The 1,153,433-nt window shown below is 44.8% G+C and overlaps 2 protein-coding genes across 3 annotated transcripts; both read right to left on the bottom strand.

Moving 5' to 3' along the window:
- Nucleotides 1-197,914: 197,914 nt before the first annotated feature.
- LOC134353207 (cation channel sperm-associated auxiliary subunit gamma-like) lies at nt 197,915-373,538 on the bottom strand. Its single transcript, XM_063061224.1, has 28 exons — nt 373,383-373,538; nt 367,337-367,390; nt 357,862-358,009; nt 357,421-357,494; nt 347,519-347,674; nt 340,996-341,167; nt 330,768-330,905; nt 327,882-327,947; nt 326,763-326,882; nt 324,422-324,472; nt 311,461-311,587; nt 293,690-293,804; nt 277,539-277,700; nt 275,376-275,494; nt 270,249-270,462; nt 261,336-261,398; nt 255,633-255,804; nt 246,915-247,039; nt 243,439-243,519; nt 236,696-236,752; nt 235,754-235,907; nt 233,703-233,766; nt 233,492-233,590; nt 232,074-232,178; nt 219,771-219,863; nt 210,345-210,444; nt 200,527-200,653; nt 197,915-197,943 (listed from the first exon to the last, which is right to left on the bottom strand). The coding sequence occupies exons 1-28, from the start codon at nt 373,536-373,538 to the stop codon at nt 197,915-197,917; spliced, it is 3,141 nt and encodes a 1,046-aa protein (XP_062917294.1).
- A 51,196-nt stretch (nt 373,539-424,734) lies between these two features.
- Nucleotides 424,735-1,081,203, bottom strand: LOC134352661 (sodium/calcium exchanger 3-like). 2 transcript variants are annotated; one of them, XM_063060006.1, is made up of 8 exons: nt 1,081,133-1,081,203; nt 970,062-971,894; nt 501,429-501,532; nt 498,483-498,500; nt 470,607-470,731; nt 456,212-456,311; nt 451,928-452,203; nt 424,735-426,066 (listed from the first exon to the last, which is right to left on the bottom strand). In XM_063060006.1, the coding sequence occupies exons 2-8, from the start codon at nt 971,834-971,836 to the stop codon at nt 425,690-425,692; spliced, it is 2,775 nt and encodes a 924-aa protein (XP_062916076.1). In that variant the 5' UTR covers nt 971,837-971,894; nt 1,081,133-1,081,203; the 3' UTR covers nt 424,735-425,689. The 2 variants fall into 2 exon arrangements, with proteins under 2 accessions (XP_062916076.1, XP_062916075.1); XM_063060005.1 differs by lacking the exon at nt 1,081,133-1,081,203 and adding an exon at nt 1,080,804-1,080,918.
- Between the last annotated feature and the right edge of the window lie 72,230 nt (nt 1,081,204-1,153,433).

Here is a 1,153,433-nt window from a genome sequence, read left to right as displayed (position 1 = left end):
CTGGCGGGAGCAAAGCATCAGGCACAAAATGCCGGAGGGACTCAGCCAGCCAGGAATCATCTATAGAAAAAGGTACAGTCGACATTTCGGGGGAAAACCCTTCAGCTGTGATGTGCCGAAGGGTTTCGGCCTGAAACGTGACTGTACTTCTTTCTATAGATGCCGCCTGGCCTGCTGAGTTTCTCCAGCATTTTGTGTGTGTTGCTCGCATTTCCAGCATCTGCAGATTTTCTCTTGTTTGCCGGAGCAAAGCATGTTGCGAATGGCAAGAGTGAAGCTGGAGGAGCTTGGGGCAAGAGGTTGAGATGGAATGTCAGGGGTGGTGTGGGTGTAGACACACCCAGCCCTGAGACTCCAGACAAGGTCATTTGATTCCAAACAATCGGTCTATTGATCATTACAGAATGTCTCTCTGGTGCTTCCCTCTCCCTTCCCCTTTTTCCAACCACGATTCCCCTCTCCCTGCCCCCTTCCCACTCTCAGTCCACAATAGAGACCCAGATCAGAATCAAGTTTATCATCACTCGCATATGTCATGAAATTATTTGTTTTGTGGCAACAGGACAGTGCAATACATAACACTGCTGCAGCACTGTGCAAAAGTCTTGGGCTCCCTAGCTATATATATATGTGCCTGAGACTCTTGCACCAAGTTCTATATATTCTGACTGGAGGTCCATGATTAATCGTGTTCTGTATTGGTACTGTTTGTGCAAATGACCTAGATGTCAATGTGGAAGGGCGAGTTCGTAAATTTGTAGATAATACCAAGAATGGTGGTGCTGTGGATAGTTTAGAAGATTGCCAAATGATACAGGGGGACATCGATCAGTTGCACATACGGGCAGAAGAATAGCAGATGGAGCTTAACCCAGCCCAATGTGAGACGCCGCCATTCAGGGATCAAACGTAGAGACAGTACACTGTTGATGGCAAAACCTTTAACCTTGTTAATGCACAGAGGGATCTTGGGGTTCAAGTTCACAACTCCCTGAAAGTGGCTGTACTGGTTGTTTGTGTGGTGAAGAAGATTTCCAACATGCTTGCTTCGTAGGTTGAGGCACTGAATTCAAAATTCTGGATATTACACTTAACGGCGACTGTATTAGGTACCGGAGAGCACCTAATAAAGTGGCCACTGAGTGCATTTTCATGGCCTTCCGCTGCTGTAGCTCATCCGCTTCAAAAATTCTAAGTGTTGTGCATTCAGAGATGCTCTTCTACACACCACTGTTGTAACACATGGTTACTCGAGGTACTGAGTCTTCATGTCAGCTTGAACTAATCTGGCCATTCTCATCTGACCTCCAAGGCATTTTCACCCACAGAACTATGGTTCACTGAATGGCTTTTTTCTTGTTTTGCGCTCTAGTCTCTGTAAACTCGGTCTACTGATGTGCGAAAAATCCCAAGAGATCAGTAGTTTCTGATACTCAAACCACCCCATCTGGCACCAGCACGGTCACATTTCGTCCCCATCCTGATGTTTAGTCTGAACAATGACTGAACCTCCTTATCATGTCTGTGTGCTTTTATGCATTGAGTTCCGGTCACGTGATTGGTTGATTAAATATTTACATTAAAGATGAGGTGTACAGGTGTATCTAATACATTGGACGCTAAATGTATCATGCAGCTTTCTATAACTCCAGGTGATCTGCATCTGGAATTTTGTATTTAATCCTGGTTGTCCCATTATAAGAAGGAAGTGGCTTGGGAGAGAGAGCAGAAATTGTTTACAAGGATGCTAACCGGATTAGAGAGCATGATATTACTAAATGGCAGAATGGAAATGAAGAGCCTAAGCTTGCAATTTTAGAGTAATGGTGTTACAGAAATCATGGCATATGGTGTGTTGGCCTTCATCAACCATAGGATTGAGTTCAAGGGCCGTGAGGTAATGTTACAGCTATATAAGACCTTGATCAGACCCCACTTGGAGTATTGTGCTCAGTTTTGGTCAGCTCACTACAGGAAGGATGTTGATACTATAGAGAGAATGCAGAGGAGATTTACAAGGATGTTGCCTGAATTGGAGAGCATTTCTTTTGAGAATACATTGAGTGAACTTGGCCTTTTCTCCTTGGAGTGACAGAGGATGAGAGGTGACCTGATAGAGGTGTATAAGATAATGAGAGGCATTGATCATGCCAATAGCCAGGGCTGAAATGACTAACATGAGTGGGCATAGTCTTGAAGGTGCTTGGAAGTAGGTACAGAGGGGATGTCAGGGGTAGGTTTTTCACACAGAGAGTGGTGGGTGTGTGGAATGCACTGCCTGTGACGGTGGTGGAGGCGGATACAATAGGGTCTTTTAAGAGACTCTTGGATAGGTATAAGGAGCTTAGGAAAATAGAGGGCTCTGCGGTAGGGTAATTCTAGACAGTTTCTAGAGTAGGTTACATGGACGGCACAACACTGTGGGCCGAAGGGCCTGTAATGTGCTGTAGATTCCTATGTTCTAACTCATCCATGCCAAACAAGGTGCTTTCCTGTGCAAATCGCATTTGTCTACCTGTCACCCTTCTGAATATTTCCTATCTTAACCATCATAATTGTAACCAATTCTAGCACTGTGTAGCAACCTTACCCCCTTAGGTCTCCTTTTAATTATTTTCCCATCACCTTAAAGTTCTGCTTCGATCTCGTTTTAGACTTCACCACCCTGTGCCCATCCACCTTATTTATGTCCTTCATGATTTTAAAGACCTCAAAAGGTCACCCCTCAGCCTCTGACACTCCAAGGAAAACAGTCCCTGCCTAACCAGACCCTTCATATAACTCAAGCCTACCAGTCCTGGTAACATCCTTGTGAATCTTCTAGACTTACCCTCAAAGTCCACTCCCCTTCTATTCCTCACTCTGACCTTTGACCTATTCTCACCTGACTAACTTCCCACTGGGTCCTCTCCTCTTTCCCTTTCTCCTATGGTCCATTCTCCTCTCCTATCAGATCCCTTCTTCTCTCACCCTTTACCTTTCCATCCAGCTTCACCTATCGCCTTCCAACTAGCCTCCTTCCTCTCCCCCCTGCCTGTTTTAACTCTGGCATCTTCCCCCTTCCTTTTTCAGTGCTGAAGAAGGATCCCATCCCGCAATGTCGACCATATTCATTTCCATGGATGCTGCCTGTCCTGCTGGGGTCCTCACCTTTCCAGCTTAATCCTATCCTTCCTAGTAGCTGGGTGACCAGAAATGCACACAATTCTCCAAGTGTGGTGTCACCAAGATCATGTGCAAGGTTATGACATCCCACCTCTTGTATCCCATCCCTCATCCAATGAAGGCAATCATGCCCAACAGCTTCTTCAACCCCCTGCTTTTTCTGGGTACTCCTTAACTTTATGTCTTTCTTTTTTACAGCGCTCCCCATGGCCTGATCATCCACTGTACTTACTTACTGTTTGTTACACCACTGGCGTTTCCAGCAGCAATGAAGGTCCTCCATCTCTGGCATTGCTCAGGGCTTCCTTCATCATGTCAATATCTTCTTCTCGGTTTTCACTACTGTCCCGGGTGGAGACTCAGGAATACCGTCACACTCAGATGTAGAAGGATTCTCCATTGTTTGTTTCCGTAACAATTTTGTTTTACCAGTCAGGGTTGTTAGCCCTGAGCTGAACCCCCAAACCTAGAACCACTCTTACTCTGTCTTCTACCCTTTGACCTTTTTGGCATGGGTGGCTCTACCAAGATCCAAAACATAAATCCCTGACTCCAGCCAACGTAGCTCTCTGGGTCATTGACGCATGCAAGCCTCCAAACCCAACAAGGTTGTGGTCCTCTTGGTGGGACCATTCACTGTGCTGAGCTCTGAACTAATCCACGTCCATGAGGAGACAGAGGAGGGGAAATGGTAGAGAAAGCAAAGGCTACCTCTGTACACTTTTGAGGTCAGTGATGAGAAAATCCTTTGGCAGCTCAATATTGGGGCAGAATAAGGCCTTTGGTGAACCATATTAGAAGAACGGGAAACCAGTGAGGAAGATGCGGGCAACCATGAAAGGAGCCAAATATCTGCCACCTATCACATGGAAAAAGCATCAAGCATTGGAGCCAGCTTAATAGTTTGACGCCAATGTGATTTCTAAAGGGTGGGGTGTATTTTCCTTAGGTTTATGGTTGAGAAATTAATCACTGTCTTGGCCGCGACACAAGGCAGTTGTTCACATAAGCCAAATGTCAGTATTCGTAAGGGGTTCAGTTTGAAGCGGTCTGAGCAGAGCTGTTAAGACTGTCTGTCAGATCATTGGCCCTGCGTAGATGCCCGAGCCATTACCTCATGGCAGACATATACAAGTAATTAAAAACAACGGTGGTCTGTGCATCACATCGGGTGCCCCACTGGAGTCTTCACTCACTGACAGCACCCCAGGAAAGTCGCTTCACGTCCCCACTGCAAGTATTACACTGGAAAATGAAAAATTGTGCCCCACCATCAGCTGAACTATGTCTTTTTCATACTTGTGTGCTAAACACTGAAGGCACAGCTTTACACGTCATCTTCTGCTCTTTCGCCCCTGCCAATGATAGGAGTGATGGGCCGTCAACTGTGATCACCCTCCTCCCTCCGCTACCTCACAGAAGAGGGCGAAACCTTCACTGGCCAATGTTGGCCTGGCCCCTTTGGACCTCTTGATGCCCTCGAACCCGTATTAGCTGTGATGCCATGTCACAACGTGCGCTGGCCATATTGGAACCCAAGTGCAGAGGAAAGACAGACCCTTGCTATAGAAACAGCGGTGAGAGTTTATTCATAATAATTCCAAAAGAACATCAGTGATCGGCCCAGCAACAGTGCGAGAAGTAACATTCTCAAAACTAGGACCCCTCAATTAGCGCCAGTCAGGCATCCACTTAAATAATACAAGTAACACAGAATCCCCAAGCCTATCAAAATAAACTTAACAAGTTTAAACAGAAAGCACCAGGAGACCACATTACAGACAATGAGTCACTCAAGAAAAACACGAGGAATTCTAAATGACTAACAACTGTTGTTGAACAACAATTAAACCATTAATGTGCTCTACAAACCACGGAGCCCAATACTCTCTAGCGCCTCACACAGGCCGGATGAACTCGTTACACACTGTAGCACGGCCATCTCATTGGCAGTATCTAGCAGTGGCCAACAGACAGGGATCATTAGAGAACCCCAACCTTGTGCAAACCGAGTTTGGAGCTTTAGTTCAGCGAAGGTTGCGGGGCAGTCGGTGCTGAAGGGTGTCCATAGAGCTGTCCTAGATCTCAGGGTGTCCCAAAGTCCATTCACTGTTGCAATGACATATATATGACAAGGCAAACAGCAACGACAGATAGATCACCTACTTGCTTACTGCTTATTGAGCCATTGGTATTTAGGGCAGCAGTGAATGTCCTCCATCTCTGGAGGTGTTCAACGCTTGCCTCCTCTCAGTCTTCACTACTTTCAGTCATGCAAGTCCATAAGACCACAAGATGGAGGAGCAGAATTAGGCCATTTGGCCCATCGAGTCTGATCCACCATTTCATCATGGCTGATCGTTTTTCTCTCTCAGCCCCAGTCTCCTCTCTTTTCCCCGTATCACTTCATGCCCTGACCAATCAAGAATCTATCAACCTCTGCCTTAAATATGTATATAGACTTGGCCTCCACAGCTGCCTGTGGCAACGAATCCCACACATTTACTACCCTCCGGTTAAAGATATTCCTCCTCATCTTCTCTGTTATGAGACCGTGTCCTCTGGTTTTAGACTCTCCCACCATAGGATATATCCTCTTGACATCCATTCCATCCAGGTCTTTCACGATTTAACAGGTTTCAATGAGGTCACTGCTCGTTCTTCTGAATTCCAGTGAATACAGGCCCACAACCATCAAACACTCTTCATAGGACAAGCCGTTCAAACCTGAAATCAATTTCGTGAACCTCCTTTGAATCCTCTCCAGTGTCAGCACGTCCTTTTTCAGATCCAACCCCTGCTCACAATGCTCCCTAGTGAGGCCTCACCAGCGCTTTATAAAGTCTCAACATTACATCTTTGCTTTTATATTCTAGTCCTCTTGAAATGAATGCTAGTATCCCATTTGCCTTCCTCACCACAGACTCCCGGCCTGAAAATTAACTCCTAGTGAATCCTGCACCAGCACTTCCAAGTCCATTTGCACCTCAGGTTTTTGTGTTTTCTCTCCATTTAGAAAATAGTCAACCCTTTCATTTCTTCTACCAATGTGCATTACCAGACGCTTCCCGATGCTGTATTCCACCTGCCACTTCTTTGCCCATTCTCCTAATCTGTCTATCCATCTGTAGCCTCTCTACTTCCTCAAAACTACCTGCCCCTCCAACTATCTTTGTATCATCTGCAAGCTTTGCACCAATGCCATCAATTCCATCATGTAACTCATTAATATATAACGTAAAAAGAATCAGCCCCAACACAGACCCCTGTGGAAAGCTACAAGCCACTAACTGCCAATGAGAAAAGGTTCCCTTTAATTCCCACTATTTGCCTCCTGGCAGTCTGTCACTGCTTTGCCCATGTTAGAACCTTTCCTGTTATACCATGGGCTCATAGCTTGTTAAGCAGCCTCATCTGTGGAACCTTGTCAAAGACCTTCTAAAAATCCAAGTACACATCAGCCGATTCTCCTTATCTAACCTGCTTGATATTTCTTCAAAGAATTCAAAGAGATTTTCCAGGCAGGATTTTCCCTTGAGGAAAACCATGATGACTATGGTCTATTTTATCATGTGCCTCCAGGTACCCTGAGGCCTAAATCCTCAATAATCGATTCCAATATCTTCCCAACCACTGAGGTCAGGCTAACTGGCCTATACCTTATCTCCTTCTGCTTCCCACCCTTCTGGAAGTGTGGAGTGACATTTGCAATTTTTCAGTCTTGCAGAACCATTCCAGAATCTAGTGATTCTTGAAAGATCATTCCTAATGCCTCCACAATCGCTTTAGCCACCTCCTTCAGAACCCTGGGGCGTACCCCATCTGGTCCAGGTGACCTATCTACCTTCAGAGCTTTCAGTTCCCCGAGAGTCTCCTCCTAGCGATGGTAACTGCACACGCTTCATGACCCCTGACACCCCTAGTGGTAACAAACTCAGGACGTGATAGTAGAAATTTACGATGAAAAATTATTTAGCGAATAATACAGGGAATAATCAAAATAAGAGCCCGCTTACTTAGGACTTGAGCACGCAAAATGATAGCTCACAGAGAACTCAAATCCAGCACTCAGCAATGAACACTGCTCAAGAATGCTTAAGTACAGTATAAGACTCAGGAAACCCATGTGGACCAAAATCAAAAACTAATCACTTAAGAATGAGAAGCATAAGGAAACTATTCACATAACAAGTGTCATAAAAAATCACTTTGACAGCTTAATGACGAGAGTAGTCATTAAACAACTTTAATAAACTCAAATGAATGACATTCAGGTGCGTCAAGACCTGACGCTACCGGCCGCTCCTTGCGAGCCGAAGGGATCATGACAAAAATAGTGTGATCTTGGAACCAGGGGCGAGGCTGCTGACCAAGAGGTGACTCATCATGTCTTCTGTATGTACAATCGTGAGAACAACGTGGTCAACTGTATGTAGTTACTGCATTTTGTGGATGTGCTCTTTTGATAATGCATGCTCTTGTATTTTATCTGTGTACATGTGTTGGTGTTTTAAGCTTCTGTCGTTTGGGAATAGCAGCTGGAGATCCAGTCGTTCATACGTTAAATGCCATGTCGTATGACGTGGGCGATCATGGTCTTTCCATGACCATGATTGTTCTTGGCAAATTTTTCCACAGAAGCGGTTTGCCATTGCCTTCTTCTGGGCAGTGCCTTTACAAGACGGGTGACCCCCCCCCCACCCCATCCAGCCATTATCAATACTCATCAGGGATTGTCTGCCTGGCGTCAAGTAGTTGACAGGACTTGTGTTCTGCACCAGCTGCTGATACAACCACCCACCACCTGCTCCCATGGCTTCTCATGACCCTGATCGAAGGGGCTAAGCAGATGTTATACCTTGCCCAAGGGCGAACTGCAGGCTAGTGGAGAAACAGGGCACCTTCCACCTCCTTTGCTATAGATATATCTCCATCCGGCTGCCCATAGAGAGGTATTATATTATAATCAAGCAGATTAGCACAATTTTATCAAAGGAAAATTGTGTTTGAACCTTATTGATGTTCTTTGTGGAGATAGACAGGAAATATGGTTGATGTAATCTATCTGGGTTTCTGGAAGGCATTCACTATAAAAAATGTTACAGCAATGGAGCTTATTACATTGGGTATTTTTTATCATCAATAGACAATGAACTAGCTAAGGACATACCTTGTTCTCATTGCTACCATCAGAAAGGAGGAACAGACAGTGAAGGCACGCAGTGAATTATTCAGGAACAGCTTCTTCCCCTCTGCCATCGGATTTCTGAATAGACATTGATCCCATGAACAATACCTCACTACTGTTTTATTTCTATCTTTGCACTACTTATTTCATTTAACTATTCGATACGTACTCCTACTGTAATTCAGTTTTTTTTCCTCTCCATTATCATGTATTGCTGCCACAAAATGAACAAATTTCTTGACATTTGCTAGTGATATTAATCCTGATTCTGATAATGACTCATCGTGACCTCCATGGACTCTGTCTACACTTCTCACTGCCTCAGTTGCCAACCTAATAAAAGAACCTACCCACTCTGGACATTATCTCTTCTTTCTTTTCTCCACGGGAAAGCGGTGCAAAAGCTTGAAAGTATATTGCCCTAGCTTTAAGGACAGCTTAGGTCCCACAGTCACACAACTATTGAATAGTTGTTAGCTTTCATAAGTCGAGGGATAGAGCTTAAGAGTCGTGAGGTAATGATGCAGCTCTATCAAACTCTGGTTAGGCCGCACTTGGAGTACTGTGTCCAGTTCTGGTCGCCTCACTATAGGAAGGATATGGAAGCACTGGAAAGGGTACAGAGGAGATTTACCAGGATGCTGCCTGGTTTAGAGAGTATGCATTATGATCAGAGATTAAGGGAGCTAGGGCTTTACCCTTTGGAGAGAAGGAGGGTGAGAGGAGACATGATAAAGGTATACAAGATATTAAGAGGAATAGATAGAGTGGATAGCCAGCGCCTCTTCCCCAGGGCACCACTGCTCAATACAAGAGGACATGGCTTTAAGGTAAGGGGTGGGAAGTTCAAGGGGGATATTAGAGGAAGGTTTTTCATTCAGAGAGTGGTTGGTGCGTGGAATGCACTGCCTGAGTCAGTGGTGGAGGCAGATACACTAGAGAAATTTAAGAGACTACTAGACAGGTATATGGAGGATTTTAATGTGGGGGGTTATATGGGAGGCAGGGTTTGAGGGTCGGCACAACATTGTGGGCCGAAGGGCCTGTACTGGGCTGTATTATTCTATGTTCTATGTAACTCTTGTACATTAAGGTGGCTCCTTAACCTCATAATCAACTTATCATTGACCTGCACCTTATTGTCTACCTGCAGTGCATTTCTCTTAACAGCCAATTCTGCATCCTGTTGTTGCTCTTCTTTTGCCCAACCTTGACGTATCGATGTGATGGAGAACACTCATTATACACAACACTTATACACACACATTACATAACGTTATACATAATATTATGTATAATATGGAAAGAGATTATGAGAGAAAACTGGCAGGGAACATAAAAACTGACTGTAAAAGCTTTTATAGATATGTGAAAAGAAAAAGACTGGTAAAGACAAATGTAGGTCCCCTACAGACAGAAACAGGTGAATTGATTATGAGGAGCAAGGACATGGCAGACCAATTGAATAATTACTTTGGTTCTGTCTTCACTAAGGAGGACATAAATAATCTTCCAGAAATAGTAGGGGACAGAGGGTCCAGTGAGATGGAGGAACTGAGGGAAATACATGTTAGTAGGGAAGAGGTGTTAGGTAAATTGAAGGGATTAAAGGCAGGTAAATCCCCGGCCCAGATGGTCTGCATCCCAGACTGCTTAAGGAAGTAGCCCAAGAAATAGTGGATGCATTAGTGATAATTTTTCAAAACTCTTTGGATTCTGGACTAGTTCCTGAGGATTGGAGGGTGGCTAATGTAACCCCACTTTTTAAAAAAGGAGGGAGAGAGAAACCGGGGAACTATAGACCGGTTAGCCTAACGTCGGTGGTGGGGAAAATGCTAGAGTCAGTTATCAAAGATGTGATAACAGCACATTTGGAAAGCGGTGAAATCATCGGACAAAGTCAGCATGGATTTGTGAAAGGAAAATCATGTCAAACGAATCTCATAGAGTTTTTTGAGGATATAACTAGTGGAGTGGATAGGGGAGAAGCAGTGAATGTGGTATATTTGGATTTTCAAAAGGCTTTTGCAAGGTCCCACACAGGAGATTAGTGTGCAAACTTAAAACACACGGTATTGGGGGTAAGGTATTGATGTGGATAGAGAATTGGTTAGCAGACAGGAAGCAAAGAGTGGGAATAAACAGGACCTTTTCCAAATGGCAGGCAGTAACTAGTGGGGTACCGCAAGGCTCAGTGCTGGTACCCCAGTTGTTTACAATATATATTAATGACTTAAATGAGGGAATTAAATGCAGCATCTCCAAGTTTGTGGATGACATGAAGCTGGGCGGCAGTGTTAGCTGTGAGGAGGATGCTAAGAGGATGCAGGGTGACTTGGATAGGTTAGGTGAGTGGGCAAATTCATGGCAGATGCAATTTAATGTAGATAAATGTGAGGTTATCCACTTTGGTGGCAAAAACAGGAAAACAGATTATTATCTGAATGGTGGCCAATTAGGAAAAGGGGAGATGCAACGAGACCTGGGTGTCATTATACACCAGTTGTTGAAAGTGGGCATGCAGGTATAGCAGGCGGTGAAAAAGGCGAATGGTATGCTGGCATTTATAACAAGAGGATTCGAGTACAGGAGCAGGGAGGTACTACTGCAGTTGTACAAGGCCTTGGTGAGACCACACCTGGAGTATTATGTGCAATTTTGGTCCCCTAATCTGAGGAAAGACATTTTTGCAATAGAGGGAGTACAAAGAAGGTTCACCAGATTGATTCCTGGGATGGCAGGACTCTCATATGATGAAAGACTGGATCGGCTAGGCTTATACTCATTGGAATTTCAAAGATTGAGGGGGGATCTTATTGAAACGTATAAAATCCTAAAGGGATTGGACAGGCTAGATGCAGGAAGATTGTTCCCGATGTTGGGGAAGTCCACAAGGAGGGGTCACAGTTTGAGGATAAAGAGGAAGCCTTTTAGGACCGAGATGAGGAAAAACTTCTTCACACAGAGAGTGGTGAACCTGTGGAATTCTCTGCCACAGGAAACAGTTGAGGCCAGTTCATTGGCTATATTTAAGAGGGAGTTAGATATGGCCCTTGTGGCTAAAGGGATCAGGGGGTATGGAGGGAAGGCTGGTACAGGGTTCTGAGTTGGATGATCAGCCATGATCATATTGAATGGCGGTGCAGGCTCGAAGGGCCTGCACGTGTTTTCTATGTTTCGATGTTTCTATAACACACACACGCACAAACATCACCTTGTCATTCTGCTGTCGTTGTGCTGAGTGTACACAGTTCAGTGTCTTCTCTGGTATGTTCTCCTAATGGGTCCTAAACCGAGCTGATACATTTGCGTTGGTTTTATGGTGGCTTTCCTGCCATACTTGGCAGACCATTCCACTAATGAGCATATATAATTTGTATACTGTATTTAAGGTAGATAATTTGATTTATTTATTGAGGTACAGCGTGAGAAAGGCCCATCTGGCCTTTCGAGCTGCACCGCCCAGCAATCCCCCAATTTAATTCTAGCCGACGGGACAATTTCCAATGACTACTCAACCTACTAACCCGTACCTCTTTGGACTGCGGGAGGAAACCGGAGCACCCAGAGGAACGGTCACGGGGAGAACGAATGAAGTCTTTCCAGGCCGTGGCGGGAACTGAACCTGGTTCGCTGGTATTGTAAAGCATTGTGGTAACCACTACACTACTGTGCCAGCATGATTGTAACTGCATTGTGGGGTGCATCATATTCTAATTGATACATCATCTTATGTTAACTTTGCTGGTAATTAAATATAGTATGACCTAGTGCCTAAAAAACAGAAGCAGATTGCCCTCAGTAAGAGAGAGAGAGAGATTGGGGCTGCCAGGAATTCACACTGGAAGAATAAGAGTGAAGCAAGTACCGTGTTTTCTGGTTGATAAGTTTTTGTAAATATTGGCAGCTTTCTTTTCACTATTTTCGCTAATTTTTGATGCACCTAATAAACACCCTTGTGCTAAAATGCTAAGTGACTCTACTCATTTTTTTTTCCTTTAGTCATAACCCACTTAACAATTAATGTTGTGAAATTATCTGGTTAGGTGGTATGCCAAAACAAAGACTGCAGTACCACATGAAGAGGTGTTTTGCAATGAACCAGAATTGATTAGAGAGCCTAAGGTAAAAGAACCCTTCTGGGAAATGATCATAATATGATTGAATTCACCCTGAAATTTGAGGAGAAGCTAAAGTCAGATGTATCAGTACTACCGTGAAGTAAAGGGAATTACAGAGGCATGAGTGAGGAGTTGGCCAGAATTGATTAGAAAAGAACACTGGCAAGGATGACAGAAGAGCAGCAATGGCTGGAATTTCTGGAAGCAATTCGGAAGGCACAGGATACATACATCCCAAAGAGGATGAAGTATTTGAAAGGCAAGATGACACAAATGTGGCTAACAAGAGAAGTCAAAGTCAACATAAAAGCCAAAAGAGGGCATATAATACAGCAAAAAATAGTGGGAAGTTAGAGGATTAGGAAGCTTTTAAAAACCAATAGAAGGCAACTAAAAAAGTAATTAAGGAGGTAAAGATGGAATACAAAAGTAAGCTAGTCAAAAATATTAAAGGGGATACCAAAAGTTTCTTTAGATACATAAAGTGTAAAAGAGAGGCAAGAGTGGATATCAGACTGCTGGAAAACGATGCTAGAGAGGTAGTAATGGGGACAATGAAATGGTGGACGAACTGAGTAAGTATTTTGCATCAGTCTTCACTGTGGAAGACATTAGCAGTGTGGTAGAAGTTCCAGGTGTCAGGGGTCATGAAGTGCGTGAAATTACCATAACTACAGAGAAGGTTCTTGGGAAACTGAAAGGTCTGAAGGTAGATAAGTCACCTGGACCAGATGGTGTACACACCAGAGTTCTGAAAGAGATGGCTGAAGAGCTCTAGGGCATTAGTAATGATCTTACAAGAATCACTAGATACTAGAAAGGTTCTGGAAGACTGGAAATTGCAAATGTCACTCTGCTCTTCAAGAAGGAAGACGGGCATAAGAAAAGAATCTATAGGCCAGCTGGTCTGACCTCAGTGGTTGGGAAGATGTTGGAATCAATTATTAAGGATGCGGTCTCAGGGTACTTGGAGGTACATGATAAAATAGGCCATAGTCAGCATGGTTTCCTGAAGGGAAAATCTTGCCTGACAAATCTGTTGGAATTCTTTGAAGAAATAATAAGCAGGATAGACAATGGAAAATCAGTTGATGTTGTGTACTTTGATTTTTAGAAGGCCTTGACAAAGTGCCACACATGAGGCTGTTTAACAAGCTACAACCCCATGGTATTACAGGGAAGATTCTAGAATGAATAAAGCAGTGGCTGATTGGCAGGAGGCAGTGAGTGGGAATAAAGGAAACTTTTTCTGACTGGCTGCCGGTGACTAGTGGTGTTCCACAGGATTCTGTGTTGGCCCCAATTCCTTTTACGTTATATGTCAACGAGTTGGATGGTGGAATTGCTGGCTTCGTTTCAAAGTTTGCAGACAATATGAAGATAGGTGGTGGGGCAGGTAGTTTTGAGGAAGTAGAGAGGCTACAGAAGGACTTAGACAGATTAGGAGAATGGGCAAAGAAGTGGCAGATGGAATACAGTGTAGGGAAGTGTATGGTCATGCACTTTGGTGGAAGAAATGAAGGTTGACTATTTTCTAAATGGAGAGAAAATACAAAAAATTGAGGTACTAAGGGACTTGGGAGTCCTTGTGCAGGATTCCCTAAAGGTTAATTTGCAGGTTGAATCTGTGATGAGGAAGGCAAAAGTAATGTTAGAATTTATTTCAAGAGGACTAGAATAAAAAAAGGCAAGGATGTAATGTTGAGACTTTATAAAACACTGGCGAGACCTCACTTGGAGTATTGTGAGCAGTTTTGGGCCCCATATCTTAGAAAGGATGTGATGATACTGAAGAGAGTTCAAAGGAGGTTCCCGAAAATGATTCCAGGATAGAACGGCCTATCATACGAAGAGTTTTTGATGCTTCTGGGCCTGTATTCACTGGAATTTAGAAGAACGAGGGGTGCCCTCTTTGAAACCTATCGAATGGTGAAAGGCCTTGACAGAGTTGATGTGGAGAGGATATTTCCTATGGCAGGAGAGTCTCGGAGCAGAGGACACAGAGAGGCATCCTTTTAGAATGGAAAAGAGGAGGAATTTCTTTAGCCTACACGTGATGAATCTGTGGAATTCTTTGCCACAGGCAGCTATGGAGGCCATGTCTATTTGTGTATTTAAGGCGGAGTTTGATAGATTCTTAATTCATCAGGGCATGAAGGAATACTGGGAGAAGGCAGGAAGTTGGGGCTGAGAGGAAAATTGATGCCATGATGGGCCAAATGGCCTAATTCTGTTCCTATATCTTATGGGTTTAAGAAGGTCTATGGCATGCTTGCATGTATTGGACATGGGTCGAATCAGCTGATCAGATGCCTTCAGGGTAAGTTAAGCTCCAAGTGGAATTGTAACTGGAAACAGATTTTATGTACCTTGGTCCTTGTATTCTAGTTGCATACTGAAAACATCTTATTTTGCATATAACAAATTTGATGCATTTTGAGTAATAAGTGATGCTGTTGGCCCAGTATTGTTCTGGGAGCTTATTCAGCACTACCCTGATGTGCTAGTTACTAGAAGATTTAATAGTGAAGAGCAGGGTAATCATATAATGTCATAGGGTGGCCCCATACCGTAAAACTCTGATAATAGTGAAAGAAGATTATAGTTGGGAGCTTAACACCCAAGGATACACATTGTATCGAAAAGGCAGGCAGGTAGGCAGAGAGAGTGGTAAAAAATACAATCAAATCCTTGGAAAGCGGTGACATAGGATTCTAAGAAGTAGTCTTATTGTGGGTAGAGTTAAGAAACTGCAAGGGCAAGAAGGCCCTGATGGGAGTTGTTTACAGGTCTGTGAGCAGTGGTCAGGATCTGGGCTACAAATTACAAGGAGGGATGGAAAAGGCATGTAAAAAGGCCAATGTTGTGACAATCATGGGTGATTTCAATATGCGAGCAGATTGGGAAAATTAGGTTGCTGCTGGATTCCAGGAGAGGGAATTTATAGCATGCCTACGCGATGGCTTTCGAGAGTAGCTTGTCGTTGGGCCCACTAGGTGAACGGCAGTTCTGGATTGGGTGTAATATAATGACCTAGGATTGAAAGGAGCCCTTAAGAGGCAGTGATCATAATATGGCAGAATTCACCCTGCAGTTTGAGAAGGAGAAGCTAAAACTGGATGTATCGGTATTACAGTGGAGTAAAGGGATATTTCAGAAGCACAAGAGAGGAGCTGGCCAAAGTTGATTGAAAGGGAACACCAGCAGGGAAGACAGCAGAAAGCAATGGCTGGTGTTTCTCGGGGAAACTTGGTAGGTGCTGAAAGATACAACCTAAAGACGAAGAGGCATTCTAAAGGGAGGATGAGGCAAATGTGGCTGACAGTGGAAGTCAAAGACAGCATAAAAGGATATGAAAAAGCATATAATATTTCAAAAAGTTAGAGGATTGGGAAGCGCTTAAAAACCAACAGAGGGCAATTAAGAAAGCAATAAGGAGGAAAAGATGAAATATAGGGAAAGGTAGCCAATAATGTAAGAGGTTGCAATAAGAATTTTCAATACATATGAAGAATAAAATAGAGATGAGAGTAGATATTGGACCACTGAAAAATGATGCTGGAGAGGTAGTGATGGGGGACAAAGAAATGGCAGACAAACTGAATAAGTATTTAGCATCAGTCTTCACTGTGGAAGACACCTGCGCTATCCCAGAAATATGAGTGTGTCAGGAGGCAGAAGTGAGTGTCATTGCCATAATTGAGGAGAAGGTGTTTGGGAAGCTGAAAAGTCTGGTTAGATAAGTCACCTGGACCAATGGACTACACCCCAATGTTCTGAAAGGGGAAGCTGAAGAGATTGTGGAGGCATTCGTAAAAGGAATGGCTCCGGAGGACTTGAAAATTGCAAATCTCACTCCACACTTTAAGAAGTGGTGGGATGGGTAGGAGCAGAAGAAAGGAAACTATAGGCCAGTTAGTCTGGCTTCACTGATTGGAAAGATGCTAGAGTCTATTATTAAGGATGAGGTTTAAGGGTACTTGCAGGCACATGATAAAACAGGCCAGAGTCAGCATCGTTTTATCAAGGAGCAATCTTGCGTAATAAATTTGCTTGAATTCTTTGAGGTACTGACAGACAGGACAGACAAAATAACATCAGTGGAAGATGTTTATTTGAATTCTCAGAAGGACTTTTACCCTGCGACCAGACATTGTCCTAGTGTCTGAGTCTACTAAGCAAGTGGTGCTGCTGGAGCTGACAGTCCCATGGGAAGATAGCTTGGAAGAGGCCTTTGAAAGGAAGCTCTCCAAGTACACAGGACTGGTCAGTAACTGTCAGCAGGCTGGATGGAGAGCGAGATGTCTCCCAGTGGAGGTTGGTTGTAGGGATTCGTAGCCCGTTCTTTAGTTAGAGCCTTCAGCATTTTGGGCATCGAGGGAGAGAGGAAGAGGAGAGCCATCCGCAGTACCACCGATGCGGCAGGGAGGGCCTCAAGATGGCTGTGGTTCAAAAGAGGGGAGCCATGGAGTCATAAGTAGCTAGCCATCTGGACACAAGCTGGGGTCTGTTCAGTCCCAGCTGGGTCACCTGGAGGAGTTTGTATGATGTTGAAAGACCCGAGACACCTGATGATTCCAGGAACATCACTGACGATCTGTCCAGAAGCATCACTAGATGTATGTACACAGTACAGGGTGCCACACAAGAGGCCACTTAACAAGAGCCCATGGTATTATGGGACAGGTACTAGCATGGATAGGAGATTGGCTGACTGATAGGAGGCAAAGAGTGGAATAAAAGCACCCTTTTCAGATATCTGCCGGTGACCAGTGGTGTGCTGCAGGGGTCGATGTTGGGACCACACCTTTTCCTGTTACGTGTCAATGATTTGGATGACTTTCACAAGTTTGTGGCTACGTTTGTGAACGATATAAAGATAGGCGGAGGGGTAGGTAGTGCTGAGGAAACAGGGTGTCTACAGAAGGACCTAGACAGATTGGGAAAATGGGCAAAGATGTGACAGACATAGGGAAAAGCACGGTCATTCAGTGCGGCAGAAGGAATAAAGATGTGGACTATTTTGTAGATGGGGAGAAAAATCAAAAATCTGAATTGCAAAAGGATTAGGGAATCCTCATGCAGGATTCGCTGAAAGTTAACTTGCAGGCTGAGTTGGTGGTAAGGAAGACAAATGCAATCTTAGCGTTCATTTTAAGAGAACTGGCATGCTAAAGCAAGAAAGTAATGCTGAGATTTTATGAGATTATGAGGTTTTATAATGGTCAGACTGCACTTTGAGCAACTCACACAAAACGCTGGAGGAACTCAGCAGGCCAGGCAGCATCTGTGGAAAAGAATGCAGTCGATGTTTTGGGCCGAGATTGTTCCTTCTCGGGCAACAGACATAAAATGCCCAGATGCTGCCTGGTCGGCTGAGTTCCTCCAGCATTTTGTGTGCGTTGCCTGGATTTCCAGCATCTGCAGATTTCCTCTCGTTTGAGACTGCACTTTGAGTATTGTTTACAGCTTTGGTACCCTTGTCCAATAAGACACGTGCTGGCTTTGGAGAGGGTCCAGAAGAGGTTCATGAGGATGATCCCGGGAATGAAAGGGTTAACATATGAGGAGCATTTGATGGTTTGGGACCTGTACTTGCCGGATTTAAGAGGAATGAGGTGGGGGCGGGTGGCGGGGGAAATCTCATTGAGACCTATTGAATATTGAAAAGCCTACGTAGCATGGACGTGGAAAGGATGCTTCCTATAATGGATGAGTCTAGTACCAGAGGGCACAGCCTCAGACTAGAGGGACATTCACTTAGAACGGAGATGAGGTGGAATTTTTTTAGCCAGAGGGTGGTGAATCTGTGGAATTTGTTGTCACAGGCTCTTTTAGAGGCCAAGTCATTTGAGTATATTGAAGGCAGAGGTTGATAGCTTCTTGATGAATCAGGGTGTCGATCGGTAGACTGGGGTTGAGAGGGATCATAAATTAGCCATGATGGAATGGTGGAACAGACTCGATGGGCTGAGTGGCCTAATATTATCATATGGTCTTATGAGTTGGTCATCAAGTTATAGTTGTAATATGCTGCTGGGACAACAGCTGCAGCCTTGTGCACACAGGAAGGACGTGATTAAGCTGGAGAGAGTGCAGAAAAGATTCACTAGGACTACAGGGCTTGAGTTACGAGGAGAACCTAGATAGGCTGGGATTGTTTTCCCTGGAGCCGAGGAGGCTGAATGAGACCTCAGGGGCATGGATCGGGTGGACGGTCACAGTTTTTCCCCTGGGTAAGGAAATTTAGAACTAAAGGGCACGGACTTTAAGGTTGAAAGTTTCAAACAGGACCTGAGAGGCAAATTTTTCAAACAGAGGGTGGTGGGTTTAATGGAGCGAGCTGTCATAAGAAGTGATGGAGGCAGGTACAATTACACTGTTTAAAAGGAAATTTGAACTCGTTCATGGATAACCATGACTTAGAGCAGGGGTTCCCGAACTGGAATGGCCGCTTGCTCAATGACATTGGACCATGGCATAAAAAAGGTTGGGAACCTTTGGTTTAGAGGGTTACGGGCCAAACACAGGCTGGTGGGTCCAGCTCTGGTAGGCAACTTGATCTGCTTGGACAAGTTAGGCTGAACAACCCATTTCTGGCACTACGCTAGACTGAAAGAAACACAAATGAATCGCTGGTTTACCTGGAAAGATTATTTGGGTCCCTGGATGGTGGGAAAGGAAGAAAGAAGAGGCTAGGTCTTGCATCTCTTGTGGGCGTGGGAAAGTGTTATAAGGAGGGGCTGACTAGTAGAAGTGGAAGAGCAGCCCAGATATTTGTTTAGAGGAGAACTCTTTCAAAATGCTGAAAAAAGAGGGTGGAGGAGAAGGTCTCATCTCATTAAAGGTGGCAGAAACTGCACACTGTTTTGGTCTTCATATTAATGGAAAGACACACTGTATTGTAAGATGGTTAAGGAGGATTCATGTGGTTGATTTGTGTGATTAAGGGGCTTTTTACAAAGAAAAGTTGAGCACATTGCAGCTACATACTGTATACTCACTGGAACTTAGAAGAATAAGATGTGATCTCACCGAAGTATATAGAATTCTGAGGAGGCTTTGCAAGGAGGATGCATAGACATTAGAATAGTCATTTCAGAGGGAGATGAAGAATTTCTTCCCTCAAAGGTTTCTGAACTTATTTAATGATTGATATGCAGCATAGAGTAGCCATTCTGGCCCTTCGATCTGCACCGTCCACCAATCCCCTGACTTAATCCTAGCCTAAACACGATGCCCAATTAACCTAACAACTTGTACGTCTTTGGACTGGTGGAGTAAACCAGAGCACCGGGAGGAAACCTACATGGCCACAGGGAGAACGTACAAACTCCTTACAGTCATTGGCGGGAATTGAACCCAGGTCGCTGGTACTGTAAAACGTTGCGCTACCGTGTGGAATGCTCTACTCCAAGGAGCAGAGGAACTTGATCGCGGAATATGTTCAGGGCCATGATTGAGAGATTATGGGTCCACAGGAAAGATAGAAGTTATGAAGAATGGACAGGAAGGTGGAGTTGAGTCCAAGATTAGACCAGCATGCAGATGCTAGAATCTGAAGCTGTAGACAATCAGCTGCAGGAAATAAATAGATCAAGCAGCACCTAGAGAGGGAAAAGAATTGCCAACGTTTCAGAGTGAGGACCTGCATCAGGACTAAGAATGGCGAGGGAAGATAACTGGTAAAACGATTAGTGAGTCCGATGACCCAAAACGTCGACTGTTTACTCTTTGCTATCGGTGCTGTCTGGCCTGCTGAGTTCCTCCAGCGTGCTGTGTGCGATGCTGAGGACCAGTGTTACGTTTTTCAATGCAGGGGCAGGGTTGACAAGTGCTCCATCTCACCAACTGTGTTTTATCTGCGGACACGACGCTGCAAATGCAGGACGGATGCATTTTCCAGGTGTTTTTATCCATACGTCTTGGCGTCAGAGGCTCCATTTCGGCACAGCGGTATGTGCGCTTACAGGATCTCTGTTTTTGGTAAGGGATGGCATAGATCTCTTTGCACATATTTGTCCATCCTTCAATATATTATTTTGATTGTTTCCTGGTTTCCTTGGCAGCGTAAGTCTAGGGAAGACAACCTCTGGCCCCACCAAACTCATGAGATTGAGGTGCTTTCCCATCCCAAACCTCTGTTTGTGTGGATGCTGTGTGATCTGCTACCCTGTTACAAATTAGTGCCACAAAATAACAAACAGTATACCATATATGATTAAAAGATTATCTCTATGATTCTTAATTTGACTAAAGGGTTAGTAAAGAACAAAAAAAAAGACATCACTTTATTCAAACAGTCTAATGTGCACAAGTTGGAGCTCACAATTTCTCCATAGTCACAGATCCTCCATCGATTTCACCCCTGGCTTCATCGCCTCACAGTACATACAGCATAACAGTAAAAATATGAACCAGGCCATTACAATTGTAACTTTTTTTTTAGTTAATGGGATGCAATCTTTGATTTTTTTTTAAAGTATTTGGTTATTTAATCCTTCTTAGAATTCAATCACAGAATAACCAGATCACTGTAAATCACCGCTCTACAGGAAGAGCTTGACATATGAGAATAGGCTGAGTGAACTTGGCCTTTTCTCCCTGGAGCGACGGCAGATGAGAGGTGACCTGATAGAGGTGTATAAGATGATGAGAGGCATTGATCGTGTAGAGGCTTTCTCCCAGGGCAGAAATTGCTAACATGAGGGGGCATAGTTATAAAGTGCTTGGGAGTAGGTACAATGGGGATGTCAGGGGTAATTTCTTTACGCAGAGGGTGGCGGGTGCGTGGAATGTACTGCCAGCGACAGTGGTAGAGGCAGATACAATAGGGTCTTTTAAGAGACTCTTAGATAGGTACATGGAGCTTAGAGAAATTTATGTGGTAGGGAAATTCTAGGCAGCTTCTAGAGTAGGTTACATGGTCGGCATAACGTTGTGGGCCTGTAATGTGCTGTGGATTTTGTATGTTCTATGAAATGCTGGAATCACGGAGCAGGTGAAGCAACATCTGTGAAAAGCAAAATGGAGTTAACATTTCAGATCGATGGCCCTCCATCAGAACTACTTCAGTCAATTTCTTTGGATTACTAACCCAGTAATTAACCATTTAACCAGTTACAGATAAAAGGTACACAAAAATGTGGATGTCACATGCATACAAATGCACATAGATGCACTGATACACAAATATACAGACACACACATACACACGGACATCCACACATGCACATACAGAGATGTACATAAATAAATATTATATTAACTCATATTATTGGATACACCTGCACACCTGCTCGGTGATGCAAATATCTAATCAGCCAATCACGTGGCAACAACTCAATGCCTAAAAGCATGCCGACACAGTCAAAAGGTTCAGTTGTTGTTCAGACCAAATGTCAGAGTGGGGAGCAAAAGTGGTCTCAGTGACTTTGATTGCTGGTGCCAGACAGGGTGGTTTGAGTATCTCAAAAACTGCTGACCTCCTGGGATTTTCATGCACAACAGTCTCCAGAGTTTACAGAAGGTGGTGCGAAAAACAAAAAAAAAATCCAGTGAGGGTCAGTTCTGTGGGTGAAAACATCTTGTTAATGAGAGAGGTCAGAGGAGAATAGCTAGGCTGGTTGAAGCTGACTGGAAAGTGACAGTCACCACACATTACAACAGTGGTGTGGAGAAAAGCATGTCTGAACACACAACACATCTAACCCTAAAGTAGATGGGCCATGGCAACAGAAGACTACAAACATACATGCTGTGGCCACTTTGCTAGGTATTGGAGATACCTAATAAAATGCACACTGCAAACACGAGGGAATCTGCAGATGCTGGAAATTCAAGCAACGCACACAAAATGCTAGTCCTGATGAAGTGTCTCAGCCCGAAATGTCGACCGCACTTCTTCCTATAGATGCTGCCTGGCCTGCTGCGTTCCACCAGCATTTTGTGTGAAAAATGCACAGAGTGTCATTTCCATTATGAATGTGTGTTAATCAACTGGGTGAATTGTTCTATGTTTCTTTATAGATAAGTTACATCTCTAATATCAGTGAATCTCTAAGAACAGCTCAAATATCATCTATAGGTTTGCTGATGATACAACCACAGTTGGCAGAATTTCAGATGGAGATGAGAGGGCGTACAGGAGCGAGATATACCAGCTTGAGTGGTGTTGTAGCAAAAATGTCAGTGAGACCAAAGAGCTGATTGTGGGCTTCAGAAAGGGTAAGGTGAGGGAACACACCAATCCTCATAGAGGGATCAGAAGCGGAAAGGGTGAGCAATTTCAAGTTTCTGGGTGCCAGGATCTCTGACCTGGTCCCAACATATCAATGCAGCTATAAAGAAGGCAAGATGACGGATATATTTCATTAGGTGTTTGAGGAGATTGAGGAAAACTTCCACAGATATTCCACTGAGAGCATTCTGACTGGTTGCATCACCGTCTGGTACGGGGGGTGGGGGGCTACTGCACAAGATTGAAGCAAACTGCAGAGAGTTCTAAACTTAGTCAGCTCCATCATGGGCATCCATTGTACCCAAGACATCTTCAAGGAGTGATGCCTCAGAAAGGTGGCGTCCATCATTAAGGACCCCCACCACCCAGGACGTGCCCTCTTCTCATTGTTTCCATCAGGGAGGAAGTACAAAAGCCTGAAGGCACACACTCAGCGATTCAGGAACAGCTTCTTCCCCTCTGCCATCCGATTTCTGAATGACATTGAACCCATGAACACTACCTTACTACTTTTTTATTTCTGTTTTTGCACTATTTATTTAATTTACATATAAAATAGATAGATATAGTCACATACAACAGGAATTCTGCAGACGCTGGAAATTCAAGCAACACACATCAAAGTTGCTGGTGAACGCAGCAGGCCAGGCAGTGTCTCTAGGAAGAGGTACAGGCGACGTTTCAGGCCGAGACCCTTCGTCAGGACTAACTGAAGGAAGAGCTAGTAAGAGATTTGAAAGTGGGAAGGGGAGGGGGAGATCCAAAATGATAGGAGAAGACAGGAGGGGGAGGGATGGAGCCAAGAGCTGGACAGGTGATTGGCAAAGGGGATATGAGAGGATCATGGGACAGGAGGCCTAGGGAGAAGGAAAAGGGGGGGGGGAACCCAGAGGATGGGCAAGGGGTATAGATATAGACACATACTTACTGTAATTCACAGGTTTTTTTTCTATATTATCATGTATTACATTGTACTGCTGCCACAAAGTTTATCACCATCTCACAATGTACGCCTGTGACATTAAACCTGATTCTGACGCTGAAGACAACAACCGAAGCAGATTCCTTATTTCGGGAGCTTTCAACAAAGAAGTGAGGCAGCAGGAACTGGTGCTGAAATGGTTAACAGAGTTGCTCTCGATGAGCCCTGGCCGGGGTTGGATGCAGCTCATGTGAGACAGACTAGCATTGGAGCCTGCAGACAGGCTGAGCGCGCACACAAGAAAACGTCTTGTGTACTGTGAGCTGTTTCCCCTTCTTGTTCAATAACAGCCTGGGGCCATTCAATTTAGGTAAGTTTAAAACTCCCTCTTGAGCACCCAGGGGAGAGAGATGCCAATGTTGGACTAATTCTCCTGACTCCTATTGCAGAGTTCAGCCTTTCGAGCAAGAGAAGATGTTACTGGAAGTGAGAGGGGGTGCAGCCTTTTTACAGAAAGGAGGGGAGACTGTGGGGAAATTACCAAAGCTGCAAAACAACATCAAATAACTGCAACAAACATCAAAAAAAGTCCCAGAAGAAAACTAAATGCTTAGCTTTAGAATTTGTACTTTTCAAACACTTGGCAAAGTTTTTAGTTCTACTTTGCTTTGTAAAAGTGCTTTAACTCTTTGAGTACCTCTTTTAGAATCAGAATCAGGTTTAATATCACCGGCATATGCCGTGAGATTTGTTAACTTTGTGGCAGCAGTGCACTGCAAAATATAATAATAGAAAAAATGTGAATTACAGTAAGTATAATATGTATATTAAATCATTAAAGTAGTGCAAAGAAAGAGGATAAATGTAGTGAGGTAGTGTTCACGGGTTCAATGTCCATTCAGATATCGGATGGCAGAAGAGGAAGAAGCTGTTCCTGAATCACTGAGTGTGTGTCTTCAGGCTTCTGTACCTCCTTCCTGACGGTGGCAATGAGAACAAGGCATGACCTGGGTGATGTGAGTCCTTAATGATGGATGCCGCATTGCTCCTTGAAGATGTGCTGGATACTACGGAGGCTAGTGCCCGTGATGGACAATGTTCCCGTTAATATGGGCGCATGCACACATCTTTTGCTACCAGCGCACCAAGGAATTTAACCTGCACTCGAAAGGCTGTCGCTCTCTACCTTGTTGCCGTCTTAAGCATACTTCGTGATCGTACACAATCACATTTCCTTTTCCAGTCTCTGATGCAGATGGTGTTGACGACGTGGAGTTTGCAATGATTTGCCTGCAGATTTTAGAACTGGCTTAATCATACTGTTTTTATTGAAGAAATTATTCAGTGCACACATGTTGTTGTCACTGGGAAAAAAATTGCACAGCATAAGATTTTTTGTGCACCCTGGTCACTGCAAATTAGCGGGGACATTGATGTTGGGGTTCACTAAGCTTACAACTCTCTGCAGCTTACTTCAATCCTGTAAAGTAGTTGCCACCCCCCGCCCCCGGATACCAGACTGTGATGCAGCCAGTTAGAATGCTCTCCACAGTACATCTGCAGAAATTTGCAAATTATTTTTTGAAGTAGCAAATCTCCTCAAACTCCAAATGAAATAAAGCCGCTGTCTTGCCTTCTTTATAGCAGCACTTTACTTCACAGATCTCCTTTACGTCGTCCACATCACCTTCCCAGTGTTGCCGCCACATAGCTGAACCCTTAATTCTATGTCCTTTTGCACAGTAGTGCGAAATGAAGTAGTGTGAAATGAATTAGTGCAACTTTTCTTCTTTTACTACCATACTGTGCACTATTCTAATGTGTTGTGCGTGCTTGTCACTTTAGAATACAAGACCATAAGATTTAGGAGCAGAAGTAGGCATTCGGCCCATCGAGTCTGCTCCGCTATTCAATCATGGGCTGATCCACTTCATCCAGTCATCCCTACTCCCCTGCTTTCACCCCATACCCTTTGATGCCCTGGCTAATCAAGAACCTATCTATCTCTGCCTTAAATATCTTGGCCTCCACAGCCCCTCGTGCCAACAAATTCCACAGATTTACCACCCTCAGACTAAAGTAATTTCTGCACATCTCAATTCTAAAAGGACATCCTTCAATCCTGAAGTCGCATCCTCTTGTCCTAGAATCCCCTACCATGGGAAATAACTTTGCCTTATCTAATCTGTTCAGGCCTTTTAACATTTGGATTGTTTCTATGAGATCCCCCCTCATTCCCCTGAACTCCAGGGAATACAGTCCAAGAGCTGCCAGATGTTCCTCATACGGTGACCCTTTCATTCCTGGAATCATTCTCGTGAATCTTCTCTGAACCCTCTCCAGCGTCATTATATCCTTTCTAAAGTAAGGAGCCCAAAATTGCACATGATACTCCAAGTGTGGTCTCACGAGTGCCTTATAGAGCCTCAACATCACATCCCTGCTTTTATACTCTATACCTCTAGAAATGAATGCCAACATTGCATTCGCCTTCTTCACAACCGACTCAACCTGCAGGTAAACCTTTAGGGTATCTTGCACAAGGACTCCCAAGTCCCTTTTCATATCTGCATTTTAAATTCTCTCCCCAGCTAAATAATAGTCTTTGTATCATCGGCAAATTTAGCCACAAATCCCTTAACACCATAGTCCAAATCATTGATGCACATCATAAAGAGTAACGGTCCCAACAGCGACCCCTATGGAACTCCACTGCTAACTGGCAGCCAGCCAGAATAGGATCCCTTTATTCCCACTCTCTGTTTTCTGCCGACCAGCCAGTGCTCCACCCATGCTAGTAACTCTCCTGTAATTCCACGGGCTCTTACCTTGCTAAGCAGCCTCATGTGCGGCATCTTGTCAAAAGCCTTCTGAAAATCCAAGTTCACCACGTCTACTGCATCTCCTTTGTCTACCCTGCTTGCAATTTCCTCAAAGAATTGCAGTAGGTTTGTCAGGCAGGATCTTCCTTTCAGGAAACCATGCTGGCTTTGGCCTATCTTGTCACTTTATTTCTTGTTGTACTTTTTATTAGATTCATTAAGGTTGTCATAGTTAGGGGTGTAGTGGGGACAAGTCCCCACTACGTATTAAATGCCCCCAATAGCGTGCATCTCAAATAGCCTCTGACAACTAAGTCCAGCTCCTGGCCTACACGTGTGGCTTAGCTACTAAGCCTGACAAGAATTGTTTCTACAGGAGAAGGGGCAAAGGCGGGTTACTGGAGCCTTAAAACGGGTCGCATCGGGCAGATGGGGCTCGTCAGCTCATCTAGAAGAAGGAAAACTCTGATCTCAGTCCTCCGCTGACTTGTAGCTATATCCACTCATGGGGAAGGCTTCGGGAGTAAACCCAGAGGGAAAAATCCGGAGCTGGATTCCCAACGTCCAATTCAATGCTGACTGGCAACTCCTGCGACACTGCTCGTATCAAACTGTATCAGTCTCTGCCGTTCCTTTGGATTCATCAGCTGTGTGGAAAGGGGGTATGGGGGGGGGGGAGGCGCTACTGCACAGGATCGAATGAAGCTACAGAAAGTCGTAAAATTAGCCAGTTCCATCTTGGGGACTAGCCTCCGTAGTACCCAAGACATCTTCAAGGCGCAGTACTTTCAAAGGTGGCATCCATCATTAAGGACCCCCATCACCCAGGACATGCCCTGTTCTCATTGTTACCATCAGGAAGGAGGTACAGGAACCTAAAGGCGCACACTCAACAATTTAGGAACAGTTTCTTCCCCTCTGCCATCCAATTTCTAAATGGACATTGAACCCATGAACACTACCTCACATTTTTATATTATTTCTGATTTTGCACGATTTTTAATTTAACAATTTAATATACATATATACTTACTGTAATTGGTTTACTTATTTATTTTTCTATATTATTGTGTATTGCATTGTGCTGCTGCCACTAACTTAACAAATTTCACAACATCTGCCAGCGATATTAAACCTAATTCTGATCACTGAAAGATCAACCAGAGTGCAGAAAACAACAAACTGTGGGAATGCAAATATAAATAAATAGCGATAAATAATGAGATAAAGAGTCCTTAAAGTGAGATCATTGGTTGTAAGAACATCTCAATAGGTGGACATGAGAGCATAGTTATCCCCTTTTGTTCAAGGGCCTGATGGTTGAGGGGTAGTAACTGTTCTTCAACATGGAGGTGCAAGTCCTGAGGCTCTTGTACCTTCTACCTGATGGCAGCAGCGAGAAAAGAGCATGGCCTGGATGATCGGGATCTCTGATAATGGAGTCATTCTAAGCATTTAAGTCTCTTTTTTTACCCACAAAATCTAAGTTGTGATGCAATGAACTGTGTAAGGTGCAATATGCTATACACGTAATATCAGTACTCCCTCTGATAAAGTAAATACCGTATCTTCTCTACAATATTCATTAGTAGTCCAACATCTTGTCTAGTAGTCAAAATAAAATTATTTGAAATGGCTTTTCAACCACTAGGACAGGCTGTTGTGAATCCACTGAAATTTTTATCTATTATAAGACAGTTGTAGAAAGACTTCAGATACAATGGTTGGTAGCAGACAGACAGACAGACAGATGCTGAAAATCCAAAGGAACACACATAAGATGCTGGAGGAACTCAGCAGGCCAGGCAGCTTCTACGGAAAAGAATAAACAGTTGACATTTTGAGCCGAGACCTTCTTCAAGATAGACAGATAGATAAGATAGGCAGACACAGTGACGCACAGACATACAGAGAGATAAATAAATAGACAGATGGATTGATAAAGTTGAGTTTATTAACATTTGCACAAATACCTGACTGCACAGGTGCAATGAAAACCTTCCTTGCAGCAGCATCACAAATTCATTGCATCACAAGTGAAAAAACATGGATCCAGAATCTCCGGAGGAAAAGGCCCTGAGTCCTTGGCTTTGCTCAGTGCTCGGTTTAGTGCTTGGTGTCGAAGGGCTGGTCGGAGGCTCGAAGTTTTCGGACGGACTCAGAGTCGGTTGTGGTCGGGTGCTTCCAATGCATGGACAGTTGTCGGCGCCTGGAGGTTTATGGCAGGGAGAGTTTCTCCTTCTGCCGCCTGCTTTCGGGGACTATCGGGAGTCGATCGGAACTTTGAGACTTTTTTATTTACCGTGCCCATGGTCTGCTCTTTATCAAATTATGGTATTGCTTTGCACTGCTGTAACCATATGTTCTAATTATGTAGTCTTGTCAGTGTTAGTCTTTGGTTTGTCCTGTTTTTTTTGTGATATCACCCTGGAGGAACATTGTATCATTTCTTAATGCATGCATGCATTTCTAAATGACAATAAACGAGGACTGAGTGTCCTCATAATCTAATCTAATCTAATAAACATAACTTATACACATGTTTTACAAGAAAACGATTACAATAAAAATATATTCCATGTTATGCAAGGTTTTGTAGTGCTACTAAAGAGGAGTGATTTGGGATTTGCCAGTTGGTTCGAGGTCCGAATGACTGAGGGGAAGTAGCTGTTGTTGAAGCTGGTGATGGGTGGCTTCGGGCTTCAGTACCTCCTGTCCAGTGGTAGCTGCAAGAAGATGGCATGGTTCAGGTGGTGGAGATCATTGATTGTGTAAAAGTCATAGGCGGCCTAGCTATACACAGTTCTGTATAAGTGCCCAAGATTTATGCACAGCACCCTCTCTGTCAATCTATCTCCTATTTATCTACATTTCTCTCTATCTATAGATACTTAGCAGCTTTAAATTCCTGAAGTGTTAACATATTGGATGACTTGTCCTGGGCCCAACACAAAGGAAAGTGTTCCAGGGCGTGCCCTCTTCTCATTGTTACTGCCAGGAAGGACATACAGAAGCCAGAAGGTACATACTCAATGATTCAGAAACAGCTTCTTCTCCCCTCTGCCATCTGATTCCTAAATGGACACTGAATCCGTGAACGCTACCTCACCACTTTTTTATTTCAGCTATTTTTTGCACTACTTATCTTAACTATTTAATGGACATATGCAGACTTAATGTAATTTATTTATTTATATAGAACCTAGATCTTAGCAATCTACAGCACATTACAGACCCTTTGGCCTACAATGTTGTGCCAACCATCTAACGATCTAGAAACTGCCTAGAATTACCCTACCGCATAGCCCTCTATTTTTGTAAGCCTCATGTGCCTAAGAGTCTCATAAAAGACCCTGTTGTATCCACCTCCACCACCGTTACTGGCAGTACATTCCACGCACCCACCACACTGTATGAAAAACTTGCTTCTGACATCCCCCTGGCACCCACTTCCAAACATCTTAAAGCTACGCCCCCTCATGTACACGTTTCAGCTCTGGGAAAAAGCCTCTGACTATCCACACAATTAACGCCTCTCATCATCTTATACACCTCTGTCAGGTCACCTCTCATCTTCCGTCACTCCTAGGAGAAAAGGCCGAGTTCACTCAGCCTATTTTCACAAGGCACCCTCTCCAATCCAGGAAACACCCTTGAAAATCTCCTCTGCTCTCTTTCTGTAGTATCTACATCCTTCCTGGAGTGAGGTGACCAGTATCATCTACTCTATTTCACTGTAACTGCTGCTGCAAAGTTAACAGATTTCACGACATAGGACAGTGATATTAAACCTGATTCCCATTCTGATACCAGATGTTACCTGCTTGAGGTACCACTTTCTGTAGATACTGCCAGTGGGTGGAGAAGGGTGTGCCTCTGCTGACAGTCCACTACTCTCTGCAGTTCCTAACTACCTTACCAGACCCTGATGCAACCAGTCAGGATACTTTCAACAGTACCTCTGCAGAAGACTGTTAGAGTGCTAAATGAGAAGCCAAAGCTCCTTAACCTCCTAAGAAAAAATAGACCCTGGAACACTTTCGTTATAAATGCAACTATGTGCTGAGTTCAGGACAAGTCACCCAATACGTTAGTACTCAGAAATTAAAAGCTGTTGACTCTATAGATAGATAGAAATGTAGATAAAATGCAGGAGGAGAAGATGGCGGCGCGACGCAGCTCGCAGCGGCCACTCCGGTGGTGATGTCTGTTATTTGTCAAGTAGGGTACCGTGCACCATCCTGATTTGATGGAGACGGACGTGAGAGCACGGAGGAACATCTGGTGAAACTTCTGAAATGCCTGCTTCGCTGCTGCTGCTACTGTGTGGTCCAGAATCTCCGGAGGGGAAGGCCCCGAGTCCTCGGCTTTGCCTGTCGCTCGGCGGCCGGGGCGGGGTCGAAGCGCTTGGCAGAGGGTGGTGCTCGGTGCTCAGTGTCGGAGGCTCGAAGTTTTCGGATGGACTCAGAGTCCGCTGCGGTCGGGTGCTTCCAATGGTGCTGCATCGGCGAGTTTGCGGCGCTTGGAGATTCACGGCAGGGAGAGTTCCTCCCTTCTGCCGTCTGCGTGAGATGATGCGGCTTTCCGGACTTTGAGACTTTTTTTTACTGTACCCATGGTCTGCTCTTTATCAAATAATGGTATTGCTTTGCACTGTTGTAACAATATGTTATAATTATGTGGTTTTGTCAGTTTTAGTCTTGGTTTGTCCTGTGTTTCTTGTGATATCATTCTGGAGGAACATTGTATCATTTTTTAATGCATGCATTTCTAAATGACAATAAACGAGGACTGAGTGTCCTCATAATCTAATAAATAGATAGATAGATATACTGACAAATACAGTACTGTACAAAAGTTGTAGGCACACACACAACTTAGGTAGATATATATACAGCTAGGATGCCTAAAGCTCTTGTATAGTTCTATAGTAATTTTATGTGGTTGTTGTGAGCGGAAATGTTGACTGGTGTACAGCATTATGATGCTGCAGAGATGGGACTCGTGTACCAGACTGTTGCACTTAACATAGCGATGAAAAACTGTGTGAATATTGCATTTGGGAAGCCACATAAGTATTTTAGCTGCAAGGGCAGGTCGGAGGCTGGGAAGTCTACAACTCCTGACATTCCAAAGCCCATCCACCATCCACAAGGAGTGAGTCTGGAGTGTGGTGAAGCACTCTCCAGTGGTCTGACCACACTACGTGGATTGGCCTAATCTCAAACAATAGATAGATTCTGATATACAACCTTGAGGTCCTTCCCCTTACAGGCAGCCACAAAACAAAGAAGCCCAACCCAGATCAGGTAAGGGCCACTGGATAATATACACAGAGAGTCCAGTAGATCGATAACCATAGACAGAATTTGATAGATAAACTGAGAGAGCAAGGTAGATGGTGAACATACAGAGGTAAATGGACCAAGATTAAATAATAGAGGTACATTCAATGGATAATGTGCGGGAATAGAGTCATTGTAGCCATTACAATATAGACAGACAGACAGGCAGGCAGCTGGGTGAACAGATGGAAACAGTTGAAGTGTGTCCATCACTCACCCATGCTCTCTAGGCTGACAGAGTAATGCAAAGGTTGGTTAGACTTGCCTGAAGCCAGCCTCTGGGTGTATCATCGCTGACTAGCAGAGGCAGATGAATACAGCAGCTGCATTATTCAGGCCAAGCTGAGAATGCAGCTCCACTTGTTCGGCTTCTTCTGTTAAGCAAAATCATCCTCACCAAGAGGGAAGCGAGGAATGATTTACCAACTGCAGCTGAGCAAAGACTATGTAAAATACATGGGCTCGGAGGAGCATCTGAAGGGATGAAAGGGAGGTAAAGAGGCAGCGAGGTTCCCAGAAAAAAGAAAATCAGGTATTGGTCAGGTATGGCCGCAGCAAGGTGAAGAAGATGCTAGAAGATCAGAATTAGGAGAATGCGCAGATCTTTGGGGAGTTGGGGGGGTGTGGTTTTATGTTTGTTTTTGATAAAAGACAAACTTTGCATGAGTAAAACTAACACATTTTATTCAGGACATTCCAGTCTGTCACGAGCGCATGTGACCAGCTCATGGCATCAGCTCCACCTGAGCGGATGCGACCAGCTCACCAAAGCCGCTTCTGGTTCCGGGTTAACCGCCTGCACTGCACCCTGGGAATTGAAGTTCTTTATTATGTACACACATAATAACACGGGGGGGAAGGTAGGAGGTTATTCCTGTTAAAGTGGGGATGACGGCTTCGAGATGGAGAGAGAAGAGAGCGCAGATGCCGGGACCTGGGGCGTAAAAGGACTCACTGGGACAGGCAGAATCTCTGGGTAGTTGGGGGGAATGGATAGTTGACATTTCGAACCTTGAATTCTCCAACTTCAGGTAAAATACTCCACCTCTGTCCCTTTCCACCTCCCTCCTGACACTGACTCAGCCCCCACCGCCTTCTCTCATTCCCTTCCTCCAGGTTGTCCACCTGCCCATCACCCCACACAGTCCTCATTCTCCCCTCCCCCTCACTGTCCCTCTCTGTCCCTCTCGCCTCCTTCACTGTCATGCTTCACCTTCCACCCCCCGCCCCCCCCCTCAGATTCCATTACCCTTTGCCACTTCCACATATCATCTCCTAGCTTCTGGTACTGTTCTCTCATCCGCCTATCAACCCCCCAATCCACCCCCCCCCCCAACACACACTCTCTCCTGGATCCGCCTATCGCCTGCCACCCCTTCCCCTCACCTGCTCGTGCCGGCTATCTTTCTCTCCAGGTGAAGAGTGCCTCTACCTGAAACGTCGACTATCCATTTCCAGCTGCCCGACCCGTGGATTTCTTCCAGCCTGTTGTGTGACAACCTGTTCAGGTACTCTGTGCATGGGGACTAATGGGATTACATGGTCTATATTAGCATGCTGTGAACCCTGAGGACAATCTAACCTGGAACATGAGATCCAGTTCCCAGCTTCCCTGCTGGTGAAGTAAAGATCCCGTCTTCCGAGCTAGCTCTCTGCTGGATTGCAGGTTATACACTAACGGATACAGATCCCATTTGGAAGAATGGAAAAGAATCCCATCCCTGGCATTATTGGCTCCACAAACATCCTATAGTGCATTAGAGTGCTCCTCAGGCAAAAGGTACAAAGCAACACACAGAAAGATGATGGAGGAACTCAGCATCTATGGAAACGAATAAAGAGGCCATCTTTCGCACTGACAGGACCGAAATGGAAGAAGGAAGATGCCAGAATAAAAAGGTGGGGTGGGGGGAAGGGAAAGGAAGACAAGCCAGAAGGTGATAGGTGAAGCCAGGTGGGTGGGAAAGGTAAAGGGCTGGAGAGGAAGGAATCTGATAGGAGAGGAGAGTGGACCATAGGAGAAAGGGGAGGAGGCGGGGACCCAGGGGGCAATGATAGGCAGGAGAGAAGAGTTAAAAGGCCAGAGTGGGGAATAGTGGAAGGGGGGGGGGGAAGGCAACAAATTTTACCAGAAGGACAAATCAATGTTTTTGCCATCAAGTTAGAGGCTACCCAACAGGATTTAAGGTGTTACTCCTCCGCCCTGGAGCTGGCTTCATCTTGACGCACAAGGAGGCCGTGGACTGACATGTTGGAATGGGAATTCCATTGTATTGCCCACTCTGGCCTCTTACCTCTTCTCACCTATCACCTCTCCCTGGTTCTCCAGAATTCCCTCCATGACTCTCTTGTCTGTTCGTTCCTCCCCACTAATCTCCCACCTGCCTTGTATCCCTGCAAGAGACAGGAATGCCCATTCACCTCCTCTCTTACCTCCATTCAGAAATGCTACATCTGCCCATTCACCTTCTCCATTAACTCCATTCAGGGCCCCAAGCTCTCCTTCCAGGTGAGGCAACCCCTCACCTGTGAAGCTGTTGTGGCCATCTATTGTATCCAGTGCTTTTGATGTGACCTCCTCTACATAGGTGACCCATAACGCGAATTTGGGGACCGCTTTGTCAAGCACCTATGCTGCATCCGCCAAAAACAATATGTCCTATTTTAATTTAAACTTTTATCCTCATTTGTGCTCTATGTGTTGCTCTTTTGCCACAATGAAGCTATTCTCAGGGTGCCAACACTTTTTTTTTAGATTAGATTATGAGGACACGCAGTCCTCTTTTATTGTCACTTAGTAATGCATGCATTAGGAAATGATAAAATGCTCCTCCAGTGTGATATCACACAAACACATGACAGACCAAGACTGAAAAACTGACAAAAACCACATAATTATAACATATAGTTACAACAGTGCAAACAATACCGTAATTTGATCGAGAACAGACCATGGGCATGGTAAAAAAAAGTTTCAAAGTCTCTCGAAAGTCCCATTATCTCACGCAGACGGTAGAAGGAAAAAAACTCTTCCTGCCATGAGCTTCCAGCGCCGCAAACTTGCCAATGCAGCATCCTGGAAACATCCGACCACAGTCCGACTCTGAGTCCGTCCGAAAACTTCGAGCCTCCGACCAGCCCTCCGACACCGAGCACCGAGCACCATCTCCGCCGAGCGCTTCGACCCCGGCCCCGGCCGCCGAGCAACAAGCAAAGCCGAGGATTCGGGTCCTTCCCCTCCGGAGATTCTCGATCGCACAGTAGCAGCTGCAGCGAAGCGGGCATTTCAGAAGTTTCGCCAGATGTTCCTCCGTGCTTCTCATGTCCGTCTCCATCAAATCAGAATTGTGCATGGCACCCTACTTGCAAATACGATATCATTCACCGGAGAGGCCGTGCGCGCTGCATCGTGTCACCATCTTCTCCTCCCACCTTATATTCTGTTTAGATCTTCTCCAACCTGATGGCATGAAAGTTGATTTCTCCTTTCGTAATTTTTCCCTCCCTCTTTCTTCTTCTTTTATTTCCCACTCTAGCCTCCTACCTCTTCTCCTCACCTCCTCCTGGTACCTCTCCTTCCCTTTCTCCTATGGTCCACTCTCCTCTCCTATCCGATTCCTTCTTCTCAAGACCTTTACCTTTCTCACCCCTCCTGGCTTCACCTATCTCTTTCTAACTAGTCCTCCTTCCCTTTCCCCCCAGTTTTGTATTCAGGCATCTTCTCCCTTCCTTTTTCAATCCTGAAGAAGGCCCGAAAAGTCAACTATTTATTCATTTCCATAAATGCTGCCTGACCTGCTGAGCTCTGCCAGCATTTTGCGTGCGTTCATTCATCAGGTAGTTTCATTCTCGAGTTTATGATCTTCTGCGAGGTTAAAGAGTTAAGCAAGCAAATTAAAGATGGCCGTCTCTGTGAAAAGGCCAAGCAAAGTCAAAGTCAAGTTTATTGTCCTATGCACAAGTGCAGTGAAATACTTACTGCAGAAGCATCAACAGTATATATGTTGTATTCATTAGAAAATCATAAATTATATACACTTAGAACAAAACAAATTGCATTTTAGTGCAAAGTGAGTAAAGTGGTCATAGAGTTGCTGAACGGTAGGGATAGGGTTTGTGCCTGTTGGTCCAAGCACTAAATGGTTAAAGAGACGCAGCCGTCCTTGAACGAGGCAGTTAATCAGAATAAGGATATTGGTTAATATTACTGGCATATGTTGTGAACTTTGTTGTTTGCGGCAGCAGTAGATGATAATGAAAACTGTAAATTACAGTAAGAATAATATATTTTTTAAAAGTTAAATATGTCGTGCAAAAATTTTTTTAAAAAGTAGTGAGGTAGTATTCATGGGTTCAATGTTCATTCAGAAATCGGATGGCAGAGGGGAAGAAGCTGTTCCTGAATCGCTGAGTGTGAGCCTTCAGGCTTCTGTACCTCCTTCCTGATGGTAACAATGAGAAGAGGGCACGTCCTGGGTGGTAGGGGTCCTTAATATGATGGATGCCGCCTTTTTGAGGCATCGCTCGTTGAAGCTGTCCGGGATACTGGTGAAACTAGTGCCCCTGATGGAGCAGACTGAGTTCACAACTTTCTGCAGCTTATATCGATCCTGTGTAGTGCCTCCTACCCCTCATACCAGACAGAGATGCAGCCAGCTAGAATGCTCTCCACCACACATCTGTAGAAATTTCCCAATGTTTCTGGTGACGCACCACACCTGAGGTTTCTCTACCTCCTACCCAGAGGTAGTTGTGAGAAGCTGGCATGACGTGGATGATGGGTTCTTTGAAGCTGGTTATTGCCTTCCTGAGGCAAATCCTCCTGTAGATATTGCTAATGGTGGGTAGGGATGTACCTGTGATGTATTGGTCCGAGTCCACTACCGTTTCCATACATTAAAAGGAGGCTTACTAAAATGTTTCCAGGATTGAAAGGCTTGTCATATGAGAAGCGTTTGATGGATCTGGGCATCTACTCACTGGAAAGGATGAAGGGTGACCTCATTGAAACCTGTCAAATGTTGAAAACCGTCAGCAGATTGGGCATGCAGAGGGTGTTTCACATGGTGGGGAAGTCTAAGACCAGAAGACACAGCCTCAGAACAGAGGAGGAATTTCTTTAGATGGATAGTGGTGAACCTGTGGAATTTATTGCCACAAGGCGGCTGTGAAAGCCAAGTCTTTATGTATATTTAAGGCGGAGGTTGATAGATTCTTTATTAGTCAGGGCATGGGAAGGTAGGAGATTGGGGCTGAGAGGGGAAGTGGATCAGCCATGATGAAATGGAGCCAAATGGCCTAATTCTGCTCCTATATCTTACGGTTTTATGGTCTTTCTTGCAACTTTTTGTGTTTCTGTAGATTTGAAGTGCTGTACTAGACCAACCTGCTGAGTAAAGGGACAATGAGCAATGAGCACTGTCTGTGCCAATTATTACAGAGCTGTGGTTACCTAGCTCAATTCTGACGGAAGTTTATCAACCTGATATATCGACTCTGCTTCTCCTTCCATGGATGCTGACTGACCTGCTGAGTAGTTCCAGTGCTCCTTGTTTTATTTCAGATTATCAGCACCCTCTCAGTTTTAACCTTTCCATGGGATAACATAGTCCTTTAAGATCTAGTACTTACTTAGTGCCAGTTAGGCCGCTGGCATTTAGGGAAGCAATGAAGATCCTCCACCTCTGGCGGTGTTCAAGGCTTCCTTCATCATGTCTGAAGCTTCCTTTCGCTTTTTATCACTGTCAGTCACACAGTCCTGGGTGGAAACTCAGGAATACCGTCACACTCAGATGTAGAAGGATTCTTCATTGCTGTTTCTGTAACAATTTTGATTTACCTGTCGGGGTGGTTAGCCCTGAGCTGAACCCCCACACCTAGTGAGTCGGTGGCCCACTCTTAGTCTGGCCTTTACCCTTTGACCTGTTTGTCATGGGTGACCCTCCCAAGAGCCAAAGCGTAAAGCATAGCTCTCCGGGCGGGTCATTGAGGCTTGCAAGCCTCCAAACCGTGACAAGGTTGTGGTCATCACGTACTTCCTTGGAAAGCCTTGAATCTAGATTTCACTATTTTACATATCAGTGCTGTTCTGATGTGCTTCCTGAGTGTGAGAGAGTGAGGGAGTTGAGGGTCCAGACAGGAGGACCCTCTGCCCACCCCCACCGCCCCTCGCCGCACGCACACCCCCCATCCTGACAATGAGTTTTCCAGTAATCGAAGTCTGAGGAAACCACCGGCAACAGGAAATTCCACACATTACAACGAGCAGATGTTTCATGTTCCAGCCGGCTGGGATGTGACAGGCAGGGCTGTGTCTCGGCCGTTTTACAATCCCTGCAGAGGGTTCTCTGCAAGACCTTCCGTCCCTTTGCCAGAATCGGTAAGGAAGGAAAAAAGCCAGTGCAGGCCCTCATGATGGAATCCTTCCACTCATCTGCCAGTGGTTCCCACAGTGGCTTGGTGTGTCTCCAGACAGGCCAGATTGACGCTATTCTGCCCATCATGTCTCTGTGGCTCTTTGAGACAGTGATCCTACACGCTTCCTCACACTCATGGTCATGCAACCTTTTCCTTTACTGGGACCTTTTCACAATTACTCTATCCCACCCCTGCCACACTAGATGCACAATATATCCCAAATCAGAATAAGTCCCTGCAGGAAAAAAAAAGGCTTCATCAACCCCTCAATCCCCCTTTGTCAGTGAAATCCCTCCCTTTCTATTGTGAATTCTCTTATTAATCCAATCACCAACGATCTAGGAACACCGGTCTCTGTTTATATAAGATATAGGAGCAGAATTAGGCCATTCAGCCCATTGAGTCTGTTCTGCCATTTCATCCCGGCTGATCCATTTTCCCCCTCAGCCCCAATCTCCTGCCGTCTCCCCGAATCCCGATGTTACGCCTTTAACCTATCACAATGTAAAAATCACATCAAGGCAGAGCTGTTGGACATTGGACCATGTCTGGGGATGCTGGAGAAGCCAATCTTTGATGGGGGGCATAGTTCTTAAAGAGCATTTCTATGAGGAAACGGAGGCGCAAGGGTTTAGGGAGAGAATTCCAAAATTCAGGAACTGAAGGGGGATTTAGGGAAAGCTGAAAGGCAAGAAATGGAGAGGAGTAGATATCTTCAAAAGCTAGAGAGACATTTACTTACTTACTGCCTGTTACAGCAGCAATGAAGGTCCTCCATCTTTGGTGGACCTCAGGTCAATAGCTTCCTCTCGGTTTTCACGACTGTCAGTCATGCAAGTCCTGGGTGGAGATTCAGGAATACCGTCGCACTCAGATGTAGAAGGATTCTTCATTGCTGTTTCCGTAACAAGTCTCGTTTTACCAGTCAGGGTTGTTAGCTCTGAGCTGAACCCCCGAAATTGGAGGACTGGTGGACCACTCTTAGTCTGGACTCCACCCTTTAACATGGGTCATGGTTTAGCATGTTTGGCATGGGTGACCCTACCAAGAGCCAAAGCATGAAGTCCTGACTCTGCCAACATCGCTCTCTGGGTCATTGAGGCACAAGTCTCCAGACCACAACAAGGTCGTGGTCCTCTTGGACGATAGAAACATTTAGGTAGAATGCAGAGCTTAGAACCTTAGTTGATGGGATGGATATGACTGATGTCATGCAGGATGTCAAAGAATTTAATGGCACTGCCCTTCAACAAGCGCTCTTCTCTCTCCACAAACACGAGAAAATCTGCAAGACGCTGGGAATCCGAGCAACACACACAAAATGCTGGAGGAACTCAGCAGGCCAGGCAGCATCTCCGGAAAAAAAGTACAGTCGATGTTTCGGGCTGAAACCCTTCGGCAGGGCAGGAGAAAAATGTAGAGAAACAGTGAGGTCTGGTCCATGGATCCCTCAAAGTTGCTGCACAAGTTCATTGGGCGATTACAAAGGTTGTGTGTTCGCCTTCATTAGTTGGGGAATGAGTTCAAGAGCCGTGAAATGATATTGTAGCACTATAAAACTCTGATATTGCACTGTCCTCCTGTGCAAGAATAATCATGAGATATGTGAGTGATGATAAGTCTGATCTGGTATGGGTCTCTATTGAGGACTGAGAGTAAGAAGGGGCCAGGGAGAGGGGAATCATGGTTGGGAAAAGGGGAAGGGAGAGGGAGGGTGTGGAAAGTCTATCCACATTCTTATATATCCACTCCAGAGAATACCTTCCAATAACTTTCCCACAATTGATGTCAGACTCACTGGCCTATAATTTCCTGGTTTGTGTTTAGAGCCTTTTTTAAACAGCAGAAGAACATTGTCTATCCTCCAATCCTTTAGTGCTCCACCTGTTGCCAAGGATGTTTTAACTTTCTCTGCAAGGTCCCCAGCAATTTCTGCACTTGCCTCCCATAGGGTCCGAGGGAACACCTTCTCAAGCGTCTCACTAAAGTTCATGCAGACGACATTTGCTGTCCTAACCTGAAAAGGTTACCTCCTTAAACAATGCATTCAAAAGCTCTTTCCCTCTTCGTAGAGGGAGAAAATGTTTAAGGTGGTGGATGATGTGTTGATCAAGGAGTCACCTTTGTCCTGAATGCATTGAGTTTCTTAAGTATTGTTACGCTACACTCATCCAGGCCAGAGGAATGTATTCCAGAATAATTCTGACTTTTTCCTTGTGAGGGTGAAAAGACTTTGGGATGTTAAGAGGTGATTCACTCACCTCATTTTACATTCTTGATCCAGTTGAGATTCTTAATCTTAAGAATAGCATTTTAATGGCAGGATACCTAACAGTGTGGAGGGACAGAGAATCTTGGGCTTCACGTCCATAGATCCCTCCAAGCTGCAATGAAGATGATAGAGTTGGTAAGAAGGCATATTCCATTGGCCTTCGTTAGTCAGACGATTGAGTTTAAGAGCCATGAGGTAATATTGTAGCTCTATAAAACCCTGGTTTAACCACACTTGTGTTATTTCCAGTTGCCTCATTATAGGAAGGATGCAAAATGTTTAGAGAGGGTGTGGAGAGATTTACCAGGGTGGTGACTGGATTAGAAAGCAAGGACAGGCTGAGCGAGCTTGGACTTTTCTCTTCAGAGAGAAGGAGGATGAGAAGAGACTTGGTAGAAGCGTTCAAGATGATAAGAGGCATAGATAGAGTAGGCAGCCAGAGATGTTTCCCTGGAGCGAAAATGGCAAATCAAGGGAACATTATTTTAAGATATTGGAAGGAAAGTATGCAAGGAGGTCAGCAGCAGGTTATTTTACACAGAGTGGTAGGTGCATGAAATGACATTCAAGAGTCTCTTAAATATGCACATAGATGGTAGAAAAATGGAGAGCTATGTGGGAGGGAAGCATTAGATTCATCTTGCAGTAGTTTAAAGGGTCAGCACAACATTATGGGCTGAAGGGCCTGTACTCTGTTGTTCTGTGTTCTAAGTTCTGGTCAATGGTTGCCTATGCACAGCTGACGATGAGAGACAAGGCAATATAAATGCCATTGAGTTGAAAAGGTAGATGATTTGAGTTCCTCTTGGTGGAGCTGATCACTATCTTACTATTTGTCGTGCAAGATACGCTCCACTGATCGGAGCATGTCAGAATGCGGTCCAACTCTTGGTGTACAAATACACGGACTGTTTCATTTGCTGAGTAGCTGACAGAAGATAAAACTGGTGCAATCATCAGCAAACATCCCCACTTCTGACCTTATGATGGAAGGGAGGTCACCGATGAAGTAACTGGTGATAGTTGAGTGCAGGACACTGCACTGGGGAACTTGTGCAGTGATGTCCTGGGACTGGAATGATTGACCTCCAACAACCACAACCCTCTTCATTCATGATAAGTCAGAAGGAATCACTGGAGAAAGATGGTGCCAGAGAACAGTTTACCAGGTGTGGCCTCCTCTAGGCTTCTTCCGCTACTTTCACGTCCTCTTTTTTTTCTTTCAGATGTGGTTCTGCTACCGTTGGAGACTGTGATCTTAGTCATAGTCATAGTCATAGTCATACTTTATTGATCCCGGGGGAAATTGGTTTTCGTTACAGTTGCACCATAAATAATGAATTAGTAATAAAACCATAAATAGTTAAATAGTAATATGTAAATTATGCCAGGAAATAAGTCCAGGACCAGCCTATTGGCTCAGGGTGTCTGACCCTCCAAGGGAGGAGTTGTAAAGTTTGATGGTCACAGGCAGGAATGACTTCCTATGATGCTCTGTGTTGCATCTCGGTGGAATGAGTCTCTGGCTGAATGTACTCCTGTGCCCAACCAGTACATTATGTAGTGGATGGGAGACATTGTCCAAGATGGCATGCAACTTGGACAGCATCCTCTTTTCAGACACCACCGTCAGAGAGTCCAGTTCCATCCCCACAACATCACTGGCCTTACGAATGAGTTTGTTGATTCTGTTGGTGTCTGCTACCTTCAGCCTGCTGCCCCAGCACACAACAGCAAACATGATCACACTGGCCACCACAGACTTGTAGGACATCCTCAGCATCGTCTGATAGATGATAAAGGACCTCAGTCTCCTCAGGAAATAGAGACAGCTCTGACCCTTCTTGTAGACAGCCTCAGTGTTCTTTGACCAGTCCAGTTTATTGTCAGTTTGTATCCCCAGGTATTTGTAATCCTCCACCATGTCCACACTGACCCCCTGGATGGAAACAGAATCTACATTCTGGTGGGGTGTTTTTGGGACGATTGAGCGACCTGGCCTTGGGCAGTGGACACCCGAGGAACCAACGTTCACAGCGGCAGATAACCAGGGATAGGGGCCAGCGGAGATCACCCAGCCATCCGGCTGGTTGGGACCCTGCAGAGACTAGCGGCCGGCGCAACAGCCAACCAATCAGAACCACGAGTCGGACCAATATAAACGAGAGCACGCCACAGAAAAACCACTCAGTTGCACACTGATGACGTCACCTCGACTGGTAACAAAATGTTTGTGAATGAATCTCCAGGCTCGGCAAACAGCCCTATAAACAAATAGATACCTCTGCTAATGGGAAAATATTTTCATTATTTCTTCTCTCTATGCTCCTTATATTGGTCTCTGAATGATTGTTCCATCAAAAGTCAAAGAGGCAAAGCTGAGTTTATTATCATCTGCACAAGTACCTGTATGGAATTCAGAAGGATGAGGGGGGGATCTCATTGAAATCTTTCGAATATTGAAAGGCCTAGGCAGAGTAGATGTGGAAAGGATGTTTCCCATGGTGGGAGAGTCTAGGACAAGACGGCACAGCCTCAGGATAGAGGGGCGCCCTTTCAAAACAGAGATGCGGAGAAATTTCTTTAGCCAAATGGGGGTGAATTTGTGGATTTTGTTGCCACAAGCAGCTGCGGAGGCCAGGTCGTTGGGTATATTTAAGGCAGAGGTTAATAGTATCTTGATTAGACATGGCATCAAAGGTTACAGGGAGAAGGCCAAAAACTGGGGTTGAGGAGGAGAAAGAAAAAAGGATCAGCCATGATTGAATGGTGGAGCAGAATCGATGGGCAGGTGGCCCAAATCTGCTCCTATGTCTTGTGGTCTTATGGTCTAATAAAAAACTTACTTGCATCACCATCATAGGCACACAGCATCAGAGAACCAAACAATAGCTTCCATTGGTCCGGGTCAACCACGGATGCTGTGTCCTAGCTCTCGAAGTCAATATACAAGCCAGGGCAGTACAATATGGAGGGCAAGCTGATGAATCCAAAGGAACCAATACAGTTTGGTAGCATCACAGGAGTTGTCAGTCAGCACTCAGCTCAACGTAGGACTGCCTGACGGACTCTTGCTCTGAATTTTTCTTCAGTGTCTACTCCCGAAGCATTCCTCATGAGCAAGGCGGAGAAAATTTGAGATCAGAGATTTCCTTCTCCTAGATGAGCTGCCAACCATGTCTGACGAACCCCATCTGCCTGAAGCAACTGGATTTAAGGCACCAGTAACCCCTTCTCCTGCCAGTCGAAATGGTTCCACTTGGCGTAGTAGCTAAGCCAGGCGTGAAGGCCAGGAGCTGGACTTGGTTGTCAGAGGTGCACGCCATTGGGACCATTTAACAGGTATTGAGAGCTTGTCTCCAATACCGCACCTCCCCAGCCAACCCTGAGACACAACATTCACCAGGAAAACATAAATTATTCAAAATTCTACAAGAAGGAACACAATTAGAACGAAATAGGGAAGTCCGTTTTAGTGCATAGTGGTCATAGTGTTGCTATACTGAAGTACTGGTTAGAGCTGTGCAGGTTGATTCAAGAACCAAATGATTGCAAAAGAAAATAGCTATTCTTCAACCTGGTGGTGTGGGGCTCCAGGCTTCACCCAGGGCAGTAAATAAAACAGCATCACAAAAATCAGACAATTGTGGACTTAAATCCCTACAATATTTATAATTCATTTAGGATCAGATAATTGTAAATAAATCAGCCGCGTTCTGCAACACAGAAATGTCCTTAAAGCATCGGCCGAGCTCTGAAACCTTCTCTCCAGCAATAAAGCGAAATCTCTTGAGCACATTTTTCTTCCAGTAGCTCCTTGAACTCAACAAGTTCTTCCAGGCAAACACAATGAACATCTTGGGAGTTCAGGTGCTTGACCTCAGATTCTGTTTACCAAGAGATCCTCAGGAAGGGAAAGTTACAAAAGCAAGAAATTAAAGTATAACTGTGCAGTAAGTTTCACGCAGCGAATGTTCCAACGCATTGCAAAGCAGTGATGCCAGACCAATTTGACTCCAAGCCACTTAAGGTAACATGGCAAAGGCTTTTTAGACTATGAGGACATGCAGTCCTCTTTTATTGTCATTTAGTAATGCATGCATTAAAAAATGATACAATATTCCTCCGGTGTGATATCACAGAAACACAGGACAGACCAAGACTGAAAAACTAACAAAAACCACATAATTATAACATATAGTTACAACAGTGCAACAATACCATAACTTGATGAAGAACAGGCCATGGTCACAGTAAAAAAGTTCAAAGTCTCTCGAATGTCCCACATCTCACGCAGACGGGAGAAGGAAGAAAACTCTCCCTGCCATGCCCGACCACAGTCCGACTCCGAGTCATCCGAAAACTTCGAGCTCTGATCAGCTCTCCGATATTGAGTACCGAGCGCCATCTCTGTCCAAACAATTCAACCTCAGCCTCGGTCGGCAGCAGCACGCAAAGCCGGGGATTTTGGGGCCTTCCCTCCGGAAGATTCTCGATCGCCCAGTAACAGCGGCAGCGAACCGGCGTTTCAGAAATTTCTCCAGATGTTCCTCTGTGCTTTCACATCTGTCTCCATCAAATCAGAATTGTCCACGGCCCCTATTTAACAGAAACAATATCATTTTCACCGGAGAGCTGCGTGCGCGCGTCGCGCTGCCATCTTCTCCTCCCGCCGCTTGATCAGATAGTTAGATTTCAGGGAGCAATAAGAGGTGTAAGGCGCTCTTTCCCTCTACTAGCCTGCAGGTCACCCTTGGGCAAAGTGTAGCACCTCCTTAGCTCCCCCCCCCCCCCCGATCAGGGTCATGAGAAGCCATAGAAGCAGGAGATGGATGGTCGCACGAGCAGTCGGTGCGTGTCACAATTCCTGGTTATGCGACCACTGACGCCAGGCAGACAATCTCTGAAGAGTATTGATAATGGCTGGGGTCACCCATCTTGTAAAGACACTGCCCAGAAGAAGGCAATGGCAAACCACTTCTGTCGAAAAATTTGCCAAGAACAATCGCGGTCGTGGACACGACCATGATCACCCACGTAAGTACGACGCGGTACACGACGACGATGATGAAGAGGACGCAAGATGTTGAACATCGATTTCTCCAATTTCAGGTGACTTCTCTCACCTCCCCCTTCTCTTCATTTACATTCCCTATTTTGGCTCCCCTCTTACCCCTTCTCTTCTCCTCACCTGCCTGTCATCCACCCCCACCCCCGGTGCCTTGTCTCCTCCCCTTTTTCCCCACTGTCCACTCTCCTCTCCTATCAGGTTCCTCCTTCTTCCCTCTTTACCTTTCAACCTATCATCTTCCAGCCTCTCCCTTGGTCACCTCTGCCTCCCCCCCACACCTGGCTTCACTTAACACCTTCCAACCTTTCCTCCTTCCCCTCCCCCCACCTTCTTTTCCTGACCTCCTCTCCCTCCTTTTCCAATCCTGATGAAGGATCTCAGCTGAAATGCCAACTGCTTCTTCATTTCCATGAAAGCTGCCTGACCTGCTGAGTTCCTCCAGCATTTTGTGTGTGTTACTCAGGTGACTTAGGTGGTAAAGAAGGTATAGACATGCTTGCCTCTATTAGTTAAGGCTTTGAGTTCAAGAGTCAGGAAGCTACGTTGTAGCTTTATAAAACTCTGTATAGGCACTATCTAGAGCAGGAGTTCCCAGCCTGGGTTCCATAGACCCCTTGGTTAACGATAAGAGTCCATGACATAAAAAAGGTTCAGACCCTCTGATCTAGCTTCGGAGCTGATCCACACAAACCGTGAGTGAGGTTTGATCAAACTAAGCGCCAGACTGATTTGGAAAGGTCGGGGAAGGGCCAGAATATGACGGCGGGGTCCAGTCCCAGAGCGTATCGATGCAACAGGGCCCAAGCCTTTGAGAGAGGAATGACCTGATGTTTAGATGATTTAAGCACCAGGCTAGATGGATTGAAAAGACAGGGTGTCGGGACCAGAGGCAAGAGTCAGGCTGGTTCTGCTCGCTGTTCCGCGACATGTGCTCTGCTCTTCACTGCACTGAGGCTGAGGCTATGGACCTGCTCTGGGCTTCGTGTCTATGGACTCACTTTTGTCTGAAAGCTGCTTGCTTGTTTTAACTGTTTGCACGATTTGTGTATTTTATCCTCCATGGGTATCTGCTGGATTTTTAAAATGGGTTCTTGTGGGTTTCTTCTTTTGTGGCTGCCTGTTAGGAGATAAACCTCAAGGTTGTATAATGTATACATACTTTGATAATAAATGTACTTTGTACTTTGAACTTTGAACTTTGAGTTATAACAGGAGAGAGGTGGGTTTTAGAAGACCTCAAGTGTATGGAGAATAGGATATGGCAATACTGGAGCAGCATGTGGATAAGGGCTATAGCTAGGGCGAGGATTATCTTGCCCACGCTGATGTCCTGGGTTTTAATAAATGCCAAGGACACAGACTCCGATGTCCTGAGACACAATGTGCAGGCAAGAGGGAGATAAGAGAACGTGAGTCTTTCACATTGAGAAAATTAATCCCAAGCAAATAAAGAGATCAACTTCAGGAGAAAAAAGGAGGGACTGGAGAAATGGGCAAATACATGGCAGGTACAGTTTAAGAATTGCCAAAAGGCACAATTTGATATGACGAATGTGAAGAGGCAATGTAACTACAATGGCACAACGTTGACAATGTCTTTCACCTGTATAGCACCTACGGTGGTTGTCCACCGTGTCCGACAATGATAGGAAACCTGCGTGGGAGAGTTTTTAAGAGAAAAAAAGCCATTGCACTGGGGCGATTAAAGTCCCACGACCTCAGAAGTCCAGGTCCAGTGGTATGAACAAGCGTCACTAACTGGGGTCTTCCTTTGTTGCAGTGGACGACCATTACGTCTTCTGTGCCATGTCATGCCCTTCACTCTTCATGGAGTGTTACAGTACCAAATTTCCCAGCCGTCGGATCTCACTGTAGATCTCCTCTGCCCAGTCTGCCGGAGCTGACTTCACATGCTAGGACAGGCATGTCCCTTGCTCATGGGGGTGAAGGCTGATTTATACTTCTGCATCAAATCGACGCCGTAGGTACGGCGTAGCCGCGAACCCTACGCGGATCCCTATGCTGTAGCATGACGCTCACTTCTCCCAAAATGTAACTACGCGTCGCGACAACGCAGACCGTAACAACTGTGATTGGTCCGCTTGGTAGCATCACATTTCCTCCTACGCTGCGATAGCTTCCCATTGGCCGACTGAAAGGCAGGGAAGGAACTCTGGCTGCAGTGCTTTCCATAAAGCTTTACAGACCTCCGAAATTATGGAGGACATATTTCGCTTTTACGAAAAAAGATACTCGCTTTAACCTTGTTTACCCCGAGAAAGACTACCATGACCATGAAGCCTTGCACGGGCAGGTGTGTGCGCATGCGCGATGTGCCCGAATTGTAGAGCGACACAGACACACCAACGCACAAGTATAAATGCTCACAGCGCACGTAGGCCATTTGCGTAGGTTACGGCGTACATTTGACTCAGAAGTATAAATCAGCCTTAAGAGGCCGCCAGCTACCCTCACCTGTTTTAGCCCACCTGTCAAAGTGATATCAAAGTGCACGCAAACAGCTACTTTGAGCCACAGGTGACAGCTGACTGTCCAGTGTGGAACAAAGGTGAGGGAGCTGCCCCAGATTGGACACAGCAAGCCCCTTCACCAGAGATGCTACCCCTCCCTAGACACTGCACAACACCTACAATGCAATATAAAAGACTTCACAGAGGCAATGTAAGTTTAAAGCAATTCTGGCTGATCCATATAACATTTGGTCAAAAAAAACTTGGTCAAAGAGGTAGGTTTTTTAAGCAGCATAAAGTAGGAAAGAGACTTCTATTTCCCTAGGAGACTGCAAACTTTTGGCATGACATCTAAAACTTTGACAGACTTCTATAGATGTGTCGAGACTGGCTGCATCATGGACTGGAATGGAAACACCAATGCCTTTGAACAGAAAATCGTACAAAAGGTAGTGGATTCAGCCCAGTGCATCATGGGTAAAGGCCTTCCAACCATTGAGCACATCTACATGAAACACTTCGATAGGAAAGCAGTATCCATCATCAAAGATCCTCACCATTCAGGCCAAGCTGGCTTCTCGCTGCTGCCATCAGGAAGAAGGTACAAGAGCCTCAGGACTCGCACCACCAGGTTCAGGAACAGTTACTACCCCTCAGCCATCAGGTTCTTGAACAAAAGGGATAACTTCACTCAACACACATAAAAGTTGCTGGTGAACGCAGCAGGCCAGGCAGCATCTCTAGGAAGAGGTGCAGTCGACGTTTCAGGCCGAGACCCTTCGTCAGGACTAACTGAAAGAAGTTAGTCCTGACGAAGGGTCTCGGCCTCAAACGTCGACTGCACCTCTTCCTAGAGATGCTGCCTGGCCTGCTGCGTTCACCAGCAACTTTTATGTGTGTTGCTTGAATTTCCAGCATCTGCAGAATTCCTGTTGTTTGCAGATAACTTCACTCACTTGTCCATCCATTGAGATGCTCCCACAACCAATGATCTCACTTTAAGGGCTCTGTCTTGTTATTTCCTGCTCTCATTATTTATTGCTATTTATTTATATTTACATTTGCACAGTCTGTTGTCTGCTGCACTCCAGTTGACCTTTCATTGACCCTGTTGTCAGAATCAGAATCCAACTCAGAATCAGGTTTAATATCATCGGTATATGTAGTGAAATTTGTTAACTTTACGGCAGCAATACAATGCAATACATGATAAATCAGTGTAGAAAAGAACTGATTAACAGTTAGTATATTTATATGTCTATTAAATAGTTAAGTTAAAAAATGTAAAATAAAATAGAAATTTAAAAAAAGTAATGAGGTAGCGTTCCTGGGTTCAGTAACGATTTAGAAATCGAATGGCAGAAGCTGTTCCTGAATCGCTGAGTGTGTGCCTTCAGGTTTCTGTACCTCTTACCTGATGGTAACAATGAGAAGAGGACGTGTCCTGGGTGGTGGGGGTCCTTAATAATGGACACCACCTTCCAAGGCACTGCTCCATAAAGATGAGGTCAAATATCATGGCATAAATAAAGGCATCCGTTAGTCTTGCGAGACCATGGATCTGCACCTGGAAAGCCTTCACTCTCCAGGGCGCAGGCCTGGGCAAGGTTGTATGGAAGACCAGCAGTTGCCCATGCTGCAAGTCTCCCCTCTCCACGACACCAGTGTTGTCCAAGGGAAGGGCATTAGGACCCATACAGCTTGGCACCAGTGTCGTCGCAGAGCAATGTGTGATTAAGTGCCTCGCTCAAGGACACAACACGTTGCCTCGGCTGGGGCTCGAACTCACGACCTTTAGATCACTAGTCCAATGCCTTAACCACTTGGCCACGTGCCCACATATGATGGCAGAATCTAGTATTAATGGTAAGACTCTTGGCAGTGTGGAGGATCAGAGGGATCTTGGGGTCTGAGTCCATAGGACACTCAAAGCTGCTGCGCAAGTTGACTCTGTGGTTAAGGCATATGGTGCATTGGCCTTCATTAATCATGAAATTGAATTTAGGAGCCAAGAGGTAATGTTGCAGCTATATAGGACCCTGGTCAGACCCCACTTGGAGTACTGTGCTCAGTTCTGGTCGCCTCACTACAGGAAGGATGTGGAAGCCATAGAAAGGGTGCAGAGGAGATTTACAAGGATGTTGCCTGGATTGGGGAGCATGCCTTATGAAAACAGGTTGAGTGAACTCGGCCTTTACTCCTTGGAGCGACAGAGGGTGAGAGGTGACCTGATAGAGGTGTATAAGATGATGAGAGCCATTGATCATGTGGATAGTCAGAGGCTTTTTCCCAGGGCTGAAATGGTTGCCACGAGAGGACACAGGTTTAAGGTGCTGCAGAGTAGGTACAGAGGAGATGTCAGAGGTAAGTTTTTTACGCAGAGAGTGGTGAATGCGTGGAATGGGCTGCTGGCAACGGTGGTGGAGACGGATATGATAGGGTCTTTTAAGAGACTTTTGGATAGGTCCATGGAGCTTAGAAAAAAAATAGGGCTATGGGTAAGCCTAGTAATTTCTAAGGTAGGAACATGTTCGGCACAACTTTGTGGGCGAAAGAGCCTGTATTGTGCTGTAGGTTTTCTACGTTTCTATGTTTCTATGTCCTGGATACTATGGAGGCCAGTACCCATGATGAAGCTGACCGAGTTTGCAAGTTTCTGCAACTTACTTTGACCCTGTGCAGTAGCCCCACATCCTTATGCATCCAGACGGTGATGCATCCAGACGGTGATGAAGGAAAAGGCCAGAACTAAAGAGGGTTTGAGAGCTGAAGGAGATTACAGAGAAAGAGGAGGGTTTATCAGGAACAGGGTGTGAGATGGGGACGGAATAAGATTTAATGTTATTTGGTTGCCATTGCTTCTGTTAGCAACTTTGGAATGTTTAGGTTGCATAATTGGTGCTGTAGGAATGAAAATTGTTGCCCAATATATTGACACAATTACGAAGAGGGCACGACAGCAGCTATATTTCATTAGGAGTTTGAGTAGATTTGGTATGTCACAAAGGACTTTGGAAAATTTCTACAGATGTGCCATGGAGAGCATTCGAACTGGCTGCATCACCGCCTGGTTCTGGGGGGTTGAGGGAGGCTACTGCACAGGATCGAAGTAAGCTGCAGAGAGTTGTAAACTCAGTCAGCTCCATCGCGGGCACTAGCCTCCCTAGTATCCAGGAGCGATAGCTCAAAAAGGCAGCATCCAACATTAAAGACCCCCACAATCCAGGACGTGCCCTCTTCTTATTTCTACCATCAGGGAGGAGGTACAGGAGCCTGAAGACACACACTCAAAGTTTGAAGAACAGCTTCTTGGCACTCTTCTATCAGAGTTTTGAATGGACATTGAACCCGTGAACATTTTTGCTAATTTTGTGCTCCTTTTGCAGTGCTTCTTTAATTTTTTATCTCCAGTATATTGCTTATTATAATTGATAGCATATTTTGTGTTACACTGTACTGTTGCCATAAAACAACAAATTTCAAACATACTTTATGTCGGTGATGATAAACCTGAGTCGATTCTGATTCTGCAATGCCATTTGGTTTGTATGTTTTATTTTCACATTCCTCACATGGCGATGCGCCTCATTATAGTTCCGGGCATTCAACTGCATCTGCTGTGCATTTGCCCATTCACAGGGTCGTCAAAGGTCCCCCCCGAAGGGGTGGAGGGTGGTCCATTCCACCGACTGATCAGGAAGCCGGGTGGGCGAAGCCATGGGGTGGGCAACAGTCAGAGTCAGAGTCATAGTCATACTTTATTGATCCCGGGGGAAATTGGTTAAAAAAAGAAATTCCGGTCAGCTCGAACGGTCTGGAAGCCCTCTATGGAAACGCTTCGACTGGGTATGCCCTCGTGCAGCCACATCTCAGTAAAGCACATAACACTGCTCTCCCGAAATGTTCTCTGACTCCTGACAAGCGCCATCAGTTCGCCGATTTTATTCCCCAGCGATCTCACATTTCCCATGATGACAGAGGGGAGACACGGCTTATAACACGGTTATATAGCGAGAGGATTCGAGTACAGGAGCAGGGAGGTACTACTGCAGTTGTACAAGGCCTTGGTGAGACCACACCTGGAATATTGTGTGCAGTTTTGGTCCCCTAATCTGAGGAAAGACATCCTTGCCATAGAGGGAGTACAAAGAAGGTTCACCAGATTGATTCCTGGGATGGCAGGACTTTCATATGAAGAAAGACTGGATGAACTGGGCTTGTACTCGTTGGAATTTAGAAGATTGAGGGGGGATCTGATTGAAACGTATAAAATCCTAAAGGGATTGGACAGGCTAGATGCAGGAAGATTGTTCCCGATGTTGGGGAAGTCCAGAACGAGGGGCCACAGTTTGAGGATAGAGGGGAAGCCTTTTAGGACCGAGATGAGGAAAAACTTCTTCACACAGAGAGTGGTGAATCTGTGGAATTCTCTGCCACAGGAAACAGTTGAGGCCAGTTCATTGGCTATATTTAAGAGGGAGTTAGATATGGCCCTTGTGGCTACGGGGGTCGGGGGTATGGAGGGAAGGCTGGTGCAGGGTTCTGAGTTGGATGATCAGCCATGATCATAATAAATGGCGGTGCAGGCTCGAAGGGCCGAATGGCCTACTCCTGCACCTATTTTCTATGTTTCTATGTTTCTATGTAACTTCTCTTCTCCATAAGCCTCTGTTGTCTCGACCTGGTCCTCTTCCCTCGCCTTTTTGATCCCACTCTGCGCCCTCTGTGTGTTTCCCTCCAGATTTCAGCCGGGATGTCCGCTGCTCTGTTCGATAAACCAGCGGGCATGAGTGCAATCAGCTGGTCCCTGGAATACACAATGTGGCCATCCTGCTGCCACGCTAACGAGACGTGTCTGAATGTAACTAATTCCAGCGCTAAAAAAAACAAGTAAAACTCTCTCCATCAGCATGTTAGAGAGGGTGCAGCTTCAGCGTGTTAACGTGAGAAAAAAAAATACAGCAAATAACTAAGTGAAAAAGTTTAAAAGTAAGAAATTACGGAGCAACTGTAACAAGCTGCATGCACGACTGACACATGCACACTGAAGGGGGAAACAGATGGGGAAAAGGAGGGCTGATATGCACGGGAGGACGGATGGAGTGTGTAGGCCAGGAGAGGAATGGGTGCATTGGGGGGGAAGGGGAGAGAGTGTGTATGTGAGACAATGTGAGGGCCAGTGGGGGGGTGAGGGGAACGAGGAGGAGACTGTGTGTGGGGACAGGCATGCAAAGGAGAATTTTAGATTATGAGAACACTCAGTCCTCTTTTATTGTCATTTAGAAATGCATACATGCATTAAGAAATGATACAATGTTCCTCCAGAGTGATATCACAGAAAACAGGACAAACCAAAGACTGACACTGACAGAACCACATAATTATAACATATAGTTACAACAGTGCAAAGCAATACCATAATTTGATAAAGAACAAACTATGGGCACGGTAAATAAAGTCTCAAAGTCCCGAGTCGATCGACTCCTGAGTCCCCGATAGCAGGCGGCAAAAGGGAGAAACTCCCTGCCATAAACCTCCAGGCACCGATAACTTGCCAATACCTTGGAAGCAGCCGACCACAGCCGACACTGAGACCATCCGTCCGAAAACTTCGAGCTTCCGACCAGCCTCTCCGATACAGCCTCCCAAGCGCCATCCTCTGCCGAGCGCCTTCGACCTCTCCCTGGCCGCTGAAACAAGCAAAGCCGAGGATTTCGGGGCCTTCAGCTCCGGAGATTCCAGTTTCCACACAGTAGCAGCGGCAGCAAAGCAGGCATTTCAGAAGTTTTCCAGATGTTCCACTGTGCTATCATGTCTGTCTCCATCAAATCAGAATTGTGCACGGTCCCCTACTTAACAGATAACAGATATTCATCACCGAAGTGGCCGCGCGGGGACAGGTGCGCTAAGGAGAATTGTGCGTGGGAAGCGGGATTCAGTAGAGAAATGAGGAAGAGAGGGTATGTGTGGGCAAGCAGTTTGAAGCGATTTGGCATGTCAACAAAATCACTCAGAAACATCTATAGTTGTACTGTGGAGAGCATTCTGACAGTCTGCATCACTGTCTGGTATGGAGGGGCTACTGCACAGGACCGAAAGAAGCTGCAGAAGGTTGTAAATCTAGTCAGCTCCATCTTGGGTACTAGCCTATAAAGTACCCAGGATATCTTTAGGGAGCAGTGTCTCAGAAAGGCAGCGTCCATTATTAAGGACCTCCAGCACCCAGGGCATGCCCTTTTCTCACTGTTACCATCAGGTAGGAGATACAGAAGCCTGAAGACACACACTCAGCGATTCAGGAACAGCTTCTTCCCCATTGCCATCCGATTCTTAAACGGACTTTGAAGCTTTGGATGCTACCTCACTTTTTTAATATACAGCATTTCTCTTCTTGCACATTTTTTAAAATCTATTCAATATACGTAATTGATATACTTGTTTATTTATTATTATGTTTTATTTTTTTTTCTCTCTCTCTCTCTGCTAGATTATGTATTGCATTGAACTGCTGCTGCTAAGTTAACAAATTTCACGTCACACGCCAGTGATAATAAATCTGATTCTGATTCCGATAAGACTATGAGACCATAAGATATAGGAGCAGAAGTAGGCCATTTGGCCCATCGAGTCTGCTCCTCCATTCAATCATGAGCTGATCCAATTCTCCCAGTCATCCCCACTCCCCTGCCTTCTCCCCGTACCCTTTGATGCCCTGGCTAATCAAGAACCTATCTTTCTCTTCCTTAAGTGCACCCAATGACTTGGCCTCCATAGCCGCTCGTGGCAACAAATTCCACAGATTTACCACCCTCTGACTAAAGTCATTTCTCCACATCTCTGTTCGAGATGGACATACTTCAATCCTGAGGTTGTGCCCTCTTGTACTAGACTCCTCTAATCTGTTCAGGCCTTTTAACATTCAGAATGTTTCTCTGAGATCCCCCCTCATTTTCCTGAACTCCAGGGAATACAGCCCAAGAGCTGCCAGACGTTCCTCATACGGGAACCCTTCTATTCCTGGAATCATTCTTGTGAATCTCCTCAGAAGCCTCTCCAGTATCCTTTCTAAAATAAGGAGTCCAAAACTGCACACAATACTCCAAGTGATGGTGTAGGTGGGGGAAGATGGGTGGGACGAGGAGAGAAATAAGGATGAGAAAGTGACAGGTCAACTGATCAAAGTCCTGTACACCCTTATTCCATAATTCTGTATTATCATGCACTCAATTCATATTCCATAAGGGTTGAAAGCAATTTTTTAACATTTGGTTTGACTGGAATTGTCACACAGGCTCAGTTGATGGTGGGAAATATTCGAAGGGAAAGAATTGGGCTGGTTATTTACTTTGCTATACATAGCTCTGTATATTGTTATTTCAGTTTCTTTGTATAGAGTGAAAAAAAACAGTAAATCAATGTAATAAAGGTATTAGGAAATAAACAAATATTTAATCAGATTTTTTAAAGTTGGCTGTTACTACACTGGACAGCTAATATTTTGCTTCCTGTACACTTTTGGGTGACTCTTATGGATTTTGGGCTGCTGATCATGAAAATATTCATGAAATTTCCCTATCACACACCATTTTTTAAAAAACACCTATATTTGTTAATTCAAGTCAATTAAAATGTCGCACTTAATGTAAGCTGAAAAGTTTTCAATCTTGTCCTGGGCATGCTTAGGTAGGGCAGATACTGCACGGTAGGGCAGGTTTTAGAAATGCTATACTTTTCCGTGAGGGATTTTGATACTTGAGACAGATGTTTCCCAGGAAAATTGATGCCAAGATTAAGGTAGGCATTTTTTTTTGTTGGTCCACATATCAAACAGGTCATCAATGACAGGCAACTCAAAGAATTTCTAGTGGGACTTGAGAAAATTGCATGGAAGGTATTCAAGGTTGTTGTTGAAAAGTTCTTGGCAACTACAGAGCACCAAACTATGTGCAGCTGGTTGACGACATGCTTCAAGCGGACAAAACCATGACGTGCAACGTGTCACTAAAGATTCATTTTCTGCATTTTGACTTCTTCCCTGCAAATCTTGGCATTGTCAGTGACGAGCATGGTAAAAGGTTTCACCAGGACATTGCGGTCATGGAGAAACGGTATCAGGGCAACTGGAATCCATCAATGCTGGCTGATTATTGTTGGACATTGAGTACAAATGAAAATCATCAAAAAAACATTTTTAGATCAGTTGAACTATTGCAAAGCATCAGCACAGTTATGCATTTTAACGCATGATATTCAATAAAAGTTAATTCCTTGTTTCTCCAATTTCCTACGTGATACAAGTAGTCTGAAATTATATTTGTGGTCATCTTCAAATGGTCTATCATAAACAAAAAAAAAATTCTGAGGAAGAAACACTTTTGAAAAAAAATTAGCAGTCCAGCTTACATTATACTGGAAATGTAACTCATTGTTTTATTTCCCCTATAAAAGCTGTATTGACAAGGAATTAAAACCTAATTGGTTTTGTATCATGGAATCACATAATCATGGGAATTTACACAGAAGGAAGATATTCAGCCTGAAACAAGAGAAAATCTGCAGATGCTGGAAATCAAAGCAACACACACTAAAAGCTAGAGAAACTCAGAAAGCCAGGCAGCATCTATGGAATAGAGTACAGTCAAGATTTCAGGATAAGACCTTTCAGCAGGACTGGAAAAGAAGATGAGGAGTAAGAGTAAGAAAGTGGGGAAGGGGAGGAAGAACCACAGGGTCATAGGTGAAACTGGGAGGCGGAGGGATGAAGTAAAGAGCTGTTTCCCCCTCCAACCTGAGTGTGGCCTCATCACGTCAGTGGATGAGGCCATGAACTAACATGTCGGAATGGGAATGGCAAGTGGAATTAAAATAAGTGGCTGCTGGAGATCCCACTTTTTTCTGACGGTAATTTAGCAATATTCCTGACTGCTGGTCAAGAAAGAGCTACCTCTAGCATGGTCTCTGTGGCTTTGCAGCCCTGCTGGTTACAGCTCTTCAATTCTGCACGCAAATACTAGGGAGGGTCTCTGCCTTTCTTACACATTCTGGCAGTGTGTGTTCCAGACCCTATGAAAGATTTTTGCTCTAACTACTCAACCAATTATATAGTTCCAAGTTCAAAGTTCAAAGTACATTTATAATCAAGCTATGTACACATTATACAACCTTGGGATTCGTCTCCTTACAGGCAGTCACAAAATAAGAAATCAAAACAAAATCATAAAAAAATCAACTAACCCCCATTGCGCAGAGAGAGAAAAAAAAACAAATTGTGCAAACAATCAATGCAAGAAAAGAACATTTAACAGTAAGTAATCAATACTCTCTCATTTTTACCTGGTCTGCTAAATGGAAATACCACCTTCTTATTAATCTATACTGTTCATAATTTTATACACTTTAATTAAATTTCACAACATATGCTGATGATATTAAGCTTGATTCTGATTCTCGTTCTGTTCTGCTACTCTCAAGGATTTGTGGAATTGTATTCCAAGGTCTCTGAACCCAACATTCATCTACATAAAATTTCATTTGGCAATGTTTGTCCAACTGATCAGAGCCAAAATTAGTTCTACGTTCTTAAGCCTTCCTTCTCACAATCAGCCACATAGCCAGTATTAGCATCATGTCCAAATTTGTTTATCACATCCCCTACCTTCAGGTCTAAAGTAAGAAGGGGACCAATCATGGAGCCAATGGAATCGCCTTAGCAACAGCTCACCGATCACAAATCGCCTGTCAGCCATGTCCCTTTGCTTCCTGCCACTGAGCCAATTCTAGAACCAGTTTGTCACTCTCTTGAATTCCTTTATGTTTTTGACCACCGTACCATGTGTGACAATATGCAAAGCCTTCCTAAAATTCTCTTGCAGTTCATCAAACCTACTGTGTTCATTCATTCAAGGATTAATCAGTCATAATCTTTCCTTAACAAATCCATATTGAACATCACTGATTAATCTCTGCTTTCATAAATTAAATTTCATACAAGTCCTTTCGAAAGGATTTCATTATTTCACCAGACCGACTCCAAATAATAACTTGCTGGTATTCCTTCTTCCCTTTAAAAAACAATATAAAGTTCACATTCCTTTAGTCCTCTGGCATGAGTTCTGTGCTCAGAAACAATTGGCAAATTGGAGTCAAAGATTCCTCAATTTCCTCCTTTGCTTCTTTGGGATACATTTCATCTGGTCTTGTTAAGTTATCCACTTTTGATGATGCTAAAACCCTTAAATCCTCCTTTCCCTGTGGTTATCCGAATCTAGTAATTTGCAAAGAACAATCACGGTCATAATCACCTACGTCAGACGACACGACACATAATGATGGTGATTCAATCGAATATTCCATTTTCAGTCATCTTAACCACTGCTCTTCATTTGGGAAACAGAGGCAAAGTATTTATTAGAACCTTAACTTACACAGACTACCGTCTGGTTCTCTAAAAGCCGCAGTCATTTTGTAGTTATACCGTTTGCACACCTATAGCGCATTTGAATTATCTGTGATTTTGCTTGTCAGCGTTTTTTTCAGACCTTTCGTAATTTCCTAATTTTCTTCTAATTTAACTCCCGCTCCTTCTCTATTCTCCCAGATCTTCTGGTGCCTGTTATGCAAACTTCTCCTGAATGTTGAAATTGAGCCCACATTCACCACTAGCCCAGGCTACACATTTTCACCACCCTCTGACAGAAAAAGTTACTCTTTATGTTCCTCTTGAATATTTCACCTTTCACCCTTAACCCATGCCCTCCGGATCTAAACTTGCCAACCTCAGTGAAAAAAACAAAACCTGCTTGCCTTTAGCCTATCTATATCATTCGTTCGTTATGTGCCGCGTCGTATGATGTGGGCAGTCATGGTCTTTCCATGACCATGATTGTTCTTGGCAAATGTATCTACAGAAGTGGTTTGCCATTGTCTTCTTCTGGGCAGTGTCTTTACAAGATGGGTGACCTAGCCATTATCAATACTCTTCAGAGTTTGTCTGTCTGGTGTCAATGGTCACATAACCAGGACTCGTGATCTGCACCGGCTGCTCGTACGACCATCCACCACCTGCTCCCATGGCTTCATGAGACCCTGCTCGGGGTGGCTGAGCGGGTTCTACACCCCACCCAAGGGTGACCTGCAGGCTAACAGAGGGAATGAGCGCCTTAGAGGCTTATCTCAACTCCATCACCCTATCTATGGCCCTCATGTAAACAGCGTTCACAAGAAAAACATCAATTAATAATAAATAATGTGCAAATTTTACAAGGAAGCACAGTTTTACAAGGAAACATAGTTAGTACAAGGAAACAAAATCTATTTTAGTGCAAGGTGGTTGAAGTGCTGCTCAAAAAAGCTGAATGGTTAAAGGGAACAACCTGCCTTCCCTTTAACGTTCGAGTGGCCCCATCTATTTGCATTGTCAGACCTCTTCCTTCAATGGACTATCCTTTCACAGATGGACTGCATTGACACCAGCCGTTGCTCAAACTCCAAAACCTGGTGGGGGAGCTTCTCCAGCTGACTACACCACCCAGCTCTGTGGCTGTCCGACTGTCCCTGCAGTTCCCACATGGGCTCATGTCGTGCATTCCACAGGTCAGAGGTAGCCCTGCCACTATTCATTAGACCGGCTCATTGAACAGAAACCAGAACAGTACTTCTTCCCCTCTCCGCATGAAGTTCCCGGTCACCAAAGTCAGGAGTATTGCATTCTGTAAAGGCTGAGGGACCGAATGCTGCTTTCTGTGACAGCGAGTGAAACCTTTCTGTTGTTATACTGGCTGCAGTTTCAAAGACCTGTGTGTGTTCCTCCTGCCGGTAATTATTTGGTAACCATTTCTAACTAGCCCAGCCTAGCTATATAGAAACATAGTCAACCTACAGCACAATACAGGCCCTTTGGCCCACAATGCTGTGCCAAACATGTACTTACTTTAGAAATTACCTAGGGTTACACATAACCCTCTATTATTCTAAGCTCCATGTACCTACCCAGGAGTCTCTTAAAAGACCCAATCATATCTGCCTCCACCACCGTCGTCAGCAGCCCATTCCACGCACTCACCACTCTCTGTGTAAAAAAACTTACTCCTGACATCTCCTCTGTACCTACTTCCAGGGACCTTAAGACTGTGTCCTCTCGTGTTAGCCATTTCAGCCCTGAGAAAAAGCCTCTGACTATCCACACGATCAATGTCTCTCATCATCTTGTACACCTCTGTCAGGTCACCTCTCATCCTCCGACACTCACCCTATTCTCAGAGGGCATGCTTCTCAATCCAGGCAACATCCTTGTAAATCTCCTCTGCACCTTGTCTATAGTTTCCACATCCTTCCTGTAGTGAGGTGACCAAAACTGAGCACAGTACTCCAAGTGGGGTCTGACCAGGGTCCTATATAGCTGCAACGTTACCTCTCGGTTCTTGAACTCAATCCCATGGTTGTTGAAGGCCAATGCACCGTATGCCTTCTTAACCATAGAGTCAACCTGCGCAACAGCTTTGAGTGTCCTATGGACTCAGACCCCAAGGTCCTTCTGATCCTCCACACTATCAAGAGTCTTACCATTAATATTATATTCTGCCATCATATTTGACTTACCAAAATGAACCACCTCACACTTGTCTGGTTTGAACTCCATCTGCCACTTCTCAGCCCAGTTTTGCATCCTATCAATGTCCCACTGTAACCTCTGACAGCCCTCCAGACTATCTACAACACCCCCAACATTTGTGTCACCAGCAAATTTACTAACCCATCCCTCCACTTCCTCATCCAGGTCATTTATAAAAATCACAAAGCGAAGGGGTCCCAGAACAGATCCTTGAGGCACACCACTGGTCACCGACATCCATGCAGAATATGATCTGTCTACAACCACTCTTTGCCTTCTGTGAACAAGCCAATTCTGGATCCACAAAGCAATGCCCCTTGGATCTCATGCCTCCTTACTTTCTCAATAAGCCTTGCATGGGGTATCTTATCAAATGCCTTGATGAAATCCATATACACTACATCTACTGCTCTACCTTCATCAATGTGTTTAGTCACATCCTCAAAAAATTCAATCAGGCTCGTAAGGCATGACCTTTGACAAAGCCATGCTAACTATTCCTAATCATATTATGCCTCTCCAAATGTTCATAAATCCTGCCTCTCAGGATCTTTTCCATCAACCTACCAACCACTGAAGTAAGACTCACTGGTCTATAATTTCCTGGGCTATCTCTACTCCTTTTCTTGAATAAGGGAACAACATCTGCAATCCCCGAATCCTCTGGAACCTCTCCCATCCCCATTGATGATGTAAAGATCATTGCCAGAGGCCCAGCAATCTTATCTCCCATAAGCAGGGAGCTTTTTTAGCCCTAATGAGCAGCATAGAACTGCTCAAGTCAATGCTAACCTCAATACAACTGCAAAACATAATTATATTCAGAAAGTGATCAAAGTTGAAATATGAAGAGTGTTTGATGGCTCTAGGCCTATACTAACTGGAATTCAGAAGAATAAAGGGTGACCTCATTGAAGCCTATTGAATATGGAAAGGCCTCGACTGAGTGGATGTGGAGAGGATGCTTCCTATGGTGGGAGAGTATTAGACCAGAGGACACAGCCTCAGAATAGAGAGGAATCCTTTTAGAATGGAGATGAGGAGGAATTTCTTTAGCCAGAGAGTGGTGAATCTATGGAATTCGTTGCCACAGGCAACTGTGGAGGTCAAGTCACTGGGTATATTTAAAGCAGAGGTTAATAGATTCTTGATTAGTCAGGGCATGAAGGGATACAGGGAGAAGGCAGAAGATTAGGGCTGAGAAGGAAAATGGACCCGGCATGATGAAATGGCGGAGGAGACTTGATGAGCCAAATGGCCTAATTCTGCTCCTATATTTTATGGTCCTATGGTCTAACTGTTTCAGGTCAACAACACCCCAGTAGAACTGATAAAGATGAAACCTGTTTCTATGCTATGCATCTCCTTTTTTCTCTTAACCAGGGCCTCAATATATCTTGAAAACCAAGGTCCCCTACACTTGTTACGTTTATCTTTCATTCTTACAGGCACATACTAGCATTGTACTCTCAAAATTTCACTTTTGAAGGCCTCCTGCTTACCTGGTACACCTTTGTCAGAAAACAGCCCGTCCCAATCCACACTTGCCAAATCATTTCTGATACCATCAAATTTGGTCTTTCTTGAATTTAGAATCTCAACTCGCAGACCAGACCTATCTTTTTTGCATACTTACTTTAAAACTAATGGCATTGTGGTCGCTAGATGCAAAGCGTTCCCTTACACAAACTTCTGTCACGTGCCCTGTCTCATTCCCTATTAGCAGATCCAGTATCGCACACCCTCGGCCAGCCAAGAACAATAAAGGTAGCCCTAAAGAACTTCTGCCCAATGAGATAGGTAGACCAAATGTATTTATGTATTTAAATCTTACATCCATCCTACAACGTGAGGGAGTAAAAAATCTTTGTGTTATGACTCCGTCGCCATGTACAGACTTTGAATTTATAAGTCTGATGGCTTGTAGAAAGAAGCTGTCTGTCACCTGTTTTAATGCTGCTGTAGCGTTTGCCAGATGGAAGCAGCTGAAACAGTTTATGGTTGGGGTGACCGGAGTCTCCAATGGTCTTTCAGGCCTCCTTTATGCACCTGCTGCCGTAAATGCCCTAAATGGAGGGAGATTTGCATCTACTGGTGTTCTGGGCTGTCCGTACCAGCCTCTGCAATTGATGCAGTTCCCATCCCAGACGTTGATACAGGCAGTCAGGATGCTCTCAATGGTGCCCCTGTGGAAGGTCTTGAGGATTTGGGGGCTCATGCTGAACTTCTTCAGTAATCTGAAGCGGAAGGGACACTGTTTTGCCCTTTTTTTTTTGCCAAACAGCCGGTGTGTACAGTTCAGGTGAGATCATCGGTGATGTGTATATCAGCAGCAATGTACGCATGCTAAAAGAATCAAGGTACTGTAAAATAAGCAGCCTCAAACACCTTTGCCAGTGTTTCTCACAAGTTTCCCAATTGCAGTGGAGAAGGAGAGATACTAATACCGTAATGAACATTGACTTCTCTAACTTCCATTAATGCCCCACCTCCCCTTCGTACCCCATCAGTTATTTATTTATTTATTTATTTATCTATCTCTCTCTCTCTCTCTCTCTCTCCTTTTTCTCCCTCTGTCCCTCTCACTATACTCCTTGCCCATCCTCCCTCCCCCTTTCCCTGGACCTCCTGTCCCATGGTCCTTTCATATCCCCTTTTGCCAATCAACTGTCCAGCCCTTGGTTCCATCCCTCCCCCTCCTGTCTTCTCCTATCATTTTGGATCTCCCCCTCCCCCTCCCACTTTCAAACCTCTTACTACCTCTTCTTTCAGTTAGTCCTGACGAAGGGTCTCAGCCCGAAACGTCGACTGTACCTTTTCCTAGAGATGCTGCCTGGCCTGCTGCGTTCACCAGCAATTTTTACGTGTGACATTTTAAAGTCATGTTTTATGACTTCGGTTTGATGGTTCTCCCAGTCTCCAAATCACCTGGCCTTTTCACAACCAGCAGAACCCCAGAGAAGTCAATTTGCCCAGCAGGCGGTTATGTCATTTTTGAGGGCTCCTTTTCACTCAGACCAGCCCCGAGAGGTTTGGATTCTGTGCAGTGTGCATTACACAAAAGATCTCTGGGGGGCAGGACCGGCGAGGTGCAGTGGAGTGGCCGGGGAAGGGGGCAGGGAAGGTGAGGTGCGGTCAAGGGGAAGTGCCATGGAGACATGGTTAAGTGTTTCGAGATGGCCTGTGTTTTCAGTAAGGATCTCTTGTGAAGTGAGTTAATTATGAACAGACTGGTAACACTCACCAATTGGGATCATTAGAATGTTTCAGTCACACGTGACTGAACTCAAATACAGCACTAGTGGCAGAAGTACAACCTTGCCAATTCATCTCATTGATTCTGACAGAGCCAACTCTAATTTTGGGCAATTTCTCTCTAATAAGAACCAGAAAGTTGAGTGGTCACTTGTCAAAGTGCCTTTCTCAGCTCTATTTGGTTTAAGAGCAATTGATGTAAATGGTATCATTAGCAGGTTATTAACATTGCAATCCAAAAATCTCTAACAGGCTTTGTGCTGTGCCTGGTATTTGCTTTCAGTTCCAATTCCCTCCTCCTGAAGGTGCTTGATTCCTCGAGTCGCAGAGGATTACAACAGACCTTTCAGCCAATCTAGTCCATGGTCCCAACATATCGATGCAGCTAGAAAGACGGTAAGACAGTGGCTGTACTTCATTAGGGGTTTGAGGAGATTTGGTTCGTCACCTAAGACACTCAAAAATAATTACAGATGTACTGTGGAGAGCATTCTAAACTGGCTGCATCACCGTCTGGTATGGGGGTGTGGGGGCGGGGGGTGTGGCTACGCCACAGGATCGAAGGAAGCTGCAGAGAGTTGTAAAATTAGTCAGCTCCATCATGGGCACTAGCCTCCGTAGTATCCAGGACAGCTTCAAGGAGCGCTGCCTCAGAAAGGCGGCGACCAACACAACATTAAGGACCCCCACCACCCAGGACATGCCCTCTTCTCATTGCTACCATCAGAAAGGAGGTACAAAAGCCTGAAGGCACACACTCAGAGATTCAGGATCAGCTTCTTCCCCTCTGCCATCCGATCGTTGAATGTTCTGGGTGGTGGGGATCCTGAATGAATGCCTGAACACCTTCTTAAGATGTCTTGCTCTTTGAAGACCTCTTGGATACTACAGAGGCAGGTACCCATGGTGGAGCTGACTAATTTTATATTTCTGCAACCTCCTTCAATCCTGTGCAGTAGCAACAACCACCCCCCATACCAGATGGTAATCCAGCCAGTTAGAATGCTCCCCACTTAACATTTGTAGAAGTTTTTGAGTGTTTTCATTGACAAACCAAATCTCCTCAAACTGGAATGAAATATAGCCGCTGTTTTGCCTTCTTTATAGCTATATCGATATGTTGGGTCCAGGTTTGGTCCTCAGAGATTTTGACACCCAGGAACTTGAAATTGCTCACTCTCACCTCTTCCGATCCCTCTATGAGGTTTGTGTTCCCTCGTGTTATGAGAAAAATAGTCACTGCGCATTGTTAGATATTGAAGAAAGATCCGTCTTGTGACTTGGATTGCGGGTCATGTGTCCCAGGAAATAACTCACCCAGAAAGGGGGATTAACGTTCTTAGTTCTCACCATGTAGACCTGAGCTAGGATGCAAACTGGGATGACGCTATATCCTGGCTGTAAGGTCTCTCACATGAAATGGATTTGGACTGTCGCAGTAGAGCTCCCACTGGAAGCACAAGCACAAGGCAACTCACAGAATAGCGGAAATTGGCCCTGTTTTATTGTCCGTCTCGCAGAGTTCGGGCAGCTGGAAAGAGGTCTCACAGCGCAGTACTGCGGCAGGTGTAGAGATAACTTGTTGGACAGGGGATGAAACTCCGAAGCCTAAAAATCTTGAGGCAACGTCCGTTTGACGTGGACACAGGTCATGTGACCCAACTAGCACATGCCAGCTTCTCTCGTCAAAATCGATCTGCACAACTCTTCCCTTCCCCTTCTCCTTTTTATATTGTCAAAACTCCCCAATGTATCTAAACTGTTCTCAGCTATCTCCCAGGGAAGTGAGTTCCCCATTCTTGAGATCACTGTTTCAAGTAAAGAAAGTTCTTATATTTCCTTAGCAGTGTGAGGAGATTCGACATTTCACAAATCTCCACAGATGTACCATGGAGAGCATCCTAACTGGCTGCATCACGGTCTGGTACGGGGAGAGGATGGGTGCTACACAAGATCGAAGTAAGCTGCAGAGAGTTGTAAAATAAGTCAGTTCCATCATGGGCACTACTTTTATACTTTATACTTTATTGTCGCCAAACAATTGATACTAGAACGTACAATCAGCACAGCGATATTTGATTCTGCGCTTCCCACTCCCTGGATAACAAATATTAAATATTTTAAAAATATTAAAATAGTAAAAATTAGTAAATATTAAAAATTTAAATTATAAATCATAAATAGAAAATAGAAAAATGGGAAGTAAGGTAGTGCAAAAAACCGAGAGGCAGATCCGGATATTTGGAGGGTACGGCCCAGATCCGGGTCAGGATCCGTTCAGCAGTCTTATCACAGTCGGAAAGAAGCTGTTCCCAAATCTGGCCGTACGAGTCTTCAAGCTCCTGAGCCTTCTCCCGGAGGGAAGAGGGACGAAAAGTGTGTTGGCTGGGTGGGTCACCAGCCTCTGTAATATCCATGACATCTTTAAGGAGCCATAACTCAAAAAGGAGGCATCCATTATTAAGGACCACCCCCCCCCCCACCCACCAATCACCCAGGTCATGTCTTTTCTCATTGTTACCATCAAGAAGGAGGTACAGGAGCCTGAAGGCACACACTCTCAACGATTCAGAGCAGCTTCTTCCCCTCTGCCAGCTGATTTCTGAATGGACATTGATCCCATGAACACTACCTCACTACTTTTTTATTTCTATTTTACACTACTTATTTAATTTAACTATTAATGCTGTGTACATACATCTATTGATGCTTCTCGACACATCTTCAGTGACGTTCCTGGAATCTTCAGGTCTTTTAACATCATACAACCTCCTCCAGGTGACCCACCCGGCTGGGTCACATATATATATAGTTACCGTAATTCACATTTTTTTCTCTATAATTATGTATTGCATTGTACCGCTGCCGCAAAGACAGCAGATTTCCTGACGTATTTTGACGATATTACACTTAATTCTGAAATCCCGAGTGTTGATGACTATCTCTTATTTATCTCCCTATCATGGAGTCAGAGAGTCACAGATTCATAGAAACAGGCCCTTCTACCCATTACAACCATGCTGACCATTTTGACCATTTACACTTGTGCAGATGAGGCTCGCCTGGGTACGTGTCTTGGTCTGGAGGGACAAGATGGGCTGAAGGGACTGTTTCTGTGCCATATAGCTTCCGTGCTATGACGCTAGTACTCTAATCTTACTTGTCTAGTTTAGGTCTGCTTGCTTCAAGAATGGGCAGGATGGGAAACAGTTTCTTCCCTCAAGCCATTAGGCTTCTGATCTCACTGCCGCGTCACATTCGAAGTGTTCTGTGCCTTACGATATTTCCTTTATTCACTTTACTTTATTTATATATTCGTAATTCATCTGTAGATTTTATCCTTACTTTCCTAAGTTATTGTGTATTATATGTGTGTTACGTGTACCACTGTGCTTCACATCTTGGTCCAGAGAAACACTGTCTTGTTTGACAGTATTCGTGTATATAGCTAAACGAGTATAAACTTGACATGACTTGACTTGACTTCTATACCTTGCTTATTTAAATGCCTGCTTAAACAACTCTTAAACGTAGTTTATTTACTGCATTTGCTTCCACTGCCTCTTCCATCAACGAGTTCCATCTTTCAGCAACTCTCTGTGTAAAGAAAATACCTACCCTTGCATCCCTTTTAAAGCTCTTCCCTTTCAGGTTAAACAAACATCCACTTGCATTTTATCCCTGCTGTGGTAAAATGATTGTATCTAACCTATTCTCAGCCTCATTCACTTCAGGGAAACAGCCTTTCCAATCTCTACCATAAATGAAGTCCTTGAATGCAGACACCATATCCAAATGAATCTCCTTTGAACCCTCTCCAATGCAACCATGTGCTTCCTATGGTGTACCAAGAAGAACTACACAAAATATTCTGGCCAATATTTTGAAAATTGGCAATATTAAGCTCCAAATTTATGTTCTAGGGACTTCCTCCTGTTTATAGTGGTAAGCTCTTTTTTGTATCCCTTGATTGTGTTGGCGAGTGGCCAGGTGGTTAAGGCGTCAGCCTAGTGATCTGAAGGTTGATAGTTCAAGCCCCAGCCGAGGGAACGTGTTGTGTCCTTGAGCAAGGCACTTAACCACACATTGCTCTGTGACGGCACCGGTGCCAAGCTGTATGGGTCCTAGTGCCCTTCCCTTGGACAACATCGGTGGCATGGAGAGGGGAGACTTGCAGCATGGGCAACTGCCGGTCTTCCATACAACCTTGCCCAGGCCTCAGTCAACATCGAAATCAACCAAAGAGAGAAGATTAAGTGGCTGGAAGTGAGTGTGATGGGGAGTAATTCCCTCAAAGTTCAAAGTAAATTTATTATCAAAGTCACCATATACAAAAGAGATTCCTCACTCCCAGATTCATTTATTTATTTGTTCATTTGTTTGTTGAGGTTCAGCACAGAATAGGCCTTTCCATCCCTCTGAGTGACACGCCTAACGATCCCGCAGTTTAACGTTCACCTAGTCACGGGACAATTTACAATGACCAATTAACCTACCCACCAGTACGTCTTTGGACTCTGGGAGGAAAGTGGATCACCCGGAGGAAACCCACACAGTCACGGGGAGAACGTACAAACTCTTGACTTGCAACAGCAGGAACTGAACCGGGGTCTGACCACTACGCTACCGTGCCGTACAGCAGAAGTAGCGAATGTGAGTGGGGATTCCTTCCCGGGCCGTTTCTCTGGAGGGTCTATCCACTCAGTCCCATTTCCTTTCTTCACGTTATTTAAACAGATTCTCCACCAACATTCCTCATGGACTCTGCTTCCACTTTTGGGCACCTTGACCCCCAGGAAACCTCTGCTTAAAGAAAACCATCTGGACTCGCTCTTTGATTTCTGCTTTACTGAATGGTTTACCCATGAACAAAGAAAAAGCAATCCAGTACAGTTGTGTACAAATGGCAAGAAAGAGCTTATATCAAACTTACAAAGGTAAAGAAGGTTGTATACGCAACTTTGTCTCGGTAACCTGGACGATGGTTTAGACCAGACGGGATGTGGGTCCCCTGCTTTTGTCTTGGGAACCTGGACGATGGTTTAGACCAGATGGGATTTGGGTCCCCTGCTTTTGTCTTGGGAACCCAGACGATCGTTTAGACCAGATGGGACTTGGGTCTCCTGCCTTTGAAAGTTATTAAGGATTCGACATGGAACGAGTTTGGGAAGTTTTAGCCCCGATCCCTGCGGAGTTCACCTCGTGACACCAAACTGCCTATAATTTAGCAGTAATTGCCTAATCTCACTTAGAGGCCGCAATAACAGCTATAGAGTGGGAAGTGGAAACATTACCTAGGTTTGCCGTTTGTGGGACTGCACACTCGAACATCTGACAAAGCAGAGACCTTTCCGTCCAATTTACATTATAGTGTGGACCCCACAGCAACAAACATAACTTGACTGCCTTTTATTTTGGATTCAGTGGATGCGGAGGGGATGTTTCTCATAGTGGGGATGTCTAGGACCAAAAGGCACAAACTCAGGATAGAAGGAAGTCCCTTTAGAACAGGGATCAGGAGGAATTTCTTTAGCCAGAGAGTGCTGAATTGTTGGAATTCATTGCCACAGAGGACTGTGGAGGTCAAATCATTTGGTATATTTAACGCAGAGGTTGAGTAAGGGCATCAAAGATTACGAGGCGAAAGCAGAGGAATGGAGTTAAGAGGGATAATAAATCAGCCATCGTGGAATAACAGAGCAGACTTGATGGGCCAAATGGCTTAATCCTTCTCCTGTGTTTTTACGGTCCTACAGTCATAAAACCACTGCGAAAGGTTAAGTGCTGTTTCACAGAGGCCTGACCCGCTGACGTCAAACCCTCCCGCTGTTCTCATACTGAGTGGTGTGGTCTGTTTCTCGGGCATCGATCAAACACAGGCTGTCGCCCTTGTGCCTGAAAGCTGGCGAGCAGGTTCCAGGGACGGTCTCAAAGTGACCCAGGACCGGTGAAGTGCGGCCGGGTGAAGTCCAAAAAGAAAGGCAGACATCAAGAGAAAGGGCTTGTGTTTAGGAGGTACGGAACCTCACAGCAATCTGCCGTAAGGCGTGGCCCCTGTAGAAAATTGACGCAGGTTTACTCTCAACGACCTCTTACAGACGATAGTGAGAAAATTGCTTTTGAGACAGTGCCTGAGGGGTCAATACTGGCATGGGGGCAATAGTGCAGCCAATAGCATTTCACTTTATAGCACCAGATTCCACTGATTAGAGTTCGATTCCCCACTATGCCTGCAAGGAGTTTGTACACACACAAGAAAGTCTGCAGAGGCTGGAATTCCAAAGCAACACACACAAAATTCTGGAGGAACTCAGCAGGCCAGGCAGCGCCTATGGAAATGAGTAAACAGTCGATGTTTCGGGCCAAAACCGTTCTTCAGGACTCAAGAACTTTGTATGTTTTCGCCATGACTGCGTGGGTTTCCACCCGCGTTCCAAAGAGATACGGTTAGGGTTAGTGAGTTATGGGCGTACTATGTTGGCGACTGATGACAGGCAACCTTTTGCAGGCAGCCCAGCGGCCAATTTGATGCAAACGTGCACTTCTCTATATGCTTCGATATACAAATAAAGCTAATCTGTAAAGTGGGGTGTTCAACACCTTCCTGGAGAGGGGGAAGGTAGAGCCTCTGTCTAGTGCCCCAGCTGAGAGGTGGTACCACTGGCAGTGTAGCACTCTCTCGGCCCGGTCTTGGTCATCACATCCGGGAGAGGAGTCAAGAGACTGGGGTGCTAAACCCAAACACGAGGAAATCCGCATTTCAAGCAACACACACACACGTTTCAATAAAACAAGAGTTCAGCGTCATGGCGAACGCGGAACGCGCTGAGGTGTGGGCTTTTAATAAAAGAAGAGTTCAGTCCTGACGAAGGGTCTCGGCCCGAAACTTTCGACTGTACCTCTTCCTATAGATGCTGCCTGGCCTGCTGTGTTCACCAGCAATTTTTGTGTGTGTTGGGGCGCTAAACCCCTCGCTTGGGAGGAGAGCCACAAACCCAAGAAGATCTGTAGATGCTGGAAATCCATAGATGCTGCTTGGCCTGCTGAGTTCCTCCAGCATTTTGCGTGCGTGTTGCTCTGGGAGGAGAGAATGGAATTGGTTGAAACAGTTAACACAGACAGTTCCTATCGACGTCAGAAGCTTTGATTGTAACCCAAGGGGAAAGGTTTGTTTAAGCCGGAAGAGGGCTCCCCAATACCACTGCTGCTAAGAGGGCAACAATAGATGTCAGGGCCCAAAGGAACACGGTTGACCAAATGTCCAGATGTGAGTGGAACAGGCAGGAATACGCTCCCAGTGCCAGAGCCAGATGAAAGCCCTGGAACACGAATCCAGAGTTCCCAAAGAGTGGCAGCATGTGGTTGACGGGGTGTATGACAAGCCTGCCTTCATAAGTCACGGCACAGAATATCGGGGTGGGAAGAGGATGTTACAACTCTACAGAGCTCTGATCTGGCCAAACTCAAAGTACGCAAGGGCAGTTCTGGTCACCACAGAACTGATGAGATTGTGCTGAAGAGGGGGCAGGGGAGAATTTGTCAGAATGTTGCCAGGATTGGAGCTCCAAACCTCATGAGGGCAAACAGGATTAGTATAGACCAGTGCAATGGTCGGCAGAGATGTGTGGGCCAAATGGCTCATTTCTGTGGGGCCGAACAACTCTATGACGCCACAAAATCTACAAGTCTTTCCAAGATACCGAGGTCTTCAGAGTGCCAGTGGACGCTGCCCAATGAGGAGTCACGGACCGAAGCCCTCTCATCGGGCAAGTACTCCAATAGACATTCACGCCTGTGCCTGGCCATGAATGGACTTCGTGGCCAGGCAGACAATTTCAGAACAGTATTGGTAATGGCTGGAGCCACCCATCTCGTAAAGACACCGCCCAGAAGGTGACAATGGCAAGCCACTTCGGGAGAAAAATTTGCCAAGAATAATCATATCCATGAGACCGTGATTGTCTACGTCACTGGACACGACACATGATGATGATGATGATAACGATGATCCTGGGGAAAAGACTGAGACTGTTCACCTTATCCATGCCTTCAAGATTTTATAATCCTCTGAAGGTCACCCCTCAGTCTCCTTTACTCCAGGAAAAACAGTCCTAGCCTATCAAGTCTCTCTTGCTACTTTGAACTCAACGGCTGTGAAGACGGATGAAGGCTGCAACAAATCCATCAGCTCCAATCGCTGTGGTTTCCGTGCCATTGGAATCAGTTGGTTGGTTTGTGAAGTATCGTGTGCTTCTTGGAGTGCAACATCAAGTACACGTTAAACAAATACACGCACAGGCGTCTTCGCTCTGTGGGCCACTTCTTCAGAATGAAGACCATCATCCTCAACCTCGAGGGATAGCCACGACGATGAAGACGATGACGACAACGTCGAGTCTCCCTTACACCTCAAGCCCTCCAGTCCCAGTAATGTTATCGTGAGGCTTTTCTGCACATTTTGCAGCTTATGGTTGGAAACCAGAACTGAACACAAGAATCTAATTGCCAACTGACCAAGGTCTGATACATTGGCAAGGTGACATCTCAACTCCTGTACTCAATGCCCTGACTGAACAAGACAAGCGTACCAAATACCTCCTTCACCCTTCTGTCTTCTTGTGCCCCCTTTTCAGAGAACCACGCACGTGCATCGAACCCTTGGCCTTTCATCTACGTGTCCTATCATAAACTGTGTCACCCAGTTAACTTAGCAAAGTGCAACACCTCACACTTGCCTGGGTTAAATTCCATCTGATATTCCTTGTGGCCCACTTCCCCAGCTGATGTAGCTCTCCATGTAGGGATCCAGCTCCACCAAAGTTTGGAAATGTTCTTGAGAAGAAGATAGGGCTTCAAGCCGGACGAGGAGGCAGCATGGGAGCATGGTGGTTAGCACAGCGCTTTACAGTACAGGCAACCCCGGTTCAATTCCTGTTGCTGCCTGTTAGGAGTTTGTACGTTCTCCCCCCGATCGCATGGGTTTCCTCCCACCGTTGCCAAAGACGTCCAAATTTGTGGGTAATTTCGTCATTGTAAACTGTCCCGTGACTAGGCTAGGATTAAGTCGGAAGATTGCTCGAAAGGCAGGAAAGACCTATTCCTCACTGTATCTCAATAAGTAAAAATAAGGCGGGAGCTCAGAAATACACCTGAAACGTGAGAGTAACACACAAGAAATGGTGGAGGAATTCAGCGGGCCGGGTAGCATCTACAGAGAGGAACGTTTCGAGCCGAAATCCTTCATTAGTACTGGAAAGAAGTTGGAATAAGAAGGTGGGGGCAGGAAGAAGGTGTACAAACTGGCAGGTGATAGGTGAAACCAGGGTGTGGGGGCAAAGCGGGAAGAGTAACAGGCAGAATCAGGGTCAGGATTATTATCTCTCACATTCACTGAGAAATTTGTGCATTTGTGGCAGCAGTACAAGGCAAGAAATTACCGTAAGTTACAATAAAAGTGAATAAATAAATGCAATTAGAAAATAGTGCAAAAGCGGTCAGAAGTGAGGCAGTTACAGAATGTGCTGCATGAGGAGCTGAGCCAGGCGACCTCAATATTTAAGAGGCAGTTAGACAGTCACAGAAGATCACGGTGCGTATGCAGGAAAACAGGGTTCAGGTGGCAAGTACAAAATAGGCCAAAGGTCCTCTTTCTGTGCTCCACAACTCCAATACTTGAGAATGAATGAATGAGTTTGACTTTATTTCTTACATCCTTCATATATATGAGGAGTAAAGATTGTTACGTTACATCTCCGTCTAAATGTGCAATTTATAGTAATTTATAATAAATAGTCTGTATAACAGGACAGTCAATATAACATAGAAATACAATTGTATCAGCGTGAATTAATCAGTCTGATGGTCTGGTGGAAGAAGCTGTCCCGGAGCCTGTTGGTCCTGGCTTTTATGCTGCGGTACCGTTTCCCAGATGGTAGCAGCTGGAACAGTTTGTGGTTGGGGTGACTCGGGTCCCCAGTGATCCTTCGGGCCCTTTTTACACACCCGTCTTTGTAAATGTCCTGAATAGTGGGAAGTTCACATCTACAGATGCGCTGGGCTGTCCGCACCACTCTCTGCAGAGTCCTGAGATCGAGGGAAGTACAGTTCCCATACCAGGCAGTGATGCAACCAGTCAGGATGCTCTCAATTGTGCCCCTGTAGAAAGTTCTTAGGATTTGGGGGTCCCATACCGAATTTCTTCAACCGTCTGAGATGAAAGAGGTGCTGTTCTTAACTATAAACCTGAGGATTAACCTGTTTCCACCCAATGAGTTTAAGCCATCCGATTAAACCTTGAAGAAAAGTCACAGCATTGACCAACATACAGACTATCTGATCATTGCTAAATTGCTTGAGGTTACTTGCCGTGCACAAAGTGACACAGGGGGACACAGTAGCCAAGGTGTGATGGGAGGGAGACAGGAGCCATTTCGTAACCATATGTGCTGTCTGTGCTGTGTGCTATTTGCAGTGTGTTGTGTGTTGTTGGCAATGCGTCTTGTACCTTGGCCCCATAGGGTCGCTCTTTCCTTTGGCTGTGTTCATGTATGGTTGTATGATAATTAAACTTGAGTTGAACTTGAACCTCGGGCTGAATGATGCCGTTAGCTATGACAAAGATTAGTTTTTTTTTGGCAAACTCCGGATTAAATTTTAGTTAAATGCAGGGATATAATGGAGCTGGTGCACAAATGCTCAGTCCCTGCTCCAATTGGAACTTACTCCGTGATGCAAATGTGACTCTGCGTGTGTCTGAACTCAACCTACTGCTCCCCAAACCCAGGGTGAGGGAAGGAGTCTCCAATGTGCTGTTGCTGACACCCTGTGGCACAACTCAGTCATTACACCAAGAAAGAAAAGCATCTCAAATCCTCCCATTGGTGATAAAAGCTCTCTGGAGTGTGATAGGAATCAGTTGTCAAATCTCCGTTCATTTTGAAACAGATTGGACAAATAAAACTTTGACAGACTTCTGTAGATGCACAGTGGAGAGTATCCTGACTGGTATGGAAACACTGGTGCCTATGAATGGAAAAGCCAACAAAAAATAGCAGAGACAGCCTAGTCCATCACAGGAAATGCCCTCCCCACCACTGAGCACGTCTACAAAGAGCACAGTCACAGGAAAACAGCATCCACCACCGGGGACTCCCACCATCCAGGCCATAATCCCATCAGGCAGAAAGTGCAGGAACCCGAGGTCCACACGACCAGGATCAGGAACAGTTATCACCCTTCACCATCAGCATCCTGAACCAGCATGGAATATTTCACTCATTCCAACACTGAAATGATTATTTAATCCATGGACTCACTTTCAAGGACTCTATGACTCAGGTTCTCAGTATGATTTTTTGGTTATTTAGTCAATTTTTTTTTGTATTGGCACGGTTTGTCTTTTGCACCTTGGTTGTCTGTCAAATGCCCATCTTTGTGTGTAGTCTTTCGTTGGTTTTATTCCCTCAGGCCATTCATCAGGAAGCGCACAAAAGCGAGAACGAAAAGGTTGTGGGGGAGGAACATAACGTGGCAGATGATAGGTAAGTCCAGGAGAGAGAGTAGATGTGGTCACCATCGTAATGAAACAAAGATGTCTCTATTTCCTGAGAAGATTGAAGTCCTTTAACATCTGCCGGACGATGCTGAGGATGTTCTACGAGTCCGAGGTGGCCAGTGCGATCATATTTGCTGTTTTGTGCTGGGGCAGCAGGCTGAGGGTAGCAGACACCAACAGAATCAACAAACTCATTCGTAAGGCCAATGATGTTGTGGGGATGGAACTGGACTCTCTCACGGTGGTGTCTGAAAAGAGGATGCTGTCCAAGTTGCATGCCATCTTGGACAATGTCTCCCATCCACTACATAATGTACTGGGTGGGCACAGGAGTACATTCAGCCAGAGACTCATTCCACCGAGATGCAACACAGAGCGTCATAGGAAGTCATTCCTGCCTGTGGCCATCAAACTTTACAACTCCTCCCTTGGAGGGTCAGACACCCTGAGCCAATAGGCTGGTCCTGGACTTATTTCCTGGCATAATTTACATATTACTATTTAACTATTTATGGTGATATTACTATTTATTATTTATGGTGCAACTGTAACGAAAACCAGTTTCCCCCGGGATCAATAAAGTATGACTATGACTATGACTATGTCCACTGACAATGTTCTTACAACAAGCTCCCTTGAGCAAAAATACCAGACAATGCTTGATGGGGGAATCAACATTGGCTGAGACAATTAGGGATTACGAGATAGATCCAGAGACCAGGTTCAGGGAAGCAAGTCAGGTTGCTTGGGTTTAAGGAGGAGCTGCAGCCAAACAAACCTCGGTGGAGATGGGTGCAGGTGGTGAAAGTTTTCCTTCTGATGATGAGGTGAAGGGAGGGCAGGATACACAGCAATCTAGTCAGCTCAAGTTTATTGTCATTTAACTATAGAAACATAGAAACATAGAAAATAGGTGCAGGAGTAGGCCATTCGGCCCTTCGAGCCTGCACCGCCATTTATTATGATCATGGCTGATCATCCAACTCAGAACCCCGCCCCAGCCTTCCCTCCATACCCCCTGATCCCCGTAGCCACAAGGGCCATATCTAACTCCCTCTTAAATATAGCCAATGAACTGGCCTCAACTGTTTCCTGTGGCAGAGAATTCCACAGATTCACCACTCTCTGTGTGGAGAAATTTTTCCTAATCTCGGTCCTAAAAGGCTTCCCCTTTATCCTCAAACTGTGACCCCTTGTTCTGGACGTCCCCAACATCCGGAACAATCTTCCTGCATCTAGCCTGTCCAATCCCTTTAGGATTTTATACGTTTCAATCAGATCCCCCCTCAATCTTCTAAATTCCAACGAGTACAAGCCCAGTTCATCCAGTCTTTCTTCATATGAAAGTCCTGCCATCCCAGGAATCAATCTGGTGAACCTTCTTTGTACTCCCTCTATGGCAAGGATGTCTTTCCTCAGATTAGGGGACCAAAACTGCACACAATACTCCAGGTGTGGTCTCACCAAGGCCTTGTACAACTGCAGTAGCACCTCCCTGCTCCTGTACTCGAATCCTCTCACTATAAATGCCAGCATACCATTCGCCTTTTTCACCGCCTGCTGTACCTGCATGCCCACTTTCAATGACTGGTGTATAATGACACCCAGGTCTCGTTGCACCTCCCCTTTTCCTAATCGGCCACCATTCAGATAACTATATACATGAATATAACATATATAACCATATATTATATATATAGAAACACAATAGTGTTTCTTTGAACCAGGGTGTAAAGCACAGTAGTACACATAACACAATAACTTATTAAGGTAAAGATAAAAACTACAGATGAATTTTGCATAAATAAACTAAAGTGCATAAATTAAATATCATAAGGTATGGAACTGATTAACCAGTGACTCTTTGAATGCGATTCAGCAGGGAGTTCAGAAGCCGAATGGCCTGAGGGAAGAAACTGTTTCCCACCCTGACCGTTCTTGTCTTTATGCATTGGAGTATCCTGCCTGATGGTAGAAAGTCAAAGAGGATGCTGGATGGATGGGTGGGATCCTTGATAACACTAAGGGCCCTGTGTATGCAGTGCTCCTGATAAATATCCCTGGTGGATGGTCCCTATGATCCTCTCAGCTGTTCTCACAGCCCTTTGTTGGGACTTCTGATCCAGAAGTGCTCCCACACCAGATGGAGATACAACTTTTCAGGACGCTCTCAATGATGCTCCGATAAAATGCAGTTAAGATGGGGTTGTGGAGAGGTGGGGAAGGCCTCGTTTGTCTCAATCTCCCGTGCTTTCTTGTTCGGGGGGGGGTGGGGTGCAGGGTTGAGGCTGTCTGTGATGTGAACTCCCAGGAACTCGGTGCCATGTATTCACAGAGGGGGGATGGTTCATCCACACCTTTCCTGAAGCAATGAAAGGCAGAGGACCAAAGGGAGGACAAACGTGCTTGCAATTTAACTCGAAATAGTACCCAGAGGTAATCATCCGGGCCGGCTGTTAACAAGCCGCAAAGTTCTTGGAACTGCTTCAAGCTGCCGAGAAGAAATTGTTTTGTTTTGATTCATCTGGGACACACAAGGAGAATGTCCTAAGGTTCTTCTTTGGTTCTCCGTGTAAACTTTCGAGTAAAACTTTGATTGAAGTCAGAATGCTTGATGAGACTACAGCGAGAAAATATTTCTTTCTGCGTTAGACGGTGTTTTGGGCTTGTAACTAAATTTTAAACACCTTCTCTGTCCAGCTGATGCATACAGCGGGCTACTCCTCCCCTTTGGGGCTGGGTATATCTGTGATTTATAACAGTTGTCAAAAGATCTATTGAGCTGTTTGTGATCTGTCCACATGTTAAAGCTGCTTATTTTTCATTCATTTGCTTATCTTTCACAAAAACATTTAGCTTTTAATTTCCTATCCTACTTTGTTCGCCCAGATCAAGAGATAAATATAGACGAGGAGGCCATTTGAGCCATTAATCAAAAAGAAATCAATTTAAAAGGAAAATTGAGGAGAATTCAAGATAAATTACAGATTGTCCCATCAAACTGTTCCTTAAATGATTCCAGGATTTTTGCAGGCATTGCTCTCCAGGGATCCCCATTCCAAGTACTGGGCACTCTCAGCATGAAAGGAATTTGTTAATAGCAGTCGGACCAAGGTCGAGGCATATTCAAAATGGAGTTGGGGGCGTGCGAAGTGGAGAAAAGTCAGAGTGTGGGCTAGCAGCAGATTCAGGGCCCGTCCATGTAAACCGGGAGCGAGGGTGGATTGATCTAAGCCCTGAGCCAATTAGAAAAGGTCGGGTGCAGGCCGAAACGTGGCGCTGCTAGTGGGCGGGTTGCCACATCGATGCGATGTGGTCGGGCCCAGTGTCCGGACGATTTAAACAGCGGGCCAGATGGATTGGAAAGGCAGGGTAGCGGGACCGGAGGTGAGTTTTGGGCTGGTTCTGCTTGCCGCTGTGCTGCGTTTGCTCCGCTCTGTGCTGAACTGACGCTGAGGCTGTGGCCTGCTCCAGTTGCTCCAGGCTTCGTATCCGGGGGCTCCGTGACGTCCGCCGCGCTCTGCTCTGAACTGAGGCACAGGCTGTGGCCTGCTCCAGCTGCTCCAGGCTTCATATCCGGGGGCTCCGTGACCTTTGCTGCGCTCTGCGCTAAACTGACGCTGAAACTGTGGCCTGCTCCGGCATTCTTGTCTCAGAACCCACTTTCATACTAAATGCTATTTGTTTACTTCACCTGCTTGCACGATTTTTGCTTTTTTTCTCTCTGTCCCTGTGCGTTGGGTGTTTGCCAGGTTTTTTTTTAAACGGGTTCTTTTGGGTTTCTTGTTTTGTGGCTGCCTGGAGACAAATCCCAAGGTTGTATAATGTATACACGCTTAGATAATAAAAGTTCTTTGAAGTTTGAAATTGACCTTGTAATTGTGTGCACCTGTGAACTTTATGTCTACAAGTCCAACGTACGTGTGTATGATTAGGATTAGTTCCCTTTGGGTACTATATGTGAGTTTGTGTATATGGGGCATACTTGTATATGGGGGAATTCTTGTATATGTTTGTTTTTGTAATTATGTGTATATTTAATATATGCACTTCTTTGCATTGACGTGTGTTAGTGGGTTTATGAGCACGTGCTTGTGTGTTGTGGAGTCACAGAGTTGTATGATGTAGACTCAGGCCCTTCAGCCCACCATGCCCATGCTAGCTCTTCCTCCATCTACATACTCCTATGTGACTAAGGTAAGTCCGTGTCCTTTTCTGCCTTGCCTTTTTAAATGCCTGCCGATGTGTTACTTGTGAGGGCTAGGGTGGAGATACATCTCAACCAAAAGAGGTGTAAGGCACTCCTTCACTCCGCTAGCCCGCAAGGTGTATCACCTGCGTAGCCCTCAGCAATCAGGGTCACGTGAAATCATGGGAACAGGAGGTAGATGGTTGTTTGAATCGAACTGAATTGACTTTATTACTTACATCCTTCACACACATGGGGAGTAAAAATCTTTACATTATGTCTCCGTCTGAATGTGCAATGTGCAATTTAATTATGTAATTTATAATAAATAGTGTGTACAACGGGACAGTCAATATAACATAGAAGTACGATTGTCTCAGCGCAAATTGAGCAGCTGGTTAGGCGACCACAGATGCCAGGTAGACAAACTCTGAGCCATGTTGTAAATTATCTTGTAAAGACACTGCCCAGAAGAAGGCAATTGAAAACGATTTCTGTAGAAAACTTTGCCAAGAACGATCATGGTCATGCCCCCTCCCCACCGCATCAAATGATACAGCACTTAATGTCACGGTCTTGACCATTGATTCCTCAGATTCTCAGAATTCCCTTTCCCCCCTGTTCTCTCGGGCTCCTTGATTGTGGCACACGGGATTCTCATCTAAACCTGCTGCAGCATAAATACCCCGGCTTTGCATCCACTCATCACCAGATCGTTGTTTCAGCCAGTGTGGTAATTCACGTTTCTGGCCGCTTAGGATTGTGTATTCTAAGTTTTGTTCCAGTACTGAGGTTTGCCTGTGTAACTCTGTCTTTCCGTGTCAAGATAAGTATTGCCTGCCGCCGGCCTTTCCGTTCATCCTCCTGTTCGCCGTTCAGCTCCAGCCACGCTCACGCCCTGGTCTGCATCCCAACTCTATCTCCGTGCCACTGTCCTGCGTTCGGGTTCACCCGTTCTGTGCAACACATAATGAACGAAGGATGTGTTTCTTAAGCATTAGAATTAATTCTTCTCCTCCTCTGGCCAGCATTTAGCATCCGGAACCATCCTTCCCGGTGAGGCAACACTTCTTCTGCAAGTCAGTCTGGATCAGCAACTGTATCCAGTGCTCCTGGTGCGGTATCCTCTGCATCAGTGGGACCCGGCGTGGTTTGGGGGACCTCTTTGCCAAGCATCTTCGCTCCGTCCACAGCCAACAGGGTTTTCCGATGGCAAATAATTTTAATGCCTCTCCCCACTCGCATTCCTGCCCATGCCCTCCTCTCCTGTCACGGTGGGTCTATTCTCAGGGGGTGGAGCAAGGACAGTCCCAGCGTCTATAATAGCGATGGCAATAACAGAATACCTTGAAAAGGACAATAGAACTGAGCAGAAAGGAAAGGAAAACATGAATGGAAAACCCAGTCCAATAATCTACTGGCATTCTTGAAGGACATGACCAGTAGAATAGATTGAGGGGATTTAGTAAACTTGAGGAGTACTTTGAGGAGGGAGGGGATGTAAAGAAGCTTTGAGGAGATATGGGCAAGTGGTGCTTTAGGAGATACAGAAGGCTTTTGAGTGAACAGACAAGAAGCTTACTTATGGGTTAGCAAGCAAGGATCAGACGGGACTCCAGAGAGTTACAAGGAAGGAGCGGGAAAGTGAACTTAGGAGAGCTAGATGGAGGTGTGACAAGGTCTTTGTGAGTAGGATTAAGAAAAACAACAAGGCATTTTACCCATAAGATCATAAGACCATAAGACATAGGAGTAGAAGTAGGCCATTCAGCCCATCGAATCTGCTCCACCATTCAATCATGGGCTGATCCAATTCTTCTAGTCATCCCCACTCAAAGTTCAAGGTAAATTTATTATCAAAGTGCATATATGTCACCATATACAACCTTGAGATTCGTTGCAGGCATAAATCCAAGAAACACGATAGAATCAATGAAAGATCGCTCCCAACAGGAAGGACAAACGACCAGTGTGAAAACGTCAACAAACTGTGCAAATAGGAAAGAGAAAATAATAATAATAATAATTTAATAAGCTATTAACATCCAGAACCTGAGATGAAGAGTCCTTGAAAGTGAGTCCATAGGTTGTGGGAACATTTCAATGAGGGGGCGAGTGAAGTTGAGTGAAGTTATCCCCTTTGGTTTAAGAGCCTGATGTTTGAGGGGTAATAACTGTTCCTGAGCCTGGTGGTGTGAGTCCTGAGGCTCCTGTACTTTCTTCCTGCGAAAAGAGAGCGTGGCCTGGGTGGTGGGGGTCCCCGATTGATGCTACTTTCCTGCGACAGTGCCCCATGTCGATGTGCTCAGTGGTGGGGGCGGCTTTAATAGACTGGGCCCTCTCCACTACTTTTTGAAGAATCTCCTGTTCAAGGGAATTGGTGTTTCCATACCAGGCCATTATGCCACCAGTCAATATACTCTCCACCACACATCTATAGAAGTTAGTCTAAGTTTTAGATGTCATGTTGATTGCTCACAAACTTCTAAGGATGTAGAGGCGGTGCTGTGCTTTCTTTGTAATTGTGCTTACATTTATGGCCGAGGACCGATCCCCTGAAATAATAGGACTGAGGAACTTAAAGTTGCAGGCCCTTGGTGGGGGAGTGGATATCTGTCTTCCCAAAGGAGGTGTAAGGCGATCCTTCCCTCCACTAGCCTGCAGGTCACCCTTGAGCAAGGTATGGTACTTGCAACCCCGCCACCCCGCCAATCTGTGTTATGGAAAGCCATGGGAGCAGGTGGTGGATGTTCATATGAGCAGCTGGTGCAGATACATGTCCTGCTTATCTGACTATTGACACCAAGTAGACAATCTTTGAAGAGTATTGATAATGTTTGGGGTCATCCATCTTGTAAAGACACTGCCCAGAAGACTGGTGACTAGCGGGGTTATATCCCGCTTTTTGTGATTTTTATAAATGACTTGGATGAGGAAGTAGAAGGGTGGATTAGCAAGTTTACAGATTGCATAAAGGTTGCTGGGGCTGTGAATAGTGTGGAGGATTGCTGTAGGTGGCAATGGGACATTGACGGGATGCGGAACAGGGCTGAGAAGTGGCAACTGGAGTTCAACTTCGGAAAGTGTGAAGTGATTCATTTTAGAAGGTCAAATATGAAGGCAGAAGGCAGGAGGAGTGTGGGGGAACAGAGGAATCTTAGGGTCCACGTCTATAGATCTCTCAAAGTTGCTACACAAGTTGATAGGATGGTTAATATAGTGTGTTGGCCTTCATTAGTCAGGAGATTGAGATCAAGAGCCGTGAAGTAATGTTGTAGCTCTATAAAATACTGGTTAGAGAACATTTGGAATATTGTGTACAGTTCTAGTCACCTCGAGAAAGGAGGGACGTGAAAGCCAGAGAAAGCGCAGGGAAGATTTACCAGGATGCTGTCTGGACCAGAGGGCATATTTTTATGAGGGTAGGTTGAGTGAGCTCGGGCTCTTCTCTTTGGAGTGAAGGAGAATGAGAGGTGACTTGATAGAAGAGTACAAGATAATAAGAGGCATAAGATCAAGTGGATAGTCAGAGACTTTTTCCCAGGGCAGAAGTGGCTAATATCAGAGGGTGTAATTTTATGATAATCGGAGGAAAGTATAGGGGGAATGTCAGAGGTAAGTTTTTGTTTTAAACGCAGAGAGTGGTGGGTGCGTGGAAAACCCTGCCAAGGATGGTGATTAAGGCAGATTCATTAGGGGCATTTAAGAAACTCTTAAATGGAGACATGACATAAATAGGGCTTTCTCCCAGGGCTGAAATGGTTGCCACAAGAGGACACAGGTTTAAGGTGCTGGGGAGTAGGTACAGAGGTGATGTCAGGGGTAAGTTTTTACTCAGAAAGGGCTGAGTGTGTGGAATGGGCTGCTGGCAACGGTGGTGGAGGCGGATACAATAGGGTATTTTAAGAGACTTTTAGATAGGTACATGGAGCTTAGAAAAGTAGAGGGCTATGGGGAAGTCTAGTAATTTCTAAGGTAGGGACATGTTCGGCTCAACTTTATGGGCCGAAGGGCCTGTATTGTGCTGTAGGTTTTCTATGTTTCTATATTTCCATGAATGATAAAAAAAAATGGAAGTCTACAGTACTGTGCAGAAGTCTTAGGCGCATATATAGCGAGGGTGCCTAAGACTTTTGCACAGTACTGTAGTAATTTTATGTATCGCACTGTACTGCTGCCACAAAAAAAAACACATTTCATGACATATGTGAGTGATGATAAACCTGATTCTGATACGGGTCTCTGTTGTGGACTGAGAGTGAGGAAGGGGGGAGGGAGAGGGGAACCGTGGTTAGGAAAATGGGAAGGGAGAGGGAAGCATTAGGCAAACCTTCTGGAATGATCAATAAACCAATGGTTTGGAATCAAATGGCCTTGCCTGGTGCTCTGGGCTGGATGTGTCTGCACCCTTGCCACTCCCCGCCCCCGGCACTCCTTCTCTGCCACCTGTCCCACACCCCTCCCACAGCGCTCCACCCTCACCATTCCCAACATCCTTTGCTTCCTCCAGATTTACAAACTTGCTCCCCGCTCTATGTTGACAAATACAGTACTGTGCAAAAGCCTTGGGCACTGTAGGCACTATATATATTTCCAAGACTTTTGCACAGTACTCTATGTAGGCAGGAAGGGTTAGATTGATCTTAGAGTTGGTTAAAAGGTTGGCACAACATCATGGGCCGGAAGGCCTGTATTGTCTGTATTGTGCTGTATTGTTTCACCGCATGTTCTGTGTTAGCAAGGCAGGTGCAATGTAATGTTGAAAACGTGAAGTTATCCACTTTGTTGTGGAAAATAGAAAAGCAGGGAGTTTTAAATGGTAGAAGATTATGTTTTCTTAATCTTCAAGTGCTTCAACTCAAACGGTTCAATTTAATATCAGAGAATGTATACAATAAACAACCTGAAAGTCTTACTCTTCACAGACATCCTCGAAACAAGGCACTTCAAAGAATGAATGATAGTAACATTGAATCCCAAACCCCCCTCCCCCTCCCATGCACAATTAGCAGCAAAAAGGCGTCGAACTTCCCCCTACCCTCCACTTGCGCCAACAGAAACACCAACCCCCACACCCCACCACCATGCAAGCAATAGCAGAAGCCCCCTGATTGAGAGCCCATCAAAAGCTACAGTCCACAACCCAGTACTTTGGCATCTCAGACAGGCTCGCCTTCTTCAAAGGGAGCTGGGTCTCCCTGTCCTGAAAATGAGAAAAGCAAACTGTCGTGCGGACGCTCAAAGTGATTAAGAAGGCAAATGGATGTCGACATGTTTTACAGTTTCAAAACTGTGCACAATTCTGATTTGATGGAGACGGACGTGAGAGCACAGCGGAACATCTGGAAAACTTCTGGAATGCCCGCTTCGCTGCCGCTGCTACTGTGTGGTAACCGGAATCTCCGGAGCTGAAGGCCCCGAAATCCTCGGCTTTGCGGGTTTCAGCGGCCGGGGTGAGGTCGAAGGCGCTTGGCAGAGGATGGCGCTCGGGAGGCTGTATCGGAGGGGCTGGTCGGAAGCTCGAAGTTTTCGGACGGATGGACTCAGTATCGGCTGTGGTCGGCTGCTTCCAAGGCATCGGCAAGTTGACGGTGCCTGGAGGTTTATGGCAGGGAGTTTCTCCCTTTTGCCGCCTGCTATCGGGGACTCGGGAGTCAATGGACTCGGGACTTTGAGAATTTTTTTACTGTGCCCATGGTCGGTTCTTCATCAAATTATGGTATTGCTTTGCACTGCTGTAACTATATGTTATAATTATGTGGTTCTGTCAGTGTTAGTCTTTGGTTTGTCCTGTTTTCTGTGATATCAGATTGATTCCTGGGATGGCAGGACTTTCATATGATGAAAGACTGGATCGACTAGGCTTAAACTCATTGGAATTTAGAAGATTGAGGGGGGATCTTATTGAAACATATAAACTCCTAAAGGGATTGGACAGGCTAGATGCAGGAAGATTGTTCCCGATGTTGGGGAAGTCCAGAATGAGGAGTCACAGTTTGAGGATAAAGGGGAAGCCTTTTAGGACCGAGATTAGGAAAAACTTCTTCACACAGAGAGTGGTGAATCTGTGGAATTCTCTGCCACAGGAAACAATTGAGGCCAGTTCATTGGCTACATTTAAGAGGGAGTTAGATATGGCCCTTGTGGCTAAAGGGATCGGGGGTATGGAGGGAAGGCTGGTACAGGGTTCTGAGTTGGATGATCAGCCATGATCATACTGATTGCCGTGCAGGCTCGAAGGGTCGAATGGCCTACTCCTGCACCTATTTTCTATGTTTCTATGTTTCTATCACTCCGGAGAAACACTGTATCATTTCTGAATGCATGTATGCATTTCTAAATGACAATAAAAGAGAACTGAGTGTTCTCATAATCTAAAAAAACTAGAGTATAAATGTACTATTGCACTTCAGTAGGGTCTCGGCGAGAGCACACCGGGAGAATTGAACGCCTTATCGAGATAAAGGTGTATACTTGCCATGATCCTTTAAGGTTATTATAGCCGGGGGTGGTAATGGGGACAAGCTCCCGCTACCTACTAAATGCTCCCAATGGTGTGCCTGTCAAACAGCCTCTGATAACCAAGTCCGGCTCCCGGTTTTCACGTGTGGCTCAGCTACTAAGCCCGGCGGAACCGTTCCTGCTGACAGGGGAAGGGGCAAAGGTGGGTTACAAGCACCTGAAAACCAGTTGCTTTGGGCAGGTGGGGCCCATCAGCCATGGTTGCCAGATCATCGAGGAGAAGGAAAACTCTGATAGCTCAAACCCCCGACACCTTGCGGTATACCCACTCATGGGGAAGGCTTCGGGAGTAAACCCCAAGGGTAAAATCTGGAGCTGGAGTCCCTGAGCCAGTCCTGCATTGAGTCCAATGCTGACTGGCAACTCCTGCGAGGCTGCTGGTATCAAACTGTATCGGTCTCCGCCCTTCCTTTCAGCTCATCAGATGCCTGGAGATGCTTGCTACATGGGAAACAGCTCGCTCTCCATATTGTCCTGCCCTGGCTTGTGTATCACGTAGACATCCAGGACACAACATCCATTGAGAAGTAATACATGGAAACAGCATGAGCCCACGCTGGTCATCAACCACTCACTTACACTAACCTGACCTCAATCCAGTTCATCCGCAAAACAGTTTATTCTTTTTTTTCTCAGGTCTTTCTTTTCTCTTCAAGGTGACTGGGGGCCTGTCGGAGCCCCTGACCTACCGCTACAGCTCAAACTACGGTTCTCCGCGGGCGGCGTGCTCTCAGACTCGCCATGCGGCCTGGTGTTTCGATATCTCCAAGTGCAGCCTTCAGGGTGCAGCCCCCCCGTAGACGACCCCGGTTCCTCGCCGAGGTGGCCGACTGAGGCATTGTGGGGGACTGAAACATCGAGACTGCAGGCAGTGTCTACTGCTGTCAGAGGACCCCTGTACTCGAGGGATCCTCTCTCTCTCTCTCTCTCTCTCTCTCTCTCTCTCTCTCTCTCTCTCTCTCTCTCTCTCTCTCTCTCTCTCTTTACCTTTTTGAATGGGGGTGGGAGCCTGTCACTCCTCAAGTCGAGGGACCCACTCTCATTGTTACAGGAGCGGTCTCTTTCTCCCTCGCTAACGAGAGGGAGCCTGTCTGACGTACCGAAGTGTTGGGGCTTTTTTTTTTGACAGACTGTAATCAATATCTCTTTGGGGGCTTTTGCTATTGCTTGTATGGTGGGGGGATGGGGGGTTTGTCGGTGCTTTTGCTGGTGGGGGGGAAGGAGGGGAAGGGGGGTTGAAGCTTCTGCTGCTACTTGTGCGGGGGAGGTGGGGGTGCTAACATTATTCTGTCATTCTTTCTTTGGGGCTTTTGTCTGCTTTGTGGGTGTTTGTGAAGAGTAAGAATTTCAGGTTGTATACTGTATGCACTCTCTGATATTAAGTTGAACCTTATGAAGCTATTTGTGTGCTCCCCGCTTTTCCATCAACCCTCCCACAATCCACCATTCACCTTCGTACTCAGAGCAATTAACCAATCAGCTCTTGAGACTTTGGGAGGTGCGGGGGGGGGTGGACACCAGAGCGCTTGGAGAAAATCCACTCAGTCATGGGGGGAACGTGCGAATACCACACAGACAGCACTGGAGGTGGGATGGAGCCCGGCTCTCTGGCACCGTGAGGCAGTGGCCCTACCGACAATACCACTCTGGCACCCATATGTACTCTGGAGTTTGGATGAGTGAGAGGAGATCTCACTGGAGTTTATAAACGGCGCAGCACATCACACAAACCAATCTTCCGTCCGTGGACTCACTTTACACCGCACGCTGTCGGAGCAGTGCTGCCAGGATAATCAAGGACACGACCCACCCAGCCGACACACTTTTCGTCCCTCTTCCCTCCGGAAGAAGTCTCAGGAGCTTGAAGACTCGTACGGCCAGATTTGGGAACAGCTTCTTTCCAACTGTGATAAGACTGGCGAACGGATTCTGACCCGGATCTGGGCCGTACCCTCCAAATATCCGGACCTGCCTCTCGGTTTTTTTGCACTACCTTACTTTCCATTTTTTGTATTTTCTATTTATGATTTATAATTTAAATTTTTAATATTTACTCATTTTTACTATTTTTAATATTTAATATTTGTAATCCAGGGAGTGGGAAGCGCAGAATCAAATATCGCTGTGATGATTGTACGTTCTAGTACCAATTGTTTGGCAACAATAAAGTATAAGGTATAAAGTTCTCATAGAACTGAACAGGCCCTGTATGGGGAAGGTGTTAAATATGGCTGTGGGGTTCTCAGTCTCAGAATAAGAGGTCAGCTGTTTCTTCATTCAGAGGATGGTGGACTTCGGGAATTCTCATCTCAGAGGGCTGTTCAATGCTTGAGCTTATTTTAAAAAAAGATCAACAGATCTTTGGAGTCATGAATATGTGGATCATGCTGAGTTCAAAGATCAGGCATGATCTCACATGGTTAACAAGCTCAGTGGACCAAGTACCGACTCCTGCTCTTGTTTCTCACGCCCTGGCGCTCCCTCAAGTTTATTAGACCTTCTTGGCGTTACACAGGCTGATGCGGACTGGGCGGCACGGTGGCACAGTGGTCAGCGCATTCGCTTTACCGCGTCTGCGATCGCAGGCCGGGGGTCCGACTCCCGCCACTGCCCGTGAGGAGTTTGTACGCCCTCCCTGTCACCGTGTGGGCTTTCCACTCAGCTCGCCAGCTTCCTCCCTCCCGCACCCCAAAGACTTACGGTTAGGGCCAGCGAGCTGTGGGCGCGCTACATTGGCGCCAGGGGCGTGGCAACACTTGCAGGCCGCCCCCTGCACAGTGTTGGCCACTGACACAAATCATTGCGTTTTACGGTGCGTTTTGATGTCTTCCTGTGCATCTGACAAATAAATTAATCTGTAGGTGCTGGCGTGACCTCAGGAGGAGGCAGATGAGATCATATACGTGACGCATATGGCACAGACGATTATAACAGCCCCTCGTTCTCTCCGCAGGATCTGACTAACGGTGTGGGTTCCTTGCTTCAGATTTGTCCGTCATGCTGCGAGACCCTGCTGTTGTCAAGAGCGAAAGGTTGCTTGAGCTCTCCCCCCCCCGTTAATTGCCTACTTTCCTTCCTGACTGGGAAGAGTCAGGCTAGTTGCCCTTGCTCTGCCCTATTCCTTGCTCTGAGTACACAAGGAGCGCTGTTTTGGACTCTCACTGTAACCGAGCCATCCCAGCGAGCTGGAGCTGTCTCCTCGCGTTAAATGGCGATTGAAGATTTAAGCTTTTTTTTCCAGACACAAAGCTACAGGTTGAAACAGCTACAATTCCACTACTGACGGCTGCCCACAGCGTCTTCTGGACGTTCAGTTCTGCCTTTGTGAGTGCTGATTATTTATTTATAGGAAAGCCCTTTGATGGTAAGAAGTGATGGAATCCAACATGCTTTTGCTTCTGCGGAGAACTGGCAGATTCTTAGTCTGTGGTTTTCCTCTAAGGAGCCAGTGAAGGGATGCACAGATTGTAGCAACGTTAAGATCATCTTCTGATCCAGCAAGATCTGAAATGCACCGGATAGCCATCAGCGTGCACGCTCAGTGGCCTAGTTTCGTCAAATTAAGCCGTAGAGTATTACTACACTCCTCTTAGAACAAAAGACTGGTGGGTACCTGGGACGTGCTGTCAGATGTGGTGGTGGGGGTACAGCTGACACAGGTATTTAGCAGGTAGACACCTTGGCTGGCCGGTGGTGTGGTGGTATCAGCACCGGACTTCGAGCCGAGTGGTCTGGGGCTCGAACCAGGCCGGCTCCTTGCACGCTTTCCATCCGTGCTCGGCCTCGTAACAGAAACAGTCAAATGTACAGAGGCCCGCTGCGTCACAAGTGTTGCACGCTTGGACACAAAAAGGACTTCCAGGCGTGCAGAAGTTTAAAATAACGTCTTTATTCTCCTTTCTGGAAATACAGGAACACAAGCGCATCGGATTACCGTGCGTGCTGCCAGACCATCTCTGTCTACTCCATCATGTGCGCACTCCCGTGCCCCCAGGACCCCTCAGCTGCCCCAAGTGCCTGTATAAGCTTTGCCCCTTGTAACCATCAATTAACCTCCTAAAATATTACCGTTGCTAGTGCAACTGACCATTAATCAAATTGTGAGTGAACAAAATAACAAAGCAAAGCAATAAAAATAATATGAACGTAATATAAGAAAATTAGGGGGGTATCCAGTGTCCATTAATATACTCCACATTACTATGGGTCCCACACAAGGCGCAAAAAGGAACAACAACAAGGTAGGTGCATGTAAACTACAAAATAATCTGCAGATGCTGGGGTCAAAGCAACACTCACAACACGCTAGAGGAACGCAACAGGTCGGGCAGCATCTGTGGAAACGATCAGTCAACGTTTCGGGCCGCAGCCCTTCGTCAGGACACATGAATGCACAGAGAATGAAGGAATTGGTTTAGTTAAGGGTTTGATTACCAAGATAATCAGTCCAGCACAGACATCCTGGGGTGAAAGGTAAGCCCCTGTGCTATACTCTGTTCGTACTCAGAACTTCACTTGGCGGGGTCTCCCGAAAGCCACCCATTTCAATTCTACTTCCCAGTCCCGTTCGGACGTGTCAGTCCATGGCCTCCTCTACTGCGGCGATGAGGCCACACTCAGGTTGGAGGAGCAACGTTCAGAGAAGCTCTTCGGCACTCCACTGTTCTAGCGTGTGGTTACTTGAGCTACTGTCAGCTTGAACCAGTCTGGCCATTCTCCTCCGACCTCTCTCGTTAACAAGGTGTTTTCACTCACAGAACCACCGCTCACTGGAGTTCAAGTCACGAAAAGAACAGCACAGAAACAGGCCCTTCAGCCCATCTAGTCCATGCCAAAACCAGTTAAACTGCCTACTGTCATCAACCTGCACCGGGACCATAGCCCTCCATATCCCTACCATCCATGTCCCTATCCAAATAAAATAAAAATGAAATCGAGCTCGCATGCACCACTTGTGCCGACAACTTGTCCCACACTCTCACGACTCTCTAGGTGAAGAATTCCCCTCACAAACAAGAGAAAATCTGCAGAGGCTGGAAATCCGAGCAACACACACTAACTGCTGGAGGAACTCAGCAGGCCAGGCAGCATTTATGGAAAGAAGTACAGTCGGCGTTTCGGGCTGAAACCCTCCAGCAGGACAGGGTCTCGGCCCGAAACGTCGACTGTACTCTTTTCCATAGATGCTTCCTGGCCTGCTGAGTTCCTCCAGCATCTTGTGTGTGTTGTTCAGATCTCCCCTCATGTTATCCTTAAACTTTTCTCCTTCCACCCTTAACCCGTGACCTCTGACTGGACTCAACATCAGTGAAAAAGTCTACTTGCACTTACCCTACCTAGTGTATTTTTTTGTTTTTGTAGCATTTTCTGCAAACTCTAGAGACAGTTGTGTGTGAAAATCCCAGGAGATCAGGAGTTTCTGAGATACTCAAACCCCCCTGTCTGGCACCAACAATCACTCCATGGTCAAAATCACTTGGATCACATTTCTTCCCCATTCTAATATTTGGTCTGAACAACAACTGAACCTCTTGACCATGTCTGCATGCTTTTATGCATTGAGTTGCTGGGCTGGTTAGATATTTTCATTAATAAGCAGGTGTACAGCTGTATCTAATGAAATGTAGTTGTCTTCAAATATTCTGGAACGTCGTCGTGGCTATCCCTTGAGGTCGAGGATGATGGTCTTCATTCCATTGATCTATTTATAGGCTCTCAAGTGGCTTATGTGTCCAAACTTGACCCACAGAGTGAAGGCGCCTGTGCGTGTATTTGTTTAACGTGTACTTGATGTTGCACTCCAAGAAGCACACGATACTTCACAAACCAACCAACTGATTCCAATGGCATGGAAACCACGACGATTGGAGCTGATGGATTTGTTGCAGCCTTCATCCGCCTTCACAGCCGTTGAGTTCGAAGTAACTTTGTCCGCCTGTTCCGCCGTTGAGGTCTTGGTTGGATGGTAGTACATAGATCTGGAACGTTGTACATAGAGGACTATAGCACAAGTACAGGCCCTTTAGTATGCGATGTTGCACCAAAGTAACTAAGTTGTACATAATGAATGATCCAACCTGGGCCCACAAATCTTCCTCACTGGTGAAGAAGGTGCAGCAGCCACTACTCTTTCTGAGGAGACTGAGGTGTGCAAGGCCCCACAGCACCATTCTAACAACTTTCTACAGGAGCACCATTGAGAGTGTCCTGTCTGGCTGCATCATTGTGTGGTACAGAGACTTCAAGGCTTCCGACCACGAAACCCCACAGAGCATAGAGAAAACCAGCGAGAGGCCCACCGGGGTCTCCTTCCTTACTATTTGAGACATTTACCAGGAGCATTGTAGACGAAGGGCCCAAAGCATTGTTGAGGATCCCTACCACCCATCCCACAACCTCTCTGACCCGCTAACGTCAGGAAGGAGATGCAGGAGCATCAGGACTAGGACTGCCAGACTGGGTAATGTCTTCTTCCCTCAGGCTGTAAGGCTAATGAATACACTGCCACCGCCGAGGTCTCGTCACTAAGAAAACGAGCCGTTTACTGTTGACCTGTGCTGCCTGCATTTAGCCATGGTGGAATGTCAGACCAGACCTGATGGGCCGAATGGCTTGAATGTGGTGCCGGTAAAAGTGGTAGAAGAGATCCTGCAGTAACTTTAAAATGAAATTAAAGCACTGCATGAATAATTCCTAGGACTAGGGTAAAGGACAAGTGCACAGGACTAATTTAAATTGCTCTTTCAAAGAAACGGATCAGATTTGGAGAGCCAATCGGTCTCCTGGTGCCCGGTGTTCTAATGACTCTATCTCTACGTTACTTCAACTCCTCCCATATTGTGCTCTCTGGCTTCTTTTGTCCAACATTGCCTGGGGCTGAATCCTTAAATTTCCCTCTCTCAGTGACTCTTCCCTTCTTGTTCAGAAGCTCCTTTGAATGCACCAGGTAACGAAGGCTGCCTCTGGAGCTCAGTGCAACACATGCAAAATGCTGGAGGAAGTCGTCGGGTAAGGTAGCGCCTGTGGAGAGGAATAAACGGTCGTTAAAGGAACTCTGTCCTCACCGCCCCGCTAACCTCCGCATCCAACACATTATCCTTTGTAACTTCCGCCATCTTCAAGGGTTCCCACCTCGAAACGTCTCCCCCACTACCAACTCCCCACTTTCGATAGGGACCTGACATGGACTGGGGGAATCGCTTCATCAAGCACTTTCACTTCATCTGTCATAACAGGCAGGATTTCATGTTGGCCACCCGTTTTAATTCCACTTCCCATTCCCATTCTGAAATGTTGGTCCACGGCCTCCTTTACTGCTGCACCAACAACACTCTCTTACCCTCTTCTCTTCTCCCCACCCGCCTTTCACCACTTCTGCCTCTGATGTCTCTCCTTCCCTTTCTCGCATTGCCCTCTCTCCTCTCCCATCAAATCCCTTCTTCTTCAGCCCGCTACCTTTCCCACCTATCCCCTCCCAGCATTTTTTTTACTTCAGCCCCCTCCTTCTTCCCACATTCCCCCTCATGCAGTCCCACCCATCACCTGCAAGTTCGTACACCTTTCCCTCTCCCCACCCCTTCTTCCTCAGGCTTTTTACTTACCCCTTCCTTTCCAGTCCTCATGAAGGGTCTCAGCCAGAAACGTCGACCGTCGATTCCTCTCCATAGATGCTGCCTGACCTGCTGAGTTCCTCCATTTTGTGTGTGCTACTGTGGATTTTTGGCATCTGCAGAACCTCTTGTGTCTATACTCTGAAGCTCAGTGTCTGATTACATCTCTGAAGTGCTTTGGAATCATTTACTACCCTGTGACTGCTACACAAAAGCACGTTGTTGCTTGTTCTGAAATGCCTGCTTCGCTGACGCTGCTACTGTGTGATCCGAAACCTCCAGAGGGGAAGGCCCCGAATCCTCGGCTTTGCCTGTTGTTTGGCGGCCGGGGCTGGGGTCGAAGCGCACGGCAGAGCTGGTGCCCGGTGCTCGGTGTCGGAGAGCTGGTCAGAGGCTCGAAGTTTTCAGTCGGTCCCAGAGTCGGCTGTGGTCGGGTGCTTCCAGGATGCTGCATCGGCAAGTTTGCAGCGCTGGAAGCTCATGGCAGGGAGAGTTTCTCCCTTCTACCGTCTGCGTGAGATGTTGGGGCTATGGGGACTTTGAGACTTTTTTTTACCGTGCCCATGGTCTGCTCTTATCAAATTACGATGTTGCTTTGCACTGTTGTAACTATATGTTATAGTTATGTGGTTTTTGTTAGTTTTAGTCTTGGTCTGTCTTGTGCTTCTGTGATATCATACCAGAGGAACATTGTATCATTTCTTAATGCATGTACTTCTAAATGACAATAAACGAGGACTGAGTGTCCTCAAAATCTAATCTAATTGTAATCATATTTGCAATAGCAGGTAATGATTATTAAGGACAATACAGTAACCAAGCCAGTAGACATATTGTTTCCAAGCTCCAGTAACAGGAGCTCAGTCTTGACCTCTGATACTGTCTGTGTGGAGAATGCACATTCGTTCTGTGACCAGGAATGATTCAGGAAATGAAAGGGTTAACTTCTGAGGAGTGTTTGATGGCTCTCTGTCTGTACTTCTCCAAGTTTAGAAGAATGAGTGGGTTGTGGAGGGAAGAAATCTCATTGAAACATATCGAATATTTAAAGGCCCAGATAGAGTGCATGTGGAGAGGATGCTTCCTATGGTGTGGGACGGCCTCAGAGTCGAGGTACATCCAGAGATGAGGAAGAGTTTCTTTAGCCAGAGTGGCGGTGAATCTGTGGAATTCATAGCCACAGACAGCCGTGGAGGCCAGGTCGTTGAGTATATTTAAAGCAAAGGTTGATAGGTGTCAAAGGGAGAAAGCTGGAGAATGGGGTTGAGAGGGATAATAAATTAGCCATGATGGAATGTCAGAGCAGACCCGATGGGCCGAATGGCCTGCTTCTGCTCCCACATCTTACAGACTACATGAAATTCTCTTGACTGTTCTGGTTTCCTCATACGTTTGAAAGATGGTGAGCTGGAAAGTTAATTGGCCATTGCCATTTGCCCTTCCTGTTCAGGGATGTTCCAAAGAGTGTGATCAGGGCACCACCATTCCAATAACCCGCACAGCAGCCCCTCTCCCCTGCTGAAGGCGGGCAGCTGGACTGAGAGGGATCACTTCAGGTTGCGCTGTGAAAAATAGTCAAACACAAGAGGTTCTGCCGAGCCTGGAGATCTTCAGTGACACACATCAAATGCTGGAGGAGCTCGGCAGGTAATATCTATGACTTCTGGTTCTGTACCCCTCCACCTCCCGCATTTCTCTCCAGTCCTGATGAGGGGTCTTGGCCTGAAATGTCTACTGTTTATTCCCAGCCCACGCCCCAGGCCAAGACCCTTCATCAGGACTGGAAACACAGGGGCAAGACCTGCTGCGTTCCTCCAATGTTTTGTTTGAGTTGTATACATTCAGTGGCCACTTTATTAGGTACAGTACCTCCTGTACCCAATAAAGTAATTACTGAGTGTATGCTTCTGGTCTTCTGCTGCTGTAGCCCATCCACTTCAAGGTCCAACATGTTGTGCATTCAGAGATGATCTGCACATCACCGTTGTAATGTGTGGTTGTCACCTTCCTGTCAAGTTTGAACCAGCCTGGCCTTTCTCCTCTGACCTCTCTCATTTTCACCCACATAACTGCCATCACTGGATTTTTTTTTTTTGTTTTTCACACCATTCTCTCTAAATTCTAGAGACTATTGTGAATGAAAATCCCAGGAGATCAGCAGTTTCTGAGATACTCAAACCACCCTGTTTGGAACAAATAATCATTCCACATTCAAAGGTCACATTTCTTCACCATTCTGAAATTTGATCTGAACAACAACAGGACCTCTTGACCATTCCTGCATGCTTTTATGCACTGAGTTGCTGCCATATGATTGGTTGATTAGGTATTTACATTAACAAGCAAGTGTCCCTAATAAAGTGGCAACTGAGTGTATAGTCAAGGTAGTCAAATGGTGATTGGTTATCATCAGCTTCACTTTAACCTTTGACCTGATCAGCGATCAAATTCTCCTTCCAAGAAGTCACTGAAGGGTGGGATAACTCTCCATTCAAGAGGGGAATCTGTCACGGCTTGTAGCAAACTTTGCTGCTTCAGTTCTTAACTTACACAAGTAACGCCCCTGTTCTACGCTCTTCCGCAACTCTGTAACTTTGGAGAAGCGTGTCTGTACAGCGTAGATGGGGACCATTTGGCTCACCGTTGAATCATACAAAAACACAGAAGTACGAAATTCTGGGGATGCAGCCGCACCCATCTCCAACCCACCACTCCTAGGTTGGGTAACCGAACTTAAGCCTTCTATATGGAATCATTATTTTTGGGAGGCAACTCCTGTTTTAAAAGCAGAAGACACTTCAGGAATTCACAGGTTTCCAAAGCATCTGTCAGAATGCCAGAGGATGATGAGTCTGAAGAATTCATTGCCACAGACGGCTCTGGAGCCGAAGCCATTGGGAATATTTAAAGCAGAGATTGTTAGGCTCTTGATAAGCCAGGGCAACAAAAGGTTGAGGGGATGAGTCAAGTGAATGGAGTTGGGAGGGATAATGAATCAGCCATGATCAAATGGGACAGACTCAATGGGCGAAATGCCTAATTCTGCTCCTATATCTTATGGTCTAAAATTACGTGTGGTCACTGTGTGTAATCATACAAATGTCTGAGGTACCTTGCAGGTCAAACGCAGAAAAGATCAAGGCCCTGCAAGATTAATTGGGTCTTCTGGTACAGTTTATACTCGGCCTATACCTCTACACACATTAAAAAGTCTACCCCACCAAATCATTGCTCCTAGAACCATCAGACTCATGGCATTTGCAAGAAAACAGGGGAAGAAGTTGGCAACTCAACCCCTCAAACCTGGCCTGCCATTCATTAGATCAAGGGCGATCTGCCCCAAGGCTCAACTCCTCTTCTGGTTCCCCGTAGCTCTAAATTCCCTAATCTTTCTGGTTTACAGTCTTCTGCATTGAATACTTCTAATGATCTGGCGTCCACAACACTCTGGAGTAGAGCACGTGTCTTTTTGTGATTCATGCATAAGAACACATATCCCCTGATCTTCACTGATTTGCAGTTTCCATTTGGACAATAACTTCTCTACTGATTCTCCACTTACAATAGGGTGTTTAGGGAGGAAAGGGGCTTGTTTTGATGTTGTTGTTTTGTTGTAAGATCGTAAGATCATAAGTCATAGGGGCATAATTGGGCCATTCAGCCCATCGAATCTGCTCTGCCATTTCATCATGGTTGATTTATTATCCCTCTCAACCTAATTCTCCTGCCTTCTGCCCTTAACATTTGACATCCTGATTAATCAAGAAACTGTCAATCTCCGCCTTAAATATCCCCAATGACTCGGCCTGCACAGCTGTCTGTGGTGAAGAATTCCACAAATCCACCACTTTCTGGCTAAAGAAAATTTTCCTCACCTCTGTTCTAAATTGACGACCTTCTACTCTGAGCCTGTGCCCTCTGGTCCTAGATTCCCCCATTCTAGGAAGCATCCTCTCTATGTCCACTTTAGCAAAGCCTGTGTTCTGTTGTTCTGTAAAGCACGCGGACATACTATGTTCTCAGCTGAATGCGTGACAACACTTCCCAAGTGTGCTGGTTGTTAAATCTAAGTAACTCCAGTATGTTTCAATGTACATGTGACAAACTAACCTCAATTTGAACCTGACCTTCATACCTGAGTTCTATCATTCACTATCAATTCGTGATGAAGCTCCCCTGTAGATTCCTTGGCCATTAACTACACTAAACGTGTCAGATAGGTAATATTATTGGATTGGCCAAATGAGGTACAATAGGACAATGACGGAGGAGCTAAAGATTCATTCCCTCTCCCTTTCCTACCCGTCCCCCCTCCACTCCCCCTCTCCCCATCCCCCTCCCCCTCCCCTATCTCCCTCTTCCCTCACCGTTCTCCTTCCCCCACCCCTGTCACCCTCCCCATTCCCCTTCCCCCACCCCTCTCCACCGCCCTCTCCCATTCCCCCATCCCTTCCCCCTCCTCCCACTCCTCTCCACTTCCCCCTCCTCTCTCCTCCACCTCCTCTCTCCCATTCCCCTCCCTCCCCCACCCCTCCACCTCCCCTCTCCCATCCCCCTCTCTCCCCCACCCTTCCCTACCTCCCTCTCACCCTCCCTCCCCACCTCTCCCCTCCCCCACTCCTCCTTTCCCCTCCTCCCTCCTACACTCCCCCTCTCTCTCCCCTCCCCCTTCCACCCCTCTCCCCTCCCTCTTCCCCTTCTCCTCTCCCCTCTCATTCCTTCTCTCCTACTGTCTCTTTCTCCCTCACACTCTTTTTCTCTCCCCACTCTCCCACTCTCCCTTTCTCTATCTTTCCATCCCTCTCTCTCTCCACCTCTCTCACTCATAGTCAGTGAGACCCAGTTGGTCCTCAAGTCGGGGACTTGGCCAAGCGATGCAGCAGACTATAACGTCGAAACATCGAGTGGTTGGTCTCCCCTCTCACTGTTGCAGGAGCGATATCTCTCTCTCCCTTGTGAGTGCATGCACGTTCTCCTCGTGACCATCTGGGTTTCCTCCGGGTGCTCCGGTTTCCTCCCACAGTCCAAAGACGTACTGGTTGGTAGGTTAACTGGTCTTTGTAAATTGTCCTGTGATTAGGTTAGGACTAAATTGAGGGATTGCTGGGCGGTATGGCTCGAAGGCCTGGAAGGGCCTATTCTGTGCTGCAGGGAGAGAGCCTGTGGCATGTCGAACTGTTGGGATGGACAATAGTGCTTGGTGGACTCTCGATCGTGGTCTCTAAGGGGGGGGGGTTGCTATTGCTTCCATGGTGGGTGATGGGGGTTGATGATTTTGCTGCAGCTTGTGCAAGCAAGAGGTGGGTAGGGGGCTTTGCGGTTTGAACATTTTCCATCATTCATTCTTCGTGGTCTTTCTTCTGTTTCGTGGATGTCTGCGAAGAGGAAGAATTTCGGGTTGTATATTACATATATTCTCTGATATTGAACCACTTGAACACAGAGACCAGTCCAGACAGGAATAATTTAATCACATTCTTAGCTAGTGAACTCATCTATGATGAGCCTAGTTATTTGCGTTCAACTCCAAAAGCTGATTTAGTTTTATTAATGGGGACAATTTATTGGCAAGACAAAGTTTTAGACATTTCTGAGGATACAATCTGACAGGAGCATTATTCCAACAGAAAACTTAGTTCCTTGTCTAGCCTTCGGATGATCGGATTACACCGATCAAACGACTTCTTGACCCAAGCAGAAAAAAAGAATCACATTCCAAACAATGTACGTTGGATAACAGTTTACAAATTGCAAAGCTACTAAGTTGGCTTCAGGAGTAGGAAGGAGGATGAACACCACTTGTCTGCATTGGGCGATCGATGGGGGAGAGTGTTGGAAACTTTAAATTCCAAGGTGCTAACATACCAGTGTTGGGCCCAGCCCATAGACACAATCACAAGGAAGACACACTAATGTCTTTACTTCCTTAGAAGGGAAAGAAGCTTCAGCAAGTCACAAACTACTCCATAAATTTCTACAGCTGTACTGTTAAACATATCCCCTGTTTGCATCATTGTCTGGCACAGCAAATCAAACGCACAGGAATGATAGATGCTTGTTATTTCCTTCCAGTCAAGATGACGCCTGACAATACTCCTTCGGTCCACATCTCCTGGATAGATCATGAAACCATATATTTCACTTCTTTTATGTCTCTTACCTTTGTTTTCGTCTTGGGTGTGATTTCAGAACCGTTGGAGCCTGTGATTTGCTGCCTGGAGATCATTTGGGTGTTTCAGCACTCTACGGTCTCCAAGAGGATTCCAGAAGGCAGAACTTCATGGTGGGCAGGCTGTGGGATGGAGCACGAGCTGATGTTCGACTCCACTTTGCCGATTAAAGATTCCACCGTGCGCCAATTAAAGTGACGAGGGAGATTGAAGCATCGAGGCAAGTGTGGAGGGTGAGCACCGGCTGCCTGCCTCTTTATCACTCTGCTACAGAGAGGGATGAGCCTGCCACTGTGCCCAGAAAGAGTTGCCCAAGTTTTCTGCGTTTTGGGTGTGGACTTGGACTATAGACTTTTTTCTTCAGCCTTATAGTTTTTTTTACATTCTGTGTTTTTCGCCCAATCTTTCTGAATTTTTGTGTGTGGGGGAGGTTTTGGGCGGCGGTCGATGTCCCTGCTCCATTTTGTACAGGTTTTTTTTGTGCGGGGAGAGGGATTTGGGGATTGATGTGCCTGTTCCGTTTTGTTTGTTTTTTGTGTGAGAGGAGGGATTTGGGGGTTGATGTGCCCGCTCCATTTTTGTTCGGTTGCTTTGTGCGGGGAGGTGGGGTTCGAGGGTTAATGATCACGCTGCCCTTCTGTCCTTTTTTGGTTTCATGGCTATCCAGAGAAGAAGAATTTCAGAGTTGTGTACTTTGATAATAAATAAATGAACCTTACGTAGGAAGCTGCAGAGAGTAGGGAAGCCAGCCCAATACATCACGGGCACATCCATCCCCACCACCGAAGATATCTCCTTGCAATGCTGGCTCAAGAAGGCAGCATCGACAAAGATCCCCACCATCTGCCCCATGCCACCTTCCACTGGGCAGGAGATACAGCATTGTGTGTGTGTGTGTGTGTGTGTGTGTGTGTGTGTGCGCAACTCTGGATTTCCGGTATCTGCAGAATCCCTCGTGTTAAAGATTTCAGGTATTGCTGGAAATATTCCAAGCAGACAGACATAAAATATCTTTTTAATTTCTCTGCCATTTTCTTACACCTCAATATAACCTCAATCTATAAATGACCCACTTTCACATTTGCTAACTTTTCCACTGTACCTATTTATTTATATATCGAGGTATCTACAGAAGTTTATACAGTCCATTTTTATATCCTACTTTTTCTTTCAGTATCGGTTTCTACTGGATTCTGAGAGCCTGTATTCTGAAAGTTGTCCAGTCCTTGTTCAATAACTCTTTTTGGCAACATTATGTCCCTTTCCCTTTGATCTGATACTAACTGTAATTTCTCTTGATAGCTACGGTTGGATCATTTTTCACGCTGAGTTCTTGCATTAATTCTTTACACTTTACCCATTGCTACTTCATTAAAACTACATTAAAACTGTCTTTTTATGTCATTTCCCAAACTGTCATAGCAAACTCTGGCCTCATTCTTTTGTTTAGACTTAAAACCTTGACTTCCTATGAAATTACGGACATCACACTTCCCTAAAAACCCCAGCAACCAGATTTTTCATTAACCCATTCTCATTACACAAGCTTTACAATACCAGCAACCCAGATTCAATTCTCACCACTGCCTGTGAGGAGTCTATATGCTCTCCCCCATGACTGCGTGGGTATCCTCCCACAATCCAAAGGCGTACCGATTGGTAGGTTAGATTAGATTATGAGAACACTCAGTCCTCTTTTTATTGTCATTTAGAAATGCATACATGCATTAAGAAATGATACAATGTTTCTCCGGAGTAATATCACAGAAAACAGGACAAACCAAAGACTAACACTGACAAAACCACATAATTATTACAAATAGTTACAGCAGTGCAAAGCAATACCATAATTTGATGAAGAACAAACCATAGGCACAGTAAATAAAGTCTCAAAGTCCCCGAGTCGATCGACTCCCGAGTCCCCGATAGCAGGCGGCAAAAGGGAGAAACTCCCTGCCATAAACCTCCAGACACCGTCAACTTGCCGATGCCTTGGAAGCAGCCGACCACAGCCAACACTGAGTCCGTCCATCTGAAAACTTCGAGCCTCCGACCAGCCCCTCCAATACAGCCTCCCGAGCGCCATCCTCCGCCGAGTGCCTTCGACCTCGGCCCGGCCGCTAAAACACGCAAAGCCGAGGATGTCCGGAGATTCCGGTTACCACACAGTAGTAGCTGCAGCGAAACGGGCATTTCAGAAGTCTTCCATTTGTTCCTCCGTGCTCTCACGTCTGTCTCCATCAAATCAGAATTGTGCAGGGTCCCCTACTTGACAGATTACAGACATCACCACCGAAGTGGCCGCGTGTGCTGCCATCGCGCCGCCATCTTCTCCTCCTCCTTAATTGGTCATTGCAAATTTCCTGTGATTAGACGAGGATTAAATTGAGGATTGCTGGTGCATTCTAGGACTATGGACAAGGGTCTTAGATCCAATCTGATATCTTCCCTTCCAGACTATAAGGAAGTCAGCTCTCTCTGAACAGATCCTGTATGCACAGTGACTAAACAAGAGATCTAAAGGTTTTCCGTGCACCGATGCCGTGCTTTAAGAGCAGGCCTGGAGGGAGTGTTCACCCAGAGCTTCCCTTTATCCCTCGATTTATACATTCAGTGGCCAATTTGTGAGTTACCTCCTGTATCTCATAAAGTGGCCACGGAGAGTATGTTCGTGGTCTTCTGCTGCTGCAGCCCATCCATTTCAAAGTTTAACGAGTCGTGCGTTCAGAGAGGCTTTTCTGTACACCAAAGTCATGGTTATTGGAGCTACTGTCACCTTTTTGTCAGCTTGAACCAGTCTGGCCATTCTCCTCTGCCCCCTCTCTGTTTTTCCCACAGAACTGCCACTCACTAATGTTTTTTTGTTTATTCTGCCATTCTCTGTAGACCCTAGAGACCACTGTGCACAAAATCCTAGGAGATCAGTAGTTTCTGAAATACTCAAACCACCCCATCTGGCACCAACAATCATTCAATAGTTCCATTTAATATGAGATGAATATATACAATATACAACCTGAAATTCTTGCTCTTAGCAGACAACCACAAAACAGAAGAGTACACCAAGAGTGAATAACAGTAAAAACGTTGGAACCCCAAAGCCTCCTTCTCCCACCTCCCACGCGTAAGCAGCAGCAAAGCATCAACTCTTCCCCTCCCTCTCCCCCACTTTTTCAGCAAAAAGTGTCAGCATCCGGCACCCACCAAGCAAGCAATAGCAAAGCCCCCGGAGAGTGACCATCATCTGAGGTCCAACAAGGATTAATTGTTCACCCAACAACTTAACATATCTCAGGCTCTCTCTCTCTAATAAAGGGGCAGAGAGGTGTCACACAACGAGAAGGGAGACCAACAAAAACAAAATGGCTGGCTGATTATGATGTTAAAGTCTGCGTCTCATTTATTTTCAAGTCCTTCAACTCGATAACTGTCAGAAAACTCGCCCCCACTAGAGAGACAAATGCAGAGAGGGAATGCCATGAATCCCATTCGTGTGGCTGGTATCTGAGGGGAAAATGAAAAGCTGCATCCATCGATAAGGAAACTTTCTTTCTAACTTCACAATAAGAGTAAACTCTGCACTGACACCCCTCTCCTAAATACGGGTGTCCCACTCACCTTCAAGACTGGTAGCATGCAGTTCTGGGTCAAAACTTGCAACATGCATCGGGACTTGGGAGTCCTCGTACAGGATACCCTTAAGGTTAACCTCCAGGTTGAGTCGGTGATGAAGAAGATGAATGCAATGTTGGCATTCACTTCTAGAGGAATAGAATATAGGAGCAGGGATGTGATGTTGAGGCTCTATAAGGCACTGGTGAGACCTCACTTGGAGTACTGTGGGCAGTTTTGGTCTCCTTATTTAAGAAAGGATGTGCTGACGTTGGAGAGGGTACAGAGAAGATTCACTAGAATGATTCTGGGAATGAGAGGGTTAACATATGAGGAACGTTTGTCCGCTCTTGGACTGTATTCCTTGGAGTTTAGAAGAATGAGGGGAGACCTCATAGAAACATTTCGAATGTTGAAAGGCATGGACAGAGTGGATGTGGCAAAGTTGTTTCCCATGATGGGGGAGTCTAATACAAGAGGGCATGACTTAAGGATTGAAGGGCGCCCATTCAGAACAGAAATGCCAGATGGTGGTGAATCTATGGAATTTGTTGCCACGGGCAGCAGTGGAGGCCAAGTCATTGGGTGTATTTAAGGCAGAGATTGATAGGTATCTGAGTAGCCAGGACATCAAAGGTTATGGTGAGAAGGCAGGGGAGCGGGACTAAATGGGAGAACGGATCAGCTCATGATAAAATGGCGGAGCAGACTCAATGGGCTGAATGGCCAACTTCTGCTCCTTTGTCTTATGGTCTTATGGTCTAAAGCTTTTGATACTGCCAGGGGCAACGGTGTCCCTGAGATCTTATGTATTCACAAGCAGCGCGGCAGTGTATTAAGGTGAATGAATCTGATGTTTAAACGTCAGTTTAGGCAGCGGGCCAGATTGAAAAGATCGGGGTGTCGGGGCCGGAGGTGAGGGTCAGGCCAGTTGAGCTCACTGCTCCTCGTCGTTTACTCAGCTCTGCGCTGAACTATGGGTCTGCGGACGGACTCTTTATAGACTTCAGCTCAGAGCACTATTTGCTTGGTGTATTGCTTACATGCTTTCTTCTTCTTTCTCTGCACACTGGGTCTCCGGCAGTCCGCTTTACTTTAGGGGCTCTTTGCTTTGTGGCTGCCCGTAAGGAGGCAAATCTTAAGGATGTATAATATATACATACGTTGAACTTTGAAACGCAGTTAGATACCAAACCGATTAAGGAGATATTGGGGCAAAAAAAAAACAGACTCGTTGGGCCGGAGGGACCTCCCACTGTGCTGTATTTCGAAATAAAAAATTAAAATTAAAAAAATATATAAATTACTCAGACCGGTTCCAAATCACTGTACAGACATGAATCTCCACCCTCTGTCACTACTTGCGTATAAAGCCTCTTTTATATGGTAACTAAAACACCTGTTGTTGCATTCTGCTTGTTTACTCTGGGGAGATCTGGGCTGATCCAACTAAGCCTCTTAATGCCTGCAATTGCCAAGAGGTGGTTAAACCACTTAAACTGCTTTGGTGGCAGCATATAAGCAATCAGAACTGACTGATTTTCTTTCTCTCAGCAACAGCAGGAACTATGAGGAAGAAACAGCAGGACTGAAAGGATGGGTAGGCTCCAGAGGAGCTTCACGAGGATGCTCCCAGGAATGAAAGGGTTAAGGTACAAGGGGCGTTTGATGGCTCTGTCCCTGTACTGGCTGGAGTTTAGAAGAATGAGAGGAGATCTCATTGAATACTGAAAGCCTAGATAGAATGAATGTGGAGAGGATGTTTCCTATAGTGGGGGATTCTAGGGCCAGGGAGCACCGTCCCAGAATAGAAAGTTGTCTATTTAGAAGAGAGATGAGGAATTTTTCAGCAAGAGGGTGTTGAATTTGTGGAATTCATTGCCACAGGTGGCTGTGGGACAAAGTCATTGGGTGTATTTAAAGCGGAGATTGATAGCTTCTTGGTTAGTCAGGGTGGCAAAGGTTACGGGAAGAAGGCAGAAGAATGGGGTTGAAAGGGATGATAAATCAGCCCCCGATGGAGTAGCAGCAGACTCGATGGGCTGAATGGTCTGTCTGCTCCTATGTTTTACGGTCTTTCTGTATCGGAAAGCCACATCCGCCTGTAAGATTTCTGACTCCCTTTTACTGAAGAGTCTCCCATGAAACATTGGCTATCTAAAAATTAAAGATTGGTTTTATTTCTCACATGTATATCAAAACATTGAAACGTAGAGTTTTGTCAGTGGGATCACCAATGAGCTGGGGGCAGCCTGCAAGTGTTGCCTTGCTTCCAGCACCACCAACATAGCATGCCCACAACTCACTAACCCGTACGTCATTGTGACGTGGGAGGAAAGGGGGGCACCTGGAGAGAAGCCCCAATCACAGGGAAAACGTACAAACTCCTTACAGACAGAGGCGACAGTAAACCCCGATCACTGATCAGTGGTGCTGTAATGTTGTTGCACTGACTAATGGTTCCCTAAGGTTGTCATAGCTGGAGGAGGTAGTAGAGACAAGCACCCACTAACTATTAAACGCTCCCAAAGGCGTGACCTCAGATAGCCTCTGACGGCCAACTCTAGCTCCCGGCCTTCACGAGCGGCTTAGCTACTAAGCCCGGCGGAACCGTTTCTACTGATAGGAGAAGGGGCAAAGGCGGGTTAACACCCATCACTTCGGGCAGATAGGGCTCGTCAGCTGTGGTTGGCAGCTCACGTATGGGGAGAGAAACCCTGATCTCAAACCTCAGCTCACGGGGAAGGCTTCGGGAGTAAACCCAGAGGGAAAAATTCGGAGCTGGAGTCTCTAAGGGCAGCCCTACACTGAGTTCAATGCCGACTGGCAACCTCTGCAACGCTGCTGGTGTCAAACTGACATTCCTCTGCTGTTCCTTCGGGTTCATTGGCAGCTTGAAAAAGCGGGGTGGGAGGGTTAGGGCTTGTTGTAAGGGCAACAGCTCACTCTCCATATCGCACCATCCTGGTTTGCATATCATGTGGACAACTAGGACACAATATCCATGGTCAACCCCAACCAATGGAGAGGCTTAACCACACCCTTACCACGCCACCTATTGATTTTTCTCTACAGATGCTGCCTGACCCACTGATTTCATTTTACTTCTCATTTTTTCTGTTAAGACTTCTATTACAGGCAGTTGACGTTCAGAGAAAAGTAGAACAGAGGGTATGTTATAGATAACAAGAGATGTAACAGGTTAGTCATGCTGCTCTGGAATGCCCTAAATAACATCTGAAAGGAATACTTCTAAGACGTATAGTAAGTAAGGTAAGATATAAACAGGGGAAGGGTAGACAGAATGCATCACAGACTAGAATATTGTGTACTCTATGTTGTCTGGTCGTACCCAGAGCGTAACACAGAAGGAGGCCATTCCTCCCATTAGATGCATGCCAGCCCTTGAAGAAGCAATCCCTCACTCTCTATTTCTCTGTATCAGTTATAAAGTATATCTTACAAGAAAGACTACAGTCAATAGGCTGCTGCATCATGGTATGTGCCTCAGTGACCCGGAGAGCTACGTTGGCTGGAGTCAGTGTTTTATACTTTGGGTCTTGGTAGGGTCACCCATGCCAAACAGGTCAAAGGCCAGGCTAAGAGTGGTCCACCGATCCTCCAGGTTCAGGGCTAACAACCCTGACTGGTAAAGCAAAGTTGTTACGGAAACAGCAATGAAGAATCCTTCTACATCTGAAGAGAAATGGAGGACCTTCATTGCTACCGTAAACATCAGTGGCCTAACAGGCAGTGAGTCAGTAATTATGTTACAGATAGAAATACAATACAGCAAAAGCCTATATCATTGGAAGCAATATACATTTATAGACACAAGAGATTCCGTAGATGCTGGAAATCCAGAATAACAAACAGTAAATGCTGGAGGAACACAGCAGGTAGGGCAGCATCGATGGAGAGGAATAAACAGTTGACATTTCGAGCCAAGACCCTTCATCGGGAAGTCCTGATTGGCTTTCTGTATCTTCGGGAATTGACTTTGATGTTCTATTACTTGTTTTTAAAGCTCTTCATGGTCGAGGACCAGAGTACATCGCAGAATTACTGTTGTTTTATGACCCTGCTCCAGCATTCAATCTTCTGTCAGTTTCTAAAATTTAAGCAATCTCCCTGAAAAGATAGTTGGCAGGTCAGTTTTCTTTAGGAACTATGCTCCTAAACAGCGGAATTCAGTATTTAAAACCATAAGGGATGCCGACTCAGTTGACACTTTTAAACACCAGCTCAAAACCTATTTATTTAAACTTGCTTTTAACATCTTTTAATCTTTTATTGTCATGGTTATCTTTAATTTTATTTTTTATTTTTATCTTCATGTTTGCACTTTATCTCATTGTGAAGCATATCGAACTAAGTCGCCTTTATGAAAAGTGCTCTATAAATAAGAAATTATTATTTTTTTCTCAGCTCAAACTGGTAAAACCTGACATCTGGGCATAACCAAGCACACTCATTTCTCAATTACTAGGAACCTTTGGACTATTCTAGTAGTGTTTAGTATTGTGGCTTTCAGAAATTTTACATAAATATTGCTGTGTCGGCCAAACTGTTTAATGCTATTGTGGAGTCTTTCAATTTCCTCGTTTAATTCAGCATATTTCCCGTAGTTTTTGCTTATTGATTTCTCGCCGTCATACAGATTTGGAATGGATATATCTAATAAGCAAGTAAGTTGTTTTTGCTTGTTTATCCTGTATTATTATACCCAAATGGTTATGGTGGATTGTCCTGTCAGTATTAATAGATCAGTTGTAACATAATTTGTGGAACTCTGACTCTAAAACTGGATCAGGCTTGTATTTATAGGAAGGTATGGTGACTTTTATTAATTTATATTTTAAAGCAAGATTTTGGTGAATGATGTTGGCCACTTGATTGTGCCGGTGTAAGTAATCAGATTGAGTTAAACTGCTATGGGATCCTGTAATGTGCACGATTGTTTCCCGTTTCTCTTGGCATTTTCTACATTTATCTTCTTGGATTTGTTGATCTTTTATTATGTATTTTTGATCTTTTTTTGTGTTGTATTATTGTTTTTCTTATTATTTTGTGTGTGTGTGTGTGTATGTGTGTGTGTTTCATTTATAGATACTCAAGTGGTAGAAATTTCGGGAAATTGTCCATTTCTTCCGTTTTCTTCTGGTCTATCTCAGTTTCATCAGGAGATCCGGAATTTCACTCTCCTAGAACAGCATGGTCATGTAGCGCCAGTAATCACAGATCAGGGTTCAATTCGCACTGCTGTCTTGAAGGAGTTTTTACGTTCTCCCTGTGACTGTGTGGGCTTCCTTCAGATGCTCTGGATTCCTCCCACATTCCAAACACGTGTTAGGGACAGTGAGTTGTGGGTACGCTGTGTTGGCATTGGAAGCATGACAACACCTGCGGGCTGTCCCGAGGACATCCTCGGAATGTGTTGATCATTAACGCATCCAGATGCATTTCACTGTGTTTTAATGTTTCAATGTATCCGTGACAAATAAACCTAATCTTTATCTTATCTTGCATCTGTATCTTAATGAAAGGAAGATGTACTTTCCTTGCAGGCAGATTGGAGAACGTTGAAAGTGGTGACACAGGTAGATTGGGTCATAAAGAAAAATCTTGGCACATTGGCCTTCATAAATCAAAGTACTGATAACAGGCGATGGGAGGTTATGTTGAAATTGTATAAGATGTTGGTGAGGCCTAATTTGGAGTATTGTGTGCAGTTTAGGTCACTTACCTACAGGAAAGATGTAAACACGTTTGAAAGAGTATAGAGAAAATTTACAAGGATGTTGCTGAGAATCAAGGACCTGAGTTATAAGGAAATATTGAATAGGTTAGGACTTTATTCGTTGGAACATAGGAGATTGAGAGGAGATTTGATACAGGTATACAAAATTGAGGGGTATAGATAGGGTAAATGCAAGCAGGCTTTTTCCACTGAGGTTGGGTGGGACTATAACCAGAAGTCATGGGTTAAGGGTGAAAGGTGAAAAATTTAAGGGGAACATGAGGGGAGACCTCTTCACTCAGAGGGCTGTGAGTGTGTGGAATGAGCTGCCAGCACAGGTGGTGCTTGCAAGCTCAATTTCAATGTTTAAGGTAAGTTTGGATAGGTACATAAATGTCAGGGGTATCATGGGCTATGGTCCCAGTGCAGAGTGATGGAAGTAGGCAGTTTAAATGGTTCAGAATTATTATTTCTGAATTATTTTCTAAATCTTTGAACTGTTATTAAAGTATGGATCTGAGCCATTATTATTATAATATCATATAGAAACATAGAAACATAGAAAATAGGTGCAGGAGTAGGCCATTCGGCCCTTCGAGCCTGCACCGCCATTTATTATGATCATGGCTGATCATCCAACTCAGAACCCAGCCTTCCCTCCATACCCCCTGACCCCTGTAGCCACAAGGGCCATATCTAACTTCCTTTTAAACATAGCTAATGAACTGGCCTCAACAGTTTGCTGTGGCAGAGAATTCCACAGATTCACCACTCTCTGTGTGAAGAAGTTTTTCCTAACCTCGGTCCTAAAAGGCTTCCCCTCTATCCTCAAACTGTGACCCCTCGTTCTAGACCTCCCCAACATCGGGAACAATCTTCCTGCATCTAGCCTGTCCAATCCCTTTAGGATCTTATACGTTTCAATCAGATCCCCCCTCAATCTTCTAAATTCCAACGAGTACAAGCCCAGTTCATCCAGTCTTTCTTCATATGAAAGACCTGCCATCCCAGGAATCAATCTGGTGAACCTTCTTTGTACTCCCTCTATGGCAAAGATGTCTTTCCTCAGATTAGGGGACCAAAACTGCACACAATACTCCAGGTGTGGTCTCACCAAGGCCTTGTACAACTGCAGTAGTACCTCCCTGCTCCTGTACTCGAATCCTCTCGCTATAAATGCCAGCATACCGTTCGCCTTTTTCACCGCCTGCTGTACCTGCATGCCCACTTTCAATGACTGGTGTATAATGACACCCAGGTCTCGTTGCACCTCCCCTTTTCCTAATCGGCCACCATTCAGATAATAATCTGTTTTCCTATTTTTGCCACCAAAGTGGATAACTTCACATTTATCCACATTAAATTGCATCTGCCATGAGTTTGCCCACTCACCCAACCTATCCAAGTCACCCTGCATCCTCTTAGCATCCTCCTCACTGCTAACACTGCCACCCAGCTTCGTGTCATCCGCAAACTTGGAGATGCTGCATTTAATTCCCTCATCCAAGTCATTAATATATATTGTAAACAACTGGGGTCCCAGCACTGAGCCTTGCGGTACCCCACTAGTCACCGCCTGCCATTCTGAAAAGGTCCCGTTTATTCCCACTCTTTGCTTCCTGTCTGCTAACCAATTCTCCACCCACACCAATACCTTACCCCCAATACCGTGTGCTTTAAGTTTGCACACTAATCTCCTATGTGGGACCTTGTCAAAAGCCTTTTGAAAATCCAAATATACCACATCCACTGGTTCTCCCCTATCCACTCTACTAGTTACATCCTCAAAAAATTCTATGAGATTCGTCAGACATGATTTTCCTTTCACAAATCCATGCTGACTTTGTCCGATCATTTCACCGCTTTCCAAATGTGCTGTTATCACATCCTTGATAACTGACTCCAGCAGTTTCCCCACCACCGACGTTAGGCTAACCGGCCTATAATTCCCCGGTTTCTCTCTCCCTCCTTTTTTAAAAAGTGGGGTTACATTAGCCCCATATGGAAGTGAATGCTGGACCATTTCCCCAGCAATGGAAAAGAGACTAGAAGCAGCTGAATTTTGGTTCTACAGGAGAATGTTAAAAATATCATGGACCACACACTCATCAGATGAAGAAGTTTTCAGAAGAGCCCAAGCAGTTCGATCACTCATACCAACAATAAGAGAAAGACAACTCAGATTTCTAGGACACATGATGTGGAAAGATGAACTAGAAAAACTCATACTCTCTGGAAAGATTGAGGGGAGTAAACCTAGAGGAAGATCTCTGCATATGTACATCAAAAGCATAGCCAGGTGGCTACACATCGAGAAAATGGAAGTCATCCAAAAAACGAAGGACAGATCTATATGGAAAACTATGGTCACCAGTATCCGCATCGGATATGGTACCTAGACAGACAGACATCATATGGTAAGGTATTTTTCTTTTTTCTTCTCTTTTTTTTTTACCAACCAGCTCATTTTGTTAGTGGGGGTAGATTTCTTTTAATAAAATACAATTATTTTATTTTATTTTATTTCATAATTCAGTCTTTTTTTCTACATGACTGATTTGGAATATGGGATACTGTGATCATATTACTGTGATTTAAATGTAATGTAATTTGTATTATTTACTTGTATCCTTATGAATTTTGTATTTGTATTCATGTAATCTATATAATATCAATGAAAATATTGAAAAAGAAAGAACGAAGAGATGGTTCAGCACAGAATGGATGGACTCAAGGGCCTTTTTGTGTGCTGTACTTTTTTATAACACCATGGTTGATTATATCGATTCCAGAAATGGGAATATTATTTCATGAAGAGAGGTTAAACAAAGTAAGCCTATATCCTTGAGAATTCAGAAGAATGAGAGGTGACCTTATTGAAACTGAGAAATTTGAAGAAGCTTGAACAGGGCCAATGCCAAAAGAATATTTCCTGTCAAGTGGAAATTTAGAAATAGGGGTACAGACTCAGATTAAGGGATTGCCCATCTAAGAGTGAGATGAAGAACTTCCTGCCCAAGGGACTGTGGATGCTGAATCATTGACTTTAATAAGGTGGATAAGTCTTCATCCAGAAGGAAGTCATTTATTTATGTCTATGAAATATTGAAAATTTAGCTCTATGATTGCATCCAGTAAAAGAAAAACCTGAGGTCAGGAACCCCCCTCCCCCACACAAAATATCGCTGAACAATGATTTTTTTCAGAATGATCTAAAATTGCACCAGATTCCACTCAAACTTGCCACAGTGTTGACGCATCATCATTTGTTAAAGAAAGTCAAAGTTAGCATTAATTTTGAGAGGAACAGAATATAAAAACAAGGATGTAATGTTGAGGCTTTATTAAGTACTGTTGAGGCCTCACTTGGAGTATCGTGAACAGTTTTAAGCCCCCTGTCGAAGAAAGGATGTGCTGACTTTGGAGGGGGTTCAAAGGAGGTTCACAAAAATAATCCTGGGATTGAGAGTCTTATCATACGAGGAGCATTTGATAGCTCTGGGCCTGTATTTATGAGGAGGGATCACATTGAAACCTATCACATGTTGAAAGGCCTAGAGAGAGTGGATGTGGAGAGGAGTGTTTCCTACGGTGGCGATGTTTAAGACCAAAGGCACAGCCCCAGAACAGAAGGTCATTCATTTAGAATGAAGATTATAAGGAATTTGTTTAGCCAGCAGGTGGTGAATCTGTGAAATTCATTGACACAGATGGCTGTGGAAGCCAGGTCATTGAGTGTATTTAAGGCAGAGGTTTATAGATTCTTACTGGGAGAAGGCAGGAGAATGGGGTTGAGATGGAAATGGATCAGCCATGGTGAAATGGTGTAGCAGACTCAATGGGCCGAATGGCCTAATTCTGCTTCAATGTCTTATGCTCTATTATAATGCAGTAAATTACATTAGTGATGTAATGTCTTTCAAAGTGTTTTGAGAAGCAACATAAAATTAAAGGGACAAAATCAACTTGAAAGGTCACACATTTAAATCTACTTAGCTGCTGGGGGTTTAATTCCTGTTGAAAAGTATTTTATACTTTGAGCTTGTATACTGTAGAGAATTGGATATCAAATGATCCTGAATTCCAACAGGATTGCAAAACAAATAGACACTGAGTGTGAATCATACAGTCGGTAAGTTACAAAATATAAATAAATTTTAAAAAAACATGGCGTTAGTTTAAAATCCTCATTGACCATAATTTCCTGACTTCTCCAGTTTAAAAAGAAATCAGATAACAGTAATATCAATAAACACATTGGCTGGACAAATTATTAATTTAGTCTCGGATCTGATATTTAGAGCCTTCTAAATCCCTGTACAACTTTTGGGCTGTTTGGTTGTAGATTTGAACTCAAAGAGATCTCAACACCCTTTGTCTGGCTAACTTCATTTCCCTGAGGTCCACACCATCCAGATTAGGTTCCTTTCCAAATGAGATCTTTTGGCCTGGTTGAACACTTTGGATCTTGTCACAGGTGTCTCAAATTTGGTTGAACAAGGCTCAAGCATGTTTTCAATCTATTGATGGTCTAGTGATCTGCAGGCATGGACCCGGTGGTAGGCAGAAGTTTATTTTAGAAACTGATTAAGTGAAACATCTGCTAAGTTTTGCATACCTTTACAGTATTTGCTTCTTGACAACCTCCTGACCTACAGTATTCCACATGGTTGTTTGACCTGTGATGGACTGGGTTGTATCAACCACTTTTTGAAGACTTTTCTACTCCTAGGAATTGGTCTTTCCATATCAGGCCATGACACAACTAGTTAGGACGCTGTCCACTGTATACCTATAGAAAATTTGCCAAAGTTTTAGGTGACTAAAACTAAAAATTAAGAGCTGATTGTGGACTTCAGGAAGGGTAAGTCGAGGGAACACAAACCAAAGGGATCAGAAGTGGAGAGAGTGAGAAATTTCAAATTCCTTGGAGTTAATATTCCTGAGGACCTAACCTGGTCCCAACATATCGATGCAGCTATAAAGAAGACAAGACAGCGGCTATATTTCATTAGGGGTTTGAGGAGATTTGGTTTGTCACCTAAAATGCTCACAAATTTCTACCGATGTACCATGGAGAGCATTCTGACTAGCTGCATCACCGTCTGGTATAGGGTGGGGAGGAAGGGCTACTGCACAGGATCAAAGAGAGCTGACGGGAGTCGTAAATTTAGTCAGCTCCATCACAGAAATTTCCCTCTGTAATATCCAACACATGGTCACGGAGCAATGCCTCAAAAAGGCGGCATCCATCATATTAAGGACCCCCTCCACCCAGGGTATGCCCTCTTCTCACTGTTACCATCAGGAAGGAGGTACAGGAGCCTGAAGACACACACTCAGTGATTCAGGAACAGCTTCTTCCCCTCTGCCATCCGATTTCTGAATGGACATTGAACCCATGAACGCTACCTCACTATTTGTTTTACTTCTGTTTTTGCACTGCTTATTTAATTTAAATATTTGATATACATATACTTACTGTAATTCCGTTTTTATGTTTTGCATTGTACTGCTGCCATAAAGTTAACAAATTGCACGATATATACTGATGATATGCAACCTGATTCTGACTCTGAATGCCATATCTACAAAAACTTCTAAGAAAGTTGGGGCAGCTGTGGTTGCTGTCTATTGTATTTCATGAATGTCTGTAAGCCCTCAGAGAATAGGTTTTCAGGTTGACAGTGCTTCTTGCCAATTGTGTACGGCTGAACTTCTTCGAGCGATTGGCTTGGCACAATACTAAACAGTTGGTGGCAATATCAACTATAGGAAGAGGCGCAGTCGACGTTTCAGGCCGAGACCCTTCGTCAGGACTAACTGAAGGAAGAGTGAGTAAGGGATTTGAAAGCTGGAGGGGGAGGGGGAGATCCAAAATGATAGGAGAAGACAGGAGGGGGAGGGATGGAGCCAAGAGCTGGACAGGTGATAGGCAAAAGGGGATACGAGAGGATGATGGGACAGGAGGTCCGGGGAGAAAGACAAAGGGGGGGGTGACCCAGAGGATGGGCAAGAGGTATATTCAGAGGGACAGAGGGAGAAAAAGGAGAGTGAGAGAAAGAATGTGTGCATAAAAATGAGTAACAGCTGGGGTACGAGGGGGAGGTGGGGCCTTAGCGGAAGTTAGAGAAGTCGATGTTCATGCCATCAGGTTGGAGGCTACCCAGACGGAATATAAGGTGTTGTTCCTCCAACCTGAGTGTGGCTTCATCTTTACAGTAGAAGAGGCCGTGGATAGACATGTCAGAATGGGAATGGGATGTGGAATTAAAATGTGTGGCCACTGGGAGATCCTGCTTTCTCTGGCGGACAGAGCGTAGATGTTCAGCAAAGCAGTCTCCCAGTCTGCGTCGGGTCTCACCAATATATAAAAGGCCACATCAGGAGCACCGGACGCAGTATATCACCCCAGTCGACTCACAGGTGAAGTGATGCCTCACCTGGAAGGACTGTTTGGGGCCCTGAATGGTGGTAAGGGAGGAAGTGTAAGGGCATGTGTAGCACTTGTTCCGCTTACATGGATAAGTGCCAGGAGGGAGATCAGTGGGGAGGGATGGGGGGGACGAATGGACAAGGGAGTTGTGTAGGGAGCGATCCCTGCGGAATGCAGAGAGAGGGGGGGAGGGGAAGATATGCTTAGTGGTGGGATCCCGTTGGAGGTGGCGGAAGTTACGGAGAATAATATGTTGGACCCGGAGGCTGGTGGGGTGGTAGGTGAGGACCAGGGGAACCCTATTCCTAGTCTCAGCCTGAAACGTCGACTGCGCCTCTTCCTATAGATGCTGCTTGGCCTGCTGCGTTCACCAGCAACTTTGATGTATGTTGCTTGAATTTCCAGCATCTGCAGAATTCCTGTTGGTGGCAATATCAATTTGCGTGTCAGTACATTGGTGGTTTAGTCTGTTTCCTGGCTACCCCTACTGTTTGTAACGTAGACTCAGTTGCCACTTTATTAGATACACCTGTACACTTGCTCATTAATACCAATATCTAATCAGACAATCACATGGCAGCAACTCAATGCATTAAACCAGTGGTCCCCAACCACCGGGCCGCGGACCGGTACTGGGCCGCAGAGCATGTGCTACCGGGCCGTGAGGAAACGATATGAGTCAGCTGCACCTTTCCTCATTCCCTGTCACGCACTGTTGAACTTGAACATAGGGTTGCCAACTGTCCCGTATTTGCCGGGACATCCCGTATATGGGCTAATTTGGTTTGTCCCATACCGGACCGCCCTTGTCCCGTATTTCCCCCACTAAGGTAGAGCGTTCCTATGAAACCTTTCGTGCCGAAATGGCGTAAAGCGAAGAAGCAATTACCATTAATTTATATGGGAAAAAATTTTGAACGTTCCCAGACCCAAAAAATAACCTACCAGATCATACCAAATAACACATGAAACCTAAAATAACACTAATGTGTAGTAAAAGCAGGAATGATATGATAAATACACAGCCCATATAAAGTAAAAATAATGTATGTACAGTGAACTCAGGAAGATAAAGCCAAAACCGATTTGTGGGGGGGAGAATCGACACGTACACGCATGTGCACATCACACGCGTACGTCACTCACGCAGGCACACACAGGTGTCCGCGCAAGGCTTCATGGTCATGGTAGTCTCCTGGGGCAAAGTGTCCCGGGATTTGACTGCTACTTTTGTCCCTTATTTGGGAGTGAGAAAGTTGGCAACCCTAACTGTAAAAGACATGTTGAGGTGAGTTTAACCCTACTTGAACACCACCCCCCCACCCCCGGTCGGCTGGTCCGCAAGAATATTGTCAATATTAAACCGGTCTGCGGTGCAATAAAGGTAGGGGACCCCTGCATTAAAGCATGTAGACTTAGTCAAGAGGTCTAGTTGGTGTTCAGACCAAACATCAGAATGGGGAAGAAATGTGATCTAAGTGATTTGACCGTGGACTGATTGTTGTTGCCAGGCGGGGTGGTTTGAGTATCTCAGAAACTGCTGATCTCCTGGGATTTTCACCCACAACATTCTCTGGAGTTTACAGGAAATGGTGCAAAAATTTGAAAAAAAAATACATTCAGTGAGTGGCAGTTCTGTGGGTGAAAATGCCTTGATAGTGAGAGAGGTCAGAAGAGAATGGCCAGACTGGTTCAACATGACAGGAAAGAAACAATAAGACCATAAGCTATAGGTGCAGAATTAGGCCATCTGGCCCATTGAGTCATCTCTGCCATTTCATCATGGCTGATCCATTTTCCCTCTCAGCCCCAGTCTCCTGCTTTCTCCCCGTATCCCTACCAACCTCTGCTTTATATATACCCAGCGACTTGGCCTCCACAGGGGCCTGTGCCAACGAATTCCACAGATTCACCACTCTCTGGCTAAAGAAATTCCTCCTCATCTCCGTTCTAAAAGGATGCCCCTCTATTCTGAGGGCATGTCCTCTGGATTTAGACTCCCCTACCATAGGAAGTGTCCTCACCACAGCGAGGCCTAGTCTCCCATTAGAACAGAGGTGTGCAGAACAGCATGATTGAATGAACAACACCTCGAACCTCGAAGTGGATGGGCTACAGCAGAGCAGAGAACGAAAACACACTCAGTGGCCACTTTATTAGGTACAGGAGGTTCCCAACAAAGTGTCTACTGAGTGTAGATGGTACATAATCCCAGTTCTTCAACATCTGAATGAGCTGCCAGTTTCAAGGTTCTCCTTTCTGTTATGATTTCAAATTGCCCTACAAATGTCCTTTTTTTCCCACTTAGCTTGGGCATGGATCTGCAGGCTGTCAAAATGTGACCTTTCCTTCAGCATTTTGAAATACTCAGCTGTCCTAAACTGATGAGATTGTGTTGAGGGATGACCACTGTTGTGACAGAAACTGATCGAACTAGTCTCATCAGTAACGTCTCAGTCTCGGTACATAACCTTGGACTCTGCCTCAGCTCTTTGTCTGTGGACTATCTCTGCACCAATTAATCGCAGTGAATGAAATCCTCTCGCTTGCTTGATGCAAATCCCATTTGTCGCAGCAATTTTTTACCTGCACGCTCAGCAGCTTTGAGCGAATTTGTCCATCTGCGGCACAGGAACCTGTCACGTCGGGCACCATCTGAACAAAATACTGACATCACATTGCAAAAATAACTTATTTAATGAAACATGTAGCCACAAACCATCCCATCACTTTTAGGCCCCCTACTCCCAACCTTGTAGGCTCCAATATTCTGCTTCAAATAAAGGTAATCTTTCAATTTCTAACCTTAAGATCTTTCACTTTGCCTGCTATCACGTTTGTTCTCACTGAACAGACCTTTGTTTTTATATTCACAAATCAGAGTTTCCATTTCATATCAGATGAATGTGTACAATATACAACCCGAGATTCTTACTCTCCTCAGATGTCCACACATCGGAAGAAAAACCCCAAAGAATGAATGACAGAAAAAATGTTAGAACCCCAAAGACCCCTTCACCGCCCCCACGCAAAAGCATCAGCTCTGCTACCTCCCCCCCCTTACCTGCCTCAGCCTCGCCCCCACCACCCAGCTTTCAAACAATAGCAAAGCTCCCAAAGAGACCATGATCTACAGTCCATCAAAAGCAGCACTGTCCATCCCAATAGTTTGACACCCACAGGCTCTCCCTCTCACTAACAAGGGAGAAAGAGGTATCACTCCTTTCACAGCAAGAGGGGAGACTAAGAGCTGGCTGTTTCGATGTTACAGTCTTCAGCATTACATATCATATTATATTGCTTTTGGCTTTCAGGTGACGTGCATCTCAAATAGCTTCTGACAGCCAGTGTGCAAAAAAAAAGCACCCTATCATCCTGCTGTCCAATCTAAATGTCCACAGGGTTACAATGAAAACTGCAAGATCCTTGCATCAATGTTCTCCAGAAGCAAAAAGCTTGAGTGAAAGACAGGTTTCAGAAGTGAGCCAGGTTAGGAACATGCGATGCCAGCTGCGTGTTGAAATTGGCCACACAGGAGTCAAGTTACGGGTGTGAGTGTGAGGGATTTCCCACATAAGGTGACAATGGTTAAAAAGTCATGGAGGCATGGAACACTACAGCACAAAAACAGGGCTTTTCTGATCATCTGATCCATGCTGACTTGTTTTTCTGCCTAGTCCCATCGACCTGCTTATGAACTACAGCCCTCCGTATCCTTCAAGGACTTTAATACATCCAAGTTTGTGAGGTGTAGCACTTTGGGAGGACAAACCGGGGTTGGACTTGCACAGTGAATAGCAGGGCACTGAGCTGTGTGGTAGAACATCATAAACACAAAATAATCTGCAGATGCTGGGGTCAAAGCAACACTCACAACACGCTGGAGGAACTCAGCAGGTCGGGCAGCATCCGTGGAAAAGATCAGTCGGCGTTTCGGCCCGAGTCTTGTGTGGTAGGACAGATAGTTCATCCAAACTTCTCTTAATTTTTGCAGTCGAACCCACATGCACCACTTGTGCCAGCAGCTCATTCCACACTCTCACCACCCTCTGAGTGAAGAACTTTTCCCTCATGTTCCCCTTAATTATTTCACCTTTCACCTTAAACCTATTATCTGTAGTTCTGCTCTCACCTACCTCAGGGGAAAAGCCTGCATGTACATCCCCTATCTATGCTCCTCATAATTTTTATACCTCCATAAGATCTCCCATCATTCTCCCATGCTCCAGCAAATAAAATCTGAGCCTTTCCCTTCAACCTTTTCCTATAACTCAGGTCCTTCAGCCTGGGCAAAATTCTCATGGACTTTCTGTGCACTTTTTCAAGTTTATTGGCATCTTTCCTGTAGGTAGGTAGACAGACCTGCACACAATACTCCAAATTCAGCCTCGCCAACGCCTTATGAGAGAAGATTGAAAGTGTGAACTTCAACAAAATGTCCTAATTCCCATCCTCAGTGCTCTGACTTACGAAGGCAAATCTGCCAGAAGCTCTCTTTGCAAGACTATCTGCCCGTGAGGCCACATTTTCAGATCACTCTGTTCTTCCACGCTTGTCAGTGCCCCACCAGTCACTGTGTAAGTTCTACCCTGGTTGACCCTCTCAAAGTGCAACACCTCACACCTCACACTCGTCTGTATTTAAAAAAAACAGGCTATTTTTCAGCCCGTTTTTCCAACTGGTCCAAAGCACGCTGCAAGCTTTGATAGCCAAAAGGGAATGATAGCAATTACTTTTGGAGTTTCAAGGACTCACCAGGTCTTGTAGAAAACAAAAACCTTCTACATTATTTACTGATCGCAGAACTCGGATAACAACTGAGTTCAAAATCTACGCTCCCATGATGACTGTAGAGGACACCTCACCACTCTCCCCAGTGATTGCAAGACAGCGTAGAGCATAGTAAAAAAATGTTTCAGTGGATGTCGTGTCTTAACAGCCCCCGAAGCAGCTACACAAATGACAAAAAAAAACAGTTAAACCCTGCTCTTCAGCCAGTCGGCAACCATTTGTACAATCCACAAATATTTAGAACTCCTGATGTTGTGGTGTTCACCGAGCTTGGCAATTAGCATGCAGATGTTTCATTACCAGTCGAGGTGACACCCTCAGAGCGGAGTTGCCTCGCTCTGAGAGTGCTCGTGCTTATTTAACCCCCAGTTCTGATTGGCTACCCCGTCGGTTGATCTTTGAATTCTATTGGCTTGCATTTTTTTTTGGCCCTTAGGTGTTTGCAAATTGAAACTTATCAAATGATGGAAGGCCTTGATAGAGTGGATATGGAGAGGATGTTTCCTATGGTGGGGGGAGTCTAAGACTTCAGAATAGAGGGGCGTCCTTCTAGAACGGAGATGAGGAGGAATTTCTTTAGTTTAGAGTGGAATTCATTGCCACAGATGGCTGTGGAGACCAAGTCATACTTAAGGCTGGGCTTGATAGATTCTTGGTTTGTCCTGTATTTTCTTGTGATATCATTCTGGAGGAACGTTGGATCATTTTTTAATGCATGCATTTCTAAATGACAATAAATGAGGACTGAGTGTCCTCATAATCTAATCTAATCTAGTCAGGGCATGAAGGGTTACAGAGAGAAGCCAGGAGATTGGGAATGAGAGGGGAAATGGATCAGTCTTGATGAAATGGCAGAGCAGACCCGAAGGGCCAAATGGCCTCATTCTACTCCTATATCTTATGATTTTATGATGTGAGTACAACTACCAGACAACTGGTTGGTTGGATTATTGTTACGGTCAATGTACTGAGATACAGTGAGAAGCTTGTCTTGCATACTGTTCATGCAGATCAGATCATTACACAGTGCATTGAGGTAGAACAAGGTAAAACAATAACAGAGTGCAGAATAAAGTGTACAGCCACAGAGAAAGTGCAGGTAAACAGTAACCTACAAGGTTATTGTACAGTGGACTGTGAGGTCAAGAATCTATCTTATCACATCAGGGAGCCGTTCGATCACCTTACAACAGCGGGGTGGAAGCTATCCTTCAACCTGGAGGCATGTGCTTTCAGGCCTTTTTTTAATCTTCTATCTGGTGGAAGAGGGGAGAAGAGAGAATGCTCAGGGTGGGTAGGGTCTTTGATTATGCTGGCTGCTTTACTGAGGCAGTGTAGACAGAGTTCGTAGAGCGGAGGCTGGTTTCTTTGACGTGCTGGGCTGTGCCCACAACCATCTGCGGTTTCTTGCGACCTCCTGCGGAGCAGATGCCATGCTAAAGCCATTATGCATCCAGATAGAATGCTTTCTGCCGTGCGTGGTTAAAACTTGGTAACGGTTGATGGGGGCGCGGGGCTGAGCACGCCAGATCTCTTTCAGCGGCCTGAGGAAGTAGAGGCACCGATGGGCTGTCTTGGCCGTGTGATAACAATATTGTTCTTGTTGAGGAGAACCCCACACGAGTCCCAGGTCACAAAGCACTGTCAACATGAGGGGAATCTCACAGTTTAGTGAGGGCTGCACAACACTGTGAGAGCATTGCAGTGTGAAAATAGTGAAATGGTTAAACTAGTGTTCATTAACTTCCCTTAGACCTCTACACCTTTACAATCTGCTCATCCATTGTCTGTATAGACATATTCCTGATTCAAAATTATACCTCTTTGTGAGTTCTGGATATTTATCAGACAAAAAGATACCGATTGCCTAGTTAGCAAAGGCTTAGAGTATTGTGCAAAAGTCTTAGGCCCATATATACGTAGCTAGGGTGCCTAAGACTTTTGCACAGTACTGTATTTGCCAATGTGGAGCAGAGAGTGAGTTTGTAAATTTGGTGGGAGCAAAGGATTTTGGGAATGGTGAGGATGGAGTGCCACGGGAGGGGTGTGGGACAGGTGGCAGAGGAGTTCCAGCTGTGGGGGTTGGTGCAGGAGCAGACCCACCCAGCCCTGAGACACCAGACAAGATCATCTGATTTCAAATAGTTGGTTTTTTGATCATTACAGAATGTCTCTCCGGTGCTTCCTGCTCCCTCCCCCTTTTCCCAATTATGATTCCCCTCTCCCACTCTCAGTCCACAGTAGAGACCCAGATCAGAATCAGGTTCGTCATCACTCATATCTGTCATGAAATGTGTTTTTTTTTTAGCTGTAGTAGTACAGTGCAATACATAACCTGGATCACCTGGACAATACAAACGCCTATGTCAGGATGCAGTTCGTTGACTATAGCTCAGTGTTTAACACCACCATCATTCCAACAACCTAGGCCTCTGTACCTCTCTCTGCAACTGGATCCTCGGCTTCCTTTCTGGAAGACCACAATCTGAGTGGGTTAGAAATAATATCTCAACCTCACTGACAATTTACACTGGTGCGCCTCAGGGATGTGTGCTTATCCCACTGCTCTACTCTCTACACCCATGACTGTGTGACCTGCAGAAATCTCTAGAACTTGCTAAAGTCTCTGTTCACGTGTCCACTATAAGAAAAACACTGAAAAAGAACGGTGTTCATCGGAGGAAACCACTGCTCTCCAAAAAAAAACATTTCTGCGTGTCTCAAGTTTGCAAAAGGCCACCTAGATGTTCTACAATGCTTCTGGGATAGTGTTTTGTGGGCAGATGAGACAAAAGTGGAACTTCTCGGCAGATTTGCACATTGCTATGTTTGCAAACCAACACCAAAACCTCATCCCAACTGTGAAGCATGGTGGAAGGAGCATCATGGTTCAGGGCTGCTTTGTTGCCTCAGGGCCTGGACAGCTTGCCAATCGTTGAGGGAACAATGAATTCGAAATTGTATCAAAACATTTTACAGGAGAACGTCAGGGTAGCAGTCCATCACCTGAAGCTTAATCGAAGTTGGATAATGCAACAAGACAATGATCCGAAAGAAAAGATTTAAATGGTTTAAAAAGAAGAAATTTTGTGTTTTGGAATGGCCGAGTCAAAGTCCTGATCTTAATCCTGTAGAAATGTTGTGGAAGGACCTAAAGGAAGCATTTCATGCAAGCAAGCCCACCAACGTCCCAGAGTTGAAGCAGCTTTGTAAGGAGGAATGGCCTAAAGTTCCTCCAAACCGATGATCAGCAGTTACCAGAAAAGATTGGTTGAAGTTATTGTTGTAAAAGGGGGTACTTTTTCCAACAAATACATGTAATATTGGATCATTTTTCTCTATAAATAAATGAACAAGTATAATTTTTTCATTTTAATTAATTGGGTTCTCTTTATGTAGTTTTAGGACTTACATGAAAGTCTGATCACATTTTAGGTCATATTTAGAAATATATAGATAAATAGGCATCCGTTAGTCTCATGAGACCATGGATTTGCACCTTGGAAGGTTTCCAGGGCGCAGGCCTGGGCAAGGTTGTATGGAAGACCAGCAGTTGCCCATGCTGCAAGTCTCCCCTCTCCACGCCACCGATGTTGTCCAAGGGAAGGGCACTAGGACCCATACAGCTTGGCACCAGTGTCGTCGCAGAGCAATGTGTGGTTAAGTGCCTTGCTCAAGGACACAACACGCTGCCTCAGCTGAGGCTCGAACTAGCGACCTTCAGATCACTAGGCCGATCCTTAACCACTTGGCCACTCTATTTAGAAGCAGAGAAGGTTAAACAGGGTTCACAAACTTTCTAGCACCAGTGTATATGTGCCCAAGACTTTTGCACACCTCTGCACATTGCTGCCTTTATATTGACCACTTCATCGAGTTCCCCAGCCATTGGGAAGGAGGTACAGGAGCCTTATGTCCTGCACCACAAGGTTGAGGAACTGCTGTTGCCCTTCAACCTTTATCTCTCTTCTAAAGGGAAGTCCTTCTATTCTGAGGCTGTGCCCTCTGGTCCTAGACTCCCCCTCCCCATTGGAAATATCCTCTCCACGTCCACTCAATCTAGACCTTTCAATATTCGTGAGAGTTCATTGAGATCTCCCCTCACTCTTCTAAACACTGGCAAGTACAGGCCTAGAGCCATCAAACACTCCTGTTCATTCACGGGATCGTTCTCTTGAGCCTCCTCTGGGCCCTCTCCAAAGCCAGCACATCCTTTCTCCGATAAGCACCCTTAAACTGCTCAAGTGAAAAACTTTTTGTTCGTGTGTTGTCCAGACAGTTCATTCCGTAGAGAGAGCGCAAATGGGAAAAACAGAATGCAGAATATAATGTTAGAGTTGCAGAGAGGTTGCAGTGCAGGTAGACAGGTATAGTGCGAGGGTCGTGATGAGACAGACCGAGGGATGAAGGCTGAGGGTAGCAGACACCAACAGAATCAAAAAACTCATTTGTAAGGCCAGTGATGTTGTGGGGATGGAACTGGACTCTCTCACGGTGGTGTCTGAAAAGAGGATGCTGTCCAAGTTGCATGCCATCTTGGACAATGTCTCCCATCCACTACATAATGGACTGGGTGGGCACAGGAGTACATTCAGCCAGAGATTCAATCCACCGAGATGCAACACAGAGCGTCATAGGAAGTCATTCCTGCCTGTGGCCATCAAACTTTACAGCTCCTCCCTTGGAGGGTCAGACACCCTGAGCCAGTAGGCTGGTCCTGGACTTATTTCCTGGCATAATTTACATATTACTATTTAATTATTTACGGTTTTATATTGATATATTTATACTCTATTCTTGGTTGGGGCAACTGTAACGAAAATCAATTTCCCTCGGGATCAATGAAGTATGACTATGACTATGAAAATTCATTTTTATCACATAAAAAGTCTTATAACAGTGAGATAAAAGCTGTCCTTGATCCTGGCAGTACGTGCTTACAATATTTTGTAGTATCTTCTGGACTGAAGGAGGAGAAGCAGGAATGCCTGGGTTCGGAGGGGTCTTTGGTGACTCTAGCTGCACTCCCAAGGTAGCTGCAGAAAGGGTAGAGAGAGTCAACAGAAGAGAAGACGCTTGTGTGATGAACTGGGCTGTGCTCACTACTCTTTGCAATTTCTTGCGGTTTGAGAAAAGCTGTTGCTGTACCAAGCTGTGAGGATTTCAATACAATGGTTCCTATAGTATATCTGTAGAAATGGGTGAGAATCGTTGTGGATATACCAAACTATTGAGGAATGTCATCTTCTTTGGATAATTTTGTTTTTTGAATATTTTGTTATTGGTGTTTGAAACTTGAGTCATAGAACCCTACAGCACAGAAGCAAGCCCTTCAGTCCATCTAGTTCATGCTAAATTAGTCCCAATGACCTGCCCTCTATACCCCTCCCATTCAGGTACCTATCCAAATTCCTCTTAAATGTTGAAATCAAACCCATGTCCACTACTTACGCCGGCAGCTCGTTCCACACTCTCTCCACCCTCAGAGTGAAGAAGTTCCCGCTCATGGTCCCTTTAAATATTTCACCTTTCACCCTTGACACTTGACCTCAGTGGAAAATTGACCCTATCTATATCCCTCATAACTCTGTATACCGCTGTCATATCTCCCCTCAATCATCTACGCTCTAGGGAATAAAGTCAAAGATTTAAAGTATATTTATTACCAAAGTATGTATTTAGTATACAACCCTGAGATTCATTTTCTTCACAGACAGCCATGAAACAAAGAACACCATGGAACCAACCCATCCAAAGGAAAACATCAAACATCAAACTCCCTTCCCCACACGTACCAAAAAAAAATCGAACAAACAGCAAAAAAAGAGCAAAAACACAGAGTATAAGACACAAAATCAAAAGGCGTATTTCAGTTAAGTTCAGCTCAAGGTTCATTATCTGTAGGCCGCCCCGATTCAAAAATTACCCAAATGTAGTAACGAAAGTGTGACCCGAACTAGAACTGGAAACTAGAATAGATCATAAACCTGAAATAGAGCCTAAATCTACGAACCGCGTTGATTACGCCTTGCTCTGGCACCATCCGCTGATAGTGTCGAGGGAGAGAGAGACCATTCAAACACTCTCTTGGGAGCAGCGGGTGAGAGAGAGGGTGAGAGACCGCCAAACGAACACATCTTCTCCGGCAGCAGCTAACGAGCGGCTGGGAGACAGTGCTGAACAGACACTCACCCTCTGCATTCACCTCAGTGATTTCAATCTTCCCTTGAGCTTTAGTTGGAGAGAAATGAAGACCTCACCTATTGAAACTTTCCCCAGATCTCCTCAGGCCCCAAGTTAACTACTGTGCTTTACTAGTTAAATCGATTTTAATACTTTTGTATTTTTATTTACCTCAGTTTTCATGGTTGTAAAGATCTCTGCAGGTTGGAAACATGAAAGGAAAGGTTAAGTGTATTGCCAGCTGTGTCAGAAAGCTGAACTTAAACACTATTTATACCTTCTGTCATTTCAGGGATGGGATCTCTGCACAACAATGCCTAAGACCTCATTGTTATCTAGACCTTGAGGCATAAGGGTGTGGGAAGCCAATGAGAAGGACAACCAGCCCCATCCCACCCCTTGCCCTTAGCAAGTAAGGACAGACATGGATAGCCAAGGCAGAAATGAGTAATTCAAGGTGGCATAATTTTAAGGAGATTGGAGGAAATTATAGGGAGAAGCAGGATTTTGTTTCTCACTCTCCAGTCTACCATTAATGTCGTGCTTTAACAATCTGGCTTTATTAAGCACCTTTAACAAAGTAAAATATCTCAAACTGCTTTGGAGAAGACATTTGAAACAGAGCCAAATGAGGTACTGCAACAATAGGATTGGGCAAAGCAACAGGTGCCCCAAAGGAGAAGAAGGGAGGAGAGATTTAGGGAGGGAATTCCTGACCCTCAGTAGCTGAAGGTTTGGCAGCCAATAATTGAGTGGTGAAAATCCAGGACAGGCAACAGCAGAGAACTGTAACGACTCAGGATCTGCAAGAACTGTTGGACTGGTAGTGAGGGATGAAGACCGCGGACAGATCTGAGAAAGTTTACATGATAAACTTTCTGGACCATTAAGAGAAAGAGGCAGTTATCAAGTGGATAGCCAGGGCAGAAATAGTTAATTCAAGGTGCATAAGCTTAAGGAAATTGGAGGAGAGTACAGGGAGGATGTTGGAGTGTTTTCTTCCACAGAGAGTGATGGGTGCATGAAATTCCCTTCTGGGGTGGTGGTAGAGGCAGATACAGAACTGTGCAGAAGTCTTACACACATACATATATAACTTGGGCGCCTAAGACTTTTACACAGTACTGAGTAACTATATGTATTGCATTGAACTGCTGGCACCAAAAAAAAACAAATTTCATGACATATTGTGAGTGATGATAAACCTGATTCTGATCTGGGACTCTATTGTGGACTGAGAGTGGGAAGGGGGCAGGGAGAGGGGAAACGGTTGGGAAAAGGGGAACCATGGTTGGGAAAAGGAGCAGGAAGAGGGGAATCACAGCTGGGAAAGGGAGAAGGGAGAGAAGAGGGAGTGGGAAGCACCAGAGAGACATTCTGTATTGATCAATAAACCAATTCTTTGGAATCAAATGACCTTGCCTGGTGTCTCAGAGCTGGGTGTGTCTGCACCCACGTCACCCCCCAGCCCCGGCACTCCTTCTCTGCCATCTGTCCCACACCCCTCCCGCAGCGCTCCACCCTCACCATCCAAAACATCCTTAGCTCCCACCAGATTTACAAACTCGGAAAATGGAGGAATATGTAGGAGGGAAGGATTAGATTGATTTTAGGTTGGTTTCAACCTTCTGGGCCAAATGTTCCATGTTCTATGTTGTATGTAAATTGGTTAAATTGAATTGAAGTGACTTTATTACTTACATCCTTCATATCCATGAGGAGTAAAATCCTCTCCGTCTAAATGTGCAATGTGCAGTTTATAGTAATTTATAATAAATAGTATGTACAACAGGACAGTCAATATAACAGAAATACAATTGCGTCAGCATCAATTAATCAGTCTGACGGCCTGGTGGAAGAAGCTGTCCCGGAGCCTGCTGGTCCTGGCTTTTATGCTGCGGTATCATTTCCCAGCACGTGGCCAAGAGGTTAAGGCGTCAGTCTAGTGATCTGAAGGTCACTAGTTCGAGCCTCAGCTGAGGCAGCGTGTTGTGTCCTTGAGCAAGGCACTTAACCACACATTGCTCTGCAACGACACCGGTGCCAAGCTGTATGGGTCCTAGTGCCCTTCCCTTGGACAACATCGGTGGTGTGGAGAGGGTAGACTTGCAGCATGGGCAACTGCTGGTCTTCCATACAACCTTGCCCAGGCCTGCGCCCTGGAAACCATCCAAGGCGCAAATCCATGGTCTCACGAGACTAACGGATGCCTATAATGTAATAAATCATTTCCCGGATTGTAGCAACTGGAACAGTTTGTGGTTGGGGTGATTCAGGTCCCCAAAGATCCTCCGGGCCCTTTTTACACACCTGTCTCTGTAAATGTCCTGCCTATGCAGTAGGAAGTTCACACCTACAGATGCGCTGGGCTGTCCGCACCACCCTCTGCAGAGTTGTTTCATTTATTTTCTCATACTACTCTCACTGACTGCTGATTACCAGGCAAGGTTCGAGCTCGATATTTATCCGTAAAATGTGCAATGGTGCAGCAGATGCCTTTTGTGCTTTGTTTTCAACTTCAATTGGTTCAAGTGTTGGAAGGGAATTTCAATAAGGAGCCCGTGTGCAGTGCTACAAAAGTGAGGTTCGATTTCCCAGCTTAGCTTCAGCATTCCTCCTTGTGTTGCCATAAGACTACAGGTGCTATATATATATATATATATATAAAAACAGTCTTCAAGCCCGAAACTGAAGTCGTTGGAGGTGTATTTTACTGCTCGTTATCATTCATTATTGAACACCTAATTATGGAGGGAAAATGTTCCTGTTAAGGGCCAGGAACGTTAAAGAGAAATTTTATATAAATGAGGTCAGAACCCAGATGATTGCAGTTAACGAGTAGAATGAGTCATCACAATGGGATGATCACAGATTCATTTCAGGAGTTAGCCCGGGGCGTCCTTCAAACCATCGCGTGCTCTGACAATCAAAACACCATTTGTGCTAAGTAACTAGTCTAATATGAAGGAATACCTAGAGGGGAGAGCCTATAACTGTCATGTAAAAACTCAGGCAAGACTGTAACCTGACAACACATGATTACGGCCTAATTAGGAGTCTTATTAGGAGACTGCCATGGAAGTTGACAGGGGTCATACGATCAATGGTATGGGATTCATCCTGTCACTGATAACGCAAGACAGTCTGGCTGCTACCAACAGACAGTACTCCAAGATAAGCCTTATTTGCATCACCGCTGCTTAGATGCAAAATGCCTAGATAGGTTGAAGGTTCAGAACATTTTGTTTGTTCATTATTTTCCCGTGTCGTCTTTCCATGACCATGACTGTTCTTGGCATATTTTTCAGCGGAAGTGGTTTGCCATTGCCTTCTTCTGGGCAGTGTCTTTACAAGACAGGTGACACCCCCCCCCCCCCCAGCCATTATCAGTACCCTTCAGAGATTGTCTGCCTGGCGTCAGCGGTCGCAGAACCAGGACTTGTGATCTGCACCGGCTGCTCGTACGACCATCCACCACCTGCTCCCATGGCTTCACGTGACCCTGATCGGGGGTGGGGGGGTGCTAGGCAGGTGCTACACCTTGCCCAAGGGTGACCTGTAGGCTAGTAGAGGGAGGGAGCGCCTTTAGATGGGAAGATAGTTTGAGAGAGCTAAGGCTTTTCCTTTTATCATGGAGGAGGATGAAAGGTGACTTCATAGAGATGCACAAGATGATAAGAGACATAGACTGAGTGGACAGCCAGAGACTCTTTCCCCGAGGCAGAAATGGATCATGCAAGGGTTTACATTGGTGAAACCGGGCATAGATTGGGAGACTGCTTTGTTGGGCACCTCCACTGCCTGTGGCCAACCATTTTAATTCCAATCCTCATTCCCATTCTGACATGTCAGTCCACGGCCTCCTCTACTGCCACAATGAAGCCACTCTCAGGATGGAGAAACGACACCTTATATCCTGTCTGAGTAGCCTCCACGCTGATAGCACAAACATCAATTTCTCCAACTTCAGGTAGTTTTTCCCAAACCCCTCCCCTCCCTATTTCTTCAATTCTTCTTTCCATGCCCCTTCTTACCTCCTCTCTTCTCCTCACTGGCCTACCACCTCCTCTGGTGCCCCTCCACATTCCCTTTCTCCCACGATCCACTTCCTCTCTCCTAGTCACTCTCAGATTTCTTCCTCCTGAGCCCTTTATCTTTTCCACCCATTGCTTCCTAGCTTCTTACATCATCCCCCTTCCCTACCTACCTGGTTTTCCCCCTCTGTCCCTCTGACTATACCCCTTGCCCATCCTCTGGGTTTTTCCCCCCCTCCCTCTTTTCCTTCTCCCTGGGCCTCCTGTCCCATGATCCTCTCATACCCCTTTTGCCAATCACCTGTCCAGCTCTTGACTCCATCCCTCCCCCTCCTGTCTTCTCCTGTCATTTTGGATCTCCCTCTCCCCCTCCCACTTTCAAATCTCTTACTAGCTCTTCCTTCAGTTAGTCCTGACGAAGGGTCTCGGCCCGAATCGTCGACTGTACCTCTTCCTAGAGATGCTGCCTGGCCTTCTGTGTTCACCAGCAACTTCAATGTGTGTTGCTTGAATTTCCAGCATCTGCAGAGTTCCTCGTGTTTGGCTTCACCTATCACCTTCTGCCTTGTACTCCTTCCCCTCCTCCCACCTTCTTACACCGGGTTCTTCCCCCTTCCTCTTTCCGGTCCTGATGAAGGGTTTCGGACCTCCAGCATTTTGTGTGCGTTGCTCTGGAATTCCAACACCTACAGAAAGCTTTGTGTTTATAATACCAGGGAGCATAATTTTAAAGTGATTGGAGGGAAGTATCGGGTAAGCTTTTTTTTACATGGAACACCCTGCCAGGGGTGGTGATAAAGGCAGATACGTTAGGGACACCTAAATAACTCTTAGCTAGGCACATGGATAATGGAAAAATTGAGGGCTCTGTAGGACAGAAAGGTTGGATTGATCGTAGACTAAGTTAAAAGGTTGGCACAACATCGTGGGCTGAAGGGCCTGTACTGTTCTGTAATTTTCTACGTTCTATTTAAAAAACACAGATACATCTCCTCTCCACTGGCAATCAACACTTGCGTACCTCAAAGTTTTGCGTGTTTAGCCCACTGCTTTACTCCCTCCACACCCGGGTCTTTGTGGCAACGCAGAGCTCAGGCACCATCTTCGAATTGACCAGTCTGTTGGCAGAATTTCGGATGGTGACGAGGAGGCATACAGGGGTGAGCTAGATCAGCTAGTGGAGTGGTGTCGCAGTACCAACCTTGCGCTCAACATCAGGAAGACCAAGGAATTGATTGTGGACTTCAGGAAGGGCAAGTCGAGGGAACGCACACCAGTCACCAAGGGATCAGCAGTGGTAAAAGTGAGCAGTTTCCAGTTTCGGGTGTCAGCTTCTCTGAAGAACTAATCTGGGCCCAACATATCGATGCAGTTACAAAGAAGGCACGACGGCGGCTATATTTCATTGATCTGAGGATGGTTTTGCATTTTCTGCGAATGCCTGCAAGGAGGTTAATCTCATGGTGGTATACGACAACACACGTACATCCTGCTGGGTGCGGACTTATCACTGATTCCATTGTGTTTTTGTATTTTTATGAATACCCGCAAGATTTACTGAGTATACCCACAAGAAAATGAATCGCGGGGTTGTATATGCTAACATATATGTACATTGATAATAAAATTTACTTTGAACTAAATTAAAACTACTGGTTATCCAGGTAGATCAATGAACAGTTTTTTACCACATCCTTCACAGCCTGTCGGGGCAGCGGGGGAGAAGAAAAAAGAATAACTATATTTGAAAGGAGAAAAGGGCCAGAATGGTTTAGAAATAATTCAAGAGCCCAGGCTCCTGGCAGCTGAAAACAGTTAAAAAAGTTATCGATATAGACCCTCAGAAGTGTGACAAATATGATCAGACATCTTCAGCAAACAAGCAGTGAGCTTCAAGGATTAAGGTCAGCTAGCAGATGACATCCCTCCAGTGGAGTTTGTCTATCTCAGACGTTCATGGCTCTGGGCTTGTACTCGCCAGAGTTCAGAAGAATGAGGGCCGATCTCACTGAACCTATCGAACATCGAAAGGTCTGGATCAGGAGTTCCCAACCCCGGGGTCCACGGACCCCTTGTTTAATGGCATAAAAGAGATTGGGAACTCCTGACGTGGATAAGAGTGGATGTGGGGAGGATGAGTCTATGAGGAAACAGCCATTCAGAACAGAGATGAGAGGAATCTCAGAGGGACGTAAATCTGTGGAATTCATTGCCACAGATGGTTGTGCAGGCCAAGTTACTGGGTATTCGTAATGTAAAGGTTGTTCGATTCTTGATTAGTCAAGGTCATCATTTCCTGTCAGTCACCTTATGTACAGCCTAACATCACTTTCAAACAATAAATGTATATAGGCTATGTATTTTAATTTGTGTTTTTTTATTATTATTATTATTGTTTTCTTTATCTTTCGTCCTCCAAGAGGACCACAACCTTGTTGGGAGATTTGCGTGCCTCAGTGACCTGCAGATCTAAATTGGTTGTGCTTTGACTCTTTGTAGGGTCACCCATGCCAAACAGGTCAAAGACTCCAAGCCAGACCAAGCACCGGTCCCTCCAGGTACAACCCTGTTTGGTCAAAACAAAACTGTTACACAAATAGCAATGAGGAATCCTTCTACATCGGAGTGCGACCGCATTCCCGAGTCTCCAGCCAGGACTTGCATGACTGACAGCGGTGAAAACCAAGGGGAGGTTACTGGCATGATGGAGGAAGCCCTGTACACTGCCAAGATCAAGACCAGACGGCCAGGGACAGACAGAGGTGGAGGACCTTTATTGCTACCCTAAATGCCAGCAGCGTAACAGGCAGTAACAAAGATTATGCAGAGAAGGCAGAAGAATGGAGTTGAGAGGGGTCATAAATCAGCCATGGAGCAGACTCGATGGGCAGAATGGCCCGCGTGCCTCCTCTCCTCACTGCGCCCACCATCCCTGAGCTGCAACAATCATGGTCTACATTGAGCTGAGCAGATCAGGGAACGCTGAGCAGGCTCACTCGCCGAGTCCGTGAGGCTGGCCCGCCCTCCCAGCGCTGCTTCCAGTCCAGTCCATCGCGGGCAAGGACCACCCCCACTTCATTGAGCACATTGACGTGGGGTGCTGTCGCAGGAAAGCAGCACCCATCAGCAAGGACCAAAACTATCCAGCCCATGTTCTCACCTCGCTTCTGCCATCAGGAAGGTGAGACTGCAGGCCCACACCACCAGGTTAAGGAACAGTTATTACCCCTCAAGATCAGGCTCCTGAAAAAGCTCACCCCATCACTGGATTGTTCCCACAACCTATTTAAAGGCATCTGTTAGTCTTGCGAGACCATGGATCTGCGCCTGGAAAGTCTTCACTCTCCAGGGCGCAGACCTGGGCAAGGTTGTATGGAAGACTGGCAGTTGCCCATGCTGCAAGTCTCCCCTCTCCACGACACCGATGTTGTCCAAGGGAAGGGCATTAGGACCCATACAGCTTGGCACCAGTGTCGTCGCAGAGCACTGTGTGATTAAGTGCCTTGCTCAAGGACACAACACGTTGCCTCGGCTGGGGCTCGATCTCACGATCTTCAGGTCGCTAGTCCAATGCCTTAACCACTTGGCCATGTGCCCACTACCTATGGACTCACTTTCTAGGAATCTTCACCTTTTCTTGAGGCCTACTGCTTATTATTATTTCTTTACGTATTTGCACAGTTTGTTGTCTTTGGCACGCTGGTTGTTTATCCATTCTGTAGGGTGTGGTCTTTCATTGATTCCACTGTGTTTCTTGTATTTACAGTGAACGTACAAGAAAATGAATCAGAGGGTTGTATATGGTGACATACAGAGCGCGTGTAGCCTCTCCGGTGAAATTATATCATATTTGTAAGTAGGATGCCGTGCACAATTCTGATTTGATGGAGACAGATGTGAGAAGCACAGAGGAACATCTGGAGAAACTTCTGAAGTGCCCGGTTCGCTGCCGCTGCTACTGTGCAATCGAGAATCTCCGGAGGGAAGGCCCCAAAATCCCCGACTTTGCCTGCTGCTGGCGACCGAAGCGTTCAGCAGAGATGGTGCTCGGTACTCAATGTCGGAGGGCTGGTCGGAGACTCGAAGTTTTCGGACGACTCAGAGTCGGACTGTGGTTGGACATGGCAGGGAGAGTTTTCTTCCTTCTGGCTGCGTGAGATGTGGGACTTTATGGCCTGTTCTTCATCAAGTTATGGTATTGTTGCACTGTTGTAACTATATGTTATAATTATGTGGTTTTGTTAGTATTTTTCAGTCTTGGTTTGTCCTGTGTTTTGTGATATCACACCAGAGGAATATTGTATCATTTCTTAATGCATGCATTACTAAATGACAATAAAAGAGGACTGTGTGTCTTCATAATCTAATCTAAGTGCACTATGTATTTGCCCTGGTAATACTAAAATAGCTGCCCATGCCTTTAAGAAAAAATGCTGACATCATTTTACACGAGTGGAGTAGAAAGAATAATTGCCATGTCCTAATGACAACAATGTTTGAATGCTTTTCCCAGTTTCGGTGAGGAGAGGTGAATAATATCTGATAATATCCATATAAATTAATTTACCCTTGCTTGTAAATCTAGAATATCGGTAATTTGACGTTTTACATATGGACGCTTTAGATTTTCGCGAGTAAGGTATTGGTGCTGGATAGCGTGGTTGTGCAAAGTTCCTTGTTGGTTTAGTAGGTTCACGTTTTTAGTAATTCAACTACAAGGCAATATATTATAAAAGTTTATTTGTCTTTCTTTATTGTGTCATGACCGAATGTGAATGTAACAGAGTAATGTGAACATGTTAATCTCTGTTCACGTAGCGTGAGCAAGGAGAACTCATTTCAAGGTCTAGCCTCTCTCCCTCTTTCTCTGGCTATCTATCCCATAGGACGATGATGGTTCCTTTCAGTCAGTTGGTGGGGTTTAGGATACCCCACCTCACAGAAAGGAACAGCGTGTGCGTAAGTGGATTTTAGGTGAGTAGGGGGTTGCACAGGTCCGGACCCACCCTCTCGACATCCCCTCCCGGATCCAGCGGCATGGTGGGGTCCAAGACGGCTGGGGGAAGTTCTGTTGCAGTGAATGGCCAGACCGAGCTTCGATGCAAGGGGTGCCCTTTCCGCACGTGTTTGCTAGATGGCCGTTGACCCTACGAGAGGGTTCATCCGCCCTTTGACAGGTCTTGTTTTTCATCCTGCAGGGTGTCCAGCCACCATCCTCGCCAGGCAAGCCTGGTGGGGGAGCCGGTTTAGTCGCCCACCACCCGACCATGCGACAGGTAGTACTGGGTCACGTGGTACCAGTAGCGCTCAGACGAGTGACCTGACTATAGGTCTAGCCTATATGTGTTTGGAAGTTAAGCATGTATGTGCCAAATGTGAGTATATCTCTTAGCGAAGATGAGATGTATTTATTCATATTTTTGATGTTGTGTATAAGGTTGTATTGTTGTTTATATTGTTTTTTTTAGATTTGCCACTACCATATTGGTTTTGTATTTTTTGTTTTGTTTACTTTCATACTGCATTCATAACATGTACACTGAAATTAAACTGAGATTGTAACAGCAGGACAACAGGAATTCTGCAGATGCTGGAAATTCAAGCAACACACATAAAAGTTGCTGGTGAACGCAGCAGGCCAGGCAGCATCTCTAGGAAGAGGTGCAGTCGACGTTTCAGGCCGAGACCCTTCATCAGGACTAACTGAAGGTTGTTAGTCCTGACGAAGGGTCTCGGCCTGAAACGTCGACTGTACCTCTTCCTAGAGATGCTGCCTGGCCTGCTGCGTTCACCAGCAACTTTTATGTGTGTTGCTTGTAACAGCAGGAACTGTTTTTTTTTATTTATGTTGTCATTTTTATTTTGATGCCCTCTTTCTGCATTAAAACATCTAAAACAGATAACGGAATTAAAGACCCGAGAAAGTACCTGTTGTCCCGCTTGCGTATTTTCCCCCAGGCTACAAAATTTATATTAAACCTGGTTCTGAATCTGATACTAGAGTATTTTTGGATCTGGTGATATGGATGTTCTTCAAAAGTCAGGAACGAGGCATAAAACCTGGTGGTTGTGGCTGTTTTATTAAGTATTTCAAGAAGAAAGTGCAAAGAAAGAAAGAAAAAAATGCAACAAGTAACATTTTGGAGGAACTCAGCAGGCCAGGCAGCATCCATGGAAATGAATAAACAGTCGACGTTTCAGGACGAGACCCTTCATCAGTACTGAGAAAGAAAAAAAAACAAAGTTGTAATCGCCTCATACTAAAAACTGGCTCAGACAAGAGAGATAAAGGGCATTCCACTGATTAGAGACAAGCTATGAAACAGTCAGGTTCAGTGGCATGGCACCATATAAGGCATCCGTTAGTCTTGCGAGACCATGGATCTGCAAAGTCTTCACTCTCCAGGGCGCAGGCCTGGGCAAGGTTGTATGGAAGACCAGCAGTTGCCCATGCTGCAAGTCTCCCCTCTCCACGACGCCAATGTACAGCTTGGCACCAGTGTCGTCACAGAGTGATTAAGTACCTTGCTCAAGGACACAACATGTTCCCTTGGCTGGGGATCGAACTCACGACCTTCAGGTAGCTAGTCCAATGCCTTAACTACTTGGCCACGTGCTCGCACATGACACAGGCTGTAAAAAAACACAGAATTAGCAGTGCTACAATCACTGAACAGTTACACACATACAGGTGATTATATAAACATTCTTCTCAAGCATAGGAAAATTATACTACAAGAAAAATAAGAATGATATAATCCCACAGATCCCTGTAGAGGGACTACGACGCAAAGAACATGAAGCTGGAGAGAGGAAATCTTTTCCTTAATCAGCAGGGTCTCTTGCACAACTAGTAAAGTGCAATCACTAATGTATTGTAGGAAACGCTATCTGAGTTCAGCAAGTACCCAGAACTGACAAAGAATTAATAACTCACGACCTACTTTGGTAAAGATTGTTGGGGAATAGATGTGGTTTGGAAGCCAACAACCACAAATTCCTTTTATTCAAAGCCTTTAATGCAGTAAACAGGAGGACTTCAACAACATGTAGAACCACATGTGGAGATGTTACACCGATGACCAAAGCTTAGCTTGGGGTCGGGTTTAAGCGGCACCCTAATAAAGCAGAGGAGGGAGTTGGGGAGGTGGAGATGCTAAGGGATGGGATAAAAAGGTTTAGAGCTCTGGCAGCTGAAAACACAACCACCAATAAGGGTTGTAAATGTTGACTGTGTACGCACTCCCATAGATGCTGCCTGGCCTGTTGATTTCCTCCAAGGTTTTGTTTGTGGCATTTTTTATTTCTTTCTTTGTTCTTTCTTCTTGAAGTACTTAATAAAACAGCCACAACAACCAAGAAACACACATCAAAGTTGCTGGTGAACACAGCAGGCCAGGCAGCATCTCTAGGAAGAGGTACAGTCGACGTTTCAGGCCGAGACCCTTCGTCAGGACTAACGGAAGGAAGAGCTAGTAAGAGATTTGAAAGTGGGAGGGGGAGGGGGAGATCCCAAATGATAGGAGAAGACAGGAGGGGGAGGGATGGAGCCAAGAGCTGGACAGGTGATAGGCAAAAGGGATATGAGAGGATCATGGGACAGGAGGCCCAGGGAGAAGGAAAAGGGAGAGGGGGGAAAAACCCAGAGGATGGGCAAGGGGTATAGTCAGAGGGACAGAGGGAGGAAAAGGAGAGAGAGAGAAAGAATGTGTCCCACCAGCAACTTTGATATGCGTTGCTTGAATTTCCAGCATCTGCAGAATTCCCCGTGTTTACGTTTTTAAAACCACCATGATCCCTAAGCATCTCCACCTCCCCGACTTTCTCCTCTGCTTTGGGAGGAGGAGAAGATGGTGGCGCGACGTAGCGCACAGCGGCCACTCCGGTGGTGACGTCTGTTATCTGTCAAGTAGGGTGCCGTGCACAATCCTGATTTGATGGAGACGGACATGAGAGCACAGAGGAACATCTGGAGAAACTTCTGAAATTTCCGCTTCGCTGCTGCTGCTACTGTGTGATCCAGAATCTCTGGAGGGGAAGGCCCCGAGTCCTCGGCTTTGCTCGTTGCTCGGCGGCCGGGGTGGGGTCGAAGTGCTCGGCAGAGATGGTGCTCAGTGCTCGGTGTCTGAGGGTTGGTCGGAGGATCGAAGTTTTCAGACGGATTCAGTGTTGGCTGCGGGCGGGTGCTTCCAATGCATCGGCAGTTGTTGGCACCTGGAGGTTTATGGCAGGGAGAGTTTCTCCCTTGTGCCGTCCCGGGACTATTGGGAGTCGATTGGAACTTTGAGACTTTTCTTTTTACTGTGCCCATGGTCTGCTCATTATCAAATTATGGTATTGTTTTGCACTGCTGTAACTATATGTTTTAATTATGTGGTCTTGTCAGTGTTAGTCTTTGGTTTGTCCTGTTTTTTTTCTGTGATATCACTCTGGAGGAACATTGTATCATTTCTTAATGCATGCATTTCTAAATGACAATAAACGAGGACTGAGTGTCCTCATAATCTAAAGTTTATTGGCGGTAAAAACCATCGATAAGAAGGGTAGCTCAGCGACCTGGGCTCATTCCCGCTACTCTCTGTAAGGGGTTTGTACATTTCTCCCTGTGACTATGCAGGCTTCCTCCCACCCCACAGTCCAAAGACATAGGTTAATTGGTCACATGAGTGTAATCAGACAGTGTGGTCTCGATGGGACAGAAAGAGTCTGAAACTGTGCTACTGTGACGTTTTGTAACTTCAAAACTTCAAAACATTAAATTAATCCCAAGAAAACACGGGAAATCCAGGAATACAAGTCTGGCTTCATCTTTACTTTAAGCGAGGCACGCACGTATCACCTGGTGACGTATTTTCACATATAACCTGTAATGAATTATTTAAATGAACAAGAAAGCTTAATTAAACTATATAATAGTTTGACTGTACTCTCTTCCATAGATGCTGCCTGGCCTGCTGAGTTCCTCCAGCATTTTGTGTGTGTTGCTCGGATTTCCAGCGTCTGCAGATCATCCCTTGTTTGAGATGTAATCAGTCAGAATATTACAGTAAACGAAAACATGAAAAAGCAACTACAGGTTCGGGAAACCCAAAGTTGAGATATGGATGGGGCCAGGGTGGGAGCCTGCTTGCCGCTGAGGTTGGAGCTCGTGATTTAAAGCCACTGGTCCCAGAACACGAACTCAAAATCAGTGTGTGAGGTGGCGCTGCACTGCCAGGGCTGCCGTCTCTTGGGCGAGATTGTCCTCCAATGATCCATGTCCCCTTTGAGGAAGATCAGGGGAGATTTCTGTATTCACCCCACCAATCCTCTTAGCTCACCAGCCTATTCAACCATCATCCATTTCCTTGCCATTTCCATCCATTGACCTGGTCCAAAAGCATCTCAGCTTTAACTTTCCCATTTTTGGTTTCTCTACCATAGGTGTCCCTAGCTGCCCCCAACCCCTGTACTCCCCATCAGCTTATAACCAGCCAAAGTGACTGGGGTAGTGTTTGCATATTTAATAATTCAGTAATACTTGAGTAAACAAATATATATATATAGTTTAATTAAATAAAATACACAAAACCAATATGGTAGTGGCAATTCTAAAAAAAAATACAAACAACAATGGAACCCCACCAACCCACCAGGGGTCCCCAACCTTTTTTGCACCGCGGACCAGTTTAATATTGACAATATTCTTGCGGACCGGCCGACGGGGGGCGGGGGGGTTCAAGTTCAACAGTGCATGACAGGGAATGAGGAAAGGTGCAGCTGACTCATATCGTTTCATATCGCCAAATCATATCGTTTCCTCGTGGCCCGGTAGCACATGCTTTGCGGCCCGGTGGTTGGGGACCACTGTTATACACAACATCGAACTATGGAAAAACCATGGGGGTCATTGAAAGAAAAGACATCAATCTCCCCCACCCCTCGCGTGAAATGGAAAAAGGAACAAAAGCTCGCAAACACCAAACCCCCCCCATCCCTCCCTCCCACAAAACCTAACAGATTGTCCACACGGATAACGGCAGCTCGAACATCAAAACCTCAAATCCCCCAACCCCTCCCTTGCAAGTAAAAACCACGACAATAACATCATGAACCTGACCCACTCCCCCACAAAAAAACAGCAACAATAGCATCAAACCCCAACCTCCTCTGACGCACACAAAAAGCTAACAGATCACCCACGCAGAAAAATCACTCCTTAGCTGCTCAGCTTCTCCTGTTCAACATGTAGCATTTACCTAGTCCTGTTTTGTGTGGGCACGTGGCCAAGTGGTTAAGGCATTCGACTAGCGACCTGAAGGTCACGAGTTCGAGCCCCAACCAAGGCAATGTGTTGTGTCCTTGAGCAAGGCACTTAACCACACATTGCTCTGCGATGACACTGGTGCCAAGCTGTATTGGCCCTTGCCCTTCCCTTGGACACATCGGTGTCGTGGAGAAGGGAGACTTGCAGCATGGGCAACTGTCGGTCTTCCATACAACCTTGCCCAGGCCTGCACCCTGGAGAGTGAAGACTTTCCATTCACAGATCCATGGTCTCGCAAGACTAACGGATGCCTTATTTTTTTTATACCTAGTCCTGTTAGCAAGATGGAGGTAGTTTTGCGCATGCTTCCAAACCCAATACACAACTACTGCTAGGCCACATTTGGAGTGCTAGGTGTAGTTCTCCCCACCATATCACAGGAAGGATATGGAGGTTTTAGAGGAACTGTGGGAAGGGTCATCAGGATGTTGGAGGACCTCAGCTGGGCCAGGCAGCATCTATTTTGTCCGCAGCCATCTATCCCAGGGGATCATGGGTTTGCGCCTCTGGTGGACTGTGTCCTTTCCAGGGCACAAGCCTGGTCGGGAAGAATTGAAGAACGGGTTGTCACTGACGTAGTCCAGGGGAAGGGCAAGCGCCAGTACAGCTTGACACCAGTGTCATCGCAGAGGTTGCCAGAGTGAAGTTGTAAGCAACATCAAAATGCCTTAGGGACCCCGGCTCCGGATTTCTTCCTTGGGATTTACGCCTGAAACCTTCCCATGGGTGGGTATGGCTGCAAGGCAGCAGAGATTTAAAATCAACCTTCTTCCGGGCAGTGTCTTTACAAGATGGGTGACCCCCGCCCGCCATTATCAATACTCAATGAGTTTAAGTACAGAGAGGAAATTAAGAACCTGGTGGCATGGTGTGAAGACAATAACCTATCTCTCAACATCAGCGAGACGAAGGAATTGGTTGTTGACTTCAGAAGGAGTAGCGGACCGCACGACCCAATTTACATCGGTAGTGCGCAAGTGGAACAGGTCAAAAGCTTCAAGATCCTCGGGGTCAATATCACAAATGACCTGACTTGGTCCAACCAACCAGAGTCCACTGCCAAGAAGGCCCACCAGTGCCTTTACTTCCTGAGAAAACTAAAGAAATTTGGCCTGTCCCCTAAAACCCTCTCTTATTTTTATAGATGCACTGTAGAAAGCATTCTTCTCAGGTGCATCACAGCCTGGTATGGAAGTTGTCCTGTCCAAGACCGGAAGAAGCTGCAGAAGATCGTGAACACGGCGCAGCACATCACACAAACCAATCTTCCGTCCGTGGACTCACTTTACACCGCACGCTGTCGGAGCAGTGCTGCCAGGATAATCAAGGACATGACCCACCCAGCCAACAGACTTTTCGTCCCTTTTCCCTCCAGGAGAAGGCTCAGGAGCTTGAAGACTCGTACGGCCAGATTTGGGAACAGCTTCTTTCCAACTGTGATAAGACTGCTGAACGGATCCTGACCCGGATCTGGGCCGTACCCTCCAAATATCCGGACTTGCCTCTCAGTTTTTTTGCACTCCCTTACTTCCCATTTTTCTATTTTCTATTTATGATTTATAATTTAAATTTTTAATATGTACTAATTTTAACTATTTTTAATATTTATAGTATTTAATATTTGTAATCCAGGGAGTGGGAAGTGCAGAATCAAATATCGCTGTGATGATTGTACGTTCTAGTACCAATTGTTTGGTGACAATAAAGTATAAAGTATACTCTTCAGAATTGTCTGCCTGGCATCAGTGGTCACATAACCAGGACTTGTGATATACACCTGCTGGTCATATGACCATCCACCACCTGCCCTCATGGCTTCACGTGACCCTGATCAGGGGCTAAGCAGGTGCTACACCTTGCTCGAGGGTGACCTGCAGGCTAGCGGAGGGAAAGAGCATCTTACACCTCCTTTGGTAGAGACGTATCTCCACCCCGCCAACCGCAAATCACTAATCAATAACTAGAAATGTTAAAATAATATGTGAGGAAAAAACTTGAGCAAAAAGAAGCATTTGATGGAAGCCAGCAGGTCAGTCAGTATCTGTGGAGGGAAATAGATAATCAATATTCAGTTGAGACCCTTCATCTGAACTTGTCAGCTCATCAGCTTTTTCCTCCAGCAGAATATTTAGCTCCAGATTCCAGCATCTGCAGTCCATAAGACCATAAGACCATAAGACAAAGGAGCAGAAGTAGGCCATTCGGCCCATCGAGTCTGCTCTGCCATTTTATCATGAGCTGATCCATTTATCCTATTTAGTCCCACTCCCCCGCCTTCTCACCATAACCTTTGATGCCCTGGCTACTCAGATACCTATCAATCTCTGCCTTAAATACACCCAATGACTTGGCCTCCACTGCTGCCCGTGGCAACAAATTCCATAGATTCACCACCCTCTCACTAAAAAAATTTCTTCGCATTTCTGTTCTGAAAGGGCGCCCTTCAATCCTGAAGTCATGCCCTCTCGTACTAGACTCCCCCATCATGGGAAACAACTTTGCCACATCCACTCTGTCCATGCCTTTTAACATTCAAAATGTTTCTATGAGGTCTCCCCTCATTCTTCTGAACTCCAAGGAATACAGTGCAATAGCGGACAAACGTTCCTCATATGTTAACCCTCTCATTCCCGGAATCATTCTAGTGAATCTTCTCTGTACCCTCTCCAACGTCAGCACATCCTTTCTTAAATAAGGAGACCAAAACTGCCCACAGTACTCCAAGTGAGGTCTCACCAGTGCCTTATAGAGCCTCAACATCACATCCCTGCTCCTATACTCTATTCCTCTAGAAGTGAATGCCAACATTGCAGTTGCCTTCTTCACTACTGACTCAACCTGGAGGTTAACTTTAAGGGAATCCTGTACGAGGACTCCCAAGTCCCGTTGCATCTCAGAACTTTGAATTCTTTCCCCATTTAAATAATAGTCTGCCCGTTTATTTTTTCTGCCAAAGTGCATAACCATACACTTTCCAACATTGTACTTCATTTGCCACTTCTCTGCCCATTCTTCCAATCTATCCAAGTCTCTCTGCAGACTCTCCGTTTCCTCAGCACTACCGGCCCCTCCACCTATCTTGGTATCGTCAGCAAACTTAGCCACAAAGCCATCTATTTCATAATCCAAATCGTTGATGTACAATGTAAAAAGAAGCGGCCCCAACACTGATCCACTGGTAACCGGCAGCCAACCAGAATAGGATCCCTTTATTCCCACTCTCTGTTTCCTGCCAATCAGCCAAAGCTCTATCCACGTATGTAACTTTCCCGTAATTCCATGGGCTCTTATCTTGTTAAGTAGCCTCATGTGTGGCACCTTGTCAAAGGCCTTCTGAAAATCCAAATATACAAGATCCACTGCATCTCCCTTGTCTAGCCTACTGGTAATTTCCTCAAAAAATTGTAATAGGTTTGTCAGGCAGGATTTTCCTTTAAGGAATCCATGCTGAGTTCTGCCTATTTTGTCATATGCCTCCAGGTACTCTGTAACCTCATCCTTGACAATCGACTCCAACAACTTCCCAACCACCGACGTCAAACTAACAGGTCTATAATTTCCTTTTTGCTTCCTTGCCCCTTTCTTAAATAGCGGAGTGACATTTGCAATCTTCCAGTCTTCCGGAACCATGCCAGAATCTATCGACTTTTGAAAGATCATCGCTAATGCCTCCGCAATCTCCACAGCTACTTCCTTCAGAACACGAGGGTGCATTCCATCTGGTCCAGGAGATTTATCGACCTTTAGCCTATTCAGCTTCCTGAGTACTTTCTCTGTCGTAATTGTGACTGTGCACACTTCTCTTCCCTGCCACCCTTGAGTGTCCGGTATCCTGCTGTCTTCCTCAGTGAAGACTGATGCAAAATACTTGTTCAGTTCCTCTGTCATCTCCTCATCTCCCATTACAATTTCTGCAGTATCATTTTCTATCGGTCCTATATCTACTCTCACCTGTCTTTTACTCTTTATATACTTGAAAAAGCTTTTAGTATCCTCTTTGATATTATTTGCTAGTTTCCTTTCATAGTTAATTTTTTCTCTCTTAATGACCTTCTTGGTTTCCTTTTGTACGGTTTTAAAAACTTCCCAATCCTCTGTCTTCCCACTAATTTTTGCTTCCTTGTATGCCCTCTCCTTTGCTTTAAGTTTGGCTTTGACTTCTCTTGTCAACCACGGTTGCATCCTTTTTCCACTCGAAAATTTCTTCTTTTTTGGAATATACCTGTCTCTCACCTTCCTCACTTCTCGCATAAACTCCAGCCTCTGCTGCTCTGCTGTCTTTCCCGCCAGTGTGCCTTTCCAGTCAACTTTGGCCAGTTCCTCTCTCATGCCACTGTAATTTCCTTTACTCCACTGAAACACCGACACATCAGATTTCGGCTTCTCTTTTTCTAATTTCACAGTGAACTCAATCATTTGCACTCAGTGAACTCAGTCGTTTGCTTTGGTAAAAGAAGCTTAACGCTTCTTAATCATTGGATTCCTCAAAGTTTGAAGTTCATTTTTATTATGAAAGTGTGTATAAGTTATCCAACTTTGAGATTCTTATGGCTGCTGTAGGGTTACCGAGACAGATTCTCTGGGGAAAAGCTGGGCAGTTTCTTTGTACTTTCTGTGTGGGGTCCGACGATGGAGCAGAAAGTCAATTCATCATCCTAGTCTCTCAGCAGCTCTACCTCTCCACATGGTATGTACCTATACGGCAAATATCTAATGGCACTTGTTCCTTTCAAAATCGGTGATTCTGTTTTGAATGATAATGGGTGAAAGGGGGTCACAAGTGGGTACTTAACAAAAATTCACCAAGTCAGGGATCCCGATATAAGTTTATTTGTTTATTTGTCTGGTTATTTATTTAGAGATACTGCATGGAACAGGCCATTCTGGCCCTTTGAGCTGTTTTTTTTAGGCATGTCATACCAGACATTCAGCCGTTCTTTGGCACGTGGTGTCAGGATTAACTGGGTCACGTTATGAACGTTCCTGACTCAACCATGTATTTTTTACGAGGCCGAGTGGCTAGCTCGAGACTCGACCCGGCACGGAAGGCAAACGTGCTCGGGGGTGGCCCGACCTGGATTCGAACTCGGGAACCTTCGCTCTGGAGGCTGGCACTGATCTCGCTGCGCCACCAGTCAGCCCCTTTGAGCTGTGAGACCCAGCAGTTAACCTGAGTTAACCCGAGCCTGACCACGGGACAATTTACAGTGACCAATTAACCTGGAGTAGGGGAGGTTATTGGCGACCCTGGGGGAAACCCGTGCATTCCACGGGGAAGACGTACAAACTCCTTATGGGGGACGCCAGGATTGAACTCTGAACTCTGACACCCCGCGCTGTAAGGCCTCGCACCAGCCGCTATGCTACCAAGGCACCCACTATACACACACACAACCTCGCTTCACACAGATTACTGACACACAAAATCGCTTCAAATCTAGAGGGAAATTTCAGCCTTATCTCAATTGTGGCAGAGAGTGATCAATGCCGTCTGTCCAGCCCCCAAACAGAGCTCTCTCCTGGGAGGAACCTGTCACTCCCTGGGCTGCCAGTAGATTGGCAAATAACCTCAGAAATTCTGGGAACTCATTACTGAAGCTCACGTTAGCTAACCATTTCTCACGGTGTCCATCAAGAACATTAGAAATAGTAGACAATAAGAAAACTCTTGCAGGACAAGCGAGAAAGTAATTTTTAAAGGAAGAGTCAAATTTGTGATTATTGCAATATGAAAAAGGTAGAAGAGTTCACATTCCAATAGATTGGAAACTTAAGAAGTCCAACATTGTTAATGTACGGTGTATAATACCATGCAAAAGTCTTAGGCACATGTATATATAGCTAGCATGCCTTAGACTTTTACACAGTACCGCAGTAATTTTATGTATTCAACTGTACTGCAGCCACAAAAAAAAGCAAATTTCAAGAAATATGCGAGTGATGATAAACCTGATTCTGATCTGGGTCTCTATTGTGGACTGAGAGTGGGAAGGGGGCAGGGAGAGGGGAATCATGGTTGGGAGAAAGGGAAGGGAGGGGGGAGCACCTGAGAGACATTCTGTAATGATCAATAAACCAATTGTTTGGAATCATATGACTCTTGCCTGGTGTATCGGGGCCAGGTGTGTCTGCACCTGCGCCAACCCCCGCCCCCGGCACTCCTTCTCTGCCACCCGTCCCACACCCCTCCCACATCACTCCACCCTCACCATTCCCAATATCCTTTGCTCCTGCCAGATTTACCAACACGTTCTCCACTCCACTTTGACAAATACAGTACTGTGCAAAAGTCTTGGGCTCCCCAGCATACATATACTGAATGTGCCCAAGAATTTTGCACAGTACTGCAAATGAAACTATAGTTAAAAAGATCTTAAAACGAAGATAGAAAATAAGATCACTGCAGTGTGTGTAAGATACATACTATGCTGATATTTATGCATTCACCACTATACAGTGACACTAGACTGTGTTGTGTAACAACAATTGATCACGATGAGGTGAGCCATGGTGGTAAGACACATCACTCTGGTGAGACTTTGGTCTATGGTGTGTGACATGCCATAGAGTCATAGAGAAGTACAGCACAGTAACACAGCCCTTCAGCCCATCTAGTCCATGCTGAAACTATTTAACCTGCCTCCTCCCATTGACCTGCACCGAGACCATAGCTCTCCATACCCCTCCCATCCATGTACCTATCCAAACTTCTCTTAAATGTTGAAATCAAGCTCGCTTCACCACTTGTGCTGGCAGCTCGTTCTGCACTGTACTCTCACCACATTCTGAGTGAAGAAGTTTCTCCTCTTGTTCCCCTTAAACTACTCACCTTTCACCCTTAACCCATGACCTCTGGTTGTAGTCCTGCCCAACCTCAGTGTAAAAACCCTATCTATACCCCTCATAATTTTATATACCTCTATCAAATCTCCTCAGTCTTCTACATTCTAAGGAATACAGTCCTAACCTATTCAATCTTTCCAATCTTTCCTGATAAGACCCAGCAACATCCTTGTAAGTTTTCTCTGTACTCTTTGAAACTTACTTACATCTTTCCTGTAGATATGTGACCAAAACTGCACACAATACTCCAAATTGTGAGCATGTGGCCAAGTGGTTAAGGCATTGGACTAGCGACCTGAAGGTCGTGAGTTTGAGCCCCAACCGAGGCAATGTGTTGTGTCCTTGAGCAAGGTACTTAATCACACATTGCTCTGCGACGACACTGGTGCCAAGCTGTATGGGTCCTAATGCCCTTCCCTTGGACAACATCGGTGTCGTGGAGAGGGGAGACTTGCAGCATGGGCAACTGCTGGTCTTCCATACAACCTTGCCCAGGCCTGCGCCCTGGAGAGTGAAGACTTTCCAGGCACAGATCCATGGTCTCGCAAGACTAATGGACGCCTTTATTTATTGACTCCAAATTAGGCCTCACCAACGTCTTATAAAACTTCAATATAACATCCTATCTTCTGTACTCAATGCATTGATTGATGAAGGCCAACGTGCCAAAAACTCTCTTTACGACCCTATCTACTTGTGACACCACTTTCAACATATTTTGTCACCTTGAGGAATACCACTGTGGAGAAAACTATCACCATGCAGATGTATTCAGAGTTCAAAATTCAATAAAATTTTGAAGTATGTATACGTATACATTATACAACCTTGAGATTCACCTCCTAATAGGTAGCCCCAAAACAAAGAAACCCAAAATAACCCATTAAAAAAGACTATTAAAACCCCAATGTACAGAGAAAAGAAAAAAAAATGCAAACAATAACCACAAGTGAATAGCGTTCTGAACTGAAGCCCACAAAGGGAACCTGAGACACACTTTAGTCAGAGGGTGGTAAATCTGTGGAATTTGTTGCCATGAGTGGCTGTGGAGGCCAAGTCACTGGGTGCATTAAGGCAGAGCTAGATAGGTTTTTGATTAGCCAGGGCATCAAAGGGTCTGGGGTGAAAGCAGGGGAGTGAGGATGACTGGAAGAATTGGATCAGCCCATGATTGAGTGGCGGAGCAGACGCGATGGGCTGAATGGCCTACTTCTGCTCCCATATCTTATGGTCTTATGGTCTACATAGTTCAGCAGAGAGGTGAGTAAACGACACGGAACGGTGAACTGAATCAGCCTATTCTTCACCTCAGGCTCCGACACCTTGACCTTTTCAATCTGGTCTGGCACCTGAATCATCGTCCAAACATCGGGTTCAGTTGCCTCGATACACTCTGGCGCCTGGACCCTGCCACCTCGATGCAGCCTCTCCCTGACCTTTCCGGTTTAAGGTGGCGCTGGTGAATCTCAGCGACTTCTGGCTGGAGGCTAATAAAACAAAAACAACTGGATATGTTGTTAATCATTCTTTTTCTGGTAAAAAATCATTGCAAGTAATAGTCTGTAACTTCCCTTTGGACTTGGAGGCAATTCGATGTGGCAGAACCGAGGCGAGGTGAGGCAGTGGGCCTGGTACCGAGAGCAAGGAAGACCCAAGATCTGATCGATTTAAGCACCGGGTACAATGGTAAAGTGTTACGTCCCAGTGATGTGTATCATTGGCAAGATTTGATACTTTGGGGAATTGGGTTGAAATGACATGTTGTGTCACTTTGATAGCGAGATGTTGTCTGGAAAAAAGAAAGAAAATTAAATCTACTATCCAGGTTGGGAGAGATTGTAGAGTTCCAGGAGAGAGAGAGTTAACCAGATGTCCCACTGCATTAGGGTTAGGTTTGTGCTCATGGATAGGAAAGGTCTGGAAGGATATTGTGATGGAAGTTCTAGGCGAGGATAGCAAATACCCAAATGCTGGGGTATCCGAGACTAGAATCAAGACGCAATTTCGAGACTGAGACAAGAATAGGGTTCTTGACTAGATCCTAAATTAGAACCCCGTGAAACTAGACTGGAATCCAAATGAGACAGAAATCTTGAACGCAATCGCAGACTGAACTAAAGTTGAGCTGATGTCTGAGCCCCAAACGTGAATTCTGGTGCCCCTTAAATGTCCAAATCCTGGCGCCAAAATATGGCTGCCAATCAGCGGAGTGAGCCTGAATCTTTAAAGAGACCATGCCGACTATCCATACTCTGGTGAATCGGAGCGTCTAAACCCCGGAAAAGGTGCGGTCAGGTGCGTACCATAACAGATATAGACTAAATACAGGCTAAAAACAACACACATAAAACGCTGGAGGAACTCAGCAGGCCAGGCAGCATCTGTGGAAAAGAGTAAACAGTCGACGGTTCAGGGGTCCTGCTGAAGGGTCTCGGCCCAAAACATCGACTGTACCCTTTTCCAGAGATGATGCCTGGCCTGCTGAGTTCCTCCAGCAATTTGTGTGTGTGTTTCTTGGATTTCCAGCTTCTGCAGATTTTCTCTTGTTTGTGTTTTAGATCAGAAAGGCACCTTGGTCACTATGGACAAGTTGGCTGCAGGAACTGCTTCCCTGACTCTACCCAAGAATCATAAAAGACCAGCGTAGAGGCACAGCAAGTAATCAGGCAACAAACACTAGAAAATCTGCAGATGCTGGAAATCAGAAGTAATACACACAAAATGCTGGAGGAACTCAGCAGGCCAGGCAGTATCTAGGGAAAAGAGTAAACAGTCAAGATCCTTCATCAGGACTGATGAAGAGTCTCAGCCCAAAACATCAACTGTTTACTCATTTCCATGGAAGCTGCCTGGCCTGCTGAGTTCCTCCAGCATTTTGTGTGTGTTGCAAGGAATCAAGCAAGCTAACCCTACCTCTCTCCAGCAAGCTGACTCCTCACCGCCTGTGATTTACACAACAACATTGGTATCACTCCAAAATTTGGATATGGCACTGGAGCTGTGCTTACACTTAGTCGTGTGTGTGAAGAGAGTATTAAGGGCTAACCTTGCAGCTTGAGGTGCATCTGTATTGATAGTCAGTGAGGAGGAGAAGCTGTTACTAATTTTCTCGGATTGAGGTCTTCCAATGACAAAGTCGAGTTCCAGCTGTAGAAAGGCCCAGATATTGAAGCTTCCTGATTATGTTGAATGCCAAGCTGTAGTCAATGAAAAACAGCCTGACATTTGAGGTCCTGTTGCCCAGATGGTCCAGGGCAAAGTCAAGAGCCAGAGAATTTACATCTGCTGTGGACCTGTTGTGGTGGTAGGCAAACTGAAGTGGATGCAAATCATCCCTGAAGCAGGATAACTTCTCACCATTATTCCACCTCTCAAAGCTGTTGATTGCAGTTGATGTAAGTGCTACAGACAGTTCCAGCATTCAGGTGGGTTACCATGTTTTTCCTGGTCATTGGTACAATGGACACCATTTTGAAGCAGGTAAGAACCTCAGACCACAGAACTGAGAAGTTGAGTATCTCCCTAAATATCCCAGCCAATTAATATGCACAGATTTTTATTACAACAATTGTAGATGACCTTTTTTTGCTCCCTCAAAAAGTTGAGACATCAGAACTTTCTTCCTTAAAGAGTGATGGAAGCAGAGTTTTTGAATATTTTGAAAGCAGAGATAAATAGAAAGTTGATAAGCAAGGATGTGAAAGGTTTTGCTGAATAGACAGGAAAATGGGGCTGTGATTAAAATCAGGCCAGCAATGATCCTAGAAAATGGAGGAAGGTGTTTGAGGGACCAAGCAGTCTCTTCTAGACCCTGCTTCATAAGTTTGCATGAAAATATGTTACTATAAGAAGACTTGGTATTGGTGAAGTGCATCTCTGTGGGAGGATGTGTCTTTGGTGAGATGTTTCTTTATAGGAGGATATGTCATTGGTGAGCTGTGTCCCTCTGGGAGGATATGTCATTGATGAGGTGTGTCTTTCAATGGGAGGATGTGTTATTGGTAAGGAGTTTCTCTGTAGAAGGGTACGTCATTGTGAGATGTCTCTCTCGATGGGAGGATGTTATTGGTGAGATGTGTCTCGATGGGTGGGTGTGTTACTTAGGGGACTTTGGGAAGATATGTCTCCATGATTTCATTTGTCACCATGTCACTGTGGTGACACGTAAGGCTTCTCAGAGATGTGTTTCCATGGTGAGCTGTGTCAGCAATGGGAGACGTGTTACAATGGGGCGGCTGTCAATATCAGAAGGTGTTAAGTGCTTGCGATGATGTCAGCAGTGAAGGGTATCTGAAGGCTGACTCACCCATTACGTAGGAGCCAGTTGTTTCCCTGATAAAGAGCACCAGGAGCCCTCGCCTGGAGGAGGCTGATGACAATCATTCTCTGCAGAGAGAGTTTGGCATCATGGAAATTCACTGCCGGTAACAACTAAGTGAAAAATCATTTCTCTAACATATTAATAATAATTATTAAATCAATAATGTAAAGAACAAATTCACAAATGGTTATTAATGCTGAACCAATATCGATTCACACAACCTCTCTTCATGTTGCTTTTACACAAGAGATTTTGCAGACGCGGAGACCCAAAGTCTCAATGGTTCATTCCCCTCCATAGATGCTGCCTGATTTGCTGAGTTCCTCCAGCATTCTGTGTGTCTTAATTCTACTTTTATCTCTTTTTGACCAACAAAATGGAAGGAGATGAACAATTAAGGTTCTGCCAATGATCTCCCTGATTTCAGACAGACCAATAACACCTATCTATGAAAGTCTCTGATCCCAGGCGAAGTTGCTCAGATGCTTATTTGATGGACATTAGTGTCCATTTGATGGGTCGGCTGGTAGTGTAGTGGCATCAGTGCCGGACTTTGAGGCGAATGGTCCCGAGTTCAAATCCAGCCAGCGCCTTACGCACTTTCCACTTGTGCTGGGTTGAACGTCAAGCGTCTGTTCATAGGCAACAGACAAATACTCAAGGAACGGCTAGGTTTCTGCCCGATGCGCCAAAGTGCGAGAAGAGGAGCAACATAACTCTCAGTGTGAGACTAGCTTAAAGGAAACAAGTATGGAAAGTACTCACTCTGAACTTAGGGAGGATTGGATTTTCAGGGAAGTTGTGTTGGACAACAGAGAAAGAAACACCTGTTGCTTTTAACACAGCACCAGCACTAATTTTCCAACTGCTCAGTACAAAGGGGCCAGACCTTGTAGGTGTGCCCAGAACAGTATCGTTCCACCATATTTATGATTTTGACCTCGTGTCTATTCAAACAGGTGGTGGGGTGGAGATAGGTCTCTACCGAACGAGATGTAAGGCGCTACCCTTCCCTCCGCTAGCCTGCAGGTCACCCCCGGGCAAAGTGTTGCACCTGGTTAGCCCCCCCCCCCCCCCCCGGCCGATCAGGATCACGTGAAGTCATGGGAGCAGGTGGTGGATGGTCGTATGAGCAGCCCGTGCACATCACAAGTCATGGTTATGTGACCACTGATGCCAGGCAGACAGTCTCTGAAGAGTACTGATAATGGCTGTGGTCATCCATCTTGTAAAGACACTGCCCAGAAAAAGGTAATGGCAAACTACTTCTGTGGAAAAATTTGCCAAGAACAATCATGGTCATAAGACCATGATTACCCATGTCATATGACACGGCACATGATGATGATGTCATACGACACGGCACATGATGATGATGATTTATGATGGCGTCCATTCACTGCATTACTGAAAACTGTGCCATCGTGTGCAAAAGCAGGAGGGATGATGATGAGAAATTGAAGAAAGATTTCCATTTCCATAATGTCTTTCAGGACATCCCAAAGCATCCTGAAATGGACACTTATGAGGAGTTGTACTGCTGTGGAATGAAGAATGGAAAATGTCAGAAGCACTCAGTATGTTAGGCAACATCTGTGGAGAGAATTAATGTCTAAGGATGGAGATCAGAAAGACAGAAAACCAGTAGCACAGGAAGTGGGGAAAGCAAACCAGGATACAATTTGCCCTCAACAATATGTTGGTGACCATTTAAGGTCTTCATCAAATTATGGTATTGCTTTGCACTGCTGTAACTATATGTTATAATTGTATGATTCTATCAGTGTTAGTCTTTGGTTTGTCCTGTTTTCTATGATATCACTCCGGAGAAACATTGTATCATTTCTTAATGCATGTATGCATTTCTAAATGACAATAAAAGAGGACTGAGTGTTCTCATAATCTAAGCAGACAAAGTCTCTACTCCTTAAGCATAAGTACTTTTTTTCCCCCCAGTGCAAAAGTGAGCCACGTGCAATGCGACTGGGTTCAGCCATGGCCTGGAAGTTGAACTACACAACCAAAGCAGACCAGGTGCATGCATCAGCCAGGGACTGGGGGCACAAAGCGTCACCAGTCCCGGTTGAAGCTTTGCTCCTTTGGGTAGCTGAGGAGGTAGGAGGGATGTTGGGAATGACGTGAAAGCTAAGTGTGCTGCCAGCGAGTGAAGAGTTATTGCTTGGCAGGACAGAGCGGGTGAAAATCTCTCTGGAGAGAACGTTTAGAATCAGAATCTAAATCGGTTCATTATCACTGACACGTGAAATTTGTTGTTTTTATGGCAGCAGTACAGCACAAGACATAAAATGACTACAAATTGCAATTAAAATAAAATAAAATAGTGTAGAAAATGAATAGTGAGACGGTGCTCATGAGTTCATGGACCATTGAGAAACCTGATGGCAGAGGGGAAGAAACTGTTCCTAACTCCTTGACTGTGGGTCTCCTGGCTCCTGTACCTCTTCCCTGGTGGTAGCAATGAAAATCAGAATCAGTTTTAATATCACCAGCGTAGAACATAGAACATAGAAATCTACAGCACATTACAGGCCCTTCGGCCCACCAAGTTGTACCGACCATGTAACCTACTCTAGAATCTGCCTACCACATAGCCCTTTATTCTCCTAAGCTCCATGTACCTATCGAAGAGTCTCTTAAAATACCTTACTAAATCCGCTTATACCACTGTTGCTGGCAGTGCATTCCACGCACCCACCACTCTCTGTTTGAAAAACCTACCTCTGACATCCCCTCTGTACCTACTTCCAAGCAGGGTGTCAGGGAGGAGGTAGCACCTCTAGTGGGAGAACATGTCGCGTCCTTTTCAGGGCGGTTAGTCCAGCTTTGGTCCCCACCTGGCACTCAGCTCTCACCTTTGGCTCTCCGTAGCTGTTTGCACGCGACAGCGGCCACACCCCGGGCAACGGCTTCGACAAGCCGGCTAAACCAGGTGAGGGCAGCCGACGGGTCTCAAACCCTCGGTGAGATAGGGAGTTGTCTATCCCAGCATGTGAAGACAGACTCCGGCGGATTGAGCGGACGAGACCAATGGAAGGTCCAACGGTCAAGAAGGCGGTCTCTGCGAGCGTTCTGGAACGTGTAGAGCAGGACAAGACACAGAAGACGTCCTGGTCATCCACTGCGCCTAGTCCCATCTCCAGCCATCTAGACTCTGTCTTGCCACTGGATCCAGATGGGAATTGGGAAGAGAGAGTGAGGCTGACGCTGCGCAACTCTCCCTCACTTAAATCCAAATCACGTGCTAGTCTCGACACCATCATTATGGTGTCGAGGTCCTCATCGACGTCAACGATGGACGAATACTTCCAAGCACCTTAAAATTATGCCCCCTCATGTTAGCCATTTCAGCCCCGGGAAAAAGCCGTTGGCTATCCACACAATCATTGTGAAATATGTCATAAAATTGTTTTGTCTTTGCAGCAGCAGTATAATGCAATACAGAATAATAGAAAAAATGTGAATTACAGTAAATATATATACACAGTTAAATTAGATAAGTAGTGTAAAATTAGAAATAAAAAATTAGTGAGGAAGTGTTCATGGGTTTACTGTCCATTCAGAAATCGGATGGCAGAGGGGAAGAAGCGGTGCAGGAGGAGAAGATGGCCACATACCTGCGCGTGCGCAGCCCTCCGGTGAAAAATGATGTCGTATCTGTTAAATAGGGGCCGTGGACAATTCTGATTTGATGGAGAATGGACGTGAAAGCACAAAGGAACATCTGGAGAAATTTCTGAAACGCCCATCCGCTGCTGTCATTACTGTGCGGTCAGGAATCTTTCGGAGGGTAGGCCTCAAAATCCCCGGCCTTGCCTGCCTTTGGCGACCAAGAAGCAGGTCGAATCGTTCGGACAGAGATGGCACTCAGTACTCGGTGTCGGAGGGCTGATCAGAGCTCGAAGTTTTCGGATGACTCAGAGTCGGACTGTGGTCGGCATGGCAGGGAGAGTTTTTCTTCCTTCTCCCGTCTGCGTGAGATGTGGGACATTTGAGAGACTTTGAACTTTACTGTGCTCATGGACTTCTTCATCAAGTTATGGTATTGTTGCACTGTTGTAACCATATGTTATAATTATGTGGTTTTGTCAGTTTTTTCAGTCTTGGTCTGTCCTGTGTTTTGTGATATCACACTGGAGGAAATATTGTATCATTTCTTAATGCATGCATTACTAAATGACAATAAAAGAGGACTACGTGTCTTCATAATCTAAAATCTAAAGAAGCTGTTCCTGAATCATTGAGTGTGTCTTCAGGCTTCTGTACCTCGCCCCTGTTGGTAGCAATGAGAACCAGACATGACCTGGGTGGTGGGGGTCCTTAAAGATGGATGCTGCCCTTTGGAGTCATCGCTCCTTGAAGATGTCCTGGACACTACGGAGGCCAGTGCCCATGATGGAACTGACTAAATTTACAACAATTTGCAGCTTATTTTGATCCTGTGCAGTAGCCCCCACCCCCATACCAGATAATGATGCAGCCAGTTAGAACGCACTCCATGGTACATCTGTAGAAACTTGCGAGTGCCTTTGGTGACAAACCAAATCTCCTCAAACTCCAGATGAAATATAGACGCTGTCTTGCCTTTTTTGTAGCATCGATATGATGGGTTTGGGATAGAACCTCAGAGATAATGACACCCAGGAACTCGAAGTTGCTCACTCTTTCCCCTTCTGATCCCTCTGTGAGGACAGGTGTGTGAGGATGTGTCTAGGATGGTGAAGGTCCCAAATGGTGAATAGGGGTTGTACTGTTATTAATGCCACTCTGGGGAGCCTGAAAGGAGACACAGGGGCACCTGAAAATCTTACTGAGGCATCAGGAGACAAAGCACACAGTACTGGATATGAAAATACACTAAGGTGGCACAGCATGCAATGAGGGAAGGATCTTCAACAAAGATTCAGAAACAGGTTTTTGCAGACCCAGGCGATATCTTCCAGCTTGTCCACAAAACAGTTTTTTTCCCTTCTCTTTTCATGTCTATTTTTTCTTTTCAAGATGGCTGGGGTCCTGTCAAAGTCCATGACCTACAGCTGCAGCTCAACCTACAGATCTCCATGGTGTGTTCCCGCACCACCCCTCCGCGCCTGGCACTCCTTCTCTGCCAGCTGTCCCACACCCCTCCTGCGGCGCTCCACCCTCACAATTCCCAGCATCCTTTACTCCCACCAGATTTACAAACTCGCTCTCCACTCCTCACTGACAAATACAGAACTGTGCAAAAGTCATAGGCACCCTAGCGGTATGTATGTGCAGTTCTATATATTTAAGAAACTCTTAGATAGGCACAAGGATATCAGGAAAAAGGAGAACCCTTTGGGAGGGAAGGATTATATTGATCTTAGAGAAGGTTAAAAGGTCAAGGTTGAATGGCCTGTATTTGCTGTAATGCTCTGTGTAAATTAAAGGCACCCGCTAGTCTTGCGAGACCTTGGATCTGTGCCTGGAAAACCTTCATTCTTGAGCCTGGGCAAGGTTGTATGGAAGACCAGCAGTTGCCCATGCTGCAAGTCTCCCCTCTCCATGACACCAATATTGTCCAAGGGAAGGGTATTAGGACCCATACAGCTTGGCACGAGTGTTGTCGCAGAGCAATGTGTGATTAAGTGCCTTGCTCAAGGACACAACATGTTGCCTCGGCTGGGGCTCGAACTCACGACCTTCAGGTAGCTAGTCCAGTGCCTTAACCACTTGGCCACGTGCCCACACACACACTGTGTAGACAGGTTGAGGCATTTCCTTTGATGAAGTTTAATTTTCCAAGCAGTTTATGTACTCATCTTCATTAATTAGTTCAGCACAACAAAATAGGCCAAAGGGCCTATCCTTTGCCGTACTGTCTATCTTCTGTGTTCTAACTGCAAGGGAATTGTCGATAGACTAATTCTGATTTTTCTGCCTTTTTAATTTGCCTTTTATTTTGATTTGAGTTTTCAGAATTTCACTTACTGGGGACACGGCCAGATGGCTCGGCTGCCCCTGCTGAATACCTGGAACTCCTTCAGCTGAAGCAGCAGACACACGTAACTTCCATGTCAAGATACATAACTCACTCTCGTTACAAATGAATATAGCAATTAATCAAAACAACAAGAAGGATTAGAGTATGTGAATCCATCGCATTCTTTCGTAACCATTAGTAGCAAAATGTAAGGCAATTAGCTAATCGCAGACAGTCTATCTGAGCACTGAAGGCTGTGTTGCCTCCCCTACCATCACTCCATTCGAGGAGCCTAACCCTGATCCAGCTGTTAATGACTGGGATAGTAAGTACTCCAATTTTCCTACGTCAAAGCATTACCTCAGACCAATCTGTCACACACAGAGCAATTCAAATCAAGCAGCCGAGGGGGAAATGCGCAGTGAGTTCGTCAGCCTGAATCACACCGGGGGTAACGGATCCCAGCAGCAGAAGACTCAGAAAGAGCCGGCCCTGATATCCTTGTTCTTGGCTCCGGCACAGTGCCAATTATCCGTCCGAAGTGAGTTGCGAGATTTGCAACTTGCCCAAGCTGTTAGCATTTCCAATTGTGCAGATTGCAGTTCATTCACCTCAACTCCGATATTCTACATGCGCTTGCCTCTGCGAGGACTGGGCCTCAAGCCGGGGTGTTGCCTGGCAGACATCGGGGCCGATGCACTCTATTGGGGTCAACTGATGATTTCGAAGGGCTGGGGGTTTACTGCATGGTATACATGTATATTCTGCGTTGTCATACTTTTACTGATGTTCTGAATGTGCTTGTTGTCTTGCATGTCCAAGAACTGGACTTCCAGCCACGGTGTCGCGGGGGGGGAGCGTCAGGGCCAGTGCGCTCCACTGGGGGAGGCGGTGTGTCTGGAGTCACTGCTGCACGCCCCCCCCCCCCCCAGTGGTTGACAGTGCATTAATAGCATGAGTTTTGGGACTCTTCTATTCCGTGATTGTGGTACCATTTATGCTTGACATCTTGTGTGAGGCTGTTGGTACCGTGTTACTATGACTCCACAGTAACGCTATCTCGTTTGGCAGTATTCATGAGTACTCATGTATGGTTGAATAACAATTAAGCTTGAATTGACTGGCAAGCAACCAAAATGTTTTTTGCAAGTAAAAATAAGACTGAGAACATGAGTTGTAGTGTCCTTGAAAGTAAGTTCGTAGGTTGTGGAATCTGTGCAGAGTTGAGGTGAGCGAAGTTCACCGCACCAGATCAGGAGCCTGATGGTTGAAGGTCGATATCCCTTCACCGATAGTTGTTTTTGAGGCCTCCATCAGTCAGACCATGGATGTTGTGTCCCAACTGTCTAGATACTCAAGCCAGGACAGTACAATATGGAGAGCAAGCTGTTGCCCATGTAGCAAGCTCCCCTTCTCCATGCATCTGATGAACCCAAAGGAACGGCAGCGACTGATACAGTTTGGCATCAGCAGCGTCGCAGGAGTTGCCAGTCAGCGTTGAGCTCGACGTAGGACTGCCTTAGGGACTCCAGCTCCAGATTTTTCCCTTGGGGTTTACTCCCGAAGCCTTCCCCATGAGTGGGTCGAGCTGCAAGGCAGCAGAGGTTTGCGATCAGAGTTTTCCTCTTCCTCGATGAGCTGCCAACCGTGACTGATGAGCCCCACCTGCCCAAAGCGACTGGTTTTAAAGCACCAGTAACTCGCCTTTGCCCCTTTTCCTGTCAGTAGAAATGATTCTGCTGGGCTTAGTAGCTAAGCCACACGTGAAGGCCAGGAGCTGGACTTGGTTGTCAGAGGCTATTTGAGCCGTACGCCATCGGGAGCATTTAATAGGTAGCGGGGACTTATCCCTATTAACACCCCTGGCTATAACAACCTTAAGGAACCTTCAGTGATAACTGAAATAGAGTCTTTGAAATGCAGCCGCTAGTGTAACGCACCAAATATGGTGGCCCATCTTGCACAGCTGATCAGTGTGGATTGCCGAGGATTTCATAGTGTTAGAACGCATGGTAGACCCTTCAACTTTGGGGTACAACCTAAGAAATCAGTTGGAGCCTTGGTTTGAATTCTCAGAAACAGTTTAGGTGAAAATGCAAAGTAAAATTTGCTGTCACGTTGGAGCACAACCAGTGAAACCCTTTAAACCATTATTCAGCCAGAATAGGAGCTGCTGCTTATATTAGACACGCTTGGGAGAGTCCACGCATGTGAAGGAAATATTCAGAAAGGATCAGCAGGCATATTTATCATGATTAGAACTGCCACTGTGTCTGGAACAATAATTTGCATTTATTTAGAAAAATATCCTTTGGAGAACATTTAAAGATGCCGCACTGGAATGTAATCAGATTACATTTCACGAAAGATCTTAGAGCTGATGACAAAAGGCTGTTCCGAGAGATAAGTCTAAAGCAGTGGCTGTGTGGCCGTTAATAGGCTTGGCAAGGAAGCTGGGCATCAACAGGAGGTCAGAATTGGAGGTGAGATCTCAGAGGGCAGGGGTTGAGGAGATCTTAAACAGAGCCAAATCCGCGTGGCCCTGCAGGGTGTAACCAAGAGCTACACTCCCAGCACTAAATTTCCCTTTCTCTAATAATTATGCTTGGTGGCAGGATTTTTTTTGGAGACAGTGGAAGTTGTGAAGAATGCTGTGATCGTTGGATGGGAAGGCTCATGGGGTGGTTGGTAAGAATAAGAGGAACTGTATCACTTTTAAAGCAGCAGGCAGATGAGGTAAGCGTGGACATTTGGGAAATGGAGAAGATGCAGGTGAGGGCACCCTCAATTGTGGAAGAAGGAAAACACATTCTTTGAAGAAGGAACACATCTTTGATGTCCTGGAACGGAACGCCTCATCCCGGGAATAGATGCTCTGGAGACGAAGGAATTGGGGAAAGGGAATAACGTATCTACAGGAGAAAGTGTGGGAAAAAATATAGTCAAGATAACCATGGGAATCAGTAGGTTTATAAAAGATGTCAGTAGACACTCTGACTCCAGAGATGAAGACAGAGATTGCCAGAAAGGGGAGAGAGGTGTTAGAAATGGACCAAGTGAATTTAAGGACAGGGTAGACGTTTGAGCAAAGGTGATTTCATTGATGAGTTCAGCATGGGTGCATGAAGCAGCACCATTGCAGTCATCAATATAGAGAAGAAAGAGTTGGCAAACATAACCAAGGAAGGCTTGGAACATGGACTGTTCTACTACGTAGACATAGTTAGGGCCCATTCGTGTGACCATGGTTACCATTTGGAGGTAATTCAGATACCTATTCCAAATCGCTGTGCATAATATATCCATCCTGATAAATGCGGGCTGTATCTATGCCACACAAGTGGTTTTACAGATACTGGAAATCCAGAGTATCACACAGAAAATGCTCTTGGAACTCAGCAGGTCAGGCAGCATCTATAGAGAAGAATAAACAGTTGACGTTTCAGATCGAGATCTATCATCAGGACTCCAATAAGCAGCTGACGTTTTGGGCTGAGACCCTTCATTAAGATATCCTGATCTCAGCCTGAAACATCAACTGTTTATTCCTCTCCACAGATGCTGCGCGACCTACGGAGTTCCTCCAGCATTTTGTGTGTGTTACTCCTCGCCCACCGCAACAAGTTGGCCAGGTACTAAGATTGTAGATGCTGAGAAAGGAGGGAGGCCCCACCTATGGAAGTCCTTTCCAAAGTTGGGCTCCAGGGAAGCGCAAGAGGCTTGATGCAGATCTTCTGGGAGTATCCAGGATGATGAAAGACGGATGTGTTATGACTGCTGGGCAATGACTCCAGCGGAATGACAGCAAGTCTCACATCTGAACACATGGAAAAATCTCACGAAGGAGCTATCCAGCAACTGACGGGTTGATCCCAGCCAGATGTTCTTTGGTAAGCCAGTCACTGGATGATCATTTTGCACACACTAGACTGCACTTAATCTGAATAAGACTGACAGTCACATTCATGACCTTTTCTGCTGCCAAACTATTGCCAGAAGATAGCCAAGTGCATGACGAATATCTATCTGTTTGAAATATTTCAAACCAATGTCAAATATCTGAGAGATCCTCATTGGAGCAAGTTGACTTACATGATAATTGATGAATCCCGGGAGATACAGCAGGACCAAGTAAGTATTCGTAACATTAGCAGACCAAGATAATCGAAGGGCCAGATGCACCATTGTGCCTGACGTCAAACTGCCAGTCTTTTCCTTTGTAAATTGCCAAGAATTGTATCTGAAAATGGTAAATATTATTTAAATGCTGGACCTTTCTAGTTCATGTCTTGTACCGAGTTCTTAAAGCAAGGTAGCATCGTGGTTAACGTGATGCGATTACAACACCGGAGACCCAGGTTCGATTCCCGCCACTGCCTGTCAGGAGTTTGCTAATTCTTCCTCTGGGTACGCCGCTCTCCCCCCACGTTCCAAAGATGTACAGGCTGGGGGGGTTAATTGGTCACATGGGTGTAATTGAGTGGTACGGGATCGTTGGGTTGGAAGAGCCTGTTACTGAGCTGAACCCCTAAATAAAATTTTAAAAAAATAAAATTTTATTATCTACTCAAGTGCCTCGTTTACGCAACCACGTGAAGGTACTAAAAGTGATGAACTCTCCCATAAATTGACCAGGGGATTCAGAAGGAACTTTTACCCAGGGACTGCTGATAAAAATAGTAAGGCAGGCAACCAAAGCATAGTTTGGATGCAATTCAGTTGAAGCTAAGTACAGGCTTTAGAGTTAAAGAAATGGAGGAGAGGCTAACATAGTTCAAATGCTAGTGGTGATAAGAGCTTTGCAGAGAGCATAAACCACCATGGGATGTTTAGATCAAATGGTTTGTTTCATTTCTGCGTATTCTTTGTAACATTATGCAGTCGAGATTGATTTGGAACCAAATGTTATCCCAAAAATCAATAGGGCACCTTTAACCTTTGATCGTGTCAGTTCTTTATAGTGCTCTCGGATTCAGAGCAACACACACAAAACGCTGGAAAGAACTCAACAGGTCAGTCAGCGGCAGCGGAGGGAAATAAAAAGTTTCGGGCTGAGATTTTTCCACAGGAGGACGAGGGAAGAAGCTAGAATAGAAAGGTGGGCGAGGGAGCTGACTACGAGCTTACAGGTGATGGGTGAGACCAGGTGAGGGGGAAGGTGGTGGGGGGGGAATGACTACGAACTTGCAGGTGATGGGTGAGACCAGGTGAGGGGGAAGGTGGTGGGGGGGGGAATGACTACGAGCTTGCAGGTGATGGGTGAGACCAGGTGAGGGGGAAGGTGGTGGTGGGGGGGGGAATGACTACGAGCTTGCAGGTGATGGGTGAGACCAGGTGAGGGGGAAGGTGGTGGGGGGGGGGAATGACTACGAGCTTGCAGGTGAAGGGTGAGACCAGGTGAGGGGGAAGGTGGTGGGGGGGGGAATGACTACGAGCTTGCAGGTGATGGGTGAGACCAGGTGAGGGGGAAGGTGGTGGGGGGGGGGGAATGACTACGAGCTTGCAGGTGATGGGTGAGACCAGGTGAGGGGGAAGGTGGTGGGGGGGGGAATGTCTACGAGCTTGCAGGTGATGGGTGAGACCAGGTGAGGGGGAAGGTGGTGGGGGGGGGAATGTCTACGAGCTTGCAGGTGATGGGTGAGACCAGGTGAGGGGGAAGGTGGTGGTGGGGGGGGGGGAATGACTACGAGCTTGCAGGTGATGGGTGAGACCAGGTGAGGGGGAAGGTGGTGGGGGGGGAATGTCTACGAGCTTGCAGGTGATGGGTGAGACCAGGTGAGGGGGAAGGTGGTGGGGGGGGGAATGACTACGAGCTTGCAGGTGATGGGTGAGACCAGGTGAGGGAGAAGGTTGGGGGGGGGGGTTGAAGTAAGGAGTTGGGCGGTGATAGGCGGAAGAGGTAAACAGCTGAAGAAGTCATCTGATAGGAGAGGAAAGTGGACTTTGGGAGAAAGGGAAGGACAGAGGGAGAGGGCAGATTTATTTATTGTCTGCAGATGGAGTTATGATTTGGACTGGAAGGGCAAGGCCTCTGATGACGGCCATCCCTTGAAGCCCACGGGAAGGTGGTCAGGTAGTACCACCAGTGACCACTAGCCGGACGACGTCCACAGACCAAGATGCTTTATATTTGCATTAGTACAATGGGACATGATAATAACGAGTTAACAGATCGGTGACAAGACTGTGAAAAGTTTGCAGGTTCATCTCATACATTTGGACACATAGACACAGATTTAGATGTTATTGACTGCATGGAGTACCAAAGTTAGATTGAGCAGAAACTTGTAAATAGGAGGACAGGGGCTACTCGGTCCCCTGGGAAGCATTATTCTCATGGGGTAACAGCAGATTGAAGAGTGTGTCAACTAGTGTCCTGCAAAATGTCAGAACATCTGAGTTAATCAGTCATTGTATCAAAATCTGTCAGAGGCATTGAGTCAGTTCTACCCCTGCGATTGGATAATGAAGTTTGATTGACAGCTGGTAGACTCCAGCTATTGGTTCAATGAAAACTGTTTTCTCCGTTCTGGAGAGTCAGAATCAGGTTTACTCTACTGACATTTGTTGTAAAATGTGTTAACTTGTGTGGAAGGAGTACAGAGCAAGATGCAAAAATTTACTGTAAGTAGCCATAATAATTAACAAATGAGACAAAAGTGGAATAGTGAGGTGCTGTTCATGGACCATTCAGAAATTATATGGCAGGCAGGAAGTCTCTGTTCCTAAAGCATTGAGTGCGTGTCTTCAAACTCCTGTACCTCCTTCCTGATGGTAGCAATGAGAAGATTTTAAAAAGAGAGATATACTGTACGCCACAGAGTGTACGTTTGTGGTCTTCTGCTGCTGTAGCTGTTCCACTTCAAGGTTTGACGTGTTGTGTATTCAGAGATGCTCTTCTGCACACAGCTTTTGTAACGGGTGGTTATTTGAGTTACTGTTGCCTTCCTGTCAGCTTGAACCAGTCTGGCCATTGTCCACTGACCTCTCTCATTAACAAGGCGTTTTCACCCACAGAACCGCCCTCACTGGATGTAATTTGCTTTTTGTCCCAGTCTCTAAACTATTGAGACTGTTGTGCATGCAAGTCTCAGGAGATCGGCAGTTTCTGCGATACTCAAACCACCCCATCTGGCACCAACAATCATTCTACAGTCAAAGCCACTCTGGTGTCTGGCCTGAACAACAACTAAACCTTGTGAACATGTCTGCATGCTTTTATGTATCTATGTGTGAGTGTGAATGGGAGAGAGTGTGCGAGGGAGAGTGAGATAGGAAGAGAGAAAGAGTGAGAGAGAGAAAAAGAGCACAATTAGGAAATTAGGAGAATTTGTAAAGTCTATCTCCGTGACCTCTGAACTGTTGGTGAATAAATTTCTAAACCTGAGCCAGAGTTCCAGGGTTTTGACTCCGTACTGACGAAGAAATGACAATATACTGCCAAATCAGGATGTAGAACGGAAAGGATATCAGCCACCATGGAGACACAAAAGGCAGCGCTTGTTAGAATCTTGAAAAGATAACCTGCTGGAAGAACTCAGGGATTCCAGCAGCATCTGAAGGGAGGAAAGGAATTGTAAATGTTTCCAATCAAAACCCTATATCAGGGTTTTCACCCAAAACATCAACAATTTCCTCTCTCTGCACAGATACTGGTGTCTGAAAAGAGGATGCTGTCTAAATTGCATGCCATCTTGGACAATGTCTCCCATCCACTACATAATGTACTGGTTGGGCACAGGAGTACATTCAGCCAGAGACTCATTCCACCGAGATGCAGCACAGAGCGTCATAGGAAGTCATTCCTGCCTGTGGCCATCAAACTTTACAGCTTCTCCCTTGGAGGGTCAGACACCCTGAGTCAATAGGCTGGTCCGGGACTTGTTTCCCGGCATAATTTACATATTACTATTTAACTATTTATGGTTCTATTACTATTTATTATTTATGGTGCAACTGTAACAAAAACCAATTTCCCCGGGATCAATAACGTATGACTATGACTATAGACCATAAGACCATAAGACAAAGGAGCAGAAGTCGGCCATTCGGCCCATTGAGTCTGCTCCGCCATTTTATCATGAGCTGAATATACTGCTCGACCTGCTGAGTTCTTCCAGCGGATTGTTTGCTGATCAGTTCCAATTCACATACGGATGGAGGAATCATTGTTACCTCAATTGTTCTTGAGAAAGTGGTTCACCATCCTGAAATATAAAAAAATAAAAAATCGCAGATGCTGGTAATCTGGAATAAAAAAACTGAAAATGCTGGAAACAGCAGGTCAGGCAGTATCTGTGGAAGACTACTCAAGGGTCCCATACTGAAACATTTTTTTTCCTACTGATTGATTCCCTTCATTATCAGTAATTATTCATTCATTTTTTAAAATGTCACAATCCTCTTGATGGAGGTACAACTTCTGGAACTGAGACATAATGTCAATGAAGAAATAACTAGGTACAAGCCCGTGTACACTTCATTCAAGTTCTGGTGCTGAATTTATTCCTTATAAGATGTACAATAGATTTATTAACATACAGTGCGTGGGCAGGATAAATTATCATTAATAAAAACCTGCAAAGATGGCCGCCAAGCACCAGAAGCTCCCACTTCAGGCAGAGTAGCAGAACACTGACAGGTTAAGTGGACTCCAGCAAGCCATCAGAAGGAGTGGCCGAAGATGGAGAAAGAGAAAGCCAGCAAAGCCAGAAAACCAGCTACATGATGAACATAGATTAGATTAGATTAGATTATGAGGACACTCAGTCCTCGTTTATTGTCATTTAGAAATGCATGCATTAAAAAATGGTACAATGTTTCTCCGGTATGATATCACAGAAACACAGGACAAACCAAGACTAAAACTGACAAAAACCACATAATTATAGCGTATAGTTACAACAGTGCAAAACAATACCATAATTTGATAAAGAGCAGACCATGGGCACGGTAAAAAAAAGAGTCTCAAAGTCCCAATGGCCCCAACATCTCACGCAGACGGTAGAAGGGAGAAACTCCCCCTGCCATGAGCCTCCAGCACCGCAAACTTGCCAATGCAGCATCCCGGAAGCACTCGACCACAGTCCGACTCTGAGCCCGTCTGAAAAACTTCGAGCCTCCGACCAGCCCTCCGACACCGAGCACCATCTCTGCCGAGCGCTTCGACCCCGGCCCCGGCCGCCAAGCAACAGGCAAAGCCGAGGACTCGGGGCCTTCCCCTCCGGAGATTTCGGACCACACAGTAGCGGTGGCAGCGAAGCAGGCATTTCAGAAGTTTCACCAGATGTTCCTCTGTGCTCTCATGTCTGCCTCCATCAAATCAGAATTGTGCACGGCACCCTACTTGAAAATTAACATAGAGTTTAGGATGTAGAAGTTTTGCTGGCAAAACCTACTCTTTCCTAGGCATTACAGGGGGCATCAAAGAGAAGATCCATTAGGGCCATCACAGAGGCTGCTGAGCCAGCCTCCAGATGGTTATGGATCAAAAGATGAGACCCATGGACCAGTGTTGCTGGGACCCAAGCCAGGGCCTCATCAACCTTGGTTGGGTTGCCTGGGCAAGAATGTCTGATGTTGGAAGATCCGAAGCACCTGATAGTCCCAGGTTACGTCACTGATGATGTGTCCCAGCACTTCCTAGGATGTATCTCAGCGTCAAGTCCAAAGTGCTTACAGAATTGAAGCCATTGTAACACAGTTGATACCGGTGAAATGCTGCTGACATCTTGTGGCTATGTTGGGTATGACATGTAAAACCCAGTTACAGGTGCAATGTGTTTCAGGAATCAGAATCGGGTTTAATATCATTGGCATATGTTGTGAAATCTGTTAACTTTACAGTAGGAAAACAATGAAATACGTGATAAATAAATACAGAGAAAAAAACTTGAAGATTTAATTTGGCTTTTTTGACACTGATCAACAGAAAAGACTCTTTGTGTCAAAGTGAAAGCAAATTTCTACATATTGGTCTAAATTAATTACAAATATAAAACACAAAATAATTGATTGCATAAGTATTCACCCCCTTCAAGTCAGTACTTAGTAGATGCACCTTTGGCAGCAATTACAGCCTCGAGCCTGTGTGGATAGGTCTCTATCAGCTTTGCACATCTGGACACTGCAATTTTTCCCCATTCTTCTTTACAAAACAGCTCAAGCTCTGTCAGATTGCATGAGACGTCAGGGGTAAGTTTTTTACACAGAGAGTGGTGAGTACATAGAATGGGCTGCCGGCGACGGTGGTGGAGGCAGATACAATAGTGTTTTTCCAGAGACTTAGGGATGGGTACATGGAGCTTAGAAAAATAGAGGGCTATGGCTAACCCTAGGTAATTTCTAAGGTAAGGACATGTTCGGCACAGCTTTGTGGGCCGAAGGGCCTGTATTGTGCTCTAGGTTTTCTATGCTTCTATAGAATCATGAGTGAACAGCCCTTTATTCGATTCAAATAAAATCAATTCACTTTTCAAGTCCAGCCACAAATTCTCAATTGGATTGAGGTCTGGACTCTGACTTGGTCACCTCAGGACATTAACTTTGTTGTTTTGAAGCCCCTGTGTAGTTTTGGCTTCATGCTTGGGGTCTTGTTGAAAACAAATCTTCTCCCAAGTCGCAGTTCTCTTGCAGACTGCATCAGGTTTTCCTCCAGGATTTTCCTGTTTTTGCCACATTCATTTTACCCTCTACCTTCGCAGGCGTTCCAGGGCCTAATGCAGTGAAGCATCCCCAGAGCATGATGCAGCCACCACCATGCTTCACGGTAGGGATGGTGTGTTTTTGATGATGTGCGGTGCTTGACTTACGCCAAACATAGAGTTTAGTCTGATGGCCCAAAAGCTCAATTTTGCTTTCATCAAACTTTAGAACATTCTTCCAGCTGACTTCAGAGTCTCCCACATTCCTTCTAACAAACTCTAACCAAGATTTCACGTGATTTTTTTTTCCAACCATGGCTTTCTCTTTGCCACTCTCCCGTAGAGCTGTGACCTGGGCAACAGTTGTTGGACACGCAGTCTCTCCCACCTCAGCCACTGAGGCTTGTAAGTCCTCCAGAGTTGTCATAGGTCTCTTGGTGGCCTCTCTCACTAGACCCCTTCTCGCACGGTCACTCAGTTTTTGAGGTTGGCCCGCTCTAGGCAGATTTACAGCTGTGATATATTCTTTCCATTTCTTGATGACTGACTTAACTGTACTCCAAGGGATATTCAGTGGCTTGGAAATTTTCTTGTACGTATCCATCTCCTGACTCATGCCTTTCAATAACTTTTTCATGGAGTTGCTTGGAGTGCTCTTTTGTCTTCATGGTGTAGTTTTTGCCAGGATACTGACTCACCAGCAGCTGAACTTTCCAGATACAGGTGTATTTTCACTCCAACAAAACACTCCTCATTCATTAACACTTTCATTCCTGGGAACACTCCTTGCTGACGATCAACATGGGCGCACCTCAGGGGTGTGTGCTTAGCCCACTGCTCTACTCTCTCTATACTCATGACTGTGTGGTGAGGCATAGCTCAAATACCATCTATAAATTTGCTGATGATACAATCATTGTTGGTAGAATCTCAGATAGTGACGAGAGGGCGTACAGGAGCGAGATATGCCAACTATTGGAGTGGTGCCCCAGCAACAACCTGGCACTCAACGTCAGTAAGACGAAAGAGCTGATTGTGGACTTCAGGAAGGGTAAGATGAAGGAACACACACCAATCCTCATAAGGGATCAGAAGTGGAGAGAGTGAGCAGATTCACATTCCTGGGTGTCAAGATCTCTGAGGATCTAACCTGGTCCCAGCATATTGATGACGTTATAAAGGCAAGACAGTGACTATACTTCATTAGGAGTTTGAAGAGATTTGGTATGTGAACAAATACACTCAAAAACTTCTACAGATGTACTGTGGAGAGCATTCTGACAGGCTGCATCACTGTCTGGTATGGGCAGGGGGGCTACTGCACAGGACCAAACGAGGCTGCAGAGATTATAAATTTAGTCAGTTCCACCTTGGAGACTAGCCTACAAAATACCCAGGACATCTTTAGGGAGTGATGTTTCAGAAAGGCAATATCCAGTATTAAGGACCTCCAGCACCCTTTTCTCACTGTTACCATCAAGGAGGAGGTACAGAAGCCTGAAGGCACACACTCAGCGATTCAGGAACAGCTTCTTCCCCTCTGCCATCCAATTCCTAAATGGACATTGAAGCTTTGGACATTACTTCACTTTTTTTAATATATATTATTTCTGTTTTTGCACGGTTCTTAATCTATTCAATATACGTATACTGTCATTGATTTACTTATTTATTTATTATCATTACTTTATTTTTTTCTTCTTTTATATTTTAGTCATAGTCACAGTTATAGTCATACTTTATTGATCCCGGGGGAAATTGGTTTTCGTTACAGTTGCAGCATAAATAATAAATAGTAATAGAACAATAAATAGTTAAATAGTAATATGTAAATTATTCCAGGAAATTATGAAATAAGTCCAGGACCAGCCTATTGTCTCAGGTGTCTGACCCTCCAAGGGAGGAGTTGTAAAGTTTGATGGCCACAGGCAGGAATGACTTTCTATGATGCTCTGTGTTGCATCTCAGAGGAATGAGTCTCTGGCTGAATGTACTCCCGTGCCCACCCAGTACATTATGTAGTGGATGGGAGACATTGTCCAAGATGGCATGCAACTTGGACAGCATCCTCTTTTCAGACACCACCGTCAGAGAGTCCAGTTCCATTCCCACAACATCACTGGCCTTATGAATGAGTTTGTTGATTCTGTTGGTGTCTGCTACCCTCAGCCTGCTGCCCCAGCACACAACAGCAAACATGATAGTACTGGCCACCACAGACCCGTAGAACATCCTCAGCATCGTCCGGCAGATGTTAAAGGACCTCAGTCTCCTCAGGAAGTAGAGACGGCTCTGACCCTTCTTGTAGACAGCCTCAGTGTTCTTTGACCAGTCCAGTTTATTGTCAATTCATATCCCTAGGTATTTGTAATCCTCCACCATGTCCACACTGACCCCCTGGATGGAAACAGGGGTCACCGGTACCTTAGCTCTCCTCAGGTCCACCACCAGCTCCTTATGTATTGCATTGAACAGCTGTTGCTAAGTTAACAAATTTCATGACACATGCCGGTGATAATAGACCTGATTCTGATTCTGAATCTGACCATTCTCATGAACCTCCTTTGGACCCCTCCAACGCTGGAACCGTCTTTCTTAGATAGGCAGCTCAAAACTGCTCGTAATACTCCAGCTGTGGTCTGACTAACGCCTTATAAAGTCTACATTACATCTTTGGTCTTATATTCTAGTCCTCTTGAAATGAATGCTAACATTGCATTTGCTTTCCTTACTACCGACTCAACCTGCAAGCTAACCTTTAGGGAATCCTGTACAAGGGCTCTCAAGTCCTTTTTCACCTCCAATTACAGAATTCACACCTCGTTTAGTAAAGATGAGACACCTTTATTCCTTCTACAGAAATGAATGACCGCACTTCCCTATATTGTATTCCATCTGTGGCTTCTTTGCTCACTCTCCCAAACTGCCCAAGTCCTTCTGCAGACTCCCTACTTCCTCAACACTATCTGTCCCCCACCTAGCTTTTTATCACCCTCAAAACTGGCCAAAATACACCAATTCCGTCATCCGTGTCATAAACATGTAACGTGAAAAGTAGAGGACCCAAAAACGACCTCTTCAGAACTTCACTAGTCATCGGCAGCCAACCAGAAAAGGCCTCTATTATTTTGGCTCTTTGCCTTCTGCCAGTCAGCCAATCATCTGTTCTTGCTAGTATCTTCCCTGTAATACCATGGGCTCTTACCTTCTTCACCAGCCTCATGTGTGGCTCCTCGTCAAAGGCCGTCTGAAAATCCACATAAACAGCACCCACTGACCCTCCTTTGTCTCCCCTACCTGTTACTTCCTCCAGAAATTCCAACAGATTTGTTAGGAAAGATCTCCCCTTAATGAAACCGTGCTGACCTCAGCCTCGGTTATTATGCACTTCCAAATACAACAAAACACCATCCTTACTAATGGACTCTAACATCTTACCAAACATTAAAATCAGGCTAACTGGTACATAATTTTCTTTCTTCTGCCTCTTTCCTTCTTAAAGAGTGGAGTGACATTTGCAATTTTCCCTTCTTCTAAAACCATTCCTGACTCTAGTGGTTCTTGAAAGGTCATGACGAATGCCTTCATAATCTTTTCAGCTACCTCTTTCAGAACTTGGAGTGCAGCCTACCTGATCTGTTTGACCTCTCCGCCTTCAGACCTTACAGCTTACCAAGCACCTTGCCCTTCGGCCCACAAAGCTGTGCCGAACATGCCCTTACCCTAAAACTACCAAGGCTTACCCATAGCCCTCTATTTTTCTAAGATCCATGTACCTATCCAGGAGTCTCTTAAAAGACCCTATCGTTTCCGCCTCCACCACTGCTGCTGGCAGTCCATTCCACGCACACACCACTCTCTGTGTAAAAAAACTTACCCCTTAAATCTCTTCTGTACCTACTTCCAAGCACCTTAAAACTGTGCCCTCTCGTGCTAGCCATTTCAGCCCTGGGAAAAAGCCTCTGACTAGCCACACGGTCAATGCCTCTCATCATCTTGTACACCTCTATCAGGTCTCCCCTCATCCTCCGTCGCTCCAAGGAGAAAAGGCCAAGTTCACTCAACCTGTTCTCATAAGGCATGTTCTCCAATAGTGAGCATGCCTGAAGAAATAGTGACTCTACTCACCTCTGCCCTTGACACTCAAATTTATGGAATGCTGCCTGTGTCTATTAAAGATTAAAGTCTGTCCCGAGCCTTGTGGCCCATCAGACCGGTGACTGGAGCTTATGCCAGTTTCTGTGGCGTGAAGCGACTGAGAGTACAAGACTGCCCGCCCCCCCGGATAGGACGCCACTCTATCGCGAGGTGAACCCCCAGCATTTTTACCGGTACCCATTCTCAGCTGGGTAGACTGCAGCATTGTGTGGTTAAGTGCCTTGCTCAAGGACACACACGCTGCCTCGGCCGAGGCTCGAACCCACGACCTTCAGATCGCTAGTCCAATGCCCTAACCACTTGGCCACGCGTTTACGTATATTTGGAGAAACTGTTTATAACACAATTTCAATTGGGAATTAGAACTGGGTTACCTACCTGGGGTACACAGACCCCTCGTTTAATGGTATTAGTCTGTGGCATATAAAGAGATCAGGAGTCCCTGCAAGAGATACTATGGAAATTGAAAAGCAGATAAAAAAGCAACACACACAAAACACATAAAAGTTGTTGGTGAACACAGCAGGCCAGGCAGCATCTCTAGGAAGAGGTACCGTCAACGTTTTGGGCCGAGACCCTTCGTCAGGACTAACTGAAAGATGAGCTAGTAAGAGATTTGAAACTGGGAGGGGGAGGTCCAAAATGATAGGAGAAGACAGGAGGGGGAGGGATGGAGCCAAGAGCTGGACAGGTGATTTGCAAAAGGGATATGAGAGGATCATGGGACAGGAGGTCCAGGGAGAAAGAACGGGAGAGGGGGGGAAAAGCCCAGAGGATGGGCAAGGGGTGTAGTGAGAGGGACAGAGGGAGAAAAAGGAGAGAGAGGAAAAGAATGTGTGTATATAAATAAATAACGGATAAGGTACGAGGGGGAGGTGGAGCATTAGCGGAAGTTAGAGAAGTCGATGTTCGTGCCATCAGGTTGGAGGCTATCCAGACGGAATATAAGGTGTTGTTCCTCCAACCTGAGTGTGGCTTCATCTTTACAGTAGAGGAGGCCGTGGATAGACATTTCAGAATGGGAATGGGATGTGGAATTAAAATGTGTGGCCACTGGGAGATCCTGCTTTCTCTGGTGGACAGAGCGTAGGTGTTCAGCGAAATGATCCCCCGGTCTGCATCAGGTCACGCCAGTGTATAGAAGGCCGCATCGGGAGCACCAGACGCAGTATATCACCCCAGCCGACTCACAGGTGAAGACTGTCTGGGGCCCTGAATGGTAGTGAGGGAGGAAGTGTAAGGGCATGTGTAGCACTTGTTCCACTTACAAGGATAAGTGCCAGGAGGGAGATCAGTGGGGAGGGATGGGGGGGACGAATGGACAAGGGAGTCGCGTAGGGAGCGATTCCTGCGGAAATCAGAGGCGGGGAGGGAAAGATGTGCTCAGTGGTGGGATCCCGTTGGAGGTGGCGGAAGTTACGGGGAATAATATGTTGGACCCGGAGGCTGGTGGGGTGGTAGGTGAGGACAAGGGGAACCTTATTCCTAGTGGGGTGGCGCGAGGATGGAGTGAGAGCAGATGCGCGTGAAATGGGGAGATGCATTTGAGAGCAGAGTTGACGCTGGAGGAAGGGAGGCCCCTTTCTTTAAAAAAGGAGGACATCTACTTCATCCTGGAATGAAAAGCCTCATCCTGAGAGCACATGCGGCGGAGACGGAGGAATTGCGAGAAGGGGATGGCATTTTTGCAAGAGACAGGGTGAGAAGAGGAATAATCCAGATAGCTGTGAGAGTCAGTAGGCTTATAGTCGACATCAGTAGATAAAAACACACACACAAAATGCTGGAGGAACTCAACAGGTCAGGCAGCATCTATGGAAATGGATAAAGAGTCGACATATCAAGCTGAGACTATTCTTCACAGCTGGAAGTGGGAAGGCAGCAGAATTAAAGGGTGGGAGAGAGGGGAAAGAGGCTAGCTAGAAGTTGATAGGTGAAGCCAGGTGGGTGGGAGAGGCACAGGGCTGGAGAGGAAGGAATCTGATAGGAGAGCAGTGTGGACTATAAGAGAAAGGGAATGAGGAGATGACCCAGGGAGAAGAGATAGGCAGGTGAGAAGAGGCAAAGGGCCAACGTGGAGAATGAAAGAAGAGGGAAGGGAGAGGGAATTTTTTTTTTAAACCAGAATCATCATTAAGGACCACCATCATCCAGCACATGCCTTGTTCTCATTGCGACCATCAGGAAGAAGGTACAGGAGCATGAAGGCACACACTCAGTGATTCAGGGACTATTGGGGTACTGCAAGGCTCAATGCTGGGACCCCAGTTGTTTACAATATATATTAATGACTTGGATGAGGGAATTAAATGCAGCATCTCCAAGTTTGCAGATGACACGAAGCTGGGCGGCAGTGTTAGCTGTGAGGAGGATGCTAAGAGGATGCAGGGTGACTTGGATAGGTTAGGTGAGTGGGCAAATTCATGGCAGATGCAATTTAATGTGGATAAATGTGAGGTTATCCACTTTGGTGGCAAAAACAGGAAAACAAATTATTATCTGAATGGTGGCCGATTAGGAAAAGGGGAGGTGCAACGAGACCTGGGTGTCATTATACACCAGTCATTGAAAGTGGGCATGCAGGTACAGCAGGCGGTGAAAAAGGCGAATGGTATGCTGGCATTTATAGCGAGAGGATTTGAGTACAGGAGCAGTGAGGTACTACTGCAGTTGTACAAGGCCTTGGTGAGACCACACCTGGAGTATTGTGTGCAGTTTTGGTCCCCTAATCTGAGGAAAGACATTCTTGCCATAGAGGGAGTACAAAGAAGGTTCACCAGATTGATTCCTGGGATGGCAGGACTTTCATATGATGAAAGACTGGATCGACTAGGCTTATACTTGCTGGAATTTAGAAGATTGAGGGGGATCTCATTGAAACGTATAAAATCCTAAAGGGATTGGACAGGCCAGATGCAGGAAGATTGTTCCCAATGTTGGGAAAGTCCAGAACGAGGGGTCACAGTTTAAGGATAAAGGGGAAACCTTTTAGGACCGAGATGAGGAAAAACTTCTTCACACAGAGAGTGGTGAATCTATGGAATTCTCTGCCACAGGAAACAGTTGAGGCCAGTTCATTGGCTATATTTAAGAGGGAGTTAGATATGGCCCTTGTGGCTAAAGGGATCGGGGGTATGGAGGGAAGGCTGGTACAGGGTTCTGAGTTGGATGATCAGCCATGATCATACTGGATGGCGGTGCAGGCTCGAAGGGCCGAATGGCCTACTCCTGCACCTATTTTCTATGTCTCTATTATCAGCTTCTTCCCCTCTGCCATCCGATTTCTAAATGGACATTGAACCAATGAACACTACCTCACTACTTTTTTTAAATGTTTGTACTATTATTTAATTTCACTATCCATACTGTATAATTACTGTAATTCAAAACTTTATTTCTCTATTATTATGTATTGCATTGTACTGCTGCAAAGATAGCAAATTTCACGACATGTGCCAGTGATAGTAAACCTGATTCTGAGATAGAACGGCTGTCTTGCGGCAGAAAGCCTGTTCCCATACCACCTCCTGCAATAGTCAGATATACTTTCGAGTAGGCTGGCAGTTGCATTGTGAGAATCCAGCCAAAATTGACAAATGATATTGATACCTTTGCATCAATACTCTATTAAACAATATAGTATACAGTATTTAGTTCCGTTAGCTTGCAGCAACAAAATAAACTTAAAAGTACCTTTACTTCAGAAAATCAGGTTGAAAAGGTGGCTTTGTTATTGCGAGTCTGAAACTCTCTAGCCCCTGGACACCTTTTTTCCATTCAAATATATTGCTTTTTATGGCACGATTTTCTATAATGCGAAGAGGCTTTTAGGAATGCAGAGCTACCTGAAAATTGAATTCCACACCAGATATAAATTCTTCATTTACAGTAAATATTTAATGTGCGCCCATTTCTGTTCGTAAATGGAGCTAATCCATCAACCTGCACTTTATTCTTTAACAGTACTCTATGACGGTTGCCACAATGGTGCAAATTGTCGAGCTTCTGCCTCACGGCTTCAGCAGCAAGGGTTCGATCCCAGCCTCCGGTGCTGTCTGTGTGGAGTTTGCACGTTCTCCACGTGACTGCATGAAACACCTCTGGGTGTTCTTGTTCCCTCCCAAATCCCAAGGATATGATTGGTTGCAACACACACAAAATGCTGGAGGAACTCAGCAGGCCAGGCAGCATCGATGGAGAAGAGTACTGTCGGTGTTTCAGGCCGAGACTCTTCAGCAGGACTGGAGACAGAAAAAGCTGAGGAATAGAATTAAAAGGTGGGTGGGGGAGGGAGAGAGAAGCACGAGGTGATAGGTGAAACGGGGAGGAGGAGGGAGGAAGTAAAGAGCTGGGAAGTTGATTGGTGACAGAGATACAGGGCTGGAGAATGGGGAGTCTGATAGGTCGGGATAGAAGGCCATGAAAGAAAGAAAAGGATGGGATGGAGCACCCGGGGAAGGCGATGGGCAGGCAGGGGGATAAGGTGAGAGAAGGAAAAGGGGATGAAGACTGTTGAAGGAGAGGGCGGGGTGTGGAGAATTACTGGAAGTTCAAGAAATCAATGTTCATGCCATCAGGTTGAGGCTGCCCAGACAGAATATAAGGTGTTGTTCCTCCAACCTGAGTGTGGCCTCTTTGCGACAGTAGAGGACCCCATGGATTGACATATCGGAATGGGAATGGGAATTAAAGTGGGTGGCCACTGGGAGATCCTGCTTTTTCTGGCGGACGGAGCATAGATGCTCGGCGAAGCGGTCTCCCAATCTACGTCGGATCTCACTGATATACAGGAGGCCACACCGGGAGCAGCGGATACAGTAGACGACCCCCAAAAGACTCACAGGTGGTGTCGCCTCACCTGGAAGGACTGTTTAGGGCCCTGAATGGTCGTGAGGGAGGAGGTGTAGGGGCAAGTATGGCACTTGTTCTGCTTGCAAAGATAAGTTCCGGGAGGGAGATCAGTGGGGAGGGACAAATGGACAAGGGAGTCGCGTAGGGAGGGATTCCTGTGGAAAGCAGAAAGTGGGCAAGAGGGAAAGGTGTGCTTCGTGCTGGGATCCCGTTGGAGATGGCGTAAGTTTTGGAGAATTATGTGCTGCATGCAGAGGCTGGCGGGGCAGTAGGTGAGGACAAGAGGAAACGGGGTGAGAGCAGACATGTGTGAAACGGAAGAGATGCGGTTGAGGGCAGCGTTGATGGTGGAGGAAGGGAAGCCCCTTTCTTTGAAAAAGAAGGAAATCTCCTTCGTTCTAGAATGAGAAACCTCATCCTGAGAGCAGATGTGGTGGAACTTCTGGTAATGTGTCCCCCCCAACCCCCTGCCGTGCCACCTTTCTCCATTCCCCATTCCCTTTCTCTCTCTCTCTCACCTTATCTCCCTGCCTGCCCATTTCTGGTGCTCCTCCCCCTTTCCTTTCTTCCATGGCCTTCTATCCCATCCTATCGTACTCCCCCTTCTCCAGCCCTGTATCTTCCACCAATCAACTTCCCAGCTATTTACTTCATCCCTCCCCCTTCCCAGTTTCACCTGTCACCTTGTCTTTCACTCTCCCCTCCCCCTCCCACCTTTTAAATCTGCCCCTCATCTTTTTTTCTCCAGTCCTGCCGAAGGGTCTTGGCCTGAAACGTCGACTGTACTTTTTTCCATGGATGCTGTCTGGCCTGCTGAGATCCTCCAGCATTTTGTGTGTGTTGCACAGATTCCCAGCATCTGCAGATTCTTTCTTTATGATATGATTGGTTGATTCACTTGGCCACGGTAAAGCCCACCTAGTGTGCTAGTGAGCAGCAGGATCTGAGAAAGCCGCTGGAAATGTAACTAACTGTTTTGCTCATTCTTCGGGCTGAACGCTCTCAGCTCCAGAAAACTTCTCTGTAGTTAGCTGCAGATATGTTCTAAACCCCTGACCTCTCACCTTAGACCTATGCCCTCTTGTCTTAGTCACTCCCACCATGAGAGAAAAAAATACTATTTACCCTGTCTAGCCCTTCATAAACTATGTATTCCTTTTCACCCTTCCAGGCTCTCCTTGTAACTGAAACACTCCATCCTATCTGTCCCTGCTCTAGGTCACCATGGTACTGCAGAAGCTAGCGTAACGATTTTGACCCCATTCAATATCGCTACTGTCTGTAAAGACATTTTTCCCATGACAACATGGGTTTCCTCTGGGTGCTCTGGTTTCCTCCCACGTTCCAAAAGTGTATGGGTTAGAAGGTTAATTGGTCACATGGATTGAATAGGACAGTGCAGGTTTGTTGGGCCAGAAGGGCCTGATACCAGGCTGAATCTCCAAATGAAAAATAACACAAATCCCAGGCAACATCTTGGTGAATCTCTTCTGCACTGTAACAGGAGCTCCCAAACTTTTTTATACTATTAAGCAACAAGTTGGTGGACCCCAGGTTGGAAACTCCTGCGCTGTAACATCCTTCCAGAAGTTGACCAAAAATGTACAAAATACTCCAGGTGTGGCTTACCCAATGTTTTACAAAGTTATAGCACAACATCCCAGCGCTCACAAACCATGTCATGGCCAGTGAAGGTGAGGATCTTCACTAATTATTCACCAGCACTACCACTCCCTGAGATCTGTGGACTTTCATCCAAAGTCCCTCTGATCATCAACACTCTCCAAAACCCTACCATTCGCTGTGTATGCCTTACTTTTGCTGCACTCTCAAAGTGTATCACCCGATTCTTCTTATGCTTGTCGGAATTAACTACCATTTTGCAAATGATCCATATCCTGCTGTATTCTAAGACAACCCCCCACCTCTCTCTACTCCACCAATATTTGTTGTATCTCAACTGAGGTGTAAAGGGACTTGGAAGTCCTTGTTCAGGATTCCCGTAAGGTTAATTCGCAAGTTGAGACTGTGATGAGGAAGGCAAATGTGCGATGTTAGCGTTCATTTCAAGAGGACTAGAATATAAAAGCAAGGATGTAATGTTGAGCCTTTATGAAGCACTGGCGAGGCCTAACTTGGAGTATTGTGAGCAGTTTTGGGCCCCTTACCTTAGAAAGGATGTATTGAAACGGGAGAGGTTTCAAAGGAGCTTCACAAAAATGATTCCAGGATTGAATGGCCTGTCATATGAACAGTGTTTGATGGCTCTGGGCCTGTATTCACTAGAATTCAGAAGGATGATGGGTAACCTAATTGAAACCTATCGAATGTTGAAAAGTCTTGATAGAGTGGATGTGGAGAGGATGTTTTCTATGGTGGAAGACTGTAAGACCAGAGAACAGAGGGGCATCCTTTTAGAACGGAGATGAGGAGAAATTTCTTTAGCCAGAGCGTGGTGAATCTGTAGAAATCTTTGCCACAGGCAACCGTGGAGGACAAGTCTTTATTTATATTTAAGTCAGAGGTTGATAGATTGGTCAGGTTATGAAGGGAAATGGGGAGAAGGCAGGAGATTGGGGCCGAGAGGAAAACTGGATCAGCCATGATGAAATGGTAGAGCAGACTCAGTGAACCAAATGGCTTAATTCTGCTCCTATATCTCAGGGTCTAGTGGTCTGAACTTCTAGTTGTCAAGTCAAGTTTATTGTTATTTAACTATATACATGTATACACCGTATATAACCATATAATGTATATAGAAACGAGAGAACCAGGGTGTAAAGCACAGTAGTACACATAACACACAATAACTCATGAAGGTAAGGAGAAAATCTACAGAAGAATCACACATAAATAACAAATTAAAGTGCATAAATTAAATATTGTGAGATACGGAACAGATTAACTGGTGACACTTTGAATGCGACGCGACAGGGAGTTCAGAAGCCTAATGGCCTGAGGGAAGAAACTGTTTCCCATCCTGACTGTTCATTGTCTTCATGCATTGAATTCCTCCCGTGAAGGTTTCGGCCCGAAACGTTAACTGTACTCTTTTCCCAGATGCTGCCTGGCCTGCTGAGTTCCTCCAGCATTTCGTGTGAGAGACTGCACCCAGCAGGATGGACAAACAACCAATATGCAAATACAAAGAAAAAAATAAATAAATAAGCAATAAATATTGAGAACATGAGATGAGGAGTCCTTGGAAGTGAGGCCATTGGATAAGGGAACAGTTCAGTGAAACAAACTCATTTTCACTGTATTGGTGCATGACAAATTGTGCTATACAATGACAATAAAGGTATTGCATTTAATTTAATTTCATTTCATTTCAGGTGAAGTTATCCCCTTTTGTTCAAGAGCCTGAATGGTTCTGGGGTATTAACTGTTCCTGAACCTGGTGGTGTGGGTCCTGACGCTCCTGTACCGTCTTCCTGAAGGCAGCAGCAAGAAGGGAGCACGGCCTGGGTGGTGGGACCCTTGGTAATGGATGCTGATTTCCTGCGACAGTGCTCCATGTAGACGTGCTCACTGGTGGGGAGGGCTTTACCCATGATGGACCGGGCCATATCCACTACTTTTTGTAGGATTTTCTGTTCAAGGACATTGGTATTTCCACTCCAGGCTAATGGAACGCAATGAACCACCTCTTGCTCTACCACAGATTTGACTCTGATCATGTCTGAGCTTTTACACAATCTTTCTTTCTTCCCTTTACTGTCTTGTATATTTTATTATAATTTATGTGGAAAGTGTGAAAAACCTAAAGTTCCTTGGAGTTATGTTGGCAAAACGGCTGACATGGATCACCAACACCTCGCCGCTTGTAAAAAAAAGGCACAACAAAGACTCTTCTTCCTCAGAAAGCTGAACCAGGCCAAACTCCCACAAAAGCTGTTGCTTAACTTCTACAGAAGCACAATTGAAGCCATCCCGACCAGCAGCGCCACGGTGTGGTATGCCAGCTGCACAGCCGCTGAGCGACAAGACCTGCATCGCGTGGTGAAGGCGGCCCAGCGGATTGTCAGGATGGAGCTCCCAGGACTGGACACCATCTACTCCAGCAGACTCAGGAGGAAAGCAATCAGCATAACCAGAGACACCACACACCCCGGCCACTCCCTGTTTGACCCGCTGCCCTCCAGCAAAAGGTTCAGGACACTAAAAGCCAGAACAAATAGACTGAGGAACAACTTCTGTCCCAGAGCTGTGGCCTCCATCACACCACTCCCACAGAACAATGACTGGAACTGTGAGCACACACATGCACACACAATGACTTAAATACTTGTACTAACGGCACTTTGTGCATTACTGTGATATTCTGGTGATGCTGCGACTTATTTTCTGCTACTTATCTATTTAATACTGTTTTTCCACTACTGGCTTGTTTTTATCTACCGCTTTATTTAATTGCCTGAGAGGAACCCAAACAGAGTTTCATTTTACCTATGTATAATGACAATAAAGATCATTCGATTCAATTCAATTCTGTATGCCTGTGGTGCTGCTGCAAGCAAGATTTTTATTGTTCAAATACCTCACTGTACTTGTCTGCATGTCAATAAACTTTATTTGACTGGGACTCCATATATCAAATGAATGGGCCACATTACATTGACCAGAAATCAAAGAGCCCAGCTCAGACAGAACATCAGTGCTCTCCACTGCGTTCAGTAGTGGGTGCAACAGTGGATCAGAGCATCAATTGCATAACTACCTGACCTCTAGGTTGAAACATACAGGTACAGAGATTAGGAGGTCTCCATGGAAGACAGTGGCGCAGTTAGGAGATCTGCTGCTTCGTATTTACAGCAACCCCAGTTCAATCCTGGTCAATGCGAAGTTTACATGTTCTCCCCATTACCTTTTAGGCTTCCTCTCAATTCCCAAAGTCATGCGGGTTGTTAGATTAATTGGCCAATGTAAATTGCCCAGCGTGTAGGTGAATGGTGGGATTTAGGAAAATATCAAAATGGAAGTAATGGAAACAAGTTGTCGATGGTCAATGCAGATTGTCAGTCCGAATGACTTATAGGTGTGCTCTACGTACAATTCTGTCCCCCTCTATGAGAGCCACCATTTGGTGAACAGCATAATCTGATTCTCTGTGCTAAAATGGAGACAAGAGAGGCTGCAGATACTGGAGCAACACACGTAAAAGTTGCTGGTGAATGCAGCAGGCCAGGCAGCATCTCCAGGAAAAGGTACAGTCGACGTTTCGGGCCAAGACCCTTTGTCAGGACTAACTGAAAGAAGAGCTAGTAAGAGATTTGAAAGTGGGAGGGGGAGATCCAAAATGATAGGAGAAGACAGGAAGGGGAGGGATGGAGCCAAGAGCTGGACAGGTGATTGGCAAAAGGGATATGAGAGGATCTCTTACTAGCTCTCCTTTGAGTTAGTCCTGACGAAGGGTCTCGGCCCAAAGCGTCGACTGTACCTCTTCCTAGAGATGCTGCCTGGCCTGCTGCGTTCACCAGCAACTTTTATGTGTGTTGCTTGAAATTCCAGTATCTGCAGATTTCTTCGTGTCTGCAGATACTGGAATCTGGAGCAAAAATCGAGTGCTGGAAGAACTCAGCGGGGCAGGTGGTATCTGTGGAGGGAAAAATAGAAAGGCCAGGGGGTCCATTTTGCCCCACATACTGCATACTGCCTGACTGGCTGAGTTGCTCCATGGAAGGTGGTTGTTGGAGGGTCTCAACCAAACCTGCCGAGTTCCTCCAGCACCCTGTGTATGTTATTCTGGATTTCCAGGGGCTTTTTTTTTTGTTTTTGCTAATATTGTGGATGTTTTACAACAGTTCGACAAACAACTCAGGGAAAAAAATCCTGTCTGATGCTGGACCCCATTCTCTGTTCCCAATGATGGGAAGTTAAAATTCAGCCTAGAATCTCTGTTCTCTATCTGTTCCAAACCCGTGTGTGTGTGATAATATTTGCACATCTTTAAAAATGTTTTTCTGGTCGCCTTTCATGCTGATGTCTGCCTCCAGCAAAAAAAAACTGAAGGAGTTCTTTCAAGGAACAAGAGTTTTTCTTTTAAAAAATAATTTCTTTCCACGCATCTCTGGAGCCTGCAGTTTGCTCAAGGAAAATATTTCTGTGAAAAACAGTTAACAAAGATCCTTGCAATGAAGAAAATACTGAATAACTAATGCATGAGTATGAATATGTATAAATGCTTGGTGTTTTCTAGACACACTTTAACTTAAAAAAGGGAACAGGGAGAGGCATGGAAAATGTTCAAGAACAGAAGTGTTGAGAGGAAGTCATCACCCTGACGCCCTCAACGTCACAAAAACAAAGGAGCTGGTTGTGGACGGCAGGAGGAATGGAAACAGGTTAACCCCTATAGATATTATAGGATCTGGAGTTGAGAGAGTGAACAGTTTTAAGTTCCTCAGCATAAACATCACCGAGGATCTCACTTGGTCGGTATATACCGGCTCCGTGGTGAAAAAAGCACAACAGCACCTCTTTCACCTCAAGTGGTTGAAGAAGATTGGAATAGTCCCCCCCCCCCCACAAATTTTAAGAACTTTCTACAGGGGCACAATTGAGAGCATCCTGACTGGCTGCATCACTGCCTGGTATGGGAACTGTACTTCCCTCAATTGCAGGACTCTGCAGAGAGTGGTGCGGACAGCCCAGCGCATCTGTAGATGTGAACTTCCCACTATTCAGGACATTTACAAAGACAGGTGTGTAAAAAGGGCCCGAAGGATCATTGGGGACCCGAGTCACCCCAACCACAAACTGTTCCGTCTGGGAAATGATACCGCAGCATAAAAGCCAGGACCAACAGGCTCCGGGACAGCTTCTTCCACCAGGCCATCAGACTGATTAATTCAGGCTGACGCAACTGTATTTCTATGTTATATTGACTTCCTGTTGTACATAATATTTATTACAAATTATTATAATTGCACATTCTACATTTGAACAGAGATGTAACGTAAAGATTTTTACTCATGTATATGAAGAATGTAAGTAATAAAGTCAATTCAATTCAATTCAACTGGATAAGGCTTCAGCATAAATGAGTATATTAACAGAGATTGCTCTTACGTTATGATGACTGGCAGAGGGACAGAAAGCTCAGAGAGCAAGACAATCTGCTGTCGGGAGTGAGGGCGAAGGGCAGTAAGACTCTCAATGGGAGAACATGGAAAGGGGTTGTTGATGGGTCTCGGCCTCTCTGTCGATGCTGCCTGACCTGCTGAGCTCCGCCAGTGTTTTGTGTGCAGTACTCTGGATTTCCAGCTTCTGCAGAATCTCTTGTGTTCAGAAAGGGGTTTGTTCCTACCTTCCCTACCAGTAGGAGGAACAACGTGTGATGTCAGTGCTTGACGTCTGTACATGTCCACTGCCAGAGCCATAAATGAGCCCCAGGCTTAGGCAAGGACCTGCTAGCAGAGCTATAACCATGACAATGAACATAACTATTCATGCTACTTGGATCCTTCCCAGCTTGAACTGCAGCTGGTTGCAACTCCTCCTGGTTTGGCCCTCACCTGCAAGTAAGGAAGATCACTGAGACCTATTCAAATGGAACTCCAGGTTCTGAGAAGCTAGATATGTTCCTCACAGAGGGGAAGAGGTTAAGAGGGACATGATTGAGGTATGCAAAGTTATGAGCAGTGGAGCTAAGGTACACTGCAGGAATCATTTCTGCTTATCGATTTTTATGTGCCATGCCGTATGATGTCATCATCATGTGCCGTGACATATGACATCATCATCATGTGCCTTGTCATATGACATCATCATTATGTGCCGTGTCGTATGACGTGGGCGATCATGGTCTTTCTATGACCATGATTGTTCTTGGCAACTTTTTCTACAGAAGTGGTTTGCCATTGCCTTCTACTGGCCAGTGATTTTACAAGGCAGGTGATCCCCCACCAATATCTATAATCTTATCCTTGCAAGAGGAACAAGTGCCACACTTTCCCCTACACCTCCTCCCTCACTACCATTCAGGGCCCCAAACAGTCCTTCCAGGTGAGGCGACACCTCACCTGCGAGTTTGATGGGATAATACTGCTTTGGTGCTTCCAGTGGGGCCTCTTGCATATCAGTGAGACCTGATGTAGACTGGGAGACCGCTTCAATAGACAATAGACAATAGGTGCAGGAGTAGGCCATTCGGCCCTTTGAGCCAGCACCGCCATTCACTGTGATCATGGCTGATCATCCACCATCAGTATCCAGTTCCTGCCTTATCCCCATAACCTTTGATTCCGCTATCTTTAAGAGCTCTATCCATCTCTTTCTTGAAAGCATCCAGAGACTTGGCCTCCACAGCCTTCTGGGGCAGAGCATTCCATCTATCCACCACTTTCTGGGTGAAAAAGTTTTTCCTCAACCCCATTCTAAATGACCTACTCCTAATTCTTAAACTGTGGCCCCTGGTTCTGGACTCACTCATCAGCAGGAACATGCTTCCTGCCTGCAGCGTGTCCAATCCCTTAATAATCTTATATGTTTCAATAAGATCCCCTCTCAGCCTTCTAAATTCCAGAGTATACAAGCCCAGTCCCTCCAATCTTTCGACATATGACAGTCCCGCTATCCCGGGAATTAACCTTGTGAACCTACGCTGCACTCCCTCAATAGCAAGAATGTCCTTCCTCAAATTTGGAGACCAAAACTGCACACAGTACTCCAGGTGTGGTCTCACCAGGGCCCTGTACAGCTGCAGAAGGACCTCTTTGCTCTTATACTCAATTCCCCTTGTTATGAAGGCCAGCATGCCATTAGCTTCATCAAGCACCTTTGTTCCATCCAACACAGGATCTCCCAGTGACCACTCATTTCATTTGTACTTCCCATTCCCATTCCAAAATGTCAAGCCGTGGCCTTTTCTACTGCCAGGATGAGACCACACTCAGGTTGGAGGAGCAACACCTTATATTCCATTTGGGTAGCCTCTAACCTGATGGCATGAACATCGATTTTTCAAACCTCTGGTAATGGATTCTTCTCCTCTCCTTCACGATTCCTCATTCATGTTTCCCTCTCTCACCTTATCTCCTTAACTGCCTATCACCTTCCTCTTGTGCGCCTCCCCTTTCCCTTTCTTCCATGGTCTTCTGTCCTCTCCTGTAAGATTCCCCCTTCTCCAGCCCTTTATCTCTTTCACCAATTAACTTCCCAGCTTCCCAGCTCTTTACTTCACCCCTCCCCTCCCCCAGTTTCACCGATCACCTGCCACCTTGTACTTCCTCCATCCTTTCCCCCCCCCCACCTTCTTACTGACTCCTTCCCTTCCTTTCCAGTCCTGATGAAGGGTCTCGGCCTGAAACGTCGACTGGTTACTCCTTTCCATAGACTTCTGAAATGCCAGGCCTGTTGAGTTCCTCCAGCATTTTGTGTGTGTTGCTTTAGATTTCCAGCATCTGCAGATTTTCTCCTGTCAGAGATTGTCTGCCTGGTGTCAGTGGTCACATAAGCCAGGATTCGTGATATGCACCAGCTCTCATACGACCATCCACCACCAGCTCTCGTGGCTTCGCATGGGGGAGGGGGTGGCTAAGGAGATGCTACACCTTGCCCAACGGTGACCTGCAGGCAAGCGGAGGGAAAGAGTGACTTACCCCTCCTTTTGAAGGGACATATCTCCACCATGCCACCGGTTCCTCTCATCAGAGGCAGATATAATTAGGGTAAGGGGAAAGAGATTAGAGGGGACCTGAGGGGGATCTTCTTCACCCAGAGGGAGTCAAGGACTTGGAAGGTGCAGTCTGAGAGAGTGGTTGAAGCTCGGTAATTGACAGCATTAAGAAACACCTAGAACCTCTTAGGCAAGGAGAGCTATGGACCAAGTATTGAATGGTGGGATTAATGAAGGAGAGGTGCCCACTGACAGAATGGACTGGGTGGGCCAAATGGCCGGTTGCCCAGCTGTGTGATTTTAATCAACCACTTTTCATTCTCACTTGCCAGGTCACAATGGTTTTGCAAGGACTGTGTAGGCATGTTCCAAGAATTGCGTCCTTTACTAAAGTCAAGAGACAGGCAACTCCTCAACAGGCAGCACAGAACCAGATGCAATGAAACAGGTTTCCTGGAAGTCCCCTTATTACCTCACTCAGAGTTTAACTCAAGCAGACCAAGGTTGCATCTCCACTAATAGAAATTCAACAGCTTGGGGAAGGAGGAGAAGATGGCGGCGCGACGCAGCGCACACAGCCTCTCCGGTGAATGATATTGTATTTGTAAGTAGGATGCCGTGCACAATTCTGATTTGATGGAGACAGATGTCAGCAGCATGGAGGAACATCTGGAGAAACTTCTGAAATGGCCCGTTTGCTGCCGCTGCTACGGTGCGATAGAGATTCTCCAAAGGGGAAGGCCCCAGATCCTTGGCTTTGCCTGTTGCTGGCGGCCAGGGCTGTGGTCGAAGTGCTCGGCAGAGATGGTGCTCGGTGCTCGGTGTCAGAGGGCTGGTCAGAGGCTCGAAATTTTCGGACGGACTCAGAGTCGGACTGTGGTTGGGTGCTTCCAGGATGCTGCATCGGCAAGTTTATGGCGCTGGAAGCTCATGGCAGGAAGAGTTTTCTTCCTTCTACCGTCTGCGTGAGATGATGGGACTTTCGAGAAAGTTTGAGACTTTTTTTTTACCTTGCTCATGGTCTGTTCTTTATCAAATTACGGTATTGCTTGCACTGTTGTAACTATATGTTATAATTGTGTGGTTTTTGTCAGTTTTTTAGTCTTGGTCTGTCTTGTGTTTCTGTGATATCACACCGGAGGAACATTGTATCATTTCCTAATGCATGCATTACTAAATGACAATAAAAGAGGACTGCGTGTCCTCATAATCTAATCTAACCTAATATATGCTTTCTTCCAGCTGGAAAATGAAGATGTACATAAAAGTGGTACAAACCACTGGACCAGCGCAAGTATGAAATTGAAAGGTTGTGTAAGATGCACTAACTACCAAAGACTAAACACAAGAAAGTCTGCAGATGCTGAAACTCCACAGCAACACACACACAAAATGCTGGAGGAACCCAGCAGGTCAGGCAGCATCTATGGAAATGAATAGATAGCTGACGGTTCTGGCTGAGACCCCAAAGACTACCTTCCACCTTGGTGGGAGATCATAAAGGAAATATTCTCAGAAGGAATGCTGCTGCAAGCAGTGGACTTAACTTGAAATGTCAAAACTTGCGGTGGTAGCCCATGGATGCAAGAGGTCAGCTTGTGGCTTTCCGCTGAGCAGCCATGGAAGCATCGGAATAGATTACATTAATCACAGTCACAGAGTTGGACAGCACGGAACAGACCCGTCAGCCATCACATTCATGTCAACTTTTTGACCATTTACAATCCCATTTACCTGTATTAGGTCCCTATTACCTGCAGAAGTGGCTGTCTAAACGGATTTGATTCCACCACCTCCTCTGGCAACTCATTCTCTGAGTAAAAATAAACCTTTCCCTTCAAATTCCCCCTTAGACTCCTTACTCTCACCTTAAATGCATGCATTCTTGTTTTTGATATCCTCCTATTGGAAACCCTCAAGAGAAAAAGTGGCATCAACTTAAAGCGATAGGCATCTGGTTCACCACTGAGGATTGTTAGGTCTACCTGTACACCTGCTCGTTAATGCAAATATCTAATCAGCCAATGATGTGGCAGCAACTCGGTGCATAAAAGCATGCAGTCATGGTCAAGAGGTTCGGTTGATGTTTAGACCAAACATCAGAATAAAGAAGAAATGTGATCTAAGTCTTGGCCCGAAACGTTAACTGTTTAGTCTTTTCCATTGTTGCTGCCTGGCCTGCTGTGTGGGCACGTGGTCAAGTGGTTAAGGCATTGGACTAGCCACCTGAAGGTTGTGAGTTCGCGCCCCAGCTGAGGGAACGTGTTGTGTCCTTGAGCAAGGCACTTAATCACACATTGCTCTGCGACGACACAGGTGCCAAGCTGTATGGGTCCTAATGCCCTCATCGGTGGCGTGGAGAAGGGAGACTTGCTGCATGGGCAACTGCTGGTCTTCCGTACAACCTTGCCCAGATCCATGGTCTCGCAAGACTAACGGATGCCTTTACTTATGCCTGGCCTGCTGTGTTCCTCCAGCATTTTGTGTGTGCTGCTGCAATCTATTGACCTTGGCTGTGAAATAATTGTTGGTGCCAGACGGGGTAGTTTGAGTATCTTATAAGCTGAGTTCTCTGGGGATTTTCACGTGCAACAGTCGATAGAGTTTAGAGAATGGTGTGAAAAACAAAAAAAAACATCCAGTAAGCACCAGTCCTGTGGGTGAAAATGCCTTGCTAATGAGAGAGGTCGGAGGAGAATGGCCGGACTGGTTCAAGCTGACAGGAAGGTGACAGTAACTCAAGCAACCGCACATTACACCAGTGGTGTGCAGAAGAGCATCTCCGAACGCACAACACGTCGAACCTTGAAGCGGATGGGCTGCGGCAGCAGAAGACCACAAAGACGGTGTCTCAGAAAGGCAGCGTCCATTATTAGGGACCTCCAGCACCCAGAGCATGCCCTTTTCTCACTGTTACCATCAGGGAGGAGGTACAGAAGCCTGAAGGCACACACTCAGCGATTCAGGAACAGCTTCTTCCCCTCTACCATCTGATTCCTAAATGGACATTGAAACTTTGGACACTACCTCACTTTTTTAAAAAATATATAGTATTTTTGATTTTTGCACAACTTTTAATCTATTCAATATACGTATACTATATAAAGTATACTGAATAAGATTTACTTATTTATTTATTTTTCTTCTATATTATGTATTTCATTGAACTGCTGCTGCTAAGTTAACAAATTTCACGTCACATGCTGGGGATAATAAAGCTGATTCTGATTCTGACATGCAAACAGTGGCCACTCTATTAGGTACAGGAGATAGCTAACAAAGTGGGCACTGACCGTGTGTATGGTTTCACTGACGAACTTTTCAGCAACAGCTCCAGGAAAGACAAGCCCATTAACACGCCATCAATCAGCTTCACTCTTTGCTGCATATCAGCCACTTTCATTGCCGTCGCAGTGATATCAAATAGCGGCTATATATCGATTGTCTTCACTCTGGCACATTCAGCAGCATCCGTCTGCCAAGGCATCACAATACAATTTCACTGCATTTCATGATGAATTTGCTGCCTCAAATCAATTGCAAAACACATAACAAAACATGTACTTACCTAATTTATTTTCTAGGCTAAAAGGCTGATGCGGATTATGAGGTTAATGTTTTTGCTGTTCGAGTAAATTAACATTTAAATTACGATATATTGTGATAAATACATACCGCAGGACAGCTTCAGTTGTCAGATATTGATTAAAAATAAACATTACAATGAGAAATACTTTAAAAATGAGCAAAACACCAAAGTCGGAGTTGTCTTAACATAGATTTCTGATGGGACAGTGCTCCAGGGAAGCGAAGTACTAGAAAGTCAGGGAGGTGGGCTGCTGAATTTTATTCTCCATGCTCAGGCTTCAATTGTGACATTGAGGGAGAGATTGTCTTCTTGACATATAAGACCAAGGTACAGGAGCAGAAGTAGGCCATTCAGCCCATCGAGTCTGCCCTGCCATTCAATCATGGGCTGAACCAATTCTTCCAGACATCCCCACTCCCCTGCCTTCTCCCCATACCCTTTGATGCCCTGGCTAATCAAGAACCTGTCTATCTCTGCCTTAAATACACCCAATGACTTTGCCTCCATAGCTGCTTGTGGCAACAAATTCCACAGATTTGCCACCCTCTGACTAAAGTAATTTCTCCGCATCTCTGTTCTAAATGAACATCCTTCAATCCTGAAGTCATGCCCTCTTGTCCTAGGCTCCCCTACCATCGGAAATAACTGCCATATCTAATCTGTTCAGGCCTTTTAACATCCAGAATGTTTCTATGAGATTCCCCCCCCCCCCCCATTCTCCTGAATTCCAGGAAATACAGCCCAAGAGCTGCCAGATGTTCCTCATACAGTAGCCCTTTCATTCCTGGAACCATTCTCGTGAAACTTCTCTGAACCCTCTCCAGTGTCAGTCTGGATAAAATTTGCCCTTGATCAGAAATGCCAAATGCACAAGCATAGTTTTAGCTCTGTGGCCAAGTCATTGTGCATGTTTAAAGCAGAAGCTGATAGGTTCTTAATTAGTAAGGACGTCAAAGATTACAGGGAGAAGGCGGGAGAACGGGGTTGAGGGGGAATAATAAATCAGCCATTATGGAATTGTAGAGCAGACTCGATGGGCCTCCTATGCCTTATGGTCTTATGGTTTTATGAAAATTGCAGGCAATAACGATAATGTGTATTGAGTATGAATGACAGAGAATGCACTCCTGCTCGATGCCCACTCAGGTTTCTTACAGGTGAAGTGTAACATTTGTCAAAGAAGATTCCAAACAAGCATATTTCATGCAAGTGGTTAATGATACTTTCTTTCCTTTTGAAAGACAACCTCATTAGTTTGTACACCGTGCCTCTTGGTGTAGTGGCTAACGGCAACAGGGACATGCATAACTCACAAGTTTATATTTATATCATTCTTTCCATAATTTAACGGAAAATAACCATTATAGTTTGTTGTTCTGTAGTGAAGTTAAATTGAATGTCACAATACTGTTGTTGTTGTTCGTCCATCGTTGTCGTCGATGAAGACCTCGACACCATTATGATGGTGTCAAGACCAGCGCTTGATTTGGATTTAAGTGAGGGAGAGTTGCGCAGCGTCAGCCTCACTCTCTCTTCCCAATTCCCATCTGGATCCAGCGGCAAGACAAGAGTCGAGACGGCTGGAGATGGGACTAGGCGCAGTGGATGACCAGGACATCTTCTGTGTCTTGTCCTGCTCTACACGTTCCACGACGCTTGCAGAGACCGCCTTCTTGACCGCCTTCCGTTGGTCTCGCCCGCTCAATCCTCCGGAGTCTGTCTTCACATGCTGGGATAGACAACTCCCTATAATGTCACAATACAAAGCTGGCTACAGTTTTCATAGCAACATATGCCAGAACGGTATCATCTCAGCCCTATTAAACAGCCAGTGCGTCCATCCACTATTAACCCTGCTTATTCCACAGTAAGGTACTACTTGATGGGTGGTACATACAGTCCTGTTCAAAAGTCTTAGGCACATATGTATATATATATCGCTAGGCTGCCTAAGACACAGCACTGTATCTGCCAAGGTGGAGCAGAGAGTGAGTTTGTAAATCTGGTAGGAACAAAGGGTGTTGGGAATGGTGAGGGTGGAGCGCTGCGGGAATGGTTGTGGGACAGGTTATAGAGAAGGAGTGCCAGGAGCTGGGGGTGGGGGGAGGTGGTGTGGGTGCAGACACACCCAGCCCTGAGACACTAGGCAAGGTCATTTGATTCCAAACAATTGGTTTATTGATCATTACAGAATGTCTCTCTGGTGCTTCCCTCTCCCTTCCCCTTTTCCCAACCATGATTCCCCTCTCCCTGCCCCCTTCCCACTCTCAGTCCACAATAGACACCCAGATCAGAATCAGGTTTATCATCACTCACATGGGTCATGAAATTTGTTTTTTTTGGGGGCAGCAGTACAGTGTAATACATAAAATTACTACAGTACTGTGCAAAAGTCTTAGACTTTATGCCTAAGTCTTTTGCACAGTACTGTAGATTTGTCCCCCAGGGAAAGTGAATAAACAGAAAGACCATGCTAGTTCAGAGAGGGAATTCTCAGCAGGATCGCCTTAAAATATGACTAGAAAATCACTGTGTAAGAAACAAAACTTTACAAGTAGTTGTTTGGATAATTAGAAGCTATCAGTCCTTTTGCTTTCATTCTAGTTTTTTAAAGAATCTCAGTCTAGACTTAATTTACCTTTTTGGTACCGATGCCAGAAAGTTGATTATTGATGCTATATTTAAGATATTGCCCAAAGTATTAATGTTGTCTGCTGCAGATACAAGATAATCTATGCTCCTATCTCCTGCCATGAGGTAGATTTAGCTTTAAAGCTAAATAATTGATTGGAAAACCTCAACAAATGTTCGCAATTTTCTTTTATTTTCAGAGAAGCCGGACTCAAGATAGCCATATAATTTAGATTTTAAATTGCTTTATATTTTCAGTGTTCTGTAACTAGCATTGCTCAGAGTGGGAACTCTTTCTCACAAATGTATTCCCCTTAACCTGGAAGATGATCAGAAATCAGGAGGAGTAGAAATTTAGCCACCAGGGTTACCGAATCATACCTTCGCTGGTCTGGAGAAAGAGTGGGTGATTGTTCTAGCCTCTAGTGGTGCAGTTCATTTTGTATGAAGCTCACTTCCTGTATGTAAGCAGTTTATTATATCATTTCCTAAGCAGGTTAGTTTTTTATTCAGATTTAAAGCACACAGTTGAAAGACATACATCTCCATCCATTCTTTATTTGCCCTTGAACAGAGTTTAAAGTATTTGGTAGTATTGGTAAACATTGAATAGAGTCACAGAAAAGTACATCACAGAAAGGGGCCCTTTGGCCCAACCAATCCATGCCGAAACCACTTAAACTGCCAACTCCCATCAACCTACACCAGGACCATAGCCCTCCATACCATGACCATCCATGTACCTAGCCAGACTTCTCTTCGATGTTGAAATAGAGCTCTCATGCACCACTTGTGCTGGCAGCTCATCCCACACTCTTACAACCCTCTGAGTGAAGAAGTTTCCCCTCATGTTCCCCTTAAACTTTTCACCTTTCACCCTTAACCCATGACCTCTGGTTGTAGTCCCACCCAACTTCGGTGGAAACAAGCCTGTTTGCATTTACCCTATCTATACCCCTCATAATTTTGTATACCACTATCAAGTCTATCTTTTGAAGGAAGTATTATGTTTATCTTTGCACTATGAGTTTATTCTTGTTACCACGGCATAGTAATGATGTGTTATGCATGTGTATTACCTTGGTTAGCCGGCTGGTGGTGTAGTGGCATCAGCGCCGGACTTCGGAGCGAAGGCTCCCGAGTTCGAATCCAGCCCGCTCTCTTGCACGCTTTCCATCCGTGCTGGGTTGAACGTCGAGCTGGCAACTCGGCCTCGTAAAAATAAGAAAGCCTGCTAAAAAAAACGCCATCTTGACGGCATCCTGATGTCTCCACTCAGAGTTAAGGGCTTTCTTCTATTACCGTGGTTAACACCGGTAGTGAGAATAATTAACAGTATTTGTATATTCAGGTTCACAATGATTCTGTATCGAATTTAATACATATTTTATTTAACTCTCTGAAGTTTCACAGAAAAGAGATCTCATTAAAAACCCGAAAGGAAGTTTCCATCTTGGGTGATTTTTGATAAGTTGTTTAGCTCGCAGCATAGCTGTGTTCACACACACAGTGAGGGCAGGAGAGTGATTTTTTTTGATGATTCCTGGCAGAAAGTATAGAAAGAAAGCCACTGAAAATTTATGTTAGCAGTAAGGCCTTTACATTCAAATTACTGCTGGTATTCAGTGGCTAAACTGAATACATTTGACCCTACGTTTGAGTGGTCTCTCCCTCCCTCGATGCTGTCGGAGGACAGTACCGGAGACCTGGGTTCTGGGCAAAGGTTAATTGACGGGGTTTGTGGATTGGACTCTGGGTTCATGTTATGATGTTTTTCTGGTTTCTGGTCACTCCTTTTTTTGTTGCTATTTTGGGAGATTGTGGTCAGGGCAGCCTGCAGATAATGAATAACACAGGGCTAGTTTACATTTTACATTTTTAAATCTTTTTTTATTAATTATTACTGAAGATCAACAAAAAATACATTAAGGTAATCAAGTCAACATGTTAATATGTACAATGAGAAATTAAATTATCAAATAACTGATTAACAAAGCTAAACAATATATCAATAATAAGAAGAAAAAATAAAATGTTAAAACTATTTTTTTTGGAAAAAAGAAAGAAGGGAAAAAGAACCCCTACTAACTAAAACAAAAAAAAACCCCTACTAACAAAAAAAAACGAAAAAAAAACCCACTGGGAGCACAACCCCGGAGCTATACGCCATACAAGCTTCCATAAAAGAAAAACATCAATCTGCCAACTCAAATCCATTTAAACAAGAATCAGAAGGGAAGGGCTAATTTGAACTAGAGCTGAGCTGAACTGAATATGCCTGGACTCTTTCAATTTAGTGTTTTATATTCTGTGGATTTTCATTTCTTTGCCATTTGTGTAAATTTTGCTTTTTTGCGTGTGGTAGTGGGGGGGGGCTGATGTTTATTTCTTTGAACGGGTTCCATGATGTTTCTTTGTTTCGTGGCTGTCTGTGGAGAAGACGAATCTCAGGGTTGCATACTGCACACATACTTTGATAATAAATGTATTTTGAATCTTTGTGTTAAGAGTGTTGGAGAATAACGTGTGGATCAGGGAAAGTTGTGAGATTTGTAGCATAAGTCGGTACCTTAGGAGAGGAACAAAAAGCTGCATTGAAAATATTAAATTCACACAAGTAGCATGGATCTATCTCTTTAATCAGGAAAGAAGAAAACTTTCTGAGTAAAGATCCAATACAAAAACACAAAGGAAGAATATCTTGGGGAAACAATTTACAGAACTTTATTATTAAGGGTTGACCAAAGAAAAATCATTAAGAGGCAGAATTATAATTACATTCTACAAAACATTTGCTGTAGTAACGAATTTGAAGGAGTACAAGGGAATAATGTACTTGCAGGAAAAGTCATGAATACTAGAAAGATTCCTGTTTTGCTCACTTTTGGTTTACGTTGACAAACTCCTGCTTTAATTAAAATGTAGAGGGCGCCAGCTCACTTTAGCATCACAAAGTTTGACTGCTTGACCTCCTTGGATTGCTTGCCAATAATTCAGCTGAGGGGCAGATGAAAAAAATAGTTTCAACTTCATGCTGAAATAAAATAAGAACTCTTTATCTCAACTGGGGTTGACTGGTTGAGTGCCAGCACCTGGCAACTTGACACAGTTAAAAACAAAGTGCAAGATGAGCTCCAGGAAAGTCAATCTTTGAAACTGCCATGTTAACCACATCAAAACACAGATCAAATTATTTATGATGGAAAGTATATTTCACTCTCTTTATGAACTGCCCTTGAACAGATTGTGTTTGGTCTAGCCAATACCTGCCTGCACATTCTCCATGCACAGTGAGATCTATTGCACTGCACAACTCCACTCTATGGCCTCTTCATAAAGGGGGGGGGAGGCATAACTGGCAATCTGCCCTCAGGCGGCAGAACCCAAGATCCTAACCCTAACACTATTCCGACTCAGAGACACTTAAACCAGGTTAAATGGGCTTAAATTCAAACACTGAAAAATATAGTTAAAAATAAAAATATCTTAATTAAAATACATTAAACTTTAATTTTAAACATAAATAAAAAGAGAGAAATAAAGCCAAATAATCGAGCTAACCTGAGCTGATCTGAACTATGTTATTACTCAGGCCCTGGAGTTTTGGCTGCTTCTTTGCATTCTTTCCAGCTGAATGATGCCCTTTAACACAGAACCAAAACTGTGCATAATACAGCAGGTGGAGCCTCACTAGTGTACCACTGTAACATAACTTCACAACTTGTATACTCAGTACCCTGTCTGATGAAGGCTAAGTGCCTTCCTCATCACCTTGTCTGTGATGCCACTTTCAGGAAACTACGTACTTGTAACTTCTAGTTCTTCAACAGCACTCCCCAGGGCCCTCCCATCCTACCCTGTTCTGATTCCCTAAACTGCAACTCCTCTTGTATGAACTGAATGTCATTACCATTCCTTGGACCACATCTAGTTGATTGTCCTGTAATTTTTGATAGCCTTCCGTATTGTATATGATGCCACCTAACCTACTGTCATCGGTAAACTTACTAAAACTTCACATTTGTATATATAATATTATAGTCATTTATACCTGAGAGGAATAAAGCTAGCAGTAGTATCACAACAGTGTATTTCCTGCAATATTAAAATTTCTGAGTCATGTAGAAAGCACTGTAAGGAGACAACTTGGGTTCAGTTATTATGGAACGAAAATAGGCTCAAATGATAGGGGACAATATGTTACAAACTGATTTCAATTTGGGTACTAAATTAAGCAAAACAGCAATTAAATTATCTTAAGTCTAGACTGAACTCAAAATCTGAAAATAGAATGAGAGCATTAAAAATAGTAACCAGTAGAATATGTACTTACTAAAATAATGAGACTTTTGGAACACTGACTGTGGGTAGCCTTCTTAAAGGTTTACTTGCTATTATTGTTGTTGAGGTTGAGACTGCTGATAAAGATCTTCACTAATGAGCTTTAGAACTTCAGTGGGGATACCACCCGATCCTGAAGCCTTTTCACTTTTTCACTGAGATACGGTTTTTTGGAGATCTTATCAGTAAGGAGCATCAGCAAGGTGAATAGGCTTTTGTCGATAGACTCAAAGCCTAAGAGTTGTGGGTGAGGGCGGCTTCATGTTGCTTCTTCCAATGGGCATTGAGTACATCTTTTTTCCTGAATGATTTCAACCATGTACATGGCTTTCAGTGAGGTGGGACATTAAGACCTTGCACTGTAAATGGTGTTAACAGTTTTGAAAAAACCCATGTGCGTTATGGTTGCAAATTGCTGTTTCTTGTATCTCTCAACCTACCATCTGCTCTTTAATAGATCCTCTGCTGAATTTCTGGTTTCAAGTACCTGTAGAACATGTTTTTTTCTTTTATGGAATGGTCAAGTTTCTAATGCAAGAACGTTTTACATTTACACTTTGCAATATATTCCAATAAAAATGTACTTGTGTAATAACTTTTGAAATGAATAAGTTGGCTGCAAGCATTCCCTCTGATCTATTACCACTGAAACAGAACTACAGATATCCAGAGCTCAAAAGGGAATCATTTTGACTACATTTACATCGGCTCTGAAAGACCTCCTATTAACCCCTCACCTCCTCCTTCTATACAGTCCTGGATTGCTTTTTTCTCAGCATCATATGAGAAGTCAGGAGAAAGGAAGACTGCTGAAGGGATGTCTGGGGATCCATGTAGACAACAATATAGAAATAGCAAGACAATATACAAAAGTTATGACTACAAGAATCTTGGCTTTTTGAACAGAAACAATCAAAACAAAAGCAAACAAAATATCCTAAACTACACAACCCAATCTCACAATGAGCAATGTCCTTCACAAATTCACAAATAAAACCATCAGATATAGGAGCAGACTCTACCATTTCATCATGACTGATCCAGTTTTTCTTTCAGCCCTAACCTCTTGCCTACTCCCTGTAGCCCCTCATGCTCTGACCAATCAAGAATCTATCAACCTCTGCCTTAAATATACATAAAGGATTGGCCTCCACAGCTGCCTGTGGCAAAAATTTCCACAGATTCTCCACTCTCTGGCTAAAGAAATTCCTCCTCATCATCGTTCTAGAAGAATGCCCCTCTATTCTGAGTCTGTGTCCTCTGGTCTTAGACTACCATAGGAAGCATCCTCTCCACATCCACTACGTCAAGGCCTTTCAACATTCAATAGGTTTCAATTAGATACCCCTCGTTCTTCTGAATTCTAGTGAATTCAGGTCCAGAGCCATCAATCACTATTCATATCACAAGCCATTCAATCCTGGAATCATTTTCGTAAACCTCCTTTGAACCCTCTCCAGTTTCAATACATCCTTTCTAAGGTAAGAGACCCAAATCTGCTCACAATGCTCCAAGTGAGGCCTCACCAGTGCTTTATAAAGTCTCAACATTACATCCTTGCTTTTATATTCTAGTCCTCTTGAAATTAATAGTAATATTGCATTTGCTTTCCTCACCACAGACTCAACCTGCAAATTAACCTCAAAGGTATCCTTCACAAGGACTCCCAAGTCCTTTTGCACCTCAGTTTTTTGCATTTTCTCTCCACTTAGAAAATAGTCAACCCTTTGATTTCTTCTACCAAAGTGCATGACCATACACTTCCCATATGCAATTTCTATGCCCATTCTCTTAATGTCTAAGTCCTTCTGTAGTCTCTCTACTTCCTCAAAACTACCTACCCCTTCACCCATCTTCATATCATCTGCAAGCTTTGTAACAAAGCCATCAATTCCATCATCTAAATCACTGACATACAAGGTAAAAAGAATCAGTCCCAACCAGACCCCTGTGGAACACCCCTAGTCACTGGCAGCCAGCCAGAAAAGGCTGCCTTTATTCACACTCTTTGCCTCCTGCCAGTCAGCCACAGCTTTAACCGTGATAGAATCTTTCCTGTAATACCCTGGGCTCGTAGCTTGTTAAGCAGCCTCATGTGTGGTACCTTGTCAAAGGCCTTCTGAAAATCTAAGTACACAACACCAACCAATTCTCCATTGTCTATTCTGCTTGTTAATTCTTCAAAGAGTTCCAACAGACTTGTCAGGCAAGATTGTCCCTTGAGGAAACCATGCTGACTACAGCCTATTTTATCATGTGCCTCCAAGTACCCTGAGACCTCATCCTTAATAATCAACTCCAACATCTTCCCAACCACTGAGGTCAGACTAACTGGAAGAAATTTCCCTTTCTTCTGACTCTCCCCTTTCTTGAAGACTGGAGTGAGATTTACAATTTTCCAGTCTTCCAGACCATTCCAGAATCTAGTGACTCCAGAAAGATCGTTACATATGAGGATTTGTTGTAGATAAGAAACATAAGCTGCAATTCAAATTTCACCTATTAATATGTAAATTACTTACCTGTGCGATCAGGCAAGATCATTGATTCATCCAATGATAACGTTTTAATTTTATTTTTAAACCAACTGTGGTAGCAACGATAGATAATGAAAGAAAGTAGGACTGACCACAATATGGACAATGTAATCTAATGAAAGAAAAAGGGAGAAAGACATATCATAAAGCCACATCCAATCATTTCAGAGTATTCTAAAAGAAATAACAAAAGGTGTTAGAGAATCTGATTTTGCCTATGATTCCTGAAACTTGAATGCCTTTTAGAGATAAAATCTGGATGACTAGAAATTCTATACATTTCAGAATTGGAAGGGTCAAATCCTGGTAAAAGTGACAGAAATTGCCATCATTTTGATTTTTAGATCAGCTTATATTGTTTTTGATTTCTATCTAAACTTCTTTGACTCTTCTCCAAAGAAAGCTTACTTAAAAGAAAGCAGGTCCTTCGGCCTAGTGTGATCACATTGACCACAAAAGATCCATTTATTATATTTACTGAGGCAGCCTCCACTGCTTCATTGGGCAGAGAATTCCACAGATTCACCACTTTCTGGGAAAAGCAGATCCTCCTCATCCCTGTCCTAAATCTACTCCCCCAGATCTTGAGGATATGTCCTATTTTACTCCCCCAATTCCCATCAATCCACCTAGATTCTACCTCTTACTTATGCAGTACAAAGAATTTCCATTGACCTTTCAACCCACATATCTTTGGAACATGGAAGGAAAGTGGAACACCAAATAGTTTCCAGTTTAAGACCACACTACCGAAGATGTCTAACAGCTTACTGGTAAATTGAAAGGCAAGAGATTTGACTAAAAACATTACTTATAACATCTTTTCTGAGGCAAATTGTGGTGATATCGTTGTAGACAGTGAGGAGGCAGGTGGAGTCGAGGCTGGTCGGGGGATGAGCCAAGCTGGGCCTTTGCAAGGTGCAATTCGTTCGAGCCGGGGTCACAGACCTAGTTGGTATCATTGCCAGAGATGGAGTGAATGATTTGGAGAGGAGTCGATGCGGAAGAGTTTCGATGCCCATGCGCCTAACTTGGGTGCGGGGTTGGATTCCTCCAAGAGCTGAGATGATCTGGTGAGATCAAGAATGGTTTCGGGCTGTGCACCACAAGCATATTGGGACGCCAGGAGCCAGGTCCTAGAGCTTGGCCTACCTGGTGCCTGGACAATTTAAATGTCGGCCCAGGTAGACAAGAAGATCAAGTGTCTGGAACAGAGGCAAGGGTCTGTTGGTTGTTGTTGGGAGCTGAATGTCCAAGGTTACACGTTATATCGGAGGGATAGGAAAGTAAGCAGAGAGGGTGATGTGACTCTATTGGTAAAGAATGGCATCAAATCAGTAGAAAGATGTGACATGTGACAAAGGATTAGCAAATGTTGAATCCTTGTGAGTTGAGTTAAGAAACTGCAAGGGTAAAAGGGCATTGATGGGTAACAGTGGCCGGGAGGTGGACCACAGATTACAACAGGAGTTAGAAAAAAACGAGTCAAAAAGACAAGACATGGTAGACATGGGAGATTTTAACATGCAGCTCGATTGGGAAAATCAGGTTGGTAATGGAACTCAAGAGAATGAGTTTCTTGAATGCCTAAGAGATAGCTTTCTAGAGCAGTTTGTTGTTGAGCTTACTTGGGGAATCAGCTATACTGGATTGGGAGATATGGATTGGGATGCGATTAGGGTAAAAGAACCCTCAGTGATCACAATATGATTGAGTTCAGCTTGAAATTTGATGGAGAGAAAGTAAAGTCTGATGTAGCAGCATTTCAACGGAGTAAGGAAAATTACAGTGGTATGAGAGAGGAGTTGTCCAAAGTAAATTGGAAGGAGCTGCTGGCAGGGATGTCTGCAGAGCAGCAATGGCGTGCGTTTCTGGGAAAAGTGAGGAAGGTGCAGGAGACATGTATTCCAAAAATGAAGAAATATTCAAATGGTAAAATAGTACAACCATGGCTGACAAGGGAAGCAAAAGCCATTATAAAAGAAAAGAAAAGGGCATACAACAAAGTAAAAATCAGCGGGAAGATAGAGGATTGGGAAATTTTTAAAAACCTACAGAAAGCAACTAAAGAATCATTAAAAAAGAGAAGATGAAATATGAAAGCAAGCTAGCAAATTATATCAAAGTGGATAGTAAAAGTTTTTTCAAGTGTGTTAAAAATAAAAGAGAACTAAGAGTGGATATAGGACCACTAGAAAATGAGGCAGGAGAAATAATAATAGGGGACAAGGAGATGGCTGATGAACTAAATGAATATTTTGCATCAGTCTTCACTGTGGAAGACACTAGCAGCATGACTGATGTTGCAGTGTGTGAAGGAAGAGAACTGGGTGCAGTTACTATTACAAGAGAGAAGGTGCTCAAAAAGCTGAAAGACCAAAGGTACACAAGTCACCCAGACCAGTTGGACTGCACCCTCGGGTTCTGAAAGAGGTAGCATTAGAAATAGTGGTGGCATTAGAAATGATCTTTCAAAAATCATTGGTGCAAGAGGACTGGAAAATTGCAAATGTCACTCCACTCTTTAAGAAAGGAGGAAGGCAGCAGAAAGGAAATTATAGACCAGTTGGCCGGACCTCAGTGGTTGGGAAGATATTAGAGTCAATTGTTAAGGATGAGGTGATGGAGTACTTGGTGACACAGGACGAGATAGTATAAAGTCAGCATGGTTTCCTTCAGGGAAAATTTTGCCTGATGAACCTGTTGGAATTCTTTGAGGAGATTAAAGGGGATGCAGTGGATGTGTATATTTGGACTTTCAGAAGTCCTTTTACAACGTTCCACACATGAGGCTGCTTACCAAGTTAAGAGCCCATGGTATTACAGGAAAGTTACTAACATGGTTAGAGCATTGGCTGATTGGTAGGAGACAGAGAGTGGGAATAAAAGGGTTCTTTTCTGGTTGGCTGCCAGTGACTAGTGTTCTACAGGGGTTGGTATTGGGACCACTTCTTTTTATGCTGTATGTACATGATTTAGATGATGGAATAGATGGCTCTGCTGCCAAGTTTTCAGATGATACAAAGATTGGTGGAGGGGTAGGTAGTGTTGAGGAAACAGGTAGGATGCATAAGGACTTAGACAGATTGGAAGAATGGGCAAAGGAAGTGGCAAATGAAATACAATGTTGGAAAATTCATGGTCATGCACTTTGCTAGTAGAAATAAATGTGTGGACTATTTTCTAAACAGGGAGAAAATCCAAAAATCTGAGATGCAAAGGGATTTAGGAGTCCTTGTGCAGAACACCCTAAAGGTTAACTTGCAGGTCGAGCCAGTGGTGACGAAGGCAAATGCCATGTTAGCATTCATTTCAAGAGGTCTAGTATACAAGAGCAGGGATGTGATGCTGAGCCTTTATAAGGCACTGGTGAAAACTCACCTCGAGTATTCTGAACAGTTTTGGGCCCTTCATCTAAGAAAAGATGTGCTGGCATTGGAGAGGCTCCAGAGGAGGTTCACAAGGATGATTCCAGGAATGAAAGGGTTGTCATATGAGGAATGTTTGATGGCTCTGGGTCTGTACTCGCTGGAATTCAGAAGGATGAGGGGGGTCTCATTGAAACCTTTTGATTGTTGAAAGGCCTAGACAGAGTAGATGTGGAAAGGATGTTTCACATGCTGGGAGAGTCTAGGAGAAGAGGGCGCAGCCTCAGGATAGAGGGACACCCTTTCAAAACAGAGAAGTGGTGAAATTTCTTTAGCCAAAGGGTGGTAAATTTGTAGAATTTGTTGCCACATACAGCTGTGGAGGCCAGGTTGTTGGGTGTATTTAAGGCAGAGATTGATAGGTTCTTGACTGGACATGGCATCAAAGGTTATGGGGAGAAGGCCGGGAACTGGGGTTGAGGAGGAGAAAAAAAAGGTCAGCCATGATTAAATGGTGGAGGAGACTTGATGGGCCAGATTGCCTAATTCTGCTCCTATGTCTTATGGTCCTATCGTGCTGATTCCACTTACTCTCACACGAATTTTGGGCTGATTTCACTCGCTGTCGCTGCAGTGCTGAGGCTGTGAACCGAACTGGCTGCAGTGCGTTTTTGCCCCGCTAGTTTGATGAATTGAGCCCAAGGCTTGGGCCTACTCAGGCTGCCTCGGGGGCAGATCTGGGGACTCAGTCTAGTTTAGAATGCTGTTGGCTTGCTTCCATTCTTTGCATGATTTGTGTTTTTATTTTCTCTCTCTCTTTCTCTACACAGTGGCTTTTTGTCTTTTTTTATTGGGTTATTTGGGTTTCTTGCTTTGTGGCTGCCTGTAAGCAGACAAATTTCAAGGTTGTATAATTTATACATTCTTTGATAATAAATATGTTTTGAATCATAAATCTTGAAAACATTGGGTCACAGGGAAAAGGTTCAAACTTCACACAGACAGCACCAAAAGTCAGGATAGAACCCAAATTATTGGAGTTGTGAGGAAACAGCTTCAGCAACTCTATCAACCACTGTACCATACCATCATCTCTAATCTAACCTTGTAGCTAAGTTGACTTAGACTTGGGGAGCTGCATTGTCAAGTTTATGTCAGTGTAGAACAACATTAATCCTTGAAAAATGTCAGCTTGTACCTCTCTCTGCTCTCTGAAAACAACTCACCACAAACCCCCATTGTCTGTTACTTAGCCAGCTCCATAATCATGCTATCAGTGTTCTGATTATGCCTCGTGTTTAAACAGGTAAGAACCCCATGTCAACACATGTGGGACCTGTAGAACTTTTAATAACTGGCAAGTGACATTTAGGTCATACTTATCGAGTAATACAAGAACCCCCAAGAAAAAGCAACACAATGGCATAGTTAGTGAAGTCCCAGACGCCTGGATTCAATCCTGACTTTTCAGTCTGTCTATGTGGAGATTAGATTGCATTGTCTCCCTGTGACCTTATGGGTCTCCAGCAGGAGCTCTGCTTTCTTGCCACATCCCAAACGTGCACAGGTAGCTATGTTAATTGACCGTTAATAAATTTCTCATATGGGCAGATTCTTAGGGGTAGTTGATAGAAATATTGGGAAAATAAGAGAGGATTAGGGTAAAGAGGGATGGTAGATGGTCAGGTAGATGGAAAGACCTGGTTCAATGCTGTATTGATTTTCAACATAACCTCATCCAAGGTCTCTCAAACCTGAGTAACAGTATGAGTTTCATTTAGAGTATGCTATTCACAACCATAACACATCCAAAGAATTTTTACAGCTATTGCTACAGTACGTATCATCCACAAAACATTTACCTCAGTAATTTGCAAGCAGTTAGATCTTGCAAACAATAATAATTTAATAGCAGAATCAGATTTATCCACGATGACTGAAAAATGGATATTGGCCAGGACACCAAATAGAACTTCCCTACTTACTTTCAAAATAAGACAATTGACTTTTTTACCTCCATCTGGGAAAGAATATATAGTATTCTTATTTTAAAATTTCATTCAGAGACCACTCCTCAAACATTGTACCATACTCTTAATCCTACACTAGTTGGTTTGCCTTAATTTTGTGCTCAAGTATCTCAAGTAAGGGGAAAGCCATGATTTTTCATTCAGAAGTGAGAGTGCTACCATTACCAAAAGATGAGGTATAGTAAGACCATAGTGTCACGCATGGGGAAGAGCCTGCATACCCTCTTGAACCCCTAAAGGCTATCTACTCACAAGACACTTCAAGGAAATGATCTCATTCACCTGGATGTTGCATCAACAAGAATACTTGACTGCAATGCTATGGAGACACAAGTCACTACCTATACTGGAATCTGAAGCAGAGAAACAAACTGCTGGTGGGACTGGAGGCCAGGTAGCATCTGTGTAGGGAAATGGACAGTTGACATTTTGGTCAAGGACTGTTCTTCTGCACTCCAATGCTATACTGAGCATAGACGAGGAACTTTGCAAATGCTGGAAATTCAAGCAACACACACAAAATGCTGGTGGAACGCAGCAGGCCAGAGAGCATCTATAGGAAGAAGTACAGTCGATGTTTCAGGCCGAGACACTTTGTCAGGACTAACTGAAAGGATAGTAAGAGATCTGAAAGTGGGAGGGGGAGGGGGGGATCCGAAATGATAGGAGAAGACAGCAGGGGGAGGGATGAAACTAAGAGCTGGAAAGTTGATTGGCAAAAGGGGTACAAGGCTGGAGAAGGGAGAGGATCATGGGACGGGAGGCCTAGGGAGAAAGAAGGGGGGCGGGAGCACCAGAGGAAGATAGAGAGCAGACAAGGAGTTATTGTGAAAGGGATAGACAGAGAAAAAAGAGAGAAAAAAAAGGGAAAAATAGTAAATAAATAAGGGATGGGGTAAGAAGGGGAGGAGGGGCATTAACGGAAGTTAGAGAAGTCAATGTTCATGCTATCAGGTTGGAGGCTACCCAGACAGAATATAAGGTGTTGTTCCTCCAACCTGAGTGTGGCTTCATCTTGACGGTAGAGGAGGCCGTGGATAGACATATCAGAATGGGAATGGGACATAGAATTAAAATGTATGGCCACTGGGAGATCCTGCTTTCTCTAGTGGACAGAGCGTAGGTGTTCAACGAAACAGTTTCCCAGTCTGCGTCGGGTCTCACCAATATATAGAGGGCCACACCAGACACAGTATATCACACCAGCAGGCTCACAGGTGAAGTGTCGCCTCTCACAATAACTCCTTGCCTGCTCTCCATCTTCCTCTGGTGCTCCCCTCCCCCTTTCTTTCTCTCTAGGCCTCCTGTCCCATAATCCTCTCCCTTGAAGGGATTAAAGGCAGATAAATCGCCAGGGCCAGATGGTCTGCATCCCAGAGTGCTTAAGAAAGTAGCCCAAGAAATAGTGGATGTATTAGTGATAAATTTTCAAAACTCTTTAGATTCTGGACTAGTTCCTGAGGATTGGAGGGTGGCTAATGTAACCCCACTTTTTAAAAAAGGAGGGAGAGAGAAACCAAGGATTATAGACCGGTTAACCTAACATCGGTGGTGGGGAAACTGCTAGAGTCAGTTATCAAAGATGTGATAACAGCACATTTGGAAAGTGGTGAAATCATCGGACAAAGTCAGCATGGATTTGTGAAAGGAAAATCATGTCTGACGAATCTCATAGAATTTTTTGAGGATGTAACTCGTAGAGTGGATAGGGGAGAACCAGTGGGTGTGGTATATTTGGATTTTCAAAAGGCTTTTGACAAGGTCCCACACAGGAGATTAGTGTGCAAACTTAAAGCACACGGTATTGGGGGTGAGGTATTGATGTGGATAGAGAATTGGTTGGCAGACAGGAAGCAAAGAGTGGGAATAAACGGGACCTTTTCAGAATGGCAGGCAGTGACTAATGGGGTACCGCAAGGCTCAGTGCTGGGACCCCAGTTGTTTACAATATATATTAATGACTTGGATGAGGGAATTAAATGCAGCATCTCCAAGTTTGCGGATGACACAAAGCTGGGCGGCAGTGTTAGCTGTGAGGAGGATGCTAAGAGGATGCAGGGTGACATGGATAGGTTAGGTGAGTGGGCAAATTCACGGCAGATGCAATTTAATGTGGATAAATGTGAGGTTATCCACTTCGGTGGCAAAAATAGGAAAACAGATTATTATCTGAATGGTGGCCGATTAGGAAAAGGGGAGATGCAACGAGACCTGGGTGTCATTATACATTGAAAGTGGGCATGCAGGTACAACAGGCGGTGAAAAAGGCGAATGGTATGCTGGCATTTATAGCAAGAGGATTCGAGTACAGGAGCAGGGAGGTACTACTGCAGTTGTACAAGGCCTTGGTGAGACCACACCTGGAGTATTGTGTGCAGTTTTGGTCCCCTAATCTGAGGAAAGACATTCTTGCCATAGAGGGAGTACAAAGAAGGTTCACCAGATTGATTCCTGGGATGGCAGGACTTTCATATGATGAAAGACTGGATGAACTAGGCTTATACTCGTTGGAATTTAGAAGATTGAGGGGGGATCTGATTGAAACGTATAAAATCCTAAAGGGATTAGACAGGCTAGATGCAGGAAGATTGTTCCCGATGTTGGGGAAGTCCAGAACGAGGGGTCACAGTTTGAGGATAAAGGGGAAGCCTTTTAGGACCGAGATTAGGAAAAACTTCTTCACACAGAGAGTGGTGAATCTGTGGCATTCTCTGCCACAGGAAACAGTTGAGGCCAGTTCATTGGCTATATTTAAGAAGGAGTTAGATATGGCCCTTGTGGCTAAAGGGATCAGGGCGTATGGAGGGAAGGCTGGTGCAGGGTTCTGAGTTGGATGATCAGCCATGATCATACTGAATGGCGGTGTAGGCTCGAAGGGCCGAATGGCCTACTCCTGCACCTATTTTCTATGTTTCTATGTTTCTCCAGCCTTGTATCCCTTTTGCCAATCAACTTTCCAGCTCTTAGCTCTGTCCCTCCCCCTGCTGTCTTCTCCTATCATTTCAGATCTCCCCATCCCCCTCTCAGTTTCAAATCTCTTACCATCCCTTCTTTCAGTTAGTCCTGACGAAGCGTCTTGGCCTGAAACATCGACTATACTTCTTCCTATAGATGCTGCCTGGTCTGCTATGTTCCACTGAGCACAGAAGTTTGTTTGATCATGTTTTGTCACCAGAGCCAAGTCGCCAGTTTCTACCAGCACCTGAAATTTATAAGCTCTTTGAACGTACGAAGAACTACCCCAAAGTTACTTCAACACTATTCCCTTTTCATGAAATTGCTTCCACTGAGAAGCACTAGAGCGTTTGTGCTGAGGCCCTGCACATCAAACAGGGGCAACTAGCATGATAAGAGGTGACTATTTCCCAGCTGCAAGTGAGGAAAGAAATTGCCAGCTGGATGAATCACGGTTTCTGCATTGGAGTTGTCAAAGTCGTAAATTGTTAATGATACTGAGATTTCTAAACTTACCAAAAAATTAATAAGCCATAAAACAAAGCTAAGCATCAAAGTCATTCAAAATCAATAAAACATGCTGATAAAAATCAAATAAAAACAGTTCACCATGTTTAAACACTTCCAAATACTAAATATCTTTAAACAATAAAAAATCTAAATTAATAAGCTACTGCATATTTTATGAATCTTGCAAAATATTTCAGCATTTTGAAACTAATAATATCTAAATATTTTTTATTTAGCTAACCTTTACCTAAGACCCTTGTACATATTTCTTTTCACTTAAATCAAAGGGAGCAGCTCCCTTCAACTTCCCCGATGGGCACAGATGGGTGAAAGATAAAAGTGGGATGTACCGAGCTGAATTCTTTCCTCCCAAGTGGATTCTAAGAAGAATCTAGACTGATGATATCTTACTACCCTGCAGCAATATACATGCAACAAATTCTGGATTTACAACTTCATACATACAGTATATACGTGTGGAAGTTTCAAAGTTGTTACTTGCACAGGGAATGATGGTAAATGCTCATGATTTAAATATTGTAATTATTAAAATCCTTAATTTTACCACTATTTCCAGTGTATTTTCTAAAAAAAACATTCTGCGACAGAAGGGCTTAATAAAATACAAACATGGAACAATGCAGTTATAATAGTGTGCAATTATTAAAGATGCCAGTGGGTATTGCATGCATATCTGTGATTCACCTCTCAAAAATAACACAAGAAAGGGATCTGTGAAGAGAGTTGTTAAAATTTTAGGTCTGATGAAAAGTCATCAACTAAAACTTAGCATTTCTCTCTCCACATATGGTGTCTGCCAGGTGAACATTTATAGCATTTACTGATTTATTAATAAATTGTACAATTTATGTGGTGAAAATGAACTGGAATTGGAGCCAGCTCAAACAAATAAACAACCGTTACCATCTCTGCTACTTACTAGCATAAATAAAAGTGCGCGGTGAGGGTTGAGTGGTAAACCATGTACGTGAATTATAAACTCCAGCTTGTAGTCACAATATGTACTTGTATCGATCCCCCTGCAAGAAAATTAAAACTAGTTTTAACTGTGACAGTTTATGGGTGGATGCAGTTTGACAGGTGGACACTGGAGAGCTGTTAGTGACTGAAAGAGTAATTTATGTCTGTGAATGCTCTCAATGTTGTACTGCACAAACAGCAGAAAATGTTTGCGTCAGTATCCAACTAGTCATATCATTCTATTGATGAAAGGTAATGCAACTATGGACACTGAACATAATAAGAAAGGCTTGTAACAGGCTGTCAAGGATGAGGTTACAGAGTACCTGGAGGCATATGACAAGATAGGCAGAACTCAGCATGGATTCCTTAAAGGAACATCCTGCCTGACAAACCTATTACAATTTTTTGAGGAAATTACCAGTAGGCTAGACAAGGGAGATGCAGTGGATGTTGTATATTTGGATTTTCAGAAGGCCTTTGACAAGGTGCCACACATGAGGCTACTTAACAAGATAAGAGCCCATGGAATTACGGGAAAGTTACATACGTGGATAGAGTGTTGGCTGTTTGGCAGGAAACAGAGAGTGGGAATAAAGGGATCCTATTCTGGTTGGCTGCCGGTTACCAGTGGTGTTCCACAGGGGTCTGTGTTGGGGCCGCTTCTTTTTACATTGTACATCAACGATTTGGATTATGGAATAGATGGCTCTGTGGCTAAGTTTGCTGACGATACGAAGATAGGTGGAGGGGCCGGTAGTGCTGAGGAAATGGAGAGTCTGCAGAGAGACTTGGATAGATTGGAAGAATGGGCAGAGAAGTGGCAAATGAAGTACAATGTTGGAAAATGTATGGTTATGCACTTTGGCAGAAAAAATACACGGGCAGAATATTATTTAAATGGGGAAAGAATTCAAAGTTCTGAGATGCAACGGGACTTGGAAGTCCTCGTACAGGATTCCCTTAAAGTTAACCTCCAGGTTGAATCGGTAGTGAAGAAGGCGAATGCAATGTTGGCATTCATTTCTAGAGGAATAGAGTATAGGAGCAGGGATGTGATGTTGAGGCTCTATAAGGCGCTGGTGAGACCTCACTTGGAGTATTGTGGGCAGTTTTGGTCTCCTTATTTAAGAAAGGATGTGCTGACGTTGGAGAGGGTACAGAGAAGATTCACTAGAAGATTCCGGGAATGAGAGGGTTAACATATGAGGAACGTTTGTCCGCTCTTGGACTGTATTCCTTGGAGTTTAGAAGAATGAGGGGAGACCTCATAGAAACATTTTGAATGTTGAAAGGCATGGACAGAGTGGATGTGGCAAAGTTGCTTCCCATGATAGGGGAGTCTAGTACGAGAGGGCATGACTTAAGGATTGAAGGGTGCCCATTCAGAACAGAAATGTGAAGAAATTTTTTTAGTCAGAGGGTGGTGAATCTATGGAATTTGTTGCCACGGGCAGCAGTGGAGGCCAAGTCATTGGGTGTATTTAAGGCAGAGATTGATAGGTATCTGAGTAGCCAGGGCATCAAAGGTTATGGTGAGAAGGCAGGGGAGTGGGACTAAATGGGAGAATGGATCAGCTCATGATAAAATGGCCGACTTCTGCTCCTTTGTCTTGTGGTTTTGTGGTTTTGTGGAAACATTCAAAGTTTTAGGGAGCACCCATTGTGGAAAAGAAATGATAAAAATGTGTGATTTTGTTGGAGTAATTTTTGGGTTTAGGTCATTTCATTTAGCAAATGGCTTTGGCTACCAGTCTTCTGTTCCTTGAAAATGTATTGTGGATTTGATTTGGAACAATGCGTTCCTAGAAGCTGTGAATCTCAGTCCACAGACCTGATGGCATCTGTGGGATGGATGCAAATCAGAAGGTGTGAAGTTTATATGTAGCTTCAAAAGAAAGCATCATCAATACTTTGTAAATATGGATTGTCTTGTGTGTTTAGCAAATAAATATCGAGCCCCACATTGGGCCAGCAGACCTTTCCACCGAAAGTGTCTCCGTATGATGCCTGCTGTACCTTGTTTTGTCGAATAAGGAAGCTGCTTTGTATCTACCAGTGACTCTCTCTGGTGAGCTCATTCACACAACAACAAAATTTTATTTCAATATTAGAAAAGAGAGGAAAAACTACCCATATGCATAAGAAGTGGAAAATAAGTGGTAAACACAGGGATTTGCCAATGGCATGAGACAATCTAAAAAATACTAGAAGAAGCATTTAAAAGTGTAAGATTTATGAGAAACAGGCAATGCGTGAGTAGTTGAAGTGAAGAAGGCAGGGAAAACTGGAAGTACAAAGTACATGACAAAGAACAGCCTCTTAAGACATCAGGACTTGAGAAATTACTCAGATCATTGCCACCATTAACTTTGTATATTCATATGTAAAAATACAATTATAGAAATTGTACACACCCTAACAAGTCACCCTTCAACTGAATTTGAAACAAAGAATTTGCTTTTGTTTTACCTACCATCACCTGATTTTAAAGTTGCCCTATGTGATTGCAGACAAACCCACAAAATAACAGTTTGTATTTGGATTTCCATCCTGTCTAGCCCCAACGGCTCAAGTGGAGTATTTGATAATATAGTGGAGTTCCATTAATTAGCCCATCGGTTAATCGGGGCAGCAGCTTATTAAAGAACAAAAACTAACTGAGAAAATAGCCAGGATTCATTTTGCTCATTTAGCACACTATGCCACTTAACTGGAGCAGGAGACTGTTGCCGAACAGTTTCTAACTAGCAACAGGGTGGTTTTTAGACTCTACTCCATGCTTAGAGCAAACAGTTTTTAAATAGTGTCAGTTGCATCTGCTTGTGTTAAAAAACACAATGATTTCCATCATTGATAATTGATGAAAAGTAAGCAGTACGACAATTCAGAACTGCCTTGCTCACTGTGGTTTCAAACATTCAGGGTTGGAAATGCCAGATAAGGCCAGGAGTGAAAATAAAATGATTTCACTATTTCTACAAGTTAGGAACTATGAAGGATTTGAAGGTATTGACAATAATCTTAAATGTTGCAATGAAAATGAAGATTTGGAGAATGTAATCATCGATAGTATTGTATGAAGGCAGTCGATTATCAACACGAGATGCAGCTGGATCCTGGACTTCCTGTCAGACCCGCCAGCAGGTGGTAAGAGTGGGCTCCCTCACATCAGCCCCTCTGACCCTCAACACAGGAGCCCTTCAGGGCTGTGTACGAAGCACCCTCCTTTACTCTCTGAATACCCTTGACAGTGTCACCACCCACTGCTCCAATCTGCTAATTAAATTTGCTGACAATACTACATTGATTGGCCTTATCTCAAATAATAATGAGGCAGCCAACAGGGTAAAAGTCATCACCCTGACATAGTGGGGTCAAGGAAACAACCTCTCGTACAATGTCGCAAAAACAAAGGAGCTGGTTGTGGACTACAAGAGGAATGGAGACAGCTTTAAATTCCTCAGCATACACATCACTAAGGATCTCATGTGGTCTGTACGTACTGGCTGTGTGGTAAAAAAACACAACAGTGCCTCCTTGACCTCGGACGGTTGAAGAAGTTTGGCATGAGTCCACAAATCCTAAGGACTTTCTACAGGGGCACGATTGAGAGCATCCTGACTGGCTGCATCACTGCCTGGTATGGGAACTGTACTTCCTTCAATCGCAAGACTCTGCAGAGAGTGGTGCGGACAGCCCAGCGCATCTGTAGAAGTAAACTTCCCACTCACTATTCAGGACATTTACAAAGACAGGTGTGTAAAAAGAGCCTGACGGATCATTGGGGAGCTGAGTCACCCTGAGCTACCATCTAGGAAACGGTACCACAGCGTAAAAGCCAGGACCAACAGGCTCCAAGACAGCTTCTTCCACCAGGCCATCAGACTGATTAACTCACACTCACACTATTGTATTTCTATGCTATGTTGACTGTCCTGTTGTACACTTAATTTGTTACAAATGACTAAAAATTGTACATTACACATTCAGATGGAGACGTAACATAAAGATTTTTACTCCTCGTGTATGTGAAGGACCTAAGTAATAAAGTCAACTCAATTCAAACCTGTGCTGATTTTGTTAATCTAAAGAACACTTCAGGATAAGACCATAAGACCATAAGAAATAGGAGCAGAAGTAGGCTATTCGGCCCATTGAGTCTGCTCCGCCATCAATCATGGGCTGATCCAATTCTTCAAGTCATCCCCACTCCCCTGCCTTCTCCCCATACCCTTTGATGCCCTGGCTGATCAAGAACCTATCTATCTTTGCCTTAAATACACTTAATGACATGGCCTCCAGAGCCCCTCATGCCAACAAATTCCACAGATTTACCACCCTCTGACTAAAGTGATTTCTCTGCATCTCAGTTCTAAAAGTACATCCTTCAATCCTGAAGTCATGCCCTCTTGTCCTAGAATCCCCTACCATGGGAAATAACTTTGCTATATCTAATCTGTTCAGGCTTTTTAACATTCGGAATGTTTCTAAAAGATTCCCCCTCATTCTCCTGAACTCCAGAGAATACAGCCCAACAGCTGCCAGATGTTCCTTATACAGTAACCCTTTCATTCCTGGAATCATTCTCGTGAATCTTCTCTGAACCCTCTCCAATGTCAGTATATCCTTTCTAAAATAAGGATCCCAAAACTGCACACAATACTCGAAGTGTGGTCTCATGAGTGCCTTATAGAGCCTCAACATCACATCCCTGCTCTTGTATTCAACACCTCTAGAAATGAATGCCAACATTGCATTCGCCTTCTTCATAACCGTATACAGTGAGCTCCTCTGTCAATAATGATTAGGAACTAATACACTGTTTTATAGTACTGTAGTAGCATTGATAGTGTCCTAATTTGTTGTGCATTTTGTTTAAATACACAATTAAGGGTGCCACAGTGCAACGCTATTACAGCTGGGGCTTTGGAGTTTGGAGTTCAATCCCGACTTCCTCTGTAAGGAGCTTGTATGTCCTCCCCATGCAACACATGGGTTTCCTCCCACAGTCCAAAGACATACTGGTTAGTTGGTTAGCTGGTTGCTGTAAATTGTCCTGTGATTAGGTTCGGGTTAAATCGGCGGGTTGGTGGCGGCACGGCTCAAAGGGCCAGAAGAACCTATTCCATGCTGTATCTCAAAATGAATGAATGAACAAACAAATAAACAAATAGACACTCAGTTGAACAATAGTTTGTCATCTTTATATCACCTTAGCTCTTTCCATGAAACTTTGACTAATTAGAACAGCCACTTAATTGGGTCAAAATGTACTGGTCCCGATGTGTCCCAATTAACAGGAATTCACTATAGCTCAGTGAATGTATCCTTGACTAAATGTAACCTATTTTTCCTGTTTCCTGCTCTATCCCATTCCACGCTACTGACATTAATAATAGGATTGCTTTCTACCCTGCCGGCTTCACATCTAACAAATTACTCACTGCATTACCTAATTAGGGATCACGATTAGCAGTACCCAGTGTTAATCAGAACTATATATGTAAACTTCTGATCTCCAAAGCCATTAATATTATTGCCCAAACCCATCACAGGTGTAAGTGAATCAATCTCTCTCTTGTACTTTGGCCATCCATTTCTGTTTTACTGGAAGTTACACTCAGTCATCCTCTGCTTTGACGTCAAAGGCAGTTGCTCCCATATTACTTCCAGAATCAGTTCCTGTGTTCATGTTTGGAACAAGTTTCTGAAGAGGTCAGAATCCAGGCTGCACCAGTTGAGAGATTAGAGTGTCATCGAAGGATTTGCCACTCTCTACCCAACTAGGAAACTTCCATCTCTTTGAGTAAAATATATAACATACAGAACATAGAACAGTACTGTACAGTACAAGCCCTTAGGCGTGCGATATGCTGACCTTTTAACCAACTCCAACATGATTCTAATGCTTCTGCCCCACGTAGCCTTCCACTTTCTTTACAACCATGTTTTTATCTGCGAATCTCTCAAAAGTCCCTAATGAGTCTGTCTCTACCATCTCCCCTGACAGTGCATTCCATGTACCCACCACTCTGTAAAAAAAATCTACTGTACCTTTGACATCCTCCCTTAACTTTCCTCCAATCACCTCAAAATGATGACCTCATGTATTAGCCACTTCCTCCCTGGTAAAGAGGAACAGGCAATCCAATCTACTTATGTGTCTTATCAACTTGTACATCTCTATCAACTCACATCTCATCCCCTTTGCTCCAAAGAAAAAAGCCCTGCCTTGTACAACATTTTCTGTAATCCAGGAGGCATACTGGTAAATCTCCTCTGCATCCTCTCTAAAGCTTCCACATTTTTCCAATAACGAGGTGACTAGAATTGAACGCAGTACCCCAGGTGTAGTCTAACCAAAGTTCTACTGAGCCGTATAATTAGCTCTCGGCTCTTGAACACAATCCCCTGTCTAATGAAGGCCAACATAACAAATGCCTTCTTAACAACCCTATCAATATGCATGGTAACTTTGAGGGGCATGGATCTCCAAGATCATTTTGTTCCTCTACACAGCTAAGAATTTTCCCATTAACTCTGCTCTTTCTTCAAGTTTGACATTCCAAAGTTAATCACTTCAGACTTTTCCAGATTGAACTCCATCTGCCACTTCTCAGCCCATTTCTGCACCCTATCAATGTCCTGTTGCAGCCTTCTATACTATCCATAACACCACCAACCTTCGTGTCATCCGTAACCCATCCTTCCACTTCTCCATCCAAGTCATTTATAAAGATCACAAAGAGCAGGGGTCCAGAACAGACCTCTGTGGAACACCTCTGGCTACCAATCTCCAGAGGATGCTCTATCTACTACCACCCTCTGCCTTCCGTGGGGAAGACAATTCTGAATCCACGCACCCAAGTTTCCTTGGATCCCATGCTTGCTGACATTCTGAATGAGCCGACCATGGGGAACCCCTAAAAACACCTTACTAAAATCCGTTCACATTCACTGTTCTACTTTCATCAATTTGTCCCGTCATTTCTTTGAAGAATTTAATCAGACTTATGTCCCTCACACAGCCATACTGACTATCCCTAATCAGACTATGCTTCTCCAAGTGCTCGTAAATCCTGTCTCTAAGAATCCTCTCCAATAATTTTTCCATCACTGATATCAGACTCAGTGGTCTATAATTCCCAAGATTATTCCTATTATCTTTCTTCAACAGAGGAATAACATTTGCCACCCTCCAAACTTCTGGTACAATTCCTGTGGCCAATGAGGATGCAAAGATCATCGCCAAAAGAGGAGCAATTCCTTGCCTTGCTTCCCTTAGTAACATGGGGTACATCCCGTCCAGTTCTGGGAACTTATCTATTCTAATGCTTTTCATAAATTCCAATGTATTTTCTTTCTTAATGTTGATATGTTGCAGCCTGTTCTACACTGTTCTTATATTTGTCAATGTCCCTCTTACTGGTGAATACTGAAGCAAAGTATTCATTCAGAACCTCCCTTTCCACCTCCTCCTCCAGGCACATGTTCTTTATTTTATCCCTGATCAGTCTGACTCTCACTGTAGTCACCCTCCAGTTCTTTATGTACATATAGAACAACTTGGGGTTTTCCATAATCCTACCCACTAAGGCCTTCCAGCTCTCCTAAGTCCCTTCTTAAGTTCTTTTCTGGCTACCTTGTAACTCTCCAGAGCCCTGTCTGATCTTTGCTTCTAAAACCTTCAGAGTGCTTCTTTCTTCCTGCTGACTAGGTGTTCCATATTTCTGGGCAACCATGGTTCCTTCACCCTACCATTCTTTCTCTGCCTCAATGGGACAAATCTATCCAGAACCCTATGCAAGTGCTCCCTGAATAAATCCGTTCCCTATTTACACTCCCAAGTTCCTGCCTAATAGCATCATAATTCACCCTCTCCCTTGAATACTTTTGCATGCTATCTGCTCCTATCCTAGTCCAAGGCCTGTCGAAGGTCAGGGAAATGTGGTCACTGTATCCGAAATGCTCACCCACTAAGAAATCTGGCACCTGACCAGGTTCATTGCCTAGTACTAGATCCAGTATGGCCTCTCCTCTCGTTGGCCTGTCCACATACGCATTGCGACAGGAATCTTTCCTGGGCACACCTCTCAAATTCTACCCCATCTAAACATTATGCACTGAGGAGATGCCAGTCAATATTAGGGAAGTTGAAGTCAACCATGACAACACCCTATTATTTTTGCATCTTTCCAAAATTTGCCTTCTGATCTGTTCCTCAGTGTCTCTGCTGCTATTGGGGTTCTATAAAATACTCTCATTAGAATGATTGCTCCATTCCTATTTCTGACTTTCACCACCCGGACTGACTTAGTACATGATTCTTCAACATAGTCCTTCCTTTCTGCAGCCATGATACTATCTCTGATTAGCAATGTCACTCCCCCACCTCTTTTACCTCCCTTCCTGTCCCTTTCGAAATATCTAAAACCCAGAACATCCAGTAGCCATTTCTGCCCTTGTAACAGCCAAGCCTCTGTAATCGGCCAGCCTCTAATGCAGGAGAGTGATGAATTTGCAATGGTTTCCTCCCACAGTCTAAAGAAGTACCAGTTGGTGGGTTAGTTGGTCATTGTAAATTGTTCTGTGATTAGGCTAGGACTAAATTGGGGGATTGCTGGGCAGCGTGGCTTAGCAGGCTGGAAGGACCAGTTCTGCACTGCATCTCAATAAATAAATGAAAGGTTTAAAAGGTTAGAGGCCAAATGCTGGCAAATGGGAACTGGTTAGATTGGACATCATGTACAGCATTGACCAACTTGACCACACATTATGTATGACTTTGTAAGATTCCAACTGAGTTGCTTTTGCAGCATTGTGCATATGGTGGAGATTTTATCCCCTCCAGCAGAACTGTTCCCTCATGACCTCTTGTTCAATCAAAACTAGAAATCATTGAAGATCAACTGAAATAGCAGAGTTTGGAAAATTGGTATGGCTGAGAGTTTTTCCTGCAGTTTCAACTGGACCATCATAGCCCAGTGCTCAGGATTGGTGTCAAAATGGGGTTGTATCAATAATACCATCACCAGCCATCTAATGCATGCATGCATGTAGAATTTGCATTACTTAATTTGACAAGAATCACACAATATTGACCAGAACAACATGTGCAAGCCTCTGATCACTCAAACATAGGAACAGCTCTGAGACACTCACTGCAAAATCTGTGACATCATTTTAATATCATTAATTATGAGACAACATCAGCAGCATAAAGGTGAATTGTATATGGAATGAGCTGTAAATTTCCCACCAGAAATGGTCACCACTACAACATAACCTGGGAAGATCATCTTTATCTGAAAATTATCTTTGTTCTGCAAACTTTCTGGAGCAATATGCTATTTTTATTTCATAGAAAATAATATTCTCTTACCTATTAGATACTTCAATAAGAAAAAAATATTCTGGCCCTTTAAGTCCTTCTGCCGGTATATCACTGCAAGGCGAGTTCTTTTGGCAAACCCACCTAAAGCAAAAATATTCCAAAAAAGTTCAGTAACGTTCAGTTTACATCCTACTACACTTATTATTGTTTCGTCACCTTTCTTTAAAATTCATTTTCCTTTAAATTTCTACTACCTTCTATTGACTAGTTAACCTACTGATAATTGTGATGTTTCCTGTATTAGGTGAGGCTTATCAGTCTAAGTTACAAACAGTTGAGAATATTTTTACTGAAGTATCATCAGAAATGGAATGGATCAATTATTCAATGGTTCCATTTAATATCAGAGAATGTATACAGTATACAACCTGAAATTCTTACTCTTCACAAACGAAACAGAAGAAAGCCCCAAACAATGAATGACAGAAAAACATTAGAATCCCATAGTCCCCTCCCCCTCCCCCTCCCCTCCCCCACTGTTCCAGCAGGAAGCATCAGTGCCCGCCAACTACCAAGCAAGCAGTCACAAAGCCCTCAAAGAGGGAGCATGATCTGTCATCCAACAAAAACTATTGTTCACCCAACAATTTGACATGCCACAAGCTAGCTAGCTCTCTCTCTCTCTCTCTCTCTCTCTCTCTCTCTCTCTCTCTCTCTCTCACTCACTCACTCACTAACAAGGTTAGGAAAATGCAGATGCAGCTGGCTTAATCTCTCCTCAAAGAACAACTATCAACATCCCATAAATAAATCTAATGGATGATCATTGGACTCTCTTTAGAAGGATTCAAAGGTTCATTTATTATCAAAGTATACAACTCTGGGATTCTTCTTCTCCAGATAGCCACTTGAAAAGAAAAAGAACAGCAACACGATCACCAACCCCCAAAATCTCCTCAGCCACAAGAAATGCAACCAAGAACATCAGCCTCCGAATACACCTCTCCATGAACAAAGAAACTGACAAAAAATAATTGCAACAAGATCATCAACCCCCAGACTCCATACCTCGCAGGAACAAAAGAGAAAGAATGGGTGAAAAACAGAGAATAAGAAAAAATTATAAAACTGAAAGAAGTCCATTTACCATAGTCCAAATCCATATCCATATCCATAGTCATATTCAAAACACAGAAAACCTCAGTAACATTCTTCAGGCAGAGTGACAGGCCACACAGGCTTTCATCTCCAGCAGTAGAGCAACCCATCAGCGATCAGAAGGCAGACAGCCGATGTTCAAGTTCCACATTCCCCCAATGTTTCAATCTTCCTTGTCACTTTAATCAGCAAAGTAGAGTTGAATATTGGCTTGCACTACCCGCAGTCTCCTCGCCTCGAGGCCCGCACTTGTTGCCTCTCAGAATCCTCTGAGACCACTAAACATTGGATCCCACAAATGATCTCCAAACTGCAGATCACAGGCTCCAGCAGTTCCGGAAACATATTCAAGACAAAAGACATAAGAAAGTGAAATAAATAGTTTTGTGGTCTAGCTAGAAAATGTCGACCGTGGGACATTGTACGCAGGCACCATCTTGACCAGAACTTAACTTTCCTTCAGAATAAAGATCAGACATGTACATAATATTCTAGGTATGGTTTCACCGGAGTCCTCTGTAAGTGCACTAAATATTTGCACTCAAATTGTCTTGCAATAAAGCTGCTTTCCTTATTGCTTGCAATACATGCTTTACCTTCCTGTAATCATGTGCAAGGACATAAAAATGTTGAAACCCTACAGCACAGTACAGGCTCTTCAACCCAGAAAGCTGTGCCGAACATGCCTTTACCTTAGAAATTACTTAGGGTTACCCATAGCCCTCTATTTTTTTCTAAGTTCACTCAGCTGTTTCTGAAAATTAACAACTTTTCAACAACCGGGCTGCAAGATGAAGACAGGAGGGTGTGGAACTGAGGGGGTGTATCTGGGACGCCAGGAAGCACCGTTGAGCCCTCTGGAGACGTCGTGGGCTTATCAACGAAACGTCAAAGAAGGAGGGTGCCCACCTGATGATCGCAATGACGTACCTACCCTCCCTCCTGGTCACCACTTCAAGCCCACTGCCAACATCGAGAGTGCCAACTTACCATAGGGATTGAAACATCAAGTCCGAGTAGATCTACTAATCCCTACCAAGTTCAAGTTCAAAGTAAATTTATTATCAAATTATGTATACCATCCTCCAAAAGGACCACAACCTTGTCGTGGTTTGGATGCTTGTGTGTTTCAATGACCCGGAGAGCTATGCTGGCTGGAGTCAGGACTTTATGCTTTGGCTCTTGGGAGGGTCACCCATGCCAAACAGGTCAAGGGGTAAAGGACAGATTAAGAGTGGGCCACTGGTCCTCCAGGTTCAGGGGTCAGCTCAGGGCTAACAACCCTGACTGGTGAAACAAAGAATCCTTCTATGAAGAATTCTCTATGTCTGAATGCAATGGTATTCTGGAGTCTCTTGGGTCCTGCATGACTAATAACAGTGAAAACTGAGAAGAAGCTACTGACATGATGAAGGAAGCCACCAGAGATGGAGCACCTTCTTTGGTGCCCTAAATGCCAGTAGCATAACGGGCAGTAAGTTAGAATGTATACCATATACAACATTGATATTCATTTTCTTGCTGGCACCTAGAGGAAAACAAAGAAATCCAATAGATTCCATGGGTGCAATGTTCCGACAAGAACTGTCCTTTGTTATTCAAATAACAAGCCATGGGTAACAAAGGACATTAAGGACATCCTGAACGCTAAAAAGAGGGCATTCAGAGATGCAAATAGGGAGGAGCTGAGGGCATACAGAGGGACCTGAAAGCTAGGATGAGGGAGGCTAAAGACAGATACAGGAGGAAGCTTGAGTGGAAACTCCAGCAGAACAACATGAGAGAGGTTTGGAGGGGGATGAGGACCATCACTGGGTTCCAGCAAAAGGAGCTGAAGGCAGTGTGGACAGGGCCAACGAACTTAACCTGTTCGTTAACAGATTTGATATTGCGGCCCCTGCCCATCCCCCATGAGTCATCTGTTGTCGGCCCCCAACCAACATGTATTCCACTCTCCCCTCCTACCCCTCCTCACAGTCCACCACCCTGCTCTCATGACTATACCCCTTCCCCACACGAAACCACCACAGTGGGCTTCACAGCTGAACAGGTGAGACGACAGTTGAAACGTCTCAACCCAAGCAAGGCTGCAGGACTGGATGGTGTCAGTACCAGGGTGCTCAAAGCCTGTGCCCCTCAGCTATGTGGAGTACTTCGCCATGTATTCAACCTGAGCCTGAGGCTCCGGAGGGTTCCTGTGCTGTGGAAGACGTCCTGCCTCGTCCCTGTGCTGAAGACACCGCGCCCCAGCGGCCTCAATGACTACAGACCAGTGGCATTAACCTCCCACATCATGAAGACCCTGGAGAGACTTGTTCTGGAGCTGCTCCGGCCTGTGGTCAGGCCACACTTAGATCCCCTCCAGTTCGCCTACCAGATCCGACTAGGAGTTGAGGATGCCATCGTCTACCTGCTGAACCGTGTCTACGCCCACCTGGACAAGCCAGCGAGCACTGTGAGGGTCATGTTTTTGACTTCTCCAGTGCGTTCAACACCATCCGCCCTGCTCTGCTGGGGGAGAAGCTGACAGCGATGCAGGTGGATGCTTCCCTGGTGTCATGGATTCTTGATTACCTGACTGGCAGACCACAGTACGTGTGCTTGCAACACCGTGTGTCCGACAGAGTGATCAGCAGCACTGGGGCTCCACAGGGGACTGTCTTGTCTCCCTTTCTCTTCACCATTTACACCTCGGACTTCAACTACTGCACAGAGTCTTGTCATCTTCAGAAGTTTTCTGATGACTCTGCCATAGTTGGATGCATCAGCAAGGGAGATGAGGCTGAGTACAGGGCTACGGTAGGAAACTTTGTCACATGGTGTGAGCAGAATTATCTGCAGCTTAATGTGAAAAAGACTAAGGAGCTAGTGGTAGACCTGAGGAGAGTTAAGGTACCGGTGACCCCTGTTTCCATCCGGGGGGTCAGTGTGGACATGGTGGAGGATTACAAATACCTGGGGATACCAATTAACAATAAACTGGACTGGTCAAAGAACACAGAGGCTTTCTACAAGAAGGGTCAGAGCCATCTCTAATTCCTGAAGAGACTGAGGTCCTTTAACATCTGCCGGACGATGCTGAGGATGTTCTATGAGTCTGTGGTGGCCAGTGCTATCATGTTTGCTGTTGTGTGCTGGGGCAGCAGGCTGAGGGTAGCAGACACCAACAGAATCATCAAACTCATTTGTAAGGCCAGTGATGTTGTGGGGATGGAACTGGACTCTCTGATGGTGGTGTCTGAAAAGAGGATGCTGTCCAAGTTGCATGCCATCTTGGACAATGTCTCCCATCCACTACATAACGTACTGGTTGGGCACAGGAGTACATTCAGCCAGAGACTCATTCCACCGAGATGCAACACAGAGTGTCATAGGAAGTCATTCCTGCCTGTGGCCATCAAACTTTACAACTCCTCCCTTGGAGGGTCAGACACCCTGAGCCAATAGGCTGGTCCTGGACTTATTTCCTGGCATAATTTACATATTACTATTTAACTATTTATGGTTTTATTACTACTTATTATTTATGGTGCAACTGTAACGAAAACCAATTTCCCCCGGGATCGATAAATTATGACTATGACTATGATTATGACTATGAAAACCGTACATAACAACAGCAGAGTCCCTGAAAGTGAGCCTACAAGTTGTGTAGTAAGTTCATCACTGAAATTAGTGAAACTATCTATGCCAGTCCAGAAGCCCAAATCCTTGACGGCAATAACTGTTCCTGAACCTGATGGTGTTGCGCCTCAGACACCTGCACCTCCCACCTGATGGCAGTCGCAGGAAGAGTGGGAGATAGTTCAAATGCAGGCAAATGAGACAGGCTAGTGTGTGGGCTGTACGCCAGTTTGCCTGCTGCTCTCAGGCCTCCACACATTAATCTGGCTTGAAGTCCACTCCATTGCTTGCTCTTCTGGTGATGGCTGGCCTTCGTCCACTTCAAGGTGCCCTATCTACATTCCTGAGAGTCAAGTTTGCCGAATCCTTCAGGAGATCACTAGTTTGCTTAGTCGGTTCAAAAGTACATTTCTTAAAGGGAAATTACAGGCTGTGGATTGTAGTGATCTTTCTTTTTAAATCTTTTTATTAAGTAAGTATACAAAAAGGTAAGCCATATAGACACTAATACATTGTTAAAATATAATAAAATTACAGAAGATATTAATACAAAAAAAACTACAAACAATGTAATTTAAACATAATATACCAAGGTAACATAATAGTATACTAATTTTATATATATATATATCAATAGAGAAAAAGAAAAAAAAAAACCCCAAAAAACCCCACCATGCAACTAACTAAAAGCAACGCAAAGCAATGGGCTAACTTGAAACCAAACAGAGTTAAACTTAAAATCACGTCCTCAATCCCGACCTCCATTAAAAACAGTGAAAAAAAACAAGAAGGGTATATATTACATTAAATGAAAATATTGAATAAAAGATCTCCAAGTCTGTTCAAATTTAAAAGAGGAGTCATAAAGATTGCTTCTAATTTTCTCCAAGTTCAAGCATAATATCGTCTGAGAAAACCAAAAAAAGGTAGTTGTAGCATTAAGCTCTTTCCAATGTTGTAAGATACATCTTTTCGCCATTAAAGTAAGAAATGCAATCATTCTACGGGCTGAAGGGGAGAGATTACTGGAAATTTTAGGTAGTCCAAAGATAGCAGTAATAGGGTGAGGAGAGATATCTATATTCAATACCTTGGAGATAATATTAAAAATGTCTCTCCAAAAAGTTTCCAAAGTAGGGCAAGACCAAAACATATGAGTTAAAGAGGCTATCTGCCCCGGATATCTATCACAAAAAGGATTAATATGAGAATAAAAGCGCGCTAACTTATATTTGGACATATGTGCTCTATGAACAACTTTAAATTGAATTAGGGAATGTTTAGCACAGATAGAGGAAGTATTGACTAATTGTAAAATCTGCCCCCAGTCATCCACAGAAATGGTAAACCCCACTTCCTGTTCCCAATCTACCCTAATCTTATCAAATGGAGCTTTCCTAAGTTTCATAATAATATTATAAATCATAGCCGATGCACCTTTCTGACATGGATTAAGGTTGATTATAGTATCTAAAATGTATATAGGAGGGAGCATTGGAAAGGAAGAAAGTATAGTACTTAGAAAATTTCTAACTTGTAAATATCTAAAAAAATGTATTCTTGATAAGTTATATTTATTAGATAATTGTTCAAAAGACATAAGGGAACCATCTAAAAATAAATCCAAAAACCGTGAAATACCCTTAGTCTTCCAAATTTGAAAAGCACGATCCGTAAAAGAGGGAGGAAAAAATATGTTACCTAATATAGGAATCGCTAACCCAAATTGATTAAGATCAAAAAATTTTCTGAATTGAAACCAAATACGCAAGGTATATTTAACTATCGGGTTAGACACCTGTTTAAGGCGTTTCCAATCAAAAGGAAGAGAGGAACCTAAGATGGAGCCAAGTGTAAAACCCTGAACAGATTGTAATTCCAATACTACCCATTTAGGAATGGATTGTATATCCTGGTCCAGTAACCAGAATTTCATATGTCGAATATTAATTGCCCAATAATAAAATCTAAAGTTAGGTAATGCTAAGTCTCCATCTCTCTTAGCTTTCTGCAAATGTATTTTACCCAGTCTCGGGTTTTTGTTCTGCCAAATAAATGAAGAAATTTTAGAGTCAACTTTGTCAAAAAAAGATTTTGGAACAAAGATTGGTAACGCCTGAAATATATATAAAAATTTTGGCAAAAAAAACATCTTAACTGCGTTAATACGACCAATCAAAGTTAAATACAAAGGAAACCATTTAGATGAAAGTTGAATAATATGGTCTATTAATGGTAAAAAGTTAGTCTTAAATAAATCTTTGTATTTACAAGTAATTTTAATCCCAAGATATGAAAATTCTGGGTCGACGGACATTTGGCGCTTTTTGCATCCTCAGGAAAAAGATTTTTCTTTTTTCACATGTTCATCATTCCTATTCAAGAATTGATTATTTCTTTATTGATTCTCGTCTTATTCCCTCAGTGATTACGTGTGATTATGATTCTATAACCATTTCGGATCATGCTCCACTTAAGCTTTCTATTAAAATTCTGGCCAATATACAAAATAATAGACAATGGCATTTTAATTCGCTGTTGCTTCAGGACTCGGACTTTGTTAACTTTATGAATGAACATATTGATCTTTTTTTTTACAATTAACCATACAGAGGATATTTCTGTTAACACTCTTTGGGATACTTTTAAAGCTTATATTCGTGGTCAGATTATTTCGTATTCTGTTGCTTTGAGGAAGAAGCAGAAGCAGGAGGAGTTGGTAATTGTGGACAAGATTAAGGAAATTGATAAGAAATATGTTATAGCTCCTTCTGAGGAGTTATATAAACAAAGAACTGAACTTCAAATGGAACACAGTTTATTACTCTTGTCCTCGATTGTAAACCAATTAAAGAAAACAAGAAGTGAATTTTATGTACACAGTGACAAAATTGGTAAACTGTTGGCTAATCGATTGTAGTGATCATAGTTCAGAAAAATGCTTAATCCCTTGGGACTGAGGATTAGGGTTAGCTTTAGACTTCCTTCCATACTAGGTCTATGGATTCTAATGAAGCCAATGTGAGAAGTGTAGACTCTTCCAAGGGTAGGACGTAAGCAAATGGACTGGTAGATTAGCTTGTGAATTGCACCTTTTGCAGATCCTCTGTGTGTACCCGATGCATGACCTAGAGGTTCTCAATACCAATTGGATTGCTCCTATTGTGCCCATGCAAAGAGATTGAACAAACTTAGGTTGTTTTCTCTGGAGCAGCAGAGGCTGAGGGGGAATCTGATAGAGGTTTATAAGATTATGAGGGGCACAGAACATAGAAGAGCGTAGCACAGGAACAGGCCATTCGGCCCACAATGTTGTGCTCAGCCAGCTAAACAGCAAATTAAAAGCCACTGGACACTATTCCTGCCAAAGGGTCTCGGACCGAAACATTGACTGTACTTTTTTCCATTGATGCTGCCAGGCCTGCTGAGTTCCTCCAGCATTTTGTGTGTGTGTTGCTTGGATTTCCAGCATCTGCAGATTTTCTCTTGTTTGTGAACACTATTCCCCCTACCTACATTATGCCCATATCCATTCATCTTCCTAACAACCATGCAATTATCTTTTAAAAGCTACTAATATATTTCCCTCCACCAGCATACCAGGCAGTGCATTCCAGACATCCATGACTCTCTGAGTGAAAAACGTACCCCTCACATCCCCTTTGTACTGACCTCCTCTCACCTTCAGTGCAGGCCCTCTGATATTAGATATTTCAAAGACATACTGTAAATAGACAGCCAGTATCTTTTTCTCACCTGGTTGGAATGTCCAATACCTAGAGATATCGAGAGGGAAGGTGGTACCTTCAGTGAGAGGTGGAAAGTTCAAAGGCAATGCAAGATTTTTTTTACACACACAGAGTGGTGGATACCTGAGATGCCTTACCTGGGGAGGTGTGAAGGCAAATAATATACAACAAAGGCATTCAAAGGCACATCAATGTGTGGGAAAGGAGAGGATATGGATTCCTTATAGACAGGATTAATTTAGTTGGCCATTTGATTAACTATGTAATTAATTCAGCATACATTGTAGGCCAAAGGGCGTGTTCCTGCGCTGCACTGTTCAGTGTTCTACGTTCTCTACTCTGAGCAGTCATGGACCAGGGATTTCTAGAAGCCAGTAGCGATGTAGCATTTCTTTGAGCTTGATCCACGGGCACATTTTCTCCCACCCACCTGGTAACCTCTTCCCATGGCGAAGGCCAGAATATCATCTCTCTTGGAAGCCTCGTGCCAGGTATGAGAATGATATGGCCCATCCAGTGTAGTTGGCTGAGCGTAACTAGGGCCTGTCTATGCTGTCAACTGTCTGCTGGAGGAAGCCCTAGTTTCAGGAGTGTAAAGGAGGGCAGAGATCGCTGCTACCTGGTAATTATATGTCTGAGGCCTTGATCTTCAAATACCCTTTTCTTACATAAGTATAGGCACGCTGACTCACATTAATTAGACTCTGTTTTTTTCAAATTAACATAAATCCTGTCCTTTAGATTTTACTTCAGTAATTTCCTTACTACTGACATAAGGCTCATGGCCTATAGTTATCTTGTTTATCCCTGCCACCCTTCTTAAACTGCAGTATTATGTATCCTCCACAAAACTACTTCTTCTTCTTTCAAGTATGACTCTACTACTAAGCTGTGTGCGATTAGAACTGTGATTTACATTTTGAGGATGTGTTTTGACTGAGCAACCTAGCCTTTGCAGCCTTTGAGGGAATTTGATGAGGCTTGGAGCAGAATGATGCGGCTATGATCATTGCTTCTCTCCATTTGGACTATCAAGCAAGGTTGAAGCGGACAAGGACAAGAGCATAAGACATGTGGGTTATGGGGAAAAGACAAGAAATTGGGGCTAAGAGGGAAAATGGAACAGCCATGATGAAATGGTAGAACAGGCTCGTTGGGCCAAATGACCTAATTCTGCTCCTATATCCTATGGTCTTATGGTCATACTGGAATATGCTGTCCCTAATCTCTTGCTAACACCCTCTTAAAAGAATTCCACTTCTCAGATTCAGTTAATCTTCAAGTATCTGCTCCAAATCTTCTTTTGTCAAGTCCTCCCTTGCATTAAAATTCCTGTTTGCCCTATTTTGGGACCTTAACTTGAGGACCAAACTTATCCTTTCTTATAACTAGCTTGAAACGTACAGAATCATAGTAATTGTTTCCATGGTGTTCCACCATCTAAGAGGAAGTTAAGTTACCCCTCTCTGGTAAGGCGAAATAGATATTGTCTCAAAATCTTGAACTGAATTAACAAACTGTGCTCCATCTAAGCCCTTTGCATTAGGGAAATGGAAATCAATATTTGGAAAGTTAAAGCTCCCAACTACAGTAAGCTAATTGCTTTTATACCTTTTTGGAATTTGCTTGCATATTTATTCCTCTAGTGGCAGCACAGTTGCACAGCAGTTCGTGTAACACTTTACAGCACCTTTACAGTAAAAATAGACGTTCAATTTCCACTGCTCTCTGTACAGAGTTGGCACATTCTCCCCATGACTGTGTCTGCTTTCTCTGGGTGCTCCAGTTTCCTCCCACATTCCAAAGGCATAGCGTTAGTAAGTTGTTCGTATGCTACGTTGGTGCTGGAAGCATGCCTACACTTGCTGTGTTAGTTATTGACATAATTCACTGTAATTTTCATTGTGCATGTGACAAAGGAAGCTATTCTTTTCCTTCTGAGGACTGAGAAACCTATTGTGTAAACCTAGCAAAGTGATTACTCCACTCTCACTCCTAAATTCAACTCACTAGATGACAATACCTCTAAGTACTGCTCTCCCTAATCAGCAGTGTGACAACCCCTTCATTTTTGCATCTCCCTCTGTGACACCTGAAAATTCAATATCCCAGAAGATTAACCTGTTAGTCTAGCCTTTCATTCAACAATAACCTGTGCCGACAACAACCTGGCCCTTAACACCCAGATAACCAAGGAGATCATTGTGGACTTCAGGCATGCTAGGAGTTACACTCACCTCCCCATCTACATCAACGGAACTGTAGTGGAGCGTGTATCATGCTTCAAATTCCTTGGTGTCCACATTTCCGAGGATCTCACCTGGTCCCTGAACTCCTCCATCCTGATCATAAAGGCGCAGCTACACCTTTATTTCCTGTGGAGCATCAAGAAAGCTCACCTCTGTCCCAGGATACTGACGGACTTTTACCGCTGTACCAGTGAGAGCACACTCACCAACTGCATCTCAGTGTGGTATGACAATTGTCCCGTATCAGACCACAAAGCACTCCAGCATGTGGCGAAAACTGCTCAGCAGATTATCGGCACCTAATTGCCCACCATTGAGAACATCTACCATAAACGCTGCCTGGGCAGGGCAAAAAGCATTATCAAGGATGCATCTCACCCTAACCATGGACTTTTTACTCTCCTCCCATCTGGTAGGTGCTACAGGAGCCTCCGCTCCCGCACCAGCAGGCACAGGAAGAGCTTCTTCCCTGAGGCTGTGACACTGCTGAACCTCTCATCATAGCGTTAAGAAATATTGCACCCATATTGTACTGTCTCAGTACTTTTATATTCATGTGCTGTAGCACTTAATTTTTATTCACAGTTGTTTTGTAAATAACACTATTCTTTGCATTTCTGGTCAGATGCTAACAGCATTTCATTAGCTTTGTATCTGTACTCGACACAATGACACTTTGCATTAATGCATGGACTAGGCCTCAAGCTGCAGTGTCGCCTGTTTCCAGCTGGCAGGGTGAGGTGTCAGAGTCAGCGCACTCCACCAGGGACGGTGTGGCGTGGCATCCAAGATGGAGTCAGTGCCGCCCCTAGTGTTCACTCAGCAGACAAGCTCTGTTGTGGTCATCTGCTTATTTTGGTGGCGTTGGATGGCTTGAGTTTGCACTCTTTGAGTGGCTGTATCCTTCTATCTTATACATGCTGTGTGTGCTTTGTGCTGTGTTTGGCACCTTGACTTCAGAGTAACAGTGTCTCATTTGGCTGTATTCATGGATATTCATGTATGGTTGAATGACAATGGAAGTCGAATTGAATTGAAGTAAAGGAAAGAATGGATATGGTCAATAATTTGTGAGAATGAAAGAATGCAGCATTCTTTGAAATACTGCACATGAATTCATACAGAGCAAATTCTAAAGAAATTCTTCTGATCTTTGCTTCCTGATGAAGGGTCTCGGCCTGAAATGCCAACTCTTTACACTTTTCCATACATGCTGCCTGACCTGCTGAGTTCACCCAGCATTTTGATTGTGTTGCTTGGATTTCCAGCATCTGCAGATTCTCTCTTGTTTGTGAATGGATCATTGTTCTTTTTAAAATAACTTTGATTAAAATAAAATTGAAGGAGTGACAATGCAATCCAAAACCAACATGAATTTATAGAGAACAAATTCTAACGAAATTGTTCTATTTTTGCTTCCTGCTTCAATGGCTTAAATTTACTCAGTACTGATTGCCATCAATCTCTAGTTTGGTCCATTTCAACTGTCAATTCTAACTAATACAATAAATAAAACTGTAAAATATTGGAGAATATTTTATATTAGTTGACTTTGCAACACCTCCACTCACCTAATTCCAAAGGTATCACTTTGCAAAATAGGGATACCTTGATTTGTATATTGTTCATCGTTTGGGTTGCTTGCTATAGTTTTCCATATTGCTGTATAGCTATTCCTACCAGAGACAAAATAACAAATTGATCTTTCACTTTTGTCATACAATATAATGTTATCAATACTATTTTATATCATGGTAGTGTGGAGTATTTTGCTTAGCTGTATAAAATTAATGGAGTTTACATGTTGTACACATTATAATATAGACTAGTACAGCCTCGGAACAGGGCCTTCGGTCCACACTGTTGTGCCAAAGTAATTAAATTAGTAACCAAATGCTCAACTAGAACACTCCCTCCTGCCAACATAATGTCCATATCCGTCCACTTGTAGGCATCCATCATATTCGCCTCCAGCATCCACCCCGTCACCACAACCAGTCACCCACCACTCTCCATGTTAAAAATAAAACCTGCTCTGTACATATTCTTCGGACCTACTCTCTTCGCTTCAAATGGATACCCTCCATTTATCAGACATGGACGTGTCCAGAAGTATCTGTTGCCTGCCTAATTCTCTCATAATTTCCAGGTTGAGTCGGTAGTGAAGAAGGCGAATGCAATGTCGGCATTTATTTCTAGAGGAATAGAGTATAGGAGCAGGGATGTGATGTTGAGGCTCTATAAGGCGCTGGTGAGACCTCACTTGGAGTATTGTGGGCAGTTTTGGTCTCCTTATTTAAGAAAGGATGTGCTGACGTTGGAGAGGGTACAGAGAAGATTCACTAGAATGATTCCGGGAATGAGAGGGTTAACATATGAGGAACGTTTGTCCGCTCTTGGACTATATTCCTTGGAGTTTAGAAGAATGAGGGGGGACCTCATAGAAACATTTCGAATGTTGAAAGGCATGGACAGAGTGGATGTGGCAAAGTTGTTTCCCATGACAGGGGAGCCTAGTACGAGAGGACGTGACTTAAGGATTGAAGGGCGCCCATTCAGAACAGAAATACGAAGAAATTTTCTTAGTCAGAGGGTGGTGAATCTATGGAATTTGTTGCCACGGGCAGCAGTGGAGGCCAAGTCATTGGGCGTATTTAAGGCAGAGATTAATAGGTATCTGAGTAGCCAGGGCATCAAAGGTTATGGTGAGAAGGCGGGGGAATGGAACTAAATGGCAGAATGGATCAGCTCATGATAAAATGGCGAAGCAGACTCGATGGGCCGAATGGCCGACTTCTGCTCCTTTGTCTTGTCTTATAATTTGCCCTGCCCCATTTTAATACTCCCCTGCAAAAGTACATACTTTTCTATATCTATAGCTATCTAAAATTTTAAGGAGGTGTAACATAAGATTTACAATTTTTACCTCATGGAAATGATATATGGTAGATATTGGAAATTTTCGTATATACAGAATGTGTAAGAGTACCTGTAATTCACTGAGTTGTATAATAGAATCTCTTGTGGACTGAATTTCCTGATATTACTTCTTCTATACGGTCCCCCTCCAATGACTTTAAAGGTATAACTAGGAAATTAAAATATACAGGATTTTCATGTAAACAAAGGAAAAACGATCAGAAGGGCTTTTTTGCGCTTAATATAAAGGATATTATATCCCAATTTAATTTTTCACCTACCTGCCCAAAAATCGATTAGATTTCCCTATCACCAAATCTTGAATTAAAAAGAAGGGATAAAATGCTGCAAAGATATGCAAATCTGGTTTTAACATATATGTACAATATATATATGAGATAAAAACTTATTTTGTTTCATGAAACATAATATACATATGGAAGAGCTACGTTATTATATGTAATAAACAAAATTATTTCTATTTAAATACCTTAATCAGTGCAAGCTGTAAATAAAATCATTCATTATTTTTCGCTTTCTTTTAAAGATTCTGGTTTCTTAGTCAAAAATATTTTTCTTCCAAACTTTGCCTCTTTGTTTTTTTTCTCATAAGTTTGTCACTGATTTGCATTGGCACAGAGATAAGAAAGAAAGGCTTGACACACACAATCTTCTTGTATTATCATTAGGCTTCCTTTGGTAGTGCCCACAGTAAGATATAGGATATTTTGTTTCAATGCAGGTGAAAAACAGGGAAACCACAGGATGTCCACCTGCAGTAAAACTATTTGAAAGTTTTTTAAAAGATCAAACTTGGTTCAGTAGTCTTACAATTTTATATATTGGTTATGGCTGCTTATGATACTTCCGACTTTATAAAGTAAGAGAACAAGATTGTATAAGCAACACACACAAAATTCTGGAGGAACTCAGCAGGCCAGGCAGTATCGATGGAAAGAAGTACAGTTGATGTTTCAGGCTGAAACCCTTCAGCAGGGCTAGAGATAAAAAAGCTGAGGAGATACTTGTAAAAACACCATCCCCTTCTCTCAATTCCTCCGTCTCTGCTGCATCAGCTCTCAGGATGAGGCTTTTCATTCCAGAACGAAGGAGATGTTCTCCTATAGGGATAGGGGAAGGGAGGGGGAGGGAATCAACGGAAGTTGGAAGTTGGAAGTCGAGCACCTCCACTCCATCCGCCAAAACAGACAGGATCTCCCAGTAGCCACCCACTTCAACTCTGCTTCCCACTCCCATTCAGATATGTCCATACATGGCCTCCTTTACTGCCATGATGAGGCTAAACTCAGGTTGGAGGAGCAACACCTCATATACCGTCTAGATAGTCTCCAGCCCCTTGGTATGAACATAGAATTCTTCAACTTCCGTTAATTCCCTCCTCCTCCCTTCCCCTATCCCTATGTCACTCTGCCCCCTCCCCCAGCTGCCTATCACCCCTCTCATGGTTCCGCCTCCTTCTACTACCCATTGTGTTTTCCCCTATTCTTTCTTCACCTTTCCTGCCTATCACCTCCCTGCCTCCCTTCCCCCACCCCTTTATCTTTCCCCTTACTGGTTTTTCACCTGGAACCTACCAGCCTTCTCCTTCCTACCCTCCCCCCACCTTCTTTATAGGGCCTTTGCCCCCTCCCTCTACAGTCCTGACGAAGAGTTCCGGCCCGAAACATTGACTCATTGTTTCCACGGATGCTGCCCAACCTGCTGAGTTCCTCCAGCGTGTTGTGAGGAAAAACACTGAACAATTGCATATCCATGGGTAATTTTCTAAAATACAAACATAAGAAAATTATGCTTGAGAGTTGATTTGATAGAGGATACAAAACTATGAGTGGCATGGATAGGGTAAAAGCAAGAAGGTTTTTTCCATTGAGACTGGGTGGCACTACAACCAGAGGTCATGGGTTAAGGGTGGAAGGTAAAAAGCTCGAGGAGAACATGAGGGGAAGCTTCTTCATTCAGAGGATCATGAGAGTGTGAAATGAGCTGCCAGTGCAAGTGGTGGATGCGAGCTCGATTTCAACATTAAGCGAAGTTTGGATAGGTACAAGGATGTTAGAGGTATGGAGGGCTACGGTCTAGGTGCAGGTCAATGGGAACAGGCAGTTTCTACACGGTTTCTACATGGACTAGAATGAGCAAAGGGCCTGTCTCTGTGTTGTACTTCTCTGGACTCTATGATTCAAAGTTAAACTGCAAAGAAAATAACAATTATACAGTTTAATGGGATCAGAATAGATGAAGTGGGCCAGAAGGGCCATTTTCTGTGCTATAATTCTACCATTACATTTTGGAAGGAGTATGACACACTTACGTTGTTCGTAATAAAAGCACGGAATTTCATCATGCTCAAGACAGTCAAAGTGCACTTTAGATTTATTCACAATGTATTTGAGAGTGTAGGCAACGTCAAAAACAAGTCTGTTTCCAGGCGGGCATCCCACATAGACCGTCAACTGTATGCTACCCTGAGAAGCAGAAATAAATATTCCTTTTATGCTTTTCTGTGTACTTAGCCTGCAAACATGGGGAATAATCTCCAGTTACATACAAAACTGCATACAAAAACTGCATACTGTGCAAAAGTCCTAGGCACATGCATATAGCTAGGGTGTCTAAGACTTTTGCACAGTACTGAATTTGTCAACATGGGGCTGAGAGCAAGTTTGGAAATCTGGCAGGAGCAAAAGATGTTGGGAATGGCGAGGGTGGAGTGTTGCAGGAGGAGTGTGCAACCGGTGGCAGAGAAGTTGCGCCGGGGCAGAGGATGGTGAGGGTACAGACACACCCAGCCCTGAGACACCAGGCAAGGTCATTTGATTCCAAACAATTGGTTTACTGATCATTACGGAATGTCTCTCTGGTGCTTCCCACTCCCTCCCCTCTCCCTTCCCTTTTTCCCAACCGTGATTCCCCTCTCCCTGCCCCCTTCCCACTCTCGGTCCACAATAGAGACCCGTATCAGAATCAGGTTTATCATCACTCACATATGTTATGAAATGTGTTTTTTTTTTCATGACAGCAGTACAGTGTAATATGTAAAATTACTGGAGTACTATGCCAAACTCTCAAACTCCCTAGGTATTTCCTGTATATGTATACATACTTCCTAGGTATTTACTATATATATATATATATATATATAGAGAGAGAGAGAGAGAGAGAGAGAGAGAGATACATGACATTCTAATTTCAAGTTTCTTGTAAGAAACTGCATTAAATCTCTTGTACAAATAAAAAGTTTTTTTTAAATCACCTCCATCGTAACTTCACTCCCAAATTCTGAAAAGCAGGCAAAGTCGGAATTTACTACCTGAGAAAGAAAAGGAGGTTAGCACTAAGTCAAAGTTCTTCCGACACGTCAAGAGTAAGGTTAATACGTGAACCCCTCCCCCCCACCCCCACACCCCCACACCCCAGGGCTTCCTCCTATAGACAAGGTTTCTAATACAAGCACTATCATTGTTCTGCAATGCACATTGTAAAGTGAAGAATTCAACAGTCTTCTTCATGCATTTACTGTCTTTCCACTACAGCTAATTCAGCTAGGTTCATCTTGACACAGTTTTTGAAATATTTCTAGCTAGTAGGTATGTTATTTTATATTCTTAATTCAAGATTTTCCTTTCTATTATTGTATCTTAACACCTTCTTTCCCCATTCTGTCATTTCCATCTTTGACAGTTTATTACCCTTCACCATCTCTTCAGTTATCTCTTTCAGCGCCCTGGGATGTAGTCCATCTAGTTTAGGTGTCTTATCAATCTTCAGAACTTTCAGCTTCCAAATCACCTTCTCTTTAGTAATAGCAAATACACTCACTTCTCCTCCTGACACTCAAATTTCTGAAATACTGCTGCTATCTTTCACAGTTGGAAAATACTTACTTGGTTAATCTGCCATTTCTTTGTCCCCCATTACTATCTCTCCGAAGTCATTTTCCAGCAGACCAATATCTACTCTCACCTCTCTTTTACTCCTTATATATCTGAAAAACACGCTTGACATCCTCTTTTATATTATTGGCTAGCTTACCTTCAAATTTCCTCTCCTTATGTCTTTTTAGTTGCCTGTTGTTGGTTTTTAAAAGTTTCCCAATCCTCTATCTTCCTAATAATTTTTTGCTATATTATTTGCCCTCTCTTTTGCTTATATGGCGTCTTTGACTTCTCTCGTCAGCCATGGTTACCTCAGTTTCCCTTGAGAATACTGCTTCATCTTTGGGATATATCTGTCCTGTGCCTTCCAAATTTCCCCCCAGAAACTCCATCCGTTGCTGTTTTGTCATCATCCCTGATAGTGTACTATTCCAATCAACTTTAGCCAGCTCCTCTTTCATGCCTCTATAATTTCTTTTACTCCACTGTAATAGTGAATCTAACTTTATCTTCTTCCTCTCAAACTTCAGGGTGAATTCTATTATATTATGATCACAGACATCTAAAAGTTCCTTTACCTTAAGCTTCCTAAACAAATCTGGTTCATTACACAACACCCAATTCAGAATTACCTTTCTCTTAGTGGGCTCAACCACAAACTTCTCTAATCAGCCACTTCGCAGGCACTCTACAAATTCCCTCTCCTGGGTTCCAGCAACAACCTGATTTTCCCAATCTATCTGCATATTGAAATCCCCATGACTATCATAATATTGCCCTTTTTACATGCCTTTTCTATGTCCCATTGAAACATCCTGGATATTGTTCGGAGGCCTGTATATAACTCCCATCAGGGTCTTTTTTCCTTTGCAGTTACTTAATTCTACCCATAAGAATTCTACATCCTCTTCATGTCACCTCTATCTAATGATTTGATTTCATTTTTTACCAATACAGCTACCCCACACCCTCTGCCTACTTGCCTGTCCTTTCAATACAATGTGTAACCAAGAATGTTAAACTCCCAACTATGATCTTCTTTTAGCCATGACTCAGTGATGCCCACAACATGATATCTGCTAATCTCTAATTACGCTACAAGGTCAACTACCTTATTCCGTATACTGTACTATATACTTCCGTATACTATACCGTATACTTCCGTAAAATATAACACTTTCAGTCATGGATTCATCACCCTTTGCAGTTTTGTCCTATTTACACTTCAATTCATCCCACTAACTGCAATTTTGCCCTATCATCTGCCTGCTCTTCCTCACAGTCTCACGACATAATGCATCGACTAGTATACCAACAGCGCCATCTTCAACCCTATCACTCCAGTTACCATCCCTCTGCCAACTTAGTTTAAACCTTCCCTAATAGTTCTAGCAAACCTGCCATAAAGGATATTGGTCCCCCTCCTATATTGGTTCAGGTGTAATCCGTCCTTTTAGTACATGTCATACCTTCCCTAGATGAGATCCCAATGATCCAGAAATCTGAAACAATGTTGTAATTTTTTTAATTTATTCATTTATAGGATGTGGGCATTGCCAGCTAACCCAGCATTTATTGCCCATCCCTAGTTGCCCTTGAGAAGGTGGTGATAAGCTGCCTTCTTGAACTGCTGCAGTCCCTGAGATGTGGGTACACCCACAGTGCTGTTAGGGAGAGATTTCCATGATTTTGACCCAGTGACAATGAAGAAATGGCGTTATGTTTCCAAGTCAGGATGGCGAGTGACTTGGAGGAGGATTTCCAAGTGGTGCTGTTCCCATGTATCTACTGTTCTCGTCCTTCTAGATGGTAGTGGTCGTGGATCTGGAAGGTGCTGTCTTAGGAACTTTGTTGTGTCGTTGCAGTGCATCTTGTAGATAGTACACACTGCTGCAACTGTTGGTCAATGGTGGAGGGATCGGATACTTGTGGAAGGAGTGCCAGTCTAGTGGGCTGCCTTGTACTGGATGGTGTCGAGCTTCTTGAGTGTTGATGGGGCTGCGCTCATCCAGGCAAGTGGCCAGTATCCCATTAAACTCCTGACCTGAGCCTTGTAGATGGTGGACAGGCTTTGGGGAGTCAGGAGGTGAGGTACACACTGCAGAATTCTTAGAATTTGACCTGCTCTGGTAGCCATTGTGTTTATATGACTAGACCCGTTCAGTTTGCAACCAATGATAAGCCCCCAAGATGTTGAGAGTCGGGGATTCAATGATGGTGATGCCACTGAATGTCAGGGGACGATGGTGAGAGCCTCTATTGTTGGAGATGGTCATTGCCTGGCACTTGCGTGGTTCAAATGTTACTTGCCACGTCAGCCCGAGCCTGGATATTGTCCAGGTCCAGGTTTATCAATATAATAAATACATAAGTAAACTGCAAGCTTACTTGGAAATTTCTCAAATAGAATATACAATTAGACCTTAACAGGAGGGAAAACAAGCCTGTTCAATTATTTCAAAGTAACTGCTGAGTGGTTTATGACTGAAGACAACTCCTTTCTTATTGACAAGATGGATCTGATATTGCAAGGCCTTCTGCTTTTTATCGTGTGGATGCCCTGACAATTTCAGTAATTTCCCCAGCCGTCCAACTCTGAAGCCTCGATATTTAACCAGACATGGGAGAAGTAGAGAGTTTGATCAAAGCCCATCCCACTATTGATCCAGCCAATGTTTCCAGCTATGAAGCAAAGCTTTAGAACTTTAAACAGCAAATAATATTAGCTTTATTTGTCACATGTACATAGAAAGATACAGTGAAATGCATATTTTGTGTCAAGACTATCACAGTTCAAGGATGTGCTGGGGGCACCCCTCAGGTGTCAACCATGCTTCTGGCACCAACATAGCATGCCCACAACTTACTAGCCTTAATCCATATGACTTCAGAACGTGGGAGGAAACTGGAGCACCCAGGGGAAACCCATGCAATCATGAGAGAACCTAAAAGCTACCTGTTTCACAGTTTCAGTGATCCAGATCTAATTATGGTCTTTGGTGCCATTTATGTGGGTATCAGCACACCCTTCCTATGATGGTATGGGCCTCTGGGCACTCTGCTTTCCTTCCATTTTCCAAAGACATATCAGTTGTTAGATTAATTGACTGCTGTATATAGTTCCCACCAAAGTATCACATGAGTGTCTGAGGGGAATGAGATTGTAATGGGAAAATGTGAGAGGATGGTTGCAGAGAAATATGTTGCAGAACGAGATCACCCTGGAAGCCAGCATGGATTTTATTGGCCAAATCACCTTCTGTGCTGCCATTAAAAATGAAAGATCGCCTATGGTTAATGCACTAATTTTCGAAAAGCATTCGATAAGGTTTTGCATGACTTTTTCAGTTATTCATTTTCTGGGATTGGGTTTCATGTGCAAGGCCAATAATTATGGATCATCCCTCACTGTCTCTAAGAAGGCAATGTTAAATCATCTTTGAGTATTGCTACAATCTTTAGCTCCATAGCACAGTTCCATGGCCTTCCAAATGTTCACAAAGCAGGAATACTCCTATGTCTAATTACTGGAATAACCCCCCTTACAACTTAGAGAGATAAATGTGGCAGCATCTTCCATATCTAGCAGTAGAATATGAACACTCATTAAGTAATGCAACTCCCCCTGGTGCCCCTCTGTTTTCCCTTTCTCCCATGGTCCACTCTCCTCTTCTAAGAGATTCCTTCTTCTCCAGCCCTTTACCTTTACCACCCACCTGACTTCACCTATCGCCTTTTAGATTGTCCTCCTTCTCCTCCCCCAATCTCTTTATTCCGGATTCTTTCCCCTTCCTTCATAGACCTGATGAAGGGTCTCAGCCCCAGACGTCAACTGTTTATTCATTTTCATAGCTGCTGCCTGATCTGCTGAGATCCTCCAGCATTTTGTGTGTGTTACTCAAGAAAGCAATTTTCCTTCTTAACCACCTATGCTGCCATTTCCATTGACCCATAGACTTGTACATCAAATTCCCTCTTCTCCTCAACATTCATTCCGGCCCTACCATGCATTGTGCATGTCCCAGCTTAGTTCTCCCAAATTATATCACCTCACACTTACCAGCATTAAATTCCATCTGTCATTGTTCTGCCTATTTTCCAAACTTTTCAAACTCAAGAAGATAAACTTCAATCATCTGTTAGCAAGGTTATAAAATCTGCATAGTCTTGTCACCACACACCTCCTTGAACCCAGGTCTTTGTGAACTATGTATTGGAGGATTTAGTTCTTTTTCCAATAAACTATGCTCATCCATTAATTTTAAACTTCCTTGCCTCACAACCTCTCAACTTTAACACACCCTCACAACTGGTGGTTACTTTGAACTCTTAAGAGCCCCACTAACCAATATGGAACTGCGTAATCTGTTCCCTTTAGAAATATTTTGCCTTGTCTAGTTCCTTTCCTTTGTAAAGAGGCTTTATGAAATACACTGTGACCACTTGATTGAGTGCATACGTTAATGCAAACATCTTTTTTTTAAATCTTAAAGAAATCTATTCTTTTTTATTAAAGCTTTTTTTTTTATGGAAAAAGAAAGTAAAAAAGAACCCCTATTAACTAAAACAGAAAAACCCTAATAACAAAAAAAAAGGGGAAAAAAAAACATTTTGAGCACAAACCTGGAGCTATACGCTATACAAGCTTCTATAAAAAAAAGACATCAAACCGCCAACCAAATCCATATACCCAAGCATCAGTAAAGGACCATCTTTATTAACTCAAATCAAATGATAATAACGGGCAAAAGAACCCCACCTTTTCTCGAAGTCAAATCTAGGATCAAAAGTTCAGTCAGTGTGATAGATGCAAAACTGAGATAGCTACATTGAGACATATGTTTTGGTCATGTTCTGTATTAAACAAATTTGGAAATCTATTTTTTCTACAATTTCTAAAGCTTTAAAAATCAATTTACAACCTAATAAATTGACAGTTTTGTTTGGTATAATTCCTCAACATATTCACGGTATTTCTATATCAGACCAATACATAATTGCATTTGTCACATTATTGGCAAGAAGGGCTATTTTATTAAAATGGAAACATGCCTCTGCTCCCACTTTGATACAATGGTTCTCTCAGGTGATGTTATGTCTTAGTTAAAGCAAACATCTAATCAGCCAATCACATGGCAGCAACTCAATGCATAAAAGCATGCAGATATGGTCAAGAGGTTTAGTAGTTCAGAGAATAAAAGTCACTTCAGTCACATTCCTTCCACATCAGAATGGGTCCTGATGAAGGGTCCTGGTCTGAAACATCGATTGTTTACTTTGCTGCCTGGCCTGCTGCATTCCTTCAGTGTTTTGTTTAGATTGCTGAGAATGAGGAAGAAATGTAATTGCTGAGAATGAGGAAGAAATGACTTTATTCTCTTCAATTGAAGCTCTTGACCATGCCAAGATGGGGAAGAATAGGGAAGGAATGTGTTCCAAGTGACTTTGACCATGTTGGTGCCAGACGGGGTGGATTGAACTTCTTGAAAACTGCTGATCTGCTAGGATTTGCTAGGTTTTTCACACATAACTGCCTCTAGAGCTTACAGAGGATTGTGCAATAATTAAAAGGAATGAAAGCACGCAGATATGGCTAGGAGTTCAGTTGTTGTTCAGACCAAACATCAGAATGGCGATGCAATGCGAACTAAGTAACTCACAGTGGAATGATTGTTGGTGCCAGATGGGGAGGTTCAGGTACACTGATCTCCTGGGATTTTCTAGACTTTACAGAGAATGATGCGCAAAACAAAAAACATCCAGTAAGCGGCAGTTCTGTGGGTGAAAATGCTTTGTTAATGAGAGAGGTCCTAGGAGAATGGTCAGACTGGCTCAAGGTGACAGTAACTCAAATTTCCACACATTACAATGGTGGTGTGCAAAAGAGCATCTAGAATGCACAGCACATAGAGTCCTGAAGTGGATGGGCTACAGCAGTGAAGACTGGGAACATACACTCAGTGGCAACTTTACTGGATACAGAAGGTACCTAATAAAGTGGCTACTGAGAGTATATATCTGTCACCAAGCTTCATGTCACTGCTTCTATTGCCTCAGGTTTTTTTCAACCATAACCTTGTTTGGCTTGCACCATTATCCCTTTAGTTCAGGTTAACCTTACCTTTATTAAAACTGAAACCAAGACCAGATCTTCACCTGACAAACTTTGTCCTTGATAAAAATTTTGGTCCTTCAGTGAGACCTGAGTGGGAAAAAGCATATAAATAGTACAGAAAACAAATGTCAATATTTCCTCAAAAAATTGAGGAACTTTCTGCTGTCTCTTAATTAGGTACATTGAACTCGGAGTGCAATTCTGACATTTATTTATTTATTGAGATACAGCGTGGAATAGTCCCTTCTGGCCCTTTGAGCCGCACCGCCCAGTATTTCCCCAATTTAACCATAGCCTAATCACGGGACAATTCACAACGACCAATTAATCTACCAACTGGTACATCTTTGGGTTGTAGGAGGAAACCGGAGTAACCCATGTGGTCATGGGGAGAACGTACAAACTCCGCTCCATCCGCCACAACAGATAGGATCTCCCGGTTGCCACCCACTTCAATTCTGCTTCCCATTCCCATTCGGATATGTCCATACATGGCCTCCTCTACTGCCATGATGAGGCTAAACTCAGGTTGGAGGAGCAACACCTCATATACCGTCTAGGTGGTCTCCAGCCCCTTGGCATAAACATTGAATTCTCCAACTTCCCGTGATTTCTTCCCCCATCCCTATGTCACTCTGCCCCCTCCCCCAGCTGCCTATCACCTCCCTCATGGTTCCGCCTCCTTCTACTACCCATTGTGCTTTCCCCTATTCCTTCTTCACCTTTCCTGCCTATCACCTCCCTGCTTCCTCTCCCCCACCCCTTTATCTTTCCCCTTACTGGTTTTTCACCTGGAACCTACCAGCCTTCTCCTTCCCACCCTCCCCTCACCTTCTTTATAGGGCCTCTGCCCCTTCCCCCTGCAGTCCTGACGAAGGGTTCCAGCCTGAAACGTTGACTGATCGTTTCCACGGATGCTGCCCAACCTGCTGAATTCCTCCAGCGTGTTGAGTGTTGCTTTGACCCCAGCATCTGCAGAGTATTTTGTGTGTACAAACTCCTCACAGTCTGTCTGCACTGCCCTGTAAGGTGTTGTATTAATCACTACGGTACAGTGCTGACCCAATCTGTGAGGAACCTGTACGTCCGCCCCATAGCATGCATAAGGTTTCTCCGGGCGTTTCGGTTTCCTCCCGCAGTCTAAAGATGTACCAGTTAGTAGGTTAATTAGCCATTGTAAATTGTCCTGTGATTAGGCTAGTATTAATCGGGTGTTGCTCAGTGGCGCAGCTTTAAAGGCTGATTTAGACTTGCGTGTACCAGCTTATGCTGGAGCCTACGCAAGGGGGCTACGCCATTGTGAGCATTTATACTTGTGCGTTGGTGTGTCTGCCTCGCTCTGCAATTCGCGCACGTCATGCATGCGCACACACCTGCCCGTGCAAGGCTTCACGGTCATGGTAGTCTTTCTCGGGGTAAACAAGTTTAAAGCAAGCGTCTTTTTTCGTAAAAGCGAAATGTGTCCTCCATAATTTCAGCGGTCTGTAAAGCTTTATGGAAAGCACTGCAGCTGGAGTTCCTTCCCTGCCCTTCAGTCAACCAAAGGGAAGCTATTGCAGCGTAGGAGGAAATGCGATGCTACCAAGCGGCCGAATAAAAGGGGCTTCCCTTGCTCCACTATCAACTCTGCTCTTAAACGCATCTCCTCCATTTCACGTACATCTGCTCTCACTCCATCCTCCCACCACCCCACTAGGAATAGGGTTCCCCTGGTCCTCACCTACCACCCCACCAGCCTCCGGGTCCAACATATTATTCTCCGTAACTTCCGCCACCTCCAACGGGATCCCACCACTAAGCACATCTTTCCCTCCCCCCTCTCTCTGCATTCCGCAGGGATCGCTCCCTACACAACTCCCTTGTCCATTCGTCCCCTCCATCCCTCCCCACTGATCTCCCTCCTGGCACTTATCCGTGTAAGCGGAACAAGTGCTACACATGCCCTTACACTTCCTCCCTTACCACCATTCAGGGCCCCAAACAGTCCTTCCAGGTGAGGCATCACTTCACCTGTGAGTCGACTGGGGTGATATACTGCGTCCGGTGCTCCCGATGTGGCCTTTTATATATTGGTGAGACCCGACGCAGACTGGGAGACCGCTTTGCTGAACATCTACGCTCTGTCCGCCAGAGAAAGCAGGATCTCCCAGTGGCCACACATTTTAATTCCACATCCCATTCCCATTCTGACATGTCTATCCACAGCCTCCTCTACTGTAAAGATGAAGCCACACTCAGGATGGAGGAACAACACCTTATATTCCGTCTGGGTAGCCTCCAACCTGATGGCATGAACATTGACTTCTCTAACTTCCGCTAGGCCCCACCTCCCCCTCGTACCCCAGCTGTTACTCATTTTTATGCACACATTCTTTCTCTCACTCTCTTTTTTCTCCCTCTGTCCCTCTGAATATACCTCTTGCCCATCCTCTGGGTCACCCCCCCCCCCCGTCTTTCTCCCTAGGCCTCCTGTCCCATGATCCTCTCGTATCCCCTTTTGCCTATCACCTGTCCAGCTCTCGGCTCTATCCCTCCCCCTCCTGTCTTCTCCTATCATTTTGCATCTCCCCCTCCCCCTCCAGCTTTCAAATCCCTTACTCACTCTTCCTTCAGTTAGTCCTGACGAAGGGTCTCAGCCTGAAACGTCGACTGCGCCTCTTCCTATAGATGCTGCTTGGCCTGCTGCGTTCACCAGCAACTTTGATGTATGTTGCTTGAATTTCCAGCATCTGCAGAATTCCTGTTGTTTGCCGAATCACAGTTGTTGCGGTCTGCGTCGCAATGACGCACAGTTACATTTTGGGAGAGGTGCGTGTCAGGCTACGGCGTAGGGATCCGCGTAGGCACTGCGTAGGGTTCACAGCTACGCCGTACTTACGGCGTCGATTTGACGCACGAGTATAAATCAGCTCTAAGGGCTGGAAGGGCCTATTCCACACTGTATCTTAAACAAATATATGATTTGAGTCAAACTGCAAACTGAACAAACATTATACTGATGAATTTCAGTATAAGCTTTCGGATTCTTCACCACTTTCCCACTGGTTTATGATTTGGAGACAAACAGCAAGGAAATAGATTACTTAATTGAAATTTACAGTAAGACTGCAGATGCAAAGTAAGTTTTCTTTTCTTTAGAAGTTAGACACAGTTTGCAGCACACTATACCATAACAAAAGCATTCATTCCAAATAAATTCACAGATTTGATCACTGGTGGGAGTTGGCACAGTCACTTCATGCTGCTGCATCACTGCCTACAACACCACCAGTTGAACCATTGAGTTCACAATGATGCAAACTACTGGTGTCCATGTAAAACTACTTGTCTCCTTTTCCTGTCTTCAAATTTTAATATAAGTACAAAAGATATGCTGCATTACTAATGCATTTTTTGTGACTTTAAAAATGACATTATCAGAATATGGTATAATCCACAGTTTTCCTTATGTTCTTTGTCTGCCTCTACACTCTGGTAAGTACCTTGTATATTAGATTCCCACTGCTCATTAGCTCTTCTCTCTTTAGCTCAGCCAGAACATATTTTGGAGAGGAAACCTGGGCAAACAACCATGCCTGATTGATTTCGTACTTTTCACTCGCCTGTCCTACAAAAAAAGAACACAGATTGTCCATATGGTCCAACTCGTTGGAACAAACATCTGTTATTTATACTAAAGAAAGGCTATGATCTATTAAATTTTATTTTATTTACTTATTGATACAGCATGAAATAGGGCCTACCTGCCCTTCGAGCCACAATGTCCCAGTTACTCCGATTTAACCCCAACCTAATCATGGGACAATTAACCCTACCCGGTACATGGCTGGACAATGGGTGGAAACCAGAGCACCCAGGGAAAACCCACACAGCCACAGGAAGAATGTAGAGAGTCCTTTCTGCGGAAGTGTGCTCTGAACTCCAATGCACGAGCTGCAACTGCTAAGCTAGCGTGGTGCCCACCACTGATCTACACTGAACTTTAAGTTTTAATTTGAAGGTCAGTGCAAGATCTATCAAAGGGCCAAGATATTATGGTATTAACAGTGTACAAGCATAACATCTCAAGTTCAAAAACAGCAGAAAACAGAAATTCTTGATCAGAAACTGATGACCTAATGCTGGCTAATCCTGAATGCATTCAGAACTGCAGGTTGTGGATTTAGACCATAGATATCATAGATATAGATACATGGATACCTTCCATGTTACGTCTTCAATATTGTTGTATCTGGTTGTAAGGTCACATGTACCAATTTTCTGATGATGGTGATGCTGTATAAATAGATTTGTTATTATGCTTCATCTTTTACAATTTGTACCCCTTGACAGAAAAGTTGATTGTGAAATTTGCGTATTGTATCACATTTGCTTTGTGACATCACTTTCCAATACCAGGACAGGTATTGGAATTACCACTGTCACTGTTGTTACCACTGTCACAATCACAAAGGAATGCTGTTGGTATCTTTGATCAGAGTTACTTTTCTATGTAGAGTACATTATTAACCCGCTATTTAACTTTGTTATCCCTTGCTTATAAACTGAGTGGCTTCTTTATTAGGCATCTCCTGCATCTAATAAGCTCATCACTGTCTGTATGTTCATGGCTTTCTGCTGCGGTAACCCATCCAATTCAAGGTTCAACATATTGTGCATTCAGAGATGCTCTTCTGAACACTACTGTTATAACACATGATTATTTGAGTTACTGTCTGCTTGAATCAGCCTGGTCATTCTCCTCTGACTTCTCTCATTACAATGTGTTTTTGCCCACAGAACTGCATCTAACTGGATGACTTCCCCTCCCCTCACACACCATTCGCTGTAGACTCCAGAGACTTTTGTACATGAAAATCCTAGGAGATCAGCAAACCACCCCATCTGGCACCAACAATCATTCCACGGTCAAACACACTTAGATGACATTTTTTCCCCATTCTGATGTTTGGTCTGAACAACAACTGAACTTCCTGAACATGTCTGCATGCTTTTATGCATTCCGTTGATGCCACATGATTGGCTGATTAGATATTTGCAATACCATCAGTTGTACAAGTGTACCTAATAAAGTGGCCACTGAGTGTAGGTAACGATGACTAGCCGACTTTATTAAAGGAAATCAGATAGATATATGGGGAAATTTTAACACTATGAGTTTAAATGCAAATAGAAAATATAGGAAAAGGTACCAAAAATACAATCATATCACAAAACCCATTCCAAATTATTCATTGTTTTTCATATGTGTAATCTTCTGCCTGAAAGCAGACATCAGGAGAGACACAGGCTGCCTATTAACAAATAGCAATGGCTTCACTGGATCAATACTTCAATACAATTTAAATTGAATGGGTTTCCCAGCCTTGTTCATAATCAAAAGCATAGAAAATTCAGCTTGATTATCATGGCTAAAATATCATCAAATACAGCGAGTCAGCTGAGTACTCACTTCTGCTTTCTAATCAGTTGTGTTTTTCTGTTACAACCTTACTTATTAAATATCTTCTGGTTTTGTTCAAGTTGGATGTCACCATGGCGACTTTGGTTTGGCAAAATTAGGTGCACAGGAAGCAGCAATTGTCAAATTAAACCACGATGAGGCCACACTCAGGTTGGAAGAGCAACATCTTATGTTCAGTCTGGGTAGCCTCCAACCTGATGGCATTAACATCGATTTCTCGAACTTCCGGTAATTGTACACACCCCCCCTTCACCATTCCCCATTCCTGTTTCCTTCGCTCACCTTATCCCCTTACGTACCCATCATCTCCCTGTGGTGCCACTCCCCATCCCCCTTCTTCCATGGCCTTCTGTCCTCTCCTATCAGATTCCCCTTCTCTCCCCCACCCCCCACACAAACCTCCCCACACACACGAAGAAAAACAAATTGTGCGAACTGCAGGAATATCAAACTCCAAACTGCGCCTGCCCCCCAGCCCCATACAAAGAAAACTTACAAATTGCGCCAAATTAAATTGCTGAAACAGCAACAAGAAATCATGGGAAAAAACACAGAAATGGACATAAAACCGAAAAGCGTCCAGTTCGCTCCATAAATCACAGAACCGGTAACGTCCTCCCGCAGCCTTGAGGGAGAGAGAGGCCACTCAAATGCAGAGGTAGAGCAGCATGGGAGCTAGGCCATCAAACACAGACATCTTATCCAGCAGCAGCGAGAAATCAGTCACAACCGCAAGTGAAAGGCAGTAGGTCGGCGCAGAACACTTGCATTTGCCTCCTCAACGCTTCAATCAGTGATTAATCAGCGAAATGGAGTTGAACATGGGCTCACTAAGCCTCACCTCGAGGCCACCCACGCTCATCTCCTGGAATTGTCTCGGAGACCGCAGGGCACTGGATCACTCAATCAATCTCCAAACTGTAAACTGCAGGCTCTAACAGTCCAGAAACGCATTTAAAATAAAAAGAAGTTGCACAAGAAGGGAAATAAACTGTTTTGTGGACTATCGGGAAGACAGTCACCTGAGGAATCGTTATTGGCTGGCGCCATCACGACCAGTGTTGTGTTTAAGTTTGTTGGTGGCCAAATCAAAGATGGTGGCAAACTGGCATAGAGCAGGCAGATTGAAAGTCTGGTTCAGTGGTGCCACTACAACAACCTCTCACTCAATGTCAGCAAATCCAAAGAGCTGATTATCAACTAAAGGAGGAGGAAGCCAGAGGCCCATGCGCTAGTCCTCATTAGGGGAACGGAAGAGAACAGGTTCAGTAGTTTAATTTCTATGGTGTCAACATAGCAGAGGAACTGTCCTGGGACCAGCACTTAAGTATCATCACACTGAAGGTATGACAGCTCTGCTACTTCCTTAGAAATCTGCATTGATACAGCATGTCACCAAAAATGTTGACAAACTTCTATTAACTCACAGTGGAGGGTATCCTAACTGGTTGCATCACGGCCTGTATGGAAAGAGCAATGCCCAGGAACAAAGAAGGCTACAGAAAGTGGTGTATACAAGTGAGTCCAAAATAGGCGAAGCCCTCCCCTTCATTGAGTACATTTACATGAAGCACAAAAAAGAAGCATCTACCATCAAATACCTCCACTATTGAGATCATGCCCTCTTCTCACTACCACCACCAGGCAGGAGGTACAGAAGCCTTGGGTCCCACACCACTAGGTTCATTACTCTATAAGTAATGGGCTCCTGAACCACTGTGGTCTCCCTCTCGCTGTGGAAGGAGGGAAGGAGGGGAGGAGCAAGAGAGAGGGAGAGGGGAAGGGGAGAGGGATGGGGAGAGAGGGAAGTGAGGGGAGAGGGGAGGGGGGAGGGGAGGGAGAGAGAGAGAGAGAGATGAAAGTGTTGGGTTATGGACTGTAGTTTTTTTATGGACCTAGATCATGGCCTCTGGAAGTTATGCTATTGCTTGCTTAGTGGGTGGTGGGGAGGTGGGGGCTGTTTCCTCCTACTGGAACAAGTGGGGGAGAAGGGGAGGGGGGAAGGTTGATGCTTTGCTGCTGCTGCTTGTGTCTGGAAGGGGTACTAACATTCTTCTGAAATACATTCTTCTGGTTTTTCTTTGGGTTTTGTGGATGTCTGTGGAGAGTAAGAATTTCAGGTTGTATACTGTATACAACCCGACTGTGTGGAAAACATCATTTGTTGTCCCAGTACCCAAGAAGGGCCAACCAAAAGTCTTGAATGACTACCATTAAGCAGTCCTGACCTCACACATGATAAAGACCCTACAGAGGCTGGTCCTGGCTCACCTCAGACCCCAGGTCAGATCAGCCTCAGTCCCCTGCAGTTTGCCCACCAGGAGCACATTCGACTCAACGATGCTGTCATCTACCTGCTGAACAGAGCCTACTCCCGTGTGGATAAGCAGGGCAGCACTGTGAGGATCTTTTACTTGACTTCTCAAGTGCCTTCAATCCCATACAGCCCTCATTGCTGGGAGAAAAGCTCCATTCAGTGCAGGGTGGCATTTCCATTGTATCCTGGATAATGGACTATCTGACTGGTAGGCCACAGTTTGTGCAGCTTCAGAGTTGTGTGTCAGTAATGGCTATAAGCAGCACTGGTGCCCCACGGGGGACTGCACTGGCTCCCTTCCTGTTTACCCTGTATACCTTGGACTTTAGAGTCATGTCATCTGCAGAAATTCTCTGATGACTCAGCAATAGTTGGGTGTATAAAGGGAGGACGGGAGGATGAATACAGGGCCCTGGAGGAGGACTTTGTCAAATGGTGCAAGCTGAATCATCTGCAGCTCAGCATCAGAAAGACAAAGGAGATGGTGATGGACTTTAGGAAGACTAAGCCTGCATTGTTTCCTGTTACTATTGATGGTGAAGACATGGATGTGGTGAGGACCTACAAGTACCTGGGGGTGCACCTGGATGACAGACTTGAGTGAAGCATCAACACAGAGGCTGTGTACTAGAAAGGCCAGAATTGTCTCCACTTCCTGAGGAGACTGAGGTCCTTTGGAATATGCAGGCCTCTCCTTCACATGTTCTACCTGTCTGTTGTCAAAAGTACAATCTTTTATGTGGTGGTGTGCTGGGGCAGTAGCATCAACACAGGTGATGCCAACAGGCTCAATAAACTGATTGGAAAGTCTGGCTCTGTTATAGGAGTCAAAGTGGACACACTGGAGGCTGTGGTAGCACAAAGGACTCTATAGAAAATCCTGGCAATTCTGGACAATGTTTCTCACTCTCTGCATGCCGCTTTGGCTGAACAGAGGAGCAATTTTAGTAATAGACTATACAACTGCACTGCTCCAAAGAGCGCTATATGAGGTCATTCTTACCCTCAGCCATTAGGCTCCATAATGAGTTAACCTATAGCCGGGGAAGTGATGATCCCCTCCTGATAGACTGCTTGAGGTAACTTATTTTTTATTGTTTCTTACTTCTCTCATAACATTTGTATGTCTGTGCACTTGTAATGCTACTGCGACACTGTAATTTATCAATAAAATATCTATCTATATATATTCGCTGATATTAAATGAAGCCATTGAACTATTGAAATGTTGGTGCAGTTTGCATTTAAGAACTCTTCCACCCTTTAAGCTGACAGAACATATTTGGAAATGTAAAGTGATAACAATAATTTTCAAATGAAGGCTAATTTTTAAAATAATAGTAAATCTATGAAACACAAAGGCTGTTGTAAAGATCACTGAAGTCTTGGCATTATCACTGAAACCTTCAGATTTATAATCATAACTCACCTCTCTGTAATCATATTCATGCTTTGAGCCTGTGAAACTAATGAGACTTCTATCTCTCAACAGCAAAATAAAATGTTTAAACTAAAATGACCCTGCCCGAAAGGGGGCCACGCTTGCACAGCTGTCAGCATGGCACTATTACAGCTCAGGGCTTTGGAGTTTAGAGTTCGATTCTGGCATCCCCCGTAAGCAAGTTTGTACATTCCTTCTCCCCCGCCGCCCCCGCCCCCAACCCCGCGTGTGGCTTTCCTCCAGGTGCCTCGCTTTCCTTCCACAGTCAATAACATACGCAGTTAGTAGACTAGCAACACACATCAAAGTTGCTGGTGAACGCAGCAGGCCAAGCAGCATCTGTAGGAAGAGGTGCAGTCGACGTTTCAGGCCGAGACCCTTCGTCAGGACTAACTGAAGGAAGAGTGAGTAAGGGATTTGAAAGTTGGAGGGGGAGGGGGAGATCCAAAATGATAGGAGAAGACAGGAGGGGGAGGGATAGAGCCAAGAGCTGGACAGGTGATAGATAAAAGGGGATACGAGAGGATGATGGGACAGGAGGTCTGGGAAGAAAGACAAGGGGGGGGGGACCCAGAGGATAGGCAAGAGGTATATACAGAGGGACAGAGGGAGAAAAAAGAGAGTGAGAGAAAGAATGTGTGCATAAAAATAAGTAACAGATGGGGTACGAGGGGGAGGTGGGGCCTTAGCGGAAGTTAGAGAAGTCGATGTTCATGCCATCAGGTTGGAGGCTACCCAGACGGAATATAAGGTGTTGTTCCTCCAACCTGAGTGTGGCTTCATCTTTACAGTAGAGGAGGCCGTGGATAGACATGTCAGAATGGGAATGGGATGTGGAATTAAAATGTGTGGCCACTGGGAGATCCTGCTTTCTCTGGCGGACAGAGCATAGATGTTCAGCAAAGCGGTCTCCCAGTCTGCGTCGGGTCTCGCCAATATATAAAAGGCCACATCGGGAGCACCGGACGCAGTATATCACCCCAGTCGACTCACAGGTGAAGTGTTGCCTCACCTGGAAGGACTGTTTGGGGCCCTGAATGGTGGTAAAGGAGGAAGTGTAAGGGCATGTGTAGCACTTGTTCCGCTTACACGGATAAGTGCCAGGAGGGAGATCAGTGGGGAGGAATGGGGGGGACGAATGGACAAGGATGTTGTGTAGGGAGCGATCCCTGCGGAATGCGGGGGGGGGGAGGGAAAGATGTGCTTAGTGGTGGGGTCCCGTTGGAGGTGGCGGAAGTTACGGAGAATAATATGTTGGACCCGGAGGCTGGTGGGGTGGTAGGTGAGGACCAGGGGAACCCTATTCCTAGTGGGGTGGCGGGAGGATGGAGTGAGAGCAGATGTACGTGAAATGGGGGAGATGCGTTTAAGAGCAGAGTTGAGAGTGGAGGAAGGGAAGCCCCTTTCTTTAAAAGAGGAAGACATCTCCCTCGTCCTAGAATGAAAAGCCTCATCCTGAGAGCAGATGCGGTGGAGACAAAGGAAAAACGCCATCCCCTTCTCGCAATTCCTTTGTCTCCGCCGCATCTGCTCTCAGGATGAGGCTTTTCATTCTGGGACGAGGGAGATGTCTTCCTCTTTTAAAGAAAGGGGCTTCCCTTCCTCCACTATCAACTCTGCTCTGAAACGCATCTCCCCCATTTCACGTACATCTGCTGTCACTCCATCCTCCCACCACCCCACTAGGAATAGGGTTCCCCTGGTCCTCACCTACCACCCCACCAGCCTCCGGGTCCAACATATTATTCTCCGTAACTTCCGCCACCTCCAACGGGATCCCACCACTAAGCACATCTTTCCCTCCCCCCCTCTCTCTGCATTCCACAGGGATCGCTCCCTACACAACTCCTTTGTCCATTCGTCCCCCCCATCCCTCCCCACTGATCTCCCTCCTGGCACTTATCCGTGTAAGCGGAACAAGTGCTACACATGCCCTTACACTTCCTCCCTTACCACTATTCAGGGCCCCAAACAGTCCTTCCAGGTGAGGCAACACTTCACCTGTGAGTCGACTGGGGCGATATACTGCGTCCGGTGCTCTCGATGTGGCCTTTTATATATTGGCGAGACCTGACGCAGACTGGGAGACCGCTTTGCTGAACATCTACGCTCTGTCCGCCAGAGAAAGCAGGATCTCCCAGTGGCCACACATTTTAATTCCACATCCCATTCCCATTCTGACATGTCTATCCACGGCCTCCTCTACTGTAAAGATGAAGCCACACTCAGGTTGGAGGAACAACACCTTATATTCCGTCTGGGTAGCCTCCAACCTGATGGCATGAACATCGACTTCTCTAACTTCCGCTAAGGCCCCACCTCCCCCTCATACCCCATCTGTTACTTATTTTTATGCACACATTCTTTCTCTCACTCTCTTTTTTCTCCCTCTGTCCCTCTGTATATACCTCTTGCCCATCCTCTGGGTTCCCCCCCCCTTATCTTTCTTCACGGACCTCCTGTCCCATGATCCTCTCGTATCCCCTTTTGCCTATCACCTGTCCAGCTCTTGGCTCTATCCCTCCCCCTCCTGTCTTCTCCTATCATTTTGGATCTCCCCCTCCCCCTCCAACTTTCAAATCCCTTACTCACTCTTCCTTCAGTTAGTCCTGACGAAGGGTCTCGGCCTGAAACGTCGACTGCACCTCTTCCTACAGATGCTGCCTGGCCTACTGCGTTCACCAGCAACTTTGATGTGTGTTGCTTGAATTTCCAGCATCTGCAGAATTTCTGTTGCTTGCAGTTAGTAGACTGATTGGCCATTATACATTGTCCCGTGATTAGGGTAGGATTCAATCAGTGAGTTGCTGGGTGATGTGGCTCGTAAGGTTAGAAGGGCCTATTCTGCGCTGCATCTTCAAATAAAAAAAAACATCCTTAATGTTACATAACTTTTTTTTCTTCTTGGAACCCATTATTTTGACTCCATACGTTGAAGTAATTCTGGCATTGAGAAAGGAAAAACTGATTTGACTCACCAGTATTCACAGTGAGGTAGATGTCGAAATTATACATGCTGTTTTTGTCCATGTAAATGACAGAGGGCAATATTTCAAACATCAGCTTTTTAAATGTCTTTCGATAATCATATGCTTCCACGTAGAAACCACCTTTGGTCAGTTTGTTATTGGCCAGATATACGTGGTAATTCTTGGAAAGATAAAAGTATCATTAAATTAAGAATTAAATTTTCATTAAGATAAGACATTCTATATGGGAGAGTGGGAAGATGACATGAGGGATAAAAACAATAGCAGCCATCTGACATAATATGAAGACTTTATTATGTTATAAAGTTATACCATCCTACATATTAAGATGACTCTGAAGGTCATGGGAGTAGCATCATGCTAATTGTAACCAAAGATAAATTGCAAGTTTGAAAATCAAGTTAGCCCAAGTTGTTTTACAGAAGACTTATATTACATGTTGCTGCAATTCCATTTTCACTGGGCATCTTTCCAGCAACATAACATTTTATAACGGATCCTCAAGGATTAACCAAAATTATTCTGTCAAAGCAATCCTGTTTTCCGGCAGGCAAATAGTCACTTTTGTAGTTCTTAATCCACTCAAAGGTCTACAAACAAAATAAGCAATAGTTTCTTCATATTCTATTATACTGCTTAATCCTCTTAAAAACTTTGCATAATCTTCATAAACTTCATGGTATTAAAGAACCTATGCAACCTCTCCTTGCAGTCCAACTTTTTTCTGACCTGATATAATGGTGCAGACACAAGGACCTGCAGATGCTGGAAATTCAAGCAACACACACAAAAAATGCTGATGAACGCAGCAGGCCAGGCAGCATCTATAGGAAGAGGTACAGTCGCCGTTTCGGTTTGGCACCCTTCGTCCATCCCATGATCCTCTCCCTTCTCCAGTCTGGTATCCCTTTTGCCAATCAACTTTCCAGCTCTTAGATCCACCCCTCCCCTCCTGTCTTCTCCTATCATTTCGGATCTCCCCCTCCCCCTCCCACTTTCAAATCTCCTACTATCTCTTCTTTCAGTTAGTCCTGATGAAGGGTCCCGGCCCAAAACGTCGACTGTACCTCTTCCTAGAGATGCTGCCTGGCCTGCTGCGTTCACCAGCATTTTTGGTGTGTGTTGCTTGATATAATGGCAATTGGGTTGAGTTATTCTCTGATCTTTGCAAACCATTTGCAAACGTTTCATCACCAAGTGGATTGCCAAGACCGGAGAACAACTCAATTCAACCATCAACAACCCGAGCTACACGTTTTCCAAGTTATTTCCAATAATGGTAATTCCTCAATATGTCCCAAACAAGGCAAAAATAAGAAGAGATACAAAAAAATGTAACAGTAAGCCTAATATTTATTGTTGGAGAAACTGCGTAATCGATTTAGGAAATAAAAGCCGTACATTTTGAAAATGTTGACCAAATTGAGAAAAGTCAACACTATGAGAAAAACCCATATTTATTAGAGTTTATTTTTGTTGTTCCTTTACTGCCTTGTGGCACATCCAGAAGCATTTTTTTTTGCCATTTCCTTAGCATTTGTCTGTTTTTTTTTACAAGGCAGAGTTGCTAGCTTGATGCTCAACTCAGCATGGATGTAAAGCGCGCAAGGCCAAGGATGTAAGGCCAGTTGGATTTGAACTCAGGACTACTGGGCTCAAAGGCCCAGTGCTGATGCCACTACACCATCAGCTGGCTCTATTAGAGAATATTGATAGAATTTTAATCAGTGTAGGAATCAGTAAGGCAGTAAATATATATACCAGAAGATCCTCAACAGGTTAGCTCAAAGAAGGTTAAGTCACAAGAAAAGAGCACATGGTGTTGGGTTAATTTACTGGTATGGATGGTGGAATTGACAGGAAGTAAGATTAGCAAGAAGCAGTATCTCTTTCAGGGTGCCAAAAGGATCAGTCCTGGGACCACAAGTATTTAGCAATTAATGGAGTAACACAACACAAAATGCTAGAGGAACCCAGCAGAACCTCCAGCGGTTTGTGCATGTTACTCCGAATTTCCAGCATCTACAGAGTCATTTTTTAAAATTTTATTGTCATACAGCACAGATTAGATCTTTCCAGCCCTTTGGGCTGTGCCACCTAGCAAACCTCTGATTTTAATCCTAGTCTAATCACAGGACCATTTAGAAAGACCAATTAACCTACCAACTGGCACTCCTTTGGACTGGGGGAAACCCACGCAGTCACGGAGAGAATGTACAAACTCCTTACAGATAGCAGCAGGATTTATGTTTATCACGTACAAATTAATGACTTGATGGAACAAAGTTAACATATCCTAGCCAAGTTTGTTGCTAAGTTGTGAGGAGAATACAAAATAGTTTAGAGAGGCTGTTATAGCTTACATGAGTGGGAAAATTGTTGGCAGAAGTGAGTATAATGTGGGAAAATGCAAAGTTGTTTTGGAAGGAAGACCAAGGGAATATTATTCAAATATACAAAGGAGATTTTGGGAGTCTTTGTACATAAAGCCAGTACAGAAGTGCGTCAGGTAATAGGAAAGGCTATCATTGGCTATTTTTCAAGGGGGTTTAAGTATAAAAGTAGGGAAGTTGTACTGTAACTGTGCAGAGCACTAAATAACCCATGTTGAGAGCACTATGAATAGTTTCAGTCCCCTGATTTAAGGAAAGGTATTGTAAACTTCCCTAATATTGATTGGCACCTGATTAGTTCCAAGGGTTTGGACAGGGCAGAGTTTGCTAAGTGTGTCCAGGATGGATTCCTGTCACAGTATGTTGACAGGCCGACTAGGGGGAATGCCATACTAGATCTAGTATTAGGTAACGAACCGGGTCAGGTCACAGATCTCTCAGTGAGTGAGCATCTGGGGGACAGTAACCACCACTCCCTGGCCTTCAACATTATCATGGAAAAGGACAGAATCAGAGAGGACAGGAAAATTTTCAGTTGGGGAAGGGCAAATTATGAGGCTATAAGGCTAGAACTTGCGGGTGTGAATTGGGATGATGCTTTTGCTGGGAAATGTACTATGGACATGTGGTCGATGTTTAGAGATCTCTTGCAGGATGTTAGGGATAAATTTGTCTCGGTGAGGAAGATAAAGAATGGTAGGGTGAAGGAACCATGGGTGACAAGTGAGGTGGAAAATCTAGTCAGGTGGAAGAAGGCAGCATACATGAGGTTTAGGAAGCTTAAGAAGGGGCTGAGAAGAGCAAGAAGGGGGCATGAGAAGGCCTTGGTGGGTAGGGTAAAGGAAAACCCCAAGGCATTCTTCAATTATGTGAAGAACAAAAGGATGACAGGAGTGAAGGTAGGACTGATTAGAGATAAAGGTGGGAAGATGTGCCTGGAGGCTGTGGAAGTGAGCGAGGTCCTCAATGAATACTTCTCTTCGGTATTCACCAATGAGAGGAAACTTGATGACGGTGAGGACAATATGAGTGAGGTTGATGTTCTGGAGTATGTTGATATTAGGCAGAGGAGGTGTTGGAGTTATTAAAATACATTAGGACGGATAAGTTCCCGGGGCCTGACAGAATATTCCCCAGGCTGCTCCACGAGGCGAGGGAAGAGATTGTTGAGCATCTGGCTAGGATCTTTATAAAAATAGGATAAAATAATCCAAACAAACATGCAGAGGCTGGAAATCTGAAATAATTTTTTAAAAAACTATTGGCTATCCTCAGTGGGTTAAGTAGCCTATGTAGAAAGAGGAGCAGTTTATATTCCAGATCAAATACACTTCATCCAGCACAGCAAAGTTCCCATTCCTGAAAATATGGAATGCAGCAGAACTTGGAGAAATATTCCACTGTCTTAAACCATCATTTTTGTTTTTTTTTATTTCAATGGTATGATGAAGCTTATAAGAATGACAGGCAAACTGACTGAAACATTTAGGATTCTGAGGAGAGTAGACAAAGTAAGTGTTCATTAGAGTCATACTGTCATAGAAAAGTACAGCACAGGAAGAGGCTGTTCAGCCCATCTACTCCATGCTGAGCCATTTAAGCAGCCTACTCCATCGAAGAGAGTCGTAGAAAAGTACAACATAGAAACAGACCCTTCATTGTTGAACCCAGGGTCAGAGGGGGGCATGGTTTCAGAATAAGGAAACACGATTTCTTGTCTTATAAGGTTGTAAGTCTTTGGAGTTCTTTGCCACAGACAGCTGTGAAAGCAGAGTCCTTGTGTATATGTAAAGTTGAGGTAGATGGTCTTTAGCAGATTCTGGGGGTTTATGGTCATCTCCTATTCCTACAAGTTTTTTGGTCGATTGAAGGTTCAAAATTAAATACAATATTCAAGGCGAAGCCCAGCCAAAATATACAACTGTGACTTAACTACCATCTTTTGTCTTTTACATACAGCTCCTACTCTATGATCCTCAGTTATGTTTTGCATATAACTGATTGTTTAGTGATTTCTGTACTTGATCTCAGAAAAGAGCTACGTCAGGTTCTGCTCATCAGAAATCACCATAATAAAGAATTAACTGGTGCTAGTTTAGCCTATCTAGAAATTTTCGAAATTCTGTGTTGCCCGCTCATCCACATGAATGAAGTAACCAACACTACCTTAGCTGTTGTTGATTACCACCTTGGGGGTACCCACGTATGTGTAACACTAGTTGAGATTACTCTAGATCTCCTGAACAAGGATCATCATAGCTTTAAGAAGCAATGGTAGAAAATTTAGCAATGAAAGTTGCCAGTTCAAATAGCTTTGAAACAATCTGGGAGCATGCGGCCTACAGACTTTTTGGATCCTTAATGGGAGGTCTTGGAGATGGGTTCTGGGTTCGGTCTTGATGTTCTTGTTGCCATTTGTTGCGATTTGTTCATTTACTTTTGTGCGAGGGAGGGGACTGGGGGTTTGGGGTTTGATGTTCTTGTTACCGTTTGCCCAATTTTGCTTTGCGTGGGGTGGGGGTTTCCTGTGTTTTGTGGCTATCTAGAGAAGACGAATCTCAGAGTTGTATACTGCATGCATACTTCGATAATAAATGAACCTCTGAACCTTTCGGTGGAGGAAATGGAAAGGAAAATAGGTATAATCTACTTCAGAGCAATAAGGAGATCGTCCTCCGTGAAAAAGCAATTGAAAGATCAAAATTATCTGGAGCCATGTGTCAGTACCAGTAATAGTGCTCCTAAGAATTTAGTGGTTTAACTGATATGTCAAGGTCAGTGCCTTCAAATGCCAGAAACATCATTTGCACCACCAGGCTCACACATTAATTAAATCAGTACACACCTATGATTCATCTGTAAACAAGCTCATTTCATATCCAAAAGCGAGAGCAAACTCTCATACAGTTATAACTCATAATAGCTTGAACTATTTGGGGTTTTAACTTCTCAGTCGATGTTGTTTTGAACATTGTTATTAAGGCTGTCAAGTAATCAAAATTTGCATATAATCCTTCATCTAAAATAACTAATTACAAGTTAATCTCTATTTTAATTGTACAGAAATAGAATTCATATACTTTTGAAAGACTCAATGGAACATACTTGGCAATAACAACCTTTAATGGTATAATTAAAATTCTCAACATGTTCAAACCTCTCTGTAAAATATAACTTTGTAACAGAAGGAACAACTGTATTCCTCAGAAAAACAAAAATGTTCCACGACTTTATACTGGTTCCATAATTATTTGTTACTTCAGAAATATTTTTCGACTAGCTACATTGTACATCACACCTGAGTTTGCCATGAATTTTTCCACCATCTCCATGTTGGATCATGAACCGGATCAACATAAGGCTGAAAGAGAAATAAATAAGCCATCAGTTCTCTATCAGGAAAATCACAACCTGTGTCAAGTCTTTGAAGGTAAAACACACAAAATGCTGGAGGAACTCAGCAGGTCGGGCAGCATCTGTGGAAGTGAATAAACAGGCGATGTTTTGGGCCGAGACCCTTCACCAGGGCGGGAAAAAAGAATGAGAAGTCAGAGCAGAAGGTGGGGGAAGAGGAGGAAGAAGTACAAGGTGGTAGGTGATAGGTGAAACCGAGAGAACAAAAGGGGGTGAAGTAAAGAGCTGGGAATTTGATTGGTGAAAGAGATAAAGGGCTGGAGTAGGGGGAATCTGATAGGAGAGGATAGAAAGCCATGGAAGAATGGGAAGGGGGAGGAGCACAAGAGGGAGATGATGGGCAGTTAAGGAGATAAGGTGAGAGAGTGAAGCAGGAATGGCAAGTGGTGAAAGTGGGGGGGGGGGCAAACAATTAGAAGAAGTTCAAGAAATCGATGTTTATTTCATGCCGTCTAGTTGTAGGATGCCCAGGTGGAATACAATGCTCCTCCAACCTGAATGTGGCTTCATTGTGGCGGTAGGGGAGGTCATGGACTGGCATGTCGGAATGTGAATGGGAAATGGAATTGAAATGGGTGGCTACCAGGAGATCCTACTTCTTCTGGCAGATGGAACACCTAGGTGCTTGGCCCAAAACATTGACTGTTTATGCATGTCCGTAGATTCTGCCCAACCTGCTGAGTTCCTCTAGCATTTTGTGTGTTTTGCCTTGGATTTTCAGCATCTGCAGATTTTATCATGTGTGTGATTTAAATCTTTGAAACTGTTTTTTAACATGAAACAGTTCGGCCTTCTATTTCCATGGGATTTCTGTCAGCTCCTTTAGCAGGTGATAAGTGAATTTCCTATGCAGAAAGTTTGGATGCATTTGTCAATTTCCACATGGCCTTGCTATATTATTTTATATTTTCTCATGAGGTAGGAAGTCCGTTTGGGTGTCAGAGCAATTCCATCAGTCCCACGGCCATAACCATTTTCCCTGCACCAATTTACTCTAACAAGCCCAATTGCACTTCTCCCTCCCTCCCTACACCACCCCAAATTCATCTATCACCCACATACATTATGGGCAATTTACAATTATTCTACTATCCTTTGAGGATGTGAAAGGAAAACAGTAAGCAAAGGAAAAACCCACTTAGACACAGTGAAACTTCAAAGAGATATCACCAGAAGTCAGAGTCAAAGCTCGGCCAGTGGAGTTGTTAGGCAGCTGTTCTATCTGAAGCACCATTATGCAGCTGGTAGATAAATGACAAACTGTTTCTCTATCCTTAGAAGATCTGGCAAAGACCTAGACTTCCACAACAGAAAATTACAAAAAAGATTATGACGCTATCATTTGAGCCCCTTCAATTGTTTGCAAGTTTTTTTCTCTCTTTTGCGCATCAAGTGTTGGTCTTTTATTTTCTTTTTCTTTAATTCTTTCGGGTTTCTTGCTTTGTGGCTACTTGTGATCCAGCATATCTCAAGGTTGCACTATTTATACATTCTTTGATAATAAATGTACTTGAAACTTCCCATGGGCCTACCAGAACAATGGACAGAGTGAACATTTACTACCCACCACTCCACCCCTCCATGCCCTCACTTTCTACATGTGGAAGATCTACTCTGTTTGCTGGTTCATTGGGCAGACCTGCGCCAATTATCAGAATCAGAATCAGGTTTAATATCACCAGCCTATGTCATGAAATTTGTTAGCTTTGTGGCAGCAGTACAATGCCATACATGATAACTGACAGAGCTGAAAAAACTGTGAATTACAGTAAATATATATATATATAATAGTTAAATTAAATATGTGGTGCAAAAGAAAGCTCCAATTAACAATATTCTAAACTATAATTCTCAACCCTTCATCCGGCAAATTCTACCATGTATTAGTATTGAAGGCTATTGATAAATTTATGATAGATGGAGACTGAAAGAACTTGGATCAGTAGATGAAAAACTATCACCTCCAACCCTCCGGACTAAAAGATGCAAACTGGGATAACTATGAGTGTGGATATGATAGACCTGTGCTGTAATTCATGTTTCCAATTAACCAATTTGTGAAAATGTGGGGTCAGTCTCTACTCGGACCTCGACCCCATTTCTATTCAAGCTGCATTGTGGCAAGAAGACAAGACACAATTGCCAGCAGCCACATCCCATATTTACACAAATGATCGGACTCTGTAATTCACTTTATAATGTGTTTCTGGTTTCTGGCTGCACCTTTTCTTTTGTTGCTATTTTGTGCAATTTTAATCGAGGCGGCCTGCAGATAAGGAACGACACAGAAACCGAATATGCCTGGACACCTTCGATGACATTTTTATGCTGGTACCTCTCTTGTTCCTAAGGATATTTTCAACATCTCTGCTCGGGCCTCAGCAATTTCTGCACTTGCCTCCCGTAGGGTCCAAGGGAACACCTTGTCAGGCCTTGAGGATTTATCCACCTTAATTTTCCTCAATCTGCACAGGGTTTATGAAATTGATGCTGCTTTGCTTCACTTCTATAGACTCTGTATCTGTCTCTGTATCCGAGTAATACAGATGCAAGGAATTCATTTACGACCCCCCCATCTATTTTAGCTCCACACATGGATGACCATTCTGGTCTTCCAGAGGACCAATTTTGTCCCTTGCAATCCTTTTGCCCTTAGGATTCTCCATTATCCTGTCTGCTAGAACAACTTCATGTTTTCTTTTAAACTTCCTTGATTTCTTTCTTAAGTGTCCTCTTGCATTTCTTATACTCTATAAACACCTCATTTGTTCCTACCTGCCTATGCATACAATAAACCACCTTTTTTCTCTTAACCAGGGTCTCAATATCTCTTGGAAGACCAAGGTTCCCTAAACCTGTTATCTTTACCTTTTATTCTGACAGACGCATAGCAGCTTTGTACTCTCAAAATTTCATTTTTGAAGGCGTCCAAGTACACCATTGCCAGAAAACAGCCCTTCCCAATCCACACTTGCCTGATCATTTCTGATACCATTAAAATTGGCCTTTCTCTAAGTTAGAATGTCAACCCATAGATTAGACCTATCTTTTCACATATTTACTTTGAAACCATTTTATTTCCCACCCCCCCCATTGCATTCAATTCCCCAATCTTACGAAAGCACACCCACTTGCCCTTTAGATACTTCCAATGAGATGTCTCCATAATCCAGTTCCAGAGGTTCATCATATTCAGGGAGAAGATATTCCTGTTGACTTTAGTTTTATATTATTGCCCCACTTTCTTCTACGTTCACTCATTCAAGACTATGTCATGAATATAAGCATCTCATGATACCCTTTAAGATTTTATATGCCTCATGAGAATCATTACAGACCCAATTTCCTTAGCCGTTTGTGGAATGGAATCCTCTTATCTCAGAAGTGAACCCAGTGAATTTCTTTTGGATATCCTCTGATGGTAATAAAACCTTTCTGAAAGAATCAAACAAAGATTGTGCTTCCAAGACTCACAAGTATCCTGTACAATTGTAACAATACTTCCCTATTTCTAGTCTAATGTCCTTGGAGAAAAGGTGAATATTTAATTTCCATTCGAGCTACTTGTTCAATTTATCTGTTTATCATTTATGATTTGATTCATACACACTAAAACACCTCTATGTCTCTGTGCTCCACTCATTTTCAGTCTCTCTCCATGCAGATAATAGTTTCCTATTCCCAAATACACTCAATTTGACATTTTTTCACCTATTCAATCACCTGTCTACATCCTGTTGCAGTCAAAATATCCCCGTTGCATCATTCCCTCCCATTATTTTTTTGTTATCAGCTAGCTTGAGTACCTTATACACTGCCTTTTCCTCAAGGTCAATAATATAAGCAGTAAGTGATTGAGTCCCAAGGCTGATCCTTGAGTCATTCCATTAGTTACATCCTTTCAGTCAGAAAAAGACTCATTTATTCCAATGGAACACACATAAAATGCTGGAGGAACTCAGCAGATCACACAGCATCTATGGAAGTGAATAAACAGTCGATATTTTGGGCCCCTCGCCCTTCATCACCCTTTTCACCCTTCATCAGGACTGGAAAAGTCAGAGTAAGAAGGTGAGGGGAGGGGAAGAAGAAGTGCAAGGTGGTAGGTGATAGGTGAAACCGGGAGAGTTGAGCAGCTGAAGTTTAGAGCTGGGAAGTTGATTTGTGAAAAAGCTAAAGGGCTGGAGGAAGGGGAAATCTGATAGGAGAGGCCAGAGATCATGGAAGAAAGGGAAGGAGGAGGAGCACCAGTGGGAGGTGATGGGCAGGTTAGGAGATAGGAGAGGGAGGGAAAGAGGAATGCAGAATGGTGAAAAGGGGGGACAATTACCGGAAGTTCAAGAAATCGCTATTCATGCCATCAGGTTGGAGGCTACCCAGATGGAATATAAGGTGTTGCACCTCCAACCTGAGTGTGGCCTCATCGAGGCAGTAGAGGAGGCCATCGACTGACATTTCAGAATGCAGATGGAAAGTGGAATTGAAATGGGTGGATACCAGGAGATACTGTTTTATCTGCCAAATAGAACATAGATACTCAGTGAGGCGGTCTCCCAATCTACATCGGGTCTCACCGATATACAGGAGGCCACTGCAGGAGCATCAGGTACACTGGATGAATACATTTATTCCAACTCTGTCTTCTATGTGATAAAATCTATGCTATTTCCCTGAATCCTTCTCATCTCTAATAAGGAAGATGATAAGTGGAACCAGATAAACGAGGGATCATGGGGATTTTTTTGAGGTCGAGATTTTTTTGGGGGGGGAGGGGAAACAAACTGGTTAACTGGAGGATCGGGTAGGAAAGGGAAGTGGTCTGAGAGAAGTTGTCTATTGCATTCAGTGCTCACAAATGTAGCTTCCTATACATCAATGAGACCACGTGTAGACCAGGTGACTGCTTTCCCAAGCACCTGCTCACCAACCACATTGGCTATCTTTTGTTCTTCATTGCAGACAAATACAACTCCCTCTCCCATTCTCTCACCAACCTGCCTTTCTTCAGCCTTCTCCAGTGCAAGGGTGAGACCAACTGCAAACTAGAAGAATGGTACTTTGTATTCCGCTGGGGACATCTACAACTGTATGTCAATAAGAGTAAATTTTCTATTTTCAATAAGCCCTCACTTCTTGTCGCTTTCCTTCTGATCCACCCAAGACTTCCCACCACCGCCTTTTTTCCCAACCTCTTTCCCTCCCCAATAACTCTTTTACCTGGTTTCTTTCCCATACACCATCTGTTTCCATTGGCCTAACGCTCACACAGTTAACCCAATGGGTTTCTCATCCCCTTTCCCATCTTCCCTCTAACATTATTACTTCTGATGCAGGATTGGGATTGGAAATGTTGATGATCTTTCTGCCTGCTCAGATGCTTGCTGACCTGCTGAGTTCCTCCAATAATTTCATTTTTGCTCCCAATTTCCGCATCTAAAGTTGCTAATGCCACCATTCAGGATAAACCAATTTCAATAAGTGATACCCAATCCTTCAATCTTTATTCAAACATCAAATGAACTTTGTGATATATGGCCTCCAAGAGCTAAATTATAAAGAGATACTCCATAATCTCGAGCTGCATTGCATGGAATTTTGAAAGTTTAAAGGGAATTTGGTGCTTTCAAGATGTCAGGCGAATTTGAAAGTACAGGTAGAGAAGAATGCTGGATTTGGGGAGGAGGGAAGTCAATTTTCTAAGAAACTAAACTCAGAAATGTTATTAGTGCCTATATTTAATTGTGCATTAAATAGTTTTTAAGTTGATTACATCATATCAGCAGTCAGGTATAAGCAAAAAGATATCCAGGAAATTAGCCTTGGCACTTCCATGTGCAATTCACCTTTGTTCAACTGACTGCTTTCCAACACCGTTCTTTAACCTAATGACATTAGGACATGGACCTCACAATTTCACCTATCCCTTTCGCTTTCACATTTTCCACATAAAATGGAGATTTCAGGGTAACCTTTGAATTTTGTAGAGAAATAGGAATAAAAAAAAATCTGGTATGGGCGGGGGGGGGGGTGGACTACTGACCAGGATTGAAATAAGTAGCAAAGCTTGTGAAATTAGTCAGCTCTATCACAGGCACCAGCCTCCCTAATATCCAAGGGCAATGTTATGATAGTCATGGGAAATTTTAACATGCAGGTCAATTGGGAAAGTAAATGGAAATGCATCTCAAGACAGTGAGTTTGCTGAATGCCTGCAAGGTGACTTTTAAGAGCGGTTTGTCATTAAATTTACTAGGGGATTCACTCTATTGGGTTGGGTGTTATTTAATGAACCAAAGGTGATTAGGGAACTTAAGGTAAAAGAACCCTTAGGAGGCAGTGATCAACATATGATTGAGTTCAAATTGAAATTTGATAGGAAGAAAGTAAAGTCTGCCCTAGCAGTATTTCAGTGGAGTAAAGGAAATTACAGTGGTACGAGAGAGGAGTTGGCCAAAGTAAATTGGAAGGAGACGCTAGAAGGGATGACAGCAGAGCAGCAATAGTGTGAGTTTCTGGGAAAAATGAGGAAAGTGCAGGACATACGTATTCCAAAAATAAAGAAATATTCAAATAGTAAAATAGTACAACCATGGCCGACAAGGGAAGTCAAAGCTATTGTAAAAGCAAAAGAAAGGGCATACAACAAAGCAAAAATTAGTGGCAAGACAGAGGATTGGGAAGCTTTTAAAACCCTACAGAGAGCAACCAAAAGAGTCATTAGGAGGGAAAAGATGAAATTTGAATGCAAGCTAGTAAACAATATCAAAGTGGATAGTAAAAGCATTTTCAAGTATATAAAAAAATAAAAGCGATAAGAGTGGATATAGGACCGCTAGAAAATGAGACTGGAGAAATAATAATGGGGGACTAGGAGATGGCAGATGAGCTAAATGAATATCTTGCATTAGTTTTCACTGTGGAAGATATCAGCAGTGTACGAGATGGTTGAAGGATGTGAGGGAAGAGAAGTGAGTGTAGTTACTAGTACAAGGGATTTTTTTCAGCTCAAAAAGCTGAAAGACCCAAGGGTACAAAAGTCAGCCGGACCCGATGAACTGTACCCTAGGGTTATGAAAGAGGTGGTGGTAGAGATTGTGTAGGCATTAGTAATGATCTTTTAAAAATCATTGGACTCTGGCATGGTGCCAGAGGACTGGAAAATTACAAATGTCACTCCGCTTTTAAGAAAGGAGAAAGGCAGCAGAAAGGAAATTATAGACCAGTTAGCCTGACCTCAGTGGTTAGAAGATGTTCGAGTCAATAGTTAAGGTTGAGATTATGGTGTACTTAGTGACATAGGACTAGTGGTATTCCACAGGGGTCATTGTTGGGATCACTTCTTTTTATGTTGTATATCAATCATTTAGATGATGGAATTAATGGTTTTGTTGGCAAGTTTGGAGATGATACAAAGACTGGTGGAGGGGCAGTTAGTGTTGAGGAAACAGCTAGGCTGCAGAAGGACAGACGGATTAGGACAATGGGCAAAAGAGTGGCAAATGAAATACAATGTTGGAAATACATGGTCATGCACTTGGTAGTAGAAATAAATGTACAAACTATTCTCTAAATGGGGGGGGGGAAGTCCAAAAATCTGAGATGCAAAGGGACTTGGAAGTCCTTGTGCAGAACACCCTAAAGGTTAACTTATAGGTAGAGTCAGTGGTGAGGAAGGTAAATGCAATATTAGCATTCATTTCAAGAGTTCTAGAATACAAAAGCAGGGATTTGATGCTGAGGAGGCCTCAGCTTAAGTATTGTGAACAGTTTTGGTCTCCTCATCTAAGAAAAGATGTGCTGGCTTTGGAAAAGGTTCAGAGGAGGCTTTCAAGGATGATTCTGGAATGAAAGGGTTATCATATGAGGAACATTTGATAGCTCTGGGTCTGTACTCGCTGGAATTTAGAAGGATGAGGGGGAATCTCATTGAAACATTTCAAATGTTGAAAGGGCTAGACAGAGTAGATGTGGAAAGGATGTTTCCCATGATGGTGGAGTCTAGGACAAGAGGGCACAGCCTCAGGATAGAGGGGCGTCCATTTAAAACAGAGGTATGGAGAAATTTCTTTAGCAAGAGGGTGGTGAATTTGTGGAATTTATTACCATAGACAGCTGTGGAGGTCAGGTCATTTAAGACGGAGCTTGATAGGTTCTTGATTGGACACGGCATCAAACGTCATGGCCACACTGGGAGCACCAGGTACAGTAGATGGCTCCAACAGACTCACAGGTAAAGTGTCACCCACCTGGAAGGACAGTATTCTCTTCAAATTCACAAGATCACAAGACAAAGGAACAGAAGTAGGCCATTCGAGTCTGCTCCGCTACTCCACCATGAGCTAAACTATTCTCCCATCTCCTTCCAGTTTCCAGCTTTTTCCCCATATCCCTCGATACCCTGACTAATTAGATACCTATCAATCTCCTCCTTAAACCAGCTCCTAATGTTTAATACGAGACACATGTCGTGGAAAAACTCATGCAAACCAATTCTTTACTTTCCCATGCACTTTTCCGTTGATTTGGGAACTTCCTTAAGCTCTAAAATAATTTTAACAGTATATAATTATTCATTGGTACTGCAATAACTCCTGTCTGGTTAATTCCACCAATCAATCATATTGAAATCCATGTTTTGGTCAACCGAGTGACCTTATAATCAATAATTTAAAATAAAAAGAAAGCATTTACGTAACAGATTTTCAAACATTGAAACATCTCAAATCATTTTACAACCACTTAAGTACATTTGAAATATACTCATTTTACATGTGTTTAGCATAATACATTTCCTTACACTATAATAAGTTGAATGCAGGGATAACAGCCCATAGAGAAGACCTTGATAGACAGTCAGAGAGAGATCATTGTGCAGACCAGTGCTGGAAAAGATCCATGGTGGTCTGGCTGTGTATATCTGAATTCGGTTGAAAAATTGGCTTGATTCCCTGGGTTGAAATTTGATTATTCCAAAGGGGCAATTGTCTAAAAATGTGAGATGGCTATTCGTGCTGTAACAGAAGAAGGATTCATTTAGATTTTCACATAATATTTGATGTCATAGTTAAAATATAACTGTAAATGGCAAGCTTCTTACAAACTGTGAGAATAACTGTGAGGGTTCAGCACTGACTACCTTCTGAGCACTGATGGGATCTCTCCGCTGCCGGGAAAGGAGACTATGTGGCACATCGCTGTACCTCTGCGTTTGAGTAGTCTCTCTCTCGATGATGTCGGAAGATGTTACCGAGGCTCTGCGTCTATGGATTTGGACTATGGACTTTTTCAGTCTTATGGTTTTTATATTCTGTGTTTTCACTTGTTCTTTTCTCGTTTTTTTTGTGCTGGGGAGGGGAATTTGGGAGTTGATGTGCTTGTTGCGTTTTGTGCAGGGGGGAGGAGGGCTTGTGGGTTTGATGATCGTATTGCCATTCTTTTTTATGCAGGGGGTGGGTTTGCTGTTTCTCATGGCTTTCTTTGTTTCATGGCTATCTGGAGAAAATGAATCTCAGAGTTGTATACAGCAGGCCATAATATGCTGGAGATATTGTAATGAGGGACAGAAATATGGCAGGGGAACTAAATGTGTATTTTGCATCAGTCTTCACAGTAGAAGACATCTGCAGGATACCGGACACTTAAGAGTGTCAGGGAAGTGAAGTACGTGCAGTGAAAATTATAACTGAGAAGCTGCTCAGGAAGCTTATTGGTCTGAGGGTGGATAAATCTCCCGGACCTGATGGAGTGCACCCTTGGGTTATGAAAGTTGCAGCTGGAGAGATTGTGGAGGCGTTAACAAGGATCTTTCAAGAATCGATCAATTCTGGCATTGTACCGGATGATTGGAAAATTGCAAATGTTACTCTGCTATTTAAGAATGGTGGGAGGCAGCAAAAATGAAACTATAGACCTATTAGCCTGACATAAGTTGTTGGAATCGATTGTTAGGGATGAGATTACAGAGTACCTGGAGGCACATGACAATATAGGCCAAAGCCAAAATGGTTTCCTAAAACATTGTATTTCATTTGCTACTTCTTTGCCCATTCCCCTAAACTATCTAAGTCTCTCTGCAGGCTCTCTGTTTCCTGAATACTACCTGCTCCTCCACGTATCTTTGTACCTTTGGCAACTTGAGCCACAATCCATTAATCCCATAGTCGAAATCATTGACATACATCGTATAAAGCAATAGTCCCTACACTGACCCCTGTGGAACTCCACTGGTAACTGGCAGCTAGCCAGAATAGGATCCCTTTATTCCCACTCCAAGTACACCATGTCTACTGTATCTCCTTTGTCTACCCTGCTTGTAATTTCCTCAAAAATCTGCAGTAGGTTAGTCAGACAGGATTTTCCTTTTAGGCTGAGAAGTGGCAGATGGAGTTCAACCCAGCGAAGTGTGAGGTGGTACACTTTGGAAGGACAGACTCCAAGGCAGAGTACAAAGTAAATGGCAGGACACTTGGAAGTGTGGAAGAGCAGAGGGATCTGGGGATACATGTCCACAGATCCCTGAAAGTTGCCTCACAGGTAGATAGAGTAGTTAAGAAAACTCATGGAGTGTTAGGTTTCATAAGTCGAGGGATAAAATTTAAGAGTCGCAGGGTAATGATGCAGCTCTATAAAACTCAGGTTAGGCCACACTTGGAGTACTCTGTCCAGTTCTGGCCTTCTCACTATAGGAAGGATGTGGAAGCATTGGAAAGGGTACAGAGGAGATTTACCAGGATGCTGCCTGGTTTAAAGAGTATGCATTATGATCAGAGATTAAGGGTACTAGGGATTTACTCTCTGGAGAGAAGGAGGATGAGAGGAGACATGATAGAGGTATACAAGATATTAAGAAGTATAGATAGAGTGGACAGCCAGCGCCTCTTCCCCAGGGCACCACTGCTCAATACAAGAGGACATGGCTTTAAGGTAAGGGGTGGGAAGTTCAAGAGGGATATTAGAGGAAGGTTTTTTACTCAGAGAGTGGTTGGTGCGTGGAATGCACTGCCTGAATCAGTGGTGGAAGCAGATACACTAGTGAAATTTAAGAGACTACTAGACAGATATATGGAGGAATTTAAGGTGGGGGGTTATATGTGAGGCAGGGTTTAAGGGTCAGCACAACATTGTGGGCTGAAGGGCCTGTACTGTGCTGTACTGTTCTATATTCTATATTCTATATTATTTTAGAAAGGATATACTGCCATTGGAGAGGGTTTAGAGAAGATTCACAAGAATGATTCCAGGAATGAAAGGGTTACCGTATGAGAAAATGCAAACACGAGGAAATCTGCAGATGCTGGAATTTCAAGCAACACACATAAAAATTGCTGGTGAATGCAGCAGGCCAGGCAGCATCTATAGGAAGAGGTACAGTCAACGTTTCGGGCCAAAACGAAGGGTCTCGGCCCGAAATGTCGACTGTTCCTCTTCCTATAGATGCTGCCTGGCCTGCTGCGTTCACCAGCAATTTTTATGTGTGTTACCATATGAGGAACATCTGGCAGCTCTTGGGCTGTATTCCCTGGAGTTCAGGAGAATGGGGGGGGATCTCATAGAAACATTCCAAATGTTAAAAGGCCTGAATAGATTAGATATGGCAAAGTTATTTCCCATGGTAGGGGAGTCTAAGACAAGAGGGCTCAACTTCAGGATTGAAGGACGTCCATTTAGAACTGAGATGCGGAAAAATTACTTTAGTCAGAGGGTGGTAAATCTGTGGAATTTGTTGCCACGAGCAGCTGTGGAGGCCAAGTCATTGGGTACATTTAAGGCAGAGATAGATACATTCTTGATTAGCCAGGGCATCAAAAGGTATGGGGTGAAAGCAGGGGAGTGGGGATGACTGGAAGAATTGGATCAGCCCATGATTGAATGGCGGAGCAGACTCAATGGGCCAAATGGCCTACTTCTGCTCCTAATGGTCTTATGGTCTTGGAATCCCTTTGGGGGCCTTGCTATTGCTTGCATAGTTGATGGTGGGTGGGGGGGGCGGAGACTGATGCTTCTGCTAAGGCAAGTGGGGGGAGGAGGAGGGTTGCTGTTTCTGCTGCTGCTTGTATGTGGGAGGGTGAAGAAAGGCTTTGGGGTTCTAAGATTTTTCTGTCAGTCATTCTTTGGAGTTTTTCTTCTGTTTCGTGGATGTCTGCGAAGAGTAAGAATTTCAGGTGGTATTCTTATATTCTCTGATATTAATTTGAACTATTGAACCTTCACAAATCTTAATACTGTCACAAAACCTCCTTGGTATTATACATTTCCTTGCAAGTATGGTGACACCTTTTCATATTACCTGTGCTGCTGTGTTGGTGGCTTTTTTTTGTAGTCCAACAAATCAGCCTTTCAATTATGTTGTTTCATTCAGTTTTTTTTCAACTCTTCCAAGTTTCAAGAAGATTTTAAATACACGGAGACTTTTAAATATGAAATTGTATTCTTTTTCTGCAATAAATGTCAATAACATGAGATGAAGAGTCTTTGACATTGAGTCCATAGGTTGTGAGTTCAGTTCAGTGATGGGCCAAATGAAGTTGAGTGAAGTTATCCCTTCTGATTCAAGAGCCTGATGGTTGAGGGGTAATAACTGTTCATGTACCTGGAGGTGTGAATCCTAAGGCTTCTGTACCTTCTCCCTGATGGCAGCAGCAAGAAGAGAGTATGACCTGGGTGGAGGGTCCCTGATGATGGATGCTGATTTCTTGTGATAATGCTTCATGTAGATGAGCTCAATGGTGGGGAAGGCTTTACCTGTGATGGAGTGGGCTTTATCCACATTTTTGGAGGATTTTCCATTCAAGGGCATTGGTGTTTCCATACCAGGTTATGATGGAGGCAGTCAATATACTCTCCACCACACCAAACCGTAGAATTTTGTCAAAGTTTTAGATGCCATGCTGAATCTTCACAAACTCCTAAGCAAGTAGAGATATTGCCATGCTTTCTTCATAATTGCACTTGCAGGCTGGGCCCAGGACAGGTCCTCTGAAATTATAACATTGAGGAATTTAAAGTTGGGTGACCCTCTCCAACTCTGATCCCCCAATGAGGACAAGTTCATGGACACCCAGTTTCCTCCTCCAGCTCTTAATCAGCTCTTTGGTCTTGCTGACATCGAGTAAGAGGTTGTTCGTTGTAGCATCACTCAGCCAGATTTTCAGTCTCCCTCCTATATGCTAATTCATCACCACCTTTGATTCAGCCAACGATAGTGGGGTCATTAGCAAACTTAAATACGACATTGGAGCTGTGCTGCCACACAGTCAGAGGTGTAAAGCGAGGGGAGCAGGGACTAAGCACACAGCCTTGTGGTACACCAGTGCTGACATTGTTGCCAACCTGAATAGACTGGGATCTGCAAGTAAGGAAATCAAGGATCCAATTGCACAAGAAGGTACTGAGGCCAAGGGCTTGAAGCTTATTGATTAGATTTGAGCAGATGATAGTACTGAATGCCCAGCTGTAGTCAATAAAGAAAATCCTGCTATATGCACCATCGGTCCAGATATTCCAGGTTGAGTGAACAGCCCAAGATATATCATCTGCTGCGGACCTGTTGTTCTGGTAGACACGTTGGAGTTGATCCAAGTCACTACTCAAGCAGGAGTTGATATGTTTCATCACCAACCTCTTAAAACACATCATCACCGTATCTGGCCTGGATGTTTTCTAAGGGTTTAAGTTAGGTTTAAGATGCAAATTCTCCATCTTACTTTCATTCACATTCTTGGACTTAATGGAAACACAAAGTAAGAAGATACATGTTGCACCATATTTGCCTTGGTAACACAAGACTCAGAGGAATATATTTTCGTATATCATATGCTACAGGGCCAAAATGGCAAGCCTTTCAATACAGGATGGAATAAAAAGCTAACCTTTATGTTATTATCAATAATATAACAAGTCTATGATTAAATTGAACTTGACTTACTCGTTGATATCATTGTAGGAAGGCAAAGGGAAGGGCTCCGCATATGATAATATTTCATCGACTGGGATAGCTCTTTTGAAAATTATTGTGGTACCATTTTCAAGAGTTGCATATACAATCTAAAATCCAAAAGGAAAATTTCTTGACAGCTGGTCTAAATTCAACATAGTCAAATCATATAAACACCCTCCGTACAAACAAACATTGTGAGTTACAATTTCTGTCTGTCACTGAATTTCACATCCATTCTGCAGAACTCCTGCAGATTTTTCTCCTTGAATCTGGATCATCTATTGTTTGACACACCTGCAGTTCTCATGTCCTTTCGACGATTCTGCTCCCAATCCTCCACTGGAACTGCTCTGCCTCCATTGCAAAGTTCTCAGTAAGACATTCTACAACCCATTTTTCTGCCCACTTTATTATCAATGAAACATCTGTGTAGCAATAACAGAGGGGAAAATAAAGGGCCAAGACAGATTAAACCTATAAAACAGCAAAATGGGACAAGTACTTTCCCACCGAGAAGTTTATATATACATAAAACATAGAACATAGAAATCTACAGCACATCACAGGCTCTTTGGCCCACAATATTGTGCCAACCATGTAACCTACTCTAGAAACTGCCTAGAATTTCCCTAGCACATAGCCTTCTATTCTACTAAGTTAATACATCTTGACCACATGGGAAAATATAAGAAAAACTCTGACCTGTATCATTTTCTAGTCAAAATACTATGACATCAAACTACAGTGTAAAACAGAAAGCATTGAATTGTTGGCACTGGACAATAAATTTTTAAAAATTGAAGATGCCAGAGATCTGAATTAAAAGCCCAGCAACACACATAGACAGAAGGCTGGAAGAACTCATCAGGTCAGGCGGCATTTATGGAAAAGGGTAAATGGTTGATGTTTTGGGCTGAGACCCTTCATCAGGACCTGATCCTAGCAACTGAGGAAAGAAAAATAATGTTTCAGGTGCAGGGCTTTTCTTTTTATCAGAAGTGGGAAAGAGAGAAGGGGCAAGGGTGGGTAGAATAAAGGGAATATATCCAGAATGGCAAGATTAAAAGCGTTAACAGGTACCAGACAAAGCAGCAGTTAGAAACACATCATGTGTCTTTGATAGTGTCGTGTAACCGTGGGACACACCTTGCAGGCCAGATTTTTACTACTAAATGAAAAATAAGCCAAACTGATTAAAGGCAGAAAGGTCTCACACGAAGAAAAAGAGTTGCTTACAGTTGCAGAATTTGATATTGAGTCCTGAGATCAGAGACGTGTTTAGACAAAGAAGAGGGTTTATCTCAAGCTTACATTGCGCCTCATTGTAACCGTGTAGGAGACCACAGACAATAAGCTCCGAATAAGGGTGCTACAGTGAATTAAAGTGGCAGGAAACTGGAAGTTCCGAATAGATGTTCCAGAATAAACATGGTTTCTCTACATAGAGAGCACCCAATCTGTGTTTGGTTTCTTCAAAATAGGGGTGACTACATTGTGAATACCAAAACCTGTGCATGAGATTGAGGAAGTGCCAGAGAATCACCACTTCATCTGGAAGTTCAGATCCCTGGATAGTGGGGAGGGAAGAGCTGAAAGGATAGGTGGTGCATCTCCACAGCTCCATAAGAAAGTACTGTAACATAAAGCCATAAGACAAAGGAGAAAAATTAGGCCATTTGACCCATCGTCAGCTCCGTCATTCCATCATGGCTGATTTATTATCCCTCTCAACCCCATTCTCTTGACTTCTTCCCATTTATTTTGACACCCTGATTGATCAAGAACCTATCAGCCGCTGTTTTAAATATGCCTAAATGGCTTAGCCTTCATAGCCATCCGTGGCAATAAATTTCCACAGATTCACTACCCTCTGGCTAAAGAAATTGCTCCTCATCTCTGTTCTAAAGGGATGTCCTTGTATTTTGAAGCTGCGCCCTCTGGCCTGAGACTCCCCCACTACAGGAGACATTCTCGCCATGTTCACTCTACCTGGGCCTGTCAATATGCAAAAGGTTTCAATGACATCCCTCCCTATTCTTCTAACCTCCAGCGAATACAGGCCTAGAGTCATCATGGGGAGATAGGAAGAGGTTCAATTGTTACCAGGTTAATAAAAATCCATAAATAATGTAAAAAAACCATCACACTTGCCTCTTTTAAACTCTTTTGTCTGTCATAGAAGACAGTTAATGTTGTCTCATTTTTGTAGTGTACATTTATGCCTCTTATATTCTGCATTGTCACAAAAGTATTCCAATTTTTTGAAGGGCGGATGCAAGTTAGCACTGAATAGCCATCTCTCCCACACCACAGCTAAACAAAAAATACATCTTCAAGATAGCTGAATTGTCAATATACATGGTTCCACAAAAACATTTAACTGTAAAATTTATCACTCTTAGGTCCTACACTGTTACACGTCATAATTATTCATTTTCTCCTTTCTAGGTTGTTTGTTGAGAAGGGTTTTCATGCAGAAAGGAAGCATATTCTGGAAATTGATCAACCACTTTAAAAAGCAATATATAATTGATTCACAGTAGGCTTTAGGTTTATTGAAAAACTTGCAACCACGATCCTGTGGCACTGAAAGTGCTGAAATACACTCTGTAGCCACTTTATTAGGTACACCCGCTCATTAATGCAAATATCTATTCAGCCAATCACGTGGCAGCAACTCAATGCATTAAAGCATACAGGCAGGGTCACGAGGTTCAGTTGCTGTTCCGACCAAACATCACAATGAGGAAGGATTGTCACCTAAGTGACTTTGACCATGGACTGATTGTTGATGCCAGACGGGGTATCTCAGAAACTACTGATCTCCTGGGATTTTCACATACAACAGCCATTAGACTTTACAGAGAATGGTGCAAAAAAAAAAGAACAAAAGACATTCAGTGTGCTGCAGTTCTATGGGCAAAAGCACACTGATAATGAGAGAGGTCAGAGGAGAATGGCCAGACTGGTTCAAGCTGACAGAAAGAGCATCCTTAAATGCACAACATGTCAACTCTTGAAGTGGATTGGCTATGGCAGCAGAAGACCACACCAGGTTCTACTCCTATACATTGCAAAGTGGATTTTCCTCTTGCAACCATTTGGTCAGGAGCGTACAGCAGGAGATTTCAGTGGTGCCTCAGACCCAAGGCATTCTTTATTACTGAGTGCGCCTTGTGTAAGCAAATGTCTTTTTATTTCACATATTCCACCAGTATGGAGCAGGCCAAGTCTGGGGCCAGGGCATCACAGAGCAGGGCTTCCCTAGATGGAGCTAGGTCCAGGAGAGGTCCAATGGGGAGTTGTTGGATAAAGAGCATTTTGGCCAAAGTAGTTTGGTCAGGAATTGAGTTCCAATCGTGGGCCTTTTATTTAGGGTAACGTTTCACTTTTGACTGAAACTTGGGTAACCAAACATACACTCTAAGATTTATTTTGCGTTTTTTATTCACACATCCTAGAACTGAAACCTTCATAGTGAAAGCAGAAGAAATGGCGATGAGGACTGCCTGCCTTTTGATCACTGCTGCCAGGAAAGGAGACTGTGTGGTGGCTCACCAGGCCCGGCAGGTAGGCCTCTGAGTTCGAGTGGCGTCTGTCTCTCTCTCTCTCTCTCTTTTGACGATGCTGGAGGATGTTACTGAGGTTCTGCGATTATGGATTAGACTATGGATGTTTTCCAGGCTTATAGTTTTATATGCTGTGTTTTCGCCATTTGTTTCTCATTGTCTTTTTGTGCGGGGGAGGGGGATGGGGGGGTTCTTTGCATTTTGTGCAAGGGGAGCGGGAGTTTGGGGGGGTCAATGTTTTTGTTGTGTTTTGTGCAGGGGGAGTAGGGTTTGAGACTTTGATGATCATGTTGTCACTTTTTGGTGTGTGGCAGGGTGAATTTACTGCTTCTCTTTGAATGACATCTATGGTTTTCTCTATTTCATGGCTATCTGGAGAAGATGAATCTCAGAGTTGTATACTGCATGCATTCTTCGATAATAAATGAAGCTTTGAACCTTTTGAACCTTTGAAAATGAGACCATCAATTAATTTTATATTGGCAGTTGGCAAACGAGACTGATGAACATAGAGAAGGGATTTGAATATGGCGAGACAGAAAGAACATTGTAAAATGAACCCAGGCAGGAAGACAAAGGAGCAAAAATGCTGCCGTGCAAGAGGATAGGATATTTTTTATACTTTGAGCTACACAAAGGACTTAATCAGGCAGATAAATGTTGATAGCTACAGGTATTTCTGCTGAGCTCTGTTCAGAAGTTACAATTGTTGCTGCAGCATTTGGCAGATATCAATCTATATTTTTCTGTGAAGTGAAGCATTGGTGCTTGCTGAACCCTCCAAAGATCTGATCTTTGAAGGCACTGTAATACATTGTAATGGTGCTGAAACAGTTGTGTGCAAAAGTCTCCTGAACTTCACTGTCTTCAGTCAGGTTCCCTGTCTAATGCTGCTCTGTGACAGATTCATCACAAGCTACTCTCCTAATGAAAGCAAGGTTTTACAGCTGCAGGCTTCTAGCTTTCTAGCTATGACTTTGGCAGTCGTCACTCAAAAAGAACAAAGCACAACATATATAGCACCCATCATTAAGATATAAGAGCAAAAGTAGACCATCTGGCCTATCAAGTCTGGTTCACCATTAAATCATAGCTGACTTTTTTTTTCTCCTGCCTTCTTCCTAGAACCTTTAGTCACCTTACCAATCAAAAACCTGTTAATTTCTGCTTTAAATACACCCAATGACTTTGCCTACATAGCCCTGTTGACAATAAATTCCACAAATTCACCACCTTCTGGCAGAAGAAATTCTCCCTTATCTCAGTTTTAAAGAGATGTCCCTTTATTCTGAGGGTCTGCCCTCTGGTCATAGGCTCTCCTACTTCTAAGACCATAAGACATAGGAGCAGAATTAGGGTTTTCAGCCCATCGAGTCTGCTCTGTTATCGCACCATGGCTGATCCCAGATCCCACTCAACCCCCTACACCTGCTTTCTCACCATGTCGTTTGATGCCCTGACCGATCAGGAAACGATCAACTTCCACCTTAAATATACCTACGGACTTGGCCTCCACCACAGTCTGTGGCAAAGCATTCCACAGATTTACTACTCTCTGACAAAACATCTTCCTCGTTACCTCTGTTCTAAAGGGCCATCTATCAATTTTGAGGCTGTGCCCTCTAGTTCTGGATACCCCCACCATAGGAAATATCCTCTCCACATCCACCCTATCTAGTTCTTTCAACATTCGGTAGGTTTCAATGAGATCCACCCGCATTCTTCTAAATTCCAGTGAGTACAGGCCCAAAGCTGCTAAACACTCCTCATATGTTAAGCCCTTTATTCCTGGAATCATCCTCGAGAACCTCCTCTGGATTCTCTCCAATAACAGCACATCCTTTCTGAGATATAGGGCCCAAAACTGTTGACAATACTCTAAGTGCGGCCTGACTAGTGTCTTATAAAGGCTCAGCATTATCACCTTGCTTTTATATTTTGTTCCGCTTGAAATAAATGCCAACATTGCATTTTCCTTCTTCACCACAGACCCAACCTGTAAATTAACCTTGTGGGAGTCTTGCACGAGGACTCCCGAGTCCCTCTGCATATCTGATGTTTGAACATTGTCCTCATTTAGATAATAGTCCGCACTATTGTTTCCTTTACCAAAATGCATAATCATACATTTCCCAACACTGTATTCCATCTGCCACATTTTTGCCCATTCTACCAATTAGTCTAAGTCCTGCTGCAATCGCACTGCTTCCTCAACACTACCTACCCCTCCACCTATCTTCATATCATCCACAAACTTTGCCACAAAGCCATCAATTCCATTATCCAAATCATTGACAAACAATGTGAAAAGCAACGGTTCCAAAACTGACCCCTGAGGAACACCACTAGTCACTGACAGCCAACCAGAAAAGGTCCCTTTTATTCCCACTCGCTGCCTCCTGTCTGAGAGCCATTCCTCTATCCATGCCAGCATCTTTCCTGCAACACTATAGGCTCTTATCTTGTTAAGCAACCTCATGTGTGGCTCCTTATCAAACGCCTTCTGGAAATCCAAGTTAATGACATCCACTGCCTTTCTTTTGTCCACCCTGCTTGTTACTTCCTCAAAGAACTCTTAATAGATATGTCAGGCAAAATTTCCTTTACAGAAACCATGCTAACTTTTACTTATTATGTCATTAGTCTCCAAGTAGTTCAAAACCTCATCCATAATAATAGACTACAACACTTTCCCAACCACTGAGGTTAGGCTAACCGGCCTATAATTTCCTTTCTTTTGCCTTCCTCCCTTCTTAAAGACATTATGGACATCCTCTCCACACTACTTTAGGCAGGCCTTTTAGTATCCATTAGGTTTCTGTGAAACCCCATCTCATCCTTCTAAACCCCATCAAGTACAGGCCCGGAAACATCAGATGCTCCTCAAGCATTAAGCCTTTCATTCCTGGGATAATTCCTGTAAACCTCCCCTGGAACCTCTCAGCACATCCTTCCTCAGATATGGAGTCCAAAATTGCTCACAATATTCTAAATGCCGCAGCTCCACCGCGGCAGTGGAGGCCAAGTCATTGGGTGTATTTAAGGCAGAGATTGGTAAGTATCTGAGTAGCCAGGGCATCAAAGGTTATGGTGAGAAGGCCGGGGAGTGGGACTAAATGGGAGAATGGATCAGCTCATGATAAAATGGTGGAGCAGACTTGATGGGCTGAATGGCCGACTTCTGCTCCTTTGTCTTATGGTCTTATGGTCTAGTCTATAAAGCTGATGGAGCTTTATATTCTAGTCTTCTCAAAATGAATGCTAACATCACATTTACCTTTTTTTTACTAATTTAACATTAAGGGAATCCCGAACTAGGACTTCCAAGTGCCTTTGCACCTTTGATTTCTGAATTTTCTTGCTGTTTAGAAAGTTGTCTACATTTTATTCCTCCTATCAAAGTGCATAACTCCACACTTCCCTACACTGTATTCCAACTTCCTTTTCTTTGCCTGGAATGATCCAAAACCAGGAATCTGAGAAAGATAATGACCTTGGTTAGAGACAAAACAGTCCATGCACATACATGACATTTGTGGTTGCAGAACATCGTCAATTTTAGTAAAGACAAAGAACTTAGCTTGATTGCTGATGGATCTGAAACAGAATGATTTTGGGTGAAATGTTAGTAAAAGTTAGGCTCTCTTTGAGTAAATAAGAACTGTTGTTTTTAGACTAGGAAAGTTAAAAGCCATACTAGGATGAATTTTGGTGTTAAATCATTGTTGATCCTCTTGGAGGTATATTCCAGTGCAAACAAAAATTCCACTGGAAAGTCAGGTGTCAGTACAATACCGGGGCTAAACCTGTTTTCAAATACACAGAACTGTGTTTATTTAAAAATGAAGATGCGGGAAATCTGAACCAGAACTGAAAAGTGTTGGTAACGCTTAGATTAGGAACATCTGTGGAACAAGAAAAGTTAAAAGTTTCAGGTACAAAACTTGGTGAAGCAATTTCCAAACACCTGCTTCTCTTTACACAACATCCAGCTACATCAGCACCCCCTCTGCTTTTAATGTTCGAATTCAGAAAGGAGAATTTACTGGAAACCCATCAGAGTCATCATGCTGTTAAACGCACATTCAGCCCAGCTGGGACACAGTAGTGTTTACGTAAGGACAATGAATTTGAACATAATAAAGCCGACTCAAAATTAGCTTTGTATGCTAACTGGGGACATAATCTGCCCAGTCTATATACTGCCAGAAGCAGTTTGATGCAGACACTGAAATCACTATATACCCTTACTTCAGAAGTGTGCTTGTCTATCTCAGACTCCTTATTCAAAATATTAAAAGGCAGGTAGCATCTCAAAAAATGAGCAGTACAAAGTCCAATTTTCTGCATCAAAGGTTGTTGAATAAAAGAAAACGATATGTTTGTAGTTATTAAGGTGTGTGTGGCAAGTGGTACATGGAAATTCAAGAGTTGCTTTTTAGTGGAGCTGGTCTTCAAATGGCTGAATCCAGATTACTTCAACTCCTCCTTAATTTGTTTCGGCAATTGTGTTATATTAATGAAGTAGGCAGTAAAACACCAGTACAAAACAAGAATTTCCACAGATGCTAGAAAGCCAGAGTAACACACACTAAAGTGCTAGAGGAACTCACCAGGTCAGGCACCATCGATGACGAAGACACATCACAATCAACAGCACAATGACAATGTCTCCCCACATGGTGATGAAACATTTGGAAGTAAATCGCCAAGATCGGAGAACAGCTCAACCTAATCATCAGCCATCTGAGGTAGACATCTTCTGAATTATTCCAGGAACCAAGAGTCTGTTTTTGACCAAGACCCTTCACCAGGACAGAAAAGGAAGGGGGAAGAAAACACCAGCTCAGTGATATTCTACAGCACTCCTCATCGATAGCTCAGGCAACAGAAGTGTTATCATTAGATGCTGATTGTTCACTCAGTCATATCATTTATGAGGTCACTGGTTGCAGAAATAGAGCCACAAGTCACACCAGAAGAGGCAACTAGTCCAACAGCCAAATTTTCATGAACATTTGGTTGCAATAAAACCAGCACAAAATGATTAATCCAGAACAATATTGCCAGCATAACATGCACATAACTATACAATTGCTGCAATTGTTACAAACCAAAGGCCTGTTAAGGGGAAGGAATCAATTTTGTTTGATGAATATCGTCTGCTTCTGTTGAGGTCGGATCCACAAAAGGCATCTTGTCCAGATGGCGTACCTAACTGACTACTCAAGATCTGTGTGGACCAAACGGCTGAATTATTTCAGGACCCATTCAACCTCTCATTTCTGTGGTCTGAGGTTCCTATCTGCTTGAAAAATGTGCTGTTGCACCATCACCTAAGATGAGTGTGGTTACATGCCTCGATAACTACTATCCAGTCACACTTACTTCAAATGTAATGAAATGTTTCGAGAGGTTAGTTATGGCATGAATCAACTTCTGCCCCAGCGGATGATCTGGATACACTTCAATTTGCCTACAGACATAAAAGGTCAACAGCAGATGAAATTCCTCTGGCTCCTGGACCATCTGGACAACAGGAACTTGTATGTCAGGTTTTTGTTCATCAATTTCAGCTCAGCACTCAACACCATCATCCCATCCAAACTAACCATCAGTCGTCAACTCCTGGGCCTCTGCACTGCTCTCTGCAACTGTATACTTAGCTTTCTCATCAGTAGACTTTAGTGGGGATTGAATTCTGGCATAGACACTTGTGCATCATAAGGCTGCATGCTTAGTCCCCAGCTCTACCCCCTTTACACATATGATTGCATGGTTAAACCATGTACAAATTCATCAAAGATACAAATGGGTGAGCAGTTTCAAGTTCCTCAGTATACACATCACCGGTGATCTCACCTGGACTGTACACACCAGCTGTGTGGCAAAAAAAGCACAACAGAGTCTCTTCTACCTCAGGCCAGTGAAGAAGTTCAGCATGGACCCCTGAAACCTCAAGACCCTCTACAGCGGCACCATTGAGAGCATCCTGACTGGCTGTATCACAGCCTGGTATGGGAACTGAACCAACCTTGATCGCTGGGCACTGCAGAGAGTGGTACAGACAGCCCAGCGCATCTGTGAACGTGAACTTCCCTCCATTGAGGACACTTACAGCAGCAGGTGCAGAAAGAAGACCTGGAAAATCATCGGGGACACCAGTCACCTCAACCATAAACTGTTTCAGCTGCTTCCGTCTGGCAAACGCTCCCACAGCATTAAAGCTAGGATCAATAGGCTGCAGGGCAGCTTCTTACTACACACCATGAAACTTTTTCAGATGTATGTACATTGCAACAGAGTCAAAACGCAAAGATTTTTACTCCCTCATGTTGTAGGATGGATGTAAGATTTAAATAAATTCTAAATTCAAATCACAGGTGGCATTGAGTCAGTTTACCGGACCAAGAGAGTGGCTGAATGTGCTGCAACAACAACCTCTCGCCCAACATCACTAAAACTAAAGAGCTGATTGTTGACTCTGGAAGGGGAAGGAGAGTGAGCATCCACCAGTCTACAGTGGCAGATCAGTGGTGGAGAGAATCAGCAGCTTTAAATTCCTGGCCGTTAACCTGTTCAGAGTTGCATAGATGCAATCACAAGGCAGCATCTTTTCAAAGGAGATTGACGAGGTTCAGCTTGTTATTTAATACTCCAACAAACTTCTATAGACATATTATTGGAAGTGTCCTGACTGGTAGCATCGTGGTCTGATATGGCAATTCAAATTGCCAGAATGGACGAAGCTGCAAGGAGTCACGGATTCTGCCCAGTACATCATGGGCACGTCTCTCCCACAATTCGTAGTATCTACAGGAGGTGATGACTCAAAAAGGCAACATCCATCATCAAAGATACTCACCATCCGGACCATGCCATTTGCTTGCAGCTACACACTGTGTTAATTGCAAGTATGGAGGAAGAACTACACAACTTAATTGATATAGTTGTTGAAGAAAGTGAAAAAATGGGTCTATCTATCAATTGCAAAAATACAGAATGTATGGTAATATCCAAAGAAGGAGAATCCTATCTGCAGGCTGAGAGTAAACGGGGAAGACATAAAACAAGTACAGAACTTTTGCTACTTAGAAAGCTGCGTGACATCAGATGGCAGGTGCGACATGGACATCAAAAGAAGAATAGGGATGGCAAAAGACACCTTTACAAGAATGAAGAGTATACTGACCAATACTAAACTAGGCATGACAACCCACCTCACAGTACTGAAATGTTACATTTATCCAGTTATGTTATATGGCTCAGAATGTTGGACAATATCTAGTAACATGAGGAAATGAATTGAAGCAGCAAAGATGTGGTTTTTGAGGAGGATGCAAAGAATATCAATGGATATCTAACAAGGATGTCATGAACAGAGCAAGCACAAAAGGAGAAATAATGTACAAGATCATGCAAAGGCAACGTAACTTCGCTGGACATGTGATTAGGAAAGAGGAGTTAGAAAGCACAGTAATTATGGGAAAGATTGAAGGGAAGAAAGCAAAAGGAAGGCAAGGACAAATGATGATGGAGACAGCAGCCAGAGAACTGGAAATGAATACCAGTGAATTGATCCACTTGACCCGGAACAGGAGTGTGTGGGCCATGGCAGTCAAACTCAAACTGGGCACGGCACCTGATGATGATGATGATGATGATGACCATCAGACAGGAGGCACAGAAGCCTGATGTCCTGGTTCAATAACACCAAGTTCAAGAACAGCTATATCCACCTCAACTACTCAGTTCTTGAACCAACAGCACAATCTTAATCACTGGATTTTAACAACCCTTTAACCACTTTGACCACTGTACAGTACAATGGACTTTGTCTATTTTTGTTCTAATTGTAAATGAGAATCCACGGATGCTGGAATTCCAAACAACACACACACACACACACACAAAATGCCGGAGGAACTCAGCAGGTCAGGCAGCATCTATGGTAAAAGAGTAAACAATCGATGTCTCGAGCTGAGACCCTTCTTCAGGACTGGAGAAAAAAAAGATGAGAAGTCAGAGTAAGAAGGTGGAGGGAAGGGGAGGAAGAAATACAACATACTAGGTGGTAGTGAAAATGGGAGAGAGGGAGGGGTGAAGTAGAGAGCTGGGAAGTCGATTGGTGTAAGAGATAAAGCGCTGGAGAAGGGGCAATCTGATAGGAGAGGACAGAGGGCTACGGAAGAAAGGGAAGGGGGAGGAGCACCACAGGGAGGTGATGGGCAGGTAAGGAGATAAGGTGAGAGACGGAAATGGGAATGGGGAATGGTGAAGGAGAGTTGGGGGGGGGGTACATTACTGGAAGTTCAAGAAATTGATGTTCTTGCCATCAGGTTGGTGGCTACCCAAATGGAATATAAGGTGTTATTCCTCCAACCTGAGCATGGCCTCATCGCAGCAGTAGAGAAGGCCATAGAATGACGTGTTGGAATGGGAATGGAAAGTAAAATTAAAGTTAAAATGGGAGGCCACTGGGAGATCCTACTTTTCTGGCAGATGGCGTGTAGGTGCTCAGTGAAGCAGTCTCCCAATATACGTCGGATCTCACTGATATACAGAAGGCCACACCGGGAGCACAGGATACAATAGAAGATCCCAGGGGACCTTGTGCATTTAACAATAAACCTGACTTCATCTTCAAGGATTACACAAGGCAAAATCTTCACTTTACACTACAGAAAAAAAACTCATGTGTTGCTGCCTGCTTCTCTCTGCCAACAGAGGTTACATCCTCAGTTTCAAGCTACGTAGAAATTTGGTGATCCCACTGACATTTTGGCATTATACAAGCAGCAAGATATTGCTCCCATCAAAGTGATTTATTGTCATATAGAGGCAGAAGAAAGGAAATTATAGGCCAGCTAATCTGACCTCAGTGATTAGGAAGATGTTGGAGTCGATTGTTAAGGATGTGGTTTTGGGGTAGTTGGAGGCAAATGATAAAATAGGCCATAAACAGCATGGTTTCCTCAAGGAAACATCTTGCCTTGAAATAACAAACAGGACTGACAAAGGAGAATCAGTTGATGTTGCGTACTTGGATTTTCAGAACACCTTTGACAAGCTGCCATACATGAGGCCGCTAAACAAGCTACGAGCCTGTGGTATTACAGGAATGATTCTAGCATGGATAAAACAGTGGCTGACTGGCAGGAGGCAAAGAGTGGGAATAAAGGGAGCTTTTTCTAGCTGGCTGTCAGTGACTAATGGTTTTCCACAGAATTCTATGTTGGGACTGATTCTGTTTATGTTATATGTCAACTATTTGGATGATAGAATTGAAGACTTTGTTGCCAAGTTTGCAGACAATAGAAAAACTTGTGGAGGGACATGAAGTTTTGAGGAAACAGAGGAGACTCAGACAGATTAGGAGAATGGGCAAAGAAGTGGCAGATGGAATACAGCATCGGGAAGCGTACGGTCATGCAATTTGGTCGAAGAAATGAAAGGGTTGTCTATAAAATACAAAAATCTGAGGTGCAAAGGGATTTAGGAGTCCTTGTGCAGGATTCCCTAAAGGTTATTTTGCAGGTTGAGTCGTAGCGGGGATGGCAAATGTGATGTTAGCATTCATTTCAAAAGGACTAAAATATAAAAGCAAGGATGTAATGTTGAGAATTTATAAAGCACTTGTAAGGCCTCATTTGGAGTATTGTGCGTAGTTTTGGGCCCCTTATCTTAGAAAGGATGTGATGAAACTGGAGAGGGTTCAAAGGAGGTTCACGAAAATGATTCCAGAGTTGAATGACTTGTCATATGAAGAGCATTTAATGGCTGAGGGTCTGCATTCACTGAAATTCAGAAGAATGAGGAGTGACTTAATTGAAACCTATCAAATGATCAATGGCCTTAATAGAGTGGACGTGGAGAGAACATTTCCTATTGTGGGAGAGTCTAAGACCAGAAGACACAGCAAATGACAGAGGGTGTCATTTTAGGATGGAGATGAGGAGGAATTTCTTTAGCCAGAGAGTAGTGAATCTGTGGAATCCATTGACACAGGCGGCTGTGGAGGTCAAGTCATTGGGTATATTTAAAGGCAGAGGTTGATAGATTCTTGATCAGTCAGAGCATGAAGGGATATAGGGAGAAGGCAGGAGTTTGGGTCTGAGAGGAAAATCATGAAGTGGCGAAGCAGACTCGATGGGCCAAATGGCCTAATTTTGCTCCCATGTCTCATGGTGTTATGGTCATATCCTCACATGCAATTAAAATTTACTTGCAGCAGCATGGCAGACACAGATTACAAAAGCAGTATTTATAAGAAAAATATAAATTATACACAATTTTAGCAAGAACACAGTAAGAACTGAAAATGACCACTTTAGTGCTGTGATCAGAATAGTCGTTGTGTTGGTAAACTTCAGTGATTAGGGTTTAGCCATTTGGCAGCATTAGTTCTTGATAGTTCCAATCTACAGCAAATAAAGTTGACCAAGAAAGAAATCTTGACAACATTAGGCAGTATGTGCCTTCATCTGAGTTTGCTCAGATTTGGTATGTCGTCAAAGACACACAAATTTCTACAGCTGTACCATGGAGATTACGCTAACTGGCTAGAGTGGAGGGTGGCTGCTACAGCACAGGATCAAAGTAAGCTGCAGAGAGTTGTAAACTTAGTCAGCTCCATCAGGGGCACTAGCCTCCGTAGTATCCAGGAGCAATGAATCAAAAAGGCAGGATCCATCATTAAGGACCCCCATCATCCAGGTCATGCCTTCTTCTCATTGCTACCATCAGGAAGGGGATACAGGAGTCCGAAGCCAAACACTCAACGATGGAGGAACGGATTCTTCCCCTTTGCCACCCATTTTTTGAATGGACATTGAACCCATGAACACTTTGTTATTTCCATTTTTTACCTCTAATATTAGCCGGCCAGTTGTGCAGTGGCATCTGTGCCGGACTTCGAGGTGAGTGGTCCTGGGTTCGAATGGGCCCAGTTCCCTGCACGCTTTCCACTGTGCTGGGCTGAGCACTGAGCTAGCAACTCGGCCTCATAAAAAAAAAACAGACAAACGCTAAAGAAATGGCAAGGTTGCCTCCCGATGTGCCACAATGGGCAGAACAATAAATTTCACGACATATGCCAGTGATATTGAACCTGGTTCTGATTGTAATTTGATCCATAGCCATCTTTGATTTATTTAATGGGAGTTGAAAAGAAAATGATAAAGTGTAACCGAGTGTTAAGTTTTTTGATCCATTCCTTGCTGCTGGAAGTTGTTTGGTATGTAGCAATACCAGTACCTGTGTAAGTGTACATAAGCCAGTGGTGGGTACTGACTAATTGATTGCACTTTACCATGTTCAGAGCAGGGCAATTCTTTTCACTTTCTATTAGTGAAGGGAAAGCTGCATCTTCATGTGTCATTCAAACCCACTTAAGCAAAACCCACAGGCTTCTGCATGAATGAAAGCTTTCTCTGAGTCCTCGGTAAAGTACTATGCAAAATAAAATATCTTTCAATTTCAACAAGAATGAATCCTCTGAGTCCTCGATAAAGCCAACTGCAAAATAAAAACTGCAGGAAAATGCAGTAAAGTCTAAAGTACAAGCGAGACAAACAGCTTCTGTTGTTGTGTGAATGAAATCACCAGAGAAAATTCCTGGTAGATACAAAACAGCTTCTTTACTCAACAAAACGGTACAGCGGGCATCATACAGAGACACTTTCAGTGGAAAGGTCTGCTGGCCCGACATAAGGCTCAATATTTTATGTGTTAAACACAAAGGACAATACTATATTTACAAAGTATAGACAATGCTTTCTTTTGAAACTACATACAAACTTCACACCTCCTGATTCGCATCCATATCACAGATGCAAGCATTGTCTCCACTGGGATTCACAGGTTTGAGGAACCCATCGTTCAGACTTGTACAAATAAAATCTACAACACATATTCAAAGGTAGAAGACTGGTAGCCAAAGCCATTTGCTAAATCCAAAAATCACTAACAGCTTTGTTAAGAGCTAGTGCCTTGGAACAATTACCTTTCATTACCTTTTTTCTGAACTAAAGAAAAATTCTGGTTCTGTAAAAGACACTTCTATCTCATAGTACAGATGCTTCTAACCTGTTTAATTTCAATAACTATGTGACCTCAATTAAGAACTAAGTGTAAACACAAGAAAGTCTGCAGATACTGAAAAATCCAAAGCAACACACAGAAAATGCTGGAGATCTCAGCAGGCCAGGCAGCATCTATGGGAAAAAAATAACAAATTGACGTTTCAGGCCTAGACCTTTCTTCAGGACTGAGAAAGATGAGGGAAGATGCAAGAATTAAAAAGATGGGGGGTGGGGAAGGTGATGGATGAAGCCAGGTGGGTGGGAAAGGTCAAGGGCTGGAGGAGAATGAATCTAATAGGAGAGAAGAGTTGTCCATAGGAAAAAGGAAGGAGGACGGGACCCGGGGGAAGTAATTGGCAGGTGAGAAGAAGTAAAAGGTCGGGGGAGTAGGGAACTAAGTGATTGTCTTGGATGCCATAGGCACCCAAGTATCCCAATACTTGAAACTGACCTCCTTTTGGGCTAATCACCTACTTGATTAAATGTAAGCACCTTGTAAATTGATTTTCAGTAAAGCTGTAGAAGAAGTGTGGTTTTAAACTTTCTGGTTCCATCCTCCGTGCTTTCTTCCACCTCTTTCACTTGGAAGTAATTTTTCTATCTGTGTCTTCTTCAGCTTTTTCAAACTTGCTCTATTCTCAGAAGAAGTTGCATCAGGCTTCCTATTTCTGAGTCCAGGTAATTTCAACAAGAATCCAATGATAGTCAGTCTTCTCTCTTAAATTAAAATCTACACTAAAACTCAGTAAAATTAAAACCACACAATCATTGATCCATAGAGTCATAAAGCACAGAAGTAGGCTCTTAAGGCCCATCTCATCAATACCAGTTTACACACGATAATCCTATTTGCCTTATCTCCCTATGCCTTTCCTATTCAAGGACCTGTCCACATGCCTTTTAAACATTGCTTCTACCACCTTATTGTAGCTAACACTTGTTAACACTTGCTATTGTAGATAGCACTTGTTGTAGATAACCACTGTGCTCTGAAAAGGGTACCTCGTAATCCCCTTTAAATTTCTCCCCTCTCTTCTTAACCCTATGCCCTCTAGATCTATACTTTGCTGCCCTGGGTAAAAGATTCTGACTCTCTATCTTATCTCTTCCCCTTATGTAATCCTCTATAAGGTTATCCCTCATCCCTCTATATTCTAGTGAGAATAAAATCAAACATTTAAATCTCTCCTTATAATTATAGCCTCCATTCAAGGCAACACTGTGTAAATTTCTTCTGCTTTTATCTCTATTGCTACCATATCCTCACTGTAGTTGTGAAACCAGAATTATATATGATTTTGCTTTGAAGTTGAGTAGTAACATGAGGGACTTAACCTCAATCCTTTATTTAGTATTACTGGCAAAGTTTTTATCAAAGGTTCAAAGGTTCACTTATTAACAAAGTATGTATGCAGTATACAGCTCCGAGATTCATCTTCTCCAGATAGCCACAAAACAAAGAAAACAATGGAGGTCATTCAAAGAAACTGAGGTCTTACTTCAAAGGTAGGCAAGTTGTTAGAGAAGATCCTGAGAGGCAGGATTTATGAGCATTTGGAGAGATATAATCTGATTAGGCATAGTCAGCATGGCTTTGTCAAGGGAAGATCATGCCTTATGAACCTGATTGAGTTCTTGAAGGATGTAACAAAACACATTAATGAAGTTAGAGCAGTGGATGTAGTGTATATGGATTTTAGTAGGGCATTTGATAAGGTTCCCCTGTGAGGCTCATTCAGAAAGTAATGAGGCATGGGATTCAAGGAGATCTTCCTTTGTGGACCCAGAATTGGCTTGCTCACAGGAGGAAAATGGTGGTTGTGGATGGTTCGTATTCTGCTTGGAGGACAGTGACCAATGATGTTCTGCAGGAATCTGTTCTGGGATCTCTCCTCTTTGTGATTTTTATAAATGACCTGGATGAGGAAATAGAAGGATGTGCTTGTAAGTTTCTTGATGATACAAAAGTTGGGAGTGTTGTGGATAGTCTGGAGGTTACAGTGGGACATCGATACAATGCAGAACTAGGCTGAGAAGTGACAGATGGAATTCAACTCAGGTAAGTGTGAAGTGGTTCATTTCGGTAGGTCAAATTTGAAGACAGAATATAATATTAATAGTAAGACGTTTGGCAGTGTGGAAGATCAGTAAGATCTTGGGGTCTATGTCCATAGGACACTCAAAGCTGCTGGGCAGATTGACAGTGTTGTTAATAGGAGTATGGTATGTTGACTTTCATCAACCATGGGATTGAGTTCAAGAGCCGTGAGGTAACGTTACAGCTATATAAGACCTTATTTAGACCCCACTTGGAGTATTGTGTTCAGTTCTGGTCATCTCACTACAGGAAAGTTGTGGATACTATAGAAACTCTCAAACTCATTATTTGCGAAATTGCAACTGGACAAAGAAAAAAAACAAATCGTTTTTGCTTTTTATCTATTCATCCTAATGAGGAGGAAATGCGAAAAGCTACAACTGAGAGAATAATTTGAGGAACCAAAAGAAATTGGTGCACAGCATGATAATATAAACTACATGTGATCATTCACAGGAATCAACTTCACGTGCTAAATAATCTGCTCATTCTGCAATTTCATAATTTTATGTGTTGTGTGAAATTGAACTAAACAACACATGCATCACCTACCTCTTCGTTATCAGTCATAAAGATAAAATCGCCATTCCAAGAATGGATAAAAAATTTGATGAAGGTATGAGGTGGAACCTTTGGTACAGCAAGCCATGTGGTGCCAAGATTGTAACTAAAAAAAAAAGCAAAGTTTTTATAATTGAGTAATTTATTCTGTTACATTTCAAAATACTCTTTGCAGGTTCTGGCTCAACAATCATTTTAAATACAAAATAAGTCATAAGAAATAGGGCAGTGAGCTATCATGTTGCATTTGTCAAAAGCAAGGCAAAACCTATATTCATCTTTAAATAAAGCTGAGGATTTAAGGCATTGGTCAGACAACACTTGGAATACTGTCAATGAGAGAAAATCTGCAGATGCTGGAAATCCAAGTAATGCACACAAAATGCTAGAGGAACACAGTAGGCTAGGCAGCATGGATGGAAAACAGTACAGTTGGCGTTTCTGGCCAAGATCCTTCAACAGCACTAGAGAAAAAATGATGGGAAGTTAGAGATAGGAGGTGGGGCTAGGGAGGGAGAGAAACACAAGGTGATAGGTGAAACTGGGAGAGGGGTGGGGATGAAGTCAAGAGCTGGGAAGTCGAGAGGTAAAAGAGAAACAGGGCTGGAGAAGGGGGAATTTAATAGGAGGGCACAGAAGGCCATGGAAGAAAGAAAAGGGGGAAGAGCACCAGAGGGAGGCAATGGACAGGCAAGTAGATAAGGTGAGAGAGGGAAAAGGGGTTGGCCATTACTGGAAGTTCGAGAGATCGATGTTCGTGCCATCAGGTTGGAGGCAACCCAGATAGAATACAAGGTGCTGTTCCTCCAACCTGAGTGTTGCCTCATCGTGACAGTAAAGGATGCCATGGATTGACATGTCAGAATGGGAATGGAAAGTGGAATTAAAATGGGTGGCCATTACGAGATCCTGCTTTTTCTGGCAGACAGAGCATAGGTGCTCAGCAAAGCAGTCTCCCAATCTATGTCGGGTCTCAGAGATATACAGGAAGCCACACTGGGTAGCAGCGGAATCAATAGATGACCCCAACAGACTCACAGATAAAATTGCACCTCACCTGGACGGACTGTCTGGGGCTCTGAATGATAGTGAGGCAGGAAGTGGAGGGGCAGTTGAAACACTTGTTCTGCTTACAAGGATAAGTGCCAGGAGGGAGATCATGGAGAGGGACGAATGGACAAGGGAGTCATGTAGGGAGCAATCCCTGCGGAAAGCAGATAGTGGGGGGGGGGCGTGGGGAGGGAAAGAGGTGCTTGGTGGTGGGATCCCATTAGAAATGGCGGACCATCCCCTTTTACTTCTCTCACCTTATCTACTTGCCTGTCCATTGCCTCCCTCTGGTGCTCCTCCCTCTTTTCTTTCTTCCATGGCCTTCTGTCCTCTCCTATTAGATTCCCCCTTCTCCAACCCTGTATCTCTTTCACCAATCAACTCCCAGCTCTTTACTTCATCCCGCTGCTCTTCCTGGTTTCACCTATCACCTTGTGTTTCTCCTTCCCCACCCCTACCTTCCAACTCTGGCTCATTTTTTTTTCTCCAGTCCTGTTGAAGAGTCTTGGCCCGAAACATCGACTGTACTCTTTTCCAGAGACTTGATACTGTACTCAGCCTGGCCTGCTGAGTTCCCCCAGCATTTTGTGTGTTGCTTGGAGTATCACGAGCAGTTTTGGGTCCCTTATCTGAGAAAGGATGTACTGGCGTTCGAGAGGGTTCAGAGGAGGTTCATGAGAATGAGCTCAGGAATGAAAAGGGTAACATATGAGGAGTATTTGATAGCTCTGGACCGGTACTTGCTGAAGTTTGGAAGGACAGGAGAGGAACTCATTGAAACCTATTTAACATTGAAAAGCCTAGATACAGTAGATGCGGAGAGGATGCTTCCTATAATGGGGAAGTCTAGGACCAGAGGGCCTCAGAATAGAAGGATGTTACTTTCAAATAGAGATGCTGAGAAGGAATTTCTTTAGCCAGAAGGTAGTCAGACTGTGGAATTCATTGTCACAGGCAGATATGGAGGACAAGTCAATGGATATATTTAAAGCGGAGGTTGATAGGTTCTTGTTTCGTAAAGACTACAAGGATTATGGGAAGAAGGCAGGAGATTAGGGTTGAAAAGGATAATAAATTAGCCATGTTGGAATGGCAGGGAATACTCAATGGGTCGAATGGCCTAATTCTGCTCTTATGTCTTATGAATGTTTCTTAGTTCATGTTAAATTGGATATACAATAAAACTGATATCACACAATTTGAAAGTCTTTATGGTTCACATTATGATTCACTATATGGTTTAGCAGCCGGTATCTGTCATACTTCTTTCTCATTCAGCAGTCTTGCTCTCACACTCCTCTCCCTCTCACCAAGGTCCAAGTCCCTAAGCTTCAATTCTTAGCAGCACTCTGGGTGGCGTGGTGGGGATACAGCTCTACTAAAGAAGGTGCAAGGCGCTCCTTCCCTCTCCTAGCCTACAGGTCACCCTTGGGCAAGGTGTAATACCTGCTTAGTGCAACACACCCCCCCCCCACCCCCAATAAGGGTCAGGTGAAGCCACGGGAGCAAATGGTGGATGGTCGTATGAGCAGCTGGTGTATATCACATGTCCTGGTTATACTATCACTAATGCCAGGTAGACAATCTCTGAAGTTTATTGATAACGGCTGAGGTCACCCATCATGTAGAGACACTGCCCAGAAGAAGGCAATGGCAAACCACTTCTGTAGAAAAAGTTGCCATGAACTACGGACCATGATCGTCCATGACATACGACACAGCACGAAATGAGGATGATGACGACCCTGGTTCACATGTTCCATTCCCATTTATTACTTTTCAACTCATCAGTGCTCTGATTCCTGCACCCCCTTTAAACTTGGACGATAGTGGGGTGTGGCTCATTTTCTGCCTGGAATCCATACAGGGGGTGGAGATAGAGGCTGACACTTTAGGGATATTTAACAGACTCTCACTTGGGCAATGGATGAAAGAAGAATGGAGAAGAATGAGCTATGTAAGTGGGAAGGGTTAGATTGATCAAGGCATAGGTTGAAAGATTGGCACATCATGAGCCAAAAGACCTGTACTGTGCTGTGCTGTTCCATGTTTATCTGGTACACTGTAAGATATATTATAACACTGTGTAACATCAGTGATATTATCTCTATTCATGTCCTGACAAACTACTTATCAAGCAACACACACAAAATGCTGGAGGAACTCAGCAGGCCAGGCAGCATCTATGGAAAGGAGTACACTCGACATTTCAAGCCAAGACCTTTCCTCAGGAAAAGCTATTTGATAAGTTATTTATCAAGTCTTTTTAAATTTTATAAATAGTTTGCAAGAAACAACATCAGATAGTCTGGGAAATATGCTGGTATTAACAAGGAATTATCTAAATTTTAGATTGCATCATAGAGAGATTTAATACTCTCATTATCCAACTGATGTTTGATCATTTTCAGAGTGTCACAGTGGATAACTAGATTCCTAACAGTAGACAGCAAGATTTTATTCAGTGGTGGTCTACTACACTTGAATCATTACAATAACAGCTAGTTGAGTGGGGTCACAGCAACAACCTTGCATTCAGCATCAGTGAGACCAAAGAACTGATCGTGGGCTTCAGAAAGGGTAAGACAGGGGAACACACACCAGTCCTTATCAAGGGATCAGAAGTGGAAAGGCTGAGCCATTTCAAGTATCTGGGTGTCAACATCTCCCAGGACCTATTCTGGGCCCAACATATCAATGCAGTTGCAAAGAAGGCACAACTGCAGATATATTTCATTAGGAATTTGAGGAGATTTGGTAAGCCACCAAAGACAAATGCAAATTTCTACAAATGTACAAATGTACGAGCATTCTAACTGGCTGCATCACCATCTGGTATGGAGGCACTGCACAGGATCAAAATAAGCTGCAGGAAGTTGTAAACTCAGTCAGCTCCATCATGGGCTCTAGCCTCCCTTTTTAAAATATATTTTTTTATACTAGCCTCCCTAGCATCCAAGATATCTTCAAGAAGTGATGCCTCAAAAAGGCAGCATCCATCAGTAAGGATCTCCATCACCCACGCATAGGTACATACACACGCACACACAGAAAATTTTGTAAACCAGAATATTATGGGGCTGAAATGGTGATGGCTGTTCCTAAACTATTCTGCAGCATGTGCATCAAAACATGAGGAGGTATGCTGCACGATGCACAATCTTGCCATCATTTTGACCGAGCCCTTACCAGCAGCTAGGTAGGTGGCTGTGAAGTAAGAGCGTTGGGTGTAGGCGTAAAGGACACATGGACAAGGAAATTGGTAGCTATGATAACCAGGCCAATTCATAAAACTGGGTTAACAGAAGTAATAGATCAAATCAAAAATAGTAAACCAATTGGTTGAATTTTTTTCAAACTTGCCAAGTCTCATGAAGACAGCAGAAGATTGGAAAACAGCCAAAGTGACTCCTTCGTTTAAGAGGGAATCGACAAGAAGGGGAACTACAGGCCATTTAGATTGACATCTATTATTCACAATGTGCTAGTGTCACTAACCAAAGAGGACATGATTAATTCTTTAGCAAAACTGAATATAATCATATAAGCATGGTTTTATGGAGGCTAAATAATGTTTTACAAGTTTGTTCCAATTCTTGAGGATGTTACATACAGAGTTGACAGAGAGCAGCCTATAGATATGTGAGGCCCTGCGTTGGTTGGGGGCGATCATGGATGTTGTGTCCCAGCTGTCTGCATGTCTACATTCAGTTGATACACGTTCCAGGGCAGTACGACATGCAGAGCAACCTATGCCCATGCAGCAGACTCCCCCTTTCCATGCAGCTCATGAATCTAAAGGAAAGGCAAAGACCAGTACAGTTTGGCACCAGCAGCGTTGCAGGAGTTGCCAGTCCGCTTTGAACTCAAGGCAGAACTGCTTTGGGATTCCAGCTCGCGATTTTTCCTCGCTGTTTACTCTCGAAGCATTACCCATGAGTGGGTATAGCCGCGTGGCAGCAGAGCTTTGAGACCAGAGTTTTCCTTCTCCTAGATGAGCTGCCAACCACAGCTAATAAGACCCATCTGTCCAGACCAGTAACCCACCTTTGCCCCTTCTCCTGTCAGTAGAAATGATTCTGACAAGCTTCGTAGCTAAGCCACATTTGAAGGCTGAATTTGGTTGTCATACCCCATAGGGAGCATTTAATAGTTAGTAGGAGCTTATCCCGACTAACGCCCCACCCCAATCTCCTCCATACAGCTACGACAACCACAACGAACCGACCTCTAGATACATATAATGTATTTAGACTTCCACAAGGCATTTGACAAGGTGGTACAGAAGAGGCTAGTGCCTAAACAGAGGGCTTTACAACAGGTAGTCAGAACTGCACCAGAGGGAGACGATGGGTAGGCAATGAGGTAAGGTGAGAGAGGGAAAAGAGGAATAGGGAATGGTGGGAAGTGGGAGGAAGCATCAAGAAATCGATGTTCATGCCATCAGGTTAGAGGCTACCCAGACAGAATAGAAGGTGTTGTTCCTCCAACCTGAGTGTGGCCTCATCGCAGCATTAGAGGAGGCCGTGGACTGACATATTGGAATGGGAATGGGAAGTGGAATTAAAATGTGTGGCTACTGGGAGATCCTGCTTTTTCTGGCGCTTGGCGAAGTGGTCTCCCAATCTACATCGGGTATCACCAATATACAGGAAGCCACAACGGGAGCACAAGACATAGTGTATTAACCCAACAGACTCACAGGCGAAGTGTCGTTTATAGAGTCTTAAATAAGGGTCTCAGCCTGGAACGTCAATTAATTACTCTTTTCCTTAGATACTGCCTGACCCGCTGAGTTCCTCCAGCATTGTGTGTGTGTTCTTTGGGATTTCCACTAGCTGCAGACTTTCTCATGTTTGTAACCCTGGGATTCGTTCTTGGCCTTCAGCCATTTATTTTTTTGTTTTCATGACCTGAAGGAGGAAGAAAATATCAGGTTTCCAAGTCTACCAGCGACACAAAAATAAGTAGAAAGGCATTTATTTGCAATGTGATTCTGCAATGGGTTACAGCTAGCTTGAGTGATTAGCAAAGGCTTGGCAAATGGAGTCAAATGTGAGAAAGTGGGAGGTCATACACTTTGGTAAGTGAAATTATAAAGCAGATTATTGGCCAGAAAGGATAGAGTACAGGCAGGTCTAACAAATAGTTAAGAAGGCAAACAGCACATTGGTCTTCATTGCAAAGGGATTGGAGATTAAAAATAATGAGGATTGATTATAGTTCCAGAGGATGTTGCTGAAGCTAAACTTGAAATACTGTGCACAGTTTTGGTACCTTTATCTGGTAAAGGATATAATAGCATTGAAGGCAGTCAAAGAACAACAACTAGGATAATTCTTGGGATGATAGGACTGTCCTTTCAACAGAGGCTAGACAGATAGAGCCTCTATTTCTTGGAATTCATAAGGACTTACCCAAACTTGTAAGATTCTAAGGAAACTTGACCTGGTAGATAGAGAGATTTTTAATGTTCTTGCTGATGTGAGACAGCCACAAACAAGTAGTCACAGCTTCACAATAAGGGAATTGTCATTCAAGATGATTATTTGAAAATCTGGAAAGCTACCTGTTAGTTATGTTGGGAAAAATAAAAACAAATCCTATCCATCCAACTGTTACTCCATCTGTCTACCACTGTCAACAAAATGATGGAATGTCAAAAATCTTAACAAGCTGCACTTATAATAAGCTGTTCACCAATGCTCAGTTTGTGTTTTATAGGAACTATTCAAATCCAAATGTTATTTCAGTAATAGTGAGAAAGAACTGAATTCTACAGCTGAGGTGAGAGTGAATGCCCAATGATAATACTGCAAATTCCAAACTATATTAATGAAGATTTATTTTTTTCTCCTTTGATTTCAGTAATGTGCAGGTAAGATCCCAGGTATTGCAATTTCCTGGGATTGCTGGTACCTTATTTATTCTGGCATTTGTCAACTGCTTTTAGCTGCCTAAAACATCTGATCTTAAATGCACAGATGGATTTTGTGCAGAGGAAAGCTCTCCACTCTGTCAGTGTGTAGGTGATTGTGGTACATGAGAAGAAATTCGTCAGGATGAATGCCATGCTTCCTGGAAGCAAACACGACTCCTTTATCTATAGGGAGTTTGCTCTGTCTGACATTTGCAGTAGCCCGCACAGATTGGAAGGGTAAACTGTGGGAGCCATGAACTACTTTCTACTTTCCTTTCTCTCACGTCAATATTTCCTCCAAGCACAGCAGAAGAACATAAATAGAATGAAAGATGTACAAGGAACCAACTTGGTAGTGTGAACTGTCACTGGTCTTTGCAAGATGAGATTTTGTTGCCTTATTTTCAGGTCACCCGCAGTGCACATCATGCAGATATGGAGACATTATGTGCTGCATGCTGCATAGTCAAGCAAAGCATGTACTGTGGGTACTGCCAGATCAGGAGAAATAAAGAAACCTAGCACCTGAGGTGCAATAAGGAAAGCCTGAGCAAGTGAACAAAGGCCCTGCTCACACAGTCTCATCCTCCAGATGAGCAGAAGCATATACTAGCCATACAGTATATAAGGTAGCTCATTATAGAATGGCAACTTTCCATTAGCTTGCAAAATAAAATTCTTAACCGCAAGCCGTGTACCTTTCCGCAGTAGAAGCTCTAACAATAATATAGAAAATTAATAATCAGCTGGGAAAATTAAGATCACCTCAATTTTTTCTGTGTAGGTTCACATGTAAATGGAAGGATCACTGCATTAATTAATTTGATGCAACACACACAAGATGCTGGAAGAACTCAGCAGGCCAGGCAGCATCTATGGAAAAGAGTAAACAGCCAACGTTCCAGGCCAAGACCTTTCATTAGGACTGGAAAGAAAAAGGAGAAGTCAGTGTAGGAAGCTGGGAGGAGGGGAGGGAGAAATTCAAAGTGGTAGACAATAGACAATAGGTGCAGGAGTAGGCCATTCAGCCCTTCGAGCCAGCACCACCATTCACTGTGATCATGGCTGCTCATCCACAATCAGTACCCTTTTCCTGCCTTCTCCCCATATCCCTTCACTCCGCTATCTTTAAGAGCTCTATCTAATTCTTTCTTGAAAGAATCCAGAGAATTGGCCTCCACTGCCTTCTGAGGCAGAGCATTCCACAGAACCACAACCCTCTGTGTGAAAAAGATTTTCCTCAACTCCGTTCTAAATTGTTTACCCCTTATTCTTAAACTGTGGCCTCTGGTTCTGGACTCCCCCAACATCGGGAACATGTTTCCTGCCTCTAGTGTGTCCAATCCCTTAATAATCTTATATGTTTCAATCAGATCCCCTCTCATCCTTCTAAATTCCAGTGTATACAAGCCCATTCGCTCCAATCTTTCAACATATGACAGTCCCGCCATCCCGGGAATTAACCCAGTGAACCTATGCTGCACTCCCTCAATAGCTAGAATGTCCTTCCTCAAATTTGGAGACCAAAACTGTACACAATACTCCAGATGTGGTCTCACCAGGGCCCTGTACAACTGCAGAAGGACCTCTTTGCTCCTATACTCAACTCCCCTTGTTATTAAGGCCAATATGCCATTAGCTTTCTTCACTGCCTGCTGTAACTGCATGGTTATTTTCAGTGACTGATGAACAAGGACACCTAGATCTCGTTGTACTTCCCCTTTTCCTAACTTGACACCATTCAGATAGTAATCTGCCTTCCTGTTCTTGCCACCAAAGTAGATAACCTCACATTTATCCACATTAAACTGCATCTGCCATGCATCTGCCCACTCACCCAACCTGTCCAAGTCATTCTGCATTCTCATAACATCCTTCTCACATTTCACACTGCTTTGTGTCATCTGCAAATTTGCTAATGTTACTTTTAATCCCTTCATCTAAATTATTAATGTATATTGTAAATAGCTGCGGTCCCAGCACCGAGCCTTGCGGTACCCCACTAGTCACTGCCTGCCATTCTGAAAAGGACCCATTAATCCCTACTCTTTGTTTCCTATCTGCCAACCAATGTTCTATCGATGTCAGTACCCTACCCCCAATACCGTTTGCTCTAATTTTGCCCACTAACCTCCTATGTGGGACCTTATCAAAGGCTTTCTGTAAGTCCAGGTACACTACATCCACTGGCTTTCCCATGTCCATTTTCATAGCCACATTCTCAAAAAATTCCAGAAGATTAGTCAAGCATCATTTCCCCTTCGTAAATCCATGCTGACTCAGACCTATCCTGCTACTGCTATCCAAATACAGGTATGCCGCCATTTCATCTTTTATAATTGATTCCAGCATCTTCCTACCATCATCATGGTAGGCGATAAGTGAAACTGGGAGAGGGTGAGGGGGTGAAGTAAAGAGTTGGGAAGTTGATTGGTGAAAGAGATAAAGGGCTGGAGAAGGGGGAATCTGATAGGAGAGGACAGAAGACCATGGAAGAAAGGGAAGGAGGAGGAGCACCAGGGGGGAGGTGATGGGCAGGAAAGGAGATAAGGTGAGAGAGACTAACAGGAATGGGAAATGGTGAAGGGGGAGGCAATTACTGGAAGTTTGCAAAATCAATGTTCATGCCATCAGATTGGAGGCTACGCAGACAGAATATAAAGTGCTGCTCTTCCAAACTGAGTGTGGCCTCATCACTGCAGTAGAGGAGGCAATGGACTGACAATTTCTTGTGTTTGTAATTAATTTAATGGTTTGCTTCATTATCTCTGTTTACCGAATGAGTGGTAATTCACATAAAGAATGCAGAACTCCACACTGAAAACACTTTCTCTAGGAATCTGCACTCTGCAAGTATAAACATGTTGTTCGGTTCACCTTGATATATCTTGTGAGATCTTGAAATTTCCTCCAGATTTGGTTCAGAGTCCACTGTATAGCTACCTTATACTAGACCCTTCTCATGTTGGACTTAATGGTTCTCCTGGGCCCCTAACACACAAAATTTGTCCTACCATGTACCCTATTGCCTCCAAGAGGACAAAAACCTTGTCATGGTTTGAAGGCTTGTGTGCCTCAATGACATGGAGATCTACGTTGGCTGGAGTCAGGGTTTTATGCTTTGGCTCTTGGTAGGGTCGCCCATGCCAAACAGGTCAAAGGGTAGAGGCCAGACCAAGAGTGGTCCACCGATCCTGCAGGTTTGGGGGTTCAGCTCAGGGCTAGCAACCATGACTGGTAAAACAAAATTGTTACAGAAACAGCAATAAAGAATCCTTCTACATCTGAGTGCGACAGTATTCCTGAGTCTCCACCAAGGCTTGCATGACTGACAGTAGTGAAAACCGAGCTACTGACATGACGAAGGAAGCCCTGTAAACCGCCACAGATGGAGGACCTTCATTACTACAAAAATGCCCGTGGCATAATGGGCAGTAGTTGTTGTTCCTTTTCACCTCTGGTGGCATATCGAGCAGCATTTTTTCCCATTTCCTTAGCATTTGTCTGTTTTTACAAGGCCAAGTTGCTAGCTCGACGCTCAACCCAGCACGGATGGAAAGTATGCAAGGAGCCGGCCGGATTCAAACCCGAGACTACTCGCCTCGAAGTCTGATGCTGATGACACACCACCGGCCAACTAATGGGCAGTAGGCTAGGTATCTTACTGAGTAAAACTTCACATCATTTTGAGTGATTAAGGGAGTTACCTCCTTCTTCCAAGCAACCTTTCCCCTTCACAGAAGCCAAAGTACTGCTGTTTCGTGGTTGTCACATTCACATTGTTGAAGAATACTACACGGTAAAGAACTGAGAGATGCAGAAATTGGGTGAGGTCTCAGTCACATCCCACTCGAGCATAAGCCATCAATTTAGTATTCCATTGGCAGGGAACTAAATGGTGTCTACACAGCCACATATTTTACCCATGAACAGTGAATGCAATCAATGTCCAGGTAACCATATTCATCCAGTGTCACTAAGTGTAAATATTAGAACTTCTTTTCTTTCAACAATGCTGGAGTTCTCTTATGAGATGGTTTACAGCAGTTCGAAGAGATAACTCACCACTACTCTGCCAAATGCATTTAGAGACTTTGTCAGCAATGCTTCCTTGCACTAAGTTAGTTTTCAAAATCCTCATTCATCAACAGCTCCATTTCTTGCCTCCCCTCCCGCTCAGTATAGCAGTGACTTTCTGACCAAATATAAAATCAAGATGTAGCATAAAATAATATTCCCAACCAAACGTATGTCACATTCCATAGAAATATCAATTATTTATGCTGGATGTTGCTGTAATTCCTGCCTATTTATATCATACTTACTGATACACCAATCCCTAGCATAACTGAAGGAAGGCTAATCACTTTTGATGGAACAGATTACTGTTATGTACATACGTCTACTGATGCTTCTGGACACATCTTCAGTGATGTTCCTGGAATCATCGGGTATTTCAGGTCTTTCAACAGCATACAACCTTCTCCAGGTGACCCAGCCGGGGCTGATCAGACCCCAGCTTGAGTACAGATGGCTAGCTACTTACGACTCCATGGCTCCCCTCTTTTGAGCTACATCCATCTTGGTGCCCTCTCTGCCGCATCGGTGGTACTGCGGATGGCTCTCCTCTTCCTCTCTCCCTCGATGCCCAAACTGCTGAAGGCTCTAACTAAGGAACGGGCTGCGAATCCCCTACAACCAACCTCCACTGGGAGACACCTCACTCTCCATCCAGCCTGCCGACAGTTGCTGACCAGTCCTGCGTACAAATACCCTTTGGGGGGGAAAAGGTCACAAATAGCTCTGAACGTTAAGGACCTGGCTTCAGGCATTCAAAGGTTCAAAGGTTCATTTGTTATCAAAGTATACAACTCTGAAATTCGTTTTTCTCCAGATAGACACAAAACCAAAAAAGAAAAGAACAGCAGAAAAACCATCAACCCTCTCCTACTGTCTGTCTGTCTGTCCAGGTACCATATCCGATGCAGACTTTGGTGACCATGGCTTTCCATATAGATCCTTTGTTTTTTGGATGACTTCCATTTCCTCAAGGTGTAGCCACCTGGCTATGCTTTTGATGTACATAAGCCGAGGTCTTCCTCTAGGTTTGCTCCCCTCGAACTTTCCAGAGAGTATGAGTTTTTCTAGTTCATCTTTCTGCATGATGAGTCCCTAGGAATCTGAGTTGTCTTTATCTTACTGTTGGTATGAGTGATCGAACTGCTTGGGCTCTTCTGAGAACTTATTCATTTGATGTGTGTGTGGTCTATGATATTTTTAACACTCTCCTGTAGAACCATAATTCAGCTACTTCTAGTCTCTTTTCCATTGCTGGAGAAATGGTCCAGCATTCATTTCCATAAGTCAGGATAGAATAAATGTAGCACTGCAGTATTCTGTTTTTAGTGTGCGTGCTCATCTGTCTATCTGTTAATATGGTCTTTATTTTTTGGAAAGCTTCTTTCGCCATTGCTATTCTGTATTTGATATCTGTGTCGCACCTGCCATTACTTGTTATTAGGCTGCCAAGATATTTGAATTTGTTGACTTGTTTAATGTTTGTATTTCCGATCTTGATCACACATTATGGGATGTTTAAGTAAATCAGTGTTCGTCACACTTCCAAAGAAAGAGGGAGCAACAGAATGTGAGTTACATCGTACAATAAGCCTGATGAGCTACATGGCAAAAATTATTCTCAGAGTAATCATGATGAGAGCAAGACGATGTATAAAACCAGAAATCAGTAAAGAACAATGTGGCTTTGTGGAAAACACTGGAACCAGAAATGCAATTTTCATGCTACGGATGATCTGTGAACAAGCCATCCAGGTACAAAAAGACGTCTACCTATGTTTCATTGACTATGCAAAACCTTCTCCTACAGAAAAAAAAACAAACAAAAAGGCAACAGGGACATCAACCCCCAAATCCCCCTCCCCCTACACAAAAATGAAAAAGATCGGATGAAAAATACAGAGCATAAACAACACAAACCTTAATCGGTGAAATGGAGTCTCGATGGTTCAATCTCCTTCATTGCTTTAATGAACAAACAATGGAAGGTTTAGTTGTGAAATGGAGTTATCAGCATAATGACAGCAGTTTGGACTTGCTAGTAACAAGCACTGGTGTAATGGGTACCCAAATGCTGCTATCCTGAAAAAAGACAGGAGTGATAACCAAATCACCCAGTCCTGATGAAGGGTCTCTGCCTGAAACTTCAACTCTCTTTTCTATCGGTGCTGCCTGGCCTGCTGAGTTCTTCCAGCATTGTACGTGTGTTGCTTTGGATTTCCAGCATCAACAGATTCTCTTGTTTTTGTGAAATAAAGTTAAGTTTGTTGTAAAAAAAAACAAAATGATGGGAAGTAGAAGTGGCAAGTACCCAACATTTTCACACCTAAATAAAAGAAGATTCTGCAAGAAGTGAAAGGAAGATGTGATGAGAATTTGAAACAAGAATATTACTAGTTTCAGACTTCTCACTGGGTCCAATACTAAAGAGCACAATCTTCAGAGTTTTCTAGCCACAAAACAAACACGTACTTAGCAATAATGCTCTATTTTTCAAAGAAGTTGGGGAATGTGAAATGTATAAAAACATTGTAGTATGCATCTCATTTTCATGACACACACTCCTCCTGACAAGATATTTTGAGTTAAATTTGATACCTCTTGTAAATTTTCCCATTCCTTTCTCCTAACATCTTTGTATTTGTTCCTTTCACAAAGACACAGGTAAGTGTTTTTTATTTTTATATACTTTCATGTTTTTATATTGTCCTTTATATTTCTGCGACTGAACCTCTTTTGGCAATTAAAACCCTTGCCACTCAAGAACACAACTGGACATGAAACACATTACATTTCATTTTGATGGCTTACGTCTGGTCTTTTTTCATCTTAACCATTAACATTTTGGCTCAACCATGACCAATCTTGGACTCTTGTGGTTAGTAAGGTTTTTATTTTGTTTAGGGAGATACAGTACGATACAAGCCCTTCCCAGCCCAATAAACCACACTGCCCAACAACTCACCCAGTTTAACCCTTGCCTAATCACAGGACAATTTACAATGATCAAATAGTCTATTAACTGGTATGCCATTGAACTGTGGGAGGAAACCAGAGAACTCGGAAGAAATCCACACGCTCTCGGTATAAACATACAAACTTCTTATAGAGGATGCCGGAACTGAACTCTGAACTTCAACGTTATGAGTTCAAAAACGTTACTAATTCGGAATCATATTTACTGTTTTCGTTCTGCTTGCTGGAATATAACTGACATACTATAATCACTATTAGACAAATTTTACATACCTTTAATATATTAAACAAATATGACTCATTTTCACTGACAGCCTGAGATCTGGGCTTTGGAGTGGTGGGAGGGGGCAGGGAGTGATTCTTAAACCAGTAGATCAGAAAGCTAGATCCAACCAACAGAAACACATTAAACTCCACCATTTTTGGTGGTGTGAAAGCAACTACATTAAGAGCAAGCAGGTATTCAACTGCAATATATTCTAGTTTTATTAAGCAATAATGGTGCACTAAACCCAATGGCTGGGCTCTCGTTGTACACTGTCCATTCTTGCATATTCTCCCCAGGGAGAACAGCCTCCCCACCAGATGCTGCAGGATCCTTCCACCATAAATGATGGTCTCCACCACTGAAAAAGCCTGCCCCCACACTCCAGGTCACTGGCCATACATGTAGTTGTTTCGTTTGTTAAATGAATGATTTCCAACAGGTATTTGCTAACTTTTGTCAGTATTGCTGAGATACAGAGGGTGATTTTTCAGTATCCATTTATGGATGGAAAGTGGATCTGTTTCTTGGCTCTTGCTGGCCCCATAAATGATGGCATGAAACTCTAAGAATAGTCATTTGACCATTGGCTCAGTATTTTATCAGTATTGAGAGCTCTGTTTCAGAATCAGAATCAAGTTTATAATCACCGGCATGTGACGTGAAACTTGTTAACTTAGCCCCAGTTCAATGCAATACATAATATAGAAGAAGAAAATAAATAAATAGGGGAAAAAATAAAAAATGAAAAATAATAAAAATAAAAAATAAATAAAGTAAATCAACTACAGTACATATATTGATTAAAAATTGTGTGAAAAAAACAGAATATGTATTGAAAAAGTGAGGTAGTGTTCACAAGTTCCACGTCCATTTAGGAATCAGATGGCAGGGGGGAAGAAGCTGTTCCTGAACCACTGAGTGTGCGCCTTCAAGCTTCTGTACCTCCTACCTGATGGTAACAGTGAGAAAAGGGCATGCCCTGAGTGCTGGAGGTCCTTAATAATGGATGCTGCCTTTCTGAGACACTGCTCCTTGAAGGTGTCCTGGGTACTTTGTAGGCTGGTGCCCAAGATGGAGCCGACTAAATTTACAACCCTCTGCAGCTTCTTTCAGTCCTGTGCAGTAGCCCCCCCATACCAGACAGTGATGCAACCTGTCAGAATGGTCTCCACAGTACATCTATACAAGTTTTTGAGTGTATTTGTTGACATACCAAATCTTTTCAATCTCCTAATAAAGTATAGTCACTGCCTTGCCTTCTTTATAAGTGCATCGATATTTTGGGACCGGGTTAGATCCTCAGAGATCTTGACACCCAGGAACTTGAAACTGCTCAATCTTTAATTATTTGCCCTTTAATTACTGCATGTTAGTATTAAGAAGCAGTAAATCTGGCCGATTTTCAGTTCTTCCAAACAGCAAGCTTCGAAAAGTGAAATAATTGGTACTGGTAGCTTACCCTCTAGCTATGAAAATGAACCAATATTCTACGAGGAAGACAAAATAATAAACACATCCACTGATTTCCTAATATATGCCACATTTAAATATGGGGGCACACTAGCATGGTGGTTAGCACAACGCTTTACAGTACAGGCAATCCAAGTTCAATTCCCAGCACTTCTGCAGGGAGACTGTACATCCCTGTGACTTCCTGGTGCTCCGGTTTCCTCCCACAATCCAAAGACGTACCCGCTGGTAGGTGAATTGGTTGTTGCAAATTGAACTGTGATTAAGCTAGGATTAAATCCAGAATTGCTGAGCAGCGTGGCTCGAAGGACCAATTCCACGCTCTATCTAAATAATGTCAATAAAACCCATAGCTTCCCCTCGAGCAGATACAAATTATTACTGCTTAGGTCATAAAAACGGGTAGTTGACACAAAGTGACTTCCCGTAATCAAAAAATGTATGTGTTTTTCCTCATTGAACTTGGGATTGTTGGTGAAGTAGTAGAGAGTTAGCTTGTATCTCTTTCTGATACAAGCCAACTCTCTACTACTTCACCAACAATCCAAACATTCAAACTGATGCCCAAAGGATGAGAAGATATAAGTGCAACATCTCTGCAGTAATAGCCACAGCCATTCGCTCCACATGTGCTAATTCAATGCTGAGTTCCTCTCGAAGTTTGCTTTCCATAGTCATAGTCATAGTCATACTTTATTGATCCCGGGGGAAATTGGTTTTTGTTACAGTTGCACCATAAATAATAAATAGTAAAGAACCATAAATAGTTAAATAGTAATATGTACATTATGCCAGTAAATTATGAAATAAGTCCAGGACCAGCCTCTCAGCTCAGGGTGTCTGACCCTCCAAGGGAGGAGTTGTAAAGTTTGATGGCCACAGGCAGGAATGACTTCCTATTACGCTCTGTGCTGCATCTTGGAGGAATGAGTCTCTGGCTGAATGTACTCCTCTGCCCACCCAGTACATTACGTAGTGGATGGGAGACATTGACCAAGATGGCATGCAACTTAGACAGCATCCTCTTTTCAGACACCACGTTCAGAGAGTCCAGTTCCATCCCCACAACATCACTGGCCTTACCAATGAGTTTGTTGATTCTGTTAGTCATTGTTCCACACAAGCTAGTTTTTCTTTAAACAGTCAAAAAGTTTAACAAGTTAAAATAAGCATCTAAATTAAAACAAATGCAATTTATTTAATTTTATTATTTTAATTTCTTCCTCAGTCCTTTCTTGCCCTGATGAAGAGTTTCAGCCCAAAACATCAACCGTTTATTCCTTTCTATAGACACTGCTTGACCTACTGAGTTGTGCCAGTATTTTGTGTGTGTTGCTCTGAATTGATGGGAAAAGAAGCAACGGCAACATTTATATCCTTTAAGAGAAGCATAATCATTCCAAGCCAAGTCACTGGGTATATTTAAAGTGGAAGTTGATAGGTTTGTGATTAATCACAAAGGTTTCAGGGAGAAGGCAGGAGAATTGGGTTGTGAGGGATAATAAATCAGCCATAATGGATTTGTAGAGAAAACTCAATGATCTAAATGGCCTAATCCTGCTCATATGTGTTATACAGGTCTTACTCTATGTCTTAAGAGGCATCCTTTTAGCATGGAGATGAGGAGGAATTATTTTTTAAGCCAGGGAGTGGTGAATCTGTGAAATTCTTTGCCACATGCAGTTGTGAAGCCAAGTCTTTATGTATATTTAAGGCAGAGGTTGATAGATTTTTGATTGGTCAGGACATGAAGGGATATGGGGAGAAGGCAGGAGATTGGGGACAGACAGGAAAATCGATCAGCCATGATGAAATGACAGAGCAAACTCAATGGGCCAAAAGGCCTAATTCTGCTCCTATATCTTATGGTGGTCCAATGCAGAAACATGAAAAATACACAGGAATTACAAATATATTTCAACATCATTTATTGATGTGGATGATGGTACTTCAGTGATTGAATTCAAAGCAACATAAAATAGGATACATACTGTATATTACCTGCTAAATAAAAAGTTTCCCCACAGGTAGGCCATTGAATTCACATGACTAAGTGTAATACCCACTGGCTTTAATGGAGTATTGGAGTACTCTTCAGTGCCTACAAGTAAAACGAAATCTTGCTTCTCTATAGAAAGGGAGATGGGATTGGGGTGAGAAGAGATAAGAGATGAGAGATGAGCTAAGCATTAGTTCAAGATTATTCGATAATTAATGAACTTTAGAATCAGCCATCTAAATCGCAACCTTTGCTCACAACAGCATAATTATATGCAAAGTGAAATCTATAACAATAAGACTTTGCACATATCCTGGGATCTTACTCAATGAGAAGTCAATCAAGGATGAACATATAGATCTCAGGATCCTTCATTTTCTCTTTGGAGAATTATGAGTGCTAACTTGCAAAAGCCAGTTGTCCAATTTTCACTTTTCTCAAGAAAGACGGTATAGATGCTTGGCCTCAAATTTTGCTTCTATTACCTAATACCATCAGAAAATGAGCTATGAAATTATATCCAGATGCATTGCTAAGAAATACCAGAATAAGCAAATGAAACTGCCTGCAGGGCAAATACAGTTATATCAACTAGGAAGTTTTCCTCAAAAGCTCCTTTAGCAGAATTTTCAAATTATTGGCCCAACCAGGCAAACAATGCCTGATACCCAACACTGTTTCTGCTTCAGATGGAAACTACAAGCCAGTGAGCCTTACATCTGTAGCAAAAAAGTTGTTGAAGATTCTGAGGAGCAGGGTTTATATTTAACCTCGCAGACAGGTTTAATAGAGCTGTTCAGGAGGGTTTAAGCTAATTTGGCAGGGGGATAGGAACTGGAGTGATAGGGCTTTAGAGATGATAGAAAGGATAGGCAGGAGATGAGGCATAATCACAGCCAGTAGGATGAGTTACAGGGCAATAGAGGTGTGCTGCACTGAAAACAGAAAACAACAAATACTGAACTGAAAATGTTATATTTGAGCACGCAGCAAAAGAAATAAAATGGACGATCTTGAAATTCAGCTACAGATTGGCAAGTATGACGTTGTGGCCATCTCTGAAACTTGGCTAAAGGATGGCTGCCATTGGGAGCTGATCGTCCAAGGTATATATGGTATATCGGAAAGATAGTTTAGTAGGCAGAAGGGGCGGTGCGGCCCTGTGAATAAGAAATAATATTAAATCATTAGAAAGGGATGACATCGGAAGGTGTAGAGTCTCTATGGGTTGAGTTAAGAAATGGCAAGGATAAAAGGACCTGAATAGCAGTTGTATACAGGCCTCCAAACAGCAGCCGGGATGTGGATTACAAATTACAGCAGGAGGGAGAAAAGGCACGTCGGAAGGGCAATGTCATGATAATCATTGGGGATTTTAACATGAAAGTGGATTGGGAAAACCAGGCCAGTATTGGACCTCAAGAGAGAGAATTTGTAGAATGTCTGAGGGATGGATTTTTAGAACAACTTGTTGTTGAGCCCACTAGGGGATCAGCTGTGCTGGATTGGGTGTTGTGCAATGATCCAGAAGTGATAAGAGAGCTTAAGGTTAGGGAACCCTTAGGGAACAGTGATCACAATATGATTGAGTTAACTTTGAAATTTGAGAAGGAGAAACTAAATTCCGATGTGTCAGTATTTTAACGGAATAAAGGAAATTACAACGCCATGAGAAGGGAACTGGCCAAGGTTGACTGTAAAGAGACACCAGCAGGAAGGACAGCAGAGCAGCAATGGCTGGAGTTTCTGCGAAAAATGAAGGACGTGCAAGACAGATATACTCTAAATAAGAAGAAATTTTCAAATGGAAGAAGGTCGCTACCGTGGCTGACAAGTGAAGTTAGAGCCAAAGTGAAAGCAAAAGAGAGGGCATACAAGGAAGCCAAAGCTCGTGGCAAGATAGGGGATTGGGAAGCTTTTAAAAGCTTGCAGAAGAAGGTCATTAGGAAGGAAAAGATGAATTATGAAAGGAAGGTGGCAATAATATCAAAGAAGATACTAAAAGCTTTTTTAAGTATATAAAGAGTAAAAGGGAGTTGAGGGTAGATATAGGACCAATAGAAAATGATGCTGGAGATATTGTAATGAGAGACGCAGAGGTGGCAGAGGAACTGAATGCATATTTTGCAATGGTAGTCACAGTGGAAGACACTTGCAGTATACCGGACATTTAAGAGTGTCAGGGAAGTGAAGTATGTGCAGTGAAAATTACAACTGAGAAGGTGCTCAGGAAGCTTAATAGTCTGAGGGTGGATAGATCTCCTGGACCTGATGGAATGCACCCTTGGGTTCTGAAGGAAGTAGCTGGAGAGATTGCAAAGGCTTTAATAATGATCTTTTAAGAATCGATAGATTCTGGCATTGTATCGGATGACTGGAAAATTGCAAATGTTACTCTGCTATTTAAGAAGGGTGGGAGGCAGCAGAAGGGAAACTATAGACCTGTTAGCCTGACATCAGTGGTTGGGAAGTTGTTGGAATCGATTGTTAGGGATATGATTATGGAGTATCTGGAAGCACATGACAAGATAGGCTAAAGCCAGCATCGTTTCCTGAAAGGAAAATCCTCCCTGACTAACCTACTGCAGTTTTTTGAGGAAATTACAAGCAGGGTAGATAAAAGAGATGCAGTGGATGTGGTGTACTTGGATTTTCAGAAGGCCATTGACAAGGTGCCGCACATTAGGCTGCTTAGCAAGATAAGATCCCATGGAATTACAGGGGAGTTACTAGCATGGGTGGAGCATTGGCTGATCGGTAGAAAACAGAGAGTGGGAATAAAGGGATCCTATTCTGGCTGGCTGCCGGTTACCAGTGGAGTTCCACAGGAGTCGGTGTTGGGACCACTGCTTTTTACAATGTATGTCAATGATTTGGACCAGCAGATTAATGGATTTGTGGCTAAATTTGCTGATGATACAAAGATAGGTGGAGTAATAGTGTTAGAGACTTAGATAGTTTAGGGGAATGGGTAAATAAGTAGCAAATGAAATACAATGTTGGAAAGTGTCTGGTCATGCACTTTTGTGGAAGAAATAAATGGGCGGACTATTATTTAGATGGGGAGAGAATTCAAAATGCAGAGGTGCAAAGGAACTTGGGAATCCTTGTGCAGGATACCCTAAAGGTTAAACTTCAGTTTGAGTCGGTGATGAAGAAGGCAAATGCAATGTTGGCATTCATTTCTAGAGGTATAGAATACAAGAGCAGGGATGTGATATTGAGGCTCTATAAGGCACACGTGAGACCATACCTAGAGTATTGTGTACAGTTTTGTGCTCCTTATTTTAGAAAGGATATACTGACATTGGAGAGGGTTTAGAGAAGATTCACAAGAATGATTCCAGGAGTGAAAGGGTTACCATGTGAGGAACATCTGGCAGCTCCTGGGCTGTATTCAGGAGAACGAGGGGGGATCTTATAGAAACATTCTGAATGTTAAGAGGCCTGAACAGATTAGATATGGCAAAGTTCTTTCTCATGGTAGGGGAGACCAGGACTAGAGGGCACGACTTCAAGATTGAAGGACATCCATTTAGAACAGAGATGCCCAGAAATTACAAACGTTTGTACTTTAGTCAGAGGGTTGTAAATCTGTGGAATTTGTTGCCACCAGCAGCTATGGAGGTCAAGTCATTGGGTGCATTTAAGGCAGAGATAGATAGATTCTTGATTAGCCAGGGCATCAAAGTTATGGGGAGAAAGCAAGGAAGTGGGGATAACTGGAAGAATTGGATCAGCACATGATTGAATGGCGGAGCAGACTCGATGGGCCAAATTGCCTACTTCTGCTTCTATATCTTATGGTCTTATGATCACTTGGAAAGGCGTGGATTGATTAGGAGTCAGCACAGTTTGTACAAGGAAGAGATCATGTCTCACATATCTGAGTGGTGTTTGAAAAAATGACTCGAAAAATTGATGAGGGCAGCTGTGGTTTATATCAAAGTTTAAAGTAAATTTATTGTCAAAATACACGTATGTCATCGTATAGCACCCTGAAATTCATTTTCTTGTGGGCATGATTCGTAAATCCATAGCATAGTAAATGTAAAAAGAAGGAAATAATAATAATAAATAAAAAAGCAATAAATACCCAGAACATGAGATAGAGAGTCATTGAAAGTGTAGGTACAGTTCAGTGATGGGGCAAGTGAAGTCGAGTGAAATTATTCCCCTTTGGTTCAAGAGCCTGATGGTTGAGGGGCAATAACTATTCCTGAACCTGGTGGTGTGGGTTTTGAGGCTCCTGTACTTCCTTCCTGATGGCAGCAGCAAGATGAGAGCATGTCTTGGGTGGTGGGGGGACCCTGAGGATGGATGCTGCTTTCCTGTGACAGCGCTCTGTGTAGATGAGCTCAGTGGTGGGGAGAGCCTTACCCATGATTGATTGAGCTGTATCCACAATTTTTTGTCCCACATAGTAAGTTGGTCCAGAAAGTTAAGACACAAAGAATCTGAGGCATGTTGCCAGAGAATCAGATTCACAATTGGCTGGGCAATAGGAGGCAGAGGGGAGTGGTGGACTGGTGCTTTACAGACTGGAAATCTAGAACAAGTGGTGTACCACAAGGATCTGTGCTCCGATCTTCTATAGAAGGCTTGGTTGAGAATGTTGGTGGACTGATTAGTAAGTTTGTAGGAAACAGGAAAACTAGAGCCAAATATAGTAAAGAAAATTGTTTAAGGATATAGTGGGACATGGATCAGCTGAAAAGTTAGTTAGGCTGGTTGCAGGCTATGACATTGAGTACAAGATATATGTCATGTTGTAATTGTACAAAACTTTGGTTGGTCCACATTTGCAGTACTGTGTTTAATTTTGGTTGCATACTACAGGAAACGTGGTAGCAATAGTAAGAGTGCAAAAGTGGTTCTCCCAGATGTTGCCTGTAATTGAGGGCTCTAGTTACCAGGGGCACTTGGATAGGCTGGGTTTACTCCCAGTGAAACATAGAAGGCTGAGAGGTGACCTTATAGAGGTTTATAAAATTAGGAAGGGCACAAATAGAATAGTTAGTCAGATTTTTTTTGGCTCAGAGAAGATGAACCTAGACTTGGAAGCACAAGTTTAAGGAGAAAAGAGAGAAAATTTAAAAGAGATCTGAAGGGTATGTTTTTCACACAGAGAGTGGCAACTATCCGGAACAAGCTGCCAGAGGAGGTCGTGGAAGCAGATATGATTATATATGTTAAAAGGACTGCTACTTAGATTGGAAAAATAGGACTAATAAAGGACTAGATAGGACTAATACAGGCAAATAGAATCAGTGTGGATATACAACTTGTTCAACACAGATAAGGTGGGACAACAGGACCAATTCCTGTGCTGTAGAATTCTGTGATTTTCACGTATCTGGAACTTTTTTAACATTTTTAAATGTGTTGGTATAGCAGGAGATAGCAGTTCAATAATCTAAATCACTGGGAGCAAATGAAACCACAAGATACAGGAGCATAATTAGGCCATTTGGCCCAATGAGTCTGCTCCACCATTTCATCATGGCTGATTCAATTTTTCTCTCAGTCTTAATCTCCTATCTTCCTCCCATATCCCTTTATGCCCTGACCAATCAAGAATCTATCAACTTTTGCCTTACATCTATGTGAAAACTTGGCCTCCACAGCTGCCTATGGCAAAGAATTCCACAGATTTACCACTCTCTGGCTAAAGAAATCCTCATCTCTATTCTAATAGGATGCCCCTCTATTCTGAGGTTGTGTCCTCTGGTTGTTTCCACCATAGGAAGCATCCTCTCCACATCCACTCTATCAAGGCTTTACACCATTTGATAGGTTTCAATTGATAGGTCACCCCTCATTCTTCTAGTGTATACCCTTTTATTTCTTCTACCAAAGTGCATAACCATAGACTTCCCAACATATTCTGATGTCTTTCCCCTTCCTGAAGAAGGATCTTAGCCCAAATTTCAACTGCTTAGACCATAAAAACATATTAATCATGAAAGCACGGCTATTCCATGACTTGTACTTCAAATAAATCAATTCATTTCTACTTCACTTCAAATACGGTAGAAAGGATAGCCAACTCCTACATAATGGATCAAGTCTAATTTAATGATTGATAATTCCCAGTTTTTAATAATAAATTTGGAGTTTACCTATCATCTCTTGCAAAAGCTAAATGTTATGGAGACATCAAGCCCACAGATAAGGGTGGTGCTGTAATAGTCTGGCATACTGATCTCTACCTTGCTGAGGCCGAGCAACAACTCTCCAACACCTTTTCTTACTTACCCCTCAAACACAACCCCACTAAGGAGCACCAGGCCATTGCCTCCCATACCATCACTGACCTTATTAGCTCTGGGGATCACCTATCCACTGCCATCAACCTCATAGTTTCCACAACCTCCAATTCTACCTCCTTCCCAAGATTCACAAATCTGCTTGTCCAGGTAGACCCATTGTTTCAGCTTGTTTTTGCCTCACTAAACTCATATCTGCATACCTCGATTCTGTTTGATCACCCTCTTTCAGCCTTTTCCTACCTATATCCGTTGTCACTTCACACGCTCTGGATCTTTTCAATGATTTCAGGTTCCCTGACCCCATCATCTTATATTCAACATGGATGTCCAGTCTCTATACACCTCCATCCCCCACCAGAAAGGCCTCAAAGTTCTCCATTTCTTTCTGGACACCAGACCCAATCAGTTCCCCTCCACCACCACTCTCCTCCATCTAGTGAAACTTGTCCTCACCCTTAATTAATTTCTCCTTTGGCTCCAACAAAAGGTGTAGCCATGGGCACTCCCATGGGTCCCAGCTATGCCTGCATTTTTGCTGGCTATGTGGAACAGTCTATGTTCCAAGCCCACACAGGTGACCGCCCCCACTTTTCCTAAGCTATATCGATGACTACATCGGTGCTGGTTCCTGCACCCAATCGGAGCTCGTCGACTTCATCCACGTCGCTTCCAACTTCCACCCTCCCCTCAAATTTACCTGCTCCCCTTTTGACAGCTCCCTCCCCTTTCTTGATCTCTTGATCTCTCTGTCTCTATCTCAGGACTCAGCTTATCTACTGCTGTCTATTATAAAGCCATGGATGCTCACAGCTACCTGGACTAGACCTCAACCCCCCCTGTTACTTGTAAAAACACCATTCCCTTCTTTTAATTCCTCCATCTTCACCGGATCTGCTCTCAGGATGAGGCTTTTCATTCCAGAACAAAGGAGATGCCTCCTTCTTTAATGAAAGGGGCTTCCGTTCCTCTACCATCAACGCTGCCCTTAACCGCATCTCTTCTATTTCACGCACATCTGTTCTCACCTCATCCTCTCGCCACCCTACAAGGGATAGGGTTCCTCTTATCTTCCAGCACATAATTCTCCCCAAATTTTGCTATCTCTAACGGGATCCCACCATCAAGCACATCTTTCTCTCCCCCCCCCGCCCCAAACTTTCTGTTTTCTGCAGGGATCGCTCCCTACGTGACTCCATTGTCCATTCATCCCTCACCACTGACCTCCCTCCTGGCACTTATCTTTGCAAGCGGAGCAAGTGCTACACTTGCCTCTACACCTCCTCCCTCACTACCATTCAGAGATCTAAACAGTCCTTCTAGGTGAGGCAACACTTCTCCTGTGAGTCTGTTGGAGTCATTTACTGTGTTCAGTGCTCCCGGTGTGGCCTCCTGTATATCGGTGAAACCCAACATACATTGGGAGACTGCTTCACGGAGCACCTATGCTCCGTCCACCAGAAAAAGCAGGATCTCCCAGTGGCCATCCATTTTAATTCTGCTTCTCATTCCCATTCCAATGTGTCTATCCATGGGCTCCTCTACTGTCATGATGAAGCCATATTCAGGTTGGAGGAACAACACCTTATACTCCATCTGAGTAGCCTCCAACTGAATGGCATGAGCATCGATTTCTCGAACTTCCAGTAATGGCACCCCCCCCCCGCCCTCCACCATTCCCCATTCCCTTTCCTTCTCTCACCTTACCTCCTTGTCTGCCCATTGCCTCCCTCTGGCGCTCCGCGCTTTTTTTTCTTCCATGGCCTTTAGTCCTCTCCTATTAGGTTCCTCCTTCTCCAGACCTGTATCTCTTTCACCAATCAACTTCCCAGCTCTTTACTTCAGCCCTTCCCCCCCCCCACCCCGGTTTCACCTATCTCTCTCCCCTCCCCCACCTTTCAACTCTATGCCTCATCTTTTTTTTCTCTCCACCCTTGCTGAGAGGTCTCGGCCCGAAACGTCGAATGTACTTTTTCCCATAGATGCTGCCTGATCTGCTGAGTTCCTCCAGCACTTTGTGTGTGCTGCTCAGATTCAGGATCAGTCTGTTTGATTATCTTTACCGAGTGGGGAAAAGTTGAAAAATTTTCAATACAGAGGTAAAGCAGGGAAGAAATCAGGAGTCTGTGACAGAGTGCAAGGCACGAAAGGTAAGTAATACTGGCATGACAGTCCAGTGACAAAAAGTGACAAAAGATATGGAAGCACTGCAACAGAATAATTACTCAAAGCTACTGGACAGATGTTTAGTGAGCTGTGGAAATTGGAAATCCGAATGCTGGATATACTGATTATCTAAAACTAATTAACTCAGTTGAGTCTAAAAGCGTATAATTTACCTAGTCAAATAGTTACAGAGTTAAAAAGTTATTTGCATCCAACTTGTCCACGCAAATTAATTTGCCTAGCTGAGCTAATCCTATATGCCTGTACACTAGGAATTCTGCAGATGCTGGAAATTCAAGCAACACACATCAAAGTTGCTGGTGAACGCAGCAGGCCAGGCAGCATCTCCAGGAAGAAGTACAGTCGACGTTTCAGGCCAAGACCCTTCGTCAGGACTAACTGAAAGAAGAGCTAGTAAGAGATTTGAAAGTGGGAGGGGGAGAGGGAGATCTGAAATGATGGGAGAAGACAGGAGGGGGAGGGATGGAGCCAAGAGCTGGACAGGTGATTGGCAAAAGGGATATGAGAGGATCATGGGACAGGAGGCCTAAGGAGAAAGAAAAGGGGGAGGGGGAAAGCCCAGAGAATGGGGAAGGGGTATAGTGAGAGGGACAGAGGGAGAGAAAGGAGAGAGAGAGAAAGAATGACTCCTCGTACCCCATCTGTTATTTATTTATATACACACATTTTTTTTCTCTCTCTCTCTCCTTTTTCTCCCTCTGTCCCTCTCACTATACCCCTTGCCCATCCTCTGGGTTTTCCCCCCTCCCCCTTTTCCTTCACCCTGGACCTCCTGTCCCATGATCCTCTCATATCCCTTTTGCCAATCACCTGTCCAGCTCTTGGCTCCATCCCTCCCCCTCCTGTCTTCTCCTATCATTTTGGATCTCCCCCTCCCCCTCCCACTTTCAAATCCCTTACTCACTCTTCCTTCAGTTAGTCCTGATGAAGGGTCTCGGCCTGAAACGTCGACTGTACCTCTTCCTAGAGATGCCGCCTGGCCTGCTGCGTTCACCGGCAACTTTTATGGGTGTTGCCTATATGCCTGTGTTTGGGCCATGTCCCTCTGAACTTTTCCTATCAATGTACATATTTAAATGGCTTTTAAACATAGTAATTGCATCCACCTTATAACACTTCTTCTGACAGCTTGTTCCATACAGCCACCACCCTCAATGTGAAAACTTGTTCCTCAGGTCTCCTTTAAATATTTTCCCTCTCACCTTAAACCCAGGCTCTCTAGGTTTAGACTTCACTATGCTGAGAGAAAAAAGTGACTTTTTTTAAAAATCTATTCCCCTCATGATTTTTACAAGCCCCTCAGCCTCCTACACCCCAGCAAAGAAAGTACTACCCTATTCAGTCTCTCCTTGTAGCTCAAGCCCTCCAGTCCCCATAACAACCATGTGAATCCTTTCTACACAAAATAATCTGTAGATGCTGGGATCAAAGCAACACTCACAACATGCTGGAGGAACTCAGCAGGTCGGGCAGCATCTGTGGAAACGATGTCGACATTTCCGGCCGGAACCCTTCATCAGGACTGAAAGGGGGGGGGGAGGCCCTATAAAGAAGGTGGGGGGAGGGTGGGAAGGAGAAGGCTGGTAGGTGCCAGGTGAAAAACCAGTAAGGGGAAAGATAAAGGGGTGGGGGAGAGGAAGCAGGGTGGTGATAGGCAGGAAAGGTGAAGAAGGAATAGGGGAAAACACAATGGGTAGTAGAAGGAGGCGGAACCATGAGGGAGGTGATAGGCAGCTGGGGGAGGGGGCAGAGTGAAATAGGGATAGGGGGAGGGAGGGGGAGGGAATTACTGGAAGTTGGAGAATTCTATGTTCATACCAAGGGGCTGGAGACTACCTAGACGGTATATGAGCTGTTGCTCCTCCAACCTGAGTTTAGCCTCATCATGGCAGTAGAGGAGGCTATGTATGGACATATCTGAATGGGAATGGGAAACAGAATTGAAGTGGGTGGCTACCGGGAGATCCTGTCTGTTGTGGCGGACCGAGCGGAGGTGCTCGACGAAGCGGTCCCCCAATCTGCGTCGGGTTTCACCAATGTAGAGCAGATCGCACCGGGAGTACCGAATGCATTAGATGACCCCAACAGACTCACAAGTGAAGTGTTGCCTCACCTGGAAGGACTGTTGAAGCACTTACTTATCCCTGTAAGCATAAGTGCTACACCTGTCCCTACACCTCCTCCCTTGCCACCATTCAGGGCCCTAAATGGTGAAAAGTGCATACAAAATGCACCAATATCTTTTATACTATGTCCCAGCTCTTGTGTTCAATGCCCTGACTGACAAAGGCAAGTGTGAGGTGCTAGTCCTCAAGATTTTATTGCTTCAGAAACAACATCCACAGTATTTCTATTTAGTACAAAGGTTCACCCTCACTAATCAAGATCAGAATGGTAATGAGACAAAATTATGGTCACAGGTGAATAGAAGTTCAGATTAAGCATGTAAATTGATGCTTCAAAATCAACTCTGAAGTAAAAGAGATAATTATTAAAAGCTGTGGATGAGGTATATAAAAGTGAAAGATGTACAGTTAAGATAGTACTTCATATAGAAAAGGTGCATTCTTGAACAGTAGGGAGGAAGAGGCTCACGTTGTATTGCTTATAGTTAGAGTCATGGGAAATCGGATGGTAACTGGTGGAGATGGATGAGTGAACAGGAATATCTAAAAAAGAACAGTACTTTCACAATACTGAAAGTAGAAGAGGCCCAAGAAGGGAAGGTGATGGCATAATATTAGAGTTGAGTTTCCATTAAATGCCAGTATTAGGAAGATAACAAGATCAATTAGCAATCAGTAAGCAAGTTGGATCAATTTGCATATTACCTTTTATTGTAAGGGAACAGGACTATAAAACCAAGGTATCTTTGTTGCAGTTCTATGTGTCTTCAGTGAGTTCACACCTGGAATTTTATATCAAATTTAGGGCTCTCTACATAACTACATGTACGTATTAGGAGTGAATCAAAAGTTCGTAGTTTGATTCATGAAATGGGAGGTCATGTTCAGCAGGGAAATGGTGAATTTTGCTGTTTACACTCAGAGGTCATTTAGTTAGGTACACCTGCTTGTTAATGCAAATATCCAATCAACAACTCACGTGGCAACAACTCTATTCATAAAAGCATGCAGGCATGGTCAAGAGGTTCAGACAAAACTAGAATGGGGAAGAAATGTGACCTAAGTGGTTTTGATCGTGCAATGATTGTGGGTGTCAAGGAGGTTGGTTTGAGGCTTGAGTATCTCAGAAATTGCTGATCTCCTGGGATTTTCATGCACAACAGTCTCCAGAGTTTATAGAGAATGATGCAAAAAACACCTAGTGAGCAGCAGTTCTGTGAGCAAAATTTCCTTTTTTATGAGGGACATCAGAGGAGAATGGTTGATTCAAGTTGACAGGAAGGTGACGGTAACTCACATAACCACATATTGCAATAGTGGTGTGCAAAAGAGCATCTCTGAACGCACAACACGTCGAACTTTGAAGAGAGTGGGCTACAGCAACAGAAGACCACAAACATACACTCAGTGACCACGATATTAGGTACAGGGGGTATCTAATAAAGTGGCCACTAAATGCAGAAGGATGAGAGCGAAACACAATGGCAAAAGGGAAGTTGTAGGTAGCTAAACAGGAAAGATTACTAAGAAGTTGTGTTTCACTACAGTAAAGTATCTAGGATTATAGGTCACAAGCTCTGAATAAAGAGATGACCATTTAGGACTGAAAGTGAAAGAAAACCTCTACTTAGAGGATTCTGAATCTTCCAAATTTGGTTTCACAGACAATTATGCTATTCAGCCATTGAGTTTTTACAGGATCAATATTAACACTACTTAACATTAATCTCATACAAAATTTCACAGAGCAGATCTTTCCCTGATTCTTACACATTAAAAATACGATTATTACAACAAATATTCTCAAAATTTCCATCCTTAAGCTTCATGTAGTATAAAGCAGAGAATTTCCTCTACCACTAACTTTGGCCACCGATGTATCTTGTCTTGTGTCTGCATCAGCTACACATTTCATGTGAATCATTTGATTTTTGGCTGACAATGATACCTCATGATTTATACACTACGGTACTTTTATGACCGCACATGTAAAGGGATCAGTAAAGGACGCAGCCTCAGAATTTGAACCTAAAATATGGTACAATTGTCTTGCGTATGAGGAAGGAGGTAGCGGACATTAACTTGGGAACTTGAATTTCAACATAGATACAATGAATTTAGAACCTGTACCAAATTAAAGTTTTAAAATGTTAAGATGAATATTGTTATTTCAATATACTTAGTGAGTAAATTTGTAAAAGGCATCAGAGATGATTAACTGATAATGAATTTATCTAGTTGGTCAGAAGCAAATATTGTAAAATTACAAAAACTTACATACCTTTAACTTTATGTCAATTAAGTAAAACTTTTGCACTTTATAGGAACATATAAATAAATACCTATGTAAATTTATAACAGTATACATTACAAGTCTATACCTTTGGGAATATACAGAGGAAGTTCATAATGCATCATGAAATTTGCTGTTTCTGGAGGACACAAGTGAGAAAGAAATATTTATTTTACAAAAGACAAAAATGAAACATCAGTCACATTTATTTAACATCTATTGACCTCTAATGAAAAAGGATCAGATTTTTTTTCCATTTTTGGGCACCATAAATGCCCATATTTATGAAAATCAGGAAAGTTAAAAGAAGACGTTAGGTTGCTCTAGGGGACAAGGCGAAGGAGAATCTCAAGGGCTTCTACAAATATATTAACAGCAAAAGGATAGCAAGGAACAAAATTAGTCCTCTTCAACATCAGCACAATCATCCATACATAGAACAAAAAATATAAGGGAGATATTAGGGGACATCTTGGAAGATGGACAGAGTGTCTATACAGTTAAGGCAAAACAGTAGTGGGGTCATGAACCGTATTACAGAGGAGGGGGTACTTGGTGTCTTGAGGCTAATTAGGGTGGATAAATCCCCAAGGCCTGACAATTTTTCTTATTAAGTATAAAATATCTTGGGGTTATCCTTGACCCTGCTCACCCTTGATCACCATGGACATTTCATCCTTCCCCAGTACTGGTATCAATGTCTTATGAAGTCAAACACTTCTCCCTCATCCAACTTTTAGCCACACATTTGTCTCTTTCATCTGTTGACTCTGTGCTAACATGTTTGTGGCTTGTGTAATAATCTAGAGGTGATTACCTTTTTGCTTTGACCTTTTAATTTGGTCCCTAGCTGCTCATATTCCCCCAGCAGAAATTCTTACTTTTCACTACCTATATCTCTGGTCCACAGGGACAATGACAACTGGATGTTTTCCCTCCCACTCCAAGTTCCTCTGTAGACCAAATGAGATCCTGAAGCCTGCCACCATGCAAGTAACACAGCCATCAAGACTCTCAACCTTGTTGATGGAGAAGTGTATCCAATTATAACAACATTTCTCTTTACTTTCTCCTCCCCACCCTCGGTTCAATGGAACCCTGAACCATGGTGCTATGGATAGGTTACTCTCATCCAGACAAGGAGGTAGAAACTCATTCCTGTTAGGCAGGTTCACAGGCCGAGGCTCCTTCAACACTATCTTCTGAACCCCTCTACCTACCTCTCTCTCAGTCACACATTCTTGTCCCCGAGTACCGACTGAGTTTATGCAGTTATTCTAAGGGGTGTGACTGCCTTCTGAAACATAGCATCAGGTTATTCTTCCCCTCCCTAATGTGCCGTAGCGTATGAAGCTTGACGACTTTGTGTGGAGTTCCTCAAGCAACCTACACCTGCAACCAATACCTGTTACCAAGACATGCAGCCTCAACACATTGCCTGCCCCTGCTCTTTGTCGCTATTTATTGTTTTTAATGTTTAATGCTATTTAATGTTTCTTAACTTACAAATAGAGGAACACAAAGCTATTGATTTTAAACAGTTCAGGGAAGGGAAGTTGAAGTTCATTACCAGATCTTACATTGCCAATTTATTTAGTCCCTTCATATTTATGTATGTATATATATGTATGTCAGTCTCTCCCTCTCCCTCTCGGCAGAGAAATTTGAAATAAGGCAAAGCTGCAGACATCGAAACAGTGAGCTGGTGGTCTACCCTCTCTCTGTTGAAGGAATGATTCCTCTCTCCCTCATTAGTGAGAGAGTGTGAGAAAGAGAGAGTGTGAGAGCGAGAGAGAGTGAGAGAGTGTGTGTGTGTGTGTGTGTGTGTGTGTGTGTGTGTGTGTGTGTGTGAGAGAGAGAGGTATATCTTGTGGCATGTAGTTTTTTTGATGGCCACTAGATCATGGTCTCTTTGAGGCCTTGCATGGCACTTGGTGAGGGGGGCTGATGCTTCCTGCTGGAACAAGTGGGGGGGGTGGTTGATGCTTTGCTGCTGCTTGTGCATGGGAGGTGGTTGGGGGGGGCTTTAGGTGTAACATTTTTTCTGTCAGAGTAAGAATTTCAGGTTGTATACTGCATACATTCTCTGAGATTATATAGAATAATTGAACCATTGAACAATAGAGTGACCGATGGAAGAGGTAGAGACACAGTGATGAAGTAAAACATACAAATTAAATCTATCGTTTTTCAGGTGATACCTTTGATGGCCAGTATTCAGATGATATATAGGATGGGGTGAGGATAGATCCTTGCCAGGCTCCAGAGATTATGATACAGGAATAGAAAGGAAAGCCATTCTAAAATTAAAATGTTTTCTTACAGCCAATGGGCTTGACAAGAGCAGTCCCCCTCATGTGAGTAAAATATTATAATTTCATTGTCATACAATTTTCAAAAAATCAAAATCTTTGTTATAACATACATACCAAAATAATAATATATCAGGAAATATGAAGCAGGTTGATAGTCTGTTACTATGCCCTCAACCAAAAGGACAGCAGCATTCTTATATCGATCGAAAGCAGCCCAGAGCACAAGGCAATCGCCTGGAAGAAAATCACAATCAACTTGTTGGTGTTTACTAAGTTTGCAAGACAGTTTTATTGGTACAACAACGAGCCCATGATAAAGGACATCTATTTACAAACTGCTCTTTGTATGGTATAGGGAAACAAGATTTTCATATCAAAAATCGAGAGTTTTCCCTTCTCAACAAGGGAATATTTAAAAAGCAAGTTCAGGCCAACACTGGGAGGAGTACAATCAAACAACCGTGACAATTATCCAAGTTCACTCTCGTCAGTCTTTTGCTTATGGAGGGAATTTGACAGGGATAAATATCCCTCTTAAAATTTCTAGTACTATTACTCTAACAGCAAAAGAGACATATTGGTACTTCCCATCTCTCAGGGAGTGTTACCTAATGGACCGACCAAGATAGGGTATTTATACAAAATGGAAGGGTGGTAGTGAAAGTGGCAGGGAGAGCAGTTGGTAGGAGATAGTATTTGAAGTTGAAATTTATCATGTTTACAAGTCATGGCTAGACGTCTGGGATCAAAGGACAGATGGAGAGAACGGAAACTAAGACAGAAGATCGGCCATGAACAAATTGACTTCCTACAGATTAGGAGAGTTCTGTCCTTAATGCAAGGAAGTGTGCCAAACTGTGCTTAAAAGGCATAGGTCAGCTGCTGGCTGATTTGAAAAATCCAGAGCTCAGAGATTCAGAGCAACTTTTGGCAAAACTGTCCAGACTGAATGCATGCCTGGATCTTAGTCACTACAGCTGCCAGTTCCATTGCCCTGTGAGGAGCTGGAGAAGGTGCAATGTCTCCTTTATGCAGATACAGATAGGCTTTCTAGGTAAAACACTTCATTTCCCCCCCCCCACCAAACTTTCTTTGAGTCAAAACAATTAATGAGTTCTCGAGGCTCTCTAAATCCGTTAGACATGGTTGTCAAAATGATACTACCAACAAGACATAGCATGAAATGTAATAGCTTGCAATAAAAAATAATCTAGTTTCCTTTCAATATCTTACGTCGCAGTACACTGCACACTGTGTTGCCCTGAGAATTCAACAATGATTTAAAATACACTTCTCCATCTGAAAGAAAAAGCACAAGTTAAATAGGTTAGTAATTCACAATCACAAAATTAATGAAGCATCCCCAAAAGATGCAACTTTATTGACGTGGCTATAAATAAACAATATAAAACAGAATAGTCACATGCTAAGTCACAGTCATAGTTCAGACCCCGACATCTTCACTACTTTCCTGATAGCCTCGCAACTGAAAATTCATTTCATCCTAAAGTCTGCTGTTTATACTCTATCCCATTTGGCTATCAAGTAGAAGTGTAATTAGTTTGTTTCTCCAGTCGGTGCCACATTTTAAACAAAAATGTTAAAATCTCTCATGGCATCCATGTAATTCCCCATCTTTCAATTTTGTTCTGATTTGGAACTTCTTCTCCATTTATCATATTAGTTATACCCATGCCTTTAACCACTTAGGGCTCCAAAATCTGGAATTCCCTTTCTAAATCTTTTCACACCAACTCTTTCCAGAAGCTAAATCCACATCTTAAGCCATCAAGTACTTCCTTCTTTGACCAAGTCTCATTTTCAATAGTTCAACACTTCCATTTAATTTCAGAGAATGCATATGATATACAACCTGAAATTGTTCTTTGCAGACACCCACAAAAACAGAAGAGTACCCCAAAAATGAGTGACAGTAAAAATGTTAAATCCCCAAAGCTAAATAATCATTTAAGTAAGTAATCCATCAGAATCAGGTTTAATATCACCAGCATATGTTGTGAAGTTTGTTGTCTTGGCAGCAACAGTACAATGCAATACGTAATATTAGAGAAAAATCAGTGACTTACACACACACACACACATATACACATATACACATATACTAACTAATTAAATTAAATAAGTAATGCAAAAATAAAGATTTTAAAAAGTAGTGAAGTAGAGTTCATGAGTTCAACGCCTAATATATAAAAGAAAGTTTGAGGCAGCACATAGTGTAGTGGTTTACAGTACCAGCAAGCCAGGTTCATTTCCTGCCACTGTTTCTAAGGAGTTTGTACGTTCTCCCCATGACTGTGTGGATTCCTCTGGGTGCTCCAGGTTCAACCCACAGTCCAAAGACTTACTAGTTGGTAGGTCAATTGGCCATTGTAAATTGACCCATGATTAGGTTAGGATTAAATCAGATGATGCTGAATGGCATAGCTCAAAAGGCCAGAAGGCCTATTACGTGCAGTATCACAATAAATATAACACACATAAAATGCTGGAGAAACGCAGTAGGCCAGGCAACAACTATGGAAAAGAGTAAACAGTCAACATCTTGGGCCGAGACCCTTGTTTGTATTAATAAATACATTTCCTTGACATTTATATTGTCATATTCAAGAAAACCACTTGAAATTGGCTTTAAGAGTAGATACATTACTTAGCTCTTTCCATTGATAAGCGACTTGAATTAAGTGAGGAATTCACAGTAACTGTGATTGTTCTCTAGCCGGAAAATGGGGAGTTGATAAAGGTACTCAAGATCACAAGTGATTTTGACAAATTAATGAAACCACAAGAGTCATAAAGCAATGGTTACATTTTGCAAAACATTACTTGACAGTAGCTATAGATAATAACAGTAACTTTCAGGAGTGGATTACATATACATTTAAAAGGAAAATTACAATAAAGGCAAAGAACAAAAAAATTGGACAAAATAACAGTTCAATTTGGCTCCAGTCTCTACATATCACAGTGGAGTGTGTCTGTCAGGACAATTAAGACGGGTGGGTTTTTTTGCCATTCCCAATTTTGGTAATTTTGCTGAAATAACATTGCTATTCTGACGTTGTCATTTTTCTTGAACAGCAAACTATTTTAAAGTGCAGAAAAGAGAGAGTAACATTGGCATTAAATCAAAAAGACTTGATCAAGTAGGAAATGTGGTTTCTCAGCCAGGCTTGCTGCTAACAATATTAAGAAAATATATGGTATGTGTAACATAACTGTGAGATTCCAATCCCTGTCATTAATGCTGTCCACTCCATTCAAACTCTAACAGTTGCTTTCAGCCTCCAAAATTATTTCAAAAGGGAGTAATGTTAAAGCCATAGTACCTCATCCCACAAACAAACATTCAAGTTACTTCATTGCCTTCCCGTTACCTATCAAAAGCTTTGCGATAAGGTATGCTTTTATAAAGTATGAAAAAGTTCAAAGTAAATTTATTATCAAACTTCATACATATCACCATATACAACCCTAAGATTTGTTTTCTTGTGACATACACAGGAAATCCAAGAAACACTTGGAAGAAATTAATACTTGCCAAATTTTCTAAATTAAAGCTTTAGAAAAGGTGCAAAGGGAATTTTACCAGCATGCTGCCTGGAAAAGAGGGCATATTTTATGAGGACAGGTTGAGCGAGTTATGGCTTTTCTCTCTGGAGTAAAGGAGGATAAGGGGTGACATGATAGAGATGCACAAGATAATGACAGGCATAGACTGAATGGATAGCCAGGGACTTTTTCCCAGGGTGATAATGGCTAATACGAGGGAACATAATTTTAAGGTGATTGGAGCAAAGTATAGGGGGGGTATGTCAGAGGTAATTTCTTTACACAGAGAGTGATGACTGTGTGGAACACCCTGCAGTGGGTAGTGGTAGAGGCAGTTACACGAGAAACTCTTAGATAGGCACATGGATATTAGAAAAATGGAGGGCTACGTAGGAAGGAAGGGTTAGATTCATCTCGGAGTAGGCTAAAAGGTCAGCATAACATTGTAGGCTTAAGGATCTGTACTGTGGTATGGACTTTCAAAGACTATCTATATTTTTAACAGGCAAGTATTAATTATTGCATTTTGTACATTATTAAATTTCAAACCTTTGATAGTGCCAAGGTAGGTCATCGCTTTCTGTTTGCCTCCTCCAATAGCAAACAGCTTTTCTTCACCTTTCTGAATAACTAACACTGGAATTAGTTTCTCCACACAAACATTAGACAACACACGTTTCCATCTATCTGCAAAATAGAAAATAAGATAGAGTTTACGAAAGACATTACAAACCTTCAGAGTTAAACACCAAATAGTTTCTTTGTGTGATTTTGTGGCTGAACGCTCAAATACCATAGGACAGTCCTATGCAAAGCAAGAAGGTCCATGTTTTCTTATAAAATTGTTGAATTACTAAAATAATGTAACTAAATCAAATGAGCAATCTCAAAAGTAGAAAATGCTCTTTTACTATGAGAAAAGGGACTATGGTTAAATACTGAAGCATAATTGATCACCAGCAGGAAAGAAATGCAAAACAGAATATTGCAGAAAGAAACAGGAAACAATCTGTAAATGCAAACACTAGGAATTCTGCAGATGCTGGAAATTCAAGCAACACACGTCAAAGTTGCTGGTGAACGCAGCAAGTCAGGCAGCATCTCTAGGAAGAGGTGTAGTTGACATTTCGGGCCGAGACCCTTTGTCAGGACTAAATGAAGGAAGAGTGAGTAAGAGATTTGAAAGTGGGAGGGAGAGGGGGAGATCCGAAATGATAGAAGACAGGAGGGGGAGGGATGGAGCCAAGAGCTGGACAGGTGATTGGCAAAAGGGATACGAGAGGATCATGGGACAGGAGGCCCAGGGAGAAGGAAAGGGAGGGGGAAACCCAGAGGATGGGCAAGGGGTATAGTCAGAGGAATAGAGGGAGAAAAAGGAGAGTGAGAGAAAGAATGTGTGTATATAAATAATGGATGGGGTACGAGGGGGAGGTGGGGCATTAGTAGAAGTTAGAGAAGTCAATGTTCATGCCATCAGGTTGGAGGCTACCCAGACAGAATATAAGGTGTTGTTCCTCCAACCTGAGTGTGGCTTCATCTTTACAGTAGAGGAGGCCGTGGATAGACATGTCAGAATGGGAATGGGATGTGGAACTAAAATGTGTGGCCACTGGGAGATCCTGCTTTCTCTGGCGGACAGAGCGTAGGTGTTCAGCAAAATGATCTCCCAGTCTACGTCGGGTCTCGTAATCTGTAAAGTTACTTAAAAAATTTATTGACTTATTTTTTTAACGATTTTTTTCAAAAAAAAATTATTGCTCAATCCCACGACTTATGTTTGGCTTTCATTCGGCAGTAACATTTTAATAAAAGAGCTTCTTAGTAATTTAACTATGTACCTTGGTAGTTCATATATGTAAGCTATTCAGTAATAATATAACATTTCAATTATTAATTCCAGAAGATAAAACAAAGTTCATGCAGCCCGTTAACTCAACTTTAAGACTTAGTCAATAACTTCCCAACAACCATCTCAGTGTTATCTCAATAGAGTTATACATGTATATGGCATAGCAACAAGCTCTTTGGCCTAAATTATTCATGCCACCAAGGTGTCTACCTGAGCATATGCCTGCATTTGACTCATATCACTCCAAATCTTATCTATCTATGTAACTGTCTAAATGCCTTTTAAACATTGTAATCTATTGACCTTCTTTAGCATCTCATTCCATTTACCCAACACCATCTGTATGGAAAATCTCCCCTCACCTTAAGAGGGAGTTAGATATGGCCCTTGTGGCTACAGGGATCAGGGGGTATGGAGGGAAGGCTGGGGCGGGGTTCTGAGTTGGATGATCAGCCATGATCATAATAAATGGCGGTGCAGGCTCAAAGGGCCGAATGGCCTACTCCTGCACCTATTTTCTATGTTTCTATGTTTATGTTTCTATAAGCCCTCCAATTTTGGACTTCCCTGTACAATGGGGGGGAGGGGGAACTGATCTTAGCTATGGCCCTCATCTTTTTATATGGCTCTGTCAGCCCATCAGCCTCCTACACTTCAGGGAATAAAAGCCCTAGCCTATCCAGTCTCCCCTTATAATTAAAGCCCTCCAGTCCCAGTGACATGCTCGTGAATGTTTTTACACCTTTTCCAACTTATAACATTTTTCCTTTAAGTAGGTGATCAAAACTGAATACAATTGATTGTGTCGTTGATTGGAGTACTGCGCAACCACACGAGGCAGCAAGTTTTCCGACGGGAGTCGTTGATTGGAGTACTACGCAGACGCAACAGGAGTGTTCCCATGCAGGTCCGACAAAGAGCTTTTACAAACCCAGTCTCTATAAAAGAGAGGTACCGCCTGGCTGAGCGGTCGTTGTTGGAGTAGTCTCGAGTCAGAGTAGTAAGGTTTTGGCTCAACAGGGCTTCAGCGAGAACAGGCGGCAGCAGGGTACATAGGTAAGTTCATTACTTATTTAACTCTACAGAGAATAGGGGGCACGTTTACAAAGCCAGTGGTCTCCTCTAGGTGTCAGATGTGGGATTTCCAGGAGATTCCCAGCTTCCCCACGGCCACATCTGTGCCAGGTGCATCGAGATGCAGCTTCTTAGAGACAGTGTTAGGGAACTGGAGCTGCAGCTGAATGACCTTCAGCTTGTTAGGGTAAGTGAGGCTGCGATAGACAGGAGCTACAGGGAGGTATCATATGAGTGACTGTCAGGAGAGGAAAGAGAGAACATCAGATAGTGGACAGTACCCCTGTGGCCATCCCCCTCAACAATAAGTACTCCTGTTTAAGTACTGTTGGGGTGGACGACCTACCTGGGGGTAGCAACAGCGGCCGTACCTCTGGCACTGAGTCTGGCCCTGTGGCTCAGAAGGATGGGGAACTGAAGAGGATGGCAGCAGTAAGAGGGAACTCTATAGTCAGGGGAATAGATAGGTGATTCTGTGGACATGAAAAGGAAACATGGATGGCAGTTTACCTCCCAGGTTCCAGGGTCCGAGATGTTTCTGGACGCGTCCACAATATCCTGAAAGGGGAGGGTAAGCAGCCAGAAGTTGTCATACAAATTGGTACCAATGAAATAAGAAGAAAAAGGAAAGAGGTTCTAAAAAAAAACAATTCAGGCAGTTAGGAAGGAAGCTGAGAAGAAGGATCTCAAGGGTAGTAATCTCGGGATCATTGCCTGTGCCATGCGACAGTGAGGATAGGAATAGAATGAGATAAATGTGTGGCTGAATAATTGAAGCAGGGGACAAGGATTCAGATTTCTGGATAATTGGGACCTCTTCTGGGGCAGGTGAGGCCTGTACAAAAGAAACGGGTTGCACTTGAATATGAGGGGGACCAATATCCTTGTGGGCAGGTTTACTACAGCTGTTAGGAGTGGTTTAAATTAATATGGCAGGGAGATGGGAACCAGGATGACAGAGCTGAGGATGAGCCAGCAGGTTTACAAGTAGATGATGGATGTAACATGAATGTAAAGAAGGACAAGCCAATGACTGGGTACAAATACAGATGGAGCAAAGAGATAAATTGTACCACAGAGGCAAAATTCAAAAGGGCGAAGAATGCAGGACAGAATGTGTTGTATTTAAATGCATGTAGCATTCGGAATAAGGTGGACCAACTCGTGGTGCAATTAGAGATTGGTCCGTATGATGTTGTGGGCATCACTGTGTCGTGGCTGAAAAAGGCCGCAGTTGGGAGCTTAACGTCAAAGGGTACACTTTGTATCGATAGGACAGGCAGGAAGGCATAGGTGGTGGTGTAGCTCTGCTGGTAAGAGATGCAATTACATCTTTAGAAAGAGGTGACAACGTCAGAAAATATTCAGTCTTTGTGGGTGGAGTTAAGAAACTGCAAAGGTAAAAAAAAAAGCATGATGGGAATCATATATAGGCCTCCAAATAGTAGCCAAAATGTGGGGTTGAGATTGCAAAGGGAGCTGGAAAGAGCATGTAATAAGGGTAATGTCACAATTGTAAGGGGGGACTTCAATATGAAAGGGGATCGGGAAAAATTGGGTTGGTGTCCGATCGCAAGAGAGGGGATTTGTTGAATGCCTACAAGATGGCGTTTCAGAACACTTTGTGCTTGAGTTTACTCGGGGAAAGGCTACCTTAGATTGGGTGTTGTATATTAACCCTGATCTTATTAGGGAGCTTAACGTAAAGGAACCCTAAGGAGGCAGTGATCATACTTCATACCTTCTACTTCATTGTCGCCAAACAATTGGTACTAGAACGTACAATCATCACAGTATAATAATCATAATACAGTATACTTGAATTCATACTGCAATTTGAGAGGGAGAAACATAACTTACATGTATCAGTATTGCAATGAAATAAAGGAAATTAGAGGCATGAGAGAGGAGCTTGCCCAGGTGGATTGAAAGAGGATTCTGGTGGGGAGGATGATAGAGCACAGATGGCTGAAGTTTCTGGGAATAGTTCACAAGGCACAGGATAGATCTGTCCCACAAAAGAAGTAGTTCTCAAATGGCAGGGGTAAGCAACTGTGGCTGACAAAGGAAGTTAAGGACTGCATACAGTAAAAGCCAAAGAAAGGGCATGTAAAGCAGCAAAAGTGAGTGGGAATTTGGATGAGTGGGAAGCTTTTAAAATCCAACAAAAGGCAACTAAAACAGCTATAAGAAGGGAAAAGATGAAAAATGAAGGCAGACTAGCCAATAATATAAAGCAGGATATCAAATGTTTTTTCAATTATATAAAGAGTAAAAGTGAGGTGGGAGTTGATATTGGACCACTGGAAAATGTTGGTGAGGTAGTAATGGAGGATGAAGAAATTGCAAATGGACTTAATGGGTACTTTGCATCTGTTTCACTGTAGAAGACACTAACAGTGTGCCAGAGGTCCGTGAGTGTCGCTGCTATTACAAAGGAAAAAAGTGCTAGGCAAACTCAAACGTCTTCGGGTGGATAATTCACCTGGGCCAGGTGGACTACATCCCAGAGTCCCTGAGAGAGGTTGCAGAAGAGATAATGAATGCATTGGTCATGAACTTTCAAAATCACTTATTCTAGCATGGTCCCGGAGGACTGGAAGATTTCCAAGTGACACTCCACTCTTTAAGAAGGGAGGAAGGCAAAAGAAAGGAAATTATAGGCCAGGTAGCCTAACCTCAGTGGTTGGGAAAGTGTTAGAGTCTATTATTAAGGATGAAGTTTTGAGATACTTGGAGCCCAATGATAAAATAAGTCAAAGTCAGCATGGTTTCTGTAAAGGGAAATCTTGTTTGACAAATCAGAGTTCTTCGAGGAAGTAACAAGCAGGGTGGACAAAGGAGAGGCAGTGGATGTCACTTACTTGGATTTTCAGAAAGCATTTGATAAGGTGCCACACACGAGGCTGCTTAACAAGATAAAATCCTATGGCGTTACAGGAAAGATACTGGCATGGATATCAGAATGGCTGACAGGCAGGAGGCAGCAAGTGGGAATAACAGGAGCTTTTTCTGGTTGGCTGCCAGTGGCTAGTGGTGTTCCTCAGGAGTCAATGCTACTTTTCACATAGTTTGTCAATGATTTAGATAATGGAATTGATGGCTCTGTGGCAAAGTTTGCAGAATATACAAAGATAGGTGGAGGGGTAGGTAGTGCTGAGGAAACAATGCGATTGTAGCAGGACTTAGGCAAATTGGTCGAGTGGGCAAAAAAGTTGCAGATGGAATACAGTGTTCGGAAATGTATGATAATGTATTTTGGTAAAAGAAACTTAGAATGAACTATTATCTAAAGGTTCAAATGTCAGAGACGCAGAGGGACTTAGGAGTCCTCCCAGAAAGTTAATTTAAAGGCTGAGTCTGTGGTAAAGATGATAAATGCAACATTTGCATTTATTTCAAGGGGAATAGAATATAAAAGCAAGGAGACAATACTGAGCCTTTATAAGACACTAGTCAGGCTGCACTTGGAAGTATTGTCAACAGTTTTGGGCCCCATATCTCTGAAAATTCAGCTATGTATTTGTACCCTTGGTTCTATAACATACTCCAGGATCCTGATGAGTTAAGTTCCATCTACAATCCCTTGGCCTACTTTCCCAGCTGATCTAATCCCTGTTGCAATCTTATGTAACCTTCTTCACTGCCCACTACACCATTAATTTTGATGTCATCACAAATTTTCTAACCATGCCAATTACAATCTTATTCAAACCATTTCATCTCAAAGACAAACATCAGTAGTTGTAGCATCCTTTGAGTCTTGCCTCCAAACCAAATGTGTGTTGAATTGTCCAACTAACCCTAGATCAGCCTACCCTTCCGGACATTTGTGAAAGACCTTGCTAAAGTCCATGTAGAAAACAAATACTGCTCTGCCCTCATCAATCCACTTGGTCATCTCTTCAAATAAACTCAATCAAATTTGTGAGATACAATTTTCCACACAATGTATAGGAAATGAAAAGTTGTATAAAAGGTTTTATTTTAAAAGTAAAACAGACTCCACCCATTACCAAAGAAAAGTATCACAGGAGTACTATCCCTTAGAATACTTTTGTGAAGTGATGCTAAGACGTGAGGAAGTTAAATCTGCAAGACATCCTTTTATTTAATTTCATTTGAAATGTGTGCTATAGTTACAAGATCTAAGCTTATCCACAGAGAAGTTAAGGCCTTATTCATGCACTTTTGCCTCAGAATATAGCTGATCTAAAATTTTACGTAATTTTTAACCATTGTGCTTTTCCAGAAATTAGATTTCAATTTCAAATGGAAGAAGTCCATGTAAAATAATCAGACCTCCAGCTTAGCTAACATCCTATCGTTGTTGAAACAGTTAACAACAATTCCAGATAGATTGTTCTTTAAGTATTTAAAGGTTGCATGGATGAACTACAACAATTGTTCATCCCAGTTTGGCAAAAGAATAAATCAAGGAAGGTAGTGCACCCGTGGCTGACGAGAGAAATTAGGGATAGTATCAATTCCAAAGAAGTAGCATACAAATTAGCCAGAGAAAGTGGCTCACCTGAGGACTGGGAGAAATTCAGAGTTCAGCAGAGGAGGACAAAGGGCTTAATTAGGAAGGGGAAAAAAGATTATGAGAGAAAACTGGCGGGGAACATAAAAACGGACTGTAAAAGCTTTTATAGATATGTAAAAAGGAAAAGACTGGTAAAGACAAATGTAGGTCCCCTGCAGACAGAAACAGGTGAATTGATTATGGGGAGCAAGGACATGGCAGACCAATTGAATAATTACTTTGGTTCTGTCTTCATTAAGGAGGACATAAATAATCTTCCAGAAATAGTAAGGGACAGAGGGTCCAGTGAGATGGAGGAACTGAGTGAAATACATGTTAGTAGGGAAGTGGTGTTAAGTAAATTGAAGGGATTGAAGGCAGATAAATCCCCAGGGCCAGATGGTCTGCATCCCAGAGTGCTTAAGGAAGTAGCCCAAGAAATAGTGGATGCATTAGTGTTAATTTTTCAAAACTCGTTAGATTCTGGACTAGTTCCTGAGGATTGGAGGGTGGCTAATGTAACCCCACTTTTTAAAAAAGGTGGGAGAGAGAAACCGGGGAATTATAGACCGGTTAGCCTAACGTCGGTGGTGGGGAAACTGCTGGAGTCAGTTATCAAGGATGTGATAACAGCACATTTGGAAAGCGGTGAAATGATCGGACAAAGTCAGCATGGATTTGTGAAAGGAAAATCATGTCTGACGAATCTCATAGAATTTTTTGAGGATGTAACTAGTAGAGTGGATAGGGGAGAACCAGTGGATGTGGTATATTTGGATTTTCAAAAGGCTTTTGACAAGGTCCCACACAGGAGATTAGTGTGGAAACTTAAAGCACACGGTATTGGGGGTAAGGTATTGGTGTGGGTGGAGAATTGGTTAGCAGACAGGAAGCAAAGAGTGGGAATAAACGGGACCTTTTCAGAATGGCAGGCGGTGACTAGTGGGGTACCGCAAGGCTCAGTGCTGGGACCCCAGTTGTTTACAATATATATTAATGACTTGGATGAGGGAATTAAATGCAGCATCTCCAAGTTTGCGGATGACACGAAGCTGGGTGGCAGTGTTAGCAGTGAGGAGGATGCTAAGAGGATGCAGGGTGACTTGGATAGGTTGGGTGAGTGGGCAAACTCATGGCAGATGCAATTTAATGTGGATAAATGTGAAGTTATCCACTTTGGTGGCAAAAATAGGAAAACAGATTATTATCTGAATGGTGGCCGATTAGGAAAAGGGGAGGTGCAACGAGACCTGGGTGTCATTATACACCAGTCATTGAAAGTGGGCATGCAGGTACAGCAGGCGGTGAAAAAGGCGAATGGTATGCTGGCATTTATAGCGAGAGGATTCGAGTACAGGAGCAGGGAGGTACTACTGCAGTTGTACAAGGCCTTGGTGAGACCACACCTGGAGTATTGTGTGCAGTTTTCGTCCCCTAATCTGAGGAAAGACATCTTTGCCATAGAGGGAGTACAAAGAAGCTAACACCAGATTGATTCCTGGGATGGCAGGACTTTCATATGAAGAAAGACTGGATGAACTGGGCTTGTACTCGTTGGAATTTAGAAGATTGAGGGGGGATCTGATTGAAACGTATAAGATCCTAAAGGGATTGGACAGGCTAGATGCAGGAAAATTGTTCCCGATGTTGGGGAAGTCCAGAACGAGGGGTCACAGTTTGAGGATAGAGGGGAACCCTTTTAGGACCGAGATGAGGAAAAACTTCTTCACACAGAGAGTGGTGAATCTGTGGAATTCTCTGCCACAGGAAACTGTTGAGGCCAGTTCATTGGCTATGTTTAAGAGGGAGTTAGATATGGCCCTTGTGGCTACAGGGGTCAGGGGGTATGGAGGGAAGGCTGGGGCAGGGTTCTGAGTTGGATGATCAGCCATGATCATAATAAATGGCGGTGCAGGCTCGAAGGGCCGAATGGCCTACTCCTGCACCTATTTTCTATGTTTCTATGTTTCTAAGTATGAAGATTGCTCCATTTTTAGTTTCCTAAGTGCTATGAATGGTTATTTGCTTCAAGAATGCATGTTAGATATAGAATTAACAGATCAGTCATTGATACAGTCACAGAGATTTTGATAGGCATTATGAGTGCAATCAACAATATGTTCAGTCCCATCCATAGTATCGTAGATAAAGTATGAACATAAGGTATAGAAGCATTGAGAAGGAAAGCATTGTATGCACAATTCTCCAAGCAGTAAGGCTAATCCATCCCTCCACACGCCTCAACCAGTACTGCTTTAGCATTTCCTATCAGAGTCATCTCTTATACAGACACTCCTGTGCCTGGCTGACTTTATGGACATATAATCAGTCTAAATATATAAGCCACCTTACATATTTATATTAATTGTGTTTTTTTTATCATTGCGTACTTTATCTTACTGTGTTTTTTTTGGCTGCTTCATATCCAGAGTAACAATTACTTCAATCTCCCTTATACTTATGTACTGGAAATTACATTAAATAACCTTGAATTTCCTAACATCACAATGTCAAAGTATTTTAAAGGGCCAACATTCTTTATTAGGCCACATCTGGAGTATTGCATACAGTTCTGTTCACCCCACTGTAGGAAGGATGTTGAGGCTTTGGAGAGGGTGCAGAAGAGGTTCACCAGAATGCTGCCTGGTTTAGAGGGCAGGTGCTATCACAAGAGGCTGGACAAACTTGGGTTGTTTTCTCTGGAGCGGTGGAGCCTGAGGGGAGCTCTGATAGAGCTTTATAGGATTATGAGAGACATAGATAGAGCAGACAGGAAGTATCTGTTTTCCAGGGATGAAATGTCTAATACCAGAGGGCATGCGTTGAAGGTGAGAGGGGGTAGGTTCAAAGGGGATGAGAGGGGTAACTTTTTTACTCAGAGAGTGGTGGATGCCTGGAATGCACTCCCTTGTATGGTGGCAGAGGCAAATGTGTTTGAGGCTTTTAAGAGACATTTGGATAGGCACATGACTGTAAGGAAGATGGAGGGATATGGACATGGTGTTGGTGGATTAGTGTTTTGGCGTTTTTGACTTGCTTTTTAGCTGGTTCAGCACAACACTATGGGCCGAATGGCCTGCTCCTGTGCTGTATTCTATGTTCTATGTTCTTCCTGATTTACCTCTAGAAAAAATGTATGAACCAGGTATGAATTAAGAGGATGTGAAAAATGAAGAGTGAATTCCAACTTGTCATTTTACTTAAACTATTTGAAATACCAGTGATATTATTTTCTATGTGAATGCATACACATCTATTATGTTAGGGTATCTGTTTCCATAATAGATTTGTTTTCCTACTATTAATATTAAAGCAAAAACAGATAATACCTGATCCTTTATCATTAGCACGAAGCAAGGTGAAATTTCCTTTAAAGTAATACATTAGTTGATTCTGACGAATAAATAACATACTTTCAGTAGCAATCACATCAAATATAGAGGCAGAGAACTGGCCCCGTGGACAGCTAAGGGAGGCAATCCAGCAGCTGTCTATATTTAGCTGAAAATAGAACAAAATGGAAAGTAGTAATAAGTATTTTAAACTGAATAAACCATATATTAATAGCTTTTATTTTATTTTTGAAAGTGAGAAAAAGGAATGGAATTTCCAAGTCAGTTCAGTAATGAAATTGTGAATGAGGTACTGCCCATGCTTCCGCTGAGGGTTTGCAAGATACCGTTAAGGATGTTTTCATAAGTTGTAGTGCAACTAAAGGTGAACCATCATTGGAGGGAATAAATGATGGGTGTCATACCAATTTTATCTCAGGCATACTGAACGCCATCAAATGTTGCCAGATAAATGAAAAGCATTCCACCACACAGCCAGGTTGTGCTTTGGTAGAAAGGCAATGACAAATCAGATAGAGGACACCCTGCCTCTAACTTGCTCTTGGAACTGTTGGATCCAGCTGTTTAATTCTAGGATTAGACTGTTTAATTGTTATTCTCTTTGCACTTTAACAATGAATTAATTATCTGCCTGTATTTTATGCAAAGCAGTTTAATATGTCTCTAGTGGCAACACAAAGTATAATTCTGGAAGCTTCTTTATTCTGCATTAAGTGAAAATGTGTTTTCTCATTTGGTTAATTTTTACTGTAGTGATCAGTAAGTATTTTCTAATTAGTTTATTACCTACAGACTGGAATGGAATTTTTCTTATCTATGAGTATAAGATAGCGGTGCTACCTTTACCTTCAGGTAGTAAACCCCTGTCACTATTCTGTTGCTATTCTACCAACTTTTAATAAACAGAGCATGAAGCAACAAGTTGTATGCCTCATTCCTGACTTCTAGAAGGACCTCATATTAAAACACCAAACTCCAACACAACAACACAACCATATTGTTTACATGGTAATAATGAAACCCATCAATGTCAAGCATAAGTGAACAGACTCGTGTTTTGCAAGAGAGAGCAGACTAATAGTTCAATTTAATGTCACAGAATGCTCTATAGTGGGTACTTTTGTACGTTTGCCATATGCAGCTTTTTTGCAAAACCTCAGCTAGCTATAGAGTAAAACTTTTAGCCTGGAAGCTGTTGGTGTCCAAAGTTTTTGCTGCATCCAGTTTTCTTAGCCATTTCTTGATACTGCCAAGATTGAATCAAATTTGCTCACAGCTGTGATGGTAGAGAACGTAAAACAATGTAGCACCTTTGGCACACTATTGTGCTGAACATGGTGCTAATCTAACTAATCCCATCTGTCTGCACATAGGCCATATACTTCCTATATGGGCCTATACTGGTATCTGTCCCCCACTTTTCCTTTGCTACATCAACGGCTGCATTGGCGCTGCTTCCTGCACGCATGCTGAGCTCGTTGACTTCATTAACTTTGCCTCCAACTTTCACCCTGCCCTCAAGTTTACCTGGCCCATTTCCGACACCTCCCTCCCCTATCTAGATCTTTCTGTTTCTGTCTCTGTCTCTGGAGACAGCGTATCTACAGATGTCTACTATAAGCCTACGGACTCTCACAGCTACCTGGACTATTCTTCTTCTCACCACGTCTCTTGCAAAAATGCCATCCCCTTCTCGCAATTCCTCCGTCTCTGCCGCATCTGCTCTCAGGATGAGGCTTTTCATTCCAGGACGAAGATGTCCTCCTTTTATAAAGAAAGGGGCTTCCCTTTCCCCACCATCAACTCTGCTCTCAAATGCATCGCTCCCATTTCACGCACATCTGCTCTCACCCCATCCTCCCGCCACCCCACTAGGAATAGGGTTACCCTTGTCCTCACCTACCACCCCACCAGCCTCCGGGTCCAACATATAATTCTCCGTAACTTCCGCCACCTCCAATGGGATCCCACCACTAAGCACATCTTTCCCTCCCCGCCCCTCTGCTTTCCGCAGGGATCGCTCCCTACGTGACTCCCTTGTCCATTCGTCCCTTCCCCCATCCCTTCCCACCGATCTCCCTCCGGGCACTTATCCTTGTAAGCGGAACAAGTGCGACACATGCCCTTACACTTCCTCCCTCAGCACCATTCAGGGCCCCAGACAGTCCTTCCAGGTGAGGCGACACTTCACCTGTGAGTCGGCTGGGGTGATGTACTGCGTCCGGTGTTCCCAATGCGGCCTTCAATATATTGGCGAGACCCGACGCAGGCTGGGAGGCCATTTCGCTGAACACGTATGCTCTGTCCGCCAGAGAAAGCAGGATCTCCCAGTGGCCACACATTTTAATTCCATGTCCCATTCCCATTCTGATACGTCTATCCACGGCCTCCTCTACTGTCAAGATGAAGCCACACTCAGGTTGGAGGAATAACACCTTATATTCCGTCTGGGTAGCCTCCAACCTGATGGTATGAACACTGACTTCTTTAACTTCCGTTAATGCCCCACCTCCCCTTCATACCCCATCCGTTATTTATTTATTTATTATTATTTTATTTTTTTTCTCTCTCCGTCCCTCTCACTATACTCCTTGCCCATCCTCTGGGCTTCCCCCCTCCCCCTTTCTTTCTCCTTGGGCCTCCCGTTCCATGATCCTCTCATATCCCTTTTGCCAATTAACTTTCCAGCTCTTAGCTCCATCCCTCCCCCTCCTGTCTTCTTCTATCATTTTGGATTTCCCCCTCCCCCTCCCACTTTCAAATCTCTTACTATCCCTTCTTTCAGTTAGTCCTGACGAAGGGTCTCGGCCCGAAACATCGACTGTCCCTCTTCCTATAGATGCTGTCTGGCCTGCTGCGTTCACCCGCAATTTTTATGTGTGTTGCATATACTTCCATTGCTTGTCTGCTCATGTGTCTGTCTAAATGACTCTCAAATGTTGCTATCCTCTAACTTCCCATGAATTTTTGCTCTATCATATGCCCTCTTTGACTTCTTTTGTTAGCCACAGTTGTGTCATCTTTCCTTTAGAATACTGCTTCCTCTTAGGGATGTATATAACCTGTGCCTTCCAAGTTGCTTCTAGAAATTCCAGCCATTGCTGCTCTACCATCATCCCTCCCAGTGTTCTTTTCCAATCAATTCTGGCCAATTCCTCTCTCATGCCTCTGTAATACTGATACATCTGACTTGTCAAATCTCAGTTTTCTCCTTCCCAAATTTCAGGGTGAATTTGATGATATTATGATCACTTTCCCATAAGGGCTCTTTTATCATAAGCTCTCTAATCAATTCTGGTTCATTACACAACACCCAATCCAGAATATCTCATACTCTAGTGGGCTCAACCACGAGCTGCTCTAAAAAGCCATTTTGTAGGCGCTCTAGAAAATCCCCCTCCTGTAATTCAGCACCAACTACCTACATATTGAAGTCCCCCATGACTTTTGTAACGTTGCCCTTTCGGCATGCCGTCCAAGAAGGTTAAGATGTTTAAGTTAATAGGAGTGAGTATCACTAATAGCCTGTCCTGGTTGAACTATGTAGATGCCATGGCCAGGAAAGCACATCTGCACCTTCACTCCCTCAGGGGGTGAAAGAAATTTGGCATATTTCCTTTTATAGATGCACCATAGAAAGCAGCCTATTCGGACACATCATGCAACTGCACTGCCCGAGATGTCAAGATTCTGCGGAGTTTCGTACACAGCTCAGCCCATCACTCCTCCATGGTGTCCGTTTATGATTGCATGCAGCCATGGTAAAGAAGACCTACACCCATTCAATTTCTCCTTTCCATTAGGCAGAGGATACAAAAGCCTGAAAGCAGGCTCAAGAACCGCTTCTATCCCACTGTTATAAAACTATTCAACAGTCCCCTAGTGCAATAAGGTGAAGTCTTGACCTCACAATCCACTTCATTGTGGCTTTGCACCTTATTTTCTGCCTGCACTGCATTTGCTCTGTAATTATTAACTGCGGCACCTTAATTCTGCATTCTGTTCTTGGCTTTCCTTGTACTAAATGCACCGATGTAACGAAATGATCTGCATGGACAACATGTAAAATAATGTTTTTCACTGTACCTCAGTACATGTGACAATAATAAACCAATTTACCATTTTCTACCTTTGTCCTTGACAGTGTATTCTAGACACCTGGCACTATGTCCATGCATATCCTTTAAACTTTCCCACTCTCACCTTAATGCTGTCAAATATGTAACATCTCCATCCTGGTAAATAGACTTGATCTACCGATCAATATCTCATAATCTTAAAACTTCAAACAGGTATCCCCTCATCCTCCAGTTCTCCACAAGAAACAATCTAAGTGCTTCCATTTTTTAATATAGTTAACAGTCTCCAATCCCATCAACATCCCAGCGAATCCCTTCTGCACCCTTTCCAAAACCTCCTCATCCTTCCCATCGTGTGGTGACCAGAACTGCATATTGTACTCCAGAAGTGGCTGAACCAAAGTTTTATACAGCTGTAACATGACTTAAAGTTTTGTAGGGTTCTCAGTAATATTAACTGTAATGTTAACTGTTAATTGATAATAATAAAATGGCTTCTCTGTAGTGTTATAATGAAACGGCTTCTCTGTAAAGTTAATTGATGAGGTAACGTTCTTTGTAGCTGAAATGTTTGGATTATAATTATAGATAACAGGGAACTAACCAATGGAAGTCATGTTATTCTATCTGTATGTGTAAGAACATGAGTGAGTGCACAGGACTTCGGCGAGGAGAGGCAAAGAGGAAGGACATGCGGGAAGCGCTCTGGTAGACCACTGTGGTTGGTCCCAGTCCGAGGGTCGAGGAGTTCGGAGAAGATCGAATGGTGGAGAGAAGACTCTGTTCCTTGAGCTCCAACGATTGTGCACAAACTGATTAACTCTGATAAGTGTGGCGCCTTTTTCTTTCATATTTGTTTCCCCTACTAACCACATAGTCACAGTAAGATTTATAAAGTGTAATCATTTAATCGTACATTGTGTACTGTCTGATGTGTACGTTGTGGGGTTTGTACCGGGTGCATTACACAGCATCTATGCAAACGTAGGACACAGTTTGGCGGGCAGACGGAGGTTTCCCCCTAGATGAACGTTGAGTGTTACATTTTTTTTTATTCAATGCCCCAACCAATGAAGACATACATGCCTTATACCTTTCTTTACCATCCTATCTCCTGCTGCCACTTTCCGGGAGCTATGGACTTATCTTTCAGTATTCTTCTACCAATATATTAATGCTCCTATGGGTCCTGCCATTTAGTGTAGATGCTACTGATGCATTTGATCTTTCAAAATGCAACAACCCACATTTATCTGTATTAACCTCCATTTGCTATTTATTCATCGAAATTTCCAACTGATCTATATCCTACCATTAATTTCCTCACTATCTACAATTCTACCAATTTTTGAGCCATCTGCTAACTTGCTGCGCAGAATACCTACATTTTCATCCAAGCCATCAATAAACATCACAAACAACAAAAGTTCCACAGATGATGCTTGAAGAAGACTACTGATCACAGAACTCTGTCAGAAAAAAAAACATTCCCCCACCACTACCATCTGTCTTTCATGGGCAACCCAATTTTGTTATCAACTTGCCAATTCATCACGGAGGAATTTCTTTAGCCAGAGAGTGGTGAATCTGTGGAATGTGTTGCCACAGCTAGCCGTGGAGGCCAAGTCTTTACGTATATTTAAGGCAGATGTTGATAGGTTCTTGATAGGTCAGGGCACAAAGGAATACAGGGAGAAGGCAGAGGGAAAATGGATCAACCATGATGAAATTGGCCAAAAGGCATAATTCTGCTCCTATAGTATAGCTTACGGTATTATAGTCAAATAGCTTCCCTACCAACGAGATTGAGAAGCCCAAAAGGAGGGTTATCCATTCTTGTAATCTACTTTTTTAAGTAGTTGTCCAGCATCCATAATCTAGCCTTTTAAGGGAAAACGGATCTTTTCTCATTTTGCCCTCCAGTTGGGGTTTATATGGAGCAGAAATCAGCAGTTAGCTTAAGGGAATTAGGAGTGCAATGGTGTTGGGTGGATTCAGTGAGGAGAATCAAGAAAAGCATTGCAGGAGTTGATCTTGGGAAATCAAACAAGGGTGGTGGGAGAGGATGTATTACAGGGTAATTCAGTTATCCGCAAACATCCCAGTCTAGCACTATGCTAGTAAGGCCATGTAGCCTCACTATTAAAATTGGCAGTTAACCCCAAGACTGTGGTCCTAGTTCCTCTACAGTGCTCCACAAGAATGGGCAATGACATCTTGTTACTAGACACAGCATCAATAGTGATAAATTTCAGGTAAAAATCTCTATTATGTCATCTTTTACAACTTCAGTAGAACGTCTTTCATCCTAAAATGGTTTAGGATATCTTGTAGTAGGGAAAAGTGATACAGAGTATATACCTTTTCTAATATTGTTTAAATACATGCATCTGAAGATTTCATGTGAAATTAAAAATTACCTCCAAAATAGAAAAACTGTCAAATTCATTGGTTGATAAAAGAACAATCTTGCGATTAGGAACTTCTCCAAGTATCAGAACTGGGTTATTATCAGTCAAGTAGAAGAGGGGTTGTGACTTATGTGGAATAGGAATTAGATTATCAATTTCTAAAACCTAAAACAGAACAAAATTGAAAGATTGCTGAATGCATTCAGATTTTGTACAAAGTTCAATATCAAAATACTAGAAAGCATAATGCATCAGTATAAATGCCTTAAGGTTATTTTGCATCTGGATTTTTGGGCTGCAGGCAGAATATTTAGGATACATATTGTGTCCTCATTACAAGAAATCAGAATGCTCTTGTGAACATTGTAGTCATCAGCGCACTTAAGAAGCACTTGAGATCAAAGGCTTTGGGACTTCTGAAATAGCATTATACACTTTCTTTCACAACTCATGGTGCATGAGAAAAGATATCAAGGGTCATACAGAAGCAAAATACAGTATTAAAAGTGCTGGAAATCTGAAAAAAAGAGAAAAGGTCATAAAACTGAGCAGTTTAAGCAGCATCTGCAGAAGGAGAAACAGTCAATGTTTCAGGTCTGCAGCCCTTCAACAGAACCAGGAAACAGAAAGGTACACATTATTTTTTTCAGTAGGAGAGAACGTGAGAGCTTGTGTAAAGCAGAAGGAACGTCTGTGATAGGATGAGTTGAAATGGCTAAATGGGGGCACTTAGCAATACATTCAGCTGCTGTGTCTGTCTATTATGTTATTAAAGGCAATCATCTTCCCAGCAGGTCAGATTTGTATAAATGGGATAAGGAAAACTGAGCCAACATGATATAAAAACACTAGATGAAAAATTAAGATTTGTAGAAAGATAAATATTTGATGTCTCAGGCAAGGGGCCCTTTATCAGACTTGAGAAAGACAGAAACATTACTCAAGGTAGCAACAAGGGTGGAGAACGATGTGTAAAATAAAGACAAGTTCACTGGTAGACAGCAGTCACGTGTAGGTAGCTCAGTTTAAGATTCTGAGTTCATTTCATGTGTTACTATGTAGTTCTGGCCTACTGGAATATGCTCAGCAAGCCAAATTATGCTTAGAGCATAAAAGAAGCTAGAAGTTGGTACTTGTGTAGTCAGGAGGAAAGAGTGTGTTATATACACATTGAGTGCACCTTATCCGAAAATCCGAAATCCGAATTATTTTTGGGCTTTGACATGATGCCACAAATAGATAATTCCATAAGGCACTGGAAAGTTACCCAGGTGAAGCACAGGTCCCTATGCATCACAGACAGTTTTGAGAAGTGATCTGACATTCCCTGTTGGCACCAGTCTGTTTTCAGTAGTCATCAGAACCAGACCTTTGTGCATTACTCACGGTGATTACCACGCGTTTTGCGTTTATTCTGTGCTCTGTGTTGGGAAGATGTTGTTGAAAATGTCTAAAAGGCCTGCAGTTACCCCTATGGGTAATCGCTTAAAGTAAAGTTAAAGAAGCAGCTTTTATGTTTCTCTATAACACAGGAAGTCAAGTTGCTGGAAAATCTTGACAGCAGTGTAAGTGTGAAGCATCTAACAGAGGAGTATGGTGCTGGAATGACCACCATCTATGACCTGAAGAAGCAGAAGGACAAACTGTTAAAATTCTACGCTGAAAGTAATAAACAAAAGTTAATGACAAATACAAAAGAAACTGCAACAAACAAAAATGAAGATCTTGATTATGTTTTGAAAGATGGATTTTTCAGGATCAGAGTAAACGTATGATGCTTAACGGTACGCTGATCATGAAACAAGCAAAGATCTATCGCTGGCACTGTAAATTGTGCTAACCACTATGCTACTGTGCTGCCCCAATGTGTGGTATGGTAGAAAGCAAAGATGATCATCTTAGGCTACACCAAAATATTGATCAGCTGGAAAGATATGTGGCAAAGGCAGATAGAATTTAATACTGATAATTGCAAAGTGATGCCTTTTAGAAGATCAAATAATACATATGGTATATAGGAAATAGGAGAGATTTACAGAGTGTAGCTGAACAGAGAGGCCTTGGGGTTTACAAATCCACAGATCTCCATAAGTTGGTGGAAGGGGGAGATAGATTGGCGAAGAAGGCATATACAATTCTTGCCTTCATTAGCCATGGCACAGAACATAAAAGCGGGGGAAGTTTTGTCACAACTTTACAGAACATTGGTTAGGCTATAACTATGTGCAGTTCTGGTCTCCGCACTATAGAAATGATGCTGTACCATGGACAGAGTATAGCTGAGATTCACCCAGATAGTACCTGGACTGGAGCATTTCAGTTAAAAGGAGAAATTAAATAGACTGGGTTTATTTACCCTGGAGCTGAAGAGACCAAGGGAGGGGGAGGGAGTGGGCATGCTGCTAAAGGTATACAAAATTATACGGTGTCCAGATGGTGAGAATGTCAATGCAAGAAGGCATAGCTGTAGGTTGAGAAGTAGGAGTGTAGCAGAAACCTGAAGAGGAATTCCTTCATTGACAGTGAGGTTGGAATCTAGAAAGCACTGATTAACTAGCTGGTGGAGGCAGGTACTCTCAAAACATTTAAGCAGCAGCCAAACACTTGAATTGACAATGCACAGACAGCTACAAACCGAATGTGGGTAAATGAGACAAGTACGATGGTCATCATGGACATGATGGATTAAAGGTCCAGCTTCTGTTCTGTATGACTCTACGAATTTTGCAATGAAGAATACATCTCAGCGCAACAGTATTCCAGAGTCTCCTCCTGGGACTTGCATGTAAAACTGAGGGGAAGCTACTGACACGATGAAGGAAGCCCTGAAAGCCGTCAGAGATGGAGGACCTTCATTGCTGTCCTAAGCACCAGCAGCATAACAGGCAACAATAACTCATTATTATTATCATCAGAATGCTCTTCAGATTCACAGTCGCTGCCTTTTGACAATTCTATTGAGCATTGCATATATAATACTTAAGATACCTTGGTTGGAAGAAACTTGATAAATATCCATGCTAATAGCAGAGGGCAACTAGATTCAGCAAAATTAATTGAAATTATTCAAGCAAATAAACCTAATATAATAAAGAACCAAAAACTGCTAACCTCATGTCCAATGTCAAACTGTCTGATAGCCTTGTCAACATCTACTTGGAAATTCACTTTCAGATTTAAGTAACCATCAACATTTAAAAGGATCCTGGAGGAAACAATGTTGAGCAAAAAAACAAAAAGCCGATTTACAATTAAACAACAAAACATCTTAATCTATATTTAGGTATCAACTAAACAGAAAAATACATCTTATCAAAATCACTCATAATACTTTGAAAGCAAATCCTTAAATTTCTAGCAAAGAAATATGTTAATACCACAATATTTCTGTTTTCAATAATATAATTGTTAGCATTTTGCACAGAAAGCTAGACTTTGTGTCAGTAGGAAAATAATCAACCAATTAACACTAGGGGCACCAGGAGTAGGTGATATGCAAGAAGCTACAGACAGTCATGGACTCCGCTCAATAAGTAAATTCTTCACTGCTCCTGAGAAACTCTGTCTCATTCTGCCCTGCAGAGCTGATGTACGGTTAGAATGACAATAAAGTTTTTTGAATCTTGAATCTTGAATCTAATGCCAGGAGGTACTGCCTCAAAACTGTCATGGACTGTCCAATATATCATGGGCAAATCGGTTCCTAACATCAGTAGTATCTACAGGAGGCATGCCTCAAGGCAACATCTATCATTTAATGTCCCCAGATCCCCACCATCTAGGCCATGTCACCTTCTTACGTGTACCATCAGTAGGAGGTACAGAAGCCTGAAATCCCAAGCCACTAGGTTCAATAACAGCTACTTCCCTTACATTGTTCAGTTCTTGAACTACAGTTTAGCAAGACTATGACTACTTCAATCAATTTGCACTAAAATGGCAGTGGACTCCATGCATTTACTACTCTGAGAAAAAAAAAACTTACCTTTGACGTCACTCCTGCACTTTACTTTAATCACCTTAAAATTATGCCCTGAAACATTACGCATTTCCGTCATGGGAAAAAGGCACAGCCTGTTCACTCTACCTATGCCTCTTATCATCTGATACACCCCTATCAAGTCACCTCTCACCTTCCATCACTCTAAAAAGGAAAGTCCTATCTCACTCAACCTTTCTTCATAGGACATGCTCTTTAATCCCAGGCAGCATCTTGGTAAATCTCCTCGGTACCCTCTCTAAAATTTCCACATCCTGAGGTGACCAGAACTGAACACAATACTCCAAGTGTGGTCTAACCAGAGTTTGATCAAGCTGCAACATTATGTTGTGGCTCTTGAATTTAATCCCCCAACTTCTGGAGAAATGGAAAAGCGTGGAATTATTGTTCTTCAATATAGATTGTCCATACTCTTGTGCATGAGCAGGTTTCATGTGAGCAGGCATGATTTAATTTTATCACACCTACACAAAGGGAAACACTGTGCCCATTGGAGAAATAGTGCACACCTAAGAAAATTTTATGGAAAAGGAAATGGTTGCACCTTATTTCACAAGACATCACTTAAATAGTGGAGAGTGTAGGAAAGAGACCCTAATGAAGAAGCTATCGACAGGCACCAATAGTAGAACATACTTGGACTAAATTACCACTGATAATTCATCTGCTGAATGATAACTATCCTTTATTCCTCAATGTTTTCATTGTGCCAAAGCTAACTTTTTCTTATTTGCAACCCACCACCTAACCCCAAATAGACCATTTTAAAGGATAGTTAAGATCGGTCCACTTTAGTTGGTATAGAATCATATATTAGGTAAGGTTGACCAACTGGAAGATTTGTTTTTATACCACAATCATCTAGTATCATAATCACCATGAATAATTTTTATTCTATCTATAATTGCATTATACAGTCTAATATCTGGAAGTATTATTCTCCAGAAAAGAGATTGAAGCTCATCTCTGGATCAATTCTCCAGGTCTCAATATTAGTCCAGTGTTCAACCATAACATTATAACTAGCGCACAATGGTTTATTAAGCAAACACTGTCAGATTATTCCTCACATTGTACTATCACCATTATCCTATTTGCACTTTCTCACCTCTCCCTTTCTTCGATCAATATTTTCATTTCCTCCAGCACACCAGGTCTTCAATATACATCCTCAGGTTTCATGGTCAATAGGTTTAATTTGCTCATGCTGCTTCATTTCACAAACCGGATTGACACAGATTTCAAATATTCACAGATTTGTCATACTCCCTACAGGACATGATAAAACTAGTGGAAAGTCCTCAACTTGGAACATTGTCTGCTTCTGTTTGCACAAATGCTGCTTGACCTACAGAATAATTCTGGCATGTTAAATTTTTCTTTAGATTTTTAGCATCTACAATATTTTGCTTTTGGATAGCTCATTAATTAGTCTGTTAATGAATCTGGGGTTAGGTATGTTTAAAATATGAAAAGTATTCTTCTCATGAAAACATACGTAAAAAAAATTTACCCTATTGAATCAGACAACTACTATCAAATAAAAACTTGTGTATGCAGGTTTTTAAATCAAGAGATTGAAAATGATCTCAGTTAGTGGTGCAAAATAACCTCACATTGAATTTACAAAAAGCATCCAACTGTTGTTAATGGAACAGGAATTGTCTATTTTTATAATGCAGGTTAAAATTCTTGTCTAGCACCTTTTGCACAAAAAAATCTGGACCACAGGAATTGCTCCCCCAAACCCATCATCTTCCTCCAAGCAGTGTAGACACTCCTCAGGTTGCATAAGTGTTTATAGAACTATCTGGGACCCAAAGTTTCTGGAAGTTGTAAACACTCCTGCCCAATGTTCCCTCTAATTTGTAATGACCAGTGTCCACAAAAATCTTGTGCTGTGCCTTTTTTTGCCAAGTGAAAACAACGTGTGTATTAAATAATTTCTTCAACAATAGCGGTATAAATAAGCCAGTTCCAAAATCTACAGACAAATCATGACAAACTCTACATTGTCAACACTGTCCGCATTAGAAAATGGAAAAGGAAATGTGATTGTGTACAGTTGGGACATATACTTAACATGCCAACAGAGTAGAGGGTGACAACTTTTTATGCACAGTTTAAATTCCTTTGTGCACTAGTAGCAAAAGATGTGTGCACACACACACACACACACACACACACACACACACACACACCCATCCACCCTTAAAAGGAACATTGCTCTTGACAAATATTATTATTAGCAGACATCACAAAAAGTTGTATTGACAGGTTAATTAGCTACACATCAGCACAAACTTAGTTAATTTTAAATTTTAGTTAGAATTAGTTAATTCGAATCTGTACATTTAAAACATACTGGACTATAGGAGTTGCTCGACCACAAAAGTAGGGGTTCCCAACTTGGGGTCCATAGACCCCCTTGCTTAATGGTATTGGTCCAAGACATTAAAATAAGGTTGAAAGTCCCTGGATTAGAGTGTTTGAACCTGCACTAACAAAGACTCATATTAGCACCATTGTCTTTAAAACTATACCATAATACATCTAAAGTTTTAATGTTATTTTACTAAATCCCTCTGTTCTAATGATGTGAAAAACTACTTAAATGGGGAACTGATGAATGCAATAAGTATAGCACGTTATCATTTCACAACATAATTCTACTGAGGTTAATTTTTATATTGTCATGCTTACTTCTTGTCTGGAATACGAAAACTAATTTTATTGCTTGTGATAGTAACTTCAGATACCACGGATCCATTCCTATAAGGTAAAGGAACATACCACGCCACTCCACAAATTTCCTCCAAACATTCAGAATCTGCAACACAAAATAAAAGGTGGTCCTGGAACCTTATGAATGAAAATACCTAATCACATTAATTCCATCACAAAATTAAGGAATGAAAACTTATTATCGTCACTCTTACAGAGAGGGGTGGCACAGTAGCATAGTGGTTAACACAACGGTTTACAGTACAGTCTTTGGTGGTAAAAACAGGAAAACAGATTATTATCTGAATGGTGGCCAATTAGGAAAAGGGGAGGTGCAACGAGACCTGGGTGTCATTATACACCAGTCATTGAAAGTGGGCATGCAGGTATAGCAGGCGGTGAAAAAGGCGAATGGTATGCTGGCATTCATAGCATGAGGATTCGAGTACAGGAGCAGGGAGGTACTTCTGCAGTTGTACAAGGCCTTGGTGAGACCACACCTGGAGTATTGAGTGCAGTTTTGGTCCCCTAATCTGAGGAAAGACATCCTTGCCATAGAGGGAATACAAAGAAGGTTCACCAGATTGATTCCTGGGATGGCAGGACTTTCATATGATGAAAGACTGGATCGATTAGGCTTATACTCATTGGAATTTAGAAGATTGAGGGGGGATCTTATTGAAACGTATGAAATCCTAAAGGGTTTGGACAGGCGAGATGCAGGAAGATCGTTCCCGAGGTTGGGGAAGTCCAGAACGAGGGGTCACAGGCTAAGGATAAAGGGGAAGCCTTTTAGGACCGAGATGAGAAAAAAACTTCTTCACACAGAGAGTGGAGAATCTGTGGAATTCTCTGCCACAGGAAACAGTTGAGGCCAGTTCATTGGCTATATTTAAGAGGGAGTTAGATATGGCCCTTGTGGCTAAAGTGATCAGGGGGTACGGAGAGAAGGCAGGTACAGGGTTCTGAGTTGGATGATCAGCCATGATCATACTGAATGGCAGTGCAGGCACGAAGGGCCGAATGGCCTACTCCTGTACCTATTTTCTATGTTTCTATGTTTCTACAGGCGACCAGGGTTCAATTCCCACCACTGCCTGTAAGGGGTTTGTACATTCTCCCCGTAATCACATGGGGTTTCCTCCCACAGTCCAAAGATGTACCAGTAGGTAAGTTAATTGGTCATTGTAAATTGTCCCATGATTAGGCCAGGGTTAACTCGGGGGACTGCGACTGCATGGCACGCAAGTCCAGAAGTGCCTATTCCGCACTGTATCTCAATAAATATTTTCTTTTAAAAACCAAAGCAAATTTACTGGTTATGACTAGTAGGTTATGCTATACTAACTTAAAAAAATGTCATGAGGTAGCTTGGATAGGAAATATTAGCTGGCATGTTGGGCCGAAGAGCCTGTTTCCATGCTATATAGCTCCATGACTCCATGAGTGCAGTATTATCCCTTGTTTCCCTCAAATCGTTCCAAAGTACCTATCCAAGCCCATCATGATCTCCCAAGTAAATGGTGCTGAAAACAAATGTAATAAGTTCTTGGCTATTTTAATGTTTCTTTTCACCTTATTAATTAGAATACTAATTCTAAATCACATAAAAACTAATTCTAAAATCTCTAGCATCAAGTTCTAAGAATTCCCAAGTTACAGTCTCTAACAGGCACGAGCAATCTGTGCTACCTTTTGAGTGAAATGTTAAACCACACGCTTTTTTGGTGTACATAAAGGATACCATTATTGTAAATTAATCTGTGTCCTGGCCAACATTTATCCTTAACCAGCATCACTAAAACAGATTATTTGGTCTTTTCGTATTGTTACTTGACTGTTCCCCATTTGTGCAAATTTCCTGCATTATAGCAGTGATCACACCTCAAAGAACTGGAAAAAACTGAGAGTTATAGTCTGTCCTTTTTGTGAAAGATAGTAAGTGACTTTTTAATTCTTATTATACTCGCTTAGAGTCCAGCTTATGTAGAATTAACTTTCTTTTAAAAATAAACCATATAAAACCAATGTTCTAAAAAGAGATAAACCAGGTGTTATGTTTGTTCTTAATAATGTTACGTACCCCGTAACTGGGTTGCCAAACCAGCAGAAATGGACCACTCGTTGGAGTCTGGATTACTAGAAACTAATAAAGTTTTATTAAAGAAATAAGTAACACAGTACTCTAATCGTAAGGATATAAATGCAACAGGTTAGCAATGATAATACACACATGTACACAGAACTAGGGTAATAGGGATCAACCAAGCTCTATCGCAGTCTAGGGGTAAAATGATCAGTCTTAAGTGACGCAGAGTTCAGTTCAGCTTAGCACAGTTCGCAGTAATCACTGTTGTGCTGTTGGGGTGGGGGGAATGCAATTTGGTTCAGTCAGACCTTTGATGTCTTCACAGTTGGTTTCGGGCAGACCCCCTTTGCTGTCTTCTATTCCGCTGTGGTCACCGACTGTGACCCCTCTGTTCCGGATACGATCGTTCTTCCGTGGTGAACCCGGCACCCAGGCAAGGGCGGACACACACACCAGGTTCCCACTGATCGTACCTTTACACCCTGTGAGCCTATGGTCAGTTCCCGCGAATCAGACCTCCAAACTCCCACCAACTTGTGGGGGCACACCGCTCTTCCAGGGTCTCGTTATCTCGTGGCGTGTCGTGTGCCTTAGCGAACCTGTTCTTTTTATCCCCCTGCTGGGGTATCACCTGTCCATCAAACTTCAAACAGTTCAGGTTCAAAGTAACTGGTCTGTCAATATTCTGAATTGTGTTTCTTTTCCGTTAATCCCTCTCTCCTCTCTTATTAGCATTTTGAATGTTTCTCCATTGTCTCTCTTGTTTCTCCAATTAGCATCAATCGTCCGATAGCTTGGTTTGATGTCACAATAAGTATAAACTCGGCATGGGTTTACTTTAGAATATTTTATTACTGAACTGCTGCTCAACCCCGTGCATGCACAACCATGTCACCATGGTGGTTTCTGGTTCCAGGTGAACCCCTTGAACTGAAGTTCTTTATTATGCACACATAATTACAAACCAGGTAACTACAGGGTATGTATATGTTTTTGTCTGTAACGTTAGGTCTTGATTTCAAGCATGCTTTACCCAGGGAGAATAATGTTTCAGACTGATGGCGTTTAGGCCAAGCTGACCTACAAATTTAAACTCACGCCACTATCAAATAGCTCCACACCGCCTTTGCCAACTTTGAAGCTGACTACAGCTCCCGCTTTGGACCGTTGGACTAAAGTTAAAAATAAAACAGCCTAATAAGTGCTAAACTTGATTTTTATCTTTTCAGTATGGGGAAACAGCACTAGAAAAGACTTAGCAGTCATACCACAGGCCTGTTGACTTCCTTCAAGCCATTTATTGCCCTCTGCAGATTAGAATTAATGCATGGCTCTCTCCCATGCTGTATTTTTAAATAGGAGAGTTACATCAACAATCATGCAGTCATCTGGTACAATCTTTGATCGAAATATGGGTGAAAAAACTATGCTTTGGTCCTCTGATATTTTTCCCTTTTTATTTGGTGGTCGAATTTTCTTTTAATATTGTTGCATTGCCTTCATCTCCAGTTGCACATTTTATTTGTACAGTATACTCACCATCATTAGCTATTGCTGCTGCAGTTAGGGACATCTCCAGCAACTCTGGCAGATTGTAAATTGAATTGACGGGGGGTTGAAATTTTATATTGACAATAGGACACATCCCCTGAAGGTACGCAGATCGAGCAGCTATTTCATTTTCTTTCTAAAAAGAAAAATTGTTGCAAAACAGGGAATTACAGTATGTGAATAAAAACAAACAGTTTAAGAGTAATATTATGAGCAAACAGACAAAGGTACGTAATAATGGAAATATTGATTAACCTACCACGGAGTTAATCAGAAATCAAGTACAGATTTTCAACATAGTCAGAAATTATTCTGTAGTAAAATAAAATGATCAAATGATAAATAAAAGTTTAAAAATCGATCATTTTGTGACCAAAAGAAGATGAATTCACAAATATTTTGGCTACGTTATTCATTTACAAAGCTTTTTAGGTATTTGATTATTGCTTCACCTCTCCACATTTCCATGGCAGCCATTTTGGCTCATTAAGTCAACCAGTTCACAGAGCAATCATATTCACCCAGTAAATTTCATAGCAAATTATTTCCCCACATTCCATCAACGCCCACTAAATAGTCCATCACTTCCAGATGAGCTCAAAGCCTTTTATCCATGCTTTGATAGGCAGAATTATGACACACCCATATGAGACCCACATCTCTAGATGACCGTACAACACTGCGCAACAATTTTTACCCCCAAGTGTTGTTTCTTCAGTACTTTTTTTCTTTATTATAGACCACTTGAAGCTGAACACAAATATAATTTCAGACTACTTGTATCACATAGGAATTTAGAGAAACAAGAAATTAACTTTTATTGAATATAATGCCTTTAATTGCATAACAGTGCTGACGCTTTGAAATAGTTCAACTAAGCTAAAAATATTTTGTTGATGATTTTCATTTGTACTCAGTGTCTGAGGCTTCTCACTTAAGTGTCCAACAATAATCAGTCAGCACTGATGGATTCCAGTTGCCCTGATACTGTTTCTCCATGACCACAATGTCCTAGTGAAACCTTTCACCGAGCTCGTCACTGACAGTGCCAAGATTTGCAAGGAAGAAGTCTAAATGGGAATGCAGAAAATGAATCTTTAGTGACATGTTGCACTTCATGGCTTTGTATGCTTATATCATGTTGTCAACCAGTTGCATATAGTTTGGTGCTCTGTAGTTGCCAAGAAAATTTTCAGCAACATACTTGAATGCCTTCCATGCGATTTCCTCTGATCCCACGAGAAGTTCTTCGAATTGCCTGTCATTAATGACCAGTTTGATTTGCGGACCCACAAAAGTGCCTTCCTTAATCTTAACATCAGTTATCCTGACTTGAATTATGAATTGAAATAACAAATATAAGCAATTTCAAAAATAAGAACATAAGAAATAGGAGCAAGAGTAGGCCATCCGGCCCAACTAGCCTGCCCGCCATTCAATAAGATCATGGATGATCTGTCTGTAAACTCAGCTCCATCTACCTGCCTTTTCCCCATAACCCTTAATTCCCTTACTATGTAAAATCCTATCTAACTGCTTCCCTGGACAGAGAATTCCACAGATTCACCACTCTCTGGGAAAAAAACAGTTTCTCTTCATTTCCATCCTAAATCTTGAGGCAATGTCGCTAAGTTCTAGTCTCACCTACCAATGGAAACAACTTTCCTACTTCTATCATATCTATCCGTTTCAAAATTTTGTATGTTTCTATAAGATCCCATCAAAATGGTGCATGATAGGGAAATTTCACAGTGATTTTCATGATCAGCAGCCCAATGTCTATAAGATACACCCAAAAGTATTCGGGAAGCAAAATTTTTCTTGTCCAGCGTAATCTGAGACTGACATCTGAGGGTCCTTCAAGAAGGAACATCTTCAAAAGGCGTCTAGTCCAGACAACATAACTGGCCAAGCACTAAAGACCTGCACAGACCAACTGGCTGGAGTATTCAACTTCTCCCTGCTGCAAAGGGATATCATTTGCACCAATGCACAAAGAGCAAAGTGACCTGCCTCAGTGACTGCCATCTGGTTACATTTGCATCAAACATAATGAAGTGCTTCTTGAGGTTAGTTATGGCATGAATTAACTCCTGTCTTTGTGATTACCTGGATCTGCTTCAATTTGCCTTCTGCCAGAACAGCTGTGATTCTACTCTGGACTATCTGAATAACAAAAACTCTTATGTCAGGCTTCTGCACATCAACTACAACTCAGCATTCAGCATAATCATCTCATCCAAACTCATCATGGCTGAAAGACTGGGGCCCCTGCACTTTCCTCTGCAACTGGGTACTTGATTTCCTCTTTGACAGACCTCATTCAGTGAGAGTTGGTAACATCACCTCCTCACCTACCAACAACATAACTGAGTGCTTAGTCCACAGGTTCTACTCTCTACACACAAACAATACTGTGTGTCTAACCACAGCTCAAATGTCATACATAAAATCACTGCCAACACCATTGTTGTTGTACGAGTCACAGGTGGTGACGAGTCAGCCTATCGGTGAGAGACAGGATACCTGGTTGAGTGGTGCTGCAACAATGATTATTTGCTCAATGTCAGTAAAACTGAAGAGGTGACTGTTAACTTCAGAAAGAGGAATGACATATGCCAGTCAATATTTGGGGATCAACAGGGGAAAGAGTCAGCAGCTTAAATTCCTGGGCATTAACATATCAGATGGCCTGTCCAGAGCATCACACATAGATGCAACTATAAGGAATCTGCACCAGCATGTTTAATTTCTTACAAGATTGGAGAGGTTCAATTTGTCACTGAACACTACCAAACCTCTAAAGATCTACTATTGAAAATACTCTGATCCATTATGTTAATTCATGTTTGTATTTAATATTTCAGTTATATAATCATAGTCATAGTCATACTTTATTGATCTCAGGGGGAAATTGGTTTTCGTTACAGTTGCACCTTAAATAATAAATAGTAATAGAACCATAAGTAGTTAAATAGTAATATGTAAATTATTCCAGTAAATTATGAAGTTCTGGACCAGCCTATTGGCACAGGGTGTCCGACCCTGCAAGGGAGGAGTTGTAAAGTTTGATGGCCACAGGCAGGAATGACTTCCTATGACGCTCTGTGCTGCATCTTGGGAGGAATGAGTCTCTGGCTGAATGTACTCCTGTGCCCAACCAGTACATTATATAGTGGCTGGGAGACATTGTCCAAGATGGCATGCAACTTGGACAGCATCCTCTTTTCAGACACCACCGTCAGAGAGTCCAGTTCCATCCCCACAACACCACTGGTCTTACGAATGAGTTTGTTGATTCTGTTGGTGTCTGCTACCCTCAGCCTGCTGCCCCAGCACACAACAGCAAACATGATCGCACTGGCCACCACAGACTCGTAGAACATCCTCAGCATCGTCCGGCAGATGTTAAAGGACCTCAGTCTCCTCAGGAAATAGAGACGGCTCTGACCCTTTTTGTAGACAGCCTCAGTGTTCTTTGACCAGTCCAGTTTATTGTCAATACGTATCCCCAGGTATTTGTAATCCTCCACCATGTCCACACTGACCCCCTGGATGGAAACTGGGGTCACCGGTACCTTAGCTCTCCTCAGGTCTACCACCAGCTCCTTAGTCTTTTTCACATTAAGCTGCAATATTTGAGTAATATTGCAAATATATTGTTTAATTAAGCATTCTTTGCTGTCATGAGAGTTTATATGTAAAACTACGTAAATAGCATATATCATGTTGACACCACATAATATGTGCACACCTCAAAAAAGTAAGAATGAAACAAACATTCTGTGTTTTTCTTTCAATTAGCTTTGGTTTTACAAAATGCAACAGTGGTGATAAGCACATTTTAAAACAAATTGCTTTTTGTGCAATTTTGATCGGGGCACTTCGGCATAGACAGGTTCTGTGGCTTGCAGTCCACAAATGACACAGAGATAAATTCATCTGAACTCAACTAAACTGAACATTCCTGGACTGTTTCAAGACTATGGTTTGATGTTTAACATTCTCAGTGTTGTATACTACATATATACCTTGATAATAAATGTACTTTGAATCTTTGAATGTCTGCTTTTGACAAAAAATCTGATAATGTGGAGAGTGAAGCAGGACTGAGCAGCCTTAGGATTTACAATGTGAAAACTAACAAGAGACAAAAAATATGGTTTACACCAGAAATGAACAGCCAATTAGTTAAAATGGAATAGGACACTGGTTCAGCTGTTTCAGTCATTTCACAAAATGATTAACAATGAGATTTCAAAGATACTGAACTGAAGCCTGCAGATATCCAACTAAGAACTTATACTGGAGGAAAGATACCTTCTGTGGGAATGATATTTTTAATAGTGAAATACAACAACCAACAAGTCACAATGGGCTTGTATGTGGTAAAAACAGAAAGGCTAGCATTGTGGGGACATGAGTAGCTGAGACAATAACAGCCTGATTGGATCAACTGAAAGCGAAATAAGAAAGGTAATGGCTGATGCCAAATCAGTGTTCGAGGATGGCACTGGAAAACTCAAGGGTATCAAAGGTAAAATAGTGTTAACTGACAATGCCACACCCAAGTTTTGAAAAGTCCATTCAGTTCCTTATACCATCCATCAAGAGTAGCCAGTAAGCAAGATCACTTGGAAGCTGAAGGAATTCTTTTCAAGGTTGAATGGAGCCCATGGGCAACCCCAATAGTACCAGTAGCCAAGAACAGGTCTTGTCAATATCTGTGGTGATTTCAAGGTCACCATTAAACCAGTACTGAAAGTAGGTCAATACCCTTTGCTCATATAGAGGATATTTTTGCAGACCTTTCTGGAGAAAACACTTTGCAAAGTGAACTTCTGCCGAGTCCTACATACAGATGGAGATGGAAGAAGATTTCAAAGTGTTTCTCACTATAAACACACACAAAGGGCTTTATCACTATAATAGGCTTATTTTTGGGGTAGCATCCACAGCTGCACACTGGCAGAAAGCTATGGACCAAGTGCTGTAAAGGTGCCCAGGCACTGGGTGTTCATCCAGATGTTATCTGGATCACATCATTGTTACCAGTAAGGAGAACAAGGAACATCTCCAAAATCTCAAGACAGTGTTGAAAAGATGAGAAGATTATAGGCTCAGAGCATGACACAACAAGTGTGAATTCTTTAAACTAAGCATCACTTACTGTGGTCAGACCATTGACACATAAGGATTACACAACTGTGCTGTGATAAGTGGTGGATGCCCCAGGACCAAAAGACATGTCACAGTTGCATTCCTTTGGATTTGTCAATTACCTGCCAAACCTGGCTACTGTGCTTCAATCCTTGAGCTTAATACTAAAGATCGGGAAGGAATGTCAATAAACAAAGCAGTACGAGGTAGCTGTACTCATTATGATCCACGTCATCCAATGAAGCTTGCCTGTGACACTTCACCTTGTGGTATGTGCAGTCATGTCACATGTTATGAGCGACAGAAGTGAACACTGCATAGGCTTTGCATCAAATACCCTTACCCATTGCAGAGAAGAATCAAGTACAGATTGACTGAGAGGCCTTGAGTCTGGGGTGCAAAACATTTTATTCAGGACCTTTAGGGAGAGCGTTTACCCTTATTGCTGATAACCAACCACTGGTGTCCATTTTCAATCCAGAAAAGGGTGTTTTACAACAGCAGCTGCACAAATGCATGGATGGGCTGTTTCTTGGAGGACACAATTACATGACTGAATTCAAGAGGAAAAAGTAACTATGGAAATGCTAATAGATTATTACATTTATCCTTGGAAAAGGAAATACCCAAAAACTTTACAAAAGAGGTCACTCCTCTTGAAGAATTCTCCCCAATGCAAATCAAAAGTCTCCCAATTACGGCAGAGATGATCCAAAGGGAAAACAGAAAGACCGCACACTATCTCAGGTTTAAATGATAACTCAAAATAGCTGAAATATGTAGCAGAATTTCTAGTCCCCCCCTCATTTTTACCATCACCAAGCTGAACTTGCCCTTGACAGGGGTTGCAAGTTGTAGAAGCTGAGAGCTAAAGTATTGAGGAGCTGGAGAAAATCTAGGCATGGTCAAAATGTAAGGGTTGGCTCAAAGCTTCGTCTGGTGGCCTGAGATACATCAGCAGATCGAGCAGCTGGCTCAGGATGCTAAAACATCCAGAAGATGCCATCCCTGTGAATGTCCTGCATTTCCCTGGCAGAAGATTCATGGGGACTTTGCTGGACTGTTCATGAGCACAAATTTCTTGGTAGTAGTGGATGCAGCCACAAAGTGGCCAGAAGGGCTCCCAATGGCCTTGCACACTGCTGATATGTTGAGAAGCCTCTTCTCAAGGACTGGTGCTCCAGAACACTTAGTCAGTAACAATGGACCACAGTTTGTTGCAGAATAGTTCCAGTCATTCTTGGAAATGAATGGAATAAGACATATTACACGTGCACCACACCACCCAGCCACAATTGGCTTGGCTAGAAGGTTCATCCAGAGTCTAAAGAACGCACTACAAGCAATGTCAGCAGAACACACCACACTGACACTGAAACTGGATTTTGCCAATTTCCTCCTTGTAGATGGCAATGCAGCACACTCCACAACCAACAACTCACCAGTTATGCTGCTTCTGGGTTGTCCCTTGCGCTCAAGCTTGGATCTGCTCAGACCCAATCTCAGAAGGAGTATGCTGGATATGTAGCTAAGACAAACTTAAGGATTCTCAAATAAGGAGGTCAGATTCTCACCAATGCAAATCAACCAGTCGAGGCAAGAGACTACAGAGGTGATCAAAAATGGGTATTTGGAAAGATTAAGGACAGAACCAGACTGCTCTCCTACACATTGGAGATTGCATCCGATATCACTTGGAGACGACACATCAATTAGTTGAAGACAGCAGTCAATTGTTAGAGAAGAAGGAAGTCCTGAGCTGTCAGAACCACTTCTTGCAGTCCTACCGTCAACTCCTACAGCCACCACGACGAGGCCTCAGAACCTGAGATTGTTTCACAGCCGCAAGTCTCACCTGCCATTATATATAAATGACTAGAGAGCAATACATTGCACATTTGAGTTCAGGTGCATTCTATATTGAATTGGAGGTTATAGATAAGTAGGAAGGGTGTTGTGCATTTAATATTTTAGTAATATTTGAGTAATATTGTAAATATATTGTTTGATTAAGCATTCTTTGTTTACCCAATTCATTACGGGTTATACGTAAAAGTACATGAATGGCATTCATCATTATGTCACCACCTCATATGTGCGCACCTTGCTTAAATAAAAATGAAGAGCACCTACATTATCCTCAGTCTCCCATGTTTTTCTTTCGAATGATTTTTGGAGTTACAAAGAATAGCAATTCAAATGTACAAAAACACAAGAAGCTACAGATAGTGGGCTCTGCCGAATACATTACAGGCACGTCCCTCCCCACCATCAGTAGTATCTCCAGGAAGCACTGCCTGAAGAAGGCAGCCTCTATCATCAACAATCCCCATCTTTTCACAGCTATCAGCAGTCTGGAGTTACAGAAACCTGAAGTCCCATACCACCAGGCTCAAGAACAACTACTTTCCTTCAACCATTTGGTTCTTGAGCCCGCTGTAATCATTACAGTTGTAATCTGCAATCAGCTGTAACAATTGATCTTGTAGATATAGTGTATAATTTATATTTTAGTTATACTTTCCTTGTGAATGCTGTTTATATGATGCTATGTGCCTGCAATGCTGCTGCAAGTAAGTTTTTCTTTGCACTTGTGCCTACACCTTGCTTACAACAAAATTAACTTTGACTTTGACGTGTGAAGAAAATTGGATCACCTGGGGAGATCCCAGCAGTGTCAGAGAAAATAGGCAAGCTCCATATGGCCTGTACCGGAGTTTAGGTTTGAACCCATTCGCCGAACTTGAGCGAAAACAGCACTACAAACTCCGCCACTGTTCTTCCCTAAGAAAAATCATTAAGAATTTTGCTCTAACTACCTCAAACAATACCTGTACTTAATTAAATACTTGCAAGTATTTAATGTGCTTCTCCTCATTATTTCAACCAAAACATTTCTACTTCTTCCCAGGATAATTCTTATTAATCGTTCAGCAGTAAAAGTCATCAAGCCTCATCATCATTGTTGACTTTATAAGGGACTAGGGATTTATTCATCTAAAAAAAATACCTCACTAGCAAATGGAAGTTCCAGTGCAGTCAGTTTGACCTACATGTGGTTACACTCAAAAAATGACTACGGCTGCTATAACAATCAATCTTAAATTATTATTTTTATAAATATCAGGAAGCAAGTTTTGATATCCACATCAGTTTTCACTCTATATAGTTCTCTTCCAGACAGAAGTTTGTAAGCCTTTCCTGACTGAGGCATTTGAGCAGAAAAAAAATCAGAATTAACATTGCAATAACAAGCACCCACACTCAAAATAGGACAACTTATATTTTTATATGCTACATGAATCAATTTCAATTAAAGAAACATCTTTGAATATTGGATTCAAAATACTGCAAAATTTGTTTTGGGTCCTGTATTTCCGAAATTAGTTCTGTATTTCTCAGATGTGTTTGTATTGTCTTTGAATGTGGACTTGGAGCACATCTTCAGCAGTACTTAATAGAGATCAGACCAAAGCTGGGTAATTTACTTTGATACTTCATCTTCAACATGTGCTTACTTTAGGGCTCCCAAAACCCTTCACCCAGGTCCAATGTCCTGATTTCCAATTCCAGCCAATGATATCTAAAAACCTTATCATTTCTCTTTGTACACAAGTTCTCCACTGTGGCCTGTGCCTCAATCACCAGCATTTCAAGACCTCTCCTTGAGAACCTTGATGCACTCTTCTTGCTGCTCTCTCTTCTAAGGCAATCCCAATGCCTGGCTTCCATGAAGAATTCTTTTAAGGCAGACATCCTCTTCTGACTGTCATGCTTTAACTTGGCACTGAGTGCAATAATTTGCAAGGGCTTCCATTGGAACACCATAGGTCGTGACTCAACAAACCTTTTTCAAATGGACTCCGCACTAATCCTGCTGTATATTTGGTTACAGCATTTATGACCTTTTTTAAAAAGTTTGGAGTTGGTGTTATAGACAACAATGCTTTAATGCGCCAAAAATAATAAAATCCAATATCTAGGCATAGCTCATGCAAAATAACGATACCCATTTTTTAAACTTGCACCACTTTCACAACACTGTATTACACATGTTCCTATTCCAGAAGAAATTGAACTCTTACACTTGAGCTTAATTTCTCTTTGGCCTCGTCCTCCCCATTTCTATAAAATTCTTCATCTATAGTCCCTTAGCTGCTGATTTCAGACCAACAACTAACTGTTTTTAATTCCAGCTCCTCTTCAAAACCCACTTCAAAAGTCTTAATATCCCTGTTATTATTAATAAATATAAATGCAGAAAGTTGTAAGTGCTGTATGATTTTAATAAATAGCACAGTACCTGATTTTGACAGGATAATGTTATCTTTATGAAATAAGGGAAAGCATAGTAGTGCTGAAAGTAAAAAAAAAGATTTAGTTAAATTGTGCAAATTACTTAACACTAAAAATTGATCTTGCAATCAACAAAATAATTTAAGTAACAAATACATATCTACGTGAACTTCCAAGTGCCAAAAGTAATCAATAGTCTTTTCCTAATAAGCCTTTATAATTTGGGAATTTTGCATAAATTTTAAAAAGCTGATTGGGCTCTGAACACAAGATTAAAAAATTAGGTAACATTGTTACAAAGGACTTTTACTCTTTGTATATGGTGGCCCAAAGCAAACAGCAAATATTCTCATATCCATAATATTCAGCAAGAAATAAAAAGAAACATCAACAAGATTGTATATCAGAACTATTTTCCCCAAAGTCAAAGTTCTTCTGAAAGTACAAATGCTTTTACCTCGTTTTTTTTTAGGCACAGACAAATTAAGCTCTGTGAGTCACTGAGAGGTCTTTAGATTTCTATTCATGTCAGTTCTTCATTTCTATTGAGCTTCATGATGTGGAATTGTTATCTGATTTGGCACTTTCTGCATTCCTCAGTACACCCAGCTGAGTAAAAGGCAGATTATACACATGAAAATGTGAAAATCTGCAGATGCTGGAAATCCAAAGCAACACACACAAAATGCTGGAGGAACTCAGCGGGGCAGGCAGCATCTATGGAAAAGAGTAAACAGTCGACATTTCGGGCCGAGACCCTTCATCAGGACTGGAAAGGAAGGTGGAAGAAGTCAGACTAATAAGGTGGAGGTGTGGAAGAAAATGTACAAAGTGGCAGATGATAAGTGAAACTAGGAGGAGGGAGGGGGTGAAATGAAGAGCTGGGAAGTTGACTGGTGAAAGAGATAAAGGCCAACATATGTATATACATGATAACTGCAGTCTTACAGAGCTTTGATTTCAACTCTCGGATCCCTCTGAACACCAATACTCTTAATTATTTTACATTTAAAAATATTCCCCATCATTTCTTTTAAACAATGTGGATGACCTTACAATATTCCCCTCAAGCAACCCTATAAGTTCACCACAACCCATGTTTGTATGATTAGCACATTATCCTTGATCTACTTATCAAATTCATTGATGTTGAGGGACGTCCATTCAGAATAGAGATGAGGAACAATTTATTTAGCTAGAGGGTGGTGGGTGCAGCCGTGGAATTCACTGCCACAGATAGCAGTGGAGGCTAAGTCATTGAGTATCTTTAAAGCAGAAGATGATAGGTTTTGATTAGTCAGGGTGCCAAAGGTTACAAGGATAAGACAGGACAATGGGGTTGAGAGGGATAATAACTCAGCCATGATGGAATGGCAGAGAAGACAGAGAAAATTTACAAGGATGCTGCCAGGTCAGGAGGACCTGAGTTACAAGGAAAGATTCAATAGGTTAGGGCTTTATCCCTTGGACTGTAGGAGATTGAGAGGAGATTTGATAGAGGTATACAAAATTATGAGGGGTACAGATAAGGTAAATGCAAGCAGGCTTTTTCCGCTAAGGTTGGGTGAGACTACAATTAGTGGTCATGAATTAAGGGTGAAAGGTGAAAAGTTTAAGGGGAACATGAGGGAAAACTTCTTCAGTCAGAGTCATTAAAGTGCGAAATGAACTGCCACCACAAGTGGTGTATACGAGCTCAATTTCAACGTTTAAGAGAAGTTTGGCAGGGGTATGGAAGGCTATGATCCCGGTGCAGGTCGATGGAGGTACGTAGTTTAAATGTTTTGGCATGGACTACATGGGTCAAAGGGCCTGATTCCGTGCTGTGCTTTTCTATGACTCAATGGGCTGAATGCCCTAATTCTTCTCCTATGTCTTATGCTTTTATTTAGATTGTGAATAGCTGGAGCCCCAAAACCAATACCTAAGGCACCCCACTGGATGCAAGCTCCCAACACAAGAACCACCAGATTATTCCTACTCTGGTCTTTCTGTTCATTGACCAATTATCAATCTACATTGTATGCTACAGTACGGAGAGCTTTAATTGAGTTTAGTAATGTCTTCTGGGACATTTTATTGAAGGTCCTTTGAAGGAACAGAGACATATCAACTGGAGTGCCATTAACTATTTTGCTAGTTACAACCTCAAAAATCTTAACAGCTTTGTCAAACATAACTTATATCTCATAAATATATTTGGTACTGTCAAATTCCATTATCATTTTATACATGCCCCTTACTATTTCCTTAATAATAGATTCCAGCAGTTTCTCTACTATGTACATCAGGCTAACTGATCATTCACTTCCTGTTTTCTCTCTTCCCCCCTCTTATATAGTGGGGTTATACTTGTTGGTTCCAATAAATGGACACTAACAAAGAATCTCTAGAATCAGAAAACAGAAAATGCTGGAAATATTCAGCAGGACACGCAACATCTATGAAAAGAGAGAAACAGTTAACATTTCAGTCCAAGACTCTTATCAGAACCATGTGCATCTTTATTTCAGCTTTCTAGCATCTGCAAATTTTTTATTGGCCATTTCTTCTGAAAGGTTATGACTTTGTAATATCAACTTGGTTCACTTCTTGCTTCGCGGATACAGACTGATGCATTGGCTACTTCTAGCATTTTTCTTTTGACTTAAGGCTCAGAGACATCTCTAGCCCATATTTATACTTATACTTATACCTTATACTTTATTGTCGCCAAACAATTGGTACTAGAACGTACAATCATCACAGCGATATTTGATTCTGCGCTTCACACTCCCTGGATTACAAATATTAAAAATAGTTAAAATTAGTAAATATTAAAAAATTAAATTATAAATCATAAATAGAAAATAGAAAAATGGGAAGTAAGGTAGTGCAAAAACACCAAGAGGCAAGTCCGGTTATTTGGAGGGTACGGCACTGATCCAGGTCAGGATCCATTCAGCAATCTTATCACAGTTGGAAAGAAGCTGTTCCCAAATCTGGCTTTAACAAGTCCTTTTGTTTCACGTCTCACTCACACCCCTCATTAATATGTTAACCTGAAGCTCTGTAAACACTGGAATCCCTCGGCTAATCTCAACTTCGCCGCATCAGAAATATTCCTAATGTCCTATCCATCCCTCTGCACCACCTTTGCAGAATAAAATTAACTTTTTTTCCCGAATTTCCCACCTCTAATGAAAGCTTTTTGACCCGAAATTTTAACTGTTTCTCTTTCTACAGTGTAATAATCCTTGACATGTATTTTAATGCAATATTGTTAACATACTCTCCTGCTTCTCCCCAACATGAAAGATGGCACATAATTTATAGAAACATACAACACAAAACACGGCCTTCAGCCCATCGCATCCATGTTGACTCACACTAAAGCCTCCTGTGCTCTGCCTATTCAAAAGCCTGTCTAAATGATTCTTAACCCTAGTGCAACACAGACAGAATTCTGGAGGAACTCAGCAGGCCAGGCAGCATCTACGGAAAACAGTAAACAGTCAAAATTCCAGGCTGAGATCGTTCATCAGGACTGACCCTAGTGATTGTATTTGATTCCACCACGTCCTTTGATATCAAGTGCACTCTATGTAAAAATATTGCCTCTCAATTCCTCTTTAAAACTTCTTTCATCTTGAACATATGTTTCTTTTTATACACCACGATGGGAAAAAAATATTCTATTACTCTATGCCTCTCATCATTTAATATAGACATAAATCTGATGTCATCAGAAGTGGAGAGAGTGAGCCATTTCAAGTTTCTGGGTGTTAACATCACTGAGACCCCAACCGGGACCTAACATATCGATACAACTATGAAGAAGGCAAGACAGTGGCTATATTTCATTAGGAGTTTGAGGAGATGTGGTTTGTCAGCAAAAACAGTTGAAAACGTCTACAGATGTACCATGGAGAGCATTCTGACTGGCTGCATCACCGTCTGGTATTGGTGGGGGGCGGGGGGGGGTACCGCACAGGATCAAAATAAGCTGCAGAAGGAGGTACAGGAGCCTGAAGGCACACACTCAGCGACTCAGGAACAGCTTCTTCCCCTCTGCCATCCAATTTCTAAATGGACATTAAACCCAAGAACACTAATTCACTACTTCTTTAAAAATGTATGTCTTTGCACTACTTATTTAGTTGAACTATTTAATATACATACATACTTACTGTACTTCAGTTTTTTCTCTATATCATGCATTGTACTGCTGCCGCAAAGTTAACAAATTTCACAATGTTATTAAACCTGAAACTGATTATGAATGATAGAAGATCATTATAACAGTAAGGTCTGTTAACAGGACCAAGTAGCATCAACCAGAAATATTAACTGTTTCTCTTCCTACAGATGCTCATTGACTTGCCAAATATTTTCAGCGTTTTTTTTTAGTTACAGGCTTCCAACTCCTACAGTTCTTTGTTTTTTAAAAAATTAATCTAAACACTGGTTAGATCTGGGAGTAATGTAAAAAAAAGCATGGGAGTCACTGGCAGATATTCACAGAATCAAAACATATAGAACACTGAAGATTCTCCAATGACGAGTTCATGGGAACAGAATCTTGATTTATGAGAACATCCACTGGAGGAAATGTAGTCTGAGAAGAAGAGCATCTAAGAAAGATTTTATCCCGAAAGGATTCAAGAGAACAAATGATAAAAGAACAGGTCTGTTGTAAATGAAATATTAGTTACTTGCAGTCTTTTTTTGGAGCTACCTCACAGTGCATTCTGCCCAACAATAATAGGGACTGTAAGTATAACTAAAACTATAAAATTCTGCATAAGCCAGGATATTCCTAACACTGAAGGCAAACCAGTTAACATTAGATGAGGCAATTTGGATAGAATCATTTATCTTTTATCTTGCAGGATGAACACAGAGTCCTTGTTATGATTAAATCCACTTATTTTACTATGTACACTTTTCTTTGTTTAAACAAAGACATTTTATTCTTAAACTGAAATTATTCCAATTAAACAAGTTGTCTTATATGAGAAAAAAAGTTAATTTTCTTCATTTTGTGCAAAAAAAAAACTAGGTGAGATAGTTATCAACTTTTCCAGTACTCTTGCTGAAATCTGCAGTGCAATTATCTAGTCATTGAAAACATAACCCACCACAATATATGCTTCCAGCTAACCATAGCTATTCTGTGTTAATATTGGGTAAACTGTCTCTGAAATAAAATCATTGAGGAAAAAAAGAAACATTTTTAAGCAACACATATAAATTGCTGGAGGAATTCACAGGCCAGGCGGCATCAATGGAAAAGACCCTTCAGCAGGTTTGGAGAAAAAAAGATGAGGAGTAGATTTAAAAGGTGGGGGGAGGATGACGACCCTCATCTTTTCTTTTCCAGTCCTCCTGAAGGGTCTTGGCCCAAAATGTCGACTGGCCTGCTGAGTTCCTCCAGCATTTTACATGTGTTTGTTGGATTTCTTGGATTTCCAGCATCTGATTTTCTCTTGTTTGTGATGAGAATTATTTTTTAAATGACTTTGATTGGTTCATTAATTAAGTACTCCAAAAGGACCACAACCTTGTCATGGGCTTTGGAGGCTTGCGTGCCTCAATGACCTGAAGAGCTATGTTGGCTAGAGTCGGGGCCTTGTGCTTTGACTCTTGATAGGGTCACCCATGCCAAAAAAGTCAATGGTTAGAGGTCAGACTGAGTGGTCGGCCAGTCTTTCAGGTCTGGGCGTCCAGCTCAGGACTAACAATCCTGACTGCTCAAAAAACAATTATGGAAACAGCAATGAAGAATTCTTCTCCATCTGTGTGTGACAGAATGGACAGACGGAGATGGAGGACCTTCATTACTGTGCTAAATGTTAGCGATGTAATAGGCAATAAGAATTAATTAAGTACAATAATAAATTATTTCCATGTATTGTTCGCAAAGAAGCTGTTAAATGCTCACAAAAGCATATCATTGAAATAGTAGCTTAAAAACTAAAAGAAATGAAGTTTATCAACTGGAGCCATACATCAAATTCAAAAATTCATGCACAAGTTAACTCAGTTCTCTGAATTAACATAAATATACTTACTACATCATCAGAGTCAATACCCTGGTCAGTTAAATTCTGAAATATAAGATCAAGGTTGGCAGCTGGGTGTTGTTGTAGGATAGCTTCCGAGAATTCCTTACGATTACTAAACTTGCTCAAGTCTGTGTGCCATTCACAGTAGTAAGCCAAGCACATGGGCCAAAAAAGAAGACCATAGAGTTTAAACATTATAGCAAGGGTGAGGTAGGCTGGCAACCCTGGAGATGGACAGAGATTAAGATTATAAAATTGACAGTCATTTTGCCGACTTCTCAATACTGCGCAAATCCATTGGCATGTCCCGTAAATAATATTTTCATAGACATCAAACATATTTGAACAGTGAAAATCTGATTGTGAATCTATATTGATTCTTAAATTATTTAAAATATCTAGAGCAATATTTTAATATTGATCTGACTGCTTGCCCTTGTGCCACCAAAATCAGTTGTCATTGGAAGAGCCATCTTGTGGAGGAGAAACCCATCTTCATGGTACGAATTCTATCATCAGTAATGAGCTTTACAATCTTTTAGGTCATTTTAACACGGATAATACCACAGCCATTGACGTATGTGCCCCAATTCCTGAAATCTCAAGTGAATTTAAGTAGAACTTCTGCTCTGACTTTGAAGATCCTCCTAAGTACCTTCAAAGCTACAGTAAGAAGGAACATAGCCTCCTGCCTAGGCAGAAATTAAGAATTAGAACAAAAAGCAACTCTAATGGGGGTCTTTATTTTGTTACAATGTTTAGCATAGTTTAGCATATTATACTTGCTTTAGCTTCACATTCAAAGTTCAAAGTATATTTATTATCAAAGTAGGTCTACATTATACCACCTTGAAATTTGTCTCCTTACAAGCCAGTGCAGGTTCCCCTCAGCAATAGGTATACCCTTTGGACACCACTGAGGGGGACGACTTATCTGGGCAAGACAGCAGCAGCCACACCAATAGCACTGTGGTCAGCTTCTGAGCCTCAGAAGGGTACAGTGAAGTCAGGGCAGAGCAATAGTCATAGGGGACTCGATAGTTAGGGGAACAGATAGGAGATACCAGAATAGTGGGTTGCCTCCCGGGTGCTAAGGTCCAGGATGTCTCTGGGCGGTTGCAGAATATTCTTGAAGGGGAGGGTGAGCAGCCAGAGGTCGTGGTACATGTTGGTCCCAATGGCTTAAGCAGGAGAGGGGTAGAGTTCCTGTGCAGTAAGTTTAGGGAGTTAGGAAAGAGGCTGAAGGGCAGGACCTCCAAGGTGGTCATCTCCAGATTACTCCCAGTGCCACAAGCTGGGGAAGGTTAGAACAGGAAGATAATGCAGATGAATGAGTGGCTGAGGAGATGGTGCAGGTCGCAGGATTTCAAGTTCTTGGATCATTGGAACCTTTTCTGGGGAAGGAGTGATCTGTACAAGTGGGATGGGTGTACCTGAACTGGAGGGGAACCAATATTCTGGGAGGAAGGTTTGCTAATGCTATTGGGGAGGGTTTAAAATTGTGGGGACGACTTACAGTGGACTGAAACACTTAAGCATATAGACATTAAGAAAGAGGATGTGCTGGAGCATTTGAAAAGCATTAAGTTAGATAAGTAACGAGCACCGGACAAAATATATCCCAGGCTACTCTAGGAAGTGAGGGAGGAGATTGCTGATACTCTGGTGATGATCTTTGCATCATCAATATGGACGGGAGAAATACCAGAAGATTGGAAGGTAGCAAATGTTGTTCCCTTGTTCAAGAAAGGGAGTAGAGATAGCCCAGGAAATTATAAACCATTGAGTCTTACTTCAGGGGTGGGCAAGTTGTTGAAGAAGATTCCAAGGGACAGGATTTATGAGCATTTGGAGAGACATAACCTGATTAGAGATAGTCAGCGTGTCTTTGTCAAGGGCAGATCATGCCTTATGATCCTAATTGAGTTCTTTGAGGAGATAACAAAACACATTGCACATTTAGACAAAGATGTGATATAAAGATTTTTACTCATGTATATGAAGGATATGAGTAATAAAGTCAATTCAATTCAATTTATTGATGAAGGTAAAGCAGTGGATGTAGTGTATATGGATTTCAGTAAGGCATTTGATAAGGCTTATTCAGAAAGTAAGGAAGCATGGGGTCCAGAATTAGCTTTCCCACAGAAAGCAAAGGGTGGTTGTAGATGGTTCATATTCTGCATGGAGGACAGTGACTAGTGGTGTTCTGCAGGAATCTGCTCTGGGACCCCCTCCTCTTTGTAATTTTTATAAATGACCTGGATAAGGAAGTAGAAGGGTGGGTTAGTAAGTTTGCTGATGACACATAAGTTGAGGGTGTTGTGGATAGTCTGGTGGGTTGTCAGTGGGACATCGATAGGTTGCCGAACTGAGCTGAGAAGTGGCAGATGGAATTCAACCCAGATAAGTGGAGCGACGGAGGATAAGACAGAGCTGTATAAGATGATGAGAGGCATTGATCATTTGGATAGCCAGAGGCTTTTTTCCCCAGGGCTGAAATGGCTAACACGAGGGGGCATATTTTAAGGAACTTGGAAATAGGTACACAGGGGATATCAGAGGCAAGCTTTTCCACAAAGAGAGTGGTGGGTTTGTGGAATGCACAGCCAGCGATGGTGGTAGAGGCAGATACAATAGGGTCTTTTAAGAGACTCTTAGATAGGGACATGGAGCTTAGAAAACTAGAGGGCTATGCAGTCGGGTAATGTCGACGTTTTGGGTCGAGACCCTTCGTCAGGACTGACAAAGGGTCTCAGCCCGAAACTTCGACTGTACTTCTTCCTATCGATGCTGCCTGGCCTGCTGTGTTCCACCAGCATTTTGTATGTGTTGCTTGAATTTCCAGCATCCGCCAGATTTTCTCATTTTTGCAGTAGGATAATTCTAAGCAGTTTCTAGAGTAGGTTACGTGGTCAGCACAACATTGTGGGCCGAAGGGACTGTAATGTGCTGTAGATTTCTATGATTGTATAAAAACAAGAAACCCAAAAGAACCCATTTTTAAAAAATATGCATAGAGAGGAAAATGAAACACATGGAAACAATAAAAGCTAGCAACAGCATTCAGAGCAGAAGTGAGTCCATAGACACAAAGGCCAGAGCAGGCCCACAGCCTCAGCTCCAATTCATCGCACGGCATTGGAAAATGTCACGGAGCCCGCAGGCATAAAGCCCAGAGTAGGGGAGCAGGCCCACAGCCTCACCTTAGTGCAGCAAAGAGCGGAGTAAATGTTGCAGAGCCTGATCCTCACCTGTGGGCCCTGCACCCTGGCTTTTCAATCCAACCTGCCGGGTGTTTAAATCCTCCAAACATTGGGTCATTCCTCCCTCTAAGAGCTACAACCCTCCCCCCCCACCCCAAACTGCCCGCAGCGACAAACACTAGGCCTGGATCCCACCGCCACATTCCGGCCCGTATCCGACCTTTCCAAATCGGCCCGGCATTTAGATCGACCAGACCTCACTCTTGGATTGGGTGGACAGGCTCCGAAACTCCTCTGCTCTGACCTTTCTCCACCTCGCATGCCCCGACTCCAACCGCTCCTCCTTGAACCTGCTTCAACTTCGCTCCAAATCCATCTTGCACCCGCACGCCTCAACCTTCGAGCCAGCCTCTTCATTGTTTGTGGTGATCGTTAACCACGTATGTTTTTTTTCAAAATAGAAAAGGTGCCATTAATAAAACCCATTGATGATAAGCACAAGGTGCTATGGCAAAATCCTATTCCAAGCAAGGTAGAAATGAAGAATTAGGAAAAAATATACAACTCTAATGGGGTCTTTCTTTTGTTAAAATACTTAGCATATTATACTTGCTTCCTCATAACATCCCATTTCATCAGAGATAAGCACAATGTCTTGTGGCAAAATCCCATTCTAAGCAAGGACACCAACATCGCCCATGCACGCCATGTCATTCCACACATCCATCCATCAGCAAATGCTGCCCTAGTTCCCTCCAGCAGGTTGCTTTCTGCTCCAGATTCCAGCATTTGCTGTCTCTGGGCCTCTCATGCCATGTCATTCTACACCATCCATCACCAAATGTTCCTCGAGTTCCTTCCAGCAGATTTTTCGCTGCTCCAGATTCCACATCTGGTGTCTCTGGTGCCTTCCATCCCATGACTGACCAGGGTATTTCTCACCCAGTTGGAAATATTACCCAGATCTTTCACAGGGGGCTTGGTCGGGCAACATGAATTCACCACTGGACTGAAGTGTTAACCTGAATTTCATGGTTACACTCAAGGACGACTTAAACTCAATACTTGCTTTTTGAAGACTGTGATTGAAGTATTGAATAGCATACACGGTATTAGTCTGGCACTTTCTCAGTAACAGTAATGCTCCACTATACTTTACACTATACGTTATTTTTCTTTCTGCACGACCTCGGTGTACTATGTTTTGAATGATCTGTCTGTATGGACGCAAAGACCCGCTTTTCACTGTGTCTCGGTGCCCGAAATGACAACAACCCAATTACCAGAGCAGTAAAGGTTAGGAGTTAAAGGGGATGGTGGGAGCGATTAGATTTTATTTAAACTGTGAGGAAGAGCAAATAGATAATAGAACAACGCGGGAAGCCCTAGTTCCTCCGAACTACTTTACCTATGCTGTTTAAACTTACAAAGGATCATACAGAAAATCACAATCACTCCGTGTTTGACTGAGATTGATTGAGGATTAAAGAGCGGCCTCTTTAAAAAGTCCGCGTATGATGCCAACCGCCGACTTACACAACCCTCCAGCCGGGTCTAATGACGGCGGGAAACGCAATGCGCATGTGCAGTTTTAAAGGGCAACCGCCCCCCCCTCGAGGCCCCCCCTCCGACGTTCGTTTTCCGGCAACTGCATTGTACGCATGCGTCTTAAACGGCATGCGTCCGGCACATGCGTAGCGCCGGACCGAGAGCAAACCACGACGGTGCTAGTGCGCTTGCGTGCAGGGAGGCGTCCGGGGTGATGCTGGAAATCCAAGCAACACACATCAAAGTTGCTGGTGAACGCTGCAGGCCAGGCAGCATCTCTACTTGCCTGGCCTGCTGCGTTCACCAGCAACTTTGATGTGAGTTCTTGGTTCTTGATCCTCCAAAATATTCCGTTTGGAATTTAAACTGGAGGTGGCGGAGGGTGGGCTTCAGGAGGAGATTTTAACACGGAGTTAAAAACAAACACGTTGGAGATAACGGATTACAGTGGGAAAATAACTGTAAATGATCAGTTATCCAACGTATTCGCAGTCAACATTTCACATAGGTGCTTGTTATTATCTGCAGCGATGCTGGAGCCCGATTATGTAGGTTAAAATGATGAGCTTTCGCGGAAATTAGGTACAAACTTGCATTCTACTTTTAAATTTAAAAAATTACTTTTCATTTTCGTTCTATATAATTATTAGATTCACTTTGTATGATAAGTGTTAAACTGATCGCAAGAAAAACACAGGAGCCAGGGATACTTGACTATTCTTCAGTGAGTCGCTCACATATGACGTGTGCCATTCACAGGCTTCTCCCATATAACCCTTAAGAATCATATAAACAAAGAAAGAATGCTTAATCAAACAATATATTTACAATACCACTGAAATATTAAATGCACTACGCTCCTCCCTGCTTAGCTATAAAATCCAACTCAATAAAGAATGCATCTCAACTGAAACATGTAACATATTGCTCTCTAGCCACATACATATACTGTACACACACACACACACACACACGCAACATACAGAGTACACTATGTAGACATCCACAGCATAGTGAATTTAAAATTGTCCCATTCAGGCATAAAGATTTAATCACAGTGAAAGATTTCTTACTCTTGTGGGATTGCATCTTTAACGTTTTCCTGACAAGGGGGTGGTCACTCTGCTTGACCAGTGAGACTTGTGGCTGTGAAACAATCTCAGGTTCTGGGGCCTCCTCCATGGTGGCTGTAGAAGTTGACTCCGGGACTGCAGGAAGTGGTTCTGACAGTTCTGGACCCCTTTCTTCTCTAACGAATGACTCTGCTCTCCTCAACTGATTGACATATCATCTCCAGATGACATCAGACATAATCTTCACTGTTTAGGAAGGTAGTACAGATCTGTCGATAACCTTTCCAAGTACCCACTTTTGATCACCTCTGCCAGGATTGCTTGTCCAGGAGCAGAACATGGAACCTCCTTGTTTGAGGAGCCCTCAAATTGTCTCAGCTGTTTGTCCTGCATACTCCTTCTGATTGGATTTGAGGAGATCCAAGTGTGAGCACAAGGGACGACACAGGAACAGCATGGGTGGTGATTTGTTGGTTGTGGAGTGCGCTGCATTGCGATATGCAAGGAGGAAATAGACAAGCTTCTGATTTAGCATCAGTGTGGTGTGTTCTGCTGACATTGCTCGAAGTGCGTTCTTTGGACTCTGGACAAAACCTTTCCACAAAGCCAATTGTACCTGGGTGGTAAGGCGCAGATGTAACACGTCTTATTCCTTTCATTTTCAACTGAAACTGTTCCACAACAAACTGTGCTCCTTTGTCACTGACTAAGTGTTCTGGAACACCAGTCCTTGAGAAGAGGCTTCTCAACACATCAACAGTGTGCGGGGTCGTAGTGGAGGCTGTTGGGAACCCTTCTGGCCACTTTGTAGCTGCATCCGCTTCTACCAAGAAATTTGTGCCCATGAATGGTCCAGTAAAGTCCACATGAATCTTCTGCCAGGGCAACACAGGACATTCGCAGGGATGGAGAGGTGCTGGTGTGGCATCTTCTGGGCGTTTTAGCATCCCAAACTGTGCATGGCAAGCTGCTCGATCCACTGATAAATCCCAGGGCAGCGGACAAAGCTTCGAGCCAGTGCTTTCGTTTTGACCACGCCTAGATGACCGGCATGTAGTTCCTCCAACTCTTCAGCTCTCAGCTGGGATGGTACAACAACTCCCAACCCCTACATAAGGCAACCCCACCAAGGGTAAGATTATCCCAGCACCGGTAAAAATGAGGGAATTAGAATTTCTACTGCACATTCCAGCCATTATAGGTTGTCATGTAGACCTGAGACAGTGTGGGGTCTTTTCTGGTTTCCTTTGGATCATCTCTGCTATAATAGTGAAACTTTTGATTTGCATTGGGTAGAATACGTCAAGAGGAGAGGCCTCTTCTGTAAACTTTTCAGGTGTTTCCTTTTCCAGCGGTAAATGGGACAACCCATCAGAATTTTTATGAACAGTTGTCCTCTGGAACTTGATCTCGTAGTTGTGTCCTCCACCCTGTTAGTGAAGCACCATTCTTCTTCTTCTTCATGTGCCTTGCGTGTTACACGCTTGGGCGATCATGGCTTTCCACATCGAATGATCCCATGCAGCGTCAATGATATCTCACACACTTAGATCTGTTAGTTCTTTCACAGTGTCCATATATTTTCTTCTTCGCCTTCCTCTTCCACGTTTCCCAGGCATACGGCCTTGTAATGTATGGCATTCTATTTCTCCCTTTCTGATGACATAGCCCAGGTATTTAAGTTTCTTCTCATTTAGTGTTCTCATTAAAGATCTTTTTTATATGGGCACGTTGGAGTACTGTCTCATTAGTTACCCTATCTCTATATGATATTTTCAGCATTCTTCTAAGAAACCACATTTCTGTTGCTTCTAAGTTTCTTTGAAGTTCTGGTGTTACAGTCCATGTTTTGGAAGCATACAGCAAGATTGACCAGATGTAACATTTTAGTAGCCTAAGCCTTGTTGTTGTAGACATGTATCCGTTGGTAAAAATGGGTTTCATTTTTTGGAAGTTGGTTTTGGCAATGGCAATTCTTCTTTTTATTTCTACTTTATTTCTAGCATCTTGTGATATAAAGCTACCAAGGTAATTAAAGCTGGTCTTTTGTTCAATCTCTTGGTTACTGATGTACAATTGGCAGTTGGGAGTATCCTGCTGTTTTTATATTACCATACATTTGGTTTATGGATCTATGGATCCGTACTATGGATTGAAAATGGACACTAGTAGTTGGTGATCAGTAATGAGGGTAGACTCTCTCCCTTACAATTACTGGTTGAAAAGTGCCACCTTCTCTGCCATCTGCCCCACACCCTTCCCACAGAGCTCCACTTTCACCATTCCCTACATCCTTTGCTCCTGCCAGATTTACAAACTCGCTCTCTGCTCCACGTTGACAAACGCAGTACTGTGCAAATGCTTTAGGTACCCTAGCTATATTTATGTGCCTAAGACTTTTACACAATATCTACCATACCTAGGCCTCTCATACTCTATCAGGTCGAGATCCTTTATCGGGATTGAAGGGGAGAGGGGCAGAAGCCAGAGTAAGAAGTTGGGAGGAGGGGAAGGAGTGCAATCTGGTAAATGATAAAGTAAAGTAAATAGTTGAGACTATTTGAGGCGAAAGGTAGGGAGGTAGGTGGGTGGGGGTGATAAAGTAAGAAGCTGGGAGGGGATAGGTGGATGAAGAAGGGAACAAACAGGAGAGGATAGAGCACGTAGAAAGGAAAGGAGGAGGGAAATCAGAGGGATGTGATGCACCAGTAAGGACAAGAAAGGGGTGAGAAGTAACCAGAATGGGGCATGGAAAGAGACGAGGGGTAGGAATAACCAAAAGTTAAAGAAATCAATGTTCATGCCATCAAGTTGGAGGCCGTCCAGAAGAATATGAAGTGTTTCTCCTCCAACTTGAGTTTGACCTCATCATAGCAGTAGGGGAAGCCATGGAGAGACTTGTCAGAATGGAAATGGGAAGACAAATTGAAATGGCTAGCCACAGGGAAATCTTGCTTTTTGCAGCAGAGAGTGAAGGTTCTCAACAAAGTGCTCCCCTCATGCTGCATTGTTTCTACCTGATGTGGACAAAGCCTCACTGGTAGCACCAGAAAGAATAGATGACATCTTTAGGGAGCAGTGTCTCAGAAAGGCAGCGTCCATTATTAAGGACCTCCAGCACCCTGGCCATGCCCTTTTCTCACTGTTACCGTCAGGGAAGAGGTACAGAAGCCTGAAGGCACACACTCAGCGATTCAGGAACAACTTCTTCCTCTCTGCCATCCGATTCCTAAATGGACTTTGAATCTTTGGACACTACCTCACTTTTTTTTAATATACAGTATTTCTGTTTTTGCACATTTGTAAAAATATACGTAATTGATATACTTGTTTATTTATTATTATTATGTTTTATTTTATTTCTTTTCTCTTTGATAGATTGCGTATTCCATTGAACGGCTGCTGCTAAGTTAACAAATTTCACGTCACACACCAGTGATAATAAACCTGATTCTGATCCTAACACCAACAGATATGCAGGTGAAGTTGCGGCAAGGCAAAGGTTAACACAATGTCCAGGCAGGAATGGATTGAAGATAGAGTGCAGACAGCCCAGGCAAGAAAAATCTTTTAAAATCATAGACACGAGGAATTCTGCAGATGCTGGAAATTCAAGCAACGCACATCAAAGTTGCTGGTGAACGCAGCAGGCCAGGGAGCATCTCTGGTACAGTCGACGGTTCAGGCCGAGACCCTTCGTCAGGACTAACTGAAGGAAGAGTGAGTAAGAGATTTGAAAGTGGGAGGGAGAGGGGGAGATCCGAAATGATAGAAGACAGGAGGGAGAGGGATGGAGCCAAGAGCTGGACAGTTGATTGGCAAAAGGGATATGAGAGGATCATGGGACAGGAAGCCCAGGGAGAAAGAAAAGGGGGAGGAGGGGAAAAAAACCCAGAGGATGGGAAAGGGGTATAGTGAGAGGGACAGAGGGAGAAAAAGGAGAGAGAGAGAAAGAATGTGTGTGTGTGTGTATAAATAAATAATGGATGGGGTCTCTACTGTAAAGATGAAGCCACACTCAGGTTGGAGGAACAACACCTTATATTCCGTCTGGGCAGCCTCCAATCTGATGGCATGAATATTGACTTCTCTAACTTGCGCTAATGCCCCACCTCCCCCTTGTACCCCATCCATTATTTATTTATATATACACATTCTTTCTCTCTCTCTCCTTTTTCTCCCTCTGTCCCTCTGACTCTGACTATACCCCTTGCCCATCCTCTGGGTTTTTCCCCCCTCCCCCTTTTTCTTCTCCCTGGGCCTCCTGTCCCATGATCCTCTCAGCTCTTGGCTCCATCCCTCCCCCTCCCGGCTTCTCCTATCATTTCGGATCTCCCCCTCCCCCTCCCACTTTCAAATCTCTTACTAGCTCTTCCTTCAGTTAGTTCTGACGAAGGGTCTCAGCCCGAAACACCGACTGTACCTCTTCCTTTAAAATCATAGCTTTCTTTTGCAACGCAGGTTACTAGAGCCCTTAGAGACAAGATAAGAATGTATCAGAGACAAGATAAGAATATAAAGAAAGGATACAAAACACACACACACACACCAACTAAGAGGACAATTACTTTACTAACTTCAAAGTATCATTGATTGTTAGCTTATAGTTTCTATTGACTTTTTACACCTGGATTGTGAATGGTGATTGATGTTGCAAGTAAGGAATTTAGATATACACAGTTACCAAATGGTCAGTATCGGTAACTGCTAGTCGATTCTGTATAAAAATGACACTTTTCTATTCAGATGTCAGAGCATTGTGGTGACAGGGGCCATGCTGGACTCCTTGTGCACAAGTAAAATGAGGAATGAGTGCATGTGTTGAGCGTCCCGTTAATAGGCCACGACAGCCTCACCTGGAAGGACTACTCAGGTCTCTAAAAACTCGCACACATTCCTCAGTCATACTTCTGAAGTCAAAGCAGAGAATGGTGGCGATGAAGGACTTTGTCCCCTCTCCCACCTTCTTATTCCAGCCTTGTTCCCCTTCCTTTGCAGCCCTGATGAAGGATTTTGGCCCGAAACATCGACTGTTAATTCCCCTTCATAGATGCTGCCTGACTTGCTGAGTTCCTCTGAACTTTGTGTGTATTGCTCAAGATTTCCAGCAACTGCAGAATCTCTTGTGCTTATGACTTAAAACTTGTGCTACAATCAATATCTTACACTTATCAATATTACATATATATACTGTTTTACATTGGCATTTTATGCAATTTCACTGTCTGATAGCCTCCAACCTAATGGCATGAATATCAATTTGTCCTTCTGGAGAAAAAAAATTCCCACCCCCTTCCCTCTTCTTCTATTCTCCACTCTGGCTTCTTACCTCTTCTCACCTGCCTATCACCCCCTGGTGCCCCCTCCTCCTTCCCTTTCTCCTATGGTCCACTCTCCTCTCCTATCAGATTCTTTCTTCTCCAGCTCTTGATCTTTCCTATCACCTTCCAGTTATCCTCCTACCATTTTTATTCTGTTGTCTCCCCCTTCCTTTCCAGTCCTAGTGAAGGGTCTCAGCCTGAAATGTCGACTGTTTATTCACTTCCACAGATACTGCCTGGCCTGCTGAATTCCTCCAGCATTTTGTGTGTGTTGTGGTGAAATTCTAGTATCGCAGACTTCCTCATATTTTTTAGGTTCTGCTTTTCACCTAATGTCAATCAATTAATTAATTATTAATTAACATTAAGTTGTAATTAATTTATTGGTGTATTGGTTTATTGAGGAATAGGCCCGTCTGGCCCTTCGAGCAATGCCAGCCTACAATTGTTACATACCTCATGGAGATCTTGTGACTGTCTTATGAGGATGATGTAATGGTCTCTTGGAGGTCACCTGATGTAATTTTCCCGCCAACGTGAGGTCACATGATGACCTGTTCTCACCAGGTATATAAGTGTAGACCCCTGGTGACGCAGTTAGTTTTCTAGTTAGAATGTTAGCCAGATACTCAGCTCCGCTGCGTATTTGCTTTATGACGCAGTTTCGATTTAAAACGGACTTTACGTTCTATTGTAAGGTACAACAGTGTTGGGCCGGCAGTTTAATCAATTGCTGCCAGGTTTGTTGATGTATCTTTTCAGTAGTATTGGAGAGTGAAGACAGGAACCTGAAGGAGTCGTTCGACGGTTGAAAGGATCGACCATTATTGAATTCGTTCAAGAAAGAGTGATCTGCATGAGATAGCCTCCGCTAAAAGTGGTAGAAAAGGCTGTGCGGGATCTAATATCCAGAGGGAAAGGTCAGTGCCTTTAAACCGTTTCATGTCCGTCGTCGTGAATCCTGCAGACAAGGCAGGATCCTGCTGGGATTGGCATGACATTGTGTCTTCAAGGAATTCTTTACTTCAGGAAAGTCTCCTCATTGACTGTATAAATCTCTCGGACTTTCGAATTTGCCATTCTAAGAACTGTGTTTGAATTTAGCGCTTTAAGAACTAGTATTGGGTGGCGGTTTGTTAAATGGCCGCATAGCAGATTACTTCTGGTTAAGATTTTTGTTTGTTTATTTTTTTTATATTGAATAGAGTATAATAAATGTTTGATTGTTTTTATAAAACCTGACTCAATTCTGTTCTATATTCATTGTTGCCGGTCACGTGACCCAATGAACAACTAACCTACCAATTGGTACGTCTTTGGACTGTGGGAGGAAATCAGAGCACACAGAGGAAACCCACGCGGTCACAGGGAGAACGTACAAACTCCTCATAGGCAGATGTGGGAATTGAACCCGGGTTGCCTGTACTGTGAAGCGCTGTGCTAACCACTACGCTAACATGCCACCCCAATTAATCATTAGTCATTAATCGTCGGTGACCTTCGTAACTGATAGTAAGTGTGGGAAGAGCAGTAACAGCGCCTGTTGATAATATTACACCTTTGGAGTTAAACACTCTGCTCTGACACCACTTACTGGGTAAGATTATGATAATTGGATCTGTATTCATTATAACAGCAGAAACACTCTATAAATTTTACCGATTAGCATCACGTTCAGTTCTTAATTTAATCATTTATGCTAAATATTGATTTTGGCAATAGAAGATTTTCCCCTTCTAAATTTGTTACATTTTACTATATTGGAGCAGAATTAGGCCCTTTGGCCCATCGAGTCATAGCTGATCCATGTTCCCCCTCAGCCCCAATCTCCTACCTTCTCCCTGTGTCCCTTCACGCCCTGACTAATGAAAAATCTGTCAATCTCTGCCTTAAATACACCCCATGACCTGGGCTTCAAGTTCTGTGGCAACAAGTTCCACAGATTCGCTACTCTCTGGCTAAAGAAATTCCTCCTCACCTCCGTTCTAAATGGACGTCTCTCCATTCTGAGGCTATGTCCTCCGGTCTTAAACTCACCCACCATAGGAAACATCCCCTCCACATTCACTCCTTCGAGGGCTTTCAACATCTGATAGTTTTCAATAAGATTCCCCCTCCCATTTTTCTGAATTCTTGCTTGCATCTCTGAACTTTCCCAGTAACCATCTTAATTTAGTAGATTGTGCTCACAGACATTAAATAGCTTTCACAATGTACACACTTTGAGCACTTTTCCCTGCTCTAAGAAACTTTAGAATATTAGAAAGTTTTTGCCAAGAACAGGCTATTCGGCCCAACAAAGCTTGCCAACCTACTATTCACATCATGTCTTGAAATAACTATCGAGCTTAAATTTGAATGTCCTTAAGGTACTACTCTCAAGTACACAACTAGGTAGTTTGTTCCATGTGTCCGCAACTCGCTGTGTAAAGAAATACTTCCTGGTGCTAATCTGAAATCTCCCCTTAACCAGTCTCCACCTATGGCCCTGTGTCCTTGTTAATGGATTAGTTTTGAAGCAGCAGCTGGCATTCACCTTACTTATGCCCTTAACGATTTTAAACACCTCGATCATGTCCCCTCTCATTCCACGTCTACTTAGGCTAAAAAGATTTAGTTCTTTCAATCTTTCGTCATAGTTCATACCCTGCAGACCTGGAATGAGTCCAGTGAGTACGGGCCCAGAGCCATCAATCGCTCCGCATGTGAAAGGCTTTACAATCCCACAATCATTTTCATGAACTGTCTTTGAACCCTCCCCAATGTCAGCACATCCTTTCTAAGATAAGGGGCCCAAAACTGCTCACAGTCCTCCAAAAGGCCTCACCAGTTCATTTAATGAAGTAAATCAGGTGCTTCGCAATAGAATGGAACAAAGTGGAATGCTGTTATCAGATAACAAACGAGAAGTCCAAGGGGCCAGTAATGGGCTAAGGGTACAGGAGTTATGTTAGGAATTTCAAGGCTATCATTTAAAAATAAACAAGAAATAGCTACATGTAGGCAAGTTTGTGCTTTTAACAAGCTCACAGCAAATTATAATGGATCACGAGGCTAAGTTAATAGGCCATCAGAAGAAACACTTTATTTTTAACAGTGTGCAACACACTTATTCATCCCTAAATTTTTCAAAAAAATGATCAATCCTCTTTGCATGTTAAGGCTCATTTGGCATAATATTAAAACACAGTGATGAAACAATACTGACAATTTCAAACATCAACAGGCTTACATTATAATCAGGTTTAATATCACTGGCATATGCGGTGAAATTTGTAAACATAGTGGCAACAGTACAATGAATGCATGGTAATATAGAAAAAATAAATGAGTAAACCAAAGCAACAAGTATATATTTAAACAGTTAAATTAAAAACAGCACCAAAACAGAAATAATTTTAAAAAGTGAGGTAGTGTTCATGGGTTCAATATCCATTTAGAAATCGGATGACAGAGGGGAAGCAGCTGTTCCTGAATCGTTGAGTGTGTGCCTTCAGGCTCCTGTACCTCCTCCCTGATGGTAACAATGAGAAGAGGGTGATTGAGATCCTTGATGATGGATGCCACCATTATAAGTTAAGAGAATTAAGAAACAGCACGTTAAAACACGTTCACAATAAAACTTCATTCAAAGTTTATATGTGTTTTTTTCAATGTGTTGCCATGCTCTTGTCACTTTTAGGACAATCGATGCAGAACGAATCTCAGATTTGTTACTTCACATATGGCGTTCTTTAACAGATAAGATGGGAGAAGACATCAACAACTAAGAGTACAATAGAATTCAATTTCTCAATGGGACAAGACACTTCATGGGACAAGACATGAAAAGTTTGGAAAGTGCAGCTGAATTGAAGTTACTCTGTGTAAAATGCATAAGGATATTTATGTCGAATTCTACTGAGTCCTGTTTTAATTATATTAATGTCTAAAATCCATAAGGATATGCGTAATGCATAAAGAGACCAATCTCTCACCTTAAAGGCTCTTTATCTTGTTATTTCATACTCTCACTATTTATTGCAATTCATACCGTTTATTGTTAAGTGATCCTGTTTATAGTTACTGTTCTATAGTTTGTTTAAGTATGCCAGCAGGAAAATTAATCTTAGGGTTGTATGTGGTGACATGAACGTACTCTGATAATAAATTTTACTTTGAACTTTGGGTAATTATGCTGAATTCCACAGACTACTGTTAAAATTATATCAAAACTGGAGAGGCCTCACTTGGAGTACTGAGAGCAGTTTTGGGCCCCTTGTCTTAGAAAGGATGTGCTGAAACTGCAGAGAATTCAAAGGACGTTCACAAAAATGATTCTGGGATTGAATGGCTTGTCATATGAGGAGTGTTTGATGGTTTTGAGCTAGATTTCAGAAGAATGAGGGGGTGACCTAATTGAAACCTATCAAATGGTGTAAAGCCTTGGTAGATGTGGAGAGGATGTTTCCTATAACCATATAACAATTACAGCACGGAAACAGGCCATCTCAGCCCTTCTAGTCCATGCCGAATGCTTACTCTCACCTAGTCCCACCAACCTGCACTCAGCCCATAACCCCCCATTCCTTTCCTGTCCATGTAGCTGTCCAATTTTACTTTAAATGACAATATCAAACCTGCCTCTACCGCTTCTGCTGGAAGCTCGTTCCACACAGCCACCACTCTCTGAGTAAAGAAGTTCCCCCTCGTGTTACCCCTAAACTTTTGCCCCCTAACTCTCAACTCATGTCCTCTTATTTGAATCTCCCATACTCTCAATGGAAAAACCCTATCCATGTCAACTCTATCTATCCCCCTCATAATTTTAAATACCTCTGTCAAGTCCTCCCTCAACCTTCTACGTTCTAAAGAATAAAGACCCAACTTGTTCAATCTTTCTCTGCAACTTTGGTGCTGAAACCCAGGTAACATTCTAGCAATTCTTCTCTGTACTCTCTCTATTTTGTTGACATCTTTCCTATAATTTGGTGACCAGAACTGTACACAATACTCCAAATTTGGCCTTCCCAATGCCTTGTACAATTTTAACATCACACCCCAACTCCTATACTCAATGCTCTGATTTATAAAGGCCAGCATACCAAAAGCTTTCTTCACCACCCTATCCACATGAGATTCCACCTTCAGGGAACTTTGCACCATTATTCCTAGATCCCTCTGTTCTACTGCATTCTTCAATGCCCTACCATGTACGTCCTATTTTGATTAGCCCTACCAGAATGTCGCACCTCACACTTATCAGCATTAAACTATGGTGGGAGAGTCTGGGACCAGAGGACATAGCCTCAAAATAGAAGGGTGTCCTTTTAAAATGGAGATAAGGAGGAATTTCTTTAGCCAGAGAGTGGTGAATCTGTGGAATTTGTAGCCACAGGCAGCTGTGGATGCCAAGTCTATATGTATATTTAAGGCAGAGATTGATAGATTCTTGATTGGTCGGGGCATGAAGAGAAGGCAGGAGATTGGGGCTGAGAAGGAAAATGGATCAGCCATGATGAAATGGCGAACCAGACACGATGGGCCAGATGGCCTAATTCTGCTCCTATGTCTAATGGCCTTATGGTCTTATTAATGTGTGTGAAAATAGCAAATTAGCTTCTTTGTGAAATAATTAAGAAGACTTATTAGGCACATTAATTACATTGTGTTGAACAGGTACAAACGTTTTTAAGCCAAAGATTTTTGAAGCATTGCATTCGGTTAGTTGCCCTGGGGAAAATGACTTGAAATATGATTTTAACCGCAAACAACAGGAATTCTGCAGATGCTGGAAATTCAAGCAACACACATCAAAGTTGCTGGTGAACGCAGCAGGCCAGGCAGCATCTCTAGGAAGAGGTACAGTTAACGTTTCAGGCCGAGACCCTACGTCAGGACTAACTGAAGGAAATCCCTTACTCACTCTTCCTTCAGTTGGTCCTGACAAAGGGTCTCGGCCTGAAACGTCGACTGTACCTCTTCCTAGAGATGCTGCCTGGCCTGCTGCGTTCACCAGCAACTTTGATGTGCGTTGCTTGAAATATGATTTATGTTCAATACAGAGGAACCTTGAGTTTAGATAGCCAGAGAATTCTATTGCAGTCCATTATAGTACAATAAATTTTTGTTCAGAAATTTCCTGCCAGTCGTGAATGATCTGGTCTTTGAATTAAATGTATAGTTACCTACAGTAGATCATACTGCCTGCTGACTATCATCTTAAGTCTCAAGTACACCAGGAGAGAAAGTGCAGAAAAAACCCTGCCTACAAAAACACCTGAGGGGGGGGGGGATAAAACCATACTTGGTTGTGTCTAAGCTAGCATCCAAAAACTACTAAAAATTAATCAAGCTGGTAAAAGTTTTAATACCAAACAAGAGAAAATCTGCAGACGCTGGAAATCCGAGCGACACACGGAAAATGCTGGAGGAACTCGGCAGGCCAGGCAGCACCTATGGAGAAGAGCTCTGATCGATTCCGGTGCTACCAAAAAGAGGGAAAAGTGATAGCCAGAATCCCCGTGATAGAGCCCTTATCCAGACCTGTAAGTATTAAAACGGGAGAACACACAGTAGAAGAGTCAATTGTGGAAGCTCAAAACTCTCTCGTCAATTTGTTAGGTCGACAAGTCTTGTGCAAGTTAAAAGCGCGCATCCATTTCACCCCTGATGCGTTTTACCTCAAACTGCCGGAACCGAGGGTGCCTCAGTTTCAAGCACTATTACCGCAAGCCGAGACCCGAAACGAATCGCCAGCCAGATATAGTTGGCGGCTAGCGGGGAATTCCCGGATGGGGACATTACAAACCTTGATCGAAAACAAAACCCAATCAGGGGACTTTTTGATGGGATCAGTTTGCAACTTGTGAATTGATACCAAAGTTAAATTGCCCCGCAGCCTGTCGGCTTTATGATAGTGACGATGAACTCTTGACGGGGTTTGTCAAAACATGCACTTCATAGGAAGAATTTTTTTTAGCTGTTGAAGTGCAACTAAACCCTTCTCAGATTTTTTCATTGACTGTTCCGCACCTCGTGTGTCTTTGGGCATAACCCCCGCCAATCTAGAGTTGGGCCCGATGGTAAATCCATTAAGGGAGGGGACCCAGGACTCCTTTCCAGTGGGCTTAACTTATTTCACACCGGATACTGGAGTAAATCCTTTCAGGATCACTTGAGTTTTTAAACATGATTGCCCACCCCCTCCTCTCCAGTCTGACCCATCCCCACAGGCATTGCATAAGAATCGTGTGGGTTTCATTGCCTCTGTGGCACCCCAGCAAGTCACATTTAAGAAAAACATGAGACTTCCCTCCATTCGCCAATAGCGTTCATATCCGTGGAGGGGAGGAGAAGATGGCAGCGCGACACAGCACGCGCGGCCACTCTGAAATGATATTGTATTTGTTAACTAGGGGGCCGTGCACAATCCTGATTTGATGGAGACAGCCGTGAGAAGCTCAGAGGAATATCTGGAGAAACTTCTGAAATGCCCGCTTCGCTACCGCTGCTACTGTGCGATCGAGAATCTCTGGAGGGGAAGGCCCCAGATCCTCAGCTTTGCCTATTGCCTGTTGCCCGGGCCGGGGTCGAGGTGCTCGGCAGAGATGGTGCTCGGTGCTCAGTGTCGGAGGGCTGGTCGGAGGCTCGGAGTTTTCGGATGGACTCAAGGGTCGGCTGTGGTCAGATGCTTCCAGAATGCTGCATTGGCAAGTTTGCGGCACTGGAAGCTCATGGCAGGGAGAGTTTCTCCCTTCTACCGTCTGCATGAGATGATGGGACTTTTGAGAGACTTTGAGACTTTTTTTTACCGTGCCATGGTCTGTTCTTCATCAAATTACGGTATTGCTTGCACTGTTGTAACTATATGTTATAATTATGTAATTTTTGCCAGTTTTTCAGTCGGTTTGTCTTGTGTTTCTGTGATATCATTCTGGAGAAATATTGTATCATTTCTCAATGCATGCATTACTAAATGACAATAAAAGAGGACTGCGTGTCCTCATAATCTAATCTAATCAAAGCCAAATTTGATTTTTTTTAAAAGAGCAGCCGTCCTTAATCCGGCCACCCTTGTTCCCATTCATGGTGACACTGCACGACATGGTTGTGAGTTAACTATGCACCACCCCTCGTCCTGGTTTGAGTTCTACCCTTTTAGATAACCCAGATCTGATTCTTTTCTACGTGTTCAGGTTCATCGCGTAAATCTGATGATTTTGAGATTTTGGCTGGTGACTCCTCACGAGGGATCCGAAAGTGGGTTCCCTCCCTTCAGGAACATCAGCGCAGACAGCCGAACTATTTACACCCACCGGAGCCTGCATCTTAGCTGAGGGCAAAACTGTGAACATCTATACCGATTCACGATATGCTTGTGGGGTAGTACATGATTTGGGTACCCTGTGGCAGCATGGAGGAGTTATGACCTCTTCAGCAGGCCCAATTAATAACAAAGTTACTGCAGGTCACTCCTTTGCCTCAGCGGGTTGCAGTGATTTAGTGTGAAGCCCATACTGGTAACTCAGACCCAATTGCACACGGTAACGCGGCCGCTGATGCAGCGGCCAAAACAGCAGCCTCCTCCCCTGGAGTCATGATGGTTTCTGTGAACTTACAGCAAAGTGTATCTGAAATTACTACCCTTGAATCTTTGTTAGCAGCACACAGGTGGCTACTGCAACAGAGCGGCAAATTTGGAAAAATAAAAATTGCACCCGTGATAGTGGATTGTGGCCACCCCATGACGGACATCCCTTCTGTCCTTGTAGTCTCCTACACGCCCTTGTTAGATTGGCGCATGTGGGGAAAGGAGGGGTAACTCATCAAATATGACAACAATGGTTTGTGCCAGGGCTGACAGAGGCAGCAAAACAGCTGGTCAAAACTTGTGAGATTTGCCAAAGACAGAACCGGCAGAAGTCTCCTGCTACATTCGACCATTTGCCCACCCCAGAAGCAACTTTTATGAACCTGCAGCAACACACGCGAAATGCTGGAGGGACCCAAGCAGGCCAGGCAGCATCTACGGAAAAGAGTAAACAGTCGACGTTTCGGGCCGAGTCCTGATGAAGGGTCTTGGCCCAAGACTGTTTACTCTTTTCCAGAGATGCTGCCTGGCCTGCTGAGCTCCTCCAGAATTTTGTGTGTGTTGCTTTAGATTTCCAGCGTCTACAGATTTTCTTTTGTTTATTAATCTGCAGATAATCTTTGCACATATGCCAGCAAGTGGGGGTTATAAATACCTGCTGGTGGTTGTGGACGTTTTCCAAATGGGTAGGGACATTTACAGCGCGAAAAGATGATACCAGGACAGTGGTTAAAATACTGGTGTGGGTATTTATTCCTGATTTGGAATTCCTTGTGAATTTAATAGCGATTTCACAATGAGACTAACTAAAGCATTGGGCATGGCACCAACCCTAACAACCACAATCTTCAGGCTCAGTAGAAAGAATGAATGGAGTATTAAAAGACGCCTAGGCCAAAGAATGCCAAGACACAGGACTGACATAGTCTGAGGCACTGCGATTGCTCTGTATAGCTTGAGAAATCATGTTAACAGAACCACCAAATGGACTCTTTTTGAAAAATTGATGCCCGCAGGTTCGAGACTCCTACCCCCCACCCCCCAAAAGTGCTCAGACTGCGCTGATATAAACTGAGGAGAAAACCTTGGAGATAGTAAGAGGCCAAGACAAGGCTATTAGAACAAATCAAGAAAGAGTGACAGTGGCCCTGCCCAAACCTTGGGAAGAAAATCCTGATGGAAGAAGATGGAAGAACCTCCAACCTGAGGCATAAACATTGACTTCTCTAACTTCCGCTAATGCCCCAACTCCCCCCTCGTACCCCATCCGTTATTTATTTTTATACACACATTCTTTCTCTCTCTCTCCTTTTTCTCTCTCTGTCCCTCTGACTATACCCCTTGCCCATCCTCTGGGTTCCCCCCGCCTTGTCTTTCTCCCTGGGCCTCCTGTCCCATGATCCTCTCATATCCCTTTTGCCAATCACCTGTCCAGCTCTTGGCTCCATCCCTCCCTCTCCTGTCTTCTCCTATCATTTTGGATCTCCCCCTCCCTGTCCAGCTTTCAAATCTCTTACTAACTCTTCCTTCAGTTAGTCCTGATGAAGGGTCTCGGCCCGAAACGTTGACTGTACCTCTTCCTAGAGATGCTGCCTGGCCTGCTGCGTTCGCCAGCAACTTTGATGTGTGTTGGTTGAAGAAAATACATATCCTTTTAAATCAGGTTTTTACGTATATATCATACAGCTGGAAAATTATTCTCTCTCTCCTAAGCGGAAGAGACCCTATCAGATGCTACTAACCATCCGTTCGGCGGTCAAGGTACGAGGCAAGGCCCACTGGGTACACAGAACCAAGTGTGAACTATATCTGCCCTCTCTTCTGAAGTCCAACGGTGCACCAGAAGCGAAGAAAACTGAAGGAAAAGATAAAGTGGCTAACGATAAATGGACTTATTTGCCTTTATACTCTAGCGTCTAGACTTACCTGGGCTTATAATAGTTGTTTAGGCTTAGCATATGAGTGTGCTACTTGAAACAGTATTTCAAGCTGCTGGGTGTGTATGGGGATTGCTACTCAGACAGGCCTGGGTGTACCTTTACTGCCAGCACCCTTCAATGAAAAGGAACAGGAAATGCTTCCAGAATATAGCCAAAGCCTTAGCAGGTGGAGTGGAAGAATGGATGACGCAGCCAGCAGGCACAATATGAGCTAATAAGTCTAAGTGGGTGTCAATTTCTGGGAGTAATTGCTTCCAGGGATGGTACGTGCCTAACTATAATTTAACAAACCCTAATGTGCTGAATTGCATGCAGCTCCTCAAACAACTGAAAAGTTTGAATTTGTATTTATTTAAATCTTGCTCTCATCCCACAACGTGAGGGAGTAAAAAATCTCTGTGTTATGACTCCGTCGTAATGTACAGACTTGTGAATTTATAAGTCCAATGGCTTGTAGAAAGAAGCTGCCCCGTAGCCTGTTGGTCCTGGTTTTAATGCTGTGGTAGTGTTTGTCAGACGGAAGCAGCTGAAACAGTTTATGGTTGGGGTGACTGGTGTCCCCGATGATTTTCCAGGCCTTCTTTACGCACCTGCTGTTGTAAGTGTCCTCAACGGAGTGAAGTTCACGTCCACAGATACGCTGGGCTGTCTGTACCACTCTCTGCAGTGCCCAGCGATCAAGGTGGGTGCAGTTCCCGTACCAGGCAGTGATACAGCCAGTCAGGATGCTCTCAATGGTGCCCCTGTGGTAGGCCTTGAGAATTTGGGGGCTCACGCCGAACTTATTCAGTCGCCTGAGGTGGAAGAGACGCTGTTGTGCTTGGTGTCAGGTGGATAAGACAAGTCAATTTTCAGGAATAAGTGCAGAGAGGATACTAGTAGATGGTGAGGTGACCATAGCACGTCTGAAAGATCTCCACGGCTATTAAAAGGCACATGTTGTATATGTGGGGATCGAGCTTACCCCTGGCCTCCTTTTAACTGGACCTGGATTTGTGCTGCCTATAGTGCGTACTCTCGCCAACTAACCCTGCTTACCCTCTCGATAAAGGTAAAAGGGCGATTACGAACACAGAAACGTTCTGGATGACGGCCTTCCCTTATCATGGGATAGAGAAAGCTGCACGGGAACTGACTTACATGGCCTCAGCCCTTGAGAAATTAGCTAATGACACCGCCTCAGCTCTAGAAGATACGCAAAAGCAGATTGAAGACTTAACCGCTGAAGTAGTAGCCACCCAAACTGTGGCCTTGCAAAATAGAATGGCCTTAGATATCATGCTAGCTAAGAAAGGAGGGGTAGGTGCCATTACAGGCAGGAATGTTGTATCTATATTCCTGACGAATTTGAAAACATAACCCACCTGGCCGATCATACCCCAAAAAAAGTGAAGAACAGATAAGTAAGAGTGGGGAAAAACTCCACAACTATAGCCCTTCTGGTGGATGGTGACCCTTCAGCAACATCTTTAGTGGTTGGTGGGGAACGCTAGCACATTATTGAATTATCATCGCTACAGTAATAGTCTGTGTTTTGGCCACTTGGCTCAGACGTGTAAGTCTACCCCGTTTAACGAATCGCCCGGTTTCTATGTTCCCTCGGGTTAACGCTGATACTTGTGACCCGGAGTATAATGAAGAGGAATATTTAAAATTGAGACCCCTACCACCCGATTATGAAGCCCCACTTGCGAACTCTGAATTTCATGGTTGATCCTGCGATCAGAAAGGAGGGGATTGTGGAGGAAAGTATTTTGAGTTAAAGAGTTTGATAGATAAAGGGTTAATATTGTTTTTACTTTTTGAGTATGAAAACCAGTTTGCGACTTAGTTTGTCATTGATACGACCTTGGCTTTTAGCAGAGACAATTCTCAGAATAAATACTTGCAGTTGCTTATCTTGTAAGAATTAGCCTCAAGGATATGGGACAAACTTTCTTTATTAAGAGAATTATTTTTAACTTTGGCTGTTGCTATGGATATAGCTTATCACAGGAGAACTGCATGTGAACCTGGGTTTTTTCTGTAATTCATAAGGGAATTAGGTAGTTCACAAGGGAATTGAACAAGCTTTGTTTTTGCAATCGGTTTTACATGTATAAAAGGAGCTGTGCTCTCTGTATTGTTTGGAGTTTGAGACCCACTGTTAGCAGTCCCACTCCCCACAGTATCATGAATAACACTCTCTTCAAAGTCTGAAATGACCCAGTGGTGTATTTGAGTAATTTCTCAAAAACTTTACGACCCTTATCTACCTGTGATGCAACTTTCAACAAATTATGGACCTTCAGTTCCCAGGTCCCTTTGTTCCACCACAATCCTCAGTGCCCTACCATTCATTGTGTCGTTGTCGTGGCTATCCCTCGAGGTCGATGATGATGGTCTTCGTTCTGAAGAACTGCCCCACAGAGTGAAGACGTCTGTGAGTGTATTTGTTTAACGTGTACTTGATGTTGCACTCCAAGAAGCACACGATACTTCACAAATCAACCAACTGATTCCAATGGTATGGAAACCACGACGATTGGAGCTACACACATAAAAGTTGCTGGTGAACGCAGCAGGCCAGGCAGCATCTCCAGGAAGAGGTGCAGTCGACGCTTCAGGCCGAGACCCTTCGTCAGGACGATTGGAGCTGATGGATTTGTTGCAGCCTTCATCCGCCTTCACAGCCGTTGAGTTCGAAGTAACTTCACCCGCCTGTTCCACCGTTGAGGTCTTGGTTGGATTGTTCTTTGTCAGGGACCTCACCTTCAACCTTACCGCCATGGGTGACCCTACCAGGAGCATAGCTCCAGACGGCATCGCTCTCGGGATCTCAGGGCCACACAAACTTCTCCACCGCGACAAGGTGACAATCGAAAGAGAAGATTCATTGTGTAAGACGGGGTGGCCAACCTTTTACATTCCATGAGTCAATTTTTTTCACGCACGATGCACCATACAACTCTTGTACCCCCACAATACTTGTAAAAATATGATAATATAGAACTCATGCGTGAAAAAATTGCATCTGAACTCGTACATGAAAAAATCGGCACATGGAATGTAAAAGGTTGGCCTCCCCTGGGGTAAGACCTACCCTAGCTGGTCCTACTGAAGTGCAAAACGTCACAATTGTCTGTATTAAATTCCACCTGCCATTTTCAGCCCATTTTTCCAGCTGATGTAAGCCATGATAGCCTCCCTCACTGTCCACTACACCCTCAATCTTGGTGTCATCCGCAAATTTGCTGATCCAGTTAACCACGTTATCATCCAGATCATTGATATAGATGACAAACAAGAAAGGTCCCAGCACCAGCCCCTGCTGCACACCACTAATCACAGGCCTCCAGTCACTACAACTCTCTGGCTACTCCAACAAAGCCAATGTCTAATCCAATTTGCCACCTCATTCTGAATGACGAGCAACTGAACTTTCTTAGCAACGCACACAAAATGCTGGAGGAACTCAGCAGGCCAGGCAGCATCTAAGAAAAAGAGAAAACAGTCGATGATTCGGGATGAGACCCTTCATGAGGACCATGAAGGGAACTGATGAAGAGTCTTGGCCCGAAACATTGACAGTTTGCTATTTTCCATAGATGCTGCATGGCCTGCTGAGTTCTTCCAGCATTTTGTGTGTATTGCTTGGATTTCCAGCACCTGCAGATTTCCTCGTTTTTGACTGAACCTTCTTGACCAGCCTCATATATGGGACGACATTGTCAAATGCCTTACTGCAGTCCATGTAGACAACATCCACTGCCTTGCCTTCATCCACTTTCCTGGTAACTTCCTTGAAAAATTCTCTAACATTGGTTAGACATGACGTACCAAGCACAAAGCCATGTTGACTATCCATAATCAGTCTATGTCTATCCAAATACTTACATAATCTGGTCTCTTAGAATACCTTCCAGTAACTTGTCCACAACTGATGTCAGACTCACTGGCTGGCCTATAATTTCATGCTCTCTGTTTAGAGCCTTTTTTAAACAGCAGAATGACATTGCCTATCCCTCAATCCTCTGTTGCTAAGGATCTCCCCTGTTGCTAAGGATGACTTAAATATCTCTGCTAGGACCCCAGCAATTCGTGCACCTGCCTCCCGCTGGGTATGAGGGAACACTTCGTCAGGCTCTGGGGGATTTATCCACCCTGATAATGCCTCAGGACAGCAAACACCTCCTCCTCTGTAATCTGTACAGGGTCCATGAAGTTGATGCCACTTTTCCTCACCTCTACAGACTCTGTGTCCACCTCCTGAGTGAATACAGATACAAAGAATTCATCTAAGATCCCCCCCATCTGCTTTACTCCACACATGGATTACCATTCTGGTCTCCCAGAGGACCAATTTTGTCCCATGCAATCTTTTTGCTCCTAACATATTTGTAGAATCCCTGAGGATTCTCCTTCACCTTGTCTGCTAGAGCAACTTCGTGCTTTCTTTTAGCCTTCCTGCTTTCTTTCTTAAGTGTTCTCTTTCATTTCTTATACTCCGTAAGAACCTCATTTGTTCCTACCTGCTATGTACCTCCTTTTTTCTTTTAACCAAGGCCTCAATATCTCTTGAAAATCAACGTTCCTCCACTTACCTTTATCTTTTATTCTGACAGGCATATACAAGCTTTGTACTTTCAAAATTTCTCTTTTGAAGGCCTCAAACTTACCTAGTACACCTTTGCCAGAAAACAGCCTGTCCCAATCCACACTTGCCAGATCATTTCTGATACCGTCAAAATTGGCCTCTCCCCATCTTACAATCTCATACTCATGGACCAGACTTATCCTTTAGCATATGACCCAGATCTGGGCCATACCCTCCAAATATCCGGACCTGCCTCTCGGTTTTTTTTGCACTACCTTACTTTCCCTTTTCTATTTTCTATTTATGATTTATAATTTAAATTTTTAATATTTATTATCGATTTGTACTCCAGGGAGCATGAAGAACAGAATCAAATATCACTGTGATGATTGTACACTCTAGTATCAATTGTTTGGCGACAATTAAGTAAAGTATAAAGTACTTACTTTGAAACTAATATGCACTGTGTTCACTGGATGCAACGTGTCCCCTACACAAACTTCTGTCACCTGCCCTGTCTCATTCCTTATCGGCAGATCCTGTATTGCACTCTCTCTCATTGGGATTTCTACGTATTGATGAAGGAAACTTTCCTGAACACACTTGACAAACTCCATCCCATCGACTCCTTTTACCGTATGGAATTCCCAGACAAAATGTGGAAAGTTAAAATCACCTATTACAACAACCCTATGTTTCTTGTGACAGTCTGCAATCTCTTTACAAATTTGTTCCTCTAAATCCCTAGGACTTTGGGGTCATCTGTAATATAGTCCCATTAACATGATCATACCTTTCTTATTTCTCATTTCCACCCATAGTGCCTGACTAGTCGAGTTCTCCAGTCTGTCCTGATGGAGCACTGCCAAGACATTTTCCCAGACTAGTATTGCCACCCCTCTTCCTTTAATCTCTCTAGCTCTGTCACGTCTAAGCCAACGTAACCCCTGGAATATTGAGCTGACAGTCCTGCCCCTCCTGCAAGCAAATCTCAATAATGGCTACAATGTCATAATTCCAGGTGTTGATTCACGCCCTGAGCTCATCCGCCTTCCCTACGATACTTCTTGCATACATGTTAGCAGGGAGGTGGTGTTAGGTAAATTGAAGGGATTAAAGGTAGATAAATCCCCAGGGCCAGATGGTCTGCATCCCAGAGTGCTTAAGGAAGTAGCCCAAGAAATAGTGGATGCATTAGTGATAATTTTTCAAAACTCTTTAGATTCTGGATTAGTTCCTGAGGATTGGAGGGTGGCTAATGTAACCCCACTTTTTAAAAAAGGAGGGAGAGAGAAACCGGGGAATTATAGGCCGGTTAGCCTAACGTCGGTGGTGGGGAAACTGCTGGAGTCAGTTATCAAGGATGTGATAACAGCACATTTGGAAAGCGGTGAAATCATCGGACAAAGTCAGCATGGATTTGTGAAAGGAAAATCATGTCTGACGAATCTCATGGAATTTTTTGAGGATGTAACTAGTAGAGTGGATAGGGGAGAACCAGTGGATGTGGTATATTTGGATTTTCAAAAGGCTTTTGACAAGGTCCCACACAGGAGATTAGTGTGCAAACTTAAAGCACACGGTATTGGGGGTAAGGTATTGATATGGATAGAGAATTGGTTAGCAGACAGGAAGCAAAAAGTGGGAATAAACAGGACCTTTTCAGAATGGCAGGCAGTGACTAGTGGGGTACCGCAAGACTCAGTGCTGGGACCCCAGTTGTTTACAATATATATTAATGATTTAGACGAGGGAATTAAATGCAGCATCTCCAAGTTTGCGGATGACACGAAGCTGGGTGGCAGTGTTAGCTGTGAGGAGGATGCTAAGAGGATGCAGGGTGACTTGGATAGTTTAGGTGAGTGGGAAAATTCATGGCAGATGCAATTTAATGTGGATAAATGTGAGGTAATCCACTTTGGTGGCAAGAACAGGAGAACAGATTATTATCTGAATGGTGGCCGATGAGGAAAAGGGGAGGTGCAACGAGACCTGGGTGTCATTATACACCAGTTGTTGAAAGTGGGCATGCAGGTACAGCAGGTGGTGAAAAAGGCGAATGGTATGCTGGCATTCATAGCAAGAGGATTCAAATACAGGAGCAGGGAGGTACTACTGCAGTTGTACAAGGCCTTGGTGAGACCACACCTGGAGTATTGTGTGCAGTTTTGGTCCCCTAATCTGAGGAAAGACATCCTTGCCATAGAGGGAGTACAAAGAAGGTTCACCAGATTGATTCCTGGGATGGCAGGACTTTCATATGAAGAAAGACTGGATGAACTGGGCTTGTACTGTTACTCTCTGGGACTTAGAAGATTGAGGGGGGATCTTATTGAAACGTATAAAATGCTAAAGGGATTGGACAGACTAGATGCAGGAAAATTGTTCCTGATATTGGGGAAGTCCAGAACAAGGGGTCACAGTTTAAGGATAAAGGGGAAGCCTTTTAGGACCGAGATGAGGAAAAACTTCTTCACACAGAGAGTGCTGAATCTGTGGAATTCTCTGTCACAGGAAACAGTTGAGGCCAGTTCATTGGCTATATTTAAGAGGGAGTTATATATGGCCCTTGTGGCTAAAAGGATTAGGGGGTATGGAGGGAAGGCAGGTACAAGGTTCTGAGTTGGATGATCAGCCATGATCGTACTGAATGGTGGTGCAGGCTCGAAGGGCCGAATGGCCTACTCCTGCACCTATTTTCTATGCTTCTATGTTTCTATGAAGGATACGCAGCTTGAGACACTCGTCAGAGGGTCGATCAACCTGACTTTGTCTGAGGTCTTACCAACGTCTGTCTCCACACCTCTCCACTAGTGTCCTGATCCAGGGTCTTAGCCCGAAACGTCGACAGTTTATGCCCTTCCATTGATGCTGATCTGTTCAGCCGCGGCTCATCCTGAAGTCCAGCAGAAATAAGCCTATTTATAACGAAGTATTGTTCATAGACCATTCAGACATCTGATGGCAAAGGGGAAGAAACTGCTCCTAAAAAATTGAGTGAGGGTCTTCATGCTCTTGTACCTAAGAGGGCATATCCTGGGTGGTGAGGGTCTATTACCATCCACTATTACCTTTCTTCATGAAATTCACCCGCTACAGATATCAGACCAGTAAGCCTTCTTTCAAATACTTCCAACGTACTTGCATCACTAAGTAAGGAGTCCAGTTTTGTGTTCAGCAAATCCCTGTAGGAATCGAAGCATAACAGCTTGATGTCTGTACACATTTCCACAAGCAATAAACAATACCATTCTGTTAGGTTTCCTAATTAGCTGCTACCATTTGGTGTATCCTGCAGTGGAACATACAGATCTTTCTGCATCTGCAGTCTCACTCTATTTAGTTCATTTGCTACCTATTTATTTTGCCTGCTGAAGTCAACAATTGCATTCTCCCACATTTGTGTCCTATTTGAAGACAGGCCAGCAGCTGTACTTCATTACGAACTTGAGGAAATTTGGTATGTCGCCAACGACGCGAGCGCATTCCTACAGATACACAGTGGAGAGCATCCTGACTGGTTGTGTCACCATCCGGTGTGGAGTCTCCAATGCACAGCATTGAAAGAGCATGCGGAGGGGTTGTAGACTCAGCCAGCTGCACCATGGCACCAGAAGGCGGCATCTATTATTATGCCCTTTTAGGTACAGGACCCTGAAGACCCTCACTCAATTTCCTTCGGAACAGTTTCTTCCTCTTTGTGTATGGAGTCAGAGGTGGTAGCAGATGTACTTAATGAATACTTTGCTTCAGTATTCACCAGTGAAAAGGACCTTGGCAATTATGGGGATGACTTACAGCGGACTGAAATGCTTGAGCATATGGACATTAAGAAAGAGGATGTGCTGGAGCTTTCCTCAAGTCAGATTACTATGGGAAGCAAGGGTGGAGATTGCTGAGCCTCTGGTGATGATCTTTGCATCATCAATAGGGATGGAAGAAGTACCAGAGGATTGGAGGGTTGCAAATGTTGTTCCCATTGTTCAAGGGAGGGAGTAGAGGTAGCCTAGGAAATTATAGACCAGTGAGTCTTACTTCAGAGGTGGGCAAGTTGTTGGAGGAGACTCTGAGAGGCAAGATTTATGAGCATTTGTTGAGACATAATCTGATTGGGGATTGTCAGCATGGCTTTGTCAAGGGCAGGTCATGCCTTAAGAGCCTAACTGAATTCTTTCAGGAGATAACAAAACACGTCGATGAAGGTAGAGCTGTGAATGTAGTGTCTATGGATTTCACTAAGGCATCTGATAAGGTTCCCCATGCAGTGCTCCTTCAGAAAGTAATGAGGCATGGGATCCAAGGAGACCTTGTTTTGTGGATCCAGAGTTGGCTTGCCCACAGAAGGCAAAGAATGGTTGTAGATGGTTCGTATTCTGCATGGAGGACAGTGACTAGTGGTGTTCTTGCAGGAATCTGTTCTGGGACCCCTCCTCTTTGTAATTTTTATAAATGACCTGGATGAAGAAGTAGAAGAGTGGGTTAATTAAGGTAGCTGATGACACAAAATTTGGGAGTGTTGTGGATAGTCTGGAAGGTTGTCAGAGGTTAGCGTAGGACATCAATAGGATGCAGAACTGGGCTGAGAAGTGGCAGATGGAGTTCAACCCAGGTAAGTGTGAAGCGGTTCATTTGGGTAGGTCAAATTTGAAGACAGAATATAATATTAATGGTAAGACTCTTGACAGTGTGGAGAATCAGAGAGAACTTGGTCTGTGTTCATAGGACACTCAAAGCTGCTGCGCAGGTTGACACTGTTGTTAAGAAGGTGTATGGTGTGATGGCCTTCATCAACCAGGGGATTGAGTTCAAGAGCCGTGAGGTAATGTTACAGCTATATAAGACCTTAGTTAGACCCCACTTGGAGTACTGAGTTCATTTCTGGTCACCTCACTACAGGAAGGATGTGGATATTATAGAGAGAGTGCGGAGGAGAATTACAAGGATGCTGCCTAGATTGAAGTGTGTACCTTAGGGGAATAGGTTGAGTGAACTTGGCCTTTTCTCCTTGGAGCGACAGAGAATGACAGGTGACTTGATGGAGGTGTATAAGATGATGAGAGACATTGATCGTGTGGATAGCTAGAGGCTTTTTTTTCCGGGGCTGAAAATGTTAACACGAGGGAGCATAGGTTTAAGGTGCTTGGAAGCAGGTACAGAGGGGTTGTCAGAGGTAAGGTTTTTACACAGAGAGTGTTGGGCGCGTGGAATGCACTGCCAGAGACAATGGTAGAGGCAGATACAATAGGGTCTTTTAAGAGGCTCTTAGATAGGTACATGGAGCTTAGAAAAATAGAGGGCTATGTGGTAGGGAAATTCTAGCCAGTGTCTATAGTAGGTTACATGGTTGACACAACATTGTGGGCCAAAGGGCCTGTAATGTGCCGTAGATTTCTATGTTCTATGTTCTACGTGGATGGTAGGGGTATGGAGGGCTGTGGTTCCAGTGCAGGTGAATGGGGATAGGCAATTTATATAGTTCAGCATGGACTAGATGGGCCAAAGGGCCCGTTTCTGTGCTGTACTTTTCTATGACTGTATGGCTCCAAGTCCATTCCTAATATCCCCTGAACTGAAGAGTCAAGTCATTCGATGGGTTTGGACTGAGCAAGGTTGTCATTTTCTTCCAACCCAGATTTTTTTTTACAGAAATGTGGTTTCAGGGCTCCAAGATCTATTATTTAAATGCTTGAATTTGAATCCTACAGTTGCCGACGAGGGGGTGGAATTTGATATACTTCTGGATTAGTGACCCAGAAAAACAGCTGTTAGTCGAGCAATATAACCCTTTTGACATTATTTTCCACTGATGCGAATTAAATTAATTCCTGTGCACAATTTCCTCAGTAAACCCGCTGTTAATAAAATCCACTCCATGTAATGACTTGTAATTCGCAATGGTGAATTATTTGGCGGAGATAATCCAATAGAAACCTAATGAAAATTCGTGGATTCACCTGTCTGAATGGCTGGTTTGCAAGTATTGCAAACGTCACTCAACTTTCTTTGCTGAGAAAATAAGAGAATCATAAAAAAAAGACTGTTTTGGTGAACACACTGGTTATCGTAGAGGGCACCTTCACGTCAGCCGTTCCTGTCTGGTTATATTCTTACAATATACGAGCACTACAGCGGACTGTCAGGTCAGCAGAAAAGATCATCACTGCAGGACTTTTATGTGTCTAACATAAAGCACCAAGAAAAATCATTACGGGCACTACTCACCCTGCAAGCTGCCTTTTCCAAAAGCTCCCCTCTGAAAAGTGTCATGGGGCGAATAAAACAAAAAAAAATCATACCATTTTAAAAGTTTCTTCCTCCAGGCAGTTAATCTGGTCGACCATTCTCATTAGCCTCTCTGCGCCCCATGCTATTCTTCTATCTGTTCCTCAGTCACTGCACTGTGAACATTTTAAACCACTTTTTATAATGTTGTTTACAGTGTAAACATCATACTGTGCAGAAGTTTCAGACACACACATATATAGTTAAGGTGCCTAAGAATTTTGCACAATACTACTTTTGTCAAATATATTTGTGTGGGCACGTGGCCAAGTGGTTAAGGCATTGGACTAGTGATCTGAAGGTCGTGAGTTCGAGCCCCAGCTGAGGGAACGTGTTGTGTCCTTGAGCAAGGCACTAAATCACACATTGCTCTGCGACGACACTGGTGCCAAGCTGTATGGGTCCTAATGCCCTTCCCTTGGACAACATTGGTGTCGTCGAGAGGGGAGACTTGCTGCATGGGCAACTGCTGGTCTTCCATACAACCTTGCCCAGGCCTGCGACCTGGAGAGTGAAGACTTTCCAAGCGCAGATCCATGGTCTCGCAAGACTAACGGATGCCTTACTATTTTTGTCAATGAGTAGCGGAGTGTGAGTTTGTAAATCTGGCAGGATCAAAGGATGTTGGGAGTGGTGAGGTTGCAGCACTGCAGGAGGGGTGTGGGCCAGGTGGCAGAGAGGGAGTGCCAGGGGTGGGGAAGTGGAGTGGGTGCAGACACACCCAGCCCTGAGACACCAGGCAAGGCCATTTGATTCCAAACAATTTGTTTGTTGACCATTACAGAATGTCTCTCTGGTGCTTCCCTCTCCCTGCCCCCTTTCCACTCTCAGTCCACAATAGAGACCCGTATCAGAATCATTACTCACATATTTCATGAAATTTGGTTTTCTTTTGCGGCAGCAGAATAGTGTAATACATAAAATTACTACACTACCATGCAGAAGTGTGAGACACCCTAGCTATATATATGTACCTAAGACATTTGCACAGTACCGTACATGCTGGTATTTATGTATTCATGGACATTTTATTCCATGTCTGTATTTCTAACTTTATTTTTATATAATCTTTTATTCCGTATAATTCTTGAATGTTATTGTTTTCATTGCATATTCCGCCAACACTTCACAGCAATTTCCTGATACATTTAAATGTTTATTTATAGATTGAGTAAAGTTGACCCCTTTATCCCTCATGAAAGATCATTGATATAAAAAGCTATAACTCTTCAAACTAACTGAAACCAGCTTCTCTGTTTACGTTCTTAAGTCCTTTGACCCATCTCTGTTTGATTTATTCATTTAATATCCGAACTTTCCTACTATTAAAACTAATAAAATGTAAATTCTTTTAAGCACCCCTTTCCAGCTTTAATTAAAGTTCACTTTTTAAAGTATGCTAATGTGTATTTAACTAGATCCCTGTGGTTTAGATGACCTCCTTTGGAGATTGGAGTAAAGTGTGAAAGTTGGATTTAAAGGCCGGCCTTCATTGCCTCTGTGTTATGTATCTGTTTATTTATCGAGATACAGTGTGGAATAGGCCCCTCTGACCCTTCGAGACACGCCGCCCAACAATCCCCCTGATTTAACCCTAGCCTAATCACGGGACAATTTACAATGACCAATTAACCTACCAACCAGTACGTCTTTGGACTGAGGGAGGAAACCGGAACACCCAGAAGAAACACACGTAGTCACGAGGAGAGAACGTACCAAAGTCCTTACAGGCAGTGGCGGGAATTGAACTCAGGTCACCCGTGCTGTAAAGCGTCGTGCTAACCAATATGCTACCGTGCCACTTTAAAATTTCTTAAAGTGTGCTTACTTGCAATATGGTTAGTGCCTCTGGGTTGAAAAAAAAGTTTCTTATTCATCTACTTCTGCCTTTCAAATTGGGAATTAGACAGTTTGTTAAAAGATTGGACAGGAGCAGGTTCTTTCATTCATTCAGACTGTTTGGGTATTTAGTGGATTATTTGAGGCATCTTCAACTCTCTACTTTGTTTTTGTCTCCATCAGTAACTGACACTGCTTCAATTGCCAAATGGAGTAAAGAAAACATTCTGCAGTAAATGTTTACACAATCTTGTGGAAGGCCCAAAGGCAACTGTTAGATCTTGCCTCCAGTCAGTGAAAATAGTTCCTATATTTATTCTTCTGGTTTCTCCTATAATCTTAAACTCAATCGTATCACCGCTTGGCTTTCAAAATTGCAGGGACTGGAAATATCGCCTGTGAGACTGCTCATTGTACTCAACCCTCGGTTCAGCTACTCGTATGTTGAGTTTCTGCTGCTTTCCTGAACCAGGACATCAAAATTGCAAAGGAGGTCTGTCCGCAGGATGTATAATCCTCGCATAATTTTTATTCCCTTGCAGTCTCAACATAAATTCAATTGGTAAGAGAGAGAGGGAGCCTGTTGGGTGAGCAGTGGTTTTCTGTAGACTGTAGATCATGGTCTCTCTTTGGGGGCTTTGCTGATGCTTGCATGATGGATGATTCTGCTGGAATAAGTGTGGGGAGGGTTAATGCTTTTGCGGCTGTTTATGCGTGGGAGGGGGAGAGGAGGCTTTAGGGTTCTTGCATTTTTCTGTAACTCTGTCTTTGAGGTTTTGCTACTGTTTTGTGGATGCCTGCAGAGAGCAAGAATTTCAGGCTGTATGTTGAATATATGCTCTACTCTCTTTACATCTATGATGGTGTGGGTAAGCAGAGCACCGGCACCATGTAGGAGTTTGCTGATGACACCGCTGTCGTGGGCCGAATCAAAGGTGGGGATGCATCAGCCTGCGATTCAGAGACTGAGAATTTGACTGAGAGGTCAAATAATAACAACAACCTCTCACTCAATGTCAACAAGACCAAAGAACTGATCGGAGACTTCAGGAGAGGGAAACCATAGGTCCATGAGCCAACAATCATCAGAAGATCAGAGGTGGAGAAGGTCAGTAACTTTAAATTGCTGGGTGTCACTCTCTCAGCGGACCTGTCCTGGACCCATCATATAAATATAATTGTGAAGAAAGCATGACAGTGTCCCTGCTTCCTCAGGAGTCTGTGGAGATACAGCATGTCATCGACTTCTATAGATGTGTGGTGCAAAGTGTGCTGACTGGAATGGGAACACCAAAGCCTTTGAGCGGAAAATCCTACAAAAGGTAGTGGATTTGGCCCAGTACCTCGTGGGTAAAACCCTCCCAACCACGGAGCACATCTACATGAAACGTTGCCGTAGAAAATCGGCATCCATCAGCAAAGATCCTCACCACCCAGGCCGTGCTCTTTTCTCGCTGCTGCCATCAGGTAGAAGGTACAGGAGCCTCAGGACTTGCACCACTGGGCTCAAGAACAGTTACTACCCCTCAACCATCAGGCTCTTGAACAAAAGGGGGTAACTGCACTCATTCTATTTCTGGTGCATGTGCAGTTTTGGTCCCATAATCTGAGGTAAGCCAAAGAGGGAGTACAAAGAAGGTTCACCAGATTGATTCCTGGGATGGCAGAACTTTCATATGAAGAAAGACTGGATTGCCTAGGCTGATACTCACTGGAATTTAGAAGATTGAGGGGGGATCTTATTGAAACGTATAAAATGCTAAAGGGATTGGACAGGCTAGATGCAAGAAGATTGTTCCCGATGTTGGGGAAGTCCAGAACGAGCGGTCACAGTTTAAGGATAAAGGGAAAGGCTTTTAGGACCGAGATGAGGAAAAACTTCTTCACACAGAGAGTGGTGAATCTGTGGAATTCTCTGCCACAGGAAACAGTTGAGGCCAGTTCATTAACAACAGGAACTCTGCAGATGCTGGAAATTCAAGCAACACACATAAAAGTTGCTGGTGAACGTAGCAGGCCAGGCAGCATCTCTAGGAAGAGGTGCAGTCGACGTTTCAGGCCAAGACCCTTCGTCAGGACTAACCCTCTCTAGGAAGAGGTGCAGTCGACGTTTCAGGCCGAGACCCTTCGTCAAGACTAACGAGACCCTTAGTTAGTCCTGACGAAGGGTCTCGGCCTGAAACGTCGACTGCACCTCTTCCTAGAGATGCTGCCTGGCCTGCTGCGTTCACCAGCAACTTTTATGTGTGAGGCCAGTTCATTGGCTATATTTAAGGGGGAGTTAGATATGGCCCTTGTGGCTAAAAGGATCAGGGGGTATGGAGAGAAGGCAGGTACAGGGTTCGGAGTTGGATGATCAGCCATGATCGTACTGAATAGCGATGCAGGCTCAAAGGGCCAAATGGCCTACTCCTGCACCTATTTTCTATGTTTCTATGTTCTCACAACCAATGGTCTCACTTTAAGGACTCTTTATCTTGTTATTTCATGCTCTCGCTATCTATTGCTATTTGTTTATATTTGCACAGATTGTTGTCCAGTGATCCTGTTTACAGTTACTGTTCTATAGATTTACTAAGTCTACCTGCAGAAAAAAAATCTCCGGGTTGTATGTGGTGACATGTATGTACTCTGATAATGAATTTTACTTTAAGCCTTGAACTTTGAACCATTGAGCCTTTAATAATCTGCATAGATACTGTGTCTTTGCTACCATTTTCACATTCCACGAGTTGGAATGTGTTCTTTTCTATTTTTAGTTCTAAATTGAATCATCCTGCATTTATCAGCAATGATATGCATTCGCACACTTTTACTCTTTAAATTAATCTCGGAGAAGCTCTTAGCAATTTGATGTTTCTATCTACAGATTTTGAATCATTTATAACGGTTACACAGGCTATGTGGCCACAGAGGTCGATAGGTTTGTTAAAAAAGGTATGTTTGTTCTTATTAGTAAAGGCATTGAGCTTAGCAGTCAGGAAGTTGTGTCACAGCTTTCTAAAAAAAACTCTAATTAGGCTGCATCTGGAGTATTACATGCAGTTCTGGTCGCCACACTATAGGAAGGATGTTGAGGCTTTGGAGAGGGTGCAGAAGATATTTACCAGGATGCTGCCTGGTTTAGGGGGCTTGTTCTATCATGAGACGTTGGACAAACTTTGGTTGTTTTCTCTGGAATGGCGGAGACTGAGAGGAGATCTGATAGAGGTTTATGAGATTATGAGAGGTGTGGGCACGTGGCCAGGTGGTTAAGGCATTGGAATAGCTACCTGAAGGTCGTGAGTTCGAGCCCCAGCCGAGGGAACGTGTTGTGTCTATGGGCAAGGCACTTAATCACACATTGCTCTGCGACGACTCCGGTGCCAAGCTGTATGGGTCCTAATGACCTTCCCTTGGACAACATCAGTGTCGTGGAGAGGAGAGACTTGCAGCATGGGCAACTGCTGGTCTTCCATACAACCTTGCCCAGGCCTGCGCCCTGGAGAGTGAAGACTTTCCAGGCGCAGATCCATGGTCTCACAAGACTAACGGATGCCTTAAACTTAGAGTAGACAGGGAGTATCTTTTTCCCAGGGTTGCGATGTCTATTACTGGAGGGCATGCATTGAAGGTGAGAGGAGGGTATTTCAAAGGAGATGTGAGGGACGAGTTTTTTTTTTACACAGCGAGCGGTGGGTGCCTGGAATGCACTGCCTGGGGTGGCGATAGAGGCAAATAAATTAGAGACTTTAAAGAGCCATTTAGACAGGCACATCACTGTGAGGGTAATGGAAAGATGTGGACGTTGCGTGGGCACAAGGTGTTAGCTTAGTTGGCCATTTGATTTCTAATTTAATTGGTTCGGCACAACTTTGCATTCCTGTGCTGTCCTATCTTACGTTCTATGTTCTAATTATATATTACAAAAATTAAAGGATCAAATACTGACTGCTGTTATAAAAATACCCAACAACAGACCTTCCTTTTTTTATGCGGCTGTGTCAGTTTTGGCTCCACTTTGCTACTCTCCTTATTCTTTATTTTATGAACAATGTGCACCCCCTTTGCTGAGAAAAATGCAATAGATATTATTAAAATTTATTTCCTAATTATAAAATAATAGTTCAAGCTCTCTCTCATAATTTACTGTAACTTTCCCAAAAATCGTGTTTGGAACTTTTCCCTGCCTTCATTTGCATATTTACACATTGTGCCTTTACTAGGAAGAATCTTGTCAGTATAATTTCTGAGTAGTGGTGGTCCTCCACTCATATTTGGTCTTGCTTTTCACCATCACTCTAATTAACTGTCCTCTCTGCTTGCTCTCTAAAGGCCAGTCAGCAATCCATTCCACAGTTTGTACTGATTCTATATTCTCTCACCTCTAGATATTTTTTCCCTCCCCTTCCTATCTTCTATTCCCACTCTGGCCTCTTACCTCTTCTCTACCTGCCTATCACCTCCCCCCGGTGCTCGTCCTCTTTCCCTTTCTCCTATAGTCCGCTCTCCTGTCCTATCAAATTCCTTCCTCTGCAGCCCTTTATCTTTCCAATCCACCTGACTTTATCAACTTCTAGCTATCCTCCTTCCCCTTCCCCCCGCCTTTTTATTCTGGCATCTTCTCTCTTCCTTCTCAGTCCTGAAGAAGGGTCTCGGCCTGAAATGTCGACCGTTCACTCTTTTCCATAGATGCAGCCTGACCTGCTGAGATGTTTCGGCATTTAATGTGTGTGTTCCTTTGGATTTCCAGCATCCGCAGACTTTCTTGTGTCTAGATAAATTTTATTCCACTTCCTATATTGGCCACTCTTGGTTGCGAAGAACACAATGGGATTGACCAAGCACAAATTTTCTCATTTGGAATCCAAGTTAAGTGTTTATCGTTATTATTTTGGTTTGTTGGGCTTGGATTCTACAGCAGTAATGATTATCGAATTGTTGTTATAAACCCACTGATTCTCGCAACTACCTGGACTACACCTCTTCCCATCCTGCTACTTGTAAAAATGCCATCCCCTTCTCTCAATTCCACCATCTCTGCCGCATCTGCGCTCAGGATGAGAACTAATGAGATGTCCTCCTTCTTCAAAGAAAGAGGCTTTCCTTTCTCTATTGTCAACCCTGCCCTCACCCACAGCTCTTCCATTTTGCACATGTTTGCCCTCACCCCATCCACCTGCCACCCTACCAGGGATAGGGTTCCTCTTGTCCTCACCTACCACCTCACCAGCCTCTGCATCCAGCTCATAATTCTCCGTAACTTCTCCATCTCCAATGGGGTCCCACCACCAAGCACACCTTTCCTTCTCCCCACTTTCCACAGGCATCGCTCCCCACACAACTCCCTTATCCATTCGTCCCTCCCCATTGATCTCCCTCCTAGTACTTACCCTTGCAAGTGGAACAAATGCCACACCTGCCCCTACACCTCCTCCCTCACTACCATTCAGGGCCCTAAACAGTCCTTCCAGGTGAGGCAACACTTCACCTGTGAGTCTGTTGAGATCTTCTACTGTATCCAGTGCTCTCAGTGTGTCCTCCAGTATATTATTATGATTATGATTATGATTGAGGACACGCAGTCCCCTTTTATTGTCATTAAGTAATGCATGCATTAAGAAATGATACAATGTTTTTCCAGAATGATATCACGAAAACACATGACAACCCGACTTAAAAACCAACAAGAACCACATAATTATAACATATAGTTACAACAGTGCAAAGCAATACAGTAATTTGATAAGAACAGACCATGGCACAGTAAAAGTCTCAAAGTCTCTCGAAAATCCCATCATCTCGGTGAACCTCCAGCGCTGCAAACTTGCCGATGCAGCATCCCGGAAGCATCTGACCACAGTCCGACTCCGAGTCCGTCCGAAAACTCCGAGCCTCCAACTACCTCTTCGACACCAAGCACCGAGCACCATCTCTGCCGAGCGCTTCGACCCCAGCCCCGGCAACAGGCGATACGCAAAGCCGAGGATTTGGGGCCTTTCCCATCCGGAGATTCTCGATCGCACAGTAGCAGCGGCAGCGAGCAGGCATTTCAGAAGTTACTCCAGATGTTCCTCCGTGCTTCTCATGGCTGTCTCCGTCAAATCCGGATTGTGCACAGCACCCCTAGTTACACATAATCGACATTCATTCGGAACGGCCGCGCGCGCTGCGTCGCGTCGCCATCTTCTCCTCCCTCCTCACGGTATATCAGTGAGACACGACGTAGATTGGTAGACCACTTCACTAAGCACTTACCCTCCGTTCACCGGACAAAGCAGGATCTCCTGGTGGCTGCCCACTTCAATTCTACTTCCCATTTCCATCCCAACAAGTCAGTCCATGGCCTTCTCGACTGCCACGATGAAGCCACACTCAGGTTGGAAGATAAGCCCCTTATATTCCATCTGGGTAGCCTCCAACCTGATGGCATGAACATAGGTTTCGCAAACCTCTGGTAATTCTGAGCCCCCCCAACCTCCCCCCCAAACTTCTCCATTCTCCATTCCCATTTCCTCTCGCACCTTATCTACTTACCTGTCCATTATCTCCTTCTGGTGCTCCTTCCCCTTCCCTTTCTTCCATGGCCTTCTGTTCTCTCCTATCAGATGACCCCTTTTCCAGCACTTTATCTCTTTCACCAAACAACTTCCCAGCTCTTTACTTCATCCCTTCTCCCTCTCCTACTGTCACCCATCACCCACCACCTTGTACCTCTTCCTCCCCTCCCCCATCTTCTTACTCTGACTTCTCTTTTTTACCCCACACATGATGAGGGGTCTCAGGCCAAAACGTCGACTGTTTGTTCTCCTTCATAAGGGCTGTTTGGCCTGCTGAGTTCCTCCAGAATTTTGTGTGCATTAATCAAGTTATTGTTTTATACTTTTATACTTTATACTTCATTGTCGCCAAACAATTGGTAGTAGAACGTACAATCATCACAACGATATTTTATTCTGCGCTTCTCACTCCCTGGATTACAAATATTAAATATTAAAAATAGTAAAAATTAGTACATATTAAAAATTTAAATTATAAATCATAAATAGAAAATAGATAAACGGAAAGTAAGGTAGTGCAAAAAAACCGAGAGGCAGGTCCGGATATTTGGAGGGTACGGCCCAGATCCGGGTCAGGATCCGTTCAGCAGTCTTATCACAGTTGGAAAGAAGCTGTTCCCAAATCTGGCTGTACGAGTCTTCAAGCTCCTGAGCCTTCTCCCGGAGGGAAGAGGGATGAAAAGTGTGTTGGCTGGGTGGGATTCAACGTAATCAAAATGTGAACCTGATAGCAATGAGGATTTCCATTTATACTTACAAATATGTAAGGAGAACCATTGGAACTTATGTAAGCTTATTTTAAAATACCCTGAAATTCTGTTTTATGAGTTCTGAGATTTTTAAGTGGTGTGCTACACCATAATTATTTCACTCCTTGAAACTACTGTGTTGGCGTGCTCTAATTCGCCAGCATGAATATTTAAACATATTAGTGACTTGGTTCTTACAATTTTATTATAATTCAGCTGATAACTTAGATATTGGTATCTTACAGCCTTTATATGATCTCATTATAAAGTTAATTAAAAATTGTGCTTTTCTGGTTCTAGGAATGATCGTAATTTTTCGTGATTTCCAAAAGGCCTTGGAGTAAGGTGCTTGTGGAATCAAGGGTACAAGTAACAGAATGAACAACTGGCTGCCCCCAGGGCAAGGTTCTTTAAGTCGGGCTGTGCGCTCAGCTGCATTACTGACGTCAGAGTTGATGGGTGCCAGAGATCTTTTGAACCTCTGCCCAGGAGGAGCAGGTATCAGAACAGGGGAAATTGCCGCTCCGGAAATTGCCAAGTTTTTCTGACGACTTCTTAGGAAAACACGATTGTTTTCACTCTGATTACAAATTCTGAGCCGAATCTCTGATTCCATTATTTAAAAACATAGAACAGGGAACATTACAGCACTGTCCATGACCTTTTAACCCACTCTAAGATCACTCTAACCCTTCCCTCCTACATAGTCCTCAATTTCTCTGTCATCCATACTGTACGCTAACTAAGAGTTTCTTAAATGCCCGTAATGTATCTGCCTCTACCACCACCCATGGCAGGGCGTTCCGCGCACCCACTGCTCTTTTTGTAAAAATCCTACCTCTTACAATCCCCAAATTATCTTACAATTATGCCCCCTCCTACTGGCCATTTCCGGCCTGCGAGAAAAGTCTCTGACTGTGCATTCTATCTCAGACATCCCACCCTGCAAAAACTCATTTCAGGGAGGTAGCAACCCCACCCCCTGCAACCCCATATCCCCCCCCACCCCCGGTCGACCTCGAAGGGTGTATGTGTTACTTTGTTTAGTGATTCTGTCTAATCTGTAAACCAAGTTGGGTATATGCAGAAAATGTGACATTAAAATATGTACATATTATATTATATTATCATGTTTATTCTATTACAACTTTAAGTAAGTCTACAGGGAATTTGGCCTCATCATGTAGGACATCAATAGAGTAGCTCCTTAGCAGCTAGCCAGCTAGTTTAAATAACGTTAGCTACGCTAATGAACGAATGACACCTGTTAAACTCACCTCAACATGTCTTTTACAGTCTTAACCCACCATGGGCAATAGAAAAGTCACTGTTGCAAACAGTGCAGCGAGCAACACTGTCATTATTTTTGAGGTCGACTGTAAAGCCTGCCCACAGAGAAAACTGTTAGGTCTATTTAGCAGGGATCCCCAATCATTTTTGCACCACGGACCGGTTTAATATCAGCAATGTTCTTGTGGACCGGCGTAGGGGGTGGGGGGGTCGTGTTAATCACGACCAGAATATAGGTGATAAGTCAACTATAAGTCACTTATAAGTGGCTAATACACTCAATTTCGTTTCTAAAAGTGTTTATCTAACGAACTTAATATTAAACACACAGCGCATATTTTCCTCACGTGAATATAGTGATAAGTCAATTATAAGTCACTTATAAGTCAATAACAGCATAACATTTTAAGTAACGTTTGGATATTAAACACACAGCGCATATTTTCCTCGTATGAACATATAAAATCATTGCAACACACCAGTATCGCTAAATCGGTGGGAGCCCTGGGCTTGTTTCCCTGCAACAAGACAGTCCCATCGAGGGGTGATGGGAGACAGCGATACTCGAAGGGGATTCCTTATGTCCAGTCTATTCCGCAATTTAGTTTTCGTTGCATTCATTGCAGAAATCCCCAATTTGCAGAGATATGTTGGAAATGGAAGCAACGTTTTCAGTGCTTCCGTGGCTGTCTCAGGATATTTCGCCTTGACTTTGATCCAGAATGCCGGCAGAGATGTTATGTCAAACATACTTTTCAGCCCACCGTCATTTGCAAGCTCGAGGATTTGATCTTCTTCCCGCGCTGACATGGATGACGTGTGGGTAATGACCTCACGTGCGTTCAAGTTCAACAGTGCGTGACAGGGAATGAGGAAAGGTGCAGCTGACTCATATCGTTTCATATCACCAAATCATATTGTTTCCTCATGGCCCAGTGGTTGGGGACCACTCTTAGCACGAAGAGAGACCAATCAGGATGCTCGCTCTCTCTCTCCCTCCCAAAAAAAATCGATTTCCAGGATATTTTATATAATTTCCAGGCGTCAGGGAGCCACTATCAATATGCGGGAGACTCCCGGAACTTCCAGGAGAGGTGGGATGTCTGCTATCTATGCCTTTTATCATCTTGCACACTTCTGTCAAGCCATCTCTCATCCTCCTTCATGCCAAAGAGAAAAGCCCTCGCTTGCTCAATCTATCCTCAAAAGGAATGCTCTCTAGTCCAGGAAGCATCATGGTAAATCACCTCCGCATCCTCTCTAAAGCTTTCACATCCTTCTGACAATGAGGCGGCCGGAATGGAACAAGTGTGGTCTAACCGATGTTTTATAGAGCTGCAAAATCACCTGGTGGCTATGGAACGCAATCCCCTGACTAATGAAGGCCAACACAGCCACTAATGTTCAAGTCACTTCTGTCTCTCCTCTTAAAGAGCATATACTGTATCTTGTCAGCTAAATGCCAGTACTTTAGCACCATAGCCTTTTATAAGAAATTGCTCCACATGTACAACTGCAGCTGTGCCATCTCTTACCTGGATTATTTTACTCTCTTTGTCCATTCTTTGAAACCTCTACATCTATCCTAGTCTTCTTCTTCTAACTTACCTCCTTGCAGAACGTTTTATTTTGCTGTACTGTGCAAATGTCTTAGGCAGCCTGAATTTTTTAAACGTTTTCAGGTGGAATGACCTTGACAGAACCCTGATCTCAACATCATCGAAGCTGTCTAGGTTTACCTGGAGAGACAGAAGCAAGCGAGACAGCTGAAATCTGCAGAAGACTTTGGCGTGATCTCCAAGATGATTAGAACAACCTAACAGGGGCCGGCTGATGGCGCAACGACATCGGCACCGGACCTGAGAGCGAAGGTTCCCGGGTTCGAACCTAGTCGAGTCCGCTCCCAAGCACGCTTTCTTTCTGTGCCGGGTTGAGGGCCGAGATCGCAACTCGACCTCGTAAAACAAAGGGAAAGTACTGGCGCTCCACACAGTCTCTCTCTCTCACTCTGCACCTTGGGGGAAAATAGCCATGAAAAATCCATCAATACGGACACGCAGCCGCGGACGCACAGACTCGCACGCACGCAGGCACACGCCAAAAAAAAGAACAACCTAACAGCCAATTCTCCTATAAAACTGAATATGCCTAAGTGAATTGATGCAGTTTTGAAGGCCAAGGGGTGGTCGTCCCTTGATAGGATTGATATGATTTTGTTTTTCTTTACTGATTACTGCTCTTTATAGTATTTTTTAAACATTTAGAAACTTTTCATTTCATTATTTTTGAAAGCATATTAGTTTTACAAATGTTTTTACATCTGCTTAAGACTTTTACACTGTAAAATTCTTTCATATGTTCTATGAAAATTTAGATTCTGAACATTTTTTTAAATTCCCTTCTATCCTTAACATAAAAGGAAGTTAGAAACATAGAAAACCTACAGCACAATACAGGCTGTGCCGAACATATACTTACTTTAGAAATTACCTAGGGTTACCCTTAGCCCTCTATTTTTCTAAGCTCCATGTACCTATCCAGAAGTCTCTTAAAATACCCAATCGTATCCACCCCCACCACCGATGCCAGCAGCCCATTCCACACACTCACCACTCTCTGCGTAAAAAAACTTACCCCTGACATCTCCTCTGTACCTACTTCCAAGCACCTTAAAATTGTGCCCTCTCGTGTTAGCCATTTCAGCCCTGGGAAAAAGCCTCTGACTATACACACGATCGATGCTTCTCATCATCTTATACACCTGAAAATAGTTATCTCACTCCATCTTTCCTGTGTCCTAGTTTGTATCTTTCTATTTTTGTCCTCAGTGGTTTCCTTGTCTTTCTTCATCTACGGTTTATTATTGGTGTATTTTGTGCTCTTTGAGTAGAGCATATATTTCCTAGACTCAGCTGAATATACATTCAGTGGCCACGCATTAGCCTTGCAAGTTAATGCAAGTATCTAATCTGCCAATCATATGGCAGCAAATCAATACATAAAAGCATGCAGACATGGTCAAGAGGTTCAGTTGTTGTTCAGACCAAACATCAGAACGGGGAGGAAATGTGATCTAAGTGACTTTGACCGTGGAATGATTGTTGGTGCCAGACAGGGTGGTTTGAGTATCTCAGAAACTGCTAATCTCCTGAGATTTGCTCTCATGCCAGTCTGTAGTTTTTCGAGAATGCTGTGAAAAACAAAAAAAAAATCCTGTGAGCGGCAGTTCTGTGGGCAAAAACGCCTTGTCAATGAGAGGAGAGAGGTCAGAGGACCATGGCCAAACTGGTTCCAGTTGACAGGAAGGCAACAGTAACTGAAATAAACACATATTACAACAGTGGTGTGCAGAAGAGCACAACACGTCGAACATTGAAATGGATGGGCTACAGCAGGAGAAGACATGAATGTACTACTCCTAGACTCTGCTGAATATTATTGGCAAGCTTGGTATATCAGTTTACTAGGTTAGATTATGAGGACATGCAGACCTCTTTTATTGTCATTTAGTAATGCATGCATTAAGAAATGATACAATGTTTTTCCAGAATGATATCACAGAAACACATGATAAACCGACTTAAAAACTAACAAAAAACACATAATTATAACATATAGTTACAACAGTGCAAAGCAATACTGTAATTTGATAAGAACAGACCATGGGCACGGTAAAAGTCTCAAAGTCTCTCGAAAGTCCCATCATCTCACGCAGACGGTTAACCTCCAGCGCCGCAAACTTGCCGATGCAGCATCCTGGAAGCATCCGACCACAGTCCGACTCCGAGTCCGTCCGGAAACTCCGAGCCTCCGACCAGCTCTCCGACACCGAGCACCGAGCACCATCTCTGCCGAGCGCTTCGTCCCCGGCCCCGGCAACAGGCAATAGGCAAAGCCAAGGATTTGGGGCCTTCCCCTCCAGAGATTCTTGATCGCACAGTAGCAGCGGCAGCGAAGCGGGCATTTCAGAAATTCCTCCAGGTGTTCCTCCGTGCTTCTTCACGGCTGTCTCCATCAAATCCGGATTGTGCACAGCCCCCTAGTTAACACATACGATATTCATTTGGAACGGCCACGCGCACTGCGTCGCGTCGCCATCTTCTCCTCCCTCCCGCTGGAGTAACAATTCTTGCTTTCCAGAAATCTCAGACATTAATGAAATAACATTTATAACTGAGCCCTGTTTATTCCCTTTAACCTTGTTCCAGTGTTTTGTGATTAACTCTAGTCACCTTCAGTCTACATTGGCAGTTAGTAACCTTTATTTATTTATTGAGATACAGTGTGGATAGACCCTTCCAGCCCTTCGAGGCACACCTCCCAGCCACCCTGACTTAACCATAGCCTAAACATGAGACAATTTGTAATGACGAATTAACCTACCAACCGATACGTCTTTGGACTGTGGGAGGAAACCAGAGCACCTAGAGGAAACCCACATGGTCACAGGGAGAACGTAGAACTCCTTCCAGTCAGTGGCAGGATTTGAACCCAGGTCACTGGTACTGCAAAGCATTGTGCTAACCTCTACGCCACCATGTAGCTCCAATCTTCATACAGTCCAACAGCTCTAGATTTGTTTCTAAATAGCATTCCGCATTTCCCCTCTGAGCCACATTCAAGAAGAGGAGATCCCAACTCATGGAATGATTTTTTTTTCTCCTCCTGTACTCAGTTGTATCTGGCTGTGTACATGATTCTGTCTGCCATGTCTAGACACAGTAATAAATGTGAATTTCTTCTCGGTCCATGTCAGAAGCATGCGTCCTGGGTTCCAAGTGTTCCAAGTCTTGTGGAGTGAATGTAAGAAGATCACCTCTGTAAGAGCCTAATTGGTTGACTGCAGTACAGTGATTATCCAGAAGACCTAGCAGTGACCACAAGTTATGTAGTAATGAGCTCAGGGGAGTACAAGTTGGAGAAAAAAACTTAATTTGTTCACTCTCAGTCGCACCTATTAGCACCACTAAGCAAGTTGAAAGTTGACTTCCTCTCCGCGCCTTGCTTGGCACGTCACACGGCAACCTTGTCCTTTCTTTAGGCTTTGTTCTTTTTTTTAATGAGGTTGAGTCGATAGCTCAACGCTAAACCCAGCACGGATGGAAAGCGTGCAAGGGAGCCGGCCGGATTCGAACCCGGGACCGCTCGCCTCGAAGTCCGGTGTGGACGCCACTTTAACGCCAGCCGGCAGCAACTTGAAAACAGGTCAGGAAATGTGAAAACTTTGTGACCACAGCGACGAACGAAGAGCAAAACAGGTGTCCTGCCCTAACCAGCCCCGTTCCCTTGGGAGGAGCTGAGTGAAAGTCAGTGCATGATAAGTCAAGAGCATGTTTTAAACGTGCTGCTGAATTCAGTAATTTACAAAGTGATTGAAACTCCACAGAGTTTGCACTCTGGTAGTTGGCCACTTGGTTCAAATTGCATTGTCTGGATTTTGTAAGCAAAACCATCCAAGCATGTAAATAGATTGAACATTTTTATACATTGAGAATGTGACAGAGGTTCAAAGGTTATTTTTAGTACAGATCCAAGCACATATTTCATAACTGCATATTCTATATGCAATTATGTATCAGAAATGCAAAATTTGCTCCGGAACTTCTGGGCGCCCTGCAACACATAATAACCAATTAAATGTTTTTGTTTAAAGTGAATCAGTAAGTTTTGGAACTGCAACACACTACTAGAAGCGGAAATCCGATAAAGAATAGTTGCTTTATCTTGCGATGTTGACCGAGGAATAAATAAATAAATTACCAGAAGAAGCTGCAGAAGATCGTGAACACAGCCCAGCACATCACACAAACCAATCTTCCGTCCTTGGACTCACTTTACACCACACGCTGTCGGAGCAGTGCTGCCAGGATAATCAAGGACACTACTCACCCAGCCAACACACTTTTCGTCCCTCTTCCCTCCAGGAGAAGGCTCAGGAGCTTGAAGACTCGTACGGCCAGATTTGGGAACAGCTTCTTTCCAACTGTGATAAGACTGCTGAACGGATTCTGACCCGGATCTGGGCCGTACCCTCCAAATATCCTGTCTCTCAGTTTTTTTTTTGCACTACCTTACTTTCCCTTTTCTATATTCTATTTATGATTTATAATTTAAATTTTTAATATTTACTATCGATTTGTACTCCAGGGAGCGCGAAGCGCAGAATCAAATATCGCTGTGATGATTGTACACTCTAGTATCAATTGTTTGGCGACAATAAAGTATAAAGTATAAAGTATTATATTGGAGAGGGCACAAAGCCATAACTGGCATTGTGTCAAAACAACACTATGGGATCAGTTATGACCACTTGAAAAGACAGGTGGAAGCTTGACCAAACATCTCCACAAGTGACAATGTGGCACTCCCTCGGTACTTCACTGCTCCGTCAGCCTCGATGCTTTATGGAAGTTTGTTAGCGAGTAAAACAGGCAGTTTTAGACCTGGCTTAAATGAATGTCTTTTATTGCACATCTTAAAAAAATCGGTGGGTAAAATGAAATGCAAAAGTGAATTGATTTGAGCAGGTAGAGCTGGGAAATTGAGTTGGGGTAACGTCAGGGAAGGCTGTGAGGTTGTCTTTTTTTTTTCTCCTGATTGTAGGAATTAAACCAGGAGGATACAGCTTGAAGAGCAATCATTTACTTATTTGTTCAGTGCAGAACAGGCCCCTCCTGCCCTTCGAGCTGCACCGCCCAGCAACCTTCGATTTAACCCTAGCCTAATCACAGGACAATTTACAATGACCAATTAACCTACCAACCAGTGTGTCTTTGGACTGTCGGAGGAATCTGGAGCGCCCACAGGAAACCCATGCAGTCACAGTGAGAACGTAGAAACTTCTTACAGATGGCGCCGGGGTTGAACTCCAAACTCCAGTGCCCCAAGCTGTGCCAGTCTCGTGCTAACTACTGTACCATGGAGCTCTTATTCAAGGATCATTGCACCATCTCATACTTTGGGAAGAGTAAGGTGCTCATATTTACAAGAGCCTTCCCTAAAGTATTCTTTATTTGTTTCCTTTTAATTTATTGAGATACACTGTGGAATAAGCCCTTCCAGCTCTTCAAGCCACACCACCCGGCAATTCCTAATTTAACCCCAGCCTAAGTACAGGACAATTTACAACGACCAATTAACCTACTAACCGGTATATCTTTGGACTGTGGGAAGAAACCAGAGCAGCCAGAGGAAACCCACACAGCCAAGGGGAGAACGTACAAACTCCTTACAGGAATTGAACCCGGGTCGTTGATACCATAAAGCGTTGTGCTAACCACTATGCTGTCGTGCCACCCTGATTATAGTCTTTTAAAATGTTTTCATCTTCTGACCTACCAATTTAGAATTTTATCCATTGCAATTAGTTAGCTTGTGCTGTACCCTACAATTCATTTGTAGATTTAATTCTTACTTTCCTAAGTTATTGTGTGTTCTAAGTGTGTTCTGTGCATTACACCCTGGTCTGGAGAAACGTTGTCTCGTTTGGCAGTAGACACGTATATAGTTAAATGACAATAAAACCTGAGCTTGATTTGATTGACTATCACCAAATTTGCTTAGTTTTAACTGAGTCACGATCGTACGGATGCGAGACGTGGACGCTCACCAAGACGATGCGATGGTTGCGATACACGAATGCTCCGGATGGCTCTTGACGTGAGTTGGCAACAGCACATGACGAACGTCGAGCTCTATAACGACCTACCGATGCTCACCACTAAAATCGAGGCGAGAAGACTGCAACTAGCAGGGCACTGTCTACGCCACCCCGAGCTACCTGCCCGCCTAGTCATCATATGGGAGCCCAAGCACGGGAGGATGAACCCTGGGCGCCCTCCCAAGACTATGGTCAACACGCTCCTAGAAGACAGTGGCGCGGCGAATGTAGATGAACTGAACACACTGATGAGGGAGAGGGAGAAGTGGAGAGTCCGTCATCGTGCCTGACGCCGGCCCCCTAGGCCTGAGTCGACATAGTAGTGGTAGTAGCATGATTGTTTGGATCTGCGATTGATCCACTTATCCACTTATAAGTCATTTATCATTTATAAGTACTAATTGTTAGAGCAATTTTCGGGGTTAGCACATGTAGCAAATAACTTTAACTGACTTCAGCCACTAGACTTCAGAATCAAATATGAATTGTAGATTAAATTCAGTAAAGCAGCTCTGGACAGTGGGTTCCTTGGATCCACGAACCAAGTTAATTGGAAGAACAGACAATGCCAATTTAAAGTCATTACTTGTGTGTATTTGGGTGTCTGTAATACAGGTGTGATGGTGGGAAGATCCAAGCATTTGAAACTGTTACATGTCATTCGAAGGAAGCATTGTAAATATGGGATTGTCCTTTGAACATTAGCCTAAATTGTCCTTTGGTCTTTCGCAGATAAAATATCCTGTGGTGTTGGTCCAGGCAGTTCTTCTTCCACTGAAAGGAATCTCAATAAGATGCCTGCTTGTCGAATAAAGAGGCTGCTTTATAGCTACCAGTACTTCTCTCCAGTGACTTTGTTCATGCAACAACACTAATGCTTTGGAAAAATATTTTCAGACTGAAGCAATCTAAACTGGACAAAAGGAGAAAGCGAGACAATTTTGTGAATTAGTTGTGAGTGTAGCAACTTTAATAAATGAATCTTGCCACAGGATAAGTTACCATGAATTTGGATTCTACACTAATTTAGAAAAAGTTGGGCAAGTGTGTATGCCACTTTTACAAACACACGGTATCAGGATGCAACTTGTACACCAAGTTTTACAGCAAGACAAACATACACCTAGTCTACTGTACACATTAATAAATACTGTATACACCCTCATAGTGAGGTGCAGATATTCTCCCTTAATTTATGACCAGTCTCATGAGTTACCTTCCTGCTGTTCAAATTAAATGAACAGGCATTGGAACAGCTTATACAGTGAGATGAATTATTACAACGATACAAGTAAAGACACTTAAATATTGCAGACCAAAGTTGGTAGCCGCTTGCCTTACACAATACTAAAACTTTATCTTCAACGGCAGACTCTTTCTCAACATTCGGAATGTAGCAAGCTCAGTTCGGAGACGTAAAAGAAAAAGTTTAAATCCATTTAGAATTTAAAAAAAAATGATTTCAGGTGCTTTCTTGATGTTTTTGGCTGCTGGCTACAGCCATTGTTAGAACCTTTTGGTAAGGCAAAAAAAAACACACACACAAACCCAACAGATAGATTTTTGCCTTTTTTTATTCTTTGCCAGTAAAGGTCTGGTTTATGATCAGGGCTGAGGAAATGCCTTCCCTGGGTTTGGAATATGGCAGGCTGCCTCTGGATCTCTTCAGCAGCTCTGACAGGAGCTCCTTCTTCACAGGTGAGGGAAAGCCTCTCAGTTTAGAAACCCTTAATGTGGCAGTAGGTCTCCAGGGCTGAAAACACAACATACAGCAGCCAAAGGCTCACAAATATAGCGACGGTGAGGATCTTTCCGCGACGCGTACCTCCAAGTTCGCCACCTATGTGTGGCCGTCTTCTGTACAGGAGAACACTGATCGTGACGAAGGCAAAGATAGTAAATAGCGTGACCGAGAAAGCCAGCGAGCCAGGCTGCACGCGAAACTCCATTCCCTTAGAAGCCCAGTAGATGGCAGCAACAGACCAGGCCACTCCAATGCCCAGGAACACATTAACAGCGTTGCTTCCCGTTACGTTCCCAATGGAGGCATCTGCATACTGGTCTTGCAGTGCTGCGACCTTGCTGGCAAAAGTATCTAGAAAAATACCAAAGAGATATCCTTGTTATATTTCCATTGACATAAAAGACCGTAATGCTGTATATAATATTATGCAAAAGTCTTAAGTAAGTATATATACTGCATAGCTAGGGCATCTAAGGCTTTTGCGCGGTATTCTATTGGCTAAAGTGGAGTATATTAAACGGTGAATGAAACAAGATTGGGAGAGAGAACTTAATATGGCCTTTGTTAATGAAGATTGGTTGCGAGTTTTGAAAATGATTAATTCTTCTTCGACATGTGCCAATCACTGTTTAATTCAATTTAAAATTGTTCACCGTTATTATTTAATAAAGGAGAGATTATCTAAAATATTTCCTAACATAGACAACTATTGTGATAGGTGTTAAACTGAAGTAGCCATTTTGTCACATATGTTCTGGTCACGCTCTTCATTAAAATCTTTTTGGAAATCTTTATTATCTACAATTTCTAAAGCTCTGAAAGTTAATTTACAGCCTAATACATTGACTGTCTTATTTGGAATAGTTCCACATAATATTCAGGGTATTTCATCTTCAGACCAACATGTAATTGCATTTGTCACACTGTTGGCAAGAAGGGATATTTTATTGAAATGGAAAGATACCTCTGTCCCTACATTATTTCAATGGTTTTCTCAAGTAATGTCATCTCTTAGCTTGGAAAAAAATTAGAAGTAGAACTTTTGATCCTCGATTCGATTTTGAGAGAAGATGGGGCTCTTTTGCAAAATATTATCATTCAATTTGAATTAATTTATATGGTTTCCTTCCAATCTTATTTTATATAAATGTGAATTGGCGGTTGATGATTTTTCTTCTTTATATATATAGATGATTGTAAGTCATATTGCTCCGGGAGTTGGTTCCTAATGGGTTTTTTTTTCTCCTTTTTCTTCTTTTTTCCTTCTCTTTCTCTTGCAGTTACCGGGTTTTTTCTCTCTTTTAGTAGTTGGGGTTCTCTTTTTCCTTCTTTTCGATATAAAAAATATTATTTTTCATTATCATATTATTCTTAAGTTTTTTTTTTCTTCAGCTTTATTAACTGTATATATATATATTAATTTGCAGTAATCTTGTACCATTTTAAAGTTGTAGAAGATTATGTATCAATAAAAAGATTTTTAAAATGAAAGATGTAGAGTGGAGAGCAAGTTTGTAAGTCTGGCGGGAGTAAAGGATGTTGGGAATAGTGAGGGTGGAGTGCAGTGGGAAGGGTGCGGGACAGGCGTTAGAGAAGGAGTATCAGGTGGGGGGGGGGAAACGGCGCGGGTGCAGACACACCTAGCCCTGAGACACCAGGCAAGGTCATTTGATTCCAAACAATTGGTTTATTGATCGTTACAGAATGTCTCTCTGGTGCTCCCCTCTTCCTTCCCCTTTTCCCAACCAGGATTCCCCTCTCCCTGCCCCCTTCCCACTCTCAGTCCACAATAAAGACCCATATCTGAATCAGGTTTATCATCACTCACATATGTCATGAAATTTGGTTTTTTTGCAGCAGTACAGTGCAATTCATAGAATTACTACAGTACTGTACAAAAGTCTTAGTTGTATTTATATATAGGGTACCTAAGACTTTTGCACTGTACTGTAGTAATTATATATACAATATGTATGTATGTGTGTATATATATATATATATATATATATATATATATATATACATACATACACCTACCACTTTTGCAGAGTACTGTATAACTGGTAGAACCATGTTCACTGTCTCTATGACTGTCTGCTTTTGCCCACTTTCAGTGCGACTTCAGATGGGTCAAAAATAGTGACATAGAAATTTGTTCACACAACTCCAAATTAAAATGTCATATACTTGAATATTTGTTTAAGCAGGGGTAGAGCAAGTATTTGCCCTTTTAGGTGTCTGCACCCACCAACTGGGTCGTGAGTTCGAGCCCCAGCCGAGGGAACGTGTTGTGTCCTTGAGCAAGGCACTTAATCACACATTGCTCTGCGACGACACGGGTGCTAAGCTGTATGGGTCCTAATGCCCTTCCCTTGGACAACATCGGTGTCGTGGAGAGGGGAGACTTGCAGCATGGGCAACTGCCGGTCTTCCATACAACCTTGCCCAGGCCTGCGCCCTGGAGATTGAAGACTTTCCAGGCACAGATCCATGGTCTCACAAGACTAACAGATGCCTTAAACCCACCACAGAATTTCACTCCTGCCTCTCAGTAGATATCAGAATCAGGTTTATTATCACTGACATATATTGTGAAATTTGTTGTTTGCGGCAGCAGTACAGTGCAATGCATAAAAAGTAAATAAAATTAAGTGGTGTATAAATACAGCAGCAATAATAAGGTTTATTTTCCAGAAGGCGGAGGGGAAGAATCTGTTCCTAAAATGATGAGTGTGTGCCTTCAGGCTCCTTTGCCTCCTCCCTGGTGGTAGTTGTCGAAAGAGGGCATGTCCTGGGTGATGGGGATCCTTAAAGATAAACGCCATCCTTTGAGGTATCACCTTTTGAAGATGTCCTAAATAGCGGGGAGGCTAGCGCTCATGATGGAGCTGGTTGAGATTACAACCTTCTGCAGCTTTTTCCAATCCTGTGCAGTGGCCCCTCCATACCAGACGGCGATGTTACCAGTACATCTGTAGACATTTGCTGGAGTCTTTGATGACATACCAAATCTCCCCAAGCTCCTAATGAAGTAAAGCCACTGGATTGCCTTCTTTGTAATTGCATCAATATGTTGGACCCAGGATAGATCTTCAGAGATGTTGGCACCCTGGAACTTGAAACTGCTCACCCTTTCCACTGCTGATCCTTCAATGAGGACTGGGGTGCCTCCCCTCAACTTCCCCTTCCTGAAGTCCACGAACAATTCCTTGGTCTTGCTGACATTGAGTGCAATGTTGTTGTGACAACTCTATTAAACTAGCTGACCTGTCTTATTCCTGCACACTTCCTCGTCACTGTCTGAGATTCTGCCGACAACAGTTGTGTTATCAGTGAATTTACAGATGGTGTTTGCTTTATGCCTGGTCGCATTCATGGGTATGGAGAGATTTCCCTCAGCACATTTATACCTTTCTAAAACACCCCTAAATGCTGTAAAGAGTACTAACATACAGAAGTCGTTTGAAGTGAGATTTTCAACTTTGCTGGAATAAAAATCACAATTCTTACTTAGTAACTCAATATCCAAGTATTATAGATACAACTTCTCCTGTCAAACAGTTTGAACAGTGGCCAATCAGAGATCAGAAGCGAGAGAGAGGTGACTCACAGAGGGTGGTGATTGTGCATTAAAAAGCAGCACCTTGTGGGAGTTTCAGAATTTGAAAAGCGGCCAATCAAAGATTGGAAGCGAGAGAAGAGGTGCTTCACCCAGATTGGCAAGTGAACATTAAAAAGTAGCGCTTCGCAGAAGCTTTGGCGTTTGAACAGCAGATGATCAGAGATCAGGATTCATTAGCAAATTAAAATAAGGCAGCGGCAAGCGGAAGCAGTCTTCATTGGAGCGGCCATCGTGGGAGTGGTCAATGTTAGAGTGGGATGAGAAGTAGAGTGACAATAACCTATCCCTCAACATCAGCAAGATGAAGGAATTGGTTGTTGACTTCAGAAGGATTACCGGACCGCACGACCCCATTTACATCGATGGTTTGCAAGTGGAACAGGTCAAAAGTTTTAAGTTCCTTGGGGTCAATATCACAAATGACCTGACTTGGTCCAGCCAGACAGAGTCCACTGCCAAGAAGGCCCACCAACGCCTTTACTTCCTAAGAAAGCTAAAGAAATTTGGCTTGTCCCCTAAAACCCTGACTAATTGTTATAGATGCACCGTAGAAAGCAATCTTCTAGGGTGCATCACAACCTGGTACGGAAGTTGTCCTATCCAAGACCGGAAGAAGCTGCAGAAGATCGTGAACACGGCGCAGCACATCACACAAACCAATCTTCCGTCCGTGGACTCACTTTACACCGCACGCTGTCGGAGCAGTGCTGCCAGGATAATCAAGGACACGACCCACCCAGCCAATAGACTTTTCAGCCCTCTTCCCTCCGGGAGAAGGCTCAGGAGCTTGAAGACTCGTACGGCCAGATTTGGGAACAGCTTCTTTCCAACTGTGATAAGACTGCTGAACGGATCCTGACCCGGATCTGGGCCGTAATCTCCAAATATCCGAACCTGCCTCTCGGTTTTTTTTGCACTAACTTACTTTCCATTTTCTATTTTCTATTTATGATTTATAATTTAAATTTTTAATATTTACTATCGATTTGTACTCCAGGGAGTGGGAAGCGCAGAATCAAATATCACTGTGATGATTGTACGTTCTAGTATCAATTGTTTGGCTGCAATAAACTATAAAGTACGATTTGGGGCTTTAGCTCTTCGGAGCTTCAGCAAGGAGAAGCTTATATGAGTGAAGGTGAAAAGGTGTCGCCAGATTTTTTTTTCCAGTTTATTTATTATTTCCTTCTTTATAATTGCACAGTTAGAGCAATAGGCCGGATAGTTGAATGCACCTCTTGTGAGATGTGGGAGGGCAGTGTACCTGATGACTTCACCTGCAAGAAGTGTATCCAGCTGCAGTTCGTAGCATTCTGAGTTAAGGAGTTGGAGCTGGAATTGGTTGAGCTCCAGACTATTTGGGAGGCTGAGGGGGTAATTGACAGGATATATAGAGAGGTAGTTACACTCAAGTTGCCGGGCATAGAAAATTGAGTGACGGGGTAAAGGAGCCAGTGCAGAGTACCCCTGTAGTCATCCCCTCCACAGCAGGTATATCATTTCAGATACTAATGGGGGAGATGGCTTAGCAAAGGAAAGTCCCAGTGATCAAGTCTCTGGCACTGAGTCTGGCTCTGTGGCTCAGAAGGGAAGGGGTCGGTGGGTGGGGGATAACAGGTGAGCTGTGATGAGGGGAACAGACAGGAGGTCCTGTAGACAAGAATGAGATTCCCAGACAGTATGCTGCCTCCTGGGTGCCAGGGTGCAGGACATCTCAAATCGAGCCCTCAGCATTTTTAAGTGGGAGGATGAGGCAGCCAGGGGTCATGATCCGTGTCGGTACCAATGACATAAGCAGGGACAGTGATGAGGATCTGCAAAGTGAGTTTGGAGAGTTAGGGGCTAAGTTAAAGGGCAGGACCTTCAGGGTTGTGATCTCAGGATTGCTACCCATGCCACGTGTGAGTGAGGCCAGAAATAAGAAGATAATACAGTTTAATACATTACTCAAGAGTTGGTGTAGAAGGGAGGGCTTCAGATTTTTGGATCATTGGGCTCTCTTCCAGGGAAAGTGGGACCTGTGGTGAAGAGACAGTTGGCACCTAAACTGGAGGGGGTCTAATATTCTAGCATAAGGTTTGTTAGTACTGCATGGGGCGGTGGTTGCTTTAACCAGAATTGCAGGGGAATGGGAACCAGCATGCCAGATCAGTTAGTGGAGAGGCTGTGGAGACAGATATTGTTAAGGCCTCAGGCAAAGTCAGGAATCAAAAGGTTGAGCATGGTGCGACTAGTGTCCTGAGCTGTGTATGTTTCAACCCAAGAAATATTTTAGGAAAGGCAGATGAGCCAGGGCACGAACAACACACATAATTATGATCTTGAAGCTATTAGTGAGACATGGTTGCAGGAGGAGCAGGACTGGCAGCTCAGTATTCTGGGTTTCTGTTGTTTTAGACGTGATCGAGCAGGAGGGATTAAAGGGGGAGGGGTGGCATTACTGGTTAGGGAAAATGTGCCTGCGGTGCTCTGTCAGGACAGACTGAAGAACTAAGGATGGATGGAAGTAAGGAACTAGAAAGGTATGTCCACATTAATGGGATTATATTATAGAGCAGCCTACAGTCCACAGGATTTAGAGGAACAAATTTGTTGAGAGATCGCGGACTGTGGCAAGAAACATAAGTTTGTGATGGGAGGTGATTTTAGCTTTCCAGCTATCGACTGGGACTCCCATTCCGTAGAAGGACTAGATGGAAGAGAGTTTGCCAAATGTGTTCAGGAAAGTTTCTTTAATCAGTACATAGAAACCCCAGTGAGAGAGTGTGCAATACTAGATCTCCTATTAGTCATAGTCATACTTTATTGATCCCGGGGGGGGAATTGGTTTTCGTTACAGTTGCACCATAAATAATAAATAGTAATAAAACCATAAATAGTTAAATAGTAATATGTAATTTATGCCAGTAAATTATGAAATAAGTCCAGGACCAGCCTATTGGCTCAGGGTGTCTGACCCTCCAAGGGAGGAGTTGTAAAGTTTAATGGCCGCAGGCAGGAATGACTTCCTATGACGCTCTGTGCTGCACCTCGGTGGATTAGGGAATGAGACAGGCCAGGTGACAGAAGTTTGTGTAAGGAAACACTTTGCCTCTAGTGATCACAATGCTGTTAGCTTCAAGGTAAAACTGAGGGGAGATTTGAAGGGATTATACGTAATTATGAGGGATATAGATAGGGTAAATGCAAGCAGACTTTTTCCGCTGAGGTTGGGTGGGACTACAACCAGAGGTCATGGGTTAAAGGTAAAAGATGAAATGGTTAAGGGGAACATGAGAGGAAACGTCTTCACTCAGAGGGTGGTGAGAGTGTGATGCGAGCTCAATTTCAATGTTTAAGAGAAGTCTGGATAGGTACATGGATGGGAGGGATATGGAGTGCTATGGTCTGGGTTCAAGTGGATGAAACTAGCAGTTCAAATGGTTCAGAACGCAATAGATGGGCTGAAGGCCCTGCTTCTTTTCAGTAGTTTTCCGTGACTCTATGAAAACCAACATTTAAGCTGCACCCACATGCCTCACAGAAACTTGTAACCTCTCCAATCTTAAATACACAACATTTCACCTGACTAGAATAGATGATAAGGTCATCCTCATCTTGGGACCTTTCCAGATTGTTGCTACTGTTTGTTATCTCTGCTACGTCAGAGTTTGCTGCCTACTGATCTTCCGAAGTCACCCAAAGTTCATATTCCGAGGAGAGAAAACGACATTTACTTTCCTTAGATCAGGCAGCAACTTGTTGGGGAATGAACAGTCGACGCTGCAGGACAAGACCCTTCATCAGGACTGAAATGTCGACTACTTATTCTCCTCCGTAGCTGCTGCCTGGCCTGCTGAGTTCCTCCAGCATTTTGAGTGCGTTACCCTGGATTTACAGCATCTGTGGAATTTCCCTTTTGCCTACGGGAGCAGCCAAAGTGAACATAAGCATCTGCCTGCTTTCAAAGTTTGGAATATATCTATTATCAAAGTATGTATACTTTATACAACCTTGAGATTTGTCTCCTTACAGGCAGCAAACAAAGAAACCCAATCGAGTCCATTAAAACAGAACAGGACCATTGACTACCCAAGGTGCAGAGAGGGGGGAAAGAAAACAAATCATGCCAACAATAAAAGTGAGCCAATGGTATTCAGAATTGAAGCTCGTGATGACGGTGAGTCACAGACGCGAAGCAAGTCATCACTGCAGCCGGTCCAGGAGCCCATTAGCTGCAGGCCACAGCCTCAGTCAGCGCAGGGACGAGTAAATCTCGTGGAGCGGCGAGCTGAACCGGCCAGTCCCTCGCCTCCGGCCGCAGCACCCTGACCTTCCCGATCTGTCCCGGCGCCTAAATCGTCCACACCTTGGGTATTTCTGCGCTCTCGGACACGGGCCTTGCTGTCTCGATATGCCCTCAGGCCTGAGAGTTGCCACCTTGATTTGGCCCATACCCGACCTTTCCCCTTAGGCTTGGCCAGCACTTAAATCGATCAAACGTAAATCAATTATCAGCTTCCCCAAAGTACAGGGATTCTGAGATTGCATTTCTATCTGAATATGATTATATGATATATATGTACAGTATGTGAAATACATCTTATGGCAATGTTTGTTTGATGATGAAATTCAATAAAAAATAAATTACAAAAAAAAGAAAGGCTTTGCTGTAGCCTTCAAAGGTTTTCCTGGCTCTCCTGAACACACAGAGATGCTGCCTGGCCTGCTGCGTTCACCAGCAACTTCTATGTGTGTTGGTTGTATAACTTGTCTGCTGGGGGCACTGTTCTCCACCAACTTGTCCGTGGACCTCTTATCCCGAAGCATTCTGCCCTCTTCCCAACGTGCTGGCATCTATCCCTTTGGTGCCAACAATTCCCAGCAGCTCAAAGTGTGTTCCTTTGATTGTGGTATGTTCTTTTTAAGAAATGGCTTCAGATATTAAACCTATCAACCTCTGCTTTAAGTGTACCCAATGACTTGGCAACCACAGCCATCTGTGGCACTAAATTCTACAGATTCACCAACTTCCGGATAAACAAATTCCTCCTCATCTCTGTTCTAAAGGGACATCCTCATATTTTGAGCTATGCCCTTTCCCACTCACTATAGGATACGATCTCTGCACATTCACTCTCTCTAGGCCTTTCAATACTTGATATTGAAATGCTGGTCTGCTGATGGAGGTAGAGGTCCTGAATGTTCTCACAGGCAAAGACAAGCAGGCTGAAACTCACCAGATACTATCTCTGTACCATTATATATTGTGTAATATAGTTTTAAAAAAGTTTTAAAAAATGCGTTTTGGGGTATTATAAGGAGTAACTTTAATTTTGGATGGTAGAGTAGAGATATGTCTCTATCAGAGGAGGTGTAAGGTACTCCTTCCCTCCGCTAGCCTGCAGGTCACCCTTGGGCAAGGTGTAGCACCTGCTTAGCCCCCCGATCAGGGTCACGTGAAGCCATGGGGGCAGGTGGTGGATGGTCGTACGAGCAGCCGGTGCAGATCACAAGTCCTGGTTATGCGACCACTGACGCCAGGCAGACAATCTCTGAAGAGTATTGATAATGGCTGGGGCTACCTGTCTTGTAAGGACACTGCCCAGAGGAAGGCAGTGGCAGACCACTTCTGTAGAAAAATTTGCCAAGAACACCCACCATGACCGCCCACGTGATTCGACATGGCACATAATGGTAATTATGAACATCCCATTGTAGGGAAAATCTGTCAATCCATCACCAAAAAAAATGCTGAATTAACATTTACTTTGCAGAGTACAAAGTAAATGGCAGGATACTTGGTAGTGTGGAGGAGCAGAGGGATCTCGGGGTACATGTCCACAGATCCCTGAAAGTTGCCTCACAGGTAGATAGGGTAGTTAAGAAAGCTTATGGGGTGTTAGCTTTCATAAGTTGAGGGATAGAGTTTAAGAGTCGCGATGTAGTGATGCAGCTCTATAAAACTCTGGTTAGGCCACACTTGGAGTACAGTGTCCGGTTCTGGTCACCTCACTATAGGAAGGATGTGGAAGCACTGGAAAGGGTACAGAGGAGATTTACCAGGATGCTGCCTGGTTTAGAGAGTATGCATTATGATCAGAGATTAAGGGAGCTAGGGCATTACTCTTTGGAGAGAAGGAGGGATGAGAGGAGACATGATAGAGGTGTACAAGATAATAAGAGGAATAGATAGAGTGGATAGCCAGCGCCTCTTCCCCAGGGCACCACTGCTCAATACAAGAGGACATGGCTTTAAGGTAAGGGGTGGGAAGTTCAAGGAGGATATTAGAGGAAGGATTTTTACTCAGAGAGTGGTTGGTGCGTGGAATGCACTGCCTGAGTCAGTGGTGGAGGCAGATACACTAGTGAATTTTAAGAGACTGCTAGACAGGTATATGGAGGAATTTAAGGTGGGGGGGTTATATAGGAGGCAGGGTCTGAGGGTCGGCACAACATTGTGGGCCGAAGGGCCTGTACTGTGCTGTACTATTCTACGTTCTATGTTCTAACAGAGTTTATACTTTGGCTGTCCCTGAAGTTGTGTCCTTTCGTTAACATTCCAGACACATACATACACTCAGTGGCCATTTTATCAGGTGCACCTGTACACCTGCTCATTAATGCAAAAATTGAGTCAGCCAATCATATGGCAGCAACTCAATACATTAAAGCAATCGCCTCTGATCTGGGCCGACATTTACGTGCCAGGCGGCACCTAATTAATTAGCTTGTTTACTTCGGCTTTTTTCTTAAAGATGTGCTGGGTGCGTCCCGGCTACCACTGCACTCCTGCATGCTTGCTCCCGCATGCAGGAGGCTGCGGACCACTGCATTAAAACATGCAGACATGATGAAAATGTTCAGTTGTTGTTCAGACCAAACATCAGAATGGGGAACAAATATATCAGAATCAGCATCAGATTCAGGTTTATTATCACTGGCGTGTGTCGTGAAATTTGTTAACCTAACTGCAGCTGTTCAATGCAATACATAATATAGAAGAAAAATAAATAGATAAATATATTATAATATATGTATATTGAATAGATTAAAAATTGTGCAAAAACAGAAATAATATATATTAAAAAGTGAGGTGGTGTTCATGGGTTCAATGCCCGTTTAGGAATCACACGGCAGAGGGGAAGAAGCTGTTCCTGAATCGCTGAGTGTGTGCCTTCAGGCTTCTGTACCTCCTACCTGATGGTAACAGTGAGAAAAGGGCATGTCCTGGGTGATGGGGGTCCTTAACAATGGACGCTGCCTTTCTGAGACACCGCTCCTTGAAGATGTCCTGGGTACCATCTGAGTGGCTTTGACCAGGGAGTAACACACATCAAAGTTGCTGGTGAACGCAGCAGGCCAGGCAGCATCTCTAGGAAGAGGTACAGTCGACGTTTCAGGCCGAGACCCTTCTTCAGGACTCTGACCAGGGAGTAATTGTTTGTGTTAGACAGGGTGGTTTGAGTATCTCAGAAACTGCTGATCACCTGGGATTTTCACCCACAATAGTCTCTAGAGTTTACAGGGAATGGTGTGCAAAACAAACAAAAAAAAAACCATCCAGTAGGCAGCAGTTCTGTGGGTTAAAATGCCTCGTTAATGAGAGAGGTCAGAGGAGAACGGCCAGACTTTTTTGAGCTGACAGGAGAGCGACAGTAACTCGAATATATGCTACATCAGTGGTGTGCAGAAGAGCGTCTCTGAATGCACAACATGTCGAATGTTGAAGTGGACGGCTACACCAGCAGAAGACCATGAACATGCTCTCGGGGGCCACTTTATTACGTAAATCCTGAACCATTCCTTAGCATTACCTCAGGAGTACAATCAAGCGGAAGAGAGCAATTGATTACAAATTTAATTTGTTCAGTACAACATTGTGGATCTTTCTGGTGATGTACTGTTCTATGCTCCTGTCACAACCAGGGGTTGTTTTTAAAAGAAAAAGAAAAGATTCTTTTTAATTCTACATGGGTTTCATTTTCTTAGTGTCCCCTTGTGGGTTTGCAGTGTTCCTGGGACCGTTTAACTTTTATGTCGAATCGTTTGTCTTTGGACCAGCTCTGGATTTTCACTTTGTGTTGCAGCTGTCTCATTTGGGATCGTGCGGATTGTTAAACTCTTTGTATTTATCACTTTTATTCAATTTGGGATATTTTAATTAGCACGGGTTTTTCAATGTCCTGTATTGTAGTTGCTGTCTTTGGGGATTATTGCTTCGTCTGGACGCCAGGGCTGTCTGATTGGTCCTGAATTCCCACGTGCTCCATGGGGCCTGCCAACCCGTCAATGAGGCTCCTTGTCTGGCAAAACTCAAACTGAGCTCCTCTCTGTATTGTGAGTGATATCTGTTCTTCAAGATTCTGTAGAGTTTGCATGGGGTAATTTTGTATTAAGTCTTCTGTTTTGTTTGAATAGCTGAAGTCTCTGTGATTCCTGCACTCAAGTTTGCTAGTGATGCTGAGAGTTCCATTTTCTATAAGCCAGTGAGTTCCAATGTCAACGTACCACTGTGAAAGTTTTCTTCCAAAACTGTATTCAACAGAGTTAGCACATTTCTGCTTTATTCGTTGTAATTGTGAAGTATGCTTTTATAATTAAAACGATTGCTGTAAAGCAGGAGTTCCTAACCTGGGATCCATGGACCCCTCGGTTAATGGTAAGGCTCCATAACACAAAAAGACTCTATGAGATTTTAAAAACGCAAACACGAGGAAATCTGCAGATGCTGGAATTTCAATCAACACACATAAAGGTTGCTGGGGGAATGCAGCAGGCCAGGCGGCATCTCTAGGAAGAGGTACAGTCGACGTTTCGGGCCAAGGTCTCGGCCTGAAACTTCGACTGTACCTCTTCCTAGAGATGCTGCCTGGCCTGCTGCGTTCCCCCAGCAACTTTTATGTGTGTTTCCATGAGATTTTGATGGCTCTGGGCCTGTATTCACTAGAGTTCAGAAGAGTGAGGGCTGACCTCATTGAAACCTATCGAATGGTGGAAGGTCTTGATGGAGAGGATGTTTCCTATGGTGGCAGAGTCTAAGACCAGAGGACACAGCCTCAAAATAGAGGGGCGTCCTTTTAGAATGGGGATGAGGAGGAATTTCTTTAGCCAGAGAGTGGTGAATCTGTGGAATTCTTTACCACGGTCAGCTGGGGAGGCCAAGTCTTTATGTATATTTAAGGCAGAGGTTGATAGATTCGTGATTGGTCAGGGCATGAGGGGATATGGGGAGAAGGCAGGAGACTGGGGCTGAGAGGAAAATTTTATAAAAAAGGTTGGGACTCCTTGCCGTAAAGGAACACTCCAAATCTGACCAGTGTGCTGAGATTATCTTGCACTCAAGCTTGTTGTGAATCAGGATATTGTTTTCAGCTTCATGGATTATTTCTAAAATGAATGCCTAACTGAGTAGAAATGGAGAATGCCGGGAAAATCCCCACAAGAAGTAGTGGATTCAGCCCTGTATAATCCAACCACTGAGCACATCTACATGAAACGCTGACATAGGAAAGCAGTATCCATCATCAGAGATCCCCACCCCTCAGGCCAGCCTCACTTCTCGCTGCTGCCATCAGGTAGAAGGTACAAGGGCCTCAGGACTCGCACCACCAGGTTCAAAAGCAGTTACTACCCCTCAACCACCAGACTCTTGAACAATTCACTTGCGCCATCATTGAAAATGTTCCTACATCCAATGATCTCACTTTAAGGACTTTTTATCTCATTATCTCATGTTCTCCTTATTTATTACTATTTATTTATATTTGCATTTGCACAGTTTGCTGTCTTCTGCACTCTGGTTGATCTTTCATTGATCCTGTTATAGTTACTATTCTACTGTATAGATTTGCAAGAAATTGGATTGCAGGTTGTATATGGTGACATATATATACTTTGATAATAATTTACTTTGAACTTTAGTTCTATTCTTCCAACTTCTACCCACAGACCTGCAAATTCTTGCCTTTCAAATACTTACCCAGGCCCTTTTTAAACAGTGTAATTGAATCTGACACTAATCTGACCCCCGATACTCCAATCTACTCCTGGACCTAATGTCTAAATAAAGTTAACATGATTATCTTTGTCCAGTCCCTTCTCTGGCCAACTGAAATGTGCCTTTCTAACTTGTGCTATGTGGCACCCTCTGGTACCACTTTTTACTCAAACAACACACCTCTTGGAATTACAGTATTATGTAAAAATCTTAGGCACATATATATATCTGAGACTTTTGCATAGTACTGTATTTGTCAACATGGAGTTGAGAGCAAGTTTGTAAATCTGGCGGGAGCAAAAGATGTTGGGAATGGTGAGGGTAGAGTGCCGCAGGAGGGGTGTGGGACAGGTGGTGGGGAAGGAGTGCCAGATGCGGGGGGAAGTGGTGTGGGTGCAGACACACCCAGCCCTGAGACACCAGACAAGGTCATTTGATTTCAAACAATTGGTGTATTGATCATTACAGAATGTCTCTCTGGTGCCTCCTGCCCCCTTCCCCTTTTCCCAACCATGATTCTCCTCTCCCTGCCCCCTTCCCACTCTCAGTCCACCATGGAGACCCATATCAGAATCAGGTTTATCTCTCTCATATATGTCACGAAACTTGGTTTTCTTTTGTGTCAGCAGTACAGTGCAATACATAAAATCACTACAGTACTGTGCAAAAGTCTTAGGCACCCTAGCTATATGTATGTGCCTAAAAATTTACTGTACATAGTACCGTATGTTTCTCAAAATTACTTTTTTTCCCCATGAGGATTTTTATGTGATGCTAAATCCTGACGTAAAGGATTATATTCCTAATCCAAGAGATAGATTTGTTTAGGCAAGGTGTAAAATGATGGGATTTGTATCGTGCAACACACACACACACAAAATGCTGGAGGAGATCAACAGTTCAGTACTTATGCCGAGTTACTAATGGATTAGGAACACAAATGGGTCTCTTGGCTCCTTGAGCTTGCAATGCCAATCCGTCAGATCATAAGGCAATAATTCCATAAGATAAAGGAGCCCAGCTGGTCCATCAAGTCTGCATTTCATCATAGCTGACCCATTCTCCCTCTCTGCCCCAATCTCATGCCTTCTCACCATATTCCTCCATGCCCTGACTAATCAAGAATCTATCAGCCCTCTCTGCCACCTGTCCCACACCCCTCCCACCCTGCTCCACCTCACCATTCCCAACATCATCTACTCCCGCCAGATTTACAAACTCACTCTCTGCTCCACGTTGACAAATAAAGCGTTAAATATATATCCAACAACTTGGCCTCCACAACCACACCTGGCAACAGATTCACCATTTTCTGGCTAAAGAAATTCCTCCTCATCTCCATTCTGGATGAAGAGCCCTCTATTCTGAGTTTGTGTTCTCTGGTCTTTGAATTCCCCACCATAGGAAACATCCTCTCCAAATCCACTCTATCGAGTGGATCTATCATGGACCTATCTGTCTGTAAACTCAATCCCATATTCCTCTTTAATGGTCTTCTACTCCCTTGTTTATCAAGAATCTGCTTATCTCTGCTTCCTTGAAAAAAAATCAAAGAGCAACACACACAAAATGCTGGAGGAACTCAGCAGGTCAGTCAGCACCTGCAAAAATGAATAAACAGTCGATGTTTCAGGCCGAGACCCTTCTTCGGGACTGGGAAGGAATGGGGAAAGGTGCCAGAGTAAGGTGGGGGGGGGGATGGAGGACAAGTTAGGAGGTGATAGGTGAAGCCAGGTGGGTGAGGGATGGGGGAATGAAGTAAGAAGTTGGGAAGTCATGATCAGAAGAGGCAAAGGGCCAGAGAAGAAGGAATCTTATAGGAGAGGAGAAAGGATCTTGGGAGAAAGGGATGGTGGAGGGGCACCAAGGGAAGGTGATAAGAAAAGGTAAGCACCAGAGTGGAGAAATTAGGAAGAGGGAAGGAGAAAGGAGAAAAGATTACTGGAATTTGGAGAAATCGGTGTTCATGCCATCAATTTGGAGGCTCCCCAGATGGAATAAGAGGTGTTGCTCCTCCAACCTGAGAATGTCCTCATCATGGAAGAGGAGGCCATGGAATGACATGTTGGAATAGTGCAACCTTACATGACTTAGTCGTATGCCTAAGAATTTTACTGCAAGCTGTTAGCGTGGTGACCTTTGTGTTGTCAAACCATCATGAAATCAGCCACTTAACCACCATCTGCCGACAGCTTTGTCCCGAAGCAAGATGGGACTCCCTGACAGTGATGGGAATGACAGCAATCTGCTCATAATCTGTAAAGACAACATTTTCTCCTGTTTGCTGCTACCTCCTGCAACCCAACATCAAAGCTCTTTGTTAGCTGGGTGCTTTGTACAGTCTAACACTACTAATAGACTGTTCAAATATGCATTACTTTTTGCTAATGTTGCATTGTTTACCTTGTGATGAATCAGCTATTTTGCGAATGTGTGGGCTATTTATTATCTTCCTACAAATTTACGCTTCTTTAATGTTTCACATGGAGCCGTTTATTAACTGATTTATGTTTGTGTTTTATTAATTTCTGTGCTGCTGATACCCAAAAGCCACAGAGTTCTGCAGCCAAGAATCAGGCCTATCAGCCCACCATGCTGAACTGTTAACTCTGCCTAGTCCCACTGGCCATACCTAGACCATAACTCTCCATACCCAGACCATAACTCTCCATACCCCTCCCATCCATGTACTTATCTCAATTTCTCTTAAATGTTGCAATCAGACCGGCATCCACCACATTCGCTGGCAGCTCGCTCCACAATCACACCCCACTCTGAGTGAAGAAGTTCCTCTTCTTGGTTCCCTTAACCATTTCACCTTTCACCCTTAACCTATGACCTCTAGTTCTTGTCTCACCCAACCTCAGTGGAAAATTGACTGCTGGCATTTAGCCTGTTTATACCCCTCTTAACTTTGGATACCTCTGTAGTGTCCTGGTTCATATTTATTTTACTGTCATTTTGTTCTGTATTTCATTTTGTTCTGTTCTCTGCGAGCTGCTTGTTTGGGTTACTGCTGAAGAGAAGAGATAGGAGAATTGTGTGCCATCCAATTAGGATGGCCGGATTGAGGGGCGGTTTCTCTGATGAGGGACACCAAGGTTAGGCTTGGGGTCTTTTGTTAAGGAAAGAAAACAGAAGACACCGGAGAGAAGAGGTCGTAAGATTTGACCCGGAGCGGGGACATGATTCAACTGAACCAGAATGTTTCACTATCAAATCTCCCCTCATACCCCAAAATACCAGGAAATAACATCCTAACCTTTTCCTATAATTCAGGTACTTAAGTTCCACCAACATCCTTGTGAATTGTCTCTGTACTCTTTTAATTTTATTGATATCTTTCCTGTACGTAGGTTAACCAGAGCCTGGCCTCAAATTTGACCAAATGTGGCCTCATCGATATCTTACACAACTTCAACATGACACCCCAACTCTTGTACACAATACTTAAGGTGGTGATGAGCTGCCTTCTTGAACTGCTACAGCCCCTGAGGTGTAGGTACACCCACAGTGCTGTTAGGGAGGGAATTCCATGATTTTGACCCAGCGACAATGAAAGAACAAACAGCGATATGTTTCCAAGTCAGGCTGGTGAGTGACTTGGAGTGGGATCTCAGGTGTCTGCTGTTCTCGTCCTTCTAGATGGTAGTGGTCGTGGGTCAGGAAGGTGCTGCCTTAGGAACTTTGGTGTGTTATTGCAGTGCACCTTGTAGATAGTACACACTGCTACAACTGTTGGTCGATGGTAGAGGGATTGGATGCTTGTGGAAGGGGTACCAATCAAGTGGGCTGCCTTGTACTGGATGGTGTCGAGCTCCTTGAGTGTTGATGGAGCTGTGCTCATCCAGGCGAGTGGCGAGTATTCCAGTACACTCCTGACTTGAACCTTGTAGATGGTGGACAGGCTTTGGGGAGCCAGGAGATGAGTTACACGCTGCAGGATTCCTAGCCTTTGACCTGCTCTGGTAGCTATGGTGTTTATATGGTTAGACCAGTTCAGTTTCCAGTCAATGGCAACCCCCAGGATGTTGATAGTAGAGGATTCACTGATGGTGATGCCACTGAGTGTCAAGGGAATATAAGATGTTGCCCCTCCACCATAAGGGTGGCCCTCATCTTGGCACAAGAGGAGGCCATGAACCACCATTTTTTTTCTTTAATCCATCTTAAACATTTCTATTACTCATGGTGGTTTTGCTTTATTCCAGATGGCTACCAACTACTCAGCTCTATCACTGCCACAGGATACTAAGCAGTGGAGCAGAAATCACAGGATCCAAAATCACTTGTTCCTGCAATGTCAGGAAAAAAATGAATGGGGGGTGGGGTGGGAATCCCATTCTGACTTAATTTTCTTTCTATTCCATGAGAAGTTTCATGGCCTGAGTTCCCAGTCTCTGGTTAACCCGAACTCTAGGAAAATGGTAATTTATTTAGAATTTAGACCACAATATCACAAGACATAGGAGCAGAATTAGGGCATTCAGCCCATCGAGTCTGCTCCGCCGTTCCATCCCGGATCCCACTCAACCCCATACACATTGCCTTCTCGCCATATCCTTTGATGATCTGACCAATCAGGAAATGATCAACTTCCTTCCTAAATATACCCATGAACTTGACCTCCACTGCAGTCTTTGGCAAGAGCATTCCACAGATTCACTACCCTCTGGCTAAAAAAAACCCTCCTTACCTCTGTTCTAAAGGGTCCACCCCTCCATTTCTCACACAAACTTAAATAAGAAAGCTTACAAGCTCACCTTTCTGCTTCTGTATAAATGGAAATTTGATATGTCCTTTATGTTACTTGTCCAATCATTAAGTGAATTTAAGATCCTAACCTTCATTCCCATACCTGAAAACCCAATCCAATGAAGTTTTTCTGGACGTCATTTCCAAATGGAATTTTCAGGACATTTATCCAATAACTGCTATGGTATGAAACCCAAATTTCGTAGTGATATGAACAAAAAAACTGCTGGAAGATCTCAGCAGGTCAAGCAGCATCTGTGCAGGCAAAGTATAGTCAAAGTATTAGGTCAAGATCCTACTTTAGGACATGGATTGCTGCATTTGGAACACTGCAAACTTCTAATCTGCATGCCTCCAAGAAATGTTACATGCATGATACATTATCCCAGTGCTCCATGTGTTTACATGACAGCACAAGTCAAGCGTTCCACGTTAAAGGATAAATATCGATTGGATACAAGAGGGACAGAGCTAAGAAAATGCCAAATGGCTGCTTCTTTGAGCTCATCTAGGGGAACAGTTTAAATTCCTCTCTTTGATGTCTCCTTTTCCCTTTTCAAGGTGGATAGGATTCTATCGAAGTCGCTGATCTGCAAAAGCACCCAAACTGTGGTTTTTCACAGGGGATGAGCTCCCACTTTTGGATCTCCCCCACCAGCCTTTTGCTGTCATTCTCCAGATTGTGCGGGGGAAGGAGGAGAGGGGGCTTTGGGATTCTAATGTTTTTCTGTCACTCATTCTTTCAGGGTTGTCTTCTGTTTTTTTTTGTGGATGTCTGTGAAGAGTAAGAATTTCAGGTTGTATACTGTATACATTCTCTGATAATAAAATGGAACCATTTGAATATACAGTACAACCTTGAAATGCCTTCCTGTCTCGTGTTGGATAAATTTTTGCATAGTCAGGGAATTAAGGGTTATGGGGAAAAGGCAGGTAGGTGGAGATGAGTCCACGGAGAGATCAGCCATGATATTATTGGACGGCGGAGCAGGCTGGACGGGCCAGATGGCCGACTCCTGCTCCTATTTTTTAGGTTCTTATGTGTTAGAGCTCTCTTACTGAATCCATCTAGTCAAAGAAATAAGAATGGGTCCAAGATGATACATTGATTTTAAAGTGCCAACAGGTGTTGGAAGAAGGTATAGAATTGTTAGTTTCTTGTAGTTTACTTTCTTATGCTTGCTTGTATATGACATAGGCAATTGTGATCTTTGGCATCACCCTGACCATCATTATTATATGCTGTGTCCTATGACTTAGGTGATCATGGTCTTTGACCAAGATTGTTCCTGTCAGAATGTTCTACAGAAGGGAGTTACCATTCCCTTCTTCTGGGTGGTGACTTTTCAAGGCGGGCGACCCCAGCCATTATCAATAATCTTCAACGATTGTCTGCCTGATGTTCGTGGTTGCATAACCAGGACTTTTGATATGTACTGGCTGCTCATATGGCCATCCACCACCTGTTTCCATGGTTTCACATGACCCCGATTGAGGGGCGCGAAGCAGGTGCTACACCTTGCCCAAGGGTGACCTGCAGACTAGCGGAGGGAAGGAGCGCCTTACACCTCCTTTGGTAGAGACGTATCTCCACTCTGCCATCCTGGAAGCCTAAGTGTGTGTGTGTGTGTGTGTGTATATACATATATATATACATACACCTAAGACTTTTGCACATCACTGTGGTAATTTTATGTATTGCACTGTACTGCTGCCACAAAAAAAGCAAATTTCATGACATATGTGAGTGATGATAAACCTGATTCTGATACGGATCTCTGTTGTGGACTGAGAGTGGGAAGTGGGCAGGGAGAAGGAAATCATGGTCGGGAAAAGGGGAAGGGAGCGGGATACACCAGAGAGACTTTCTTTAATAATCAAAACACCAATTGTTTGGAATCAAGTGACCCTTGCCTGGTGTCTCAGGACTGGGTGTGATTGCAGTCGCCCTGGCTGTCCTCTGAAACCTGTCCCACACCCCTCCTGTGGCGCTCCACCCCTGCCATTCCCAATATCCTTTACTCCTGCCAGATTTACAAACTCGCTCTCTGCTCCACGTTGACAAATACAGTCCTATGCAAAACTTTTAGGCACCCCAGCTCTAAATATGCCAAAGAATTTTGTCTAGTGCTGAGTGTGTATTTGTTCAAAGAATTTTCCAATAGTTGTGGTACAATTGCTTCTCCAGATGCTTCTTAGTTTCCAGTAGCAGGTGTCACACTTCTAGAATCTGGTTATTTTATGGATTAACTGTCATCACTAGATTCTGCTGCAATCTCTAGTATGAGACAACTGTAACTTCTTTTTAGTCTGATCTTTTCATTATTCTCTTGATGCCTTGTCTTCTTGTTCTTCTTTGCTATTGATAAGTTAATAAAATGGGTACAAGCAAGAAGTTTCATGCCTCAGTCTTGACCTCTGAAGAACAAAAGCATTGAGATCCGTCAAGGGTGTAAAAATGTTTGTAATGAAACACTGTTGCCTGCCTCAGGAGAAACTGTGGTGCATCAGCCCACAACCTTGCCGTTTCTTTAACATTTATTTCTTCTTTTTTTAACGAGGCCGAGTTGCTAGCTCGACACTCAGACCAGCATGGATGGAAAGCATGCAAGGAGCCGCCCGGATTCGAACTCAGGACCACTCGCTTCCAAGTCTGGTGCGGATGCCACTACACCACTGACCAGCTGTTTAGAGAAGATGGAACAAACCCATGGTCTGGAACTCGATGAGAGGTGTCAGAGATGCACTACGTCAAAAGTTGTCTCCGCTGCAGGTTCACCGCTGAAAATATGCTGTAGTATCTAAGGTCATGGGTGTTACTAAATGGACAAATGTCCTAACATAGGGTCTTGACCCAATACTTTGACTATGCTTGACCAGCTCAGTTCTTCCAGCAGTTTATTTTTTGGTCATAGCAATATAAAAAGCAATAATAATGCAATAATGTAAGGGAGGAGAAGATGACAGCGTGCATGCATGTGCGCAGCTCTCTGGTGAAAAATGATGTCAGTATCTGTTAAATAGGGGCCGTGGAAAATTCTGATTTGATGGAGAATGGACGTGAAAGCACAGAGGAACATCTGGAGAAATTTCTGAAACGCCCGTTCGCTGCTGTCGTCACTGTGTGGTCAGGAATCTTTCGGAGGGAAGGCCTCAAAATCCCCGGCCTTGCCTGCTTTTGGCAACCGAGAAGGAGGTCGAATCGCTCGGACAGAGATGGCGCTCAGTACTCGGTGTCGGAGAGCTGATCAGGGCTCGAAGTTTTCGGATGACTCTGAGTCGGATTGTGGTCGGGCATGGCAGGGAGAGTTTTTCTTCCTTCTCCCGTCTGCGTGAGATGTGGGACATTTGAGAAACTTTGAACTTTACTGTGCTCACGGACTGTTCTTCATCAAGTTATGGTATTGTTGCACTGTTGTAACGATATGTTATAATTATGTAGTTTTGTCAGTTTTTTCAGTCTTGGTTTGTCCTGTGTTTTGTGATATCACACCGGAGGAAATAATGTATCATTTCTTAATGCATGCATTACTAAATGACAATAAAAGAGGACTACGTGTCTTCAGAATCATAATCATAATCATGCTCTCTTTTCGCTGCTGCCACCTGGAAGAAGGCACAGGAGCATCAGGACTCACACCACCAGGTTCAGGCACAGCTATTACCCTTCAACCATCAGGCTCTTGAAGCAGAGGGGATAAATTCACTTGCCCCATCACTGAACTGTATCCACAACCTATGGTCTCACCTTCAATAACTCTTCACCTCTTGATATTTAGTTCTTATTTATTCATAATAATTATTACGTCTTTCTTTTGTATTTGCACAGTTTGTTATCTTCTGCACCCTGCTTGTCCACTCTGCTGAGTGTGGTCTTCCGCCGATTCTATCATGGTTACTGAATTTACTGTGTATGCCCACAAGAAAATGAATCTCAGGGTTGTATATGGTGACATATATGTACTCCGATAATAACTTTACTTTGAACTTTGCAAAACCTGGGTTTCATACCTCAACTGCTATTGAATAACTCTCCTAAAATCTGTTTGGAGCAGAAATGATGGAATCCATTACCAAGGCTAAATCCAAGAGTGACAGTACCCCAGTCAAAGCTGGGGTGACAATGGATGATCACCTGGTCGTGATTCCGTTTTGGGGCTATGGTTTAGACTGTGGCCTGTCTTGTGGTAAGATTCAGGAATAGGCTTTTCATTCTAAAACGAAGGAGGTGTCATCCTTTTTCAAAGAAATGGCACCATCAATGCTGCCCTCAACCGCGTCGCTCCCATTTCACACACGCCTGTTTTTATTCCATCCTCCCACCAAGCTACCAGGGATAGGGTTCCACTTGGCCTCACCAACCACCCCATCAGCCTCCGTGTCCAGCGCATTATTCTCCGAAACTCCCAGCACCGCCAACTGGATCCCATCACCAAAATCATCTTTCTCCCTCCCCCCCCCCCACACTTCCTGCTTTCCACAGGGATCGCTCTCTATGCGACTCCCTTGTCCATTCATCCCTCCCCACTGATCTCCCTCCTGGCACTTACCCTTGCAAGCAGAACAAGGGCCACACCAGCCCCTACACCTCCTCCCTCACTACCATTCAGGGCCCTAAAAAGTCCTTCCAGGTGAGGCGACACTTCACCCGTGAGTCTGTTGGGGTCACCTACTGTGTTCGGTGCTCTCTTGTCTATCGGTGAGATCCAACGTAGATCAGGAGACCAGTTCCCCGAGCATCTACGTTCCGTCTGCCAGAACAAGCAGGATCTCCCAGTGGCCACCCATTTTAATTCCACTTTCCCTTCCATTCCGATATTTCCATCCATGGCCTCCTCCACTGCCGGGATAAGGCCACACTTAGGTTGGAGGAACAACACCTTATATTCCGTTTGGGTAGCCTCCAACCTGATGGCATGAACATCGATTTCTCAAACTTCCAGTAATGCCTCCACCACCCCCTCCCCCTTCACCATTTCCCATCCCCTTGTCCCTCTCTCATGTTATCTCCTTGCCCGGCCATCGCCTCCCTCCGGTGCTCCTCCACCCACCCTCTTTTTTTTTCTCTTTCTTCCATGGCCTTCTGTCTCTTTCACCAATTAACGTCCCAGCTCTTTGTTTCATTCATCCCCCTCCCAGTTTCATCTGTCACCTGGCCTTTCCCTCTCCCTTCACCCCACCTTTCAAACCGACTCCTCAGCACTTTTTCTCCTGTCCTGCAGAAGGGCTTCGGCCCGAAACATCAACTGTACTTTTTTTTTACCATAGACAGTGCCTGGCCTGCTGAGTTCCTCCAGCATTTGGTGAGTGTTGCTGAGATCTCCAGCATCTGCAGATTTTCTCTCGTATATAATATGATTTATTTATTTATTGAGATACAGTGCTGAACAGGCCCTTCCGGCCCTTCGAGCCACACCACCCAGCAATCCCCCATTTAACTGTAGCCTAATCATAATTCCGAATTATAGGAAAGATGTCAATAAAATTGAGAGAGTACAGAGGAGGTTTACTGAAATGTTGCCTGGGTTTCATCTCCTAAATTACAGAGAAAGGTTGAACAAGTTAGGTCTTTATTCTTTGGAGCGTAGAAGGTTGAGGGGGGACTTGATAGAGGTGTTTCAAATTATGAGGGGGATTGATAGAGTTGACGTGGATAGGCTTTTCCCATTGAGAGTGGGGAAGATTCAAACAAGAGGACATGAGTTGAGAGTTAAAGGACAAAAGTTTAGGGGTAACATGAGGGGGAACTTCTTTACTCAGAGAGTGGTAGCTGTGTGGAACGAGCTTCCAGCAGAAGTGGTTGAGGCAGGTTCGATGTTGTCGTTTAAAGTTAAATTGGACAGCTATATGGACAGGAAAGGAATGGAGGGTTATGGGCTGAGTGCAGGTCAGTGGGACTAGGTGAGAGTAAGAGTTCAGAACGGACTAGAAGGGCCGAGATGGCCTGTTTCTGTGCTGTAATTGTTATATGGTTATGTGGTTATAATTATGGGACAATCTACAATAACCAATTAACCTACCAACTGGTAGCTCTTTGGACTTTGGGAGGAAACTGGAGCGCTGGGAGGAAATCCATGTGGTCACGGGGAGAACGTACAGACAGCGCTAAGATTAATAGGTGGGGGTGTGCCTCAATGGGATGAGAGTAGGTGTGGGATTTACTAAGTATGCCCACAACAAAATGTACATCAGAGTTGTATATGGCGATATATATGCACAGTACAGGGTTCATGTCCCACCATTGCCTGTAAGGAGCTTGTCCATTCCTGACCTGCTGAGTTCCTCCAGCATTTTGTGTGTGTGTTGATTTGGATTTCCAGCACCAACAGAATCTCTCGTGTTCCTGATCAGTGATTGCTGGCACCATAACAGTGTTAACGCTAACCGCTGCACTATCGAGCTGTCCTGAGTAAATACAGGCATCATTTGGGCTCCGAAATATAGTCTCAATTAATACTTGTGAAGCCCATTTAAAGAGCTGGTGTCCCACGTTGTTTGAATTGATTTGCCATCATTAATCAACATGCTAATGTCTTTGAGCCTCTTTTAACGTTTAAAATTTTATCAGGGCTGCTTAAACACTTTGGCAATTAAATTCAATTTCACCAGAGATGCTTATCAAGTAACACCACTTTCAGCACATCACACGTACAAGATGCAAACACGAGGGAATCTGCAGATGCTGGAATTTCAAGCAACATACGAACTTCGTTGGCCCTGACGAAGGGTCTCGGCCCGAAATGTCGACTGTACCTCTTCCTATAGATGCTGCCTGGCCTGCTGCGTTCACCAACAATTCTTGTGTGCGTTACACATACAAAATGCTGGAGGAGCTCAGCAGGTCAGGCAGCGTCAATGGAAAGGAATAAACAGTCAATGCTTTGGGCCGTGGCCCGTTTTCGTGATCGGAAAAGAAGGGAGAAGAAACGAGAATAAGAAGGTGAGGAGGGGGAGGGAAGTGTTCAAGCCGGCAGGAGTTAGGTGAAGCTAGGTGAGAAGGAAGTTTGGTGGATGGGGGAGGGGGGAATGAAGTAAGAAGCTGGGAGGCGATAGGTGGAACAGGTAAAGGGCTGAAGAAGAAGGGAGCTGATAGGAGTGGAGAGAAAGGGAAGGAGGAGGGGCACCAGAGGAGATGGTGGTAAAGCGAGGAGAAGAGAAGAGGTAAAAGTGGAGCCGGAGTGGGGAATGGAAGAGGGAATGGGGAGTGGTGAAAATTATTGAAAGCTAGAGAAATCAATGTTCATGAATGAGGGGTGACCTAACTGAAACCTATCGAATATTGGAAGGCCTTGATAGAGTGGATGTGGAGGGGATGTTTCCTATGGTGACTGAGTAAGACCAGAGGAGACAGCCTCAGAACTGAGGGGCGTCTTTTTAGGATGGAGATGAGGAGGAATTCCTTTAGCTAGAAAGTGTTGTTTCTTTGCCACAGGAGGCTGTGGAAGACAAGTCTTTACTTATATTTAAGGCAGAGGTTGATAGATTCTTGATTGGTCAGGCATGAAGGGATATGGGGAGAAGGCAGGAGACTGGGGCTGAAGAAAATTGAATCAGCCCCGATGAAACGGCAGAACAGACTCAATGGACCAAAGAAACTAATTCTACTCCTATATCATATAGTCTTATAGAGTTGGAGGCTACCCAGACAGAATATGAGGTGTTGCTCCTCCAGCCTGAGAATGGCCTGTTGTACAATTCTTTAATGTTGAGTAATTGAGTACCAGGGAAATCACATGTTGCCAATATAACAAAACTTATTTTGCACTTTCTAACTTCTGTTTCAGACAGTTATTTCAGAGTTCATTTTCAGCAACATTTACCAGTTGTTACCTGGCCTTTGCTATTCTATAACTTACCTGGTATAGAGGTGCCAAGTGCCACAAAAATCACAGCGGTAACAGAATCCTTCAGCCCCACTGTGCAGCCGAAATGTGAAGCGAGGTCATTGATGAAAGCTGTAAGTAAGCCGATCGCGCACATACAGGTGACAAAGCAGGCCCAACCATTCCAATACTCCGTGGGGGGGACAAAGGCAAAGAGAACCTTCCAGAAGACGGTCAAAAAATGCATGACGTAGTCAAAACAAGATGGCAGCTTCTCCTCCCGGGCATCATCATCCTCTTCGCCATCACCTGCCAAACGGAAATAGACAATGGTTTGAACAGTGCCAAGACTGAAAGCACAGAACACTCGACAGACCAGATCAAACCCACGCTTCTCACTTTACAAGAGAACACCAAGGTTACCTCAGGGAAAATTCTAAACGAAAACAGGAACAATATAGCCTCTGACTATCCACACGATCAATGCCTCTCATCATCAAGTAATATTATTATTATTACTTCCTCTCTTTGTATTTGAGAAGTTTGTGGTCTTCTGCTCACTGGTTGAATGCCATAGGTGTATGGTCTTTCATTGATTCTGTTCTGGTTATTATCTTATAGATTTATTGAGTATGCCCACAAGAAAATGAATCCCAGGGTTGTACAGGGTAACATATATGTACTTGATAATAAAATTTACTTTAAACTTTAAACTATGGGGTGTTAGCTTTCATAAGTCGAGGGATAGAGTTTAAGAGTCGCGATGTAATGATGGAGCTCTATAAAACTCTGGTTAGGCCACACTTGGAGTATTGTGTCCAGTTCTGGTCACCTCACTATAGGAAGGATGTGGAAGCATTGGAAAGGGTACAGAGGAGATTTACCAGGATGCTGCCTGGTTTAGAAAGTATGCATTATGATCAGAGATTAAGGGAGCTAGGGCTTTACTCTTTGGAGAGAAGGAGGATGAGAGGAGACCTGATAGAGGTGTACAAGATAATAAGAGGAATAGATAGAGTGGATAGCCAGCGCCTCTTCCCCAGGGCACCACTGCTCAATACAAGAGGACATGGCTTTAAGGTAAGGGGTGGGAAGTTCAAGGGGGATATTAGAGGAAGGTTTTTTACTCAGAGAGTGGTTGGTGCATGGAATGCACTGCCTGAGTCAATGGTGGAGGCAGATACACTAGTGAAGTTTAAGAGACCACTAGACAGGTATATGGAGGAATCTAAGGTGGGGGCTTATATGGGAGGCAGAGTTTGAGGGTCGGCACAACATTGTGGTCCGAAGGGCCTGTACCATGCTGTACTATTCTATGTTCAATATGATGGTCATTCCAGCCAATTTCAGCTTCTTCTCAGCTGATTCCCTGATGGTATTCTATCCACCCTAAACATGTAGTTCCTCCACTATTAGAGCACTATAGTTTCACTCCAGACTTTGGGTGCCGTCTATATGGAGTTTTCACTATCAAACCATGTGTTTCCTCCTGATCCCCTAATTACCTCCTGAAGTCTGAGGAAGTGCAGGCCAATTAGTTACTTGTAAACGCAAGAGATTCTGCAGGTGCCAGAGCAACACGCACAAAATGCTGGAGGAACTCAGCAGGTCAGGCAGCATCCATGGAAGTGACTAAAGAGTCAACGTTTTGGGCTGAGACCTTTCTTCGGGACTGGAAAGGAAGGGGGAAGACAACAGAATAAAAAGCTGAGGGGAGGGAAAGAGGATAGCTAGAAGATGATAGATGAAGCCAGGTGGGTGGGAAAGGCACAGGGCTGGAGAGGAAGGAATCTGATAGGAGGGAAGAGTAGACCATAGGAGAAAGAGAAGGAGGAGAGGATCCAGGGGGAGGTGATGGGCAGGTGAGAAGAGGTAAGGGGCCAGAGTTGGGAATAAAAAAAGAAGGGACGGAAAAAGAAATTGATATTTCTGCCATCTAGATAGCGAGATGATTACTGAAATGGTCTCATTTGTAGATTAGTGGTAGTACCTGAGGGAGAGGAGATGAGTTAATGGGAAAGTGAAAGAGACACTTGAAGCCCCTATATGTTAGGCTTACGCAGGCAGGCAGCTCCCAGCTAACAGGAAACACTTGCCTCTTGTTTCCAACTCATCACCTGCAACCTATTTAAACCCATGATCCTTGTTCATTCATTGAACCAGCCAGCCTAAGCCAGTTTGTCCTTGCCTCCAATTACCTCGTTAAGTGTCTGTTCGTTCTTATTTTGTGACCCCCCCTCACGACTTGTTATTTTGCAGTTTATTAGTAAAATATCATTTACCGCCTAATCTTCTCCACTGGTCTGCCTTTGGGTCAAGCCTTCCCTTTATTTCCTGATGCTATATCCAGAAAGATGTGAGGATGCTGACAGTCAAAGCTGCGAAAACTGATTCACAATGTCATAATCATAATCGTATTTATTCTCAAAACAGTAAGTTACATTTATATTGCTCAGTCATACCCATTAAAGAACAAATTGGTTGTATGAAACTCTGCTATCAGTGATTACGAGGGTGACTATGAGTAATTATTAGAGTGCAGATACTGAACCTCTTTCTATCTTTGTAACATTCTGATTGGAACAGAACTTCAAAAAAAGATTTCAACAGCTTGCTCATAGAACTTAGAACATGGCACAGTACTTCTGCCCACAAGGTTGTACTGATGTTTTAACAATCAATCTAACCCTTCTCTCTTTCAAAGCCTTCCATTTTACTATCATCCATGTGCCTATCTAAGAGTTTCTGAAATGCTTTTAATGTAACTGCCTCTACCACCCCGGCAGGGAGTTCCACATACCCACCACTCTGGGCTTTAAAAAAACACATCTGTCCTATGCTTTCCTCCAGTCACTTTATAGTTATTCCCCCTCGTATTAGTCACTTCCCCCCAGGAGAAACATCTCTGGCTACCCACTCGGTCTATGCCTCTTATCATCTTATACACCTCTACCAATTAAATTGATTCAATCCGATTCAAGTTTAATTGTCATTCAACCAGACATGAGAACCCATGAATTCAGCTAAACGAGATGGCATTACTCTGGGGTTAAGGTACAAAGCACAATACCAACAGTCACACACGGCACAAAGCACCAAGATAGCAAGCACATAAAGATCAGTAAGATACAGCCACGCAAAAAAAATAGTCCAGACCCAGGTCGTGAATGCCCCAGAATTTTGCAGCCAATCACAATACAGTTTGTCTTCTGTTGACCGAACACTGGGGGGGGGGGGGGGGCAGCAGTAACTACAGCCTGGATATCACCCCACACAAGTCACCTCTCATCTTTCTTTGCTCCAAAGAGAAAAGCCTTCACTCACTCAACCTATCCTTGTAAGTTCTACTCTCTAGTCCAGGCAGAATCCTGGTAAATCTCTGCACGCTCTTTAAAGCTTCTACATCCTTCCTATAATGAAGCAACCAGAACTGAGGACACAATATTCCAAGTGTAGCTGAACTAAGGTTTTATATCATGATCTATGAGAGGGGTTTAGAAGGTGATGATAATGTTGCCATTCTTTTTTTTTTGTGTGTGGGGGAGTGGTGGCTTTGTTGTTTCTCTCTGAACTGACCTCTGTGGTTTTTCTTTGTTTCATGGCTATCTGAAGAAGACAAATTTCAGAGTTGTATACTGCATACATAAATACCTTGATAAAAAATGAACCTTTGAATCTTAGAACTTTTTTTTAACTTCTCTGCCCTTTCTTGAACTCAATGCCCCAGCTAATGAATGCCAACACAACATATGCCTTCCACGCTTAGCTCAACAAATCAATAAACCAATCAGTGAAATGACAGAGACTGAACAGCTCTCCTTTATTGTCTTGGTAATGTAGCTCAGATTTCCCATTACTTCTGCTGATACTTATGACAGTGCAGCCTGTGAGAAATGGTGAGGAATCTTGGCGTCTCTATTAGACGAGTGAATGGATGCTGTTGTCAGTAAAAAGGCCCAGCACTGCTAAGTTACAAATCCAGATACAAGGAAACAGTATGAAATGAGTATTCTTCAAGAAGCAGCAATCACTCGCTGAAAGCTGAAAGCAGCCACAGCGATCAGAATTGATTTTTCTGTTCAGGGAACAGAGTTGATTCTCTCTGAAACCTGAACATTAAGTCTTGCTTCTGATGAGAAATGTCATTGTCACACTGTGCAGGCAAAGCTGAGCACGGGAGAGCTTCTGCATTACCAACGCATGAAAAGAAAATGGATTGGAGGAGGACGGAGAGCTGTAGTTCAGGTGCAGGTCAATAGGACTGCACAGAATAACAGTCGGGCACAGACTGGAAAAGACACCGAAGTATTGTCTTACCTGCACTCACGGTAATGGCCTCCATAAACTGCTCCCGCCATGAATGAGTGCCAATCACCAGAGCCAGGTTCGTCTTCTTTATCAGCTTATCCACCGTACTCTGACAAACAGATTAAAAAAAAACACATTTATAGAAGTGCTTTCTGCTGATATCAGATTGCAGGAATTATTTTAAAAGTGAACAGGGATGAAAAATGAAATTATTTTTTGACTGTGTTTCTCGTGTGAAGTTCAAAGTAAATTTATTACAGAACAGAATCATTTATTACACCAACAGAATCAACAAACTCATTTCGTAAGGCCAGTGATGTTGTGAGGATGGAACTGGACTCTCTCACGGTGGTGTCTGAAAAGAGGATGCTGTCCAAGTTGCATGCCATCTTGGACAATGTCTCCCACCCACTACATAATGTACTGGGTGGGCACAGGAGTACATTCAGTCAGAGACTCATTCCTCCGAGATGCAGCACAGAGCATCATAGGAAGTCATTCCTGCCTGTGGCCATCAAACTTTACAACTCCTCCCTTGGAGGGTCAGACACCCTGACAATAGGCTGGTCCTGGACTTATTTCCTGGCATAATTATCATATTACTATTTAACTATTCATGGTTTTATTACTATTTAATTATTTATGGTGCAACTGTAACGAAAACCAATTTCCCCCGGGATCAATAAAGTATGACTATGACTATTACCAAAGTTACATATACACCACCATATAAAGACAGCCGTTAGTCTTGCGAGACCATGGATCTGCGCCTGGAAAGTCTTCACTCTCCAGGGCGCAGGCCTGGGCAAGGTTGTATGGAAGACCAGCAGTTGCCCATGCTGCAAGTCTCCCCTCTCCACGACACCAATGTTGTCCAAGGGAAGGGCATTAGGACCTATACAGCTTGGCACCAGTGTCGTCGCAGAGCACTGTGTGACTAAGTGCCTTGCTCAAGGACACAACACGCTGCCTCGGCTGGGGCTCGAACTCACGACCTTCAGGTCGCTAGTCGAATGCCTTAACCACTTGGCCACGTGCCCACCATATACAACCTCGAGATTTGCTCTCTTGTGGGCATCCTCAGCAAATTGTTTCTATCACTGCAGAATGCAGTGCCAGGCATACCTATAATGAGGACCCAACCTGGCAAAGAGGAAAGGCAGGACCGAGGAGTATTGTTCAACTTAGGCTTCCAGGATGGCAGAGTGGAGATACCAAAGGAAGTGTGAGGTGCTCCTTCCCTTCGCTAGCCTTCAGGTCACCCTTGGGCAAGGTGTAACATCTGCTTCGCGCGCACCCCCCAATCAGGATCATGTGAAACCATGGAAACAGGTGGTGGATGGTCATATGAGCAGCCAGTACATATCACAAGTCCTGGTTATGCAACCATGAACATCAGGCAGACAATCTTTGAAGATTATTGATTATGGCTGGGGTCACCCGCCTTGAAAAGACACCACGCAGAAGAAGGCAATGGTAACTCACTTCTGTAGAACATTCTGACAAGAACAAAGACCATGATCACCTAAGTCATAGGACACAGCTTAATGATGACGATCAGGATGGCTTCAGCACCAAACTCAAATAAACCTTAGAAATTATGCTGCAGTACGTCTACAACATTGAGTTCTGACACACTCAAAGATCGAGCTCTAAATCACTATCATCTCATTCATTGAAGTGCATGAGAAGATGGGCTTTACACTCAACAGGCAAAGCCCCCAACCAAACTTGCCCAGCTGTACCACATTGTCTCCGAACAATAAAGAGAGCCAGAAAACTACCGACTACTTCCATATTTTGAGAGGCAGCTTTCAGTGAAGACGGACATCAATGCTAAAATTCACCAACATCTTCATACCATCTACAAAATGCAGCGTAGTTAAGTGCCTGGACGAATCTGACCTCACGTCCCAGTTCTAAAGATAAAGATTAGCATTATTTGTCATATGTAGATAGAAACATCGAAACCTATGTTGATGCAGGATCCATCATCATGGACCCCCGCCACCCAGGTCATGCTCTTTTCTCGCTGCTGCCATCAGGAAGAAGGTACAGGCGCTTCAAGACTCACACTACCAGTTTCGGGAACAGTTACTACCCCTCGACCAACAGACTCTTGAACAAAAGGGCATAACCACTCATCTTCACTTCAGGATTCAAGATTCAAAAAAACTTTATTGTCATGCTAACCGTACATCAGCTCTGCAGGGCAGAATGAGACAGCATTTCCCAGGAGCAGTGCAATCATAACATAACAAACGCAACACTGAATAATAAACATAACAATAAATAGTAAAACACAACAGCCACATGTCAGTTAAAATCAAGTTATAAGTGTCCAGTGCGAGTTAAAAGTGTCCAAAGCAGAGTCAGGTAGAGCAGCTATTTAGCAGTCTGACTGCCTGTGGGAGGAAGCTGTTCAGTAGCCCTTGTGGTTTTAGATTTGATGCTCCTGTAATGTTTGCCCCATCAGTTAAATATTCCCACAACTTTTGGACTCAGTTTTCAAGGACTCTTCCTCTCATGTTCTCGATATTTTTTGCTTATTTATTCATTATTATTACTTCTTTCTTTTTGTACTTCCACAGTTTGTTGTCTCTTGCACAGTGGTTGAACACTTAAGTTGGATGGTCTTTCATTGATTCTGTTATGGTTATTATTATATTGTGGAGTTATTGAGTATTCTGCAAGAAAATGAACCTCTGGGCTGTACATGGTGAGATGTACTATGTACTATGTACTTAGATAATAATTTTACTTTGAATTTTAGAATGTGTCATTTTTTGTCAAATCAAGTCAGCAAGGATTGTTCCGGGGACAACTTGCAAGTTTTGCCACATTTCCACCGTCAACGTGGCATGCCCATAATTTATTCTAACCCTAACCATACAGTACTGTGGTAATTTTATGTATTGCGCTGTACTGCTGCCGCAGAATAAAAAGCAAATTTCATGACAAATGTGAGTGATGATAAACCTGATTCTGATCTGGGTCTCTATTGTGGACTGAGAGTGAGAAGGGGGGCAGGGAGAGGGGAATCATGGCTGGGAAAAGGGGAAGGGAGCAGGGAGGGAGCGGGAAGCACCAGAGAGACATTCTGTAATGATCAATAAACTAATTGTTCAAATCAAATAACCTTGCCTGGTGTCTCAGGGCTGGGCATGTCTGTACCTGTGCCACTCCCACTCCTGGTACTCCTTCTTTGCCACCTGACCCACAGCACTCCACCCTCACCATTCTCAGCATCCTTTGCTGCCACCCGCTCCACATTAGCAAATATAGTACCATGCAAAAGTCTTAGATACCCTAGTGGACCTCAGACCCTTGCACAGTACTGTATGTCTTCGGAATGTGGGAAGAATTCCGAGCACCTATAGGAAACCATCCGGTCATGGGGAGAACATACAAACTCCTTACTGACAGCAGCAGGAATCGAACCCCTGTCAGTGACATCTGGCACTGTCAAGGATTGCACTAACTGCTACACCATTGTACTGCCCCCGCCACCTGTGGGCATCAAGAAAGATGAGGGCAGCAGGCACATGGAAGCCACCCTAACCTGCTGGTTCTCCATGGAATTACCACCCACTCCATCGACTCCTTTACTTCCTTCACCACTAACATGTAGTGGGTGTTGTGTACACCATCAAGAACAGCATTGAAGCAGCCTGCCTACAACAGCATTTCACAAACCCATGACCACTACTTCCTCAGGGGAGGAGAGTCACTTGTACATCCCCCTAAATTGACTTGGAAAATCATCTCATTGTTATCATAATGGAATTCATCATCATCATCATCAGGTGCCATGTCATATGATGTCATCAATATGTGCCATGTCATATGACATCGGTGACCATAATGGATCCTGGCAAATTTTTCTACAGAAGTGATTTGCCATTGCTTTCTTCTGGGCAGTGTCTTTACCAGATGGGTGATTCCTCCCCACCCCCCCCCCCCCCACCCCCACAGCCATTATCAATACTATTCAGAGATTGTCTGTCTGGCGTCAGCGGTCACATAACCAGGACTTGTGATATGCACCGGCTGCTCGTACGACCATCCATCACCTGCAGCCATGGCTTCATGTGACCCTGATCAGGGCGGGGGGTGGGGGGCTAAGCTGGTACTACTCCTCGCCCAAGGGTGACCTGCAGGCTAGCGGAGGGATGGAGCACCTTACACCTTCTTTGGTAGAGACGTATCCCAACCCTGCCACCCAATTCTTTACCAGCATTAATATTTTATGTTCTTCATCCTCAGTCGACTCTTAGTTGACCGCAGATTTCTGTGGCACTCATGGACTCAAGGCCTCAAGCCGCGGTGTTGCCTGTTTACAGCTGCCGGGAGAGAGGTTGTAGGAGCCAGTGAGCTCCACCAGGGGCAGTGTGGTGTGGCATCCAGCTGCAGTCAGTGCTGCCCCCCAGTGTTCGCTTGGCAGAAGACAAGCCATACTGTGGTAAACTGCGGAATTCTGGTGCATTCATAGACTCAAGGTCTGGACTATTTTTTTTGCATGGCTGTACTTTGCTGATATCTTACATGTACTTGCTATCTTACATGTGCTTTGTGCTGTGCATGACTGTTGGTACTGTGTTTTGTACCTTGACCGCAGAGTGAAGCTGACACGTTTGACTGAATTCATGATTATTCATGTATGTTTGAATGACAATTAAACTTGAATTGAATTGAATGAATTATCCACTACTAAAAGACTGTAATGTCTCTACAACTCCCTTATTTCACAATTATAATTTCCCCTATCACATTAGCTAATTTTATGCACATCTGTTTGGGGTTTTACATCTGTTTTATAATTTTCAGATTTAGTTTTATGTTGCTTTGTCGCTCTGTTGGTGATTTATCATGGATTTCTACATATTTGGATCAATTGGCTGTAACTGATCTGATTGTAACTTCAGCTACCCCAGTACCCCTTCACCCCATGTGCATTAAAAATCTATCTACCTCAGCTCTAAAGTAGTGTGATGCTATTACAGCTTGGAGCATTTTGGAGTTCAGAGTTCAGAGTTCAATTCCATAAGGAAGTTGTATGTTCTCCCCGCGACCACGAGAGTTTTATCTGGGTGCTCCGGTTTATTTATTTATTTGTTTTTACTTAGCGATACAGCGCAGAATAAGCAGCTCCGGTTCTTTGAGCCACATTGCCCAGCAGTCCCCCGAATTAAACGTCGCCTAACCACTGGACAATTTACAATGACCAATTAATCTACCGACAGGTACATCTTTAGACTGTGGGGGGAACTGCTGAAAGCCCAAGCATTCCACAGGGAGGCCGTCAAGAGATTCCATACATAGGACTCTGGGATTAAAATCCGAAAACCAATGCTCTGAGCTGAAGTAACACCATATTAACTACCGGGCTGTGGTGCCCACAGTCGAAGGACATACTGGTTAGCAGCTGAATAGGTCATTGTAAATTGTCCTGTGATTAGACTAGTGTTAAATAGGTGGGTTGCTGGTGGGTGTGGTTCATTGGGCCAGAAGGTCCTGTACCAAGCTGTATTTCTAAATAAATATATAACTAAAATCCTGTTGCCAAAGTTCAAAGTAAAATTTATTATCAAAGTACATACATGTCACCACACACAGCCCTGAGATTCATTTTCCTGCGGCCATACTCAGCAAATCTGCAGTATAGTAACTATAATACGACCAATGAAAGATCAACCAGAGTGCAGAAGGCAACAAATTGTGCAAATGCAAATATAAATAAATAGCAATAAGTAACAAGGTCAGGAGGTAATGAGATATAGAGTCCTTAAAGTGAAATCATTGGTTTGTGGGAATGGATGGGCAAGTGAGTGTAGTTATCCCCTTTTGTTCAAGAGCCTGATGATTGAGGTGTAGTAACTGCCCTTGAATCTGTGGTGCGAATCCTGAGGCTCTTGTATCTTCTACCTGATAGCAGCAGCGAGAAAAGAGCATGGTCTAGGTGGCAGATGCCTAAGTTCCAAAGACGCATGGCTCTCTGAGAAAAATAACTTTACCCCCTCTCTGCTCTCGGTCCGAAATGGGTGACCATTTGAAACAGTAATCTCGAATTCCAGATTCTTTGCATCCACAGTAGTGTCGTGAAGACCCCATGGAATTTTAAATATTACAATGAAACTGTCTCTCATTCATTCTTTGCCAAAGTCTAAAATTTTCCCAGTTAGCAGGATTAGTGCTTTTTGGCAATATCATAATGTTCTTCCGTTAATACTACCCTGATCTCCTTTCATTAGCCACGTCTCATGTGCCATTTATAATCCTCGAGGGATGATATACTCTCATACTTCCCTGCATGAAGAGAGTTCTAAAAAAAATTCCGTAGAAACAAATCGTTCCAGTAAAACCTTATTTACTCTATTAAGCTGGCTCCCCAAGGAAAGAGTAGACGCTGTCGACATTGATTAATTCAACTGGAAATTAGATTCCTCTCAGAAAATAATATTTTGGGTAAGTGATTGGAATCATGACATGTCAAGTGGAACAACATAGTGGGATGGGGTGTGAGAAATTAAACGTAACTCACAAAGGTCAGCACCGCTGAGAGACACACCCACAATACAAAAAAAAACTGTTAATAAAAAGCAACACACGTCAAAGTTGCTGGTGAACGCAGCAGGCCAGGTAGCATCTCTAGGAAGAGGTACAGTCGACGTTTCGGGCTGAGACCCTTCATCAGGACTAACTGAAAGAAGAGCTAGTAAGAGATTTGAAAGTGGGACAGGGAGGGGGAGATCCGAAAAGATAGGAGAGGACGGGAGGGGGAGGGATGGATCCAAGAGCTGGACAGTTCCTCCCCCTCCTGTCTTCACCTATCATTTCGGATCTCCCCCTCCCCCTCCCACTTTCAAATCTCTTACTAGCTCTTCTTTCAGTTAGTCCTGATGAAGGGTCTTGGCCCGAAACGTCCACTGTACCTCTTCCTGGAGATGCTGCCTGGCCTGCTGCATTCACCAGCAACTTTTATGTGTGTTGCTTGGCTTCTACCTACTCATTGGAGAGAGTCCAGAGGACGTTCACGAGAATGATTCTGGGAATGAAAAGGTTAACGCATGAGGAGCATTTGATGGCTCTGAACCGGTACTCTTTGGAGTTTAGAAGAATGGGGGGGGGGATCTCATTGAAAACTCTTAAACATTGAAAGGCCTAGATAAAGTGGATGTGAAGAGGATGTTTCCTGTAGCAGGGGGATCTAAGGACCAGAGGGCACAGCCTCAGAAGAGTGCAGGGGTTCCCAACCTTCTTCATAACATGGACTCCTCCCATTAACCAAAGGGTCTGTGGACCCCTGGGATAGAGATGCTTATCAAGTAACACCACTTTCAGCACATCACACGTACAAAATGCAAACACGAGGAAATCTGCAGATGCTGCAGCGACACATGAACTTCGTTAGTCCTGACGAAGGGTCTCGGCCCGAAACGTCGACTGTACTTCTTCCTAGAGATGCTGCCTGGCCTGCTGCGTTCACCAGCAACTTTGACGTGTGTTGTTTGAATTTCCAGCATCTACAGAATTCCTCGTGTTTATGTTAATAAAAAGTGAGGTTTTGTTCATGGGTTCAATATCCATTCAGAAATCAGAAGGCAGAGGAGAAGAAGCTGATCCTGAACTGTTGGGTGTGTGCCTTCAGGCTTCTGTACCTCCTCCTTGATGGTGGGAATGAGGAGAGGGCACGACCTGGGTGATGGGGGTCCTGAATGATGGACGCCGCCTTTCTGAGGGTGGTAACGATATTAGGATGGATAAAGCCTGACCTGATTTGCCACTTGCGGTCCCCCACAAGCTGGGCAGGCGGTGGAGAGCAAAATGCTGCATGCAAGAGATATGTGGTAGAGTACTGTATTGAAAAGGCCTTAGTGTGGTATTGATGAGAGAACGCCTCCCGTACGGTTTCAGGGCTGTGGGTGGAACTTCATTTCCTGTCAAAGTCAGGAGGCTTGATACAGTACTCTATCACCATCACTGAATCCCCTACTATCAACATCCTGGGGATTACCATTAACAGGAAACTGAATTGGTCTAGCCATATAAACCCTGTGGCTGCCAGAGCCAGTCAAAGGCTAGGAATCCTGTGGCGTGTAACTCACCTCCTGACTCCCCAAAGCCTGTCCACCATCTACAAGGCTCAGGCCAGGAGTGTAATGGGATACTGGCCACTTGCCTGGATGAGCGCAGCTCCATCAACACTCAAGGAGCTCGACACCATCCAGTACAAGGCAGCCTTCTTGATTGGTTCCCCTTCCACAAGCATCCAATCCCTCCACCATCGACCAACAGTTACAGGAGTGTAAACTATCTACAAGATGCACTGCAACAACACACCAAGGTTCCTAAGGCAGCACCTTCCAGATCCACGACCACCACCATCTAGAAGGACGAGAACAGTAGATACCTGGGAATACCACCATTTGGAAATCCCCCTCCAAGTCACACACCATCCTGACTTGGAAACATATCGCCATTCCTTCATTGTCGCTGGGTCAAAATCATGGAATCCCCTCCCTAACAGCACTGTGGGTGTACCTACACCTCAGGGACTGCAGTGGTTCAAGAAAGCAGCTCGTCACCACCTTCTCAAGGGCAACTAGGGATGGGCAATAAATGCTGGCTTAGCTGGTGATGCCCGCATCCTGTAAATGAATTTTAAAAATTGATAGATTTTTATGAAATCCAGAGATACCTGTAAAATTGCTTCAAATAATTTTAAGTTACCAAAGAGTTAAAATTTAATATTAAGCAATCAAGTGATTGAAATGTAGTAAAATGTTAAAGTTTTTTTCTCCTCCCCTGATCTGTGGTGTTATTAACTCCCATTTAAATGAGCAGGGCTATCACTAGGCCTGGCTGGCGTGGGTTTGGAAAAGTGAATTCCTCAGCATGTCACCAGGGAATCCCACAGCATGCCTGGACACAGCAAGGCAGCGGACTGACAGATATACTGGCACCTAGGACGGCGTGCGCTGGGTTTTTAACCTACCAAGGGATGACCTCCAGAACCTTCAGAAGGTTCCTTTCAGAACTGCTGCCTTTAGACAACACCAAATTCAGAACAGCAGTCCACTTCCAACCCTTTGTCACTGGATGTAAGTGTAATCTTTGTTTCAAGATCACTCCTGACCATGCCATTCTACCCTGATAACTGCCTTAAAGCAGTCTTCCAGTTTTGGCTTTTTCTATATACTTGAAGTTCACTCTGCTGTGTTGTAATTTCAGCAGTTTTTGTCTCAATATCTATAATGCAACCCCCACACCTATTTAACCTCTGCATCCGTATTAAACGGCCTTATGCAGCTGGATCCTAGACTTCCCATCGGATCGCCGACAGATGGTAAGGGTGGGCTCCCTCACCTTTGCCCCTCTGACACTCAACACACAGGTGCCCCCAGGGTTGTGTTCTCCTCTACTCCCTTGACACCCATGACTGTGCTGCCATGCACAGCTCCAATCTGCTGATCAAATTCACAGACGACATGACGTTCACCAGCTTTATTTCTAGTGGTAATGAGACAGAGGAGGGGTTGAAACTCTGACACAGTAGTGCCAGGATAACAACCTCTCTTTCAATGTCCAAAAAGCAAAAGAGTTGATTGTGGACTACAGGAGGAACGGAGACAGATCAACATCAATGGGACTGCAATTGACAGGGTGAGTAGTTTCAACTTCCTGGGTATACATATTACCAAAGATCTCAGCTGGACTGTACACATAGTCTGTGGCAAAAAAAAAGCAAAACAGCGTCTCTTCTTCCTCAGGCGATTGAAGAAGTTTGTCATGAGCCCCCAAATCCTCAAGGCCTCCTACAGGGGCACCATTGAGAGCATACTGACTGGTCGTATCACCGCCTAGTACAGGAGCTGCACCAACCTCGATCGCTGGGCACTGTAGAGAGTGGTACGGACAGCCCAGAGCATCTGTGAATGTGAACTCCCCTCCTTTCAGGACATCTATAGCAGCAAGTGCAGAAAGAAGACCTGCCAGTCACCCCAACCATAAACTGTTTCAGCTGCTTCCATCTGGCACACAGTACCGCAGCATTAATGCCCGGGCCAGCAGGCTATGGGACAGCTTCTTTCTACAAGCCATTAGACTTTTAATTTCACTAGTCTGTACATTGCGACAGAGTCATAACGTGAAGATTTTTACTCCCTCACATTGTGGGATGGATGTAAGATTTAAATAAATTCAAATTCAAATAGAAGCTGCTGCACATTGGAAGGTCAAATCTGAAGCAGAATTACAAGGTTAATGGCAGGACACTTAGCAGTGCAGAGAAACAGTAGGATCTTGGGGTCTACATCCAAGGTGCACCAAATTTGATGAACAAATTGTTAGGGTTGTTAATAAGGTGTATGGTGTGCTGTGGGATTGAATTCAAGAGCCACGAGGTAATGTTGCAGTTCTAAAAAAGCCCGGGTTAGACCAAACCAGGAGTAATGTGCTCGGTTCTGACTACCTCATAATAGGAAGGATGTGGAGGCTCTCGAGAGTTTGCAGAGGAGATTTATCAGCATGTTGCCTGGATTGGAGAACATGTCTTATGAGGATAGGCGGAGCAAGAATATGCAATTATTTTAAGGAAGAATGGTGAAAAGATTACTTAAATTATTTAGCCACTCCAAGTTTGTTTTCTTAAAAGGAGGATATGTTTGTAACTGCCTGAGGTTGGCAAAGAACTTCCTTATTTGAACTGAGAAGAGTGGGAGATGTTTGTAACAATTCAGACTTGAAAATTAATTTCAGATTTTGGGATCAACAGAGTCCAACAGGCCATAAGACACAGGAGCAGATTTAGGCCCTTCGGCCCATCTAGTCTGCTCTGCCATTCCATCATGGGCCTCTCAACCCCATTCTCCTGCCTCCTTCCCGTAACCTTTGGCAATCAGGAACCTATCAACCTCCAGTTTAAATGATTTGGCCTCCACTGCTGTCTGTGGCAATGAATTCCACAGGTAATCCACAATCTAGATAAGGAAATTCCTCCTCATCTTTGTCCTTTTGTTCTGAGGCTGAGTCCTTTGCTTCTAGACTTCCATCACTACAAGAACCATCCACTCCACATCCACAGTCTAGGCCTATCAGTATTCAATCATTTTCAGTGAGATCACCCCTTTCATTCTTTTAATCTCCAGCAAGCTTAGAGCCTTCAAGTGCTCCTCATACTTTAACCCTTTCACTCCTGCGATCTGCTTGTTAACCTCTGCAATGCCAGCTCATCCATGCTTCTGTGAGGGACCCAAAATGCACTGGCCTGGACTTTGTCCTCTGAGTAGAAACGAGTGCTAAAACGGCAGTGTACAGGGCATCATTGCCATATCCACCCAGGACAAGAGAGAGGTTTTTAGCAAGGTCACACACGCCAACCACGCGGAGTTATGGGGGCTGTGAATCAAGTGTGAATGTGCAAGTTCTTTCCGTGATAGTCTTCAGTTGGGAGAAGTGGGATCGTTTCGGTAACGTGGGATGAGAAGTACTTGTATGAATATGGGAGTGAGGATCGTGTTTCTACGATACTCATGGTAAGGGTGGATTCCTAGGAGGAGGAAATGGGTATCTTCCCCACCTCCTCCAGTGCCCTCCTCAGAAAAGCCCTGGTGAGAGACAGGTCCGGTAGTTCATTAAGTGGAGAGATGAGGAGGAGTTTCTTTAGCCAGAGGGAGGTGAAATAAGGAGGCACGGTAGCGTGGTGCACGACGCTTTACAGTGCAGATGATCCGGGTTCAAATCCCGCTGCTGCCTGTAAGGAGTTTCTACGTTCTCCCCGTGACCACGTGGGTGAGCTCAGGGTGCTCCAGTTTCCTCCCGCAGTCCAAAGGCCTACCAGTTGAGAGGTTAACGGTTCATTGTAAATTGTCCTGTGATTCGACTCAGATTAAATCCGGGGCTTGCTGGCCGGTAAAGCTTACGGGGAGAAGGCAAGAGACTGGGGTTGAGAAGGATGATAAATAAGCCTTGGTGAATTGGCGGAACCGATTTGATGGGCTGAATGGCCTAATTCTGCTCCTATATCTTCTGGTATTATGGAATATATCATTTTCTATGTCGAATTCCCCTGCTGGCTAAGCTCTAGTGGACTTGTGTGCTCTTTTCCCTTCCTCTACCACATACGTGGAAGCATCTAGAAGGCGACAATCGAAACGTATGTTCAACCTCCACACGGTAGTTTTAACTCTGCATCATAATTGGTCCTCTGGTTATTTTGTTCAAAAGGGTGGTTAGTTAAAATGGAAGATCTACGAGGAAACATTGAACTCATTTGGAATGTTTCCCCAATGAAATGTGACATGCCTTAAATTACCAGGCAAAGCTATTCCAGCGAGCTGTTCAAAAGAACTTAAAAGGTAATGAGGTGTATCTTTCACGAGAAAGCATTGAGGGCTCTATTGGAAAATGAAAATGGGAATGGTGGTAAAACCTCTTTAAAAAATGTAAGCAGGCTGTGTGGTCTTAATGAAAATTACCCAATCTTAAATCAATAAAAATCAAAAATCTGCTATAATAGGCCAGGCTGCACATTGGCAAAACATGACACAAAGAACTTAATTGGATCGTAACTCTACATTAATTGCCCCATTATTTCATCCTATCAGGGATATTCCTTCTGTTCACCCAAACCTCCCCCATCTTCTCTGCTGCCTAGACGAACTCTTCTTTATTTATTTAGAGATGTAGCTCAGAACAGGCTCTTCCAGCCCAACGAGCCGCCTCGCCCCGCAACCTATGCATTCAGCACAGGTTGATTTACAATGACCGACTTAACCTACCAACCGGTACGTCTTCAGACTGTGGGAGGAAACCAGAGTACCCGGAGGAAACTCACGCGGTCACGGGGAGAACGTACAAACTCCTCACAGACAACACCGGAATTGACCTCTGAAGTCCAGAACGCCCTGAGTTGTAATAGTGTCATGCTGACCGCTACGCTACCATGGCAACCCCCTGTTCAGCGAGCGTCCAGCCACTTCTACCAGCCCCTCATTCGCTGCTGCCGGAGAAGGTGTCTGCGTTTGGCGGTCCCTCGCTGCCGCCAAGGGAAGGTCCTTGCATTCAAGCGACCTCTCTGTTTCCCTCGATGCTGTCAGCGGATGGGGCCAGAGCAAAGTTTAATCGACACGGATTGTAGATTTGGACTCTAATTCAGTTTTTCTGATGCGTTCTAGTTCTGGTCGCACTTTTTTTGTAACGATTTTTTGGGCCATCTTTGAATTGGGGCGGCCTGCAGGTAATGATCACTGGGCTGAACTGAACCGAAATATGCCTTTTGGGTTTTATATTCTGTGTTTTCACTCGATTTAGTTTTGTTGCCTTTTGTGCTTTTTTTGTGGGCAAGGGAGGGGAGTTCGATGTTTGACAAGATTCTTTTAACAGGTTGGTTCCACAGTTCTTCTTTTGCTTCCTGACTGTCTGTGGAAAGATGAATCTCAGGGTTGTAAACTGCATACGTACTTTGAAAATAAATGTACTTTGAACTTTGATTCTCTCTTTCTCTGAAGACTGTGGACCCAAAGAGTTAACTGCTCCCTTTCTACTGCTTGACCTGCTGAGCTTTAATTGCATTTTCTGTTTTCATCTTATTGCTAACCTTGTCATCCTGGCCATTGAATATGAGTGATAAACGAGGGAAAATCTGCGGATGCTGGAAATCCAAAGTACACACACAAAATGCCAGAGGAACTCAGCAAGCCAGGCAACATACATGGAAAAGAGTAAACAGTCGACGTTTTAGGCCGAGACTCTTCGTCAGGACTGGAAAAGAAAGGTTAGCAGTCAGAGTAAGAAGGTGGGGGGAGGGGAGGAAGAAGAACGAGGTGGTAGCTGATGGGTGAAACCGGGAGGGGGGAGGGATGAAGTAAAGAGCTGGGAGGTTGATCGGTGAAAATGATAAAGGGCTGGAGAAGGGGGAATCTGATGGGAGAGGACAGAAGGCCATGGAAGAAAGGGAAAAGGGGAGGAGCACCAGAGGGAGGTGATGGGCAGATAAGGGGATAAGGTGAGAGAAGGAAATGGAAATGGGGAATGGTGAAGGAGTGGGGGGCAATTACCAGAAGTTCGATAAATCGATGTCACGCCACCAGGTTGGAGGCTACCCAGAGGGAATATAAGGTGTTGCTTCTCCAACCTGAGTGTGGCCTCATCGCAGCAAAGTAGGAGGCCATAAACGGACATGTCAGAATGGGAATGGGAATGGGTGGCCACCAGGAGATCCCGCTTTTTCTGGAGATAGTTGGACATTGGGAGGGGGGGCCAAGGACATGCACTAAAGAGTCTTTTTCCAGCACTAATCGGTACTGTAATGATTAAACAAGGTGCCAGTCTGAAAGCCAGAGACTTCACTGAGAGGCTTGGAATTAAGACTCAGAGATAATGCATTGCATTTTTTTGAGAATACCTTGAATTCATAAGACTCCTCAATAATGACTTCCAACTTGGAATGCTCCCCCAGGATAGGCTTCCCCATCTCCGCAATGCGCCGGGCTTCCTCTTCCTCCGCTGTCAGCTTTTTATTATCTTCATCTGCAATTCAGGGAATAAATAGTCAGACATTTTGCTTAAAACCCATACTTTGCACAAAGGATTCTTTCACTGTAAATCTATTTATGTGAGAAAACACCAACACTTATTACAGATAAGGCATCCACAAATGACTCCCCCGAGGCCACCAGGTTAAAACAATTCAGTGCAGGGAACAAAACGATAGCAGAGTCTCTTTACCGTGAATTACACTGTATGCTCATTTATCAAGCCAAGAAACTGGACGGGAAGGGATTTCTTCATGCTTTCCTTCACCAAAGTGCCAGAAGATGGTTAATATTTTCCCAGCCATTTGTGCACACTGATAAACTGCAACACTGTGCTTCAAAACGAAAATGTTTTAGCAACACGGTTTCTGAGATTTGACTTTTAATTTTTAAAAACTAATAGGAGCACACCATGTGGTAATTAGATTAGATTAGATTATGAGGACACGCAGTCCTCTTTTGTTGTCATTTAGTAATGCATGCATTAAGAAATGATACAATGTTTTTCTGGAATGATATCACAGAAAACACATGACAAACCAAGACTGAAAAACTGACAAAAACCACATAATTATAACATATAGTTACAACAGTGCAAAGCAATACCGTAATTTGATAAGAACAGACCATGGCTCGGTAAAAGTCTCAGAGTCTCTCGAAAGTCCCATCATCTCACGCAGATGGTGAACCTCCAGCGCCACAAACTTGCCGATGCAGCATCCTGGAAGCATCCGACCACAGTCCGACTCCGAGTCCGTCCGGAAACTCGGAGCCTCCGACCAGCCCTCCGACACCAAGCACTGAGCACCATGTCTGCCGAGCACTTCGACCCCGGCCCCGGAAACAGGCGATAGGCAAAGCCGAGGATTTGGGGCCTTCCCCTCCGGAGATTCTCGATCGCACAGTAGCAGCGGCAGCGTAGCGAGCATTTCAGAAGTTTCTCCAGATGTTCCTCCGTGCTTCTCACGGCTGTCTCCATCAAATCCGGATTGTGCACAGCATCCTACTTCACAGATACGATATCATTTGGAACAGCCGCGCGCGCTGCATCGCGCCGCCATCTTCTCCATGCTCCAAATGTAACCACAGTTGAAATTGTTAGGTAAGGTATAGTGCAAAGTCGTAGGTACATGCATATATATTAGGGAGCCTACGACATTTGCACAGTACTGTAGTAATTTTATGTATTGTCCTGTACTGCTGTCAGAATAAAAAACAAATTTCATGACAAATGTGAGTGATGATAAACCTGATTCTGAGATGGGTCTCTATTGTAGACCGAGAGTGGGAAAGGGGCTGGGTGAGGGGAATCATGGTTGGGAAAAGGGGAAGGGAGAGAGGAGGGAGCAGGAAGCACCAGAGACATTCTGTAATGATCAATAAACGAATTGTTTGGAATCAAATGACTTTGCCTTGTGTCTCAGGGCTGGGTGTGTTTGCATCTGCACCAGCCCCTGCTCCTGGCACTCCTTCTCTGCCACGTGTCCCACACATCTCCACGTGTTCTCCATGTTGCCATTCCCAACATCCGTTGCTCCCACCAGATTGCAAGTAATTGGTTTATTTCTGTCTTTTCTTTGTTCATTTCCTTGCCACCAGGATTCTTTTTGCTCTCTGCTGTCTTTCCTTTCCTCGTGTTCTCGTTGTTCTTGTAATGCCACACAATGGGTTTGGCTCAGTCCAGTCCGGGTAAAGCCCTCCACACCATTGAGCACATCGACATGAAACACCGTCGCAGGAAAGCAGCATCCATAATCGGGGACCCCCACCCACCCTTCTCACTATTGTCATCAGGAAGGAGGTACGGAGGCCTCAAGACCCACACCACCGGGTTCAGGACCCTCAACTATCAGGCTCCTGAACCAGAGGGGATAACTTCACTTGCCCCGTCACAGAACTGTTCCCACAACCTATGGACTCACTTTCAAGCACTCTTCAATTCATGTTCTTGATATTTATTTATTATTATTATTTCTTTATTTGTGTACTTGCACCGTGTTGTCTCCTGCACTTTGGTTGAACGCCCTAGTTGGGTGGTCTTTCGTTGACTGCATTTTGTTTATTATTCAATAGATTTATTATGTCCACGGTTCAATTTAAGAGGCTGGTCTGACGTGACGATGTAACTACGTGAAGTTCAGTTACCACGCTCTGGTGCTAGTTTTGGAGTACAATAAATGAGTTGTTGCGGTTTTTCTTAAACATAAACCGCCTCATGTCGTTTTATTTGAGAAAACCTACATTGGTGACCCCAGTGCTCTGGGACGATTCCAGAGTTATGGAACATGTTGGCCAACATAGTCACTACAAAACTGGAGTTTGGGGAGCAAAATACCATTGCTTGGTGTGTACAAGCCCAATCCCGACTACGAGGAGAGGGCTGGAGCCAAGTAGTTGTGTCAAAACCCAGCCAAGCTTCAGTGAGCAGTTAACGGCGAGGAAGGAATACTTGAGGGCACCTTTCACAAGCCCATCCATCACTTATCCAGATGGTTGAGAATAAAGTGTTGCTGCCATTTTGACTAGGTCACGTGACCTGGTTTTAGAGGACAAGACAAAGCTTGACATGTTTCATTTTCTGATATTAATACTGAAGCTCGACTAGATACCACTCAAAGCAAAATCAGCCGTGGTTAATCGTGCAATTTATTGCAAATTGTCACACTAATACACAGACACTTGACTAATAGAAACATAGAAACATAGAAAATAGGTGCAGGAGTAGGCCATTCGGCCCTTCGAGCCTGCACCGCAATTTATTATGATCATGGCTGATCATCCAACTCAGAACCCCGCCCCAGCCTTCCCTCCATACCCCCGATCCCTGTAGCCACAAGGGCCATATCTAACTCCCTCTTAAATATAGCCAATGAACTGGTCTCAACTGTTTCCTGTGGCAGAGAATTCCACAGATTCACCACTCTCTGTGTGAAGAAGTTTTTCCTAATCTCGGTCCTAAAAGGCTTCCCCTTTATCCTCAAACTGTGACCCCTTGTTCTGGACTTCCCCAACATCGGGAACAATCTTCCTGCATCTAGCCTGTCCAATCTCTTTAGGATTTTATACGTTTCAATCAGATCCCCCCTCAATCTTCTAAATTCCAACGAGTACAAGCCCAGTTCATCCAGTCTTTCTTCATATGAAAGTCCTGCCATCCCAGGAATCAATCTGGTGAACCTTCTTTGTACTCCCTCTATGGCAAGGATGTCTTTCCTCAGATTAGGGGACCAAAACTGCACACAATACTCCAGGTGTGGTCTCACCAAGGCCTTGTACAACTGCAGTAGTACCTCCCTGCTCCTGTACTCGAATCCTCTCGCTATAAATGCCAGCATACCATTCGCCTTTTTCACCGCCTGCTGTACCTGCATGCCCACTTTCAATGACTGGTGTATAATGACACCCAGATCTCGTTGCACCTCCCCTTTTCCTAATCGGCCACCATTCAGATAATAATCTGTTTTCCTATTTTTGCCACCAAAGTGGATAACCTCACATTTATCCACATTAAATTGCATCTGCCATGAATTTGCCCACTCACCCAACCTATCCAAGTCACCCTGCATCCTCTTAGCATCCTCCTCACAGCTAACACTGCCGCCCAGCTTCGTGTCATCCGCAAACTTGGAGATGCTGCATTTAATTCCCTCATCCAAGTCATTAATATATATTGTAAACAACTGGGGTCCCAGCACTGAGCCTTGCGGTACCCCACTAGTCATCGCCTGCCATTCTGAAAAGGTCAAATGATTGCCAGAGCATACTTCCATAAAGTTAATTAGTGTATAACTCCATGTGAAATTAATTTCTGTTGAATTATCTCACTTAAACTTCATAGACAAATACATTAGGTCACTTGATCCTCCAGGCGGGCTTCATACTTAATAAGATTATGAGTGCTCTGACTGCATCCTCATAGTCTAACTTTTCACGTCTTTGCATTTTATGCACTCAGTGGCCATTTTATTAGGTACAACTGTACTCCTGCTCGTTAATCTAATCAGTCAATCAAGTGGCAGCAACTCAATGCATAAAAGCATGCAGACATGGTTAAGAGATTCAGTTGTTGTTCAGTCCAGACATCAGAATGGGGAAGAAATGGGGAAGAAAGTGGGAGGGAGGAGAAGATGGTGGCGCGACGCATCGCGCGCGGCCTCTCCGGTGAAATGATATCGTATTTGTTAAACAGGGACCGTGCACAATCCTGATTTGATGGAGACGGACGTGAGAAGCACGGAGGAACATCTGGAGAAACTTCTGAAATGCCCGGTTCGCTGCCGCTGCTACTGTGCGATCGAGAATCTCCAGAGGGGAAGGCCCCAAATCCTCAGTTTGCCTGCAGCTGGCGGCTGGGGCCGGGGTCGAAGCCCTCGACAGAGCTGGTGCTCAGTGCTCGGTGTTGGAAGACTGGTCAGAGGCTCGAAGCTTTCGGACGGACTGAGTGTCGGACTGTGGTCGGGTGCTTCCAGGATGCTGCATCGGCAAGTTTGCGGTGCTGGAAGCTCATGGCAGGGAGAGTTTTCTTCCTTCTACCATCTGCATGAGATGATGGGACTCTCGAGAGACTTTGAGACTTTTTTTTTACCGTGCCCATGGTCTGTTCTTTATCAAATTACAGTATTGCTTTGCACTGCTGTAACTATATGTTATAATTATGTGGTTTTTGTCAGTTTTTCAGTCTTGGTTTGTCTTGTGTTTCTGTGATATCACACTGGAGGAACATTGTATCATTTCTTAATGCATGCATTACTAAATGACAATAAAAAAGGACTGTGTGTCCTCATAATCTAATCTAATTTAAGTGTGATTTAAGTAACTTTTACTGTGGAATGATTGTTGGTGCCAGATGAGGTGGCTTGAGTATTGCAGAAACTTTCAGTCTCATGGAAGTTTTTAATTTTAATTTATTTTTTATTTATTGGGTGATTGAGATGCAGATGAGATGATCAGGCCCTTCTGGCCCTTCAGGCTGTGTCACCCAACAAACCCCTGATTTAATCCTAGCCTAATCATGGGATTGTTTACAATGACCAACTAACCTACCAACTGGCTGGATTGTGGGAGGAAACTGGAGCACCCAGAGGAAACCCAAGTGGTCACGGGGAGAACGTACGATCTCCTTACAGGCAGCGACGGGGATCACACCTCACCATGCGATGTAGAGTTCACAGGGAATGGTGTGAGAAGCGAAAAAAAACACAAAATCAGCGAGCAGCAGTCCTGCGGGCAAAAACATCTTGTTGCAGAGAGAGGTCAGAGGGGCATGGACCAGACTGCTTCAAGCTGACGGTAAAGTGACATTAACTCAAGTAACCAGGCATTGCAAAAGCGGTGTGCAGAAGAGCATCTTTGAATGCACAACACATCGAACCTTAAAGTGGACAGGTACAGCAGCAGAAGACCACGAGAATGCACTCACTGGCCACTTTTTCAGCTACAGGAGGTACCTAGTGAAAGGGTCACTGAGTATAGATCTAACTACTACTGCTTTTAAGATATTCAAAGACACGGCTTTCACTGATCTTTTAGCACGCTCGTTCTTAAAGGTCACAAACCTTTGAAAGGTGACAAAATTGACTCATTTTCCTTATTTATTGAACAGTGATCCCTGGTTCTAGATTCTTCCAGGAAAAAAGAAAGAATCTTTCCCCCAACCTACAGTCTCTTGAATCCCCTCAGGATCTCCTGTGTTTCAGTCAGGTTTCCGCTAGTTCACATGTCAACACTCACAACACGCTGGAGGAACTCAGCAGGTCGGGCAGCATCCGTGGAAACGATGAGTCGACGTTTCAGGCCGGAACCCTTCGTCAGGACTGAAGAGGGAGGGGGCAGAGGCCCTATAAAGAAAGTGGGGGGAGGGTGGGAAGGAGAAGGCTGGTAGGTTCCAGAAAAACCGGTAAGGGGAAAGATAAAGGGGTGGGGAAGGGGAAGCAGGGAGGTGATAGGCAGGAAAGGTGAAGAAGGAATAGGGGAAAACACAATGGGTAGTAGAAGGAGGCAGAACCATGAGGGAGGTAGTAGGCAGCTGGGGGAGGGGGCAGAGTGACAAAGGGATAGGGGAAGGGAGGGGGAGGGAATTACCAGAAGCTGGAGAGTTCTATGTTCATACCAAGGGGCTGGAGCACAGGCCTGCACTCCTGCAATGATTCTAAGACTCTGTAGCAGAGATGCTGACTTCCACCAAGACAGAGCTTCACAGATACCAGCCATGGAGATACAACAAGATAAAGCGTTAACAACATTTATTGAAACCTATTGAATATTTAGGTTCATGAGAATGAACCCTGAAATGACAGGGTTAATGCATGAGCAGCATTTTTTTGGCTCTGGTCCTGTATTTGCTGGAGTTTAGAAGAATAAGAGGGGATCTCATTGAAACCTATCAATTATTGAAAGACCCAGATTGGATGTGGAGAGGATGTTTCCTACAGTGAGGGAGTCTAGGATCAGAGGGCATAGCCTCAAAATAGGAACATGTCCCTTTAGAACAGAGATGAGGAGGAACATCGTTAGGCGGAGCATTGTGAATCTGTGGAATTCACTGCCGCAGACGGCTGTGGAACCCAAGCTAATGGGTATGTTTCAAGTGGTGATTGATAGGTTCTTGATTAGCAAGAGCGTCAAAACCTCCTGTAAAAGGCAGGAGAATGGGGTTGAGAGGGATAATAAATCAGCTATGGTGTAAGGGCGGAGGAGACTTGATGGACCAAATAGTCTAACTCTGCTCCTCTGTCTTACAGTCTCACGCCATGCTCTCTTTTCACCACTGCCATCAGAAAGGAGTTACAGGAGCCTTAGGTCCCACACCTGTTGCAAGGACGTGGCGGTGGTACGAACCCCAGTGCTGAACACAGGTGCGGAGGCCGAGTCAGGAGGCGTTATGGTCGTAGCGAGTGTGGAATTGGTGTCCAGAGAGTCGTTAGCCGAAGACTTGGTTTTAGTGGAGAATTCAGGAACAATGCTAGCCTTAGAACTGATAGTCCTAAGAACCATGGAACGAGGCTACTCATACAAGAGTCGACCAATGAACTGGCAGCTCCTTGTTGTGGTCACAGGGTCTTTATCCTGCAGTTCCTGATGGGAAGCCGGTGTGTGTAGTTAGTGGAACCTGGGAATGATTGGAATTTAAGTGAGGTGATTGAGGTCCAATTCCTGAGGTAAATGGCATGGTGGGGGATTGCCAGAGGGGACCATGACAACACCACCGGGTTCAGCAACAGTTATTACCCTTCAACCATCAGGCTCCTGAACCAGCGTGGATAACTTCACTCACCTCAACACTGAACTGATTCCACAACCTATGGATTCACTTTCAAAGACTCTATAACTCATGTGCTTAGTATTATTTATTTATTATTATTGGTTTTTTTTTGTATTTGTACGATTTTCCTTCTTTTTCACTTTGGTTGTTTGTTGGTGTGTGCGTAGTTTCTCATTGACTCTATTTGTATTGCATTTTTTCCACTGCAAATGCCTGCAGCAAAATGAATCTCATGGCAGTTTATGGTGACAACATGGCTGATAAATTTACTTTGAACTTTGAGTTTACTTTGCAAAAAAAGAATCTAAAGTCTCACCCTAGAGGCCATATCTAGAGAACAGCTCATAAAAACTCTGGGGCATCATCTCCAGTCACCACACAATGTCCTTGCCATTTTGACCCGCCTTCACATCGATCAGTAGGTAGGCATGAGCACGGTATTGTTGGCAGAACTGCCGAGGAGTTGTGGGCCCTCACACATGTGAATATCACCATGGGAACCATTCCTGCCCTTGCTGAGCAAGTTCTGCTGGGCTCTGAAATATTGAGGTGAAGTTCAAAGGCACAGAACAGCACTAGCGGGTGCCTCATGTTGTACCCGAACTGAATTCCAGTACAGGTTTATGAACAAGAATTGGAGGCAGTGAACACAGTCACCTATTTAAAAAGGAATAAAATGATTGGGTGGTGGGACGGAGGTACTTTCCTCCACCAGCCTGCAGGTCACCCTTGGGCAAGGTGTATCACTTGCTTAGCCCCCTGAACAGGGTCACGCAAACCCATGGGAGCAGGTGGTGGATGGTCATATGAGCAGCTGGTGCAGATCACAAATCCTGATTATCCGACACTGACACCAGGCAGACAATCTCTGAAGAGTATTGATAATGGCTGGGGTCACCCATCTTGTAAAAGCACTGCCCAGTAGAAGGCAGTGACAAACCACTTCTGCAGGAAAATTTGCCAAAAACAATCATTGTTATGGAAAGACCATGATTGCCTACGTCACTTGACATGGCGTACAATGAATGAATGAAAGAATATTGTGATTTGTTTACTAAAAAGAAAGCATAAATCTATTGTAAATTTTAATATGGGCAGCAAAGACACTATGACATTATGTTACATTGCAATAGAGCCATTCATACTTCTTTCAGGACTTCTATTTTATGTTTAAGGGAGTTATTGTGGCATGAATCAAGATGGTAAGCTGACACAGACAGTGTGCAGACATTATGAAGTCATTCAGGCTGAGCACAGCCCTTGAAAGCCTAAATCTCCTTTGTTCAGCCTTTCTGGTCAAGCTTGGGAACCAAGATCGCCACGTATACAAGATAAAGATGCAAATGAAGGATTCTAGGGTGACACTTATTCTGGGACCCTGGAAGCCAGAGAACATAACCAGCTCCCACAACAGGAACTTGGTCACCACTAATCAAAGTCACATTGACCGAGAGTGCAAGGGAAGCAGCACTCTGTCCTAGTGTTTAGGTGGAGGTTGCGGCAGGGCAAGGGTTAAGACAATGTCCAGGCAAGGATAGTTTACTGATGGTGTGCAGTCAGCCCAGGCAAGCGAAGCCTTTGAGGAGCCCAGCTTCCCTTAGCACAACCCAGGGAGCGGAGCCATTTGACATACCAAGGCAAGGCGAGAGAGCAAGTTGTAAATCTGGGGGTGGAAGGAGCAAAGGATGTTGGGAATGTTGGGAATGGCGAGGGAAGAGCGCATTGGGAGGGGTGTGGGACAGGTGCAGAGAAGGAGAGCAAGGGGCAGGAGGTGCAGACACACCCAGCCCTGAGACATCAGGCAAGATTTGATTCCAAACAATTGGTTTATTGATCACTATGGAATGTCTCCCTGGTGCTCCCCACTCCCTCACCTCTCCCTTCCCCTTTTCCCAACAATGATTCCTCTTTCAGTCCAAAATAGAGACCTATATCAGAATCAGCCTTATCATCACTCACATATGTCATGAAATTTGATGTTTTTTAACAGCAGCAATACAGTGCAATGCATAAAATTACTACAGTACTTTGCAAAAGTCTGAGGCACCCTAGCTGACGTTTGCTATATGTAATTATTCAGTGGGTTGTCTAGTAGTTGCGGTTACCTTTGTATTTTTTCTAGAAACTTCTTACTTTCAGTGGTGGGTGTTTCATTACTTGAATAGAGGCTGTCTTGTTGGTTAAGTGTTATCTATAGAAATTCTATATATATGTGCGTTTGACTTTTGAATAGCGCTGTACTTCTGGCAATGATCCACAGTGCGTTTCAGTTCTGGAATGGCACAATTGTTTTCAGAGAGTAAATTTACTAAAATTATTCTCAGAGTAGGTTAGATGCGTTGTGTGGCTAAACTCACGAAGCTGGCTTTGTTCTCCTTGGCTCTGAGGTTGTGAGAAGGTCTGAGAGAAGTATTTAAAATCATGAGAACAGACAGTTGATAGAAACCGCTTCCATTGGCTGAAGGGCCAAAATCAGGTGCAACAGAACGAAAGTGTTTGAAAATGTACTGGAAATATCCCCCCTTCCAAATGAGCAAGGCGTGAACTGTATTTTTGTAGAACTAATTTTAATCTACCTGAAAATCAAAAGCAACAAAACAAACGAGCTATTGGTTTTATACCCTGTGAGATGAGGAAAGGCATTATTATTCAGCAAATGGCTTCCTTTAGCCTGTAATCATTCTGATACGCTGTAATAGAATAATCAAATTGTACAGCATAGAAACAAGCCCGCCTGGTTCAAATCATTCATGCCAACCGTGACTATCTATGCTATTCTCTTTTCGTCTATATTAGGCCGATATCCCTTCGTGGCTTTCATATCTACATCCTTGTCCAAATGTCTTGTAAGTGTTATAACTGTATCTGCTTCTATACTTGTCTGGAAGGCTGTTTCAGATAACACCAGCCACAGTATGAAAAGCCTAACCCTCATATCTCCAATATTCAGCAGAGGGCAGTCAGTAAATCTCGTGAGCCAGACCTTCCTGGTACTCACTGGAGCAGATAGTGAAAATTAATGAAGGTTTCCTACTGACAATCTTGTTATATTTAAGACCTTTCACAACACGCTGAGTTAATGGGATCTCCTTCCCTGTGAAAAACTCATGGGGGTTAGCAAGATGTGCAGTTTGCATATTAGACCATTAGACCATAGGATATAGGAGCAGATTAAGGCAATTCGGCCCATCGAGTTTGCTTCGCCATATCATCATGGCTGATCTATTTTTCCTCTCAGCCCCAGTCTCCTGCCTTCTTCCTGTATCCATTCATGCCCTGACCAATCAAGAATCTATCAACCTTTGCCTTCAATATACCCAATGACTTGGCCTCCACACAATCACCTGTGGCAAAGAACTCCATAGATTCACCACTCTCTGGCTAAAGAAATTCCTCCTCATCTCCATTCTAAAAGGACGCCTGTCTATTCTAAGGCTGTGACCTCTGGTCTTAGACTCCCACACTACAGGAAATATCCTCTCCATATTCACTCAATCGTGGATAGGTTTCGATTAGATCACCACTCATTCTTCTGAATTCCAGTGAGTACAGGCCCAGAGACATGAACCACTCTTCATATGACAATCCTGGAATCATATTTGGGAACCCGCTTTGAACTGTCTCCAATGTCAGAACATCCTTTTGTAAGATAAGGGGCCCAAAACTGCTCACAATATTCCAAGTGAGGCCTCACCAGTGCTTTATAAAGTCTCCACTTTGCATCTTTACTTATATATTCTAGACCTCTTGAAATGAATGCTAACATTACATTTGCCTTCCTTGCAACAGACTCAATCTGCTTATAAACCTTTAGGGAATCCTGCACGGGTGCTCCCAAATCCCTTTGCACCTCAGATTTTTGAATTTTCTCTCCATTTAGAAAATAGTCAACCCTTTCATTTCTTCTACCAAAGTGCATGACCATACACTTCCCGACACCACATTCCATCCGCCGCTTCTTTGCCCATTCTCCTAATCTGTCTAAGTCCTTCTGTGGCCTCTCTATTTCCTCAAAACTATCTGCCCCTCCACCTATCTTTGTATTGTCTGCAAACTTTGCGTCAAAGCCATCAATTCCCCATTATATTGACATATGATGTAAAATTTGCCATCAATTGACATATAATGTAAAAAGAAGCAGCCCCAACACTGACCCCTTGTCACCAACTAGTTACTGACAGCCAACAGAAAAAGCTCCCTTTATTCCCACTCTTTGCCTCCTGCCACTCAGCCAATACTTTACCATGTTAGTATCTTAGATTAGATTAGATTAGATTATGAGGACACGCAGTCCTCTTTTATTGTCATTTAGTAATGCATGTATTAAGAAATGATACAATGTTTTTCCAGAATGATATCACAGAAACACGTGACAAACCGACTTAAAAACTAACAAAAACCACATAATTATAACATATACTTACAACAGTGCAAGGCAATACCGTGATTTGATAAGAACAGACCATGGCATGGTAAAAGTCTCAAAGTCTCTCGAAAACTTGCCAATGTAGCATACTGGAAGCATCCGAACACAATCCAACTCCGAGTCTGTCCGAAAATTCCGACACCGAGCACCATCTCTGCCGAGCGCTTTGGCCCCGGCCCCAGCAACAGGCAATAGGCAAAGCCAAGGATTTGGGGCCTTCCCCTCTGGAGATTCTGGATCGCACTGTAGCAGCGGCAGCGAAGCGGGCATTTCAGAAGTTACTCCAGGTGTTCCTCCGTGCTTCTCACGGCTGTCTCCATCAAATCCGGATTGTGCACGGCCCCTAGTTACACATACGATATCATTCGGAACGGCCGCGTGTGCTGCGTCGCGCCGCCATCTTCTCCTCCCTCCCTCCTTTCCAGTAATACCATGGGCTCTTAACTTATTAAGCAGCCTCATATGTTCTGGAATGCTCAACACTTAAATGCCAGTGATGTGTTTCCAGTGGCTGAACATTGGTGTGTTCCATTAAAGGGTATCTGCAGTATGAGCAAAGTTGCAGGAAATGGCACACAACCCAAGAACCCCTATCCTGTGAGAGGCTGGCTGATTGAGTAGTGTCACAACAACCACATTGCACTCAATGTCAGTAAGCCCAAGGATTTTGGACTTCAGGAAGGAAAAGTTGATGGACCAAACATCAGTCATCACCAGGGGGTCAGCAGCTTCAAGTTCCTGGTTGTCGCCATCTCTAATGATCTATACTGGGCCCAACATTTTGATTTGTCCATTCATTACGTGACATGTCATATGACGTGAATTATCACGGTCTTTCCATGACCCTGACTGTTCTTGGCAAAGTTTTCAACAGAAATTGTTTGCCATTGCCTTCTTCTGGGCAGTGTCTCTACGAGACAGTTGAATCCGGCCATTATCAATACTCTAGAGACTGTCTTGCCTGGCGTCAGCGGTCACACAACCAGGACTTGTGATATGCACCAACTACGCATATGGCCATCCACCACCGCTCCCATGGTCTCACTTGACCTTGACCGGGGGATAGGGTGACTAAGCACCTTGCCCAAGGGTGGCCTGCACACTAGCAGAAGGAAGGAATGCCTTACAGTGCCCTTGGTTGAGACATATCTCCACGCCAGCATCCAACTGATACAATTGCTAAAAGACATTGCGGCACCCATATTTCATTAGGAATTTGAGGAGGTTTGCTAAGTCACCAAAGACTCTACAAATGTACCATGGAGGGTATTCTGACTGATTGCATCAGCATCTGGTATGTAGAGACCACTGCACAGGATCAGCAAAAGGTGCAGAGAGTTGTAAACTTAGCCAGCTCCATCATGGACACTAGCCTCCACACCATCAAGGATGTGTTCAAAAGGTGACACCTCAAGAAGGTTTATGGAGGTATATTCTATGTTCTATGTTCTATATCCATCATAAAGGACTCCCACCACCCAGGACATGCCCTCTTTTCGTTATTACCATCAGGAAGGAGGTACAGGAGCTTGAAGGCAAACACTCATGCCATCAGATTTCTGAATGGACCACATTAACCAAGGAACACTACCTCACTTTTGCTCTTGTCTTGAACGAATTTCTTTTTTGTATTTATTATTGTGAAGTATAGTAATTTTTAATGTATTGCACCGTACTGCTGCCGCATATCTACAAATGTCAAGGAATCCAGTGTGTCATTGATAATAAACCTGACTAGGTTTTACATCTGTCAATGTGTGTCAATGTGTGTGATAGATGTAAAACCGAGACAGCTACATTGACACACATGTTTTGGTCATGTTCTGTATTGAAACATTTTTGGAAATCTATTTTTTCTACAACTTCTAAAGTTTTAAAAATTAATTTACAACCTAATAAGTTGACAGTTTTGTTTGGTATAATCCCTCAATATATTCATGGTATTTCTCTATCAGACCAACATGTAATTATATTCGTTACATTATCGGCCAGAAGGGCTATTTTGTTGAAATGGAAAGATGCCTCTGCTCTCACTTTGATACAGTGGTTCTCTCAGGTGATGTTATGTCTTAGTTTGGAGAAAACCAGAAGTTGAACTTCTGATCCTCAATTTAATTCAAGAAAAGTGGGGTTCATTTGCCCGCTACTATCATCTGATTTGAGTTAATTAATATGGTTTCCTTCTGATTTTTGTTTAAATGGATTTGAGTTGGCGGATTGATGTTTCCCTTTTATGGAAGCTTGTATGGCGTATAGCTCCAGGGTTGTGCTCCCAGTGGGTTTTTTTTCCAATTTTTTTTTAGTTAGTAGGGTTTTTTTCTCTTAGTTAGTAGGGGTTCTTTTTTTTCTTTCTTTTTTTCTTTCAAAAAAATATTCTTAACACTTTATTTTTCTTATTATTATTGATATATTGCTTAGCTTTGTTAATCAGTTATTTGCTAATTTAATTCTTCATTATGCATTGACATATTGACTTGATTACCTTAATGTATTTTTAGTTGCTCTTTAATAATAATTTTAAAAAAAATTTTTAAACGATAATAAACCTGATTCTGTTGACTTCCAACCAGATGCAGATAGCAGTGCAGAAGGTGCGGTTACTGCTGTTTTGTTGTCTGTTGTTAACTCTTTTGTCACTGTTATCAATCAGCTCTTTTTGTCACAGCTCAGAGGGATGGTGTGCGCTATGGACCCTCATGCCAAATACCTCATTAATTCCAACTGGCTTAATTCCCTTCCAGCCTGGTTCCGATCTGTCTCCATTACAGAGTCCAATATAACTGCCCATACGGAACCCAATGGTAGCAATTTTGTACAGCAAGAGAAAAACTTACTTTCTTCAGAGTCCTATCTTACACAGTTTAACACACAAAAAAGTCAAATTAATCCAGTCAAAGATGAGGCATTAGAACAGTCATAGCCTGTTAAGTCGTGTTGATTTGAAGGTCGCTAGTTCGAGCCTCAGCTGTGGCAGTGTGTTTGTGTCCTTGAGCAAGGCACTTAATCACACATTGCTCTAGTCTGTGCGAGGAGTGGTGCCCCACACAGACTCCCAATCTGCGCCTTGTAAGGCATGAAAATGCCTGACGCAGGCCTCTCATGGTCTGAGTCGATGTTCCCTCCCTCCCCCCCCATTAAATCGCACCTTCAGCAACTCTTCTTGAAGTAGGCCTGATTATCTGGGATGCTGAAATGGCATTTGCGATAGGATTTCTGATGAACAGTACTGATCTTCACCATGCCATAATCCGTGCAAGAAAGCACACCAGCGCCTCTGCTCCCTCAGCAGGCCAAAACAACTCAGCTGGTCCCCATCAATCCTCACCAATTTTTCTAGACGCTCTAGAGGAAGCATCCAGGTGCATAACGGCTCGGTACGGTAACTGCTCTGGCCAAGAAACTGTGGAGAGTTGTCAAAACAAGTCAGCACCTCACCGAAACCAGCCTCCCCTCTGTGGATTCTCTCTACAGTCCTCATTCCCTCAGTAAAGCAGCCAGCAGACACAAAGACCTCACCCACCCTTCACATTCTCTCTTCTCCCCACTCCCAAAGGGCAGAAAATACAAAAGCCTGAAAGCACATAACACCATGCCCAAGGACAGTTTCTACCCCACTTTTACGAGACTATTGAGTGATCCTCTTCATCAGAATCAGGTTTATTATCACTGACATGTAATTTGTTGTCTTGTGGCAGCAGTACAGGGCATGGGGTATATGGGGTGTCCAGGGAAGGGGTAGCAGCTCTGGTGAAGGGGCTTGTAGTCTCCACTCTGGGGCAGCTCACTCACCTTCGGTCCCCGCCGGACACTCAGCCCTCACCTGCGGCTGTTTGCACGTGAGGGCAGCCACGCCTTGGTACACCGCTTCGACGGGCAGGCTAAACCAGGTGGGGGTGGCTGGCGAGTGAGATTGGGACCCGCCTGACCCAGCAGGCGAGGTCAGCTCCGGCGGACTGGGCAGATGAGGCCGTGGAGAGCCAAGGACATGACGAAGCACAGAAGACGTCATGGTCATCCACTGCGCCCAAGGAAGACCCCAGCTTGTGACGCTTGCTCATACCACTGGACTTCTGAGTTCGAGAGAACCCCTGCCCCCGTACAATGGCTTTTCCACCTTGTAAATCTCCCTCGCACAGGTGAACCGTCAGACACGATGGACAACCTGCACCACTGCGCAATACGTCAAATACTTTATAAATTATAATAAGAAATGTGAAATATATATATATTTTTAAAATCTAATTAAATAAATAATGCAAGAGAATATTGAGTTCATGGTTTCATTGTCCTTTCAGAAATCTGATGGCAGAGGAGAAGAGGCTGTTCCTAAAATGTTGAGTGTGTGTCTAGGCTTCTGTACCTCCTCTCTGATGGTAGTAATGAGAAGAGGGCACATCCTGGGTGATGGGGGTGAGGTCCTTAATGATAGATGCTGCCAGTTTGAAGATGTCCAGAAAAATAGGGAGTTGACGGAGTTTACAGGTTTTTTCAGTGCAGTGGCCCCTCAATACTAGACGGTGATGCAACCAGTTAGAATGATCTCCACATCTGTACATCTGTAGAAATTTGCTCAAATCTTTGATGACATATCAGATCTCCTCAGAATCCTCATGAAACATAGCCGCTGGCCTGCCCTCTTTCGTAATTGCATCAATATATTGGGCCCAGGATACGTCTTCAGAGATGTTGATAAGTCTTGTATGATTAGATGGGCTCTTCACCTCACAACCTACCTTATTGTGGTTTTGTACCTATTGTCTGCCTGAACTTTCTCTGTGGCTTTAACACCATATTCTGCCTTCTGCTAAAGCTTTTCAGGTGGCGGGGTGGAGATAAATCTCTAACAAAGGAGGCGTAAGGCACTCCTTCCCCCCGCTCGCCTGCAGGTCACCCTCGGGCAAGGTGTACCACCTGCTTAGCCCCCTAACCCCCAAATCATGGTCACGTGGAGCCATGGGAGCAGGAGGTAGATGGTCATACAAGCAGCCGGTGCACATCGCAGGTCCTGGTTACGCGACCACTGACGCCAGGCGGACAGTCTCTGAAGGGTATTGATAATGGCTGGGGGGGGGGGGTCACCTGTCTTGTAAAGACACTGCCCAGAAGAAGACAATGGCAAAGCACTTCTGTAGAAAAGTTTGCCAAGAACAATCATGGTCATGAGACCATGATGGGCCACATCAATACAACACGACACAAAATGTATGGGTAGTACCAATACCACCGTAGTTCGGTACATCTGATAATATTAAGCTGATTACCAATTTTACATACTTCTTTGGCAGTCCCTCCCAACATCTCCCCCTCTCCACATCATTCAGGTGTAAAGGAGAAAACAACTATTTATTCTTAATTTCCCTGTTTTCCCACCCTTGCTCCAATATATTTACTTCCAAAAAGGAATATTAAATATTGACGATAATAAACAGTTCCAAAATTTTTCATGTCATTATGACCAAGCGTCATGCAGTGCTTAATATACAATATGCTTGTTCGGTCTGCTAAGGACCGAGTAGTTCAGTGTCACTTTCAGAATTTTCCTACAGGCATGATGTGAAGCTGACCAACCATGAATAACAAGGAAGCTCTGCTCGTGGGCAGTCTTGCTAAGTGATAAATAGCAGTCTCTTGGAGTTGGTTCATAAGCACAGTATTTAACATCGATAGTTAACGCTGCTAAATGTGAGCTTAAAGTCCACAGTCAATTGAGTGCAGGCTGTAACAAGGTGAGTATAAAAATGTTACACGTTTTTAGCCTTCGCGTTTTCCCAAAAGAATAGAATGATTAACGAGGTGCTGTGAGTTAGCTTGGCCTATTACTGTCACATGTACGGAGGTACAGTGAGAAAGGTGTTTTGCATGCTGTCCATTACAACGGTTCATTGAGGTAGAACGAAGGAAAAGGGAATGCAAACAAGGTGTTACAGACAGAGAAAGTGGAGTGTGGGTAGGCAGTAAGGTAAGACACAGTGAGCTAGATAGTGAGGTCAAGTTTCCCTTTTACTGAGATTGTGAGGTCAAGAGTCCATTCTACTGAGATTGTGAGGTGAAGGGTCCATTTTACAGAGATTGCGAGGTGAAGGGTCCATTTTACTGAAATTGTGAGGTCAAGAGTCCATTCTACTGAGATTGTGAGGTGAAGGGTCCATTTTACAGAGATTGTGAGGTGAAGGGTTCATTTTACTGAAATTGTGAGGTCGAGTCAATCTTACTGTGATAGTGAGGTAAAGAGTTAATCTTACTGAGATTATAAACTCAAAAGGCAATCTTACTGAGATTATGAGCTCAAAAGTCAATCTTACTGAGATTGTGAGGTCAAGAGTCAATCTTACTGATGTACTTATTGAAGCTGTCCTTCAGCCTAGTAGTACATACAGTACTGTGCAAAAGTCTTTGGGCACATATATATAGCAAGGATGTCTAAGAGCTTTGCACAGTACTGTGTTTGTCAATGTGGAGCGGAGAGCAAGTTTGTAAATCAAGTGGGGAGCAAAGGATGTTAGGAATGGCGATGGTGGAGAGCCATGAGAGGATGTGGGGCAGGTGGCAGAGAAGGAACACAAGGAGCTGGGGCTGGGGTGGTGTCGCAGGCAGGTGAGACACCAGGCGGGGTGATTTGGTTCCAAAGAATTTGTTCATTGATCATTGTAGAATGTCTCTCTGGTGCTTCCCACTCCTTCCCCTCGCCCTGTCCCCTTCCCACTCTCAGTCCACAATGAGACCCATATCAGAATCAGGTCTATCATCACTCACAAGGTCATGAAATTTGTTTTTTCTTTTGTGGCAGCTGTACAGTGCCTACATTAAATTATTACAGTACAGTTAAAAGTCTTAGGGATCCTAGCTATATATATATGCCTAAGACTTGACAAACCATGCCTTCCCGCATGGATCCACCTGTTGGTGTGTCCTCTTTCCTCCACCTCCAGGAAGCTGCATCTCCACGCAAACTCATACTTGAGACGACCGCCTTTACTCATGACACAGGAAATCACAGGAAAGGATTGAAGGGTGGTGAATCTATGGAATTTGTTGTTGCCACAGGCAGCAGTGGAGGCCAAGTCATTGGGTGTATTTAAGGCAGAGATTGATAGGTATCTGAGTAGCCAGGGCATCAGAGGTTATGGTGAGAAGGTGGGGGAGTGGGACTAAATGGGAGAATGGATCAGCTCATGATAAAATGGCGGAGCAGACTCGATGGGTCGAATGGCTGACTTCTGCTACTTTGTCTTATGGTCTTACGGTCTTATGGGCTTTCGCACAGTACTGTAAATATAGGCTTTTGTATCTCCCGCCCAATGTGAGAAGGGGCTGAAGAAAGAATGTTAAGGGTGAATGGGCTCTTTGATTATGTTGCCTGCTTTACTGAGGCAATGAGACTGGCTTTGAAACATTAATTAGTCAGAATTTACTCATTATTTTTAAAATTTCAGAGCATTTTCAGGGATTCCTATGTCACGGCTTATGCCGCCAGGGGCACAGGTTAAACCCAGTTGAGCTTTATGCTGCGTGGAGTTGCTACAAGTGGAACTGACGTGCTCAGGCTGGTGCTCTGCACCGTTTTTGAAGGTAAAACTGGAGAGAGTTGGGACACTGTTAGATTTAAATGCTCTGAAGGGACCGGGTAAATTGGTAATGCACAGGAGGCACAGGATGGGGTTGGTATGCACTGCAAGTTTGCACCATCTAGATTCTGAATGTGGGGTTGAGAGGAGTAACCGATGGCTTTGAAGATTATGAACCCAATAATCATTAAACCAAAGACCAGTTCTTCACACCTCCAAAAGGGCCACAACCTTGTCGTAGGGTTTGGAGGCTTGCATGCCTCAGTGACCTGGAGTGCAGTATTGGCTGGAGTCAGGGGCTTTATGCTTCGCCTCTTGGTAGGGTCACTCGTGCCAAACAGGTCAAAGGGTAGAAGAGATCAAACTTAGAGTGGTCCACCAGTCCTCCAGGTTCAGGGGTTTTGCTCATTGACTGATAAAACAAAATTGAAGAACCCTTCTACATCTGAGCGTGACAGTATTCCTGAGTCTCCACCCGGGACTTGCGTGACTGACAGTAGTGAAAACCGAGAGGTAGCTACTGACACGATGAAGGAAGCCCTGAACACCGTCAGAGATGGAGGTGCCCTACATGCCAGCAGCGTAACAGGCAGTAGCTATTTTTTAAAGTTGATTTTGCAGAGATTGGTATGAACTTACGTTAATTAGTCCTTTTGCATTAATAGATGGTGTAGAAATAAATGCATAATGCCTTTTAGAGGTAAAGATGAAAGACAAATGGGTGGCCTTAGCAAAGGGAATAGTTTCTCAATCAAATTCAATCCTGGCTGAACATTAAGTGCCAATGGCCTCTCTGATATAGATTAGGCTCGCAGCCCAGTAAACATCAAAGACTTAAATTAATCAAGATAATTGCCAGCAATGTACGGACACAGCATGATAACTAATGAAGTCGAGTGAACTGTGCTGGGGTGGAGGAAGAGTAAGGGTTAGAATGAAAGGAAGATGTGTCCATCACAGTTTTGAATCACTTTTCAGCATTATCAGAATCAGGTTTAATACTACCATCATATGTTGAAATTTGTTAACTTAGCAGCAGCAGTACAAAGCAATATTTGATAATATAGCGAAAAAATCCTGTGGATTGGAGTAAGGATATATATAAAAAAGTTAAATTAAATAAATTGTGCAAAAACAGAAATTAAAAAGTAGTGAGGTAGTGTTCGTGGGTTCAATGTCTATTTAGAAATTGGATGGCAAAGAAACATAGAAACATAGAAAATAGGTGCAGGAGTAGGCCATTCGGCCCTTCGAGCCTGCACCGCCATTCAGTATGATCATGGCTGATCATCCAACTCAGAACCCTGTACCAGCCTTCCCTCCATACCCCCTGATCCCTTTAGCCACAAGGGCCATATCTAACTCCCTCTTAAATATAGCCAATGATCTGGCCTCAACTGTTTCCTGTGGCAGAGAATTCCACAGATTCACCACTCTCTGTGTGAAGAAGTTTTTCCTAATCTTGGTCCTAAAAGGCTTTCCCTTTATCCTCAAACTGTGACCCCTCGTTCTGGACTTCCCCAACATCGGGAACAATCTTCCTGCATCTAGCCTGTCCAAGCCCTTTAGGATTTTATATGTTTCAATCAGATCCCCCCTCAATCTTCTAAATTCCAACGAGTATAAGCCTAGTTCATCCAGTCTTTCATCATATGAAAGTCCTGCCATCCCAGGAATCAATCTGGTGAACCTTCTTTGTACTCCCTCTAAGAAACTGCTTCTGAATCGTTGAGTGTGTGCCTTCAGGCTTCTGTACCTCCTTCCTGATGGTAACACTGAGAAGATGGCATGTCCTGGCGTCACGTGACCAGCAACAATGAATATATAATTGAGTCAGGTTTTAAAAACAAATGTTTATTAAACTCTGCTCAACAACAGTGAAAAGTATTCAAATGGCTAACTGAACCAGAAGTTAACGGCTATACGGTAAATCTGGAACAGTTCTTAAAGTGGTAAATTTGAACACAGTCTTAAAGTGGTAAATTTGAACACGGTCTTAAAATGGTAAATTCGAAAGTCCAAGTCACGGAGTCCACAGGCAGGTTGCCCAGAGAAGCCCCACAACCTCAGCCTCAGTTCATCACACAGCTGAGGAAAATCTCGCGGAGCGCTGTGGTAAACCATATATATATATGTTGTAACTGGGTTCCCTGTCTGGACACGCCCTTCTGCTGACTGCTCCTGTGGCTCCTCCCACAGATCCCTGAATAAAGGCGATTGTGCCACAGCTCCTCCCTCAGTCCAGGGCAGATACTCAGCATGGTCGAGGTCACTTTTACTGCTAATAAAAGCCTTTCAATATTTTGGAGTAATTGATAGTGCATCAAGCTGGCAGGCACGAAGCCTGGAGCAGCCAGAGCAGGCCCCGAGCCTCAGCCTCAGTGCAGCTAAGAGCTGAGCAGACGTTACAGAGCGGTGAGCAGAACCAGCCCGATCCTCGCCTCCAGTCCTGACACCTGCCTTTCCAATCCATCCGGCCCGGCGTTTAAATCGTCCAAATATCAGGTCGTCCTGCGCTCCAGTGTGATGTCTGGCAATCAAACTCTTCCCCTATCATCTATGCAGCCGTGTAGCTGGGGCCACTAACTTAACACTACACAACCTCATTCAAACATGGCGAGTGCATTCGGCACTGTGGTTTGAAACCGTAAGGAGCAGGATTGTGAGCAGAGGGACTTATCTCTGGGCGGGTGATGGGGAGGTAAAGGCCAATGGCTGTCTGGAACATAAAGCAAAGATGAAGGCAGCCAAAGCGAATGTTCCCACTGAGAGAGAGAGAGAGAGTACTGAGAGAAATGGATGTGTGGGCACAAGTTATTAAGCTTTGAAATTAATTCTGTTCAAGGCTATAGAACAGTGCGACTTATTGCGTGACAACAGGCAAGATGTTGCAAATATAAGTTGAGCTTTCAGCTGGAGATAGGGATGTAGAGGCCGGTCGATTCATTGCTATCCATTGGGTCTCCCCCAACCAATTACTTCCACTGGTGTTTTGGGGGAATGCAATCGGTGCCAACCCATTGCACCCGTGCAGTCAGGCGAGGACATATTCTCAAACTAGAGCCCCCTACCCAACCCCACTTCAAGTGATGTATTTGCACTGTTATATTACATAGTTGTTATAGCCGCGGGGGGGGGGTAATGGGGACAAGCCCCCACTACCTATTAAATGCTCTCAATGGCGTGCACATCAATTAGCCTCTGACAACCAAGACCAGCTCCTGGCCTTCACATGTGGCTCAGCTATTAAGCCAGGGCGACCTGGCTCTACTGACAGGAGAAGGGGCAAAGGAGGGTTACTGATGCCTTAAAGCCAGTTGCTTCGGGCAGATGGGGCTCATCGGCCGTGGTTGGAGAAGGTAAACTCCGATCTCAAACCTCCGCTGCCCTGCGGCTATACCCGCTCACGGGGAAGGCTTTGGGAGTAAACCCCGAGGGAAAAATCCAGAACTGGAGTCCCTAAGGCAGTCCCACATTGAGTTCAACGCTGACTGGCCACTCCTGCGATGCTGCTGGTACCAAACTGTATCGGTCTCTGCCGTTCCTTTGGATTCATCAGATGCGTGGAGAGGGGGAGCTTGCTACATGGGCAACGCCTCGCTCTCCACATCGTACTTCCCAGGCTTGCGTATCGAGTCAGCTAGGACAGAGTATCCACGGTCAACTCTGACCGACAGAGGCCTGAACTCAACTCAACTCAGTACATAGAACACAACAGCACAGTACAGGCCTTTGGGCCCACGATGTTGACCTTATATAACCTACTCTAGGATCAATCTAACTGTTCCCGCCTACATATCCTCCATTTTTTAACATCCGCTGGGTATAGTTACAGCAGAGGTTGATAGGTTTTTGATTAGTTTGGGCATCAAAGGTTTTGGGAAGAACGGGGTTGAGAGAGATAATAAATCAGCTGTGATGAAATGGTGGAGCAGCCCCAGTGGCCCCAGTGGCCCCAGTGGCCCCAGTGGCCTAATTCTGTTCCTAGATCTTTTAGTCTTACGGTCATGTGCCTGTCTGAGGATTTCTTAACTAATGTAATTGCCTCTACCACCACCAGGGCGGGACATTCCACACACCCTCCACTTGCTGTGTAGAAAACTTGACTTATGGGTAGTTTTACCTTAAAAAACTTAACTTATATTTGCAGCTGTGCCCCCCCCCCCGCCCCATCAAGACAGAAACCTGTGCCAGGGTTATCCTCTTATCTGAAGTCTGCAGAGCCATAGTGATAAGCCCAGTCCAAGCCTGAAGAGTAAAGTTCAAAGTAAATTTTATTACCTAAGTACATATGTGTCACCCTATACAACCCTAAGATTCACTTTCTGGTGGACGTACTCATCAAAGCTACAGGGTAGCCCTTTCTTAGATTTTCCATTCATTGCGATGCAGAATCAACATCCAGGTAACCCAGGACATCTGCGAACCATTAAGGCTGAGCTTGATGTCACTCTGTCCCGTGGCTTCACGGAATAGTTCTGTGCCTTATTCTGATTGTCGAAAGTTGCTCCCATTAGGATTGGTTAGCTTAGAAACCGCAGCTGCCTTTCCGATTAGTTCGCCGCCTGCTATCCAGTTTCAAACATGCTGGGTATATAGAGAGCATGTGTGGGAGGTTCTCCCTCTCTCTCTCTCTTCTCTTGTTTAGAAACATAGAAACATAGAAAATAGGTGCAGGAGTAGGCCATTCGGCCCTTCAAGCCTGCACCGCCATTTATTATGATCATGGCTGATCATCCAACTCAGAACCCTGCACCAGCCTTCCCTCCATACCCCCTGATCCCCGTAGCCACAAGGGCCATATCTAACTCCCTCTTAAATATAGCCAATGAACTGGTCTCAACTGTTTCCTGTGGCAGAGAATTCCACAGATTTACCACTCTCTGTGTGAAGAAGTTTTTCCTAATCTCAGTCCTAAAAGGCTTCCCCCTTATCCTCAAACTATGACCCCTCATTCTGGACTTCCCCAACATCGGGAACAATCTTCCTGCATCTAGCCTGTCCAATCCCTTTAGGATTTTATACGTTTCAATCAGATCCCCCCTCAATCTTCTAAATTCCAATGAGTACAAGCCTAGTTCATCCAGTCTTTCTTCATATGAAAGTCCTGCCATCCCAGGAATCAATCTGGTTTAAGGCAAGTGGGGCACGTGACCACTGGGAAGGTATGCTTTGCATGTACTTTTAACTAGTCATACTTTATTGATCCTGGGGGAAATTGGTTTTCATACTTTTTTGATCCCGGGGGAAATTGGTGTTTGTTACAGTTGCACCATAAATAATAAATAGTAATAAAACCATAAATAGTTAAGTAGTAATATGTAAATTATGCCAGGAAATAAGTCCAGGACCAGCCTATTGGCTCAGGGTGTCTGATCCTCCAAGGGAGGAGTTGTAAAGTTTGATGGCCACAGGCAGGAATGACTTCCTATGACACTCTGTGTTGCATCTCGGTGGAATGAGTCTCTGGCTGAATGTACTCCTGTGCCCAACATTATGTAGTGGATGGGAGACATTGTCCAAGATGGCATGCAACTTGGACAGCATCCTCTTTTCAAACACCACTGTCAGAGAGTCCAGTTCCATCCCCACAACATCACTGGCCTTACGAATGAGTTTGTTGATTCTGTTGGTGTCTGCTACCCTCAGCCTGCTGCCCCAGCACACAACAGCAAACATGATAGCACTGGCCACCACAGACTCGTAGAATATCCTCAGCATCGTCTGGCAGATGTTAAAGGACCTCAGTCTCCTCAGAAAATAGAGACGGCTCTGACCCTTCTTGTAGACAGCCTCAGTGTTCTTTGACCAATCCAGTTTATTGTCAATTCGTATCCCCAGGTATTTGTAATCCTCCACCATGTCCACACTGACCCTCTGGATAGAAACAGGGGTCACCGGTACCTTAGCTCTCCTCAGGTCTACCACCAGGTCCTTAGTTTTTTTCACATTAAGCTGCAGATAATTCTGCTCACACCATGTGACAAAGTTTCCTACCATAGCCCTGTACTTAGCCTCATCTCCCTTGCTGATGCATCCAACTATGGCAGAGTCATCAGAAAACTTCTGAAGATGACAAGACTCTGTGCAATAGTTGAAGTCCAAAGTGTAAATGGTGAAGAGAAAGGGAGACAAGACAGTCCCTGTGGAGCCCCAGTGCTGCTGATCACTCTGTCGGACACACAGTGTTGCAAGCACACGTACTGTGGTCTGCTAAGTATGTTTGCTGAATGTTAGGTGAATATTCCAACTTTGTAGTTCCTGTAATATGGGAAATGGGGATGTTTGGTCGAATTTTTACTGTGTATAAATAAATGATGAATGTACCCATTCACAGAGAGTGCTTTCTGTCTCGCTTGTGACACCCGTGAACCTGATTCAACGTCACACACTCTCCTCCCTATTTTAAATTTTTTTTAAATTGGAACACAGAGCGGAATAGACCCTTCCGACCCTCTGAGCTGCATCTTCCAGCAACCCTCAATTTAACCCTAGCCTAATCACAAGAGGTTCCTAAGGTTGTCATATCCGAGTGTGCTAGTAGGGATAAACTCCCACTACCTATAAAGTGCTCCAAATGGCGTGTGACCCTAACAGCCTCTGACAATTAAGTCTAACTTGGCCTCTCTGGTGAAATGATATTGTATTTGTTAAATAGGGCCTGTGCACAATCCTGATTTGATGGAGACGGACGTGAGAAGCACGGAGGAACATCTGGAGAAACTTCTGAAATGCCCGCTTCTACTGTGCGATCGAGAATCCCTGGAGGGAAGGCCCCAAATCCTTGGCTTTGCCTGTTGCTGGGGGTCCGGGCTGGGGTCGAAGCACTGGGCAGAGATGGTGCTCGGTGCTCGGTGTCGGAGGCTCGAAGTTTTCGGACAGACTGAGAGTCGGACTGTGGTCGGGTGCTTCCAGGATGCTGCATCGGCAAGTTTGCGGCGCTGGAAGCTCATGGCAGGGGGAGATTTTCTTCCTTCTACCGTCTGCGTGAGATGTGGGGACTTTCGAGAGACCTTGAGACTTTTTTTACCGTGCCCATGACCTGTTCTTCATCAAGTTACAGTATTGCTTGCACTGTTGTAACAATATGTTATAATTATGTGGTTTTTGTCAGTTTTTCAGTCTTGGTCTGTCTTGTGTTTCTGTGATATCACACCGGAGGAATATTGTATCATTTCTTAATGCATGCGTTACTAAATGACAATAAAAGAGGACTGCGTGTCCTCATAATCTAGTCTAATCTAATCTAATTTTTGGCCTTCACGTGTGGCTTAGCTACTAGGCCCGGCGGAACTGTTTCTACTGCCAAGAGAAGGGGCAAAGGCGGACTTCTGGTGCCTCAAAACCAGCTGCTTTGGGCAGGTAGGGCTCGTCAGCCTTGGATGGCAGCCCTCCTAGGAGAAGGAAAACTCTTGATTTTAAACCTTCGCTGCCTTGCAGCCATACCCACCCACGGGAAAGGCTTCGGGAGTAAACCCCGAGGAAGAAATCCGGAGCCGGGGTCCCTAAGGCAGTTTGGTGTTGTTTACAACTTCACTCTGGCAACCTCTGCGACGACACCCGGTGCCAAGCTGTATCGGCGCTTGCCCTTCCCTTGGGCTACATCAGTGACGTGGAGAGGGGTAACCCGCTGCACAGACAACAGCCGGTTCTTCAAATCTTCCCGCCCAGGCTTGTGCCCTGGAGAGGACACAGTCCACCAGAGGCGTAAACCGATGATCCCCTGGGATCAACAGCTGCTTACTACTAAATCACAGGATGATTTACAATGACCAATTAACCTACTAACCCATATATCTTTGGACCATGGGAGGAAACTGGAGCACCTGGAGGAAACTCATGCAGTCAAGGGGAGAACATGAAAACTCCTTACAGGCAGTGTCGGGGATTGAATCCGCGTCGCTGGGACTGTAAAGCGTTATGCTAACCACTACACCACCATGCTGCTCCTACTATCATTAGGCCTTGACCTATTGTATGTTGCCCTGGGATACCTCATCAACTCAGTGACTGTTCCTTGACCTGGCACATTGACGCACATTTTCTAGCCCCCTTTCGTATGCCTGCAAGCACAGTAAGTAGGCCACTGCAAAAGAAATCAATCCCTCTTAATCATCTTACTTAAAGCCTAAAAGCAAACGTATGTATCTACGAGGACAGATGCATGGTTGACCTTCAGCAGATGACTAGCTGTGTGATGTGATCAAGTTAAAATAAAAAAGAGTTAAAATAGTAGTGCCGGGAACTGAATGTCATGCTGGAAAAACATTAACGTAAGTTTACCAGGGTTTAGATTAACCAGTTAGAAGTCGGCTGCCCAGACTTCGATGCATCATTGTACTGATTCAGCAAGGCATTTGCCCAGGAACTTATGGACTCTGTTGAGTGGGTGCTGAGCTGAAAGCGGCAAGATTAGACCACCAGGAAATGGGTCTCGTAATACACCCCCTTCGCCCCCCGATGAATAGAACCAAGTTAGAAACTGAGAGCTTACCTTCAGCCAGTAAGAGAGCTGCAAAGAGAAAGAAAAAAGATTAAATATACTGAAATAGCAACTGAAGATACTGTTACACCACGCAATGAAGCAAACTTATGACTTCTAGCATATAACAGTTGCATCACTAATAAGAAATATTTATATATTTTTAAAGAATACTCGGTGCAAATATAGAAAATGCACTTTTATACCTAAATTGCAGTTTAAATAACAACAAGTTCAATGATGTGTCCCTGATCTTGGTACACGACGACCGAGGGCACCACTTTAATTGGGACTCCACAGAGGTTACGGCACAGGCAAACACAAAGCAGGCACGAGGATTTGTAGAAGCGTGGTTCTCTCCTGATTGCTCCATAAATAAACATGTCGAAATAGATGCCATCTACGAGTTAGGGAAATGCGAGCCAGTGCTACTCAAAGATCAACTGAAGGGGTACCCAACCAGGACCGAATCGGGGGGAGGTGGGGTGCTATATAAATAAGAGCCCTCCCAGCGAGAAACACCAACATCTGTGCACTGAGGATGTCACCGCGACTGGTGATGAAACGGCTGCAAGCTAATTGCCAAGCTCGGCGAACACCACTACTTCAAATGATATAAGACCCTCTTCAGCCTGTCTTTGCTGACCTGAAAAAAGTCACCGATTTAAAGGTCATGGTTGGGGATGAGGGAAAAGGTTATGGTTCACTTGATGGTTATCAAAAGTAGCATTCAGTACCAGAGGTCTTGCCTTGCTCTCTGGGAGAATCGGCCGGGATCATGTTCTGTCAATGCATGGTTTGTTACCTCAGACCTCGTCCAAGTGGTTAAAACAAGATCGCAATGAAATAGGGGCAGGTGTAGGTCACTCAGCCCCACGAGACTGCTCAAGGTGTGATAGTGGCTGAACTGCCCCAGATCACAGTGAATGGCAGTGCAGGCTTGAAGGGCTGAATGGCCTACTCCTTCACCTATTGTCTATTGTCTATTGTCTATCCTCAGTAAGGTCTACATGCGGATCAGCCCCAGCGGATCACGATCGATTTCACGAGATATCAATAAAGGCATTGCTCCATTTGATGGAGGGAATGTGGATAGATGTGCACTGAATATAGCAAAACTAAAGGAGTAAACAGATAAAAATAAAAGCAGCTGTGAGCACTTTTGGGCCCCTTATCTAAGAAAGCATGTGCTGGCATTGGGGAAGGTCCAGAGGAGAATCGCGAGAACGGTCCCGGGAATGACATGGTTAACATATGACGGCTCTGGTCCTGTGTCCGCTGGAGTTTCGAAGAATGGATGGGGATCTCATTGAAAGCTATTTAATATCGAAAGACCTGGATAGAGCGGATGTGGAGAAGATGTATCCTATGGCGAGGGAGGTCTAGAATCAGAGGACACAGTCTCAGAATAGGACGTCCCTTTAGAACAGAGATGAGGAGGAATTCCTTTAGCCAGGGGGCTGTGAATCCCTTGAATTCATTGCCACAGATGGCGATGGAGACCAAGTATATTGGGTATATTTAAAGCGGAGGTTGACAGGTTCTTAATTGTAAGGGTGTCAAAGGTTACGAGGAGAAAGCAAGAGAATAGTGTTGAGGGGGATAATGAATCAGTCGTGATGGAATGGTGGAATAGACTTGATGGGCTGAATGGCCTGATTCTGCTCCTATGTCTTATAATGTTGTTAAACCCTTGAAGATAATGAGGGCTGTGGCAATACTTTATGTTCTATTGAGGAAAATCTTCTTACTTCAAATATTGACATTCAAAATGGCAGAGTGGTACTCTAGATGCGGCAAGACAGATCACAAAACACTCCAACGGGTGATTAGGATGGCTCAACACATCACTGGGACTCACCTACCGGACCTGGAGACAATCTACAACTCTCGATGCCTACAGTGCGCTCGTAACATCATTAAAGACCCATCCCAGCCCGACACTGTCTGTTCATTCTCCTGCCATCTGGTAGCAGATACAGAAACATTTTAGCCAAGACTGTACAACTAATAAACATCTTCTCCGGGGCTCGCTTACAGCCAAATAATGCTACACCCTGGCTTGTCAATGGCTTTTGAGTTTTATGCACTATCAAAGTCACTTGTTGCATGTAAATATAGGATTTTTAAAAAACTAAGTCATAAGGCCATAAGATATAGGAGCAGAATTAAGCCATTTGGTCCACCGACTCTGCTCCGCCATTTCATCATGGCTGATCCATTTTCCCTCTCAGTCCCAATCTTCTGCCTTCTTCCTGTATCCTTTCATGCCCTGACTAATCAAGAATCTATCGGCCTCTGCCTTAAATTTACTCAATGACTTGGCCAAACATACCTAATGACCTGGCCAATATACCCAATGACTTGACTAATGTACCTAATAACTTGACCAATATACCTAATGACCTGGCCAATATATCCAATGAAATTGATCAATATACTCAATGACTTGATCAATATACCCAATGACTTGGCCAATATACCCAATGACCTGGCCAATATACCCAATGACCTGGCCAATATACTCAATGACTTGACAATATTCCCAATAACTTGACCAATTATACCCAATGCTTGGCCGTACTACATACATTGTAAATACCTATTTTGCATGGACTGGAATAGCACCGCAACCTTGTTGTCTTGAACAATGCCAGTGAAGTTCTATTCTATTCTTTTCTAATAGTCAATGATGACATGGAGGGTTAGATTGTAATGTAAGGCAGGAGTATCATGGAGAATCAGAGCTGGAATTTACACTGCAGATGAAATATTAAACTGAAAGTTTTCAATTGGATGATGAAGACAGACAGAACATGGAAAATGATTGTGAAGTCGGAGCATGGAGTGGATTGTTAGAAGTAAGTGACTTCCAACAAAGGTGAAGTGCTATAATAAGTTTTATAACAGAGCCCTTTGTATACACAATATGGATCAAAATCTCTGAGATGTACAAACCTGAAATCCCACGTTTCATCCATCTGGGCTTCTCCAGGACAACAAAAAAGTTTTCCTGCTTTTCGTACTCCTCGTCGTCCACAACCTTCACCTGGATGGTCTTCCTGCAGGGGGACAAAATAAACCAGCCTCTGAGTACAAGAAACAAATTGCTGTGTGCAGCAACTTGATAACAGCTACTCGCCAAATGCCAACACGGCCCAAACCTCTGTACGCCGTAGTCGAGAGGTGCACATCACCAAAGGCAGGTACGGATTTAATGACACAAAGAACACCAGCTGAAGGACCTGAGGGTATGCTTGTATCTTCTGCTGCCATAGCGCATCAACTTCAAGGTTCAATATGTTGTGCACTCAGAGATGTTCTTCTGCACACTACTGTTGTAAAATTGAGTGGTTATTTCAGTTATTGCCACCTTCCTGCCAATTTGAATCAGTCTGGACATTTTCCTCTGATCTTTCTCATTAACAGAGTGTTTTCATCCACAGAGCTACTGCTCACTAAATGTTTTTTTGTTTTTTTGCACCATTCTCCATAAGCTCCAGAGCAAGGGTTCCCAATCCTTCTTTATGCTATGGGCCAATGGATCCATGGACCCCAGACTGAAGATCCCTGCTCTACAGACTGTTGTGCTTGAAAATCCCAGGAGTTCTGCAGTTTCTGAGATGCTCAAATCACCCCATCTGGCACCAACAATTACTGCACTGTCAAAGCCACATTTCTTCCCCTTTCTGATGTTTGGTCTGAACAACAACTGAACCTCTTGACCATGTCTACATGCTTTTATGCTTTGAGTTGTTGCCACATGATTGGCTGATTAGATATTTGCAATAACGAATAGGCGTACAGATGTTCTTAACAAAGTGGCCACTGAGTGTTGATTTGTGGAACATTTGTAGCAGTTACTGACCACACTGGATTACAAGAGTACCTTGGTTCTTATGAACGATAGATTAACTCATGATGGCTAAGGGAAACTGATTAATAGCCTGCTTTTTTTTTTTGATTTTCATTATTGTTCCCCATCAGATCGGTTCGGAGAGAGTGAAATCTGTTGTTCTCTCCATTTTCCTCCCTGTTTTCCTTCCCTGTGGAACCTGCTCAGAGTGCTAAACACTGACAGTCCATCACAGGCTCATCCTTCCTCCCACCCGGTCCATCTTCACTGTGTATTGCATCAGAGAGACTAACAGTATCAATGGGGATGCCTGCCATCCCGGCCATTTCCTTTGCCCGCTTTTTCCTTCTGAGAATAATCTGAATCTGAAGCATTATTGAGTACATTTGCAAGAAGTCCTGCCACAAGAAAGCAGTATCCACCATCAAGGAGCCACATCATCCAGTCCGCACTCTCTCCTCACTACCACCTTAGGTCCCATGCTACCAGGTTCAGGAACAGCTATTGCCCTACGACCATCCAGACTCCTGAACCAGCACAGATAACTTCACTCACCTCATTACTAAAGTGACTCAATAACCCACAGACTCACCTTCAAACACTCTACAACTCATGTTCTTATTACTGTTTACTTTTTAAATTATTTGCACAATTTGTCATCTTTTGCATGTTGGTTTGTTTCTCAGTATTTGTCATTTAGAAACATAGAAACATAGAAAACCCACAGCATAATACAGGCCTTTTGGCCCACAATGCTCTGCCGGACATGTACTTACTTTAGAAATTACCTAGGGTTACCCATAGCCCTCTGTTTTTCTAAGCTCCATGTACCTATCCAGGAGTCTCTTAAAAAAACCCTATAGTATCCGCCTCCACCACCCGTCGCTGGCAGCCCATTCCACGCACTCACCACTCTCTGTGTAAAAAAACTTACCCCTGACATCTCCTCTGTAGCTACTACCAAGCACCTTTAAACTGTGCCCTCTCTTGTTAGCCATTTCAGCCCTGGGAAAAAGTCTCTGACTGTCCACATGATCAATGCCTCAAGTGCCTTATTTATAATTTTTCATAAACTCTATTGTGATTTTTTTTTTGCCTGTAAATGTGTGAAAGAAAATAAATCTAAGGTCATGTATGGTGACGTAGACAGTACTTAGATAATTATAATGTATAAATTAAAATGCTTGAGTAAACCTCTGGGTCCTCACATATTACTTCTGTATCTTCACAAAGTAGTTACTTTAACCTTACAGCTAATTTGGAGAGTGTCAGTGCCAGAGATTTTTATGCGACCTAAAAACGTTTATACTGGGATAACTTCACTTGCCCCATCACTGAACTGTTCCCACAACTTATAGACTCACTTTCTTATCCCATGTTCTGGATATTTATTGCTTGCTTGCTTGCTTGTTTGTTTGTTTGTTTGTTTATTTATTTAGCACTTGCACAGTTTGTTGTCTTTTGCATATTAGCTGAATGCCCAAGTTGGTGTGGTCATTATTCTATTATGCTTGTGCGTAGGAATGAATTTATTCATTCATTGAGATACAAGCTGAATAAGCCCTTTGAACTTCCTGCCCAGCAATCCCCTAATTCAACCCTAGCCTAATCACAGGACGATTTACAATGATCAGCCAACCTACCAACCACTACGTCTTTGGACTGTGGGAGGAAACTGGAGCACCCGGAGGAAACCCACGTGGTCTTGGGGAGAACGTACAAACTCCTTACAAGCAGCAGCAGGAATTAAACACGGGTTGCTGGTACTGTAAAGCACTGTGCTAACCACTACGCAAGCATGCCAACCAATTTACTAAGTAATGCCCACATGAAAATGAATCTCAGGGTTGTATATGGTGACATACATGTACTTTGATCAATTTACTGGAACTGCGTAATATACCATCCAACGAAAGTGACCCAGGAAAATCCTCTAATCGGGAGCTTAACCTACCTACAAATCCTAAAGTACAAATAATGGGCTTGGATTTTTTTTTGGTGTTTCACATGATTTTTCTTGGGAACATTCTGAGTAAAACTAATGAAAACAAAGATGTAAAATCTATAAGGTTACTGGATCTTGGTTCATGCCTGGGGAAATTCAGTAGCTAAGGAAAGAAGTGATGTTGAATTTGTATTCAGTAGTATTCTATACAGCTCTGAGGATCTAAGGACTGAAATGACATTCAGGCAAAGAAAATATAGCGTAAGATTTACTGGAACAAAGTCAGAAATGAGAGGGAAAGTGAAAGAAATATTACCAATGTTTCTGCTTTCTGAGGAGGTTGAAAAGGGCTGGACTTTGCACGTCAATGCTCTCATCATTCTATATCCTGACAAGGTGCATCACCACAATTATTTCATTCCCCTTCACAATTGCATACTGGAAATGACACTAACCAATCCTGAATCTTGAAAAGTTAAAGAAGGACATCAAAATGATATGTTTTAGGAAGATATGATGATAGGTTACTGCGTAGGTAACACACGGATAAACATACTTGTGGGAGGTTATTGTCAGAACATGTTACTTTATTCTGATTGGCTAAGTACAGGTATGGCAAAATAACTAATACTGGATAAATTATTGCATCAAAAAAATACGGTAGATTCCAGTTTATTGGGGTACATTGTCTAAAATAATTTTGGCCCAATTATGTGGCTGTCCCAATTGGATGAAGTTTCATTAAGTAGTTAAAAAGGTATAAAAAGACAAATTGCCATGGAATGGACTCGAGAATTGCACCCCCCCCCCAATCTTCATTTTCATTTGTAACATTCAAGATGATTGTCAATGCCTTCAAATTCATTGTAGTTCTTCACTTGGTGAAGTAGTGAAGTAATTTTATTTTCACTCCTGGCTGTTTCTGGCATCTCCAAGCTTGAGTGCTTAAAACCGCAGTGAGCAAAAATTGTCTGACTGCTCATTTCTCACCAACCCTCAGCGACAAAAATCACTGCTTTCTGAACACAGGCGCAGCAAATGACACTACTTAAAAACTGTTCACTTTAAGCACAGTGTAGTGTATAACGGTCACACAAGTTCATGTGACTGACACTTGTTAGAAGCTGTCTGGCAAATCTTCTGTCCCAATTAAGTGGCATTGTGTCTGAAATAAACGAAGGGAATCACAGCTATTTTCTCAATTAGTGCTTGTTCTTTAAGAGTTGTCTCAAATAAGCAGCTGCCCAAATTAACCAATGGACCAATTAAGAGGAATCCGCTGTATATTAAGAAAAGATGGAAAAGATGACAAAGATGCTAAAATATTATTTTGTGCTAAGTTTTATGGTGAGTATCTTCTGTATTATTGACTGTGTGAAAAGGGAACTTGGTATCTCCAGTGGGAAGCCTGAGCAAGAGCCTACAAAAAGTGCCTGGCCCGGATGGTATCCCTGGCCTTGTCCTTAGATACTAAACAGATCATTTTTTCGCGGTACTGCAGACATTTTAATTCTTTCTTTACCTCAATCTTAGGTTCCCACCTACTTTAGGAAGATCACTATCATCCCAGTAACTAAGAAAATCAAGATAACGCCTCTTAATGACTACTGCCAATGCCTCTGACATCCAGGTTGTAAGAGGCACACATCAAGTCCAGCCACCCAGGCAAACTGAACTCTGGGGCATCTAGACCAGGGGTTTCCAACCTGTTTTACGCCCTGGTCCAATACCATTAAGCAACGAGTCCGTGGACCCCAGATTGGGCACCCTGGTCTAGACAGTAAAGACACCTACTTTATTGAATTGAATTAAATTGACTTTATTTCTTGCATGCATCATATACATGAGGAGTAAGACTATTTTCGTTATGTCTCCGTCTAAATGTGCAATTTATAGTAATTTGTAATAAATACTGTGTACAACAGGACAGTCAATCTTGCATAGAAATACAGTTGTATCAGTGTGAATTAATCAGTCTGATGGCCTGGTGGAAGAAGCTGTCCCAGAGCCTATTGGTCCTGGCTTTAATGTTGCAGAACTGTTTCTCAGATGCTAGGAGCTGGAACAGTTTGTGGTTGTGGTGACTCGGGTCCCCAATGACCCTTCAGGCCCTCTTTATGCACCTCTCTCTGTAAATGTCCTGAATAGTGATGTGCTGGGCTGTGACTGAGGGGATTACAGTTCCCATACCAGGCAGTGATGTAGCCAGGCAGGCCCTGTAGAAAGTCCTTAGGATCTGGGGACTCATGCCAACTGTCTGAGGTGAAAGAGGTGCTGCTGTGCCTTTTTCACCACACAGCCAGTGTGTACAGACCATGTGAGATCCTCGGTGATGTTTATGCCAAGGAACTTAAAACTGTTCACCCTCTCAACCCCAGATCCATTGACGTTTGTTTTTGCGACATTGAGGGAGAGGTTGTTCGCTTGACGCCACTGTGTTAAGGTGATGACTTCCTCTCTGTAGGCTGCCTCATTATTATTTGAGATTAGGCCAATCAATGCAGTATCGTCTGCAAATTTAATTAGCAGACTGGAGCTGTGGGTGGCGACACAGCCACGGGTATACAGAGAGTAAAGGAGGGGGCTTAGGACACAGCCCTGAGGGGCACCTGTGTGGAGGGTCAGAGGGGCAGAGGTGAGGGAGCCCACTCTTACCACCTGCTGGTGATCTGACAGGAAGTCCAGGATCCAGCTGCACAAGGCAGGGTGAAGGCCGAGGTCTCTAAGCTTCTTGTCGAGCCTGGAGGGAATTATGGTGTTGAATGCTGAACTGTAGTCTTTTTATTGACTACATCTCCACCTTCAATACTATAATTCCAAGCAAACTCATTTACAAATTCCTGGACATGGGAGTCATCATCTCTCTTTGCGAATGGATTCTTGACTTCTTGATTAACAGTCCGCAGTCAGTAAGGATTGGCAACAACACCTCCACCATGATTACCCACAACACCGTTGCTCCACAAGGCTACGTCCTCAACCCCTACTCAACTGTCTATGTCCTCACAAATATATGGCCAAGTTCTCTTCCAGCTCTAGCTGCAGGTTTATGGATAATGCCACTATCGTGGGGAAAATCTCAAATGATAGCGAGTTGGAGGACAGGAAGGAGATAGGTGGGGGGTGCCCAGTGACATGGTGCTACAACAATAACATCTTTCCATCAACGTCAGCAAAACCAAATATCTGGTCATTGACTTCAGGAAAGGGGGCGGTGCACATGCTCCTGTCCTCATCAACAGTGCTGAGGTCAAGAGGTTAAAACAGGTGTTCCAAACCTGGGTTCCATGGTAAGGATCCATAGCACTAAAAAAAGTTGAGATTCCCTAAGTTAAAAGCTTCAAGTTCCTAGGAGTGAATAATATTTATTTATTTATTTATTGAGATACAACCATTCTGGCCCTTCGAGCCCGCCGCCCAGTAATGCTCCGATTTTATCTGATCTATTGACGGGACAATTATTGGACTGTGGGAGGAAGCCAGAGGAAAATCACGCAGTCACAGAGAGAACAGGCAAACTCCTTACGGGCAGCGGTGGGAATTGAACTCTTGTCGCCTGTACTGTAAAGAGTTGTGCTAACCACTACACTACTGTGCCATCCTAGAATATCAATAGCCTGTCCTAGTCCAAACATGAAGGTGCCACAGTTAAGCAAGCTCACCAGTGCCTCTATTTCCTCAAGAGGCTTAAGAAATCTGACATGTTCGCGTCGACTTTTACTAATTTTTGTCAACGCACCATCGAAAGCATTCTAGCTGGATACATCAAGGCTTGGTGTGGCAATTGCTTTGCCCATGACCACACAAGAAGCTTCAGTGAGCTGTAGACATGGAAACCAGTCTCACCTTCATGGGCTCCGTCTGCACATCTCATCTCCTTAGTAAAGCAGCCAGCATGAACAAAGACACCTCCCACCTCAGCCACTCTGTCTTCTCCTCAGCCCCGTCAGACAGAAGATTCAAAAGTCTGAAACACATCAGGCTCAAGTACAGTTTCTCTGCTGCTTTTATGACTATTGAACGGTTCCCTAGTGCGATAAGATAAACTCTTTACCTTACAATCTACTTTGTTACGACCTTATTCGAGTACTGCAGCATGGCTGCCCTGGGTTTATTGCGTTCACCTTCCAGAAGTGGCTGCGTGACCTTGGCTTCACTGGCAGAGAGATCAAGTCAACCAGCAGGGCTGTAGCTGAGGCAGCAGAGAAAGGATCAGCATGGGTGTGGACCAAGTATGTCCAGAGGGGCAGATAGTCAGACAGTGCATACCTATCTTGCAAACCCTTCAGTAGTTGCATAGACACCTGAAGAGCAGACTATCTGTTGGATGGAAGTGACCAACAACTCTGATAGAGGCAGATGCCAAGTTTTTAAGCTCACCAGTGGGAGGTGGTGCTTTAGCACTGCTGGCCCACCACCTCGAGGGAGTCTTGATCATAAGCGGGCCGAAACTCCTGAAGACAGGTGGCAGATCAACTGATGGTCCCACTGGTGATAGCACAGGACAGTTAACATCTTAGTCCACGTGTATTTTCAATTTTGTTACGACCTTATTCGGTACTACAGCGTAGAAACAGGCAGTTCAACCCATCCAGTCTATGCCAACCCAATCTTCTGTCCAGTCCTACCTACCTACACCTGACCTATATCTTTCCAAACCCCTATCATCCATATACTGGACCTTTCCAAACTTACCCTAAATGTTGTAATTGAGCCTACATCCACCACCTGTGCTGGTAGCCTGTTCCATGCTCACAGCATCTCCTGAGTGAAAATATTTCCCCTTCTACCTGCACTTCACCTTCTTTGTAACTGCCATACTTTATTCTGTATTCTGTTATTGTTTTTACCCTGTACTACCTCAATGCACTTTTGCAATGGATTGGCCTGCATGTGTCACAATGTGCACTGGCAATGCCGGAACCCAAGACAGACTCCCACGTAGAGACGGTGACCAAAGTTTATTCATAGTAATTCCAACAGAAGATCAGAGGCTCAACCGAGCGATGCCATGAGATGTAACATTCTCAAAACTAGAACCCCGTGATTAGCGCTAATCAGGCGTCCACTTAAATAATACAAGAAACAGGGAACCCCCAAATCTATCAAAATAAACTTAACAAGTTTAAACAGGAGACTGCGTTATAAAGAGTGAGTCATTTGAGAAAAAAAACACAAGGAACTCTAGATGATTAACGACCTCATTAAAACAACAATTAACTAATTCAAGTACTCCAGAAACCTTTAAGCACAATGCTCACCGGTTCCTGCACAGGACTGAGACCTCATTACAGCATGAATGGTGTGCAAGTCAAATTTTTTTCACTGAACCTCAGTACATGACAATATTAAATCAATTTATCAGTCTGAGGTAGCTCCAATAGACAGACAGCAAATTGATAAATTGAGACAAAGAGACCTGTTGGTTCTGGTCACAACTGACTGTCAATTCATCCTTTTCCCACAGAAGTCACCCAGTTGAAGCTCAATACATTACCTTAGTGACGTGGGCTGGTTCACGGTGGAGTCTGCAAACTGGAATTGTCATGATTTCCTTGCACTGCCGTTAAAAACTGCACCGAAATTACTGATAACTCTGTAGCCTGTTTGAAGTCAAGACCAAGGTGACCCAAAACCCTGAAGCCAAGTAATGACATTGCAAGATCTTCCCTCACAAAACAAAAGCTGCCATTTGATCTTCTCCTCATTTCAATCAAGTTTATAATGTTTCACAGTGGGAATATCTTAATTTCTTTTAATTTCAGACAACACATTCTCCAGTGAGAATAGGAATTAGACTGCACTGACTTTATTATTTGGCACAGTACTGCAGTCACACAATGTAATCAGAGTAGGGGAGGCTGTTAATTAGGAATACACACACACACACACACACACACACACACACACACACACAACACACACACACAACACACACACACACACACACACACACACACACACCCCACCATGCTAATCTCATCGAAGGCAACAGTACCTGATAACTTTTCAGTCCTTAAACCACCCACAAGGATATTAATATATTGTGGTACGTGGGAGTTCTTTCAAAAATGAACTCGAAGGAAAGTGCAATCAGAGGGAGCAGAGCATTTTATGACAGATTAAAACCCGCAGAATGCTGGTGGAACTCAGCAGGTCAGGCAGCATCCGTGGAGATGACAGTTCAGGCCTAGGACCTTCTTCAGAACTGGAAAGGAAGGGGGAAGATGCCAGAATAAAAAGGTGGTGGGAGGGGAAGGAGGCTAGCTGGAAGGCAATGGGTGAAGCCAGGTGTGCGGGAAAGGTCAAGGGCTGGAGAGGAAGGAATCTGATAGGAGAGGAGAGCAGATCTTAGCAGAAAGGGAAGGAGTAGGGCTACGAGGGTTGGGGGGGGAATAGGCAGATGAGAAGAGGTAAAGGATCAGTATGGGGAATAGAAGAAAAGGGGAGAGGGAGAGAATTTTTTTCTTTAGCAGAAGGAGAAATCAATGTTCATGCCATCAGGTTGAAGTAGTGGCCTCAACCATCAGGCTCATGAACCAGAGGGGATAACTTCACTCAACTTCATCTGTCCCATTACCGAACTGCTCCCATAACCTACGGACTAACTTTCAAGGACAATTCATGTTATGTTCTTGGTATTTATTCAGATGAAATGAAATGGCAACACCAGGTGTTTGCTTTCATTCAAGTTTTCAGCATCTAGGCTGTCAGAGGTTGGGATTAAGCAAGAAAGAGTTGCAAAGGGGATTTACGAGGATGTTACCAGAACTTGTGAAACTTAGTTACAGAGAGAAGTTCAGTAAATTAGGACTTCTTTCATTCACGTAGATGAGTGAGGGGTGACTTTATAGAGGTATATAAAATGATGAGAGACAGAGATAGAATCAATACACACAGTCTTTTTCCCGGGGTTGGGGAATCAAGATATAGAGGGATAGAGATTTAAGTTGAGATAGAAGAGATTTAATAGGGATCTGAGGGGTAATTCTTTCACCCATTGGGTTGTCAACGTATAGAATGATCTGCCAGGGATATTAGCAATGTTTAGAAAGAACTTGAGCAGGTACCATGGATAGAAAAGGATTAGAGGGATATGGGCCAAATATAAGCAAATAGGACAAGCTTAGATGGGAATCCTGGTTGGCACCAATCGGTTGGCTGAAGAGTGGTTTCCATGCCAAACATCTCAATGACTAGGCTTCGCTGGACCAGTTTAGATGGGATTTTGGTTGGCGTGGGGGAGTTAGTGAAGACCAGTTGGCATGGACCGGCTGTCTGAAGGGTGGTTTCCATGCCAAACGTCTCAATGACTACACTTCACTGGTAAGGTCAATGTTTAATGCCCACCCCTATCTGCTGTTGAGAAGATGGTGGTGGGTCACCCTTTTAATCTGTTGCAGCCCCTCTGGTGAGGGTGGTACTATGGTGTAGTTGAGTAGGGAGCCCCTGAAGTTAGACCAGAAAATAAAAATGAAATGAAAATGCAGATGATGGTGTTCCCAAACTCCTCAAGTTCTTCTCTTCAGATAGTAGAATTCACGGGTTGCGAAATGCCATCAGTCACCTTGGTAAGGACCGGCAAGATGGTAGACTGTGCACATCGCATCCACTGTGGTCCATTATAGGCTTGCTACTTTGGCGCTGGATACTTGCGGGTTGGCCCCAGCAGGTCCTTGGGCGTGTTGGTTGTTAACACAAATGGGTGCATTTCACTGAATGTTTATGAATGTGAAGCATCCCACTTTCTCTCATCACCCCCACCCTTCCCGACAACCGTCAACGCAGAGTCCATAAGCTTGGAAATCAATGGTGGGTTCAAAGGAGAAGGGAGGTCACCCCAGTAAATTGGGAGCTATATATATATATATTTGTACTGCTGCCACAAAAAAAATCATGACACATGTGAGTGATGATAAACCTGATTCTGATCTGGGTCTCTATTGTGGACTGAGAGTGGGAAGGGGGCAGGGAGAGGGGAATCATAGTTAGGGAAAAGGGGAAGGGAGAGGGGAATTGTAGTAGGGCAAAGGGGGAAGGGAGAGGGGAAGGAGCAGGAAGCACCAGAGAGACTTTCTGTACTGATCAATAAACCAGTTGTTTGAAATCAAATGATCTTGCCTGGTGTCTCACCCATGACACAACACCCCCTCCCACTGTCCCTGGCATCCTTCTCTGCCACCTGTCCCACACCCCTCACATAGTGCTCCACCCTCACCATCCCCAACATCGTTTGCTCCCGCCAAATTTACAAACTTGCTCTTCACTCCACGTTGACAAATACAGTACTGTGCAAAAGTGTTACGCACCATACATGTACCCAAGACCCTTGCACAGTACTGTATGGTCAGATGGACAGAGAATGCGCTTGTGCAATTATTGTCCACAGGAGGACTGTAAGAATTTGTGACCGCAGGAATTTTTCTCTCTTTCTCTCTTTTTTCTCTGTAGTGTGTTTCATCAAAATTCATGAGCAATCTCCAAAGTGTTGACAGTTCGATGGCACCTTTAAGAGCACATAACACCACTTTAACAAAAGTTAATTTGCTAAGCCCGACACCTACACGCACTGGAGAATTTGTATTTTGACATCATTTTCTCCATACCTCCTAAAATTAGTATCATGTTGATGTTTTAACTAGTCGTACCTGCAGAATGTCACTCTTATCTCAATGTAACCAGTGATTTAAGTATTGCTTTGGTAAAGCCTAGCTCCTGGTTTACATTGACTTCAGGATTAAACATGGCACAATAGTAATTTGAGATGTAAAACACACCAGCCGCCCCAGGAACAATGCTGCCACGTATTTCTGCTGGCAGAGGGAAAGCGTTGTGGTGACTGAAACGATGAGGTAAAGATGACCCACAAACTGACAGAGGCAAAGAGAAATCGTTCCACCTGTAAACACAAGCGATTCTCCAGGTGCTGGAAATCCAGAGCAATACACGTAAGAAGCTGGAGGAACTCAGCAGATCAGGCAGGATCTACGGAGGGCAGGGATTCCCAATCATTTTTATGCCATGGACCAAAATCTTTAAGCAAGGGCTCCGTGGATCCCAAGTTGGGAACCCCCGATGGAGCAAAAAAAAAGTCAACATTTTCGGCGAAGATCCTTGTATATTCCTCTCCATAGATACTGTCTGACCTGCTGAGATTCTCCAGTATTTTCTGCATGTTGATCTTCCTTCCATTCAGCTTTCTTACCGTTACCCATTCAAATTCTTCTCAAAACTGCCCAGCGGATTATCGGCACCCGATTGCCCACCATTGAGAACATCTCCCATAAACGCTGCCCGGGCAGGGCGAAAAGCATTATCAGGGATGCAGCTCACCCTGACCATGGACTTTTTACTCTCCTTCCATCCGGTAGGCGCTACAGGAGCCTCCGCTCCCGCACCAGCAGGCACAGGAAGAGCTTCTTCCCTGAGGCTGTGACCCTGCTGAACCTCACATCACAGCGCTAAGCAGTATTGCCCCCATATTGTACTGTCTCAGTACTTTTGTATTTGTGTGCTGTAGCACTTTTTTTATTCGCAGTTATTTTGTAAATAACACTATTCTTTGCATTTCTGGTCGGATGCTAAATGCATTTCATTGGCTTTGTATCTGTACTCAGCACAATGACAATAAAGTTGAATCTAATCTAATCTAATCTAATCTAAAACTATCCTTTCAAACACAACTGCCTTGCATTCTATCTGGCTGTATAGCCAGCTGAAATGGTGGGGGGGGGGTGTAGGGAGCTACTGCACAGGATCAAAGTCATCTGCAGAGAGTTGTAAACTTAGTCAGCTCCATCATGGGCACTAGCCTCCGTAACATATAGGACATCTTCAAGGAGCGGTGCCTCAAAAAGGCGGCGTCCATCATTAGGGTTCCCCATCACCCAGGACATGTCCCTTCACACTGTTACTGTCAGGAAGGAGGTACAGGAGCCCGAAGGCACACACTCAGTGATTCAGGAACAGCTTCTTCCCCTCTGCCATCCAGTTTCTGAATGGACATTGAACCCATGAGCACAACCGCACTAATTTTTAAAATTTCTATTTTTACCTGATTCTGATTCTGAAGTGGTTTTCCCCTTTATTGGATATATTTTTTAGAGAGAGACAGCAGAGTAAAGGGCCTTCCAACCCAATGAGCCCAGACCACCCAATTACACCGTTGCCACCAATTAACCTATCAATTCACATGTCTTAGGAATGTGGAAGGAAACGCCAACTCCAAATCAGGCACCACCAGAAGTTTTATAGTGGGACATCCTTGCTTTCCCCCTCTTTCTGCCCTTTAAGATGCTATGGGACTGCCGTCTGCTCACTAATCAACAGCAGTAGCTCAAAAGCCAGTAGCTCTTGCGTTACTCACACTCTGCCTACTTGTCTGCAGTGTTCAGCCCTTCTTCAGGGGATCAAGGACGGCTTGCCTCTGCTTGGGGTTTTGTAGGTTCTGAGTGGCTGATGAGGGAGGGGCAGACTCTGCCGCAGGCGCGACAGGAGATGGTGGATGGGTGGATAGGACGTCCGCTCCTTTTGCCACTTTTGCCCTGCGTGTGCTGACGCAAGGTCCTACGGTTCCCAGTCCCACCTTGAGTGGTCAGGGGTGAGACGTTCACAGGAGTCAGTGGAAATGTTGCATTTCCTTCGAAAGACATTGAGGACTTCCCGCTATGACTTGTAAATTCAACATTAGTTCAAAGAAACTTGTGGGAATCTGAAAATATGGCTGTAGTTTGAATTTACTTTAAGCAAAGTGTGGGTGTATTACATGGTAGCGTGATGACGTATGCAATTAACATATTTTTACATATAACCTGTCATGCATTATCTAAATGAATAAGGATGAGTAATGAAACAATAAGAATGTGGGAGGAAACCAGAACACCTGGTTTCCTAGTGGTTAGCTCAACGCTTTACAGTTATCTCAAGGTCGCTAGTTCGAGCCTCAGCTGTGGCAGCGAGTTTGTACCCTTGAGCAAGGCACTTAATCACACATTGCTCTAGTCTGTCCGAGGAGTGGTGCCCCACACAGACTTCCAATCTGCACCTTGTAAGGCATGAAAATGGCTGACGCAGGCCTCTCATGGTCTGAGTCGACGTTCCCCCCGCTTTACAGTACCAGCGACCCGGGTTCAATTCCCACCACTGCCTGTAAGGAGTTTGTACGTTTTCTTTGTAACTGCATCATGGAGTGTCACAGTAGCATCGTGGTTAGCACAAAACGCTTTAAAGTACAGGTGACCCAGGTTCAATTCCCGTAAGGAGTTCTTCCCATGACCGCATGGGTTTCCTCCGGGTGCTCCGGTTTCTACCCACAGGCCGAAGACGTACTGGTTTGTTGGTTAATTGGTCATTGTAAATTTTCCAGTGATGAGGCTAGCACTAAATTGGGGGATTGCTGGGTGTGTGGCTAAAAGGGCCAGAAGGGCCTACTCCATTAATAAACAAATAAATAAATAAATATTTTACTCAAACATTATTGAAATATCAAATACACAACATATCCCTAAATTGTTTCCCTCTGCCTTCCGGATAACTTATTCCCATGACATAGCTTCGAAGAGAGTGTCTTTTCAGGGCATGCTAATGCGTAGCCAGTCCAACACAGCCAACTGGTAGTGCAGCAGTTAACGTAACGTTTTGCAGCACCAGCGATCCGAAGATCAGGGTTCAATTCCCGATGCTGCCTTTAAGAAGTTTGTATGTTCTCCCTGTGACTGTGTGGGTTTCCTCCAGGTGCTCCGGTTTCCCCCCACATTCCAAAGGCATACGGGTCAGGGTTAGGGCGTTGTGGGCATGCTGTGTCAGCACTGGAAACTTGCAAGCTGCCCAAGAACCTCCTCGGACTGCACTGCCCATTGTCGCACGTGATGCGTTTCACTGCATGTTTCAATGTACATGAGAAAGCTGAAGCTAATCTTTAAAATGGCGTTGGAGAGGTCTCCTGCTGCTGGCTTCTCCAGAGAAATTGGAGGATTTTGCAACAGTGATGTTGGTAAAATTTTCCAGTGCCTTATGCATCTTCGTAGGTAATCTACCAAGTTACTGTACAGTCTCTCAGAAGCACATAAGAAGGCAGGCCCCACAACTTCCAAGTAGACCATGGGTTTTGTTACAGATACTGATCTTCAAATACCCATTCCTTCAGTCAACCACAGGATGACTGGTATACTAACAGTGGCAGCAAGTTTTACTACTGATAGACTGTTTGACACAGAGCAGAATTAGGCCATTCGGCCCATTGAGTTTGCTCCACCATTTCATTATGGCTGATTTATTGTCCCTCTCACTTGAGTCATACTGTCAGGAAACACGGCCATATCCTGTTGCGCAGTCCAAAACTCCTCAAAACATCTTGCCCCTGCCTCCACCTGCATTTACTTCCAGGTCACGGAAAACCTCCCACATCCTCCTTCTCATTACAGTAACGTAGTTGGAAATAATTGTATGCATTTCTCTTTCTGCTAATACCATAAGACAGGAGCAGAATTAGGCCATTCATCCATTGAGTCCACTCCGCCATTCTATCGTGGCTGATTTATCTTTCATCTCAACCTCATTCTCCTGCCTTCTCCCCATAACCTTTGACAACCTTATTAATCAAGAATCTACCAGCCTCTGCTTTAAATATACCCAATGACTTGGCCAGAGCTATCCGTGGCAATGAATTCCACAGATTAAACAGCCTCTGGTTAAAGATATTCCTCCTCATCTCTGTTCTAAAGGGACATCCTTCTATTCTGAGGCTGTGTCCTCTAGTTCTAGACCCACCCTCTATAGGAATCATTCTCTCCATACCCATCCTGTCTAGGCCTTTCAATGTTTGATGGGTTTCTATGAGATTCCCCTCATTCTTCTAGACTCCAATGAGTACAGACCTAGGGCCATCAAGCACTCCTCATATGTTAACCCTGTTATTCCCGGGATCATGAATGCTAACAATGCATTTGCTTTCCTTACCACCAACTCAACTTCACCCATTCTCCTGACCTGACCAAGTCTTTCAGCGGACTCCCTGCTTCCTCAGCGCCACCTGGAGAGAATTGCAGGCACGTTACATTGGCGCTGAAAGCATGGCCCAGTTGTGGGCTGCCCCCACACAATCCTCAATGTGTTGGTCATTTTTGCAAATGGCACATTTCACAAAACGTCTCGATGTAAAGCTAAACTTTCATCTTTATCTTCGCTTCTGGGATTGTTGTTCCTTTCTTTGTGGTGCATCCGTCAGCAGTTTTTGGTTTTGCCGTTTCTGTAGAATTTGACTGCTTTTTTTCATGAGGCCAAATTGTCAGATTGATGCTCGACCCAGCATGGATGGAAAGTGTGCATGGAGCTGGCTGGACTTGAACCTGGGACCATTTGTCTTGAAGTCTGGGGCTGATTCCACTACACCACCGGGCGGCAAATCACTTCTGGGATGGAGTAAGGATAAAGGTGAAGACAAAGTTATCTGGTCTCTAGGAAGTGAGACTGGTTAGACCAATCTTCCCAAAGATTTAGCAGAATGAAGAGAAGCAATTGAAACATAAAATACAAATGGATTACGGCAGGATTTACAACAAGAGGAACTTCCCCCTGGCTGAGGAGACCAGCCATTAGAACTGAAGAGAAATTCCTTCACTCATTGAGTGGTGAATCTGTCAGTCTGTACCACAGAGGGCAGCAAATGCTCAGTCATTGGCTTTACTTCAGACAGCAATTTCTTGATGCAAATGGAATTCTGGAGATAAACAGAGAACGTGCAGAGATGCAGTTGGTGTAGGTAATAAAGCAAGATCTTATTGAAGGGATGGGTCACTCTGAAAGGCCCCAGAAACCCACTGCCTATTCACTTTGGAGTATGTACAACTCCGATCTCCCTGATTTGAAGAAGAACAGTTTTAAGTAAAACAGGTCGTGGTTTGAAGAATTGTACAGAAAGGTCTTTTATTTTTGATCAGATAATTTTCAGAAGATGATGTGCTGCTCTGCTAAAAAAAGACAATAAATTGTTAGAAGCACCGGCAGGTCAGGAAGCAGCAGTGGGGAGAGAAACAGGATCATAATTTCAACAGGAGATTGTTAATCTAAAATGTTATTTTTCTCTCTCTCTCTTCTCTCTCACTCACTCTCTCTCCCACTCTGTCTCTCTCTTCTTCTTTTCTCTTCTCCTTTTCACTTCTCTTTCTCTCTCTCCCACTCTATCTATCTCTCTATCCCTCCCTGTTTTTCCCTTTCTCCGTCTCTTTCACTCTTTCTCTCTCTCTTCCTTTTTCTCTCTGTCTCACTTTTTCACTCTCCCTCTTTCTCTCTCTCACAGTCTCCCTCTGTCTGTCTTTGCCTCTGTCTCTCTCTCCCTGCCTGATTGCATGTCTCTCTCCCTCTCTGTCTCTCTGCATCTATCTATCTTTATATCCATATCCCTCTCTCTAAATCTGTCTGTTTTCTCTGTCTCTCTCGTTCTTGCTCTCTCTGTATTGATCTATCTTAGAATCTCTCTCTCTCTCTATCTACCTCTCTCTCTCCCCCTCTCTGTCCCTCCACAAATGCTGCCTGACTTGCTGTTTTGTTTTCCGGAGATTTCTGTTTTTATTTAAGATTACCAGAAAATGCAGATTTTTGTGTTGGGTATTATTCTGCAGTTATGTAATTATCTATAACAGATATTAAATAAAATGGGAAGTAGTCTTTGGGAAATAAAACCTAGTCACAATTTAGGTCCAACTGATACACGAAGACTAAGTTACTTATATGGATTGCCATATCATCGCCATACATAATGAACGTTTGTAAGTGCACAGCGTGCGTCCAATCCCCAATTTTTTCTCCCGTCCTTAAATAATAGTTTTGCATTTATTAAAGCACAGTCATTTCTCACAGTGCCTTTTCTTTTTACTGCCCACGCACAGAGATGATGGATGAATTCACAGGAGGCTGTTGCAACGGGGGCAGGACTGGCGATCCAATATTTCATAAGCTAGCACCATAAACGTTGAGGTTGTAAATTTAGTACACAGCCTCACAGAACTGGATTTCTAAGCAAGCCTGAATTTTTCTGCTACAACACAGAGATGTTAATTCTGGAGAATCTCCTCCAGAGTTCTCTTAGTCGGTTCTCTGCAAAGTCAGCAGATGAGCTGCAGAGAGAGAGAGAACTCCCTTCTATCAAAATAACAATACAGAGATTCACTCTTATCTTAACAATCAATTTATTCCCTCTGTTTTACTGTGCACAGCTAGAGACGCAGGCTGAAAAATTTCCTTGGGGTTCCATCAGCTCCACTACATATCCGATATAATGAATCTGTCCATGTACAGAATTGTGCAGAAGTCTTAGGCACATAGTTAGGGTGCTTAAGACTTTTGCACAGTACTGTATTTGTCAACGTGGAGCGGAGAGCGAGTTTGTAAACCAGGCGAGAGCAAAGGATGTTGGGCATGGTGAGGATGGAACACCGTGAGAGGGGCATGGGTCAGATGGCAGAGAAGGAATGCCAGGGATGGGTGCAGACACGCCCAGCCCTGAGACACCAGGCAGGGGCATTTGATTCCAAACAATCGATTTAGATAGATATTTTATTGATCCCAAAGGGAATTACAGCATCACAGTAGCATTAAAAGGGCACAGGTATGCAAATATTAGAAGAAAAGTAAGAAAAAGTAAAAATAAGTTACCTTAAAAATAAGATGCACAACGTTTCCAAGTCAAGGATTACAAGATCACAGTCTCCGGCTATAGGTCAAGTCTTTATTGAGTCTGTTGGCCGAGGGTAAGAATGACTTTGTTTAGCGCTCTTTGAAGCAGCACAGTTGTCTTAGTCTATCACTGAAAGTGCTCCTCTGTTCAGCCAAAGTGGCATGCAGAGGGTGAGAAACATTGTCCGGAATTGCCAGGTTTTTTTTCCAGAAGGTCCTTTGTTCTACCACAGCCTCCAGTATGTCCAGTTTGACTCTTATAACAGAGCCAGGCTTTCCAATCAGTTTATTGAGCCTGTTGGCATCACCCGTATTGGTGTCATTGCCCCAGCACACCACCACATAAAAGATTCTACTGGTGACAACAGACTGGTAGAACATGTGAAGGAGAGGCCTGCATATGTCAAAGGACCTCAGTCTCCTCAGGAAGTAGAGACGACTCTGGCCTTTCTTGTACTCAAACTCTGTGTTGGTGCTCCACCCTAGTCTGTCATCCAGGTGCACCCCAGGTACCTGCAGGTCCTGACCACCTCCACGTCGTCACCATCAATAGAAGCAGAGCAGTGCAGGCTTAGTCTTTCTAAAGTCCATCACCATCTCCTTTCTCTTACTGGTTTTGATCTGCAGATGATTCAGCTTGCACACAGTCCTCCACCAGGGTCCTGTATTCATCCTCCTATCCTCCCTTTATACACCCAACTATTGCTGAGTCGTCAGAAAATTTCTACAGATGACATTTCTCAGTGTTGTATCTAAAGTCCGAGATATACAGGGTAAACAGGAAGGGAGCAAAAATAGACCCCTGTGGGGTCCCAGTGCTGCTTCTAGCCATGTCTGGCACACAGCTCTGAGGCCGCACAAACTGTGGTCTGCCAGTCAGGTAGTCCGTTATCCAGGATACAATGGACGTGCCATCCTGCATGGAACGGAGATTTCCCCCCACCCCCAGAATCATTACAGAATGTCTCTCTGGTGCTTCCCTCTCCCAACCATGACTCCCCTCTCCCTACCCCCCTTCCACTCTCAGTCCACAGTAGAGACCCATATCAGAATCAGGTTTATCATCACTCACACATTCATAACTTATTTGTGTAGCAGCAGTACAGTGCAATATATAAAATTATTACAGTACTGTGCAAAATTCTTAGGCACCATAGCAATATATATGTGCCTAAGACTTTTTGCACGGTACTATACAAAGTAGAAATTCACTCTTGTGAATGTGTTCCCTCTGTTCTACTGTGCACAGCTGGAGATGCAGGCTCCATCAACTCCACTGCATATCCACTGTACTGAACTTGTCCAGGGACATAAATATTCTACCTCTTTAAGAAGGGACTTGCTATCTGCAGAATACTGTTTGGTGGCAAAGCTTGTTCCCTTTACATAATACACATTTGTTTCTGCTCTCCTGCTTAGAAGGCTGCCTGCTTCAATACGTCTGGGCACGTGGCCAAGTGGTTAAGGCACTGGACTAGTGACCTGAAGGTCGTGAGTTCGAGCCCCAGCCGAGGCAACGTGTTGTGTCCTTGAGCAAGGCACTTAACCACATATTGCTCTGCGACGACACCGGTGCCAAGCTGTATGGGTCCTAATGCCCTTCCCTTGGACAACATTGGCATCGTGGAGAGGGGAGACTTGCAGCATGGGCAGCTGCTGGTCTTCCATACAACCTTGCCCAGGCCTGCGCAGATCCATAGTCTCGCAAGACTGACGGATGCTTTAATACAGCCAGGCCAGACTGCAAGCTCCAAGGTTTAGCAGTCAGCCAGGTCTGCTGAGAAGGAGAAGCTATCGTTATGATCAGAGGGTGTTTGAAAAAGACCGCTGAGGTTTGCAGGCTCAGCCAGATCCATCAGAGGCACAAGCCCCCCGTACCACCGAGGACATTTTCAGCATCCGTGGGCGAAAATGCCTTGTCAATGAGAGAGAGGTCAGAGGAGAATGGCCAGACTGTTTCAAACCTGACAGGAAGGCGACAGTAACTCAAGTAACCACGTGTTAACAACAGTGGTGTGCAGAAGAGCATCTCTGAACGCACGACACATCGAATCTTGAAGTGGACGAGCTACAGCAACAGAAGGTCGCGAACGTACGATTAGTGGCCACTCTGTGATGTACAGGAAGTAATAAAGTGGCCAGAGAGGGTATGTCAGTCATAATAAACCAGAGTACGAAACATCTTTCATATCTGCCAAGAGATGCTGTCAGGAATATGGCTGCTCTGTTTCCATAACTGTGCAGTATACTGCATGGGAGATGAGGTATTAATGTCAAATCACAAACAAGAGACAATCTGCAGAAGCTGGAAATCCAAAGCAGTACACACAAAATGCTGGAGGAACTCAGCAGGCCAGGCAGCTTCTATGGAAATGAATAGATTGTCAATTTTTGGGGGGCTTTGTCCCTTCTTCAAGACTGGCAAGGAAGTGGGGGTAATGCCAGAATAAAAAAGTTGGGTGGGTGGGTGGGTGGGGGAAAGAGGCTGGCTGGAAGGTGATAGGTGAAGCAACACATGCAAACTGCTGGAGGAACTCAGCAGGCCAGGCAGCGTCTATGGGAATGAGTTAACAGTCAACGTTTCAGGCCGAGACCCTTCACCAGGACTGGAGAAACAAACACGAATCAGGGTAGAGGAAGAAGTACAAAGTGGCAAGTGATAGGTGAAACCAGGAGAGGGGGAAGCAGTGAAGTAAGGATCTGGGAAGTTGATTGGTGAAAGTGATAAAGGGCTGGAGAAGGGGGAATCTGAAGGGGAGAGGACAAAAGACCATGGAAGAAAGGGTAGGGAGAGGAGCACCAGCGGGAGGTGATGGAGAGGTAAGGAGATAAGGTGAGAGAGGGAAATGGGAATGGGGAGACCCCTCCCCACCTCCTTTATCATTCCCCATTCCTATTTCCCTCATCACCTGCATGGAACATCGATTGTTTACTCTTTTCCAGAGTTGCTGACTGACCTACTGAGTTCCTCCAGCATTTGGTGTTTGTTGCTTGGACTTCCAGCATCTGCAGACTTTGCCTTGTAGGTGATCGGTGAGGCCAGGTGGCTGGGAGAGGCCAAGGACTGGAGAAGATCACAGGTCTGTAGCACCCAGGGACAGAGGTGCAGGTTGGGGAGCTGCTGCCTCACTCCTCACATCCTGACCTCCACTGCTGTCTACGTGGAGTTTACATGTCCTTTCTGTAAGAGGGTGGGTTTCACCTGGGTGCTCCAGTTGCCCCGGTGTGGGGGTGATCAGCCGAATCTAGCAGGAGTTGACGGAGATGAAGGGAGAACAGGTTACGGAGAAAATTCACACACAAGATGCCGAAGGAACCTCAGCCAGCCAGGCAGCGTCGCAGAAGGAAACAGACAGTCGACATGTTGGATCAAGATCTCCATCCAGAGTGAAGGATCACTGGGAGACAGTGGGAATGGAAAGGAGGAATAAAATGATTGTCGACCCAGGAGACCCAGACAACTAAGGCAGACAGAGTGAAGAATCTCAGTAACAGCAGACTGTGCCTAGCCGCACTCATGTAGAGGAGGTAACAGTGGGAGAACCAAACACAGTAAGAACTTCACTACCATCCTCCAACTAGCTCTCAAATTCACTCAGCCCATCTCCAACACCTCTGCCTTTTTTCTCAAACTCTGACTCCATCTCAGGAAACAGATTATCCAACCGTATCTATGACAGACCCACTCACGCCCTCGTCGACCTCAATTACCACCCTCTACTGTCACTTGCAGGGATGTCATAACTTCACCACAGTTCTGAAATCTCTTCAGTTGACATGATGAGATAAATTGAATTGACTTTATTTCTTACATCCTTCACATACACGAGGAGAAAAAAAATCCTTACATTACGCCTCCATCTGAATGTGCAATGTGCACATTATAGTAATTTGTAATAAATAGTATGCACAGTAAGATATACACCAGGACAGTCAATAAAGCTTAGAAATACAATTGTATCAACATGAATTAAGCAGTCTGATGGCCTGGTGGAAGAAGCTGTCGTGAAGCCTGTTGGTCCTGGCTTTTATCTACGGTAGTTTCCCAGATGGCAGCAGCTGGAACAGTTTGTGGTTGGGGTGCTTGGGTCCCAACTGATCATCCTTCAGGCCTTTTTTACGCACCTGTTGTTGTAAATGTCCTGAATAGTTGGAAGATTGCATCCACAGATCTCCCACTGCAGGAGACCTGAGATGTCCTCTCTGTTTCAGAATACAGTTCTTCCTCCCCTCTGCTACTGATGGAGCCCTCCACCAGGCTCTGGGACAGCTTCTTCCACCAGGCCATCAGACTGATTAATTCATCACGCTGACACAATTGTATTTCTAAGCCATATTGACTGCATTTCCTCCAGACAGATCAGGGTGGAGTTCTTCCTGGTCCTAATTTGCCACCCCGCCAGCCTACAAAGTTTAAGGTTTAAAGTACACTTATTATCAAAGTGTATGATTCATCCATTACAGGCAGACACAAAACAAGAAACCCAAAAGAACACAACTTAAAAAAAAAACAACACCCAATGCGCACAGAGAGAGGAAAACAAGTCATGAACCTGTTGGTGTGGGACCTAAAGCTCCTGTACCACTTTCCTGATGGCAACAGAGAGAAGAGAACATGGCCCAGATTATGAGGGTTCTTGATAATGGATGCTGCTTTCTTGTGGCAGTGCTCCTTGGAGATCTCCTCAGTGGTAGAGAGGGCTTTTCCTGTGATACTCTGAGCTGTATCCACTACTTATATACAATACAGATCAGATAGATAAAGCAAGGGTTTCCAACCTGTGTTTTATGCCATGGAATGATACCATTAAGGAAGGGGTCTGTGGACCACAAAACCCTGGACTAAACAGTTTATTTGCATTATATAGTTCGACATGCTTCCTGGTATCCAGGGAAAATGCCGTAATGTTGAGATCTTGGAGAAGTGAAAGCATGGTGTTTAGCAGTCAGTGAGATTAATTCATGGAGCGTATTTAATGATGAGAATTTTAAGGAGCCCTCGGAAATTTGATTGCAAGCCAAAACTCATACTTGAGAACGGCCACCAGAATTTTGTGCTTTATACAAATATTTGTCAGCAAGAAAGTGCAAGGTGATATGCTGACCAGCTCAGCCCCTACTTTTGAATTATACAGTACAGTGCAAAAATCTTAGGCACATATACAAATGTTTGCATATAACTAGGACACCTAAGACTTTTGCACAGTACTGTAGTAATTTTACATATTGCACTGTACTGCTGCCACAGAAAAAACAGATTTCATAACGTACGTGAGTGATGATGAACCTCATTCTGATACGGGTCTCCATCGTGGACTGAGAGTGGGAAGGGGTCAATCATGGTTGGGAAAAGGGGAAGGGAGAGGGGAATCATGGTTGGGGAAAAGGGGAAGGGAGAGGGGAATCATGGTTGGGAAAAGGGGAAGGGAGAGGGGAATCATGGTTGGGAAAAGGGGAAGGGAGAGGGGAATCATGGTTGGGGAAAAGGGGAAGGGAGAGGGGAATCATGGTTGGGAAAAGGGGAAGGGAGAGGGGAATCATGGTTGGGGAAAAGGGGAAGGGAGAGGGGAATCATGGTTGGGAAAAGGGGAAGGGAGAGGGGAATCATGGTTGGGAAAAGGGGAAGGGAGAGGGGAATCATGGTTGGGAAAAGGGGAAGGGAGAGGGGAATCATGGTTGGGAAAAGGGGAAGGGAGAGGGGAATCATGGTTGGGGAAAAGGGGAAGGGAGAGGGGAATCATGGTTGGGAAAAGGGGAAGGGAGAGGGGAATCATGGTTGGGAAAAGGGGAAGGGAGAGGGGAATCATGGTTGGGGAAAAGGGGAAGGGAGAGGGGAATCATGGTTGGGAAAAGGGGAAGGGAGAGGGGAATCATGGTTGGGAAAAGGGGAAGGGAGAGGGGAATCATGGTTGGGAAAAGGGGAAGGGAGAGGGGAGGGAGTGGGAAGCACCAGAGAGATATTCTGTAAAGATCAATAAATCAATTGTTTGAAATCAAATGACTGTGGTGTCTCACGGCTGGGTGTGTCTGCACCCATGTCACCGCCACGCCCACCCCTTGGCACTCCTTCTCTGCCACCTGTCCCACACCCCTCCCATGGCACTCCACCCTTGCCATTCCCAACATCCTTTGCTCCTGCCAGATTTACAGACTCGCTCTCCGCCCCACAAATACAGTACTGTGCACCATAGCTATATGTAAGTGCCTGAGACTTCTGCACAGTACTCTGGTTGTAGCAAATTACAGGTTATCAGCATCAAGGAAAGTTATGCCTGTAAACGAACAAACGAATAAAATGTCAAATGCTGTTTTTCTCCTCACATCATGGCATTTTGAACTCATTATATTCAGTAGTTGTGCATTTTTAAATTGAACTTCTGGTGCCAATTTTTTTCTCTAAGCCCTTCTGACAGACAGAAAAAAAAGCAGGAACGTTATTAGTTTTAATATTCATATCACAGAGATCAAAATTTAAAACTGTCGCTTTCTAATTTACATCACATCTGTTGTCCTTTTAATTGGAATCAGGAGATTGATTTGACATCGCAGTGCTGCTGACCAGTGTTATTCACAGTCGGATTAGGAGAACAAACAATTATCACAAGAAGCAGTACTGATTTGACAGTCACATTAATAAATATTATCACAGCTCCTCCACTCCACAGCCCACTTTCTAGACGGGAACTAATGTCAGGGTCCGTCATTAACTGCCAACGCTAATTCCAACTGTGTCTGTGCAGAACTGATTGAACGAGCCAGTAGAGGACTCCAGATACCTGGAAACCATTTTATAGTTTATAAAATCTTACAGTGCAAGAATACATTCAAATCATCTAGTCTATGTTATACCATAAGACACAGGGGCAGAATTAGGCTATTCGGCCCATCAAGTCCAACCTACTTAACAACAACACCTTATTTTGCTGTAAATGTTAATTAGGCAATTAGCTAATTTCTAACAAAGGAATCTTCTAAAGTCAGTGTATCAAAAGCTTTACGTTCCTCAGGGGGTCAATATCACAAATGACCTGACTTGGTCCAACCAAGCAGAGTTCACTGCCAAGAGGGCCCACCAGTGCCTTTACTTCCTGAGAAAACTGAAGAAATTTGGCCTGTCCCCTAAAACCCTCGCTAATTTTTATAGATGCACCATAGAAAGCATTCTCCTAGGGTGCATCACAACCTGGTATGGAAGTTGTCCTGTCCAAGACCGAGAAAAGCTACAGAAGATCATGAACATGGTGTAGCACATCACACAAACCAATCTTCCGTCCGTGGACTCACTTTACACCGCACGCTGTCGGAGCAGTGCTGCCAGGATAATCAAGGACACGACCCACCCAGCCAACACACTTTTCATCCCTCTTCCCTCCGGGAGAAGGCTCAGGAGCTTGAAGACTCGTACGGCCAGATTTGGGAACAGCTTCTTTCCAACTGTGATAAGACTGCTGAACAGATCCTGACCCGGATCTGGGCCGTACCCTCCAAATATCCGGACCTGCCTCTCGGTTTTTTTGCACTACCTTTTTTCTATTTTCTATTTATGATTTCTAATTTAAATTTTTAACATCTACTCATTTTTACTATTTTTAATATTTTTAATATTTAATATTTGTAATCAAGGGAGTGGGAAGCGCAGAATCAAATATCGCTGTGATGATTGTACGTTCTAGTATCAATTGTTTGGCGACAATAAAGTATAAAGTATAAAGTATCAGCCGAGAGAATTCGTCATTCTTACACTTGCACAAACTTCTATAGATGTGTGGTGGAGAGTACATTGACTGGCGGTATCACGGCCTGGTGTGGAATCACCAATGTTTATCTGGTATGGATACCAGAGCAACCAGAGGAGACCCCGCACATACGGGGAGAATGTATAAACTCGTGAATGTATAAGGCGTTCATCTAGTGATTTGAAGGTCGCTAGTTCGAGCATTGGCTGAGGCAGCGTGTTGTGTCCTTGAGCAAGGCACTTAACCACACATTGCTCTGCGACGACACCGGTGCCAAGCTGTATGGGTCCTAGTGCCCTTCACTTGGACAACATTGGTGTCGTGGAGAGGGGAGATTTGCAGCATGGGCAACTGCCGGTCTTCCATACAACCTTGCCCAGACCTGTGCCCTGGAAACCTTCCAAGGCGCAAATCCATGGTCTCATGAGACTAACGAATGCCTAGAATAATCCAATTACCAACTTATCTGCTGCTTTGGCAGTTCTCCCCCCACCTCAACCCTGCCCCGCCTCCTGCTCTTAATTTTCCTCAGTTTTACCATCCTTTCTATACCTACTCCCAACACGGAACATTAAATATTAACAACAATACACAAGTCTAAAATTGTTCATGTCATCGTGAGACGTGCATCATGCAGCACTTAATATGGTTGGGTTGAGATGTTCTCCGATTCATTCGCAAATGTTCCGTCACCCCATGAGGAGACACATCGTCAGCGCCCTGTTAATTTGTGGCGCATCCTCCAAATGCTCGGCCTTATTCGGAGGACACACCACAAACTAACAGCACACTTGCAAATGAATGGGAGAACAATTTAACCCAAATGTCAACCACCCGAGCTACACGTTTTCCAAATTATTTCCAGCACTTAATATGTTTTCTTCAGAATGCCTGCCCTGCTGAGGACCAAGCAAGACTTTCCTACAGGCATGAGAACATAAGGCCAGAAGATATAGGAACCAAATTAGGCTCCTTAGCCTGTCAGGTCTGATATGCCATTTCATCATGGCTGATCCATTTCCCTCTGAGGCCCAATCCCATGCCTTCCTCCCCCTGTATCCCTTCATGCCCTAACTAATCAAGAATCTATCAACTACTGCCTAAAATATACTCAATGACGTGGCCTCCACCGCAGTCTGTGGCAACAAATTCCACAGGTTCACCATTCTCTGGCCGAAGAAATTTCTCATCTCTGTTCTAAATGGACATTCCTTTATTTCCGAGGCTGTTCTCTGGTTTTAGACTCCCCCCCACCACAGGGACTATCCTCTCCAAATCTACTCTGGCAAGGCCTTTCAACAGTCGGTAAGTTTGTGAAGCTGGGAGAAACTGACCGACTGTGGACAACAAGAAAGCTCTGCTTGTGGGCAACCTTGCTAAATAATAAATAGTAGGCTCTCAGAGTTGGTTCATAGACACGATATTTAACATCGACAGCTCACTACACTAAATGCAAGCGTAATGTCCACAGTCAATTGAGTACAGTCTGTAAAGAGGGTAATATAAAAATCTTTATCAGATCTTAGCCTTACCCTTTCCTTAAATTAACTGAACTATTAATGGGATGTTGTAGGGTAACTTGGCTTATTTTTGTCAGATGTGAGACTGCCCCCGGCTACCGTAAACTTTGCAGCGATTTCCCCACTAATGTGATGAACTGAACACCGAGGCTTTGGGCCTACTCCAGGGCTTTGGATCTAAGGACTCAATTTGGTTCGGAATGCTGTTGTTGTTCCCCTGTATTGTTTGCATGATTTGTTTTTTTTCTCTCTGTGCGCATTGGGGGTTGGTCTTTTTTTAATTGGGTTCTTTTGGATTCCTTGCTTGATGTAAACAAATCTTCAGGTTGTATAATTTTGATAATAAATACAGTTTAGATCTGAATCTTTCATTGAAGGCACAGAAGCACTGTGAAAGGCTTGTTTTGCTTGAAGTCCATGCAGATAATTTCACAGCAATATTGCAATGAGGCAGGTCAAAGGGAAACACAAGCAAGCCTGCATATGGAGAGAAGGTGCCAATGTGGTCCTATTGGTACAGGAACCACAAACTGTCACTCAACATCTAGGAGACAAAAGAAATGATCCTTGACTCCAGGAAGACAAGAGGTGCCGAGCAAGACTAGCTATCTGTAAATGGTGAGGCAGTGGAAAGAGTCTCCAGTTTCAGGTGTTTTGTGGATGAACATCACCCAGGGGTTCTCTTGGTCTGTCAACACAACCTCGATGTTAGGGAAGGCACAACAGCGGCTATACTACCTGAGGTGTTTAAAGTGGGCTAAACTGCCCCCAAAGTTGGCCAACTTTTATCGATGCGTGACAGAGAGCACACTGATATACAGAATGACAGCGTGGGATTCCAGCTACAGCAGGACAGAACCTAAAGCACTCAATAGATCAGGATGGCTCAGCATATCACCGGGACTCAGCTACCGGACCCGGAGACAACCTACAACTCTTGTTGCCTACGGCACATTCGAAACATCATTAAAGACCCATCCCATCCTGGACACTGTCTGCTCAATCTCCTGCCATCTGGTAGGAGATACAGAAACATCTTAGCCAAGGCATTGAAGAATGCAGTAGAACAGAGGGATCTAGGAATAATGGTGCATAGTTCTCTGAGGGTGGAATCTCATGTGGATTGGGTGGTGAAGAAAGCTTTTGGTATGCTGGCCTTTATAAATCAGAGCATTGAGTATAGGAGTTGGGATGTAATGTTGAAATTGTACAAGACATTGGTGAGGCCAAATTTGGAGTACTGTGTACAGTTCTGGTCACCGAATTATAGGAAATATGTCAACAAAATAGAGAGAGTACAGAGAAGATTTACTAGAATGTTAGCAACATACATCAAAGTTGCTGGTGAACGCAGCAGGCCAGGCAGCATCTATAGGAAGAGGCGCAGTCGACGTTTCAGGCCGAGACCCTCCGTCCTGACGAAGGGTCTCGGCCTGAAACGTCGACTGCGCCTCTTCCTATAGATGCTGCCTGGCCTGCTGCGTTCACCAGCAACTTTGATGTATGTTGCTTGAATTTCCAGCATCTGCAGAATTCCTGTTGTTTACTAGAATGTTACCTCGGTTTCTTCACCTAAGTTACAGAGAAAGGTTGAACAAGTTGGGTCTTTATTCTTTGGAACGTAGAAGGTTGAGGGGGGACTTGATAGAGGTATTTAAAATTATGAGGGGGATTGATAGAGTTGACATGGATAGGCTTTTTCCATTGAGGGTGGTGGAGATTCAAACAAGAGGACATGAGTTGAGAGTTAAAGGGCAAAAGTTTAGGGGTAACATGAGGGGGAACTTCTTTACTCAGAGCGTGGTAGCTGTGATGTTGTCGTTTAAAGTTAAATTGGATAGTTATATGGACAGGAAAGGAATGGAGGGTTATGGGCTGAGTACAGGTCGGTGGGACTAGGTGAGAGTAAGAGTTCGGCATGGACTAGAAGGGCCAAGATGGACTGTTTCCATGCTGTAATTGTTATATGGTTATATATGGTTATAAGACAGTAAGACTAGAAAACAGCTTCTACCCGAGGGCTGTTGTGCAGCTGAATAATGTCACACCCTGGCTTGCAAATGGCCTTTGAGTGTTATGGACTATCAAAGTCACTTACTGCATGTAAATATGGGATTTATTTTAATCAAGCAGTACCGCATTCATTGTAAATATCTGTTTTGCACGGACAGGAGGAGCGCTGCAATCTCTTTCAGCAATGACAATAATGTTCTGTGCTATTCTTTTGTAACAGCATGCCGAATACAGATACAGATAAAGGACAGAGCAAACATGTGCAAAGCCACAGCAATAAAGAGCATGAGATCAAGGGTTCATCTCATTGTACAGGGAGACTGTTCAATAGTCTTTCAACAGCACAATAAAAGCTTCTTGAGCCTGGTGGTACGTGCTTATAGCCTTTTCTATCTTCTGCTTGATGGGAGGGGATGAAAGACAGAATGCCTGGGGCTGGTTTGGGCACCTGATTGTGTTGCCTGCTTTACTGAGGCAGCAAGACGACCTTTGAAACATTCATTAGTCAGAACTTATTCATTATTTTTGAACATTTCAGAGCATTTGCAGGGACTCCAGGCATTTCTCATGCGTTACTGTTGCAATGAGCGGAGACTGGAGGAAGCGGACTTGGACTGGGACTCGGAGCCTTGACTTGGACTGGGACCCGGAGCCTTGACTTGGACTGGGACTTGGAGCCTTGACTTGGACTGGGACCCGGAGCCTTGACTTGGACTGGGACCCAGATCCTTGACTTGGACTGGGACCCGGATCCTTGACTTGGACTGGGACCCGGAGCCTTGACTTGGACTGGGACCCGGATCCTTGACTTGGACTGGGACCCGGAGCCTTGACTTGGACTGGGACCCGGATCCTTGACTTGGACTGGGACCCAGAGCCTTGACTTGGACTGGGACCCGGATCCTTGACTTGGACTGGGACCCGGATCCTTGACTTGGACTGGGACCCGGAGCCTTGACTTGGACTGGGACCCGGATCCTTGACTTGGACTGAGACTAGGAGCCTTCAAAACAAAACAACGACAGACCGCTGGCATCCGGGCTCGGAGCAGCAGCAAAATGGCAGGCAACACTCAGATAGACACGAGACGACAAAAACAAACAACAACAGACAATACAAATCTTGACGCGGAGAAGCTCATGAAGACGGTCCCTTATCCTTGGCAGCTCAGAACATTCATCGCCACCCTGGTTAATGTGACGGACCAGCCCCATGTAGCTGTAAGCCGGGGGTTTTATTCTGCCGGTTCGGCAAGATGAAGATCGGGTGCCCTAATCAAGGAGCCGGGGGAACACGGGAAAAAGGAAATTAACTGAAATGAGTAGTTAACGGACCGGACCATGACAGTTACGGCCTATATCATGGCTTATGCCACCAGGGGCACAGGTTAAACCCAGTTGAGCTTTATGCTGCGTGGAGTTGCTACAAGTGGAACTGACGTGCTCAGGCCGGATCTGCACCGTGTTTGAAGGTAAAACTGAAGAGAATTGGGACCTGTTGGATTTAGATGCTCTGAAGGGACCAGGTAAATTGATAATGCACAGGAGGCACAGGATGGGGTTGGTATGTAAGTTTGTACCATCGAGATTCTGAATATGGAGTTGAGAGGAGTAACAGATGGCTTTGAAGTTTATGAAACCAATAAGAACTAAACCAAAGACTATCTTTCATGGCGACACACACAAAACACTGGAGGAGCTCAGCAGGCCAGGCAGCATCTATGGAAATGTCATTTCGGCCACGACCCTTCATCAGCCCTGCTGAGTTCCTTCAGTATTTTGTGTGTGTTGCTTTGGATTTCCAGCATCTGCAGATTTTCTCATGTATGTGATACTATTTTTCAAAGTTGATTTTGCGGAGATAGGTATGAACTAATTTTAATTTCACCCATCCATCCTTTTGCATTAACTCATGCCAAAGAAATAAATGCATAGTCCCCTTTCGAGGTAGAGATGAAAGACAAATGAGTGGCCTTAGCAAGGGGAATGTTTCTTAATCAAATTCAATTCTGTCTGAACATTAGACCGCCAATGGGCTCCCTGAAATGGATTAGGCTCGCAGCCCAGTAAACATCAAAGATTTAAATCAAATCTTTGACTTAATTTAATCAAGATAATTCAATGGTTCAATGGTTCAATTTAATATTAGAGAATGGATGCAGTACACAACCTGAAATTCTTATTCTTCACAAACATCCACAAAACAGAGAGAAAAATCCCCCACAGAATGAATGACAGAAAAATGTTAGAAACCCTAAGCCCCCCTCCCTGTCCCACGAACACACAACCGTAAAAGCATCAATCCTCCCCCCACTTTCTTCAGCAAAAGCATCAGCCCCCCCCCACACAACCCACCGAGCAATAGGAAACCATTGTCTCCTTGCACTGCACTTTCTCTGTAACGGTGACACTTTATTCTGCGTTCTGTTATTGCTTTCCCTTGTGCTACTTCGATGCACGGTTGTAATGTAATGATCTGTATGGATAGCATGCAAAACAAAGTTTTTTCCCCACTCTACTGTACCTCACTTAGTGTGACAATAATAAATGCATTTACTAGTTTTATTGTTGTGGTGTAAGTGGTAGAGATGCTTTTAAAATAATTTAGAGGTCTTCTTGGATATTAATTCAGCACCAATAAAGTTCAAGAGTCGTCATCATCACTATGTGCCATGTTGTATGACATCATCATTATGTGCCATGATGTACGACATGGGCAATCATGGTTTATGACCGTGATTGTTCTTGGCTAACCCTTCTACAGAAGTGGTTTTTTAAGGCCATAAGACCATAAGATATAGGAGCAGAAGTAGACCATTCAGCCCATCGAGTCTGCTCCACCATTCAATCATGAGCTGATCTAATTCTTCCAGTCATCCCCACTCCCCTGCTTTCACCCTATACCCTTTGATGACAAATTAGTTTAGACCCTCCCTAACAGCTCTATTAAATGTGCCCGCTAGGATATTGGGCCACCTTGGGTTCAGGTGTAACACGTCCTTTTTGTACAGGTTGTACCTCCTCCAGAAGAGGCCCCAATGATCCAGGAACCTGAAGCCCTGCCCCTACACCAGCCTCTCAGCCACACATTAATATGCCTGATCATGCTATTCTTGCTAGCACATGGCATAGGCAGTAATCCTCAGATTACTAATCTGGAGGTCCTGCCTTTCAGCTTCCTACCTACCTCCCTGAATTCTCTCTTCAGGACCATTGCCACTGCCTTCTTCTGGGCAATATCTTTTCAAGAGGGGTGACCCAGCCATTATCAATACTCTTCAGAGATTGTCTGTCTGGCGTCAGCAGTCACATCACCAGGACTTGTGACATGCACCAGCTGCTCGTACGACCATCCACCACCTGCTCCCACATCTTCACATGACCCTGATTTGGGGGGGAGGTGGGGGCTAAACAGATGTGACACCTTGGGTGACCTGCAGGCTATCGAAGGGACAATTTACAATGACCAATTATCTTACCATCCAGTATATTTTTGGACTGTGGGAGGAAACCAGAGCACCTGGAGGAAACCCATGCAGTCATGAAGAGAACGTACAAACTCCTTACAGGCAGCGGTGGGAATTGAACCCCGGTCACCTGTGCTGTAAAGTGTTGAGCTAACCACTATGCTACCTTGCCACCCCATTGAAGTTGTGTAGCTGATTCTGTGGGGAAGTTCCTGCAAAATATTATCAGGGACACTGAGGCAGCAACTGAACAAATTTAAAAAGGGTTTATGAACAGTAGGTCATGTGTGAAGTATTGGTAACCTGAGCAAGATTGCAAATGTGATGTAGAGAGTGTTTTTGTGTTGCTGTCAATACAGACTTCCACAGACTGTAAACAGTCTTCAATAAAAGATGGACTTTGAGCCAACTTTACAACAATGCTTGAGAAATGGGAGACAAGTATTTTGGAAATCTATAATTCTCTTCTCCAGGAGATTGAAAATACTGGGACACCAATCAGATTATCAAGATTAAAATCAACAAATTGTTCATAGAGTCATAGAAAATTACAGAATAGAAACAGGCCCTTCAGCCCATCTAGTCTGTGCCAAAACTATTTAAACTGCCTACTCCCATTGACCGGTACCGGGACCAGAGCCCTCCATACCCCTACCTATCCGAACTTCCCTTAAACGTTGAAATGGAGCTCCAGTACACCACTTGCACCACCAGCTCATTCCACATTCTCACAACCCTCTGGGTGAAGAAGTTTCCCCTCATGTTCCCCTTAAACCTTTCACCTTTCACCCTTAATCTATGACCACTGGTTGTAGTCCCACCTAACCCCAGTGGAAAAAACCTGCTTGCATTTACCTTTTCTAGACCACTCATAATCTTGTATACACCTCGATCAAATCTTCCCTCAATCTTCTATTTTCCAGGGAATGAAGTCCCACCTGTTCAATCTTTCCTTATAACTCAGGTTCTCCAGTCCTAGCAACATCCTTGTAAGTTTTCTCCGTACTCTTTCAACCTTATATCTTTCCTGTAGTTAGGTGAACAAACCTGCACACAATACTCCAAATTGGACCTCACCAACGACTTATACAATTTCAACATAAAATCTCATCTCCTGTATTCAATACGTTGACTTATGAAGGCCAATGAGCCAAAAACTTTCTTTACAACCCTATCTACCTGTGACGTCACTTTCAATGAATTATGGACCTGTATTCCCAGATCCTTTTGTTTTACCACACAACTCAGTGCCCTGCCACTCACTGCGTAAGACCTATTCTGGTTTGGTCCTACCAAAGTGCCAAACCTCGTTCGGTGGTGATACCATGATTATACGGTCCTAGATTCCTAGATTATAGGAGGAGACATGGAGATGAGGAGCATTTGGGTTTGGTTTTCCAGGATGTTGGATGACCTGAAATACTTCTTGCGATACTTATCTTCCTCAACAATGCAATTTTGCTGACATAATAGGAAGTTACAGAGACAGCTTAAACAAGCTACAAAAAGAATTGAAGCAACACACACAAGATGCTGGAGGGACTCAGTCGGCCAGACATCATCTATAGAAAAGAGTAAACAGTCGACGTTTCGGGCTGAGACACTTCATCAGGACTGGAAAAAAAAAGGTGAGAATTTAGAACAAGAAGGAAGAAGTACAAGGTGGCAGGTGATACGTGAAACTGGGAGAGGGGGAGTGGTGAAGTACAGAACTAGGAAGTTGATTGGAGAAAGAGCTCGGAAGTTGACTGGAGAAGGGGGAATCTGATAGGAGAGGGTAGAAGATCATGGAAGAAAGGGAAGGGGTACGAACACCAAAGGGAGGTGGTGGGCAGTTAAGGAGATGAGGTGAGAGAGGAAAACAGGAATGGGAATGGTGAAGAGGGGGGAAGATGCAATTACCAGAAGTTTGAGAGATCAGTGTTCATCTTTGAGAAATCTCATCTTTGTGCTACAAAAATAATTGCGGTTTGCGCTAACCACCAACACACCCGAGGATGCACTGGGGGACATTCCGCAAGTGTGGCCACACATCCCAGCGCCAGAACTGCATGCTCACGATGTTCAATGCAACAGAACACACAACACCAAACAAGACAGCCCGCAACGACAACAGCAACAACAAAAGCAAAACAAACCCCTTTCCCGCCCTCCAACCCCATCATACACACAGGCTTCCAAACTCAGGACAAGCCACCTCCAGTTCTTGGCCCTGGTCTCTCAAACCCAGAGACATACTCTCTAATTCACAGTCATAACTTAAAATAATAAATAAATTGTGCGAAAAGTTAACCTATTAATAGATAATACAAAAGTAATCGGTTGATTTGAGATACCAGATATGCATGTCACATACATTTATTTGAAACAAATTCAAGTTCTGTTCACGGTCATTCAACTGTACACATGTATACGACCAAACGAAACGATGTTCCTCCAGACCAAGGTGTACAACACAGTACATATAACTCACACAAAACACATAAAGTAATATTACCACAACTATGACACAAGTTAAAAAGTAAACAGTATAACACGACTGGTGCTATACACATGATGAGACATAAATGGTGGCAGGGAGTTCAGTAGTCTTACGGCCTGTGGTACAAAACCGTTCCCCATCCTGACAGTTCTTGTCCTAATGCTGGTAGGAGGTCAAAGGTTCAAAGGTTCATTTCATTTTCAAAGTATGTATGTCGAATACAGCTCTGAGATTTACCTTCTCCAGATAGCCATAAAACTCAGAAAATCATAGAAGTAGTTGAAAGAAGGAGATCAATCCCTCCCCTTGCCCTCTAGTTGTAATCCACCACCCCCCAACCAAATGAAAAGAAAAAGAAACAAAATTTCGCAAATCCCCAACCCGACCTCAACCCTTCCCTCGCACAAAAGCTAACAGATCACACACATGGAGAAACAGCAACAACAGCATCAACCCCCAAACTCCCAGCCTGCCAATCGGCAACCAGAAAGAGTGAGCAAGAACACAAAAGAAAACCTACAACTGATAGAGGCCAATAAAAACTACAGCTAGTTTGAACTACAGTCCAATCCATAAATCTCAGAATTTTGATAACATAACATATCCAAGAGCATCAGGGCCCAGCAGCCCTCCAAGGGCAGCGACTCGAGCCAGTGGCCTCTCCGAGGGTAGCGACTCGAACTGTCAAGGGATTGTTGGACGGATGGGAACGATCATTGAGAATGGTCAGAGCCCTGGATACGCAGCGCTCCTGATAAATATCTCTGATGGGTAGAAGAGGAACCCTGATGATCCTCTCAGCTGAAACTGCATTTATAACATTTACTGTGCACCATTAGTTGCCCCTGGGGAAGTGTTGGAGAGCCATTTCCTTGAATGGTTGCAGCCTTCTGGAGAAGGAGAAAGATGGTCTGTCTGTATGTCTTGCATCAGATGGAATGCATTAGAGAGACAGGGGTGTCTGTTGGTCAGGGTCACCAATAAACGTTACATCCCAGCTGCATAGATACACACAAATGGGCAGTACAATATGGAAAGCAAGCCATTTCCCTTGTAGTAAGCATCTACACACACCTGACAAACCCAAGGGAACATCAGACCGATACAGTTTGGCACCAGCAGCGCGTAGGAGTTGCCAGTCAGCATTGAACTCAATGCAGGATTACCTTAGAGACTCCAGCTCTGGATTTTTCCCTCAGGGTTTACACCTGAAGACTTCCCCATAAGTTGTATGGCCGCAAGGCAGCAGGGGTTTGAGATTAGAGTTTCTTTCTCCTAGATGAGCTGCCAACCACGGCTGATGAGCCCCATCTGCCTGAAGCAACTGATTTCAAGGCACCAGTAACCCATCTTTGCCCCTCCTCCTGTCGGTAGAAACGGTTCCTCTGGGTTTAGTAGCTAAATCACACAGGAATTCCAGGAGCTGGACTTGGTTGTCAGAGGCTATTTGAGGCGCACACCATCGGGAGCATTTAATAGGTAGTGAGAGCTCGTCCCCATTACCACCCCCAGCTATAACAGCCTTAAAGACCCAACAACCTTAAGGAACCAGATGGAATGCATGAAATGCAATAAAAGCTCACACTAATGTACAATAGTTATTCGTGTCCAATTAAGTTGAGTCGAATGTCCTCCTCATTTACCAATCACCCTGTTATTTTGGAAGCTGAGTATTGTTGGTTAAAAAATAACCTTAGTACACTAATTCATTCATCAGCCTGTGAAATATTCTGTACGATGTATGCCTTTTAACATTCCAAAGATTCAAAGAAAGTACATTTATTGTCAAAGTATGTACACAGTATACAACTCTGAAATTCGTCTTCTCCATATAGCCACGAAACAAAGAAAAGCAAGAGCCCTGTTCAAAGAATAACATCAACCCCCAACGCGCCAAAAAAGAACAAATCATGTACGAGGGGTGATTGATAAGTTCATGGCCTAAGGTAGAAGGAGTCAATTTTAGAAAACCTAGCACATTTATTTTTCAACATAGTCCCCTCCTACATGTACACACTTAGTCCAGTGGTCGTGGAGCATACAGATCCCTTCTTTGTAGAAGTGGTCCACAGCAGGGGTGATTTATAAATTCATGGCCTAAGGTAGAAGGAGTCAATTTTAGTCATAGTCATAGTCATAATCATAGTCATAGTCATACTTTATTGATCCCGGGGGAAATTGGTTTTCGTTACAGTTGCACCATAAATAATTAAATAGTAATAAAACCATAAATGGTTAAATAGTAATGTGTAAATTATGCCGGGAAATAAGTCCAGGACCAGCCTATTGGCTCAGGGTGTCTGACCCTCCAAGGGAGAAGTTGTGAAGTTTGATGGCCACAGGCAGGAATGACCTCCCAGGTTTTTTAGAAAACCTAGCACATTTATTTTTCCACATGGTCCCCTCCTACATGTACACACTTAGTCCAGTGGAGCATACGGATCCCTTCTTTGTAGAAGTGGTCCACAGCAGGGGTGATTGATAAATTCATGGCCTAAGGTAGAAGGCGATGAGATATTAACTTCAAGCTTTCTGAGTTATCACTCAAAGAGTTGAACTGCACGTGCATGTAATGAGAGCACCTTGGACCTCCAGGTGGTCCACAGCAAGGGTGATTGATGTTCATAGCCTAAGGTAGGAGATGAGTTATACAGCTCTTGTTACTTGCATGTGCAGTTCAACTCTTTGAGTGAAAATGCAGAAAGTTTGAAGTTAATAACTCATCTCCTTCTACCTTATGCCACGAACTTATCAATCACCCCTCGTAAATGGTAAAAAAAAATTAGGGGAAACAGTGCAGGAAAGTTCAGTTTCATTTCAGTTCAGTTCAATCTAGCACTGTGTTGTTCATTAACCACAGGTCACAGAGCCAGTCCGCCCGGGTCAAACACACACAAAATAGCAACAAAAAAAAATCATAATTTCACAGCATAAATTTATAATGAGGTCAAAATCACAATAAAGCTCTCCTCATTAAGCTGAAACTAAAAACAACAAGGCGACAGTAATCTACTACAGCCAAAGGAAGCTCCATAAGATATCCAAATGAATCTGCTAAATGTTAGCAATGCTTACTGCCCGTTATGCCACTGACATTTAGGGCGGCAATGAAGAACTTCCATCTTGGTCAGTCCTTGGCCATCTTCTCTATTGCGCCCCAGGTTGTGGTTCAAGGTCCTCATTTCTGCCTCTACAATACGGCACCAAGTTGTTTGCGGTCTCCCGTGTTTCCTCCGCCCTTCTCAGCACATGTGTAATCCTTCTCCAGCAGTTCCTCATGATGATTGTGGCCATGTCCTCTTGATGACACAGAAGGAGTAGGGCATGGTAGGAGATCTTTCTTGGCCAGAAAATATGGAGGATCTTCCAAAGGCTCATGGTGTGTAATGACAACATAGTCATAGTCATAAACAACAGGAATTCTGCAGATGCTGGAAATTCAAGCAACACACATAAAAGTTGCTGGTGAATGCAGCAGGCCAGGCAGCATCTATAGGAAGAGGTGCAGCCGACGTTTCAGGCCAAGACCCTTCGTCAGGACTAACTGAAGGAAGAGTGAGTAAGAGATTTGAAAGTGGGAGGGGGAGGGGGAGATCCGAAATGATAGGAGAAGACAGGAGAGGGAGGGATGGAGCCAAGAGCTGGACAGGTGATTGGCAAAAGGGATATGAGAGGATCGTGGGACAGGAGGCCCAGGGAGAAAGAAAAGGGGGAGGGGGGGAACCAGAGGATGGGCAAGGGGTATAGTCAGAGGGATAGAGGGAGAAAAAGGAGAGAGAGAGAAAGAATGTGTGTATAAAAATAAATAACAGATGGGGTACGAGGGGAGATGGGGCATTAGCAGAAGTTAGAGAAATCAATGTTCATGCCATCAGGTTGGAGGCTACCCAGACGGAATATAAGGTGTTATTCCTCCAACCTGAGTGTGGCTTCATCCTGACGGTAGAGGAGGCCGTGGATAGACATGTCAGAATGGGAATGGGACGTGGAATTACAATATGTGGCCACTATGGATCGCTGCTCTCAGAGGGATGGTGGTGGGTTCAAGAAGACCTCAAACAGATAAATCCCCAAAATCTTTGTGAAGAAGGTTGCCATAGGAACAGCACATCAGTTCTTTATCACAAGCAATGCCGAAAAAAAAATCAGTTACCGCACACTAAGGATCACTTAATTACCAGGCAACAGAAAGCAACCCTTCAAGCAAACTGAGCCCGGCATTTAATCCCAAGGTCCGCAGCAACCTGTTGTCTAAAGTGTAATTGATTCTGAGCCTATCCGTGTACAAGTGTGTGTGTGTGTATATGCACACGTGTCTGTCCACGTGCAGTGCGTGTGTGCATGTGGTGTACTCATCAACTACAAGACAGATTTTAATTTTTTGAAAAGTTTTGAAAAGAATAAATATCCTTTCCACTTTTCTCTCAAATACACTCAGTGGCCACTTATTAAGGACACCTGTATATCTGCTCATTAATGCAAATAGCTAATCAGTCAATCACGAGGCAGCAACTCAATGCATAAAAGCATGCAGACATGGTCAAGAGGCTCAGGTGTTGTTCGGAGCAAACATCAGAATGGGGATGAAATGTGATTTATGTGACTCTGACCGTAGAATGATTGTTGGTGCTAGATGGGGTGGTTTGAGTATCTCAGAAACTGCTGATATCCTGGGATTTTCACGCACAGCAGTCTCCAGAGTCTACAGAGAATGGTGCAGAAAACGAAAACACATCCAGTGAGCAGCTGTTCTGTGGGCAAAAATGCCAGACGTCAGAGGAGAATGGCCAGACTGACAGGAAGGTGGCAGCAACTCAAATAACTACGCATTACAACAGTGGTGTGCAGAAGAGCATCCCTGAACACACAACACGTTGAACCTTGAAGTTGATGGACTACAGCAGCAGAAGCTCACAAACACAGAGAAATACGTTTAGGGGCCACTTTATCAGGTACCTACTGAGTGTACTTTTGCACTGCAACTCACTCTGTCTCTGGGCATGTTCCATCTGTTTTCCTCCTCACTGAAGGTAAGTCATTAGCAGGCAGGAGGAGGGGCGGAGTTGCTGTTCTTACCAAAGACAAGCCTATAAATACACATTGTGGACAGCAAGGTTATGTTTAAACATCTACACGTGAAGAGATGCATTTACTTCTAAACACAATATGGAGCGTGGCTTTATCAGCGCTGTAGTGCTCCAGTATGACTTCCTGTGTGCTTTATTCCTTGTTAGTAAAGTCATGGAAACAACAGGAATTCTGCAGATGCTGGAAATTCAAGCAACACACATCAAAGTTGCTGGTGAACACAGGATCTCCCAGTGGCCGAACACCTACGCTCTGTCCGCCAGAGAAAGCAGGATCTCCCAGTGGCCACACATTTTAATTCCACATCCCATTCCCATTCTGACATGCCTAACCACGGCCTCCTCCACTGTAAAGATGAAGCCACACTCAGGTTGGAGGAACAACACCTTATATTCTGTCTGGCTAGCCTCCAACCTGATGGCATGAACATCGACTTCTCTAACTTCCGCTAATGCCCCACCTCCCCCTCGTACCCCATCCGTTATTTATTTTTATACACACATTCTTTCTCTCACTCTCCTTTTTCTCCCTCTGTCCCTCTGACTATACCCCTTGCCCATCCTTGGGGTTCCCCCCCCCCGCCCTTGTCTTTCTCCCTGGGCCTCCTGTCCCATGATCCTCTCATATCCCTTTTGCCAATCACCTATCCAGCTCTTGGCTCCATCCCTCCCCCTCCCGTCTTCTCCTATCATTTTGGATCTCCCCCTCCCCCTCCCACTTCCAAATCTCTTACTAACTCTTCCTTCAGTTAGTCCTGACGAAGGGTCTCGGCCCGAAACGTCGACTGTACCTCTTCCTAGAGATGCTGCCTGGCCTGCTGCGTTCACCAGCAACTTTGATGTGCGTTGCTAGTAAAGTCATGGATCAAGTTTTCTAATGCTCTCCTCACATTGATCTGTATTGGTCTTGGTCTGTAATTTATTGTTTTAATTTTTGAGATACAACATAGAATAGGCCCTTCTGGCCCCTTGAGCTGTGCTGGCCGGCAATACCCCGATTTAATCTGAGCCTGATCAATGGGAGGCAATTTGCAATGTCTAATTACCACACCAGTCGGTACGTCTTTGGACTGTGGGAGGAAACCGGAGCACCCAGAGGAAACCCACATGGTCACAAAGAGAATGTAGAAACCCTTTACAGGCAGCAGCAGGAATTGAACCCAGGTCGCCTGTACTGCAAAGCGTTGTGCTGACCACTACGCGACCGTGACACTCCAACAAAATCTTTTGCACTGCATCAACATATTACTATATATATATATATATATATATAGGGATACAGTGCAAAGATTTTGTTTTATATACCATCCAGACGGAATATGCACTGTACATCAGGGTGGTACAAAGAAATGAGAGTGCAGAATGTAATGTTTCAGATACAGAAAAGTGCCATGCAGGTAAACAAATAAAGTGTTTTATTTGTTATTTTTTATTTTTTATTTTTATTTTTGATTTTTTTATTTTATGTTTTATTTTCCAATCCACCTACAATGAGGTGGATTGGAAGGGCAAGCGTTCAAGAGGTTCATATTTTCTCTTAGGAGAGTCTGATAAGAGCAGGATCGAAGCTGTCCTTGATTTTGGTACTTTATGCCTCAGGCTTCTGCCTGATAGGAGAGGGGAGAAGGGAGCTTGAACAGGGTGGAAGACCATAAGGGCATAACCATAAGATATTGGAGCAGAATTAGGCCATTTGGCCCATTGAGTCTGCTCTGCCAATTCATCATGGCTGGTCTATTTCCCCCTCTGCCTCAATCTACTGTCTTCTACTCATATCCAGGGGGTGCAGTGCTAGCCGGAGCGCGCCTGGCACCTCTTTAAGAAAAAAGCCGAAATAAACAAGCTAATTAATTAGGTGCCGCACAGGGTGATCTGAGTATCTCAGAAACTGCTGATCTCCTGGGAGTCTTATACACAGCAGACTCTGGAGTTTACAAAGAATGGTGCCAAAAACAAAAAAAAATCCAGCCAGTGGATTTAACAAGATGTTTTCGCTCACAGAACAGCCACTCGCTGGATGTTATTTTGTTTTTGGCACCATTCTTTGTAAACTCTAGAGTCTGTTCTGCATTTACAAGTTCTGCATCCCTTGCAAAACTTGATCGCAAGTCTGGAATATTACGCGAAAAGATTAGTAGCAGCATTACCAATCTTGGCATGGTCACTTCACACTTCTTCCCAATGTAAAAAAATATAACTGCTTGCCATTATTTTTTGCTTCTTGTTCCTTAGTTTTATATCTACACTGCTCTTTAATCTCGTGGGATTTAATCTTGCTCACAGATTTATTATCTGGCATTTCATTAATTTTTGACAGTCCATGCCATACGCACAGGAACAATTTCATTGCTCTCCTGAGCTCTGTTCAGTTATCTGTGTGGTCTAGTTATACAAGATACAATTTGCCATTTATAATACAGTGGCAAAGTCTTCAGCACATACTTATATAGTGAGGATGTCTAAGACTTTTGCTCAGTACTGTAGAAATTTCATGGATTGCACCGTACTGGGTGCCAAAAAAATCAAATTTCATGACATATGTGAGTGATGATCAACCTGATATGGGTCTCTATTGTGGACTGAGAGCGGGAAGGGGGCAGGGAGAGGGGAATCATGGTTGGGAAAAGGGGAAGGGAGAGGGAAGGGAGAGGGGAGGGAGTGGGAAGCACCAGAGAGACATTCTGTAATGATCAATAAAACCAATTAGATTAGATTAGATTATGAGGACAAGCAGTCCTCTTTTATTGTCATTTAGTAACACATGCATTAAGAAATGATACAATGTTTTTCCAGAATGATACCACAGAAACACATGACAAACCGACTTAAAAACTAACAAAAACCACATAATTATAACATATAGTTACAACAGTGCAAAGCAATACCGTAGTTTGCTAAGAACAGACCATGGCACGGTAAAAGTCTCAGAGTCTCTCGAAAGTGCCATCATCTCACGCAGACGGTGAACCTCCAGCGCCGCCAACTTGCCGATGCAGCACACTGGAAGCATCCGACCACAGTCCGACTCCGAGTCCGTCCGGAAACTCCGAGCCTCCGACTAGCTCTCCGACACCGAGCACCAAACGCTTCGACCCCAGCTCTGGCAACAGGCAACAGGCAAAGCCAAGGATTTGGGGCCTTCCCCTCCGGAGATTCTCGATCGCACAGTAGCAGCGGCAGTGAAGCAGGCATCTCAGAAGTTACTCCAGGTGTTCCTCCGTGCTTCTCACGGCTGTCTCCATCAAATCTGGATTGTGCACGGCATCCTAGTTAACACATATCGATATTCATTCGGAACGGCTGCGCACGCTGCGTTGCGCCGCCATCTTCTCCTCCCTCCCTCCAATTGTTTGGAATCAAATGATCTTGCCCGGTGTCTCAGGGCTGGGTGTGTCTGAACTTGCCTCCCGTCACCAATCCCTGGCACTCAATTTTTGTTACCTGTCCCACACCCCTCCTGTAGCACACCAACCTCACCATTCCCAATAATCTTTGCTCCTGCCAGATTGCCTGTCGCTCCACGGTGACAAATGCGCCACTGTGCAAAAGTCTCAGGCTAAGACTTTTGCACAATACTGTATCTCCAAAGGAGATATTAATTCAGAAGCTTCAGTACATTGGGCAATGCAGCGAGGCAACTATTACTGTGACTGCCTCACAACTCCAGCTAGATCCTGACCTCGACTGCTGTCCCTGTGGCACACCCAAAATGCTGGAGGAACTCAGCAGGCTAGGCAGCATCTATGGAGAAGAACAAGCAGTTTCGGGCCAAGACCTTTTATCAGGTCCTGATTAGATTAGATTAGATTATGAGGACACACAGTCCTCGCTTATTGTCATTTAGCAATGCAAGCATTAAGAAATGGTACAATGTTCCTCCAGTATGATATCACAGAAACACAAGACAGACCAAGACTAAAAAACTGACAAAAACCACATGATTATAACATATAGTTACAACAGTGCAAAGCAATACCGTAATTTGATAAAGAGCAGACCACGGTAAAGAGCACGGTAAAAAAAAAGACTCAAAGTCTTGAAAGTCCTATTATCTCACACAGACGGTAGAAGGAAAAAAACTCTCTCTGCCATGAACCTTCGGCGCCGCAAACTTGCCGATGCAGCACCCTGGAAGCACCCGACCATAGCTGACTCTTGAGTCCGTCCAAAAACTTCGAGCCTCCGACCAGCCCTCCGACATCGAGCACCGAGCACCATCTCTGCTGGGCGCTTCGACCCCGGCCACCAAACAACAGGCAATAGGCAAAGCCAAGGATTCAGGGCCTTCCCTCCGGAGATTCTCGATCACACAGTAGCAGCGGCAGCGAAGCTGGCATTTCAGAAGTTTCTCCGGATGTTGCTCCATGCTTCTCACGTCTGTCTCCATCAAATCAGGATTGTGCACGGCATCCTACTTGACAAATACAGCTATCATTCACCGGAGAGGCCGCGCGCACTGCGCCGAGATGCCATCTTCTCCTCCCCGCTGATGAAGGGTCTCGGCCCAAAACGTCAACTGTTTACTGCTTCCCATCGATGCTGCCTGGCCTGCGGAGTTCCTCCAGCATTTTGTGCATGTTGCACTGGATTCCCAACAGCAGCAGATTTTCTCGTACTTTTGCCGTCCGTGTGGAGTTTATGTGAGTTCCCCCAAGATGCTCTGACTTCCTCCCACATCCCAAAAGATAGCAATGGGTCAGTAGGTTAATTGGCCACTGTAAATTGCCTCTAATCTGTAAGGGAGTTATGGAATTGGGGAACTGAGGCAAACGTAGTTGGAATAAGATAGGATGTGTTATGGTCGCTGTGAACTTAGTGGGCCGAGGGCCTTTCTCCAGTCTGACTACCATCAGCAAGTGGAATACCTTTATCTGCACTCCACTCACTAACCCTTCATAGATATCTGCCTTTCAACCCAACAATGGACTCTCAGTTTCATTTTCCATCGACTGTAACACTCAGTTTTATCTCCTCAGAAGTCTGGGCCTGTGGAATGTGGGAATGTTGATATATGAGGTGTAGAGATGTCTCCAGGACTATCACCTTGCCAAGAGCAGGCGGTCATGAAGGAAAAGCTATTTCTGTGATGAGAAACAAATGCAAGGATGGAAAGGGCCAAGTGCTGGGGTATCCAAGACTAGATATGAGCCATAGACAGGAGCAGGGCTCTTGACTCAATGCTAGACGAGAACCTGGCGAGACTAGACAAGAATCCAAACGATATAGAAATCCTAAACACAATCGCAGACCGAACCAAAGGTGAGCTGACAATTGAGCCCTGAACGCGAGTTCAGGTGCTCTTTAAATATCCCAATCCTGGTGCCAAAACATGGCCGCCAAGTTGCAGAGCAGGCCAGAATATTTAAAAGGACCACACCAGCTATCCGTACTCCGGACAATCGGAGCATCTAAACCCAGGAGCCTGGAGCAATCAGTGCCATGAACTCTCAGCTGCTGGTGTTGACTATTGGGTTACTGTTGGCAAAGAACAAGATCAGATTAGAAGGTAGTTTGGTTGGTGGTCACTGTAGACATCATTGTATTAAAATTGATAGCGTGTTTTGTTATTTATAACGTTTAGTGTGGTAAAGGTCTATATTTTTCCCAATCACCATCAATTCTTGGATTGCAAGACTGAGAGGTACGTTTTACACTAAAAGACGGTTGCCAATGACGAATTCAAAGTACATTTATAATCAAAGTATGTATAAACTATACAACCTTGTGATTCATCTCATTACGGGCAGCACCAAACAAAAAAAGCAAAAGAAGAGAATTCAAATAAAGATGTGCAGAGAGAGAGAAACCTCAGCGCTGTGGAGAGCAGAGTAACGCGCGCGGAAGAGCAGTCAGAATCAGCCTGACACGCGCCTCCGGTCCTGAAACCCGACCTTTTCAGTCCATCTGGCCCAGTGTTTAAATTGGCCAAACACCAGGTCGTCCCCCGCACTAGGACTTGGGCACCACTGCAGTGATCTGCTCTGGGCCTGGGTCCTCTGCTCCAGCCTGGACCCTCTGCTTCAGCCCAAACACGCCCTCCCCAAATTGGCCCAGAGCTCAGATGGATCCAACCTGGCACCCAGTTCAGACGGACGGACCCCGCGCTCGCTCCAACTCCGTCTCTGCCTTAACTCCGTGTCAAACATGCCTCGGCCACTTCTCCACAAACATGCCTTGACCTCACTCCGATTCAGTCTCACAACCATACACCTCGACCCTCGGATCAGCCTCGCCTTCCTCACCCTTTTGCACTGTTTATCGCCATTTTCCACAGAAAAAGCGTTAGTAACAGAGTATTCAGTTGTATTTCTTGCTTTGAAAACCGCCAGTATGCTGTCGCCCATCTTCAGTCCCGCCACCATAATCCAAAAGGTAATTTTAGTGTTGTCATTAGTATGACTAATAAAATTGTGAGTTTATAACCGTGTGTCAGCAGATGCACTCCCCACCCTCCCCTTCCACCCCACGTAAAGGCATCTGTTAGCCTTGCGAGACCATGGATCTGCGCCTGGAAAGTCTTCACTCTCCAGGGCGCAGGCCTGGGCAAGGTTGTATGGAAGACCAGCAGTTGCCCATGCTGCAAGTCCCCCCTCTCCACAACACCAATATTGTCCAAGGGAAGGGCATTAGGACCCATACAGCTTGGCACCAGTGTCGTCGCAGAGCAGTGTGTGATTAAGTGCCTTGCTCAAAGACACAACACGCTGCCTCGGCTGGGGCTCGAACTCACGACCTTCAAGTCGCTAGTCGAATGCCTTAACCACTTGGCCACATGCCCACAGCAGCATCAAAGTCTGTGGTCGTTTGATTCTGAAAGGGTCTGGCTATCATTTTGCCTGATGAATCAGCCCAAACTTCAAACACTCTCCACTCCGACGTGGCAGCAGCTGTTCGCAACAATCTGACGACAAGAGTCTTTTTTTAAAAAAAATTGATCACAGGAAGTGGATATTATTGACAATTCCTGCAGCTATGGCCCATCCTGAGTCGAGGAGGCATTTAAGGGTAAAGCCGATTGGCAGATCTAAAGTAAGGAAGACCGAGTAATGTGGGCAGATTCCCTTCCTTGATCAATGTTAGTTAATGAGACGGGTTTCCACAACAACCCAGTGTGCTTGTGCTTGCCATGAATGGAAATAGATTCTTCAAGTGACTGCAGGCTGATAATCTTCAGTTAGTTGAACATACGTTCCTCAGGGTATGCAGGTCTATAACTGCCAATGCATATTGAATGCAGTATCACCCCCTCGAGAGGAGGTGGGGAACATTAAGGCATAGAATACTGGCCAAAAACATTCGCTGATGTTTATAAAGATGGAATATTTATCTCTGTTGTTGACAGTGTGGAATTACAAGACAACCATCTGTGATTTAAGGAATGGGAGTTCTTAAACATTAGAATTTGTGCCTTTTCCAAAATATCTGACATATTTCTTGTTACATACACCTGTTTGGGTGCATTCTCCAGTTACCTTATAAGGTAACCATAGCCTTCAGACAGGAGCAGATGTCATCAGGTGGTTCCCAACCTTCACCGAGTGTTTCGACCCTTAACCACGACACTCTCCAGTTGGTGGGCCGGCAGTGGTAGCCAAATCACTGCCCGTCTGCTCCTGGCTTCCAGCTCCCCTCCTCTCGCCTACTCCAAATCCAACAAGAGGCTCATTCTGCCTCTTCCCCCATCCTATGAGCTGCTTGTTTTTTGCACCTTTCGTCCAGGCCCAGATCTGACAACAACCACCGTGCTGATTTGGTTGGGAAACCTCTGCAGCCGATCTCCACAGGGAACAACCATGCCTGCCATCCCTTGTCTTTACACTCCTGCACTAAGGGCTGGTACTTCAAGGCCTTTCTCTCGTGGGCCTCTTCCCATCCCTCCTCCCACGGCACAGTCAGCTGAACCAGAATTATTTTCTTGTCTTCAGTTGACCACAGTACAATATCCGGGCATAGGGCTGTGTGCACCACATCCAGGAACTGCAATCTCCTTCCCACATCGACCCTCATCTCCCAGGACCTTGCCGTTAGCAGCAGATTGGCCTTTGGTTGTTTGGTTATGAAGGACCTAGCTCCCTCTTTGATGAAGGTGATGGCCTTCCTCAAATCTGTGCCAGCCGTCCTCTTCTTGCATCTTTCCCGCTCTATATATATTCATGGTAGCATGGTATGTACTGGTTGGCACAACACTTTACAGTCTTGGAGACCTGGGTTCAATTCCCACTGCTGCCTGTGAGGAGTTTGTACAATCTCTTCCCATAGCCACGTGGGTTTCCTCCGGGTGCTCCAGTTTCCTCCCACAGTCCAAAGACTTGCAGACTGGTAGGTTAATTGGTCATTGTAAATTGTCCTGTGATTAGGCTAGGATTAGATCGGGGGATTGCTGAGCGTATTCTACGCTGTATCACAGAAAAAAATAATAATGTAAAAATAAGGTTTTGCAGGTATTGCTCAGTGTCTAACCTCCACTGAAGGTCAAAAGTCTGTCTAGTTGACCAACAAGTACAATACTACACTTTAAAATATACTTAGTGACCACATTATTAGGTACACCTGTACACCTCCTAATTATTGAGAAGGCTGGGAACTGGGGTCGAGGAGGAGAAAAAAAGAAGGATCATGATTGAATGGTGGAGCAGACTCGATGGGCTAGATGGCCTAAATCTGCTCCTATATCTTATGGTCTTATGGTTTATTGCAACTATCTAATCAGCCAATCATGTGGCAGCAACTCAATGCATGAAAGCATGCAGACATGGTCGTGTGTTTTAGTAGTTCTTCAAACCAAATATCAGAATGGGGAAGAAAAGTGATCAAAGTGACGTTGACTATGGAATGATTGTTGGTGCCAGAGGGGATGGTTTGAAACTGCTGATCTCCTGAGGTTTCCATGCACAACAATCTCTACAGTTTACAGAGAATGGTGCAAATAAACAAAAGAAAACATTCAGTGAGCAACAATTCTGTGGGTGAAAATGCCTTGTTAATGAAAGAGATCACAGGAGAATAGTAGGAAGGTGGCAGCAGTTTAAGTAACCACATTCTTGCAGAAGAGCATCTCAGAACACAACATGTTGAATCTTCAAGTGGATGGGCTACAGCAGCAGAAGACCAGGAACATACATTCAGTGGCCACTGGATAAGCTACGAGGTGCTTAATAACATTGGGTGTCGGGGTGGAGATACGTCTCCACTAAAGTGCTCCTTCCCTCCACTAGCCTGCAGGTCACCCTTGGGCAAGGTGTATCACCTGCTTAGCCACCCCCCCCCCCACCCCTGATCTGGGTCACATGAAGCAATGGGAGCAGGTGGTGGATGGTCGTATGAACAGTTGGTGCATATCACAACTCTTGGTTACACAACTACTGACACCTGTCAGTCAATCTCTGAAGAGTATTGATAATGGCTAGGGTCACCCGTCTTGTAAAGACACTACCCTGAAGAAGGTAATGGGAAACCAATTCGGTAGAAAACTTCGCTAAGAACAATCGTGGTCATAGAAAGACCAGGATCGCCCATGTCATCAACATGTTACACAATGAACGAACTGACTGAGAATATATTACAATATTCATGTAAGCAGATGAACTATTATAACATCTCCTCTCTTCAATATCATCAGAATTGCCACTAAGCTGCATCAAAATTCCCTTACACAAGAAAATCTGCAGATGCTAGAATCCCAAAGCAACACATACAAAATGCTGGAAGAACTCAGCAAGCCAGCCAGTATCTGTGGAAAAGAGTAAACAGCCAATGTTTCAGGCTGAGACCCTTCTTCAGGACCACTAGAAAATGAGGCCAGAAAAATAATAACGGGGGACAAGGAGATGGCAGATGAACCGAGTGAGTCTTCATTGTGGAAGACACCGTCGGTGTAGGAGATGTTGAAGGGTGCAAGGGAAGAGAAGTAAGTACAGTTACTATTGCAAGGGAGAAGGTGCTCAAAAAGCTGAAAGACTTATGTCACCCCGGGCCAGATGAACTGCACCCTATGGTTCTGAAAGAGGTAGCGGTAGAGATTGTTGGGGCATTAGTAACAATTTTTCAAAAATCATTGGACTCTGACATGGTGCCAGAGGACTGGAAAATTGCAAATGTCACTCCACTCTTTAAGAAAGGAGGAAGGCAGCAGAAATGAAATTATAGACCAGTTACACCTTCTCAGTGGTTGGGAAGATGTTGGAGCCAATTGTTAAGGATGAGCTTATGAAGTACTTGGTGACACAGGACAAGATAGGACAAAGTCAGCATGGTTTCCTCAAGGGAAAATCTTGTCTGATGAACCTGTTGGAATTCTTTGAGGAGATTACACGTAGGATAGATAAAGGGGATGCAGTGGATATTGTACATTTGGACTTTCAGAAGGCCTTTGACAAGGTGCCAAACATGAGGCTGCTTACCAAGTTAAAAGTCCATGGTATTACAGGAAAGTTACTGCCATGGTTAGAGAATTAGCTGATTGGTAGTAGGCAGCGAGTGGTAATAGAAGGATCCTTTTCAATTTGGCTGCCGATGACTAGTGGTGCTCCACAGCGGTCGATGTTGGGACCGCATCTTTTTATGCTGTATATCAATGGTTTAGATGTATATTAATGCTCTGCTGCCAAGTTTACAGATGATATGAAGATTGGTGCAAGGGCAGGTGGTGTTGAGGAAACAGACAGGCTGCAGAAGGACTTAGACAGATTAGGAGAATTGGCATGAAAGTGGTAAATGAAACACAATGTCAGAAAGGGTATGGTCATGCACTTTGTAGAAGAAATAAATGTGCAGACGATTTTAAAAATGGGGATAAAATCCAAAAATCTGAGATGCAATAGGACTTAGGGAGTCCTTGTCAACAGACAGGATCTCCCGGTAGCCACCCACTTCAACTCTGCTTCCCATTCCCATTCGGATATGTCCATACATGGCCTCCTCTACTGCCATGATGAGGCTAAACTCAGGTTGGAGGAGCGACACTTCATATAGATAGACAGATAGATATACTTCATTGATCCTGAGGGAAATTAGGTTTCGTTACAGCTGCACCAACCAAGAAACTGTTTAGGTAGTCTCCAGCCCCTTGGTATGAACATAGAATTCTCCAACTTACGGTAATTCCCTCCCCCTCCCTTCCTCTATCTCTAGTTCACTCTGCCCCCTCCCCCAGCTGCCTACCACCTCCTTCATGGTTCCGCCTCCTTCTACTACCCATTGTGTTTTCCCCTATTCCTCCTTCACCTTTCCTGCCTATCACCTCCCTGCCTCCCTTCCCCCACCCCTTTATCTTTCCCCTTACTGGTTTTTCACCTGGAACCTACCAGCCTTCTCCTTCCCACCCTCCCCCCCACCTTCTTTATAGGACCTCTGCCCCCTCCCTCTACAGTCCTGACGAAGGGTTCCGGCCCGAAACGTCGACCCATTGTTTCCACGGATGCTGCCCGACCTGCTGAGTTCCTCCAGCGTGTTCTGAGTGTTGCTTTGACCCCAGCATCTGCAGAGCATTTTGTGTTTACCCTAAAGGTTAACTTGCAGGTTGAGTCAGTGGTGAGGAAGGCAAATGCAATGTTAGCATCCATTTGAAGAGGTCTAGAATACAAGAGCAAGGATGTGATGCTGAGGCTTTATAAGGCACTGGTGAGGCCTCACCTTGAGTATTGTGAACAGTTTTGGGCTCCTCACCTAAGAAAAGATGAGCTAGCATTGAAGAGTGTTCAGAGGAGGTTCACAAAGATGATTCCGGGAATGAAAGGGTTATCATAGGAAGATCGTTTGATAGCTCTGGGTCTGTACTCACTGGAATTTAGAAGGATGGGGAGTATCTCATTGAAATGTTGATCGACCAAGATAAGGTAGACATGAAAAGGACGTCTCCCATGGTGGGGACGTCTGGGACAAGAGGGCACAGCCTCAGGATAAAGGGGTGTCCATTTAAAACAGAGATGTGGAGATATTTATTACCACAGGCAGCTGCGGAGGCTGGGTTACTGGGGGTATTTAAGACAGAGCTTGATAGGTTCTGATTGATCATGGCATCAAAATGTTACAAGGAAAAGGCCGGGAGTGAGGCTGAGGAGGGGAAAAAAGGACCAGCCAGACTCGATGGGCCAAATGGCTTAATTTCATCTCCTATGTCTTATGGTCTTATGGTTTTAAAGGTTGGGGCCCAGGGAGAAGTAATAGGCAGATGAGAAGAAGTGCAAAGTCTGTGTGGGGAATAGAGGAAGGGGGAGGAATATTTCCCTCCGGGAGAAGGCTCAGGAGCTTGAAGACTCGTACAGCCAGATCTGGGAACAGCTTCTTTCCAACTGTGATAAGACTGCTGAACAGATCCTGACCCGGATCTGGGTCGTACCCTCCAAATATCTGGACCTGCCTCTCAGTTTTTTTGAACTACCTTACTTTCCATTTTTCTATTTTCTATTTATGATTTATAATTTAAATTTTTAATATTTACTATCGATTTGTAATCAAAGGAGGGAGAAGCGCAGAATCAAATATCGCTGTGATGATTGTACGTTCTAGTATCAATTGTTTGGTGACAATAAAGTATAAAGTGTAAATCAATGTTCATGCCATCAGGTTGGAGGCTACCCAGACAGAATATAAGGTGTTGCTCCTCCACCCTGAGGGTGGCCTCATCTTGGCACAAGAGGATGCCATGGATTGACATGTCGGAATGGGAATGGGAATGGGAATTACAATGTTTGGCCACAGCGAAGTCCCACACGTGGCAGATGGAGCGGAGGTGCTTGATCAAGCGGGCCCCCAATTTACGAGGGGTCTCACCAACGTAGCGGAGGCCGCACAACGGACAACCCCAGCAGATTTCCTTTCAATTTATCAGCGATCACCTGCTCGATGTAATAAAGCAACTGATGGAGCCCTGCCAGGCTCAACTTGGGTGACAAACTTGCTGTAGCCTCCTCAAGACGGGTCACGAGGCAATTCTTTTCACTTCGTTTACATCTTCCTTTTATTTCCAATGTGGTCTGTTGCCATCAGACCCTGTTACCTACGTCCTGGCGGTGTGATTTCAGGCCGACCAGGCGCTTCGCTGTCTCTGAGGGTGCTCCACGAGGCTGTGGCTGAAGCTTGTGGCCTGGAGGCCAGGAATCCAGGGGACAGGACACAGCGCCCATGATTGACTCCATCTCTCACCGACCTCGCTGATTAAAAGCCCCCAGGGAAGATTGGCATCATCAAGATGGGTGCAGAAGGCAAGCGAGCGCCCAGCCCCGTCTACCGGACCCTCGCTCGCTGTTGCCAAAGAAGCTGCCTGCATATCTCCCGGTAGCCACCCACTTCAACTCTACTTCCCATTCCCATTCAGATATAGAAACATAGAAACATAGAAAATAGCTGCAGGAGTAGGCCATTCGGCCCTTCGAGCCTGCACCGTCATTCAGTATGATCATGGCTGATCATCCAACTCAGAACCCTGCACCAGCCTTCCCTCCATACCCCCGATCCCTTTAGCCACAAGGGCCATATCTAACTCCCTCTTAAATATAGCAAATGAACTGGCCTCAACTGTTTCCTGTGGCAGAGAATTCCACAGACTTACCACTCTCTGTGTGAAGAAGTTTTTCCTAATCTATCTCGGTCCTAAAAGGCTTCCCTTTTATCCTCAAACTGTGACCCCTCGTTCTGGACTTCCCCAACATCGGGAACAATCTTCCTGCATCCAGCCTGTCCAATCCCTTTAGGATTTTATAGGTTTCAATCAGATCCCCCTTCAATCTTCTAAATTCCAACGAGTATAAGCCTAGTTCATCCAGTCTTTCATCATATGAAAGTCCTGCCGTCCCAGGAATCAATCTGGTGAACCTTCTTTGTACTCCCTCTATGGCAAAGATGTCTTTCCTCAGATTAGGGGACCAAAACTGTTCATACATGGCCTCCTCTACTGCCATGATGAGGCTAAACTCAGGTTGGAGGAGCAACACCTCATATACCGTCTAAGTAGTCTCCAGCCCCTTGGTATGAACATAGAATTCTCCAACTTCCGGTAATTCCCTCCCCATCCCTTCCCCTATCCCTATGTCACTGTACCCCCTCCCCCAGCTGCCTATCACCTCCCTCATGGTTCCGCCTCCTTCTCCTACTACCCATTGTTTTCCTGCCTATGACATCGATGCTTCCCCTCCCCCACCCTTTTGTCTTTCAAATTACTGGTCTTTCAACTGTTCCTACAAGCATTCTTCAAATCCTTCCACGTCCTTCATCCTTCAGTCCTGGCGAAGGGTCCTGGCCCGAAACATCGACTCATCGTTTCCACTGATGCTGCCCGACCTGCTGAGTTCCTCCAGCGTGCTGTAAGTGTTGCTTTGATCCCAGCATCTGCAGATTATTTTGTGTTTAGCTGTCTGAATATGGCGTTCTTGCTCGCTGCTCCTGAAGGAAGGTCTTTGTGTTTGAGTGATCTCTCTCTCTGTCTGTCTGTCCCTCAGTGCTGTCGGTGGATGGTGCTGGAGCAAGGTTTAATCAACGCCGATTGCCGATTTGGACTCTAACTCAGGTTTATTTTGCGTTCCAGTTCTGGTCGCTCTTAGTACTAGTTTTGGGCAATTTTTTTATTGGGGCTGTCTGCAGATAATGAACGCTGAGCTGAACTAAACTGAAATATGCCTTTTGATTTTGTGTTTTATATTCTGCGTTTTCCCTCCTTTTTTGTTATTGCCGTTTGCGTGATATTTTTTTTTCATATGTGGGGAGGGTGGTTTGACGTTTGATGTTCTTCTTTGAATGGGTTGGTTCCGTGATTCCTATTTGTCTCACGAAACAAAGCAAACCGGGGAACCCATTCGAAGAAAAACATCAAACCTCCCCCCTACACACAAAAAAAAACTCACGCAAATGGCAACAAAAAAAAGTGAAAAGCACAGAATATAAGATACAAAATCAAAAGAGTTATAGTAATTTGTTATTTATTTATTTGTTTATTACCATTTATATATATTTGTATTGCACAGTTTGTTGTCTTTTGCACACTGGTCGATCTTTCATTGATACTGTTACAGTTACCATTCTATAGATTTGTTGAGTATGCCCACAAGAAAATGAATCTCAGGGTTATATATGGTGACGTATATATAGGCATCCATTAGTCTCGTGAGACCATGGATTTGTGCCTTGGCAGGTTTCCAGGGCACAGGCCTGGGCAAGGTTGTATGGAAGACCGGCAGTTGCCCATGCTGCAAGTCTCCCCTCTCCACGTCACCGATGTTGTCCAAGGGAAGGGCACTAGGGCCAATACAACTTGGCACCGGTGTCGTCGCAGAGCAATGTGTGGTTAAGTGCCTTGCTCAAGGACACAACACGTTGCCTCAGCTGAGGCTCGAACTAGCAACCTTCAGATCACTAGACCGACGCCTTAACCACTTGGCCACGCGCCAACACATATATGTACCTTGATTAAAAATATATTTTAACTTTGAACAAATATTCAATCAGAAGCATGAGGCGACCTGCAGCTGACACACTCAGTGTTTCACCAAGTTGACAAGCGTATTCCCGACACAATTGGGTGAGCCCAGGACACAGCCAGTGAGAAGCCCTTTGAATGTATTCATTATGCTGTTTATTAATCAATAGACAAATTAAAGTCACATATGAAGATACCAGTTAGGAGCAGGAGTAGGCAACCTGCCTGGCCATTTACTGGGATCTGATTGCATCATCAGACAATAAGATCTAATCAGGGCACCATGGTAACATAATGGTTAGTATGACACTATTACAGCTCGGGGCATTGGAGTTTGGAGTTCAATTCTGACGTTGTCAGTAAGGAGTTTGTACGTCCTCCTGTGGAATGTGTATGTGTTTTCTCCGGGTGCTCCAGTTCCCTCCCACTAGGTTAATTGGTCATGGCAAATTGCGCCGTGATTACGCTAGGGTTAAATTGGGTTTGCTAGTCGGTGCAGCTCGAATGGCCAGAAGGGCCTATTCCATGCTGTACGCAACAAATAAATAAAACACAGGAGCAGAATTAGGCCATTCAGCCCATTGAGTCTGCTCCCCCTTCCATCATGACTGATTTATTATCCCTCTCAGCTCCATTCTCCTGCCTTCTCCCTGTGACCGGCAACATCCTTACAAATCAAGAATGTACCAGCCTCTACTTTAAATAGACTTGAATTGGCCTGCACAGCTGTTTGTGGCAACAAATTACACAGATTTACCATCCTCTGGCTAAAGGAATTCCTTCTCATTTCTGTTCTAAAGGGAAATCCTTCTATTCTGTGGACCCACCCTCTGGTCCTAGACTCACCCATGTGATGTAATTGTTTTAATTACATCAACCTGTGGACCTAACCTGGTCCCAACCTATCAATGCAGTTATAAAGAAGGCAAGACAGCAGCTATACTTTATTAGGAGTTTGAAGGGATTTGGCATGTCAACAAATACGCCCAAAAACTTCTATAAGTGTACCGTAGAGAGCATTCTGCCAGGCTGCATCATTGTCTGGTATCGGGGGGGGGGGGCTACAGCACAGGACCAAAAGAAGCTGCAGAGAGTTGTAAATTTACTTGGCTCCATCTTGGGCACTGGCCTACAAAGCACCCAGAACATCTTCAAGGAGCGGTGTCTCAGAAAGGCAGCGTCCATTATTAAGGACCTCGAGCACCCTTTTCTCGCTGTTACTATCAGGTAGGAGGTACAGAAGCCTGAAGGCACACACTCAGCGATTCAGGAACAGCTTCTTCCCCTCTGCCATCCGGTTCCTAAATGGACATTGAACCCTTGGACACTACCTCACTTTTTTAATATATATTATTTCTGTTTTTTGCACTATTTTAATCTATTCAATAAATGTATATTGTAATCGATTTATTTATTTATTATTATTATTTTATTTTGTTTTTTTTTCTATATTATGCATTGCATTGAACTGCTGCTGCTAAGTTAACAAATTTCACAACACACGCCAGTGATAATAAACCTGATTCGAACAATTATGTAGCCTATTAACTTGTAAGAAATTTCCCTTATAGAAATCTATAAAAGTGATAGATTTTTCAGAAGTGACATCTTTATTCTTTTTTCTTTGAAATAATTCCCCTCTCAGCATTGCTTCTCAGCTCTTTGTTTAGTTTGCTCAGTATTTGTATGTTTGTTTGTATGCTAAACTAAACTGAAATCTTGGAATGAAGACTGCTCATCATCTTTGTCTGCAGGAAGAGCTCCAAGGACCAGAAAGTAAACAGGGAGCCAACAGCAGGCAAAGAGATTTAGCAAAAAGCAAGGTTATTGTGATTGGGTTCTATAGAACTAGAGGCAAAATGACACCCACAGCCGAGGAGATTTTGTTTCAGTCACATAATCTGTTTTGTTTTTACCAATGCAAAATGCTCCATTCACTCACGTATCTCAGTTGGAATGACATCTGAGGAACAGGAAATGACAAAAAGTAAAAATACTAACACCCACTTTTAAACTCCTCCAGTCAATATTTTGGTGTTAACAGCAAAAGTCTCCGAAAGAGAGAGAAAGTGCAGAAAAAGCAATCTGCTAGAGGAGCTCAGTAGGTCAGACAGCATCTGTGGCAGAAAACTAGTCAGCCAATGTTTCTCTTGCTCTCCAATCTCCAGATGAAGAGCCTCGACCCAAAACATCCACCGTCCATTTCTCTCCACGGATGTTGCATTCAAAGGTCGAAGTACATTTATTATATAACAGAGGAGGGAGGAGAAGATGGTGGCGCGACGCAGCACACGCGGCCGTTCCGAATGATATCGTATGTATTATCTAGGGGCCGTGCACAATCCTGATTTGATAGAGACAGCCGTGAGAAGCACGGAGGAACATCTGGAGAAACTTCTGAAATGCCCGCTTCGCTGCCGCTGCTACTGTGCAATCGAGAATCTCCAGAGGGGAAGGCCCCAAATCCTCGGCTTTGCGTATCGCCTATTGCCAGGGCCGGGGTCGAAGTGCTCGGCAGAGATGGTGCTCGGTGTTGAAGAGCTGGTCGGAGGCTCGGAGTTTTCGGACGGACTCGGAGTCGGACTGTGGTTGGATGCTTCCAGGATGCTGCATCGGCAAGTTTGCGGCGCTGGAGGTTCACCATCTGCATGAGATGATGGGACTTTCAAGAGACTTTGAGACTTTTTACCATGCCCATGGTCTGTTTTATATCAAATTATGGTATTGCTTTGCACTGTTGTAACTATATGTTATAATTATGTGGTTTTTGTCAGTTTTTCAGTCGGTTTGTCATGTGTTTCTGTGATATCATTCTGGAGAAACATTGTATCATTTCTTAATGCATGCATTACTAAATGACAATAGAAGAGGACTGAGTGTCCTCATAATCTAATCTAAATCTAAATCTAAAGTATGTATACTATATACAACCTTGAAACTTGTCTCCTTACAGGCAGCCACAAAACAAAGAAACTCAACAGAACCCATTAAAAAAGACCATCTATCTCCCAATGTGCAGAAAAAAAAACAAGTCATTCACAATAAAAATGAGCAAGTTACATTCAGAACTGAAGTTCACCAAAGGAAGTCCACACCAGTGAAGCCAGTCACAGACGGATCCAGGAGCCCATAGTTGCAGGCCACAGCCTCAGTTCAGCACAGAGCTGAGTAAACCCCGCGAGCAGTGAGCTGAACACCAGCCCGACCCTTGCCCCTGGCCCCGGCTCCTTAACAGCAGCTGAGTTCCTCTGGGAGATTGCTTTCTTGCTCAGGATTCCAACATCTGTAGCCACCTAAGCCTCTAGAGAGAAGATGATTTTAATCTGAACGGCACCTCCATTGCTGAATATACAGACCAACTGTTCCTGACTACAGAGCGGACATAAGCTGGCAAGTTACTCTGGGTTTCAAATAACTTTGTTGCTGAATCACAAAGATTCAGTAAACTAAGGTTTCCAACAGACATTCACTATGGAAAGGGATTGGTAATGGGTCAAGAATGCAATTCAGCAAAACAAGAATAAGGGAACAGAGTCCATGAAAAGATTATGGATCTGACTATCAGTTTGATGATGTAATTATGCTAAGTAATTGTAATACCGGCTAAGATAAGTTCCTAAAAAAAATTTAGAGTTCTAAAATACTAGTTAATAAAATTCTAAATTAATATTTAGCAAACTGATATAAACACAGGAGATTCTGCTGATAGAAATCCAGAGCAACACACACAATTCTCCTCTCTTCCTTTCTGGACCTAATGAAAAGTCTCATCCTGAAACTATTTATTCCCCTCCATAGATGTCCTTATGAGTTGCACCAACATTTTCAAAGTAAATAGTATTATTAAAGTACGTGTATGTCACCATATGCAGTCCTAAAATTCATTTTCCTGTGGGCGTACTCAGCAAATCCATAGAGTAGTAACTATAACAGGATCACTGAAAGATCAACCAGAGTGCAGAAGACAACAAACTGTGCAAATGCCAATAGAAATAAATAGCAATAAATAACAAGAACATGAGATAATGAGATATAGAATCATTAAAGTGAGATCATCGGTTGTGGGAACATCTCAATGGACAGGCAAGAGAGTTTTGTTCAAGAGCCTGATGGTTGAGGGGTATTAACTGTTCTTGAACCTGGTGGTGTGAGTCCTGAGGCTCTTGCACCTTCTACCTGATGGGAGCAACAAGAAAAGAGCACGGCCTGGGTGGTGAGGATCTCTGATGATGGATGCTGCTTTCCTGCAATGGTATTTCATGTAGATATACTGAATGCCGTGTGTTGTTAATATTTTAAGGTCAATCAGACTTCATTTATAGCGAGAGGATTCGAGTACAGGAGCAGGGAGGTACTACTGCAGTTGTACAAGGCCTTGGTGAGACCACACCTGGAGTATTGTGTGCAGTTTTGGACCCCTAATCTGAGGAAAGACATCCTTGCCATAGAGGGAGTACAAAGAAGGTTCACCAGATTGATTCCTGGGATGGCAGGACTTTCATATGAAGGAAGACTGGATGAACTAGGCTTATACTCGTTGGAATTTAGAAGATTGAGGGGGGATCTGATTGAAACGTATAAAATCCTAAAGGGATTGGACAGGCTAGATGCAGGGGAATTGTTCCCAATGTTGGGGAAGTCCAGAACAAGGGGTCACAGTTTGAGGATAAAGGGGAAGCCTTTTAGGACTGAGATTAGGAAAAACTTCTTCACACAGAGAGTGGTGAATCTATGGAATTCTCTGCCACAGGAAACAGTTGAGGCCAGTTCATTGGCTATATTTAAGAGGGAGTTAGATATGGCCCTTGTGGCTACGGGGATCAGGGGGTATGGAGGGAAGGCTGGTGCAGGGTTCTGAGTTGGATGATCAGCCATGATCATACTGAATGGCGGTGCAGGCTCGAAGGGCCGAATGGCCTACTCCTGCACGTATTTTCTATGTTTCTATGTTTCTATATTACATAATTCTCTGAATGAAGTGAAATGGGAAGATGTCAAACAGAAATATCAGGCTTCTTGGCAGGCTGAGGAGAACAGAGTTAAACAAAACATTGCTAGATCAGTTTTAACACACAGAATACATCTCTGAATTTGCAAGATTATGTTTAAAAACAGTAATAAATTAAAGAGGAGGATAAGTAGGTATGTGGGGGAGGAGGTGTTGAGAGAATGAGATAGTTGGAGGCTCCAACACACACCTTTTGGGCCAAATTATGTTTAATTGCATTAGGTCTTAGGCCATGTATATAGCTAGAGTGCCTGAGATTTTTGCACAGTAATGTAGTAATTTTATGTATTGCACTGTCCTGCTGCCACAAAAATATTTCATGACATATGTGAGTGATGATAAACCTGATTCTGATATGGGTCTCTATTGTGGACTGAGAGTGGGAAGGGGGCAGGGAGAGGGGAATCACGGCTGGGAAAAGGGGAAGGGAGAGGGGAGGGAGCAGGAAGCACCAGAGACACATTCTGTAATGATCACTAAACCAATTTGCTTGGAATCAAATGACCTTTTACGGTGTCTCAGGACAGGGTGTGTCTGCACCCCTTGACTCTGTCACTCCCTCTCTGCCACCTGTCCCACACCCCTCCCACGGTACTCCACCTCGCCATTCCCAACATCCTTTACCCCCACAAGATTTACAAACTCAGTCTCTGTTCCGTTTTAACAAATAGGGTACTGTGCAAAAGTCTTAGGCACCCTAGCTATATATATGTGCCTAAGATTTCTGCCAGCACTGTACATAATATTATTGTTTAACTGCAGCTCTCCAATAATAACACTGATCTGTGCCAATATTGTTTCTTGCAAAAACGCCATCCCCTTCTCGCAATTCCTCCGTCTCCGCCGCATCTGCTCTCAGGATGAGGCTTTTCATTCTAGGACGAGGGAGATGTCTTCATTTTTTAAAGGGGCTTCCCTTCCTCCACTATCAACTCTGCTCTTAAACGCATCTCCCCCATTTCACGTACATCTGCTCTCACTCCATCCTCCCACCACCCCACTAGGAATAGGGTTCCCCTGGTCCTCACCTACCACCCCACCAGCCTCCGGGTCCAACATATTATTCTCCGTAACTTCCGCCACCTCCAACGGGATCCCACCACTAAGCACATCTTCCCCTCCCCCCCTCTCTCTGCATTCCGCAGGGATCGCTCCCTACACAACTCCCTTGTCCATTCGTCCCCCCCATCCCTCCCTACTGATCTCCCTCCTGGCACTTATCCGTGTAAGCGGAACAAGTGCTACACATGCCCTTACACTTCCTCCCTTACCACCATTCAGGGCCCCAAACAGTCCTTCCAGGTGAGGCATCACTTCACCTGTGAGTCGACTGGGGTGATATACTGCGTCCGGTGCTCCTGATGTGGCCTTTTATATATTGGTGAGACCCGACGCAGACTGGGAGATCGCTTTGCTGAACATCTACGCTCTGTCCGCCAGAGAAAGCAGGATCTCCCAGTGGCCACACATTTTAATTCCACATCCCATTCCCATTCTGACATGTCTATCCACGGCCTCCTCTACTGTAAAGATGAAGCCACACTCAGGTTGGAGGAACAACACCTTATATTCCGTATGGGTAGCCTCCAACCTGATGGCATGAACATTGACTTCTCTAACTTCCGCTAGGCCCCACCTCCCCCTCGTACCCCATCTGTTACTCTTTTTTATGCACACATTCTTTCTCTCACTCTCCTTTTTCTCCCTCTGTCCCTCTGAATATACCTCTTGCCCATCCTCTGGGTCACCCCCCCCGCCCGTCTTTCTTCCCGGACCTCCTGTCCCATGATCCTCTCGTATCCCCTTCTGCCTATCACCTGTCCAGCTCTCGGCTCCATCCCTCCCCCTCCTGTCTTCTTCTATCATTTTGCATCTCCCCCTCCCCCTCCAGCTTTCAAATCCCTTACTCACTCTTCCTTCAGTTAGTCCTGACGAAGGGTCTCGGCCTGAAACGTCGACTGCGCCTCTTCCTGTAGATGCTGCCTGGCCTGCTGCGTTCACCAGCAACTTTGATGTGTGTTGCTTGAATTTCCAGCATCTGCAGAATTCCTGTTGTTTGTGCCAATATTGTGTCTGGCTAACTGTATGGCTTAGGGGTATTGAATTGGAAGGTTGGCTCAATGGTACCAGACTTGCCTGAGAAGGCTTTAGGTTGTGCATCGACCAAGCTTTTAGCATAATATCGAGGTTGAAAATTTAGTTGTGTTCTATGGCTGAAGATAATGTTTTCCATCTGAAGTGTGGAACCATGCACAGACAAATATAAAATATCCCAATTTTTCAAACTGAGATATAAAATAACACAAAGTGCCTTATGCAAGGACAAGCGTAATGCCCTGGCCAGTGTTTGTTCCTCTGTCTATTCCACAGGTCAATCCTTCAGTGTGCAATCTGATGGCCTTCAATTTCCTGAAACATAAGTCTCTACACTTCAAATACTAATTGAAGCAGAGATATCTCGATCTCTTAGGAGACTTCGTTATTTAATAATGTCAGTGTGTAATTAACAGTAGAAGTTATGAAATCATTCTAATTTTTCTTCGATGCACGACAAAGTGATGGAATATGCTATTGACAAGTAACCAGTACCAACAGTTATTTGACCATTGAGGCCAAGTTTGCTTTGGACCAAAGGACTAAATTCTACCCAATGGGTTCTAAAGGAAACCCAGATATAACCTGAATTTAATTGGCATTAGGGGAAAACAATCAAATGGTTGGCATTCTATCTCACAGTAAGAAAAACGGTGTTTTTTCACCACCAAAAAAAAAAAATTTGCATAGTAGGGGAATTAAGGGTTATAGGGAAAAGGCAGGTAGGTGAAGTTGAGTCCATGGCCAGATCAGCCATGATCTTATTGAATGGCGGAGCAGGCTTGACGTGTTCTCATATTTCTTATGTTCTTATGTTCTTTGGGTGAGGCCACCCTCAGGGTGGAGGAGCAACACCTTATATTCCGTCTGGGTAGCCTCCATCCTAATGGCATGAATATCACTTTCTCCTGCTGGTAAAAAAAATCCTCCCTTTCTCTGACTTTTTAGCTCTTCTACTTATCACTTTCCCCTGGCTTCCCTCCTCCTTACTTTTCACCTAGGGTCCACTCTCCTCTCCTATCAAATTCCTTCTTCTCCAGCCCTTGACCATTCCCATCCACCTGGCTTTATCTATCTCCTTCCAGCCAGCCTCCTTCCCCTCACCCCATCTTTTTACTTGGGCATCTGACCCCAACCCCACTTTCCTTCTCAGTCCTGAAGAAGGGTCTCGGCCTAAAACGTTGACTGTTTATTCATTTCCATGGATGCTGCCTAGCCTGCTGAGTTCCTCCAGCATTTTGTGTGCGTTACTTTGGATTTCCAGCATCTGCAGACTTTCTCATGTTTGTGATACTTTAAGGTCAAAATTCCCAGCCCTCGAAGACCAGTGCAGGTGTTCTTCAGGGCAGCATCTTAGGTACAACCACTTATACTGTAAGGTCAGAACTTGCCAATAATTACACAATGCTCAATTCTGAATCCCAAATTTACACCATGAGTATAACAAGCGATGACCATCCCAACATAAGAAAACCAGGCCATTAATCCTTGGCAATAACTTTGAGAACTGAACACCAACAATGGTTATTAATATTGACTAGAGACTGACTGAAACACCCACAATAACACCATAGACATTGGATAACTTATGGTAGGTGACTTGCCTGTTGAAACCCCAATTTTTGCTACTGGGAGGAGCTAATGATGGCACCAAGGGACAGTTTAATTTTTTCTCATTAATGCCTTTTTTTTCCTTTTCAAGGTGGCTGGGGTCTTGTCGGATTCCGTGATCTACAACTGCACTTAAACTGCGGTTCTTCACAGCAGTGGTTCTTGCCCTTGGAGTTGGCATGTTTGATATCTCCAGGAGTGGCCAGGAAGTGGCCTTCGGGGAGCAGCCCTGTGGGTGACCCGATTCCTGGCCGGTGCCCCCAACTGAAGCGTCGCGGGAGATTGAATCACCGAGGGAGCAGCAAACGCTGCAGATTGCGGCATCGAAACAGCGAGCTGTTGACCTCACCTCTCACCATGGCAGGAATGATACTTCTCCCTCGTGAGTGAGTGAGAGAAAGAGAGAGTGAGAGAGAGAGGGAGAGAGGGAGAGGGACTGTGCGATGTCAAAGTCTCAGGAAGTTTCTTTTGATGGACTCTAGGTCATGGTCTCTGGGGACTTTGCTATTGCTTGCATGGTGGTTTATGGGGGTTCGATGCCTTTGCTGAAGCAAGTGGGGAGAGGAGGAGTTCGCTGCTTGTGAGTGAGAGAGGGAGGGGCTTTGGGGCTCTAACGTCTTCTGTTATTCATTCTTTGGGGTTCTTCTTCTGTATCATGGATGTCTGTGAAGAGCAGGAATTTCAGGTTGTATACTATATACATCCTCTGATATTAAATCAAACTATTGAACCATTAAATCATTGTACTGGTTGTAAAGTGCACATGTGGATTGTGAAGGAATGCTCTCCCTTGTCTGGATGAGTACAGCCCTACCAAACTCAACAGAATCCAGGACAGCGAGGTCTTCTTCAATAGCATTGCAACATGAATGTTTCTCATGTTGTGATATAGAAGGCCATTCAGCCCATCTCATCTGTACCATCTCAGTCCATACATCCTATTAATACGCAAAGACAAGAGGCTGCGGATGCTGGAAATCTGGAGCAACACACAAAAAGCTTGGAGGAACTCAGCGGGTCAGGTGGCTTCTCTGGAGGGAAATGGACAGTTGGCATTTCAAGTCAAGAGTTTTCATCAAGAGCGGAAACAAATAGGGGTCATAGCCAGTATAAAAGGGCAGAGGGACACAGTGGAGCAAGAGCTAGGAGGTGATAGGTGGATCCAGGTGAGAGAGGATGTTTAGGCGAGTGAGGGGGAAGAGTGGGAAATAATGCCAGAAGCTGGGAGATGGTACTGTAGGTGGAATTGAGAAAGGGCTGACTCTGATAGGGGAGAATAGTGGACCACAACTAAACATATATAAACACACTTTTAGTTCACTTTTCTTTTACATGTTACACAATGGAATAATGAATGTCCCTCTAACCCCCATGTGTCACAGTGTGCGCTGGCAATGACTGCACCCTGCTGCGGAGGAACAACGGACTCCCATTTGGAGACAGAAACAAGAGTTTACTCACAGGAATTGCAACATATCATCAGTGGCTTGACCAAGTGACATCGCAAGAATAATCATTCTCAAAACACAAGGACCCCAAGGTAAGTGCTAAACGGGAGTCCACTTTAAATAATCACCGTAGGAGGAAATCCCGTACCAGTCAAAATAAACCCAAAAAGATTAAACAGAAAACACAAGGGCCTAATGACTCTGGATAAGGCAAATGCAGGCCCATAGGGTTCGTGATGCAGTGAGCTTGAATGTAGCAGGAAATATGCAAGCATTCCAGACCCTGGTGCCAGCCACAAACCTACCCACTTTCCTGACCACAAGCACGACTCTAACCAAACACCCACCCACAGTCTGATCCGCACCATGAGTGTGCTCTAGACACTGGTTCGCATTCCGAACTAACAAGATGCTGGACGTTCAAGAACAATCGGGTGGTGTTTTTCTAATTGTTTGATTGTTTGCTCACGTTTCTCACTCCCTGATTACTCCTCTTATATTTAAGCAATGGAATTGGTTTATTGGGAACTTTATATTGCATCTATTGAGAAAAAAGTGGGAGGTAGTATATCTTTGCAGCCTTGGGAAATTTACAGCTTTGAGATATATATTATTTGATTACATCTTACACAAAGCTTCTAATTAAATCGATAGTACAATAAACATTTGAGTCAATCTACTGCGAAAGCCACCTCACACTAATCCCTTTAACATTATAAAGCTCACTCTCTCATCTTGTTCCATTGTAAATATTTATCCAGTTTCGACCTTATTGCAAGCTTGGATTGTTCACTGCGACAGAGTGTTCCACACTCCAACTACATCAAGAAAATTCCCTTCACACCTCTTTACCAGAGTGACGGATTTTACTTTGCAGATCCTTCACTGCTGACTTCTCAAGCAAATAAGTAATGTTTTCCTATTTCCTCTGTTGTTCAGAGTTCAAAGTAAATTGGTGATCAACGTAGGTGCATGTCATCATATACCACCTTGAGATTCAATTTCTTGCAGGCATTCACAGTAGAACTAAGAAATACAATAGAGTCAATGAAAGACTGCTTACAACACTGACAATCAATGTTCAAAAGGCAAACTGCAAGTACAAAAAAAACAAAATAATAAATAAATAACAGATAGATAATTAGATAAATAGGTAAATAAATAGATATAGAAATAGCTAGGTAGATACAGATAGACAAATAGAAAAATAGATAGTATAGATAGATTAATCGATAGGCAGATGCAAATAGATAGACAGATAGATAAATAGATAGATAGATATAGATAGATAATAGATAGATCAATAGATGGATAGATAGATAGATTGATAGATAGATAGATAGATAGATAAATAGATAGATAGATATAGATAGATAATAGATAGATCAATAGATGGATAGATAGATTGATAGATAGATAGATAGATAAATAGATAGATCGATAGGTATATAGATAAAGAGATAGATTAATAAGTAAATGGTACTGAGTTGTTCAGTGCTCAAGTCCGATGGTTGTGGAATCAGTTCAGCGTTGAGGTGAATCAAGTTATCCACACTGGTTCAGCAGCCTTGTGGTTCAAGGATAATAACTGCTCCTGAACCTGGTGGTGTGGGATCTAAGGCTCCTGTACCTCCTTCCTGATGGCAGCAGCAAGAAGAGAGCATGGCCTGGGTGGTATGGGTCCCTGATGATGGATGCTACTTTCCTATGGTAGCATTCCTTGCCGATGTGCTCAATGTTGAGGAGGGCTTTCCCTGTGAATCATTTATTATTTTAGAAACCTCCTCTTCACCAATAGAAACCAGTAAGGGGTGACCCCGAATTGTGGAAGACCCAATTTACAGAAATCCAATGTTACACCAATTCTCCCAGACTCTGCTCTTTGGAATTTCTTCACCAGCAAACAATACAGAGGTTACTCATAGGAGAAGCCAGTGCTTCAGGAATTCTGCTTCAGGAAAGGTGAAACATTAGGAACTCCAAGCCACTCCTCATTAGCACACACTCTATTTGTTTACCTGCCAGGAGTGTTCTCAGTCATTAATGAGCCAGTCTGTCGGGGCAAACGTTTGACAGGTCACTAAGGATACTGGAAGAACTCAGCAGGTCAAGCAGCATTTTTGGAGGGAGATGGACAACTGATAGTTTAGACCTGGCAGAAAGCATCCTATCTGGACACATCATGGCTTTGTATAACAACTGTTCTGCCCAAGACTGCAAGAAACCTCAGAGTTCTGGAAACAGCCCAGCACATCCCTTGGTGGACTCTGTCTACGCTTCCCGCTGCCAACATAACCAAAGACTTCACCCAACCTGGGCATTCTCTATTTTCCCTCCTCCCATTGGGCAGAGGATACAAAAGTCTAAAAGTACATGCACCATGCTATTGGACGACTTCTGTCCCACTGTTTTAAGAGTGATGAACAGTCCCTCTGTACAGTAAGATGGACTCTTAACTCATGCCTCATAATCGACTTTGTCATGGCCTTGCACCTTATTGTCTGCCTCACACTTTCTCCGTAGGACTCTATTCTGCTTTCTATTATTGTTTTTCCTTGCACTGATGTAATAGCCTGTATGGATGCCACACAAAGCAGAGTTTGCCTTTGTTCCAGGGAAGCCACAGCCTCTCCTTATACTGAAAGTGCTCAATGCAGCCAATATCCGAGGGAATCTTCTTTGCACTCTGCATCTGAGGGATATAGGTTGGGTATATGCAAGCAGGCTTTTTCCACTGAGGTTGCGTGGGACTACAACCAAAGGTCAAAGGTTAAGGGTAAAAGGTGAAAAGTTTCTGGTTAAGGTTAAAGGTTAAGGGTGAAAGGTGAAAAGTTTCAGGGGAACATGAGGGGAAACCTCTTCACTCAGAGGGTCCTGAGAGCTGCTAGCACAAGAGGTGCATGCAAGCACAGTTTCAACACTTAAGAGAAGTTTGGATGGGTACATGGATCATAGAGGTATGGAGGGCTAGGGTCCCGGTACAGGTCAATGGGAGTAGGCAGTTCAAATGGTTCAGCTAGTATGCTGTCCTCCAGGCTGATTGGTTCCGCGTCAAGGACATCCTCAACCCGGGCTTCCTCACCCTCCCTCATCGCCAGCATCTGAGTTGTTAATCATAGACATTCAGGATCTTAGCAAGCACTGATCCCTGCAAGACACTACTGGAACAGACATCCAACCAGAAAAGCAGATCTTCACTTCCATCCTCTGCTTCCTATCAGCAAGCCAATTTTGTGATGCCAGTGGTAGATGATCTGCACACAGAGCATATTGCACACAGTACTGTTCACCATTTACCTGTGACTGCACTGGACAACAATAATTTTGCTTCTTGAATACTTTGGGGTGTACCTCATGGTTTTGGGCTGCTGATCATGAAAATCACCATGAATTTTCCCTTTCATGCACCACTTTTTAAAAAAATTTGTTATTTCAATTCATAATTCAAATCAGAATAACTGATGCCAAGATTAAGGAACGCATTTTTGTTGGTCCACAAATCAAGCAGATCACCAACGACAGGCAGCTTCTAGTAGAACCAGAGAAAATCACATGGAAAGCATTCAAGGATTCTGTTGAAAATTTTCTTGGCAACTACAGAGCACTAAACTACGTGCAAATGGTTGACAACATGCTTCAAGCACAGAAAACCATGAAGTGCAACATGTCACGAAAGATTCATTTTCTGCATTCCCATTTAAACTTCTCCCCTGCAAATCTTCGCATTGTCAGTGATGAGCACGGTGAAAGGTTTCTCCAGGACATTGCAGTCATGGAGAAACGGAATCAGGGCAACTAGAATCCATCAATGCTGGCTGATTATTATTGGGCACTTAAACATGAAGCCTCAGACACTGAGTACAAATGAAAATCATCAACAAAACATTTTTAGCTTAGTTGAACAAATGCAAAGCTTCAGCACCAGTATGCAATTAAATGCATCATATTCAATAAAGGTTAATTTCTTGTTTCTCCAAATTCTTACATGATACAAGTAGTCTGAAATTATATTTCAGTTCAGCTTCAAGTGGTCTATCATAATCAACAAAAAAATTCTGAGGAAGCAGCGCTTTTGAAAAAAAAAGTCCAGCTTTATTATTTCAGCCTGCTGTTTGTTTGGCGCAGGATATAAAAAAAAACCTTAACACTACCTCAGACCATACTTTTCCTTCTCAACTTCTACTAACGTTGTTAAGTCCATTTTATTTTAGTTTATTCTTGTGTAAGGTATGATTAATTTATGTTAATTTAACTTCTGTTTGTAAGTTCTGTCCTAATGCTTTACAAAGCTAACCATCATGGTGTTTATGCCCTGGGCATGTCTGCCTGTCATAATAAGGTTATACTTGAACCTGAAACTTGTGTGGCAGGATAGAACATAGAACATAGAAAAGTACAGCACAGTACAGGCCCTTCGGCCCATATTGTTGTGCCGACCCTCAAACCCTGCTTCCCATATAACCCCCTACCTTAAATTCCTCCATATACCTGTCTAGTAGTCTCTTAAACTTCACTAGTGTATTTGCCTCCACCACTGACTCAGGCAGTGCATTCCACGCATCAACCACTCTCTGAGTAAAAAACCTTCCTCTAATATCCCCCTTGAACTTCCCACCCCTTACCTTAAAGCCATGTCCTCTTGTATTGAGCAGTGGTGCCCTGGGGAAGAGGTGCTGGCTATCCACTCTATCTATTCCTCTTATTATCTTGTATACCTCTATCATGTCTCCTCTCATCCTCCTTTTCTCCAAAGAGTAAAGCCCTAGCTCCCTTAATCTCTGATCATAATGCATACTCTCTAAACCAGGCAGCATCCTGGCAAATCTCCTCTGCACCCTTTCCAATGCTTCCACATCCTTCCTATAGTGAGGTGACCAGAACTGGACACAGTACTCCAAGTGTGGCCTAACCAGAGTTTTATAGAGCTGCATCATTACCCTGCGACTCTTAAACTCTATCCCTCGACTTATGAAAGCTAACACTCCATAAGCTTTCTTGGATGGAGACACATCTCTAGCAAAGGAGGTGTAAGGTGCTCCTTCCCTCCACTAGCCTGCAGGTCACCCTTGGGCAAGGTGTAGCACCTGCTTAGCCCCCCGATCAGGGTGACGTGAAGCCGTGGGAGCAGGTGGTGGATGGTCGTACGAGCAGCCAGTGCAGATCACAAGTCCTGGTTATGCCACCACTGATACCAGGCAGACAATCTCTGCAAAGTACTGATAACAGCTGGAGATCACCCATCTTGTAAAGACTCTGCCCAGAAGAAGGCAATGGCAAAGCACTTCCGTAGAAATATTTGCCAAGAACTATCTTGGTCGTGAGACCATGATCGCCTCCGTCACATGTTACAGCAGATAATGAATGAACAAAACATGAAAGCGAGGCAAAGGAAAGGCACCAGGAGAATTTACGTTAGTAATTGTATTTAAGAGAGAGATAATTGTGAGCTTAAGATATCAGCTTTATTTGCCACGCGTACCTTGAAATACACAGTGAAATGTGTCATTTGTGTCAAAACAAATGAGCGAGGATTTTGCTTGGTAGTCTGCAAGTGTCGCCATGCCAAAAAAGCATGTCCACAAACACCAGTCATAAGAAGAAGATAGAAACTTCTTTCAGACAGCAGCTGGTTATTCAGAATCAGAATCAAGTTTAAAACCACCGGCATATATTCTGAAATTTCTTGAATTTACAGTAGCAGTACAGTGCAATACCTGATAGACAGAGAAGAAAGGAAAACTGCAAATTACAGTAAATGTAGATTGGACACGTGGCCAAGTTGTTAAGGCATTGGATTAGCGATCTGAAGGTCGTGAGTTCGAGCCCCAGCCGAGGCAGCGTGTTGTGTCCTTGAGCAAGGCACTTAATCACCCATTGCTCTGCGACGACACTGTTGCCAAGCTGTATGGGTCCTAATGCCCTTCCCTTGGACAACATTGGTGTCGTGGAGAGGGGAGACTTGCAGCATGGGCAACTGCTGGTCTTCCATACAACCTTGCCCAGGCCTGCACCCTGGAGAGTGAAGATTTTCCAGGCGCAGATCCATGGTCTCATAAGACTAACGGATGCCTTAATTAAATAGATTGGACTCATAAGCCACTTGAGAGCCCATAAGTAGATCAACAGAACGAAGACCATCATCTTCAACCTCGAGGGATAGCCACGACGATATAAGGATTCAATGACCATTTCAGAAATCTGATGACAGCGTTCCTGAACCGCTGAGTGTGTGTCTTCACACTTCAGTACCTCCTTCCTGATGGTAGCAATGAGAACAAGGCATGTCCCGGGTGGTGGGGGTCCGTACTGGATGGACGACGCCTTTTTGAGGCAGCGCCTCTTGACGATCTCCCGGATACCCACGATGGAGCTGACTAATTTTACAACTTCCTGCGGCTTTCTTCAAGCCTGTACGGTGAAGTGTGTCATCTGTGTCAAAGCAAGCGAGCAAGGATTTTACTGGGTGGCCTGCATCGTTGGATAGTGGGAGGAAACTCGAGCAACCAGAGGAAGCCCATGTGGTCATGAGGATAACGTACAAGCCTCCTTACAGGCAGCGATGGGAATAGAACGCTGATGCCAGCGTTGTAGTGTTACACCAAAGGCTGATTTATACTTCTGCGTCAAATGGGCGCCGTAATCTACGCAAGTGGCCTACGTGCGTTATGAGCATTTATACTTGTGCGTTGGTGTGTCTGCGTCGCTCTGCAATTCGTGCACGTCACGCATGCGCACACACCTGCCCGTGCAAGGCTTCACGGTCATGGTAGTCTTTCTCGGGGTAAACAAGTTTAAAGCGAGCATCTTTTTTCGTACAAGCGAAATGTTTCCTCCATAATTTCGGAGGTCTGTGAAGCTTTATGGAAAGCATTGCAGCCAGAGTTCCTTCTCTGCCCTTCAGGCCCAATGGGAAGCTATTGCAGCGTAGGAGGAAATGCGATGCTACCAAGCGGACCAATCACAGTTGTTGCGGTCTGCGTTGCCGCGACGCGTAATTACATTTTGGGAGAGGTGCGCGTCAGGCTACGGCGTAGGCTCTGCGTAGGGTTCGCGGCTACGCCGTACCTACGGCGTCGATTTGACCCAGGAGCATAAATCAGCCTTAACCCCCACTCCGCTGTAGTGATTTAATTTATAAATTTATTTCGAAATCTTGATTTTTTTGGTGTGGGTTTATGCATTGTGGTCAGGTGCTTGGTGCACCGACAGTGAAGTAGTGAGTGTAGATCGAGGGTGGGGCTGTTCGTGAATGGAAAATTGTGGTTAAGCACAAGGTGAAGGGCAAACAGTTAGTGGCACCTGCAGCACAAGAAGCTAGCATTCCACTGACTACATCACACGGAAGTGCTAAAAACACTCAGTGCTCTCTTTGTTAGGTACAGGAGTGGAACCCAGTGTGATCTTCTGCTGCTGTAGCCCATCTACTTCAAGGTTCAATGTTTTGTACATTCAGAGATGTTCTTCTACACACCACTGTTGTAATGCGTGGTTATTTGAGTTACTGTCACCTTCCTGTCAGCTTGAACCAGTCTGGCCATTCTCCTCTGACGTCTGACCTCTCTCCTTAGCAAGGCGTTTTCACCCACAAAACTGCTACTCACTGGCTGCTTTTTGTTTCTTGCACCGTTCTCTGTAAACTTTAGAATAGAGGTTCCCACCCTTTTTTATGTCATGGACCCCTACCCATTAACTGTGGACCCCAGGTTGGGAACCCCTGCCTAGAGAGAGATGTGTATGAAAATCCCAGGAGATCAGCAGCTTCTGAGATTCTCTGTCTTGGCACCAACAATCATTACACAGTCAAAGTCACTTAGATTATACATTTCTTCCCCATTCTGATGTATGGCCTGAACAACAATTGAACCTCTTGACCATGGCTGCATGCTTTAGTACATTGAGTTGCTGCCACCGATTGGCTGACTAGATATTTGCATTAACGAGCAGGTGTACAGGCGCATCTTATAAAGTGGCCACCCAGTGTATACTTTATATGTGTCCGGCTGGGTGTTTTTCCTTCTGTGCACCTCACTAGGGAGCTCCTGCCAGCAGGAGAACCACTGATATGTGTTTGCACAAGGATTTCCAACACATGCCTCCAGAAGGGAAGGTTCTCCTTTGCTGTGTGTAATTAGAGAATTACTACAGCAGTGTTTTGGAAATGAATTATTTACTGGTACATAAAAGGTTCTCTGCCAGTAATTACAATGGGGAAACACTCGCTAAACATTTGCTGGCAATATTCAAAGTTAACGTTTTGGAAGCCTCACCTGCAGTAAAGGATCAAGGTTAAGATTAGCTTTATTTGCCATACTTACATTGAAACATCCAAACATCCAGTGAAATGCATTGCTTGCGTCAATGACCAACACAGTCCAAGGAGCAGCCATGCTTCTAGCAGCAATATTCCATGCCCACAACTTACTAACCCTAACCCGTCCATCTTTGGAAAGTGGGATGGAACAGGAGCAGCCAGAGGAAATCTACATGGTAATGGGGAGAAAGTACAAACTCCTTATAGACAGTGGCAGAATTGATCACGGGTCGCTGGCACTTCAAAGCGTAATGCTAACCACTACCGTGCCACCTACAGAGTCAGCCTCGGCAAAGTAGGCTTGGCACTTGGAGTTGAAGTTTGTTGGTTCAATATCGTGACAACAGCCCAAGATCTCAGCTGTCATTTCAGTCCATTATTGAGACAGCGAGGAAGTCAGAGGGGTCTTCTTTCAGCTGTGGATTTAATCGAGAGCCTGATCTGCTTGTCCAGGTGGCGGGGTGGAGATAAAGGAGGTGTGAGACGCTCCTTCTCTCCGCTAGCCTGCAAGTCACCCTTGGGCAAGGTGTAGCACCTGGCTAGTCCCCACCCCACCGATCAGGGTCACACAGACCCATAGGAGCAGGTGGTGGATGGTCGTATGAGCAGCTGGAGCATATCACAAGTCCTGGTTATGCGACCACTGGCACCAGGCAGACAATCTCTGAAGAGTATTGATAATGGCTGGGGTCACCCATCTTGTAAAGACACTGCCCAGAAGAAGGCAATGGCAAACCACTTCTGTAAAAAAAATTTGCCAAGAACCGTTATGGTCATGAGACCATGATCGCCCACGTCATACAACATGGCACGTAATGACTGATGAACGAGCTGCTTGTCAGGGGAACACATAAATCCCATGGCGTTAGTCTGAAGAACAGCAGGTTTTCTCCTTGATATCCTGGTCCATGCGTTTTCACCTGGTAAAATTCCAAAACTCTCTTATCGGATCATTCAGAACTCCTGATGGCTGGGCATCTGGCTCACAAGATGACATTTCAAGTTTATAGTCATAGGCCAGCATACATCAATAACGAGAAAATTGGCTTCTTACAGCAGCAGCACAATGCATTACAAGCACAATGAACAGAAGTTAATATACACTTAAATTGCCATACATTATGCATAACTTACACAACAAAATTAGCATAATGAGACTAGTGGAAGTTGATAGAGTGAAAAATACATATTCCAGAGTATTATTAGTGTTTTAGCTCAAGAATCCGATGGCAGTGGGGTAGAAGCTACCTCCAAACCTTGGGATGTGGATCTTCTGACATCTGTACCTCTTGCTCAATGGCAGCATCAAGAAGAGGGCATGTCCAGAATGGGGGTGGGGGGCCCTGATCATGGATGTTGCATCCTTGAGTTATTGTTACTTATGGATGTCCTTGATAGTGTGGGAAGCAGTACTTGTTTTGGAATTTGCTGAGTCCACCACTCTCAAACCTCTTGCATTCTCTGGGAGGAGAAGATGGCGGCGCGACGCAGCTCGCAGCGGCCACTCCGGAGGTGGTGTCTGTTATTTGTCAAGTAGGGTGCCGTGCACAATCCTGGCTTGATGGAGACGGACGTTGTGGTCGGGTGCTTCCAATGGTGCTGCATCGGCAAGTTGGCAGCGCTTGGAGATTCCTGATGGGGAGAGTTTCTCCCTTCTACCGTCTGCGTGAAATAATGAGTCTATAGGGATTTTGAGATTTTTTTTAACCGTGCCCATGGTCTGCTCTTTATCAAATTATGGTATTGCTTTGCACTGTTGTAACTATATGTTATAATTGTGTGGTTTTGTCATTTTTAGTCTTGGTTTGTCCTGTGTTTTCTTGTGATAACATTCTGGAGGAACGTTGTATCATTTTTTTAACGCATTCGTTTCTAAATGACAATAAACGAGGACTGAGTGTCCTCATAATCTAATCTAATCCAATTCTTGATCATTGGAGTTTCCATACTAGGCCATGATGCAAGTAGTCAGAATACTTCCCACACTACACCTGTAGAAGTTTGTCAGAGTCTACAATGCTGAATCTTTGTAAACTGCTCAGAAAGTAGCAATGCTGGCATGTCTTTCATCGTGGTGTATCTCTGTGTTGGGCCCAGGATAAATCTGAGATGTTAACACCCAGCTACTTCAATCTGCTCACCCTTTCCACCACAAACCCTTCAATGAGGACGGGTATGCTTTCACAACAGGGGAAAATCTGCAGATGCTGGAAATCCAAAGCAACATGCATGCAAAACGCTGGAGGATCTCAGCAGGCCAGGCAGCATCTATGGAAAAGAGTGAACATTTGACATTTCAGGATTCCTGATGAAGTGCCTCAGCCCAAAACGTTGACTGTTTACTCTTCAGGTATGTTTTCACCCGACCTCTCCTTCTTGAAGTCCGCAGTTAGTTCGTTGATCTTGCTGACTTTGAGCAGAAGTTTGTGTTACGACACCACTTGTCCAGCTGACCTATCTCACTCCTGCAACCTGCTTTATCACCATGTTTGCTCCTTTTAAATGTGGTGAATCTGTGGAATTTGTTGCCACAGTCAGCTATGGCAAGTTATTGAGTATATTTAAAGCAGAGGTTGATAGATTCCTGATCTGTCAAGGCATGAAGGGATACAGGCAGACTGGGGCTGAGAGGGAAATGGACCATTCTTGATGAAATGGCGGAGCAGACTCGATGGGAAAATTGCCTAATTCTGCTCCTATATCTCACAGGAGTGTGTGGACCATGACAGTCAAAGCTCAAACTGGGCACTGCACCTGATGATGATGATGATGATCTTATGGTCTTATCTTAATTCCCACACTCCATATAAACTCACTGGGACCCCATTCCCATGTTCCTGATCTGATGATTCTTTTAACTTCACCGGTGAGTTTTGTTTTTATTTTGTTTCTTATGCTCTCTTTAACTGAAAATGCAAAAGAAGAAACAATACTAATAAATAAATACGCAGTAAATAGTGAGGACATGAGATGAAGAGTCCTTGAAAGTGAGTCCATAGGTTGGGGGACCATTTCAATGATGAGGCAGGTGAAGTGACTTGAGTTCCTCTCCATGCTTTGTGGTGCATTGCGCGGAAACTTTGCTGTTTCTTTATCATTTGTCTGCTTTTTACAAGGCCGAGTTGCTCGCTCAATGCCCAACCCAGCACGAATGCAAAGCGTGCAAGGAGCCGTCCGGATTCGAATCCGGAACCACTTCCAGATGCCACTACAACACTGGCCGGCAAGCCGGGTGAAGTTGACTCGGAAGTGTGAATGAGTATCAATATTATCCAATTGTCCAGAAAGTACTTTCTACAGGGGCACAATTGAGAGCATCCTGACTGGCTGCATCACTGCCTGGTATGGGAACTGTACGTCCCTCAATCGCAGGACTCTGCAGAGAGAGGTGCGGACAGCCCAGCGCATCTGTAGATGTGAACTTCCCACTATTCAGGATATTTACAAAGACAGGTGTGTATGAAGGGCCCGAAGGATCGTTGGAGACTCAAGTCTCCCAAACCACAAACTGTTCGAGCTGCTACCATCCAGGGAACGGTACCGCAGCATAAAAGCCAGGACCAACAGGCTCTGGGACAGCTCCTTCCACCGGGCCTTAATTCATGCTAACGCAACTGTATTTCTATGTTATATTGACTATCCTGTTGTACATAAATATTGCACATTTCACATTTTGACAGAGATGTAACGTAAAGATTTTTACTCCTCATGTATGTGAAGGATGTAAGAAATAAAGTCAATTCAATTCAATTCAATACTGTTTCTATGAGGTAATGTTGCAGTTCTATAAAACCCTGGTTAGATCATCTTTGGAATATTGTGTTCCATTCTGGTAGCATAATTATAGGAAGGATGTGAAAGCTTTAGAAAGGGTACACAGCAGGTTGACCAGGATGTTGTCTGGATTAGCGAGCATATCGTATGAGGATAGGTTGAGCGAACTAAGGCTTTTCTTTTTGGAATGAAGGAGGAAGAGAGGTGACTTGACAGAGGTGTACATGATTCAGTGGATAGCCAGAGACATTCCCCAGGGCATAAAGGGCTAACTATGGGTAGGAAAGCTTAATTTTAAAGTGATTGGAGAGATGAATTGAGGGATGTCAGAATTAAGCTTATTTTTAAAAATAGAGAGGTGGGTGCATGGATCCACTGCCAGAGGTGATGGTAGAGGCAGAATCATTTAAGAAACACTTTGCCAAGCATATGATGATAGAAAAATGGAGGGTCATGGAGGAGGGAATGGAGGAGGGAATGGAGGAGGGAATGGTTAGATTGATCTTAGAAGGTCAGCACAACATTGTGGGCTGAAGGGCCTGTAATGGGCTCTAATGTTCTATATTCTCTGCTGTACATAAAGTCTGCCAATCCAACAACACCAATGTCCCAAAGATGTCAGATTACTAGTATTTCACTGTATCTGATCATTTTTGAGCTGGTTTTGGGAGTTTGTCATATAGAAACTGGGTGGCGGGGTGAAGATGCATTTGTACCCAAGGAGGTGTAAGGTGCTCCTTCCCTCCGCTAGCCTGCAGGTCACCCTTGGGCAAGGTGTAGCACCTGCTTAGCCCCCCCCCCCACCCCCGATCAGGGTCACGTGAAGCCGTGGGAGCAGGTGGTGGATGGTCGTACGAGCAGCCGGTGCAGATCACAAGTCCTGGTTATGCGACCACTGACGCCAGGAAGACAATCCCTGAAGAGCATTGATAATGGCTGGGGCTCACCTTTCTTGTAAGGACACTGCCCAGAAGAAGGCAATGGCAAAAAACTCCTGTAGAAAAATTTGCCAAGAACAATCACAGTCATGGGACCATAACGGCTCACGTCATATGACGTGGCACATAATGATGATGTCATATGATGTGGCACATAATGATGATGATGATGCTTTATACAAACTGAATGCAGTTTTTCCAACATTATACCCATAAATTCACTTTAACAGAACTTCCTTGGTTCATTTTAAAAAAGGTCTGAGACTTCCCAAATCCTTGACAACAGCTGACAATTTTTTCATAACTGCAATTCCGTGTTGTAATCACAAAGAGGTGCTTTAGAAGTTTGTATTCTATAATGTCTGTAAATAAACAGAACCAGTTCTATAGCGGCCAGCGATTACCTCCCTTCTGCTTCAGCTCAATAACAAAGGAGTAGTGTCAGGGAGGTATGTAGGAACATGGTCACACTGGTGGAAGCTCGCAGCGTGCAGAGTGAAAGAGCATTGTAGTGTGATTGCAGTAACCACAGAAAACTGTCCTAAATTACTTTACAACACATGGAGGAGATTGCAGTTGCAATGTTATAAATTCAATGGTCAAATTGCACAGTGTAAGCTCACACAAGCCAAGAAAGAAAGAGGGATTCTGTTGGGATGAGATTCATTTGAATGGGGCCAGAACTAAAGTCCTCATGAATCAAGTAGTTTTAATTTAATTACCCTCCTACATGGGATTAACATTGATTTTGCCTCCCTCCTCTATTCCCCACTCTGACCTTCTCACCCACCTATTACTTCCCCCTGGGTCCCTTCCTCCTTCCCTTTCTCCTGTGGTCCACTCTCCTCACCAATCAGATTCCTTCTTCTCCAGATCTTTATCCTTCCTACCAACCTGACTTCACCTATCACCTTGCAGCTAGCCTCCTTCACCCCTCCCCCCCCCACCTTTTTATTCTGGCATCTTTCCCCCCTTCCTGCTCAGTTCTGAAGAAGGGCCTCGGCCCGAAATGTCGACCCCTTATTCCTTTCCACAGATGCTGTTTGACCTGCTGAGGTCCTCCAGCATTCTGTGTGCACGACTTTAATTGTGGATAGCGCTTTCAACAGAATGGTGGTGGTGCAGGGCTGGGAGTGGGGATGGTGAGGAAATTGTGCAAAGTTATGGAAAACAGAACAATGAAATAGTGCAGGGTAGCACTGTGAGTAATGGAACACACTGTCGAGAGCCTTGCCAATAGTAATGAAGTGGAAACTGCTGGTGACGAGAAGGGAAGACATATTGGAAGCACTGGTAATGGTCATAATGAAGAAGTGGAATGGAGTCTGACAGGGAAACAGGGAGTTGGGGGGTAGAATGGAATGGAGACTGATAGGCAATTGGAAAAAAATGGAATAGAGTCTGAGAGGGAAATGGGGAAAAATGGAATGGAGTCTGAGAGGGAAATGGGGAAAAATGGAATGGAGTCTGAGAGATAAATGGGGGAAATGAAATAGAGTCTGAGAGGCAAATGGGGGGAAATGGAATGGAGTCTGAGAGGCAAATGAGAAAAATAATGGAATGGAGTCTGAGAGATAAATGGGGGGAAATGGAATGGAGTCTGAGAGGGAAATGAGAAAAATGAAAATGGAGTCTTTGCTGGTTGTAGAAAGCAGGATGTGAAGAAGTGTAGTCAAAGTAACCGGGAGTCTGAAGGCTTCCAGACATCGCTGGTCAGTAATTTATTCCCAGAAATGGGAAAAGGGAAGTCAAGAAGGGGAAGAATCAGAAATCAATCATATGAAAGTGGGAGGATGTTGAAACATTTGAGCTTTGTAAGAAAAACAGCCAACATCATCATAGGTTGAGTATGATTAAGTACTGGTAATAACAAATATTTCTTCCACTATATTAAGTCAGGAGTGAAACATTTACTTTTTCAGGCGCTATACCAGGGGTTGCAAATCTGGAGACCCTTCAGTTAATGGTAGAGATCCATAGCATAAAAAAGGTTGTGAATTCTTGTCCTAGACCCTTTCTAAGAACTGGAACTGGAACTGGAACTTTTTGACCTGGAGGGAATTCCTAGCATTTACTGATTTTATGTTAGCTTAATAGCAAGCACAATTTTACTCTGACTTTCTAAGAGTAGGTTATTCAGTGAGAATTCATCCAGCCGAAGAAGGGTATTGGTGAAGCAGAAGTGATGGCTCAGGGAGGATGTGAAGGGCTCTGACTGGGTACTTCGCATTTCAGAAGTAACTGCCGAAAGGGAATGAAGAATAGGATTGAGGAATGGTAACTCTGTTCATAAAGAGATTTCTAGTTCAGCCATCAGAAATGAATTTGACCAAGAAGAGCAAAATGTAGGAATCAGTTTGGATGAAGATGAGGAAGAGCAGGAAGGTCGTTATTAAGATTAGAGCAGCCTGTAAACCATTTACAGTAGATACACTGTAAGACAGAACATAATTTAATAAATAATGGGAATTTATGTATAAGTGTACTGCAACATTTTCACTAGAATAGACAAATCAAAATGGCAAACTTAAGGTTGAGGATTCAGGACAATTATAGGAACAACATTTTCAATCCAGTGAGGGTGCAGATCACACCAGATCTAGTAATGTATAATGACACAGAGTTAATTATTTTTCCTCATCATAAAGGGGAAGAGTGATCATAACATTAAAAAAAACTTCATAATTAATTGCAGGCTGAGAACCTGTAACTGAAGCAGGTGTCTTAAATAAACATAGGAAGGCAGAGCTAGCAAAAATGGAGAAAGAAAATAAACAGGGTCCAGTAAAAGTGAAAGATTAGCTTTATTGGTCACATATACAGCATTGTGCAAAAGCCTTAGGTATATATATATGTAGCTAGGGTGCCTAAGACCGTTGCACAGTACTGTATTTATAAACACGGAGTGGAGAGAAAGTCTATAAATCTAGCAGAAGAAAAGGATATTGGAAATGAGAAGGGTGGAGCACTTTGTAAAGGGTGTGGGACAGGTGGCAGAGAAAGCATGCCAGAGGCAGGGAGGGTGTTAAAAGCACAGACGTACCCAGCACTGAGACACCAGGCAAGATCATTTGTTTCCAAACGATTGGTTTATTGATCGTTACAGAATGTCTCTCTGGTGCTTCCCGCTCCCTCCATTCTCCCTTCCTCTTTTCCCAGCCATGATTCCCTTTTCCCTTCCCATCTTCCCAACCGTGATTCCCTTCTCCCTGATCCCTCCCCCACTCCCAGTCCACAATAGAGACCCGTATCAGAATCAGGTTCATCATTATCCACATATGTCATGAATTTTTTTTGCAGCATCAGTACAGTGCAATTCATAAAATTACTACAGTACTGTGCAAAAAGTCATCAGCACCCTGGTTATATATATGTGCCTTCTACTTTTAGACAGTACTGTATCTGTGCATGCACAGTAGCATTATTAATGGCTCCGTCTGTCTAAGTAGACAATGGATGCGTCCCTCTGGGCGCAGACCTGGGCGATGAATATGGAGATCCTGGGCTGCCCAGACATCAAGATCCCCCTCTCGGCCTCACGGATGTGGTCCAAAGGAATGCAAAGCAGTACATTTGGCATCAGCTTGGCTGCAGGAGCTGCCGGGAGGTGACGTGTTACATCATCCAACTGCCTTAGGGGCTCCACTCCGGATTTGTGTAGGGTTTACTCCTTAGCCTTCTCTTCTCCCGAAGATACCCACAAGGCAGTGGGATCCGTAACCCTGGATAGGGGCCCATACCGGGTACTGTCAGCCGGAGCCAGCTGATCACGGGACTCGTGTAAGGCAGGGTCGTCACGCCCTGTAGTAGTGACATATGGAGCCCTACCCACTACCTGGACAGTAGCATATGTTTAAAGAAATAGTTCGTACTCAACAAGGGTATATTCGACTATGGTATATTTTACAAAAATGTCAATTAACCTGTTGCTAACTAAAGACTTTGAGGATAGTGTTAAATTGAAAGAAACTTCATTTAATGTTGCAAAGATCAGTGGCAGGCAGGAAGATAAGGAAAATTTTATAAACTGGCAAAGGTATTCTTAAAGAAAAAAGTGAAATGGATTGAAGCAGGAAACAGTATAGAACGAGAAGTAAAATATTTAAAACAATTTGGGAGCAGAGGTTCCCAACCTGGGGTCTATCCCTTGCTTAGTGATATTGGTCCATGGTATGATAAAGGTTGGGAACCCTGGTCTAGAGGACCATATTGAGTAATTAGTAATGGGAAAGAATTAATTTGTACAAGTACATCCAACAACAATGGAAGATCTAGTGACCAAAGAGAAGGAGGATATAAACAAATAATCATCATTAGAGAAAAGAACCTGTGATATTAATAGATCCTGGTGATCTACGTCTTGTGACTGACAAGGTGGATGAACCGGTTGTGATCATCCATATTCCCTAGGTTATGGAAGTGTCCCAGTGGCTGGTAACTGCAAGTGCCTTTTCTGACAACAGGCTGCAGGGAGAAAACATTGTTTCTTTTTGTGTAGATGCTGGACCTCATTAAGATCTGCTGAAGGGCCTTGACCCCCTAAATTATCGACTGAGTATTCCTTCCACAGGTGCTGCCTGACCTGCCGAGTTCCTCCAACATTTTGTGTCTGTTGCTCTGGACTTCCGGCATCTGCAGGATGTCTTAGGTTTACAAAATTCTGCAGATGCTTGAAATCAGAAATAAAATCAGAAACTGCTGGAACTATTAAGACAGGCAACACCTAAACCATTTAATATGTTGAGTTAAATTAGAAAAACTTAAGCGATCCCCCTCTGGAAAGTGATCAACCTAGAACATTAACTCTGTTCTAGTCTCTCCATAGATGCTACCTGAGCTGGTGAACATCTCCTGCATTTTCTGTCTCTATTTGAGATTTCCAGCATCTGCATTTATTTTTTGTGTTTGTTTTGGTTATTATTTTAGATTACTCAAGTTCAAGATCAATGCCATCTGACTGGGCATACACACAACCAAATGAAACAACATTCCTCTGGACACAGCACATAAACCAAAATATTCCACTGTGAATATTTCAGTAAAATATAATTCGAAATGCATGCACTAAAGCACAGCACAGGTGAACAGTAAACAGCTCACTCTCCTAGTAACAAGACCTCGGTGGTGGCAGGGTATTCATTAGTCTCACAGCCTGAGGGAAAAAGCTGTTACCCATTCTGGCCGTGCTAATCCTGATGGCTCTGTACTCCTTCCTGATGGCAGTGGGTCTAAGAGATTGTGGGATGGGTGGTAAAGATCCTCAACAATGCTTTGGGCCCTTCGTCTGCAATGCTCTTGGTAAATGTCACAAATAGGGGCAAGGGAGACCCCGGTGATCCTCTCAGCCATTGTCACTGTCCTCTGTAGGGTCTTGCGGTCTGATGCCTTGTACCTTTAGTAACACATAATGATGCAGTCAGGCAGGACACACTCGATGGTGCTCCAGCAGAAAGAGTTAGAACGGGGGTGGGGAGCCTTGCACACCTCAGTCTCCTCAGAAAGTGTAGACGCTGCTGTGCCTTCATGAGTGGTGAGGAGATGTTGTGGGTCCAGGTTAGATTGTCCATTATGTGCACAGCAACGAACTTCTCTTCACCCTCTCTACAGCCGAGCCTCCGGGAGAAGGCTCAGGAGCTTGAAGACTCGTACGGCCAGATTTGGGAACAGCTTCTTTCCAACTGTGATAAGACTGCTGAACGGATCCTGACCCGGATCTGGGCCGTACCCTCCAAATATCCGGACCTGCATCTCAGTTTTTTTGCACTACCTTACTTTCTATTTTTATATTTTCTATTTATGATTTATAATTTAAATTTTTAATGTTTACTATTGATTTGTAATCCAGGGAGCGGGAAGCGCAGAATCAAATGTCGCTGTGATGATTGTACGTTCTAGTATCAATTGTTCGGCGACAATAAAGTATAAAGTATAAAGTGTTAGCTGGGTTCCATAGTCCCTCAGCACCTGATCGCGTATGTTGATCGCCCCTTGCAGCTCTGTGTGGGTTTATCCAGGCTAGAGTCCTTCTCAGCTCGGCTGTGGCCAGACAGGGTGCCTGTTCCTCCGGAAGAGCGGGGTCTTCCCTCGATGCCACGTCATTCAATCGATCAAATCGTGCATAGAACGCATCCAGCCTGTCAGGAAGGGAGACATTGCTGCGTTGACCTGCAGAGTTGATTTGTAATCAGTTATGGTTTCTATATGTTACCACATGCGGCTTGTGTCCCTGGTGACACAAAAGTGTCTGCTGATTCGCTGTGAGTGCTCTCGCTCTGCCGTCCTGAAGGCACGGCTTTTGCTGACCTTAACAGTCCTCCTGTCCCCCGATCTGAAGGCAGTGTCCCGATCCCTAAGCAGTGCACGAGCCTCTCCAGTCAGCCATGGTTTCTGGTTTACCCTGGCAGTGTAGTGCTTAATCACAGTAACGTCCTCAACGCACTTTCCGACGTAGCCGGTCACCGATCCCACATGATCACCAACGTTGACGTGGTGATCGCATCAGTCCGCACTTTCGGAGCAGTCCTGCAGCACTGAGGGGGCAACTTCCGGCCAGGTCCTGATCTCCCTGCGAACTGGTTTGACTTGTTTGACCAGTGATCTGCATGCAGGGATTAGCAAAATGGATATGCAGTCTGCGTGTCTGAGGTGAGGGCAAGGGATGTGGGCTGCATGTCTGATATCTTCTGTCCTCTGGTCGCAAAGCTGACATGCTGGTAGAAATTTGGCAGGACTGTTTTTAAGCTGGCATGATTTGAAGTCACTAGCAACAATGAAGACAGCATTGGGGTGAGTGGTGTCAAGGTTGCAGAGTGCACCGTAGAGCTCCTGCAGAGCTTCCCCAGCACTAGCTCGGTGGGGAGGGGTGTAAACGCTAATAATCGCAAAGGTAGTGAACTCCTGCGGCACACATAAGGGCCTCTCTGCGATGAGCAGTGGGCCATTACCACTTAGTTCTTATCCAAGTAGATACACGGACCTCCTCCACGGGTCTTGCTTAAGGTATGAAGACACGCAGTCCCCCTTTATTGTCATTTAGTAATGCATGCATTAAGAAATGATAAAAATGTTTTTCCAGAATGATATCATGAAAACACATAACAAACCGACTTAAAAACTAACAAAAACCACATAATTATAGCATGTAGTTACAACAGTGCAAAGCAATACCGTAATTTGATAGGAACAGACCATGGGCACAGTAAAAGTCTCAAAGTCTCTCGAAAGTCCCATCATCTCACGCAGACGGTGAACCTCCAGCACCGCCAACTTGCTGGTGCAGCATCCCGGAAGCATCCGACCACAGTCCGACTCCGAGTCCGTCCGAAAAACTCCGAGCCTCCGATCACCTCCTGACACCGATGCACCGAGCATCATCTCTGCCGAACGTTTCAACCCCAGCCCCAGCATCAGGTGATACGCAAAGCTAAGAATTTGGAGCCTTCGTCTCCGGAGATTCTCGATCGCACGGTAGCAAAGGCAGCGAAGCGGGCATTTCAGAAGTTACTCCAGATGTTCATCTGTGCTTCTCACGGCTGTCTTCATCCAATCCGGATTGTGCATGGCACCCCTGGTTACACATATTGATATCATACAGAACGGCCGCGCGCGCTGCGTCGCGCCGCCATCTTCTCCTCCCTCCAACTTTTGACATTTGTTGTGACATTTCTATCCGCCCAAAAGGGGAGTAAGCCTTCCAGCGGGATTGGCACATGGAGCAATGCCTTGAAGCCACGTTTCTGTCAGGACGAGCGTGCGACAGTCCCTCATCTCCCACTTATCATTCCAGCTTATTTTCCAGTGATTGGGCATTGGCAAATAGAATCAGCAGGAGCGCGGCCCTGCAAGGATCCGCTTTATGTCTCGCTTCAATACTAATGCGTGTAACGCGCTCCTGCATTCGAGCGTACCGTGTCTGACAGGCCGCTTCCCTGAGTAGCTGCAGTTGACCGCGACATGGGGCGAGAGCCCGCTCCCCGTATTAGTCTGTCACATCGCAGCACCTTCGTTATTCCATGCGCTAGTGAGGTAGACCTCCATTCTGTAGTGTCCTTAACGTTCAGCGGTGTTTGTCGGTCACAGAAAAGGTGAACAGGACAAGAAATTTCACCGTTGGTTGGAGCCGGAGCTGCCGCAGTGTCCAGGCGCGCCGCAATCTTGTCGACCTCTGACCTTCAATCGGATGTCTTCACACCTGTCCGTAGATAGTATACGCATTCCTTGACATGAGCTGAATACAGAAGAATTCACAATTCACTGGGTTTTCAGGTTTACACATTCATGAACTGAGACTGAGACAAGCCCACTGGCTGTATGAGAGTTAAGGATTCTTTCCAGTCTGTTTTACATGGTGAAGTCAATCATTGCAAATAAAATATTGGTTACAATATTTGGATTGCAATATACCAACAGCTGTAATTTATAACGTAGGTACTTTCTCCTCCTTCGGCTATAATTTAGAATGAAGGAAAATTACCTCCGCAGTCTATAATTTAGAACTGGGTATTCTTCACTCCTACAGTTATTTACTCCTGCGGGGTCTGCAATTGCATGATGATAGCAATCTAATGCTCTGAAATATAAAGTTATGTGTTTGTCTTAATTCAAAGAATGTGCACATTACACACGGCCAAATGTAAAAAGGGGGGAAGAAATGAGACTGGCAAGAACAATGTTAGGTTATTCATGGAAGGGAAAAAATTCTGCAGCCGACTTCAATGGATGAATCTGAACTACAAAGTGCTTGGAGTTCCTCGGAGATCTCCTTGCTAAGTTAGGGGGACTCCTCACCTTGGGCGGGGTAGTCACACTGGTCATACAACCACTGCCTTACGGGATCAGTCGCCCACGTTCAATCCTGACCTAGGGTGCTGTCCCTGTGGGTTGTGCACACCTTCCCTGTGACCATACCGGTTTCCTCCCTCATACCAAACTTGTTCAGTTTAGAACATAGAACATAGAATGGACAGGCCCTTCGGCCCATGATATTGTGCCGACCTGCTAGTCTACTCCAAGACTAATCTAACCCTTCTTTCCCACAGAGCTCGCCATTTTTCTTTCATCCATGTGCCTAAGAGTCTATTCCGTGGATTGTCACCTTGTCGCGGTGGAGAGGCTTGTGTGGTCCTGAGATCCCGAGAGTGATGCCGTCTGGAGCTATGCTCCTGGTAGGGTCACCCATGGCGGTAAGGTCGAGGGTGAGGTCCCTGACAAAGAACAATCCAACCAAGACCTCAGCGGTGGAACAGGCGGACGAAGTTACTTCGAACTCAATGGCTGTGAAGGCGGATGAAGGCTGCAACAAATCCATCAGCTCCAATCGCCATGGTTTCCGTGCCATTGGAATCAGTTGGTTGGTTTGTGAAGTATCGTGTGCTTCTTGGAGTGCAACATCAAGTACACTTTAAGCAAACGCACGCACAGGTGTCTTCACTCTATGGGCCAGTTCTTCAGAACGAAGACCGTCATCCTCGACCTCGAGGGATAGCCACGATTACGATGTTCCTAACATACCTGCCTCTACCAGCATCTCTGGCAAAACAAACTATTATCTATTTATTTAATTATTGAGATGAAGCGTGGTATAGACCCTTCTGGCCTTTCGAGCTGTGCTGCCCAGCAATCTCCCGATTTAACCCGAGCCTAATCATGGGACGATTTACAATGGACCAACCGATATGACTTTGGACTGTGGGAGGAAACCAGAGCACCCGGAGGAAACCACATGGTCACGGGGAAAATGTACAAACTCCTTAGAAGCAGCGGAGGGAATTGAACCCTGGTCGCTGGTACTGTGAAGAGCCGCACTAATCACTGTGCTACTGGGCTGCCCTCTGTAGAAAAAGCTGACCTCTAACGCTCCCCCCTACAGTCTCCTTAAAATTACCATATGTTCCCCTTGTGTTAGCCATTTCTGCCCTGGAAAAATGTCTCTGGCTGAGGGGAGGAGAAAATGGCCGTGCGACGCAGCGTGCGCGGCTGCTCCAAATTGATATCGTATTTGTTAAGTAGGGGCCATGCACAATCCTGATTTGATGGAGACGGACGTGAGAAGCACAGAGGAACATCTGGAGAAACTTCTGAAATGCCCGGTTCGCTGCCGCTGCTACTGTGCGATCGAGAATCTCCGGAGGGGAAGGCCCTCAATCCTCGGCCTTGCCTATTGCCAGTTGCCGGGGCCGGGGTCGAAGCGCTCGGCAGAGATGGTGCTCGGTGCTCGTTGTCAGAGGGTTGGTCGGAGGCTCGGAGTTTTCGGACGGACTCAAGAGTCGGCTGTGGTCGGGTGCTTCCAGGATGCTGCATCGGCAAGTTTGCGGCGCTGGGAGCTCATGGCAGAGAGAGTTTTCTTCTTTCAACCGTCTGCGTGAGATGATGGGACTTTCGAGAGACTTTGAGACTTTTTTTTACCGTGCCCATGGTCTGTTCTTCTATCAAATTACGGTACTGCTTGCACTGTTGTAACTATATGTTATAATTTTTGCCCGTTTTTTTTTAGTCTTGGTTTGTGTTGTGTTTCTGTGATATCATTCTGGACGAACAAATTGTATCATTTCTTAATGCATGCATTACTAAATGACAATAAAAGAGGACTGCGCGTCCCCATAATCTAATCTAATCTATTCTAATTTTATCATTTTGTGCAACTCTAGCAAGTCGCCTCTAAACCTTTTTCACTCCAAAGAGAAAAACCCCAGCTGGCTCAGCTTATCTCACCCAGGCAGCAGCTTGGTAAATCTCCTCCGCATCCCCTCTAAAGTTTCCTATAATGAGGGGCCCAGAACTGAACATGCTACATACAGCATGTTTGGTCTATGTTCAATGGGGGCAATCATCCACTGTAAATTACCCTTAGTGTGTAGGTGGGAGGTAGAATCTGGACAGAGTTGGATGAGAATGAGTGCGGAGAATAAAAATTGGGATTAACGCGGGATGAGTGTAAAGTGTGTGGTTGATGGGCTGAAGGGCTGAAGGGAATGTCTCCATGTTGTATCACTCAACGGCTCCATGGCTCTCATCATCATCAATTAGGTGCTGTGTCCTTCCATCACCGCGATTGTTCTCGGCAAACTTCTCTACAGAAGTGATTTGCCATCGCCTTCTTCTGGGCAGTGTCTTTACAAGATGGGTGACCCCAGCCATTATCGATACCCTTCAGAGGTTGTCCGCCTGGTGTTAGTGGTTGTATAACCAGGACTTGTGATCTGCACCGGCTGCTCGGTACTATCACCCACCACCTGCCCCCATGGCTTCACGTGACCCTGATTGGTGGGGGAGACTAAGCAGGTGCTACACCTTGCCCAAGGGTGACCTGCAGGCCAGCGGAGGGGAGAAGTGCCTTACGCCTCTTTTGGTTGAGATGTATCGCCACCTCACCACCCAGCTATGACTCTGTGATGGCTGAATGAGGATGACAAGAACACTAGCCCACTTTGCCCCTTATTCCTGCCTCACCTTTCACTGCATTCATCGTCACTGTGCCCCAGGCCTCATCTCCTCTTCTGTGTCAGTTCCTCATTTACCCCGATCTTTCAATAATGTGTCTAGCCCCACTTTCAGTGATCCAGCCTCCACAACCCACCCGGGTACAGCATTCCCGAGGTTCACCAATCCCTTGAAGAGGAAATTCCTACACACCTCCCTTCAAATGTATATGGAGGGATTTAAGGTGGGGGGTTGTATGGGAGGCAGGGTTTGAGGGTCGGCACAACATCGTGGGCGATAGGGCCTGTACTGTGCTGTACTATTCTATGTTCTATGTTCTAAATGAATACCTCCTTAGCTTGTAAGTGTCCCATCCTTTGACCAACGAGATGCTGACAAACTCAGCAGTTCAGGCGGCACCTGGGGAGTGAAACGGGTCTTCGATGTCTCAGATTGAAACCCTTCATCTCGACTGTTATCTCACCCCCTACAAACACGTGGCTCTCCGCTCATTCTGCACCAATCCCAAACTTAGTCCAGATGAAGTGTTTCAGCCCAGAACAGTGACAGTCCATTTCCCCTCACAGATGCTGCCTGACCCGCTTCTGTAGAGGAAGAAGTGAATTGCAGTTGGAGATAGCACAGTCTGAGGCCTACAGGAAGTTATGGTCCGAGTAGGAGATGGCAAGGTCTACAGTTTTGTTGCTGCTTCAGATCCCAGTGTCTTGCACTCAACGTCAATAAGGCCAAAGAACAAATTATTTTTTTTATTCATTTACGGGATTTGGGCATCGCCAGCTAATCCAGCATTTATTGCCCATCCCTAGTTGCCCTTGAGAAGATGGTGATGAGCTGCCTTCTTGAACCACTTCAGTCCCTGAGGTGTAGGTACACCCACAGAGCTGTTAGGGAGGGAATTCCATGATTTTGACACAGTGACATGCTTCCAAGTCAGGACGGTGAGTGACTTAGAGGGGGATCTCCAAGTGGTGGTGTTCCCAGGTATCTCCTTTTCTCATCCTTCTAGATGGTAGTGGTCGTGGGTCTGGAAGGTGCTGCCTTAGGAACTTTGGTGTGTTGTTGCAGTGCATCTTGTAGATAGTACACACTGCTACAACTGTTGGTCGATGGTGGAGGGATTGGATGCTTGTGGAAGGGGTACCAATCGAGTGGGCTGCCTTGCACTGGATGGTGTTGAGCTTCTCGAGTCTTGATGGGGCTGCACTCATCCGGGTGAGTGGTGAGTATTCCATTACACTCCTGACCTGAGGCTTGTAGATGGTGGACAGGCTTTGTGGAGTCAGGAGGTGAGTTACACGCTGCAGGATTCCTAGCCTTTGACCTGCTCTGGTAGCCACGTTGTTTATATGGTTAGACCAGTTCAGTTTCCTGTCAATGGTAACCCCCAGGATGTTGATAATAGGGGATTCAGTGATGGTGAAGCCACTGAGTGTTAAGGGACAATGGTTAGAGCCTCTGTTGTTGGAGATGGTCATTGCCTGGCACTTGCATGGCTCGGATGTTACTTGCCACTTGTCAGCCAAGCCTGGATGTTGTCCAGGTCCTGCTGCATTTGCGTATGAACTGCTTCAGCATCTGAGGAGTGCTTCACTACTGTGGACTTCAGAAAGGGTAAGACGAGGGATCATACACCAATCCTCGACGAGGGATCAGAAGTGCAGAGAGTGAAAGGTAAGACGAGGGAACACACACCAATCCTCGTCGAGAGATCAGAAGTGGAGAGAGTGAACAACTTCAGGTACCTGGGTGTCAACATCTCTGAGGATCTAACCTGGACCCAATATAATCGATGCAGCTACAAAGAAGACACGACAGCAGCTATATTTCATTAAGAGTTTGAGGAGATTTGGTTTGTCACCAAAGACCCAAAGACACTCACAGATTTCTATGGACAGTTCTGGTGGGCTACATCACTGGGGGGTGGGGGTAAGAGCTAATGCACATTATCGAAATAAGCTGCAGAGAGTCATAAACTCAGTCAGCTCCATCATGGACACTAGTCTCTGTAGTATCCAGGACATCTTCAAGGAGTGATACCTCAGGAATGTGACGTCCATCATTAAGGACCCCCATCATCCAGGTCATGCCTTCTACCATCGGGAAGGAGGTACAGGAACCTCCACACACTCAGCAATTCAGAAACAGCTTCTTGCCCTCTACCGTTCCATTTCTGAATGGACATTGAACCCATGAACCCTACCTTTTTTATTTCTATTTTTGCATTGTTTATTTAATATAACTATATACTTACTATAATTCACGTTTTTATCTGTTATTATGTATTGCAATGTACCACTGCTGCAAAGACAACAAATTTCACAACATATGCCGGTGTTACTAAACCTGATTCTGATTCCACAGTCTCTTGTGCATCCTTCATTTCAGACTCTCCCACTGGCGGAAACATCTCAACATCTACTCTGTCAAGTCCTCTCAGGATGACCATCCCTGATATTCCTAAACTCCGAGTACAGAACCAGGATTGACAACAGCTTGCTTCATATAACATTCCTCACAGACTACGGTTTGCCAGAGTATTCAAAGTTGGAGAGTGCGGGCAATTGTGGGAGTCAATTTGCACAAAGTAGGATCCAATGCTCTGAAGGTGTTAATTTGAGAATTTTTATTTGTTGCAAAAGGCGAAAGAGACTGCTGTTCTTCTGCAGCGATAAGCGTGCAATTGCGTACATTCCCTCACCAGGGCTGGGTTATCATCTCATTGGACAAAAAACAAATCTAGAAACGCAACATTAACAGGCATAGCGTTAGTTACCCAGATCCTCAAAAAGTACTGGAATCAAAGATAGATGAAACTGGCCAAGTTGACAACACGTGTTCACTGACCTGTGTCCATTTGACCCCACTGGTTTACCATATTTGACATACGTAGCATAAGGTGAAGGGATACAGCCAGGGTTGAGTACAGTTCTGGTCGTCTCACTGTAGGAAGGATGTTGAGGCCTTGGAGAGGGTGCAGAAGAGACTTACCAGGATGCTGCCTTGTTTAGAGGGCATGTACTACCACGAGAGGCTGGACAAACTGGTTGTTTTCTTTGGAGCGGCGGAGACTGAGAGGAGATCTGATCAAGGTTTACAAGATTATGACAGACATAGATAGAGTGGACAGAGAGTATCTGTTTCTCAGAGTAGAAATGTCAAATACCAGAGGGCATGCTCTGAAGGTGAGAGAGAGTAGGTTCAAGGGGAATGTGAGGGGCAAGTTATTTACTCGGAGAGTGGTGGATGCCTGGAATGCTCTGCCTGGTGTAATGGTAGAGGCAAATACATTAGAGGCTTTTAAGAAATGTTTCAAGAGCTACGTAAATGTGAGAAAGGTTGACGGATATGACATTGTGTAGGTCAGAGGGTTTCATTTTTGCGTGTTTTTGATTTACTTTGATTTACTTTTTGGCGCAACGCTGTGGGCTGAAGGGCTTGTTCCTGTCCTGTACTCTTCTATGTTCTGTGTTCTATATACTGCAAGTGACAGGTGAATGTGTCTTAAACCACTATTGAGAATTAATCTTCGTTCAGTCATTGTCATTATGTGCTGTGCGTATGACATGGGTGATCATAATCTTTGATCATGATTGTTCTTGGCAAAGTTATGGGGGGAAAGCAGAAGAACGGGGTTGAGAGGAAAAATAAAATCAACCGTGATTGAATGGCGAAGCAGACTCAATGGGCCGAATGGCCTAATTTTGCTCTTATGGTCTAACAGATGGGATGTTACACCAACTGAGTATGCATTCTAGGGTAATGGAAAAGGTAAATTATGAGGAGCATAGATAGTATAAAACTCAAAGATGTAAGTTCAAGGTAAGGGGTGGAAGATTTGGAGGAGATATAAGCTGGAGTTGTTTCATCTGAAGGGTAGTTAGAATGTAGGATGCATTGTCTAAAGGGGTGGTGGAGGCAGACACTCTCACAGCTTTTGACAAGAGAGCATTTGAATCACCAAGGATGAAGAAGGCTACAGGCCAAGTTTGGATAAGTGATGAGTGATTAGCATGGTGGCCTAAAGGACTTGCTTCTGGACTTTTGACTCTATGACCACAGTGGTACATATTCAAAAACATTATTGGGGTTGGATTCAGTAATTAAACAACAACTTACCAGGAAAAATCTGGGAACCAAATTGTGCACAATTATCTAATAGAACAGGTGCTCCCTTGTTTAATGATAAGGCTCATTGGCATGAAAAAGGTTGGGAATGGCTTTTATAGAACATGAAACATGAAACAGTGGAAGAAAAGGACTTCAGCCTACTCTGTTGTGCCAGACTAAATAAATTAGTAATCAAATGGCCACCTATACAAATCCCTTCGCTGTATACAATGTCCATATCCTTCCATTTTCCTCACATTCAATGGTTCAATGATTCTATTTAATATCAAAGAGTGTATACAGTATACAACCTGAAATTCTTACTCTTCACAAACATCCACGAAACAGAAGAAAAACAAAGGTTCAAAGTTTCAAAGGACCCTTTGAAACTTTGAAATACTTACTCTTCACAGACATCCACAAAAACAGAAGAGAACCCCAAAGCATTACTGACTAGGAAAACATTAGAACCCAAATCTCCCCTCTCCCCCTCCCAAGCACAAGCAGCAGCAAAACATCAACCCTCCCCCACCTCCCCATCCCCCCTCTTGATTCAGCTGGAAGCATCAGCGCCCACCACCCACCAAGCAAGCAAAAGCAAAGACCCCAAAGAGGGATCATGATCTGCAGTCCAACAATTCAATGCCACGGTCTCTCTCTCTCTCTCTCTCTTCCCCCCCCCAACCCCATCTAAACATCTCCTAAAAATCCCCAATGTATAGGCCTCTTTTTTTCCCACTGCTTTTCATGGGAGCTTGTTATGTACAATTGGGCTTTTTTACTCTGGACTACAGCACAGTTTGCATGTTGAACCTATTTTGAGATTCCGCCAAGGCTCGGCAGCTTTTGAATCAAGCATTCCTAGTTGGTGCCGGCCTCTGATCACAGTGTCATCAATTAACATAGAAACCAACAATCACACACCCATTGAAAAACAATTTTAAACTTGGTCAGGTTTTTTCACACATCAGCTAAATAAAAACTGGGAAAGGAGCCACAACAGTTTATGTTTCAATCTCATTTCCATTCACCCTCAGGTTATTAAAGCTGTGGTACAATAACTCATTGTGAGTCATAAGGATTCCTGCAGATAATCTTTCTCAACGTCCCATCTGCTTTCAATCTTGTCACTTTACTTACAGTTGTCTCTCTTCTATCATTCCTTTCTCACGTCACCTATCCAACGGTGTGACGCTTTTCCTCCACAGAATATGGAACAGTTCAACACAGGAACAAACCACTCAGCCCACAGTTTCATGATGCCAATCTAAACTAATTCAAAGTTCGAAGTTCAAAGGGGATTTATTATCAAAGTGAGCACACATTATTGCCGGCCGGTGGTGTAGTGGCATCAGCACCGGACTTCGGGGTGAGAGGTCCCGGGTTCAAATCTGGGCTGCTCCTTGCATGTTTTCCATCCGTGCTGGGTTGAGCGATGAGCTAGCAACTCAACCTCGTAAAGAACAGACAAACACTAAAGAAATGGCAAGATTGTCCCCCCCACCGATGTTCCACAAGGTGCAGAGAGGAACCTCGCACACACATATACATTATACACCTTTGAAATTTGACTCATTACAGTCCTTCCCCTCCAAGAAACCCCAAAACAAAGAAACGTCAAACACCCGATGTGCAAGCAATAAAATCAAGTGAATAATGTTCAGAACTGAGGGCCACAAAAGAGCATTCACGGGCATGAAACTACAGCCTCAGGTCAGCGCAGAGCCGAGTAAACATCGCGGAGCAGCGAGTTGAACCGGCCCGTCCCTCGACTCGAAGCCCCATCTCCCTGGCCGTTTCAGTCGAGCCCAGCGCTTAAATCATTATCCATACATGGGTTTCTGTCACTTCGATACTCTCTGGGGCCTGGACTCCGCCACCTCGGTTCCTGACCTTTCCACCTTTCCGCACAAGGTCCATGTCCCTCTACTCCCTGCCTGTTCATCTGCCTGTCAATGTTCAATGACTCTTAATCATTGTTTTCGTATCCGCTTCCACCATCCCTCTGGCAATGTGATCCAGGCATCTATCACACTCTGCGTAATATACTCAGGGATTCAGACTCGAATTCATTCAATTACCATGTGCACTGATTATCCGAGTTCTTTATCCCACCGCTGTCCTGTAAGGAGTTTGTACATTCGCCTTGCGATCATGACAGTTCGGAGCGTCACCACACATTCTGGCATCAACATAGCCCGCCCAAGGTGCTCAACTTGCCTTGCACGTCTTCTTTAAATTTTCCTTATAAGCTTTAAATTTGCCTTGTAAGTTTCCCTTCCTCCTGCTTGATATTTCCATCCAAGGAGAAAGACTCTCACTGCATTCGGTATTGAGGGAGGGTGCAGAGCACACCATGACACCAGCATGCAGGATATCCGACTGAACTTTATTGATAACCCTGCTTGTACCTGTATTGTATTGATAACTCTGTATGTGAACTCCTTCCATGTGAAAGTGGCTAACGGAATGGCATAGGATTAACCCATTAACTAGCAGAACATCTCCCCTTCTCAAAAGAAAAGAAAAACTCGATATGTATTTCCTGTCTATGGAACTGCACTGAAATTATAATCACTGAAATTGAGCAATTGACTTCACTTTACCCATAGCAGGTAACTTATTCTCCTTACATAAACATAAAAAAGAATTGCCAATATTATAACCGTCTTTCTCTTTATTTTTAATGATCTCCACTCTCTTTGTATTCCTCCATTTTTCAAGATATTCAACTGTATTGATAACTCTGCTTGTATATTGCATGAACGCCTCCCATGTGGGAGTGGCTAACTGAATGACATGGGATTAACTCATTAACTACCACAATAACTCTGACTTCCATTTTTGTTTATTTGTTATGCAGGGAGGCGTGGTTTGGGAGTCCATGTCCATGCTGCCATTCTTTGCTTTCCCGGTGTCATGGCTATCTGGAGAAGAAGAATTTCAGAGTTGTATACTTTGATAATAAATGAACCCTTGGACCATCCACTCTAATATAACGTGTTTCTCAACAACGCACACAAAATGCTGGAGGAACTCAGCAGGTCAGGAGCATCTGTGGAACTGAACAAACAGTTGACAGTTTGGGCTGAGACCCTTCCGTGGGACTGGAAAGGAGGAGACTTGACTCCAGAATAAGAAGGGGGAAGAGGACAATCTAGAAGGTGACAGGTGTAGCCAGATGGAGGGGGGAGGGGATGAAGTAAGAAGCTGGGAGGTGATGGGTGGAAAAGGTAAAGGACTCCAGAAGAAGGAATGTAATAGGAGAGAGAGAGAGTTTCCCAGCAAGCTTTCTCGCTTGACCTCAGAATGTCCACTCAATATGGCAATAGTTTAAAGATCATAATCAAATTGATTCTTCTCCAGTGACATCAAAAACAGATCCTAAGTGTTGTTCAAGAACCACTGGATCTTCAGTCCCAACCAAGAGTATTCAACAGATGTGTAATCATTAACACAGCCCCGTCGACACAGTTTTGAGCCCGACCTCAGTGGCTGCAGGTTTAGCATTTGCATGTCCTCCCGGTGCCTACATGGTTTCCCTCAAGCACTCCAGCTTCCTCCCAAATACACTCAAAGGCCACTTTATTAGATACCTCCTGTACCTAACAAAGTGGCCACTGAGTGTATGCTTGTGTCTTCTGCCCACCTACTTCAAGGTTCAATGTGATGTGCGCTCAGCGATGATTTTCTGCACGTCACTGTGGGCACTGCATGGCAGGACAGGTTTTAGAAAGTCCGTACACTTCCGTGAAGGATTTCAATATTTGGGACAGATGTTTCCCAGAAAAACTGATGCCGAGATTAAAGAAGGCACTTTGCTGGTCCACAAATCAAACAGGTAGTCAACGACAGGTAAATCAAAGAACTTCTAGTGGGACCGGAGAAAATCGCTTAGAAGGCATTCAAAGATGTTGTTGGAAACTTTCTCGGCAACTACAGAACACCAAGCTACATGCAGCTGGTTGACAACATGCTTCAAGCATGCAAAACCATGAAGTGCAACACGTTATTAAAGATTCATTTTCTGAATTGCCATTTAGACTTCTTCACTGCAAACCCTGGCACTGTCAGTGTCGAGCACGGTGAAAGGTTTCACCAGGACATTGCGGTTATGGAGAAACGGTATCAGGGCAACTGGAATCTATCTGATTATCTGAATCTATCTGATTAAACTGGAATCTGGCTGATTATTGTTGGACACTTAAGGGAGAAGCCTCAGACACTGAGTACAAATGAGAATCATCAACAAAACATTTTTAGATCAGTTGAACTATTGCAAAGCATCAGCACTGTTATGCAATTAAACCTATTATATTCAATAAAAGCTAATTTCTTGTTTCTCCAAATTTCTACGTGATGTGATTAAGCTGAAATTATATTTTGTTCAGCTTCAAGTGGTCTGTCATATACAAAAACAATCTAATGAAGCAACACTTTTGAAAAATATTGTTGTCCAGTGTAATAAGCAAATTGTAATTCTATCGTAGAAGTGACAACATAGGAATTGCCTACTCAGTCCAAGCCCAACACTCGATCAGCAGTCCCAGTGCAGGGTGGCCCTCCGAACTCTGATGTTGCCCCCTGTTGTTCAATCACCTGTCCAAACAGTTGGCAGGTCCACCTGCGGGAGGAAACTTGGACTGAACTATCACAGGAAAGGCCCACAGGACAACCATCCAGATTCCAGAGCTAGGAGCTAATCCATTCATCCTCCACTGCGACAGTGTTGCAGACTGCTGCTTCTCCTGTCACTGGAAACATCAATACCACCATGTCTACTAACAGCGGGAACAATAACTGGCTAGGAAGAAGGAGAGCAAATTAAGATAGATCCCAAAATATTGAATTATAGAATAGAATAATTGGTGTCAAATTATAGTTATTATGAAAACATAATATGACAACCCATCAAATAATCTGCAGATATTGCTATTCTCATCTGCTTGATTACAGCTACTGTTATTGACTAGAGTTCATATTTTAAACAGTACTGTGCCAAGGTCTTGGACACATATATAGATTGATCTATCTATCTATCTATCTATCTATATATATATATTTCGGGTAGATGGAGCTCGTCAGCCTGGGAAGGCAGTCCATCCAAGAGAGGGAAAACTCTGATTTCAAACCTCCACTGCCTTGCAGCCATACCCACTCATGGGAAAGGCTTCGGGAGTAAACCCTGAGGACAAATCCAGAGCTGGAGTCCCTAAGGCAGTCCGACGTTGCCTTCAACCTCGTTCTGGCAACTCCTGCGGCGACACTGGTGCCAAGCTGTATCGGCCCTTGCCCTTCCCTTGGACAACATCAGTGTCGTGGAGAGGGGAGACTTGCAGCATGGGCAACTGTCGGTCTTCCATACAACCTTGGCCAGGCCTGCGCCCTGGAGAGTGAAGACTTTCCAGGCGCAGATCCATGGTCTCGCGAGACTAACGGATGCTACCACCACTATATCCACTATATATATATATATATATATTTATATATATGATGTTGAAAGACCCGAAACACCCGATGATTCCAGGAACATCACTGAAGATGTGTCCAGAAGCATCAATAGATGTATGTACACAGCTATATATATAGATAGGTAGATAGATAGATAGATAGATATAGAGAGAGATAAATATAGATATACATATACATATATAGATATAGATATATATATGTGCAACATGCTGGAAGGTTTTACTGCTATTGTAAAGGCCTCTCTGTAATGTTTCATTGCTAATGAAATAGTTTCTCTGTAGCAGCAATGTTTGGGTAATGACTGGAGATAACGGGATTTGGAATGCGGGGACTATCCAATGAGAGGAATATTGTTCTTTCCTGTGAGCCTGGAAGGGAGATTTTCGCAGTCTTTTGTCGGCGAGAGCAGAAGACGGAAAACGCGTGTGGAGGGAGTTGGTAGACCACTGGACGGAGTGGACTGGCAGCGAGGATCCGAAGGTCGACGACACTCGGAGGAGACCGATGGTGGGTGTACGGCCGTATCAGTGAGCTCCAACGAGCACTTTTGACTTTTCCCTTAAAATGGACCCTTTTTCTTTTTATTTTCTTTACTAACCCTATATTCAGATTAAGATTTATAAAGTTTGAACATTTAATTGCTTGTGGTGTACTGTCTGATATTTTGCGACGCGGATTTGTAACCGGACAACCCATTATTACAGCATCCGCACAAATGAGATTTCTCAGTTTGGTGGGGCCAGAAGTTGTCTTCCCATAAATGAACATGTGCTGGCCAAACCTGAGGGTTACGTATGGATATAGATATATGGATATAAATATAAATATTAGATATATAGATAGATAGATAGAGAGAGAGCCAGTGAGTGGTGGCACTGTGGAATGTGTCACCTCAGTGGCTATGGAGGCCAACTCATTGTGTGAATTTAAGGCAGAGTTTGATATGTTCTTGATTATTCAGGGCATGGAACGTTATGAGAAGAAGGCAGGAGATTGGGGTTGAGAGAGGAAATGGATCAGTCATGACCAAATGGCGGAACAGACTCGATGGGCCGAGTGGCTTCATTCTACTCCAAAGTTTTATGGTCTTATGGACTCTTGCACGGTACTGCATTTGTCAACGTGGAGCGGGGAGCGAGTTTGTAAATCTGTCAGGAGCAAAGGATGTTGGGAATGGAGAGGGTGGAGTGCCAGGTGAGGGGTGTGGGACAGGTGGCAGAGAGGGAGAGCCGGAGTGGGGGGGGGGCCGGGGTAGTGATGACAGAGGTGCAGATGTAGCCAGCCCTGAGACACCAGGCAATGTCATTTGATTCCAAACAATTGGTTTATTGATCATTACAGAATGTCTCTCCGGTGCTTCCCGCTCGGTTTTCCTTTTCCCAACCATGATTCCCCTCTCATATATATATGTGGGCACGTGGCCAGGCGGTTAAGACATTGGACTAGTGACCTGAAGGTCGTGAGTTCGAACCCCAGCCGAGGCAACGTGTTGTGTCCTTGAGCAAGGCACTTAATCACACGTTGCTCTGCGACGACGCTGGTGCCAAGCTGTATGGGTCCTAATGCCCTTCCCTTAGACAACATCGGTGTCGTGGAGAGGGGAGACTTGCAGCATGGGCAACTGCCGGTCTTCCATACAGCCTTGCCCAGGTCTGCACCCTGGAGAGTGAAGACTTTCCAGGCGTAGATCCATGGTCTCGCAAGAATAACGGATGCCTTAAATATGTGCCTAAAACTTTTCCACAGTGCTGTCATCCTATTATTGGTAAAATTGTAAAATTTTGACCAGACCCAGAGAGATTCCCTTTTTGGTTGTCTTCTGTAGAAGCAGATCAAAATACCTGGTGTTGATACCCAACTGTACCTTGATGCCAACAGCTGTGATGGTTGGAAGGAGGCACAAAGAGAGCAAAAGAAACTGATCATTGCTTCAGGGAAAGGAACAAGAAAGAGGGTCACACTCATCTAAGTTCCGCTCCTACGTACGTACAAGCAAGAGATTTAATATGAGAGTCACTAGCGAACTCAAGTGCAGGAATCACAGAGACTTTGGCATGTCAAGCAAAACTAGAGATTTATTCCAGAAATTAACTGGAAAAAAAACTGACAAGAGCTCAGGCAAACTGCACAGAATCTTGACGACTGAAATCACTCACGATACACAGAAGGACTCTGCCTGAATTTCACCCGACAAGGAACCACAACAACCCAACATAGAGCGATTGGCATGCCCCCCACTGAAAATACACTCTGGAGCATGTAGGAATCCCGGGCATCGAAAATGACGTGCTAATTAAATTATCGCAAATTGAATAGAGGTGATAAATACATAGAGAGTTTAACAATCCCCATGATCACAAATGAGACACCTGCAGCACAAAGGGAAGCTAGTCCAAAGACAATTAGACATAAAAGATAAACGATCCAAGGAGAACAATGCACGAAGTGACACTGAGAAAAAACAGCCAACATACTGAAAAAAAATCTCTTTTAAAAACGACCCCTGGTTGTGACCCGTAACATCTTCAAACATTAAACTACTGCATCTTAGTAGTATAAGAATACCACAAAGTGGTAGGGCACTGAGGAGGATGGTAGAGTAGAAGAACCCAGGAATACACATCCATAATTCTTTCAAAGTGGTGTCACAGGTACAGTAGATAGGTTCATAAAGAGAGCTTTTGTCACACTGGGCTTCATGAATCAAAGTATTCAGTACAGGAGTTGGGATGCTATGTTGGCATTGTATAAGACATTGGTGAAGCCTAATTTGGAGTATTGTGTGCAATTCTGGTCACCTACCGACAGGAAAGATGTCAATAAGGGTGCACAGACAATTTACAAGGATGTTGCTGGGATTTGAGGACCTGAATTACAGGGAAAGGTTGAATAGGTTAGGATGTTAGTCACTGGAGTACAGGAGAATGAGGGGAGGTACGCAAAATTATGAGGGGTACAGATACGGTAAATGCAAGCAGGCTTTGTCCACTGAGGTTGGGTGAGACTAGGACTAGAGGTCACGGGTGAAGGGTGGAAGGCGAAATGCACAAGGGAAGGAGAAGATGGCAGCGCGCCTGCGCGTGCACAGCCCTCCAGTGAAAAATGATGTTGTATCTGTTAAATAGGGACCGTGGACAATTCTGATTTGATGGAGAAAGGACGTGAAAGCACAGAGGAACATCTGGAGAAATTTCTGAAACATTCATTCACTGCTGTCGTTACTGCGCGGTCGGGAATCTTTCGGAGGGTAGGCCTCAAAATCCCCGGCCTTGCATGCTTTTGGCGACCGAGAAGGAGGTTGAATTGTTCAGATGGAGATAGCGTTCAGTACTCGGTGTCGGAGAGCTGATCAGAGCTCAAAGTTTTCGGATGACTCAGAGTCGGATTGTGGTCGGCATGGCAGGGAGAGTTTTTCTTCCTTCTCCCGTCTGTGTGAGATGTGGGACATTTGAGAAACTTTGAACTTTACTGTGCTCATGGACTTCTTCATCAAGTTATGGTATTGTTACACTGTTTGTAACTATATGTTATAATTATGTGGTTTTGTCAGTTTTTTCAGTCTTGGTTTGTCCTGTGTTTTGTGATATCACACTGGAGGAAATAATGTATCATTTCTTAATGCATGAATTACTAAATGACAATAAAAGGGGAATACATGTCTTCATAATCATTAAAACAAGAGCAGGGACTTCTTCGCTCAGAGTGTGGAACGAGCTGGGGGAGTGGATCTCCCCCTCCCCCCCCCCACTTTCAAATCCCTTACTCACTCTTCCTTCAGTTAGTCCTGATGAAGGGTCTCGGCCCGAAACGTCGACTCCACCTCTTCCTAGAGATGCTGCCTGGCCTGCTGCGTTCACCAGCAACTTTGATGTGTGTTGCTTGAATTTCCAGCATCTGCAGAATTCCTGTTGTCAGCATTGATTAGCATTGATTAGAGTTCTATGATTCAATGCCACTGCAATTTTAGAACACTGAGTGGCCGCAGTATACAGTATACTTTAATACTTCAAAATTCAAAGTAAAGGCGGGAGGAGAAGATGGCGGCACGACGCAGCGCGCAGTGGCCACTCCGGTGAATGATATCTGTTATCTGTCAAGTAGAGTGCCGTGCACAATCCTGATTTGATGGAGACAGACGTGAGAGCACGGAGGAACATCTGGAGAAACTTCTGAAATGCCTGTTTCGCTGCCGCTGCTACGGTGTGATCTATAATCTCCGGAGGGGAAGGCTCCGAGTCCTCGGCTTTGCCTGTTGCTCGGCGGCTGGGGCGGGATCGAAGTGCTCGGCAGAGATGGTGCTCGGTGCTCGGTGTCGGAGGGCTGGTCGGAGGCTCGAAGTTTTCGGACGGACTCAGAGTCGGCTGTGGTCGGGTGCTTCCAGGATGCTGCATCGGCAAGTTTGCAGCGCTGGAGGTTCATGGTAGGGAGTTTCTCCTGTCTACCGTCTGCGTGAGATGATGAGGCTATCGGAACTTTGAGACTTTTTTTTTACCGTGCTCTTTATCAAATTACGGTATTGCTTTGCACTGTCATAACTATATGTTATAATTATGTGTTTTTGTCAGTTTAGTCTTGATTTGTCTTGTGTTTCTGTGATATCTTTCTGGAGGAACATTGTATCATTTTTTAATGCATGCATTTCTAAATGACAATAAATGAGGACTGAGTGTCCTCATAATCTAATCTAAAAAAATTTAGTATCAAAATATGTATATGTTACCATATACTACCCTGAGATACATGTACAGAAATAAAAGAAATACAATAGAATCTATGAAAAACTATGCATATAGACTACCAAATGACCAATGTACAAATGAAGAGAAACTGTAAATAAAAAATAATACTGAAAACATGTGTTGTTAGGAGTCCTTAAAAAAGTGAGTCTATAGGCCACAAAGTCAGTTCTGAGTAGTTGTGAATGAAATTATCCACGGGGGTTCACATGTCTGATGGTTGTAGAGGAATAACTGTTCCTGAATCTGGTGGTGTGGGACCTAAAGCTTCTGCATCTCCTGCCTGATGGTAGTCGTGAGAAGACAGCATGGCTTGGTCAATGATGGGTGCTGCTTTCTGCCTTCGGAAAGCGGCATTTGCATTCCAATCATAAAGCCGCCACATTTCCTGATGTCCTTGCACATTAGAAGGAGGCCATTCAGTTTACACTCAGTTGCCACTTTATTAGGGACACCTGTGCACCTGCTCGTTAATGCAAATACCCAATCAGCCAATCATGTGGCAACAACTCAATGCATAAAAGAACACAGACGTGGTCAAGAGGTTCGCTGGTTGTTCAGACCAAACATCAGAATGGGGAAGAAATGTGATTGTTGGTGCTAGACACATTGGTTTGAAGATCTCAGAAACTTGACGTCCTGGGATTTTCACCCACGACAGTATCTGGAGCTTACAGAGAATGGTGCAAAATACATAAAATATCCCGTGAGCGGGGTGAAAATGTCTCATTGATGAGAGAGATCAGAGGAGAAAGACCAGACTGGTTCAAGCTGACAAAAACATGACAGAGCTTACAGCAGTGGTAGGCAGAAGAGCATCTCTGAATGAGCAACACATCAAATGTTGAAGTGGATGGGTTATAGCAGCAGAAGATCATGAACATACACTTGGTGGCCACTTTATGAAGTAGAGGACGTACCTAGTGAAGAACCATTGAGTGTAGTTTCCATGGGTTTGAACTCTTCCCACCAGTCTACTGCTTGTCAAGAGTCCTGCTGAAGTCTACATGGACCCACATCAACCCTGCTTGTTACTTCTTTACAAATTCCTGAGAGTTAATCCATCACAGTTGTCCTTCAATAAATCCACCCTGGCTGCGTTAATCTGTGCCATCCAAAACAATGATTAATACCATCCTTTGCAATCTCTTTCCAATACTTTACACTGCAGTGGGATTAGGTTGACTGACCTGCAATTACTCAAACTAGAGCTTTTTCTATTCATTATCACTCCTCTAAAACACTGCCAGGGAAGATTGTAAAATGATAAACAGAATCTTGTCTATTCCTTCTTTGCTTCTCTTAACAGCCCAGGACATATATCATATTGTACAGGCCTGGCAGTTTCATCTCCTTAACACCTCTCCTGTTTTCCTGTTTTTTGTCCTGTTTTCTGTGATATCACTCCGGAGAAACATTGTATCATTTCTTAATGCATGTATGCATTTCTAAATGACAATAAAAGAGGACTGAGTGTTCTCATAATCTAATCTAATCTCTCATCCTCAGCCACATTCCATTGAGCATATCTACACAAAACGTTGTCACAGGAAAGCAGCATCCATCATCATGGACCCCCCCCCCACCCCCCACCACCTAGGACATGCTGCTGCCAACAGAAAGAAGAGACAGGAGTATCAGGACTCACACCACCAGGTTCAGGAGCAGTTATTATCCCTCAACCATCAGGCTCTTGAACCAAGAGGGATAACTTCACTCAACTTCACTTGCCCCATCATTGAAATGTTCCCACAACCTCAGGAACCTTATTTATTTATCATATTATTTCTTTCTTTCTGTATTTGCACAATTTGTTGTCTTTTGACACTGGTTAAACGCCCAAGTTTGTGCGGTCTTTCTTTGACTCTGTTGTAGTTCTTATTCTATTATGGATTTATTAAGTATGCCCAGAAGAAAATGAATCTGAAAGTGACATATGTGAACTTTGTTAATAAATTAACCTTGAACTTTGAACATTTCTTATTTGTGGAGTACATGGCCAAACTTCTTTACAAGGCAAACTGTTCATTAAAAGCAATGTCTGCCTGTTCTGCTCCCACAGGTTTAGATCATAAGACGTAGGGGGACAAGTTGGCCATTTGACTATCAATCGTGCTCTGCCATTCCATCATGGCTGATTTACTATCCCTCTCAACCCCATTCCCCTGATATCTCTCCGTAACCTTTGACTCCCTTACTAATCACCCTCCACTTTAAATACACCTAATGACTTGGCCTTCACAGCATATGGAGCTGACAGTTTAATCTTATAGTCAGCATAATATGTCCTTACCCATTCAACACTTAAAGCAGAGTTTTCTGTAATTCCACAGATTCATCACCCTCTGAGTGAAAGATATTCCTCCTCAACTCTGTTTTAATTAATATCCTTGGTACCTATTATGCGCCTTGGCTTCTATTTCAAATCAAGTTATTTCCAAATGGCGACCAGACCAACTGAATGTGCTCCCTGACTTTTTTTTTTCCCTTTTGTCTATGTGACTGTGGGATTTTCCTGATTTGGCTCTCCAGTCATTGATTCACAAACAAAGCAGCAGTGCAGCACAGGTTCCCAATGCTAAGAGGTACTACCCTCTCAGAACATTGAATCCACCAAACAAGAATTTGTTTCTGCCTTCATAAATCCAAGAATTGAGTACAGGAGATGAGATGTTTTGCTGAAGTTGGTGAGGCCTAATCTGGCGTATTGTGTCCAAATTTGGTCACCTACAGCAAGGGTTGAAAGAGTACAGGGAAAATTTACAAGGATGTTGCCGGGTCTGGAGGACCTGAGTTATAAGGAAAACTTGAATAGCTTGGGACTTTATTCCTTGGAAGGTAGAGGAAATTCGATAATAAGGGGTATTTACCCAATTTCCCTCGGGATCAATAAAGTATAGATATCTATCTATCTATAGGTAGGGTAAATGCAAGTAGTCTTTTTCCACTGAGGCTGGGTGGGACTACAACCAGAGGTCACGGGTTAAGGATGAAATGCAAAAAGTTTAAGGGGAACTTGAGGGGAAACTTCTTCACTTCGAGGAACGTGAGAGTGGAGAATGAGCTGTCAGTGTAGGTGGTGAATGCGAGCCCGATTTCAACGTTTAAGTGGAGTGTAGATAGGTATGTGGATGGTAGGGGTATGGAGAGTCATGGGCCCTGGTGCAGATTGATATTAGTAAGCAGTTTAAATGGTTTCAGCATGGACTAGATGGGCCAAAGGGCCTACTTCTGTGCTGTACTTCTCTATGACTCGATTCTGCAAAGTTTAATGACCAACATGTCTGTGAAAGTTGAGGCATCTGAAACATTTGCCACAGCTACAACTGAGGAGCCCAGAGTATTTCAGATCCAGTAAAGGACAAAGCCCTTTGTCAAGCACTGACCCGCTCCAAAATGTGCTCAAAGCTAATACAGTACATATATTTCATATTTCCTGACTATACAGAAGGAGGCTATTCCTTCCATCAAGTTAATGCTAGCACACAGAGGGATCCTCTTCCACCATTAGTTTTCTCTACAACCTATTCTCTGCACATTCCCGTTAACCTCCTCCAGATTTTACCACTCCCTTAGCCACATATAAGTAATTCAGATTAATGGAGGATCAGAGGGATCTTGGGGTCCGAGTCCATAGGACACTCAAAGCTGCTGCGCAGGTTGATGCTGTGGCTAAGAAGGCATACGGTGCATTGGCCTTCATCAACCGTGAGATTGAGTTTAAGAGCTGAGAGGTAGAGTTACAGCTATTTCGGACCCTGGTCAGACCCCACTTGGAGTACTGTGCTCGATTCTGGTCACCTCACTACGGGAAGGATGTGGAAATTATAGAATGGGTGCAGAAGAGATTTACAGAGATGTTGCCTGAATTGGAGAGCATGCCTTATGAGAATAGGTTGAGTGAACTTAGCCTTTTCTCCTTGGAGCGACGGAGGACGAGAGGTGACCTGATAGAGGTGTATAAGATGATGAGAGGCATCGATCGTGTGAATAGTCAGAGGCTTTTCCCCAGGGCTGAAATGGCTAACACTAGAGGGCATAGTTTTAAGGTGCTTGGAAGTAAGTACAGAGGAGATGTCAGGGGTAAATTTTTTACGCAGAGAGTGGTGAGTGCGTGGAATGGGCTGGCGGTGACGGTGGTGGAGGCAGATACTATAGGATCTTTTAAGAGGCTCCTGGATAGGTACATGGAGCTTAGAAAAACAGAGGGCTATGGTTAACCCTAGGTAATTTCAAAGGTACGTACATGGCCAGCACAGCATCATGGGCCGAAGGGCCTGTATTGTGCTGTAGGCTTTCTTTGTTTCTATGTTTCTAAGTAAGGTTCCTGCATAGTAAAATGGTTCAAATTGTTCAATTTAATATGAGTGAATGTATACAGTATACACCCTGAAACTCATATTCTTCACAGAGACTATAGTAATTACTGCAGTAATTTTATATATTGCACTGTACAGCTGCAGCAAAAAAAACTAATTTCATGACATGTGTGAGGGATGATAAACCTGATTTTGATATGGGTTTCTGTCGTGGACTGAGAGTGGGAAGGGGGCAGGGAGAGAGGAATTATGGTTGGGAAAATGGAAAGGGAGGGGGGGACACCAGAGAGACATTCTGTAATGATCAACAAACTGATTGTTTGGAATCAACTGACCTTGCACGATGTCTCTTATGTATGCACCCACACCACCTCAGCTCACACCTGATACTCCTCCTCTGTCACCTGTCCCCTCCTGAGGCACTCCACCCTCGCCACTCCCTGCATACTTAGCTCCCAGCAGATTTACAAACTCATTCTCCACTCCACTCTGACTAATACAGCACTGCGCAAAAGTCTTGGGCACCTTAGCTATATAGATTAGATTAGATTCAACTTTATTGTCATTGTGCCGAGTACAGATACAAAGCCAATGAAATGCAGTTAGCATCTGACCAGAAATGCAAAGAATAGTGTAATTTACAAAATAACTGCGAATAAAAAAAGTGCTACAGCACACAGATATGTAAGTACTGAGACAGTACATGTGTGCCGAAGACTTTTTCACAGTACTGTATAGAAACATAGAAAATAGGTGCAGGAGTAGGCCATTCGGCCCTTCGAGCCTGCACCGCCATTCATTATGATCATGGCAGATCATCCAACTCAGAACCCAGCCTTCCCTCCATACCCCCTGACCCCTGTAGCCACAAGGGCCATATCTAACTCCCTCTTAAACATAGCCAATGAACTGGCCTCAACAGTTTGCTGTGGCAGAGAATTCCACAGATTCACCACTCTCTGTGTGAAGAAGTTTTTCCTAATCTCGGTCCTAAAAGGCTTCCCCTCTATCTTCAAACTGTGACCCCTCGTTCTGGACCTCCCCAACATCGGGAACAATCTTCCCGCATCTAGCCTGTCCAATCCCTTTAGGATCTTATACGTTTCAATCAGATCCCCCCTCAATCTTCTAAATTCCAACGAGTACAAGCCCAGTTCATCCAGTCTTTCTTCATATGAAAGACCTGCCATCCCAGGAATCAATCTGGTGAACCTTCTTTGTACTCCCTCTATGGCAAAGATGTCTTTCCTCAGATTAGGGGACCAAAACTGCACACAATACTCCAGGTGTGGTCTCACCAAGGCCTTGTACAACTGCAGTAGTACCTCCCTGCTCCTGTACTCAAATCCTCTCGCTATAAATGCCAGCATACCGTTCGCCTTTTTCACCGCCTGCTGTACCTGCATGCCCACTTTCAATGACTGGTGTATAATGACACCCAGGTCTCGTTGCACCTCCCCTTTTCCTAATCGGCCACCATTCAGATAATAATCTGTTTTCCTATTTTTGCCACCAAAGTGGATAACTTCACATTTATCCACATTAAATTGCATCTGCCATGAGTTTGCCCACTCACCCAACCTATCCAAATCACCCTGCACCCTCTTAGCATCCTCCTCACTGCTAACACTGCCACCCAGCTTCGTGTCATCCGCAAACTTAGAGATGCTGCATTTAATTCCCTCATCCAAGTCATTAATATATATTGTAAACAACTGGGGTCCCAGCACTGAGCCTTGCGGTACCCCACTAGTCACCGCCTGCCATTCTGAAAAGGTCCCGTTTATTCCCACTCTTTGCTTCCTGTCTGCTAACCAATTCTCCACCCACACCAATACCTTACCCCCAATACCGTGTGCTTTAAGTTTGCACACTAATCTCCTGTGTGGGACCTTGTCAAAAGCCTTTTGAAAATCCAAATATACCACATCCACTGGTTCTCCCCTATCCACTCTAATAGTTACATCCTCAAAAAATTCTATGAGATTCGTCAGACATGATTTTCCTTTCACAAATCCATGCTGACTTTGTCCGATCATTTCACCGCTTTCCAAATGTGCTGTTATCACATCCTTGATAACTGACTCCAGCAGTTTCCCCACCACCGACGTTAGGCTAACCGGCCTATAATTCCCCGGTTTCTCTCTCCCTCCTTTTTTAAAAAGTGGGGTTACATTAGCCACCCTCCAATCCTCAGGAACTAGTCCAGAATCTAACGAGTTTTGAAAAATTATCACTAATGCATCCACTATTTCTTGGGCTACTTCCTTAAGCACTCTGGGATGCAGACCATCTGGCCCTGGGGATTTATCTACCTTCAATCCCTTCAATTTACCTAACACCACATCCCTACTAACATGTATTTCACTCAGTTCCTCCATCTCACTGGACCCTCTGTCCCTTACCATTTCTGGAAGATTATTTATGTCCTCCTTAGTGAAGACAGAACCAAAGTAATTATTCAATTGGTCTGCCATGTCCTTGCTCCCCATAATCAATTCACCTGTTTCTGTCTGCAGGGGACCTACATTTGTCTTTATCAGTCTTTTCTTTTTTACATATCTATAAAAGCTTTTACAGTCCGTATATACCTAATGCATAGCTAATTAACCTGCCAACCGGCTCATCTTTAGGATGTGGGAGGAAACCAGGGCACCCAGTGGAAACCCACATAGTGACAGCGAGAACATGTAAACTCCACACAGTTAGCAACGGAGGTTGGGAATAAACCTGATCGATGGAATCGTGAAGGAACAATTGTCCTAGCTGCACAACAGTGCTAATACTCTGGCACTTTGTCCACACCCCATGTCATTCCAGTTTATTTCAAAGAAAATTCCCTGACAACAACTGAAAGAAAAACAAACCTAATTCCATATTGGTGAGTTCTTTTATTTCGGACATAACAACACAGGGAAAGGCCATTCAGCCCATCAGATATACACTGACCATCAGCCATCCTGTTACATTAACCTTACAGGAATCCAGTTTTATTTTTTCCACATTCCCATTTATTTCCTTCAGATTCTACCACTCAGCTACACTGGAGCTAATGCACGCACGGTTGATTCCAGTTAATTGGCTCACATCAGGGCCAATACATTTTGGCACAATTAAAAGGCAGCCCCAATTAGTTGAAGTTTCATAGAAATAGTTAAAAAGGTATTTTTAAAAAAACAAACTAGGTTTAACAGAGTAACGAATTATGCATTTCAATTAAATAAAGAGCAAGCAAATTAGAACACAATCAATACTACTACAGTACTATAAAACTGTGTATTACTTCCTAATTGTTATTGACATAAGAATTCATCCAGTGTACCCTGTCGTGTTCTTTTAACTGACTGTAAATGAACAAATTGGCACCCCGGTGGAGATCTGATTGACGTCCCCACCTCGCTCCTCCCGGGCTTTACTACGACTACCAGATAAAAAACTGGACAGTCACAAATAGACTCGGAAGTCAACATGCCAGAACAGTGCAAACACTTTACCAGCAAACCCCAGCTTGCCCCTTGTGGTGCCCCAACCCCGGATGTCCTCTGTTTGGTTCAAACATGCCCTCTCACCAAGATCTGAGGTGGCTTTGCCACGGTCCATCAATGCAGCTGCGAGCTGGAGGAGCGTTTGACAAAACCGATTGGAAGTGTGAAGAGAAAACCGCGGCCATACAAAACAACAATGAACACAATCAGTGCAGACGATTATAGTAAATAATGGACTGCCTTCATACAATGCTATCAACAATTACATCCTCCAAGTCTTTATTTTCATTGTAACATTCAAGATGATTGCCGATACCTTCAAATTCATGTCCTAAAGGAGTGAAATTGCTTCCTTTTCAGTCTCAGCCATTTCTGGCATGCCCAAGCCTGAACGTTTGAAACCACAGTGAACAAAACAGTTCTGAAATGCCTTACTATTTATTCCTTACCATGTCAGTGACAGAAATCACTGCTTCTTGAACACAAGCGCACACAAGTGATGCTATTTAAAAACTGTTTGCTCCAGGCACCTGTAGCGTTTAATGGCTACACAAGCGCACATGTCTGATGCTGGTTGGAAACTGTTTGCCAACAGTCTTCTTATCCAATTAAGCAGCCAAATAAATTAGCGGAATCCCGGCAATTTTCTCGATTAGTTTTTGTTCTTTAAGTGTTGTCCCAAATAAGCAGCTGCCCCAACTGTCCAAAATGCACTGTTTTTGGAATGTTAAAGTAAGCATGTGGGAGAAACCTACACATTAACACAGTTTTATTTTGTATGATTGTGTTCTTTCTCGTAAAAATTGTCCAAAATTTATGTTTTTCTTGTGAATGTTGCTGCAAGTTTTTCACTGCACCTGTTCGCGGATGTACTCATGCAACTGTCATTAAACTTCAATTTTCAAAGAAAGTTCGAAGTAAATTAATTGTCAAAGTACTCATATGTCACCTTATACTACTCTGAGATTCATTTTCCCACAGGCACTCACAGCAGATACAAAGAAATACAATAGAATCAATGAAAAACTACACACAAATAAAGGCAGACAAACAGACAACCTGCAAAAGACAAACTGCAAATACAAAAAACAGAAATAAAAAAATAAATATATAATATTAAGAACACTAAGTGTAGGGTCCTTGATAAGGTGAGTCCATAGGTTCAGTGTTTAGGAGAAAACATGCATAAATTGAGGTTTGCACAGACACATACAGTAGCTGCACAAAATTTATGTGCCTTATGTGGCTTGGAATTACAAAGAGCAGAAAATTTCCCATTTACTAATGCATGCTTCATTTTAATTTCCCCAAAATAGCTTGCCCTCATTTCTATAACTCTGCTACTCCTTCAATAATATTACCTGTTTATTAAAGGACTATAATTCTAAAATGCTGATTACTATGGTATGAAATGTGACCATGGCTTTAGATTGTGATGCCCCTACATTAAGAGCATGGCTCTAGGTAGATTTTGGCCGATCGTATTCAAATATCAAATTCCGCAGGTCTTCGGAGTTATTAGCAAATGAATATTTCAGTGATTGCAGATATTTTTTCATTCATGGTCACATAATGCAGCTCTTCATGCTTGATTCAATCAGCTGGTAAATTGTGTTTGTACAGATGAGCCACCTCCATCAACATGCCTTATTTAGTGAGGGAACTGGGAATGGAGTCAGGGGATCAAAGGCTTCCTGAAAAGGTCCCGCTTAACTATGACGAGAGGCCTAGGCAAGGATGGTAACTAGAATTGAGACACAATTTCCAGACTGAGGCAAGAACGGGCTAGACAAGGACCTGATGAGACCGGACGAGAATCGGCCATGATGAAATAGCAGAGCAGTCTTGATGGGCCAAATGGCCTAATTCTACTGCTATATCTTATGGCCTTGTGATTCTCTGCCAGCAGAGTAGTTGACCTGGTAGATAGATAGATAGATAGATAGACTTTATTGATCCCGAGTGAAATTGGGTTTCGTTACAGCCGCACCAACCAAGAATGAAGCATAAATATAGCAATATAATACAGAGATACTGCCTCACCGTTACAGCGATCCAGGTTCAATCCTCAGCTTCAGAGTGGAGCTCGCAGGTTCTCAAAGTTCAAAGTATATTTGTTACCAAGGTTTTACACCACATGCATCTTCTTGCAGGCAGCCACAGAACAAAGAAACGCAACAGAGTTCATGAAAAACCCACACCAGAAATGGTTCAATGGCTCAGAACTTCCAATTAACATCAGAGAATGAGTACAGTCATGCAACTTGAAACTCCTACTCTTTGCGGACATCCACAAAACAGAAGAAAATCCTCAAAAAATGAATGACAGAGAAACACCCAAAGCCCCCCTCCCCCTTCCGCACTCAAGCAGCGTTAAAGCATCAACCTGCACCCTCCCCTTCCCTCACTTACTCCAACAGAAAACATCAGCCTCCCACTTTGCAAACGATTGCAAAGCCCACAAAGAGTCTATGATCTAAGAGTCCATTAAAAATCACTGTTCATCCCAACCGTTTGACATCCCACAGGCTCTATCTCTCCTCACTGGTGAGGGAGAGAGAGGTATCACTCCTGCCAAGGTGAGGGGAGAGGCCAACAGCTTGCTGTTCCGATGTTACCATCTGCATGGTTTGCTCTAGAAATCCCCCAACTCACCATTGAGAGAGAGAGAGTGTGTCAAAAGACAGTCAAATATTCCCCTCTCCCTGCCCCCTTCCCACTCTCAGTCCACAACAGAGACCCAGATCAGAACCAGGTTTACCATCACTCACATATGTCATGAAATTTGTTTTTTTTTGTGGCAGCAGTACAGAGCGATACATAAAATTACGACAGTACTGTGCAAAAGTCTTAGCCACCCTAGCTATATATATGTGAGCCTAAGATCTTTGTGCAGTACTGTATGTATATGTCACCATACACTACATAAAGATACATTTTCTTTCAGGGGAAAAAAGGAAGAATAAATCATCCAAACAATAAAAAATAATACCCCGAACATGAACATGAACCGCAGAGTGAGCCCACTGCCGCGGAGACAGGTTCAGCGCCAAGGTGGGTGCAGTTGACCGCGGGCCACAGCCGCGGAGACAATTCAGCGCCGGGGCAGAACAAAGCCTCAGGAAGTAGTGAGCTGGACAGTGGTGATCCTGAGGGTTTCCCGCAGGTGCTCCGCTTTCCTCCTGCACCCCAAACATGCGCTGGGTCCAAGTCAAAGTAAATTTATTATCAAGGTGTGTATATGGTACTGTGCAAAAGTCTTAGGCACCCTTGTGTGTGTGTGTGTGTGTGTGTGTGTGTGTGCCCAAGACTTTTGCACAGTACTGTATTTGTCAACGTGGAGCAGAGAGAGAGTTTGTAAATCCAGCGGGAGCAAAGGATATTAGGAATGGTGAGGGTGGAGCGCCCCGGGGTGGGTGTGGGACAGGGGGCAGGAAAGGAGTGCCAGGGATAGAGGTGAGACACCAGGGGCCCCCGTGACACTAGGAAGGTAATTTGATTTCAAACAATTGGTTTATTAATCATTACAGAATGTCTCTCTGGGGCTTCCCACTCACTCCATTCCCCCTTCTCCTTTTCCCAACCACGATTCCCCTCTCCCTGCCCGCTTCCCACTCTCAGTCCACAGCAGAGACCCAGATCAGAATCAGGTTTATCATCACTCATATGTGTCATGAAATTTGTTTTTTTTTGGTGACAGCAGTACAAGCAATACATAAAATTACTACGGTACTGTGCAAAAGTCTTAGACACCCTAGCTATATATAAGTGTGCTGAAGATCTTTGCACAGTACTGTATGCATATGTCACCGTAGACTACCTAAAGATACAGTTTCTTGCAGGTATTCTCAATCGAACAAAGAAATACAAGAGAGTCAATGGAAAACTGCACACAAAGACTGACAAGCAACCAAAGTGCAAAAGATGAACTATGCAAATATAAATCACTAGGTATAAAGATAACTCATAAATAAATATGTAAATAGGTAAATAATTAAATAAATACATAAATAAATCAACAAACTGAGAACTTGAGTTGCAGAGTTCTTGGAAGTGAGCACATGCATTGTGGAATCAGTTCAGTTTTGAGGTGAGTGAAGTTATCGAGGCTGGTTCAGAAGCCTGATGGTTGAAGAAAATAACTGTTCCTGAACCCGATGGTGTGGGACCTGAGACGCCTATGCTTTCATCCTGATGGTAGCTGCGAGAAGAGAGCATGTTTGGGTGGAGGGGGTCCGTGATGATGGATTCTGCTTTACTGAGGCAGCACTCCGTGTAGCTGTGCTCAATGGCGGGGAGGGATTTGCCTGTGATGGACTGGGCTGTGTCCACTAGTAGGTTAACTGGCCGCTGGTAAATGTCCCTAGTGTATCTGGGTGGTGGAACCTGGGATAACTGATGGGAATATGAGCAGAATAAAATGGGATTAGCGTGTGATGTGTTGATAGCCTCAAGACTCAGTGGGGCTGAAGGGCCTGTTTCTGTCCTGTAGGACCCAATAATGCGGGAACCCAGTAATAAACAGTAGAGCATAGGTCTAGATGAGAAAGCTGTGCTGAAATTAAATTCTTTTTCCAAAATTTCCCATCAATATAACCGCTTTCTTTCTGCAATTAAGGTTGTTATAGCCAGGGATGCTATTGGAGACAAGCTCCCACTACCTATTAAATGCTCCCAATGCTGTGCATCTCAAATAGCCTCTGACAACCAAGTCCAGCTCCTGGCCTTCACGTGTGGCTTAGCTACTAAGCCCGGTGGAACTGTCCCTACAGGCAGGAGAAGGGGCAAAGTTGGGTTACTGGCGCCTTAAAACCAGTCGCTTTGGACAGATAGGGCTCGTCAGCCATGGTTGGCATCTCATCCAGGAGAAGGACAACTCTGATCTCAAACTTCCACTGCCTTGTGGCTATAACCACTCATGAGGTAGGCTTTGGGAGTAAACCTGTGAGGGAAAAGTCCAGAGCTGGAGTCCCTAAGTCAGTCCTACGTTAACTTCTGTGCTGACTGGCAATTCCTGCAATACTGTCTGTCTAGGTACCATGTCCGATGTGGATTTTGGTGACCATGGTTTTCCATATAGATCTATCCTTCGTTTTTCGGTTGACTTCCATTTCCTTGAAGTGTAGCCACCTGGCTATGCTCTTGATGTACATAAGCCGAGGTCTTCCTCCAGGTTTACTCCCCTCAATCTTTCCAGAGAGTATGAGTTTTTCTAGTTCATCTTTCCGCATGATGTGTCCTAGGAATCTGAGTTGTCTTTCTCTTATTGTTGGTATGAGTGATCGAACTGCTTGGGCTCGTCTGAGAACTTCTTCATTTGATGAGTGTGTGGTCCTGCAAAACTGCTGGTGCCAAACCGTATCGGCCTCTGCCGTTCCTTTAGGTTCATTAGATGCGTGGAGAGGAGGAGCTTGCTACATGGGTGACAGCCTGCTCTCCATATTGCACTGCCCTGGCTGGCATATCTAGACAGTTAGGACACAACATCCACGGTCGACCATGGCAAACGGTGTCCTCATACCCTGTGTACAAAGAGTAAATGGACTTGCACAGGATTTTGACAAACCAGACTCACCAAATTTTATCAACAGTTTAATATCAGAACAAGTCCAGGTCATTGTAAACACAGCAGTCTATTACTGCTCTCATCTATTGTTTAATCAGGTCTTTAATGTAATCGACAAGGCCGAGAAGTAATATTAAGTAGCTGGAAGAACTCATTTATTTTCCTGCTCCAAATTTCACCATCTACTGTCTCTTGCATCTCCAACACTGAACAACAATTTTTTTTTTAAATGTTGCTTCCTCGGAATGTTTTGTTTGTTTATGATAGACCACTTGAGCTGAACACAAATATACCTTCAACCTACTTGCATCACATAGGAATTTGGAGAAACAAGAAATTAGCTTTTATTACATCAAAATTGCTGGTGAACGCAGCAAGCCAGGCAGCATCTCTGGGAAGAGGTACAGTCGACAGGCCGAGACCCTTCGTCAGGACGATAAACAGTAGAGCATAGGTCTAGATGAGAAAGCTGCTTGAATTTCCAGCATCTGCAGAATTCCTGTTGTTTAACTTTTATTACAATGTGTTTAATTGCATAATGATGCTGACGCTTAGTTCAACCAAGCTAAACATTTTTTGTTGATAATTTTCATTTGAACTCAGTGTCTGAGGCTTCTCGCTTAAGTGTCTAATAATAATCAGCCAGCACTAATGGAATCCAGTTGCCCTGATACCGTTTCTCCATGACCACAATATCCTGGTGAAACCTTTCACCATGCTCATCACTGACAGTGCCAAGATTTGTTGGGAAGAGGTCTAAATGAGAATGCAGAAAATGAATCTTTAGTGTTTCAGCTTACATTGTGAGCAACATTTTAATTGACTTGAATTATGAATTGAAATCACAAATTGAGGTGCTATTTTAAAAATTCTGCATGATAAGGAAATTTCATGGTGATTTTCATGCTCAGCAGCCCCAAGTCCATAAGATGCACCAAAAGTATTCAGGAAGCAAAACCTTTGTTGTCCAGTGTAATATTAAGTTGCTGAATTCAAGGCACTTCTGTACATTGGTCAATGGGAATGCTGGACAAAGTCACTTCGCTGATAACAGACAGAGTCTGATAATGTTTACCTGACCTTGGGTCATAAAGTTGAAATACATGAGGTCATCCAACTGCAACTTAGAAGCAGAAGGACATTCTTGTAAGCTGCAACTCTTAATTCATCCAAAAACAGGACCTATGGCTCTGATCAAAATCGCCAGCCTACTTACTGACAACTGGAGTCAAGTCAAGTTTATGGCCACGTGCACAAGTACGGTGAGGTACAAGAGTTCTGTTTGGTAACTTCAAAACATTAAACCGATTCAAAGGAAGGCAGGGGAGTCCGAAATGTGGGACTAACTTCGAGTTTATTTTAAGCCAGGTGTGTACGTATCACATGGTAGTGTGGTTTTATATATTTATTTATTGAGGTGATAGGCCTTTCAGACCATTGGAGCCGTGTGACCCAGAAATCCCCCGATTTAATCCAAGCTTAATCATGTGACTATTTACAATGACCAATTAACCTACTAACCGGTTCATCTTTGGACGGTGGGAGGAAACTGGAGAACCCAGGGGAAACCCATGATATCACTGAGATAAAGTACAAACTCCTTACAGGCAGTGGCGAGAATTGAACCCGGGTTACCGGTACTGTAAATGGTTGTGTTAACCACTACGCTACTGTGCTGCCCTATGTGATGACGTATGCAATTCAAGTATTTATACATATAACACGTAGTTAATTATTTAAACAAAGATTAATGCTTAATCTATATATATATATATATATATATATATATAGGCCGGCTGGTGGCATGGTGGCATCAGCGCCGGACTTCGGAGCAAAGGCTCCTGAGTTCGAATCCAGCCGGCTCCCTTGCACACTTTCCATTCGTGCTGGGTTGAGCGTTGAGCTGGCAACTCGGCCCAGTAAAAATAAGAAAGCCTGCTAAAAAAACACCATCACGACAGCATCCCAATGACTCCACTCGGAGTTAAGGGCTTTCTTCTTCTTCTTCTTCTTCTTCTATATATACACACACACTGTATATACATATATGTATATATACTGTATATGCGTGACTATTCAAATATTATTGAAATATTAAATACACAACAAAAAGTTCAATGAAAAAACTTGTTTACAACAGTATCACCAGCATGAAGGTACAGCCAGCACACAGATTATACACTATACATAAGTTAGAATCAATTATACCATTATATATCATCATCATTATGTGCTGTGTCATATCACGTGGGTGATCATGGTCTGCATGACCATGATTATTGTTGGCAAATACTTCTGCAGAAGTGGTCTGCCAATGCCTTCTTCTAGGCAGTGCCTTTACAAGTTGGGTGACCCCAGCCATTATCAATGCTCTTCGGAGATTGTCTACCTGACATCAGTGGTTGCTTAACCAGGACTTGTGATCTGCACTGGCTGCTCGTATGACCATCCGCCACCTGCTCCCATGGCTTCTCATGACCCTGGTCAGGGGGCTAAGCAGGTGCTACACCTTGCCCAAGGGTGACCCGCAGGCTAGCGGAGGGAAGGTTCACCTTACACCTCATTGGGTAGAGAAGTATCTCCATCCCACCACCCAGTACAAGTCAGTAAAGGGAGAACAAAGGAGACTTTTAATAACAAGATTTCACTGTAAAACAAAAAACACAATCAGAGACAAGTCCATGGTAGTGCAAGCGGTGGTCTGTAGTGCTCTGTTGCTTAGGGTTAAGGTTATACAAGTTGGTTCAAGGATCTGATGCCTGTAGCAATGAACATCCTGAACCAAGTGTTGTGGAACTTCCAGCTTTCTGATGGTAGCAATGAGAAAAGTTTGAATAGGTGCTTGGATGTCAGCACAGAGTCAATGGTTTGAAGGGTACATTTCTTGGAGCGAAGAAGATTGAGGGGAGATTTGATAGAGGTATATAAAATTATGAAGGGTATAGATAGGGTAAATGCAAGCAGGCTTTTTCCACTGAGGTCTGGTGGGACTACAACTAGAGATCATGGGATAAAGGTGAAAGGTGAAAAGTTTAAGGGGAAAGTTCTTCACTCATGAGAGTGTGGAATGATCCGCCAGTGCAAGTGGTGCACGTGAGTTGGATTTCAACATTGAAGAGAAATTTGGATAGGTACACGAAGGTAGGGGTATGGAGGGCTATGGTCCCAGTGCAAGTCCGAGGGAGAAGGCAGTTTAAATGGCTCAGTGTGGACTGGATAGGCCAAAGGACCTGTTTCTATGCTGTACTTTTCTATGACTCTACCGATAAGGCATTTACTTTTCCCGTTCACACAGAGTTATTCCCTACGGCTAACAAGACAAGAACTGTGCCTTGGCTGCGTTCTAAGACAGTTTCAAAGATGATTCAGAAAATGTTTCAGAGACTCTTCTGTTTGCACCTTGACTGACCCATTTCTTGCACAACATCAGTATCTGTACCTCTAAAGCACTGAACTGAATATAAAACACTTTGCAACTTCTGCATGTCCTAAAAAAAGTTGCAGAAACACAGGCTCTTTTCAAATACAATGACTTCCTCTGTATCCAGAGCTTTGCTCCATCAACAGGAGGGACATGTGATTAAGGAATTGTAGGTCAGCAAGCAGTATTTCCTGAAGAGATCCCAACAGAGGTAAAAGGACAATTGGAATGTTCTTGACCTAAAGGAAGAAACTCTCTATCTAAACTTTGAGCGCAGTTGCCCCAATGCACTCTGGTGCCCAAATGTCACATGGCACTTAAATCAATTGAGCCTTGGGTCTTCCTTGCATTTGGCAACATGCCCGCCACCTCTGCCACATCAAATTGTCTTCAAGTCCAGACTACTACTTGAGATGATCATTCTGTGGCTGCCTGTTAGGAGATGAATCTCAAGGTTGTATAATGATAATAAATGTACTTTGAACTTTGGAAAGGCAGTGAAGGGGCATGAGCGAGATGGGATGTCGGGTGTTAATGATCTTCAACATGAGAAATTCTGCAGATGCTGGAAATCCAGAGCAACACGCGCAAAACTCTGGAGGAACTCAGCAGGTCAGGCAGCATCGATGAAAGTGAGCAAACAGTCGACGTTTCGGGCAGAGACTCTTCAGGGCTGGAAAAGCAAGGTGGAAATTGCCAGAATAAAAATGTGTGGGGGAGGGGAAGGAGGATAGTTAGAAGGTGCTAGGTGAAGGTCTTTGTGCTGCTGGTAAAAAAAATTACACTCCACCTCCCCTCATCCTCTATTCCTCAGTTTGACTTCTTACCTCTTCTCACTTGTCTACACCTCCCTCTAGGTCCCCGCCTCCTTCTCTTTCTCCTATGGTCCACTCTCCTCTCCTATCAGACCCTTCCTCTCCAGCCTTTCCCATCCACTTGTCTTCACCTAATACCTTCGATCTATCCCCTTTCCTCTCCCTCCACCTTTTTATTCTGATGTCTTCCTCCTTTCTTTTCACCTGGCCTGAAGTGCTGACTTTTCATTCATTTCCATAAATGCTGCCTGACCTGCTGAGTTCCTCCAGCATTTTCCGTGTGTTCATAAACTTATCGCCAATTCAGAAGGTTCAAGGCTTACTCTGGGCAATTGGCCCGTCCCCAACTGTTTGGTTGTTAGAAGAATTTAAGATGAGATTCCATCTGCTTCACTGCAGAGGACTCTTAAGCACAAGAGACTCTTCAGATGCTGGACGTCCTACGAAATGCTGGAGGAACTCAGCAGGTATGGCAGCATCAATGGAAGTGATTAAACAGTCGAGGTTTCGGGCTGAGGCCTTTCATCAGGACTTGAGTCTGTCTGTGTTACTGTGAAGAATTTCCTTCCCTAACACTATATGCCTATCATTTCAGACACTTTAGGAGCTAATAAATGTAATTAATATCAATAGGCCTAGGTATATCAAGCAATAAGGGTCTGTTTTCTGTGCTGATAACGCTGACCCTATCACTAAAAAGATAATATGGTGTGCATATTAGATCCACCTGTCGGCCAGAAAAGAACTACAATCAGTGAACAGGAATGGAGGCAGCCATTTTGTGAGACTGCCCTTGCAGCCACCATTTTGTGAACTGTTTCAGAACTGATTCTTGCCCTGGGATAACATAATCAGAGCAATTGAATGTGGTCACAAGGAGTTTCTGCTAATGTTCTGTTAAATCTGAGACCATTCTCAGATAAGAATCTGTTTTTCTTGGGTAAAATGGCAGGTTTGCAGAAGTAATCTCAACATCTGGGCCCAGCATCTGAGTAACCCAGTTTGACTGGTTTGAACAGAACAAAAGTATTCCACTAAGGTATGGAGTTGAAGGCACAGGGCATAAAACCATACTGCTTGTAGCCCTGGGCTATATCCAATGAGAACTATACTGATCAGTCAGATTACCTTGAGCCAACAAAATTGAAACATCATAGATTGATCTGATTATGGAAGAAATAAGAATGAGGGATCTTCAGAGACCAATTATCACAGATGTGGAGGTCCCCATGTCAGATACGTGGAGAATACATTGGGACCATGAGGAACACCTGGCCAGTGTAGACTGTTTTTCCCTGGCATGACCTATTCTATTCTTTGACTGTTTATGGAAGGTCAGGGAAAGTTTTTAGATAAGACAATAAAAGCACTTGTCAGTAAATACAAATTCTCTTGGCACCTAAATGATCATTATTACTAAAAAGTGTAATCCTTGTAACACATCCTTCGCCAAGGACCTTACCCAACAGTACTGACTTGTACTGAACTCACTGACCCTAATGTCAGGCATGGAGACCAGGATGGGATTAGCTCTCATGAGTCATAGTGTGGGAGTCCTGCCCCGGAAATCCACTGACAGACCAAGGGTTAGCTGAGGGCAGAATATTGCCTCCTGCCACAGCCGTCAAGGATTTCTAGTTTTTAAATGTCTATGATACACAAAGCTGAAATGATTAAAAAAGGGTTTTAAAAGTAAAAAAATATATAGTTAATTAAGAACATGGGAACAGAAATAATTAAGGCCATAAATTTAATTTATTTCATATTTAATAAGTACTGTTTGCTTTTGCCTCCCATTTGAGACGTTTGGAATCCCTCGTGAAATAATAAATTCTTTGATCCCTTGTTGAGTCTAACTCGAGTGTCTGAGAGGAACTGCAAATTCTAATCAGGAAAGATGGGCCCCATTATCTCACGACTGTTTCAAAGTAAATTTGTTATCAAAGTACATATAGGCATCCGTTCATCTCGCGAGACCATGGATTTGAGCCTTGGAAGGTTTCCAGGGCGCAGGCCTGGGCGAGATTCTATGGAAGACCAGCAGTTGCCCATGCTGCAAGACTCCCCCTCTCCACACCACCGATGTTTTCCAAGGGACAAAGTACATATATGTCACACTTAAAACCCTGAGATTCATTTTCTTGCGGGCATACACAATAGATCCAAGAACCATAATAGAATCAGTGAAAGGCTGCACACGGCAGCCAATATGCAGAAGACAACGAACTGTGAAAACGCAAAATAGAAAAAAGTAATAAATAAATAAGCAATGAATATTGAGAACATGAGATGAAGAGTCCTTGAAAGTGAGCCCTTAGGTTGCGGGAACATCTCAACGATGGGGCAAGGGAAGTTGATTGAAGCTAACCCCTCTGGTTCAAGAGCCTGCTAGTTAAGGGATAATAACTGTTCCTGAACCTGGTGGTGTGAGTCCTGACACTCCTGTACCTTCTTCCTGATGGCATCAGCAAGAAGAGAGTATGACCTAGGTGGTGGGGGTCCCTGATGATTTGTGCTTCTCTCCTGCAACAGATTTTCGTGTAGATGTTCTCAAGGGTGGGGAGGATTTACATGTGATGGACTGGGCCACATCCACTATTGTTTGTCCGATTTTCCATTCAGGGGCATTGGTGTTTCCTACAAGGATATGATGCAGCCAGTCAATATAAACTCTCCGCTACACGTCTGTAAAAGTATGTCCAAATTTTAGATGTCATGCCAAATCTTCACAAACTCCTAAGGAAACAGAGGTGCTTCCGTGCTTCCTTCATAATTGCACTTATGTGCTGAACCCAGGACAGGACAACGGAAATGAAAACCCTGAGAAATTTGAAGTTGTTGACCCTCTCCACCGCTGATTCTCCGATGAGGACTGGTTCATGCACCTCTGGTTTCCTGCTTCTGAAGTCAACAATCAGCTTCCTTGGTCTTGCTGACATTGAGTAAGAGGCTGTTGCTGGGGCACTGCTCGGCCAGATTTTCAATCTCCCTCCTCTACGCTGAATCATCACCACTTTTGATTTGGCCTAAAGCAATGGTGTCAGCAAACTTGAATATGGCAGTGGAGCTGTGTTTAGCCGCACAGTCGTAAGCGTAAAGCTGTTTGTACCCAAATTGGCTGCCAAATTCCCTATTTTACCAGGGTAGTAAATTCTGGATTGCTACCTGTGCCACGCGTCAGTGGGGGAAGAAAGAAAATGATTTGGCAGATAAATGTGTGGCTGAGAAGCTGGTGCAGGGGGCAGGGCTTCAGGTTCTTGGATCATTGGGATCTCTTCTGGGGGAGGTATGACCTGTTCAAAAGTGACAGGTTGCACCTGAACCCGAGTGGGACCAATATTCTCATGGGCTGGTTTGTTAGAGCTGTTGGGGAGGGTTTAACCTAATTTGGTGGGGGTATGGGAACCACAGTGAAGGTATTCAGGATAGGACAGATGGTTAAAAAGGAAAGATAGCATGCAGTCAGACTGTCAGGAAGGGCAGGCAGATGATAGGACAAAATTTCAGCCAGCAGGCTGAGTATCAGTGTATTACAGATGCACAGTCAAAAAGGGTAGCAAATTGAGTACTCAAAGTGCTATATCTCAATGCACGGGGTATAAGAAATAAGATGGATGATCTTCTTGCACTGTTCCAGATTGTCAGGTATGATGTTGTGGCCATCACTGAACCATGGCTGAAGGAAGGTTATAGTTGGGAGCTGAATGTCCAAGGTAACACGTTGTATCAGAGGGATATGAAGGTAGGCAAAGGGGGTTGCGTGGCTCTGCTGGTAAAGAATGGCATCAGATCAGTGGAAAGATGTGACATTGGATGAGAAGATGTTGACTCCTTGTGGGTTGAGTTAAGAAACTGCAAGGGTAAAAGGACCTTGATGGCAGTTATATACAGGCCTCCAAACAGCAGCAGGGATGTGGAGCACAGATTACAACAGGAAATAGCAAAGGTGCGTCAAAAGGGCAATGTTATGATAGTCATGGGAAATTTTAACATGCAGGTCAACTGGGAAAATCAGGTTGGAAATGGATCTCAAGAGAGTGAGTTTGTTGAATGCCAACAAGATGACTTTTTAGAGCAGTTTGTCATTGGGCCTGCTAGGGGATCAGCTACACTGCACTGGGTGTTATGTAATGAACCAGAAGTGATTAGGGAGCTTAATGTAAAAGAACCCTTAGGAGAGAGTGATCACAATTTGGTTGAGTTCAACTTGAAATTTGATAGGGAGAGAGCAGTATTTCAGTGGATTAAAAGAAATTACAGTGGTACGAGAGAGGATTTGGCCAAAGTAAACTAGAAGGGGATGCTGGCAGGGATGACAGCAATGACATGAGTTTCTGGGGAAAATAAGGAAGATACAGGATTCACATATTCCAAAAATGAAGAAATACTCAAACAGAGAAATAGTATGACTTAGCTGACAAGGGAGGTCAAAGCTAATGTAAAAGCAAAAGAGAGGGCATACAACAAAGCAAAAATTATTGGGAAGTTAGAGGATTGGAAAGCTTTTTAAAAACTGCAGAGAAATAATAAAATAATCATTAGGACGTAAAGATGAAATATGAGAGCAAGCTAGCAAATGATGTCAAAGTAGATAGTAAAAGCTTTTTTGGGAATGTAAAGAAATAAAAGAGAGATGAGAGTGGATATAGGACCACTAGAAAATGAAGCTGGAGAAATAATAATGGGGGACTAGGAGATGAAATAAATGAGAATTTCACATCAGTCTTTACTCTGGAAGTCTGGTAGGTGTTGAAGGGTGTGAGGGAAGAGAAGTAAGTGCAGTTACTATCACAACGGAGAAGGTGCTCAAAGAGCTTAAAGAAGTAAGGGTAACTAAATCACCCAGACCAGATGAACTGCACCCTAAGTTTCTGAAAGAGGTAGTGGTAGAGATTGTGGAGGCATTAGTAATGATCTTTCAAAAATCATTGGACTCTGGCATGGTGCCAGAGGACTGGAAAATTACGAATGTCACTCCATTCTTTAAGAAAGGTGGAAGGCAGCAGAAAGTAAATTATAGACCAGTTATAGCCTGACCTCAGTTGTTGGGAAGATGTTGGAGTCAATTGTTAAGGATGAGGTTATGTTGTACTTGGTGACATAGGACAAGATAGGACCAAGTCAGCATGGTTTTCTTAAGGGAAAATCATGCTTGACAAACCTGTTCAAATTCTTTGAAGAGATTACAATTATGATAAATAAAGGGGATGCAGTGAATGTTGTATATTTGGACTTTCAGAAGGCCTTTGACAAGGTGCCACACATGAGGCTGCTTATAAAGTTAAGAGCCCATGGTAATACAGGAAAGTTACTGGCATGGTTAGAGCATTGGCTGATTGGTAGTAGGCAGCGAATGGGAATAAAAAGATCCTTTTCTGGTTGGCTGCCAGAAACTAGTGGTGTTCCGCTAGGGTCAATGTTGGGACTGTTTCTTTTTATACTGTATATCAATGATTTAGATGATGGAATAGATGGCTTTGTTACCAAGTCTGTAAATGATACGAAGATTGGTGGAGGGGCAGATAGTGCTGAGGAAACAGGTAGGTTGCAGAAGGACTTAGACAGATTAGGGAAACAGGCAAGGATGGGGCAAATGAAATACAATGTTGGAAAATGCACGGTCATACACTTTGGTAGCTGAAATAAATTTGTAGACGATTTTCCAAAATGGGACAAAATCCAAAAATCTGAGATGCAAAGGGACTTGGGAGTTCTTGTGCAGAGCAACCTAAAGGTTAACTTGTAGGTTGAGTGTCATTGGTGGGGAAGGCAAATGCAATGTTAGCACTCATTTCAAGAGGACTGGAATATAAGTGCAGCGATGTGATGCTCAGGCTTTATAAGGCACTGGTGAGGCCTCGCCTTGAGTATTGTGAACAGTTTTAGACTCCTCATCTAAGAAAAGATATGCTGGTTTTGGAGAGGATTCAGTGGAGGTTCACAAGGATGATTCTGGGAATAAGAGGGTTACCATACAAGGAACGTTTGATGGCTCTGGGTCTCTACTCCCTGGTATTTAGAAAGATAAGATGGAATTTCATTGAAATATGTCAAATGTTGAAAAGCCTAGGCAGAGTAGATGTGGAAAGGATGTTTCCAATGGTGGGGGAGTCTAGGACAAGAGGGCACAGCCTCAAGACGGAAGGGCGTCCATTTAGAACAGAGATATAGAGACATTTCTTTAGTCCGAGGGTGGTGAGTTTGTGGAAATTGATACCACAAGCAGCTTGGAGGTCAAGTTGTTGGGTGTATTTAAGGCTGAGATTGATAGGTTCTTGATTGGACATGACATCAAAGATTACGGGGAGAAGGCCAGGGAGTAGGGCAGAGGAGTGTAAAAAAAGGATCAGCCATGATTGAATGACAGAGAAGACTCGATAGGCCAAATGCTCTAATTTCTGCTCCTAGGTCTTATGGTCTTATGGTCTAAAATTGTGAAGCTCTTCCCAATGTCATAAGGGAGGGACAGATCATGCACAGAGATGAGCTCTTTCTCAGAGTTTGATTTCAGAAGATAGATGGAAAATCCGTTAGGAGGTAGAGAAAGAAAACAGCCCTGGGAAGCTTCATCTCTCAATGCCAGCAGGATCATTTCACAGAGAAAGCAAAAAGGTAAAACACCTTGAGGGATAAATAGCTCCCAAGGAAGCCATCAATTTTTACAGCACTAAATCTCCCCATAGCTTAATGTTTGACTTGCATTGTTGGATTGGAGCAAACTCTCCAGTTCAAGGTGGAGGAAAAGGAAGGAAGCTGGTCAAATCACCTTATACAACAAGGGCAAATTGTTTGTTCTATTGAAACTCTCAGCTGGTAAAAGTGCCTCACAAAAAGTGCTCACTAGTGTCTCACAAATCCGGAAGTCCATAGCCTCATGCTGCTGCAGCCGTGCGGCTATAAAGCAGTCCGTACTGATGCAGCACTTGACAAGGCACCAGATCTAAATGTCACAGCCACTGGAGCCTCAGCCTTGTCACGCACCTCCTGCCCCCTACCTTCATACTTACACTAAAAGCAATACAGGACGACACAAAATCAATGAAAACTCCTTTAAGTGGCTGGAATTAAAAATCAATGCAAAATGGTTCAAACAGGTTCAAAGCACACCAAAAAAAATAAAAACAGCCTTTCTTGCTAGGCACTGCACATATCAACCAGGTGTGGTTTTACTAGGAATGGGCAGCAGAGCGTTGACCCAAATCACTTTGAGGTTAGCTTATCCAACACCGTGCCATTTTGTCTTCTCCACCTGCAGTGTGCTGTGGCAGCTCCATGAACGGAGAATGGTAAGCAAAGGGTTGACAATGTAAGGAAAGGCCAACTGACCCATGGGAACACACGCCACCTCCAGTTCCCTCCATACCTCAGCCTGGACGTATAGTCAATGGCCACTTGAGTAGGTACACCTGCTCATTAATGCAAATATCTAATAGGCCAATCATGTGGTGGCATCTCAATGCATAGTCAGGAGAAGATGGCAGCGCGATGACAGCGCGCGCGGCCTCTCCGGTAATGAATATCTGTTATCTGTCAAGTAGGGGACCGTGCACAATCCTGATTTGATGGAGACAGACGTGAGTGCATAGGAAAACTTCTGAAACGTCTGCTACCGCTGCTACTGTGTGGTAACCGGAATCTCTGGAGCTGAAGGCCTCTAAATCCTCGGCTTTGCGTGTTTCAGCGGCCGGAGAGAGGTCGAGGGCGCTCAGCAGAGGATGGCACTCGGGAGGCTGCTCGGAAGCTCGGAGTTTCCGGACGGATGGACTCAGGATCGGCTGTGGTCGGCTGCTTCCAAGGCATTGGCAAGTTGACGGTGCCTGGAGGTTTATGGCAGGGAGTTTCTCCCTTTTGCCGCCGCTATCGGGGACTCGGGAGTTGATCGACTCGGGACTTTGAGACTATTTTTTTTACCGTGCCTATGGACTGTCCTTCATCAAATTATGGTATTGCTTTGCACTGCTGTAACTATATGGTATAAATATGTGGTTTTGTCAGTGTTAGTCTTTGGTCTGTCCTGTTTTCTGTGATATCACTCTGGAGGAACATTGTATCATTTCTTAATGCATATATGCATTTCTAAATGACAATAAAAGAGGACTGAGTGTTCTCATAAACTAATCCCCTCTCACTGGGAGAGGAGAAAGTGGGGGATGAAGTAAAGATCTGGGAAGTTGATTGGTGAATGAGATAAGGGGCTGGAGGAGGAGAATCTGATCTGAGAGGGTAGAGGATCATAGAAGAAAGGGAAGGAGAAGGAGCATCAGAGGGAGGTAATGGGGATAGAAGAGAGAGAAAAACAGGAATGGGGAATGGTGAAGGGGGGCAATTACCAGCAGTTCAGGAGATTGATGTTCATGCCACCAGTTTAGGGGCTTCCCTGATGGAATAAAAACCCTCTCGCGGTTTCACCTATCACCCGCCACCTTGTCCTTCTTCCTCCCCTCCTTATAGGAGCAGAATTAGGCCATCTGGCTCATCAATTCTGCTCCGCCATTTCGTCATGGCTGATCCAATTGTCCCTCTCAGCCCCAGTCTCCTGCCTTCTCCCCGTATCCCTTTATGCCCTGACCAATCAAGAATCTATCAACCTCTGCCTTAAATATACCCAATGACTTCACATCCACAGCCCCCTGTGGCAAGAAATTCCACAGATTCACCACTCTCTAGCTAAAGAAATTCCTCTTCATCTCTGTTCTAAAAGGATGCCCCTTTGTTCTGAGGTTGTGCCCTCTGGTCTTAGACTCCCCCCACCATAGGAAACATTTTGTCGACATCCACTCTATCGAGGTTTTTCACTATTTGATAGGTTCCAATGATGTCTTCCCTCATTCTTTGCATCACCTCGGAATGCAGTGCTGTTGGTGTGTTGCTCTTTGGATCCTTTTACCAATTCCGAAGATCAGCATGCCAAATTTTCAGGCAATATTTACAGATTATGGCCAATATGTCTCCCTTGATTAATATTGCAAAACAAAAAAAAAAGCAGTCATTAATTTAACTGCCAACTATGAGATCCTATTACAATTTCACTGGCCTTTGCTTAAAAAAAACATTTCAAAGTTAATTTTCTGGATGAAATGTAATTCAAAGTGCTGCACCGTGACATAAATGATTTGTTTATTTCTACAAAAGTAATTATTACTGCAAATAGAACCAGAGGAGCCATTGATTTCAGCACCATGGACAGAGCGCACGCAGTCATACATACAAATTATGCAGACAACAAAATTGTTGCAGCAGTTTCCAAACTCTCTCAATACATTCTGGAACAATTCCTCACAAGCTCTCCTTCCCCACATGATCACTATTTGTCACCCCATAAATTTATCTTTGCAGTCCGCTGATAGCGTAGTGGTTAGCACAACTATTACATTTCAGAACGCCAGAGTTCAGAGTTCAATCCTGGCGTCCTCTGTAAGGAGTCTGTACGTCCTCCCCATGGAAGGCAAGAGCTTTCTTCAGGTGCTCTGGTTTACTCCCACTGTCCAAAGCTGTACTGGGTAGGTTAATTAGTCATCGTAAATTGTCCCGCGATTTGGTTAGGGTTAATCAGGTTTGTCGGGGATTGTAGGGTATGGACGTGGCTCGAAGGGCCAGAAGGTCCTACTCTACACGCTATCTCTAAATAAATAAATAGATAGATAGATATAGAGAAATAGATGGATAGATGGATAGACAAATAGATAGATAGATAGAAAGAGAGCAGGTATCTCATGGATGATTATTAATGTATTAATAGTCTAAAGCAGAAATTCCCCTAGAGATTTTTCATTCCATGGACCCTTACCATGAACCAAGGGGTCTGTGGACCCCAGGCTGGGAACACCTGATCTAAAGAGTGTAAACCACAGCAGTGATTTGGAGATTAACTTTTCATTGCTGGAGACGCCTGCCATCATGGTTAGTTCTCAACTGCAAATTAGGCGCAAATTATGTTGACATGTTTCAGTTCATAATTCTCTGGGATACGGGATGAGCAACTAGAGACATGGCAAATGGTTGAGGGGATTTGGGATCTTTGGATACTGTTGGGGGAAAAGCACTCTATAACCCTTTGCAAATATTATGTTTGGGTCTAGTATAGACCAGAGTATAGAGGATGGTTACTATTGTTTCCCCCACCACACCCCCGGTAAGCCTCAGGATTGCTCAACTCGCAATCGTCTAGGGAAACAGCCCTTGGTCCCGCCAAACTGGGTAATTAAGTTTGTGTGGATGCTGTGTGATGTACCCCACCCCGCCAAATAACAGACAAAAAACCATATACGATTAAATGAATTACAGTTTATAGGTATTCCGGGAACTATATAATTAATAGAGACAAAATATAAAGGGAAAATAAAAGGTGCCACACTTATCAAGTTCAATCTCTTCACGCACAACAGTTGGAGCTCTAGTAACGATCCTCTCTTCACCATTTGATCCCCTCTGACCACCTCGACCTGCCGCCTGGGACCAACCACGGTGGTCGACCAGACGTTCCACACGAGTCTGTCTCCGTCTTCTCTCCTCGCAGAAGACCCTGGACCTCGGGGTCCAACCCCATTAGCCAGCTCACAGCACCTTGTCCATTCTCTTTCTGTCCATCGCGCCTTCTCCCCAAAAACCTGCGCATCACAATAACTTACAGACACACTAGGAAGAATAACATCTATCCCAGTTGGTTCATTTGCTCTCTTATCAATAATATAACCCAAACAACACCCAAACAAGCTGCTAGCGAGAGAACTTTCTCAGCAGTTAACATAACAAAGAAGCCATTTTAATTATAACATAACAAAGAAGCCATTTTAATTAGCCTACGCAGCAACATAAAAGAAGAAACCCCTTACACTATGAATGAGTTATTTCTCCATTATCATTGCATTGTGACTGTCAGAACCATGGAGGAGGGATAGATGGCCCACAGTTTGTTTCACCATGCAATTATTGTGTTCTTAAACTGACTACAATGTAAATTTCACAATGAAAGATACAGGATGTAACTGAACGGTTCATGGAGCTGAAAATTCCTGAAAGACAGTCTCGGTCAGAAACGTTGACTGTTTACTCTTTCCCATAGATGCTGCCTAACTTGCTGAGTTCCTCCAGCATTTTGTGTGTGTTGAAGGGGGTTAGTGTATTTTTTTAATATTTCATTTAGAGATACATCCTCCTGGTCCTGTGAGACACACCGCCAAGTGGCAGCAGGCAACCCCGATTTAACTCTAACCTAATCACAGGAATGAGTCCTGAAATTTTGCCTGTTCAGTCATTTCCATAGACGCTGCCTAAGCTGCTGAGTTCCTCAAGCATTTTGGGTGCGTTGTGCAGAACAATTTACAATTTACAGTTTAAATGATATCTTGCCCATCTACACTAATTCCATATGCCTGTATAAGATCCATATTCTTCTATGCCTCACCTTTTTAATGATACATCTAAATGACTCTTAAATGTTGCATTTGTATCTGATTCTGCCACCACCTCCAGTAGTATATTCCAGTTATCAACCACTGCTTGTGTTAAAAAATCTTTACCTTCAAATGCCCTCTAAAACTCATTGTCACCACTACATAGACATCGACTAAAACGTTTTACTGAACTATTTCATCAAAATGTTGGTCTGATGTTTCAATTTGCTTAATCCTCAATTAGACCAACTAGGAATATTATTAATCAACCACACAGGTTTCAGATATCCAGGTTTCTCTCCCCACAGATGCTGCCTGACATGCTGAGTCTTTTTCAGCATTTTTTTTTTGTTTCAGATTTCCAGTACATGAAATTTTTAAACATTTTTTGTTTTCTCTTCCTTAACTGACGATTCAGCTTTTATCTGGGCGTCACAGCTGCGTAGCAGTTCGCGCAGCACGATTAAAGCTCGGGGCGTCAGAGTTCGGTCTTCAATTTCAACATCATCTGTAAGGAGTCTGTATTTCCTCCCTGTGGAATGCGTGGGTTTTCTCCGAGTGCTCTGGTTTCCTCCCACAGTCCAAAGGCGTACCCGTAATCAGGTTAATTGGTCATTGTAAATTGTTCATTCAGGGGTTGCTGGGCAGCACAGCTCGAAGGGCCAGAAGGGCCTATTCTGCACTGTAGCTCAATAAATAAACCACTCTCCACAGTAACATCAGTAAAGGGTGAACAGCTGGACAGTGGAGTAATTGAGGCTGAAAGCGTGAGAGCCGGACAATCATTGCCCTCAGCTGAAACTGCACCATTTTAGATTAGATTATGAGGACTCGTAGTCCTCTTTTATTGTCATTTAGTAATGCATGCATTAAGAAATGATATAATATTCCTCCGGTGTGATATCACAGAAACACAGGACAGACCAAGACTGAGAAACTAACAAAAACCACATAATTATAACATATAGTTAAAACAGTGCAACAATACCGTAACTTGATGAAGAACAGGCCATGAGCACAGTAAAAAAAGTTCAAACTCTCGAAAGTCCCACATCTCACGCAGACGGGAGAAGGAAGAAAACTCTCCCTGCCACGCCCGACCACAGTCCGACTCTGAGTCGTCTGAAAACTTCGAGCCTCCGATCAGCCCTCCGACACCAAGTACCGAGCACCATCTCTGCCAAATTCTTTGACCCCAGCCTCGGTCGCCAGCAGCAGGCAAAGCCGGGGATTTTGGGGCCTTCCCTCCGGAGATTCTCGATCGCACAGTAGCAGCGACAGCGAACCGGGCCTTTCAGAAATTTCTCCAGATGTTCCTCTGCTTCTCACGTCTGCCTCCATCAAATCAGAATTGTGCACGGCCCCTATTTGACAGATACGATATCATTTCACCGGAGAGCTGCGCGCGCTGCGTCGCACTGCCATCTTCTCTTCCCGTATGCTTTTTCTGCCTCTGTACACTAATGAAGCTGAATTGAAAAACAGACAATGCTAGAAACTCCCAGCAGCTCAAGGAGCACCCTTGGAGAAAAAAAGACAGACTTAATGTTTGATATGACAAATCCTTCATCTGATGGAGTGAGGTCAAGTTTACAGAAAGGTGAACTGTCTTGCATCCTGAAATGTTTCTCTCTCCTCAGATGCCGCCTGAACTGCTGCTCCAGCACTTCTTGTTTTCATTTCAGATTTCCAGCATCTGCAGGTTTTGCTTTTTGCACTTTTGTTGATAGGATTCCCGTACAGAGTGCTGTACAAAAGTCTGAAGCACATACTGTATACGTAGCTACGGTACTTGGCTGTACCACTGCCTGGTATGAGAACTGTACTTACCTCAATCACAGGACTCTGCAGAGAGTGGTGCGGACAGCCCAGCGCATCTGTAGATGTGTAAATGTCCACTATTCAGGACATTTACTGTGACATGTGCGTAAGAGGGCCTGAAGGACCATTAAGGACCCGAGCCACCCCAACCACAAACTGTACCAGCTGCTGCCATCCGGTAAACAGTACTGAAGCATTAAAGTCAGGACCAACAGGCTTCCACCAGCCCATCAGACTGAATAATTTACGCTGACACTAATGTATTTCTAAGCTATATTGACTATCCTGTTGTACATACTATTTATTATAAATTACTATAATTTGCACATTGCACATTCAGATGGAGATGTAACATAAAGATTTTTACTTCTCATATATGTGAAGGATGTAAGAAATAGATTCAATTCAATTCAATTTAAGACATTTGCACAGTACTGCAGTAATTTTACGTATTGCACTGTACTACTCCCAGAAAAAAACCAAATTCCATGACATACGTGAATGATGATAAACCTGATTCTGACATGGGTAGATCTTCACTAATGTGTTGTGAAGGGATAATGGCTTTGGTACGCTCTGGGACCTAGACCCCAACCCCTCGATCTGGCCTGTACCCAAACCTTTCTGATGCAGCCCGGTACTTAAATCGATCAAGCCTCGGGTCTTTCTCACTCTTGGTGATGGGCCCCACCGCCTTGCCTGACTTCCGTTCTGCACCATCAAATTGCCTCCAATTCCAAAGGGAAGTTATAGACTATTGCTTGCAATGATTGTTTGCCAGAAAAAAAAAATTTTCCTTGTTTCATTGGCCACCAGGCAGAAGTAAGTGAGATTCCACCAGTGGGATCTTAAATTGAATGGGCAATAAATGCCAGCTTAGCCAGTAACACTGAGATCCAGAAATTGATAAGATACATTACTATCAGTCAGAGCGTTCAAGAAGAAAATTGAAAGTTCAAATTTTAATTATTTCTAAGCAATAATGTCAGCATTTTGAGCTGATTTTGATAACGGATTCTCTCTGAATGAAGCAAGCTTGCCCTATGTTTTACAGAGAGCGTAAGTTATCTGACAGGTAATATGGGGAGCATTAGCGGAATGTCAGATGTCACTTCTACATAAAGAGCTGAGATAACTGATTAACAGAACATAACAACAGACACAAAATGCTGGAGGAACTCAGCAGGCCCGGCAGCATCTTCGGCAGTCCCCGAAGGGTTTTGGCCCGAAACGTTGACTGTGCTTTTTCCCATAGATGCTGCCTGGCCTGCTGAGTTCCTCCAGCATTTTGTGTGTGTTGCACAGATTTCCAGCATCTGCAGATTTTCTCTTGTTTGTAAAAGATCCATAATGTGATTTTGGGTGGCAGGGTGGAGGTACGTCTCTACCAAAGGAGGTGTAAGGCGCTCCTTCCCTCCGCAAGCCTGCAGGTCACCCTTGGGCAAGGTGTAGCACCTGCTTAGCCCCCCGATCAGGGTCACGTGAAGCCATGGGAGCAGGTGGTGGATGGTCGTACGAGCAGCCGGTGCAGATCACAAGATCACAAGTTCTGGTTATGCGACCACTGACACCAGGCAGACAATCTCTGAAGAGTATTGATAATAGCAGGGGTCACCCGTCTTGTAAAGACGCTGCCCAGAAGAAGGCAATGGCAAACGACTTCTGTAGAAAAACTTGCCAAGGGCAATCATGGTCATGGAAAGATATGCCACATAACGATGATGATGAATATGGTTTTGTACGGAACCAGAGGTTATACAGGAACATTCAACAATTTCAAATGTTCCTTGTTTTAAAAGAAAATGCAAAAATCTTCATGGATGCTGGAGGAACTGAGGTCGGGCAGCATCTATAGAGAGGAGCAACAGTTGTGTTTCGGTCCAAGACCCTTCATCAGAACTAATGTCAGCGTTTCTGAGATGTCGATGTTTTGGGATGGACAGTAGTTCTTTGTTGGACTCGAGGTCACGGTCTCTTTGGGGACTTCGCTTTTGTTTGCATGGTGGGTGGTGGGGGTTTGGCATTTTTGCTGGGGCAACTGGGAGGAGGGAGAGGGCAGAGAGTTGATGCTTTTGCTGCTGTATGTGCGTGGAAGGGGGAGGGAGGCATAGGGGTTCCAACATTTCTGTCATTCGTTCCTTGTGTTTTTTTTGTGATTCATGGATGTCTGTGAAGAGTAAGAATTTCAGGTTGGATACTGCCTACATTCTCTGATATTAAATTGAACCTTTTGAACCATTCGATTTTGAACATTCAACATCATGTCAGCATAATGGACGGTCTTGGCCCAAAATGTCGACTCTTTCTTCCTTTCCATAGGTTCTGCCTGACTTGCTGAGCTCCTCCAGCATTTTATATGTGTTGCTCTGGATTTCCAGCAACTGCAGAATCTCTTGTGTTTAAAATGACTTCCATAATACTTTAGGCTCTTCTACTGCCAAGTGCTACACTGCAAAACTGATTTATTACATGTTTGTGGTCCCCTATTCCACATATTCTGCAGTTCAGATTGCCAGAAACTCAGCCCTCTCGCATTGACTTGTTCCATCCCCTGTGCCCCGCATTTCCACAATGAGCTCCTGCGCTGCCTGACTTGGTCTCAGCAGATCTCCCCGTGCCAGTGAAATCGCTTTAACCCTTTCACTGTTGCAGGAAAGCAACTGGAGGGTTCCTGTCACAGTGACACCTTTAAGCGCAACTCTATGTATAAAAACATAAATTCAGCAGGTGATGGAAATCCAGCGCACCACGCACAAAACGCTGGTGGAACTCAGCGTTCGTCAAAAAGAATAAATAGTCGATGTTTCGGACCAACACCGTTCATCAGGAAGAAGGAAGAAGCTAAAACATGAAGATAGGAGAGGAGAAAGAGCACAAGCTAGAAGGTGCTCGGTGAAGTCAGGTGATGGGGAAGCCAGGTGGGTGGGGAAGAGGGGGGATGAAGTAAGAAGCTGGGAGGTGACAGGTGGAAAAGGTTGTTGGCTGAAGAAGGAGGAATCTGATGGGAGATAAGAGAGGACCATGAGAAAAAGAAGACAAGAAAGGGCGCAAGAAAGAGGTGAGGGGAAGAGAATGTGGGATGCAAAACAAAAGGACGGTTGTGGGGGAGAAATTATTGGAAGTTAAGAGAAATTGATGTTCTTGCCGTCATATTGGCGGTTACACAGATGGAAAAACAGGGAGCATGACAAACACAAGGAAATCTGCAGATGCCATAAATCCAGAGCAACACACACGCAAAATGCTGGAGGAACTCAGCAGGCCAGGCAGCATCTATGAAAAAGAATAAACAGTCGATATTTTGGACCAAAACCCATCATCAGGACTGGCCAGCCCTTTATCTCTTTCACCAATCAACTTTCCAGCTCTTTACTGCACCCACTCCCCCTCCCCTGGTTTCACCTATCGACTACCACCTTGTACTTCTTCCTCCCATCCCTCCTACCTTCTTACTGTGATTTCTCCCCTTCCTCTCCTGCCCTGAGGAAGGGTCTCGGCTGGAAACGTCGACTGGTTACTCTTTTCCACAGCTGCTGCCTGGCCTACTGAGTTCTTCCAGCATATGAGGTGCTGCTCCTTCAACTTGAAAGTGGCCTCACCGTGGCAGTAGAGGAAGCCATGGACCGACATGAATAAGATTCTGTAATGGACCTGTTCAGCATTGATTCCACCAGCAAAGGAGGCTGCAGAATGATGTGAGTGAAGTGTATGAGAGTCACAGATTGGGTAGGCAGTCAAAATTTCTTTACGATGCTGGAGGTATCGAAAGCAAGAGGTTTAAGGCAAGAGGTAGGAGATACTAAAGAGAATCAAAGGTGGAATCTTTTTTGACGCAGAGTGCTTACTATCTGGACATTACTGCCAGTGGAAGTGGTGGAATGAGAAACAATTGCTTTTTTTAAAAGAGGCTTTTAGATAAATCATTAAATAGATAAAAGCAAAGAAGGATATGGTCCTAATGTGGCCAGTTGGGATTATCTTAGATGGACTAAAAGGTCAACATGAGTACGGTGGACAATGGATCTAATTCAGCGCTGTACTCCTCTGTGACTCTCAGACTGTGACACTTGTTCCTGAAAATACATGCTGGGAGTGAAGTGAGGTTCCAGTGGATTTTTAAAGAGTACTGTTGGCCAGGAAGAGCTACAGTTTACAGATCCGTGAATTCAGATAAATCAAGGACATTGGAAGCAGACAGACCAGTTGTCTTTGTTCTTGCCATGAGGAAGGAGATGGAGGCTGCCAGAAGTTTTCTGATGACTCTGCCATAGTTGGATGCATCAGCAAGGGAGATGAGGCTGAGTACAGGGCTAAGGTAGGAAACTTTGTCACATGGTGTGAGCAGAATTATCTGCAGCTTAATGTGAAAAAGACTAAGGAGCTGGTGGTAGACCTGAGGAGAGCTAAGGTACCGGTGACCCCTGTTTCCATCCAGGGGGTCGGTGTGGACATGGTGGAGGATTACAAATACCTGGGAATACAACAATAAACTGGACTGGTCAAAGAACACTGAGGCTGTCTACAAGAAGGGTCAGAGCCGTCTCTATTTCCTGAGGAGACAGAGGTCCTTTAACATCTGTCAGATGATGCTGAGGATGTTCTGAGTCTGTGGTGGCCAGTGCGATCATGTTTGCTGTTGTGTGCTGGGGCAGCAGGCTGAGGGTAGCAGACACCAACAGAATCAACAAACTCATTCGTAACACCAGTGATGTTGTGGGGATGGAACTGGACTCTCTGACGGTGGTGTCTGAAAAGAGGATGCTGTCTAAGTTGCATGCCATCTTGGACAATGTCTCCCATCCACTACATAATGTACTGGGTGGGCACAGGAGTACATTCAGCCAGAGACTCATTCCACCGAGATGCAACACAGAGCGTCATAGGAAGTCATTCCTGCCTGTGGCCATCAAACTTTACAACTCCTCCCTTGGAGGGTCAGACACCCTGAGACAATAGGCTGGTCCTGGACTTATTTCCTGGCATAATTTACATATTATTATTTAGTTATTTATAGTTTTATATTGCTATATCTATACTCTATTCTTGGTTGGTGCAACTGTAACGAAACTCTTGGGATCAATAAAGTATGATTATGACTATGACTATTACGTAGAGAACCTGTGTTCTCCGGAGAGCTTATTGCTTGGTTTTATCAGTGCCTTAAAGTGGACACAATGATGCCTCAGGTAATCAGCTGGCCTAAGGATCATTTCTAAGCAAGAAGTTATATGTGAGGTGTTCCTTGGTTGGATATAACATGCAGGTTGGTGACTGTTGAGGTGGTCATTATTTTCCCTACATGATTCAAGCTGGTTGCTGATTGAGAACAAGGAGCCATAAATTACTGATTGTCACCTGCTGGGAAGAGTGCAATAAACGAGTGCTGTCCCCGAGCAGAGCCATTGAAAAGGTGGTAAAGGTCAGACACATGACTACAGCCACTGGAAAGCAATGTTTGAATTGGTAAGAAATGAGCATAAAAGCAGATGCCTTTGCATAGAAGATAGCAATAACTCTCTGGAGACCAACCATCGTGGATCTGAGGAGCCCCAGGGACATGGGAGATGCGAAAGAGGATGATGAGGAACACGTGGCTAGCAGCAAAGATTTCTTTTAAGTAGTACTGCTTTTCCTATTTGTTCATGGAAGGTCAAGAAAACATAACAGGTTTACACACAGGTACTTGGTTGTCTAAGTTCGTGTTCTTCCGTTGAGACAATTATAGATTCTCTCTGTGCCTCTCTGATCATTATAACAAGGGGTGATTCTTGTAACAGTACTTTTAGATTACCAGGCAACTGACATACACTGAGGCCTCCCATAAATTGAAATATAATGGGTAGGACTTTATCAGAAATCCATTAACTTAGTCACGGTACAGTAGGTTCAAGGACATTCAGTGAGGAACTTCAAATGTACGCAAGGTCTTGACGTCAGCCCTTTGTAAAGGACAGCAGGCCAGAGATGGGTGCAGTCTCCAAATGGGTGGAAGGGCTTGGCTTTCCAGCTTAATTTTCTAGTGTAGATTGGAATGGTTGCTGGCATGGATCAGATAGGCTGAAGGGCCTAATTCCATGTTGTATGACTCTATGACTGTTGGTGATAGGAGGGCTGATGATGGGAAGGGTCAGAGCAATGGCTATTAAGGAGCAGGAACACGGGAAAATCTGCAGACGCTGGAAATCCGAGCAACACACACAAAATGCTGGAGGAACTCAGCTGGACAGGCAGCATCTGTGGAAACGAATGAACAGTCGACGTTTCGGGCCGAGACCCCTCATCGGGGCCATTAAGGATATCAGGTTTAGGGTCAGCTGCCGGAGAGAGTGAAGCAGAGGAATGAGGGGGCCAGTGAGAGGATGGCGTGGGAGATGGAATAAGGGGTGACCTCATTGAAGCCTGTCGAATGCTGGAAGGCCTCGATAAAGTGGACGTGGAGAGAATGTTTCCTATGATGGGGGACACAGCCTCGGAACAGAGGGGCATCTGTTTAGAATGGAGATTCCTTTAGCCAGAGAGCGGTGAACCTGTGGAATTCGTTGCCACAGGCGGCTGTGGAGGCCAAGTCATTGGGTGTATTGAAGACAGAAGTTGGTCGATTCTTGATTACTCAGGGCATGACGGGATATAGGGAGGAGATGGGAGATTGGGGCTGAAAGGGAAAGCGCATCAGCCTTGATGTGTGGTGAAACAGACTCGATGGGCCCAATAGCCTAATTCTGCTCCTATATCTTATGGCCTTATAAGAGATAGATACACAGGTGGGGAAGAACGAGAGAGAAAATGTCTGACAATATGGCAAGTTTAATACTTCAAGTTATACGATCCAAACCTAAACAACCTTCTCCACAGAACAAATCATCAGATATAAAACCATACCCATATCTCTCAGACTTAAACAGCTTCTAAGTGAATCATTCTTGTTTTTTTTTAGGTGACTGACAGTAATGAACATGGAACCAAGAATGTCAACACTTGGCATTTGAATAGGATCACAGCTGCTAATAACGCTCTGTTTTACTGGAATCACATGTTTAGTTAACAGTTAACTCTTTAAGAGGTTGCCTGACGTTCATCACCACTCCTCCATTCACCTAGAGCTGAATAGTCATGTTATTGTATCACCCTCCGTGCAACTTTGCCATTCCTTTCGCATTTTTTGTCTGTTTTTCACAAGGCCGAGTTGCTAGCTTGACGCTCAACCCAGCAACAATGGAAAGCGTGCAAGGATTCGAACCCAGGACCACTCAGCTTGAAGTCTGGTGCTGATGCCACTGCACCATCAGCTGGCTTACCCCAGGGCTGAGAGCAGAACTTTTAAATCTTCTTTGCTGATAGCGCAAAACAAGCCTTTAAAAGTTTAATGTTATTTTCAAATGTAAAGAGCAGCATTACAGTTGAAACAGATGCGATCAGCATTATAACTTGCAAATGTCTGCGGCTGTGAGCTGGTTCTGGAATGAGATGTGGAGATTCGGCCTAGAGGTTAAGAAAACCCTCATGAGTGAATGCTCATGAATCACATAAATGGATCAAAGTGGATTGTGTAAGGATGTAATCCTCATAATTTAGACTATTTATACATGCACATCACATGCATATGCATAAGGATAGACAAGTGTGTAGGGTAATATAATTGGTGGAAATTTACATAATTCATAACCACCGACATAGAGTTGAGGATCACTTTAAAAAGTGGGTCTGACGTGACAACATAATTACTGGAAGTTTTGTTACTGCGATTTGTGTTCCGTCTTTGGAGTACAATAAATGAGTTGCTCCGGTTTTTCTTAAGCATATTATTTGCGAAAACCTGAAACTATGTCACTGTACAAAAACAGACGTCCACTTTTTAGACCTTCTGCCTTGGGTTTGACCCTGCATTTTCTGACCTTTTAAACGTCATGCTGTGCAGCACAATCGCTTTACGGTGCCAGCGACCACTACTCACAGTTTAGTTCCCACCGCTGTCTGTAAGAAGCCATTCTAAGCAAATGTCCGAATTTTTTTTTAGGTTATGAGGACACATAGACCTCTTTTATTGTCATTTAGTAATGCATGCATTAAGAAATGATACCATGTTTCTCCGGTGTGATATCACAGCAACACAAGACAAACCAAGACTGAAAAACTAACAAAAACCATATAATTATAACATATAGTTACAACAGTGCAACAATACCATAACTTGATGAAGAACAGGCCATGGGCACAGTAAAAGAGTTCAAAGTCTCTCAAATGTCCCACATCTCACGCAGACGGGAGAAGGAAGAAAACTCTCCCTGCCATGCCCAACCACAGTCCGACTCTGAGTCGTCCGAAAACTTCGAGCTCTGATCAGCTCTCCGACACCGAGTACCGAGCACCATCTCTGCCGAACGCTTCGACCTCAGCCTCGGTCGCCAGAAATATATTCTTGAGAAAGAGTCTAGTGCATGCATGCTGACTTTTCCCGTGATTATAAATATCCCTGTGCACTTATGTGTATACACACACACACCAACACACACACACACACACACACACACACACACACACACACACACACACACACACACACACACACACACACCAACACACACACACACACCAACACACACACACCAACACACACACACACACACACCAACACACACACACACACACCAACACACACACACACACACACCAACACACACACACACACACACACCAACACACACACACACACACACACACACACACACACACACACACACACACACACACACACACACACACACACACACACACACACACACACAGATGTGCACATATCTACAGCCCCAGTTCCTCTCCAATCCACACATATTAAAATGTACCTTATCTCGGAATTTATAACAATGAACATTTAGAGCAAAGTAAAGAAGCCATAGGGAAAATACATTTTCTTTGCATAAAAAGCTAGAGTGAATTTATGCATGCAGAATGTACGTTGGATTAAGAGTTGCCTGGGGAGCACCTGCTGCAATCTGGCAGTCTTGGCGCCTCACAGGACTTCTCTCCCTACCCCACTGCCAAGAGGCTGCTTATGACTGATCCCAGACTGAACACATCTCCCTTTGTGCATAGGAAACTTTCAAGTATTTAAGCAACACACACAAAATGCTGGTGGAACGCAGCAGGCCAGGCAGCATCTATAGGAAGAAGTACAGTCAACGTTTCGGGGCCGAGACCCTTCGTCAGGACCGTACTGACTATACTGACTGTACTTCTTCCTATAGATGCTGCCTGGCCTGCTGCGTTCCACCAGCATTTGTGTGCGTGTTGCTTGAATTTGCAGCCTCTGCAGATTTCCTCGTGTTTGCGTATTCAAATATTTAGGTTGAGTTCTGACCCGGGGTAAAATATGACTTGTGTCTCATTAAGCAGGTTCTACGGTAGCACAGTTGTTAGCTCCCCGCTGTACAGCACGGGTGCCCCAGGTTCAATTCCTGCCATTGCCTGTAAGGAGTTTGTACGTTTTCTCCCCGTGACTGCGTGGGTTTCCTCTGGGTGCTCCGGTTTCCTCCCACAGTCCAAAGACGTACCGGTTCGTAGGTCAATTGGTCATTGTAAATCATGTATAAGATGATGAGAGGCATTGATCGTGTGAATAGTCAGAGGACTTTTCCCAGGGCTGAACTGGCTAACATGAGAGGGCACATTTTTAAGGTGCTTGGAAGTAGGTACAGAGGTGATGTCAGGGGTAAGTTTTTTTACGCAGAGAGTGGTGAGTGTGTGGAATGGGCTGCTGGCAACGGTGGTGGAGGCGGATACGATAGGGTCTTTTTAGAGACTCCTGGATAGGTACATGGAGCTTAGAAAATAGGGGGCTATGGGTAACCCTAAGCGATTTCTAAAGTAAGTACATGTTCGGCACAGCATTGTGGGCTGAAGGGCCTGTATTGTGCTGTAGGTTTTCTATGTTTCTATGTCCGGTGATCAGAATGAGAATGCAAGCCACTTTCTGAGACACCGCACCTTGAAGATGCCCTGGATGCTAAGGAGGTGAGTTTCCAAGATGGAGCTGACTAGTTTCACATTTCTGTAGCTTCTCTTCTTTCGATCCTGTGCAGTAGCGCCCGCCTCTCAAAACCAGATGGTGATGCAGCCAGTTGGAATACTCTCCACAGTACATCTGTACAAGCTTTCGAGTGCTTTAGCTGACAAACCAAATCTCCTCAAGCTCCTAATGAAATATAGCTGCTGTCTTGCCCTTCTTTATAGCTGCATCGATATGTTGGGACCAGGTTAGATCCTCAGAGATCTTGTCCACAGACCATAAGACGTAGGAGTAGAATTAAGCCATTCAGCCCATCAAGTCCACTCCACTATTCCATTCTGGCTGGTCCTAGATCCCACTCAACCCCATACACCTGCCCTTGATGCCCCGACCAATCGGGAATCTATCAACTTCCGCTTTGAATATACCCACAGGCTTGGCCTCCACCATGGTCTGTGGCAGAGCATTCCACAGATTCACCACTCTTTGGCTAAAAAAGCTCCTCCTTACTTCTGTTCTATAAGTTTACCCCTGAATTTTGAGGCTGTGCCTTCTAGTTCTGGATACCCCCACCAGAGGAACCATCCTCTCATCCACCTTATCTGATCCTTTCAACATTCGGTAGGTTTCAATAAGATCCCCATGCATTCTTCAAAATTCCAGTGAGCACAGGCCCAAAGCTGCCAAACGCTCCTCATATGTTAACCCCTTCATTCCCGGAATCATCCTCATGAACCTCCCCTGGACTCTCTCCAATAACAACATTTCCTTTCTGAGATATGGGGGCCAAAACTGTTGACAATACTCCAAGTGTGGCCTGACTAGTGTCTTACAAAGCCTCAGCATTATCTCCTTGTTTTTATATTCTATTCCCCTTGAAATAAATGCGACCATTGCATTTGCCTTCTTTACCACAGACTCAACCTGTGAATTAACCTTCTGGGAGTCTTGCACAAAGACTCCTTAGTCCCTTTGCACCCCTAATGTTTGAATTTTCTCCTCATTTAGATAATTATTTGCACTATTATTCCTTTTACCAATGCATTATCATACATTTCACAACCCGGTATTCCATCTGAGGCAAAGTACTTATTAAGTTCCTCTGCTATTTGTTTCTCCCCCATTGCTACCTCACCAGTATCATTTTCCAGTGGTCCAAAATCAGCTCTCACCTCCCTTTTATTCTTTATATAACTGAAAAAACTTTTTGTATCCTGCTTTATATTATTGGCTAGTTTGCCCTCATATTTCATCTTTTCCCTTCTAATAGCTTTTTTAGTTGCCTTTTGTTGGGTTTTTAAAGCTTTCCCAATGATTCAACTTCCCACTCACTTTTTCTACCTTACATGATCTTTTTTTGGCTCTTATGCAGTCATTAACTTCCCTTGTCAGCCACGGTTGCCTAGCCCTGCTGTTTGAGAACTTCTTGTTCCGTGGGACATATTTATCATGTGTTTTGTGAACTATTCCTCAAAAGTCAGCTATCCCGGCTCTGCTGTCATCCCTGTCAATATCCCCCTCCAATCCACCTGGGCAAGCTCCTCTCTCATGCCTATAATCCCTTTATTCCATTGCGATACTGATACATGTGACTAATGCTTCTCTCTCTCAAATTGCAGTATGAATTCAATCATATTATGATCACTGCCCTCCAAAGGGTTCCTTTACCTTAAGCTCCCTAATAAAATCTGGGTTATTACACAACACCCAATCTAAGATAGCCTTTTCCCTAGTAGGCTCAAGCACAAGTGGCTCTAAAAAGCCTACTAGAGGAAAAGCTAGGAATCTGGGAACTTGAAATTGCTGATTCTCACCACTTCTGCTCCCCCTATGAGTATTAGTTTGTTTTCTATTGCCCTACCCTTTCTGAAGTCCACAATCTTACTGATATTGAGTACAAAACTGTTGCTGTGACACCACTCAACTAGCTGGTATATCTTTCTCACGTATGCTCTCTCATCTCCATCTGAAATTCTGCCAACAATTGTTGTATCATCAGCAATTTTATAGATGGCACTTGAGCTATGCCTAGCCACACAGTCATGGGTATAGATAGAGAGAGCAGTGGCCTAAGTATACATCCCTGAGGTGTGCCAATGTTGATTGATATTATTACCAATCCATCAATTGTGATCTTCCAGTTAAAAAGTCAAGGATCCAATTGCAGAAGGAGGTACAGAGGCCCAGGTTATGTAGCTTATTGATCAGGACTGTAGGAATTATGGTATTAAACACTGAGCTATAATCAACGAACAGCATCCTGACGTAGGTGTTTGTATTGTCCAGGGGATCTAAGGCCACGTGAAGAGCCATTGAGATTGCCATAAACCTATTGTGGTGATAGGTAAGTTGCAGTGAGTTTGAGTCCTTGCTGAGGTAGGAGGTGATCTGGCCATGGCCAACCTCTCAAAGCATTTTATCACCGTAGATGTGAGTGCTACCGGACAATAGTCATCAAGGCAGTTCACACTACTCTTCTTGGGCACTGATATAACTGTTGCCCTTTTGAAGCAGGTGGGAACTTCCGACCATGGCAATGAGAGATTGAAAATGTCCTGGATTACACCGGCCAGCTGGTTGGTGCAAGTTTACCAGGTACTCCATTGGGGCCTGCCGTCTCGCAAAGGTTCACCCTCCTGAAAGACACGGTCACCGGGTACAGCAGGGATCTTCACAGCTGCAGTTATATTCTCCCTTTCTAAGTGGGCATAAAAGGCATTCAGCTCATTGGTAGTGACGCATCGCTGCCATTCATGCTATTGGGTTGCGTTTTTGCAGGAAGTAATGTACTCCAAAACCCTGGATTAGGCTCGGATTAAAATCAAGGGGTTGCTGGGCAGCACGACTTGAAGGGCCAGAAGTGCCTACGCTGTGCTGTGTCTCAATAAATAAATAAATGTTATTATCAGAGCACATATATGTCACCATACACAACCCTGAGATTAATTTTCCTGTGGGGGTACTCAGCAAATCTATAGAATAGCAACTATAACAGGATCAATGAAAGATCAACCAGAGTGCAGAAGACAACAAACTGTGCAAATAAAAATATAAATAAATAGCAATAAGTAACAAGAATATGAGATGAAGAGTCCTTGAGAGTGAGATCATTGTTTGAGGAAACATCTCAATGGATGGGCAAGTGAATGCAGTTATCCCCTTTTATTCAAGAGCCTGATGGTTGAGTAACTGTTCTTGAACCTGGTGGTGTGAATTCCGAGGCTCTTACCATGAGTACCTGATGGCAGCAGTGAGAAAAGAGCACGGTCTGGGTGTTGGGGATCTCGGATGGTGAGATGCTGCTTTCCTACAACAGCGTTTCATGCAGACGTGCTCAATGGTTGGGAGAGCTTTGCCCGTGATGAAGAGAGACGAATCCGTTCGCTTCTTCAGGAATTTCTGTTCAAAGGCACTGGTGTTTCCATACACTCTCCACTGCACATCTATACACTATAAATCTGGGAGACATCCTAAAATGGGAGGTAGTCAGTTCTCCAACCCAATATAAAGCTCATCAAATTTTGGCTTCCAATGTTCACTGTGAAGTTTGGGCAGACTAGTTTCGCAGAAATTGTTACAGCCTGGGAATAATTTAAATCTTAGTGTTGTTACTTGAAGAATGAATCTGCTGTGGTGGGTGACAGTTTGGTAATAGCATGTCTCCTGTCATTTTAGATCTTGTGGCTAGTTCACACCTCAGAAGCAGGAGTGGTTCCTTACAATTGTTGAGTCTGGAGTACTCCACCAACTGGGAAATTTAACCTGAAATTAGTTCAGTTTTGTAATGTGGTGTTGCGACACAACTACTGGGAAATGTTGGCTGTGTATTTACTTTCTTTATTTATAAGGCCAGATGCTTCTTTGAAAACATTAATTTCTCACAGCCTGGTTTAAAGATGAGTGAAAACGGAGTGTTCAGCATTACTGGAAAACAATTTTTTTTTCAATGTGTTGCTTCCTCAGAAGTGTTTTTCTGATTATGATAGACCACTTAAAGCTGAACACACAAATATAATTTCAGACTACTTGTATCACATAGGAATTTGGAGAAACAAGAAATTAACTGTTATTAAATATAATGTGTTTAATTGGATAACCGTGCTAATACTTTGCAATAGTTCAACTAAACTAAAAATGCTTTGTTGATGTTTTTCATTTGTACTTGGCACCTGAGGCTTCTCCCTTAAGTGTCCAAAATAATCAACCAGTATTGATGGATTCCAATTGCCCTGATACCGTTTCTCTCTGACCGCAATGTCCTGGTGAAACCTTTCACCGTGCTCGTCACTGACAATACCAAGATTTGCAGGGAAGAAGTTTAAATGGGAATGCAGAAAATGAATCCCTAGTGACATGTTGCACTTCATGGTTTTGTATGCTTGAAGCATGTTGTCAACCAGCTGCACATAGTTTGGTGCTCTGTAGTTGCCAAGAAAAATTTCAACAACATCCTTGAATGTCTTCCATGCGATTTTCTCCAGTCCCGCTAGAGGTTCTTCCAAATTGCCTCTCATAGATGACCTGCTTGATTTGGGGACTAACAAAAACATTTTCCTTAATCTTGGCATCAGTTATTATGGGAAATATCTGTCTCAACTATTGAAATCACTCACTGAAATTTATAGCCTTTCTAAAACCTGTCCTGCCGTGCAGTATCCACCCAGCCTAAGCATGCCCAGGACAAGATAGAAAACTTTTCAGCTTACATTGTTGGCAACATTTTACTTGGCTTGAATTTTGAATCGAACTTACAAATATAGCTGATTTTAAAATATAGCGCACAATCGGGAAAATTCGTGGTTATTTTCATGGTCAGCAGCCTAGAATCCATTAGATAAATCCAAAAGTATTCAGGAAGCAAAATCTTTGTCGGCCAGTGAAATATAAATATCTTCTCTCTTCACGTCAGACAGCAAGTGAATAGTCCGTCAGTCCCTGACACTGGAGACAGAACAAATGTGTTGCCCAGCAAAGTTACAAATTGCTTTGTGACCTTGCATTTTAACAGGCTGGCATTTGCTGTTGGATGTACAAAAAAAACGAGCTGATGAATTTCTAAGCAGCATGTTGGAAAGATTTACTGTGCTGAAGGAACAGTACAAATTGTTACACGGTCATAACCAGGCAAAGAATCAGGAAGGGTCACATTGGTGTCTGTATAATTTACATTCCTTATTGTCTTAAATCTGACATTCAGTACCTTTGGCTAATTGCCTTGACTTAGCCAGATGGTGAGGAACTATCATCAATGTCCCATTCTCCAACACAGAGACACGCTATCATCCTGCACTGGTCACTTTACATCCTTTAGTTCTGCTGTTTAGTTATTAGCTGCATGTTTTATTATAACAGAACATTGAAACCTACAGCATATTACAGGCCCTTCGGCCCACAATATTGTGTCAACCATGTAACCTACTCTACAAACTGCTTAGAAATACCCTACCACATAGCCCTCTATTTTTCTAAGCTCCACGCACCTAAGAGGCTCTTGAAACACCCTATTGTATCCACACCAACCACTCTCTGTGTGAAAAACTTACCCCTGACGTCCCCTCTGTACCTATTTCCAAGCACCTTAAAACTATGCACCCTCGCGTAGGCATTTCAGCCCTGGGAAAAAGCCCCTGACTATCTACACAATCAATCCTTCTCATCATCTTATACACCTCTATCAGGTCACCTCTCATCCTCCGTTGCTCCAGGGGGAAAAGGCCAAGTACACTCAACCTATTCTCATAAGGTATGCTCTCCAATCCAGGCAACATCTTCGTAAATCTCCTCGGCACTCTCTCTATAGTATCCACATCCCTCCTGTAGTGAGGTGACCAGAACTGAACACAGTACTCCAAGTGGGGTCTAACCAAGGTCTTATATAACTGTAACATTACCTCAAGGCTCTTGAACTCTATCCCACGGTTGGTAAATGGCAACATATCATACACCTTCTTAACAACACTGGAATAGTGCCAATACCTTCAGGTTGTCATAGCCCGGGATTGTAGTGGGGATAGAAACATAGAAACATAGAAAATAGGTGCAGGAGTAGGCCATTCGGCCCTTTGAGCCTGCACCGCCATTCAGTACGATCATGGCTGATCATCCAACTCAGAACCCTGTATCTGCCTTCTCTCCATACCCCCTGATCCCTTTAGCCACAAGGGCCATATCTAACCCCTCTTAAATATAGCCAATGAACTGGCCTCAACTGTTTCCTCTGGCAGAGAATTCCACAGATTCACCACTCTCTATGTGAAGAAGTTTTTCCTCATATCGGTCCTAAAAGGCTTCACCTTTATCCTCAAACTGTGACCCCTCGTTCTGGACTTCCCCAACATCGGGAACAATCTTCCTGCATCTAGATGTTGGCGAAGTCCAGAACGAGCTCACAGTTTAAGGGTAAAGGAGAAGCCTTTTAGGACTGAGATGAGGAAAAACGTCTTCACACAGAGAGTGGTGAATCTGTGGATAAGCTCCCACTACCAATCAAATGTTCCCAATGGCATGTGCGTCAGATAGCCTCTGTCAACCAAGTCCAGCTCCTGGCCTTCACGTGTGGCTTAGCTACTAATCCCGGTGGAACAGTTTCTACTGACGGAGAAGGGGTAAAGTCGGGTTACTGGAGCCTTAAAACCAGTCGCTTCGGGCAGATGCGGCTCGTCAGTCGTGGTTGGCAGCGCACATAGGAGGAAAACTCTGATCTCAAACCTCAGGTGCCTTGCAGCTACACCCACACAAGGGGAAGGCTTCTTGAGTAGACCCAGAGGGAGAAATCTGGAGCTGAAGTCCTGAAGGCAGTCCTACGTTGAGTTCAACACTGACTGGCAACTCCTGCGATGTTGCTGGTGCCAAACTGTATTGGTCTCTGTCGCTCCTTTGGATTCATCAGATGCATGGAGAGGGGGACTCTGCTGCCTGGGCAACAGCTTGCTCTCCATATCGTACTGCCCTGGCCTGTGTATCTAGACAGCTGGGACGCAACATCCATTGTCAACCTCGACCAACAGAGGGCCTCAGCCAGTAACATTATTCTGAATTCCATCGATGTGCACCTCACACCTCATGCCAGCCTGGCAATCTTCAGGCCATGGCACGCAGGGACTGGGCTAATTTTATTTTGTGACATTGTACTCACTGGGTGTGACACCATACGCACCGGGTGTGATACCGCACGCACTGGGTGTGACTATATGTGTCACCCGGTGCGGATATGGCCCAAGTGCGGAGTGAGAGACACTGAAGCAGGTCGATAGTCCACAGACTTTAATACCAACGGTGTTAAAGGGAAAGAAATCAATAAACACTCGGCCAAACAGGGCCGTTAACTAAAACTCTCAAATGGAAAATGAAGTCTACACTGCGGCTGAAAAGAACAACTAAGAATTAAGTGAATATCGCTGGTCTTCAGAGTCAGTTGACTCAACAGTCCAATTTCTCAGGCAAGGTGGAGTAGAGGCAGCGAAGTGTTGCTGTGTCCTGGGTTCAAGTCTCAACAAACACTACAATGGAACTAATAGAGTTAAATACTATCACAATGAAATCATCATCAGCTGACACGTGCATATTCACGAGTGCCCTGCAGGCCTGGGCAAGGCTGTATGGAAGACCGGCAGTTGCCCATGCTGCAAGTTTCTCCTCACCACGACACCAATGTTGTCCAAGGGAAGGGCATTAGGACTCATACGTCGCAGAGCAATGTGTGGTGTTCAAGGGCACAACACGCCGCCTCAGCCAAGGCCCGAACTAGCGACCTTCAGATCACTAGACGAACGCCTTAACCACTTGGCCATGCATCAACTGTGTGTTAAATGCACTACTGTGCTTTAGACCCTGGATTGAAGAAATCCATGGTCTCACGAGACTAATGGATGCCTATAAATAAAACTTAGGAAGGTTAGGATGAACTCTGAAGATGGATTACATATAGATAAGCAAACTAAAGTGCAATGAGATTTACAGGAAGATGTTTCCTGCTTGGCATTGCTGCCTGCTGCACCTCCAACCGTGCCCTTAGGTCATCAGTCGGGGACCACTACTAATTGATGTTTCGCTCCCTTAGCCCTGATACATCTCCTGGTGGCACAACAGTTGTATGGATCTTTCCCTGGCACCTCATTTGATGGTATGTAGTTAAATGACAATAAACTTGACTTCACTTGTTTCCTATTCTTAACATGCTGTGTTTGCCTCCCCGGCAAGAATGACAAGACCCCAGAAGAACTCACTCCTTGTGAAGATTTTTGTGGCATCCTGAAGCCTTCCTTTCCCAGTTCTGAATGCAAGGTCATAAGGGTGGAACAAACACAATGTCTTGGAAGATCTAAACGATTAACAGCTTGAAACCTAACACTACAGCATCTCATTCCACAGCTGCCGCCTGGCCTGCCAAGTATTTCCAGGTATTTCCCAATTTTATTTTCAATTCTCACCACCTATAATTTTTGCTTACTATTTCATAAAGACTGGATTCAGTTCAAAATCATGAGGTGTTCAGATATTTCACTCAACATGACTCACATATTATTGGCCTTTGTGTGCCCATCTGTATTCAAAATTCAACAAGAACAGATGGTGGGCTTTGTTTTGAAATTTAGAATTAGTTATGAATATATTGCCCCTACCTACCTCTGTAACGTTCCTACCCTATCACCCTCGAAGATATTGGTACACATCCTAACCTAGTCTGGATCATCCAAGATTTCACCATCATTATATTCCTACTAATTGCCTAGGACATACGTCTTGGAATTCCCTCATTAAGACTATTTACCATAAGTTCCTTCAAACTATCTTCCTGACTGAATTTTTATTTAATAGACAATAGACAATAGGTGCAGGAGTAGGCTATTCGGCCCTTCGAGCCAGCACCACCATTCACTGTGATCACGGCTGATCATCCACAATCAGTATCCAGTTCCTGCCTTATCCCCATAACGTTTGATTCCGCTATCTTTAAGAGCTCTATCCATCTCTTTCTTGAAAGCATCCAGAGACTTGGCCTCCACAGCCCTCTGGGGCAGAGCATTCCATATATCCACCACTCTCTGGGTGAAAAAGTTTTTCCTCAACTCCGTTCTAAATGGCCTACCCCTTATTCTTAAACTGTGGCCTCTGGTTTTGGACTCACTCATCAGCAGGAACATGCTTCCTGCCTCCAGCGTGTCCAATCCCTTAATAATCTTATATGTTTCAATAAGATCCCCTCTCAGACTTCTAAATTCCAGAGTATACAAGCCCAGTCGCTCCAATCTTTCGACATATGACAGTCCCACCATCCCGGGAATTAACCTTGTGAACCTACGCTGCACTCCCTCAGTAGCGAGAATGTTCTTCCTCAAATTTGGAGACCAAAACTGCACACAGTACTCCAGGTGTGGTCTCACCAGGGCCCTGTACAGCTGCAGAAGGACCTCTTTGCTCTTATACTCAATTCCCCTTGTTATGAAGGCCAGCATGCCATTAGCTTTCTTCACTGCCTGCTGTACCTGCATGCTTACTTTCAGTGACTGATGTACAAGAACGCCTAGATCTCGTTGTAAGATTTATAAGATAGAGGAGCAGAATTAAGCCATTTGGCCTATCCGAGTCTGTTTTACCATTTCATCGTGGCTGATTCATTATTCCTCATACTTATATTGACTCACTTTCAAGGACTCCATCTCATGTTCTCAATATTTATTGTTTATTTATTTATTAATATTATTTATTTCCTTTTGAATTTGCACAGTTAATTGGGGTTTTTTTTGCACACTAGTTGAATGCCCAAGTCGGTACAGTCTGACATTACGGTTATTATTCTACTATCGATTTATTGAGTATGTCGTCAAGAAAATGAATCTCAGGGTTGTATATGGTGACATAGGTATACTTGATTAATGACTTTTACTTTTGAACTTTAAATTGCTTAGGATGTATGCCATGGAATTCCCTCACCGAGCCTATTTACCAGAAGCTCCTTAGAACTATCTCTCCGAGTTTTTGCTTAATATTTCAATGTGAAGCTCCATGTCAGTGTTCTAAAATTTCACTTTCGCGCTCATTTACTTCTGTAAAATGCCTCAAGATATTTTATGACATTATACACAAATGCAATTTATTAACGGGGGTCACACTGAACTCCTACTAAAATAGTCATAGTCATACTTTATTGATCCCGGGGGAAATTGTTTTTTGTTACAGTTGCACCATAGGTAATTAAATAGTAATAAACCATAAATAATTAAATAGTAATATGTAAATAAGTCCAGGACCAGCCTATTCGCTCAGGGTGTCTGACCCTCCAAGGGAGGAGTTGTAAAGTTTGATGGCCACAGGCAGGAATGACTTCCTATGACGCTCAGTGTTGCATCTCGGTGGAATGAGTCTCTGGCTGAATGTACTCCTGTGCCCACCCAGTACATTATGTAGTGGATGGGAGACATTGTCCAAGATGGACACCACCGTCAGAGAGTCCAGTAAATATACCGACATCCCCTAATTCCTGGCAGATTAGATTTCATAGTAACGGAAATGTCCTATAAGGTAGACAATGGGGCCAGTTATGCTGAGATGAAGAAAATGAGGATGAGGGAATATGATGAGGATGAGGGAATATGATGAGGAGGTGTAGCAGAGGGATTGACTGACATGGTGAAGTGGCGGTTAGATGGGTCTGAGAATCGAAAGGGAGGAATTGCAGGATTATGGCTCCGTTCTTTGATAAATCAGGTGAGGGTAGCCGGCGGTGAGATAGGGACATACATCCCCCGCCCTGGCCTGCAAAGTCAGCTCCTGTGGACTGGGAGGATGAGATCTACAGTGAGATACAACAGCAATGCTCCGTGGAGAGTGAGTGCCATGACAAGGCACAGAAGACGCCTTGGTCATCCACTGCAAACAAGGAAGATCCCACTTTGCGATGCTTGTTTGCACCACTGGACCCAAACCTCTGAAGTCGAGGGAGTGGAAGTGCCCCAGTACAATGGCTTTTCTACTTTAAAAGTTCTCCCACGTAGGTCTACTGTCATCGTCAAACACAATGGACAATCACTAATAATAGAATAAAGATATAACACCTGTAACAAAGCTGTCATTCCCCTTCATGGACTGGCCAATTAAGCACTTGCCATTTCTCTCATTTACCCATGTGTAGCCTCCTTCTTCTTAGACATTTTCCTCAACATTTCAATCTGGTTAAGATGCTAAGCCAGGCCACCTAAAGATTTAACACCTGCCTTTAAGTTCAAGTTCATGGTTAATTGTCAATCAACTATACATGAACTCCTACGAACTTGGTCACTCTACTTCAAGGAGATGGTAAATATTCTCTGTCTATCACACTCCTGCTTACTTACCCCATTATCATAAAACAGACTAGTACTCTAAGTGACTCATTCTCCAATATGGTCATGATCCTTCCTCATTACCGTCCTTGCAACGGGGTCTTAACATACTCTGCCTGGAATAATTATTCCTGCGAAGTCTCCAGAATCGGCAATAATTCAATGGACTCAACCACCACCCCTCTCCATCTCTCTAAGTGTTTTGGTGCCAGGAACTCCTTTTTCCTGATTGGCAGGAATGGTATATTAACCTTCCCACAGGATAGTTGACCTGGCCTTGCCTTGGTACCAGAGACACAAAATATTGCTTTTAGAGCTCTGCTAAAAACAAAATTGAGGGAACTTTGCATTGAAACAGTGTCAATCAATATCCTTTTCTTCCGAAACCACAATATCTTGATAACCAATCAGTTAATATTCTCATGAAATGGTCACTTCAAAATTTCTTACTGTAGTCCCTTTTTCACTTTTTCTATTCCCTATTCTGGCTCTCCTCTCAACACTTCTCTTCATCTGCCTATCACCTCCCTCTGTTGCCCCTCCTCCTTCCCTTTCTCCCATAGTCCAGTTTCCTCTCCTATCAGATTCCTTTTTCTTCAGTCCTTTACCTTTTCCACCTATCACTTGCCAGCTTCTCACTCCGTGTCCCCACCCCAACCCCATCCACCTTCCCCCTCACCGAGCTTCACGTATCATTTGCCAAGTGGTACTCATCCACCATTACCCCACCTTCTTGTTCCAGCTTCTTTTCCCTTGCTTTCCAGCCCCAGTGAAGGATCTAAGCCTTCCTCTTCATAGATGCTGCCTGACCTGCTGAGTTCTTCCAGCAGGTTGTGTTTGTTACTCTAGATTTTCAGCATCACCTTTAGAATTTCTTGCGAGACTATAGTCCCGACATATTGATGGTGTTCTATCAAAGTTCTACAAGCACACGGGGAAGATATGATCAAACGGCACTGAGTGATGAGTGAGTGATATTCAGGTTCAGGCAGATAGGTGAATCCTGGTTACTCAGGACGGAATGCTATGGAAAGTTGGGACACAGCCTCAGTAACCATCTATACATTTGCTCATTAATGCAAATATCTAATTAGCCAATCATGTGGCAGCAGCTCAATGCATAAAATCATGCAGACATGGTCAGGAGGTTCAGTTGCTGTTTGGAGACCAAACAGACTCGGAATGGGGAACAAATGTGACCTAAGTGACTTTGACCGTGGAATGATTGCTGGGGTGGTTTGAGAATCACAGAGTCTACTGATATCCTGAGATTTTCTCTCACAACAGTTTACAGAGAATGGTGCAAAAAAAAAAAAATCAAACATCCAGTTGACGGCAATTCTGTGGGCAAAAATGCCTTGTTAATGAGAGAAATCAGCCTGACTGGTTCAAGCTGACAGAAAGATGAGAGTAACTCAAATAACTATGCATTTCAACAGTGGTGTGCAGAAGAGCATCTCTGAACACACAACTCATTGAACCTTGAAGTGAACAGGCTACAGCAGCGGAAGACCACAAACATATAATCAGTGGAAACTTTATTAGGTACAGGTAGAATGAGGTGTGAGATGTGAGGAGAGAGTGTCCAAACGGCCTTGAGAGATATGCTGGGGCAAGGAGACTAAGGCTATAATGAGCAATCAGTAGGTAGGATTTCATGATGGGTTGTGGGATCTAGTGAGTAGCTGGAGACTAGAAGAGTTACCGAGAAAATTTAAAGAAAAAAGTTACAGAAAGCTGGGTTTTTCTCTTTGGAGCGTTGGAGGCTGAGCGGAGATGAATAGAGGTTTATAAGATTATGAGAGGCAGAGATAGAGCAGACAGGGAGTATCATTTTCTCGCAGGGTAGAAATGTCTTACTCCAGAGGACATGCATTGAAAGTGAGAGGGGGGTAGGTTCAAATGGGGATGTGAGGTGAAAGTTTTTTACTCAAAGAGTGGTGGATGCCTGGAATGTGCTGCCTGGTGAGGTGATAGAGACAAATATATCAGAGGCTTTTAGATAGGCCCATGAATATAAAGAAGGTAGAGGAATACGGACATTGTGTAGGTAGAAGGGATCAGTTTTGGAGTTTTTTTGATTTATATTTTAACTGGTTTGGCACAACATCATTGGATATTCATGTGCCATACTGTTCTATGTTCTATGTTATTAATTACCTGCAGGCTGCCTTTTTTTCAATATTAAATAACCTTATATCACATTTCACAGATCACAAAGTCACTGCCCAACTTTAGATTGATACACTGCTCACTATTCTACCTTGACATCCAGTTTATTCATTTCTCCTAACTGGGGACTAGGTGATCGGCTGTCAGTCACAGACCCACTGATTGGTTCAAAGGTTATTTACTGTGCATCCCTTTGTAATTACAGAGACTTCTACTCTATCATCCGCTTTCACAGTTAATCACCAAACACTCGCGCTCTTAGGCGCTGCAGCTGACAAGTCCATTAATCACGGATTTTTTTTTTCCCCCCTGCTAGCTAAAATGCTGACGAGGTCATCGGGAAGAAAGCCTGATCCCAGGGGAATATCTGTCAATCATCTGAATATCGAGTGCTCGGCCAAGGGAATCTGGTACCTGACTCTTAATAGACTTGGGGAGGAGAGACCTTTACTCAGAACTCAATTACAGCTGAAGCTTGTAAGACGTGAAGCATTTATCAAAGGCAATATTGATGGAACTGAGTGAATACTGAGAAAACATTGGGAAGATGATTTCATGATTCAGTGCAAATACATCTACACATACGGTTATATTAATCTGTAGTCACACACACACACACACACACACACACACACACACTCAGATGCATATCCATGCATTCACCATGTATATTAATAATCTGAATGTTTCTCAATACTTTTAATATTGGAATAATCATGGACGTGGTGGTACGTTAGTGCAAAGCTTTATAGTACTGACGACCCAGATTCAATTCTGCTGCCGTCTGTAAGGAGTTTGTAGGTTCTCCTCGGGCAGGTTTCCTCCGGGTGCTCCGGTTTCCTCCCATCGTCCAAGGACGTACTGGTTAGTAGGTTAATTGGTCATTGTAAGCTGTCCCGCGACTAGGCTTGGGTCAGGGTAAATCGGGAGATCGCTGTGCGGTGTGTCTCAAAGGGCCAGAAGGGCCTATTCCGTGTTGCATCTTGAAAAGTAAACATTGCAGAGATCTAAAGATTAGCTTTATTTGTCACATGCACTTCAAAGCACATAGAGAAATACATCACTTTGTGTCAACGACTGACACCAGTCCGAGGATTTACAGGGAGCAGCCCACGGGAGTCACCACACTTACACAAGGCGTGTCCACAACTCACTAATCCGAACTTTAAGTCTTTAGAATGTGAGAGGAAACCTATGAGGTCACAGAGAGAGCTCCTTACAGTCAGTAGAGGGAATCAAACCCCGATCGGTAACTGCTGGCATTGTAACACGATTGCATTAACCGCTACCCTGCAGTGCTCACTATCATTATGCGCCGTGTCGTATGATGTGGGCGATCACTGTCTTTCCATGACCACGATTGTTCTTGGCAAATTTTTCCACAGAAGGGGTTGCCATTGCCTTCTTCGGGGCAGTGTCTTTACAAGACGGGTGACCCCCGCCCCCCAGCCATTATCAATACTCTTCAGACATTGTCTGCCTGGTGTCAGCGGTCGCATAACCAGGACTTGTGATCTGCACCGGCTGCTCGTACGACCGTCCACCACCTGCCCCATGGCTTCACGTGACCCTGATCGGGAGGGGGGGCTAAGCAGGCGCTACACCTTGCCCAAGGGTGACCTGCAGGCTAGCGGAGGGAAGGAGCGCCTTACACCTCCTTTGGTAGAGACGTATCTCCACCCCGCCAATCAGCTACTGTGCTATCCCAAAAAAAAGCACTACATAGTAAAATGATTTATACGTCGGATAACGTTAAATAAGAAATGTGTCCAATAATTGTTAAGCATCTTTCACGTGTCCCTCCAAATACCTCTATTCACTGCCTGCTCCAATGTCTGTCTAAATGCTGAATCAGCATAAAGGAGGAGATTGAAAATCTGGCTGAGCGGTGTCATAACAACAGTCTCTTACTCAGTGTCAGCAAGACCAAGGAGCTGGGTAATGACGTCAGGAGGAGGAAACCAGGGGTTCATCAGTCAGACCTCATCGGAGGATCAGAGGTGGATTGGGTTAGTAACTAAATTCCTCATTGTTATTATTTCAGAGAACCTGTCCTGGGCCAGGTGTTGGGCACGTGGCCAAGTGGTTAAGGCGTTCGTCTAGTGATCTGAAGGTCGCTAGCTCAAGCCTCAACTGTGGCAGCGTGTTTGCGTCCAAAACCACACATTGCTCTAGCGTCTGTGCAAGGAGTGGCGCCCCACACAGGCTTCCAATCTGCACCTTGTAAGGCATGAAAATGCCCGACGCAGGCCTCTCATGGTCTGAGTCGATGTTCCCTCCCTCCCCTGTCCTGGGCCCAGCATGCGAGTGCAATTGTGAAGAAAGCACAACAGTGCCTCTACTTCCTTAGGAGTTTACAGAGGTTCAGACATGATGTCTAAAACTCTGACAACTTTCCAGAAATGTGTAGTGGAGAGTATATTGGCTGGCTGCATCAGGGCCTGGTATGAAAATGCCAATGCCCTTGAAAGGAAAATCATTCAAAAATTGTGGATAAGCCCCCCTCACCATTGAGCAGATCTACATTGTTGCAGGAAAGCAGCAACCATCATCAGGGACCCCCACCACCCAGACCATGCTCTCTTCTCACTGCTGGCATCAGGAAGAAGCTACAGGAGCCTCAACACTCACACCACCAGGTTCAGGAACAATTATTACCCCTCAACCATCAGGCTCTTGAACCAGAGAGCATAATTTCACCCAACTTCACTCGCCCACCATTGAAATGTTCCCACAACCAATGGACTCACTTTCAAGGATTCTTCATCTCATGTTCTCAATACTTATTCTTATTTATTTATTATTGTAATTTCCTTCGTTTTCTATTTGCACCGTTTGTTGTTTTTTGCACACATTGAATACCCAGGTTGGTTTGGTCTTTCATTAACTCTATCATGGTTATTATTCCAATATGGATTTATTGAGTGTCCCCATGGAAAAATGAATTTCAGGGTCTATGGTGACACATAGGCACTGTGATAATAAATTTACTTTGAACTTTGAAATTTCTCTTAAACATTGCTATCAGAGCTTCTTAAACAACATCCCCGGCATTTATAATATTTAAAAAAATGTCTTGTAAAACTTCTTCAAACTCCCCTCCTCTCACCTTAAAGCTAGATATTTGGCTTTTCCAACTTGGGAAAAAGACTCGCTCTAGACCTAACCCTAACCCTGTCTATGCCTGATATGATTTTATATACTTTTATCATGTCACCCCTGCCTCCTCAGAGAAAACTATTCAAGTTTGACCAACTATCCTTATAGGTAATACTCTCTAATCCAGGCAACCTTCTGGTGAAACTCTTCTGCACTCTCTCCAAAGCCTCCACATCTTTCCTGTACTACAGAGACAAGAAGAGCAGACAATGCTCCAAATATGGCCAAATGTTATAACACATGAATTGTCAAGGTATCATGTGACTACAGTCAAGTAATAAAACAATATCTGATTGTTAACTAGGTCTCAGAAAAGCAGTGCCCATTATTAAGGACCTCCATCACCCAGGGCATGCCCTTTTCTCACTGTTACCATCAGGTAGGAGGTACAGAAGCCTGAAGGCACACACTCAGTGATTCAGGAACAGCTTCTTCCCCTCTGCCATCCGATTCCTAAATGGAAATTGAATCCTTGGACACGACCTCACTTATTTTTTAATATACAGTATTTCTGGTTTTGCACTTTTTTAATGTATTCAATATATGTAACTGATTTACTTGTTTATTTATTATTAATATTATTTTTTCTCTGCTAGATTTTGTATTGCAATGAACTGCTGCTGCTAAGTTAACAAATTTCACCTCACATGCCGGTGATAATAAACCTGATTCCTGATTCTGAAAAGGTTCAAAGATTCATTGTATTGTCTGTACAATACAACTCTGATATTTGTCTTCTCCAGATAGCCATGATACATATGTATACACTGTATAACAATCAATTTCCATGATGATAGGTCAGTAGAGTGTATAAATGTGTGTTTTTCTCTTTTTGGTGAAGTTGCCTGAGGCATTCAGAAGCTTACGTCCCACCTCTGAGAAACAGTGAAGTCTTGAGAATGGATTCAGAGCTTTCCTGGCATGTATGACGAATAAACATTTATCAGGCTTCCAGCTGGGTAAAGTAAAAGTAAAGGCATCCATTCCGAGACCATGGATCTGCGCCTGGAAAGTCTTCACTCTCCAGGGCGCAGGCCTGGGCAAGTTTGTATGGAAGACCAGCAGTTGCCCATGCTGCAAGTCTCCCCTCTCCACAACACCAATGTTGTCCAAGGGAAGGGCATTAGGACCCATACAGCTTGGCACCGGTGTTGTCGCAGAGCAATGTGTGGTTAAGTGCCTTGCTCAAGGACACAACAGCTGGGGCTTGAACTCACAACCTTCAGGTCACTAGTTCAATGCCTTAACCACTTGGCCACGTGCCCACACGTGCCTAGCTGGCTACTGGTATTGATTTTAACCAATGTTTCTATAACAAACTCTGCCACCTTCATCCCATCAAAATGAAATGTCAGTTAAAATTGATATCTGTACCCAGCTGGAAGGCCGAGAAGAGTTTATTCACAATAAAGCCTAGATTATCAGAAGGACAACACACACAAAATGCTGGAGGAAGTCAGCAGGTCAGGAGCATCTATGCCATTGAATAGTCAACGTTTCAGGACTAGACCCTTCTGCAGGACTGAGAAGGAAGGGGGAGGATGCCAGAATAAAAAGGAGAGGGGGGACAGAAGGGAATAGGTGAAGCCAGGTAAGGGCAAAGGGCTGGAGAAGAAGGAATCTGATAGGAGAGGAGAGTGGACTGTGGGAGAAAGGGAAGGAAGAGAGGCACCAGGAGAGGTGATAGGCAGTTGAGGAGAAGAGGTAAGAGGCCAGAGTGGGGAAAAGAAGAAGATGGAAAGTTAGAGGAAAACAATTGCAAGAAGGAGAAATTGATGTTCATGCCATGAAGTTGGAGGCTACCTAGGCAGAGTATGAATTGTTGCTCCTCCACCCTGAGACGGGAGGAGAGAGAGCAGCGCGCCGTGCGTGTGCAGCCCTCTGGTGAAAAATGATATCGTATCCGTTAAATATGGGCCATGGACAATTCTGATTCGATGGAGACGGACGTGAAAGCACAGAGGAACATCTGGAGAAATTTCTGAAACGCTCGTTTGCTGTTGTCGTTACTGCACGGTCGGGAATCTTCCGGAGGGAAGGCCTCAAAATCCCCGGCCTTGCCTGCTGTTAGCGACCGAGATTGAGGTCGAATCGTTCGGACAGAGATGGCGCTCAGTACTCGGTGTCGGAGAGCTGACACGGAGGCTCGAAGTTTTCGGATGACTCAGAGTCGGATTGTGGTCGGCATGGCAGGGAGAGTTTTTCTTCCTTCTCCCGTCTGCGTGAGATGTGGGACATTTGAGAGACTTTGAACTTTACTGTGCTCATGGACTTCTTCATCAAGTTATGGTATTGTTGCACTGTTGTAACTATATGTTATAATTATGTGGTTTTGTCAGTTTTTTCAGTCTTGGTCTGTCCTGTGTTTTTGTGATATCACACCGGAGGAAATATTGCATCATTTCTTAATGCATGCATTACTAAATGACAATAAAAGAGGACTGAGTGTCTTCATAATCTAAGAATGTCCTCATCATGGCAAAAGAGGAGGCTGTGGACTGACATGTCAGCACAGGAATGGGAATAGGAAATAAGATGTTTGGTCACCGGGAAATTCAATTTTTTGCAGACAGAGCGGAGGAGCTCGACAAAGCGGTTCCCCCAATTTACGTTGGGGCTCGCCAGTGTAGAAGAACCTGCTTCAGGAGCACCAGAAAGAACAGACAGCCCCAACAGACTCGGAGGTGAATCGTTGCCTCACCTAGAAGAATTGTTTAGACAACCGAATGGAGGTAAGAGAGGTGGTAAATTGGCAGGTGAAGCATTTCTGTTGCTTGCAGGAATATGTGCCAGGAGGGAGATTAGTGGGGAGGGACAAACAGACAGGGAAATCATGGAGGGAGCGATCCCTGCAGAAAGCAGAGAGTTGGGGGGGTGGTAGAGATGCGTTACGTGGTAGGATCCCGCTGAAGGTGGTGGAAGTGACGGAGAATGATGTGTTTGACGATCAGAAAGGAGCTGCATATCAAATGATCCTTGCAACGTTCGATTTCGCCTAACCAGCTGAGCAATATTCGGAAGATGGTCAGTGAGTGTAGCATGTTATATACTCAAACGCTCCTCACACAAACAAGAAAACAATTAATGAAACATCGCTAGAAATTACAGTCGTTACAATACAGCATGTAATTAAACAAAGTAAAATAGAACAATTCTAATGAAGGTGACAGTGCAGTATGTAATTAAACAATGTAACATAATGAAACATACACCGCACTTTACAATGAAACATCCATTACTATACAGACTGAAATATATAAATTACTGTACTGTGCAATTTCTTGCAATTTCCAAGAAATTGCATATACATACACATAGCTAGGGTGTCTAAGACTTTTGCACAGTATTGTATTTGTCGGTGCTGTGCAATTGCTCAGGAAAAGGAGGCGTAAGGCGCTCCTTCCGTCCGATAGCCTACAGGTCACCCTTGGGCAAGGTGTAGAACCTGTTGAGCCTCCCAGTCAGGGTCACATGAAGCCATGGTTTGCAGGTGGTGGATGGTTTGACAAGCAGATTCTACTTTTGGAATTTGTGGTTGTAAAACTAAAAACGCTGGGCAGATGAATCTGCTGATCGATGGCCAGGGTTGCCCGTCCAGTGTGGACACTGCAACTGAAGAAGGCAACGGGAAACCACTTCAGTATTCCTCTCTTGTACAATCATGAACTCAAATGAACTACGGTCTCAACTCAAAGATGCGAATAGAGCCTCATCCGGTCGAGGATCTCATGCGCCACAGGTGAACCTCGACCGTTATCCAGCGACTGTCGGCAGATTAAAAGCAAAGAAGATCAGACTAGCAACCTGGAATGTAAGAACCCTTAATCAACCTGGTAAACTAGACAACATCAAACAGGAAATGGAAAGATTAAAAATGAACATCTTGGGAATGTGCAAGATGAGGTGGAAAGGAGCTGGTAAAACAAGCTCAGAGGGATCTACCATCATTTACTCAGGAGGAGAAATACATGAAAAATGTGTTGGAATTATGGTAGATGAAGAACATGCAAAATCAATAAAAGGCTATTGGACAATATCAGATTGAATGTTACTTGTGGAACTACATGCAAAACTTTTTGACGTTAACATCGTTCAAGTTTAATGTCCCAACAGCAGACAGCAGTGAAGAAAGCATCGATCAATTTTATGACGAACTAGAAACAGCATTAAGACAATGTAAAAGCTCAGAAAATACATTATTCAAGGTGATTTCAATGCAAAAGTAGGCAAGACCAGGGACGAGGACAATATTGGGCATTACGGCATAGGTGAGAGAAATGAGAGAGGTGAACGACGAGCTACATGGGTCACAGACAAAGATTATGTAATTGGTAATATCGGCTTCAAGCAACACCTGAGAAAACTATGGACATGGAGGAGCCCAGGGGATGACACCAGAAACCAGACTGATTACGTGCTTATAAGGAGAAGGTATAGAAATGCTCTGAAATCATGCAAAACATATCCGGGTGCAGACTGCTGCAGTGATCACGTACCAATAATCAGCGCGATGTACCTGAGACTCAGAAAGCTTAAAAGATCAAGGGTAGAGCCAAAGCTGAATTTGGAACCTTTGAGAAAAAACGGTGACAACAAGAATGAATTCCAAATAACAGTGAAGAAAAAATTCGAGGCTCTACAAAACATCACTATCATAGAACAGCAACGGGACAACCTCAGAGGCAGCATAACACAAGCAGCACAAGAGGTGATTCCCAAACAACAGAAAAAAGCTAAAAAGAAATGGATGACAGAAGAAATTGAGAATCTAGTGGAACAAAGAAGAAAATGTAAGGAAAACGAAAAAGCCTACGTATCCTACGTGCACAGATGACAACCGAGTGCAAGGAAGCAAAAGAAAAGTGGCTTAAGGACAAATGTGAGTTAAAAAAACAACTGCAGAAGACCAACAACAGCAAACGTATGCACGACGAGATCAAAGAGGTCATAAATCGGAAGAATAGCGGGGCAACAACAGGATGTATAAAAGCAAAAGACGGCTCTACAATTATGGAAAAAGGAAAAATAATGCAAAGATGGTCAGAATACATCAAAGACCTATTCAACGACAAAGACCGAGAGGACAACTTTGATATTGGCAACAACAACGAGGGCCCAGCAATACTGAAAGAAGTGGGACATGCTATGAAGAAAATGCAAAAGGGGAAATCATCAAGACCAGATATCATTCCGGTTGAACTGTATGAAGCGCTAGAAGATTTTGGTGTAGAGAAATTAACAATCTTATTGAATAGAATATACAATGGTGACAAAGTATCAGATGATATTTTAAAGACAGTATTCATTGCACTGCCAAAGAAACCAGGTGCAACAGAGTGTGGACAACACAGAACAATTAGTATAATGAGCCACCTCACAAAAATTCTACTTAGAATCATCATGCTCAGAATAAGAAACAAAATTAAACCAGCGGTCAGTGAAGAACAGTGTGGCTTTGTCGATGGCAAGGGAACATCAAACGCCACTTATATTCTCAGGAATATTATCAAAAGATCAATAGAAGTACAACAAGACCTATACTTCTGTTTCATTGACTACACAAAAGCCTTTGACACAGTGAAACACCAAGTCATCATGAAAGTGCTTAAAGATATTAATATCGACGGAAAAGATCTAAGAATAATCAGCAATCTCTACTGGCAACAAAGTGCAGCCATACAGATAGACAAAAAGATTGGTAAATATCAGCCAATAAAGCGAGGAGTCAAACAGGGTTGTGTTCTATCACCAGACCTGGTCTCCCTGTACAGTGAAGACATCATGAGAACCGTACAAGACCTACCTGGAATAAGTATCGGAGGATACAATATCAACAACCTCCGCTATGCGGATGATACAGTACTGATAGCAAACAGTGAAGTAAATTTACAGAAACTAGTATCTACCATCAACACAGAGAGCGAAAGACTTGGCCTAACCTTAAACAAAAAGAAAACTGAAGTAACGGTAATATCAAAGAAACCTGATACCCAAACTGTAGGATCGTATTGGGAAATGAAATCCTGAAACAAGTTCACAACTTCAAGTATCTTGGATCATGGGTAACATCTGACGGCAAATGCGAAACAGACATAAAAGCAAGAATAGCAATGGCAAGAACAGCATTTACAGGAATGAAAAGCATCCTAAGGAACAAGAAAATAGCTATTAACTCTCAGCTGCTACATTCTTCCTCTATTGATGTATGGCTGCGAGTCACGGACCATCACAAATGCAATGGGAAAACGATCAAGGCAGCAGAGATGTGGTTCCTCAGAAGAATGCTATGCATATCATATACGGACAGGATAACCAACGAAGAAGTTCTACAGAGAGCGAAAACAAAGCGTACATTACTTAAGAAAATCAGAAAACAACAATCAAATTTCTTTGGACATATCATGTGAAGAGAGACATGAGAACATTTAGTTACAACTGGAAAGCTGGAAGGAAAAAGAAGCAGAGACAGACAGAGAATGAAAATGATAGATGGAATAACATCACGGTTAGAAACAGGGGAGGCAACAACTACAATTTAGAGGGTCAGGGACCGTGATGGACGGAGAGACATGATCACCCACGCCGAACGGCAAGGCACTTGAATGAACATATTTGTCAATGTGGAGCGGAGAGTGGGTTTGTAAATCTGGTGGGACCAAAGGTTGCTGGGAATGGTGAGGCTGGATCTCCGCATGAGGGGTGTGGGACAGGTGGCAGAGAAGGAGTGCCAGGGTACAGTGGGGCTGGCGCGGGTACAGACACACACAGCCCTGAGACCATAAGATATAGGAACTGAGTTAGGCCATTTGGCCCATCACATCTGCTCCACCATTTCACCTTGGCTGATCCAACTTTCCTCTCAGCCCCATTTCTCCTGCCTTCTCCCCATATCCCTTCATGCCCTGACCAATCAAGAATCTATCAACATCTACCTTAAATATACATAAAGACTTGGCCTCCATAGTTGAGAAAAACTTTTTCACACAGAGGGTTATGGATCTGTGGAATTCTGTGCTTCAAAAGGCAGTGGAGGCCAATTCTTTCAAGAAGGAGTTAGATAGAGCTCTTAAAGATAGCGGAGTGAAGGGATATGGGGAGAAGGCAGGAACAGGGTACTGATTATGGATGATCAGCCACAATCACAGTGAATGGCAGTGTTGGCTTGAAGGGCTGAATGGCCTACTTCTGCACCTATTGTCTATTGTCTATCGAAACCTCGAAGAGCTAAAGCCTTAAGATCACCACGCTGACTACGTCCACTCAGATGCTTGCCCCTGCCTTCCTTCAATTTGTTCTTGCAGTCCCAGACACCGAATGACCACTGGTCAAAGCTCTGTTACGCTGCTGTGAACTGCTCCCGCCTTTTATCCTCGGGCAGTGGACCTGTTTGAAGTCCCCTCCTCTCCAAACTTCCAAACTGCTGGTCAAAGGTAATTTGATTCCAAACAATTGGCTCATTAATTGTAGAGGACTATCTCTCTGGTGCTTCCTGCTCCCTCCCTCTGCCTTCCCCTTTTCTCAACTATGATAGTCCCCTCCCTGCCCCCTTCACCCTCAGTCCACAATAGAGAACCATATCAGAATCAGGTTTATCATCGCTCACATAGGTCACAATTTTTTTCTTTACAGTACTGCAAAGAAAACTGCTACAGTACCTAAATTACTACAGTACTGTACAAAAGTCTTAGGCACCCCACATGCACATACACAGTGGATTCTGGTTAATTGGAACACAGTGGGACCAGACAAACTAATCTTTAACTGAGTACTGTATATTGGTTAAGGTAGGAAAGTGGTTGGAAAGGGAAATAAGAGTTGGAAATATATGCTTTATATGCTTATCAATCAGCTGATTGGGCGTCATTTTCGATCCCCAGTTGTGATTGTCATTGATTGGCTGTGTGGTGAACTTCGTGCGCTGTACTCTGTAGTTTTGCCCACATCGGCTCATGAATAGGATTGAGTTTTTAAAAAGTTCAAAGTTCAGAAGCCTTATGGAATGCTTGCTTTTGTTAGTCGAGGCACTGAGTTCAAAAGTCAGGAGGTTATGTTGCAGATTTATAAAACTCCGGTTAGACCACATCTGGAGTATTGCACACAGTTCTGTTTGCCCCACTGCAGGGAGGATGTTGAGGCTTTGGAGAGGGTGCAGAAGAGGCTCACCAGGATGCTGCCTGGTTTAGAGGGCGTGTGCTATCACGAGAGGCTGGACAAACGTGGGTTGCTTTCTCTGGAGTGGTGGAGGCTGAGGGGAGATCTGACACAGGTATTTTAGGATTATGAGAGGCAGAGAGTGGACAGGGAGTATCTTTCTCCCAGGTTAGAAAAGTCTAATACCAGAGGGTATGCATTGAAGGTGAGAGGGGGTAGGTTCAAGGGAGATATGAGGGATAAGTTTTTTTCCACTCTGAGAGTGGTGGATGCCTGAAACATACTGCCTTGTATGGTGGTAGAGGCAAATACATTAGAGGCTTTTAAGAGATGTTTGTCTAGGGACATGGATTTAGGGAAGATGGAGGAAAATGGACATTGTGCATGAAAGAGGAATTAGTGTTTGGGTGTTTTTGATTTGCTTTTCAGCTGATTTAGCCCAACATTGTGGGCCGAATGGCCTGTTCCGGTGCTGTACTGTTCTATGTTCTATGTTCTACGTTCAAAGTAGAACATCTATGTCACCACATACAAAACCTGAGATTCAATTTCCTGCAGGCGTACTCAGCAAATCTATAGAATAGTAGCTATAACAGGATCAGTGAAAGATCAACCAGAGTGCAGAAGACAACAAGCTGTGCAAAATGCAAATATAATTAAATAGCAATAAATAACGAAAACATGAGATAATGAGATAAGGAGTCCTTAAAGTGAGATCGTTCGTTGTGGGAACATCTCAATGGATGGGGCACCCAAGTGTAGTTATCCCATTTTGTTCAAGAGCCTGATGGTTGAGGGGTAGTAACTGTTCTTGAACCTGGTGGTGCGAGTCCAGAGGCTCTTGTACCTTCTACCTGATGGCAGCAGTGAGATAAGAGCATGGCCTGGGTAGTGGGGGTGTCTGATGATGGATGCTCCTTTCCTACGATATTGTTTCATGTAGATATGCTCAATGGTTGGGAGAGCTTTACCCATCAGGCACTGGGCTGAAATAAACTACCTTTCGTTGCCACGTGGGGCTAAGCTTCCAGAAGAATGCTCTGTGAACATTAGTCCTTATAGTGGAATTATCTGATTTTCTGCAGTAATTGCAGACCTGCTTTGCAGTTTGAAGCTTAACTCCAGATGAAATCCTCTTTCGGTTAAAGAGCATTGGCTTAAATAGGGTCCTAAATCAGGCTGGAATAGACATCTGGATCCGCTGTTAGTCAGGTGTGAGACAGCCTCTTCTATCTATCCAGCAGGCTCTCTCTTCGTTTGTGAGAGACAATCCACATCCAGTGAAACTTTGCTGACATTTTAAGACCATAAGACACAGGAGCAGAAGTAGGCCATTCGGATGATCCAGTCTGCCCTGCCAATCCATCACGACTGATTTATTATCCCCATTCTCCTGCCTTCTCCCCATAATCGTGGACACCCTTTCCCCACAGGAATTCCCACCTGGGTGGAGACTGTGGGAGTGTAGCAGGCACTAGTGAATCATTATTTAGAGCAGGGCTTTCACGACCTTTTCTGATGCCATTAAGCAAGGGGCCCGTGGGTCCCAGGTTGGGAACCCCTGATTTAGAATCTGTGTATTGCTTTTATTCCCCTTGAACCGAGTGGCTTGCTAAACCATTCCAAGATGCATCAAGAGTAAACCCAATGCCCCAAAGTCCGATAGAGTCTAGAGCAGGTAAGGATGCTGACGTTTCTTCCCCGGAGGAAATTAATGTACCAGATAAATTTCTAACAATAAAAATACTGGTTCTAAAAATAATTCAACATTATTCTTGACACTTTTAATAACTCCACATTCGTTAATCTAAATTTGCATACTGTTGTTGTACCTACAATCAGTCTATTTATAAGCTAATCTCAATTATTTAAGCAACAGACATCAAAGTTGCTGGTGAGCGCAGCAGGCCAGGCAGCGTCTCTAGGAAGAGGTACATTCAATGTTTCGGGCCGAGACCCTTCGTCAGGACTAACTGAAGGAAGAGCTAGTAAGAGATTTGAAAGTGGGAGGGGGAGGGGGAGATCCAAAATGATAGGAGAAGACAGGAGGGGGAGGGATGGAGCCAAGAGCTGGACAGGTGATTGGCAAAAGGGATATGAGAGGATCATGGGACGGGAGACCCAGGGAGAAAGACAAGGGGGAGGGGGGGAAGCCCAGAGGATGGGCAAGGGGTATAGTCAGAGGGACAGAGGAGAGAGAGAGAGAGAAAGAATGTGTGTATATAAATAAATAACGGATGGGGTACGAGGGGGAGGTGGGGCATTAGCGGAAGTTTGAGAAGTCAATGTTCATGTATTTATATTTGTGTTTTTTATCTTGCTCTTTATATTTACTGTGTTTTTTTATAAATGAAGAAAGGTCTTGGCCCAAAACGTCGACTGTTTGTTTTCATGGAGGCAGCCTGACCTGCTGAATTCCTCCTGCATTTTTTGTGTGTGTTGTTTTGCATTTCCAGCATCTGCCCAGTCTCTTGTGCTTGTTCTTTTTTTAATGCTGCCTCAGGTCCAGAGTAACAACCGTTTCGCTCACCTTTACACTGGTGTACTGAAGAATGACAATAAGCAATCTTAAATCTTGAATCTTGAAATTCCGCAGCATTTGTGCTGGGATTTGAACTCAGATCCTTGCCCTGTTGGCCCTGGGCTCGGGTTTGCTGGCCTGACACTTTAAACGGCATCACTAGCACGCCATGAGGGAGTGCAAGGTTAATGGGATGGTCAGGAATTCAGAGCTAAGGTCACAATCGGATCAGCCATCATCTCATTGAATGGCAGAACGGGCTTGGAGGACGGAGACAGTCCTCTGCCTGGTCCTGTCTCGTACGTTCTAATGTGGACGTCAGCAGCCGAGAGCTCAACCCCATTATTATCCCTCTCGTGGGTCTCGGTCATAGTGACTCAACCTTCTCAGGTCAGAGCATTCACTGCCAGAACAGAGAATCTTTGGTCTAGAACTGAGGGTGAGATCTTGCTTTTTTAATCCGATATTTTCAAACAGAAGTGAGGCAGACCACCCGAGAGTGAGATAACTAAAATATGAGGACCGTGAATTCCCCGGGATGAATGGTGACTGAAACAAGTATTAGGAGGTCAGATCGCGTGGAATAAACCAGAGTTTTTCTCTACCATTGGACTCTGATCATGCATTATTAAAAGTATCTTGTAAGGGATACATTATCTGACTCAATTCTCATGATTCATACTCCCACTATGAGTCATTTAAACCTGACCTGTGTTCAGAGGTTCACATAAGGAATTTCAGTGCCTGGGGGCAGTCACCGATCGTATTTAGGCACCTAGTTCATATCTGTGCTTCGGGCAATTGCTATTTTTTCCACCCAGAGGGGGCAACGCACTGCCTGCAAGGGTAATGGTGGCAGATACTCTCACTCCAATATTGAGATGAGCACTTGAGTTTCCAGGGCATAGAAGGCCCAGGGAAAGCACCAGTGAGTGGGCATAGCATTGATGGGCAGTGGGTGGTCAGTGTGAACTTTATGGAACAAAGAGCCTGTTTCTGTGCTGTATAACTCCATGAATTACATAATAAGGACATAAGAAATAGGAGCAGGAGTCGGCCATCTGGCCCGTCGAGCCTGCTCCACCATTCAAAAAGATCATGGCTGATCTGGCCATGGACTCATCTCCACCTACCTGCTTTCTCCCCATAACCTTTAATTCCCGTACTATGCAAAAATCCATCCAACCTTGTCGTAAATATATTTACTGAGGTAGCCTCCAGTGCTTCATTGGGCAGAGAATTCCACAGTTTCACCACTCTCTGGGAAAAGCAGTTCCCCCTCATCTCCATCCTAAATCTACTCCCCTGAACCTTGAGGCTATGTCCCCTAGTTCTAGTCTCACCTACCAGTGGAAACAACTTCCCTGCCTCTGTCTTATCTATCCCTTTCATCTTTTAATTTGTTTCATAGAACATAGAATAGTACAGCACAGTACAGGCCCTTCAGCCCACAATGTTGTGCCGACCCTCAAACCCTGCCTCCCATATAAGCCCCCACCTTAGATTCCTCCATATACCTGTCTAGTAGTCTCTTAAACTTCACTAGTGTATCTGCCTCCACCACTGACTCAGGCAGTGCATTCCACGCACCAACCACTCTCTGAGTAAAAAACCTTCCTCTAATATCCCCCTTGAACTTCCCACCCCTTACCTTAAAGCCATGTCCTCTTGTATTGAGCAGTGGTGCCCCGGGGAAGAGGCGCTGGCTATCCACTCTATCTATTCCTCTTATTATCTTGTACACCTCTATCATGTCTCCTCTCATCCTCCTTCTCTCCAAAGAGTAAAGCCCTAGCTCCCTTAATCTCTGATCATAATGCATACTCTCTAAACCAGGCAGCATCCTGGTAAATCTCCTCTGTACCCTTTCCAATGCTTCCACATCCTTCCTATAGTGAGGTGACCAGAACTGGACACAGTACTCCAAGTGTGGCCTCACCAGAGTTTTATAGAGTTGCATCATTCTATAAGATCTCCTCTCATTCTTCTGAATTCCAGTGAGTACAGTCCCAGGCGACTCAATCTCTCCTCATAGTCTAACCTCCTCATCTCTGGAATCAACCTGGTGAGCCTCCTGTACACTGCCTCCAAAACCAGTATATCCTTCCTCAAATAAAGAGACCAGAACTGCACACAGTACTCCAGATGTGTCCTCACCAGTACCCTGTACAGTCACAGCAGAACCTCCCTGCCTCACCTCCTTTTGAAATTACTAGGATCTCCATTTAATCCACATCCTGGGATTACTGATGAGCATCCTGGTGCATTGCATCTGAGGCTAGCCCGATGACTTGAGCGAGACTGCTGAAAGAACTCAGCAGGTCAGGCAGCACTGGCGAAGGCAAAAGGGATGTATCAACATTTCAGGTCATGACCCCGTATCAGAATTGGTGAAGGGTCCCAACTTTGAAAACGCCCTTAATATCTCAGTTAGACCTCAGTTGCTGTAGTAAAGACATTTTGCTGTGTTAGTAGCACTGTGTAGATGTCTATGGGGGAAGACTACCTGCCAGGAACTATGAACATCAAATGGCTGTTAAGGGGCGTGTCTCTACCCGTGAAGATCAAGAGGGGAGCAAATTCGACTGGGCATTAGTGAAAGTCAGGGCACAAGCAAACACGCAGCATGCAAGGGAATTCCTAGAAGCGTGGTTTTCCGCAAACAATTCTGCAAACAGACATGTAGACCTCGGTCCTATTTATGAGCCGATGCGGGCAAAATTCCAGACCGCAACGCACGAAGTTCGCCACGCAACCGATCAGCAATGAGACTTCCTTCCGACATCAAACTGAGTTTCCATAACGACGACCAAACCACTGATTGATAATATATAAAGGATAAGCATTTGGAGGACACAGCACAATCGACAACGCACTGATGATGTCTCCTCGTATGGTGACGAAATGTCTGCAAGTGAGTTGCCAGGATCGGAGAACAACTCAACCCAACTATGTCTGTCTTTATATGTTGAACAGGGTGGATGAACGAGGCTTGGTTATAATACCAATCCCAGCTGACAATGTGACCATATCATCATGAAAACTCAAGCATGTTGGGCCGGCTGGTGGCGCAACGACATCGGCACCGGACCCGGGAGCGGAGGTTCCCGGGTTCGAAACTAATCAGGTCCGCCCCCGAGTACGCTTTCCATCCGTGCCGGGTTGAGTGTCGAGATCGCAACTCGACCTCGTAAAAATAAAGGGAAAATACTGCGAAATGTCTGTGTGAGGAATGGCGTGCCATAGTCTCTCTCTCTGTGAAAAAGACGTCATCACGGACGCACACACGGACACGCAGACGCACAGCAGACTCGCACGCACGCAGGCACATGCCAAAAAAAAAAGAAAACTCAAGCATGCAAAACACGAGGACAAACGATAAAGGCACCAAATACCGCCTTAAGCTCCATCAGCACATACAAAATGCTGGAGGAACTCAGCAGGTCAGGTAGCATCTACTGAAGTGAATAAACACTCGATGTTTCAAGACCCTTCTTCAGAACGTTTAATTGCAATGTATAAAATAATTTCATCTCCTGTTCATATTCCTCAATTGCTAGCTTAGATCCTTGGTCCATTTCTCAGAACAGCTTCCACAACCTGCCTCGGAGGCCAAGTTGTCTTCCACTACAGCAATACCTGGGTCCTAGTGCGAGGTACAATACACTGTTTGGACAACTTAAGCTGGAAAGGCAGGGCATTGGGATTGGAGGCGAGAGCCAATTTTGCTCTCCCACAATGTTCACTCCCCTCTCCATGAAGACTGCCCCCGGCAGCTGTGCTCCATGCCCGCTAATATGGTGGACTGATACCGAGACTTATGCCTACTCCGAGCAGCTCCAGGGTTCGGAGCTAAGGACTCACTTTGGTCCGGTGTGTTCTTGCTCACTTCTATTGCTTCTGTGATTTGTGTTTTTCTCCCCCTTCTCTGCGCGTAAAATGCTAGTCTTTATTTTAGTTGGGTTCTTTGGGTTCCTTGCTTTGCGACTGCCTGTAGGCAAACAATCCTCAAGGTTGTACACTTTATACATTATTTGCTAATAAATGTACTTTGACTTTGATTTGAGGCTAAGCACATTTCTTTTTAAAAATGCATTGTCCTGGTAATGTCACTCTTCTCTGGGAATTATGATGTCCCTGTATTCTATTACCAAATGGTTCTGCTGTTGCCGAGTCTATTAGCAGCTGGGGAGATTTATCACCAGACTGGATCCACTTAAATAGTCTTCATCTCCAATAAAACAGATAACTTTTAATTGCAACTTATTGAAGAATTTTAAGTGGTCCTCTCCCGGGACCACTGAAGCCAGACAGGGACCATGGCAACTGACACAGTGGGCAGCTTCCAACCAGAAACAGGTTTTAAAGATCTCTTATGTTCAGACATAATGCACGATTATTCCTGCATTACTAGTTTATCAAGCTGTAGGTTCTTATGCATTTTTCAGATGAAAATTGATTATGAACTTCAGTGAATATACTTGGCAACAAAGATTTCGCATTGTGAATACTTTTGGGTGTATCTTATCGATTCTGGACTGCTGATCATGAAACTCACCATGAAATGTTCCTATCGCGCACCATTTTTATTAAAATCGCCTTTGTTTGTTATGTCAATCGTGATTCAAGTCAGAATAACTGATGCCAAGATTAAGCAAGGCACTTTTGTTGGTCATCAATGACAGGCAATTCAAAGAACATCTAGTAGGACCGGAGAAAATCATATGGAAGGCACTCAAGGATGTTGTTGAAAATTTTCTTGGCAACTACAGAGCACCGAACTATGTGCAGCTGGTTGACAACGTGCTTCAAGCATACAAAAGCATTAATTGCAACATGTCATTAAAGATTCCTTTTCTGCATTCCCATTTAGACTTCTTCCTTGCAAATCTTGGCACTGTCAGTGACGAGCACGGTGAAAGGTTTCACCAGGACATTGCAGTCATGGGGAAACAGTATTAGGGCAACTGGAATCCTTCAATGCTGGCTGATTATTGTTGGACACTTAAGGGAGAAGCCTCAGACACTGAATACAAATGAAAACCATCAACAAAACTTTTTTAGCTTAATTGAGCTATTGCAAAGCATCAGCACTGTTACACAGTTAAGCACATTATATTCAATAAAAGTTAATTTCTTGGTCTCTTATTATATTCAATAAAAGTTAATTTCTTGTTTCTCCAAATTCCTACGTGATGCAAGTAGTCTGAAATTATATTCGTGTTCAGCTTCAAGTGGTCTATCATAACCACAAAAAAAGAATTCTGAAGAAGCAACCCTTGAAAAATTTTTTGTTCAGTGTTATTCCTTCCTACACACACACACACACACACACACACAGAGGCAGGCAGCAGTGTCATATCTGCTGAAAGATGGCATAAATATGGTAGAAGAAACTGTGCAGAATTGGAAATGCAGAGGGGAGTGTGAGGGTGTGAGGCATAGAGGAGAAAGCATTGACCAGTTGTTAAAGAAGCAGAACTAACTGGAAGTTCTGTTGGAGGGTTTGCCACCTTCCCAACCACTCCAATATTTCACCCGGTTGCCAGGAATGGCGGATAGCTGCCAGAGGCAGAGAGGAGACAACCTAGCACAATCCTGAAAAGCCTAGATTGAGTGGATGTGGAGAGGATATTTCCAATAGTGCAGAGTCCAGAACCAGAAGGTACTGACTCAGAGTATAAGGATGTCCCTTTAGAACACTTACTTACTTACTGCCCACACGTCACTGGTGTTTAGGGCAGCAATGAAGGTCCTCCGTCTCTGGAGGTGTTCAGGGCTTCCTTCATCATGTCAGTAGTTTCCTCTCAGTTTTTACTGCTGACAGTCACACACGGCCCGGGTGGTAGAAAGTCAAAGAGAATGCTGGATGGATGGATGGAATCCTTGATAATGGCAAGGAGATCCCTGTGATCCTTTCAGCCATTCTCACAGTCTTTTGTAGGGATATCCGGTCCGATGCTGGGCTGCTGCCATTCCAGACGGAGATGCAGTTTGTCAGGATGCTCGCAATGGGGTTCCCCTTTGACCCATTTGGCATGGGTGACCCTACCAAGAGCCAAAGCAAAAAGCCCTGACTCCAGCCAACATAGCTCTCTGGGTCAATGAGGCACAGAAGCCTCCAAACCCACAACAAGGTTGTGGTCCTCTTTGAGGTCCCTGCTGACCATCAGTCACAAACTTATACCAGTTCTATTCAGACTCAGATTTGGATCCAAATTTACTTATCATCTGTATGTCAAGTTTATTGTCATTCAACTGTGTACATGTATACCGCCAAACGAGACAACATTTCTCCGAACCAGGGTGTAAAGCACATATAACACACAATAATTTATGAAAGTAAGGATAAAATCTACAGATGAATTATGCAAAGATAAACAAAGTAAAGTGCATAAATTAAATATTGTGAGGTACAGAACAGATTGACACTTCGAATGCGAAGTGACAGGGAGTTCAGAAGTCTAATGGCCTGACGGAAGAAATTGTTTCCCATCCTGACTGTTCTTGTCTTTATAGATCAGAGTCTCCTGCCTGATGGTAGAAAGTCAAAGAGGATGCTGGATGTATGGGTGGGATCCTTGATAATACTAAGAGCCCTGCATACGCAGTGCTCCTGATAAATGCCCTCGGTGGATGGTAGGGACATTCCTATGATCCTCTCAGCCATTCTCACAGTCCCTTGGAGGGACATCTGGTCTGAGGTTCGGCTGCTGCCATACCAGATGGAGGTACAACTTGTCAGGGTGCTCTGAATGGTGCTTCTGTAAAATTCAGCTAAGTTGGGTTGGTGGGGAGGAGAGCCTCACTTGCCTAAATCTCATGCACATACAGTGAAATTTATCACTTGCATTAAGAACCAACACACCCAAGGATGTGCTAGGGGTCAGCCTGCAGGCGTGGCCACACATTCCAGTACCGACACAGCTGGCCCACAACGTTCAGCAGAACTTTAATCCCATGTCATTCTTCCCACATTCCCATCAACATTCCCCCAGATTCATCCGCTTACCTGCATACTACCTCGGGATGTCTTTTAAGACGTGGGAGAAAACAGGAGCGCCCAGGGGAATGGGGAGGGGGGCCAAATTTCATTGGTCACAGGGACAATCTGTGAACTCCATCTAGGCAGCGCACTTCTCCATATAGAATTGAAAGTGCATCACAAAAAGTAAAACTGTAAACTTTATTGAGAATAGATCTCTATATTGGGGTGCCATGGTAGCGTAGGGGTTTGCATGATCTCATTACAGCTCAGGGCTTCAGAATTCAGAGTTCAATCTCAGCGTCCCCTGTAAGCAGTCTCTGTACGTCCTCCCCGTGGAATGAGTGGGTTTTCTCCGGGTCCTCGGGTTTCCTCCCACAGTGCAAAGATGTACCGGGTTTGTTAATTGGTCACTGTAAATTGTCCCAGGATTAGGTCAGGGATAAATTGGGGTTGTAGGGGGCAATAAGGCAGTGTGCTTGAAGGGCCGATTCCTCTCTGGATCTTTAAATAAACCAAGCTTAGAGGTGGATGCATGAGAATATGGTATGGGAAAATATGGAAAGATTAACGATGGCGACAAAGAGCCTGCAGCTGTGTGGAATTTCCGCTCCAAACCTCCTCACTGGCGGTAGGGTGAACTTTAAGTCTGAGACATCCCATTGCCCCACACACAGCACAGAATTCCAAGAGGTTTTCGGTTGACTAATGATGAAGAACCTCCTATCAAATGACGGGGAAAGAGTGCCTCACATCAGGAAACTTCATCACAGGCTGGAGCCTAACGCGGAGACCCAACAGCGAGGGACCACCTCAGCTGTAAGCACAAGGGATTCTGCGGATGCTGGAAACCCAGGGTAAAACACACACACGAAAATGCTGCAGGAACTCAACAGTTTTGTTTGCATCTATGTTGATGTTTTGGGCCGAGACCCTTCATCGGAATTGGAATGGAAGGGGGAAAGGAGCCAGAATAAGAAGGCGGGGGAGGGGAAAGAGTAAAAGCTGATAGGTGATATGTGAGACCAGGTGAGGGTGAGATGAAGTGAGAGGTTGGCAGGTGACAGGTGAGACCAGGTCCAGGTAAAAGGGAGATGAAGTGAGGAGATGGGAGGTGATAGGTGAGACCAGGTGAGGGTGAGATGAAGTGAGAGGTTGGCAGGTGACAGGTGAGACCAGGTCCAGGTAAAAGGGAGATGAAGTGAGGAGATGGGAGGTGATAAGTGAGACCAGGTGAGGGTGAGATGAAGTGAGAGGTTGGCAGGTGACAGGTGAGACCAGGTCCAGGTAAAAGGGAGATGAAGTGAGGAGATGGGAGGTGATAAGTGAGACCAGGTGAGGGTGAGATGAAGTGAGAGGTTGGCAGGTGACAGGTGAGACCAGGTCCAGGTAAAAGGGGGATGAAGTGAGGAGATGGGAGGTGATAGGTGAGACCAGGTGAAGGGGGGTGAAGTGAGAAGCCGGGAGGTGATAGGTGAGACCAGGTGAGGGTGGGATGAAGTGAGAAGCTGGCAGGTGACAGGTGAGACCAGCTCCAGATAAAAGGGGGATGAAGTGAGGAGATGGGAGGTGATAGGTGAGACCAGGGGGGGGGGGTGAAGTGAGAAGCTGGCAGGTGATAGGCGAGACCAGGTCCAGGTGAAAGGGGAGGATGAAGTGAGGAGCTGGAAGGTGAAGAAGCAGGAATCTAATATGAGTGAACAGAAGAAGAAAGTGAAGGAGGAGAGGCACTGGAGGGAGCTGATAGACAGGTGAGAAGAGAAGAGGTGAGAGGGGAATGGAAAAAGAAAAGGGAGGGGGGAGAAATTTTCTTTAGTTAGCGAAATCAATGTTCATGCCTATGCCTCCTCTTGTGCTGGTGCTGGTTAGCATGGACAAGATGAATGTGTGTAAGCTTTTTCATGGTGCTGGAGAATCAAGAAGTTGAAGGCCTAGCTTCCATACACCTCCTCCACCTCTTCCTCTGTTCCCCATTCTGACCTCTTAGTGCTTCTCCCCTGCCTACTATTCCCCCTGGATCCCCTCCTCCTCCCCTTTCTCCTGTGGTCCACTCTCCTCTCCTATCAGATTCCTTCTTCTCCAGCCCTTGCTCTTTCCCACTCACCTGGCTTCACCTATCACCTTCCAGCCAGCCTCCTTCACTCCCCCCCCCACCACCTTTTTATTCCTCCTACCTTTTGAGTCCTGAAGAAGTGTCTTGGCCTGAAGCATCAGCTGTCTATTCCTTTCCACAGACACTGCCTAACCTACTGAGTTCCTCCAGCATTTTGTGTTTGTTGCTATAGATTGAAGGTGATAGGGAAGGTATTTAATCGGAACCTGAAGGGCTGCTTTTTAACCCAGAGGGTGGTCAGTATATGGAATGAGGGGTAACTCAGTAGTTGTGTGCAGAAGTGAATGCACAGCATGTCGAATCTTGAACTGGATGGGCTACAGCAGCAGATGACCAGGCCAGGTGCCACTCCTGTATCGAACAAAGTTGTCACGAGGCTGTGATAGGTACCATTGAAGGTCTTCACTTACTAGCACCCACCTAAGTTCTACTGCAGGGGAAGAGCTACAAGGTCCTAAACCCTTAATCACAAGAGAAACAAGAGTGTGGACCTAATCTGATCATTTACAAGAAGGCAGTCTAGACATTTTTGAAACAGCTAGAGAGCAAGAATGTAAAATAATCAGGAAGTCTCATCATTCGGCAGTTCTATACCTGAACTGCAGTGAGAATAATTAACTGTGCATTTGATTCAATCTGAAACATCTTCGAGGACTGATCTCCTGTGGCAAAAGTACATTGCTAATCATATCATGGCCCTCTGTCATCCAATCACCTCTGTCACACACGCACGCACAATTTTTTTTTACAAGTACAGCATAGTAACAGACCCTGCAGAATCAGAATTGGGTTTCACATCACCGGCACGTCATGAAATTTGTTGTTATGTGGCAGCAGTACATCGCAGTGCGTAACGGTAAAAACTGTAATTTATATATATATTTTAAAAGTTAAATTAAATAAATAAATAGTGCAAAAAGAGAAAAAAAAAAATAGTGAGGTGGTGTTCTTGAGTTCGATGTCCATTCAGAAATCTGATGGCAGAGGGCAGGAAGCTGTTCCTGAATCGTTGAGAGTGTGTGCCTTCAGGCTTCTGTACCTCCTACCTGATGGTAGCAATGAGAAGAGAGTATGTCCTGGGGGGTGGGGGTCCTTAATGATGGATGCCACCTTTTTGAGGCATCGCTCTTTGAGGACGAAGTGGATACTATGGAGGCTAGAGCCCATGATGGAGCTGACTGAGTTTACAACTTCCTGCAACTTATTTCAATCCCTCCCACCATACCTGATGCTGATGCCACCATTTAGCCAGCCCAATAAGCCTGCACTGCTCGAATCACTCAAGTGATCAATTAACCTGCTAACCCGTACGTCTTTAGAACGTTGGAGGGAATGGGGCGAATGTGCAAACTCCTTACAGACAGTAGCGTAAGAGAACCTGGGTCGCAGGTGTTATAATCGCATTATACTAACCTCGACACTACCACTTCATCCTTCATCATCTTTCCCCAACCTACCTATCTGTGTTCCTCTTTGATCAAAGTCCGAAGTAAATTTATTATCAAAGTACATATATGTCTCCATATACACGAGGTTCATTTTCTTGCGGGCATAATCAATATATCCATGATAGAATCAATGATAGGCATCCGTTAGTCCCGTGAGACCATGGATTTGCACCTTGGAAGGTTTCCAGGGCGCAGACCTGGGCAAGATTGTATGGAAGGCCAGCAGCTGCCCATGCTGCAAGTCTCCCCTCTCCACGCCACTGATGTTGTCTAAGGGAAAGGAATTAGGACCCATACAGCTTGGCACCGGTGTCATCACAGAGCAATGTGTGGTTAAGTGCCTTGCTCAAGGACACAACACACTTCCTCAGCCAAGGCTCGAACTAGCGACCTTCAGATCACTAGACTAAAGCCTTAACCACTTGGCCACGCGCCAAAACATAGAAGACCGCACTAATCTATAGAACGGGGTTTCCCAACTTTTTTTTATGTCATGGACCCCTACCATTAACTGAGGGGTCCGTGAACCCCACATTGTGAATTCCTGCTATAGAATAATAACCATAACAGAATCAATAGAAGACTACACCAACTTGGGCATTCTGTCAGTGAGCAGAAGACAACTAACAATAAGAATCAGAATCAGGTCTAATATCACCGGCATATGTCCTAAAATTTGTTAACTTTATGGCAGCAGTACAATGAAATACATGATAATATAGAGAAAAAATGATTTACATTAAGTATATATATCCGTTTATTAAATAGTTAAGTTAAAATAAGTAGTTAAAAAACAAAAGATAAAAAAGCGGTGAGATGGTGTTAATGGGTTCTATGTCCCTGTTGTCTCGACCGGATCGAGACAACAGAGACTTTTGGAGAAGAGGAGATCGGTGGGTAATATCGTTCGGGCTGACCGGAAGTGCACTGAGAGCGGTAAGTATAAAGGAGTTGGGTGCTTACTGTTCTGGTTAACAACAGATGGTGCAATCCGGGTCACATTACGATCGAGGAACGTGTTTGCAGACCGGATATTGAACTTTTTACTGTTGGACTTCGGCCACACTCCACCGTGATACAACACTTGGCGGCAGGGGAGGTCGTTCCTGCCTGTGGCCATCGAACGTGCAGCTCCTCCCATGGAGGGTCAGACACCCTGAGCCAATAGACTGGTCCTGGACTTATTTTCCATCTGGCAGAGTTTGCATTTTGTTGTTTGATTGTTGGTGGTTCTTGTATTGCTATATTTACACTCTATTCTTGGTTGGTGCGGCTGTAACAAAACCAAATTTCCCTCGGGATTAATAAGGTATATCTATCTATCTATCTATCTACCTATCATTTAGAAATCAAATGGCAGAGGGGAAGAAGCTGTTCCTGAATCACTGAGTGTGTGCCTTCAGGCTTCTGTACCTCCTTCCCGATGGTAACAATGAGAAGAGGGCACGTCCTGGGTGGTGGGGGTCCTTAATGATGAATGCAGATACAAAAAAAAAGAGAAAAAATAATAAATGAATAAATAAGCGATAAATATCGAGAACATGAGACAAAGAGTCCTTGAAAGTGAGCCCATAGGTTGTGGGGGACACAGCCTCAAGATTTGGGGGAGTAGATTTAGGACAGAGATGAGGAGGAACTGCTTTTCCCAGAGGGTGGTGAATCTGTTGAATTCTCTGCCCAATGAAGCAATGAATATTAGTGAATATATTTAAGACAAGGTTGGATAGATTTTTGCATAGTAGGGGAATTAAGGGTTATGGGGAAAAGGCAGATAACTGGAGGTGAGTCAGCCATGATCTTATTGAATGGTGAAGCAGACTCGACAGGCCAGATGGCCTACCTACTCCTGCTCCTATTTCTTACGTCCTTGTGTTTTTATTTCAATGCTGGGCAAGTGAAGGTGAATGTAGATATCCCTTCTGGTTCAAGAGCCTGATAGTTGAGGGGTAATCACTGTTCCTGAACCTGGTGATGTTGTGACAGCTGAGCCTCCTGTACCTCCTTCCTGATGGCAGCGGCGGGAAGAGGGCTTGTCCTGGGTGGTGCTTTCCTGCGGCAGCGCTCTGTGGTGGGGAGGTGATGCACTATCAATTACTCCAAGAGACTGGAAGTAGAGTAAATACTGAAAGTCTTTTATTAGCAGTAAAAAGTGACCTCGACCATGCTGAGTATCTGCCCCTGGACTGAGGGAGGAGCAATGGTGCAATTGCCTTTATTCAGGGGTCTGTGGGAAGCCACAGGGGCAGTCAGCAGTGGGGCGTGTCCAGACAGGTATCCCAGATACAACATATATATACATGGTTTACCACAGGAGAGCCATCCAACACAGGCATGTATTGGGAAATTGGTTGGTTTGTAGCAGCAGTACAATGCAACTCATAATAGCAAAAACTATAAATTACAATAATATATAAAAAACAAAAATTAAATTAAATAAGTACAAAAAGAGAGGGGAAAGAATAGCAAGGCAGAGTTCATGGGGTTATTGTCCATTCAGAAATCTGATGGCCTGGGGAGCCATATGAACATCTCCATGCACAATGTAGCTGGAATCAGCAGCATGAGACACACCTATACTCGAACCCTACAGCGCACGGAAAGAACTGATAGAACTACTAACTATTCCCTATCGTATCATCCTGCTGCTTGCATTTTTGGTAAAGAGAGAGGCAAACAGACGACTTGCTGAAGGATTACAGCGATGGCAATCAAAAGCGAACACGGATTGTCAGGAGAGTAATCCGTCGGAGCTCTTGATAATGCCAAAGCCTCAAAAGGGGAAACGCTAGGCAGATTATGCATGTAGGAATAAAGTTAAGATTGAATTGCTGCCAAATGTTTCTAATCTTTATGATACAGACTGAATATTTAAAGCATTTGTTTCAACAATTTCACCAATGTATTAGGGACAGAATAAGTTTGGTCATGGCAGCCTGCCAATGACGACAGAAAAGGCAGAGATACCAGTGATGGAGATGTGACAATTATAGAAAGATTTAACTGGAGTACTCTGATTTTTTTTTTGGTCAGAGATTTACAAGAACTTACAGCACTGTGCAGAATTCTTAGGTACGCATATATATATAGCTAGGGTTCCCAAGACTTTTGCACAGTACTGCAGTAATTTTATGTGTTGCACTGTAGAGCTGCTGCTGCAAAAAAAAATACAAATTTCATGACATATGTGAGTGATGATAAACCTGATTCTGATATGGGTGTCTGTTGTGGACTGAGAGTAGGAAGGGGGCAGGGAGAGGGGAATCATGGTTGGGAAAAGGGGAAGGGAGAGGGGAGGGAGCAGGAAGCACCAGAGAGACACTCTGTAATGATCAATAAACCAATTGATTGGAATCAAATGACCCTGCCTGTTGTCTCAAGACTAAGCGTGTCTACGGCTGTGCCAACTCCCCTCCTCCCTTACCATGCCTTCTCTGCCACCTGTTCCACACCCCTCCAATGGCGTGCCACCCTCTCCATTCCCAAAATCCTTTGCTCCCGCCAAATTTACAAACTCGTTCTTCCTCCATGTTGACAACAGTACTGTATAAAAGTATTAGGCACCCTAGCTATATATATATAGATATACCTAAAACTTTTGCACTGTACTGTATATTAAATATACATGGGTTCCAGTTTTTTTTGTTTCAGCCATCCGTTAGCCATCTTGCGAGACCATGGAGTCTTCACTCTCCAGGGCGCAGGCCTGGGCAAGGTTGTATGGAAGACCAGCTGATGCCCATGCTGCAAGTCTCTCCTATCCACGACACCGATGTTGTCCAAGGGAAGGGCATTAGGACCCATACAGCTTGGCACCAGTGTCGTCGCAGAGCACTGTGTGATTAAGTGCCTTGCTCAAGGACACGACACGCTGCCTCGGCTGGGGCTCGAACTCACGACCTTCAGATCGCTAGTCGAACGCCTTAACCACTTGGCCACGTGCCCACGTTTCAGCCAATAAATAACAAAAACACTCTCAAAGACCTATTTGGACAGATCAGGGTTTAGTACCAAAAATAAAACTCTCGCAATTGTGTCAACCATAATGAATTTAGACTTCCATCTATTTTGCTTTATGGATGCTGCACATGACTTTTAAGTCTTTTTTTAATTTTCAAAGATATTATTAAAAAGGATCCAGTGCATTAATTTTATGGATTATATTCATTAACACATAATTCACTAGAGGGTATTTCACAATCATATTAACATAGATTTCAAAGCCCACATCAAGGAGCACAGGAGCTGTATCCATTTGGGTTACCCAGAGAAATCGGTGGTAGTGGAACACTGCATTCACAATGGCCATAGGATAAACTTCGACAGCACAAAACTACTGCACTGTGCCAATGACTTTTGGAACTGCCTGGTGAAGGAAGCCATTGAAATAGAACTAGAGGAAAAGAATTTTAACGAAGACAAAGGTCTCGCCGTAATTAAGAAACGGAGTTTGATTGTAATCAAGGTGGGACAGCAGAAACCTGATTGGATGAGGACTAACCAATCAGGAGGGACAGGCAATGAGGGTATAAACACCACTGGACTGGACATGCAGAGGCATCATCCCTGATGAAGGTGGCAGAGTTTGGCATCAAAACGTCGGTTAAAATCGACACCTGTACCCAAGAAGCCCGAAAAGAGATTATTTGTGCAAAAGTATATTTTATCCATAAAGGAAGTATTCAAAAATACATAAACAGCACATGGCTTTATCTAATTCATAGTCCCAAACATCCTACACTGCCATAGCATTATCACACTTATACAACTATAGTGAAAGGTAAATCATTCTATGTACAAAGCCCCAATCTCACTCAGTGGGTAATATATTCTTTCAGATATGTTTGGGTCTGTTACACAGGACACAGCCATAAGCACTGTTCCTTCTCAGCTGCACGGGTGCGTAGCCACACAGTGACTGAAATGCTCCTGTGCACATAGCCTTTGTTGACGTGCAGCTGGAGTTTTTCTTATACATAATGATAATATAATTTGGAAATCTATATTGATATAATTGTGAAATATCCTATATTGAATTATGTGTTAATGAATATAATCCATAATATTAATGTTTCTAGGCATCCTGAGCAAGAAATTAATGCTCATCTGGCCGACTACGTAAATACAACAGAGCTTTGATGCAGCAAGAACTATGGATTTGAATTTGTTGAACAGATCAGCTTTGTGCTTCAGTAACAGATAATGGAAAAATTGCGGAAATCTGCTTTCCACACTCTAAATGCTGATGAAAGTGCAGACATTTCTGTACTGAAAATGTTAATTTTGTATTTTAAGTTTTGACTGGAAAGTGAAACTTCCTGTAAGACTGTGTTAGTGTGTATTTTGAAACTAACTGCATGTGACAGTGTCACTATTGTTGAAGCAATAAAATAATATTTTAGGGACAGCAATCTTGATATTCAAAAGATGGTGACGTTTACATCAGACGGGGCAAATGGAAAGAATAATTGTGTGGCAGCAATTCTTGGACAAGACTTAAAGCATCTGTCTGAGCAACATTGCATTGCACATAGAGAAGACCTGGGATTGGACAATGCATGGACAAAAGTATCAATTATGCGGGATATAGAAACACCGCTATGAACAGTGTAGACAAGGCAGCTCGTCGGTTATAAAAAGAAAGGTAGAAGAATTAGTTAATGTCACAGAATGTGATTTGTGTCATTTAGACCACTAAACAAAGTAAGAAGGTGGTCAAGACATTTTGCTGCTGTTGCTTTAATGAGGAATTAGGAAGTTTGGATCCGATATTGCAAACAGCAAGTTAATGAATGTAACGATCCAATCAGAAGCTGCTGCCTGAAGACTTTGACCAATCCACAATAACAAGTAGCATTAACTATCCTTAACGATGTTTTAGATGAGCTGGCATGTCTTTGTAAATTCCTTCAGAAATGCTTTATGAATACAATTGAAACACTGCCGTATACAAAAGAAAAAAATAACAAGTTATGGTCACAGGATCTTGGCAATGTCGTTTATTGGCAAGCTTTTCACCCTACTGTTATTGCAATCGCAACCAATTTTGAATATGGAAAAGGGAACATTGTACGACTGATGAAAAAGCTCAAATAAACACGAGGAAGTCTGCAGACGTTAGAAATTCAAAGCAGCACACCCAAAATGATGGAGGAGCTCAGCAGGTCGGGCAGCATCTATGGAAATGAATAGACAGTCGGCGTTTCGGGCACAGACCCTTCTTCAGGACTGACGAGGAAGAGGCAGGACGTCAGAATAAGAAGGTGGAAGGAGGGGAAAGAGGTTAGCTGGAAGGTGATAGATGAAGCCAGCTGAGTGGGAAAGGTCAAGGGTTGGAAAAGAGGGAAACTGACAGGAGAGGAGAGTGGACCATAGGAGAAGGGAAAGGAGGAGAGGACCCAGGGGGAAGTAATAAGCGGGTGAGAAGAGGTAAACGGTCGAAGTGGGGAATGGAGGAAGGGGAGTGGAGAAGAAAATTTGTTTACCAGAAGAGAGTTGATATTCATGCCATCAGGTTGGAGGCCACGCAGACAAATTATAAGGTGTTACTCCTACACCCGAGGGTGGCCTCACCTTGACACAAGAGGAGGCAATGGAACAACACATCGGAATGAAAATGAGAATCAGAATTAAAAAGTTTGGCCACCAGGAGGTCCTGCTTGTGGCGGATAGTACAGAGGTGCTCAACGAAGCGGTCTGCCAATTTACAACGAGTCTCACCCATGTAGAGGAGGCTGTATTGGAAGCACCAAGTACAGTAGATGACCCCAGCAGCTTTGCAGGTGAAGTGCTGCCTCACCTGAGGCCCTGAATGGAGGTGAGGGAGGAAGTTTAGAGCACGTACTCATCCTCAGTTACTACTACGATCTACGACGAGAGCTTTTCCTCGAAAAATATCGCAGCAATACTGTGATTTCAAATTTGTCGTTTCTGAGAAAGTTGAGACAGGTTCAATTAAGATATTCACTGATATGTTGAACTGCATGCTTAGAAAAGAAGAATTTGAAGGGCTGTCAACTCTTGTTGACATGGCTGAACCACTTCAAGCTTCGAGTGCTGACTGCAAACAAGGATTCAGTCTTACACATTCAGTCAAATGTCAATCCAGAAACAGACTAGAAGTGGAACATTTGGAGGATCTAATGAGGATTCAAATGTATCTTTCATCTGGATGCGAAATTAATCTGGACAGTGTTTATAGAGGATGGATTTGTAATAAAGACAGCTGTGAAAAAGTTTACAAAAAGTTAAAGATATTCCTTATTGGATTGTATTTCATTCCACCCACCAATTAATAAATACAATCAAAAGTAGGTGTTTTTTCAATTTTCATTCTAAATATTTATAGTATGCATATTACGAAAATAAACTATTAAAGTTCTATGTCAGTTTTCAAAAATATCCTGCTCAGAGCAATAGTGGGTCCGCTTAGCAGTAAAAAACTTAAGAGGGAACATCGGAGGTAAGTATCTAATTGCAGCAAGATCCGAGGCTATAGTTCTCCCCTTGCAAGCCTTTGCATTGTCTGCCCGAGCTTCAGTGCATCCCTTCTCACAAACCCTGATAACCTGGGATGTATCAGTTGGCAGCAGTCCTTCACTGACTTCTCATTCCACTAGAAGACCAATAAGTTTCAGGCAAACCAAAGCTGCATCTTTCACCAAGAATAGATTTGAACTTTATTGTCATTGCTCAAGATAACTAGATTGTGGTGCAACTCTAGTCTGTGCAGAACAAATGTTCAAAATTCCCATATTTACGTGCAACAAGTGACTTTGATAGTCCATAACACACACCCTGGTATGAGCTACTGCACAGGACCGGAAGAAGCTGCAGAGGGTTGTAAATTTAGTCAGCTCCATCTTGGGTACTCACCTACAAAGTACCCAGGACATCTTCAGGGAGCGGTGTCTCAGAAAGACAGTGTCCATTATTAAGGACCTCCAGCACCCAGGGCATGTCCTTTTCTCACTGTTACCATCAGGTAGGAGATACAGAAGCCTGAAGGCACACTCAGCGATTCAGGAACAGCTTCTTCCCCTCTGCCACCCTATTCCTGAATGGACATTGAACCCTTGGACACTGCCTTACTTTATTTTAAATATATGGTATTTTTGTTTTTTGCATGATTTTAATCTATTCAATATACATATACTGCATAAAGTATACTGAATAAGATTTACTTTTTTTTCTCTTCTATATTATGCATTGCATTGAACTGCTACTACTAAGTTAACAAATTTCACGTCTCATGTCGGTGATAATAAAGCTGATTCTGATTCTGATTCTGATTGAAAGCCCATTGGCAAACCAGGGTGCAATATTATTCAGCTGTAAAACAGCCCTCGGGAGGAAGGTGTTTTGCAGTCTTATTCCCTTCAGAATCAGAATCAGGTTTAATATCACAGGCATATGTTGTGAAATGTGTTGTCTTTGTGGTGGCAGTGCAATGAAATACCTGATAAATATAGAATACGACCATAAGACATAGGGGCAGAATTAGGCCGCTTGGCCCATCGGGTCTGTTCCACCATTTACTCATAGCTGATCCTTTTGTCCCCTCTTCAGCCCCATTCCCTGTAACTTTTGCTGCCGCGTCCAATCAAGAACCTATCAATTTCTGCCTTAAGTCCACCAAACAACTTGGCCTCCACAGCTGCCTGTGGTAACAAATTTCACAATTTCACCACCCTCTGGCTAATGAAATTTCTCCGCATCTCTGTCTTAAACACACGCCCCTCCACTCTGAGGCTGTGCCCTCCTGTCCTAGTCTCAGGTCATAAATATAGAATAAAAAAACTGAATGACAGTAAGTATATGCATGTATATTAAATAATTAAATTAAGTAGTGAAAAAACAGAAATTTTTAAAAAAGTAGTGAGGTAGTGTTCATGGGTTCAATGTCCATTCAGAACTCCGATGGCTGAGGGGAAGAAGTTGTTCCTGAATCATAGAGTGTGTGCTTTCAGGCTCCTGTACCTCCTTCCTGATGGTAACAATGAGAAGAGGACATATCCTCGGTGGTGGGGGTTCCTTAACGATGGACACAGCCTTCCTGAGGCATTGCTCCTTGAAGCTGTCTTGGATACAACAGAGGCTAGTACCCATGACTAACCTTACAACTTTATGCAGCTTACTTTGAACCCCTCTATAGCAGGGGTTCCTGGCCTTTCTTATGTCATGGGCCAATACCATTAGGCAAGTGGTCCATGGACCCAAAGTTGGAATCCCTGCATCTGGCAGAACTTGATTTTACTCTATGTGAATCTCTGGGAGCAACACATACATCAGAGAGTTCTCTGTTACATGGCTGATTGGGATATAACTCAACAAGAACTCTTGCATCCTTTTCTAGATATTCATCGAAACATACCAAGGGGTGTCTCAACCTCATTACAACTGTCTAGTGTATGCTGACTGTGTAGGAAGGCTTCAACAGGCAGAATCCTTCTCACTGTCAGTCAGATGAGCTCCCAATGACTGTTAGTGAAATGTACCTCATTGTTAAGTGTAGCTAAACCACCCTTCATGTAGCGACTTCCAGATTTCAGAATCAGAATCAGGTTTATTATCACCGGCATGTGACGTGAAATTTGTTAACTTAGCAGCAGCAGTTCAATGCAATACATAATATAGCTGAGAGAAAAAATAAATAAATAAATAAATATAATAATAATAATAATAATAATAAATAAACAAGTAAATCAATTACATATATTGAATAGATTTTAAAAATGTGTAAAAACAGATATACTGTATATTAAAAATATAGTGAGGTAGTGTTTAAGGGTTCAATCTCCATTTAGGAATCAGATGGCAGAGGGGAAGAAGATGTTCCTGAATCTCGGAATGTGTGCCTTCAGGCTTCTGTACCTCATACCTGACAGTAAAAAAATAAAGGTACATCACATCCGGAATTTTTCCAGTTAGCGGACGACTTCCTCCCACGCCGCTCTGGCGTAGTGGGAAATCATGTACGAGGCAAGTTACAGCAGTGATTTGTCATTGCCTTCAACAGTGAGAAAAGGGCATGCCCTGGGTGCTGGAGGCCCTTAATAATGGACGCTGCCTTTCTGAGACACCGCTCCCTGAAGATGTCCTGAGTACCTTGTAGGCTAGTGCCCAAGATGGAGCCAACCAGATTTACATCCCTCTGCAGCTTCTTTCTGTCCTGTGCAATAGCCCCTCCATATCAGACAGTGATGCAGCCTGTCAGAATGCTCTTCACGGTACAACCGTAGAGGTTTTGGACTGTATTTGTTGCCCTTTGCTGACTTTAAGATGGCCCAGCATGTATCAATGCGACAGAGCATCCTAGTTTGAAGAACGACTCAATGTTTGGACGATTTAAATGCCTGGCCAGATGGTCTGAAAAGGCAGGGTATTGGGTCAGTTCTGCTCGCTGCTCTGTGATCTTTATTTAATTCTGCGCTGAACTCAGGCCGAGGCTGTGGTTTGCTCCAGCTGCTCTGGGCTTTGTGTTTGTGGACTCACTTTTGCTCTGAATGCTATTTGCTAACTATTGTTTGCACAATTGGCTTTTTTTCTCTCTCTGCACATTGAGTGTTTGATGGTCTTTTTTTATGGGTTCTTTTGGATTTCTTTGTTTTGAGGCTGCCTGTAAGGAGACGAATCTCAAGGTTGTATAATGTATCTATAATAAATGTACTTTGAACTCTGAACCTGCTGAGGTATTTGTAAGCATAGAACAGTATAGGCCCTTTGGCCCATGGTGTTTTGATAACCCTATAACCAACTTGAATATCAGTCTAACCCTTCCCTCCCATACCTCTATTTATTTATCATTCATGATCTCAGCCCTCGTTCAGGATCCTGCCCGGAATCCAGATGGATCACTAGTCCCACGTTTATCTTGAATTCCACCCCAGGGGATCCAGCGAGTCCTTTTCCCACAATGCAGGACATTCTGTAGTGACCACTGCCCGATGGACTGTGACCAAAGGAACTTTCCCACAAATGGCAGGCAGTGAGGCACGTGGATAGAACATTGCACAGTCACAGTCACAGGCTTATTCCTTGCAACACCGGGATAGGTAGAACCCACTGACACTTGCGGCCAGAGTGCTCCAGTTTGACATGCAGCTTGATGGAGTCGTCGGAACAAGGCCAACGTTGAGTACTCTTCTTCCCCAACCCCGCCCAACCCCAGACAAAATGGGAGATGTCCAGTTTGTGTGCCACAGTGCGGGAGAAGGAGATGAGCAACAAGAGTACTTTGCACCTGATACCCATGCATTGGGATCATCATTCCCACATTCCAAGTTAGTTGTCTATCTATCTATCTATCTATTTATATATTCATTTATTGAGCTACAGCTTGGAACAGATTCTACTGGCCCTTCAAGCTGCACCATCCAGCAATCCCTCGATTTAACTTCAGCCTAATCACTGGACAATTTAGATTAGATTAGATTATGAGGACACGCAGTCCTCTTTTTATTGTCATTTAGTAATGCATGCATTAAGAAATGATGCAATATTCCTCCGGTGTGATATCACAGAAACACAGGACAGATCAAGACTGAAAAACTGACAAAAACCGCATAATTATAACATATAGTTACAACAGTGCACGCAATACCGTAACTTGATGAAGAACAGGCCATTTAGCACGGTAAAATGTTCAAAGTCTCTTGAAAGTCCCACACCTCACGCAGACAGGAGAAGGAAGAAAACTCTCCCTGCCATGCCCGACTACAGTCCGACTCTGAGTCGTCTGAAAACTTTGAGCTCTGATCAGCCCTCCGACACCGAGCACCGAGCACCATCTCTGCTGAACGCTTCAACCCCAGCCTCGGTCGCCAGCAGCAGGCAAAGCCGAGGATTTTGGGGCCTTCCCTCCAGAGATTCTCGATCGCAGAGTAGCAGCGGCAGTGAACCAGGCATTTCAGAAGTTACTCCAAATGTTCCTCTGTGCTCTCACGGCTGCCTCCATCAAATCAGAATTGTGCACGGCCCCTATTAAACAATACGATATCATTTCACCGGAGAGGATACGCGCGCTGCGTCACGCCGCCATCTTCTCCTCCTCCCTCCCTCCATTTACAATGACCAATTAATCTACCAACTGGTCCATCTTTGGACTGTGGGAGGAAAGCCACGCAGTCACGGAGAGAACGTACAAACTCCTGTCAGGCAGTGGCGAGAATCGAACCCAGGTTCCTGGTGCTGTAATGCCTTGTGCTCATCGCTACGCTACATTGGACCTTGCCTACCCACTCCACGAGGTTTTTGCTATGAGACCCAGGCTCCTCCAGATCCCCAGCACCGTCAGGTAGTCGGACGTGACGGCAGAGGAAATGGAGGGTCATTCGGGCTGATTGCCCTTTAGCATGTCTCCCAAGGCCAGCTCAGGCTGGCCACAGCTGCTGACCTTCAGCCCATGCAGAAAAAAGATGCCACCCAAGTACAGGTTGGCTCTGGCATGAGTGCCCCCAGTGCCTGGCGTCAGCACCTTATGCATGGGTCATTCCGGGTCGATTCAGCAAAGGGTTAGCAAACGTAAATATGGACTACTGATCAATCCATTTATTTATTGGATACGCTGGTCGGTGATGCAATGGAATCACAGGCTAAATCTGGTAAATTTTCATGCCAGAGAGACTTCAACTACATTCATGTTGTAATGAGTTCTTCAGTCCTGTGTGGGGCGCCAGAGGGCACTCGGCTCCAAGGTTTAGAGAGCACCTGAACTGGTTAATTGTTGTTTAATTACAGCTATTAATCATTTGGAGTTTCTGGTGTTTTTCTCAAGCGACTCGCTCTTTATAACGCTGTCTCCTGGTGCCTTTTGTTTAAGCTGTTAGGTATAGTTTGATAGCCTTGAGGATTCCATGTTCCTCGTGTTATTTAAGCAAACACTCAATTAGCCTTAATCACAGGATCCTTGTTTTGAGAATGTTATTTCCCATGTAGTTGTTCGGAGGAGTTACCTGTGCTCTTTTGGAATTATTGTGAATAAACTCTTGTCACTGTCTCTACATCAGCGTCTGCCTTTCCTCCACAATCGGGGTCCGATATTGCCAGGGCACACTTGTCACATGTGTTGTTATAGGAATCTCAATCAGCTTTCTCCCACAGAAACTGTTTGGCCTGTTGAGTTTCTCCTGCCCGTTCCTTGTTGCTCCAGGTTTCAGCGTTTGCAGACTCTTTTGCCCCCAACTTTGAAAGAGGCTTGGACAGGTACATGGATTGGAAAGGTTTAGAAGGTAATGAGCCAAATGCAGCCAAATTGGAGTAGCTTGGATGGGGGGGGGGGGCACTCATGGTTAATATCGACAAAATGGGCCAGAGGGCCTATTTTTGTGCTGTATGACTCTAACTGTATGCCTGTGCTGGCTCTAAAAAAATATATCCAATTAATCCTTCTCTCCAGCTCCTTTCTGTAAGCCTGCAATATTTTCCTTTCCTCTGTTCCTCTTTTAATTCCTTTTGAATCTGCTTCTACCATCCTTTCAGATCATTTCCCAATCACAACAGTTCACTGCGTAACATCCTTTTTCTGCTGTGTCACCTGCTAACAGGTTTAGTTCTGTCATCAGAAACAGTTCCCTTCTTTCCTGGGAACAGCACGTAAGTACCATCCTAAAGAAGGCACAACAGTGACTCTCCTTTCTTAGAAGTTTGCATGTTCAGCATGTCACCTAAAACTACGACAAACTTTTGTAGAGGTTGTGGAAATATTTCTGTAACCCTGAAGTCTTTCTGAATTTACAACTTCTGAAAAACGTAACGTGACAAAATGGAACCCGTGCGATCCCAGAGTGTTTTGCTGGTTGTGTTGATGTGTTCGGATGGGAGGCTTACAGGAGCGGTGTGATTTATTGCTGGGTATGTGTTTTATGGCATGGAGTGTTTTGACAGCAGCGAGAAACAGGATGTAGCAGTCGGGGTGGACCCATTCAAGATGGATGAAGAAAAGGCAGGAATGCAATTAAGGCATGAATCAATCTCAAGGACATGAAGTTTATGAATTAGTGGACTCTGTAAATGTATAAAAATGTTCAGTTTCAAGCTGTAAGATTGAAGCTACTTACTGACAACTTAGCATATGGAGGTAGACTTTTCTTTGCAAGTAATAAATACTTTATACTTTCTTGTAGCCAAACAATTGATACTAGAGCGTACAATCATCACAGCGATATTTGATTCTGCTCTTCGTGCTCCCTGGAGTACAAATCGATAGTAAATATTAAAAATTTAATTTATAAATCATAAATGGAAAATAGAAAAGGGAAAGTAAGGTAGTGCAAAAAAAACTGAGAGGCAGGTCCGGATATTGAAATGCACATATAATTTGATTTAATCTGAGTTCGTTGTAGTTTTTTGCTGTATATTCAGAAGACCTAGCTGAACGGTACATGACAAAACACAGTGGAGAGTATCCAAACACCAGTGTCCAGGAATGTAAGATTTCACAAAAAGTGGTGGATATAGCCCGGAACATTCCCACTACAGAGCACATTTACAAGGAGCGCTGACACAAGAAAGCAGCATCTATCATCAAGGACCCCCACCAACCAGGCCATGCTCTCTTCTCATTGCTACCATCAGGCAGGAGCTACAGGATTCAAAGATTCAAAGTATATTTATTATCGAAGTGCGTATACAGAATACAACCCTGGGATCCATCCTCCTGTAGGCAGCCACAAAGCAAAGAACCACCGCGGAACCCGCTCAAGAAAACATCAAACACCCAAGGCTCTTTTTCATAGATGCTACCTGGCCTGCTGAGTTCATAAGACCATAAGATATACCAGCAGTAGAAGGCCATTCAGCCCATTGAGTCTGCAACAAATTCCACAGATTTACCACCCTCTGACTAAAGTAATTTCTCCACATCTCAGTTCCAAAGGGACATCCTTCAATCCTGAAGTTGTGCCCTCTTGTCCTAGAATCCCCTACCATGGGAAATAACTTTGCCATATCTAATCTGTTCAGGCCTTTTAACATTCAAGGCGCGAGAAAAGAGCAACTTGCGCAAATGGCAGAAAGCAGGTGGGCAACGCATAGAATTTCAAGCATCAGGCCAGGGGTCCAGTCGAATTCAGTTCAGTTCAGTTCAACTATCCCACTGCGGTTCATAGAGCAAAGCATTCTTTGCTGACACGCCCCAGATTGCATCAACCACTCCAATCAAACTGCTCAAAAACAGCAATAAAAAGAGTCACCAGAATCCAAGAACACATGCAACATTAACCCCGAAGTTCTTCAAAACAAGTCCACACAGCTAGGTTCAGGAACAGCTATTATCCTTCAACCAATGTGGAAAATTTCACTCACCTCAACACTAAACTGATTCCACAAACATATTCAAGATCTGTATAACTCATATTATTTATTTCTCCATATTACTTATTTCTTATTTTTTATATATTTGCACAGTTGGCTTTTTTTGCACATTGTCAGTATATGCATGGTTTTTCATAAATTCTATTGTATTTCATTATTTTCTTGTAAATGTCTGCAAGAAAATGAATCTCAAAGTGGAATATGGTGACATATACAGTATGAACTTCAATAATAAATGTATTTTGACTTTGACTTATGAAGACCTTCTCATAATGTTGATCAACAACATCTATTTGGTCCCATACCATTGGAAATACTGCAGCTTGGACATATAAACTTTCAAGGAGATCAAATTTAATGATCTGCCCGGTGTTTGCATCAAAGGAACACCGACAAAGCTTGTCTTTGAGACAAAGGCTGGGAGTTTTTATGATTTAGTACTAACTCTCAGACCTATATTGAACTTGAGATTATGTTATTGATTAAAAAGTCCAAGCAACGTCAGTAAATTATTTGAGAAGGGACCAGTGAGACTGAACAAAAGAAATGCAAGACGTTTAATATATCTTGGTTTATAGCAGTCCTCCAGCAAAGTAATGTATAATAAATAAAAATTGGGGCCGCATTGTCAAGGAATGCAGCAGAATGGATTGAGAATGAGCTGGCCACTAGAAAAGAACAATAAATGGTCTTGGCATGAAACGTCGACTATTCACTCTTTTCCATAGATGCTACCTGGCCTGCTGAGTTCATAAGACCATAAGATATACGAGCAGAAGAAGGCCATTCAGCCCATTGAGTCTGCAACAAATTCCACAGATTTACCACCCTCTGACTAAAGTAATTTCTCCACATCTCGGTTCCAAAGGGACGTCCTTCAATCCTGAAGTTGTGCCCTCTTGTCCTAGAATCCCCTACCATGGGAAATAACTTTGCCATATCTAATCTGTTCCGGCCTTTTAACAACAGGAGTTCTGCAGATGCTGGAAATTCAAGCAACACACATAAAAGTTGCTGGTGAACGCAGCAGGCCAGGCCAAGTCCTGACGAAGGGTCTCGGCCTGAAACGTCGACTGCTCCTCTTCCTAGAGATGCTGCCTGGCCTGCTGCGTTCACCAGCAACTTTTATGTGTGTTGCAGGCCTTTTAACATTCGGAATGTTTCTATGAGACCCCCCCTCATTCTCCTGAACTCCAGGGAATACAACCCAAGAGCTGCCAGACATTCTTCATATGGTAACCCTTTCATTCCTGGAATCATTCTCGTGAATCTTCTCTGAACCAATGTCAGTATATGCTTTCTAAAATAAGGAGCCCAAAACTGCACACAATACTCCAAGTGTGGTCTGACAATTGCCTTATAGAGCCTCAACATCACATCCCTGCTCTTATATTCTATACCTCTAGAAATGAATGCCAACATTGCATTCGCCTTCTGTACAACTGACTCAACCTGAAGGGTATCTTGCACAAGGACTCCCAAGTCCCTTTGCATCTCTGCATTTTGAATTCTCTCCCCATCTAAATAATAGTCTGCCTGTTTATTTCTTCCACCAAAGTGCATGACCATACACTTTCCAACATTGTATTTCATTTGCCATTTCTCTGCCCATTTCCCTAAATATCTGTCTCTCTGCAGGTTTTCTTCAACACTACCCGCTCCTCCACCTATCTTTGTATCATCAGCAAATTTAGCCACAAATCTATTAATACTGTAGTCCAAATCATTGACAAAAGGCAGTGGTCCCAACACCAACCCCTGTGTAACTCCACTGGTAACTGGCAGCCAGCCAGAATAGGATCCCTTTATTCCCACTCTCTGTTTTCTGCCAACCAGCCAATGCTCCACCCAGGCTAGTAACTTCCCTGTAATTCCATGGGCTCTTATTTTGCTAAGCAGCCTCATGTGTGGCACCTTGTCAAAGGCCTTCTTAAAATCCAAGTACACACGTCTACTGCATCTCCTTTGTAATTTCCTCAAAGAATTGCAGTTGGTTTGTCAGGCAGGATTTTCCTTTCAGAAAACCATGCTGGCTTTGGTCTATCTTGTCATATGCCTCCAGGTACTCCGTTATCTCATCCCTAACAATCAATTCCAGCAACTTCCCAACCACTGATGTCAGGCTAACAGGTCTATAGTTTCCTTTCTGCTGCCTCCCACTCTTCTTAAATAGTTCCTCCAGCATCTTGTGCATCTTGCTTTGACACCCACCATCTGCAGATTTTCTCCTGTTTGCAATAAAAGATAGCTATTCAAATCAGTAACGCGGCCGAAGTTAAATTTATATTACTCTTGTTGGAATCTAAATTTGTGGTTGACCATATTTCAGTGAGGTGAGGGGAGGGTGGTGTTGTAGGAGGGTGATTGTCATTGTGGTAGTTAATACTATTATTCCAATGTCACTCAGTTTGCCACTCCTATAAGGGAGGAGTTCACCTACTGTACAAGGAGAGTTATCAGCACAGTTCAGTTGAATAGCCTGCATGCTGATGTGTTAGTGTGCTCTCTGCACTATCCCTTATTAACGAACACAACAATTGTGGCAGGAGTGAGGGACAGCGATAAAGTCTGGATAAAGATTATACTTTATACTTTATTGTCGCCAAACAATTGGTAATAGAACGTACAATCATCACAGCGATATTTGATTCTGTGCTTCACACTCCCTGGATTACAAATATTAAAAATAGTTAAAATTAGTAAATATTAAAAATTTAAATTATAAATTATAAATAGAAAATAGAAAAATGGGAAATAAGGCAATGCAAAAAAACCGAGAGGCAGGTCCGGATATTTGGAGGGTACGGCCCAGATCTGGGTCAGGATCCGTTCAGCAGTCTTTTTACAGTTAGAAAGAAGCTGTTCCCAAATCTGGCCGTACGAGTCTTCAAGCTCCTGAACCTTCTCCCGGAGGGAAGAGGGACGAAAAGTGTGTTGGCTGGGTGGGTCGTGTCCTTGATTATCCTGGCAGCACTGCTCCGACAGCGTGCAGTGTAAAGTGAGTCCACGGACGGAAGATTGGTTTGTGTGATGTGCTGCGCCGTGTTCACGATCTTCTGTAGCTTCTTTTGGTCTTGGACAGGACAACTTCCATACCAGGTTGTGATGCACCCTAGAAGAATGATGAGGGGTCTCAGCCTGGAACGTCTCCTCTGTAGATGCTACCTGACCTCCTGAGTTCCTCCAGAATTTTGTGAGTGTTGCTCAAGATTTCCAGCATCTGCAGAATCTCTTGCATTAATGATTTGCTGAGTGAGAGCTAGGTTCCCAGCACAGCAGAGCGCAACTCGAGGCGACATCTTTCTTAAAGTCTGAAGACAATGTACAGTGAACACTTCATGATTCAACAATCTGTGGAATTTACTAAGCAGGATATCCAAGCGTTAATTCACCCCTCACCCTTGATTAGCTTTATTTGTTACTTGCATATCAAAACATCAAAATATACAATGAAATGAATTGTCTGTGTCAAAACCATCAGCAAGGATTGTTCTGGCCACACTTCTAGTGCCAACATAGCATGCCCACAACTTACTAATCCTAACCCGAATGCCTTAGGAATTTGGGAGGAAACCAGAGCACCCGGAGGAAACCATTGAGGTCATGGGGAGAATGTACAACCTCCTTACAGACAGTGGCAGGAATACTTGATGCTGACATTATTAACAGGCTTTAGCAAAATGATCTCAGCACAAGTTAGTGAGAGTATTTGGTAAATTTGGCAAGGAGGTTAGATATTGTTTGGAAAGTAAGAATTTAAATTGGGTGGAGGAGTTACCAGTCTGGTAGTCTAAATTAATGCTTGGATATCCTGCTTAGCAAATTCCACAGACTGCTGAATCATGAAGTGTTCACTAGTATCTGCTCCACTTCTGGGCTGATTGCCCAGATCCCACTGTCTCCAAAAGACCATAAAGCATAGGAACAGAATTAGGCCATCAGGTCCATGAATCTGCTCCATCATTCAATCGTTTATTATCCCATTCTCCTGTCTTCTCTCCGTAACCTTTGACACCCTGACTAATCAAGAACCAGTTGACTTCTGTTTCAAATATACCCAATGACTTGGTGTCTACAGCCATCTGTGGCAATGATTTCCACAGATTCACCGCCCTCTGGCTAAAGAAACACCTCCTCATCTCTGTTCTAAAGGGATGTCCTTTTATTCTGAAGCTATGCCCTCTGGCCTTTCATTGATTCTATTGTGGTTATTATTCTTTTTTGGATTTATTGAGTCTGCCTACAAGAAAATGAATCTCAGGATTGTGGCATATATGTATTTTGAAAATTGAATTCACTTTGAACTTTGAAAGTCTTCTAGTCTGAGGCTGTGCCCTCTGGTCCTAGGCTCCCCCATTATTGAAAACATCCTCTATCAAGGCCTTTTTATGTTTGGTAGGTTTCAATGAGATCCCGCCTCATTCTTCTAAATTCCAGCAAGTACAGGCCCAGAGTCATTAAACACTCCTCATTACCTTTCATTCTCAGATCATCCTTATAAACGTCCTCTGCACCCTCACAATCAGAATCAGAATTAGAATTAGGTTTATTATCACTGACATAAGCTGTGGAATTTGTTGTTTTGTGGTGGTTATGAAAATAAATATACAGAGGGAAAGATGAATAGCAAAAATAGTGTTCATGGCCTCATGGATCAGTAAAGAAATCTGTTGGCAGAGGGGTAGCAGCTAAAATGTTGAGTGTGTGGCTTTGGGGTCCTGTATCTCCTTCCCGATGGCAGTAACCAACACCTCCTCACTACCTCGTCACCTTCTATCTGATGTCTCAACCTCCAGCGATGTGTAGTTGCTCAGACTGACCACTGAGCCTATTGGTTCATTATGCGTCGTGTCAAATGACGTGGGCGATCAAGGGCTTTCTGTGATTGTTCTTGGCAACTTTTTCCACAGAAGTGGTTTGCCATTGTCTTCTTCTGAGCAGTGTCTTTACAAGATGGGTGACCCCAGCCATTATCAACACTCTTCAGAGATTGTCTGCCTTCTCACAACTAGGACTTGTGTTATGCGCCAGCTGCTCAAATGACCACCCACCACCTGCTGCCATGGCTTCACGTGACCCTGATCGGGGGGGCTAAGCAGGTGCTACACCTTGCCCAAGGGTGACCTGCAGGCTAGCGGAGGGAAGCAGCACCTTACACCTCCTTTGGTGGAGGCGTATCTCCACCCGTCACCCAACTGGGTCTGTTATCTGAGAGGAAACTCTGGGCTGGTAAACTGTGAGCCAAGCAACGAGACAGGGAGGTGGCTGCTTCTCGTCACATCCAGCAGGAGCTGACAAGGGAGACCTTGCAATCTGCTTGGTCTCTCCACAGCTGGTGCAGGTGCGAAGACCAGACTCGCTATACCACCCAGGGCCGAGTTGTAAGCCCGTACCACAGTGCCAAGTGGTTACTGTCTGCCCCGCCCAACACCAGCCTCCAGAGGCAGCTGCTCCATTGAGCTGTGGGAGTGTTTGGAGCAGGCAGGGCTTTGTGCCTCGTTCCCAACACAACAGTAACACACCTCTGTGTACAAAACGTGAAATGATTCCCTTTCCATTAATGTTATCATTACCAGGAATACACTCTCAGCTTTAAGTGATAGATTATACTTAAAGCAGATCTGGGCTGATAGGTACTTGACTAAAAAAGGTGTCAAAGGTTACAGGGAAGAGACAGGAGAATACAGGAGAATAATGGAGGTCCATTATTGAGGATCTCCATCACCCAGGACATGCCCTCTTCTCACTGTTACCATCAGGTAGGAGGTTCAGAAGCCTGAAGGCACACACTCAGCGATTCAGGAACAGCTTCTTCCCCTCTGCCATCCGATTCCTAAATGGACATTGAAGCTTTAGACACTACCTCACTTTTTTTAATATAGTGTTTCTGTTTTTGCACATTTTTAATATCTATTCAATACATGTAATTGATTTACTTGTTTATTTATTATTAAGTTTTATTTTCTTCATTTTTTTCTCTTCGCACTCTATGTATTGCATTGAACTGCTGCTGCTAAGTTAACAAATTTCACGTCACATGCCAGTGATAATAAACCTGATTCTGATTCTGAATGGGGTCGAAAGGGATAATAAATCAGCCATGATCGAATGCTGGAGTAGACTCAATGGATTGAATCGCCTAATTCTGCTCCCACATCTTATGGTCATATAAGTGCATTGGATGGCCTTCTATATTTCATTAGGAGTTTGAGGAGATTTGGGTTGTCAACTAAAACACTTGAAAACTTCTACAAATGTACTGTGGAGAGTATTCTGACTGGCTGCATCACCATCTGGTGTGGGTGGAGGGGCTACCACACGGGATCAAAGTAAGTTGCAGAAACTTGTAAAACTAGTCAACTTCATCATGGGTACTAGCCTCCGTAGTGTCCAAGGCATCTTCAAGGAGCAGTGCCCTTTGGAAGGTGGCGTCCGTCATTAAGGACCCCCATCACCCAGGACATGCCCTCTTCTCATTGTTTCCATCAGGAAGAAGGTTCAGAAGCCTGAAGGCACACACTCAGCGATTCAGGAACAGCTTCTTCCCCTCTGCCATCCGATTCCTAAATGGACATTGAACCTGTGAACACTACCTCACTATTTTCTTATTTCTGTTTGCTTTTTGAATAGACATACATACATATATATATATATACACACACACACTAGGGGTGATCAATAAGCTTGTGGCCTAAGGTAGAGGGAGTCAATTTTAGAAAGCCTAGCACATTTATTTTTCCTACATTTACACACTTAGTCCAGCGGTCGTGGAGCATACAGATTGTGGTAAACCATGTATATATGTTGTAACTCGGTTACCTGTCTGGACACACCCCTCTGCTGACTGCCCCTGTGGCTCCTCCCACAGAGTCCTGTATAAAGGTGTTCGTCTTGCCCCTCCCCCTCAGTCCGGGGGCAGACACTCACTGTGGAGGTCGTATCGTACAGCGAATAAAAGCCTTTCAGTATTTTACCAAACCTCAGTCTTTTGGAGTAATTGAAGGTGCTTCACGGATCCCTTCTTTGTAGAAGTCGGTGTCTTGGACCTCCAGAAGTGGTCCACAGCATGGGTGATTGGTAAGTTCGTGGCCGAAGGTAGAAGGAGATGAGTTATTAACTTCAAACTTTCTGCATTTTCACTCAAGGTGTTGAACTACACGTGCATATAACGAGAGCTGTATAACTCATCTCGTTCTACCTTAGGCCACGAACTTATCAATCACCCTTGCTGTGGACCTCCTGGATGTCCAAGATGCTCTCGTTACATGTGTGGGACCCATAGTAATGTGGAGCAGATTAATGGACACTGGATACCCCCCTAATTTTCTTATATTATGTTCCTATTATTTTTATTGCTTTGGTTTGTTATTTGGCTCATTCACAATTTGATTAATGGTCAGTTGCACTAGGAATGGTAATATTTTAGTGAGTTGGTTGATGGTTACAAAGGGCAAAGCTTATACAGGCACTTGGGGTAGCTGAGGGGTCCTGGGGGCACGGGAGTGCGCACGTGATGGAGTAGACAGAGACGGCCCGGCAGCATGTTTGGTAAGCCGATGCACTGTGTTCCGGTGTTTCCAGAAAGGAAAATAAAGACATTATTTTAAACTTCTGCACGCCTGGAAGTCCCTTTTGTGTCCAAATGTGCAACACATGCACGTGCAGTTCAACTCTTTGAGTGATACTGCAGAAAGTTTGAAGTTAATAACTCATCTCCTTCTACCTAGGCCACAAACTTATCAATCACCCCTCGTACATATACTATAATTCATTGTTTTTCTCTATATTAATTTATTATGTATTTCATTGTACTGCTGCAGTAAAGTTAACAAATTTCACAACATATGTGATATTAAATCTGATTCTGATTCTGATCCTGCCACCATCTTACCTTGGCTTTATGCCTTACAACAACCTCCTTCACGTCATCCCCTGGATCTGCACAGTTCTACCTTCGCTGTAACGCATCACTTTACCGAAGGCCTCTTGTAAATCTCCAGTACATTAGTTTTGGCTGCTTCCTCCAGTTCCTTCTCGGAAAAAAAGAAAACCAGCAAAATAGCGGCTTGCCTTTATTGAAAACAAATCACCGCAAGATACAGTGCAGAATACCCCTGCGCCTGGATCCCGCCAAGAAGAAAAACGGATTCGTCAAACTGGAGGAGGGAAACAATCTAAATTTCTAGTGTTTAGTGACAGAATTGAAAAAGAAATATGTTATGCCTAGTTTTGATGAAGTCTGGCTAAATCAGTCTTGGAGCACTGTGGTAGCATGTTATAGTAAAGAAAATGGTACTGAAATGATTTATAAGGACAATAACAGATTTTTGACATTTTTACTCACTGCATACTGTACTCGAAGTATAACCAGGTTTCAATCCACCTGCAGCATAATGCATCTGGCTTTCAATCTTACCCTTCAAATAAATTCTAGTGCTTGCCATATTTTTTGGCTCCATTCTAATACATCTGCATCACTACACCGGTGATGAGTGTGGCGGAAGTTCTGCGCTGTAACTTGCACTAGTCTGTTATTAAAGGTTAGGCTATTGCCCTTGGGAAGGGACCACAGAGGGCCGACATTCCCACCGTGGTCTGAAAGGTGTTCTTACGTTCTTCCGATGACCACATGGGTTTCCTCCGGGTGCTCTGGTTTCCTCCCACAGTCCAAAGGCGTACTGGCTGGTAGGTTAGTCGGTTACTGTAAGTTGTCTCATGATTAGGCTAGGATTAAATCAAGGATTGCTGGGAGGCACAACTTGAGGGGTGGAAGGGCCTATTCTGCGCTGTATCTCAATAAGAACATAAGAAATAGGAACAGGAGTCGGCCATCTGGCCCGTCAAACCTGCTCCGCCATTCAATAAGATACTTTATACTTTATACTTTATTGTCGCCAAACAATTGGTACTAGAATGTACAATCATCACAGCGATATTTGATTCTGCGCTTCCCACTCCCTGGATTACAAATATTAAATATTAAAAATAGTAAAAATTAGTAAATATTAAAAATTTAAATTATAAATCATAAATAGAAAATAGAAAAATGGAAAGTAAGGTAGTGCAAAAAAACCGAGAGGCAGGTCCGGATATTTGGAGGGTACGGCCCCGATCCAGGTCAGGATCCATTCAGCAGTCTTATCACAGTTGGAAAGAAGCTGTTCCCAAATCTGGCCGTACGAGTCTTCAAGCTCCTGAACCTTCTCCCGGAGGGAAGAGGGACGAAAAGTGTGTTGGCTGGGTGGGTCGTGTCTTTGATTATCCTGGCAGCACTGCTCCGACAGCGTGCGGTGTAGAGTGAGTCCAAGGACGGAAGATTGGTTTGTGGGATGTGCTGCGCCGTGTTCACGATCTTCTGCAGCTTCTTTCGGTCTTGGACAGGACAACTTCCATACCAGGTTATGATGCACCCTAGGAGAATGTTTTCTATGGTGCATCTATAAAAATTAGTGAGGGTTTTAGGGGACAGGTCAAATTTCTTCAGTTTTCTCAGGAAGTAAAGGCGCTGGTGGGCCTTCTTGGCAGTGAACTCTGCTTGGTTGGACCAAGTCAGGTCATTTGTGATATTGACCCTGAGGAACTTAAAGCTTTTGACCTGTTCCACTTGCGCACCACCGATGTAAACTGGGTCGTGCGGTCTGCTATTCCTTCTGAAGTCAACAACCAATTCCTTCGTCTTGCTGACGTTGAGGGATAACAAGGCTCCATGGCTGATCTGGCCGTGGACTCACCTCCACCTGCCTGCCTTCTCCCCATAACCTTTAATTCCCCTTTCCTTGCAAAAATCTATCTAACCTTGTCTGAAATATGTTTACCGAGGTAGCCTCCACTGCTTCATTGGGGCAAAGAATTCCACAGATTCACCACTCTTTGGGAAAAGCAGTTCCTCTTCATCTCCATCCTAAATCTACTCCCCCGAATCTTGAGGCTATGTCTCCTAGTTCTAGTCTCACCTACCAGTGGAAACAACTTTCCTGCCTCTATCGTATCTATCCCCTTTCATAATTTTATATGTTTCTATAAGATCTCTTCTCATTCTTCTGAATTCCGGCGAGAACAGTATAATAAATAAATAACAAAAATGATACAGAGATTTAATTTATCTAGGTTGACAGAAGGCCTTCAGGAATGTGACGAAGAATAAATAAGTCCAGAACCTGTGGTGTCAGGGGAACAGTTTTTCTTTGACAGGAGAAGTGCCGATACAGATTTTTAACATAAAAAAGGACTCAGAATTCCCACGGCATTTCCAGACGCAAGTTACTCAGTGTGTGGCATCCCAGATATGATTTTGGTTATGAGATCGTTGTTTGGAAGATCAATAGTACCGGGGGTCTTACAGTCAGAAGTAGTGTTGAGAAGCAGTCAGTGAGGGCTGGGTGGCACTGCTTCACTACAGGGAGAAGGTGGGGCTGTGAAATTTGTGGCTGGTGAATGGGATGGGCTCCTAGTTGGTGATCCATGTGTGGGGAGTCAAGGGAGGTTGGTGTTGACTGATGCTGTGGTTGGTTTGGACTGGGTTCTAGGCACAGGGTGTCATGGCTATCAGCGGATGGAGTTCTGTGCAAGTAGGGTGGAGATCAGTAGGCAATTTATGTTCCTCAAAACATACTTTATTCATGAAATACACAATAATATAATCTGGACTGTCACAAGTGGCTGCACAGACTGATAGGGTGTTAAAGCATCCATCGGTGGCTGTGGAGGCCAAGTCATAGGGTATATTTGGCTACCCATGACTGTGTAGCCAAGTTTCCATCAAACTCAATATATAAGTTTGCTGATGACACAACAATTGTAGGCCGCATCCCGGGTAATGATGAGCTTGAGTACAGAGAGGAAATTAAGAACCTGGTGGCATGGTGTGAAGACAATAACCTATCCCTCAACGTCAGAAAGACGAAGGAATTGGTTGTTGACTTCAGAAGGAGTAGCGAACCGCACGACCCAATCTATATCGGTGGTGCGCAAGTGGAACAGGTCAAAAGCTTCAAGTTCCTCGGGGTCAATATCACAAAGACCCGACTTGGTCCAAACAAGCAGAGTCCACTGCCAAGAAGGCCCACCAGCGCCTTTACTTCCTGAGAAAGCTGAAGAAATTTGGCCTGTCCCCTAAAACCCTCACTAATTTTTATAGATGCGCCATAGAAAGCATTCTTCTAGGGTGCATCACAACCTGGAATGGAAGTCGTCCTGTCCAAGACCGGAAGAAGCTGCAGAAGATCGTGAACACAGCGCAGCACATCACACAAACCAATCTTCTGTCCTTGGACTCACTTTACACCGCACGCTGTCGGAGCAGTGCTGCCAGGATAATCAAGGACACGACCCACCCAGCCAACACAGTTTTCGTCGCTCTTCCCTCCGGGAGAAGGCTCAGGAGCTTGAAGACTCGTACAGCCAGATTTGGGAACAGCTTCTTTCCAACTGTGATAAGCCTGCTGAACGGATCCTGACCCGGATCTGGGCCGTACCCTCCAAATATCCGGACCTGCCTCTCGGTTTTTTGCACTACCTTACTTTCCCTTTTCTATTTTCTATTTATGATTTATAATTTAAATTTTTACTATCGATTTGTACTCCAGGGAGCGCGAAGCACAGAATCAAATATCACTGTGATGATTGTATGCTCTAGTATCAATTGTTTGGCGACAATAAAGTAAAGTATTTCAGGCAGAGGTTGATAGATTTTTGATTAGTCAGGACATGAAGGGATATGGGGAGAAGGCAGGAGAGTGGGGCTGAGAGGGAAGATGGATCAGCCATGATGAAATGGCGGAGCAGACTCGATGGGCCAAATGGCCTCATTCTGCTCCTATATCTTAGGTCTAAGGTACAGTGACAACCTTGTCTTATGCACAGCTCCTACCGATCAAATCATTACACAGGGTATGGAGATAGAGCAAACTAAAACAACAGCTGAAGCACAAGAGATTCCACAGGTGCTGGAAATCTTGAGCAACACACGCAAAGTGACGGAGGAACTCAGCAGGTCAGGGTGAAGTGTCGCTTGCTTATTTCCTTCCATAGGTCTGCCTGATTTGTCGAGTTCCTCCAGCATTTTGTATGAGGACAGTAACAGGATGCAGACTCAAGTGAAAGAGAAAGTACAGCACAGGTAAGCAATAATGTGCAGGAGCACAAGGTACAGTACTGTGCAAAGTCTTAGCCACACATAAACGGGAGGGGAAGATGGCGGCGCGTCTGCGCGTGCGCAGCCCTCCGGTGAAAAATGATGTCGTACCTGTTAAATAGGGGCCGTGGACAATTCTGATTTGATGGAGAATGGACGTGAAAGCACAGAGGAACATCTGGAGAAATTTCTGAAACGCCTGTTTGCTGCTGTCGCTACTGCGTGGTCGAGAATCTTTCAGAGGGTAGGCCTCAAAATCCCCGGACTCGCCTGCTTTTGGCGACCGAGAAGGAGGTCGAATCGTTGGGACAGAGATGGCGCCCAGTACTCGGTGTCGGAGAGCTGATCAGAGCTCGCAGTTTTCGGATGACTCAGAGTCGGACTGTGGTCGGCATGGCAGGGAGAGTTTTTCTTCCTTCTCCCGTCTGCGTGAGATGTGGGACATTTGAGAAACTTTGAACTTTACTGTGCTCATGGACTTCTTCATCAAGTTACGGTATTGTTGCACTGTTGTAACTATATGTTATAATTATGTGGTTTTGTCAGTTTTTTTCAGTCTTGGTCTGTCCTGTGTTTTGTGATATCACACCGGAGGAACATTGTATCATTTCTTAATGCATGCATTACTAAATGACAATAAAAGAGGACAGCGTGTCTTCATAATCCTATATAGCTAGGATGCCTAAGACTTTTTCATAGTACTTTATTTATGACATGTCATGCCTGTAATTTCAGACCCTGCTAACAGATGTTTGAAAACAGAAACTTCTTTTCCCACCAAGACTAAAATCTACAATTTTACCGCAGCACATTAAATGCAGTGTATTACGGTTAATTGGGCTATTGGTTACTTGGAGCAGCCATTTATTTGGGACAACTCTTAAAGAACAAAAACTAGGGATTCCTAGCTGGGATTCCCTTCATTCACTTGGAAGACTATGCCACTTAATTGGACCAGGAGACTGTTGCTGAAGAGCTTCTAACTAGAGTCAATCACGTGCACTTGTGTGGACAGTAGACACAACACTGTGCTTAAGGCGAGCAGGTTTTAACAAGTGTCCATTGCGTGCCCATTAGACACAATACTCTGCTCTGAGTGAACAGTTTTAAAATAGAGTCAGTTGCATGTATTCATGTTCAAAAAGCAGTGATTTTTTTTGTCACTGCTAGTTGACAAGAAATAAACAGTAGGACAATTCTGAATTGTTTTGCTCACTGTGGTTTCAAGCATTCAGGCCAGAAACAGCCAGGAGTGAAAATGAAATGATCTCTCTACTTTAGCAAGTTAGAAACTAAGGAATTTGAAGGTATCGACAATCATCCTGAATGTTCCAATGAAAATGAAGATTTGGAGGATGCAATCATGAACAACATTGTTTGAAGTCAGTCTGTTATCTGCACTAGGTGTCTGCACTGATTTTGTTCATTTACAGTCAAAAGAATGCAACACAAATGAATTCCTCTGTTGCTATTTATTAGGAACTAATACACAGTATTATCATACACCAATAGTATCGGTAGTGTTCTAATTTGGCCTGTATTTCGTTTAACTACATCAAATGTTACTCAGTTTGCCTTTTTATACCATTTTAACTATTTCCATGAAACTTTGGCTAAATGAGACTGCCACTTAATTGGGCCAAAATGTGTCCCAATTAACCATAATCCACTGTACATTTATATTAATCTGAATCTTACACTTGAATTGAATACTATGACCTTTCAGATAACACCAGAAAAAAGTTTCCCAGTGTAAGCCCAGAGAATCCCTTGAGGACAAAGCTTTCTGTCATTCTTAAACACAAACACCGGATGCTGGAAATCTTGAGCAAAACGCACATAAAATGCTGGAGGAACTCAGCAAGTCAGGCAGCATCTATGGAGGGGCATAAACAGTTGACATTTTGGGCCAAGACTCTTCAACTTCCAGTCCTGGTGACGGAAGGTCTTAGCCCGAAACATCAACTCTTTACTCCCTTCCAAAGATACTTGATTTCCTCCAGTATTTTCCGTGTCTTCCTCTGCCATTATGATAATCAGCCTTCTGTGGTTTAAGAAACCTCCATTAGATAAAACAGGATGCAATCAGCTCTCCATTTAATTCACGCAGAGGTGTGGCTAGTTCTGGGAGTGGGCTGCGCTGAAGATGAAAAGTAATTTTTTTGAAGACGAAGACCACCATCGCTTATTTAGACATCGGCGTATTACTCTAACATGCCATAGAGCATTGAAGCTGATGTTTAGGCAGCAGTTTGGCATTAGATGTGGTTCTGACAGGAACAAAGTCATTGACACAAGTAATAACCAATGCAAAGGTTCACTGTTGTTCTATTCTATTGCACAGGAAGGCACAAGGCATTGTATCTTTATGCCTTTATTGTTACAAAGATCTTTCCTCCCTTCACATTGAGTGGTGAACTGCAAATCATGCTTGGTTGAAGGGTGCAGGAACAATTAGTAACATCTTGAGGGTTTGATTGGGAGGTTCTATGTGTGGGAGGGAAGGTGGTTGTCATAACTGGCTCCTGGGATGTTGGGGAAATAGGCAAGCCTGGGTCTGAAGGCGATAGGTGACATGGGAAGTGGGCCGATTAGGATTGGAGCCTGCTGTGACGGGGTCCTGAATTACCCCTATGAACTGTGCTCGATTACCCCTAAGAACTGTGTTTTGAAAAGAGAGAGAGAAAGAAAGAGAGGGAGAAAGAAAGAGAGAGAGAGAGACGAAGACTAACTTTTGGACTGTCACTTTAAGGCATGAGAAAGAGCTGGCTAACTTTTGAATTTCTGCTGAGTTGGAACAGCACCAAGCAGCTCGTAAGTTGCTATGGTGACCGAGGGCGTTATTTGATGGGCATTCGATGTTATGATTTCTGGCAGCGTGTTGATACTTCTTAAGGACATCGCCTGCTTTCATTTCTTACACAGAGAGAGGAAGGAGGAGTTATTTGAATGACAGTTGATGCTCAGCATGGGAAGATAAAATAGGAGATCAGATGATAGACCTCAGGCACCTGTTTTGGGGACACTGAATGAGCTTTGTTGTGCCCGCAGAAAAAGTGGGTTTTTGGAGGATCGATCAGGCAGATCGATCAGTGGTTCTTGCAGTGAAAAGGAAAGGGGTCAACTGGTGGTGAGTTGTCCATGTGTCCACCATCGGTTGGGTGATAGCTCCACCAGAGAAAACCGATCCCCTTTGTTGTGTTCACAGTCGGTGACTTTTAAAGGATTTTGGAGGGCAACGAGAAGATCAATGGCATCAGCTCACCTGAAGACTCAAATCTCTCCCTCTCTCTCTGTCCATCACTACTCAACTCAATACCACGAATCGAACTGAACTGAACTGAACTTTACTCATTATTGTAAGACTGTATCTTTTTACCCCTAGACTTGAAGAAGCTTGATTTTCATATATTTCCACACTTACTGATATACTTACTTATATGTGTAATCATTGCTAACCTGTTTGATTTATCTACATTTTTATTACTGTATTGCATAGTTACTAATAAATATTATTAGTTAATAGCAATACTGGACTCCAAGGTGTTTTCTATTTCTGCTGCTTCTTTATTCCCGTCACGGGGTACGTGATGCTGCCCAGTCAGTTTAGCATGAGATTCAACAGTGCTTAATAAAGTTTCGCACTTTAAGTTTATTAGTGAAGATACGATCACCTTCTATCAGTGTATTGATCTCAGGATCAATATGGCTCACCAAAAAGCAGAAGCAGAATCAGGTTTAATATCAACAGCATGTGTTAGGGAATTTGTTAACTTTGTGGCAGCAATACAATGCAACACATGATTATAGACAGAAAAAGAAAACTGTGAATTACAGTATGTATATATTAAATAGTTAAAGTAAATAAACTATTATGCAAAAGGTAGGAAATAAAGAAACTAGGAAGAATTAAAAATAACGTTAAATGATGTACTGTAATAATACTATCATGCATCAATTGCCTGGACCCAGAGATAAATACCCTGTGTTTGATTTGGATACTAATCCACTTCAGAGCCTGTGTTGTCATTCATTATAATAGAGGGAGATGAGGAGATTGCTAGCCTGTGGTAACAAGTGCTGAATGATGATGGGATCTGACATAGAGTAGGAAACAAAACTGCTTCAATATTCACCCTGGTAATTAGTTTAATAGCACAATGGAAGGCTGACAGCCAAGAGAGAATAGATACCTCTTGTTCCATCATTCCCCAGCAAGAAAGGCTGAATCACTGCCTAACAGTAAACTCCGCTTTCTGAGTAGAGCTTATGTTCTTTCAAATGATCAGAAGAGGCAGCTTCTGATCAGAGAGCACCAAATGACCAAACACAAAGATAGCCTGTCGCCTGATTCTAGAAGCAGTATCGTTTGGGGCGTTGACTAGTACGCTATTACAGACTGGGGCATTCCAGAGCTAGCAGTCTCCGTAGCATCCAGGACATTTTCAAGGAGTGGTGCTTCAGAAAGGCGGCGTCTATCATTAGGACCCCCATCACCCAGGACATGCCCTCTTCTCATTGCTACCATCAGGGACGAGGTACAGAAGCCTGAAGGCACACACTCAATGATGCAGGAAATGCTTCTTCCCCTCTGCCAGAAGATTTCTGCATGGACATTGAACCCATGAACACTCCCTCACTACTTTTTTTGCATCACTTATTTAATTTAACTATTTTATACAGACACACACATTCACATATACACTATATGTATAAAATACACAGTTACTGTAATTCACAGTTTTATTATTATAGATTGCAATGTTCTGCTGCCACAAAAATAACAAATTTCACAACATATACCAGTGATATACCAGCCTCTTGGGCTGTATTCCCTGGAGTTCAGGAGAATGAGGGGGGGGGGGGATCTCATAGAAACATTCCAAATGTTAAGAGACCTGAACAGATATGGCAAAGTTATTTCCCATGGTAGGTGACTCTAGGACAAGAGGGCATGACTTCAGGATTGAAGGATGCCCTTTTAGAACTGAGATGAGGAGAAATTACTTTAGTCAGAGGGCGGTAAATCTGTGGAATTTGTTGCCACAAGCAGCTGTGGAGACCAAGTCATTGGGTGCATTTAAGACAGAGATAGATAGGTTCTTGATCAGCCAGGGCATCAAAGGGTATGGGGAGAAGGCAGGGGAGTGGGGATGACTGAAAGAATTGGATCAGCCCATCATTGATTGGCAGAACAAACTCGACAGGCCAAACGGCCTACTTCTGCTCCTATACCTTATGGTCTTATGATATTAAACCTAATTCGGATTTTGAGTTTGGAATTTAATTCCGACGCCATCTATAAGGCGTTTGCGCATCCTCCCTGTAAACTGTGTGGATTTCCTCTGGGTGCTTCAGTTTCCAAAGGTGCACCAGTTAGTAGGTTAACTGTTCATTGTAATTGTCCTGTGATCAGCTAGTGTTAAATAGGTGGGTTGCTGGGCGGTGTTGGGCCGGAAAGTCCTGTTCTATGCTGTATCTCTAAATAAAACCAAGCACGGACAAACTTTCACAAGCATAGAACTATGTCAGAACACACATCAAACTTGCTGGTGAATGCAGCAGGCCAGGCAGCATCTGTAGGAAGAGGTGCAGTCGACGTTTCAGGCTGAGACCATTCGTCAGTAACTTTGATGTGTGTTACTTGAATTTCCAGCATCTGCAGAATTCCTGTTGTTCTAATTTTTTTGTTGGTTGTTTGCTGCACCCTGACCAACCCACCACGACAAATTCCCAATACATGTAAATGTATATGGACAGTACTGTTGACAACGGATCCTTGAAGTTTCTCCCCAGTCCTCACTGGCACCCCAGGAGTTACAGCCAGTGGACTCAGCAGTGATTGAAGCCATACTTCACACAAGGATAGCTGTGGTTGAGGAAGGTCAATCATCCTGGCCCCAGGGGCATCATAGCAGGGGTTTTGGGCTCAACCATCTTCAGCGGCTTCATCGGCTACTTCTCTTCCATCATAAGGTCAGGAGCTGGAAGTTTGCTGATTAAGCACCATTCACAAATCCTCAGAAAATATGGCTATGCAATATTCAGCTGCATACTGTATGTATGTGAAGTATGGATGGTGCTTAGTTCTTAAGTGACAACAACGACCATTTGGGAAAAGATCTCAATTAAGGCCATTGATGGAGAATGGGTGAAAATAACCTGCGGGACAAAGGGCAAAATGCAATGGCTGATGGCTAGAGTGGTGCCTGGCAGACAGTGGCATGTCCTCTCTGCTCAAACTTTTTTGACATATGTTTCAAATTGGAATGCTTGAGGACGTTCCATAGTCATAATCATAGTCATACTTTATTGATCCCGGGGGAAATTGGTTTTTGTTACAGTTGCACCATAAATAATTAAATAGTAATAAAACCATAAATAATTAAATAGGAATATGTAAATTATGCCAGGAAATAAGTCCAGGACCAGCCTATTGGCTCAGGGTGTCTGACCCTCCAAGGGAGGAGTTGTAAAGTTTGATGGCCACAGGCAGGAATGACTTCCTATGACGCTCTGTGTTGCATCTCGGTGGAATGAGTCTCTGGCTGAATGTACTCCTGTGCCCAACCAGTACATTATGTAGTGGATGGGAGACATTGTACAAGATGGCATGCAACTTGGACAGCATCCTCTTTTCAGACACCACCATCAGAGAGTCCAGTTCCATCCCCACAACATCACTGGCCTTACGGATGAGTTTGTTCATCTTACAACTTATAGCTGTAGCACAAAAAGCACAAGGTAGTGACAGACTACTAAAAGATCAAGATCAGCGTGATATAGACCAGTTGCAGATATGGGCAGAGAAATGGCAGATGAAGTTTAAGGCAGATAAATGTGAGGTACTGCACCTTGGTAGGACAAATGCAAGGAGACAATACCCTGTTAAGGGCAAGACCCTTCACAACGTTGCTGCGCAGAGAGATCTTGGGGTCCAAGTTTAAAGTTCCCTGGAAGTGGCTATGCAGGTCGAGAGGGTGGTTAAGGAAGCTTGTGGAATGCTGCTTTTATTAGTTAAGGCATTGAGTTCAAAAGTCAAGAGGTTATGTTGCAACTTGATAAAACTCTGGTTAGTCCAGAGGTGGAGTATTGCATACAGATCTGGTCGCCCCACTACAGGAAGGGTGTTGAGGCTTTGGAGAGGGTGCAGAAGAGGTTTACCAGGATGCTGCCTGGTTTAGAGTTCATGTTCTATCATGAGAGGCTGGACAAAGTTGGGTTGTTTTCTCTGGAGAGTCAGAGGCTGAGAGAAGATCTGATAGAGTTTTATAAGATTATGAGAGGCACAGATAGGGTAGACAGGGAATATCTTTTTTCCCAGGGTAGAAATGTCTAATACCATTGAAGGTGAGAGTGGGTAGATTCAAAGGGGATGTGAGGGGTAACTTTTTTACTCAGAGAGTGCTAGATGCTGGGAATGCGCTGCCCTGTATGGTGGGAGAGGAAAAAATATTAGCGGCTTTTAAGAGATGTTTGGCTAGGTACATGGATGTTAGGAAGATGGAGGGATATGGACATGGTGTAGGGAGGAGGGATTTGTGTTTGGGTGCTTTTGATTTGCTTTTTAGCTGGGTCAGCCCAACACTGCGGGCCAAATGGCCTGTTCCTGTGATGTACTGTTCTATGTTCTATGCGTTTATCAAGTCAAGTCAAATTTATTTATAAAGCACATTTAAAAACAACCCATGCTGACCAAAGTGCTGTACAAACCATAACAGGCAGCCAAAATCACAAATACAAGAAACACAGATATAAACAACAAGGCACACAGCTTAAAGGCACAAAATAAACAACACATGAGTCTAGCCACAAGCTGAAAATCAGCCACATCAGGAAGATTCAAACGCTAGTAAGTTTTGAGCCTGGACTTAAAAGAGTCAATGGAGGGGGCAGATCTGATAGGGAGGGGAACGTTGATCCACAGTCTAAATTGCTTAATGTCACTTCTCATACACAGATGTAAAAGAGAACAAAGTAAATGCTACTCCAGATCCAATGTAGCACAAAAAACACAAAAGATAAAGATCACAATAATAATTATAATGCACAATAAATATAAATACATAAGATGGCTTATATACATAGATTGATTGTATGTCCATAAAGTGACACTCAGCTGTACATAAGGTGACTGACAGGAAATAATAAAGCCGTGGTGGAGTTAGTGGGTGGAGATGTTGATCAGACTTACTGCTTGGGGAAAGTAACTTGAGTCCGGTGATCCTGGCATGGATGCTGTGTAGCGTTCTCCCTGACGGGAGTGGGACAAATAGTCCAAGAACAGGGTGCATGGCATCGTTACTTCAAAGGTTCAAAGTTCCAAGTTAAGGTCAGAGAAATGTATACAATATACATCCTGAAATGCTTGTCCTTTTTTCCAGCACCTTCTTGTATGTATGTCCTTGATGACGGGTAGGTAGGTGCCAGGGATGCATCGGGCAGTTTTGACTACCCACTGTAGAGCCTCCCTGTCCACCACAGTGCAGTTTCCGTGCCAAGGAGTGATGTGCTTTGTTAGGATGCTCTCTATCGCGCATCTCCAGAGTGACGTGAGCTTGGATGTGCAATGTCCAGCTTTCTTCAGCCCCCTCAGAAAGTAGAAGCGTTGGTGAACTTTCTTGACTGTGTAGGATGTGTCTGGGACCATGAGAGGTTGGGTGTGATATGCATTCCCGCGAGTTCGAAACTGCTCGCAGTTTCCGTTGTTGTGCCGTTGATGTAAGGAGGGGTGTGAGTGGTGCAAGTTCTACTGAAGTCCATAACCATCTTGTTGACATTGAGGAAGATGTTATTTGCCTGGAACCAGGCCCTAAGCTCTTCCACCTCCTCTCTGCAGACCGTCTCATTATTGATGGTGATGAGTCCCCCCACTGTCGTGTCATCAGGCAAATTTGATGATGTGATTGCAGTGGTGTGTGAACAGAGTGTACAGCAATAGGCTCGGCATACAGCCCTGGGGGGGGCACTAGGGCTGTGGGTAAAGATGCAGACAGGCCAGAGAGTGGAGGGGCAAGCAGTCGGGATAGAATAAAGCGATCAATAAAGAGAAATATTTTGGCAGAACTAGAAGATGCAATATCATTAAAGTGCTGTTCCAAAGTACTTTGTGCATACATGCATCAATCTTTGAAACTGGTAATACATGAGAAAAACACTTAGCAAAAGTTAGTGATGTCTGGAAGTTAGTGCAGTGATGTTAAACCTTCATAAAAAGCATACTGGGTTCAACTACAATGCTGGCCACTGAACAATAAGATGGATCCTTTACCTCACATTTTACAGTACAGTGCAAAAGTTTTAGGTGTATGTATATATATGCATGTGTGTGTGTGTGTATATATATATATATATATATATATAGAGAGAGAGAGAGAGAGAGAGAGAGAGAGAGAGAGAGAGAGAGAGAGAGAGAGAGATAGATAGCTAGAATGCCTAAGACTTTTACATGGTGCTGTAATAATTTTATGCATTGCACTGTACTGCTGCCACAAAAAAACACAAGTTTCGTGACATATGTGAGTGAGGATAAACCTAATTCTGATCTGGGTCTCTATCGTGGACTGAGAGTGGGAAGGGGGCAAGGAGAGGGGAATCACAGTTGGGAAAAGGGGAAGGGAGACGGGAGGGGGCAGGAAGCACCAGAGAGACATTCTGTAGTGATCAATAAACCAATTGTTTGGAAACAAAAGAACTTGCCTGTGGTCCCAGAGCTGGGTGCGTCCGCACCCCTGCCAGCCCACACTCCTGGCACTCCTTCTCTGCAGCCTGTCCCAAGCCCCTCTCGCTCCATCCTCAGCATTCCCAACATGCCTTGCTTCTGCCAGATATACAAACTCGCTCTCCGCTCCACGTTGACAAATACAGTTCTGTGCAAAAGTCTCGGGCACCCTAGCTATATACATGTACCTAAGCCTTTTGCACAGTGCTGTACCTTGTTATGACCTTGCCCGCTATCGTTTACCTGCTCTGCACTTTCCCTTTACCTTTTACACTTCATTCTGCATTCTGTTACAGCTTCCACACAAAATGCTGGAGGAACTCCGCAAATGAGTCAGATCTACGGAGCGAAATAAGCCATCGACATTCCAGGCCCTTCACCCTGACCTGCTCAGTTCCTCCAGCATTTTGCTCGAGATTTCCAATATCTGCAGAATCACCTGTACTTCTGACGTTGTGTTACCTTGTTCTACCTCACTGGGTAACAATTTGATCTGTATGCAAGACAAGCTTTTCACTGTATCTCGGTATATGTGACAATAATGAACAATACCAGTACCAGTACACCCCTGAAGAAAGGGTTCAGGGAAATTCACCATAAAAGGCCCAGGAAGATGGGATTCCAACTACAAGAATGAATAAACCATGGTTATTGAGAGGAAATCTGACAAATAAGATCAGGTATGTTTAAAATCAGATGGCGGGGTGGAGATACGCCTCTAGCAAAGGAGGTGTGAGGTGCTCCTTCCCTCTGCCAGCCTGCAGATCACCCTTGGGCAAGGTCTAGCACCTGCTTAGCCCCCCGATCAGGGTCACTTGAAGCCATTACTGGATGGTTGTCTGAGCAGCTGGTGCACATCGTAAGTCCTGGTTACGTGACTATTGACGCCAGGCAGACAATCTCTGAAGAATATTGATAACGGCTAGGGTCACCCGTCTTGTAAAGACACTGCCCAGAAGAAGGCGATGGCAAACCATTCCAGCAGAAAGATATGCAAAGAACAATCACGACTGTGGGACTATCATCGCCTGCGTTATATGACACAGCACACATTGATGATGACGGCAACTTAAAGGTAGAAGAGAAGAGATGTCAAGGAGCATGTGGCCTGCTGTTCCATGAATTTAATTTCCAAGTAATGGGCAAAAGATGTAGCTGGGATTCAGGAACCTTTCTTTACACTGACCTGAAACTCAAGATTTTTAAGGCTGTTGTGAGTAGAAGAAAGCTGATGTGTACTTGAGAGAGGATAACTGGCAGTACTGTGCAGAAACAGTGAGGTATTGGACTGACTGAACAGCTTGCTCTGCATGGACATGAACTGCTATGGAAACACCAATGCAAAAGTCAACAAAAAAGAGGTGGACGCACCCAGTCCATCACAGCAAAGCCCTCCCCGTCACTGATGAGAAGAACTGCCACAAGAAAGCAGCATCCATCATAAAGAACCTCCTCCCCCCCAACCCCACATCATCCAGGCCATGCTCTCGTCTCACTACTACCATCGGACAGGAGTTAAAGGAGCCTTAAGCCCCACACCATTGGTTCAAAGAAGAAGAAGAAGAAGAATAGGCCTTAACTCGGCAGTGGAGTTATTGGGGCACCGTCATGACAGTGTTTCCGTAGTGAGCTATTCTTGTTTTCACGAGGCCGAGTTGCTAGCTCGACGCTCAACCCGACTTGGATTCAAACTCGGGGACCTTCGCTCCGGAGTCCGGCACTGATATCATTGCACCACCAAACGGGATCCCATTGGTTCAGGAACAGTAATTATCACCGATTGCTGACGCCGTGAGATGTTATGTTAACAGCTACACTACTGTACCTTGCAAGTTAGAGGTACGGCAAGGTCAGGGGCAGGGAATGGGAGGCACAGTGGCACAGACAGCAGTGCTTGATCCTGACCTCCAGGGATGTCCGCATGGAGTTCCCACGTTCTTCCTGTGATGGTGTGGGTTCGATCTTGACCTCTGGTGCTGTCTGTGTGGAGTTTCCACATTCTTCCTGCGGTGGTACAGGTTCGATCCTGACCTCCGGTGCTGTCTGTGTGGAGTTCCCACGTTCTTCCTGCGGTGGTACAGGTTCGATCCTGACCTCCGGTGCTGTCTGTGTGGAGTTTCCATGTTTTTCCTGTGATGGTACAGGTTCGATCCTGACCTCTGGTGCTGTCTGTGTGGAGTTTCCATGTTTTTCCTGTGATGGTACAGGTTCGATCCTGACCTCTGGTGCTGTCTGTGTGGAGTTTCCACATTCTTCCTGCGGTGGTACAGGTTCGATCCTGACCTCCGGTGCTGTCCGAGCAGGGTTTCCTGCAACAGTATGGATCTCCACCGGGTGCTCCAGTTTCCTCCCAGATCCCAAAGGTCAGGTCAGTGGGTTAACTGGCCTCTTAAAATGCTCTGAATGTGTAGCTAAGTGGTTGGAAATCGGGGTTGGAGATGATGGAAATGTTGGCAGAACAAAATAGAATTAGTGCAGGATTGGTGTAAGGGGTGGAGAGAGCTCAGTGGGCTGAGGAACTTTTCCTGCACAGTGCAGCTATGACTCAATACATGGTCCAAAAAGTTTCAAAAAAGTTCAGGAGTAATCTATCAGCGAAGTACGTATTTGTTAATCGTACACTACTTGAGATCCATTTTCTTGCAGGCGTTCACAGGAGAACAAAGAAATGCAGAAAGGCTTAGGCACCCTAGCTATGTATATACGTGCCTAAGACTTTTGCACAGCACTGTATTTCTCAATGTGGAGCAGAGAGCGAGTTTGTAAATCTGGCGGGAGCAAAGGATGTTGGGAATAGCAAGAGCGGAGCGCTGCGGGAGGGGTGTGGGACAGATGGCAGAGACGGAGTGCCAGGGGTGGAAGGGGTGTGGGGCAGGTGGCAGAGAAGGAATGCAGTGGGGGTGGGGGGGAATGTGGAACGAGCGCAGACACACCCAGCCTCGAGACACTTGACGAGGCCATTTGATTCCAAATAATTGGTCTATTGATCAGTACAGAATGTCTCTCTGGTGCTTCCCACACCCTCCCCTCTCCCTTCCCCTTTTCCCAACCATGATTCCCCTCTCCCTGCCCCTTCTCACTCTCAGTCCACAATAGAGACCCAGATCAGAATCAGGCTTATCATCACTCACATATGTCACGCAATTTGCCCTTTTTGCAGCAGCAGTAATACAGTGCAATACATAAAATTACTTCAGTACTGTGCAATAAATAGAAAAAATTACACACAGAGACTGACAAACAACCAATGCGGCGAAAGAAGACAAACTGCGCCAATACAATAAATGAATAAAAACTGAGAACGTGCGTTGTAGAGTCCTTGAAAGTTAGTCTATAGGTTGTGGAACCAGTTCAGAGTGGAGGTGAGTGCAGTTATCCACACTGGTTCAGGAGCCTGATGGTTGAAAGTGTTAAATGGTCCATAAATCAAAACAGGTATTAAAAATTGCTGAGTGTCTGATATTGTGGAAAGGGCAGCTTCTTGCTCACTGTTTCCATCTGCTTCTGTTCTCAGAAAGTTATCCATAGATCTCTGTGCGGGTTATGTTGTTTACTGCCAATGAAAGAATTGGCCAGGAGAGAAAGACAAATTCCCAGTGCAAACTTGGGCTGTACGTACACTGTAAATAGTGCTTCATCACCGATGGGAAGAGCAGTTAACTCCAAAGAAGTCCCCAAAGGGACACCACCACCTGCAAGTTCTCCTTCCTGGCATGGAAACACATTGTTATTCCTTCTTCACCAATGGGGCTAAATTCTGGAAGCGTCTGTAGGAGTATCATCACCACCAATTCTCTAGCAGTTCAAGAAGACGGTTGACTGCTTCTCGAGGGACAGAGAGAAAACCATTGCCCATGCCAACGATCCCTTCACACTTTGAATGAATGGAGATAGCCAACACTAAAGCTAGTGCTGAAATTATTCATGTGAGGACCAAGGGAAGGAGCTAAGGTATGCAAAGTGAGAAATTTCCCACTTCAATTTGGACTTTTGTCCATCCTGAGTGGAATGAGCCTCTATCTAGTCCAGATATACACCTGACTTTGGACCAATACCACAGCATCTTAATACGAGTCACCTTACTTTTCAATATTATGGTTGCCAAGTGAATGTGCAAATCTTGGCTGGACAAAAGCCATTGTTGTCAGGGTGGTAACAGGAGGGAAAGGACTGAAGGGGTTGGATGGGGGGTTGGACAATCTCAAGGCAGTGGCATCATGAGGGAAGATGGTTTGGGAGAAGCCAAAGGAGTCAGCCTAAGAGGAAACATCCAGCCAGACACTCGCCCTCCAAGCAACTCTCGAAGCAGCAGCAAGTCAGGACCGGTGAGAATTAGATAAGGCAAGGGAAGGACGCTGCTGAGGGAGAGTTTGCAAACTAACAGAACAAAACCCAGAAGGAAAATAGAGAGAAATGTATAAACCAACTCGGGAAGAGAGAGGTGCCCATAAGCACCAACATATAATGCGGGTAAGTAGAAAGCTGTTCCTGCCAAGAATGTGCCAAAGAAAACTACCAGAACTAATGAGACCACAATTCTCCCTGCAAACAAAAATTAACGCTGCTTAAACATCATTTTCATCTTTTTCACTAATGTGGGTTTTAAAAATGCTGAGTTCAGATTTGCTTTCAGCATTAATTAATGCTCCCAAAGATGATTCATAGCACAGAGAGGAAGTAAAGTTTCTGCTAATGGGGCTCACTCTGTTGAAACGTCCTCAGCTTGGACTGAATTACAACGGAATTGCAACCTGCATTCACTCAACCTGAGACCAAGCAGTTCCCCGCACCATTAAGTGGTGGCCTCACTGTTCCACAATGTCCCAGGCAAGTAACAAGTGGGTTTAAGTCAAATGCCATTATATATAGTCATCATCGTTATGCACCATGTTGTATGACATAGGGTGATCATGGTCTCATGACCATGATTGTCCTTGGCAAATTTTTCTACAGAAGTGGTTTGCCATTGCCTTCTTCTGGGCAGTGACTTTACAAGACGGGTGACCCCAGCCACTACCCATGCAGAAACAAGAGAAAATCTGCTGATGCCGGAAATCAAAGTAATCCGCACGAAATGCTGGAGGAACTCCCCAGGCCAGGCAGCTTCTGTGGAAAACAGTAACCGGTCGACATTTCGGGCTGAGTCTGTTCATCAGAATGCAATTATTCTGATGGAGAGCCTCAGCCCAAGATGTCGACTGGTTACTCGTTTCCATGGATGCTGCATGGCCTGCTGAGTTCCTCCAGGATGTGAGAAGTTGCTCCTCTAACCCGAGAGTGGCCTCATCGTGGCAGGACATGTCAGAATGGAATTGGGAATTGGAATTCAAATTGTTGGGCACTGGGAAATCCTGCTTGTTACGGATGGGGCAAAGGCGCTTGACATAGCGATAAGATATCAATTGGCTTATAGGACACATCTCTAGCCCCAACCCTTCATGTCACTTATATACGGGTGAAGTTAAAGTTACAGTCCCGTAGAAGTGACAATATGAATTTAAGTGGAACTAGACTTCAAATGAAAATAGACCTGGACAACAACAGCATTGCCAAAAGGAATTCATCACTATCTGACTACAATTGCTGAAAATTTGTACAATCAGATTGATTACATATTCAATCGATGGAGATCAGTAATGAAACATTATTGGTTGTCACTGTCGGTTTGCCCATGGGACATGTAGTGTGCTGTCACTGACATGTCGTTACTGTGGTGATCACCACCTAAGAGATAATGCATTATTTCTACACCACCAAGGCCTGGGCACCTGTCACGCCCACAGAAAGCAGCCACTGCTCTCCAGATCACAAACACAACTGCACTGCATTCCTCTGAAGGTTGTTTGCTAATGTGGCAATTCTTTGTAAGGTTTCAGGATAACAGACCCACAGGCACTCAGACAGAAGATTAAAAAAAAGGGGGGAAAAAATGGAGTAAATCAGCAGGTCAGGCAGTTTCCGAGACGCTTAAAACCTCCTGAGGCCCTCCGTTGGTCGAGTTTGACCATGGATGCTGCGTCCCATCTGTCTATAAGAGGATCATTTCCCCCCTCCCCCTTTTCTTTCTCCCTGGCCCTCCCGTTCCATGATCCTCTCATATCCCTTTTGCCAATCACCAGTCCAGCTCTTGGCTCCATTCCTCCCCCTCCTGTCTTCTCCTATCATTTCAGATCTCCCCCTCCCCCTCCCACTTTCAAATCTCTTACTAGCTCTTCTAGTCCTGACGAGGGATCTCGGCCCAAAACTTCGACTATACCTCTTCCTAGAGATGCTGCCTGGCCTGCTGCGCTCACCAGCAACTTTTATGCGTGTTACTGGAGATAGTTCTTCAGGATAGGACTTATGAGCATTTGGAAAACCCTGTCGTAATTAGGGAGATCCAGCATGGCTTTGAGTTTGTCTCACTAACTTGATTGAGTTTTATGAAGAGGGGACGAAGGTAATTGATGAGGTTAGAGCCGTGGATGTTGTTCACATGGATTTTAGCAAGGTTTTTGACAAGATCCCTCATGGGAGGTTCATCCAGCAGATTAGGATGCTTGGGATCCATGGTGAATTGGCCATTTGGATTCAGAACTAGCTTGCCCATAGAGGGTGATGGTCAGAGGGACTAATTCTAGGTCTCTTCTGTGATTAGTAGTATTCCAAAGGGATCAGTACTGGAACCTATCTGTCTGTGGTCTATATAAATGCAAATGTAAATGGGTGGGTTAGTAAGTCTGCAGACGATGCAAAGGTTGGTGGTGTTGAAAACTGGTACGATGAGAAGACTGGCAAAGAATACGATGGGATATAGATCAGATATAGGTGGAGAAATGGCAGATGGAGTTTAATCTGCCAAATACGAATTCTTGCATCTTGCAAGGTCAAATACAAAGAGACAGTACACTATTAAGGGCAAGATCCTTTATAGCATTGATGAGCAGAGGGATCTTGGAACTTGAGTACAGTACGTATCTCCCTGGCTACTCAGCTTGATAGGGTGGTTCAGAAAGCATATGACATACTTGCCTTTTTTTTTTGAGGCATTGAGTTTAAAAGTCAAGAAGTTATGTTGCAGCTTTATAAAACTTCTTGCATCTGGAAAATTGTATACAGTTCTGGTCAGCCCATTAGAGGAAGGCCGTTGTGGCTTAGGGCAGGGTGCAGACGAGGTTTACCAGGTTTGCCTGGGTTAGGAACGTATCAAGAGGTTGGACAGACTTGGGTCTTTTTCCCTCTGGTGCGGTGCAGAGTGAGGGGAGATCAGACAGAGATTATGAGAGAAACAGGGTGCACAGACAGTATCTTTTTCCAAAGGTTGAAATGTCTAATACCAGAGGGCATGCATTTAAGGGGCGAGGGGCTGTGAGGGGTGAGAGTGGGTGCCTGGAATGCACTGCCTGGGGTGGCAGTAGAGGCAGAAACATTAGAGACTCTGCATGTGGCTGCGTGGCTTTGAGTGGAAAATCCTACAAAAGGCAGTGGATTCAGCCCAGTACATCAAAGGTAAAACCTTCCCAACTGTTGAGCACATCTACATGAAATGTCACCATAGGAAAGCACCATCCATTATCAAAGATCCTCACCACCCAGGCCATGCGCTTTTCTCACTGCTGCCATCAGGTATAAGGTACAACAGCCTCCGGACTCTCAGCACCAGGTTTAAGACCAGTTACTACCCCTCAACCATCAGGCTCTGGAACTAAAGGGGATAACTACACTCATTTAAGTGTAAGGGGTTTCTTCTTTTATGTTACTACTGAGGCTGATCAAAATGGCTTCTTTGTTATGTTAACTGCTGAGAAAGTTCTCTCTCTAGCAGCTCGTTTGGGTTATATTACAGATAATGAGGATTGTATTCATTTGCTAATCAATTGGGATAGATGTTATTCTTTCTTGTCTGTCTGTAAGCTATTGTTTTCGCGGGCTTCGGGGCAGAAGGCAGACGGGGGCAGAGAGGGGAGACGCGATGCTGTAAGCTGGGCGGCGGAATGGACCCCGAGCGGCAGTCCGAGGCTCAGGGTCTGCGTCGAGGAGAGGAGACGAAGATAGACTCGTGTGGAGCATCTGGTCGACCACCGTGGTTGGTCCCAGGCGGCGGGTCGAGGGGGTCGGAGGGAATCGAATGGTGGAAAGAAGACTCCATTAATTGAGCTCCAACGGTTGTGCACGAAGTGGTTGAACTTTGATAAGTTTGGCGCCTTTTACTTTCCTTATATATTTTATTTCTATTAATTACATAGTTCCAGTAAGATCTACAAAGTGTAATCATTTAATCGCATACGGTGTATTGTCTGTTATTTGGTGGGGTGGGGTACATCACACAGCATCCACACAAACTTGATTACACCAGGGGGCTACATAAAGACTCTTTTATCTTGTTTTTTAATGCTCATTATTTATTGCTATTTATTTATACAGTACCTGTATTTGCATAGTTTGTTGTCCGTTATAGTTTACAGTTACTATAGATCTGCTAAGTATGCCTGCAGAAATAGAATCTCTGGGTTGTATGTATGTACTCTGATAATAAATTTTACTTTGGACTTTGAATATGAGAAAAATGATAGGCTATGGACATTGTGTAGGCAAAGGGATTAGTTTAGTTGGCCATTTCATAACCAATTTAATTGGTCTGGCACAACATTGCGTGCCGAAGGGCCTGTTCCTGTGCTATATTGTTCTATGTTCTACTTTGCGGTCTGAAACCTTCCATCAGAACTGAAATACAGCAGATTCCAGTAAATGGGACATTGGTTAAATCAGGGCAGCCACTTATTTGGGACAATTCTTAAAGAACCAAAACTAATGGAGAAAATAGCCAGTAGTCTCTTTGTTTATTTGGTGTACTATGCAGCTTTATTGGGGCAGGAGACTGTTGCCGAATATTTTCCGACTAGCGTCAGTCTCATGTGCCTGTGTGGCTGTTATCCACAACATTGTGCTTCGAGCAGTTTTTTTTTAAATAGCATCAGTTGCATGTGTTTGTGTTCAAAAGCAGTGATTTTTGTCACTGATGGTTGGCGAGAAATAAGCTGTAAGACAATTCAGAACTGTTTTGCTCACTGCGGTTTCAAGCATTCAGGGTTGGAGATGCCAGAAACGACTGGGAATGAAAACGAGACGATTTCACCATTTGAACAAGATACAAACTACGAAGAATTTGAAGGCATCGCCAATCATCTTGAATGTTGCAATGAAAATGAAGATTTGGAGGGTACAATCGTTGATTTGCTAGCATTGCATGAAGGCAATCCACTATCTACACTAGGTATCTACACTAATGTTGTTAAGTCAAAAGAACATGGCGCAAATTAATTCCTCTGTCGATAAGTATGAGGAACTAATACAAAATTTTATAGTACTGCAGTAGTATTGGTCGAGTTCTAATTTGTTCTGTATTTCATTTAAATACATAATTTGATACTCTAAACAACAGGAATTCTGCAGATGCTGGAAATTCAAGCAACATACATCAAAGTTGCTGGTGAACGCAGCAGGCCAAGCAGCATCTATAGGAAGAGCTACCCTTTTTATATCTTTTTAACTATTTCCATGAAACTTCAGCTAACTGAGGCAGCTGCTTAATTTTTGCCAAACTGTACTGGTCCTGTTGTGCCCCAATGAGCCGGAATCCACTGTATTAACTGCTTCGTTTTCCATTCACCAGCCTGACTTGTTGAGTTTTCCAGCATTTTCTGCTTTTATTTCAGATTTCCAGCATCTGCAGGTGTCTTTTCAAAGGTCAAAAGGTTAGTTTTTTGCAGGCATTTGCAGAAAAATTAAGAAATGCAACTGAGTTTATGAAAATCTATAAATAACAAAGACTGACAAACAACCAATGTGCAAAAGAGGACAAAATGTGCAAATATTTTTTTTAAAGTAAGTAAATAATACTGAGTTACAGAGTCCTTGAGAGTGAGTCTGTAGGTCAAGGGCTCCCAACCTGTGATCCCTGAACACTTTGGTTAATGGTCAAGGTCCATGGCATAAAACACACTGGGAAACCCTGCTGTAGGGGGCTACAAAAGGAGGAGGAGGAGATGGTGGCGTGACGGCAGTGTGCGGCCTCTCCGGTGAGTGATGTCTGTTATCTGTCAAGTAGGGGACCGTGCACAATTCTGATTTGATGGAGACGGGCGTGAGAGTACGGAGGAACATCTGGAGAAACTTCCGAAATGCCCGCTTCACTGCCGCTGCTACCGTGTGGTAACCGGAATCTCCGGAGCAGAAGGCCCCGAAATCCTCGGCTTTGCTTGTTTCAGCGGCCAGGGCGAGGTCGAAGGTGCTCGGCAGAGGATGGCGCTCGGGAGGCTGTATCGGAGGGGCTGGCCAGAGGCTCAAAGTTTTCGGACGGACGGACTCAGTGTCGGCTGTGGTTGGCTGCTTCCAAGGCATCAGCAAGTTGACGGTGCCTGGAGGTTTATGGCAGGGAGTTTCTCCCTTTTGCCGCCTGCTATCGGGAACTCGGGAGTCGATCGACTCGGGACTTTTGAGACTTTATTTACCATGCCCATGGTTTGTTCTTTATCAAATTACGGTATTGCTTTGCACTGCTGTAACTATATGTTATAATTATGTGGTTCTGTCAGTGTTAGTCTTTGGTTTGTCCTGTTTTCTGTGATATCACTCCGGAGAAACATTGTATCATTTCCTAATGCACGTATGCATTTCTAAATGACAATAAAAGAGGACTGAGTGTTCTCATAATCTAAATCTAGGTTGTGGAGTCAGTCCCAAGGAGTGTTGAGTGAAGTTATCCTCCTGGTTCAGGAGCCTGGTGGTTGTAGGATAATAATTGTTTCTGAACCTGGTGGTGTGAGACCTAAGGCTCCTGTACCTCCTGCCAATTCCACTCAAACATAAACCTACACCAATTAACCAATCTTCACACTTAACAAAATCAGATATTAATATTTTTTCCAACGCAATGTGAATCTTTACCCTGGGGTCCTTGCACTCTAAATGATTTGCTCTCTCTAGAACTCATTCCATTGCCTAAAGTTTCATCCTCAAAGTCTCATCAAAGCAACCTATATAATGTTCCCAGGGCATGCCCTCTTCTCGTTGATACCATCGGGTAGGAGGTACAGAAGCCTGAAGGCGCACACTCAATGATTCAGGAACAGCTTCTTCCCCTGTCATCAGATCTCTGAATGGGCCTTGAACCCATGAACACTACCTTATTACTTCTTTTTCTCTTTTTGCACAATTTATTTTATTTAACTCATCTTATTATCTAATGCTCTGATACCTCTTAACCCTTTAGAGCCATGAAGTCACAGAACACTACAGCACAGAAACAGGCCTGACAGCTCATCCAGTACATACAAGGCTATTATCAGACATCCCACCTCTCCCGGAAGTTCCGGGAGTCTCCTGCATATTAATACTGGCTCCCTGATGCCCGCAAATTATATACAATATCTCAGAAATCAATTTTTTGAGAGCAAGCGAGCGCGACAGCGTGAGAGCAAGAGAGAGCAAGAGAGAACGAGCACAAGAGTGACCACGAGAGAGAGAGAGAGCGAGCACGCCATGGCAGAGTGTTCCAAAAAAAGAAAATATAAAACGTACATCACCCCAGACTACCCTAAAGTGTACCCCTGCCTAATAGGGTTCAAAAATAATGACAGTGTTGCTCGCTGCACTGTTTGCAACAGTGACTTTTCTATTGCCCATGGTGGGTTAAGACTGCAAAAGACATGTTGAGGTGAGTTTAACAGGTGTCATTTGGTCATTAGCATAGTTAACGTTATTTAAACTAGCTAGCTGGCTGCTAAGGAGCTACTCTATTGCAGACATCCCACCTCTCCCAGAAGTTCCAGGAGTCTCCCGCAAATCGATGGTGCTACCTCCCTGAAATGAGTTTTTGCAGGGTGGGATGTCTGCTATTATGCTGGCCTCTCCCATCGACCTGCACCCAGACTATAACCCTCCATACCCCTCCCATCCGAGTACCTACCCAAATTTCTGATGAATGTTGAAACCGAACCCACATCCACCACTTCTGCTGGCAGCTCATTCCACACTCTCACAACCCTCTGAGTGAAGAAGTTCCCCCCCCCATGTTCCCCTTAAACTGTTCACCTTTCACCCTTAACCCGTAACCTCTCTTTCTAGCCCAGCCGGCTGATGGTGTAGTGGCATCAGCGCCGGACTTCGGAGCGAAGGCTCTCGAGTTCGAATCCAGCCGGCTCCCATGCACGCTTTCCATCCGTGCTGGGTTGAGCGTCGAGCTAGCAGCTCGACCTCGTAAAAAAGAAATTGCCTGCTACAGAAACATCAACAGCAAAAAGTTGATGGCCTGTGCTCTCTCGTGAGTTTAAAAAGCAATTTCCTTCCATTTTCTCTTTCTAGCCTAGCCCAACCCCAGTGGATGAGTCTAGGCTTTACCATAACACTTGCCAATAAACCTCAGGGCAATCCTCAGATGAGCAATAGATCTAGACTAGACAAAGATATATAGTACATGTTCAAAAAAAATAATTATATTAAAGAAAGTTGAGGATAAACTTTAACAGTGATACTTGGTTTTGTAGGTAAGGGGTCTAAACCTGACATCAACAAATTTATTTAGCAGAACAGGCTTCTGTATTCAATCCACACAGAAGTTTGGGCATCACCTTTGTTGTTAGTTCAATATGGTTCAAATGGTTCAATTTAATATGAGAGAACGTATACAGTATACAACCTGAAATTCTTACTCTTCACAGACATCCACAAAGAATGAATGACAGAAACATCATTTTGCCAAGACTTCCTTTCCCCCTCCCAAACACAAGCAACAGCAAAAGCTTAGACACTTCCCCTCCATCCACGTGCGCCAGCACAAATACTGACCACCCCAACCCCTCCTCACCACCATGCAAGCTATAGCAAAGGCCCCCCAAAGAGACCTTGATCTAGAGTCCATCAAAAGCCACAGTCCATAACCCGGTACTTAGTTATCTCTCTCCGTCGAGGGAGCGGGAGATCGTTCTCCTGCAACAACGAGAGCAGAGACCGGAAACTTGCTGCTCTGATGTTACAATCTCCCACGTTGCTTTCCCAAGCCTCCCCCCACCCCCCGCCACCGACTTGAGGACCGACAGGCTCTCACTCACCATCAAAAGTGAGAGAAAGGGATTGCTCGAGTACAGGGGCCCTCTTCCGAAAGCGACACCCGGGGTTGAAGGAGACCCCATTTCGGTGAGTATCTAGGACAACGTTTGTGGGAGGTGTCTCTGGCTGCAGCTCCTCTCAGACTGCATGGATTGGTTGGAGAGGTAGTTGGACTCACTGAGCAACACACAGAAGGCACACTGTGGGCTCAACTGGAGAGATGGGTAACTGACAGCTATGGACAAGGATCTGGCATGTGGGAGTCCTTAAAAGCCAGTTGATTAAAGTTCAGGACCACTGTGTTCCTGAGAGGATGAAAATTTGGCAAATTTAGGAACCTTGGATGATAAGAAATATTGTAAGTTCAGTCAAAAAGGAAATAGAAGCAAGGTGGAGGATGCAACGCCTTATATTCCATCTGGGTAGCCTCCAACCTGATGGCATGAATATTGATTTCTCCTTCCGGTAAACAAATCCCACCCCCCTGCTTTCTTTATCCCTACTCTGACCTTCTACCTCTTCTCACCTGTCCATCACCTACCCCTGGGTCCCCTCCTCCATCCCTTTCTCCTCTGGCCACTCTCCTCTCCTATCAGATTCTTTCTTCTCCAGCCCTTGACCTTTCCCACCCACCTGGCTTCACCTATCACCTTCCATTCTCCCACCCCCCCACCAACCCCACTTTTTATTCTGGCCTCCTTCCCCTCAACCTTTTTATTCTGACATCTTCCTCCTTTCTTCTCAGTCCTGCTGAAGGGTGTCAGCTCGAGCTGTCAACTACCTATTCATTTCCACAGATGCTGCCTGACCTGTTGAATTCCTCCAGCATTTTGTACCTGTTGCAATGGAAGCATGTGCAAGGTTTAGGAAGTTAAGAGGTCAAAATCAGACAAGGTCCTTGAGGAATATAAACAAAACAGAAAATAACTCAACTTAGGAGCATGGATGTGCAGAAGGATCTTGGGGTGCAAGTCCATAACTCCCTGAATGTGGTAACACAAGTGGGTAGGGTGGTAGAGATCACATAATGCTTGCTTGCCATTAATAGTTGGAGCATGGAGTATAAATGCTCTTCAGGAGAAGGAGAAGATGGCGGCACAATGCAGCTCGCAGCAGCTACTCCAGTGGTGATGTCTGTTATTTGTCAAGTAGGGTGCCGTACACAATCCTGATTTGATGGAGACGGACATGAGAGCATGGAGGAACATCTGGTGAAACTTCTGAAATGCCTGCTTCGCTGCTGCTGTTACTGTGTGGTCCAGAATCTCCGGAGGGGAAGGCCCCGAGTCCTCGGCTTTGCTTGTTGCTCGGCGGCCGGGGCGGGGTTGAAGCGCTCGGTAGAGCATGGTGCTCGGCAGAGGATGGTGCTCGGAGAGGCTGTGTCGAAGGTTCGAAGTTTTCGGACGGACTCAGAGTCCGCTGCGGTCGGGTGCTTCCAAAGGTGCTGCATCAGCAAGTTTGCGGCGCTTGGAGGTTCATGGCAGGGAGAGTTTCTCCCTTCTACCGTCTGCATGAGATGTTGGGGCTATCAGGACTTTGACACATTTTTTTACCGTGCCCATGGTCTGCTCTTTATCAAATTACGATATTGCTTTGCACTGTTGTAATATATGTTATAACTATGTGGTTTTGTCAGTTTTAGTCTTGGTTTGTCCTGTGTTTCTGTGATATCATTCTGGAGGAACATTGTATCATTTTTTTAATGCATGCATTTCTAAATGACAATAAATGAGGACTGAGAGTCCTCATAATCTAATCTAATCTAATCTAAAAATCAAGGAGTCATATTGTCGCTGTATAAAACTTGGTTGTTTGGAAGGATACGGAGGCTTTAGAGAAGGTGCAGCAGAAGTTCACTGGGATGTTCCCTGGATCGGAGAGTATTATCTATAGGGCTGGATAGAACTGGAGCATAGAAGCCAAGGGGCAAAGTACATAAAATCATGAGAGGCTTAATGTGGATAGTCAGAATGGAAATGTCAATTTCGAGAGGGCAAAAGTTTAAGGTCAGAGAGGAAGTGTTTAAATTCCTGCCTGTGGCCGTCAAACTTTACCATTCCTCCCTTGGAGGGTCAGACACCCTGAGCCTATAGGCTGGTCCTGGACTTATTTCCTGGCATAATTTACATATTACTATTTAATTATTTATGGTTTTATTACTATTTATTATTTATGGTGCAACTGTAACGAAAACCAATTTCCCTCGGGATCAATAAAGTATGACTATGACTATGACAAAAGGAGATTTGGAAGAGTTGGATTGAAGGGCCTGTTTCAGTGTTGTATAACAGCATTTTTTCTGTGATTTTCTTTTTGTTAGTTTTCCCAGTATTAAGCCAAGAGATATTAATTTCAATGAACCAAGCTGAGCTACAGCTTATACCCAAAATAAGCCAATATTTGCCATCCCAATCGACCCTGGAGTTTCATAAATATCACTGCTGCTTCTTAATGCTAACCACCCCTTGCTTTGGGATGAGGTCAGCAACAAGGTTCATTTAATATTAGAGAATGTACACAGTACACAACCTGAAATTCGTACTCTTCACAGACATCCGCAAAACAGGAAAACCCCATAGAACGAATGATCGAAGCCCGGAAGACCACACCCCCCCACCACCTTTCACACAGGGCATACGAGCTCCTACATTTCCCATCCAGGAAGATCATGAGTGGGAAACTTGCTCCCTCAGGATAATAATTTGGCTCTGACATTCTGCGATGAACAGAACAGGGGTTCCTCCAGTGGTTCTGCGAGTGGACAGGAGGGCAATTAAAAGTATCACCAGCCTACCCGCCATCAAGGACGCATATACAGAAAGGTTCCAAGAAACAGATGAAGGATCCCACCCAGCCTGGTCATGGACGCTTTGTCCCATTCCCATCAGGGAGGAGGCTACATAGCATCCATGCCAGGACCACCAGACTCAAAAACAGTTCCTTTCCCCAAGCAGCAAGACTGATCAACACCACCACCCACTAACTCACCCACCACACCCCCTACTCCCAGTAGTTTTCTATTTCCTGTCAGAGTAACCTTAGGTAGAGATACTCCTGTACCTAGCATCACTTTATGTGCCTACAAACAGCCCCTGTATATAAATTAATCTTACGGATTTACATTCATTGTATTTTTACTGTGGTTTGTTTTATGCTGCATCGGATCCAGATTAACAACCAGTTCGTGATCCTTTCTTCTTATGTACTGATAAATGACAATAAGCGATCTTGAATCTTGAATAACTAGAACAGACGTGAGCAGACCTGGGAGGTGTAAGGTTCAACTGAAACAGCCAACCACAGCTACAGAAGCCTTCTGACTACTCGGGGCAGTTGATTAAAATCTGCTGTTGCTGGGCCAACATTAACCTGGGCTGGGAGCAAGGCATGTTATAAAACTGCTCATGTCTTTTATTGACCTCTGCCAACTTCATTCCAGTAATATCGCTGAAAAAACAGTGAGATATGAATAAAAATACAGTTTAGTCAAAATTAATCATTTTGCACCACATTAAATAGCAAAATTACCTTCTACAGGTGGAAACTCTTAACTGAAGTTGTTGAATCAATAGTGAGAGCTGAGATTACTCACTACTCACCATCGTTCACCACTTCCCATAAGAGGACCACAACCTTGTAGGGTTTGGAGGCTTGCATACCTCAATGACCCAGAGGTCTATGTTGGCTGGAGTCAGGGCCTTGTGCTCTGGCTCTTGGTAGGGTCACCCATGCCAAGCAGGTCAAAGGGTAGAGGGCAGACTAAGAGTGGTTCACCGGTCCTCCAGGTTCGGGGGTTCAGCTCTGGACTAAAACCCTGACTGGTCAAAAAATTTGTTACGGAAACAGTGAAACAAACTTACATTGCTGCCCTAAACACCAGCACCACAACGGGCAGTAAGTAAGTAAGTCTCACCATTTACCAGATCACCTGGGATTACCCTCAACCCACCGATGCTTCAATGATCTGACCAAATTACTTCGGATCATCGCACTTAACTGATTAGGTCACTTTGAGATTACTCTGTCCGTGTCAACCTGAGAGCAAGCTGCCTTAGACCATAAAACCATAAGATATAGGAGCAGAATTGGGCCATTTGGCCCATCGTGTCTGCTCTGTCATTTCATCATGGCTGATCCATTTTCCTTCTCACACCCAATCTCTTGCCTTCTCCCCCTATCACTTCATGCCCTGACTAATCAACAATCTGTCAACTTCTGCCTTAAATATACCCATTGACTTGGCCTCCACAGCCTGTGACAGAGATTCACCACTCTCTGGCTAAAGAAATTCCTCCTCATTTCTGTTCTAAAAGGACGCTACTCTATACTGAGGCCGTGCCCTCTGGTCTTAACTCCCCCACCACAGGAAGCATCCTCTCCACATCCACTTTATCAAGCCTTTCAACATTTGGTAGATTTCAATGAGGTCACCCCTCATTCTTCTGAATTCCAGTGAGTATAGGCTCAGAGCCATCAACACTCTTCATGTGACAAGCCTTTCAATCCTGGAATCGTTTTCGTGAACCTGCTTTGAACCCTCTCCAATGTCAGCACATTTTTTCTCAGATGAGGGGCCTAAAATTGCTCACAATATTCCAAGTGAGGCCTCACCAGTGCTTTATAAAGCCTCAACATTACATCCTTGCTTTGATATTCTAGTCCTCTTGAAATGAACGAACTTCTCTGAAACACAATCGGGAGAAAATCTGCAGATGCTGGAAATCCAAGCAACACACACAGAATGCCGGTGAAACTCAGCAGGCCGGGCAGCATCAGTAGAAAAGAGTACAGTCAACGTTTTGGGAAGAGACCCTTCATCAGGACTGAGTTCCTCCAGCATTCTGTGTGTGTTGCTTGAACTTCTCTGAATTTGGCTTCACACACTCACCACAAGACAAGATTCTCTAAAGAATTAAAGGAGAAATGAACAAAAGCAAAAGGAAGAGCAACTAAATGATTTTATTTATTCTATGCTGGTCTTAATTTGGGTAAAGTGAGTTGAACTACGTAAAGGATCGTGAAGTGACTCCCAGCACAGCAATCATCTCAACCTAAAACAAAACCACAGGGCAAAAAAAAAACAATCTGAACTAAGTGCAGGAAGATAAGTGCATCTCTCTAGATCTCTGATTTATGGATTCAAACCCACTCCAGTGTTCTGGAATACGTAATTCACTCTGACACAGCAGTGCACCGCTGAGAGAGTGCCACACAGTCAATGATGCACCATCTTTCATAGCGTGAGGGAAGGTCCTGATTCATTATTTCCTCTTGACACAGAGGGGGAGAGGGATAAGGAGCTACTGGCCAATATTCGTCATTTAATCAAGTTAAAAATATTAGATTAACTGGTCAAAGTTCAAAGTAAAATTTATTATCAGAGTACATACTGTACCTGTCACCACACACAACCCTGAGATTCTTTTTATGTGGGTATACTTAGCAAATCTATAGAACAGTAACTGTAAACAGGATCAAAGGACAACAATATCTATAGAATAGTAACTGTAAACAGGATCAGAAGACAACAAACTGTGCAAATGCAAATATAAATAAATAGCAATAAATAACGAGCATGAAATAACAAGATAAAGTCCTTAAAGTGAGATCATTGGTTGTGCAAACACCAGAAATAGAATGAGTATCCTCTTTTGTTCAAGAGCCTGATAATTGAGGGGTAGTAACTGTTCTTGAACCTGGTGATGTGAGTCCTGAGGCTCTTGTACCTTCTACCTGATGGCAGCAGTGAGAAAAGAGCATGGCCTGGGTGGTGAGGATCTCTGATGATGGATGCTGCTTTTCTACAGCAATGATTCATGTAGATGTGCTCAATGACTGGGAGGGCTTTACCCGTGATGTACTGGGCCGAGTCTGCTACCTTTTGTAGGATTTTCCACTCAAAGGCATTGGTGTTCCCATACCAGGCTGTAATGCAGCCAGTCAGCACACTTTTCCACCACACGTCTATAGAAGTTCGCCAAGGTTTTTGATGACACGCTTACCTTGCTGTCTGCTGTGTCTCTTCAAGAGGGATTATGTGAGATTCCAGCTCCTTCCTCATCTTCGGACTAGCTTGGCTGCGCACCCTGGTTCAGTATGGACAAGTTGGGCTGAAAGGCCTGTTTCTGTCTGTGCTTTGAATACCACACTTCCTACATTGCCACGGTGGCTGACCGCCCTTTTACTTACTGGCTGTAACCTCTGGAAGGAATATTTTTTTTATTATTTAGAGGTATATTTCAGACCAGGCCCTTCCGGCCCATTGAGCCAGACACCGCCTAGCGACCCACGGACTTAACCCTAGCTTAATTACAAGACAACTTACAATGACCTATCTAATCTACTAATCGGTACATCTTTGGGCAGTGGGAGGAAACCAGAGCACCAGGAGGAGACCTACATGGTTCACGGGTAGAATGTACAAACTCCTTACAGACGGCGGCGCCAGAATTGAACTCCCAACTCTGGAATGCCCTGAGCTATTATAGCATCACACTAACAGCTGCGCTACAGTGGTGCCCTAAATACTCTGACATATCAGTCCGTGGCCTCCTCTACTGCCACCACGAGGCCACACTCATGTTGGAGGAGCAACACCTTATATTCCACCTGGATGGTCTCCAACCTGATGGCATGAACATAGATTTCTCTAACTTCCAGTAATTTCCTCCCCATCTCTCCTTCACTATTCCCCATTCCCATTTGTCTCTCTTACCTTATCTCCTTACCCGCCCATAACCTCCCTCTAATGCTCCTTCCCCTTTCCCTTTCTTCCGTGGCCCCCTGTCCTCTCCTGTCAGATTCCCCCTTCTCCAGCCCTTTATCTCTTACACCAATCGGCTTCCCAGCTCTTTACTTCACCCCCCTCTCCCTCTTTCCCGGTTTCACCCACTCTTCTCGTACTTCTTCCTCCCCTTCCCCCCCCCCCTACCCGCCCCACACTGACCTCTAATCTCTTATTTCCAGTCCTGATGAAGGGTCTCGGCCCGAAACATCAACTTCCTACTCTTTTCCACAGACGCTGCCCGGCCTACCGAGTTCCTCCAGCATCTTGTGCGTGTCACTTTGATTTCCAGCATCGGCAGATTTTCTCTCACTTGTGATTCGACGAAGATTGTTAAAGCTGCTATAAAAATACACAGTGCTGTTATGTTTTTGAAAGCCTCGACTCCTTTCGCTGTGAATATTTGATCACTTAAAGGACATTCCAATATCCGTTAGTGTAACTGAGATACTGTACTTGATTATATTGCTTAACACCTGATGTGGTGTAAAATAAGTTCACAAGTGGGAGTGAAAGGAAGACTAGCTTGTACTGCATGTCATACTTTTCACAATTTCAATTTGTTCCAAAGAACTTTACAGCTCTGAGAACGGATTGAGCACTCAGCGTGGGTCAGTCAGAAGTTATAATGAGCCTCTCTGGCTGAGCGCTACTTGACGATGGACCCAAAAGTGAGTGAGAAGCTTGACATACAGTTCTGTGCTAAAGTCTTAGGCATCCTAGATATTTTTGTATATGGTTCCAGATGGTATTTGGGTGGCAGGGTGGAGACACGTCTCTACCAAAGGAGGTGTAAGGCGCTCCTTCCCTCCGCTAGTCTGCAGGTCACCCTTGGGCAAGGAGTAGCATCTGCTTAGCCCCCCCCTCCTGATCAGGGTCACGTGAAACCATGGAAGCAGGTGGTGGATGGTCATACGAGCAGCCGGTGCAGATCACAAGTCCTGGTTACGCGACCGCTGACGCCAGGCAGACAATCTCTGAAGAGTGTTGATAATGGCTGGAGTCACCTGTCTAGTAAAGACATTGCCCCGGAGAGGGCAATGCCATAAGACCATGATCGCCCACGTCATACGACACGGAAAAAAAGAGGAAGGAGGAGAAGATGGCGATGCGACGCAGCACGCGCAGCCTCTCCAGTGAATGATATTGTATTTGTAAGTAGGATGCTGTGAACAGTTCTGATTTGATGGAGACAGACGTGAGAAGCACAGAGGAACATCTGGAGAAACTTCTGAAATGCCCGGTTCGCTGCCGCTGCTACTGGGTGATCGAGAATCTCCGGAGGGGAAGGCCCCAAATCCTCGACTTTGCCAGTTGCTGGTGGCTGGGGCTGGGGTCGAAGTGCTCGGCAGAGATGGTGCTCGGTGCTCGGTGTTGGAGGACTGGTCGGAGGCTCGAAGTTTTTGAACGGACTCAGAGTCGGACTGTGGTCAGGTGCTTCCAGGGTGCTGCATCGGCAAGTTTGCGGCGCTGGAAACTCATGGCAGGGAGAGAGTTTCTCTTCCTTCTACCGTCTGTGTGAGATGGTGGAACTTTCAAGAGACCTTGAGACTATGTTTTACCGTGCCGATGGTCTGTTCTTCATCAAATTACGGTATTGCTTTGCACTGTTGTAACTTTATGTTATAATTATGTGGTTTTTGTCAGTTTTTCAGTCTTGGTCTGTCTTGTGTTTCTGTGATATCACACTGGAGGAACATGGTATCATTTCTTAATGCATGCACTACTAAATGACAATAAAAGAGGACTGCATGTCCACATAATCTAAACATAATGACCATGATGATCAGATGGTCTGGCCTCCACAGAGACCTGATCTCAACATCATAGAGGCTGTCTGGGATTATCGGGAGAGACAGAAGCAAGTGAGATAGCCAAAGTCTGCAGAAGAACTGTGGCAAGTTCTCCAAGATGCCTGGGACAATCTATCAGCCACTTATAAAACTGCACGACAGTGCATCTAAGAGAATTGATGCCGTTTTAGAGGCAAAGGGTGGTCATACCACACTTCACCTGTGAACTTGCTCTGGTCATCTATTGTGTCTGGTGTTCCCAAGGTGGCCTCCTTTACATTGGTGAGACCTGTCATAAATTGGAGGACCACTTCGTCGAGCAACTCCACTCCATCCGCCAAAAGCAAGATATCCCGGTGGCCATTCCCATTCCTGTTCCAGTTCCGACATGTCGGTCCATGGCCTCCTCATGTGCCAAGATGAAGCCGCTCTCAAGGTGGAGTAACAACACCTTATATTCTGTCTGGTTAGTCCCCAATCTGATGGCACAAATATCAATTTCTCCTTCAGGTAAGAAAATGTTCCCTACCCTTCCCCTCTTCTAGACCTATTTTGGCCTCTTACCTCTACTCACCTGCTTATCACCTTCCCTGGTGCCCCTCCTCCTTCCCTTTCTTCTATGATCCACTGTCTTCTCCGATCAGATTCCTTCCTCTCTAGCCCTTTATCATTTGAACTCACCTGGTTTCACCTATCACCTTACAGCTATCCTCCTTCCCCTCTCCCCACCTCTTTATTCTGACATCTTCCCCTTCCTTCTCTGTCCTGAAGAAGGGTCTTGGCCTGAAATTTCAACTGTTTACTCATTTCTATGGATGCTGCCTGACCTGCTGAGTTCCTCCAGCATTGTGAGTGTGTTGCTTTTGTTTTGATTCAGGTTTTTAACAGAGAACATGGAACCATACAGCACAGAAACTGGCCATTCGGCCCACAATATTGTGCCAAACCAGCTAAAAAGCAAATCAAAAACACTTGCACGCTATTCACTCCTACCTACACCATGTCCATATCCACCCATCTTCCTTATATCCATGTGCCTATCTAAACGTCTCTTAAAAGCCTCCAATGTAGTTGCTCTACCACCATACCAGGCAGCGCATTCCAGGTAACACAAAATAATCTGCAGATGCTGGGGTCAAAGCAACACTCACAACACACTGGAGGAACTCAGCAGGTCGGGCAGCATCCGTGGAAAAGATCGGTCGACGTTTCGGACCGGAACCCTTCGTCAGGACTGTAGAGGGAAGGGGCAGAGGCCCTATAAAGAAGGTGGGGGGAGGGTGGGAAGGAGAAGGCTGGTAGGTTCCAGGTGAAAAACCAGTAAGGGGAAAGATAAAGGGGTGGGAGAGGAGAAGCAGGAAGGTGATAGGCAGGAAAGGTGAAGAAGGAATAGGGGAAAACACAATGGGTAGTCGAAGGAGGCGGAACCATGAGGGAGGTGATAGGCAGCTGGGGGACGGGGCAGAGTGAAACTGGAATAGGGGAAGGGAGGGGAGGGAATTACCAGAAGTTGGAGAATTCTATGTTCATGCCAAGGGGCTGGAGACTACCTAGACGGTATATAAGGTGTTGCTCCTCCAACCTTAATTTAGCCTCATCATGGCAGTAGAGGAGGCCATGTATGGACGTATCCGAATGGGAATGTGAAGCAGAGTTAAAGTGGGTGGCAACCGGGAGATCCTGTCTGTTGTGGCGGACGGAGCGGAGGTCCACTACTCTCTGAGTAAAAAACCTGTCCCTCACCTGCCCATTGAACCTAGCTTTAATGCATGCCTTCTGAAATTAGACATCTCAACCCTAGGAAACGGATACCCCCAATCTACTCTATCTGTGCCTCTCATAATCTTCTAAACCTCTGTCAGATCTCCCCTCAGACTCCACAGCTCCAAAGAAAACAACTCAAGCAATCCAAGCTTAACCAAGTTTTACTACTTACTGCTCTTTATAGTAATTTTTTTGATATTTAGAAACTTTTCATTTCTTTAGTTTTGAAAGCATCTTCACCTTACAGGATTTTTTTACATGTGCCTAAGACTTTTGCATAGTACTTAACTGTTTAGACAATTTAAACGCGTCGCTCAGATCGAAGGCGAGAGCCAAATTTGCTCGCTTTCCGCAACGTTCACTCCTCTCTCTAGGGCGCCGGAACCTCTCACTGTTCCATTGTTCGGTCAATTTAAATACCAGCCCAGGTAGTCTGATTTGGGATGCAGGGCGAGAGCCAATTTCGCTCAATCTCCGCGAGAGTCACTCCTCTCTCCATGGCGCTGAGGCTATCAAGACAGCCCTGCCTACTGTGCTCCATGCCCGCTAATAAGATGAACTGATAAGTGAGGCTTTGGGCCTACTCCTGACCGTGACAGGGTTCAGATGTGAGGACTCTATTTTGGTTCTGATTGTTGTTGTTTGCTTCAATTGTTTATATGATTTGTGTTTTTCTTTCTTTCTCTTGCACATCGGCTCTTTTTTTTTCTTCTTTAATTCAGGTTTCTTGCTTTGCGGGTACCTGTGAGCAAGAAAACCTGAAGGCTGTATAATTTATACATTCTCTGATCATAAATGTACCTGAATCTTGAATCTTGATTGGTTCAATGACAAAAAACTGTGAAGTGATGCAGGGAAAATTACAAGATAATAATCCAAGGAATGAAGTAGAGTTATGCAAATTAACAAAATTGCAATAATCCTCATTCAAGAACTCATCTACTGTATCTGGTACACCCAGTGTTGCCTCCTGTATATTGGCGAGACCCGACGTAGATTGGGGGACCGCTACGCCGAGCACATCCGCTCCATCCGCCAGAGACTGCGGGATCTTCAGGTGGCCACCCATTTCAATTCTACTTCCCATTCCCATTCCAATAGGTCAGTCCAGAGCCTCTCCTACTGCTGTGATGAGGCCACACTCAGGTTGGAAGGGCAACGCTTTGTATTTCGTCTGGGTAGCCTCCAACTTGATGGCATGAACATCGATTTCTCAAACTACCAGTGACTGTCCTCTCCCACACTATTCCCTATTCCCATTTTCCTCTCTCACCTTATCTCCTTACCTGCCCATCACTTCCCTCTGGCGCTCCACCCCCTCCCTTTTCGTCCATGGACTCCTGTCCTCTCCTATCAGATTCCCCCTCCTCCAGCCCTTTACCTCTTTCACCAATCGACTTCCCAGCTCTTCACTTCACCCCCCCCACCTCTACCCCGGTTTCACCTATCACCTACCACCTTGCACTTCTTCCTCCCCTCCTCCTACCTTCTAACTCTGACTTCTCCTCCCTTTCTTCCTACCATAGGGTCTTGGCCCGAAACATCAACTGTTTACTCTTTTCCATAGATGTTTCCCTGTCCGTTGAGTTCCTCCAGGATATCGTGAGTGTTGCTTTGATTTCCAGCATCTTCCGTTCTTCTCTTATTCAAGAACTTATCTGTTTGCTTTTTGTTTATTTGTGAGGGATCAACTTGTAGGGTTGTGCTCAATGTTAGTAAACCATATACAAGTAGTCAACAGTTTTTAAACTGATACCACAAAAAGGCCTAATATTATTCAAATACTTAATGCAAGCAATTTCATTCCAAGTGCAACATGCATATGAATTAAAATTAAAATTAATTAGTAAATGAGTAATTGAGATTAATTGGTGAGGATATCATCTTTTAATTTATAGGTGACTTTAGAAGGTCAGAAAAAAATTTACCTGTGTTATGCAAAATAGGAAAGTGAATAATCACAAACAAGAGAACGGCTGTAGATGCTAGAAATCCAAGCAACACATACACAAAATGCTGGAGGAGCTCAGCAGGCCAGGCAGCATCTATGGAAAAAAGTACAGTCGGCGTTTCAGGGCCCAGGAGCAACACCTTATATTCCGTCTGGGTAGCCTCCAACCTGATGGCATGAACATCGGTTTCTCAAACTTCTGATAATGACCCTCCCCCTTTCACCATTCCCCATCCCCCTTTCCCTCTCTCACCTTATCTACCTGCCTGCCCATCACCTCCCTCTGGTGTTCCTCCCCCTTTTTCTTTCTTCCATGACCTTCTGTCCTCTCCTATCAGAGTCCCCCTTCTCCAGCCATATATCTCTTTAACCAATCAACTTCATTCTATATTTCACCCCTCCCTCTCCCAGCTTCACCTTGTGTTTCTCTCTCCTTTCCCCACCCCTAACCTTTTAAATCTACTCGTTATCCCCTTCTCTCCAGCCCTGATGAAGGGTTTCAACCCGGAACGTAGACTGTACTCTTTTCCATAGATGCTGCCTGGCCTGCTGAGTTCCTCCAGCACTTTGCGTGTGTTGAGATGAATAACTAGTTTGTAAAGGCTGTCTTGTATCTTTGTTGGGAAGAATGGCAATTAGATTCCGCGCCTGATCAAACTGGTGTGGCAGGAAGGCAATTTGAGTCCCCTTGCTCAAATTTCAGGAGAGAACCAGACAGGAATTTCTCCTCTACCAAGGTTGGGTGGGACTACAACTACAGATCATGGGTTAAGGGTGAAAGGTGACATGTTTCAGGGGAACGTGAGGGGAAACTTCTTCACTCAGAGGGTGTGAAACGAGCTGCCAGTACAAGTGGTGCATGCGAGCTTGATTTCAACGTTTAAAAGAAGTTTAGATCGGTACACGGATGGTAGGGGTATGGAGGACCACAGCCCTAGTGCAGGTCGATGGGACTAGACAGTTTAAATGGTGCAGCACAGACTAGATGGGCCGAAAGGCCTGTTTCTGTCCTGTATTTTTCTATGACTCTATGACACCCCCCCCAATCTGATGTCACATTGAGAAAGGTCATGTGCTTTCCAGAACTACAATCAATCTTGCACCCTGTTGGTCCGCAGTGCACGATGCCATATTATCAAAGGGGCAGAGGAGTACCAGCTCTCGGACAGAAGGGCTGGAGTGAAGGTACGACAGTGGTCCACAACCAACAAGCCCTAGCCACTTTCTAAAGAGCTGCATCCTAGGGAAATAGGAGGCTCTCTTCTGGGGAAAGTGATCAGGAAGAACTATAACCATATAACAATTACAGCATGGAAACAGGCCATCTCGGCCCTTCTAGTCCGTGCCGAACTCTTACTCTCACCTAGCCCCACCGACCTGCACTCAGCCCATAACCCTCCATTCCTTTCCTGTCCATATATCTATCCAATTTAACTTTAAATGACAACATCGAACCTGCCTCAACCACTTCTGCTGGAAGCTCGTTCCACACAGCTACCACTCTCTGAGTAAAGAAGTTCCCCCTCATGTTACCCCTAAACTTTTGCCCTTTAACTCTCAACTCATGTCCTCTTGTTTGAATGTCCGCCACTCTCAATGGAAAAAGCCTATCCACGTCAACTCTATCTATCCCCCTCATAATTTTAAATACCTCTATCAAGTCCCCCCTCAACCTTCTATGCTCCAAACAATAAAGATCTAACTTGTTCAACCTTTCTCTGTAACTTAGGAGATGAAACCCAGGCAACATTTTAGTAAACCTCCTCTGTACTCTCTCAATTTTATTGACATCTTTCCTCTAATTCGGTGACCAGAACTGTACACAATACTCCAAATTTGGCCTTACCAATGCCTTATACAAATTCAACATTACATCCCAACTCCTATGCTCAACACTCTGATTAATAAAGGCCAGGTCATAAACTATGAGGGAGGAACTGGCCGCTACTAGTGACCAAAGCCACGCAGGGCTTGGAGATCCAGTTTTGAGAAGGTAAAGCCAAAGTTAGCAAAGAGAGGATACACGTAAAGTGATTGAAGGTCACATTCGGGAGTATGTCTAGCCAGAGTTCCCTGACTCCCCACCGGCTAGGTTTCTGAGCACCAAGTCTGTAATCAGCAATTCCTCAGACTGTTAACACCTCTGCCCTGCATGACCCAGGACTGAATGACTGATCCAGTGTCAAAGCAAAATCTGGCATGACAGCGCGTTCCGCTCATTAGATCTTCATTAGGACGAGGAACAACATCTTACACATTCAAACAACTGAGCAGAGGGCGCATTGTGGCAACTCCAGGCTTTAATAATTAATACAGTGGAAGAGAGATTCAATATTAATACTGTTATAAAATGGAAAAGCAGTGGCAAAGACTGAGCTTCTCTGCATTATGGCATAATTAACCCTCCGTTCTCCATTCTGGCTCCCCTCTTACCCCTTATAGTCAGACAGTGATGAATTCCTTTACTCAATGCTGCCGTTGTCCGGGCCTATTTTCATTCGAAGTCTAGTTCCACTCAAAGTTACATTATTACTTCTACGGGACCGTAACGTTAACCTCACCCAGATATAAATGACATGAAGGGTTGGGGCTAGAGATGTGTCCTACAAGCCAATTGATTTTGATCGCTTTGTCGAGGATCTTCACTCCATCCGTAACAAGCAGGACTCCCAGTGCCCAACAACCTTAATTCCAATCCCTATTCCCATTCCGATCTGTCAGTCCATGGCCTCCTCTTCTGTCACAGTGAAGCCACTCTCAGGTTGGAGGAGGAACACCTCATATTCTGACTGGGCAGCCTCCAACCCGATGGCACGGACAATGATTTCTCTAACATCCGGTAATCTTCCCCCCTCCCTCTTCTCCCATTCCCCACCCTGACTCTCCTCTAAGCTTTTCTCATCTCCTCACCTGCCTATCACCTCTGCCTGGTGCCCCTCCTCCTCCTCTTTCTCCCACAGTCTCCCCTCCTATCAGATTCCTTCTTCTTCAGCCTGGTTACCTTTTCCACCTATCACCTTCCAGCTTCTTACTTCATTCCCCCTTCCCCCACCCACCTACCTTCCCCCTCACCTGGCTTTACCTAATGCCTTCCAGCTTGTACTACTCCCACGTTAACCTGGCTTCTTTCCCCCGTCCCTCTCAAGTCCTGAAAAAGGGTTTTGGCCCGCAATGGCAACCCTTCATTGCTCTCCATAAATGCTGCCTGCCCTGCTGAGTTCCTCCAGTGTTTTGTGTGTGTTCCTCCGGATTTCCAGCATCTGCAGAAACTCTTGTGCTTGTGACCAAGAACCCAAAGTCACTGTACTGGTTTTTGGATGCTCGCCTCAATATTTAAGAGCAGACAGCACATGCTGGGACCTGGGATCACTGCCAGATCGACCTCAGGCCTCGGGCTGAGCAGCTCCAAGTTGGTCGCTCACCAAACACATACCATCTGTGAGAAGCCCAGTTATTGAAGACTGGTTTCATATCTATATTTCTGATAATCTGGTCAAAGGCCGTGTAAGAGTTGCAGCAGGGTCAGTCCTTTCTGGGTGCATCACTGTGTGGTACAGAAGCTTCGAGGCATCAGACCTCAGGACCCCACAGAGGATTGCTAAGAAGTGCTGAGAGGATCACCGAGGTCTCCCTCCCCACTGATACTAACCTCTACCGGGAGTGTTGCAGTCGAAGGGCCCAAAACATTGCTGGGGATCCCCACCATCCATCCCAAAATCCCCTTGACCCATTACAGTCAGGAAGGAGGTACAGGAGCATCAGGTCCAGGGCAGCCCGAACTTCGTCCCTCAGACCATGAGACGAATGAATACCCTGCAACCACCGAGGTCTCGTCACTAGGACAGCGAACTATTTACTGTTCACTGTTTACCTGTGCTGTGTTTTACCAGCACAGGTAAATATGCATTTTTAATTGTGTTTCATGAACTTATTTATAGTATAATATTTTAGTTTATGTGCTGTGTGTGGTATATGTTGTGTGACTCTCTCTGGTGCTTCCATCTCCCTTCCCCTTTTCCCAACCATGATCCCCCTCTCCGCGCCCCCTTCCCACTCTCAGTCCACAATAGAGACCCAAATCAGAATCAGGTTTATCATCTCTCACATATGTCATAATTTTGTGTTTGCGGCAGCTGTACAATGCAATACATAAAATTACTACAGTACTGTGCAAAAAGCTATATATATGTGCCTGACACATTTGCACAGTAATGCAACCTCCTTTAGATTTTGTGCCCCAGCCGATGAATGCCAGTATCACATCTGGTTTCTTCACCACCTTATAAACCTCAAGGTGCTATTAAGGTGATAATGAAGAGAAGATAGCGGCACGACGCAGCGCGCAGCGGCCACTCCGGAATGAATATCTGTTATTTGTTAAGTAGGAGGCCATGCACAATCCTGATTTGATGGAGACGGACGTGAGAAGCACAGAGGAACATCTGGAGTAACTTCTGAAATGCCCGCTTCACTGCCGCTGCTACTGTGCGATTGAGAATCTCCGGATGGGAAGGCCCCGAATCCTCGGCTTTGCCTGTTGCTTGGTGGCCGGGGCCAGGGTCAAAGCACTCGGCAGAGATGATGCTCGGTGCTCGGTATTGGACGGCTGGTCGGAGGCTCGAAGTTTTCGGACGGACTCAGAGTCGGCTGTGGTCGGGTGCTTCCAGGATGCTGCATCGGCAAGTTTGCCGCACTGGAGGTTCATGGCAGGGAGAGTTTCTTCCTTCTACCGTCTGCGTGAGATGATGGAGCTATCGGGACTTTGAGACTTTTTTTTACTGTGCCCATGGTCTGCTCTTTATCAAATTACGGTATTGCTTTGCACTGTTGTAACTATATGTTATAATTATGCGTTTTTTGTCAGTTTTAGTCTTGGTCTGTCTTGTGTTTCTGTGATATCATACTGGAGGAACATTATATCATTTCTTAATGCATGCATTACTAAATGACAATAAATGAGGACTGAGTGTCCTCATAATCTAATCTAATCTAATGCTTGGTTTTATACACCAAAGCCCCTCTGATCTTTGGTGTTCCGCAGGCAGCAGTACAGTATAATACATAAAATTACTACAGCATTATGCAAAAGTCTTAGGCATCCTAGCTATATATATCTGGCTAAGACTTTCAGTACTATTCCTTCCAAGTAGTTCACACTCACAGTACTGCATCCTCTATGCAATTCACACCAGCAGTACTGTATCCTTTAGGCAGTTAACACTGTATATACTGTCCCTTCCCAACACCACATGGATAAAGGTGCAAAGAGCTTTAAAGATTAGCTTTATTGGTCACATGTACATAGGGCATGCAGTGAAATGTGCTGTTTGTGTCCGATCAAATCAGCGAGGATTATATTGGGCAGCCCACAAGTGTTGCCACACTTGCGGCGCCAATAGGGCATGGCATTGTCAGAGTCATAGGAAAGCACACACAGAAGCGGGCCTTTCGGCCCATCTAGTCCATGCCGAACCATGTAAACTGCCTAATCCCATCAACCTGCTCCCTGACTATAGCCCACCATACCCCTGCCATCCATGCACCTATCCAAACTTCTCTTAAACATTGGAATCGAGCTCACATGCACCACTTGCACTGGCAGCTCATTCCACACTTTCACAACCCTCTGAGTGAAAGTTTCCCCTCATGTTCCCCTTAATCATTTCACCTTTCACCCTTAATCTTTTTTTTTAACCTCTTGTTGTAGTCTCACCTAACTTCAGTGGAAAAGGCCTGCTTGCATTTACCCTATCTCTAACCCTCATAATTTGGTATATCTCTAACAAATCTCCCCTCAATTTTCCACGTCTAAAGAACAAAATCTTAACCTATTTAATCTTTCCTTACAACTCAGGTCCTCCAGTCTTGGCAACATCCTTGTAAGTTTTCTCTGCACTCCTTCAACCTTATTTACATCTTTCCTGTAGGTAGGAGACCAAAACTACACACAATATTCTAAATTAGGCCTCACCAATGTCTTATACAACTTCAACATAACATCCCAACTTGTGTACTCAATACTTTGAATTATGAAGGTCAATACGATAAGAGCTTTTTTTACGACCCTATCAATCTGTGCCACCACTTTCAATGAATTATGGACCTGTATTCCCAGATCCCTCTGGTCTACCACACTCCTCAGTGCCCTACCATACCCTGGCTGGTCCTACTGAAGTGCAACTCCTCACATTTGTCTGCAGTAAATTCCATCTGCCATTTATCAGCCCATTTTTCCGGCTGACGCCGATGCCTCTGTAAGCTCTGACAGTCTTCCTTGCTGCCCACTGCACCCCAAAATCCAGGTGTAACCTACAAATGTCCTGATCCAGTTAACCACATAATCATCCAGATCGTTGACATAGATGGCAAACGATACAGGACCCAGCACCCATCCCATAAGACCATAAGATATAGGAGCAGAAGTAGGCCATTCGGCCCATCGGGTCTGCTCGGCAAGCATCCTTACGGCACTCCACTAGTCACAGGCATCCAGCCAGAGAGGTAACCATCTATCACCACTCCCTGGATTCTCACACAAAGCCAATGTCTAATCCAATTTACTACATCATCTTCAACGCTAAGCGGCTGAACCTTCCTGACCAACCTCCCATGCAGGACCTTGTCAAATGCCTTGCTAAAGTCCATGCAGGAACATTCATGGCCACAGCTCTCTCTCCTTAAGCCATTCATCTTTGGATTGTGGGAAGAAACCAGAGCCCCAGAGGAAACCCACACAGCCACAGGGAGATCATACAAGCTCCTTACAGGTAGTAGTTACTGCCTGTTACGTCGCCATCGCTTAGGGCACCAATGAAGGCCCAAGAATTCTTCACTTATGTTTCCATGACAATTTTTTGCTTGACCAGTCAGGTTTGTTAATCCCAGCTGTACCCCTGAACCTAGAGAACCGGTAGGCCTCTCTTAGTCTGGCCTCTGTCCTTTGACCTGTTTGCAATGGGCGACCCTTCCAAGGGTCAAAGCACAAGGCCCTGACTCCGGCCAACATAGCTCTCGGGGTCACTGAGGCACGCGAGCCTCCACACCCAACGGGGAAAGCTGTGGTTCTTTTGGAGGATTCAATGGTCCAACACAGACAGAGGCTGTCTGTGATTGATCCAGTGATCAATGGGATCAATGTCTGTGATTGATTCCATTGATCGAATAGGCTTGCTATTCGATCAATGATAGACCAATTGCAGTAGCCCCACTTAGCTCAGACCAAAGAACACAATAGCAAGCCTCCAAACCCTGCAGGAAGGTCGTGGTCCTCTTGGAGGCCTTACAGGCAGTGAAGGACCTTAAAGAAGAACGTACGAGCTTACTGTAGGCTGCGTAAGTTATTAATGTATAAAAGCACTGCAAGGAATGAAATACAACCATCTATTCTCTCTAATGATTCCTCAGGGAAATTAGACAGATACTTTATAAGACTGCTTCTGAAATCAGTGTGGTACAACATCATTCTTTATACGTTATAGGTGAAAATAATCGGCAGTGCATCAAACTGCTCTCCTGGTCATCTCCACTGAAAACACTCCTAAAAAGCACAGTGTCATATTATCTAACAAAAATCTCTCAATGATTAATTACTGATGGCTTTTTTTTCTAAATAGCCTTCTAATGAAGAGCAGAGGGACAGAATTTGATAGCCCTTGTAAATGGTCTCAAGGAATAATTTATGCCTGTTGCTTCCAGCACAGCAATTTTGTTCTGCAGCCAATTTATGCGATTGCTTTGGGGAGCCAACGCTGAACGTGCTGTAAACCGAGATTCTTCAGCCGATATTGCAAGCAGTTGGCACTAGATCAAGCCAGCCTGTCTACTAATGCAAGCCGGCACTTCTTAGGAAGAGCTCTATAATTGTGTGAAAGTCATTTGTGGCAAAGTATTACAATGGTGCACAACTTTGGTAAGAGAGGCTCCGACAGTTGACAACACTGGACTGGAGGTCAGGGTGGAGAAGATGGAAAGGGGTAGAGGTGTCTACAGGAAGCAAAGAGCCCTGTCTATGCAAAGCCTCAGGAGGGCAGTGGGAACAGATAACCGTGGTGGTCAGGGCTAAGACCCCAATGACCCTGGATGCACTCCTTATATAAGGGGTCAAGGGTAAGGTATATATATATATTGTGATGAAAAACCAAGTTATCAGAAGATTGATGCTAATGAGAGAGAGAGATAAGGGAGACAATGGAGAAACATTCAAAATGTTAATGAGAGAGGAGAGAGAGATAACGAAAAGAGACACACTTCAGAATATTGACAGACCGGTTGCTTTGAACCTGAACTGTTTGAGGTTTGATGGACAGGCGATACCCCAGGAGGGGGATAAAAAGAATAGGTTCACTAAGGCACGACACACTACGAGATCACGAGATAACGAGACCCTGGAAGAGCAGTGTGCCCCCACAAGTTGGTGGGAGTTGGAGGTCTGGTTCAAGGGAACTGACCATAGACTGATAGGATGAAAAGGGATGATTGGCGGGAACCTGGTGTGTGTGTCTGCCCTTGCCTGGGTGCCGGGTTCACCGCGAAAGAACGGTCGTATCCGGAATGGAGGGGTCACAGTCGGTGACCACAGAAGACATAAAATGAGGCCGCCTGAAAGCTAACTGCGAAGAACATCAAAGGTCTGTTTGAATCAAAATTTGCATTCTCTCTCTCTCTCCAGTGGCACAACAGCGATTACTGCGAACTGTACTCAGCTGAACTGAACTCTGCGTCACTTGAGACTGATCATTTTACCCCTAGACTGCGATAGAGCTTGATTGATTCCTATTATCCTAGTTCTGTGTACATGTGTGTTTTATCATCGCTAACCTGTTGCATTTACATCTTTACGATTAGAGTACTGTGTTACTTATTTCTTTAATAAAACTTTATTAGTTTCTAGTAAACCAGACTCCAACTAAAGTGGTCCATTTCTGCTGGTTTGGCAACCCAGTTACGGGGTACGTAACTATATATATATATATATATATATATATGTATGCACACACACACACACACACACACACACACACACCTAGGGTGGCTAAGAATTTTACACAGTATTGTGTTTGTCTATGTAGAGCACAGAGCGAGTTTGTAAATCTGGCAGGAGCAAAGAGCAAAGGACGTTAGGAATGGCGAGGGTGAAGCGCCATGGGAGGGGTGTGGGACCGGTGGCAGAGAAGGAGTGCCAGGAGCAGGGGGTGGGGGGGTTCATGGGTGCAAAGCCCTGAGACTCCAGGCAAGGTCATTTGATTCCAAGCAATTGATTTATTGATCATTACAGAATGTCTCTCTGGTGCTTCTCGCTCCTTCCCCTTTTCCCAACTGTGATTCCCCTCTCCCTGCCCCCTTCCCATTCTCAGTCCACAATAGAGACCCAGATCAGAATCAGGTTTATCATCACTCACACCAGTCATGAAATTTGTTTTTTTTGTGGCAGCAGTACAGTGCAATACATAAAATTACTACAGTACTGTGCAAAAGTCTTAGGCACCCTAGCTATATATGTATGTGTGCCTAAGACTTTTGTACAGTACCAGCTATCTTCCAAGAACCAGCAGACACACACTACTGAATGTCACCCAGCAATACCAACCGAGAGTCAGTCTCTCCCTCTCCCCACCACGCATCTATAGAAGTCTCCACATCTTGATTTACAAAATGTGGATACTTTAAAAAAGTTCAAAAGGGGTTCAAAGTAAATTTTATTATCAGAGTTCACATACGTCACCACATACAACCCTGAGATTCGTTCTCCTGTGGGCATACCCAGCAAAAGTATAGAACTGTAACAGGGTCAATGAAAGATCAACCAGAGTGCAGAAGGCAACAGAACTGAGCAAATGCAAATATAATTAAAGAGCAATAAAAAACAAGAACATGAGATAAAGAGATAAAAAGTCCTTAAAATAAGATCATCGGTTGTGGGAATATCTCAATGGATGGGCAAGTGAGTGTAGTTATCCCCTTTTGTTCAAGAGCCTGATGGTTGAAAGGTAGTAACAATGGGTGCATGTTGGAGAGTATCCTAGCTGGTTGCATCACAGCCTGGTATGGAAACATCAATGCCCAGGAATGGAAAGAGCTGGGTGCAGCCCAGTACACCACAGGTAAAGTCCTCCCCACCACTCAGGCCATCCTCTCTTCTCACTACTACCACAGGCAGGATTTGCAGGAACCTGAGGCCCCACACCGTTGTTGTCGTGGCTATCCCTCGAGGTCGAGGATGATGGTCTTCGTTCAGTTGATCTACTTCTGGGCTCTCAAGTGGCTTATGAGTCCAATCTTGGCTTTGAAAGTTAAGTGGCCCACAAAGCGAAGACGCCTGTGCGTGTATTTGTTTAAGGTGTACTTGATGTTGCACTCCAAGAAGCACACGATACTTCACAAATCAACCAACTGATTCCAATGGCATGGAAACCACGACGATTGGAGCTGATGGATTTGTTGCAGCCTTCATCCGCCTTCACAGCCGTTGAGTTCGAAGTAACTTCATCCGCCTGTTCCACCGTTGAGGTCTTGGTTGGATTGTTCTTTGTCAGGGACCTCACCCTCGACCTTACCGCCATGGGTGACCCTACCAGGAGCATAGCTCCAGATGGCATCGCTCTCGGGATCTCAGGGCCACACAAGCCTCTCCACCGCGACAAGGTGACAATCCGCGGACAAGGAGGCCCCACACCACCAGGTCTAGGAACAGTTACTACCCTTCAACCACCAAGCTCCTGAACCAGAGTGGATAACTTCACTCACCTCCACACCGAACTGATTCCACAACCTACAGACTCACTTTCAAGGACTCTGCGACTTGTGTTCTCAGTATTATTTACTTACCTCCTTGCACAATTTATCTTCTTTTGCTCATTGGTTTTGCTTAGGCACAGTTTTTCAAAAATTCTATCGTATTGCTACATTTTTTGTGTAAATGCCTGCAAGAAAATGAATCTCAAGGTAGCATTTAACTTATGTTATTTATTTATTAAGGTACAACATGGAGAAGGTCTTTTCGGCCTTCAAGCCTTGCCACCCGGCAACCTTCGGTTTCACCATAGTCTGACCACGTAACAACTTACAATGACCAATTAACTTACCAACCCGAACATCTTTGGACTGTGGGAGGAAACGGAGAAAACCCCACGGTCAGGCAGGGAGAACGTACAAACTCCTTACAGTCAGTGGTGGGATTTGAACCCAGGTTGCCTGTATTGCAAAGTGCTGTGCTAACCACTAATGGTATACGGTAGCATCTATATACTTTGATATTAAATTTGATTTGACTTTGACCTTGCTTGCTGTTTACTGATTCTCACTTTCCTCAACAGCCATCCTCCCAAGCCCTACTTCCGAGGCTCTCTTCTTTGCAACAGCCATCCAAGCTGCTAAGATATTAGACAATGAGATAGAGGAACAGAATTAGACCATTTGGCCCCTCAAGTCTACTTTGACATTCATTCCCGGCTGATTTTCTTTCAACTCCATTCTCCCACCTTCTCCCTATAAACCTTAACCCCCTTACCAATGAAGAACCAACTGATACACCCAATGACTTGCCCTCCACAGCCTTCTGTTCCAACGCCATTGCGTGCATTTCAAGCAGAGATTCAGGAAAGGGGGTGAAGGATTACAGAGAGTAAAGAAAGATGGGATTTACTAAAATCAGCTGTAATTTGGCTTCACATGCATTCATTTCAAGTTCTGACTGCAAGTACATAGCTTAAAGGAGAGTACTGGGAGATTTGGCATATCACCAATAACACACAGAAATTTCTACAGATGCACCATGGAGAGCACTCTGACTGTATCACCGTCTGGGTGGGAGGCGACTGCACAGGATTGAAGTAAGCTGCAGCGAGTTGTAAAATTAGTCAGTTCCATCATGGGCACTAGACTCAATAGTATCCAGGACATCTTCAAGGAGCAATACCTCAAAAAGATGCTATCCATCATTAAGGACCCCCATCACTCAGGACATGCTCTCTTCTCATTGCTACCATCAGGAAGGAGGTACAGAAACCTGAAGGCACAGACTCAGCAATTCAGGAATGGCTTCTCCCCCTCTGCCATCCGATTTCTGAATGGACGTTGAGCCAATGAACACAACTTCAATAGTTATTTATTTCTCTTTTCGTTGTACTACTTATTTAATTAAACTATTTTATATATACTTACTGTAATTCACAGTTTTTTTAAATCTCCTTATTATTGTGTATTGCATTGTACTGCTGTTGCAAAGTTAACAAATTTCACGACACGTGATGGTGATACTAAACCTGATTCTGATATTCAAGATTCTGATTTCTTTATTTTCCTCTAACTACCTGCAAGAAAATGACTAACAAAGTGGCATATTTACCTTGATAATAAATTTTACCTGACCAGGAAAATCAGCAATCTCAGAAGAGGGGAACATCATCATCATCATTATGTGCCGTGTCATATGACATCATCAATATGTGCCGTGTCATATGACATCATCATTAAGTGCTGTGTCATATGACATTGGCAATCAAGGTCTTATCCATGACCATGACTATTATTGGCAATTCTTTTCCCATTGACTTCTTCTGGGCGGTGTCTTTACAAGAGAGGGAGGTACTACTGCAGTTGTACAAGGCCTTGGTGAGACCACACCTGGAGTATTGTGTGCAGTTTTGGTCTCCTAATCTGAGGAAAGACATCTTTGCCATAGAGGGAGTACAAAGAAGGTTCACCAGATTGATTCCTGGGATGGCAGGTCTTTCATATGAAGAAAGACTGGATGAACTGGGCTTGTACTCGTTGGAATTTAGAAGATTGAGGGGGGATCTGATTGAAACGTATAAGATCCTAAAGGGATTGGACAGGCTAGATGCGGGAAGATTGTTCCCGATGTTGGGGAGGTCCAGAACGAGGGGTCACAGTTTGAGGATAGAGGGGAAGCCTTTTAGGACCGAGATTAGGAAAAACTTCTTCACACAGAGAGTGGTGAATCTGTGGAATTCTCTGCCACAGCAAACTGTTGAGGCCAGTTCATTGGCTATGTTTAAGAGGGAGTTAGATATGGCCCTTGTGGCTACAGGGGTCAGGGGGTATGGAGGGAAGGCTGGGTTCTGAGTTGGATGATCAGCCATGATCATAATAAATGGCGGTGCAGGCTCGAGGGGCCGAATGGCCTACTCCTGCACCTATTTTCTATGTTTCTATGTTTCTAAGACGGGTGGCCCCCAGCCATTATCAACACTCTTCAGAGATTGTCTGCCTGGCATCAGTGGTCGCATAACCAGCTCTTGTGATATACATCTGCTGCTCATACAAATGTCCACCGTCTGCTCCAGTGGCTTCACGTAACCCTGATCGGGGCGCTAAGCAGGTGCTAAACTTGCCCAAGGGTCATCTGCAGGCTTACAGAAGGAAGGAGCACCTTACACCTCCTGTGGTATCTCCAACCTGCTATCCAAGAGTGGGAACAGGGGTGGAGTAACGAATGGGAGTAGAGACTAGGAGATGGGGAAACAACAAAGTAAGAAGGCAGTGAGAAATTAGGGATAAATTTTAAGAAGTAGGGAACAGGGAATCAAATACCAGGGAACATTCTTTTAAAGTCAGAGGGGAGAAGTTTACAGGCAATATGGACTAGAAGGGCCGAGATGGCCTGTTTCCGTGCTGTAATTGTTATATGGTTAAGTTTTTACACAAAGGGAGGTAGGTGCCTGGAACATGTTACCAAGAGTAGTCATGGAAACAGGCAGATTGGTGGAATTTAAGCATACACATGAATATTGTTAGGGTGTATTCTGGTGTTTGGTTGTATAGCGAAATATTAACTTCAATAACCAATCTTTAAATCTGAATGTGGAATGTACATTAAATTTAAAATGCAGCCCTGAACAAGTTTTCCTGAAGCTGTGGACACCAGCAAACCGAAAACCAGACAATGCTGATTAACGCAAACACAAGGAAATCTGCAGATGCTGGAAATTCAAGCAACACACATCAAAATTGCTGGTGAACGTTTCAGGCTGAAACGTCAACTGTACATCTTCCTAGAGATGCTGCCTGGCCTGCTGCGTTCACCAGCAACTTTGATGAATGCTGATTAACGTTCACTTTGGGTGTCTGGAGTGTGGGTGCGAAGAAGGAGGTGTGAGAATTATATGCAATTCAAAGGAAGCATTGTAGCTACATTGTAACTATAGAATTGTCCTGCTGTTACCTTTGATCCTTAGCATATAAAATGTCATGTAATATTGGGTCATACAGCGCTCTTCCTCAAGAATATCTTATTTTGTTGACTAAAACACTTCTATATCCACCGGCTTCAGTGTCTCTCTGATGACTTTGTTCACATTACAATAAATACGAAGGGAGCGGAGGAATATGAATGAAACACAGGAGGATAGTTCACTTAAATTGACATCGAGATCAGTGCATTATCAGCTAAATGGCCTATCCAGTGCAGTACTGTTCTATACCTTTCACTGGGAGGCCCATTTGACGTCAGTGAAGTGATCCGAGAACAGGAGACAGCCAGACAGTGAGCAGGAAAGAGTTAAAAGTAGTTCAGTATTTGCTGTATCTGTTACTCAGCCCCTGCCTCTCACTGATGAAACAACTGGTGCTGTGTACCAACTCCGTAAATTAAATTTACTGCAAGGCATATTTTATTACATAATGGTTTTTCGAGTTAACAAAATGAGCATTAGGACTCGAGCGTGGGTGGTTTTCTAATGCAGATACGCCTGTGCTTCTCACAGCAATGGGCTGCGGGGAAGGCTTCCCTCATGTTATGGTACCTTATGACTCCCAGAATCAGCTGCGCCCATGGGGCAAAAAAAATCTCATCCACTAAACCCATGACCAACTCCGAAAACAGTCCCCCAGTCCCCCTCAGGAAACAGGTCTGAGCAAATGACCATGGTCAGAAGGTAAATACGACCATAACCAGATTGCAGTCCAATGGGGCGGCACGTTAACTGTAGTGGTTAGCACAACGCTTTACCGCACAGTCGGGTTCAATTCCCGACTGCTGCCTCTAAGGAGTTGATACATTCTCCCCGTGTGACTGTGTTGGTTTCGTCCCACCAAACAAAGACATACCGGTTCGTAGGTTAATTGCTCGTTGGCAATTGTCCCGTGATTGGCCTAGTGTTAAGTTGGGTGTTGCCGGGCGGCGGGTCTTGAGGGTCGGAAGGACATATTCTGCGCTGTATCTCAACAAATTTCTTTCAAAATAGATAAATATTGAGGTGGGGAAAGACAGCAGCTGGGGGATTCCTTCCTTCCTGTCTGCAAGCTCAGAGAACTGTCCAGCAAGTCAGGGGGTTGTTGGGCTGCACAGCTCGAAGGGCTGGAAGGACCTATTCCATGATGTATCTCAATAAATTAAAAATTAAATAAATTAGATTTGATAGATAGATAAATATTGAAGTAGAGAAAGACAGGGGCTTACAGATTCCTTCCTTCCTGTCAGCTACCTGAGAGAACCGTCTAGTAAAGCCCCTGGCAACTAGTGGGTAACAGTGGGAAATTAATGTGGAGAGTGGGCAGGGAGAGAAGAGTACGTATCATCGTCACTCGGCCTTTGGTGCACTAAACCCACACTATCCATCGACATTAAACCTATTCTCCCCACATTCCACTCACCTACACACGCACGGCACAGAGGCCAATTATCCAGGACGTGGGAAGGTGTGGGAGGAAACGGGAGCTCTGTGGTCACAGGGAGAACGTGCAAAGGCGAGACAGCACCCAAGGTGGGAATTGAACACCATTTCACCGGTGCTGTGGGGCACTGCTGGGTAGCCTCAGGCATCACGATGCTAGAGATCTAGGGAGACTTCCCTAGATTAATACTTAGATTTCCCCATAAAATCCAATTAAAGGTAGATGTAATTAAAGATCTGTTCCTGCTGCGGATGCACAGTATTAACCCTTGTTAGTACTGATTCCTGTTAACGCTCAGATTCAGAATCAGAACCAGGTTCAACATCACTGACATACGCCATGATAATTTGTTTTGTTGGAGCACATAAAAAATTCTAAATTACAATAAGAAGAATGTGTCAAAAAATTAAATACAAGTAGAGCAAAAATAGTGAGGTAGTGTTCATGAGTTCATTTTCCATTTCGAAATCTGATGGTAGAGGGGAAAAAGCTGCTCCTGAAACTTTGGGTGTGTGTCTTCAGGCTCCTGCAATGAGAAGAGAGGACATGTCCTGTGTGATGGGGGTCCTTAAAGATGGATGCCGCCTTTCTGAGGCACCGGCTTTTGAAGACGTCCTCGATGCTGGGGAGGCTAGCTCTGGTTGGAGCTGGCTGAGCTTCCAGCTTTTCCCAATCCTGTACGGTGGCCTCCTGGCGTGGTGACTCAAACAGTACTGCTGGCTGACTTACTGCCCGTTACGCCGCTGGCACTGAAGGTCCTCCATCTCTGTCTGTCCTTGGTCACTCAGAAGTAGAAGGATTCTTCACTGCTGTGTCAGTAGCTTCCTCTCGGCTTTCACTACTTCCAGCCATGCAAGTCTGAGGTGAAGACCCAGAAATACCGTCTCACTCAGATGTAGAACACCTTATATTCCATCTGGGTAGCCTCCAACCTGATGGCATGAACATCGACTTCCCAAACTTCCGCTTATGCCCCACCTCCCCCTCCGTTATTTATTTATATACACACATTCTTTTTCTCTCTCTCCTTTTTCTCCCTCTGTCCCTCTCACTATACCCCTTGCCCATCCTCTGGGCTTCCCCCCTCCACCCTTTTCCTTCTCCCCGGGCCTCCTGTCCCATGATCCTATCCCTTTTGCCAATCAACTGTCCAGCTCTTGGCTCCATCCCTCCCTCTCCTGTCTTCTCCTATCATTTTGGATCTCCCCCTCCCCCTCCCCCTCCCACGTTCAAATTTCTAAACTAACTCTTCCTTCAGTTAGTCCTGACGAAGGGTCTCGGCCTGAAACGTCGACTGCACCTCTTCCTAAAGATGCTGCCTGGCCTGCTGCGTTCACCAGCAACTTTTATGTGTGTTGCTTGAAATTCCAGCATCTGCAGATTTCCTCATGTGTGTGTGAAGGATTCTTCATTGCTGTTTCCATAATAATTCTGTTTTACCTGTCAGGGCCGAGCTGAACCACCAAACCTGGAGGACTGGTGGACCACTCTTAGCCTGGCCTCTTGTCCTTTGACCTGTTTGGCACGGGCAACCCTAACAAGAATCAAAGCACAAAACCCTGATTCCAGCCACTGTAGTCCTCCGGGTCATTGAGGCAAACAAGCCTCCAAACCCTACGACAAGTCTGTGGTCCTCTTGGAGGCAGTGTTGTTTAACGGTTATGTTTTTATAACGTGGGGACTTGACCCCACCTACCTCTGACTCAGAATCCCTCTGGGAAATTACTGGTACACAAGACCTTTGGATAAGAAATCAAACACCAGGAGTGCAGATGCTGAAACAGGCATCTCTGCATTCACAGCGATTGCTGGGTTTATTACACTGGTACAAGACCCTGGGAAGGAGTGGATTTCTGCATTTAAAACACGCAGGAGGCACAGAGACACAGTGATTACGTTTCTAGACCATCAGCCAGTCATCCACGCACTGACCCACAGACATGAGTTCAAACCCAGTACAGCAGCTGGGGGCGTCACGTAACGAAATAAAAGAGTGAAATTAAATTAATCCCAATAACAGTGACTGGCAAATGATCAGATGTTGTGAAGGCTCACCTTATTTAATTAGAGCGCAGAAGAAGACCATTCAGCCCATTGGATCCATGCTAGCTGTCAGAAGAGCAAACCAATCATTTCCATCTCCCCCACCCTCCTCTTGTTGCCATTTGTGTGGATTCCTTTTTGCGTGTGAGAGAAGTTCTTCCCTTTTGTATGATTTGTATTTTTGTGCGTGGGGTGGGGGGGAGTATGATGTTTTTCTTTGAACAGGTTCTATAGTTTGTTTTGAGGCTGTCTGCGGGGAAGACGAATTTCAGGGTTGTATACAGCATACATACTTGGATAAAAAATGTACTTTTAATTCTTTGAACTTATTCTCTCTTGCACATCCCCCTCACAATCTCATCATTGTGGGCCCAAGTCCACCGGAGGCTGGAGGCCCAGGGACGGCCTGTCCTGGGGTTAGAGGACTGCGGCTGTGCGTGAGCGTGCTTGGCGGTCGGTTGGCTGGGAGGCGGTAAGCGGCTTGTTTCACTTTTGCTGCTTAGCCAGTGTTGTTCTGTTATTCTCGTTGTTGCTTGCGTGTTCGGTGAGCAAGATTGGCCATGCAGTGTTGGCGCCGGAATGTGTGACGACAGCTGTCAGCTGTCCCCAGCACATCCTTGGGACAGAACATAGAACAGTACCACACAGGAATAGGTCCTTCGGCCCACTATGTTGTGCCGAACCAGGCAAAAAGTAAATCAAAAAAACCCAAAAACTAATCTCCCCTACCTATACCATGTCCAGATCCCTCCATCTTCCTCATATCCATGTGCCTATCCAAGCATCTCTAAAAAGCCTCCAATGTATTTAGTCATAGTCATACTTTATTGATCCCGGGGTAAATTGGTTTTCGTTACAGTTGCAGCATAAATAATTAAATAGTAATAAAACCATAAATAGTTAAATAGTAATGTGTAAATTATGCTAGGAAATAAGTCCAGGACCAGTCTATTGGCTCAGGGTGTCTGACCATCCAAGGGAGGAGTTGTAAAGTTTGATGGCCACAGGCAGGAATGACTTCCTATGATGCTCTGTGTTGCATCTCGGTGGAATGAGTCTCTGGCTGAATGTATTCCTGTGCCCAACCAGTCCATTATGTAGTGGATGGGAGACATTGTCCAAGATGGCATGCAACTTGGACAGCATCCTCTTTTCAGACACCACCGTCAGAGAGTCCAGTTCCATCCCCACAACATCACTGGCCTTACGAATGAGTTTGTTGATTCTGTTGGAGTCTGCTACCCTCAGCCTGCTGCCCCAGCACACAACAGCAAACATGATGGCACTGGCCACCACAGACTCGTAGAACATCCTCAGCATCGTCCGGCAGATTTGCCTCTACCACCATACCAGGAAGCACATTCCAGGCATCCACCACTCTCTGAGTAAAAAAAAACTTGCCCCTCACTTCCCCTTTGAAACTACCCCCTCTCCCCTTCAATTCATGCCCTCTGGTATTAGACGTTTCTACCCTGGGAAACAGATACTCCCTGTCCACTCTACCTTTTCCTCTCATAATCTTACAAACCTCTCTCAGATCTCCCCTCGTCCCCTGACGCTCCAGAGAAAACAAACCAAATTTGTCCAGCCTCTTGTGGTGGCACCTGCCCTCTAAACCAGGCAGCATCCTGGTGAACCTCTTCTGCGCCCTCTCCAAAGCCTCAGCATCCTTCCTACAGTGGGGTGACCAGATCTATACGCAATACACCAGAAGCAGCCGAACCAGAGTTTTATAAAGTTGCAACATAACTTCTTGACTTTTGAACTCAGCGTCTCAACCAGTAAATGCAAGTGTCCCATAAGCCGCCTTAACCACCCTATCGACCTGTGTAGCCACGTTCACGGAGCTAAGGACTTGGATCCCTAGATCTCTCTGCTCAGCAGCACTGTCAAGGGCCTTGCCCTTACAGTTTCCATGAATTTGCACCACCTCACATATTTCTGGGTCAAACTCCATCTGCCATTTCTGTGTTGTGTTGGTTATTGACGCAAACTATGCATTTTCACTGTGTGTTTCCATGATAAATAAATGATTCAGGATCTGAATGTGAACCTTTCGCAACTCCTGTTTAACTCTTTTGTCACTACCTACACAGCAGGGTGATTTCAGTGACTGACTAACACACCAGAATGTCCTTGGGATGTGGGAGGAAACCAGAGAATCCATGGGAATCCCAGAGCATCACAGAGAGGAAATACTGACAGCTATTGACAACACCAGAGGTCAGGATTAAACCAAGGTCCCTGGAGCTGGAAGGTAACCACACCAACTGCTGCCCATATGCTGTCCAAACATGAAACAGTCCACCCCAAAGCATCTCAAATCATAGTAGGATTCCAATCAGCCTTGTTAGAAGAAAACCCTGCCCAATTACCATCAGCATATAACCCATAGCACCAGAGGTCCCAACACATTAGACCAGGGGTCCCCAACCTTTTTTACACCGCGGACCAGTTTACTATTGACAATATTCTTGCGGACCGATCAACCCGTGGGGGGCAGGGTGTGGGTTAATCACGACCGGAATATAGGTGATAAGTCAACTATACGGTGAGTAATTTATAAGTGGCTAATAGAGTCAATTCTCTTTCTAAAAGAGTTTATCCAACAAATTTAATATTAAACACACAGCGCATATTTTCCTCGCATGAATATAGTGATGTCAATTCCCCTTATGTCAATAGCATCATAACATTTTAAGTAATGTTTGGATATTAAACACACAGTGCATTTTTTCCTCGTATGAACATATAAAATCATTGCAACACACCAGTATCGCTGAATCAGTGGGAGCCCTGGGCTTGTTTCCCTGCAACAAGACGGTCCTATTTGAGGGGAGATGGGAGACTGTGATACTCAAAGAGGAATCCTTCTGTCCAGTCTATTCCGCAATTTTGCTTTTGTTGCATTCATTGCCGAAAACTCCGCTTCGCAGCGATATGATGTTGGAAATAGAAGCAACGTTTTCAGTGCTTTCATGGCTATCTCAGGATATTTAGCCTTGACTTTGATCCAGAATGCCGGCAGAGATGTTATGTCAAACATACTTTTCAGCCCACCGTCATCTGCCAGCTCGAGGAGTTGATCTTTTTCCCGCACTGACATGGATGATTCACCAGGGACATTCACAAATGAGTCACGGACCCATTCCTTTGCACATATTGGGTCATTTGCATCTTGGGTCACTGATGACCTCGTGTGGGTAATGACCTCGCGTGCATTCAAGTTCAACAGTGGGCGTGACAGGGAATGAGGAAAGGTGCAGCTGACTCAAATCGTTTCATATCGCCAAATCATATCGTTTCCTCGCGGCCCGGTGTTTGGGGACCACTGCACTAGACCACTGTTATACTAAGATAAGGAACGCCTACCATTGCACGCCCAGACCGCATTTCGGTAAATCTAATCACTTGGCTGTCCTTCTCTTACCTGCATACAGGCAGAGGCTAAAGAGCACAGCTCCAGAGATTAGGACAACAAAGAGGAGGTCGCTGAAGGCAGAGGAACATCTATGGGATTGCTTTGAGTTGGGCCTTGTTTAAGGACTCACCTGTTGATCTGAATGAATATACCATGGTTGTCACGGGCTTTACGAAAACAGTTGTAGACGAGTGAGTCCCCACAAAATCACTCAGAGTCTTCCCCAACCAGAACCCCTGGATGAGCCACGAGATCCATAACGTGCTCAGGGCCAGATCAGAGGCATTCAAGTCTGGTGGCCAAGAGAGTTCAAGAGACCCAGGTACGATCTCCAGAAAGCCATCTCAAGGGCGAAGTGGCAATTCCAGACTAAACTTGAATTAATGAAGGGTGCTCGATGATTATGGCAGAGCTTGAATACTGTCGTTGTTTATAGATTTAATTCAAGCAACATGGGTGACAAAAGGGCTTCGCTCCCAGATGAGCTCAATGCCTTCTATGCTCACTTTGACCGTCAAACCGTGAAGGAACCAGCACAAACTCCCACAGCCCCCGATGGTCCTGTGATTTTAATCTCTGAGACTGACGTACAGGCAGCCTTCAGGGAGTGAGTCCACGAAAGGCACCCAGCCCAGGTGGGGCTCCTCGCCAAGTATGAAAGACTTGCGCTGATCAACCGACTGGAGTATTCACTGAGATCTTTAACCTCCCACTTTGGCAGTCTGAGGTACCCACCTGCTTCAAGCAGGCTTCAATTCTAGCAATGCTTAAGAAGAACGTGGCAGCCAGCCTCAACGACTATCATCCAGTAGTACTTACATTCACAGTGATGAAGTGTTTTGAGAGGTTGGTGATGAAACGTATCAACTCCTGCCTGAGAAGCGACTTGGACCCACTCCAACTTGCTGACTGGAGCAACAGTTACACAGCAAATACTATCTCATTGGCTCTTCAGTCAACCCTGAAATACCTGGACAGCAACGACGCACACATCAGGATGCTCTTTATTGACTACAGTTCGGCATTTGATACCATCATCCCCTCAAAACAAATGAATAAAACTTTGGCCACAATACCTCCTTGTGCAATTGGCTCCTTGATTTCCTCACTTGTAAGACCCCAGTCAGTTCAGATTGGCAACAGCATGATCTTCATCAGCAGAGGTGCCTCGCGAGGCTGTGTGCTTAAGAAATTGCTCTACTTACTTTGCACCTATGAATGGGCGGCTAAGCACAGCTCCTACGCTACATTCAAGTTTGACAATGATATCACTGCTGTTGGCCAAATCAAAGGTGGTGACAAATCAGCAAATAGGAGGGAGATTGAAAATCTGGCTGAATGGTACCACAAAACAATCCCTTACTCAGGTCAGTAAGAACAAGGACCTGATCATTGATTTCATGAGGAGAAAACTAGAGGTCCATGAGCCAGTCCCCATCAGAGGATCAGAGGTGGAGAGGGTCAGCAACTTTAAATTCCTTGGGGTTATCATTTCAGAAGACCTGTCCTGGGTCCAGCATGTAAGAGCAATTATGAAGAAGACACGGCATTGCCTCTGATTCTTTAGGAGCTCATTAAGATTCGACATGACATCTAAGACTTTGACAAACTTCTATAGATGCGTAGTGGAGAGTATATTGACTGGTTGCATCACAGCCTGGTATGGAAACATCAATGCCCTTGAATGGAAAATTCTACAAAAGTAGTGAATATGGCCTGGACCATCACGGGTAAAACCCTCGCCACAACTGAGCACACATACATGTAGCATTGGCGTAGGAAAGCAGCATCCGTTATCAGGGACCCCCGCCACCTAGGCCATGCTCCCTTCTCACTGCTGCCATCAGGAAGAAGGTACAGCAGCCTCAGGACTCACACCACCAGGTTCAGGAACAGTTCCGACCCCTCAACCATCAGGCTCTTGAACCAAAGGGGGTAACTTCACTCAACTTCACCAGCCCCAGCTTAGAAATGTTCCCACAACCTATGGACTCTATTTCAAGGACTCTTTGTCTCATGTTCTCAGTAATTATTGTTTATTTATTTATTATTAGTATTTCTTTTGTTTTGCATTTATACAGCTTGTTGCCTTTCGCACAATGGCTGATCACCCAAGTTGGTGCGGTCTTTCATTGAGTCTATTATGGTTATCATTCTATTATAGATTTATTGAGTATGCCTGCAAGAAAATGAATCTCAGGGTTGTATATGGTGACATATGTGTACTTTAATAATAAATTCACTTTGAACTTTCAATGTTATTGGCCATCTACTCCACTAGTGAAGAAAATCTGCCATCCTTACTGTCTGTGATTCCAAAACCACCAACGTGACTCATTCTGAACGCAAACAACAGGAATTCTGCAGATGCTGGAAATTCAAGCAACACACATCAAAGCTGCTGGTGAACGCAGCAGGCCAGGCAGCATCTGTAGGAAGAGGTACAGTCGACGTTTCAGGCCGAGACCCTTCGTCAGGACTAACTGAAGGAAGAGTGAGTAAGGGATTTGAAAGTTGGAGGGGGAGGGGGAGATCCAAAATGATAGGAGAAGACAGGAGGCGGAGGGATGGAGCCAAGAGCTGGACAGGTAATAGGCAAAAGGGGATACGAGACTCACTCTTCCTTCAGTTAGTCCTGACGAAGGGTCTCGGCCTGAAACGTCGACTGTACCTCCTCCTAGAGATGCTGCCTGGCCTGCTGCGTTCACCAGCAACTTTTATGTGTGTGACTCATTCTGAACTCTATCAATTCAGGGACAATTAGGGCCAGGTAATAAATGTTGGCACAGATATTCCATAGACAGATTTGTGCAAAATATAGCAAAATTAGTTCCCAAATTTAGAAACAATGACGTACTCTGGCATCGGCAAATCATGGGATTCAATATTCCACTGGCAGACCACAGTACGTGTGCTTGCAACACTGTGTGTCCGACAGAGTGATCAGCAGCACTGGGGCTCCACAGGGGACTGTCTTGTCTCCCTTTCTCTTCACCATTTACACCTCGGACTTCAACTACAGCACAGAGTCTTGTCATCTTCAGAAGTTTCCGGATGACTCTGCCATAGTTGGATGCATCGGCAAGGGAGATGAGGCTGAGTACAGGGCTACGGTAGGAAACTTTGACATATGGTGTGAGCAGAATTATCTGCAGCTTAATGTGAAAAAGACTAAGGAGTTGGTGATAGACCTGAGGAGGGCTAAGGTACCGGTGACCCCTGTTTCCATCCAGGGGGTCAGTGTGGACATGGTGGAGGATTACAAATACCTGGGGATACGAATTGACAATAAACTGGACTGGTCAAAGAACACTGAGGCTGTCTACAAGAGGGGCCAGAGCCGTCTCTATTTCCTGAGGAGACTTAGGTCCTTTAACATCTGTCGGACGATGCTGAGGATGTTCTTTGAGTCTGTGATGGCCAGTGCTATCATGTTTGCTGTTGTGTGCTGGGCAGCAGGCTGAGGGTAGCAGACACCAACAGGATCAACAAACTCATTCGTAAGGCCAGTGGTGTTGTGGGGATGGAACTGGACTCTCTGACGGTGGTGTCTGAAAAGAGGATGCTGTCCAAGTTGCATGCCATCTTGGACAATGTCTCCCATCCACTACATGGACTGGTTGGGCACAGGAGTACATTCAGCCAGAGACTCATTCTACCGAGATGAAGCACTGAGCGTCATAGGAAGTCATTCCTGCCTGTGGCCATCAAACTTTACAACTCCTCCCTTGGAGGGTCAGACACCCTGAGCCAATAGGCTGGTCCTGGACTTATTTCCTCCAGAACAAGGGGTCACAGTCTGAGGATAAAGGGGAAGCCTTTTAGGACCAAGATTAGGAAAAACTTCACATGGAGAGTGGTGAATCTGTGGAATTCTCTGCCACAGGAAACAGTTGAGGCCAGTTCATTGGCTATATTTAAGAGGGAGTTAGATATGGCCCTTGTGGCTAAAGGGATCAGGGGGTATGGAGAGAAGGCGGGTACAGGGTTCTGAGTTGGATGATCAGCCATGATCATACTGAATGGCGGTGCAGGCTCAAAGGGCCGAATGGCCTACTCCTGCACCTATTTTCTATGTTTCCTGGCATCATTTACATATTACTATTTAATTATTTATGGTGCAACCGTAACGAAAACCAATTTCCCTCAGGATCAATAAAGTATGATATGATTATGACTATGACTATGGAAGGGAAAATGCAGTTCCCCTAGGGCCCATGCCCAGGAATACCTTCACTCCTAGTAAGACCATAAGACATAGGAGCAGAATTAGGCCATTTGGAGCATCAAGCTTGTAGCATCATGCTGATCTATTACTACCCTCAACTCCATTCCATTGCCTTCTCCCTGATAGTAGTGCTGAGAAAAAGGCACGTCCCAAATACTGGGGGGTCCCTAATGATGGCTGCCGCCTTTCTGAGGCATCTCCTTTTGAAGATGCCCTCAATGGCGTGGAAGATTGTGCCTGTGATGGAGATGACTGAGTCTAGAGCCCTCTGCAGCCTCTGTCGACCTCATGCCCGGAGCCTCCATGCTTGGCGGTGAAGAAACCCGTCACAAGGCTCTCTGCCGTCCGCCGGTGGAAATTTGCTGGCGATCTGCCAGGGGGTTAGAATCCAGTGACCGGGTGCGGTGTGACCCAGCATGAGTATTGAGGTGTGGAGCGCTCCACTAATGCCACACTTAAACCAATCACAGGCACTAAAATATTCAACTTCCTTTCACCCAGCCAATGAGATGCTCGAGACACAGCACTCAGATCTTCGGCATCCACCACAAATCAGCCTGATAAGATGATGATGATGACGACGACGTCGCCTCAGACCTGCGAGGCCAGCGTCGGGCATTTTCATGCCTTACCAGGCGCAGTTCGGAAGGCTGTGTGGGACGCCACTCCTTGCGCAGACATTTCGCAGTATTATTTTACGAGGCCGAGTTGCGAGCTCGACATCAACCCGGCGCAAATGGAGAATGCGCACGGGGGCGGTCTGTCACTGGATCGAACTTGGAACCTCTGTTCACGAGCCCGGCGCTGATCTCACTGCGCCACTAGCCAACCTGAATAAGTAGTCTGATAAGAGTAACGCCTTTTAGGGAATTTAGTTTCATTGCCAATGCTAAACGTTACAATATCATTCCTTGCACGGCTGTTGAGGAACAGTTTTCCTTCTTCTTTACGGGTAAGGAATGAGCATCGTGAATCCTGGCTTCTTCTGGGTTGCTATATGCGATAAAGAGCTACTTCTGTCTTGGTGAGTGTTCTTTAAGTGCATTTCTCAAAGCAAATCACAATCACCAATTGTGGAATGAGCATCCAGGGGTGTGGCATTGGAGCCATAAGACACAGGGGCAGAACTGGGCTACTTGGCCACTTCTGGCAAGATGGTGGTGCGTCTTGTCGCAGCAGCTTCTACAGGGTCAACGAAAGGTGCTACCGTTCTACTTAAATGTACAGCTAATGATCGCGGGATCCTGCTGCACATTAAGGACTCAAAGGACGGCAGGCCTACACCGTCAGTGAGTTGCTCGCTGGCGGAGGTAATGAAAGAGCTGCGCAACATGCCTGAGTCGAGGGAGGCTCACAGTCAAATAGCAAGTGGCCGTCATTGTCGCTTTTCTTGTGACCGTGAAACCCCTGCAGACATTGTTAACCTGGTACGCTGCAAGTTAGATTTGCTGACTTATTGGACGGGAGCAGGGGCGGATGGAGGGGGGCCTAGTGGCCGCGAGGACTAGGCCTGAAGCCATGGTGTCGCCTGTTTGCAGCCGTCCACAGTGAGGGGATGAAGCTGTTGCGCTTCACGGGGGTTGGGGGGGGTGGTGTGAGGCGTGGTGTCCAGAGCTGCGCTCCCAGGGTTTTGCTCGGCATAAGACAAGCTCTGTTGTGGCCGCCTGCGGATTTTTTAGCGGCGCTCAAAGGACGCGGGCCTCAAGCTGCGAAGTCACTTGCTTTTCAGCTGCTGGGGGAGAGGCCCCTGAGCCATCGCGCTCTGCGGGGGGCAGCGTAGCGCAGTTGTGGTGACTGAAGATTTTAAATGGACTGAGAGGTCTGGACTACAGATAGATATATTTGTCTAGTTGTGTTTTTACTAATATTCTCTGTGTGCTTGTACACTCGAGGGCTGGACCTCAAAGCCACGGATTCGACCAATGGGTGTCAGGCATTGGGGAGAGCACTGGGCCTCAAAGCAACAGTGTCACCTAATGGGTGTCAAGCTTGGGGGAGGGCACTGGGCCTCAAAGCAACAGTGTCACCTAATGGGTGTCAAGCTTGGGGGAGGGCACTGGGCCTCAAAGCAACAGTGTCACCTAATGGGTGTCAAGCTTGGGGAAGGGCACTGGGCCTCAAAGCAACGGTGTCACCTAATGGGTGTCAAGCTTGGGGGAGGGCACTGGGCCTCAAAGCAACAGTGTCACCTAATGGGTGTCAAGCTTGGGGAAGGGCACTGGGCCTCAAAGCAACAGTGTCACCTAATGGGTGTCAAGCTTGGGGGAGGGCACTGGGCCTCAAAGCAACAGTGTCACCTAATGGGTGTCAAGCTTGGGGAAGGGCACTGGGCCTCAAAGCAACAGTGTCACCTAATGGGTGTCAAGCTTGGGGGAGGGCACTGGGCCTCAAAGCAACAGTGTCACCTAATGGGTGTCAAGCTTGGGGAAGGGCACTGGGCCTCAAAGTAACAGTGTCACCTAATGGGTGTCAAGCTTGGGGGAGGGCACTGGGCCTCAAAGCAACAGCGTCGCCCAGCAGGTGCTGGGGCCAGTTGACAGAAGATATCGGTGGGCTGGAGTGGGGTGGGGTTCTGGACTATACATATACATGCAAATTCTATGTCGTTATATTTTTACTGATATTCTTTATGGGTTTGTTGACTTGTATGCATCAGGCCGCGGTGTGGTGGTGGGGAGGGGGGACAGGGTGGGGGGGAAGCGAGCATTGGGATTCTTATCATGTGATTGTGATCTTGTGTGTGCTCACTGTGCGTGACTGTTGGTAATGTGTCTTTGCACCTTGACCCTGTAGTAAAACTGTCTCATTTGCTGGTATTCATGTATGATTGAATGACAATTAAACCTGTATTGAATTGAATTTGGTCCATCTAGCCCACTCCACTATTCCATCATGGCTGATTTATTTTCCCTCTCAACCTCATTCTCCTGCCTTCTCCCTGTAACCTTTGAAATCCTTTTTAATCAAAAACCTATTGATGTCTGCTGTAAATGTACCAAACGACTTGGCCTCCACGGCCATCTGTGGTAATAAATTCTCAGAGTCATGACAGATTGGTCAAAAATGATCCTGAGATTGAATAGCTTAATGCGTAAAGAGCATTTGATGATTCTGGGCCTGTACTCACTGAAGAAATACTTTCCCATCTCTGTTCTGAAGGGGTGTCCCTCTATTCTAAGGTTGTGCCATCTGGTCCCAGACTGCCCCACATCCTCTCCATGACCACTCTATCAAGGCCTTTCGATATTTGATAGGTTCCCCCCATTCTTCTAAACTCCAGCAAGTACAGGCCCAGAGCCATCAAACGCTCCTCATACCTTAACCCTTTCGTTCCTGGAAGCATTCCAGTATCAATGCACAAGCAGTATCCCAGTATCTTACTTCCTAAACCGAATGGCCTGAAGAAAACCTAAAAAAAAATGGCCCAACACTGATCCTTTCGGAAGGTTGAACTACAAGCAGTTGGCATGGGGAGCAAATAACACTAGGTGCACGCTTTGTCGCAGTTCAAAGTTCTGAATAAATAAAGACACTAATCACGTTGACAGATAAGGAATGTTAAAGGATTAGTCAAAGAATCAGATAGGAAGGAGGAAGACACTTCCCACAGGGTGAAATAGTACAATCTGGAACACACAGAGGCAAGGATGGTGGAAGTGGTTTCAACAATGATTTTATTTGAGGAGTGGTGTTTTAGCTGCATTTTGCGCCATGGATGCCCTTTAATGCAGCCAAGTCCAGTCAGATTTATGCAACACACATAAAAGTTGCTGGTGAACGCAGCAGGCCCAACAGCATCTCTAGGAAAATGTACACTTGTCATTTCAGTCCGAGACCCTTCATCAGGACTGACTGAAAGAAGAGCTAGTAAGAGATTTGAAAGTGGGAGGGAGAGGGGGAGATCCAAAATGATAGGAGAAGACAGGAGAGGGAAGGATGGAGCCAAGAGCTGGACAGTTGATTGGCAAAAGGGATATGAGAGGATCATGGGACAGGAGGCCCAGGGAGAAGGAAAAGGGTGGGGGGAAGCCCAGAGGCTGGGCAAGGGGTATAGTGAGAGGGTCAGAGGGAGAAAAAGGAGAGAGAGAGAAAGAATGTGTGCCTATAAATAAATAAATAACCGATGGGGTACGCGGGGGAGGTGGGGCATTAGCGGAAGTTAGAGAAGTCAATGTTCATGCCATCAGGTTGGAGGCTACCCAGACTGAATATAAGGTGTTGTTCCTCCAACCTGAGTGTGGCTTCATCTTTACAGTAGAGGAGGCTGTGGATTGACATTTATTGTCATTTAACTATATACATGTATATAACATATATAACCATATAAGGTATATAGAAACAAGACAATATTTCTCCAAACCAGTGCACAGTAGTACACATAGCACACAATAACTTAAGAAGGTAAGGATAAAATCTACGAATTTTATAAGGATAAAGTCTTTTGGGATGGCTGAATCATAGAGTCATAAAACACTACAGCACAGAAACAGGCCCTTTGGCCCATCAAGTCCATGCTGGACTATTGCCTAGTCCATCAATCTGCTCACGGACCATTGCCCTCCATATCCCTCCCATTCGTGTACTTATCCAGATTTCTCTTAAGCGTTCGAATCGAACATGCGTCCACCACTTCCGTCGGCAGCTCGCTCCACACTCTCAGCACCCTCTGTGAGGAGAGGTTCCCCCTCATGTTCCCCTTAAGCATTTCAACTTTCATCCTTAACCCACGACCTCTAGTTCTAGTGGCACCCAGCCTCAGTGGAGAAAAGCCCTGTCTAAACCTCTCGTAATTCTGTATGTACCTCTACCAAATCTCCCCTCATTCTCCTATGCTTCAGGAATAAAGTCCTAATAAAGTCCTATAAGATGTCACATCATCCAAGGTATTCCCGTGCCTTATTGTTCTAACTCTGTTACAGATATTTTGTGTTACTTCTTTCATTTGGAACCATGCACTTGTTTGAAATGGTTAAACTGAGTGCTTGGCACATTTCAGAGAAAATCTGAGAGTGTGACATTAGTTTTCTTGCAGACTGTCATGTATACACATATAATGCATAAAAGTAACTTTAGATCAAGACGTGGATACAGATCAGTGGGCTGCCTTCTTGCTCAGCATTGTATTATAAGTGGGACCACTTATAATACAGAGAATGTACTTTTGTTTTTCAGAAGATATTTTAGATATTGTTAGTGCTTAACCACAACAGACGATTGAAACATTTTTTTTCCAGCTCATCTAAAATTTATCCCACTAATGTTCAACAAATGTCGGCAGGGTAAATGCAAGCAGGCTTTTGCCACTGAGGTTGGGTGAGACTAGAACCAGAGTCATGGGTTGAGAGTGAGAGATGAAATGTTTAAGGGGAAAATGGGTGGAACCTCTTCACTCAGACGGTGGTGAGAATGTGGAATGAGCGGCCAGCAAAAGTGGTGGATGCAGATAAGATCTCAACACTTAAGGGAAATTTGGACAAGTACATGGATAAGAGGGGTACGGAGGGCTACGGTCCAGGTGCAGGTCAGTGGGACTAGACAGGATATTAGTTTGGCATGGACTAGATAGGCCAAAGGGCCAGTTTCTGTGCTGTACTGTTCTATGATGGATTGTACTAATATAACTTTTCCCTGTAACTCAGGACCTCAAGTCCTGGAAAAACAACCATGATTCCCAACCGTGATTTCCCCCTCTCCCTGCCCTCTTCCCACTCTCAGTCTACAATAGATTGTCAAACGAGATGCCAGCAAAAGTGGTGGATGCCGGAAAATTGGTTAAGTACGTGGATGGGAGGGATATGGAGGATTATGGGAGCAAGTGCAGGTTGATGGGACTCAGCAGAATAATAGTCCAGCAAGGGATAGATGGGCCAAAGGGCCTGTTTCCGTGGTGTAGTGTTCTAAGATTCTATGACTCTAGGTAAGAAAAAGCCACATTCTGGTTAATTTCAAAACCGCCATATATCTGAGGAACACGCATCAAAGTTGCTGGTGAACGCAGCAGGCCAGGCAGCATCTCTAGGAAGAGGTACAGTCAACGTTTCAGGCTGAGACCCTTCGTCAGGACTAACTGAGGGAACAGTTAGTAAGAGATTTGAAAGTGGGAAGGGGAGGGGGAGATCCCAAATGATAGGAGAAGACAGGAGGGGGAGGGATGGAGCCAAGAGCTGGACAGTTAATTGGCAAAGGGGATATGAGAGGATCATGGGACAGGAGGCCCAGGGAGAAGGAAAAGGGGGAGGGGGGAGGAAACCCAGAGGATGGGCAAGGGGTATAGTCAGCAGGACAGACGGAGAGAAAGGAGAGTGAGAGACCTTTTTCTCCCTCTGTCCCTCTGACTATACCCCTTGCCCATCCTCTGGGCTCCCCCCCCCTTACCTTCTCCCTGGGCCTCCTGTCCCATGATCCTCTCATATCCCCTTTGCCAATCACCTGTCCAGCTCTTGGCTCCATCCCTCCCCCTCCTGTCTTCTCCTATCATTTTGGATCTCCCCCTCCCCCTCCCCCTTTCAAATCCCTTACTAGCTCTTCCTTCAGTTAGTCCTGACGAAGGGTCTCAGCCTGAAACGTCGACTGTACCTCTTCCTAGAGATGCTGCCTGGCCTGCTGCGTTCACCAGCAACTTTGATGTGTGTTGCTTGAATTTCCAGCATCTGCGGAATTCCTCTTGTTTGCGTTTTTATATGTCTGAGGCCCTGACTTATTAACGAAACTCAAGGGCAGACTAAACCAGTGACTTATAAAGATTCAGCTTACTTTCATGAACTTTGTGTTCTGTGCCTTGGTTGGTAAAAACCGAGGTGTCATGTGTATTCACACCACATTTTAGAGATCTGTACACACCACACGCCACGTGTGGTTCATTAATATTTATCTCAAAGCGCGCTGGTCTCAAAAACAAAGCCCAGGTGATGGCACGTGTCTGGAAAAATTCAGCAACAATTTGGGTGGGTGAAACCGGCACAGATGCAGAATGGCAGGAACCAGTACGTTTTACTCGGATGACAAAGTGTTCCCTGATGTACCTCTCTCTGCTGGGGCATTTGGGAAGGAAAGGGCGGTTTGGCTTTGGAGAACGGGAGGCTGGTAGGAATCATGGAGTCCAGGAGAGAGAGGCTGCTAAGGAATCTCGGGCTTCAGAGAGAGAATTCACATCCACAGAAGGTTTCAGGCAGGTGATTGGACAGTTTAATTTTATTTTATTCTAAAAGCACAATGAAGTCTGCAGATGCTGGAAATCCACACACACAAAATGCTGGAGGAACTCAGCAGGTCATCTATGGAAGTGAGTAAACAGTTAACTTCTGGGGCCAGACCTTTCATCAGGAGGAAGACGGCAAAATTAAAAGGTAGAGGGAGGTGATAGGTGAGGCCAAGTGGGTGGGAAGGGCTGGAGAAGAAGGAATCTGATAGGTAAGGAGAGTGGACTATAGGGGAAAGGGAAGGAGCAGGGGATCCAGGGGGAAGTGATAGGGAGGTAAGAACAGGTAAGATTGGGGAATAAAAGAAGAAGAAATTTTATTTAGAGTCTAGAACAGTAACGGGCCCTTCCTGTTAGGAATCACATCACCAGGTTTAGTACCAGCTGAAGGGTTTTTGCACAGTACTGTAGTAATTTTATGTATTGCACTGTACTGTTGCCACAAAAAAAACAAATTTCATGATCTATGTGAGTGATGATAAACCTGATCTGGGTCTCTATTGCGGTCTGAGAGTGGGAAGGGGGCAGGGAGAAGGGAATCATGTTTGGGAAATGGGAAAGGGAGAGGGGAGGGAGCGGGAAGCACCATAGAGACATTCTCGAATGATTAATAAACCAATTGTTTGGAATCAAATGACCTTGCCTGGTGTCTCAGGGCTGGGTGTGTCTGCACCTGAACCAACCCCCGCCCTTGGCACTCCTTCTGTCCCACACCCTTCCTGTGGCACTCCAAAGTACAAAGTTCAAAGTAAAATATATTATCGGAGTACATACATGACACCACATACAACCCTGATATTCTTTTTCCTGTGGGCATACTTAGCAAATCTGTAAAACAGTAACACGCACGACACGCTGGAGGAACTCAGCAGGTCAGGCAGCATCCGTGGAAACGAACAGTCAACGTTTCCACGGATGCTGCCCGACCTGCTGAGTTCCTGCAGCGTGTTGTGCATGTTGCTTTGACCCCAGCATCTGCAGTGCCTTTTGTGTCTATAAAACAGTAACTGTAAACAGGATCAATGAACAACAAAATCCATAGGACAGTAACTGTAAACAGGATCAATGAACAACAAAATCCATAGAACAGTAACTGTAAACAGGATCAATGAACAACAATATCTATAGAACAGTAACTGTAAACAGGATCAATGAACAACAGAATCTACTGTAAACAGGATCAATGAACAACAGAATCTACTGTAAACAGGATCAATGAACAACAAAATGTATAGAACAGTAACTGTAAACAGGATCAATGAACAACAAAATCTATAGAACAGTAACTGTAAACAGGATCAATGAACAATAATATCTATAGAACAGTAACTGTAAACAGGATCAATGAACAACAGAATCTATAGAACAGTAACTGTAAACAGGATCAATGAACAACAATATCTATAGAACAGTAACTGTAAACAGGATCAATGAACAACAGAATCTACTGTAAACAGGATCAATGAACAACAGAATCTACTGTAAACAGGATCAATGAACAACAAAATCTATAGAACAGTCAGTAACTGTAAACAGGATCAATGAATAACATGAAATAAAAGAGCATGAAATGACAAGGTAACGAGTCCTTAAAGTGAGACTATCTGTTATGAATTGTGTCCGCCCTAGCCATTCCCAACATCCTTTGCACCCGCCAGATTTACAAACTCGCTCTCCACTCCACATTGACAAATACAGTTCTGGGCAAAAGTCTTTGGCACTCTAGCTATATATATGTGCCTAAGACTTTTGAACAGTACTTTACTTTGATAATAGACATGCCTTGAACTTTGAATGCTGCACCTCCAACCCAACGAGCCAGTGCTGCCCAATTACAACCACATGACTGACTAACTGTACACCTTTTTGAAATATGGGTGGAAACCGGAGCACGCGGTCAGGGGCAGAACGTACAACCTCCTTACAGTGTCCGATACAGACAACATCAGGAAAGGTCATTCCAAATTCCCCTGCAGTGCTGCAAAAGGAGCACTGCATTAAGTAATGCGACTTCCCAGCATCCCTGGCACAGAAACTGTGCCATAATCACAAGGGAGAGCCTGTCTGAGAAGTTAGAGTGCTGGGATAGACTGTACTTTTTGATAGACTCTAGATTATAGTGTCTGGAGGGGCTTTGCTTTTGCTTGCATGGTGGGTGGTGGGGGTTGATATTTTTGCTGGAGTAAGTGGGGAGGGGTAGGTGGAGGACTGATACTTCTGTCGCTGCCTGTGCATGGGAGAAGGAGGGGGGCTTTGGAGTTCTAATGTCTTTCTGTCATTCATTATTTCTTCTGTTTTGTGGCTGTCTGTGAAGAGCAAGAATTTCAGGTTATATAGTGTATATACTCTCCAAAATTAAATTGAACCATTTGCTCTCATATATTCATGTGGGTATGTTCTGTCATGTTTCTGACTTGTGCCCTGTAACTGATGTAAAATCTTTGGGATCAAAGTTGGTTTCCTGGTAGACAGAATGGCATTGATACTCGATACCAAGTCTGAATTCATGGAACGTCAGGTTGAGGTAAACCGGTGGCATATAATAGATCAGATTATGAGGACACGCAGTCCTCTTTTATTGTCATTTAGTAATGCATGCATTAAGAAATGATACAATATTTTCTCCGGTGTGATATCACAAAAACACAGGACAGACCAAGACTGAAAAAACTAACAAAATCACATAATTATAACATACAGTTACAACAGTGCAACAATACCATAACTTGATGAAGAACAGTCCATGGCACAATAAAAAGTTCAAAGTCTCTCGAAAGTCCCACATCTCACGCGGACGGGAGAAGGAAGAAAAACTCTCCCTAACATGCCCGACCACAGTCCGACTCTGAGTCGTCCGAAAACTTTGAGCTCGGATCAGCCCTCCGACACCGAGTACCGAGCACCATCTCTATCCGAACGATTCGACCTCAATCTCGGTCGCCAGCAGCAGGCAAAGCTGGGGATTTTGAGGCCTACCCTCCGGAAGATTCTCGATCGCGCAGTAACAACAGCAGCGAATGGGTGTTTCAGAAATTTCTCCGGATGTTCCTCTGTGCTTTCACGTCTGTCTCCATCAAATCAGAATTGTCCACGGCTCCTATTTAATGGATACGATATCATTTTCTCCAGAGGGCTGCGCACACGCATCGCGCTGCTCTCTCTCCTCCTGCCTTCATATAAACCACAGTTTGCAGTTGTTGCAAACTGAATGAGGTTCAGAATGGGACTTCAGCATTCCTTAACAGAAGCAGTACTTAAAATGAAAAAAGGGGAAGGGAAATGATCTTCTGGATGTCTACGAAGAGTAAGAATTTCAGGTTGTATACTGTATACACTCTCTGATATTACACTGAACCACTGAACCATAGATTGACACCAGCACAAGACTGTTGCACAATGCCTCAGAATTGGCCATTACACTTCACTCCAAAAAAAAAGAATTTGTCAATTGACAAGCACTGAAATGCACCAAAATCTGCAATTGAATTTGTGAACTTGTAGACCTCCCTCCATTCTGAACACTGCCCTCTTTTTATTTCGCAGCCAATTTTTTAATGTTGCAACTGTAAGTAATTTATAGAGAGTTTATGAAAACAATGTCATCAACCCTCACCAACACTCTCCTTTGCTTCATCAATCATATTGTTCAAAGACCCTTTTACATATCTATATTGACTTCTGTTTATCAATCTATTGCACTTTACCAAGGGATAATTCACTTTTGCTCAGATTATTGGCCTACATAGTTTCCTGTTGCCCACTGACCAACCTGTAACTTTCCTTCCCGATGGAGAATTCACAACCATGAGCCCTCTTGCTACACAGAGAGAGATACGCAAACTTGCACAGGTATAGCAAACTTCACAAGGACAGGTCATCCCAAAATTGTTTAATTCTGCATTAGTGAGGCCCTCCCTTGGTGAGGGACGACCATGGATATTGTGTACCAGCTGCCTACGTGATACTCAAGCCAGTACACGAGCCTGGGCAGTACGATGTGGAGAGCAACCTGTTGCCCAAGTAGCAGACTCCCCCTCTCTGCACTGGCTGATGAAACCAAAAGAATGGCCGAGACCAATACAGTCTGGCACCAGCTGCGTCGTTGGAGTTGCCAGTCAGCATTGAGCTCCACACGGGACAGTCTACGGGGCTCCAACTCCAGATCTTCCCCTCGGGGTTTACTCCCAAAGCCTTCCCCGTGAGTGAGTGTGGCCGCAAGTCAGCGGCAATTTGAGATCAGAGTTTACCTTCTCCTAGGTGAGCTGTCAACCCACCTGCTTGAAGCAACTGGCATTAAGGCGCCAGTAACCCAGCTTTGCCACTCCTCCTGTCAGTAGAAACGGTTCCGCCAGACTTAGTAGATAAGCCACACATGAAGGCCAGAAGCTGGAGCTGGTTATCAGAGGCTATTTAAGATGCACACTATTGGGAGCACTTAATAGATAGTGGGAGCTTTTTCCCCACTATTTCCCCAGGTTATGACAATCTTAAGGAACTTAATTGTGCACAGTTGTTATTATATAATAGGCAGTGCGCCAAACACTTTCGACCAAGGGGATGCAAATAAAATGAAATAACGGGTTTAAGATATATGGTTAAGTGAGACGATGAAATCTAAGGCAACTTGGATGGACGCTTGACGTTTCACTGCAGACTAGCACCTCTGTACTATCCTGACTATGCAAATCTCCACCCCCCCCCAAAAAAATCTCTTTCTAATCTTCCCACAAGCTTCCAAATAGCTCTTACCCACCACACTCAGTTTATCCCAATGACAGGCAAACCACCTGGTCCTGGGGTCTTTTCAAGTCAAGTCAAGTCAAGTCAAGTCGCCTTTTACCGTCATTTTGACCATAATCTGCTGGTACAGTACACAGTAGAAATGAAACAACGTTCCTACAGGACCATGGTGCTACATGAAACAACACAAAACTACACTAGACTAAGTGAGACAACACAAGGCTACACTAAACTACGTAAGACAACACAAAAACTACACTAGACTACAGACCTACACAGGACTACATAAAGTCAAAGAATCCTAGCATTGCACAGGATGCAATGAGGCTATTTGGCCCATCTTGTCCATGATGATCAGTAGGGACTCCTTTGTACTATCTCTCAGCACTTGACCATAGCCCTCTTTGCCCAAGTGATTCAAGTACGTTCTTGCTGATGGTAACAATGAGAAGAGGGCATGTCTTGGGTGATGGGGTTCCTTAATGATGGATGCCAAAGTGTCCGGTTGGATGATAGTTAAGGCCAGAAACATCACGAAGGATCCAACCCACCCTGCACAAGGACTATTTGTCTCACTCCCATCAGGGAGAAGGCTATGAAGCATCCACATCAAAAACAGTTATTTTCCCCGAGCAATAAGGCTGATCCACTAACCCACCCCTCCGCACAGCCCACCACCACTATTTTATCACTTCCTGTCAGTCACCTTATGTACAGTAATTCCTGTGCTTAGCATCACTTTATGGACTTAAATTACTGTATAAGCTTTCTTAAGTATTCATATTAATTGTATTTTTTATTATTGTGTTCTTTATTATTTTGTGTTTTTTTCTGTGATGCACCAGATCCAGAATAACAATTGTTTTTTCTCTTTTAAATTTGTGCACCAGAAATTACCTTAAAAAACAGAGGGCTATGGGTAACCCTAGGTAATTTATAAAGTAAGTACATGTTTGGCACAGCATTGTGGGTCAAAGGACCCGTATTTTGCTGTAGGTTTTCTATGTTTCTATGTAGTTTGGAATCTTGAATCTTGTTTCTTGAGTCAGAACCTCTCAAATCAGAAGCAAGTCACCTACCTACACTAACTCTCTTGAGTCCACCTTGAAGCAGTGGTAGACATGTCACCCCTGCCTCCTGAGAAGTTCTCAGAAACTTTGCAGACTTCTATGGAAGGTTCTGAAGGTCTGCATGACATCTACAATTCGACGAACTTCTACAGATTTCTGGTACAGGGTATATTGGCTGGTTGCATCACAACCTGGTATGAAAACACCAATGCCCTCGAATGGAAGATCACACAAAAAGTGGTGGATATGGCCCAGTCCATCATAGGTAAAGCCCTCCCCCCCCCACCACTGAACGCTGTCACAGGAAATAAGCTTCCATCATCAAGAATCCCTTCCACACAGGTCATGCTTTTCTCTCACTGCTATTATCAGGAGCTTCAGGACCCACACCACCAGGTTTAGGAGGAGATATTACCCCTTTGTACTGGCGCATGGCCAAGTGGTTAAGGTGATCATCTAGTGATTTGAAGGTCGCTAGTTTGAGCCTCAGCTGAGGCAGCGTGTGTGCCCTTGAGCAAGGCACTTAACCACACATTGCTCTGTGACGACACCGGTGCCAAGCTGTATGGGCCCTAATGCCCTTCCCTTGGACAACATCGGTGTTGTGGAGAGGGGAGACTTGCAGCATGGGCAACTGCTGGTCTTCCATACAAGCTTGCCCAGGCCTGCGCCCTGGAAACCTTCCAAGGCGCAAATCCATGGTCTCATGAGACTAATGGATGCATATAAAATTAGCTCTTAACCATCAGGCTCTCGAACCAACGGGGGTAGTTTCACTAGCTCTATTACTGAAATGTTCCCATAACCTATGGACTCATTTTCAATGACTCTTCATCTCATACTTTCCATATTTATTGTTTATTTATGTATTATTATTCTATCTCTTTTTTACTTTTGTTATTTGCACAGTTTGTTGTCTTTTTCACATTGGCTGTCTGTCCATCCTGTGGGAGAAGTCTTTCATTGACTCTATTATGTTCCTTGGATTTGCTGAGTATGCCCACAGGAAAACGAGTCTCAGGGTTTTAAATGGTGACGCATATGTACTTTGCCTATAAATCTGCTTTGTTGTAGGATGTGAAGAGTTAATCAGATCCATTACAAAATAAATGACACACTAATTACTCAGCAGCAAATACGGACAAATAAGCACTTGTGGAGATGTCCCATTATGCAAATGATGTGCATAATCCTGCAGCCCACATGCTGTTTTAGCGCTCAGAGAATTTAATTACTAAGCACAACTGGTCGAGTGATGTCCTCAAGGGTTGGCTGAGGCTGGGTGGAGGGTGCTACAAGCCTCTAACTGATATCGTTTAATAAATGTTGCCGTCTTCCCTTCAGCAAAATTCCACCGCACTCATTGTATCGGGGTGAGGTACAGAGCTGGGAAGTTGACTGGTGAAAGAGATAAAGGGCTGGAGAAGGGGGAATGATAGGAGGGGACAGAAGACCACGGAAGAAAGGGAAGGGGGAGGAGCACCAACGGGAGGTGAGGGGCAGGTAAGAAGAGAAGGTGTGAGAGGGAAACAAGAATGGAGAATGGTGAAGTAGAGGAGGGGCAGGGTGTCCATGAACAGAAGTTCGAGAAAGTAATATTCATGCCATCAGGTTGGAGGCTACCCAGGCAGAATATAAGGTGTTGCTCCTCCAACTTGACTGTGTGGTCTCATCCTGCCAGCAGAGGAGGCCATGTCAGAATGGGAATGGGAGGTAAAGTTGAAGTGGTTGGCCCCTGGGAAATCCGGCTTTTTTGTGGCGGCCGGAGCAAAGGTGGTCGACGAAGCAGTCCCCCAATCTACGTCACGTCCACCTCCTCCCCTTCTGTACGTCTCCCTCCCCTCCCCCCACCTTCTCCCCCTCCTTTCCAGGCCTGATGAAGGGTCTCAGCCCAAAACGTTTACTCTTTTCCATAGATGCTGCCTGGCCTGCTGAGTTCCTCCAGCATCTTGCGTGTGGTGCTTTGGATTTCTAGCACCTTGCAGATTTTCTCCTGTTTGTATCACACTCTCTGACTGGTCAACACTGTCCGTGAGGAAAATTGTTATCCCTTGTCAAGTTATTGGGCTGGGAACTGCAAAAGCAGAAATCAGACACACACACACACACAATACAGAAGGACTCAGCAGGTCGGGCAGCATCTATGGAACTGAATAACCAGTCGACGTTTCAGTATGAAACCCTTCATCAGGTCCCGGCTCAAGACATCGACTGCTTATTCCCCTCCACAGATGCTGCCTGTCCTGCTGAGTTCCTCCGGCATTTTGTGTCTGTTGATAAAGATTTCCAGCATCTGCAGGATATCTTGTACGTATCAGTTATAGGAAGTAGCGCTAGTCAAAGTACCAAATTCAGCTGACAATAATCCTGTTGTACAACAATCAACTTATTAGCAAACCTCCAAGAGGACCACAACCTTGTCGTAGGGATTGGAGGCCGGCATGCCTCTGTGATCTGGAGAGCTCTGTCGGCTGGAGCCAGGGCCTTGTGCTTTGCCTCTTGGTAGGATCACCCATGCCAAACAGGTATGACTAAGAGGGTAGAGGTCAGACTAAGAGTGGTCCACCGGTCCCCCAGATTCAGGAATTCAGTTCAATGCTAACAACCCTGACTGGTAAAACAAAACAGTTACAGAAACAGCAATAAAGAATCCTTCTAAATCTGAGTGTGATGGTTTTCCTGAGTCTCCACCCAGGACTTGCATAACTGACAGCAGTGAAAACCAAGAGGAAGCTACTGACATGATGAAGGAAGCCCTGAACACCACCAGAGAAGGAGGATTTTCACTGCTTCCCTGAACACCAGCAATGGGCAATAAGTAAGTAATGTATACGTGTATTTGTGCATCTGACAATCAGCTTGAGAATTCACCCAGAAAACAGTCCAGATCACAATTTTCTGTAATGCAAACGTGCATCACCTGCACATGCCTTCCATGCAATTTTATCCGGTCCCACTCGAAGTTCTTCAAGTTACCTGGCATAGATGACCTGATTGATTTTGTGGACCAACAAAAATGCCTTCCTTAATCTTGCCGTCAATTATCCTGACTTGAATTATGAATTGAAATAACAAATATAGGCGACTTTCTTATGGTGTGTGATAAGGAAATTTCATGATGGTCTTCATGAGCAGCAGCCCAAAATCCATAACATACACACAAAAGTATTGAGGAAGCAAAATCTTTGTTGTCCATAATTGTTGCTACTAATTCATCAATCCATGGTCATGTCTGCTCAATATTACCCCCATGACATGCAAGAGAAAGTTCTAGAAGATTATTAGTAATTTGGGCACACACTCTCAGAAAGCTTTGCCACCCTGTGACCTAAACCCACAAACAAAGACCGTGAGGAGCAGCACGAGGAAGGGCTTCCAGCTGTAGGATAAGTTCTCTCCACACAGCAGCAGTATCTCAAACTAGAAGGCACAGGTTCAGAGTAAGGACAAAGAGGTTTGGAGCGAATGTGAGGAAAACATCGTCACCCTGAGGATGGATGGAATCCGGAATGCATTGCTCTTCGAGGATTCAAAAGATTCAACGTACATTTTTATCAATACAGAATACAACTCCCACAGGCGGCCATGAAGAAAGAATCATCTTGGGCATATTGGGGACAACTTCAACATTTGAGAAGAATCCAATCATGGACTTAAGTTGAGGCAAAGCATAGAAATCTATGAACCAAGTGCAGATAAATGGGATTTATTCAAGGTCAATTTATTAACAAAGTGCATATGCCCTCACTGGCTACTTTATTAGGTACACCTATACACCTGCTCGTTAATACAAATATCTAATCAGCCAATCATATGGCAGAAACTCCATGCATAGAAGCATGCAAGCATGGCCAAGAGGTTCAGTTGCTGTCCAGACCAAACATCAGAATGTGGAAAAAATGTGATCTAGGTGACTTTGGTTGCTGGTGAGAGAAGGGGTGGTTTAAGTATCTCAGGAACTGCTGATGTCCTGGGATTTTCACACACAACAGTCTCTTGAGTTTACAGAGAATGGTGCGAGAAACAAAAAAATATCCAGTGAGCGGCAGTTCTGTGGGCGGAAACAGTTTGTTAATGAGAGAGGTCAGAGGAGAATGGCCAGATTGCTTCAAGCTGACAGGAAGGCGACAATACATCAAATAACCAAACTTAACAACAATGCTATGAAGAATGGACAACATGTCAAACTAAGAGGCACTGGATGGGTAGTGGGGGACCCTGCTGAAAGTTGCTACTTTCTTGTGACAGGGTTTCACGTTGAGGTGTTCAATAGCTGGGAGGGCTTTACTGTGATGTACTGGGCATTATCTACAACTTTTTGTAGGATTTTCCTTTTAAAGGCATTGGTGGTTCCATACCATGCGGTGAGGCATGTAGTCAATATATTCCCCACTATACATCTGTAGAAATTTATCAAAGAAACAGCGTGGGAAGATGGCGGCACAACGCAGCTCACAGCGGCCACTCCAGTGGTGATGTTTGTTATTTGTCAAGTAGGGTGCCATGCCCAATCCTGATTTGATGGAGACGGACGTGAGAGTATGGAGGAACATCTGGTGAAACTTCTGCTGCTGCTACTGTGTGGTCCAGAATCTCCGGAGGGGAAGGCCCCGAGTCTTCGGCTTTGCTTGTTGCTCGATGGCCGGGGCGGGGTCAAAGCGCTCGGCAGAGGATGGTGCTCGGAGAGGCTGTGTCGGAGGGGCTGGTCGGAGGCTCGAAGTTTTTGGATGGACTCAGAGTCCGCTGCGGTCCGGTGCTTCCAATGGTGCTGCATCGGCAAGTTGACAGCGCTTAGAGGTTCATGGCAGGGAGAGTTTCTCCCTTCTGCCACCTGCGTGAGATGATGAGTCTATCGGGACTTTGAGACTTTTTTTTACCATGCCCATGATCTGCTCTTTATCAAATTATGGTATTGCTTTGCGCTGTTGTAACTATATGTTATAATTATGTGGTTTGTCAGTTTTAGTCTTGGTTTATCCTGTGTTTTCTTGCGATATCATTCTGAAGGAACATTGTATCATTTTTTAATGCGTGCATTTCTAAATGACAACAAACGAAGACTGAGTGTCCTCATAATGTAAAGTTTTAGATGCTACGCCAAATCTCCACAAACTCCTAAGGAAGTAAAGGAGCTGCTGTGCTTTCTTCGTAATAGTGCAGGCCGAGGAAAGGCCCTCTGAAATAATAACACCTAGGAATTTAATCTCCGATCCTCTGATGAGGACTGGTTCATGGACCTCTGGTTTCCTCCTCCTGAAGTCTACCATCAACTCCTTGGTCTTGACGGCATTGAGTGAGGGGTGGATGTTGTGGCACCACTCAGCCAGATCTTCACCCTCCCTTCTACACGCTGTTTCATCACCACCTTTCGCTCTTAATGACTAGCGGACTGTTTGGTTTGTGGTAACAGACAGTGTTAATGGGAAGGGTGTGGCGGGGGATGATGAGAGGAAAGAGGGACACTTCACTAAGTAAGAGAAAGTAAGTGCTGTAATGGAGAGACATATTGTACATGGAAAGAGCTGCCAGGGGAAATGGTTGAGGTAGATACATTAACATTTAAAAGCTACTTGGAAGAGCAGGTGGAAAGGAAAGGTTTTGAGAGATATGGGCCAAACCGGGCAATCCAGACTGACAGATGGAAATCTTGGTTTGTACGGTGGACTTGTTGGCCCAAAGAACCTGCTTCCATGCTGCCTGACCCTGTGACTGTGGAGAGTAACTTCTTCCCTGCACCGGTGGGGTAGGGTGCATCATTCAGCTGAGATGACCTTAGGGCTGTGCACCTCAGCTGGTTCCCTGCAGAGAATGAGATAACCCGTGACCTGCGTTCCAGAGGTGACGACTTCATTTACATTGGGTTCATTCGTTCGGTGGGCAGAAGAAAGCAACACACACATACAGATACATGCATACATAAATGCATGTACACACACACACACACCCCGGACCCACACTCCCAAAGCAATCTTCTCTGCAAGTGCAGCGATTAAGTGATTACAGTGTCCAATATTTGGACATGTTCAAAATGATTTGAGACATTTCTGTAAAATTTACCTTTTGCTGGAAATAAAAGATAGTGCCTGTACAATATTTTATTAAATCACATAAAATGATTACATTAATATTTAGCCAACGTGAAGATCAAGTCACTTTTGTTTGCAGTTCCTTTAAAGTAGTTAGTTGCTTCCTTGAAAGAGCAGGAAGGCTTTCACTGCCCATCACAATTTTCCCTCGGGAAGTTGCTGGTGAGCTGAAGTCTTTCTGGTGAGCACTTCCCACTGAGGGAGCTCGAGACGCAGCAGCACTGCAGGAAAGGTGTGTGGAATCTGAACTGATTCCACAACCTACAAAACACGAGGAATTCTGCAGATGCTGGAAATTCAAGCAACACACATCAAAGTTGCTGGTGAACACAGCAGGCCAGGCAGCATCTCTAGGAAGAGACCGAGACCCCTCGTCGACTGTACCTCTTCCTAGAGATGCTGCTTGGCCTGCTGCATTCACCAGCAACTTTGATGTGTGTTGCCACAACCTACAAACTCACTTTCAAGGACTCTTTAGCACTCATGTATTCAGCATTATTTTTTTAAATTAGCTCAGTTTGTCTCCTTCTGCACATTTGTTGTTTTACAGTCATGTTCAAGTTCAAATTGATGCCATTTAATCGTATATAAGTATACCGACAAATGAAACAACGTTCCTCCAGACCAAGATGCAAAGCACAGTACATAGAACTCACACACAGCACATAAAGTAAAATTACCACAAATAAATTAACAAATAATAAAATTTTTTCTTCTGTATAGTTTTTCCATAAATCACTTTGTATCTCACTAATTTTTTATAGATGCACCGTAGAAAGCATTCTTCTAAGGTGCATCACAACCTGGTATGGAAGTTGTCCTGTCCAAGACCGGAAGAAGCTGCAGAAGATCGTGAACACGGCCCAGCACATCACACAAACCAATCTTCCATCCTTGGACTCACTTTGCACTGCACGCTGTCGGAGCAGTGCTGCCAGGATAATCAAGGACACGACCCACCCAGCCAACACACTTTTCGTCCCTCTTCCCTCCGGGAGAAGGCTCAGGAGCTTGAAGACTCGTACGGCCAGATTTGGGAACAGCTTCTTTCCAACTGTGATAAGACTGCTGAACGGATCCTGACCCGGATCTGGGACGTACCCTCCAAAAATCCGGACCTGCCTCTCGGTTTCTTTGCACTACCTTATTTTCCATTTTTCTATTTTCTATTTATGATTTATAATTTAAAATTTTAATATTTACTATCAATTTGTAATTCAGGGAGCAGGAAGCACAGAATCAAATATCGCTGTGATGATTATACATTCTACATTTGTAGTATCAATTGTTTGGCGACAATAAAGTATAAAGTAAAGAGTGGACTCGATGGACCTAATGTCCTAATTCTGCACCTATGCCTGAAGGTCTAATGGTCTTACTTCTTTATTTTCCTGTAAATGCCTGCAAGAAAATGAAATCTCATTATGGTATATGGTGACAAGTACATATTTTGATAAATTTACTTTGACTTTGATCAATTTCCAAGTCGTTGTGATGCGTCAATTGGAAGGGTTTTGCACCACAGCTGCCAGCTGTTCAGAGAGGAGCAATTCTCAACTGTTTCAGAAAGGCTGGCCACGATCGCAGTGATCAGGATTTGGAGTTCTTTGCCATGGAGACAGGCTAACGTACATAAATCACGTTCATTTAAGGGGAAGCTGAATAACCTCCAGTATAGAGTAAAAGGCAGCATTTGTTTGTTGAGGTGAGTTGAGCAAGGGCGGGAGGAGGTAGACATGGAGCATTAACACAGCATGGTACTGATGGGCTGAATAGCCTTTCTTTAATTAGTAAATGGAAATAACACAGACAGAGATATATATATTTTAAGAAAACGAGGGTGCCTAAGACTTTTGCACGGTACTGTAGTAATTTTATGTATTGCACTGTACTGCTGTCACAAGAAAAAACATTTTATGACATATGTGAGTGATGATAAACTTGATTCTGATCTGGGTCTCTGTTGTAGACTGAGAGTGGGAAGGGGGCAGGGAGAGGGGAATCATGGTTGGGAAAAGTGGGAAGGGAGAGGGGAGGGAGCTGGAAGCACCAGAGAGACATTCTGCAATGATCAATAAACCAATTGTTTGGAATCAAATGACGTTACCTGGGATCTCCGTGTCTGCACCCATGGCTGTCCCCCACCCCTTCTCCGCCACCTGTCCCACACCCCTCCTGTGGTGCTCAACCCTCGCCATTCCCAACATCCTTTGCTCCTGCCAGATTTACAGACTCGCCCTCTGCTCCACGTTAATAAATACGCTACCATGCAAAAGTCTTAGGCACCCTAGCTATATATATCTGCCTAAGACTTTTGCACGGTATTGTAAGAAACCACAGAATTTTACTTGCCAGGAAGCCAATGTGATACTTCCACCAAAAACAAATTTCACCCTCCAATGTGTTTACCAATACAGGAATTACATGCGCCATCTATCTCAAGAATGGACTGCGTGATTTCTCCTCTCAGACATTAGAAATGCCATGCACGTTACCTGTTTCCACAGACTATTGAATACAGAAGCATGTCAAACTGAGGGCCTGCCAACTTCTTTGAAGTGAATTGATTTTATTTCTCACATCTTTCACATACATGAGGAGTAAAAATCTTTACATTACGTCTCCATCTGAATGTGCAATGTGCAATTTATGATAATTTGTAATAAATAGTGTGTACAATAGGTGGTGGTGTAGTGGTATCAGCACTGGACTTCAAGGCAGATGGTCATGAGTTCAAACCCAGCCGAGTCCCAACCTGGGCAGCAACAGGATCTGTGCGGCAGAAAGGCCTGGCAATCTACTTCCGTAGCTTACTGTGAAAACCCTACGTACACTATGGTCCATGAGGCCATAAGGAGGCAGACTCGCTTAATGACTGAACAACAAACAACAGAACAGTCAACATAGCTTAGAAATACAATTGTGTCAGCATGAATTAATCAGTCTGATGGCCTGGTGGAAGAAGCTGTCCCGGAGCCTGTTGGTCCTGGCTTTAATGCTGTGGTACCGTTTTCCGGATGGCAGCAGCTGGAAGTTTGTGGTTGCGGTGACTCGGGTCCCTAATGGTCCTTCAGGTCCTCTTACGCACATGTCACTGTAAATGTCCTGAAGAGTGGACAATCTACACATCTACAGATGTGCTGGGCTGTCCGCACCACTCTCTGCAGAGTCCTGCGATTGAGGGAAGTACAGTCCCCACACCAGGCAGTGATGCAGTCATAATTCAGCCACTGGTCCTATCATCACCAGGACTGTTTTCAGAGAGAAGCTACATTCTGGATTCTATATTCTGATCAAATACCATCGACAAATTTCCTGATGATACAACCATTGTTGGTAGAATCTCAGGTGGTGACGAGAGGGCGTACAGGCGTGAGATATAGCAACTAGTGGAGTGATGTCACAGCAACAACCTGGCACTCAACGTCAGTAAGACGAAAGAGCTGATTGTGGACTTCAGGAAGGGTAAGATGAAGGAGCACATACCAATCCTCATAGAGGGATCAGAACTGGAGAGAGTGAGCAGCTTCAAATTCCTGGGTGTCAAGATCTCTGAGAATCTAACCTGGTCCCAACATATCAATGTAGATATAAAGAAGGCAAGATAGCAGCTATACTTTATTAGGAGTTTGAAGAGATTTGGCATGTCAACAAATACACTCAAAAACTTCTATAGTTGTACTGTGGAGAGCATTCTGACAGGCTGCATCACTGTCTGGTATGGAGGGGCTACTGCACAGGACCAAAAGAAGCTGCAGAAGGTTGTAAATCTAGTCAGCTCCATCTTGGGCGCTAGCCTACAAAGTACCCAGGACATCTTCAAGGAGCCGTGTCTCAGAAAGGCAGCGTCCATTATTAAGGACCTCCAGCACCCAGGGCATGCCCTTTTCTCACTGTTACCATCAGGTAGGAGATACAGAAGCCTGAAGGCGCACGCTCAGCGATTCAGGAACAGCTTCTTCCCCTCTGATATCCAATTTCTAAATGGGCATTGAAGTTTTGGACAGTACCTCACTTTATTTTAAACAGTATTTCTGTTTTTGCACAGTTTTTAAAGATCTATTCAATATACATAATTGATATACTTGTTTATTTATTACGTTTTATTTTATTTATTATTTTTTTCTCTCTTTCTGCTAGACTATGTATTGCATTGAACTGCTTCAGCTAGGTTAATAAATTTCACGTCACACGCCGGTGATAATAAACCTGATTCTGATTCTGATTTCGATTCTGTGCCAAGATATTATTAATGTGTATCAGAGCAGTGAGTTAAGTCAACTGGGTCCTATCACACAAGAATGTTTGTGTTTAATTTAGGATATGCCATAAATCACAGAGAATGCCATGAACCCAGACAAGAACTCTATGCTGATTGGGTTGATGCATTTGCTGACGCACTGCTATGAGCCCCATGGGCCTCAGCTCAAAGGCCTGGTAGGGCCTATATCTCAGTAAACAAACAAGTAAGTAAGTAAATAAACTCTAGATCAGGGGTTCCCACCCTTTTTTATGTCATGGAACAATACCACTAAGCAAGGGCTCTGTAGACAAAAAGGTGGGAACCCTGCTCGAGACGGTTGTGTGTGAAAATCCCAGGAGATCAGCAGTTTCTGGGGTACTCAAACCACTCAGTTAGCACCGTTCTAATACAGCTTGGGGGCATCGGAGTTCAGAGTTCAAATCAGGCACCCTCTGTAAGGAGGTTGCATGACCTCCCCGTGGAATGTGTGGGATTTCCCCGGGCGCTCCGGTTTCCTCCAACAATCTAAAGACGTACCGGTTAGTCGGTTTAATCGGTCATTGTAACTTTTCCCGTGATTAGGTTAGGGGTGAAACGGGGGGGTGGGGGGGTTGTCGTTGGGGGTTCCTGGGGCTGCCGGGCTCGAAGGGCTGAGCTGTATCTCTAAATCAGAGGTTCCCAACCTCGTGTTCACGGACCCCTCAGTTAATGGTAAACAAGCTTGAGAACCCCTGCTCTAAATCACTAGGTAAATAAATCCCCCTCTGGCACCAACAGCCAAAGTCAAAGTCACTTAGATCACATTTCTTCCCCATTCCGATGTTTGGTCTGAACCTCTTGACCATGCCTGCATGCTCTTATGCGTTGAGGAGCTGCCACAGGACAGGCCAATTATATATTTACATTAACCAGCGGGTGCACATGGGGTACCTAATAAAGTGGCCATGGAGTGTATGTGGATTCTTTTAGATCTGATTCAGTCCCCACCATGGTCCCCTCCGGATATTCCATGTCAACCTCTACATGAAACAATTTCTCCATCACCTGCCATAAAATGACTCAGTATCAGAACGCTGCTTGACAGCATGCCAGTAAAGTGCCTTGGGATGTTGTACCACATTAAAGACGTTACATAAATACAAGCTGTTGTTGTGATGATATCCTTCCTGAAGTGCACTGCCTGGAATTGGACACAGTACTCGAAGCTGAAACTTTGCCAGTGATTATAACAGTTTAGCCTGGTTTCACACTTCGTACCTCTGCTTGGAAAGCTGGGGAGCCCTTGTGTTTTTAACAGTGTTATCAATGTCCTGTCTTCATCTAAGATTCATGTACACCCTCTAGGTAGCTGGCGCCACACCTCACTTTAATAGTATACCACGACCAGTTCTGTGCAGAAGTCCAAGGCGCATAAATACAGCCAGGGTGCCTCTGACTTTTACGCAGTACTGCAGTAATCTTATGCATTAAGACCATAAGATATATGAGCAGAATTAGGCCATCTGGCCATTGGGTTTGCTCCACCATTTTATCATGGCTGATCCACTTTGCCTTTCGGCCCCAATTTCCTGGTTTCTCCCCGTATCCCTTCATGCCTTGACCAGTCAAAAATCTATCAACCTCAACTGCAATGAGGAAATGTCAACTGTACCCTTTTCCTGGGTGCTACCTGGTCTGCTGAGTTCCTCCAGCACTTTGTGTGTGGAGCTCAGATTTCCAACATCTGCAGGTTTTCTCCTGCCTGTCAACCTCTGCCTTAAATATACATTAAGACTTGACCTCTACAGCTTCTGGGGGCAAAGAATTTCACGGATTCACCACTCTCTGGTTTCTCAACTCCATTCTAAAAGAACACCCCTCTATTCTGAGGCTATGCTCTCTGGTCTTAAACTGTATTGCACTATACCGCTACAAAAAAACACAAATTTCGTGACACATTTAAGTGATGATAAACCTGATTCTGATATGAGTCTGTATTGAATCAGAATCAGAAACAGGTTTAATATCACTGGCAACACACACAAAAAATGCTGGTGGAACGCAGCAGGCCAGGCAGCACATATAGGAAAAGTCCCTGACGAAGGGTCCCAGCCCGAAACGTCGATTGTACCTCTTCCTATAGATGCTGCCTGGCCTGCTGCATTCCGCCAGCATTTTCTGTGTGTGTTGCTTGAATTTCCAGCATCTGCAGATTTCCTCGTGTCTGCGTTTTTAATATCACTGGCATTTGTCATGAAATTTATTGTACAATGCAATACATAATAATAAAGCTGTGAATTATGGTAAATTAAATATGAATAAATTTTTAAAGTTAAATTAATAGTGCAAAAAAAAATATTGAGGTAGTGTTCATGGGTTCAATGTCCATACAGAAACCAGATGGCAGAGGGGAAGAAGCTGTTCCTGAGTCGCTGAGTGTGTGTCTTCAGGCTCCTGTACCTCCTCCTTGATGGCAGCAATGAGAACAGGACATCGACATATGAAATTTTGGTTACTTGATCAGGACATACTATCTATTCCTAAATGGGTAGCATTGGAACTACAATCTGTTCAGGGTTATACACTTGGCTCTATTTTAGGCTCCTCTCTCCCTTTTGATTCGAAACGCCTTAAGCAGGTCTCTAACCCGATCGTTAAATATGCTTTGCGCATTTGGTTTCAATTCAGAAAATTTTTTGATCTTAATCAATTCGGGTTAGCGATTCCTATTTTAGGTAACATATTTTTTCCTCCCTCTTTTACGGATCGCGCTTTTCAAACTTGGAAGACTAAGGGTATTTTACGGTTTTTGGATTTATTTTTAGATGGTTCCCTTATGTCTTTTGAACAATTATCTAATAAATATAACTTATCAAGAATACATTTTTTTAGATATTTACAAGTTAGAAATTTCCTAAGTACTATACTTTCTTCCTTTCCAATGCTTCCTCCTACATATATTTTAGATTCGATAATTAACCTCAATCCATGTCAGAAAGGTGCATCGGCTATGATTTATAATATTATTATGAAACTTAGGAAAGCTCCATTTGATAAGATTAGGGTAGATTGGGAACAGGAATTGGGGCTTACCATTTCTGTGGATGATTGGGGGCAGATTTTACAATTAGTTAATACTTCCTCTATTTGTGCTAATTATTCCCTAATTCAATTTAAAGTGGTTCATAGAGCACATATGTCCAAAGATAAGTTAGCGCGTTTTTACTCGCATATTAATCCTTTTTGTGATAGATGTTCGGGGCAGATAGCCTCTTTAACTCATATGTTTTGGTCTTGCGCTACTTTGGAAACTTTTTGGAGGGATATTTTTAATATTATTTCTAAGGTATTAAATATAGATATCTCTCCTCACCCTATTACTGCTATCTTTGGACTACCTAAAATTTCTAGTAATCTTTCCCCTTCAGCCCGTAGAATGATTGCATTTCTTACTTTAATGGCGAAAAGATGTATTTTACAACATTGGAAAGAGCTTAATGCTCCAACTACCTTTTTTTGGTTCTCTCAGACGATTTTATGTTTGAATTTGGAGAAAATTAGAAGTAACCTTTATGATTCTTCATTTAAATTTGAACAGATTTGGGGACCTTTTATTCGATATTTTCATTTAATGTAATATTTACCCTTGTTTTTTTTTCACTGTTTTTAATGGAGGTCGAGATTGAGGACGTGATTTTAAGTTTAACTCTGTTTGGTTTCAAGTTAGCCCATTGCTTTGCTTTGCTTTTAGTTAGTTGCATGGTGGGTTTTTTGGGGGGTTTTTTTTTTCTTTTTTTCCATTGATATATATAAAATTTAGTATACTATTATGTTATCTTGGTTTCTTATGTTTAAATTACATTGTTTGTAGTATTTTTTTTGGTATTGATACCTTCTGGAATTTTATTATACTTTAACATTGTATTAATGCTTATATGGCTTACCTTTTTTGTATACTTATTCAATAAAAAGATTTAAAAAGGAGAACAGGACATGTCCTGGGTGATGGGGGTCCTTAAAGATGGATGCCGCCTTTTTGAGGCATTGCTCCTTGTAAGTGTCCTGGATGCTGGGGAGGCTGGTACCCATGATGGGGCTGACTGAGTTTACAACTTTTTGCAGTTTATTTCAATCCTGTGTGGTGCCCCCCCCCCCACCATACTAGACAGTGGTGCACCTAGATGGAATGCTGTCCACAGTACATCTGTAGAAATTTGCGAGTGTCTTTGGTGACAAACCAAATCTCCTCAAACTCCTAATGAAATACAGCCGCTGTCGTGCCTTCTTTGTGGCTGCATCGATACGTTCGGCCCAGAGGGACTGACACACAGGAACGGGAAACAGTCTGAGCCTTCAGGAGGAAATTGGACGGACACTTGATAAAGAATAACTTGAAGGGCTGTGAACCAAGAGGAAAAGAACTGACAATATTGCTCTGCTCAGTGCTGGAACAGAATTGATGGGCCAAATTTATCTATGCCATTAATATTCCAGTGAGCCATATCAGGAAATGTCAGAAACAAAGAGGTGGTATTTTTTTAGATTTTTTTTAGATTAGATTATGAGGACTTGCAGTCCTCTTTTATTGTCATTTAGTAATGCATGCATTAAGAAATGATACGATGTTCCTCCAATACGATATCACAGAAACACAAGACAAACCAAGACTGAAAAAACTGACAAAAACCACATAATTATAACATATAGTTACAACAGTGCAAAGCAATACCATAATTTGATAAAGAACAGACCATGGGCACGGTAAAAAAAAAGTCTCAAAGTCTCTCGAAAGTCCCATCATCACACGCAGATGGTAGAAGGGAGAAACTCTCCCTGCCATGAACATCCAGCACCGCAAACTTGCCAATGCAGCACCCTGGAAGCACCCGACCACAGCCGACTCTTGAGTCCATCCAAAAACTTCGAGCCTCCGACCAGCCCTGCAACACCAAGCACCGTCTCTACTGAGCGCTTCGACCCTGGCCCCGGCAACAGGCAATAGGCAAAGCCAAGGATTTGGGGCCTTCCCCTCCGGAGATTCTCGATCGCACAGTAACAGCAGCAGCGAAGCGGGCATTTCAGACGTTTCTCCAGATGTTCCTCCGTGCTTCTCACGTCTGTCTCCATCAAATCAGGTTACCTACTTAACAAATACTGATATTTCGGAGCAGCAACGCGCACTGCGTCGCACCGCAATCTTCTCCTCCCCTACTGTTTTAAGCATTATCTTAAAGCTAGAGGTGTTATCTGCTTATGGTTGGATGATTTCCAAGGGGAACTGAAGGTATTGGGCTTAAGTAGCGGAACGTATAAACAGATGTCGCAAATGACCCGGTTCCTTGGCGGTTTTGCCGACTGATGCCTCACGGGAGACTGAAACACCGAGAGAGCAGGCGGTGTGTGTGTCTGCTAGTCGCCGGCTGCTGTCGGAGGAAAGCCCCTGTACTCGAGCGATTCCCCTCCCTTTCGATGGACGGGGAGAGACTGTTGGCCCTCGCGCCGGGCGGTGGCTTGGAGAAGTGACGCAGAAGGTTGCATCATGGGAACCCCCTTGGGGTTCACTCCCGAAGCCTCCCCCATGAGTGGGTACAGCCTCAAGGCAGCAGAGGTTTGAGATCAGAGCTTTGCTTCTCCCAGGTGAGCTGCCAACCACTGCTGACGAGCCCCATCTGCCCGAAGCAACTGGTTTTAAGGTACCAGTAACCCACCTTTGTCCCTTCTCCTGTCAGTAGAAACGGTTCCTCTGGACTTAGTAGCTAAGCCACATGTGAAGGCCAGGAGAGATAGACTTGGTAGTCAGGGGTTATTTGAGACACACGCCATTGGGAGCATTTAATAAGCAGCGGGAGCTTATCCCCACTACCTTGTCCACCCACCCCACCCCTCACCATCTACAGTACAACAACCTTAAGGAACCAGAAAAACACCCAAAACAATTCTGGCATCAGCTAAAACAGAACTGACTTTGAACATCTCCTGTCCCAACTGACAGATGACTTAGAAGGAGCCTTATAATAAATTCCTTTCTGCGCTTCACTTCATTTCCTCTAAAACCCCAAAGACACTTTGAGTGACAGACCGATGATCCAAGCATCACTGCCCTAAGCAAGGAAGCGTTCTCCTGACTCAAAATGTAAAGGTAATTCCCCACGCGGGGAGCTGCTGCATAACCATCAAAACATTACCCAATGCTTAAACAATGGAAAGCAAAACAGATAAGTGGGGCTGTTTCTATGCAAAACTTGATGTAAAAGACACCAGCTTAAATGGATTTGCACAACAATTATTGTATGAGTTTACTAATACCAAGATCTCTACAACTGGCCTGCCAGCAGTCCAGGAGTAAAGAAGGGGAAGACATTTTAAATTGTGAGACATCTCATTGAGAAGATTGTCTTCATGGCTATCCCTCGAGGTTGAGGATGATGGTCTTCGTTCTGTTGATCTATTTATCGGCTCTCAATTGGCTTATGAGTCCAATCTTGTCTTTGAAAGTTCTTCCGCATTCAGAACAGGTAGTTCCAGATGACAGATTGGGCTTTGGTTGTTGCTGCCTCTCTTTCCATTTTCTTCTAATTCTGCACATCTGTTGGCTTCAAAAGTTGCTGTTCCTTCTTGGATGATGGTTTGCCAGAGTTTCCTGTCCTTGGCATTGGTTTCCCAATTGTTGACGTCGATGTTATATTTCTTCATGTTGGCTTTTAAGACGTCTTTGAATCTCTTCTGTTGATACTGACAAATTCTTTCCACAAATATCAGGGTTAACCAGAAAATAAAGCATTTAGGTCATTAGGGTGGTTAAGAATGCTTATGGAATGCTTGATTTTATTTGTTGAGGCACTGAGTTAAAAAGTCAAGAGGTTATGTTGCAACTTTATAAAAACTATGTTTAGGCCGCATCTGGAGTATTGTATGCAGTTCTGGTGGCCTCACTGCAGGAACGATGTTGAGGCTTTGGAGAGGGTGCAGAAGATATTTACCAGGATGCTGCCAGGTTCAGAGAGCATGTGCTATCACGAGAGGCTGGTTAAACTTGGGTTGTTTTCTCTGGAGCGTCAGAAGCTGACAGGAGATCTGATCAAGGTTTATCAGATTATGAGAGGGATAGGCAGAGGCGTTGTTGTTCCTGTCTGTGTAGCAACCTTGCCATTTCTTTAGCATTTGTCTGTTTTTTTACAAGGCCGAGGTTATTAGTTTGATGCTCAACCCAGCACGGATGGAGTGCAGAAAGAGGCAGCTGTATTCAAACCCCGACCACTCACCTTGAAGGGAAGATTATCACAGTGGGGGCGGGGGGGATCAGTGAGAGATGGTTTCACTGAAGGAGAGTCTCCTGAGAATCTCCCTGATGAAGGGTCTCGGCCCGAAGCATCGACTGTTTACTCTTTTCTGTAGATGCTGCCTGGCCTGATCTGTTTTGTCCTCCCCAAACTCAGTGAACACAAACACCTACGTCAGGATGCTGTTCATCAACTACAGCTCAGCATTTACCGCTGTCATTCCCACAATTCTGATTGATAAGTTACAGAACCCGGACCTCTGCACCTCCCTCCTCAATTGGATCCTCGACTTCCTAACCAGAAGATCACAATCTGTGTGCATTGGTGATAATATCTCCTCCTTGCTGACAATCAGCACGGGCGCACCTCAGGGGTGTGTGCTTAGCCCACCGCTCTACTCTCTCTATACGCATGACTGTGTGGCTAGGCATTGCTCAAATACCATCTATAAATTTGCTGACGATACAACTATTGTTGGTATAATCTCAGATGATGACCAGAGGGCATACAGGAGAGAGATATACTAACTGTTGTAGTGCTGTCACAGCCACAACCTTGCACCCAACGTCAATAAGACGAAAGAGCTGATTGTGGACTTCAGGAGGGGTAAGACAAAGGAACACATACCAATCCTCATAGAGGGATCAGAAGTGAAAAGAGTGAGCAGTTTCAAGTTCCTGGATGTCAAGATCTCTGAGGATCTAACCTGGTCCCAACATATCGATGCAGTTTTAAAGAAGGCAAGACAGTGACTATACGTCATTAGGAGTTTGAAGAGATTTGGTGTGTCAACAAAAGCACTCAAAACCATTTCTATAGACATACAGTGGAGAGCCTTCTGACAGGCTGCATCACTGTCTGGTATAGAGGTGCTAATGCACAGGACCGAAAGAAGCTGCAGAAGGTTGTAAATTTTGTTGGCTCCATCTTGGGTACGAGTTTACAAAGTACCCAGGTCATCTTCAAGAAGTGGTGTCTCAGAAAGACAGAGTCCATTATTAAGGACCTCCAGCACCCAGGGCATGCCCTTTTCTCACTGTTACCATCAGGAAGGAGGTACAGAAGCCTGAAGGCACACACTCAGCGATTCAGGAATCTGATCGGAGAGGACAGAAGACCACGGAAGAAAGGGAAGGGGGAGGTGCACCAGAGGGAGGTGATGGGCAGGTAGAAAGAGAAGGTGTGAGAGGGAAACAAGAATGGGGAACGGTGAAGGACTGAGGGGGATACCCTTAACTGCTTGCCTGCCCTGGTTTCACCCATCAGCCACCATCTTGTACTTGTTCCTTCCCTCCCCCACCTTCTTATTTTGACTTCTCCTCTTCCTTTCCAATCATGATGAAGGGTCTCGGCCAGAAACGTTGACTGTTTACTCTTTTCCGTAGATGCCACCTGACCTGCTGAGCTCCTCCAGCATTTTGTGTGTGCTGCTCTGGATTTACAGTACCTGGCAGATTTTCTCATGTTTGGAACACATCATGGATCAGTGTAGAAGGGTTGAAAGCTGTGACCTTATTGAAGCCAGGCACATGCGAATAACTACATAGGATTGGAGTTCATTGGGACTCATTAAATGGCTGCCCCAATTAGCTGAAATTCAATGGAAATAGTTAAAACAGTATGGAAAGTCAAATACATACTTTGATACCATTTAACTGAGTATCAAATTATGTATTTAACTGAAATACAGAACAAATTAGAAAACTACCGTTACTACTACAGGCCTATTGTGATAGTATTGGGTTTACTGATTCCAAAATTCTTATCTCAAATGAAGACTTTAATCCCTATCGGATGTAAATGGCCACGCATAGTCTCACTGAAGGGAGATTATACTGTAGCTACCCAATCTTCAAATACTAGTTCACTTCCTGTTTATTCTCCAAAGTGAGTTTAGCTGCCAACTCTCAGTGGTGGGCCCCCTCTCCCTACCAAGGAGAAGGTACTTCCAGTTAACAAAGTTGTTTAAAATACAGTATATTTATTTACAGCGATCCACGTTTAAATCCGCACATTCTTAAAACATATTTAAAGCTCACAGGGGATTTCTACCTTATTTCCAAATCAAAAACTATTTCTAAAACACAAACACAAAACAGTTATCAAAAATAAAGGCTCAAGAACTTCCAAAACACAGGAACTGCTATAAACTAAAAGGGCATACCAAAGGACACAGACAACAAATCATCTAATACAGAAACTGAAGCTGGAAGAATGGATTCGCAACACCCCTTGTTTCTTTCATGGCTTCTTGGTGTCTTTACCCCATTCTTAATAAGTCTGAGTTGCTCTCTACGTTTATACCCTTTCCAGCCACTTGAGTGACTTCACAAGCATGTGATATTTCCCCAGATATCCTTTTAACGCAAATGGTTTAAAAGCATTTTCGGATACATGGATTTTAGCTAGCTACTATTAATGCTGTAAAGCTAACTTATGAATACATAACTATAAACATACCAGTTATTGATACGCTAAATAATATTATCCACCTGGACCTGCAATCTACCTTGAACTAAGCAATTTAAGGGTCAGCTTGTCTGTTTGAAGCAACCCAAATTAATCAACCCATTGTCTTATACTCGACTCTTGAGCAATAATAAAGCAGGTGCAGCGGTCCTTTACAGACAGAGTATCTTCAAAATACGGAGCCTATTTACAGAGCTGTTCTATAATAATGTTTTTTAAACTTCAAACTGCTTTCTATTTACATTTTAAGAACTGAAGACTGACTTCCATTTATGACCAAAAGTTAAACAAAGCAATATAGTTGAAAGTTTACTTACAACAGTTTGTGATCTTTTAAGTGGCAGCTGCTATTTAGAAAGCATGCTTAGCAAACATGAGATGAAGTGAATATCTATGACACTATAAAACTGTGCATTAGTTCCTAATAGTTATTGATGAATCCAATGTACACTGTCGTGTTCTTTTGTTTGACTGTAAATGAATATCAGAGCAGGCACCTGGTGCAGATAATAGACGACCCTCATACAATTTTTGACAATTGCATCCTTCAAATCTTCATTTTCATCATAGCAATCAAGATGATTGTTGATGCATTCAAATTCTTTATAGTTCCTAACTTGTTGAAGGAGTGAAATTGTTCCATTTTCACTCCCAGCCATCTCTGGTATCTCCAAGCCAAAATGCTCGAAACTACTGTGAGCTAAATAGTTCTGAGTTGCCTTCCTGCTTAATTTTCACCAACTATCTCCGACAAAGATTGCTGATTTTTAAACACAAGTACACGCATCTGGCGCTATTTAAAAGCTGTTCACTCTAAGCACGGCATAGTGTCTAACAAGCACCAACTGCATGGGACTCTGATGCTAGTCAGAAACTGTTTGGTAAGTCCCCCCACCCCAATTAAGTGGCAGAGTGTCCCAAATAAATAAAGGGAATCTTGACTGTTTTCTTGATTAGCTTTTGCTCTTTAAGAGTGGTCCCAAATAAGCGGCTGTCCCAATTAACCGATGGCCCGATTAACTGGATCCTCTGTACTTTATATATTCTGATTGCATGGCTGCTATTGCCAGATCCTGTGACCATTTCCCTCCTAAGAATAAAGTATCATTCCCACCTTCTGTACTAGTCCCACAGAGTTCCTCCCGGGAGACTGTTGCTGCGCTAGCTCTCAGCAATTAACCTGTCACAGCTTACAATGCCTCCCTGCATGTTTGACGTCAAGCCAGAGATACACAGTGACTCAACCCCCGTTGGTATTGGTGACCTTTGTTTCAAAACCAGGTAGGGACGGCAACAGAAACCATCGGCTCGCCCCCCCCCCCTGCACAACAACACACATCACTCTGCCCCTTGTCTTGCATGTGTCCTCCACACAGAAGGCAAGGCTACGATGGAAGCACAATGGGCTGTTATCAAAGCAGGTGTGGGTGGTGGTAGGAGTGATACGTCTCTACCAAAGGAGTTGTAAGGCCCTTCTTCCTTCTGCTAGCCTACTGGCCACTCTTGGGCAAAGCGTAGCACCTGTCCGGTCCTCCTGATCGGGGTCACGTGAAGCCATGGGAGCAGTTGGGGGTGGGGGGGTGGTTGTATGAGCAGACAGTGCAGATCACAAGTCCTGGTTGTGCGACCACTGACGCCAGGCGAACACCTCTGAAGAGTATTGATAACGGCTGGGGGTCACCCATCTTTTAAAGACACTACCCAAAAGAAGGAAATGGCAAACTACTTCTGCAGAAACAATTTGCCAAGAACAACCATGGTTATGGAAAGGACCATGATCACCATATTATACGGTAAGGTACGTCATGATGACGATGAAAACCAAAAAAAAATGGGAGCTTGGCTTTGTACATAATATACCAGGTGTTATATCACCTATAGTTCAAAGTTCAAAGTAAATTTATTATCAGAAAATGGATATGTTACCATATATTAAAAGCAACACACACAAAATGCTTGAGGAAGCAGCAGGCCAGGCAGCATCTAGGAAAATTTGACATTTCACGCCGAAACCCTTTGGCAGGACTTATTTGTCTCTTGTTACCATATATTACCTTGAGATTCATTTTCTTGCAAGTATTCACAAGAAAAAGGAAATGCCACAGAATTTTATGCAAAAACTATACATAAACAAAGATGGACTAACACCAAAATGTGCAAAAGAAGACAAATTCAATTCAATCCAAGTTGAACTGTCATTCAACCATAGATGAATACGGCCAAGCGAAACAGTGTTACTCTGGGATCAAGATGCAAAACACAGTACCAACAGTCACACACAGCACAAAGCACACACAGATAGCAAACACAATTAGAACCACAATCACGCGTTAACAGAATCCAAAATTTACACCATCAATCCAGTCTCCTCCATCCAGGATGCTATGCCCTACCTTCCCCGATGCCCACACCCTCCCCCAGCCCCCAGCTTCAACACCCAGCCGGTCAGTCGACCACAGCGCCCCCGGTGGAGAGCACCGACCCCGACACCACCCCCCCCACAATCCAGGTGACATCACAGCTTCAGGCCCCGATATACAAGATAACAAGCCCATATAAGATATCAATAAAAATACAACCACATAAAATATACATATCTCCCAGACCCTTCAGTCTATTGAAATCTTTAGTTGACCACAAAAGAGTTTGTCTTCAGCTGAGCACACACTGTGGGGGCTGCCCCAACTCCAGCCCGGTCGAGCACACAGGCTCGGACACCTCTCTCCCGGTGGCTGTGAAGCAGGCAACCCCACGGCTTAAGGCCCCTGAGTCCATTAAGTGCCGCTAAAATCTGAAGTTGACCACAAAAGAGCTTGCCTTCAGCCAAGCACACACATGGGGGCAACCCCCGACCCCAGCCTGAATCTGAATCCTGCGCCACGCCACCCCCAATCCTCCCACCCCCCCCCCACCGAGGTTAGCACACCGGCGTGGACCCTTCTCTCCTGGCAGCCCCATGACTTGAGGCCCAGTCCTTGCTACGACCAAGTTCACACAGCCCCTGCTCTCAGCCAATAAATCAGCACGTCAAACTGCATAAAGGGTTAACAATATCCAAAAGGGTCTTGCGATCACAAGAAAGATGACCATGACATCGACTCACAATTAGACAGTAGGTCTCTGTTGACACAGGCAGCAGTACATCAGTGGTCCCCAACCACTGGGCTGTGGACCGGTACCGGGCCACAAAGCATGTGCTACCGGGCCACGACGAAACAATATGATTTGGCGATATGAAACAATATGAGTTAGCTGCACCTTTCCTCATTCCCTGTCACGCACTGTTTAACTTGAAATAACCTACCAAATTATACCAAATAACACATAAAACCCTAAAACAACACTGACATATAGTAAAAGCAGGAATGATATGATAAATAGGCATCCGTTAGTCTCGTGAGACCATGGATTTGCACCTTGGAAGGTTTCCAGGGCACAGGCCTGGGCAAGGTTGTATGGAAGACCAGCAGTTGCCCATGCTGCAAGTCTCCTCTCTCCACACCACCGATGTTGTCCAACCAAGGGAAGGGCACTAGGGCCGATACAGCTTGGCACTGGTGTCGTAGCAGAACAATGTGTGGTTAAGTGCCTTGCTCAAGGACACAACACGCTGCCTCAGCTGAGGCTCGAACTACGACCTTCAGATCACTAGACCAACACTTTAACCACTTGGCCACGCGCCAACATATGAAAAATTCACAGCCTATATAAAGTAGAAATAATGCATGTACAGTGTAGTTTCACTTAACAGAATCGGAAGATTAAGCCAAAACCGATTTGTGGAAAAAAAATCAGCACGTACACGCATGTGCACGTCATGTATGCTCACATCAGGCGAGCGCACACAGGTGCCCGCGCAAGGCTTCATGGTCATGGTAGTCTTTCCTGGGGTAAACACAGGTGTCCCGCATTTGACTGCTACTTATGTCCCTTATTTGGGAGTGAGAAAGTTGGCAACCCTATTTGAACACCCCCACCCCTACCCCCCCCCACCTCCATCGGCCGGTGCGCAAAAATATTGTCAATATTAAACTGGTCTGCGGTGCAAGTAAGGGCGGGGACCGGTGCAGTACAATATGCAAATGAAAATAATACTGAGAACATGATTGTAAAAGAGTCCTTGAAAGTGAGTTTGTAAGTCATAGAATCATTTCCGAGTAGATTGGACGTAGTAATCCTATACACCAATCTTCTTGTAATAGAGGTAACTATATCATCGGCAACAAACAGAAAATGCTGCAGGGACTCAGCATTCGTTTCATTTGTACAAGCCCAAGCTCCCAAAGGAAGGATATACTTGCTTTAGAGGGAAAGAAACTACAGCATATTATTTCCTTCCTAGTAGCTTGCTGCACTTGCATGTAAGCTTTCAGAGATTCATCAGCACGAACAACATGTCCTCCTGAGCAGTATCACCTTTCATTCTCTCACCACCAGAAATATACCCGGTCTACAGAGCTAGGCAAAAATCTTCAGCACATATGTATAGAGCTGGGGTGTCCAAGAGTTTTGCACAGTACTGTAGTTGTCAATGTGGAGCGGAGAGTGAGATTGTAAATCTGACGGGAAGAAAAGATGTTTGGAATGATGAGGGTGGAGCACCGTGGAGGGGTGTGGGACAGGTGGGCGGGAAGGAGTGCAGGTTGTGAGACTGAGGGAAGGAGTGCAGGTTGGGAGACTGAGGGAAGGAGTACAGATTGGGAGACTGCGGGAAGGAGTGCAGGTTGGGAGACTGCGGGAAGGAGTGCAGGTTGTGAGACTGAGGGAAGGAGTGCAGGTTGGGAGACTGCGGGAAGGAGTGCAGGTTGTGAGACTGAGGGAAGGAGTGCAGGTTGGGAGACTGAGGGAAGGAGTGCAGGTTGTGAGACTGAGGGAAGGAGTGCAGGTTGTGAGACTGCGGGAAGGAGTGCAGGTTGGGAGACTGAGGGAAGGAGTGCAGGTTGTGAGACTGAGGGAAGGAGTGCAGGTTGTGAGACTGCGGGAAGGAGTGCAGGTTGGGAGACTGAGGGAAGGAGTGCAGGTTGGGAGACTGAGGGAAGGAGTGCAGGTTGTGAGACTGAGGGAAGGAGTGCAGGTTGGGAGACTGAGGGAAGGAGTGCAGGTTGTGAGACTGAGGGAAGGAGTGCAGGTTGTGAGACTGCGGGAAGGAGTGCAGGTTGGGAGACTGAGGGAAGGAGTGCAGGTTGTGAGACTGAGGGAGGGAGTACAGATTGGGATACTGAGGGAAGGAGTGCTGCACAGGTTGACTCTGTGGTTAAGAAGGCATACGGTGCATTGGCCTTCATCAATCGTGGGATTGAGTTTAGGGGCCGAGAGGTTATGATGCAGCTAGATAGGACACTGGTCAGACCCCACTTGGAGTACAGTGCTCAGTTCTGGCCATCTCACCACAGGAAGAATATGTAAATCATAGAAAGGGTGCAGAGGATGTTGCCTGGATTGGGGAGCATGCCTTATGAGAATAAGCTGAGTGAACTCGGCCTTTTCTCCTTGGAGCGACGGAGGATGAGAGGTGACCTGATAGAGGTGTGTAAGATGATGAGAGGCATTGATCGTGTGGATAGTCAAAGGCTTTTTCTCAGGGCTAAAATGGCTAGCATGAGTGGGAACAGTCTTAAGGTGCTTGGAAGTACAGAGGAGATGTCAGGTAAGTTTTTTATGCAGAGAATGGTGAGTGTGTGGAATGGGCTGCCAGCGACGGTGGTGGACGCGGATACGATGAGGTCTTTTAAGAGATTCCTGGATAGGTACATGGAGCTTAGAAAAATAGAGGGCTATGGGTAACCCTAGGTAATTTCTAAGGTAAGGCCATGTTCGGCACAGCTTTGTGGGCCAAAGGGCCTGTGTTGTGCTGTAGGCTTTCTATGTTTTTATGTCCATTAATCATTACAGAATGCCTCTCTGGTGCTTCCCACTCCTTCTCCTCTCCCTTCCCCTTTTTCCCAACCATGATTCCCTTCTCCTTTCCCATCTTCCCATTTCAGTCCACAATAGAGACCCATTTCAGAATCAGATTTATCATCACTCAGAAGTGTCATGAAATTTGGTTTTTTTTGTGTGAGCAGTACAGTGCAATACATAAAATTACTACAGTACCGTGCAAAGGTCTTAAGCTATATATATATAGCCCTATATATATTAGTCTCACGAGACCATGGATCTGGGCCTGGAAAGTCTTGCTGTTGCGCTGTCACAGTCATATATGTGTGTGCCTAAGAATTTTGCACAGTACTGTAGGACATAGAACATTACAGCACAATACTGGTCCTTTACCCCATAATGTTGTGCTGACCTTTTAACCTACTCTAAGATCAGTCTAACCCTTTTTTCCCACATAGCCCTCCACTTATCTTTGAGATGCTTGCCTGTCTAAGAGTCTTTTAAATGCACAGGAACCGACCCTTCAGCCCTCAATATTGTGCCCAACCAACTAAATCGGTAATCAAATAGCCAACTCAACTAATCTCTTCTGCCTACATAATGTCCATATCCTTCCATTTTCCTCACATTCATGAGTCTATCTAAACACCTCTTAAGAATCTCTAATGTGTCTGTCTCTACCATCACTCCCGGCAGCGTGTTCCACGCACACTGTGTAAAAAAATTTACCTCCGACACCTCTTCGATACTTTCCTCCAATTGCCTTAAAATTATGGTCGCTCATGATAACCTCTTCCCTCTCACCTCTTTACACTGGCTATCCTCCCACAAAACTCTGAGGCTCTTGACCAGAAATATTAATGACCCTTCTGCCTCCACAGATGCTGCCGGACCTGACAAGTTCTTCCACTAGATTGTTCCTTTATATAGGTCAGAGAAAGCGTTACATTTCTATAAGTGCTATAAAACCACACCAGCAGTCAAGAGATGCAACACTGCCCTGGATAAGGGCTCCTCCTTGAGGTATAAGCCAGAGTAGAAGAAGGAACATAAGGCCATAAGATATAGAAACATAGAAAATAGGTGCAGGAGTAGGCCATTCGGCCCTTCGAGCCTGCACCGCCATTTATTATGATCATGGCTGATCATCCAACTCAAAACCCCGCCCCAGCCTTCCCTCCATACCCCCTGACCCCCATAGCCACAAGGGCCAAAATAGGAGCAGAATTAACACACACAAAATGCTGGAGGAACTCAGCAGGTCAGGCAGCATCTATGGAAAAGAGTAAACAGTCAACATTTCAGGCCGAGACTCTTCTTCAGGACCCTTCTTTCAGTCCTGGCGATGGGCCTTGGACCAAAATGTCAATTTAACTCTTTTTCCATAGATGCTGCCTGGCCTGCTGAGTTCCTGTAGCACTTCGTGTGTGTTGCTTTGGATTTCCAGCACCTGCAGATTTTCTTCTGTTTGTTAGGAGCTGAATTAGGCCATTTGGCCCATCGAGTCATAAGAATGTAAGAGATAGGAGCAGGAGTAGGCCATCCGGCCCATCGAGCCTGCTCCATCATTCAATACGATGATGACTGATCTGGCCATGGACTCATCTCCACCTACCTGCCTTTTCCCCATAACTCTTATTTCCCCCACTAGGCAAAAATCTATCCAACCTTGTCTTAAATATATTACTGAGGTAGCTTCCACTGCTTCATTGGGCAGAGAATTCCTCAGATTCACCTCCCTCTGGGAAAAGCAGTTCCTCCTGATCTCCGTCCTAAATCTACTCCCCCAAATTTTGAGGCTATGTCCCCTAGTTGTAGTCCAATGGAAACAACTTTCCTGCCTGTATCTTATCTATCCCTTTCACAATTTTATATGTTTCTATAAGATCTCCTCTCATTCTTCTGTAAGTCTGCCCTGCTATTTCATCATGGCTGATCCATTTTCCTCTCAGCCCCAATCTCCTGCCTTCTCCCCATAGCCCTTCCTGCCCTGACTAATCAAAACTATTTGACAGGAGTTTCTGAGGCAGCAGAAGCCTCTGAGATCAAACTTCTGTCACTAATACCTTGCTTCACTGTTAAGCAGGAGTTCTGAATCTGCTCTTGAATACAGAGTATACAGGTTTGAAAGGAGTATTCTCCCAGAGGTTAGAAAGAGGTAGTGAAAAAAAGCTCCATTTAACGTTTGAAGCTGACTCTTGGTGAAGTATTTCAGCATTGATTTATGCTTTTAGTCCAGAGCTGTCATTACACTTGTTGCAGAGCTGCTGAGGGAGGCAATGCCTGAGTATTTGGGCGGCTCACTAGCACTGTTCCACTTCTGATGTAGAAGCTCTACGTTGACGTCAGAATCAAGCTCAAAGCCACCGAGCACCTGCGCAGGTGTGGCATTGCGGGAGAGCTGCATTATTGCCAGAACTGTCTTTTGAAAGGGAATTTACCTGAGGAATGACAGAAGAAACAGGCCCTTCAACCCAAGTCATCCTTGCCGACCACCCCTGTCTACCAAGCTGGTCCCATATGCCCATATTTGGCTCTATTGCTCTTGAGGCCCTCTGTTGGTCCGGGTCAGCCATGAATGTTACACCCCAGCTGCCTACGTGGCAAGCAAGCCAGTGCAGTACAATATGGAGAGCAAGCTGTTGCCCATGTAATAGACTCCCTCTCTCCAGCCAGCCGATGAATCCAAAGGAACGGCAGAGACCGATACAGTCATCGTTGAACTCGATGCAGGACTGCCTTAGGGAACCCAGCTCCGGATTTTTCCCTCGGGGTTTACTCCTGACTCCTTCCCCATGAGCGAGTACAGCCACAAGGCCGCAGAGGTTTGAGATCAGAGTTTTACTTCTCCGAAATGAGCTGCCAACCACAGCTGACGAGCCCCATCTGCCCGAAGCGACTGGTTTTAAGGCACCAGTAACCCACCTTTGAACCTTCTCCTGTCAGTGGAAATGGTTCCGCCTCCCATGCGGGACCTTGTCAAGTGCCTTGTAGACCATGTAGACAATATCTACTGCCTTGACCTCATCAACTTTCCTGATAACTTACTCAAAACACTCTATAAGATTGGCTAGACATGACCTACCATGCACAAACCCATACTGATACCTTTAATCAATCCATCTCTATCCAAATACTCGTATATCCAGGCTATTAGATAACCTTCCAATAACTTTCCCATCACAGCTGTCAGACACACCGACCCATTATTTCACGGGATATTTTAAACAGTAGAACAAGATTGGCAATCTCCCAATCCTTTGATACCTTATCTGTCACAAACAGTGATTTAAGTATCTCTGCTAGGGCCCCTGTAATTTCTGTACATACCTCCCAGAGCATCTGAGGGGACACCGTGTCAGGCCCTGGGGATTTATCCACCCAGATTTACCTCCATACAACAAATACCTCTTCCTCTGAAATCTATATAGGCTCCTTGGCTTCACAGTTGCAATACCTCAAGTCTATAGAATCCGTGTCCACGTCCCCAATAAATAAAGATGCCGCGGTTAGTCACAGAGACAGTGTGGGGGTCAGTCACTGAGACAGTGTGGGAGCTAGTCATAGAGAGAGTATGGGGGATATTCACAGAGACAGTGTGAATATCAGAGTCACAGAGACAGTGTGGGGTTAGACACTGAGACAGTGCAGGGTTAGTCACAGAGACAGTGTGGGGTTAGTCACAGAGACAGTGTGGGGTTAGACACTGAGACAGTGCAGGGTTAGTCACAGAGACAGTGTGTGGTTAGTCACAGAGACAGTGTGGGGATTAGTCACAGAGACAGTGTGGGGGGATATTCACAGACACAGTGTGGGAGTTAGTCACAGAGACAGTGTGGGGTTAGTCACAGAGATAGTGTGGAGTTAGTCACAGAGACAGTGTGGGGGTTAGTCACTGAGACAGTGTGGGGTTAGTCATGGATACAATGTGGGGGAGAGTCACAGACAAAGTGTGGGGTTAGAAACTGAGACAGTGTGGGGTTAGTCACAGAGACAGTGTGGGGGACAGTCACAGAGACAGTGTGGAGTTAGTCACAGAGACAGTCTGGGGAGAGTCACAGAGACAGTGTGGGGTCAGGCACAGAGACAGTGTGAGGATTAGTCACTCTGACAGTGTGCGGTTAGTCACAGAGACAATCTGGGGTTAGTCACTGAGACAGTGTGGGGGTTAGTCACAGGGAGAATGTGGGGTTAGTCACAGACACAGTCAGGTGGTTAGTCACAGAGACAGTGTGGGGTTAGGCACAGGGACAATCTGGTGGTTAGTCATAGAGAGGGAGTGGGGGAGAGTCACAAAGACAATGTGGGATAGTCACAGAGACATTGTGGGGGTTAGTGACCAGACAGTGAGGGGTTAGTCACAGAGACGGTGTTGGGGGTAGTCACAGACACAGTGTGAACTTAGTCACTGAGACACTGTGGGGTTAGTCACAGAGACAGTGTGGTGGTTAGTCACAGAGACAGTGGGGGATTAGTCACAGAGACAGTGTGGGGTTAGTCACAGAGACATCGTGGGGGTTAGTCACTGAGACAGTGTGGGGTTAGTCACAGAGACAGTGTGGGGTTTGTCACAGAGACAGTGTGGGGTTAGTCACTGAGACACTGTGGGGTTAGTCACAGAGACATCGTGGGGGTTAGTCACTGAGACAGTGTGGGGTTAGACACAGAGACAATATTGGGTTACTCACAGAGATAGTGTGGGTTAGTCACAGAGACAATGTGGGGGATATTCACAAAGACCACAAGACAAAGGAGCAGAAGTAGGCCATTCGGCCCATCGAGTCTGCTCCGCAGCTCCCCCATGAGCTAAACCATTCACCCATCTAGTTCCAATTTCCGGTTTTTTCCCCATATCCCTTGATACCCTGACTAATTAGATACTTGTCAATCTCCTCCTTAAACACCCTCAATGATCGGGCCTCCACAGCTGTATGTGGCAACGAATTCCACAAATCCACGACCCTCTGGCTAAAAAAATTTCTCCTCATCTCTGTTTTAACTGGGTACTCTCTTATTCTAAGACTATGGCCTCTTGACCTGGACTCACCCACCAAGGGAAACAACCTTTCCACATCTACTCTGTCCAACCCTTTCAACATTCGAAACGTTTCTATGAGATCCCCTCTCATTCTTCTATACTCTGATGAATACAATCCAAGAGCCGACAAACGCTCCTCATACGTTAGCCCCTGCATTCCAGGAATCATCCTCGTAAATCTTCTCTGAACTCTCTCCAACATCAGTATATCCTTTCTAAGATAGGGGGCTCAAAACTGCACACAGTATTCCAAATGAGGTCTCACTAATGCTCCATAGAGCCTCATCAATACCTCCTTACTCTTATACACTATTCCTCTTGAAATGAATGCCAACATAGCATTCTCTTTCCTTACCGCTGATCTAACTTGGTGGTTAACCTTTAGGGTATCCTGCACGAGGACCCCCAAGTCCCTTTGCACTTGCGATTTTTGAATTTTCACCCCATCTAAACTAATCCCCACCTCCTAAACTAACTAAGTCTCTCTGCAACCTTTCCATTTCTTCAACATTTCCTGCTCCTCCACCTATCTTGGTGTCATCTGCAAATTTAGCCACAAAACCTTTTAATCCATAATCCAAATCATCAATATACATCGTAAAAAGAAGCGGCCCCAACACCGACCCCTGTGGAACACCACTAGTAACCGGCAACCAATCAGAATAGGATCCCTTTATTCCCATCCTTTGCTTTCTGCCTATCAGCCAATGCTCCACCCATTTCAATATCTTTCCTATAATTCCATGGGCTCTCATCTTATTAAGCAGCCTCATATGCGGCATCTTATCAAAGGCCTTTTGAAAATCCGAACACACAACATCCACAGCCTCTCCCTTGTCAATCTTATTTGAGATTACGTCAAAAAATTCCAATAGGTTGGTGAGGCAGGATCTTCCCTTCATGAAACCATGCTGGCTTCGGCCTATCTTGTCATGCACCTCGAGGTATTTCATAACCTCGTCCTTGAGGATTGACTCCAATATCTTTCCAACTACCGATATCAGACTAATAGGTCTGTAATTTTCTTTTTGCTGCCTCCTTCCTTTCTTAAATAGCGGAACTACATTTGCGACCTTCCAGTCCTCCGGAACCATGCCAGAATCTATTGATTCCTGGAAGATCATTTCCAATGCTTCCACAATCTCCAAATCCACCTCCTTCAGAACCCTTGGGTGCACCTCATCCGGACCGGGAGACTTATCTATTCTTAGTCCACTTAGCTTCCCAAGCACTTTCTCTCTAGTAATCTTGACTGTACCTAATTCTATTTCCTGATACCTCTGGCTATCAGGTATATCACTGATGTCTTCCACTATGAAGACTGATGCAAAATACTCATTCAGTTCCTCCTCTTTGTTATCCATTATAATTTCTCCAGCATCATTTTCATTCGGTCCCGTATCTACCCTTGTCACTCTTTTACACTTCATATATTTAAAAAAAACAGTGTGGGGTTAGTCACAGAGACACTGTGGGGTTAGACAGAGAGACAGTGTGGGGTTAGTCACAGAGATTGTGTGGGGGTAGACACAGATTTAATGTAGGGTTATCACAGAGACAGTGTGGGGTTAGACACAGAGACAGTGTGGGGAGAGTCACAGAGACAGTGTGGGGGTTAGTCACAGAGACTGTGTGGGGGTTAGTCACCGAGACAGTGTGGGGTTAGTCACAGAGACAGTGTGGGGTTAGTCATTGACACAGTGTGAGGGTTAGTCACTGAGATAGTGCAGGGGTTGTCACAGAGACAGTGTGGGGGTTAGTCAGCAAGACCGTGTGGGGTTAGTCACAGAGACAGTGTGGGGTTAGTCACAGAGACAGAGTGGGGTTAGTCACAGAGACAGTGCAGGGGTTAGTCACAGAGAAACTGTGGGGTTAGTCACAGAGACAGTGTCGGGTTAGTCACAGAGACAATGTGGGGATAGTCACAGAGACGGTTAAGGGGTTAGTCACAGAGACAGTGCAGGGGTTAGTCACCGAGACCGTGTGGGGTTAGTCACAGAGACAGTATGGGGGGTAGTCACAGAAACACTGTGGGGTTAGTCACAGAGACAGAGTGGGGTTAGTCACAGAGACAGTGCAGGGCTTAGTCACAGAGACAGTGTGGGGTTAGTCACAGAGACAGAGTGGGGTTAGTCACAGAGACAGTGCAGGGATTAGTCACAGAGACAATGTGGGGTTAGTCACAGAGACAGTGTGGGGTTAATCATTGACACAGTGTGAGGGTAAGTCACTGAGAGAGTGTGGGGTTAGTCACAGAGACAGTGTAGGGGTTAGTCACAAAGACAGTGTGGGATTAGTCAGAGAGACCGTGTCGGGTTCGTCACTGATACAATGTGGACATTGGTCACTGAGACAGTGTGGGGTTAATCACAGAAACCGTGACGGGTTACCCATAGAGACAGTGTGGCGTTAGACACTGGGATAGTGTGGGGGAGAGTCACAGAGACTGTGTGGGTGTTAGTCACAGAGACAGTGTGGGGGTTAGTCACTGAGACAGTGTGGAGTTAGTCACAGAGACAATGTGGGGATAGTCACAGAGACGGTTAAGGGGTTAGTCACAGAGACAGTGTGGGGGTTAGTCACAGAGACAGTGCAGGGGTTAGTCACAGAGACAGTGTGGGGGTTAGTCACTGAGACAGTGTGGGGTTAGTCACAGAGACAATGTGGGGATAGTCACAGAGACGGTTAAGGGGTTAGTCACAGAGACAGTGCAGGGGTTAGTCACAGAGACAGTGTGGGGGTTAGTCACTGAGACAGTGTGGGGTTAGTCACAGAGACAGTGCAGGGGTTAGTCACCGAGACCGTGTGGGGTTAGTCACAGAGACAGTGTGGGGGTTAGTCAGCGAGACTGTGTGGGGTTAGTCAGAGAGACAGAGTGGGGTTAGTCACAGAGACAGTGCAGGGATTAGTCACAGAGACAATGTGGGGTTAGTCACAGAACAGTGTGGGGTTAGTCATTGACACAGTGTGAGGGTAAGTCACTGAGAGAGTGTGGGGTTAGTCACAGAGACAGTGTAGGGGTTAGTCACAGAGACAGTGTGGGATTAGTCAGAGAGACCGTGTCGGGTTCGTCACTGATACAATGTGGACATTGGTCACTGAGACAGTGTGGGGTTAATCACAGAAACCGTGACGGGTTACCCATAGAGACAGTGTGGCGTTAGACACTGAGATAGTGTGGGGGAGAGTCACAGAGACTGTGTGGGTGTTAGTCACAGAGACAGTGTGGGGGTTAGTCACAGAGACAGTGTGGGGGTTAGTCACTGAGACAGTGTGGGGTTAGTCACAGAGACAGTGTGGGGGTTAATCACTGAGATAGTGTGGGGTTAGTCATTGACACAGTGTGATAGTAACTCACTGAGAGAGTGTGGGGTTAGTCACAGAGACAATGTGGGGTTAGTCACTGAGATAGTGCAGGGGTTGTCACAGAGACAGTGTGGGGGTCAGTCAGCGAGACCGTGTGGGGTTAGTCACAGAGACAGTGCAGGGGTTAGTCACAGAGACAGTGTGGGGATAGTCACAGAGACAGTGCAGGGGTTAGTCACAGAGACAGTGTGGGGATAGTCACAGAGACAGTGCAGGGGTTAGTCACAGAGAAACTGTGGGGTTAGTCACAGAGACAATGTGGGGATAGTCACAGAGACGGTTAAGGGGTTAGTCACAGAGACAGTGTGGGGATGGTCACAGAGACAGTGCAGGGGTTAGTCACCAAGGCCATGTGGTGTTAGTCACAGAGACAGTATGGGGGTTAGTCAGCAAGACCGTGTGGGGTTAGTCACAGAGACAGTGCAGGGGGTAGTCACAGAGACAGTGCAGGGGTTAGTCACAGAGAAACTCTAGGGTTAGTCACAGAGACAGTGTCGGGTTAGTCACAGAGACAATGTGGGGATAGTCACACAGACGGTTAAGGGGTTAGTCACAGAGACAGTGTGGGGATAGTCACAGAGACAGTGCAGGGGTTAGTCACAGAGACAGTGCGGGGGTTAGTCACAGAGACAGTGCAGGGGTTAGTCACCGAGACCGTGTGGGGTTAGTCACAGAGACAGTGTGGGGGTTAGTCAGCGAGACTGTGTGGGGTTAGTCAGAGAGACATAGTGGGGTTAGTCACAGAGACAGTGCAGGGATTAGTCACAGAGACAATGTGGGGTTAGTCACAGAACAGTGTGGGGGTAGTCATTGACACAGTGTGAGGGTAAGTCACTGAGAGAGTGTGGGGTTAGTCACAGAGACAGTGTAGGGGTTAGTCACAGAGACAGTGTGGGATTAGTCAGAGAGACCGTGTCGGGTTCGTCACTGATACAATGTGGACATTGGTCACTGAGACAGTGTGGGGTTAATCACAGAAACCGTGACGGGTTACCCATAGAGACAGTGTGGCGTTAGACACTGAGATAGTGTGGGGGAGAGTCACAGAGACTGTGTGGGGGTTAGTCACAGAGACAGTGTGGGGGTTAGTCACTGAGACAGTGTGGGGTTAGTCACAGAGACAGTGTGGGGTTAGTCACTGAGATAGTGTGGGGTTAGTCACAGAGACAGTGCAGGGGTTAGTCACAGAGACAGTGTGGGGTTAGTCATAGAGACAGTGTGGGGATAGTCACAGAGAAACTGTGGGGTTAGTCACAGAGACAGTGTGGGGGTTAGTCACAGAGACCGTGTGGGGTTAGTCACAGAGACAGTGTGGGGGTTAGTCAGCGAGACCGTGTGGGGTTAGTCAGAGAGACAGTGTGGGGTTAGTCATTGACACAGTGTGAGGGTAAGTCACTGAGAGAGTGTGGGGTTAGTCACAGAGACAATGTGGGGGTTAGTCAGCGAGACCGTGTGGGGTTAGTCACAGAGACAGTGTGGGGTTAGTCACAGAGACAGAGTGAGGTTAGTCACAGAGACAGTGCAGGGGTTAGTCACAGAGACAGAGTGAGGTTAGTCACAGAGACAGTGTGGGAGTTAGTCACCGAGACAGTGTGGGGGTTAGTCACAGAGACAGTGTGGGGATAGTCACAGAGACAGTGTGGGGTTAGTCACAGAGACAGTGCAGGGGTTAGTCACAGAGACAGAGTGAGGTTAGTCACAGAGACAGTGCAGGGGTTAGTCACTGAGACAGTGTGGGAGTTAGTCACCGAGACAGTGTGGGGGTTAGTCACAGAGACAGTGTGGGGATAGTCACAGAGACAGTGTGGGGTTAGTCACGGATGCAGTGCAGGGGTTAGTCAGGGAGACAGTGTGGGGTTAGTCACTGAGTCAGTGAGGTCACACAGAGAAAGTGTGGGGGAGAGTCACGGAGACAGTGTGGGTTAGTCATTGAGACAGTCTGGGGTTAGTCACTGAGACAGTGTGGGGTTAGTCAGAGAGACAGTGTGGGGTTAGTCATTGACACAGTGTGAGGGTAAGTCACTGAGAGAGTGTGGGGTTAGTCACAGAGACAATGTGGGGGTTAGTCAGCGAGACCGTGTGGGGTTAGTCACCGAGACAGTGTGGGGGTTAGTCACAGAGACAGTGTGGGGATAGTCACAGAGACAGTGTGGGGTTAGTCACAGAGACAGTGTGGGGGTTAGTCACAGAGACAGTGTGGGGATAGTCACAGAGACAGTGTGGGGTTAGTCACAGAGACAGTGCAGGGGTTAGTCACAGAGACAGAGTGAGGTTAGTCACAGAGACAGTGCAGGGGTTAGTCACCGAGACAGTGTGGGGGTTAGTCACCGAGACAGTGTGGGGGTTAGTCACAGAGACAGTGTGGGGATAGTCACAGAGACCTTGTGGGGGTTAGTCACAGATACAGTGCAGGGGTGAGTCAGGGAGACAGTGTGGGGTTAGTCACTGAGTCAGTGAGGTCACACAGAGAAAGTGTGGGGGAGAGTCACGGAGACAGTGTGGGTTAGTCACTGAGACAGTCTGGGGTTAGTCACTGAGACAGTGCAGGGGTTAGTCACAGTGACAGTGTGTGGTTAGTCACAGAGACAATATTGGGTTACTCACAGAAATAGTGTGGGGTTAGTCACAGAGACATTGTGGGGGTTAGTCACTGAGACAGTGTGGGGTTCGACACAGAGACAGTGTGGGCTTCGTCACGGATACAATGTTGGCATTAGTCAATGAGACAGTGTGAGTTTAGTCACAGAAACCGTGACGGGTTACTCACAGAGACAATGTGGGGTTAGACACAGAGACAATGTGGAGTTAGTCACGGAGACAGGGTGGGGGTTAGTCACTGAGACAGTGTGGGGCTAGTCACGGTGTCAGTGTTGGGTTAGTCACAGAGACAATGTGGGGATAGTCACAGAGACCGTGTGGGGGTTAGTCACAGATACAGTGCAGGGGTTAGTCAGGGAGACAGTGTGGGGTTAGTCACTGAGTCAGTGAGGTCAGACACAGAGACAGTGTGGGGGAGAGTCACGGAGACAGTGTGGGGGAGAGTCACAGAGACAGTATGGGTTAGTCACTGAGACAGTGCAGGGGTTAGTCACAGTGACAGTGTGTGGTTAGTCACAGAGACAATATTGGGTTACTCACAGAAATAGTGTGGGGTTAGTCACTGAGACAGTGTGGGGTTCGACACAGAGACAGGGTGGGGGATATTCACAGAGATAGTATGGGGTTAATCACAGAGACGGTGTGGGGTTAGTCACAGAGACAGTGCAGGGGTTAGTCACAGAGACAGAGTGAGGTTAGTCACCGAGACAGTGCAGGGGTTAGTCACCGAGACAGTGTGGGGTTAGTCACAGAGACAGTGTGGGGATAGTCACAGAGACAGTGCAGGGGTTAGTCACAGAGACAGTGTGGGGTTAGTCACGGATGCAGTGCAGGGGTTAGTCAGGGAGACAGTGTGGGGTTAGTCACTGAGTCAGTGAGGTCACACAGAGAAAGTGTGGGGGAGAGTCACGGAGACAGTGTGGGTTAGTCACTGAGACAGTCTGGGGTTAGTCACTGAGACAGTGCAGGGGTGAGTCACAGTGACAGTGTGTGGTTAGTCACAGAGACAATATTGGGTTACTCACAGAAATAGTGTGGGGTTAGTCACAGAGACATTGTGGGGGTTAGTCACTGAGACAGTGTGGGGTTCGACACAGAGACAGTGTGGGCTTCGTCACGGATACAATGTTGGCATTAGTCAATGAGACAGTGTGAGTTTAGTCACAGAAACCGTGACGGGTTACTCACAGAGACAATGTGGGGTTAGACACAGAGACAGTGTGGAGTTAGTCACGGAGACAGGGTGGGGGATATTCACAGAGACAGTATGGGGTTAATCACAGAGACGGTGTGGGGTTAGTCAAAGAGACGGTGTGGGGGTTAGTCACAGAGACAGTGTAGGGGTTCGACCCAGAGACAAAGTGGGATGAGTCACAGAGACAGTGTGGGGTTAGAGTGACAGAAACATTGTGGGGTTAGAAACAGAGACAGTGTGGGGAAATTCACAGAGACAGTGTGGGTGTTAGTCACAGAGACAGTGTGGGGTTAGCCACAGAGTCAATGTGGGTGTTAGTCAGAGAGACATTGTGGGGTTAGTCACAGCGACAGTGTGGGGTTAGTCACAAAGACCATGAGGAACTCAGAGAGACAGTGTGGGGTTAGTCACAGAGACAGTGTGGGGTTAGTCACAGACACAATTTGGGTTTAGTCACAGAGACAGTGTAGGTTTATTCAGAGAGATAGTGTGGAGTTAGTCTCAGAGACAGTCTGGGGAGAGTCACAGAGGCAGTGTGGGGTTAGTCACCGAGACATTGTGGGTTGGACACAAAGACAATGTGGGGTTAGTCACAGAGACAGTGTAGGGTTAGTCACAGAGACAGAGTGGGGTTAGTCACAGAGACAGTGTGGGGTTAGTCACTGAGACAGTGTTGGGTTAGTCACAGAGACAATGTGGGGATTGTCACAGAGACAATGTGGGGATTGTCACAGAGACAGTGCAGGGGTTAGTCACAGAGACAGTGTGGGGTTAGACACAGAGACAGTGTGGGGTTAGTCACAGACACAGTTTGGGTATATCACAGAGACAGTGTATGAGAGAGTCACTGAGACAGTGTGGGGTTAGTCAGAGAGATAGTGTGGAGTTAGTCTCAGAGACAGTCTGAGGAGAGTCACAGAGGCAGTGTGGGGTTAGTCACTGAGACATTGTGGGGTTAATCACAGAGACGGTGTGGGGGTTAATCACAGAGACGGTGTGGGGGAGAGTCACAGAGACAGTGTGGGGGATAGTCACAGAGGCAGTGTGGGGTTAGTCGTCAGTGACAGTCTGGGTGATAGTCGCAGAGACAGTGTGGATTTTGTTGCAGAGACAGTTTGGGGGATACTTACAGAAACAGTTTGAGGTTAGTCACAGCGACAGTGTGGGGTTAGTCACAAAGACCGTGAGGAGTTAGTCACAGAGACAGTGTGGCGTTAGACACAGAGACAGTGTGGGGAGAGTCACAGAGACCGTGTGCGGTTCGTCACTGATACAATGTGGGCATTAGTCACTGACACAGTGTGGTGGTTAGACACAGAGACAGTGTGGGGTTAGTCACAGAGACAGTGTGGGGTTAGTCACAGAGAGGGTGTGGGTTAGTCACGGAGACAGTGTGGGGGTTAGTCACTGAGACAGTGTGGGGCTAGTCACGGAGTCAGTGTCGGGTTGGTAACAGAGACAATGTGGGGATAGTCACAGAGACCGTGTGGGGATTAGTCACAGATACAGTGCAGGGGTTAGTCAGGGAGACAGTGTGGGGTTAGTCACTGAATCAGTGAGGTCAGACACAGAGACAGTGTGGGGAAGAGTCACGGAGACAGTGTGGGGGAGAGTCACAGAGACAGTATGGGTTAGTCACTGAGAGTCTGGGGTTAGTCACTGAGACAGTGTGGGGGTTAGTCACAGTGACAGTGTGTGGTTAGTCACAGAGACAATATTGGTTTACTCACAGAGATAGTGTGGGGTTAGTCACAGAGACATTGTGGGGGTTAGTCACTGAGATAGTGTAGGGTTCGACACAGAGACATTGTGGGGATTAGTCACAGAGACAGTGTGGGGTTAGACACAGAGACAGTGTGGGCTTCATCACGGATACAATGTTGGCATTAGTCAATGAGACAGTGTGCGGTTAGTCACAGAAACCGTGACGGGTTGCTCACGGAGACAATGTGGGGTTAGACACAGAGACAGTGTGGAGTTAGTCACAGAGACAGTGTGGGGGATATTCACAGAGACAGTGTGGGGTTAATCACAGAGACGGTGTGGGGTTAGTCACAGAGACGGTGTGGGGTTAGTCACAGAGACCGTGACGTGTTAGTCACAGAGACAATGTGGTGTTAGACACAGAGACAATGTGGAGTGAGTCACTGAGACAGTGTGGGGTTTAGTCACTAGAAACAGTGTGGGGGATAGTCACTGAGCTAGTGTGTGGTTAGTCACAGTGACAATGTGGGGTTAATCACAAAGACCGTGAGGGGTTAGTCATAGAGACAGTGTGGTATTAGTCACAGTGACAGTGTGGGGTTAGTCACAGAGACAGTCTGGGGTTAGTCAAAGAGATAGTGTGGGGGTTAGTCACAGAGACAGTGTAGGCGTTCGTCCCAGAGTCAAAGTGGGATTACTCACAGAGACAGTGTGGGGTTAGAGTCACAGAAACATTGTGGGGTTAGAAACAGAGACAGTGTGGGGATATTCACAGAGACAGTGTGGGTGTTAGTCACAGAGACAGTGTGGGGTTAGTCACAGAGACAATGTGGGTGTTAGTCACAGAGACAATGTGGGGGTTAGTCACAGAGACAGCGTGGGGTTAGTCACAGAGACAGAGTGGGGTTAATCACAGAGGCAGTACAGGGGTTAGTCACAGAGACAGTGTGGGGATAGTCACAGAGACAGAGTGGGGTTAATCACAGAGGCAGTTCAGGGGTTAGTCACAGAGACAGTGTGGGGTTAGTCACAGAGACAGAGTGGGGTTAGTCACAGAGACAGTGTAGGTTTAGTCAGAGAGATAGTGTGGAGTTAGTCTCAGAGACAGTCTGGGGAGAGTCACAGAGGCAGTGTGGGGTTAGTCACTGAGACATTGTGGGTTAGACACAAAGACAATGTGGGGTTAGTCACAGAGACAGTGTAGAGTTAGTCACAGAGACAGAGTGGGGTTAGTCACAGAGACAGTGCAGGGGTTAGTCACAGAGACAGTGTGGGGTTAGTCACAGAGACAGCGTAGGGTTAATCACAGAGACAATGTGGGGATTGTCACAGAGACAGTGCAGGGGTTAGTCACAGAGACATTGTGGGTTAGACACAAAGACAATGTGGGGAGAGTCACAGAGACAGTGTGGGGTTAGTCACAAAGACCGTGAGGAGTTAGTCACAGAGACAGTGTGGGGTTAGTCACTGAAACATTGTGGGTTAGACACAAAGACAATGTGGGGAGAGTCACAGAGACAGTGTGGGGTTAGACACAGAAACAGTGTGGGGAGAGTCACAGAGACCGTGTGCGGTTCGTCACTGATACAATGTGGACATTAGTCACAGAGGCAATGTGGGGTTAGTCACAGAGACAGTGCGGGGTTAGTCACAGAGACAATGTGGGGATAGTCACAGAGACCGTGTGGGGGTTAGTCACAGATACAGTGCAGGGGTTAGTCAGGGAGACAGTGTGGGGTTAGTCACTGAGTCAGTGAGGTCAGACACAGAGACAGTGTGGGGGAGAATCACGGAGGCAGTGTGGGGTTAGAGTCACAGAAACATTGTGGGGTTAGAAACAGAGACAGTGTGGGGATATTCACAGAGACAGTGTGGGTGTTAGTCACAGAGACAGTGTGGGGTTAGTCACAGAGACAGAGTGGGGTTAGTCACAGAGACATGTATGAGAGAGTCACTGAGACAGTGTAGGGTTAGTCAGAGAGATAGTGTGGAGTTAGTCTCAGAGACAGTCTGGGGAGAGTCACAGAGGCAGTGTGGGGTTAGTCACTGAGACAGTGTCGGGTTAGTCACAAAAACAATGTGGGGTTAGTCACAGAGACAGTGTGGGGTTAGTCACAGAGACAGTAGGGTTAATCACAGAGACAGCGCAGGGGTTAGTCACAGAGACAGTGTGGGGTTAGTCACTGAGACAGTGTCGGGTTAGTCACAAAAACAATGTGGGGTTAGTCACAGAGACAGTGCAGGGGTTAGTCACAGAGACAGAGTGGAGTTAGTCACAGAGACAGTGTATGAGAGAGTCACTGAGACAGTGTAGGGTTAGTCAGAGAGATAGTGTGGAGTTAGTCTCAGAGACAGTCTGGGGAGAGTCACAGAGGCAGTGTGGGGTTAGTCACTGAGACAGTGTCGGGTTAGTCACAAAAACAATGTGGGGTTAGTCACAGAGACAGTGTGGGGTTAGTCACAGAGACAGTAGGGTTAATCACAGAGACAGCGCAGGGGTTAGGCACAGAGACAGTGTGGGGTTAGTCACTGAGACAGTGTCGGGTTAGTCACAGAGAAAATGTGGGGATTGTCACAGAGACAGTGCAGGGGTTAGTCACAGAGACAGTGTGGGGTTAGACACAGAGACAGTGTGGGGTTAGTTACAGACACAGTTTGGGTTTAGTCACAGAGACAGTGTATGAGAGAGTCACTGAGACAGTGTGGGGTTAGTCACAGAGACAGTGTGGGGTTAGTCACAGAGGCAGAGTGGGGTTAGTCACAGAGACAGAGCAGGGGTTAGACACAGAGAGTGTGTGGGTTAGTCACGGAGATAGTGTCGGGTTAGTCACAGAGACAATCTGGGGATAGTCACAGAGGCAGTGTGGGGTTAGTCACTGAGACATTGTGGGTTAGACACAAAGACAATGTGGGGAGAGTCACAGAGACAGTGTGGGGTTAATCACAGAGACGGTGTGGGGTTAATCACAGAGACAGTGTGGGGTTAATCACAGAGACGGTGTGGGGTTAATCACAGAGACAGTGTGGGGCAGAGTCACAGAGGCAGTGTGGGGTTAGTCGTCAGTGACAGTCTGGTGATAGTCGCAGAGACAGTGTGGATTTTGTTACAGAGACAGTTTGGGGGATATTTACAGGGACATTTGAGGTTAGTCACAGCGACAGTATGGGGTGAGTCACAGAGACAGTGTGGGGTTAGACACAGAAACTGTGTGTGGAGAGCACAGAGACCGTTTGCGGTTCGTCACTGATACAATGTGGGCATTAGTCACTGAGACAGTGTGGGGTTAGTCACAGAGACAGTGTGGGGTTAGTCACAGAGACAGAGCAGGGGTTAGTCACAGAGAGTGTGTGGGTTAGTCACGGAGACAGTGTCGGGTTAGTCACGGAGACAGTGTCGGGTTAGTCACAGAGACAATCTGGGGATAGTCACAGAGACCGTGTGGGGGTTAGTCACAGATACAATGCAGGGGTTAGTCAGGGAGACAGTGTGGGGGTTAGTCACAGTGACAGTGTGTGTTTAGTCACAGAGACAATATTGGGTTACTCACAGAGATAGTGTGGGGTTAGTCACAGAAACATTGTCAGGGTTAGTCACTGAGATAGTGTGGGGTTCCACACAGAGACATTGTGGGGGTTAGTCACTGAGACAGTGTGGGGTTAGACACAGAGACACTGTGGGCTTCATCACGGATACAATGTTGGCATTAGTCAATGAGACAGTTTATGGTTAATCACAGAAATCGTGACGGATTACTCACAGAGACAATGTGGGGATAGACACAGAGACAGTGTGGGGTTAGACACAGAGACAGTGTGGAGTTAGTCACAGAGACAGTGTGGAGTTAGTCACGGAGACAGTGTGGGGGATATTCACAGAGACAGTGTGGGGTTAATCACAGAGACGGTGTGGGGTTAGTCACAGAGACGGTGTGGAGTTAGTCACAGAGACCGTGACGTGTTACTCACAGAGACAATGTGGTGTTAGACACAGAGACAATGTGGAGCGAGTCACTGAGACAGTGTGGGGTTTAGTCATTAGAGACAGTGTTGGGGATAGTCACTGAGCTAGTGTGTGGTTAGTCACAGCGACAATGTGGGGTTAATCACAAAGACCGTGAGGGGTTAGTCACAGAGACAGTGTGGGATAGGTCACAGTGACAGTGTGGGGTTAGTCACAGAGACAGTTCAGGGGTTAGTCACAGAGACAGAGTGGGGTTAGAGTCACAGAAACATTGTGGCGTTAGAAACAGAGACAGTGTGGGGATATTCACAGAGACAGTGTGGGTGTTAGTCACAGAGACAGTGTGGGGTTAGTCACAGAGACAATGTGGGGTTAGTCACAGAGACAGTGTGGGGTTAGTCACAGAGACAATGTGGGGGTTAGTCACAGAGACAGTGTGGGGTTAGTCACAGAGACAGTGTGGGGTTAGTGTCAGAGACAGTGTGGGGTTAGTCACAGAGACAGTGTGGGGTTAGTCACAGAGTCAGAGTGGGGTTAGTCAGAGAGACAGTGTATGACAGAGTCACTGAGACAGTGTAGGGTTAGTCAGAGAGATAGTGTGGAGTTAGTCTCAGAGACAGTCTGGGGAGAGTCACAGAGGCAGTGTGGGGTTAGTCACTGAGACATTGTGGGTTAGACACAAAGACAATGTGGGGATTGTCACAGAGACAGTGCAGGGGTTAGTCACAGAGACAGTGTGGGGTTAGTCACTGAGACAGTGTCGGGTTAGTCACAGAGACAATGTGGGGATTGTCACAGAGACAGTGCAGGGGTTAGTCACAGAGACAGTGTGGGGTTAGTCAGAGAGATAGTGTGGAGTTAGTCACAGAGACAATGTGGGGATTGTCACAGAGACAGTGCAGGGGTTAGTCACAGATACAGTTTGGGTTTAGTCACAGAGACAGTGTATGAGAGAGTCACTGAGACAGTGTGGGGTTAGTCAGAGAGATAGTGTGGAGTTAGTCTCAGAGACAGTCTGGGGAGAGTCACAGAGGCAGTGTGGGGTTAATCACAGAGACGGTGTGGGGGTTAGTCACAGAGACGGTGTGGGGTTAGTCACAGAGACAGTGTGGGGAGAGTCACAGAGACAGTGTAGGGGAGAGTCACAGAGGCACTGTGGGGTTAGTCATCAGTGACAGTCTGGGTGATAGTGTGTGGTTAGTCACAGCGACAATGTGGGGTTAATCACAAAGACCGTGAGGGGTTAGTCACAGAGACAGTGTGGGATTAGTCACAGTGACAGTGTGGGTTTAGTCACAGAGACAGTCTGGGGTTAGTCAAAGAGACAGTGTGGGGGTTCGTCCCAGAGACAAAGTGGGGTTAGAGTCACAGAAACATTGTGGGGTTAGAAACAGAGACAGTGTGGGGATATTCAAAGAGACAGTGTGGGTTTTAGTCACAGAGACAGTGTGGGGTTAGTCACAGAGACAGAGTGGGGTTAGTCACAGAGACAATGTGGGGATAGTCACAGAGACAGTTCAGGGGTTAGTCACAGAGACAGAGTGGGGTTAATCACAGAGACAGTGCAGGGGTTAGTCACAGAGACAGCGTGTGGTTAGTCACAGAGACAGTGTGGGGTTAATCACAGAGACAGTGCAGGGGTTAGTCATAGAGACACTGTGGGGTTAGTCACAGAGACAGTGTCCGGTTAGTCACAGAGACAATGTGGGGATAGTCACAGAGACAGTGCAGGGGTTAGTCACAGAGACAGTGTGGGGATAGACACAGAGACAGTGTGGGGTTAGTCACAGACACAATTTGGGTTTAGTCACAGAGACAGTGTATGAGAGAGTCACTGAGACAGTGTAGGGTTAGTCAGAGAGATAGTGTGGAGTTAGTCTCAGAGACAGTCTGGGGAGAGTCACAGAGGCAGTGTGGGGTTAGTCACTGAGACATTGTGGGTTAGACACAAAGACAATGTGGGGAGAGTCACAGAGACAGTGTGGGGTTAGACACAGAGGCAGAGTGGGGTTAGTCACAGAGACAGTGTGGGGTTAGTCACAGAGGCAGTGTGGGGGTTAGACACAGAGAGTGTGTGGGTTAGTCACGGAGACAGTGTCGGGTTAGTCACAGAGACAATCTGGGGATAGTCACAGAGACCGTGTGGGGGTTAGTCACAGATACAATGCAGGGGTTAGTCAGGGAGACAGTGTGTGGTTAGTCACAGAGACAATATTGGTTTACTCACAGAGATAGTGTGGGGTTAGTCACAGAGACATTGTGGGGGTTAGTCACTGAGATAGTGTAGGGTTCGACACAGAGACATTGTGGGGATTAGTCACAGAGACAGTGTGGGGTTAGACACAGAGACAGTGTGGAGTTAGTCACAGAGACAGTGTGGGGGTTAGTCACTGAGATAGTGTAGGGTTCAACACAGAGACATTGTGGGGGTTAGTCACTGAGACAGTGTGGGGTTCGACACAGAGACAGTGTGGGGTTAGACACAGAGACAGTGTGGGCTTCGTCACGGATACAATGTTGGCATTAGTCAATGAGACAGTGTGCGGTTAGTCACAGAAACCGTGACGGGTTACTCACAGAGACAATGTGGGGTTAGACACAGAGACAGTGTGGCGGTAGTCACAGAGACAGTGTGGAGTTAGTCACGGAGACAGTGTGGGGGATATTCACAGAGACAGTGTAGGGTTAATCACAGAGACGGTGTGGGGTTGGTCACAGAGACGGTGTGGGGTTAGTCACAGAGACCGTGGCATGTTACTCACAGAGACAATGTGGTGTTAGACACAGAGACAATGTGGAGTGAGTCACTGAGACAGTGTGGGGTTTAGTCATTAGAGACAGTGTGGGGGATAGTCACTGAGCTAGTGTGTGGTTAGTCACAGCGACAATGTGGGGTTAATCACAACGACCGTGAGGGGTTAGTCACAGAGACAGTGTGGGATTAGTCACAGTGACAGTGTGGGTTTAGTCACAGAGACAGTCTGGGGTTAGTCAAAGAGACAGTGTGGGGGTTAGTCACAGAGACAGTGTAGGGGTTCGTCCCAGAGACAATGTGGGTGTTAGTCACAGAGACAGTGTGGGGTTAGTTACAGAGACAGCGTGGGGTTAGTCACAGAGACAGTGTGGGGTTAGTCATAGAGACAGTGTCCGGTTAGTCACAGAGACAATGTGGGGATAGTCACAGAGACAGTGTGGGGTTAGTCACAGAGACAGTGTGGGGTTAGTCACAGACACAATTTGGGTTTAGTCACAGAGACAGTGTATGAGAGAGTCACTGAGACAGTGTAGGGTTAGTCAGAGAGATAGTGTGGAGTTAGTCTCAGAGACAGTCTGGGGAGAGTCACAGAGGCAGTGTGGGGTTAGTCACTGAGACATTGTGGGTTAGACACAAAGACAAAGTGGGGATTAGTCACAGAGACAGTGTTGGGTTAGTCACAGACACAGTGTGGGGTTAATAACAGAGACAATGTTGGGAGAGTCACAGAGACAATGTGGGGTTAGTCACAGAGACAGTGTAGGGTTAGTTACGGAGACAGTGTGGGGTTAGTCACAGAGACAGTGTGGGGGAGAGTCACAGAGGCAGTGTGGGGTTAGTTGTCAGTGACAGTCTGGGTGATAGTCGCAGAGACAGTGTGGATTTTGTCACAGAGACAGTTTGGGGGATATTTACAGAGACAGTTTGAGGTTAGTCACAGAGACAGTGTGGGATTAGACACAGAGACAGTGTGGGGAGAGTCACAGAGACCTTGTGCGGTTCGTCACTGATACAATGTGGGCATTAGTCACGGAGTCAGTTTCGGATTAGTCACAGAGACAATATGGGGATAGTCACAAAGACACTGTGGGGTTAATCACAGAGACAGTGTGGGGGTCAGTCACAGAGGCTGTGTGGTGGTTAGTCACAGAGAGTGTGTGGATTAGTCATAGAGACAGTGGGGGGTTAGTCACGGAGTCAGTGTCGGGTTAGTCACAGACACAATGTGGGGATAGTCACAGAGACCTTGTGGGGGTTAGTCACAGATACAGTGCAGGGGTTAGTCAGGGAGACAGTGTGGGGTTAGTCACTGAGTCAGTGAGGTCAGACACAGAGACAGTGTGGGGAAGAGTCACGGAGACAGTGTGGGGGAGAGTCACAGAGACAGTATGGGTTAGTCACTGAGACAATCTAGGTTAGTGACCAAGACAGTGTGGGGTTAGACACAGAAACAATGTGGAGTTAGTCACGGAGACAGTGTGGGGTTAGACACAGAGACAGTGTGGGCTTCATCACTGATACAATGTTGGCATTAGTCAATGAGACAGTGTGCAGTTAGTCACAGAGACCGTGACGGGTTATTCACAGAGACAATGTGGGGTTAGACACAGAGACAGAGTGGCGTTAGTCACGGAGACAGTGTGGGGGATATTCACGGAGACAGTGTGGGGGATATTCACAGAGACAGTGTGGGGTTAGTCACAGAGTCAGTGTGGGGTTAGTCACTGAGATAGTGCAGGGGTTGTCACAGAGACAGTGTGGGGGTTAGTCAGCGAGACCGTGTGGGGTTAGTCACAGAGACAGTGTGGGATTAGTCACAGTGACAGTGTGGGTTTAGTCACAGAGACAGTCTGGGGTTAGTCAAAGAGACAGTGTGGGGGTTAGTCACAGAGACAGTGTAGGGGTTCGTCCCAGAGACAAAGTGGGGTTAGAGTCACAGAAACATTGTGGGGTTAGAAACAGAGACAGTGTGGGGATATTCAAAGAGACAGTGTGGGTGTTAGTCACAGAGACAGTGTTGGGTTAGTCACAGAGACAGTGTGTGGGATAGTCACTGAGACAGTGTGGGTGTTAGTTACAGAGACAGTGTTGGGTTAGTCACAGAGACAATGTGGGGGAGAGTCACTGAGACAGTGTGGGGTTAGACAAAGAGATAGTGTGGGGTTAGTCACAGAGACAGTGTGACATTGGACACAGATACAGTGTGGGGTTAGTCACAGAGAAAGTGTGTGGTCAGTCGCTGAGACAGTGTGGGGTTAGTCACAGAATCAGTGTGGGATTAGTCACAGAGACAGTGTGGGGGTTCGTCACTGAGAAAGTGTGGGTTAGTCATTGAGACAGAGTGGGGAGATTTACAGAGACAGTGTGGGATTAGTCACTGAGACAGTGTGGGGAACGTCACAGAAACAATCTGGGGTTAGTCACAGAGACAATGTGGGGTTAGTCACAGAGACAGTGTGGGGTTAGTCACTGAGTGAGTGTGGGGTGAGTCACTAAGACAGTCTGGGGAGAGTCACAGAGACAGTGTGGGGTTTGACACAGAGACAGTGTGGGGTTAGTCTCCAAGACAATGTGTGGGTTAGTCACGGAGACAGTGTGTGGGTTAGTCACGGAGACAGTGTGTGGGTAAGTCACGGAGACAGTGTTGGATTTAGTCACTGAGACATTGTTGGGTAAGTCACAGAGACAATGTTGAGTTAGTCACAGAGACAGTGTGGGGGAGAGTCACTGAGACACTGTGGGGTTAGTCACAGAGACAATGTGTGGATAGTCACAGAGACAGTGTATGAGAGAGTCACTGAGACAGTGTGGGGTTAGTCAGAGAGAAAGTGTGGAGTTAGTCTCAAAGACAGTCGGGAGAGTCACGGAGACAATGTGGGGAGAGTCACAGAGACACTGTGCAGCTAATCACAGAAACAGTGTTGTGTTAGTCAACAGAGACAGTCTGAGGTTTGACACAGAGACAGTGTGGGGTTAGTCTCCAAGACAATGTGTTGGTTAGTCACGGTGACAGTGTGTTGGTTAGTCACGGTGACAGTGTTGGGTTTAGTCACAGAGACAGTGTGTGGGTTAGTCACTGAGAAATTGTGGGTTAGGTCTGAGACAGAGTGGGGAGATTTACAGAGACAGTGTGGGATTAGTCACTGAGACAGTGTGGGGTTAGTCACAGACACAATTTGGGTTTAGTCACAGAGACAGTGTATGAGAGAGTCACTGAGACAGTGTAGGGTTAGTCAGAGAGATAGTGTGGAGTTAGTCTCAGAGACAGTCTGGGGAGAGTCACAGAGGCAGTGTGGGGTTAGTCACTGAGACATTGTGGGTTAGACACAAAGACAAAGTGGGGATTAGTCACAGAGACAGTGTTGGGTTAGTCACAGACACAGTGTGGGGTTAATAACAGAGACAATGTTGGGAGAGTCACAGAGACAATGTGGGGTTAGTCACAGAGACAGTGTAGGGTTAGTTACGGAGACAGTGTGGGGTTAGTCACAGAGACAGTGTGGGGGAGAGTCACAGAGGCAGTGTGGGGTTAGTTGTCAGTGACAGTCTGGGTGATAGTCGCAGAGACAGTGTGGATTTTGTCACAGAGACAGTTTGGGGGATATTTACAGAGACAGTTTGAGGTTAGTCACAGAGACAGTGTGGGATTAGACACAGAGACAGTGTGGGGAGAGTCACAGAGACCTTGTGCGGTTCGTCACTGATACAATGTGGGCATTAGTCACGGAGTCAGTTTCGGATTAGTCACAGAGACAATATGGGGATAGTCACAAAGACACTGTGGGGTTAATCACAGAGACAGTGTGGGGGTCAGTCACAGAGGCTGTGTGGTGGTTAGTCACAGAGAGTGTGTGGATTAGTCATAGAGACAGTGGGGGGTTAGTCACGGAGTCAGTGTCGGGTTAGTCACAGACACAATGTGGGGATAGTCACAGAGACCTTGTGGGGGTTAGTCACAGATACAGTGCAGGGGTTAGTCAGGGAGACAGTGTGGGGTTAGTCACTGAGTCAGTGAGGTCAGACACAGAGACAGTGTGGGGAAGAGTCACGGAGACAGTGTGGGGGAGAGTCACAGAGACAGTATGGGTTAGTCACTGAGACAATCTAGGTTAGTGACCAAGACAGTGTGGGGTTAGACACAGAAACAATGTGGAGTTAGTCACGGAGACAGTGTGGGGTTAGACACAGAGACAGTGTGGGCTTCATCACTGATACAATGTTGGCATTAGTCAATGAGACAGTGTGCAGTTAGTCACAGAGACCGTGACGGGTTATTCACAGAGACAATGTGGGGTTAGACACAGAGACAGAGTGGCGTTAGTCACGGAGACAGTGTGGGGGATATTCACGGAGACAGTGTGGGGGATATTCACAGAGACAGTGTGGGGTTAGTCACAGAGTCAGTGTGGGGTTAGTCACTGAGATAGTGCAGGGGTTGTCACAGAGACAGTGTGGGGGTTAGTCAGCGAGACCGTGTGGGGTTAGTCACAGAGACAGTGTGGGATTAGTCACAGTGACAGTGTGGGTTTAGTCACAGAGACAGTCTGGGGTTAGTCAAAGAGACAGTGTGGGGGTTAGTCACAGAGACAGTGTAGGGGTTCGTCCCAGAGACAAAGTGGGGTTAGAGTCACAGAAACATTGTGGGGTTAGAAACAGAGACAGTGTGGGGATATTCAAAGAGACAGTGTGGGTGTTAGTCACAGAGACAGTGTTGGGTTAGTCACAGAGACAGTGTGTGGGATAGTCACTGAGACAGTGTGGGTGTTAGTTACAGAGACAGTGTTGGGTTAGTCACAGAGACAATGTGGGGGAGAGTCACTGAGACAGTGTGGGGTTAGACAAAGAGATAGTGTGGGGTTAGTCACAGAGACAGTGTGACATTGGACACAGATACAGTGTGGGGTTAGTCACAGAGAAAGTGTGTGGTCAGTCGCTGAGACAGTGTGGGGTTAGTCACAGAATCAGTGTGGGATTAGTCACAGAGACAGTGTGGGGGTTCGTCACTGAGAAAGTGTGGGTTAGTCATTGAGACAGAGTGGGGAGATTTACAGAGACAGTGTGGGATTAGTCACTGAGACAGTGTGGGGAACGTCACAGAAACAATCTGGGGTTAGTCACAGAGACAATGTGGGGTTAGTCACAGAGACAGTGTGGGGTTAGTCACTGAGTGAGTGTGGGGTGAGTCACTAAGACAGTCTGGGGAGAGTCACAGAGACAGTGTGGGGTTTGACACAGAGACAGTGTGGGGTTAGTCTCCAAGACAATGTGTGGGTTAGTCACGGAGACAGTGTGTGGGTTAGTCACGGAGACAGTGTGTGGGTAAGTCACGGAGACAGTGTTGGATTTAGTCACTGAGACATTGTTGGGTAAGTCACAGAGACAATGTTGAGTTAGTCACAGAGACAGTGTGGGGGAGAGTCACTGAGACACTGTGGGGTTAGTCACAGAGACAATGTGTGGATAGTCACAGAGACAGTGTATGAGAGAGTCACTGAGACAGTGTGGGGTTAGTCAGAGAGAAAGTGTGGAGTTAGTCTCAAAGACAGTCGGGAGAGTCACGGAGACAATGTGGGGAGAGTCACAGAGACACTGTGCAGCTAATCACAGAAACAGTGTTGTGTTAGTCAACAGAGACAGTCTGAGGTTTGACACAGAGACAGTGTGGGGTTAGTCTCCAAGACAATGTGTTGGTTAGTCACGGTGACAGTGTGTTGGTTAGTCACGGTGACAGTGTTGGGTTTAGTCACAGAGACAGTGTGTGGGTTAGTCACTGAGAAATTGTGGGTTAGGTCTGAGACAGAGTGGGGAGATTTACAGAGACAGTGTGGGATTAGTCACTGAGACAGTGTGGGATAGTCACAGGGACAGTGTGGGGGTTAGTTGCAGAGACAGTGTGGGAATTAGTTGCAGAGACAGTGTGGGGTTAGTCACAGAGACAGAGTGGGGTTAGTCACTGAGACAGTGTGGGGAGACTCACAGAGACAATGCGCAGTTAATCACAGAGACAGTGTTGGGTTAGTCACAGAGACAGTGTTGGGTTAGTCAACAGAGACAGTCTGGGGAGAGTCACAGAGACAGTGTGGGGTTTGACACAGAGACAGTGTGGGGTTAGTCTCCAAGACAGTGTGGGTGTTAGTCATGGAGACAGTGTTGGGTTTAGTCACTGAGACATTGTTGGGTAAGTCACAGAGACAATGTTGAGTTAGCCACAGAGACAGTGTGGGGGTGAGTCACTGAGACAGTGTGGGGTTAGTCACAGAGACAATGTGTGGATAGTCACGGAGACAGTGTGGGATTAGTCACAGAGACAGTGCAGGGGTTAGTCACAGAGAAAGAGTGGGGTTAGTCACAGAGACAGTGTGGGGATAGTCACAGAGACAGTGTGGGGTTAGTCACAGAGACAGTGTGGGGATAGTCACAGAGACAGTGTAGGGGAGTCACTGAGACAGTGTGGGGTTAGTCACAGAGACAATGTGTGGATAGTCACTGAGACAGTGTGGGATTAGTCACAGAGACAGTGTGGGGTGAGTCACCGAGAGTGTGGGGTTAATCACAGAGACAGTGTGGGGATTCGTCACTGAGAAATTGTGGGTTAGGTCTGAGACAGAAAGGGGAGATTTACAGAGACAGTGTGGGATTAGTCACTGAGACAGTGTGGGATAGTCACAGAGACAGTGTGGGGGTTAGTTGCAGAGACAGTGTGGGGTTAGTCACAGAGACAGTGTGGGGTTAATCATTGAGACCGTGTTGGGTTCGTCACTTATACAATGTGGGCATTAGTCAATGAGACAGTGTGGGGTTAGTCACAGAGACCGTGACGGGTTACTCACAGAGACAAGGGGGGGTTAGACACAGACACAGTGTGGAGTTAGACACTGAGATCGTGTGGGGGTTAGGCACTGAGATAGTGTGAGGTTAGTCACAGAGACAGTGTGCGATTAGTCACAGAGACAATGTGGTGTTAGTCACAGAGACAGTGTGTGGAGAGTCACAGAGACAGTGGGGGGTTAGTCACAGAGACAGTGTTGGGTTAGTCACTGAGACAGTGTGGGTGTTAGTTACAGAGACAGTGTTGGGTTAGTCACAGAGACAGTGTGTGGGGGGCTTAGTCACAGAGACAGTGTGGGGGAGAGTCACTGAGACAGTGTGGGGTTAGACAAAGAGACAGTGTTGGTTTAGTCAGAGAGACAGTATTGTTTTAGTCAACAGAGACAGTCTGGGGAGAGTCACAGAGACAGTGTGGGGTTAGTTTCCAAGACAGTGTGTGGGTTAGTCACAGAGACAGTCTGGGGGAGAGTCACTGAGACAGTGTGGGGTTAGACAAAGAGACAGTGTTGGTTTAGTCAGAGAGACAGTATTGTTTTAGTCAACAGAGACAGTCTGGGGAGAGTCACAGAGACAGTGTGGGGTTAGTTTCCAAGACAGTGTGTGGGTTAGTCACAGAGACAGTCTGGGGGAGAGTCACTGAGACAGTGTGGGGTTAGACAAAGAGACGGTGTTGGTTTAGTCAGAGAGACAGTATTGTTTTAGTCAACAGAGACAGTCTGGGGAGAGTCACAGAGACAGTGTGGGGTTAGTTTCCAAGACAGTGTGTGGATTAGTCACAGAGACAGTGTGGGGGAGAGTCACTGAGACAGTGTGGGGTTGGACAAAGAGATAGTGTTGGTTTAGTCACAGAGACAGTGTGACATTGGACACAGATACAGTGTGGGGTTAGTCATCAGAGACAGTGTGGGGTTAGTCACAGAGACAGTATTGGGTTAGTCAACAGAGACAGTCTGGGGATAGACACAGAGACAATGTGCAGTTAATCACAGAGAGAGTGTTGGATTTGACACAGAGACAGTGTGAGTGTTAGTCTCCAAGACAGTGTGGGGGAGAGTCACAGAGACAGTGTTGGGGTTAGTCACTGAGACTGTCTGGGGAGTTTTCACAGAGACAGTGTGGGGAGAGTCACAGAGAGTCTGGGGAGTGTCATAGAGACTGTGAGTAGTCAGTCTCTGAGACAGTGTGGGGTTAGGTATAGAGACAGTGTGGGGTTAGTCTCCAAGACAATGTGTGGGTTAGTCACGGAGACAGTGTGTGGGTTAGTCACGGAGACAGTGTGTTGTTTGTCACGGAGACAGTGTTGGGTTTAGTCACAGAGACAGTGTGGGGGAGAGTCACTGAGACAGTGTGGGGTTAGTCACAGAGACAATGTGTGGATAGTCACGGAGACAGTGTGGGGTGAGTCACCGAGACAGTGTGGGGTTAGTCACAGAGACAGTGTGGGGATTCGTCACTGAGAAATTGTGGGTTAGGTCTGAGACAGAGTGGGGAGATTTACAGAGACAGTGTGGGATTAGTCACTGAGACAGTCTGGGGAGAGTCACAGAGACAGTGTGGGGTTTGACACAGAGACAGTGTGGGGTTAGTCTCCAAGACAATGTGTGGGTTAGTCACGGAGACAGTGTGTGGGTAAGTCACGGAGACAGTGTTGGGTTTAGTCACTGAGACATTGTTGGGGAAGTCACAGAGACAATGTTGAGTTAGTCACCGAGACAGTGTGGGGGAGAGTCACTGAGACACTGTGGGGTTAGTCACAGAGACAGTGTGGGGATAGTCACAGAGACAGTGCAGGGGTTAGTCACAGAGACAGTGTGGGGATAGTCACAGAAACAGTGTGGGGTTAGTCACAGAGACAGTGTGGGGTTAGACACTGAGACAGTGTGGGGTAAGACAAAGAGACAGTGTTGGTTTAATCACAGAGACAGTGTGACATTGGACACAGATACAGTATGGAGTTAGTCATCTGAGACAGTGTTGTGGTTAGTCACAGAGTCAGTGTTGGGTTAGTCACAGAGACAGTGTTGGGTTAGTCACAGAGACAATGTTGGGTTAGTCAACAGAGACAGTCTGGGGAGAGTCACAGAGACAGTGTGGGGTTTGACACAGAGACAGTGTGCGGTTAGTCTCCAAGACAGCGTGGGTGTTAGTCTCCGAGACATTGTGTGGGTTAGTCACGGAGACAGTGTGTGGGTTAGTCACAGAGACAGTGTTGGGTTTAGTCACTGAGACAATGTTGGGTTAGTCACAGAGACAGTGTGGCGTTACTCATCAGAGACAATGTGGGGTTAGTCACTGAGACAGTGTGGGGTTAGACTCAGAGACGGTGTGTGGGATAGTCACAGATACAGTGTAGGGGAGTGTCACAGAGACAGTGTGGGGAGAGTCACAGAGACAGCATTGGGGTTAGTCACAGAGACAGTCTGGGGGAGTATCACTGAGACAGTGTGGGGTTACACAAAGAGACAGTGTTGATTTAGTCACGGAGACAGTGTGACATTGGACACAGATACAGCATGGGGTTAGTCACAGAGACAGTGTTGGGTTAGTCAACAGAGACAGTCTGGGGAGAGTCACAGAGACAGTGTTGGGGTTAGTCACAGAGACAGTCTGGGGAGTGTCACAGAGACAGTGTGGGGTTTGACACAGTGACAGTGTGGGGTTAGTCTCCAAGACAGTGTGGGTGTTAGTCTCCGAGACATTGTGTGGGTTAGTCACGGAGACAGTGTGTGGGTTAGTCACGGAGACAGTGTTGGGTTTAGTCACTGAGACAATGTTGGGTTAGTCACAGAGACAGTCTGGCGAGAGTCATAGAGACCGTGTGGGATTAGTCACTGAGACTGTGTGGAGTTAGTCACAGAGACAGTGTGGGGGAGTGTCACTGAGACAGTGTGGGGTTAGACAAAGAGACAGTGTTGGTTTAATCACAGAGACAGTGTGACATTGGACACAGATACAGTATGGAGTTAGTCATCTGAGACAGTGTTGTGGTTAGTCACAGAGTCAGTGTTGGGTTAGTCACAGAGACAGTGTTGCGTTAGTCACAGAGACAATGTTGGGTTAGTCAACAGAGACAGTCTGGGGAGAGTCACAGAGACAGTGTGGGGTTTGACACAGAGACAGTGTGCGGTTAGTCTCCAAGACAGCGTGGGTGTTAGTCTCCGAGACATTGTGTGGGTTTAGTCACTGAGACAATGTTGGGTTAGTCACAGAGACAGTGTGGCGTTACTCATCAGAGACAATGTGGGGTTAGTCACTGAGACAGTGTGGGGTTAGACACAGAGACGGTGTGTGGGATAGTCACAGATACAGTGTGGGGGAGTGTCACAGAGACAGTGTGGGGAGAGTCACAGAGAGTCTGGGGAGTGTCATAGAGACTGTGTGGGGTCATTCTCTGAGACAGTTTGGGATTAGGTATACAGACAGTGTGGGGGATAATCACAGAGTCAGTGTGGGATTAGTCACAGAGATAGCGTTGGGGTTAGTCACAGAGACAGTGTGGCGAGAGTCATAGAGACAATGTGGGGGGAGTCACAGAGACAGTGTGGGGTTAGTCACTGAGACAGTGTGGGGAGAGTCACATAGACAATCTGGGGCTAGTCACAGAGACAATGTGGGGTTAGTCACAGAGACATTTGGGGAGAGTCACAGAGACAGTGCGGGGTTAGTCACAGAGACAGTGGGGGGTTAGTCACTCAGACAGTGTGGGGGTTAGTTACAGATACAGTGTGGGGTTAGTCACAGAACAGTGTGTTGGTGAGTCACTGAGACAGTGTTGGGGTTAGTCACAGAGACAGTCTGGGGAGAGTCACAGAGACAGTGGGGGGTTAGTTACAGAGACAGTGTGGGGAGAGTCAAGGAGACAATCTGGGGTTAGTCACAGAGACAGTGGGTGGGATAGTCACACAGACAGTGTGGGGGATAGTCACAGAGACAGTGGGGTTAGTCACAGATATAATCTTGGGAGAGTCACAGAGACAGTGTAGGGGTTAGTCACAGAGACCGTTCTGGGGTAAGTCACAGAGACCATTCTGGGGTAAGTCACAGATACAGTGTGGGAAAGAGTCACAGAGACTGTGGGTTTTGTCACAGAAACAGTGTGGGGTCAGTCTCTGAGACAGTGTGGGTTAGTCACTGAGACAGAGTGGGGAGATTTACAGAGACATTGTGGGGTTAGTCACAAGGACAATGTGGGATAGTCACAGAGACAGTGTGGGAGTTAGTTGCAGAGACAGTGTGGGGTTAGTCACAGAGACAGTGTGGGGTTAGTCACTGAGATAGTGTGGGGAGAGTTACATAGACAATCTGGGGTTAGTCCCAGAGACAATGTGGGGTTAGTCACAGAGATAGTGTGGGGTTATCACTGAGACAGTGTGGGGAGAGTCACAGAGACAATGTGGGGTTAGTCACAGAGACAGTGTGGGGGTTAGTCACAGAGTCAGTGTGGGATTAGTCTCAGAGACAGTGTGGGGTTAGTCACTGAGACAGTGTGGGGAGAGTCACAGAGACAATGTGGGGTTAGTTACAGAGACAATGTGGGGAGAGTCAAAGAGACAGTGGGGGTTAGTCACACAGACAGTGTGGGGGTTAGTTACAGAGACAGTGTGGGTTTAGTCACAGAGACAGTGTGGGAAAAGTCACAGAGCCAGAGTGTGGGAAATGTCACAGAGACAGTGTGCGGTTAGTCACTGAAACACTGCGGGGTTACACCCTGAGATAGTGTGGGGCTTAGTCACAGAGACAGTGTGGGGGTTCGTTACTGAGAAAGTTTGGGTTAATCACTGAGACAGAGTGGGGAAATTTACAGAGACAGTGTGGGGGAGAGTCACAAAGACAATGTGGGATAGTCACAGAGACAGTGTGGGGGTTAGCTGCAGGGACAGTGTTGGGTGAGTCACTGAGACAGTGTGGGGTTAGACACAGAGACGGTGTGTGGGATAGTCACAGATACAGTGTGGGGGAGAGTCACAGAGACTGTGTTGGGTTTAGTCACAGAGACAGTCTGGGGAGAGTCACAGAGATTGTCTGGGGAGTCACAGAGACTGTGTGGGGTTTCTCACAGAAACAGTGTGGGGGTTTGTCACAGGAACAGTGTGGGGTCAGTCACAGAGACAGTGTCAGGGTTCGTCACTGAGAAAGTGTGGGTTAATCACTGAGACAGTGCGGGGCTAGTCACAGAGACAGTGTGGGGTTTGTCACAGAGAGTGTGGGATTAGTCACAGCGACAGTGTGGGGTTAGTCACAGAGACAATGTGGGGTTAGTCACAGAGACATTGTGGGGTTAGTCACAGAGACAGTGTGGGGTTATTCACAGAGACAGTGTGGGGTTATTCACATAAACAGTGTACGGTTAGTCATAGACACAGTGTTGGTGTTAGTCACAGAGACAGAGTGGAGTTAGTCACTGAGACAGTGTGGGGTGAATCACAGCGACAATGTGGGATTAGTCACAGAGACAGAGTGGAGTTAGTCACTGAGACAGTGTGGGGTTAATCACAGCGACAATGTGGGATTAGTCACAGAGACAGTGTGGGGTGAGTCACAGAGACCATTCTGGGGTTAGTCACAGAGACAGTGTGGGGTTAGTCACTGAAACACTGTGGGGTTAGTCACTGAGACAGTGTGGGAGTTAGTCACAGAGACAGTGTGGGGCTTAGTCACAGAGACAGTGTGACTTTAGATACAAAAACAGTGTTGGGGTTTGTCTTCAGAGACGGTGTTGTGTTAGTCAACAGAGACAGTCTGGGGAGAGTCACAGAGACAGTGTGGGGTTAGACACAGAGACGGTGTGTGGGATAGTCACAGATACAGTGTGGGGGAGAGTCACAGAGACTGTGTTGGGTTTAGTCACAGAGACAGTCTGGGGAGAGTCACAGAGATTGTCTGGGGAGTCACAGAGACTGTGTGGGGTTTCTCACAGAAACAGTGTGGGGGTTTGTCACAGGAACAGTGTGGGGTCAGTCACAGAGACAGTGTGGGGTTTGTCACAGAGACAGTGTGGGATTAGTCACAGAGACAGTGTGGGGTCAGTCACAGAGACAATGTGGGATTAGTCACAGAGACATTGTGGGGTTAGTCACAGAGACAGTGTGGGGTTATTCACAGAGACAGTGTGGGGTTATTCACATAAACAGTGTGCGGTTAGTCATAGACACAGTGTTGGTGTTAGTCACAGAGACAGAGTGGGGTTAGTCACTGAGACAGTGTGGGGTTAATCACAGCGACAATGTGGGATTAGTCACAGAGACAGTGTGGGGTGAGTCACTGAAACACTGTGGGGTTAGTCACTGAGACAGTGTGGGGTTAGTCACAGAGACAGTATGGTGCTAGTCACAGAGACAGTGTGACTTTAGATACAAATACAGTGTTGGGGTTTGTCTTCAGAGACGGCGTTGTGTTAGTCAACAGAGACAGTCTGGGGAGAGTCACAGAGACAGTGTGGGGGTTCGTTACTGAGAAAGTTTGGGTTAATCACTGAGACAGAGTGGGGAAATTTACAGAGACAGTGTGGGGGAGAGTCACAAAGACAATGTGGGATAGTCACAGAGACAGTGTGGGGGTTAGCTGCAGGGACAGTGTTGGGTGAGTCACTGAGACAGTGTGGGGTTAGACACAGAGACGGTGTGTGGGATAGTCACAGATACAGTGTGGGGGAGAGTCACAGAGACTGTGTTGGGTTTAGTCACAGAGACAGTCTGGGGAGAGTCACAGAGATTGTCTGGGGAGTCACAGAGACTGTGTGGGGTTTCTCACAGAAACAGTGTGGGGGTTTGTCACAGGAACAGTGTGGGGTCAGTCACAGAGACAGTGTCAGGGTTCGTCACTGAGAAAGTGTGGGTTAATCACTGAGACAGTGCGGGGCTAGTCACAGAGACAGTGTGGGGTTTGTCACAGAGAGTGTGGGATTAGTCACAGCGACAGTGTGGGGTTAGTCACAGAGACAATGTGGGATTAGTCACAGAGACATTGTGGGGTTAGTCACAGAGACAGTGTGGGGTTATTCACAGAGACAGTGTGGGGTTATTCACATAAACAGTGTACGGTTAGTCATAGACACAGTGTTGGTGTTAGTCACAGAGACAGAGTGGAGTTAGTCACTGAGACAGTGTGGGGTGAATCACAGCGACAATGTGGGATTAGTCACAGAGACAGAGTGGAGTTAGTCACTGAGACAGTGTGGGGTTAATCACAGCGACAATGTGGGATTAGTCACAGAGACAGTGTGGGGTGAGTCACAGAGACCATTCTGGGGTTAGTCACAGAGACAGTGTGGGGTTAGTCACTGAAACACTGTGGGGTTAGTCACTGAGACAGTGTGGGATTAGTCACAGAGACATTGTGGGATTAGTCACAGAGACATTGTGGGGTTAGTCACGGAGACAGTGTGGGGTTATTCACAGAGACAGTGTGGGGTTATTCACAGAGACAGTGTGGGGTTATTCACATAAACAGTGTACGGTTAGTCATAGACACAGTGTTGGTGTTAGTCACAGAGACAGAGTGGAGTTAGTCACTGAGACAGTGTGGGGTGAATCACAGCGACAATGTGGGATTAGTCACAGAGACAGAGTGGAGTTAGTCACTGAGACAGTGTGGGGTTAATCACAGCGACAATGTGGGATTAGTCACAGAGACAGTGTGGGGTGAGTCACAGAGACCATTCTGGGGTTAGTCACAGAGACAGTGTGGGGTTAGTCACTGAAACACTGTGGGGTTAGTCACTGAGACAGTGTGGGATTAGTCACAGAGACATTGTGGGATTAGTCACAGAGACATTGTGGGGTTAGTCACAGAGACAGTGTGGGGTTATTCACAGAGACAGTGTGGGGTTATTCACAGAGACAGTGTGGGGTTAGTCACTGAAACACTGTGGGGTTAGTCACTGAGACAGTGTGGGAGTTAGTCACAGAGACAGTGTGGGGCTTAGTCACAGAGACAGTGTGACTTTAGATACAAAAATAGTGTTGGGGTTTGTCTTCAGAGACGGTGTTGTGTTAGTCAACAGAGACAGTCTGGGGAGAGTCACAGAGACAGTGTGGGGTTAGACACAGAGACGGTGTGGGGTTAGACACAGAGACGGTGTGTGGGATAGTCACAGATACAGTGTGGGGGAGAGTCACAGAGACTGTGTTGGGTTTAGTCACAGAGACAGTCTGGGGAGAGTCACAGAGATTGTCTGGGGAGTCACAGAGACTGTGTGGGGTTTCTCACAGAAACAGTGTGGGGGTTTGTCACAGGAACAGTGTGGGGTCAGTCACAGAGACAGTGTGGGGTTTGTCACAGAGACAGTGTGGGATTAGTCACAGAGACAGTGTGGGGTCAGTCACAGAGACAATGTGGGATTAGTCACAGAGACATTGTGGGGTTAGTCACAGAGACAGTGTGGGGTTATTCACAGAGACAGTGTGGGGTTATTCACAGAGACAGTGTGGGGTTAGTCACTGAAACACTGTGGGGTTAGTCACTGAGACAGTGTGGGAGTTAGTCACAGAGACAGTGTGGGGCTTAGTCACAGAGACAGTGTGACTTTAGATACAAAAATAGTGTTGGGGTTTGTCTTCAGAGACGGTGTTGTGTTAGTCAACAGAGACAGTCTGGGGAGAGTCACAGAGACAGTGTGGGGTTAGAAACAGAGACGGTGTGTGGGATAGTCACAGATACAGTGTGGGGGAGAGTCACAGAGACTGTGTTGGGTTTAGTCAGAGACAGTCTGGGGAGAGTCACAGAGATTGTCTGGGGAGTCACAGACACTGTGTGGGGTTTCTCACAGAAACAGTGTGGGGGTTTGTCACAGGAACAGTGTGGGGTCAGTCACAGAGACAGTGTGGGGTTTGTCACAGAGACAGTGTGGGATTAGTCACAGAGACAGTGTGGGGTCAGTCACAGAGACAATGTGGGGTTATTCACAGAGACAGTGTGGGGTTAGTCACTGAAACACTGTGGGGTTATTCACAGAGACAGTGTGGGGTTATTCACAGAGACAGTGTGGGGTTAGTCACTGAAACACTGTGGGGTTAGTCACTGAGACAGTGTGGGAGTTAGTCACAGAGACAGTGTGGGGCTTAGTCACAGAGACAGTGTGACTTTAGATACAAAAATAGTGTTGGGGTTTGTCTTCAGAGACGGTGTTGTGTTAGTCAACAGAGACAGTCTGGGGAGAGTCACAGAGACAGTGTGGGGTTAGACACAGAGACGGTGTGTGGGATAGTCACAGATACAGTGTGGGGGAGAGTCACAGAGACTGTGTTGGGTTTAGTCACAGAGACAGTCTGGGGAGAGTCACAGAGATTGTCTGGGGAGTCACAGAGACTGTGTGGGGTTTCTCACAGAAACAGTGTGGGGGTTTGTCACAGGAACAGTGTGGGGTCAGTCACAGAGACAGTGTGGGGTTTGTCACAGAGACAGTGTGGGATTAGTCACAGAGACAGTGTGGGGTCAGTCACAGAGACAATGTGGGGTTATTCACAGAGACAGTGTGGGGTTATTCACAGAGACAGTGTGGGGTTAGTCACTGAGACAGTGTGGGAGTTAGTCACAGAGACAGTGTGGGGCTTAGTCACAGAGACAGTGTGACTTTAGATACAAAAATAGTGTTGGGGTTTGTCTTCAGAGACGGTGTTGTGTTAGTCAACAGAGACAGTCTGGGGAGAGTCACAGAGACAGTGTGGGGTTAGACACAGAGACGGTGTGTGGGATAGTCACAGATACAGTGTGGGGGAGAGTCACAGAGACTGTGTTGGGTTTAGTCACAGAGACAGTCTGGGGAGAGTCACAGAGATCGTCTGGGGAGTCACAGAGACTGTGTGGGGTTTCTCACAGAAACAGTGTGGGGGTTTGTCACAGGAACAGTGTGGGGTCAGTCACAGAGACAGTGTGGGGTTTGTCACAGAGACAGTGTGGGATTAGTCACAGAGACAGTGTGGGGTCAGTCACAGAGACAATGTGGGATTAGTCACAGAGACATTGTGGGGTTAGTCACAGAGACAGTGTGGGGTTATTCACAGAGACAGTGTGGGGTTATTCACATAAACAGTGTGCGGTTAGTCATAGACACAGTGTTGGTGTTAGTCACAGAGACAGAGTGGGGTTAGTCACTGAGACAGTGTGGGTTTAATCACAGCGACAATGTGGGATTAGTCACAGAGACAGTGCGGGGCTAGTCACAGAGACAGTGTGGGGTTTGTCACAGAGAGTGTGGGATTAGTCACAGCGACAGTGTGGGGTTAGTCACAGAGACAATGTGGGATTAGTCACAGAGACATTGTGGGGTTAGTCACAGAGACAGTGTGGGGTTATTCACATAAACAGTGTACGGTTAGTCATAGACACAGTGTTGGTGTTAGTCACAGAGACAGAGTGGAGTTAGTCACTGAGACAGTGTGGGGTGAATCACAGCGACAATGTGGGATTAGTCACAGAGACAGAGTGGAGTTAGTCACTGAGACAGTGTGGGGTTAATCACAGCGACAATGTGGGATTAGTCACAGAGACAGTGTGGGGTGAGTCACAGAGACCATTCTGGGGTTAGTCACAGAGACAGTGTGGGGTTAGTCACTGAAACACTGTGGGGTTAGTCACTGAGACAGTGTGGGAGTTAGTCACAGAGACAGTGTGGGGCTTAGTCACAGAGACAGTGTGACTTTAGATACAAAAACAGTGTTGGGGTTTGTCTTCAGAGACGGTGTTGTGTTAGTCAACAGAGACAGTCTGGGGTGAGTCACAGAGACAGTGTGGGGTTAGACACAGAGACGGTGTGTGGGATAGTCACAGATACAGTGTGGGGGAGAGTCACAGAGACTGTGTTGGGTTTAGTCACAGAGACAGTCTGGGGAGAGTCACAGAGATTGTCTGGGGAGTCACAGAGACTGTGTGGGGTTTCTCACAGAAACAGTGTGGGGGTTTGTCACAGGAACAGGGTGGGGTCAGTCACAGAGACAGTGTCAGGGTTCGTCACTGAGAAAGTGTGGGTTAATCACTGAGACAGTGCGGGGCTAGTCACAGAGACAGTGTGGGGTTTGTCACAGAGAGTGTGGGATTAGTCACAGCGACAGTGTGGGGTTAGTCACAGAGACAATGTGGGATTAGTCACAGAGACATTGTGGGGTTAGTCACAGAGACAGTGTGGGGTTATTCACAGAGACAGTGTGGGGTTATTCACATAAACAGTGTACGGTTAGTCATAGACACAGTGTTGGTGTTAGTCACAGAGACAGAGTGGAGTTAGTCACTGAGACAGTGTGGGGTGAATCACAGCGACAATGTGGGATTAGTCACAGAGACAGAGTGGAGTTAGTCACTGAGACAGTGTGGGGTTAATCACAGCGACAATGTGGGATTAGTCACAGAGACAGTGTGGGGTGAGTCACAGAGACCATTCTGGGGTTAGTCACAGAGACAGTGTGGGGTTAGTCACTGAAACACTGTGGGGTTAGTCACTGAGACAGTGTGGGATTAGTCACAGAGACATTGTGGGATTAGTCACAGAGACATTGTGGGGTTAGTCACAGAGACAGTGTGGGGTTATTCACAGAGACAGTGTGGGGTTAGTCACTGAAACACTGTGGGGTTAGTCACTGAGACAGTGTGGGAGTTAGTCACAGAGACAGTGTGGGGCTTAGTCACAGAGACAGTGTGACTTTAGATACAAAAATAGTGTTGGGGTTTGTCTTCAGAGACGGTGTTGTGTTAGTCAACAGAGACAGTCTGGGGAGAGTCACAGAGACAGTGTGGGGTTAGACACAGAGACGGTGTGTGGGATAGTCACAGATACAGTGTGGGGGAGAGTCACAGAGACTGTGTTGGGTTTAGTCACAGAGATAGTCTGGGGAGAGTCACAGAGATTGTCTGGGGAGTCACAGAGACTGTGTGGGGTTTCTCACAGAAACAGTGTGGGGGTTTGTCACAGGAACAGTGTGGGGTCAGTCACAGAGACAGTGTGGGGTTTGTCACAGAGACAGTGTGGGATTAGTCACAGAGACAGTGTGGGGTCAGTCACAGAGACAATGTGGGATTAGTCACAGAGACATTGTGGGGTTAGTCACAGAGACAGTGTGGGGTTATTCACAGAGACAGTGTGGGGTTATTCACAGAGACAGTGTGGGGTTAGTCACTGAAACACTGTGGGGTTAGTCACTGAGACAGTGTGGGAGTTAGTCACAGAGACAGTGTGGGGCTTAGTCACAGAGACAGTGTGACTTTAGATACAAAAATAGTGTTGGGGTTTGTCTTCAGAGACGGTGTTGTGTTAGTCAACAGAGACAGTCTGGGGAGAGTCACAGAGACAGTGTGGGGTTAGACACAGAGACGGTGTGTGGGATAGTCACAGATACAGTGTGGGGGAGAGTCACAGAGACTGTGTTGGGTTTAGTCACAGAGACAGTCTGGGGAGAGTCACAGAGATTGTCTGGGGAGTCACAGAGACTGTGTGGGGTTTCTCACAGAAACAGTGTGGGGGTTTGTCACAGGAACAGTGTGGGGTCAGTCACAGAGACAGTGTGGGGTTTGTCACAGAGACAGTGTGGGATTAGTCACAGAGACAGTGTGGGGTCAGTCACAGAGACAATGTGGGATTAGTCACAGAGACATTGTGGGGTTAGTCACAGAGACAGTGTGGGGTTATTCACAGAGACAGTGTGGGGTTATTCACATAAACAGTGTGCGGTTAGTCATAGACACAGTGTTGGTGTTAGTCACAGAGACAGAGTGGGGTTAGTCACTGAGACAGTGTGGGTTTAATCACAGCGACAATGTGGGATTAGTCACAGAGACAGTGTGGGGTGAGTCACAGAGACCATTCTGGGGTTAGTCACAGAGACAGTGTGGGGTTAGTCACTGAAACACTGTGGGGTTAGTCACTGAGACAGTGTGGGGTTAGTCACAGAGACAGTATGGTGCTAGTCACAGAGACAGTGTGACTTTAGATACAAATACAGTGTTGGGGTTTGTCTTCAGAGACGGCGTTGTTTTAGTCAACAGAGACAGTCTGGGGAGAGTCACAGAGACAGTGTGGGGTTAGTCTCCAAGACAGTGTGGGGTTAGTCTCCAAGACAGTGTGCGTGTTAGTCACGGAGACAGTGTTGGGTTTAGTCACAGAGACAATGTTGGGTTAGTCACAGAGACAGTGTGGCGTTACTCATCAGAGACAATGTGGGGTTAGTCACTGAGACAGTGTGGGGTTAGACACAGAGACGGTGTGTGGGATAGTCACAGATACGGTGTGGGGGAGAGTCACAGAGACAGTGTTGGGGTTAGTCACGGAGACAGTCTGGGGAGTGTCACAGAGACAGTGTGGGGAGAGTCACAGAGAGTCTGGGGAGTGTCATAGAGACTGTGTGGGGTTTGTCACAGAAACAGTGTGGGGAGAGTCACAGAGACAGTGTGGGGTTAGACACAGAGACAGTGTTGGGTTAGTCACAGAGACAGTGTTGGGGTTAGTCACAGAGACAGTCTGGGGAGTGTCACAGAGACAGTGTGGGGTTTGACACAGTGACAGTGTGGGGTTAGTCTCCAAGACAGTGTGGGTGTTAGTCTCCGAGACATTGTGTGGGTTAGTCACAGAGACTGTGTGTGGGTTAGTCACGGAGACAGTGTTGGGTTTAGTCACTGAGACAATGTTGGGTTAGTCACAGAGACAGTCTGGCGAGAGTCATAGAGACCGTGTGGGATTAGTCACTGAGACAGTGTGGGGAGAGTCACAGAGACAGTGTGGGGGTTAGTCACAGAGACTGTGGGTGTTAGTCAAAGAGACAGTGTGGTGTTAGTCACGGAGACAGTGTGGGGTTATTCACTGAGACAGTGTGGGGTTAGTCACTGAGACAGTGTGGGGTTTAGTCACTGAGACATTGTTGGGATATAGATCTGCTGCAACTCTTCTTGCTTCATTCGTAGATTACCATTCTGATCCTCTAGAGGACCAATTTCGTCCCTTCTAATCTTTGTGCTCTTAACATATCTGTAGAATTCATTAGGATTTTCCTTCATGTCCCAGCTATGGACACCATCTCCTTCTCTCTGCTTCTCCACTGCCCCTGTTCACAAGATGAGGCCTTCCACTCTTTAGACTTCTGAAATGTCCTGCTTTCTCAGGCAACATGGTTTTTCGTCTGCCTTAGTTGATGTTCCCCTTACACAAATCTCCTCCATTTCTTGCATGTCTTCTCTCAGCCCCACCCACCTCCCCAGTCCTCTCCTTTCACCCCAGCAGTCTCTACATCCAGTACATCATCCTTCACCACTTCTGACACCTCCAATGGGATCCCACCAGCAGTCACATCTTTCGCTCCCCACCATTTCTGCAGGAACTAGTCTCCTCATGCCTTGCTGGTCTGCTGATCCCTACCTACCCACCCATCGCCTGGCATATCCTGACACATCCCCCTGCACCAGCAGTGGTCCCTACACCTCCTCTGTCACCACCGTCCAGGGATCTGAACAGCCCATCCACCACCTGTAGCCCCTTGGGTTTCCTTGTAGAACAAGATGACCTTCATGCCAAACTAAGACTATCTCATGTGCCTGCATGTGATTTAAATCGCTCCATCCCCCAAATATCCCCTGCATCAGGCACCCCCCACTCTCTGCACATAAAACTTGCCCCATACATTTCCTTTACACTTACCCCTTCTCACCTTTAAGCTACGTCCTTTAGTATTGACTCTTCTTCCCTGGGAAAAAAAAGGCATTAATGTCTGTCGTAATTTTATACAATTCTACTGTATTAGATCTCCCGAAAGCTGTTTGGAGTCATTGCCTGTGTTTGCAGTTACAGCCTGTATTTGCACTCACAGTCTGTGTTTGCAGTCCCAACCTGCATTTGGATTCACGGCTTGTGTTTGGACTCACGGCTTGCGTTTGGCCTCACAGCCCACGTTTGGAGTCATGGTCTGCGTTTGGAGTCGTAGTCTGCAGTTCACAGCCTGTGTTCACAGTCATGGTCTGTGTTTGGAGTCAGGGCCTGTGAATCTGTGTTCTACAACATTCAACATCCATCACGTCTCTGCCAACCCTGGGAAAAAGACTCAGTGCCTTCACCCTGTCCATACTCCTCATGGCTTTATAACACCTCAATGAGATCACCCTTCAATTTCCTACACTGCAAGGAAATAAATCCTAATTTGTCCAATGTCTCCACCAATCCCTTAAGTCCTGGCAATATCCTGATAAATCTTTTCAAATTCAAGGTAAATTTATTGTCAAAGTACATATATGTCATCATATCAAGCCCTGAGATTCAGTTTCTTGCAGCATTACACAGTAAATCCAAGAAGCACAATAGAATCAGTGAAAGACTACACCCAACAGGACGGACAAACAGCCAATGTGCAAAAGACAAGAAACTGTGCAAATACAAAAAGAAAGGAAGTAATAATAATGAATAAATAAGCAATAAATATCGAGAACATGAGGAGAAGAGTCCTTGAAAGTGAGCCCATAGGTTGTGGGAACATTTCACCGATGAGCCAAATGAAGCTGTGTGAAGTTATCCCCTCTGGTTCAGGATCCTGATGGTTGAGGGGCAATGACTATTCCTGAACCTGGTGGTGAGGGTCCTGAGGCTCCTGTACCACCTTCCTGATGGCAGCATCGAGAAGAGGGCATGGCCTTCATGATGGATGCTGCTTTCCTGCAACAGAGCACCATGTAGACGTGCTCAGTGTGGGGAGGTCTGAGATGTAGCGACAATTTTTTGTAGGATCTTACATTCAAGGGCATTGCTGTTTCCATACCTGGTCAATATACTCTCCACCACACAACTATAGAAGTCCGTCAAGGTTTTAAATGACATGCCGAATCTTCGCAAACTCCTAAGGTCGTTGTTGTGGCACCACTCGGCCAGATTTTCAACCTTTCATTTGGACAATGACAGTGGTGCCACCAGCATATAAGAAATAGCTTTATTCTTCACTCTTTCTCAGTTTACTAACACCCGTCCTTTCTGTTGTAAGTTGACCAGAGCTGAACAGAATACTCCAAGCATCTGGTGCTGAGATAGAAGATCTAACGTGATTGTGTTGAATGGGAAAGTAGTCTTGAAGCATCGAATGCCCTATTTCAGCTCTTATTTATCATTTTCCTCTCTCTCTCTTTCTCTCTGGTGCTCAACACCTTCACACAAAAGCAAGATTTAGTATGTACATACACGCACACACACACACACACACACACACACACACACACACACACACACACACACACACACACCCACACGTGCACTTGAACAGACCTGTTGTATGATACAATAGACTCTTGACCCCACAGTCCACTTCAGTACAGGTTTGCATCCTATTGTCTGCCTGCAATGTATTTTCTCTGTAACTGCAAAACTACGTTTTACATTCTCTTGTTTTTCCCTTGAATATAGTACTGTGCATATATGTGTATTATATCAGTACAAACCTGACTCTGATCTGGGTCTCTATTGTGGACTGAGAGTGGGAAGGGGGCGGGGGGGGTAGAATTATAGTTGGGAAAAGAGGAAGGGAGAGGGGAGGGAGTGGGAAGCACCAGAGAGACATTCTGTAATGGTCAATAAACCAATTGTTTGGAATCAATTGACCTTTCCTGGTGTCTCGGGGCTGGGTGTGTCTGCACCTGCGCCGCCCCCCACCCTGGCTCTCCTTCTCTGCCACCCGTCCCACACCCCTCCCGCGGCGCTCCACCCTCGTCATTCCCAACATCGTTTGCTCCCACCACATTTACAAACTCGCTCTCTGTGCCACATTGACAAATACAGTACTGTGCAAAAGTCTTAGGCACCCTCGCAATATACATTAGTGAGGTCAGCTGAGAAGGTCATCGGGGTCTCTCTTCCCGCCATCACAGACATTTACACCACACGCTGCATCCGCAAAGCAAACAGCATTATGAAGGACCCCACACACCCCTCATATAAACTCTTCTCCCTCCTAATCTGGCAAAAGGCACCAAAACATTCGGGCTCTCACGACCAGACTATATAACAGTTTCTTCCCCCAAGCCATCAGACTCCTCAATACCCAGAGCCTGGCTTGACATCAACCTACTGCCCTCTACTGTGCCTATTGTCTTGTTTATTATTTATTGTAATGCCTGCACTGTTTTGTGCACTTTATGCAGTCCTGGATAGGTCTGTAGTCTAGTGTAGTTTTTGTGTTTTTTCAGTGTAGTTTTTGTATTGTTTCATGTAGCACCATGGTCCTGGAAAACGTTGTCTCATTTTTACTATGTTCTGTACCAGCAGTACACACACCCACATGAACAAATTTACAGTACATGCACACAAATACACACCTACACATACATACCAACTCAGACATATAACACACAAACACAGCTACACCCACAAGCATATACACATCCCTCTATCTATCTATTCATCTATCTCTCTCACTCTCTGCCTCTCTGCCTCCTTCCACTCCCCCTCTCTCTGACTTTCTCTCTTACGCCCCTCTCTTCATCTCTCTCTCTAAGTATCTCTCCCTCTCTCTGTCTCCCTCTCTCATCTCTCTACCTCTCTTTCTCTCTCTATCTCTCCCTCTCTCAGTTTCTCTGTCTCCCTCCCTCTCTCCCTCCCTGCCTCTCATTCTCTCCATTTTTCATCTCTCTCTCTCTCTCTCTCTCTCTATCTATATATGTACATATATCAGACATCCCACCTCTCCCGGAAGTTCCGGGAGTCTCCCGCATATGAATACTGGCTCCCTGATGCCTGCAAATTATATAGAATATCACGGAAATCAATTTTTTTGAGAGCGAGCGAGCGAGAGAAAGCAAGAGAGAGCGCGAGAGAGACCACGAGAGAGTGCGCGCGCGAAAGAGAGAGCAAGAGAGAAAGCAAGTGAGAGCACACGAGCGAAAGAGAGAGCGTGAGAGCAAGCATGCGAGAGCCAGAGAGAGCGAGAGCACGCCATGGCAGAGTGTTCCAAAAAAATATAAAACATACGTCACCACAGACTACACTAAAGTGTACCCCTGCCTAATAGGGGTCAAAAATAATGACAGTGTTGCTCGCTGCACTGTTTACAACAGTGACTTTTCTATTGCCCATGGTGGGTTAAGACTGTAAAGACATGTTGAGGTGAGTTTAACAGGTGTCATTCGTTCATTAGCATAGCTAACATTATTTAAACTAGCTGGCTGACTGCTAAGGAGCTACTCTATTGCAGACATCCCACCTCTCCCAGAAGTCTCCTGCAAATTGATGGTGCTACCTCCCTGAAGTGAGTTTTTGCAGGGTGGAATGTCTGATACATAGCCATTTATCTTCTATCTCTCTACCTCACTCTGTCTCCCTCTCTCCCTCTCTCTCATCTGCCTCTCTACCTCTGACTTTCTTTCAGTCTCTCGCTCTCTCCCTCTCTCTCCATCTATCCACCCATCAATCTCTCTGCCTCTCTCTCTCTCCCTCTCTCTATATATATCTATCTAGCCATCTATCTCTGTCTGTCTGTCTGTCTCTCTCACACAGACTGCAGGCACCGTCATCCACTTGTTTATGTGTATGTGTATATCTATACATACACGCACATATACATAATATATATCCATATATCTATCTCTCTGCCTCCCTCCTTCTCTCTCTCCCTCTCCCCCTCCCTCCCCTTCCTCTCTCCTATCTCTCTCTCTCTCTATCTCTCTCACAGTCTGTGGTCACCACCGTCCATTTGTTTCACATTTAATTTGACTTTCAGCTTCCTAACCACAACGAACACGATCGTCTCCCCGTTGTTTTCAATCTCTGGTTCCCATCTCACACAGTGTGATCACACTTCCAGTCCTCTCTGTCATATATCTCAGCCGTTAACCAGTCCCCCTCAAGTGTCAGTAATGTCCTCTCTCTGTTACTGCGATTTTCTCTTCGCTGTTTCCCACTTTCTCCCTCTGCTTTGTGTGCAGCCATGTGAGGAGAAATTCATCAGAACCTTTAATTAAAATTTTTTTCTGAATATTCTGCGATTTAATTTCGGTTGCTAATGTTCAGCCTGCCCTCCCATTCACAGCGGGACGTGGATATCATTTCTTATCTCACTCCCGAACTCCATCTTGGCATTGATTATCCTTAGTCTTCTTTCACTCTGAGCTTCCATCAGCCTCTTCTGGACTTGCCTTTCACATGTCTGTCCACGGCCTCCTCTGCTGTCACAATGAGAACACCCTCAGGGTGGAAGACCTGCTGAGTCTGTCCAGCACTTATTTCAGACTTCCAGCCACCTACAGTTCCATATTGACTTCCATTTAATATTCTGGATAATGAATACAATTATTTATTACATCGTCCATTGACCAGCTAATATCGTGCACAAAAACGGAGCAGGGATCTTGCTCGTGCTCTCGGCTATGGATCTGAGGGAAGGTGGTCTCTCAGTATCCCCACTAGGGTCGCCAACTTTCTCACTCCCAAATAAGGGACAAAAGTAGCAGTCAAATACGGGACACTTGTGTTTACCCCAAGAAAGACTACCATGACCATGAAGCCTTGCGCGGGCACCTGTGTGTGCATGCGTGTACGTGCTGATTTTTATCTACAAAACAGTTTTGGCTTAATCTTCCCGAATCTGCTTTTACTATATGTTAGCAGACGTCCCACCTCTCCCGGAAGTTCCGGGAGTCTCCCGCATATGAATAGTGGCTCCCTGATGCCCGCAAATTATATACAATATCACGGAAATCAATTTTTTTAAGAGCGAGCGAGCAAGAGAAAGCAAGTGAGAGAGTGAGAGAGCGCGCGAGCGAGAGAGAGAGCGAGAGAGCAAGAGAGAGCACGAGAGCGCGAGAGAGAAAGCGCACGAGCGAGAGAGAGAGAGCGAGAGAGCAAGAGAGAGCGCGAGAGAGAAAGCAAGCAAGAGTGCGCGAGCGAGAGAGAGAGAGAGCGAGCGAGAGCATGCCATGGCAGAGTGTTCCAAAAAAAAAGAAAATATAAAACTTACGTCACCCCAGACTACACTAAAGTGTACCCCTGCCTAATAGGGGTCAAAAATAATGACAGTGTTGCTCGCTGCACTGTTTGCAACAGTGACTTTTCTATTGCCCATGGTGGGTTAAGACTGTAAAAGACATGTTGAGGTGAGTTTAACAGGTGTCATTCGTTCATTAGCATAGTTAACGTTATTTAAACTAGCTGGCTGACTGCTAAGGAGCTACTCTATTGCAGACATCCCACCTCTCCCAGAAGTCTCCCGCAAATTGATGGTGCTACCTCCCTGAAATGAGTTTTTGCAGGGTGGGATGTCTGTGTTAGTGTTATTTTAGGGTTTTATGTGTTATTTGGTATGACTTGGTAGGTTATTTTTTGGGTCTGGGAACGCTCACCTGGAGGACCGGTGGACCTCTCTTAGTCTGACCTCTACCCTTGGATCTGTTTGGCGTGGATGACTCTACCAAGAATCAAAGACAAGGCCCTGACTCCAGTCAACATAGCTCTACCAGGTCACTGAGGCACGCAAGCCTCCAAACCCTATGACGAGGTGGTAGAGACCAGAGAACGACCTTGCAAAGCTGTTCTCATTCCACACCACGAGCCTCCAGAAGATACTCCGCATTTTCTGGCCGAGAAAGATCTCCAACCACGCCTTAATCCTTCTGTGCCACCAAGAGGACGTGGCCGCAATCATCACTGAGGTAATGTTAGAGGTGGATTGGACAGGTAATGAGAAGAGAGGCCAACTCCATCATCAAGACAGAACTTCTGAAGCTGGCCTAAAGGGCAGAGGGAATGCCGGAGACCAAACGTAACTTGGCACCTTACTGTGGAGACAAAAGTGAGGATCCTGAACCTCGATAGAGAAGATGGCCCAGGACCAAAAGAGTAGGAGGACCTTCATTGATGCTCTAAATGCCAGCGACTTAACGGGCAGTAACTACATAGTGCGTCCACATTTATTGGCCACTGCCAAATGCCAAAAAGGTGGAATGGGATTCCCTTTGAACAGCTGTCTTTTTGAATTTCTCCCACAAAGAGCAGTGACAGTTTCTGCAGCTGGGAGGGCCCCTGAATGCCTTCCAGACATACGGAAAGTGAACCACATAGTGTGTGTGTGATTTACTGTCTGAAAGGTCATGACATTTCCCTATGTCAAATACTAGATTAGATTATTAGATTAGATTAGATTAGAGTGTGTGCATTTAAGGTGAGAGGGAGCAAGTTCAAAGGAGATGCGCAGGGCAGTTCCAGGTGCCTGGAACGGGCTGCCAGGGTACTGTTGGACGCAGAGGAGTTAAAGAGGCTCTTGGACAGATACTTGAATATTCCGAGAATGGAGGGATATGGATTATGTTGAGGAAGGAGAATTTTATTTCTTATTTTCAAGTCAAGTCAAGTCAAGTCAAGTGTATTGTCATTTCGACCATAAGCTGCTGGTACAGTACACAGTAAAAATGAAACAAAGTTCCTCCAGGACCCTGGTGCTACATGAAACAACACAAAACTACACTAGACTAAGTGAGACAACACAAGGCTGCACTAGACTGCGTAAAACAACGTAAAAACTACACTAGACTACAGACCTACACAGGACTACATAAAGTGCACAAAACAGTAATAATTAAAAAAAAAAGTACAATAATTAATAAACAAGACAATAGGCACAGTAGAGGACAAATTACAATATAATAATAAATGATGTAGATGTCAGTCTAGACTCTGAGTATTGAGGAGTCTGATGGGTTGGGGGAAGAAACTGTTGCACAGTCTGGTCGTGAGAGCCCGAACGCTTCGGTACCTTTTGCCAGATGGCAGGAGGGAGAAGAGTTTGTCTGAGGGGTGCATGAGGTCCTTCACAATGCTGTTGGATTTGCGGGTGCAGTGTGTGGTGGAAATGTCTGTAATGGCGGGAAGAGAGACCTCGATGATCTTCTCAGCTGACCTCACTATCCGCTGCAGGGTCTTGCGATCCGAGACGGTGCAATTCCCAAACGAGGCAGTGATGCAGCTATACTTTATCAAGATTCAGCATGGAATAGGCCTTTCCAGTCCTTCCAGCCGCGCTGCCCAGCTACCCCCGATTTAATCCTAGCCTAATCAGGGGACAAATTACAATGACCAGTTAAGCTACCAAACGGTGGGTCTTTGGACTGTGGGAGGAAACCAGAGCACCTGGAGGAAACCTATGTGGTCGTGGGAAGAACATAGGAACTCCTTGCAGGCAGTGACAGGAATTGAACCCGGGTCACTGGTACTGTAAACCGTTGGGCTAACCACTACGCTACCATGCCACTCTAATCCCTCATTGTGTTCAGCACAAACATTGTGGCTGAAGGATCTGTTTGTGTGCTATACTATTCCATGTTTCTCTTTGGTTTCCAAAATACCAATTGATTTGGGTTAATGGGAAACAAATCAGGCTTTACTGACTTGTGATTTCCTTCTCTCCGCAGCATCAGCAATTCCATTAAGACTGATCTGCCCTTTGACTACTGGGCCAGATGTTGCCCAGCTGTTCAAAGTTCTTAAAACTTCTCTCATGCTGGGACACGGGCACTGAGGAGTGAGCTCAGAAGGCTGCGAATCTCGGGAATTCTCTGCAGCGAAGGACCGCGAATCCTTCATAGGTGAATACATTCAAGGTTTAGATCCAGGAGACTCCAGGCACAAGGACATCAGCTGGGAAAGTGGAAGACGTTCACAGTTAGTGGATGTCCCCATTTCAGTCCTGTCTTATCTTCTTATGGGCTCCGACTAACATTTCCAATCCAATGTTCGAACTTCACAACAGGAGAGTGAGCTTCTTCTTTCAAGACCTTTGTGTTCTCTTCAGAGATTAAGTTCAGCTTGTTATCCACTCAGGAGGCCCATTAACTTCCACTTCCCCTGGCAGGTGGGTCAGTAAACAGTGGACTCAGATCTCAGATAATTGGCGAAAGCACCACGGGAGAGGCAAGGTGATCTATCTCTGTGCGACAAGTTGTCGCGGTCGGGAACTTACTTCCAGAAAAAGGCAGTGGAAACAAGTCTTCAGCGGGGGATTGGATAAAAGTTTTAAAAGAAAAAATTTGCAAAGTTGAGAACAGAGGATTTCCATTTTTGGATTATGTCCAATTGGATTATTGGAGGAGGAGGAGGAGGAGGAGGAGAAGATGGTGGTGCGATGCAGCGCGCGCGGCCTGTCCGGTGAATGCTATCTGTAATCTATCAAGTAGGGGACCGTGCACAATTCTGATTTGATGGAGATGGACGTGAGAGCACGGAGGAACATCTGGAGAAACTTCTGAAACTTCGCTGCCGCTGCTACTGTGTGGTCCGGAATCTCCGGAGCAGAAGGTCCCGAATCCTCGGCTTTGCTTGTTTCAGCGGCCAGGGCGGGGTCGAAGGCGCTCGGCAGAGGACGGCGCTCGGGAGGCTGTATCGGAGGGGCTGGTCAGAGGCTCAAAGTTTTCGGACGGACTCAGTGTCAGCCGTGGTCGGGTGCTTCCAAAGCATCGGCAAGATGTTGGTGCCTGGAGGTTTATGGCAGGGAGTTTCTCCCTTTTGCCGCCTGCTATCGGGAGTCGATCGGGACTTAAGACTTTTTTTTACCGTGCCCATGGTCTGTTTTTTTTATCAAATTATGGTATTGCTTTGCACTGCTGTAACTATATGTTATAATTATGTGGTTCTGTCAGTTTTAGTCTTTGGTTTGCCCTGTTTTTCTGTGATATCACTCTGGAGGAATATTGTATCATTTCTTAATGCATGCATTTCTAAAGGACAATAAGAGAGGACTGAGTGTTCTCATAATCTAATAAAAATGTCTCTCCTATACTGCATGTCTGCAGAATTCTGCTATTTCACTGGACGATCTGATATGATACCATTCAGTGTTTACAGTTTTTACTGCTCCCTGGAGTCACACAGAGATACAGCACAGGAATGGATCCTTCAGCCCATTGAAGAGATTGATAGATGGCTCATTAGTCGGGGGCATCAAACGTTACTGGGGGAAGACAGGGAAATGTGGGTATGGAGTTGGGAGGGAAAATAAATCAGCTGCAATTGAATGGCAGAACAGACTCGAAGGCTGAATGGACTAATTCTGCTCCTACAGTACTGTGCAAATGTCTCAGGCACGTATATATATCACTAGGGCGCCTAAGGATTTTGCACAGTGCTGTATTTGGCAACGTGGAGCGGAGAGCGAGTTGTAAGTCTGACAGGAGCAAAGGATGTTGGGAATGGTGATGGTGGATCACCGCAGAAGGGGTGTGGGATAGGTGCCAGGGGCAGGGGGTACAGACACACCCAGCCCTGAGACATCAAGCAAGGTCTCTCTGGCACTTCCTGCTCCCTCCCTTCTACCTCTGCCTTTTCCCAACCATGATTCCCTCTTCCTTCCCCCTCTACCGGACTCAGTCCACAATAGAGACCCGTATGAGAATCAGGTTTATTGGGCCGACTGGTGGTGCAATGACATTGGCGCTGGACCTGGGAGCGGAGGTTCCGCTACCAAGTACACTTTCCATCCGTGCCAGGTTGAGTGTCGAGATCGCAACTCGACCTCATAAAATAAAGGGAAAAATACTGCAAACTGTCTGTGTGAGGAGTGGCGCGCCACACGGTCTTTCTCTCGCTCGGCGCCTTGAAAAAGACATCATCACGGACGCAGGCACGGACACACAGCCGCACACGCATAGACGCACAGACTCGCACGCACGCAGGCACACGCCAAAAAAAAAAAATCAAGTTTATCAATACTCACATACGTCATGAAATTTGGGGAAGAGGAAGTGGTTCTGGCAGGTTCAGTAAAACTTTTAAAAGATAGTTGAACAGATACAGCGACAGGAAATGTTTGTAAGGTGATCAGTTAAATAGTGGCAGATGAGACTAGCGTAGATGGCCACCTTTACCATCGTGGACCAGGTGTGTCAAGTAGCCTGTTTCCATGCTGTATGACTCTATTATCTATGTTCCATACACTGTTGTCTAAATTCACATGTCTGTGATACTCCTGCAGGAAGGATTTTCATTATACCCGTACCTCAGATAACTTGTGCCCATCACAATAAACTCAACTCATCTTGGCATCACTTGAATGATTTGGCTCCTTGCTGTGAAATCCACTGATTTACTCCAATCACTTTAACGACCCAGTTCATGACAGGTAAAGCCTCCACTGAGCACATCTATATGGAGCACTGAGGCATATAAGAATGAAACAGCAGTTATCATGGGGGACTTTAACCTGCACATATATTCGGTGAATCAAGTTGGACAAGGTAGTCTTGAGGAGGACTTCACAGAATGCATCGGTGATGGCTTTCTTGAACAGCATGTTACTGAACCTACAAGGGAACGTTCTATCCTAGATCTGGTCCTGTGCAATGAGACAGGTAAAATCAGTGATGTCGCAGTTAGAGATCTTCTTGGAAAGAGTGGTCACAGTATGATTGAATTTCTCATACAAATGGAGGATGCAATAGTTCGATCTAATACCAGTGTATTATGCCTAAACAATGGAGACTACAGTGGGATGAGGGAGGATTTGGCTAGTGTAGACTGGGAACACAGGCTATATGGTGGGACAGTTAAGGAACAGTGGAAGACTTTCAAAGAGATTTTCCATGGTGCTCAACTAAATTATATCTCAGTTAAAAGCACGGACAGTAATGGTGAGGAGATCCAGCCTTGGATAACTAAGGAAATAAAAGAAGGCATCAGACTAAAAGCTCATACAAACAAAGTCGCCAAGGGTAGTGGGAAACTGGAAGACTGGGAAAACTTTAAATAGCAGCAAAATACCACTAAACGAGCAATATAAAAGGGAAGTTAGATTATGAAAATAATCCACCATTGATCACATCTACATGGAGCGCTAATGCAGGAAAGCAGCATCCATCATCAGGGAACCCCTCCACCCAAGTCATGCTCTCTTTTCCTGCACCACCAGGTTCAGCAACAGTTATCACCCCTAAACCATCAGAGTCTTGAACCAGAGGGGATAACTTCACTTGCCCCATCACTGAACTGCTCCCACAACCTATCGACTCAATATCATGATCGGACTCCATATCAAAGACTGTTCCTCTCAAGTTCTCAATATTTATGGCTTATTTACTTATTATTATTATTCCTTTATCTCTTTCATTTTGTCTTTTGCACATTCATTGTCCGCCTTGTTGGGCACAGTGTTTCATTGACATCAAGAGTTGGGAAACCAATGCCAAGGACAGGAAACTCTGGCAAGCCATCATCCGAGAAGGAACAGCAATTTTCGAAGCCAACAGATGTGCAGAATTAGAAGAAAATGGAAAGAGAGGCAGCAACAACCACAGCCCGATCTGTCATCTAGAACTACCTGTCCTGAATGCGGAAGAACTTTCAAAGCCAAGGTTGGACTCATAAGCCAATTGAGAGCCCATAAGTAGATCAACAGAACGAAGACCTCGAGGGATAGCCACGACGACGACGATTATTCTTTTATCTCTTTCATTTTGTCTCTTGCACATTCATTGTCTGCCTTGTTGGGCGCAGTGTTTCATTGATTCTACTATGGTTATTGGATTTATTGAGTATGCCCGCAGGAAAATGAATTTCAGGATTGTACACAGTGATATGTTTGTATACATACTTCGATAATAAATTTACTTGGAACTTTCAACTTGAGTTTCTGGAAACTTAAATACTTTCCAAACTATTTTAAAGGCCGCTGTTGGGAATTCTAGTATTAAAGCAAGCATGAAATAGGTATCAGCAGGACAACAGCTTTCACCTTCAAAGAAATTATTCCTGGTCTCACTTACTCAGTCCTGGTTATCCGTCGTTCCAAATACCCACAAGTCTGCCGACCCATCTTGATGCAGCTATAAAGGCACGACAACTAAAGGCTATATTTCATTAGGAGTTTGAGGAGATTTGGTTTGTCACCTGAAATACTCGAACACTTCTACAAGTGTACCGTGGACAGCATTCAGACTGGCTGCATCACAGTCTGGTATGGGAGAGGGCGAGGGAACTAGTGCACAGGATCAAAAAAAGCTGCAGAGCATTGTAAACTCAGTCAGCTCCATCACGGGCACTAGCCTCCGTAGTATCCAGGACATCTTCAAGGAGCGGTGTCTCAAGAAAGTGGGGTCCAGCATGCACCCAGGACATGTCCTCTTCTCATTGCTGCCATTAGAGGAGGTACAGGAGCCTGAAGGCACACACTCAACGATTCAGAAACAGCTTCTTCCCCTCTGCTATCTGATTCCTGAATGGACATTGAACCCACAAACACTATCTCACTACTTTTTTATTTCTCCTGATGAAGGGTCTCGGCCCGAAACGTCGACTGTACTTCTTCCTAGAGATGCTGCCTGGCCTGCTGCGTTTACCAGCAACTTTGATGTGTGTTGCTTGAATTTCCAGCATCTGCAGAATTCCTCGTGTTTGACTTTTTTATTTCTATTGTTTTCAGGACTTATTTAACTATTTAGTATATATACTTACTGTAACTCATAGTTTTCTCTCCAGAATTATGTGTTACTGCTGCAAATTCAACGAATTTCATGACATATGCCGATGATATTAAGCCTGATTCTGATTCTGAAAGTCAACTTTAAACATGCGTACAATGACGAAACAATCACTGTCTGTATAAATACAGTTATCAGTTTCCAGAATACCAGTGTCAAGTGGCTCCCCGCTGTACTTTCTGCTAATACAGAGCAGTCTTTGTTTACACAGCTGTACCTTGTAATTTCAAAGCCAATCACTGTTTGTTTCAACATACTGAATTGAAATAGTTTAAGTAATATCACTTCCCTTTTTAATATTTAAATGTCTTATCGTGCTTATTAATATATATTAATTGCTGGAAATCCAAGCAGCACACACAAAATGCTGGAGGAACTCAGCTGGCCCGAAGGGTTTCAGCCCGAAACGTCAACTGTGCATTTTTCCATAGATGCTGCCTGGCCTGCTGAGTTCCTCCAGTATTTTGCGCGTGATGCCCTCGATGTATCTATGCTTTTTGTAATCCGCAAGAAGTCCATGTCCCTGGTTCCCATGGATAACACTTCTGCTGCTCAGTAAGCGAGAGATTGCCCCCACACTGCATTCCGACCACGTGGTCCCAGCCCGCATGTCCCTCGCGGACTAAGACATCTCTGGTATCCAGACATCTTCAAGGAGCGGTGCCTCAGAAAGGCGGCATCCATCATTAAGGAGCCCTATCAGCCTATCATTGCCACCATCAGGAAGGAGGTACAGAAGCCTGAAGGTACACAGTCATCAATTCAAGAACAGCTTCTTCCCCCCGCCATCTGATTTCTGTATGGACATTGAACCCATGAACACTACCCCATTACTTCTTATTTCTATTTTTACACTACTTATTTAATGTATCTATTTATTCAATTCAATTCACTACGTCACTACTTAATTTCTATTTTTGCACTATTTTTAATTTAACTATTTAATATACATATATATACTTACCTTCAAGTAGATGGAGCTCGTCAGCCTGGGAAGGCAGTCCATCTAAGAGAGGGAAAAGTCTGATTTCAAACCTCTGCCGCCTTGCGGCCATACCCACTCATGGGAAAGGCTTCGGGGAGTAAACCCTGAGGACAAATCCGGAGCTGGAGTCCCTAAGGCAGTCCGACGTTGCCTTCAACCTCGTTCTGGCAACTCCTGCAACGTCACTGGTGCCAAGCTGTATCAGCCCTAGTGCCCTTCCCGTGGACAACATCGGTGTCGCGGAGGGGGGAGACTTGCTGCTTGGGCAACTGCGGGTCTTCCATACAACCTTGCCCAGGCCTGCGCCCTGGAGAGACTGAAGCAAGGACTTTCCAGGCGCAGATCCATGGTCTCGCGAGACGGACGGACGCCATCAACATACTTACCGTAATTCATTAATTTATTTTTTCTCCCTATTATCACGTATTGCATTGTACTGCTGCCACTAAGACGTTTCATGACATTGCCAATGATATCAAACCTGATTCTGATACAAAATTAAATGGTCCAGGTGTGCAAATAAATTATAAAACTGCCCGCGAAGAGGCTGTTCAGTCCATCCTGTATACTTGCTAGCATCAAAACACTCCAATTGCTACTCAGCTTCTGCTGTAGCTGATTGACCAGAGAAACTCCACCTCTGAGGTGCCTGAGTTCAGCCCTCTCCCTCACTTTTAATCTGACCGATATAAAGTCCCCTAGGCAGGCCTTTTACTGTGAATTATGCCTTTGTGTAAAACAAAAACAAATGGTAGATTATAGAAACACCAATGACTAGGAATAGAAAAGATGACAAGAGGTGGTGGACACAGACCGAGTCCATCACAGGCAAAACCCTCCCCACTACTGAGCTCATATACACAGAGTACTGCCACGAGAAAGCAGCATCCATCATCGAGGACCACCCCACCCCTCCCCATCAGGCGTTCCCAACCTGAGCTCCATGGACCCTTAATTGGGGACAACTACTTACATTCTGTCTTCTTGCTACTACCATTGGGTAGGAGGTGCAGGAGCCTGAAGGCACCCACTCAACGATTCAGGAACAGCTTCTTCCCCTCTGTCATCCAATTTCTAAATGGACATTGAACCCATGAACCCCACCTCACTACTTTTATTTTAATTTATTACTACATTATTATCAAAAAGGCTCAGCAGAGGTTGTATTTCCTACGTCAACTCAGGAAGTACAACCTGCCTCAGGAGCTGCTGATTCAATTTGATTCAGGAATAATCCAGTCTGTTCTCTGTTCGTCCATCACTGTCTGGTTTGGATCAGCTACCAAACAAGACAAGAATAGACTACAAAGAACCGTCAGGGCTGCGGAAAGGATTATTGGTGTGAAGCTGCCCTCGATCCAGGACTTATATGCATCTAGAATCAGGAAGCGAGCAAGCAGCATCATTGTAGACCCATCACACCCTGGACATCACCTGTACCAACTCCTTCCTTCTGGTAGGCACTTTAGATCACTGTATGCCAGGACAAATAGGCACAAGAACAGTTTCTTTCTGTATGCCATCAGTCTAATGAACACTTGAATTTTAGTCTATTATAAACCAAGTCCACTTGTACATACACAGGTATACCTCATTGTATATAGTTCATGATTATTTGTACTATTGTTTTGTTTGCTTTTTGATTCCATACAGCAAGAGCTCAGGGAAACCGGCATCAAATTCCCTGTCTCTGTCCACATACTTGGCCAGAATAAAGGATTCTGATTCTGATTCAATTTCTGTTTTTGCACTACTTACTTAACTATTTAATAAACAAACTTACTGTAAGTCACAGTTTTTTCTCTATTATTATGTACTGCATTGTACTGTTGCCACAAAGGTAACATATTTCACAACGTATGCCAGTGAGATTAAACCTAATTCTGATTCCAGTTCTCTTGCATATTCATTGTTTGTCAGTCTTTATGAATAGTTTTTCATAAATTCTATTATATATCTTTTATTTTCCTGTAAATGCCTGCAAGAAAATGAATCTCAAGGTTAGGGTGACACATACAATACTGGGCAAAAGTCTTAAGCACATATAAGTAGCTAGGGTGCCTAAGACTTTTGCACAGTACTGTATTTGTCGATGTGGAGCAGAGAGCGAGTTTGTAAATCTGGCAGGAGCAAAGGATGTTGGGAATGGAGTGCCATGTGAGGGGTGTGGGACAGGTGGCAGAGAGGGATTGCCAGGGGCGGGGTTGGCGTGGGTGCAAGGTCGTTTGATTCAAAACAATTGGTTTATTAATCATAACAGAATGTCTCTCTGGTGTTCCCTCTCCCTTACCCTTTTCCCAACCACAATTGCCCTCTCCTTGCCCCCTTCCCACTCTCAGTCCACAACAGAGACCCATAGCAGAATCAGGTTTATCATCACTCACATATGTCATGAAATTTGTTTTTTTTTTGCGACAGCAGTACAGCACAATACATAAAATACTACGGTAATATGCAAACCTCTTAGGCACCCAAGCTGTATATATGTGCCTAAGACTTCTGCACAGCACTGTAGATAATTTGATAATAAAATTACTTGGACTTTGTTGCAGGGACGCAGGAAAATAAGCGGGGGAATGAAACTGTTCGGAGGCTGGCATAGACTCAATGGGTTGAAAGGCCTCTTCCTGTGCTAAATATTAGGATGGATTAAATGAGTAAAACATGCTGAGATTACTGCATCAAAAGTCAGGAGTTACAGAAGACTTTGGAAGAATAATTTATAAAGGCCTCCATTACTAGAGGCTATCCCACTCTCTGCTGTCATTGAATTGTGAAACACTGATTGACATAATTAGTCCCTTTAGCATTTGGCTGCATGTAGTAACAATATAAGGTCTCTAAAGGTTGTCATAGCCAGGGGTAGTATTGTGAATGAGCTCCTACGACCTATTAAATGTTCCCTAATGCCACACATCTCAAATAGCCTCTGACAACCAAGACCATCTCCTGGCCTTCACCTGTGGCTTAGCTACTAAGCCTAGCAGAACCGTTCCTACCGACAGGAGAAGGGGTAAACACGAGGAAATCTGCAGATGCTGCACAGCATCTCTGGGAAGAGGTACAGGCGACGTTTCGGGCCGAGACCCTTCGTCAGGACTAACTGAAAGAAGAGCTCGTGAGAGATTTGAAAGTGGAAGGGGGAGGGGGAGATCCGAGATGATAGGAGAAGACAGGAGGGGGAGGGATGGAGCCAAGAGCTGGACAGGTGATTGGCAAAAGGGATATGAGAGGATCATGGGATGGGAGGCCCAGGGAGAAAGAAAGGGGGAGGGGCGAAGCCCAGAGGATGGGCAATAATGGATGGGGTACGAGGGGGAGGTGGGGCATTAACGGAAGTTAGAGAAGTCAGTGTTCATGCCATCAGGTTGGAGGCTACCCAGACGGAATATAAGGTGTTGTTCCTCCAACCTGAGTGTGGCTTCATCTTTACAGTAGAGGAGGCCGTGGATAGACATGTCAGAATGGGAATGGGATGTGGAATTAAAATGTGTGGCCACTGGGAGTTCCTGCTTTCTCTGATGGACAGAGCGTAGGTGTTCAGCGAAACGGTCTCCCAGTCTGTGTCGGGTCTCGCCAATATATAAAAGGCCACATCGGGAGCACCGGACGCAGTATATCACCCCAGCCGATTCACAGGTGAAGTGTCGCCTCACCTGGAAGGACTGTCTGGGGCCCTGAATGGTGCTGAGGGAGGAAGTGTAAGGACATGTGTAGCACTTGTTCCGCTTACAAGGATAAGTGCTGGGAGGGAGATCGTTGGGGAGGGATGTAGGGGGGGAACGAATGGACAAGGGAGTCACATAGGGAGCGATCCCTGGTAAAGGCGGGTTGCTGGCACCTTAAAAATTTTTGCTTCGGGCGGACGGGGCTGTCAGCCACGGTTGGCAGCCTACTTAGGAGTTCTGATCTCAAACCTCCGCTGCCTTGTGGCTATACCCAGAAGTGGAGAAGGCCTCGGGAGTAAACCTTCAGGGAAAAATCTGCAGCTGGAGTCCCTACAGTAGTCCTACGTTGAGATGCCGCTGGTGCCAAACTGCTTTGGTCTCTGCCATTCCTTTGGATTCATCAGCTGTGTGGAGAGAGGGAGCCTGCTGCATGGGCAACAGCTTGCTCCCCATATTGTATGGCCCTGGCTTGCATACTGATTTGAGTATCATGTAGACAGTAACAATATTAGGACCAGTCAGGAGAATATATCTGTTTAAGACTGGTTTTATTCAATCACACACAAGAGAAAATCTGCAGATGCTGGAAATCCGAGCAACACCCACAAAATGTTGGAGGAACTCAGCAGGCCAGGAAGCATCTATGGAAAAGAGTACAGTCAACATTTCAGGCTGAGAGCCTTCAGCAGGACTGGTTTGATTCACATCATTTCTATGAACTCTCCTCCATATTGCATTTTACTGGAGCAGCTACCCATCTTTAACAGGGAGAAGTTGTTATGGTTACTGTTTCTCACTTTCGTGAACTTTAGTTCTGGGTGTTATTTATTTACTTTTTAATTGTTTTGCACATTTGACGGGTTGTGTCAGGTTTCTTTGTTTTTTGCGGCTGCCTGTAAGAAGGTGGTTGCACAGAGCATACATAATTTGATAATAAATGTCCTTTGAACTTTGCTGTTTGAAAAGGCTCTACTTTCAGTACAAGTTTATGTCTGTCCCATTCCATCTTCAACTCATTGGTTAATCAGCACCTCATCAGTACACTGGTGGAGCTTGCCAAATATTCCATAGCTTCATACCCCATTATAGCGTTGGTCCAAGCACAAATATTTGAGCCTGAGGAACACCGAAGATCAGAGGGGCCTTGCTGTTGATGACCAAGCATCCTTGAGGTTTATAAAGTGGTGAAGAAACCATATGTGATACTAGCATTCATCAGCTGGGGTACAGAATCTAAAGGAGGTTGCACTACTGTGCAAATGTGTTAGGCACATATGTATAGCGTTTTGCACGGTACTGTAGTAATTTTATGTATTGCATTGTACAGCTGCAGCAAAAAAAAATTCGTGACAAATGTGAGCGATGATAAACCTGATTCTGATATGAGTCTCTGCTGTGGTCTGAGAGTGGGAAGGGAGCAGGGAGAGGGGAATCGTAGTTAAAGGAAAAGGGGAAGGGAGAGGGAAGCATTTGGCAAACACTCTTTAATGATCAATAAACCAATTGTTTGCAATCAAGTTATCTTGCCTGGTGCCTCAGGTCTGGGTGTGTCTGCACCCCGTGCCACACCCCCGCCCCCCATCCCTGGCAGTCCTTCTCTTCCACCTGTCCCGCACTCCTCCCGTGGCATTCCGCCTTCATCCTTCACTCCCGCCAGATTTACAAACTCCGATACAATAGGGTCCGTTAACAGGCTCCTGGATAGGTACATGGAGCTTAGGAAAATAGAGGGCTATGGGTAACCCTAGGTAGTTTCTAAAGTAAGTAAATGTTCAGCACAGCTTTGTGGGCCGAAGGGCCTGTATTGTGCTGTAGGCTTTCTGTTTCTATGTAACTCACTCTCTGCTCCACATTGACAAATACAGTACTGTACAAAAGTCTTTGGCACCTTAGCTATATGTTTGTTTGTATATATATGTATGTATATATAAATGTGCGTGTGTGTGTGTGTGTGTGTGTGTGTGTGTGTGTGTGTGTGTGTGTCTGTGTGTGTGTGTGTCTGCAATAAGATTATGGGAGGCAAAGATAGAGTAGAAAAACAGTATCTTTTTCCCAGGGTTGAAATGTCTAATACCAGAGGGCATGCATTTAAAGTGAGAGGGGGGTAATTTCAAAGGAGATGTGAGTGGCAGATTTTTTTACACAGAGAGTAGCGGGTGCCTGATATGCATTGCCTGGGGTGGTGGCCGAGTCAAGTACATTACAGGCTTTTAAGAGATGTTTGGAGAGGCGCGTGAATGTGAGGAAGATGGACCGACATTGTCCAGGTAGGAGGGATTCGTGTTTGGCAGATACACTAAGGAGAAATTATTTCTGGTATTGAGAGAAATGAGTACAGGGGACCGCATGGCGTCATAGAACATCAAAGCCTCAACGTCTGAATCGAGCAGATTTCCCTGGTATCAACGACTGTGCAGGGACTTTGTTTCTGAATAGCAAATCTTTCTTTAAAGGGGCCTGGCTGGTTGTCAGGGGCTTGTTGAAGAGCGAAATTTGCTAAAAATTGACGTGCTATTGGAGAGCTGAAGAAGTAGATCTACTGTGAATTTGTCCCCCTCTCGCTGTGGAAGGAGTGACAACTCTCTCTTTCCCTTTCTGGTGAGAGAGAGTCTGGGACATGTCGAACTGTTGGGGCGAACAGTAGTTTTTGATGGGCTGCAGACCATGGCCTCTCTCTGGGGGCTCTGCTGCTGCTTGCATGCTGGATGGTGGGGGGTGGTGGGGGAGGGGGAAGGGGCTGGAATATGTGGAGGAGGGAGACGGTTAACGCTACTTGTGGCGTGGGAGGGGGTCGGGGGCTTTGGGGTTCTCATTTTTTTTGTCATTCAATTTTTTGGGAGGGGGATGGTTGGTGATGCCTGTGGGGAGGGGGGCAGAAGACTTTGAGGTCCTCAGTCATTCATTCTTCGGGGTTTTTCCCCTGTTCTGAGGATGTCTGCAGAGAGTAAGAGTTTCAGGTTGTATACTGTATACATTCTCTGATAATAAATGGAACTATTGAACCATTGAATTGCAATTAAAGGGGGAAACGTCACTCTGTAATTACTCAACACAGCATAAAAAAAGCTTCAGCGATGCAACATTCTAAATTTAACACAAGCAGCGATTAAGAAGAAAGTATTATGTTTGTACACGAAGGGTTGGCTCAAGCATGCCACACGCCATCCATAATTTCAGCACAGCAACCTGCTTGCCATTTCAAGCCCTTTCTGTTCACTGAAACAAGGAAATATTCCTACTTTTCCCTTCACCCGGGGCAGAAAAGGCCCCTCGGGTAGCCTGCCTACTCAGAGACAAGCTCCAAAAGGAACTGGTATTGCGCCCCACTGTGTGGGCACCAGCAAGTTCTGGACCCTGCAGTGGCACGTACACAAAGCACAGGCCATCTGTGCTGTAAGCCGCTTTTTATTCCAATGCAAAATGTGTTGTTAGAGATTAAGACTGAGAGATAAATTACGGAATTAATTTTTAAGTGAAAGAGTCACTTGTTGGGTTTTGTGCTGTCATTCTGTAGCTTAGAATCTCCCAAAATGGAATTTTGGCAGTGTTCCCAGTACCAGAGGAAAATTATCTCTTTTACCTCAAACTTACTCGGGGTGTAAGATAGTCATTCTGAAATCCTGGGAGCATCTCAGGTAATATGTGTTTTCCCGGTGTTAGAGCATATTCTGGACTTATAGCAAAATATTAACTTCAGCAACTAATTTCAGCCGCCTATCTTCAGATCTGAATATGGACTGTAGTTTAAATTTAAAATGCAGCTTTGAACAATGGGTTCCTAAGAGCCGTGAGCCACAGTTAATTGAAAGACCAGACAATGACTTTGTTCATGCAACAGCACCTGGAGTGAGTGAGAGTGTCATACCTGAAACCACATGGAGTACTCAAGACAAAGAACAGGGAAATCCAGCATTAAGGACTCCCCACCACCCAAGCCATGCTCTCTTCTCGTTGTTGCCACTGGGAAGGAGGTAGAGCAGCCTTTGGCCCCACACCATCTGGTTCAGGAACAGTTATTACCCTACAACCATAAGGCTCCTGAACCAGTGTGGATACCTTCACCCACCTCAACTCTGAACTGATTCCGTAATCTATGGACTCACTTCAAGAACTCTAGAATTCATGTTTTCAGTATTATTTATTTATCTATTAACAATAATTATTATTGTTTTATTTAGAAATGCAGTACAGTAACAAGCCCTTCCAGTCCAATGAGCCCGCAACACCCAATCAGACCCATGAGACCAAATAGTCTACTAAATATTTAGTAGAAGATGGCGACACAACAGCAGCACGCGTGGCCTCTCCGGTGAATGATATCTGTAATCTGTCAAGTAGGGGACCGGGCACAATTCTGATTTGATGGAGACAAACATGAGAGTACGGAGGAACATCTGGAATACTTCTGAAATGCCCGCTTCGCTGCCACTGCTACTGTGTGGTAACCGAAATCTCCGGAGCAGAAGGCCCCGAGTCCTTGGCTTTGCTTGTTTCAGTGGCTGGGGCGAGGTTGAATGCGCTCAGCAGAGGATGGCGCTCAGGAGGCTGTATCAGAAGGGCTGGTCGGAGGCTGGAAGTTTTCGGACGGACGGACTCAGTGTCGGCTGGGGTCAGCTGCTTCCAAGGCATCAGCAAGTTGTCAGTGCCTGGAGGTTTATGGCAGGGAGTTTCTCCCTTTTGCCGCCTGCTATCGGGAACTCGGGAGTCGATCGACTCGGGGACTTTGAGACTATTTTTACCGTGCCCATGGTTTGTTCTTCATCAAATTACGGTATTGCTTTGCACTGCTGTAACTATATGTTATAATTATGTGGTTCTGTCAGTATTAGTCTTTGGTTTGTCCTGTTTTCTGTGAAATCACTCCGGAGAAACATTGTGTCATTTCTTAATGCGTGCATGCATTTCTAAATGACAATAAAAGAGGACTGAGTGTTCTCATAATCTAATCTAACCCATATGTCTTTGGAAAGTGGGAGGAAACCGGAGCACCCAGAGGCAACCCACATCATCATGTACAAAGATAACTCTGCAGACTCCTTGCAGACAGTACAGAACATACTAACTCCTTACAAACTGCAGTGGGAATTGAACCTGGGTCACCACTGCAGTTTAGCAATGTACTAACCACTACACAACCCAGCCGCGATCTCTTTTCCTCATTGGCCCCGTTGAACTTCTATTGCACATTGCTTGTTTGTCAGCCTCTCTGTGTAGCTTTTCGATGATCCTATTGCACTTGGTTGTACCTAGTGTGAATGCCTGCAAGAAGATGAATCTCAAGGTAGCATATGTTCTGGTCACCGAATTATAGGAAAGATGTCAATAAAATTGAGAGAGTACAGAGGAGATTTACTAAAATGTTGCCTGGGTTTCATCTCCTAAGTTACAGAGAAAAGTTGAACAAGTTGGGTCTTTATTCTTTGGAGCGTAGAAGGTTGAGGGGCGGACTTGATAGAGGTGTTTAAAATTATGAGGGGGATTGATAGAGTTGACGTGGATAAGCTTTTTCCATTGAGAATGGGGGAGATTCAAACAAGAGAACATAAGTTGAGAGTTAAAGGGCAAAAGTTTAGGGGTAACATGAGGGGGAACTTCTTTACTCAGAGAGTGGTAGCTGTGTGGAACGAGCTTCCAGCAGAAGTGGTTGAGGCAGGTTTGATGTTGTCGTTTAAAGTTAAATTGGATAGATATATGGACAGGAAAGGAATGGAGGGTTATGGGCTGAGTGCAGGTTAGTGGGACTAGGTGAGAGTAAGAGTTCGGCACGGACCAGAAGGGCCGAGATGGCCTGTTTCCGTGCTGTAATTGTTATATGGTTATATGGTGACATCTACAGAACTTGAGAATAAATTTACTTTGAACTTTGAGCAATGAACTTTGGACCTTTAAGGGGAAGGTTAATTAGCAATGGAACTCTGTTGATCATAGTTCGTATGTTTTCTCGGAGATCCTTTGGGTATCTCCAGTTTTCTCCCACATGCCAAAACATGTAGGTCAGTGGGTAAATTGGCCACTATAGATTGCTTCCGCTGTGTGTGAGTGAGTGGTAGAATCTGGGAGGAGCTGATGGGAATGTTGTTGGGGAAGGGGGGGAATAAAATGAGATGACTGCAGATTTTGTGTAAATGAGTGCTTGACGTCAGTATAGGCGGAGTAGTCTGAAGGGCCTGTCTCACTCTCGCGTAACACTCTCCGACTTATTGGCTTAGATTCAGATTGATTTATCACAAGTACCTGGAAACAGACAGTGAAATGCATTGCTTGCCTTAACAACCAACACGCATGAGATTGGGCTGGGGGCAGCCCACAAAGGGTCAGCACACATTCCCATGCCAACCAGGAGTTAGAGGGTTGGAGTCATTCACAGAAATGTACAAGCAGATGTTCCCAGAATTCAGTGGGGGGGGTCAGTGGGTCGGGGGGAATGAGGCTGCAAACATCATGAGCAGTCATTTGTTGGTGAGGCAGTGAGAGGTTCAAAAAAAAAAATTAGGGCCCTTTGGAACTTTTTGGCGAACTGCCACTCTCTTGGGCCGATAAAAAGAAGCAAGTTGTAAGCAGGGTGTCCACTGTTGGAGTGGGCCAGTGTTGGAGTGGTCAAGCGAGAACAGGTGCAGGCTAGTACTTAAGTTTGAGAAGTTAAGAGGTGTTGGGCAGGATGGTAGTTAAGGCAGTGAAATGCTCTTCCTGTAAGATATGGGAGTACAGGGTATTTAATGGTCTCCCTGATGATTACATCTGTGGGACCTGCACCCAATGGCAGCTCCTGACTGACAAGGTCGAGGAACTGGGGTTGGAGCAGATGTACTCAGGACCAATTAATGCTCACCTTGCCAGCTGAACCTATATTCTCACGAGAAATACAACCAAAGGGGAGAATGAATTCTGAAAAATGCATTCATTTTCACATCATTCTTTTCCCAGTGGAGGCCACCTTGTGTGATTGTGGGGGCACTTCTCTCTCTGACCACCTTCCCCTCCTGCAGAGTCTAGGGCAACATGCCTCCAAAGTCCTTCATATTGGAGACAGCTACCTTGTGGCTTTAAGATCAAAGTATTGGAGGTGAGCGGGGAGGAGGGGGCAGCCACTGGAATATGCGGTAAGGCCAATGAGCAAGGAAGCTGCAGAGACCCCAGGAATTATAATTCAAAACTCCACAGTGTGCTGGAGAGTGGACAATTTAATATGCATTGTTAAAGAGAAAGATAGTTCTAATCAGGTAATTACAGACTGATTAGTTCAGCTTCGATGGCCTGGGACAATTTGGGAGCCATTAATTAAGGATGAAATTACCACGTATCTAGATAGTGAAAATAGAAAGAAGCAACATTGATTTAAAAAGAAATTATCACGCTTGACTGAATTTACAGAATTTTCTAAAGAGATTACAAGACGGTTAGGTGGGACAATGGAGTTGCTTATTTACTGACTGTGGCTCCACTGTTTTGTTCAGCCATCTTAAAGTGAAGCCATCGTCAGTGTGAACATGAGGCAGAATGGGCAATTGGAGCTGAAATGACAACAGGAGACACGGTTTGAACTTCATGGAGATGTATTCACTGTAAAACTCCCAACGTCTGCAGAAATTCTACTGGGGAATAAAAGCAAATTAAACCACACTCTCTTGCCTATCTCCACGAAAGAATGTACAGAATATCTCTTGGAAATAGAAGTAAACAACAGATCTGAAGAAATTGGTATTATTAAACAAAGAACTTAGTGTTGTTGAAATTAATGGGACTGGAAGATGATGAGTTCTCCAGGGCATGTTAAGCTGTATCCCAACGTTTTAAAGGAAAGCAGCTAAGGATCAGAATCAGAAAGACTGGAAGGGGAGTTCAAAGACATTTTCGATCTTTCATTGCGCCAGTCGGAAGTTCCCACCTGCTTCAAAAGGGCAACAATTATACCAGTGCTCAAGAAGAACAGGGAGAGCTCTGTGGTGATTAAGTGCTTTGAGAGTTTGGCTATGTATGGTTCGAATTAACTCCTGTCTCAGCAAGTACCCAGACCCACTGCAATTTGCCTATCAGACACGATCTTATCAGCTCGCCTGACCAACAAATACCTATATCAGGTTGCTGTTTATTGACTAACATTTAGCACAATCATTCCTACAGTTCTGATTGAAAAGTTCCAGAACCTGGGCCTCTGTACCTCACTCTGCAACCGGATCCTTGACTTCCCAACCAGTAGACCACAGTCTGTACAGATCGAAAACAACATACCCACCTCACTGACAATCAACAATGGCGCACCTCGGAGATGTGTGCTTAGCCCACTACTCTACTCTCTCTACACCCGTGACTGTGTGGCTAGGCACAGCTCAAATGCCATTTATAAATTTTGATGACAATAAATCCTTAGTTGGCAGAATTTCAGATGGGTGACAAGAGGACATACGGGAGTGAGATGTATCAGCTAGTTGAGTGGTGTCGCAGCAATAACCTTGCACTCAACGTTAATAAGACTGAAGGACTGATTGTGGACGTCAGAAAAGGTAAGACAAGGGAACACACACCAGTCTCATAGAGGGATCAGAAGTGGAAAGAGTGAGCAATTTCAAATTCCTCGGTGCCAATATCTCTGAGGATCTAACGTGGACCCAGCCTACTGATGCAACCAGAAAGAAGGGACAACCGTGGCCATATTTCACTAGGAGTTTGAGGAGATTTGATACGTCACTAGAAACACTCAAAAATTTCTATGTATGTACCATAGAGAGCATTCTAACTGGCTGTATCACCATATGATATGGGGGGGCGGGGTGCTTCTGCACAAGATTGAAGCAAGCTGCAGAGAGTTGTAAACTTCCTCAGCTCCATCATGAGCACTAGACTTTGTGATATCCAGGACATCATCAAGTAGCAATGCCTCAAAAATGTGGCATCCATCATTAAGGACCCATATCACTCAAAACGTACCTTGTTCTCCTTGCTACCATCAGGAAAGAGGTACAGAAGCCTGCAGGCACACACTTAATGATTCAAGAACAGCTTCTTCCCCTCTTTCATCTGATTCTTCAATGGACATTGAACTCCTGCTTTTTTATTTCTATTTTTGAACTACTTATTTAATTTAACTATTATATATATATATAATTACTATAAGTTACAATAAATATACAATATACGAATATAAATACAGCAGATTCTGGTATATAGGAACACATCAGGACCAGTACATTTTGACCCAAGTAGCCAAAGTTTCATGGAAATAGTTAAAAGGTATAAAAAAGACAAACTACCATTTAAATGAGTGATAATTTATCTATTTAAATGAAACACAGAAATGCTACCAATGCCTCTACAGTGCAAAAAACTGTGATTAGTCCCAGTCATTATTGACAGATTAATTCACCTGCCGTGTTCTTTTGATTGAATATAAATGTACTAAATCTGTACTGACTTCTCGTGCAGATAATGGACCACCTTCATACAATGCTTTAGGAGACTGCATCCTCCAAATCTTCATTGTCATTGTAACATTCAAGATGATTACTAATACCTTCAAATTCCTCATAGTTCCTAACTTATTGAAGTAGTGAAATCATTTCATTTCCACTCCTGGCCATTTCTGGCATCTCCAAGTCAGAATGCTTGAAACCACAGTGAGCAAAACAGTTCTGTATTGTCTTACTGCTTATTTTTCATCAACTATCAGTAGCAAAATTCACTGCCTTTTGAACACAAGCACACACAATGGACACTATGTAAAAACTGATCACCCTAAACACGGTGTAGTATCTAATGGCCATGCAAGTGTATGCGACTAACGCTTTTTCAGAAACCGTTTGGCAATAGTCTCCTGCCCCAATTAAGCGGCATAGTGCCCCAAATAAACAAAGGGAATCCCGGCTATTTTCTTGACTAGTTTTTGTTATTTAATAGTTGTCCCAAATGAACGGCCACCCTGATTAGCCGGTGGCCTGATTAACTGGAATCCACTGTAGTGCCAAAAAAAGGAGCCAAATAGTGAGAATCAGAATCAGGTTTATTATCACCGGCATGTGACGTGAAATTCGTTAACTTAGCAGCAGCAGTTCAATGCAATACATAATCTAACAGAGAGAGAAAAAGATAATAATAAATAAAATAAAATAAGACAGTAAATAAATAAAAATAAATAAACAAGTAAATCAATTACATATATTGAATAGATTGTTTAAAATGTATAGATTCAAAAAACAGAAATACTGTATATTAAAACATACAGTAGTGTTCATGGGTTTATGGACCATTCAGAAATTTGACGGCTGAGTGAAAGATGCTGTTCCAAAATGCTGAGTGAACTTCTTCAGGCTCCTGTAACTCCTCATTGTTGGTAGTAATAAGAAAGGGTTGTCCTCAATTAGACACATTTCCACCAGTTCACACAAATTGGAAAGTAACAAATGTCTTCTCACTGCTGAAGAAATGAGTGAGAGGGTGAACGGGGAATTATAGACCAGTTAATATGAAATTGTTGATAAAAGAAATGCTGGAATCTAAGGAAGCGGTGACAGGGCACCTGAAGGATAATTACAAGGTTGGGCAGAGAGGGCAGAAATGGATAAAATGAAGGTGAAATAATATTAAGGTGCTTAGAGGAAAGTATAGGTGCATCACAACCTGGTATGGAAGTTGGCCTGTCCAAGACCGGAAGAAGCTGCAGAAGATCGTGAACACGGCCCAGCACATCACACAAACCCATCTTCCATCCTTGGACTCACTTTACACCGCACGCTGTCGGAGCAGTGCTGCCAGGACAATCAAGGACACGACCCACCCAGCCAACACACTTTTCGTCCTTCTTCCCTCTGGGAGAAGGCTCAGGAGCTTGAAGACTCGTACGGCCAGATTTGGGAACAGCTTTTTTCCAACTGTGATAAGACTGCTGTACGGATCTGGGCCGTACCCTCCAAATATCCGGACCTGCCTCTCGGTTTTTTTGCACTACCTTACTTACCATTTTTCTATTTTCTACTTAAGATTTACAATTTAAATTTTTAATATTTACTATCGATTTGTACTCCAGGGAGCGGGAAGTGCAGAATCAAATATCGCTGTGATGATTGTACATTCTAGTATCAATTGTCTGGCGACAATAAAGTATAAGGTATGTTAAGGATAGGCTTTTACACAGGGAGTGGTGGGTGTGTGGAACGCTTGGCCAGGGATGGTGATACAGGCAGACATATTACGGACATTTACGAAACGCTTGGCTGCGCACATTGGTGAAAGAAAAAACTGGATGACTATGTGGGGAGGGGAAGACTAGGTTGAACATTAGGGTTAGTTAAAATGTCAGCACAAGATTGTGGGCTGAAGGGCCTGTACTGTGCTGCTGTATGCTAACACGTAATGATCGAGAAATCATTTTGAAAAGACTTAAGCTTTTTTGGTGACAGAATAAGTAAGGGAGAGTCAATTAATTTAACGTGTTTGAACTTTCAAAGGAATTCAATAATAATTAAAACAAAGTGACAGTGCAGATTTTGCAGTAATGTACTGAGTCCGACAGATGGGTGGAAAACAGAGAGCTGAGAACAAAGCATGTCACAGGGATGGGTTCTGGGCCCCAGCTGCTCACAAGTAGTAGTTTGGATGATAGGGCCTAAAGCATCATCCCAAGAGACACAACAAGTGGGTGGCCACAAAAAAAAAAATCCAACAATTTACAGTCCTGTGCAAGAGTCTTAGGTACCTGTAAAAAAAATCTGTAAAACAAAGACACTTCCAAAATAATGAAAAGTTTTCAAATATCAAAAAAAAATTACTATAAAGAGCAGTAAACAGTAAAAAACTAAATCAAGTCAATATTTGGTGTGACCACCCTTTTGCCCTTAAAACGACATCAATTCTCTTAATTACACGGCCATGCAGCTTTATAAGAAAATCAGCTGGTAGGTTGTTCCAGGCATCTTCGAGAACTTGTCACAGTTACTCAGCAGGCTCTGGCTGTCTTACTTGCTTCTTTCTCTCCAGTTAATCCCAGACAGCCTCGATGGTGTTGAGATCAGGGCTCTGTGGAGGCCATACCCTCTGAAACCAGATAAAAAATCTAGGGTGTGTAAGACTTTTGCACAGTACTGTATATAACAGGGTTCCCAATGTAGGAGCCATGGGCCCCTTGCTTTAGGGCATGACATAAAAAAGATTGGGAACTCCTTGTACATAAAGACTTGGATGAAGAAGCTGAAGATGCAGTTGTCAATTCTGCTGAAGGTAAGTAGGGAAATAAGTTGTGAAGAGGACATGAGGAGGCAACCAAGGGATGTAGATCGTTATGTAGATGGGCAAAGATCTCACAAATGCAGTGTGGTAAAATGTGCAATTGTCTATTTTGGCAAGTAAAGTAAGATGGCATACTGTTCGAATAATGAAAGACTGTGCAGCTCCAAGGTGCAGGAAGATCTGGGTCTTAAAGTGCATTATCATCATTACATGTCGAGTTGTGTCGTATGACATGGGCGATCATGGTCCCATGACCATGATTCTTCTTGGCAAATGTTTCTACAGAAGTGGTTTGCCATTGTCTTCTTCTGGGCAGTGCCTTCACAAGATGGGTGACCTCCCCCCACCCCTCACACACACATTATCAATACTCTTCAGAGATTGTCTGCCTAGTGTCAGTGGCCACATAGCCAGGACTTGTGATCTGCACCGGCTGCTCATACGACCATCCTCCCATGACTGACTGGGGGGGCTAAGCAGGTGCTACACCTTGCCCAAGGGTGACCCGCAGGTTAGCAGAGGGAAAGAGTGCTTTTCCCCTTTGGTAGAGACGTATCTCCACCCTGCCACACATACATGAGATACAAAAGGCTAGCATGCAGGTATAGCAGGTGCGAACAAAATGTATTTTTTACTGAATACAAAAGAGAGGAGGTGGGTTGTTTCAGTTTTATGCAGCATTGATGAGGTTGCATGAGAAATACTGTGTACAAAACTGGTCTCCTTATCTTAGAAAAGATTAAATCGCTGGAATCAAATCAGAATCAGGCTGAATATCACCAGCATATATGTCGTGAAATTTGTTAACTTTGTGGAGCAAACATAATAGAGAGAAAAAAAGCTGTGAATACCGGCAAGTATTTCTAAAGAATATTAAATACTTAATTTAAATAAGAAGTGCAAAAAAAAAAGAAATAAAAACGCCATGAGGTAGTGTTCATGAGTTCAATGTCCATTCAGCAACCTGAAGGGGAAGAAGTTGTACCTGAATCGCTGAGTGTGTGCCTTCAGGCTCTTGTACCTCCTTCCTGATGGTAGCGATGAGAAGAGGGCAGGTCCTGGGTGATGGGGGTCCTTAATGATGGATGCCACCCTTTTGAGGCATCTCCCCTTGAAGAAGTCCTGGATACGACAGAGACTAAGTGCCCAAGATGGAGCTGACTGAGTTTACAACTTTCTGCAGCTTATTTCAATCCTGTGCAGTAGCCCACACCTCTACTCCCATACCAGGTGGTGACGCAGCCATTTAGAATGCTCTCCACGGTACATCTGTTGAAATTTGCGAGTGTCTTTGGCAACATACCAAATCTCCTCAAACTCCTAATGAAATATAGCCGCTGTCTATATGGAAGAAGTCGAGCAGAGGTTTATTAGACTATTTCATGGAATGGGGCTAGGCTTGTCATACCTGGTGTTTGAAAGAGAGAGATTACTTAAATAAAGTACAAGATTCTGAGGTGTCCTGGCACTTTGAATGTGAAGAGGATGTTCTATCTTGTGGGACAGCCTTGAACTAGGGGTCACTATTTACAATTATGGAGCTCCCATTTAAAAAAAAACACAGATGAGTGAATTTTATTCTTTCAGTAGCCTCCGGGCTATATAGAGAGGTGAAGTGAAAGGGCAAAGAAATGGCAGATGTTGCCACTTTGGGGAAAAAAAGGCAGTGTACTTTTTTGTTAGTTATGAAAGATAGAATTGCTGTCTCCATTACAAGCTCCAGTGACCCAGGTTCAGTCCTGGCTTTTTGTACTGTCTGTGTGGAGTATGAATTCTCGCTCTGATTTGTATGGGTTCCCCTGGATGCTCTGGTTTTCTCCCAGAACCCAAAGACATTCAGGCTGTATGTGAATTGGACACTGTATTCAACCTAATGTGTAGATGTGGTTGTGGAATTTGGGGAGAATAAAATATTAATTGTGTAGGATTATATGGGCAGCTGTATCTTGTGACTGTGAACAAGTCACAGAAGGGATCTATAGGGCTTACTTATAAATGCTTACTTAGCGAAAATGCGAGACACTCTTGGAAGAAGAGGTCTAGTTGACCCAATATTACATGACATTTTTATATGCTAAAGATCAAAGGTAACAACAGGACAAACAATGCTTCCTTTCAAATACATATAGTTTTCAAACACCTCCTTCTACGCTCCAGACACCCAAAATGAATGTTAATCTGCACTGACTCTAGGTTGCATTCATGCATATGCAGACATCTGTCTTTGCTTGCTACTGACCCCAACCAGTAGCTCCAGGAAGCCCATTGTTCTGAGCTGCGTTTTAAATTCTATCTGCAATCCACATTCAAATCTTGAGAATGGCTGCTGCTGAACTTAGTATTTTCTCTATACCCTACCTCCAGAGTACACCCTAACACCATGGACGAATGGCATGCCGAGAAACTGAATCATTTCCACACAGTCTGCCTCAGAAAGCTCCTCAGCGTTAAGTGGCATGAGGGGATCCCCGACATTGAGGTTCTTACCAAGGCAAGCCATGCACATTATCTACACTATCCGATGCAGTCCTAATTACACTGGGCAGGTCACCTAGCACAGCGGTCCCCAACCACCGGGCCACGGACCGGTACCGGGCCGCAAAGCACGTGCTACCAGGCCGCAAGGAAACGATATGAGTCAACTGCACCTTTCCTCATTCCCTGTCACGCACTGTTGAACTTGAACATAGGGTTGCCAACTGTCCCGTATTTGCTGGGACATCCCGTATATTGGGCAAAATTGGTTTGTCCCATACGGGACCGCCCTTGTCCCGTATTTCCCCCGCTAAGGTAGAGCGTTCCTATGAAACCGTTCGTAAGCGGAAATGGCGTAAAGCGAAGAAGCAATTACCATTAATTTATATGGGAAAAATTTTTGAGCGTCCCCAGACCCAAAAAATAACCTATCAAATCATACCAAATGACACATAAAACCTAAAATAATACTAACATATAGTAAAAGCAGGAGTGATATGATAAATACACAGCCTATAAAACGTAGAAGTAATGTATGTACAGTATAGTCGGGAAGATTAAGCCAAAACCGATTTGTGTAAAAAAGATCGGCACGTGCACGCATGCGCAAATCACTTACGCGCATGTCACTCACGCATGCGCACACAGGTGCCCACGCAAGGCTTCATGGTCATTGTAGTCTTTCCTGGGGTAAACACAAGTGTCACGGGATTTGACTGCTACTTTTGTCCCTTATTTGGGAGTGAGAAAGTTGGCAACCCTAACTGTAAAAGACATGTCGAGGTGAGTTTAACCCTACTTGAACATCCCCCCCCGCCGGTCGGCTGGTCCACAAGAATATTGTCAATATTAAACCAGTCCACGGTGCAAAAAAGGTTGGGGACCACTGACCTAGCACGTAATGCAGCCCATCGGCTGCCTAACAGACTGCTTTGCAGCGAACTACAGAAAGGAAAGCATTCCCCTGAAGGCTAAAGGAAACATGATACAGACACCCTGATAATTTCACTAAAAGTCTTTGGCATCAAGCCAGGCACATGGGAACATATCAGGTTGAGAGGCTCTCCTCCCTCCATGAGGGTGGACAGAAAGGACGTTTGCAGCAGAGAGATGTTGGCTGGCCAGGAAAGCCCGCGCCGAAGACCCCCAACGGAGCGCGGCTGGTATCTCATGTCCACAGTGCCAAAGAACTTTCCGAGCGCAGAGTGGCCGCTCCAGCCATCTGCGTACCCACAGACCAGCCCAGAGGGCGGATGACTAGAGTGGTGCTCATCGTTTCATGATGGACGAACAACCTGAACGTGGACGGCGTGGTGGCCTAGCACTTAGCCTAACACTATTAAAGCACCAGTGACCTGGGTTCAATTCCGCCTCTGTCTATAAGGAGTTTGTATATTCTCCCCGTGGCTCCATTGGCTTCCTGCAGGTGCTCCGGTTCCCTTGCACATTCCAAAGACAGATACGAGGAGTGATTGATAAGTTCGTGGCCTAAGGTAGATGGAGTCAATCTTTGAAAACATAACACATATATTTTTCAACATAGTCCCCTCCTACATGTACACACTTAGTCCAGAGGTCCTGGAGCATACGGATCCCTTCTTTGTAGTAGTGGTCCACAGCAGGGGTGATTGATAAGTAGGAGATGAGTTCTACAGCTCTTGTTACATGCACGTGCAGTTCAACTCTTTGAGTGATTATGCAGAAAGTTTGAAGTTAATAACTCATCTCCTTCTACCTTGGGTTGTGTGGCACATGGCCAAGTGGTTAAGGCATTGGACTAGCTACCTGAAGGTCGTGAGTTCGAGCCCCAGCCGAGGGAACGTGTTGTGTCCTTTGTGTCCTTGAGCAAGGCACTTAATCACACATTGCTCTGCGACGACACTGGTGCAAAGCTGTATGGGTCCTAATGCCCTTCCCTGGGACAACATGGAGGCGTGGAGAGGAGAGACTTGCAGCATGGGCAACTGCTGGCCTTCCATACAACCTTGCCCAGGCCTGCGCCTTGGAGAGTGAAGACTTTCCAGGCGCAGATCCATGGTCTTGCAAGACTAACAGATGCCTTATCTATCTTAGGCCACAAACTTATCAATCACCCCTGCTGTGGACCACTTCTGGAGGTCCAAGACGCTGACTTCTACAAAGAAGGGATCCGTATGCTCCACGACCGCTGGACTAAGTGTGTAAATGTAGGAAAAATAAATGTGCTAGGTTTTCTAAAATTCACTCCTTTACCTTAGGCCACGAATGTATCAATTACCTCTCCTAGGTTAGTAGGTTAATCAGCCTTAAGGGTGCAATTGAGATGGTGTGGATTCACCGGACCAGAAGAGTCTGTTACTGTGCTGAGATTTCTAAGATTGGTGTACATGGAGGACCACAACCTTGTCGTGGTTTGGAGGCTCGCATGCCTCGATGACCCAGAGAGCCATGTTGGCTGGGGTCAGGGCCTTATGCTTTGGCTCTTTGTAGGGTCACCCATACCAAACAGGTAAAAGAGTAGAGGCCAGACTAAAACTAGTCCACCAGTCCTCCAGGTTCGGGGACGACAACCTTGACGGGTCAAACAAAACTGTTACAGAAACAGCAATGGAGAATCCTTCTGCATCTGGGAGCAACGGTATTCCTGAGTCTCCACCCGGGATGGGATGGCTGACAGTAGTGAAAACTGAGCGGAAGCTACTGACATAATAAACACTGTAAATGATGGAGGACCTTCATTGCTGCCTTAATCGCCAATGGCGTAACAGGCAGTAAGCGAAGTAAGATAGTCGGTATAGATCAGGGGTTCCCAATCTGGAGTCCACAGACCTCTTGCTTAATAGCATTGGTCCAGGGCATAAAAAAGATTGGGAATCCCTGGAATAGACGAAGGTGCTGTATAAATTCAATGATATTTTCCTTTCTCGCTCAGTGTTTCCCTACACCCAGCAATGTGATTGATTATGAAATGGTCAGACATGTTCAAGGGCAATTAGAAATGGATCATAAACACTGACCTTTCCAGCAATAGTCAGGACACGATATGTGCAAAGTCCACCTTTCTGTCCTTTGAAAACTGCCCAACCCGAGAAGTAAAGAAAGGTTGCAGGAAAACTCTTTCCATGATCAGAGAGCCACGCAGGGAATATGTCCCTCAAGGATCTGCTATCCTTTACATAGAACATAGAACAATACAGGCCCTTCGGCCCACAAAGTTGTGCCGAACATGTCCTTACCTTAGAAATTACAGAGGGTTACCCATAGCCCTCTATTTTTCTGAGCTCCATGTACTTGTCTAGGAGTCTCTTAAAAGACCCTATCATATCCGCCTCCACCACCGTCACCGGCAGCCCATTCCACACACTCACCACTCTGCGTAAAAAAACTTACCCCTGACATCTCCTCTGTACCTACTTCCAAGCACCTTAAAACTGCGCCCTCTCGTGTTAGCCATTTCAGCCCTGTGGAAAAGCCTCTGACTATCCATATAATCAATGCCTCTCATTATCTTGTACACTTCTACCAGGTCACCTCTCATCCTCCGTCGCTCCAAGGAAAAAAACCTGAGTTCACTCAACCTATTCTCATAAGGCATGCTCCCCAATCCAGGCAACATCCTTGTAAATCTCCTCTGCACCATTTCTATGGTTTCCACTTCCTTCCTGTAGTGAGGTGACCAGAACTGAGCACCATACTCTAAGTGGGGTCTGACCAGGGTCCTATATAACTGCAACATTACCTCTCAGCTCCTAAACTCAATCCCACGATTGATGAAGGCCAATGCACCATATGCTTTCTTAATCACAGAGTCAACTTGCGCAGCAGCTTTGAGTGTCCAATGGATTCAGACCTCAAGATCCCTTTAATCCTCCACACTGCCAAGAGTTTTACCATTAATAATATTAATACAATATTCTGTATTTCTGTATTCTGTAATACTATATTAACATATCTTCCTGGAAACTTAAAATATATCATAAAGTATTGTCAACAGTAAAAGTTTTAGAGAACTGGGAGCTGGAATTTGTGGTTTATGGGTTGTCTGAAGGAAGACAGGAGTGCTGTCACAGGAAAGCAACATTCACAAACCAGGACCTGACACTATCCAGCTCATGCTCTCTTCTCACTGTCGCCATCAGAAATAAGGTACAGGTACTTCAGGACTCACACCACCAGGTTCAGAAACAGTTATTACCCCTCAACCATCAAGATCTTGAACCAAAGGGGATAAGATAATGAGAGGCATTGATAGTGTGGATAGTCAGAGGCTTTTTCCCAGGGCTGAAATGGCTAACACAAGAGGGCACAGTTTTAAGGTGCTTGGAAGCAGGTACAGAGGAGACGTCAGGGGTAAGTTTTTTAATGCAGAGAGTGGTGAGTGCGTGGAATGGGCTGCCAGCGACGGTGGTGGAGGCTGATACGATAGGGCCTTTCAGGAGACTCCTCGGTAGGTACATGGAGCTTAGAAAAATAGAGAGCTATGGGTAGCCCTAGGTAATTTCTGAAGTAAGTACGTGCCTGGCGCCGCTTTGTGGGCCGAAGGGCCTGTATTGTGCTGAAGGTTTTCTGTGTTTTAACATCACTCGCCCCAGCGTTGAATTGTTCACTTTCAAGGACTCTTCATCTCATGTTCTCGATATTTATTGTTTATTTATTATTATTATTTATTTTTGTATTTGCACAGCTTGATGTCCTTTGCACATTTGTGTTCATCCTGTTGCAGGAGGTCTTTCATTGATTCTGATGTGTTTCTCTTATCTACTGTGAATGCCCGCCAGTAAATTAATCTCAGGGTTGCACAGTATTGCACTTGTCGATGTGGAGCAGAGAGCGAGTTTGTAAATCTGGCAGGAGAACAGGATGTTGGGAATGGTAAGGGTGGACTGCCGTGGGAGTGGTGTGGGACAGGTGGTTAAGAAGAGTGCCGGGGCAGAGTGGGGGGGGTGGCGTGGGGGCAGACACGCGCATCCCTGAGACACCAGGCAAGGCCATTTGATTCTAAACCACCAGTTTATTGATCCTCACAGAATGTCTCTCTGGTGCTTCCTGCTCCCTCCCCTCTCCCTTCCCCTTTCCCTAACCATGATTCCCCTCTTCCCACTCTCGATCCACAATAGAGAACCATATCAGAATCAGGTTTATTATCACTCACATATGCCGTGAAATTTGTTTTTTTGTTTGCGGCTGCAGTACACTGCAATACATAAAATTACTACAGTACTGTGCAAAAGTCTTAGGCACCCTAGCTATATATATATATATATATGTGTGTGACTAAGATTTTTGCACAGTACTGTATATGGTAACATATATGCACTTTGATAATAAATTTCCTTTTAACTTGGACCCGTTTTGACCTTTGAGAGGAGAGGAGGGAAGGGTTGAAAGTTCTCAGTGAACTGGTTGCAAACAGCATTAAATGACTTAGCAGCAAATTCATGGCTAAATAAAAGCACTTGGAGTCAGCTGGATTAGATTTTCTATACCGCCTGCTCGAAGAGTGACTGGAATAAATGAGGAGAATGCTGGCCAGTGAATGCATAAGAACTCTAATCAGCAGTAATTGTATTTCTCACACCCAAATCAAATCAATTGGAGGAACCTTTCACTCCTAATGTGGCACAAAATTAAGGATAATCCTCTAACAATCCATAGAAATGTGTCTGGGTTGGACTATACCAGTGCCCTCCTTGTACCCTTCCTCTATCACGCTCCAAATAAATTTAAGCTCATCCAAAAAAATTGTAATGCTAATCACTCAAGGTCATCTTAACCCATTGTCCTTCTGCTCAAAACCACACCTACATGCTAAACTGACACCGAAAGGTGCGGTGACACTTGTTAGCTGCCCCCAGCACGACTGTGGGTTGTTTAACACAAGCGACAATTTCACTACATGTTTTAATTTACCTGTGGTTCCCTAGGGTTGTTATAGCCAGGGGTGGTGGTGGGGACAAGCTCCCAGTGGCCTGCGTCTCAAATAGCCTCTGACAACCAAGTCCAGCTCCTGGCCTACACCTGTGGCTCAGCCACTAAGCCCGGCAGAAACGTTTCTACTGACAGGAGAAGGGGCAAAGGCGAGTTACTGGCGTCTTAGAAACCAGTTGCGTCGGGCAGATGGGACCTGTCAGCTCATCTAGGAGAACTGGTCTCAAATCTCCACTGCCCTGTGGCTACAGCCACTCAGAGGGAAGGCTTCGGGACTGAACTCCTGAGGAATATTCCAGAGCTGGAGTTCCCATGCTGAGTTCAACGCTGACTGGTGGCTCCTGCTTTTCCACCGGTGCCAAACTGTATTGGTGTCTGCAGCTCCTTTGGATCCATCAGCTGTTTGGGCAACAGCTAGCTCTCCATATCGTACTGCCCCAACTTGCATATCATGTAGGCATCTGGGAAGTGACCCCAATTAATGGAGGGCCTTATAAGTAAATACATCCGAATCTGGGTTTTAAAATTCCCATTTTTTTTCCTGGCTCCTTCTGCTGACCTTGCACCGATCCTGTGACACCACTCCCACCACCCCCCCCAATGTTGCAACTCCTTTAACATATGAGTTTGGTCTTTAGTTCTCATGGGTTCGATGCCCATTCAGAAATCAGATGGCAGAGAGGAAGAAGCTGTTCCAGAGGGGAAGAAGGTGGCCAGTGCTATCATGTTTGCTGTTGTGTGCTGGGGCAGCAGGCTGAGGGTAGCAGACACCAACAGAATCAACAAACTCATTCGTAAGGCCAGTGATGCTGTAGGGATGGAACTGGACTCTCTGACGGTGGTGTCTGAAAAGAGGATGCTGTCCAAGTTGCACGCCATCTTGGTCAATGTCTCCCATCCACTATATAATGTACTGGGTGGGCACAGGAGTACATTCAGCCAGAGACTCATTCCACCGAGATGCAACACAGAGCGTCATAGGAAGTCATTCCTGCCTGTGGCCATCGAACTTTACAACTCCTCCCTTGGAGGGTCAGACACCCTGAGCCAAAAGGCTGGTCCTGGACATTTCATAATTTACTGGCATAATTTACATATTACTATTTAACTATTTATGGTTCTATTACTATTTATTATTTATGGTGCAACTGTAACGAAAACCAATTTCCCCCGGGATCAATAAATATGACTATGACTATGACTGAACCATTCAGTGTGTACCTTCAGGCTCCTTCCTGGTGGTATCAATGAGAAGAGGGCATGCTCCGCATGATGGGGGCGGGGGGGGGGTGTCCTTAGAGATGGATGCCACCTTTTGAGGTATTGCTCCTTGAAGATGTCCTGATTACTGTAAACTCAGTCATCTGCCCAAATTTAATCATTCCATTGTTGGCCACCTTGACTCCAGCTAAGGGATTCCAGCACTGAAGCCTTCACTTTCCAAGATGCTCCTCGTCTCTTCAACTGCCTTATCTTATCTTCCACCCTGATCGCTCTACATTGCTGGCATCAAAGTTTATTTGATAATATTTTTGCAAAGAGCCATGTTTTACATACTTTATACGAGTTCAATGTTACTTTTATCAAACTAAGTGAGCCCTCCCTTGTTCGTTGGATAGAAGTGGCATTCCTTGCATTCCAGCTCTTGGTCCTCAAAGACAGATCAGAAGTGGAAAGAGTGAGCAATTTCAATCTTCTGGGTGTCAACCTCTCTGAAGGTCTATCCTGGGCCCAATATATCAATGCAGTTACAAAGAAGGCACGATCAAGAGAATATCTGTAGATGCTGGAAATCCATGCAACACACACAAAAAACACTGGGGGGAGCTCAGCAGGCCAGGCAGCATCTATGGAAAAGAGTAAACAGTCAACATTTTCGTCCAAGACCGCTCAGCAGGAGGATGGTGGCTATATTTCATCGGGAGTTTGAGGAAATTTGTTATGTCACCAAAGACACTCGCAAATTTCTACAGATGTACTGTGGAAAGCATTCTAACTAGCTACATTACTGTCTGTATGGACACTGCACAGTATCGAAATAAGCTGTAGAAAGTTATAAACTCAGCCAGCTCCATCATGGGCACTGGACTCCAGAGTATCCAGGGCATCTTCAAGGATTGATGCCTCAAAAAGGTGGCGTCCATCATTAAGGACCCCCATCACCCAGGACAAGCCCTCTTCTCATTGCTACCATCAGGGAGGAGGTACAGGAGCATGAAGGCACACACTCAATGATTCAGGAACAGCTTCTTCCCCTCTGCCATCAGATTTCTGAATAGACATTGAACCCATGAAAACTACCTCACTACTTTTTTATTTCTATTTTGGACCTGCTTATTTAATTATATACTTCTTACTGTAATTCACAGTTTTTATTATTATATATTGCAATGTCAGTGTGGACATGGTGGAGGATTACAAATACCTGGGGATACGAATTGACAATAAACTGGACTGGTCAAAGAACACTGAGGCTGTTTACAAGAAGGGTCAGAGCCGTCTCTATTTCCTGAGGAAACTGAGGTCCTTTAACATCTGCCGGACGATGCTGAGGATGTTCTACGAGTCTGTGGTGGCCAGTGCTATTTTATTTCTATTTTGGACCTGCTTATTTAATTATATACTTCTTACTGTAATTCACAGTTTTTTTATTATTATATATTGCAATATACCACTGTCACATACCTACAAACTTCACAACTATCCTTCAGTTAGTCCTGACGAAGGGTCTCGGCCTGAAACGTCGACTGCGCCTCTTCCTATAGATGCTGCTTGGCCTGCTGCGTTCACCAGCAACTTTGATGTGTGTTGCCAGTGATATTAAACCTGATCTGATTCTAAAGCAGACCATGGAAGTTCCAGTGGAACAACCAGCCAGCACAAACAACCTGTGTTCAAATACTAGTCCTTATTATCACTTTATGCACAACGAGAATCAGAATCAGATTTATGATCACTCTCTTACAAGATGTGAAATTTGTTGTTTAGTGGCTTTCAGGTCTTGTTGTGTCATCATCCAAATACGGCCTAAAACCAAGGCTCCATTAAAAGTAGGTGCAAAACCTCACGCAGAGGCACTCTGTAGATAACGTGAGGGAATTTTCCACTAACGGCCTGAGAAAAGCAACAGTCTCGGTCTGCCTCTGATCAAGGATCAGCATTTTGAACCACTGCAGTCTGCGTGGGGAAAGTGCTCCCACAGTGAAGTTCCAGGATTTAGGCCCAAAGGTAAAGAAGGAACGCGACATATTTGCAAGTCAGGATGGTTGACGTAGCGAAGTATTCCCACAAACCAGTAACCCTTGTCCTTACAAGTGGCAGGTTATGGGTTTGGACAGGTTTATCAACACCGTGAAGCGGGTTTCCTAACCTGGGGTTCACAGACCTCTCGGTTAATGGCATTAAAAATGTTGGGAACCTGTGCTGTAGTGTCAGTTGTGATAGTACACATGGGCCCCAAGTCTTCTTGAATGTCGAGCACTGTTCCAGGGTTGTTGAGCATTTTATATTATTCTCCAAGTATTAGGCTTGAAGGTGGTGAAAAAGTGTTGGCCATTTAAAAAGTAAGGCACTTTTTGCAGGATAACCAACATTGGACATAATGCCATTGTCACAGTCTTTATCTTTTTATCATTTTAGTTCGCGATACAACACGGTAACAGGCCCTTCTGGTCCATGGGCCCATGCTGCCCAATTCCACCCATGTGATCAATTAGCCTACTGAACCAGTACGTCTTTAAACAGTCGGAGGAAACCGGAGCACCCGGAGGAAACCCACGCAGTCACGGGGAGAACGTACAAGCTACTCACAGGCAGAGGCGGTCACTGGTGCTGTAATAGCATCACGCTAACCGCTACATTAATGTGCAGCCCCCATACGAGAGGTCCCCGTTAGTTTCGGGTCTAAAGTGACCACCACGGGGATGTCAAACAGCTGTGTCTCAAGCATAGGTGCTTGAACTCTTCTCGGAGACGGCCATTGGCTGGTACTTGTTCAGCATGCACATTCTTTGACATCACGCTGTCCTGGATGCTGCCCAAGGACCTGATCTACAAGGTCATCGATTTTTTTTTCCCTTATCTATGGATCATGTGTTGGTGCGTGGCCGAGTGGTTAAGGCGTCGGTCTAGTGATCTGAAGGTCGCTAGATCGAGCCTCAGCTGAGGCAGCGTGTTGTGTCCTTGAGCAAGACACTTAACCACACATTGCTCTGCGACAACACCGGTGCCAAGCTGTCTTGGCCCTAGTGCCCTTCCCTTGGACAACATCGGTGTCGTGGAGAGGGGAGACTTGCAGCATGGGCGACTGCTGGTCTTCCATACAACCTTGCCTCGGCCTGCGCCCTGGAAACCTTCCAAGGCGCAAATCCATGGTCTCACGAGACTAACGGATGCCTATATATATGGAATTAAATGAAACACTGGAAATATCAGCAAGCATCCCCACTTATCCTCCAAGAAGACTTCGCCATCGGGTTTGGAGTCTTGCGTGCCTCAATGACCCAGAAAGCTAGGTTGGCTGCAGCCAGGGCCTTGTGCCTTGGCTCTTGGTATGATCATGCCTGCCAAACAGGTCAAAGGGTAGTGGCCAGACTATGAGTGGGCCACTGGTCCTCCAGCTTTGGGGGTTCAGCTCCCTGACGGGTCAAATAAAAATTGTTACAGAAGCAGCAATGAAGAATCCTTCTACACCTTTGTGGCCAAGGACAGGGAGCTGGAGGATCTTCATTGCTGCCCTAAGTGCCAGTGGTGTAACAGGCAGTAAGGTAGTAATCCCCACTTCTGATGAAGGGAGAAAGTTGACAATTAAAGCAGATGAAGACAGCTGGCTGTAGGACACTGCCCTGTGGAACTCCCAAAGCAATATCCTGTGCCTGACCTCCGAGATCCCCAACCAGCTTCCTTCAAGTTTATATCCATAGGCTTTGGAGTGCATTCCTTCAGCTTCCTATTGACTTCACATCTTCTGGAGCTCATTGAAAATATTATCAGTCATATGTTCACATGACCTTAAGGGCACTCAAGAAATCATTCACGTCCATGCTTTCATTATGTTTTGACTGTATTGTGTCTAACAGAAACACCGAACACCATTGGGAAGATTTTGGAGTAAATGAAATATGAGAAATTAAGCTTTCTGACATACACTCAATGGCCACTTTACTCGGTACAAGAGTGTGAACTCAGTCGGCTCCATCATGGGTACTAGCCTCCGTAGTACCCAACAAATCTTCAAGGAGCAGTACCTCAGAAAGGTGCCATCCATTATTCAGGACTCCCATCACCCAGGTCGTTTGGGAACTAGGAAAACTATTGACCATGTGTTTAGGCATTTCTCCTGGCTTGGTGTGAAGCCTGATGTAGCATGGCACTGTAGGTCACACCAGGTGTGTCAGGTTGTTGGTAAGTCTAATCAAAAGATCCCTCTTGCATCCTACATCCTATCCCTGCTGTTGGGGTAGTTTTAGGTTGCCCCAGAGCAAACGTTCTAAGGGTGGGTATATTATATCCCGTATATTTCCTGGCCTGTGCTTCCTCTTTAACCTGTGTTGCAATTCCCTGGGACACCTGCAATTACCCTTCTATTGCCGGCACCTGCTGGGGGCTGCTTAAAAACAAGGCCGTTCCCATTCTGTCTCTCCCACCCTGCAGCCAGTACTACCACACCACACGTCAACTTTTGTCCCTCTACCATAACTTTGATACAATGAATATCCTTTGACTCCTTTGTGTTACTTCCTGAGAGTGGAGTTTGTAACACGATAATCCCAGATCAGCGGTTTCTGAGATACTCAAACCACCCCGTCTGGCACCAATAATCATTCCACGGCCAAAGTCACCTGGATCACATTTCTTCCCCATTCTGATGTTTGGTGTGAACAACAACAGAACCTCTTGACCATGTCTGCATGCTTTCATTCATTGAGTTGCTACCACATGATTGGCTGATTAGATATTTGCATTAATGAGCAGGTATAGCTAATAAAGTGCTACTTAATGTAAATATTCAGAAACTTCTAAGGTGGTGGTCATTTTAGACCAAAAAACTGAAATTGGTCCATTTCCTCCAACTCGACACAAATCTCTTGAACCTACGTTTCTGAAACTTCCATTCAGTAACTAACACTAATTACATTTTTTTTGCAACTACTCAAAATCTTTCTCCCACATTACCTCATTCCCTGGATTCCACCTGTACACATTCCCCACGTTAACTTATTCAAGGGCCAGAGTCAGATGATGATATTCATTTCATGACAATGTTTCAGCTGAAGTCATGTGCTGGCTAAATTTGCAGATAGTTAGATCATTCACAATGAAGGGATGGGAAGAAATATCCATATTTTTAGTAAGGTAGAGGTGATCAAATTCTCAACTACAAAAATGTGCAAATGTCTTGGGCATATATATACATATAGCGAGGGTGCCTAAGACTTTTGCACAGCACTGTAGTAATTTTATGTACACAGTGTTGTGGGGATGGAACCGGACTCGCTGACGGTGGTGTCTGAAAAGAGGATGCTGTCCAAGTTGCATGCCATCTTGGACAATGTCTCCCATCCACTACATAATGTTCTGGTTGGGCACAGGAGTACATTCAGCCAGAGACTCATTCCACCGAGATGCAACACAGAGCGTCATAGGAAGTCATTCCTGCCTGTGGCCATCAAACCTTACAACTCTTGCCTTGAAGGGTCAAACACCCTGAGCCAATAGGCTGGTCCTGGACTTATTTCCTGGCAGAATTTACGTATTACTATTTAATTATTTACAGTTTTATTACTATTTAATTATTTATGGTGCAACTGTAGCGAAAACCAATTTCCCCCGGGATCAATAAAGTATGACTATTGCACTGTACTTCAGCCACAAAAAAAACACAAATTTCATGGCATATGTAGGTGATGATAAACCTGATTCTAATATGGGTCTCTATTGTAGACTGAGAGTGGGAAGGGGACAGGGAGAGGGGAATCATGGTTGGGAAAAGGGGAAGGGAGGTGGGAGGGAGCAAGAAGCACCTGAGAAACATCCTTTGCTCCTGCTAGATTTAAAATCTTGCTCTCCACGTTAACAATACTGTTTTCTCCACAGGATTTAGGTACCCTAGACACATACAGGATGAGAGTGAGACCAGCATTTATCACCCTGTCAGGGTGATGGAATAGGGATCCAATCGCAGACCCAGTATTGTGCACACAGTGATATTAATTGAGTAACAACTCCCGAGGTGCAAACAAAGTCAGCATCAAAGTTCAGGCAGAGATCAAAACATCCAGAGAAATCCAAAAACCAGAATCGGGAAACAGGCAGAGTCGATATTCAGACAGACAGATAGAATACAGATACAAATGCTGGAAAGGCTCAGGAAAATTCATTGGCACAATCTGGCAACGAACAGGTGAAAACACAGGACTGAAATACACTGAGCAATAAACAGAGAGGCAGATGATAGGTGGAGCACAATGAGACACAGGTGGCAGCAATACAGGTAATCATGAGAAACAGACGAGAGACGGAGTACTCAGTAATACAGGGGACGGAGTAGAGCAGAAGTGGGGACAGGAGCACGTGGCGATACAAAACCACAGACTGACAGCTAGGGGGAAACACACAAAAAGACAGAGTTCAACTGGAGGTTCTGACACACCCATCTTTAATGGGTGGAGATACATCCCGACCAAAGGAAGCGTAAGGCGCTCCTTCCTTCCACTAGCCTGCAGGTCAATCTTGGGCAAGGTGTAGCATCTGTTTAGTCACCACCACCCCCCCCCCCCCCGCCACCACACGCCTGATCAGGGTCACATGAAGCCAGGGGAACAAATGGTGGATGGGCAGCTGATGCACATCACAAGCCTGGATTATGCAGCTGCTGTCGACAGGTAGACCATCTCTAAAGAGTATGGATAATGGCTGGGGTCACCCACCTTGTAAAGACACTGCCCAGAAGAAGGCAATGGATAAGCACTTGTGTAGAGAAATTTTAGATCGTGATCGCCCACGTCACACGACGGGGCACATAATGAGGGTGATGATGAATGATCCTTAACATCTTATGACCTATGATCTAATTGGCTGATCCATTTCAGAGGGCAATTCACGGTCAACACAATGCTATGGCTGGAAGTGCTATGTACCTCTGCAGTAGACAGACATCTTCAAAGAGTAGAGCCTCAGGAAGGTAACACCTATCATCAAGGACATTCACCACCGTGTTCTCATTGTTACCATCAGGAAGGAGGTACAGGAACCTCAGGCAACACACTCAACGATTCAGGGGCAGCTTCTTCCCCTCCGCCATTAGATTTCTGAATGGACGTTGAACCCATGAACACTACCTCACTACTTTTTCAAAATTTCTGTTTTTGCACTATTTATTTTAGCTGAACTAGTTAAGATATATTTATATAATTACTCTAATCCAGTCTTTTTCTATACTTATCATCGTTCTGCTGCCACAAAGTTAACAAATTTCACGACATATGCCGGTGATATTAAACTCGAAAACAAGACAAAGGCACTACATTGCCTATCCTGAAACACATTACTGAGCCTAACAGGTACTTACAGTGACACTTCACTTTACTTTATTGTCGCCAAACAATCGATACTAGAGCGTACAATCATCACAGCGATATTTGATTCTGCGCGTCGCGCTCCCTGGATTACAAATCGATAGTAAATATTAAAAATTTAAATTATAAATCATAGATAGAAAATAGAAAGGGGAAAGTAAGGTAGTGCAAAAAAAAACAGAGAGGCAGGTCCGGATATTTGGAGGGTACGGCCCAGATCCGGGTCAGGATCCGTTCAGCAGTCTTATCACAGTTGGAAAGAAGCTGTTCCCAAATCTGGCCGTACGAGTCTTCAAGCTCCTACTAAAGCAACACACATCAAAGTTGCTGGTGAACGCAGCAGGCCAGGCAGCATCTCTAGGAAGAGGTACGGTCGACGTTCCAGGCCGAGACCCCTCGTCAGGACTAACGAAGGGTCTCGGCCTGAAACGTCGACTGTACCTCTTCCTAGAGATGCTGCCTGGCCTGCTGCGTTCACCAGCAACTTTGATGTGTGTTGCTTGAATTTCCAGCATCTGCAGAATTCCTCGTGTTTGCGTTTTTAAGCTCCTACTAACTGGTTTGTGATGTCTTGGCATACAGTCCAGTAATACACTCAGTGGCCATTTTATTAGGTACCTCCTCTACCTAAATAAAGTGGCCACTGTGTATATGTTTGTGGTCTCCAACAGCATTACACTCACTGCTACACACCTGCACCACCCCAAGACTTTTGTCTCAATTTTCTTGACTACAGCAGAAGGATGAGAGAGGGCATCCGTTAGTCTTGCGAGACCATGGATCTGCGCCTGGAAAGTCTTCACTCTCCAGGGCGCAGGCCTGGGCAAGATCGTATGGAAGACCGGCAGTTGCCCATGCTGCAAGTCTCCCCTCTCCACGACACCGATGTTGTCCAAGGGAAGGGCATTAGGACCCATACAGCTTGGCACCGGCGTCGTCGCAGAGCAATGTGTGGTTAAGTGCCTTGCTCAAGGACACAACACGTTCCCTCGGCTGGTGCTTGAACTCACGACCTTCAGGTCGCTAGTCCAATGCCTTAACCACTTGGCCACGTTCCCACACAGCAGCAGGATATAATGGCATTTATTGTCCACCCCAACTGTCCCTGAAATGAGGCAGTTCAGTGTCAACCACACATCGGCCTGGACTGTGTGTGACTCCAGCCCACAAGGCAGATTGGCAGATTTCCTTCCCTGGGATATTTGAGAACCAGTCATTTTCCAAGAAAGGCAATACCAGAGCATAATCACAATCAAGAACAGTTCTGATGAAGGGTCCTGGCCCAAAATGTCAACTGTTTATTTCCCTCCATAGACACCACCTGACCTGCCAAGATCCTCCGGCACTCTGTGTGCATTCCTTAAAATTTCCAGCATCCAGTGCCAGAGTTTTTGCCTTCCATTTCAAGTTCTATTCAAGTTCTCAAATTTGGATTTCGCAGCCATGTGAGTGTTTTTAAATGGATCACAGTCAATTCTCCATCTGTATCCAGCACACTACTCTCCACAACTTCTGCCATCTCCAAAGGAATCCGACCACTAAACATATCTTTACCCCCCCCCCACACACTTTCTGCTTTCCATGGATCGCACCCTCCACAATCCCCTTGTCCATTCGTCCCTCCCCACTAATATCCCATCAATTGGCCTAAGTGCTACACCTGCCAATACACCTCCTCCCTCACCTCCATTCAGGTCCCCAAACAGTCTTTCCAGGTGTGGCAACACTTCACCTGAGAATCTGCTGGGGTCGTCTATTGCGTCAAATGCTCCTGAAACGCCCTCCTCTAAATTGGTGAGACCCATCGTGAATTGGGCAACCACTTCATCGAGCACCTCTGGACCATCCATGACGTGGGACTCCCCAGTGGTCAAATATTTTAATTCCCATTCCCATTCTGACATATTGGTCCATGGCCTCCTCTTGTGTCAAGATGAGGCCACTCTCAGGGTGGAGGAGCAACACCTTATACTCCATCTAGGTTGCTTTCAACTTGAATATCGATTTCTCCTTCTGGATAAACACACACCCCCCCCCCCATCCTCTATTCACCACTCTGACCTTTCGCTTCTTCTCACCTGCCTATCACCTCCCCCTGGGTCCCCTCTTCCTTCCCTTTCTCCTATGATCCACTCCTCTCCTATCAGATTCCTTCCTCTTCAACCCTTGACCTTTCTCACCCACATGGCTTCACCAACCACCTTCCAGCTAGGCTCTTTCCCCTTCCCCCACCTTTTTATTCGGGCGTGTTCCCCCTTCCCTCTCAGTCCTTATGAGGGGGTCTCAGCCCAAAACATCTACTGTTCATTCACTTCCATAGATGCTACCTGACCTGCTGAGTTCTCCAGCATTGCGTGTGTGTGTTGTTTTAGATTTCCATCAACTGCAAATTAGTCATGTTTGTAATTCTAAATGCTCTATTGTACAGATTAATGAATATCAGGTCCTGTAGCCCACCGAGGTAGCATTGATCATTAGCCTCCAGTTAACATTTATTCTATTTCAGTATTTTATCCTCCCCCACATTCCCAACAACTCTTTGCAAGTTCAGCCACTCACCTACACACTAGGAGTGATTTACAGCGGCCAATCATCCCTCATCTTTGTAATGTCTGGGGGATCTCCCATGGTCACATGAAAACTCCACACAGAAAGCACAGGAGGTCAGGATTTAACCGAGGCTGCTGGAGCTGGGACGCCGCACTCTGCCATCACAGAAGAAATGTGTGCATTGGAGGTCTCTCCCGAATCACCATATCTCCTTACATAAAAGGAAACAACTTCAGCCTGCCGTCACAAATCAATATCATTCCCTCATTAATCTCTCCTTGTAACCGATTCTCCCACATTCCCGTCAACTGAGTTTAAAAGCCAAGAGGTAATGTTGCAGCTATATAGGACCCTGGTCAGATGCCACTTAGAGTACTGTCCTCAGTTCTGGTTGCCTCACTACAGGAAGGACGTGCAAACCATAGAAAGGGTGCAGAAGAGATTTACAAGGATGTTGCCTGGATTGGGGAGCATGCCTTATGAGAATAGGTTGAGTGAACTCAGCCTTTTCTCCTTGGAGTGACGGAGGATGAGAGGAGACCTGATAGAGGTGTACAAGATAATGAGAGGCATTGATCATGTGGATAGTCAGAGGCTTTTTCCCAGGGCTGAAATGGCTAGCACGAGAGGGCATATTTTTAAGGTGCTTGGAAGTAGGTACAGAGGAGCTGTCGGGGGTAAGTTTTTCACACAGAGAGTGGTGAGCGCATGGAATGGGCTGCCGGCGACGGTGGTGGAGGCGGAAACAATAGGGTCTTTTAAAGAGACTCCTAGATAGGTACATGGAGCTCAGAAAAATAAAGGGCTATGGGTAAGCCTAGGTAATTTCTAAGGTAGGGACAAGTTCGGCACAGCTTTGTGGCCGAAGGGCCTGTATTGTGCTGTAGGTTTTCTATGTTTCTAACTCACCCCCCACCACATTCTAACCCTCCCCTAGACATTGGGAGAGGGCAAGATACAGCGGCCAAACAAATCCACACATCTTTGGGAGTTGGGGGCAAGCCTAACATTACTACCACTAACACAGGATGTCACTGAAAGAGCAGGTGACACTGAACAGCATTCAGACCCTTCAAGGCACCTGATTATATTGCACGACAATTTTCTCAAAAGTATTGCTTCCTCAGATTTTTTTTTGGTTTATGATCAACTGCTTGAAGTTGAACACCAATATAATTTCAGACTACATGTATCATGTAGGAAATTGGAGAAACAAGAAATTAACTTTTATTGAATATAATGCCTTTAATTTCATTGCAGTGCTGATACTTTACAATAGTTACACTAAGCCAGAATGTTTTTTTGATGATTTTCGTTTGTACTCAGTGTCCAACAATAATCAGCCAGCATTGATGGATTCCAGTTGCCCTGATACCGTTTCTCCATGACCACAATGTCCTGGTGAAACCTGTCACCATGTTCGTCACTGACAGTGCCAAGATTTGCAGGAAGGAAGTCTAAATTGGAATGCAGAAAATGAATCTTTAGTGACATGTTGCACTTCATGGTTTTGTGTGCTTGAAGTATGTTGTCAACCAGCTGCACATAGTTTGGTGCTCTGGAGTTGCCAAGAAAATTTTCAATAACATCCTTGAATGCCTTCCATGCGATTTTCTTCTATCCCACTATAAGTTCTTTGAATTGCCTGTCATTGATTCGTGGTCCCACAAAAATGCCTTCTTTAATCTTTGCAACAGTTATTCCAACTTGACAAATATAGGCGATTTTTTTTTTAATTGCTGTGTTCTAGGGAAATTTCATTGTGATTTTCATGATCAGCAACCCAAAATCCGTAAGGTACACCCAAAAGTATTCAGGAGCAAAATCTTTGTTGTCCAGTGTTAGTTTCCTTGGGATTTCCTTTCTAATCACGAGTATGGACTGTGGCTAATGCATTCAGATTAATCTCACAAAGTCCCTAACTCCAACAGCTTAACTCTATCTAGAGTGGTCTGACACCTCGTACATCTTGTAGCTGTGTCCATAGCAACAAGCAACATCCCCCCCTTTTCATAATTCCTCTGGATTTATCTACTTCGAGACCATGTGCTTATCTGCCACAGAAAAATTTTATTAAAGCACTAAATAAACAAGGGAACCATTATGGTTTAATATTTTCCAACACTGACAAAAATTGCTAGCTTCTTTATGCACAGGAAATTGGTGAGGCCTCCACCGGAGAAGTGACTTTGGTCTCCTTACTAAGGAGGAATGGACTTTCCTCAGTGCTCGTGCTGGGAAGGTTGACTGGGTTGGTTTTCGGGATGAAAGGGTTACTGTGAAACAGTTCGAGAAGACTGGTCTTAATACTCCAGTATTAAAGAAAGTACACTGAACTGTACTAAAATTTGTCTTAGATTTTGTATTTTATATTCTGCATTTTCAGTTCTTTTTGTTGTCATTTGAGGAGTGGCGCCCCACACAGCCTTTCGAACTGCGCCTTGTAGGGCATGAAAATGCCCGACACTGGCCTCTCAGGTCTGAGTCAACATCATTATCATCATCATGCACAATTTTGTTTGCACGTGGGAGGGGAGGGGGGGCTATCATATTTGATGTTTTTCTTTGAACGGGTTGGTTCCACAGTTCTTTATTGTTTGGTGACCGTCTGCGGGGATGCTTGGAATCTCCCATATTTCATTCGGTTTCCCAACCTGGCCACGGTTTTTAAATCTCTCGTCTGCGCAGGTGGTCAGACAGTTCCTGGGTTGAACTGTAGGATCCTCACACCTGGAGTATGGGGTGGGGAAATGGACCTGAGGGTCACAGAACAATATAGTATGGGAACAGGCCATTCGGCCCAACTGGTTCAACCTAACCAAGATGCACCATATTGCTCTAAACATTTCCAATTTATGTATCTGTCTTCTAAAAGTCATTATTCCGACTACCTCAACCACTTTCCCTGGAAGCTCATTCCACAAAGATATCACCTTGTGTGTAAAAAAAACAAAAGCTATTCGATCTTTTCTATCCCACCTTACATCTATGAACTCTAAAGCTATTTTCCCCAATATTGGGAGAAGGACTGAGAGCATTCACCTGATCTGCACCCCTTCATGATTTTAGTCATCTCTAAAGGTTGAGTTGGTGGTGAGGAAGGCAAAGGTGATGTTATCACTAATTTGAAGATGTCTACAATATAAAAGCAAGGATGTAATATTGAGAAGCCTGATGAAAGGTCTCAGCCCGAAACGTCGACCATTTACTCTTTTCCATAGATGTTACCTAGTCAGCATTTTGTGTGTATTACTATAATGTAATGTTGAGGCTTTATAAGGCACTGGTGAGGCCTCACTTGGAGTATTGTGAGCTGTTTTGGCCCCCTTATCAAAGAAAGGATGTGCTGACATTGGAGAGGGTTCAAAGGAGGTTCACGAAAATGATTCCAGGATTGAAAGGCTTATCATATGAGGAGTGTTTGATGGCTCTGGGACTGTACTCTCTGGAATTCAGAAGAATGAGGGGAGACCCCATTGAAACCTATCGAATATTGAAAGCAAGGGATTGGAGCTGGGAGGGGAACATGGGTTGGTCATGATGGAATGGCAGAGCAGACTGAATGGGCCAAATAGCCTAATTCTACTCCTATAATCTTCAGGGAATAAAGATCCAGTCTGTCCAACCTCTTCCTATAAATCTGTCCCTCATGTGCTGGCAATATCTCTGTAAAATCCTTCAATATTCCAAAAAGATTTAGGAAATAAGGAATACTTCATGGATATAGTCCTGTAATTGTTGGTGTGTTTATATCTGATCCTTTGCAATGTCTCTTTGCTAACGTCAATGCTAAAGGGTCGAATGCTGCTGAGATACACCCTAGGATGTGCTGGGACACATTATCAGTGACGTAGCCCGGGCTCACAGGGTATTTCAGGTCTCCCAACATCAAACGCTCTCGCCCAGATGACCAGGCCAGGGTTGATCAGGCCCCCTGGCTTGTGTCTCAGCAGCATTAATCCACGGATCACACCTCTTGATCCACAGCCATCTGGAGGCTGGCTCAGGAGCCTCTGTGACGGTCCTGATGACCCTTTTCTTGGCAGCTCCCATAATGCCAAGGAGAGAGTAGGTTCTGCAAAACCTCTACACCCCGCCTCTATAGGCGCATCGTGCCCGCCACCAGATAATCAGTTGCAAAGGAAAGGCAAGGATAAGTGAACCTCCAGCAACACAACTCAAAGAAGCTCAAGGTTAGCAGGAGAAATTAGCCCACGCCACTGGTACCCTACCAACACCCTAAACAAGGGTTCCCTCCGCCAGGTGCCATCTACAAAATGCACTGCAGTTGAAGATGTGCTCAGACTCTTCGACCCACCGGGTCAACCCTAAACATCAAGCATCCACTTACACTAATTGGTAGGGCATCTTACAGTGACCAGTCAACCTACCAACCCACACATCTCGGAGATGTGGGTGGAAGCCAAAGCATAGGGTAAGAGAAGCAGGCCCTTCAGCCCAAATGGTCCATGCTGACCAAGATTCCCATCTCAGCCTGTCACATTTCCCATGTTTGATCCATATCCCTATAAACCAAGGATTCCCAACCTGGGAATCATGGAGTCCCTTGCTTAATGGAATAGGTCCATGGCATAAAAAAGGTTGGGAACCCCTTTCCTATATTTTTTTATTTAATGTTGTAATTGTACCCACCCCTACCACTTCCTGTGCCATATCCACACCACCCTCTTGAGTGAAAAAATTGGCCCACATTTCCCTTTCAAAACTTTCCCCTCTCACGTCAAACCCTATGCCCTCTAGTTTTGGACTTCCTTGCCCTGGGAAAAAGACAAACAATTCACTTTATCTGTAAACCTCATAATTTTATAAGCCTCTATAGTAAAATACAATGTTGGAAAGTAGTAATTTATTTTTACTACAAAAAGATAACCTCTCACTAAAGATTAAACAAGATTGGGAGAGAGAACTTAATATGACTTTTGTTAATGAAGATTGGTTGCGAGTTTTGAAAATGATTAATTCTTCTTCGATATGTGCCAATCACTGTTTAATTCAATTTTAGATTGTTCACCGTTATTATTTAACAAAGGAGAGACTATCTAAAATATTTCCTAACATAGACAACTATTGTGATAGGTGTAAAACTGAAGTAGCCATTTTGCCACATATGTTCTGGTCATGCTCTTCATTAAAATCTTTTTGGAAATCTTTATTTTCTACAATTTCTAAAGCTCTGAAAATTAATTTACAACCTAATACATTGACTGTCTTATTTGGAATAGTTCCGCATCATATTCAGGGTATTTCATCTTCAGACCAACGTGTAATTGCATTTGTCACATTGTTGGCAAGAAGGGATATTTTATTGAAAATGGAAAGATACCTCTGGCCCTTCATTAATTCAATTGTTTTCTCAAGTAATGTTATCTCTTAGCTCGGAAAAAATTAGAAGTAGAACTTTTGATCTTCGATTCGATTTTGAGAGAAGATGGGACTCTTTTGCCAAATATTATCATTCAATTTGAATTAATTTATATGGTTTCCTTCCAATCTTATTTTATATAAATATGAATTGGCAGTTGATGATTTTTTTTATATATATATATAGATGATTGTAAGTCATATTGCTCCGGGAGTTGGTTCCTAATGTTTTTTTTCTCTCTCTTTTTAGTTCTTTTTTCCTTCTCTTTCTCTTGCAGTTACCAGGTTTTTTTTTTCTTTTAGTAGTTGGGGTTCTCTTTTTCCTTCTTTTCTTTATAAAAAATATTATTTTTCATTATCATATTATTCTTTTTTGATAAGTTTTTTTTCTCAGCTTTATTAATTGTATATATATATATCAATTTGCTGTAATCTTGTACCATTTTAAAGCTGTAGGAGATTATGTATCAATAAAAAGATTTTAAAAATGAAAATGGAAAGTGTATGCACTTTGGTGGAAGAAATAAACGGGCAGACTATTATTTAGATGGTGAAGGAATCCAAAAATTCGGAGATGCAAAGGGACTTGGGAGTCCTTGTGCAGGGTATCCTAATGGTTAACGTCCAGGTTGAGTCAGTGATGAAGGAGGCAAATGCAATTTTGGCATTCATTTCTAGAGGTACAGAATATAAGAGCAGGAATATGATGTTGAGGCCCTATAGGGCACTTGTGAGACCACACTTGGAGTATTGTGTGCAGTTTTGGGCTTCTTATTTTAGAAAGGATACACTGACGTTGGAGAGGGTTCAGAGAATATTCATGAGGTTGATTCCAGGAATGAAAGGGTTACTGTATGAGGAACGTCTGGCAACTCTTGGGATTGTATTCCCTGGAGTTCAGGAAAATGAGGGGGGATCTCATAGAAACATTCCAAATGTTAAAAGGCCTGAACAGATTAGATATGGCAAAATTATTTCCCATGGTAGGGGAGTCTAGGAAAAGAGGGCACGACTTCAGGATTGAAGGATGTCCATTTAGAGCAGAGATGCAGAGAAATTAGTTTAGTCAGAGGTGGTAAATCTGTGGAATTTGTTACCACGAGCGGCAATGGAGGCCAAGTAGGTGTATTTAAGGCAGAGATAGATAAGTTCTTGATTAGCCAGAGCATCAAAGGGTACGGGAAGAAGGCAGGGGAGGGGGGATGACTGGAAGAATTAGATCAGCCCATGATTGAATGGCTAAGCAGATTCAATGGGCCGAATGGCCTACTTCTGCCCCTATATCTTATGGTCTTATAAGGGAGAAGGAGCAAGTTATAATTTAAAATGTATGTAGGTAGAGTATGCAGTAAAGGTAAATAGTAAACAGCCCGCTGTCCTAGTGACGAGACTTTAGTGGTGTCAGGGTATTCATTAGTCTCACATCTGAGGAAAGGAGCTATTACCCAGTCTGATGCTCCTGTACTTCCTTCCTGACATTAGCGAGTCAAAGAAATTGTGGGATAGGCGGTGGGGATCCTCAACAATGCTTTGGGCCCTTTGTCTACAATGCTTCTGGTAAATGTCGCAAATAAGGGGCGACTCCAGTGATCTCAAAGTCTTTTACTATCCTCTGTAAGGTCTTACAGTCCGACACTTTGCAGCTCCCGTACTACACAATGATGGGTCCAGACAGGACACTCGGAGGAAACCGATATAGTCACAGAGAAACAATGCAAACTCCAGAAAGGATGCACTGGAAATCAAGCTAAAAGCCTGGACACTGGGTCTGTGTGGCAGCAACTCTACTCGATGCACTGCAGTGCTGATCAAACAAAAATAGATTGATCACCGGGGAAATGTTAAGAGCAAATTGTATTCAGCCAACTTAAGGGAATTTTTGGTGAGCTAATGAACAGAATTCATGAAAGGAACCAAGTCAATGTGGTGTATATGGCTTTTGATATGTCACCCCATAACAGGCATCAGCAAAGTTGAAGCACAAGAGGGCCATTGTTACCATGGTTGTGAAGTTGAAAAAGAATCAGAATCAGGTTTAATATCATCGGCATATGTCATGAAATTTGTTGTTTTTGTGGCAGCAGTACATAATAATAGAGAAAAAATGTGAATTACAATAAACAACAGGAATTCTGCAGATGCTGGAAATTCAGGCAACACACATCAAAGTTGCTAGTGAACGCAGCAGGCCAGGCAGCATCTGTAGGAAGAGGTGCAGTCGACGTTTCAGGCCGAGACCCTTCGTCAGGACTAACTGAAGGAAGAGTGAGTAAGGGATTTGAAAGTTGGAGAGGGAGGGGGAGATCTAAAATGATAGGAGAAGACAGGAGGGGGAGGGATGGAGCCAAGAGCTGGACAGGTGATAGGCAGAAGGGATACGAGAGGATTATGGGACAGGAGGTCCGGGAAGAAAGACCGGGGGGGGGGGGGACCCAGAGGATGGGCAAGAGGTATATTCAGAGGGACAGAGGGAGAAAAAGGAGAGTGAGAGAAAGAATGTGGATGTCCAGTCCTTATATACTTCCATCCCCCATCAGGAAGGTCTCAAAGCTCTACGCTTCTTTTTGGATTCCAGACCTAATCAGTTCCCCTCTACCACCACTCTGCTCCATCTAGTGGAATTAGTCCTTACTCTTAATAATTTCTCCTTTTGCTCCTCCCACTTCCTCCAAACTAAAGGTGTAGCTATGGGCACCCGTATGGGTCCTAGCTATGCCTGCCTTTTTGTTGGGTTTGTGGAACAGTCTATGTTCCGTGCCTATTCTGGTATCTGTCCCCCACTTTTCCTTCGCTACATCGACGACTGCATTGGCGCTGCTTCCTGCACACATGCAGAACTCGTTGACTTTATTAACTTTGCCTCCAACTTTCACCCTGCCCTCAAGTTTACCTGGTCCATTTCCGACACCTCCCTCCCCTTTCTAGATCTTTCTGTCTCTGTCTCTGGAGACAGCTTATCCACTGATGTCTACTATAAGCCTACTGACTCTCACAGCTATCTGGACTATTCCTCTTCTCACCCTGTCTCTTGCAAAAATGCCATCCCCTTCTCGCAATTCCTCCGTCCCCGCCGCATCTGCTCTCAGGATGAGGCTTTTCATTCTAGGACGAGGGAGATGTCTTCCTTTTTTAAAGAAAGGGGCTTCTCTTCCTCCACTATCAACTCTGCTCTTAAACGCATCTCCCCCATTTCACGTACATCTGCTCTCACTCCATCCTCCCGCCACCCCACTAGGAATAGGGTTCCCCTGGTCCTCACCTACCACCTCACCAGCCTCCGGGTCCAACATATTATTCTCCGTAACTTCCGCCACCTCCAACGGGATCCCACCACTAAGCACATCTTTCCCTCCCCCCCCCCTGCATTCCGCAGGGATCGCTCCCTACGCGACTCCCTTGTCCATTCGTCCCCCCCATCCCTCCCCACTGATCTCCCTTCTGGCACTTATCTGTGTAAGCAGAACAAGTGCTACACATGCCCTTACACTTCCTCCCTTACCACCATTCAGGGCCCCAAACAGTCCTTTCAGGTGAGGCAACACTTCACCTGTGAGTCAACTGGGGTGATATACTGCGTCTGGTGCTCCCGATGTGGCCTTTTATATATTGGCGAGACCCGACGCAGACTGGGAGACCGCTTTGCTGAACATCTACGCTCTGTCCGCCAGAGAAAGCAGGATCTCCCAGTGGCCACACATTTTAATTCCACATCCCATTTCCATCCTGATATGTCTATCCACGGCCTTCTCTACTGTAAAGATGAAGCCACACTCAGGTTGGAGGAACAACACCTTATATTCTGTCTGGGTAGCCTCCAACCTGATGGCATGAACATCGACTACTCTAACTTCCGCTAAGGCCCCACCTCCCCCTCGTACCCCATCTGTTACTTATTTTTATGCACACATTCTTTCTCTCACTCTCCTTTTTCTCCCTCTGTCCCTCTGAATATACCTCTTGCCCATCCTCTGGGTCACCCCCCCCCGTCTTTCTTCCCGGACCTCCTGTCCCATGATCCTCTCGTATCCCCTTTTGCCAATCACCTGTCCAGCTCTTGGCTCCATCCCTCCCCCTCCTGTCTTCTCCTATCATTTTGGATCTCCCCCTCCCCCTCCAGCTTTCAAATCCCTTACTCACTCTTCCTTCAGTTAGTCCTGACGAAGGGTCTCGGCCTGAAACGTCGACTGCACCTCTTCCTACAGATGCTGCTTGGCCTGCTGCGTTCACTAGCAACTTTGATGTGTGTAGCTTGAATTACAATAAGTTAGTTCCTCGTCGATATTGATCCAGAAATTGCTCACTCTTTCCACTTCTGATCCCTCTATGAGGACTGGTTTGTGTTCTCTCATCTTACCCTTTATGAAGTCCACAATTGGTTCTTTGGTCTTACTGTCATCAAGTCCGAGTCTGTTGCTGCGACACCACTTGACTAGCTGATATACCTTGCTCCTGTACTCCCTCGGTGGGAGAAGAAGATGGCGGTGCGATGCAGCGCCTGCAGCTCTCCGGTGAAATGATATCATATCTGTTAAATAGGGACCGTGGACAATTCTGATTTGATGAAGACAGATGTGAGAAGCAGAAGAACATCTGTCTGGAGAAATTTCTGGAATGCCTGGTTCGCTGCTGCTGTTACTGTGCGATCGAGAATCTCCGGAGGGTAGGCCCCAAAATCCCCGGCTTTGCCTGCTGCTGGCGACCGAGGCTGAGGTCGAAATGTTTGGATGGAGATGGTGCTCGGTACTCGGTGTCGGAGGGCTGATCGGAGCTCGAAGTTTTCGGACGACTCAGAGTAAGACTGTGGTCGGGCATGGCAGGGAGAGTTTTCTTCCTTCTCCCGTCTGCGTGAGATGTGGGACTTTCAAGAAACGTTTGAACTTTTTTACTGTGCCATGGACTGTTCTTCATCAAGTTATGGTATTGTTGCACTGTTGGAACTATATGTTATAATTATGTGGTTTTGTTAGTTTTTCGGTCTTGGTCTGTCTTGTGTTTCTGTGATATCACACCGGAGGAATATTGTATCATTTCTTAATGCATGCATTACTAAATGACAATAAAAGAGGACTGCGTGTCCTCATAATCTAATCTAATCTTCACCATCTGAAATTCTGCCAACAATAATCATTTTGCCAACAAATTTATAGATGGCATTTGAGCTGCGTCTAGCCACACAGTCATGGGTGTGGAGAGAGAAGAGCAGTGAGCTAAGCACACATCCCTGTTAATTGTCAGCGAGGTAACAGACAAAATAAGGATATTCTAAATATTTGTTCATGGACCGCAGGGAGATAAATAGTAACTTTTTCAGGGAGCTGGTGCTAGAGTCTTTGCTTTGTTGATCCATATTAATGTTTAGACTTGAAGATGCAAGCCATCATTTCTAACTTTGCAGATGACACGAAACAGTATAAACCATAAGAAAGGCGGTGATAGATATGAACACAGGCACACAGCCAGTGAAGTGTAATGCAGAGAAATTTGAAGAGATGCATTTTGATAGAAAGAATGATGAGAAACAAGAGGAAAGATTAGTATTCTAAAAGCAGTGTAGGGGCACAGGGAGCTTAGGCATGCTGATTACTAAAAGAGCCAAGTCGAAGTACGAATGTTCTAAATTGAAGTGTCCGTCTGTCTGTCCAGGTACCATATCCGACACGGACGTTGGTGACCATGGTTTTCCATATAGATTTATCGCTCGTTCTTTGGATGACTTCTATTTCCTCGATGTGTAGTCACCTGGCTATGCTTTTGATGTACATAAGTAGAGGTCTTCCTCTAGGTTTGCTCCCCTCGATCTTTCCAGAGAGTATGAGTTTTTCTAGTTCATCTTTCCGCACGATGTGTCCTAGGAATCTGAGTTGTCTTTCTCTTATTGTTGGTATGAGTGATCGAACTTGGGCTTGAATTGAAGTGTAACAAATCTTATTCTGCACAATCTTTCCCACCACCGGAGTTCAGTTCTCTGCTGTCTGGCCGTATCCAGAAGGCATTCAAAGATTATCATCGATGCCCCTACAATTTTTTCCCACCTCAACATTTTCGGTAAGACCCTGACGCGCTAAGCTGCAGCAGCCTCTCCAGGTCCAACAAATGGTGCAAATGTTTCTCTTAAACATTTTTCTTGAGATCGCAAGACCCTGTTGTGTATTTTGTAATGCAAAATATTGTAAGTCCACTTCATTAGTCCACGGGCGAGATAGCTGGCAGAGGAGATGCATGGCCTCTGATTGTTGCACAGACCATACCTTCATACTGAAGTGTGACATGTGGGAGGCACCAGAGGCAGTGCGGGAGAGAACAAGGCATGACAGCCTCCTCTCCCATTGGTGCTGCTCTCCAGTGTTCACTCCCTGGAAGACTAGCTCAATTGCCTTCATCTGCGGCTGACCCATAGCGAGATGAGGAACTGCTGCGTGCTTGTTCTTATAGAAACACGGCTCCAGGACAACATCCCATGCACTATCAATCTTCAGGCCATGACACTCGGGGACTTGACCAATTATTATTTTCTGACTGTATGTAATAGGTCGTCCAGAACGAGGGGTCACAGTTTGAGGATAAAGGGGAAGCCTTTTAGGACCAAGGTTCGTAAAAACTTCTTCACACAGAGAGTGGTGAATCTGTGGAATTCTCTGCCACAGGAAACAGTTGAGGCCAGTTCATTGGCTATGTTTAAGAGGGAGTTAGATATGGCCCTTGTGGCTACGGGGGTCAGGGGGTATGGAGGGAAGGCTGGTACAGGGTTCTGAGTTGGATGATCAGCCATGATCATACTGAATGGCGGTGCAGGCTCGAAGGGCCGAATGGCCTACTCCTGACCTATTTTCTATGTTTCTATGTTACTATGTTACTATATGGGCTTTGTGTGACTGTAGGTAGTGTGTGTGTTTGAAAGGAACACTCTTTCATTTAGCTATATATATATATATATATATATGTGAGTCAAGCTGGTATATCTTCATCTGCTGAACGAGCACGAGATGAGAAACTGCTGCATACATGTTCTTGCAGGAACATGGACAACATCCCATCTACATCAATCTTCAGGCCATTTCACTCAGGGACTTGTGCTAATATTAGTCTGTGGTTGTATGTGCTATCGTAACCATATGCACTCTGTGCTGTGTCTGACTTGGTAATTTGCACCTTGTTCCCAGGGATCATTGTTTCATTTAGCTGTATAAATGTGTATGGTTGAATAACAATTAAACATGAACTTGAAAGGTTCAATGACAATTAAACTTCAACTTGAACTTGAAATTCTTAAGATGTTTCCCATCCAATCCTGGTTGTCTGATTTAACTTCAGACAACTTTGTTCATCCCATCGTGCCATCAACTTTTAACACATCCAGTTTCTCAGCTATCTCGTTCCTCACCATTAGTTTGGAGGTATCTTCTTCCCTGGTGAAATATAGTCAGATGCCTGTAGCAAGAACGCATACAAAAATTGATTGAAATTCCTATCCTAAGGTACTATAGGGCTCAAATAGAGAGGAAATCTATTTAAATGACTAACCTTTCCTCAGGACCCATGCTATGTGACAAATTAAACCCAAGGAGCAAGTCACTGCATAAATTACAAGATGACTTCAGTGTGTCTAGCACTGTCCTCCACAGAATCTGAAAGTGTGAATTATCAGTGGACACATTTAGTCTACTGGTAAAGTTTTATACTGCTGATATATTCCTAAAACCTTTCTCTATCAAGATCATAAGAAATTGGAGCAGAATTAGTCCACTTTGGCCCATCGGATCTGCTCCACCATTTCATCACGGCTGATCCATTTGTCTTTTCAGCCCCTATCTCCCCATATCCCTTGCACCTTGGCCCCAAGGGAGCACTGTCTCATTTAGCTGTGTCCATGTGAGTAAACCTGACTGGCCTTCATCTGTTGAACCAGCACATGATGAGGAACTGTCCCATACTTGTTGCAGCCCTGACTAATCAAGAATCTGCCTTAAATATACCCAATGACTTGGCCTGCTCAGCCACCTGTGGGAACGAACTCCACAGATTCACCACCCTCTGGTTGAAGAAATTCCTCCACATCTCCTTTCTAAAAGGACGCCCCTCCATTCTGAGGCTCTGTTCTCTGGTCTTAGACTCCCCCCACCATAGGAGACAATCCTTGGTATTATCAAACCCTTCTGCAGAGCACAATCAAAACAGAAGTGGGTCAACTTAAAGGGAGAGAGGTGTGTTGCTCAAATTAATTTGCGCATGATTTTTGGAAGCTGGTGAAGAAGGCATTTGGTATGCTTGCCTTTAATAGGCAGAGTATTAAGTAGAAGATTTTTGGACATGGGGTTAGAACTGTACTGAACTGAGCTAAAGTGAATATGCCTGAACAAGAGAAAATCTGCAGATGCTAGAAATCTGAGCAACACCCACAAAATGGTGGAGGAACTCAGCAGGCCAGGCAGCATCTATGGAAAAAAGTAATGTGTTGCCCTTAAGGCATTTATTTGACTTTGTTGGGTCTACGCTTTAAATTATTTGTTTGTAACTATTTTCTAGTTAGAATTAAAGATTTGATAATTATGTTACAGTATAACAAAGGTAAATCCATTGTCTATGCCTCCTAACAATCAGCTAATGCTCTAACCATGCTAGTAACTTTCCTGTAATACCATGGGCTCTTAACTTGTTAAGCAGCCTTATGTGTGGCACCCAGATAAGTGTGAGGTGGTTCAGTTTGGTAGGTCAAATATGATGGCGGAATATAGCATTAATGGTAAGACTCTTGGCAGTGTGGAGGATCAGAGGAATCTTAGGGTCCGAGTCCACAGGACGCTCAAAGCTGCTACGAAGTTTGACTCTGTGGTTAAGAAGGCATAGGTGCATTGGCCTTCATCAGTTGTGGAATTGAGTTTAAGAGCCGAGAGGTAATGTTGCAGCTACATAGGACCCTGGTCAGACCCCTCTTGGAGTACTGTGCTCAGTTTTGGTCACCTCACTATAGGAAGGATGTGGAAACCATAGAAAAGGTGCAGAGGAGATTTACAAAGATGTTGCCTGGATTGAGGAGCATGCCTTATGAGAATAGGTTGAATGAACTCAGCCTTTTCTACCTGGAGCGACGGAGGATGAGAGGTGACTTGATAGAGGTGTATAAGGTAATGAGAGGCATTGATCGTGTGGATAGCCAGAGGCTTTTTCCCAGGGCTGAAATGGCTACCATGAGAGGGCTTATTTTTAAGGTGCTTGGAAGTAGGTGCAGAGGAGATGTCAGGGGTAAGTTTTTTTACACAGAAAGAGATGAGTGCATGGAATGGGCTGCTGGCGGCGGTGATGGAGGTGGAAACGATAGGGTCTTTTAAGAGACCCCTGGATGGAGCTCTAGAAAAATAGAGGGCTATGGGTAAGCCTAGGTAATTCTAAGGTAAGGACATGCTTGGCACAGCTTTGTGGGCCAAAGGGCCTGTATTGTGCTGTAGGTTTTCTATGTTTCTATGTTTTGTCAAAGGCCTTCTGAAAATCCAAATATACAACATCCACTGCATCCCCCCCTTAATCTATGCTACACGTAATCTCCTCAAAGTATTCAGGCAAAATGTTTCCTTAAGGAAACCATGCTGACTTTGTCCTATCTTGTCATGTGACACCAAGCCTCATCCTTAACAATTGACTCCAACATCTTCCCAACTACTGAGGTTTGGTTAACCAGTCTATAATTTCCTTTCTGCTTTTTTAAAGAGTGGAATGACATTTCAATTTTCCAGTCCTCCAGAACTATGCCAATGATTCTTGGAAGATCATTACTAATGCCTCCACAATCTCTACCACTACCTCTTTCAGAACCCTAGGGTGCAGTTCCTCTGGTCCGGGTGACTTATGTGGTACCCACAGGTCTTGGAAATCCCTCATTGTATCTATGGACACCACATGTTCCTCCCCCAGGGACACACAGGCACAGACATAACCCCAAAAGGGGAGCAGCCCCTAAGATCAAGCAGAACTCTCAATTGCCTGCCACCTGGACCCATAAATGGCCAGCTTGACCAGGTCATTCAAACCAAGTGTCCTGCACCCCAGCACACCAGGTGACTGAAGATCAGGGGCTACAGTGCAGCCAGGACTTGAGGAGCACAACCCGTCAGATATTGAGATAGAGGCTACAATTATATTCTGTGTTTTCATTCATTCTTTCTTGTTGTCATTTGCACAATTTGTTTTGTTTTTTTTAAACATGGGGGGGAAGTTGATGTTTTCCTTTGAACGGGTTGGTTCTATGGTTCCTTTTTGTTTCGTGGCTGTCAGTGAGGAAGATGAATTGCAGGGTTGTATACTATATACGTACTTTGATAATAAATGTACTTTGAATCTCTTTCAATCCATACACATGTCGTACACCCTCTAGATCTCTCACACATGCATACATAAATGCGCGCGCGCCCACACACACACACACACACACACACACACACACACACACACACTCACTCTGACTGCTGATCTGTCATTTCTAAATGTCAGTCCCGCCTGCAACGAGAATACAGAGGTAGGCGTAGGCACATACAGCTTAATTATTTGACATCCTTATTAATAACCTGGAGGAGACTCTGACTGCAACGCGACACGAAAATATCAGCGATGATGCTATTTGTGATCTGTAGCGGGACATGGATAGGTTGTGTGAGTGGGAGAAAGCTCAACAAATGGAGTTTATCAAATGGGAAAGTACGGGGTCATGCACTTTGACAAGTGGTTGCAACGGGAATATGGTTATCCAAATGGAGAGAGATTAAAAGAAGAGTGAAGTACCTATGTGTTCTAGTGGATGAATCATAATATGTTAGCAGGCAGAATCAGCAAGTTGGTGGGAAGGCAAATTGTACAAGAACCTTTTTTGCAAGGGAGTTGGAGTCTAGAACTGGGAGAAGTGTTGTTACAGTTGTCCAGAGTGTTGGTGAGATTAGAGTCATGACTGAGCACCTTACCCCTGAGATGTGTTTTCAAATTCAAGTCAAAAGTCAAGTGTATTGTCATAGCTCAGAGATTCTTTCCCCAAGCAGTAAGGCTGATCAACACCTCCACCCACTCACCCAACCCATCACAATTCCCATCACCAATACTTCATCATTTCCTCTCAGTTACCTTAGATACAGACACTCCCATAACTAGCAGTACTCACAGCACGCTGGAGGAACTCAGCAGGTCGGGCAGCATCCGTGGACTAACTAGCGGCACTTTGTGGACTTACATTCAATCTATGTATATAAGCTTTCTCATGTATTTACAGTGCTGGACAAATCCTAAGGCGCACATATATAGATAGAATGCCTAAGATTTTTTTCTCAGTACTGCATTTGACAACAAGGAGCAGAGAGCGAGTTTGTAAATCTGGCAGGAGCAAAGGATGTAGGGAATGGTGAGGGTGGAGTGCTGCGGGAGAGGTGTGGGACAGATGGCAGAGACGGAGTGTGGCAGACACACCCAGCCGTGAGACACCAAAGTCATTTGATGCCAAATAATTGGTTTATTGATCATTACAGAATGTCTCTCTGGTTCTTCCCGCTCCCTCCCCTCTCCCTTCCCCCTTTTCCCAACCGCGATTCCCCTCTCCCTGCCTCCTTTCCACTCTCAGTCCACAATGGAGACCTGGATCAGAATCAGGTTTATCATCACTCACAAATGTCATGAAAAGAGTTTTTTTCTGTAGCAGAAGTACAGTACAATACATAAAATTACTACAGTACTGTGCAAAAAATCTTAGGCACCCGACCAATATATATGTGCCTAAGACTTTTACACAGTAATGTATACTTATCATGTTTTTTGTAATTATTGTGTTCTCTAAATTATTTTGGTTTGTATTGGATCTGGAGAAACAATTATGGCGTTCTCTTTTACACTTACGTACTGGAAGTGACATTAAACTATCCTTGGACTTTGAGTCTGCGCAAATGCAGGTGTGCACGTGTGCAATAAGAACTTACTTCAAACAGCATTACAGGCACACGGCGTTAGTGATGACATTCACAAGAACAACACAAACTGTACAAAACGTTATAAGAAACACAATTAGAACAAAAAAATAGGAGTTTTAGGGGCATAGTTCTTGTGAAATAGTGTCTCTGAGGATAAATTTACCCTCGTTCCCAGGGATCCACTATCTTTTGGAATGCCCACAAGAAAATGAATCTAGGGGTAGAACATAGTGACATATATGTACTTCGATAGTAAATTTACTTCGAACATTTGAACACCATAATCCTGGTAATGCTCTTGTTTGCACTAATTTAATTGATACATTTTTATTGTAACTTATGAGACTTTTATATGGTAGAAAATGGAGAGCTGCGTGGAATGTTCCCTCTAATTTGTAATGACCGGTGTGCGATAAAATCTTGTGCTGTGCAATTTTTTGCCCAGTGACAACAACATGTGCGCACTGAGTCTTTAAATGGAAGTAGACTTTAGCAGTGTTGATGAGGAGTCTCGGCCAGAAACATCGCCTGTTTACTCTTTTCCAGAGATGCTGCCTGGCCTGCTGAGTTCCTTCAGCATTTTCTGTGTGTTGCTTGGATTTCTAGCGTCTGCAGATGGTCTCTTGTTTGTCTCAATGGCCTGTAGCGGGTAATGAAGGATTTCGTCACCGGAGCTTTTGCACACAGCGTCCACCTCTGATCTGCATACTAAATAACGCTTTTAAAAAGTCAAGTTTATACTTTATATTTCATTGTCACCAAACAATTGATACTAGAGCGTACAATCATCACAGCGATATTTGATCTTGCTCTTTGTGCTCCCTGGAGTACAAATCGATAGTAAATATTAAAAATTTAAATTATAAATCATAAATAGAAAATGGAAAAGGGAAAGTAAGAGTGCAAAAAAACCGAGAGGCAGGTCCGGGTATTTGGAGGGTATGGCCCTGATCTGGGTCAGGATCCGTTCAGCAGTCTTATCACAGCTGGAAAGAAGCTGTTCCCAAATCTGGCCGTATGAGTCTTCAAGTCTTCTCTATGAGCCTTCTCCCGGAGGGAAGTTTCCAAACATCACTCCACTTCTTCCCACTTGCAAATTCTCCAGCATCTTCTGCATAGCAATAATACACGCAGGTAACACCAGTTTCTGTGTGGCACATAAATATTTTTCGTAGCTGCACGTTCCTGACCTCATGAGCTCTCGGTGTAGCAGTTTCCACTGTTTCTTTAAAACATTCCGCTTTAAGTGAACTCGCAGTTCTTCTGCGCTTCACGCCCTTTGCTTCTTTGGAATTTGACACAGTGAATCAGTAATTTCTTCAGTAAAAGCAGTATAAATAAGCCAGTTCTAAACTCTGCAGGCAAATCATCGCAAACTCCACGTCATCAATACCGTCCGCATCAGAAACAGGAAAAGGAAATGTGATTGCGTACGATTGTGAAAGACACTTAACATGCCGATGAGGTAGCGGGTGAAAACCTTTTGTGCGCAGTTTAAATTCCTTTGTGTGCTCATAGCAAAAGATGTCTGTGCGCATGCACACACCTTAGAGGGAACTTTGACTAGTGTGGGTTGGAAGGGTTAGATTGATCTTGGAGTTGGTCAAAAGGTCAACACAACATGATGGACCGAAGGGCCTGTACCGTGCTTCTCTGTTCTACGTTCAAACTGTCTGAAGCGTGTTACGCCAAGACTGTTGTTTTCAGGCAGTGCGACAAAATTTCAAACTGAATTCTTTATGTGTTTTGATGGCAAGAGTGTAAATAGGACCTGCCAATCGACTCTTTCTCCCCTGGCCAGATTCCACTGAGATTTCTGCGCAGCACGCATGCCTCTCCCCTCTCTCTCTCTTTTTATGATTTTGTGGGAAACCAGATTAGGGATTTGCCTTTGGCTGCAGCTCAGCAAAACTAATAAAGCTGGTTGGTGCTGGAATTGTATTCCTGAGATGACGGCCCTGGGTGCCGGTGTGGAGCCCTGTTAGAAGAAGAATCTCTGCTGAGCATATCATAGAGCATGTGAAAGGCTGAGATTTGGTCCCGGAGTTTTATTTTGGGATAACATTCCATCTTGATCACCTGGGGAATGGGATCCATTCACACAACACTTTGCTGCTGACAGGTGCGAGGTCACCCAGTCCAAACACTGTGGTGACGTGGCCGCCCTGGCAAACACAGAGAGAAATGCTATGGAGGTGGCAGTACCTCCGGGGAAGGACGAGACTCGAAACAAATTTAAATTCTTTTCTCTGCAGTAAAAGAGAAGAGGGGGAAAGGTTTCAGCTAACTTTCAAGCAGCTTCACTCTTGCCATCACAACAGGTGAGATTTCCTGGTGGTAACCCATTTTAATTCAGGAAGGGTAAAACAAAGGAGCACATACTAATCCTCATAGAGGGATCAGAAGTGGAGAGAGTGAGCAGTTTCAGGTTTCTTGGTGTCAAGATCTCTGAGGACTTAACCTGGTCCCAACATATCGATGTAGTTATAAAGAAGGCAAGACATCGGCTATACTTCATTAGGAGTTTGAAGAGATTTGGTATGTCAACAAATACACTCAAAAACTTCTATAGATGTACCATGGAGTACATTCTGACTGTCTAGTATAGGAGAGCTACTGCACAGGACCGAAAGAAGCTGCAGAGGGTTGTAAATTTAGTCGGCTCCATCTTGGGTACTAGCCTACAAAGTACCCAGGACATCTTTAGGGAGCGGTGTCTCAGAAAGGCAGCGTCCATTATTAAGGACCTCCAGCACCCAGGGCATGCCCTTTTCTCACTGTTACCATCAGGAAGGAGGTACAGAAGCCTGAAGGCACACACTCAGCGATTCAGGAACAGCTTCTTCCCCTCTACCATCTGATTCCTAAATGGACATTGAACCCGTGAACACCACCTCACTTTTTAAATATATATTATTTCTGTTTTTGCACGTTTTTTTATCTATACAATATAGGTAATTAATTTTCTTTTTTTTTTCCTCCTCTTCTATATTATGTATTGCATTGAACTGCTGCTGCTAAGTTAACAAATTTCATGACACAGGCCGATGATAATAAACCTGATTCTGATTGCGGTAATTTGACTAGTCAGGACATGAAGTCAGAGGTTTGGGGCTGAGAGGGAAACGGGTCGGCCATGGTGAAATGGCAAGCAGACTCAAAGGGCCAAAAGGCCTAATTATGTTCCTATACCTTATGGTCTTATGGTCTAACTTTTTTTTACACACAGAGCATGGTGATATGCAAGGAGCACACTGTCAGGGATGTTTGGAGGGAGATACATTAGGGACATTTAAGAGACCTTCAGATGATCAGAAAATAGTGGGTGATGTGGGAACGAAGAGCAAAATTGATCTTGAAGCACATAGAAAATAGAAGTCTACAGTCCACAATGTTGTGCTGACCATGTAACCTACTCTAGAAACTGCCTAGGATTTCCCTAGTGCAGCCTTCTATTTTTCTAAGCTCCATGTACCAGAGGTAGTTTAAAGGGTTAGCACAACTTTGTGGGCCAAAGGGCCTGTGCTGTGCTGTACTGGCCTATGTTCTAAGTGAAGCACGTTACGCCAAAATCTGCTTTCCAGAGTGTTTTTTTTAATTCTTCATTCTGGCTCCCTGCTCACTCTTCCCTTCTCCTCAGCTGCCCATCACCCACCTCTGGTTGCCCTCCTCCCTCCCTTTCTCCCTTGGTCCACTCTCCTCTCCACTTCGATTCCTCCTCCTTTTCCACCTATCACACATCCTCCTCCCCCATCCACCCACCCACCTCCCCTTCTCACCTGGCTTCTCCTATCACCTGCCAGCTTGTACTCCATCCCCCTCACCCCACCTTCTTATTCTGCCTTCTTCCACCTTCCTTTCTAGTCCTGATGAAGGGTCTTTGCCCAAAACATCAACTGTTAATTCCTCTCCATAGATCAGAAGTTTCCAACTTGGGGTCCATGGACCCCTCAATCGGTAGTAGAGTTCCAAGGCTTTAAAAAGATTGGGAACCCCTGCCACGGATTCTGCCCGACCTGCTGAGTTCTTCCACCATTTTATGTTTGTTACTCTGGATTTCCAGCAGCTGCAGAAACTCTTGTGTACGGGATTTCAGAAGATGGGATGGGTGTGGTTCGTGAAATGCGGAAAGTGGGATTAATGGACGGGCTACAGATGGGGAAAGTGGTAAAAGGAAGATATTAAATAATGATTAGCGGGAGCTGGATGCTTTGGGGAGAGGTTATGGAGTGGAGAAAGGGGGGGGTGACAAAGACAGAAGGGGTGCCAAGCAGATGTTGAGACCACAGGAAGGATAAGGCGGCGACTGAGAAACAAAAATGTCCTAAGGGCAAAGGTTGCAAGGCGTGGAAGACAGGTCTGCAGGGAGGCAGAGAGGAGTCAACGGGGAGACAAGGGATTCAGGAAGGTGGGTGGGAGGTGCTGCAGGGAGACAGGGTCTAGAAGAAGACGGCTGGGGGGGGCGGTATTCGAGGGGTCGTGACTGTCATGTGACAGCACTGCCCATTACCTGGTCGAAAGACACACCACCTGCCAACCAAGGTTTGACACCTCCTCGCCCATCAATGCACATCGATCCATTGCACCCACCCCTCATGAATTGCCTGGGTGGGACCCTGCAGCCCTGCTGCACTATAAAGGGTGCCACGTGTGCTGGACCCTCTCTCTTTTTGCCATCGGAGGGATCACCCTGCTTCACTCCAGGCTGAGAACCGTAGAACAGTGCTGGAGAAATTATTGGTGAGTTGTGCATTGAATAGGGTTAGGAGCATTGGTTATTGTCCCTGAAAGCAGAGAGCCATACCTGCACAGAGTCAAGGGGTGGCGGGTATCATATTGACTTTTCCCTTGGTTGTATGTGTGTGTGCATGTGCAGTACTTTGTTCCCATGAGATTTTCCCATGTTCGTTATTAATTGTCCGCGTGTGTTTTATTGCCGATCTGACTAGTGTAAATTGTGCACGTTTGCGTGTTGCTTCTGTTGTCATTTTCCTACGTTTGCCTTCTGTAAATAAAATCCTTTACTCCCAAGGCTGCATGTCCAGAGTCCTTGCCTTTGAGACCCTACCAAATCTGTTTCCTCACTTACAACAGGGGGACTACAGAGAGACGGGGTCTACAGGAAAATGGGTGGGGGGATGATAAAGACAGATGGGTGGGTGATACTACAGGGAGACAGGGTCTACAGGAAGATGGGTGGGGGGATGCTATAAACAGACGGGGGTGCTACATGAAAATGGGTGGGGGGATTGCTAAAGACAGATGGGATGGCTACAAGAAGATGGGTGGGGGATGCTACAGGGAGACAGGGACTGCACGAAGACGGGTGGGAGGACACCACAGATAGATGGGTGGGAGGTGTTACATGAAGATGGGCGACACAAAATAATCTGCAGATGCTGGGATCAAAGCAACACTCACAACACGCTGGAGGAACTCAGCAGGTCAGGCAGCATCCGTGAAAACAATGAGTCGACGTTTCGGGCCGGAACCCTTCGTTTCCACGGATGCTGCCCGACCTGCTGAGTTCCTCCAGCGTGTTGTGAAGATGGGGGAGAGTGCTACAGGGAGACGGGGTCTGCAGGAAAATGGCTGGGGGGATGCTATAGGAAGATGGGTAGGGGATTCTACAGAGAGACGTGGTCTACAGGAAAACGGCTGGTGGCATGCTACAGACATGGGTGGGAGGTGCTACAGGGAGATGGGGTCTACAGAAAAATGGGTGGGGATGCTACAGACAGACAGAGGTCTACAGGAAAATGGGTGACGTGCTACAGGGAGTCAGAGAGTGGGGGTGTGGAGACTATGCAGAAACAGGGAGTCAGAAGGGAGCTAAGATTGGGAGATGGAAATTAGGGGGTTGCTACAGAGAGAAGGGGGTGATGCAGAGGGGGATTTTTTATGGTTTTATGATTTTCTATTCCTATACTATTCCTGGAGATACAGAGCTGCCACGTGTACATTGTTATGCACAATGCACAGTATCTACAGACGTCTTTAGTGAAAGCAAATACCATCAAGGTTCTAATGAAAATCGTACGGCTGCCTTTGAAACGTCATGTATTGTGGACTGCAGGGCTGCCTTTGCAGGCTCTGTATTTTAATGCAATACCATTTGACAGTACCTCTGATTGATTGGTATGAGCGGAGGCTGTTTGTGTTCAAACACAGAGAGACAGCTTCCTGTGTTACAGAGCAGCGTTAACACTCAAACTATTTATACCCACGCACAAGGTAATCCAGGGCCAGCCAGCAGCATGAGACAGGGACTCTCAGCCAGAACCGCAACTCGCCAAGATCCCCGTAAGAACCGGTCACCAGATGGAGCGCGTCAGGTAACAGGTGAACCGCGAGTCCAGGAGCCCCTCACAGCCAGTGCGCAGCAGATGGCGGACGGCGCAGGAAGACTCAACTTACACAACTCTCCAGTCTCCGGAGATCAGTTTCCACCCCCGGTACAGAACCCATGCAGGAGAAAATAGCCGGGCTTGAAGGAGGAGAAAGAGCTTGCAAGAGAGAGGGGGGAAAGGACAGAAAGAGAGAGAGAAGGGGGAGAAATAGAAGAATAAAATGAGCTAGCAGAAGAAAAACAAGGGGTTTCGGTGAAAAAGGGAGTGAGGTGTATGAAATACTGTTGTGAGAAATTGAGAAAGGGAGGGGGAGAGAGGGATAGAGAAAGAGAGCAAAAAAGGGGTGCAAGAGAGAGGGTGAAAGAGGGGGAGAGGGGAACAGAGAGAAAGAGGGGGAGGGGAGAGAGGGAGGGGAGGGGAGAGAGACGGGGGAGGGGAGAGAGAGGGGGAGGGAGGGGAGCGTAGAGAGAATGGGAGGAAGAGTGGGGGGTGGAGGGGAGAGAGGGGAGGGGAGGGGGACGGGAAGATAGGGGAGGAGAGGGGGAGAGGGGGAGAGAAGGGTAGAGGAGAGGGGAAGAAAGGGGAGAGAGAGGAGAGGGGGAGAAAGGGGAGAGAGGGGAGAGGGGGAGGGAGGGGAGGGGAGGGGAGAGAGAGGAGGAGGAAGGGGTGAGGGGGGTGGAGGGGGAGAGATGGGAGAGAGGGGAGGGGAGAGGGGACGGGGAGATGGGGAGGAGAGAGGGGGAGGGGGAGAGAGGGGTAGAGGAGAGGGGGCAGAGAGGGGAGAGAGAGGGAGAGGGGGAGAGAGGGGAGGGGGGAGAGAGGGGAGGGGGAGAGAGGGGGAGGGGGAGGAGAGAGGGGGAGGGAGAGAAGCGGGAGAGAGGGAGAGAGGGGGAGGGGAGGAGAGGGATTGAAAGGGGAGAGGGGTAGAGAGAGGGGGAGAGGGGAGAGGGGGAGGAGAGAGGGGGAGGGAGAGAGGCGGGAGAGAGGGAGAGAGAGAGGGGAGGGGAGGAGAGGGATTGAAAGGGGGAGAGGGGTAGAGAGAGAGCAAAAAAGAGAAAAGAAAGAGAGAGAGAGAGAGATTGAGAATTGAGGAGTGGAGCAAGAAAAACAAGTGACTAGGAGGCAATGTGGAGAGGTAGGCAGGGAAATTGTCCCAGAGAGACAAAGAGGAAGGTGGAAGAACAGGCTGGGGGGAGAGAAGAAACAAAAGGAAAAGTTACCAGGAAATAAGGAAAATTTAAAAAACAAGGCTGGAAATCTGAAATAAAAATGGAAAATGTAGAAAAGATTCAGAAATCAGGCAGCACCTTTGAAGAGAGAAACAGGTTAATAATTCACGTCAGCAACCCCTTGTTGGAAGCGTCAAAGGCTTTCAAATCTGAAATACTGCTGTTTTTCCTCTCTTCACAGATGCTGTCTGACCCAATGAGTGTTTCCGACATTTTCTGTTGTTACTGGGTTCAGCTGAACACAGGGTAAAAATGAGATGCTGGAGGCACTCAGCAGGTCAGGAACCATCTATGGAAAAGAGTAAAAAGTCAACGTTTCAGGCCAAGATCTTTCATCAGGACTGGGAAAAAAAAAAGAGAAGTCAGAGTAAGAGGGTGGGGGAGAAGGAAGAATTTCAAGGTGATAGGTGAAACCGGGAGAGAGGGAGGGGGTGAAGTAAAGAGTTGGGAAGTTGATTGGTGTAACTGATAAAGGGCTGGAGAAGGGAGAATCTGACAGGAGTGGGTAGAAGACCAGGGAAGAAAGGGAAGAGGGAGGAGCACCAGATGGGCAGGTAAGGAGATAAGGTGAGAGGGGGAAATGGGAATGAGGAATGGTGAAGAAGGAGGCTGTTCAATTACCAGAAGTTCGAGTAATCGATGTTCATAACTTCCTCTCTCAGCTTATCTCCTACCTGCTCACCACCCCCTTCTGGTGCTCTTCCCTTTCTTCCACAGTCTTCTTCATTCACCTATCAGATTCCCCATTCTCCAGCCCTTAATCTCTTTCACCCATCAGTTTCCCAGCTCTTTACTTCACCTTCCCCCCCCCCCACCTGCCGGTTTCACCTATCACCTACCACTTTCTTGCTCGGACTTCTCATTTTTTTTTCCAGTCCTGATGAAAGGTCTCGGCCCGAAACATCGACTGTTTACTCTTTTCCAGAGATGCTGCCTGGCCTGCTGAATTCCTCCAGCATCTTGTGTGTGTGGTTTAGATTTCCAGCACCTGCAGATTTTCTAGCCTAAGATTATTTACTTACCTGCTGTGCAGAGACAGGAACTAAGGAGGCAAAAGAGTTGCGCAGAAGGGTACTGGAGCTGGAGGGAGACAGATTGGGACAGTTCCACTGGGCCCTGGGAGTACAAGCTCACATTCAGACAGAGTCTCATCACTTGCCACTACATTTCAGTCCTTGCAGTGCTGGTGTGAGGACACTGAGTCACCTGGTTCAGGGGGACATTTTTCATCCCCATATGAATCATAACAGCAGTAGATTGGGGAGAGTTTAGCCACCAAGTTCACCCACTACAGTTCCCGACCAGCCTTGGCATCCAGTCGCCATCCCAAGAAGCACAAGACAAGAAGCTGGAGTTAAGTCAAACTGAGACGTTCTTGCAGTCACTTCCAGTGGACTCCTTGCAAACCTTCTCCACCCCTGTCTGTTGGACAGTAGTAGTAGGTTGTGTGATCTCTCCGGTGAAATGTGATGCTCTTCTAAAGGATTTCTTGGGTTGGATTCCTTTAATGTCGAATGGCTGTGGATGACTTTGTTAAGAGTGGGGAGGCTGACACATGGCCAGCCACCACGTAGGGTCCTTGACAGAGAGGGGTCATGAGGAAGGATGTTATGGGGATGTTGTAGAAGACATTGGTGAGGCTAAATTTGAAGTATTGTGTACAGTTCTGGTCACTTAACTATAGGAAGGATATTAATAAGATTGGAAGAGTGCAGAGAAGATTTACTAGGATGTTGCCAGGTCTTCAGGAGTTGAGTTATAGGGAAAGATTGAACAGATTAGGACTTTATTCCTTGGAGTGTAGAAGAATGAGGGGGGATTTGATAGAGGTTTACAAAATTATGAGGGGTATAGATAGAGAAAATGTGAATAGGCTCTTTCCACTTAGATTAGGAGAGATAAATATGAGAGGACATGGCTTTAGGGTGAAAGGGGAAAGGTTTAGGAGGAACTTCTTCACTCAGAGAATGGTGGGAGTGGGAACGAGCTGCCATCTAATGTGGTAAATGCGGGGTCACTCATAAGTTTTAAGAATAAATTGGATAGATACATGGATGGGAGAGGTCTGGAGGGCTATGGACTGGATGCAGGTCAATGGGACTAGCGGAATAATGTTTCGGCACAGACTAGAAGGGCCGAATGGCCTGTTTTCTGTGCTGTAGTGTTCTATGGTTCTATGGGTCAGGGTCCAATAGCATGGAATACAAGATGACTGGGGACCCTTCTCTGCTGCAGCCTTCCTCCGCCCTCAGTGCCGTTGTGATGTGCCACCATCTTCCGTCAGCTCCACCGCTGGATGGATCGCTCTTTGTCTGGAACCTCCCTCTTGATGTTACCACCAAGAGTGACCCTACCAGGAGCCAACCTCCAGGCAGCATTGCTGATGGGATCTCAGGGACTCGCAAGCCTCTCCACCGAGACCAGATGGCGATCCTTGGAGGAGTCAGACTCCCAAGCATCAAAAGAGCTCTGCTTGAACCTGAATGCAATCATTCTGTGATCAGTGCAGAGTTTTAACCGAGGCACTGAGTGATGTGGTGAGGGGCACAGGTGACACTCAATGCTACATGCTGCTAGACCTACCGATCAAGACACAGCTCCCAGGTGCTCATTTCCTCCAAAACAAGTCTTGGCCTCAGTGGCCACACATTTTAATTCCACATCCCATTCCCATTCTGATATGTCTATCCATGGCCTCCTCTACTGTAAAGATGAAGCCACACTCAGGTTGGAGGAACAACACCTTATATTCCGTCTGGGTAGCCTCCAACCTGATGGCATGAACATCGACTTCTCTAACTTCCGCTAATACCCCACCTCCCCCTCGTACCCCATCCGTTATTTAATTATATACACACATTCTTTCTCTCTCTCTCCTTTTTCTCCTTCTGTCCCTCTGACTTATACCCCTTGCCCATCCTCTGGGTTTCCCCCCCTCCCCCTTTTCTTTCTCCCTGGGCCTCCTGTCCCATGATCCTCGTATCCCTTTTGCCAATCACCTGTCCAGCTCTTGGCTCCATCCCTTCCCCTCCTGTCTTCTCTTATCATTTTGGATCTACCTCTCCCCCTCCCACTTTCAAATCTCTTACTAACTCTTCTTTCAGTTAGTCCTGATGGAGGGTCTCGGCCTGAAACGTCGACTGTACCTTAAAATCTCTTACTAGCTCTTCTTTCAGTTAGTCCTGATGAAGGGTCTCAGCCCGAAACGTCGACTGTACCTCTTCCTAGAGATGCTGCCTGGCCTGCTGCATTCACCAGCAACTTTGATGTGTGTTGCTTGAATTTCCAGCATCTGCAGAATTCCTCATCTTGGCCTCTACCTACTCGTTGCAGAGAGTCCAGAGGACGTTCACGAGAATGATTCCGGGAATGAAAAGGTTAACGCATGAGGAGCATTTGATGGCTCTGAACCGGTACTCTTTGGAGTTTAGAAGAATGATGGGGGGGATCTCATTGAAACCTATTAAACATTGAAAGGCCTAGATAAAGTGGATGTGAAGAGAATGTTTCCTGTAGCTGGGGGATCTAAGGACCAGAGGGCACAGCCTCAGAACAGTGCAGGGGTTCCCAACCTTCTTTATAACATGGACCCCTCCCATTAACCAAAGGGTCTGTGGACCCCAAGGTGGGGAACCCCTGGGATAGAGGGATGTCCCTTTAGAAAAGAGAGGAGGAGAAATTTCTTGAACCAGAGAATGATGAATCTGTGGAAATCACTACCACTGACGGCTATAGCTGCCAAGTCACTGGGTATATTTAAAGCGGAGGTTGAAAGGTTCTTGATTGGTAATGACGACAAAGATCAGGGGGAATAAGTCAGGAGAATGTGGTTGAGAGGGTTAATAAATCAGCCATGATAGAATAGCAGAGCAGACTCGATAGGCCAATTGGTCTAATTCTGCTTCTATTGTCTTTTTTTTTAAACACACAGTGCGGAATAGGCCCTTCTAGCCTTTCGAGCTGCGTCACCCAGCAATTCTCTGATTTAGTCCTAGCCTAATCACAGGGCAACTTACAATGACTAATTAACCTACCAGTCGGTAGGGCTTCAGACTGTGGGAGGAAACCCATGCAGTCACGGGGAGAACGCACAAAGTCCTTACAGGCAGCGGCAGGAATTGAACCCGGGTCGCCTGTACTGTCAAGCGTTGTGATAACCACTACCCTACCGTGCTGCCCCATCGTGCAGTCGCAGGGAAAATGTACAAAGTCCTTACAGGCATCGGTGGGAATTGAACCCGGGTCGTCTGTACTGTAAAGCGATGTGCTAACCGTTACGCCACCACACCACCATTTACTTTTTTTGAATTATTTGCACAATTTGTCCTCTTTTACACATTGGCTGTTTGTCAGTCTTTATTTATACTTATTTTTATTAATTTATCTTGTAATCCTTTATTTTCCTGTAACTGCCTGCAGTAAAACGAATCTCAATATAGCACATGGTAGCATAAATGCATTTTGATAATAAATTTATTTTGAACATCAAAGGAACCATATTGTGGGACAGTGCTTGGAAACGCTTGACGCAATGGGTGTCGTTATTGTACTGACAGTGAATATTTTTATTTTATTGAGAGATACAGCACAGTAACAGGTTGAATGGTTATTGATTAGTAAGGGTGTCAAAGGTTGGGGGGAGAAGGAAGGAGACTCGATGGGCTGATTGGCCTAATTCTGCTCCCTATGTCTCCCTGACACACAACGGACTGCAGGCGTGGAATAAGTTCATTCAGTTTTTTGCTAATGTCAGACACTCCTGTCACACAACCGGAAGACCTCAACTGGAAAGTGAAGCCACGTTCATGCTATTTTTAACAATTACTGTCTTTATCCATTTCTAACTTTAGCTTCCCTTCTCACTCTTGACATCAACGCTAAACAATGATGGTGCAACGCAGTAATGAGTCACCTGATGTACTTCCTTAGTATGTTAGCTTTAACCCTTTGGGTGCTAGAGCAGAGGATATCAGACCGATGACAGTCCTTCCACACAGAGAGAGGGGGATGGGGGGGGGTACTTCAGGGAGGTGGAGAGTAGATGCCTCGCAGATATGCAGGGGATGGGCCTCAGGGTGATGAATGGGTCCTTGAAGAGACGCGGAGGGGAAGATGGTTGGGGTGATGGAGGGGGTATGTCTCGGGGATGTGGGGAGGGGGGCCTCAGGGAAATGGGGTGAGGGGAACAGGGAGGTGGAGGGTGGTGCCTCGGGCAAATGGGGAGAGGGAGCCTCGAGGATTTTGGAAAGAGGGTGACGGAGATGGAGGGTGGCTGCCTCGGGGAGATAGGGAAGGGGGAATAGGGAGATGGGGGTGTCTGTCGGGGAGATAGGGAGGGGGTCCTTAGGGAGATAGAGAGGGGAAACTCAAAGATATGGAGTAGGGCGGGCCTTAGGAGAGGGAGTGGAGGCCTCAGGGATTCGGAGGGAAAGTGGAGAGAGATATAAGGGTGGGTGTTTACAGAGGGAGAGAAGAAACAGAGGGAGGGAAGAAATAGAGAGATAGAGAGGTATATGAGGAGATGTAGGATGATTGAGGAAGAGAGAGGGCTTACATTCTTTTATTACCCTTTTTGGCTAGCTTACCCAGCCATTCGCTTTACACTTATGACTGTGAAGCTAAGCTCAGCTCCAATGCCATATTTAAATTTGCTCACGACACCACAGTCGTTAGCCAGATCAAAGGTAGTGACAAATCAGCATATCGGAGGGAGATTGAAAATCTGGCTGAGTGGTGCCATAACAACATCCTCTCACTCAACTTCAGCAAGACCAAGGAGCTGATTATTGACTTCAGGAGGAGGAAACCAGAGGTCCATGAGGCCAGTCTCACAGGGGGAATCAGAGGTGGAGAGGGTCAGCAACTTTAAATTCCTCAGCGTTATCAATTCAGAGGATCTGCCCTGGGCCCGGCATGGAAATGCCATTACAAGAAAAGCACAGCAGTGCCTCTACTTCCTTAGGAGCTTGAAAAGATTTGTCATGTCATCGAAAACTGTAACAAACTTCTCTAGATGTGTGGTGGAGAGTATACTGACTGGGTACATCACAGCCTGGTATGGAAACACCAATGCTCTTGTACGGAAAAGCCTACAAAAATTAGTGGACGCAGCCCACGCCATCATATGTAAAGCCCTCCCAACCATTGAACACATCTATAGTACAAGGAGTGGTGTTGTGGCAAATACCAACCCATCATCAAGGATCCTCACCACCCAGGTCATGCTCTCTCCTCACTGTAGTCATCAGGAAGAAAGTCCGGGTGCTCGGAACCCACACCACCAGGTTCGGGAAGAGTTATTACCCCAGAGGGGATAACTTCACTTACCCCATCACTGAACTGTTCCCAAAACCTATGGGTTCACTTTAAAGGGCAATTCATCTCATGTTCTCGATGCTTATTATTTCTTTATTTATTCATTATTATAATTACTGTACTTGCACAGTTGTCTTTTGCACATGGGCTGCTTTTCCTTCTTGCTATGTGTGTTTTCTCGCTGATTCTATTGCGTTTCCTCGAATTACCGTGAATGCTCGCAAGAAAATGAATCTCAGGGTTGTGTATGGAGATGTATCTGGACTTTGATAATAAATTTATGTTGAGCTTTGAACTTTGAAATTGCCTCTAAGATTCTTACCTCATACCCCTGCCCCACCCTACCCCACCTATCACCTACCAACTTGTACTGTTTTCCCTCCCCCCCCCCCCACCTCCTTAGTCTGGCTTCTGCCCCATTCCGTTCCAGTCCTGGAGAAGGGTTTCAGCCTGAACGTCCACTGTTTACTCCCCTCCACAGATATTGCCTAACCTGCTGAGTTCCTCCAGCATCTTTTCTGTGTGTTGTTCAGTCTCATAGAAACATAGAAAATAGGTGCAGGAGTAGGCCATTCGGCCCTTCGAGCCTGCACCGCCATTCAGTATGATCATGGCTGATCATCCAACTCAGAACCCTATACCTGCCTTCTCTCCATACCCCCTGATCCCTTTAGCCACAAGGGCCATATCCAACTCCCTCTTAAATTTAGCCAATGAACTGGCCTCAACTGTTTCCTGTGGCAGAGAATTCCACAGATTCACCACTCTCTGTGTGAAGAAGTTTTTCCTCATCTCGGTCCTAAAAGGCTTCCCCTTTGTCCTCAAACTGTGACCCCTCGTTCTGGACTTCCCCAACATCGGGAATAATCTTCCTGCATCTAGCCTGTCCAATCCCTTTAGAATGTTATACGTTTCAATAAGATCCCCCCTCAATCTTCTAAATTGGGGATAATCAGAATGGAGTTGTGAGAGGCAAGTCATGGTCTCACAAGCCTAACTGAGGATGTAACAACACAATAAAGTCTGCAGATGCTGTAGATCTGAAGCATCATAGACAAAATACAGGAGGAATTCAACGGGTCAAGCACCATCTGGGGAAATGAATAAACAGTCAACGTTTCAGGCCAAGATCCTTCTTCAGGAACGAAATGGGAGGGGGAAGACGCCAGAATAAACAGGTAGGGGGAGGAGGAGGAGGATAGCTGGAAGGTGATAGACGAAGCCAGGTGGGTGGGAAAGGTAAAGGGCTGGAGAAGAGAGGAGAGGAGAACAGACCATAGGAGAAAGGGAAGGGAGAGGGGACCCCAGAGGGAAGTGAGAGGCAAGGGAGGAGAGGTAAAAGGTCAAAGTGGGAAATAGAAGAAGAGGGGAGGGAAAGGGAAAAAACTTTTTACCGGAAGGAGAAATCAATGTTCATGCCACCTGGTTGGACGATACCAATGGAGTTAGAGCAGTGGGCATGGTGTGCATGGATTTTAGGAAGGCATTTGACAAGGTTTACCCAGGTAGGTTCATTCTGACAGTCATGAGGGATGGGACCCATGTGAGCTTGACTGTGGGGCTTCACAATTGGCTTGCTCACACAAGGCAGGGAGCGGTAGTAAATGAAGCATATTCTGCCTGGAGATTGGTGACCAGTGGCGTTCCTGAGGGATCTGCTCTGGGGCATCTATCTGCTCTTTGTGATTTTCCTAAGTGACTTGGATGAGGAAGTGGAGAGGTGTGCTATTAAGTTTGTGGATGATATTCAAAGTTCAAAGTAAATTTTATTATCAGAGTACTTATATATGTCACCACGTACAATCCCAAGATTCATTTTCCTGCGGGCACACTCAGCAAATCTGTAGATTAGTAAGTATAACAAGATCAATGAAAGATCAAGTAGAGCGCAGAAGACAACAAACTGTGCTCATGCATATATAAATAAATAGCAATAAATAACGAGAACATGCAATGACAAGATAAAGAGTCCTTAAAGTAAAATCATTGATTGTTGGAACATTCTAAAGGGATGAGCAAGTGAGTGCAGTTATCCCCTATCCTCTATCATACGAAGATTGCAGTTGTCATGGATGGTGTAGAAGTTTGTTGTGGGTTATAACGGAATATAGACAGGATGCAGATTTGGGCACAGAAATGGCAGATGGAGTTCAACCAGGAAAAGTGTGAATGATATACTTTTGAAGATTGAACATAAACACAGAATACAAGTGGGCAGAAACTGAGGTCCACGTCCATAGATCCTCTCTCTCTTTCTCCCCACAGAAGCTGAGTGACCTGCTGAGTACTTCTGACATTTTCTGGATTTAGCTTCAAACAAGAGCTGGCCAGTCCTGGAAAAACAACAAGGTGTAATCTTTACCCAGCCTGGAACTCACTCCGCTGAAAGACCATGCATGCTTCTTGAGGAGACATTTGTAATTCATACTTTAATGCGAATGTGGTAATAATTAAGGAACTATGGAAGGAAAATTAGACTGAATACCAACTAACGATGGTCTAATGAAAGCTAGAACAGACTCAGAGGGCTGAATGGCCTCATACTGCTCCAATGTGAAAGGAAGCAGGGAGGAGAACTATAGCAAGGTAAGACAGGAGAAATCTAGTAATGCCAGATGGATGTGGTTCGAGAGATAGAGTATCAATAGACAGCTTCCTTTTGTAATTGCATGCTGACTGTCACAGATCCAAGAAGTGGTCAGTAAAGGACATCCCAACTCAAATGCCGTCAGGTCAATGAACAGCTTGGCAGCAAAACTTCTTAAACAGACATCTGTGTTTGCGATTGACACTGAACAAGCTTCGTCTTCACCATTATACACATTTTATTCCCTCCTGCCCTATGTGAAATATCGGAAGGCAACCTTGCCAAGTTTTTAGCGTTTTGGCTGTATTTCACGAGACCGAGCTGCTAGCTCAATGCTCGATCCTGCACACGAGGAGCCGGCCAGATTTGAACCTGGGGACTCTCGCTTCGAAGGCCAGTGCTGATACCACTACACCTCCAGCCTGCCAACATTATACACGTGCTTCGGTTTAAAGACTGCATGCCGTCAGGCAGTTTAATGTCACGATCAAAACTGGTGGCCATTTATGTGATACATTCTTCAAGCTGCCAAATAGCTGTGCATCCTCAGATCGTTTCAAGTGCTTGAGGGAAAAAAAAATAGGCAGATGATGGAAATCTGTAAGGAATGCTGAAAATGCTTCAAATACTCACCAGGTCAGGCAGTGTGTGTGTGGGAAGTTAACTTTTAAGGTTAATGGCACTTAACGGAACAGGAGGTGAAAGGTTATCAACCTGAAACATTAAATTTGTTTCCCTCACCACAGGTGCTGCCCGACCTGTGGAGTAAGTGGAAGTTACAGCAAGAGTTAAGGTAATATCCAGGCAAGGACATTTTACAAATAGTGCGCCGTCAAGCCAGGCCTTTAAAGAGCACAGTTTCCCCTTGCACAGCAAGGGTCCAGAGCTAGTTGACGTACAGAGACTAGATAAAGATTCAAACAAAGGTTTGTGGGGTGACACTTACTATTGGTCAGTTGCCTCACTAATTTTAACGTGTAGATTTATTGGCTATTAATACCTGCAACATTCCACCCGTGAATCTGCTGGGGTTGACGATTGAGTCCGGTGCTCCCGATGCGGTCTTCTCTGCATTGGTGAGGCCCGTTGTAAGTTGAGAGACCGCTTCACCAAGCGCTTCCGCTCCATCCGCCAAAAGCGGATCTTCCCGGCGGCCAAACATTTTCTTCCCAATTCCCATTCCGGTGTGTTGATCCATGGCTTCCTCTTGTGCCAAGATGAGGCCACGCTTAGGGTGGAGGAGCAACTTATATTCTGTCTGGGGTATCCCCAACCTAATGGCATGAATATCGATTTCTCCTTCCCTTAAAAACAATTCCCTCCCCCTCCCCTCTTCTTCTATTCCTCACTCTGGCCTTCTCACCTGCCTATCACCTCCCTCTGGGTCCCCTCCTCCTTCCCTTTCTCCTCTGGTCCACTCTCCTCTCCTATCAGATTCCTTTCTCCTCCAGTCCTTTACCTTTCCTGTCCACCTGGTTTCACCTATCACGTTCCAGCTATCCTCCTTCCCCTCCCTCCACCTTTTTATTCTGGCGTCTTGCCCCTTCCTTTCTGGTCCCGAAGAAGGGTCTTGGCCCAAAACTTCAACTGTTTATTCATTTCCATAGATACTTCCTGACCTGCTGAGTTCCTCTAGCATCTTGTGTGTGTTGTTATAATTACCTGTATTATTGTCATACGATTGGTGACTATTATGCAAATAAGGAACTTAGATATCCATAAGGTTTTCAAATGGTCACTGTCTGTATCCAACTCGAGAATTCTGTATAAAGATGTCATTTCTCTGCTCAGACTTCAGAACAGTGTGGGTGACTGGGACCACGCTGTTCTCCTTGTGCACAAGTAAATAAAGTGTGTCTGAGGAACGAGCGTGGGTTTTCAGGGCCCAGTTAATCAGTGATGAAAAGTATCATTTTAAGCACATTTACTCCCTGACATCTTTCATTGGGTATTGGATTTTTTTCAATCATGCCAGGGTGGCCAGCCATTCATGCCACTATATCTGGACTAGATCAGTATTCAAACTAATCCCTTCCAGTTTCTTTCCCCTCACCTCCCCTCCCCCAACACCCCACCCAATTTTTTATTCTGGCATCTTCCCCCTACCTTCTCAGTCCTGAAGAGGGTATTGGCCTGAAACATCAACTGTTTACTCTTCTGCTGAGGTCCTCCAGCATTTTGTGTGTGTTGCTCTGGACTGCCTGCGTCTGCAGACTTCGTGTTTGTAATCCTATTGACTTCAATGTTCCCTGCTTCCAAGCACAAGCACCCCACTGATAATCCCTGAGTTTCAAATCACCAAATTACCTGCCTCTTCCCTTGATGCCAGAAGACCTACTGCATTAAAGAGCTGCCCAGTGACACAGAATACTGCTTGAAAGCTCTGGTGACCTGGGGTTCAGATCTGATCTCGAGTGCTGTCTCTGTGGAGTCCAGCCTATCTCTGCTTGACTAAATTGCTTCCTACTGGATCCCAGGGATGTCCGGATTAACAATTTCACTGCCACAGATGGCTGTGGAGGCCAAGTCATTGGATGTACTTAAAGCACAGGTTGATAGTTCCTTTATTAGTAATGTCATCAAAAGTTATGGGGAGGAGGCAGGAGAATGGGGCTAAGAGGTTTAATAAATCAGCCATGATGGAATGGCGGAGCAGGCTCGATGGGCCAAATGGCCTAATTCTGCTCCTATCTCTTATGACCTTAATTTACCTAGCAGTGTGTGGATGGATGGTAAAGCCAGGGAATTACATAGGATTTATGGCAGCATAAGTGTAAATCAGTGTTGGCGCGTGATCAAGTGGTTAAGGCGTTCGTCTAGTGATCTGAAGGTCGCTAGTTCGAGCCTTGGCTGAGGCAGCGTGTTGTGTCCTTGAGCAAGGCACTTAACCACACATTGCTCTGAGACGACACCGGTGCCAGGCTGTATGGGTCCTAGTGCCCTTCCCTTGGACAACATCGGTGGCGTGGAGAGGGGAAACTTGCAGTATGGGCAACTGCTGGTCTTCCATACAACCTTGCCTAGGACTGTGCCCTGGAAACTTTCCAAGGCGCAAATCCATGGTCTCATGAGACTAATGGATGCCTATATGTAAAAGTGTAAATCAGTGCATGTTGGTCTCGATGGGCTGAAGGGCCATCGTACTGTACTGCATGACTATGATTCTCTAATTTGGTGCTCTGACCCCAGACAAGTGGTGGTTACGGGGTAAGACCTGTAACCCAATGGTTTCTCTCTGAGGAGGACTTCAAAGTAGGATGCAGTCTGAACAAATGCTCCTGTGATGAGGATATCTTATTCTTTCCGTATTCTTTAAACTGTAAAAAGATTGTTCTTTGCTCTGTGCTGACACGGTTCCAAAGATCGGTGCCAACATCAACACCTTTCTAGCGTGTAAAATCCAAGGGCACGCGGCACCTCAGAGCGCAATAACTTTGAATCAGAAGCTGGCAAAATTCTATCACGCCATGTGCCAGTCCAGGCTCACACATAACCTGCCTGCCTTCGAGATCTATTCCTGGCACACCGCAACAGATCTCGGAGGGAGAACTGACACTCGGAATAAGCTGACAATTAAAAAATCTGTCAACAGCAGTACAGAAGCGTCTGTCCTTTGCCCTGAGATCAGGAGGAGAATCCGGAAGGATTCACAGGATGGCTGAGAGAATATGGACAGGGTACATCGTAAACAAGAGATGCTAGAAATCCAAGCAACAGACACACACACACACAATGCTGGAGAGTTCCACCAGCATTTTGTGAGGGTACGTTGTAAAAATCTTTCTCCTCACAGCGGGGTTGTGTAAAACAAGAGGGCTTAGGTTTAAGGTTTAAAGGGGATTCGAGGGGGCATTTATTCACACAGAATGTGGCTGGAATGCAGAGTTTGCCTTACAAGCACATGAACTGACGTGGCTTAGAAAACTACAGACCAAATGATGGTAATTGTGAACAGTGAGAACGGAGAAGATGGCGCCAGCGAACTACACGGCAAGGGTGACATCCTCCAGACGATTTACAAAATGTCTTTCTCTTCTTTTATGGTTTCTTTCTTCTTTCGAACGTGGTTCTGCCACTGTGATCTACATTTTGGCGGTGTGCGTTCGGGCGGATCGAGCGGTCTGGCACTTCGCTGTCTCTGAGGAAGTTCAGCACCGTCTACCTGCCTGTGAACGGTCTCCCTCTCCCTCTCTCGCTCAGTGCTGCTGGAGGATGGTGGGGGAGTCCTGGCTCTCGGGCAAGGATTAACCATCGCGGTTAGTGGATTGGACTCATTAGTTCACATTATGGTGCGTTTCTGGTTTCTGGCCACTCCTTCTTTTGTTGCTATTTTGTACAATTTTGATGGGGACGGACTGGCTGTGTGCCCTGCAGTCAACAGACAACACAGAGCTAGATGGAACAGAACTGAATATGCCTGGACTCTTTCGATGACTTTGTGGTTTGATGTTTTATATTCTGCATTTCATCATTTGTCTTTTACACGATTTGTTCTTTTTTTTGTGCATTGGAGGTTTGATGTTTTTCTTTGAACGGGTTCCACGGTTTTCTTTGTTTCGTGGCTGTCTGTGAGGAAGATGAATCTCAGGGTTGAATACCACACACCTACTTTGATAATAGATGTACCCTGAATCTATGAACCTTTGTAATGAGGACAATGGCCAGCATGGACTCGACGGGCCGAACAGCCCTTTTCTGTGCTGTTCGACTCTGTTACCCTGAGGCAGGTGTGGAGGGTCTCAGACTGAAATGTTGACTACTTACTCCTTTCCACAGATGCTGCCTGACCTGTTGAATTCCTCCAGCATTTTGGATTTGTTACTGTAGGTGCGGAGAACCGCGTTTCTGGTACAAGAAAGATAAAGATGAGCTTTACTTATCACGTGTACAACAAAACATACAGCAAAATTCATTGCTTAAATCAAATCAAAAAAAAAGTGAGGACTGTGCTGAGCAGCCCACAAGTATCACCACGCTTCCGATGCCAACATCGCTAACCCTACCCGTGCGTCTTGGCAACGTTCATTTCATTTCAATTCAAGTTTAATTATCATTCAACCATACAGGAGTACTCATGAATACCGCCAACCAAAACAGTGTTACTCTGGGGCCAAGGTACAAAATGCAGTACCAAAAGTCACACACAGCACAAAGCACACACAAGATAGCAAGCGAAGATGGTATCGCAGTCACTCAATAAAAGATTCCAAAACTCACGCCATCCATCCACAGTTGACCCACGATAGAGCCCGTGGGAGGAAACTGGAGCACCAGGAAGGAGCTCACACAGTCACCGGGAGAACGTACAAACATCTCACAGACAGCAGCAGGAATTGAGCCCCAATCTCACAGTAGGTGCTGTAAAGCGATTGCGCTAACCACCTCTAAGCCTGTGGTCCGAGGAGACCTCGGGCACTCGGAATACTACCCTCGGCAGTGGTAACATCTGTGCCCCTGATATTGGGCTCCCACCCCTGAGTGAGCCTTCCTGAAGCCTTGAGAAGGTGGATTGGGTTATGCATGACACCTCAACGAAAGGGCACCGGTGAGCTCGAGGTAGCATCACTGCTGATCCTTCTGAAGTGTCACTGCCTCCCAGTTCTTACAAAATCTCTTCCTGAAACACAGTCACTATTTATCTCAATAAGGTCCCAAAATAGACCAGCTTTGTGCGTAAGTAATTTTAACCAGGGAACACAGCCCATTCATTTATACTTCAAATTTCTCTGCCACTTTCTAGTTCTGATGAGTCAAGGTACATTTTTACATTTGCAAAAATATGACTTTTAAAGTTTTTAGATTAATCACTAAGTCGTTACCTTGCATTTGATCAATTTCTCTCAACATCCACACCTCTCTGCTCTGTTTGCTGTGTTAGTTCTATCCAGAATTCACGACTTTAGCATATTTCTATCACTTTTATTTCTATGCTGCTTAGAAATAATCATTTCCATCTTCTGTTAGGCCAGCTGGATTGCATGTGTGTGAGCATTTGTCTGCAGAGAAGCTGTGTGGCTTTGGTCGTGGTGAGGAAGAGGCCTCAAGCCTGTTACATCAGTCCAGGAGAGGAGACGCCAGAGGCGGTGTGGCGTGGCGTCCATACTAGGTTAGGGGCCTGCCCATTCCTGTCAGTGCTGCCCTCCAGTGTTAGTTCAGTGGAATGACGAGGTGGATTGCATGCATGTGCATGTCAGTCCCTCCGAGGACCACAACCTTGTTACTGGGTTTGGAAGCTTGCGTCTCTCAATGACCCAGAGAACTGGAGTCAGGGGCTTTATGCTTTGGCTCTTGGTAGAGTCACCCATGCCAAACAGGTCAAAGGGTAGAGGTCAGACTAAGAGTGGTCCACCAGTCCTCCAGGTTCAGGGTTCAGCTCAGGGTGAACAACCCTGACTGATCAAAAAACAAAATTGTTATGGAAACAGCAATGAAGAATCCTTCTACATCTGAGTGCGACAGTGTTCCTGAGTCTCCACCAGGGACTTGCATGACTGACAGTAGTGAAAACCGAGAGGAAGCTACTGACATGATGAAGGAAGCCCTGAACACCGTCAGAGATGGAGGATCCTCATTGCTGCCCTAAGTAAGTAAATATGTTCGTCTGTGGACTGCGAAGAACTGCTTGTTTTTGCTGATAACATCCATGCATTATCAATTTACAGGGCATATCACACAGGAACTCAGGCTATAATATTTGTCCTTGTGTGACTGTGTGTTTACTGCTAGCTTATGTGTGTTTTGTGGGCATGTGGCCAAATGGTTAAGGCATTGGACTAGCGACCTGAAGGTCCTGAGTTCAAGCCCCAGCCAAGGGAACGTGTTGCATCCTTGAGCAAGGCACTTAATCACAAAGTGCTCTGCGACAACACTGGTGCCAAGCTAATGACCTTCCATTGAACAACATTGGTGTCGTGGAGAGGGGAGAACTGGGCATGGGCAACTGCTGGTCTTCCATACAACCTTGCCCACGCCTGCGCCCTGGAGAGTGAAGACTTTCCAGGTGCAGATCCATGGTTTCGCAAGACTAACAAATGCCTTTACTTACTTACTTTATGTGTGTTTTGTGCTGTGTATGACTGTTGGTGTTGTGTTTTGCCCATTGGCACTGGAGGAACACTTTTCCATTTGGTTGTATTCATGGGTATTCATGTATGGTTGAATGATAATTAAACTTGAACTTGATTATAATTGCTGCAGTACCATCTCAAACTATTGCCAGCTAGAAAGTCATCCTAACTAATGACAGGATGTACTGGTTGGGCACAGGAGTACATTCAGCCAGAGACTCATTCCACCGAGATGCAACACAGAGCGTCATAGGAAGTCATTCCTGCCTGTGGCCATCAAACTTTACAACTCCTCCCTTGGAGGGTCAGACACCCTGAGCCAATAGGCTGGTCCTGGACTTATTTCCTGGCATAATTTACATATTACTATTTAACTATGTATGGTTTTATTACTATTTATTATTTATGGTGCAACTGTAACGAAAACCAATTTCCCCCAGGATCAATAAAGTATAACTATGACTATAATAATTCACACAAAATGCTAGAAGGAATCAGCAAGTCAGACAGCATCTATAAAGAGAAATGAAGAGTCAAAGTTTCAGGCCACCTCTCGGCCCAAAACATTGACTCTTTATTCCTTCCCGTAGATCTCCCTGTGCTGCTGAGTTCCTCCAACGTGGTGTGTGTGTTACCCTGGATTTCCAGCATCTGCAGAACCTCCAATGGAATGGCTTTAGAAATCTCTTCCTTAGGACCACAAGATATTGGAGCAGAATTATGCCATTTGACCCACTGATGCTGCTCTGTCATTTGATCATAGCTTATCCATTTCACTTTCAACCCTATTCTCCTGCCTTCACCCAGTAACCTCTTGTGCCCTGACCTTTCAGGAACCTATCAACCTCCACCTTAAATGCACTCAATAACCTTGCCTCTGCAGCTGCCTATGGCAATGAATTCCACAGATTCACCACTCTCGGACCGAAGAAATTCCTCCTCATCTCCGTTCTAAATGGTCGTCCCTCTATTCTGAGATTGTGCCCTCTGGTCCTAGACTCATCCACTATAGGAAACATCTTCTCCACATCCACTCTATCTAAGCCTTTCAACATTCATTAGCTTTCAATGAGATCTCCCCTCATTCTTCTAAAGTCCAGCGAGTGCAGACCCACAGCCATCAAATACTCCTCATATGATAAACCTTTCAAACCCGGAATCATTTTCACGAACCTCCTTTGAACCCTCTCCAATATCAGCACATCCTTTCTCATATAAAGGGCCCAAAAATGCTCACAATACTCCAAGTGAGGCCTTACCAGTCCTTTATAAAGGCTCAACATTATATCCTTGTTTTTATATTCTAGTCCTCTCAAAATGAATGGCAACATTGCAATTGCTTTCCTTGCCAAAGACCCAAACTACAAGTTAACCCTTAGGAATCCTGCGTGAGGGCTCGTAAGTCCCCTTGCAACTCAGTTTTTTGAATTTTCTCCCCAATTAAAAAATAATCTGTGTTTTTCTTCCTTCTGCCAAAGTGCTTGACTGTACACTTCCCAACACTGTTGTCCATTTCATTTCAATTCAATTCAAGTTTAATTGTCATTCAGCCATAAATAAATACTCATGAATACAGCCAAAAGAAACAGTGTTACTCCGAGGTCAAGGTGCAAAACATAGTACCAACAGTCACTCACAGCACAAAGCACACTCAAGGTATCAAGCATAAATGGTATCACAATCACACAATAAAAGATTCTAAAGCTCACGCCATCAATCTGTAGTCAATCACAATAGAGCTTGTCTTCTGCCGAGCGAAGATTTGGTGGGCAGCATCACGCTATACTGCCCCAGTGGAGCACACCGTCCCCGATGCCACTTTCAGGTGACACTGCAGCTTGAGGCTTAGTCCTCACATATACAAGACAACAGCACATTAGATTAGATTATGAGGACATGCAGTCCTCTTTTATTGTCATTTAGTAATGCATGCATTAAGAAATGATATAATGTTCCTCCAGAATGATATCACAGAAACACAAGACAACCCAGACTGAAAACTTGACAAACCCCACGTAATTATAACATATAGTTACAACAGTGCAAAGCAATACCGTGATTTGATAAGAACAGACCATGGGCACGGTAAGAAAAAGTCTCAAGGTCTCTCGAAAGTCCCATCATCTCACGCAGACAGAGAAGGAAGAAAAACTCTCCCTGCCATGAGCTTCCAGCGCCGCAAACTTGCCGATGCAGCACCCTGGAAGCACCCGACCACAGCCAACCCTGAGTCCGTCTGAAAACTTCGAGCCTCCGACCAGCCCTCCAACACTGAGCACCATCTCTGCCAAGCGCTTTGACCCTGGCCCTGGCAACAGGCAATAGGCAAAGCCAAGGATTTGGGGCCTTCCCCTCCGGAGATTCTCGATTGCACAGTAGCAGTGGCAGCGAAGCGGGAAGTCCAGAAGTTTCTCCAGATGTTCCTCTATGCTTCTCACGTCCGTCTCCATCAAATCAGGATTGTGCACTGAATCCTACTTACAAATACGATATCATTTCGGAGCGGCCGCGCACGCTGCGTCACGTCGCCATCTTCTCCTCCCCCTTCTCCGACATATAGAATATCAGTAAAGTGCAACCACACAAAATATTTATGTATATAGTCCAGACCCTTCAGATCAAAATGGAGCTTGTCTTCTGCCAAGCAGACACTGGGGGGGCAGCACTGACTCCAGCCTGGATGCCGCACCACACTGCCCCCAGTGTCATGCACCGGCTCCTGGGCCTCTCTCAGGCCACGCTGCAGTTTGAGGCCTAGTCCCCTTCTTTGCCCATTCTTGAGGCAACCGGGAGACCCATTGATATGGATAAGCCAAATGGGTCAAAATGCATGCAGTGCCTTGAAGAATAAAACATTACTTTAAAAACTGGGGCAACGCAGATCAATCACAACACATGGGCGTAGAATGCATGCAAGGAAATACAAGGGGTGATTGATAAGTTCATGGCCTAAAGTAGAAGGAGTCAATTTTCGAAAACCTAGCACATTTATTTTTCAACATAGTCCCCTCTTACATTTACACACTTAGCCCATCGGTCGTGGAGCATACGGATCTTAAGTGTCCACAGCAAGGGTGATTGATAAGTTTGTGGCCTAATATAGAAGGAAATGAGTTATACAGCTCTCGATACATGCTCATGCAGTTCAACTCCTTGAGTGATTATGCAGAAAGTTTGAAGTTAATAACTTATCAGTTAATAATGCATCAGGGGTAATTGATAAGTTCGTGGCCTAGGTAGAAGGAGATGAGTTATTAACTTCAAACTTTCTGCATAATCACTCGAAGAGTTTAACTGCATGAGCGTGTAATGAGAGCTGTAGAACTAATCTCCTTCTACCTTAGGCCACGGACTTATCAATCACCCCCAGCAGATTTGATGACAGGTCCCAAAGCCTACTTATCCCAATGGTAAGGAAGAATGAGATTTATAAGACCCAGAAGAGCTCAAAGGTCCTTTAAATCAGCATTGATATGTAACCTGTGGTCTCAAGTCTTGAAAGAATACCAGGCAATTTGATTGGGTTTTTACAAAAGCAAATATGGTATGGTTGCTAAAAATCTGAAATTAAAGCAGACACATTCCAAACATGTACAGGTTAGTAGGTTAATTGGTCATATGGGTGTAATTGGACAGTGCAGGAACCTTGGGCCAGACGGGCCTGTGTTGTAGCTCTAAAGGAAATAAGATATTTCACATATTTTGCAGCGGAACTTCGGAAAACAAGCAATGGACCTGAAAACTTAAACACATTGTCCATTGACGCTTTCCAACTTGTTGAGTTGAGCATTTCGACATTTTGCCCTGCTAACAAGGTAATCAGTGGCAAATATATTTCAAGAGAGGATGGGTGTAAAATTTAAAATCCAAAGGTGCAAATAACATAACAAACAGAAAAGGACTTCAAAGAGTTCAGCAAGCAAGTCAAGTAGTATCACAGAAGGCCCAGAGATATCACCATCATCGTCAATATCTGCCATGTCGCATGACATGGGTGATCATGGCCTTTCCACGACCATGGCAAATTTTTTTACAGAAGCGGTTTGCCATTGTCATCTTCTGGGCAGTGCCTTTACAAGATGGGTGACACCCCACCCAGCCATTATTAATACTCTTCAGAGGCTGTCTGCCTGGTGTCAGTGGTCGCATAACCAGGTCTTGTGATCTGCACCAGCTGCTCGTACAGCCATCCACCACCCGCTCCCGTGGCTTCTCGTGACCCTGATCGGAGGGGTGCTAAGCAGGTGCTACACCTTACCCGAGAGTGACCAGTGAAACCAGGTTCAACTGCAGCAGTCTTAAGGCCGCTGAAAATAATTTACCAAGGAGGGGAAGGAGAACAGGACTAGCTGGATCACTAGCACAGACCTAAAAGCCTGATTGATCTCGTTACGCTGTAGCAATTCCATGAATTGACATTCTATTGTCTTTTCCTCATCCTACAACAGAACGATTCCAGGGAATGACACTAAGAGTGGGACATTGTGGGTTTGACAGCTCAGTTACACAGCTGAAAGGCAGGGCTTCCACATCCTTCCTATAACGGGGCAACTAGAACTGAACACAATATCCTCCATGTAAAGAACATACCTCTGACATCTATGCCCCAACCATACTTTCCACCAAACACTCTTAAAATTATGCCCTCTCGTATCAGCCATTTCCGCCCTGGGAAGATGTCTCTGGCTATCCACTCAATCTATGCCTCTAATCCTCCTCCACTGCAGAGAGAGAAGATTATAGGAGTAGAATTGGACCATTGGAGTCTGCTCTGCCATCCACTTTATCCCTCCACCCCTTCATGCCCTGAATAAGACCTAAGCTAAAGGAGCAGAATTAGGCCATTTGGCCCATCACTCAACTTTAGCTTGCTCAACCTACCCTCATAAGACATGCTCCCTAAACCAGGCAACTTCCTGGTAAATCTCCTCTGCACCCACTTTAAAGCTTCCACCTCCTTCCTATAATGGGGCGACTAGAACTGAACACAATATTCCTCGTGGGGGTCTAACCAGGGCTTTATAGAGCTGCAACATTTCCTCATGGCTCTTGAACTCAATCCCCTGTCTAAGGAAGGCCAACACATCATACGCCTTCTTAACAACCCCATCAGCTTGCATGGTAACTATTCAGGGATCTCTGGACATGAACCACGTTTACTTTGCAAATTTAATGCGAGCAAATTTCATTCCAACCTGGTGCATACAAACAACAAACTGATCTGAATCTGTCTCCAACTGGAATTTAGAAGGATGAAGTGGGTATCCCATTGAAACCTTGAATGTTGAAAGACCTAGACAGAGTAGATGTGGAAAGGTTGTTTCCCATGGTAGGGGAGTCCAGGACAAGGGGGCACAGCCTCAGGACAGAGGGGCATCCATTTACAACAGAGATGCTGAGAAAATTCTTTAGTCGGAGGGTGGAAAATTTGTGGAATGTTTTTTACCTCAGGCAGCTGTGGAAGCCAAGTCATTGGGTGTATCTAAAACAGAGCTTGATAGGTTCTTGATTGGACACGGCATCAAAGGTAACAGGAAAAAGACCGGGGAGTGGGGCTGAGGAGGGGAAAAAGTATCAGCCATGATTGAATAGTAGAGCAGACTTGATGGGCCAATTGGCCTAATTCTGCTCCTGTGTCTTATGGTCTAACTCAGCACTTCCTCAGCAATGCACCAAAAAGTCAGGCTTGACTTTGGGCTGCTGGCTCCGAAGGCACATCGATAATGACGCAGGGGCATGAATGCCAAGACTGAGCCATGGCTGACAACACACACCCAGCAACACCACCCCCAGCATCGTACCTTCCAAAACCCTGCCTCTCCAGCACACTGGAGCACTTGCATACGGCTGCTGCCTTTCCATGTGGAAAGAGATGAAATTATCAGCTCAAGCAGAACAGAAGTTCTGGTCACTTGGCATCACGCACCTTCGAGTGGTTTGCTGGGCTGTAGAGTTGGAACTAGCGCAAGCCTGACATGATCCAAAAGCAAATGTGACCTTGACCGCAGCCAGTGGAGGAGCCTGGCTCCAGGGCAATTGAGAGAATGCGATGAGACACCTTTCAGAACTCAACATGTCTTTGCAAGAGAGGAAAACACAAGGGATTCTAGGGACGCTGGAAATCCACAGTAACAAGCACAAAATGCTGGAGGAATTCAGTAGGTCAGGCAGCACCGATGGAAATGAGTAAACAGAGGGTGTTTTGGGCTGAGACCCTTCAGCGGGACTGGAAAGGAAAGAGGCAGAAGCCAGAATATGCAAGTGGGGAGAGTGGGTGGGTGATAGGTAAGGCCAGGTAAGGGGGAAAGTAGGTGGGTGTGGGAGATAGTTATCCGCTTCCCCTCCTCCTTCCCTTTATTCCAAAACCCACTGTATTTGCATTAACAAGTCTCATTTTGGGGGACTTTGGGATTCTTGTTGTATGTGCTCCTGGATTCCGAAGAAGTTTAAATCTTCCCTTCGACGGGGGTTGAGTGAAACCCTCTCTCACTGCTCCCTCTCTGTGATCTCTGCTGCCCTCCGAACTCTTTGGTCACCTTGTGTTTCTCCCTCCCCTTCCCCCAACTTTTAACTCCACTCCTCGTCTTTTTTCCCTCCAGCCCTGCTGAAGGGTCTAGGCCCAAAACGTCGACTGTACTCTTTTCTATAGACGCTGCCTGGCCTGCTGAGTTCCTCCGGCATTTTGTGTGTGTTACCCTTTTTATTGCTGCTTTGGAGCGGTTTGATCGGGGTGATCGATGCGCTCTGAGGCGCTTCGCCAAAGAATTCTTTGCCGTGCGGCCTGCAGTGGGCTAGTGGCACAGTGCTGAACTGACCTCAATACCACTGGACCCCGGGTTTGGTCTTTGATATTCTATGTGTTGTCCACTTGCTGTTTGCCGTTTGCGCAATTTGTTCGTAGTTCGGGTGCTGGGTGTTTGACGTTTTCTTGAAGGAGTTCCGTGGCGTTTCTTTTGTTTCATGGCTGCCTGTGGGAGGACGAACCTCAGAGTTGTACTCTGAATATTTCCTTTGATAATAAATGTACCTTGAATCTTTGAGGTATACAGGTGTACGTACCTAATAAAGTGGCCACTGTGTGCATTAATCATCAGGGTCATGGGCAATGTGAATGGTCCCAGTCTTTCTACCCAGGTTACAGGAGTTTTAAACTAGGATTAAAATGGGAGAGGAAAGAGGCTTGAGGGGAATCCTTTTTCACACCGAGGGCAGTGAGTATATGGAATCCAAACACGAGGAAATCTGCAGATGCTGGAATTTCAAGCAACACACCTAAAAGTTGCTGGTGAACGCAGCAGGCTAGGCAGCATCTATAGCAAGAGGTACAGTCGACGTTTCGGGCCGAGACCCTTCCTCAGGACTAACTGAAAGAAGTTAGTCCTGACAAAGGGTCTCAGCCCGAAACGTCGACTGTACCTTTTCCTATAGATGCTGCCTGGCCTGCTGCCTTCACCAGCAACTTCTATGAGTATATGGAATCAGCGGCTGAAAGAAGTGGTCGAAGACAGCTAAATGTGCAGTAATTAAAATACATTTATTCAGGTAAATGGATTCAGGAAAGGTTTAGAGCAGGGGTTCGCAACCTTTTATATGCTGTGGAGCCTTACCATTAAAGGAGGGGTCCATGACACCCCCCGCCCCAATTTAAGGGGGTATGGGTCAAACACAGACAGATGGAACTGTCTCGAGGGGGAGGCACGATAGCATAGTGGTTAGCGCAACGCTCCACAGTATGTGCGACCCGGGTTCAAATCCCGCCGCTGCCTGCAAGGAGTTTGTAGGTTCTCACCGTGACCACGTGGGTTTCCCCCGGGTGGTCTGGTTTCCTCCCACAGTCCAAAGACATACCGGTTGGTAGGCTAATTGGTCATTGTAAATTGTCCCGCGATTAGGCCAGAATGAAATTGGGGGATTGCCGGGTGGCGTGGCTCGAAGGGCTGTAAGGGCCTATTCTGTCTGCACTGTATCTCAACAAAACAATTTGCGAGATGGCCTAAAAGGCCTGTTTCCTTGCTGTATAATTCTATGACAGTCACCAGTGGTGGCCCAGTCAAAATCCAGGGAATGCAAGAGTGCAGAGACCAAGATTGTCTGAAAGGCAGAGGGCAAAGTCACAAGAAACTTTTTTTTAAAAACTAGAAGAACTTTGCAGTAGACAGCCAATTAGGTTAGCAAGCAGAGGAGGATGTGTTGACAGATCGCGTGGGTTGGAATAAGGGATTAGCGTAAATGCCAGCACTCCCGTTATCATCTCACATCTATCCACTACCCCATCTGTCCACTGCCACCCAAACGGTGGAGTGAGCCTGTGCTAAAGTGAAGGTATGGCTACAGCCTCGAGGGAACGCATGGGTGGGGGGGTTGGGGGAAGCTTTGTAAAATCGGTTATGGTTACAAACCTGTAGGGAGCTGAGAGAACCAAGCAGCAACTCACATAGAAAGAGAGCTAGTAGCCTCTGCATAACCAGTCCTCATGAACTACAGCCAGCTTGGCTTGGATCTAAATATTTTTTCCAAATTCCATCGGACAGTCAGCAGGAGCCAAGAAGCAACTGAAAATCACCTTCAAAAAAAAAAGCAGAAGTTGCTTTAAAGAGCAAGGACTTGCAAATAAACTTGCCTCGGTGGAAATCAGAATGTCTCCAAATACGTTCTGCCAGTCTGCTGGGATCGTCCATTGTGTCTGGTGCTCCTGACTGGGCTTCCTCTGCATGGGTGAGACCTGTCGTGAATTGGGAGACCGCTTCGTCGAGCTCTTCCACTCCATCCGCCACAGGCAGAATTTCCCGGAGGCCGAACGTTTTAATTCCCATTCCCGTTCCCGTTCTGACACGCCAGTCCATGGTCTCCTCTTGTGCCAAGATGAGGCCACCCTCAGGGTGGAGGAGCAACACCTTGTATTCTGTCTGGGTACCCTCTAAACTAACGGCATGAATATGCATTTCTCCTTCTGGTAAACATATTCCTCCACCCACCGCCTCCCCCACTCTGACCTTTTACCGCTTGCCTGTCACTTCCCCCCGGATCACCTCCTCCTTCTCTTTCTCCTATGGTCCACACTTCTCTCCTATCAGATTCCTTCTTCTCCGACCCTTGACCTTTCCCCACCCACCCGGCTTCACCTATCACCTTCCCGCTTGTCCTCTTTCCTCACCCCCCCCCCACCTTCTCACTCTGGATTCTTCCCCCTTCCTTCTCAGTCCTGAAGAAGAGTCTTGGCCCAAAATGTCGACCGTTTATTCACTTCCATAGATACTGTCTGACCTGCTGAGTTCCTCCAGCATTTTGTGTGTGCTGCTTTGGATTTCCAGCATCTGCCGACTTTCTCATGTTTGCAAGCAAATTAAGAAGTTTCTTTAGAGGAGTTCCATGGACTCCTTACTTAATGGTATTGGTCTAAGACTTAAAAAAGTTTGGGAACCTCTCACATTTCACCACATAGTGACACACTTGGGACAATTTGGGTCAACTAACCTTCCAAACTGCGGGCCTTTGGGATGTGGCTGGAAACCTCAGCACCCGGGGGAAACCCACCCACACAGTTACAGATGAGACATACAAGCTCCACGTGGGCTGCATCGGGGGCGGGGGGGGGGCGGTCAGCAGCAAACCCTGGTCACGGGAGCTGTCAGGCAGCGACACTACCCGCTGCGCCAACGTGCCGCCCTGTAATGCAAATATGATCACATGACAGTGGCATCAGAATCCCCGCACCAATCAGGAGCAGGAGCAAGGCCACCTGCAGCCCCCCCAGGGATTTCACCGCACTGCCAGCCGTAGGCCAAGGAGCGGCCTGTTCAGGAGGGGAGATGGATAGTCCTGACAGGACAGTGAGCTGCACAGCCATGGGCTGCACCGTCCAACATCAGGCCTTGCATCTTCACCTCTTAAAAGGGACACCGATAACCAAGTAAATGAGCATCAGACCTAACACCATCTACAGCAAATTATATTACAGATGGTCATCCACAGCTTGAAGCTGTATAAAAACGTCAGCCAGTTCTCTTTTTTCATTAAGTTTTTAAAAATTTATATATTGAGATACAGCATGAATTAGGTCCTTCTTTGAGCTACGCCGCCCAGCAATCCCCTTCAATTTAATCCTAGCCTAATCACGGGACAATTTATATGAACAATTAACCTACTAGCTAGTACGTCTTTGGACTGTGGGAAGAAACCAGAGCACCCGGCGGAAACCCACGCAGTCGCGGGGAGAACAGACGAACTCCTTGTGGGCAGCAGCGGGAATTGAACCAGGGTCAACCTGTACTGTAAACCGTTGTGCTAACCACTATGCCACTGTTCCCAATCAGTCATCGGCCCACATCAAACGCCATTAAGTTCCGCCCTCTGTGTCCTATGAGGCCATCTTGTTAAACAAGCTTGGTGTTATTTCTCTTAATTAAAGACACAATGTCAAACTTACTTTAAAGGTCCTGTGAAGCACCCTGCATTAATTGACTGCATAATGGTTGGTGTGGGCACATGGCCAAGTGGTTAAGGCACTGGACTAGCGACCTGAAGGTCGTGAGTTCGAGCCCCAGCCGAGGCAGCGTGTCGTGTCCTTGAGCAAGGCACTTAATCACACATTGCTCTGCAATGACACTGGTGCCAAGCTGTATGGGTCCTAATGCCCTTCCCTTGGACAACATTCGTGTTGTGGAGAGGAGAGACTTGCAGCATGGGCAACTGCCGGTCTTCCATACAACCTTGCCCAGGCCTGCGCCCTGGAGAGTGAAGACTTTCCAGGCGCAGATCCATGGTCTCGCAAGACTAACGGATGCCTTTAATGGTTGGTACTCAAATGGAAGTGTAGGTGGGCATCTACACAGACACAGGTGATACAAATATGCATCCCTGTTTACTTTCAAGTTCAGTACCGCGCAAAAGTCTTGGGCATATATACTCTATATATAGCTAAGGTGCTTAAGTACTGTATTTGTCAACATGGAGCAGAGTTGTAAATCTGGCAGGTCCAAAGAATGTTGGGAATGGCGAGTGTGGAGCACTGTGGGAAGAGTGTAGGACAGGTGGCAGGGCAGGAGTGCCAGTGGCGAAGTGGGGGTTGGTATTGGTGCAGACACACCCAACTCTGAGACATAAGAACATAAGAAATAGGAGCAGGAATAGGCCATCTGGCCTGTCAAGCTAGCTCCGCCATTCAATAAGATCATGGCTGATCTGACACCAGGCAAGGTCATTTGATTTCAAACAATTGGTTTATTGATCATTACAGAATGTCTCTCAGGTGCTGCCCACTTCCTCCCCTCTCTCTTCCCCTCCTCCTAACCATGGTTCCCCTCGCCCAGTCCACAAGGGAGACCCATATCAGAATCAATGGGTGACAGGGTGGAGATACGTCTCTACCAAAGGAGGTGTGAGGCGGCCCTACCCTCCGCTAGCCTGCAGGCTACCCTTGGGCAAGGTGTAGCACCTGCTTAGACCCCAGGGTCATGGAAGCAGGTGGTGGAAGGTCTATGAGCAGCTGGTGCATATCACACATCCCTGTTAATGTGATCACTGACGCCAGACAGACAGTCTCTGAAGAGTATTGATAATGGCTGGGGGGTCACCCATCTTGTAAAGACACTGCCCAGAAGAAGGCAATGGCAAGCACGAGGAAATCTGCAGATGCTGGAAATTCAAGCAACACATATCAAGGTTGCTGGTGAACGCAGCAGGCCAGGCAGCATCTGTAGGAAGAGGTACAGTCGACGTCGACTGTACCTCTTCCTAGAGATGCTGCCTGGCCTGCTGCGTTCACCAGCAACTTTGAAGAAGGCAATGGCAAACCACTTCCGTAGAAAAATTTGCCAAGAACAATCGCAATCATGGATAAGACCATAACGATGATGGCGATCAGAATCAGGTTTATCATCAGGCACATTTCTCATAAAATACGTTTTTTGCGGCAGCCGTGCAGTGCAATACCTAAAATAGCTACAGTACTCTGCAAAATTTTAGACACCCGAACTATATATATAGTTGCACAGGACCGTAGTAATTTTATGTGTTGAACTGTACAGGGATGCAATTTCAAACATGGGAAATCCCATCCTTCTGAATCTCCGAGAATTGCCCAGCACTACGTAATCAGAAGCAATGCAGGAAGACAGACGGAGGAAGCAGCTCTCTGGGATCCTCGGCTTATGTTCCAACTGATGAAAGCATATGTTCCAGCACAACTTGCACAGGATGTTGCATTTCTGAGAGTTTCCAGTCACCGACTCAATACGGCGGCCACGTTTATTCTTTGTACGGCTTCATCGGCGCCAGAAATGGCCGCAGAAATTACTTGCCTTACCATTCCGTGCTAGGACACAAAGGTTAAATTTTGTTAAGCAAAGTAGGAGAACCAGAAAGGTCAAGCAGATTTGCAGGTGACCGAAGGACATTTGATGCCCAGATGGAACTGCTGTGTCTATCCGCGGGACGGTGTTAGCTTCGTGAGAAATTAACATTAGTGGTGCAATGAATAGCAACGTCCAACAGCAGGACTTCCGGGTCTTGTCGGGGCGAGAGAAGGTGGTCAAATGGTGAGGCAGAAGGAGCTGCCGTCTTATCAAAGTACATCTAACAGCAAGCAACCTCGTTGCGTTTTTCTAATTCTGGCCCCTTGCTCCGTGCTGACTTTGATCCATCAGTGGTAGCTGGGTCTTACAGTCGCAGAGACAGGCTCTTCAACGCATCATGCTCCAGAGAATTTTCTCCAAGCTCCCTCTCCCTCTTTTCCATATTAAGTACTACTACTGCTACTACTACTACTATGTCGACTCAGGCCTAGGGGGCCAGCGTCAGGCACGATGACGGACTCTCCACTTCTCCCTCTCCCTCATCAGTGTGTTCAGTTCATCTACATCGCCGCGCCGCTGTCTTCTAGGAGCGTATTGACCATAGTCTTGGGAGGGCACCCAGAGTTCATCCTCCTATGCTTGGGCTCCCATATAATGACTAGGCTGGCAGGTAGCTCGGGGTGGCGTAGATATTGTCCCACTAGTTGCAGTCTTCTCGCCTCGATTTTAGTGGTGAGCGTCGGTAGGTCGTCATAGAGCTCGACGTTCGTCATGTGCTGTTCGTCATAGTAAGAGATCACCTAAGGCTCTCTAACAAGGAGCCATTGTCCCTCCTGAATGGAATTTGTACCATGAGACCATAAGGCATAGGAGCAGAATTAGGCCATTTGGCCCATCGTGTCTGCATTGCCATTCAATCATGGCTAAGCCATTTTTTTTCACTTTCTCCAGCCCCACTGCCCAGCCTTCTCCCCGTAACCCTTTATACCATGTCCATTCATGCTCTGTCTTAAATATATCTAATGACTTGGCCTCCACAGCTGCCTGTGGCAACAAATTCCATAAATCCACCATCCTCTGGCTAGAAAAATTTCTCCATGTCTCTGTTTTCTATGGACTGCCCTCTATCCTGAGGCTGTGCCCTCTTGTCCTAGACTCCCCCACCATGGGAAACATCCTTTCCATATCTACTGGAACTAGGCCTTTCAATACTTGAAAGGTTTCAATGAAATTCCCCCTCATCCTTCTGAATTCCAGTGAGAACAGACCCAGAGCCATCAAACATCTCTCATATGACAACCCTTTTCATTCCTGGAATCATCCTTGCAAACCTCCTCTGAACCCTCTCCAATGCCAGCACATCTTTCCTTAGATGAGGAGCCCAAAACTGGTCACAGTACTCAAGGTGAGCCTCACCAACACCTTAGAAAGCCTCAGCATCACATCCCTGCTCTTGTATTCCAGACCTCTTGTCTTCCTCACCACCAACTCAACCTGCAAGTTAACCTTTTGAAGCTAGCCCATGTGTTACCATTAGGTTGCCAAAGTGGAAAGATTTGCAGGTACTTCAAGGAGCAGTATCACACTAAAGATGGCGGAGGTCGGGCCCCATATCTAAGAAAGGACATGCAGGCACTGGAGAGGGTCCTGAGCAGATTTATGAGAATGATCCCAGGAATGAAAGGGTCATGAGGATCAGTTGATCAGCTGAAGATCTGTTTGGGCCTGTACTCACTGGAGTTTAGAAGAATAAGTGAGGTGTCTCATAGAGTCATAGAAAAGTATAGCAGTGAAACAGGCCCTTTGGCCCATCTAGTCCATGCTGAACCATTTAAACTGCCTGCTCCCATCAACCTACACTGGGACGTTAGCCCTCCATACCCCTAACGACAATGTACCTATCCAAACTTCGCTTAAACATCGAAATCGAGCTCGCATGCACCACTTGCGCTGGCAGCTTGTCCCACATGCTCACGATCCTCTGAGTGAAGAAATTTCCCCTCATGTTCCCCTTAAACTTTTCACCTTTCACCCTTAAGCCATGACCTCCGGTTGTAGTCCCACCCGACCCTTGTGTGTGTTGCTTGGATTTCCAGCATCCGCAGATTTTCTCTTCTCGGTGGAAAACGCCTGCTTGCATTTACTGTATCTATACCCCTCATAATTTTGTATAGCTCTATGAAATATTGAAAGGTCTGGATAGAGTGGACATGAAGAGGTTTTTTCCAATAGAGGGGGAGTCTGGTACCAGAGGGCACAGCCCAGAATAGAAGAAGGCTCAAATTAACTTTATTATAAAAGTTCATATATGTCACTAAATACGATCCTGACATTCATTTTCTTGTGGACATATTCAATAAATCATTAACAGAATAAGAATCATAAAACACTCAGTGAAAGACCTTTTGCCTTTTGTTCAACCAGTGTGCAAAAGACCACAAATTGTGTGAATACAAAAAGCAATATTAACAATAAATATCGAGAACATGAGATGAGGAGTCCTCGGAAGGGTTTTGGGAACATCTCAATGATGGGGCAAGTGAAGTTTGGTTCAAGAGCCTGATGATTGAGGGGTAATAACTGTGCCTGAACCTGGTGGTGTGAACCTTGAGGCTCCTATACCTTCTTCATGGTGGCAGCAGCGAGAAGAGAGCTACGTCCTGGGAACGCCAGAGCTAAGGAGGATTTTTTTTAGCCTAAGGGTGGTGAATCTGTGGAATTCATTGCCACAGAAAGTGGTGGAGGCCAAGTCACTGGGTATATTTAAAGGGGAAGTTGATAGGTTCTTGATTAGTATAAGATCATCAAAGGTTATGGGGAGAAGGCAGGAGAATGGGGGTGAGAGGAAAAGTCAATCAGCCGTGATCAAATGGCAGAGGAAACTTGATGGACCAAATTGTCTAATTCTGTTGTTATGCCTTATAGTGTTATGATCTAGTCCTATGTCCAAGCACAATCTGTCCATATGTAGCAAGGGGTCAAACATTGATTGGTTTCCTGCCTTTGGATGTATTCTTTTTCATTAAAGGATTTATGGAATAATAGAATTGACCCATTAATTGTCATGCCAGTATGTGTTTCCCACCCTCCAGTGGTTTATCACAAGGTGGAATTTCGCAGAAACAGCAAGGTAGATAGGAGGGGGATTGAGTAATCTAGGGGGAATGAAATAAAAAAAACAAGGAATAAATAGCAGAAACAACCTGGATTTATGCTTTGTCATAGTCATACTTTATTGATCCCGAGGGAAATTGGGTTTCGTTACAGTTGCACCAACCAAGAATAGAGTTTACATATAGCGATGACTTCTGGGGTTGGGTTTGAACCTCCAACCTGCTGGCCCAGAGACAAGATATCCAGAGATGAGCATAAGAAAAGTAACCTCAACAATCCCTGAATTTATGAATAAACATTTGCTATGTCAGTCCACTGTAAATCAGGCAACACACATCAAAGTTGCTGGTGAACGCAGCAGGCCAGGCAGCATCTCTAGGAAGAGGTACAGTCGACGTTTCAGGCCGAGACCCTTCCTCAGGACTAACTCACTGTAAATCAGGCTTTAGATGATCTGATCAATGGGATCAACATGCACAAAACAGTGCACACTAATGCCTGCACCATCGTTTTGGAGGATTTTAACCAGGCCAGTTTGAAAAAAATCACTAAGCAATTAGCAACAGCAGATCACTTGCAATACTTGAGGGAACAACGCACTGAACCATTGCTACACCACCATCAAGAAAGCCTACCATGCTATCTCATGCCCTCATTTCGGGAAGTCTGATCACCTGACTGTACTTCTACTCCCTGAGTATAGGCAGAGACTGAAAACTGAAGCACCAGTAGTGAGGACCAAGAAGGTATGGACAAGGGAAGCACAGGAGCACCTACAGGCCTGCTTTGAAGTGGTGGACTGGACTGTATTCATGGATTCAGATTCGAATCTGGGACGAGTATGCTGCAGTTGTGACCAACTTCATTAAAACCTGTGTGGATGAGTGTGTGCCTACAAAGACTTACTGTACATTCCCAAACCAAAAGCTGTGGATGTACATCATCTGCTGAAGGCCAGATCTGTGGCATTCAAGTCTGGCAACCCAGGCCCGTACCAGAAAACTAGGTATGATTTGTGGAGGGGTATTTCAAGGGTGAAGGGACAATTTCGAACAATGTTGGAGGTGACATAGAATGTACGACAGCTCTGACAGGGTTTGCAAACGTTACTTCTGACAAAGCAAAACCCAATAGCATGAATGGCAGCGATGCTTCACTACCAGATGAACTCAACGTCCTCTATGCCCACTTTGAAAGGGAGAATATAACTACAGCTGTGAAGATCCCTGCTGCACCTAATGACCCCATGATCTCTGTCTCAGAGGCCAATGATGGGTTGTCTTTAAAGAGGGTGAACCCTCGCAAGGCAGAAGGTCCCAATGGAGTACCCGGTAAGGCTCTGAAAACCTGTGCCAACCAACTGACAGGAGTATTCAAGGACATTTTCAACCCCTCACTGCTACAGGCAGAAGTTTCCACTTGCCTCAAAAAGGCAACAATTATACCAGTGCCTAAAAAGAATAATGTGAGCTGCCTTAATGACTATCGCCCAGTAGCACTCATGTCTACAGTGATGAAATGCTTTGAGAGGTTGGTTATGACTAGACTGAACTCCTGCCTCAGCAAGGACCTGGACCCATTGCAATTTGCCTATCACCACAATAGGTCAACGGCAGATACAATCTCAATGGTTCTTCACATGGCTTTAGACCACCTGGACCAACACAATCACCTATGTCAAGATGCTGTTCATCAACTATAGCTCAGCATTTAAGACCATCATTCCCACAATCCTGATTGAGAAGTTACAGAACCTGGGCCTCTGTACCTCCCTCTACAATTGGATCCGTGACTTTCAAACTGGAAGACCACAATCTGTGTGGTTTGGTGATAACATATCCTCCTCACTGACGATCAACACTGGTGCACCTCAGGGGTGTGTGCTTAGCCCACTGCTCTATTCTCTCCATACCCATGACTGTATGGCTAAGCATTGCTCAAATATCATCTTTAAATTTGCTGATGATACAACCATTGTTGGTATAATCTCAGATGGTGACAAGAGGGCATACAGGAGCGAGATGTGCCAACTAGTGGAGTGGTGTTACAGCAATAACCTGGCACTCAACGTCAGTAAGACAAAAGAGCTGATTGTGGACTTCAGGAAGGGCAAGATGAAGGAACACATACCAATCCTCATAGAGGGATCAGAAGTGGAGAGAGTGAGCAGTTTCAAGTCTCTGGGTGTCAAGATCTCTGAGGACTTAACCTGGTCCCAACATATCGATGCAGTTACAAAGAAGGCAAGACAGTGACTATTCTTCATTAGAAGTTTGAAGAGATTTGGTATGTCAACAAATACACTCAAAAACTTCAATAGATGTACTGTGGAAAGTAGTCTGACAGGCTGCATCACTGTCTGGTATGGTGGGTGGGGGCTGCTACACAGGATTGAAAGAAACTGCAGGAGGTTGTAAATTTAGTCAGCTCCATCTTGGGTACTAGCTTACAAAGTACCCAAGACATCTTCAAGGATCAGTGTCTCAGAAAGGCAGCATCCATTATTAAGATGTCCAGCACCTAGAGCATGCCTTTTTGTTACAGTTACCATCGGGTAGGAGGTACAGAAACCTGAAGGCACACACTCAGCGATTCAGGAACAGCTTCTTCCCCTCTGCCATTCGGTTCCTAAATGGATGTTGAACCCTTAAACACTACCTCACTTTTTTAATATATATTATTTCTGTTTTTTGCACAATTTTTAATCTATTCAATATACATATACTGTAATTGATTTACTTTTAAATTATTATTATTATTTTATCTTTTCCTCCTCTCCTATATTATGTATTGCATTGAACAAATTTCACGACACATGCCAGTGATAATAAACCTGATTCTGGCTCGGACATTTTTGTTGTGATCGCTAGAACCTGTTGGACATCGGTAATGTAGAATACTGTGAGGCCAGTTCAATGACTTTTTAGCGGGGTAGCAGTTGTGGCGCAGAGCGGGGCCTCGATCCTGCCTCAGCGTTGCCTGTTGCGGACACCGAGGAAGGAGACGCTGCAGCGGCTGTGTGACGCGGGATTCCACACTGGGGTTGGGAGTTGGCCCCTCCCATCAGTGCTACCCTCCAGTATTTTAGATTAGATTAGATTAGATTATGAGGACACTCAGTCCTCGTTTACTGTCATTTAGAAATGCATGCATTAAGAAATGATACAATGTTCCTCCAGAATAATATCACAAAAAACACAGGACAAACCAAGACTAAAACTGACAAAACCATATAATAATAACATATAGTTACAACAGTGCAAAGCAATACCGTAACTTGATAAAGAGCAGACCATAGGCACGGTAAAAAAATGTCTCAAAGTCCCGATAGCCCCATCATCTCACGCAGATGGTAGAAGGAAGAAACTCTCCCTGCCATGAACTCCAAGCGCTGCAAACTTGCCGATGCAGCACCATTGGAAGCACCCGACCGCAGCGGACCCTGAGTCCATCTGAAAACTTCGAGCCTCCAATCAGCCCTCCAACACCGAGCACTGAGCACCATCCTCTGCTGAGCGCTTCGACCCCGCCCCGGCCGCCGAGCAACAAGCAAAGCCGAGGACTCGGGGCCTTCCCCTCTGGAGATTCTGGATCACGCAGTAGCAGCAGCAGCGAAGCAGGCATTTCAGAAGTTTCACCAGATGTTCCTCCGTGCTCTCACGTCCGTCTCCATCAAATCAGGATTGTGTACGGAACCCTACTTGACAGATAACAGACACCACCACCAAAGTGGCCGCTGCGAGCTGCGTCGTGCCGCCATCTTCTCCTCCCGCCATCGCTCAATGTAAGACAAACTGGATTGTGTTCTTCTTGCAGTAACATGGCTTCAGGTCAACACCTATGCACCATCAATCTCCAGGCCATGACACTCAGGGACTTGGGCTATACTATTATTATTTTGAGTTTTATTTTGTAACTCTATCTTTCTCTGCTACCGTAGTTATATGTCGTATATGCGCTGTATGCTGTGTGTGACTATCGGTTCTGTGTTGTGCACCTTGACCCCAGAGGAACACTGTTACGTTTGGCTGTGTACCAAATGCAGTGCCACCTGGTATTCAATCATGTGTATGGCTGAACGACAAACTTGAGCTTGAAATCATTCTTCTAAACCTCAGCAAACAACTCTTCATATTAGGGTGCAGAAAGATAGATCAATGTTAGTCATAAATATTCTGCCCTTGCTCAAGAATTTCCCAGTTTTCTTAAGATAGACGTGGGTAAACCTCAGTCCTGGCAGAGTTTGATGATGATTTTATTATTTAGGAATGCATTAAAGTACACAAGGGGCCGATGTAAGAAGACAGTACTTCTCAGTGTTCTCACAAAAGATAGATTCAAACATTGATTGAACTTCCTTCGACTTCTAACAAAGTGCTTCTAACTACTAGTCACTAAATGAAATGTACAAATAACTTGAAATGATCTTGAAGGCTAATTGCTTAACAATGCAATAATAAGTAATCAACAACAGCTGTGAGCTTACAATCAGCAGTCAGATCTAGTCATTAGAAATAAAATAACAAACCATATCAGGAAGGACATAACAGTAAGTGATGTATGAAGCCCCAGACATATCTAATGTCAACAATGGCCATCAGAATGAAGCTGTGCTATGAAAAAGTTTGCTGTTGATCCACAGATCATTAAAATGAGCACCTAATGGCATAAGTGGGTATTGATACAATTGGTTATTGGAAACTGATTGCAGTTGGTTGCAGAATGCTATTCCCAGAAGTGTGCCAAGCCCAATAAAGGGCAGAGATGTTGCAATGGAGAGAGTGGAAAGAGCTTACAATCTAGCAAAATCAACAACATCCACATTGATCTCGTCCGCGGTGGCTTGCTATGGCAAGGCAAAAGAATGCGGTGGGTCTCAATTCCACTGCAACACCATTCTCTCTGTACTTCTTGCCGCCTCAGGAATGCAGCCAGCATACTCAGCACTCTCCCATCGGGCACAAAGTTCATACCACCAGGCTCAAGGACAGCTTCCAGGGGTTCCCAACCTGGAGTCCAAGGACTACGCAGTTCATGGAAATGGTCCATGGCATAAAAAAGGTTGTGAACCCCAAATCTATCCCATTTTTAAGAGTCTTCAGTACTCCTGGACAATAAGTTGGACTCCTGTCCTCACAACCTACTTCATTATGGTCTTGCACTTATCGTTTACTTGCAACTGCACTCTTTTGATAGACTTTTATACTTTATTCTGGACTATAATTGTTTTACCTTATTCTAACTCAATGCACTGTGTAATTATTTGATCTGTCTGAACAGCGCACAAGACAAGCTTTTCACTGTATCTTGACCCCCATCTTAACCGAATTTTACAGGAGCACCATTGAGAGCATCCTGACTAGCTGCATCTCCATCTGGCATGGAAGCAGTCAAGCATTAATCCACAAGTCCCTACAAGTGACTGTGAGAACATCTCAGAGTATCACAGGGATCTCCCTACCATCCATCAGGGACATTTATGAGGAGCGCTGTAAACACTGGACCCTTAGTATTATCAAGGATCCCACCCATCCATCCAGTATCATCTTTGACTTTCTACCATCAGGCAGGAGACTCCGATGTATAAAGACAAGAACGGTCAGGATGGGCAACAGTTTCTTCCCTCAGGCTGTTAGACTTCTGAACTCCCTGCCACATCGCATTCGAAGCATCACTGGTTAATCTCTTCTGTACTTGGCAACATTTAATATTAATGCACTTTAGTTTGTTATTTATGCGCAATTCATCTGTAGATTTTATACTTACCTTCTTAAGTTATCGTGTGCTATGTATGTTATGTGTACGACTGTGCTTTACACCCTGGTTCGGAGAAACATTGTCTTATTTCAATATACATAATATATTTATATACAGTGGCATGCAAAAGTTTGGGCACATCAGTCAAAATTTCTGTTACCGTGAATAGCTAAGCGAGTAAAGGATGACCTGATTTCCAAAAGGCATAAAGTTAAAGATGACACATTTCTTTAATGTTTTAAGCAAAATTACTTCTTTATTTCCATCTTTTACAGTTTCAAGATAACAAAAAAGGAAAAGGGCCCGAAACGAAAGTTTGGGCACCCTGCATGGTCATTACTAAGTGACACCCCCTTTGGCAAGAATCACAGCTTGTAAATGCTTCTTGTAGCCAGCTAAGAGTCTTCCAATTTTTGTTTGGGGGATTCTCGCCCATTCTTCCTTGTAAAAGGCTTCTAGTTCTGTGCGATTCTGTGCAATTCCAAACATACCTTTGCTCATTGCGGCCAAAATGTTCTATTTTAACTTCATCAGTCCACAGGACTTGTTTCCAAAATGCATCGGACTTGTTTAGCTGTTGCTTTGCAAACTTCTGACGCCGAATTTTGTGGTGAGAAATTCATGAATTTTCTGGAGAAAAAAGGATGCAGAATTTCATGAAAAGAACACCTCTCCAACTTGTTAAGCACGGGGGTGGATCAATCATGCTTTGGGCTTGTATTGCAGCCAGTGGCATGGGGAACATTTCACTGGTAGAGGGAAGAACGAATTCAATTAAATACCAGCAAATTCTGGAAGCAAACATCACACCATCTGTAAAAAAGCTGAAGATGAAAAGAGGATGGCTTCTACAACAGGATGATGATCCTAAACACACCTCAAAATCCACAATGGACTACCTCAAGAGGTGCAAGCTGAAGGTTTTGCCATGGCCCTCACAGTCCCCCGACCTAAACATCATCGAGAATCTGTGGATAGACCTCAAAAGAGCGGTGCATGTAAGATGGCCCAAGAATCTCACAGAACTAGAAGCCTTTTGCAAGGAAGAATGGGCGAAAATCCCCCAAACAAGAATTGAAAGACTCTTAGCTACAGAAAGTGGTTACAAGCTGTGATACTTGCCAAAGGGGGTGTCACTGAGTACTGACCATGCAGAGTACCCAAACTTTTTCTTCGGGCTCTTTTTCTTTTTTGTTATTTTGAAATGGTAGAAGATGGAAATAAAAAAGTAATCTTGCTTAAAGCATTAAAGAAATATGTCATCTTTAACTTTATGCCTTTTGGAAATCAGGTCATCATAGCTATTCACACTAACAGAAATTTTGACCAGGGGTGCCCAAACTTTTGCATGCCACTGTATGTTATATACATGTATATAGTTAAATGACAATAAACTTGACTTGGTACATGTGACATTAATAAACCAACACCAATACATTCAAGGCAGGTTTAAACATTTCAAGAAACATGCAATCATGCTTACAATTCACTGTATGGAAAGTCTACAAGTGCAAATATGGAGGCACCCCAGTAAACTCTCCGAATAAAGTGTTTAATGTGAAAAAGATAAAAGACAAGATCAGGACTGATTGCAGAGTCCTGACCTGGAAAAGCAACTACCCACCTCCCTGCACAGGCACCCACAGTTTTCCTCTAGTTTTCTGCTCCAGATCACAGCCCCTGCAGTTTCATATCTCCAATCTACACATTAAGTCTCGTTTTTCTTGGAATATGCTGAGATAAACATTGCTTTCCTTAGTCTTATCAAATAGCAGTGTTGCAAGAGTCATTCTGTAGACCAGGGCTTATAGAACATGGAACAGTACAGCATGGGAACAGGTCATTCGGCCCACAGTGTTGTGCTGAACCAACTAAAAAAACAAATCAAAAGCACCCAAACACTAATCACTCCAACTAACCCACACCGTGTCCATATCCCTCCATCTTCCTCACCTCTATGTGCCTATCCAAACATCTCCTAAAAGCCTCTAATGTATTTGCCTCTACCACCATCCCAAGCAGCCACCACTCTCTAAACAAAAAAACTTACCCCTCATATCCCCCTTTGAACCCACCCCCTCTCACCTTCAGTGTATGCCCTCTGGGATTAGGCATTTCAACCCTGGGAAGCAGATACTCCCAGTCTACTCTAAATATTCCTGTGCACCCAGAGAGAGACCATGGCACATGACACAGTGGGCAGCTCCCAACCTTTTTTTAATACCATGGACCCCTACCATTAACCGGGTCTGTGCGCACCAGGTTGGGAACTCCTGCTATAAACATTGACACCAAAAGATGGAGAAGATGGGAAGGAGCTTCTGAAACCTCAATGTACTTCACCCCCCACACCAACTCAGAAGAGAGGTAATAGCTCTGTAAACAGTATCGTTTGTTTATTAACCAAGTAGTGCACAAAACTTATAGACCATTAACATTTGTTTTTGAATACCAAGTACCTTAGGATTTTTTTTAAATTGCTAAAATTTCATGGCATGCAACAACTAACCTTTTCTTAATACTAGCAGCACTTGCATGGAATGAGGAGAGAGTTGGAGTGAGGCCTCCGTCAATCAAGGTCAGCCGTGGATGTTGCACTCTAACTGTCTAGATACGCAAGCTAGGGCAGTACAATATGAAGAGCAGCTGTTGTCCATGTAACAAGATCCCCCTCACCACACAGCTGATGAACCCAAAGGAATGGCAGAGACCGATACCACAGGAGTTGCCAGTCAGCATTGAACTCAACATAGGACTGCCTGAGGGGCTCCAGCTCCAGATTTTTCCCTTGGGGTTTACTCCTGAAGCCTTCCCCATGTGGTGGTATAACCACAAGGCAACAGAGGTTTCCTTCTCCTAAATGAGCTGCCAACCACAGCTGACAAGCCCCATCTTTGCCCCTTCTCCTGTCAGTAGAAATGGTTCTACTGGGCTTAGTAGCTAAGCCAAACATGAAGGCCTTGTCCCCATTACCACCCCCAAGAGCTGGAGTACCGTTTCTCAGAGCAACACACACAAAATGCTGGAGGAGCTCATCACACCAGACGGCATTTATGGAAAAGAATAAACAGTTGACATTATGGGCTGAGACCCTTCATCAGGACTGGAAAGGAAGGAGAGAAGTCAGAATAAGAAGGTGGGCGGGGGGACAGGGAGGAAGTAGTAAAAGGTGGTAGGCCGAAATGTCAACTGCTTACTCTTTTCTATAGGTCCTGCCTGACCTGCTGAGCTCCTCCAGCATTTTGTGCCTATTACCTTGGACTTCCAGCAGATTTTCTCGTGTTTGTGATACTACTGTTTCTCAGCACTGCTTGCTTTTTGAATGCCGCCACAGAAATGCAAGTTCCAAGACATAAAGAAAATAACAGTTTATTTTCTATAGAGCGATGATAGCAAAGAACACCTTTATTAATAGAGGCCAGCAAGGTTCTTCACCATTCCCAATATAAACTCTTCGGTGTTCAGGTTTGTAAATGGAAAGCAGAACATTCTGGAATCTGAAGAGCTTCACTGTAATAATTTGGCCAATTACCAATTACACAAGTCAACCTCTGCCATAAGTAGGGGCGGAGGATTAGTATAAATCCACAAGCAATGATGGCAAGGTGCACTCATTCAATCTACATCACCAGAGCATACCACAGAAACGTAATTGTACCACAGTGACAGCAGCTCACCTTTAATCCCGCAAATTTACTTCAAAGTCTTCGCATCCTCTTCATGCAAGAACAACAAGTACTTCCTCAGAAACATTCAGGAAATAATCCAGCTTTAGACCTTAACCAAAAACCTTCTCCTTTGACAGGTGTCGACTGACAATGACGCAAGGAGCCAATATGGGAACTACTGCAGTACAGATTGATTGACAGTGGCTAAAATCAGGCCCCCTTGCATTTAATTCCTCCACAAAGATTTTCAGTTGTTCATGCATCCCCCAGAAAAAGCACAAGGCAGGATTTACCAACACTAAATGCATTGGAAACTTACTTCCCCTCCACCAATAGCTTAAGGGTCACCACAGCTGTAAGCACAGTCAGCTTGGTGAGATGGGAGTAGGGAGATGTAGCCTCTGTGACCCCAGTTGATTTAAAATGGAAAGGATTATTTTAGTGCTTTTCCTTCAGTGGGATAGAGGCCTTACACTGTCACTGGAATGCAAAGAGGGCTGGGGCATCAATGCAACCCCATCCTCTGATGGTCAGACTAATTAAAATTAATGAGAGGGTGGGGAATGCTAAATGCACTCTAAAGATCTAACCCGTTTACAGCCTGCTGTTGGTATCGAGAGGCAGCTGCGTTACATGAGAACGGAAAGCAAGCGGCGGCTCTGAAAGGAGAGGCTCAACAACGAAAAGACCCGAGCGTCAACCACAAACCACCACTTGCTCTTGGCCACACTGCACCAGGATATGTGGATCCCGAATCAGCCTCCACCAAACCACCAACAGACAATCCCTTCAGAAAACATCATACGCATCTCAAGTGTTGGCTCTACCAGGTATCTGAAGAGGATGTGAACATGCAAATCAAAATGCAGAACTATAGAAATATAAAGGGCTTCACACACGTGGCATACCAGCATTATTAACAGTGTCCATTCCAATAGTGAATGATTCACCCAATTACTCATACTTTGGCAATGGAACATTACTCTCCTTCCTTTTTGTAGTGGTTTATAAAACAATGGCTGCTTAGCATTTTGTACTTACACTGTCTCGTCATTCAAGAATTGCAATTCCCCGTAGGCATCCTCATAGTCCACTCCACCTCCCCGGGCTGTGCCTTCCACCGTGCGGTATGGTATGATGACCGTCCCTCGGGCTCCAGATGTCCTCAGGACCTTCACCTCCATCATGCCAACGCTCTCGCTAACGTGGTAGACCTTGTCTTCAAAGGTGAAGATGCCCGCGTGGTCGTCATCCAGGATCGTCACCGTGGCGGTCAAGGGTGAGATGAGGCGCCCCTTGGGAAAGCTGTTTGAATCGGAGTCAAACATGCCCTCAGCGTCACCGCTCCTGAGATTCCCCAGGCGGACAAAGAAATGCTCATCCTCCTCGAATATGTCATCGTCAATGATGCCCACTGTGATTTCCTTTGTGGTTTCTCCTGGCTTGAAGATCAAGGTGCCTTCGCTGTATTCGTAGTCTGAGCCAGCGTTGGCCGAGCCGTCCTCCGTCCGGTAGTCTACATAAAAGGTACTGTTCTGCTCACCACCCTTACACACCACAGTCAGAGTGACGAGCCCACAGTTCTCCAGGCACTGGTAGTTGGCCGGTTCGAAGCAGATCTTGCTGCACAGCTCTTCCCCGGGCTCCGACTTCCCCTCGTTGAGGTTGGTTGTCTTCTTGGCGTGATCGGCGGCGTGCTTCTTCAAGATGTTGCCTGCGCCGGTCATCATCCTGGTGGCTTGAATGCGGTAGAACGCTCTGCTCTTCTGTTGATGGAGCAAGGCGTAGTAGTTGGCCATCTCGACCAGTTGTTCCAGCTCTCGATCCGGGTACTTCTGCTTGAGGTCCTTAAGGATCCGGATGGCTTCCTTTCGACTTTCATCCAGATCCTTGGCTTCCAGGGTGATCACGGTTCCATCAGGGAGAACACCGTCTCCGTGTTCCAGGATCATTTTGCCGTCCATCTCGATCCCTTTGGGAAGCTCCCCTTCGGTCTCGATAATAATTCCCCTGCGTTTGTCCGCACGGTACCTTTTGTAGACATACTTATAGAAGAGCAGCCTCTTGTCGGCAATCCAGGCGAAGACCACGCAAACTGGGAAGAAGAGCAGAGTCAGTAACGCCTCCCAAACCTGGACCACGCCTGGGGAGAAAACCGCTAGGATCAGGTACAACCAGATGTAGGCAAAGATACTCCAGGAAGCAGTGACAAAGAAGACCCGGAGGTGTTTGACTCTCCGAACTTCACCGTCAGGGATACAGTAGACACATACGGCAATGATGACAAACATATTGAACGCTGCGCTGCCAACAATGGTGCCAGGTCCCAGTTCTCCAGCCAAAAAGCCGTGCCCGCACACTTCAATGACCGACATTAGGATCTCTGGGGCCGAGGAGCCCAATGCCATCAGTGTCAAGTTGGACACAGTCTCATTCCAGATTCGAACGGTGGCTATGCTGGTCTCCCCATTGGGTTTGGTGATGGTAATCTCTTTCTCCTGTGAAGTGATGACCTCAATAGAAGCCATGAAGCGGTCGGCGATGATGGAGACTCCAAGGAACATGTACATCATCGCAACAAAGTAGACAATGGCCCTGGCAACTTTGTCTCCTAGGGATGGATTTTGTGGGTACCAAATTGGGAGTATGATTCCACGGTTACATTGGAAGGACCCAAAACACGTGAGGTTGGAAGGAGCATCAGGATCTTGAGTGTTGGTCGCTTCTGCCTCCCAGAGGATCATCATGAATAAAGTGATCTGGACTCCAGTGCCCATGAGAGGGGACAGGAAGGGTCTCCACTCCAACCTGGCCATTGGCACAGTCTTCTGTCGGAGGGAACACAGATTTCAAGGTCTCCCAATCTTTGGATATCTGGAACGGCAAAGATTAAAAAATATATATATATTAATACTGTCACAATTTGTGAGGCACTGGTAGTTGGAATACTTGCAATTTACTTAAATCAGACAAAGACTTGATCTGACTGTAATAGCTCCAGAAATTAATTTGAAGGATCTGTTATTTTGCAATGAAGTTTCTTACATAACATTAATTCCAATGCTTAAATACAGGATTGATTGATGTCACATCACTTGTGCGGTAATAATGAGCTTAAACAGTTTTACAGAGAAAATTCAAATTCTTACTTCAAACCAAACACAGTACACTAGAATGGTTCCATGCCCCAGAAGAGAGTTCACATTTACTCCCAATGGTTTACTAACTTACAGAAATAAATTGTGATACAGTCTCTTTACTTCTGGAGATATTTTAAAGCAGCTTAGTTATTTCCTCGTCCTGCAGAGCTTTGAGACTGTTGTTACGAATGAGACCAGCACATATATTGCAAGCTTAATCAGGAATAAAATTTATTTAGTATCTTTCTCATCCACAAAGCATCCCCAAGTCCTCTGCACTCAGTTTCTACGCCGTTTCTTCTGTAAGAATGGCGGCTCACTTGGACACAGTGGCCGCTCCAGGTCCAAACGAAAGTGTAATTGTTTGTCCTTTATATCTTTTTTTTACAATCGTTAGTCTGAGGCCTCCATTGGTCAAGGTCGACCATGGATGTTGTGCCCTAGCAGTTTAGATACACAAGCCTGGGCAGTACGATATGGAGAGCATATGTTGCCCAAGTAGCAAGCTCCCCCTCTCCACGCAACTGAAGAACGCAAAGGAAGGACGGAGACCGAGAGTTTGGCACCAGCAGCGTCGCAGGAGTTGCCAGTCAGCCTTGAACTCAGCGTAGGGCTGCCTCAGGGACTCCAGCTCCGGATTTTTCCCTCGGGCTTTACTCCCGAAGCCTTTGCCATGAGTGGGTACAGCCCCAAGGGACCAGAGGTTTGAGATCAGAGTTTTCCTTCTCCTAGATGAGCCGCCAGCCACAGCTTACAAGGCCCATCTGCCCAAAACAACTGGTTTTAAGGCATCAGTAACCCACCTTTGCCCCTCTCACTGCCAGGCTCAGTAGCTAAGCTACAAACGAAAGCCAGGAGCTGTACTCGGTCGTCAGAGGATATTTGAGGTGCATGCTATTGGGAGCATTTAAAAGTTAGAGGGAGCTTGGCCCCATTACCATCCCCACTTTGACAAGCATAATGATCATAAGACACTACTGGATACTACAAAACATGGGTCCGCCCCATCAGTGGGTTCTTTGATAGTGATGGAGCTGGACTTATTGCATACCACTGTGGCGCCAAAGCGGTGTGTGGTGTGAGTAACTGTCTAGGATGTTTTTACTGGGGTGGCAAGACCCTGTTGGGCATTGGTAAGGTAGAATACCGCCAAGTCCGGTTCACTGGTTCTTGGTGAGACCGACGGCACGGGAGCTGTGTGGCCTCAGCTATGATGAGGACTAGGCCCTCGTGCCGCGGGGTCGCCTGTTGCATCCACCCAGAGGAGGAGAAACCAGTGGTGGCACGGGAGACAGGAAGTGGCACAGGAATCGGTACCAGATTGGGGGCAGGCCACCCCCCCATCGGTGTTCACTCATTCGAAGAACAGGCCAACTTACCATCAATCTACAAACCATGCCACTCAAGGTCTCGGGCTGGATACTTTCTTCTTTGTTACTGCTTTTCTACTACCCTAAACATTGTGCTATGTGCTGTGTGCTGTTAGTAGCGTGTTTTGCACCTTGGCCCGGAGGAACGAAGTTTCATTTCGCTATATCTATGTATGGCTAAATGATAATTAAACCTGAACTTTTGAACTGTAGTAACATAACTGTTAATCATCAGGCTATAATTACTACAGTAAATAAATGACCAAATGTTAATTGAAGGGTTTATGCTTGCCAGACATCAGAAGGACTCCCTCAGTTCTTCTTCAAAAGAGGAGCACAAGCTCAAACTTGCTGACAATGAGAAGCTTGGACTATCCAAAGAATGTCATCTGTGCATTTTACTAGCCTGATTTATGCATTTTCATTCTTTGAAGTCAGCCTTGAACGCATAACTTTTTAATCTCGAAGCAAGAATGCTCCCAGCAGAATATATAGGCATCCGTTAGTCTTGTGAGACCATGGATTTGCACCTTGGAAGGCTTCCAGGGCGCAGGCCTGGGCAAGGTTGTATGGAAGACTGGCAGTTGCCCATGCTGCAGGTCTCCCCTCTCCACGCCACCGATGTTGTCCAAGGGAAGGGCACCAGGACCAATTCAGCTTGGCACCTGTGTCGTCGCAGAGCAATGCGTGGTTAAGTGCCTTGCTGAAGGACACAACACACTGCCTCAGCCAAGGCTCGAACTGGCGACCTTCAGATCACTAGACGAACGCCTTAACCACTTGGCCACGCGCCAACACAGTCATATTCTATTGAGCTGCTTTGGCGAAGCGAACCCGAACATCTCGACAGCAAAGATGCAGAAGTCAAGATGATAGCTCAGCATTCAATACTATCACCACCGCCCCCCCCCCCCAAAGCTAATCAATAAGTTTCAAGAATTTGGCCTCAATACCTCCTTGTGCAACTGGATCCTCGATTTCCTCACTTGTAGACCCCAGTCAGTTTGGATTAGCAACAACACCTCCGCCACATTCACCAACAGCAGAGGTGCACCACAAGGCTGTGTGCTTAGCTTCCCCACCCCACCCCCACCGCTCTACATTTAAGACTGTGAGGTTAAGCACAGCTCCAATGCCATATTTTTAAAATGCTGATGACACCACTGTTGCTGGCCAAATCAATGATAGTAACAAATCAATATATAGGAGGGAGATTCAAAATCTGGCTGAGTGGTGCCATAACAACAACCTCTTACTCAACGTCAGCAAGACCAATGAACTGATTATTGACTTCAGTGAGGAGAAGACCAGAGGTCCATGAACCAGTTCTCACTGGAGGATCAGAGGTGGAGAGGGTCAGCAACTTCAAATTCCTCGGTGTTATCAATTCAGAGCATCTGTCCTGCACCCAACGCACAAGTACCATTACGAAGAAAGCATGCACCACCTCTGCATTCATAGAAGTGTGCGAAGATTCGGCATGTCGTCTGAAAATTTGATGAACTTCTATGGATGTGTGGTGGGGAGTATATTGACTGGTTGCATCAAGGCCTGGTATGGAAACACCAATGCCCTTGAACACAAAGCAGTGGGCACAGCCCAATCCAACAGGGTTAAAGTCCTCCCCGCCATTGAGCACAGGTGCACAGAGCATTGTTGCAAGAAAGCATCATCCATCATGAAGGGCTCCCACCAGAAAAGCCATGCTCTCTGGGGAAGTCCAGAACGAGGGGCCACAGTTTGAGGATAGAGGGGAAGCCTTTTAGGACCAAGATTAGGAAAAACTTCTTCACACAGAGAGTGGTGAATCTGTGGAATTCTCTGCAACAGGAAACAGTTGAGGCCAGTTCATTGGCTATATTTAAGAGGGAGTTAGATATGGCCTTTGTGGCTACGGGGGTCAGGGGGTATGGAGGGAAGGCTGGGGTGGGGTTCTGAGTTGGATGATCAGCCATGATCATAATAAATGGCGGTGCAGGCTCGAAGGGCCGAATGGCCTACTCCTGCACCTATTTTCTATGTTTCTATGTTTCTTCTCAGGGCTGCCATTAGGAAGAGATACAGGAGCCCCAGTACCCACACCACCAGGTTCAAGAACAATTATTACCCCTCAACCATCAGGCTCTTGAAACAAAAGGGATAACTTCATTCACCCCATCCCTGACGGTACCCACAACCTATAGACTCACTTTCAAGGACTCATCCTCTGCTCTTGATATTTACATTTATTTATTTATTATTATTTTTCATTTGCATTTGCCTGAAAACTGAGATTCAAGAAAGAATGTACTGGCATTGAAGAGGGTTCACGAGAATGATCCTGGGAATAAAAAAGTTAACATTTGATGGCTTTGAGCCTGTACTCGCTGGAGTTTAGAAGAATGAGAGGAGATCCCATTACAAACTATCTAGATAGAGTGGACATGGAGAGGATGCTTCCTACAGTGGAGGAGTCCAGGGCAGGAGGGCATAGCCTCAGAATACAAGGACGTCCCTTTTGAACAGAAATGAGGAAGAATTTCTTCAGCCAGAGGGTGGTGAATCTGTGGAATTCATTGCCATAGACACATGTGGAGGCCAAAGCACTGGGTATATTTAAAGCAGCAGTTGATAGGATCTTGAATGGTAAGGGTGTCAAAGGTTATGGGGAAAAGGCAGGAGAAAGGGGTTGACGGGGGATAGTAAATCAGCCATAATGGAATGGTTGAGTAGAATCAATGGGCTGAATAGCCTAATTCTGCTCCTACAGCTTGTGGTCTTGCGATCTAAGCTTGCCAGGATGTTGCTCTGTTGTTACTAATGACCTGGATAGAGTGGATGTAGAGAGGATGTTTCCTAGGGTGGGACAGTCTAAGACCAGAGGACACAGCCTCAGAATAGAGGGGTGTCCTTTTAGAACGGAGATGAGGAGGAATTTCTTTAGCAAGAGAGTGGTGAATCTGTGGACTTCATTGCCACAGGCGCCTGTGAAGGCCAAGTCTTTATGTATACTTAAGGCAGAGGTTGATAGGTTCTTGATTAGCCAGGGCACAAAGGGATACGGGGAGAAGGCAGGAGATTGAGGCTAAGAGGGAAAAATAGATCAGCCATGATGAAATAACTGAGCAGACTCAATGGGCCAAATGGCCTTATTCTGCTCCTATACCTTATGGTTTTATGGTCTATACTTTCATCCAGTCGAGCAGCATCTGAGACTGGCAAAGAAATTGGCAACATTTCAGGTCGAAGCCCTGCATCAGAAGATAAGATATAGAGTTAAGCTTCAAAGTTGGAGATTGAGAGGAGATCTGGTGGGGACATTTATCACATACAAAGAGGAATCGCTCCCATTTCTTACGGTCTTAGAAACCTTAATTACCGACAGCTCTTCCTTGATCAGCCAAGGCCTTCGCTGAGTAAGTGAACTTCGGCCTTTTATATCTGTCAGTCTTCAGTGCAAAATGATAACCCTTTACAAAGCGGGACAAGACAGAGTGTGGGCTTTACAGAAAGTGGTTTCGAGTCTACCATGTTTGTGTGGGTCTGGAGTCATGTATGGCCCAGACCAGGTCAGGATGGACACTTCCCACCAAAGGCAGACGGACCCATTCGCGTCTCAGCAACGTTCCTGCAGCTTTCTGACCGCCACGGCTAACACTAGATTTCATTTCTGGATTTATGCAGTTTGCTAAATTAAATTCTCCTATTGGTGTGCTGGGACGAGTTCGTGACTCTGGATAACTTTGAATTAATTAAGCTGGCTCTGGATTATAAACACAATAACATAATTATTCTGTTGGACCATCATTTAGCATGGTTCAGTTAAAAAAAAATCTGCATTAATGCAGTGTATTTTACAACCTTATTTATAAAGCATTGTCCAGGCAAAAAAATAAACTTTTAAAGCCTTCTCACTGTAACACGGGGAAGTTCAGCAGTCAATCACTAGTTAAAAACATTCAAGGAAATAAGGCAAAGCCAGTATTAGACATAAAATGCTGGAGGAACTCAGTAGGTCAGGCAGCATCTATGGGAATATACAAACAGTTGACGTTTCAAGGCAAGTCCCTTGTTCAGGACTGAAAAGGAAGGGAGAAGACTCCAGAATAAAAAGGTGGGGAAGAAGGAAGGAGGATAGCTGGAAGGTGAAAGGCGAAGCCAGGTGGGTTGGAAAGATTGGAAGGAATCTGATAGGAGAGGAGAGTGGACCAGAGGAGAAAGGGAAGGAGGAAGGGCATGGCAGGGGAGGGGGAGTTGGTAGGCAGATGAGAAGAGGTAAGAGGTCATAGTGGGGAATAGAAGAATTGGGGAGGGGAATGTTTTTAACAGAAGGAGAAATCGATATTCGTGCCAGCAGGTTGAAGGCAAACCTGGCGGAAAACAAGTTGTTCCTCCACTCTGAGGGTGGCCTCATTGTGGCACAAGAAGAGGTCATGGACTGACATGTCGGAACGGAAATGGGAATCGGAATTAAAACATATGGCCACCGGGAGGTTCCACTTTGGACGGACGGAGCAGAGGTGCTCGACGAAGTGACACCCGCCCAGTTTATGACGGGTCTCATCAATGTAGAGGAGGCCGCATCAGGATCACCGGACACAATAGGCAACCCCAGCAGACTCGCAGGTGAAGTGCTGACTTACTGAGAAAAACAGTTTCAAGCCCTGAGTGGAGGTGAGGGAAGAGGATGTTACAGGCCAAGATCCTTCATTAGGACCTAATTTAGGGTCTTGGCCCAAAACATCGACTGTTTGTTCCTTTCCATAGGTGGCTGCCTGACCTGCTGAGTTCCTCCAGCATTTTGTGTGTGTTACTTTGGATTTCCAGCATCTGCAGAATCTCTTGTATTGACGTCAGAATCATTCCATGAATGAAAAGCCATGTTCAATCTATTCGATGGATTTCTTTGGAGAAGTACTATGTGAAATGGTTAAGAGGGAACAAACAGATGTAACATAGTTAGGTTTCACAAGATCACAAGACAAAGGAGCAGAAGTATGCCATTCGGCCCATCGAGTCTGCTCCGCAGCTCCCCCATGAGCTAAACTATTCACCCATCTAGCTCCAATTTCCGGCTTTTTCCCCATATCCCTTGATACCCTGACTAATTAGATACCTGTCAATCTCCTCCTTAAACACCCTCAATGATCGGGCCTCCACAGCTGTATGTGACAAGGAAATCCACAAATCCACGACCCTCTGGCTAAAAAAATTTCTCCTCATCTTTTTTTAACTGGGTACCCACTAATTCTAAGACTATGGCCTCTTGTCCTGGACTCACCCACCAAGGGAAACAACCTTTCCACATCTACTCTGTTCAACCCTTTCAACATTGGAAATGTTTCTATGAGATCCCTTCTCATTCTTCTATACTCTACTGAATACAATGCAAGAGCCGACAAACGCTCCTCATATGTTAGCCCCTGCATTCCAGGAATCATCCTCGTAAATCTTCTCTGAACTCTCTCCGACATCAGAACATCCTTTCTAAGATAGGGGGCCCAAAACTGTACACAGTATTCCAAATGAGGTCTCACTAATGCCCCATAGAGCCTCAACAACACCTCCTTACTCTTATACACTATTCCTCTTGAAATGAATGCCAATATAGCATTCGCTTTCCTTACCGCCAATCCAACTTGGTGGTTAACCTTTAGGGTATCCTGCATGAGGACCCCCAAGTCCCTTTGCACTTCCAATTTTTGAAATCGGAACAACTCTGTTTCCAGAGGCACTTGATGAGATACTGAATTCTGAATCAGAATCAGGATTAATATTACCAGCAAATATCCTGAAATTTGTAAGGGATGAGATGCCCCCGGCTTCCATGCTTCAGTCTGCGAACTTTGTGGTGATTCAGTTAATCTAATAAAATGAACTGAATACCGAGGCTTTGGGTCTACTCTGGGCTGCTCCAGGGATTTGGATCTAAGGACTCAGTTTGGTTCAGAATACTGTTGTTACTCGCTTCTGTTGTTTGCATGATTTGTTTTTTTTTCCTCTTTCTCTGTGCACATTGGGGGTTGGTCTTTATTTTTTTTAATTGGGTTCTTTGTGGTTCCTTGCTTTGCGACTGCCTATAAGCAAACAAATCTCAAGGTTGTATAATTTAGAAATTCTTTGATAATAAATGTACTTTGAATCTTTGAACTTTGCAGCAGCAGTAAAACATGATAATACAGAAAAAATTTGTATCATTTCTTAATGCATGCATTTCTAAATGACAATAAACGAGGATTGAGTGTCCTCATAATCTGATCTAATCTAAAAATGGAATTACAAGTATATATATGCGTTAAATTAAATAAGTAGTGCGAAAACAGGAATAAAAACTGTCTCATAGTGAGATAGTGCTCATGGACCATGGGGGCAGTGGACTGGCTTTTCCAGAAGACTGAGACAAGGCATAGTTGGCAAAGTCTAACAATGATGGAACCAGAGGTTCAGTGCTAGGACAACTTATTTAAAACTGATCTTAATGACTTGGACAAAGGAAGCAAAAGTATGGTTGTTAAATATGCGATTGACACGACGACAGGTTGGAAAGTAAGTTGTGAAAATGACACAGGGAAAGTTACAGAGTGGTTAAGTGGGTGTGAGAAGATCGAGCAGACTGAGATTTATTTAGAATCAGAATCAGAATCAGGATTAATAGAACGCTGGCATTACAGCACAAGAACAGGCTATTCAGCCCACAATGTTGTGCCGAACCAGCTAAAAAACAAATCAAAAACACCAAAACACTAATCCCTCCAACCTACACCATGTCCATATCCTTCCATCTTCCTTATATTCAAACGTCTCTTAAAGCCTCCAATGGATTTTCCTCTACCACCACACCAGGCAGCACATTCCAGATATCCACCGCTCTCTGAGTCAAAAACTTACCCCTCTCATCCCCCTTAAACTTACCCCCTCTCACCTTCGATGCATACCCTCAGCTGTTAGTCATTTCTACGCTGGGAAACAGGTACTCCCTGTCCGCTCTGTCTCTGCGGCTCATAATCTTGTAAACCTCCATCAGATCTCCCTAACGCCCCAGAGAAAATAACCCAAGTTTACCCAGCCTCTCATGATAGCACCTGCCCTCTAAACCAGGCAGCATCCTGGTGAACCTCTTCTGCGCCCTCTCCAAAGCCTCAACATCCTTCCCATAGTGGGGTGACAAGAACTGTATGTAATACTCGTTTGTTTTGTAACAGCAGTACATTGCAATACATAATAAAAATTATTAATTAATTATGATAAAAATTATATATATATACCTCTTATTTTAATTTATATATATAAACAATATCAATTTTAAAAATACTTTATACTTTATTGTCACCAAATAACTGATACTAGAACGTACCATCATCATAGCAATATTTGATTCTGCGCTTCCCGCTCCCTGGATTACAAATCAATAGTAAATATTAAAAATTTAAATTATAAATCATAAATAGAAAATAGAAAAATGGAAAGCAAGGTAGTGCAAAAAAACTGAGAGTGCAAAAAGTTAGGGAAAAAAGCACTGAGGTAGTGTTAAGCAACACACATCAAAGTTGCTGGTGAACGCAGCAGGCCAGGCAGCATCTATAGGAAGAGGTGCAGTCGACGTTTCAGGCCGAGACCCTTCGTCACTGAGGTAGTGTTCACGGGTTCAATGTCTGTTGAGAAGTCTGATGGTAGAGGGGATGAAACTGTTCCTAAAAATGTTGAGTCTGCGTCTTCAAGCTCCTGTACCTTCTCCTTGATGTAGCAGTGAAAAGATGGCGTCCTGGGTGATGAGGGTCCTTAATGGCGGATGCCGCCTTTTAGAGACATCTCCATTTGAAGGGTCCTGGATGCTGGAGAGTGCACATGTACATCAAACCAGCAGACATCATTGGATCCTACCACCAAACACATCTTTACTCCTGGCACACCCGAGGGTTTGCTGGGGCAACCCGGCCCGCAAGTGTCGCACCAGCAGAGCATGCGTCCAATACCCAGCACAACACAATACCTAACACACAACACCACAAGCAGCAGGAACAATAACAGAACAAAACAAGGCAATAACAGCAAAGCAAGCCCCTTCCCCACCCACCCCCCAACCCCCTCATACACAAGACAGGCCTCCAACTCCAGGGCAGGCCACGCCCAGGCCTCCAGTCCTTGGCCTTGCACTCTCAGACAACCTCCAGTCCCTGGCCTGGACTTGGCCTTTGGGCAAATAGAGTATATATTGGATAGATGTGAATATATCTATTTTGGCAGGCATAATAAATGATGTATATTATCTAAATAGTGACAGATTGCAGAGTCCTGAGATGCAGAAGGATCTTTTACCAGGTTTGCAAAAGGCTAGTGTACAGATGCAAGTGCAGGTAAAGCCAATTGTTACTATTTATTGTTGTGGAGCAGAATACAAAAATACCTAAATTATCTTTCAGTTTCAGATGGCATTGAAGAGTTCTCCAGATTTGATGAGGTCAGTGATCGTTTTGGAGACCATTATAATTCTCATCAGTGCCGGAGAGCTCCCATCCACTACCACCAGACTCAGAGTTCCCTAGCCCGCACTGCTAATTTCTACCTCGTACCCAAAATCCACAAACCTGACTGTCCGGGTGGGCCTGTTGTCTCTGTCTGCTTCTGCCCTACTGAACTGGGTCGACATACCTTGACTCCATTCTATCCCCTTTGGTTCAGTCCCCTCCCACCGGCATCAGTGACAATTCACATTCTTTAGATCTTCTCAACAACTTTCAATTCCCTGGTCCTGACCGCCTCATTTTCACTATGGATGTCCAGCCCCTTTTCAATTTTATCCCCATCAAGAAGACCTTAAAGCTCTCTGCTTCTTTCTCAACAAAAGACCCAAGCAGTTCCCCTCCACCACCTCCCTCCTCCATGTGACAGAACTAGTCCTCACCCTCAACAATTTCTGCTTCAGTTCCTCCCACTTTCTCCAAACTCAAGAGATAGCCAAGGGCACCCACATGAGCCCCAGTTATGTCTGCCTTTCCGTTGGTTATGTAGAACAGTCCATGTTCCAAGCCTTTCCTGGTAAAGATCCCCAACTCTTCCTCTGCTACACTGATGACTGCATTGGTGCTGCTTCATGCACCCATGCTGAGCTCATCAAATTCATCAACTTTGCCTCTAACTTTCGCCCTGCCCTTAAATTCACTTGGTCCATTTCTGACAGCTCCTTTCCCTTTATCGATCCCTCTGTCTCCATCTCTGGAGGCAAAGTGTCTACCAACATCTTTTATCAACCTACCGATTGCCATGGCTACCTTAACTGTACCTCTTCCCACCCTGTCTCCTGTAAAAAAAAAATTCCATTCCCCTTTCTCAGTTCCTTCATCTCTGCCTCATCTATTCTCAGGATGAGGCTTTCCTTTCCAGGACATCAGAGATGTCCTCCTTCTTCAAAGAATGGGGGTGCCCTTCCTCCACCATTGAGCTGCCCGCATCCCTTCCATTTCCCAGGTTTCCATGCTCACCCCATCTTCCCCCTACTCTATCAGGGATAGAGTTCCTCTTGTCCTCCCCTACCCCCCTGTGAGCCTCCACATCCAACACACATTCTCCACAACTTCTGCCATCTTCAACGGGATCCTACCACCGAACACATCTCTACTCTTCCCCCCTCCCCACCTCGCTCTCCGCTTTCTACGGGGATCGCTCCCTCCGTGATTCCCTTGTCCATTCACCCCCTTCCCCCTCCCTCCTGGCACACATCTCTGCAAGTGGCCAGAATGCTCCGCCTGCCTATTCACCACCTCCCTCACCTGTATTCAGAGCACCAAACAATCCTTTCAGGTGAGGTAACACTCCACCTGTAACTCTGTCAGCATCATCTATTATACCTGGTGCTCCCAAAGCCGCCTCCTCTACTTTGATGAAACCCCAGGTAAATTGGGGGACCACCTTGTGGAGCACCTCTGCTCCATCCATTAAAAGTGGAATTTCCCAGTGGCCAACCATTTTAATTTTCAGAAGGCCTTTGACAAGGTGCCACACATGAGGCTACTTAACAAGATAAGAGCCCATGGAATTACGGGAAAGTTACATACGTGGATAGGGCGTTGGCTGATTGGCAGGAAACAGAGAGTGGGAATAAAGGGATCCTATTCTGGTTGGCTGCCGGTTACAAGTGGTATTCCACAGGGGTCTATGTTGGGGCCGCTTCTTTTTACGTTGTACATTAACGATTTGGATTATGGAATAGATGGCTTTGTGGCTAAGTTTGCTGATGATACGAAGATAGGTGAAGGGGCCGGTAGTGCTGAGGAAACAGAGTGTCTGCAGAGCGAGTTGGATAGATTGGAAGAATGGGCAAAGAAGTGGCAAATGAAATACAATGTTGGAAAGTTTCTGGTTATGCACTTTGGCAGAAGAAATAAACAGGTAGACTATTATTTAAATGGAGAGAGAATTCAAAGTTCTGAGATGCAACGGGACTTGGGAGTCCTCGTACAGGATACCCTTAAGGTTAACCTCCAGGTTGAGTCGGTGGTGAAGAAGGCGAATGCAATGTTGGCATTCATTTCTGGAGGAATAGAGTATAGGAGCAGGGATGTGATGTTGAGGCTCTATAAGGCGCTGGTGAGACCTCACTTGGAGTACAGTGGGCAGTTTCGGTCTCCTTATTTAAGAAAGGATGTGCTGACGTTGGAGAGGGTACAGAGAAGATTCACTGGAATGATTCCGGGAATGAGAGGGTTAACATATGAGGAACGTTTGTCCACTCTTGAACTGTATTCCTTGGAGTTTAGAAGAATGAGGGGGGACCTCACAGAAACATTTTGAATGTTGAAAGGCATGGACAGAGTGGATGTGGCAAAGTTGTTTCCCATGATGGGGGAGTCTAGTATGAGAGGGCATGACTTAAGAATTGAAGGGCGCCCTTTCAGAACAGAGATGTGAAGAAATTTTTTTAGCCAGAGGGTGGTGAATCTATGGAATTTGTTGCCATGGGCGGCAGTGGAGGCCAAGTCATTGGGTGTATTTAAGGCAGAGATTGATAGGTATCTGAGTAGCCAGGGCATCAAAGGTTATGGTGAGAAGGCAGGGGAGTGGGAATAAATGGGAGAATGGATCAGCTCATGATAAAATGGGAGAGAAGACTCGATGGGCCAAATGGACGACTTCTGCTCCTTTGTCTTATGGTCTTAATTCCTATCCCCCTTCCCATTTAAATATGCCAGTCCACAGCCTCCTCTTTTGCCATAATGAGGCAACTATCCAGTTGAACGGGCAACACTTCATATTCCATCTGGGTGGCCTCCAGACTGCTGACCTGAATATTGATTTCTCCAGCTTTGGGTAAATGTTTACCCATCCCCCTTCCCTCTGATTCATTTCCCTGCTCTAGCTTCTTAACTCTTTTCCTCACCCGTCAATCACCCCCCCCCCGGTGCCCCTCCGTCTTCCCTTTCTCCCATGACGCACCCTCCTCTCCTATCAGATTCACACCACACGCTGCATCCGCAAAGCAAACAGCATTATGAAGGACGCCACACACCCCTCGTATAAACTCTTCTCCCTCCTCCCATCTGGAAAAAGGCACCGAAGCACTTGGGCTCTCGCAACCAGACTATGTAACAGTTTCTTCCCCCAGGCCATCAGACTCCTCAATACCCAGAGCCTGGCTTGACACCAACCTACTGTACCCTCTACTGTGTCTTTATAGGCATCCGTTAGTCTCATGAGACCATGGATTTGCGCCGTGTAAGGTTTCCAGGGCGCAGGCCTGGGCAAGGTTGTATGGAAGAGCAGCAGTCTCCCCTCTCCATGCCACCGGTGTTGTCCAAGGGAAGGGCATTAAGACCCATACAGCTTGGCACCGGTGTCGTCGCAGAGCACTGTGTGGTTAAGTGCCTTGCTCAAGGACACAACACGCTGCCTCAGCCAAGGCTCAAACTAGCGACCTTTGAATCACTAGACGAACGCCTTAACCACTTGGCCACGCACCAACACTTACTGTGCCTACTGTCTTGTTTATCATTTATTATTTATTGTAATGCCTGCACTGTTTTGTGCACTTTACGCAGTCCTGGATAGGTCTGTAGTCTAGTGTGGTTTTTGTGTTTCTTTTCTTACGTAGTTCAGTGTAGTTTTTGTATTGTTTCATGTAGCACCAATGGTCCTGGAAAACATTGTCTCATTTTTACTACGTTCTGCACCAGCAGTTATGGTTGAAATGACAATAAAAAGTGACTTGACTTTCTTCTCCAACCCTTTCCTGGTTCCACTTATTAACTCCCAACGTCTTACTTCATCCACCCTCCCCAACAACCCGGCTTTACCTACATCTTCTAGCTTGTCCTCCTTTCCCTTCCCCCAACTCCTCTTATTCTGCCTTCTCCTCCCTTCCTGATAAAGGGTCTCGGCCCAAAACATCCACTCTTTACTCCTTTCCGTAGATACTGCCTGACCTGGATCACAGTCTGGTATGGGTGTGAGGAGGGTTGGGCTTGTTGGCTGCTGCACTAGGCCGAAAGAAGCCGCAGAGAGTTGTGAACTCAGTCAGCTCCATCATGGGCACCAGCCTCCGAGGAATCCAGGACACCTTCAAGGAGCAGGGTCTCAAATAGGTCCAATATTAAGGACCCCCATCACCCAGGACGTGCCCTGTTCTCATTGCTACCATCAGGCAGGAGATACAGAAGCCTGAAGGCACACGCTCAGCGATTCGGGAACAGCTTCTTCCCCTCTGCCATCTGATTCCTTAAATGGACATTGAAACCATGAAAACTACCTCACTACTTTTTTTAATTTCTATTTTTTGCACTAGTTGTGTAATTTAACTATTATACACACACACACACACACACACACACACACACACACACACACACACGCTTAGTGATTCATGTTCATTTTCCTCTCTTATTATGCATTGCATTGTACTGTTGCTGCAAAGACAACAAATGCTGGTGATATTAAACCTGATTCCAATTCAGAGTTCTTCTAGCATTTTGTGTGTGCAGCTCTTTGATTGATTTTTTTAAGGTAACAGAAATAAACAAGGGAGCAGAAAGCAGTTAGATTGGAACATAGGATTGAGTTTACAGTCCATGATCTGACTGACTGCCATGGCAAGCTCAAGGAGCCAAGTGGCCCATTCTTGCTCCTAATCCATTAGTAATTCAGCATAAATAGCAGTGGAATATTGACAAGGGCCATCTGGTTTCATGATGTTAGTTAAATGCTAGCCTGCACACTAGGGCTCAGAGCTAATTGGAAGCTGTCGTTAAAGCCTAGTGAAAACTCCAATGCAAAACACATACACACACACACACAATCAAATGCTGGAGGATCTCTGCAAGTCAGGCAGCATCAATGGAAATGAATAAGCAGTCGATGTTTCGGGACCGAGATGATGTCCATCAGCTCTTCACCAGTGAAAAGAACAAAAGGAGTATAATTGGAGAGGAGTGTTCCTTTTAAAATCCTCATATAAATCTAACCAGAGGCTGAAAACAGGCTCACAGCAGGCAGAGCGGCTGTCTCACAATGCCAGAGATCTTGGTTCAATCGTCTTTGTGTGGGTTTTCTTCTGTTCTCCCTGTGACCATGCAGAGCTCTGCATTCCTCCACATTCTAAAGACGTTCAAGTTAATAGATTCATCGACCAGGGTGAGTTGCCCCGAGTGTGATTGGCAGAATCTCGGGGCGGTGGGGTAGGGTGGGGGGGGTACAAGGTGACAATGTGAGGAAGCTTTAAAAAAAAATGATTATTGTAAGTTGGTGTAAATGGGTGGTTGATGGTTAGGACAGACCCAGTGTGTGAGTCTGAACTCAATTCTTTCCAATAATAACTGATTATAACCAGACTGGTCCACTCGAAAGTCTTCATCTCCAATATAATGAATATCGATGGTGCGCAAGTGGAACAGGTCAAAAGCTTTAAGTTCCTCAGGGGTCAATATCACAAATGACCTGACTTGGTCCAACCAAGCAGAGTCCACTGCCAAGAAGGCCCACCAGCGCCTTTACTTCCTGAGCAAGCTAAAGAAATTCGGCCTGTCCCCTAAAACCCTCACTAATTTTTATAGATGCACCATAGAAAGTGTTCTTCTAGGGTGCATCACAACCTGGTATGGAAGTTGTCCTGTTCAAGACCGGAAGAAGCTGCAGAAAATCGTGAACACAGCGCAGCACATCACACAAACCAATCTTCCATCCTTGGATTATTATTATATTATTATATTATATTATTATATTATCATATTATTCTCCGTAACTTCCGCCACCTCCAACGGGATCCCACCACTAAGCACATCTTTCCCTCCCCCCCCCTGCATTCCGCAGGGATCGCTCCCTACACAACTCCCTTGTCCATTCGTCCCCCCCATCCCTCCCCACTGATCTCCCTCCTGGCACTTATCCGTGTAAGCGGAACAAGTGCTACACATGCCCTTACACTTCCTCCCTTACCACCATTCAGGGCCCCAAACAGTCCTTCCAGGTGAGGCATCACTTCACCTGTGAGTCGACTGGGGTGATATACTGCGTCCGGTGCTCCCGATGAGGCCTTTTATATATTGGTGAGACCCGAAGCAGACTGGGAGACCGCTTTGCTGAACATCTACGCTCTGTCCGCCAGAGAAAGCAGGATCTCCCAGTGGCCACACATTTTAATTCCACATCCCATTCCCATTCTGACATGTCTATCCACGGCCTCCTCTACTGTAAAGATGAAGCCACACTCAGGTTGGAGGAACAACACCTTATATTCCGTCTGGGTAGCCTCCAACCTGATGGCATGAACATTGACTTCTCTAACTTCCGCTAGGCCCCACCTCCCCCTCGTACCCCATCTGTTACTCATTTTTATGCACACATTCTTTCTTTCACTCTCCTTTTTCTCCCTCTGTCCCTCTGAATATACCTCTTGCCCATCCTCTGGGTCACCCCCCCCCCCCGTCTTTCTTCCCGGACCTCCTGTCCCATGATGCTCTCGTATCCCCTTTTGCCTATCACCTGTCCAGCTCTCGGCTCTATCCCTCTCCCTCCTGTCTTCTCCTATCATTTTGCATCTCCCCCTCCCCCTCCAGCTTTCAAATCCCTTACTCACTCTTCCTTCAGTTAGTCCTGACGAAGGGTCTCGGCCTGAAACGTCGACTGCACCTCTTCCTATAGATGCTGCTTGGCCTGCTGCGTTCACCAGCAACTTTGATGTGTGTTGCTTGAATTTCCAGCATCTGCAGAATTCCTGTTATCTGCAGAATTCCTGTTGTTTCCATCCTTGGACTCACTTTACACCGCACGTTGTCGGAACAGTGCTGCCAGGATAATCAAGGACACGACCCACCCAGCCAACACACTTTTCGTCCCTCTTCCCTCCGGGAGAAGGTTCAGGAGCTTGAAGACTCGTACGGCAGATTTGGGAACAGCTTCTTTCCAACTGTGATAAGACTGCTGAACGGATCCTGACCCGGATCTGGGCCGTACCCTCCAAATACCCGGACCTGCCTCTCGGTTTTTTTGCACTACCTTACTTTCCATTTTTCTATTTTCTATTTATGATTTATAATTTAAATTTTTAACATTTACTATCGATTTGTACTCCAGGGAGCACGAAGCGCAGAATCAAATATCGCTGTGATGATTGTACGTTCTAGTACCAATTGTTTGGCGACAATAAAGTAAACTTTCAACTGCAAACACAAAAAAAAGTCTGCAGATGCTAGAAATTCAAAGTAACCCACGCACAAAATGAGGAAGAAACTCAGCAAATCAGGCGGCCTCTACTGAGTGGAATAAACAGTCGATATTTCGGGCTGAGACCCTTCATCAGATACACAGGAGATTTTGAAGATGCTAGAAATCCAGAGTAACACACACACACACACACACACAAAATGCTGGAGAAACTCAGCAGATCAGGCAGCGTCAAGAAAGAAGAACTCTACCCCCCGCACCCCATTTTCTTTCCAGTCCTAATGAAGGGTCTCAAACCAAAATGTTGACTCTTTATTCCTTTCCACAGATGCTGTCTGACCTACTGAGTTCCTGCAGCATTTTGTGCATGTGACCCAACATCAGGACTGGAGAGGAAGGGTCAGAAGCCAGAACATGGAAGGGGAGGGGGGGGAAGAGTACAAGTTGCCCTCCTCCCCTTTCAGTCTCCTTCGGCCCTTTATCTCTTCCCCCTCCCCGCTATTCCCCATCATTTCTTACTTCAACCCGCCCTGCCCCACACCTTCCCTCTCACCTGGTTTCACCGATCACCTGCCAGCCTGCTCTCCTTCCCCTCCCCCTCCTTTTTATTCTGGCTTCTTCCCTCTTCCCCCCCCCCCTTCCCTTCCCAGTCCTGATCAGAGCTCTTGGCCCAAAACGTCAACTGTTTATTCCCCTCCATAGATGCTGCCTGACCTGCTGAGTTCCTCCATCATCTTGTGTGTGTTCCTCAAGACTTCCAGCACCTGCAGAGCATCTTCTGTTGAAGACCTGACTGCTGGAATATATGAATTACTGCAGCGCGCGGTGACAGAAATGCACTGGAGTCAGAACAAGAGGCTGGGAGATTGGAGGAAAGATACCCCAAGAGGATTAAATTCCATTGGCTGCAGTAATAGCACTTCTTACGACTAAATCTTATTTAATGTTGGCTCTGAGTATGTTCTGGTTCATTTAACTTCTAATAAACCTTCAAGTGTTTGACTCTATGTTTTATTAATTCCAGGCAAACTTATTAAGAACTATAAAGAGCTGCTAGTTAAGAGGGACATTCGGTCCTTCGAGTCTGTGCTGTCTCTTTGCGACCAATGCTAAATTAGCTGCATTCGGTGCTCTTTCCCCACTGTCGTCAAAGTTTAAGGTCAATTTATTATTGAAGTACATACATGTCACCATACACAACCTTAAGATTCATTCTCTTGCAGGCATTCACAGTAGCGTCGTGGTTAGCACAGCCACTTTACAGTACCAGTGACCTGGGTTCAATTCCCGCCACTGCCTGTAAGGAGTTTGTACCTTCTCCCCGTGACCGCGTGGATTTCCTCTGGGTGACCTGGTTTCCTCCCAGAGGTGTACCAGTTCAAAGTTCAAAGTAAGATTTATTATCAGAGTACATACAAGTCACCGCACACAACCCTGGGATTCTTTTATCTGTGTGCATGTTTAGCAAATCTATAGAACAGCAACTGTAACAAGATCTGTGAATATGCAAATATAATTAAATAGCAATAAATAACAAGAACGTGAATTAATACAGCAAAGAGTCCTTAAAGTGAGACCGTCGGTTGTGGGAACACTGGAAATAGAATGAGTGTAGTTATCCCCTTTGGTTTAAGAGCCTGATGGTCGAGGGGTAGTCGCTGTTCTTGAACCTGGTGATGCGAGGCCTGAGACTCTTGCACCTTCTACCTGATGGCGGCAGCGAGAACCTGCCCTGGGTTGGTCATTGGTCACTGGTTAACTGGTCACTACAAATTGCCCCGTGATTAGTCTAGCGTTTAATTGGAGTTTGCAGGGCGGCATGGCTTGAAAGACCTGTTCCACACAGTATCTCAATAAATAAATTATAATTAAATAAGTATGAGAAACACAATAGAATGAATGAAGGGCCAAAGCCAACAGGGTGGACAAACTACCAGTGTTAAAAAATAAAACAAAAAATTGTGCAAATACAGGATGAAAATAATAATAATAATAATAATATAATAAGCAACAATCAGAGTTGAAGAGTCCTTGAAAGGAAGTCCACGGGTTGTAGCACTTCTCAGTGATGGTCCAAGTGAAGTTATCCACTTTGGTTCAAGAGACTGATGGTTGAGGGGTAAAAACTGTTGCTGCGCCTGGTAGAGAGGGTCCTGAGGCTGCAGCACCTCCTTCCTAACGGCAGCCGCGAGACGAGAGCACGTCCTGGGCGGTGGGGGTCCCTGATGGCGGGTGCTGTTTTCTAGCTACAACGCTCCATGTAGATGTGCTCAATGGTGGGGAGGGCTTTACCTGTGATGAACTGGGCTGTATCCACTACTTTTTTTTTGTAGAATTTTCCTTTCAAGGGCATCGGTGTTTCCATACCAGGCTGTGGTGCAGCCAGTCAGTATACTCTCCACCACACTTCTATAGTAGTTTGTCAAAGTTTTAGATGATATGCTGAAATCTTGCGAACCCCTAACCCTCTCCAACTCTGATCCTCCAATGAAGACTGGCTCATAGACCAGGTTTCCTTCCCCTCAATGATCAGCTCCTTGATCTCCCTCCCCCGCCCCATATGCTGATTTGTCACCACCTTCGATCTGGTCAACAAATGTGGTGTTGTCACCAAATTTAAATACAGCACTGGAGCTGCACTTAGCCTGACAGTCATAGGTGAGGCTAAGTGAGTAGAGCAAGGGGGCTAAGCACACAGTCTAATGGTGCACCTGTGCTTACAGCCAGTGGTGAGAATTGAACCTGGGTCAGCTGTACTATAAACGGTCATGCTAACCACTATGCTACCGTGATAACATATGTACTTCAGTAATAAGTTTACTTTGACTTTCGACATCCAGCTATGTTTCAACAGTGAGTCCGGGCACAGAACATCAACACACGTTGGAGAATCTACTCCAGAATGTGGACCCTGCACAGTCACTAAAATGGCTGGTAGCAAATCGGCTTCTAACTCCACATTTGCTCATTTCTTTCTCCATAGTCATAGTCATACTTTATTGATCCCGGAGGAAATTGGCTTTCGTTACAGTTGCAACATAAATAATAAATAGTAATAAAACCATAAATAGTTAAATAGTAATACGTAAATTATGCCAGGAAATAAGTCCAGGACCAGCCTATTGGCTCAGGGTGTCTGACCCTCCAAGGGAGGAGTTGTAAAGTTTGATGGCCACAGGCAGGAATGACTTCCTATGACGCTCTGTGTTGCATCTCGGTGAAATAAGTCTCTGGCTGAATGTACTCCTGTGCCCACCCAGTCCATTATGTAGTGGATGGGAGACATTGTCCAAGATGGCATGCAACTTGGACAGCATCCTCTTTTCAGACACCACCGTGAGAGAGTCCAGTTCCATCCCCACAACATCACTGGCCTTACGAAATGAGTTTGTTGATTCTGTTGGTGTCTGCTACCCTCAGCCTGCTGCCCCAGCACACAACAGCAAACATGATAGCACTGGCCACCGCAGACTCGTAGAACATCCTGAGCATCGTCCGACAGATGTTAAAGGACCTCAGTCTCCTCAGGAAATAGAGACGGCTCTGACCCTTCTTGTAGACAGCCTCAGTGTTCTTTGACCAGAGGAACAATGTATGTAGTTTCATTACATTCACGGGCATCTGCTCTTTGCTACTAATCAAGAAGAATTTTTCCCAATCCTAAGACAATGGAAAAGAACCTATCCCAGTCCCAACATACCAGCCACAAAGAAGGCAGGACAGACCCCATATTTAATTAGGAGTTTGAGGAGATTTGGTACATCACCAAAAACCTTCGCAAATTTCAACAGATGTACTGTGGAGAGCATTCTAACTGGCTGCATCACTGTCTAGTAGGGGGGGAGTGGGTGAGCTACTGCACAGGATCGAAATAAGCTGCGTTAAGTTGTAAACTTAGTCAGCTTTATCATGGGCACTCGCCTCCATAGTATCCAGGACATCTTCAATTCAAAAAAGGCCGCACTCATCATTAAGGACCCCCATCACCCAGGCCAGTCCTTGTTCTCATTGCTACCATCAGGGAGGAGGTACAGCAGCCTGAAGACACACACTCAACGGTTCAGGAACAGCTTCTTCCCCTCTGCCATCCAATTCCTAAATGGACATTGAACCCATGAACACCACCCCATTACTTTTTAATTCCAATTTTGCACTACTTATTTAATGTATATATGTATGTATGTATGTATACATACACACACACACATATGCACTTATTGTAATTCACAGTCTTGTTTCTAATGTTATGTATTGCAATGTACTGCTGCCACAAAGACAACAAATTTCATGACATATGCCAATGATATTAAACCTAATTCATCCTCTGAGGTTCTACACAGCACTTACAAATAGCACTTGTTTAGAGTTCTCTGAAAATGTAGAGAGTAGTGAGGCTGCAATCTGCATTTCTATACACTATCCTCTACTGTAGACTCATCAACTATATTCCTATGGAAATCCTCAAGGCCTCAGTCTTACCAGTCAGCAGGGTCTCAAATTATAATTTGGCTTCCTTTATATTTATTTTCCTACCCATTAACTCCTGTTGCTGTCTTGACATAAGGGCATTGAAACTAAGATGTCAGACATAAACACTACAATGCAGAGACAGGCTAAGGAATCTGCCTGGCCTGCTTTGGAGTTTATTCTCCATTAAAGCAATTCGCTACTCCCAAATCATAAACACAAGAGATTCTGCAGATGCTGGAAATCCAGAGCAACACACACGCACACACAAAATGCTGGGGGAGCTCAGAAGGTCAGGCAGCATCTGTGGAAATGAATAAACAGTCAATCTTTCGAGCCATCCCTAAAATGAGAGAGGAACTCAGCAGGTCAGGCAGGGAACAAACAGACTGCATTTCAGGCTGAGACTCTTCATTAGTCCCGATGAAGGGTCTTGGCACAAACCGTTGACTGTTTTTTCCCCTCCGTGGATGCTGCCTGAGCTTTTGAGTTTCTCCCCCATTTTAGGGTCTCGGCTCGAAACGTCGACTGCTTATTCCCCTCTATGGATGCTGTCTGAACTGTTGAAGTGTTCCAGCATGTTGTGTGTCGCTAATGCAAAGCCTGGGCAGTACGATATGTAGAGCAAGTTGTTGCCCATGCAGCAAGCTCCCCCTCTCCACTCATCTGATGAACCCAAAGGAACGGCAGACACCGATACAGTTTGGCACCAGCAGCGTCGCAGGAGTTGCCAGTCAGCATTGAGCTCAACGTAGGACTGGCTCAGGGACTCCAGTTTTCCTTCTAGATGAGCTGCCAAACACGACTGACAAGCCCCATCTGCCAGAAGTGACTGGTTCTGAGGTGCCAGTAACCCACCATTACCCCTTCTCCTGTCAGTAGAAATGGTTCCGCCGGGCTTAGTAGCTAAGCCCCACGTGAAGACCAGGAGCTGGACCTGGATATCAGAGGCTATTTGAGACACATGCTATTTAATAGGTAGTGGGAGCTTGTCCTCATTACCACCCCCAGCTATAATAACCTTAAGGAACTATGGCACTGGCCATTATACAACCCCCATTATATGTTCCATACAATTTATATCCAATGTTAGTAAGAAGTGGGGAACAGAAACCATTATGCATCTCTGGATCTGACCCTTAATCAGAGAGAACCTCGGGTCCCAGGTGGTTGTGATTACAGATCGACAGGCTGGATCCAGCTTAATAAACATTTCACTGATGCAGTGTTATTGGATAGGAGGCAGATGAGTCTTAGGTCCCAACCACAAGTTATTACCCTTCAACCATCAGGCTCCGGAACAAGAGTGGCTAACTTCACTCACCGCAACACCGAACTGATACCACAACCAATGGATTCACCTTCAAGGACTCTGCAACTCGAATTCTCAGTGCAAACACGAGAAAATCTGCAGATGCTGGAAATCCAAGCAGCACACACAAAATGCCGGAGATGCTGCTGTTAATTATTTATCTGTCTATTGAGATACAGTCTTCCATCCCTTCGAGGCACGCCGCCCAGTAATTCCCCCTGATTTAATCCTAACCTAATCACAGGACAGTTTACGACGACAAATTAACCTACCATCTAGTACGTCTTTGGACTGTGGGGGGAAACCTGAGCACCCGGAGGAAACGCATGCGGTCACGGGGAGAACATACAAACTCCTTTCAGGCCGCGGTGGGAATTGGGTCGCCTGTACTGTAAAGCGTTGTGCTAACCACTACACTACCATGCTGCCATTTACTTTTTTTTAAAAGCTATTTGCACAGTTTGTCTTCTTATACACATTGTTTGCTTGTCTGCCTTTGTTATTTATGGTTATTTTTATAATTTCTATGGTGTTCCTTTATTCTCCTGTGAATGCCCGCAGTAAAATCAATCTCGGGGTTGTATATGGTGGCATAAACGTAGTTAGATAATAAATTTACTTTGAACTTTGAAGAAGGAGCCATATTGTGGGACAATGCCTGGAAATGCCTGATACAATGAGTGTCTTTATTGTATTGGCTGTGAATATTTTTATCTTATTTCAAGATACAGCAAGGTAACAGGCTCTTCTGACCCCTGCTGACCAATTACACCTGTGTGACCTGTTCGTCTTTGGGCAGTGAGAGGAAACCAAAGCACCCAGAGCAAAGCAACGCAGTCACGGGGAGAAGGTACAAATTCCGTACAGACAGCGGCGGGTATCGAACCTGGGTCGCAGGCGCCGTAATAGCGTTACGCTAACCGCTACGATTTGCGGGAAAGGGAAAGGTCTCTCTGACTCTGAGGTAAGTCGCTGCCCTTCGCTGGGATCAACGGTGAGACAAATTAATCAGACTGATAGGATTTAGGCTTCCATGCATTTCATAGAGAATGTACAATGACTTGGACAGTGTACCCTCAGTCAATGCTACCCTGGCATTTAATTCTGCTGCGGATATCTACACCACCCTGAGATGCACACGTGCTGCGGTGTCTGGGTTGGTACAGGTCCTGCTCCGGGCAAGTCCCTGGAGTAGTGCTTTCAGTTCTGTGGTGAGTACTGCCTGGGATCGGTGGGGGGGGGGGGTGGTTGGGGGTGGAGGGGAAAGGGGTAGAGAAAATGTGTGTTGGCCTTGACAACGACAAAGAGGGCATTCACATCCCTTTTGGTATTTGCATTGTGTTAAAGGGGCCTTTACTGTTCTGAGAATGGATGCGAAGTTCTCTTGGGGAGAAGATGATCTGCACATTTCCCTGGGGATATACGCACTGTGTACCCTCCACGTGGGGTGGAGATACGTCTCTACTGAAGGAGGTGTAAGGCGCTCCTTCCCTCCCTGCGGGTCACCCTTGAGCAATATGTAGCACCTGTTTAGCCACCCACAACTCCAAGCAGGATCATGTGAAGTCACTGGAGTAGCTGGTGCATATCACAAGTCCTGGTTATGCGACCACTGAAGCCGGGCATGCAATCTCTGAAGAGTATTGACAATGGCTGGGGTTCATCCATCTTGTAAAGACACTGCCCAGAAGACGGCAATTTTTCTACTTCTGTAGAAAAATCTGTCAGGAACAATAATGGTCATGGTCGCCCCGTCACACAACAAGCACATAACAAACGAGCAAACCCACTACGCAAAGCCCTGGAGGATGTAATGTATTGGGGGGTATGTGTTGCTCTGAGTGGGGATGAGGGGGAGGCGAGATGTGATATCCCTAAGAGTAAATGAACCGCTTGCAGATGTCTTGACCACATTTTGTCCTGGGGTGTATGTCCTTCTTGGGACCGTCCGCAGGCTCTACATTGGGAGGAAGGGGGCTGAGGGAGTAGTGTATGCCTGGGGCTACCTGGAATGATGCACGCAACACACACACACACACACACACACACAAAATGCTGGGGGAACTCAGCAGTCCAGGCAGCATCTGTGGAAAAGAGAAAACGGTCGACGTTTCGGGCCAAGACTTTTCATCAAGACTGGGAAACAAAAAAGATGAGAAGTCAGAGGGGGAGGGGAGGAAGAAGTACAGGGAGGCAGGTGATAGGCGAAACCGAGAGAGGGGAAGGGGTGAGGTTAAGAGCTGGGAAGTTTATTGGTGTGAGTGATAAAGGGCTGGAGAAGGGGGAATCTGATAGGAGAGGACAGGAGAATACGGAAGAAAGGGAAGAGGGAGGAGCTCCAGTGGGAGGTGCTGGGCAGGTAAGCAGTTAAGGTGAGTAAGGGAAATGGCAGCAACACACACAAATTGCTGGAGGAACTCAGCAGGGCAGGCAGCATCTATGGGAAAAAGTACAGTCGACGCTTTGGGCCGAGATCCAGGGTTTCGGCCCGGAATGCCGACTGTACTTCTTTCCGTAGATGCTGCCTGGCCTGCCGAGTTCCTCTGGCATTTTATGTGTATGGCTTTGATTTCCAGCATCTACAGCTTTTCTCTGGTTTGTGAAAAGGAAATGGGAATGGGGGATGGTGAGGGGGAGGGGGGGCAACCACTGGAAGTAAAGTACACTGCTCTGAGCGTATTTGCATTACTTTGGGAGCAATATTGATGTTACTGTCCAACCAAAACAAGAAAAAAATACTAACACAATTGCTTTCCAAGTCCAAGAAATGTTTGCAGTTTCAATAGAGAACATTTCTCAGGCACAAGGTGTCCCAAGCCAATTACGTACTCATTACGTGATGCTACTGTTGTAATCTAGGAAATAATCCCAAAAGAGAAACTGGTGAGGGAAAAGGGAACAGATGTTAATCTATCAATCATCAGGAAATTGCTGAAATCCATTACCGAGGGCATGGTAACAGGTCGTTTCGAAAAAGATCATCATCAGATTAGACAGAATCAACATGGCATTCTAATCGGGAAATTATGTGAGATAGATATGACAGAATATGTTTAAATCTGTGAGCTGGATGAGGAAGTGGAGGGATGGGTTAGCAAATTTGCTGATGACACAAAGGTTGGGGGTGTTGTGGATAGTGTGGAGGGCTGTCAGAGGTTACAGCGGGACATCGATAGGATGCAAAACTGGGCTGAGAAGTGGCAGACGGAATTCAACCCAGATAAGTGTGAGGTGGTTCACTTTGGTAAGTCAAATATGATGGCAGAATCTAGTATTAATGGTAAGACTCTTGGCAGTGTGGAGGATCAGAGGGATCTTGGGGTCTGAGTCCACAGGACACTCAAAGCTGCTGCGCAGGTTGACTCTGTGGTTAAGAAGGCGTACAGTGCATTGGCCTTCATCAACCATGGGATTGAGTTCAAGAACCGAGAGGTAATGTTGCAGCTATATAGGACCCTGGTCAGACCCCACTTGGAGTACTCTGCTCAGTTCTGGTCACCTCACAACAGGAAGGGTGTGGAAACTATAGAAAGGGTGTAGAGGAGATTTACAAGGATGTTACCTGGATTGGGGAGCATGTCTATTGAGAATAGGTTAAGTGAACGTGGCCTTTTTTCCTTGGAGCGACGGAGGATGAGAGGTGACCTGATAGAGGTGTATAAGATGATGAGAGGCTTTGACCGTGTGGATAGTCAGAGGCTTTTTCCCTGGGCTGAAATGGCTAGCATGAGAGGGAATAGTTTTATGGTGCTTGGAAGTAGGTACAGAGGAGATGTCAGGGTTAAGTTTTTTATGCAGAGAGTGGTGAGTGCGTGGAATGGGCTGTTGGTGACAGTGGTGGAGGCGGATACTATAGGGTCTTTTAAGAGACTCCTGGATAGGTATATGGTGCTTAGAAAAATAGAGGGCTATGGGTAACCCTAGGTAATTTCTAAGGTAAGGACATGTTCGGCACAGCTTTGTGGGCCGAAGGGCCTGTATTGTGCTGTAGGTTTTCTATGTTTCTAGTCAAACGGTTAAGTAGACGCAATGTATCAAAAGGCATTTACTAAGGTTGTTACTAAAGAAACCAAGGTTTTATGGGGTTGGGGGTAATGTATAATCTTGAACTGAAAGGATGGAGAAATGAGTCATGTTGAGTGACTCTTTTTCAGGATGGAAGAGTAAGTCACAGAAATTGAAATGTTGCCTCATTTATTCATGACTGGTGAAAAGAATGCAGGTAACTTATCAAAATTAAAGTCAGAGTTGAGTTTATTGTCACCTATGCACGTGTACAAGTATGCATACAGTACTGTACAAAAAGTTTTAGGCACATATACAGTGCCAATAAAAAGAATTCACCCCCACTCCCCCAAAATTTTCATGCTTTCTTATTCTACAACATTGAATTACCGTGAATTAGATTTGACTTTTTTTTGACACTGATCAACAGAAAAAGACTCGTGTCAAAGTGAAAACAAATTGCTACAAAGTGATCTAAATTAATTACAATATAAAACACAAAATTATTGATTGCATAAGTATTCATTCCTTTAGTATGACACACCAAGCCATCACTGGTGCAGCTAATTGGTTTCAGAAGTCACATAATTAGTTAAGTGGAGATCACCAGCGTGCAGACAGGCTGTATCAATTGTTTGTAGTAAAAATACACCTATATCTGGAAGGTTCAACTGCTGGTGAGCCAGTATCCTGTCAAAAACTATACCATGAAGACAAAAGAGCACTCCAAGCAACTCTGCAAAAAGGTTACTAAAAAGCATAAATCAGGAGATGGATACAAGTAAATTTCCAAGTCACTGAATATCTCTTGGAGTATAGTTAAGTCAATCATCAAGAAATGGAAAGAATATTGCACAACAGTAAATCTGCCTAGAGCAGGCTGTCCTCAAAAACTGAGTGACCGTGCAAGAAGGGGACGAGTGAGGGAGGCCACCCAGAGATCTATAACAACTCTGGAGGAGTTACAAACTTTAGTGGCTGAGATGGGAGGCCATGCATACAACTGTTGCCCAGGTGCTTTACCTGTTGCCCAGGTGCTTTACCTGTCGCAGCTTTATGGAAGAGTGGCAAAGAGAAAGCCACTGATGAAAATAACTCTCATGAAATCTCGGCTGGAGTTTGCCAGAGGAATGTGGGAGACTCTGAAGTCAGTTGGAAGAAGGTTCTATGGTCTGATTAAATCAAAATTGAGCTTTTTGGCTATCAGACTAAATGCTATATTTGATGTAAGCCAAACGTCGCACATCAAAATCACACTACCCCCACCTTGAAGCATGGTGGAGGCTGCATCATGCTGTGGAGATATTTCACTGCAGCAGGCCCTGGGAGGCTTCTGAAGGTAGAGGGTGAAATGAATGCAGCAAAATACAGGGAAATCCTGGAGGAAAACCTGATGCAGTCTGCGAGAGAACTGCAACTTGGAAGAAGATTTATTTTCCAGCAAGACAATGACCCCAAGCATAAAGCCAAAGCTACACAGGAATGGCTTAAAAACAACCGAGTTAATGCCCTAAAGTGGGCAATTCAAAGTCCAGACCTCATTTCATTTGAGAATTTGTGGCTGGATTTGAAAAGAACTGTTCACTCATGCAATCCGACAGTTTGAGCTGTTTTGTACAGAAGAATGGGGAAAAATTTCAGTGTCCAGATGTGCAAAGCTGATAGAGTCTTATCCGCACAGACTCGAGGCTGTAATTGCTGCCAAAGGTGCATCTACTAAATACTGACTTGAAGGGGGTGAGTAATTATGCTATCAATTATTTTGTGTTTAATAGTTGTAATAAGTGCAGTCCAATTTGCAGAAATTAATTTTCACTTTGACATTAAACAGTCTTTTCTGTTGATCAGTGTCAAAAAAGCCAAATTAAATCTACTGTGATTCAATGTTGTAAAACCGTAAAACATGAAAACTTCTGGGTGGGGGGGGGGGTTTGAATTTTTTTTCTAGGCACTACAGTACCTAAGACCTTTGCACGGTACTGTATTTCATGCCCGTACTAATCAAGAACCAGTAAGCCTCCACTTTAAATATACCCAATGACCCCCCCCCCCACCACAGCTAAAGAAATTCCTCCTCAACTCTGTTCTAAAAAGACATCCCTCTACTCTGAGGCTGTGGCCTCTGGTCCTAGACTCTCCCACTACTGGAAACATGCTCGCCATGTCCACTCTATCCAGGCCTTTCAATGTTCAATAGGTTTTAATGAGAATCCCTCGGAGTGTTGGGACTGCTCTCCAGTGAACACAGACCCAGCACCATCAAACACTCTTTGTAATAGGCATCCGTTAGTCTCGTGAGACCATGGATTTGCACCTTGGAAGGTTTCCAGGTTGCAGGCCCGGGCAAGGTTGTATGGAAGACCAGCAGTTGCCCATGCTGCAAGTCTCCCCTCTCCACGACACCGATGTCGTCCAAGGGAAGGGCATTAGGACCCATACAGCTTGGCACCAGAGTCATCGCAGAACGATATGTGATTAAGTGCCTTGCTCAAGGACACACACGCTGCCTCAGCCAAGGCTCGAACTAGTGACCTTCAGATCGCTAGATGAACGTTTTAACCACTTGGCCATGCGCCAACACAAGGAGTACTCCTTGTACTCCTCTCCTATCAGATCCCTTCCTCTCAGCCCCTGATCTTTCCTACCCACCTGGCTTCACCTATCATCTTCTAGCTATCCTCCTTCCCCTCCCCACATCTTTTTTTTTATTCTGGTGTCTTCCCCTTCCTTTCCAGTCCTGGGGAAGGGTCTCAGCCCAAAACGTCGACTGTTTATTCATTTCCATAGATGCTGCCTGACCTGCTGAGTTCCTCCAGCACTGTGTGTGTGTATCTTATATGGTACGTTCAACCCTTTCTCATGAGCCTCCTCTGGACCCTCTCCAAAGCCAGCACGTCCCTCCTCAGGTACGGTACACCAATTATGTCAGCTTTAGTGTGAACCTGCTACATGAAGTGCGTGTAAATCTGTTCACAATTGCCTCCTCGCAATAGTTAAGTGCACCAAGTCCCTGGGAGTTCACATCATGGATGAACTCACCCAGTCCCTTAATATCACCTCCCTGAACAAGAAGGTAGAGCAGAGCCTCCACTTCCTAAGGAGATTGAGGTAAGCAAGGCTCCCCCTCCTCTACACCGCCCCCATCTTAACTGTATTTTACAGGAGCACCATTGAGAGCGTCCTGACGAGCTGCATCTCCATCTGCTATGGGAGCAGCCCAGCGTCAGACTAGAAGTCCCTACAAAGGGCTGTGAGAACAGCTGAGAGGATCACAGGGGTCTCCTTACCATCCACCAGGGATATTTATCAGGAGCGCTGCATACACAGAGCCCTTAGTGTTATCAAGGATCCCACCCATCCATCCAGCATCCTCTTTGACTTTCTACCATCAGGCAGGAGACTCCAATGCATAAAGACAAGAACGGTCAGGATGGGAAACAGTTTCTTCCTTCAGGCCATTTGGCTTCTGAATTCCCTGCCACGTCATATTCGAAGTGTCACCGGTTAATCTGTTCTGAGCACCACAATACTTAATTTATGCATTTTGCTTTGTTTATGTCTACATCAAGAGGTAATGTTGCAGCTATGTAGGACCCTGGTCAGACCCCACTTGGAGTACTGTGCTCAATTCTGGTCACCTCACTATCGGAAGAATGTGAAAACCATAGAAAGGGTGCAGAGGAGATTTACAAGGATGCTACCTGGATTGGGGAACATGCCTTGTGAGAATAGGTTGCGTGAACTCGGCCTTCCCTCCTTGGAGCGACGGAGGATGAGGGGAGACCAGATAGAGGTGTACAAGATAATGAGAGGCATTGATCGTGTGGCTAGTCAGAGGCTTTTCCCCAGGGCTGAAATGGCTAGCAGGAGAGGGCATAGTTTTAAGGTGCTTGGAAGCAGGTACAGAGGAGATGACAGGGCTAAGTTTTTTCACACAGAGAGTGGTGAGTGCGTGGAATGGGCTGCTGGCGGCAGAAACGATAGGGTCTTTTAAGAGACTCCTGGATGGCTACATGGAGCTCAGAAAAATAGAGAGCTATGGGTAAAGCCTAGGTAGTTCTAAGGTAAGGACATGTTTGGCACAGTTTTGTGGGCTGAAGGGCCTGTATTGTGCTGTATGTTTCTAATTCATCTGTAGGTTTTACTTTCTAAATTACTGTGTGTTATGTGTACTACTGTGCTTTACACCCTGGTCCAGAGAAACATTGTCTAGTTTTACGGTATGCATGTATCTAGTTAAATGACAATAAACTTGACTCCATATACAGCCTGATAAAGCCTCAGCCTGTGTTGGAAGATGATCTCAACGCATGGGTGGCCTCTACACTAAAACGTGGACAGCCAGCTTCCACAACACAGCCACGGTTTTAATTCCTGGATCGTCTCCGTTTTATTTGAAGGGAATCAGCCCGAGGAATGAATGAAGAATGATCAGGATACAGGGGATAAAAAACAAGCAGTGTGACGGAATGCTGAACTTCCACTGGCGATGGCGAGCGGGGCCTCCGATGAGAAAAAAAGACCTTTGCTGGCGCAGCAGTCGCTCGGTACTGAACCCAACATCAGTTGATACACGAGTTCAACTCTCTTGGGCAAGGAGTTCCCAACCTGTGGTCCACCGACCCCTCAGTTCGTGGTACCGGTTCAAGGCATAAAGACCATAAGATCATAACACATAGGAGCCATCGAGTCTGCGCCACCATTTCATCATGGCTGATCTATTTCCCTCTCAGCCCCAATCTCCTGCCTTCTCCCCCTATCCGTTCATGCCCTGACCTATCAAGAACCTAACAACCTCAGCCTTAAATATACATAAAGACAGCAGCCTGTGGTGACAAATACCAGAGATTCACCACCCTCTGGCTAAAGAAGTTCCTCCTCATCTCCGTTTAAGGAGAGGGCCCTCTATTCTGAGGCGGTGTCCTCCGCACTTAGCCTCTTCCACCACAGGAAACATCCCCTCCACATCCACTCTATCAAGGCCGTTCACCACTCAATAAACTTCAATTAGGCCGCACCTTATTCTTCTGAATTCTAGAGAATACAAGCCGAGAGCCATCAAAGTTTGGGGACCCCTGCTCTGGGGGGGGGGGGTTTGCCAGCCACAGCTGAACAGCAAAAGCAAAATACAGACAGTTTAAGCAGCCTGTGATTGCTCATCTGAATCAATTTTCCAGCTTTCTTCCTGCACGTTTAATATGGAATACATTTATTAAATCACTCCCACACAGCCTCGGGGATCCCCGATGATTACACCGCTCTGTTCTAAGTAAGAGCTGTCTTGCACAGTGGCTGGCTCCAGTCGCTGCACTTCGAACAAACGCCCCGCAGCTCTGCATGCACATCTCAATCAACAAATTAAACCGAGCCGTGAGGGAGACAGGAACCTGGAATCTTTGCCATGTATGGCTTTCCTGGGGATATCCACAGTCTCCCAGGAGCATCTGTGTTGCCAAGCGTCTCTCCGCACCAGACTGGTACCAGCATTACTCTGGGAGTCCAGGCCACCTTGGAATTGTCTGCATGATGCAAGTAACTCAACTCGACTGGAGTACCCGCACTGCCGACTGTTCCGGCCCAGGGACATCTGCACTGCCGACTGTTCCGGCCCAGGGACATCTGCACTGCCGACTGTTCCGGCCCAGGGACATCTGCACTGCTGACTGTACTAGCCCAGGAACGTCTGCACTGCTGACTGTACTGGCTCAGGGACATCTGCACTGCCGACTGTACTAGCCCAGGAACGTCTGCACTGCCGACTGTACTGGCTCAGGGACATCTGCACTGCCGACTGTACTGGCTCAGGGACATCTGCACTGCTGACTGTACTAGCCCAGGAACGTCTGCACTGCTGACTGTACCAGCCCAGGGACATCTGCACTGCCGACTGTACTAGCCCAGGAACGTCTGCACTGCTGACTGTACTAGCCCAGGAACGTCTGCACTGCTGACTGTACCAGCCCAGGGACATCTGCACTGCCGACTGTACTAGCCCAGGAACGTCTGCACTGCTGACTGTACTAGCCCAGGAACGTCTGCACTGCTGACTGTACTGGCCCAGGAACGTCTGCACTGCTGACTGTACCGGCCCAGGGAAGTCTCCACTGCTCTGTACCTGTACCATGCTGGTAAAGCCTGTACTGCCCCAGGTCAGCCTGTACTGCCCCAAGTCAGCCTGTACCACCCTGGAAAAGCCTGCAGTGCTCCTGGACAAAGCAGTAACATGCAAATGTTCAGTCCCGCTTGCAAATCACTTTGGGTCTCCTGCCACTGTAAGCATACCTAAACCCTCAAACACTATAGCTGGCGTGCCATGGCGATAATTTAAAGAATTTTGACCAATAGGCTCCCAACCTTTTTTTTAATGCCATAGACCCCAGTTTGGAAATACCTCGTTTAGGCGCAGACATCTTCCTCTCTCTCCAATGCAGAGGGAGTAAGGCATCCCCAACCCTGGGGTACCTTTTAATGACTCGACCATGTCTGCACGTTTCTTATGCTGAGTCGCTGCTGCATGATTGGCAGATTAGTACAGGTGGATAGTAATACAGGTGTACCTAATAAAGTGGCCACTGAGTGTACTAAGCTCCTTTTACGCACCAAAACATCTCCATCAGATTCATGGAACCGAGCAGCGGGAAGGTCACCCCCTAGGTTATGGCAGGGTTCTGCTCTGGTGAAGTGTTTGTAATCTGAACAGTTTGCAAACGTCAGGAAATACGTCCATGAACCGAGCTTCCAGGTGAGGGCAGCCGGCAATTCTGTCCTGCTGCTCTCCCAAAGTGCTTGCCCCTCTGCGTGGGCTGTACATAAGTCAGCTGTTTGTGAGCTGGGGAGGACCTCTACTACGAGAAAAGACTCTGCAGTGAGGTAGCGTAGGAGTTAGCACGACGTTTTACAGTACAGGCTACCTGGGTTCGATTCCCACCGCTACCGCCAAGGAGTTTGTACATTCTCCCCGTGACCGCGTGGGTTTCCTCCGGGTGCTCCGGTTTGCTCCCACAGTCCAAAGACGTACCAGTTGGTTGGTTAATTGGTCAATGTAAATTGTCCTGTGATTAGGCTACGGCTACATCAGGGGTTGCTGGGTGGCACGGCTCACGGGACTGGAAGGGCCTCCCATTCTGTGCTGTATCACTTTAAAGTAAACAAGAGATCAGCCATGATTTTAGTAAATGGGCTGGAGGGGGCTGAATGGCCTTTGGAGTACTGCTGAGTAATTGAATAGCTTTCAAAGTTCAAGATAAATTTTATTTTCAGAGTACATCTATGTCACCACTGCTCTAGAATGGTGCGGAAAAACAAAAAAAAATCCAGTGAGCGGCAGTTCTGTGGGCAAAAACGGCTCGTTAATGAGAGAGGTCAGAGGAGAATGGCCAGACTGGTTCCAGGTAACGGAAAGTGACATTAACTCAAATAACCACACGTTACAACAGTGGTGTGCAGAAGAGCATCTCTGAATGCAACAACACGTCAAACCTTGAAGTGGATTGGGCTACAGCAGCAGAACACCACGAAATATACCCACAGTGTCACTTAATTTGGTATCTAATAGAGTGGCCTCTGGGTGCAAATGCAAGCTGTTGCTGCACTTGACATTCAAATGCTTCACAGAGATGGGATCGGGGTGTTGAACCTTACCATCCATCCACCCCCCCACCCCCTCAACTCATCCCGATTTCATTATTCATCTCTACCGCCCGCATAAAGATCTGTGGGCATATCTATCATCCCACTCCCCTACACCAGAGCCACCCCTAGCCCCACAACCTTGCCTGACCCAGAGACCTGCTGATGAACCAAAACGCCGGGTGTTGTCTGGACTATCTCACACGGGTCCATGTCAAGCCCCCCCCTCAACCAAGAAGAAGGGGTGAGATGGCGGAAGTTGCGGAGAATGATGCGTTGGATGTGGGCGCTGATTGGTAAGGACAAGAGGAACTCCATCACTGCTAAGGCGGCGGGAAGACAGGGTGAGCACGGACGTCCGGGAAATGGAGGAGATGCAGGCGAGGGCAGCATCAAATCCTTACAGGGCTGGGCAGGGTGAAGAGGGGCGGAACAAATATGCACTTGCTAGAATCGGCAACAAACAGAAAGTGCTGAAAGAACCCGGCCAATCCAGCAGTGTCTGTGGAAGAAGCTGAGGGAATGGATTGGGGAAAGATGTTTCTCCTGATTGAGGAGTCTACAACCGGGGTCACCCTCTCAAAAATAAGAGAGAAGAAAGACCAGGGGAAACATCCAAGCTGGGGCGGGTTAATCTTTGGGATTCTCCAACCCAGAGGACCTCCGGTCATTTAATTCATTCAAAACAGATGTCCAAGTGTTCAGGGAGATCAAAGCCTAGGGAAATGATGCTGAGGTGGAAGATCAACCTCGAGGGGCCGAATGGCCGACTGCTGCTAGTATTAATACTGCACACAGCCCTCGGGCTTGAGGTGCGGGGTGGTGGGGAGTGAACCATGCGTCAAAAATCCACCAATCTAGAGATTCGGACCGTGTGAACGTCTCAACGAGCAGGGGCAGGTGGGAACGGAGTATTCCCAGGCAAGCAGCCGAGATAAGAGACAGACCTACAGGTTCATCAATATGGAAGCGCTGCAGCAGATAGAAGGGGAGGAGGGAGATGGAGGACCCCAGACCCTGGGGGGGGGGGCGAGAGAAAGGAGATCCCTCTGCCAAGCCGCATCTTTCTTGCTACCCTCTGAATTTTGAGCTTGACGTTTATCTCAACCGCAACCCCCACTCCTTTTGGGGAAGATTCCCTCTCGTTCCTCTGAGGAAGATTAACCCCCTCCCCTTCTGAGGAAGATTCCCCCCTCGCCTCCTCTGAGCAAGATTAACCCCCCTCCCCTTCTGAGGAAAATTCCCACTCGCCTCCTCAGAGGAAGATTAATCCCCCTCCTGAGGAAAATTCCCCCTCGCCTCCTCAGAGGAAGATTAATCCCCCTCCCCTCCTGAGGAAGATTCCCCCTCGCCTAGTTAAAGGAAGATTAATCCCCCCTCCCCTCCTGAGGAAGATTCCCCCTCGCCTAGTCAGAGGAATATTAATCCCACTCCCCTCCTGAGGAAGATCCCACCTCGCCTCCCAGAGGAAGAGTAACCCCCTCCCCTCCAGAGAAAGATTCTCTCTCTTCCTCAAAGGAAGATTAACACCCTCCTGGGGAGAATTTCCCCTTCCCTCTTCTTTTCCATCCCCTCTAGTTTACTCACAGTCACCGGACGGAGAGCGGGGTCACTCCCGACGCTGGGAATTCCTGGCGCGGAGCTGGGGGAGACCCCGGGATTCACGGCGCGCCAGCAGCCGGAGCCCCCGCCTCGACACGAGGTGATCCGCTGGGACGGGGAGATCCTGGGGCAGCCGCGTCGATCACCAGCAGAGCGAAATCCCGGCCTCGGGAACACCCAGTCCAAAGCAAAAACAAACGGGGAAAAAAAATATTCCCGGGAAGCACAGCTAATTTTGCCGGGATTCCGTGAAACCACGGGGGATTCCCAAGGAATGTGTGACACAGCGGAGCGTTAGCGAGCACCGCGCTGTGGGGACCGTGTCAGAACAGGCAGCAGGTTGTAGGAAGCGGTGTGAAATTATTAATTGGATGCACGGAACAGACTGACAGCCTCAGAACTACCGTAAAACCCGGCGTATATGGCGCTCCTGCTGTCGGGATTCCCTCCCTTGCATCTCAGCACCACCCCTACGCTATTTTTGAGCAGAAAATACTGAAGGAACTCGGCGCTCCCCTTCATTGGGATTGAGAAATGGATTGGTATTGGATTACTCTGGTCGCATTTACGGAGAGATAGTGAAAAGCTTTTGTCTGCGTGCCATCCAGACAAATCACTCCATGTACGGAGAACCATCCCACAGACAGACCCAAGTCCTAAGTAAATTTATTATCAAGGTACATACATCTGTCACCATATACAGCCCTGAAATTCAATTTCCTTGCAGGTAAATCCAAGGAATGCAATAGAATCAATGAAACGTTGCTTCCAACAGGACAAGCAACCAATGTATAAAAGACAACAAACCTTTAACACATGCATTACTAAATGACAATAAAAGAGGACTGCCTGTCCTCATAATCTATAAAAAAAATCTAATCTAAACCTTGCAAATACAAAAGGAGAAAAAAATAATAAATAGATAAATAGAGATGGAGAACCTATGCAGTCCTTGAAAATGAGCCCAAAGGTTGTGGGAAGGTGTCAGTGAAGGGGGCGAGTGAAGATGTCCCCTTTTCCAAGAGGCTCGTGATTGAGGGGTAGCTACCATTCCTGAACCTGGAGGGGTGGGTCCTGAGGCTTCTGTGACTTCTTGCCGATGGCACCAGCGAGAAGAGAGCATGGCCTGGGTGGTGGGGGTCCATGACAGAAGGGAGAAAGCCAGTTCAAAGTTAAAAGTAAAATTTATTATCAGAGTACATACATGTTATCACATACAACCCTGAGATTCTTTTACCTGTGGGCATACTCAGCAGATCTACAGAACAGTAACTGTAAACAGGATCAATGAACAACAAAATCTATAGAACAGTAACTGTAAACAGAATCAATGGACAACAAAATCTATAGAACAGTAACTGTAAACAGAATCAATGGACAACAAAATCTATAGAACAGTAACTGTAAACAGAATCAATGGACAACAAACCGAGCAAATGCAGATATACATAAATAATGAGCATGAAATAACAAGATACAAGAGCCCTTAAATTAGTATGGTTATCCACTTTTGTACCAGAGCCTGATGGTTGAGGGGTAGTAACTGTTCCTGAACCTGCTGGTGTGAGTCCTGAGGCTCTTGTACCTTCTACCTGATGGCAGCAGTGAGAAGAGAGCACGGCCTGGGTGGTGAGGATCTCTGATGATGGATGCTGCTTTCCTATGGCAACGTTCCATGTAGACGTGCTCAATGGTTGGGAGAGCTTTACCCGTGATGTACTGGGCTGAATCCACTGCCTTTTGTAGGATTTTCCGCTCGAAGGCATTGGTGTCCCCATACCAGACCATACTGCTGCCAGTCAGCACACGTCTGTAGATGTTTGACATGGTTTTTGATGTCACGCCAAATCTCCGCTGACTCCTGAGGAAGTAGAGGCGCTGCCGTGCTTTCTTCACAATTAGATTTCTGTGAGGGTCCAGGTCAGGTCCTCTGCGATAGTGACACCCGGGAATTTAAAGTTTCTGACCCTCTCCACCTCTGATCGTCCGATGATTGCTGGCTCATAGACCTCTGGTTTCCCCCTCCTGAAGCCTACAATCAGCTCCTTGATCTTAATGACATTGAGTGAGAGGTTGTTGTTATGACACCACTCAGCCAAGTTTTCAATCTCCCTCCTGTGTGCTGATTCATCACCACCTTAGATACAGCCCACCACAGTGGTGTCATCAGCGAATCATATAGCATTGGAGCGATACTTAGCTACAGAGTCAGAGGTGTAAAGTGTGCAGACCAAGGGTCTAGGTAATACCCCTAGGGTGCTTCTGTACTGATAGAGATTGAGGGGAGACTTTTTTTGCCAATCCGAACTGACTGGGGTCTACAAGTGAGGAAATCCAGGATCCAATTCCACAAGGAGGTATTGAGGCCCAGGTCTTGGAGTTTACTGATTAGTCTTGAGGGGATGACGGTGTTAAATGTTGGGCTGTAATCGATGAAGAGCATCCTGATGTATTCATTTTTGCTGTCCAGATGTTCCAGGTTTGTGTGAAGAGCCAAGGAGATGGCATCTGCTGTGGTCCTGTTGCTCAGGTGGGCGAGCTGGAGTGGATCCAAGTCACCACTCAGGCAGGAGCTGATCTGCTTCAACACCAGCTTCTCAAAACACTTCATCACTGTGGATGCAAGTGCCACTGGGCACCATCACACTCTTGGGCACCGGTACGATTGAAGCCTGTTTGAAGCAGGTGGGTAACACAGACCACCAGAGTGAGCGGTTGAAGATATCCGTGAACAAACCAACCAATTGTTTGGCACAGGTCTTCAGTACACAGCCAGGTATGCCTTCCAGACTGGATGCTTTCCTTGGATTCACTCTCTTGAAGGCAGCCCGTGCGTCATCTTCAGATACTAAGACCAAAGGATCCTCGGGAGATATGGGGGCGCGCGATGGTTCCTCCCTGCTCTGGTGGTCAAAGTGAGCACAGAAGGCATTGAGCTCAAAGCTCTGCTGTCCCCTATGTCACAAGATCTAACTTTGTAGGAGGTTGTGACATTCAATCCCTACCACAGCTTGTTGAGCAGCCCTTGTTGATCCCAGTCAAGTCCAGAACCTCCACTTCACCCGTGAGATGGCTTTCCAGAGGTCATACCTGCACCTCTGGTAGTATTCTTGACCTCCAGACTTAAGCGCCACTGATCTGGCTCTCAGCAGGTTCCGGATTTCATTGTTCATCCAGGGCTTCCGATTGAAGAAAGCCCTGAACGATTTCATAAGGACACGCTCATCCACAGCTTACTTAGTAAAGTCTGTAATGATCACACAGAAGATTGGGGGGAGATCTGATTGAAACGTATAAAATTCTAAAGGGATTGGACAGGCTAGGTGCAGGAAGATTGTTCCCAACGTTGGGGAAGTCCAGAACGAGGGGACACAGTTAAAGGATAAAGGGGAAGCCTTTTAGGGCCGAGATGAGGAAAAACTTCTTCACACAGAGAGTGGTGAATCTGTGGAATTCTCTGCCTCAGGAAACAGTTGAGACCAGTTCATCGGCTATACTTAAGAAGGAGTTAGATATGGCCCTTGTGGCTAAAGGGATTAGGGGGTATGGAGAGAAGGCAGGTACAGGGTTCTGAGTTGGATGATCAGCCATGATCATTCTGAATGGCGGTGCAGGCTCGAAGGGCCGAATGGCCTACTCCTGCACCTATTTTCTATGTTTCTATGATCGTCAAATGAGTTCTGGAACACAGCTCAGTCCACTGACTCAAGGTAATCCTGTAAGCATATAACGAGTAGAGGGAAAGGAGTGAAGCAAGGACAGATTCAACAACCTATGGATTCATTTCCAATGACCCTACAATTCATGTTCCTGATAGTTATTGTTTATTTATTATTATTTTGGTTTTTCTCCTTTCCGTATTTGAACAGCTTGTCACGTTTTGCACATTGAAAAAAAAAATGAGGCAATTTTATTTAAACTTATCAAATTCTAGGGTGGCACCACAGTAAATGCTGAACGTGTCCCCTTATGGGACAATATCAGAAGGGTGAATGCATTTCCACTGTCAACCTACGGAATCCTCTACCCAAGAAGCTGCAGAGACTGCATCATGTTCAAGGCAAGATAGATTTTTGGTCCACAGGGTGATATGAAGGGGTATAGTGAACAGGCACAAAAGCTGAGACCAAGATCAAATCAACCATGATCTTCTCAAAGAGTGGAGCAGGCTCTTGGGGCTAAGCAGCCAATGCAATCATCCTCCTCGTTCTTATGTGCTTATCTTCAGTAGTAAGGGGAAAGAATGTGTAAAATGGAAAGCAGTCAGACAATATAGATTGCATCACACTTGAGCAATCACAATTATGCATTCACCCTATGGTATTTCCTATACTGATAGTGGCTTGGTACCTCTCCAGTTATTGATTCTGCAGTCTGTTAGAATTGACCATGGCCAAGCCATCAGTTACAGAGTGCTGTCCTATTAAAAAGCAGCTACTCATAAAAACACTGATGACAGCACTGGGGTCTCGCCAAGGTGAGAATACCAGCAGTTTGCATCAGTAAGTCAGATGGACTGCAAAACGTACTCAGATTATGGATCTCACACATGGCTGATACAAAGATCTTACATTCCTGGCATAGCCACTTGGTTTAGAAGTCCTCCATCTCTACCATACATATTCACTTTGGAGATTCCATATCCCAAAGTTCAAAGTAAATTTATTATCAAACTTATGTACATATGTATGTCACTGTATGCTACCCCGAGATTCATTTTCTTGTGGGCATTCAGAGTAGATACAAAAGAAATACAATAGAATCAATGAAAAAAAAGTACACACAAAAAAAGACGGACAAACAACCAATGTGCAAAAGACAACAAACCGTGCAAATACAAATAAATAATATTGAGAACATAGGTCTCTCTTTTATATATATATACACATAGAGAGAGAGAGAGAGAGAGAGAGAGAGAAAAACAAACATATAGATATTATGTGTGTATATAGAATCTCTAAATTGAATATGTGTGTTATATATATTTATATATATTCAATTTAGAGATTCTATATCAACCAGAACCTTTTAAACATAAAAAAATTGTATATATTATCCATCTAAAGGTTCCACGTTCTCAAGCTATGTGTTGATTTATTTATTTAGAGATATAGAGTGGAATGGGCCCTTCCTGCCCTTTGAGTTGCATCGCCCAGTAATCCATGGTTTAGCCCAAGCCTAATCACGGGACAACGTTCAATGCCCGATTGACCTACCAACCGGTTTGTCTTTGGACTGTTGGAGGAAAGCGAAGCACCCGGAGAAAACCCACACGGGGAGGTCACACAGACTCCTTACAGGGGATGGCTGGGTTTGAACTCCCAACTCTGACGCCCCAAGCTGCAATATCGTCGTGCTAACCACTATGCTACTGATACACCAAATGCAATGTAATTGCATTTCAGAGGTTCCACAGTTATGGATTACGAGGCAGTAAGGTAGAGCTGCTGGCTCCCAGCTCCAGCGACGTGAGTTCAATCCTGACATCGGGTGCTACTTGTATGTGAGGTTTACACACATTCTCCTGGTGACCCCATGGACTCTCCTCTCTGATGTTCCAGTTTCCTCCACTTGCAGGCTGGTAGGGCAATTACTGAAAATTGTCCCTGCTGTGCAAGTGATTGGAAAACAGTAGATTTACTTTATTGTTGCCAAACAATTGATACCAGAGCATACAATTATCACAGCGATATTTGATTCTGCGCTTCATGCTCCCTGGAGTAGGAATCGATAGTAAATATTAAAAAATTAAATTACAAATCATAAATAAATAGAAAAGGGAAACTAAGGTAGTGTAAAAAAAACCAAGAGGCAGGTCCAGATATTTGGAGGGTACGGCCCAGATCCGGGTCCGGATCTGTTCAGCAGTCTTATCACAGTTGGAAAGAAGCTGTTCCCAAATCTGGCCATACGAGTCTTCAAGCTCCTGAGCCTTCTCCCGGAGGGAAGAGGGACGAAAAGTGTGTTGGCTGGGTGGGTCGTGTCCTTGATTATCCTGGCAGCACTGCTCCGACAGCGTGTGGTGTAAAATGAGTCCAAGGACGGTTTCTTCCGTCTTGGACAGGACAACGTCCATACCAGGTTGTGGTGCACCCTAGAAGAATGCTTTCTATGGTGCATCTATAAAAATTAGTGAGGGTTTTAGGGGACAGGCCAAATTTCTTTACCTTTCTCAGGAAGTAAAGGTGCTGTTGGGCCTTCTTAGCAGTGGACTCTGCTTGGTTGGACCAAGTCAGACCAAGCTGGACCGAATTTTTTAGGACTAGAACTTCTGGTATAATCTACTGTACACACCACAACTTTCAGTACCTTTCAGCCCAGGTAGGAAAGCCATAATATAATTAGGTTTAAAGTAACCTTCAGAGCAAGGATAGAACAGGTGAAACCATTCAAGTGCCCAAAGGAAGGAAAAACTGGTCAGCCAAAGCTGGAACTATGAGGACTATAACAACAATTACGACCAAAGCAAATAAAGAAAAATGAACTTTAGCGAATATCAGGTCCTGAATGCAGTAGAAACTAGGCTGGGTACTTTGACCTAACCAACAAAGGCAACGGAAGAGAAGAGGAAAGGATTCCCGGATAGCATAATATAAAAAAAATACATAAATAAAACATAAAAGAGCCCAAAGAAATAGTGGGGTCCTTAGGGTCAAAGAAAGAGGGGGAGTTACTGAAATTGAATGGCAAGTTAATCTTCTCTCCATTGTGCTGAGCTGATTTAAAGCTCTGATGCCTGTGTACTGACTCTCAGTAATTCCTGCTTACCCATTATCTCTGTGCCAGTTGACAGCGCTGGCTCATAGCTGAAGCAATGACATTTCTCATCCTTGCTTACAGATCTCTCCAAATTCTGGCCCTTCCCCATCTATCTCTGAAACCTTCCCCATCCCTTTAACCCCACTTCTAATTAGAACATATAGAACATAGAACAGCAGAGTATTCGGCCCACTATGTTGTGCCAACCCTTTTACCTGCTCCATGATCAATCTAATCCCTCCCTCTTACATTTTCTCTTTCACCCATGTGCCCATCTCAGAGTCTGTTAAATGTCCCAATATATCTGTCTCTACCTCCACCCCTAGAGGTCACTCAATGTCAGCATGACCTACAAGCTGATTATTGACTTCAGGAGGAGGGAACCAAAAGTCCATGAGTCAATCCTCATCGGGGGGGGGAAATCAGGGGTGGAGAGGGTCATAAATTTCTCGGTGTTTTTATTTCAGAGGATCTATACTGGGATCAGCACCTAAGTGACATTACAAAGATAGAATGGATGTTTGTGAAGATTTGGCATGTCATCTAAAACTTTCACAAACTTCTATAAAAGTGTGGTGGAGAGTAATATTGACTGGTTGCATCACAGCCTGGCATGGAAACACCAATGGTCTTCAATGGAAAATCCTACAAAAGGTAGTGGATGTTGCCCGGTCCATCAAGGGTAAAGCCCTCCCAACCACTGAGCACATCCATATGAAGCACTAGCACAAGAAAGCAGCATCCATCATCAGAGATCCCCACCAACCAGGCCACTCTCTTTTCTCACTGCTGCCATCAGGAAGTAGGTACAGGAGCCTCAGGTCCCACACCACCAGGTTCAGGAACAGTTATTACTCCTCAACCACCAGGCTCTTGAACCAAAGGGGATGACTTCACTTAATCTCACTTATTCCAACACTGCACTGTTACCACAACCTATTATCTCACTTTCAGGTACTCTTCATCTCATGTTTTTGATATTTATTGCTATATTAGTCTTATTATTTCACCTTTTTTGCTTCTTTATATTTATTGTGAATGTCCACAAGAAAATAGTGATATATAGTGTGTGACAGGGTCCTGGATTACCCCTTTGAACTGTGCTTTTGAAAAGAGAGAGAGAGAGAGGCGAAGACTAACTGTTGGACTGTCACTTTAAGTAACTTTTAGATTTCTGCTGAGTTGGAGAGAGATCACCGAGCAGCTCGTAAGTCGTTATTGGGACCGAGGGCAGCGTTATTTGATGGACAATCGATATTATGATTTTTTTTGGCAGCGTGTTTATACTTCCAAGGACATTTGCCTGCTTGTACATTTCTTACACAGTCAAAGGAAGGAGGAGTTATTTGAGCGACAGTTGGTACTCAGCACGGTGAGATAAATAGGAGGTCAGATGATATAGACCTCAGACACATGTTTGTGGACACTGAATGAGCTTTGTTGTGTCCACAGAAAAAGTGGGTTTTTGGAAGATCGATCAGGTGGATCGATTAGGGGCTCTTGCAGTGAGAAAAGGGATTGACTGGTGGGGAGTTGTCCATGTGTCCAACCTTTGCCTGGGTTGATAGCTCCACCACAGGAAAACGGTCCCCTTTGTTGAAGTTACAGTCAGTGACTTTTGAAGGATTTCGGAGGTCAACGAGAAGATCGACGGGATCAGCTCACCTGAAGACTCAAATCTCTCCCTCTCTCTCTCTCCATCACTACTCAACTGAACACCATGAACCGAACTGAACTTTACTCATTATCGTAAGACTGTATCTATTTACCTCTAGACTTGAAGAAGCTTGGTTTTTCATATATTTCCACACTTACTTATATATAATCATTGCTAACCTGTTTGATTTATCTACATTTGTATTACTGTATTGCGTAGTTACTAAAAAATATTATTAGTTAATAGCAATACTGGACTCCAAATTGTTTTCCATCTCTGCTGTTTCTTTAACCCATCACGGGGTACATGACAAGTCACACACACACACACACACACACACACACATTTTTATATATAATCCCCTTAAACTTCCCTTCCAACACCATAAAGTCATAAACACAAGAAAGTCTGCGGAAATCTAAAGCAACACACACGACCTGCTGGAGGAACTCTGTAGGTCAGGCAGTATCTATGGAGGTGAATAAACAGCCAATGTTTTTGGCTGTTCTTCAGGACTGGAAAGAAAGGGGGATGGTGCCAGAATAAAAATGGGGGGAGGCAGGGAAAGGAGGCTAGCTGGAGGGTGATAGGTGAAACTGTGTGGGTGAGGAAAGTAAAGGGCTGGAGATAGAAGAGAGTGGACCATAGGAGAAAGGGAAGGAGGCATGCCTCCTTGTAGTGACTATTTCCGCCCTGGGAAAATATGTCTTTGACTTTCCACTCAATCTATGCCTCATCATCTTGTACACCTCTATCAAGTCACTTCTCATCCTTCTTTTCTCCAAAGAGAAAAGCACTAGCTTGTTCATCCTATCCTCATGAGACACGTTCACCAATCCAGCTTTCTCATTCTAGTCTTTTGCTCGCCCTTGCCAACGATCTCTCCGCCAACGATGGTCTAACATGCTGCTGTTTGGGAATCACTTGGTCAGCTCCCCTAATATTTACTGACATTAATTTCTGATTGATAAGACACCTGGGAGGCACTGAGGAACATAATGCCAGATTAATGATGCAAGAGTATGATAGATGTTACTGCGTTATATCTGCCTTCAGGGTAGGGATGATGCTAATGCCTTTAAGAAAGAATTGAGAGATATTGATCAGATGAAAATAGAAGACAAGAAGGTCCTAAATAACGAAAAATAAAAAAACTTATAACTTGCTGAAAATTTGACATAAAAGCTGAGAGCACTGAGGTGGAGAGAGTAACAGAATTAAAGGCTCAAGTTAGAAATCCTTCTGCAGAATTGGGGCCAAAAAGCTTGGTAACACAGAGATTATGACACTTAATTCAGATAGTGCGAATCCTGGATCAATCTGGGAAAGGAAGATGCAGGGAACTGAAAGGTATGGAGGCGGATAAGCAAGCTGGACCAGATGGTGTACACACCAGAGTTCTGAAAGGGGTGACTGAAGAGATTGCGGAGGCACTAGTAATGATCTTTCAAGAATCACTAGATTCCGGAATTGTTCCGGAAGACTGGGAAATTGCAAATGTCACTCCTCTCTTCAAGAAGGGAGAGAGGCAAAGGAAAGGAAACTGTAGGCCAGTTAGTCTGACCTCAGTGGTTGGGAAGATATTGGAGTCGATTATTAAGGATGAGGTCTCAGGGTTCTTGGAGGTTCGTAATAAAATAGGTCATAGTCAGCATGGTTCCCTCAAGGGAAAATCTTGCCCAACAAATCTGTTGCAATTCTTTGAAGAAATAAAAAGCAGGATAAACAAAGGAGAATCAGTTGATGTTGTGTACTTAGATTTTCAGAAGGCCTTTGACAAGTTGCCACACATGAAGCTGCTTAACAAGCTATGAGCCCGTGGTATCAGAGGAAAGATAAAGTACTGGCTGATTGGCGGGAGACAAAGAGTGGGAATAAAGGGAGCCTTTTTCTGGCTGGCTGCCAGTGACTAGGGGTGTTCCAGAGGGACCAATTCTTCTTTTACAATATATGTCAATGATTTAGATGATGGAATTGATGGTTTTGTTGCAAAGTTTGCAGACGATATGAAGATAGATGGAGGGGGAGGTAGTTTTGAGGGAGCAGAGAGGCTACAGAAGGACAGACAGATTCGGAGAATGGGCGAAGAAATGAAAGGATCGACTATTTTCTAAGTGGAGAGAAAATACAGAAATCTCAGGTCAGAGGGTCATGGGAGTCCTTGTGCAGGATTCCCTAGGAGTTAATTTGCAGGTTGAGTCTGTGGTGAGGAAGGCAGATATGATGTTAGCATTCATTTCAAGAGGACTAGAATATAAAAGCAAGGATGTAATGTTGAGACTTTGTAAAGCACTGGTGAGGCCTCACTTGGAGTATTGGGAACAGATTTGGGCCCCTTATCTTAGAAGGATGAGCTGAAACTGGAGAGGGTTCAAAGGAGGGTCACGAAAATGTTTCTAGGATTGAATAGTTTGTCATATGGAGAGTGTTTGATAGCTCTGGGCTTATATTCACTAGAATTCAGAAGAATGAAGGGTGAGCTCAATTAAACTTATTGAATGTTGAAAGGCCTTGAAAGAGTGGAGAGTCTAAGACCAGAGAACATAGTCTCAGAATAGAGGGGTGGTCTTTTAGAACAGAAATGAGGAGGAGTTTCTTTAGCCAGAGAGAGGTGATCTGTGGAATTATTTATCACAGGCAGCTGTAGAGGCCAAGTCTTTATGTATATTTAAGGCAGAGGTTGATAAATTCTTAATTGGTCAGGGCATGAAGGGATATGGGGAGAAGGCAGGAGATTGGGGCTGAGAGGAAAAATGGATCAGCCATGATGAAAAGGCAGAGCAGACTCGATGGGCCAAATGGCCTAATTCTGCTCCTACCTCTTATGGTCTTATGGAAACTGGCTCTGTAAAAAATCCTTCAGAACTTTCAGGTGGCAGCAGAGGACTAAATGATATATTGATTGAAATCTTAATGCTCCACTGCAAACGAGGGAGAGAGTCAGAAATCTAGCTGGTCAGTCCAGTCTCTTAGGTCCAATCACACTCAAGAAGCTTAAAATCATACATGCCTGTTTAGAAACACATGAAAATTTCATCCACTCACTTTCTGACACATTGTAAACAATCTATAAAATAATCCAGAACAACACCCCCAAAAAGTTTAAAGTTAAATTGGATAGATATATGGACAGGAAGGGAATGGAGGGTTATGGACCGAGTGCAGGTCGGTGGGACTAGCTGAGAGTAGGAGTTCGGCATGGACTAGAAGGGCCAAGATGGCCTGGTTCCGTGCTGTAATTGTTATATGTTATATGGTTAAAACTCACACCTTCCACAACAAGGACAGGGCAACAAATGAAATGGAGGGCCATGACCTGCAAGTTTCACAAAACACACCAGCTCCAGACTCGGAAGTAAATTTCTTGTTTCTTCATCATCCGATCCAACAAGATGTCACTTGAAATTCTGAAGTAAGGTGACATGCTGGATGTCTTATAAAGTCTCAACATTACATCCTTGCTTTTATATTCTAGTCCTCTTGAAATGGTCAATATTACATCTCACTCCGGAAAGTGTTCATTCTCTGCTGCACATTCCTGAACGGAAGAGCCACATGCGACTGAAACGCCAACAGTCTCTGCAATGGCAAAGCCGGGAAATGGAAAGAAGAACCCTTCCCTCTCTGACCTCAGCATTGCTACGGAGACCATCTACAAAGAGCACTGCCACAAGAATGCAGCTTCCATCATCAATGACCCCCACCATCCAGACTATGATCTTTTCTCACAGCTACCGAAAGGAAGGAGGTTCAGGAACAGTTACTACTCTTCAGACATCAGGTTCCTGAACCAGCATGTGGATAACTTAAATCACCTCAAATCTGATTCCAGGACCTATGGACTCACTTTCAAGGACCCTCCAACTCACGTTCTCAGTAACATTTATTGGCTTACTTATTTATTATTATTATTAATATTTTGTATTTGCACAGTTTATCTTCTTCTGTACATTGGCTCCTTCTCAGTCTGTGTGTGTAGCGCTTCATTGATTCTATCGTATTTCTTTGTTCTACTTTGAATGCCTGCATGAAAATGAATCTCAGGGTTACTCTGATAACACGTTCACTTTGAACTTTACACTTCCTGGCTCTGGTGAAGCTCTTGGAAAGGGACCGTCTAGCAAAGACCAAGGGAAGGATGCCATGTATCCCAGCAGCATGTGGATGTGAAGGGTCCCAGGAACCCCAAATTTAATGGGAAGCTCCACTTTAAAGCTTCCATTATAAACCAGTATCACTAGTCCGCCACAGGTAAAGCCCTCCCCACCGTTGAGCACATCCGCATGATACGCTGTCGCAGGAAAGCAGCATCCATTATCAGGGACCTCCACCACCGAAGGTCATGCTCTCCTCTTGCTGCTGCCATCAGGAAGAAGGTACAGGAGCCTCAGGACCCACACCACCACGTTCAGGAGAAATAGTTACTACCCCTCAACCATCAGGCTCTGGAACCACAGGGGATAATTTCACTCACCTTCCACTTGCCCCACCATTGAAATGTTCCTACAACCAATGGACTCACTTTCAAGACTCTTCATCTCATGTTCTGTTTATTTATTTATTTATTATTATTATTTCTTTCTTTTTGTATTTGCACAGTTTGTTGTCTCTTGCCCGGTGGTTGAACGCCCAATTTGGGTGGTCTTTTTTTGATCCTGTTATTATTCTACAGATTGAGTGTGCCCACAAGAAAATGAACCTCAGGGTCGCATACAGTGACATACATGAACTTTGATAATAAAATTTACTTTGAACTTTATTGGGCTGAAAATAGCCCAGTCCTGCCTCAGACACATGCGAAGCCGGTCAGCATTGCATATTACAGTTGATATTGTCAGCAGCAGGCTGGTGTTTTGCTAGGAGGAGCCAAGCTTTGGTCATTACGCTCGAGTGTGCTCTCACAACTGAACGTCTTCTCTTAAGAGAGATTGCTCCGAAAACAGCCACCGAGCCACCTCAAGCATTTGCTGTTGCTGTTTGCGACTTTCTGTTTTCGACGTGCGCAGCGCTCGTAATCAATTGCCTCGGGAGCAGAGAAAAAGCTGGAAGCCACTGCAAGAAAGTGTTTCAGCTCCATGTTCATTAACCAGAATGACTCTGGCCTGCCACAGAGAGGGTCACTCACCTCCACCTCCACACCACCAGCCCCCAAATGCATCAACACCATCATTAAACAGTGCTCTTCATTAATATTCATCGGGTGGGAGGATAGACAATCATGCGAAAACATGCACTCATTTTCCACGCTATCATAGGCTATCTCTAATGTATTTTAAGAGCCTCTTCTTATAATTAACATTGTTGGAACTCATCTAAAAACCTTACATTATAAACACACTACAATCCATTACCTGCGTTCCCAGCAGCACTGTGCCACTTCTAAGACAGGACCAGAAATATCAGGAAACACCATTACTGCCTGTTCTGCCAGGACAGAATGGAGGTTTCATCAAGCAATATGCCCCTATCCATCCAATTTTGCTAAGCTCACTGTTTTGGTTCATAAAGTCCAAAACATAGTTTTTATTTATTTACACAAACACGAGGAAATCTGCAGATGCTGGAAATTCAAGCATCACACACAAAATGCTGGTGGAACGCAGCAGGCCAGGCAGCATCTTTGGGAAGAGGTACAGTCGACGTTTCGGGCCGAGACCCTTCGTCAGGACTACGACTAGTCCTGATGAAGGGTCTCAGCCCAAAACGTCGACTGTACCTCTTCCCAAAGATGCTGCCTGGCCTGCTGCATTCCACCAGCATTTTGTTTGTGTTGTTTTTATTTATTTATTTGTTTTGCATGGAATCGTCCTTCTGGCTCTTCGAGCCACGCTGCCCAGCAACTCTGATTTGACCTTAAACCTAATCACCGGACAATTTACAATGACCGTTTACCTACTGGGCCAGCCGGCGGTGTAGTGGCATCCACACCGGACTTCAAGACGAATGCTCCCAGGTTCGATTCCAGCCGGCTCCCTTGCATGCTTTCCGCCCGCGCTGGCTTTCAGCATCAAGCTAGCAACCAGGCCTTGTGCAAAAAAGTCCAATGCTAAAGAAACGGCAAGGTTCCCGCCTGATACGCCACAGGGTGTGGAGAGCAACAACGACAATTAACCCACTAACCCGTACATCATTGGAATGTGGGAGGAAACCAGAATACCTGGGGAAATCTCACACATTCCACGGGGAGGATGCACAGACTCCTTACAGAGGACGCTGGGATTGAACTCCAACCTCCGACACCCTGAGGAGTAAGGGCATCGTGCCAACCACTGCACTACCGTGGCCATAATTTAATTTTGTCTAACGTGCCCGTGACGATCCTGAAGCCACCCACTCAACGGTTCAGGAACAGCTTCTTCCCCTCTGCCATCAGATTTCTGAATGGACACTGAACCCATGAACACTAACACACTACTATTTTGCACTACTTAGTTAATTTAACTTTCGTTCTATTCCTTCAAGTTTGGGGGTTCAGCTCAGGGCTAAAAATCCTGACTGGTAAAACAAACCTGTTACGGAAAGAGAAACGAAGAATCCTTCTACATCTGTGTGTGACTGCATGGACAGTCAGAGTTGAAGGACCCTTATTGCTGTCCTAAATCCCAGCGGGCGTAATGGACAGTAATATACATATATATATACACACACATATATACATACATACTGCAATTCACAGTTTTTATTATGTATTGCAAAGCACTGCTGCCGCAAAAAACAACAAATTTCAGACATACGCCCGTGATACTAAACCTGATTCTGACACTGCTGGACAATTCTTGTAGTTCGGAAACTCCAGAACATTGGAAACATCTTCACCCCCAGGTTTCCCAATGCTTCACCGATATCCTGGAGTCTGCTACGTGTTGGCGCGTGGCCAAGTGGTTAAGGCGTTGGACTAGTGATCTGAAGGTGGCGAGTTCAACACTTAACCACACAGTGCTCCTGCACATTTATAGCCCAGTGGCGGCGGCCAGTGCAGTATGGACAAGACAAGACCAGACTCACTGCGGGAGCCCCATCAGAAACCCACCAACTCCTTAAAGGACGAGAAAGTGCCAGCATTACCGTGTGCAGATCCTGGCCATGAAATGGCTGTATGGCCCTGCTGGGAGAGTTCAGATTCAGGCTTATTATCACCGAAGTATGTCATTAAATTGGTCACTTGGTGGCAAGCAGTACATTACCATAAGTTACAATCAATCAATAAATCAAAGGTGCGAAGGTTCAGTTCCTGACTATGACCCAATATCATCTCTCTCTGTAGGTCAAACACCAGATTTCAAAGACAGGACCTAATATAGTCAGCGTTACCAAGACTCCCCGCAATCATTTTGTTTAATTCTATTCACGTGTATTGGATTACATCACAGCCCAGCCTATCACGGGTAAACCCCTCCCAACCATTGGGCACATCTACATGAAACGATACAACAGGAAAGCAGCATCCATCATCAGGGACCCCCGACCCCCCCCCCACCCACCACCCAGGCTATGCCCTCTTCTCATTGCTGCCATTAGGTAGAAGGTACAAGAGCCTCTGGATAAGTATCAGCAGGTTCAATAACAGTTACTACCCCTTAACCATCAAGCTCTCAAATAAATAATCTAAATACTCTCACTGCACTCACAACCAATGATCTCACTTTAAGGACTCTTTATCTCATGTTCTCATTATTTATTGCTATTTATTTATACTTGCATCTGCACAGTTTGCAGTCTTCTGCACTCTGGTTGATCTTTCACTGATCCTGTTATTAGATTATGAGGACACTCAGTCCTCATTTATTGTCATTTAGAAATGCATGCATTAAAAAATGATACAACGTTCCTCCAGAACGATATCACAAGAAAAACACAGGATAAACCAAGACTAAAACTGACAAAACCACATAATTATAACATATAGTTACAACAGTGCAAAGCAATACCATAATTTGATAAAGAGCAGACCATGGGCACGGTAGATAAAAGTCTCAAAGTCCCGATAGACTCATCATCTCACGCAGGCGGCAGCAGGGAGAAACTCTCCCTGCCATGAACCTCCAAGCACCGCCAACTTGCTGATGTAGCACCATTGGAAGCACCCGACCACAGCAGACTCTGAGTCCGTCCGAAAACTTCGAGCCTCCGACACAGCCTTTCCGAGCGCCATCCTCTGCCGAGCGCTTCGACCCCGCCCCGGCCGCCGAGCAACAAGCAAAGCCGAGGACTCGGGGCCTTCCCCTCCGGAGATTCTGGATCACACAGTAGCAGCGGCAGTGAAACAGGCATTTCAGAAGTTTCACCAGATGTTCCTCCGTGCCCTCACGTCCGTCTCCATCAAATCAGGATGGTGCACAGCACCCTACTTGACAAATAACAGACATCACCACTGGAGTGGCCGCTGCGAGCTGCGTCGCGCCGCCATCTTCTCCTCCCGCCTTATAGTTACTATTATATAGATTTGCTGTGTATGCCCGCAGGAAAATGAATCTCAGGATTGTACAGTCGGCCCTCTGTATCCATGGGTTCCGCATCCGCGGATTCAACCAACCGCGGATCAAAAATATCAGCCGCGGATCGCGATGGTTGCGTCTGTACTGAACGTGTACCGACTTTTTTTTCTTGTCATTATTCCCAAAACAATACAGTATAACTACTATTTACATAGCATTTACATTGTATTAGGTATTATAAGTAATCTAGAGATGATTTAAAGTATACGGGAGGATGTGCGTAGGTTATATACAAATACTACACTATTTTATATAAGGGACTTGAGCATCCACAGATTTTGGTATCCACGGGGGGTCCTGGAACGAATCCCCTGCGGATACCGAGGGACGACTGTATATGGTGACATGTATGCATCTCTGATAATAAATTTTACTTTGACATCTCCACTGCCTCAGTCATATAACTACCGAACAAAGGGTTGGTACATGGATACAACAACTCGGATTAGGAACAGATTACCTGGACCTTTGAGCGTGCTCCAGCATCCATCACCTCTGAGCTTCATGTTCTGTCTGTTCTATCTCCACAACCCTCGAATGCCTGAACATCCAGAAAGCTCTCTCGCCCTGTCGGAATGAACTCATTGACGGAACCATCACAGCCCGCCGGGAACAGAGAATTCCAGATATCCGCCTCTCCCTGAAGAAATTTCTCCTCATCTCAGCCCTGATCAGTCTGTCTTTTTTCACCTTTTAATATCTTCCTGTGGTTACCTGACCAACAGAGTAATGTCAAAAACATTTGTGGAACGCACAACCCAATGGGGTGAGCACTGGGTTTTCCATAAAACCACAAGACAACGGAGCAGAATTAGGCCATTCAGCTCATCGAGTCTGCTCCAGCACTCCATCATGGCTGATCCCGGATCCCACTCAACCCCATACTTCTGCCTTCTCGCCATATCCTTTGATGCCCTGACCGATCAGAAAATGGTCAACTTCCACCTTAAATATACCCACGGACTTGGCCTCCACCGCAGTCTGTGGCAAAGCATTCCACAGACTTACTCCTGTCTAGCTAAAAAAAATTCCTCCTTAACTCTGTTCTAAAGGGATGCCCCTCAATTTTGAGGCTGTGCCCTCTAGTTCTATATACCCACACAATAGGAAACATCCACGCTATCTAGTCCTTTCAAAATTCGGTTGGTTTCAATGAAACCCCCCACATTCTTCTAAATTCCAGTGAGTACAGGCCCAAAGCTGCCAAGCGTTCCTTACATGTTAACCCCTTCAATCTCAGAATCATCCTCGTCAATCTCCTCTGGACTCCCTCCAATGTCAACAATGTCTGAGATATGGGGCCAAAACTGTTGACAATACTCCAAGTGCAGCCTGAACAGTGTCTTATTATTATCATTATCAGCATTATCTCCTTGCTTTTATATTCTATTCTCCTTGAAATAAATGCCAACATTGCATTTGCCTTCTTTACCACTGACTCAACCTGTAAATTAACCTCCTGGGAGTCTTGCACAAGGATTCCTAAGTCCCTCTGCACCTCTGATGTTTGAACCTTCTCGCCATTTAGATAATAGTCTGCACTATTGTTCCTTTTTCCAAAATGCATTATCGTACATTTCCCAACATAGTATTCCATCTGTCACTTTTTTGCCCATTCTTCCAATGCCTCCAAGTCCTGCTACAATCACTTTGCTTCCTCAGCACTGCCTACCCCTCCACTTATCTTCATATCATCCACAAAATTTGCCACAAAGCCATTAATTCCATTATCCAAATCACTGACAAACAATGGGAAAAGTAGCGGTCACAATACTGATCCCTGAGGAACACCACTAGTCATCAGCAGCCAACCAGAAAAGGCCCCTTTTATTCCCATTCACTGCCTCCTGCCCATTAGCCATTCCTCTATCCATGCCAGTACCCTTCCTATAACACCACCGGGTTTTATCTTGTTAAACAGACTCATGTGTGGCACCTTATCAAAATGACTTCTGAAAATCCAAGTAAACGACATCTGCTGCCTCTCCTTGTCCACCCTGCTTATTACTTCCTCAAAGAACTCCAACAGGTTTGTCAGGCAAGATTTCCCTTTACAGAAACCATGCTGACTTTGACTTATTTTATCATCAGTTTCCAAGTATCCAAAGCCTCATCATTAATAATAGACTCCAACACTTTCCCAGCCACTGAGGTTAAGCTAACTTGCCTATAATTTCCTTACTTTTGCCTTCCTCCCTTCTTAAAGATAATTTGGGTCGAAACCCTGCAGTTCTTCCAGAAGACTGTCACCTCCGACTCCAGCATCTGGAGTTTCTTGCAGATAGTATCGCTTACTCTGTTGGATCTGCATAGGAAATAATTGGTAATTAGCTTATTCTTGTGTGTATTGAGATACAGTGAAAAGATTTTGTTTGCATGCAGAAACATCAAGGTAGTACTAGACCAAGGGTTCCCAATCTCCCATGGACCACTACCATTAAACAAGGGGTCTGAGGACTCCAGGTTGAGTGGTAGAAGCGCAATCACTCCAGTTGAGTTTGATGATCCCCTGAGGGGTCCTCAGGAGGCTGTAGAGATCTGGGATCCTCATTTTCAAGAGTAAGTGGTGGCTGTGATTAGCCGTTGGGTCTTCTGGTTGTTCTCCTCTTGCGGCTGCTGTTTGTTCACTGCAATGTAGCAGAGGTCGTTCTCATGTAGCACAGTTCCCTTTTGAACAGATTTCCTGCAGGTGTATCTATTGAGTGTGATGTCTTCCAAATTCTTAGATGTAATGTTGAATTTCCTCAGGTAGATTATCTTCAAAGCGTTTACTTTGCCTACCCAGAAGTCGTAGACTTTCCATAAACTTCACATTCAGGTAGTCCACTCCCTGGTGATCTCATCTATCCATCTAGTTTTCTTCTCCCTTTGTTCAGCTTTTCTATCCCTCCCTCTATCTGATTCCAACCATCACCAACTAGCTTCTATTCCCTCTCTTCTCTGTACTACTGTATGCCATCAATCTTTCCTCTCCCCTTAACGCAAGGTCATGATCCAGAGTGTCAAATTACACCTTTTCCTCCACAAATGCTGATTGACCTGCTGAGTCTTCAGACTGCAGCGTCTGCAGTCTTTCTCTTCCAGCTTAAAAATATAATGCAGATAATCTGATTTGTTCTTTTTACATGACTGGACAAAAATTTTTTTCCAAAAGTATTGCTTCCTCAGTATTTTTTTTGGCTTATGATAGACCACTTGAAGCTGAACACAAATATAATTTCAGACTACTTGCATCACATAGGAATTTGGAGAAACAGGAAATTAACTTTGATTGAATATCATGCCTTTAATTGCATAAACCAATGCTGACTCTTTTCAATAGTTCAATTAAGCTTAAAATGTTTTGTTGATGATTTTCATTTGTACTCAGTGTCTGAGGCTTCTCACTTAAGTGTCCAACAATAATCAGCCAGCGTTGATGGATTCCAGTTGCCCTGATACCGTTTCTCTCTGACCGCAATATCCTGGTGAAACCTTTCACCGTGCTCATCACTGACAGTACCAAGATTTGCAGGGAAGAAGTCTACATGGGACTGAAGAAAATGTATCTTTAGTGACATGGCTTGGTATGCTTGAAGGACGTTGTCAACCAGCTACACATAGTTTAGTGCTCTGTAGTTGCCAAGAAAAGTTTCAACAACACCTTTGAATGCCTTCCGTTTGATTTTCTCCAGCCCCACCTGAAGTTCTTTGAATTACCCGTCATTGATGACCTGTTTGATTTGTGGCCCAATAAAAATGCCTTCCTTAATCCTGGCATCAGTTATTCTGGGAAACGTGTCTCAAAAATCGAAATTTATAGCCTTTCTAAACCTGTCCCGCCATGCAGCATCCACCCTCCCTAAGCATTGGCAGACATGAACTTTTCTCCATCTTGGCAATCCATTTGCAAACGTTTCATCATCATACGAGGAGACATTTATCAATGTATTGTTCACTTGCCTCTTAGTATGGTGATGAAACGTTTGCAAATAGATTGCCAAGATCAGAGAACACCTGAACCCAACTATCAAGCCACACATTTTCTGAGTTAATTCCAGAGAACCTTTCAGCCTACATTGTGGACAACATTTTAACCGACTTAAATTATGAATTGAAATAACAAATATAGGCGATTTCAAAAGAAAATGGTGCGTGATAGGGAAATTTCATGGTGATTTTCATGATCAGCAGCCCAAAATGTTTTACATAAGTAAACATTCTCCCAGTGAAGGTCACATCTCAAACTGCACTGTGTGTAGCAGATGATTGGGCATATGGCACGCACCATTCACAGGAAGGATGGCATTGCTCATCTACTGCTATTGTAGACAAGGTCTGCCAAATGCCACTCGACTGATCTCGGTAGCTGCCAGGACCTGTGATGCAGGGCAGCTGAAGACTCTTGCTAGAGGCAAACCCTCCGGTACATTGAACTAGCCGTGGACTCCGAGTGCTCGTGGCCAGTCTTTGAATACTATTGTTCTCAAACACGATGACTTACACATGTGAGGGTGATGGTGTCGGACTGTGATGACTCTCTGCAAGCTGTGTTCTGCAGATCATTACATTTATTTTAATCATCTATATTTTTAAGTCATTCTGGTTTTTTTTTCCTTTTGTGCTACCTTGATAAAGCAACACCAGCTCCGATGGATAAGTCACATCATCCAGATGCTTGCCTCCTATCTCCCCGGACAGACCCTTCACTCCCAGTTGAAGGAAGGCCAGTGACCCCCTGGCAGGCAGAGGGAACGCACGGAGATGGTATCAAAATCCGCCTGAGGAGGTTCACAGTAAACTGGGAAGACATTGCACTCAGTAGATACACCTGGAGGAAATGTGTTCAAAAGGGAATTGCGCTACACGAAAGCGACCTCTGCTATGCAGCTGAAAAAGGAGACCCAACAGCTAACCACAGCCACCACTCACTCCTGAAAATGAGGATCCTGGATCGGTCTCTACAGCCTCACCAAATGGCAACCCCTCAGGAGAACATTATATTCAACTGGAGTGATTGCGCTCCTACCAGACATGCTACCCAGACAGGGGTTCTCAGACCCCTTGTTTAATGGCATTGGTCCATGGATTTAAAGAGTCAAGGCAGGAGGAGAAGATGTGAGCACATCGCGCGTGCGCAGCTCTCAGGTGAAAAATGATGTCGTATCTGTTAAATAGGGGCCGTGGATAATTCTGATTTGATGGAGAATGGACGTGAAAGCACAGAGGAACATCTGGAGAAATTTCTGAAACGCCCGTCCGCTGCTGTCGTTACTGCGCGGTCAGGAATCTTTTGGAGGGTAGGCCTCAAAATCCCCGGCCTTGCCTGCTTTTGGCGACTGAGAAGGAGGTCGAATCGCTTGGACAGAGATGGCGCCCAGTACTCGGTGTCGGAGAGCTGATCAGAGCTCGAAGTTTTCGGATGACTCAGAGTCGGATTGTGGTCGGCATGGCAGGGAGAGTTTTTCTTCCTTCTCCCGTCTGCGTGAGATGTGGGACATTTGAGAAACTTTGAATTTTACTGGGCTCATGGACTTCTTCATCAAGTTATGGTATTGTTGCACTGTTGTAACTATATGTTATAATTATGTGGTTTTGTCAGTTTTTTCAGTCTTGGTTTGTCCTGTGTTTTTGTGATATCACACAGGAGGAAATAATGTATCATTTCTTAATGCATGCATTACTAAATGACAATAAAAGGGGAGTATGCGTCTTCATAATGTAGAGAAGAGCGGGTACGCTTGGTCTAGTACTACCTTGATGGTGTTGCATGAAAACGAAACCTTTTCACTGTGACATGAGAATAAACAAATGCTAATTATTTCCCATGCAGATCTAACAGAGTAGGCAATACTATCGGCAAGAATCTGCAGATTCTGGAGTCTGCAGTGACACTCTTCTGGAAGAACTGCAGGGTTTCGACCCAAAGCATCGACAGTTCCTTCCCGCCACAGATGCAGCTGGGATCTTCCGGTAGATTGTTTATTGGTGAGAGGGAAGGGGCAACTGATACCAATGGGGAATCTCAATGCCTAAAGCAGGGGTACAACAGTGGCCATCTACAGATTGCACCATTGTTGTTCGCCTTGTCTCCAGCTGCTAAACCCAGGAGCCAATTCACAGAAACGGTGCACGGTTGGCTCCTCTGGAGCTTCCACCACTTGCCGCGAATGATGAAGAGATCACGAGAGCAAGTCAAGGTCAACTTTATTGCCATTTGCACAAGTGCAGTAGCGTGCAAAAGTGTTAGGCAACATACAGTATACCATATAGTGAGGGTACCTAGGAGTTTTGCACGCTACTGTAGTAATTTTACGTATTGCCCTGTACTGCTGCAGCAAAAAAAAATTCATGACATATGTGAGTGATGATAAACCTGATTCTGATCTGGGTCTCTATTGTGGACTGAGAGTGGGAACATAGAACATAGAATAGTACAGCACAGTACAGGCCACAATGTTGTGCCGACCCTCAAACCCTGCCTCCCATATAAGCCCCCACCTTAGATTCCTCCATATACCTGTCTAGTAGTCTCTTAAACTTCACTAGTGTATCTGCCTCCACCACTGACTCAGGCAGTGCATTCCACGCACCAACCACTCTCTGAGTAAAAAACCTTCCTCTAATATCCCCCTTGAACTTCCCACCCCTTACCTTAAAGCCATATCCTCTTGTATTGAGCAGTGGTGCCCTGGGGAAGAGGCGCTGGCTATCCACTCTATCTATTCCTCTTATTATCTTGTACACCTCTATCATGTCTCCTCTCATCCTCCTTCTCTCCAAAGAGTAAAGCCCTAGCTCCCTTAATCTCTGATCATAATGCATACTCTCTAAACCAGGCAGCATCCTGGTAAATCTCCTCTGTACCCTTTCCAATGCTTCCACATCCTTCCTATAGTGAGGTGACCAGAAGGGGGGAAGGGAGAGGGGAATCATGGTCGGGAAAAGAGGAAGGGAGAGGGAAGCACCAGAGAGACATTCTGTAATGATCAATAAACCAACTGTTTGGAATCAAATGACCTTGCCCGGTGTCTCAGGGTTGGGTGTGTCTGCACATATGCCACTCCCGCCCTGGCACTCCTTCTCTGCCACCTGTCCCACATCCTGCCCACGGCACCAAACCCTGCCATTCCCAACATCCTTTGGTCCCTTGAGATTTATAAGCTCCACATTGACAAATACAGTACTGTGCAAAAGTCTTAAGCACCCTAGCACAGGACTTTGCACAGTACTGCACACCTATGCACAGGTGCTGTGAAAAAATTACTTGCAGCAGCATCACGGTCACGTAACCGTGATGTAAAAAGCCCCCTCTCTCCTCTCCTGCAGTGCTCCTTGTTAAATACATTGGCCTTATGAAAACATAAGGGAAAGCAATGGCAGCAGCCCAAACAACCCTAGAGGCTCCTTCAACGTTCAATAAAATTGCCGCTGATCTTACCACTTAACTATAAAAATCAATCAGAATCAGAATCAGATTTATTATCACCAGCATGTGACGTGAAATTTGTTAACTTAGCAGCAGCAGTTCAATGCAATATGTAACCTAGTAGAGAGAGAAAAAAATAATAAACAAGTGAATCAATTACGTATATTGATAGATTTTTTAAAATGTGCAAAAACAGAAATACTGTATATTAAAAAAGTAAAGTAATGTCCAAAGTTTCAATGTCCGTTTAGGAATCGGATGGCAGAGGGGAAGAAGCTGTTCCTGAATCGCTGAGTGTGTGACTTCAGGCTTCTGTACCCGCTATGTGATGGTAACAGTGAGAAAAGGGCATGCCCTGGGTGCTGGAGGTCCTTAATAATGGACGCTGCCTTTCAGAGACACCACTCCCTGAAGATGTCCTGGGTACTTTGTAGCCTAGTGCCCAAGATGGAGCTGACTAGATTTACAACCTTCTGCAGCTTCTTTTGGTCCTGTGCCGTAGCCCCTCCATACCAGACAGTGACGCAGCCTGTCAGAATGCTCTCCACGGTACAACTATAGAAGTTTTTGAGTGTATTTGTTGACACGTCCTTGAATAAACCTATTGTCCCAGCCTTCACAGCTCGTAGCTGCAGTGAATTCTAAAGCACTCACAACCCTCCAAGAGAAGAAATTCCTCCTCATCTCATCCAGGTAGGGAGGTCCCTTCTTGAATGGGACCTCCCAATCTGGAGAATATACTTGAGGCCACTTTATTCTCCTGTACCTAATAAAGTGGCCACTGGGTGTATGTTCGTGGTCTTCTGCTTCTGTAGCCAATTCACTTCCAGGGTCAATGTGTTATGCGTTCAGAGATGCTCTTCTGCGCACTACTGTTGTAGCACGTGGCTATTTCAGTTACTCCCTCCTGTCAGCTTGAACCAGTGACTCCTCTCATTAACAAGGCATTTTCTCCTCTCACCCCTCTCTCACTAGCAAGGTGTTTTTGTCCACAGAACTGTCGCTCACTGGATATTTCCTTGTTTCCTCGCACCATCCTCTGTAAACTCTTCAGGCTGTTATGCATGAAAATCCCAGGAGAATAGCAGTTTCTGAGATACTCAAACCACCCTCTCTGGCACCAGCAATCCCTCCATCGTCAAAGTCGCTTAGATGACATTTCTTCCTCAATCTGATGTTTGGCCTGAACAACAATTGAACCTTCAGACCATGTATGCGTGCTTTTTTTGCTGCCACGTGATTGGCTGATTCAGTATTTGCATTAATGAGCTGGTGTACCTAAAAAAGTGGATACCAAGTGTATACCCCCTATCTGTAGATTACCCCAGCTTGGAAAACATCCTCTCAGCATCCATTCTGGCAGGACCCATTAGAATCTTACATGTTTTGATTCAAAATTCAAGATTGGTTAATGTCATTTCTTATACACAAGTGTAAAGGAGAATGAAATAATTGTTACTCCAGATCCAAATCAGCAAAATAAAAACACAAAAAGATAAAGAACACAATAGTAATAATAATAAAATAATAAAAATAATAATTACTGTAGTAATAATAATAAAACTCAATCAATATAAATACATAAGATAGCTTATGATTGTATGTCCATAAAGTGACGACCGGCTGTGTATAAGGCATAAGGCTGTGATTGATGGGAAATAATAAAGTAGTGGGGGAGTCAGTGGGTGGTGGTGTTGAAAAGTAACTGTGTTTGTGTCTGGTGGTTCTGCCATGGATACTGCATAGCCTCCTTGCTGATGGGAGTGGGGCAAACAGTCCATGAGCAGGGTGGGTGGGATCCTTCATGATGTTACTGGCCCTTTTCCGGCACCTTTCTGTATGTATGTCCTTGATGGAGGGTAGGCAGATGCCAGTGATGCATCGGGCAGTTTTGACTACCCATTGTAGAGCCTCCCTGTCCGCCACAGTGAAGTTTCCATACTGAGCAGTGATGCAGCTTGTTAGGATGCTGTCTACTGTAGAATGGCATGAATATGGATGATATCTCTCACTCTTCCATACTCTGGAGAGGATAAACAAAATCTGCTTAATTTTTTCTCGCACAATAATCCCTTCCTATCTGGAAACAGTTTAATCAAACTTCAATGGTGCCATTTAATATCTGAGAATGAATACAATATACAACCTGAAATTCTTCTTCACAGACATCCACAAAACAGAAAAGAATGAATGACAGAAAAAAAATGTTCGAATCCCAAAGCTCCTTGCCCCACTCCCACGCACAAACAGCAGCAACCCTCCCCCAAAATATTCTAGCGGATAGCATCAGCACTCTCATCACCCACCAAGCCAGCAACAACAAATCCCCCAAAGAGAGACCATGGGCGACAGTCCATCAAAAACTAACTGCTCACTCCAACAATTCAACATCCCTCAGGCTCTCTCTCTCTCACTGACAAGGGAGGGACAGATATAGCTCTTTCCGCAGTGAGAGGGGAGACAAACAGCCGCTGTTTCGATGTTACAATCACAGTCTGAAGGGTCGCTTTTCACTTCGAGTTCCCCAACTCAAGACTCAGCAGCAAGCTCTCACGCACCACCAAGAGAGTGCAGGTGACCACCCGAGTTCAGACGCCTCCGACAGCCGCTCTCGTTGTCTCGGTGTTCCAGCTCCCGCCACGCTTCAGCTCATGATGACAACAACAATTCGTGTCCACAGGGCTGCGCAACACGGCACCCCGAAGGTGCCTGACTCAGGCCGCGCCAGGACTTATTCTAGCTTCCATCTTCAAAGGAAGTGTTTCCTTTCATTAGGATCAAAACCGCACCCAGTTATCCAGGTAGACCCTCACTTGAGTTTCTAATAATGCAACTCTTCACTACCATTTACTCGTCATCTGGGACAAGCCCTCTCCTCGTTACAATCTAAGGTCCACACTCAACAATTCAGACACAGTTTCTTTCCCTCCTCCTATGTTCCCTCTAAGCTGTGCGCATGTGCACGCTCACACACATTTTTCAACCAGCGCACAAAGGAAATTAATGTGCGCACAAAAGTTTAGTTACCTAAAATAACGTAGTAATTAATAATTATACTTATTGAAAATTATCTTTTAGCTGAATGTTTCTGTTAACTAGTGACTTAAATATGTAACAACACACATAAAAGTTGCTGGTGAATGCAGCAGGCCAGGCAGCATCTCTAGGAAGAGGTACAGTCGACGTTTCAGGCCGAGACCCTTCAGTTAGTCCTGACGAAGGGTCTTGGCCTGAAACGTCGACTGTACCTCTTCCTAGAGATGCTGCCTGGCCTGCTGCGTTCACCAGCAACTTTTATGTGTGTTGCTTGAATTTCCAGCATCTGCAGAATTCCTGTTGTTTGACTTAAATATGTATGTTATTTTGTTGTTATTCTGTGCAGTTTTACATCAAATATTTTGTAAACCTACATAAACTGTGCCATGTGTGCATTCAGTGCACACATACTTCTGTCACAGGAAAAAAATTGCACAGCATAAGATTTTTGCACACGCTGACTACTGAAAATTAGAGGGAACATTGCCCTCCTCCATCAGATTTTGGAATAGTTCATGATCCCACAAACACTGCCTTGTTTTTTTTTTATTTTTAATTCTCCTATTTCGATTTTTGCACTACCATCAGATTGGAAAAAGCTGCAGAGGGTTGGAAACTCAGCCAGCTCCATCGTAAGCACTTACCTCCCCACATTTGTCTTTGTGACGAAAAACCAAGTTATCAGAAGATTGATGCTGATGAGAGAGATAAGGGAGACAAATGGAGAAATGTTCAAAATGTTAATGAGAGAGGAGAGAGAGATAACGAAAAGAGACACAATTCCGAGTATTGACAGACCGGTTGCTTTGAACCTGAACTGTTTGAAGTTTGATGGACAGATGATACCCCAGCAGGGGGATAAAAAGAACGGATTCGCTAAGGCACGACACACACCACGAGATCACGAGATAACTAGACCCTGGAAGAGCAGTGTGCCCCCACAAGTTGGTGGGAGTTGGAGGTGTGGTTCGAGGGAACCGACCATAGACTGACAGGGTGAAAAGGGACGATCGGCAGGAACCTGGTGTGTGTGTCTGCCCTTGCCTGGGTGCCGGCTTCACCGCGGAAGAACGGTCCTATCCGGAACGGAGGGGTCACAAACGGTGACCACAGAAGACATAAAAGGGTTCGCCTGAAAGCTAACTGCGAAGGACATCAAAGGTCTGTTTGAATCAAAATTTGCATTCTCTCTCTCTCTCCAACGGCACAACAGCGATTACTGCGAACTGTACTAAGCTGAACTGAGCTTTGCGTCACTTAAGACTGATCATTTTACCCCTAGACTGCGATAGAGCTTGGTTGATTCCTATTATCCTAGTTCTGTGTACATGTGTGTTTTATCATTGCTAACCTGTTGCATTTATATCCTTACGATTAGAGTACTGTGTTACTTATTTCTTTAATAAAACTTTATTAGTTTCTGTTAAACCAGACTCCAACACATGGTCCATTTCTGCTGGTTACGGGGTACGTAACATCTTCAAAAGACAATATCCCCAAAAAGGGGGTATCCACCATTAAGGATACCCATCACACAGAACATGTTCTCATTACCACCATCAAGGAAAGAGTACAGGAGCCTGAACACACACAAACAACGTTTTAGGAACAACTTCCTCCCCTCCACTATGAGTGAACCCATGAACACTACCTCACTATTCTTGCTCTCTTTTTGCACTACATATTTTATTTAATTTTTAATGCAGACTTATTTATTTATAGCGCTTTTTATGCATTTCACTGTACTGCTGCCAAAAAACAAGTTTCATGTCATATGTCACTGATATTAAACCCAATTCTGAACATTTTCCGTAGAGTGCAAGTCGCTATGATGTCCAAGCCTCCTGCACGGTACTGTACGTGTGGAGCGGAGAGCAAGTTTGTAAATCTGCAGGGAGCAAAGTGCCACGGGAAGGGTGTGGGACAGGTGGCAGAGAAGGTGTGCAGGGAGCAAAGGGATGGGGTGGGTGCAGACGCAACCAGCCCTGAGACTCCAGGCAAGGTCATTTGATTCCAAGCAATTGGTTTAGTAATCATGACAGAATGTCTCTCTGATGCTTCCCACTCACTCTACTCTCCCTTCCCCTTTTCCCAACCATGATTCCCCTCTCCCTGACCCCTTCCCACTCTCAGTCCACAGTAGAGACCCAGATCAGAATCAGGTTTATCATCACTCACATATGACATGAAATTTGTTTTTTGTGTGGCAACAGTACAGTGCAATACATAAAATGATTACAGTACTGTGCAAAAAAGTCTTACCCTCACTAGTGTGCCTAAGATATTTGCACAGTACTGCAATTTCTTAACTTGTAGTACTTTTTGATAAGACCATATGATATAGGAGCAGAATTAAGCCATCTGGCCCATCGAGACTACTCCACCATTTCACCACGGCTGATCCATTTTTTCTCTCAGTCCCAATCTCCTGCCTTCATGCCCTGAACAATCAAGAATCTATCAAACTCTACCTTAAATATACATAAAAACAGCCACATATGGCAATGAGTTCCACAGATTTCTTCCTCTTTGGCTAAAGAAATTCTTCCTCATCTCCATCCTAAGATGGCGCCTGAGGCCGTGTCCTCTGGTCTTAGTCTCTCCCTCCACAGGAAACATCCTCTCCACATCCAATCTATCAAGGCCTTTCACCATTCGATAGGTTTCAATTAGGTCACCCCCTCATTCTTCTGAATTCCAGTGAATACAGGCCCAGAGCCATCATACACTCTTCATAGGACAAGCTGTTCAATCCTGGAATAACTTGCGTGAACCTCATTTGAACCCTCTCCAGTTTCAGCACATCCTTTCTAGGATAAGCAGCCTCAAACTGCTCACAATACTCCAAGCGAGGCAGCATTAGTGCTTTATAAAGTCTCAACATTGCTTTTATATTCTAGTTCTCATGAAAATGAATGCTAACATTGCATTTGCCTTCCTCGTCGTAGACTCAACCTGCAAATTAACCTTTAAGGAATCCTGCACAAGGACTCCCAAGTCTCTCTGAGCCTTAATTTTTTGTATCTTCTCTCCATTTAGAAAACAGTCAACTCTTTCATGTCTTCTACCAAGTGACCATACACTTCCTGGCAGATGGAGTTCAACTCAGAGAAGTGAAAGGTGGTACACTTTGGAAGGACAAACTCCAAGGCAGAGTAAATGGCAGGATACTTGGTATTGTGGAGGAGCAGAGGGATCTGGGGGTACATGTCCACAGATCCCTGAAAGTTGCCTCACAGGTGGATAGGGTAGTTAAGTAAGCTTATGGGGTGTTAGCTTTCATAAGTCGAGGGATAGAGTTTAAAAGTCGCGATGTAATGATGCAGCTCTATAAAACTCTGATTAGGCCACACTTGGAGTACTGTGTCCAGTTCTGGTCGCCTCACTATAGGAAGGATGTGGAAGCATTGGAAAGGGTACAGAGGAGTTTTACCAGGATGCTGCCTGGTTTAGAGAGTATGCATTATGATCAGAGATTAAGGGAGCTAGGGCTTTACTCTTTGGAGAGGAGGAGGATGAGAGGAGACATGATAGAGGTGTACAAGATAAAAGAGGAATAGATAGAGTGGATAGCCAGCGCCTCCTCCCCAGGGCACCACTGCTCAGTACAAGAGCACATGGCTTTAAGGTAAGGGGTGGGAAGTTCAAGGGGGATATTAGAGGAAGGTTTTTTTACTCAGAGAGTGGTTGGTGCGGGGAATGTACTGCCTGAGTCAGTGGTGGAGGCAGATACACTAGTGAAGTTTAAGAGACTACTAGATGGGTATATGGAGGAATTTAAGGTGGGGGCTTATATGGGGGGCAGGGTTTGAGGATCGGCACAACAATGTGGGCCAAAGGGCCTGTACTGTGCTGTACTATTCTATGTTCTATGTATATTCCATCTGCCACCTCTTTACCCATTCTCCTAAAATAGTCCTTGTCAAACTCAGCAGAAGAAAGCAGCAATTGGATTTGGATTAAAAGGAAAGACAATAACTGGGCTGCAAGTTGAAGACAGGAGGGTATGGAACTGAGGGGGGTGTATCTGGGACGCCAGGTAGCACCGTTGAGCCCTCTGGAGACGTCGTGGGCTTATCAACGAAACGTCAAAGAAGGAGAGTGCCCACCTGATGACCCTGATGACGTACCTACCTTCCTGCTTGTCACCACTCCGAGCCCACTGCCAACATCGAGAGTGCCGACTTACCGTAGGGATTGAAACATCAAGTCCGAGTAGCTCTATTGTCTAATTCATTCTGTAGCTTATCGATCTCCTTAAAACTACCTGCCCCCTCCACCTACCTTCATATCGTCTGCAAACTTAGCAACAAAGCCATCAATTCCATCATCCAAATCATTGACATATAACGTAAAGAGAATCGGTCCCAAGACAGACCTCTGTGGAACACCACTAGTCACCAGCAGCCAACCAGAAAAGGCTCCCTTTATTCCCACTCTTTGCCTCCTGCCAATCAGCCACTGTTCTATCCACGCTAGAATCTTTCCTGTAATACCATGGGCTCGTAGCTTGTTAAGCAGCCTCATGTGTGGCACCTTCTGAAAATCCAAGCACACAACATTAACTGATTCTCCTTTGCCTATCCTACTTGCATTATATATTTCACTGTACTGCTGTTGCAGAATAACAAATTCCACAGCACAAGTCAGTGATGTTAAACCTGATTCTGATGATTCATTCTTGTAATTAATCGCAACCTTTATGTCTGCTCTGTACTGCTGCTGCAAACCAACAAATTTCATGCCTTACAAGTCAGAGATAACAAATCTGATTCTGATTGGGCAAAGTATCAAATTCAGCTTGATAAAGAATGTTACTGTCTTCAAGATGCTACATCAATGCAAGCTGTTGTTGGTATGGCCACTTTTGCTTTTTAAACCTGCTTATTCAGGCCTGTTCCTTACTTTGCTTTGAGAAGGCAGAAGTGAGCTGCCTTCTGAAACGGCAGCACCTCCTCTGGTGAAGGTGCAGGCGCTCGTGCTCCCAGAGTGGCGTTGGGGAGGGAGTTCTAAGATCTAGACCCAGTTACCAGAATCAGGTTCAAGCGTATGTTGGGAAATCTAAGCAACACAAAACGCCGGTGGAACGCAGCAGGCCAGGCAGCATCTATAGGAAGAGGTACAGTCGACGTTTCGGGCCGAAGCCCTTCGTCAGGATGCTGCCTGACCTGCTGCGTGCCACCAGCATCTTGTGTGTGTTGCTTGAATTTCCAGCATCTGCAGATTTCCTCGTGTTTGTCGGGAAATCTTTTGACTTTGCGGCAACTGTGCACTACAATACATAATAGGAGAACAAAAACTGTGAATTAAGGTACATATACAGCTAATTAAGTAGTGCAAAAATAGAAATAAGAGTGGTGTGGGAGTGTTCATGGGTTCAATGTCCATTCAGAAATTGGACGGCAGAGGGGAAGAAGCTGTTCCTGAATCACTGAGTGTGTGCCTTCAGGCTCCTGTACCTCCTACCTGATAGTGTAATGATAACAGGGCAATGGGGATCCTTAATGATGGACGCTCCCTTTTCGAGGAATCACTCCTTGAAAATGTCCCAGACACGGCAGAGGCTAGTACCCATGATGGAGCCGACTAAGTTAGTTTACAACTCTCTGCAGCTTACTTTGATCCTGTGCAGAAACAACACACCCACCGCCCCGTACCAGGCAGTGATGGAGCCAGCTAGAATGCTCTCTTTTGAAATCTGCGAGTATTTTTGGTGACATAACGGATCTCCTCAAACTCCTAATGAAATATAGCTGCTGCTGTGCACCAACATGCGGGATCCAGGTTAGATCCTCCGAAACGTTGACACCCAGGAACTTGAATTTGCTCACTCTTTCTACTTCTGATGCCTCTATGAGAACCGGTATGTGTTCCCTCGTCTTACCCTCCCTGAAATCCACAATCAGCTCTGACACCGAATGTGAGGTTATTGCTGCAATACCACTCAACTTGCCCACTCATCACCGTCTGATATTCTGACAAAAAATGGTTGTATCATCAGCAAGATTATAAGATGGCACTTGAGTTGTGCCTAGCCACACCGTTGTGGGCGTGGAGAGGGTAGAGCAGTGAGCTGAGTACACATCCCTGAGATGTGCCAGTAGTCAATGTCAGCAGCTTTTTATTCTTGTGGGCACAGTGGAGGGGAAGCTGCTGGTGGTGGTGTTCTGAAAAGCCTGCTCCTCCTGGCCTTTATTGGTGCAAGTTTGTCAGCGTGGACCAGGTGAATAACTACGGTGTGTTTTGTTTCCAACGCACATGGCGGCCACTGTTTGCCATTGCTGGAGGCAATGCATGTGTAGGGAGCTGAACCAGGCTTCAATCAACCTGGCCACTTTGTCCTGAATGGGGTCAAGCTTTTTAAAGGTTTCTGGAATGACAGTCATCCAAAGCAAATGGAAAACATCCTTCAACAGAGATGTTTGCCACCCAGCCACGCCGTCTTCTCACAGTTACCATTGGGCAGGAGTGTCAGAAGTCTGAAGACCCACACCACCAGGTTCAGGAACAAATAATCCCTTCAACCGTTCAGTTCTCGAACTGACCTGCAAAACTCTAATCACAACACTATGACCACTCTGACCACCTTGAACTAAAGTAGACTTTTTTATGTCCTTTTGTTTTATTTTTCTTGTAAAAATTGTTTAATTTTATGTTTCACCTATATCTTTGTGTGTGAATGTGGCCTATATGATACAATGTGCCCACCCTAGCATCCAAAGTCAGCTCCGGCTGACAGGGTGGATGAGGTCTACAGTGAGATCCACTGGCCAGGGTGGCAATGCTGCAACGTTCCTTGGAGGGCACGACGGAGCACAGAAGACACCAACAACTGAAAGCATATCAACTTCAATTATCATTCAACCACATATGGGCAAGTGGCCAAGTGGTTAAGGCATTGGACTAGCAACCTGAAGGTCGTGAGTTCGCGCCCCAGCCGAGAGAACGTGTTGTGTCCTTAAGCAAGGCACTTAATCACACATTGCTCTGCGACGACACTGGTGCCAAGCTGTATGGGTCCTAATGCCCTTCCCTTGGACAACATCGGTGTCGTGGAGAGGGGAGACTTGCAGCATGGGCAACTGCTGGTCTTCCATACAACCTTGCCCAGGCCTGCACCCTGGAGAGTGAAGACTTTCCAGGCGCAGATCCATGGTCTTGCAAGACTAACGGATGCCTTACGACTTACTTACATACGGATACAGCCAAACAAAACAGTGTTCCTCTGGGGCCAAGGTGCAAAAAGTACACAGCGCATTCAAAATAGCAAGCAAAAGAAAAAACAGTCACGCTTTTAAAAAAAAAGCATGTGGCAACTCAAGACCCTGAGTGACATGTCCTGGCCATGGTTATCCACTACAATCGCGGAAGACCCCGTTTGTAACGCTTGTTCATAACACGGGACCCAGACCTCTGAGGTCGACGGAGTGGAACTGCCCTAGTGCAACGGCTTTTCCAATTTTAAAACTCTCCCGAAAAGTCCTGTCATCGTCGGACACGACGGATAATCACCACAGCCTGTAACGCTGCTGCAAGTAAGTTTTTCATTGTACCTGTGCATCTGACATTAAACGCAATGTTTCAATACCATGTATTCCGGTTTAAGGTGGCGCAGGCGAATCTAAGCGATTTCTGGCCGGTGGCTAATGAAAGAAAAACGAGTAAATGCTTTGTTACTCACTCTCCTTCGGGTAGACAATCATCACCAACAGTAGCACGTAGCTTCCCGTTGGACTTGGAGGCAATTCAATGTGGCAGAACCAAGGCAAGGCGAGACAGTGTCATCGAGAGCAAGGAAGGCCCGAGGTTTGATCGATTTAGGCGCCAGGTCGAATCGGAAAGGTCGGGTACAGATTGAATCGAGGTGGCAAGGTCCAGGACCCAGAGCGTATCTAAACGACCGAACCGGATGTTTGGACAACCATCTAAGTGCTGTGCCAAATCGGAAGAGTTGAGTACAGGCTGAATGGAGGCAGTGGGGTCCAGGACCCAGAGCGTATCTAAGCAACTGAACTCAATGTTTGGACTATTTACGCTCCAGGCCAGATTGAAAAGATCTGGAAGAGGGAGAGGGAGCCCGCGGCATGTCGAATTGTCGGGTGGACAATTAGTTTTTGTTGGACTACAAATCTCGCTCTCTCGCTGGAGGCTTTGCTATTGCTTGCTTGGTAGGTGGTGGGCACTGATGCTTCCTGCTGAAATAAGTGCGGGAGGGTGCAGCTTGTGAGTGGGAGGGGGGGAAGAGATGGTCTTTGGGGGTTCAAGCATTTTCCTGTCATTCATTCTTTAGGGCTCTCTTCTGTTTTGTGGATGTCTGTGGAAAGTAAGAATTTCAGGCTGTATACATTCTCAGTTATTAAATGGAACCAATGAACCATTGACATCTTGCAGTCATGTCCTGGGACTGGAATGATAAGACCTCTGACCACCACAACCATCTTCTGTTAGCATCTGCTGTGTTTAAAATACATTTATTATTGAAGTATATATATGTATATATATCCCCCAATTTAATCCTAGCCTAATCACAGGATAATTTACAATGATCAATTAACCGACAAACCGGTACGTATTTGGACGGTGGGAGTAAACCAGAGCACCTGGAGGAATCCTACGTGGCCACGGGGAGAACGTACAAACTCCTTACAGGCAGCGGCGGGAATTGAACCTGGGTCGCTCGTTCTGAAAAGCATTGTGCTGACCACTGCGCTACCGTGCCGCCCCCCGGAGACTCATCTCCGTACAGGCGGGCCACAAAACAAAGAACCCGAAAAGCACCCATTAAAAGACCCTACAAAGCAAATTAGCTCATTCTGAACTTGTACCTCTCGCCCCTTTGGAGCCTGTGGTTGTCAATAAATTGCCCCAAGCAGTCATTGCCAATCCATGGGCCCTTTGGCATAAAAACTGTTGGGAACCCCAGGGTTAAGGCATTACTGTTGTAGCATTGGGTCCAGTCCTCCAAGAGAAGCACAACCTTGCCATAAGGTTTAGAAGCTTGTGAGTGACCCAATGACCCAGAGGGCTATGTTGGCTGGAGTCAGGGCATTGTGCTTTTGGCTCTTTGTAGGGTCACCCATGCCACACAGGTCAAAGGGTAGAGGCCAGACTAAGAGTGGCCCACCGGTCCTCCAGGTTCGGGGGTTCAGCTCAGGGCTAACAACCCTGACTGTTAAAACAAAACTGTTATGGAAACAGCAGTGAAGATTCCTTCTACATCTGAGTGCGACGGTATTCCTGAGTCTCCACCCGGGACTTACATGACTAACAGTGGTAAAAATAGAGAAGAAGCTACTGACAATGAAGGAAGCCCGGAATACCGCCAGAGATGGAGGACCTTTATTCTTGCTCGAAACACCAATGATGCAATGGGCAGAAATAATAATAATTGGGACCAGTGTCTTTCATAGAAGGAAATTCCCTGCTGCTTAAATGCACCATTCCAATGTGGTTGACTTTCAACAGTTTTCTGAGCTGGTGGCTGCAGCCCCACCAAAGCATTTAGCAGTGTCTGGTAAATATACGCCCTGCCAGTGATGCCCTTAGATCCAAACGTAGCGAGCATCGCAGGTTCTGCTAGCGTGCTCAAGGGAGCGAATCGGTCTGGGTGGAACGAAGCTACAAAATGACATTTCGTTAGGAGACAGGTTTCGGCCTCGTAGAACACCACCCCTGCAATTTGCAGTTCCCTGCCCATAGCTCAACTCTCAATCAGCGTAAGCTGATGTAACGAATATTTTATTACATATCAGCAGCAGGAAGGGGATCATAAACCGCACCCCCTTCCCCCCAAATTTGACGGCATGAAAGCCCCAGCGAGCGCAATGGAGATTTAGCACAATTTTAATAAGAGTCAGTCAACTCATCGCTCCCCGAGCCCAAAATACGAGCCATTCCTCAACATGGGAGCAGGTTGCATCTCCGAGAAGCGAAAGCAACATCTGATTCAAAGTGAAAGGTAACATTTATCTTAGCAGACAGCAAGCCGGGCTCAAGGAACATTTAAATACAAATGGCAATTTTAAGCTTTCTGGTGCCAGCAATGTGCAGCTTAATGATAGTCACGTCCTGGGAAATTCATAACAGTGCTCGAAAGGGCACAGTCACATTTTGACTGAAGGTTCTCCTCAGGCACATTATCATGCTCACATGACTCTCTAAGCCATTGAGTACCTAGTTTGCTCTTAATCCATCCACAGGCATTGCTAGCAAAGGCTATCCCTCTGGTGCCACATGGAGATCGGTGACCGTCATGATTTTATTGGGCTTGGGATTCACGAGCAAGGCAAAGAGTTTTTTTTTGTCCATTCCCAGCTGGACTTGAGAAAATGGTGGTCAGCACCTTCTCGAACCACTGTGGTCCCTGTAACGTGGAAGCGGGTTCACGGCTTTGGTGATGAGACAGAAGACACTGTGAATAAGCATATTAATCATTTATTTACAAACTTGCCTTGCCTTAGGCCCCCTAGACCTGAGTCGACGCAGTAGTAGTACAAACAGTAAAAAAGTTAGACCAAACATTCAAGTCCTCCGAAGTTACAGAAACTACAGAACTAAATATTCAACAAACAGAAATTTAGCTTGCAGGGTTTTGCAAATAAAATGAAGCGAGATGTTTTAAGTTTAAGAAAACCGTAACAACATGTTTATTGAACTCCCAAACTCTGAACACAAAAGTACTTCATGTAATTACATCATCGCGTCAGGAGTCCCTTACAGTGAACCCCAAACCAATGTCAGTGGTTGTGAATACTGTTCGCTCCCACCAATTACATTACCCTGCCAGCTAGGAGTGCGTGCGGAGCATACCTTCCGGATGTTTCTGTGAGGCGTGCCCTGGGGACAAAGAGAAGGGAGAGAGAACGAACCTCTCGCACGTGTAACTCCCTCCCAACCAAGGCAGCCCGGAACCAGGAAAAGTGGCCATGGCGTGGATACCACCCAATAGGAAAGAGCAGCTGTAAGCTTAAAACAGACCAATCAACGATCGACATGGCTCTCGACTGGCAAATAAGCCACAACCCTACACGACCGTCCTCACCTGAGGGTAGTCTTGTAGGATTTCACAAATAAGACGCACGAGAGTCGTTTCATGTGCTTTACAAAAGCCGCAATCCTTTACTTCCGTTGCAAACAACCCAAATGCAGTCACCTTACACCAACATCATTTTGTCAAAGTCTCTGAAAGTGAACACAGCAACTCAATGATGGTGTTTGTGAATTAAGCAGAACAGTTTCTATTATGAATATATGTCATCTGTCGCCCTACAGTCTCGTGATACTGTTGGATTCCAGGATTCAGTAACCATGATGGAACAGCAATATACTTCATGAGAAGACGAGTATGATGTGTCATACGGGGGGTGTCTATCGGTGGGCCCCCAGGTGGCTGATCTGGGATCCACATAACCACGATGTTAGGGTGGATTCCCTTAATGGACAATGCCTGCGCGCGGCTTTGTTTAACGTGGGGAGACTGACGCACGGGCGGCCTCCACACAGTCCGTGACAGATGAGGGTCCAGGGACACGGAGTGCAAGTTGACTGGGGACCCTTCACCTGCTGCAGCCTTCCTCCACTTTCGCTGACTTTGTGATGCGTCATCATCTCCCGCCAGCTCCTCTGTTGGATCGCTCTGTCTGGGACCTACACCTTACCGCCATAAGTGAGCCTACGGGAGCCAAGCGCCAGATGTCTGAACTCGCTCCAGGGAATCACAGGAACTGATAAGCCTCTCCACAAGGTGACAATCCTTGGAGAATGAGGAATGACTTAGATTGGAAGTCCCTCGCCTCAGTCTGGTCAGCGCTTAAATCAGCCAAACGTTGACTTGTTCCCTGCCCTTGGACTCTGGGTCTGCCAGTTCGATTTGGCCTTAAGTCCAGCAATGGCCAAACACAGGCTTGCTCCTTGCTCTCGAGTTTCACTTTAGGCAAGAAAATATATACTTAAAGTGCCTATAAAAAGTATTCACGCCCGCCCCCCCGGGAGGTTTTCATGTTTTATTGTTTCACAACATTGAATCACAGTGCATTTAATTTGGCTTTTTTGACACTGATCAACAGAAAAAGACCCATGTCAAAGTGAAACCAGAACTCTACAAACTTTCTAAGACTAGATATAGTATTAACAGTAAGACTCTTGGCAGTGTGGAGGATCAGAGGGATCTTGGGTTCCGAGTCCATAGGACGCTCAAAGCAGCTGCGCAGGTTGACTCTGTGATTAAGAAGGCATATGGTGTTTTGGCCTTCATTAATCGTGGAATTGAATTTAGGAGCCAAGAGGTAATGTTGCAGGTATATAGGACCCTGGTCAGACCCCACTTGGAGTACTGTGCTCAGTTCTGGTCGCCTCACTACAGGAAGTATGTGGAAGCCATAGAAAGGGTGCAGAGGAGATTTACAAGGATGTTGCCTGGATTGGGGAGCATGCCTTATGAAAACAGGTTGAGTGAACTCGGCCTTTTCTCCTTGGAGCGACAGAGGATGAGAGGTGACCTGACAGAGGTGTACAAGACGATGAGAGGAAGTGATCGTGTGGATAGTCGGAGGCTTTTTCCCAGGGCTGGAATGGCTGCCACGCAAGAGGACACAGGTTTAAGGTGCTGGAGAGTAGGTACAGAGGAGATGTCAGGGGTAAGATTTTACTCAGAAAGGGCTGAGTGTGTGGAATGGGCTGCCGGCAACAGTGGTGGAGGCAGATAGGGTCTTTTAAGAGGTTTTTAGATAGGTACATGGAGCTTAGAAAAATAGAGGGCTATGGGGAAGTCTAGTGATTTCTAAGGTAGGGACATGTTTGGCACAACCTGTGGGCCAAAAGGCCTGTATTGTGCTGTAGGTTTTCTATGTTTCTATATCGCAGAAATTCCTCTGTATGTTTGATAAGTGTCCCCCTCAGATCTCCTCTCAATCTTCAACTTCACACCTTAAATCTATAACTTATCTTCTGATGCAAGGCTTCGACCCAAAATGTTGACAATTCCTTTACCACTCTTGACTGGATGAAAGTATAGACCATAAGACCATGAGATATAGGAGCAGAATTAAGCCATTTGGCCCATTGAGTCTACTCCACCATTTCATCATGGCTGATGCTTTCCCTCTCAGCCCCAATCTCCTACCTTCTCCATTTATCCCTTCATTCCTAATCAATCAAGAATCTATCAACCTCTCTGTTAAGTATACCTAAAGACTTGGCCTTTATAGCAGTCTGAGGCAATGAATCCACAGATTCACTGCTCTCTGGCCAAAGAAATTTCCCTTCATCCCTCTTCTAAATGGATGTCCCTCATTTCTGAGGCTGTGTGCCCTGGTCTTCGACTCCCCCACCACAGGAAACATCCTCCCCACAACCACTCTGTTAAAGCCTTTCAATAAGTTCACCCCTCATTCTTCTGAATTTCAGTGAGTAGAAGCTCAGAGCCATCAAACGCTCCTCATATGACAAGCCTTTCATCCCAGAATCATTTTCATGAACCTCCTTTGAACTTTCTTCAATGTCAGCACGTCCTCTCTTAGTTAAGGGGCGGGTGGCAAGGATGGACTTCATCACCTCTGCCCCTCAACACAGGAGCCCCCCTGAGCTGTGTCCTGAGCCCCCTCTTCTACTCCCTATACACCCACGACGGTGTTGCCACGCACAGCTCCAATCTGCTGATCAAATTTGCAGATGACACAACATTGATAGGCCTTATTTCCAACAGCCTACAGAGGAGAAATCAACGCCCTGACCCCAGTGGTGCCAAGAGAACAACCTCTCCTTCACTGTCGAAACAAAAAACGGAGGAGCTGCCCATGGATTACAGGAGGAACGGAGACAGACTAGCCCCTATTGACATCAATGGGACTGTAGAAGAGTAATTTCAAGTTCCTCAGGATCCGAGGATCTCACCTGGACTGTATACAGCGACTGTGTGGTGAAAAGAAGCAGGATAGCGCCCCTTTCACTTCAGACAGCTGAAAAAGTTTGGCATGAGTCCCCAGATGCTCAGGACGTTCTACAGGGGCACCATCGAGAGCATCCTGACTGTCTGTGTCACCTGGTATGGGAACTGTACGACCCTCAATCACAGGGCACTGCAGAGAGTGGTGCGGACAGCCCAGCCCGTCTGTGGATGTGAACTTCCCTCTGTTCAGGACATTTACAGCAGCAGGTGCTTAAAAAGGGCCCAGAGGATCATCAGGGACTCCAGCCACCCTGACCACAAACTGTTTCAGCTGCTACCAGCTGGCAAACAGTACGGATTAGCATTAAGGACAGGACCAATAGGTTCCGGGCCAGCTTCTTTCAGCAGGCCATCGGATTTATCAATACTCATTGATCCAATTTCCAATTGCATATCTGACTGTACATACAAGTATACAAAACAATGATGTATACAATCTTAGTGTTTGGGCAATATCCTCCCACACTTCCCTTCCTTATCGCTTGTACATTGCTTGACGGAGACGCGACATAAAGACTTTTACTCCCTTGGATGTAAGAAGTAAAATAACTACAAACGCAAGACTGCTCACAATAGTCCAAGTGAGGTCTTACCGCTGTTTTATAAAGTCTCAATATTGCATCCTTTATTGAACTGACTGCTAAAATCGCATCTGCCTTCCTCACCACCGACTCAACCTGCAAGTTAACCTTTAGGGGATCCTGCACAAGCACTCCCAATTCCCGCTGCACCTCAGATTTTTGAATTTTCTCTCCATTTAGAAAATATCCCTCCAAGAGGACTACAAGCTTTTTGTAGGGTTTAAAGGCTTGTGTGCCTCAGTGGCCCGGAGACCATTGTTGGCTGCAGTCAGGGCTTTATGTTTTGGCTCTGGGTAGGGTCACCCATGCCAAACAGGTCAAAGAGTAGAGGCCAGACTAAGAGTGGTCCACCGGTCCTCCAGGTTCAGGGGTTCAGCTCAGGTCTAACAACCCTGACTGGTCAATCAAAATTGTTACAGAAATGGCAATGAAGAATCCTTTGAGTGTGATGGTATTCCTGAGTCTCCACCTGGGACTTATATGACTGACAGTAGTGAAAACCGAGAGGAAGCTACTGACATGATGAAGCTCTGAACACCACTGGAGATGGAGGACCATCATTACTGCCCAAAACGCCAGTGGTATAACGGGTAGTAAGTTAGAAAATGTCCTTTGAGGTCCAAACAGGAAAGCAAGGTTTCGGACTATCAGACAGTGCCAAAAACTCTGTGTCAATATTTCATTGAGGCCTTCATCTTCCCAACAAGCCTCTGAACTCAGCACCAATAATGACAATTCCTTCTGAAGGCAATAGCTCCCCGTAAAGTCTCTCAATAAGGAGTTGGATGCCGTACTCGTGACGATGCTAATTGGGAACATGGAAATCATAGCAATAATGAAAAAAGAACTTGCTCAAAGGCTTAAAAATATTCAGTCTGTTGCTCAGATCCAATAATCTCAACAAATGTATCTCTTTCTTTGACTGTGTGGATGATGAGAACAATATCATAATCTTAAACCTATGGTTGGGTTGACTTGTTTGCCGATATTGGCAATTCATTAGCAAACATTACATCACCATATGAGGAGACATCGTCAGTGTGCTAGGTCTTCTTCTTCTTGTTTTACAGCGGTTGACACCCAGCTTAATGGTGCATTACCCACCTAGGGTCCTCTGTATGCTTGGCTTTTATATACTTATCAATCAGCTGATTGGTCATCGCTACGGAAACTCAATTGTGATGTCGGGAGGGGATCTCCATTGCTGATTGGTTGGGTTCACCAAACAGCCAATCAGTGATAAAATCCCCTCCCTGCATCACTATTGAGCTTCTATAATGACGACTAATCCACTGATTGAATTGTCAATACAAAGGTCAAGAATATGGAAGACACACCACAAATTAACAGCACACTGATGATGTCTCCTCATGTGGTGAGAAAACGTTTGCAAATGGATTGCCAAGATCCGAGAACAACTCAACCCAACCATCAGCCTCCTGAGCTACACATTTTCCAAGTTATTCCGATCTTAAATCTATTTCCATTGTGTTGTTTTGAACTTTTTTGCGTATATATATATATATATATATATAGCCCAGCAACAAGGCACATGTTCCAGCTGGTTAGTGTTGGTGTACTTCACTCAGTGGCCACTTTATTAGGTATACATCTACCTGCCTATTAATCCAAATATCTAATCAACCAATCATGTGGCAGAAATGTGGAGAAAATGTGATCAAAATGATTTTGACCATGGAACGATTGTTGATGCCGGAAGAAGAAAGACAAACTGGAGAGAATATTGACTGGCTGCATCACAGCCTGGTACGGAAACACCAAATGCCCTTGAACAGAAAATCCTACAAAAAGTAGTGAATACAGCTCAATCCATCACAACTAAACCCCTCCCCACCATTAAGCACATCTATATTAAGCACAAGATAGCAGCATCTATCAAAAGGGACCCCCCACTACCCAAGTCATGTCCTCTTCTCACTGCTGCAGTCAGGAAAAAGATACGGGAGCCTCAGAACTCACACCACTAGGTTCAGGAACAATATTACCCTCAACCATTAGGTTCTTGAGTCAACTTCACTTACACCATCACTGAACTGTTCCCACTATCAATCGACTAATTTTCAAGGATTCTTCATCTAGGCAGAGGAGAAGATGGTGGCGCGAAGCAGCGTGCGCGGCTATTCTGGTGAATGATATCTGTAATCTGTCAAGTAGGATGCCGTGCACAATCCTGATTTGATGGAGGCAGATGTGAGAGAACGGAGGAACATCTGGATAAACTTCTGCAATGCCTTTTTCGCTGCCGCTGCTACTGTGTGATCCAGAATCTCCGGAAGGGAAGGCCCAAAGTCCTCGGCTTTGCTTGTTGCTCGGCGGCTGGAGCAGAGTCAAAGCACTCGGCAGAGATGGTGCTCGGTGTTCGGTGTCGAAGGGCTGGTCGGAGGCTCGAAGTTTTCAGACATACTCCGTGTTGGCTGTGGTCCGGTGCTTCCAATGCATCGACAGTTGTCGGTGCCTGGAGGTTTATGGCAGAGAGAGTTTCTCCTTTCTGCCGCCTGCTATCGGGGACTATCAGGAGTCAATCGGAACTTTGAGACTTTTTTTTACCGTGCCCATGGTCTGCTCTTTAGCAAATTATGGTACTGCTTTGCACTGCTGTAACTACATGTTATAATTATGTGGTCTTGTCAGTGTTAGTCTTTGGTTTGTCCTGTTTTTCTGTGATATCACTCTGGAGGAACATTGTATCATTTCTTAATGCATGCATGCATTTCTAAATGACAATAAATGAGGACTGAGTGTCCTCATAATCTAATCTAATCTCATGTTCTCGATACTTATTATTTATATATTATTATTTCTTCTTTTTGTATTTGCACACTTTGTTGTCTTCTGCACTCTGGTTGAACGCCCTGGTTGGGTGGTCTTTCATTAATTCAGTTATGGTTATTATTCTCTAAGTTTATTGAATATGCCCAGAAGAAAGTGAATCTCAGGGTTGTACATGATTACATGTATATACTTTGATAATAAATTTTACTTTGAACTTTGTTGAACTTTTGAGTATCTCAGGAACTGCTGATCTCCAGGGATTTTCACGCACAACAGGCTCCAGAGTTGACAAAGAATGTGCTAGAAACAACAACAAAAAAAAAATCCAGTGAGCAGCAGTTCTGTGGACAAAAATGCCTTGCTAATGAGGGAGGTCAGAGGAGAATGGCGAGACCCGTTCAAGCTGAAACGAAGGCAGCAGCAACTCAAATAACCACACGTCACGACAGTGGTGTGCAGCAGGACATCTCTGAATGCACAATATACCAAACATTGAAGTGGATGGGCTACAGCAGCGGAAAGATCACTCACATACAATCAGTGTCCACTTTATTAGGTACGGGTGGTACCTAATAACGTGGCCACTGAGTGTATACTTGTGGTACGCTGAAAATCTTTGTTCTGCATACCGTCCAAACAACCCATTTAATCACATGAGTGCATTGAGGGAAAACAATATCAGAACACAGAACAAAGTGGTACCATCAAAAGAAAGTGTAGTGCAGGCAACCAGCAGGACATAACAAGGCAGATTGTGAGGTCTAGAGTCCATCTCTGTTGTACATATTACTGCAGAATGGAAGGTGTCCTTTTGCCTAGTAAGGCTTTTGTACTTCCTGCTGAATGGAAGGGTGCAGAAAAGAGAATATTCATGGTGGAAATGGTGTTGTCTTTTGTACTAAGGCAGCGAGTAGCTGCCATTTCATTGTGGCTAAAACATTTCCCTCTCAACCCCATTCTCCTACCTCCTTCCCATAATCTTTCACACCCTGACTAATCAAGAACCTATCAACCGCTGCCTTAAATGCCTCCATGGTCACCTGTGGCAATAGGTATAGAAATTCCTCCTCATCTCCGTTCTTAATGGACATCCCTGTATTTTGAGGCTGAGCACTCTGTTCCTAGACTCCCTCATCAAAGGAAACAGACTCTTCACATCCACGCTATCGAGGCCTTTCAGCATCCGATAGGGTTCAATGAGATCTCCCCTCTCATTCTTCTAAGTTACTACAAGTACAGGCCCAAAGCCTTCAATCGCTGCTCATATGATAATTCTCATTTTCGGAGTCATTCGCGTGAACCTCCTCTGAACAGGCTGGGGAGGCTGGCTTCAGTGGCGTGCTGAGCTGTGTCCACTGTTCGCTGTGGTTTCTTGCAGTCTCGGGAAAGTTACATACGTGGATAGAGCGTTGGCTGATTGGCAGGAAACAGAGAGTGGGAATAAAGGGATCCTATTCTGGTTGGCTGCCAGTTACCAGTGGTGTTCCACAGGGGTCCGTGTTGGGGCCGCTTCTTTTACATTGTACATCAACGATTTGGATTATGGAATAGAGATGGCTCTGTGGCTAAGTTTGCTGACAATACGAAGATAGGTGGAGGGGCCGGTAGTGCTGAGGAAATGGAGAGTCTGCAGAGAGACTTGGATAGATTGGAAGAATGGGCAGAGAAGTGGCAAATGAAATACAATGTTGGAAAGTGTATGGCTATGCACTTTGGCAGAAGAAATAAACGGGCAGACAATTATTTAAATGGGGAGAGAATTCAAAGTTCTTGGCGCTGTCAGTGATGAGCACGGCGAAAGGTTTCACCAGGATATTACATTCAAGGAGAAACGGTATCAGGGCAACTGGAATCCATCAATGCTGGCTGATTATTGTTGGGCACTTCAGCGAGAAGCCTCAGACACTGAGTACGAACGAAAATCATCAACAAAACATTTTTAGCTTAGTTGAACTATTGTAAAGCATCATACACTGTTATGCAATTAAACGGATTATATACAAGCAACACACAAAAATAAATAAAATGCTAGCGAACGCAGCATCTATAGAAACATAGAAACATAGAAAATAGGTGCAGGAGTAGGCCATTCGGCCCTTCGAGCCTGCACCGCCATTTATCATGATCATGGCTGATCATCCAACTCAGAACCTCACCCCAGCCTTCCCTCCATACCCCCTGACCCCCGTAGCCACAAGGGCCATATCTAACTCCCTCTTAAATATAGCCAATGAACTGGCCTCAACTGTTTCCTGTGGCAGAGAATTCCACAGATTCACCACTCTCTGTGTGAAGAAGTTTTTCCTAATCTCGGTCCTAAAAGGCTTCCCCTCTATCCTCAAACTGTGACCCCTCGTTCTGGACTTCCCCAACATCGGGAACAATCTTCCTGCATCTAGCCTGTCCAATCCCTTTAGGATCTTATACGTTTCAATCAGATCCCCCCTCAATCTTCTAAATTCCAACGAGTACAAGCACAGTTCATCCAGTCTTTCTTCATATGAAAGTCCTGCCATCCCAGGAATCAATCTGGTGAACCTTCATTGTACTCCCTCAATGGCAAAGATGTCTTTCCTCAGATTAGGGGACCAAAACTGCACACAATACTCCAGGTGTGGTCTCACCAAGGCCTTGTACAACTGCAGTAGTACCTCCCTGCTCCTGTACTCGAATCCTCTCGCTATAAATGCCAGCATACCATTCGCCTTTTTCACCGCCTGCTGTACCTGCATGCCCACTTTCAATGACTGGTGTATAATGACACCCAGGTCTCGTTGCACCTCCCCTTTTCCTAATCGGCCACCATTCAGATAATAATCTGTTTTCTTATTTTTGCCACCAAAGTGGATAACTTCACATTTATCCACATTAAATTGCATCTGCCATGAATTTGCCCACTCACCCAACCTATCCAAGTCACCCTGCATCCTCTTAGCATCCTCCTCACTGCTAACACTACCACCCAGCTTCGTGTCATCCGCAAACTTGGAGATGCTGCATTTAATTCCCTCATCCAAGTCATTAATATATATTGTAAACAACTGGGGTCCCAGCACTGAGCCTTGCGGTACCCCACTAGTCACCACCTGCCATTCTGAAAAGGTCCCGTTTATTCCCACTCTTTGCTTCCTGTCTGCTAACCAATTCTCCACCCACACCAATACCCTACCACCAATACCGTGTGCTTTAAGTTTGCACACTAATCTCCTGTGTGGGACCTTGTCAAAAGCCTTTTGAAAATCCAAATATACCACATCCACTGGTTCTCCCCTATCCACTCTACTAGTTACATCCTCAAAAAATTCTATGAGATTCGTCAGACATGATTTTCCTTTCACAAATCCATGCTGACCTTGTCCGATCATTTCACCGCTTTCCAAATGTGCTGTTATCACATCCTTGATAACTGACTCCAGCAGTTTCCCCACCACCGACGTTAGGCTAACTGGTCTATAATTCCCCGGTTTCTCTCTCCCTCCTTTTTTAAAAAGTGGGGTTACATTAGCCACCCTCCAATCCTCAGGAACTAGTCCAGAATCTAACGAGTTTTGAAAAATTATCACTAATGCATCCACTATTTCTTGGGCTACTTCCTTAAGCACTCTAGGATGCAGACCATCTGGCCTTGGGGATTTATCTGCCTTCAATCCCTTCAATTTACCTAACACCACTTCCCTACTAACTTGTATTTCGCTCAGTTCCTCCATCTCACTGGACCCTCTGTCCCTTACTATTTCTGGAAGATTATTTATGTCCTCCTTAGTGAAGACAGAACCAAAGTAATTATTCAATTGGTCTGCCATGTCCATGTTCCCCATAATCAATTCACCTGTTTCTGTCTGCAGGGGACCTACATTTGTCTTTACCAGTCTTTTCCTTTTTACATATCTGTAAAAGCTTTTACAGTCCGTTTTTATGTTCCCTGCCAGTTTTCTCTCATAATCTTTTTTCCCCTTCCTAATTAAGCCCTTTGTCCTCCTCTGCTGAACTCTGAATTTCTCCCAGTCCTCAGGTGAGCCACTTTCTCTGGCTAATTTGTATGCTTCTTCTTTGGAATTGATACTATCCCTAATTCCTCTTCTCAGCCACGGGTGCACTACCTTCCTTGATTTATTCTTTTGCCAAACTGGGATGAACAATTGTTGTAGTTCATCCATGCAACCTTTAAATGCTTGCCATTGCATATCCACCGTCAATCCTTTAAGTGTCATTTGCCAGTCTATCTTAGCTAATTCACGTCTCATACCTTCAAAGTTACCCCTCTTTAAGTTCAGAACCTTTGTTTCCGAATTAACTATGTCACTCTCCATCTTAATGAAGAATTCCACCGTATTATGGTCACTCTTACCCAAGGGGCCTCTCACGACAAGATTGCTAATTAACCCTTCCTCATTGCTCAAAACCCAGTCCAGAATAGCCTGCTCTCTAGTTGGCTCCTCGACATGTTGGTTCAAAAAACCATCCCGAATACATTCCAAGAAATCCTCTTCCTCAGCACCTTTACCAATTTGGAAGAAGTACGGTCGACGTTTTGGGCTGAGACCCTTCGTCAGGACTAACTGAAAGAAGAGATAGTAAGAGATTTGAGAGGGGGAGGGGGAGATCCGAAATGATAGGAGAAGACAGGAGGGGGAGGGACGGAGCCAAGAGCTGGACAGGTGATTGGCAAAAGGGGTACAAGGCTGGAGAAGGGAGAGGATCATGGGATGGGAGGCCTAGGGAGAAAGGAAAGGGGGAGGGGGGGAAAACCCAGAGGATGGGCAAGGAGATTATAGTGAGTGGGACAGAGGGAGAAAACAAAAAGAGAAAATAAATAAATACATGCATAAAGAGGTGGGGTAGAAAGGGGAGGTTGGGGGAATAACGGAAGTTAGAGAAGTCAATGTTCATGCCATCAGGTTGGAGGCTACCCAGACGGAATATAAGGTGTTGTTCCTCCAACCTGAGTGTGGCTTCATCTTTACAGTAGAGGAGGCCGTGGATAGACATGTCAGAATGGGAATGGGATGTGGAATTAAAATGTGTGGCAATAAAAGTTAATTTATAGTTTCTCCAAATTCCTACATGATACAATCAGTCTGAAATTATATTTGTGTTCAGCTTCAAACGGTCTATCATAAAGAAAAATTCTGAGGAAGCAACACTTTTGAAAAAATGCATTGTCCAATGCATTCCAACTTTTACAAGGACTGCTTGCTTCATCTGAATTTTGTATGAGGTTCAAAGTAAATTTATTACCAAAGTACGTGTACAATATGTCACCATATGCCACCCTGAGATTCATTTTCTTGCAGGCATTCGCAGTAGGACAACGTCATACAACAGAATCAATTATAAACTGTGCACAAACAACTAATGTGCAAGAGAGGGCAAACTCTGCAAATACCAAAAAAAATGAATAATAGTAAAGGTAAACAGTACATTAATAACACCGAGAACCTGAGCTGTCAAGTGCTTGACAGTGACAGCCTATCCACCGGCAATAGCAACTCCCAACACTCCTCGTCAGCTTTGCTCCTTAATTGAAAATGGCAGGGAAGCAGATGTTAGGAAAACAGCCCTTGCTCCAAGGCAGTAGTGAAAACGGCCCCTTAACCTCCTTCCATGCTTCCGCTTTGGATCCGATGGTGAGGCGTGTCCGCCTGTGCAGCTACCATTCGGGACAGGGGACGGGGCAGAATTCTGTGCCAGCGGGTGGCCAATGCCATTGGCCACCTCACAGGAGACTGAAAGGGGTGAGGAAGGAAGGAGGGAAGGAAGACCTGCACTCTTACAGCAACTTTTTGCAGCAGAATCAGGTCTATTGATCGCTGACGGATCGATCTATCGATCACTGACGAGTCGTGAAACTTGTTTCGTGCAAGACAGGCAGAGCAAGTTGTGAGGTAATGTTCAACGGCACACGCACTGCTCAGATATCTGACGGCAGAGGGGAAGAATCTGTTCCTAAAATGGTGAATATGCCTCCTCAGGCTCCCGTACCTCCTCACCGATGGTAAGTGAAGAGAGGAGGGCACGTCCCAGTTGAGGTGAGGGTCCTTCATGTCCAGCACCTCCGGTCCATCCGCCAAAAGCAGAACACCCCAGTGGCCAAAAATTTTAATTCCAATTCCCATTCCCATGGCCTCCTCTTGTGCCAAGATGAGGCCACCCTCAGGGTGGAGGAGCAACACCTTGTATTCCGTCTGGGTAGCATCCAACCTGATGGCATGAATACCAATTTCTCATTCTAGTACAGTAATTATTTTCCCTCCTGATCCCCGTCCTCTCTTCTATTCCCCACTCTGGCCTTTTTTTTAATCTTATTGAAGGAATGACACAATACAGAATATATAATGGATTACATTTTCCTCCATTTTGCTTTTATATCGTACCCCCAAACAAACCTCCCCCCCACCCTCCCCGAACATATCATGGCCGCTACAATATTTACAACACAACAATTCACAAATACAAGTACGGACATTTCACAACCATACCCCCACACTACTTCAAGACGACGGCTCACACACATCCGCAACATGTAAGATGATCCAAAATACACTCAGATTTACAATTCATCAACCACCCTGTGAGGTAAACCATAAGCCTGTTAAAAGTGAGGCAACTTCCCAAGTATAATCAAATGCCCTCAACTAGTAGGTAATTCCTTAAGACTCCCAAAATATGATAAGAAAGGTCCCTGTTTCAAATAGAACTTTTTCACAGACCCCCTCAAAGTGAATTTAATCTTTTCTAATTTCAGAAAAAACATTACATCTTCTCACCAAGCAGCAGCAGTTGGAGGAGTGGCAGATTTCCAAACCAGCAAAATTCTCCTACGGGCCAATAGCGATGTAAATGCAATGATATCCGACTGGCTTGCATTTAAACCCAGATCATCATCTGCCACACCAAATACAGCTATAAGCGGGCAAGGTCTCAGTGTCCACCCTGGCCTTTTACCTCTTCTCATTTGCCTATCACTTCCTGCTGGATCTCCTCCTCCTTCCCTTTCTCCCATGGTCCATTCTCCTCTCCTATCGGGCTCCTTCTCCATTCCCACCCAGTTGGCTTCATCCTTTGCCTGCCAGCTATCCTCATTCCCTTCCCCCTCCTCCATTTCTGTCGTGCAGAATTCAGTCCATTTCAGTCTGCCCAAAGTGTTGAACAATTACTCATCTCCATTGACGCTGCCTGATCCGCTGAGTTCCTCCAGCGTGTTGTGCGGTGATAGTAGCTGCCTTCCTGAGGCACTGCCTTTTGAAGGTGGCCTCGATGGTGGGGAGGGTGTTGCCTATGATGGAGCCGGCTAAGTCTACAACCCCCTGTAGCTCCTTTCTCCATCCTGCACGTTGGAACCTCCATACAAGATGACGACGCAACCAGTCAGAACGCTCTTCGCGGTACGCAAGCAGACACACACATCCTCGGGATGCACCCATGCACTGCTGCATTTGGGAGCTCCACTAACCCAGGTTCAAGGCCAACATTCAGCTTGTAGCTTCTCCCTGTAACCAGATGGGCTTCCACGGGACCATAAAGTATAGGGGCAGAGTTAGGCTATTCAACCAATTGTCTGTTCCGCCAGGACGTTCTGGGTGTTCCAGTTTCATCCAGTACCCTGAAGAGTTATTTTTACTGAGACTTCATCATCATCTTGTGCTGTGTCGTATGGCGTAGGTGATCACAGTCTGTCCATAACCATGATTGCTCTCGGCAAATTTTTCCACAGAAGTGTCTTGCCATTGCCTTCTTCTGGGCAGTGTCCTTACAAGACGGGTGACCCCAGCCATTATCAATACTCTTCAGAGATTGTCTGCCTGGCGTCAGTGATCACAGAACCAGGACTTGTAATATGCACCGGCTGCTCACATGACCTGTTCCCATGGCTTTACGTGATCCTTGCGGTCCTTCGAGGCACACCACCCAGCAATGCCCCAACAACCCCCAAATTGACCCTAATGTAATCACAGGACAATTTACAAATGACAAATCAACCTACTAACTGGTACGTCTTTGGACAGTAGGAGGAAACCAGAGCACCCAGAGAAAACCCACACATTCCATAGGGAGGACATACAGTTCTCCTTACAGAGGACACCAGGACTGAACTCTCTCCTCTGAAGGCCCGAGCTGTAACAGTGTCATGCTAAGCACTGAAGCTCCGTGGCATTTGCAGGTTGGCTAATGGACCTGTTGCAGGAGGGCGGCAAGAGAGTCAAAGGGAGTAGCTATCACTGATCAGGGTTCAATTCCCAGTGCTGTCTGTGAGGAGTTTGTACGTTCTCCCCGTGGCTGCATGGGTTTCCTACAGTCAGGGTTAATGAGACGCAAACACATGTTTCCATCGGCATGTGACAACTAATGCTAATCTTTGTCTCTATACTCCATCCTTTCTGTGAGCAGCAGAAATTCAATGGGCTGAATGTACCCCAATGTTGGCAGGAAATATTGGACAAAATGTCAAGTCATTGGGCAAGTAATCCAGAGACCCACGTTCAAATCTGAAATTTGGACCACTCTTAGTGATAATGTGATAATTATCACTACATTTATTTTGTGGTAATGACCACAAAATAAAACCACTCGATTGGTGTGAAAACCCATCTGGTTCACTTATAGCCTTCAAGGAAGGAACTGGCCAGCTATACACAGTCTGACCTATATGTGGATAACTTCCTTCACCTCAACTCTAAACTGATTCCAAGCCTATGGACTCACTTTCAAGGACTCTGCAACTTATGTTCTATCTATTAATACAGTTTTAAAAGTTTGTCTTCTTTTTCACACTGGTTGTTTGCCAGTCAGTGTGTAGTCTTTCAATTATTCTATTGTATTTCTTTGTTCTACAGTGAAAATGAATCTTGAGATAGTTTTCAGTGACATATACATATTTCAATAATAAATTTACTCTCAACGTTGAATTTTGAAAGTGACTCCAAATCCACCAGTCCTCTTCTTTTACCCATTACACCACTGGTATTTCAGGCAGCAATGAAGATCCTCCATCTCTGGCGGTGTTCAGGGCTTCCCTCATCATGTCAGTAGCTTCCTCTCAGTTTTCACTACTGTCAGCTATGCAAGTCCCGGGTGGAGACTCAGGAATACCGTCACACTCAGACATAGAAGCTTCATTGCTGTTTCCGTAACAACTTTGTTTTACCAGTCAGGGTTGTTAGCCCTGAGCTGATCCCCCAATCCTGGAGAATTGGTGGCCACTCTTAGTCTGGCCTCTACCCTCTGATCTGTTTGGTGTGGGTGACCCTGCCAAGAGCCAAATCATAATGCCCTGACTGCAGGCAACATAATTTTCTGGGTCATTGAGGCACACAAGCCTCCAAACCCTACAACTAGGTTGTACTCCTCTTGGAGGACCCACCAATCCAGTTGATGCCAATTTCCATTACAACAGCCTAGCAGACCACTCTGTCTTCATCACCTCTACCTTGCCAAGAGTCTATAGATGCCAACAAAGACCAAATCCCAAGTAATCAATAAATAAATGTTGCTAATTAGCAATTTTTGAAATGCAGGAAACTCAGTAACCAGTTAGATAAATGATCAAATAATCTGCAGTAGTGTTGTTGGTTAAAAGCCAATTACTGAGCCAAGTCACCAGGAAAATCTCTCCAGCTATTGTCATGGTCATGAGGTCTTTTCTCCCCACCTGGTCATCCTCCACATCGCCACCCCTATTCACTGGAAGAGTGTGATTAATGCCACTCTTCCATCACAGGAAAAGCCCTCCCCACCATTGAGCACATCTACTTGTGGAGTGTCTCCACATGAAAGCAGCATCCATCGTCGAGGACCCCCACCATCCCGGCCACGCTTGCTTCTTGCTGCTGCCATTGGGAACGAGGTACAGGAGATCAAGGTCCCACACCACCAGGTTCAGGAAGAGTTATTACCCTATAACCACCAGGCTTCTGAACCGCCTTCACTCACCTCAACACTGAACTGATTTCTCAATCTATGAACTCACTCTCTAGGACTCTGCAACTCATGTTTTCAGTATTATTTATTTATTATGTATTTGCACTGGTTGTTTTCTTTTGCACATTGGTTGTTTGGCAGTCTTTTTTACGTTAATTTTCAATGATACTATTGTATTTCTTTGTTCTACTATGAATGTCCACAGGAAAATGAGTCTCAGCATAGTATATGGTGACATATACATACTTTTATAATAAATTTACTTGGAGCTTTGAATTTGTTTATTCACTATCCGAAGGGCTTGTTGCCAACCTCAGCTTTTAGCACAGCAGCATGAGACTAACCAAAGTTCATTAAGCTAAGCTCCTAATCGGAGATAGTTCAAAATAAATTTTATCAAAGTATATACACAAAGTCACTATATACAACCCCAAGGTTCATTTTCTTGCAGGCATACTCAATAAATCTATAGAACAATAACCATGACAGAATCAATGAAAGACTGCACTAACGTCAGTGTTGAACCAGAGTGCAGGAGACAACAAACTGTGCAAATGCAAAAAGAAGAAATAATAATAATAAATAAATTTTATTGGAAAGGGAGGGAAAAAAAACACAAATTGTGCAAACAATAAAAGCAAGGAACAATGTTCAGAATAAAATAGAGTCCATAGATCCAGAACTCAGAACAGCCGAAGTAAGCCCGTAGCCTCAGTTCATCACGCAGCGGGGCAAATCACCGCAAAGCTTGCATACACAAAGCACGTAGCAGCCAGGGCAGCCTCACTGCCTCAATGCTGCGGAGGGAGGAGTAAACGTTATGGAAGAACAAACAAAAAAAATTCATGACATATGTGAGTGATGATAAACCTGATTCTGATTTGGGTCTCTATTGTGGACTGAGAGTGGGAAGGTCGGGGGGTGCAGGGAGAGGAGAACGTGGAGGGAGCGGGTAGCACCAGAGAGAGATTCTGTAATGATCAATAAACCAGTTGTTTAGCATCAAATGACCTTGCCTGGCATCTCAGAGCTGGGGGGCCATCTGCACCCATGCCACCTCCCCCGTCCCTGGCAATCCTTCTCTGCCACCTGTTCCACACATCTCGCACAGCACTCCACCCTCACCGTTCCTGCCAGTTTTACAAACTCACTCTCTACTTCACCCGGATCTGGGCCGTACCCTCCAAATATCCGGACCTGCCTCTCGGTTTTTTTTTTGCCCTACCTTACTTTCCATTTTTCTATTTATGATTTATAATTTAAAATTTTATATTTACTAATTTTTACTATTTTTAATATTTAATATTTGTAATCCAGGGAGCAGGAAGCACAGAATCAAATATCGCTGTGATGATTGTACATTCTAGTATCAATTGTTTGGCGACAATAAAGTATAAAGTTGAAAAATACAGTACTGTGGAAAAGTCTTAGGCACCCCAGCTACATATATACATATATCACAGTACTGTAGCTGCCCTTGTACTTGTTCCCTTCTGCGCCTAATGGCACATCGGGGTGACAACTTTGCTATTTCTTCAGCCCTTGTCTTTTTCCTCTTTTAAAAACGAGGGTCAAGTTGCCGGCTCGATGCACAACCCAGCACGGGTTGCGAGGAGCCAGCCAGATTCGAACTTAGGACCACTCGCTTCAAAAGTCCAGTGCTGCTGCCTTTGGGATCCTTTAAAACCCTCAAGAGAAACCTCAACACGGAATTCACAGTTAAAAACAATTTTGATTCTCTCAGAAAGAAAATGGTGGCGAGCTCTCCTCACCCCTTTCGCCACTTTTGATTGTCAGAGTGATCAGCCTACTGTCTTCTGTTGTAAAACAGATTAATCTTCTCACAATAAGAAATAAGACATAACTGATGCCCAAAAGCAAACTCTGCTTGGCCACTTTCCTGCATGAAGCACCATAGAATACAAATGAACATGTTAATGAGTCTGCTTTGTTAACAGGTCAATAGTGGCAAGGCAAATCTGTTAACATGTGCACACATACACGCGCATCACGACAAGTGGGCAGTACATGCACATGTGATACACATAGACACATGCTTGTATGTGAACACAAACACTGTAATTTCCAGAAAGTAGCATCACAGATTGAGAAGGTCACAAAGAAAGCTTTTGGCACATTGGCCTTCATAAATCAAAGTACTAAGTACAGAAGATGGGATGTTATGTTATGTTGACATCAATGAGGCCTAGTTTGGAGTGTTGTGCGCAGTTTTGGTCACCTACCTGCAAGAAACATGCAAGTAAGATTGAAAGATAGGCAATAGGTGCAGGAGTAGGCCATTCGGCCCTTCGAGCCAGCACCGCCATTCACTGTGATCATGGCTGATCAACCACAATCAGTATCCAGTTCTGTCTTATCCCCATAACCTTTGATTCAGATTACAGAGAAAATTTACAAGAACATTGCCGGGTCTGGAGAACCTGAAGCTAAATGGGATGATTGAATAGGATAGGACTTTATTCCTTGGAATGTAGAAGACTGAGAGGAAGTTTGATAGAGGTATTCAAAATTATGAGGGGTATAGATCAGGCAAATGCAAGCAGGCTTCTTCCACTGAGTTTGGATGGATCCACAACCATGGGTGATGGGTGAAAAGTTTAAGGGGACCATGAGGGGAAACTTCTTCACTCTGAGGGTGGTGAGAGTGTGGAACGAGCTGCCAGCACCAATAGTTCATGCGATCTCAATTTCAATTGTACAAGGGCTAAGAGAGTTGTAAAAGAGCGCCTGAAGGCTTTATGTGTCAATGCAAGGAGCATTCGTAATAAGGTGGATGAATTGAAAGTGCAGATTGTTATTAATGATTATGATATAGTTGGGATCACAGAGACATGGCTCCAGGGTGACCAGGGATGGGAGCTTAACGTTCAGGGATATTCAATATTCAGGAGGGATAGACATGAAGGAAGGGGAGGTGGGGTGGCGTTGCTGGTTAAAAAAGAGATTAACGCAATAGAAAGGAAGGACATAAGCCGGGAAGATGTGGAATCGATATGGGTGGAGCTGCGTAACACTAAGGGGCAGAAGACGCTGGTGGGAGTTGTGTACAGGCCACCTAACAGTAGTAGTGAGGTTGGAGATGGTATTAAACAGGAAATTAGAAATGTGTGCAATAAAGGAACAGCAGTTATAATGGGTGACTTCAATCTACATGTAGACTGGGTGAACCAAATTGGTAAAGGTGCTGAGGAAGAGGATTTCTTGGAATGTATGCGGGATGGTTTTTTGAACCAACATGTCGAGGAACCAACTAGAGAGCAGGCTATTCTGGACTGGGTTTTGAGCAATGAGGAAGGGTTAATTAGCGATCTTGTCGTGAGAGGCCCCTTGGGTAAGAGTGACCATAATATGGTGGAATTCTTCATTAATATGGAGAGTGACATAGTTAATTCAGAAACAAAGGTTCTGAACTTAAAGGGGGGTAACTTTGAAGGTATGAGACGTGAATTAGCTAAGATAGACTGGCAAATGACACTTAAAGGATTGACGGTGGATATGCAATGGCAAGCATTTAAAGGTTGCATGGATGAACTACAACAATTGTTCATCCCAGTTTGGCAAAAGAATAAATCAAGGAAGGTAGTGCACCCGTGGCTGACAAGAGAAATTAGGGATAGTATCAATTCCAAAGAAGTAGCATACAAATTAGCCAGAGAAAGTGGCTCACCTGAGGACTGGGAGAAATTCAGAGTTCAGCAAAGAAGGACAAAGGGCTTAATTAGGAAGGGGAAAAAAAGATTATGAGAGAAAACTGGCAGAGAACATAAAAACGGACTGTAAAAGCTTTTATAGATATGTAAAAAGGAAAAGACTGGTAAAGACAAATGTAGGTCCCCTGCAGACAGAAACAGGTGAATTGATTATGGGGAGCAAGGACATGGCAGACCAATTGAATAATTATTTTGGTTCTGTCTTCACTAAGGAGGACATAAATAATCTTCCAGAAATAGTAAGGGACAGAGGGTCCAGTGAGATGGAGGAACTGAGTGAAATACATGTTAGTAGGGAAGTGGTGTTAGGTAAATTGAAGGGATTGAAGGCAGATAAATCCCCAGGGCCAGATGGTCTGCATCCTAGAGTGCTTAAGGAAGTAGCCCAAGAAATAGTGGATGCATTAGTGATAATTTTTCAAAACTCGTTAGATTCTGGACTAGTTCCTGAGGATTGGAGGGTGGCTAATGTAACCCCACTTTTTAAAAAAGGAGGGAGAGAGAAACCGGGGAATTATAGGTCGGTTAGCCTAACGTCAGTGGTGGGGAAACTGCTGGAGTCAGTTATCAAGGATGTGATAACAGCACATTTGGAAAGCGGTGAAATGATCGGACAAAGTCAGCATGGATTTGTGAAAGGAAAAGCATGTCTGACGAATCTCATAGAATTTTTTGAGGATGTAACTAGTAGAGTGGATAGGGGAGAACCAGTGGATGTGGTATATTTGGATTTTCAAAAGGCTTTTGACAAGGTCCCACACAGGAGATTAGTGTGCAAACTTAAAGCACATGGTATTGGGGGTAAGGTATTGGTGTGGGTGGAGAATTGGTTAGCAGACAGGAAGCAAAGAGTGGGAATAAACGGGACCTTTTCAGAATGGCAGGCGGTAACTAGAGGGGTACCGCAAGGCTCAGTGCTGGGACCCCAGTTGTTTACAATATATATTAATGACTTGGATGAGGGAATTAAATGCAGCATCTCCAAGTTTGCGGATGACACGAAGCTGGGTGGCAGTGTTAGCAGTGAGGAGGATGCTAAGAGGATGCAGGGTGACTTGGATAGGTTGGGTGAGTGGGCAAACTCATGGCAGATGCAATTTAATGTGGATAAATGTGAAGTTATCCACTTTGGTGGCAAAAATAGGAAAACAGATTATTATCTGAACGGTGGCCGATTAGGAAAAGGGGAGGTGCAACGAGACCTGGGTGTCATTGTACACCAGTCATTGAAAGTGGGCATGCAGGTACAGCAGGCGGTGAAAAAGGCGAACGGTATGCTGGCATTTATAGCGAGAAGATTCGAGTACAGGAGCAGGGAGGTACTACTGCAGTTGTACAAGGCCTTGGTGAGACCACACCTGGAGTATTGTGTGCAGTTTTGGTCCCCTAATCTGAGGAAAGACATCTTTGCCATAGAGGGAGTACAAAGAAGGTTCACCAGATTGATTCCTGGGATGGCAGGTCTTTCATATGAAGAAAGACTGGATGAACTGGGCTTGTACTCGTTGGAATTTAGAAGATTGAGGGGGGATCTGATTGAAACGTATAAGATCCTAAAGGGATTGGACAGGCTAGACGCAGGAAGATTGTTCCCGATGTTAGGGAGGTCCAGAACGAGGGGTCACAGTTTGAGGATAGAGGGGAAGCCTTTTAGGACCGAGATTAGGAAAAATAGGAAAAACTTCTTCACACAGAGAGTGGTGAATCTGTGGAATTCTCTGCCACAGCAAACTGTTGAGGCCAGTTCATTGGCTATGGTTAAGAGGGAGTTAGATATGGCCCTTGTGGCTACAGGGGTCAGGGGGTATGGAGGGAAGGCTGGGGCAGGGTTCGGAGTTGGATGATCAGCCATGATCATAATAAATGGCGGTGCAGGCTCGAAGGGCCGAATGGCCTACTCCTGCACCTATTTTCTATGTTTCAAGGTTTAAGGGAAGGTTGAATAGGTCCGTGGTTGGTGGGGTATGGTCCGGGTGCAGGGTCGATCGGAGTAGGTTACTTAAATGGCTCAGCATCAACTAGATGGGCAAAACAGCCTGTTTCTGTGCTGTATTTTTCTATTACTCTGAAGTAGCTCAAGCAGAAACCAATTTGTATTTGCGTCCACTCAACTAATTAAAGCTTCAAGTAAAGATGGAGTGCAACGATGTTATACAAGGATGGGCGTGAGCAGCCATTACAAATACCACGACACATCATGGCTTAAGGCATCTCATTATTACTGTGTGGCGCTGTCCACTTACTAGTGCTGAAAATGAAAAAAAAATTACAAATTCCCGGAAGAAATAAGAGTTATTACAGGATTAATCTCTCGCCCCATCACTGAACTCTCCCCACAACCTATGGACTCACTTTCAAGGACTCTTCATCTCATGTTCTTGATATTAATTACTTTTTTTATGATAATAAATAATTTTATAATAATGACCATAAGATATAGGAGCAGAATTAGGCCATTTGGCCCATCAAGTCTGCTCCACCATGATATTAAGGTTGATCCATTTTTCCTCTCAGTCCTGATCTCCTGCCTACACCTCTCCCCCACCCCATATTCCTTCATGGCCTGACCAATCAAGAACCTATAAACTTCTGCTTTAAATATACATAAAGTTGCCTGTGGCAAAGAATTCCACAGATTTACCCCTCTGGCTATAGACAATAAATATATTTTTTTTCTCTCTTTTGCATTTGCAGAATGTGTTCTCTTTTGCACATTGGTTGCTTGTCCGTCCTGCTGAGTGTGGTCTTTCCTTGATTCTTTTGTGTTTCTTGCCTCTCAAAGTCCAACCCTACATCCACGTCGTGAGAGGTGGAAACGGGTAAGGCCGGCCAACAGGGATCTGGTGAAGCTATACAATGGATTACAAAAATATTGATGAACTCAACCATACCATTCGACTTTGGACAATGGAGACGGGAGATCATCAATGGCTTGTGCTCCACTGGATCCAAGGAACCTAGAAGAATGGTGTTTCTTGTATTTACTGTGTATGCCCGCAAGAAAATGAATCTCAAGGTTGTACATGGCAACACATGAAGTTCAAAGTAAATTTATTATCAAATAAATATACCACCCTGTGGTTCATTTTCTTGCAAGCATTAGATTAGATTATGAGGACACGCAGTCCTCTTTTATTGTCCTCTTTTATCACAGGGTTCCCATTCTCCTTGGACAGAGAGCACAGTGACCTGTGGCCGAGCAAGCTCTCCGCCATCAGTGCTTGTTGAAGCCCGATGGACAATTCAGGATGGTACTGAGGGGGATTCCCTTTCCCCCGTATCCAACAACCCAATGCTCAATCTTTCTTGCCTATTCAAAGTTCAGAGTAAATCTAGTGTCAAAGTCCATATATGTCGCCATATACAACCACGAGTTTCGATTTCTTGCAGGCATACTCAGTAAATCTAAGAACCATAATGGAATCAATGAAAGATTCCCTCCCCCACCACCACAGGGCGAAAAAACAAGCAATCTGCAAAAGACAACGAACTGTGCAAATACAAATGCAAGTGATGGACAGTTGGAGTTAAACAGCACAGAAACAAGCCCTTCTGGCCCCATCAAGAGGCCAACCATAGATGGGTGAGCAGCTTTGAGTACCTGATTGTCAACATCTCTGAAAATCTGTCCCAAGCCCAGCACTTCAATGCATTTGCAAAGGAGGCATGCCAGCAGCTACATTTCATTCAGAGTTTGAGGAGATTTCGTATGGGAAAATTTCGACACACATACCCTGGACAGCATTCTAACTGGCTGCATCACCATCTGCTGCACGGGAGTGGAATAGGTTGCGCGGGGGGGGGGGGCTGTAAACTCACCCAGCTGCATCATGGGCATCAGAGGGCATCTTCAAAAGGTGGCATTAATGGTTAAGGATTCCCAAGCCCTCTTCTGATTGCTACCATCAGGAAGGAGGTACAGGAGACTGAAGACACACACATTCATCATTTGAGGAACAGCTTCTTCCCCTCTGCCATCATACTTCTGAATGGCCCACGAATTCAAGAACACTACCTCACTATTTTTTCTCTTTTTGCACTACTTATTTAATATGTATTTCTTATTGTAATGTATAATATATTTTGTGTATAGCACTGTTCCCGCAAAACAATACATTTCGCAATATTACCGTGACGATGATAATGGCTTCCACCTGTCTCGAATGGGTCAGTCCGTTCTGTCACAACGAACAGTGGCACTGGACTGACCTCAACAGGGCACAAGCCTGGGCGGAAGGTATGGAGATCTTGGGATGCCCAGTCGTCCAGCCCGGTGTTGTCCAAAAGAAAGCGAAGCAATACGTTTGGCACCAGCTTGGCTGCAGGAGCTGCCGGAAGGATGTTCAGTGACGTCCAGCCGTCTTAGGGACTCCACTCTGGATTTTCTGTCCAGCTTTACTCCCGTAGCCTTCGTCTCTCTCGAGACTGTCCACAAGGCAGTGGGGCTATTTACCCATAGCTGGGGAATTTCACAATATATCTCAGTTCCAATACACCTGATTCTGAACTCGACCGGGCCAAACACCCGATGTAGTCTCAGTTGCCCGAATTTGGTGCATATCCCTCTAAGCCAGGGGTTCCCAGGTTGGCAACCCTGCACTAAACCTTTCCTATCAATTTACATTCCAAATGTCCTTTACACAGTACCTTGTTACTATACCTGCCTCAATTACTTTCTCTGACAGATCGCTCTATATCCCAACCACCCTCTTCATCTTCTGTGGTTTTAAGGTGCATTAGCACCACTTTCTGAACTGAAGTGTGGGTCAGGATATCTAAATACTCATATATTTTATATATATATTTGTATCCTACCTGTAAGGAGTTTGTACGTTCTCCCAGTGACCGTGTGGGTTTCCTCCGGGTGCTCTGGTTTCCTCCCACAGTCCAAAGACATACCGGTTGGTAGGTTAAGTGGTCATTGTAAATTGACCCATGCTTAGGCTAGGATTAAATCGGGGGTTACTGGGTGGCGCGGCTTGAAGGCCTATTCCATGTTGCATCTCAATAAATGAAAATAAATAGATTCTTTAAAAAAAGACCTGTATTCTTAAAGAACACCCACAAAATGCCGGGGGAACTCAACAGTCAGGTAACATCTATAGAAACGATTAAACAGTCAATGTTTCAGGCTGAGACCCTTCTTCAGGACTGGAAAGGAAGGGGTAAGATGCCTTCTTAAGGAACTGCACTATGTATTTAAAGCAATAATCCTGTGAGGTTCCTTAAGGTTGTTACAGTCAAGGGTAGTAATGGGTTTAAGCTCCCACTACCTATTAAATGCTCCCAGTAGCGTACACCTCAGATAGCTTCTAACAACCAAGTCCAGCTCCTGGCCTTTACGTGTGGCTTAGCTACTAAGCCCGGCAGAACCGTTTCTACTGACAGGAGGAGGGACAAAGGCGGGTTACTGATGCCTTAAAACCAGTCACTTCAGGCAGATGAGCCTCGTCAGCCGTGGTTGGCAGCTCATCTGGAAGGAAAGCCCTGATCTTGAATCTCCGCTGCCTTGAGGGCATATCCACTCATGGGGAAGACTTCGGGAGTAATCCCCAAGGAAAACTCCAGAGCTGGAGTCTCTAAGGCAATTCTACATTGAGTTCAACACTGACTAGCAACTCCTGAGACACTGCTGGTGCCAAACCGTGTCGGTCTCTGCCGTTCCTTTGGGTTCATCAGATGTGTGGAGAGGGGGAGCTTGCTGCATGGGCAACGGCTTGCTCTCCTTAGTCACCTTGAGGAATTTAAGGTAGGGGGTTATATGGGAGGCAGGGTTTGAGGGTCGGCACAACATTGTGGGCCGAAGGACCTGTACTGTGCTGTACCGTTCTACGTTCTATATCGTACTGCCCTGGCTTGTGTATCTTGACAGCTAGGACGCAGAATCCATGGTCAACTCTGACTAACAGAGTCCTCACTCACTCATTCTGTGATCTTTCTGCCAAATACTCTAATGTTAAATTGTATTTTATTCTGTGATAGCTTTAAAAATCAACCATCCTCTCTCTTGATTATATCTTGGACCACCCCGTTGTGTGACTAAGTTGCCCTATTTTATATCTTTCCCCTCTCACCCTCAACCTGTGACCTATCGTCTTTTTTTATTTCCTTTCTCCTGGGGTGGGGGATGGGATCTCAAACTATTCACCTTATCCATGCCCCTCATGATTTTCCAATCCTCCATACGATCACCCCTCAGTCTCCTGTGCTCCAGAAAAAAAGTCCTAGGCTATCTAATCTTTCCTTATAAATCAGGCCCTTTGTTGCCAGCGTCACCTCTGCCACAAGAGATTCAGAAAATGCTAAGAATCTTGAGCAATACACACATAAAATGCTGGAGGATCTCAGCATTCATAGAGAGGAATAAACAGTCGATATTTCGGGCCAGAACCCTTCATCAAGACTTTTTTTTTGGAGGAGGGTGGCAGTGGGTAAGAGCTAGAATCATAGAGCCATAGAAAACTACAGCACAAGAAACAGGCCATTCAGCCCATCTAGTCAATGCTGATGTCTCCTCGTACAGTGATGGAATGTTTGCAAGTAAATTGCCAAGATCAGAGAACAACTCAGCCCATCCATTTGCCATTCCTCGGCTCAATAACCCAGCTGATCAAGGTGCTTCCGCAAGTCCTGATAAATATGTTCACTGTTAACGGCATCGCCTATTTTAGTGTCATCTGCAAACTTAATGGCCATGCCTCGTTCACTCTCATCCAAATCATTGACATCGATGACAAATAGCAATGGGCCGAGCACCAAAGCTCGGACCTGCTCAAGAAGATCGTCCAGCCAAATCCTCCAACTATAAGGGACACTAATTCATAGAGATGACTGATAATAAGAGAGCAGAACGTGGGACAGGAAGAATAGTCAATGTGTTCAGGGCATCTGAATCAGATTTAATATCAACAGCATATTTCATGAAATCTGTTGTCCTTGTAGCAGCAGGACATTGTTATACATAATATTAACTGTAAATTAGATTATATATGCATACACACACCTAGGTAGTTAAAAAGTTCAATTAAATATGCAGTGCAAAAAGGGAGAAAATAAAGTATTGATGTAGTGTCATGGGTTCAATGTCCATTCAGAAATCGGACGGCAGAGGGGAAGAAGCTGTTCCTGAATCATTGCGTGTGTGCCTTCAGGCTCCAGTACCTTCTTCTTGATGGTAGCAATGAGGAGAGGGCATCAGGATCAGAATAAATTTTAATATCACCGGCATGTGTCATGAAAGTTGTTAACTTCGCGGCAGCAGTACAATCCAATTAGCCCATTAGGCTGCATGATGAGTCAATCTGTAGCTGGGGAAATGATGACAACCTCTTGTTCGACTGTTTAAGGTAACTTAATTTTTATTCTTCCTTCCTTCTCTTCCAATATTTGTATATCTGTGCACTTGGAATGCTACTGCGACTAATTTCCTTTGGGATCAATAATCTATCTATCAATACATGATAATATAGATCATCACCACCTTCTCAAGGGCAACTAGGGATGGGCAATAAATTCTGGGTTAGCTGGCAACAACCACATCCTGTAAATAAATTTTTAAAAACTGAATTAGAGTAAGTATACGTATATATGTATATCAAATAGTTAAATAAGTAAATATTTACTTATTTAGTTACTTAAATAAATAACTCTTATAAGAACCTCGTTCCTGATGGTAGCAATAAGACCAGGGCATGTCCTGGGAGATGGGGATCCTTAATGATGCATGTAGCCTTTTTGAAGCATTGCGCCTTGAAGATGTCTCAGCTACCATGGAGGCTGGTGCCCATGATGGAGCTGACTGAGTTTACAAATCTCTGCAGCTTATTTTGATCCTGTGCAGTAGCATTCCCCCCACCATGCCTCACACCCCCATATCAGACAGTGATGCAAAGGAATCAAACTCAGGGTTAGTTTATTCAACTAGTAATACAACATGATTAAATTCAAATGTCATAGCTGGGGGTGGTAATGGGGATAAGATCCCATTACCTATAAATTACTCCAAATGGCGTGCGACTCTAACAGCCTCTGACAACCAAGTCCAACTCTTGGCCTTAATGTGTGGCTTAGCTACTAGGCCCGGCGGAACTGTTTCTACTGACAAGAGAAGGGGCAAAGGCGGACTACTGGTGCCTCAAAACCAGCTGCTTCGGGCAGGTAGGGCTCGTCAGCCTTGTCGGCAGCCTGCCTAGGAGAAGGAAAACTCTTGATTTTAAACCTCCGCTGCCTTGCAGCCATACCCACCCACGGGAAAGGCTTCGGGAGTAAACCCCAAGGAAGAAATCCGGAGCTGGGGTCCCTCAGGCAGTTTGGTGTTGTTTACAACTTCACTCTGGCAACCTCTGCGAGGACATCCGGTGCCAAGCTGTATCGGCGCTTGCCCTTCCCTTGGGCTACATCAGTGACGTGGAGAGGGGGAACCCGCTGCACGGGCAACAGCCGGTTCTTCAAATCTTCCCGCCCAGGCTTGCGCCCTGGAGAGGACACAGTCCACCAGAGGCGTAAACCGATGATCCCCTGGGATCGACGGCTGCCTACTACCACTAAATTCAAAATGTGTTCGCTGTTTGCAGATTAAAGGGTGCAGGCACTTAATTGCTAGTTTACTTTTTCAGCACAGCATTGTGAGTCGAAGGTCAAGTTCCTGGACTTTGCTATTCTGCGCATTGTGTCCCTCTCCGAGGATTGTTTCCTTGTTCATGGTAGAGGGGCCTGGGAGTGCCTGAGATCCCAAGAATGATGCTGTCTGGAGCGCAGCCATCTGGCTCTCAGCTCCTAGTAGGGTCACCCACACTGGTAAGGTCAAGGGGGAAGTTCTAGACAAAGACCAATCCAACCAATGGTGGAGCTGGTGGAAGATGATGATACATCACAACAGCAGTAAAGGCAGAGGAAAGCTGAAGCAGTGAAGGGTTCCCAACTGGCTTGTAGCCCATGCCACTGGACCCTGGCGTCAATCTGTCAAGGACTTTGTGGTGGCTGCCTGTGCCTCAGCATCCACACGTTAAACAATGTCACTCACAGGCGTTCTCTATTAAGGGGATCCACTGTAACATGCCGGACTAAGTCCCGTGACACGATCAGCAAGAGGCCAAAACATGTGGAACTATGGCCTCCTGAGCACCTACCAATAGACAACCCCTTAGGAGGACATCATACTTCAGAATCAGTTTTAAAGTCACTGGCAAATGTCTTGAAATTTGTTCAAAGACAAGAGAAAATCTGCAGATGCTGGATTCTCATCGACGTCGATGTCAAATAGCTATGGGCCGAGCACCAAGCCTTGGACCTGCTCCAAGAAGGTCGCCCAGCCAAATCCTCCAACTACCGGGGGGCACAAATTCAGAGAGATGACTGACAACAAGAGAGCAGAACATGGGACAGGAAGAATACAGTCAGCATGTTCACGAAATCTGTTGTTATGCTGCAGCAGTACACAATGCAATGCATAATGATAAAAACTGTGAATTAAAGTATAGATTTTTTCCAAGTTAAATTTATTAAGTAGTGCAAAAAGAGAAATTAAAAAGTAGTGAGGTAGTGTTCATGGGTTCAAAGCCCATTCAGAAATCTGATGGCAGAGGGGAAGAAGCCATTCCTAAATCGTTGTGTATATCTTCAGGGTCCTGTAGCTCCTCCCTGGTGATAGCAATGAAAAGGTGGCATCACCTGACTTGAGTCTTCACAATACTGCTATGACTGTGTTCTGTGCTCCATACATGGCCAGGATGAGTAAGATCTTAGCGGCACCCACAAGTGCAGGTGATCAGGCCACAATACAACATAGCAACGCGCTGCATTCTGAGTGAAATTAAACAAAAGTGAGCACAACATACAATACCACAGTGGCAGAACTCACAGCATAGTGACTGTGTTCAACACAATGTGACACAAGGTGTCAAAACACATATTAAGATAATTGCGGTTAAAAAAATGCACGAGACTAGTCAGTGCAAAACAGAGCACTCAGAACTTTCAAGTGGGGCACACACAATACCCGTTACAGCAGCAAAAGTATTCCATGTGAAAGCGGAGGAAACGAGGAAGTGAAAGTGATCACGTTGCACCGAGCTCAGCTCAGAGCAATATCATGCATGCTTTAAAGGATACACTCAGTGGCCACTAGCTGTTCCTCTATCAAGCAGTAGTAAATCAAGGCAACTGGACTTGTTGTGTTGTCTAGAAGATGTTTTGCCACTCGACTGAGAAGCTTCTTCAGTTCTGATCCACGTTGGGTAAATTTTCCGACTTATAAACTCTGTGAGTTGTTTAAAGCTTTAGTAATCACATGAGGGTCATTAAGAGTCGCACATGAGGGTCGTTAAGAGTCGTAGAGGTAATGAGAGGGTCATTAGTCTTATCTTTGCGTGAATGGAGGTGTGAACTGTTGTGGAGGAGCCAGGGTAGAGATGTTAGGACTGCTTTGTAAGTAGCTGATGGGTGGTGTTGAACCCCGACCCTCTCTGTTCAGGGATGGGTTTTTCAGTTTGACAAAGATGGCTTCCTTAACCCCTCTTTCAAGCCACCTGCCCTCCCTGTCCAAGATGTGCGCTTCGTTATCATCAAAGGGGTGTCCCCTGTCCTTTAGGTGTAGATATACAGCTGAGTCTTAACCAGAGGTGTTAGCCCGCTTATGCTGGGCCATCTGTTTGTGAAGTGGTCGTTTTGTCTCGCCGATATACAGATTTGTGCGGTTCTCATTGCATTGGATAGCATGTACAATATTGCTCTGTTTATGTTTGGGTGTAGGATCCCTGGGGTGGACAAGTTTCTGTCCGAGTGTGTTCGTAGGTTGGAAAAACACAGGTCAACACTCGGCTGTATAACTACACCTAAAGGACAGGGGACACCCCTTTGATGATAACGAAGCGCACATCTTGGACAGGGAGGGCAGGTGGCTTGAAAGAGGGGTTAAGGAAGCCATCTTTGTCAAACTGAAAAACCCATCCCTGAACAGAGAGGGTCGGGGTTCAACACCACCTATCAGCTACTTACAAAGCAGTCTTAACATCTCTACCTCGGCATCTCCACAACAGTTGACAGCTTCATTCATGCAAAGATAAGACTAATGACCCTCTCATTACCTCTACGACTCTTAACGACTCTCATGTGATTGCTATGCCTTTAAACAACTCACAGAGTTTATAAACTGGAGAACTACCCACCATAGATCAGAACTGAAGAAGCCTCTCGGGCGAGTGGCAAAACATCTTCTCGACAACACAGCAAGTCCAGTTGCCTTGATTTACTATTGCTTGACATACAATGACCTGGATGACTGAGAACCTTCGTAGACGAGTTGTTCCTCTCCGTGCCCTGTGGCACCTTGGGCAGCAAGCCTGCCGTTTCAGCATTTGCCTGCTTTTTTTTTTACGAGGCCGAGTTGCTAGCTCGACGCTCAACTCTGCATGGATGGAAAGCGTGCAAGGAGCCAACCGGATTCAAAGCGAGGACCAATAGTTCAATAGCTCCATTTAATATCAGAAAATCTATACAATAATAATCCTGAAATTCTTTTGCTTCACAGACATCCACAAAAACGGAGGAGTGCCCCAAAGAATGGGTGACAGTTAAAATGTTAGAACCCAAAAGCCCCTCACTCGCAAGCAGCAGCCCTCCTCCACCCCCACTTCCACAAAAAAAAGCATCAGCACCCTCCACCCGCTAAGCATGCAATTGCAAGGCCCCCAGTAAAGACCATAATCTGCAGTATAACAAAAGCTAATCATTCACCCGACAATTCGACACGCCACAGGCTCTCTCTCTCTCTCTTTCCCTAATAAAGGGAAAAAGAGGTGCTCCCTTTCACACTAAGAAGGGTTACATAACAACACAACTCACCTCAAGGTCTGGTGCTGATGCCACCACACCAAAGGCTGGCTATATTAGGTACTCCTACTCATTAATGTGTTTATCTAATCAGCCAATCACGTGGCAGCAACTCAATACATAAAAGCATGCAGACATGGTCAAGAGGTTCAGTTATTGTTCAGACCAAACACTGAAAATGGGGGAAAAAAATGTGATCTGAGTGACTCTGACTGTGAAATGATTGTTGGTGCCAGACAGGGTGCTTGGAGTATTTCAGAAACTGTTGATCTCCTGGGATTTACACCCACAACAGTCTCTATAGTTTACGGAGTCTGGCCGGGGGGAAAAAAAACCAAAAAAAAAATCCAGTGAGCAGCAGTTCTGTGGGTGAGAACACTTTGTTAATCAGAGAGATCAGAGGAGAATGACCAGATTGGTTCAAGCTGAGAGAAAGGCAACAGTAACTCAAATAACCATGCATTGCAACAGTGCAGAAGAGCATCTCTGAATGCACAGCACGTCGCACCTTGAAGTGGATGGGCTACAGCAGCAGAAGACCATGAGTGTTACTTTACACTGAGTGGCTTCTGTATCTAATAAAGTGCCCACAGAGTGTATACATGCTTTAAAGAATGTACCTTTAAACAAAATAAGCAATGTCTTTCATGAAATTATTCTTATTTTCCAGTGCATCCTGATCCCAACCACCCTCAGGCACTGCAACTGTGCAAGTGAAAACCATTTCGCTGAAGGTTCTCCACGTGAGCCAGAGGTGGAGGTCTCTGCTCTCCTACGGAGTGCGTTACTGAGTTCCACGGTCTGAGAAGGCAGCAGAAGCAGATTCAATTCGACTTTGAAGAGGAAGTCTTTGCAGGGCTCAGGGTTCAGAACTAGAGAACGGGACTCATTGAATCGCCCTCCGGGAGAGCTAGCCCAGTTGTGATCGCCAGGCTTCTCCCCCACCCTGCCCACGTTCTGCCCTATTCTATAAAGGCTTAGCAAATCAGGGCAGGGGATGGGTAGGGTCTATTGCAATTGGCTGCACAAAGTAATACTGAGAATTATGGAGCAAAAGGAAGTTTTATAAGCGGCATTTCCTCTGTAAGCAGGTGCTCAGATGCAACAGTGGGAACTGTACAGACTGCAAGACTGCCAGCCTTTCCTTGTAACACCAAGAGCTGTTAGATGCGGCTCCAGAGAGCGAATTCGTGAGAGGAAGGTCAGGCGGAAAATAGCAAGGGTACTACTGAAGACAAGTATGAGCCCAAATGTATGGGAGGGGGAAGGGTCAGGTATAGGACAGTGAGCGAGCAAGGAGGAAAAACTACCAGGGCACAAGACAGGGGCATGAGGTGGGGAAGGCACTGGCAGTCATGGCAGTGAGCATAGCAGGGCACTGGTGGGCATGACAGTGGGGGCATCAGGACACTGGGCACTGGCAGGCATGGTGGGGGGCATCAGGACACTGGTGGGCACAGGGGCCTCGGGGCACTGGACACTGGCAGGCATGATGGTGGGTACATCAGGACATGACACTGGCAGGCATGACAGTGAGGGGGGGATTGGGGCACTGGCAGGCATGTCAGAACACAGGTGGGCGCCTCACAGGGGCATCAGGGCACTGGACACTGGCAGGCATGACAGTGAGGGGGATTGGGGCACTGGCAGGCATGTCTGGACACGAGTGGGCACATCACAGGGGCATCAGGGCACTGGAGACTGGCGGACATGGCAATGATGCATCTGGGCACCGGCGGGGGGCAACAGGGCACTGGTGGGGCATCAAGGAACGAGGTCCAGAGACACAAGACAGAGGGTGAACCTATGACACGACTGTGTGACCAGACGAGCAATGCCCAGACGTGCCCCGACTGAGCTGGTCCAGGAGAAGGTACATACAGTACATCGTATTGAACAGAAACCAGAGTGTGCCCAATACACCTCTTAAACAGAGCGGTGAGTGGGCACAAGACAGCGAGGGCTGCCTACAGAAGGCAAGAGCTTCCAAGCAACATTATGAAAACTAGGGCAATAATATATAAATATACAACGGAATGCACCAGTATCTTTTTTTTAAACTGTGTTATGCCGGGTAAGTCACGACAAATTTAAATCAAAAGGAACAAGCGGACTGCCAGCCAGCTACTGATACTAATAAAGGGGTTCGATTCAGATAAACAGACAGTCTCTAAACTGAGCGCTCGCCGGGGAAGAGAGCCGGCGGTGACACTAACTGAGCGGTTTGGTGCCCAGGGAAGAGGAGCGAGTGGGCAGCAGATGCAAGGCTGGTACGGCAGAGCACAACACAACACAGTGAGACCAGTTCCAGCGACCTAACTCACACTAACACGTTAATAATGAGAGAGAACGGCTGGGATTCACCACAGCGAACGGGGCAAGGTTTCATTTGCTGTGTTCGGGCAGTGCAGAGTGGGCAATGCCAACCCTCCAGCCCACCCTATGCCCTCGCACTAACCCCCCCCCCCCACCTCCTTACCTTCCTGCCTCCCGTTTAAAGCCCACAGCCGGCGATGCGCTGCCGTCTCCTCCGCCTCGCTCACCCAACACAGCCACTCGGCTCCGGGCGCGGGCACGCGGCTCTTGCGCGCTCCCGCTTGCCTGGGCGGCGCGGATGCGCGTGTGGCGTCACTCCAGGATCCTTCCTCCCACCTGCCTCCCCCGCCAAAACAAACACATTCCCTTCCCCGTCAGCCGCTGCATCACCTCAGACCCAGGGGTTCCTCGGGGAGCTGGGAGGGGAGCGCGGCAATGGAGAGAGAAAAGGTCAGGGGAGAGGGAGCGCCTCAGGAAAGCTGTACCCCCTACCTTGAGGTAGTTACAGTCGGCTGTTTCCCCCCTATCGCAGCCTGTTGCCTGTGTCATCCAGACGGTTGTCTGTGCGACACTGTTTATCGTTTGTGTAACTGAACCGTGGGTTGATGAAATACTCACTGGGATTTGCGTCTTTTCAGCACCATGTAGATATATATATATTTCAGCCTGGGGTCTGCGTGATAGATCTCCCAGTCTACATAATTCAGTATGTATTGCAGCCCGGGGTGATTAGAAGGTGTAGGGAACAGGGGTTAGTGTTCAAAGTTCAAAGTAATTTTATTATGATTAGAGTACATAGACAGTATGTCTCCACACGCGATACTGAGATTCGTTTTCCTGCGGGCGTACTCGGCAAATCTATAGAGTACTAACTGTAACAGGATCAATCATTGATCACTGAGGGTGTTTAAGGAGAAGATTGATAGGTATCTAATTAGTCAGGGTAGTGGGCACGTGGCCAAGTGGTTAAGGCATTCGACTAGCGACCTGAGGGTCGTGAGTTCGAGCCCCAGCCGAGGCAACGTGTTGTGTCCTTGAGCAAGACACTTAACCACACATTGCTCTGCGACGACACTGGTGCCAAGCTGTATGGGTCCTAATGCCCTTCCCTTGGACAACACCGGTGTCATAGAGAGGGGAGACTTGCAGCATGGGCAACTGCTGGTCTTCCATACAACCTTGCCCAGGCCTGCACCCTGGAGAGTGAAGACTTTCCAGGCACAGATCCATGGTCTCGCAAGACTAACGGATGCCTTAATAGTCAGGGTATCAAGGGATATGGGGAAAAAGCCGGAAATTGGAACTAGATGGGAGAATAGCTTAGCTCATGGTGGAGTGGCAGAGCAGACTCGATGGGCCGAATGGCATACTTCCGCTCCTTTGTCTTGTGATCAATGAATGATCAAACAGAAGACAACAAACCATGCAAATGCCAATGTAAATAAATAGCAATAAATAACCTGAACATGAAATACTAAGATAAAGTCCTTAAAGTGAGATAATTGGTTGTGGGAACATCACAATGATGGGCAAGTGAGTGTATTGTTCGAGAGCCTGATGGTTGAGGGGTAGTAACTGTTCTTGAACCTGATGGTGTGAGTCCTGAGGCTCTTGTACCTTCCCTGTGATGGCAGTAGCAACCCATTTCAAATCTCCTTCCCATCCTGGCATGTCAGTCCATGGCCTCCTCCACTGCCGCAATGAGGCCACACTCAGGCTGGAGGAGTAACACCTTATATTCCGTCTGGGTAGCCTCCAACCTGATGGCATGAACATCGATTTCTTGAACTTCCAGTAATGACAACGCCTCCCCCTCCCTCACCATTCCCCATTCCTGTTTCCCTCTCTAACCTTCTCTCCTTACCTGCCCATCACCTCCCTCTGGTGCTCCTCCCCCTTCCCTTTCTTCCATGGTCTTCTCCCCTTTCCCATCAGATCGTCCCTCCTCCAGCCCTTTATCACTTTCACCAATCAACTTCCCAGTTCTTCACTTCACCTCCTCCCCCTTTCCTATCACCTACCGCCTTGTATTTCTTCCTCCTCTCCGCCTACCTTCTCACTCTGGCTTCCCATCTTTCTTTACCAGTCCTGCTGAAGGATCTCGGCCCGAAACGTCGACTGTTTACTCTTTTCCGCAGATGCTGCCTGGCCCGCTGAGCTTTGCTTTGGATTTCTAGCATCTGCAGATTGTCTCATGTCGGAGGATCTCCAACAGGTGGATGCTGAGTTCCTACGACAGTGTTCCATCCAATGGTTAGGAGGCCTTTACCTGTGATGTATTAGGCCAAATCCACGACCTTTTGTAGGATTTTCCATTCCAGGCCATGATGCAGCCAGTCAGTACACTCACCACTACACATCTATAGATGTTTGCCAAAGTTTTTGATGACATAGAAGTGCCGTGGACCTGTGTTCTATGCAATTCAGCCTAGCGTTTGTGCAAGGTGCCAGAGGAGGTTAAACGTCAGTGCACAATATTGCGGGGAATATCCTGTTGTGGAAGGAGGACTGGTTACACTGGACAAAAAAGATTTTGCTTCCTGAATACTTTCGGGTGTATCTTATGGATTTTGGGCTGCTGAACTTGAAAATCACCATTTTTTAAATCATCTATAATTGTTATTTCAATTCATAATTCAAGTCAGAATAACTAACGGCATTTCTGCTGGTGCACAAATCAAACAGGTCATCAACGACAGGCAATTTGAAGCACTTCTAATGGGACTGGAGAAAATTGCATGGAAGGCATTCAAGGATGTTGTTGAAAATTTTCTTAGCAACTACAGAGCAGCAAACTACGTGCAGCTGGTTGACAACATGCTTCAAGCATACAAAACCATGAAGTGGACTGTGGGAGGAAACCAGGGCACCCAGAGGAAACCCACGTGGTCAGGGGGAGAACGTACAAACTCCTGAGAGGCAGCGGCAGGAATTGAACCTGAGCCACACTATACCACCGTGCCCCATTATGAGTTATGAGTGTAAGTAGTATGAATTGTGTTGTGCACCTTGGTCCGAACGAACGTTGTCTCATTTGACGGTATACATGTATACAGTTGAATGACGATCAAGTGAACTTGAACTGCAATGGTGTAGGAAGCTCAGTGGTGACAGGTGGAAGAGGCAAAAAGCTGAAGAAGAACCTGAGACGGGTCAATTTTTTGTTTGGGAACACATGTCAAGTCAGGTGTTGCAGGGATGGGTGCTGGGATCCCACTTGCTCACACGAGAGGATCAAGCAGCATATATCCAAGTCTGATAGCAATACAAAGCTGGACAGGAGTGGTGAGGAGGATTTACAGAGGCACCGAGGGAACATAGACTGGTTGAGTGAGTGGGTGCAGACGTGGCAGATGGGTGGATGTGTGGAGAAGTGAGAGGTGGCTCACTTTAGCAGGAAAAATAGAAAAGCGACAAGTTTACTTTAAATAGGGGAAGGCAAAGGGTGATTTTATATTCAGATCAACGCAAACAAAGACACGGTATAACAGGCAATTCAGAAGTGAAACAGAATTGCAGGTGTTATTGGGTACAAGTGAAAAGTCTCCATACTGGAATTTTATGGGTCTCTAATGTAACTGAGCCCAATATATTGATGTAACTACAGCAATTCTATTTCACTAGGAGTTTGAGAAGATTTGGTATGTCACCAAAAACATTCAGAGATTTCTATAGACGTACCGTGGAGAGCATTCTAACTGGCTGCATCACTGTCTGGTATGGGGGGTGGAGGGCTACAGCACAGGATCGAAGTAAGCTGCAGAGATTCGTAAACTCAGTCAGCTCCATCACGGTTACTAGCCTCCATAGTATCCAGGACATCTTCAAGGAGCGATGCCTCAAAAAGGCGGCATCCACCATTAAGGACCCCCATCACCCAGGTCATGCCCTATTCCCATTGCTACCATAAAGGAGGTACAGGTGCCTGAAGGCACACACTCAATGATTCGGGAACAGCTTCTTCCCCTCTACCATCCGATTTCTGAATGGACATTGAACACATGGACACTACCTCACTACTTTTTTGTTTATTTTTTCATACTTAGCTATTTGATATATTTAACTACTTGATCTATATTTACTGTAATTCATGTTTTTTCTCTATTATTATGTATTGCATTGTACTGCTGCCACAACAAATTTTGCAACATATGCAGGTGATATTAAACCTGATTCTGCTCTCCCTACGGAAGGAGTAAATCCTTAGAATGAAAGGGATACAATGAAGATTCACTACTTGTTATTGTTATTCCTCTCCCTGCGCCTCGTGGCGCATCAGGCGGAAACCTTGCTTCCCCTTTAGCATTTCGTTTGTTTTTTACCGAGATGCTAGCCCGATGCTCAATGGATGGGAAGATTGCAAGGGGACGGCCAGATTTGAACCTGGGACCACTCAACCTCGAGTTCGGGTGCTGATGCCACTACACCACCGGCCAGCTTACAATTTGATTCTTGGTCCTCTGGGAAAAAAATTGTGAAAGCTGACCTATACTCTCTAGAATTTAAAAGGATGGAACTCACTGAATCATACAGCATGCTAACAGGCCCTTCGGTCCATCAGGCTCATGCTGACCATCAACTACCCACTTATACTGATACTCCCAATGTTTTAATTCCCACACATGCCTATCAACACACAAACTGTTGGAGAAACATGATGAAGAAGGAAATCTGATGAACGGTCTCCGCCAAAACTCTGACTTTGTATTCCCTCCATAGATGCTGCCTGACCTGCTGAGTTCCTCCAATATTTTGCGTGTGTTATTCTGGATTTCCAACTTCTGCAGAATCTCTTGTGTTGACACTCCCACACCCATCAAGATTCCCACCTTATAAACATGAGAAAGTCTTCACATCCAAAGAAACACACACAAAATGCTGGAGAAATTCAGCAGGTCAGGCAGCATCTATGGAAATGAATAAACAGTCGACGTTTCAGGCCAAGACCCTTCTTCAGGGTTGAGAAGGAAAGGGGAAGATGTCAGAATAAAAAGGTGGGGGGGGAGGGGAAGGAAGCTAGCTGGAAGGCGATAGGTGAAGCCAGGTGGGTGGGAAAGGTCAAGGGCTCGAGAGAAAGGAATCTGATAGGAGAGGAGAGTGGACCATGGGAGAAAGGGAAGAAGGGGACCCAGGGGGAAGTGACAGGTTGGTGAGAAGAGGTGAAAGGTCAGAGTGGGGAATAGAGGAAGATTGAAAGGGGGGACTTGTTTACTGGAAGAAGAAATCGATATTCAGGCCAGCAGGTTGGAGGCTATCCATGCCCTCCCCTTGTACTCAGGCAGAACATAACGTGTTTCTCCTCCATCCTGAGAGTGGCCTCATCTCGGCACAAGAGGAGGCCATGGAATGATATGTCAGAACAGGAATGGGAATCAGAATTAGAATGTTTGGCCAGCGGGAAGTTCCACTTGAGGCCGTTGGAGCAGAGGTGCTCGACGAAGCGGTCCACCAATTTACGGCGGGTCTCACCGATGTCGAGGAGACAGAATCGGGATCACCGGACACAAGAGATGACCCCACCCACATACTAGGGGCAATCTACGGTGGCAAATTAGCCACATCTTTGCAATGTGGGAGGAAACCAGAGCACTGGAGGTGGTGAAGGGGGAGACACCCCAAATGTTCACAGGGAGAACGTGCAAACTCCACACAGACAGTGCCCAAGGTCTGAACCTGAATCACAGAAATTGTCAGTGCTGCCCAAGTTGCTCTCATGGGAAGGTACAAATTTCTTACATGGCTCGACGGGTTGGGGGCAGGGATGATATTTACCCTGGATGGGGGTTTCTGGAATCAGGAGTTACCGCCACACAATAAGAGATTAGTCATTCAGGACAACTTCTTCACCAGAAAGACGATGAGTATTTGGAATTCTCTACTCAAGACAACAGAGGAGGCTCAGTTGCTGATTAGATCCAGGACAGATATCGATTCTTGGGAATTGATGGTATGAGATCAGTGCAGGGAAGTGGAACTAAGATTAAAGATGAGCCTCCACTGTTTTGAATGATGGAGTGAACATCAGCAATGAACGTTCTTCTTCAGCCAGAGTCTTGTGTTTATAATGCATCTGGCAGTCAGTAACGCAGCTCTATAGATGCTGATGGTCCATTTATCCAACTCTCGTGGAGTGATTCATGAGTAGAGAGTACTGTTACATACCTCAAGGAGATATTGTGACTTTCTTGTGAGAATGATGTAATGGTCTTTTGGAGGTCACCTGATGTAATTTTCCCACCAATGTGAGGTCACGTGATGACATGTTCACCACGGGTATAAAAGGGAAGACCTCTGGTGACGCAGTTACTTTTCCAGCTAGAACGTTCGTCGGTGTCTCCATTCTGTTGCGTATTTGTTTTATGACGTAGTTTCATTTTTAAAACGGAGTGTTACGTTCTGCTGCAAGGTACAATAGTGCTGGACTGGCAATTTCTGCTAGATTTGTTGATGTACCTTTTCAGTAGTATTGGAGAGTGAAGACTTTATCGAAGTATAGGACCTGAAGGATTAAGAGAAGTTGGTATTGTTTGGCAGTTTAATAAAGGATCGACCTTATTGAGTCTTCGTTGAAGAAGTAGCGACCTGCATCGAAGATAACTCTTGCCAAAAGAGAAAGGTAGTTCACGCAGGATTTGCTCTCTAGAAATTGAGGTCAGTTGTTTTAAGCGGTTTATTTCCTTCATCGTGAATCCTTTGGACAGAACCAACAGGGAAGTCGCGTCTATGAAGAAATCCTTCTCCAGAGAAGTCTCGCCCAAATGAATGTATAAATCTGTTGGACTTTCGAATTTACCATTTTAAAAACTGTATTTGACTTTACCGCTTTAAGAACTGTTTTCGCATTTAACGCTTTAAGAACCAGTACCAAGTGACGATTTGTTGAACGGCTGTATAGCGGTTAACTTCCATTTAAGGTTTTTGTTTGTTTTTTATTGTTTATCCGTGTTTAATAAATGTTTGGTTGTTTTTATATAACCTGACTCGATTGATATTCATTGTTGCCGGTTACATAACAGTACATAGATTGCCTGAAGGCAACCGATTGACCTGCTTGTGAAGGGAGGGGGCAGACAGGAGGGATGGCATGTTGTCACGTGGGGGCGTTGGCTTACTTGCCGGACGAAAGGCACTTCTGCCGCGCCGGTCGCTGATTGGCCCCTTTACAAGTTGCGGCCGTTCTTTCCCAATGGTTGGCCTGTGCACCACGACGCTGATTTCCAGTTCTGGGCACATGGGGTGGGGTACAAGAATAGCACATGCGGGAGGTTCACTCTCTCTGCCCGCTTCAGGCTGAAACCACGACCAGCGCTGGAGGACAATTGAGAAAGAGCGTTGAAGACATAGATGGGCCCCCCCAACCTCATAATTGTTTCGTTAAATATCTGTTCACAGCATGCTTAGTTCTTCAGTTTTATAACTTGGGGAGATTTAATGGGGTACCCATTCAATTCAAGGGTAACTGAACAGAGTTGTGGTTTTGGGTAGTTGAGACGAGCAGTTATTTAGCAAAACACCCAGGTTAGTGTTTCACTGTTCATTCTTAAATAAATAGTTAACGTACCCATTTTAAATCTGTGCCATTTGTTTTTCACTCATAGGCTCCTCAGACCTGCCCCCAATGTGTCTGTCAGTTTTGTGTGTGTGTGCAGTACCTCCAGTGGGAGAATGTTCTCCCCCAGCTCAGGGACTCTCTCCCTACCATGGGTTCCCAACCTCGGGTCTACAGAACCCTTGCTTAATGGGGTTGGCCATGGCATAAAAAAGATCGGAAACCCCTTCTCACAACCCCCTGTCTTCAGAAAGGACCAAGAACAAAGCTCAGAAGGAGCCCTATATTCACGTTTACAGAGAACCCCGAGGAAGGTAACACAGAAAATGGAACGGACAGGAGCTGATGGTTGTAATTAAATTCATCAGAGTTAATCCTAAGTGATAAGGGTTGGGGAGCTGGAAAGGAGCAGTGGGAACTGAGAGGCTCAGGGAAATTCATTAGAAGGTAGTAGGCTGCCCTCGATCCCAGGGGATCATGGATTTGCAGCTCTGGTGGACTGTGTCCTCTCCAGGGCACAAGCCTGGGTGGGAAGATTTGAAGAACCGGCTGTTGCCCATGCAGTAGGCTCCCCCTCTCCATGTCACTGACGTAGTCCAAGGGAAGGGCAAGTGCCAATACAGCTTGGCACCAGTGTCATCGCAGAGGTTGCCAGAGTGAAGTTATAAACAACATCAAACTGCCTTAGGGACCCCGGCTCCAGATTTCTTCCTCGGGGTTTACTCCCGAAACCTTTCCCATGTGGCTTAAAATCAAAAGTTTTCCTTCTCCTAGGCAGGCTGCCGTCCAAGGCTGACGAGCCCCACCAGCCCAAAGCAACTGGTTCTGGTCCGCCTTTCACCCTTCTCTTGTCAGTAGAAACGTTCCGCTGGGCCTAGTAGCTAAGCCACACATGAAGGCCAAGAGTTGGACTTGGTTGTCAGAGGCTGTTAGAGACGCACACCATTTAGAGCACTTTATAGGTAATGGGAGATTAGCCCCACTACCACCCCCGGCTGTGACAAACTTAGGATACCTCTGGTAGTGGACAAGTACAAAAATAAACCACACAGTAAGACACACAAAACGTTGGAGGAACTCAGCAGGTGAGGCAGCATCAATCGAGAGGAATGAACAATAGACGTTTCAGGCCAAGACCCTTCTTCAGGATTGGAAAGCAGCTGTACAGGTCCCTGGTGAGACCACACCTGGAGTACTGTGTGCAGATTTGGTCTCCAAATTTGAGGAAGGACATTCTTGCTATTGAGGGAGTGCAGCGTAGGTTCACAAGGTTAATTCCCAGGATGGCGGGACTGTTATATGTCGAAAGATTGGAGCGACTGGGCTTGTATACTCTGGAATTTAGAAGGCTGAGAGGGGATCTTATTGAAACATATAAGATTATTAAGGGATTGGACACGCTGCAGGCAGGAAGCATATTCCCGCTGATGGGTGAGTCCAGAACCAGAGGCCACAGTTTAAGAATTAGGGGTAGGCCATTTAGAACAGAGTCGAGGAAAAACCCAGAGAGTGGTGGATATATGGAATGCTCTGCCCAGAAGGCTGTGGAGGCCAAGTCTCTGGATGCCTTCAAAAAAGAGATGGATAGAGCTCTTAAAGATAGTGGAATCAAAGGTTATGGAGAGAAGGCAGGAACTGGATACTGATTGTGGATGATCAGCCATGATCACAGTGAATGGTGATGCTGGCTCAAAGGACCGAATGGCCTTCTCCTGCACCTATTGTCTATTGCCTATTGAAAGGAAGGTGGTAGAAGCCAATATAAGAAGTTGAGGTGAGGGGAAGAGGTATAAGCTGGAAGGTAGGTGGGTAGGAGAGGGGGATGAATTGAGAAACATGGAGGTAATAGGAGGATAAGTACAAATAATATATTGGCTATTAATTCATGCTTGGTTGGTGCTTCTAGTGTTGCAAGTGGGAGGAGGGTCAATGCTTTTGCTGCTATTTGTACGTGGGGAGGAGCTTTGGGGTTCTGATGTTGCTATCACTCACTCTATGGGGTTTCTTGTTTCATGGATGTCTGTGAAGAGTAAGAATTTCAGCTTGTATACTGTATACATTCTCTGATATTAAATTGAACCATTTGAAGTGGAATGAACAGAATTACATTGAAGACCTGCACTCATTTTTGGACAGGCTGTCTAAGAAGGATGTTTCGTCCTTGTACTGGGTGCTCTGTGGCATCACTGAAATATTATCAGACCATAAAACATAGGGGCAGAATTAGGCCACTCGGCCCATCAAGTCTGCTCCGCCATTTCATCATGGCTGATCTACTATCCCTCTCAACCCCATTCTCCTGCCTTCTCCCCGTAACCTTTCACACTCTGACTAATCCAGAACCTATCAACCCTGCCTCAGATGCACCCAGCGACCTGCCCTCCACAGCCACCTGTGTAACAAATTCCACAGATTCACCACTCTCATCTCCGTTATAAATGGACGTCCTTCTATTCTGAGACTGTGCTGACTAGTCCTTGAACCCACCACCCCCACACACACTATAGGAAACATCCTCTCCACATCCACTCTGTCTAGACCTTTCAGTATTCAATAGGTTTCAATAAGATTCCCCCCTCATTCTCTAAATGTTTGTTTATTTATTTATTTGTTTGATTGTTTGATTGATTGGTTGTTTATTTATTTATTATTGAGATACAGTGTGGAATAGGCCCTTCAAGCCCTTCGAGCCACGCCACCCAGCAATCTCTGATTTTAATCTGAGCCTAATCACAGGACAGTTTACAATGGCCAATTAACCAACCCACACTGTCACGGGGAGAACGTATACAAACTCCTTACAGGCAACAGCGGGAATTGAACCCGTGGTCGCTGGTAAGGCGTTGTGCTAACCACTATGCTACCATGCCTTCCCCCCCCCGCAGAAAAAAAGGCTTAATTGTGATGGCAGGTTCCATTGACCAGACTTGCAATCCCATGAGTGTAGAAAGCTTAAAACTGGTCAAATTGGGGTGCTGTTGCGATTAAGGAATGGGTAGGACTGAAAGGGTGAAACTATTCCCCTTAAACAGGCAGCGAGAGGCGATGGCAGGAAGCACCCCTGACACACAGTGGTGGTGATGGAGAACCACTTCCCCAAAAAAGCTGTTGGCTGGGGATCAACTGGAAATTTCAGAAATGAAATTTGTGGTGAACAAGACTTATAAGACTAGATAAAGTCCAGATCAAGGTCCGTCATGATTCAATTGAACAAGTGGACAAGGGCATGATCCTTTGCTGGAGTTGATGCTGATGGTAAGATAATCAGTTGTGGGATAACCCAGCTCATTGTCCAATGGAGCTTCTGCAAAAGTTGATAGTGTGGAAGAACAGGGGGCTCTTGGAGTCCAGATCCATAGACCCCTTAAAGTTGTCATGCAGGTTGATAAGGTGACTAAGAAGGCGGCTGGTGTGTTGCCCTTCATTAGTCAAGGGGTAGAGATCAAAATCTGTGAGGTAATGTAGCTCTATAAATCTCTGGTTAGACCACACCTGGAGTATCATGTTCAGTTCTGGTCACCTCATCGGAGGAAGGAAGTGGAAGCTTTAGAGAGGGTGCAGAAAAGATTTACCAGGATGCTGTCTGAATTGCACTTACTGCCTGTTACGCGACCGGTGTTTTGGGCAGCAACAAAGGTCCTCCATCTCTGACGGTGTTCAGGGTTCCTTCATCGTGTCAGTAGCTTCCTCTCGGTTTTCACTCCTGTCAGTCATGCAAGTCCCGGGTGGAGACTCAGGAATACCGTCACACTCAGATGCAGAAGGCTTCTTCATGGCTGTTTCCTTAACAATTTTGTTTGCCCAGTCAGGGTTGTTAGCCCTGAGCTGAACCCCCGAACCTGGAGGACTGGTGGATCACTCTTAGTCTGGCCTTCTACCCTTTGACCTGTTTGTCGTAGGTGACCCTGACTCCAGCCAGCATAGCTCACCGGGTCATTGAGGCTCGCAAGCCTCCAAACCTCGACAAAGTTATAGGCCTCTTGGAAGGCCTGGATTGGAGAGTGTGTCTTATGAGGACAAGGTGAACGAGCTAGGGCTTTTCTCTTTGGAGCAAAGAAGGTTGAAATGTAGCATGTCTACCTGTGGTGGCAGGGTGGAGATGCGTCTCCACCAAAGACGCTCCTTCTCTCCACTAGCCTGTAGTCACCCTTGGGCAATGTGTAGCCCTCCCCCCACCGATCAGGGTCACGTGGAGCCATGGGAGCAGGTGGTGGATGGTCGTATGAGCCGTTGGTATCGCAAGTCCTGGTTATGCGACCACTGATGCCAGGCAGACAATCTCTGAAGAGTGTTGATAATGGCTGGGGGTCCTCTGTCTTGTAAAGACGCGGCCCAGATGAAGGTAACGGCAAACCACAGAAAAGTTTGCCAAGAACAACCATGGTCATGAGACAATATCTGCCCATGTCATACGACAGGGCACATAATGATGATGATGATAGATAGATAGAGTGGACAGCCAGCTATAATTATTTATGGTGCAACTGTAACGAAAACCAATTTCCCCCGGGATCAATAAAGTACGACTATGACTATTTTTCCCCAAGACAGAAATAGCTCACTGCGGAAGCATGATTTTAAGGTGACTAAAATGGGGGGTGGATGTTAGAGGTAGGTTATTTTGTACAGAGGGTGGTTGTGTATAATACACTGTTAGGGGCTGAGTTGAGATGGGTACATTAGGGAGGTTTAAGAAAGGCACACGGATGAAAGAAAATTGGAGGGCCGGGTGGGAGAGAAGTGTTAGATCATCTTGGAGTAGGTTAAGAGGTCAGCACAACATGATGAGCTGAAGGGCCAGCACAACATGATGGGCTGAAGGGCCAGCACCGTGCTGTACTGCCGTCTGTTCTATTCTAGTCAGAGTTGCACTGACACCAGGTCCCCGTCATCTCGCCGGTGTGTCGACAGATTGCATTATCAATGTATAATTCAGATCGGCGTCTCTGCAATGAACGTAGCTGCTGATGGTCCTCCCAGTGCATTTACCCATGTCAATAAAAGACCTTCCACTCAGTTTAATCGAAGTTCCACTAACTTTGTATCAAGCCTTGGTGAGGCTTTTTGTTGGTGTTCCTCTCCGCGCCGTGTGGCGCATCGGGTGGCAACCGTTGCCGTTTCCTTAGCATTTGTCTGTTCGGTTTCACGAGGCCCTGTTGCTAGCTCGATAATTGACCCAGCACGGGTGGGAAGCGTGCAAGGAGCCGGCCGGATTTGAACTCGGGACAACTCGCCTCGAAGTCTGGTGTGGAAGCCACTACGCCTCCGGCGGGCCTTACTGAGACCTGATTGCAATATGTGTTGGGTACCCCTGTTCCCTATAAGCAGACGGTGGGCAAGAGTGACAGAGGTGACTGGACCACATTTCTAAAGGGCTTTACACCAGTTCGAAAAGGCAGCGTTCATCGTTATGGACTCCCCCTCTCCTAGGACATGCCCTGATCTCATTGCTACCATCTGGAAGGATTAGATTAGATTATGAGAACACTCAGTCCTCTTTTATTGTCATTTAGAAATGCATACATGCATTAAGAAATGATACAATGTTTCTCCGGAGTGATATCACAGAAAACAAGACAGACCAAAGACCAACACTGACAGAACCACATAATTATAACATATAGTTACAGCAGTGCAAATCAATACCATAATTTGATGAGGAACAGACCATGGGCACAGTTAAAAAAGTCTCAAAGTCCTGAGTTGATCGACTCCCGAGTCCCCGATAGCAGGCGGCAAAAGGGAGAAACTCCCTGCCATAAACCTCCAGGCACCGTCAACTTGCCGATACCTTGGAAGCAGCCGACCGCAGCGAGTCCATCCGTCCGAAAGCTTCAAGCTTCCGACCAGCCCCTCCGATACAGCCTCCCGAGCGCCTTCGACCTCACCCCGGCCACTGAAACAAGCAATTCGAGGGTTTCGGGGCCTTCTGCTCTGGAGATTCCGGTTACCACACAATAGCAGCGGCAGCGAAGCGGGCATTTCAGAAGTTTTCCAGATGTTCCTCCATGTTCTCACGCCCGTCTCCATCAAATCAGAATTGTGCATGGTCCCCTACTTGACAGATTACAGATATCCTCACCGAAGTGGCCGCGCGAGCGAGGTACAGGAGCCTGAAGACACACAGTCAACTGTTCAGGAACAGCTTCTTCCCCTCTGCCATTTGATTTCTGAATGGACAATAAATCCATGAACATGATTTCACTAGTTTTTCTAGTCTTGCGCGACTTATTTAATTTAAACAGAATACATATATTCTGTAATTTACTGTTTATATATATCACTGTGTATTGCATTATGCTGCTGCCACAAAGTTAACAAATTTTACAACATATATCGGTGATAGTAAACCAGATTCTGATTCAAACCTTGCTGAGACTTGATTGAAATACTTTTGACAGTCCTGTTGGCCTTATTTTCCACAGAATATTAATCCACAAGAGAATTAATTGCAGAAAAAAATTATTGGCTGTGAGGTTAACTCTGAGATTATACATACTGAGGCTTCAGCAGTTCCTAAAGGGTCACTGAACAGAATATGAATTATTTCTCTCTTCTTCATAATTAGCATGGAATTAATGTCTGCTGATGTATCTCAGTGAACCATTACACTGAGTGGAAAATTTGTAGCATAAGGTTAAATTTTAAATATCTCCCTTGGCACATCGGGCAAGATTCACACTTCTAAGATAGGGTGTTCTTGGGATTGTGTGATTCCTTTTTCTGGGTCACACATTCTCAGCAGGACCAATGGAGAGGTGTAACATCAAAGAGCCGGTCTTCATTTTCGAGGCGCTTAACTGAGGCCACATCTCCTCTTTCAAGTGATTGAAGAGAAGCTATGCTAATATAGATGGACTACCTTGGAAAGCTGCACAGTACTCTTCATCATATCGTAGAAAGGATATCGATCCACTGGAGAATTAATGGGCAGTGTAGGGTAACGTAATTGGTGGAAATGTATATAATTCACACCCACCAACATTGAGTATGAGTGTCACTTCAAGAGGCTGGTCTGACGTGATGATGTAATTACATAAACTTTTTACCGCACTTTGTGTTCAGTGTTTGGAGTTCAATAAATGAGTCATTACAGCTTTTCTTGAACATAAAACACCTCCACCGTTTTCATTTGTGAAAACCAATATCTGTGGTTCTCTGTTTAATTTCTGTTCCTTAGGATTCTTCCCAGAGTCAGGAATGACAAGCAGTGTTAATTGCAAGATTTCAGTTTGGTTTAGAGTACAAACAAACATACAAATACTGAGCAAACTAAATAAAAAGCTGAGAAATAATGCTAAGGAGTGTAAAACAAAGGAAAAAAGTAGAAGTCAAGATGGCACTGGAAAAATCAATCACTTTTATAGATAAGAGAAAATCCTTAGATAGGAATGAACTAGTTAATAGGCCATACAATTAAAACAATTACATCACACGTGCTACTACTTAGCCAATGAAAATGAGAAAGGTGATAAACTGTCAGTTTTGCTGCTCTTCCACATTCTGCCAGTGAGTGTGAAAAATATATGAGTTGGTTAAAAAGTACAAATCTTGTAAAGGGCATTATTAAAATAGACAGTGACTTCCAACAGTGTCTTTACTAGACGGGTGACCACAGTCATTATCAATACTCTTCAGAGATTGTCTGCCTGGCATCAGTGGTCGCATAACCAGGACTTGTGATCTGCACCAGCTGCTCGTACGACCGTCCACCACCTGCTCCCATGGCTTCACGTGACCCTGACCGGGGTCTAAGCAGGTGCTACACCTTGCCCAAGGGTGACCTGCAGACTAGCGGAGTGGAGGAGCGCCTTACACCTCCTTTGGCAGAGATGTATCTCTGGCCCACCACCCTAAGGGAGAATGAGCAAACTTCTTACGGAGAGTGGCAGGAATTGTACGCCAATCACTGATCACCGGCTACACTTCAATACCAAACTCTCAAGGCACTTTTGGTTCCCTCTAAGAAAGCTGAATTAGAATCAGAATCAAGTTTAATATCTCGGCATATGGCGTGAATTTGTTCTTTGTGGCAGTGGTACAATGCAATGCATGATAAATATAGAAAGAAAACTGTGAATTGCAGTCAGTATATGTAATAGTTAAATTAAATAAATAGTGTAAAACATAAATAAAAAAGTAGTGAGGTAATGTTCATGGGTTCAATGTCCATCCAGAAATTGGATGGCAGAGGGGAAGAAGCAGTTCCTGAATCTCTGAGTGCGTGCCTTCAGTCCGCTGTACCTCCTTCCTGATGGTGACAATGAGAAGAGGGCATGTCCTGGGTGATGGGGGTCCTTAATGATGGACGCTGCCTTTTTGAGGCACCTCTCCTTGAAGATGTCTCAGATACTACAGAGGCTAGTACCCATGATGGAGCCGACTAATTTTACAACTCTCATCAGCTTATTTCAATCTTGTGCAGTTGCACCCCCCCATACCAGATGGTGGTATGGAGGTGGAGGGGGGGGGTTACTATTGCCAGTCAGAATGCTCTCCATGGTACATCTGTAGAAATTTTCAAGGCTTTTGAATCTGAGTCAATGGATATTTCTTTCTTGATGGAGTATTCACAGAAAGAATGTTTCCATAGCAATGTTAGAGACCTTCAATACAAAACCATCATGTGGAGAGCAAATAGGGAATTCACTACCTTGTCAACGATGGGATCAACTGCTAGGTGGTGGCAATAGTGTAGAGATGGTGCAAGGGAAGCTTGCTAAGTACAAGTGGACCCAAGGTTTCTATATTTATATTGAAATAAGGAAATAGGAATGAGCAGGCTGGTGGGGGTTGGGAGTAGTCGGACACTTCAGTGCCAGAGAAAGTCATGAATGTTCTGCTTCTCAGCTGCATGTTATACGCAATATCAGGGAAGAGATTCAGCACCCTATTCAGTAAAGAGAGGCTAGATTTATTTGTCACATGTACATCAAAACACTAGGGTGGCCGGGGAGAGATACGTCTTTACCAAAGGGGGTGTAAGGCGCTCCTTCCCTCTGCTAGCCTGCAGGTCACCCCTGGGCAAAGCCCCCTAAATCAGTTATGTGAAGCCGTGGGAGCAGGTGGTGGATGGTCTTACGAGCAGCTGGTGCAGATCACAAGTCCTGGTTATACGACCACTGATGCCAGGCAGACAATCTCTGAAGACTATTGATAACGGCTGGCGGGTCACCCATCTTGTAAGGACACTGCCCAGAAGAAGACAATGGCAAACCACTTCCGAACAAAAAGTTGCTGTGAACTATCATGGTCATGGAAAAGCCATCATCGCTCACGTCCCACAACAGGGCACAAAACGATGACAGTGATATTGAAACATGCAGTGAAAAGCATCATTTCCGTCAAATGATATCAGCGAAAATCATGCTGGACAGCCCATTGTGTCTCCATGTTTCCAATGCCATAATCTTAGCATGCTCACAACTCACTAACCAGAACAGTGGCTCTTTGGAATGCAGGAGGGAATGCATGCGGTCACAGGGCGAATGTATCTTTACAGTGAGTGGCAGGATTCCAACCCCAATCTCACTGCCAGCACGACAAGTCATTAGTTGGGGTGTTTGACCCATTGCAGGGTGGCATTGCATCAAATGTGGCCAACAGTAGAAATTTTGTGAAAAGGATTAAAGACCTTCCAATTGATCTGCAAATATGCATGGTGAGCTTTGATGGAGTTAACTTCTTCATCAGCGTGCCAATAAATCATACAATTACACAGAGGCAATGAACAAAAATGTTTGATGAAAAAAAAAAGACATCATTGAATTTGGATCAATCACAAACAAGAAAAATTTGCTGCCGCTGGAAATCCAAGCAACACACACAAAATGATGGAGGAACTCAGCAGACCAGGCAGCAGCTATGGAAAAGGGTACAGTCAACATTTCGGGTCAAGGTCCTTCATCGAAATCCTGGTTATTATTACAAATGGAATGTTGGCCTTCATTGCTCGAGGGATTGAATTCATGAGCAGGGAGGTTATGCTGCAACTGTACAGGGTATTGGTGAGGCTGCACCTGGAGTTCCTTGTATGGAGTGCAGTTCCAGTCTCCATACAAGGAAGGATATACTGGCTTTGGAGGCAGTGCAGAGGAGGTTCACCAAGTTGATTCCAGGGATGAAGGGGTTAACCTATGAGGAGAGATTGAGTCGCCTGGGACTATACTCTTTGGAGTTCAGAAGAATGAGAGGATAGAAACATACAAAATTTTGAAAGGGATAGATAAGGAAGATTGGTAGGTGAGACTAGAATTAGGGGACATTGCCTCAAGATTCAGGGGGGAAGATTTAGGACGGAGATAAGGAGAAACTGTTTTCCCAGAGAATGGTGAATCTGTGGAATTCTCTGCCCAGGGAAGCAGTTGAGGCTTCTTCACTAAATATATTTAAGATACAGTTAGATAGGTTTTTACATAGTAAGGGAATTAACGGTTCTGGAGTTTAGGCAGGTAGATGGAGCTGAGTTTACAGACAGATCTTATTGAATGGCGGGGCAGGCTTGATGGGCCAGGTGGCCGACTTCTGCTCCTATTGCTTATATTCTTATGATTTCCATAGAAGCTGCCTGGCCTGCTGAGTTCTTCCAGCATTTTGTGATTGAACTTAGACCAAATCTTGGAGCTGACTACATTTTGTGTGTCTTGCACAGTTTTCCAATTCGCTGAAAATTTCTACAAACAGAAGGATGTAATGGCCATGGGATCTTCTCTATCTCCTCTACTATGCCACTTATTGATGGACAACCTTGAAACAAAAGCCTGGGCTACAACAGCTTAAAAAGCCAGACTTAAGGCTGCACGATGTGGATGACACGTTTCTCCAGTGGAAACGTGGTCAGGAGGTCTTAGAAGTATTTTTAACACATTTAAGCAATCAGAACAAGGCAATACAGTTCACCATGGAGGTAGAAAGTGAGGGTCTTTGCTATTTTTAGACGTTATGGTAAAAAGGATGGTGAGATGAGCTGGAGTTGAGTGCTTATGGGAGGAAGACTCACACAGACCAGTACCCGGATTTCCAGTCATGTTATCCAAAGAAGACCGTGCTTGGGATTCTTCAAGGCATGGCAAATACCTTGTGTACAACTACAGCTACAGAGGAGGAAGAAGGATAGAAGATCAAAGGTAATTTAATGTCAGAGAAGTATACATCCTGAAATGGTTTTTCTTCACAAGCATCCATGAAAACAGAGGAGTGCCCCCAAAGAGAGAACGACAATTAAATGTTTGAACCCCAAAGTCCCCCTGAAGCTCCCCTCCCTCCCACGCATAAGCGGCAGCCAGCAACGACCCCCCCCCCACTCCCACTGGCAAAAAAAAAGCATCGGCACCCGCCACTGAGCACTCAAGCGTGAGCAAAGCAACAGCAAAGACACAGACTTGCAGTTACTCCAAAGACGATGCATCCACCCTGTATTCGACATACCACAGGCTCTGTCCCTAATAAGGGAGAAAGAGGTGTCTCCATTTCACAGCGAGAGGGGAGACATAACAAACAACTCGCTGGTTTACGATGTTAAAAGTCCGGTGCATCGCTTTTTCCGAGCTCTGTGATCAAAGATCTCATGTCTCTGGGCCCACAGCCTTAGATCTTCCATCTCCTATAACACACCGATCTCCTGCCCGGACACCGACCTCTGATTTCACCCCTCCCCCACCCCCACCCCCTCCAGAGCCACGAAATCTTGGACCTCCGAAGATGAGTAAAGCTCTTAGGTCGCGCCCTTGGCGTGCCGAACAACGGCCAGTCATGAAACCACAAGAGCAGGTCCCATTCCCGCAAAGAACCGTAGTCAGCGTGTAACTCCAAGTCAGGGTCTTCAAAAGAAGCCAGAAAGGGAAAAATAGAAATATTAAAGATGGAAATAGAGCTGTTTCCAAAGATGCAAGCAAAGGATTTGCTGTTAGGCCCCATTGATTCTTCTAAGCTCCTTGAATGCAGAGAAGCATTCAAGAAAAATGGCTGCCCGATACACACAATCGAGAAAGGAATGGAGTGCATCACAACAACACAACAAAGACGAGTTCCAGATAGAACGGTCATTGTGCCAGACAGTGGCAACTTAACTGAAAAGCTAAGATGAATTTGCCAAAATATAGTGTCCAGTTAATAGCAAAAAGCGAGGAGACAACTAGAAAAAGGCCAAGCAAAGTGGCACCTGGAAGACCTAAAGAAGTGTGTCAGGGGGTTGTGTACTCCATATCTCCATCACCATGCCGAAAAGCACATATTGGAGAGACTGGAAGCCCATTGAAGACCAGGATAACAGAACATAAGAGTGCCTTATAAACCTGAGAGCAGAACGAAGTGGGATTGCTAAACACCGTCTATTATGCTCAGGTAGACCAAGGTTTGATGAGGCCTATATCCTTGGCAAGGAAGAGAATGCCTACAAGAGGAAGATTAGGAAATCACTGGAGATGCAGCATGTGGGGGACAGAAGCGTAGGTTCTAAGAAGGTAGAGATAACTCCAGTCTGGGACCACACATTCCTAACGCTGGACCGGCCTAAAATATGGACTAATCAGAACAAGGCCAATTCAAGCTAACCAATCAGGAACAGGCAATTCAGATGCAGCCAATCATGATCGAGCATTAAGCCCCGCCCATGCCATGCTCACTCGAAAGCAGAAAAAAGGAAGTGTCAGGAAGGGGGGTTGTCATTTGACTACCTTGTAAATAAGGAAGTTGGTCAGATTTACCATCCAAACACTGTAAACAGTAATTGTAGATTTGTGGCTGCTGAGGCACAAGGATAGTATGGATAATTTCAGAACCAGTCAATAAGCTTCCATAGTCAGTTCTGTGAATATCCCCCCACACTGTCTCTGTGACCAACACCCACACTTTCTCTGTGAATATCCCCCCACTGTCTCTGTGACTAACCCCACACTCTCTCAGTGACTAATCCCCACACTGTCTCAGTGACTAACCCCACACTGTCTGAGTCACTGACCCCCACACTGTCTCTGTAAATATCCCCCACACTGTCTCTATGACGAACCCCCACACTGTCTCTGTAAATATCCCCCACACTGTCTCTGTGACAAACCCCCACACTGTCTTTGTGAATATCCCCCACACTGTCTCTGTGACGAACCCCCACACTGTCTCTGTGAATATCCCCCACACTGTCTGAGTCACTGACCCCCACACTGTCTCTGTGACTCTCCCCCACACTGTCTCTGTGACTAACCCCACACTGTCTGAGTCACTGACCCCCACACTGTCTCTGTAAATATCCCCCACACTGTCTCTGTGACGAACCCCCACACTGTCTTTGTGAATATCCCCCACACTGTCTCTGTGACTCTCCCCCACACTGTCTCTGTGACTAACCCCACACTGTCTGAGTCACTGACCCCCACACTGTCTCAGTGACTAACCCCACACTGTCTGAGTCACTGACCCCCACACTGTCTCTGTGACTCTCCCCCACACTGTCTCTGTGACTCTCCCCACACTGTCTCTGTGACTCTCCCCACACTGTCTCCGTGAGTAGCCGCATACTGTCTCTGTTACTATCCCCCACACTCTCTCCATCTGATTGGATGATGCAGCATAGTCGATATGTCAATATTGGCTTTTGTGTTTTCTGCGCAATGATGGTGACTACTCTTTGGAAAAGGTGCTTTATAAATGCAGACTCTTTCCTTTAGATGCACTGTGTGTGGGTTCTATTCATGGAGAGCTTACCCTCAAACCTCCCAAAACCAGCAAACAGAATCATTCCAGTGTGGATCGCAAAAGGGACAGGCGGGTTTTGTTGGAGCGTAGTATATGTTCTATTTGAATGGGAACCACTGAACACTAACCCTGAGTGTTGGCTGATATTCCTTTCCCCATTACGAAGTTCTTCAGGATCATTTTGAATGTTACATTTGGCTTCCTGTGTAAACTAAGTCTCTCCTGCCACCTATTGGAGCCAATGGGTGTGACTGACTTGTTCTCATTTTTGGAAGACAGAGGGAGATTCAGAGTGGAAACAGGCCCATGGCCCCTCAAGGCTACACTGACTATCAATCACCCAATCCTACCAGGTTTAATTGTCCCAGCTTTCTCAAAAAAAACTCCCCATAATCTATCACTTAGCTCTTCGCTAGAGGTGATATACAGGACCAAACATCGCACGTGTTTGGCATGTGGGAAGAGACTGGAGCACCCAGAGGCAAGGCACTGTAATGAGCTCTCTGTGCCTCTGTGGGGCACCAGAGAGCAGTGGGCCCCAAGGTTTTCAATTGTTGTTTAACAAGAGTCGTTAATCCTTTAGAGTTCCTTGTGTTTCTCGTGAGCGATTTGCTCTTTGTAATGTGGTCTCCTGGTGCTTTCTGTATAAATTTGTTAAGTTTATTTTGATTGACTTGGGGATTCCGTGTCACTTATATTATTTAAGAGGATGCCTGATTAGCACTAATTGAGGGGTCCTAGTTTGGTGAATGTTATTTCTTGCCGTGTTACTCAGCCAAGCCACCAGTATTCTTTTGGAATTATAATGAATAAAATGCCGTTGCCGTCTCTACCTCATGGTCTCTCGTTCCTCTGCACTTTGGTTCCGATATCGCCAGCACACATCGTGACTGGCATATGCTCCTGAGGAGAAGTTTTACAATTTCTGAGGTGACATCACCAATGATTTCAACAGAGTCCACACTGGCAAACTCTCTCGCTGCACATCCCTGGTCACTCATGGAACTCTATACCAGATACCAATCAATATGTTTAGAATCGGAATCTGGTTTATTATCACTGATATCGGTTGTGAAATGTGTTAGCTTGTGGATGCTGTACTGTACTGAACAAATTTTACTCTGTTAGCAAAATAAAGAAATAGTGCAAAAGTTAACAAGTTTCACGTCACATGCCAGTGATAATAAACCTGGTTCTGATTCTGAAAAGACAAATAGAGAGGTGATGTTCATGGGTTCACAGTTCAAGGTTCAAAATTCATTTATCATCAAACATTAAGCAAGCTTGAGATTTGTTTCTTTCCAGGCAGCCACAAAAAAAAAACAAATCTCAAAAAAAAAGACCATCATACACCCAATGCGCGAAGAGAAAAAACAAAATTGTGCAAATAATAAACACAAGCAAATACTGTTTTGAACTGAAGTCCACAAAGACAGTCCTGTCACAGACCCTTCGTTCAATGCAGAGAGCAGTGCATGGACCATTCAGTACTGTGCAAAAGTCTCAGGCACCCTAACTATATACTGTATATGTGTCGGTATCAGCACATCAGGTAAGGACAGGATGACATATTTCTGTCACTGAAGGAACCAAATGGATTTTTACAATACCGTAGCCCACATTATTGCCTTATTAAGTAATTTAATAACATATTTAAATACCTCGACTGATATTGTGGAACCTGAAAGAAATTATTTCCTATCAATAGACCTTTAGTCCACTACTTTGAAGATCATGCTTTTGAACTGAAGCAGTAATTTAAGGTTAGTTTAGATCATAAAGAGAGAGTTTGGCACGTTGACCTTCAAAACTTATGGCATTGATTACAGGAGTTAGGATACTATGGTGAGGTTGTACAAAACTTTGCTGAGGCTAATTTTGGAGTACTATGTAAAGGTCTGCTCACCCACCCACAGGAGAGACATCAATAAACTTGAAAGAGGGTGAGAAAAAAATTACTGAAAAGTTGCCAAGACCTGAGTTACAGGGAAAAGTTGAATAGATCAGGACTTTATTCCCTGGAGTGCAGGAAAATGCTCACTACAGCATTAGGAATCAAACACCCACAACATCCCCCAACATCCACCCTTTTAGCAATCCACACAACATCCTCAACACCCACTTCCTTCCCAATCCCAACACCATTCCCAACATCCACCCCCTTTCCAATCCACACAACATCCCCAACACCCACTCCCTTTCCAATCCCCACAATATCCCCAATACCCACTCCATTCCCAACACCTACTCCCTTCCCAATCCCCAACACCCAATCCCAACACCATTCCCAACATCTACTCCCTTTCCAATCCACACAACATCCCCAACACCCACTTCCTTCCCAATCCCAACACCATTCCCAGCACCCACTTCTTTCCCAATCCCCACAATGTCCCCAATACCAAATCCATTCCCAACACCCACCCCCTTCCAATCCCCACACCGCTCCCAATGTCCACCCTCTTACCAATCCACACAACATCCTCAACACCCATTCCCTTCCCAATACCCGCTCCATTCCCAACACTCATTCCCTTCCCAATCCCCAACACCCAATCCCAACACCATTCCCAACATCAACCCCCTTTCCAATCCACACATCCTCAACATTCACTCCCTTCCCAATCCCAACACCATTCCCAGCACCCACTTCCTTCCCAATCCCCACAATATCCCCTATACCAAATCCATTCCCAACACCCACCCCCTTCCAATCCCCACACCACTCCCAATATCCACCCTCTTACCAATTCACACAACATCCTCAACACCCACTTCCTTCCCAATCCCAACACCATTCCCAACATCCACCCCCTTTCCAATCCACACAACATCCCCAACACCCACTCCCTTCCCAATCCCCACAATATCCCCAATTCCCACTCCATTCCCAACACCTACTCCCTTCCCAATCCCAACACCATTCCCAACACCCACTCCTTTCCCAATCCCAACACCATTCCCAACACCCAATCCCCACATTATCCCCAATACCCACTCTATTCCCAACACTCACCACCATCCCAATCCCCACACCACCCCAATATCCACCCCCTTTCCAACCCACACAATATCCCCACACCATCCCCAATACCCATCCCTTCCGAGCCTTTGTACGCCATCCCACACCCACCACCTCCCCAATCCCAGCAACATTCCCAACACCTATCCCAACCTGCACACCATTTCCAACATCTAGCATCTTCTCCACTCGCACAGCATTCCCAACACTCACCCTCTTTCTAGACCCCAGTATATTCCCAACTATCACTCCCTTCCCAACTCCCATTCCCACTTTTCACCCCACCTCTACAGTCATATTAGGGGTATAAATGGAATTCTCTGTTCAGCATCCCCTGGGGATTGAGGATGACCTCCCTCCACTAGGTTTCGAAGGTCTGAGGAATTGTAGACTCGTGTGTGTGTGTGTGTGTGTGTGTGTGTGTGAGATAGGCGGGGAGCTTCTGAGGCACTGAAACCTCTGCACTTCCGGTGTACAATCACGAATTCGGTAGGTAGAGTTGCTGAGATCTGTTCCTTCTGGATGGTGAAAATCACTCTGTGAAGAGAAGGTTTCTGGTGACTGTATTATGATGAACCAGGGGTGATGTGATTTAGGCAACTGCCTCCCGAGCCCCAAACACCTGGGTTTGATCCTGTTCTTTGGTGCTGTTTATGTGGAGTTTGCACGTTCTCCCTGTGACTGGGTGGATTTCCTCCAGGTGTGCCAGTTTCCACTCGTATCTGAATAATGTGTTCATTGGTACGTTAACAGGCCACTGTGAGTTGCCCCTAGTGTGTGGGAGGGAGTTACTGTGGATGGAGAAGTTGAGCTAGTGTAGGACTGCAGGAGTGGGATTAGTGTAGGTGAGTCCTTGATAGTCCGAGGGCTGAAGAGCCTATTCTACTGCTGTATTGCTCAATGTCTCTATGAAACCAAAAATTACAGTCAGATGAGAACGAGGACTACTTAATGCAACTCAGAGACATGGGCTACAATCTTCCTCTTTGTGACTGTATGTTTTTCTGAAATGGTAACCATATATGCACTTTGTGCTGTGTGCTGTTGGTAATGCGTGTGGCATCTTGGCCTCATTGGAACACTGTTCACTTAGCTATAAAGGGTGGTAGGGTGGAGATATGTCTCTACCAAAGGAAATTTAAGGCACTCCTTCCCTCCGCTAGCCTGCGGGTTGGGCAAGGAGTAGCACCTGCTTAGCCCCATCCCCCCTCCCCACCTCGATCAGGGTCATGTGAAGCCATGGGAGCCGGTGGTGGATGGTCATATGAGTGGCCAGTATATATCACAAGTCCTGGTTATGCGACCGCTGATGCCGGGCAGACAATCTCTGAAGAGTACTAATAATGGCTGGAGTCACGCGTCTTGTAAAGACATCGCCCAGAAGATGATGGCAAAGCACTTCTGTAGAAAAATTTGCCAAGAACAATCATAGTCATAAAACCATGATCGCCCACGTCATATGACAAGTCACATATAATGATGATGATGATATTCACATTTGGTTGAATGATAATTAAATTTGAATTTGAACTTGATTATAGATTCAACTCCTAGAGTGAGAGTAAAAAATTAAAATTCAATTAATTAAATAAGTATGGAAATAAGAAGCTGACATGACCACCAATAATTGTCAGGAATCAGTTACAGAAAGCAGTCCAGTACTCAGGGGGTTTATTCAATAAAAAATTCATTGACAAGGAACTTGATTCAACAACCAGCAGTACAATAACTGGAGAAATGAGGTCTGTGACTAACAAGTGTAGTACAGTATTATTAGATCAGAGCCAGGGAAACAGGGGGTAGCTTGTAACATAATCCCTTGCCATGCTACTGTGCAGTCCATCACCATTGAGCACACCTACATGGAACGTCACAGGAACTGAGCATCCATCATCAGAGATGCTCACCACCCAGGACATGCAGTCTTCTCGTTGCTGCCATCAGGAAGAAGGTACAAGAGCCTCAGGACTCACACCAGCAGGTTTAGGAACAGTTTTTACCCCTCAACCATCAGGCTCTTGAACCAAAGGGGATAATTTCACTCGACCCCATCGTTGAAATGTTCCCACAAACTATAGACTCAACTTTCAAGAACTCTTCAACTCATGTTCTTACTATTTATTGTTTATTTATTTATATCATTGTTTCTTTTTTTGACTTCTGCTGTCATAAGGGGGGCATTGGGAGTGGACCCAAATGCAAGGCACAGACACTGACGTACTAGGAACAGGACTAGGCGTGACAAGGAAGCAAGGGGAGAGAGGAAGAAAGGATGCTGGACATGACACAGGCCCTGGACAAGACAAGGATACAGGGCCTGGGCTAGGACTTGACTAGAATGGAGGAACCAGGACATGGAACTTGGAACTAGGAGCCTGGGCTTGGACACCGAGCCAGAGACTGGATAAGGACCCGAAGCCTGGGTCTTGACTCGGGTTCGGACCCCAGAACTAGGCGAGGACAAGACATGGCTACAGGACAAGGAGAGGCAACAGGACAGGACATGAAACTCCTGGACAGGACAAGGGAACCCCAGCACAGGACAAGGGAACCCCAGCACCGGGCTGGGCAAGGTACACCTAGGCTGGGCGAGACACATGGACAAGATGTCCATGACTTAGACGGGACAAGGTTCTAGGATCACAAAGCCATGGCTTAGACAGGACAAGGTTCTAGGATCATGGCTAGGACTGGACGAGACCCCAAAGCCTTGATTAGGTCGAGGGAGAGACAGGAACATGGAACACAGATCCAGGACCCCTCCTTGGGGACAGGACGTAGGGCCAGGACTCATACACAGAACACAGATCCAGGACCCCTCCTTGGGGACAGGACGTAGGGCCAGGACTCATACACAGAACACAGAGCCGGGACCCCTCCTTGGGGACAGGATGTAGGGCCAGGACTCATTACATAGAACGCAGAATATGACGAGACAGTTTCCAACACAAGGTAGCGGCAGACAGCCGGACCTACCTAGCGAAGGCGTGGATACAGACGGTTCCCAACACTAGGTAGTGACAAACAGCCAGACCTACCTAGTGAAGGCGTGGACACAGAGGCAGTTCAAAACAATGATAGGCAGTTCCTTATCTTGCTCCGGCAATTGAACTGGACAGTGGTGCAGGCCAGGGTTACAGGCGAGGCAAGGCGAGGCAACAGAAGGAAGGGGAACATAAGGGATTCAGTCAGGGGATATGGACAGGAACAATCCAGCAGCAAAGAGGCTGAATCCTGAAGTTATTTAGGAGGCCAAACGAGAATCAGCTGCCTCAACAGAAACTGGGGAAAACCGGAAAACCTGGAATAAGGAACCTGGACCGGACCATGAACCGGAGTGCAGATTTCACGGACCAGACCATGACATCTGCGCTCTGGTTGAAAGCCCTAGTTGGACAGTCTTTCATTGATTCTATTATGGATATTCTTTAGATTTGTTGAATAAGCCCAGAAAAAAAATTAATCTCAGGGTTGTCTATGGTGACACACAACAGATGTACTTTGATAATAAAACTTACTTTGAATTTTGAAATTTGAACTTCTTGGACTAATTGGTTTGACATTGATCTATTCTCAGCTGCCTGTGCATATGGTTGGTGAAGTTTCAGGCTAGATACTAATCCTTTAAGGCACCTTGGGTCTCGTTCAGTTGTCAGTTAGTCTAACTATGTTTTACAGTTCAGAGTTTGAAAGTACACTGTGGTTTGCAGATTTATAGGAAATGTAAACAGTATGTGTGTCTAACACTGTATGACCATAACTTATAGGAGCAAAAATTAGGCCATTCAGCCCATCAAGTCTACCATGCCATTCAATTATGGCTGTTTTTTTCTTTACATGGACCCATTCTCCTGTCATTTCCCCATAACCCTTAGCCCCTTTACCAATCAAGAGCCTGCTAATGTTTGCTTAAATACACAAAATAGCTTAATTCTATTGTTTTAATTTAGAGATACAGCATGGTAATAGGCCCATCCTGCCCACCGATCCCACAACCCCAACTGTTCCCATGTGACCAATTGACCTACTGACCCACACTTGGAATCTGGGAGGAAACCGGAGCACCCGGAGGAAACCCGCGCGGTCACAGGGGAGAACGTGCAAGCTCTGCACAGACAGTGGTGGGAATTGAACCCCGGTCGCTGGCACCACAATCACGTTGTGCTGACCACTACGCTACCACGCTGCCCACGGCCCCCTGCGGCAATGAATTCCACAGACTCACCACCCCATGGCTGAAGGAATTCCTCATGTCAGTTCTAAAGTGGCATCCTTTCAATCTGATGCGGTGCGCTCAGATCCTAAACTCCCCCCACTAACGGAAGTATCCTCTCCACATCCACTCTATCCAGGTCTTTCCGTATTCTGGTCCTTGAAAAACAAAAGCTAACATTCCACTAGCTTTCCTTACTACCAACTCAACTGTGTAAACAGAATCCTGAATTAGGACTTCTAAGCCCCTTTGCACCTCCATTCTCTAAATTCTCTCCCCATTTATAAATAGCCTATACCTTCATTCTTCATACCGAAGTGCATAACGCCATGCTTCCCCTCACTGTATTCCATCTGCCATTTCTTTGCCCACTCCCCCAACGGGTCCAGGTCTTTCTGCAGGCTCCCTGCCGCTGTGACACCAGCTGGCCCTCCACTTAGCTTGGCATCACCTGCAAACTTGGGCACAGTGCCATAGGTCATTAACACATAAAGTGAAATGCTGTGGTCCTAACACTGACCCCCCCCCCTACAGAAGTCCACATGTCACCAGTAGCAATCCCGAAAAGGGCCCATTATTTCCTCAATCTCTGCCTTCTGTCAGTCAGCTATTCTACTGTCCGTGTTAGTACCATGCCTCCAACAGCGTGAACTCTTCTTGGGTTTAGCAGCACCTTGTCAAAGGTTTTCTGAAAATCCAAGTGGCCTGCTGATTCCTTTGTCTAGCTTCCTCAAAGAATTCCAATAAATTTGTCAGCGCAAGATCTCCCCTAATGAATCTGCGCTGACTTCACCGTATTTTCCATATTGAAGTTGACTGTTGTAGGCAGAATCAAAGGTGGTGATGAATCAGCATATAGATTAGATTAGATTATGAGGACACACAGTCCTCTTTTACTGTCATTTAGTAATGCATGCATTAAGAAATGATACAATTTATTCTTCCAGAATGATATCACAGAAACACAAGACAAACCAAGACTAAAAGAACTGACAAAAACCACATATTTATAACATATAGTTACAACAGTGCAAAGCAATACCATAATTTGATAGAAGAACAGACCATGGGAACGGTTAAAAAGTCTCAAAGTCTCTCGAAAGTCCCATCATCTCACGCAGACGGTTGAAGGAAGAAATCTCTTCCTGCCATGAGCTCCCAGCGCCGCAAACTTGCCAATGAAGCATCCTGGAAGCACCCGACCACAGTCCGACTCCGAGTCCGTCGGAAAACTCCGAGCCTCCGACCAGCTCTCCAACACCGAGCACCATCTCTGCCAAGCGCTTCGACCCCAGCCCCGGCAACAGGCAAAGCCGAGGATTTGAGGCCTTCCCCTCCGGAGATTCTCGATCGCACAGTAGCAGTGGCAGCAAAGCGGGCATTTCAGAAGTTACTCCAGATGTTCCTCCGTGCTTCTCACAGCAGTCTCCATCAAATCAGGATTGTTCTCAGCATCCTAGTTCACAAATACGATATCATTTGGAGCGGCCGCGCACGCTGCGTCGTGCCGCCATCTTCTCCTCCCCCTGAGGGAGACTGAAAATCTGGCTGAGTGGTCCCATAGCAGCAACCTCTTACTCAATGTCAGAAAGACCAAGGAGCTGATTATTGACTTCAGGAGGAGGAAACCAGATGTACATGTGCCAGTCCTCATCAGAGGATCAGAGGTGGAGAGAGTACATCGGTTTCCATTCATATTCCATGCACAAAACAGGAAAACCACACCCAGAATTCCAGAATAGTTGATGTCAATCACTAATTGGTTCATCAATATTAGTTTCCTGCACATGTACATTCAGTGGCCACTTTATTAAATACCTCCTGTACCTAATAAAGTGGCCATTGTATATTTCTGGTCTTCTGCTGATGTAGCCCATCCACTTCAAGGTTCAACAGGTTGTGCTTTCAGAGATGCTGGTCTGCACACCACTGTTGTAATACGTGGTTATTTGAGTTATTGTCAGCTTGAACCAGTCTGGCTATTCTCCTCTGACCTCTTCCATTAACAAGGCTTTTTACCCATAGAACTGCTACTCACTGATTATTTTTCGTCTCTCGCACCATGCTCTGCAAACTCTAGAAGCCCAGGAGATCAGCAGTTTCTGAGATACTCAAACCACCCCGTCTGGCGCCAACAGATCACAATCAAAGTCACTCAAGTCACATCTCTTTTTCCCATTCTAATGTTTGGTCTGAAGTACTTAACCTCCTGACCATGTCTGCATTGAATTATTGCCATATGATTAGCTGACTAGATATTTGCATTAACAAGTACTTAATAAAGTGACATTGAAAATCACAAAGGATTTAAAAATCAAATACACTGATAACGGAAAAGATGTCCACAGTAAGAAATATTAATTACCCCTTTTCACAAAGTAACACACAGAAGTTTAGGAATAAAAAACTTGGACTAAAACAAAATCCAAAGTAGAATTTAATAACAATGGAATTAATTGTATTCAATAACCGCACTCAGTGGTCCTGGCATTATTTCAAAGTAGAAACAAACCAAACTTTGAAAAGACTGAATAAAAAGTGAGTAACGCTTAAGGATATATATTCATCAGAGCTGGATCCCAAGGTTTTGTCTCAATGATGTTGACTCATCTTCATTGCTCCCTCAGTTATTTATAAATAGAAGCAGCGTTTTTAAAACATTGTTGATCCCATGGGGGTGTCACATGCCAGGAGTCAGGAATGAGTCTCCAGCTGATGCAAATTTAGAAGGCATTGATTATTGGACTGAGTATGCTTTAATTCCTATAAAAGTCCTACATCCTGTTGTTAATATTCTGTTTGTATTGTCATTCATTCTTTGCCTTTGTGGCTATAAAATGAGCTCAATGGTGCCACCAATGGCAGGACAATGTAATTACACCCTCTGAAATTTACATAGGCAACACACACAGCCTCCAGAAATCCAACCCTATGTCCCCATCCGTCTTGAGAGGTGGAAACAGGTAGGGCCAGCTGCACTCGTGCTGTACCCTGTACAGTGGATACAATGGATTACAAAAACATTGATGAACTCCGAGAGGTCATCGATGCCCTCTGCTCCACGGGGTGCTAGGGGCCCAAGAAGAAGAACCTACACAAGATTCTGGATCCTCAGAAAATCAGGCAGCATCTATGGTGGGGAATGAACAGCCGAAGTTCAAAAGTTTAAAGTAAATTTATCATCAAAGTACATGTACACTGCTGAAGCTCTCATCACAGCGCTAAGCAGTACTGCATCCGTATTGTACTGCCTCAGTACTTTTATATCTGTGTGCTGTAGCACTTTTTTTATTCCCAGGTATTTTGTAAATAACACTATTCTTTGCATTTCTGGTCAGATGCTAAATGCATTTCATTGGCTTTGTATCTGTACTCGGCACAATGACAATAAAGTTGAATCTAATCTAATCTAGTGTGGGCACGTGGCCAAGTGGTTAAAGCATTGGACTAGCAACCTGAAGGTCGTGAGTTCGAGCCCCAGCCGAGGGAACGTGTTGTGTCCTTGAGCAAGGCACTTAACCACACATTGCTCTGCGACGACACTGGTGCCAAGCTGTATGGGTCCTAATGCCCTTCCCTTGGACAACATCGGTGTCATGGAGAGGGGAGACTTGCAGTATGGGCAACTGCTGGTCTTCCATACAACCTTGCCCAGGCCTGCGCCCTGGAGAGTGAAGACTTTCCAGGCGCAGGTCCATGGTCTCGCAAGACTAACGGATGCCTTAAATTAATCTAATCTAATCTAATATGACACCATGTCCACACTCAATAAATCCATAATAGAATAAATAACCATAACAGAACCAATGAAAGACCACACCAACTTGGGCATTCAAAAGACAACAAACTGTGAAAATACAAAAAGAAAGAAATAAGAATAATAAATAAATAAGCAATAATATCAAGATCATGAGATGAAGAATCCTTGAAAGGGAGTCCTTAGGTTCAGGGAACAGTTCAGTGATGGGGAGAGTGAAGTTATCCCCTTTAGTTCAAGAGCCTGATGGTTGAGAGGTAATAGCTGTTCCTGAACCTGGTAGTGAGAGTCCTGAGGCTCCTGTACCTTCTTCCTGACAGCAAGAAGAGAGCGTGACCTGGGTGGTGGCGAGGGGGGTTCCCTGGTGATGGATCTGCTTTCTGCGACAGCGCCTACGTAGATGTGCCCAGTGGTGGGGAGAGCTTTACTTCTTGTACAATTTTCCTTTCAAGGGCATTAGTGTTTCCATACCAGGTTGTGATGCAGGCAGTCAATATACTCTCTACCGCACATCAATAGGAGTTTGTCACAGTTTTAAATAATATGCCTAATCTTCGCAAACTTCTTAATAAAAAAAAGAGGTGCTGCCATGCCTTCTTTGTAAAAGCACTTACACACTGGACCCAGGACAGATCTTCTGAAATGATAACACTGAGGAATTTAAAGCTGCTGATCCTCTCCCCCTCTGGTCCCCTGATGAGCACTGGTTCGTGGACCTCCAGTTTCCTGCTTCTGCAGTCAATAATCAGCTCCTTGGTTTTGCTGACATTGAGTGACAGGCTGTTATTGTGGCACTCAGCCAGACTTTCAGTTTCCCTTCTATAACCACCGTCAACGCAGCCAACGACAGTGGTGTCGTCGGCAAACTTAATTACGGGATTGGAGCTGTGCTTAGCCTCACGGTCATCAGAGTAAAGCGAGTAGAGCAGGGGGCTGAGCTCACAGTGTAGCTGTGCCAGTGGAGCTTGTGGAAGAGATGTTGCCGTGACTGGGAAATAGTTAGTTAAAAAGTTAAAGCCTGTCCCGAGCCTTATAGGCTCATCAGGCCGGTGCTCATGTCGGTTTCTGTGGCGTGAAGTGACTGAGAGTACGAGACTCCACCCCTGGATAGGACGCCAGTCTATCGTGAGGTTAACCCCAGCATTTTGCCGGGACCCATTTTCAGCTGGGTGGACTGGAGCATTGTGTGATTAAGTGCCTTGCTCAAGGACACACACGCCGTCTCGGCTGGGGCTCGAACTCACGTCCTTCAGATCGCTAGTCCAACGCCTTAACCACTTGGCCATGCGCCACGTGACTGGGAAATGCAAGTGAGGAAATCGAGGAGCTAGTTGCACAAGGAGGTATTGAGGCCAAGTTCTTGGAGCATATTGATTAGTTTGGAGGGGGTGACAGTATTCAAGATTATTGAGAATTTATTTATTCTGGCCCTTCGATCTGTGCTGCTATCCCAATTTAACAGCCATCTCAATTTAACAGGACAACTTACAATGACCAATTAACTACTAAATCTTAAACCGGAGCACCCGGAGGAAACCCACACGATCACGGGGAGAACGTGCAAACTCCTTATAGACAGCGGCAGGAATTGAACCCCGGTTGCTGGTACTGTAAACTGTGGTGTTAACCACTACGTTACTGTGTCGCCCACGGTTCCAGGGTTGAGTGAAGGGCCAATGAACTGGCATCTCCTGTTGACCTGCTCTGATGATGGGTAAATTGGAGCAGATCCAGGCTACTCTTCAGACAGGAGTTGGAGATGAAAAGTAAAACTTCGTGTCACAAGCGCAAGCTAATCCGCGAGTTATAACTGGAAAGCTAAAAAAAAAACTTAAGTCATTCTCACTTAAATCTCCGTTCTGCTGAGGGCCAGAAAGGGAAGGTTGAGCAGTAATGGGAAATTGCTGTGAATTAAATTGAAGTGAGAGGCAGCAGATACTGCAACCGGAGCCGGAGCAAACTACTGGAGCCGAGCCGTCCGTGAGGAGAGAGGAAATGTCGACGTTTCGGGTCGAGACCCTGCATCAAAGCTGAGATGGGGAAAGTGAGGCAGAGAAACTCTTGGTGATGTCAGGTGGAGCTGCCGACCTGCCCGCTGTCTGCATTAACGGGAGCCGCGACTGAGGGTTGGCGCTGGGCCGAGATCACCGCGGGAGGGAGCGCCGAGATCAGCGTGTGGGCGAGGGGGGCTGATGTCGGCCGCCGGAAAGGCACGGCGGAATGTGTTGGTAAGTCAGAGAGAGGGCAGAGATCATCTTGAGGGCGAGGGGTTGATATTAGTTCCCGGAAAGGTAAGACGTAATGTGTGGATAAGACAGAGCTGCCCCGGTCAGGTTCCACTCCCCGGATACTGGCACTACCATCCCTAAGTAAACTTACTCCAAATCTGCGGCACCCTAGTCACGCATGTAGACCAATAGAAGTGACGATGTTAAAGGATTACTAGAAGAATCACCGATGACGAATAAAGTGTCATACTCCTTCCCGCGGCCCCTGTGTCTAACTATGTAGTTTTTTTTTAAACCCAAATTATATTTATATGCATGCATTACTAAATGACAATGAAAGAGGACTGCGTGTCTTCACAATCTAAAAAAAAAGTTAACACCATACCGACTGATAGAAGTGCGAACGCGAAAAAATCTGCAGATGCTGGAAATCCAAATAACACACTCAAAATGCTGGAGGAACTCGGCAGGTCGGGCAGCATCGGCGGAAAAGAATAAAACAGTCGGCGTTTCGGGCCGAGACCCCCCTCATCGGGACTCAGAAGATCCCGAAACGTCGACTGTTTCCTCCTTTCCATAGATGCCACCCGACCTGCTGAGTTCCTCCAGCGTTTTGTGAGGGAAGTGCGCAGTTTTTTTTTCATTAATACCTATTACCTTCTCGCTCTCCCTTTTCCCGCTCCCCCCACCTTTTTTTCATTCTGGCATCTTCCACCCCTTCCTCTCCAGTCCTGAAGGGCCGAAACGTCGACTGTGTGTTCGTTTCCCGCGCACGCTGAGTCGGTCTCTCTGTGTTGCTTTATCATTAGGGTCCTACCATGGCTCGGCGGGTCGAGACGCTACTTCACGGCTCCAGCTGCAGGCCTGAGCTCGGGGGCTGTCTGTGTGGCGATCGCCCTGTGACTGTAAAATTCTTCCTGCTTCCTCCCGCGTCCCGGAGATCTGCAGGTTGATGGGTTTAGTCGAATATCGAACAGGCCCGATGTTGGGCCGACCATTTATTTACTGAGATTCGGCGCAGAATAGGCCCCTCGGAGCCGCAACGTGCCCAGCAATCAACCAATTTTTAACCCTAGCCTAATCACAGTGACCAGTCAGCCTATTAACGTTCTTTGGGCTGTGGGAGGAAACCAGAGCACCCGGAGGAAACCCATGCAGTCACGGGAGCGGGGGGAACAACGTACAAACTCATCACAGGCAGCGGCGCGAATTGAAACAGGGCCGTCCATATTGTAAAGCGTCCTCCTAACCGCTACCTTAACGTGCTAACCTACTCCAAGACCAACCTGGCCCCTTCCCTCCTACACATCCATCTGCCTATCCAAGAGTGTCTTAAATGTTGCTGAAGTATCTGTCTCTGTACCATCTCCTCTGGCCACTCTGTCCACCTACCTCTAATATCCATAAATTAGTCCCCGTTGGATGAGGATTAGAACCTGGGGAAAGCTGATGGGAATGTGGAATTAGAATTGATTTATTATACTTTATTATTTTCCACGTGCACCAAGTTATACAGTGCTGTGCGAAACTCTTAGATGTATATGTCTGTGTGTACATATATATTTTTTTTTGCGTGCCATACTCTGCCAGAGCCTTGGCAACCACTTTTTTTCCAAGTGGTTGTCTTGGAGGTAAGATTCTGCAAGTGGTCCCCCACATCCTTCTCACAGTGCAGTTTTTTGTTTTTTTTTAACGAGGCCCAGTCGCGAGCTCGACACTCAACCCGGCACGGATGGGAAGCGTGCCCGGGAGTGTCCCGACTGGGTTCGAACTCGGGAACCTTCGCTCCGGAGTCCGGCGCTGATGTCACTAAAAGATAAATAGATAGATAGATAGATCGGGTGCCTAAGACATTTGCACGGTGCTCTATTTGTCAACGTGGGACGGGGAGCGAGTCTGTAAACCTGGCAGGAGCAAAGGACGTTTGGAATGGGGAGGGTGGAGCACCGGGGGAGGGGTGTGGAGCAGGTGGCAGAGAAAGAGTGCCAGGGTGGGGGGGTTGGTGTGGGTGCAGACACACCCAGCCCTGAGGCACCAGGCAAGGTCGTTTGATTCCAAATAATTGGTTTATTGATCATCATAGAGTCTTTCTTTCCCTCCCCTCTCCCTTCCCCTTTCCCCAGCCATGATTCCCCTCTCCCTGCGCCCTTCCCACTCTCAGTCCACAATGGAGACCCAGATCAGAATCAGGTTTATCATCACTCGCATATGTCATGAATTCGTTTTTTTTTGCTTTGCAGAAGCATAACAGTGCAATACATAAAATTACTACAGTACTGTGCAAAAGTCTTAGGCACACTAGCTATATATGTCTGCCTAAGACTTTTGCACAGTACTGTAGTTTTACATACTGTTCATATAGGTTTATTCATTAAAAGGGCAATGAGGTTGTACAAGGTAGAATAACAACAATGCACAATAGAGTGTAACAGATACAGAGAAGTGCAGTGCAGATAGCCAACAAGATCGTTGTGAGGTCAAGATTCCATCTTAATATAGAGTCATGGAGAGGTACAGCTCAGAAACAGGCCCTTCTGTCCATCTAGTCTGTGCCAAACCATTTAAACTGCCTGTTCCCATCAACCATTGCCCTCCATACCCCTACCATCCATGTACCTATCCAAACTTCACTTAAACCTTGGAATTAAGCTTGCATGCTCGTTCCATGCCAATAGCTCGTTCCACACTCTCCAGACCCTCTGAGTGAATCAGTTTCCCCACATGTTTCCCTTAAACTTTGCACCTTTCACCTTTAACCCTTGATCTCCGGCTGTACCTGGGAACCATTCAGTCGCCTTAGAACAGAGGGTAGATGCTGTGTTTAAGCCTGGTAGTACATGCACTCGGGCTCAGTAATAAAATGGGAGTTGATTGATGATCGTTGTGCATTTATTGAGCTGCCTTCCCATTGTTTGACCCTACAAGTGAGAGCTCCTTGCTTCACATTCACAGTTAGACAATAGACAATAGGTGCAGGAGTAGGCCATTCAGCCCTTCGAGCTAGCACCACCATTCACTGTGATCATGGCTGATCATCCACAATCAGTACCCTTTTCCCGCCTTCTCCCCACATCCCTTCACTCCGCTATCTTTAAGAGCCCTATCTAACTCTTTTTTGAAAGCATCCAGAGAATGAATTCCCGGGACAGCAGGACTGTCATATGTTGAAAGATTGGAGCGACTGGGCGTGTATACACTGGAATTTAGAAGGATGAGAAGGGATCTGATTGAAACATATAAGATTATTAAGGGATTGGACACACTAGAGGCAGGAAACATGTTCCCGATGTTGGGGGAGTCCAGAACCAGAGGCCACAGTTTACGAATAAGGAGTAGACAATTTAGAACGGAGTTGAGGAAAAACTTTTTCACACAGAGGGTTGTGGTTCTGTGGAATGCTCTGCCTCAGAAGGCAGTGGAGGCCAATTCTCTGGATTCTTTCAAGAAAGAGTTAGATAGAGCTCTTAAAGATAGCGGAGCGAAGGGATATGGGGAGAAGGCAGGAGCTGGATACTGATTGTGGATGATCAGCCATGATCACAGTGAATGGTGGTGCTGGCTCGAAGGGCTGAATGGCCTACTCCTGCACCTATTGTCTATTGTCTAACTGTGAATGTGGAGCGAGGAGCTCTCACTTGTGAAAAGCAGCGGCAGTTTGACCACACACAATTAATATACATCTCTTGTTACTGTCAGGGAATTTTTAAAAAATAAAACTCAATACCAGACTTCAAGTGGTGAATCTTTTACTTTCGTGTGATATTATGAAGAGTTCAAAATATGAACAAAGAAATAGCTGTATCTTAGTCGTACACAACTGAGAAAAATCAGGACCCTCCTTAATTGTCAAAAACTTTTTGTCCATTTTCATAATTTTTATCATTTCGACTCTTTCTCTGCGCTTATCCTGTTAACACAGCGATGTCATCATCTTTAAATGTAGGGGCTAGCACAATGTAGATTTACAACTGAATCCAAAGAAGGCGCAGGATGTAGGCAAGGTCATTTTAGCAACACAATTTTTTTAACCGTACATTCAAAATTTCCTTCCACAATAACCCCTATTGATAGCAATGGATCTGGGGTTGAGCGAGTGAACAGCTTCAAGTTCCTCAGCATACACATCACAGAGGATCTCACGTGGTCTGTACATACCGGCTGTGTGGTGAAAAGAGCACAACAGCACCTCCTTCACCTCAGACGGTTGAAGAAGTTTGGTATCGGCCCCCAAATCCTAAGAACTTTCTCCAGGGCACAATTGAGAGCATCCTGACTGGCTGCATCACTGCCTGGTATGGGAACTGTACCTCCCTCAATCGCAGGACTCTGCAGAGAGTGGTGCGGACAGCCCAGCCCATCTGTGGATGTGAACATCCCCCTATTCAGGACATTTACAAAGACAGATGTGTAAAAAGGACCCGAAGAATCACTGGGGATCCGATTCACCCCAACCACAAACTGTTCCAGCTGCTACCATCTGGGAAACGGCACCGCAGCATAAAAGCCAGGACCGACAGGCTCCGGGACAGCTTCTTCCACCAGGTCATCAGACTGATTAATTCACGCTGACACAACTGTATCTCTATGTTATATTGACTATCCTGTTGTACATACTATTTATTACAAACTACTATAAATTGCACATTGAGAGAGAGACGTAACGTAAAGATTTTTACTCCTCGTGTATGTGAAGGATGTAAGTAATAAAGTCAATTTATTCAATTCAATTCCTTTTTTGATCGTAAGATCAACTCTATAGATTGGTGTCTGCAAAAGGAGCCTCATACCTTAGGGGTACTGGTCACAATTTTTAACATTTTTGTTCATCACAATTAACCCCTTCCTCACTATTTTCCTTGCATAAAGTAAGACAACAGTCACTTTTGTCTTTGACTGGGAAGGGGTACATGTTAGATGAATAAACAGTTGCAAGATGCATCAAATAACTACTGCCAAGTAAATCAGGGCAATAAATCTATAAAAGAGGTCCTATAACCAGGGAAACACCTCTTTCCCACATGCTGATTTAATCCAGCGAAAGAAATCCCAAACTTTAGGAGAAGCCTGAGAATTTAGGCTTGTTTCAATTTCAATACATGAGTCATATTTTGAAGCATCTGATATACAAGTTAAGCCTTCTGTCCCAACTCGTCTACAAACAGCACCTTCATTTGCTAAGGCAGAGTCCAGGGTCATCCAAATTCACAAAGTGACTACTCTGGGATTTTGGATTTCCTGGTTCTTAATAGAAAATCCTTCTATAGTTTCATTAGCTAGAAGTTCTAATTCTAAACATACATTGTCTGTAGAATGGGCATTATTTACAGGGCCCCACCAAGGGAGTTTAATACATCCAGTTGGGTCATGTTCTCAGAGTGGTCGGACCAGTGTGTCAGGGGTCCAAAAGAAGAACCATATGAGGAAAAATGCTGACAAATTTCCCTTAGACTCTGGTCCTGAGTGCAATCAGACCGGAGCACAAAGATGGGCCCTTGGTACTGTTGTAGTGTTGGAGCTATTAGCTATTATCTAGGGCCAGAGCTTGGAAACAATACGAAGAACACAGCTTTGTGAAGTTGGTGGCTGTATTCCCCCATAACTTAGAGCTACTCAAAGCAAGGTACTTTGCAGAATTCAAACAAGTCTGAGCTGAACTATTACCCGAACCATTAAAGATTGCAATCCAACTAACATACGAGGGGTGATTGATAGGTTGGTGGCCTAAGGTAGAAGGAGTCAATCTTAGAAATCTTAGGAGATGAGTTATTAACTTCAAACTTTCTGCATTTTCACTCAACGAGTTGAACTGCACGTGCATGTAACGAGAGCTGTATAACTCATCTCCTTCTACCTTAGGCCACCAACTTATCAATCACCCTGCTGTGGACCACTTTCTGGAGGTCCAAGACGCCAACTTCTACAAAGAAGGGATCCGTATGCTGCACGACCACTGGACTAAGTGTGTAAATGTAGGAGGGGACCATGTTGAAAAATAAATGTGCTAGGTTTTCTAAGATTGACTCCTTCTATCTTAGGCCACGAACTTATCGATCGTGACGATGGCTCCTTTGCCACGGGCAGCGGCCTTAAATACAATGGGCTTTGTTATGAGAGGGGAATAGCCTGCAAACAACACACAGAAAACGCCGGAGGAACTCAGCAGGCCAGGCAGCGTCTATGGAAAAGAGTAAACAGTCGACGTTTCAGACTGAGACCCTTCAGCCGGACTCAACAGTTGGTACAAACATGACAGTTGGTTGAATTGGCACGATAGGCTGTATAATTAGTAAATTGCTACCATGTATTCTGTAAACGCGGGTTAGCTCATCCTTTTACATGTTCTAGGTTTTTTCGTCAGTGAGACAAAGCGTCACATTCAGTCGACGTGCTCAAATATAGGGCTAGGCGGACTGCCAGATGACTTCTGTGGTTTCGCCTCATCATTTTGAGATAGAACATGGAAACATAGAAAATATACAGCACAATACAGGCCCTTCGGCTCACAAAGCTGTGGCAAACATGTCCCTACCTTAGAACTACCTAAGCTTTACCTATAGCCCTCTATTTTTCTGAGTTCCATGTAGCCATCCAGGAGTCTCTTAAAAGACCTCATCGTATCCGCCTCCACCACCGTCGCCGGCAGCCCATTCCACGCACTCACCATTCTCTGCATAAAAAAACTTACCTGACATCTCCTCTGTACTTCTAAGCACCTTAAGACTGTTCCCACTCATGCTAGCCATTTTAGCCCTGAGAAAAAGCCTCTGACTATCCACACGATCAATGCCTCTCATCATCTTGTACACCTCTATCAGGTCACCTCTCATCCTCCGTCGCTCCAAGGAAAAAAGGCCGAGTTCACTCAATTTGTTTTCATAAGGCATGCTTCCCAATCCAGGAAACATCCTTGTAAATCTCCTCTGCACCCTTTCTATGGTTTCCACATCCTTCCTGTAGTGAGGTGACCACAACTGAACACAGTACTCCAAGTGGGGTCTGAGCAATGTCCTATATTGCTGCAACATTATCTCTTGGCTCTTAAACTCAATCCCACAACTGATGAAGGCCAATGCGCCGTATGCCTTCTGAACTATAGAGTTAACCTGCGTAGCAGCTTTGGATGACCAATGGACTCAGACCCCAAGATCCCTCTGATCCTCCACACTGTCAAGAATCGAGTGTTTACTTGTTTCTCGCTTTCAGTGCTCGCTGACTCTCTTTCCTTCCTTTTCAATCATTACGTCTTCCTCAGGCGCTGACAGCGTTGCAGGAGGCAATCCCAGTTAGCGCCGTGTTCCGTGAATCTGCTCGGGTTTCCCCGCCACTTTCAACGCAGTTGGGGTGCTCAGTAGAACTTGGTATGTGGTTAAGAAGGCATACGATGCATTGGCTGTGGGATTGAGTTCAAGAGCCGAGAGGTAATGTTGCAGCCAAATAGGACCCTGGTCAGACCCCACTTGGAGTACTGTGCTCAGTTCTGGTCGCCTCACTACAGGAAGGATGTGGAAACCATAGAAAGGGTATAGAGGAGACTTACAAGGATGTTGCCTGGATTGGGGAGCATGCCTTATGAGAATAGGTTGAGCGAACTCAGCCTTTTCTCCTTGGAGCGACGGAGGATGAGAGGTGACCTGATAGAGGTGTACAAGACGATGAGAAGCATTGATCGTGTGGATAGTCAGAGGCTTTTTTCCCAGGGCTGAAATGGCTAACACGGGAGGGCACAGTTTTAAGGTGCTTGGAACTAGGTACAGAGGAGCTGTCAGGGGCAAGTTTTTTACGCAGAGAGTGGTGAGTGCATGGAATGGGCTGCTGGCGATGGTGGTGGAGGTGGATACAATAGGGTCTTTTAAGAGGCTCCTGGATAGGTACATGGAGCTTAGAAAAATAGCGGGCTATGACTAACCCTAGGTAATTTCTAAGGTAGGAACATGTTCGGCACAGCTTTGTGGTCCTAAGGGCCTGTATTGTTCTGTAGGTTTTCTATGTTTCTATGTTTCCATCTAGGTGAAAGAAAATTTCTATCCAGTGATTTAATATTGCTTTCCCCTGCCCCACACAATCTTAGCACCGTTTGCCTGCACAGTTCCACCAAGGGCTTGGGCATACTTTCACCAGTCCAGCTAAGACAAGCCTGTGCAGGGGTTAACGAGGGCCGTGCTCCTGTTGGCATAAACCGACCCACTAGTACTTAAAAAGGGGTTAGTCTAGTGGTGCTGCTTGCCTGATTTCGCAGTGTGTACAATGCTATGGGTAACGCCTCAGGCCACTTTATTCCTGCCCCTTGGCAACTTTCTGCAAGTGTGTTTTTGAAGTATTCCGTTCATGCGTTCCACCAATCCAGACGACTGGAGGTGATTCGGAACATGCAGTCACCAATTAAACCCCAACGCCTGGCTAAGCGCCTTAGTGATGTGAGCTACAAACTGAGTTCCCCTGTCACTACTAATACTAGTGACGACTCCAAACCTTGGGATTACATCCCTCATTAAACACCTCACTATACTGCGAGCGTCATCTTTCCTTGCAGCAAACGCTTCGGTCCATTTAGAAAACAGTATCTGCAATCACCAGCATATTCTTGTCTCCGTCTTCCGCAGGCATGTTGCGCTGAATCACTTTGCAAGTTGTTGGAGGGTCCCTGGGATGCTGGTAAATGATCACACTTTGCCTGTATTGTTTTGCAGACAAATCGTGCAGGTTTCACATTCTCTCCGAGCGGCTGCCCGATATTGCCGGGGGCAGACCTTTGCCCTTGCGCCAGCTTGGCGAGGGCCCACGCAGGAATCCCTTCGGACATTTCACGCGTCCATCTGGGTGAGTCCGCCAGCCAGACTCTGTTTGCGTGCGGCCGTGAGAAACCCATCCAGCCTCTTCCGCTGCGCAGCTGTCATCAAGCGGGAGGCTGAGTGAATACTGATGCTACTTTAACCACAGAGGTCTGGGACATTGCCGCGGGAGACTTCATCTTTTCCCCCCCGCATGCGCTTCACACTTGACAATCGAAAAGATTGGCAGCGCCTCTTTCACCTCAGACGGTTGAGGAAGTTTGTTGTGGGCCCCCAGATCCTAAGAACTTTCTACAGGAGCACAATTGAGAGCATCCTGACTGGCTGCATCACTGCCTGGTATGGGAACTGTACCTCCCTCAATCACAGGACTCTGCAGAGAGTGGTGCGGACAGCCCAGCACATCTGTAGATGTGAACTTCCCATGATTCAGGACATTTACAAGGACAGGTGTGTAAAAAGGGCCCGTAGCATCATTGGGGACCCGAGTCACCCCAACCACAAACTGTTCCAGCTGCTACCATCTGGGAAACGGTACCGCAGCATAAAAGCCAGGACCAACAGGCTCCGGGACAGCTTCTTCCACCAGGCCATCAGACTGATTAATTCACACTGACACAACTATATTTCTATGTTATATTGTTGTACATGCTATTTATTACAAATGTCTGTAAATTGCACATTTAGACGGAGACATAATGTAAAGATTTTTACTCGTGTATGTGAAGGGTGTAAGTAATGAAGTCGATTCAATTCAATTCAGATGGTAGAAAAGCTTGGAGTGAATTAATAATTAATTGAGAATATTGAACAGACTTGCCTGAAGACCCGACAAATCCCCCTGTGCTGCCAAAGCGCGCCAAAATCATCGGTCACAAAAGCAGATCGAAAATCACCAGGCCTGATGAAAGGTCCATAAGACCACAAGACATACGGGCCGAATTGGGCCATTCGGCCCATCGATTCTGCTCCGCCATTCCATCATGGCTGATCCCGGATCCCACTCAACCCCAGACACCTGCCCTCTTGCCATATCCTTCGATACCCTGACTGATCAGGAAACGATCAACTTCCGTCTTAAATATACGCACAGACGGCCTCCACCACAGTCTGTGGTAGAGCATTCCACAGATTTACTACTCTCAAGCTAAAATATTCCTCCCTACCTCTGAAATCGTCAGCTGTTTGCTCTTTTCCGTAGATGCTGCCTGACCTCCCGAGTTCCTCCTATATTTTGTGTGCATAACATCAAGAATCAGTATAAATGTTAGCAGATTTCCCTGTTCTAATGTACAAGCATGGGTTAGAGCAAACAGTTCAGCTGCTTGTACCCGATGGAAATACATAAGCCTCCCATGTCTCAATAGAAGAAACAATGGCTCATCCAGGAAACATCTGAGCCTCCCTCACCAGTCCCCTTCTTGCACGGTCACTCATTTTTTGAGGACGGCCTGCTCTGGGCAGATTTACAGCTGTGCCATATTCTTTCCATTTCTTGATGATTGACTTAACTGAGATTCAGATATTCAGGAATATTCAGTGACTTGGAAATTTTCTTGTATCTATCTTGTGCTTTCCAATAACTTTTTCACTGAGTTGCTTGGAGTGTTCTTTAGTCTTCAGGGTGTAGTTTTTGCCAAGATACTGACTCACCAGCAGTTGGACCTTCCAGATACAAGGGGAATTTTTAACTACAATCAATTGAAACACCCTGATTGCGACGGTGATTTCCATTTAACTAATTATATGATGTCTAAAACCAATTGGCTGCACCAGTGATGATTTGGTGTGTCATATTAAAGGGGCTGAATACTTATGCAATCTATTATCTTGGGTTTTAAATTTGTAATTAATTTAGATCACTTTGTAGAGATCCATTTTCACTCTGACACAGAAGAGTCTTTTTCCGTTGATCAGTGTCCAAAACAAAGCCAGATTAAATCCGCTGCGATTCAATGTTGTAAAACAATAAAACATCCAGGGAGGGGGTGAATACGTTTTATAGGTACTGTAACTGCAGTGGTGGCAACAGACCTTAGACAACCACGCATGCCTCTTACAACTGCTGGTAATTGTACAGAGGCCCCCATGTTGTTGCGTTAAAATGCTGTTATCAAACCCTTGGTGTTCATTAACAAGTAATTGGAAAGGAGCCGAATAGTCAGATATACCCAAAGCAGGGGAGGTTGATGAAGCAGTTTTAAGAGCATTAAAGGCTTGTTCATTTCCTGAGTCCGTTCTATTGTAAGGAGACTTGGGTCCAAGAGGACCACCCTTCATTCGACAATCAGGAATCCAGTGTTCTCAATAATTGACCTTTCCCAAAAAGGAAAGCATTTAAGTTCGGGTACGAGGGGGTGGTTCATTAATAATCGCGGCAATATGTTCTTTGGCAATTTGCCGAGTTCCTTGAGAAAGCATGTGTTCCGAGTCCTGTACAGTGGGCTGACAAAGCTGCAGTTTATTGAGGGATACCTTATGTCCCTTCTCAGCCAGCTCTATCAACAAGGCACCAGTCGACTCGGGTGGGAGAGGCAATAAGCAGATCATTGGCATATTGTAAAATTCTACTTTCCCCTGGCAGCCGGAGGACACTTAAATATCGCCTGACTGAGTGAGTGAGCAAGGCCTCCGTCATGGTAGTGCATCTTACCTGTCTAGTCACGCAAGCCTGGCCATCCGATATGGAGAGCAAGCTGTTGCCCATGTAGCGAGCTTCGCCACCCCATGCATCTGATGAACCAGAAGGGTCAGCAGAGACCGATACAGTTTGGTCCCAGCAGCGTTGCAGGCGTGGCCAGTCAGCGTGGAACTGACTGCCTTAGCCATTTAGAGGATTTTCCCCCCTGGGTTTACTCCCAAAGCCTACCCTGTGAGTGGGTACAGCCGCAGGGCAGCAGAGGTTTGAGATCAGAGTCGTCCTTCTCCTAGATGAGCTGCCAACCACGGCTGACGAGCCTCATCTGCCCGAAGCGACTGGTCTTAAGGCACCAGTAACCCAACTTCAGGTACAGCAGGCAGTGAAGAAAGCTAGTGGCAGGTTGGCCTTCATAACAAGGGGAGTTGAGTATAGGAGCAAAGAGGTCCTTCTGCAGTTGTACAGGACCCTGGTAAGACCACACCTGGAGTACTGTGTGCAGTTTTGGTCTCCAAATTTGAGGAAGGACATTCTTGCTATGGAGGGAGTTCAGCGTAGGTTCACGAGGTTAACTCCCGGGATGGCGGGACTGTCATATTTTGAAAGATTGGAGCGACTGGGGTTGTATACTCTGGAATTTAGAAGGATGAGAGGGGATCTGATTGAAACATATAAGATTATTAAGGGATTGGACACGCTAGAGGCAGGAAACATGTTCCCGATGTTGGGGGAGTCCAGAACCAGAGGCCACAGTTTAAGAATAAGGGGTAGGCCATTTAGAATGGAGTTCAGGAAAAACTTTTTCACACAGAGGGTTGTGGATCTGTGGAATGCTCTGCCTCAGAAGGCAGTGGAGGCCAATTCTCTGGATTCTTTCAAGAAAGAGTTAGATAGAGCTCTTAAAGATAGCGGAGTCAAGGGATATGGGGACGAGGCAGGAACAGGATACTGATTGTGGATGATCAGCCATGATCACAGTGAATGGCGGTGCTGACTCAAAGGGCTGAATGGCCTACTCCTGCACCTATTGTCTATTGTCTATTGACTTTTCCCCTTTTCAAGTCAGTAGAAACAGTTCCTCTGGGCTTAGTGACTGAGCCACGCATGAAGACCAGGAACTGGACTTGGTTGTCAGAGGCACACACCGTAAGGGGCATTCAATAGGTAGTGGGAGCTTGTCCCCATTACCACCCCCAGCTTTGACAACGTTAAGGAGTTGTCTGACCACTGCAGCATAAACCAAGGGGCTCTCAGTAAACCCTTGAGGCCATCTGGTCCAAGTATACTGTCTACCAATGTACCTAAAATCAAACAAATGATTACACTTACGTAACGGGATGGAGAAAAAGGCAGAACAGCGGTCTTAAACAGAGTAACATTCAGATGTTATTCTGATGGCCCTAGTAAAGTCGTTCGAAAGCTCACTGGTAGTTCAGATGGCAAGAAATATGACTAAAGCGCTACTAAGGACACCTTTTCTAGAGTAATTGTGGTCAACTATAATCACAAACTTCTCCGTGGATTGTCACCTTGTCGCGGTGGAGAAGTTTGTGTGGTCCTGAGATCCCGAGAGTGATGCCGTCTGGAGCTATGCTCCTGGTAGGGTCACCCATGGCGGTAAGGTCGAGGGTGAGGTCCCTGACAAAGAACAATCCAACCAAGACCTCAACAGTGGAACAGGCGGATGAAGTTACTTCGAACTCAACGGCTGTGAAGGCGGATGAAGGCTACAACAAATCCATCAGCTCCAATCGTCGTGGTTTCCATGCCATTGGAATCAATTGGTTGATTTGTGAAGTATCGTGTGCTTCTTGGAGTGCAGCATCAAGTACACGTTAAACAAATACACGCACAGGCGTCTTCACTCCATGGGCCACTTAACTTTCAAAGCCAAGATTGGACTCAGAAAAACGCAAACAACAGGAATTCTGCAGATGCTGGAAATTCAAGCAACACACATGCAGATGCTGCTTGGACTCAGAAGCCACTTGAGAGCCCATAAGTAGATCGACAGAACGAAGACCATCATCCTCGACCTCGAGGGACAGCCACCACCACGACGAATCGCAAACAGTGAAGAAGCAAGCGGAGGCGAAGCTGATCGGAAGGATGGGCCGAGGGCAACGTGCCCGAGACGGAGTTGGCATAACTGTCGCCATCGGAGCGAACGATTTGGAGAGGAGTCGATGTGGAAGAGTCTCGATGACCGTTCACCTTACCTGGGTGTGAGGTTGGATCGCTGCAAGCGCCAAGCCGAATTGGTGAGATCGAGAACGGCTGCGGGCCGTACCGTGTCGCTGCACCCAGTCCCGGGTATCAGAGGGAAGCGCTACCTGGCGCTTGGGTAATTTAAACGCCGACCCAGATGGACTGGAAAGCCTGAGTGTCGGGCCCGGAGGCGAGGGTCGGGCTGATTTCGCTCGCTCGCTCTCCCGCCATGTTCCTTCCACTCTCCAGCGGCTGTCGTCTCTGCGGATTTCACAGCGCTTTTGCCCCGCTGATATGATGAACTGAGACCGAGGCTTGGGCCTACTCCAGCTGATCTGGGGGATCTAAGGACTCAATCTGGTTCGGAATACTGTTGTTTGCTTCTATTGTTTGCATGATGTGTGTGTGTGTTTCCTCTTTTATGGTCTTTTTTGAATTGGGTTCTTCGGGTTTCTTGCTTTGTGGCTGCCTGTGGGCAAACAAATCTCAAGATTGTATAATTTATACATTCTTTGATAAAGAATGTACTTGAATCCTGAATGTGGCAGGAAGACAGTAGAGGATAAAGTTAGTATTGGGTACTATGGGAGAAAGAGGTAGATTGTTGATAGCCCTTAGGTCTTGTACAAAACACCATCATTATCACGACCTGGTTTCGGAATTGGTAAAAATAGGAGCCGGACGGCTTGGGTCTTCAAACCAACTTTGTGTGGTGGGGCGGAAAGTACACGTCCTTCATGATGTTTATGTATCATCCACAGGGAGGGGAGGTACCTGCGAATCGACAAGGGTACGGTACACTCAGGCAGAGAAGCGGGTAGCAAGCAATTCAACACTCACAACACGCTGGAGGAACTCAGCAGGTCGGGCAGCATCCGTGGAAACGATCAGTCGACGTTTCGGGCCGGAACCCTTCGTCAGGACTGTAGGGGGAAGGGGCAGAGGCCCTATAAAGACGGTGGGGGGAGGGTGGGAAGGAGAAGGCTGGTGTCACCTCCCTCATGGTTCCGCCTCCTTCTACTACCCATTGTGTTTTCCCCTATTCCTTCTTCCACCTTTCCTGCCTATCCCTTCCCTGCCTCCCCTCCCTCACCCCTTTATCTTTCCCCTTACTGGTTTTTCACCTGGAACCTACCAGCCTTCTCCTTCCCACCCTCCCCCTACCTTCTTTATAGGGCCTCTGCCCCTTCCCCCTACAGTCCTGACGAAGGGTTCCAGCCTGAAACGTTGACCGATCGTTTCCACGGATGCTGCCCGACCTGCTGAGTTCCTCCAGCGTGTTGTGAGTGTTGCTTTGACCCCAGCATCTGCAGATTATTTTGTGTTTAGCAAGCAATTCAAGCTTTGTTTCAACAAGGAAAGGGGCAACGATTATACATAGGACTTGAGTGGAACAAAGCTGCAGAGTAGCGTTAGTATTAGGCAGAGATATGCACTGTGTGGGGGGTTTCTTTTAAATTGCCAAGTGAGTCTGATACAGACTCATAAATTTCCAGGTAAGGAACACGCATTAGAAATTATGTTTTGCACCTAAGATAAAAGAAACAAAAAAAAACTTAAGCACAGATCCGAATAGTTTAGGAGTCACAGGAGAGATGATGGCTGTAGTGATATTACCTAACAGGAATTAGTACTGATATAGCTTCTTTCTGTTTCTCCCCTTTTCTTGTTCTTCTGCACAAATTATAACCATGTCCCACTTTTTCAGTCCCTTCCACTGGTGCAGAAGCGATGCTGAAAATGGGCTCACCTTTCCTGGATAATTCTTTGGCTGGGGGCTGTTCCCCCCCCCCCGCCCCCGCTCATTGACTTCAGTTCCCTGAGCATTTAAAGGCCGAGGTCGGGCTCTTTGATTCTGTTGTATGGCTTCTGCTAACATTAAAATTTTGTCCAGACCAGAATCCAGCCTGTCTATATCGGCAGGGATATAAACCTTCAGCCACCTCCCCTTTCTTTTGTTTGGAAGTCTTTTGGTCAGTCAGTCCAAGGTTTTGGAGGCTGATGTCGGTTAGCTACCTTCAACTACTTGTTCAAGTCAAGTCCAGTTCATTGTTATTTAACTACACCCAACACACGACACATAATTCTCCGTAACTTCTGCCATCTCCAACAGGATCCCACCACCAAGCACGTCTTTCCCTCCAAACCAAACCCCCACCCTCCACTCCGCCAAACTTTCTGCTTTCAGCAGGGATCACCCCTCCCCACTGATCTCCCTCCTGGCACTTATCCTGGCAAGCGGAACAAGTGCTACACCTGCCCCTACACCCCCTCCCTCACTACCATCCAGGGCCCTAAACAGTCCTTCCAGGTGAGGTGACACTTCACCTGTGACTCTGTTGGGGGTCGTCTACAGTATCCAGTGCTCCCGCTGTGGCCTCCTGTATGTCAGTGAGACCCGACGTAGATTAGGAGACTGCTTTGCCGTGTGTCTACGCTCCGTCCGCCAGAACAAGCAGAAAACACAACCTGAGGAGGAGGAGAAGACGGCGGCGTGACGCAGCGCACGCGGCCACTTCGGTGGTGATATCTGTTATTTGTCAAATAGGGTTCCGTGCACAATCCTGATTTGATGGAGACGGACGTGAGAGTACGGAGGAATATCTGGAGAAACTTCTGAAATTCCCGCTTCGCTGCCGCTGTTACTGTGTGATCCTGAATCTCCAGAGGGGAAGGCCCCGAATCCTCGACTTTGCTTGTTTCGGCAGCCAGGACGAGGCCGAAGGCGCTGGGCAGAGGATGGCGCCCGGGAGGCTGTGTCGGAGGGGCTGGTCAGAGGCTCGAAGTTTTAGGACGGACGGACTCCGTGTCGGCTGCTTCCAAGGCATCGGCAGTTGTCGGTGCCTGGAGGTTTATGGCAGGGAGTTTCTCCCTTTGCCGCCTGCTATTGGGGACTCGGGAGTCGATCAACTCGAGACTGAGACTTTTTTTACCATGTCCATGGTCTGTTCTTGATCAAATTATGGTATTGCTTTGCACTGCTGTAACTATATGTTATAATTACGTGGTTCTGTCAGTGTTAGTCTTTGGTTTGCCCTGTTTTTCTATGATATCACTCTGCATGCATTTCTAAATGACAATAAACAAGGACTGAGTGTTCTCATAATCTAATCTCCCAGTGGCTACCCATTTCAATTCTACTTCCCTTTCTCATTCCAACACATCAGTCCATGGCCTCCTCTACTGCCGCGATGAGGCCACACTCAGGTTGGAGGAGCAACACCTTATATTCCGTCTGGGTAGCCTCCAACATGATGGCATTCACCATTCCCCATTCCCATTTCCCTCTTTCACCTTATCCCCTTATCTGCCCATCACTTCGCTCTGGTGCTCCTCCTCCTTCCCTTTCCTTCATGGTCTTCTATCCTGTTCTATCAGATTCCCCCTTCTCCAGCTCTTTATCTCTTTCACCAATCACCTTTCTAGCTCTTTACTTCACCCCTCCCAGTTTCACCCATCACCTACCACCTTGTACTTCTTCCTCTCCTCCCCCACCCCACAACTTCTTACTTTGACTTCTCAACTTTTTTCTCCAGTCCCGCCAAGTCTCGGAACATTGACTGTATTTTTTTCTTAGATGCTGACTGGCCTGCTGAGATCCTCTAGCATTTTGTGTGTGTTGCTTTGGATTACCAGCATCTGCAGATTTTCCCTTGTTTGTGGTCTGAAACGTCAACTGTTTACTCTTTTCCATAGACGCAGCCTGACCTACTGAGTTCCTCCAGCATTTTGCGTGTGTTGCTTTGGATTTCCAGCATCTGCAGATTTTCCCTTGTTTGTGACTGGGTACACACAACACACAACAGCCTATGAATGTACGGATAAAATATACAGATGAACTACGCACAAATAAACAAAGTTAAGTGCATAAATCAAAACACTTCATCATATAATCATAATCCCACGGAGGATATCTGTCTCTGATGCTTGTGTCTTGTTTAATATATGCAATTTTCTTCAAGTGTGTCCAACCATACAAGACACAAGTAAAAGGAATCACGTACCTGCTCTCTCCAGTTTCCAACCATACCATATCAGCAGGGGAGCATGGCAGCACCGGCGGCTCTCCTAGGGATTTCTTCACTCGTTCAACCTTCTCGTTTTCTTCTTTATCTTAACAGGGAACTCTTTCTCCTGCATTCCTCTTATCAACCTTTTATACTACCTCCTATCCTGATTCCATCTACTTACCTGGTCCTGCGAAGAAAAAGACGCAAGGCAAACGAAATTTCATTCTGTTCGCCCCCTTGAGGTCTTGTTTATATAGTTATTACTTCTTTTTAAGTTACTAATCACGAGTCGGATAACACCTTGGGTGCGATCCTTACTTCACATAACGCTACCGTCTTTCCTCCTTGATCTTGCCTGTCCTGTCTTTCCTGCCGGACCGTGGGCCAGGGTCGGGGGTCTTAAGGCGGATCACGCAACGGAGAGGCTAACTCTAGGTTGTCTCGGTGCAGGGTTTTCTACTTAGTCTTGCTGGTCCCGTCTTTCCTGCCCGACCTTGGGCCAGGATCAGGGTGCATCAAAGCGGATCATGCAATGGAGGGGCTAACCCTCAGTTACCTCATCGTTCGATTCCGTTTTGTAGGGATCCTGCTCGACTACGCCAATTTGTCAGGGAATTTTTTTTAATGAAACTCGATACCAGACTTCAAGAGGCAAATCTTTTATTTTAACATGATATCACGGAGCGTTCAAAATGTGAACTCTACAGTGCAGAGAAAAAGCTTGTATTTATATCTTAGTCATACACAAGTAAGAAAACATGATTTTTGTCATTTTGTGACACCTGTCTCGGCGCTTATCTTGCTTACGCAGCTGAGTTTTCACCCTCACGTTTAGGGGCTAGCACTATGTAGATTTACAAGAAGATGCAGCCATTTTTGCAACACGAATCTTTTAACGCTACATTCAAAATGTTCTTCCTCTGTCACAATGCTTTGGGAGAATAAGTTCCCCCGGGCAATTTACAAGCACAAAGTATAAATCAAGCAAGGGAAAAAATGACACCAGGTTATGCAAGGTAACCGAAAGTAAATGCAGAAAACACTGGAAACACTCAGCAAGTCAGTCGGCATCTGTGGAGAGAGAAATAGAGGAAACGTTTCAGGTCGAAGATCGAAAGTGTAGGAGCCATGCATCTGTTTTCGATCTGCTTTCTATTTTGTGTTGCACGCAGATTATGTTTATTTAGGGCGGCGCGGTAGCGTAGTGGTTAGTACAACGATTCACAGTGCAGGCAAGCCGCTCTCGGCTCTATCCCTCCCCCTCCTGTCTTCTCCTATCATTTTGCATCTCCCCCTCCCCCTCCAGCTTTCAAATCCCTTACTCACTCTTCCTTCAGTTAGTCCTGACGAAGGTTCTCGGCCTGAAACGTCGACTGCGCCTCTTCCTATAGATGCTGCTTGGCCTGCTGCGTTCACCAGCAACTTTGATGTATGTCCCTCCATGACCGCGTGGGTTTCTTCTGGGTGCTCTGGTTACCTCCCACTTTTCAAAGACCTACTTGATGGCAGGTTAGATTAGATTATGAGGATACGCAGTCCTCTTTTATTGTCATTTAGCAATGCATGCATTAAGAAATGATACAATTTGTTCCTCCAGAATGATATCACAGAAACACAAGACAAACCAAGACTAAAAAAACTGACAAAAACCACAGAATTATAACATATAGTTACAACAGTGCTAGCAATACCGTAATTTGATAGAAGAACAGACCATGGGCACGGTAAAAAAAAATCTCAAAGTCTCTCGAAAGTCCCATCATCTCACGCAGAGGGTTAAAGGCAGAATCTCTTCCTGCCATGAGCCTTACAGCGCCACAAACTTGCCGATGCAGCGTCCTGGAAGCACCTGACCACAGTCCGGCTCCGAATCCGTCTGAAAACTTCGAGCCTCCAACCAGCCCTGCAACACCAAGCACCATCTCTGCCGAGCGCTTCAACCCCGGCCCCGGCAACAGGCAACAGGCAAAGCCGAGGATTGGGGGCCTTCCCCTCTGGAGATTCTTGATCGCACAGTAGCAGCGGCAGCAAAGCAGGCATTTCAGAAGTTTCTCCAGATCTTCCTCCGTGCTTCTCACGGCTGTCTCCATCAAATCAGGATTGTGCACGGCATCCTAGTTAACAAATACGATATCATTTCAGAGTGGCCATCTTCTCCTCCCCTCCATTGTAAATTGGACTGCTGGGTGTCATATCTTTTGTTGAATGTTTAATTACAGTTAAGTTTCATTACTTCAATGCTAGTTGCAAATAAAGGATCAAGTACATTTCTTTGACTTGGTGGAACATCATTGTTGGATTGATCAGAGGATGATCTGAGGATTATCAAGGACGACAACCCGTGCTAGGTCACCAGCAGCGGCTACTTTTTTTTCAGAATTGGCCACTACACAAAGGCCAGTCTAGGAGAGGTAAGATACAGAGATTTGGGAGTTCCTGGGTCACTGGCCTAAATGTGGATTGGCCACTTATAGTAGAACAAAGGCGATGAAGAAGAGACAACAGGTCGAAGTTACAGAAAGGTGGAGTAATTGGAAGGTTGTAGCTTGGAAATATCAAGGGATCAGGCTGAGGGCTCAGAAGTTCTGAATGGCTTTTACATTATTCAACACACAACAAAACTGGGGGAGGGCTTTGCCTGTTTTCCAAGGAATTTGCTGGGAGGAGGAGTGACTCACCCACATCACCTAGATATGGCCTGTCACTCAGTCTCATCACTCCCACCAACTGCCAAAGCAGGGACGAGTAAGGTCATGAATTTTGGTAGAAGGAATAAAGGCAAAGACTGTTTCCCAAATGGGGAGTGAATACAGATATTGGAAGGGCAAAGGGACTTGGGAGTCTGAGTGCAGGATCCCATAAAGGTTAACTTGCAGGTTGAGTCAGTAGTAAGGAGGACAAATGCAGAGTTAATGTTTATTTCGAGAGGACTAGAAGATAAAAGCAAGGATGTAATGCTGACTTTATAAGACACTGATCAGACCACATTTGGGGTATTGTGAGCAGTTTTGGGCACCATATCTAAGAAAGGATGTGTTGGTATTGGAGAGGGTTCAGAAGAGGTTCATGAGAATGATCCCAGGAATGAAGGTGTTAACATATGAAGGGTTTAATGGCTCACTAGACTTTAGAAGAATGAGGGGAGGATCTCATTGAAACCTACCGAATTTTGAAAAGAGTGGACATGGAGAGGATGTTTCCTTTACTGGGAGAATCTAGGACCAGAGGGCACAACCTCAAAATAGAAAGATGTCCTTTTAGAACAGAGATAAGGAGGAATCCCTCTAGCCAGAGAGTGGTGAATCTGTGGAATTCATTGCCACAGTCTGCTGTGGAGGCCAAGTCTTTGGGTATACTTAAAGCGGAGGTTGATAGGTTCTTGATTATTAAAGGCATCAAAAGTTTCAGGGAGAAAGCAAGTGAATGGGATGAGAGAGATAATAAATCAGCCATGATGGAATGGCAGAGCAGACTCAATCTGACCTAATTCTATTCCTATGTCTTATGGCTATAGGGCCTACTAACGATGTAGACTATTTTCTGAATTTGATCACCATTTAGAAATCCAAAGATGCAATGTTAGCAGTTATTTCAAGAGGACTAGAATATAAAAGCAAGGATGTAATGCTGAGGCTTTATAAGGCACTGGTCAGACCACACTTGGAGTATTATGAACAGTTCTGGGGCCCATATCTAAGAAAGGATGCACTGACAAAGGAGAGGGTCCAGAAGAGGTTTATGAGAATTATCCTGTGAATGAAAGGGTTAATATAAAAGGAGCTTTTTATTGCTCTGGACCTGTGCTCACTGGAGTTTAGAAAAACGGGAACGGTGGGGGGGATATCATTGTGATCTGGTAAATATTGAAAGGCCTAGGTAGAGTGGACATGCAGAGGATGTTTCCTATAGTGGGGGAGTCTAGAACCAGAAGGCACAGCCTCAGAATAGAAGAACATTAGATTAGATTATGAGGACACGCGGTCCTCTTTTATTGTCATTTAGTAATGCATGCATTAAGAAATGATACAATATTTCCTCCGGTGTGATATCACAGAAACACAAGACAGACCAAGACTGAAAAACTGACAAAAACCACATAATTATAACATATAGTTACAACAGTGCAAGCAATACCGTAACTTGATGAAGAACAGGTCATGGGCACGGTAAAAAAAGTTCAAAGTCTCTCGAAAGTCCCATGATCTCATGCAGATGTGAGAAGGAAGAAAACTCTCCCTGCCATGAGCTTCCAGCGCCGCAAACTTGCCGATGCAGCATCCTGGAAGCACCCGACCACAGTCCAACTCTGAGTCCGTCCGAAAACTTCAAGCCTCCGACCATCCCTCCGACACCGAGCACCGAGCACCATCTCTGCCGAGCGCTTCGACCCCGGCCCCGGCAACAGGCAATAGGCAAAGCCGAGGATTTGGGGCCTTCCCCTTCGGAGATTCTCGATCGCACAGTAGCAGCGGCAGCGAACCGGGCATTTCAGAAGTTTCACCAGATGCTCCTCCGTGCTTCTCACGTCTTGTCTCCATCAAATCAGAATTGTGCACGGCCCCCTATTTAACAATACAATATCATTTCACCGGAGAGGCCGCGCGCGCTGCGTCGCACCGCCATCTTCTCCTCCCGCCAAGAACAGAGGTAAGGAGGAACTTCTTTAACCTGCAAATGGTGAATCTGTGGAATTCTCGGCTGTGGAGGCAAAACCATTGGGTGTATTTAAAATGGAGGTCAGTGGGTACTTAATTAGCAAGGGAGTCAAAGTTGTTTGATTGGTAAGGGGTTAAGGGTTACAGGGGGAGTGGAATTGAAAACATCAGGAATGATTGAATGGCAGAGCAGTCTCAATGAGCCAAATAGTCTACTCTGCTCCTATGGATGACCAGGATGACCTGACAGTATCTAGTGTCTGCAGTGTCTAACCCAAATGTACTTTGCCTGGTGCAGGCACCCCCCACCCCCCCATAATCACCAGGTTTCAACACATCAGGAATTTTGGACTAAACTTGCCTATGTCATTTCCTGAATCCAAGATGATCCAAGTTTCCAGGGAAATGGCTCCAACCACAAGCTATCCTTCATCATTCACAGTGCTGGTAAACATAGAAACAGCTTCTTATCAGCAGCCCCACAGACAGCTGGGTTGGTTTTCTTGCCTGGTCTGGTCAGACAATAGATATCAGTTTCAATGGTGAAGCTCAAAGTAAATTTATGATCTAAGTACGTGCATATCATCATACACAACCTTGAAGTTCATTTTAGTAGTCATAGTCATACTTTATTGATCCCGGGGGAAATTAGTTTTCATTACAGTTGCACCATAAATAATTAAATAGTAATAAACCCATAAATAGTTAAATAGTAATATGTAAATTATGCCAGGAATTAAGTCTAGGACCAGCCTATTGGCTCAGGGTGTCTGACCCTCCAAGGGAGGAGTTGTAAAGTTTGATGGCCACAGGCAGGAATGACTTCCTATGACGCTCTGTGCTGCATCTCGGTGGAACGAGTCTCTGGCTGAATGTACTCCTGTGCCCACCCAGTACATTATGTAGTGGATGGGAGACATTGTCCAAGATGGCATGCAACTTTTCTTGCAGGTATTCTCAGCAGATGAAAGAAAAACAATGGAATCGGTGAAAATCTTCACGCAAAGGTGGATGAACAAGCAAAGAACTGTAGAAATAAAGAAAAAGAAATGGTAGAGGATGGATAGAAGACAGGTAGATAGAAGATAGATACATAGATAGATAGAAATATTAGTCGGATGATAGCGGTACTACTACTAGAAGTCATGGGTTAAGGGTGAAAGGTGAAAAGTTTAAGGGGGACACGAGGGGAAACTTCTCCACTCTAGAGGGTCGTGAGAGTGTGGAACGAGCTGCCAGCACAAGTGGTGCATGTGAGTTGGATTTCAACGTTTAAGCAAAGTTTGGATAGGTACGTGGATGGTAGGGAGTATGGAGGGCCAAGGTCCCGTTGCAGGTATATGGGAGTAGGCAGTTTAAATGGTTCAGCATGGACTAGATGGGCCGAAGAGCCTGTGATGTACTTTTCTATGACTCTATGATAGATATTAGATATTAGATTGATGATATTTATATAGATAGACAATATTGAGAACGAGTTGTAAAGTGCTTGAAAGCGAGTCCATAGGTTGTGTTGTCAGTTTAGTGTTGGGGTAAGTGGTTATCCACTCTGGTTAATTCCACATCCCATTCCCATTCTGATATGCCTATCCACGGCCTCCTCTACTGTCAAGATGAAGCCACACTCAGGTTGGAGGAACAACACCTTATATTCCATCTGGGTAGCCTCCAACCTGATGGCATGAACATTGACTGCTCTAACTTCCGTTAATGCCCCACCTCCCCTTCGTACCCCATCCGTTATCTATCCATCTATCTATCTATTTATTTATTTTCTCTCTCTCTTTTTTCTCCCTCTGTCCCTCTCACTACACTCCTTGTCCATCCTCTGGGCTTTTCCCCCTCTCCCCCTTTTCCTTCTCCCTGGACCTCCTGTCCCATGATCCTTTCATATCCCTTTTGCCAATCACCTGTCCAGCTGTTGGCTCCATCCCTCCCCCTCCTGTCTTCTCCTATCATTTCGGATCTCCCCCTCTCCCTCCCCCTCCCACTTTCAAATCTCTAACTAGCTCTTCCTTCAGTTAGTCCTGACGAAGGGTCTCAGCCTGAAACGTCGACTGTACCTCTTCCTAGAGATGCTGCCTGGCCTGCTGCGTTCACCAGCAACTTTTACGTGTGTTGCTTGAACTTCCGGCATCTGCAGATTTCCTCGTGTTTGGGTTCAGGAGCCCGGTTTTAAGGGTAATAACCGTCCCTGAATCTGGTGCTGTGGGTCCTGAGGCTCCTGTACCTCCTTCCTGAAGGCAGCAGCGAGAAGAGAGCCTGGCCTGGGTGGTGATGGACGTTGCTTTCTTGCGACAGTGCTCCTTTTTGGAGCAGGGACTCACCCAGCTTGACCAATCCTTCGCTTCACCATCCGCAGGTGACGCAGGTGACGCAGGTGACGCAGGTGGCTAGGCAATAGTTTGGAGAACGTCCCTGCAGGTTGTGGTGAAGTATCAAAGCCCCAGAATCAACCACTAGCCTCTGACAGTTGAAGCACTGACCCATGGCACAGATGGCACAGACCTCCACTCCAACTGAATGGTCAAGAGTGGGTCTCATTTTAAGAGCTTGTACAGTACTGTGCAAAAGTCTCAGGCACGTACATATGGCTAGGGTGGCTAAGACTTTTGCACGGTGCTGTATTTGTCAATGTGGAGTGGACAGCGAGTTTGTAAATCTGGTGGGAGCAAAGGATGTCAGGAATAATGAGGGTAGAACGCCACGGGAAGGGTGGTGGACAGGTGGCAGGAGTGCCAGGGGCAGGATGGTGGCACTGGTGTAGACACACCCAGCCCTGAGACACCAGGCACAGATCATTTGATTCCAAACAATTGGTTTATTGATCTTTACAGAATGTCTCTCTGGTGCTTCCCGCTCCTTCCCCTCTCCCTTCCCCTTTTCCCAACTATGATTCCCCTCTCCCTTCCCCACCTTCCCACTCTCAGTCCACAATAAAGACTCATATCAGAGTCAGGTTTATCATCACTCAAACATGTCATGAAATTTGTTTTTTTCTGTGGCAGCAGTACAGTGCGATACACAAAATTACTACAGTACTGTGCAAAAGTCTTAGGCACCCTTGCTATATATATATATATGTGACTAAGACTTTTGCATAGTACTATATGAGGGTTTGATCTCTGATATGCTAAATGATGAACTCGTGAACTCTGATCTCCCACTTGTTCTGTAACTGCAATATTTTTCTGATTTACATCATCCCTACTGGGGCATAGGCCACTGACAGCAAGTAGTTCCTCTTCCTGGGATTAGATTAGATTAGATCAGATTAGATTATGAGGGCACGCAGTCCTCTTTTATTGTCATTTAGTAATGCATGCATTAAGAAATGATACAATATTCCTCCGGTGTGATATCACAGAAACACAGGACTGACCAAGACTGAAAAACTGACAAAAACCACATAATTATAACATATAGTTACAACAGTGCAAGCAATACCGTAACTTGATGAAGAACAGGTCATGGGCACGGTAAAAAAGTTCAAAGTCTCTCGAAAGTTCCACATCTCACGCAGATGGGAGAAGGAAGAAAACTCTCCCTGCCATGCTTGACCACAGTCCGACTCTGAGTCGTCCGAAAACTTTGAGCTCTAATCAGCCCTCTGACACCGAGTACTGAGCACCATCATTATCCGAACGCTTCAACCCCAGCCCTGGCCACCAGCAGCAGGCAAAGCTGGGGATTTTGGGGCCTTCCCCTCCGGAGATTCTCGATCCCACAGTAGCAGCAGCAGCGAACCGGGCATTTCAGAAGTTTCTCCAGATGTTCCTCCGTGCTTCTCACGGCTGTCTCCATCGAATCAGAATTGTGCACGGCCTCCTACTTACAGATACGATATCATTTCACCAGAGAGCTGCGCGCGCTGCATCGTGCTTCCATCTTCTCCCGCCTGATGTCTTTGGAGCTTGTGCTGGTGTTTCTGTAGCACTGAGTTTTTATGGGATGGGGCTGTGAACCCCATGTCCAACCCGCCTCCTCTCGCAGCCACACTTGGGACAGTCCATGGTTCAATAGTTCCATTTAATATCAGAGGATGTATACAGTATACAACCTGAAATTCTTACTCTTCACAGACACCCACGAAACAAAAAACCCCAGAACCTCAAAGAATGAATGACAGAGCCATCAGAACCCCAAAGTACCCCCTCCCCATGCATTAAAAACCAGCAAAGGCATCCACCCTCACCCCTACCCCTCACCCCTATCCCTCCCCCAACTTGCGCCAGCAAAAGCCCTGACACCCCTCTCACCCCACCAAGCAATAGCAAACCCTCAAAGAGAACCTTGATCTAGATTCTCTCAGAAACTACAGTCCAACCCAACACTTCGGTATCCCAGACAGGCTCTCTCTGTCTCGCTAGCGTGGGAGAGCATGGTCGCTCCCCCAACAAACAAGAGCGGGAGACTAGCGACTCGCTGTTTCGGTGTAGCGATCTTCCGCGCCGCTTCTCCGAGTCCCTGGCCCCAGCGACCAACAGGCTCTCACTCATCATCAGGACGACAGGGAGAGGACCGGTCGGGTTGAGGGGCCTCCGTCCGACGGCGGCGCACACTGCCTGCTATCTCGGTGATTCAGTCTCCCGGGGTGCTTCATCGGCAAGGAACCGGGTGGCTCGCGGGACCGAACCCCGAAGGCGCACGTCTTCCAGGCCACGCCTGGAATATCAAAACGCCAGGCCGCACGGTGAGTCCGAGAACGAGAACCCGCCACCCGTGGAGAACCGTTTGATCTGCAGCTGTAGAACTCAGACACCGACAGGTGAAATTAACATGATGTTCTGCAAAAATTTTTGTTTTGCTTTTCTACCTCAGCGTGCTAATGCATGCATGATCTGTCTGGAAGGCCCGCAAATCAAGTGTTTCACTATTTTCTGCTACATAATCTCTCAGTTGTGTGGGCACGTGGCCAAGTGGTTAAGGCATTGGGCTAGTGATCTGAAGGTCGTGAGTTCGAGCCCCAGCCGAGGCAACGTGTTGTGTCCTTGAGCAAGGCACTTAATCACACATTGCTCTGCGATGACACTGGTGCCAAGCTGTATGGGTCCTAATGCCCTTCCCTTGGACAACATTGGTCTCGTGGAGAGGGGAGACTTGTAGCTTGGGCATCTGCTGGTCTTCCATACAACCTTGCCCAGGCCTGCGCCCTGGAGAGTGAATACTTTCCAGGCACAGATCCATAGTCTCGCAAGACTAACGGATGCCTTTATAGTTTCTCAGATCCATTGCCTTCTCTTTTACACTTGTGTACTGATGAATAATAATAATAATAATAATAATAATAATAATAAGCAATCTTGAATCTACATGTGAAAATAATAAATCATGCCAAATCAGGAGCTTCTTCAGCTGCTGTTCAGAGTTAGTCAGCATTCCCGTCGCTCTCTGTAAGGAGTTTGTACGTTCTCCCTGTGACCGCGTGGGTTTCCTCCGGGTGCTCCGGTTTCCTCCCACAGTCCGAAGACGTTCACCAGTAATTGGTCATCGTAAATTGTCCAGTGATTAGGCTAAGGTTAAGTTGGGGGTTGCTGAGCGACCTGGCTCGAAGGGCCGGAAGGGCCTGCATCTCGATAAATTATTGTGCGCTTCGGGCTGGCAGTGCAGTAAAGAATAGAGGAGTGACAAGTCGCAAAAGGTTTATGAGAGAGAGAGCTGTAACGGGTTCACGATGTGAAGCACCAGAGAGAGCCTTCCAGGAATCTATTTTGGGATCGTTCACACAATGATGAAGCCCAGAAAGCCTTTAAGGCGTATGAATCACAAACATATTTAATGAAAGCAAATCCTGAAAGGGAAATCAGAAAGATATTGTTGCGTTAATCCCTGATAATTAGGTGAAATTGGCTTCAGTCTTTACTTGGCATGTAGCAGTGCGTTAACAGCAAGTACACAGGATTGGGGCATGAATGCAACATTAAGTCTGTCAATTATACTGGTGCCCAAGAAGAACCTGGCAACCTGCCTCAGTGATATTGTCCAGTAGAACTTACATCCAACGTGCTACTTGAGAGGGTAGTGATGAAACTTATCTACTCCTACCTGAGCAGGGACATTGATCCACCCCAATTTGCCTACTGGAGTAACAGGTCTACAGTAGATGCCATCTCATTGGCACATCACTCACCTAGACAGCAAAGATGGATACATCAGGATGCTTTTTGTTGACTGCAGCTCGCCATTCAATACCATCATCCCCTCAAAGTGAACCAATAAACTCCAAGAGCTTTGCCTCAATACCTCCTTGTCCAATTGGATCCTGGATTTCCTCATTTGCAGACCCTGGTCAGTTTGGATTGGCAACGACATCTCCTCCACAACAGCACAACGTCTACGAGGAACGCTGGTCGCAGGAAAGCAACATCCATTTAGGCCACCAACCCCACCCCACCAACTACAATCCAGACCATGCTGTCATCTCACTGCTGCCCTCAGGAAGGAGGCACAGGAGCCTCCGGTCCTGCACCGCCAGGTTCAGGAACGGTTATTACTCCTCAACCATCAGGCTGTTGAACCAGAGGGGATAACTTCACTCAATATCACTCCTTCCAGCATCAGAATCAGGTTAGATTAGATTAGATTATGAGGACACGCAGTCCTCTTTTATTGTCATTTAGTAATGCATGCATTAAGAAATGATACAATGTTCCTCCAGAATGATATCACAGAAACACAAGACAAATCAAGACTGAAAAACTGACAAAAACCACATAATTATAACATATAGTTACAATAGTGCAAAGCAATACCATAATTTGATAAAGAACAGACCATGGGCACGGTAAAAAAAAAGTCTCGAAGTCTCTCAAAAGTCCCATCATCTCACGCAGACGGTAGAAGGAAGAAAAACTCTTCCTGCCATGAACCTCCAGCGTCGCAAACTTGCCGATGCAGCACCCTGGAAGCACCCAACCACAGCCGACTCTTGAGTCCGTCCGAAAACTTTGAGCCTTCGACCAGCCCTCCGACACCGAGCACCAAGCACCATCTCTGCCGGGCGCTTCGACCCCGGCTCCGGCAACAGGCAATAGGCAAAGCCGAGGATTTGGGGCCTTCCCTGCCGGAGGTTCTCGATCGCACAGTAGCAGCAGCAGCGAAGCGGGCATTTCAGAAGTTTCACCAGATGTTCCTCCGTGCTTCTCACGGCTGTCTCCATCAAATCAGGATCGTGCACGGCCCCCTAGTTAACACATATCGATATCAATTTGGAGCGGCCGCGCGCGCTGCATCGCGCCGCCATCTTCTCATCCCCTCCCGTCAGTTTTAATCAGTTTTATTATATCTGGCATACGTTGTGAAATCTGTTAACTTAGCGGCAGCAGTACAATGAAATATATGATAATATAGAAAGAAAAAATAAGTAAATCAAATACAGTAAATATATAAATGTATATTAAATAGTTAAATTACAAATAGTACAAAACAGAATTAATATATATTAGAAACAAAGTGAGATGGTGTTCATGGGTTCAATGTCCATTTAGGAATTGGATGGCAGAGGGGAAGAAGCTGTTCCTGAAACGCTGAGTTTGTGCCTTCAGGTTTCTGTACCTCCTTCCTGACGGTGATAATGAGAAGAGGGCTTGTCCTGGGTGATTGGGGTCCTTAATAACGGTTGCCACTTTCTGAGGCACTGTTCCTTGACGATGTCTTCGATGCTACAGAGAGCAGTTTCAAGTGTTTTAGGTGACAAACCAAATCTCTTTAAGCTCCTAATAAAATATAGTGACTGTCTTGCCTCCTTTATAGCTGTATTGATACATTGGGACCAGGTTAGATCCTCAGAGATCTTGACACCTAGGATCTTGAAATTGCTCACTCTCTCCACTTCTGATCCCTCTATGAGGATTGGCTCGTGCTCCCTCATCTTACCCTTCCTGAGGTTCACAATCAGCTCTTTGGTCTTACTTAAGTGCAAAGTTGTTGCTGTGGCATCACTCAACTGGCTGATACATCTCGCTCCTGTATGCTCTTTCATCTCCAACCATGGTTGCATCATGAGAAAATTTATGGGTGATATTTGAGCTATATCTCACCATGCAGTCATGGGTATAGAAGGAGTAGAGTAGTGGGCTAAGCACACACCCCTGAGGTGCGCCAGTGTTGATCGTCAGCGAGAAGGACAATACCAATACGCACAGATTGTGGTCTTCTGGTTAGGAAGTATAGGATCCAATTGCAGAGGGAGGTACAGAGGCCCAGGTTCTGTAGCTTATCGATCAGGACTGTGGGAATGATGGTGTTAAATGCTGAGCTTTGGTCGACGAACAGCATCCTGACATAGGTGTTTGTGTGGTCCAGTTGTGAAGAGCCATCTGCCGTCGACCTATTGTGGCGATAGGCAAATTGCAGTGGGTCTAATTCCACAACCTATGGATTTACTTTTCAGGACCCTACAATATCATGTTCTTGATATTTATTTCTTATTTATTTATTATTATTTTTGTATTTGCACTGTTTGTTCTCTTTTGCAAATTGGTTATTTATCTGTCTTTGTTGGGTGCAGCAAATTTTCTCATGTTGGTATATAATGACAAATGCGTACTCTGATAATAAATTTACTTTGAATTTTGATCTTATTTTCTACTAGCTTTATCTAAGATCAATCCAATTCCCACTTTCCCACCTCCCCTGAAAATTCTTTCCTTTCAAGAACATATCCAGCTCCCTTTTGAGCACCACAGTTGAATCTCCCTCCACCAGCTATGAAGTCCGGATCTCACCATTCTCTCTGTTTTGTCAGTCACCTCCATCCTGTGACTTAGTTCTTAATACCCCCTCCTGCAACAGGCACAACACCTCCATCAATTTCCTTCATAGGGGAGGGAGGGAATGTCGACTCAGACCATGAGAGGCCTGCGTCGGGCATTTTCATGCCTAACAAGGCGCAGATTGGAAGTCTGTGTGGGGCACCACTCCTTGCACAGACTAGAGCAATGTGTGATTAAGTGCCTTGCTCAAGGACACAAACATGCCGCCACAGCTGAGGCTCGAACTAGTGACCTTGAGCTCACTAGACGAACGCCTTAACCACTTGGCCACGTGCCCTTCATCACATCTTCCGATTCCAGGAGAACGCCGCAGCATCTTCAGTTCCCATCCCCCGAATCATTAATAAATCTCCTCTGCACTGTCTCCGTCTTAAAGTGCATTGCCCAAAACTCAACACTGCATTCCAACTGCCAGCAACACACACAAAATGCTGGAGGAACTCAGCAGGTCAGGCAGCATCTATTATTATGATTATGATTATGAGGACACCAGTCCCCTTTTATTGTCATTTAGTAATGCATGCATTAAGAAATGATAAAAATGTTTTTCCAGAATGATATCATGAAAACACATGACAAACCGACTTAAAAACTAACAAAAACCACATAATTATAACATATAGTTACAACAGTGCAAAGCAATACCAGAATTTGATAAGAACAGACCATGGGCACGGTAAAAAGTCTCAGAGTCTCTCAAAAGTCCCATCATCTCACGCAGACGGTGAACCTCCAGCGCCGCCAACTTGTCGATACAGCATCCCGGAAGCATCTGACCACAGTCCAACTCCAAGTCCGTCTGAAAAACTCCGAGCCTCCAACCACCTCCCAACACCGAGCACCGAGCACCATCTCTGCCGAGCGCTTCGACCCCGGCCCCAGCAACAGGCAATAGGCAAAGCTGAGGATTTGGGGCCTATGTCTCCGGAGATTCTCGATCGCACAGTAGCAGCAGCAGTGAAGCGGGCATTTCAGAAGTTACTCCAGATGTTCCTCTGCGCTTCTCACGGCTGTCTCCATCAAATCCGGATTGTGCACGGCACCCCTAGTTACACATATTGATATTCATTTGGAACGGCCGCGCGCTGCATCATGCCGCCATCTTCTCCCTCCCTCCATCTATGGAGGGGAATAAACAGTCGACGTCTTGGGACAAGAACCTTTATCAGTTTTTGATGGACAATAGATCATGGCCTTTGGGGGCTTGCTATTGCTTGCATGGTGGGGGGGCTGATTTTTATTTTTCTGGTGAGAGGGTGGAAGGTTGATGCTCTGCTGCTGTTTTGTGCAATGGGGGGGAGTTTTGGGGTTCTAACATTTTCTGGCAATCATTCTTTGGGTTTTTCTCTGTTTCGTGGATGTCTGTGAAGAGTAAGAATTTCAGGTTGTCTCCTGGGTACATTCTCTTCATTAAATTGAAACTTTGAACCACCAGGTCTGGGAAGGAAGTGGGCGGTACCCAGAATAAGAAGGTAAGAGAGACAATAGATAATAGGTGCAGGAGTAGGCCATTCAGCCCTTCGAGCCAGCACCGCCATTCACTGTGATCATGGCTGATCATCCACTATCAGTATCCAGTTCCTGCCTTATCCCCATAACCTTTGATTCCGCTATCTTTAAGAGCTCTATCCATCTCTTTCTTGAAAGCATCTAGAGATTTGGCCTCCACAGCCTTCTGGGGCAGAGCATTCCATATATCCACCACTTTCTGGGTGAAAAAGATTTTCCTCAACTCCGTTCTAAATGGCCTACCCCTTATTCTTAAACTGTGGCCTCTGGTTCTGGACTCACCCATCAGCGGGAACATGCTTCCTGCCTGCAGCGTGTCCAATCCCTTAATAATCTTATATGTTTCAATAAGATCCCCTCTCAGCCTTCTAAATTCCAGTGTATAGAGATGAGGAGGAGTACACGCTGACAGGTGATAGGTGAGACCAGGTGAGTAAAGTAAGTGTGCAGGAGAGTAGAAATGATGTGAGAAGTTGGGGTGCCCACCTTCTCATTCTGGACTGTGCCTCCTTCCTTTCCACCCTGATGAAGGGTCTCAGCCCAAAATGTTGACTGTTTATTTCCCTTCGAAAGATGCTGCCTGTCTTGCTGATTCTCTTGCTCTGTGTAATCCCAGATACTCTCCCATCTCCTCTGCCATCGATCTCGACCAAATCTCCTCCATTTCCTTCATTTCAGCTTTCACCCTACCTCTTCCCAACCAGGACAAGGATAGGTTTTCCCTTCTCATCACCGTGCACCCCACCAGCGTCCCCATTCACTGGGTCACCCTTCGCTCTGTCAGACATTTTAAATGCGATGCCAACACCAGTCACATCTGCCTCTGCCCTCCCCTCCCTTTTGAGCATTCCTAAAGGACAATTCTCTCTGGGTGGTTCACACTCCCATCCCTGCACACAACCACAGAAAGTACGCCATGTGTACGGTTACCTCACTGCTTTCGGCCGCACCTCGCAGTCCCTCCAAGTGAAGAAGCAGTGATTAATCAGCCTTTCTCTGACTTGGCAGACTTGTCTTAGGCATCCGTTAGTCTTGCGAGACCATGAATCTGCGCCTGGAAAGTCCTCACTCTCCAGGGCGCAGGCCTGGGCAAGGTTGTATGGAAGACCAGCAGTTGCCCATGCTGCAAGTCTCCCCTCTCCACGACACCGATGTTGTCCAAGGGAAGGGCATTAGGACCCATACAGCTTGGCACCAGTGTCGTCGCAGAGCAATGTGTGATTAAGTGCCTTGCTCAAGGACACGACACGCTACCTCGGCTGGGGCTCGAACTCACGACCTTCAGATCGCCAGTCAAACGCCTTAACCACTTGGCCACGTGCCCACACCTTGGCATACTGAATTCACTAATCATGACGGCATCTCCCCTACATCGAGGAAATCAGTGTAGTAAATGTCACAACAAGAAACTACAGAGAGTTATGGACACAGCACTTCACAATCCTTGGTTTCTGTCAATGCTTCTCAGTAAAGGAACCAGCATAATCTAAGAGCTCTGCCACCTAGACATTCCTTCCTCTCCCCTCTCCCCTCTCCCGTTGGGCAGAAGATACAGAAGTCTGTAAGCAGGTACCACCAGGCTCAAGGACAGCGTTTACCCTAGAAATGGCAGATGGAATAGGGCAAGGAAATGGCAGATGGAATACAGTATTGGGAAGTGTATGGTCATGCACTTTGGTAGAAGAAATGCAAGGGTTGACTATTTCCTAAATGGGGAGAAAATACAAAAAATTGAGCTGCAAAGGGACTTGGGGGTCCTTGTGCAGGATTCCCGAAAGGTTAATTTCCAGGTTGAGTCTGTGGTGAGGAAGGCAAATGCAATGTTAGCATTCATTTCAAGAGGACGGGAATATAAAAGCAAAGATGTAATGTTGACGCTTTTTATAAAGCACTGGTGAGCAGGTCTGGACCCCTTATCTTAGAAAGGATGTGCTGAAACTGGAGAGGGTTGAAAGGAGGTTAATGAATGGCTTGTCTTATGAGTAGTGTTTGCTGGGTCTGGGCCTGTATTCACTAGAATTCAGAAGAATGAGGGGTGACCTCATTGAAACCTATTGAATGGTGAAAGGCTTTGACTGAGTGGATGTGGAGAGGATGTTTTCTTTGGTGGGAGGGTCTAAGACCAGAGGACACAGCCACAGAATAGAGGGGCGTCCTTTTAGAATGGAGATGAGGAGACATTTCTTTAGCCAGAGAGCGGTGAGTCTGTAGAACTCGTTGCCACAGGCAGCTGTGGAGACTAAGTCTTTAAGGCAGAAGTTGATAAATTCTTGACTGGTCAGAGCATGAAGGGATGCGGGGAGAAGGCAGATGATCGGGGCTGAGAGGAAAATTGGATTAGCCATGATGAAATACAAAGCAGACTCGATGGGCCGAATGGCCTAATTCTGCTCCTATATCTTATGGCCTTACGGTCTAATGGTCTACTGTTTACAAGAGTATTAGGTGGTTCTCTAGTGCAGTAAAATGAACTCTTAATCTCTGTTCTTTCTCCAGTATGCTTGTCAATTTCCCCTGAAATACACTGACGTTATTCATTGGATTGGCTCTCAATGGGAGTATGTACCACATTCTCAAGGTGGCAGAGTGGAGATATATCTCCACCAAAGGAGGTGCAAGGCACTCCTTCCCTCCACTAGCCTACAGGTCACCCTTCGGCAAGGGTCAGGATCATGTGAAGCTATGGGAACAGGAGGTGGATAGTCATATGAGCATATCAAATCAAATCAAATCAAGTTTAATTGACATTCAAACCATACATGGATACAGCTGAATGAGACAGTGTTCCTCTGGGGCCTTGGTGCAAAAACATAACATGTGCATTCAAAATAATGAGAAATGAAAAAAAAAAACATAGTCATGTAAGAAAACAAATTTTTAGTCCAAGTTCCTGAGTGACAAGTCCCGCAAATTCATGTTTCCCAGTTGTCCATCCTGTAATTCCACCAATCCACCACTGGAGGGCAGCATCACGCACAACACGCTGGAGCAACTCAACAGGTCGAGCAGCATCCGTGGAAATGAACAGTCAACATTTCGGGCCAAGACCCTTCGTCAAGACTGAGGGTAACATCAACAGGAGAGGCCACCCCAACCGAGCCCAGATGCCACGCTACAACACAAGCCCGAGGACTGAGGCTTAGTCCTAGCTAAAACCAAGGCAACACTGCTGCCTCGCCGCCTGTCTTAACCACCAAACAAGGGAAGCAGGCCTATTGCAATCAATATCCAACAGGGTCTTGCGATCGCAAAAGAAACATCCAAGATGGTCACTCACGGTTTCACTGCACGCCGCCTTTGCACCAACTCAAGGGCCAAGTACAATCATGGTCAAGATCATGATCCCCCAAGTCATACCAACATGGCACCCTCTCATCACTCTGTCCTTGAGGGAGTGTCATGGCGAAGGGGGATTGGTTGAGCTGCTGCTCAATGAAAAAGCCGAAGTCCTCAGGTGCAGAACAGAGGACTTTCATGGTGTGGTGACTGTCAACAAAACTCATTGGAGACACGCAACTGGTGGTATAAAAGTCTTCTCCGTGGATTGTCACCTTGTCGCGGTGGAGAGGCTTGTGTGGTCCTGTGACCCCGAGAGCAATGCCGTCTGGAGCTATGCTCCTGGTAGGGTCACCCACGGCGGTAAGGTCGAGGGTGAGGTCCCTGGCAAAGAACAATCCAACCAAGACCTCAACGGTGGAACAGGTGGACGAAGTTACTTCGAACTCAACGGCTGAGAAGGCGGATGAAGGCTGCAACAAATCCATCAGCTCCAATCACCGTGGTTTCCGTGCCATTGTAATCAGTTGGTTGATTTGTGAAGTATCGTGTGCCTCTTGGAGTGCAACATCAAGTAGACGTTAAACAAATACACGCACAGGCATCTTCACTCTGTGCGGAACGAAGACCATCATCCTCGACCTCAAGGGATAGCCACGACAACGACGGTATAAAAGTCCTCATTCAGCACACACATTTTAGAACTCATTTGTATGTTTATTTAGATCTACACTTATTGCGTATGGATTAGACTAGCACTGAATCACCACACTCACCTTGGAGTAGGGTTGCGGGGGGAATAGAGAGGCCATTAGCAAATTGGTTAAGTTAAAGTGACTAAATTTTAGGCACTTTTCTGGTGGTCAACAAACAGCTTCTATGTGAAATTCTACCTTTTAACTTACCTGAGAGTAGTACTCTGAGTTTTGATATTCGGGATGACGGGCATTAGAGAATTGTGGTGCTTGTCTGGGGTGGGTAATCGATTCTGTGCTACTTTGGTAGCTGAGGAGCAACACCTAGTCCTATTTTTTTTGTAGCTGTGGCCTTAAAGGCTATTTTTTAGAGAGAGTAAGACTTGCCACATTCTGTGTATAGGTAGCTGTGTGCTGTACTGGGCCCTTTTGCGTGCGGTGTACAAACTCGGTAAGCGATCCTTTGTATTAAACGTCCCATTTGTGTGTTTGCGCTGACCTCGGTACTTTGTCAGGACTTTAATGTGGTGCAGGAAAGCTTTTCAAGTATGGCATCTCTCGAAGATCTCATTTGATGAACCTTCTGAGCAGCTTCTTTGAGTTCTTTACAAAAGATCAGGTTTTGCAGCTGGCTTTCCATTACAAAATTGAACTACCAGCACAGAAAAACAGTTAAAAGGGAGCATGAAGATGGTCATCAAGGAAGTGTTGATAGATACTGGGGATCCTGAGGTTAGTTCAATATCCCCAGTGCCAAAAACCTACTCCTTTGTGAGAAACAACACACATCAACGTTGCTGGTGAACGCAGCAGGCCAGGCTGCATCTCTAGGAAGAGGTACAGTCGACGTTTCAGGCCGAGACCCTTGAGTTAGTCCTGACATCAAATACAGCAGATTCAAAATTGCAATTTGGACATGAGCGTTTCCTTAAGAAATTAGTGTTTAAGAATGCTCATTCCTCTGATCCTTCAGTGTTTGATGTAGGTAGCCATATGAAGTTAGTTCCACCTTTTGCAGCGAAGGATGTTGCGAAATACTTGTCTCATTTCAGATGGATATCTACCACCTCATATTGGTCTAAACATGTCTGGGCTCTGCTTTTGCAGAGTGTTTTGAAAGGAAAGGCTCAGGAAGCCTACCCTGCCCAAAGCATTGAAAAGAGCTCAGATTATGACGAGGTCAAAGCAACTATTTTGAAATCTTACAAGTTGGCTCCTGGGGCTTATCGCCAGCGGTTTAGGAGCTATAGTAAGATTGAGCAGCAAACATATGTTGAGACCAATGAATCTATTTGACCAGGAGTGTTTAGCTCAAGTGGAAACTAAACAACAATTTTGTCAACTCTTGTCGCTTGAGGAATTTAAGAGCTGTCTGCCCGATGTTGTAACTGTTTATTTAAATGAGCAAAAGGCATCAACCCTAGAGCAAGCTGCCATATTGGCAGATAAGTATATCTTAAACCACAAAGTCAGTTTTGGCAGTAAACAGCATTTACATAACATTTGTCTCCAATCAGGTTTGGTTTCTGGTGAAGTTGTTGCCCTCTGTTCCCAGATCCCAACTGAAGGCATGTCTTTCATCATAGGGAACAATTTGACGGGTGATAGAGTGCTACCTACTCCGGAAGTTGCCTCCGATCCTGTCGTACCGGAGAGCCCAGATGAGCTTGAACTGACTTTCCCAGACACCTTTCCTGTTTGTGTTTCTACGCAAACATTTGAGAAGGATCAAAGGCAAGAGCTCTGATAATCTCCCTGATATTGATCTCTCTCTGACACTT

Source organism: Mobula hypostoma, chromosome 10, assembly GCF_963921235.1.
Source record: "Mobula hypostoma chromosome 10, sMobHyp1.1, whole genome shotgun sequence".
Classification (NCBI taxonomy): Eukaryota; Metazoa; Chordata; class Chondrichthyes; order Myliobatiformes; family Myliobatidae; genus Mobula; species Mobula hypostoma.
Note: the sequence above shows the minus strand (reverse complement) of the source record. Positions and strands in the feature narration are given on the sequence as shown.

Bases quoted from the DNA above. Each gene is read 5' to 3' on its own strand.
- LOC134353207 (XM_063061224.1), bottom strand. From the start codon at position 373,538: ATGTGCTTGGCTTACTACTGTGAATGGCACACAGACTTGAGCAAGTTT. The intron at 324,473-326,762 runs GTATGTATGTTA...TGTGTCCTCCAG, and splicing joins CCTGATATATTATTATTTTG to AAACAGCAAATTTCATGATG. The intron at 232,179-233,491 runs GTACTCTTACAC...TGTCTCTGGTAG, and splicing joins TACAACTCAGTGAATTACAG to GAATAGCTATACAGCAATAT.
- LOC134352661 (XM_063060006.1), bottom strand. From the start codon at position 971,836: ATGGCCAGGTTGGAGTGGAGACCCTTCCTGTCCCCTCTCATGGGCACT. The intron at 501,533-970,061 runs GTAAGTACAAAA...GTCCCCCTGCAG, and splicing joins TTCTTGAATGACGAGACAGT to GAAGACCATCCAGGTGAAGG. The intron at 426,067-451,927 runs GTAAGTTATAGA...GTATTTTTCTAG, and splicing joins ACTTGGCACCTCTATACCAG to ATACTTTTGCCAGCAAGGTC.